At 35.4% G+C, this 1,113,700-nt stretch overlaps 5 protein-coding genes and 2 non-coding genes across 14 annotated transcripts; 1 reads left to right on the forward strand and 6 right to left on the reverse strand.

The window, feature by feature from the left end:
* Positions 1-21,353: 21,353 nt before the first annotated feature.
* Positions 21,354-52,724, reverse strand: Elp2 (elongator complex protein 2). The gene is made up of 12 exons (XM_069819547.1): positions 52,538-52,724; positions 52,004-52,328; positions 50,592-50,849; positions 45,633-45,908; positions 44,095-44,324; positions 40,392-40,547; positions 37,391-37,586; positions 33,052-33,195; positions 31,258-31,423; positions 28,147-28,295; positions 24,425-24,803; positions 21,354-21,524 (listed from the first exon to the last, which is right to left on the reverse strand). Exons 1-12 carry the CDS (start codon positions 52,661-52,663, stop codon positions 21,368-21,370), a joined length of 2,562 nt encoding a protein of 853 aa, XP_069675648.1. The 5' UTR covers positions 52,664-52,724; the 3' UTR covers positions 21,354-21,367.
* Positions 52,725-61,842: 9,118 nt separating this feature from the next.
* Positions 61,843-622,175, reverse strand: nemy (no extended memory). Of its 5 annotated transcripts, none has more exons than XM_069819565.1 (6): positions 451,918-452,240; positions 277,582-277,804; positions 106,383-106,606; positions 99,062-99,273; positions 83,480-83,649; positions 61,843-66,923 (listed from the first exon to the last, which is right to left on the reverse strand). In XM_069819565.1, the coding sequence occupies exons 2-6, from the start codon at positions 277,770-277,772 to the stop codon at positions 66,776-66,778; spliced, it is 945 nt and encodes a 314-aa protein (XP_069675666.1). In that variant the 5' UTR covers positions 277,773-277,804; positions 451,918-452,240; the 3' UTR covers positions 61,843-66,775. The 5 variants fall into 5 exon arrangements, with proteins under 5 accessions (XP_069675666.1, XP_069675658.1, XP_069675675.1 ...); XM_069819557.1 differs by lacking the exon at positions 61,843-66,923 and adding an exon at positions 75,314-75,624 and having other exon boundaries at positions 451,918-452,261; XM_069819574.1 differs by lacking the exons at positions 61,843-66,923; positions 277,582-277,804; positions 451,918-452,240 and adding exons at positions 75,314-75,624; positions 620,880-622,175.
* On the reverse strand, positions 105,059-105,132 carry TRNAT-CGU (transfer RNA threonine (anticodon CGU)). Its single transcript has one exon. It is a non-coding gene; the product is annotated as a tRNA-Thr (tRNA).
* LOC138708772 (uncharacterized) lies at positions 144,536-145,351 on the forward strand (the record flags this gene model as incomplete). The annotated part of the gene is made up of 1 exon (XM_069838939.1): positions 144,536-145,351. A coding segment is annotated over one exon (816 nt), but the record flags the coding sequence as incomplete, so codon positions are not given.
* A 374,474-nt stretch (positions 622,176-996,649) lies between the features above and the next one.
* Positions 996,650-1,094,608, reverse strand: Pi4KIIIalpha (phosphatidylinositol 4-kinase III alpha). 4 transcript variants are annotated; one of them, XM_069819603.1, is made up of 40 exons: positions 1,094,420-1,094,593; positions 1,091,723-1,091,936; positions 1,087,520-1,087,699; positions 1,082,752-1,082,929; positions 1,071,442-1,071,525; positions 1,067,714-1,067,885; positions 1,065,400-1,065,577; positions 1,062,522-1,062,731; positions 1,060,186-1,060,257; positions 1,055,975-1,056,075; positions 1,054,467-1,054,623; positions 1,051,913-1,052,099; positions 1,049,657-1,049,843; positions 1,048,069-1,048,175; positions 1,046,309-1,046,468; positions 1,044,434-1,044,593; positions 1,040,189-1,040,328; positions 1,039,962-1,040,095; positions 1,038,229-1,038,330; positions 1,037,464-1,037,637; positions 1,035,630-1,035,795; positions 1,032,956-1,033,159; positions 1,030,520-1,030,775; positions 1,024,639-1,024,796; positions 1,023,684-1,023,812; positions 1,022,310-1,022,461; positions 1,019,179-1,019,408; positions 1,016,842-1,017,068; positions 1,014,085-1,014,266; positions 1,012,756-1,012,888; positions 1,010,907-1,011,086; positions 1,009,271-1,009,391; positions 1,008,396-1,008,539; positions 1,008,188-1,008,317; positions 1,006,707-1,006,884; positions 1,004,390-1,004,515; positions 1,003,950-1,004,072; positions 1,002,703-1,002,826; positions 1,001,752-1,001,911; positions 996,650-997,108 (listed from the first exon to the last, which is right to left on the reverse strand). In XM_069819603.1, exons 1-40 carry the CDS (start codon positions 1,094,507-1,094,509, stop codon positions 996,883-996,885), a joined length of 6,336 nt encoding a protein of 2,111 aa, XP_069675704.1. In that variant the 5' UTR covers positions 1,094,510-1,094,593; the 3' UTR covers positions 996,650-996,882. The 4 variants fall into 4 exon arrangements, with proteins under 4 accessions (XP_069675704.1, XP_069675713.1, XP_069675721.1 ...); XM_069819612.1 differs by lacking the exon at positions 1,060,186-1,060,257 and having other exon boundaries at positions 1,094,420-1,094,608; XM_069819620.1 differs by lacking the exon at positions 1,071,442-1,071,525.
* On the reverse strand, positions 1,083,687-1,083,760 carry TRNAS-GCU (transfer RNA serine (anticodon GCU)). Its single transcript has one exon. It is a non-coding gene; the product is annotated as a tRNA-Ser (tRNA).
* An 8,845-nt stretch (positions 1,094,609-1,103,453) lies between the features above and the next one.
* LOC138708878 (anoctamin-4-like) lies at positions 1,103,454-1,106,058 on the reverse strand. Its single transcript, XM_069842718.1, has one exon. It carries the CDS (start codon positions 1,106,003-1,106,005, stop codon positions 1,103,537-1,103,539), a length of 2,469 nt encoding a protein of 822 aa, XP_069698819.1. The 5' UTR covers positions 1,106,006-1,106,058; the 3' UTR covers positions 1,103,454-1,103,536.
* Positions 1,106,059-1,113,700: the final 7,642 nt, after the last annotated feature.

The following is a 1,113,700-nucleotide window of genomic DNA, read 5'->3' on the forward strand; positions in this document are numbered from 1 at the left end:
ATACAATGGAATGTAAGTAACTCCAGTAAAATACACGTTACTTTTTCTAAGAAAGTCACTAATTAAACAGATCAGAGGATGATTTACTGTACATGTATCATAATGACTGTCTTCATATTTCATCTCGAAACGCAAATATAAACAACTCTATTTAAGTAGAAAATTTATAACTCTATAGTCCAGTTTCAATAATTTGCGTCAAAAATAATGGATTCTGGTAATTAAAATGAAACCAACGAATTTACTATTAATATCCTAACATTAACTACCAATAAGAATTTGTAAATCACTGTAGAAATGTTTCTTTGAAATACTGTTAATAAAGTATTTATTATAACAAATTCTTGTGCAGATGGGCACTGAATGCAGATTTCTAATCGGAAATGCTGTCTTTCCATACGTTCGTAAAAAACCTTTTCTGATAATTATATACTTCACTGTAGTTGTCAACAAATTGCATACAAAATGGCGACAAACAGAGTTTTAACTTGCAATATATTGCTTAAATTTCGCAATATTTGGCATTATAATGCAATTTTCTACCTTTATATACACTGTTCTGTCTTCAGATAAATCCAGGATTTAATCACACAGCCTTCTTACTGGCTCGTTTCCGTCATTTGTTTCAGAAAATGTCGGGATATATTTTTAATGCCAGCTAATGCACGGCCTTCTACAACCTCCGCGGTGCCTCATTTGTTACCGTCACAATATTATTTCTGAACAATGCTAAATAATCCTTCATCGTTAAAATAAATCTACAGGATAACGCACTGCGTACATTACCGACTGTAAGAAACAAAACCACATCAATATTCGGATTACGCTACATTTTCAAAATAATATAATCCTTTCTCAACGCTTCCGCACATTTATTCACTCAGCTCTATTTCATGGTTTGCTCCGTGTGTAAATATAATTTATTGTACGCCTAAATTCATAATAGAAAAGTATATAAAAAAACTTAAAACTCATATTCGTGGAAGATAAGTAATTAATATTTGCGATTAAATGCAGAAATCGTATTTCTAAGTTTTAACTATAGGCTAAATTATGACATTGTTACCAATGGTTACTGTTACTAAAGTTAATAAAGTCTAACAAGAAAAACTATGCTTAAGATAAATATGATCCACCGCTGTGGAGTACCGGTTAGCACGTCTGACCATGAAACGAGCGGACCCGGCTTCAAATCCTGGTTGGGAAAAGTCACCTGGTTGAGGTTTTTCCGGGGTTTTCCTTCAATCCATTAAGAGAAAATGCCGGGCAACTTAAGGCGCTGAACCCTGGATTCACCTCGCTAGCATTATCACTAAATATGCTGTCCTGGGTCCGTCTCAAAGAGCGAAGAAGTATTCACTCTCTCACTTTACTCTTCAATATTCTTCAAAACTCTAACCCTAGCTACTTAGCTTCTCGTTTTCAACATTTGTCCTCATATCACGAAATAGATACTCGCTCACAACACCATATCACACTCTCCATTCCTAAACACAGAACATCCTTCTATTCTTCATCTTTCATCGTCTCTGCACCTCATCTCTGGAACTCTCTATCACAACATGTCAGAGATTGTCGGACATTGTCTAGTTTCAAAAATAAATTAAAATTGCACTTTTTCAACTCAGATTCCTTTCAGTTATAAGCCCTTTTCTCTGCGATAGTTATGTAAAAATATAGGCTATATATTTATTTTCCTTCCTTTCCCCTTTTTGTTCCCTTTATCAGCTGACGAATTTATTATCATAGCTTTTTACTGTGAATTTTATTCAATTTTCTTTCTTTTTTTTCTTTTTTATTATTTTATTACATTCTATTTTGTTATATTCTTCCTTACGTTTTCCATATTAACCATTTGTGCTAAATGAGTTGCTTTTGCTATATTCCAAGGTATTTTACTTTCTTTTTTTTCTATTATGGTATTATTTTCATGTTGTTTAGTGTCGATTTTATTATGCTATTATTATTATCTCTCTTTGTAATATGTTAGTATTCTGTTCTGTAACTTTTTTGTTAAATTTTAACTGCTTGAATACTTTGTGACCTGGTAGAGCGTAAGAGAAGGCCCTATGGCCTTAACTCTGCCAGTATAAATAAATTATTATTATTATTATTATTATTATTATTATTATTATTATCATCATCTCCATCTCACCCAGACGCTACATAACCATGGCAGTTGGTAAAGCGTCGTAAAATAATAAATTAAAAAGAAAGATAAATAGATAAATGAACCGTTAGAACAAAATAGAAAAATAATTTAATCCTTAGGGGCCGTGTTCATAGACATTTTTTGTGCGGGTTTCCGGCGGATGATCAGCGTTTTTCGTATTCATAAACCAGTGTTAGCGATAGGATATGATTTGAATTCTGTACAAGTAACCAGTCGATAGCCGGGGCTAGCTTAGTACGCTCGTAGCGCGTGCTGCGAAATGTCTATGAATAGCACCCTTAAAATTTAATTTATGGAATTACTGTTTGAAATTGTGTCAATATAATTTTAATAAAATTTAATCATCATTGCAGTATGCTCTTTAAGCCAAACATATTTATATGGTTTCCCAAAATCTGTTTATGATTGTAAAATAAATTGAAAATATACCTTCATTTTAAAAATCACGATTCTGTCTGGACTGAAATTGATGCACAGGGAAATATATATTTAAAAAAAAAACTTACGGAATAACGAAAAAATTTAAATATTTTTCCTTACTGTATCGCATTTCTAAATTTAGATGTAGAGGTTTCCATATTTCTCTGCAATTTATATTGTTATTTGAAAATTAATATTTTAACAATTACATCAAAAGTAGAGATTAACAAAAATATTTTAGGAAACAAAAAACATATGTCTGAAAAACATTAAATCGTTAAAAAGTCGCAAAATGAAACCAGTAGGGAATAACAGATTACGATGTGTACCGTATTTAGCTTAGAAAGAAATAGTATCACAGGCATTGCGAAAAGAAGAAATTAAAATAATATTGTTGTTTAGTCAACTGTCCGAAGACAGACCTGAACCTCACAAGTAATACCAAGAAGGCACCACTTATGAGGCAACTAGGCAGGGAGATAATGGGGTAGAGTGGCCAGTTTCATTCTCCTCTCCATTGCATACATCGCCGACTAGCTACATATTACACTAATCAGACTTCAGATGCATTCAAAACAATTGTTTTTCCTCTGACACATATCGTCAAATGAGATGTAATGCCTGATAATAGATGTACATATCAGCCAGAACCTCAGAGGACAATGTGATATTGTATATATTTAAATTGAAATGTTTATAAATAAGAATTATATCTTAGTCTTGAAAAAAACTACTTACAGATAAATGTCAAATTAATTTCATTTTTGAAATTACTAGTAACGTCACAGAACTGGGTCTCACAGAAGTGTGTATATGTAAATTTTTCTAATGTGTCCAAATTTCATGTTGATAGCATACATTTGGGCCTACTATGATTTTTCCTTGTAATTTAAGCAGGACTGTTTCGCTTAACATTTCAACGCGTGCTTTGTTAGAAACGTTTACTAAAATATTATTACGCTATAAAATCTCATTTAAGTTAACCTCGATAATAAAGTACAGATAATGAAATTAGGGAACAATTTCACGGTCTTTTTGAAACGGTAGTGTGAACATGGAATAAAAATGTTTCAGAAAATAAAAATTTCAAAATTAACAGTTCCAGTTTTATTATTGTTTTATTTTATTTGGTTATTTAATGACGCTGTATCAACTACTAGGTAATTTGGCGTCGATGAGATTGGTGATAGCGAGATGGTATTTGGCGAGATGAGTCAGAGTACTCGCCATAGATTACCTGGCATTCACCTTACAATTGGGAAAAACCTCGGAAAAACCCAACTAGGTAATCAGCCCAAGCGGGGATCGAACCCGCGCCCGAACGCAACTGCAGGCCGGCAGGCAAGCGCCTTAACCCACTGAGTTACGCCGGTGGCCTAATATTATTATTATTAGTAGTAGTAGTAGTAGTAGTAGTAGTAGTAGTAGTAGTAGTAGTAGTAGTAGTAGTAGTACTATTATTATTATTATTTATATTTAAAACTTTAGGTATTAAGGAAATATTATGTACGTTAAATAAGTACAACAGAGACTACTTTTCTACGCTAATTTAAGGATTCTAAACAAGTAAGATAAAATTATGACGGATAACTAAAACGGGACGTCGAAGTAATGAACAGTAAAATGTAACACACTAACAAAATTGGAAAGCTCTCCTAAATATATTGTACGAAGAAATATATCCATAAAAAACAGGTATAGTATAAACCAGGAGAATGCGACATTAACATAAAAAACAGTAATTCTTGGCATGATTACCCGTGAAGGATCAAAGCCAACCAACCGACTGCTGGTCTCACATCCACATGCCTCAGAAGAGGTGAACTATTTAACCACCAAGATGATCCCATCAGCCGTTATAGCTAGTTTTCAAAACCGGATTTCGCTACCTATCGTAGTTCAACAAATATTGCATCACAATGCTGGGTGGGCAACGGTCTCATATACTGGCCAAAATTTCACGAGAAAATTCCTTCTCCCATGAGGATTTGAACCAGCAAGCATTCCGTAACGCGAGTCCTAGGCATTATGCCTTACATCGCAACGCTATGATATGGTTACAACATAACAGTAACAACGAAATATACATTTCAAATAATCCTATCGTACACCTTTTTCTTTTCGGAAGCGTTTAAATCTCTCGCGTAAATTTTTCATGACTTATTTCATAGCAGAATTATACAAATGTCGCTTACGAATAAATGATGTTGATATTGGAAGAGATTCAGTTATCTAACCTGAAGAAGAAGATTACGAAGAGAATTAAAATGTTATGAATTGTCTGCAACAATGCGGTATTTAAAATTGAACATAAGCTCACTATCATATTTCCGCATCACTGTTTCATATTCAACAGCGCATAACTGACTGTAAATACTAAATAAAGGGCATGACCGTTGTAAACACGATATAAAATCGACATGGTTTCGCAACGCGTCATACTGCAGACAGTTGAGGATTACAACACTTATTCTAACGTAGAAACAATTTTTACTTCTTTCAAGTCAGATAGGACTATGAATATTTTACTTAAAACAAATATTGCTAGATAATAAGAACATACTACCTACTATCTTTATTTAAACGACAAAAAATTATGTTTATTTATAATCGCTCGTATTTTTTAACCCCATTAAAACCATGCAATAGACTTTTTGTGCTTCATAACATCAGTTTACCGGCAATTTCTATTCCTTAACACTAAAATTTTGTTTTAAAATAAATTAAAATCAAAGATTTAAAAAAATTAAAATCATAAAATTAAACAGTGAATATTTAGAATTGTTATGAGCCTTGAAAGCATTAAATTGCTGATCAAATTCCATTCATTTTGTTGAAATTGCTTTGTCTACGTTCTGTAAAGGTAGCCTCTGAATTTAGTTTAGACCATTATTGAAATTCTCTAATCGCGTTCATAATATAGGCCTATAATATTAATTTTATTTTCGGATCTATAGCACTTAATATTTTAGCATGACGATTTTATATTATTAAGCTAACGCTCCAGACTATTGGAACTCAGCCATTAGCCTTCTAGCCTCCCAATATATTTATCTATTCGTCCCGTTTCAAAATTTGTGAAGTGCAGTACATTTCCTAATATGGTCGCAGTTCATGATGGCATTTCTTCTGCACAGCATACAGTTCGGTGAATCCAGAATGTTGAAGCGATGGAAGTGTTCTGTCAAGCAGTTTCCGGAATGATGCTTTTTCAGTTATCAATTTCGTGCACATCTTCCATCTTCCCTTGGCTAATTTCTCTCAGTTTGTTTGATCTTTTCTTTCTAAGCTGGAAATGATTTTTGATTTTGCTGAAAAAAAAAAAAAAGATAGAGTTCTTTCCTGTAGTAGAGGGTAAACTATTTTCGTGCCTTTTTTTGCCAGAAGATCAGCCGTCTCCTTTCCTTTGATTCCAACATGAGAAGGGCTCCATTGGAGTTCGACAATTTGTAAAAACCTTAAAAATTAGGGTGCTATTCATAGACATTTCGCAGCATGCGCTACGAGCGTACTAAGCTAGCCCCGGCTATCGACGGGTTACTTGTACAGAATTCAAATCATATCCTATCGCTAACACTGGTTCATGAATACGAAAAACGCTGATCATCCACCGGAAACCCGCGCTAAAAATGTCTATGAATACGGCCCTAAGATTTCATAATCCTAAGCTGTTAAAAATATGATAAATCAAATTGTATTTCCTGCAAATATTTATATAATATTGCTAAACTTTTAACTTTTTACGAAGCACGAGGAGAAATACAGTTAGGCTACTGTAATATTGAGTTATTTTGATATTTTACATTGTCCCGAAATTTTTAATATCGAGGCCTGAAACTTCAAAAAGGAGAGTTAGTTAGCTAGTGGGGGTTTAAAAAGGGCGCGTCAGCTACTATGGTTATTTGCGCCCTTATCTAAAATTCTTCACAAAACAGAAACACAATACAATAATCAGAATGCTAAAAAGAACTAAAACGCGTTGTCACGGTTAAAACGAGGTACACAAATGCAGTATCCATGAGGTGACTTGTAAAGATTAATAAAAGTGGGCAGTCTTTAGACCCTAGGTAGTATTCGAAACGAATCAAAATAATAAAACTAAGACCACAAGAGATAAATATTGCATAGCACATTTAAAAACAATAAAATTTTATAAAATATTCGGATGTAAAAGGTCCGAAATGTCAAGGTTGTTAAAAACATTATCAAATAATAAAATGTAACCTCCCCATGTAAAGGGTCCGAAGGATAAGTAAAACGAGTCAATAAAAAACTAAATCGCCCTGTCAAGTCCTGTATTCGATAAAAATCTTATCAAAAAGGAGATAATGAAATAAATTTATATTAAATCACGGAATAATAAGATGCTACTCAATATGTAAAACATTATTTAAATGCTTAAGACTTTAATTTCCAAAATTAACATATTTAAATTTAGCTCTGACAGATCATGGCATCAATAAACAATCAACACCAGTATCTTGCGCTAGCCTTTACTTAAAAGCTAAACGATATCACTGAAAATGGTGAAATATCCATAATCTATGCAAATCAAGAATATAATGCAACTTTATATAGCCTAGTGATATATCTGAAAGATTGACTTTTTCATAAATTTTAATATGACGGTCCCCAAGAAAAATAATCTTATTTGAAGAAGAAAAATTCTAAACTGACATCCGTTTATTAAAAAAATAACAAATTCATAGAATCAATAACGCAACCGTAAAAAACTTTCTACACAGTTTCAAATAGTGCGTGCTGTGTTATGAAAGTGACAAATTCCAACATTTATCCAAACTTTAAAACAATCGTTATTTCAAGTCAGATATGATGTTTTGTATTGCCAGTGCAAAACAAAAGAATTGCCCCAACACACATTTGTGAAACCTCGCTGACATGTACGAGCGGTTAGCGCGACGTAGCCACGAAGCCGCATGGACAGATACACACGGCTGTGAATTCCAAAGCCGCCTGGTATATGTTCGTGTTCTATGTTGATGTCTTATGTTGGCTAGGATTGAGACCCAATATTTTTCCGTTTAATGTGCCCGTATGAGTTTGTGAGCTCGATGAAGTAAATAAAACGCCCGGAAAATAAAAGTTTGATATATATCTGTAAAGCATTACTAAACTCGTAACCAGACTCCAAAAACAGCGGAGAATAGAGAATGGAAAGCTATTCAAAAACTCATCTCTGGCATGTATTATAGTCATGTCTGCTATCGGTGAAAACATCTGAATAAACTTTTCAGCTTTCTATTGTTTGCGCTGTAAACTTGTTACGTTAATACAAAGTTCCGTCGTCAATTTTATCGTTTGGTACCTAATTTACAAGTTACATCTGCAAAAACTTTTCTCAAAATTAGTGATGCAGAATACAAACGGAAATTAATAGTAGTCTTTTTTTTCGATTCAGTTAAAATAATTAAAAAGTGTGAAGCAGTGGGGAAAAAAATTATAATTTCTACCTCGACTCACAATTTACGACATTCCACTTAACATATACTGAATGAAAGCAACAATTCTGGTTTATAAAAAGCGCAACATTATTTTTTTTTTATATTACGTACCTATAATCTAAATTTCATCACGATGCGCTCGAGGTAAAGTTTGACGAAAAGTTTACATACTGTACATGTAAATTTTATATTCAATCACAGTTTTCTGTCCAAGAGCACTTCTTTCACTGCAAACCCAGCATTATCCAATATTTCCTATTTTCTGCCTTCCTCTTAGTCTCCGCATATGAACCATGTAACTTAATGTCGTCTATCATCTGATATCTTCTTCTGCCCCGAACTCTTCTCCCATTCACTATTCCTTCCAGTGCATCCTTCAGTATGCAGTTTCTTCTTGCCAGTGACCCAGCCAATTCCTTTTTCTCTTCCTGTTCAGTTTCAGCATCATTCTTTCTTCAACGACTCTTTTCAACACAGCTTCATTTCTTTTTTCTGTCTGTCCATTTCACACGCTCCATTCTCCTCCATATCCACATTTCAAATGCTTCTTTCACTTCTCTTCAGTTCGTCGTAATGTGCATATTTCTGCCCCATACAATACAACACTCCACACACAGCACTTCATTTGCCTCTTCCTTAGTTATTTTTTCAGAGATATTATTTATATGTAATAGTTATTTTATTTATTTATTTTATTATAGGGTCTACATTCTAATAAATTTGTATTATATAATCAATTTATTTATTACAATACTCGTATCTTATTACACACAAACCAAAATCGCTATAAATATCTCAGATAATCTAATATGAAACAACAATAGTCTTAAAACGAAGATAGGATTAATTATTTCTTAGTATTTTGTCATATATCCTAAAAACGCAGTAAATAATAGTGTGTCACATAATAATCCCCATTTAGAACTGCCTATATGCGTAATGGAACGTTTAAAACCAATGAAAACTGACAAATAATCCACAATGCAATGACTTAATCTCTATAATATTCTTATTCAGCATTTCACAGTCAATGAAATTGCACCTAAAATTTTACCAGATTATACAATTTTATTTAAATCCACTTTTCATCACAGTATCTCTTATGTCTGTAATTAAAACATGCCGCAAAATCTGGTTGAAGCTTTAAACTAGCATTATATACAGAGAGATGAACGATATTCCAGAACCCGCATATTTCATCGAAGCGTAACTGGTTACGTGGAAACTGTGTAACCGTCGGAATTTCTACACTGAACCAGTGCTTGGTATATTTTCGTTATGCTGACATAAGTATTTAACTAAGCTTAAATTTTAAAGCCTGCATTTATAGTATACTTCGAGTATTTTAATTGATCGGTCAAAACAGCTCGTAACGCTCTGAATATGTCATAAAATATAAACCACGCTCATCTCCAGCCTGCAGAGATATAATCAGCAACTTTATTATGACGTAAAGAATATAAATAGGTCCACATTATAGTTTCCAAAACATGCAAGATAAATTTCTCATTCCGAAGAGAAGTAGTGAAGGAACAATTTTCGAAATCTGTAAAAACTAAAATAAAAATAAGATTATACCTAAAATGAGGCTTTCCGTCTTATTGTTGAGTCGTATTTTTGCCCTACTTGATTTTGTTTTGAGTCAGGGCAGACCTAGGCGCTGACGGGCGGACTTCAAGGAGCGAGCATGCCAACAGTGGTCCCGGGTAGCAAGAGGAAGAAGTGAGTGGAAACACCTCGAGAGACGTCTGAGTAGCATGTGAAAAGTAAAACAAAGTTCAATACATAATCAAGTGCAACTTCTAACGTGGATTAACTCACCGCGCTAGAAAAGTTGGAGCTTTTCCTCTAGTAGGAGGCCTTTTCCCTTCACGGAATACAATAGACTAGCTTTATCTTTTTAACTTTATCTTATATCGGGTTATTTCAATTACACTTCATGCTGGTTTCCTTTCCAATTAGTATCTTTGCCGTATTGATAAAATACTCGAACGCTAAAAGAAACTTTGAATTATAAAAATAATAAGAAGAATGACGAAAAATATATTGCATTATCACAGTTTTGGGATACTTTGAATAGGCCTACATCAAATTAAAATTATATTTCAGTAATAACTTCAATGGTTTAAATTAAAAATGAGAGTCAAAACGGGTTTAAATTGGTCTAAACTGTGGCACAGAAAAAGAATGAGAAGCGTATGAAAATAAAAATATAATACGTAAATTACCCTTGTGTTGAATTCGTGAAACCGTTTTATAGGTTTTGGACAATGGAGAACAACACTTCAAAACTGTTCAGCCGGGTAATTATCTAAAAATTAACACAGTAAAAAAAAGTTGAAAATTTAATCAGCTTTATATTAATCCTTGTTGTTTTCCTGTCTGATTTCGTTTTGCTGCGCCGTGTTATTTTAGCGACACTTAATGTCAATATCGTTTCCAACGCCTGTCTTTGTCCTTTTGGTAAAATAGCGTACTTCACAAGTGTGAATTAAAGCGTCAAAGGGGGCATAAAGTGGAAAAATGAATGAATATCAGAAAAACATGACGTTATCACGATTTAGTAGAATGTAATGTATATATAGCATTTTTCCTCTGAACACTTGTAAATAAAAACAATGTTAAAAATAATTGATACAGAGAGAAATTTTGAATCGGAACAAAGTTGTTTAAGAAAAACTTAAAGACAAAATAAAACATTTATTCCACAACTAAAATCTTTTATTTTATAATTTTAACAGAACTCTTAGTTTAATATTCAGGGGCACATTTCTTACTGTCTCACAAGCTTCAATTAAAGGTAAAAAATAACAGAAACCAATAAATACATTTTCTTACATGACGTTTTTAAAACCAGAGTTCTCATATTTCTGTATTTATAAAATTAAGGCACTTATTAAATTTTGTTTATATTTTTCTTCCAATATAATGAAAATCGGGTTCCTATGCAAACATTTCATGTTGTCTTACTGAACAAACGTCAAACTGACCCGAAAAGAGAGACACACTATTGTGAGAGTTTTTAACGGGGATATATGACCCACATAACGCACCCCCTGTCGTTTTGATTTTCTGCATGGCTAATGAAAAACACTTCTGTCGAGGTGTTTGGTCTGCACAATCTATCTATAGACGGTCTATGAGGGACACAATGATACCTAACAACTAACATGATGTTACTATGCAAACTGTGTCACCACCATTGAAATATGCTAAATAGAAAATCGAGTGAAACGAAGAAGAGAAGGGGGAAGGAGGTAGGAGGAAAGGGGATGGAAGAAAATTTGCATATAGTTACCACAGAAACAAGGAACAGTTGCCTAGCGAGGAGCAGGGCGAGGTGGTAGTGGGAAAGGATTAATTTCCACACTGTAACATTGCCTCAATTATTTCCTTCTAGCGTTATACCAACAGTCAATGAGCAGGAAATTACAGGAGTCTTAACCTATCATGAGGTTATAGCCTACACTACCTCGTCGGGAGGACGTTACGGCGGATACAAAACATTAAGGAATTCTAATCCTGAATACATGACGATCCTCCCCATAAAGTAGCCATTCCTGTGGGTGTAGTAAAAGAGATAATTTGATAGCCGTAATAAATCTCAGTGCAGGTTGGATAATTTTGTACGACTGTCAGTAATAGCTTTTGTTCCTGAATTATTCACAAGCTTGACAGCGTCCTAAATTCTCAGGTTGTCCACTGCAATCTGCACTCTCAGCTGACACTAGGACATATAATCTGGTTTTAGCAAATTGCGTGATTTTTTATGAGGTACATTTACAGCATCACTGCTACAGAGATTAAAGCTGCCGTCAGTCACGAAATCCGTCATCCTGTTATTCACATTCTGTAAAACAGTATCAATGCACTTCCTAACATGCGCTCGATACGTTATGGTATCGTACAAAACATAGCGCCTACTGCTTAGACTGCCGAGCACGACTTACGAAACGTCAAATGGTCCGATGGCGGTAACTACAGTCCGTGCCGGCACTCCGATAAAATTTTAGGTAATACGAAGCACTTCGCAAAAAAACACAATCGAACGGCATCGTCACACGGAACACTGCACTGTTTCTGTGGGGGGTGGAAACTATATACGGGTAAAAATTAATTATAATCTGGGTTAATTAAAATCGGGGAAGCGCTTACCTCGTTTTGACAGGGGAACGGTGCTCGCCGGCCCAGGAGCTCCCACGAGAGACAGGAACAGTCCACAGTATATCCACAACATTTTTTACGTTTTAACTGCATTTTCCACGGCCATAATGCAATATCAGGATTCCAGTTTTCAATCAAATCACACCGATTTTCCCCACCAAACGCCTAGCCCCGTCACTATCGACCACAGCTGCCGACGCTTTGCAAAGCTCTGACTCTAAGTTCAATAAAATTTGACACATGCTGCCATCTGGTAGAACTCTGCATCAAGTTCTGAACCAGTATGAAAATGTTCTCCGCCAAAAGCACCACCCACTTGATCACCCTTGTACATGCTCAGTTGCAACCCCCTTATTTTCACAACGCCATCTGTGATTCTGCATTCAGCCATTTTGTTTCGAAATGAATCGTAGCGTGATGCGTAACGATTAAAATTTTTCCCATTATGTGTGTACGTGACCTAATGTGTCATTTCACGACTTTTACATGCTATGACATATCCAGTATAAACACACACGCATTAAATGTCTTCCGTTCTAACTTTAACAACAGCTGTTACGATCGTAAATAAACCCTACGTAAAAAAGTCCCATTGAAACAACACGAAAGCCAATCATAGTACATCAACAAAATTTCATATTTTTACCTTACTTCGAGAATATGTGCTATTTTCTATCACACACGTGTTTAGGTTTTTGTATATATTAAAATCTTTATTGTAATATTTGTGTATATTTCGCATAATGCAAACACGCTCTCGAACTATGGCAGCATAAGTTATACTATAGAAATTCATGTGTGAAGTGCATCGATAGGCTACCGTACTTGAAATTCGTGCACTGCTATCGAAGATTATTAAATTAATTCTATCTTTGTACAAAAGTCTGTAATATATAAGTAAATTCTTCCACAAAATGTGTCTTCTTGTTATGGTTTTCATTTACAGTTTTCTACCCAAGGAGAGGTCTTTCACTGCAAAACCAGCATTCTTCAATCTTTCCTATTGTCTGCCTTCCTTTTAGTCTCCACATATGATCCACATAATGTTATTGTTGACTTTTGTTATGGTAATAAATAAAATTACGTATGCAATTTGTGTATGGCGTAGGCTTTTTTTGCACTCGTTTAATTTCAGAATCTGCTTAACGCTCATGCTGATAATCTTTCCACTAGTGTACGAAAGTTCCACTTTCACACAACTTACATGAATAACTATTTAATTTGGTAAAATTACTCTTTAAAAATAAAATAAAATAAAATAAAATCGGAAAAAGATCCATCAGCAGACCTCAAAAGAGATGGACAGAAAACAAGACCGGCCTAATCCTAGTTAGGATGATGATGATGATGATGATGATGATGATGATGATGATGATGATGAAAAATAAAATTCCCATTTTGTACACTAAACAATATTTTCAATACTTTTCCAAAAATGACGGGTACTTGACTTGCGTTATCAACCATATGAAACCAGTTCTTTAGAGCAATTTACCGACAGAATCGTTGCCCAGATGTGCAATAGAAAGCTGGTCTATGCTACACCTGTGATGAGATGAGATAGGATGATGATGGAGATTTGTTGGGATGCCACAAGGAAACCAGAGGTCCCAGAGAAAGCCCCTGTGTTACCTGAACCACAGACTTGCTCAACACAAAAATAATAAATACGAGATACACCGGGGATCGAACCCAGGCCCACAGGATGATAGTCCACTATTCTAGCCATTAGACCACCATGACAGCTATATTTTCAATATAAAAAAACAGATACAAATAACGAATTACAATTTGCCTTGTCATGTACAGTATAACCTGGAGTTATGCATAACCCAGTTAATATATATGTAGTTCTGGTTTGTACGTAATTATGAACAGTATCTAGAGAAAATTACATTTAATTACATATAAATTAATTCCGAATTGTATGTAATTTATTTGTACATCATTTTCTTTTCTAAGTAGAAATTCTTTTTCTTAATCGAGTTTCAATTGTACATATATTTGTTTGCTTTGATATACAAAGTTTTACATGATTTATGTTATGACTTTGAATACATTTTTATCATTTCCCACAATCCTCAAAGTCAGCTGCAGGATACGGGAACATATAAGCCATGCGACAGAGAAGACTGCTGCCTCCTTACATCAATGATCTCATGGTTACAGGACTCGTACCGACAAGGTGGCAAACTCATACAGCCCTGGCGAATATAGAGCCAGCATCCTCTGTCTTTACATAATAGCTTATCTTCTTTCTTACAGAATGTGTCCTAAACATTTGAAAACAGTTGTAGGCCACTCAGCATCTGTCTAGAAATCATGTGTAAACAGTAAAAAGCAGCGGCGGATTTTCTGGGGAGGCAAGGAAGGCTGTGTCTCCTCTAATATTTTACCAGAATACAATTTAACAGTATTCATCCCAGCTGAATCAAGATCATAAACAAGTTATAGCAAATGAGTGACATGTTTTTCCTTTTACATTAATTTCATTATTCAATGAGTATGATGGCAGTTACATCAAGCCGATCACATCCAGTTGGTGATGCCTGCTCACTATAGATAGTACAAATACACTGAACAACAAATTTTTACTTTTTGTCTTGCTCTGAAATAAAAATAGATGAATATTACTAATATGTGTGCCCTAAATACGAATTTAAAATCCAAATTTCCCCATCACGTATCATTTTCCGGGGAAAATGAATTGAATTTTTTATGACCTTATTTGTTTTTAATTTTTCACTGCTACTGATAAAATTACAACACAGTAGGGATTCAAAATTCCTCATAATACTTGAAAAATGTGTACTGGATACAAAAATGATGTTACATAGTTTAAAACACAACAACAATAAAAACATTTCATGCGTATAATGAGAAAAATCTCGGAATTTGAACTTACATTTAAAATAATTTTCTGGATGATTTCTGTTTATAACTAGACCCGGGACTGTATTTTACAAGGAACCAATAATAGCCTGAAAACATGCTGGATGATGATCTTCCTTTATATCGCCTTTCCAGTGCAGATATTTCTTGATGAAATCTTTCCCCATGCTCGTCGCTTATCGATCCAAAGTTAGGAGGAAAGAAATCCAAATGAAAATGTAAAAAGTGTATTTTGAGAGACATATTACATGTGTCATATGCACTTAACATGGTTTCCACAACAAGTTCTATGTAGTTCTCTGTCCTAGAATTTCCAAGGAACTTTGAGCAAATGTCTTTGAAAGATCGCCATGCCATTCTTTCTGTAACAAAGTTTTTTCTCAAACAAAGGGTCAGCCATAACTTTGTGAATTTGTGGACCAATGAAAATGCCCTCTTTTAATTTGTCTTCACTCAAACTGGTAAACTTTTCCTTTAAATACTGATAACCACACCCTTATTTGTTCATTGCATAGACTTCACTTTGAACTGATGAAATTTACTTAATAGAAGGGATCAATATCTATTTATTTATTAGAAGTACAAAAGAACATTCCAACAACCATAATAAACCGGAAATAAGTCATAAACTCACAAAATGCATTAGCTTTTGTTTTGATATAAATACCCCCAAACCGCGCCAGATGTTTCCTGGGGGAGCACTTATCGAAAAATAAAATCATAGTATATCTTAAAAACCTTATGTGATACAAAGAAAAGATATGCATTTTCGGATTCAGCGCACATCAAACCATAAGGAACACATTGTTTTAAGTCGGAGCAAAATTCTTGTTGTTCAATGTAATTGTACCAAAAGAAAACAGATAGCGCTGTAACTGTGTAATCAACATCGAGCAGTCTGCACTGTCTATGCGAGAACAGCACAGCGGAGGCAACTATATGACTCTCCCTTCCGGTAACCATGGCAACAGCAGTTCATCCAATAAGATAGCTGGTTAGCGGAGTGATTAAACCTGACTAGAACCCACAAAAGAAGGCGAATTTGGAGAAATCCTACTCACCACTGATAAGTGTATCACTAGTCTCGGTTGCTTTCAACTATTTTTGGCTGTATTGGCAAGCTCTCTCTCGCTCTTCTTTCTTTTTAGCTTTAGTAAATCGCGTCATGTATTGTTAGTTCTTTTTTCCATGCGTAAAAGTTTTATGTTGGTAGATCTTTTTCTCTTGTTTGCAGATGTTATTGCTATTTTTTCCTTTTGTGTTACGAGATATTTTTATTTATACAGCATATTAAATATATTGATAGTTTAGAAATAAATGCAGATTTATCTCTAGTTTCTTCTAGTAGCAGCTGTTCAGTGATCGGTTTGTGAAGGAAGAGGATCATCGAGTGAATTTGTTGTACAAGTATATAACATTAATGAGGTACGTGACAGGCTCTATATTTTTTTTTACTACATAAAATGCAACCGTTCATCAGTCACGTCTTTGCCTCTTCAACTTTCAAATCCATCGTCCAACACTGGTAAAGTGAAGAGCTACTTGTTAGAAACAAAGTTAGATTTATAAAAGAAGTTGAAGCAAATCCAAACTATGCAAAATGTGAAATTGCAAGAGGTTTGTAATAAATAAGTATAATATACAAAAATTAATAATTAAGATATCTTACAGTCTGAGTCCATGATAGAGGAAACAATTTCATAGTACAGTATTATCCATAATTCTTAGTACAGCTCGACCAAGTTAAGTCTGCGAGCCGAGAGGGAAAGTTGGAGGCAGGTCTGTAGTGAAAGGAGGTAGTAACGAGAGGAGACCAGTACAGTCTCATATGACAGCAAAGTTTTCCTACTGCGCTTCAGTTCATAGAGCGGTAACAATTTAAGACGCTTTGAAATAGACTGTACTTCTACTTCTGCTTGACAGTGAGGTTTGGTGTTCTGATTGGCAAGCGTGGGCATAGGAGAGAAAGTTGCATGGGGGGGGGGAGGCTGGGAGACAGCGTAACTGTTGTCTTTATCTGAAGACAAGGACAAAAAATCCGTGCGCTCCGTAGTGTATTTTAAACGATGTGCACACGTTGAAATCTGAGCGTCAAGTGACCTATGTGCCAACTGTGTTTTGCCTCTACATTCCATCCCGATATCCCCACTCGCAGACTTGACTTGGACAAGCTGTATGCACAATTTAAATTGTTCCCCTTAATTTACGTACAACCCACGTTTTACTGTACAGTCATAGAAAAAAGTTTCGTTGCACAGATACTTTATAAGTCCCAGAAAGGAGGCAGTGCTCATGATCAGAGGACAAGAAACCTGGTTCACAAGAGAAGGACTAGTTCATGTAATAAAATTAGTTTTGTTTCGTTGTATGTCTCATCATGCACACTGCCTCCTTCCTGGGACTTATAAGGTATCTGTGCGACAAAACTTTTTTCTAAGACTGTACATCATAAAAGTGCTACTGAGAAGGTTACTATGAAAAAAAAATTAAATTAGAATTCTATGAATAAACTACTGCGTGTTCAGTTCAAAGTGTGTCATGGCTTGCTGTATGTCGTCATGTGGCTAGTCATTGAGCCTAGAGAATTCAATCTTCCTACACTTCCACAGAGGTGTATTACTTACGTGGCAGAGAAGTTGCCTAGCAAGTACGGCATTCATTCTGAAGAGTACTTACCAATACATATGGTAACACCTGTATTGGCAGGAATGTGAACTGTTTGGAAACACGTACTGAGGTGAGTTTTTTTCTTACTGTCGGGATATAATAATAATAATAATAATAATAATAATAATAATAATAATAATTTATTTAACCTGGCAGAGTTAAGGCCATACGGCCTTCTCTAACACTCAAACAGGGATATGGGGAGAGGGTTAAGATGATTACTTCCGTATTTGTTGACATTAACTTGGACGGTCAACATGGACACGGAGCATTGGATTTGTGTTATGGAATGTTGCCGTACGCAACCGATGATAACAAATACTCTGCGTACGACTTGCCCGCGCAAAACACAGTTCGAAAGAGGTTATGGTAGCACACAGACCATACAGGCCGCCACGACGTTTAAGTTATACCATACACGTTCTCAAGTTCAGATTGAACGCCTTGATTAATAGGCAACTTCTCTGACATAAAAGCTGAAACTCGCTTCAGATCGCTGACTCACAACAGTGACGTCATGACACACTTTGAAATGAACACCCAGTAGTCTTACCTGGAAGTCAAGTATATGGTAACTTACTCTCTGCTCATTTCCAGGTTAGATGCTTTTTATCTTACTACTCGTACATTGAGAACTTAAGTACCTGTGGCAGTGGCAGTGGTGAAGATGGTGACATTATAATAATAATAATAATAATAATAATAATAATAATAATAATAATAATAATAATAATAAACCCACCACAGTGGTCTAGTGGCTAGAATGCTTGATTTATAATCCTGTGGACCCGGGTTCGATCCCTGGCGTATTTCCAATTTATAATTTGTGTTGCACGAGCCCATGACCTAAGTAGGTAACACAGAGGTTTCCTCCAGAAACTCCGGTTCCCCTGTGACATCTCTACAAATCTACATAATCATCTCATCTCATCGTGGGTGTAGCGTATACGATTTTACAGAGCCTTCAACTTAAGATGCAACCCTGGTCATGGCAGGCAGGTGGGCAATAGGCCAGTCCCTATAGCAGAAAAACCAAGCAGGAAAACCCAGCGGTGTTGTATGACCCGGCATGCAGTTAGTGTTAGTGTAAGATGTGTAATTGGTTGGTCAGGTTTAGTTTTCATTATAGTCTTTACCACTGTACAGAGAGTGTTTTTACTTTTGACAAAATTTACGACGACTTCACCAAAACCTTAAGACGTGCAGGCTGTATTGACAGATGGCACCTTACAACTGTGTCACAATATCTACAAGATTCATTCATTCATTCATTCATTCATTCATTCATTTATTTTATTCCATAGATCTTACACGAGCAATGAAGCTTTTAGATGTGGAACAAGTCAAAATTTTACATTATTACAATTACAATTTTTACAAATTTTTATAGTTTTACAATTTAGTAATTTTCTACAATTTTTACAATTTTGTGCAATTTTTTACAATATTTTGGCGAGATGTAGTGAGATGAGGTGAGGTCCGAGGATTCGCCAAAATATTACCCGGCATTTGCCTTTTGGTTTGGGGAAAACCTCGGAAAAACCCAACCAGGTAATCAAATCAAAGGGGGGTAATTTAATCAAAGGGGTTGATGCCAAGGACTCGCCATTGCAAAGGTTCAGTCTTCAAAATCATTCCCAGTATAATAGTAGTAAGCACAATAAGCCCATTATAATAACACAATGGGCCCAACGGGGATTTATTCCCATGAATGGCCAAAATGATAATTTAGGAAACCCTTTCTCCTATATAGGGGAAAAATGGTTAGGTTTCACCCTTACGGTATTAAATAAGCTGACCCGTACTGTACTTGTTATTCCAACCATTGTGTAGGCCACTGCTCTGAAAGTCCATGTTAAAATTGAGAGTTCAAACTTTATGCGATAGAAGTGAAATTTTTGATTGTGACAACTCATTCAGGATCGTTTCATTTCCTTTGCCATTATCCACTCTAACTAAAGTATTAAAACTCAGTTAAAGAAAGATAAATTTGGCCACTAGCTTGAATCTCTAGCTCGGGGGGCCTTAGAACATGTACAACTTTCCATTCTGAGTAGTACAATGGACACATCCAAGCTGTCTACGTCCAAGGGCAATCCCCAGCCCGTGCCCCTCTTCTCAAGGAGACTAATGGATTGTATGTGCAGTCAACAGTTCAATGAAGAAGAAATTCTACAAAAGTTGTCGTCGTAAATTTCGTCAATTCCCTGATGCAACTGTCACAAATAAGGCCACGATTTCAAGACTATTCAGAAAATTTTCTATCACTGGTTCAGATTTGGATAGGAAGAAAAACAAGAGAGCATTATACTAACAGAGGAAAAGTTTCATGGTATCGGAGCACTTTTAGAGGCGAGTCCGAAAAAATCTATCTTGTGTGTAGCTACATAGAGATCATTTCGAACATCTTATGTCTTAAGGTAATAAACACCAATTAATTTTACAGACTATAAACTAACACTATACCTTGACCAAAACTACTTCCGACTTGACAGTTTACAGAGAAGGGGGAGCAGTGTTGTCATGTTGCCCATCTTTCGTGTAAGCGAGTGTGCTGCCGATAGAGTGCAGTAATGAACAGCTGACATGAACACATACATTTCTAACCAATTTGATGAACACATTATTATTTTTATTAGTCTATTATAATTATCATTAGTGGTAGTGGTGGTGGTATTCTTCAATGTAATACTGTTAGAAAAGCGTGGAAAGGACTGTAAACTGTAAAAATAGGTTTACTTTTATGAGTGTCGGTGTTCTTCAATGTAATATTGTTAGAAAGTCGTTGAAACAATTGTAAACTGTAAAAATATTTATGATTAAAAATGTGCACGGCCTTTTTCTTTTCCAATATCGATAACAGTGCTCTTATTAATTTTAACACAAGCAGCAGTTCTCATTATGACTTGCGCCAAAGGTAAAAGAGACCCGCCATTATCTTTTTCCCTCCCAAATTACTCTCTTACATAACACACCATCTCTCACGCTTGACTCTTTAACAGGGCATCTTGTACTCGTACAATATTCTTTGTTCTCTGCCTGTCTTTCCTTCCTTCCAACATTGCACAAGTCACCTGTTTAGAAACTCTCGCAGAAACTAGAAAACACACACTAGCCACACACTCCACCAATGACAATGAAGATAATACATGTAATATAATTTAAACACAATAATTATCGATACACTAAAACAATAATACAAGTAAACAATATTTTTAATTCACACAAAGCACGCGCTAAGCAGCCAACTCAAAGTCATTCCTGGCACTGTATTCACCACTAGACCGTGGTATTCACGTGCAACTTGTAAACATAGACAGGGCAACACCATCCCGTTACTATGGTTACGCGTCTCTCGTGATTGGTTGATTTGAATGGTTGCCATGGTAACATGCTAAAGGTGCCATTTGTCAGGTCGGAAGTTGTTTTGGACAGACCATAAATACGGGTAGAATGAATGCATGTCAGGGCCTTTAGCAGTTTCATTACCGCACAGAGTAAGGCCCGCCTGCCGGTGCTTGGGTTGCGTCTTAAGTTTAAGGCGCTGTATTTATAAAAATTATCTATATTATACATAAGTATACCAATATTACAATTTATTGATATGAATATTATATATTTTGACAGCATGATCAGAAGCACAACTCGCCAACTGAAGAACGTCAGGAATGTCACTATCACAGCCACTTCGAACAGCCACTAGAGGTCGGAACATAAGCTTCTTCACTGTCAGATGATGGCCAGCACTGTGAAACTGGTTAAGGAAAGTTATGCTAGTTACAGAAAGCTCTCTAGCAAAGAACTTAAACACATCTATACTAAAATATGTTTACAGACAGTTGAACACCATTGTTGGCTCTGTAAGACACAATTATTTCAGTAATTGTACAACCATAGAAACATAAAGTGACCGGCTGGGTTTTTTTCAACTGAGCTTCAAAAGGTACAGTTGTCGGCATAAATTCAACATGTTTATAAAGCAGAATAATGCAATTAAAACTAATCCTCATGTTATAATATACAATAAGGTTACCAGATACGTCCGTTTCCTGGGAACAGTACTTTTGCCTCCGGGAAAAATCTGTTCCTGTTTTTTAATAAACTTCCCAAATTGTCCTGTTTTCTTCCTCAAGACTTCAATTGTAACTGAAGTAATTTTCATTGGTGTTGTGTCATCCACTTCATAGTTCTACCAACCTGTGCGTTATTTATGAAATGACCATTGTAATTTAATTTAATTTGGTAATAATATTATTATAATAGGGCCTAATAATAACAATAGCAAAACAACAGCAATGGTAATAGTAATGTAGTGATAATTCTGTGAAACAAAAGGTGTCCCTAAACTGGAAGTAAAAAATTTGGTAACCTTAATACTGGTATATGGATCATAATCAAGATTTAGAATGTATGTGTATCCAATGTCTACCCACTTCACTTGCATGATTGCTAGGGTAAGTGCATGTATAAATGTTTGTGTAAGTGTTGTGCACGGAATGGTTGAAGATAATGATGAAAATAAGGAAAGGAGAAAGGGAACCCCAGTGCCAGCACATAGCCTACTCCTGTCGAATGGCACCAAGGGGGCCTTCAGGCTTAACGTCCCCTTCCAACAGACGAATCACTATCAACAGTGACATATACCTTCTCTTCATATGCACTGTGGAGAGATTTGGAATTTAACCCAGGCATATTGGTACATAATCTAGCGATTAGAAGTTGTGTACCAACACCTCTTTGGTCCTGAGGTAGAAATTTTCCACGAAAATTTCTGACCCCACCGGGAATTGAACCCGAGCTGGCTGGTCTGGAGGTAGACGCGCTACCACAGAGCTAAATCAGTGGACAAATTAGAATGTTTACAAGCTACATTTGAATAGCTAAAGAGAAAAACGTTGCAAGAGCCAAATTAAAATTTTACAGGAACAAAAAATGAAATACTTGATGCTTAGCATTGTAACATTTTCCACAATCTCCTAAGTTCTATAGCCTGTATCAATATTGAAGGTTGTAGTTCCATTTTAAATCAACAGAGTTCACTACAGTATAACACAGAATATGTGTAACATGTTCATATTAAAACACTGCAAGAGGAAATAAAATGTTGCTTGTTTTATCTCTTAGCATTTATATGTATAATGTTGTTGTTTTCTAATGCCAGGCGTTTGACAATAAAGTCATTTGACCTCTTGCACTCCAATATTTTTCAAAGATATTATCATGGCCAGCCTCTGAAGCACAGATTTCGAATCCATTTCTTGGTTTGAGTTGCACAATGGGCAGTTAGGGGACTGATATATTCCAATTCTATGCAGGTGTTTGGCCAAACAATCATGGCCTGTTGCCAATCTAAATGCGGCTACAGACGATTTTCGTGGTAAATCGGGAATTAACTGTGGATTTTGATGCAGAGAGTTCCATTTTTTTCCCTTGGGATTGTGTTATCAAATTTTGTTTGTTGAAGTCTAAGTATGTAGATTTAATAAATCTTTTCACAGAGTAATACGCAGATTTAGTAACAGGTCTGTAAGTAGCAGTGCTGCCCTTCTTTGCTAAAGCATCAGCATTCTCGTTTCCCAGGATTCCACAATGGGATGGTATCCATTGGAATACAATTCTTTTATTGAGTGATATTAATTGAGAGAGCATTTTAGTTATTTCTGCTGTTTGAGATGAAGGTATGTGTTTAGAGACTAATGATAGAATAGCTGCTTTGGAGTCTGACAATATAACTGCATTCTTAAATTTATTGATGTATAATGTATAATGTAAATGCTTGTTAATAGATATCAGATGATATTAGTATATACCAATTAACTTCAACGTAACACTCATGCGTTCCATATCTCCTTGATAGATGAAAGATAGACTGTCAGCCTGCAAAGAAAGTGTTCTGTGTTCGATCCTCAACTGTGACTGTTTTTTATTATTATTACATCTTTGCAATTTCAACCTATGTTACTCAGAACTTTATGTTTCTTGCATACAATTTGGGAAAATTATGTAGCCCTGAAAAGGGCTGTTTTTGGGTGTCCATTCAAAATTAATACCAAAGACATCTGAATAATTTCAAGGGAAAAATTGTTCCGTGGCCGGGTACCGATCCCGGGACCTCTGGTTGAACGTACCAGCGCTCTACCAACTGAGCTACCCGGGAACTCCACCCGACACCGTCTCAACCTTTCCCTTTATATCCACACAACTCGCGAGGGCTGACGAAATGCCAGAGACCCACAACGAGTGCACACAAACTCTGTGTGATTTGGAATTGTGGTTTTCTGTTAACGTACACAGTGACGTATATATTATGCAAATCTAGTCAGGTGGAGTTCCCGGGTAGCTAAGTTGGTAGAGTGCTGGTACGTTCAACCAGAGGTCCCGGGATCGATACCCGGCCCCAGAACAATTTTTCCCTTGAAATTATTCAAACCTGCTTTACAGGGAGCTTTACCTGAAAGATTAGATTTACCAAAGACATCTGTTGTCAGCGACTTCTCATAGTCAACTGCCAAGTACGGTAATTTTAGGAGTAATATGGGATGCACATAAGATCCAGAATGTCAATGAACCTCCACATACCAACACCAATAGCAATCAGTTCATTACAATTGCTTTAAAACGGCCAATATTTTATTAAAAAGGATACGAATTGTCAAGTTCCACACATTTCTTCCAGTTTTCTTCAGTTTCTCCAGCAGCAGACGACCACTTGTACAAGTGAATGTAGCCACTTTCCAGTCCAATAGCTATCAGATATTCATCAGAGGAGACTTTCATTGGAGCCACTGCCAGAGCCGTCACAGATTGATTTGAGAGCTCTAGTGGCTTTGAAATAACGCCGTACTGACCAAGAGCTGACCCAGTCTCAGATGGTGATCTGCTATGGCCCCAGACCACTACTTTACCATCTCGAGATCCAGTGAGGAAGTGTTTGGAATCATGTGTCCAACAACACGTCCAGATAATCCGTGTATGTACTCCTGTCTTCTTATCAGTGCTGGCAACCAGTGTGTAGCTTTTACTGCCTGAAACAAAAGTTTTTATTTATAGAAGTTGTATCACTTATTAGGTTATTTAATGTCGATGGAACTGGTGAAAGCAAGAGGGAATCTGGTGACATGACGAGGATTCGCCATATGATTACCTGATCGCTAATTCCATGGATGATAGATTTATCAGTAGGGCTAGGATTTTGATTACCTATATATCATGAAAAAAATGTCCTAAAAACAATGCATTTATGACCTAAAAATCTTTCAAAAATGCCCTTAAAACTGCTCTAAAAACTGATCTTACATAATTGGCTTAGTAGGAAAAGAGGTTTTGCGCTACTTAATATTTAGACTAGTAATTAAATTAAATTTTACATAATTTTTTCTAAGTAATACACTTTAATTAATTATTTTACCTAATGTAGTTTCCATGTATGATCGTTCACCTCTGCTTCGGCATATGAACGTGAGGCCAGCAGTCGGCTGGTTGGTCTTCATGGGCTGTAGCACCATGGATTTACTTTACTTTTAGTTTCCATGTAGTCTACCACAAGGCCACTCTTATCCGGAATTAGCAGGTATAGAGGAGTCTTTATTGAAGGGGTAGTTGGACTGATCCATTACATGGGCTATACTACGTTAAAATGGCAATATTTGTGTAGAAAAATGATTAAAATACGAGTATTATACAAAATAATGGGTATTAATGGACAAAATACATAAAGAAAATATCGAAGGAAATAAATATTATTTTACATTAATATTGGGGATTTATGGCCAAAATTAAATGAAAATGCCTAAAAAATGATCGAATAAAACAAAAGATGCTCTTATGACTTGAAACAGGCAAAAAATGCAAAAAATATGCCCTAACAAATATGTCTTAAAACACTCAGTTTATCACATAACATACAACAGCTATGTTTCTGGCTTACTATAAAAAAGATGCAATTTTAGATTAGATTAGATTAGATTAGATTTATTTATTTAACCTGGTAGAGATAAGGCCGTCAGGCCTTCTCTGCCCCTCTACCAGGGGATTACAACTATAACATGAACAATAAGATTACAATTAATATTAAATTTACAATTACAATTACAATAAAAATTAAAGTACGACAAGAATACCTGATTAATGAAAGCTAGACATTTTATCATAGAAGTTAAGAACAAAGAATATTTTTGTATTTACTAAATTACAAATTAAACCTACAATAACAGAATTCTATAGTGATGAAATTACCGGATATTGAGATATTTTGTGGTAGATTAAAAGAACTATTTACAAGAAACCATGTCTGAACGAGTCTCAATTACTGACCAAGTGCCTAGTAAGTTTGCGTTTGAATTGAATTTTATTTCGACAGTCCCTGATGCTAGCAGGTAACGAATTCCAAAGTCTTGGCAGGGCTATTGTGAAAGAGGATGAGTATGAGGAGGTGCGATGGGATGGTATTGTTAGTATTGTTTCATGGCGAGAGCGTGTGTTCAGATTGTGGTGGGAAGAAAGGTAAGTGAAGCGAGACGACAGGTACGAAGGAATAGAAGAGTTCAAGATTTCGAAGAGAAAGAGAAGTGAATGTAAATTTCTTTTCTTATCTAGTTTAAGCCAACCTATTGCTTCAAAATCCTAGCCCTATTTATCAGAATTGTGACATGTGATGAAAAATTGGTATATTACCACAACCCTGACACAGTGGCTCGATCCCTGTCAGCTACCAAAGTCATCTTAAACAAAATCGGTTCAGACCCAAAGTAATGTTATATGTCTGGTGGAATTTTGAAGGTGTGATTCATGGGAGTTTGTTCTGAACATACATGCAGTCGATATGGATCTTTATTCTCAACAGCTAGAATGAGTTCATGAAGCTTTGCGACAGAGACACCCAGAATTAGTTAATTGGAATAGAGTTATCTTGCAACAGGACAATGCAAGACCCTGTATCACTTAAACAACCATGGAAAAAATCGAGGAATTGGGAGGAATCGAACTGCTTACACACCTGGCATATAGCCCTGATCTTGCGCCTTCAGATTACCATCTGTTTCGATCCAGTTTCCAAAATTTGCAGCCGTTGAAATAGGTATCACCAAATTCTTCATATCAAAAACCAAAAAATGGTACCATTGCGAGATAACAAACCTCGCTGAAAGGTGGTTCAAGACCATAGACTCTAATGACCTTTGTTTAAAGATTACCATATTTACTTACGTAATAGGCGCAAATTTTTCCATAATTTTTTTATTAAAACTTGAGGGTGTGCATTAGATGCGAGGAAAAAATTTTAGGGGGAAAAAATCATAACCACTTTACATCCCACGTGATAATCACAACTGGTTTCGACATTGGATATTCAAGTAATGTTGAATATGATTGATTGTACGACAGAAGTTTCTGTTTCGTTTTCAATAGTTACGCATATTGCATTTAGACCGGTGGCCCTATTTCTGTGAACTTCTGCAAATTTAATTACATTTAACTTCAAACTTGCCGAGTAAATATTTACACTTATTGAGGTTCATTATAAAGCAACATGATAACAACCACAGAACACAAATGAAGTAAGCAACAATCGACATTAACCTACTCATAGCACGTTGAAAGTTTTTAAACTATTAAAAAGAACCAATTACAATCCATTTTTGCATTTTAAAAGAACCAATCGCAATGAATTAATTCTTTGTTTTAAAAATTTAAACATGAGAAATGCATCCAACATTACGATTGTACATTACCACAGGTAGCAATTGAAAATGTAAAGCATACATTATGCAAGGATTTTTCTTCCTACATATTATTGTCAAAAATTGGGGTGCATACATTATGCAATGAGATTTTTTTTAGTAGGTTATTTTACGATGCTTTATCAACAGCTTAGGTTATTTAGCGTCTAAATGGACTGAAGATGATAATTCCGGTGAAATGAGTCCAGGGTCCAGCACCGAAAGTTACCCAGCATTTGCTCATATTCGATTGAGAGAAAACCCCGGAAAAATCCTCAACCAGATAACTTGCCCTGACCGGGAATCGAACCCGGGCCATCTGGTTTCGCGGCCAGACGCGCTAACCATTACTCCACAGGCGTGGACCATTAAGCAATGACATCTTTTACGTGAGTAAATACAGTATATATTGACAGATTATATCCAAAAGCTAAAATTGAATTTAATATCGCTCCAAATTTATTAAGAATGTTTAATTCACCATATTATGCAAATACTTAATGCCTAAATTATGCAAATCTTTTCAGAGATTCTGCCAAAAAGAAGCATGAACTTTAAGGGGTCTGTGACATTCAAAAGGTTGGAAACCACTGACCTGAACTGTTCTATAGAATAAAAAGACAACTTCATGCACTAACACATATTCACTCACCTAACTCATTATTGTCTAACTGGAAGAGACTCCATCGACGATCACGAGAAACTGACAACAGAAATTGGTCATCAGGTGAGAATGCCATCTGGGTCACTGTCAGCTGGTGAGAGACAAGCTGCTGGGTTTGTTTCCAAGTCGATGTATCCCTATGGAAGAGTCAAGTGTTAAGCAAACCAACATCAACGAAGTACAATAGTTATATATGAAAACCAAAACATTGACTGGTTGATTTCTAACGCCAGGCAGTTGATAATTACGTCAATGCATCTTCTCAAATGTCTCATTTTAACTGATAATCGTGTTCATTTGTGCACCTTGCACTACCATGTCAGTGGGATTACTGCAGACAGCACAAAGATCAGAAAGCTTATGAGTGAAAAGATACAATCTTTAAAGCAACGCTTATCTGAAAACTTTTACAATTTTCGTCCAAAATTTAAGAATTTTAAACTACATAAACATGCCTACAATACTATCATCTGTACAGAATTTGGTGCCATTAGGTCTAATAGTTTTGAAATTATATTTTTTAAATATATTTTATACTGGTATCACTAAAAAGACTCCTTGCGACAAAGTTTTCAAAATTTTTAGTTCATATTGAAAAGCTTGAAAATTGCCATGGTAATAAAGATTAGTGTCTTGAGCTCAGTCTAAATAGAGATTTACAACAATATTTGTTTACCATACATGCCCACAGCTTATTTTTCTGCCTTGAAATATATTTTACTTTCCCCTCTCTATCTCTCTGACTATCATTTAATGGATGTTTTTATGTTAAAGAAGAAGAAATGAAATTGTTCTGCTTCAACTTTCAATTGTAAAAGAAGTTTGATTTAAAGAATATCTTTTGAAGCTCTCACACTAGAAGTACATTTTATCAATCAATCTTCTTAATGTATCCAGCTGTTTGCTGACAACATAAAGTCCACTATAGTCCACTGTAGTCTATTCAGTTGTTGTTTTTCACGAGAAATGAGGGGTATTTTGATCAGTGTTCATTATAGATGCCTGTTGCTAGTAGCCAGAGGTGGAGGTGTAGTCAATATATACTGCAGGGCTGTGTCTTCTGCAACTGGTACTGATGATTTTAATTTACTTCTTTTGTGGTTTATGGATGGACAGTATAGAAGAATGTGTTCCAGATCTTCATCATGATTATTACACCACAGACAAGTAGGATTATCAGAAATGTGAAATCGGTGTAGGTACAATTGTGTGACAATGTGACCTGTTCTGGCTTTTGTTAAAAATGTTTGAACATTTTATGAAACCTGGAATTTGCATCTGCAGTACTACGAGTTTTTCTTAACCATTCCTATGTATGATATGGTTCTGGATTTCAGCGCTGTAGAGGTGGACCATTTGTGTGTATGAACATCAAGGAATATATATCAGGAAAAGTAAGAGATGATCTAAAATCAGTATAGATCTTAATGTAAAAATATACAAGGGTTGGGGCATAAGTCATAGCAACAATTTTTTTTTTTTTGTGAGAATTCGAGCATTGATGAAAAATGTGAAATATACAGATGAAAGGGCAAGGAATGGACGAAATGCACGGACATTTAACAACACGCCAACATTTTGCTCCTCATGTTTATTAGGGTTCCTGTGCCAGAATCAATACAGCACACATATCTGTTCTAAAGGCCCTCAAGGCAACTGTCCGGTATGGAAGGGCATTATTCCCGACAGCTTCTACCAGGTACTCTCTGGCATTCCTCTCATGGAGAAGAGTTATTTTGATATACGAGTGTTGTTCAATACAAATTACATCCATCCTGCATGGTGCTACACTGAATCTGATTTAACATTACTCTCTGTTCTATTACAGATAAGCACAGAGCCATCTTTTGTTGTGGACACACACTTTGACTGCACAGCTTCTGTGCAACATACATTTTGTGATACCAACCCTTACCTTTGAAAAAAAAAATAGTTGCCATGTCTTATGCTCCAACCCTCGTAGATCCCCATGTAGAAAAATTAGGCACTCATATGCTGTATGGCTCCATATGAGTAAAATTTTCTCTTTCCCATATGATTCATTAAAAAATTGCAGGTTCCCATATTCCTCATATGGCTCCCACGATAGCACTGTATATAATATGGCTGTTGAATGGTCCTCTTCCAGAATATGCTTTTATATTCTTAATATATATGGTACAATCCTAATGAGAGCATTTTGAAGCGATTGTATAAGTAATGGGTTGCTAAATGGCTTGTCTTCAAAGTGTTAAATTTCACTATTTCATTTTTGAAGACCCATTATATAGGCGATGCATAATGCTTTTTGGACTGTTGGACTGATAATATGTAATGCACACCAATTCACATTTTCACATGAAGTTTGGCTTGTGTATAAAATGGTATCCACCAAACAATGTGATCAGAAAATTGGGAGCTATATAAGTAATATATATATATATATATCTATTTTTATTAACAGCGAGTACTTGACTGTGTGTCATTCACTCCATCTAGCATAACAATCCCAATAGCTGTGTGTGATGCTATCAGTTGGCTGTCGGGTGTTGGCATTATTACAGCTGCTGCACCACACTATTATCAAATGGTTAAATGGCAAGTTGTAGCCGATTTAAGTGAACACCATATTTTAACGGTTTGGTGGCTACTTCATCCACACACAACTTCCAGAATGTCTGGAGGACCACACCTGCTGTTGGTCGACAGGTCCATTGGACCTAGTTGGAAGATATTGTTGATCACCAGCTTTCCCTCCTTAAAGCCACTGGAGGACGATTTTAATGCCATAGCACGTCAGCACTAGGAACAGAAAGTGCTCATTGTGCAACTCAAACCAAGAAATGGACTCGGAACACCTCAAAATCTGTACTTCAGTGGCTGACCATGATAATATCTTTGAAAAATATTGGAGTGCAAGAGGTCAAATGACTTTATTGTCAAACGCCTGGCATTAGAAAACATTATTATTATCAACATAATAATCATCATCATCATCATCATCATCATTACTACTACTGCTATTATTAATATTGTTGTTGTTGTTGCTTAATTTTAATAAAGAAACGCAAGCTTCCTGCCATTAACAACTTACGACAATGAATAAGAGAGAATGGGTACCAGAGGATAACAGCTGCATGTTCTGCTGTAGTTGCTTTGCATGCAGATGCCAACAATGTCCCGTCATGTCTTGCTGCCAATGCAAACAGTTCGTAGCCATGGCCGTAAAGTTTGTGAACTTCTGGCCACAAAGTATTTTGCAGAAGATTTTCTTCAGCTGGAGGTTCTGAAAAAATCACGAAAATGAATCAATTATTCTCTGTCTTAAGAAAATTAAAATTTACACAAATAATTAAACGAATGATACTGAGAACAAGTTATAAAAATTTACATAAGCAATCCAGAAAATAAACTTAATAAGTTTTAATTATATTGGGTTACAGTTCAGTCTAAACTTATAATTTTTACACAATGAATTAAATCATAGAGTGTAAATATATTTTATTTTATTATATGACGAGCGCTTTCACATTACGGCATCATCAGGTCTCATGAACATAACAGGAACACATTATAAACCATCTGGTTAACAACATATAATATGCATGAGTTATAACATTACGATGAAGACTAGAAACTCTGGTGTATTTTTCATGAGCATGTCAGAATGCATATGTAATTTAAGAAGCATTTGCACATTGTTGTTCAATATGGAAGAACTAGAAATATACAATATTATGCACACTATGTCTTAAATATTAGATAAAATAATTAAAATACAATTCTGTGGCCGGGAGGAAAAAAGTCTGAAGTCAATTTTTTGTGAAAATGAGATTTCTATATATTCTGAAAAGGGAAACAATTCTCTACAATCTGGTAAAACAGCTAAAGTCAAATGAGACTCCTGACTGGATTTATAGACCGTTACCAAATGTCCTAAGTACTTTTTGAATCGAGCACACACAGAATAAAGAACTTAAGAATATTTAATACTTTATTCCTTACAAACCATCACATGTTTACTTTCCATGTTTCCCTATTAAAAAGGTCTAACTTGTATTTTAGCCATTTTATCACACACTGATGCCCTTTTCTTTTAAAACTTTAAGTACCAGGTTAAACAGTCCTATAATTGTTTAAGACCTATTTTGCATTCCTAATAATTTACATTTCTCATTTATTTTGACATGAAGAAGGTCTTATGTTTAAATAGTCCTTTTTACTTAGTTTGAATTCTAGTCTTAAAAAGGCTTAAGTGCGGCTATTTTTGGAAAAAAAATCAAGAAAATTGTTAAATGAACAACATTACCTATTTTAGAGGAAATATAAACAAATAATATCCAAGAAAACCTCTTACTTAAAAAACTCTATAATTGACACCAATTTCAATCTTTCTACTGCTCTCCTGAAAAGTATACAATTTTTACTTAAGACCTTTTTCCTCCCGGCCACAGAATTAAAAACAGTTGGAAAAACATGTGTTAAAATGAACTAGCTGTGGTACATAGTTGTTAAAATTGCATCTATGATATATGCTGAAAATAGTTATCTTATCAGAGAATCTAGTAATTATGTATTTCGTAGTTGTGTGTCCAGGAATGATAGTTTAAACTTATTAACTATAGAAGGCCTAACCCTTGTTGACTATTTCAGAATAAACATAAACTATTAATTAAATTCACTGTTGAAACAGTTTTAATACAATCATATTAGCACTTGTACCCTAGAACATTGGGACTCTGCTTTCGGCTTTCGGTTTCAGAGTAGCAGTGGGATCTTCTATCCTTATGAAAAACAGATTAATTTTTTTTTGCCTTCATTAGGTCCAGTAACTAAAATTCCAGTGTAAAATGCAACTATCTCGCGAACTTACAATGATACATGGACAAAAAAGTTTAAACATAATCAAAATACCTTTCAGATCAATTGGAGTGAAGTAAAATTCTGGATATTCATCTTTGACATGCCTTTCTTCTCGAGGTAACTCCTCACTATCATACACAGCTTTGTTGGAGAGACCCAGTGCTGGTACTGATGCTCCTTCAGGAATTGACAAAGCTGGAAAACAATACAATAATTAACAGACAAGTAATTGCATAATAACTGTTAATTGAGTAAAAAATATTAATGACTACTAAGTAGGGGAAAGTTGGACAAAATGGGGAGGCTAGTGGTGTTTCAATTATTACAAAGAATTTAAATATCAAGGAATAAATATGTTTAACGTATCCTCTTTGTCAAACACTTCTCTAGTGAGTGCTGTATTTCAAATTTCCATTTTCCAAAACTTTTTTTCAGAAAATCTTGTTTTCCGAAACATGTGCTTCCTCCGCATTTAGTCCAACCAGTATGATAAAACAGGGATGAAATAAAATTCACAGATATTGATTTCATTTATAGCCTATATTTAAATTTATGTTATTTTCTATGTATAAAATCACATACAAAACTGGCATCACTCTCCTCGACTCCATTTCAAACTTCATGTGCCCAGTTTTTGCATTCCGGACATTAAATTCATTCTTCATGGCTGGCTGATTTAGAATAGAGTTCATCATAATATAAACATCATCACTTTCCTCCTCTGAACTTGAGTCATCTAAACTTGCCTTTGCTTTTGTTTTAGCTCCTCATGGCTCAACGAAAAGTTTTCTTATCACTTTCTTAGGCATGGTTACATTATAATATTTTTCTGAGCTTTGTTTTTCTGCCATTTTCTTGTTCTTTAAATCCAGTTTCCGTTTTTGGTCTCTTCTGCACCTTGTATCTTGTCCTTATAAGGTACTGAAATCAGAACTGTACATAGAGACCTCTCCGAACACGACAGAAAGTAGTTATCCACTTAGCCACTAGATTTCAGCACTAGTTTCATCAGAACAAACAACCTCCCTGTTTTGCCCTACATTCTCATTTTGTCAAACTTTCCCCATGAATGATTTATGTATTTGTAGTTCAATGTATTTGAATAAATTACTGGCATTAAAATAAATTTATCCTATGCATAGTGAGGAAGTAAAACGATGTAACCTGATGAAGAAACAAAAAGCATGCCAGAAATTTGCTGTTTAGGCCCACTATCATAAGTTGTTGTTGTTTTCTAATGCCAGGCATTTGACAATAAAGTCATTTGATCTCTTGCACTCCAATATTTTTCAAAGATATTATCATGACCAGCCAATGAAGCACAGATTTTGAGATGTTCCGAATCCATTTCTTGGTTTGAGTTGCACAATGGACAGTTAGGGGACTGATATATTCCAATTCTATGCAGGTGTTTGGCCAAACAATCATGGCCTGTTGCCAATCTAAATGCAGCTACAGACGATTTTCGTGGTAAATCGGGAATTAACTGTGGATTTTGATGCAGAGAGTTCCATTTTTTCCCTTGGGATTGTGTTATTAAATTTTGTTTGTTGAAGTCTAAGTATGTAGATTTAATAAATCTTTTCACAGAGTAATACGCAGATTTAGTAACAGGTCTGTAAGTAGCAGTGCTGCCCTTCTTTGCTAAAGCATCTGCATTCTCATTTCCCAGGATTCCACAGTGGGATAGTATCCATTGGAATACAATTCTTTTATTGAGTGATATTAATTGAGAGAGCATTTTAGTTATTTCTGCTGTTTGAGATGAAGGTGTGTGTTTAGAGACTATTGATAGAATAGCTGCTTTGGAGTCTGACAATATAACTGTATTCTTAAATTTATTGATGTGGCATAGAAGATTCCTGAGACTTTCCCTTATTGCAATGATTTCACCATCAAAACTTGTTGTTCCATATCCAAGAGATCTATAAAATGAGAAGAGACAGCACGTAACACCTGCACCGGCACCTTGTTCTCTGGAGATCAAGGATCCGTCGGTGTATAAATGAAGCCAGTTTTGTGGAGGGTACCTAATATTAATTGTCTCTAAAGACAATTGTTTTAGTATTTCAGTGTTTACTTCTGATTTCAGTATTTCTTCTGTTAAATTTAGATTATATTCTATATTTAATAGAGTTAAAGGGTTTGGTTTAATTTGTAAGTTTTCTTTTAAATTCGGGATATTGATTTTCTGTTTTAATTCTTGAACAATGGATATGAAACTTTTTTGAGTTTTCAATCTACAGAGAGGACTGTATGAATGCCAATTGTTTCCTGGTAATCTGATAAGTTTTTCATATTGAATCAGTGCTTTTTCTTCTATTGTCATTTTGATGTTGTTAATGTTAGTGAGGAATCTCATAGAATCTATTGGAGTTGTTTTGATTCCACCAGTAATGAGTCTGAGAGCTTGGTTTTGAACATATTCTATGTCGTTTATGAAAGGTGAAGTAATCAAAATTTCTCCGCAGTATGTCAGCACTGGCTGTATAAACATTTTGTATGTAGTGTTCAAAGTATTCCTAGAGCATCCCCATTTCTTTCTTGCTAGTCTTTTTAGAAGGGAGAATCTTTTACGAGCTTTTTCAGAAATGTATTTCAAACGGTTGCTCCATGTTAACTTACTATAGAAAATAACTCCAAGATATTTGGATTCATAAGTCCTAGGAAGGTGCTGGCCATTGTATTGGATATTGAATTCTCTTTCTTTTTTACCGAGTGAAAATATTTGGTAGTTACTGTTGCTTAAATTGAGTGTCATCAAATTTGATGTATTCCATTCATGTAGTTGATTTAGAGCTTTAAGAGCAGAATTTTGAATTTTGTCTCTATGTCTGTAAGATCCGGAAGTCCACAAAACTATATCATCTGCAAATAGTGCTGTTTTCATGTTTGATTCCTCTAATAGGGAGGGTAAGTCATTTATATAAATATTGAATAAAGTTGTGCTGAGGACAGCACCCTGAGGTAGACCTCGATATGTTTGTCTGTAACTAGAAAGTGGGTTATTGAATTTAGTGGCAATGAATCGTTGACTAAGGAATTCTGATATCGATCTGAACATATTGCTGGAGATACCTAATTTCTGGAGTTTTAGTAATAATTTATTTCTCCAAACAGAGTCATATGCTAACTGAAAGTCAATAAATATTGCCAAGGTATCTTCTTTCTTGTTAAAACTGTCTTTTATTTCTTGGCCGAGGCGTATGACTTGTTCATTGGTAGTGTAGTTGTCGAAAGCCGGCTTGTCGTGATGATAAAAGATTTTGGGATTCTAAATACCAAGTTAATCTGTTGGAGATCATGAACTCCATGGTTTTCGCTATCATGCTTAATAGTGCTATTGGTCGATAACTATTAACATCATGAGCAGGTTTCCCTTTTTTGTGAATTGGTATAATGATTGCTTTTTTCCAAGCTGCAGGAATTGAGGTGTTCCATGATAAATTGAAAATGGATAAAAATACAGACTTGGCTTTTTCCCCCAGATGTTTAAAAAATTCGGAATGAATGTTGTCGGGGCCAGGAGATTTCTTGGTTTTTAAATTTTGTATAGCTAGAGTTAATTCTTTGGAAGTAAAATTTTGATGAAATATTTCAGGTTTTGTACTAGTAATATTATTTTTATTATTTTTATGTAATTCTCTTTTGATAAATTTGTCAGTTTTTTTGGTATTGGGATGTAATCTGTGAGAGTTTGCAAAAGGGTATCTGTCGGATACAGGGGGGAGAGCCATTAATCCTTCCCATTGAAGGCTTTAAGGAGCCAACCTGGACAAATACCCAATGTCCCATCCCTACCTTCCCGTGATGCAGCTGTTAGTAAGAGTAATTTTACAAGCTGAACTAAAGGGAGGGGCTACTCATCAATTAGCACTGGTCAGCTTGATGAGTTAATGACTGAATTTGGTATAATTTTCCTCTAACCAATACCTAATTCCCTCTTTACCCTTTCCTATCCAGTCCTCTGACTGAACTCTTACTTTCTTCAACCCTGACGGCATTAGAGCATTCGAGGCCTAGGGGTTCATTTCCCTTTCCTTCCTCCTCTTTCTACTTTTCTGTTCCTAGTGCTGACCTGCTATGGCACTAAAATCGTTCTCCAGTGGCTTAAGGAGGGAAAGCTGGTGATCAAAAAGATCTCCCAGCTTGGTCCAATGGACCCGTCGACCAACAGCAGGTTTGGTCCTCCAGACATTCTGGGGGTTGTGTGTGAATGAAGTAGCTACCAAAACGTTAAAATATGGTGTTCGCTTAAATCGGCTACAACTTGCCATTTTTCATTTCACTACTATCATAAGTATTGATGCATTTACCTGAGCAAATCGATAAATTAACTTCACACAGCATCACTATACTTAGTGTAATAAGAAAGAAAAGTTTCACTAACCTTTACTACTTTCAATGTCTTTATCCGATTCTATTTTGCATATGTGATGAAAATTCTTAACGAAGTTGCTCGGTGCTTGGAATGCTCGGATGACCTTCTCCTCTGCTCCTGAAGCAAATCTGTACCTTGACAGAACAGCCAAGCAAGCCATGTCATAGCCATGAACCTGTGGTCTGGCAAGCTCGTGCCACGTTACCTATTCAAAAGAAAATCATCACACATTAAAATTGGTATTATTTCTTGCTACCAGTTTCTATCTGAGCTTTTCCAATTCACTGCGGGCTAGCAAAGAGATGCACTATCAACTTTACTTTTTAACTTCACTCTAGAATATGCCATTAGTAAAGTTCAGGAAAACAGAGAGGATTTGGAATTGAACAGGTTACATCAGCTGCTTGTCTATGCAGATGACGTGAATATGTTAGGAGAAAATTCACAAATGATTAGGAAAAACACGGAAATTTTATTTGAAGCAAGTAAAGCAATAGATCTGGAAGTAAATCCTGAAAAAACAAATTATATGATTATGTCTCGTGACCAGAATATTGAACGAAATGGGAACATAAAAATTGGAGATTTATTCTTCAAAGAGGTGGAAAAATTAAAATATCTTGGAGCAACAGTAACAAATATAAATGACACTCAGGAGGAAATTAAACGCAGAATAAATATGGGAAATGCCTGTTATTATTCGGTTGAGAAGCTTCTGTCATCTAGTCTGCTGTCAAAAAATCTAAAGTTAGAATTTATAAAACAGTTATATTATCTATTGTTCTGTATGGTTGTGAAACTTTGACTCTCACTTTGAGAGAGGAACAGAGATTAAGAGTCTTAGCATGCAGGCTTTCACGGCCGGTGTCTAGTTGAAACAGAGCTTCCGGGCTAAGATGCCGTGGTCTACTGGTGCTGACGTTACCAGACGTTTCGTCTACTTCTACGGCAGACATCTTCAGTGGTTAGGTATCCTTGGTCGAAGTCTTCTGCTCGGGATACCTGTAGCAACTGTTGCTACAGGTTGCAGTTGATAAAGCGTCGTAAAATAAACCATCACATCATATGACTGTGTTAAGAGTAGGCCAAACTTGATAATGAGAGCCAAATCTCAAGATAAATGTTTTAAAAACGTCAACTGCAAAGTCTGCCGCTACTAGTGCCAGTGTTGTCTGCAGTTATTAAAACTAAATGTGGATGTTTATGTCGGTCATTACAATAACTCTTAATATGTTGTTTGTGACAATTAAATAAGTGAATAAATTAACACCAGGAAAGTTGTTGTTTTCTAATGCCAGGCGTTTGACAATAAAGTCATTTGATCTAACACCAGGAAAGTACAGATGGGTCTAGCATGGTAGAGATCTGGAATTTGGAGGTTAAGAAGAGGAAACATCGAAAAAGACATATGTCTGTACTGCACACAAAGAGGACATTATGCATATTCTACTATCTTCCCCAAAAATCATAGGATAAGTAAAATATTTATTGAAGAATCAATTCTAAACCTAAATTTAAGGGGGGGGGGGGGATTATAGAGAAAATAAAACAGTCTACATTTTTTTTTAGATACATCTTTCAGTTTTGATACACATGCATGTATCTTAGCAACCTAATAGACTTGCCAAAATGTTACTTTCATCCTACATTTATTTTTTCAGTTACTGTAATCAATTAAAAATAAAGGGGGGGGGGGGGACAAATTAAAAAAATTCTACTCCTCATACAAATTTTGTCCAACCAGTCTGAATATTTTTAAACAGCACCACCGCTGTGGTAGGAAGAGAACTATGCATTATTTTATTTTTTAAATAATCCCAGATTACAGAGAAAAAATATAATTTGTGAAATAACCACAACATTTTTAAAAATAACTTCGTTTGTGCCATACATGTATTTTTTTCTTCTAAAAGTTGGAGAGTTAGAAAAAAAAATTCATACACAGAATTGTTAAGTGTGGTATAGTGAATATATAGAAAAAAATTCAGATTCTTAGCTACAAAACTGTAGAAGCCTTAGTGATTTGTATGAAGAGAAATGCATAAAACATTTCAAGAGCACAGACCTTCGAAGACCTTTAATTAAGACTCATTAGAAGGATTTCCAATCATTTAACATACTTGAAACTTTAACTTGTAGAGAAGAGTAGTAGCAACCATTTACAGAAAAAAGAAAACTCAATCTTTTTTTTTCCAAAAACGTCATATTGTTGCCTTGGAAGAAGATTGTCACAACTCAAAAATCACAATTTCTTATTTTTCCATAAATTTTAATTCCCAAAGATGTAAACTTTTATGTGGAAAACCGTCATAAATTAAACTCTTTTACTTCCTGCAAAAAAATAAAATAATTACACTCTAATAAATAATGAAAGCTTTGCCTTTAATTCACCTAAAAAGATCTTTCATTTATTGGAGAAAAACCTCAAAATACAAAGGCTTTATAAAAGGGATTTATTATTATCATAATACTCAGGGAATAAGGCCTAATGTAGTATCTTCATTTCCTACATAAAACCGTTTTCCAGTATTTACTTTTTTGGACTGAGATATGAGCGCTTATGTAACACCTAATTTTTGAAGCGCTTCTCCTGAAAATTAACACATTTTGAAATATGACGATCTTCTTCCACCAAGGTGACGATATTTTCTCTGTAGGCCTCTCTTAAGAGTAGCTTATAGGAAACCGTGTAGATCACTAAAAGAAGAAACTTAAAGAAATAAGGAAATTTTTTAGTAAGAAATAAATGGTAAGAGGAAACTACTTTAGAAGTACATTCATAATAATGAGGAATAATTATGTAAGGTAAAAGGTATAATTGTTAAATTTAAAATGACTAGCTACGATATACAATATAGATTTTATAGTAAACATTTTGTTAAGATAAGTACCTGGAAAACATAAATGTAACAGGATCCCATAAATGATTATATGTAAAGTGTATATGTTTTGATGACAAACATTCATACAAAACTAACAAGTGGACACGTAATAGTAATTGGTTATTCACCTTATGATGGCCATCCCTAATCCAAGGAGCATGGATTCTTGTAGTTTGATCCGTGCTGACACTAAGCAAGAACTGACCACCAGGTTCCCACTGCATGTCCATTACTTCTCCATAGTGGCCTCCAACTGTCACACCTGGCTCCCACGAACTCAGCTCCTTCAGAAACAAATATTTCAAATCATAATTTCGTGACAGCGTAAATAAAAATGAATAATACATTATGATTGGTTCGTTTTCAACACCTTCAAAGAAACTGACTGCTGAAGCTAATAATTACAGGACAGAAAATAACAATATTGATACAATTCTCTTTGCTGACGACTAAGTACTAAAGGCAAATGGTGAAGATCTACAATATAAAGTAACAAAATTATATAAAACTTTATGAAAATATAATATGAATATTTTCTTTGATAAAATAAGGCAATAACAATGGATGGAAAACATTTGAAAAAAGCCAAAGTAGCCAATGACAACAAAATTATTGAACAAGTCTATGAAGTGAGAAGCAGAAGAAGAGTTTTAATCCCTTTCCTGAAATCAGCACGTAGGAATGGACATTTCGCAAGACTGCTTAAGAATAAAATCAAGATAAAGAACTTGGTTTTCAGTACGGAAGAGTGCCTGGATAGCATAAAGGACCCAGAAATAGGAGCAGAAGCAAGGGAGAGAAACAGAAAAATATTGAAGGAGAAAATCCAAAGTACTGTATCGAAGGGAATGATGAATGACACAAGCACGAGCAGGATGTTGGAATGCAAAGAGTTATGCGGCAGTTCATGAAGGGCAATGGTAGGGAGTATACTGAATATGGTGTCAGCATCATGATGACAGATAGCGAGAAAGTATGAGCAGGGTCAAGTGGAGGAAGGAAGAAGAAGTTAGTGACATCAGGTAATGGTAATCAGAGTGTGATATCAAAGAATAAGGGAGCATGCAGGACAGCTAGCGAAGTGCAAACACAGCAAAGTCAAAGCGAACAGCTGTTGAGGCAATACCGAAAAGAGTAAAGGAGCTGAAACAGAAGGAGCCAGGGATGGAAACTGGTGAGAAGAAAAAGATTTGAGTGTTAAATAATAAGAAGCATTACGATTTAAGGAATTGGCGTGAAGGGTTCAAGTGAAATAGGAAAGGGTCAAGGTTAACAGGCAAGGAGTGAGAGTATTAGGAATATGTTGTTGTTTTCTAATGCCAGGCATTTGACAATAAAGTCATTTGACCTCTTGCACTCCAATATTTTTCAAAGATATTATCATGACCAGCCACTGAAGCACAGATTTTGAGGTGTTCCGAATCCATTTCTTGGTTTGAGTTGTGCACAATGGGCAGTTAGGGGACTGATATATTCCAATTCTATGCAGATGTTTGGCCAAACAATCATGGCCTGTTGCCAATCTAAATGCAGCTACAGATGATTTTCGTGGTAAATCGGGAATTAACTGTGGATTTTGATGCAGAGAGTTCCATTTTTTCCCTTGGGATTGAGTTATCAAATTTTGTTTGTTGAAGTCTAAGTATGTAGATTTAATAAATCTCTTCACAGAGTAATACATAGATTTAGTAACAGGTCTGTAAGTAGCAGTGCTGCCCTTCTTTGCTAAAGCATCCGCATTCTCGTTTACCAGGATTCCACAATGGGATGGTATCCATTGGAATACAATTCTTTTATTGAGTGATATTAATTGAGAGAGCATTTTAGTTATTTCTGCTGTTTGAAATGAAGGTGTGTGTTTAGAGACGATTGATAGAATAGCTGCTTTAGAGTCTGACAATATAACTGCATTCCTAAATTTATTGATGTGGCATAAAAGATTCCTGAGACATTCACTTATTGCAATGATTTCACCATCAAAACTTGTTGTTCCATATCCAAGAGATCTATAAAGGGAGAAAAGACAGTACGTAACACCTGCACCGGCACCTTGTTCTCTGGAGATCAAGGATCCATCGGTGTATAAATGAAGCCAGTTTTGTGGAGGGTACCTAATATTAATTGTCTCTAAAGACATGGAATATGGTTAGTTATGTTGTGTGAGTGAAGTGTCTGGAAACGAGAGTAAATAATTGAGTAGAACTGAGAATGGACCAAGAATGATAATAAGGAGTGGAACTTCTTGTAGTGATTGTTATCATTAAAACGGTTATACTTTTTGCTATATCACTCTCCTATACTGGAGAGCAAGATAGTCAATAGCTCTACTGCCATCATTGGTTAACAACAACAACAACAACAAATACTGTAAAATTATATTAATTAACAAACTGTTTAGAGTTTAACAGTCGTTAAATTTTCTAACAATACTTGGAGAAACCGATCAAATGAATAAACATCTAGAAAATAATGTTAAAAGATACAACAATAGGTCTTTATAGTAGTAGTCAAATGTTCTCAAGGTCTTGACTTAAAGGGAGAGGTACACCATTGGCCTGCGAAAATTTAGTGAAATTCATTTTTTTTTATACCTCAGTTACTATACAAGCTAAATGAACAAAACTTTTCATGCTTAATATACATACATTATGCTTTATAAAACACTATTCAGAATATGTTGTTATCTAATGCTGGGCTTTGGCAACGAAGCAATTAGCGTTGTATTCAGAATATTAAAATAGCTAATATGGAGTAATTACCTGTAAAAATGATATCAAATTTGCATAATTTTATTTAAAACTGTAAAGGATTTACATAATAAAATATATAATTAATGAAATATCTGCATGAGTCTTTTATTGAATTATTCTAAAGACCTACATCAACAACATAGTCTAGGATCTTTTATCTATTCCTTCAGGGAATATTTTTTTTCTTTATCAAAAATTTTAGAAAAATTTAATATTAACGGTAACAATTAAGAAAAAAAAAATTTATTGAAAGAATAGATAAAAGATTCTATACTATGTTGTTGATGTAGGTGTTTAAAACATTCCAGTAAAAGAATAATGCAGACATTTAATTAGTTGTACATTTTATTATGTAAATGCTTTATGGTTGTAAAAAATTATGCAAATTTGATATTATTTTTACAGGTAATTATTAGCTATTTTATCATTCTGAATAGTGTTTTATAAAGTGTAATGTATGTATAATAAGCATGAAAAGTTTTATTCATTTAGCTTTTATAGTAGCTGAGATATAAAAAAAATGAATTTCACTAAATTTTTGCAGGGCAATGGTGTACCTCCCCTCTTAACGCCATGAAATTAGTCTGTTTATTTTCACATTGTTGTTTATTGAGCTCTTTTACATGTGATTTTATTTTCATTTTGGTTAAGAGTTTTTCTGTAAATTTTAATTGGTTATTTAATGACAATACACTAACAACATACTTATCTCGCACTGATGAAATTAATGCTCTTATGAGATGAGAGCAAGAATTCATCATGGAACTACCTGAAATTCGCCTTATACTTGAGGAAACCTTGGAGAAAACTCAACCAGGTAATCAGCCTAAATGGGATCCGAAACTATGTACCCAACCATATCATTAAAGCAAACTAGTTTAATTTACTATTCCTAGATACCTAGACTACACCAATAGTCTGCGTTGTAATGATTTCATTTATATTATGTCTCTTGAATGGTGGTTAAAGAAAATAAGCTATATACACTTTGTAGGATGACAAGAGAAAAGAATTACTGTAAAATAATACGTAAATGATGAAGTATGTATCATCTTCATGGTAGCAATTTATTTTTATTTACCTCAGAGTAGCTCCAGAGATGGAAGGATCCCAAGTAGCCATGTCCCATGATGCTCAGACCATCAGGACCAAACTTGCTTCCATAGAATCCCAGAGTATTGCCACCAACCTCACCAACACGGACAGACTCAAGCCAAACTCCTGATGAGGGATCTGGTTCCCATATTATTATAGTTTTGTCCAGGGATGAAGAAAGAAGCTTCATAGGTTGTGTATACGTCTGCTTCTCTTCTGTGTGACAACACAACAAGAATCTACTTACTGGTACCGATCTAATACAACATCACTGCACTATATTGATGAAGTACATGAATGCACCAATTAAATGAGAGCAAGTTGAGTTCTGGGTGGTTTTTTACATGAAAATACTTACATATATACTGCCAACAGTTTACTTTATTATCTACCCTTCTCCTCCATAACATAGACGAAGTATCTGCTTGAAGCACACAGTTTAGGATTATCTTTGTATTTAGAGAAAAGTTACCTGACACTTCCCTACCCCCTGAGCCTATTGTTACGACATGGGGGACATGATTGAGAGCAGTAAAATACTATGCGAATAACTTTGAACAAATAGCACTAATTGTTAAGGAATTTTCAGAGAATGATTTTCTGTCAATCAAAGAAGCTCAGTGTGTGTTTCAAGAAAAAGGACTTCAAGAAGACTTAGCATATATCGATGCGCATTTCACTTTTGTAGCAGATACCATTCAACAACTGGAATCTGACAGTCTGTCATTTTGTGAATCCATGTCCCTGTTTTTGAATGCAAAGGTGTAGCTCCTGGCAAGTATGCTGCTCAATTGTATGAGAAGCTAAAAAGTGTTATTTCAAGAAATCTTGGATATGAAACCATTAATTCTGTGTATAAAGTTCTAAGTGGGACCGGTGGTGAGCTTCCTGAGGGGTTTAATGTAGCCAGGATGGTACTGTATAAACACGTTCCAGTCACTTCAGTGCATGTTGAGAGATCCTTTCAGCATATAAACGATTTTGTCTGCTAGACGTCACAAGAGCGAGTGTTTTAATCTTGAAAAGCTGCTTGTTGTGTACTGTCATTCAAATTATGAACTTGGAGATAAATAAGTGCACACTAAATTAAACATTCTGTAGGACAAATACCACTTATCTAATTTTTTTAAGTGGTCATATGTTAATTTTCTGTGTATACATAATGAACCAAAAAGTGAATACTGGCATTTAATTAAAACATCGTGTAAGGAAATAGCCCAAATTAATTATTGTGTGTGGAATAAATTTTCATTGGTCAATTTTTCCCTTAATTTTTATTTTTAGTGCCTTTTAGATGCCTGGAATACAATTTTTAGTGCCTTTTTTGGAGCCTAAAATAACATTTTAGTGCCTTTTTAGGAGCCTAAAACACCATTTTTTAGTGCCTTAACTTCCGATTCCTACTCATTATATGTTTTATGTACATGCAACAATTCACCTGTTTATCACGTTTGTAGTCTTATATTTGTGAACTAATATTTACAAGACCTTGCTACTTATACAGCGTTAAGTGACATAGCTTACCTGAATAAACTGATGGATGCCAATCTATTCCATACACCCAACCTTCGTGTCCAGCCAACACAGACTCCAGAGAGACAGCGAAATACCGTACTGGGAATGCATCATCCTGCACTCTAATGTTGAAGAATTTTTCCTCTGGCTGGATGTCTTCTGCCAAAGTTAGTTCACAAATTGGTTTCCTCATCCGGGTAGCTACATGTTCATCGGATGGAGTAATTCTCCAGAGACGAATTAAGGAATCTTGCGAACTACTAGCAAGCAGAAGATGGCCTGAATCTATCAATAAAATAAAACAATAAGGATAAGTTAACAGCATACTTTCAATACAACTGGGCATATAACAGAAGCTATTAGAAGCCATAGTATGGAGAGTTCTTAAAGAAAATAAATAGCTGATTCCCAATGTCCCATGGAAAACTACCACTGCATTTTTCAGATAAACTGATCACGACTGTCTTGCAAAGCAATTACATTGGCTGAGCAGCTATGCCTAACCAAACTGCATTCCTAACAGCAGCAAAGTTTCCATGGACCAAGAATATCTACATAAATGTGATGCAGCACATGAAGAATCTAACATCACTTCCAAGTACCGGAAAGAGAAAGTGCTAATGAGTCATTCTACAGTAACTCACTTTTATTATGAACTTATTATATGAACAGCAAGAACGTGATAGGCTGAGCAGTGTGGTCACTTTGATAATGGATGCATATTTCCTCCCTTCACAAGAACTGTCAATTTTAATAACACAGTAAATATGTTATATAAGCCTTTTGAGTTAAGATAGAAACCTAAGATTGGGTTTGATATAAGAGGGTTTTCATTTTAGGGAAATGAAGAATGGAAAAGCAACAAGAGTTGATGGAATGTCCATTTATACTGAGGATTACGTAACAGTAATTCCTAAAAGACTAATTTGGCAGTCTCTTCAGTGTTGCCAACTAATACTACATATCACTAAAAAGAGGATAAAATCACACAATGCCATATATAATGATGATGATGATAATGATAATAATAATAATAATAATAATAATAATAATAATAATAATGAACGGCACCGAGGTTCACTCAGCCTCCTATAAAATTGAGTACAGGTTCCCGGGGGTAAAAGGCGGTTAGAGCGTGGTGCCGACCACACCACCTCATTCTAGTGCCGAGGTCATGGAAAGCATGGGGCTCTACCTCCATGCCCCCCCCCCCAAGTGCCTTCATGGCATGTTACGGGGATACCTTTACCTTTACCTTTAATAATAATAATAATAATAATAATAATAATAATAATATAGTATTAACAATAACGATGTCTTGCTTATTTACATCCCATCGTTATATTGGGGAAGTATTTTCTAAAAGGTTCAATAATTTGTGAAAGACCATATTTTTCTCATGGACCTTACGCACATTATGTTAGCAGTTAGTAGATTAGTGTATGATCTAATATTAAAATGTATTTTGTCTCACAACATGAAATTCATTGCTTTGATTAAACAGTTTACGAACCATGAGACCTAACCTAAAAATGTATTTTGTTTGAAATACATGTGAAATGATAAGAATGAATTCCGAAAACTAATGTCACTTTGAAATGTATGCTTTAGAATATTACTCCATTACTGTAATAAAAGTCTAAACACGAAAGAAATTAATTAAAATGTGAAATGGTATTTCTATCAATTACCCAAGGGCATGTATCACACGAAATGTGTTATATTTATTTACACTTAGCCTACCTAAGTACTCTAATCTTGAAATTGTAACCACAACACAAAGCAACACATACAATAACTATTATGTATTAATATTAATAATGATATTAATTAATTATTAGTATGTTCAAATTTCACTAGCTTCCAGTAATGGTCTCAGAAATCTAGAACAATTTGAATTTTCAGAATTTACACTACTGACAACTTGTGTCACTCTGCCAACATAACAGTTATAAAATCACTACCAGTTGTAGTATTTCTCAGTACCGAAATTCAAAACGAAGTTGGCAAAAGAAAATTCAACCTGCAAACTATAAAATCACCATAATCCACTAGCTTATGTAGTAAAGGGGGAAAAATGGTTAGGTTTCACCCTTACAGTATTAAGTAAGCTGACCCCGGACTATAATTAGTGAAATGCTTGGATGAAGACAATAATGAAATTTTACCATTATGCAACAAAATATACGAGAAAGGCAAATGACCTGAAGATTTCACAGAGACAGTGTTGCTAACAATATCGAAGAAAAATAATACAGTACCAAGAAATGTAACGAGTTCAGGACTATCAGCCCAATATCACACTCGGCAAAGATTCTCCTGCGAATACTGAATCGGCATTTATATTCTAGGACGGGAGAAGAGTTGCAAGAAGAGGAATCTGGTTTCAGGAAGAGAAAAGGTATGAGAGATGCAATTAGATTCCTGCGAACAATTAGTGAAAGAATGATAAAGAAGTGTTTGTAGTATTTGTGTGCCTAGAAAAGTTTTTTTGACAGAGTGAGTTGGAATAAACTTATAAGGATCCTGAAGAAAATTGACGTGGATTGGAAAGGCAGGAGGCTATTAAGTAATCTTCATATGAAACAGCAAATCAAAGTCAGGATAGAAGAAGAAATATCAGAGGGAAGTATAATAGGGAGAGGGGTTCGAAACATCTACAGTAGAACCTCTATTATCTGTGTTAATGAAGGGGGTGGGCTGAACGGTTAATCGAAAAAATCGGATAATCCGTACCATAAAAGATTTTCGTAAATTTAGTGAATATACTTACATGCCTGTAAGCTCCTCTATGGCCTTGTATTGAATGCGCTAGGTGATGGATCAGAACTTCACTGATTTAAGTCTGATTGTTAACAACAGGTTGTTAAGTTGCAAGGAAATCCTTATAATGGCTGTCTGTCAGAAGATTGGAAGAGTGGACGTTTCATGTTATAGATTTACATACCGGTACTTTATAGACTTTATCCCTGATTATTATTAAATTGCATACACTTGTGATTCCAATCTCGTATTCTAAGATGAGCCACAGTTTCTCGTTCCCCAAACCACTCTATTTGCACTTTTTGATACTTAGTACAACATGATTTCTTTTGATACCCATGGAAGAAATTTTATATAGAAGTTATACAATACGACAACTTGAACATCAGACCATACTGTGTAAGGGCGAAATCTTGTAATAATCCTCTCTCGAAAAAATAACGTGCTAATGTAATGTACAGAACTTCATATATTTCTGTAGAAAAAAGAAGCAAGAGGAAGACAGTCGGATAATCCGACAATCGGTTAATAGGGTGACGGATAATTGGGGTTCTACTGTACTTGGAGGATTTGGCGAAGAACTGTTCTCAGAACATGAGAAAGATGACAGTACAAGGAAGAAGAATAAAGAAGGCTATATAAGATTTGCTGATAATATAGAATTGTTAGCAGAAGAGGTGGTGATACTAAGGGATTTGCTAATGGAGCTAAATGACAGCTGTGAGCAGTATGGGATGAAGATAATTACAAACAAGACGAAGACCATGGTTACAAAAAAAAAGTAAAGAAGGTAAACGTGCGAATTCGAAATCAGGCAGTGGAACAAGTGCACAGCTTCAAATATTTGGGGTGTACTTCAAATACTTGGAGTGAAACATGAGCTGCTGCCAGGAAGTCAAAAGGAAGATAGCAATGGCAAAGGAAGCTTTCAATAGAAAAAGGAGCATCTTCTGCGAACCTTTGAAAAAAGAACTAAGGAAGAGACTAATGAAATGCTTTGGGTGCAGTATCTCATTGTGTGTGACAGAAACATGAACATTACGACGAAGTGAAGAGAAACAACAAAGCATTTGAAATGTGGATAAGAATGAAGCATGTGAAATAGACATAATACATTAAACTGTGCTAGGAAAAACAGTTCAAGAAACAATAATGTTAAAAGTTATCAGAAAGAGAAAAAGAAATTGGCTGGATCACTGGTTAAGAAGAAACTGCCTGCTGAAATATGGTTCTAATAATATAAGTTATACAAGTTACAAAATGTGTTTCTAAACAACACTCTTTTCTATTGATGATATATGAAAAAGTTTTAAGTGGGGAAATGGGATGCAGGCAGTTGTGGTAGTAGTTTGCAGATACAAATGCAATTGGAATATGTAGTAGTAGTTATAGAATCAACATTTAGCAACAGTATGCAAAAATTAGACAAACATAACACTACATTTTCTTTCATGTGGATTGGCAAAAGTCACAAATAAAATTTTGAGGAGTTTCAGTAGCAATATGAATGAACCCATCCTGAACACAGGACACAGTGATACCAGAGTTAATTCTCTTTACTGAATTCACCACAAAACAGGCACTTATTGTTAGAATATTTTTTTCTGACGAATGTTGGAATGCAGGACGGGTATTGGGAAGCACGTGCAAATACCCCAACTGTCACCATTAGAAAAGTTTAACTCTGAATGGTCATTGAAGCAAAGTAACAGAAGATCTTTGTACTCAAGTTAACAGGTAATTGGTTGTACTTTTAGGACACATCACACAAAATCCAGATCGCTCAGATGCATATTACTTACCTCAAAACAATGAAGCAACAAAAATACGAGTATAAGAAAACTGCAAACAAATCGACTAACACACTGGAAGCACTTGAATCAACAGCACAGCGTTAACACTCGACTAACGTTACCGATGTTGCCACTAGACTAATTCACTGAACACGGCCATAGAGCGCTGTCATATCCTAGAACTTAGGTGAGTACCATTACCTACTGCATAGAAATTCCCACTCTCCCCTACATAACAATCCATGCTACAGAATCATTTGTTTGTTTCTCCTTATCTCGTCCTATTTTCTCTGTGACATAGATAGTTTCTGTACAGTACTACATAGTATCTTGATTTGTCGTGCATGTTCACGCCATTCTTTTTACTTAACAGAGACTTTACAACTGGAATATTAAAAATAAGCGAAATTACCGTCCAAAGCAATATCTATAGCTCTAATCCAGTCTTCATGACCAACCAAACTGTCGACCTTCACGAACTGTTTTGGTCTGGAATTTTCTTCAGTGTCTGAGCTTTTATCTTCTGTAACACTCTCAGCAAAGAGGTGAATTTTTGCATCATCTGCACCACATGCAAGCAGCACGGAATTGGTTCCAGGGAGAATGCAGAGGCGAATTGACAGACAGAAACCAGTGCCAAAACCCAGTGTTTGAACACAGACGAAATCATCTGAAATAAAAATTTATGAAATTAATATTGTGGATAACAAAACAATTTGTGGCCAAATAAGCTATATAGGCCTATTTGTTTCTTTTTTGTTTTATCTATGCTGTGGAATTTCGATTATTGTCTTAATTCGTTTCCATAAAACTGTGAGAGTGCGCTTCTGTACGGGGCCAGCAGCATTTCTCGAAGGTTGGAGCCCAGTTTAGGTGTGTGTGTATTAATCGAAAAAAAATGTCATATAAACATGCGTCCTATTCTCAATATTTTCTAGCCCCTAATTTTCGATTAATACACACACACCTAAACTGGACTCTAACCTTAGAAAAATGCCGCTGTCCCTGTACGGAAGTGTGCCTAACTGTGACATGTCTTGCATATGCATTTCTTGATAGATTGGTAACATTCGTTTTCCCGTGTAGTGCAAAATGATGATGGTGTAACTAGGTTTAAGTCATTATTGCCTGTGAAAATGTAGGAGAAAATTAGGCCTATCTGTCAGGTAGCTAAATAAGAAACGAAGGTATGGGAGGATTGGGTGGGTTTCTAGCTTTCGCAGTGATCACATTGTATCAATAAAGTGGTGTGCTACAATTCTAAGATTATTTTCAATTATTAAAGTAGACTACTGGTACGTTTTTTCTGCCATATGTGATGCTTAGAAGGATCGAAGATTCACCTAACTGTGCACAGACACTTTACAGAACCTAGCTAATTTTCATTATCTGTTAGCTAAGTTCAACTCTGGTACCGGTACATTAGATTAAGATAGATTATGTTAGCTTTTTAAATAAAAAAATTACCAGTAAAAGCTATGTTTCCTTTTCTGTCCCTCCCTCCTCTTCCTCACCTTTAGTTAAAAGTAGCCCCACTGTAAGTGATAAGGTTAGGTAGGTTTGATGGGGAAATAAATTGGTGACAAGTAGCCTAACTATCAGTTAAGGTTAGGCAGGGTTTGATAAGAGATATCTAATTATTCACAAGTAGTCCACTGTCAATAAGATTAGGTGGGTTTGATAAGGAGATCATTTTTCTGACAAATGCTTCGCGCACGACACACAATATCTCTCTGTTCCATTAACTATAAATTAAAATAATATTTATAGACCAAATTAAAACAACTTTAAACAGATCAACGTAACTGTAAATTCAATACCTACCTTCGTTTTCACGACGTATCCATATTTTTACTGTGGAGTCTACAGATGCAGTAGCTACAAGAACAGCTTGTTTGCCTGATCCAACATGCCCCCTTGGTAAGTATATGCCGTCAGCAACGGTAACTATATTTTTATGGCCCTTTAATATGGACGTCGCAAGAAAGTTACAACTTTCTGTTCTAGTCCAAACAACAGCTGTACAATCCGAAGAAACAGAAACAAGTTCAGTTTCCGGCGATCCATCATTATGTTTTATCCATCGTACACAATTCACACGGCCTTTATGTTGACATAGAACACACACCACCTTTCCAGCATCGGCATACTATTAACAGAACATAAAATTATTTGCAGTTCACAATACTGGCATTAATATTTACAAACACAATATTTAAACAATCGTAATAATATATTTTAATTATTTAACTTCGATTAAAAACATTTCGCAATGTCTCTGGATGAAATGTGACTACATCAAAGACATCTAAAGGTAAAAACCTACCAAGAATGAAATTAATTCAATTCCAAACAAACCTTTGGGTCGTACAATGCAACTGAATTGGATGCACCGTAACAAATTAACTTATTTCTACCCCAATCAACACAATGTGGAGTACGATTGCACGCACTTGACACATAAACAGTTTCAAATTTATCCATGCTGCCACCTTTTATTCCTATGTTTATGGCAACATAAGGTTATGTTACATAACCTCAATCTTGTGAACGCTATCTTGTGGCGAATTACAAAACTATTAGTCCTCCCTTCCTCGCATAGAAAGAGAACGACAAAAAGAGTGTGGTCGAACTCGAAACGTACAGTAAAAGCTATATTTCTTGTATCAATGTGAGGCGGAATGTTTGAAATAGCAGCTACTTCAAACATGCTCAGACTCTGCGTAAAATTGAGAAGAATAGCCCACCTTACCTGTCTAAAGAATTCCAGTCCCATGCAGTGGCAGCTGAAGCCACTTTGTCTGAACCGTTGCTTACGATAATCTCGTAAGCAACGGTCTGAACAGTGCCAGGACATTCAAGTTATAAACGAAAAGTAACAATAATGTATTGTTTTATATCGTCAATATTTAATAATAATAATAATAATAATAATAATAATAATAATAATAATAATAATAGAACTAGTAATAAAATAATATAATAAATTCAAGGAACTTTGAAGTTTTCTAAACTGTTCTATACTTTTCCTGTCATTTTCAGCAATGAGTGCAATGACTTTCTGGCTACCAGATGTAAATTAAATCCATCACACCTTTCTTAGAATAAAATGTTGGAGTTGTTCATCTCGCCTCTCCAAGTAGCGCACCTCGCCGTTCATCTCGCATCTCGCCTCAGCAGAACATAGTGAAGCAGTTCACCTCACCACGCTTCTCGCTGTTTAATATAGTGGGAAAAATTCAATCAGCACCTTAGTTCCTTCCAGAGAACACAGTAGTAATTAATATATGGGTTGTAAGAAACACACCAGACTTGATGAATTGTGCCACTTCTGTCAGTAGCTAAAGACATTTTCACATAGTTCGTACAAATATTTAATGATGTTTCAGTCAACTTTCAATTATATCTCGACCCTAGCAGAATCTAAAACCCACATATATAAGCAACCATTTACTGCTGAAAAAAAGTTGATAGTATCTCTCAGGTAACAATTATATCTAATAGGAATAAAGTATTATAATTAAATTGTAGCAGTATGAGTTGAAGATAAATACAAATAAGGCGAAGACCATGATCACAGGAAGAAAAATAAAGAAGGTAAACTTGCGAACTCGAAATGAGGCAGTAGAGCAAGTGGACAGCTTCAAATACTTGGACTATACTATAAGCAATAACATGAGCTGCTGCCAGAAACAAGGAGGATAGCAATGACCAAGGAGCATCTTCTACAGACCTCTGGAGAAAGAACTAAGAAAGAGACTAGTGAAGTTCTTTGTGTGGAGTGTGGCAATGTGTGGGGCAGAAACATGACATTACTACGAAGTGAAGAGAAGCGAATAGAAGCATTTTAAATATGAATATGGAAAAGAATGGAATGTGTGAAGTGGACAGACAGAATAAGAAATGAAGCTGTGTTGGAAAGAGTGGATGAAGAAAGAATGATGCTGAAACTGATCAGGAAGAGGAACAGGAATTGGTTGGGTCACTGGCTGAGAAAAACTGCCTCCTGAAGGATGCACTGGAAGAAATGGTGAATGGGAGAAGAGTTCGGGGCAGAAGAAATCAGATGATAGACATTAAGATATATGGATCATATGTGGAGACAAAGAGGAAGGCATAAAATAGGAAATATTGGAGAAAGCTGGGTTTGCAGTGAAAGACCTGACCTTGGACAGAACACTATGAACGAATGAATGAATGAATCTTTCAATTTTCACAGTATATTATACAGCATACCCAATCATTTAGTTGGGAAAAAATATTTACAGAACTCCCTGTCAATTTGCAATCACCAAATGGATTCGTACTGGATGTCAAGTTTGGCATTACGTTTCTGATATCAGTATGCATAAATTTTCATTTTCTAGAATGGTGCTCTGGTCCAACTAAACCACTGAATATATCACATCCGAGGTATTAGATATTGGATATTTGATACTACCACAATCTAGTATATACAGTCGCGAAGCTCAATATGTAGTAAATATGCAAACATTAGGTAGTTGCTCATCACTAGGATCGCTAATATCGCCTCATTACAGGCAATGCAAAATAGTACTGTCACAGTCTATTGTTTCTAGCAACCTCAAAACTCAAGCTTCGGGACTGTATATAGTAGACTGTGATACTACTGTAGACATGTATTATTATGATTTTGCTTCTTATTGGTTTCTGTTCTAAAAATGATCACTTAGAATACCACTAGAGATATACTGCAAGCAAGGGAGGAAACGAAGTGTTGGCAGACGAAGAAAATACTAGAAAGAACATTTTTGAAAACAAATTAAACTTTATGAAGCCGTATATCTTGCAGTTCATGATAATGGTTATTATATGATGCACATTAATTAAATGTTAGTCATTTAACAATAGAGCAAGGTTGCCACTTTTCTATTTAACATCTATCTTAACTATAGACTTACCTTTCCCAGGAAACGCAGATTTTTGTAACTCAGTCAAAATAAGACTTGATGTAATTATAAACACATGAAGTAAGCTTCACTGCTTCATCAAATCACAATTTGCATACATCACGTGCAAGTATTTGACCCTCACCCCAAACTCAATTATTATATCCTTTATGTTGTCTCCCTACCATTCATCGATCTCTCGGCCCTTTCATAGTCTCCCCTACAAACATCCCCATGGGACAATGGCACTATCCACACCACACACACAGCATCAAACAATGCTGAACTTTTAATAATTTATGAGGAAGGTATTGAATCTGTTATAGAGATCTACAGGCTCAACTCCTCATACAGAGTAGTAATAATAATAATAATAATAATAATAATAATAATAATAATAATAATAATAATAATAATAATAATAACAATAATAATAATAGTTACGGAATAAAAGGGTGTTAAATATATGGGGGGGAAAAAACATTTTTTCTTTTTGAGAAAACTATGAACTTACCACCAATATGGTACCAGTATTACAATTTCTTGTTACATACAACATGAGCTGTTCACTCTGAAAATTTGTAGGGTTATTTCACTTTCACCCTACATACAGAATGTCCGAAAAATCACTTACACTAAATGCTTACATTGATCATAATAATTCGTTTCTACAAAATGTGTTGGAAGTGGCTTGACTTCCACCAACGTCCAGACATGACTGATGGTTAACAGACAACAAAATTCGTATAAATTCCATTTCATTCAAATTCAATTACCAGTGACTGATTTCACATACGGTATACTACAAGAAAAAAACAGAATTCATAATGTAGATGACTTAACATAATGATAAAAAAAAAGGAACTGGAAAGAAACTAAAACCACAGTCTAGTATATACAGTCACGAAACTCAATACATAGTAAATATGCATCCACAGATAATTGCTAACCACTAGGATCACTAATATCGCCTCATTACAGACAATGCGAAATATTACCGGCACAGTCTATCGTTCCTAGCACCCTCACAACTCAAGCTTCGTGACTGTATATACTAGACTGTGCTAAAACTACCAGTATATGAATGTCTCGTCATTGCAAAGGATTTCAGGCCTGTGGATAAGAAACTATGTAAACTCAGACCTATTAGCCATTAGTTCTAGTTTAGGAAATGCTGTTCCCCTGAAAAAAAATTAAAGGGAAGTTAACCAAAAGAGAATGTAACTTATTACATAAATTCTGCAATGCTTGGGAAAAGTGGCATAAGTCAGTTTCCACAAACATTTTTTATTAATTTATTGACAACTTACATAACATCTGCTCGCTTGGGAAAAGAGGCATAAGTATTTCTCTCATTACAATAATTCATACAGAAGAAAATCAAATCGACATAAACCAATGTGAAGACAGTTTTTTTTCCTTCTCCTGTAAAATTAACATTTTTGACTTGTGCCACTTTTCCCAAGCACTACAAAATTTAGCTTGACTGCCTACTTTTACAGTGATATAGACTACAATGCAACCAAACCTAATCTAACCCAGCCAATTCTAATTATTTATTTAACCTCAATTCATCACTGCTTAAAAGACAGTACAGTTCATTTCACCTTAAAATATTATGTGAAGTTCATACATACCACAAAAGTCTGTGAAGATTCTGGCACTTCTTTTGTAATCTTCTTTCAAACAAACTGCTTGCATAACATTTCAAGGAATTTTTCTTTCCATAAAAATAAAATCATACACGACTACACGTAAATTACACCACTATGATAAAGTTACCAGACGTCTCCGTTTCCTGGGGCCAGTCCCCGAACTTTGCTTTTTGTCCTTGAACAAAATTCGTCCCCGGAATGTCCCCAGCTTAATAATTTTCCCCCCAGAGATTACGGGATTTTAAGTGTTAATCAATACAAATTTATGAAAATGCTGTTGAATATCACCACAGTCTAGTATATACAGTCACGAAGCTCAATACATAGTAAATATGCATCCATAGATAGTTGCTAACCACTGGGATCACTACTATCGCCTCATTACAGACATGCGAAATAGTACCTGCAGTCTATTGTTCCTAGCACCCTCACAACTCAAGCTTCGTGACTGTATATACTAGACTGTGATATCACTATGCCTTTGGTATTCATTCATACCTGTGGAATGTATATTGGTGAGATCTCCTCCAGAAAGAGACAAATTTGAAGAGACATTCCATTACTTTTCTTCCAATGTAGATGTACTTGACCTAGATGAAATAATTGACTAGGCTTCGGATAATGAAGAATATCACCTCGAAACTAGTCAGCTAGGTAACTTCCTAATGTTGACACAGTAAAGAAGTTATAAAGTTGATCAGTGAAATAATTTATTTTACGAAATTTCGTTCTTGAAGAAATATGTGACATCAGAGAAAATAGCAAAGTGGAATGAAAAAATGCTATTCTTTGCTCAAACTGGAGTGACTTTTTTTTTAATTTTCTCCGAGAAAATGATTTGTATGTGCAATTCCAGAAGTTGATCGAAGTATCTCCGCATTTTCCTGGAAATAATGTTCAGTAAAGAACATTTTTCCTTCTATGAAAATGTTGTGAGATCCAAAAAATTTCAGAATGTGTTTAGAAACTGTTCGAGCTATCTTAACCAACTCCAACATGACCTGTCACAAATTTCCTACAAAATTGGGATCCAGAGAAAACCTACTTAAAAAATTCACTCTTCTGAATATCCCAGCAGTTTAAGTAGTAATTAAGTAGAATTAACTTATTTTATGTGTAAATACAATGAGTATTTTAATTCTTTAAGGCATGTAAAAACAATAGGTCTGTAAGTGAATGACAATCTAACAGAAAATACGAGTATGTTAAAGGTAGTTTTTTCACATATTGATGTCTGTCCCTGGAAATTATGAAAAGACTCTTGTAAACCTTACACTATGTTGAATTTTGGTGTTCTGTGTTTCGCATATAATGCAGGATTGTAGTTTCTATGTGAACAGATTAGGAGGATATTTCCAAAGAAGAAAGAAACTTTTCCTCTATGATGTTTCTGATTATGGTTATAACATAGGATATACAGAAATGAAGCGTAAAGAGTAATAAAATTAATTATTACTACTGGCAAATCTTATAATAACTACAGTAGGCCTACATATATCGTAAACAGCCAACAATAATAGATTCCCATAGGAAAAGGACAACATCCTACAAGATTATTTTATTTTATTTATTTATTTTTTTTTTTTTGATTACCAGACGTCCTGATTTCCCAGGATTGTTCTGGATTTTAATGATGTGTCCCAGTGGTGATATTCAAAAAGTTTAACAACCAGTTCTCTCATCTATGTTAAACATATGTGGTATACGTGGTACATTCATTAAGTTCTGAGACTGAGGGCATAGTGGCGGTGTGGTGCACTAGAACGGATAAGTGGCGCTGTGATATGATACCTTGTCAGTTAGTCTCTCGTCCCAGCATCATAAGTGCATATAGTGTAAGCAGAACTACGGTCATTGTTGTGACGGTGATTTGAATGCGTGCGTCGGAACTCGAGTATGTTGCAGTTTGAGCAACGGGCAAACGTCACGTTCTGTCAGAAATTAGGCGAAACTGCTATAACCGATCATAACTGGAGATGAAACATGGTGTTTTCTTTACGATCCGCAACTGAAGCGACAATCCGCCACCTGGAAAATGCCATTATTTCCACGACAGAAAAATCCGCAACAAGACAAGTCAAAAGGCAAGGTGATGCTTTAACAGTTTTTTTATTCAAATGGAATTGTTCACATAGAATTCATCCCACAAGGTGCAACTGTAGACAAGATCCTCTACAAAGAGATTCTTGGCCGTTTACGCAATTCAATTCGTCGTAAGCGTCCTGAGCTTTGGCATAGGAAGAATTGGCTGTTGCTACACGACAACGCCCTGCACATCGCTCCATCCTTGTCCAAGAGGAACTTGCAAGGCAACAGATCGCTGTTTTGTCACACCATCCATACTCACCTGATCTCGCACCATGCGATTTTTTTTCTCTTTCCCCTCATGAAATCAATCCTACGTGGGCGTAATTTTTATGCGGCCGAAAAGGTCATGACTGCCACAAGAGAAGCCGTACGGCATCTTCCTGCCAACATCTTTCAGCGGTGCTTCCAGCAGCTACACCAATGTTGGCAGACATGCATAGCGGCCAACGGCGACTATATTGAGGGAGGATGTCGATCTGTTTAAGTGTACGCCGTATCATGCGGCATCTTCTGAGACATCCAGATTCTTGTGGGTGCCTACCCTTCAGGCGTCAGTGTCAGAACTTAATGACTGTACCACGTATATCTATGGTAATTGTAAGTATTACCTAGAAATAATTTAACAACCAGCTCGTCACCACTGATGTGTCCTGTGTCCTGTATTGAGGTATGTTTGTCTCGGAATGTCAAAAAGATTGGAAAAATCCTAGTTTTTGCTCATTTCTATAATATTACTTTTAAAATTCTTTATTAATTTTTTGAGATCTTATTCAACCTATGCTCAACGTCATCATTAATTCTGACGCCTTCCATTGGGTTGTATTCAAATAAAAACGATAATACTATAGGTATAATATGTATTAGGTATTATACAGTACCTTTATTCTTTACTGATTAACTTTGTAACTTCTTTACTGTGTTAATATGAGGAATTTACCTGGCTAACTAGTTTCGAAGCAATATTCTTCATTGTCCTAAACCCAGTGAAGGTCCCGCGGTACGGTATCTTCTGGTTTCCTGTTGTAGTGGGGTATGTGTTTTGAAATCGAGTTGAATGTTCAGGATGTGCTACGGGTGTGTTTTTGTATATTTGTAAATTTCATATTGTTCTAGAGAGTAAAGTTTCTGTTTTTTTGTCTGGATGTGTAGTATTTTCATGTCAGTGTCTACGTTGCTGTAGTTGTGATTGGAGTTTGTGATGTGTTCTGTGTAGGTTGTTATTGTTGTGTAGTTTGATTATGGCTGTAATATGTTACTTGTAACGTTTTTGAATGATCTTCCAGTTTGTCCGATGCAGATTTATTTATTTAGTTGATTTATTATTGATAGGATTTAAACCCTGTATCATGCATTTTTTGTGTGTAGATCAGGCTGTAATATGACATTAGGTAAAGGTTCACCATAACTACGAATTGTAAAGTTGGCTGACAAATAAATATCAATATCAATAACAATATGACATTATTTATCCAGATTTTAACAATAATTTCAAAGGAAATTTCATAATCTAGCAAAGATGTATCAAAATTAAAAGTTTAGGCCCTATATAATTAGTTGAAATATATAAAACGAATAAAATCAATTGTATTGCAACTTGAATTAATTCAAATGTGTAGCCATATTAAAGTATGAGTACCATCACCTGTATTTCCCCAGCCATGGGACTGAAGCTGGATGGTCTATGGCGAGTCCTCGGCCTCACTTCATTTCACCCCTTGGTCTGATTATCTGGTTGGGTTTTTTCCGAGGTTTTCCCCAACCTATTGCGACGTAATACTTACAGACTTGACAACTGACCTTTCGAACAAGCTGCAGCGTGTGCACAATGTGTGTGTCAGATTCATCAGTAATGCTCACAAATTTGTCCACATTACACCCTCGTTCAAATCTTTATCCTGGCTGCAACTTAATAACCGTAGAACACTTCATTTGCTCTCTCTTCTGTTTCGAGTTCTCCATACTTCTACTCCAAATTTTCTTCATTCCTGGTTTAACTACTTATCCTCCAAACACAATCTAAACACCAGGTCACAGGAGAGCCAAATCCTAGCAATTCCTGCCCATAGAACATCCCACTATTCATCCTCTTTTACTGTCTCAGTCCCCCGTGAATGGAATTCTCTACCTCAGAAGATTAGGGGCTGCCAGACAATAACCACTTTCAAGAGAAGGCTAAACGATTTCTTACGGGCTCAATCAAATTGAAGTTATAATTATGATCGAGTTTAATAATTTACCGTAATTTAATTTAGGTACTACTACTACTACTACTACTACTACTGCTGCTGCTGGTGCTGCTGCTGCTACTAGTATTATTATTATTATTATTATTATTATTATTATTATTATTATTATTATTATTATTACATAATTATTTTATTGTTGTGAAGATGAAAAGAATTGTCATTGTAATATATTAATTATGTATTATACTGTCTTGTATTGTAGTATTGTATTGCTTTGAATTGTATTGTATTGTATTAATTATGTTCATAGCATTGTATTAATTTTCTATCATACTGGTTGAGTGGAAGAGAAGGCCGAATGGCCTTAACTCTGCCAGTTAAAATAAACCATTATTATTATTATTATTATTATTATTATTATTATTATTATTATTATTATTATTATTATTATTATTATTATTAAATGTCGGGTAATCTTTTGGCGCATCCTCGGACCTCACCTTATCTCAATACATCTCGCCAAAATATTGTAAAAAATTGTAGAAAATTACAAAATTGTAAAACTGCAAAAATTGTAAAATAATTGTAAAAATTTGTAAAAATTGTAATTGTAATATTATAAAATTTTGATTTGTTCCACATCTTAAAGCTTCATTGCTCATGTAAGATCTATGGAATATAATAAATAAAATGAAAAAAAGAAAAAAATTAGATTCCTGAAGAGAGAATCTGGCAACCCTGGTTTGGGACCTGAATACCAAAGGAAGTAAAAGGATTACTTTCTTTAATTTTTTTAATTTGTAGTAAAATTTCATTCACTTAAATCTCCATTTATATGGTTTTATTTTTGTCTGTAAAATACAGAAGATACACCAATAATATACTATTAAAATATAACATGGTACCATAATTTACCCACAAATGCAAGAGTTTTGAGTCTCAGATCACTTCTTGAATAAAGTCTCTGGATGAATAAATGATGAAGACATCAAGACACCATATTACATTGAAAATAAGGTGTTTTTTTTTTCTTAAAATGCGGTTAAGAGGAATCTGAACAACAATCATGCCAGTACATAAAACATTTAAGGCACAAAACTACGTTGCAATTCTCAAAGAACATGAAACCAGTTGTTGTAAAACTTCTCTATAAAGTTTTGAAAAGAAGTTTAAAAAAGCCAAATATATATATCAATCATTTTCACATATATTAATCCAAAAAATGTTTAGGAAACAGTACAATGATGTCTCTATACTACAGTATTATATACAGTTTTTTTTTTCCCTGGGAATTTGAAGAATTCTGAGGCAATATTTTTTCACAACTGTATTTAACAATTATTTGCTTCAATGACATACAAAGAAATTGGAACAGTTTTTTTATTAACCTTCCAGTGGTCGCGTGGATCACAAGAGTGATCCAGTACTTTATTTTTGATTGGTGATCCGAGGTGGCAACACTTATCTGCCATGTGGGTACCATTCCTTCGTATATTTCTGTACCCTCTCAGTTTATCATTGTAATTGACAAGCATTAAGCAAGCCCTTTCTTGGCACGTAATTAAGTTGGTGCACTCTTTGACCACGACTGTGCTCAGTGCAAACTTTAAGTCTCTAAATTTTTAAGTTTTTGTAGCATTTATTGTAATATGCAATTGCAGAAACAATAAATTGTTTTGTGAATACTGAAAAAATGAATACAATTGGACTGTTATTGTGTAATCATTAATAATTGTCCAGAAAAAGTTAATATAAAAAATAAAATTACTCGTAAGAAAAACTTAAAATATGGATCACAACTGTGACTCACACGACCACTACCGTTGCATTTGAGCGCACGACCACTGGAGGGTTAATGTTACAGTTCTGAGCATAGCCAATCACATGAACAGCAAATGTTGAGTACATCTGGGTCGGGTGGTCCCGGAAACCTTGAATGTTTTTCGTGTTAAGAGCAGTGGTTCAGACATAACTCTTAACATAGTCTGGTAGAAGCATAAAACCAAAATTAAATGCATTATATCAAATAGAAATTCTCTATACACAAGAGATAAATGTAAATAATTAGATTTATATACAAAACTCAAAAGCTTATATTATATTATTAGAGGAATTTCAAACAATAATCACTTTATTTTTCATTAAACTCTGTATAGACTTACTACATAACAGGAGAATAGCGTCATATTATCATTAATATTATTTTCCATATATGGCTTCTGGATAAAAAAAAAAAGGATTTCGTGACTTTTCATTCTTATGGCTGTTATTTACTCTAAATATCCTAATTTCAAAAACATACAAAAGCATGACCACTTGTCCAAGACTTTACAGCAATTTATCTCTCTATTGAGAGACCATTTCAAAATAACTCTTGCCTCATAGTTCCTTATATTTTAGCAACTTCCCATTCCGTGTTCAAATTCAAGACTTAGTATCTGTTGTGATTAACCCAAAAAAATTGGAAAATTCACACATAAAAGACGAGTTATATTCACAACAGCATAGTTAATTCAAAAACGCTGTTTCCAAACTTTATGCCGTTTTGAAAACAGATTTTTTGAAAAAAGATTAGGGTGACCACAACTTTTGGAGATAGGTATGACTTATAGTACCCCAAATTTAGCATAACTTGTAGAAAACCTATGCAGCTGCAGTAACTTTGAAAAGTACCAAGTGGCTCAGTTTCAAAACCATTCATTCTAGATACAGTTTTAAATTTCTACGACAAAGCCATCTGGCTTTAGCAGCTGAGTTTACGAAAGTTACTAAATGGAATGTATAAAGTTTTGCCCTAATTCCTTTAACTAGAAACTAGAAAGAACATATACAGGTACACAGACTTGTATAGATATATCACATAAGCTAAGGGCAAGAAATGAGACTTGTAAGAATTGAAAATAACATTACAGAGCTAAAGTAAAATACAATTAGGACACTGAATTATCTTAAGTCTAGGCAAGGTTCATAAAATATAATAAAATACAATAAGCAATCACAACAGTTCTATGAACACATGTACTTGTCAAGCTTCTTTAAATGTTAAAATCAATTATTAATTCATCAGGTGTAGGCCTATACAAATTAAGTTGTCAATTTCCAGATTGCAATATCACGTATTTAAGTCAAACAGATAGGAATTTTGATATTCGGTATAAAGAACACAGAAACATTTCCCATGATATTCCCCATTCAGTTTTCAGTGATCACGTTTACAATAATCAACATCATTTTACAGATATAAACTCCTATATGAAAATCTTGTACATAAACAACACAGGTAAAACATTAAACAATGCAGAATCAATTAAAATATACAAAGATAAATACATAAACCCTCACAATCTCAATAAAAAAGCCATCCTACTTGACCAATAATACTTCAGAATTTAAACAGAAAAAGAACAATGTAGTAACAGAGGCAACATAATCCCTGACACAACTTATGCAATAGTCAGTCCAGGAAGATACACATCTGAAACTGATCTGGTGGGTCAACCAAGTTGTACTATTGCCCATTCTTCTTTTTTTTTATAAAAGATCTTATATAATTTTTCTACATTTAAGATACCAGTAATTCAAAATATATTACAAGATATAAAATTTTAAATCATTTTATATTAGTCGTCACTAATATTGTAAACTGAAAACAATTGTAATTTTTGACATATTTTAATTTTAACAAAATGTATTAAGTATTTATTGTAATTAGTAATTTTAAATGTTTTTATTACAGCCTTTGCCATCACTGATGGCGGGGATGCAATCCCCGAAACATGTCTGATTTTAACAAATAAAGAAGGTTGACAAGTATACATGTTCACACAACTGTTGTGATTGTTTGTTGTATTTTATTATATTTTATGAATTTTAAAATCAATGAACACTATTGATTAGTGATCGAATTGCATATGTTATTGTCTAGGGAAGGTGTAAAAAAGAAGATACCAGTATTCTTTCTGACGCTGGATAGACTGCAGTGCTTAATCCATGGAGAAGAGTAGGAAGGAGAAATGTAACAAAATAACATCATCTTGGGTCGAAATAGCCATGGGAAAATATCAGAAAGCTTTTGATTTCAATCGGAATAAAACGAAGAGAAAGTGAAGACTAACTTGGGAAGAAATTATATGTGTATATAGGAGAAAATAGTCGTAAAATGTAATCGCAATATAAAAATTACATCAACTTACGGGGAAATATATTTATCAGTTGCTACATATTGGAGTACACCAAAATATAGTGGTCACCCTAACTTGGATTCATTAGCTCTTTGTAGTTTAATAGTTACATTAATATCATTCAAGTCTTTTAAATATGACAAGCTGTAACACTGAAGCTTGTCGATAACACAATGTTTGCAGAATAACATACACAAGACATAAGACTCCTGTGAACTAACCACACACTCGAAACTTGCATTACCTTGTATTTTAATATACAATATTAAACTATCTGAACAACTTGGTGAATGTTGCATTTCTCCCATGGCCAATATATTAAAAAAAAAAAAGAAGAAAAAAACAAATCAAGATATATATATCCTACTTTAACAAAGCAACATTTGTAAATTCTTTTTATCTTGGGTAACAGAGATTCTTTCATAATTTTTTTTAGAAATATTAGAAATCTTACCACGAACAAAGCATATCAGTCCTTGCTGAATAATTCCATGTTGTACATTTCAGTTCGATCGTCGTCTTACAGCGACAATGTTTTACACTGGTATATATTCAGTCATGTCAAGAGAACACTGTGTAGTCACTCCAATGACACATACATATACACACACTCACACATATAATGAAGAAATGAGATTTATGCTATGTATTGGCTATGAAGAACTCGAAATATCTACAACAGTAGATAGTTCCTAATCCCCACTACCAAATTTATATATACAACAGATCTAATTATGATGAATGAAGCCATTCAAGGAATTCTAGCATGTAAGCATCATTGTGGCTATATGATTTTTCTTTCCTATACTCAAAAACCAGTGAAAGAGTCAATTTTATTCTTTGGAAGTAAGGTTGTGCAATTGAGCAAAGAAAATTGGCCATGTGAAGATATTTCGATGGTTAAGTTTTGTACAAAATGACAACATGTCACAAATAATGCTTCCATCAAGCAAACAAAATCTTGATAACCGTCTTCTATAGGCCTACTATGTAAATGAGACATCTACTTTGTTTGCTGATAGGAAATCTTTCCTTGCTTTTATTTTTTTGTCCCATCTCCTTTACTTTAACTTCACAGACCACAATCAAATTACAGTCGTGTGTCTTATCTTCCCTTATGACCCAAACACTGGTTGGAAAGCTGCAATAGATTTACATTTAGGGGACTTACAAAATACACTGCACACACATAGTCAGTACAATGAAAATTACTTTCATTATCGAGGGGGGGGAAGAGAATTCTTCACTTGGTCCAACAGCATTGTACATTTGCATCTTTTTTTTTATTTTTATTTTTTATTTTTTTTGGAAGATTGGGTAGTAACTTGACATTTATTCAATTAAAATACCGTACAGACAAAAAGGTACAACAAGTTGTAATCTTTGTTCAATGTACATTCTTTTTGTTCCCGTTTGAGTCTTCCAAGTTTTTATAGCTCTGGTTAGCAAAGCTATTCGTCATGATGGTGTTTCCTCGGTTTTAGCATAGCTTGACAATGCCTTATGTTATGAATTGAGTTAGTGCACTGTTCCCCCACTACAGAGCAAGATGATGCAGGCAGGCAGAGGTTGTTCTCTACAGTCTCTCCGTGACGAAGGTTTTAACCTCGGAGCGGAAAGACTCCCTCCGCACCGCATACGATAGAAGGATTCCCAAAGCTACCAACACCATAGCCAGTGCATTCAGCACTATCCCTTCCTCAGGCATGGATGAGTATTTATTGCTGAAAACAAACAAGAAGAGAAAAATGGGCACACAAGCAATTAGTAGGGGTTATGGTCCCAGTTTCCATGGAAACCAAAGTGTTAACATGCTTATAAACGAGAGCTCAGAGCAACAACAGTTTTTCAAACAAATTATTTGTTACAGATTAATATATCCTGATTTTTATGCTAAAAAAATCAGTATAATTGCGTTTTATTGATTACTAACATTGTTACTGTTTCCTGTCATGAGATATCTTTGCGGTTTTGCGCTGTGTCATATATCCTAAAAATTCAGGGCTGCCAAGTGTCAGCTTTTAAATCTGACATCAGCGTTTTCTAAGATTTGTCAGATTGTCAGGACGCGATACCTGTTTGTCAGGTTTTTTCACAAGTGTTGTGCCAGTCTCTATTTTGTATCATTCAGTTTATTTAAATTTTCAATTTAGATTTTTATAGAGACAACAAAATGAAACTCAATTTCGTTCCTCAATGAAGATAGACAAAACTCTCTCTTCCATTGTATGTTGCAAATTAAGCTATGAGGGAAAGTGCCACGAACAAATGATTGATGAAAAATATTTTTAATAAAGCCAGATGTGTCACTGAAGAGTAATTCATAGTAATGTAGCTGTATTTGTTGTATTCAATGCTGAATAATTTATTATTCCATGTATGGTAATGTATTTACTTATGATTTTCCTTATGAAAACAATACCGTAATTATGGTGTCAGTTTTTTTTGTCAGCTTTTTTTAACATGATTTCCAACTTATTTCAGAATTTTTAACTTGGCAGCCCTGTAAAATACATGTTTCATAGCTGCATATTGCCTTCAACAACAGAAAAGGCAATGAAAGAGACATATATCTCTTGAATCAGTTACCATAACTTCAGTCCTAGAGGAGAGCTCTTAGTAAACAGATCCAACAGATAGATTTTCTTTTTCTGCCTTCCCTGATGGATGTTTCTGTATCTATGTGACCACGGAAAAAAAACCCCAGCCATTATTCGACTAAGAATTTCCTGGACACTATGAAGAATTTGGTTTCTACAGTAGGGACACTAGCAATGTAGAATAACTGATTGCCCCATATGATGGTAGGAAGAGAGGTAAAGTAATAAGTAACAAGAGTTCAGATTTTTATATAGATGAGAGACGGTCAGTAAACTTTGAGGGGAAAGGATTTTTCTTTAAACATACCGGTACCATTACTCTTCAAAACAGACCTACCAACCTCCTGAAATATTTTTATGGCCCTTCATCGTGATTTAACTATTGCATCTCGGGTCTAATGCATAATAATTAATAATCAGTATATTAATATTATTAGAAGACATTTTTCTTAATGTGGATAGTAATTTTAAATTGTTAATATTCTACCTGTCTCTTAGCACGCAGTACTTCTGAAAACTAGTGGATTAAACAAATGAAATAACCTTCTTTAACTATTGTATTCATAGTACGGTACTGAAAAATCCATTCTCTTACATATGGTACAGTTGTGCAAGTGAGAAATTGATTATAATTTGGTATTGGTACAAAAATCTTTTATACATTAAAAGTTTTCAAGTGTTTGCATTTGTTGTAACTCAAAAACTAAAATAACTTTGCCTCAATATTCTTCTGTACATTGACTTAATATTAAAAAAAACAATTATCTCCTACACTTACAGAAGATTAAAAATAAAATAATTATAATCAGAATTTGAAAAGAAATCTAGGAAAGGCAATGATTGGCATTCTTGAATTTTTTCGTATATAAAAATTACAGATATCCTATGTAACATTTTAATAAAATATAAACTTTCAACATAATGATATAATTATACGAAATACACATACACGTTTCATTGACGTCCTATCAGCTAACATTTTCTGTAGAATATATATTGATTTTTAATACTCTGGTATCACACAACGACCACAACGTACGTATTCCTCGTTAGAACCTTTTCTTGGAATATTTAATGAACATATACATTTTAAACAGTTTACTAATCAAGTATAATTACATTACCAGTGTATCAGAATTCAATTTAATTCTAACATATGGCAATTTTTTCTTTCTTTTAAATAAAAGGAAACATATTTCTTCCATGCAGAGCGTCTGACTTTGAGGAAGGAATTATTGACAATAAGAGAAGGCTGCCTGTAGATACCGATACACGTTTTCAAGGGTAGTCAAGACTGAAATTTGGACAAAGAAATTGATTTTTAGTATTTTCTTTCATGAAAGAGTACAATAATTATTCCCTTATAATAAAATGATACCAGTTTCTTGTTACGTCCTTTTTTTAAGTCCCTAGCAGATTTGTTTAAGAGATAAGCACATTGTATTTAATGATCTGGTACCGGTACTGTTTTCTCAGTTCTTTATTTTTCAGCATTTTCTGTGTATAAAATGCTCTCTGTAATACAGTTCTTATCCGAATCAGTTTAAATTTTTTTTTTTTTTAATGTTGTAATAAATACCAGAATTGAAATTTGCTCTGGGTTTTCATGTGTACTGAATTTTAATATAAATTTTGGTACCGGTAGGTTGAATTAAAGGAATTACCGTAATAAAAATTGAAGTTAAAAATTTTTGAGCAGTAAAATATACATACGATATTAAACCCAAACCATTTGTTATTTATACACATGTGACATGTTTTTGGGTAAAATTTTAGCTCAATCCTATAGAAACTGTTATATTGAGTAGAAATTATAAAGCAGGCCTAATAAAAGCTAGTAACTTGACAACGAATAAACTCACATAGTCAAAATCTTGTATAGCATGTACTGATTAGCACATAAACATGTGATAAAAATTTCGTATTATTAACTTTAGAACTGTAAAAATAAAAAAATAAAAAACTCTGTCATAATAATTAAGCTTACCCTTAAATAATATTCGAAGTTTAACAGTGTAGGTTATATTAAATATTTCAATAAAAGAGACTTTATATGATATTTTACCTAAAACAACAATGTTTACTTAAATGGATATTGCAATGAATGAAGTTTTTGACATTTAAAATTCGAATTAATTTTAAGTTACTGCATCCATCAGGAATAAGATATTTCTTTAGTATGGTCCACCAGTACCTAAGTGATAGCATTTGGACATAAATAATTTATTAAATTACAGTAAAACCTCGGTAAGATGCTCTTTAAGGGACTGCATAAAAATAGTGTATTAAACGGGACTGCGTATTAGCGAGAGTGGTCATTTTCGAGTTTTTAAATTTTAACACAAAGATATTAATCAGTATAAACATTTGTTGAAGAAATTTAAGGATTAAATACTGTAATTATGCAGAATAAAAGGTTACCGGTATTTTGTTTTCTTTCCTTTCAGAAAATGTTAGAACAAATAAACTGTCTTATCAATTAAAGTGCCCCTTTATTAAAAAAGTCAATAATTGTTTTCTGTCTTGCACTTGCATTGCATTTTCCACACGATTTAAATCGGAAGTGACTTCAGTAATTCGACTACTAGAAACATTAATGAATCTACTGATTACAGATACTGCGGCAAGCACTTCGTTGCGAGAAGAATTTGGAATGTCTACCGCTTCCACTTCCTCGTTGTCAAGTCTTCACTGACAATGTGATCTAAAACTGCCAGCAAGAAGGACAGGCTCTGAATACAGTAGTCTTGCAGGTATTCAAGGGTCGCATTTCATTCTATTATAGGCTATTCACCAAACAAAGACTCTACAAATCCTTGAATATGCGGGCGCTAGCAGTAAATGTAGAAGTCCAAGAAAATTTTCTCAGAATCCTTTAAAGTACGATATTTTAGGATTTTCAGCAAATGAAAGAGTGTATTAAACAGAATTATGAGCATATTAAGTGGTCAATTTTACACGGTTTTATATAGGGATGTCAAAGGACCGGACGAAAAGAGCATATAATGCGGGATAACGTAACAAATGGACGTGTATTATAGGGGTTTCACTGTAGTTGAATGGGATAAACTATCCAACATTAAAAATGTATAATTATGGAGTGCACCATTAGCTAAATGTCTAGAATATTGGCTTTCCATGCTGGTAACTCGGGTTCAAATCCTGGTGGGTCCAACTGCAATTTGTGGTGGACAAAGATAGTGCTTAGTGTTAGATTTTCACGAGGTACTCCCGTTTCTCCTACCGGCATTCCGCGATTGCCTCATTAATCATCTCATCATACAGTCTTACATAGTTCGCCTCCTCTGGTGCAACACCTTCATGGAGGCTGAAAAACTATAAGCTTTGGAGCATCGCCCACTAAATGGTGACATTTGGGTGAATGACACAAGTCTAATGCCCGCCATTAATTAAAAAAATATGTATATTCAATTACAAAATCTAATATTTAATGTATGATGATTGGATCAACAAAAAATAATTTAAATGTTGCTGTTGCTATGAGATCTCCAGCATATGCTACACATCACTACAACATGCATGTACACACACAAATAAAAAAAAAACTAGACAGAGAGAGCATGTTAATGAGATATTACATTAATTAAAGATGTGCAAAGAAATCAACATCTAAACAACTACATATAAACTACTCAATATCTTACTACCTCTACTACTAACACTAAACTTACACTTTTATTGTCAAATAAAAAATTAATTAGTTATAGTTTGTTAAAGCATGAAAAGCACAATAGAGATTGCATAATACAGCCTACTTTTAACTTGTTATCAAGTACACTGCTTTCTCAAATCATGAGACACTGCTTGCTTATTTCCGATCCCTTGAAAATAGGAAATTGTCCTTCTTTAATCTACATTAAGCTATACTTATCTACCGAATTTTTATGTTTAGACAATTCTTAAACAAAATTAAATTAAACATAATTAAATAATGTATAGGAGACAAAGAGGAAGGCAGAAATAGAAAAGATTGGAGAATGCTAGGTTTGCAGTGAAAGACCTGCAGAACACTATGACTGGATGAATAAAATTCACGAACTATTCACAAAATTAAGACCTTTTATTGTTTCATCATACCATGGTTCTATACAATTAAATAAATACCTAGTTTAAATTTGTTTGCATCTAATAGCTGAGGTTACTTTCTATTCCAGGGATAGTTTATGCCAATCTGTCATGTTAATATATTTATTTTAATTGATTGACATCTCGTTAGTATATAGTAAAACTGTAACTTATTCCAAGAAAACTAAATAGATGTATATCGCATTGCATTATTCATTATTGAGGTGTGTTATAAGTAGTAACATGAGATGCTGCCAGGAAGTCAAAAGAAGGATAGCAACGACAAAGGAAACTTTTAATAGAAAAAGGAGCATTTTCTGCGGACTCTGGAAAAAGAAGTAAGGAAGAGACTAGTGAAGTGTTTTGTGTGGAGTGTGGCATTGTATGGGGCAAAAACATGGACATTATGACGAAGTGAAAAGAAACAACTGGAAGCATTTGAAATGTGGTTATGGAGAAGGATGGAGTGTGTGAAATGGAAAGACAAAATGGGAAATGAACCGTACTGGAAAGAGTTCCTGGGTGAAGAAAGAATAATGCTGAAACTGATAAGGAAGATGAAATTAAATTGGCTGGGTCACTAGCTAAAAAGAAATTGACTACTGAAGGATGCACTGGACGTAAATGTGAATGTGAATGGGAAAAAATTTCGTGGGCAGAAGGAGATGCAAATGATAGACAAAATGAAGATACATGGATCATATGCGGAGACAAGAGGAAGGCAGAAAATAGGAAAGATTGGAGAATGCTAGGTTTGTAGTGAAAAACTTGCCCTTGAGCAGAAAACTATGAATGAATGATAATTTAATAGTACCAGTAAACGTTTTCTAGAGAGCAAAGCATTTCTACTAAACACGAAACTAAAAAAAATAACTACTGCATGCTGAGAGATAAAACATTCTTTGAACATACCGGTAAATATTACAATAAAATTAAAACCAGTCATAATAACTATGAAGCTAAACTAAACAAAACAAAATCTGCAGAGACTTTCAATACAGTGTATACGAAATGATTATGCATTGGTTCTACAACGTAAACATTCAGTAACTAGTAACTAACTGTATACCATACCTGTCATGTAACTTAATTCTACTTGTAACGAATTAGATGAATGCAAGCAGACTACTTAGTAACATTTTATGCTAATTATCAGAGGTAACCTGGGTATAAATTCGACGTTTACACAAACGATTTCTTATTGTACAGGTACCAGGTACAGTAGTCAAAATGTTCATTTCTGGTTTCCATAACTGCACATCTCTAATTAATTGTAATAAGCTCACAACTGTTAAGACTGCATCAAAGTTATATGAAATTAAATTAACCATTAACAAAAACATGATTATCAGTATATGTTGAACATTGCAAGATTTTTTTCTATTATTCTTCTCATAAAAAATGAAATCTTTTCATTAGCATGTGCCTATGGACGTCGAAATCCATTACAAAATATAAGATATTTTCTGTCAATTGCTATCCTATTCTTTTATAATACTAATACACTAATTACCTATATATTTAAATAATAATTCAGTATGCACACCTTTTGCTAGAAAAAAAATTAGTAAAATTCAAAATTTAATTTCTACTTATTCTGAAATAATTTTCTGCTGTAATTTGGTATAGTGATTAGACAATGCTTCTAGATTAATAAAAAAGTTTTTAGAATGACGAAGTTTTTATTGTTAAGGGTAATTATTTTTTTTAATTGGTAGATGGGTTCAATATCTATTGGGAAAGTTGGCTTCTCCGATATCTTATACAATTTTAATGCTTTCTTCTTTATGTTCATCTTTGATGCAGTCTGTTAAGACAAATTTACAAACTAAGGTACCGTAAACTGGGCTTACTTTGAACACAGAGGAAACTTTGACCATTTTTTCAGAAAATCATATTTAGGCTTCTACATGCTGCACTTGTTATAGATGGAGGTAAATTTGGTATGAGAATGATTTTATGATAATTTACCTCCATCTATAACAAATGCAGCATGTAGTAACCTAAATATGATTTTCTGAAAAAATGGTCAAAGTTTCCTCTGCGTTCAAAGTAACCCCAGTTTACGGTAAACAATTTATGCTGTTAATGTGCTAACACTAAAACTAAATACAGGGCGTGTTGAATGTGCATCATACAAAGCAATACAATCTTGGCAGTGCACGTTAGCATGTGTATGTAATACTTCACTGCAAAGCAAAATACTGATATTAATGTTAGTCCTTTACAAAGTTATCAAACAATGCTCTTTCAAACAACATGGCTGACTCTTGTACAAACATTGGCTACATTACGTATATGGTTCATCTTATGAAATTAATTACCGTTCATTCTTCCTTGGAATTAAAAGTATATTTTACCTCAGTTAAAATTAGGAGTATTTTAAATGTTCACACTTTTTAATTCACCAAGAAAACTCCAGTATTAAAATATTGAGTGGTCTTTCCTTCATGCCTCCAGAATAAAAAAAAAACATTCTTATGAAGCACTGAATTTTCCTTTATAATATGTCAGTAAAAACATTCAACAGAATTACATTGTTATTTACCATCAAGAATGCTAAGATTTACAAAAACATACAAGTTACCTGACAGACATATGCTGACAAAATATTTGTCTGATTATTATTCGAAAATAAAGTATCATATGAGTTACATACAATACATTATTAAAGAATTGTTGACTTGTTTACTTTCATTATCTGGGAATTCGTTTATAATCAGTATCTTTAAATATCTAAAATGTGAAAAGTAATTACATAATGTGACTTTATAGAATTTTAATTAATTATGATCAAATATATTTAATTTTAATCTCAAAATTTAGTGTGTTAACACTGAATTCACCGTTTAATAAAGTATTTAAACCTTATAAAATATCACAAGTTCATTAATAATTTAATATTGATCAATTTTTGATTAGCTGTAACAATAGCAGTTCATAAGGTTCTGCAATTCAGTTATTTGGGAATTACATTCAAAATTAATGTTTTCTCAAAATATCACAACATAAAGTCAAAACTGTGTAACATCCATGTTTTGAAGTATTAATTATGTGTTAAATTTCTCAATCTAATGTTCAGATATTAATGATTTAACACAGCAACAAAAGAAATTTCCAAAATGTTTTACTCAATTTTCAATGATTTGGTTAATTTACTCTTAATCAATCTGTGAGAGTTAAATTTAATCATTTGATTATAATTTAGATAATTTATTTCAAGAAAATATGGAAGATTTCCATTACATTTAATAAAATAAGGAAAAATGTTTAAAATATTGATGTAATTATGATAAATAAAGAAACATCATTTCACTATGTTATTAGCTTTTATTTTATTTCTTTTCAATTCTTAATCTTCAGTAATCAACTGCGGAAGATAATTGCAACAGAACATAAACTCAGCTCAGAAATAAAATAAAACCATGTAGAGGGACAAATGGAAATATAATATTTATTATTTTGGTCAGAAAAAAACACTGATTACAAAAATAAATCTCTCATTCATTTTCAGTAAATGTCAAATGAAAAGAAAACAAAAATACATTTACAATTGATCCAATACAGTTAACGTCACTACAGTTCACACTAATCTCCTTGGGCGGTGATGAGGATATGTCCTCTATATTTGAAGTCATCTTTCATAACAATGTAGGCCACGACAATGGCTCCTGCCGTTAGAACCATGGCGAGAGCATTCACTATAATTGCTTCTTCTGGCAAATTCTTATAATTTTTGCTGCAAGTGGAAGCAACGACATAAGCACATGAAATTTCTTTATAGTCTGAGAGCTTGTTAAAGAGTGCAATGAGGCATAACAATATTAATATAGCAGGACTGAATTTAATTTGTTATGGTGAAAGCAGGACAGGGCGATCTGAGTGTGGGTGGCAATGTGTGTAAATCGGAAAGCTACAAAACACATTGTTTTAGGTTTATTTTAATAGGTACAGTATATGCGAGAAATACAAGAAATTAAGGTTTGTTTACTGAGAAATATTTTTATACGAGTGAAACACTCTGACGTGACTAACTTGATTTTAATTAAACTTTAAGTACCTTAATGTATTTTATTTACAACCATAACAAAAAGCAAGACTTTTTTTTTCTAAACAGTTTTGTGTATGAAAAGTAGGACTTTTCTACGGACCGTGAAATAAAGCAATTGAGAAGCTCACTTTCAAAACGTCTCTTGTCCACCTGCTAACGAAAATGGGTTAGAGGATATTTCGTCCAACGTTTTTCATCCAATGGTACATTTCGTCCAGACTTACTTTGTCCGCACTTTATTATATTGATGGCCAATTTATTACGTAATATAATATAATAAATAAATAATGTAATATAATAAAAATGTTGACAAAATATGACTTATGTTCAAGTTCTGATTCAGGGTCATGTTCAGCTGGATTAATAACCACGCTGTAACCAACTCCTTCTCAGGTAGTCCTTCACACGATCGTGTTCTTTGTAATCTTGGTAATTGCGTACCATTTCTTCAATGCGTTCTTGATTTTGAATGCATACTTCTTATTACGAGGTGAACGCGCCTGTATGTGGTCTCTTTTATTACCGTTATATTTTCCAAATCAACCGTTGTATAAAAAAAATGTCGCGACGCTGTTATTCCCGGCGTGACTCCTCCTCTTTACTTACGTGTTAGGAAGTGAAGGCTTTTTAAAGTCTAGGTAGGTTGTATCGTTCGCCATTTTTGTTCTTTCGTTGCCGAGTTATCAGACGAGGAATCTATTTGCCACACCGTTAAACATTATCATGTCGTAGCTCCTATGATAATAAATCAAACGCACTGTAATTCAGCAATAATTGAGCGGCAAATAACGTCCTCGTGTGCTTTCTGCGAACGCCAACGAAAGAGCCAAATTGGCGGGTGGTTATATTAAGTATTTATCGAGCCTTAGGAAATGCATGACGTCATCATCAGCGAATCACAAGACGCACACGTTTAAATGTAGCCGATCTGAAACGTGATTGGCTGCCGGAAATAAAAGCGACGGGACTAGTACAACGGGCATTACATAGTACTCTTTGTTCGCATCTCCAGTAGCGTCTAGTGGCATTATGTTTCATCGAGTGGAAGTGGTAACAAAATGAATGTAACAGAAGCATAGACTTTTCTTTACTCGTGTAGATAATTTCTGCCATTTCCCAAAGTGTTAAAATGAAATGATACTTAGAAAATATATAATAAATGAAAGCGTAACATTACTAGGCACCATCAGGATGCGAATTAACGGGGGGGATGGGGGGAGATTTCTCTCCCTGGTGGAAAGTTATCCCCCCTCATAAATTCATATTAACATTCCTGCCTGGGATAACTTCTATCCCCCTCACAAAATATAATTGTTCTAATACGAGTATTATGTACTTTATAAATTAAAAGTAAGCAAAGAAAATACCGGCAAGCTGACAACAATCAATAATTTAGGAATTACACATCTTATCTTAAGCCTGCTCATGGACATTATTATTATTATTATTATTATTATTATTATTATTATTATTATTATTATTATTATTATTATTATTATCAAGATGCAAGACAAACAACTCAGTGCGACCAAGCGTTGAGTTGTATCGAATGGGGATAATTATGTATGGTATCCTCTATCTAGGATTCTATCTTCCCTCCCTCATCAGAAATCTTAATTAGCACTCTGGGCACCACATTCAACAAAGTGGAATAAATGGAATAATACCGTTACTAAGCAACTAGAAATGTCTCATTGGATGATATGCGCCATGGACGAAGCTTGTTGGACGAAATGTCTTATTGGACGATAACCGCTATGGACGAAGCTTGTTGGACGAAATGTCCTGTAAGGACGAAAATAAGCTTCTTGTGTCCATGTATTCTTCAATTATAAGTCTATAAAACTGTCATAATTTGGCTTAGAACGCCCTTCAAACCACAAAAATCTTGTGTTAAAAGTGACTATTGGAATCAAACTGACTCTTGTTAACAGCAGAATCTGCGACAAAATATTAGTTCAGCTTTGGAATCGAAGAGTCTCATGCTCTCATTTGATTCTACATAAATGCACCCAACCTCTTTGGTTTCATAATGTCTCTTGCCTAGCTGGTAAGAAATTTTAGACCTAAAAACGTTTTTCGTGATTTCCCACTAAGTTATAGGACTGGACAAGGGTCGTTTGGAAAATAAGCTCCTCAATTCATGGCCTGCTCTATTCTATTATATCACATCATTTGTCACCACAGAAACAATGCTATTACTATTCATGTTGAAAATCGAACCATGACCTACTATAACCTACTAGAGATTGTTCTCTTTGGACACCGCAAGCTAGGACCTTTTTTATCAAGAAAGTAAAATAAATTTTTATTTCTCCTAGAAAATGTGTCATTTTGTTATGATAATAAATAAAATTATGTACTATGCAACTTATATGTGGCGTGAACTTTTATCCATCCGTGTGAATTCAGTTCTCCTCTATGGCTCGTGCTAAGAATCTTCCCATTCGTGAAAGAAAGTTGCATTTAACATACAAGTTGCATAAATAACTATTCGTTTTTTAAAGTTTAATTGTAAATTGTTTTAATACTGAAAATAAATGAAATAAATTATAATAGTATACCGGTAGTTATATTATATTTGGCGAAAACCATTCAAGTTATTGATTAGATAAATTTATCTCGACAAAATACTATTATCATTAACTGAATGTTATCATAAGTAATTTCTGATTTACTATAAAGTGATTTAAAGAACCATTACTTGCTTACGTGCTTTAGTTCAAAATTTATTCTAGAAGTAAGTCCTTAATTGCAATGTGTTTATTTTCTCGGAATATGTAATATACCGATTCAGCAATTATTACAGGATGTACTGAAGAATGATTTTTTCTACCAAGAGAAATGTTCTTATATATTTTATTTATTATTAAAAAGAAACAGTGTTTATTATTAGTACTTATTTCTCTCCTTCGAAAGGTCCACGTAAAAAGTAGGCTACATAGTTTTGATAATATGACAATCATAAATATGGGAACAAAGTGTAGTAGTGTAGTTAGTTGTATGGAGAGAGTGCAAATAGAGAGGAAGGGGCTGAAATAGATGGAAAGAGTGACATGAGCGAACAGATTATTATTATTATTATTATTATTATTATTATTATTATTATTATTATTATTATTATTATCTCTTTCACCTGTCTCCAGAAGCATTAAAACTGCCAACTAGCACAGCAATGAATTCGATCCACTTAACTTACAGAATTAGTTCTTGAGTACTGGTACTTGTAAATTACCATTATTATTGTTCATCTCTATCATTTTTTATTATTTTTGTATCTAATGTGCTTCCTTATTATTAGCTAATCGCTGTAGGTTAGCACATTAATATGAACAATAAAATAATAAAATCAAAACAAATGAATTATATTATATAAATTTATACTGTATCCGAAAAATTTAAAACGATATTTTCAATAGACAATTCTATATTGGCAATATATTGGTTTTATACTAATAATTACCAGAAATAGTCGCTAATTAACTATTAAATGGTTTAAAGAATTATTTCTTACCTTATCATCTGATAATTGTCTTATCTTTGAAATTCAAATTAAATGAAACAAAAATTAAATTAAAAATTTCAAACATAAATTTAAAGTTAAATTAAATAGACACAAAAATAAAATAATATTTTAACATACTTAAAATGACAGCTAACATAAACGCATCAAAGACAAAATAAAATCTCCCTTACTATTAGCAGTAATAGAATAAACTAAAAGTTGACATAATAAAAAGATGAATTATTATTATTATTATTATTATTATTATTATTATTATTATTATTATTATTATTATTATTATTACTACTACTACAATTACTACGAGAATATCAACATTTTCATTTTAAAACTATTTTCAATACGCAATTTTGGCTTTAAAAGATATTGTTTTAAATCAATACTTAGGAGAAGTAGTTGCTAATTTACTGTAAATTGGTTTTGGAGACAATTAAGCCTACTTGCTTTGAAACATATTATATCTATCTTATCTTTGAAATGCAATTTAATTAGAGCAAAAAATTATATTTTCAGACTCAGTAGATATAAAAATAAAGTAAAGTACAATTTCAACAAACTTAAAATCGTTGTACCGGTAATTATAAATTCAACAACAAATTAAAATCTTCTTTACTATAAACAGTAATAAAACAACAAACTAAAACACTGAACGTAATAAAAACACGAATTGTAAATGTAATATTAGGCCTAATTATTTTCATGATTAAGTAATGAAGTGTTAATGTTATGATAAATATCAAGAGGAAGATGATAGAGGAAGGCAATAGTTGTAAATATTTAACTAAACTTACTGTAGGTCACAGTATGTGAAATACCCATTAGAAATTCGAGTATTTAGGGCTAATTACTTAGGATTAACTAATTATATACTTATTAAAGAACACTGCACAAACAAAAAATTAAGCATTTCCAAGAACATGAAACAAAATAATTACCGGTAAATCTTATTATGTAGATGTAAGCAATAAATAATATTAAAATGGGATAAGGTAAGGGTATGGATCCCTCATATTAAAGTACCGGTAGTTAGTAAAAACCGAGACAAACAATAGGTGCAGTGGCGGCTGCCACAGGGGAGTACTGAGGCACTGCCCTCCATGGAAGTAATTTAAGACTTTTCCTGAATGAAGTACCATTTGAAATAAGTAAGAGAAACCCGATTTATCATGGTTTGTCATTCTAAAATTCCAATGTATTTATACAACATATTGATTTTTCCTAATTAAGCCTCTTCATTACTGAACTCAACAAGTCGCCACTGAATAAGAGCAACACTTAAAGATATATGAAGCATTTTCACGGGGTGTGCCACAGCTTCCAGATTCAGTTGCACTCTGCTGAGTAGAGCTGAATGAATTCACAGTACATTAGCTGATCCTTGAGTACAAGTTCAAATTCTGTAGTACTGTATTAAAAAAGAGCAAAGCTAGCCCCATTACAGGCCGTGGAGACCACAGGTGGCAAAAGGTTAAGGCTCCCACCTTTGCAGACAATAGGCATTAGTAGCAGTAAGGATTTCAGTTCTAAATGCTTGCCACCTTTACCATCAAGGAAATAACCCGTAGCACTCATTTCTTTTGAGAGCCTGAATCGAACCCCAGTGCCATAGTGCAACCAGAAACGCTAGATTAATCCATGGCCCCATCGGGAATCGAACCCGCGACCTTTCTGCTTGCAGAATTACGCCTTAGGTTACAGTATATATTGGATGTTCAAAATGTGAAGTTAAACAAAAATATAACAATCTCAAATAAATAAATAAATAAATAGATAGATAGATAGATAGATAGATAGATAGATAGATAGATAGATAGATAGATAGATAGATAGATAGATAGATAGATAGATAGATAGATAGATAGATAGATAGATAGATAAATAACTAAAAAAATTAATAGATAAATAGATAGATAGGTAGGTAGGTAGTTATTTAGGTAGGTAGATAGATAGATAGATAGATAGATAGATAGATAGATAGATAGATAGATAGATAGATAGATAGATAGATAGATAGATAGATAGATAGACAGATAGACAGATAGACATAGATAGATATAGATAGATAGATAGATAGATAGATAGATAGATAGATAGATAGATAGATAGATAGATAGATAGATAGATAGATAGATAGATAGACAGATAGATAGACAGATAGATAGATGGATAATTGGATAAATAGATGAATAGATAGACAGATAGATAGATAGATAGACAGACAGACAGACAGATAGATATAGATAGATAGATAGATAGATGGATAATTGGATAAATAGATGAATAGATAGATAGATAGACAGATAGATAGATAGATAGATAAATAAATGAATAAATAAATAAGTAAGTAAATAAGTAAATAAATGAGTAAATAAATAAATAATAAATAAATAAATAAATAAATAAATAAATAAATAAATAAATAAATAAATAAATAAAAAAATAAGTAAATAAATAACAAAATCTGAGCACTCAGAGTGAAGAGTTGTCAATTTCTGAAACAGGTTATGAGCGGTTATTAGTAAACCGTAATCTCATCTTATTCACCTGACTCCCTTGAAGAAGTCAGATCTGAACTATTTCATATATAATCACACGTTATCCGTCAGTCCCTCTGCGGTAATATATTCTTCGTCGCATGTTTTGCATCTGACAGCTGCTTTTCTACAAATTTCTTTTTTAAACATACTTCTTGTGATGTCAGCTTGATTTTCTGGATCAGAAGCGATTCCAGTGTTGATGTGCTTAACGTAACCCTGAATAAAATTCTATTTGACTATCTCACACTGTTACTATGGGGCACACTCAGTACAGCAAATACAACTTTACATAATGTTTTATACATATTCTACTTGTCGGTCTAATTTAGAGACACTCTGTATAGTTACATGAACAAATTGTGAATGGTCGCAATCTTGAGTAAATGTTTCACATTAACACTATATTTTTGTTTTACTTTTTATGTGAATTATACCTTGCAGTCACAGAATTTGATCTCTTATTGAGGGATCAACAAAGACACAATGAATGCACCCAACTTTCTGCCCAGCAGAAACGCGTCATTTCCCGCCGGTTTTACTTTTTATGTGAATTAGACCTTGCAGTCACAGAATTTGATCTCTTATTGGGGGATCAACAATGATACAATGAATGCACCCAAACTTCTGCCCAGCAGAAACGCGTCATTTCCCGCCGGGCCGGCTTTGGCAGCAGCGGAACACCGCGTAATAAAACATACGTCATTAATATGTTAAAATCTACATATTATCTATAAATAAATCGATTATATTATCTATAAGGAGTGAACCGTAAGTAATTAATGACATTAATTTCAGGGGGTTATTCTTTGAGATATTTCAAACAAAAAAAGCCTAATACAATTTTACTCATTTTTGCTTCCTTTTCGAGGTAAAAACTGTTTCAAGTGAAACATTTCATTACATGTTTTGGGAAAGTCATTGATTTAATTTCCAATATGCTCAGTCAATTTTTGAGAGCAATGTATTATGATAATAAAAGAGTAAAAGAATGTTAGTTTTGTCCTTTAAGTGTGCAGAAATTTGATCCGAACAAATGCACCGTTTTCAAATTATTTTTCAGAACAAAAACTTATATCTGTTAGGGTCAAATTTCCCCTTTTAGAGGACAAAATTAAAATTCTTTCAATAATTAATTATCATAATACAATGCTGTCTTATATTGACTGAGCATATTGGGAATTAAATCAATGGCTTTCCCAAAACACGCTATGAAATGTTTCATATAAAACAATTATTTTCTCGAAAAGGAAGTAAAAACTAGAAAAATTGTATTAAGCGTTTTCGTTTGAAATATCTCAAAGAATAATTCCCTGAAATTAATGACATTACTTACTGCCCAACCTGTATATTATCAGGTACCTTTAAAATTTATGACAATGAATCTTATAAAAATCTACCAAAAACAATGCTAAACTAAAAGGCTTGACTACAAAGCCAAAACTAACAGCACTAAAAGCAAGACGATAGGATTTTAGCTACATACCCGATTTCGAACAATGCTTTCTCTGTAAGTCCTGTAAGACAGGTGGCGACAGCGAGCATGAAGGTGGTTATTCCAAACGTGGCATGAATTGGAACCAATGAAGCACGGAAAGCTGCAGTAGCTCCCTCGCAACACAGCAGGATCAGGAAACTGAAGAAACCTACTACAAACTAAGCAGGAAAGAGAGATGTCAATGCAAGTATAAATTCCAATGAAATCAATTTTGAAGAGTTCATGTAACTAAAAAACATGCTAGTAGTGCATGTTTGGTACCACACTTTCGACAGGGCCATCCATAGAGGAGCAGGGACCAGGCACTAGGGAGGAGGCCCGGCCCAATTTCTAGATTTTTTTAGGGAGAGGGCATAAAACATTCACTAATTTTTTTACATTAAATAGGAATTCTGATAAATCACATATCATTGAAATAATAATTCTATATATTATTTTAATGTACCGAAGTACATATGATATTTCCACGTAGAGCTGAAAACCCGGGTTCAAATCCCGGCGCCGGAGAGAAAGAATTTTTCTACGTTCCATTACTCTTTCATCGTATGATGACGCAGAATATCTGCATGGAAATATCATATGTACTTCCGTACATTAAAATAATATATGTGATATGCGTAAATCACTTCGTGATTTAAGACGGCGCTTATTCCGTCGGATCCCGGCCAACTAGTCACTCATTACGAGTGCACCTCAGCATATGTGTGGACTTCGGTCCTAGGTTCATAGATATCTATGACGTAGTGCAGAGGGCGGCCACTATAGGGAACCCAAGAGTTGGAACTTAAAACCGAGACGATTCTGTCCGACGCCGGGGTGGAATCCGGTGTGGCTAAAGCGTCAGCACGTAGAGCTGAAAACCCGGGTTCAAATCCCGGCGCCGGAGAGAATTTTTCTCCGTTCCATTACTCTTTCATCGAATAATAATTATGTTTGTTTAACAAATTTTGAGAAGTAGGCTAGTATTGAAGTATTGAAGGGTTAATTCCTTCTCTTTAGAGAGAATGTAATAAAATGTCCTTAATAATGTGTTTAAATTACAGAAATTTAACATTCACTGAAATATTGGCGAGGGGGACCCTGACAAATGTTTGTGGGCGGCCCTATTTCCGACGTTCTTATACTGTGCAGCAAACCTAGGACGAAAATGTAGGAGTTACAAATTACAAAAATAATTGTGGAATGTTCATTATTTAACCGATATTGTAATTAAGTCTGCAGAATAGTAGAATCAACGTATCTTATGGGTCCAAGATATTGTTAAGAGTCCTTGTTCAATGATTTATTGGTTCATATCGACGATGTGAAAATAGGTACACATTTTTTTAGAATTCATACTTCCATAGTGACTGTGTTGTTTACAAGTGAAATTTGGTATTACACAGGATATTTGGAATTAATATATCCAACGTTTCAGAACTATTTACGTCAGGATAAAATAGTACCGCAACCGAATAAACTCCCAGAATGATATTACCCGGTAATATAGGGCTATTCATAAGTCCGTGAAACATTTTAAAAACTCATGACTACAAAACTACACAACGAATAACAAATTACTTTACTCCCAAAGTTTTGTTACATACCTCACAGATGCTCAATGTGTTCACCTATGCTAATACGGCAGACATCTATGCGGTAATCCATCTCGCTCCATACACGCTCCAGCATGTCACGGTTGACCAGAGCCACGGCAGCTGTAATGCGATGGCGAAGTTCCTGGAGATCAGCGGTGAGCGGACGCACATAGACAATATCCTTCACAAACCCCCACAAGAAAAATTCACACGGAGTTAAACCCGGTGATCGTGGTGGTCACTTCATTAACTCGTCATCTTCTCCTGTGCGTCTGATTAATCTCTGTGGAAAATTTTGATTAAGATACTCTCGCACGTTGTTGTGATAGTGACAGGGAGATCCAACTTCCTGAGAGATGTAATCATTGCTGTCTTCATTCAGCTGATGAATCAGCCAGTTTTGTAACATGTCCAAGTAAATCAGTCCAGTGACGGTGGGCTCTACAATGAAAAATGGCCCATACACCTTCTCTTTCGAGGTACACAGAAGACATTCACCTTAGGTGAGTCTCGCACATGCTCTGTGACTGCGCGGGAGATTTCAGTTCCACATATGCGCACATTGTGCCGATTTACTTTTCAGGAGAGATGAAAAGTTGCTTTGTCGCTAAAGATGAGCAAGTCAGCGAAACCGTCTACTTCAAGTCTTTGACGAGGTCCTTGCATATTCCAACACACAAAACGATTGCTCACGTTTAGTAAACGTCATTTTGCCATTATTGATAACTACTGCCACCTAGCAGTGGCATGGCAACTAAGAGCGGGCTTTTATTATTAAAAAAAAACTTGAAGAGTTTCTCTATCGGCATGTCAATTACTATGATATGTTGCGTACTTTATTTGTTATTAAACTTTAAAATGTTTCATGAACTTATGAATAACCCCATATATTATTCTAGTGATGGAACCTGAACGTAGTTCGGAAACGTTGGAGTCATTACGTGCTGACAAACTGTTAAATTAAAAACTCATCTTCTAAGTAACAATTCGTTGCCATGTTTTGAGTTAGTAATATCAATGCGCGAGTACTCTTAACATTATCCAAGATCAATGATAGTCGATATTTGACTGAACCACAAGAAATATTTATGTAGATTAAGTCAAGTTTTGAATCAAAAAAATAAAATTCTGAAATTTTAATTTTATTTTTAACATTATCCATTCTAGATAGGTATTAAGCAAGGACATTGAAAGTGTGGTATTAAATGTGCAGTACCCTAAAAAAGAATTCTTAGCTACTTTAAATAAATCAATTATAAGGAACTTAAGTATTATCAATTCAATTCAAATTCAATCTTTCTTTGAATGCGAGATGACAGAAAGTTTCCAAATTTCTATACGCCTTGCTATCGCGACCACTTCACTGACAAGGTCGTTTCGCAGGTTGTCGTTTATGCAAGGCGCTGCACAAGTGTAAATGTACTCCGCCTTGCTCAGGCGGCAATTTCTTCAACTCATCTTTAGTGTCTGTTGCAGTCTCGACAGGCTTAGAGAATTTATCATATTACAAAGCACACATTTAATTATCTGAATCCTGGACTCAAATATTAAATTCATGCTTGGCAGAAAATCCAAAAATGTAATGTATTGATAAACAATGATAATATTATGAAATAATTTGTTCAGCTATTTCGTAGTTTGAACATAACATTTTATGGCCACAAAAGCCTTACTTTCTAACTCTCTACCAATTCCTAAGCTGAAAGACTACACCCGTTCCAGAAATATATAACTCCTTTAACTTAGTGCACATAATTTAAGAAACTCTCGAAGTTTTCATTGGCACGTTATGAACACTCAATGTGAGAACTCCTGTCACACGGCATATATCAAACACGACAAATTCTTGCCACACTTTCTTCAATCTATCTTTGTTTACAGATGCAATCGCAGCAGTGATCCGATATCTTACTTCTTCAAGATCTTTGGGTAGCGGTAGCACATAAATTGCTACCTTCATTTACCCCCAAAGATAAAAGTTAGTGTCAAGTCTGGTGACCAGGGAGGCCGAGAGAGAAATGCCAGATCAGCGGCGGTAGCATGTCTAATCCAACAATGTGACAGATAGTCAATTGTTACTGAATTAGTTTTCCCAAGCTCCGGAACCAAAAAGACTTATGTTATGCAGTTGCCAGGTTCACCAATGTCTCCCATGGGAACAGTAATAATACGTTTTCCGAAACCTAAAACTTGAAACTATGAGAGTTTGACTATCAAATGACGTGTAGGGTGTTAATTCTTTGTACTTAATAATATTCATACGAACGTGTTACAATTATTTTGAAACATGGTGTATATTTACGATTGTACGATGACATTCTTTGTTACAAAAGTTTAGTCTCTTGAAGATAATTATTAAAGTGTAATTTACTCAAGATCTACAATTTCTAGTGAATATTAAATAACATACTAGCAATAATAAATTACACATTTCTGGAACAGATATTCACACCATTATCAACATTCGAAATACAGTTAAGCTTTCTCTCTTAATTGAATCTTCTTTCTGTGACAGCGTGTATGAAAAGAATTTATTTTTATTTAAATTCCACATACATAAAACTCAATGCGTATGAAGTGAGATCCTACTGTATGGTAAAATTTTATGTTTAATTCATGAACTTGGAATTCTGTGAAGGAATGATTTTTTTAAGAGCTGTTATTTATTTACAATTACATCAGAATACGAAGATAATTCTAAATTTTGAATATTTTAATACTACATTTCACACTGTCCCTGTAAAAATGATATTCTATACATTTCCAATCACGATGTTACGGGTTCATTGAGATTTGGAATTTAGGAGTTAGCTGTTTTAAGGAAATTTTCAAACGTATTACGGTTTGGTAATAGGAAATAGTTTCTAACATACATGTACACAGCAACAAACATCCCAGGTGGTTCAACAACATCAATAAAATTTCAGTGTTTTATTGACAACCCGTTAATTGTTCTACTAATTCAAAATTTTGTCTGTACACAGAATATGATTCTTCCTTTCTCTGAAAAAGTCTCTGTCAATAAAAATACTTTATTTACAGTGGGATACTAAAGATATGCTTCCAGGTGGTATTCTATGAGTTATATTATAATTTTCATTACACACACATGATTTACATAATATAAATCTGAGATTATATACTACACACAAATTATTTTAAAATATTTCAGAATACGTGCACTGGTTCAGGGCCATATTTTACATTTATTTTCAATGGATTGGGCCATGCATTAAATGCTGCAAATCTACATACAGTATTAAACACTGAATACGTGGCGCGAAAGTTCTGATGGTCCAAGGTCATCAGCCGACATAATCAGCAGAGGTTAACAATCATCCAACAATTACGTGGGTAACGTATGTTAGCTCACCAATTTCATCACGATGCTGGATGGGGACAGGGCCCATACACTGCCCGAATTTTCATTACAGAATTCCCTTTTCCCATGAGGACACGTTTCCATACAGCTAATCTAAGACATGAGGCCTTAGACCACACGGATACGGTACAGAAAATTATGGAAAGCAATTATTTAAACATGTTTTGTAAAAAGAAAAGCGTAAGCGAATATGGAAATTTGTTTCACAGAGATATGTTTACCTTCCATTTTATCAAGGCGTTTTACTTAACTGTAATTCATTGATTACTACTTGCATGAAAGTGTAGATTGACCAGAGTGCATGAGAAATAAATGTAACAATCGGCCGCCTCAAGGTATGGCTCATGTCGGTCTATGTGTAAATACAGCCCTGAACTAAATATTTGCTAAATTTGTATTTAATTGCAAGATATTTACAATACCAACACATTTGAATAAGATAATATGAACATATGTGCAATTTATTTAATATTTACGCTGCAAGATTGATTGTCATGATAATACTGTATTGTTTCATAAATTGACTAACGAATGTTATAACTACGGCTTGGATAAAGTACTAGGTACTATCCGCGCGCTATGTAAACCTCGCATTTTCTTAGAATTAGATCGGACCACAATTTGTAGAATTTCTTCCATTCTCTAAAGGCACGCTTCCACTTAGAGAAAATGAATCAAATTGAATCGAAAGGAATGTGTCGCGTCGCGTCGAATCGAATCGAACAGAACAGAAATCAGGAGCTGGAATGTTTATTCCACTGCCGAAACAGAATTTCTTGTTTCGGGTATGATTGTAAGTGCTCGTGAAGCCTTCGTGAAAAACAAAAGAACCACATTCATTCTTGGCGGCTTCATTTGTTTACTATTGAAAGTTATTCCTGAAATAGTACGTATACAAAAAAAAAAAACAGAATTTAATATGAACGAAGAAAAATTAATAAATATTGTGCAGAATTGTCCTCTTTTGTATGACTAGATGTGAGCGGCAGCAGACTTTTCGTTTCGATTCGATTCGATTCCGCTAAATGGGAGCGGGCCTTCAGGAGAAATATCCAATGACAACAATAACAATAAACAAATGAGCGAAAAAAAGAAATGAGTGCGAGAAACAAATTTACCGAACGTCACACGTTATTGTGAAAACTCAATTTTACTACAGTCTACTATATACAGTCACGAAGACTGTGACGGTACTATTTTGCATTGCCTGTAATGAGGCGATATTAGCGATTCTAGTGGTGAGCAACTATCTAATGTTTGCATATTTACTAAGTATTGAGCTTCGCGACTGTATACTGTATAGTAGACTGCGATTTTACCATACGCAATACGTCACTACCAAAGAAAATAAAGCATTAACGTATTTTGGACGGGTGGAGTGAAAAAAACTCTCTAAAATATTATTTACGATAAAATACATTACATGAGTTTATTGGAGTTGCGTAACAAACGTTCGTGGCGAACAGAATCTTTCAGAAACCTAATTCCACTTTTCATATACTCCCATGGTTTCCTAGGAACCTAACCCCGGTAAATAACGAGAACATTGTATATTCGATTCTGTTTTGTGACAAACGATAGTTATTATTTGTATTTTTAACTTCAATGTACAAGAAACACAGGAAAATCGCAAAATATTTATATTAAAACCTGCCACCATATTATTACTGTATTATAAATGTCCAATAATTCTGCAATTTATACAAAACTTGGAAGGAAATGAGCAATATCAATTTCGTACAGAATACATGCTTTATTTATAAAATATTTTACTATATTACAAGGCTATGGAAGTCCATTCATTATCAACCAATCACCATAGCAACTAAACTACCAATTATCTTAAACCAAGCGACACCAAAAATGCATTTGTGTTGTGCAATACAGAAGATAAATATGTCAAGTGGCACCAATGACTAAGCACGAGTCTTACTGCCTCTACAGAAGGCCATGATTCAAACAGTTCTCCCAAGGGGAAAGACCCTCTGAGATAAATGTGGCTTACACACACACCAGATGTGTTCTGCAAACTGTGTCAATGTGAAAGAAAACCAAACATCTTTCGCTAAGTCATCAAATGTGAATTATTTATTTGTGTCTCGCATGTTTTATGATTAATTTGAAACGATGATTCCTCATCTATTCGAGATGGTGTTTTCTTAGTAAAAGTTTTCCATTTTGTTATCTCGCCAATTTACACTGTCTTCTCTGGAGACAATAAAAATTCAAATTGTATTGAGACTTTTCCTCAATATGGTAACAGTATACTACAAAACTGGTTTATAATATTATACCACAGTCTACTATATACAGTCACGAAGCTTGAGTTGTGTGGGTGCTAGGAACAATAGACTGTGCCGGTACTATTTCGCATTGTCTGTAATGAGGCGATATTAGCGATCCTAGTGGTTAGCAACTATCTATGGGTGCATATTTACTACATATAGAGCTTCGTGACTGTATATACTAGACTGTGGTTATACTTCACTGCATGGGTCAATGTTTAGGAAACGAGCGAAGCGAGTTTTCTTATTTTGACGAATGCAACAACTTAATAACATGATAATCGTGTTTTATATTACTATTTTTGTACAGCATTATAAAGCAATTAATAAAGAAATAACATATACAATTTGTAATGAAGGGTAGTTTGATATCATGGTCTATGAAAAATGAGTTACTATGACAGCAGTGATGTATAAGCAAAGGATGTATACGCAGTGTGTAACTATACATGGAAATTGCTTTTCTGTAGTTATATACACGAAACCCCTATAAGTGTTGTATACAGAGAAAAAAATAGTCGCCTCTCTAAACAGCTGTTCGTATCGATTGCCGTTTTTATGATGATGTTGCCTTGTAACCGCAGAACAAATCAAAGAGCACAAATAGAATAATATTACTGTAGCTGTACTCTTTGATCAAAATATAGCGCGGTAATCGTTCAGGCCCAGTTACACTATCGATACTTAGCGCGGCACACTATCTGATACAATAAAGAATCTCAGTTATTCTGTTACCTTTCGTAATAAAATAATGACGAAACGATAATGTAGTTCTATAACAGTTGCATTTTTATACACGACGTATATAGTGATTATTAGTCAGGAATTTACACACGACTTATAAACGAGCTATTCACTGTGTAAGGCAGTTAAACGTTTGTGTAAGAGTTTTTATTAATAAGAGCGTAATAATATTAATTTATGGTACAAGTCACAAAGTCATTATAGAAGTATTACGTTTTAGTTGGCAAGGTAATATTTTACGGTACTGTGGCATATTGTGCACGATTTTCACTAATGATAAAAAATAATTTAAATATTCTAATCATGACTGTATATTTAAATTTCAACAAAATACGAATATGTTATCTTTCTCATCGTATTAGACAAAAAGATAAAATTAATTTTGTATTTTAAAAGCTTTTATATTTTCGTAGAAATAAACGTTTTCAGTATTCCTGATAAAAAGTGATTCTATCTTATTCTTAACTATTTGACGATTTTGTTCATACTCCATTTCTACGCATCTGTTTATCCGAAAATGTTGCATACGAAAATAATTTTTAGTAAAAAAAAAGAATGGATATTTATGTAGATGAAAAACACAATAGGGATCCAATTCCAACCGAAGATCTTTTTCAAGCTTCTGAAGTAAACGAATCGAACGTTTTAAGAGGGCTTAGCATATTGTTGCTATGAGATTGTGTACGTTGCTATGTTATCGCGTAAATAAAGTCGTTGATGTTTAGGCCTATAGTGGCCACCAATTTACACAAATTAATGCATAATTTAGTGGATGTGGGACTGCTACCGGGCAATACATCTTCTGTGTAGTGTTGTGACGTTACACAGTGCAAACCAGTGAGTGAACTCGCATTGTTGATAAGCTTTTTGCCTAAAAATATGTCGAAATTATGGGCTGAACGAATGAGAAAGTGGCGTGAAAGAAAGCGTGTAAATTAACCACCGAAAACAGAGCCAAAAACGAAAAAGAGTAGACTGAAACGAGTACGAGAATGCAAGGCAAGAGAAAAGGCGCTTTCTGACCTCGCGTTTGTAGTTCAGTTACAAAGTGTTAACGATTCAGTGAATGTTCCTACACCTTCAACAATCAAAGAGTGCCATGCCTGATTGAACTGATGTCAGTGATCTAGAATTTAACCGTAATTCGAGAATAAACACTTCAAATCCAATTAAAATGCTCACCAAATATTTGAAAAGCAATTTATATAACTTTGGTTTTGTTTGCTATATTTTTCATACTTTATTTTACCTATCATAAACTAACTACTTTATTTTTATAATTCTGAAGAGTATTGAATATAAAAGTGTTAAATTATTAAATCTACTGTAACCAGTCACATAATTCTATTTAAAATAATACTTTCTAAGTCATTCTAAAATACACAGCATTAAGCTAATTCTTTTCACCATCACCAAAAAATTAAACCGCCCGCCCACTTAATAGCTTCATACCTGCTACTTTTCCAAATTATTCTACCACTAAAAGCAATAAGCAATCATTACAATACTATAGCAACCTGCATCCATTACTGCAGTGTCATGTGTCTTGCGTGAAAAGAGTGAAGTATACCATAGGCTACATAAGATCAAAGGGAGTGCAATGTGTTAAAGGTTGATTTCTGTTCATCTGAAAACTTTAAAATAATTTCTTACAGAAATAAAATTAGAATTTTTTTTTAAGTAGAGAGATAAGTCAGTACACTACTTCTCCGTTATATCTCAGAGTCCCGGAAGGGAGATGTTAAGTTGTAACACAAGAGCGCTATAACCATGTCTACATTGTTTTTGATGCAAAGTTCGTCTTTCCCCGCATCGAGAATGGGTACACCGTTCAGGAATCCGTGGTGAAACAAAAATGCCAGAATTTCAAATGTTTAGACCTACATTACAACACTATATGCCACAGCCGAATTCTAACGTTATTAGTAATTAGGCCATGAACCAATGTAATTCATGTGACCGCGTCCAATGACTCGTCCTTCCGTCCCTAAGGACACGGCAGCGTCGAATTTCCGTATAAAATTAGCCATGCCGCGCGGACTCTCTCAGTAACATCTCGGCATCGAGAGCAGCTACAGACCTGTGCCTCCACTCATTTCATTTTAAATCGCGAAGACTACAATATTAAAGTGACAATAGGCACATAGATACATTTTGAGTGAATCACAGTGAAAAGTTTGTTGTGGAGTGGAACTAATTTCGGAATGTGGTTCCATATGAACAGAAAATCCTGTATATTGTATATAGTTCATTAATTACCTCTCCATTTGTAAACCGAACCAAAATAAAGTTCAAAACAACACATTCGTAGTTTTATCCCTGAAACTTGGTGGCGAATCTACAAGGTGGTGTAACCTTGATACAGCGCAGAATTCTTGCAATTAATTATTCTCGCTCCGAACACTTTACGCGAGTGAAATCCAACTATGTTTACGATATTCACCGCTCTACTTCATGATCCGATAAATTAATTTTTTTATCCATTCTAAAAATATCCACTCCAAAGGGACTTTTCTTTTCAACGACAGTTTTAAGAACATAATTCTCTCTATATCCGTAGTACGGGAGGACACTTTTAAACCGATTATTGGAAAAGAGAGTCTACACGTAACTAGTTAGGTTAGTCAACTTTGCGACATGGAAAAATTTAATTGTTATAAGTATAACATTCCCCCATAAGGTTATACATAAATATACTTGGACTTCTCCAGATGGATTGACACACAACCAAATAGATCACATCTTGATAGATAAACGGCAGATAGAGTATAACAGACATTCGAACTTTCAGGGGGACAGACTGTAATTCCGACCATTATTTGGTAATTGAAGAATTAAGAATGCAAATAATTCTTCTGAATAGTGAATAAACTCGATTTAATCATTTTATTATTACACCTGTTGTCTAGGTAATGAAGCTTCTAACCTTCATCCTAGACAAATATTAAATATTTTGTTTAAAAAATATGCTATCGTAATGTTCATTTAGGGTATCGTACAGAGGAGACGCCACAGAAACAAAAAATAATACAAAATGACATCAATCTTATGAACAATTTCAGTTATCTGAAACTGAATCGGCTGTAATATTTTGCATGTCGAAATAATATTACATTTCATGTCCGATTTTTTTTTTGAGTGCACACTGTACAGAATTTATAAATGCAGGTGAGGCTCCTCAGTAAGATAAACGTTGATAACTACAACACTGCTGATAAGAACGGTATTTTCTAACTAACAATAAGAGTATTTAATGATATTTTCAGGTTGTTACGATATTATTGCAACCCTAATTAGGTAATAGCAACCTCCATGTAATAGAAATCGCATCATAATACCATTTCTGTTCATCTGAAAACTTTAAAATAATTTCTTACAGAAATAAAATTAAAAATATTGTATCTCTGAAACTATGCCCAATTAAAAAAAAAGTTATTTATATTTTCTGTTGCAAATAGCCATATCTTTCACCACTTAGCCTGTCACAAAAATCTTTTGAAACACCCTGTATAGAGGAGCTTGTATATTTTTAACTTTCTGAAACAAAACTATGCCAAGAATGTTCGCATTTTAACATATAAATAACTATAGAATTAAGGATGTTAAAGCTTTTTACTTCGTTCATTATAGTTAATACAGAAACTTGTAAGATAGCCCCATTTAATTATGAACTAAGTTTTTATGTAACGAAATCCCTTTCACAAGCACGTGGACTTTGCGCAACACTCAAACTATTACCGCGTTTCTTAAGTGTATACTATAAACGCTTTAAAACAACGAACGGAAGGTGAAATTATATTAGCAACCCAAGTGCAGTTAGCCAAGCTATTGTAGCCTCTTGTGTGGTCTATAATAAAAACAGGTTGCAACTTCTGCATCTGTATAACAATAACAAGGCTTTGGGCTAAACATTAAAAACTCTTTTTTGTTTCACCCTGTCTCCCATTGACTTGGTATCATGTCAAGAAAAACTAACTCATTTGCTCTAGGCCATATACTGCGTATAAAAAACGCCATATGTTAACAGAAGTGTCTTCTCGAGCTGTAATCAACCGTCCTCTTTTCATCCTTTAGATTTAGAACATGCTTAAAAGGTCTTTGACTTCGTATTAAAAGAGAACCGATAGTTATTACGAAAATATTAGGACATGACATTTTACAGTCTTCTACACCGAAACATTCAAATTTAATTACGTGGCTATTACCTCCGTATAATACGAAATAAACCAGACGCTAACTACATTTTAACGGTGAAACTCTAAAGTTTTACCTGAAACAACATACAGGGATTTTCAAAAGTACCGTAAAACTGAATGGGAGCTCAGACACGCTGAACCTTGTATTTAGAAAGGAATATTTTCATTTTCATTAAATTTCAAAATAAAAAAAAAATAGTACGTTATTTCTTTACAAGTATGGTTCCCAATGTAATTTATTGAAATACTCAATAAATGGAAATAATTATCATTACTTCTTCATAAGTAAAAGTTTCATTTTTACAACAAAAGTTATTAATTTTACTGCTAGAGAAACCGATTTTCTTATTAATGTGTAACAATCTATTTATTTATCTTTTGTGCAACGACAGGGTCCTTAACTTGTTAATATTCACTCCCGACTCTACGAGCGTGGCTCATAGATGTCGCTACTTCCGAGAAGTACAGACCACTTAGTTCGTCAGATACTATCCAGAGTGCACCATTGCAGTTGGAGCTACGACGAAAATCTAAATCGGTCTATGGATCGATTTTTTATTTGCGTCATACCTATCGTAGGTAGAATTTCTATTACTACGCGTTAAATACGTAGTTAAATTGAGACTAGTAAAGTAGTCTCAATTTATGGAAGATCCGCAAAAAATCTAATTATAATGAAATTCTCTCTTTTTATGAATATATCTTACTTAAAAAGTGATAGGGAACGTAAAAAGTACGGTGATGTGCTGATATTTAATAGAGAATTTCTTGCAGTTTGACGAGTAAAATACTTTCCTTTGTGGTATAATAATCTTCATTTCTCGCTCTTTAAAATGGTAAAACTATAAAATGTTTTCAGTTTTAATGCAACTGAAGAACAGCTATAATGAGAAGATGTTCTGTTGTTCTCCTAAGCCTACTAAATTAAAAAATACAATACGTATATATCTAAGTCATACCTCTACATTTTTTATATACAATGGTTTTCAAAAAGTATGGAAAATTACTCATAACTTCTTAAATTTTAATTTCACAAAAAAAAGTTTTATACAAGAGATAAACCATGCAATATGATACCAACGTTCGAAAAAAGTTAGTTACTCAGGCATACAGGGTATGACAGTAAACTTTATTTTTTTAAATGGCACCCTATTTTAAGACTTACATAAGCTTATTCCGAATCTCCATTAACTTTTACGTACGAATGCGTAAAAATCTTACCCATTCACCCGTTTCATGTCATTAAATTTGTTTCATTCAAACTTGAGACAAATATATATGTAAAATCGTGTTGAGTAGGCTATAAAACTAATGAAAACTGATAATTGTTGATTGATGTTAGTGACTTGTTTAATTTCATGGTCTACTGTGCATGATTGTAGATAAGAGATGGAAGAGATCAGTCATATAACTGTGAGAAAGACAATGAACTGTTTTCGTGATAGACTGGGACATTGTTTGGCTGTGAATGATTCTAATTTTGAGCATCTGTTGTAAAGTTTGGTTAGTTATAGTGTTTTGTTTAGTTTTATGGCCAACTCAACATGATTTTACATACAGCAGAGCATCGATTATCCGAAACAATTGGGGACGGGGGTGTTCGGATAACTGATTTTTCGGATAACCGATCATTTACGAAAACAAATTGTACCGGTGTCAGAGGAGCAGTATGAAACAAAGAAACACTGATAGGCCTATTAAACACAACACTGTGCATAGAGTACATATTTTGTATCACACGTCTTACAAATAACACAGAAAACTGACTAGCTTAGTTTGACAATTCAAAACGGCCATTAAAGTAGGCCTACAGTTTAGGAAAAGAAGTCAAAACTTTTTTTTTTTTTTTTTTTTTTTTTTTTTTTTTTTTTTTTTTTTTCAGAGCTGAGACTGCAGCTAAATCTCGCAAACAACGCTAGCGAAACTCCTACATGGCGCGCGCGCAAATTCAAATTTGCCGACTGGAACGCTTTCGGTTAACCGATGTTTCAGTTGATCGGTATTCGGATAATCGATGCTCTACTGTATTTATTTGTTTCAAGTTTGAAGTCCACGAAACAAGTTTAATAAACAGTTAAATGACATGAAACGGATGAATGGGCCAAATTTCTAAGTATTCATACGTAACATTTAATGCAAAAAATATGTAAATTTTAATATAGGGTGCTATGTAAAACAATTAATTATTAATGTCACACCCTGTATACCTGAATAACTTTTTTTCGAACAGTAGTATCATATTGTATGGTTTATCTCAAACAGCTTTTGTAGGTCCATAATAGTACATTATGCAACGAGCCTATAATGGTAGTAATTAAGACGCGAGGATGTTTATGAAACTCGCTAGCGCTCGTTTCATAATTTTCATACGAGCGTCTTAATTACCATTATAGGCAAGTTTCATACGACTTTTTATGCTCGACCATATTTCTAACTTGAAATTATTCATAAGTATTCATGTTCTTGTTATGTGAGTGCAATAGCCTACCTCATACATTGTGAGATGTGCGCAGACGCGAAAGTATTGATTCTTTCCGGGAAACGAATGTCGACGACCTTGATATAATCTAGAGAGTAAGGTAGACATTAATCTTGATATAACCTTGAAATTGAATTCGACATTGAAAACCGAGATGACAAATTGAATTTATTTGATTATTTACAATTAACGCTAATTATTATAGTAACAGAACATAACCTTCTGCGACAGTATTGGATTTCCAGCCTCCGTGACGTTTCCCTAGTTGTCTTTCGATTGCATATCCGAGATTAATCGAAAACCTGAACTTTAATGAATAGGTGTACTTTAATGACATGCATTAAAGGACTGCTACCAGGTGTATAATTACTACATTTCGGCATGGTCAAGCATAAAGCTATTTTTTGTACAATTAAAATTGAAGTTATGAGTAATATTCCATATTTTTTGAACACTCTGTATAAATTTTAAGAGTCTGTGTTAAACCCCTATGCCATATACTAAGAAAAATGCCCGATATAGGTCTATTGTACATACCTCTTCATGAAAATATTACCAATTAGGATCGCAGTAAAGAAACCAGCCTTCATTTTAAAAGGATTATACCTCATCGTAAACCTTTTGTTACTATCTTAGTATGTAATCCCTGGTAAGTACCTTCTCGTACAATATCTCGTCATCATTGAATTATTGTTAATAATATAATAGTTATATCAATTATTAATAGTTCTTGATTGTATTGGTGAAACTGGCCCACACCAATATACAACGACAGTTGTGAAGAGAAGCCCTGAAGCCAGTGCATGTATTGGTAACCCATGGCCAAGTACCACCATATGACAGAGACAGGGAAGAAGCAGATTCTGCTCTGGGGATGTCTGTTACCGGTATTTACCACTTTGAATACCTGGAGCGCGAACAGTCCCATCGTGACGAGACCCATCCAACTGTGGAGCGAGTAGAAATTGGGGATGGCTCCACCGGGGTTGAGGTTATGAGAGTCGAGCACTGCGATGAAGCCCACCACGATGCAGGGGATGGCCAGTGCGTGGAATATCGTGTGGAACAGCTTCACGTAGATTCGGCGACAGCAGCGACACACACGATACAACAATATCGCTGAGGAGAAAAAATGAACATCAACTTCATGTTAATAAACTCACATCAACAGAATTAGACCGTGTCTCAAAGGTCAAGTCTATACTACATGATAATGACTAGCAACTAGCTGACTTATAAACTACCGTACGATTAATAACATATATCAAAATATAATTAATTATTTATTCCGTCTTATGGCTTAAGCATTGAATTACATATAAAAGAAAGACATATGAAAGGAAAACATTGAAGTGTTACATCATATTTATTCTTAATACTAACGTTTTTGCCCTTTGTAGGGCATCTTAAGGTACGAGATACAACAAAATATCATCTAAAATCAATTACAAAACTTGCTTTACATTTGGAAATGACATGACTGGAGTAAAATATGACATAGTGACAATATTAATCATCCACAGCAACATTAAAATATCCTGTCAAAATATTAAAAACAAATTTAAAACGATGTGAATTTGCATAGCTATGAAATAAAACTGAATACGTGATGTTGGCATACAAAGTAGATCTCCATACATGGTGTCCTAAATATATTGTGTTGCCAATAACTTGTTGAAAGTAAATAGAAAGCATACAGAACGTGGAAATCAATGTGGTGATCACAACGAAATCAATAAAATACTAGAAATATAAAAGCCTGATATTATTAAATGTGGAGTCATAAAAGCGTATATAACTAATTTCATGGAGCGAGTAAAATTCTTGTTAAATGTTCACTCCATGAAATTAGTTATATACGCTTTTATGATTCCACATTTAATAATATCAGGTTTTTATATTTCTAGTATTTTATTGATTTCGTTGTGATCACCACATTGATTTCCACTTTCTGTATGCTTTCTATTTACTTTCAACAAGTTATTGGCAACACAATATATTTAGGACACCATGTATGGAGATCTACTTTGTATGCCAACATCACGTATTCAGTTTTATTTCATAGCTATGCAAATTCACATCGTTTTAAATTTGTTTTTAATATTTTGACAGGATATTTCAATGTTGCTGTGGATGATTAATATTGTCACTATGTCATATTTTACTCCAAGTAATGTCATTTCCAAATGTAAAGCAAGTTTTGTAATTGATTTTAGATGATATTTTGTTGTATCTCGTACCTTAAGATGCCCTACAAAGGGCAAAAACGTTAGTATTAAACTAAATATGATGTAACACTTCAATGTTTTCCTTTCATATGTATTATTTTTTTAGGTAGTGATATCAATTCTATACTTTTTTATTTTAAGCTCTCTTTTATTTCTTTTTTATTTATTGAAACTTGTTGATGGATCAAATACTGAAAATAAGTTACTCATCATTTTCAATTTATAATTTTTATACTAATTGTATGTAATTCAATGCTTAAGCCATAAGAAGGAATAAATAATTAATTATATTTTGATATATGTTATTAACACGAGGCTTAGCGGACTATTTTCCAACATGAATTGTAAATTACAGTACGATTATTTAGTCCTGACAGTCGCCGACAATGTGCGCCTGGGTCAGGCGAGTCCATTAGGTTATGCCAAGGGATGTTCAGGTTAGTCAGTCGCTTGCATTCAGAGCGATCGGATGTCACGCGTGCGGTAGAACGTTGTGTTTTCTGTACAGTTAAGCTGTACTGCATTTCTTTACTGACGGCTCGCTCCTATCTCTATTCCGGAGCTCTCCCCACTACTCCTATTACTTCCCCTCTTTCGCGTCGCCAAACTGTCAGGACTAAATAATCGGTCTCTACATGTATGCCGGAATCATAGCCTCCATCATAGACTATTTTTCTGAAAACTATGACATTACGGTATAATACAATTAAGAAGACAGTGCTCTCATACTGCTTCATTAAGAGTATCAGCTGTTACTTTTTAGAAATGTTAATTCTGTACTATAAACAGTTTCTTAGTGAACAAATTCTTGATTCTCAGGTTTACGAACTGAATGGAAGTTTCCTCAGATCCTAGAAAAGAAGAGCAGAAAGTTGTAGACACGTAAAAAAATGTTCAAGAGATATCTATGAAAATTACGTTTTGCTATCAACAATCGAAGTATGTCGAAAAGATAAGGGCCTGAAATATTACAAGATTTAAAAAATGAACGCAGGTACTAACAATGTCAATGTTCAAAGTTAACATATTCTTCTACATACTGGCATTTTATTTCCAAACCACCTGCAGATTTCATAACCCCAATTGCTAATGAGGTATCCATGTTTGTTTAGTATACAAGTCAACAATCAAGCAAGCATTTTCGTTTATTAACTACTACGGACTTGATTGCTATGCATTATGTAGTTTTGGATTGTAATTTCTGACGTCATATCCGGCTATTTAGTTAACAATCTAGTTCACTTCAATTGTAAATGTAGTTTGAGACACGGCCTTACAAGAAAATATTGACTCTAATATTACATCTTGTGATTTACGTCCTATGCAATTAATTTTAAAGATTCTATTAAGGCTGGTTCACAATAAACCGGGAACGGAAACAACGAGAACGGAAATATTGTTAAAATAAATGTACCGGTATTTAAATGTAAGCATTCAAAATCAACTATTGTGAATGCTCACATTTAAATACATTTATTTTAACATTATTTCCGTTCTCGTTCTCGTTTCCGTTCCCGGTTTGTCAACCAGCCTTTACAGGTACAGAGTCATCCGTATACGATGACATGGGACTTAGAGAATGTTACCTCAGTGTGCTTATCGTACGCGCCGAAGTTGAAGAGCGTTTGTCGGGCGTTACATGCATGCAGTTCACCTCAGTCTGTTGTGAGAAACTCAAGGGATTACTCATTCGTGCGTAGTGTGATGTAAGCTGTTGTGTTTTTTTTAATTGTTTGAGAACAATAAAGGGATTATTAATTCGTGCATAACGTAGTGCAAGCTATTAGAGAATTTTCGCACCCCGCTATACGACTAACGCTATGTTGACGTCAGTAGTGACGTATGTTCACGTTCCTACAACTTCGGAAAGAACTGTAAGGGATCGGTAAACACTGCTTTAATGTGAGGCCCTATTATACGGTATTTTCCGCTTCGTTAAACATTTATCATGTCGTAGCTCTTACAATAGTCAATCAATCGCGCTGTAATTTTTTTAATTAATAGCTCAGTTCGAAATGAAAATCTTTTTTGAAAAGTGAGGAAAAAGTAATAACATCGATGTGGCCTGTTCAGAATAGACATTTACATCTTGAAAAGTAGGTAAGTGGCAAACTTTTTTATTTTTCACTTTAGATAGGAGGTCAAAGAGAGAAATATTGAGATAGAATGGAAATTACTTTAAAAGTGGTCGCTACTCAAAATTGTTTCCTGTTTCCAGAGTTGCGGCGAGTTGAACAAAGAAGCGTTTTCGCTTGGTGGAGTATTTTATTGTATTAGAGTATGCCTACTTTATTTTTTGTAATCTTTATATACTTTCTTCTAATCGGTAATAGTCAATTAAATCCCACTCGAGTTTTGGATTTTCTCTAGATAAATCAAAACCTCTAGTGGCATTACTGTTGATAAAAAGTTACCCAATTGTATATTGTGAATTTTCAGTATCAATCAATACCCATTAGCACAATGACTTCGTTACCACTGTAATGTGAAGTTTAGATTTTCAATTAAGCTCGACATTTTAGCTTTTAGATCATTTATGAAATACGTAATCAGGAAATGAGTTATTGCTAGAAACACTGCTAACCACGGATTAGCGAAATGCGGTTTCTCAGCTAATAAAAGCAAAAGTTTTAATATGTTTCAAGCCTTTCCAATTCAAAGTATCGTAAGTTTAATTTCGTGAAATTTTCTGTATACTCTAAAATTTTGACTTTAAAATGAATTTATTCGAAATTAGTGTTTTTCAAGACAAATTTTTATTTTCTTCACGAAATTTTTATTTAAAGTTACCAAAATGTAGGGGAGATTCGGCTAATTCCGCAATATTAAGAAGTTAATCTATCATATTTTTATCAAAATGTTTATTGAAAAATATTATCAAGGTATGTAGACATGGACGAAACCTTTCATTACCAAATGAGATAAAGAGACCTATTAAAATGCAAATATATTTAGTTGTACATACATTGCAGTTGAAAAAGAACAACTCTGGTAATTCCGCAATAGGACTTGGTTAATTCCGCAGTTGTAAATAATGATTAAATACACTATGAAAGTAACATAAAAGGAACAATTTATATGTAACAATGCTCACTTTCTTCACAGTTGTGTAGCAAAACACGAAAAACAACCAACTTTCGATGTTTCACTGTATTGCCGACAGACGTATCGACCAATAGCCTTGATTTTTTTCTATAGCACTGCAGAGGACATGCCTCCTGTTGACAGCCTCTCAAAACTTACGTTCACGCTATTGCAAAGCCGCAGTAAAGTCATATATGCACTACTGCGGAATTATCCGTACTGCGAAATTAGCCGAGTTTCCCCTATATTATTGGAAGTCACATGAATATGTGCGTGAATTAATACAATAAGCTCTGGCGAAGCTAAGTTTCCGCACCACTGTATTGTTGGCAGGCATGGCAATGATTTGGAGTTAGCTGGGTTTACGATTTTGTTTCAATTGGGTAGAGAAATTTCTTTTGAAACTGTAAGTGATTAAAATGTAATCTGTTTGGCATTGATATTATTTTATGTACAAAATTTTGAATACAATATTCACTCTATTCAATACAGAATTTTGAATTTAATATTCGAACAGCATTTCGAGTGAATTTATTTTTAAATGTAAAGCAGAAATAGCCTGAATTATATATTTTTAAATGTAGACCATAAATAGCCTGAATATTTCTGATGCCTATTAATTTATATTATTCACACAAAGTATACGAGACTGTTACACTAATTTCTATATACAACAGGTTAAGACCGATAAAAAATTGTAAGTACTGCTAAAATACAGAACAATCCTTGAGATTCCCTTGGTAATACAGACCTGTAGTCTTTGTAGGAATATTCAGTAATGTACTTTACATGTCGAAAGTGAAGTAGTTAATTTTTAAATGCGAAAAAAAAAATAAGTTTTCATTTGGGCGAAATAATACCGGAATTAAACAAATTCTTACACCAAAATTTAAAATTTTATTCGCCGTAAAACTGGATCCATAGTTACTGCACGGAATCATTATTCAAATACGATATTTACTGAAAAATCCAATTAAATGACATCACTAAAGAGAGATGTACCGTACAACATAAACGTTCCAGGAAATTCTGAAATGTCACCTCGTATCCTGTCAGTTGTTTATAGTCACATGTGTGTGATACATCAGCGTTACAGACATACTCAATTTTATTTTTTCCTAGTTTAGTCATGTTCACTCTCGTTGTGAAGATAATACCGGTACTCCCACAGAATATCTAATAATAAATCTTAATTAATTTTCTTTGTATAGAAAATGTTAATTGGAATGATTATTGGTTATTAAAGCTTATAGCATTTTCTGAGGTTACTGAACCTTAACAACTGATCTTTCTTCCTATTTAAGATTCATGCTACAGTGCTTTTATGGAGCATTTCTTCTTATCTGCTTCCCCTCGTACTTTCTCTCCTAGTTGGTCAAGCTGCATGGTTAAGCATCTGTCACAGTTTGCCCCAGTATTGATGTAACTCTCACTGCCGTTTCCAATGTAATATCATCACAGCCCGAGACTGGCACCTATTTTCTATCAACATCTTTCGACACCAAAATTTTGCATAAAGTTTTACAAAGTAACTTTCAAAACATGAACAAAAACTAGCTTTAATATTTTTAATATTTGAGGAGAAAAATTCGCTTCGGCGCCGAGGATCGAACTCGGGTCTCTTGGTTTTACGTACCAAGCGCTCTGACCACTGAGCTACGCCTAATTCAATCCACAGCACCGGACCAAACCTTCTTCCTTCAGTGTTTCCCTTTGTGGCCGGACCCCAAGTTAGGTATATAAGCTTACGTTGACGTTTTTTTATGTCCAAGTCAATATGCCATTATTTTTCTCCTCAAATATTAATTGTCAATATTACAGATATTATTCTATAGGACAAATTAATAAAAAAACCTTTAATATTCTCATAGCTAACAGTGCATATTTCTATACAGATTACTGTGCACTTAACTGCGGAATCCCGGCCAAACAGTCACTCAGTTGAGTGCGCCCCTTGTATAATGGCAGTTGACTTGGACATAAAAAAAACGTCAACATATATGCCTAACTTGGGGTCCGGCCACAAAGGAAAACACTGAAGGAGGAAGGTTCGGTCCGGTGCTGTGGATTGAATTAGGCGTAGCTCAGTGGTCAGAGCGCTTGGTACGTAGAACCAACAGACCCGAGTTCGATCCTCGGCGCCGAAGCGAATTTTTCTCCTCAAATATTAATTGTCAATATTACAGATATTATTCTGTAGGACAAATTAATAAAAAAACCTTTAAAAAAACTAGCTTTGCTTTGTCAATAAAAATTGAGCTCTGATTGTAACGGACTGGAAAAAGTGACACAGGATTTATGGACTCCCTAAGATCAGGGGTATATTTCAGGCCTGGCGGGCCCTGCAAGGGGAATACAATGACAGCAAGGAGAATACAAGGAGAGCAAGGGGAATGCAAAGAGAGCAAGGGTATACAAGGAGAATATTTAAGTAGAACAAGTGGAATACAAGGAGAACAAGGGGAATATAAGCTGAACAAGGGAAATACAAGGAAAATAATGAGAATACAAGGATAACAAAGGGAATGCAAGGAGAAGAAGTGGAATACAAGGAGAACAAAGAGAATACAAGGACAGCAAGGGGAATACTAGGCGGACAAAGGAAATACGAGGAGAACAATGTGAAGACAAGAAAAAGAAAAAGGGAAGACGAGAAGAACAAGGGGAAGGCAGGGAGAGTAACGGGAATAAAAAGAGAACGTGGGGAATAAAAAGAGAACGAGGGGAATAAAAAGAGAACGAGGGGAATAAAAAGAGAACGAGGGGAATAAAAAGAGAACGAGGGGAATAAAAAGAGAACGAGGGGAATACAATGAGAATAAAGGGGGAGACTTGCATTTTTATGTGAAAATGAACTAATAATCGTATTGAGAACGTTTTCTAAGGTCATTCGTATGTTGGTGCGGTAATACTCACAAAAGCCGCTGAAAGTGATAAATCCGGCGACCATGAGCACGGGGTGAAGGTTGAACTGATGCTTGGGGTCTTCGGTCCATGTGAAGCCGCCTCGGTAATACAGCACCCAGAAGAGCGTTAGGGTGAGGGATCCCAGCAGCAGGAGGCTGGCCAGCACCACCACCAGCATGTACTCGAACCAGTTGGTGCACGCCCACTCGTTTTCATCCTCATAGTGGCGATGTCTGCAAGCACATTAATTCATCATGTGGCGTGCAATCTTGAAGCAACAGTAACGAATATAAATGATACTCGAGAGGAAATTAAACACAGAATAAATATGAGAAATGCCTGTTATTATTCGGTTGAGAAGCTTTTGTCATCCAGTCTGCTTTAAAAAATACTGAAAGTTAGAATTTATAAAACAGTTATATTACTGATTGTTCTGTATGGTTGTGAAACATGGATTCTCACTTTGAGAGAGGAACAGAGGCTAAGGTGTTCGAGAATAAGATGCATAGGAAAATATTTGGGGCTAAGAAGGATGAAGTTACAGGAGAATGAAGAAGATTACACAACACAGAACTGCACGCATTGTATTCACCATCATCATCATCATCATCATCATCATCATCATCTTCCATGGCGCTACAATTCATCTCTGAATCTGGGCCTACCCAAGAACTCTCCTCCACCTGTCCCGATCCAATAATGATACAGCATCCCCATTCACTCCATATATCCACCGCAATTTTCGCCTTCCTTTCCCCCTACTGGCCACCCAATTGTAGTGTCATTATTTTCCTTACAATTTCTTCATCCTTCATCCTCATTACATGTCCTGCCACCTCAATCTGGATATCTTGATGTACTTACAGATATCAGGATTCTTAAAGAGTGTATACAGCTCTTGGTTGTACCTCTTCCTCTATATGCCATATTGTATTCTTAACCTAACATAATTAAGAACATTAGAGTCAGACGTTTGAGATGGGCAGAGCATGCAGCACGTAGGGTGAATCCATAAATGCAAATATATTGTTAGTTGGAAGATCTAAGAGAAAAATACCTTTGGGGAGGCCGAGACGTAGATGGGAGGATAATATTAAAATGGATTTGTTCTCTAAAAGCCATTTGTAAGTAAGTATGGCGTGCAATGTAAGTAGAAAACGATAGGTGCAGAAGACGGAATGTCAAACTGTAATTCGCAATAGAATAATTTCATATTTTGTCATATTAAATTCTAATACAGGTTGTTTCAGGAGGAAGGGGCCATAGGTTGAGGAGAGGTAATGTGAGCGATTCTAAAGGAAAAACATTATATAAACATATGTATTATTCTCAACGGTTTTGGACAAAACCTATCGAAACTATGAGGAACGGGAACAGTGCTAGCGATAGTAAATTAAGAGATCGTTACCTGTATAATTGTGCATTTCTCTTTATATAACATGTTCAAAAATGCTACCGCGTGGCGCATGTAGCCAGATCCCGTGTTGCTAATTTTAGCTGGTTGGGATACTTCTTAATTAGATCACAAGCATTTAAAATGCGAACAATCAATTGTTCCCTTATTTCCACTTTGCTCTTCTAAACTTCGCTCTTTAACCAATCCAATGCTCTATCATGTAAGGTCGGGTGACCTTGGTGGCCAAGAAATGACACCACCACGACCGATCCAATGTCCAGGATATGTTTCATTGAGCTACTGGATCTCCAGCCTATTTTTACTATTATACATTATAGATGAAATGAAGGGAGATGGAGATGTTCGTGGAATGCTATAGGGAACGGGAGTACTCCGAGAAAATCCCTCTGAAAAATCTGCTTTTCCCATAAAAAATTCCATCACGACCTAACCGGACATCGAATCCGGGCCGCATGGACGGAAGAACACTTGAGCCACAGACGCGGCATCCCGGTTCTAATACAATGCGGACTACAAATGACCCATCTTTACGGAGGAATTTACTATCTCTGGCGCTGTCATTAGAATATAAATTAATATATGCAGAATAACATGTTATCGTTCAGAATATAGTCAAAATGTTTCCAAAACTGAATGATAATTTTCTCACGCTTCAATTATCATAAAATTATTGAATGATCAATTTATCAATAGTAATAGGTCATTATCTTGTATCTACTACACAGCCCAAAAAAACGGTAACTCTTCTTGTTCGCTTGTCGCATTATCTTAATCCACAGAATTTCCCCTTTTCACTGGATATTCGTTCCTCTCCAGCCATTCATTTAGGAGTATCTGATACTGTACGTTCGCACAATCCAACCCTTCTGCGTCTCCATTCAGCTCTTCTTGTGGCTAATCATTCATTTGTCGGATGAAAACTGCACATCTGCGTTGCGTCATTGTTTCTTATAGCGTCTGTGCTGGTTATTCTGATAACTTCAGACGTTTGTGCATGAATGTATTATATCGTAGTAACACAATATCACGAAATTAGTGCAAACAAATATAATTAAATCTTAGTAAAGAATTTTTATTACAACTTCTTAAATAAACCATGACATATATATACATGTATATTAGAACATCAAGAGTTTTTATAGATTTCAAAAATTATATAAAATAAATGAAATAACATTAAGAAATTTTACTATTTGCCCTTAGAAAATTATCACTACCGGTACTAAAAAGTTACGTTAGTCTTACATAAATTACAATTTCTTTCTCACATTGTTTACACGATCGCAAGTAAAAATTGTACGCTATGTACACTGGCGTTCAAAGGTAACTGACCACAACTAATCGATAGTGATCGATAATTACTTCGTGTAAGTGTGGCTTCTTTAGTTATTACTTCTATGAATAGATGGCGAAGGTAACAGTCAGTGTCACCAATAGTACATAAATATACCCATATTACAAAATTCTAAATTCCATCTCTCTCTAATGATTAAACTATAAAAATACTAGATTTAGCGGGAAACTGTTGATATTGTCAATTATGAGAACAATTGATACATAATCCACGTGAACATTTTTCCAAATACTTTTTTTACCCGTTCCAATAATAGTGCCACCTATTGAGAACTAGCGGAACTATTTCAAAGTTTGTCAATTTGTTATATCTTTGGTTCTGACTCTTCCTGTGGTTAGAAAGTTCGCTTACACGATCAGAAAATTGGAGGTCAGATATCTTTGAATGTCAGTGTACACATTTTCATTTTGCACCAAATATTCTTCTAGTGCGATCCATGAATTTCGGATCGGTCATTAGCATGAAAACTGCTAGACCACCGAAGATGATTTTTAAGGTATTCAAATAACCATTGCAGTTAAAGTGGACAATTAAACAGTAACATAATTTAAATCAATTTCAGCCACCGGCGTAGCTCAGTCGGCTAAGGCGCTTGCCTGCCGATCCGGAGTTGCGCTCGGGCGCGGGTTCGATTCCCGCTTGGGCTGATTACCTGGTTGGGTTTTTCAGAGGTTTTCCCCAACCGTAAGGCGAATGTCAGGTAATCTGTGACGAATACTCTGCCTCATCTCGCCAAATACCATCTGGCTATCACCATTTCCATCAACGCTAAATAACGGAGTAGTTGATACAGCATCGTTAAATAACCAAGTAAAATAAAATAAAAAGATAAATCAATTTCAGATCACAATTTACAGTATTACAGAATGTAATTACATCTTGTACAGCCCTGAGCAGGATGAAGAGGTTGCTGCTCGGTGTAACATAAATAAATTCCACAAGAAACTTCAAGATCGATGATTCGGACCTGTCAGTAAATATACTGAGAAGTCACAGGGCAGAGTGTTTGTTTTCAAATAGCCGAATGAAGTCGCTGCTTGCACATCCCCCACTGACAGCAGAAGCGCCCAAGAACTGTTCAACAAGCTGTGAAAGGCCAAGGAACCAAACTCAACATACAGTAATGTGCTTTTAAGTTTGACTCTACAAAGTATTAGAACAGTCTAATATAGACAGTCACGAAACTCAATACGTAGTAAATATGCATCCAAGATAGTTGCTAGCCACTAGGATCGCTACTATCGCCTCATTCCAGACAATGCGAAATAGTACCTGCACAGGCTTTTGTTCCTAGCAACCTCAAGCTTCGTGACTGTATATACTAGACTGTGGTATTAGGTAGATTCATCGCCATCTTGATAGCTAAATTGACAGAACAGCGGCTTACGATGGCTGCGGACCCAGGTTCAAATCTCGGTGACGGCGATGTCATACTTGTCGTGGACAAAGACAAAGTTGCTGAGAGGTTTTTTTTGGGGGGGGGGGGTTCTCACATTTCCTTATAGGTATAACTACATTGTCACCTTTCATTTCAATATCCATGGTCATTATTTCAATAGTATCTACCTCAAAATTGTAAGGCGTGATGTAGTATTGTTACCGGCGTATAGATGACATCAGTCTGAGCAGACATAGTAAGTTACGCTTTCGGTGGGCGAAAGGGTGCTCTAGTGCGACTTTATCAGACTTTGATGGCACCACATAGCTGAGCCACGATAACTATAAAGAAAACGGCCATTCGGACTAAAAAAAGAATGGTAAGGCACAATAAGAGTTCGGAGTCTGCGGTGTTCGCTTTCGAGCCCTTTCTCATACAAAGAAAAAAAAAAACTATCTTTCATCGTAGCGACCCGGGTTCAATCTCCATGACTCACAAAGAAATTTGTGATCGACAAAGCAGACGAGACGGGTTTTTTTTACGGAGTTCTCCCGTTTTCTCTCACCATTATTATCATTCCACCAATACTCAACAACCACTCTCACTCTACAAGGTCCCGAGCCAGGCCTCTGGAACAAATAAAAATGACTGAAAGTTGTAAACATTTGTGTTTAATAAAGTCTACTGTATTTGAAGAGTAGGCATATAGGGGAAAAACCTGATAAGTCACGTTTTACTGTTTTTACAGGAGAGCACGTTAAAAGTTTCAAGGCCCATTATATTTTATTGTCATTGGGTTATCATTCTTTTAAATTTCTTTGAAGTAATGAGGTTGTTATTCTTTACAGTCAAACTACACAAATCCGCACTACCTGAACTATTACATGGCAATCTGAAACATAAAATCAATAATTTTGAACTTATCAAGTTTTTTCCCTGTACTCTTCATTTGTCCAGCGCCGTGGCGTCGATGTTTAAGGCATCCTGCATAGGACTGGCATTACGGAATGCGCGTTGGGTCGAATCCTAATGGGGGAAGAAATTTTCTCATGAAATTTCGGTCAGTGCATGGGACGGGTGCCCATTCAGCAACGTGATGCACTTGAGGAGATACGATAGGTAGCGAAATCCGTTTACGAAAGCCAGCTATAATGGCTTGGGGGATCATCGTGCTAACCACACAATACCTCCATTCTAGGTTAATGATCGTCCACCTCTGCTTCGGCATGTGAACGTGAGGCCAGCAGCTGGTTGATCTGGGCCCTTAAAGGGCTGTAGCGCCACGGATTTGTATTATTATTATTATTATTATTATTATTATTATTATTATTACAGCAAAAATGACCTGTATTTGCTATTATTTTAATCGCTTTTAATTATTACGTTCGTGACTAAAAACTATGCAATCAACATTGTTCTACACACTACATGTTATCCTACCAACTATGTATTTCTAATAATGCACCACGTTAATTATCGAATACACTATAACTTACTTTTACGTCTCCAAGTTATGTTTCAAAGAGACAAGACAACTTGTAGACGCAGTTACGAACAAAAAACGAGTTCTGGAATTATTCTATTAACCAACATTGTGTGTGTTAAATGTCCCTGGAAGCAATAAAACTAGCACGACTCTGCTACGGTTTCTAAGGAGTAGGATCATATCTTGCAGTATGTGCAAAAAGCTGGTTGTCCCAAGCAATAGCAAGTCCATAAAACTCCTTCCTCATTCTAATGAAATTTTATAGGAATACTTCTTGAATTTTACATCAAGAGGTCATCTATCTCTCTCACTAGCTCTCTTCTTTCCACCACTAGACTGACAGCTGCATTTTTGTAAACTATACAGAAAGAACCGGTCTATAATAAAGCCGTGAGGAGTGCGAAGCACATATGTCAAAGTTGCAGCATACATCAGCACCTACTGTTCAGTTCTCACGATACTGAAGTTGTAATTTCCTTCGATGAGTATGAAAAGATGAAACAGATCCTGCTAACAAGCAAATATTCTCATGGGGGCAGGTAAAAAGATTATTTTTTTTCTTCCACCATGTTAATAATGTCAAAATAAGTGCTTTTACAATTTTGGCTACTCGAGCGCAATTACGAGGGCAGCAAAAAATAAATTTTCCTGGGAACGTTCACAGAAAGAAAACACAATTTCATTAGAAAAATTTATTGGATCAGATACATCAATTGTTGACTTATTTTTCAATACATTTTCCACTAAAATTGATACAGTTGTCATACCATGGGATCGACAGAAAGGTGCATATGGCTATCACACACTGGTGAAATAAGTCCAGAGTCCAGCGTCGAAAGTTACCCAGCATTTGCTATTAATGGGTTGAGGGAAAATCAAGGAGAAACCTCAACCAGGTAACTTGTTCCAACCAGAATTTGAACCCGGCTCGCTCGTTTCACGGTCAGACATTCTAACCGTTACTCCACAGCGGTGCAGAGAATGTTCACGTATCATCTATATATATAATTTGAACCGGTAATGGAAATTACTGGAAACCGGCTGAACGGATTTTAATAAAGAACTCGTCATTTTGAAGCTTGGCATCCAAGGATTTTCAGAAAAATAGTAACTTTCAGTGAACAGTTAGTTTTCCTACATAATTTTCCTATTTTCCAAAATCCATCTTTCGTCAGTTTTGAGAACTAATTGTATTTCAGAATGAAACAAAACACACACTACAATAAACAATAGACTATTACACGAAGGCCATCACCTGCAGGATTGCTGACGTATTTACAGTTCAAATTCAATTGGTTATTAAAAACTTCAAGACTTACTAAAAATAATTTACAGGTCTGATTCTGCGGTGTGTAATTTTCTGAGTAGGCTAGAGCTGTGTATTGGATATTAAATTCTACAAAACTTGAGATGGTTTGATGACATTATTACCATTAGAAATGAAATATTATTATAGTTAATGCAATGATTTTAATATACATATGTGTAAGATAATAATATTGTTATTAAAAATCAAATATTTTTATAGTTATTAATCAAGTGGGGTTGAGTCTTTTCCATGGTGTAGATACTTATATGCGTCATTGTCTTCAGTATTGGCTCGAGAGAGCTAAAAAATTACAGTTCCTAAGGAAAGATGGTATTATTTACTGATAAAATAAGAAGCCTACAAACTTATGTAGTCTCCCGATCATTTCAGCAAGATCTCTTAGCAGGATAAAATGATTTTATCCTCTACATTTCAAGCTCTACGTGCAGCAGCTATACCAAGATGCTAAGCAAGCATAGCAAGCAAACCTGACCTTTTTTAACTTTCACCTACAATTCACAATGACCTGAAATAGCTATTGCTTTACTCCCACACGAAAAACCCACTGATCTTCCTGACATAGTTACTTGCGTTTTCGCGCTGAAACTCAAAAACTGAAGGTGGATAGGTTCAAGAAAAAGTGTTTGGCATAAAAAAAACATTCAGAGGGGGTATGTTTCATTATTATGGAAGCAAATAACTTTCAAAATGTATGGTATTTTTCATTGAAAATTAATCTGAAAAATTTTTATTTTAAGGTCTAATGAACTTAGTTTGCAGCATTTGATGCACAAGCCACTAGTAGGTTTTATGAAGCTATCTTGAAAATTGAAAGGGTAGGATTTCTAGGTAGTTGCTTAGCAACAGATGGTCAACAAGGAACACAAAATTTCCCCAGGTAACAGAATGAGTAAATAGTTCTCATGAAATGTTTCACACTACGTAGCAATTATTGACTGATAAATATTGTAGGCTATAGATATTTATGAACAAATTATAGCAATTGGATACAGATGTTCACAAATAATATGAACAGCATTTGGATCAACAATGTGGGAAGCCATTAAACACTCAAGGATTAAGTAATTGGTTTCTGATACTTCAGCTAGCATCAAAATCATCACCATCATCATCCACGTCGCGATAATCATCGATGTTACAATAATCACCGCCATAACAATGATCGACGTCATGATACTATCATAAATCGTAACTGACGTAATCACAATCATCATCGGCGTAATCGTGACCTCTATCGTCGTCCCATAATCACCGTCGCTGTGATCATGAACACTGTTGAATGACTTTTCTCGGGTTCTCAGCCAGGTGAGTTGGCTGAGAACCTGAGAAGAGTTATTCTATATCAAACGCCGGGAAAGCCTCAAGTCATACAATGAACATTGTTGTCACAATCAACATAATATTTCTTTCCATAATCACCAGAGTTTCATAATCACAATAGTTTTCGTGACCAACGTGGTTTCCATAATCTTAGTTTTCGTAATAAACATGAGTTTATAATAAGTTAAATAGCCTATAATTTTTATAATCAATATGATTATTTTTTTCGACGGAGGGAGACCCCTAGGCTAGCACCACAACCCGCAGCTTATTGTGTTTACCATCCCTATTCGTGAATGATATTTGTCTCCGAACGGTCGCGCTCTTGTATGAACACAGCACGCTGAGCTGCATCCTGAACTTAACCCAGGCTATGATAATGATGACAATGATATTGCGTAAGTGATGACGAAATGAGTCTACGATCCAACGCTGAAAGTAACCCAGCAATTCCACTCCAATTATATGAGGAAAAATTCCACAAAAAAACAAAACAAAACAAAACAAAACCAGGTAGGCTAACTTGCCCCAACCGATATTTGAACCCAAGCCCGCTCATTTCACAGCCATACATACTGACCGTTACTCCACAGCGGTTAACATTTCTCTGGAACTACTTCCATGAAATTTTTACACCGTTTTCTGCAGCCTGTGTTCTACAAAGTACACTTGAGAGTTTGAGAATAACACACAAGTACCATTAAGAAAAAAATATATATTCATTGATAAAATAATAAAAAATGTTAATCAAAGTTTAATATTTATTTTGTGTCACTAAATGTGAAACATTTAACTAAATTTTGCTTCACAATTTACAATACACAACACTTAGTAACTTAAAAAAATACAAGGTAGATGAGTGAAGATTGTAGCAAGTAATTTGCACCTAAAGTTTGAGGTACATTTAGCAAAGAGGGAAAACAAGTTATCAGTCAGGGATTTTCTATTACACTTTGATGAGAAAGTAATTAGTTGTATTTTATACCACTGAATTCAGAATGATTCATTGTATTGTCATGAAAATTTTTATTCCACTCTGAACACTGAAAGCCAAGAAATATTCAAAAAAACTTTTGTACTGAAATTATTTAATCGTAAAAGCATCACTATCCACTCCCTTTAAACGGAATGTAAAATTAGTTATTTAAAAAACTTGGAAAGTAAACAAGCCACAATTTAAATAGGTCGCCTCAGTCTCCCTAATGAGAAATCTTGTGATTCCAAGCGAACTTGTCTGGGCCCCAGCAACTCGAATATTGTTACTGCCGCCGCGCTGCATGCTAATGCTGTCAGTGCTTCCCCCGTGCAGTTTTAGCATAACACGCAGCCAATCATTATTCGCTAGGCTTGCGCCTGCTTACACATGCCTGCAGTGTCTCGCATGATCTCGCCAGACGTGTGAACAATTTCATTATTTGGGGAAAGGAAAAGAAGAAACTTGTCTCCACTCTTGGGATCCGGCGAAACAACACAGGGTGCATAAAAATTGTTTTTATGCGTCACTTGTTGAAAACCGAATATCATAGGAAGTACAAGAGTATTTAGGAAAATACTTTATTCCACATTTCAATTACAGCATAAAGAACAATAAATCCGATGTTTCCATATATATCCAGCAAAAAAAAATATTATATTTGTTAATCTAAAATGAAGAATTTGTTCATTTCCTTCATTTTATAGAAGATATCCGGCAAAGAGTTTTTATTTTTGAAACTTGTATTTTCCAAACTATTAGTAGGCCTACACTTAGTAAAAAGATTATTTGAGTTATATTTAAAAAACTGTTTAGTCTGTCTCATATTAATAAAATTAGGGAATGTATTTTGTACCACGAGGCTAGAAGTTTAAGTATTGCTGGAGTTCTTAAGTGAACGACGCGATACAAGCAAAGTAATCGACTGACTACTCAAACGACTCTTACTTGATAAGTAGGTTATTTTACTACGCTGTATCAACATCTTAGCTTATTTAGCGTCTGAATGAGATGAAGGTGATAATGCCGGTGAAATGAGTCCGGGGTCCAGCACCGAAAGTTACCCAGCATTTGCTCACATTTGATTGAGGGAAAACCCAGGAAAAACCTCAACCAGGTAACTTGCCCCGACCGGGATTTGAACCCGGGCCACCTGGTTTCACGGCCAGACACGTTAACCGTTACTCCACAAGTATGGACCCTATTTGAACCCGAAAGTTACCCAGCATTTGATCACATTTGATTGAGGGAAAACCCCGGAAAAACCTCAACCAGGTAACTTGCCCCGACCGGGATTTGAACCCGGGCCACCTGGTTTCACGGCCAGACACGTTAACCGTTACTCCACAAGTACGGACCCTATTTGAAGTTGGGCAGAACAAAACATGAACCACTTGAACAATATTACAGTAATATTTACAATTTAAACTATGTACGCTAGCATACGCTATTTTTACTATTTACACTATCATAAAGAATGTAGCCTATATTATTTACACCATTATGTACGCCTACAGTGTTGTGTATTGTAATGCAAGGTATTTTATTTAATAACACTACAGCCTACTTTTTTTGTAAATAGTGTATAGCAGAGTACATATGAGCCGTTCAGAGCAAAAGTGGTGTAAGTCAAAATTGGGTAATGAGGATTAAAGTAAAGTTCTGTAAAATACAGTGCAAAGTAGTAATTAATATGATCTTGCTATTCACTGACTACTAATAGTTTAAATAAATTGAATATTAATTGCTACTTTGCGCTGTATTTTACGGAATGTTTATTTTAACCCTCATTACTCATTTTTGACTTACACCACTCTTGCTCTGAACGGCTCATATATTCAATCAATGTAAGTCAGTACAGGACATAACAGTAAAAATAGTGTCAAGGGGCTGTCAGGCATTGACTACTTTCAAAAGCCGGTTATCAAAAGTTGCTTTTCTTCTCTAGAATATGATCTTTCTTCAAATATTACTTTTATATAATACGATTTTTATTATTAATGTATCAATATTCCTTTATTATGTTAATCATATCTTTGGTTCAAATTATCTTATTTAACACTAAAGTCTAATTGTTTTACTCTTAGATTTACATGTATCTAAACACATCTACATTTTGCTATTATTATTATTATTATTATTATTATTATTATTATTATTATTATTATTATTATTAAGATTATTATTATTACTATTATTATTATTGTTTGTTATTTATAATATTTGCTATGTAGTTTTATACTGGTTGAGTGGAAAAGAAGGTCTTAAGGCCTTAACTCTGCCAGTAAAAATAAATCAATGAAATTGCTGAATAAAGAATTTAAATTGTAGGAAAGATCATCGTAGCGCCATTCTTTATCACTAGAATGCATTGTGAACAGTCTGAGGGGTCTAGTTTTAAAAAATGAATAGAACGTCAACTGCACACAAACAAGATGCAAATGTTCCCAAATAGTACCTGTGTCGCGCGCGAAACGTGACGTCACGTCAATATAGCCTATAAACAACTAACCTTATCTTCATACGAGCTGGGACAGAATACGGCCCCTAATAATAATGCTTCCCTATCACATTTATTAAAATATCTCAAATAAATTAAAATTACTCTGACTTTTATTATAGCAAATGCATGTGTTTAATGCACAACGTGTCTTAACCAATGTCCAAAATTAGCCCCATTGACATTATGGCAAGAAACACAGAGCCGCAACAAGGATTGATGCTTTTTCTGAAAGATGCCAGAAGCGGTCTGCATCATTTCTGTTGCAGCCGTAATGCGCTGTGCTCAAGTTTCTTCAACCTCAAGATGGCGGTGAGTCATAAATTGCGTCCTTCCTGATATTTCAGACGAAAAAACAACTGACCTGTGTCAACTCAAGTGGCTAACCACAAACTTGTTCAATAAATGCAGCTTTAAAAGGTGACGCATGGACTGGATTGCTTTAATAATAATAATAATAATAATAATAATAATAATAATAATAATAATAATAATAATAATAATAATAATAATAATAATAATAATAATAATAAGCTGAATGCATTAGAAATGTAAAGATAATTGCTTCAGGACTATCATTTACAAAGTAAAAATACAACAATAATTATTTAGATATTTAAATATAATAACTGTTCAACATATTAAGAGAAAATCAATTCAGTAAATTAGACTGAAAAAAACTAAAATTATTAAACATTCCTTATGAATATTATTTACACAATTTAAGAACGAATCTAATGTACTAGGTCTTCTAAATTAGGTCTTCTTCTTCTTCTTCTTCTTCTTCTTCCTCAGCTACAGGGATTAGGCCTATTGGCCTGTTCCGTCTTCAAGGCTTAAATCATCTGTCCATCTTATTTTCGGTCTTCCAACATTTCTATATCCTGTTGGTGCATAATCCATAATTTGTTTTGGTAATCTGTCATTAGTCATTCTTGTAATATGTTTGTACCAATTTTGTTTCTGATTTTTAATCTTTTCTTCTAAATTAAAAATATTTAATAATTGTCGGATATTTTCGTTTCTTTGATGATCCAATTAAGTATAACCGGCAACACCTCGTAGGAACTTCATTTCACTTACTTGGATTTTTCTTTTTGATGCGCGGTTTAATCACCAGTTTTCTGAGCCGTAAGTTAATAATGGAACTGCTAGGGCTTTACAGAACCCTGAATTAGGTAATTGTGCATTTTAATTTTTAAAGACGATACCGTCCAATAGGTTCTAATATCGGCAGGAAGATTATTCCAGATTCGAGAGGTGTAGATTGTAAATTATTGACATTAAAGGCATGTTCTGTGCTTAGATATAAGAATAATAGTTTCTTGTTGAGACCGGGTGCCAAGGCTGTGAAGAGATGAGAGATTCTGAAATCGACATAACAGGTAAGATGGACAAAAGTGTGCATGATTTGATACAGCAGTGAGAGTGAATGCAGTTTTCTGCGTTTCTAAAGTAGGAGCCAAGAAGGCTGTTCGAAGTATGGTGAAATATGATATTTTCGAATATTGCATATAAATCTAATGCACATATTATGGACACGTTGTAGCTTTATGGCTAATTTTAACGTTACATCAGTTAATAAAACATCGAAATAATCAAATAAAGACATCAGAGTCTGGATAAAGATTTTTTCTTTTCAGAGAAAAGGGGAGAAGATGTTTTATTCGTATGCAAGTTAGGAAGTGAAAAACTGGACACACTATTTTTTTGTAATATTTGTAACCTGATTGTTCCAACTCAAGTTTTCGTTAAAGTAGACACCTGGGGCCGTATTCATAGACATTCTTAGCCCGGGCTTCCGGTGGAAGATCAGCGAACTAACGTTTTTCGTATTCATAAACCAGTGTTAGCGATATGATATGATATGAATCCTGTACAAATAACCCGTCGATAGCCGGGGCTAGTTTAGCACGCTCGTAGCGCAGGCTAGCGAAATGTCTATGAATAGCACCCCTGGATTTTTAATAGAAGAACTATAGGGTATATACACTACCGGTCAAAAGTTTTCGATCAGCTATGAAAACAACTAACCTATATACTTTATTTCAATGTACAAACACATTCGAAAAACTAAATAGATCAACAAAATAAATATTTTCTCTCTTTAGCATTATGATATGATAGAATATTCAAAACGAAATCCCTGTTTTAACCACAAATCCATAGTTGTGATAGGTGATCAAAAACTTATGACCGGTAGTGTAAATGGTATGGTATGGTATGGTATGGTTTATTCTCACTCAAACTTTTGGTCCTGCTGGCCCTTCACTTATATAGTAGTGTAAATATTGTTTATCTGTGTGTCCAGAGTTTATGATCACTGTAGAAATTAAGAACGTCCGACTTTTGTTCCATGTTATAATAATAATAATAATAATAATAATAATAATAATAATAATAATAATAATAATAATAATAATAATAATATTACCAATTGCAACAATAATAATAATAATAATAATAATAATATTACCAATTGCAACAATAATAATAATAATAATAATAATAATAATAATAATAATAATAATAATAATAATAATAAGCTCGAAAGGAAATTCTAACTTTCAGATTTTTGGACAGCAGACTGGATGATAAGAGCTTCTCAACCGAATAATAACACGCATTTCCCATATTTATTCTGCGTTTAATTTCCTCCCGAGTGTCATTTATATTTGTTACTGTTGCTCCAAGATATTTGAATTTTTCCACCTCTTCGAAGGATAAATCTCCAATTTTTATATTTCCATTTCGTACAATATTCTGGTCACGAGACATAATCATATACTTTGTCTTTTCGGGATTTACTTCCAAACCGATCGCTCTACTTGCTTCAAATAAAATTTCCGTGTTTTCCCTAATCGTTTGTATATTTTCTCCTAATATATTCACGTCATCCGCATAGACAAGAAGCTGATGTAACCCGTTCAATTCCAAACCCTGCCTGTTATCCTGAACTTTCCTAATGGCATATTCTAGCGCGAAGTTAAAAAGTAAAGGTGATAGTGCATCTCCCTGCTTTAGCCCGCAGTGAATTGGAAAAGCATCAGATAGAAACTGACCTATACGGACTCTGCTGTATGTTTCACTGAGACACATTTTAATTAATCGAACTAGTTTCTTGGGAATACCAAATTCAATAAGAATATCATATAATACTTCCCTCTTAACCGAGTCATATGCCTTTTTGAAATCTATGAATAACTGATGTACTGTACCCTTATACTCCCATTTTTTCTCCATTATCTGTCGAATACAAAAAATCTGATCAATAGTCGATCTATTACGCCGAAAACCGCACTGATGATCCCCAATAATTTCATCTACGTACGGAGTTAATCTTCTCAAAAGAATATTGGACAAAATTTTGTACGACGTCAACAAAAGTGATATTCCTCGAAAGTTACCACAGTTGGTTTTGTCCCCCTTTTTAAAAATAGGTACAATTATGGACTCCTTCCATTGTTCTGGTACAATTTCCTTTTCCCAAATAGCAAGTACAAGTTTATAAATTTCGCTATATAATGCGCTTCCGCCCTCTTGTATTAATTCTGCTGGAATTTGATCGATACCTGGAGACTTGTACTTTTTCAGATTTTCTATCGCAATTTCGACTTCTGAAAGCGTGGGTTCGGGTATAAATGGCTCAGCAGTTTGTATTTCAATTTCGTCCCGATCATTTCTATTTGGCCTATGTACATTTAGTAGTTGCGCAAAATAGTTTTTCCATCTGTTTAGGATTGATGGAGAGTCTGCAAGCAAGTCACCATTCTCATCCTATTATCTTCCCATCTACGTCTCAGCCTCCCCAAAGGTCTTTTTCCCTCCGGCGTCCCAACTAACACTCTATATTATTACTATTATCTCATTATTATTATTATTATTATTATTATTATTATTACTACTACTATTATTACTATTATTATTATCATTATCATTATTATCATTATCATATCATCATCATTATCATTATCATTATTATTATCATCATTATTATCATTATCATATCATTATTATTATTATTATTATTATTATTATTATTATTATTATTATTATTTGGCATTTTCCTTCTAATGAAAGCGGGAAATTCTAACACGACCATGAATTTGATTTATGGACTACGACTTTATACTCATGTCATCTGTTATTATCAAAAGCACACATCAAGACCTGAGACGGCCATCTGGAATCTTTCAATGCACACTGCACAGCCGGTGTCGCACCGTTCCAGATCCCTGTTCCACTTTCGTTTCGAAACTTCACAGCTGTCGGATCGGCGTGGTTCACAACTGCAGATGTCAATAATGATGAATAATGCATGCTGATCTGCAGGGGAAGTGCACCACGAAGTTTTCTGCTTGCCCATCGTTCTCTCATTACATCGCTAACGTCCATGGCAACCCAGTCACAGCCCTTTTAACTCCAAACAACACGCGATTGTTTTATTAAGAAAAAATGCTGTGCTGTACCAGGGATACATCGGCACGTACAATAGTCACCCAGTTTCGGAAATTAAGGGGAGACTTCACTGAAAATCATGAAAATTTTCAAAACAAAATTTATTGCCTATTTCACTTCTTTAGAACATATATTTTCATACCAAATTGGATTTACTTCAATTCTGATTACAAATATGTTGAAAATTTGTTTTTAAATTAAGGCTTTATGGGGGAGTGGCAGTTAAAGAACTGTCAAAATTATTTTTCCATCAAAGAATTTTTTTTTTTTTTTACAAATTTGTTACAAATCTAGTAACTTTTTGTTCTAAAGTTGGCTCCCTGAAGTTACTAGGTTAATGTAGCGGAGTGGAATTGTAACACACACAAATATTCATTTTACTTTCAAATCCATTTTTCCGTAAGTTTACTTTTCTCGGTTCAACACAAACTTTTTTATGCTCAATATTAATCAATTTGGATTAAATTTTTACTGTAAGTATTTATGATGTAACTGCATGTTTATATGCATTTATTTTGTGAGAAATGCTGTTAGTTCATTTTATTAATATTTTCTTTTATGAACTATAGAAAACATAACGTTTTTAAAAATTCAAAAAATGTTTGAAAGTGAATAAATAAGATATTCCGTAAAATGAATGCATGAAAATGTTTCTCTATGTCTTGTGTGTGTAACGAAAAAAAAAACGAAGCTTCAAAATTGAGATATTCTACTAAAAACTTGAATTTGAAAAGATTTCTAAAAAGAATAAAAAATAAATAAAAAATCAAAAGTAAAAAATATTTGGGAGTTAAAAATGAATAAATAAGATATTTCGTAAAATGAATGCATGGAAATGTTTCTCTATGTCTTGTGTGTGTAACGAAAAAAAACGAAGGTTCAAAATTGAGATATCTACTAACAACTTGAATTTGAAAATATTTCTAAAAGAATAAAAAAATAAAAAATCAAAAGCCAAAAATATTTGGCAGTTCAAAATTTGGATTTTGTCCTTTACATTGTAAACATGCTCTCAAAATTTGACTCAAAAATGATTAGAAAAAAAAAAGTTGTCGTTTTCAGCGAAGTGTCCCCTTAAAATACAGATGTATTGGCTTGAATGATTCATTTTTGTTTTGGTTTACAAATGGAGTCTGTGGGTCTATGATAAGAGAAATAAGTTTACACAATATACAGGGTGTTCTGAAAAAAAAAAGGTTCCAATATTTAGAGAGGCGATAGTATGCATCAAAACAAGAAAAAAAGGCCTAAAAACATGGGTCCTAAAATTAATATCTTCTGAGAAATGAGCAAACGTTTACTATCACTGTACGAGCAGCATATCTTCCACTGTGAGCTCTTTGGCAAGATGAAACAGAATGCAACCGTTTGTCACTACGTAATACACAGCATACCTTTGTGTGTATTTGCATCACGCTTAAACATAAAATTGTGCAGGGTGGGCACAAAGTCCCGTTATCCCCTATAAATACCTCAAATATACACACTATTTATGTAATTCCGGTCATAATGGAGATATACATCCACTTTACACTAACTGTGTGTCCTAAGTGTCCAAACGGTCAGTATATCCCCCATCATTCTCCTCACAAAATAATGCGTCGCCAGGTTCGGTGTGGCATTCGTCTCAGCATTGCTGGTGTAATCTGTTGGAAAGCGCATCGCACGGCATCCTTCAATTCATCAATGCTGTCGTACTATGCAACAATACTCTTGATGAAACCCCACAGTGCATTGTCACAGGTTTCCACAACGCTGGATTGGTTGTGAATCACCATCTTACCAGCTCCTCTTGACTGGCCACCTCGCAGTCCTGACCTCATAACCTGTGACAATGCGGTGTGGGGTTTCATCAAGAGTATTGTTCAATAGTAAAGGTACGACATCACTGATGAATTGACGGACGCCATACGACGCGCTTTCCAGCAGATTATACCAGCAATGCTGAGGCGAATTTCACATCACCGGTGCAAGAAAATATGCAGTGGAGAATACGTTATAATAACGAGCCATATAAATTATATAGAAGTTTTGATATTGTTACTTTCATCAAATTAAGGAGGCTTGAATGGGCCGGACATGTCTATCGGATGGAAGGGAACAAAATACCAAAGATCTTAGAAGGGAAAATACATGGTAAAAGATCAATTGGAAGACCCAAAAATAGATGGATAGATGCGGTAACGATCGATTCTCAGGACTATCTCGGAACAACTGCCTGGAGGAGATTAGCACAGGACAGGGACAGTTGGAGGAAGAAAATTGAGGAGGCTAAGGCTCGACTTTGGGCTGTGATGCCATCGTAGTAGTAGTAGTAGTAGTAGTAGTAGTAGTAGTAGTAATACAGGGACATCATTTTATTCTTACTCCAATTTTTATTATACCTGAGTTTTTTAATGTACTTCACTCACACCCCTTCTACTAATGAAGCTCAACTGTCGTCCACACAGATCCAAGACAGCAGTCATAGTAGCCTTACGGTCATACTAAACAGTACGTTCCAAAAATATGTTCGCGTTTTCCAGTGACGAAAGAGCTTTCAATATTGAATCATTTTCGCACAGATACTGTCGTCCATTTGCCTACGTTGTATCCCGGTTTCCCCCACCAGCTTATATTCGCCAGTTAGTAGCTGGGCTGTCTTAACTCTTTTCTGAGAACATTAATTTCTGTTACGAATTGGACGTCTACGTAATATTATACAACTGTTTAAAATAACTTAAATAAAATGGCCTCGTTAAGTAATTAACTGTCACATGATTTCCCCCCTTTCTACGATCCTACGACATAACCACTTAGACGGACAGTAGATAGTATGTCTGAGTAATTTTATCTTTTCGGATCGGGCGGAAGTGAAGATTGAATTTACAGTGCGTAAGGTACTCTTTTACAGAGTAGGTACAGAATTATTTCAACATGAGTTACTAGTACGAAGGACGAAACTGGTAATTGGGATTAGGTACAATAGTCTATAACGCGATAATATGCACATTAGAACTGAAGCCTGTATCGAAATGAACGGCCACCATTTTAAAAAATGTGTTTAAATATCCATATTATGATTATTTTTCAGTTTAACTTCATTCTCTATATTGTATGCTAATGTTCTGTAGACAGTAAAAAAAAACAATGCATAATGAATACGTCCACATGGACAGCTCAGTTCGTGAGTAAAAATACTCATTGTTAATACTGTACTATATTTTGATTAAACAAAAACCTAATGAAAATTATCAAACTCAAAATCGCGATATTTCCTAGTTTATGTAAATGGATGAACTACTTTTCTTCCCTCCTATACCTAGTAAAGTGATTTGTTTGTACATTCCGCCAGTATCATCGAACTCCAGTCGTGGAAGGGGGGTAGCAAACGGCGTAGATCTAAAGGTATAGCCAGGTTAATATTACAAATGTTGGTAAAAATAAAATGATGTCCCTGTACTTTTGTGGAACAGAACAGTGGTAATTTCACTTGAAATTTGTAAGTATAGAGTAATGGAGTACAATATTGTACACAATACTTCTGTGGAACATAATCCTCACAAATTGTAGGTTACAAATTATAGGTAAATTTATTTGTACTATATTATAGGCTACCATATTTTTGTGAAATAGAGCTCTGCTATCATGATATCCCAAAATAGAATTTGAGGTAGTCTAAATCTTCTCGCCACTGCTGTGTCTTTCGAGCGTGCACACGGATGCACATGGCTTAATTATGTAGCAGAATATAATCACTACGAATATGGGCACCATGCTGGGGTCACTTACCTCCTCACTACTGCCTAAAGCCTTGAATAGTTGATATAATTTAATGGTTGGCGGCGAAGGTCTCATATGCATCACCTAACAAGGTCTGTAATAACAGGGTGAGCTCTTCTGCAAGAAGATACTTAAACAATAAAGAATTGGTAACTAAGTGGCGGCTTCAGAGGCGGATTAACCGCGTAATGGCAGCAAATTAACAGGCCATGTGGCTGAATGCCGGGTGCGTGAAGTCGTGGCCAGAATTTGAAAGACGTTCCTACTAATGATCTGTTCATGCATACCTTGTGTTCTCTTTAGATGCCTCCATCATTTTAGATGTCATCTTGAGGACCAAGTTTCGCAGTCTAATCTCCATGTATTCATGTTCTAAGAGTACCGGTGAGCCATGTGTGTGAATCTCGGTGAGGATTATGTTGAGAAATAAAAATGGTTTCAGAATAATCCTAGTTTAAATTCTGTGTCAAGCTACGAACTTTTCAAGCAATCCTCGTACCTATATCACTTGATTTTTTTTATAGTCCAGCAGTAGCATCACAATTATGGTACTGTACTACAAGCAGGAAAGTCGCGGGTTTTCTCCACTGATACAATTTTATTGTGTTTCTATTTCTGGTAGTGTGGAAGTGTAGGCTATTGACCTTAACTCTGTCAGAATAAAATAAATAAATAAATAAATAAATAAATAAATAAATAAATAAATAAATAAATAAATAAATAAATAAATAAATAAATAAGTAAATAAGTAAATAAATAAATAAATAAATAAATAAAATAAATAAATCCGTCCGACCGTACTATGGCACTGAGTTCATTCAACCTATAACAGAACTGAGTACCAGAGTTATTTCCTTGGGAACAAAAGCGACTAGCACTTGGCACTTACATCCCAACTGCTACTCAGTGCAGACTGTCTTGTGAGATGGGAGCCTTAACATCCCGACACCATAAGGGTCTTTCTGGGATTTATGCTAATAGGTTAGTTTTCCTTTATTTTTGACGTCAGTCGTCTATGATTAAGATACAAGGGAGAAAATTTGTAATGTTTTGACATGAAAGGTTTACTCTGACGTCACTCGTGGTACATGGAAAAAGAAGTGTCTCCTCGTTTTCCCCACGGACCGTCCGGCTGCATTTTTCTATTTAAGGTTCAAACATGTTCTAACTCAAGTCTCGTCAGTGGAACGGTATGAACGAAGTGAGACAAATGGCCTTAGGCCAGGTGTTCCATCTCACACTCAATAAATTCATTAATACTCTAGAAAGGTCTTACAATTAGCCATTCGTGTATATACATTTGTTCATATGCACGTGTCAGCATATCACGATCGATCAGTGCCACAGCCGCGGTGATACGGTTGCGAAGTTCCTGAAGGTTAGCGGGGAGTGAGGGTACAAAAATAACGTCCTTCACATATCCCCACAAGAAAAAATCGCAAAGTCTTAAATACGGCTCCTTGTTCAATTGTGCTCGAAATCGTTGCTGCAGAATCGCAAGGATGTTCTTGCGTATTCGAACACATAAAATTCTTCTTCATGTTTATTTAACGCCATATTGACTGCTACTAAGAGTCTCTTAGCAACTAATTCACTACCACCAAACTCCTTCTAACGGTAAACAGCGGAAACAATGCGATACATGCTTTTTCCTAATAAAACACGTTCTATCGCTATACGAATTACAATTTTCCTTTAGTTAGTTTAGGCTATTCGTTGTGAACTCTTTAAATGTTTCAAGGACTTATAAAAGACGGTGTATAATGCGCAAAATTCCCTCCGAAGCGGAACGAGTTCAATATGGGCGGGTGAATGGACAGAGAGACGACATTGTATTTCATACACGATCGAATTACACTAAAATAGCTAAGGAAAGAGAACAGTGATACGACCACGCTGTCAAATGACTCGGTTGTTTTGCCGTGATTCAGACGTCAAACGAACTACCTGGCTCGGTGTAATTGATTTCCGAAGGTTACACACATACACACGCACATTTTAATTAGTGTATCTGCCAATTGTCGAAACGCAATCTCTCCGACTGGCCGCGATCAAGTCATTGTCCCATTTGCACATAATTACAGAGCGTGTCTGCTCACTGAGCGGAAACCCTTTTCTTCCGGGCGGTTATGCCAAGCCGACGTGACGTAACGACCAACAGTTCGTATGGAAATGACATTCAAATGATGTTACTTTCGACCAATCACACGCTACGATAAACTGAGAATACTACCAAATCTAGCATAATGATTTTTCAAAAGTAAGAGGTAAGCCTACTTATATTGCTTAAATTTGCTTCATTTTCTACAAAATCTTAACAATTCTGATACCGACTTCGGTATTACATTACGGATGACACAGGATTTTTTGCATCACTATGACAACGAGTTTGTTTGTTTCTGATTTTTCTGGTGGTCATGCTACGATTAGACATTTTGGCACTTTCATGCAACTTGGCCTGCAAGATCGCCAGATATTAAACCAGCATATTATTGATCGCGGAGCTATCTGAAGGAAAGACTATTTTTGAGCAAACCTACGGCAATTGATGAGCTGAAGGGCTCCATCATACACACATTGTAATAGATATGCCAGAACACGAACTCAGAGCTGCTGAAGAGAGGCTGTTACTTGTACAAGAACAAAATGGTGGACACATACAACATCTACGGGCATCATATTGATTTTCGCAGAAGCCTATACCACGTAGTGCATACGTGAATGTATATTTTGACATGTTAATGCGTATATGGATGGATATTTTATGTTTTTTTTTGTGCATGTAGGTCAAATTCTCGCCTTCTTAAGGTGTTAGGTACAGTTCACAGTAAAATTTTGGAAAAATTCAACTTTTTTTTCCTCCATAACTGTATCTTGTACAATAATGAAAATTAGTACATATGTGCAAAACGCTGTTCTTCTGCTATATGAAAAAAATACTTTACGATTAAAAAAAATTATTTATATTTATGTTTTCAAAATTCAGTTCACTGTGCAGTGATGATGCGTTTCCGACATATAACTAAAAAACTATCCAACATTCCGAGATGAAATTTTTTGTGTGTATTTATGCACGCCATATCTACAATATGATGTAAGATCACTTCTCTACCTTTGATATATTGTCTGATAAAAAAATTAATTCATTAAAAAAATGGTCTAATATCAGTATTTTCTATTACACAAAATTAAAAAAAAAAATATTTATTAAGTAATGTTGTTGAAAGATCATGATATTGTAAACATGAGTTTCAGTAATAAAATAAAAGAAGAAAACATTAAAAAGTTAACAAGTTTTTGAGTTATGAGGGAAACGCTTCATCACTGCACAATGAACTGCCAACATTTTGAATTATGAAAAAAAAAAACATATATATATATATATATATATATATATGAATAATTTTTTATCCTAAAAATATTTTTTTCATATAGCAGAAGGGCAATGTTTTATACATACCAATTCTCATTATTGTACAAGATACAGTAACGGAGGAAAAAAATGTTGAATATTTCCAAAAATTTTACAGCTGTAAGCTATACCTAACCCCTTAAGGCTTGGTATGCCTAACATTCAAACAGTTGTATCTCCATACCCATTGATAATTCGACACATGTTTCTTGTTAACTGGTTATTTTACGACGCCTTTTCAACTGCTATGGTTATATAGCATCTGAGTGAGATGAAGGTGATAATGCCAGCGAAATGAGTCCAGGATCCAACGCCGAAAATTACGTAGCATTTACTCTTAATGGGTTGAGGGAAAACCCCGGCTAAAACCTCAATCCAGTAACTTGTCCCAACCAGGATTTTAACCCGGGCCCGCTCGTCACACGGTCAAGCATGCTAACCGTTGCTCCACAGCGGTGGACTGTTTATACGAACATTTTTACTCGGGAAAATCTATACACCACCTTATAAAACATTTTCTATTCCTCCTGAAAATTTGTATATTTAACTGAAATAATGATTTTATATGTCCCTAGTCTATTCACTATTTTTGGTCCAATAAAAGCTATTATATAATAAAAATCTGTAGGCGACATTCGCATAAATTTTTTATACTGCCAACTTGTCTGCTGACACTTCAAATCCAACATCAATTATGAAATCCCTCCCTTGTTATTATATTCGCGTTTTCCACTAACGAATATGGCTCTGTCATTTATGTCCACATTCGTCCGTGAATAGGCTACATCAACACGAAAATACAAGCGACAATCGTAGTAATAAATACTCGTATGTTCGGCATGTTCGCTCAGACTGAACAGATTCAACAATAAAATACCAGATGGCATTCTTTGTGCCCGTGCAATGGCTGCACAAATTCACGTTACATTACGCATTACATCAGTGATTTCAAAGCAAGCGCATTTTTCTGACCTTGACGTCGTGCGCGAGCATCAAGCGTTAAGTACGGAAAGAAGGGTTGTGTATATGAATAAGCAGCGTGTTGGATTAAGAAAACTTCAAACGAAACGTGAAATTTTATGTCGTTATTTTTATATGGCTTCTTTCTGTTTGATATTATCTATATTGTCGTAAAACAAAAGTACTAACACCAATTTCTTAATACTGCAGTTGTGTTTTAAATGTTAATAACATAATAAAGTGTTAAGAAGGAATATTCACTTAAATGGATGAAACACGTCGTTCATAAAGAAAGTGATATCCCAAAAAAAAAAAAAAAAAAAAAAAAAAAAAAAAAAAAAAAAAAAAAGGAGATTGAGTATGACATGATGAGTTGGAATTGATATTGATGGTACCTTTAGCCTTACAAAAGTAATCAATAAACTAATCAAAAACAATAATACAGAACAAACCAAAGTTACCTAGGTGCTGTATATGTTTTAAGTGTAACTAATATTACATAGCAAAACTCTTATCGCATTGTGCTTTTAAGGTGATATTGTGAGCAACTTCCTATCATCAGAATATTAAATTATTTTCTCGAAATGTGCTGAAGCTATAGAGCTAACATTTTCACAACACATGGGCACGTATCTTTTGCTATGATGTAACAGCAGTTGCTTTGTTAATTTATTTCCTTACAAACAATTTCCATGCGAATATTTTCAAAATTTTCAATACACTATCTTCAGTAATACGTATTTACGATATATTAGATTTACGAAAACATTCTGTAAGGCTACTAAATAAATAGGCCTATATCTGAAAATTTCACTTTTCTATAAGAAGAAGTTGAAAAAAATATTTCTTTTGAATAAAAAATCAAACTCGTGAAAAATGAGCATTAAAATTAAAACTTACATTCTTATAATGCACTTATACTTCTCAGACAAATCTAAAAATTAACATGGATACAGTTTTAATAAGTTCTCTTCCCTTTATCCATTGAATCAATGCTGGCCATCCCTGAATATAGCTTGATCAAGGGGCATATACTACCTCTTTCGTCTATCTCTTTCCTTTCCGCTGTAAAGCGCTCAGGCTCTCCTGAGCTCTAAAGCGCGCCCTTGCTCCTATGGGCATTAATTAACATGACTGCATTACATTATTCGTGTCTACACAAAACAAAATACAAGGGACATCAACCCACTCTCTATGGGAGAAGTCAAATCTCTACTTCCTGTCGAGAAATGAACCGAGGTCAGCTGTGCCCGTAGCTACAAACATCGCCGACTGAGGCACGGCGGAAAGGAAAGAGATGACCTTTCAAGTACGGGCATAGGACAATGGAATGTAACACAACATGTTAAAAGAGCTGATGACAAACAGAGGCCGAACTCGTTTAATGTTGATTGTGTGCACAGCTGGGTTGTACGTGTGTGTACCCCAGTGTCTAGTTCCGCCCGTGCTTACTGGAGTATGAAGGCGTTGGCTGTCATCCCGACTTCTTCAGGAGGGAGTTGCAGCATGTGTGTACTAATGGGTGGTGATTTTTCCTTGAGCCATATGTTGAGTGTAACATTAACTCTAAACAATGCGTTACACTGCCCCGACAAGGAGTCTACGCCAGGGGTGCCACATCCCTCTGCTCTCATATCAAAAATAACCCGGTGGAACATGCAACAAAACTATTCTTCTAAATACAGAGGCTATTCGTAGACGAAGGAAGGAAAATAAAAAAGAAGTAACAGAATGGAAGACAAAGAATAAAAGACAACAAAGCGACAAGAAATTCAGAAAGGAAAAGAAAATGAAAAGAGAAAACACAATAACAAGGAGTGACAAGAAAATGACAATAAAGGTACCGTCCTTTCCCATAACTATGGTCCTGGAACACAACTATGATACAACTATTCAAAGAACACTGTAGAAGTAACGTAGACTGTTCGTAGATAGTTGCAGTGACTTGAATTCAAACTACAGGACAGCAAAAATATAGATAAACGAAGTACTACGTTATGGAGTACAAAATTTGAATGGACTATAGTAGTGTTCCAGGACCATAGTTATGGGAAATGACGGTACCAGACGAGAACAAGAAAATAACCAAGAAGGAGACAAGAAATAGACAAGAAAATTACAAAAAAAAATGACAATAAAATGACAAGGGGACAAGAAAATAATAAAAAGGCAAGAAAATTGTAAGAAAGAGATAATAAAATGATAAGCAAGCGACAAGAAAATGATAAGCAAGAGACAAGAAAATGATAAACAGGCAACAAGAAAGTGATAAGCAAGAGACAAGAAAATGATAAACAAGCAACAAAAAAGTGATAAGCAAGAGACAAGAAAATGATAAACAAGCAACAAGAAAATAATAAGCAAGAGACAAGAAAATGATAAGCAAGCAACAAGAAAGTGATAAGCAAGAGACAAGAAAATGATAAGCAAGCAACAAGAAAATGATAAGCAAGAGACAAGAAAATGATAAGCAAGCACAAGCAAGAGACAAGAAAATGATAAGCAAGCAACAAGAAAATGATAAGCAAGAGACAAGAAAATGATAAACAAGCAACAAGAAAGTGATAAGCAAGAGACAAGAAAATGATAAGCAAGCAACAAGAAAGTGATAAGCAAGAGACAAGAAAATGATAAACAAGCAACAGGAAAGTGATAAGCAAGAGACAAGAAAATGATAAACAAGCAACAAGAAAGTGATAAGCAAGAGACAAGAAAATAATAAACAAGCAACAGGAAAGTGATAAGCAAGAGACAAGAAAACGATAAGCAAGCAACAAGAAAGTGATAAGCAAGAGACAAGAAAATGATAAGCAAGGGACAAGAAAGACAAGCAAATGAGAAGAAATACAAGCAAATAACTAGAACGGGACAAGAAAATGACAGGAAAGAGACAAGAAAAGAGATAAGAAAGTGACAAGGGACAAAAAATGACAAGCAGGGGACAAGAAAATGACAAGCAATGGACAAGAATATGACATGCAGGGGACAAGAAAATGACAAGCAGGGGACAAGAAAATTACGAACAAGGGATAGGCTACTAAAATGACAAGCAAGCCACAAGAAAATAACAAGAGGCAAGAAAAAACAATAAAAGGATAAGAGATAGGAAAATGACTAGAAAAGGAGAACAAAATAACAAGGAGGACAGAAAATGACAAGTCGAAGCCAACAGAAAAACGAGAAAGAGGACAATTACAGAAAAGGAGAACGTAAGACAAAGGAAAGAAGAAGTAAGTGACTAAGAAATGAGAATGAATTAGCAATGAAAGAAGAAACAAACGAAAAATAGAAAAGACAAGAAAAGAGGAAATAGACAAAAATAACGTAAAAAGGACAAAGGAATAGCAAATATAAGGACGAAAGTGAATGCAAGATAAAGATTAAACGAACGCGAAAAAGAGAAGGAAACGAGATTAAATCGAGAAGAAAATGAATGAAAAGGACAATATTGCGGCAAAGGAAGGAAAAGGCAATAAGAAGAAAATAAAAAAATAGCTATAAACGTTCGAAATGGAAAGAACTGACATAAATAGAAGTGAAGGAGTACGAAGTAACGGAAAGACAAGGTAAGATTGTGAGAACAAGAACAGGACAGGAGAATAAGGAATAGACAAGAAAACAAGAAGGAAAGGATAAGAATCAGAAAGGGAAAAGGAAAAAACAAAAGACTCATTAAAAGACACTAAAAGCAGTATGAAAGAAAACAAGGAAAGGGGTGAAAAAAATAATTGGAGAAAAAAACAAACAAGAACACGAAAGGATTTGAGACTACAAAAAAATTTATAAAGAGGAAGGGGAAACGGAAAGGAGTTTTTACTCTTATCATTAAGGATTAACACAGATGATAAATATTGGTTTACAGTTCCGTTTCTAGTGAAAAATCAATAAATAAAATAACAACTCTGAATAGCATAAAAATTACTTACCCAGCATTATTCGGAAAGATTACATTTCTCGAAGATTATTAGAGAGCAAATATGAGACACAAATTAATTTTACTAACATTTAACAATAAGAAAAAAAAAAACTTAAAGCACCACAACAGTTATTCTTATGTAAATGTGAATCAAAGCGCTCAAAGCATAAACAAGAGAAAGTGTTATGGCATACGTTTAATGCGTACATATTTGCTATATTCGTTAAGATTATAAAAAGGCGTAGAATATTACGTAGCCAGCAATTTATTTTCACAAATCCGTGAGAAAAAGTGTGTAATCATAAGACGGTAGGTGACCAATGGAAATCTCAACGCGGTTTCGCACGAACTATTCTTAAACGAGAAAGCACGAAGATAGGCCTGCGGTTATTCAGCAACGGCGTCTTCACTCTTCAGTTATTCCACCATGTTAGGATCTAATTTATTTTGTGGATGAAAGTTATTTTATTAGCGATCTTCGAATTTATGAAAACAGTTCAGAACTGTGTAAAAATGATGAATCAATTAGCCTACAGATGGATTCTTCACTCCAAAAATATTATTAAAAAACAGTGTAAATTTAATACGCACACGCACACACACCTTTTATGGAATACAGAAAGCTATTCTTAATACACCGTGTCCCGCTTAGAGGGATCGAGAAATAAGTGCAATTTAAAGTATAAATAATGGTTTTCTAACATAATTTGTTTATATAACTTGAAGTAAAAACTCTCTCCGAGTTTCGGAGTAAGGTCAGTGCAACTCGATGTGTGCGCCTCGAGCTACTCTGAAGACATCCAAGAGGTACTCAGCCTTCTGCCAAGTGTTCCATAACATTTGTAAAGTGATTAGCGCAGCTGCATTTATAATGCGCTGTCTCAGTTTTTCCAAAGTGTCAACTGTACCACGTTAGTACACAACACTTGTCACAAAGCCCCAGAGGAAGGTCAATGGGCGTCAAGTCGGTTGACCTAGATGGCCAGGCAAGGGTTCTCCTTTTCCGATTAACCTATTGTGAAAGTTTGCATTCAAGAAGCCAAGCACTGCTCCAAAGTAATAGGGTGGAGCCCCATGTTGCTGAAAAACCGATCCTGGGAGGGAGATGATCATCAACAACAAAAGTTCTGCACTTGTCCAGATACACATTCCCTTTGATTGTCGCCTCGATGAAGAAGAATGGTCCAATGACGGAATGTTGTACTGAATGGCTTGTTTCCACGATAAATGTTAGTGCGCATGCGCATGACCATGCAACTGTTTTTAAACCATTGGTGCATAAATTTGGACAGTTTCTGCATCTTGTCAGATGTAAATCAAAAGAATATCTTCATCTGATTTTAAATAGTGAGCATTTATTTCTCGAGCCCTCTAAGCGGGACATGGAGTATTGTAATTGGACAGAAAATTATTGCTTTAAAAAAACACACATCATAAACATAATAAATTAGGTCCGTCAAACCTGTTTTCAGTCGCAACTGCGTATCTTCTATCTAGGTGGCTCAGATTCCATCCCGGTTGGATCGTGATGGAATTTGTGATGGACAAAGCACATGTGATACAGAGTCTTCTTATGGGGTACTCCCGTTTCCCTTTTTCATTTCACAAGCGCTCTCCAATTCCTCTGATTTCAACTGTCATTTGCAATATTCTTAAAAAAGCGATGGGATTTGGGAAAATCCTTATGATTGTGTGTTGTGTCTACACAATAATTAGATCAATTAATCTTTTTATTGTTATGAGCATGGACATAGCTATAAACATCATCAAAGTTCAATAAAATACAATATAGTGTAGACCTATAATTCAAATAATAAAATAACAGCTAAAATAGCTAAAGAGTCATAAGCAGGGAACGGATTTATATGGACTAAAAATATATGAAATATGTAAATATATATGTAGTTATTTTTACCAAAATATGGAATTAAATATGGATTTTTACCAAAATATGGAATTAAATATGGACTTAAAATTATAAAAAAATGACTATGTACGTTAAATATTGGTACATTTTAATCAAACTAAACAAAAAATATAATGGACGTACCTTATCTTCCAATGTAGTTTCAACAAAACACAATTTTTATTGTCTGTTACCATAACAATAGGTTACAAACATTTCTTTCAAGTGCTGAAAAGTGAATCTTCTTCTATTGTCTCTGAGGATAGATTTATACTGACTAAAAGAGCGTTCGACGTCACAAGAAGTAACTGGTACATAATTCAATTTCACAATGTCTGCTGGGGATAAGTCCAAGTTAATCTTCACTGTTGATTCACCACTCATCACAGCAACAACCTTTTGTAGTTCTTCATATCCAGGGTTTTTTGAAAGTACAGTGTCCACCTTAGCTCTTACTGCATCTGCAACTTTACCTCTACCACGATTCAGTTATTCCACAGTACTATTTATAATTTCAAAACTTTCAGATAGTGAAAGGTGCCTATTTTGGAGACTTTTGAGCGTTTTTATGATGCATGAAAATGTATGCTGAATGTGAGCTAAGTCATTCTTCACACTTATGTCACAGGTAACTGTTTTCGCAGTATCAATTGAGACTGCATCTTCAGAGTCCAATGCAAGGAGAACATTGTTAATAGAGTCTATATGTTCGGCATAATATTCAACTGCTTCTAGCCATGTACCCCATCTAGTTAAAATTGGCTTTGGTGGCAATGGAATTTCAGGGTACATTTCTTTCAACACGTTAACTCTACTGGGAGCTTTGAGAAATACTTTTTTCACTGATGAAATCAACAAATCTACTTTAGGGAAATTGTCTCTGACCACTTCTGCCACACGATGAAATGCATGCGCCACACAAGTAAAATGAGTCAATTTAGGATATACAACAGATAATGCTTGTCCAGCTTTGACCATATAAGGGGCAGCATCGCTAATAAAGAATAACACATTATCGTACATAATACCCTTTGGCCACAGGATACCCATAGCTTCGTTGAACAGTTTAACTATAGTTTTGTTATTGCACTTTTCTAGAACATCACAATGTAAAAGAATTCGTTCAGAATATTGTTCACTTAACAAACCGATAACTACATTACCAACAAGTCTACCTTCTTTGTCGGGAGTCTCATCAATGGAAACCCAAATTGAACTATCTTTAATTTCATCTCTTATCTTCTGTATTGTCTCATCGTAGATGGATGGAGCATACGTCTTCCTAAGTGTTGACTCATCCGGGATTGTATGTTGAGTATATTTTTCAAGGAATTCCCTGAAGACCTTATTCTTTAGTTTGTAGAGAGGAATATCAGCAGAGATGAGAGAACGGCACAGGTCGATGTTAAACTCAGATCTTACATTCGATGTTGTTGGTTGTGTTAAAAACAATTGTCTCTGCTTGGAATTTAGTTGTTTGTTGGCCTGATGTTTACTAGTTGTAATGTGTTGTTGCACCAGGAACTTTTGTGTAGATGATACTGCACACTGACACAAATTACAAAATAATATTTTATTGTCAGTTGATAAACCATCTTCTTTAAATTCTGAAATGTAACTTGTTAGTTTTGATTTTAAATTGACTGAATGACGTACTTTTGGCATATTTACCGTCTTTATAGTATGATTTACAAAACTGAACCTATGTGTACTCTGACTGGCATTTAACTGTTGAGCTGCACAACTGAAGTCTGTTAAAAATTTTAAATTAAATTAATACAGTTTTGTAACTTACTTTCCCATTGTTGATAGGACTGCTAATTTTCAAATAACTCTGATGTTAAAGGGATTACTGAACATGTGTTTAAATCTCTATTGTTGAAATGTATTTTTAAAAGTTAATGGAATTTTGTTTTGTTTTATTGTTAAACCTAATATAATATGGACTGTTTTATATGAAATATGGAAAATATATGGAAATTAACGAAAATATGTACTAAACTCTAAAATATGGAAAAATATGGAAAATAAAAGTAGGATTTTTCAACCCTACACATTGTGAAACATAAAGATAATGCAAAATATAAATTATATTAGCTTTATAAGTAAATATGTATTTACATATAAATCCTTTCCCTGGTCATAAGAATGAAAATACAAATAAATTAAATTAAAAGCATTTACACTAATACCAAAATATTTCCTATATTGTAAAAGGGATTGTCAATAAGCCATTTATACACCAAATTCTTAAATACATTGAAATTTAAACTATGCGTTTCTTGAGGCAATAATTTGTTAAATAGTAAAGTGGTCATCGAATTTTGACAACTCTTCGACTTGGTTAGTCTAGCATAAGGTTCAACAAAATAATAATAATTTTCTCTAGTAGAATATTTGAAGAGTGAAAATGGCAAACGTTCTAAGTGACAAAAATATAGACATCGATTCTATAGACTGCGCAACTTGTATAATTTTAATTTGTTTAGTTTGTCCCCAAAAAATTAGCATAATGTATCAATATAACATATAGTTTAACTCAATACTACAGAACCCATAACCAGATTAAACAGCCAATATAGTGTTCAATACAAATAACAATAACAGGACCTGAAGATATTTTGTGTAAAAGCGAAAACGTTAGTCCAACTATAAATATGTAGGCCTATAATATGGTGTAACACTAATGTATTCACCTAATGTGATAAAATATCTAGTAGTGCGGAAGAGAAGGCCTGATGGCCTTAACTATACCAGAATGAATGAATGAATGAATGAATGAATGAATGAATGAATGAATGAATGAATGAATAAATAAATAAATAAATAAATAAATATAGAATCAGATTCTTACGAAAATATTTGGGGCTAAGAGGGATAAAGTTACAGGAGAATGCAGGAAGTTACACAACGCAGATCTGCACGCATTGTATTCTTCACCTGACATAATTAGGAATATTAAATCTAGACGTTTGAGATGGGCAGGGCATGTAGCACGTATAGGCGAATCCAGAAATGCATATTAGAGTGTTAGTTGGGAGACCGGAAGGAAAAAGACCTTTGGGGAGGCCGAGACGTAGATGGGAGGATAATATTAAAATGGATTTAAGGGAATAGAGACTGGATTAATCTTGCACAGGATAGGGACCGATGGCGGACTTATGTGAGGGCGGTAATGAACCTCCGGGTTCCTTAAAAGCCAGTAAGTAAGTAAGTAAGTAAGTAAGTAAGTAATAGTTTTTTATTAAAAAACGCTTTGAACTACCGAGGTTGTTCAGCGTCAAATTCAACGTAGGTGAAAAATTATCGATAGGCTATATTTTTCTGAGATCCTCTATCACCATAAATCTACAACACTGACTCATAGTTTTATTCCCTGCCGAAGACAGACACGCTCAGAAAATTTATCGCCTGTTAAAATCCATCGCCCTCAGCTGGGTTTGAAACCTTGAACTTCGTATCCCATGGCCAGCATTGTTACCACTTCACCATTGAAGACCACACATTTGTTTATACCAGTAAAATGTGAAGTACCATCTCACCGGAAGTAAGTGCTTAATGATATGAGGAGTATAGTATCAAAGTTAGACAACTCCATTTTTTGCGATTTCGAGATATTGATTGTTTCTCATAAAATTTTGTGTGCTGAATGCCATTCTTGAACTGTTTAGGTTCAAAAACGGACAGAACAGAGCGAAAATAGCACTTAATTGTGCGCTTTAGAATCAAAATGTAGACAAATCCTCTGTGGCTTGGTTTCAAATTAGGACAATTCCTACAATAGCCAATGAGAAGCCCACAATCGTACCGTCTTTTCCCATCACACATCGCGAATCCAACATGGCTGATTGTTTATATAATCGGTTTGTGGATTAATAAGTGCTGTTTTACGTAAATTTGCTTTAAAACCGGTTTAGAAGAGGCTTAAATTCAAAAGTAGACAACTCCACTTTAAATAAGATTTCGTTTGGTTTCAAAAACAGACAACTCCACTTTAAATATGGCTTCATTTGGGACATACCGAGCTACCATGTGGGACCCCCGCATAGGAAGGAGACTTCAAGGCAGACCTCGGCGCAGATGGGCAGACTTCTTCCGAGAACAGGCAGGTCAACAGTGGTCCAGAGAGGCAAGAGACAGAAGAAAGTGGAAACTACTCTAGAGACATTTGTGCATAGACAGGAAGTTGTGGAAAGGCAGTGAGAGAACAATTGTTAAAGGAATTCAAGTTCTTAGACTTAAATATCACGTCTAACGTGAACTAGCTCATCACATTAACAAATAGGGCCGTATTCATAGACATTTTTAGCGCGGGATTCCGGTGGATGATCAGCGTTTTTCATATTCATAAACCTGTGGATAGCCGGGGCTAGCTTAATACCCTCGTAGCGCGTGCTGCGAATGCCTATGAATAGCACCCATAGAGCTTTCCCTTATTTAAGGAGGCCTTTGCCCTTCATGGGACACAATAGGCTATCTTTATCTTTATCTTTTATCTTATCATTTGGTTTCAAAAACAGACAACTCAATGACTTAGTTTCAGAGATGGACAACTCCACTTTTTAAACTTAAATTTCGACCTAAATATTAATTTTAATCACATTTTGAGACTGAAAAAATATTTGTGCGAGATCGTGCGTATTTGCTTGCTTTCCGCACAAAACCAATACGCGGTAAGTGTGAAATACCACATTCAGTATTCCCAACATAACACACATAACAATTTCCCTATTCTTACCGCTTAAGCGTCATATTCATTTTACTGCTTTAGGCTTTTAACATATTGTTTTTAAAGACGTTCAATATAGTAATAATTATAAATTGGAAACTTACCACTGCAATTTCACCTAAATTGCACTGTTAATTATTATTTTTAAATATTTGCAAAAATTAAGTAAACTCTACAACACCACAAAAGTTACTGCATTTGTAATGCAAGTAACATTAAGGAAGCCGTGAAAAAAATCAACAAGATTCCAGACTCATCATAGACTGGGGGAAAAAAAAGACAGACGTATATCACGGCCTGCTGCAGTATAGTAAACACAGAAAACATTTTATAGGAACAATGTTGAAGATAGATACATTTGTTTTCCAAAGTTGCCGTCATTGAACAGAAACCAAGATGGAGATTTCATTGCAACTAATTAGAAATTCCTTTTTCAGGTATGTAATAAACGATCTTCGCACAAAATAATGTACGATACACGAGCGGTATGTTTGTTTTCATGTTCTCGGAAATTAAAAAAGCACAACTACGTTTCGCTTTTTCAATCTTTTCCTCGAACATGAAAACGTCAACATACCGCTCTTGTAACGCATATTACTATTGTGCGAGATCGTGCGTATTTGCTTGGTTTCCGCACAAAACCAATCCGCGGAAAGTCTAAAATTCCACATTCAGTATTCCCAACCTAACACACATAACAATTTCCATCTTCTTATCGCTTAAGTGACAAATTGATTTTACTGCTTTAGGCTTTTAACATATTATTTTTAGAGACGTTTCAATATAGCAATCATTATAAATTGGAAACTTACCACTGCAATTTCACCTAAATTGTACTGTTAATTATTGTTTTGAAATATTTGCAAAAATTAAGTAAACTCTACAACTCCACTAAAGTTCCTGCATTCGTGATGCAAGTAACATTAAGGAAGCCGTGAAAAAATCAACAAGATTACAGACTCATCACAGACTGGGGAAAAAAAAAGACAGACGTATATCACGGCCTGCATGGAGTCTAGTAAACACAGAAAACATTTTAAAGCAACAATGTTGAAGATAGATATTTTTGTTTTGCAAATTTGCCGTCATTGAACAGAAACAAAGATGGGGATTTCATTGCAACTAATTAGAAATTCCTCTTTCAGGTATGTAATAAACAATCTTCGCACAAAATAATGTACGATACACGAGCGATATGTTTTCTTTCAATTCTCGGAAATTAAAAAAGCTCAACTACGTTTCGCTTTTTCAAACTTTTCCTCGAACATGAAAACTTCAACATACCGCTCTTGTAACGCACATTACTATTATATGACCCATGAGAATGTTTAAAAAAATTACATATAACGGTAACATTGGTTTCCAAGGATGTAGTTTTTCGCCTCTCCTGAAAAAAAAAAAAAAAAAAAAAAAAAAAAAGTAAAAGTGGAGTTGTCCAACTTTGATGCCAAGCTCCTCATATATATCATATACCAGTAACATTCTTACGTGAGATGAAGTTTAGTTACACTTTTACAGAACTCTAAATCATTTTTCAAACATAGAAGTGCATGCATTCTTATCTTACTACATTTACACGAACTCGTGAACAAGGAATTACATCCGGAAGGTATGGAGGTGCTCTTATTTTTCGAGTCATTAAATAACACAAAAGAGAAGTGGGTTTGTGTGTGTATGTGTACACATCTCGTGATTTGCGAGTGCCAGTCAGTCTTATCGCACGCTGTAATACCCTGTTCCGCTGACTAATAACCATGTCATGATAAGATGTTTTACTAAACTGTATCTAGACGCAATTAAGAATTCAGAGCTGAAATCGTGACTGGAATAGATATCTCTTAACACTTACATGACCGCAATGGGGGGAAAAAGATCCATGAATTCACAAACACGCAGATACCTTCAAAATCTCTCATATATTACACGTATACGTGAGTTGCTTGAAAAAGTTGTGGACTGGACGAAGTACTAGAACGGGGAATTAAACAGAAGCATTAAGGTTCCTGCGGATATAGCCTACTATATGTTCTGAGTTCATTTGTTTCTCGATTCCAGAAGTTTAACAATATTACAGCTTCAGTTTTTTAAGTTAATGTTGGGAAAACATACGGTTTTCGGACTTAACCACTCCCAATGTGTTGTAATTCTCCGCCGCTAACAACAGAACTCGCAACGAAGACACAAATTAGAGCCTCTATTCTGGTCTAAATACTAGGGCATTCCATAAGTAATGGCAACAATGCTGTAAATCAGTGTTCCGAGCGGTGACCATTGAGATCTTGTACTACGTAATAGAGAAGCGATTGTTCCATAAATTTGCAATATTTGAAGTCTCATACTTACTTACTTACTTACTTACTGGCTTTTAAGGAACCCGGAGGTTCATTGCCGCCTTCACATAAGCCCGCCACTGGTCCCTATCCTGAGCAAAATTAATCCATTCTCTATCATCATATCCCACCTCCCTCAAATCCATTTTAATATTATCTTCCCATCTACGTCTCGGCCTCCCTAAAGGTCTTTTTCCCTCCGGCCTCCCAACTAAAACTCTAAATGCATTTCTGGATTCGCCCATACGTGCTTATTTTAATTATACAATACATTTATAATACACTGTCCCTAATACAGGACTATAAGCAAAGTTAGTCGGTCATTTTTCGCAGTTGAAAAAAATTTTCCCCTACTCTAAATCCCCTACTTAATCTCCTCCTATTACTAATTCCATCCTCCTACTTCAAATTCCCCTGGACCTTATAATGTCAATTCTCCCATTTCCAGTTCTTCACTTTCTACTCATTTCCTTCCACCTCCTGCTCCTAATTCCCCTCCACTCCGTTCTCTTAATTCTCCTAAACCATCTTACTCCTAATCCTCCTCTAACTCCCCACTCCTAATTTTCCTCCATCTCCTACTCCTAATTCTCCTCTACCTCCTACTCCTCCACTTCCTACTCCTCCACTTCCTACTCCTAATTCTCTTCCACCTACTCCTAATTCACCTCTACCTCCTACTCCCCCACTTCCTACTCCTAATTCTCTTCCACCTACTCGTAATTCTCCTCTACCTCCTACTCCTAATTCTCTTCCACCTACTCGTAATTCTCCTCTACCTCCTACTCCTCCACCTCCTACTCCTAATTCTCTTCCACCTACTCGTAATTCTCCTCTACGTCCTACTCCCCCACTTCCTACTCCTAATTCTCTTTCACCTACTCGTAATTCTCCTCTACCTCCTATTCCTCCACCTCCTCGTAATTCTCCTCTACCTCCTACTCCTAATTCTCTTCCACCTCCTACTCCTAATTCTCTTCCACCTACTCGTAATTCTCCTCTACCTCCTACTCCTAATTCTCTTCCACCTACTCGTAATTCTCCTCTACCTCCTACTCCTCCACTTCCTACTCCTAATTCTCTTCCACCTACTCCTAATTCTCCTCTACCTCCTACTCCTCCACTTCCCACTCCTAATTCTCTTCCACCTACTCCTAATTCTCCTCTACCTCCTACTCCTCCACTTCCTACTCCTAATTCTCCTCCACCTCCTACTCCTAGTTCTCCTCCACTTCCTACTTCTCCACCTCCTACTACTAATTCTCCTCCACCTCTCGCTCCTAATTCCTCTCCACCTCCTACTCCTAATTCTCCACCACCTCTTGCTCCTAATTCCCCTCCACCTCCTACTCCTAATTCTCCCCCACCTCCTACTAATTCTCCTCCACCTCCTACTCCTAATTCTTCTCCACCTCCTTCTAATTCTCCTCCACCTGTTGCTCCCAATTCTCCTCCACCTCCTACTCCTAATTCTTCTCCACCTCTTGTTCCTAATTCCCGTCCACCTCCTACTCCTTATTCCCCTCTACCTCCTACTCCTAATTCCGCTCCACATCCTACTCCTTATTCCCCTCTATCTCCTACTCCTAATTCCCCTCCACCTTCTACTCCAAATACTCCACCTACTCCTAATTCCCCTCTACCTCCTACTCCTAATTCTCCTCCACTTCTCCTAATTCTTCTTCACCTCTTGCTCATAATTCCCCTCCACCTCCTACTCCTAATTCTCCTCCTCTTCTTCTCCTAATTCTCCTTGACCTCTTGCTCCTAATTCCCCTCCACCTCCTACTCCTAATTCCCCTTCACTTCCTACTTCTAATTCTCCTCCACCTCTTGCTCCTAATTCTCCTCCACCTCTTGCTCCTAATTCTCCTTCACCTCTTGCTCCTAATTCTCCTCCACCTCCTACTCCTAATTCTCCTCCACCTCCTACTCCTAATTCCCCTCCACCTTCTACTCCTAATGCTCCACCTCCTTCTTCTAATTTCCCTCCACCTTCTACTCCTAATACTCCACCTCCTACTCATACTTCTAATTCTCCTCCTGTTACTAACAATACCACTTCTACCTTAACGATGAAATCTGGAAATAGTTCAGAAACGCTAGGATATTAAATCTCAACTCCTGTTTGAAAACCCTAATATAGAGATTCTTTTGATGTACCGGTATCACGAATCTGGGTAGTACTTGCGATCGCGTTAAACGATTTATAGAGTAGAAGCTTTCAGCTCGTAAGTAGGCCTAAAATCAATATCCCACAACTTCACAGACTAGTTTGGTGTTAAGATTTATTCAGACAGGGCTCTATTTAAAGAACATGGTCCATGTACAGTACGCACGTCGCAGAGGTCAGTCGCGCTTCTCGGAACCGAGGAGCAATGTAGTTTGTAGGTCGTAAATTTAGCACTTGCAAATGTTTCACATGGCTTAGTCTATACGTGGCAAGAATAGCTTAAGAAACTTGAGCGGGACTTTAAATGCCTTTTTCATCGACGTGCAACTCTTCAAAGAGAGGTCAATTGCTCGTCTGCCAGTAGAATTCTCTCAACGAGATCTCAACAACTTCTGACTCATTCCATAACTTGTAACTAGTGTTAAGAAGTGGAGACAGTCTTGAACACCGAGGAAGATGCAGAAGGTTGTTGCAACGCTTTAAACGTGGGGTTTAGTACGACAGGTGTGTACACACTGACAGAGAGCTTTGAGGAAATAAGTTAGTTGGAGTAGACTACGGTAGTAGACAAGAAAATAAAAAGTTGAATTACATATAAAATAAATTAAATAAAATAATTTTAGTAGAAAGCAACGACCAAAAAAGGTTAGGAAATTAAGAGGAGAAGGAATATTGATTATTAACTTTATGTTGATCTTTATAAAGGCTTATAAAACCTTGCAACTCGTATGTTACAAATTGTTGAATAGTTTTAATATACAACAGAGTTGAACGAATATATAATCTTTCATTTTAATAAATAACGATGTACAAGAATCTTTACCATTTTTGTTTAACATTATTTTTAATGCTTTCTTTTGAGAGAGTAAATGCTAAAAACCAATTTAAATTAATTGGGATCACCCTAAAAGTTTCTGCAAACTGATAACTCCCTACTCCACTTTCCCCGGCTGAGACAGTAATATCCTGGGGCGGTACGAGCAGACAGGAAGGTCAGTGACGGATTGTATCAGGTGGCATCATAGCTTTTACGAACTTTCGGCTATCGCTGGTCGCCTAAAATCCATCACTGATGCACAGAGCCTACTCTGCGTTTGTTTATGAGGCAGTGTAAGCGAAAAGGACATGGGCGGGGGTTTCTCCGTCCCTTTCACTTCTCCTCTTATGCACAGGACTGGTGTATAGCAATAAACTACGTTGTCATTGTCTTTTGTTTGGTAATAAATTAAATTCAGTTTCCAAGACAACTGTTGTTTACAAATAAAAACAAAATTTCCTTGTTTAGCTGCTACATATTTTTGAAGTTAACAGTCTATGAAATTAATGGATTTAAGTGATCCGAACAAATCTAATACTTTAAAATTCCTTTCCAGAACGATCAAATTTCTGTTCATTTTAAAGAACGAAAGTAAAATTCTTTCAATCATTTATCATCATAATACAATGTTCTCTTAAATTGAATGAGCATATTTGGAATTAAATCAATGGCTTTCCCAAAACACGCTATGAAATACTATATATAAAACAATTTTTAACTCGAAAAGAAAGCAAAAACGAGCGAAATTGTATTACAATTTTTTCTTTGAAGTATCTCAAAGAATAACACCCTGAAATTAATGACATTATTTACGGTTCATTTTTATATATCACTGTACTATCTCTGAAATGGCCACTAATCTTCACTAATTAATATTGTTTAATTATAATGATTAACAATTTCAAATGTATTAGAAGTTACTGCAAACGTACATTCATTAAAAATATCCTATTGAATTAATTGTAATCCATTTAGATGGTTGTAATATTTTGAATATAAACCGAATTCCACACGTGCGTTCTACACCTGAGGCACTGAAATTATGTGAGAGAGAGAGAGAGGGGTCTCATCATCAAAAAGCTTAAGAAATACTAGTCTAGAACAAACAGAGTGGAAATGAAAATCCTGCATATTGCAAGGGGCGACAGGGTACACTTAAATTAATAGAAATAGTGTATTACGATACATTGGGAAATGCTTTCCAAAAAAAAAAAACAAAAAAAAAAAAAAAAAACGAGGAAAAGTTTGAAGAACGAACAGAGCGAGTTTTCAATTTCCGAGATTTTGTAATGCACTTCACAAACGTATATTGTAGGCTACAATATTTTATGCATGATCACATTTTTAAAATTGCAAATACAATATATTTTGCATTAAAAATGTAGAGCAATATTATTCCAAAGCCTTCGAAAAACTGCACTGTATTTGTAACTAAGTAACAGTAAGTTAATCGTCTATTTCAATATAGTTTTATCACAGTCTAGTATATACAGTCACGAAGCTCAAGATGTAGTAAATATGCATCCATAGATAGTTGCTAACCACTAGGATCGCTAATATCGCCTCATTACAGACAATGCGAAATAGTACCGGCACAGTCTATTGTTCCTAGCACACTCACAACTCAAGCTTCGTGACTGTATATACTAGACTGTGGTTTTATGTTATGAAGAATGGTTTCCCTAGCAACAAGTTTCTGTGTGGGAATTCTAATTTTCAACAGCAGTAGCTGTAAATTACAACAAAAAACACGATTGTGCAAAAACCTGTATTAGTCTACCCTTTGTGATTAAATGCACGGTTAATTAGATAATTGAGTTGGAAGTTTCAGCAGTCTGGCAACATCGCCGCTAGCACGCTGCACTTTCTTCTCGTTTTACAGAAGTAAGAGCTTAACGAACTTAGGTCTGCCTCCTAGGTGAACCTTTCCCTCTCTGACTACAACGTTGCAATCTGTTCGCATCGTTTAGTGGCTTGAAACTAGTGGTTTTTAAATGAAACTTAGACGAAAACCGTCCATGCTATTGAAACACGCCAGAGGGATAAATTATTCTTTATTAGATTTTCTATCGATAGGGATAAAAATTACAATCCTATTCGCAGTAGTTACCGAATAAGAGGGTGTTAAATATTTGGGGGGGGGACTTTTTTTCTGAGAAAACTACGAACTCTCCACCAATATATTAGCTTACACTTTTTTATTAAATATAACATGAACTATTCGCTCTGAAAATCTGCAGGATTATTTCACTCACTTCCACCCTGTATAAACACCGCAAGAGTGCATTAATACGTGTAAATATTATTTTAATTCAAGAAGGAAACAAAATCTGGACGAAATTTGAACACATGCATAGTTGAGACTGAAGTTACAGCATAGTTGTATTTAAAATTACAATTAAATTCAGCTGATTGTAACTATATAACTGTGTTGGATGAACAACGTAAATTATTTTAAAACATGTTAATTAGACTACACAGGTTTGGAACAAACGGTGCCTGACACGTACACAAACTTGTGCACGAGTAATGAAGGCAATGAACCCTACGCTACGCAGAGTGGGGGGGAAGGGAATCTGGAAAATGGATTTTATGTTATTCGCTAGGCTTTTATATAAAAAAGTATAATGAAAAGTATTACAATGGCAGAATGCTGCATGGGTATGAGTCGATTTTGTTGCTGTCTCTCCCCTTTCTGTCAGATTCCAAGCGAAAATCTAATCAATGAGGATGAAAACACGTGTAGAGGTGCAACTGCAGCGAGCTGGCGGCTGCCGTATGTCCTGCCGACTCATTTAAAACAAATGCTTCCGGTGTGGCCTGTAAGTGCCCCTCTATTTACCCCCTGCGTAAAATTTCGTTACAGACAATGCAATTATGTAGGGGTTGATTACTCTGCACGTGAATTTGTGCGCCCCTTGTGCGCACTCCGCCATATTGAACAGTGCGAAAAAAACTGCCGCATTATGAACTTGTTTGCATTTATTTTAATGGGTTATTTAACGGTGCTGTTTCAAATGCACTGTTTCAGCGTCAATGGAATTATTGATAGCGAGAAGATGTTTGGCGAGATAAAGCTGAAACGTGAACAAAGTAATTACCTGACATTCACCTCATAGCCTGGGATAACTTCGAAAAATACCCAACCAGGTAGACTGAGGATTAGCACAACAGATCGTGAAAGGTTGCAGTGTTTAGTCGTAGTGTCCCCCCCTTCCGAAACTTCATTCCATTGAAGTCCCAAAAAGCTGTATCTTTGAATTTTTTAAGTTATCTACCGGTTCTACAAGAGCACTAACATATCGGCAGCCATTTTTTTTAAGATTTACGAGATTTTTTATTGCAAGCAAAAATTAAATACAAATATTTTACAATATTATTGTAATACTCGTATATGAACATTCTTCAAAATTAGAAATTGATTATCAATCTCATAGTAAAATAGCCTACATATTACAATTTATTGTATAAATACAATGTAACTGGATCACACCCGAAAAAGCAAGATGCTTGAGGTCGGGTGTGACCAAGAATGAAAACTGGGTAAAAGAAAAAAATAAATGAAATAATAGGCTAATAATAATAATAATAATAATAATAATAATAATAATAATAATAATAATAGCCTATAATTAGTACATTATGCAACGAGCCTATAATGATAGTAATTAAGAAGCGAGGATGTTAATGAAACGAGCGCAAGCGAGTTTCATAATTTTCATACGAGCGTCTTCATTACCGTTATAGGCAAGTTTCATACGACTTTTTATGCTCGACCATATTTCTAACTTGAAATTATTCATAAGTATTCATGTTATTCTTATGTGACTGGGGAGCGAACTGACCTTATGCAATCTCGTAAATTGTGAGATGTGCGCAGACGCGAAAGTATTGATTTTTTCCGGGCAACGAATGTCGACGACCTTGATATAATCTAGAGAGTAAGATAAACGCTAAACTTGATATAACCTTGAAATTGAATTCGACATTGAAAAACGAGATGACAAACTGAATTTATTTGAATATTATTTACAATTAACGCTAATTATTATAGTAACAGAACATAACCTTCTGCGACGGTATTGGATTTCCAGCCTGCGTGACGTTTTGCTAGTTGCCTTTCGATTACATATCCGAGAATAATCGAAAACCTGAACTTTAATGAATAGGTGTACTTTAATGACATGCATTAAAGGACTGCTACCAGGTGTATAATTGCTACATTTCGGCATGGTCGAGCATAAAATAGTAATCACAACTGTGATTAAACTGTTAAATGTAATTACACATAACGTTTAAAAAGAATAAGAATAAAAACAAAAACAAACAAACAAACCAACGGTACCAAAGCCTACAGTATACATAAACATACTAAGTTAAGAATACAATATTGTTAAGGTGACAGAAAAAAAAACCATAAGAATTTACATGATTATAGTTTTAAAAACAGTTGAAGCACTTGATTCCTCTTTAGGATTCCTAATTATAAAATCATTATATAATCTTGGACCGTAATTAGAACTGTGCCTTAGACCTGCTTCAGTCTTACATTTTGGTTCAATGAGGGGGAGCGAAATATTGTTTCTTCTTGTGTTGTGGCCATTGCTTGTTAAATGTGGAAATCTCTTAGAGCAAAAACGGTACAAGTGAATTCTCTGTGCCCATTCCTACCTAGAACACTTGATTACAGGTAGCTTATGTTACTTATGATACATTCTCTACATAAATCATACTGTATAATATTTCTTTTGTGACAAACTCAATAAGCAATTTTTTTCTAAAGAAACTCGATTTAAGTCTTACTGATACACTTTTTTATATGTTGTGTTCTAACTACGGCAGAGTATATTGATGCCATGCCCGTGCTGATATAAAAACACTGAGCTTTGTTTTTGACAGGTAAGAGATTTGTTGTATGTTCAGTACATGTCTAGCTGTCATCTATCCTCTACTGGCTGATACATTTTCGTTAAATCCGTTACATACACGCGTACGTGAGGCCTATGGGAATATTTTAAATACATAAATTCTCCAGAGTAGACTCCGATAGTGTCACTCGATGCCCGTATCTTTTTAGTAGGTTATTTTACGACGCTTTATCAACAGCTTTGGTTATTTAGCGTCTGAATGAGATGAAGGTGATAATGCCGGTGAAACGAGTCCGGGGTCCAACACCGTAAGCTACCCAGCATTTGCTCGCACTGGGTTGAGGGAAAACCCCGGATAAAACCTCAACCAGGTAACTTGTCCCGACCGGGAATCGAACCCGGGCCACCTGGTTTCGAGGCTAGACGTGCTAACCGTTACTCCACATCGGTGCCCGTATCCATGTCTCGGTAAGGGTATATTGATATTATGAGCTGTAACTAGAAACTGTCAATACATTTCTAAGTTCAATTAATACTAATTGTAATTTTATTCTTCATATTATAGTTGGAATCCCCCGGTAGAGGGGCAGAGAAGGCCTGACGGCCTTATCTCTACGAGGTTAAATAAATAAATACTAAAGAGTGCTCGAGTCTTCTATTTCTTCCTTTCAAATCCAGGGAAAAGCGCGTTATGAAAAGAAACGCATGATAAAAAAGTCCATTGCCAGAAAAGTTATACATTTTTTTACATTAATATCAACAGAAATACTAAAATAAGCACTACTCTTTTTGCAAAACAAGTTCTTTTAGCTAAAAGTGAACATGAACCCCAAAGAACAACAGACATACTAAATGTAATTAAAAAATATCGATATTTCTACAGATAAATCCAAAATTATGAATTTCAAGGCAAAGGAAACGATGAAAAGCAAAATATACCTTGACAATACTTCAGCATATTCATTCATTCATTCATTTATTCATTCATTCATAGTGTTCTGCCCAGAAAAACCGGAAACTAAACACTCTAGAACAGCCGCGGCGAAAATGCGACTCACGAGCACATTGTGGCTCGCAGTGCTTTTCTCTCGCTCCCTACCTACAACCCCCAGCCTCTCAATCACTGGAGTCAAACTCCGTTCTATTTGTATTTGTCTCGGACCTGCGAGTGGCGTATCGTCGCAATATCTCTCTCGAAACCATGTACCTCTATAAAAGACGAAAGTTTCAAGTAGGATGGGAGGATGCATTCTTTTGCTTACAATATGATGAAAATATTAAATGTATGATTTGTTCACAAATATTACTAGGAAAACGGTTGTATAACATAAAACGGCATTATAAGTTACTACATGTTACTGATGAAACATTAAAAGGTTAAGTGTTATTATTATTATTATTATTATTATTATTATCATTATCATTATCATCTCTGTACGTCGATTCTTTTACAGCAGTTGTACGAATAATGCGGTTAGATTTTCAATTTAAACTCACAGATTTACAATGTTACGTTAAATGAAAGCTAGATTGTAAGGACTTGACAGATAGCCTATTGAACTTTTCAAATCTTTGGAAAAAAATAAATATTTGAAGCTTCATTCTCTCGCTTGCTCTGTTGAAGCCATGTTCGCTGTAACTTACGTTAGTGAAAAATTATTTTCAACAATGAAAATAGTAAAAATCAAATTTAGATCACGATTGACAGACAAATACCTTCGTGATCAACTACGATTGGCAGTAAGTGACATAATTCCTGATTTTGAAACTTTGTCGCAGAGACATTCTGAAGACAGTTAATTTTAGGTTGTGATAATGTGTCCTATGTTTTCTTGTTCATTTCTTTCTTCGTTACACGTCCTAAACATTAACTTCCCCTTCGGTTGTCCGCCTCCTTCCATAGGTGCTATGCACGTTGCAGCTTACACAGTGGCTCGGCGCACCATGGCCTTTTCGCCACGGCTGCTCTAGAACAATACGAAATAATATAGACACACAAAAACACATTCAAATGACATTCTCAACACACAACTCAATTTCAGAACACACACAGACTCTGAGTCCACATTACACTACACAAACACACCCCCACAGGAAACAAAAGCCGTCAAGACCAGTTCCGAAGATGGTCCATAACAGGCTGAAACTAGTTAACCAGAAACTGTAATATTTAACACGTGACAGATATACAATACATATTCCGAAAGTAAATTGTATTGTATGTTGTACAGTCATAGTTTGTAAACACTATAGCATTAAATTGAGTTTCAGTTCAAATACCCCCATTTTTTTTTTTTCATTTTTTGTCTTCTTCTTCTTCTCTCTCTCTCATATTCGGATTAGTGGGGTTCTGACTACCGGGATTCTACTGTATTATTATCCTATAATGAAAGACTGACTCTATGCTCTCCGGGAGACAAAATAAATGATGGCCACACAAATTATTGACGTAGAATATGCATAAAAACGAATAAGTTATAATAGCCAAGTGCGTTTATGTGGTTACGTTGAACTCCAAGACTTTGGGTATTACTAACTCAGTACAAAACCAGTATTTTCAGTCAAGTGGAAGGGTTATCTGAACAGTGTTTGTAGTAATCACTATCTACGTGGAACACTTGATAGCGAACCACAAAGAGACCTCTTTGTCGGTAAACATTTGACAAGTGTGTAAACAGATTAGTACTATATTAAAATGCCGTTACTCTGGTCAGTTGCAGCAACGACAAAGTAAACATTATTCTCTCATAATAAACATGAACATAGTGATTGAACTGTACAAATGAAGGCGACGACCAAACAATAATGTCAGCAAACAACTGGAGCAATGACGTGCACGAAATCGTAACATCCACCACCGGTAACTTAAAATTTTTGCCTTATTCTTTACACAACATTAAATAAAGGGACATCATTTATTTTTACTTCAATTTTTATTGTACCGGTACCTGAGTTTTTGAATGTACTTCACTCCCACCCCTTCTACTAAGGAAGTTCCAACTCCACACAGAACCAAGACCGCAGATATTAAGCAGTACTGAGTTACTGAGTATAGTACGTTCCAGAAATATGTTCGCGTTTTCCAGTGACGAAAGAGCTTTCGATATTGAATCATATTTTCGCACAGGTACTGTCCGTTTGCCTACGTCGCATCCCGATTTCCCCCACCTGCTTCTGCTCGCCCCTCTGTAATAGCTGGGCTGTCTTAGCTCTTTTCTGAAAACATTAATTTCTCTTAGGAATTGGAAGTTTACGTAATATTATACAGCTGTTTAATTTAACATAAATAAAAGGGCCTCGTTAAGTAATTAACTGTCACGTGATTTCCTCCCTTTCTATAATCCTGCGGCATAACCACTTGGACGGACAGTAGATAGCATGTCTGAGTAATTTTATATTTTCGGGTCGGGCAGAAGTGAAGATTGAATTTACAGTACGTAGAGTAGGTACAGAATTATTTCAACATGAGTTACTAGTACGAAGGACGAAACTGGCAATTGGAATTAGATGCAATAGTCTATAGTGCGATAATATGCACAAAAGAACTGAAGCCTGTATCGAAATGAACGGCCACCATTTTCAAAATTGTGTTTAAATATTCATATTATGATTATTTTTCAATTTAACTTCTTTCTCTATATTGTACGCTAATGTGCTGTAGATAGTATAATATACACTGCATAATGAATACGTTCGCATGGATAACTCACTTCGTGAGTAAAAACACTTATTCTTAATACAGTACTGTACTTTGATTAAAGAAAAACCTAATGAAAATTATCAAACTCAAAATCGCGATATTTCCTAGTTTACGTAAATGGATGAAGTACTTTTCTTCCTTCCTATACCTAGTAGAGTGATTTGTGTTTTACGCCAGTATCATCGAACTCCAGTCTTGGAGTGGGGAGCAAGCGGTGTTTCCGGTTCTCTAAAGGTATAGACAGGTTAATATTAAAAATGTTAGTAAAAATAAAATGATGTCCCTGTATATTTTCTTAATGCTTTCTGCTGTTATAAAATAAATTGTGTAGGTCTAAATATGCAATGTAACGAATTTAATATTAATATTAAATTTAAGTTTAAATGATTATTTCATCAATGTACGAATTATGAATATTGAACAAGCAGTCGCGGACAGCCGATGAGGGCTGGTCCTCCAGCTTGTGGGTTGGGCGAAGGGCTAACAACCCATCACCGTAAAAAACAGCTTGTTACGAATCCTTCAAATAAGCCTCGGAATGGGACTGATTCTCTGCCACGACCACAGCTAATAGGCCTAGAGTGTTAGTTGGGAAGCCGGAGGGAAAAAGACCTTTAGGGAGGCCGAGACGTAGATGGGAAGATAATATTAAAATGGATTTGAGGGAGGTGGGAGTAAGTAAGTATTATATTATATTAAGTTCAAACCTGTCTTCGGACAGTTGACTGAAAACACATATAGTACTGCATTATATGTGCATATTCCTGAATAAATTAACTTGTTGATACTAAATGTGAACAATATCCGTCCAACAGTTCTGAAGATATCGCTGACCACATGATAGAACCCACTTTCCCGGTATAAGAAATGTAGGAAACATATAGTACGTAATGTGCCTATTTCTGCGAAAATATTGAAATCGATTTTTTGCAGCATTACAATAATTTCTCACGTTCACAAAACAAAAATGAAAACCGAAAAGGGGAAAACAAGAAAGACAATGAAAAATTGACAGCGAATGTGCTTTCTATTTAGTTGTCTTGCTTTCGTTTTCACGGATTTAGAGAAAAAATAAAAAGTTTCAAGTTTACTACAATAACTAACTACAATTCGTCAGTCCAAAGACAAGATCTGAAAATAATTTGCTCAGTTATTCATCTATTCAACTTCAAAATGTTTTATTCACAGTTGTTTATGCTGTAGAGTTCAAGCAACTTCGCGTTAGCTACTTGTGTTCTATTTATAGCTACATTCCTATTTACAAACACAAGTTTCACTTGCATGTAGGAAACTAACACTGTAACATTTTACGGTGCTTACCTACAATTAGCTTTAATGCTGATGTCACGTATATTTACCACTTAATACAGTGATGATGCAGATTTTTCAGTCAAGTCTGGAATGTAGGACAAAGTGTCGCTATTGTTTCTTTCGTTTTTGTCACCAAGCCAATAACTTTCTCACAAAAGCATGATTCTGGAGTTCCGTTTTGTAGGTACGACATGCCAGCAGAATGGACAAAAGAAAACACTTTAGAGAACGCAAGACATTATTTCAATAGCAAATTCTTTCAGCATGATTTACATGTTCAGATACAGAGAAAATCCAGTTCATTTCTGTACACAGAACACGTTTTAAATACGGCAAAAAATGTTTCTCGCCTCGTCCACTATAAAAGGTTAGGAGTCAGCTGCAACTCTTCCGCTGCGTGCGCAATGCATTGTGGGAGTGCCCAGCCTTCGTGTTTCTGGCGGCCTAGTATTACATGTTACATGGCTAGAAAGTGCATCACGTTGAGATTCGTGATCCTGCGTATTGTTGCTTTTGAGCCTGTTACTATGCAAGGAAAACAACCTGATCACGGCCATGCTGTCTGTCTGTATGTCTGACCAACCGACCGGGAGTAAATGACTTTAGAGCCCGGAGCAAAGTGGGAAGACCACCGACTACTATAGAATGCAAAATATAATGTATACTCGGCGCTTCAAACTTACATGAATTGGAACACAGTTTATTAAGATTCAACTGCATTCTTGATATTTAATATCCTGCATTCTTGCAGGTCACTAGGTTAAAAACAATCTCACAGAGTAGACTAATATTACTAGCTTGAAAGGAAAATCTCTGACAAAGAAATATAAAATGCTGTAACAGGGTAACTTATATGCTGTCATAAAATTAGGGATGTTTTTTGGTGAAGATTCTATATCTTCCCATATCACACATGGAGGATAAAACCTGTTTTAATCAATAACAACTTTAAAATTTTAACATCACTCTACAGACACGCTGTGATCACTGCAAAAGTGACTGTGTACAGAGAGTCAAAAAAATAAACCGACGAAACTTTTTGGGTTGTTATTTAATTAAAAAAGAAAAGAAAAAAATATACACACAAAAGCAAAAGGTTTCAATTTTCGAATTCAAATAGTTAAACAGAAGTCAAACATTATTTCTGATTAGGCAGTGTGTTGGTGTTATTTATCCTATAGCAAAGTGTTTCGTGCAATAGTAACATATCTGGCATTGTTAATAAAATTGTTATGGAGTTCCCCAGAGATCAATATTGGGTTAGTTTTTGTTTTTGTTAGCTACTAATGACCTAGTTTATAATATAAAGGCACATACAATACTGCATGCGGACGACAATATCTTTTTAATTAACCACAAACATTTTCATTTCTTGGAACATTTTATGCAACATTGAAATTATGCTAAAATTTGGTTCAATGATAATGGCTTTTTTTTTTCGAACTAAGCTGAAACTCATTTTATGCTTTTTACTTTTAAGAACGCTAATCGTGAACCAAATTACTTTAATAATGACACGATGAAAGTCACAGGTTTTTTTCTATTAACTGGAATTTTTAACTTGTATCGAATTTAAATAAAGTTAACCACAATATTTATGTATAGCTCGCTGTAAATATTATCTTCAGAGCATACAAAAATTATTTGATCTTCATACAATAATGTATTAAATCTGTATTTCCCATCATGCACTGATTTCCATTGTTTAGTGACTTCATTTGAATACAAATTGAACAGTTGCGGTGGTAAAGAACACCATTGTTTCATCCCTTGATTTATTTAGATTTTAGATTTAGATTTATTTAATAATAACATATACATAAAAAACGTTTTGATAGGAAGACTTGAAAATGACATACAATTTTACATTGTTCACCAAACATACCTATTTTTTCTGAATTAAAATTTAAGATTCTGATTAGGCCTATACAGATTATGCATACCGGTAATTCACAAAAATAGAAATCTCTGTTTCTAAAATAAAATTTAAAATTCTTGCACTAAGATCACATTCTTAAGAAGAATGGATAGAAACATACATAAATATACAGACGTTGTAGACAAAATACTTATGAAAAAGGTCATATAAAGATGATAATAATAAAGTTAGTAATAATAATACTAGTAATAACTGCGTGAAAAAAGAGACGATGTTGTGATTGGTGGATTAATATTAATTTATTATTAGTAGTATAATTAGTACAGGTTATGTTGATACAGTAACCAAGATAAGGTAGGAAAAATATACTTAGGATAGAAATGAATTTGTTTTACAATACATGGTACCTATAATGCAGGGAAGTCTTTCATATAATTTTTTTAATTCTGGACCTGAAAATTTCATTGCTTAAAATAGTCAATTCTGATTAAATTTTATTATCGTATTATATAGACGTGGACCATAATTTGTACTGTGTAGTAAAGCAGCAGATGTGAAATATTTAGGTTCAACTAAATTAAGAATCTAATTTCGTCTTGTATTATGATCATGTGGCTGAGCTACAAATTTCATTCTATTTTTATGATAGAATTTCATTAAAGAGTATTTATAAATTTGGTCAATTCTAAAAACATTCAATTCGGAATGGATCAAATTTGTTGGATAATCCAGTCGCCTTTTCAAACAAATTTTGATTATACGTTTTTTCAACATAGAGGAAGAACAGCAGTTTTTGTAATGCCTCCCCATCCAGTTATACCATATTGGATAACAGATTCTCAAGTGATTACTTATGCTATTATTATTTATATTGACTTTTGTTGTGTTTAAGTACATGCTCTATATGGCTTTAAGTGGATGTCTTAGTATTCCATTTACATTCAATATGTTTCAAAGCATCGGTTATTATTTCATTCATTCAGTGTTCTACCCAAGGGCAGGTCTTTCACTGCAAACTCACCTTTCTCCAATCTTTCCTATTTCGGTCATTACTACTTTTATTATTATTATTATTATTACTATTATTATTATTATTATTATTATTATTATTATTATTATTATTTCAAGTTTAGCTTGAAATATTGGCCACCCAAGAAGAGAGAAGCGTAGGGCAGTGCGCCTTTTCAGACCACCTAGAATTATTCCCCCGCCCACTCTCTTTACAACTTCGTTCTCACGAACACTAAAGTTAAACCCAGATTGGTGTTAATAAAAGGCCGTCATTTATTCATGAGATTATTTAACTAACTCCGAGCACTTACGTAGTTTGTTCCATTTCAACACGTAGGTCGGCAGGTATTTGTTTTGAATGCCTCCCGGGGACAGAGGATTGGCCAAAGGTCGACCATTCTGTTACACAAATTTACCCTGAGTTCCTCTACCGGAGGCGTAACGAATAAGCTCTTCCGCTAGGCCAGCTCGGTTGGTGGCCCTCGGCAACAGCTAAACTATTACAGTACAGATTTGGAACTGATGTGCACAGTTATAGCAATACGGCTTGAGCATTACGTTTCTAAAACGGAATCTCTGTTTAAATATATCGTCGAATTCGTGGTGAAATGAAGTCAGAAAAAGAAGTCAACGTCAAAGAGTCAGAAAAGCAAGATGACGAGTAAGGAACACGAGATGACGAGTCAGGAAAACAATACACCGAGTCACGAAAACGAAATGATAGGTCAGGAAAGCAAGACAGCGAGTGAAAAAGATATATGTGGCAGGAAGACAAGATATCGAATGAAACAGTCAGACAGTGTCAGGAAAGCAAGATAGCGAGTCAGATAAGTATGTCAGCGAGTCACGTAAACAAGATGAAGAGTCAAGAAAAGAAGGCGACACAGAAAAGTAAGACAAGTGAAGAAAGAATGCAAGTCAGGAAAGAAAGACTGCTAGTCAGGAAGAGAAGACTGCGAGTCAGAGAAGCAAGGCAGCGAGTCAGAGAAGCAAGGCAGCGAGTCAAAAAAGCAAGCAAGATTGCGAGTCAGATAAGCAAGACTGCGGGTCAGAAAAGCAAGACTGCGAGTCAAAAAAGCAAGCAAGATTGCGACTCAGATAAGCAAGACTGCGAGTCAGAAAAGCGAGACTGCGAATCAGAAAAGCGAGACTGCGAATCAGAAAAGCAAGCAAGATTGCGGGTCAGAAAAGCGAGACTGCGAGTCAAAAAAGCAAGCAAGATTGCGAGTCAGATAAGCAAGACTGCGGGTCAGATAAGCAAGACTGCGGGTCAGATAAGCAAGATTGTGAGTCAGATAAGCAAGATTGCGGGGTTGGAGAGCTAAACAGCGAGGTTGAAAGCTAGACAGCGAAGTAGGAAAGCAAGATAGCGAGGTAGGAAAGGAAGACAGCGAGTCACAGAGACGTACTACCAAATTAGTCAGCTAGTCAGATAATGTGTACCTAACAGCGAGTCAGTCTGATGATAAGTTCGTCAACGACTCACATTCTAACAGAAAGTGAATTACTATTTCAATAAGTCAGTTACTCTGTTATATCAATCTGACAATCAGTATGATAGTCAGTGAAAGATTACTCTGAAATAATCTCCGTTATATTATTGTCAAATCCTTTTTCTAAGCATGCTCTTGTGTGGTTACGTTAATTAGAATACTTGGAAATATTGCGGCTTGGTTTTTATTACTTAGCAGCTCGATGGCATGCCGTCCGTTAATCTAATGAGCACGTCCAAATACCAACACGTCTTTACGAAATATTCTCACATACAGGGAACATATTTTTAATGTTCTTGTTTTCTCCGCATGTTTGTGGTTTGGAAACTGTAAGGCAGGTATGTGCATTGATTCACGCTGGCTTCCAGACAGAAAATCCGCCTAGTACCGAATTTCTGATGTTTCTTCCAAGCAGTGTGGAAGTCAGAGTCGCGGGTTCGAATCACTCTGGGGGTACTGGCGTTTGTTTTCCGAATGCGAAGCCCGAGTTGTTCTGTTGGGGACCAGCGTTGTGTCTATCCAAAGTCATAGCACTGCCACTTGTGAATTTGAAGTTTAAGTCTGAAATTGCTTGAAAGAGGCTAGCTTGTGATATACAAAGCGGTTAGTAAATGTGTTCGGGACCGTCAGAGCGCGGCTCCTTGGAATGTACTCAAGAAATGAAATAGACACCGAAAGGCGCTGAGTCACGCCGCAGTCAGTTTCGTCTATGCAGACGTGGGCATTTAAAGAGATGCGCCGTACTACTCTGATTGCTGCAACACGCATCACCTGTTAACGTAATACTCAGCGGTGGATCGCGTGAAGTATTCAAAAACGGAACGTTAAGTAATTAAGCAGGACAAAAAGATACAGTTTTCTGCAAATGTTATTTTTATGTATAATGACAATGAAAGAAAACAAATTTTCCAAAACAAATACAAACTATTTTACAAAAAGCTGAAACATAACTGTATTTCTAATTTAAACAATTACTGTAAAAACCTTATAAAATGGTATAAAACGTACAATTCTACAACAGTTAAAAAGTAATGCCATAATCTGAACCTATTTGTTTTGAAAAGGCCTCAGTGACTAATTTGCATCCTTTAAAAATAAAATTAAGAAACTAAGGAAAAATAGATTCTTAACAAAATACCAAGCAGATTACTAAGAAACAGAAAAACAACAATTAGGCTATTTTTTAAACTTCTTACTGTAGTTCTTTGTTGTTTTTGTCAATTTACGTCAATTGACTCATGCCCTTAAAAGAAAGGATTCGTTTATTCTTCTTCGTCACGTAAATCAGCAAGTGTTTCAAAATTTGGAGTTATGTCAGACATTGCAATTGTGAGCTGATAGAATAAATTTTTGTCTGAAATGCGTGATCTTGATTTGGAGTTTACAATGGCCAACTGAGAAAAAAACTGTTCACAAATAAAGGTTGAGCCAAACATAGAAGCAATTTTCATAACAAAACTCCGAAGATGTGAATATTTTACTTTGCAAAGTTGTTTAAGCTTATATACATCTAAACCAGCCATATTTGTGCACTTGCACTTGGGGTTTCGCGGCCAGACGCGCTAACCGTTACTCCACAGGTGTGGACTACTATTATTATAACAAATAAAATAAAAAAAATTTATTCCATTAAAACGAGTCTTTTCATAATGTCGCTCAACGTGCTAGTAAAACTTTGTAGCATAATAAGCACCTAACGCTTTCCCCTTCTTCGCAACAAAAGAATTCATTTTCCCCATTCTTTGTGGAAATAATATTTTTGGACTTTTTTACTTCAGGAGCTTCCTTAGAGAGCGACTTTTTTTTTTTTTAGTGAAATCCATCGCTGACTGCCACTACATCAACCGGTCGGACAGGTACCCCAGCTAGAGGTGTGGAGGGAGGGAGATCGCGTCCTTGCGTTCGACTCCGTTCGACATGTACTACTGATGCCCTATAGTTGCTTGGTAAGTTGAGACGTGTTACTCAGCTCTCTGTTAGAACTTATCAATGTGCGTTTGGTTTTGAATTTGTTATTTAATTGAAGTGTTACTCAGATCTATGTTAAGATTCTAATCATTGCGCGAAAGTTCTATTGTACATTGCTTTTTACTTGGTTATTTAACGACGATGTATCAACTACTAGGCTACTTAGCGTCGATAGGATTTGTGATAGCGAGATGAGGCCGAGTATTCGCCATAGATTACCTGACATTCGCCTTACGGTTGCGGAAAACCTCAGAATAAACCCAAACAGGTAAACAGCCTAATTGGGAATCGAACCTATACAAGAGCGCAACTCCGGATCGGCAGACAAGCGCCTTAGCCGACTGAGCTACGCCGGTGGCTTTGTACATTGTTAGTCATGTCAAAACATAAGTAGGCCTATAGTTCAGAACGAAGAGTTTCATATACGGTACTCATGTAAAAACGAACTCCTGGGATATAGTTGTAAGACGATTTGTAAGAAAATATCCTGACAATCCGGTTTCAGGTGGGGAAACTGTTCGTCAATTTATTAAAATGTTACGACAAATAGGATTACTTAAAGACAGAAAGGAACATACAAGTTTGAAAAAGTAAAAGAATTTACATATCTCGGATCAATATTGACAGCAAATAATGACCTAAGGAATGAGGTACAAAGAAGAATAAATCTGGCTAACAGGGCATATTATTCACTTTTACCAATTGTTAAAAATAAAATAATATCTAGAGAAATCAAAATCAAGATTTACAAAACCCTAATAAGACCCATTATAACATATGGTACAGAAACATGGGTTCTGAATAAAAATACATGCAAACAACTAGCAGTATTTGAGAGGAAAATCTTAAGAAGGATATTCGGAGCAATTGAAACAGTGGATGGATGGAGAGCCAGATATAATAATGAGATATACGAACTGTACAAGGAATCGGATTTGGAGGCGCACATAAGATGTCAAAGACTGAGATGGTTGGGACACGTCACAAGGATGGAAACAACAAGGAAAGTGAAGATTGTCTTCAATAACAACCCAGATGGAACCAGATTGAGAGGAAGACCGAGAACAAGATGGTGGAACTGTGTACGAGTGGATGTGAATAGATTAGGAATAAGGAATTGGAGGGAGTTGGCGATGGATAGAGAAGGATGGAAGAGAGCCATAGAGGAGGTTAAGGCCCACCTGGGCTGTAATACCAAATAAGAAGAAAGACAGAAAGAAAAATTAGATCTCCCTCCGTGAGGTTTATTTGTGGGGTAACTTAAAAAACAAAGTTTATATTCTTGTAACATAGGTTTGTATGTACCTATGTTTAGTCAGCAGTCCGAAGGTTGGTTCGAACCTCTTAAGTAACACCAATCAGGTATGATTCATGAGGCTCTTGAGCCAGGAGATAATGAAGTAGTGTGGCCAATTCTTTTTCTCTTCCATGGTATACATCGCTGACTACAAGTCTATACAAAACTATACCTTATTTTATTTCATGGAGTGCAGTTCAGTGGCTCCTTTGAACACCCACTTACAGATTTATGACTTTCTACACAAACACCTCTGACAATTCCATCCTGTCCCCCTCGTGCCAACATTGCACAGTTGCCACAATCCTGGTGACCATCGAAGTCAGACTGACGGGATTCTTGGAATTCGGAAAAGATGCGACAACTCTGCCTCCACGTGGATTTGAGGGGAGCCTGTCAATTCTTCTGAACGAAGGTTGTGATTGGTTACTGACAGGAGAAGACAAGATTTCCGTCACAGTAAGGAAGACATTTATTTATGACAACCAATTAGTAGGGGGCAGTAGAAGGTCTGTCGGCAAAGTCCTTTCCATGGATAAATATATAATAGGATGCGAAACTTAACGAATTTCCCGTAACACATACTAGAGGCGCTGTTGTAGAAATTGATCTTGCTGCCATATATTTTTGGGAGAGACGTTACTACAAATAGCAGCGCACCAAGTAACGAAAAGAGTAATTACTCCATGCATTTAGCAGCGCACCTGGTGACGAAAATGTTAAAGTGTGCAGAAAGTATTCCCTCCCACCCTCATCGATATTTAAAACAAACCCAATCTAAAATAAAACATTTACAGTTTTATTCCTCATAGCATATTCTACTGAAAATTCTTACCGGAGCCAACAGGAAGATAAAAGAGACGATGTGTTTTACACTACCCGATTAAAATATAACCAGAGACAAAAAAATAAAGCTAAAGGTTAGATAATTGGGATTGTATTCTTTGGGTATTTATTGTACAGCACAATGGAAAAGTCTGCAAGAACTACGTAGATAGTTCAATTTATTATATTACTCTTACTTTACAATGCATTCAACACTATTTTTACAACGTCCATAAACATCACTATTTAACATACACTGCTTATACACACAGTATCACTTTATGTTCACTTATTAGTAAGTTTCAGTCCGCCATCTTCTCTCCTCGACTCTCCCATACAATATCTCGAACGGATAAATAGAGAACTCTCAGTAATGTACCCAACACGTCGTTCTAATGTTCACCACCTACGACGTCGGGCGCTGATCACCTTATTTCAGAGCACCAAATCTAGATGGTGCTGACCGCAGTTTCGCAGTTGTATATTTATCCATGTCCTTTCTATGAAACTGCACTCCATGAAATAAAATAAGGTATACAAAGGTATCGACAGTACTCTCTCTCGGTCTCTCTCTCTCTCTCTCTCTTTCTCACACGCGGGAAGGGAGCGACGTTGTGAAGTTGTGCGGTAGTGTAGTGCGGCTGATTGGGACGCCCGCCTGCCGTGTCAAAACTGAAGCAGCTGACGCAAACTCGTAAATGTGTATCATACGCACTCTGTGACTAGACAAATATTATGATGATGATGATGATGATGATGATGATGATGATAATAATAATAATAATAATAATAATAATAATAATAATAATAATAAAAGAGTGAGTGAATGTGAATATGGCACAGTGTGCAAACGATATGTATTATAAACCATAATCAAGATTTCATGCTATAGGCCTAAATATGAAGCTATAAGAAAAAATTACTCTAAAATCTTAAATTCATTTTACCATCACACCAGGGTCATCGTTGTATGTACATTAACACTTGGTTGTTATGGCCTGTTTCGAGAGGAAAACTAAAAACTGGTATTCCACTTCTTTTTCTTCTGGTGGATTTACTATAGTAGAATTTCCTCAGTAATCTTGCGTATACATCCCTGAGGGGTTAGGTACAGTTTACAGCAGTAAAATTTTGTAAATATTCAACTTTTTTTTTCCTCCATTACTGTGTCCTGTATAATAATGAAAATTAGTATGTGTAAAACACTGTCCTTCTGCTATATGAAAAAATATTTTCACGATTTAAAAAAAAAATATTTACACTTTTTTTTTTTCAAAATTCAGTTCACTGTGCAGTGATGAAGCGTTTCCCACGTAACTCAAAAGCTATCCAATATTCTGTGATTTAATTTTTTGCGTATATTTATGCATGTCATATCTACAACATGATGCAAGATCACTTCTCTACCTTTGATAGATTGTCTAATAAAAAATAAATTCTTGAAAAAAAAAATGGTCAAATATCAGTATTTTCTTCTAACACAAAATAAAAAAATATATTATTTAATAAGGAATGTGGTTGAAAGAGCATGATATTGTAAACATAAGTTTCAGCAATAAAATAAAAAAGAGGAAACATGAAAAAGTTAACAAGTTTATGAGTTATGAGGGAAACGCTTCATCACTGCACAGTAACCTGCTACCATTTTGAATTTTGAAAAATATATATATATATATATATATATATATATATATATATATATATATAAATCGTAAAAATATTTTTTCATATAGCAGCAGAAGGACAGTGTTTTACACATACCAATTTTCATTATTGTACAAGATAGAGTGGCGGCCGGGTAGCTCAGTTTGTAGAGCAGCTGGCTACGGATTGGAAGGTCCGAGGTTCGATCCCAGGTGGTGACAGGATTTTTTCTCGTTGCCAAACTTTCAGAACGGCCTCCTATAAAATTGAGTACCGGGTCTTTTCTGGGGGTAAAAGGCGGTCAGAGCGTGGTGCCGACCACACCACCTCATTCTAGTGCCGAAGTCATGGAAAGCATGGGGCTCTACTTCCATGCCCCACAAGTGTCTTCATGGCACGTTACGGGGATACCTTTACCTACCTTACCTACAAGATACAGTAATGGAGGAAAAGTGTTTAATATTTCCAAAAAATTTACTGCTGTAAGCTGTACCTAACTCCTTAACACATGTTCCTTCGGTTGGGATGTGTATATTTTCGTCTCTTGTTTCTACACCCAGCAGCTGTACAGAATGTTGGAACCAAGAATTGTGAATGGAGTCGTAAATCGAAAATCGTAATCTCAGCGTTTATTGTATCGTGATTCGGTTTATTGATTCGTCTGCTCGTGTTATATAAACGATGTGAAACCAACTGTCAGGGGGCAAATGAACGATTGATGCGTGCTAATATTTACAAAACGAAACAATTCCGACTTTACGAAGTAATAAGCTTATAGTTATGCCAAACCATCCGCATCCTTTACTAAATACATGTAACGTTAATTTTGTGGTATATACTCCCATGTTCAAAGTAGGGCTTAGGCTTGGTTTGGTTTGGCTTAGCTTTTCGAGGACCGGATTAGGGACGGATTTGGTGTCCCGTCCAGGCGGCCCGGATTCGATCTCAGGCTAGGTCATGATGGTATTTGTGATGGACAAAGTAGATGTTGCAGAGGGTTTTATCTGTTTTGTATACAAAATATTCTATCACGATCTAACCGGGAATCGAACCCTCGTCGCTTGGATAGAAGACCGGCGTACTATTGTTTTAACCACAGAAGAGGCTTTCAAAATATGGACTATAACGAGATAATGTAACTACTATACTGAAGTCCATAATGTCTGACAGGCAAAGTAAACATTGCCGGCGGAGGAAGAGATAAAGTTAATTGGTATTCAACCAATGGCAAAGGTCACATTCCAGACTAGTTGGGAGGAGGTAGAAAATGTCCCACCACTGACGATGGACAAGCCCTTAACATAATATTGTATACATGTTTAGATGATAATATACAAACACATAGTATATACACACTAGTGCACACAATATACATTATATTATATACAGACTAGATACGAAATAATAGGTTCTGCAGGAAGAGTTAATGGCATTTTCCTAGACACTCTTTTATTCTTGTGTAACTAAAAATAGATTATGATGACTCTTACACTTTTACTACGTCATACTACTTTTGACCAATAAAACGGTACGAAAGAACCTCTTTCAACCAATCATGGCTGCTTATCGCACAATTTTATCGCGTCCCTAGCGTTTGTTTAATTGTATCGCTTTCCTAGCATTTGCTTGTTTTTATCAATACCCTAGCATTTGTTTCTTTGTTTGCCAACATTCCAAACTGCACTGGAAGTAAAAAAAAAAAAAAAAAAAAAAAAAAAAAAAAAAAAAAACAGAAAATTACCTCCAGTCGATGCACAGCAGTTTAAAATATGACTCGCATTGGCATTGAAGAACAAGAATTAATAAAGATCACTGGTCATAGCTATGCATCTTCCCTGAAACCCTATTTACGAATAAATGAAGAGCACCATTCGGAAATCCTGAAAAAGTTGAGGAACATACCATGCACATCAACGAGTTCCACTTCTTTTACGCACACGTCCAATATAACATCAACTGACCACCAACCACTAAAACATTCAAATTTGAAAATTGTACTTTCAATGACTGTTCCTTTTAAAATTATTCATGTTTATTTTTTATTTCATCATCCTTAATTAAAACTTTTCTTGTTTATTTCATCTTCCCTAATTAAAACTATTCTAATAATTGTTTATATTATTTAGGTTATGTTATAGCTTCTGCTGTATGATATTGTGGATAGTCACGTATCAGAGAATGTTTAATACTTTGTAAGATTTATAGAAAATCATCTGTCAAGTGACGTTGATTATTGGGATCCGGATAATTGAAGTAGAATGCAACTGTTTTAATAAAAATTAAACTGAATCAACAAAGCCTTCTTGACTAGTAACCGTCCACAGAGTTCAATGAAGATTCTATATTTGGCACAACTGATAACAAGAAAACAGCTAATCATAACACACTACTGCCATCTAGCGGAATATTTGTAATGTTGAGATGGTACAATAATACATTTGAAGACAGTTCAGTATTTTCGTAAGTCAATTAATATTTTATTGTATTGGAATACATCGTTACACCTAATCTTTATATACTTTCTTCTAATCGTGTAATAGTCAATTAAATCCCATTCGAGTTTTGATTTTCTCTAGATAAATCACAACCTCTAGCGAGATTACTGTTGATAATACGGAGACTACGCTTCACAAGATGATATTTAACGTAATTAGTAATTAAATGAAATCACTAACAAAGAACGATGACTAATAATGTCAACATTTGCTCTCGTCATTTAGCAAAGCTTACTGCCTCGATTTCTTCATAGTTTTGTTGGTAAAAAGAAGTAAAGAAAAATAAAACAAGTTATATGCAAGAACATTTCGCATTACAACAGGAGAACGTGTTTTTGCCGTATAGTGTTGAAACGACTAAACGGTACTTAGTGCTGGCAAGTAGTTGGCAAAAGAAAAGGGAATCATTGCTGCAGGTTGCAACAATTTCATAAATGTGACAATCTCATATTCTTTCTTGGTAATGGCCATTTGGAGAAGCACAAGAATTAGCTGGCAGGCAAAGTTGAGTCCGAAGAAAAGTCTTAAATCCAACGGACGGTAACGAGACAGAGGAAAATAAGAACCAAATAAAATATATATAGAGCAGATAAAATGAAAGATAAGAAGAAAGACAAAACAAATATGCGAGAAAAGAAAGAACAAAAATCTAAAGGAAAAGAAAGAGTGGATAATTGAAAGAAAATGCAGTGAGCTAAAGGGGAAAAAAGAACGTTACAAATACGATGAATCGAAACTAGATTAGAAAAAGAAAAATGGAGAGAAATTGGGGAAATAGTGAAGAGAGGCGGGATGAAGATAAATAGACAAAAATTATACAAATCTTTCATTTCAAAACTTCCCAGTCTAAGTAACTCTTTATTTCAATTAAATTTAATTAAAAAAAAACACGTCGATTTTGAGGGGGAAGTTTAAAACGAGTGCTAATTTCATCTTAGGTTTCACGCCCTCACCCCCACCTCTTTGAAATTTACAACATCACAAGATACCGACTTCAGTTTCAAAGGGTATTCAATAATTTATACATCTCATTCATTTATTTCACATCTTTTGTTTTCTATCGTCGCCTGGCAACCTGGATTATTGTTAATGTCGACTAGAGCTAAAGAAAAGAAATATGACTATTCCTGATTTTATAGATTATTTCAGGTAGCAACACAAACTAGTATTAAATAATATTATGGTTGTATATTATAAACCCATTCTTTAACATTTTAAAACAGGATAGGGATAATAAAAGCCGAAGGTTGGATTTATGTTATTTATGTATGTTCTGATATCATGACAATGCCATGTAGAGGAGTTACGGAATATGTTACATTATCGTCTAGCCAACAATGGAGCACATTTTGAACATTTGATTTAGCAATTTTTTTATTAAATTTTGGAAATTACCCAAAATAAATTGTTTTCATTTCACGACCAACTCGCAATAACAACTATCCAGGTAGTCAGGCGACGATAAAGAACAAGAGATGCGAAAAATAATAATAATAATAATAATAATAATAATAATAATAATAATAATAATAATAATAATAATAATATTTTATTGCTAGAACAAAGATATATATTTTTATATATAAACGTTTCTAGCACCTTCAAAACAGTAGGCTACATACTCGTGTTCTGAGGGAATTCCATAAAATTTTAACAAATATTTTATTAATCAGCACAATAAAAACTAAAAAAATACAAATAAAAATAAAAACATAGATGTCATAATAATTGGAACTTTATCTTTTCTCTCTGAACAAAAATTTCAATTGATTTTTAAATGAATGAGGTGTATAAACAATTGAATACTCTTTGAAATTTAAGTACCCTATCATAATAGACTTTAATATTCTTAAAATGAGACAAGTTTATTATATTTTATTAATAAAATTCATACACAAAAACCGAAATAATTTTGAATTGTATTCTCATATTTATGAAATAAAAGATATGAATTCTTTAAGATTGTTTGAATCAAAATGCAACACTGCTACAGTATTTAATGATAGTAGTAATTTAGGTCCAAGAATATATAACAAATTTATATTTAAATATCCTAATCTTGTCAATTCTAATAGTTGTAGTATTCAACTAAAAAAGTTATGTATGGATTTTATAAATAATGAAAAATTGTGAATTTAAATTTATATATTCCTATTGTGCAGTAGACATAAGACAAATTATATTATATACTTTTTCATTTCAATTCAGGAATCCGCCCCTGATCACGAGTTCTACTCTTTCAGTGGTGAGCTAAAGTTTTTTTCTGTTTTTGTTATATTTTATGTCACAATTATTAGCAAAATAAATAAATAAATAATATAGAATTGTCATTGTAAATTTTAAAAGGAGGGAGATGGGGATGACGTGGTGAAACTTGAAATGTAATTAACACTGGTTTTAAATTCCCCCCTTAAGACCGAAATTGACGTGTTTCTTGTTTGAATTAAATTTAAATTTAAATAAATAATTATTTAGACTGTGAAGTTATTAAATGAAAGCCCAGTATAGGCTAATTATGTAAATAGAAAATTAGAGAAGTACCGGAAGAAAATTGTAAGGGGAAAGAATTTTATTAAGCAAGACAGAGCAGGTTAGGAAGGGAAGAAAATATGAGTGTAATGGAAATTGTTAAATAAAAATAAGAAACAAAGGAGGAGAGAAATAATAAAACAGGAGAAAGTAAAAGAAACAAGAAATGACTAAAAACGAAGTTTATAATGTTTTCCTCAAATCGTCTCAGCTTTGTTGTTCACAGGCCTTAATACATGCAACCACGTAAGCGCGCCAGCAGTATGAACACGGTTCCAGTTTCATGTTCAACGTTTAAACTTCTACAAAGCGTCTATTCGATGCTTCACTACAGCAACTTCCACTGACTTGCTTTTCCATCATACTCGTATGGAAACTAATACCTCCACAACTTCTGCCTAGCAGACTGTTACAACAAGCTAAGACAACGAGAAGCGCCATATCTGCAGCTACAAGGCTGGTAATACGAACGCATGCATCTAAAAACATAGAGTGAAAACTTGAACACTACGAGTTTCAGGGTATAAGAGGAATGTTACGCTTATTTCTTTCGTCGTTTGTTTCATCAACATCTAAACTAAATTCCAGCTAACAAGGGAAGTATCACATCCTGCATGCCGAAACTGGCCTCGAAACTTTGGTGACATAACCGATGTGCTACGAGAAGACCGAGGAATATGTGAAAATATTTCAATGATTTAAGATGATCCTCGGCTTCACGTCACATAGCTATCCCCTCAACTAACTCACTAATCTTGTCACATATCTTGTAAAAGACAGCGCATGCGCAGTGAAGAGAACGAAGGGTGATTTATCTATAAGTGAGGATCGCGTAAGAACAGTTCCTAAAATGCTAATTTGGCCGTCTCTTCAGTGTTGCCAACTAATACTAGACATCACCAAAGGAGGGTAAAATCACAATGCCATGTACAATAATAATAATAATAATAATAATAATAATAATAATAATAATAATAATAATAATAATATAGTATTAACAATAACGATGTCTTGCTTATTTACCACATCTCATCTTTATGTTGAGGAGGTGTTTTATAAATTGGTTCAATAATCTCTGAAAGAGTACATTTTCCCTACTGTGCTCATAGCACATTGTGTTAGTAGTTAGTAGATTAGTGTATGATCTAATATTAAAATGTATTTTGTCTTATAACACAAAATTCATTCATTGCTTTGATTAAAAAGTATACGATTCACGAGTCCTAACCTAAAAATGTATTTTGTTTGATCACGTGAAATGATTAGTACGACTTCCGAAAACGAATGCCACGTTGAAATGTATGCTTAAGAATATTTACTTCATTACTGTAATAAAAGTCTAAACACGAAAGGAATTAATTACAATGTGAAATGGTATTTCTGTCATTACCCAAGGGCCTGTATCACACGAAATATGTTATATTTATTTATACTTAGCCTACCTGACTATAATCTTGAATTGTAACCACAACGCAAAGCAACATATACAATAACTATTATATTAATATTAATACTGATATTAATTAATTATTAGTATGTTTAAATTTCACTAGCTTCCAGTAATCGGCTCAGAAATCTAGAACAATTTTAATTTTCAGAATTTAAACTACCGACAACTTGTGTCACTGCTGCCAACATAACAGTTATAAAATCACTATCAGTTGTAGTATTTCTCAGTACCGAAATCCGAAACGAAGTTGGCAAAACAATATTCAATCTACAAACTAGAAAATCACCATAATCCACTAGCTTATGTAGTAATGGACGAAAAATTTTTAGGTTTCACCCTTAGGGTATTAAGTAAGCTGATCCGGACTATACTCGTGTGTCGCTGTTCGAAAGGTACTTCCGGTTGGACACAAAAATCTTCCTGCAATAAGAAAAACGTTGCAATTTGGTAAGACTATTATTTTCATCCGGTGTAGGTGTTCCGCCAGACAGTCATGGTGCGTTGTTACGCGGAATGTTATAATATTTTACTCAGTGGTAACTCTGGTATGCTATTGTTATTCACAAGTACCTCCACCCATTGTTCCTCTTTACTTAACTCATTCAAATCTGCAAGCCGTTTATATTTTTAAAACCGGATTTTATTTTGATTTTTTAAGAATGGAAGGATATATGTTCTTTTGAATTGCCTAATATTGTAGTTCCCTTTTTCGCCAAGTAGTCAGCTTCTTCACTACCTTTTATTTCAATATGGGAGGTAGTCCATTGAAATGCAACTTCTTTTCCCATTTTGTTGAGTTCTACAAGTTTATGTCGTATTTCCAGCACTTTGTAAGTCAATTACAACTTACTTACAAATGGTTTTTAAAGAACCCACAGGTTCATTCTCGCCCTCACATAAGCCCGCCCCCCGGTCCCTATTCTGTGCAAGATTAATTCACTCCATATCATCATATCCAACCTCCCTCAAATCCATTTTAATATTATCCTCCCATTTACGCCTCGGCCTCCCCAAAGGTCTTTTTCCCTCCGGTCTCCCAACTAACACACTATATGCATTTCTGAATTCCCCATACGTGCTACATGCCCTGCCCATCTCAAACGTCTGGATTTAATGTTCCTAATTATGTCACGTGAAAAATACAATGCGTACAGTTCTGTGTTGTGTAACTTTCTCCATTCTCCTGTAACTTCATCCCTTTTAGCCTCAAATATTTTCCTAAAAACCTTATTCTCAAACACTCTTAATCTCTGTTCCTCTCTCAAAGTGAGAGTCCAAGTTTCACAACCATACATAACAACCGGTAATATAACTGTTTTATAAATTTTAAATTTCAGATTTTTTGACAGCAGACTAGATGACAAAAGCTTCTCAACCGAGTAATAACAGGTATTTCACTTTGGAAGTCAATGGATATTTTATGCTCGACCATGCCGAAATGTAGTAATTATACACCTGGTAGCAGTCCTTTAATGCATGTCATTAAAGTACACTTACTCATTAAAGTACAGGTGTTTTCAGCCAATGACAACTCAGCTTACAGGTGTTCAGCCAATAACGAGTCAGCTTTGTACCGTTATAAAACCGCAAGTATCGATTATTCTCGGATATGCAGTCGAAAGAGAATTAGCGAAAAGTCACGGAGGCTGGAAATCCAATACTGTCGCAGAAGGTTATGTTCTGTTACTATAATAATTAGCGTTAATTGTAAATAATATTCAAATAAATTCAATTTGTCATCTCGTTTTTCAATGTCGAATTCAATAACCAAGGTTATACCAAGTTTAACGGGATTACACAAGGTCAATGATATTATTGTTCCTCGGAAAAAATCAATACTTTCGCGTCTGCGCACATCTCACAATTCACGACCTAGAACAAGGTCACTTCCGATCTTGTCAGATACAAATAAAATGTATACATATGAATTAATTTCAAGTTAGAAATATGGTCGAGCATAAAAAGTCGTATGAAACTCGCCTATAATGGTAATTAAGAAGCTCGTATGAAAATTATGAAACTCGCTTGCGCTCGTTTCATAAACATCCATACTCGCTTCTTAATTACTATCATTATAGGCTCGTTGCATAATGTACTATTAAATTTGTTATCACTTGTACAGCGGAGGTTGAGTCAGAATATGACGACTTTCTGAAATGATTCCATTCTAGTGCGCAATTGAGTGAGGGCAATGTGCATGGCTCCTAGAAATGGTAATAGTGTTAAATGTGATAGGGACAGGTTTCGAAAATTTGCAAACAATTCCAAGGAGTTTTGTAAGAAAACGAGAGGGAAATACAAACACACACATATACACACAAATAAAAAAAAAAAAAAGCAAATACCACTAGGTTATGTAATTTACTATTCCATCCATCATTCTTGATTACTACAAAGTGGAGAGTCATAGAAGAGGAGTGCTGGAACAATGAGGACTTCATCGCAACGGAGGAGGTCTCCTGGGCTGCAGTGGAGAAAGGCCATTGCCGTCTCGTTCAGTAATGATAGGGTTATAATGAATAGACTTCAAGATAACGGGACCGAGGAAGCCACAATGGCGCCTTCCACATCCGAGAACAGACCCGCGTACCTCGGCGGCACGATGCAGGAAGCCGTTAGTGACTGTACACTTAAACTTTCATGCGATTAAATACAATCACATCTTGAATATTTACAGCTTTACGCTTTTTACTCTTCTGTTATTTATTTACCAATGTCGCTATGAAAATATTCTACCTGAATTTCGTCTTTCACTATTGAAATACTTTTCTCAGTAAGTCAATGCTTGCCAGTAATGTAATTATTATAAATTATGTCAAAGTTTATACATAGGCCTACTTCCTCTGTTCCAAAATATGGTATAGAAAGAGGTCATTTATTCTGTTCGAAAATATGGTATACATTTGTTAAAGTTCGCAGTAATATAATGTAACTTTAATAGATACACCTTCTAGATACTTATTTGTTAGAAAAATAAATAAATAAATAAATGAATAAATAAATAAATAAATAAAGTACATTTCATTATGTGTAATGTCAAATTAATAAAAGAAAAAACATTGTTTTAAGAGACACAAATTAAGATGAAATCTGCAATAAATTATAACCAGTTTTTATACAACTGTTGAGTCTTAGATGTTCTATTCTAAAGTGACTGGTTGGTGTTCCATTTTCTGCAAAAGGAACACCACAGCAGGTGCTCATTTACTACAGATGATTAGAAACATTCACAACTCCTCTGTATGATAGTTGCTCCACTACTGAACACAATACCACACGGCGAAACATTTCGTGCGCGCATTCGCAATAATCAACCTTGGCTTGTTTGTTACTATACCATATTTTGGAACGGAGGAAGTACTTTCTTCTTAGACGTTTTATGCGTTACAATTCAGCTCCTTTATAATATTCCGAATATTACCATATTTTCTCGAATCTAATGCGAACTTTTTTCAGCTGAATTTAGTCTCCAAAATCGGAGCGCGCATTAAAATCGATGGCGCACTAGATTCGTATGCAAATTCGAATTTTTTCATTATTCTACTTAGGTCCTGAGTGTGCTTGACCCTTCCGGATTACCTCATTGCTCGTCATTCCACTTCGCGCCCTTTCGTGTTTTTATAGATGTTGTTGTTAATACTGGTAAAATCTCAAAAGTGAGTTGTACTTGATCAGGAGATGGAAGACAAAAGCGAAGGGTGCCGTATGAAGGAAGTATCAAACGAGAGGTTATACTGTACTTTATGCTGAAAACCATGAAAGCAGGCAGACTGTAAGATAATTCGGTATAGCAGAGAGCAACATTCGCTTATGGCGCCAACATAGAATGGCTATGTTTGCTTCTAAATTGACGAGGAAGAAGTTCACCGGCCCAAAAAATGTCAGTTCTGTGACGTCTCAGAACTGACAATCACACAACTGACAAAAACCAATTTTCAATTTGTTATCCCTTAAATCTTTTACTTGAAGCAAGTAAAGCGATAGGTTTGGAAGTAAATCTCGAAAAGACTAAGTATATGATTATGTGTCGTGACCAGAATATTGTACGATATGAAAACATAAAAATTGGAGATTTATTCTTCGAAGAGGTGGAAAAATTCAAATATCTTGGAGCAACAGTAACAAATATGAATGACACTCGGAAGGAAATTAAACGCAGAGTAAATATGGAAAATGCCTGTTATTATTCGGTTGAGAAGCTTTTGTCATCTAGTCTGCTGTCAAAAAATCTGAAAGTTAGAATTTATGAAACAATTATATAACCGGTTGTTCTGTATCGTTGTGAAACTTGGACTCTCACTTTGAGAGAGGGAAAGAGATTAAGGGTGTTTGAGAATAAGGTTCTTAGGAAAATATTTGGGGTTAAGAGGGATGAAGTTACAGGAGAATGGAGAAAGTTACACAACGTAGAGCTGCACGCATTGCATTCTTCACCTGACATAATTAGAAACATTAAATCCAGACGTTTGAGATAGGAAGGGCATGTAGCACGTATGGGCGAATCCAGAAATGCATATAGTGTTAGTTGGGAGACAGCAGGGAAGAAGATCTTTGGGGAGGCCGAGACGTAGATCGGAGGATAATATTAAAATGGATTTGAGGGAGGTGAGATATGACGATAGAGACTGAATTAATCTTGCTCAGGATAGGGACCGATGGCGGGCTTATGTAAGGGCGACAATGAACCTGCGGGTTCCTTAAAAGCCATTTGTAAGTAAATAAGTATCGCTAAAATCTTTTGTTGATTACTGGGTTTAAGATTATTTTGAATATGCATAAATGGAGCAAAATATATTTGTGTTCCTGCGAAAAGTTTCCTAATGGCATAAAAAATAATTATTATGTGTTCCAAATATCATGCATATAGCATTAATAGTTCTTAATACATAAAGGTATATATAATTTTTTGTATGAAAATAAAGCAAAATATTAAAGTTCTATTTTTTTAATGTAATGTCGAATTTAAGTTGCTGCAGCAATGTTATTTCATCCAAAAATAATAAATAAAATGAATAAAAATAAAAACATAGATGAGTAAGGAAAACGTTTTCAAATTACATCATTCTCTCCCCTTAAGATACGATGAATGCAACAATACGATCAGTACCATAACCGCCATATCAAACTAACTATTTAAATGTCAGTTTAAAAGTCACAAGTAAACTAGCGTCATTACGGATAAAACTCGGAGATACGAAGTAAAGGGTTTATGTTCTAGTTTGGCTGTGGTTTCAGAGATGATTACAACCGCGTAACATTATAAATTCTTACAAAGAATTCTATTAGTCTACACGATAATGATACAGTGCGTACATTTAAATGACAGCATTTAAACTCATTCATATTCAAAGTAATGACATACCTAGCAAATTAAAGGATTAAACTTGTCTTGAAAAGAAATGGCAGATTTCTATATTTCAAAGCGTGGGAAGAACATCAACTGAGTATCATAGTACACTTATTCCCAGTACCGAGGTTCGCATCTCACCGGCATTCCTTTCTATGCCACTTGTCAGATCGGGTGATAAATTGCTACTATCACTTCCATAAAAAAAACTTTTATTATTCGGAGTCGCAGTTTTCTCAGAAAGTGTGGCACAGGTGAAAGACTGTTTCTATACTGTAACAACCTTCACACACTCCTCATCTTGCAGTTCAATGCTCTAAGTGGCCGTGAGGCACTCAACAACAAAGTCTCAGCTTGAGAGACATTTATATGCCACTGGAATTCTCACAGAGTGAATTCATATAAATCTCTACAGAAGTGGATAATATTCTTCAAAGAGACGTAAAGAAAGTTTCTGGTAAATTAGCGCTTGTACTGCCAACCGGTACAGTAATGTATCCTCCGGCAAGCAATACAGGCTTCACATATCACCAAGACCCAACTGTAGCAAAATCTGATTATAGCACAGTCTAGTATATAGTCACGAAGCTCAATACGTAGTAAATATGCATCCATAGATAATTGCTAACCACTAGGATCGCTACTATCGCCTCATTACAGACAATGTGAAATAGTACCTGCACAGTATATTGTTTCTAGTACCCTCATAAACTCAAGCTTCGTGACTGTATATACTAGACTGTGATTATAGCTGAACGGTGTTTTATCTCTACGTATAACTGAGTGAATCACATAACATTCTGGCAAAAGGTAGAAATTATTCGTATACCCCGTCTCTCGTTCTCGACCAATAGCGATGGATTATAAGAAGCTACAAGATGTCTCAAATAAAGGGGCTTCTTAAATTTTTTGAGAAAATTTTTCCTTTTGATGTTACCAATAATTTTTTACCGTCATTTCTTAACGGAGTTGCCGGGTAAAATTTTGGTCATTTTCAGTCAAAAAAAGGAATTTTCTTTTTCTTATAAAAATGAATCAGCAATCCCTTATTTATATGTTGAGCAAATTTCAATTCTCTGCGGTGCTCGAAAATTACGTAATATATAAATGGCTACACCCTTGAACTTCTGTTCCATGCAAATGTTACAAGTTCTTTTTTCAAACTTTTTTTCAACACATTTCGTTATGTTCGAAGTGTAAAGGCTCTCACAATTTTTATGCTAGGAACATGAAATTTTTATTGCATATTCTACACACTGTAGTTAAAAAAATATCATATGGGTTTTATGATTAAATTAATAATTTTTAAAATAAAAATTGAAATATTTATAGCGGCAATGGAAATTTTTTTATTTTTAGGTATGCAGTGGCTATAAAATTCCCTCCCCACTTTTGTAGTAACAATATAGGAAAAACTAATGCGTGGTTTTTCTAAATATGCCACTGGCCTTACAAAAAAATCGGAATATTTTACTTAAAAATTGAGCGACACCTTTCATTTTGAAGTATGAAAAGATTTTTCAAAATATTTTTGTTAATACCTCAGAAACTAACTTCACTACATCATTAATAATAGGCCTAACACTTTCATTATGTGTACAAAACTTAAGTACGTAGCTTGAAAAATATATAAAATAGAAATTTCACCTGTCACCCCCCCCATAAGGGGTTAGGTACAGCTTACAGCAGTAAAATTTTGGAAATATTCAACTTTTTTTCCTCATTACTGTATCTTGTACAATAATGAAAATTAGTATGTGTAAAACACTGTCCTCCTGCTAGGCCTATATGAAAAAAGAAATATTTTTACTATTTAAAAAAATTATTTACATTTTTTTTTTTTCAAAATTCAGTTAACTGTGCAGTGATGAAGCGTTTCCCACATACCTAGAAAATTATCCAACATTCAGTGATGGAATTTTTTGTGTGTATTTATGCATGTCATATCTACAATATGACGCAAAATCACGTTTCTACCTTTGATAGATTGTCTGATAAAAAATACATTCATTTTAAAAAATGATCAAATATCAGTATTTTCTTCTAACACAAAATAAAAAATATTATGTATTAAGAAATGTAGTTGAAAGAGATTGATATTGTAAACATGAGTTTCAGCATCAGAATAAAAGAGAGAGAGTTAAGTTTTGCAGCTTAACAAGTTTTTGTAGATCGCGGATTTGAAGCTACGGTTCCGTAGGTTCACTTCGCGCTGTGTGATAACTTATTCAACCGAAATGGGAAGCCAGTTTTTATAATATTTGGTTTATTTTCAATTCTGAATAGCCGGTTCTAAAATGTACAATTCCCTTAGACTGATCTACATGTCAGCTAAGTAATTAGTCAGGGTTTGAACCCAAGACTTGAGACGTGAAGCCTGCTGGTCAGTTATTATAACTTCGACGACCGCTAAACGAAAGAGGGTGAGTGGCTGAAAACCCTCAGTTTTACTGTATTCTTCCAGGCTTGGGTCACGTGTCAATTCTGGTGTCAAACTTACATGGTCTGACAGAAGAGAGGGTCATGACGTTGCATATTGACAGTCATGGCCCCGTGATAGGGTGTCATTCTACATGAGTCCAGCTAGGGTGAACTGTGACTCGTACCCTCGTGAGGCGATAAGATGCATGACTTAAAGTCATGAGTTATTTTCTTAGTGATAAATCCCAGACTATTCGTCTGGCCAGAATGATTCTTACCCGTGTATTATACTTACTTACTTACTGGCTTTTAAGGAACCCGGAGGTTCATTGCCGCCCTCACATAAGCCCGCCATTGGTCCCTATCCTGAGCAAGATTAATCAAGTCTCTACCATCATATCCCACCTCCCTCAAATCCATTTTAATATTATCTTCCCACCTACATCTCGGCCTCCCCAAAGGTCTTATTTCCTCCAGCCTCCCAACTAACACTCTATATGCATTTCTGGATTCGCCCATACGTGCTACATGCCCTGCCCATCTCAAACGTCTGGATTTTATGTTCCTAATTATGTCAGGTGAATAATACAATGCGTGCAGCTCTCCGTTGTGTAACTTTCTCCATTCTCCTGTAACTTCATCCCTCTTAGCTCCAAATATTTTCCTAAGAACCTTATTCTCAAACACCCTTAATCTCTGTTCGTCTCTCAAAGTGAGAGTCCAAGTTTCACAACCATACAGAACAACCGGTAATATAACTGTTTTATAAATTCTAACTTTCAGAGTTTTTTTGACAGAAGACTAGATGACAAAAGCTTCTCAACCGAATAATAACACGCATTTCCCATATTTATTCTGCGTTTAATTTCCTCCCGAGTGTCATTTATATTTGTTACTGTTGCTCCAAGATATTTGAATTTTTCCACCTCTTCGAAAGATAAATCTCCAATTTTTATAGTTCCATTTCATACAATATTCTGGTCACGAGACATAATCATATACTTAGTCTTTTCGGGATTTACTTCCAAACCTATCGCTTTACTTGCTTCAAGTAAAATTTCCGCGTTTTCCCTAATCGTTTGTGGATTTTCTCCTAGCATATTCACGTCATCCGCATAGACAAGAAGCTGATGTAACCCATTCAACTCCAAACCCTGTCTATTATCCTGAACTTTCCAAATGGCATATTCTAGAGCGAAGTTAAAAAGTAAAGGTGATAGTGCATCTCCCTGCTTTAGCCCGCAGTGAATTGGAAAAGCATCAGATAGAAACTGGCCTATACGGACTCTGCTGTAAGTTTCACTAAGACACATTTTAATTAATCGAACTAGTTTCTTGGGAATACCAAATTCAATAAGAATATCATATAATACTTCCCTCTTAACCGAGTCATATGCCTTTGAAATAGCTTTTAAAGCTTTTTATAAAAATAGTGATACTGCGGCCGCTGCTCGAAGGGAACATAGCGTTATTTTAATATCGGAAGAAATGGTCCTGTTCCATCGGAACATGCAGTCAAATTATTAGTGGAATATTTTGAAGGCTACGGGGAGTGCTTTGAAGAAGAAACCTACAGCAAGAATTCGGAGTATTCGAAGACAGGAAACGATACACAGAGTGCGAAATGTTGTTACACAAAGCCCTAAACCTCCGTGAGACTAATTCCCCGGCAGTGCAGATCTCAAGATCTAGTGTATTTTCCATAGTTAAAAATAGCCTATTTTCAACAAAGAATGAACTTCAGTGTGAAGCTATTAACCAAAATGAAGTTCAAACTCTCTTGCATTTATTACGTATGTCTGATGAGGTACACTTTCACCGTATCGCTTTTGTTAACAAACAGAACTGCCGTTACTGGTCTACAGAAAATCCTCGTCAACTTTATGAACGAACGTTACACAGCCAGAAAGTCACAGTGTTGGTGTGCGATACCTTCAGTGAGATAATCGACCCATACTTTTTCGAAGATGACCAGGACGAACAACCATCTGCCAGGTATGCCAACATGGTAAACACATTCTTCGTACGGGAACTTGCTCGATTCCTTACATAATTGCCATATTGGTTCCAGCAAGACGGGGATACATCGCAGTCAGCGAGAATTTCTATGCAAGAAGTGCGCAAAATTTTCTGTAACTGCGTCATCTCCAGGAATGGTGAGACTGACTGACCCCCCAGGTCCCCTGACTTAACTGCTTATGATTATATCCTGTGGAGACACCTGTAAAGCAATGTGTATCCAAGTCGGCCACACACCATTGAAGAGCTCAAGAATAGGCCTAACATCAGTGTTGAAATCGAATTCATTCTTATTGCGATGTTGGAACGGGTCATGATCGATCTCCATTGCAGGCTCTCTGAGCGTGAACATCATCAAGGTCGTCATCTGCCGGACATAATTTTGAAAACTTTAATATGATTAATGTTGTTACATAAATAGAATTTGTAATGTTACAATATTATATTTTTATTTTCTGTCTCATTATACAACGTATTTATTTTGTCTTTAGAAAAGCCTGTTTATTTGAGACACATTCTATAAAATCAATTAACATTCTTCCTCCGGAACGGAAGGAAACTTTGGGTCCGGCGTTGTAATTTACGGCACATAAAAGGAACCAGTCTGTGATTGATCCAAGGTTGAACGTTACATTCATATGGGAATATGCCTGTACGAGCAACGCCTGAAACATGCGGCAACTTCTCTATCATACTCACTATGCAGGTAGCATACGAAGAAGGCCATCCCTAACCCTTGAGTTGTCAGTTTCAGGTCATATGAATTTTTATTACTTTTTCCATCGACGGTTCGTTGACCGATCTTTCCAACAGGTAAAATAAGTAGATACATAACAAGAATTCTATAGCCCCTGTTCCAGTTTATATAAGAGCTAAATACGGGAATTTTTTTTTAACTTATTGTAAGACGCACACATAGTGGGACTCGTTTATTATATAGTTGGCACGAAGGTCACGTGAACAGTCAAACCATTTAAAATATCAACCCACATATTCATTACTGGGAATGAGGAGATCGGTGCGATGCCCTACCGGCGAGACCCGCAGGCAGACGAATATTTCCGGAGTTAGTCGAGAGGAATCTTGTTGATGACTTGTCGAAAATGACTTCACAATAAAATTAATAGTTTGAAGTATAAATAAAACCTATTCCACAATAAAATGTTATGGTATTGTAACTTAAAATGTTTACCAATGAATTTCGTATTTGCAAGAGGCTGGTACATACATTTCCACAAGAAACTTGTGTACAAAAACAATGAAGAAATAACTTAATCACTGGCCCTGTTTAGAAAATTAGCAGACTTTAACAATTTGTAAAACAAGAAAATCAGACTTTGCTTTAGGAGCCATAAATGATGTTCTTTTGTTTCACAAATTGTCAAAGCCTGCTACTTTCTGAACATGTCCCACTGATTAAGTTATTTCTTCATTGTTTTTATACAACATTAAATTTCTACGCCCTATAATCAGAAAAACACACACCATATTTTATAATTTTCGCTTTCACAGAAAAAATATTAAATGCACTGGTGCAGCCGAATGCAGTTATTTGCATAGGAATTATGTGGCCGAATTTCACACATGTAAAACAGTTTTCATCTATAACTTAATTTCGAATTTAAATTTATTTTTCTTGCCATGAGATATTGTGTCTCGACCTAATGTCTTAAAATAATTATCATGACAAGAAACATCCGTTAAGCTCAATTAAATTGCCGGAACCTATAAGAAATTGTGATATTACCTATCAAAAGTTTCATGGTCTCATGCAGAGAAACATAAATTTGTTAGTATATCTATGAAATAGTAAAAACTTGAGATTGAGACGAGGAAAACGCGATTTTTGCATAAAACGTTAATAAAACCTTTATTATTGACAACGCATAAATGAAAGGGCGATAATTTCAAAGGTGGCTCAAGTACTCAAAGAAAACCTTATTCACTATTGAATTATTACTGATTTAACACGATAAGGCGGCGATAATTTTATTAACAAATTTCAGAGTTAAATGAAATACTCAAACAACATTTAATCCCCAGCCCTTTTCATAAAGAGACCTCACTTAACGTCCCTTCTTATGTACTACAGCTGTTAAATGGCGTAATAATGTAATTTGTTTGGTGGGGGATAAATACTTCGTCGCGTGGAATTTTCACGATTATTATACTTCTACTACGTCATACTACTTTTGACCAATAAAACGGTACGGAAGGATGTCTTTCAACCAATCATGGCTGTTTATCACTACAATTTTATCACTTCCCTACAATTTGTTTCTTTTTATCACTTCTCTAGCATTTGTTATCACTTCCCTATCATTTGTTTCTTTGTTTGCCAACATTTAAAAATGCAAATTCTTTAAGGTACTATAAAATATGCTTTGCGATCGTCATTTGTTTCCCGCATAGATAGTCAACTGAAAATGGCGGCTCCGTTCAAACGTTTTAGTGAATCTAACTTTAATGAAATAGAATTTTAGTAAGTCATTAATATTTTATTGTATTAGAGTACATTATCTCTTCTAATCTCTATATACTTTCTTCTAATCGTGCAATAGTCAAATCTTTCCACAATTGTGCACACATCTTGCGATTAGTTTTCCATATGGAATAAAACGAAGTTTGTAATATTTTGGTTTCATCTTTCATGTTCTAACATTGCACGGCACTATTAGTATCGCTCTTATATTTTGAGGCTAAAACTACACAATTTATCACTCTGAATTTTTAAGAGGATAAATCTTACCCCTTTAGTCTGCCGTTGTTTCGCTACTGCGGCTGTTAAAGAAACGATGTAATTATGGTACGGTAATAAAATAGCAATGACAATTAAAACGTTAGAAGAGACCGAAATACTCTAATAAAATTTGCCACATAGCCATTTTGTCTACCAGAAATCTCAAAGCAAGCTCTGGTTCGAATCTTTGTTCCCTCCGGCGAAAATCCGGTGTCTGAGTCAGATGCGAGCGTGATGGACATCAGAGCTGGATTGATGGAAGACGAGTTGGGGACGATTCCAGGCAGTGAGCATGCCCCGCTGTAATACACGTGTCGCGTCCTGATTAACATGGCCTGGGGGGACAACGATGCATGTGACACTTTAAAAGGGAATAGCTGATGATCAGTGGCGTATTTCAAAGGCACGAAACAGTAGTAGACTGATGTCTTTTTAAGCTATCAGTCCCACGTATTCGCTATTACGTTTCAGTGACATGACTTTCCAGTAAATATACTACAGGCAGTATTCAGTTTTGTTCAATTCTCAAGCTACTCGGATGTATAGTAAACATACAGGGTGATTGAAAAGGACGATGGGGTACATTGAAAGGAATAGAAAACCTACATATATTACATTTTGTGAGTAAATGTACTGCCAATTGCAAAATTGAATTGAAAATTGAAATCTATGGACGAATTACTACACCCTTTTCGCTGTAATAAAAATTCTAATGCAAGCACAAGCACGTGGCTGTCATATCCGTGATTGGCTCCCAGTCGAAATACTCACACAACGCAGAAAAATATAGTTCCGTATTTGGAAATCATAATCTTGTATTATTTGAAAATAAAAATTGAATTCTAGTTGTTAAATACGACGAAAACATATAACTTCACTCATATGTAAAAGGCTATGTAAAAGAAAAGCTACTTTTATATTTAGTTATTTACGTTGTAAGCGGATGAATACTAAAGGTAAACATTCACTACATCGTATCGCACGCGTCGGACGAATCGCACGGATCGGAAAAAGACAATCTTTGCTGTAATTGTTATGTAACCGCGTTCATTACATCGTATCGCACGTATCGCCTCTCGGCAAATCCGTCCACGTTTCTCGGATGGGCAACTTTTCCGATGCGTGCGATCATGGCCTTCTTTAATGAATCAATTTTAATTGGTCAACTGTTACTATTATGTTGTGCCATGTTCAGTGTCGCGCCAAAATGGCAGACGGAAAACTTATTTCGCGTGTAGAAAATTGCGAAGAATTATATAATTTGAGGCGTTCCCATTACAGTAATTAAGTCGTTTCTTTCAAATATATTATGTAACCAATATTTCTTTCGTTTCTTCCTCTTCAATTAAGACGCATGAAGCAATTACAAATTCTTATTCGCTAACAGTCATAATTAATAGACCTAACCTCAACTCCACTGTTTTCAACAATGTCAATATCGTACGACGTCATGTTTTAAACAGCTGATAGGGGAATCCGATGAGGCAATGAGGTGAAGCCATTACAGTGAACGCACTGCACTTAAAATATTCGTTTCGTGCGATTCGTACGAGGAGTGCGATACGATGTAGTGAACGCTTACCTTAAGAGTAATACCAAGGTACTCTGTTCTTGTAATACTCTGGCGCCACTTGAGCTTGTTCTAGTAAGCACGTGATAATATGGCTTCTGCATCCTCAATGTGTGTGGTTACTAAACATAAAGTGAAGAGAAAGAAATAGTGTTGAATGTATATAGTAGCCTAAGTTAAGTGAGTTGAATCCAATTAATTAATTATAAAGCAACAGTTTCCTAAGCAAACGAATGCATAGTAGTGAGGGTAGGTCTACTTGACGAGAAACGGGAAATGTTTATGAAACAGAATGTACAACAGTGAGAGGGATCACTTACTGAGAATCTCTGGCGCCAAATTGCGGCCAATCAAGCCTCACTTCAGTTACGTGCCATTGTTTACTGTAGATTATTCTTACAACGAAAAAATTATAGTCAAGAAGGCTTTGTTGATTCGGTTTCATTTTTGTTAAAACAGTTGCACTCCACTTCAATTATCAATATACAGTATATTAAACAATCTCTGATACGTGACTATCCATAATCTTGTACAGCAGAAGCTGTACATAACCAAAATAATTTTTTAGAGAGTTATTTTACAACGCTGTATCAACATCTCAGGTTATTTAGCGTCTGCATGAAATGAAGGTGATAATGCCGGTGAAATGAGTTCGAGGCCCAGCACCGATACTTACTCAGCATTTGCTCATATTGGGTTGAGGGAAAATCCGGAAAAACCTCAACCAGGTAACTTGACCGGGATTCGAACCCGGGCCACATGGTTTCGCGGTCAGACGCGCTAACCGTTACTCCACAGGTGTGCACTTACTCAAATAATATAAATAATACAAATTATTATAGAAAAGTTTTTAATTAAGGTTGATGAAATAAACATGAATCATTTTAAAAGATTTAATTATTATTGAAAGTACAATGTTGGCAAACAAAGAAAGAAGTGTTAGGGAGGTGATAAAACAAATAAATGCTAGGGAGGTGATAAAAACAAATGCTATGGAGATGATAAAAATTGTAGGATAAATAGCCAAGATTGGTTGAAACACGTCGTTCCGTACTGTTTTATTGGTCAAAAGTACAGTAGTGTGATTAATGAAAGTGTAATAGTCATAGTAATTCCTGTTTGTATTAAATTTTTTATCTCGATTAATTTTTTTGTTACACTGTATTTAGTACAAAATTACATTTGATTGCTCAAACAGACGTGCGCTACGTTTATTCTGTGTAGGCTATTCATTTTGATTTGTGATAAATGAAGTAATACAATACAATACAATACAGTTGAAAAGGTATTATGTTGATATTTTGATTTATCAATTCCCAATTGTTGATCTTTACAATCCCTCAATTATTTCCTCGTAGCTCTATTTACATGTTTTTCGAAAAAGGGATATTATTAGATAAAAGGCTGCAATTACGAGAAATAAAACGACGCCGATATAAAACCTTGTTTTCACAAAGTAACTTAAAAATAATTTATTCTCTTTATGATAGATGACATGAATAAGCACTTTCTTCTTCACGTGTCTTTTAATGATGAGATATGAAACCAATTAAAGGAAAGTAGGATCTAACTTTTCTTTGAAGAACTTGTAAAGAAATAATTCCACAATACGACCCAGATATTCCGCGGTATAAGCTGGATGACAATGCAGAACTCTTCAAGAAGTCCCAAGACGTCTGGCGGCAGAACAATAACCAGAACGGTAAAAGGGAAACAAACAAGAGAAAACTTTTTAACTCCATTTCCATTATGTGATGGCAGAATGTGAAGGTGAAACGTCGTCTTCTAGAAAGGGTGTAAGATGCCGCACAAATTAGTTATATCTCTCTCTTGGCTCTACACAGTCAGAGTTGAGCGTCGTCTCGAGTCCTTACCTAGACTTTTTCTCAACTGAATATAACACAGGATGAGACTCCTGCAATGAGTTGTCGACACATCGTCCTACCTCTTCCGAAAGTGTCTTTACAATAAAAGTCATGAAAAGTTCAATTCATAGCTCTCCTTACATTTCTGCGCAAGCAATGCTTTCCCAGTTTCACAATACTGGGTGAATCAATAAAATATACATGAATTTAGTATTTTATACTCATATTTTGCAAAGTTGGTGAAATTTAATTGTGTTCAGGAAATTGTAATGCAAGCTTGGGGGAATATTTCATAATGATTTTAACTACGCCAAAGAGAATTAAAACTGTTCTTATTTGATTTAGAATAAAACATTGTGGAAGATGATGACAAATGGGTGAAGTATGTGTGGATTACAGACGAAACTCATATCCATCTTAATGGATTAGTGAATCGCCAGAATGTGAGGTTTTGGAGTTCCAATTCACCAAACAATATCATGGAACAGCCTCTTCACAGTCCAAAATGCACTATACGTTATCATCATCTTACACCACTCTTCAAGTCCACCAAACGATATCATGGAATATTCTCTCGACAGTCCAAAATGTACTATTCGTCATAATCTTCCATCATTCTTCCAATTCACCCCAAGATATCATGCAATATCCTCTCCAAAATGCACTATTCATCATCACTATCTTACATCATTTTTTCCAATCCATCAAACGATATCATCGAATATTCTTTTCACAGTCCAAAATGCACAATTCGCCATCATAATATTCCATCATTCTTCCAATTCACCAAATATTATCATGGAATATTACCTCCACAGTCCAAAATGCACTATTCGTCATCACCACTTTACATCATTCTAACAATCCACCAAACTATATCATGGAATATCCTTTTCACAGTCCAAAATTCACTATTCGTCATCATCTTTAATCATTCTTCCAATCCACCAAACGATATCATGGATTATCCCCTCCACAGTCCAAAATTCACTATATGTTGTCATCATCATCTTACATCATTTTTCAATCCATCAAACGATATCATGGAATATCCTCTCCACAGTCCAAAATCCACTATTCGTCATCGTCTTCCATCAATCTTTCAATCAACCAAACGATATCATGGAATATCCTCTTCACAGTCAAAAATGCACTGTTCATCACCATCTTACATCATTCTTCCAATCCACCAAACGACGTCATGGAATATTCTCTTCACAGTCCAAAATTCACTATTCGCCATCGTCTTCTAACTTTCAAATTTTTTGACAGCAGACTAGATGAAAAACGTTTCTCAATCGAATAATAACACGCATTTCCCATATTTATTCTGCGTTTAATTTACTCCCGGAGTGTCATTTATATTAAATTTGTTGCTGTTGCTCTAAGATATTTGAATTTTTCCACCTCTTCGAATAATAAATCTCCAATTTTTATATTTCAATTTAGTACAATATTCTGGTCACGAGACATAATCATATACTTTGTCTTTTCGGGATTTACTTCCAAACCGATCGCTTTACTTGCTTCAAGTAAAATTTCCGAGTTTTCCCTAGTCGTTTGTGGACTTCCTCCTAACATATTCACGTCATCCGCATAGACAAGAAGCTGATGTAACCCCTTCAATTCCAAACCCTGTCTGTTATCCTGAATTTTCCTAATGGCATATTCCAGAGCGAAGTTAAAAAGTGAAGGTGATAGTGCATCTCCTTGCTTTAGCCCGCAGTGAATTGGAAAAGCATCAGATAGAAACTATTTTTATTTATTTTCCTTATTTATTTCTTCTCTATATTTGGATTCGTATTTTGTTTTTCTGGTGGTGTGGTAGAGGAGGTCTGATGGCCTTAACTCACCAGATTAAATAAATAAGTAAATATATATATATCATAGATGAAATTAGAGGAAGATAGAATATGTTGGTGGAACAAAACAGGGAAACGGGAGTATTCCGAGAACAGCTTTCTGCAAAATCTCCTTCTTCCACCACAAATTTCGACATATTCAAAACGAAAATCGAACCTCGGCTGCCTCGATGGAAGACCAGCTTACCATCGCTGACCCATAAACACGGCTTACAGTGATATTGACCACACCTAATTCCAGACCTTTGACTACATGCCCTCCATTCGCGTTCACAACTCTAAAGGGAAACTTACCTTTGATATAATTTATTCTACTCTCAGAATCCACGAAAGCTCTCAATGCGGTCGACATCGGGTATCAAACTTGAACCTCTAACTCAAAGCCATCTGTCTACCCCCTGCGGTTACTCTATTGGGATTGCCGATTGTTAGCGCGGCAACTCTACATTGCTGTACACTTGATTTTACGTACAACGCGCTGCGGTCATTAGACGGAGAGCGTAAAGTAGAAAGGTCCTTGAGCTGTGATTCTATAAACAATATGGTAGCATTGTAGAAATAGCAGAGCGATAAATCAGCGCCGAGTTTCGACGTGGTCGCGCTGGAATGTGAAATGCCTTCGCCTTTTTACAGAAAGTTGCTGGCTTCGTTAACAGTTGGGTCAGGCGAATTGATTACCCGACGCGTTACACCTCCGTGGAGACCGGTATGACCTTAAACTGACACTTGTCAAGAATTTGAAAACAGTTCTTTCCCTCTTACTCATCCTCGTCGCGAAACATCTCATACGTGTTTTGCGTGCCAAGAGGTTCGAAGCTGGGGGGAGACCAAACCAAAACTTAAAGAGTTTGTACAATTGTGTTTATTTGTTGACTGCTCTACGTTCAATGAGAGTTAATGAAGAGTTATTTCTGACTGAAGTACTGAGATCGAGCTCTGGAAACAGGATGAATAGTAAGCAATGTCACTAATTTCAGAGAGTTAGGAGAGACTGTTGTACTTTAGCATAGTGTATCTTCGAAAAATTTTTGTTTTTTTAATTTTTGCTGCTACCTAGAGGACTCAAACTGAAGTACATTGTAGAGAAAGCCGCTAAGTAGCTCTGGTCGTAGTTTCAGTTTGATTTATAATAATAATAATAATAATAATAATAATAATAATAATGATATATTTTAGCTGGCAGAGTTAAGGCCGTAAGGCCTTCTCTTCCACTCAACTAGCAAAAAGTATACATACATATGTATGAACTTACAAAGAATTCAACAATTTGATTTAGATAAGAGTTACATATATACAAGAGTTATTTAGGAATTAAACAACAAAATACTATGAACAATTAATTAAACACTGAAATACAAACTATGTTGCAGAATTAAGCTAAAATACATAGAATGTTAATATATTTCAAATAATGTTAGATAATAGAAAGAGATTATTATGAGAATTTTGGAAATACAGATGCTAATTCAATTATTTGACCTTCCAATAAGAATCGGTTAATATATTTATTGAAAACTATTGCACTGTCAGGATGCATGTCTGAAGGAAGGAGTAACAATGTAGACAGTGATAGTTTAAGTCGGTATGATTGGAGTGAAATGCTAAGAAGCTTATCTTTTAAGCTGTTTTTAAAAGTGTTTATTGTCTTGCAGCCCCTAATACTTTGTCGCGAGGTGGATACTGTAAAATATGACGAATAACGAGATGTTCTATGAAGAGGTATACTTAACGCGCCACAGATAAGTGATCTGGTATTTACGTCGTGGTTAGAGTATAGATAAGAGAAACGAGACGAAAGATAATTTGGTGTTAGACGAAAGGTAAAGTGTGAATTCTGTCGACAAAATAAGTTTTTATAGTACCAAACGTAAACATTTCGTTCATTGATATATGTTTTCTAACACAAAACCAGATTGTATTTGTTAGTAGGCTATCTTTCAAGCACGGTGTGTTCCCTGCCATCTGGTGAGTAATAACATATTTTAATTTCCATAACTTATTCGAGTCTCTAGTTTTGGGAGCCATATTTGTTTAAAAGTGCACCCTCTTGTACCTTGGAACACAGAACATCTTGTACCATGAAACATGTTCCAAGGTACAGTACGATTATTTAGTCCTGACAGTCGCCGACAATGTGCGCCTTGGTCAGGCGAGTCCATTTAGTTTCGCCAAGGGTTGCTTGGGTTAGTCACTTGCTTGCCTTCGGAGCGATCGGATGTCATGAGTGCAGTAAAGCGGTATGGTTTTAGTACAATTAAGCTGTACTGCATTCTTTTACCGACCGCACGCCCTTATCTCTACTCTAGAGCTATCCCCACTCCTCCTATTGCTTCCCCTCTTTCGCGTCGCTGAGCTGTCAGGACTAAATAATCGGTCTGTACACGATACTATCAGTTTTTGTTTTTCTTTTATTTTAAGATCATGTCACGAAGTAAGTCTGTAGTTAAGAGGCCCCCAATTGATCCGGATGCCTTAAAGAAAGCTGTTGAAGCAGTTATTGCTCCTCCAGGAAATACAATATAAATCAGAGAAGCCTGCCCGGGTTATGATGGCAAATACATTTAAAATATGATTGTCAGTTTTTACAGCTTATATTCCCACCTATATTCCATGTGTTCCAACTTACAAGAGTGTATGTTCCAAGATACATGATCCTGTTGTATCTTTGAACACATTACATATCCCTTCATTTTATTTTTTCCATCCTTAACAGATTTGTAAAGCAGGAAAAAACATACAGGAAGTTGTAAAGGAATCTTCAGTAATTATTTCGAGCATTTTTCATTTTAAAAATTTAATTTCCCAAAATTAAAAAAAAAAAAATAATAAAATGTGAAAAGTGTTTAAAAGGTACAACATTCTCCCCTATTCTTTTTGAGATATTTCAGACAAAAAAGTTTAATGCGATTTTCCTCGTTTCTGCTATGGAGTTGCACACAGAGACTTTACAGGTCCAGTTACACTGTGACGTCACGTTATTACCCCAACTCCTGTCCTTTCTTCCTCGTTGTAATCATTCACTTCTTTCCCCATTTCCACCCCTATTAAACAGCCAATTTTTCCAAGAAAATGTAGCCTTTTCTGATAAGAAAATGGACTACGGTTTAGCAGAGAAATTACTTGTCCCCGATAAGAAACCGACACATCCATATAGTTCGGAGAAATGACAACTATTGCGAAACCTGTAAGACTTATTTTATACTGTTGCTGCAACGTTATATTACAGGCTGGAGTGTCCTAGAGCCAGACCTTCGCAGCGGGCGTCATGTCGAAATATATACGCAGAATGCTAGTATGTATCGAACCCAGGACATGGAACAGCTGCACGTGTGCACAAAGGAATACACAGCCACGAGCACTTGTAAACCCGCCCAATTCCCCCCGCCTGTCGAATAGTACACGGAGAGGGTGGTGGGGATTGATTTAATATGGAATGCACATATCAATGTCATTATTAGTAGTCCTACAGGTTTAGTTTCCTATCTGCTGTTACATTCAACCTCACATAACACGTGATATTTCAAACGTTCGTAGCAAACAGTCAAATGTTTAATTCTATGGCATTTTTCGTACTGTAAAAATGACTATTCAAGTATCGAAAAATTCTTCTCACGAATTTTCAGAACATAAACATTACTGTTAATAATAATAATAATAATAATAATAATAATAATAATAACAATAATAATAGTGTCACTTGATAATACTCAATATACTACCCAGACACGAGGCAATATTGACAAACCGTTAGCTTAATATAGAAAAATATAAAAAAGAACAAAAGTAACTATTTAACAACAAAAATTCTTATTTCGTCTTTGTTTATAATGAAAGTACAAGACTAACTATAGCCCTATGACAGTATCTAGATATTTAGCCTTCATTTTCGCAATCACAATAAATGCGAAATGTACCAAAATGCTGTAAAAATAAGTAATTTTATTGTAGTTTTTCATCCGTAATAAATGAGAAAGTGGATACAAAATACGAAACGAGCGAAATTACATTTGTTACAGCAAACGACTGTCATGATTGAAAGTTGATTTTACTGAATTCAGAGTTGCCAACCTAGATAAGTATGTTGAAATATTACAAATAACTGCTCTAGAGTTGTAATGAAAACCACTGTCTTCTATGTATGCTACAATCCTACAATGCATGTAAAGTTCATACGCAAAAGGCGGTGTTAATTAATAAACATTATACGAAACAAATCACTGCATTTGAAATGTACTGAACTTTATTTAAACAATTCAAACTTCACTTAACAAAAAGAAATAAAAATTATTACAACTGAAGACGAAATACTGTAAGTACCTCAATAATTTTTACTCCTTCACATTGAAGTTGATGGTGAATGTTTGTACGTTGGCCAGACTGCTAATCTTCAGTCAGTTGGTCATAGTGTACAGTAATGTATGTACTGTATATTAAGATTTTTAAAAATATTATTTTAAAAATATACTATCGTGCAAAAAATACTGTACAATACATGACAAAATCTCGGAAATTGTGTTCATTTTTCAAACTTTTCCTCGATTTTGTAAAAGCACTTCCCAAACTTCTGATATACTGTTAAGAGTAATTCCTAAAAGACTAATTTGGCCGTCTCTTCAGTGTTGCCAACTAATACTAGATATCACCAAAAGAGGATAAAATCACATAATGCCATGCAAGCCTACTACTATAATAATAATAATAATAATAATAATAATAATAATAATAATAATAATAATAATAATAATAATAATAACAATATAGTATTAACAATAATGATGTCTTGCTTATTTACCACAGCTTATCTTTATGTTGGGAAGGTGTTTTCTAAAAGGTTCAATAATTTGTGAAAGAGTATATTTTTCTTCTGGACCTCTTGCACATTATGTTAGTAGTTAGTAGATTACTGTATGATCTAATATTAAAATGTATTTTGTCTGACAACATGAAATTCATTGCTTTGATTAAACAGTTTACGATTCACGACACCTAACCTAAAAATGTGTTTTGTTTGATCACGTGAAATGATTAGTATGAATTCCGAAAACGAAAGCCACTTTGAAATGTATGCTTTAGAATAGTTACTCCATTAGTGTAATAAAAGTCTAAATACGAAAGAAATTAATTAAAATGTGAAATGGTATTTTTATCGATTACTCAAGGGCATGTACCACACGAAATATGTTATATTTATTTATATTTAGACTACCTGATTCTAATCTTGAAATTGTAACCACAACAGAAAGCAACACATACAATAACTATTATGTATTCATATTAATACTGATATTAATTAATTATTAGTATGTTCAAATGGGCTCAAAAACCTAGAACAATTTGAATTTTCAGAATTTGAACTGCTGACAACTTGTGTCACTGCTGCCAACATAACAGTTATAAAATCACTACCAGTTGTATTTCTCAGTACCGAAATTCGAAACGAAGTTTGCAAAAGGAAAATCCAACCTGAAAACTAGAAAATTACCATAATACACTAACTTATGTAGTGATAGGGGAAAAATGGTTAGGTTTCACCCTTAGGATATTAGGTAAGCTGACCCGGACTATAGGGACCGAAAATTTGCTGTCTGGTTATCTCTACCATTATTTCGAGTTGTGTGATGCTGGCTGTCTATGCGAACTCTTTAGGTCCAGTGTTCATTCACACACAATCTGTAAGTGGTAGCGAGTGATTGTGATCGAGATAAAATCATACCACATCTTTTGGCATGTTTCTTCATACTCACAATTTCACTGGTATCTTATAGATATACTTCTTTGCTTATTTATTTTCAAGCATTTTAACTGAAAAATGTAGAAAATATACGTGTTAACACATTCATGACACTGAATTTATACCATAAAAAATGTACTATCGCACAAGTTTGCCATTTTTACAGAGCACAAATTCAAAGTTATTTCTTCAAAATTGATGCACTCTCTCACCTGAGTCATAATATTCTCCATGACGAGCAGTAGCATGTCTGGAGGAATTTTATCCATTTGTTCCCAAATTCTCTGTTTCAGGGTATTTAAATTTGCTGGACGAGTTTCGTACACTTTGCTCTTTAAATAACCCCACAAAAAAGTCAAAAGCAAGTAAAAGAGCTGGCCAAGAGATATCACCAAAGCTGGAAATGATCCTATATCCAAAAATGGTTCGTAGAATATCCATCGAATTCCGAGCCGTGTGTGATGTCGCCCAGTCGTGTTGATACGAAATTCTGGTGATGTCAATATTACGACGACGTAACAATGGAAACATTGTGTGCGATCCGGAACTCTTCCATGTCTTGCAACGTTGAAATGCCGCCTGAATAATCGCTGTGTTGTTTTCACTGAGTCTCAGTTTTTTTTTATGTTTTAATAGTGAATTCCCGATGTTCTGCCGACCAACGAGGCATGTTTATTCAGTACATTTACTGAAATAATTCAGATTCGTTGAATTCAGTAACAAAATTAAAATCGTTGCTATGTAAACCTAAACAATTGATACTCTAACTTTAAATGGCATAGTCTACCTTCACCGAAGTTATGCCGTGTTTAGCTTCAATCCATCCCAATTATTACGCAAGTCAAAATCATGAGTTCATTCTGCCCCACCTTTCCTTCCCCTTTATGCCCAGAGTTGTGCTGAAACCTACCTTCTCTAAAAATATCCTTTAGTAAAAGATATTACAACATGAGTGGAGTACCTCCTAATTTTTTTTTGTTTCTTTCAAACAATTTTCTTTCTAAGAACCCAATGTACCTGGTCACGTGGGAAAATAATGCGGTTTAATTTTTTTTTCAGCTGTATCGGTGATAGGACTTATGTTATTTATGGAGAAGATTTAAAATAACAAAAGAAAACGAAGGGTCCAATAAAACCTGTTCCAAATTCGTCTTCGTTCGCCATAAGTTCCATTTAATTTCACCGGATCTTGAACCCGGATCTCTGACGTGGACTGCCGACGCTCTAGCTGATGTTGCGTCGCATAATGCATATAAAAAACAATAAAAGTAGAAGGTCGAACCCGGTTCTGAAGCTTTGCTCCCTTTCTCCTTCCGATTTTCATATCAGTTATTGTATATAATTGCAAAACGTTTGACTCACTTTCAAGTTCCAGTCTGGTTCTTTTTTTCTCCAGCCGATCGTGTTGTAATAGTCGCCAGTTGAATGTTGGGTTCTTGCAGTGGGGGAAAGTGCGTCTTGCATCGTGAACAATCACTGAACAGAAGTGAGATCCGTGCCACAGATTGAGAACTATGGGGAGCAGCTGGCCATTTCACTTGGCACTTGGAATGTTATGCGGCGGTATTCTACGGAATGCAATGCAGACGTGTTTCAGCTTTCAATTCAGAACGGTCTTGTTCTGGAAAGAATTAACTCACAAGCTGGCTGCCTTATGTTTCCGTGGTTTTCCTGACAGCTCTATGTTAGATACTGCAATAGTATTCACTCTAGAAAATTTTCAGTGAAGAGGAGATTGTAGGTCTAATGTGAAAAATATTACATTAAGTTGGATTTAAGATTTTCGTAGTTTTCAGTGTGATGCGAGATTATAGGGTTTTTGCCCAATTTCATAAATGTAAAAACGTTCAGAGTTTCGACTAAAACATAAAAAAAAGGAACTTCTCTGTTAGGTCTGGTTCCAAAAGCTGGAGTCATGCAGAACACTGTAGTTCTATCTTTGAATTTGTTACCAAGAGTTGGAAATGTGAACAATTACTTTATGTTAGATCCACTTCTGTAAATTGGAGTCTTGAAAAACAGCCATATCTGTTAGATCTGTTATGAAGAGTAGAAGTCGTGAGAAAAGCTCTATCTGTTGATCCTTTACCAAGAAGTAGATTCTTGAAGAATTGCTCCAACTGTTTGACCTGTTATCAAGAGTTGGATTCCTGGACAACTATATTTGCTAGATCTGTTATGAAGAGACGGAGTAATGAACATATCTCTGTTGGATTAGTTATATCTGATAGATCTGTTATGAAGAGGTGGAGTAATGAAGAAGACCTCTCTCTGTCGGATTAGTTATTCAGCGTTGGGTTCCTGGGGAATGCGTCTATTGAATCCGTTACTAAGAGCTGGATTTTTGGATAATACGGAGTTATTAAGAACAACTTTATCTATTGGATTAGTTATACAGGCCTAGATTCCTGGAGAATGTCTCTGATGAACCCGTTACTAAGAGCTGTATTCCTGGAGAACAGATCTGTTATTAAGAGATGGAGTCACGAAGAACAACTCTATCTGTTGGATTCGTTATACATAGCTAAATTTCTGAAAAACTAATCCGTTTTCAAGAGCTGTATGAATGGATTTCTGGATAATGTCTCTATTCAATCCGCTTTCAAGGCTGTATTCCTGGAGAACAGATCTGTTATGAAGAGATGGACTCATGAAGGACAGTTATATCTATTGGATTCCTTATACAGAAATTGATTTCTGGATAATTCCTCAAGCTATATTCCTGGAGAACACGTGTTATAAAGAGATGAAGTCATGAAGAACAGCTCTATCTGTTAGATTCTTTATAAAGAAATGAATTCCTGGATAATGCCTCTTCACCAAAAGCTGTATTCGTGTATAACAGATCTTTTATGAAGAGACTAAGTTACGAAGAACAGCTCTATCTGTTAGATTCCTCATACAGAAATGGGATTTCTGGATAATGTGTCTACTGAATCAATTACCAGGAGCTGTATTTCTTGAGAACAGATCTGTTATGAAGAATGTATTCCTGAAGAATAGGTCTATTTGTTTGATTAGTTATTCAGATTTGGATTCCTGGAGAATATCTCTATTGAATTTCTTACCAAGAGCTACTATATTCCTGGAGAACACGTCTGTTATGAAGAGATGGAGTCATGAAGAACAGCTCTATATTTTGGATTCCTTATATAGAAATGCTGTATACCTGGAGAATACATCTTTTATGAAGAGATGGAGTAATAAAGAGTAGCTCTATCTGTGGATTCGTTATACAGAGCTGGGTTCCTTGAACATTTCTCTATTATACTATAGGAAGTAAAGCGCACGAATATGCATGAAGATAGTGTAAGAGCAACACTTTTCCTTGCTCTATTCACTTAAAGACTTGTTGCTTTTTAAGCACTCACAACATTTCTCTACTGAATACGTTAACAAGAGCTGTATTAATGGAGAACAGTTATATCTGTTGGAAATGGAGCCGTGGAGAATAGTTTTATCTGTTGAAAAAGTTACCAAGAGCTGCACTTGCTCTATTTGTTGGGTTCGTTACCAAGATGGAATCCTAGAGAATTGTACAAAGTACTTCTGTTTCCATGGTTACAACGAGCGATCTCATGACGCGTCAGAGGAGACTTTCATGTCAAAAGTCACAATTTTTCTCTCCTTGTAGGTTGAATATAGACGTTTAATAACAATAACAATGTTGTATTCTTGACTTCATGTATCGTTTGTTTGTTTTTCTTTTTTTTTATTAATTTTAGATTTTATGTGTAATTACAGTTAACAGTTTATTTACAGTATGTTGTGATTATTATTATTATATTATTATTATTATTATTATTATTATTATTATTATTATTATTATTTTCATCTATTATTATTTTTCTTCTATCCAGTTTTCATTATTGGTCACACCCGACCTCAAGCATCTTGCTTTTTCGAGTGTGACAATTGAATTTATAAGAATGTGTAATATGTATGTAATATGAGATTGGCAATCAATTTCGAATTTTGAAGAATATTCATATACGAGTATTACAATAGTATTGTAAAATCTTTGTTAATGCATGTAATTTTTGCTTGCAATAATAATAATAATAATAATAATAATAATAATAATAATAATAATAATAATAATAATAATAATAATAATAATAACAATAATAGACCCAACAATAATGTCTATAACAGATGAGATTTTTGCGAGACAGAAGAACTTTATAAATAACTATTTCAGACATCTCGAACGACACAAAACCGCAATGTCTACAAGTACAGTAATTTCAGATTAACGGACCGGGTTGTGTTCAGAAATTGTTTCGTGCAGTAGCTCGAGAAGCGGTAATTTCAGCTCGGCGCGTGTATTTAAGAAATTACCCTTCCAACGCCACAAAAAGGGTTGTTAAATTCGCGGTCTTCGAAGAACATTTTCTTGTTCTGGACGTGTGAACCGGGCGCCGCTAGGAAGCCTTTGCGTGTGTAGGGGCAGTTTTGAATAGCAACCCTCTAAATATTTCTAACGAGCTTGTGCCGCCTCTCTCCAATCTGTTTAACGCAAGAATGTTTTCTCTGCTTTGTTCTCGGATTGTCATGAATATTCAATGCTGCGTACACACCAAACTACATTAGGACCTGCCCAAGTTGTGGTCGCCTGTGATTTCGTTCAAATACAGGTGAGATACTTCGAAGCGTACGTGTTTACCCATGTACAAGTTTCCGAATGCTCTGTAATGTAATTCTTTACTTAACTTAGCTGGGACATTGACTTTGCTGCCTAGATGTCGGCTACCACTTCAGTCACGTCTGTAATCCCTGAACAAAGCGACGATTAAACCAACAAGGAAATGAACAAAATGGGGTAAAAATATCGGCATCATACGACACACTTTCTGATCATAAGTTCAAGAGTTCAGTAAAACTTCAGTTCACAAGAAATTACTAGGCACTATTGAGTTTAAAAGTCTAACATGGACAAAGTTACTCTATTAATTGGCTGTTATGAGCTATATTTTTAGTCAACAATTGAAATATCACTCTTTTTTATTTACACAACTACATGAAATATTTTAATACCTATCGCAATATTATAATATTAATGTACAGTAATGGTAATATTTCAATATTGTTTCACTTGTAATATTCGAACGCCTATTACTCTATTCACTCGTAACCATAATTTAATTTTCATTTTCCTTTCCAGAACACTTTACTGCTTTTTCTGTGCACACAGTCACTACTTTTTTAACAGCCATTATCATTATTTGTTACACAAGTATGGTCAGTTTAGCCACTGTCACTATTTACGATAGGAGCGCTGGGTGTTGGCGTCACCCCACATCTCTTCAAGTTACAGTAAAACCTCCCTAAAACGAAACGCGATCGTTCCAGAATTATTTTTTTTCCGTTTTCACAGATTTTCGTTTTACAAAGGGTTGAGTTTTGGCAAAAATAAGAATAAACTACTGCAATATGCTCACTGTAGGAAGAACACAATGAAGAAATAATTTGAAATAAAAGTTACTACAGTACAGTACATGCAAAGTGAATTTTATTTTCGTAATTATTAACTTACGTATTTGCAGCCTCTCTCTATCTCTATCTCTATCTCTATCTCTATCTCTATCTCTATCTCTATCTCTATCTCTATCTCTATCTCTATCTCTATCTCTATCTCTATCTCTATCTCTATCTCTATCTCTATCTCTATCTCTATCTCTATCTCTATCTCTATCTCTATCTCTATCTCTATCTCTATCTCTATCTCTATCTCTATCTCTATCTCTATCTCTATCTCTATCTCTATCTCTATCTCTATCTCTATCTCTATCTCTATCTCTATCTCTATCTCTATCTCTATCTCTATCTCTATCTCTATCTCTATCTCTATCTCTATCTCTATCTCTATCTCTATCTCTATCTCTATCTCTATCTCTATCTCTATCTCTATCTCTATCTCTATCTCTATCTCTATCTCTATCTCTATCTCTATCTCTATCTCTATCTCTATCTCTATCTCTATCTCTATCTCTATCTCTATCTCTATCTCTATCTCTATCTCTATCTCTATCTCTATCTCTATCTCTATCTCTATCTCTATCTCTATCTCTATCTCTATCTCTATCTCTATCTCTATCTCTATGTCTCTATGTCTCTATCTCTATCTCTATCTCTATCTCTATCTCTATCTCTATCTCTATCTCTATCTCTATCTCTATCTCTATCTCTATCTCTATCTCTATCTCTATCTCTATCTCTATCTCTATCTCTATCTCTCTCTCTGCGCCCTAGTTTCATGGCCACCACATTTTTTTTAAAGTGCATTGCCGCGACTATTTTTGACGGGAACGTTGTAGGATTTTCTTCGTGTCGTGCATCAATTCAGAGTGTAAACTGCGCCCTGATCCATAGGTTGTGTAACTGAAGTTGTGTTTGATGAAAAATAGATTAACTTCACGTTAGACAAAGCAATCTTTGGAGCAGGTAGCATTGTCTAAAAACAGTACGACCTTACGACCTTGACGTTTCATTGCTCCATTAAAATTATGAAGCCACTCTTCCATGATAGAACTGGTCTTCTAGGCTTTTTGATTAAATCGCACAGTTTTACTTTATTCGCACTGTTATTTAACACTGTATTGGCATATTAAGGGGACACTCAACTATATTTTGGAACTTTTTTCCTATTTGACCAATCTTTTTCAAATTTGGAGAAAAGGTTTAATATACACATGGAAAGTAATATGCAAAATCTCAGCTCATTAGATCCAATACTTTTCAAAATAAAAAATATTTCAATTTTTAATCAATCATTAATTGAAATATCACTTTTAATTATCATTTTTATTTTCTGGCTTTGTGCATTTGACTGTGACTTCTCAATGAATAGGGGAGAATTCTGCGTATTGATTTAGTTCTGTCACGTAAATTAATGTAGAAATTTAATTTTTTTCATTTCTATGACACTTTTTCTCCAATTTTTAAGTTGAGTGTCCCCTTAACACAAAGCTCAGAATAAATAAAAGGAAATGTGAAACTAAATTGACACTACACTACAATTATTCACTGTTTTATTCTGCTCGCACTGTCCTTTATCACTGCATTGGCTTGTTAGCACAAAACTGAGAATAAATGGAAGAAAATGCAAGAAGGTTGGAAGAAGTAATGGTACAGGAAGTCAGTAACCTGCCCGGGTCCTTGACAATAAGCACAGAGTAGTGACATGGTTAGAGAAGCACTCTGTTTTGAGTATTTTTTACAATGATTTCCACTATTATGATCAGTATAGTGAGTAATTTCAGGTGTGCTTACATTTCCTTATCATTTCTTCATCGATTGTTCTACAGTCAATTTCATGAATATTATATATCTGGTATGTCCTTTTCATAACCTATATTTTTAAGGAGACTTTGACAGTACGGTATGCAGCTAGATGAGATTTATTGCCCGATGTCTAGCACATAGTACTGTTTGCATTAGATGTTATAGCTCTGGATTGCAGAATTTAAAGAAATTGTATCCCGAAAACTAGGCCATTTCCGGATGTAGAAATTTATAGGGAGATTTCTTATTTCAAGTGGAACGTATGGGGGAATAATCGTTGTGAAAATCCATTATCACTTTGTGAGCATTCCTTCTGAGTCGTTTCAAATCAGTGTTCAGGCAATTACTGGAATATTTAACCGATAATCAAAGGTCTGCCATCGATCACTATTTGGAAGTGACGTATAATAATAATTCTTTATTTATACTGGCAAAGTTAAGGCCATAGGGCCTTCTCTTACACTCTACCAGGTCACAAAGTATACAATCAGTGAAAAATTTAACAAAAAATTAAAGAACAGAATACCAACATATTACAAAAAAATAATGATAATAGCATAATAAATCGACACTAAACAACATGAAAATAATACCATAATAGAAAAAAAGGAAAGTAAAATACATTGAAATATAGTAAAAGAACTCATTTAGCACAAATAGTTATTATGAAGAACGTAAGGAAGAATATAACAAAATGGAATGTAATAAAATAATAAAAAGAGAAAAATACGAAAATTAAATAAAATTCACAATAAAAAGGTTATGATAATAAATTCATCTGGTGATCAAGAGAACAAAAAGGGGAAAGGAAGAAAAAAGATATTTATATATTTTTACAAAACTATCGCAGAGAAAAGGCTTATAACTGAAAGGAGCCAGAATTGAAAAAATGCAATTTTAGTTTATTTTTGAAACTAGATAATGTCCGACAGTCTCTGACATGTTGTGGTAGAGAGTTCCAGAGATGAACTGCAGAGACGGTAAAAGATGAAGAGTAGAAGGATGTTCTGTGTTTAGGAATGGAGAGTGTGATATGGTGTTGTGAGCGAGTGACAAGAAAATAAATAACAAATAATAAAACAGAAATGTGGGAAAAATATAAGAATATAAACTAAGAAAATAGAAATAAATTAAAGTCCATACAACTGAAAGAAAAATGTAAGACTGTAGACGAGCGTATCTAAGCAACAGCCGTAACAAGTAACGCTTTGAGGTGCATGCACCAGACTCGAAACAACGCCATGCAGTTCCTGATCAGTCTTACAGCTGCATTTGAGCTTCTCTGTCCCTTATTAGCGAGCCACGTAATTAAACGCAATGTTGAATTAGTTTAAACGTGACCGAGTGGAAATTGGTTGAGGTTCTTTTTACTTTCAGCCAGATTGGAAAGTAGTCTTTCTCCTCAGAACGACTCCAAGCGTACAAGCGACAGTGATAGCGAGGAACAATGGAACTCAAATCGATGTGCATCAATTTACTTTAACTGCCGGCGAAAGTCTGGAGAAATTAATCGCAAAAGGATGCTTTAATCATTTTTTCAAGCTTCATTAGATAAAGACAATTAAATTTACCTTCTATTTAAGACATAGTTGCAAGTAATGTGAAAGGGACAGGAAGAAAACTTTTCAAAAAGTTCTGCTTTTACATAATTTCACGGATCTACCGTATAATACATTATCGTCTCAGCATAAAGCTTTCAGATTCATGTGTCATGTGCAATTTGAACATCCCCGTAAGATGAATTGAGCGTACAGTGAAAACAACGTTATTTCGTCATGAGTAATTTACCCTGACAGAAATGATAGACCTTTCTCTCCGTCTAGTAAAAGACTTGCCGATTCTTTCAAATGGTAAGTGTGCCAGAAAAATTAAGATCCAAACAAAAGAACGGCAAAAAATTATTCTTTAACTGTAAATGTAAGTAAGATGTCAACAACTTTAACCGGATAGTAAAGATGATTATATGATTGTAAATCTTATACAACGGCAGATGTGGATAACAGTAAAGCACTACAGATGTCGGGACGGACATAGAAACAGTGAGTTTTGCATAAGTTGTTGTTGCTCTAAGTGAACCATCAGCCATAATTGGCAGTATTTTTTTTTCTCGCTGTTACTTATACTCGCTTTAACATCTTTGCGTGAGTTAATCTTTGGGTGAATTCCGAAGGCCTATGTAGGCCTACTATTATTTATTGAGACTGGTTCTATTGTTATGAACTACTAGATGGCGACTGTATATGTACTACTGATTTGTTATGAATATGATTTCGGTGATAAATGAGGCCGGTGATTTTCAGGGATGTTGTGGCCCGAATTTCCTGGCATTTGCCTTACGGTTGAGGGAAAACCCTGAAAAACCTCAACCAGGAAATTCAACCCAACCGGGAATTGAACCCGGGCCCTCTGTGTAAGAGACCAGATGCTGACCCCTATACAACAGAGGTGGTCGCAGTATTTTTCTATGGACTTTGCAGTAATTTTCACATTTACTGTCTTTATTTTTTTATAAGTTTGAGCTTTGAATGTAAGCAGATATAATGGGAATTCTCTCCATCATACTCAAGATTTAAGCAATGACCTGACTATATTAAACAGACGTATTAACTAGAAAGTTTTTCAATTAGAGTAAAACAGAGTTTCCAGTTAAGGGGTTACATGCACATTCCACCCATAAGAATGTATATTACGTTTTATAAATGTTATTAATGTATATTCTTAAAATTTAATAAAAATAGTCTTTATGCACTTAATGTCTGAAAATTGCTCTTCGTTCTAAAATAAAAAATATTAGTCTACGTAACATGTTTTTCGAATTACAAATTTTCAAAATTTTCAATTTGATATTTATATCAAACTGCTATTACAGAAATTATTGCCAAGATTTAAAACATTTTTTTAGTAATTCTTTTCTCGCTTTGAAAGTAACATTAATTTTAGCACCACCTAGTACAATGTTTGAATAGCCCATTTGTATTGCAAGAGGAAGAAAATTTTCTTCATAATTATATTAAAATTACTAAAAAATGTTTATTTTTTAATTTTTATTAAAGATAGTTTAAAGATTCAATTGAGGACCGTTTTTGCAAAACTTGCTAACTGAAAAAAAAAAACTAAATTTTACAGGAGAGACAAACACTATAGTAAGCAAGTTTTGCTGTATTTCTCACTTATAGGAGAAAGCAAGTTTTGAAAAACCGATCACACTTTGACACACTACAATGAAGAGAAATAACCCAATTTTACTAAGACGCTTTGAACATCATGTAGAGGCCTGCCTTATGTTACCGAATCCATCAAAATCTCAATTTTGCAAATTTTGCAGTTAGCAAGTTTTGCAAAAACGGTCCTCAATTACAGTTTGTTGACCTTATTGAGAAATAGGGCCATGCAAAATTTCATGCAATTATCTTTAAAAAATGTGGAAAATATTATTTCAACACTTTTTAAAATACAGTTTTAAATAAATGAGCGACATAAGTACATACTGCTCAGAAGTACAATGGGTCACCAATCCCATTACTCTGCAGTCGCCAAAACCACAAGACAGACGCAAAATAATCTCCGAATACTTAATTCTTGTTATTTTTTATCGTGATAGAATATGGTGAATATACAACGAATAGGGTAAAGGTTCGTAATATTGTGATACGAGTAATATTGTGATAGTTCTTTTTGAGAATTTATTACAATTTTACTGAGCGGGAGAAGGACCGGTTTTGTGCAGAAACTTGTCCAGGAACATTCTCTTAATACGTTGAGATAAAAAACCGATCTTGCTCTCGCTCAGTAAAATTGTAATAAATTCTCAAAAAGAACTATCACAATATTACTCATATCACAATATTACCAACCTTTGCCCTACATAAATTCCTTTACGAAATACATTCTGTATTTTAAACATTATAGTGAAATAAACACGAGAGTAAATAAGAAAACAGTTACTTAAAATTTACCACAGAACTGTTTTGTTCACTACAAATTACAACTGGGCATCGATCCCCGTACCCAGCGGTCGCCAGAGCCACAAGATAAACGTAAAATAATCTCCGAATACTTAATTTATTCTTGTTGTTTTTCTATTGTGGTAGAAATGGTGAATATACAATGAATAGGGTAAATTTAGTAATATTATGAAATAGTAATATTGATAGTTCTTTTTGAGAATTTATTACTATTTTACTGAGCGAGAGTAGGACCGGTTTTGTGCAGAAACTTGTCCACGAACATTCCCTTAATACAGGTATGTAAATTGATGCCCACAGGAGTAAGCGCGCGCTTTAGAGCCCAAGAGAGCCTGAGCGCTTTACAGCGGAAAGGAAAGAGACAGACGAAAGAGGTTGTATATGCCGCTTGGTCGAGCTATATTCAGGGATGGCCAGCACTGATTCAATAGATAAAGGGAAGAGAACTTATTAAAACTGTATCCATGTTAATTTTTAGATTTGCCTGAGAAGTATAAGTGCATTATAAGAATGTAAGTTTTAATTTAAATGCTCATTTTTCACAAGTTTGATTTTTTTGTTCTAAAGAAATATTTTCTCAACTTTTCGTATAGAAAAGTGAAATTTTCAGGTATAGGCCTATTTATTTAGTAGCCTTACAGAATGTTTTCGTAAATCTAATATACCGTATATACGTATTACTGAAGATAGTGTATTGAAAATTTTGAAAATATTCGCATGGAAATTGTTTGTAAGGAAATGATTTAACAAAGCAACTACTGTTACATCATAAGCAAAAGGTACGTGCCCATGTGTTGTAAAAATGTCAGCTCTATAGCTTCAGCAGATTTCGAGAAAATAATTTAATATTCTGATGATAGGAAGTTGCTCACAAATTTCACCTTAAAAGCATAATGCGATAAGAGTTTTGTTATGTAATATTAGTTACACTTAAAACAGATACAGTACCTAGGTGACTTTGCTTTGTACTGTAATATTGTTTTGATTAGTTTATTGATTACTTTTGTAAGGCTAAAGATACTATCAATATAAATTCCAACTTATCATGTCATACTCAATATCTTTCTTTGGAATATCACTTTCTTTATGAACGATGTGTTTCATCCACTTAATACAGTATAATATTATACTACTATGGAATTTAAGTGAATGTTCCTTCTTAACTCTCTATTATGTTATTAAGATTTAAAACACAAGTGCAATATTAAGAAATCAGTGTTAGTACTTTTGTTTTACATGCAATATAGATAATATTAAACAGAAAGAAGCCATATAAAAATATCGACATAAAATTTCACGTTCCGTTTGAAGTTTGTGCACCACTGTTTTCTTAATCCAACAGGTTGCTTATTCATATACACAACCCTTCCTCTTTCCATACTTAGCGCTTGCAGCCCGCGCACGACGTCAAGGTCAGAAAAATGCGCTTGCATTGACATCACTGCCTTAATACGTTGAGGCAAAAAACGGATCTTCCTCTCGCTCAGTAAAATTGTAATAAATTCTCAAAAAGAACTACCACAATATTACTCATATCATAACATTACCAACCTTTACCCTACATAAATTCCTTTACGAAATATATTCTGTATTTTTAACATTATAGTGAAATAAACAGTTACTTAAAATTTACCACAGAATTGTTTTGTTCTCTACAAATACCAGAAGTACAACTGGGCATCGATCCCCGTACCTAGTGGCCGCCGAAGCCACAAGACGGACGCAAAATTATCGCTGAATACTCGATTTCTTCTTTATATTCCGGTAGACAGACAAAAATAACAGTAATAAAAAATAAGAATGCGGCCCGGCATGGCAGGGCGGGCAGGAGCTGAGTTCTGGGTTAGCATACAGCGTGTGCGGTGTAGCCCCTCAGATCAATGTCAATGTCCTCTGCAAGTGGTACACGGGCTCAGTATGACCACCGCAGCAGGAAGCCAGAGACACCTGCGTCCGTGCCTCGAAACACTACACACTGTCAACAGGGTCCAAGTTCAGAAGAGGTGCAGCTCGCAGCTTGACTTCTACTATCTCTACTGGAGTATACACATAAAATGAGTGTCGCGATGACACATACTTTCTTGTTTATGCGTGTCCAACAATATAATTCAGCTCTTTACCATTACCGAATGGTATTAACAGCTAATTTATAATTTATTTTATTAAAACCATACGGCAATAAAATAATTGCAATAGATTAAGTCAAAACCCATGTATCACCACGGCGCGTCGCGTCCTCAGGTTGCGGATAGAGGAGACAGCCTACAGATATAGAATGTTTTATTTTCGCTGGCAGAGTTAAGGCCATAAGGCCTTCTCTTCCACTCAACCAGCCTTAATCAATACAATACATGTTTAAATTACGAATACTTAAACTACACTTGATTCTCCAGCAATATTCTGCAGTTAAGTTTTAACTAGTACATTTTTATTTAAATTTAGATAAACCTGTAAGATAAAGTAATAACTTAATTTATGAGCTAATTTAATTCAATCAATTATACGAGTAATTAAGTTGAGATAGCTAGTAAAATGATGAGAATTAATTTAATATACGTTTACTAGCTAGCCCTATGTTAAATGTTATGTTTTATTTAACGACGCTCGCAACTGCAGAGGTTATATCAGCGTCGCCGGATGTGCCGGAATTTTGTCCCGCAGGAGGTCTTTTACATGCCAGTAAATCTACTGACATGAGCCTGTCGCATTTAAGCACACTTAAATGCCATCGACCTGGCCCGGGATCGAACCCGCAACCTTGGGCATAGAAGGCCAGCGCTATACCAACTTGCCAACCAGGCCCTATGTTATAGGGAGAAAAAATATAAATCTAAAATAGGCCTATATTTATATAATGAGAATATTAATGTAATGAACTTTTTTGCTATTAGAGGTTTTGTATTCTATTTAGAGAAATTAATGGTAATAATAAGAATGGACAGATGTTAGTTTCATTATAAGTAACAAATATTAATCAGTAATTAATCTGTTAGGTATGAATTTATGTAATTTTGATCTAAATGAAGTTATTGTCCAACAACCCCTTACATCAGTTTAATTCTGCTACACAGTTTATTTCAGTGTTTAATTAATAGTTCATAGTATTTTGTTGTTTAATTCGTAAATAACTCTTGTATATATGTAACTCTCATCTAAATCAAATTGTTGAATTCTTTGTAAGTTCATGCATATGTATATACACTTTTTGCTGGTTGTGTGGAAGAGAAGGCCTTACGGCCTTAACTCTGCCAGCTAAAATAAATCATTATTATTATTATTATTATTATTATTATTATTATTATTATTATTATTATTATTATTATTATTACATCACTCGCAAGCGAGTTCCAGTTTCTAGCAACTGAAACTGTATAAGATGAAGAGTATAAAGATGTTTTGTGGTAGGATATAATGAGTAAATTATTATGATGAGACCTGGTACTTAGCTGATGATATGCGGATAAATTTTGAAAACAAGAAGCCAAATAGATACACATGGAGGGTAGCTGCGAATATATTGAATAAGCAGTCGCGGACAGCCGATAAGATATGGTCCTCCAGCTTTTTCCCCAAAGGTCTTTTTCCCTTCGGCCTCCCAACCAACACTCCATATGATTCTCTGGATTCGCCCATACGTGCTACATGCCCTGCCCATCTCAAATGTCTGGATTTAATGTTCCTAATTATGTCAGGTGAAGAATAAAATGCGTGCAGTTCTGTGTTGTGTAACTTTCTCCATTCTCCTGTAACTTCATCCCTCTTAGCTACAAATATTTTCCAAGCACCTTATTCTCAAACACTCTTAACCTATGTTCCTCTCTCAAAGTGAGAGTCCAAGTTTCACAACCATAAAGAACAACCGGTAATATAACTGTTTTATAAATTCTAACTTTCAGATTTTTTGACAGCAGACTGGATGATAAAATTACTATAAATTTAAATAAATTTACTATAACATAATATAATTTAATTTTAACGCCACTGAAACTGAAAAGATTATGGAGCAATGACAGAATAACATGGCCAAGGAATCCACAATTTCAGAGTATCTGCTGGAAATCCCTGATTTCATTACTTTAGATCACCATATCTTCGTTGCAGCGATGCCGTTCAACAAAATTCGTCTAGCAGTATGAAGCGATTTCATCTCCTCTTTTTTTTTTTTCTTTTTCAGACACGGCTGGAGACACCAGAGGAGACTCCAGTCGCCGTCTTGTAATCTTGTCGAGAAGGCATGTTAACGGGACAATCGAGATTGTGCTTCATTACATCAGTTTGTCTTCTTTTTTGCTAACAGTCATTTCGCTGCCACTACAAAGCAAGACAATGGGAGCTGAAGTATTTCACTTCACTTGTAATCCAATCTCCCTTACGAGCTCTAGACGGCCTTAAAATTACATTTTATCTATTTTTATTACGTCATATATTAAAACAATATAATAGGAAATAAAAGCAAATTTTCCTACTAGTTCTCGCTTTGGGCGCTGTCACGTTTGAATAGATACATATTGACGTGAAAAGTCTATATTCGACCTACAAACTGAGAAAATGTGTAACAGTTGTATAAGATAAAGTTCAGGAAATTCATTACTAGGACAGCACCATCGCTTACGTTATTGCATCGGACGATAGATTGCAGTTTCAAAACGGTACAAAAGGACGTCTTTCAACCAATCACGACTGCTTATCACACAATTTTATCGCTTCCCTGGCATTTGTTTAATTTTATCGCTTCCCTAGCATTTGTTTGTTTTTATCACTTCCCTAGCATTTGTTCCTTTGTTTGCCAACATTTCAAACTGCAAATTCTTTACGGTACTATAAAACATGCTTTGCATAGATAGTCGACTGAAAATGGCGGCTCCGTTCAAACATTTTGGTGAAGGTAACATTAGTGAAATAGGATTTTAATAAGTCAATATCTATTTTAATGTATTGGAGTACTTTGTTTCTTCTAATCTTATATATTTTCTTCTAATCGTGTAATAGTCTATAGTAATGTCACAAGAGGTCTGAGATTTATTTGGGAAATCTCATACCTCGAGTGACATTTATTAGGATTATTTCGTGAATAAAATAAAAATTTAAATAGTACATCCCTAAAATTCGCTCACAAAATGTTAATAACACTAGTCTGCGATGAAATTCCTGCCTCCAAAGTTTTAATGTTTTTAGGGTATTTTTAGCATGCTAAAATCAAATTCAAAGCCAAAAAGTTCCAATCACGTACCATTTTCTTGTTATTTTGATTTTCTTATAATATATTACGACAATTTATAGTATAATTATTTAAACTGTAATACTTTAGCATATGTAGGTTTAGTATGTTAGGATATGAAAACCAAATGTATTCAACATATTCTTAAGGTGTTTATATTGAAAACCAAGGACACTGGATGTTTCTTAGCAGATAGGGGGTGCAAGCACATAAGGAAGTTAGGGCGAAATAACGTGCAGCCTTGTCATTATTTTTATTTGTGAAAGCTAGAAATGTCAGCCACTCCTTGGTGAGAGACTGAACACAACTCGTCTAGTTTCTCTCACATTTCATTAGTCTGCGTTTCATCTGGAAACGAAACGAAATCAGTTTGAAGCTTTATTGTGGATAGAATGTTGAAAGTTTTTAGCCCAGTAAGAAAGTATTTACCATGTTACATCGAGGATGTCTAAATAATCCAGACCACTTTTGTTATATAACTTATGTAGGATATACACATTGCCTAAGCAGAGGTGTAATATTACAGATTTTGCGAAAAAGTCATACCATGCCAATTTGGAATCAAACTTGGGCACCACACAAAGTATGTAGAGTATGCACTGAAGAACTTCGTCATTTGATCAATTGGAGAAGACCGTTGCTATCTTTTGGAGTACCTATGGTTTGGAGAGAGCAGTCGAACCATAGTAATGACTGCTACTTCTGTTCGTGTGATGTGAAGGGGTACGATTCTAAACATAAAAATAAAATCGTGTATTCAGTTGTTCGGTCAGCCATTTTACCTGTGCCTAATGCACCAATCCCTTTGCGACCAGAAAATCTTAAACAAACATCACTCTATTGGTACTGACAACGTGAAATAGGCTTGAAATACTTTTTCTCCGAAGATGATAATCTTGTATATTGCGGTAATGTGAAAGAATTTATGCTAAAACTTGGACTTCCAAACTATGACCTAGTGAATGGAGACTGTTCATTGATGCTTCCAAGCGAAGTTTAAAGGATTTCCTCTTCATAATGGAAACATTTCTGGTTCAGTGCCCGTTGCCTATTCAGTGATCCTCAAAAAATCATCACAAATTTGCAAATGCTGTTATTGCGACTAGACTATAGGAACACAACTGGCAAGTTTGTGATGATTTCAAAGTTCTTACTATGTTGCTGGGTCAACAATCTGGTTTTACCAAATTTCCATGCATTCTTTGCCTGTGGGATAGTAGGGCACGAGTTGATCACTGGACTATGAAAGACTGACCACCTCGACAAAATTTGGAAGTAGGTTGTAACAATGTTGTGCGCCAAAGCCTTGTGAGTTCTTCTAAAGTTGTGCTGCCATCTCTTCACATCAAGCTTGGCTTAATGAAACAGCTTGTAAAAGCTTTAAATCAGGAAGGAGGCTGTTTTAAGTAGATATGTGAGAAATTTCCACTACTATCTGAAGCAAATTGAAAGAAGATACATATTTACGGTCCTGACATAAGAAAACACGTCTGGTGCAGCATTTAAAAACAGTATGGATGAAAAGGAGAAATCAGCATGGATGTTGTTTTGTGAAGTTGTTTTAAAATTTCTTGGCAACAAGGATCGTAATTACCGAAACATTTTGGCTAACATGTTTGAAACCTAAAAGGAATTTGGTTGTAACATGAGTATCAAAATTTTCTGTTTTCTCAGCTAGATTATTTTTTCAGCTAAGAGTAGGCCTAAAATGAAAGATTTCACAAGGATCTGCAGGAGTTCGAAAGAAGGTACCAGGGACGCGGGAGCATCAGTATGCTTGGTGATTATTGTTGGATGTTAAAGCGTGAAATACCTGAAGAGAAACATAAAAGAAAGAGGAACAGGAGGACTTTCTCAACTAAGAAGCAAGTAGTGTAATTTTTTGTGTGATACATTGTGCTAATTTATACATCCAATAGTCAAGTAAACAACACAAAACAAAGCAAAAACACTCTAGTGACATGTATGAACAACCATACACATAATTTCAGCAAGTTGTATCTTTTAAATACTCTTTTTGAATTTTAAATATAAAAGTGAAATGAAAAAGTTTGTGATGAAATTCACGTAATTATAAAATACATTTAAAGTGATTTTGCAAACAAACCTGACGTGATAGAAGCAAACGGATTGAAAATTCGAATTCAGCACATCGACATTATATAAAATCACATTACTTAGTTTAGGCAACAAACACAAAGTTTAAATTCGCAGGCTAGTGTAATTGTATATTTATGAATACTTAACCTATTCAGACATTGTGAAGTCGAAATAGATGAATAACTACAATAAAGAAATTGAACGTTATTTAGTAATGACAATTGAGAAAAGCGAAATACAGGTTCAAAAATGTTAATTAAACGTGCTGCGCTTTTCTCTTGTTATTATAACAGAAATACGTTTTCATTATCTGCTGAAATCATAATTTAATTTAAACATTTTATAGTATAATTACAAATAACCTGATTAATACATTAATTAAATGAACAATTGTAATGAAGGAGTGTCATTTTCTTTAGATACAATGGATATGGAATTAGAAGATGAAGATGTAAATGTGGAAGTAGGATTTCGCACTTTATTTAATACAATGGATTCATGCTCGTCGATTTACGTGGAAACAGTTTGTGACACTGACTAAACAAAAGAACGACATTGCGATAAATTGATAGTGATAAATCGAGCTGCAGAAATTATCGCGATGTATAACTGTGATTGGTTGGAATTCAAAATTTCATTACACTTCATTGGCCGAAAGTGGAATGACGTCATATAAACGAAATAATCAATTAAATCCCACTCGAGTTTTGATTTCCTCTTCATAAATCAAAACCTCTAGTGAGGTTACTGTTGATAAAACACCTCCTGTGGATTTCATTCATGGAATACTATTAGAAAACGTCACCAATAACGCGTTTAAAATTTTGGGAACCACAACGATTGTCTAAATATACAAGCAGATGTCAAACCTCATTTCTTGACATGAGCTTGCCTTCAGAAGTTATAGCAAGCCTGAATGCGTGTCAGAGGTTGCAGAAGGCTTTGCAAGAGGGCATTCATTTTTCTTTTTAAAAGAACCTATTATTACGGGAAATAATGGAATAGCTCTCAGTTTCCATAGCAACACCTGCTTCTTATACACCGTCAGGATGTTAACAACAGAGGAAAGGCACTTTGAGACTGAATGACTTCCGGTTTTACAGGTGCACATCCAAAGGTTAGTAAAAAAAAAAAGTAATGTCATCAGAAAGAAGACAAGAAATATCTAACATAGACGCAAATTGATCTACTTTCAGTTTCATAGAATTCAGCTTGAATTTAAATTCTACAGAGTTTTGTAGCCGGAGTGGTAATGTAGCCTACTCGTCTACCAATCCACAGGATACGGATTTGTTTCTGTAGTTAGGGAAAGGGAGAGAAATTATGTTAGAGTTCTTGTAAGCAAGCGCCTTACTGTAGGCAATTTAAATCGATTTCTAGTAAAAAAACACGTTTTGTTTTAAAAATTTGCTCCCAATACAAAATCCCTTATCACTGTACTTCTAAAACAGCTTCATAATATTTACATATTATAATATAGGCCTATACGCCTACATTATATATGTTTAATAATACCAAATTTCGTGTAGAGCTACAGTTCTTCAAAATGTGGTTTTACCCATACACTAGGCCTACACAATACTTCAGAAAGTCGTTCAATGCAACTCACCGCATTATCCATGAGTTCATATACTCGATTTTAGGAATGCAATGTTACAGATGTGGACTTACCTGAAAAAAAAAATACCAACATTAATCAAAAGATAAATCAGAAGTGATTGAAATCACATCAATTTAAGTTACAGAATATTTTTACACACTACATAATCGTATTTATTAATATAAGTCAATAAAATTTACAAGTGCCTTGCATATACTGAGCATTCTCTTCGAATCTCTGGAGAAAGAACTAATGAAGAGATAAGTGAAGTGGTTTGTGTGGAGTGTAGCACTATATGGGTCAGAAACATGGACATTACAACGAAGTGAAGAGAAGCATTTGAAATGTCGATATGGAGAAGAATGGAACGTATGAAAGGGACAGACTGAATAAGAAACGAAGCTGTGTTGGTAAGAGTGGGAGAAGAAAGAAGGATGCTGAAACAGATCAGGAAGAGGAAAAGGAATTGGCTGGGTCACTGGCTGCGAAGAAACTGCCTACTGAAGGATGCACTGGAAGGAGTGGTGAACGGGAGAAGAGTTCAGGACAGAAGAATATATCAGATGACAGACGACATAAGACTTACGGATCATATGCAGAGACTAAGAGGAAGGCACAAAATAGGAAAGACTGGAGAATGCTGGGTTTGCCGTGAAAGACCTGCCGTTGGGCAGAATACTATGAACGAAATTGCAAGTATTAATAATATTACTAATTTAACTGCTGAAATCAGAATAATATAAGTAGGCTATACAAGTTAACTCGATGGTGTTTGGGTAAAGGGAGGCAATTCATAACAATGAGTTTCGAATTAAATGAAAATTAAACATCGGACTCTTATTGAAAATAATTTTCTACACAAATAAAACACTTCAAAATGCTAGTATTATTTTCATTTTTGCACTCACACTTATTAGAATTTAACTTGTGTATTCTCCTGGGGGACAAAACTCCATTTCCATAAAAAGAAATTACAATCTTCTTCGCCCGAACACCATCGAAATCTCCCTTCAAGTTAATAAAATATTGTACCGTATATTAAAATCTCCTGCATACATCTTGTTACGTAAAACTGAAGTCACTTAGGGTATTTATGAAGTGATATGTTTTAATGTAATCCTAACTGCAACTCCAATATGTTTATCTAAATTAAAGTTACAGTATTTCGTAAACATAATAATAATAATAATAATAATAATAATAATAATAATAATAATAACTTAAGAACCCGGAGGTTCATTGCCGCTCTCACATAAGCCCGCCATTGGTCCCTGTTCTGAGCAAGATTCATCCAGTACCTGCCATCTCCCTCAAATCCATTTAATATTATCCTCCTATCTACGTCTCGGCCTCCCCAAAGGTCTTTCCTCTTCAGGTCTTCCAACTAGCACTCTATATGCATTTCTATATTCACCCATACGTCTACATGTTCTGCCCATCTCAAACATCTGGATTTAATGTTCCTCATCATGTTAAGTGAAGAATAAAATGCGTACAATTCTGCGTTGTGTAACTTTCTCCATTCTCCTGTATCTTCATACCTCTTAGCCCCAAATATTTTCCTAATCACCTAATTCTCGAACACCCTTCACCTCTGTTCCTCTCACAAAGTGAGTGTCCAAGTTTCACAATCATACAGAACAACCGGTAATATAACTGTTTTATAAATTTTAACTTTCAGATTTTTCGAGAGCAGGCTGGATGATAAAAGCTTCTCAATCGAATAACAATAGGCATTTCCCATATATTTTCTCGTTAAATTTCTTCTTAAGTATAATTTATATTTTGTTACTGTTCCTCAAAGACTTGAATTTTTCCACCTTTCCAAATGATAAATTTCCAATTTTTATAATAATAATAATAATAATAATAATAATAATAATAATAATAATAATAATAATAATAATAATAATAATAATAATAGCAACCATCTTCTACTGATCTGTGTTACTGTTTTCAACTATCATTCGTGAGATCTTCCAGTAGATATTTTCCCTTATTTTATGCAGCAAAGAATCTACTGTATTTAGATATTGTGGATAGTTTCATTCATTTTTTAAAGCTAATGCTTCCTCTACTCTTGTAGAGGTGTTATTCTTAATCAAGCTATTAATTCATATTGTCTCTTATGATTCAGAAGATTAGGAAGGAGTTCTAAAAAATTTTATTTCTACAGCTGAATGTCGTCGTACTTATTCCCCACTCTCTCTGTAACTACTTTCCTCACATACACCATTATTGATGCTTCAAAACCAATGTTCCAGCCTTTCAGTAGAAATAATAACATATAAATGTTACAAAGCTAGCTGAGCACTAATTTATTGCAGTTAATATTTCAATTTATGTATCAGATCATCATACCATGGCCTAAATGCTTTATCGCGGTTAAAAAATTTCCGGATGAATATTGGCAAATGATAACTAATGTACTCTTTCGTGGAACGTTATTGAACTGATTTTCTAGCCAGCTGTGGCAACCTCGTTGAAAGCGAATGTGCTTCCATTGCGTGTAATAGCCACCATGTAAATTAAAACGTATTAAACAAATTAAATGTTTTATACAGCAACCAGTTAATTTCGCGGAACTGCCTGCCATTTAAACCTGTTCTGTGTACATACTGTGGAACTGCAATAGAAAAACCCAGATGCCTGCACATATTACTGAGCTCTGTTGCCACGAAAACAATGGTTTATTTTGTTTTGATCTGAGCATTCAGTGAGAAGAATTGAAGAGTCCACTGTAAGAATGATGGATGTCATTTGGAATACATTTTGCAGGAGAAGCAATTGAAAGTTTGAAATGCTTAGCGCTCAAAGCGGAACTGTGATTTTCCGATCATTACTGGACGATGACTATCAGTGTTAATGCCATATAACTCTCTATGTACATTCTATATGTCTTAATCTATGCATTGACAGTCTTGGTTCATTTTCGACAAGAAAGTGACATCCATCATTCTTGCAGTGGACTCAATTGTTAACGAGGTGTTAGAAATACTTATGAATTATTTATGAACAACTGTAAATAAGTACATTCTTTTCAGATGAATGCAGTTGTCAAAAAGTTGCTGTTCTTCATTTTACCACCACTACCACGTTTGTAGTCTTGTTGTTTATTTTCATCATAGTAATTTCTAGGCTCCGTATTCCAGCTACCTATAAACTGGAATGAAGTTGCCTGATTCGAAGTATATGTGACGTCACAGCGCACGTACAAGTACGTTCATATACAAAATAGTTAAGCATCCTCTACCCTCTTCCTCTAGAATCTAGATTCTAGAAAGTAAAAATCGGGACGCAGTCATAGTGAGTAGTCTTATCGATCACTGCTCTTACTAGTCGTATTATTTAAATAACTACATCTTTGTGGCTGATTGAAGGTTCATTGCAGAGGTAAAATGCCTTAGTTAAGACGCCCAAGCATCTAATATTGCAGGGCATAGTTGAGGATATTTGAACTAACATTTTCACTGTCAATATAGACAACATTAGGCCTACATATAAATTGGGTAAAATAAACGTAAAAGTGACAAAAGCAGTGTACTGAAAGACACTGAAATATCAAAAGGCACAGAAAGTGTGTTGAAAGTAATCCATAAGAACCAGGATCAAAAAATCTGAAAATTATGAAGATATTAACTCGAGTTTTCAATGATGAGCGACATATGCAATATCCTAATGAAACACGAAAAAATATCAGACAATATCAATTTCTTTTTCTACATCATGCACCAATAACGTCATGTGCTATTGAAATAAATTATTTCAATATAAAACACTTTCAAGTGACATCCGCATATGTTCAAGTTCCGTAACTTACGAATGCATGTTATTATTCACTGCAAAGATCACGACGAAAATGAACATGGGCTCAGACATGTGTTTAGTAGTAGGCCTATAGCTTCAGAATGTCGGGAGTTGACTGTACTCCACAAACACGCAGCAACGATCTGTTTGTTTATATCTGTATCAGTTGCATTACCTGTGTTCGGTGTACTATATACCCTATGTGTCTTTAACTTCAGTCTTTAGATAGCTGGAATACGAAGCCTAGTCATTTCCATCATGAACGTCATTATCTTCTACAGGGACATCATTTTATTTTTACTTCAATTTTTATTGTACCTGAGTTTTTTAAAGTACTTCACTCCCACCCCTTCTACTAAGGAAGTTCCAACTCCACACAGAACCAAGACTGCAGATAGTAAGCAGTACTGAGTTACTGAGTATAGTACGTTCCAGAAATATGTTCGCGTTTTCCAGTGACGAAAGAGCTTTCAATATTGAATCATATTTTCGCACAGGTACTGTCCGTTTGCCTACGTCGCATCCCGATTTCCCCCACCTGCTTCTGCTCGCCCCTCTGTAATAGCTGGGCTGTCTTAGCTCTTTTCTGAAAACATTAATTTCTCTTAGGAATTGGAAGTTTACATAATATTATACAGCTGTTTAATTTAACTTAAATAAAAGGGCCACGTTAAGTAATTAACTGTCACGTGATTTCCTCCCTTTCTACAATCCTGCGGCATAACCACTTGGACGGACAGTAGATAGCATGTCTGAGTAATTTTATATTTTCGGGTCGGGCAGAAGTGAAGATTGAATTTACAGTACGTAGAGTAGGTACAGAATTATTTCAACATGAGTTACTAGTATGAAGGACGAAACTGGCAATTGGAATTAGATGCAATAGTCTATAGTGCGATAATATGCACAAAAGAATTGAAGCCTGTATCGAAATGAACGGCCACCATTTTCAAAAATGTGTTTAAATACTCATATTATGATTATTTTTCAATTTAACTTCTTTCTCTATATTGTACGCTAATGTGCTGTAGACAGTATAATATACACTGCATAATGAATAAGTTCGCATGGATAACTGACTTCGTGAGTAAAAACACTTATTCTTAATACAGTGCTGTACTTTGATTAAAGAAAAACCTAATGAAAATTATCACACTCAAAATCGCGATATTTCCTAGTTTACGTAAATGAATGAACTACTTTTCTTCCTTCCTATACCTAGTAGAGTGATTTGTGTTTTACGCCAGTATCATCGAACTCCAGTCTTGGAGGGGAGAGCAAGCGGTGTTTCCGGTTTTCTAAAGGTATAGACAGGTTAATATTAAAAATGTTAGTAAAAATAAAATGATGTCCCTGTATTTTAATATATGAAGGGTATTGAGGAAAAACGATTAATGTCACATTTCTGTTAAGGATTAGATAATGATCCAATTGAATATATAACTCTGCAGTGCCTGGAAAAAGTGACATAAGTCAGTTTCCACAAACCTTTTTTGATAATTTATTGACAACTTACACTGGTTTATGTCGATTTGAATTTTTTCTGTATGAATTATTGTAATGAGAGAAATACTTATGTCTCTTTTTCCAAGCGAGCAGATGTTCCGTAAGTTGTCACTTTTCCCAGGCACTGCAGAACTGCAAGATATATTGCTGTTTCTATAGACAATAAAGGAAAGGATGACTGTATTAGTAGTGGTAATTCTCCTTTTTACCAGTTTTCATAAGAACAACACTAAATTTCATAATGATCCATTGAATTAGATAATGACATCAACCTTAACAGAATTGTGACAGTCATCGTTTTTCCCGCACACCCTTCACATATTTTTTATCAAGCTACTGCTAAATATTTCATAAATATTACACAGGAACAGAGAGTTTCAAAGTGATCTCCTAATGCAGTGTATTAATTATGAGGTGTAAAAATGAAACTGTAAACAGTTTTATGTTACCGTAACAATTATACAGGGACATCATTTTATTTTTACTAACATTTTTAATATTAACCTGTCTATACCTTTAGAGAACCGGAATCACCGCTTGCTCCCCCCTCCAAGACTGGAGTTCGATGATACTGGCGTAAAACACAAATCACTCTACTAGGTATAGGAAGGAAGAAAAGTAGTTCATCCATTTACGTAAACTAGGAAATATCGCGATTTTGAGTTTGATAATTTTCATTAGGTTTTTCTTTAATCAAAGTACAGCACTGTATTAAGAATAAGTGTTTTTACTCACGAAGTCAGTTATCCATGCAAACGTATTCATTATGCAGTGTATATTATACTGTCTACAGCACATTAGCGTACAATATAGAGAAAGAAGTTAAATTGAAAAATAATCATAATATGAATATTTAAACACAATTTTGAAAATGGTGGCCGTTCATTTCGATACAGGCTTCAATTCTTTTGTGCATATTATTGCACTATAGACTATTGCATCTAATTCCAATTGCCAGTTTCGTCCTTCGTACTAGTAACTCATGTTGAAATAATTCTGTACCTACTCTATGTACTGTAAATTCAATCTTCACTTCTGCCCGACCCGAAAATATAAAATTACTCAGACATGCTATCTACTGTCCGTCCAAGTGGTTATGCCGCAGGATTGTAGAAATGGAGGAAATCACGTGACAGTTAATTACTTAACGAGGCCCTTTTATTTAAGTTAAATTAAACAGCTGTACAATATTACGTAAACTTCCAATTCCTAAGAGAAATTAATGTTTTCAGAAAAGAGCTAAGACAGCCCAGCTATTACAGAGAGGCGAGCAGAAGCAGGTGGGGGAAATCGGGATGCGACGTAGGCAAACGGACAGTACCTGTGCGAAAATATGATTCAATATTGAAAGCTCTTTCGTCACTGGAAAACGCGAACATATTTCTGGAACGTACTATACTCAGTAACTCAGTACTGCTTACTATCTGCGGTCTTGGTTCTGTGTGGAGTTGGAACTTCCTTAGTAGGAGGGGTGGGAGTGAAGTACGTTCTAAAACTCAAGTACAATAAAAATTGAAGTAAAAATAAAATGATGTCCCTGTACATGTTTTCACAGCAAGTTAGACCCAAGTTAAGTTCAGACAAGCTACAGTTTCAGTTAACATTGCCTTTACAATGTCAACTCGCCTCTCTATTTACTCTCTCATTCTGGTTCTTTTCAGTTCCTACTTGCGGGTTGCCACCGGAATGCGAGACTGGAGAGAAAAGACAGCCTGATCGAGCACTTAAGATATGTTAGCCTGCAACACAATGCCAGTTACGGCAGACGGCGACAAAGAGGATTTCGAAGAATGGCTGGATATAAACAGAAATGAATAGTCTATTCAAGCGGAATGGAAGAGAAATATACGAAAATAATCCCTTCGTTCAAAGGCACTGGGATTTGGGAAACGTGAAGTGGGCGATGACATTAGTCTTCCTGAAAGGGAAATATATGTGCCGGTGGGCCCAGGAGATTAAAATGGAAAAAAAACATAATCAGGGCATCAAGTGAGTTTGGTTATATGTTACAGAGTAAGCGAGATGACACTTCTTGAAAATGTTGATGAAATCGAAAGAGTGATGTAAAGGCGGGCTGACCGCAGTGTACGCAGCGGTTAAAGCGCGAATTTGACGCTCCGTGAGCCACGGTCTTGGGTTCAGTTCTATGCTGGATCTTAGTTGTTTTGCTTTCTCATGATGTTGCAGAAAAGTTTCATTTCGAGATTTCACGAATATAAACGTATCTACCATCCCTCATTAAGTGGACGATATTCAAAACAAATAGGCAGACGTCAATAATAATCAAGGAATTGAAATTACCAGAGCGAAGAAAATGTCAACTATATCGTTTGTAGATGATCTGTTCGTAATTTCAGATTCAGAAGATAAATGACAAATTGCAAATCACAAATTAAAGTTCTAAAATAATCTGGTTTAATAATTTAAATACCAAAATCTGAAGTAATGGAGGTTCGAGGTGAAAATCCAATAATAATAAAAAAAAAAATTATAAACGAAATTATCGATCAAGTAAATACATTCAACTATAATAAATAAATAAATAAATAAATAAATAAATAAATAAATAAATAAATAAATAAATAAATAAATACATAAATAAATAAATAAATAAATAAATAAATAAATAAATAAATAAATAAATAACAGCGCAGAAATAAATCAGAACACCTAAGCTACGTACATAAGAAAGCTGTATCCATCATCTTTGTGATTGCACTTTTTTATCAGAGGAAGAAATTTTCGAATCCTGTTTAAGGAATTAAATATAGAAGAAACATTTTCGGTAATACAGTATGTGTAACTTGGTTGGTCCAATTTAAGTTCAGTTTTACATAAGAATTATAAACATGTTGACAGTGAAATTACGAATTTTTTAAAAGTATCAGTACAATTTTAAATGTTATGTTTTATTTAACGACGCTTGCAACTGCCGAGGTTATATCAGCGTCGCCGGTGTGCCGAAAAATGTTGTCCCGCAGGAGTTCTTTTACATGCCAGTAAATCTACTGACATGAGCCTGGTCGCATTTAAGCACACTTAAATGCCATCGACCTGGCCCGGGATCGAACACGCAACCTCGGGCATAGAAGGCCAGCGCTATACCAGCTGCGCCAACCAGGCCGATAAGTATTAGTACATTATTAATATTTTCAAACCAGAAAAATACGAAAAAGTGCACGAATAAAATTACACATCACTTTAGACCTACATGTGCTTTTATATGGTAGTGAAACTTCGACTGTTAGGGCTAAAGTACATAAATGGAGATATACTGTAAAGTGCGAAACAGTGAAGAGTATATAATTGTAAATTATAAGAAAGGAAAAGAAAAGGTAAAAAAGAATTAAAGGTAAAATGAAGTGGATAGATGAATGTAGGAGTAAGATAGTAAATGTGTGTTGTGAACAAATAATACTCTACAAAAACATCTCAACACACAAACAACACAAACAAATACAACCATACAGGCGTATACAAACTCAAATGTAACACCTGCAACAACTTCTACATAGGACAGACAGGCAGATCATTTCAAACACGTTACAAAGAACATATTACAGCCATAACAAAATTACAAAACACATCCATATATGTAGAACACGTCACAAATGCTAACCACACCTACAGAGACATCAACACAGACATGGAAATTCTACACTTCCAACCAAAAAGCCAGAAACTAAACACACTAGAGCAATAAGAAATATACAGTCACACAAGAACACATCCAAATGAAATTCTCAACACACAACTCAATTTCAGAACACACACACTCTTTGACTCCACATTACACTACACAAACACACCCCTACAGGAAACAAAACAAAAGGCGCCAATACCAGCAACAACCAGTTCTGAAGAAGGTCCGTAACAGGCCGAAATATGTTAACCAGGTACGATAGAATTTAACACAAGAGAAACATATAATACATATTTAAACTTTGTTCCTCACTGCCGCCGTGGCATTCAGAATGCGTTGAAGCGTGTTTCTCAACCTGATACACGATGCCTTTCATCCACCTCAGATCCACGTGCACGTAGTCATGGCAACACACATGTCTAACGCTCCATCCATTATGAAGCGTTTAGAAAATGTGTTGTAATTTCCTAATTACGAATGTGATCCCATTAATTTAATTACATTTTTTTGTTTCAAATAATCTCAGAAATCACCTCTGTAAACCGGAGGAGAATTTCTTGAATCAACCTGTAAATATTCCAAATGTAAGAAGAGAGCAGGACGATCAAGGAAGAAACTGGCATGAAATCTAAGGCTAAGGACAGATTCATGCACTTAGACTAACATTGACCCATTGTGCGCCCTATAAGCGATAATATTTTCAATTCCGGCTTGCGGTTATTAGTTGCCATTCGTAAAACCGACGCTGACAGGCGGATCACCCTGCCTCAGCCACGCATGGCAAGGTCTCATCCCCAGACTAGTATTAAACCTGAAATCCTAAGTATGTAGCTTGCTATTGCAGATAATAGAAAGCATTAGAGGTAGGAGGAGATGGAATGAAAAATGGAGAGTGGAGTATCTCGAGAAAAACTTCTACAATGCCTGACTTGTCCACCACAAATACCTCCACGACCAGGCCAGGATCGAAACCTGGACAACCGCGAATGGCACCGAACTAGATCGAAGCACCTGTGTCCTGGAACTCATATTCCCACGGAATGAAAGGCATTCTCTCTCCATCAAGGATCAAATGGACGTAATTCCCATTAAAAATGAAGGATTACGTGAACTGATTTCTACACTGCCATTTGAGTATTGGAAATCGAACACTATTACCAAGGCAGATGTGATTTTTACGCGCATTATGACGGATGACCGTACAAGCACAGAATTTAATTGCATTTTTTTTTCCTGCGGTCTTTGAAATTAATTCAGCAAACCGTCTCCTATGAATATGACATAAATAGTTATGGATGTCATCACAGAACACGTGACATCAAAACGAAAACAGATTTTTGAACCGTACTCTTTGTTTCTTCTGACTGGTAACAATAAAACCAATATCGTTTCTTACGCTGGTTTACAATCAGGGCAGATCTAAGGTAAATACGCAATATATTCATTCCATCTCAGTCTTACTATAAACAAAGAATCAAACTATGAAGGCAACGACATCAAAGATAAGTATGAATTTATTTATTTATTTATTTATTTATTTATTTATTTATTTATTAGTTTGCTAATAATCGTAACATAAAATATACATAATATATACAGAAAAACTTTAGCTCGCCCCTGAAAGAGCAGAACTCGTGCTCAGGGGCGGATTCCTGAATTGAAATTAATAATTATACAATACAGTTTGTCTTTTGTCTACTGTGCAATTATAGTATATGAATGAATGAATAGTAGAGTAAACAATTACAGAGACACGTAGAGATAAAGGAAAATAAAATACATGGGAGGCAAACTGAAAAATAATAAATGACATACACAGAGAGAATACATAAACAGAAATCGGAAAGAAAATAAAACTATGGTGAAAGGAAATGAAAGTGAACAGAGAAGCAGAAACAGAAAGTGAAAAAGAGAAATAAAAATAAAAAGTAAGTAACAGAAATGAACATACAGAAAAGGAATAAAAAACGATGAAAATATTCAAATAAAAAGATAGGAAGAAGAGTTAAAGAAAGAAAACGCACAAGATAATATAGAAAAGATATAATTATAGAAAATATATAATAATAATAATAATAATAATAATAATAATAATAATAATAATAATAATAAATTATTTTAGCTGGCAGAGTTAAGGCCGTAAGGCCTTCTCTTCCTCTCAACCAGCAAAAAGTATACATACATATGTATGAATTTACAAGCTACAAAGAATATAACAATTTGATTTGGATAAAAGTTACGTGTAGATATAGAAATGTAGAACGAAGGCGAGAAAGCAAATAAGGAAAGAGAAAGATGCTAGAGGAAGAATAAAGGAACAAATGAATAAGTAAAAGAACAAATGTATAAATAAAAGAAAAAATGAGAATAGGATAAAACAAGGAACAAAGGTTAAACAAAGACAGAAAGAAAGAAAGAAAGAATTAAGGAAAGAAAAAAAAAAGGAAGAAATAGATTCATAACGTAGAAGTACGTGTGGGTGTGATCACCTGTCGACAAGTACATAACTTTATTATGTGGGTTTAAACAAACAAGGAAATACAAGAAAAACAAGATGAATACAAGGAGAACAGTGGAATATCAGTATATCAAGATGAATACAAGGAGAACAAGATGAATAAAATAAGGGGAATACAAGGAGAACAAGAGCAATACGAGAACAAAGGAAATATAAGGAAACAAGGAGAACAAGATGAATATACAAGTAGAACGAGATGAATACAAGGAGAACAAGATGAATACAAGGAGAACAAGATGAATACAAATAAGGGGAATACAAGGAGAACAAGAGCAATACGAGAACAAAGGAAATATAAGGAGAACAAGGAGAATACAATGAGAACAAGGGGAATGTCAGTAGAACAAGATGAATACAAATAAGGGAAATACAAGGAGAACAAGAGCAATACGAAAACAAAGGAAATATAAGGAGAACAAGGAGAATACGTTGAGAACAAGGGGAATATCAGTAGAACAAGATGAATACAAATAAGGGAAATACAAGGAGAACAAGAGCAATACGAAAACAAAGGAAATATAAGGAGAACAAGGAGAATACGTTGAGAACAAGGGGAATATCAGTAGAACAAGATGAATACAAATAAGGGAAATACAAGGAGAACAAGAGCAATACGAGAACAAAGGAAATATAAGGAGAAAAAGGAGAATACAATTAGAACAAGGGGAATATCAATAGAACAAAATGAATACAAGGAGAAAAAGATGAATACAAATAAGGGGAATACAAGGAAAACTGGGGATTACAAGGACAAAGAGGGGAACAGAAGAAGAACGGGGGAATACAAGTAGAAAGGGAGGAAGACAAGGAGAACAGGGGAAGATAACGAGAACTAGAGTAAAGTTGCCTAATTCCGTGATACCCCTAATCCTGTGATACCTTTTTAAAATTGAATGTCAGTCAAAGTTTTGCCGTTCGACGATAGCGCCAAACATCTTTCTCGAAACAGTGCATCTTTCGCCTACTTTTGAGACATCGGTGAGCTTCCTAACAAGATACCCAATCCCGTAACATTCATTGAAAAAAATGTATCACGGAATTAGGCAACTTTGCCCTACTTGTCGAAAGCATTAGGCATATTCACCTGCCCATCACAAAACTGAAATAACCTGCCCAGAATTAAATCCTTGTCCTTTTCAGGGAACTACTGCTGGAGCCATAGATCCAGTCAGGCCTACTTACAGGTTCCGGTTCCGTGGCCATTCACGAAACACAATTGACAGTAGCACCAGTTCCGTTGATTGGTCAATTATCACACGTCAAGTGGCGTCACGTTCAGAGCATTAGCGATGGACACGGTGCTAATTATTCGAAATAATAGCCTGTCCAAGAAACGGTTGTTCTTCACACTTTCGTGACATCCTGGTTGTCTTGTAGATCCTTCCCTAATAATGTATTCCGGTACCGGAGGCTTACTGTTGGGGGCTTCAGCAGAAAGCCTATTACTGATTCACCAGGAAGGAGCTCTTGAACTAAATTATAGCGAGCATTCCCACACACTGCAGGTAATCTTAAACAGGCCGTCAGGACAGATCGGAATCTAAATAGGGGTTTCCAAAACCTTCAAAAGGAGTGTACAATAGACAGTATCTTATTTGTAGAAGTCTCAAACTACAATGTAATATGACATTTAAAGAGAAATTTGGTTGTTGTTTAGTCAACTGTCCGAAGACAGGTCTGGATCTCACAAGTGACGCAAACAAGGCATCACTCATGAGGCAACTAAGCCACGAGATAATGCAGTAGCGTGGCCAGTTTCCTTCCCCCACCTTTGCATACCTACATCGCTAACTATGGTGATGAGACAAAATCTTAATAAACGTCGAAATTTTCCCGAAAATACACGTTTTCAGCATGCTTGACGCAGTAGAAGTGCTCACTCGTGCACTCCGTCTCGCACGGCATCCATCACTTGATTGTGAATAGGAATAGTCACATGCAGTTAGATCAGGTGATTTTGCTGGGCGTGGAATATTGCCATGTCGGAAAATGACTCGGTTTGGAAACATATGTCGAAGGACCCCATAGATGCCCCAGCAGTGTGAGCCGTGGCTCCGTCTTATTACCACCACAACTCTTCAGAGTTACGTCCAATGTTGTTAATCGGGGGAATCACAAAGTTCTGGAGATAGCGATACTGGTGGTAGGAAATTATGATGATGGTAGGATTAATTGTAATTAGTGGTAACATGTGGTACTGATGAATATATAATTTAAATGGTGATGATCATGTAACTGTGGTGGTGATGATTGTATAATGGTGCTGGCGGTGGTGATTATATAATGGTGTTGGCAGTAGGAACCGTATAATGTTGTTAGCAGTAGTGATCGTATAATGGTGTTGGCAGTAGTGATCGTAAAATGGTGTTGGCAGTAGTTTCCGTATAATAATGATGTTGGCAGTAGAAAAATAGTGTTGGCAGTTGCGGTGGTATAATGGTGTTGGCAGTAGTGATATTATAATGGTATTAATAGTAGTGATCGTATAATGGTGTTGATAGTAGTGACCGCATAATGGTGTTAGCAGTAGTGATCGCATAATGGTGGTGGCAGTAGTAATCGTATAATGATAGTCATAGTGGTGGCGGTAATGATCATGTAATGGTGGTTCCTATAATCATATAACGGTGATGCTGATGATTACTTAAAGTTAATAGAATTGGTAATCATAAAATGCTTGTTGTTGATCAGTGATCACGTAATTGTGCCGATGATCAGTGATCACGTAATTGTGCCGATGATCATATGAAGGTAGTGTTGATCATACAGTGCTGTTGTTAACCATAATCACATAATGATGTTGCAGATGATCATAATATTATATTATAATGTTGATGCTGATAATCGTTTAAAGTTAATGGTATTTTTTTTATCATACAATAGTGTTGGTGATAATCATGTAATGATGTTAGTAGTGACCATGAAATAGTACTGGTGATTATTATATAATACTATAACTATGTTGATTGAAATTAAAATTCAAGTTTATTCACAATTTACATCTGAAAGTGGTACATATGAATAGATACCCGAAATGAGCATATGCTCGTGCTCGGGTATAGTTCAGTAGAGTCTACATAAATTTTACAGACATCAATTGTTGTAGCCTATTGATAATCATATAACGATATTGGTGATGGCGATGATCATTTAACAATGATGGTCATACAGGAATGGAGATGATCATACAAAAGTGGTGATGATCAACAGAAGTGGTGATGATCATACAACAGTAGTGATTTTCATACAACAGTGGTGATTATAATACAACAGTGGTGATTATAATACAACAGTGGTGATTATCATACAGCAGTGGTGATGATCATACAGCAGTGGCGATGATCATACAGCAGTGGCGATGATCATACAGCAGTGGTGGTGATCATACAACAGTGGTTGTGACCATATAGTAGTGGTAATGATCATGTAATAGTTGCGGTGATCATGTAAGTGGTGGTGAACATGTAATAGTGGTGGTTACAAGATAATGACTGTGATGAAAATTAAAGTGTTTGGAAAATTTGCGTCATTTGTATTTTTTATATTAAAATCTCAAAATTTCTACGAGTAAAGTACCAGTCACCTTATAACGAGTCCGCCATTCTAATCCACAATCTTCCGTCATAATCACAACCAGTAACTTCAAGACCTGGTATAGTGCCGCTAAATAAACAGAGAAAAGATTCAATTATTCTACTGTGCAATCTTTAAAACACCTCATTCGGCCATTGTCGACTCGACATAACATGCACAAAATGTATCTCAATTTGCCCACCCCTGAGTTAGACGAAAGGGGAGATAATGTACTTAATACCTATAATACGCTATCCCCCAGTCTGATACCTGGCCTGCCCGTTCACACATTTTGTGATCGCCCTGTAGATAAGTCTGGCAGGTTCACACACCTGTCCTGCCCGAGGAGACCGTCGACAAGAGGGTGGAAGCAGACCATTCATGTAGTACTGCCGCCAATCAGTGCACCTACGGGCTCCACATATTTTCTCACGCGCTTCAAGGCGTCCGGAGAAAGTCGGGGATGGGGGCATATTGAGCAGCAAAAGGGTATAGATCACACAAGTGACCCCGGCAGTTCGCTTCCGAACGATCGAACGATCATGAAGCTAATGATGAATAAACAGAGGAGAACCGAACAGAAGTTTCACGACTCAAGCAGGTCTCCTTTCCTAGCAATTTATTTCATGTAGCTTCTGCTTCTGTTAGGTTTGGTGTTGCTGCTGTTAGTCTATTTTGTCATTCCTGGTTTCGTTTTTATTGTTACTACTGTTATTTCATTATCGTTTCTCCAACTGTAATTTTATTACCGTCGCTGACATAACTTCATTGTTACTATTACTGCTATTTTGCTATATTGTTACTGTTCCTGTTACTATTACTGCTATTTTGCTATATTGTTACTGTTCCTGTTACTATTACTGCCGTAATATTGTTACTACTGTGATATTCTTCGTGCTACTTTTACTACTATAGTATTATTTTTAAAGCTGTCATTCCTTTGTTTCTGTTTTTACTGATGTTATTGTCTCTTTCTTTCTGTTCATGTTATTAGTTTATTATTGTGCCTTCTGATCAGTGGTGGGTCTTTACGCGTAAAAAAGGTTATTTGCATTACAGTAAAATACGCATAAATAATGTGTAATTAACGTAATAAATGTAAAATACGTAAAAAAATCTCCAAGAACTTTTATTTTTAGTTTTTATTTGTTCAGTTTGTGATGAAAATTTACCGTTTGAACTGCCAACAAACCTAGCATATAACTCGAGGCTACCAATTAATGTTAAAAAATAGAGACCTTAAGAAGATTTTGCAATTCATACCGGATGAAGTCAAAGGTTTCTACACAGAACTGTACACATGGCCTACGACCAACAAAGATAGTAATGCCAGTGGAAGCGAAGATTGAAAAAATAAGTTTATTAATGTTCTGACAAACAAACGTCTATTCAGCCGTGCTTCCCAATTCTCTGATTATTAGTCATTTACCACATAAAATTTGGAAAATTATTACTTTTAATGAGTTATTATGTTCAAATTACAATATTTATCTTAAACTTTTATACTATAAAAAAGCTTTTATGAATAGAATCATTTATTTTTAAAACTCCACAAGTGACAAAAACAAAACTTTCGGGAAATCAATAAAAACATTAGTTTAATTATTTTTATTTTTATTGTCAAAATGTATTTAACAAGTGATATTAGTTGCTAAATATTAGGTTTATTCGTTATTAGTTGTGTTTTATAATATATATAAAGTCCCCCCCCCCAAAAATTAATTAGTTAGGATGTTATGGGGTTTTTCCAACAAACAAACTGAAAATAAGCAAAACATTGTTATTTTTCTATTAGAGTGAATGAAAGTAAGTATGAACAAATATTATAATCTATGTAAAAACTACAGTATAAAATCACAAAAAAATGTATTTACCCTACTTTTTTTTCTGCTGCAACAGACATTTTTCTCATCAGGACTTAAAAGGAATGAAGTAATATGTTTAGATTGTCAAAATCAATAAATGTTAGTTGATTACTCCGTGTATAAAACAGTTTTCTACATTACATATTTTACATGTAAATTATACGTAAGATACGTACAGGTAACTTACTCGCCCAACCCTGGTCCGTTATTGTTTTTGATATTACTGTCTCGTTATTGTTTCTTCTGCTGTCAATGCTGCATCATAATTTTCTTTCCTATTATTGCCACTGTATTATTTCTCCTTTTGTTATTGTTACTAGTGTATCAGTTTTTTCTGTTATTAGGCCTACTGCTGTATCATTATTTCTTCTCTGTAACATTACTTCTACTGATATAACTATTGTGTAATTAATTATTCTACTATTACTGATGCATATAATTAATTTTACTGATTTTACCACTGTGTCATCTGGTCATCATTAATACTTCTTCTGTTACTGCTGTATCACTATTTCTTCTCTTGTTACTGCTATATCATTATTTTTCTGCTATTATTGCTATAACAATCCAGTCGGCTAAGTTGTATAATGTATATCCGCCTTATATCGGTGATTAATGTTGATATATGTGTAATTGTCCACTTTATTGTATGTAATCTCTTAAGTATCTACCTCTATTTGTTTTTGTTTGTTTGTTTTTTCTTTTTGCGTGTTCTAAGCATTTAATGAATACAGTATATTTTTTTTTCAAATCTGGTTGAGTGGAAAAGGCCTCATGGCATTAACTCTGCCGGGGAAAATAAAGCTATTACTATTCTAAAACCATTATTATTATTTTTTTGCTGTTGCTGTTACTGCTGTGTCATTGTTTCTTCTGTTGTTATTGCTGTATCGTTATAGATCATGCTAATGTTAATGTTTTGTTATGATTGTTTGTGCTGCTGTTTTTTTTCTGCAGATGTTAATGTCGTTGTAACTGCCTAGTTTTCATTTCTGTTGTACTTACTGTTAATATTTGCAATATTTTAATATGACCCAATGTACGAGTTAGTTTAGATTAGGGATTACATAGGTGTTAATTGGCACACCAGAGTAGCAGTATAATTTAGTTTAGTTTATTGTAAGTTATGAATGAATGAGAATCGAGAAGTGATGTAATTGTTGCACAGAGACAAATAACTTAATTTCAATAAACAAACACCAACTTTATACACCAAAGAATTTCGACTTTTCAGGTTTTGAATTCAACTCAGAGAATAAATGAAACCGAGACACGTGATATCAAACTTAAAATATGTCATATCATTCACGTGTCTGTGTTTGATGAAACTTAAAATATGTCATATCATTCTTGTGTCTGTGTTTGATGAAACTTAAAATATGTCATTTCATTCTTGTGTCTATGTTTGATCAAACTTAAAATATGTCATATCATTCTTGTGTCTGTGTTTCATCAAACTTAAAATATGTCATATCATTCTTGTGTCTGTGTTTGATCAAACTTAAAATATGTCATATCATTCTTGTGTTTGTGTTTGATCAAGCTTAAAATATGTCATATCATTCTTGTGTTTATGTTTGATCAAGCTTAAAATATATCATATCATTCTTGTGTTTGTGTTTGATCAAACTTAAAATATGTCATATCATTCTTGTATTTGATCAAACATAAAATATGTCATATCATTCTTGCGTCTGTGTTTGATCAAACTTAAAATATGTAGTATCATTCTTGTGTCTGTGTTTGATCAAACTTAAAATATGTAGTATCATTCTTGTGTTTGTGTCTGATCAAACTTAAAATACGTCATATCATTCTTATGTCTGTGTTTGATCAAACTTAAAATATGTAATATCATTCTTATGTCTGTGTTTGGTCAAACTTTAAATATGTCACATCATTCTTGTGTCTGTGTTTGGTCAAACTTAAAATATGTCATATCATTCTTGTGTCTGTGTTTGATCGAACTTAAAATATGCCATATCATTCTTGTGTCTGTGTTTGGTCAAACTTAAAATATGTCATAATATCATTCTTGTGTCTGTGTTTGATGTAAATATAATGAATCCACACTTTGTACACACAGTTTATTCAATTTTGAAGAAAATTTGTCTGGTGATTAAATATTCTAGTACATGTAAAAGATTAAAGAGCGACATTACCGAGTTGAAATGTTATAGGATATAAGCTACAATCAGTAATACCTTGAGAGATGCAATATTCCGTTTTGGTAGTAGGCAACATTTCTCGCACATATAAATCTCATTCTAGTTTTTCTCCCTCTTACCACATGGGCCTTCCACAGTTCCCGCGCGTTCTGGTAAGGAGCTAATAAACTTTCCTTGTAATAATTCTAAATTTTGGGGAACGAGTATCTCCTGCATGTAGTCGACATTTTCCAATTACTTTCAGTAACGGCGCATACTGCTGCTATTACATACTCTGCTTCCCTGTTCCAGGCCATAATCCCTCATAAATATGAATTAAGAAGAAATTTAGTAATACAGGAGAAGTTTTTAATTAACGGCTTTTCCATTACATTAGTGGTTTTATTCTCATGGGGATCAGGTATGCAGAGTGCTGCTGTAGAAGGAACAGTTGCGTTCCTGCTTGGCAAGAGGAAGGAAAAGAAATTAGAATAACTATTTAATATGCATGTAGACTTTCACGCCAGAGACCAGGGTACGTCTCAGTTTTTTCCACAACAGGTAACCATACACATTGTTAAATATTCGTCGAAAATTTAATTTGTCTTAAAATTTGAGGACGATTTTAGAATCACAGATACTATCTCATAACTAGACTTCGTGGAATTGCCACGAAAATCGTAAGGTTTACTACGCTCGCGGTATAGACTGTATGAGAAGGGGACGTGCAACGGATCGAGTATGCCTCTGATGTAAACACTGAGCAGTATACTGCGGTTACAATAAAACCTGTATCCTGCATTCAAGAAATATAATGAATGATCATTGAAGTACCAAATGTCTAAACATGTAAATACACAATTATTTTGTAGTGAGATATATTAACTCTTAAAATTTAATGTAATATACTCGCATCATCCTTGAATATGTGCATTGCAGTGAAGAGTTACGTACATTTTGAGCGACTGCAAAGTTACCTCCTCCGATGGTCACTTAAACAGTTTTTATTTTGGGAAAATGTACGTTCAACATCACACGATGTAATAGGTGCATATTTGAAGAACGGGAAGTCACTACTTTTTAGCACACCAACTTCACACGTCTTGTCGTGACGTGATAGTACATCATTTATAGTACGAAGTTGTGAATAGGCAGAATTTTTAGCAATAATGTTTCTCAACTTACATTTCACTTTTTCTGAAATTAGTGATATTTTGGATAACGATTTGTGATACTTTATCCACTATATTAAGGGCTTTTGAGAGTTGTAGTTTAGACGATTCTAACAGGGTGATGCTTTTGGACACGGTTTTAAAATTAGAATCAATGAACAGAATATCTTCTAATAGCTGTTCAGAAGGCAATGATTTTACAGCTGCAACAGCGGAACTGTCTGTGCTATCTAATGCATCAATTACCTCCATTATTTTGCCGTAATATTCTGAATAATAATTAACAGCATCCAATCACGTTTTTCAACGGGTCAAGACTGGCTGCGGGGGTAAGGGTATTCCAGAGGCAATTGTTTGGAACAGCAACAATCTCATTGTAGTATGTTTGATTGAATTCTTGTCTGCACTGAACAAATGTTAAGCTTTGACTATTCTGACCACAGTAATGCAAAAACAAGTTCTAACATAGGTATACATTAGCTGTAGCTGCTCTTATCTATTTGGACCGGTCACAACTCTTAACATGAACTGCTTATACTACGAGACCGGGCGGTCGCTGACCTCCTCTATACTACTGTACATCGGCAACCTGATTGCACGTTGCGTGTGGCAATTCAACGAAGTCTACTCATAACTAATGCCAGTTTTGGTGCAAAGTTTTGATTGAAGTCTGTTATTACAAGACCACAGCAAAGACCGTTAAACTCTAAGTTCTTGAGCCACATTTCAGCGAGGTTTGTTATTCCGCGACGGTCCAGTTTCTGGTTTTTGATGCGAAGAATTTGGTCAGTGGCTTATCCAGACTAATTATTTTGGGTGGGCCAGATATGCAGGGTTTAGAAGGTACCTGATCCATCTCCTGACAATGCCGCTGCCGTCAACTCTCTTGAAACTCATTCTCGGAAGTCTTATTTAATAACATGCAAAATTATGATAAACAGTCATGCAAGGCATACGTATACAAACGCTTCATAAGGTGAACTGGAGCTGTCGAGATTTTCTAGCAACGAATCTGTCGATCGCTGATGATGGGTCCTTCAACAGATCCCAACTTTTCTCTCTCTCTCTCTCTCTCTCTCTCTCTCTCTCTCTCTCTCTCTCTCTCTGTCAATGGATAGAATTGCTAGATTACAAAGCCTTGTGCTTGACATGATGTCGAATTTTTCTTCGTTTCAGAGCTTTGAAACGTTTTATATCATTGCACTAATGAAGGACGAACATTTACTAATATCAATTTTTGGAGACTAAGGTGTTTCCGATAATGAATTTGCAAGAGCAAGAATATCGTCTAAACATATCAAATAAAATGTGTCAAATTTTTCTAGCTGATGTAACAATTCAGTAGCCTCCACAGCTTCCTTCTTTTTATCGCTGCAAGACAATTTTGTAGGTCCAATCCAACACAGTTAAATTGGGTCTTGAATAAATTAACGTATTTTTTATTTCTTACCTTAACATTATCGACTGTAACTATTGCTCTGGATCCATGGTTTGGTTTTAATATTGAGCATTTTCCATTAAAAAATGCAAATTTCGCATATTTTTTTTGGATGGGTCTGGGCCCAACTGCTGGCTACGCCACTGAATTTGGTGATATCCTATGTGTTGAATTAAAACCTGGAAGTCGTTTTCAGATCAAATTCTGAAATTATGTGAGGTAACTCTGATATTAAAAAATAAATGTGTTTCGTTTGTCCAGTAAACTTCGTTCAGCCTTACGTTGAATCTCTGTTAGCACAAATAAAGCAAAATCATACGCTTGTCACTTTGAGTTCGAACACTAGTTTTTAATTTGCATGGCTACAGATTAATAAGTATGAAATCGCTTGAACATCTGAATAATAATTATTATTTATTATTCTTACATAGTTCATTACTTGACTGAAGCACCCTTGCAGCAGTGAATCTTTGGTTACCTCTGATCTTCCAGATTCTTTATCGTCAGCAACAGAACCAGTTTCCCTAAACTCTCTGACAAAAGACCCTAATTACGAATGGAACATGAGCTTCCTCTTAATCGTTTCATAATGTTAACTTTATGACACAAGTTATGCCGTCATAATAGAAGTCATGACCTTTTAGTTGGCATGGTAATATTTTACGACACTGGTACAATAATATGACATATTATGCATGATTTTCACTAATGATAAAGACTGTTTATGACCAGCCTCATGGATTAGTAGTCTGAGCTTCTGACTACAATTCATGAGGTGTCATTTATGAGGTTCAAACCTTTCTTTAGACAGTTGACTGAACAATAATATTTCTTTAAAACTATCTCTAAAATTCATTCATTCAGATGTAATCGTTTATGTTAAAATTTTGAAAACCAATATCAAACATTGTGATAAAGGCATTTTAAAGAACGTGCCGTTAGGAGTAAAATGTCATAGAAATTTTGAATTTATCTTAAAAAAAAAAGTTCAGATAAACATTCATTTTTGTGAACTACCGTTTTCTGTTTAAATTTTGACCCCAAAGTTTTTATTTCAAAAACTATTCTGGAATTTAAGCTTTTGCAGCAATGACGTGTCTACGTACAGTAGTGGCAAAAAAAACTGGACCGATCTTTGTAGCTGATTTCAGAGCCTTGTTCACTCAGAGCACGATAGACTGGCAACTAAGACTTTAGTGGTTCGAATCCTGCCTGGGAAGGAAACTTTTTTAGTTCCTTATTCAAATTTATTCCCAAAACTTTTCGATTGCAGCGATATTTTACTACTTAATTAACTATTGTTCCCAGAACATGAATTTTACCAGCAATCTAAAAGTATTGGGAATAAATTTGAATAAGGAACAAAAAAAAGTTTCCTTCACAGGCAGGATTCGAAGCACGAAAGTCTTGGTTACTAGTCTATCGTGCTCTGGAGTGAACAAGGCTCTGAAATCAGCTACAAGGGTCGGTCCGGTTTTTTTTGCCACTACTGTACAAAAAATGAAAATTGCGAATCAATAAAATTAGGGAAAAAACTTTCAAATTTCACTATATTCTGCCCTTAATCTCTTAATACTTCTCCTTTTTAAATAGGAACCATGAAGTAAATACAATACGTAATAAGATTGTAATACATTATTTTCTGTATCTTACAGTCTTTATTATGTAAATGTTCTTTCTTAGTTTGGATGCCTCTGTTGAATGTTGGCATGGAGGTGACTAACATTCCATACAGCCACCATTACAAATTAGCAAGTTATCTTTCGTAAAAAAAAAAAATTGAAATCTTTTTTGTTCTGTCGATTGTGCACGTAGGAACCCATAACAGTATACTCTCTCGTGGGATTCCTGCTACCCTTCAACCTTTGGGAACTTCGAACCTGTTTGAGAGTGTGACGACGTTAGACGCAACAACAAAGAACAGAAGCAACAAGGGCTGAGCAATACGTTAACTTCCCTGCCTTCCTTCCCCCAAACTTTTTCTTCGGCATCGGGCTCTTTTTTGTCAGGCTCTCTCTTCTGCATCGCAGATGCTTCTACCTGGATGCACGAGTTATATGGAAGCTTGCATCATCACGAAGAACTGCCTTCCCGGCTCCCAATGATTTGATCATCAACAAGAAAGGACTGAGGGACTCTGAAGGAGAAAACATTTGTTATTCCAGTCTCGCAACTGTTACTACAAGGTGACCAAGCACTCTGTTCTCGATTCATAGCTGTATATCATTAGTGGGTAAATCTTTCGAGTCTCTTTGTCCACCACAGCTCTCACAGAATCTTTAAGAATAAGAAGCAGTGTTCCTTTATTGAAGAGCTGTCAGTTACGTGTTGGGTAGCTGTTTTTTTTTGTCCCGTTTTAAGGGCTCCCTTCAGCAGTAAATCTTGCTATTCGTTAGTGGCAACTGGCAGTTCAAAACCTTCGTAATCCTAACAATAGTGGGACCGCTACTCCATTCCAGGAAACAAATGGAGACGTTATGACGGTGAAGACGACAATAGTGACCACCGACAATAACATTGACAATAATGGCAATGATGGCGGAAAACAACAACGATAACAGACAACAATGGCAAAGAAGATCAATACCGATTGACAACGGTGATGACCGACAAACAGCGCAACCATAACCAATAATGCCAACGGTGACAGACAACGATGACCACGGTGACCCACAATACAGTAGAACCTCTATTATCCGTGGTAATGAAGGGGATGGACTGGACGGTTAATCGAAAATATCGGATAATCCGCACCATAAAATATTTGCATAAGTCCATACTACAGTCTCATAATAGCCTATTCCTCTGTAGTGTTGTGTTTAACATGCTAGATAGTGAATCAGTAGTTCACTAATTTAATTCTGGTTTATATGGGCCAAGGAAGTCCCTTATGATGGTTGTTTGCAGAAGGATAGGGATGGTAAAGGGCTCCTATTGTAGATCTACATACTTTATACACTTTATCCTTATTTTTCATTAAATCGCGCACAGTTTTAACTCCAATCTCGTATTCTGATGCAAAATCAGCCGCGGTTTCTCTTTTCCCAAAATTCTCAATTATTTGCATTTTTATTTCGATACTTAGCAAAACACTTATGACACCTGTGGAAGATATTTTGCATAGAAGATAAAAAGTACGGGCATTCAAACAGTAGGACAAGGACTGAATGCTGCACAGGTTCGCTATATATTGTGCGGAATTTCTTGGGACTATTTCTTGGAAAGTAGGTAGTGACTATTTTACAAGTTGGGAAAAACACCTTCAAGTAACGTTCTTATTGCTTGCAGTAGTACTATGTAAAGATAAAGGCTTTTAATAAAACAACCTAGAAAAAATAGGATTATAATATAAAGTATAGTACTAAGTTCCTTAAATGTTTATTTAAAGAAAGAAAGAAAGAAAGAAAGAAAGAAAGAAAGAAAGAAAGACAGTCGGATAATCCGCCGATCGGTTAATAGGGTGACGGATAATCGGGGTTCTACTGTATTCATCAAGGTGACCCACGACATTGACTACGGTGACCGACGAACAATGATAACGATGAACCCACCGGCGTAGCTCAGTCGGCTGAGGCGCTTGCCTGCCGATCGGAAGTTGCGCGGCATGAGTTCGATTTCCGCTTGGGCTGAATACCTGGTTGGATTTTATTCCCCGAGGTTTCTCCCAACCGTAAGGCGAATATCAGGTAATCTATGGCGAATCCTCGGCCGCATCTCATCAAATATCTTCTTACTATCACCAATCCATCGACGCTAAATAACCTAGTAGTTGATACAGCGTCGTTAAATAACCAACTAAAAAAAGATAACCGACAATTGAAGCGTCGGCTGGAACAACGTTGTAAGTTATAAAATTTTCATTCGGCGTTTAATAATGTTGTATGTCATGTTACCTTGCTACACTCTTTGGCTTGCAACTGTCCATCAATACAGTACGTGAAATTTGTCCACTCAAAAGTTTACTACCCTATAAGAACAAGGTTGTACGTGTACACATTTTTGCAGCTCCTGTAAATTTTACCAAATGTAACTTATAACGTTGTTCCAGCTGACGTACGCTTCAATTATAACGATAACCACCAACAAAAACGACGACAGACAATGAGAACGCTGATCAACAAAGAGAAAGATGGCCGGCAACAATGACAACGATGGTCGATAATGACATCGATGGTCGACGACAACGATGAACGGCGACGAAGACGACCGACAATGACAATGATAATAATTACCGACAATAATAACGATGACCGACAACAGTAGTCTGATAACGATGACCCATAAAAATAACGATGAATGACAATGATAATGATTGACAACAATGACGATGATTAACGACAATAACAACAATGGCTGACGATAATGACGATGGCCATGAAAATTGCATTAAAAACTTGTAAGTCTGTGGCAGTGATAACAAAGAAAATAACACTAACGATAATGAAACAGCCATAGCATGATCATGACGTCAACATGTAATTGTAACATTACTTTACCGCTTCTTTCTTGTTGCGCCTGATATATGCTATTTCTGTAACGAAGGAAAACAAGCGTATGTAATTACAAATCCTGTATGTAAGAACACACTCTAGAAACTTGTAATACAACCAGTGCATAGTGATGTCTTCAGAGATACTTTTCAAATGACGTCATACCACGATTTTTAAAAACCTTGATACCTCGTGCAGTCCTTGATGCCAAACAAACGTGTAGATTAGAACCATGTCATGTAATCGCTATTAATGTATCAATTCTAAGACGAGAAGTGTTCAGTTTCGTTTAATCGTAATAATTCGTGAAATAAAACCCGAATCACCGATTAAGAGTCACACAAAACTGTAGTGTTTACAAGACAGTACAGACTAAGGCCAGGTATTGTCTCTACCATGTGTCTGGCACGTCTCCAAGGTGATGAAGAAATTAGAATGTATGGACGAAACTCATTGAAATTTGCAGCACTTATCACCCACCTTCTTTGCATGATTTATTGCGCTTGGAAGAAACATGGACGTAGTAACTCACCGCACACCTCTACGTCCTAGAACAAGCTGGCAAGGCCATTCGCGGTAAACATGAACTACCTATTGAGTGATTCAATCGCCTATTAATTATTAGAAAGGCAGTTTTATGCTTTGTGTGCTTTTTGTTCAGACAGGAAAAGAATTCGGAAGGAGAAAAGGGACACAGCCCAAGCATTCCAAGTTGTATAGTCGTAGTCTTACAAGAAGACGTCTGACCGCGCATGCGTATTTTCACCCAGCTCCCACTCTTGTCGCAACCCTACCCGAAAGTACATACCACTGCAAAATGTTATCAGTACGGGGTGGAGTCATATCCACTAAGAAACGGTAAAATATGTATGCACGTATGCACTTAAAACCAAGATATACGCAATAAAAGTAACAAAATATGTACCGTTACAACTGAAAAAAAAAAAAACTTATTTAATTTTAAATAAATATTATTATGGACGGTTTTTCTGTTATACATAAGAATATTGAAGACACCATCCATCAGTTGTTAACGTTGCGTGTCCTTCAATCCACTGCTTAAGCAGCATACGTCTGGCACATTTTTCGTTAGACATACAGGAGTTGAAAAAAACTAATTCAACTAACTCTAAAGACTGTTTATAACGCTGGAGTACAAAAGCACACTTGTGAGACCCAAAGTGAGGAATGGGGCCATCTTTTAAAAGACAGCAGAGTTTTTACGAGAAATGTGGTCTACAAAAAAATATTTCTGCTTGAGGTGAGTGAAATATTGTTCCTAGAATTTTTATCAGGAATTTGTTATTTTCTTTATTGTATATATTTAAATCCAAGATTCCGTGATACTCCACGAGCTACTTACTATAGTTTGACAACTTCAAGTGAAACCCCGTAAAACACGCCAACTTCTAGAATCTCTCTCTTTCTTTCTTCTCTCTCCCTCGCTCCTCGTCATTCAGTCACCAGTCACCACGTAAATATCTGAGAGGGTGTGTGTGGGCATCGCGACCAATAGAAGAACCACTCTCCAGTATTACCACAATAACGGATTCTTCATTTTTTCCTCGACTGTCGGCTAGGAAGGTTCCATTATGCTACATTGCAGGCAACTAGTCAACCTTTTAATGCTTTTGTTAGCAGATTTGACAAACTGTGAGTGGACCTGCAAGTACATAGTGCATAGTGCTCTCTCCCTTCTCCCCAAGACAGCCAGCGCTCACGTAGTAACTCGGTCAGGGTTTCAGTTCGATTTGTCAATCTACAGATTATAAATACTGAACGACTGTCTAAAATCAGTGCACGACGCACATGTTAAAAGTAATTTTATTTTGTTTGTAGGTTTACTACACTTAGCTAGAAGCCTCGTTTCGCGAACATTCGCAACCATAAAATAATAATAATTATCATTCAAAATATCTATGACAAATAACCACTATAGGTTTTCTGTAGTAAAGTATTGGTGGAATAGGATCTTGACTGCAACCTCAGCTTGTAACGGAAGTTCAAAGTAAGGAAGACAACTTGTTTCATCTCAGACCAAGTTTGTTTGAAGTTCCGCCGGTTATTTTATTATGATGTTACGTTAAGCCGTGGTGTCTAGTCATGTTTAATTTGACACGTGAGCTGCGTACATAATTTGTCCATTTCCTCTATCTTGTATTTGGACCCTTCTTCCTGTCTGACTGAACACGCTCTGTTGGAAGGGATGGAGATCGTCGCGTCCCCGTCACCGTTGCGTGTTTACTAATCAAGTGTGACGCAACTTGCATAGGAGCGATGAGTGGTGAGATGCATCTGCGACTACAGCGGTGACGATGCATAGCAATGAAAACAAACGAAGTGACTTTTGCGCAGTCCAATGTCTTTTCACGTGTACTGAATCATACCAAAGTAGCTTAAGATTTAACGCGCATTTATGACTTTTTCGGCTGCTGTGACGCCATTTTAAAGATCTGGTGCACACGGTTTTTAAATTGTACTGAACAATGACTGCAATTTCTCGTAACTTGTTGTTTTTATATTTTTTTTCCCTTTAAATACTCTTTTACATACATACAAAATCACAAAATATAATTCGAAATTATGGTCTTGTTAGCTACTGTGACGCCATTTTTAAAGCTCCGATGTATTATTATTATTATTATCACTATTTCTTAGCAATGTTTATTATTGTCACACTAACATTACTTATCCAACTTTCATTATTTACTTTCATGTTGTTTTATGGTCTAGATATTAATGTAATAACTATGTAACCAATTGTATTCAATTAGAATTAGAGTCTGGCCTTAGCTCTGCCAGATTAAATAAATAAATTATTATTAATTATTATTAAAGATTTTGAAATGATACTGAACTTTTAATTGCATTTTCTCGTAATTTTAATTTTTTTGCTTTATTGCATAAACAAAGTTCTACATCTTTGGAAGTATTAAAGCTACAGGCATGATATTTGGTACACATAATCTTCTGGTTATTAAGAAACTTTTCTCTGAGAAATATGTGTTATATTTTAAAAAATATACCTTCATATTCCTATAACAGTACCTCTAAAATTCATTCTATACTGAGTGATCACTAGGGCTAGGATTTTGATGACCTATAAATTCTGAAAAAATGTCCTAAAAACAATGCATTTATGACCTAAAAACCTTTCAAAAATGCCCTTAAAATGCCCTAAAAATTGATCTTACACAATTGCTTTAGTATGAAAAGAGGTTTTGTACTACTTAATATTTAGACTAATAATTAAATTAAATTTTACATAATTTTTTCTAAGTAGTACACTTTAATTAATTATTTTATCTGATTTAGTTTCCATGTATAATCGTTTATCTCTGCGTCGGCATGTGGACGTGAGGTCAGCAGTCGGTCTTGGCCCTTCATGGGCTGTAGCGCCATGGATTTACTTTACTTTTAGTTTCCGTGTAGTCTACCATAAGGCCACTCTTATCTGGAATTAGCAGGTATAGAGGAGTCTATATTGAAGGGGTGGTTGGACTGATCCATTACGTGGGGTGTACTATGTTAAAATGGCAATATATGTGTAGAAAAACGATTAAAATATTATACAAAATAATGAGTATTAATAGACAAAATATGTAAAGAAAATATCAAAGGAAATAGACATTATTTTACATTAATAATAGGGATTTATGGCCAAAATTAAATGAAAATGCCTAAAAAATTACCGAATAAAACAAAAGATGCTCTTATGAGTTGAAAAAGGCAAAAAATTAAAAAAAAATGCGCTAACAAATGTGTCTTAAAACACTCAGTTTGTCACATAACGCATAAATACTAAAGCAGCTATGTTTCTGGCTTACTAGAAAAAAGATGCAATTTCATCAAAATCCTAGCCCTATTGATCACTGTATCAGTCAATGTACGACAATTGCAAACAAACGAACATAATACGCGTAATACGAGAAATATTTGAAAGTAAAGTCACATCTTTATACTCACAATCAGCAAACAAAAATAAATCTTCAAGGATAAAAACATGAACATTCGAGAACAGATTAACAGATTTAACTACGCGTAACTCTTCAAACAACTCACAGAAACGAAGTTTACAGATCATTTTTGTAACTGTTCATAATTGTAAAATCAAATATGTACATATACATGTATATAATACACACGTCCTCGTGTGTCTGATTGAGGTTCTGGCTGATATGTACATCTATTATCGGGCAGTACATCTCACTTCACGATATGTGTCAGAGGGACAAAAACTGTTAGTGTTTGTGTAATATCTTACTAGTAGCGATGTATGCAATGCAGGAGAAAAGGAACTGGCCGCTCTAACCCATTATCTCCTGGCTTAGTTGCCTCCTTGAGTGATGTCTTAGGTGTCACTTATAAGGTTCCAACCTGTCTTCGGACAGTTGACTAAACAACAAACAACATAATACACCCTCGGTTATGTGTCAGTTAATGTACGACTTACAAACAAACATATGAACACAACATACGTAATGCGAGAAACATTTGAAAGCAAAGTCACATTTCTACCTACGGCCTGCTACTATACAGGGTAATTCACGAGGATTTACCGTCATTTACGGAGGTTATTTCTGAAAACATTCTGAACAAAAAATGGCATAAACATCTGTCCTAATCTCAATATTTTCGAAGTTACATTAATTTGAAGTTGTTAGTAAAATACTTTTTTCTTTAATTTTAAGGGTAAAAGAATATTAAAAATAGAGAATGAACTATTCAGAAGTAACATTTCTTTCATTGGCTAGTGTTCTGAAGATAAAATTGTGCTGTTTTGTATAAATTTTATTTTTCAAATTTTAACTAAAAATTACTTCATTCATATGTACTTATCATAAAAATTGTTACAAATCATACGACTTTAGAAACTTGATTCTTTACAGTTTAATTATATGCTTCCTAATGTACAGTCTTAAAGAATTTACAATAGTTGTGATAAATGGGTAAGAAAATGTAATTTTGTACATAAAATCGAAAAAAAAAATTCTGTACGAAGAAACTATGGAATTCACAACACATTTTTAGCTTTAGAATATTAGCTAATTAAATAAATGATACTCCTGAATAGTTAATTCTTTACCTGTAATATTTTTTTACCTTTAAAACTAAAGAATAATGGTATTTAATAAACAATTTGTAATTAGTGTAATTCTGAAAATATTTAGATCATGACAAGTGTTTATATGACATTTTTTGCTCAGAATGTCTTCGGAATTAAGCTCCGTAAGGGACAGTAAATCCTCGTGAATCACCTTGTATACAATATTACTCGTAAAACATTATTGTTAACGTCGTATGGTAGCATGCCTTGCCCTTTCTCGGTAATATTTTTTTCATTTACATAATTCGAAGGTGATGGTCGTGGTCCACAGCGAGCTGAGAAAGAAACCAATAATTTTCCCGATGTAATCTCTCAAAATTACATTTTTTGGTCTTCAGAGACTCTATAACCGTATTCGAAGAACAGGGCGAGAGAGACGCTTGTTTATTTATTTATTATGATTATGATTATTATTACTTACAAATGACTTTTAGGGAACCATTATTATTATTATTATTATTATTATTATTATTATTATTATTATTATTTATATAAACCTCATTATACAACGAAAAAATAAATTCATACATATGCATCAATTTTCTGTGTGTTTTCTTTTCTATGACAACCTCAAAACATTCCGCACCGAAATTCAGTATAATCTTCCGCACGACTTATCAACAGTAATCTTACTAGAGGTTTTGTTTTATCTTAAGAAAATCAAAACTGGAGTGGGATTTAATTGACTATTACACGATTTGAAGAAAGTATATAAATATTAGAAGAAATAAAGTACTCTAATACAAAAAAATATTGACTTATGGAATTCTATTTCACTAATGTTAGCTTCACCAAAAAGTTTGAACGCAGCCGCTATTTTCAGTTGACTGTCTATGCTATAAACAAATATGACGACCGCAAAGCATATTTTATAGCACGGTACCTTCTTTTTATCCTCGAAGATAGTACCGAACAGAATTTGCAGTTTGAAGTGTTGGTAAACAAAGAAACAAATGGTAGAAAGGTGATAAAACAGGAGGCATTATATAAAGATTAGAAGAAATAAAGTACTCTAATACAATACAATAGATAGAATAAAGGTTGGTAATATTCTCATATGAGTAATACTGTGATAGTTCCTTTTGAGAATGTATTAGGGGAGAGTCGGGTAGTATCGGACATCGGGTAATATCGGACAGTGAGTTTCTTTCATCTACCACACGATGATAGTACCTGATTGACATGGTTACGTTTCTGTGATGTCGCCTACAGAAACGTAACCATGTCATTCAGGTACTACCATATGGTGGTAGATGAAAGAAACGCACTGTCCGATATTACCCGATGTCCGATACTACCCGACTCTCCCCTACAATTTTACTGAGCGAGAGGAAAATCGGTTTTTTAAGTCAACATATTAAGGGAATGTTCGTGGACAAGTTTCTGCATAAAACTTGTTCTTTTCTCGGTCAGTAAAATTGTAATACATTCTCAAAAAGAACTATGGCAATATTACTCGTATCACAATATTAAAAACTTTACCCTATTAATTGACTTACTAAAATTCTATTTCACTAATGTTACCTTCAACAAAATGTTTGAACGGAGCCGCCATTTTCAGTCGACTATCTATGTGAGGAAACAAATTACGATCGCATAGCATGTTCTACAGTACTGTAAAGAATTTGCAGTTTGAAATGTTGGCAAGCAAAGAAACAAATGCTAGGGTAGTGATAAAAACAAACAAATGCTAGGTGAGCGATAAAAATTGTGCGATAAGCAGCCATGATTGGTTGAAAGACGTCCTTTCGTACCGTTTTATTGGTCAAAAGTAATATGACGTATTAAAACAGTTAACAAGGAATTAATCTCGTAAGAGATTGGTTGGTTATACAAATCCTCCGCTCATTCATTTCAACCAGTCTTTCGACTCAGAAGTGATCGCGAACTCATCGGAAGAGTCTTTGACCCCACCCCAGAGCATTCGTCGAAGTAAAAGTCCGATGGATTTATCGTTGAATCAAAAAAGGACCCGTCCTGTCCTCTAATTCCTACAGCTTCGCCTCTTCACTTTCGATTTCAAAGACGAGGTCGCAGGCAGCGGTTTGTGTGGTCAGGAGTAACTTGTACAACAGAACCAACTTCTCAAGTTGCATAGTTGACCCTTGACCTCTCGTTGCGTCACGTCGTCTTAATATAGACATGGGGTAATTTGCTTCCTTAGAACCTGCTCTTCCTTGAGCAAGATTCAAAGGGAAAGCGGGTGGGGGGAGGAGGAAGTAATTAAATCACGTCTGCAGCTCAGTATACACTTACGTACAGGGTACGTTCGGCATTAACTGTAAGCCTCGACTGTCTTACAATTTCCAGTGGTTTAGATACTTCGACTACCCAATCTTTGTTTCTGTCCTGACATCAGTGTTGAGTTCAGACCTTTCCCCCCGGAGAGGGGGGAGGGAGGGAGGTGGAACCGACAGCAAATGAAGGGAACACAGAAAAATATGGTCAACGAAAAAAACAGAGCTTTCATTCGTTAATATTAATTGTTTCAAATACTGTATTACTTAATTTTAATACAGGCATTACACTGCTTCGTCGATTTAATAGAATGCATTTGAGTCTAAAGAAAGCAGCAAAACAGTACAACGTGGTCTGTTGTCACGAGAATCCAAGCCTCCGCATACCGGTAAGCCATCGTGTTAACAAAAACGTTCATGTCTCAGTATTTCTCGCAAAGTAAATATTATTCAACGCCTTGAAAACTGCGCAAATATTAAGGATATTGCTGGAGAGTTTAATATTAATAATAATAATAATAATAATAATAATAATAATAATAATAATAATAATAATAATAATAATAATCCGTGGCGCCACAGTCCTTGAAGGGTGCAAACCGACCAGCCCGCTGCTGGCCTCACGTTCATATGCCGAAGCAGAGGCGGACGATCATCCAATCAGAATGGAGGTATCGTGTGGTTAACACGATGATCCCTCCAGCCGTTATAGCTGTAGATATAGGCTAAGCTTACAGTATTAAATAGTACTAAACTGTTATTAGTAGAGTTGTTAAATTAAGAAGTAGTTCACAGCACTAGTGAAACTATATATTTACTTTGTAATTGATATAGGAATGACGGATGTGAACTGCAATGCATCAAATCCGCCATGTCCAGGCAAGATTGATGAGAAATAAATTAATTAAATTAAAAGTCATCTTGTAGCTTAAAATTTATTTACTTAGGATGTTAGTCATAGAAATCAATGTATTGATATCAGTATACAAATCGAAAATGTGACGACACTTAACATTACAAGTACGATTAGTACAAAAATGATATAGCTATCCAACGCAAAGTCTGCCGCTAGGGTAGCCTACTAATTGAACGATTTTACTATACAAAGGTCATGAAAGCAAGGAGCCCTTGGTTTGGCGTTTCGAGGCCTGGACTCGGAAAGGGGTCTTTGCACTTATTTATCCCATTATGCCATGATTGTCCAAGTCCGAGAGGTAGTTAGGCTGGCATTCATAAATTCCATTTCAGATATTTCTTGATTAAATCTTTCCCCATGCTCGTCGCTTACCGATCCAAGATTAGAAGAAAATAAATCAAAATGAGAATGTAAAAAGTGTATTTTGAGAGACATATTACACCCCATTTTCTCATATGCACTTGACATGGTTTCCACAACAAGTTCTATGTAGTCTGTCCTAGGAAAGTTTTTCCTCACACAAAGAGTCAGCAATAACTCTGCGAATTTGTGGATCGATGAAAATCCCCTCTTTTAATTTGCCTACACTCAGACTGGTAAACTTTTCTTTTAAATACTGAAAACCATACCCTTGTTTGTTCAATGCGTAGACCTCACTTTGAACTGTTACGAAGTTTAGTGAAAATAGTGGACCAATATCAATTTATTTATTTATTTATTTATTTATTTATTTATTAGAAGTATAAAAGAATATGCCAACAACCATAAGAAACCGGAAATACGTCATAGACCTAAACTCATAAAATGCATTAGCTTTTGTTTAGGTTTACAACCTCCAACCCGCGCCAGATGTTTCCTGGGGGAGCGCTTATCGAAAAGTGATCTTAAAAACCTTACGTGATACGAAGATTTTCGGATTCAGCGCACACAAAATCATAAGGGACACATTGTTTTTAAGTCTGAGCAAAATTCTTATTGTTCAGTGAATAGGTGAAATGAGAGTGAGGTGAAGAGTGTTGGTGGAATGGTAGAAGGAAACGGGAGCACCTCGAGGAAAACATCTGCTTTTCCCACCACAAATTCCATCACGAGTTGTACGGGGATCGAACCCGGTCCACCTGCATGGAAGATGAGCCACAGACGAGGTGCTTTATTCTCTATCTTCAAGCACCTTCATGTCTCCTGAAGGGTGCATACTTTTCTCTTAAACACATTTATATCATGTTCCGGGTTAATAACTTCTTATGTTGGTACAAGTGGGAACTGTCTGGACGTTATTCATCGGTGTGTCATGGTTCGCATGCTGAGAAACACAAGGTTTCAAAATTCAGGCTAGATGCCAAAAACCCGAACGCAACAGTGGGGTTTCCATTCATACGTTTCATAGATTAAAGTTTATTTTTCGAACCTTTCCCGTTATGAGAATTAACGACCGGATGTGACGTTTCAATAAAGCATATTAGCAGCTCGGAGGTCAGGCAAAATCTACGAGTAGCTACGAATTCCAGACACCATCACGCCTCCCCCTCTCCGCGCGACAGACGAATGGGTGTGATCGTGTGATGAAGGCCTTCCGGCTATAAGTAGGTTCGCAGTGGAACAGGGAATACTACAGGTGGAGGGAGAGAGAGAGAGAGAGAAAGAGAGAGAGAATGTAACCTGTTGAGGAAACTAAACAGAGCCAGCTCTGGTGTACCGATCGTGGTCCGAGATTCGAGACCAGAAAAGCCTCTCTACTGTCCATGTGCAGCCGCCAGGGGGATTCTGTGGCTAGAGCAAAGCATTGGACCCATAATTCTGTGGACCCGGATTCGATCCCCGAACGTACTCTGATTCGTGACTTGTGTTGAGAAATCGCGCGGTTCAGGTAACACAGAGGTTCACCTGTAGCATCCCAACAAATCTCCATCATCATCTCACCTCATCGCGGGTGTAGCGTAGACCAGCCCCCTTGACGCTCCCTGGGCAACGACTCTGTCGATAAATTGGTCTGCACTGAATGAATGTTTGGCAGGAATCCTTTCCTCAGAGTTTCTGTGGCTTCACACTCCGATAAAATGTGATGTCTCGCCTCTACCGCAAAGAGGACATATTCTTGCCCCCCTCTTCGTAGATGATTTTAAGTGCCCTCCAAGCTCCTAGACGAAACCAGGTTAAGCCCAGTCTGCCTTCTCTGCTTCCTCCATAGAGGTATAACTCGGTTCCCCAATTTGTTTTGATCATCGATTGGATTTCCAGAGCAACCTTATCCCTACATTCCCCTTCTGTTATTTGCCTGTCTATATTCTTCAGGCGCTTCTTGACTTTCCGCCAGACATTTCGTTTGTTCCTGCAATCTTCCCCGATTATAAACCCCATGCCTATTTCCTCCAACCCTCTGCGTAATCTACCTGCACAGGTTACTTGGTCTTTCCTCTCGAGTTGCTCCCTATAACAGACGGCTCTAATAAGAGACTGATCTCCAAGCACAATCCTAAGGTAGTACTTTAAAACTTTTACCTTGCATTCTATTGAGTCTCTATGGCGACCGAATTCTCTTAGGATTCCGATGTTAGCCGTTCCCCTCTCCACCCCCGCTATCCGTTTTAAAAATCGCTTTGTATCTGGTTAAGTTTTTCCATTCGTCCCCAACCTCAAATTTCTGCCCCATATGTAACTGTAGATTTAACTACCGCGTTATATACTTTATGCGAGATCGTGCGTATTTGCTTGCTTTCCGCACAAAACCAATACGCGGTAAGTGTGAAATACCACATTCAGTATTCCCAACGTAAAACACATAACAATTTCCCTATTCTTACCGCTTAAGCGTCATATTCATTTTACTGCTTTAGGCTTTTAACATATTATTTTTAAAGACGTTCAATATAGTAATAATTATAAATTGGAAACTTACCACTGCAATTTCACCTAAATTGCACTGTTAATTATTGTTTTTAAATATTTGCAAAAAATTAAGTAAACTCTACAACATCACAAAAGTTACTGCATTTGTAATGGAAGTAACATTAAGGAAGCCGTGAAAAAATCAACAAGATTCCAGACTCATCATAGACTGGGGGGAAAAAAAAGACAGACGTATATCACGGCCTGCTGCAGTATAGTAAACACAGAAAACATTTTATAGGAACAATGTTGAAGATAGATATATTTGTTTTCCAAAGTTGCCGTCATTGAACAGAAACCAAGATGGAGATTTCATTGCAACTAATTAGAAATTCCTCTTTCAGATATGTAATAAACGATCTTCGCACAAAATAATGTACGATACACTAGCGGTATGTTTGTTTTCATGTTCTCGGAAATTAAAAAAGCTCAACTACGTTTCGCTTTTTCAATCTTGTCCTCGAACATGAAAACGTCAACATACCGCTCTTGTAACGCATATTACTATTATCACTTTATCTAATAAATTTAAAGAGACTTCAGGGATTTTGTTATGTATCTTTAATATGGATGAATGACGAACAATCAAGTACCCCAATAAAAAAGAAACTTTTTGTGTGCAAAGAAGGAATGAAATGTCTTCCTGTGGTTCTAATGTAGCGAATTCGATTTTACTTTCCGTATTAGCTGGTGTAATTCGTTCTACAGAGTGTCCCAAAATTCGCGAATACAGTCTACATCTTGTAAATAGTGGATGAAAAAAGGAAACGAAAATGTTAGTGACAAAATTTCTTCCTAAGAATTTTTCATTGTACAATTGGATAACACTGCACAACATAGAATATCTTAGTTGTCTACTACAAGGTAAGATTTGCTTTACCATTGTAACTAACAAGCAATAAAATGACAAGAAAGTGATGAAGCGTAATTTATTACGAAGTTACGAAAGAATATAATGTAACACAAAAATAATTCGTACATTATAAAAATACAATTGAAATAAAAAAAATTAAAGAAAAATAAACGACGCAGGTGGTTTGAACCATGAACATTAAGTTTTAAATAGTTTAAAGTACCGTACGGATAGCTTGAGCTACGATCACAGAGGTGACATTCGCAAAATGCAGTTTTGCCATATTGTGCAATTAAACATTTTTTCGAGGGAAATTTTATCATTAACATTTTCGTCTCCGTTTTTATCCAGGATCCATACTAGTATGTAGTCCTTGTGCGCGAATTTTGGGACATTCTGTATAACAAGAAATCCCTTTTGTTGGTCATAATTCTCCTCCTTTTATAACGTATTAGGCACAGGCCTATAGCACCACAATGTCCATAGCTCCCATCATCTTTTTTTGCCTCCTCAAATCCTGTAGACCTATCGATCTATATTAACACATCTGCTTATGTAGTCTCATTTTGTTCATCATTTCTAAATGAACTTTACATTATCACTGTAGTCTTTAATGTTGTTATTATTTGTCAATTTAAAGAACGCATATGATGTATTCCGTTTGAAAAATTATGGTATGATTAAAAATCCACTAGCAATAACATAAGGATTTATAAATAATAAACAAAATTTATATTACAATTCATTTTTAAAAGTTGAGATATAAAAACTTCTTTCAAATGAATTTCAAGTAATAAAAGGTCTACGTTAAGATTATTCTCTCAAGCCTGTATTATTTAAATTCTGTATATTTAAGGAAAATTAATTATAGAAGAAGAAATGTAAGAATATCAGTAACTATAGTAATGTACTTTCTTACAGTTTGTTGACGATCAGTTAATTGTAGCACAAGATTATAATGGTAGGCCTGTAGAGTAAGTAATGAGGATATCTTTACAAGGAATTTGGTTGTTAATATGAACAAAAAAAATTACATGACAATAGAAGATGTGCATTCTTTGTATAATATCAGAGCGTTACTTCCGCTAAGCTGGAAGAGATGGAAGAATTCCAGGAAAACAACAACTTTCTCCATCTCTATTACATGTCCACTTATTACTGCTACATCAATATGCGAATTCATATGTCAAGAATTGAATTTGAAAGCAGGAAATAATTCAAAATTACTGGCAACAGAGGTGGGTTTTAGGTGGAAGCAATGATATCAAGAAGAGATAAAATTAGGAATAGGCCTACAGTTATTCGAGAAAAAAAAACTGAAGTACAAAATTCTCTAATACATTATACAGGTTGAAACGTAAGTAATATCATTAATTTCAGAAGGTTATTCTTTGGCATATTTCAAACAATACAGTTTAATATGATTTTTGCTGGTTTTGCTTCCTTTTCGAGATAAAAATTCTTTTGTATGAAATATTTCATAGCGTATTTTGTGTAAGCAGTTAATTGAATTTTCAATATGCTGAGTCAATTTAAGAGATCAATGTACTGTAATTAGACATCGGATGTTTAGGAAAATGCCTATTTTATTTGAATGTTCATATTTAAAGGTTTTTAGTAAATGTGCACGAATCATGAGAAATTAAGCATTCTGATGAAGTTTGATCTTGCCTTTTTTTTTTTTTTTTTTTTTTTTTTTTGCCGTTAATGCATTCTTTGCTTTAATATGTACTTTTTTGCTATTTTTTGTACTTTTTTTTTAATTTTTCTTTATATGACTACTCACTCAACAATACTACATTTATTTCTGCGTTCGAAACTAAGGAAATTGCAGTTCTTCTAGCAGCCATAGATATGGGACACCCTGTTGTAATGCAGCATTGTTGTTTTGCTTACTCCGGAATCGACCTTGTCCTTCTGACTCCAGAACTGTGTTGAGAACACGAAGTACGCAGCCAGTCTAGGATTGTCTTTGTGAGAGCACTGTTACATGGTGAAAAATGCCAAAATTGAAAACATTGAAAGCTTTTTTATATCGTCAGCGGGTAGTAGATTTTCCTGTTTTCACTACTAATGGAACGATTATTATGTAGCCAGGATGGCACTGTTTAAGTATGCTCCAGTCACATCAGTATACGTTGAGAGATCTTTTTCAGTATATAAACTATTTTTGGTCAATAAACGTGCCAGAAGTTTGTATGTTAATCTTAAAACGTTGCTTGTTGCTTATTGTAACAAATTATGGACGTGAAGTTGTGGATTCATAAAGTACAAGTGAAACAAGTCCATAGAACATAGAAACTACTTTTCCAGTGGGCTTTGTTAAGTTACTTATGGTCTTATGAATGTTTACTTTATGAATTATGAATTATTCAATATAATTTCAGTGCATTTTATTGCCCTACGCCTCTTTAGGCGTCTAAAATACCATTTTTAGTCCCTTAACGTCCGATATCTAATTATGACAATAAATGATTGAAAGAATTTTAGTTTTGTCCTTTAAATGTGCAGAAACTTGATCTGAACAAATGTAGCCTAACTTTTAGTTCTGCAAAGGAACAGTTACATTTGTTCGGATAATATTTCTGTATATTTAAAGGACAGAACTAAAATTCTTTCAATCATTTACTATTATGATACACTGCTTTCTTAAATTGACTGAATATTTTGGGAATTCATTCAATTGCTTTCCCATAACACGCTATAAAATATTTAATATAAAACAATTCATCTCGTAAAAGAAGCATAAACGAGCAAAATTGTATGAAACCTTTTTGTTTGAAATATATCGAAGAATAACTCCCTGAAATTAATGACATTACTTAAGGTTTACCCTGTACTCAACAAGAATAACTTGAATGGTATGCATATTTTATAACTTCTAGAAAATATAACCACAGTCACGAAGCTTGAGTTGTGTGGGTGCTAGAAACAATTGACTGTGCCGGTACTATTTGGCATTGTCTGTAATGAGGTGATATTAGCGATACTAGTGGTTAGCAACTATCTATGGATGCATATTTACTACGTATTGAGCTTCGTGACTGTATACACTAGACTCTGATATAACTATGTAAACAAATGAATAAAGGTTTAACATAAACCCTCGCAGTGTTGTGCATATTATAGCGAAGACTGACTAGAAATTATGCTTACATGAATAAAAGTAAAAAATTGTTTACTCTCAGTCTGGTGTTATTATTTATAGCAAAGACTGGCACACATGTTAAGCAAATTAATAAATGTTAAACAATATTGTTTCCCCGCAGTTGCTAGTTGCGAAAATTATTCATATATTGCACAATATTTACGCATTCCTTTAAGACCCACACACTCTGAGAACAATGCAATGTAACCTAGTATAATGCGTTTTATGGATAAAGTGACACAATCTTCTGTTCTGTTGGAATGCCACGTTGCAGTCACGTGCACTTGAATTCTTAAACTATTCAGTGTGCACTAAAAATATCTCGAGAATTATCCATTACAAGGGCATAGTTGATTGCATAGTGGGTAACGGTATCAGATGGAGTCCAAGGTCGCATAACATGGGCGGGGGATGCTATCGTGATTTCTTTCAATCATCTCAAGAGCAGCACGCGAATTATTAACACACTTCCTCGTAGGCTCGTCTTGATTACAACCCAAGATCATCATAATACCCTTACTGACGCAGGCGTTTAAAGTTATCTTCTCGTTAAGAGAATGTCAGTTAAATACGTGGAAAAGTAAACACTTTTTTGTATTAACTCAACGTAAAGTAGGCTTTCTCTTGGCAGCTTATAGTGTATAAAGGAAGCCTTTACTCAAGACGATGAGTTGAGAAGTAATTTACAGTAGATCTTGCTAATCCGACCATTCCTTGAACATATAGGTGCCGGATTAGCGAGAGTGTCGGATTACTGAGAGTGCTTAAAAAGTAATTAAATTTAATATTATAAGCTGCACCAACCATTCCACTTACACTTCTAAATCGAAACTAGAATGTTCCGCATGTGGCCGGTGCGTGTATACGTAGGCCTATGCAAGTATTTACGAGTATAAGTAATACAGTATAACATATGACATTAGCGAAAATTTTCCAGAAAACTATTACAGGACAGGAAATACACTACTGAGGACCGGATAAGCGAGATTCTTGTGTAATTACTTCCATCCAACAGCTAATAAATACCCTGTTGCTATGTTGATACGCAATATTAATAAGTTACATATACTTTATATTCGTGTTCGTGTTGTTAGGAACAAAGCGTAGAATTTTCCATTTTTGTTTTCTCATTCTGCCTCCGGGCTCTGTTGGTCAGCATGCTGGCTTCCAGACCTGTAGGTCCCGCGTTCGATTTCCGGGCTCGGCTCTCGGTGAATTTTTCTTGAAGAAAAAAATTTCCTGACTGTTCTACAGCCTTGGGAATTTGTGTGATTTTGAGTGTCCCGGGTTAATAGGAATTAGCCAATCACAGAAAAATATAAACTACTATCAGGACTATCGCTGGGCAGTAACCTGAATACAAGTTTCAGCGTCACATTGTTGACAAGTAACTCCATCTGTTGACATAACCATAAAGCACTAATAGATGCTAGAGTTAACAGCAAAAAAAAAAGTTACTCGCCGTTGCGACGACTAATTTTTATAAACTGTTATTCACTCGTTCTTAGTAGCAAAAGTAACATGAATATAAATGATTAATTTATACAGTAAGATACCAGTATGAAGGAATCCTATGCATGTCTGAAATTACTTTGTTCTAGTGAAATTTCATTTTATCCAAATACCTCCTCTTCCTTTATCTCTTTTATACTTTCTCTTCCATACCTCCTCTTCCATTACCTCTTCTATACCTCCTCTTCCATTATTCCTTCTATACCTCATCTTCCATTATCCCTTCTACGCCTCTTCTTCCTTTATCCCTTCTATACCTCCTCTTCCATTATCCCTTCTATACCTCCTCTTCCATTATTCCTCCTATACCTCCTCTTCCTTTATCCCTTCTATACCGCCTTTTCCTTTATCCATTCTATGCCTCCTCTTCCTTTATCCCTTCTATACCGCCTCTTCCTTTATCCATTCTATACCTCCTCTTCCTTTATCCTTTCTATACCTCACCTTCCATTATCCCTTTATACCTCCTCTTCCATTATTCCTTTATACCTCCTCTTCCATTATCCCTTTTATACCTCCTCTTCCTTTATCCATTCTATACCTCCTCTTCCTTTATCCTTTCTATACCTCACCTTCCATTATCCCTTTTATACCTTCAATTCCATTATCCCTTCTATACCTCCTCTTCCATTATCCATTCTATATCTCCTCTTCCTTTATCCTTTCTATACATCACCTTCCATTATCCCTTTTATAACTCCTCTTCCATTATCCCTTTTATACCTCCTCTTCCATTATTCATTCTATACCTCCTCTTCCTTTATCCTTTCTATACCTCATCTTCCATTATCCCTTTTATACCTCCTCTTCCATTATTCTTTCTATACCTCGTCTTCCTTTATCCCTTCTATAACGCCTCTTCCTTTATCCATTCTATACCTCCTCTCCTTCATCCTTTCTATACCTCACCTTCCATTATCCCTTCTATACCTTCTCTTCCATTATCCCTTCTATACCTCCTCTTTCTTTATCCCTTCTATACCTCCTCTTCCATTATCCCTTCTATACCTCCTCTTCCATTATCCCTTCTATACCTCCTCTTTCTTTATCCCTTCTATATCTCCTCTTCCTTTATCTCTTTTATACCTTCTCTCCCACTATCCCTTCTATACCTCCTCTTTCTTTATCCCTTCTATACCTCCTCTTCCATTATCCCTTCTATACCTCCTCTTCCATTATCCCTTCTATACCTCCTCTTTCTTTATCCCTTCTATACCTCCTCTTCCTTTATCTCTTCCATTATCCCTTCTATACCTCCTCTTCCTTTATTCTTCCTATGTCTCCTCTTCCTTTGTCCCTTCTATACCTCCTCTTCCTTTATCCCTTCTATACCTTCTTTTCCATTATCTCTTGTATACCTTCTCCTCCATTTGCCCTTCTATACCTCCTCTTCGTTTATTCTTTATATATATATATCCTTTTGCATTATATTTTCTATTCCTCTTCTTCCTTTATTCTTCTAGTTCTCATTGTCCTTCATTAATTCTAATAGTTCTATTTTTCTTCTTTCTGTTCCTGTTTCTTTCTTCCTTCTATTATTCTTCCTTTCTTCTCTTCTCTTTAGACTTTACTCTCTTTACCATCCTCTCTGCTATCGCCATTTCTTCCTCCCCGTATTTCTCCATTTTCATTATATTTATTCTCCTATTTATACTCATTCATTATAGTTCTTCTATGGTTTATTTTACTTCTATTACTTCCCCCTCTCTTTTTCTCTCCTTTCACCTCTTCAAAGACTCGACAATTTACCTCTATCCGAAGAGACTGTTGTTTAGGATATTGCCCCAGCACCAAACTACCACGTTGCTCTCGATCGCCATTGTGGTTCGTCGTCGATCGTATGAAATAAATTGTCGGGAAGGAAAACTGACAATACGGACGTGCCGGCATTGTCACGCGCTGCCCCAACTAACGCAGCAGCACACACGTTCAGAGTTTTTTCCTTCCTCTGAATAAAAGGCCGCTGCTTGCACACAATAGTGTGGCAACATGCTATTAGGGCGATATCTCCGTCCTACATACTACGAGTATAATATACAAAATTCTTTCACGCGCTGAAAACCTCCCCCTCACGTGCTCCCAGGCCAGAGTTTAAGCAAGAGCGGCCTGAAAAATTGATCCTGCACGTGAAGTTAACAAATAAAATTTAACAACAAACAAGACAATTGCCTGTTATTACATGTTCATAAAAAAGCGTGAACAACCTGTACGCTACACTAACAATATCTCCTCCTGCTCATATACAGTTGTTGTTCCTCCTTCTTCTGCTATATACAGTAAAAAGTATGCTCTTTGCCCTGTTACGCTCAAAAGAGAGATCACATTTTCACCTTGATGCAGGCGTTTCATTATCTCCGAATCCTTTGGGTTCATAGTTCATAAGCATTTTACAACTTCGCTTCTATTCATTGTAATACATAAGAACGGATCTCTTTACAGCTCTGCAATAATTCCATTTATTTTTGTACAGAGTGTATCTTCATTTAAAAAAAAAAAAACAAAAACATTATATTTAGGGGGTGGTGATTTTTCTCAAGAGCAATTAAAAGCGAAATGACTCTAAAGGAATGTGTTTCAGTATTTCCCAGTTTTAATTTATTATGAATGTGCGATAAAATGTGAAACATAATCAAAATGAAAAATTTTACTAAAATAGTATGTAAATGCGAAACTAGGGTTACCATCCGTCCGGCAGGCATTTTAAAACAATTTGAAATGTCCGGCATTTCGCATTTCAACTAGAATTAATATTAATATTGAATAATGTGCGTTATTATGCATAGAATATCTAAACAATTGGTGAAAACCTATGAAAGAATTTAACTGCTTTCAATGGTTGAAGCTGAAACACATTTTATCCTGTCCGGCAGGCATTTTAAAACAATTTGAAATATCCGGCATTTTACATTTCAACTAGAATTAATATGAATTTTGAATAATGTGCGTTATTATGCATAGAATATCTAAGCAAATGGTGAAACTTATGAAAGAATTTAACTGCTGTCAATGGTTGAAGCTGAAACACATTTTATCCTGTCCAGCAGGCATTTTAAAACAATTTGACGTGTCCGGCATTTCGCACTTCAACTAGAATTAATATTAATATTGAATAATGTGCGTTATTATGCATAGAATATCCAAACAATTGGTGAAAACTTATGAAAGAATTTAACTGCTTTCAATGGTTGAAGCTGAAACACATTTTATCCTGTCCGGCACGTATTTTAAAACAATTTGAAATATCCGGCATTTTGCATTTCAACTAGAATTAATATGAATTTTGAATAATGTGCGATATTATGCATAGAATATCTAAACAAATGGTGAAAACCTATGAAAGAATTTAACTGCTTTCAATGGTTGAAGCTGGAGCACATAAAAAACATAAAATATGACGATCTATTGACATGCATTGAAGTCTTACACTCTAAAAATGTCATTATTCATGATTCTAAGCTATTTTATCTATTTTATTCTGCAATGTACAAAGATATGCCAATCAAGTAAATTTTGACAAAGATTTAAGTTTAGATAAACAATGGTGCAATTTTAATTCCAATAGTTCTGCGCGCACTGATACTTTCTCAGAACTCTTAAATATATGTCAATTCTATTTATTTATCCCAAGTCACAATGGGGGGAGTGTTGAGAGAGTATTTTCCCTAATATCTGCTCAATGGAGAAAAGAACGAAATCGCATGCTGAAGGAGACAGTCAGAGGTATCATCATAGTGAAATATAATTTCAAGGACATGTCCTGTGAACAGTTCCATAGTTATTTGTTAGAAGATATGTTTGTCTCTTCAGGCTCTTATGCACAAAGTGAGCTCCACCGATAAGTAGGGTACAGATGTAATACTGATCCAGCAACTAATGAGAAAACTGACTAAGGTAAGCCATTGTTTTTATCTTTACTTAATTTTATTCATATCAATTTTTAAAAAGTCCTCCTTTTTTCAGCAATGTTCTCTTATTTTAGATTCCATGTCCTCCTATAGAATTTCTTCTCATGATAACGCTATGCGAAACCACAGTTTCTCAAATAAAATTTACTCTTTATAATATTACATTTATATGTATATTATATACAGAATGCACCGTAAGTAATGTCAATTTCAGGGTCTTATTCTTTGAGATATTTCAAACAAAAACAAATTTAATACAATTTTGCTCGTTTTTGCTTCGTGATAATGATGAAACATTTCTTCGAAGTTCAGTTAAGCCACCGGCGTGGCTCAGTCGGCTAAGGCGATCGTCTGCCGATCCGGAATTGCGCTCGAGCGCGGGTTCGATCCCTAATTGAGTTAATTATCTGATTGAGTTTTTCCCGAGGTTTTCCCAACTGTAAGGCGAATGTCAGGTAATCTATGGTGAATGCTCTGCCTCACCTGCCAAATACCATCTCGCTATCACCAATCCCATCAACGTTAAATAACCTAGAAGTTTATACAGCGTCGTTAAATAACCAAGTAAAAATAAAGTTCAGTTACGTTGTAATTGTGAGTATGATGATTGCAAATGGGGCACACCATCGTTGTGTGTTCCCTCTTCCCTCAGCAGCTAATCCGACAATTGACGGACATCACAGACGCTGGGATGACAGGGCAACCGGAAATGGCGTATTAGACGCCATCAATTTAATGAACCACGTCGCTGTGCAAAAACCGGAGTACGACACGATCCCGTCGTCGCATTGCAGCAGTTTTCCTCGTTATCTTGCAATGAGTGACGACACACGGGCTTTCCATCATTCTTCGCCTAAGATTTACCCGATTTTACACCTTCGAAAACACGTCAGAGAAATTTTCCGGTATCAGATTTGCTAAGAATATCCACTTCGGGGAAAATCCAGAGGTCAAATTTTTGCAGGATAACAATATTTTCTCTTTATACTTTGCATATTGAGAAAGTAAAATGACAGAAGAGGATGACGCGACGCTGCTATTGTCACTCTCATCGTCGTCACCACAGTTGTCTTTGTCGCCATAGTAGCAGTATTTGATTTTCAGCACCATCGTAATCAAATCACAGCACTGATATCTACACGATCTTCTGGAGGCAACAGGCCTTGAAGTGGATGATGTGAATTAGGAATGAAGTCAGTAGCACAGCAGGCATATTAATATACCGAGATCTGGAGAACTCATGTAGAGCGCAACGACAAACGGCCGTTAAATTGCACTTCATATGCTTCATTACCATAAATTACGAACAAGGAACCTTCACTAATGATGGGTTATGAAATAATTTATAATACATGGAGACAAGTAGGCACAGAAAGACAGAACATTGTTGAGGTTAGAAGACATTGCCTTCATACGCTAGCAGTCCAGAGGCATTACTAGAGCACTTTATTATACAAGCAGAACAATCCGCCATTTTGAATCCCACATCAAGGCAACATAATTTTAAAATGAGATCGTGTGCAGGGACAAGATTATGTCTGCATGTTTGAGATTGGGAGACAGTAAGCTTTCGCTATAGTTACCTGTGAAATAAGCAAATACAATGAGTGAACTGAAGTTTAAAAGAATATAAAAATATTAAATAAAGTAAATTGTATGTACAGTGGAAGCTCGTAAGTTTGACAGAAAACAAGTTCGACATCCTATAGTTCGACTGCTTACTTAGGAGAATTATACCAGGTAAGGTTTATTTTGTCTCAGTAGCAATAAAACCAAGTCCCTTCAAATGAGGGTGGAGATTATAGGAGGGTTGTAAATTTTCAGGATTCCTTTCAAAATCTTGTTATTGTACAGGCTACCGGAACTCAGTTTCTTGAAATACAAGCTCAGTGACGGAAATACACAGTACGAAGAGAGATATTTTGTTATTTTATTTTGTGCTACAGAATGTATCAACTAGTCCCTTCCGCCACTGGATGGATGGACGGCATCGCTCCACTCCCCCATCGCCATAACAATACAGACGAAGTAAGATATATCTCCTTTCTCTCTCTTTTCACAGTGAGACAAGATACATCACACAGACTTTAGACACGCCCCTATACGGGCACTAAGAAATCGGTTTGCCATTTGAATGGGAATTGGTTCTGTGTCTTGTAGTGATACTTTTCTTAAAGGAAAACAGAATATTTTATTGATTAGGATATCTATATTTAATCACTGGTTTTAAATTAATGAACTCTTATTTTTCTATTTGAGAATTGTGCCGTTTGTGAGACGGAACTGTCGAAACCCACTGTGGTACTAGAAGCGCATACACAAGTCTCGGGGCGGGCAGGAAATGCAAGCACAGTATTGTATTCGTTGATGGATAACCAATAAGAATTTGTATTCATTTCACCTGCCACACCCACTACCCTTATAGGACTGAACTTTTAATTCTGTTCAGTTGAACTTAGGAGAGTCCACTGTATATTAATTTAAGTGAATATTAAGCAACTAATTTAAAAATATAAAGTAAAGTAGACCCATGTGGGTTAATTAATTCAGTAACTAATTAAAAAATATAAAGTAAAGTAGCCCCTATGTGGATTACTGTTTCGATGAAAATTAATTCATTACAAAATATTAAGCATGGTAAATACTATATCAATTAAATGTTAAATGTTATGTTTTATTTAACGACGCTCGCAACTGCCGAGGTTATATCAGCGTCGCCGGTGTGCCGGAATTATGTCCCGCAGTAGTTCTTTTACATGCCAGTAAATCTACTGACATGAGCCTGTCGCAATTAAGCATACTTAAATGCCATCGACCTGGCCCGGGATCGAAGCCGCAACCTCAGGCATAGAAGGCCAGCGCTATACCAACTCCGCCAACCAGGCCAACACTAATATCAATTAATGTTTCAATGAAAATTAATCAATTACTTTAAAGGTAGAAAACAATTACAATTAAAAAAAAATAAAGCTGCACGTAGAGACTCGGACCCTCGGACTTCCGGCTTACAGACCAGAATTTTTAACCACTAGGCTACCAGTGACAACAATGAATTAAACTGTTTGAGATAGTGCAGTCTGCATATGTGTTTCAATGAAAGCACTTAGAATACCCTGATGACTACCGAATGCAAATATTGAAATCACATTTCATTTCTTGGAATATAAAATATGTGTTTTTTTATTTATTATTATTATTGGTGTCCAATTTTTACGACTTGAATTTATGAGCTACTTCTTTCTTTGTTAGCAGGAAAACGATAGAATTTGTAGACTCCATGCCTACTATTATTTCTATAATTTTAGAGCCGCATACCAAATATTGCGTAAAATTAATAACAAAGCTTAATGTTTAAAACTAAAATGCATCTACATGTGAGATCTTTTACTTTCTGTATTGTTGTTTCCGTCATATAGACGTCACGTCACGTTTCTCGCTTGGCATTCAACATGGCGGATTGGTCTGTTCGGGAAATACAGTGCTTTAGGCGTTACTATAACGTCTAAACTACAGGCGTTTAGTAATCTGACAAGGCACATTCCGTTATATCTGTGGACTCCCTACTTTACTTTTTGCAACACATTCACAGCTCAGTCAGTGATCCATATGAACAGCAAGAGGAAAGTTCTCCGTGTACTGAAAGTGATGTGACTGTTTCGTGTGGTTAATTTCCTGATATTTATTTACTTATTTACTTACTTATTTATTTATTTACTGGCTATTATCTATGATTGGATATTATCTATGATAAAGTCATTCGCTACATGGTAATGGAACTGAATTGCTCCGGAGTATAACGTACGAGAAAATATATGTTTGCATTTAATTTATATAATTGAAGGGTTCAGAGCCATAGTGGGCCAAGCGCCATTTATTAAAAACAGAGAAAACAAGGGTTAAAGTTAAGTGAATACCATAGTTTATTAAAGATTGACATAGGCTATTATTTAGTTTTAATATGTATACTTTATATTACTTGCTATATTTATTTATTTTATTGGGTTATTTTACGACGCTGTATCAACATCTAGGTTATATAGCGTCTGAATGAAATGAAATGCGATAATGCCGGTGAAATGAGTCCAGGGTCCAGCACCGAAAGTTACCCAGCATTTGCTCGTATTGGGTTGAGGGAAAACCCCGGAAAAAACCTCAACCAGATAACTTACCCCGACCAGGATTCGAACCCGGGCCACCTGGTTTCGCGGCCAGACGCGCTGACCGTTACTGCACAGGTGTGAACTACTTGCTATATGTTTCCATTGAATTAATAATAATTAATAATAATTTATTTATTTAATCTGGCAGAGCTAAGGCCAGTAGGCCTTCTCTTCCGCCCAGCCAGACTCTAATTCTAATTGAATACAATTGCTTACATAGTTATTACATTAATATCTAGACCATAAAACGATATGAAAGTAAATAATGAAAGTTGGATAAGTAATGTTAGTGTGACAATAATAAACATTGGTAAGAAATAGTTATAATAATAATAATAATAATAATAATAATAATAATAATAATAATAATAATAATAATAATAATAATAATAATAAAAATAATAATAATAACGTAATATTTTAGATATCTATCTGTGATATATAAATATAAATATATATATATATATATATATATATATATATATATATATATAAAACCATTAAACATTGAGAAACCTGAAACAGCTATTATTGTTAACAAGAATTGTTAGAAAAATATTTCGTTAGCCTATTCTTAAATTGGTTTGATGTCTGACAATCCCTGACATTACTCGGTAGAGAATTCCAAAGCCGAGGAACAGCCACAGTGAAAGAAGATGAATATGAGGATGTTCGGTGGGAGGGAATGGATAATATTGAGGAGTGTTGTGATCATGTGTCTAGGTTATGATGGGTGGATAAATTTTGAAAACGAGACGCAAGATAGACAGGAGTGGAGAAATGCAATATGTGAAAGAGAAGGGAAAGACAGTGGATTTTCCTACGATCTTCTAGACGGAGCCAGGACAACATTTCGAGGGATGGTGTTACGTGATCAGCCCGGCGAATATTGCAGACGAAACGGACGCACATATTATGAACACGTTGTAGTCTCTACGCCGAAGTAACTTCATTTTAACCCTTGTTTTCTACAGTTTTAGTAAATGGCGCTTGGTCCACTGTGGTTCTGAAACCTTCAATTATATGTTTTATAACAGGATTTTATTAATATTTATATAATGCTTACAACCCAAGCGTAAAAGGGCTTCGGATTTTTTTAAAAGCTGGTTTACGTTATCTCCTAACGTTAATGAACGAGTCCCTCTGTGAGATCTGTTATAATGCTACATTTCAGTACATATAAAACATCCAGCCGGTCCTCTTCGCCCTCTCTCAGAGCACGAATTTTCCATTTGGCTGTGTAGTTGTAACGCCGACCTAACTGCTATCCTTTCATCTCATGATGCTGTAGTAGAGACTATTTGTTAGTGGGTTCCCTAATTAACCGTCATGGAAAACACCTGAAAGGCTGCCATGTATCTCGAGGGGAAAGATGATGAGGCAAGTAAAAAAAGCTAAGAAAGTGGAGAAATCAGGAAAAGAAGAAAGAGACAAAGGGGTAAGTATACGACCAGCAACAGAAAATACTGAGCTGTGGGCTTACTACAGAACACTATTCAAAATATTATATTCAGATATTTTATTTATATTTAGTTAAGATATTTAGTCATGATGTATGAAGCATCCTCGACGTGGTGGTGGTGGTGGTGGTGGTGGTGGTGGTGGTGGTGGTGGTAGTAGTAGTAGTAGTAGTAGTAGTAGTAGTAGTAGTATTTATTTATTTACTCTGATGGAGTTAAGGCCATCAGAGTAAATACGATTATTTAGTCCTGACAGTATCCGGCAATGTGCGGCTTGACCAGACGAGTCCATTTAGTTACGCCAAGGGGCGTTTGGGTTAGTCACTCGCTTGCCTTCGGAGCGATCGGATGTCATGCGTGCGGTATGTTTCTAGTGCAGTTAAGCTGTACTGCATTCCTTTAACGACCGCTCGCCCTTATCTCTAATCCGGAGCTCTCCCCACTACTCCTATTACTTCCCCTCTTTCGCGTCGCCGAGCTGTCAGGACTAAATAATCGGTCTGTATTAGTAGTAGTAGCAGCGCTACAAGTAGTAAGTTATGGCAGTAGCAGAAGTGATATTATAGATAGTAGCAGTCTTAGTGATAGGTTATGATTAGGACTCTGAGATAGCAATGTTAAATCTTGATCGGTTTGGGGTAGATTAGGTCTTCTGCTAGGGCAGGAAAATGAAACAAGAGAGCTTCATTCTATGATAATAATAATAATAATAATAATAATAATAATAATAATAATAATAATAGTGACAGTAATACCAGTAATAAATTTATTCTTTTCATTTTTATCAATTTCAAAGTATGTTATACTAGTGTTTAATCAGCACAGATGCAATTTATATACTAGGAATATTTTAATTACATTTCAAAACTCACGATTAACTCGAAAACCTTAAACAATGGAAACATTTTGAAAACAAATTTGAAATCAGAGCCATGATTTCTATGAGAATCCGCAATTCTAACAGACAAAAGTTGTCACTCTGCTTATGCCACGCAAACCCCCGCATTTAATTTGCCGTAACTCGCAAACTAGTACAGATTCTGAGTATCAGCCACTTTTAAAAGTAATTTCCATTTTTTCTAAGCATTTACCTCGCTTTGACCCCCATCTAACGTGAAAAATAAAAAAGTTTGTCGCTTATCAACTTTTGAGAGTGTCAATGTCTATTTTGAACGGGTGACTTCGAAGTTAGTATTTTTTTTCTCACTGTCCAAAAAAAGATAATTTAAGTCCAAATTTTTTCTACGCTTTCCTTAGATATTTATCTATGAACCCTAAAAATTACAGTGCAATTGACTGTCTCTCATAGGAGCTACAACATGTTAATGTTTAACGGTGCTGCTAGAGTCTAGCAGAACAAACCGTACACGTACAGTTTCCGTCACGTCAAAACATTCTCCTCGAGAATCCCAGATGGTCCGTGACATTGCCTGTATACGTGAATGCTACCATACAAAAGGCGTTTTGCAATATTTTGACGTAACGTAACCGGTCCGTGACGTGACGTTGACGTTCCGTATAATGTGAATCGACCTTAATATAGTTTTTAGTCGATGTTTTCAGTTTTAACATACACACATAGCAATCTGCAAACAGAATAATTTGTTTGTATCTCCTTATCTCGCTCTCGTTTCTCGACCAAGCAATCCTACGATGTGGGTTTTTTCGAACATCCTGTAGAATATATATATATATATATATATATATATATATAACGTGGGCTATAAATCACGTTACTCCCCTAATTTGTTTATTTCACAACCAATTCTGTGGTGTTCGGGTAAAGGGGTATAAGTCATTTTTTTGTGCAGATGGAATTTTGTTCCCCAGATGAACACACAAGTTAAATTATACAAGTGGGTGTGCAAAAATCGAAGAATACTAGCAGTTGATGTGTTTTATTTGTGTAGAAAATTATTTGTAATAAGGGTTCCAAGTTTAATTTTCATTTATCTCCGAACTCATTTTTATGACTTATCCCCCTTTATCCAAACACCACAGAATTAACAACTACGGACTCATATACATACACATACCTTATTTATCCAGAAGATCTGTGTATGCACCGTCGTCATCATGACAATTGAATACGTCGCCATATTAAAATATTAACATATTGCAAGGGTAACGTGACTTATGGCCCTACCTGTACATAAAAAAAGAATGGAGTATATTATGATGAAAGCAGAAGAAAGAGGGAGGAAGAATAGAAAAAAAGGAAAGAAGAATAATCGGAGAAGAAAATAAATTAAGGATAACGAAAAAATAGACTGGATGACAGAAAGAAAATAATAGGAAATAAATAAAATTATACTAATAATATCCACATCTTCTAAAAACGTGTAATGATTTACTTGAATTTAACCGACATATTAAACTGTTGTCTAAAAGGTTGAGACTGGACACCCCTGCGAGTTCTGTACTTGAATGTACAAGAGGAGAAACATATTTAACGTTGCTAGGTAACGGAAAGAAACATGTGAAGGACATCACTGTGGAAGTAGACCAATGGGAAGTTCAAGGCAACGCATTGGGCCATCACTGGACTGAAAATGGCAGGGACAGGCTTTGCTATGGCTCTGTAAACACCACGGTCATTCACAGACAAGCATTCAAGACAAGGTTACACTCCGAAAATAAATTCAGAATTTCTACGACATTTCACTCTTAAAACTGGTTCTTTTAAATATCTTGAGCACAATTTTGATATTCGTTGTAAAAATTTTAAGATAAAACAACGGATTTTAGGTGTACTTTTGTAGAAATATGGAGGAATATTTTTTAAATGCAACAAAATAACACATTTCTTTGTCCAAAGAAAAGTCTCCTAATAGCCTAAAAAATGTGTGTACAAAATAGCATCCATGTAGCATTGATAGTTCCGAAGATATATAACTGTTTGTACGGAATAAAACAAAATAAATTAAAATAACGGGAAACTGCAATCAAAGTTTGGTGTAATTTAGGAACGTGTGTACCACGTGTATGGCGTCACATAAGCTAACAAGGCTATAAATGCATATTAAATTTTATGTAATGTATTTTTCTCATATCAGAATATTTTAAAAATAAAAAATATCGAAAAAAAAGTTACTACAAACTGCGATCAAAATTTAATATCATTCAAAAACCCTGTGCACCGGAGATTGAAAAATGGCGTCATAGCAGCTAACAAGCCCAAAAAGGTGCATCAGATTTTATATAATATGTTTTCATTATGTCAAAGGGGACTTTAAAGAAAAAATTTAAAATTATTTATTATTTATTGTTTTCATTTACCATATTTAACTATTTTTCCCCTTAACCAGAAAACTTTGAAACATATTTCAATCTGAACCCCGAATTTCTTTTCGAAATCTAATTTCCGATTTAAATTGTTGAAGCAATGTTATTTGACATAAACCATTACACTTTTACTAGGTCCTACTACTTTGGCCAATAAAACGGTATGACACGACGTATTTCAACCATTCATGGCTGCTTATCCTACAATTTTTTAATAAAACTTTTCTATCATTTATCTTGTTTATATTATTTAGGTTATGTTATAACTTCTGCTGTATGAGATTATGGATAGTCACGTATCAGAGATTGTTTAATATATATTGATAACTGAAGTGAAATTCAACTGTTTTAATAAAAATGAAACTGAATCAAAAAGCCTTCTTGACTAATAACTATAAATAGAGTTCAATGAAGATTGTATAGTTGGCACAACTGGTACCAAAAGAACACTGATCATAACACACTACTGCCATCTAGCGGAATATTTGTAATGATGAGATGGTACAAGAATACATTTTCAAGACAATTTAGTAAGTTAATTAACATTTTATTGTATTAGAGTACTTTATTTCTTCTAACCTTTATATATTTTTTTCTAATCGTGTAATAGTCAATTAAATCCCACTCGAGTTTTGATTCTCTCTAGTGAGATTACTATTGATTAAACTGCAACTTTTCCAAAGCTCAGATAAATCAATTTTAGTGAATTATTTTTTCCTCTTATTTTTTTCATTCTGAACCCTGAATTTCTTTTGGAAATCTAATTTCGGATTTAAGTTGTTGCAGAAATGTTATTTTATATAGGAAAAATTTAAATTGTGCTTCAACTAGGGGCAAAAAATATAAAAAATTCACTATCTTCTCCCTTTAAGGATAAGTGATAACTGTTTTCTTCGTGTAGTCCTCAATAATTTCCTGGCCATTAAACTGATTTGTTTACACTGAAAACTTTGTGTGAACATTTCCATTAATTTGTAATATAGTTTTTTTCTTTCGTTTAATCTCTCCACTTGTAGGACTTATACAACAATGCCTGTAAGGGAGGGGATAATTCTATGGACACACTAAGGCTGGTATTCATAGTCGACACTTTATATCACCACTTTGCAAAGTGACACTTTTGACGAAAGTGGCTCTTTTATATTAGTGGTATTCATAGACGATTGAAGAAGTGCACTTTACAAAGTGTCACTTTACGCCAGCAAAGTGTAGAGTTACAATTTGGTTGGTAACAGAAGTCCAACAATATCTTTCAAAACAAGTGAACAAACAATAACAAATTAATGTGTAACCCACAGATTATAATGCTTGTGATTTGAGTTGGGAGCCTAATTTATCGCACGAGAAAGAAAAAATATATATTTCAAGTTGTTTTATTTCAGTTTCTAGTTTTCGCTGCCGATAGTTTATATCAGTTTTTGTCAACAGGTCATCGAAGAGATTAGCAAAAAAGTTTTTTTTTTATCAAATCGGAACCATTTTTTTTTTAATTCTATATCATTATAAAATTCCACGCGATTGTCTTTAGGCCTATCCCTAATGTAGCGCTTTCGTACATTGTCCACTAATTGTGCCATCTCTTCCGCACGTTCTAATAAATAATTCGACAAACTCCAAGACGTCCGCCATTTTTCTACAAAGTGACACTTTCGGTTCAAAGTGTGGTCGGAAGTACACTTTCATCCAAAGTGTTCCTTTGCACCAAAGTGTCGACTGTGCAACGGAAAAGTGATACTTTGAGTCTTCCAAAAGACACTATGAGTACCAGCCTTAGACATCGACGTATTTGTGGGCCTCTCCTAGGCTGGAGTCAGCAGAGCGTAGGGGGACTCCACTGAGACACACACAGAACATAACAGGCGGGATTCCAAATCTTCGGACTGTTCCGCCTAAGGGCAGCGCGGATAATATAGTTTTTCTTGTCAGCATTGAATTGAATAGCATTGAAATTAGCTCTATTGTGCGCATTCCTAAACCACGCCGGCTGACTGCACTAAGGTTCGCTGAAGGCAAACCCACAAGTCTTTAGGCCAGCCCGTCCATGAGTCGCCAGCCGGCGTTCGGGGAATGTTATGGAATGATGACAGAATGAAGATATGTTTACGGAATGGTGTAGTAATATGGGAAAACGAGAGAATCTCGAGAAAAACTTCAACTGCGACCTTGTCCGCCACAAGTGTCACTATTGACGTTTCTTCATTCTTGGATATACTCTTTTAACACCTAGGTGTTGTGTGCTTTGGTTATGGTTGTGATATGTTGAACCTAGCAGAACATCACAAACTCCAACCATAACTACAGCAACATAGACACTGACATGAAAATACTACACATTAAAAAAAAACAGAGATTTGACACTAGAACAATATGAAATTTACAAGCACACAAAAACACACCCACAAGACATCCTAAATAAAAAAACCACAACCTTTTCCATACAATAATGAACACACCCCACCACAACAAGAAACCAGAAGAGAGCGCTGGAACGCATTAGCATTCAGAGGATGGTGCAAACAACGTCGGAATTAGTCAATCAGGTAACATAACACCAAAATATATAGTCTAATGTTAACACAGTAAAGTAGTTATTATTTATTCAAATAACTTAACAATTCATCAGTGATGAATTTTCCAATAAAAAATTTCTGGCCTCACTGAGAATGGAACTCTGACTGCTTGCGCTATAGCCGCCACTCCTGCCATCTTACTTAAAAATTTTTTACAACGTGACGGCAACTGTGGTAGTTAGTGGTAGTGATAACATGAGTGACAGTGGTAGTTGCAGTTATCTGCAACAATCCAGTAGTAGAAGTTACTAATGAAAAATAAAATTTCTAGGTATTACCATAGTCTAGTATATACAGTCACGAAGCTCAATACCTACGTAGTAAATATGCATCCATAGATAGTTGCTAACTATCAGAATCGCTACTTATTTATAACTTACTTATAAATGGCTTTTAAGGAACCCGAAGGTTCATTGCCGCCCTCACATAAGCCCGCCATCGGTCCCTATCCTGTGCAAGATTAATCCAGTCTCTATCATCACACCCCACCTCCCTCAAATCCATTTTAATATTATCCTCCCATCTACGTCTCGGCCTCCCTAAAGGTCTTTTTCCCTCCGGTCTCCCAACTAACACTCTATATGCATTTCTGGATTCGCCCATACGTGTTACATGCCCTGCCCATCTCAAACATCTGGATTTTAAGTTCCTAATTATGTTAGGTGAATCAGAATCGCTACTATCGCCTCATTACAGACAATGCGAAATAGTACCGGCACAGTCTATTGTTCCTAATACCCTCACAACTCAAGCTTCGTGACTGTATATATTACACTGTGGTATTAATTTCTGAGCCGAGTGTACACAGGAGAAACTTAGGAATTTCTATCAATTTTTTAAAACGGAAAGTTAATTTCATATATGGGTTTACATTATGATTTTCCACTGGGGATTAAAAAGTTCACAACCAATTTGTGTCAATGAAATGATAAATTATTTTTTAAATTAGCAGTAGCTCGCGCTGCCACACGCTGCCGCTTCCAGTATAAACTCTGGAAATTTATAGACGCTCATGTAACGTAAAACCGCACACAGATATATTCACGACTATTCAGTCGTGGCCCCTGGACACGGACATGATATAGTACTTTAAATCCAATATATCCCACCGTAGAAATATAGACGTGTATACACACATTTTAATATTTGTGACAAAAATAGTTAAGATGAATTTCACAGTCCAAAGCCAAACAAAGTAGCATATATCTGTAAAACGAAGTAGGCCTATTCTCCATATACAGGGTGTTAAAAAAGTGTTCAATATTTCAGGAGGTGATAGTTTGCATCAAAACAATAAAATAATTTGTAATAAACATGGGTCCTAGAACACATACTTTCTGTTAGTTTATTTTATTATATAACATTATATGCACCCAAGCTTAATACAAAATTTCGGAATTTATTTTTCATACCAAGGACAAATACTGAATCACACAAAAATTTTCCAGTTTTTCAAGTGTTTCAATTATACAATTAATTAGCCTACATCCTCATCCGAATATTTTCAATATATTTCCTAATACAGAATAATTTATCAATTTTTTTTTTCAAAATAATAGTTATTTTCAAGCTGCTTTTACACCTTATTTTCAATTTCTTTCTTCCTTTCTCTCTTTTCTATTTTTTTTTTCTGTTTTTAATTAGGGTATGTTTCGTTTTCCTTGTTTATGTTTTATAAGGTATGTGAATTGTAAATCATGAACATTGTAATTGAGCTTTGCCCGTTATGTAAATGAATCAATGAATTAATCAATCTATGAATGAACGAATGAATGAATAAATAAATAAATAAATAAATAAATAAATAAATAAATAAATAAATAAATAAATAAATAAATAAATAAATAAATAAATAAATAAATAAATAAATAAATAAATAAATAAATAAAATCACACTGTAACCAGTGCTGTCATGAAGGCCATACGGGGCATGGGAACTAAAATTTTTTGTTTTAATTAATCGTGTGGGGAAAAGAAAATTTTGTGTGTACGGAGCCATACTGCATATGGGTGCCTAAGTTTTGTACACGGAGATCTATACAGATCTTAGATCATCTCTTGCTGTTCCTAATGTATTTTGTTTGATGTTCATAAACAAAAACTGTCCATCTGCAGCACTGGAATCCAGAATTATATAAAATAATGGTTGAAAAACAAGAAGTGTTGCAAATACACACTCCAGGATTCATCGAGACAAGTGTGCACCTATGGTGGGGCTACATGGTGTATTCTTTAAATCAAGCTTGTTGTACAATTAAAATGTAAAGCAAAACAATTTCTTTACTTCCTCTTTAATATTAAAAAAAAAGCATTAAATGGCAGTCGGAGAGATAGAGAGAGGAGAGTAAAATATATTTCAAGGGAGAAACAAGGAGTGGGGCGTATGGCCAAGAGAAAAATTACCATGACAGCACTGGCTGTAACTACCAGGTTATTTAGCGTCGATGGAATTAGTTACAGCGGGATGGAATTTAGCGAGACGAGGTCTAGGATTCGCCACAGATTACCTGACATTCGCGTTATAATTTGGAAAATCTCGGGAAAAGCTAATCAGTGAATCGAACCGAGCGCAGCTTCGGGTAAGCACACAAACTTGCCTGCCGCCTGAGCTACGCCGGTGATTCTGGATGATCGTTCGCCTCAGTTCAGGCATGTGGACGTGAGGCCAGCAGTCGGCTAGTAGGCCTTCTCTCTCCACGGGCTGTGGCGTAACGGATTTGTTGTACTGTCTTAGACAGAGACAGGGCGTTGTACTGACTCCACTTCCCTGGGAGTTCAATGTGGTCATCGATTTTCAGGTCTTAGAAACTCCCAAAGAATCTGTTAAAAACAGAGTCCATATAAGGATATGAAAAACTTTCAATACGCCCACTTATATATCTACGTACCTTCACTCACACTCACACTCACACTCACACACTGTATACAGGGTGATTCACGACTAATGACCTGATCTTTAGTAATCAGTTCTACAGGCCATTTTGAGCATAAAAGTCACATGAACATGGGTCCAATTATCATTAGTTTGAAAGTTATTCGTAAAATTACAAACATCACACTGTGAATCAGGCTTTGGAGTTGCTTGCATCGTAAAACAAACATTGGAACTTAAACTAAACGGAGGGTTGCGCTGTGACGTGAAGTACGGGAGTAAAATGAATAGTATAGGTTTCGTGATTATCAGCTGCGTCTATCAGGGACAGCCGCGCCGAGGTACGGAACGCCAAGCGCCATTCACAAACGTCCGACCAAGTGCATTGAAGTGGGATATTTGAAAGTCTGATTCTTAACCAAGGTATATATATTTTATAATTATTACAGTATTTTAATTAATATTTCTTCGTATTTTAAGTGAATAATTCTTAGTTCTGCGAAGGACCACTGCTACTTTCGTAGGATAATCGCTGTAACTCCTTAACGATTGATAAAATCAGGCTCATCTTCATATGACATATTAGGCTCAAAATGGCCCATAGAACTGATTCCTAAAAGGCGAGCCATTAATCGTGAATCACCATGTATACGAAGTTGAATTCGTGGGTTCGAACTTCGCTTAGGCCGATTACTTGTTTCTGTCCCCTTCAAGATTTCCCAAAATATAAGGCGAATATCATGTAATCCCATGGAGAATCCTTGACATCAGCTCATCAAAATACCATAGAGCTATCAAGAATTCCACCTATGAAAGCGTGTAGTAGGTATAGCAACTTAAAGAACGATTAAATACATACCATACAAGCAAACAATAAAATTGCATAGTACAAGGATACATCACATTGTATTTCATCCAGTTCAACATAGTCTCTAATATTTGTAATCTGATTTGAGCTGATTATACAGGTTGTTCTGAGAGGTGGTAGTAAGTCTATTAAAAAAATTAGGATTAAAAACGTCGGTTCTAAAATTAAATTTTGTACGAAGTAAGGCTTTGGAAAAGGTATTGAAAGAACAAAGAACAGTATATCTCCTAATGTGTGCAGTCATTTTTTCTCTGCAGTAAACAGCAAACATCATAAGACTTGGGCGGAAAAGCTATGAATTCCAATTAAAAAAATGTAATTGTTTTACTCTTTTGTACAGACAATTCTAAGTTATGATGCTGAAAAATCATTGTGAAGGAACGCATTAAGTGTTCAAAGAAACAAGGGAAATAAAATATTATATTAAACGAGAAAAATACTGAAGATTCTTGAGTTTGTTTCTATTTTCTCGGAATTAACAATATGTTACATACATAATTTCCCCCATACCCAACTCTAAGGCCGTACATTCTACCAGACAGATCAACTGCTGTTAAATATCATGATTTCATAGCAAACGAATTGTCTGTCTTGAAGGAAATGTCATACCATCAAAGGCTATAGATGTGGTTTATGCATGCTTCGTAATGTCCGAAAACATGTAACACAGACTTTTAATGTGCGATAGATTGGTCGTAGAGGTCCAGTACAATGACCTTCTCGTTCCCCTGACTTTAATCACTTTGATTTGGTTATGAGGACACTTAAAGACCTTAATGTCGTCAACGTTTGTCGGCACATCCGAGACCAACTAGAAGTGTTTGAAAGACTGCATGAGTCCGTTAAGACAAAGAACAGAAGGATGCATTACTATGAATGGAAATCACATTCAGCATCCCCTATGGACAAGTACTCATATCGAAAGATGTTAATTTCAGGGCCCATGTTTATTAGTAGGGCTCAGAAGTTGATAAAAATATCTTCTTTTTTCTGAGACATCACAGACAATGCAGGATGCAATATAAACTTGTTTCACTTCAACACGAACCAATATAGCCTACTTTTATTTTGCATTTTTTGGTCTTTTGTTTATTGGTAACTTTTTTTAAGGAAGTGTTTTACTTTTTGTTGCATTTTTGCCCTTTTCTACTTTTGAACGGACTTTTTTTTACGGTGTAATCGTAATCTACATTCGAGAAGCTATTTCAGATTGCTTACGCAATTCGATTCCGTCAAAGAGGAATTTTCCTCACTGTTGCATCAGCCTTGACTCCTGATCACGTGTGTTACGTGCTTCCCCCAATTCAACGCAACAGAACAAATACTGCACCCGCGGTGCCCGCAGTCAGTGTATTATATATATCTCACAAGTGACGACGAAAAAATTCCGAAAGAAAGATAACCGACGTTCCTTCAAAACTGAGACCCCACGAATGGTGACGTTTAATGCAATGCTGAATAAGAAGTATGCCTGGGAATTTCAGTTCCTCCTCATATTTAAATGTGCATTGCAGTGATTTCTGAGGCATTCAATAATAATAATAATAATAATAATAATAATAATAATAATAATAATAATAATAATAATAATAATAATAATAATAATAATAGTAATAGTAATAATATATTATTAAAATCTTGATTTTTTTTTTTCATTTTAATATATTTTCAGAAACTTAGTCATTTTATAGGTAATTTTTCTGTGATTTTTAGTTCATCAACGTCAGAACCCTATTTATTAGACTTTATTTTCTTGCTTTTATAAATAGATCTACTACCACTTCTCAATATATTGAATGTTTTTTTTAACACTGTGTACATCAAAGCATGTGTGACTAGACTGAATCTTACATAAACTTACACAGTACGGATATGAGGACAAGGAAGAGATAGGACAGATACAAATATCGCTTGTCAAGGACACATACAAATATAGCTCGTAAGACTAGAAGACGACGCGTCGGTGGGAAAACAACAGTCACGAGTAAACAAAATGGGCGCACGTGCGCTCGTAACAACATGCAAGCCACAGGAGGAAGACATACCAAATATGACCTGTAACTTCAGCAGAAGGAAAGGGAAACTTTAAATACTAAAAGTTAATTTCTTGTTTTTAAACAACCCAAGTATTATTTTGTTTTTTTTTTTTTTTTTTAGTTGGATACTTTAATACTATTTCCCTCCAACAAACACTGAGCCCTCTAGAAACGTTTGAATGTCGTTCTGCGCAATACGTTATACCAGAAATAAAATGTTTGGACTTTGTACCTCAAATTCAATATTTTGTAGCTAAGTTATTGTTTTAGAGAACGTCTCAGTTAAAGAAATTAAACTTGTGGTCTCGTTAGTAAGTAACCGAGAATTCGATTCATTTCCTACTCTCAGTGAATTTCTAATAACACATGATAAACTCTCATCCAATATTTTTGGAAGCAGAAAATATAGTTTTCATTGATAGACATTGTAATTGAGGGAATACTATCCTTTCTGCTGTAGAAAAACAATAAAATTGTATTAAAAATCCTTTCTTTGTGAGAAGTAATAGTTCGCCATTCAAAAAGAAAGAGGGGATGTTAGAATTATCTTCTGAGCCGAGATTAAAAGTTGTGTTTCCTACAATGTCTCTGTTGAAATCTTCGTTGCATGCAGCACCCATATAACCCAATGTTTCTCGAATTGCATTACATCATTTAGCGTAATTTACACCATCATATTTGTGTGAGAGTACATTTTCTTTTCCGGTCTTCTTGAAGATGAAATATAGATGTAAACTTAATGTTGAGGTAGACTTGCGACTTATGAATATCTACAATTGAGCCAGATTTCGCAAAACAACAACAACCATCACACTGATAACTTTGTGGTAGGTCTAAAAATCTTGTTTAATTTTTCACGGCAAGGACATCAACCATTCCACTGATAACCTTATAGTAAGTCTTAAAAACTGGTATCATTTTTCACAGAAAAAATACAATACAGGGTGATTCAGACCACCCGTGACAGTTATTTCGGAAACTAGTGCATTAACATTTTCGAGACAGAAATATTTGTAACTAAAGCACATGTGAACTTTCACTCGAGCTTGATTTCATCAATCATTCTTAACAGAAAGTATGGTCAGTGGCGTATTACTTTAAAATTTCAAATGGGAGTCGGGGTAAAATATGGTACCATTTGATAGAGCGCTTTAAAACAAACAACTTTCATAGGAAATGTTTTTATCAATTCCTACTCTTTCAACGAGTATACATACATTAATGACATACATTAAAGTATTGTTATTCATTATGTCATTACAAATATCGATTTACAACTAAGCATATGCGATATTGATTAATATCGTACGCTCAACATCCCGCAAGCCTTGCGAGCACCAAACCAAAATGGCAGGCGCGAGTTTTGAAAGTAATATTGTTCGAAGTTGGGTTTATTTCATTACTCAAACTTCAAACATTCCACTGGGAGCCATTCCCCAGGTAAATTTCACAGATTGCACAATCAACAACATGTATTTAAATTAAAATAAATTCTACTCATGTTAATTTTAATATTCTAATAAATTGAGTTCATTTCCTGTGTTTTAATGTGTGTTGCTTTGAGATTAAAATCTCCAAACCAAGCTCTGCAATTAATCAATAAATACGGCGTACACGCCTGCCATCCGTTGAGCTATTCGGGAACACGCTGAAAAGACACTCACACTCGTGCCATCTGTTGCAATAGTCGAGAACATGCTGAAAATACACGCAAGCTCATCATGCATGCTCGCTTATGCTAGTTTCATAAACATACTCGCGTCTTTATTACTACCATTACAGGCTCGTTCCATAATACTTATACTATTAATTCACTACGTTATCCAAACATGTTTAATGAACAGAACATAACTATCAGCCTAAATTATAAAAAATATTTTGAGGGTTCACCAAAATAAAATATAAGCTGCAAGAGGTCCGCGACACCCAAAATAACGGTTTTAAACTATACGAAATCAGGTGATATTTCCACACTGTAAAACTTTAAATATTCCACTATCACTTGCACTGATTCACCAACAGTACCAAATTTCAACGATATGTGCTAAATCGTTTTCATTATACCTATAAGATCATTCAAAAGTTGGTCAAAATACGAAGTGTTATAAATATTACAATATTTGATGCAAGGAAATAACAAAAACATCACAAATGACACCACCTAGTTGAATCACAATACCTACAAAAGCACAATCGTTCGGACTTAAAAACTCATTCCCAGTAAAGGAGCAGTAAGGAACATTAAGTTCATTAGAGGCTGTAGTGCTAGTCTTTGAGATCCTCCTCTGTACAATGAAATAACAAAAATTCTATTGATATGGAAGCAAAAGACAAACTCCTAAACTTAAAGAATGTTATAAAATCAAAAAGAAATAAAATAACTTTTATGCGTAATGGTAATACGTGTTGGACTGATACGGAAACAAAAGACGAACTCGTAAAATTGAAGCATGTTCTAGAATCAGAGAGGAACAAAAGAATATCCATACGCATTAATAACCTGTATTTGTTGTATACAAAGAGAGACAAATAACAAAATTACTTCCAAGTCGTACAATATCAGAGACAATGACTATAATTATGATGAACTGCTTCAAAACTTTCTCATTTTACTTCAGAAAGTTGTAATGACATAATAAGCGGCCATTACGACGCGCTTCTTCACAAAATGGTCGAGCAATGACTTCGCTATATCGACAGTTAGAAGAAATCATTAAATTTCTCTTAATAGAAACAAAGGAGATTCTAAGCGGAAAAAATAATCGGGTAACACAAAGTAAGTAGCCGAATTCTGCACAGAGATATTGGACAATTTAGTAGTCTACTTAAATATCTTTATAAAAGAAAGCTTAGAATTCCCCCCCCCCCCGGAAAGCCAGTATCTTGTTAGTGATGATTTTTCAATAGCGGATACTTGCTAATTACTTACCCGAGTTTTCCATTTCAAATCTACTTGTACAGTAGTGGCAAAAAAAAAAACGGACCGACCCTTGTAGCTGATTTCAGGGCCTTGTTCACTCCAGAGCACGATAGACTGGTAAATTTTTTTTCGTTCCTTATTCACATTTATTCCCAATAGTTTTAGATTGCTGGTAAAATTCATGTTCTGGGAATAGTAATTTAATTAAATAGTAAAATATCGCTGCAATCGAAAAGTACTGGGAATAAATTTGAATAAGGAACAAAAAAAAGTTTCCTTCCCAGGCAGGATTCGAACCACGAAAGTCTTAGTTACCAGTCTATCGTGCTCTGGAGTGAACAAGGCTCTGAAATCAACTGCAAGGGTCGGTCCGGTTTTTTTGCCACTACTGTACACGATCAAATTTTCGTCAAATTCAATGCTTCACAAAACATTACAAGACTTGTCAATGCTTTACAAGTTTTATTGTCAAATCACTTACAATATTATAAAAGTCTTCGATTGGCTTGAATAAGAACATGCACTAATGGAGCAAAAACTTGACAATTATTTTGAGGAATCGACCAATGGGATTCGAAAATATTATGGCGTCAAGAACTACGAAAAAAAAAAACATGACGTCTTGGCCGAAAAAGTTTTTTAATTGGTTTATTTTATGACGCTTCATCAGTTGCTGTGGTTATATTGCGTCTGAATGATTGAGGGGAAAATTCTGGAAAAACCTCAAACAGGTAACCTTTCCCTAGCAGGATTTGAACCCGGGTCCTCGCTTTTCACGGTCAGGTTTCTAACCGTTACTCCAAGCGGTGAACTAGAGAGACGTTGCTTACCAGTTAATTAAATTATATGAATTAAACCCATGCCTGTACGCCTTGAGTTCTGTGAAATACCACAATAAAATAAAAAAATGAGCACGAGGGAATAAAATTGCAAGACAGAAATCTGAATAAGTGCCAATGTAGGCCTATGTATTTTTTGAATGAAGAAGATTCTAACCTATAACCTAGGCTAATACTAATCGTAAAAATTGGTTTTAAAACAATATGCAGTCACAATATTCATTTTAGGGTACCGTACAGTTAAGTAACAGAAATATTGTTCTGTAAAGCTCAGTTATTCTCCAAAGTATATACAGTTTATAGAAATATTTGGTAAATAGCTTTAAGTAAGTTACAATGAACTTTAAAAACGTGTTTAAAATCTTTAGCAACATAAAACAATCTTCCACAAACCTTCTTCAATCTTTGACAAGTTTTCTAGCAAAGTATTGAATTGGAAGAAAAATCTGATCATGTATAAGCAGCTTAAAACTAAACCTCGTTCCTCCACAGAGCGTTTGATACTCAAATAGATATTGGACGACAGTGGGTCTCAACTGTTATTTCATCTACCATATTCACCAGATTTGGCTCCCTCGCACTATTTTCTGTTTCCAGAACTCGAATCAGGGCTTGAAAGGAAGGAAACTCGGGAGCGAAAATGATGTGATTGAAAGAGCGAATGACTGGTTTTAGTTGAAAAATTGTAGCCTATATTTTATTTGAGATGGATAAAAGGATTTTATCGATCCAGTAAATGTATTGAGTTTAAATGAGATTATGTTGAAAAATGAGTAGTTATTAGTCAAATCCTATCATTTATTCTGCGGTGTGGTAAAGACTTATCAACCCAACCTCGTAAGAAAGTACAGTCTATATACAGCAAAACTGAAAAGACACTGAAGTCCCCACTGTAAAATCGCTACTGTGTGTTTGGAAGTTTGTGCAGATGCCCAAGTATTCTACTGCACAACTGACACGAAATAGGTAATGTGTCTTTAAAAGAACAACAATAATAACATCATTATCTTCATCATCATCGTCATTATCATCACAAAGAAGCGTTCATGAATAGTACATTATTGTATACAAATATAAGATGACAATTAATGATCACATTTAAATTTGAAGTTTATGTTTGAAGGTTTCGCGCTACGTTTCGCGGACGTGCATGTCCTCCAAAATCAATTTTGTGAAACGTTGAATCCCAGAATACAGGGGATGTGTAACTGATGCTAAATGTACGGAAAGGCGTAGATCTGTACACGATTAAGAAACAGTTGAAAGAGTAACTGCAATCATACAGAGTGCAATGAAATCTGCAAGAAGTTGTTGTCAATAGAGATACAATGCGCAAAATCCTGAGAAAAGATCTGGACATGTTTCCTTATGAACTTCGGGTGTCTCAGACGTTGAAATCAGAGGATCGGCAAAGTCGTGCGGTGCGATGCCACACTATGATTGTATTTAGACCAGCCAATCGAAATTTTGGACATTCTCATTATGGCTGATGAAGTGAACTTCCACTTATTGAGATTTGTGGACAAACAAAGATGTACAAATATGGAGTGGAATGAATCTTCTTTGGGCAGCGATGTTTGAATAATTATTAACTAAATAAAATTCCGCTATTGATGTTCGCTGTTGTGCACCACTAAATTTCGCAATGGTTGGTCTTTATATTGACCTAAAAAATTAGTACATAGGAAACTTTAAATTTAAATGTGGTCAATAATAAATTTGACATCCTGTATATCAAATTACTTTCAAACTAAACTTTGATGTCAGCGGCATAAATAATCCACAAGTCTAAACCACGTGTTCTTCTACTGAAGGAAACAGATAACATACAACTGACGTAACCGCAACTCGTTTCCAAGGAAACGTTTCTGACAAATCTATCATACGAATTAATATTTGAATTTCCTTCTTTTATGAGGAGGTATTTGTTAATTCAGCTAGAGGAGCTGCAGTATTTATTTCAAATCTTAAGAATTCCACGCTGTAACTTTCCTTCAGATCATTTGGCATTTAGGTATAAGGTGGAGTTATAGCTACCTTACAGTTTAACATGTCTTGTATCGACTGCAACTGGAAGATGTACAAAAATATCTAGAGAAACTTACCGGACTAAGATTTTCATCTCCTTAATATAATGTAAAACAAGGCATCCACTTACCTGAAACAAAAGAAAATAAACATATAGTTTCAAGGTAACGTAATTATCATACGAAAATGTAACATGCCAATGCAATGATATATAATTAGCTGAGCTTTTATACAGTGATTCAGAAGGAAAGGGCCAAATGTTGAAGGGTGAGAATCAGTACTGTGATTAGTAGTATTAGCAACAATATTAGTAGTAGGCCTACCACAATCGACGTCAGGCCTATCAGAAATAATGTTAGTAATAGATTTAACTTACTATCAGTTGTAATAAGTGACAGTAGTATTAGAAGCGATACTAGTAGTAATAGAACCAGTGGTAATAGTTGACGCAATATCAGTTATGAGTGGAATATGAGAAGTAGTATTAACACCACCATATAAAGAAGCAATGGCGGTAATAGTAATCTACATCTGTGGCAATAATAGTAACAGCAGAATCAGTATCAACATTGGTAACCGTCGTAATAGCAGATAAACTAGTGTCATTAATAGTACTAAATCTGTGATAATAATAACAGTAGAAGTATGTCTCGTGACCAGAATATTGTACGAAATGGAAATATAAAAATTGGAGATTTATCCTTCGAAGAGGTGGAAAAATTCAAATATCTTGGAGCAACAGTAACAAATATAAATGACACTCGGGAGGAAATTAAACGCAGAATAAATATGGGAAATGCGTGTTATTATTCGGTTGAGAAGCTCTTATCATCCAGTCTGCTGTCCAAAAATCTGAAAGTTAGAATTTATAAAACAGTTATATTACCGGTTCTTCTGTATGGTTGTGAAACTTGGACTCTCACTCTGAGAGAGGAACATAGGTTCAGAGTGTTTGAGAATAAGGTGCTAAGGAAAATATTTGGGGCTAAGCGGGATGAAGTTACAGGAGAATGGAGAAAGTTACACAACACAGAACTGCACGCATTGTATTCTTCACCTGACATAATTAGGAACATTAAATCCAGACGTTTGAGATGGGCAGGGCATGTAGGACGTATGGGCGAATCCAGAAATGCATATAGAGTGTTAGGTGGGAGACCGGAGGGAAAAAGACCTTTAGGGAGGCCGAGACGTAGATGGGAGGATAATATTAAAATGGATTTGAGGGAGGTGGGGTATGATGATAGAGACTGGATTAATCTTGCACAGGATAGGGACCGCTGGCGGGCTTATGTGAGGGCGGCAATGAACCTTCGAGTTCCTTAAAAGCCATTTGTAAGTAAGTAAGTAAGAAGTAATGTCAATAATAGTATCAGATCTGTGCTACTAATAACAGCAGAAGTAATACTATAAGCATCAGATCTGTGGCAATAATAATAGCTGTAGAAGTAAGGTCAATAATATAAAATCTGTGGCAAGCTAGTAGTATTAGCAACAGTAGAATTGTCAGGAATAGTATTACATTTGTCGTAATAAAACAGAAGTAGAGCTAATGCCAGAAATTGTATTAGATCTGTGGTAGTAATAATAGCAAAAGTAATGTCAGTAATAGTATCAGATTTGTGCTAGTAATAATAGCAGAAGTGATGCCAGAAGCATTAGATCTGTGTCACTAATAATAGCAGTAGGTCAGTCATATAAAATCTGTAGTAGCTGGTAGTAATAGCAATAGTATTGTCAGTAATAGTATTACATCTGTCGTAGTAAAACAGCAGTAGAAGTAATGCCAGCAACTGTATTAGATCTGAAGTAATAATAGTACATAGCAGTGAAAGTGATATCAGTAATAGAAACAGGTATTTGTAAAAGTAGAATTAATGCCAGAAGTATCAGATATATGGTAGCAACAATAGAAGTGATATCAGTAATATGAGATCTGTGGTAGTAATAGCAGTAAAAGTGATCAATAATAGTATCAGATCTGCAGTGATAAAATCCTAGTAGTAGAAATAATGCCCGTAATATTATCAGAACAGAAATATTGTCAGTAATAGTATCAGATGTATCGTAATATTAGCAATAGAAGTGATGTCAGTAATAATGAGATCTGTGGTGGTAACAGTAGCAGCAGAATTAATGTCGGTAATAGTATGAGATCTGTAGTAGTGGCAGAAGTAGTGCCGAAAGTATCAGTTCTATGGCAGTAACAGTAGCGGTAAAAGTAACTGCAGCAACATGAGATTTGTGGCAGTAAAATAACAGTAGGCCTAGGTGTAATAAAGCTGTGATACAGTAGTAATAATATCAATAGAAGTTATGCTAGTAATTATAGGTATTGTAGTGGTGTTTCTTGTGTTAGTAAAATTAATTCTTTAACTGTAATGTCAGTAGGAAAGTGTCAGTACTAGTAGTACTAATATTATTAAGTTTCTAAGCGCTGTGTAATACGAAACAGTATACTTCACAGCCATTTACAGTTACTTTCCTGGTAAATGACACGCATCACGCACGAGATATAACCCTGAGCTCCTCTTTTGTGTACAATATCTTGGTCGAATGGGTATCATGACTTGTTTCCATAAGCTGTGGGAGCTCGTCGGTATGAAACTCAGCAGAACAAAAGGCGTTCTTGCAGGATGAATGGAGCAGGCATGGTTTCTGTACAATCTGGACAGGTTAAGGGCGCGCGGCGGGAATCCAGTTCCTGATCACCTGCCAAGGTGAGCCGGCATGCCAATGCTAATACACTACAACGGAACCTCACGCGGCTGCTACCTGCACTAAACGTCGTTCTGGCATGCGACTGAACCCGCGAGACCATACAGAATTACGGAAGCATTAAGCCCCAATCGTATAACGGGGAATGTCGATCAATACGACCGCTCATTTCCCATAATTAAGCTTTGTTCCAGAGGAGATGGATCACGGAAGCTGTTATTGCAATTCATTGTTTATTTAAACATTTCTTGTATTTCAGAGGCGTCCTTTAAGAGAGTAGAAGCGCAATTGTCTCCCTCCCCCGAGGTTAATATTGAAAGAAAATAACTGGGTAGTAGTACTAATGAAAAGAAATGTGAGAACTGTATTTTTAATATTAAAATAATCCACTTTTATAAACGCTTAAGAAATGACAGACGATCTATTATCTGTGCATTTCGAACTGGCGGATCAAGGTCACGTACAAAAGTACAATCCACGCACGAGTCACTGAACTAAAAAGTGTAAAGGATCATTCACAATGAAAATTAAACATAACGTTAGCGTTAACTTAAGAATATAAACGTTGCGGTAAAATCAAGAAGTCATACCATTATTCACGATGGGAACATAAACATACAGCAAACATACTTGGTAACCATGGAAACATAACGACGCCATTTTCACATATTCTGTCGTATACTTCAGCGCTCCACGATTGTGTTCTGTTTGCAATTCACGTAAGCATAAGCACGAAAATTTGGAGTTCGCAAACTTTCATGTTAACGTCTTACGGTAATGTTTATGTCAATGCTCATGTGAATCATTGTGAATGATCCCATTTGGTAGCCTGGGCGCAAACTTCAGTGTTTATGTTACGGTTATGTTTAATTTTCATTGTGAATGGGCCTTAAATTGAAGCACTGTTAATTTCTGCTGTCCCAGCTGACTTTAATTGAGGAGAATGGTCCAGGATTGGGGTGAGCACACGTGGCAAATGCAGTCCATTACTTGATCTTGAATCGCCAGTTCGAAATGCACATACTTTAATTACTTTGCTCAAACGAAACCAAGGCGTCACCCTTTGCTACATAATTAGGTGTTATGGCTAAAATTCATAAAATCGGACGAAATGAGATACGTTTCACAGATACTTTAAATTATGTATTTATTAGTTTATTTTTTTCTGTAGGTATTGTTAATGTGTAGATCAGTGTTACATAACTGGCCACGATTATTTATGAGAGAATTTTATTTTATTCTACAATATATGTATAGTACAGGGACATAATTTTATTTTTACTAATATTTTTAATATTAACCTGTCTATACCTTTAGAGAACCGGAAACACCGCTTGCTCCCCCCTCCAAGACTGGAGTTCGATGATACTGGCTTAAAACGCAAATCACTCTACTAGGTATAGGAAGGAAGAAAAGTAGTTCATCCATTTACGTAAACTAGGAAATATCGCGATTTTGAGTTTGATAATTTTCATTAGGTTTTTCTTTAATCAAAGTACAGTTCTGTATTAAGAATAAGTGTTTTTACTCACGAAGTGAGTTATCCATGCGAACGTATTCATTATGCAGTGTATATTATACTGTCTACAGCACATTAGCATACAATATAGAGAAAGAATTTAAATTGAAAAATAATCATAATATGAATATTTAAACATAATTTTGAAAATGGTGGCCGTTCATTTCGATACAGGCTTCAGTTCCTTTGTGCATATTATCGCACTATATACTATTGCATCTAATTCCAATTGCCAGTTTCGTCCTTCGTACTAGTAACTCATGTTGAAATAATTCTGTACCTACTCTACGTACTGTAAATTCAATCTTCACTTCTGCCCGACCCGAAAATATAAAATTACTCAGACATGGTATCTACTGTCCGTCCAAGTGGTTATGCCGCAGGATTGTAGAAAGGGAGGAAATCACGTGACAGTTAATTACTTAACGAGGCCCTTTTATTTAAGTTAAATTAAACAGCTGTATAATATTACGTAAACTTCCAATTCCTAAGAGAAATTAATGTTTTCAGAAAAGAGCTAAGACAGCCCAGCTATTACAGAGGGGCGAGCAGAAGCAGGTGGGGGAAATCGGGCAAACGGACAGTACCTGTGCGAAAATATGATTCCATATTGAAAGCTCTTTCGTCACTGGAAAACGCGAACATATTTCTGGAACGTACTATACTCAGTAACTCAGTACTGCTTACTATCTGCGGTCTTGGTTCTGTGTGGAGTTGGAACTTCCTTAGTAGAAGGGTGGGAGTGAGGTACATTAAAAAACTCAGGTACAATAAAAATTGAAGTAAAATAAAATGATGTCCCTGTATAAAACTGTTTCAGCGACAATTACAGAAAATTCACATTTGAAAATTTACGAATGCATACAGTTGTTCACCGTAATTTCGTCATCGAAAGCAACGAGAAGGATGGCGCCTTGTAAGGTACGTAACATTTTTCATCAGCATCAGACTGTACAAATACAGCGCTTCGACATCGTTATTTACATCCGAAGTTTGTTGGCATGACTCGTTTAAGAAATGGGATCCTATACTACCTATTAATGACGTATTTCCTGAAAATACGTTTCAGCACTTTCGAGTAATCCAGTTCTTTATCATTTTACTAATGACTAACTTATTTGACAATTTATTTCCTTATTGGCTATTTAACAAGTCAGACGCGGTGAGTACAGTATATGGATAGTGTGCCGTAAACTTACAACACGGACTTCCCAGCTTTGCGTAATAATAAATTGTCCTTTAAAATCAATCACCTTCGACTTGGTATCAACCTTCGAGCCTCAGAGCCAATATAGCAACCACTAGACCACTGAGGACGGCAATGAGAAAGTATAAACATAGGTAAATGAAAATAGCATGGGAAACAAATAGACGCGATCTGTCTTACGATTAATCTTTTTCACCAAAATCCTCACAAAACCTACCTGGAATCAAAGAACGTTTCTTCTGTGGTGAGAAGCTACCACTAAGCTACTGCTAATCCATGAATAGTCAACACAGGCGTTCGTGAGACACTCTGTATAGTTGACAGGTATCATAAACAGGCTACATAACATGACCAAAATGTTGGGCAGGGTTTACAGGTGTACAAAAAGAAGCTTGTTCTGTTCTCCACCTATCACTGAACAAAGGGAATGTCAAAGGCCAAAAATCGCCTTCCTACGTCTACGCCTTTTCCTCCCTCTCTTGTTCTTGTAACAATTCAACAACAATAAGTCGGTCATCAATTAAAGACAGCTGACTGTCAGTAAGCGTGTTCTTTGGCAGCCATGCGTGTCGTCTATTGCTCTCTGTTTGCCCGTCCCAGCGGTTTTCACTGTGTGGTCCGAGGGTCACGTGTGGTCTACTGCTTATTTTTTAGGGTCTATACAATACTGCATTTACCAGACTGTGATTAAAGTTTTAGGTCTTAATATCTTCATTTAAGAACTGGATAATTAAAAATACGTAAGGGACAAGAAAAAAGTCAACGAGATTTATGAAATCAACTGGTTTACGTGAATCGTCTTTATTTCTGGTACCAGTATGTAATTTTTAGGTTAGATAGGATGGTTGTAAGAATTAAATAAATATTACCACAGGCAGGATGAGTATACCATATCAAATAATTGGAAAATAGAGCGAGACGTACAGTATAATGACGCAATAAAAAGGGATATGGGGGACAAATAATAAAAAGGTATGCGATCACGCGGGTTCCCAAGGGAATTTGGGGCTCAGAGAGAAAAATCTATATGAGCTTCAAGCCTGTTGGCCATTTTTCTCACTCCATGTCTCGCCGTTCCGTGCAAGGAACCTAATGGAATTTTGAAGGAGAAAAGCAGAGGTAGAATGTAACCTGAAAGATATTACATGAGGGAGAAGACCGTGTGGAAAACGTCAATCAACCAATCGATAAACGAGTTTAAATGACAGACAGAGTATGTTAATTTAAGAGACTAGTGCACTCATTTAGCCAGGTACCCAGCTGCGAAGCCGTTTGCCCTGATTAACTTTCAGGTTAAAAAACTATCATTTAGAAAAGAGTTACTGAGAAATGTGAATGAACGAATGAATGAATGAATGAATGAATGAATGAATGAATGAATGAATGAATGAATGAATGTTTTCAGAAAATATTTTTGACTGAAGATTGGTATAAGCCTTATGCCCATAATATTGCAGTTATATGAATAATTTTGGTAGGGTGTGTTTTAATATCTACTAGCAGTAAGTGGCTGTAATTTCAATTCAATGTGTGCTATAATAAGTGAATAGAGTGTACCTAATCACAGGCATATAGTGAATTTATAAGATATTATTATTATTATTATTATTATTATTATTAATTTATTTATTTATTTATACTGAAAAAGTTAAGGTCATAGGACCGTTTCCTACATTCTACCAGGTCACAAATTATACAAGCAGTGAAAATTTAACAAAAAGTTAAAGAACCGAATACTAACATATTAAAAAAAAATAAATAATAATAATAATAATAATAATAATAATAATAATAATAATAATAATAGCATTACAAAATAGACACTAAACAACATGAAAATAATATCATAACAGAAAAAAGAAAGCAAAATACATTGGAATGTAATAAAAGCAACTCATTTAGTACAAATAGTTAATATGGAAAACGTAAGGAAGAATATAACAAAATGCAATGTAATAAAATAATAATAAAAAAGAAGAAAAATACGAAAATTAAATAAAATACACAATAAAAAGGGTATGATAATAAATACATCTGGTGATCAAGAGAACAAAAAAGGGGAAAGGAAGGAGAAGAAATATATATATATATATATATATATATGTGTGTGTGTGTGTGTGTGTGTGTGTGTGTGTGTGTGTGTGTGTGTGTGTGTGTGTGTGTGTGTGTGTGTTGCGTAAATTAAAAAATTATTTGGGGGATATATTTACTCTAGAGTAACCATTTTTTTTTCATTTTAAAGCTTAATGTGTAAGAACTAAAAAATGAAAAAGCTCAAATACATAGTACTCTTATTATATTTACGACTATTTGAAGATAGGCTATTTTTACCATTTTGCATGCGATAAGTAGGAACTTCCCTCAAATAATGATAATGATGCATTTAAAAATAAAAAGTAATGGTGGAATGATGGAGGGAAACGGAAGAACTCCCCAGAAACTTTGGCGTTGTCCAATCCGCATCTCCGGCGTGAAAAACAGACTATATTAACAGTTCAGTTAAAATTCCACGAACATTATAATTATAAAGTTTTATTTTTAATGTTTCGTTTGCCAAAAAATTTTATGAAAACCTGTCAATAGTTAATTACATTGAACACTTATATGAAAATTCTGCATCATATTACGGCTACACAATGTGCAATTCTGTACAAAACAATATTATGATGATCCTCTTAACAAAATACTAAATCATGTACACTGAAATGTTTTTAAAGCGCTCCCCCTAGAGATAAAGCCATGTGAGTTGTGGCGTCAATGTACAGTGCTGTCATCTGTCACAATAACGTCTAATTAGCGACATTAACTCTGACGAATGCGATGTACTAAACCGACTGGCAGATTAGTGAATAACATGTCGAAGCGTATCAATAAACACGCCATCGTATATGAGTGTCCATGAATTTGAAAACCATTTTACGGTTTCAGTAGCAATTTAATTCAATGAACAAGTGCAGCGAACTCGTTTTATTTCCCTATCGTTAAGTGGTGCTTGCTATAGCGAGTGTGTTGCGAGTTTCCGTTACGTGCCTCATGCCAAGTCAAGGTCTGGGGTTAACCGTAAGATTTAACACAAGACAATTGAAATCATTCTATGCTTATGGAAAAAACTTACTGTTTGTCAGTCATGAGATGAAGAGAGAGGTGTGAAGAGGCAGGAGGAAGTACTTTAGTAATATGAATCGGGAAGGGGGAGGTTAACTCTTATCATGAAAGTTGTATGCTCATAAACCAGCAGTGCCAAATCCCTGCACATCGTGCAGAGATCACTGTGCACTGTTCAGAGATCTCTGTGCACTGTGCATTTCATCTTCCCCTACCTGCCCTGGTGGCAGTGAAAATCAAACACACATAGAATGCCAACGCTTGTATCTTTTTAATGAAATGACTTTTCTTATCTGAACATAGTATCACTAGCGGGTAATTACTGTTAATTCAAACCTTTAAATAATTTAAATCTCAAGTATGTGCATGCAATATGATCTAAAATTGGTTATATAACATTTATAGACTCAACTAAGTGGTTATTATATTATAAGATTAATTTTAAATGTTTTAATATATTACAAGTTTTATGCTCGACCATGCCGAAATGTAGTAATTATACACCTGGTAGCAGTCCTTTAATGCATGTCATTAAAGTACACCTACTCATTAAAGTACAGGTGTTCAGCCAATGACAACTCAGCTTACAGGTGTTCAGCCAATGACAAGTCAGCTTTGTACCGTTATAAAACTGCAAGTATCGATTATTCTCCGATATGCAATGGAAAGAGAATTAGCGAAAAGTCACTTAGGCTGGAAATCCAATACTGTCGCAGAAGGGTATGTTCTGTTACTATAATAATTAGCGTTAATTGTAAATAATATTCAAATAAATTCAATTTGTCATCTCGTTTTTCAATGTCGAATTCAATAATCAAGATTATATCAAGTTTAACGGGATTACATCAAGGTCAATGACATTATTGTTCCTCGGAAGAAATCAATACTTTCGCGTCTGCGCACATCTCACAATTCACGACCTAGAACAAGATCACTTCCGATCTTGTCAGATACAAATAAAATGTATACATCGCAATAATTTCAAGTTAGAAATATGGTCGAGCATAAAAAGTCGTATGAAACTCGCCTATAATGGTTAACTCTATCATTATAGGCTCGTTGCATAATGTACTATTATTAATGTTATTTAGGCCTATTGTAAGTTAAAATGACTCAGAATCACTCCAGTATTCACATATAATTTTATAATGTTTTTATATACTGTATGTTCAATTTTATACAAGTAATATGCACAAATGTTCTCTCACTGTACATCACCTGGTCCACACCTGTGGAGTAACGGTTAGCGCGTCTAGCCGCGAAACCAAGTGGCCCGGGTTCGATTTCCGGTCGGGGCAAGTTACCTGGTTGAGGTTTTTTCCGGGGTTTTCCCTTAGCTCAATATGAGCAAATGCTGGGTAACTTTCGGCGCTGGACCCCAGACTCATTTCACTGGCATTATCAACTTCATCTTATTCAGACGCTAAATAACCTGAGATCTTGATAAAGCGTCGTAAAATAACCTACTAAAAATAAAAAATCCATTAATTTGAGGCCATTTTAATTATCATTTCAAGTAAATTTTTAGGTCATCAACATCCGCCCCCTAGTTATGAATATAAATGTACCAGTGTCCAATCAATTATATACCTATTTGAAGCTAACACTTTTGTTTAATTAGGAAAAGTAAATTTCCTTCAATTGTTACTCCATTTGTGTAGTCAGAAAATTTCATCAGAGTTCTTTTATGGTGAAGTGCGCCTGGTGTTCTCTCTACCCTGCAAAACATTAGGCGCAACCGCTTGAAAATCGTATATTCGGTCGGATGTTCTCTACGGGGAGGGAGAGTGGAACCAACAGCGAAAGAACAATAATTCAGATCTTAATCTAACAACAACAAAGGGAACACAGAAAAATGAGGTTAATTAAAGAAATAAAGCTGTCATTCTTTTATAGTAATTTTGTTTTAAATAATACCAAATGTTAATATAGGCATTAACTTAGAACGTCAATACTGATACGTAAAACATTGTGACTATGAATAGATAATATCCTTCAGCGTAAAACTGTCACATACGTATCTTTTTGTGTAAATTACATTACTTAGGCCTAGTTAAAAAAACTTGAAATCTCTGGGAGGGGGTGGGCATCCCTGAATTCACCACTGGACCAAACGATGTGCGAAGTTTGAAGGGTTGTTTCGACATGAGCTCATAAATAGTTTCGGTGTATGTACAGTGACCATTTGGTAGGGCGTTAAGACGATAATATACATGGATACACGACAAGCATGTATGCAGTTCAAAATATCTCCATTAAGGAACGTGTTGCTCATACATTATTTCGGCCTTACAAGACCTGTCAAATGTTTGTTGATGCCCATTAGACAAGTTGTTTATTGTTTGATCCTCCTCCAATCAAACTGTTAATAAATCACCTCAGTGGAGGATACACGCTTCGGCTTGTGAATTAGTGGCTGATTGGCACACGAGGACACATCGCCCACGATCCGTGTAGTGAAGTGCTGAAACATTGATATCACCCGCGATGTCTGGGTAATTGAATTGACACTGTCCTTCGTGCTGGATCTACATTAACATGCCGGTTTCACGCAACACACAAGATCTCCATTATGATCCCACATACATAAGATCCGTTCGTGATACGAGATTAAGTTGTTTTCAAAAGAATATTTCGTGTCCTTCAAAAGCTGCATGAGTGGCCACTAACCAAGTAAATATAGGTCTAATTCCCAGAAAAAAAGGTGGACTATTATCCTCAATATCACAAGACATAATAATAATTTAATTATTTATTTATTTAATCTGGCAGAGCTAAGGCCAGTAGGCCTTCTCTTCCGCCCAGCCAGACTCTAATTCTAATTGAATACAATTGGTTACATAGTTATTACATTAATATCTAGACCATAAAACAACATGAAAGTAAATAATGAAAGTTGGATAAGTAATGTTAGTGTGACAATAATAAACATTGGTAAGAAATAGTGATAATAATGATAATAACAATAATATTAATAATAATAATATTAATAATAATGTGATAATTTAAATATGTATTCTGTGATATAACTATTAAACATTGAGAAACCTGAAAGAGCTATTATTGTTAACTAGACTTGTTACAAAAATGTTTCGTTAGTCTATTCTTAAATTGGTTTGATGTCTCACAGTCCCTGACATTACTCGGTAGAGAATTCCAAAGCCAAGGAACAGCCACAGTGAAAGAAGATGAATATGAGGATGTTCGGTGGGAGGGAATGGATAATATTGAGGAGTGTTGTGATCGTGTGTCTAGGTTATGTTGGGTGGATAAATTTTGAAAACGAGACGCAAGATAGACAGGAGTGGAGAAATGCAATATGTGGAAGAGAAGGGAAAGACAGTGGATTTTCCTACGATCTTCTAGACGGAGCCAGGACAACATTTCGAGGGATGGTGTTAAGTGATCAGCCCGGCGAATATTGCAGACGAAACGGACGCACACGTTGTAGTCTCTGCGCCGAAGTAACGTTTAGATATAAACCTACAATATCATCCTATATTGTTATGCGTCACACTGTGTTTCTATAAAAAAAAAAAGGTAGAATGTTTTGGAATTCATGCTTTATTTTATAACTCTTGAGAAAACAAGCCGAGAAATAGACTCAAATACGGGATGAAAGGGATATAACTGCATTAATTTTAAGAACAGGATCTTTAGGTTGTAAGTAACCGAAAAGTCAAATGTCATTTTGGTATTTGAATAACGGTTCAGCCGCAAAAAAAATTGTGTCTGAAATTTGAATTTCATTTATTGTAAAACTATTGGGTATTGAGACGTATGAGTGGTAAGGTATCAACGAAACGAATAAGCCGAAAAAAATATTCCTTTCTCATTTCTTCTAAAAACGTTCTGGTTGGATGATCGTTTACCTCTGCTGGGGCAGTTGAACATCAGGCCTGTTTTAGGCTGATCATTACTGTACGAACTGTCGTCGGAGATTTAATTTTGTTCAGTATTTCAAAGATCACTCACTTCTTTACGGTCAATTATTTGACTTCAAGAAAAAATATGTCATTTCTTGCAGTTTTTCAGGAGCGAGCATTTAAAGTTTGAACGATTGTATAAAATCATAGTAATAACGTTTCATAACAACGGGTTAGAGACAAAAATAATATAGATATGAATATCAGCTTTTGCCACAATAAGGATATCATTAAGATGCACAACATATCGCATAATCTCATTTTCGCTAAAAACTGACATCATCAACTTTTGCACTGGAATCACAGAACTGTGTCGTATTAATCCAAATCCAGATCTTCCAAACTATATTTTCGGCAAGTTCTTGCTGAGTACACAATCTCACTATAAAATTAATAGAGATAATGTGAGGCGTCTCCTAGAGAATAAATTAATGCAGTTTCCTTGTACCCAGGTATATTAGTTAAATTAGCAATAACAAATTACAGTTCCAGAAGATATTACTTTATAAGCACACTGGTTTGTTTCCAAAACCTGTCATTTCATTTTCAATTCTTTTTACAGTAAGAAGCTTTAAAGGGTTAGGTACAGCTTACAGCAGAAAAATGTTGAAAATATTCAACATTTTTTTCCCCCAGTACTATATCTTGTACAATAATGAAAATTGGTATGTGTAAAACACTGTCCTGCTATATGAAGAAAAAAAAACATTTTTACGAGTTAAAATAAAATGATTTACATTTTTTTCAAAATTCGGTTCACTGTGCAGTGATGAAGCGTTTCCCACATAACTAAAAAACTATCCAACATTCTGTGATGAAATTTTTTGTGTGTATTTATGCATGTACCCATGTATGCAAGATCACTTCCCTACTTTTGATAGATTGATAAAAAATAAATTAATTTATAAAAATGATCAAATATCAGTATTCCCTTCTAACAGAAAATAATAAAAAAATTAAGGAATGTAGTTGAAAGAGAGTGATATTGTAAACATGAGTTTCAGCAACAAAATAAAAGAGAGAGAATATGAAACATTTAACAAGTTTATGAGTTATGAGGGAAACACTCATCACTGCACAGTGAACTGCCACCATTCTGAATTCAAAAAAAAAAATATATATATAATTTTTTTAATCGTAAAAATACGTTTTTCATATAGCAGAAGGACAGTGTTTTACACATACCAATTTTCATTTTGTACAAGATACAGTAATGGAGGAAAAAATTTTGAATATTTCCAAAATGTTTTACTGCTGTAAGCTGTACCTAACCCCTTAAAATACAACAGCAAATTTCGAAAAATGCATGTTTATTCTTGCCTTACAGACATTTTATACCAGACCATCTACTTAAGGGGAGGCAGAGGTGAATATTTCAAAATCCACAAAATTTATCAGATTTGTTTGAAATTGATCATTGATACTAAGTATGTTATTAGTAATGGACATACCAAGTTTCAACTTTCTAAGTAAAATAGTTCTGTAAATATTAATAATTTTATGAAACTTTATATCGTTTGATATAAAATGCTCCATACACCATACTGTAAGAAATTTTCAATATTTCTTTTTATTTATATGTTCAGAGAAGGTATATAAATAGTGATAAGTATTAGTTTATTATGGGAATAATATAGTAATACAGTTATCTTGGTTTTAATTACATACTTTTAAGGGCACAAAATCAAAATCTAACATCGGAATATCAAAATAAAGATAATAAAAATTGAAAAAAAAAAAAAACAAACAAAAAACAATACAAATTTTCACATTTTCTTCAGTTTTGTTCGAAAATTTCACCTCTGCCTCCCCTTAATGTAGGCTACTAGAATACTTCATAGTTTGCCAACAATTTCTAAATTAAATTATTAGTACGTGCGTATATTTTGACTGAAAACATAAAACGGAAGATTTTGGAAAAAAATATATATATCATACTTCAAATATCATTTTCAGTCACAAGTAGCAGGAATTAACATAAAGTAACTTTACCATTGGGTTCAGCGTGTAAGAAATATGCTTATTATGTTATTGGGTCAAAACCTGTTTTTGAAGAAAATAGCAGGTTTTGGAATCAAACCATTAGTAAGACAATGTCTCTGAATCTCCAACGGAGATGTAGCATCATAGCCAGCGAGAGATGTCGGAAGTGTCTGACCTGCAAAGCGACCTAACAGCCTAGTTCTGTTGCCGCAGTAAGAGTGACGAGGATGAGAGTAATGTGTACGGTATTCAACATAATGATACACAAAAAGCACTGGACGCTGCAGAATATTTCATACACCATGCGATGCGAAGCGATGGGGCCTGCACAGACCGGAATAATTTTGTAACGAGTTGTTATTGTAAAGAGGAAATGGTTACATCACAGTTCCAAATGACACCCGGAAATTCCTTCAAATTACCACACAGACCAGAAAGGAAATTACATCTAGTATGAAGACGGGACACGCACGGAATGTTTAAACTGTCTGCCGGTGCACAAACCGGGTCATTCTAACTCAGGACACGTCGAACAGAACGATATCGCACGCCGATGCAACCTATATCGCCATAAAAGTGGATCAAGTCACGTTGTGTTAGTCATCTATTCGCTAGTCTGATGCTCAGATGTCAACTAAACATCGAATTAAGTATCTCTTATTTCTCGGGCCGTATGTGAACTACCTGATACTTTTTCAAAGGATATAAACACCATATTTATTAAATGGGCTACTATAATAATAATAATAATAATAATAATAATAATAATAATAATAATAATAATAATAATAACAATAACAATAACAATAACAATAATAATAATAATAATAATAATAATAATAAGTGGCGCTACAGCCCTTTAAGGGCCAAGACCGACCATCCGGCCGCTGACCTCACGCCCACACGCCGAAGCAGAGGTGGACGATCATCCAATCAGAATAGGTGTATCGTGTGGTTAGCACAATGATCTCCCCAGTCGTTACGGAACCGGATTTCACTACAGTCCGGGTCAACTTACTTCATACCCTAAAGATGAAACCTAACCATTTTCCCCTCATTACTACATACAGTATGTTAGTGGACTGTGGTGATTTTCTAGTTTGCAGGTTGAATTTTCTTTTGCTGACAAATGAAGAGTCCACTGCAACAATGATGGATGTCATTTGGAATACATTTTGCAGGAGAAGCGATTGAAAGTTTGAAATGCTTAGCGCTCAGAGCTTAACTGTGATTTTCCGATCATTACTGGACAATGACTATCAGTGTTAATGTCATGTAACTCTCTATGTACATTCTATATGTCTTAAGCTATGCATTGACAGTCTTGGTTCATTTTCGACAAAAAAGTGACATCCATCATTCTTGCAGTGGACTTTTCAAATACTACAAATGGTAGTGATTTTGTAACTAGTATGTTGGCAGCTGAGACAAATATCGACAAGACTATAGTCAAGTAAGTTTTCGGAGTTAGCACTAATCATTTCATGTGGTCAAACAAAATACATTTTTAGGTTAGGTCTCGTGAGTCACTTGTTCAGTCAAACCAATGAATTTCGTATTGCCAGACAAAATACTTGACATGTTGACCCCTTTCTCGTATAGTTTGCCTACAAAAATATGTTACAAATTATTGAATTATTTAGAATAACCTTCCAACATAAAGTACGGTAAGTAAATAAGTCATTAAGTACGAAGGATCGTGTGATATCTGGTAAAGTTGGCAACACTGACAAGACGGCAATATTTGCTGTTTAGGAACTGTTCTTATGTGACCCTCACTATACCTATCGTAGCTCCCCAAGTGTATCACGATGCTCGGTGGGCACCGGTCCCAGACACTGGCCAAAATTTCATGAGAAAATTTCTTCCCTTACGAGGACTCGAACCAGCGCGAGTTCTAGGTACGATTATTATTATTACTATTTTTATTATTATTATTATTATTATTATTATTATTATTATTATTATTATTATTATTATTATTGTGTTTCATGTGGTCGCTTTCTGAATAAATGGAATGGAATATGGTGCTGGATGTTGGGATCCTTACAGATTAGAACATATTAAGACACTGGAAAAGATTAAAAAACAGGCTCTCAAGTGTTGTAATAATTCACCATTAAAATGGGACACACTCGCGGACCGGAGAACGCGAATTCGATTATGCGCAATGTTCAAAACATACAAAGGTGAGCCTGCCTGGAGAGAAATAAAAAATAGGTTGCAGCCGCCAAATTACTCTTCAAGGAACGATCACTCATATAAGTTAAGGAAAAGAAGACAGAGGACGGACACTGGAAAGTTTTCTTTTCTCAATCGTACTACCAGGGACTGGAATGCTTTACCTGCAGACTTACTAAAGGCTTTACCAATAACCAAAAATGTATTTAAAAATAGACTTAAGGACTTTACTAATAGACGGTAGTATATTATACGCATTACTTAAAGGGTATAATTGATATCTTGTTATTTCAAGTGTTCTATCAGTGAGGAAGTGTGTTGTCAGTGAAGTGTGTAGTCAGTGAATTGTATTGTGTAAGTGAATTGTGTTGGTGTCAGTGAAGTGGCTGTGCAAAGTATTTGAACAGTGAAATGGTTAGAAGTGTTAATGAAATCAGGTAGAATCAGTGCAGTGAGTGAGTTGACAGAGAAATAAGTGTAGAACCGAAAGGTACTTGTACAGGTATGAACCTGTCACATTCGTGAGGCTTAGTTCGAACTTAGGGTTAAGATACAAATTAGATTTACTTTAAATGTTATTTTAAGTGACCATGCTTCATTTAATTTAGGATGCTCATTATTATTATTATTATTATTATTATTATTATTATTATTATTATTATTATTTTTATTAGTTGTGTTTATTATTAATTGTCATTACTGAGTGTAATTAGTTACCGCTGGCACCGGGTATATACCCATTTGCAGTGTGAATAAATACATACACATACATACACAAATTTATTCTCTATTGAATGAAAATGCATAATGACACATTTTAAAAGAGACGAACTGCCTGATACGTACAAGAACAGAGGGCCAAAGAGACAGAAACAGAAATTCGAGTGGCATGTAAAGGAATATTTGTGCGAGATCGTGCGTATTTGCTTGGTTTCCGCACAGAACCAATACGCGGTAAGTGTGAAATACCACATTCAGTATTCCCAACGCAACACACATAACAATTTCCCTCTTCTTACCGCTTAAGCGCGACATTCATTTTACTGCTTTAGGCTTTTAACACGCTATTTTTAGAGACGTTTAACATAGTAATAATTATAAATTGGAAACTTACCACTGCAATTTCACCTAAATTGCACTGTTAATTATTGTTTTTAAATATTTGCAAAAATTAAGTAAAGTCTACTACTCCACGAAACTTATTGCATTCCTGATACAAGTAATTTAAGGAAGCCGTGAAAAAATCAACAAGATTACAGATGCCGATGTTATTACTGCAATATGTTATATAAATAATATTGTTAAAATATTAAAATGAAAAATAAATCATTACATAACCTTACCGTTTGTTTTAAGTTCGCATTTATAGACTGGGGGAAAAAAAAGACAGACGTATATTACGGCCTGCTGGAGTATAGTAAACACAGAAAACATTTTACAACAACAATGTTGAAGAAAGATATTTTGGTTTTCCGAAGTTGCCATCATTAAACAGAAACCGACATGGAGATCTCATTGCAATTAATTAGAAATTCGTCTTTCAGGTATGTAATAAACGATCTTCGCACAAAATAATGTACGATACACGAGCGGTATGTTTGTTTTCATGTTCTTGGAAATTAAAAAAGAAAGCTCAACTACGTTTCGATTTTTCAATCTTTTCCTCGAACATGAAAACGTCAACATACCGCTCTTGTAACGTATATTACTATTTCAGTAACAGGATACGGTAGCTAGAAAGTTCATTTCCGTCAAAATATTGAAAAAACTTTCACAGCAATACAATTTTCTGTATACCATTTCGTATAAAAAAGTCCTGTACAAGTCGATTCACTTCCATACCAAGTTGTTGCGAAGCCACCAAGATACGCAAGAAACACAGAACTTGTAAACAAAACAAAAGAAGCGAAGATTGTTTTGTAAGGCTCCATTTCCTCCCGAACTTGTCAATACCGAAGTCAGTAACCAGGACAACAGAACAGAAAGTAGAGCGCTCTTCATCTGTTTCCTGTGTGTGGGACAAATGTCACAGCAACTCAGAAGGCGGCGCGGCGCGGCGCGGCCGGCAGTTGTTTTGTTAACTGGAACGAATAGCTTGCGACAATTCAATAGAAAGAAGCATTATCTACGCTTTTAATTTCAAACAGAGCTCTTCCTCCGAGTGAGTCTCTATCGGGAGCCATGCCATTCGGGAAATTGTATTGGACGTTTTAGAGGCGTAATGTGAAGGAGGGATGCCCTTTATCACCAATTCCATTTACGAAATAAAGCTCGCTGATGAGTTTATGAAGCCATGCTGAAGTAAACATATGAACAGTATAGGTACAGGCTGTTTCAGAAATGCTGATAAAAAATTTAGGGATGAAAAGTACAGGGACATCATTTTATTTTTACTAACATTTCTAATATTAACCTGGCTATATCTTTGGATTAACGGTTGAGAACCGGAAACACCGTTTGTAGTTCGATGATACTGGCGTAAAATACAAACAAATCACTTTACTAGGTATAGGAGGGAAGAAAAGTAGTTCATCCATTTACGTAAACTAGGAAATATCGCGATTTTGAGTTTGATAATTTTCATTAGGTTTTTGTTTAATTAAAATACAGTACTGCATTAACAATAACTGTTTTTACTCACGAACTGAGCTATCCATGCGGACGTATTCATTATGCAGTGTATATTATACTGTCTGCAGCACATTAGCATACACTATAGAGAATGAAGTTAAATTGCAAAATAATCATAATATAGATGTTTAAACACATTCTTGAAAATGGTGGCCGTTCATTTCGATACAGGCTTCAGTTCTTTTGTGCATATTATCGCACTATAGACTATTGTACGTAATTCCAATTACCAGGTTCGTACTTCGTATCAGTAACTCATGTTGAAATAATTCTGTACCTACTCTATAAAAGAGACCTTACGTACTGTAAATTCAATCTTCACTTCTGCCCGATCCGAAAAGATACAATTACTCAGACATGCTATCTACTGTCCGTCCAAGTGGTTACGTCGCAGGGTCGTAGAAAGGGAAGAAATCACGTGACAATTAATTACTTAACGAGGCCCTTTTATTTAAGTTATTTTAAACAATTGTATGGGTATAATATTACGTAGACGTCCAATTCCTAACAGAAATTAATGTTTTCAGAAAAGAGTTAAGATAACCCAGCCACTAGCCTTTACAGAGGGGCGAGGAGAAGCGGGTGGGGGGAAACCGGGATGTGACGTAGGCAAACGGACGACAATACCTGTGCGAAAATATGATTCAATATTGAAAGTTCTTTCGTCACTTGAAAACGCGAACATATTTCTGGGACATACTATACTCACTTACTCAGTGCTATTAACTATGACCGTAAGGCGACTTTGACTGCATTGGAAGTTTACTAGTAGAGGGGGTGGAAGTGAAGTATTAAAAAACTCAGGTAACTTAGAATAAAAATTGAAGTAAAAATAAAATGATGTCCCTGTACAAACGAAGAGAAGCAAAAAAAGATCCAGTAAACATAGTTCCGCAAATTAACCGCTTACAAGATAATTCCATCTTTTTGCTGGTTGGGGTGTCAGTGAACCGAGAGCCTGGATACGGTAAAGCGAAAACATTCATGCTTCGTACGTATGCCGCACTCTCCCCATCTCATTTCCTTCTAAGTGTGAGACGATATCTAAACAGACGATATGGTGAACGGTGGATAGGTAGAGGAGGACCAGTACCTAGATCATCTGATTTAAATCCTTTGGTTTTTTTGTGTATGGGGTTAGTATTTAGTATTTATTTATTTAACCTGGTAGAGATAAGGCCGTCAGGCCTTCTCTGTCCCTGTACCAGGAGATTCCAACTATAATATGAAGAAGAAAATTACAAGTAGTATTAAATTTACAATTACAATTAGAAATAAAATTACAATTAGTATTAAATTTACAATTAAAATTAGAAATAAAATTACAATTAGTATTAAATTTACAATTACAATTACAATAAAAATCGAAGTACGAAAAGATTACCTGACTAATTAAAGCTAGATAACTTATCATAGAAAAACAAAGAATATTTTATTTTTACTGAATTACAAATTAAACCTAGAATAACAAAATTGTATAATGATGAAATTACTGGATATTGAAATGTTTTGTGATAGATTAAGGAAACTATTTACAAGTAATCAATTACTGACCAAGTGCCTAGTAAGTTTGCGTTTGAATTCAATTTTATTTCGACAGTCCCTGATGCTAGCAGGTAGTGAGTTCCAGAGTCTTGGCAGGGCTATTGTGAAAGAGGATGAGTATGAGGAGGTGCGATGGGATGGTATTGTTAGTATTGTTTCATGACGATAGCGTGTGTTCAGATTATGGTGGGAAGAAAGGTAAGTGAAGCGAGACGACAGGTACGAAGGAATAGAAGAGTTCAAGATTTCGAAGAGAAAGAGAAGTGAATGTAAATTTCTTTTTTTATCTAATTTAAGCCAACCTATTGCTTCCAGGGATGGGGTAATATGATCATATTTACGAACATTGCTTACAAAACGTACACACAAATTATGAGCGTAAAAAGCCTAGTTTACACAAGAAATTACTATACGTGAAGAATTGCAGCATCGGATTGTAGATGTCTTCCAGCGAATGAAGAATGACCCAGGATTGCTCGAGCGCATTCTTGGATCTTTGCGGAGAAGACTAGACACATGCATTCAAGTGCACAACTGCTGTAAAATTCATATTGTACTGTACCTTGTTTATCAACAAACTTTATTGTTGTTCAAACAAAAAAAGGTCTCTTCTGTATATGTTTAATCACATTTCTGTGGTGTTGAAGCCAAAATTATGAATTTTACAGTCCGTGATTGATAAATTAAATAAAATTATCACTGCTTTTGTTGAAATTATGACTTAGTATTCAGCAGGCTCCAACCAGCACAAAATGGTATTATCTCGTAAACGGTTAATTTGCGGACCCATGTTTACTGGAACTTTTTGCTTCTCTTCGTTTGTACTAAAGTTTTTACCATCACTTCTGAAACACTCTGTATAGAGACAAGGAGAATAAATTAGTTCTGACTGTCTTAATAATTAACGAAGCAAGAAAGAATGAAAGAAAAAAGAGGAATGTAAGGAAAAAGGACGAATATTGAAAGAATGGAAGAAAAAAGGAAGGAAGAAAGAATCGGAGCAAAAAAGAAAGGAAGAGAAAGAATGGAAGAATAAGAAAGAATAGAATTGAAAAAAGAAGAATGGAATGAAAAAAGAATGGAAGAAAATAAAGAAAGAAGAATGGGCCCAACTCATTTTAAAATTTTACAGGAGGAACAAAAAACTAAGTATCTCAGAATCAAATACAGACACAAAGTCAAATGTTTCATATTATATATTTAAAGCACTTCGAAGAAAATACGATACAATTTTATTCCTTCAGCAACTCCTGTAATTAAAAAACAGAATTGGGCCTTCTTCTATGATAAAGGAACGACTATATTGGAAATAAAACTCCTCTCAGATTCTTATTACTAACATAATTTGAACACAAATCCAATTCTAAGCTACTACATTAACTCAATTCAAACAGATGAGCCGTCATACTAAGAAAACTGAAGTCCAAAGTACAAAATGTAGATCTACCATAGGCCTATTGTGAAGTTATTCTTGTACTGAGTTATATTAATGAAAGAGAAGTTTGGCAGAAGAAGGACCAACTGTAAAACATCATATTACTTTGTTGTTCTTAGAAATATTTTGTTAATGAACTATTTCCGTATAATTTATTTAGCATTATTTCAATCTGTATTTATGTATGGTATTATAGGTTCGGGTGGAACTTATAAATCCAACCTTCATCCGTTAATTTTACTACAGAAAAAAAGTATTAAAATTTTGTTTTAAAAAGCAGAAAGATTACTCAACTGAACTGTTGTTTAAACATTTCAAAGTTTTAAACAGTAAACAAATTTATTATTTTATTTTATTAAAACATTCTCACAGAAAACTTAATAACTTTGAAAGGTATAATACATAAATATAGAACTAAAAATATGAATTCTCCGTGTTTATCTGAACCTAAATATAAAACCAATGCAGCTTTTTATCATAGCATGAGTCAAGGTACTAGATTATTAAACAAATTTTAATCTAATATTATTTTAACCACTAATCTTCTTCAAATAAATAAAAAAAGTAAAAAAATTGCAATGGATTTATAGTTTGGGTTTAAAGATATTCAACACTTTTTTTAACCTGTAATTTATTCACTCTCAATTTTATTTTTGTCTGCATTGGAATCCCCTCCTGAGCACGAGTCTTACTCATTCAGGATGGGCTAGTTTATATTATACTATACTAGTGGCTTGTGCAGCAAATGCTGCTGCAAACTAAGTTCGTTAGACGTTCGAATAAAAATTTTTAAGATTTATTTTCAATGAAGAATACTTGTCTTTTTAATAGTTATTTGCTTCCATAATAATGAAACATACTCCCTCTCAATGGATTTTTTTAGGCCAAATACTTTCTCTTGAACCTATCCAACTTCAGTTTTTGAGTTTCAACGCGAAAACGCAAGTATCAATGTCAGGACGATAGCAGTAGCTATTTCAGGTCATTGTGGATTGTAGGCAAAAGTTAAAAATAGTCAGGTTTCCTAAGCTTTCGAACAATAGCACTTTCGTATAGCTGCTGCATGTAGAACTTGAAATGTAGAGCGTAAAATCATTTTATCCTACTAAGAGATCTTGCTGAAATGATCTGGAGACTACAAAATTTTCTAGGCCTCTTATTTTATCAGTAAGTAACACCTTTTGATCTTTCCTTAGGAACTGTAATTTTTGCGCTCTGTCGAGCCAATACTGAAGACAATGACACATATCAATATCTACACTACACCGCCATTAAGTATATGAAAAAGACCCAACCCCACTGGGCTAATAAGTATAAAAATATTTGATTTTTAATAACAATATTATTATCTTACTTAAGTTTTGTAGTTATACTGTATATAGCAGCCACTCAGTAAATTATAGAAATGAAGATCTAAATTAAGATATTCTCTACATTTACTTACATAACTTCAAAACGTTTCACTTTCATGTCATCAATATAGCATCAATATTATGTACAATTAATGAAAAATAGATGCATCATGATATTAACTATAATAATATTTAATTTCTAATGATAATAATGTCATCAAACCACCTCAAGTTTCGTAGATTTAAATATTTGGCCTTCGTGTAATAGCCTATTGTTTATTGTAGTTTGTGTTTTGTTCTGAAATTCAATCAAGTCTGCCGTGATTCGATAAAATTAGTTCTCAAAACTGACAACAGATGGATTTTGTAAAATAGGAAAATTATGTAGGAAAATTGACATTTCACTGAAAACTACTACTTTTCCGAAAAACTTTGGGTTCCAAGCTTCAAAATGAGGGGCCATTTATTAAAATCCGTTCAGCCGTTTTCCCGTAATTTCCATTACCAGTTCAAATTATATATATATATATATATATATATATATATATATATATAAATTGTATTCCTATGAAATTTACTAGCAATAAAATAAATAAATAAATACACTGGAAAGAATGGTGAAAGGAAGAAAAGTTCGGGAAAGAAGAAAATATCAGATGACAGAGAATATTAAGATATATGGATCATATGCAGAAACTAGGAAAATAAGAAAGATTGGAGAATGCTGGTTTTGCAGTGAAAAACCTGCCCTTGGGTATAAACTGAGATGTCGATAAAAGATATTATAAATGAATGAATGTTTATTACAAAAAAATAACGAGTTCTTGAGATAATGGTATTTTTTCTTCAATTAATGTACTCGTATGTCTATTTGATCAGTAATATTGCCTCTGATTTTTCTTTCATAAATAAATCTGGGAAGAAAATTATTGGAAATTATTTGCCTTAAATTGTTTTTAAATGACTTTATAACGTGGCAAAGTTTCATTTAATTACCTTTAGTAATATTAAAATAGAAAGTTTTGGAATATTATAACTTATAGGGCCGTATTCATAGACATTATTAGTGCGGGCTTCCGGTGGATGATCAGCGAACAAACGTTTTTCGTATTCATAAACCAGTGTTAGCGATACGATATGATATGAATCCTGTACAAGTAACCAGTCGATAGACGAGACTAGTTTAGCACGCTCGTAGCGCGGGCTAGCGAAATGTCTATGAATAGCACCCAAAGGGATTAAAAGCAGCCCTCTTATAGTCCATTGTCCTTAAGGGAGTGGCTGGGTCGGAACTGATGGGGATCAAACTGTAGTCCCTTCAACTGAGAAACCCACAGAGGGTTTCCAGGACGCCGCACTCCGCGCGTAGGAGGGTCGACAACCCACTATCTAAATCAGAGCTCACCACTAGCCACCTGTTAAGACAGCTGGTGATGATATATGATGCGATAATGTGATAGCGGTACGGCCGGGGCAAAGAGAGCGGCTGTAATCGGTTGTTTGCACGACAAAGTAGTTGCCGGACTCATAATGACGCACCTGTGTTCGTGGAGTCGATACACCGATCACATCGTTTATGGAAATCATTTGCAATCTGCCACCTTGTTTTACATTGTTTGGAGTCGTTACAATCCGATGTAAACTGTGAACACTTGTGGAATGCGATTCAATCACACTGTCTGCTATACGTTGTTGTGTAATCATTAATCAATACAGAGTAACGTCCTTGTTAAAAATATTCCACAACTTAACTGTTGTAATATTTAGCACTGCATTGTTCCTATAGTTGCCTAATAGCCGTTCGTGCAACGCGCCTAGTCCAGGGGTTCTCAAACTGTGCGTCGCGACGCCCTGGTGCATCATCGGTCTTTATTTGGGGCGTCGTGTCGCGGATATATGGGGAAACCAAAATCTACGAGTATAATGTATAATGAAGTCCAACATGTAATTTTCAGTACGTGTGCAAATTTATTTTATTCTAATATATTATCTTTAAATTTAAAAGAACAGAAGCTAGTAGCAATGTAAAATACTATTTTCTTTATATAACATGTAACATGTGAAGGGAGACGTTTGAGAACTCCTGCTCTAGTCTGTGGTTCAACGCTACAGCGCTGATCCTGATTCAAGCGGCCTGTGTTCGATTCTCCATTTGGCAGTGATGGAATTTGTGGTGGACAAAACAAAAATTGTAGAGTTTTTTCTAGGGGTATTCCCGTTTCCCTATATCATTCCACCAATATATCCCACGTCCACCGCTGTGGAGTAACGGTTAACATGTTTGACCGTGAAACGAACAGGCCCGTGTTCAAATCCTGGTTGAAGCAAGTTACCTGGTTGGATTTTTTTGCTATTGTGAAAAACGTGTCACTCAAATACTTATGGCTTTTGGTGTGCCTTGCATATACGAATCTGCAACAGGTTAGGTTAGTTAGGCTTTTGCTATGTCTTGCATATACGAATCTGTAACAGGTTAGGTTAGGTTAGGTTAGTTTAGTTTAGTTTAGTTTAGACTTTTGGTACTCCTTGCGTATACGAATCTGTGACGGGTTAGGTTAGTTTAGGTTTATGGTATGCCTTGCATATACGAATCTGTAACATGTTAGGTTAGGTTAGTTTAGGCTTTTCGTATAAACTACCTTGCATATACGAACCTGTGACAGGTTAGGTTAGTTTAGGCTTTTGGTATGCCTGGCATATACTAAGTTAAGTGAAATGTGCATTTCGCATTCATTTTGAAGTGTTCTACCGCTTTATTTCAAGTGTTAAATAATCACTTTTAGGTTATCTACACCGATAACTGTTTTCCTAAATTTAGTAATTTTTCGGTAAGTTTATCTATATAATTTCATTATTTTTACAACCTTCGTTCTACAACTTTCTATTCATGAAAAAAATAGCACTTTTTGACAATGCTTTTCTCTCTCAAAATCGCGAGTTACACGTCGTTCACAAACCCCCGTTCTTTTTTTCTCCTCAAGCACTTGAAGCAGAATTGCTAGATAACTTTCAGTGTGCACATAATTCTCTCTTTCACAATACATAAAATCCGAGTTCTACTCATAACAGTAAATCAGGCTGTATATAAGTAAAAAACAAAGTATCACATATCTGATACACAAGATTCTGTATCCAACACTCCCTCATTTCCAAAAATAATAATGACAAACACTTGACTTGTATTAATATATAGAAATTGTGGGTTATTGTGCGGCTGATTGCAGACTTCGGGTGATATCGCAGCCAAGATTCGAGCCTGTAGAGCGACTTCACAATTGCAGGATGACGTAAGGTAATGAATGGGTAACCGAGCATTATGCAAGACGAAAAGCATCCAGATGTGGGAGTCCTGTAATTGCTTCTGGTTCTTGTCCAGGAGCAGAGCAACACACAGCTGCGGATCATGTAGCAAGATTCCAGAGTTCGACCCCAATACGGCTCGCGCGGTTCCACTGTTCTTGGAAGAATGCATTTCATAGAAGCTCTACACACGGGCAGATGATACTTTTTCGTTCTACTTTTGGAAAGAAAATTTCTCTCTGAAGATTTTCAATAAAAAAGCTCCCAATAAAAAAATGTAAAGTCCATCTTATTGGCCTGGCCTAATTTTATAATTATACAGAATGTTCCAGTGACTTTATCACAAACCTTTGAGGATGATAAGAGGTTTAGCCATTGACTTAATATGCGGATAATCTATACTAATAATAAATCTGTAGCCGAAATTTTTCTGGTAATTTTCGATTTTCCAAAAATAATTGGTCCTAACATATATAATTAACCACCCTGAAACCGAAAATCGCATTTTTGAAATTTTTGTTTGTATGTCTGTCTGTATGTTTGTTACCTTTTCACGCGATAATGGCTGAACCGATTTATGTGAAAATTGGAATATAAATTAAGTTCGTTGTAACTTAGATTTTAGGCTATATGGCATTCAAAATACTTTATTTAAAAGGGGGGTTATAAGGGGGCCTGAATTAAATAAATCGAAATATCTCGCTTATTATTGATTTTTGTGAAAAATGTTACATAACAAAAATTTCTTTAAAAATCATTTCCGATAAGTTTTATTCTTTACAAAATTTTGATAGGACTGATATTTAATGAGATAAATGAGTTTTAAAATTAAAATAACGCCAACTAAGACGGTGCAATGAATTAAGAACAAATGACTTCGTCTATAAGGGGCCTTGGACGACAACAACAATCGAAACAGGGGCCTTGGACATCAACAATCGAAAGCTATTAAACATAGCCTACAGAGAATGTTTCTGTGTTTGTATGAAGTAATATCAGAAGCTAAATTAACCGATTTGTATAATTAATTATTATTTCACCATTGGAAAGTGTAGTTCTCTAGATGGACATAATGCTATAATGTTATTACAGTAACGTCTGAGTAAATCGAGGACAGGTAAGATTAAAATAGCTTCTTATGCACAGAAAATTTTATAGGCTATTTTGTACATTCGTTTTCTGTATTTCTTAAAATAATATTTATGTACACTCATTTTAATATCAGAGAATTAACGAACAACGAGAGTGTATTGATTTAGTATGCAGTAATAGTACGTTAGCTTAGCAATCCATTATTTTATAATTCAAATTTTAACTATGCTCAATTGAATCGTGTTAAAATACATAAAATATATATGCAATAAATGCAATGCAAAAAAAATTGGGTAATGAGCGAAGCAGATTATCTTGCGCTGTTGTAAAAGTTGTTCCCTGGATCAAACGTCCTATTTTAATTATGTAATTACTTTATATTTATTTCTAACAGGTGCAGCGGAGCGCACGGGTACGGCTAGTTACGAAATAAAAATGAATTCTAGTTGTTTAGCGCATCATTTTAACTGTTTTTGACTGCGATTTTAGTTGAAAAATGTTTGTACTGTTGGCAAAATTGAAACGTTGTGTCACACACCAGTAAATGTTCATATTCGGGAGCAACGCGTCGTACAGCGCCTGTTTCGGTATCATTCGATTCAGGATAAGTTCTCCCAGAACAACATAAATTTCTAAACTTAGAAAAATTTTAGCGAAAATAATTTTGAAATAGTTATGCTCAAGAGATACTTTCAGTGAAATGTCGAATGTGATCATATCATAGACCTCTCTAAGCTAATGTAAAGAGAATTTTTCTCCGCTCCATCGATCCTTCCTACAGAATTCCTACACGGAAATATCATATATATACTTCGGTATATCGCAATAATAATGTAAAGCTTGTCAATGTTAAAACCTTTAAGAAACGAAAAATGAAGTCTCAGTCTATCTCAGCGTATTTCTCAAAAGCAAACATTCTGATTGTGACAGATAGTAATTTTTTTCTTTCATCATGTTAATAATGTCAAAGAAGTGCTTATACAAATTTTAGCCATCGACCGCAATTACGAGGGCCGTAAAAAAAAGTTCGCCAGGGGCCGTTAGCAGAAAGGAAACACAGTTTCATTGGAAAAAAAATTATTGGAACAGACACAGCAATTGCTGGGCTATTTTTCAACACATTCCCACCGGAATTGAGACGTTTGTCATACCATGGGATCGGCAGAGAGGTGCGGACGGATGTCAAACTTTGGTTCCGATCCCAGGCGGCTGACTTCTACCCTAGATCATATATACCCAGATTGCTCTGCGTTATAGGCTTTGACGGTAACAACTTTTGTCAGGTTTACTATGCTGCCATCTAGTTGTTACATAAGGAGTCCCAGGTGGCCCGGGTTCGATTCCCGGTCGGGGCAAGTTACCTGGTTGAGGTTTTTTCCGGGGTTTTCCTCAACCCAATATGAGCAAATGCTGGGTAACTTTCGGTGCTGGATCCCGGGCTCATTTCACCGGCATTATCACCTTCATCTCATTCAGACGCTAAATACCCTAAGATGTTGATAAAGCGTCGTAAAATAACCTACTAAAATAAAAAAAAAATAAGGAGTCACGTCATAACTCCCATTTGAATTGCATTAGCGACTGCATTGCCATCTCGTGTTCGTTTATGGCGGACGGGTGGCGATCCTGGAGGTTGTTCTCTTCAAAGTGCAACCGATTTTAACATAGGAGTGAGCAATCTACATGTTATCTGGGCTTCTACAATATAAGGATACAAAAGTTATTGATCCCATGGTATGACAGATGTCTCAATTCCAGTGAGGGATATGTTGGCAAATAGCGCAACAATTGCTGTATATGTTTCAATATCTTTTCATGCAGTTGTGCCATTTTTCTGTAAACGGACCCAGGGAAAATCACTTTCTGGACGGCCTCGTAATTGCGGTCGAGTGGCCAAAATTTGTATAAGCACTTCTTTCGGCATTATTAACATGGTGAAAGAAAAATATTTAACTTTTTTTATCTATCACCACCAGAATGTTTGCTTCACAGACATATTCTACTGAAAACAATGCGGCTGTGTCATCGTACACATACGTCCTGCACACCTAGGCATAAGTCATTAGTAGGCTAGGATTTTGATGAAATTGCATCTTTTTTCTAGTAAGCCAGAAACATAGCCGCTTTAGTATTTATATGTTATGTGATAAACCGAGTGTTTTAGGACATATTTGTTAGGGCATTTTTTTTGCATTTTTTGCCTGTTTCAACTCAAAAGAGCATCTTTTGTGTTATTCGGATATTTTTTAGGCATTTTCATTTAATTTCGGCCACACATCCCCATTATTAATATAAAATAATGTATATTTCATTTGATATTTTGTCTACATAATTTGTCCATTAATACCCTTTATTTTTTACTCGGTTATTTAACGACGTTGTACCAACTACGAGGGTATTTAGCGTCGGTGGAGTTGGTGATAGTGATATATATGATATGATATTTGACGAGATGAGGCCGAGAATTCGTCACAGATTACCTGACATTTGCCTTACGGTTGGGAAAAACCTCGAAAAAACACAACCAGATAATCAGCCCCAGCGGGAATAGAACCCGCGCCCGAGCGCAACTCCGGATCTTGCTAACACCCATTATTTTGTATAATATTTGAATCGTTTTTCTACACAAATATTGCCTTTTTAACGTAGTAGATCTACACCCGTGTAATGGATCAAGCCAACCATCCTTTCAATATAGACTCCTCTATACTTGCTAACTCCACCTTGCGATAGGCTACATGGAAACTACATCAGGTAAAATTATTAATTAAAGTGTACCACTTAGAAAAAATTATGTAAAATTAAATAAACTTAAATGTTGGTACTAGAATTTAATTTAATTACTAGTCTAAATATTAAGTGGCACAAAACTCCTTTTCCTACTAAGCCAATTTTAGAATGTAAGATCAATTTTTAGGGCATTTTTTAAAGATTTTTAGGTCATAAATGCATTGTTTTTAGGACATTTTTTTATGATTTATAGGTCATCAAAATCCCAGCCCTAATCATTAGGTAGTTTACCGGAGTGACCACGGACTGAGGGTGAAGATTTTACAATTAGCGTATACAATTTTTTATCTCGAAAACGTCTCATTTTACAACATCATAAACAACATTGTTGGTTCCAACAGCTAAGTTACATTGAAGATATTTAACAACTTCACAAATAGTGACTAAGATTTAATGTGAATAGTGTACAGTATTTTGAAATTTATATAACGCTGTAACTCTGTTTTCTACAGCTCAATAGTACACCACCGATCCTACGTTATAAATTTCATTTGCGAACAATTTGTGTGCTTCCCGCGTATGTGGAACAGTGATGATTCTTTCGGAACGGTGCAAGGGATCCCGACCGCCGCGGGCCATACACAAATTGCATAACAGCGGCCCACGGTCTGCGTACGTGCTCAGACTTGTAGGTACGGTACTAGCGGTTTGGGGCCAGACACACGAACTCCTGAACCTAGTCTACTGTACTGTACATTTATTCTCAACGGCACTTGAACAATCTATTCCATAAAAATGACTCTTCTTGGCATAGGACAGTGGTTCTCGAACTGCTAGATGCAAGAACTTATACTAACTTTACAAATAATGTTCAACGTTAGTATTTTCTTGTTTCTGTTTTAGTTGGTTATTTAACGACGCTGTATCAACAAATAGGTTATTTAGCGTCGATGGAATTGGTGATAGCGAGATGGTATTTTGGCTAGATGAGGCCGAAGATTCGCCATAGATTACCTTACAGTCACATTTCAAATGGGGAAAACATAGGAAAATACTCAACCAGATAATCAGCTCAAACTGGAATCGAACCCACGCCCGAATGCAACTCCGGTTCAGTAGACAAGCGCTTCTGCGGACTGAGCTACGCCGGTGGCCTGTTTTACATTAGAAAGTGTACCCAAAATTCTGCGTTAAACTCGAAGTTGTAGTCCCAAACACAAAGAATGGAAACAGTTGATTCAAATAAACTGAAATCCTTTATATCTTAACGTTATGAAGACCTAAATATATGTCTGCATTTTTCGTTGCATTTCTTGGCCATAATATGTACAGACCCAGAAACAAAATTTGGGCCACCTGAATTTTTAGTTTCATTTATAACATACTGCGAATGCTCAGTAAAATTTGGGTCATCTGAATTTTACAAGTTCCAGTTATAGCATACTGCGAATGCTCAGCAAAATTTGAGTCACCTGAATTTTTAGTTTCATTTATAACATACTGCGAATGCTCAGTAAAATTTGGGTCACCTGAATTTTACAAGTTCCAGTTATAGCATACTGCGAATGCTCAGCAAAATTTGAGTCACCTGAATTTTTAGTTTCATTTATAACATACTGCGAATGCTCAGCAAAATTTGAGTCACCTGAATTTTTAGTTTCATTTATAACATACTGCGAATGCCCAGTAAAATTTGGGTCACCTGAATTTTACAAGTTCCAGTTATAGCATACTGCGAATGCTCAGCAAAATTTGAGTCACCTGAATTTTACAAGTTCCAGTTATAGCATACTGCGAATGCTCAGTAAAATTTGAGTCACCTGAATTTTACAAGTTCCAGTTATAGCATACTGCGAATGCTCAGCAAAATTTGAGTCACCTGAATTTTACAAGTTCCAGTTATAGCATACTGCGAATGCTCAGCAAAATTTGAGTCACCTGAATTTTACAAGTTCCAGTTATAGCATACTGCGAATGCTCAGTAAAATTTGAGTCACCTGAATTTTACAAGTTCCAGTTATAGCATACTGCGAATGCTGAGTAAAATTTGAGTCACCTGAATTTTACAAGTTCCAGTTATAGCATACTGCGAATGCTCAGTAAAATTTGAGTCACCTGAATTTTACAAGTTCCAGTTACCTATAACATACTGCGAATGCTCAGTAAGTTATAAAATATGGAACTTGGAAAATTCAGGTGGCCCAATTTTTTTTTCTGGTTCTGTACTACCGGTATTCATTATCTTCATAATTATACAGTCTTTTTCTGGGTATAATACATAGGGATTTAACATTGCCATAAGAAATCAATTTATCAAACAATGAAGAAATACGTTATGAAATGTTCTGATTCTATTATCAGATATTACCTATGCTTATACAAATAGGAAGAAAAAATTTTTTTAATAAATTTGCATTTCTAAGAAATAACGTTAAATAAATCGTTAATACTCGTGTGTGTGTGTGTGTGTGTGTATATATTGTAAATTTATTTCTACTCAACAATAGGATTTTATTCTTCCAACAATAATTCCTTTCTACAATTCACCTTAAACGCTCTCGTCAACAATAGAATTTTCACTCAACACAGTATTCGTTATTGACGGCAATGACAATTTACTTGGACTATTACGAACAACAATGAACTGTTAATCTTAACTAATATTTACAAAGCACTATTTACAAATCAGAACTATCAGTACTCAGTTCACAGTTATTCTAGCTCAGTCACTCGAGTTCACAGTATCTCGAACCACAGACCTTCAGAGACAGTTCACTGTACTCGAACTCAGGTCCTTCCAACTGCGGTCCATTGCACTCGAACTCAGGCCTTCGGATGCTGACACAGTTGCGGACGCACACTCGAGTCGAACTCCGGTACACAAGACTGGCTTACTTGCTCTGGCTTACTCACTGACTGGCTGACTAAACTGATACTGCCTCGCGTTCACTTGCGCGCGTAATTTATACTCGCACCACAGTTTCTGGAAAGTACGACTTCTCGAATTATCTGGCTATCTCCACTTCGGACGGACTCCTCTAGAAGATTCGGGAGGGTCCGTCCCCCTTTACTCCGTAAGTAGCAGCTGCGCGCGCACTCTCCCCTCGTCGCGTTGACGTAATACACCCTTCTCTTCTCTCCGCCGCGCGCCGTCCCTCAGTGCTCCGCGCGATCTGCTCTCTTGCGGGACGCTGGTCGTGAGTTCGAATCTCACGTCGCTGTCACAATATATATATATATATATATATATATATATATATATATATATATATATATTGCTGGAGATTATATACTTGATCTCAAACATACGAAACAAAAATTCTTTTAATAAGGGCCTAGTAATTAAATGAAGATTGGGGAAAGGATTATTATACACTGAAAGGTAGAGATGATGTTTCAAATAGGCTACTTGATTGTTTATACATATATTATAACAGTTACCAAAACATGAAAGTTCAGTCTGCTTTGTGAGTATAAACAACTGTGATAATTCAAGGCTGCTTGACTGACGTTCGAGAGTTGATCACTCCCCATGTCTTGAAACACTCACAAGCAGTCTTTACATGAGCGACACGACGCGACGTGGGCAATATTGTCGTGCGAGTTTTTGGCTTTGCGGGCGCTGTTAGTCTTGCTTTCTCGATCGTTGTTCAACTATAGTGAGAATATAGGAACTTTCTGAAGAGATAATAAGATCCACAAAACATTCAAATCGAAGCAGAGATTATAGGAATAAAAGGCTCCTCGGAATAAAATCAACTGAATATTTGGGATTATAAGTGACTATAACATTTGAAGAGTCCACTGCAAGAATGATGGATGTCACTTTCTTGTCGAAAATGAACCAAGACCGTCAATGCTGAACCAAGACCGTCAATGCATAGCTTAAGATCTATAGAATGCACATACAGAGTTATATGGCATTAACACTGATAGTTATTGTCCAGTAATGATCGGAAAGTCACAGTTAAGCTTTGAGCGCTAAGCATTTCAAACTTTCAATTGCTTCTCCTGCAAAATGTATTCCAAATGACATCCATCATTCTTGCAGTGGACTCTTCACTTTCTTTTGAACTCTTTCATTATTGCTATAATTTTGAACGTGTTTAGTGTTACTGTAAATCATTGTTAATAATATACTAATTAATTAAGCAATTACTGTAATTAATTGTTGCATGCTGAGACTGCGAGTCTAACGTAATAGTTTTATTGCTGATAAATCGAAGCAAAGACGATACAGATAAAACAAATGAACGTAGGAGGTCAATTTAGTATCAATGAGGTCGTTCGTTGGCTCAGAAACGCTCGCGTGGGGTTACCTAATAGAAATTTTATTCATAACTCCTCATTATCAACGTTTCGCTTCTATACAATGAAAAAATAAATTGCAAGAGTAGAATAAAATCTCACAGAATTCTTAAATTAACATAAAGTTTACATCACAGTTTGATTTTAATAGCTTCGGGTAGGGAGAAAAGCAGCATTTTCTCGACGTGTTCTGCATCTGTTCACAAGTTATCGAAGTAAGGAGTAATAACTGCAGAACAGCTTTAGCCTGTATTTCCCTAAAACTTAATTAGAAGCTTCAACTGGAGGAGCCCTACAAAAACCAACCGAAACTTCCCCACTTCCTGTTATACAAACATACTAACTTATAAAATGATTGCTTAATTACTGTAGCTACAGTTATGTTTTATTCAGTGCCGTGAGAAGTTAAGAGTCATAATTTTATTCATAAGAATCTTATCTGCTTGGCATGGGACGCCAGCATAATTATGAATGATGTGCCAAACAGACTGGAAACGGGGCAGTGGAACTGGAGGGAGCGAACTTCGCGAACTCGTGTGAATATCTCTGATGAGACTGTACATATCGATCACGTCTACCAGGAAACAAATGCGAAGCGCTGTCGAAATCATGACACGGAATCAGAAATAAGTTTGCAGTACGAAACATTTCAATCCTTCCGTTTTGACAGAGTGGTGTTCAACTGGACAGAACAGAGAGATTAAGAGATTTCTAGCTGTCATTATTGTCAGACTGGCAAAGTGACAGGAAATTTACGAAATCCCTTGGATTCCGCCAAACGTCTATATTCTTGGTAAATAATTTTTGGTCAAGGAATTTATTAAAAAATTAAGTAAATATCATCTCAGGCAGGATGAGTGCACAGTTAATTAATCAAATCAAGAACAAATGAATAAGAGAGGAAGTGTAAGCTAAAAGATAGCGTTAGTGCAAAGGCTCTTAGGATTCATCGTAATATTATATGACAGCTCCTAGCCTGAAGGCCACTTGTCTCAATTCGTTACACTACACTAGTTAAGGGGTTAGGTACAGCTTACAGCAGTAGAATTTTGGAAATATTCAACTTTTTTTTCCTCCATTACTCTATCTTGTACAATAATGAAAATTGGTATGTGTAAAACACTGTTCTACTGCTATATGAAAAAAATATTTTTACGATTAAAAAAATTATTTACTTTTTTTTTCAAAATTCAGTTCACTGTGCAGTGATGAAGCGTTTCCCACATAACTCAAAAATTATCCCACATTCTGTGATGAATTTTTTGTGTGTATTTATGCATGTCATATCTACAATATGATGCAAGATCACTTCTCTACCTTCGATAGATTGTCTGATAAAAAATAAATTCATTTTAAAAATGGCCATATATCAGTACTACTGTAAGCTGTACCTAACCCCTTAAGAAACTAGAACAAATTTTGCAGGTGGAAACAACAGTCAAGTACAAAGAAAGAACGTGAAGTTTCTTTTATGGCTTGTCCAGACATTTGTCTTAAGGGGACATTATACTGAAATTTCCAAGTTCTATGTTTTTAAGGTTTCACAATAGTGAAAACAATAACTACTATACTTATGAAGCTAGAGTTAGCAAAATTTTAATCACTGTTACATCTGGTTAATAACGACAAATGTACAGAATTTCATCCGCCTATGATAAGTGGTTTAGATTTTATATTATTTTATTAAATTATTGAATTGCTTTATATAAAAAGTCCCTTGCGCCACAATTTACATTATTGTTCCACATCTTAAAGCTTCAATGCTAATGCAAGATCTATGGAATAGCTACAATAAAATTAAATGAAAATAAGAGAGTTAATTAAGTGGGGAAAAAATCGAGTAAACCCAGGCTTAGGACTGGTTTTTTGAATATTAGTTATGAGAGAGATTGAGGCACGATTGTTACAATCGTGTAACAATTTATTACATCGGCCACTGATAGCATCATCCGTAATAATGGATGCCTGGAAAACCATGCGCCAAGTCCAGCCCCGTCAATCTCTCCAGTGAGTGAATGTGTACGTTAGAATTCTGGCCATGTGAGAGTTTGAGTGTAGGAGGTTAGGACACAGACGGGCGGACGAACGGGAATACAGACTATGACAAACAGTAGAAAGGCAATCAATAAGTCAGGCAGAATATCATTCATGGGCAAATTTAGTTTACGAAATAACAGGAACATGTTTTCTTCCATTATAGTAGTTTGGAATTATTTTCCGAGACTAAGGCACGATAAATTGTGCGTATTAGGAATGATATGGAATACTGGAGATTGAATTGGAACTGCTGACGATAGGGAAGGCTTGTGATAATGGCGGTGGGAGTCATTAAATTGTGTCGTGTATCACAGCTTGCTGTCTGTGGGTGGACGAGGAAGTCTGCTCCAGATATATTCAAGACGCTTCCCCTGAGGTCACCAAAGGTCACAAACACAATATTTAATGTGTTGTCTTCTCAAGATAGCTATTAAAATACTTGCCAATTATCTCGAAGACATTGACAACTTAAGGGGTTAGGTACAGCTTACAGCAGTAGCTTAAATGTTTTGGAAATATTCAACTTTTTTTTTCTCCATTACTGTATCATGTACAGTAATGAAAATTGGTAGGTGTAACACACTGTCCTTCTACTATATGAAAAACATATTTTTACGATTAAAAAAATTATTTATATGTTTTATTTTCAAAATTCAAAATGGTGGCAGTTTACTGTGCAATGATGAAGAGCTTCCCTCATAACTCATAAACTTGTTAACTTTTTCATGTTCTCTCTATTTTATAAATAAATACATAAATAGATAAATAAATAAATAAATAAATAAATACATAAAGTGAAATCTCTCTAACCTTATCCTCTGACTTGATTGATTTATTTATTTTATTGGGTTATTTTACGACGCTGTATCAACATCTAAGATATTTAGCGTCTGAATGAAATGAAGGTGATAATGCCGGTGAAATGAGTCCGGGGTCCATCACCGAAAGTTACCCAGCATTTGCTCATATTGGGTTGAGGGAAAACCCCGGAGAAAACCTCAACCAGGTAACTTGCCCCAACCGGGATTCGAACCCGGGCCACCTGGTTTCGCGGCCAGACGCGCTGACCGTTACTCCACAGGTGTGGACGACTTGATTGAGGTTCTGGCCGATATGTACTGTCAGTGACACAGTTCATCTGCCCTGGAAGGAATGCGGGGTTGGGGTAGTAGTTTCGCATTAGGAGTGGATGGAGGGAAAGTTAGAAATACAATGTAGCATGCATTATAAAAACAATGATGTACCAATTCCGCGCCACGTTACTATGGAGTACACTACACATGAAAGTTATATTGCTACGTCTTAACTTTGAATATATATTTACACCAGCAATTCTATTAAGCAAACGTTCACCTTCGTCTTCCAAGTACAAATGAAGAGAGAGAAATGTTTTTTTGGAGAAAATAGAAAGGGGATTAAGCAGAGGGTATTCACACCAAAAGTACCGTTAGCCAGCCGCTTGCTCCAAAGTAAGCCTCACACCCCTCTAAACAACACCCCTAACTTCCCCAAGGTTCAGGGCAGATGAGCTGTGTCATCGACAGTACATCTATTATCAGGCAGTACATCTCACTTCCCCACAATTGTTTGTATGCATCTGAAGTCTGACTAGTGTAATGTGTAACTAGTCGGCGATATATGCAATGGAGGGGGAAAGGAACCGGCCGCCCTACCCCATTATCTCCTGGCCTAGTTGCCTCATAAGTGGTGCCTACTTGGTATGAATTTTGAGTTCGGACAACACTAAACAATTCTCTAACCTGGACACGTATGGTTCAATAAAGAATTGTCCAACTAACGAGTTGTCCAAGGTAGAGGGAGGTAGAATTTTTTTAGCATACAATGGAAAGGAAATTACTGTACACAATGTTAAAAAACTACAGTACTCAAACGCTTTGTCATTAAATTCGTCATTAATAGTTTTGGGAAATCTTTTTCTTTCCCCACTGCAATTTTGTTCCCATGCATTTACAGTAACATTGAGGTCCTATTGTTCATAATGTTTGAAACTGTTGATTTAGAAATTCCGATCTCTTCTGTAATTTTCCTGCAACCAACACCATAACGCAAACGATCAATAACTTCTTTCTTCCTTTCAGTGATTAATTCCACAACTTACACTCACTCATATTGGGACACTATACAAACTGCACAAACTCACTCTCACAGGTGAAGATCTCAACAGAGAATTATTTCTATACTGCAGGTATACTAAAATAATTTCTCATCAAAGTTTACTGTTATGGAAAATAATGCCTCTTCACTCCATACTCATACTTAGCCACAGTAAAGTTGCAAAAAGGACAAAGTTTGTAATTCGAGGAATGTAGAAAGAGGTTCACAGTTGCTATATTGTAAAAGGAACCCCCCCTTCTCTCATTCTACTGTACTAATGGTCCTTGTAAAACACAAAGGTTAAATGAAAGTCAACCCTAAATAGGTAGCACAAAAGAACACGAGAATCGTCCAAGATAGAGCTATAAGGAGTGTCGAGCTTTCAGGAATGGTGTCCAACAAAGAGGATATATTGGACATGTAAAAAGATAGAAATTTGTCCGGTTCCAAGAAAATATGTCCAATATAGTTACGTGTCTAACATACAGGAGTGCCCAAAACAGAGATTTTACTGTAAAAAATAAAGAGTCCCATAAATCTGAGGTTCTCAAGTGTGGATCAGGGAGAATGGGGGAAGGCCGCGAGATAATTTACGGAATAAAATAAAAAAACGCCTTATTAACATCATAAACAACACTCACACCATAAAATCTAGATATTTCCATGGTGTAAAACGGTATACAATACAGTATGTGAATGAATAGCATTTGTCAGTTTGCTCTGTTTCTGGAGTAGAATAGCGAAACTACAAAGTATGAAGAATAGTCCCTCACACGCCCTTACAATTCTGGTTGCGGGGAAGTCTTACCTTACAGTACGCCACAGAGAAGACGTCAGAGATTCTCTGTTAATTAAAACCACTTTATGTAATGAGATGAAACCGCTGCACAATAGACGCATGAGAAACGGGAGATGCCCCGGCTCACATCTTGCCTGCAGCACCGGTGGTAACGAAACGTCAGCCTGCGTACTTGCTTCAAATCAAAACTATGAGGTACCTACACACCAAATGCATAACATATTACATTCCGGAACTCCGTCTGCTGTCATTTAATTATGCATTTATCCAACGATGTTTTTACTTTTCTTCTTTGTAATGCGTTTTTCCCTTTTCCTTTTTTTTTTTTTTGTTTCTTTCGTCTTTTGTACTTCCATATCTATTATGTTAATTTCTCCATTTCCAAGTTTATTAGTTCGATCCCCCCCCTCTCTCTCTCTCTCTCTCTCTCTCTCTCTCTCTCTCCTATCTTTCGTCAGTACTCTTCTCCCTCTTGTATCTATCCTCGGCCCTCTTCTTCCTATTGTACCTTTCCTTGTCCCTCTTCTTCCTCTTGTACATTTCCTTCTCCCTCTTCCAACTTTCCTTGTCCATATTATTCCTCTTGTATCTTTCCTTGGTCCTCTTTTTCTTCTTCTACCTTCCCTGTCCCTTTCTTTCCTCTTCTACCTTTCCCTGACCATATTATTCCTTTTGTACTTTCCTTGTCCCTCTTCTTCCTCTTGTACATTTCCTTCTCCCTCTTCCAACTTTCCATGTCCATATTATTCGTCTTGTATCTTTCCTTGGTCCTCTTTTTCTTCTTCTACCTTCCCTGTCCCTTTCTTTCCTCTTCTACCTTTACCTGACCATATTATTCCTTTTGTACTTTCCTTGTCCATCTTCTTCCTCTTGTACATTTTCTTGGCCTTCTTCTTCCCCTTGTACCTTTCCTCGGCCCTCTCTTCCTCTTGTACCTTTCCTTGTCCTTCCTCTTGTACTTTTCCTTGTCCTTCTTCCCCTTGTACCTTTCCTTGTCCTTCTTCTTCCCCTTGTACCTTTCCTTGGCCCTCTTCTTCCTCTTCTACCTTTCCTTGTCCATCTTCTTCGTCTTGTAGCTTTCATTGGCCCTCTTCTTCCTCTTGTACCTTTCCTTGTCCATCTTCTTTTCTTGTACCTTTCCTTGTCCATCTTCTTCCTCTTGTACCTTTCCTTGTCCATCTTCTTCCTCTTGTACCTTTCCTTGTCCATCTTCTTCCTCTTGTACCTTTCCTTGTCCATCTTCTTCCTCTTGTACCTTTCCTTGTCCATCTTCCTCCTCTTGTAACTTTTATTTGTCCATCTTCTTCCTCTTGTACCTTTCCTTGTCCATCTTCTTCCTCTTGTACCTTTCCTTGTCCATCTTCCTCCTCTTGTACCTTTCCTTGTCCATCTTCCTCCTCTTGTACCTTTCCTTGTTCATCTTCTTCCTCTTGTACCTTTCTTTGGCCCTCTTCTTCCTCTTGTACCTTTCCTTGGCCCTCTTCCTCTTCTACCTTTCCTTGGTCCTCTTCTTCCTCTTGTACCTTTCCTTGTCCACCTTCCTCCTCTTGTACCTTTCCTTGTCCATCTTCTTCCTCTTGTACCTTTCCTTGTCCATTTTCTTCCTCTTGTACCTTTCCTTGTCCATCTTCTTCCTCTTGTACCTTTCCTTGTCCATCTTCTTCCTCTTGTACCTTTCCTTGTCCATCTTCTTCCTCTTGTACCTTTCCTTGTCCATCTTCCTCCTCTTGTACCTTTTATTTGTCCATCTTCTTCCTCTTGTACCTTTCCTTGTCCATCTTCCTCCTCTTGTACCTTTCCTCGTCCATCTTCTTCCTCTTGTACCTTTCCTTGCCCATCTTCTTCCTCTCGTACCTTTCTTTGGTCCTCTTCTTCTTCTTGTACCTTTCCTTGGCCATCTTCTTTCTCTTGTACCTTTCCTTGGCCCTCTTCTTCTTCTCGTACTTTTCCTTAGCCCTCTTCTTCCTCTTCTACCTTTCCTTGGCCTTATTATTCCCCTTTTACTTTATCTTGGCTATTTTCTTCTTCTCCTTTTCCTTTTTGTCTCTTTTTATTTTCTTCTTTGATTGTTGTTCCTCTCCTTCCGCATTGTTTTTCTTCCTCTGCTTTTTATTTACGTTTTTTCCTCTCCTCTCTCTATTTCATTATATTTTTCCTCTGATTTCTCTGTTTCAATTCTTCTGTGCATGTTACTTTATTAATATAATTTAACTGATTTTTCTTGCATTCTTGTTCTTCAATGTTTTATTAATTCATTTTTATACTATGTCTTATAGCTATAGTAGGCCTACACCAAATCTCTGAGTATCTTTGTTTCATTTATATAACTATTTTTTTTCCGATGTGGATTGTCGGATATTACAAAGAAAAGGTTGAATGAGCCTGGGAAGAGAAATGCTGCAAAATAACTTCTGGATTTTTATATGTCACACATCTATCAGTTTCTGACGAATCATACCACGATCTCTCTCTTCTCTCTCTCTCTCTCTCTCTTTTCTTCTCTCTCTCTAGCTTGTTCCACGACAAGACCGCTGTATTTCATGAGGAGCCGCACTTCATTACGTAGATAAGGACTTATCGCTGACACAACGGACATTCAAAATTTATAACACGGCATCCAGCATGTGTGGTCTACTACAGATAAACTGGACTTCTGTATACTGACCTACATAGAGGTAATCGAAGTCGGTGACAACAAGAATTGGATCAGAGGTTAGTGGAGCCACGGTTAATTAGAACATCAAGTTAACTTCATATGTAGGCGATTAGTCAAAATAGAAAACTTATGTGGCAACTTGTCATGAACTATGCACGAATTTAAAGCTGTTTCTTCCACTGGTAATTTGGAAAGGGAAAGCATCCACATTTTCAATTGAAAGTCTTCTTTCTCTTTTTCCTAAAAAGCGACGGCAAGAAAATGAGAAACAAGAAAGGTGCCAAAACGAAGAACCGGAAAGTTACCAAAACACACTGCAGGAAAATTACCAAAACAAAAAATAGGAAAGTTATCTAAACGAGCAGTGGGGAAGTTACCAAACGAGCAGCAGTTAAGGTACCAAACGAGCAACAGGAAAGGTACCACACGAACAACTGGAAAGGTACCAACCGAGCAACAGGAAGGTTACCAACCGAGCAACAGGAAAGTTACCAACCGAGCAACAGGAAAAGTACCAAACGAGCAACAGGAAAAGTACTAAACGACCAACAGGAAAGGTACCAAACGAGCAACAGAAAAGGTACCAAAGGAGCAACAGAAAAGGTACCAAAGGAGCAACAGAAAAGGTACCGAACGAGCAACAGGAAAGGTACCAAACGAGCAAGAGGAAAGGTGCCAAATGAGCAAAAGGAAAGGTACCAAACGAGCAACAGGAAAGGTACCAAACGAGCAACAGGAAAGGTACCAAACGAGCAACAGGAAAGGTACCAAACGAGCAACAGAAAAGGTACCAAAACACACTGCAGGAAAATTACCAAAACAAGCAGCAGGGAAGTTATCTAAACGAGCGGTGGGAAGTTACCGAATGAGCAGCAGTTAAAGTACCAAATCAACAGCAGAAAAGGTACTAAACTAGCAACAGGAAAGGTATCAATCGATTAACAGGAAAGGTACCAAACGAGCAACAGAAACGGTACTAAACGAGCAACAGGAAAGATACCAATAAGAGTAGCAGAACTAACAACAGTAAATGTACCAAAACTAATAGCAAGAAAGATACCAAGATTAATACCAGAGAAGGTACCACAAAACGAGCAGGAAGTAGTTTACCGATACAAAAATAGTACGAAAAAAAGTATGAAAGTACCGTACAAAAGTACCAATAAATAGTAACAAAAGAAGCATACAACGTGAGCAACAATGATACCACAAAATGAGCAACAAAAAACGCCAAAATGAGCAACAAGAGCACGAAAAATTCCAAAATGAGCAACAAGAGAACTACAAAAATAGTAAATAAGAAGGAGCCAAAATTTGCGTCGAAATGTGAGAAACAAAACAAATAACGCAGAATTTGGTAGACAAATTACAAAAACAGAAGTGACACAAAAGTAATTACGAAAAATTTTAAAATGGGAAGTATAACCAAAATTAGAAACAAAAGAAACCTATCAAAAGGAATAGTAAAAGTAACAAAATCAAAAAAAGAACCACGACTAAAGTGAGTGAAGAAACAACAGCCAAAATAAGTAGAGACACTTTTGTAAAAGTGAGCAACATGTGTAGTACAAACATATATAGGCTACTAGAAATACATATATTTAAAAGTCAAGAACATATATAGCACTAAAATCAGCAACAGAAATATTGCTAAAAATCAGTAAAAAAAAAAATACCAAAATAACCAGCGCGAGTACTAGTCCCAAAATCAACATCGAAAGCTCCACCTAAATCTGCAACAAGAGTTGCAACAAAATCAACAATAGTAGTAGTACTGATATGTATTACTAACACCACTAGTACGGTATCACTTAAAACTTACTTTAATATTATACCTACGAAGAAATATAATGCATACATTTTATATTTCCACGCTCGCATGTGTGCAGTTGCGCTTTGCATGCCGCTTCCGTTCTATATCTACGAGCGTGGAAAGATAAAATGTATGCACTATATTTCATGACTACACACGTCATTTGAGGAACGAAGCTAAGAAACAGACAGAGGAGAGAGAATTTGAAATAATAACTTTTGCTAATTCAAAATGTTCGAAAACATTAATTTCTCTCCCATCATCCTCAATAAGTGCTCAAGTTCGTTGCACTCCTTTGTGAGAGACCGTTTTAGGTGAACGTATGTCCCTTGTATTAAACGTGCTATTATGTTGCATTACGCTCTACTTTCTCAAGATCGATTTGTTTTTGCGAGCGCTTTCAATTCCGCTTCTATTCAATTTACAGACTCCCCGAGTCTCAAATCGATTGCAGTTAACGTCTAGTGGGTTTCGGAATAAGGGAGGAGTGTAAATTACTGCAGCCAGGCTCCATTTGTTTTCCTTGCGCCCCTGAAGGGCTGTGGTCGTGACGGGGGGCACTACCGCTAATTAAAACTATTGGAACCTGCAGGTGCTCTTAAGTAAACGAACGCCTCCAGGGACGGCCTTCCTTCATAAGATTAATTAAAAAGACACGAGCTCTATGCACTACTGCACCGTCCCAGCTCTGTTCTACTTGTTGTACCAGCTGATTCAAAACAGACTTCGAGGTACAGAAAAAAACACACGTGCTCAAGGATCAGACTCTATCGCCCGACACTGCCTAACTTAACTACTGAGAGGATTTAATTTAACCGAAATTCTATAAATACAAAAATAGTACATATCATGAAACAATGGTTTCTACTTTTTAACTTACATTTATTAAAAAAAAAATACAGTGTAGTAGGCCTAAATGTTGCTTAGAGAAAAATCAATATATTTTGTACATATTTTAAAAATAGACTATTAGTTTTTATTTTGCAAAAGATGTGCAAAAGTATATATATATATATATATATATATATATAAATAATAGTCCACACCTGTGGAGTAACGGTCAGCGCGTCTGGCTGCGAAACCAGGTGGCCCGGGTTCGAATCCCGGTTGGGGCAAGTTACCTGGTTGAGGTTTTTTCCGGGGTTTTTCCTCAACCCTTTACTAGCAAATGCTGGGTAACCTTCGGTGCTGGACCCCGGACTCATTTCACCGGCATTATCACCTTCATATCATTCAGACGCTAAATAACCTAGATGTTGATACAGCGTCGTAAAATAACCCAATAAAATAAATTATATATAAGGCGCTCTGTATTTACTTTTATCAGTTTTGTGTTCTCCAGGTCTTAAAATATAAGAAAATGAGAAACAAGAAAGGTGCCAAAACGAACAACCGGAAAGTTACCAAAACACACTGCAGGAAAATTACCAAAACAAAAAATAGGAAAGTTATCTAAACGAGCAGTGGGGAAGTTACCAAACGAGCAGCAGTTAAGGTACCAAACGAGCAACAATAAAGGTACCAAACGAGCAACAGTAAAGGTACCGCACGAGCAACTGGAAAGGTACCAACCGAGCAACAGGAAGGTTCCTCATATAGCTATATGTTAGTAATGCGTGGGCACAACTACTATGTAAAAAGGCAAAGGTGCATTTTAATATCAGTTTAACATTAATGAAGGTGGGTATGAATGCAGTAATCATTGAAATAATTCAATCCAAACAGTTCAATAACAGTCTTTCTGAAGTTGATCAACATGATAAACCTTACAGAATGAGAGAGAACTGAAATTTTCCTCAGAATTTACCTTTCCTCTTCAATTTTCTCAAAGTTCCCTTATTATGTTTCCTCAAAATTCCCTTCTTCAGCTTTCTCAAGGTTTACTCACTTTCCTCACAATTTCCTTTCTAGTCTTCTTCACAATTTCTTTATTTTCCTCAAAATTTCCTTTATAGTCTTTCTCAAAATGTCCGTATTTTTCTCACGAATTCTTTTTTTATCTTCATTTTCTTCAGAATTCTATTTTTATTTGTTCACAATATTCTGCTTCATTTCCTCACAATTTCCTTCTTCAGTTTCCTCATAATTTCCTTCTTCAGTGTCCCCACAACTTTTTCCTTCAGTTTGCTCACAATTTCCGTCTTCAAATTGCTCACAACTTCCATCTTCAGTTACTTCACAATTTCCTCCCCTTCCCTCACAATTTCCTTATTCAGTTTTCTCAAAATTTACTCCTTCAGTTTCCTCACAATTTCCTTCTTCAGATTCCTCATAATTTCCTTCTTCAGTGTCCCCACAACTTTTTCCTTCAGTTTGCTCACAATTTCCTTCTTCAAATTGCTCACAACTTCCATCTTCAGTTACTTCACAATTTCCTCCCCTTTCCTCACAATTTGCTTATTCAGTTTTCTCAAAATTTACTCCTTCAGTTTCCTCACAATTTCATACTCCAATCTCCACATCATTTCATGCTTCATTCACCTCGCAATTTACATTATCTTCCTCAGAACTTCCTTCTTCCGTTTTTAATTTCCTAAAAATTAGCTTCTTCATTTTCCTCACAATCTCCTTCTTCATTTTCCTCACAATTTCCTTCTTCATTTTCCGCACAATTTCCTTCTTCAATTTGCTCACAATTTCCTTCATTTTTCTCACAATTTCCTTATTCATTTTCCTCACAATTTCCTTCTTCATTTCCGTCACAATTTCCTTTTATATCTTCCTATGAACGTCCTTCATCTACCTCAAAATTTCAACCTTTATTTTCCTAAAAGTTTCCTTCTTCATTTTGTAACAATTTACTCAATGTTACTCACAAATTTCTTTAATCTTTCTCGCATCCTTTTTTCTGTTACACTATACACTATCCATCTCATAATGTACCTTCATCATTTTCACCTTTCTCTATCTTCATCAACTTTGTCATCAACTTCCAGCATTTTTCTCTTTCTTGTCGTTTCGTTCACTTTTCATAGTCACTATAGCTATTCCCTTATACCTATTTCTAGATCTTCTTCTTTTTCTTCTCCTCTTAATACTATTTTATTTTCGTTCCGTCTTAATTTATTCGCAGGTCATATGATAAAATAAAGATAATCACACAGTGTACTTTCATCTCTGTGCTGGCATCAAGGAAGCTCATGGCCATTGTCACAGCATACCATATTTTAGAACAAGCACGTATATCTTTGGGAATGGACTCATTATATATTTAGCTGAACCTGTTTAAGTGTTTCAGTTGTTACTAGCAAAGAGTATAATATTCAAACGAGATAATTAGCTTGGTTGAAACGTTTCTTTATCTTGACATTAAAACTCCTTCAAACCTCTAAGAGTTTACACCAACAGAACCCTGGCCACTGCAGTTGCAAACTAGTTCTTTCGCATATATGACTTTTTTTTTTTTTGTAGTACTTAACTGAAGAGTGGCGGAGAGGTGTAGAATGGGGGGAGGTGTACTTCAACTAACAATTTCATGTCTGCACTCTTGCAAGCTTTCATTCCCAGAAAACATTGCGAACCCTTCATGTTATCAGCCTAAATGGGAGGAGTTGAGAGCATAATACAGTTCTGCTACACCCATAGGCAACATGTGGAATGTTTCTCAACACCATTTACACATTCCTTTTCGTTTTATATCCAGGATATAATACCCCTCTCGACGATTTCAACTGTTGAATATCAAAGTGAAGGACGCTGGCGTTAGTCTGCATGCTTTTCATCAGCGCTTTTACAATTGGGACTTGAATCATAATGCGGAGTTTGAGAATGGGGGTCTTCATTAAGATTACTCATAACAACTTCTTTCAAGAAGATATTGATGACAATTTCTAGCCAAATCATTAACAATATTCAATATAATAATAATAATAATAATAATAATAATAATAATAATAATAATAATAATAATAAAATGTTATTACAACTTTCTATAGTGCTGTAGTTTCTCTCATCCAAACAATGTCTAAAACATAAAAATTGTCATATTCATTCAATTCTTTTTCTCCATTCTTCCCTACCTGTATCTGTAAGTATCTTGTTGTCCTTTCAGTTTCATATCTCTACTCACTCCGTCCATCCAAATTTCATTAATAATAATAATAATAATAATAATAATAATAATAATAATAATAATAATAATAATAATAAATCTGTGCCATTACAACACTTTAAGGGCCCAGGCCGACCAGCCGACTGTTAAATTAAGGGCCACATGTCGAAGCTGAGGTGGACGATCATCCAAACAGAATGAACGTAACATGTAGTTAGCACGATTATCCCCTTAGCAATTGTAGTTGGCTTTCGTAATCGGATTTCACTACCTAACGTAGTGCCGGAAGGTGATGTTAACGGACGTACACTCACTAGCAAAAAAGTTTACTTCGGTTTTTCCTACTTTCCATAAAAAAATTTTGGAGAAACGAGTGTTGAGTGACTTCCGCCGATTTTGGAATAGACACCGACGCACTTCAACTGCCAACATAGAAAACAAAAAATGACTACCTGTTTAAGAGCGCCACACTCAATCGCTTTCACCTTCATCTTGAGGAGGATAATAAAAGCCTAAACTACCCTAACCTGTCACTAAAATCCTAAGCTAACCTAACCCAACTTGTCACAGATTCGCCTATACAAGGCATAACAAAAGCCTAGACTATCCTAACCTAACCTATTAGTTTAGTATATGCAAAGCATAATAAAAGCCTAAACTAACCTAACCTAACCCAACCTAACCTGTCACTAAAATTCTAAACTAACCTAACCTGTCACTAAAATCCTAAACTAACCTAACGTAACCTGTCACAGATTTGCCTATAAAAGGCACAACAAAACCCTAAACTACCGTACCTAACCTGTCACAGATAAGTACGTAAGACATAATAAAAGTCTAAACTAACATAACCTGTCATAACACTCCATTTTCTTACCTCTAACCACTTCCCTGAGGTATGAAAATGGCTGAATTTCTATCCCGCTGGAACATTCCAAACTAGCATGAAACGTTCGTATTGCCTCGTAAGTTATGTTGGTACGACATGTAAGACGGCTGAAGATGCATATCCGCAATAGGAAAAGAAGTCACTCAACGCTCGTTTAACCAAAATTTGTACAGATAATTTTGTAACATCCTATATATGAATTAAAAAAACCTAAGGTCAATGTAAAATAATGCCTAATTTACAATTTGTTGTCAGGAGCAGCGACGGCTGGAAATGGATCGAAGAAAATAAGTAGACCCGGATGAAAGGAAGAGAGAACTGAACCTGTCTTAAAACTGAGATCGAAAGAGCGGGGAATTTCCAATCAGAGTGTAAAGCATGGGCATCGAGTGACGGACTACAGCAACGGATGAAGTGGCAAGCACTCGTGTGGCTCTTGAGTGACGGCCTCTCAGCAGCGGAGAGCTCCTTGTTATTCCCGGGCACACGGGTCAGCCGCTGACTCCATTTTCAGCAACGGCCTGTCTGTCAACGGGACGCACGAGGAGATTAACAATCACGACTGATGTAACATGTCACCATCAATGCTGGGAGATGTGGTTCCTTCAATGTGCGGAAAGTGTCCAATTCTCTTGTATCTGTGCCCTAACACATCAAGCATAATGACAAAAATAAAATAGGTAAGAAAAGGAAGGCAGAATTCGAAGAAATACCAAAGGTCGTAAGAAGTGAGGAATTGAAAATAATAAGGAACTTGAATGTGAATTCAATCGTTCTTCCAGTTTTTCCGCGGTATGAATGCTTAATGCAAACGGTCGATGAAAAATGACGTACGAGTTCAGTTGTGTAATCAATATTACGTTCCAGACAATGTCACATGTGTTTGTGAATGAAAAACAGAGTGAATGGACGGACGCTAACGGAAGGACGAATGAATGGATGAATTAACGAAACAATAGGACGAATGGATGGACAGACCAATGGAAGGACGGATGGATGGACCAATGTAAGGACGGATGGATAGACGGACGGACTAATGGAATGAACAACGAACAGACGGACGGACCAATAAAAGGACGAATGGATGGATGAAGAGACAAACCCACTTTCCTTAAACGTGGGATGCCATAACGTTATCGATTTGTTCGAAGCTATTCGAAAACCATACTTACGAAGAAAACGGCGTTGAACTCATTTAATTCTGTTAAATACAACATTAATTTAGTTTGTTGCCTTGCAGTAAACGGTATTTTGTTTATTCAGTCGTTAAGTGGTAATCTAATTTCTTTTGTTCGTAAAAAGAACGATGCAAAACTCCTGTACTTCACATTAATATTGGAACTGAAATTTTTCTATCACTTCTGATATAATTTTTATAACGATTTTATATAATGTCTTCCCAAACGGATCACATGGTACTTCATCCCACACCATTTTAGGTGCACACTATTAAAATGATAATTCATACTAAATTGGGGAGTAACAGTGGAATGATGGAAGAAGATTGTAGAACTCAAAAAAACCCTTAAGGAAGCTTGGTTAATTCTACCACGAATGCGATCTAATGGAAATATGAATGGATGTATAGACGAATGGATCGATGGAAAGACGAATGGACCGATGGATGGACCAATGGAAGGGCGAATGAATAAATGGGAGGAAGCAAAACAGAAAATGAGAAAGATTCAAGAAAAATAAACTTAAAGCAATTATCACGTGAAAGATGAAACATGTAAATTAAAAACTAGGAATAAACAGGATAGAAAAATAAGATCAAGAACATTATGAACTTAAAGAATTAAATAAATCAAAATAAACGAAGTATAAAATAAATACATTAAGATAGAGACAGACAGAAAAGTGAATGATTAAAGAACAAAGATAATAACAAAGAAGGAAACAAAGAAGCGTGAATGAAAAGGAAAGGGAAAAATGGAAGAAAAAGAATGAAAGGAGAGAGAACGAACGGGATGAAAGAATAAAATAATAGTCGTATATGTTACAAAGGTAAGCGAGAGGGGAGAAAAAGAAAAGGAAAAAGTGAAATAAAAGTAAGAAGAGAACTAAGTAAAGAAGGAAAACACAACAAGAAGGCAAAATAAAAAGACAAGAAACATATAGAAGTATAAGAGAATGGAAATATTCTAAAGAAGGAAGGAATGTAGCGGTAGAAAGCAAGAGAATTGTAGAAGAAAGAGACAGCAGAAAAATAGATAATAAAAAGAAGTCAAAGATAGAAGAAGTATAAAAGAAAAGAAGAAACAATAGAAAAATCAGACTTGAACCAAAATGAGGAAAACAGGACAGAATGAACAACTAAATGGCAAGGATGTGATGTAGGGAAGATAAGGAAAATAAAGTAGAGATGGATAAAAAAAGAACAAATAATAAATAATACGATGGAGAAGAGAAGAGAAGAGAAGAGAAGAGAAGAGAAGAGAAGAGAAGAGAAGAGAAGAGAAGAGAAGAGAAGAGAAGAGAAGAGAAGAGAAGAGAAGAGAAGAGAAGAGAAGAGAAGATGTGATGGGAAAAGGAGAATTGGAAATAAGAAGGGGAAGGCGAAAGATGAAGGGGAGAAATATAATTATGGAAATGAAAGGAATCTGGAAAGAAAGAAAATGAAATGAAGCATAAACGATGAAAATAACACTTAAGGGAACCAAAACGTACGAACAAAAAATATTTTCATTAATAAACGAACACGGCCAAAGTAAGCTCTCGGAGCACAGAAATCTCGTCTTCGCTTGATATTTTGAAGGGAGACATGTTAAACTCTGCATGTGTTGCTGCATTGTCGTCGGCTGTTCCGTGGGAACGGAGGCCGTGTGTCGTGCACAGTGACATTTCTTAATTAAATTGAATCACGCACTCCGCGGTGAAACACGGCTCGGAATCACGAAACGAGTCGCGCCGTGCAGACTTGTCTGCGAAGAGAGGAATACTTGCAGGACGTGTGAACATCCCAGAGCGAACTTGTAGCTACATATCAACAGAACAACTGTCTATAGCAGTAACACCTTCCATGGTCATTCACACTGTCTCTTCTCTGTAAGACGGGCATCACTTCTCTCTTGAAGTGAAACTCGCTGTGAGACAAATGGTCTAAAGGCTTGGAGTTCTCATAATCGCCCCGATAGCCCACAGCAAGACTGTGAGAGTCACCTTATAGCTTTTAGTTTTTATTCCTCCCACTCCTCGCTCAGATCCCCCCCCCCCCGAGTATCAAGAAGTGTGGTAGGCCTAAGTGAACATGGGTTCGATCCTCTGCAGGAATTGGAACCATATCTCGCTCCACAGGATTTCGGTGCATGTCCCTTGTGTTGTGATAAGGAGCTTTTTGTGTTACCTCAACCAGGTAATTTGTCCCAACCAGTATTTGAACCCGGACCCATTCGTTTCGCGGTCAGGCATGCTAACCGTTACTCCACAGCGGTGGACTCCGTCGTTAATGTACTCATTCATGCATTAATTCATTCATTCGTGCATTCATTCGTCCTTCCGTCCGTCCATTCATTCGTTCTCCCGTCCGTCCCACTATGCATTCATTCATTCATTCATTCATTCTTCCGTTCCATTATGCATTCATTCGTCCTTCCGTCCGTCCATTCATTCATCCTTCCGCCCGATCATTCATTCGTCCTTCAGTCCGTCCCACTATGCATTCTTTCATTCATCCTTCCGTTCCACTATGCATCCATTTGTCGTCCTCCCGTCCCCTACAGTATGTACCCATTCGTCCTTCCTTCCGTTCATGCATTCATTCGTCCTTCCGTGCATTCATTCGTCCTTTCGTCCTTTCGTCCCAAAATTCATTCGCCCTTTCGTCCCATTATGCATTCATTCGTTCTTTCGTCCGCCCGTTCATTCATTCATCCTTCCGTCCGTGCATTCATTAGTCCTCCCGTCCGTCCATTCATTCTTTCATCCCACTATGCATCCATTCGTTCTTTCGTCGGTGCATTCATTCGTCCTCTCGTCCCACTAAACACCCATTCGTCCCTCCGTCCATTAATTCATTCGTCCTTCCTTCCGTTCGTGCATTTATTCGTCCTCCCATCCGTCAGTGCATTCATTCGTCCTTCCGTCCCACTATGCATCCATTCGTTCTTTCGTCGGTGCATTCATTCGTCCTCTCGTCCCACTAAACACCCATTCGTCCTTCCGTCCATTAAGTCATTCGTTCTTCCTTCCATTCGTGCATTCATTCGTCCTCACATCCGTCAGTGCATTCATTCGTCCTTCCGTACGTGCATTCATTCGTCCTTCCGTTCGACCATGCATTAATTCGTCCTTCCTTTCGTTCATGCATCAATTTATTCGTCCCTCCGTTATTACTTCGTCCGTGTATTCATTCATTTGTCACCCCATTAGTACGATCACTATTCCTTCGTCTTTCCGTCAGCCCCTCCATTCATTCGCTCAGTTATTCATTCACAAAGTGTGCGACATTGTCTGGAACATAATACAGATTACACAACTGAACTTGTACGTCAGTTTTCATCGACCGTTTCTATTAAGTTTTCATGCCGCAGACAAACTGGAGGAACGATTTTCTAAGAATGCGGTGTCTGTGCATTACGTAAATACTGCGACGGGAGGTACGCCAGGCTCGCAAACCACAGCAAAGCGATGTCAACATCTCTCGTGGCGAAATCCAAGTTACGGAGATTAAACGGTGCATAAAACGTTAAGCGCACTTCCTCTCGGGTTGACACCATCCAGAAGAGAAGCAGGAGCGCAACGCGGATTGCTCTTACATTACTTCTGCCTCACACATCCGAAATACAGCACGTACAGTACGTGCTGAGTAGCATCAATATTGACCCCCACCACTTCAGCATTTCAGTCCAGAGTTAGAATGTGGGCTTACCATTCCGTGAAATATAATTTAATCTGCAGCGTGAACAGGCGTTATACCTCTAATAAGCCTACAACGTTTTCCTCTAAACCAGGGTCGGGCAACTGAACGCTCCGTGGAGCAGCGGAGATCGGCTCTTGCTCACGAAATACTACTGCCTATGGCTCTCTAATTAATATAATACAATCATCCGCCATTTTGATTCTTTCGTTGACGGCTGCAGCTATGAGAGGGACGGTATTTCACACTCAGTTAACATATTTTATCATGTAGCTCGTTTAACTTGCCGTAACTCGGAAACTAGTAACGATTTTGAGTAGAGACCACTTTTAAAAGTAATTTCCATTCTCTCTCAACATTTCTCTTGCTTTGACCTCCACGTAAAGTAAAAAATAAAAAAAAGTTTGCCGCTTATCAACTTTTGAAGGTGTAAGTGCCTATTGTGAACTTCAAAGTTAGTATCTCCTCTCGGTTTTCAAAAAAGATTTTGATTTCGAATTTTTTTCTGTTATCATTAGACATAGAGCTATCAATAAAAAAATTACAGCGCAATTGATCGACTTTCATAGAAGCTGCGACATGATAAAATGTTAACTGAGCGGTAAATACAGTCTTCGTCTCCTAGGTGCAACCGGCAACGAAAGAATAAAAATGTCGGACGATTATACCCACTAATATACAGTCTTACTACTACAAGCTCTCCAATGCAACACAGGTGCGCAAAAGCGGATTACAAACTATCGATATATATCGTGCACAGATATTAACAGAAATTAGCCTATATTCACTCTGCCAGCAATTAATACATTTTAAATGTGATTGAAATAAACATATTTCAAATAATAATAGAACAATCGTATTTGAGAAAATAAACTTAAAGAATCATATACTATTCATTCATTCATAGTAATGCGACAGGCTCATGTCAGTAGATTTACTGGCATGTAAAAGAACTCCTGCGGGACAAAATTTCGGCACACCACCGACGCTGATATAACCTCTGCAGTTGAGAGCGTCGTTAAATAAACCATAATTTAATTTTCATTCATGTCCACACCTGTGGAGTAACGGTCAGCACGTCTAGCCGCGAAACCAGGTGGCCCGGGTTCGATTCCCGGTCGGGGCAAGTTACCTGGTTGAGGTTTTTTCCGGGGCAAGTTACCTGGTTGAGGTTTTTTCCGGGGTTTTCCCTCAACCCAATATGAGCAAATGCTGGGTAACTTTCGGTGTTGGACCCGGACTCATTTCACCGGCATTATCACCTTCATCCCATTCAGACGCTAAATAACCTAAGATGTTGATAAAGCGTCGTAAAATAACCTACTAAAAAAATTTTCATTCATGGTGTTCTGTCCAAGAGCACGTCTTTCACTACAAACCCAGCATTCTCCAGTGTTTCCTGTTTTCTGCCTTCCTCTTAGTCTCCATATATGATCCATGTATGTTAATGTCGTCTATCACCTGATTTCTTCTTCTGCCCCGAACTATTCTCCCGTTCACCATTCCTTGCAGTGCACCCTTCATATACTATATAGAGTTTAATAAGAGTACATAAATATGTAGTTATGAATGTTATAATAATGTTCCTAGTGGTAGGAAATAACGATACCTTTTTAAATGGCAAAAAAATCCATTTTATTTTAAAACTGTAAAGGGATAAATCATTCCTTATCAATTTCTCTAATGATAAGAGTAAAAATCAGAATCGTAGGATAATACTTATCGAGCAAAACAGTGTTAATATTTAGGTGAAAATTTTTTTTCTGAGAAAAGTATTCGTTTGGGACTAATATGGTATTAGAATTTTGTGTTTTACTCTATCCAAGGAATAAGCTGTTAAAATCTACACAGTTGTAGCACAATCTAGTATATTATACAGTCACGAAGCTCAATACGTAGTAAATATGCATCCATAGATAGTTCCTAACCACTAGGGTCGCTAATATCGCCTCATTACAGACAATGCGAAATACTACCGGCACAGTCTATTGTTCCTAGCACCCTCACAACTCAAGCTTCGTGACTGTATATCCTAGACTGTGGTTGTAGCCTATTTCTTGCACTCTAATTTCTATTTCGATGTTCTGCGGCTTAGCGTGTCAAATTAATTTGTTTATTGGCCTCTATCAAATTACAAACGCATAAGTGGACTAGTAATTGTAACATTATCTCACCATATTGGTATTATTCTTACTAACAAGTTCCATTCATTCAATTATTTATATTTTCTTACCGCTTATTTTAATTTTAAAATTATGTTTTAATTCTTAAACGTGTCATATCGTACATTTCACTCAGAATAAACTCTCTCTCTCGTGTATATGAATCGCAAGTGGTCGAGTGACTAGTCTCTCTTTCTTTAATCACAGCGATTCCCGTCTGAGTCATGAAGACATTTGTGGTGAACGAAGCCTGCGCGTGGTGGTTACCCCGTTTCCCCTCACCATTATCTTCATCATTCCACCAATATTCCAAAATTACCTTCACTCTGCGAGGTTCTGAGTCAGGCCTTCACAATAAATTTCAAATAGCTGAAATTTATATATATTCATATTTAATAATAGTACATTATGCAACGAGCCTATAATGATAGTAATTAAGAATGGAGTATGGATATTTATGAAACGAGCGCAAGCGAGTTTCATAATTTTCATACGAGCTTCTTAATTACCATTATAAGCGAGTTTCATACGACTTTTTATGCTCGACCATATTTCTAACTTGAAATTACCGGTATTCAGATGTATACATTTTATTTGTAACTGACAAGATCGGAAGTGATCTTGTTCTAGGTCGTGAATTGTGAGATGTGCGCAGACGCGATAGTATTGATTTTTTCCGAGGAACAATAATGTCATTGACCTTGACGTAGTCCCGTTAAACTTGATAATATTATAATATTATAACCTTGATTATTGAATTCGACATTGAAAAACGAGATGGCAAACTGAAGTTATTTGAATATTATTTACAATTAACGCTAATTATTATAGTAACAGAACATAACCTTCTGCGATAGTATTGGATTTCCAGCCTCCGTGACTTTTCGCTTTTTCTCTTTCGATTGCATATCCGAGAATAATCGATACTTGCGGTTTTATAACGGTACAAAGCTGATATGTCATTGGCTGAACACATGTAAGCTGAGTTATCATTGGCTGAAGACCTGTACTTTAATGAGTAGGTGTAATTTAATGACATGCATTAAAGGACTGCTACCAGATGTATAATTAGTACATTTCGGCATGGTCGAGCATAAAGTCTATTACAACACGAGTTAGAGGTACTCGTACCCCTCTATAACCCTATAAAAAATATGAGCTAAAACGCTTCTACTCCTCACGTCTATGAGGACGGAAATACAGTACCTTCAAGGTCATTGTGTACAACATCTTTCACATTGTGTCGATATATCGAAGGGAAAGACAAAAAACTATCGACAAAAAGGTTAACTCTTTGTGAGCGAAATTCGGAGCTGTATGTAATGTGAGCCCACGCGACAATGAAGAGGAAGTGACCTAAGAGTATGCACTCCGGAAGTAGAGTGAAAGGACGCCTTCACGGGCAGTTCTTCGCGATGCCATGACAAGTTGTGACACCCCGTGATTCACTTCCGCAGTGAGTCTTCGCGCGAGCTATTTACAGGAAGTGAGCAAACTCGTTGCGGAGATTAATCCGCATGCGAAGTTATGTCGCGTCACAACGAGCGTCTGCAACCAATTGCCAACTAATTTGCTGCTTTCCTGTAAATATGTTAACAGCACAATCTAGTATATATACAGTCACGAAGCTTGAGTTTATGAGGGTACTAGGAACAATTGACTGTGCAAGTACTATTTCGCATTGTCTGTAATGAGGCGATAGTAGCGATCCTAGTGGTTAGCAACTATCTATGGATGCATATTTACTACGTATTGAGCTTCGTGACTGTATATACTAGAATGTGGTAACAGTTCAACTGTTATTATATGCATGTTTAATATATTGGAAACTTCTAGTTAGTTTCCACAGTAACGGAGTTGTAAAGTCATAGTTTATACGTGGGCTCTTTGAAATTAGTGGACTGGTAGTAGGACAAAATAAAAAGTGTCACAAAGGTAACACATACTTTTTTACAAGATTTACGCGTATATTAGCACAATCTGTTGGTATGGGTCGGGAATATGGCTACGTGAGGGAAGGTCTTCTTGTTTTGTCGTATAGCCTTCCTTCCGCCCGACACAAAATAAATGAAGGTTTTTTTTTTTTTTTTTTTTTTTTTGGGAAAAACATAGTCCAAAAACATAAATTTTCAGGAGAAACAAAAAACTATCTGGCATGAATATTGTTGACATTTCAAGTACGAAATTCACCACGCCATTTCTTAAGGTGTTACTGAAACTTGGGAAAACTGAAGTACCGGTGCATTAAATAACTTAAATTGTCTGATAAATAAATGTAGGTAACTGTGGACAATGGTTCTTTTAAGAAAAATACTCTGTTGTGGCTCAAGTGTGCCTCTCCTTTAATCTCCTTTTCCTTCATTATGTCCTGGTTCTTCTCCTTTCGTTGCTTACGTTTCTTCTATTGGTTTACTTCTGCGCCTAAAGAGGACTCCATAATTAATACAACAATTCACGTGCTAAAGTATTTTTCTCTGAGGTGCCGCGGAAGTAAGAAGCAGTACTGCCAATCTACTACAGTTTAAAATTGTATGGATAAAAGTTTCGAGATGATATGAATGGGATATTTATAAATGCTATCATCGTCCTGGAAAACGGTTGTTAAAAAAAAAAGTCTTTGGACTATGGTTATTTTATGAAAATCACTGAAAACGTTCATTCCTATAATATAAAACTATGGTGTTTTTTTCACTAACAACTAATTCAGTAGATTGCCGCCACAATACGCTCACAACCGGCTCAATATCTCAAACTTGCGTTTTTAGACTATGGTTCTTTTTTAACAAAATATTTTACATAGATAATTACATATATATTTAAATAGCGAAATAAATAGATGAATCAATAGATATATAAATAAATAAATAGCTAAATAAATAATCAATAAATTAAATGCATAATTAATAACTAGCTAAATAAATAAGTAAATAAATAAATGAACCACGTAGGATCCAAATCTTTTAAAGTGCATCACCGACTGAGTAACAGTCAACATCCCATTCCACAATAAACACATATCATCTCTAATTAGTGCAGAGACGCCAGCAACGCGAATGGCTTTTGACACACAGCAACCTGCCTTTGTTCTGTTCCACACTGTTTATTATAAATTCGTTCTACAATAGAGCTACAATTTAATTTAGGAATTTGAACAATCGCTGCTGCTTTGTTCTCAAACAAGTGGAGGCAATCAGAAATGCAATCACGAAAAGGGGTGTTTACTGTTTACACTAGAATGAACGAGAAACGACGCTGAGCGTTTCACAGAAGATGCGAATATAATATCTATCGATGTCGTGACAAAAATGAGAATATTAATAGCAGTAGCAGTAGCAGTAGCAGCAGCAGCAGTAGTAGTAGTAGTAGTAGTAGTAGTAGTAGTAGTAGTAGTAGTAGTAGTAGTCTCAGTAGAGGTGTAGTAGTAGTTGTAGCAGTAGTAATAATAGTAGAAGTAGCAATAATAATAATAGTAGTAGTAGCAGTAATAATAATAGTAGTAGTAGCAGTAATAGCAGCAGCAGGAGTAGTCGTAGCAGCAGTAATAGTAGCAGCAGCAATAGTAGTAGTAGTAACAGCAGTAGTAGTAGTAGACAGTAGTAGTAGTAGTAGTAACAACAGTAGTAGTAGTAGTAGCAGCAATAGTAGTAGTAGTAGTAGCAGCAGTAATAGCAGAAGCAGTATTATTAGTAGTAGTAATAGTAGTAGCAGTAGTAGTATTAGTAGTAGCAGTAGTAGTATTAGTAGTAGCAATAATAGTAGTAGCAGCAATAGTAGTAGTAGTAGTAGTAACAATAATAGTAGTAGCAGCAGTAGCAGTAGTAGTAGTAGTAGTAGTAGCAGAAGCAGTAGTATAGTCGCGACGCTGTTATTTCCGGCGTGACTCCGCTCTTTGCTTACGTCTTAGGAAGTGAAGGCTCTATAAAGTCTAGGTAGGTAGTATCGTTCGCATTTTTGTTCTTTCGTTCCAGAGTTACCATACGAGGAATCTACAGTATTTGCCACACCGTTAAACATTATCATGTCGTAGCTCCTATGATAATAAATCAAACGCACTGTAATTCAGCAAATAATTGAGCGGCAAATAACGTCTTCGTGTGCTTTCTGCGAACGCCAACGAAAGAGCCAAAATGGCGGGCGATTATATTAAGTATTTATCGAGCCTTAAGAAATGAATAACGTCTTCATAAGCGAATCATAAGACGCACACGTTTAAATGTAGCCGACCTGCAACGCGATTGGCTGCCGGAAATTAGAGCGACGGGACTATAGTATTATTATTATTATTATTATTATTATTATTATTAGTAGTAGTAGTAGTAGTAGTAGCAGCAATAATAGTAGTAGTAGCAATAATAGTAGTAGTAGCAGTAGCAGCAGTAGTAGTAGTAGTAGTAGTAGTATTAGTAGCAGCAGTAGTAGTAGTGTAGTAGTAGTAGTAGCAACAGCAGCAGTAGTAGTAGTAGTAGTAGTAGTAGCAGCAGTAATAGCAGTAGAAATATTGTAATTCTGCATGTTCATTACCTAGGAAGACTCTCAATGGTAGGCCTAATAAATACCGCGACAATGAAAAATGTTGTTCTACGTTCCCATATTTCTATTATTTGGGGAGCATCTAGTAAGCTACATTGCACTACTAGATACAGTGTTGTCGTAGTGGAATTTTTACTTGGATTGAAATGTTTCTCGCATGAAATCACAGAATAAATTAATTATCAACATAGTTTTGCACAGCAGCATTGGCAACTGCAAAGTAGATTAGATAAGGGAAAAGATTACTACTACAAGAAAAGCACACACATCTTCTGCATGTTGCCTCTTTCTACGAAAACGCCCAATCGTAATAAATCTCCCAAGAATTTCGTCACTGTCCTGTGTGTTGCATGTCCGTATTATTTATGATGTGTTAATTATATATTCGTAGATGCAGTGTCGTCAGAGCGTATCTTAAACAATAGTTACATTATACTCAGACTATGAAGATACTGACAAAATGAATTGTCAATAGTAATCTCATTAGTGGTGTTGATTTATCTAGAGAAAATAAAAATTCGAGTGGGATTTAATTGACTATTACACGATTAGAAGGAAGTATATGAAGATTAGAAGAAATAAATTAATCTAATACAATAAAATATTGACTTACTAAACTGTCTTGAAAATGTATTATTGTACCATCTCATCATTACAAACATTCCGCTAGATGGCATTAGTTTGTTATGATCAGTGTTATCTTGTTACCAGTTGTGTCAACTATACAATCTTTTTTTTAGTAGGTTATTTTACGACACTGTATCAACATCTTAGGTTACTATACAATCCTCATTGAACTCTAGTAAAGAAGGCTTTCTTTGTTCAGTTTCATTTTTATTAAAACAATTGCATTCCACTTCAATATATATATATATAAAACAATATCTGATGTGTGACTACCCATAATCTCATAACATAACCTACATAATATAAAGAAGATGTATGATAGAAAAGTTTTAATTAAGGATGATGAAATAAACACGAATCATTTTAAAAGTTACAATTATTGAAAGTACAACGTTGGCAAACAAAGAAACAAATGCTAGGAGGTGATAAAAACAAATGCTAGGGAGGTGATAAAAATTGTAGGATAAGCAGCCAAGATTAGTTGAAAGACGTCGTCCGCATTGTTTTATTGGTTAAAAATAGTATGACGTAATAAAAGTCTAATAATCTAGATAAATCCATACGAACTTCATTTAGTCAGTGTAATAAACTTAATGGTACACAATAGACCTATGAGAATTATACTGCATATATATTATTTCGGTTAACATATCGCAATGATAATTTTTACAGCTACTTGAAATTGCTTTATACTTTCCCTTCTTCACATTTTTATGAATTTTCTCCTTCTCTGTATGCATGCTAAGAAATGTTTTATGTAAAACAATTTTTCTCTCAAACAATAACTCCCTGAAATCAATGAAATTGCCTATTATTTAGTCCTGACAGCTCAGCGACGCGAAAGAGGAGAAATAATAGGAGTAGTGGGGAGAGTTCCGGAGTAGAGATAGAGGCGAGCGGTCGGTAAAGGAATGCAGTACAACTTAACTGTACTGGAAACACAACGCTATACCGTATGCGTGACATCCGATTGCTCTGACTGCAGGTGACAGACTAACCTGAACATCCCTTGGCGTAACTTAATGGACTCGCCTGACCCAGGCGCAGATTTCCGGCGACTGTCAGGACTAAATAATCGTACAGTGTTCACTCTGTATAGAGAACCTTGTAGTAGAAGCAATATAGCAGTATTTTATGTAATGATTTTTCAAGGGTTCATACATCGTCGAGTCCACACCTGTGGAGTAACGGTCAGCGCGTCTGGCTGCGAAACCAGGTGGCCCGGGTTCGAATCCCGGGCGGGGAAAGTTACTTGGTTGAGGTTTTTTCCGGGGTTTTCCCTCTTCCCAACACGAGCAAATGCTGGGTAACTTTCGGTGCTGGACCCCGGACTCATTTCACCGGCATTATCACCTTCATTTCATTCAGACGCTAAATAACCTAGATGTTGATACAGCGTCATAAAATAATCCAATAAAAAATAAATACATCGTCGAAATTCAATGCTGGCTCGAAATGACTGAAGCATTTTCCCAGGAATAAACTATCAGAGTCAAATTTCTTTTACATGCTGTAGATATTCTAACTGGTACTCACAGCTTTACTTTCTCTTGAAGGAAGGCATTTATTACCCTTTAAAATTCATCGCTGACGGTCGGGTTTGAACACACAAACCACGGATCAAACGGCTAAGCCACTACACCACAGCTATATTCGGTTAATAGTGGGTGAGGCTTATGAAAAGAAGCTCAATTAATGCTCTAAAACTATCAATTTACGTATTCTGTTCAGACATCCGACGCATCTACTGTAGGCGGCCGTTGCGTGATAAATTTGTGCCTGGACCAACTTTCAACCTCGCCGCGAGCCATACAAGTCATCAGCCTTAATCTGAAACCGCACATCGAATTACAATCTGCGTTTACCTTCATTTGGGCCAAGGGTACGAAGACCCAAGTCTTAACTAGAAAGTGATCAGTGGTTTCTTAAGGCAGAAGTACCCGATGGCAGAAATCACGAAGACGAAGTCGGCGCATTATACATCATTATAATCGATATTTAAGTGACAAAAAATGCGAAAGCAACAGTCTTCGAGAAAGCAGAAATCGTGCAATAAAACTGCCATAAAGAAAGACAGATGAGGACATTAAGGTTATTCTCTAATGCTTGCAAGAAAACATCTTACAAATACACATAAAACTGTGAAAAACATTTGCTTAATGGGAGAAAATGTTAAAACTTTTTATAGCTACTAATTTGTACAACGACATGCCATATTGGAGAGGCCTCTAACAAAAATGTAACTTCGTGGGGGAGAAATGAAACGCAAAATTTAGGAAACATAAATTAATAGCATCTATTTAGCCTTTTACACCAAAGTTTCCTTTGATAAATATACCGTGTCTTAACATATTATGTGCAAAAGTATTTTATCAACAGTAATCTCACTAAAAGTATTGATTTATCAAGAGAAAATCAAAACTCGAGTGGGATTTAATTGAGTATTACAGGCCTACGATTAGAAGACAGTAGATAAAGATTAGAAGAAATAAAGTACTCTGATAAAATAAAATATTAATTGATTTACTAAAATTCTATTCCACTAATGTTAGTTTCACCAAAACGTTTGAACGGAGCAGCCATTTTCGGTTGACTATCTCTGCGGTAAACAAATGACGTTCGCAAAGCATGTTTTATAATACCGTGAAGAATTTTCAGTTTGAAATGTTGGCAAACAAAGAAATAAATGGTATTATTATTATTATTATTATTGTTATTATTATTATTATTATTATTATTATTATTATTATTATTATTATTATTTGGTCGGCGGGAATAGGCACATAAGTAAAAAAAAAATGATTTTTTCAGGAGAGACTTTTTTTAAATTTATTCTTAACTAAATGTAAGTATAATAATGAAATTCATGTATGTTGGCCAAAGTAAGACCCTTTTCAATTTAACACACAAGAAATTGTATTATTTCAAACATTAGAAAAAAAATACTTGACTTTTGTGATTAGGTACAACATAAAAATAGACTTTTTTAACTTACTCGTATGTGCCTTTTCCCGCCGACCAAAGTATTATTATTATTATTATTATTATTATTATAATTATTATTAGAGAGAGAGAGAAGAATCCAAAAAGGATAGCTGCCCTTGAAAAGGGGGTACCGAGTGGTAACAGCACCTAAATTAATTATAGATCAACAATATTCTATTTTAAATTTAAATTTTATTTTTATTTTATTTCATTTTAATTTATTTTGGGGGGGGGGCAGCTATGCTCGACACGAATAATTTATTTTTCATATATAAAACTGTACAGATGGTTATTTACAATTAACAAGGAATGTCTTAAAACATTAATGGCTACATTACTGTATTATTATTATTATTATTATTATTATTATTATTATTATTATTATTATTATTATTATTACTATTTCACAGTTTATTTCATTCCATTCATTATACAAACTTAAATCTTGCTGCAAATTCTATTTATTTACCCTAATTTCATTACCGTAATCCCTGTATAGACGTTACACTATATTATAAGGATTTCTTCAAATCACCTGTCATTTTTCTTCTCAACAGCCAGCTCACACAGCCATAAAGAAATTCTAATAAAACAATTGCTTTATACAAAACTTTATAAAAATGTTTCTTTTTGAACCGACTTTCTAATATTTGGCGAATTTTTCCACAAAACAAAACGCACGACATCGTACAATATTTCGGGAACTGTTGCCATGACAAGAGCATGGGGTAATTTTGGACACTACTGGCCTAAACTGCCGTCGAGTTCCTCTCTAAATTCCAATTCCCACCGCATGAAGGCCGTGGCACAAACAATGTGCTGCAATTACTCATTTCTAAATGCAAAGTCGCTCTCATCTTGTGCGAAATTATGCGGTGACTGTCGGTTGCGCAACTTATGTACGTGGAACCAAGGATGAGTTAATTCTCGCTTTACGTCAGTTTTCATTGTTACGTGAATTAACGATTGGAAGATTAAATTAATAATTTCCACAATAGCGAGCAAAAGCTCGTGTATCGCTGCCATTGTTCAACGTTTAGGTCGATTTGTGAGAGAAAACACGGATTCCGAACCAAACAACATAGACGAGGGATTTAAATAAAAAACCTTATTCTCAAGTTCAGTTTTACTGCCTTTCCTACTTTAAACACTAGTTTAGGTTTAAACCACCAAGTCTGATAGTTTAAACTATGCGAGACTATTAAAATTCTTACTGTAACCTAAAATCAAACTGTTTATTGGAGAAAAATATTGCTAGTAATAGTAAATGATGGAGGAATTGATGAAAAATTAAAATCATGGTTTATTTATCTACGCTCGCAACTGCAGAGGTTATATCAGCGTCGCCAGTGTACCGGAATTTTGTCCCGCAGGAGTTCTTTTACATGCCAGTAAATCTAGTGACATGAGCCCATCGCATTTAAACACATTTAAATGCCATCGACCTGGGATCGAACCCCCAACCTCGAGCATAGAAGGCCAGCGCTTTACCGCTACCGAGGCCGACGGAATTGATGGAAATTGTTAATGAAATTGAAGATGTAAGAGTTTTATCCAGAGCAAGAACTTTTAGACCAAGAATAAATAAATAAATAAATAAATAAATAAATAAATAAATAAATAAATAAATAAATAAATAAATAAATAGCTATTTTCAAAACTGGAATGAAAGTGGGTTTTTTAATAAGTTTAGACCCCATAAGCGTACTGGAGACATGATGTTAAATCAAATAGATGATAGAAATCGAATCATCTAAAGGCAGAAACCATGTTCTTTCTTTAGCAGACAGATTTTTTTTATAGCTTTTAAGGAGTTAGGTACAGTTTACAGCAGTAAAATTTTTGGAAATACTCAACATTTTTTTCCTCCATCACTGTATCTTGTATGATAATGAAAATTGGTATGTGTAAAACACTGTCCTTCTGCTATATGAAAAAAATATTTTTATGCTCGACCATGCCGAAATGTAATTATACACCTGGCAGCAGTCATTTAATGCATGTCATTAAAATACACCTACTCATTAAAGTACAGGTGTTCAGCCAATGACAAGTCAGCTTTGTACCGTTATAAAACCGCAATTATAGATTATTCTCGGATATGCAATCGAAAGAGAATTAGCGAAAAGTCACGGAGGCTGGAAATCCAATACTGTCGCAGAAGGTTATGTTCTGTTACTATAATAATTAGAGTTAATTGTAAGTAATATTCAAATAAATTCAATTTGTCATCTCGTTTTTCAATTCTAAATCAATTTTCAGGTTATATCTGAGTAATGTTAATCTTATTCTGTGCCAAGGTCAATTAAATTCGGCCTTGGAAAAAAATAAATACTTTCGCGTCTGCGCACATCTCACAATTCAGGTCAGTTCGCACATAACCATAATTTTGAATAATTTCAAGTTAGAAATATGGTCGAGCATAAAAAGTCGTATGGAACTTGCCTATAGCCTAATGGTAATTAAGACGCTCGTATGAAAATTATGAAACGAGCGCAAGCGTCTTAATTACTACCATTATAGGCTAGTTGCATAATGTACTATTACGATTTAATTTTTTTTTTTCAAAATTCAAAGGCAGAAAAAGAAAGCAAGAGCAGGCACAAAAGAAAAAATAGCAGGCAGAAAAGGAAGACAACAGCAGGCACAAAAGGAAAGAAAGAGCAAGCGGGAAAGGAAAACAAGAGTAGGCACAAAAGAAAAAAGAGCAGGCAGAAAAGGAAAACAAGAGCAGGCACAAAAGAAAAAAGAGCAGGCAGAAAAGGAAAACAATAGCGGGCACAAAAAGAAAGAAAGAGCGGGCACAAATTAAAACAATAGCAGGCACAAAGGAAAAGAAGAGCAAACACTAAGAAAAAGAAGAGCAGGCACAAGAAAACAAGGGCAGATGAAAAGGAAAACAAGAGCAGGCACAAAGGAAAACAAGAAGATAAAACATGAAGGCAAGTAATAATAAGAGAAGGAAACAAAAACATGTAGAAAGGACGAGAACATAAACAGAGAAGATGAGGAAACGAAGAGAAACGTAGGAGAATAAACTATAGGAAACGGAAGCTAAGAAGGATGGGGATACATTTTCATATTGAAAGACATAAAGAAATGAGAGGGGAAAAAATAATGGAACTGTGTGAAACAAGGATAATCATGCTTGTAATATCGTTGCAGACTAGGAAGAACATTTTTTAACTCGTTATTTTCGTCACCACAGCAACTACGATTAATTGCAGACTTTTTAGAAATGATTAGTTGTCGCGGCTGCAAAAAAGTGACTTATTTCAAAGAGATGTGTTGGAACACGTGTGTCAACTACCGCAGGAAGGGCAGTGGAGACATGACAAATAGCCGTATCACTTGGTCCGTGAAACAGATGAGGGTCGGCCTGAATGAGTCGACAAAAGACTCCATAAAACTTACTTCTAATTGCCTCTGGAAACATGGCTGATGGCTTCAATGCACCGTCTTTATATTCTCTTTTTATATTCCTCTTCTCATGGAACAAAAGCCACCCTTCACAGAAACGTGTGTCTCGACTCTTAAGAGTTGTTTATCTTCTCTGTAAAAAAAAGTCTGTTCCTGACGTATCAAGTCATAAAACCGACAACAGTTTCTATTTCGCTCCCAGACATATATAAAATACCTAAGAACCGACTGAAATCACGCTATATAAATTGTTTCAAGACCGATGCTTTCGTAGTTTTAAAGAGGAAGAAGCAACGGTGGCTTTCCATTCAAAAGAAGATTTTTTTTGGACTGCATGTGTCTTAGGAACACAAGGACGCTTCCAAGATGGCGGCAAAGAGTTTCTGTAAATAGGTTAATAGATACTATAGTCCCGTCGCTCTTATTTCCGGCAGCCAATCACGTTGCAGGTCAGCTACATTTAAACGTGTGCGTCTTGTCATTTGCTGCTGATGACGTTATGCACTTCCTAAGGCTCGATAAATACTTATATAATCGCCCGCAATTTTTGTTCTTTCGTTGGCGTTATCAGAAAGCATACGAGGACGTTATTTGCCGCTTAATAATTTGCTCAATTACAGTGAGTTTGATTTATTATCATAGGAGCTACGACATGATAATGTTTAACGGTGCGGCAAGTAGATTCCTCGTCTGGTAGCTCGGCAACGAAAGAACAAAAATGGTGAACGATACTAACTACCTAGACTTTATAGAGCCTTCACTTCCTAAGGCGTAAGCAAAGAGGAGTGACGCCGGAAATAAGAGCGACGGGACTGTGAGTGGGTGGGTGGGTGGGTGGGTGTGTGGGTGTGCGTGAGCGCGCAAGCGCGTGTGCAGACCCAGAAACAAAATTTGAGCCACCTGGGGTCTGTACATATGCATGTATGTTCAGCGAAGCAGAAAACTTATCCAAATATATACCGTATTAGAATTATAACGAGTAAAATGATCATGAATATTATGAGACTTTTTAAAAGAATCAATACTTTTCCTGACATGTAAAACCAAGACGTAACGTAAATGGAATATTAAATATGTTACTAATCAGTGATTTATGTAATGAAGGGGGAAAGGAACTGGTCACCCTACCCCAGTATCTTCTGTCTTAGTTTCCTCATGAGTGATGCTTCATTGGTGTCACTTATGAGGTTCAAAACTTTCTTCGAACAGTTGACTAAACAACAACAAAAAGAGCACAAGTTAATAATTCCTGATTTAATAAAAAAAGTGATGTAGGCTACAATGCTCTCTATGGTGAGTTCTACATACAATTTCTTACAGATCTCTTCTGTAATTCAAAACGCCTTTTGTAATATGCATAATTTCTCTACACAGTATTTCATAGCCGAGGAAATTGTGAATAATTCATAATACACAGTAATGCAAATATCATCATTAATATTATTTTAATATTCTGAAAATGAATGAGCTTTTACTGATTTTTTTTTATCAATGTAGGCCTTATTAACATTAGCATTTCAACCAAGACTCGATTCAATATAAAAATCGAGAAATCGAATTGAATTTGCAGGTAAATTTTAGTTACTATTTTAAACCAATTTTCAGGTCTACAATTTTCGCAATATTAAGAGAAAGAAAATTTGCACTACACCAATCACGAGTAAGTAAATGAAGATCATTAACAAAGAGATAATTAACTTTATACCTCATTTTTAATGCAAGTTCTTCTGCTGAAAGATAAGGTATTATATGTTCAATTTCAACATTTGCGGATATATCATTTAGGCCTATATAAACGGACCCAGAACGGAACCTTGAGGCACGCCAGCTTAATGAATTTGAACTCAGAAATATTATGACCATTAATATAGGCCTAAATATATTAGTACCTGTTGGTATTGAATTGGAGACTAGAATTTACAAAACGATAAAAAATTAATTTTACGCAAAAGAATAAAAAACGTATTAAAGGCTTTTGTAAGATCGAAGAATTTACTATAAACTAAATCTCGTCTTTCAAGTCCAAGACACTCTTTTATAAATGACAAAACTGTGTCTATAACAATTTTATGAGATCTTCTAAAGCCAAATTGAGTCGCTAAAGGTTTCGTTTTCTTCAAAGTATTTGGAAAGAAGATTACCAGCATTTAACATGAGATTGCCTGATATTCGGTTTATAGTTTGAAAAACCACGGAAAACTAAACCAGGTATTCAGTCCACGCGGGATCTGAACTAATTCCAGACGCAGCGTATCAAACTCCCTATGGTTTAAGTAAAACCGGTGGCCTTTTTTCTTTCTTGTATTAACCTTGCAAGAATTTTAAATTAATACGTGTAACCTATACCTTGCTTGTTTTTTCATACCCCTGCTATACCAGATACACATACAAGCACTTATGATACGTGATTAAAGCGAGGTCGCAACCTGGCCTACATGGTCCCTTGCGTGCGGTTGGGAATTATTGCTTATTAAACGTATCAACTAACTCCCTAGAGGAATGAGACCGTTAACTGGCTGTTAAGGGCAGAACTAAGTTTGACGGCATAATGAAACACCTGTCACACAGTCTTGAATAATGTTAGCATTACTGTGCGAAAATCTCGCGTGTCACGATTCCGTATAGCACGGAAAACGAGATGCCGTCCTGATAGTCGTCAGGTGTTTCGGCAGGGGAGAAGACAGGAAGAGGGCTTCGCGCCGAGCTCAGCTTGTTATCCGAAACAGATCGTGCTGCCGCCTTCAACTCGACGCGACGTGACCGATATCTATTGAAAAAAAAAAAGTCATTTATATTAACAACTGTATTATATAGGCTACATGTCCTTTTCAAGGGAAGATATGGCTAATCGTCAAATACTGCAATTTTGTACCAATCATTACCAAATTTTAACCACAAACTACAGTATGATTATTTAGTCCTGACAGTCGCCGACAATGTGCGTCTGGGTCGGGCGAGTCCATTAAGTTACGCCAAGAGGTGTTCGGGTTAGTCAGTCGCTTCCATTCAGAGCGATCGGATGTCATACGTGCGGTAGAACTGTGCGTTTCCAGTACAGTTAAGCTGTACTGCATTTCTTTACCGATCGCTCGCCCTTATCTCTACTCCGAACCTCTCCCCACTACTCCTATTACTTTCCCTCTTTCGCGTCGCCGAGCTGTCAGAACTAAATAATCGTTCTGTATTATATAGTATTCACAGCTAATGTTACGCTGAATTTCAATCACCTAACGAGCAAACATTCTCATGGAGGCAGATAAAGTTATTTTTTTCTTCCACCACGTTAATAATGCCAATACAAATTTTGGCCATTCGAGTGCAATTACGAGGGCCGTCCAAAAACTAAGCTTCCCTGGGACCGTTTACAGAAAGAAAACATAATTTCACGGAAAGATTCATTGGAACAGATACAATTGTAGAGCTACTTTCAACATATTTCCCAACGGAAATGAGTCAATTGTCATACCGTGGGATCACCAGAGAAGTGCAGACGGATGTCACACACTGGTTCCGATCCCAGGTGGCAGATTTATACGATACAGGGATACAAAAGTTGATCCCATGATATGAAAAATATCTCAATTCCGGTGGGGAATATGTTGAAAACTAGTCCGCCGACTTAGCACTGTTGTAGCGTGTCTGCCTCTAGACTAGCCGGCCCGGGTTCGATTCCCGACCGGGTGAGAAGTTTTCATGTAAAATTGTTACCTCGGGACTAGGAGAGATGGCGATGCACAACTTCTAATCACCAGATAGTGCAACAATATGCCTGGATTAAATCCCAAATCTCTCCGCAGTATATATGAAAAGAAGGCATAGGCTATGTCACTGTTGATAGTGATTCGTCCGTCGGATGGGGACGTTAAGCCTGGCGGCCTCCTTGGTAGGAGGCTACGTACCGGCACCGGGTTTCCCCTTCTTCCTTTCTCATCTTCATCATCACTCATTCCAGACATTACATTTACACGAACACTTACACATACACTCACCCTAGTACACGACAGAACTCTCCACAGATAGATATCATGTACAGCGTAGCCCACCGAAGTGGTGTACAACTAGAAAATGGGTCACAGTCCTGCCATCTACCCGCAATATGCGGAACCCGAATCACGTAAAGTGAAGTGGGTAGGCATTGGATACATACATACATACATACATACATACATACATACATACATACATACATACATATGTTGAAAAGTAACTCAACTGCTGTATCTGTTCCAATAAATCTTTCCATGAAATTATGTTTTCTTTCTGTAAACAGCCCCAGGGAAGCTTCTTTCTGGACGGCCAAAATTTGTATAAGCACTTGTTTTGACATTATTAACATGGTGGAAGAAAAAAAAAAACTTTTTTATCTGCCCCCATAAGAATGTTTGCTTGTAAGATCTAAGTGAATTAGCTACACATAAACATATCTTTATCAAGATCAATGACTAGCTTTTGGTATATAAAAATGCTTTCAATTACCTCTACAACATTGTAACGTTGACGTAGATTCCCAAGTAAACTATATTTGCAAAAAGAGGTTCCTGCAGTTGGCGAAAGAAACTTTCCCCGTTATGTCATAATAATTGTTGTCAGTGGATTATCCATAAAAATGGACTCATCTAACATACCCCATCCATAGACAGGCATCAAATGATGTAAGCCGTAAGGTCAAATGAATGCGATGGATAAGATGTGTTCCACAGGAAATTATGCGTCCCGCAAAGTGTTCCTGGAGCAAAGTGAATGTGTTTAAGGCCGCGTCAACAACTTTTAAAATAACCCTGTTACTTAGTGGCGGCTTGTGAAACATTTCACGAAAGACATCTGAATGTGTTTCAAACTTAGGACATTTGCACGTCAAAGAATATCTGAACGGAAATAACACTCAACAAAAATGTAAGAACCATAAATACAGCAATAAACCAAGTACTGAATATGTCTAAATATTTGGCAAATAAATAAATTCTTGGTTGCTAGGCAAACATGCACAATAACCGAGCAATAATTTTAGTACTGTCTATTTTGGCGCATGTAGTACTTTCATAGTTCAGTATCACCACAGTCTAGTACAGGGCTGGCCACCGGGAGCAAATCCAAACTCTAAACGGGGACGCTTAATATTCATCCGTAACGGCATCAACGCTGCACTGTGTTCGGCGGGGAAGAAAGGGGTTGAAGGAAAGACATATGGCTTCCCGTGAGAGAGTAGAATTCGCTCTTGTGCCCAGTCCTGGTCTAGTACATACAGTCACGAAGCTTGAGCTGATTTTTTGCATTTCTCGCGATACAATGCTCCAAGCGGTTAGCAACAGAATACTAGCCTGATTACTTATATGTGATCAGGTGTACTAGCGGCTAGCAACTAAAGTTAAACTGTCATTATATGCATTTTCCCTACGTATTAGCTTCGTGACTGTATGTACTTGACTGTGGTATCAGCTAATGCCATAGAACAGAGATGACAAGCACGGGCATAATGTACTCTCTGACAAGGAGTCTCAGAGACCTTTCGCTTACAGAATCGCATGCAGATATATATAGTTGAAAGGATTCTACGTCATTGTTAGACCTCGTTTGAAGGGTAGAAATGCACGAGCTTGACATGCTTGACATCTAAAGTCTCTCTCATGCAACTTACCGAACAGTCTCCGGTTTAATAGAGATTTTGGGATGCGAAATTAAAACCACTTACCTGAAACAAAAGAAAATAAATAATGTTAAGAACAATGAATTGCTGTAACATTATAGTTCTTGTAAATATAACAATGATTTTAGACACTCATAAGCAATGAAATCTGCAGCGAGAACATAACATTTCGAACAGTTTATTCTATGGAAAGGAAACTTTTGGGATAACACACATTGAACAAATACGATGAAACAAACATTTTGAAAGGAATATAATTTTGCTGGAGACTAGTTCTTGGTAATTAGTCCAACATATAGGTACCCAGTTTCCCTGCCTTTTATGATGAAGGAACCGATATGTAGGTCTGGAACGTTGATTTTCTCCAGGATACTGTACTAACACTCCAAAATCTTGGATCACATATCTACGGTATAATGATTTTTACGTAGAACTACGTTTCCTCATTAAGTGTGGTGGGAACCTTGGAACTTACCGTTAAATAAAAATCTGCTCTTGTACTTCCTTGTTCTCCTTGAATTCTCCTTAGTCTTATCTCCACATTGTTCTCCTTTCCTTCCTCTTGTTCTCACTGTATTCCCCTCGTAATCCTTGTCTTCCACTTGTAATTATTATCTTCTCCTTGTACGCCGTGTCTTCCTCTTGTATTCCCTATCTTCCTGTCTTGTACTTCTTTTGTTCGTATCATTTTCCTTGTATTCTTCTCGTGTCTTCACCTTGTAATTGTTGTTTTCCCCTTGTACTCCTTCTCTTTTACTTGTATTCCTCGTCTTCCCCTTGTGCTCCCTGTATTCGTCTCGTTTTTCTTCTCTTCCTCCTTGTACTCTCCTCGTTCTCCTTGTACTCCCCTCGTTCTCATTGTCTTCCCCTACTTTTCCTGTCTTTTCCTTGTTCTCATTGTGTTCCACGTTTTCTCCTTGCATTCCCGTTGTTAGCTGTTATCCTTGTATTTCTCTTATTGTCCTTATATTCCCCCTTGTTGTTCTTGTATTCCCTGCGTTCTCATTGCCATCCTTTTGCTTTTATTTTATTATACAGCCATTTTATTATTTTCCCTCGTCGGCCTCGGTAGCGTGGTCGGTATAGCCCTGGCCTTCTATGCTCGAGGTTGCGGGTTCGATCCCGGCCCAGTTCGATGGCATTTAAGTGTGTTTAAATGCGACAGGCTCATGTCAGTAGATTTACTGTCATGTAAAATAACTCCTGCGGGATAAAATTCCGGCACACCGGCGACGCTGATATAACCTCTGCAGTTGCGAGCGTCGTTAAATAAACCATAATTCTTTTATCTTCCCTCAAATTTATTGAACACTGCACTATTTTCCCAAAATGATTATCCCACGAACGCTAGTCCCTAAAAACCACATCTTTGGGAATAATCCCTCTACATGTCAGCCCTAAAATAAGTCGCCCTTTGAAATAACCCATGGCAAGTATTAGTCTAAAGTCTGTATTGGAATAATAATTAAGCGTACACTATTTTTTTTCGAACGTTATGAAAGAGCATTTTCTGCGGACCTCTGTAAAAAGAACTAAGGAATAGGCTAGTGAAGTGCTCTGCATGAAGTGTGGCATTCTATGGAGCAGAAACACGGACCTTACTACGAAGTGAAGAGAAGTGAACAGAAGCATTTGAAATGTGGATATGGAGAAGAATGGAACGTGTGAAGTGGACAGACAGAATAAGAAATGAAGCTGTGTTGGAAAGAGTGGGCGAGGAAAGAATGATGCTGAAACTGATCAGGAAGAGGAAAAGGAATTGGTTGGGTCACTGGCTGAGAAAAAAACTATCTACTAAAGGATGCACTGGAAGGAATAGTGAACGGGAGAAGAGTTTGGGGTAGAAGAAGATATTAGATCACAGACGACATTAAGATAATGAATCATATAAGGAAAGGAAGAGGAAGGTAGAAAATAGAAGAGACTGGAGAAAGCTGGGTTTGTAGTGAAGGACCTGCCCTTGGGCAGAAAACTAAATGAATGAATGAGAATTAACATATGAGCCGTTCAGAGCAAAAGTGGTGTAAGTCAAAACTGGATAATGAGATTTAAAGTAAAAATTCTGTAAAATACAGCGCAAAGTAGCAATTAATATGTCGTTCTTGCTATCCACTGACTACTAATAGTTTAAATAAAGTGAATATTAATTGCTACTTTGCGCTGTATTTTATAGAATGTTCACTTCAACCCTTATTACCCATTCTTGACTTACACCACTTCCGCTCTGAATAGCTCATATGTCAATATACCATAGATCAGGAAGAGGAAGAGTAATTGGCTGGGTCACTGACTGAAAAGAAACTGCTTACTGAAGGATGCACTTGCAGGAATGGTGAACGGAAGAAGAATTCGGAGCAGAAGAAGATATCAGATGATAGACGACATTAAGATATATGGGTCACATGCAGAGACTAAGAGGAAGACAGAAAATAGGAAAGATTGGAGAAAGCTGGGTTTGCAGTGAAAGACCTGCACTTGGGCAGAACACTATGAATGAATGAAAAAATGTATGTACAAAAATTGTCTTGCATGTCTTTACATCTTTACTTCATGTTTCAGTAATAATTTAGCATTTAAAAGACCAATTCAAAATCCTTCACTGCATGTAGACGTGTTAGCAAGACACGCATGTTTAAATAAGGCCACGTTACGTTACAGATCTCGGTATCGTAATTGTCTGGCAGCCTTTAACCTCGATTCCAATGCAGACTGCAACTGCTGTGCAGAGATGTCAAGAGTAAGGGCCGCACAAGCAAAACTGTGGCACATCTGTTTACAGACTTCTGGAACAAGGCTGCACAAATATGTGACAGAGCATTTATTGTACCCTATACAACTCGTCCTGTTTTAACATAGAGACTTTAATTTTCTTGGAGCAGCTAGTAGAAATCAGGTCGAGGTCTATACCTAACATCCGACATCTTTAAGTTGTTCGAAAAATGATTTAAGTTGCTCTTTACTCAATATTCAATGCAACACCTAATGTGAGATTCTACCAACATTAAACCATTACTGGCATCCTTTGCATCGTACTTAACCTCTCTCTATTCTTGTCCAGGGTAAGACTTTCTCCTCATCAACCTCCTTTTATTCATAGAACTTATCAATTTCACACCGTCTCCTCGTTCCATTCGCCACTACAACCATCACCACAATTAAACCAGAAGATATGACGTTCGAGAGTGGTAAAATCTTTAGTATGGCTTGCTCTGGGAGGGGAATAAGTTGCGAATCCCGTGTTACTAATTTACGGCACTTTTTTAACACTTTACCTGATAGAGAACACTAAGCAAAATTTGTCGGGTATTTTAGTCTCACGTGAATTTCGATATTGGAACACTTCGTTAAGCACACACTAATCTTTATACTACAACAGCTTCGTTGCTACGAATTCTTCTACGCTCTCTCCTTCATCCACATCACTATCTTCCCCTTCGCTATTTTCTACATCTTCGTCGCTATCGTCATCTCCTTCCCTATAGTCATCGCCTTTTTTTCGTTATCGTCAGCTTCTCTATCATCATTATCATCTTCGCTATCATCATCTCCTCCTTCGCTATCATCTCCTTCAATATCATCATCTCCTTCGCTATAATCATCTTTTCCGCTATCATCATCTCCTTCTTCGCTATCATCTTCTTCTTCTCTATCATCATCATTATCATCATCTTCGCTATCATCTCCTTCTCCGCTATCATATCCTCCTCTATCATCATCTCCTTCTTCGCTATCATCTCCTCCGCTATCATCATCTCCTTCTTTGCTATCATCATCATCATCTTCTTCGCCATCCTCTCTTCCGCTATCATCATCATCATCTCCTTCGCTATCATCATCATCTTCTTCGCTATCACCATCGCCTTCTCCGCTATCATCATCTCCTCCGCCATCATCATCTCCTTCTCCGCTATCTTCATCTCCTTCTCCGCTATCTTCTTCTTTGCTATCATCATTATCACCTTCGCTATCATATCTTTCTCCGCTATCATCATCATCATCATCATCATCTTCGCTATCATAATCTTCTCTATCATCATCATCGCTATCATCTCCTTCTCAGCTATCATCGTCTCCTCCGCTATCATCATCTCATTTTTCGCTATCATCATCTCCTTCTTTGCTATTATCGTCACCTTCTTCGCCATCATCTTTTTCCTCGCAATCCTACTTATCTTATTAGTCGCACTCATCATCATCTTCGTCTCAATCGTCAGTTTTTTCGTCACTGCCATCTTTATTACATTTGCCATCCTTTTTAGTAGGTTATTTAACGACGCTGTATCAACTAATAGGTTATTTAACGTCGATGAATTGGTGATGGCGAGATGGTATTTGGCGAGTGAGGCCAAGGATTCGCCATAGATTACCTGACTTCACCTTACGGTTTGGAAAACCTCGCAAAAACTCAACCAGGTAATCAAGCCAAGCGGGACTCAAACCCACGCCCGATCGCAGCTCCGGACGGTCAGCAAGTACCTATACCGACTGAATTACGCTGATGCTTATTCACCATCTTCACAGCATTCATATTCGCTCGACTCTTTTACCTTTTTCCTCTGAATTTTCGCAATAATTTAACTTATTATCGTCATAATTTTCTTTTCATTATTCTTGTGCGTTTGTTTTTATCATCACCTCCTTTTGTTTCATCTTCACCCTCATTGTCTATTTTCATGGTCACCATTACCATCATCAAGATTTTTCATCTTTATTCTTTCACTATTTGTTTTTGCCTAAAACAACAATCAGTACCCCGGCTTTAGGTACCATCAGTCCAGTCTTCGTCATCCACATTCTCTTAGTACTGAAGATTACCATCATTACAGACTTCTGGTGAGCTTAGGTTCGAATCCCGCTTGAGCTGGTTACCTCGTTTGGCTGTTTTCGAAGCTTTTCCTAAAAATTTGTTAATCCTATGGTGGATCCTTGGACTTCGTTCGTGAAATATCTTCTCGCCATCACCAACACCACCGATGCTATAAAACCACATAGTGACACAACGTCTTTAAATAACTGATTAGGTACATTACTTTCCTACCGCCTTTCCCCGTCTTCATCGTCACCCAATGCTTCACACATTGAAAACCGCACAGAACTGTGAATAATACGGCTACAGTCATCACACTTCCTGTAACGATACTTATCTATGAATAGACTACACTTCTCGGTGTTGCATAAACCACATTTAAGTCACTATGTCGCAATAGTAATAAGTAGTTGTTACTTGAATCCTATGAAATAGGAGAGGAGCAATGAAACAGACATTTGCATATGGCCGCTCGTTATAATTCAGTACAGCACAGTAGCTACTCTGTATAAAAAAATGAGGACATCATATTATTAAGTGTAAGCTTCATGACTCACAACAGAACACACGAGAACCCAACATCACTGTAGAATGCATATTCCATTACAAAAGACAAAGTTCTACGTCAGGCATGTCGCACATTGTGCACTTGTCTCTGTGCGATGTGCAGTTCCTATTCCCCTATCTGGAGGGAGCGAATCGGTTTGGAGGGGAACGCGACAGGGCTGTACATTACCTGCAGTAGCAGAACAGCTTTGGTTTCAGTAACACAGATCAGTACGGGTGCTCATTGAGCTGTGATTGTGAATGCGTTATGAAAAATAAAGTGGGGAGTCCACAGATATAACGAAGAAGAGAAATCATGAATCATATAACATAACGTTATGATGTTTTTCTCAGCCAACAGTAATTATTTTAAAATGAAAGGCTTTCATCATATCATGTGGACCTAATAGTGATGTGAGAATTTAAATCATATTAGTAAAGTTCTCAAAATATGATATTCGCCAGCTCTTATTTCTGAATTAGTACTCTCACGGCAAGACAAACATGACAGTGACGTTGTTTTGGAGTCTGTACTAACACAGCCATCAATGGTTAGACAAGTTATAACTTTTATTTGATAAGCTGATAAGTGATGAGGATATTGAGTGAGGAATACATGTGAGGGTCTTGAGGTTGTAAGGGAAGGAAGAAAGCAACTATTTGTAAGGCGGAAAAATTTTCTGGAAAAATAATACATAATGGCGAATTTTCCATCTCACGTTACTATATTATCTTAATATACTTACGTTAATAAATCTTTAAACCTGATATAAAGAAAATGTCCTTGCTTCACAGCTTGTGAAGTACTCTTTTAACTCAATTCAGTAACGCTCCCAACTTGTTGATACTCGCTCTCAACGTTTTCCAAATAAACTACATGTAAATTTAAATTCAAGCTTAATTTATCCAATTTATTAATAATAATGTGAATTTATATTAATATACAGCAAGGAAATGATTCCATTGTAAAAGTCTCACAATGTCCTATTGCATGTAATTGGGAGTAAAATATTTTCTTTAACATTTGTGCACCAATGGTCCCAGTAATGCTTGAGGAACAATGAAAGAGTATTACTTTGAAATAATCAGTACCTACTACGTAAAATGAAATACTGTGTTCGTTTTTTGTTGTTTCAAAATTACTGCAATATTTATATTTTCTTCAAATACTGTATACAAATCATGTAAATAAATGATTCTTTACAAACGACTTCTTTGTGAATTGTAACTGAGTAAGTCTATTGTTTCTTGTGTTACAATTATTGTAAAATATAGACACTGACAATAATTGTGTGCTTTCCTTCTGCTAATTATGTTTATAATGTCGAAATGTCAATTTAATTGAACCTTAGAAGTGGAGAATAGAATCTTGTACATCCCTCCGGAGCAACACGTGAATGACGCAATCTGCACAGACCGGCGTTCCGTGCACATACACTGCACTTTCAATGTCTGATTTCTGACATGCCTGTTCTACGTAGATAACTTTCCAATATAAAGAATAAAAATTCCATTTTAGGCAGTTCCTACGAGACTTATAGAGAACAGAAGATACAAGTGTATTAATTTCTCAAAGTACGACTATATTTGCATCTCCATAGAATTAAAAGATTTTTACAACTTCTAAAAAAGAAATTCAACTGCTTTAAAAACGAAGTTCACTTATATTTACTATAAGGGTGCAACAGTGGAATCTGAAGACTCACATACCCGTGAAGAAAGTCACTTTATGTGAAGTTTGGTGATCACGATCCTACTCGCAACAGTTGCCGACTAAGAGACTGTTAAAAATTTGGGAAAAACATTTTTTTCTGAAAAAGCTTTAACTTTTCACCAATATATTATATTTTTTGTTACAACATGAGGTGTGTGTATACACATGAATATCAAATAAAATACACTACAGTGTTAAAGAATGTAATATTGTATTTCATTACTTTAATCAAATGGAGGATAGCAATGGCAAAGAAAGCTTTTAATTTAAAAAAAAAATAGCATCTTCTGCGGACCCCTGGGAAAAGAACTACAGAAGAGACTAGTAAAGTACTTTGTGTGGAGTGTGGCATTGTATGGGGCAGAAACATGAACATTACGACCAAGTGGAGAGAAACGACTAGAAAAATTTGAAATGTGGATATGGAGAAGAATGGAGTGTGTGAAATGGGCAGACAATAAGAAATGAAGCTGTGCTACAAACAGTGGGTGAAGAAAGAATAATGTTGAATCTGATCAGGAAAAGAAAATGGAATTGGCTGGCTTAATGGCTAAGAAGAAAGTGCCTTAAAGATGAACTGGAAGGAATGGTGAATGGGAGGAAAGACGTAATTATTATATGATATACAACATTAAGATTTGTGGATCGTATGCGGAGACTAGGAGGAAGGCGAAGTAGAGGGAAGATTGGAGAATGCTGTGTTTAAGTGAAAGAAGTGTCCTTGAGCAGAACACTACGAATGAATGAATGAATAAATAAATAAATAAATAAATAAATAAATAAAGACTGAATTTAAATGAAATTATTTCAAGGATAAACGTTTCGGGCAATCATTTGTATTTACTTAAATTCCCTGTCATTTCTTTTTAAGGGGTTAGATGCAGCTTACAGCAGTAAATTTTTTAGAAATATTCAAAATTTTTTTCCTCCATTACTGTATCTTGTACAATAATGAAAATTGGTATGTGTAAAACACTGTCCTTGTGCTATATGAAAAAAAAATATTCTTGCCATTAAAAAAAATATTTCTATTTTTTTTTTCAAAATTTAAAATGGTGGCAGTTCACTGTGTAATGATGAGTTTCCCTCATAGCTCATAAACTTGTTAATTTTTTCATGTTCTCTCTCCTTTATTTTATTGCTGAAACTCATGTTTACAATATCATGCTCTTTCAACAACATTCCTTAAGAAATAATATATATATTTTTTTAATTTTGTGTTAGAAGAAAATACTGATATTTGACCATTTTTTAATTAATTTATTTTTTATCAGACAATCTATCAAAGATAGAGAAGTGATCTTGCATCAAATTGTTGATCTAATATGCATAAATACACACAAACAATTTCATCGCAGAATGTTGGATAGTTTTTGAGTTATGTAGGAAACGCTTCATCACTGCACAGTGAACTGAATTTAAAAAGAAAAAAATGTAAATAATTTATTTTAATCGTAAAAATATTATTTTCATACAGCAGAAGGACAATGTTTTATACCTACTCGGTATTGTGCAAGATACAGTAGTGGAGGAAAAAAATGTTGAATATTTTCAAAATTTTACTACTGTAAGCTGCACCAACCCATTAAGTCTACTCCTTAACCCTACATCTTGGTATGCCTTTCATTAAAACAAAGCGTTCTCAATTAAGTGAACTGGGATGAACTTTTTGGGCAAGGGTTCACTTATCCGTAGGTTACTCGATATCATGATTTGCGCTGGATAAATCCACAATACGATAGGTTTCGATTCGGTTCTTTCAGTTATTCTTAAATGTTCCATTACTGATTAATTACTACCAAATCAACATTTCAGCTTCTGGGAATATACTCTGTAGTTTAAAGTGGATACTGAATAATCATTACCAGTTTCATCTATGACTGGTAATGCCTCTTTCGGCACAGTTATGAAGCTCGGACAGAGCTGTCAGCACCGGGAAATCAGTCGTGAGACGTCCCGAGAGTGCTCCAGCCCTTCCCTCTTCAATCCCCCCCATCCCGCCCTGTGGGGTGATGATTGATGCTGAGTGGTTGTCTGCTACCCCCCTCCTCTGCCTACTCCCCAGTCATGTTTTCCGGGTTTTTTACGTGCTCTACAGCGTCGCTTTGCAAAGGGTATTTCTATAACCCAACGTCCTCGTTTCGAGGATCGCATAGGGGTTTTAAATTGTTTATTAGAATTGCAGTAACAAACCTTATCCAGCTTCTTTCTGTGGCATTACATCACCATCTCAATAATATATGATCTAATTATAAATATTACCGAACGATATTTCCACATCCTTTAATAGATCAAATTGTGGAGAATCTCTTCAACTTATTTTCTCACTTAACCTATCCGTTATTAAATTAGATATAACAGATGATACAAAGATGTAACGATACAAGGGCGACGATACGATATAAAGACCATGACAAGAAAATTTAACATAATTTTTAGTGACATTATGGTACGGGAAGAGAAATTACTTCAAAATCATCAGCTCAATCTTAATCCATCACAAACTCAACTCGAATTTTCCTATTTCCTTCATTATGTTGACCATCCTTTATTTTTATATTTCTTCTATTGTGTTGCTCTTTATTTTTCTCTTTCCTTCATCGTGTTCATCTTGCTTTATTTTCTCTTTCCGTCAGTGTGTTGATTTCCATTTATTTTTCTCTTTCCTTCATTATGTTGATTATCCCTTATTTTTTCTTTCCTTCATTGTATTGATCTTCCTTTATTTTCTCTTTCCTTCATTGCGCTGTTTTTCTCTAGTTTTTCTTTTCTTCATCAAGTAATTTTTCCTGTATTTTTCTCTCCCTTTATTGATTTTTTCCTTTATTTTTTCCTCCATTGAGTTGTTTTCATCATTTATATTTCTCTTTCCTTCACCGGGTTGGTTTTTTCTTTATTTTTCTCTTTCCTTCGTTATGTTGATCTTCCTTTATTTTTCTCTTTCCTTCGTCGCGTTGATCTAACTTTATTTTACTCTTCTCTTCATCGAAGTTGGTTTTCCTTTATTTTTCTTCTTCCTTTGCGTTGATCTTCCTTTATTTTTCTCTTTCCTTCATCGAGTTAATTTTCCATTTATTATTTTCTTTTATTCGTTTCGTTGATCTTCCTTTGTCTTTTCTCTTTCCTTCGTCGAGTTAGTTTTCCATTTATTTCTCTCTTTCCTTCCTCGCATTTATCTTCCTTTATTTTACTCTTCTCTTCATTGAGTTGGTTTTCCTTTATTTTTTCCTTCCTTTGCGTTGATCTTCCTTTATTTTTCTCTTTCCTTCATCGAGTTAATTTTCCATTTATTATTCTCTTTTATTCGTTTCGTTGATCTTCCTTTGTCTTTTCTCTTTCCTTCGTCGAGTTAGTTTTCCATTTATTTCTCTCTTTCCTTCCTCGCATTGATCTTCCTTTATTTTACTCTTCTCTTCATTGAGTTGGTTTTCCTTTATTTTTTCCTTCCTTTGCGTTGATCTTCCTTTATATTTCTCTTTCCTTCGTCGAGTTAGTTTTCCATTTATTTCTCTCTTTCCTTCCTCGCATTGATATTCCTTTATTTTACTCTTCTCTTCATTGAGTTGGTTTTCCTTTATTTTTCTCCTTCTTTGCCTTTATCTTCCTTTATTTTTCTCTTTCCTTCATCGAGTTGATTTTTCCATTATTTTTCTCTTTCATTCGTTGCGTTGATCTTTCTTTATTTTACTCTTCTCTTCATTGAGTTGGTTTTCCTTTATTTTTCTCCTTCTTTGCCTTTATCTTCCTTTATTTTTCTCTTTCCTTCACCGAGTTGATTTTTACTTTATTTTTCTCTTTCATTCGTTGCGTTGATCTTCCTTTATTTTACTCTTCTCTTCATTGAGTTGGTTTTCCTTTATTTTTCTTCTTCCTTTGCGTTGATCTTCCTTTATTTTTCTCTTTCCTTCATCGAGTTGATTTTTACTTTATTTTTCTCTTTCATTCGTTGCGTTGATCTTCCTTTATTTTACTCTATACTTCATCGAATTGAGTTTTTCCTTCATTTTCCCCTTTCCCTCGTTGCGTTGATCTTCCTTCATTTTTTTCTATCTTTAATTGTGCCAATTTTCCTTTATTTTTCTCTTTCCTTCAGTGTATTGATCTTCCTTTGTTTTTCTCTTTCGTCAGTTGTATTTTTTCTACATCTTTCCCTCTTCTTCTTTGTTTCTTCCATCCTTTGTGTATTTTTGTATCTTCCTTCCTCCCCTTCTCTGTATCTTTTTCCCCTATCTCATTCTCTTCTTTGTCGTTTCCTTAATTCATTTTATTGCTTTATTCATTTCTTTCCTCATTTTATTTTCTCATTCTTTCCTCTCCGTTCAATAGCGCTTACATCCCAAATGTCGGAGACCGAACTCTGGACCTTCCTAGTACTAAGCAAGGACGCCAGAATGTGTCTAGTCTCATTAAATAACTGTGGAGCACAACGCAATGCCTTTGTACAGACCTGAGACTACTATACAGGAAGAGACAAGGCAGTTCTATTGGAAACGACTGTACGACTTTAATTCACTTAATTCGAGTTGATGAAGTCCAATTATGAATGCTATTGGAAATAGAACCTACGTCCTCCATACAAAATTATGTAACCCATTTGCTCCTCTTCTCGCTTGGCACACAGAACAGTGCAGTGTTCATTACACGACAATGGCAGCCATTAAACCGCAACCCGCAACGCCGTGGGAACGTATTTTCATTAAATGTTACTTAAACTTGTCCACCATCGTACCACACAGCTGCTAAAGTTAACACAAACCAAGTGCAAGATTTGATGTATAGTATGCAACTCGCAGCACATCTATTATATCTGTCTCTACGGCAAGTTACTGAGTATGATATAGGGGCATGTTATTAAAATATTTATAGGTTGGAGGACATACGTATGTGACATAATTTAAACCGAAGTGCTACCTACATCGTTTCCATTAGGTAGGAAGATGTATATAAAATAAGTGCGTAAGTAGATAATTATATACATCCGATGTGAACCGCAAGTAATTTTATTAATTTCAGGGGGATTTTCTTCGAGATATTTCAAACAAAAAAAGTTTAATACAATTCTGTTCGTTTCTGCTTCCTTTGCGAGATAAAAATTGTTTTATATAAAACATTTCATACCGTGTTCTGGTAAGCCACTGATTTAATTCCCAATATGCTCAGTCAATTTAAATGATTGAAAGAATTTTAGTTATGTCCTTTAAATGTGCAGGAATTTTATCCGAACAATGACACATTTTGAAATTCCTTTTCGGAACAAGAAGTTACATTTGTTTCTATCAAATTTCTGGATATTTAAAGGACAAAACATAAATTCGTTCAATCATTTATTATCCTAATACACTGTTCTCTTAAACTGACTTAGAATATTGGAAATTAAATCAATGACTTTCCCAAAAGACGCTATGAAATATTTCATATAAAACAATTTTTATCTCGAAAAGAAAGCAAGAACGAGCAAAATTGTATTAGACTTTGTCTGTTTTAAATATTTCTAAGCATAACCGACTTAAATTAATGACATTACTTACGACGATTCACCCATTACTTACGGTTCACCCTATATCGTCTTATGACAAGCAAATTTCATATAATCAGTTACTTTTTGAATTTAATTATAAAACTTTAAAATCTCGACGATTAATAAATAGCCAAATTATACTCTATAAGACTGTTACTGGTATATTGAATAACTGTGATTTTCTTAAGTTCCTTTAGTTCAATGTAAAAAGAACAGAATTACGTCATAGGCAACCTTTTATTATTCCTATTCCTAGAACTGTTTTCTTCAAGAACGCTCCATTGTTTGTTATGTGTAATACTTACAACTCTCTGTCTTTAAGCTGTGATTCTCAATTGGATTTCAGTTTAACAATTGAAAAATTTCATACAATATTAAAAAGCATTGTATTTCCTTAGATATTTAAATTATAAAGAAATGTATTATAATGTTTTACTCAAGTTTTTAAATAATTTTGCATCATTATATTGACATTTGGCACTATATTAACTGTAATATTATATTCTAGCATCTATTACCATTATGCATTTTCTTTCTTTCGTTTGTGTTGTTTGTTTTGTTGTTGTTTTTCTCTCTTATTATGTATTTTGTATATACATCTGTGTAAGCCACATGTAATTGGAAGCCTGCTTCTGTTTGTGGTGGATTTAAAATAAAATAAAATAAAAAATAAATATATACGCGCCTACAAATCCTACAAAGTAAGTAAAAATTTAATTCCGACTTAGATCCTTTAAAAAGCCAAGAAATACTTCAAAGTCCTCCAACTTAATTAAGTCAGTTCGTTTATAGAAAAACAATTTTGTACATAAGTGGGGTTTATTTTCACAGAATTTCTGTTTCAATTGTTTCACTATTATTGTTATGGCAATTCAATAGTTATTTTGGGGCCTCTTCCATAAAATTTTATACTGATATTATTACTAAGAAATTAATAGTGTTAACGAATGATAATACAATTATGTTTCATAAAAATATTAGTTAGTGATATTATTTATTGGTTAATTGTACGAAAAATGTTAATTAGTTTCTTATATTACTAGAAATATTATCTCATGAAGAACAAAAGTAATAAAATTAACTCATATTATTAAGCTTTTTATTATGTCCAATAATAGTACTGTATATTATATAACGACATACAAAAGTGGGGCATGAGTTAATGAAGCTGCTTTTGTACGAATTGTATACTACACTTTTTCTACGCTGATCGTTATTTGCCGAAAATTAGAAGAAAATAAACCTATAAATTCAAGTAGGCGTATTAAATTTGTTATATTAGTGAAGAATTTTATTCTATATCATTCATGATGTCAGCTGTATTGTTGCTATGGTAATAATAATTGTTATAAAATGCTCCATAACACATTTCTAAGTCAAATAACATAGCAACGTGTTTTACATTTTACTTAATAGTAAAGGCAAACTTTTGCAGTAGCTGCAGAAGTGTCAAATAATGGTTTACTTTTGGAACGAAAGTAGATAAATTAATTTATTAGTAACAAATTATAATATAGTTATGTACTTACATATATTTGTTTACGTCTTTTTCCATTTTTCATTTGTATTTATAGTTGAAACATATATTTATATATACATACATATATAGGCTAACTATATCTTTTTTCATGTTTTTTATGTTATAAGCAATTGTTTGTACTGCCCTATTGTTATTGGGGCTTTGCCTGTTATAGGCGAATAAATAAATAAACGAATAATTAAATAAATAAATAAATAAATAAATAAATAAATAAAACAATGTTGAATATAGAAGTGGTAGTTGTGCATTAATTTTTCTGGTTGAGTATGCTAGTATTTTATATTTATATTTTCAAAAGAAATAGCTGAAATTGTAAATAGCAAAAATAGCAATATGTTTAAACTATAAAATAAATATTTAAAGCAATGTAAACTTACCACTGTCCTCGTTCTGATATTTGGCTACGTAGCATTTCGGATGTATGTAAAATATTTTTCACTGGAAAGATGTAACAACAAAGTTGTGATAAGCAAACATGCATGAAAAAGGAAATAGTTTTAAAAAGGCCAAATTTATAATATAGGCTATTTACACAAACATTTTTGCTTGTTTTTAGATCCTCTATTCAATTCTCAAAGGTTTTCCACATATTAACTTAGTTAATATCATTTATAGTATACATAAAAATATATAGGCCTATGTATACATGTCAAAATTACGTGAAATGCAAGGAGGTAAGAGAAATATGTACATATTAAATACACAAACAAGTTCCTAAATTTTTTAGTACTTGCACTTTGCCATGTAGAGACGACAAACGTTTCACAGCCTTTTTATATCGGCTATTTAACAACGCTTATCAACTGTGAGGTTATCTAACGTCGTTGAATTAGTGATATCGAGGTGGTACTTCAACAGACGAGTCATATTTCGCCAAGGGACTACCTGATATTCGCCTTTTATTTAGAGAAAAATTCGGAATAAACCCAATCAGATAATTAATCAGCCCAAAGAAGATTCGAACCGACATCAGACGGTATCCCTGGACCATGAGTCGAACTGGCTAACTACTAATAGCTGCTCCGGTGGCGGTGCGCGGTGTAGCGGATCAACATGTCGGCTTCAACGTCAGGGAAAGCTACGAGATGAAACCTATCTGTGGGGTCAGTTAACAGGGGTTGGACGTTAAGAGGATTACTGAAATCTGTTAAGTGCTGTTTCACACGCCGTTGCTCAGTGGCGTGACTCCCATCGAAACATTGGCTTAAACGGAGAAATCAACACATGAAGAGCTACAAAGGCATCAGCAGCGCTGTAAGATTCAGCTGAGAAGACGGTTTATAAAGATAATGAGCCGTGTTATTTTGTAGCACACTTGAGCCACTCGGAAGCGCTATAGTGGCTAAATGTGAAACAGTATCAACATCTGTAGCTACCTCGCCGAATCAATGTCGATATCCGTTAGCAAGAAAGGAAAGGTGTAAACACTAGTTTTGCACGAAAGCGCTCTTTTTTTTTCTTTTTTTTTTTTTTCTTTTTTTTTTTTTTTTTGTATACTTGTCTTTATAACTGTTGTTGACAGGGATTGGAAGTTTTATTTACAACATGCTGACTGGTTATTAGAGAAACAGATTATTGTTATAAATTCATAACAGCACTAGTGTTGTTATAGGTTAATAATAATAATAATAATAATAATAATAATAATAATAATTTATTTTAGCTGGCAGAGTTAAGGCCGTAAGGCCTTCTCTTCCACTCAACCAGCAAAAATTATACATACATATGAATGAACTTACAAGCTACAAAGAATACAACAATTCGATTTCGATAAAAGTTACGTGTATACAAGCGTTACTTATGAAATAAGCAATAAAATACTAAGAACTATTAATTAAACAATGACATAGAAACTGTGTAGCAGAATTAAACTAATATACATAGAATGTTAATATATTTCAAATAATGTCAGACAATATGAAGAGATTAAAAATACAGCGCTATCAGGATGCATGTCTAAAGAAAGAAGTTACCATATAGTCAGTGACTGTTTCAGTCAGTATAATTAGAGTGAATTGCTAAGAAGATTATCCTTTAAGCTATTTATGAAATGTTTATTGTCTTGCAGCCCCTAATACTGTACTTTGTGACAAGAAATTCCATTGTCGCGAGGTTGAGACTGTAAAAGATGAGAAATAACAAGATGTTCTATGAAGAGGTATACTTAACGTACCATAGATAAGTGACCTGGTATTTACGTTGTGGTTAAAAGATAGATAAGAGAAACGAGGCGAAAGGTAATTTGGTGTTGAGAATACTCTACACAAGAAAATATTGTACGGTATTAAAGAAAGAATATTGCATTTTGTTACTTTAATTCGAGTGTAGATATTAAACTCAGTGGGATTTCTTTATATCTTATGTCAAATTTTAAAACTGTACCACAACTTGCTTTACAAAGAGTGAGAGGAAGATGAAAATATGAAATCAATAGACGGGAATTTCGCACGCACACACATACACCCACAGTGGTTTGATTCTGAACCAATCAGCAGAATGATATTACACAACGGCTCGCATTCCTGAATTTCCGAGATTGCATTGAACAAAAGGCTAGGAATTTTTATGAAGTCCACAGAGAATTCGTTCCGCTACTTTTTTTTTTTTAATATAATAGGACTTCAATTAAACAGGCGACCTGGTTGCAAAGAGGATTCAAGCAACAATCCCATCACGAATGAAAATTCAACAGAGTGGACTTAGCAGCTACTACAGTGCCAACAAAGTTAAAAAAAAAAAACTATAAATATTGTACAACATAAATGTATAGCAGCACTGACAGACTTACATGCGCCTTTTTAGAACATCTGAAAACATTAAAGAAAAAAAAAAAGAAGTAAAAGATGAAGAAATAAGTAGAAAAAACAAGACTAGAAAAGTTTAAGAATATATAGAGATGAGACAAAGGGAAAGGAAACAATCTATGATGGAGAAAAAAGCTATAAGAAAAAAGTGAGAAGAAAAGGTGTAAAGATAGAAAGAAGCCTTCAAGAGAGAATGAGCGAGAGAAACACATACAGAAGAGGGAAGCTATATAAAGAGAGTAGAGAGAAGCTATAAGGAAAATGAGAGAAATAAGATGTAAACGTAGGAACAAGAAGAGTAGCCATAGAAAGTGGGGGAAGAAGAAGAGCGATAAAAATGGATGAAGAAGAAAAGCATATATACAGAGAAGGAGAAAAGGCATAAAAAGAAGGTAAAGGATAGAAGATATAAAGAATGGATGGAGAGAAGCTATAAAAGAGGGTAGAGAGAAGATAAGGAACGGATTATGTAGAGAAACATATACGGGGAAGAAGAAAAATCACAAAAAGAAGGCTAAGAGAGGAGATATAAAGAATGGATGAAGAAGAGAAGCATGCATACAGAGAAGAAGAAAATTCATAAAAAGAAGGTGAAGGAGGGAAAATATAAAGAATGGATGAAGGAGAGAGCCATACATACAGAGAAGGAAAGAAGCATACACACAGAAAAGGAGAGAAGCAATAAAACAAGGTAGAGAAGATAATAGAGAGAAGCATACATACACAGTAGAAGAGAAGCATGCATACAGAGGAGAGAAGCAATAAAACAAAGTATAGAAGATAAACAATGGATGAAGAAGAGAAGCACGCATACAGAAAAGAAGAAAATTCATAAAAAGAAGGTGAAGGAGGAAAGATATAAAGAATGAAGGAGAGAACCATACATACACAGAAGGAGAGAAGCATACATACACAGAAGAAGAGAAGCATACATACACAGAAGAAGAGAAGCATACATACACAGAAGAAGAGAAGCATACATACACAGAAGAAGAGAAGCATACATACACAGAAGAAGAGAAGCATACATACACAGAAGAAGATAAGCATACATACACAGAAGAAGATAAGCATACATACACAGAAGAAGATAAGCATACATACACAGAAGAAGATAAGCATACATACACAGAAGAAGAGAAGCATACATGCACAGAAGAAAAGCATACATGCACAGAAGAAGAGAAGCATACATGCACAGAAGAAGAGAAGCATACATGCACAGAAGAAGAGAAGCATACATGCACAGAAGAAGAGAAGCATACATGCACAGAAGAAGAGAAGCATACATGCACAGAAGAAGAGAAGCATACATGCACAGAAGAAGAGAAGCATACATACACAGAAGAAGAGAAGCATACATACACAGAAGAAGAGAAGCATACATACACAGAAGAAGAGAAGCATACATACACAGAAGAAGAGAAGCATACATACACAGAAGAAGAGAAGCATACATACACAGAAGAAGAGAAGCATACATACACAGAAGAAGAGAAGCATACATACACAGAAGAAGAGAAGCATATATACAGAGGAGAGAAGCAATAAAAGAAGGTATAGAAGATAAACAATGGATGAAGAAGAGAAGCACGCGCACAGAAAAGAAGAAAATTCATAAAAAGAAGGTGAAGGAGAGAAGACATAAAGAATGGATGAAGGAGAGAACCATACATAAGAGAAGAGAAGCATGTATACAGAGAAAGAGAAAATTCATAAAAGTAGGCAAAGGAGAGAAGATATAAAGAATGGATAAAAAAGAGAAGCATGCATACAGAGAAGAACAAAATTCATAAAATGAAGTTGGAGAGAAGATGTAAAGGATAAATGAAGGAGAGAAGCATACATACAGAGAAGCAATAAAACACGGTAGAGAAGATAAAGAATGGATGGAGAGAAACATATATACAGAGAAAGAGAGAAGCAATGAAAAGAGGGTGAAGTGAACTATTATAAAAAGAGAGTGAAGGAGAGAAGCCGTGAAAAACGCATGAAAGAGGGAAGCATAAGTAGAAGCCATAAAAAAGAGTGGAGGAGAGAAGCCATAAAAAGAGTGGAGGAGAGAATTCGTAAATAATAAATGAAGGAGGGAAGCATGCATAAAGAGAAGGATAGAAGCCATAAAAAAGAGGGTGAAGAAAATAAGTCGCGAAGAATAGGTGAAGGAGAGAAGCATACATAAGAAGAAGGGAAGAAGCAGTAAAAGAGGTTGGCATATCGAATCTCGCCCAATATGAAATGGAATTGTATTTAACGTCAACTTAAATAGACCTTTATTAAGCATATAATACAACTTGTCTCCAGCTTTTTTTTTATTACATGGAACAACTGACTCACCCGTTCTATGAATCATTTCACGTTCAAGTTTCGGTAAAATAACGTTGTTAATATAAAAATTCTTCGGCATTGGGCAGTTATAAGAAACCAAAATATCACTTTAAATTTGAATTTATTTTCCCCAGATATTCACAAATTTCTGAATTAAGTCTCCATTGATAATTTACTATAATTGAAGGTCAGTAACCCGCGGTTTCCATAGTGATATGAAAAAAAAAAGAGTCTAGCTACTGAAAAACGAGAAGGGGAACTGTGGCCTTAGCAGCACTGTCTCAACGAGTTCAATTGCTCATTAAGTGATGTGGGGAGTCCCAGGAAGTGGCCAATCTCACGGCAGCGTGGCCGCTGTGTCCAGCCTGCTGACCGCGATGGTATCAATTCTCACACCGAGGCACAACCAGGTCTCACGGTCAGAGTCTCTTGCGTGATGAAGACGTGGATTTAAACGTGATCGCGGAGCCAAAACTTTATCCCTTCACCCAACACTTCTATAACCACTGACCCTGACATAGTGAAGACAAGAATCAATCAGTTTCGTAATAAGCTGCGATCCGATGCTTTATATGACGACAGTCAACTTTGAAAGACTGTTAAATCTGCGTCTACCGTGATCTAAGATAACGCATTTGTAGGTAGGTCTTCCATTCAGGCGGACCAGGTTCAATTCCTGACCTGATCGTGATGAAATTTACGTTGCAGAGGAATTTGCCAACACTCTCCACTGTCCCCTCATTAAATTTCATCTATTATTTGCAATACTTAAAGTTAAGCTGGCGTGAAGTCTTGGAGGTACAAGAGTCTTCGATGCTGATTATATTTTAGGGGATACAGCTTTGAGCACTGAAAAACTGACCATATAAAATTCTCCCCCCCCCCACTCCAAGTGTAAATTACATAGCTGATACACAGTTGCAAATTAATACACAGAAAATTATACTTTTCTGCAATATATTAAAATAATTTTCAATTTTATAACGTGGACTTGAAGCGAGTAATGAGATAGGTTTGGAAGTAAATCCCGAAAAGACAAAGTGTTTGATTATGTATCGTCATCATAACATAGTACGACATGGAAATATAAAAAATGAAAATTTATCCTTTGAAAATGTGGAAAAATTCAAATACCTTGAAACAACAGTAAGCCTAACAAATATAAATGATACTCGAGAGGAAACTAAACGCAGAAAAAATATGGGAAATGTCTATTATTAAGCTGAGAAGTTTCGGTTATCTAGTGTGCTTCGAAAAGAACTCAAAGTTAGAATTTATCAAACAGTTATATTACCGGTTGTGAAACTTAGACCCTCACTTTGAGGAAGGAAGAGAGGTTAATAATAATAATAAGTTAATAATAATAATAATAATAATAATAATAATAATAAATTTATTTCTTATGGTGGTGTTAAGGTCATCAGGCCTTCTCTTCCACGCCACCAGAAACATGTATACGAACAGCAAAAAAACAAAGGTGCAAAATAAGGTGCTTAGGAAAATATTTGTGTTTAAGAGGGATGAAGTTACAGAAGAATACAGAAAGTTACACAACGCACAACTGCACGCATTGTATTCTTCACCTAACATGATTAGAAACATTAAATCCAAACGTTTGAGATTGGCAGGTATGGGTGAATCCTGGGATGCATATAAAGTATTAATTGGAAAATCTGAGGGAAAAAGACCTTTGGAGAGGCCGAGAATGGAAGGATAATATTAAAATGGATTTGAGGGAGGTGGAATATAATGCTAGGGACTGGATCAGTCTTTTTCAGTATAAGGATCAATGGCGAACTTACGTGAGGGCGGCAATGAACCTCCGGGTCCTTCAAAAGCCATTTGTAAGTAAGTAAGAATTTAAATGCATAATTTATTATTCAAAATAGCAGTTATTTCTCAGTATGCAGAGTTTTGCTGCCAGATGCAAAACATTCCACAAATAATGCTTTTTCGCAAAAGAAGTGACAGATAAAGTGTAAGTATACATAATATGCTTTACATCTCATTTTGCCAGGAGTCGGGGTACGCGCATTAGCATTATGGGACTGTTAATAATCCACATGAAAGGTTGGCGCCATATTTAATATCTATTTCAATGGTAGAGATTACATACAAGCATGTGATAGAAGACCTACGGTAGTAACTGAGAAAATGACAAAGCTTTCTTATTTTATTTTTTTTAATTTTATTGGGTTATTTTACGACGCTGTATCAACATCTATTAGCGCCTGAATGAAATGAAGGTGATAATGCCGGTGAAATGAGTCCGGGGTCCAGCACCGAAAGTTACCCAGCATTTGCTCGTATTGGGTTGAGGGAAAACCCCGGAAAAAACCCTCAACCAGGTAACTTGCCCCGACCGGGATTCGAACCCGGGCCACCTGGTTTCGAGGCCAGACGCGCTGACCGTTACTCCACAGGTGTGGACCTGACAAAGTTATAATAATAGAACAAAAATGTTAAATGAAACAAACATAAAAAACAGGAGTAAATTAGATAAACGTCAATATTTAATATTTATTTCAACTAGAGATTACATTTCGACGTCCCAGTTCAAAAGGTAAACAACTCAAAATTTGAAGTTTTCATAAACCTGAATTTTAAAGCTTCATGTTGCTGTTGAAAATTCAATTAACACACTTTAATTTGAAACTTATATATATATATATATATATATATATATATATATATATATATAACATAATTAACATAATTTAGAGTAATTTCAACGAACATTTGATTTTTCACAACAGATAAATGTTTAAAATGCAGGTTTCTCAAAACTTTATATTTTGAATTGTTTCCTTTTTCAACTGGGTCGTCGATTTATACTGATGACCAGCGGTAAATAGCAACTCTAATACCATCCTTCGAATTAGCGGTGAACTTGGTTTGTAATGGTAAAATATGCTAGTCAAGATGTCTCTAATTTAAAACGTAATCCTCCAGGCAACGCTGAGAGCTATTTTAAAAAGCTTCGCAACTCTGAAGTCTAGCATCAACAGATAATCCCTGCTGTTCTCGAGCTAATCCCTTCCAGAGAGGCAGATGTCGCAAAACACGTATCGTGTCATGAAGGTTAACTGCGCAGTATGTTCGCCATACCTGGACTACAAGTTTGTAAGTGATAAAACTGTAGGAAAGCCAGCTGTTACGTAATACGTCTAGCGTGGTTAAAGTATCGACTAGTTCTTCAGTGAATGCGAAAGCAACCTACTGCTAGGCTGCTATGACAACTGTTGAGTTTCAGAACTAAAGAAAACAAAAGACTCTAATAAGGATTCACCAATATAGCAATTCTCTTACAGTTATTTATTTTACGATATCAATATCGTATCGTTTCATATTACAATACGAGACTGATAACCAGTTGAGTATTTTAATATGAAGTTATGGTAAGTATATCGTAAAATGTTTATCCACTTTGAGAAAAAAAAATGTTTTAATAAAAGTAACTGTGTTATTTTTATTACTTTTGAACAGTCTTTTGTGGAGAGCCGATTGTATTATTATTAGTTTCTTCCTGCGGGAGGCGATTCGTTTATGTTTGTTTTCTTTGTTTTGAACGCGATAGGTTTCTGTTTATAACAGAAGAACAGCAGTACTAGAAGAAATAAACAAACATCGCTAAAATGAGTTCACACGACGATTCAGATAATATTGAAAATGGTGAAAAATCTACAACTGTATGTTTACTATCATAAAAATCTCGCGTAAGATATGAATGTTTATGATATATAAAATAAATTCCATTTAATTAAATTTAATGTGTGATTCACATTTCACAACCAGTTAGGTAATAGCAGTGTCATTACCTAACTAGCTGCGTAATAGATGTATTATTACCTAACTAGTTGCGTAATGAATGTGTTTGCAACTTTTTTATTAGTGATTTAAAGTCCACATTACATAATCAAAGTGGATAAAAACTTTAAAAAAATTCCCTGCACAATACGTGTATCAACATGTTCAGTATTCAATACTTAATGTAATTTTCTAATGAAATTCACAGGAGAACTCTACAAGCTGTACAAAAATGACAAGATTTACTTTATTTCTCGGAAATGAATAAGTATCATTTTACACACATTTAAGTTGGGCACGCGTAGAATTTAATAGGTCGTCAAAAGTCGCATTTAACATAGCATATTTAAATATGAACAAATTAAGGTTATATATAATTTTAATGTACCGAAGTACATATGATATTTCCATGCAGATATTCTGCGTCATCATACGATGAAAGAGTAATGGAACGGAGAAATTTTTTTTTTCCTCCGGCGCCGGGATTTGAACCCGAGTTTTCAGCTCTACGTGCTGACGCTTTATCCACTAAGCCACACCGGATTCACCCCGGCGTCGGACAGAATCGTCTCAGTTTTAAGTTCCAACTCTTGGGTTCCCTCTAGTGGCCGCCCTCTGCACTACGTCATAGATATCTATGAACCTAGGACCGAAGTCCATACATGTGCTGAGGTGCACTCGTAATGGGTGACTAGTTGGCCGGGATCCGACGGAATAAGCGCCGTCTTAAATCACGAAGTGATTTACGCATATAATATATATAATTTTAATGTACCGAAGTACAGTACATATGATATTTCCAAAGACGTTGTAGTTATATATCTAGACACACAATTGGCGCTGATGTCGTGTACAAATTTGAAACCTCTCGCGCAGGTTCGCGCGACGCCATGTCTGGGGAGTAGAAGCACTTTATCAAGCATCAACACATGGAGATTCACGTGTTCATTTGTGTTGTTTACTTTAAATAGTGTGTTGATTTGTGTTGTCTACTTTTAATAGTGCATTAAAGTTAAAGTTAACAGCAAGTTTAGTTTTTAGCCATTGATGAAGTGCATTAATAGTCATTTATAATAATAAAATTAGTGTATTTTAAAAATGCGTAATATCTTCGAAGTGTGAATGTGTTCCTACAACTTAGAGATGCACGTTCCTAACGTGTAGATGTTATTAATTGAATTTAATTGGGTGACTAGTGCCATTCTTTATGGTGAATTCGTGTACAACGTTTAATTGTACGTATACGTACAAGGAAGGATCTGGAAGCACTTTATCAACACATGGAGATTCACGTGTTCATTTGTGTTTACTTTTAATAATGTGTTAATTTGTTTTTTTTTATAGTGCATTAAACTTAAAGTTAATAGGAAGTTCAGTTTTTTAGTCAGTGATGGAGTACATTAATAGTCGTTTCTAACAATTAGTGTATTTTAAAAATGCGTAATCTCTTCGAAGTGTGAATGTGTTCCTACAAGTTAGAGATACACGTTGCTAACGTGTAGGTTTGTTATTGTTTAGTAAGTAAATTTGAGTGTGCAGTTCACTATGGTGAATTCGTGTGCAGCGTTTAATTGTACATACTCGTACAAGAAAGGATCTAGAATTTCTCTGCACAAGTAAGTACAGTAATATAATTACCGTACAATTTATTTCTTGCTTGCTTAGCCTAGTTGGACATGTACCGACATAATAGATACAGACGAAGACGAATATCTAACAGAAAAAGCGTTGTTCTGAATATTAGGTTTTCAAAATACCACTAATAAACTTGTTTAAACTTATAACTTAGTGCTACTAATTACTAATTCAAAATTTGTTTGACAGAGTAATTAATGCCTGTAAAGTATATTTTATAGTCCTACTACTGCTGTGATAATAAGCTAATGAATGGTACTTACGCCAATATTTTCAAAATAAAACAATAGGCTTACATATTTTTTTTTACAGGTATGGAAGCAGAGATATTAATATTTGTAGACGTGTTAAATTGACCATAATGACCATATATACATAAAGATCAGATGTCACCATACACCTAAAAGTTCTAACGTGAATTTACATAAATTTGTAAGAAATTTAAGGAAGTCCATCTTATTAATTAAGAATCAATAGGTAAGCTCTTATTCTGTACACTAGGCCTAAAATTCATATAGCCTATAAGTGTTCAAGTACCTATATTTGACGGAGTAATTCCTGCATGTAAAGTTTATTTTATATTACTATGATAATAAGCTAATGAATGGTATTTATATCTTAAAACTAGAACATTAGTGTACATGTTTTTATTTTACAGACGTATTATACTATACAATATGAAAGCAGATCAAATTGTTCGTTTCTCCTCTACATCAAAGGAAACATATGTACATAGTAGGATATATATATATATATATATATATATATATATTGTTTTATGTAATGTACAATACATAGCTGGCAGTGTTTTACGAATAACAGGTAATAGACTACTAATACATAAATTTATTTTCACCTGAACTGGCTTACAATATGCATTTGTATTTTTTATTCGCTCTAAAAGATGTCAAATAACTACAACGTCTTTGATAATTATCAAATTGTTTCCGTCATCTTTCGTTTCACGTCATACCAACGGTAACTTGAATTATGTCCACAACGTAGTCGCTTTAAATCTCAACAGGATTTTGTTTCATTTGGTTACTCCGATTGGTTTATAAAATATAAAAAAACATATTATTTTAAACCTTAAACATTGGATATGCGGATGTCTGCTAGCCGGCGCTCTCCCCAAACATGGCGGCGGGCGCAAGCTTCAATTTGTCCCGACTCTAAACTTCTGCGCAGCCTGGGCTGTAGGGGCTCGGATATTTCCATGCAGATATTCTGCATCATCATACGATGAAAGAGTAATGGAACGGAGAAAAATCCCGGCGCCGCGCGCCAACTAGCCACCCATTACGAGTGCACCTCAGCACATGTATGGACTTCGGTCCTAGGTTCATAGATATCTATGATGTAGTGAAGAGGGCGGCCACTAGAGGGAACCCAAGAGTTGGAACTTAAAACTGAGACGATTCTGTCCGACGCCGGGGTGAATCCGGTGTGGCTTAGTGGATAAAGCGTCAGCACGTAGAGCTGAAAACCCGGGTTCAAATCCCGGCGCCAGAGGAAATTTTTCTCCGTTCCATTACAAATTAAGGTATATCTACGATAATTATATTAAAACAGTAATTTCTGGACAGTTGTTAAAGAACTTCCTTAACTAACTCGCTATACTAAATTTAACAAACGTTTCTAATTCTTCTACTTCAACCAATAATATTAGTAGTGTCCAAGGCCCTTATAGACGATAATATATTATACACTGGGCCCTATATATTACACAACAATACATACACGGGGAACTAATTCGATCGAAAGTGGGCAATAAAATTCATTCACACAATAATCAACATAACGATCTGCTCTCCAACTAAAATTCCTGTGCAGAAGTAAGTTTCCACAGTCTATCTAACGACTATTAGTGAAAGTAAAATTCAAAGTCTTTAAAATACAAAATATCCTATGACAAATTCTTAGGGACTCTTCAGATATTATTTAATATCATTTATATTTTTAAGAAAGATAATTTCCGTCAATATGTCATTTTGGCATCAAGCTAATCGCAAACTAAAAATTTACAAACTTACTTACAAATGGCTTTTAAGGAACCCGAAGGTTCATTGCAGCCCTCACATAAGCCCGCCATCGGTCCCTATCCTGTGCAAGATCAATCCAGTCTCTATCATCATATCCCACCTCCCTTAAATCCATTTTAATATTATCCTCCCATCTACGTCTCGGCTCCTCAAACGGTCTTTTTCCCTCCAGCTTTCCAACTAACATTCTATATGCATTTCTGGATACGCCCATGCGTGGTACATGCCCTGCCCATCTCAAACGTCTGCATTTAATATTCCTAATTATGTCAGGTGAAGAATACAATGCGTACAGTTCTGCGTTGTGTAACTTTCTCCATTCTCCTGTAACTTCATCCCTCTTAGCCCCAAATATATTCCTAAGAACCTTATTCTCAAACACCCTTAATCTCTGTTCCTCTCTCAAAGTGAGAGTCTAAGTTTCACAACATATAGAACAACCGGTAATATAAATAACTGTTTTATAAATTCTTTCAGAATTTTTGACAGCAGACTAGATGACAAAAGCTTCTCAACCGAATAATAACAGGCATTTCCGATATTTATTCTACGTTTAATTTCCTCCCGAGTGCCATTTATATTTGTTACTGTTGCTCCAAGATATTTGAATTTTTCCACCTCTTCGAAAGATAAATCTCCAATTTTTATATTTCCATTTCGTGCAATATTCTGGTCACGAGACATAATCATATACTTCGTCTTTTCGGGGTTTACTTTCAAACCTATCGCTTTACTTGCTTCAAGTAAAATTTCCGTGTTTTCCCTAATCGTTTCTGGATTTTCTCCTAACATATTCACCTCATCTGCATAGACAAGCAGCTGATGTAACTCGTTCAATTCCAAACCCTCTATGTTATCCTGAACTTTCCTAATGGAACATTCTACAGCGAAGTTAAACAGTAAAGGTGATAGTGCATCTCCTTGCTTCAACCCGCCGTGAACTGGAAAAGCATCAGACGGAAGTTGGCCTATGCGGACTCTGCTGTAAGTTTCATTGAGACACATTTTAATTAATCGAACTAGTTTCTTGGGAATACCAAATTCAATAAGAATGTTATATAAAACTTCTCTCTTAACCGAGTCATATGCCTTTTTGAAATCTATGAATAACTGATGTACTAACGACTTTAAAAAAATTGTTCTGTATTTAGGGTTCTTGCTGTGACCCTCACTATAAGGCTGATTAATAAATCTTTCTCTCCAAGATACCAAATTCCAGCTCAAAATTAATTATTCTGGATATGTAAAAATAATTTTTTTTAATTTTAGTAAATTTACACCAGCCACATACCACCTTAAACTTCGTCGCGATTGCTACGTGTATCTATTCGGATTAAGACTGCCTTGAAACATGTCAGTATCTTACGTCCTTCAGTTCGCAGCAGCTACTGGAGGCTATCAAGTTTAGGTATAGTATCACGGATGGAGGGCCGTTGTCTATCTGCCTATTTTAATATTTATGGGCAATTTCGAGTCTAATTTCCTCGTTATATAAGGGGAGGTGAAATTCTCCAGCACTATGCTGGCACAAAAGCTGACTTTGCCATTAACTTTCACGACCCTAATATCTCAACAACACTTTAGAGACGTTCACAGTTTATTATAATGTTTAACGACATCATACCAACGGCAACGCCTAATGGAGAATACCTAGGACAAGTACTGTAGTTATGTATATGAAATTGTAATACCGAAAATGGTGACCGTCTGTTATGTCTTATGCTCTATTTAATATTGTAATACAAGCCGCTGACATTCCGCCTAAGCTGAAGTTCCTTGTATTCAAGTCGTGAATAAATGGAGATCAGAAACTAAGAATATACCTGTCCTTGTAACATCGGTAGGTTAGGATTTGATTGCCATGGAGTCAACCTGACTTCCCGATGGGTCTTGTGAAATGCTTCCCCAAGTTAAAGACACAGGTTCGTAGTCAACATCTTTGATCAGAACAGTTGTAGTCTACATCTGAAGGCCATCTTCATCCGGTATCGTCTGTCATCTTATATGGTATAGTATAGACTTAAAAATTAATAATATTATAGTTGGCTATTGATACAGTAGGGGGAGTCGGGGTAATTAGGGTATAGAGGGGTAATTTGTGTATAACTTACAATTTAATGAATAAAACTTTACCTAATCTTCAAACAAATGCAAATTTAATACATATAGTCTATTTCACAATTATCTATCATGGAGTGTCACAAATTTGCATTGATTTACACTTTTACTACGTCATTCTACTTTTGACCAATAAAACGGTACTAAAGGATGTCTTTCAACCAATCATGGCTGCTTATCGCTATAATTTTTATCACTTCCCTAGCATTTGTTTCTTTGTTTGCCAACATTTAAAACTGCAAATTCTTTACAGTACTATAAAACATGCTTTGTAATCGTCATTTGTTCCCCGCATAGATATTCGACTGAAAATGATGGCTCCATTCAAACGTTTTGGTGACGGAAACAATAGTGAAATTGAATTTTAGTAAGTCAATTAATATTTTATTGTATTAGAGTACTTTATTCCTTATAGTCTTTATATATTTTCTTCTAATCGTGTAAAAGTCAATTAAATCCCACTCGAGTTTTGATTTATCACTCAACTCATCAGATGCTAGATAACCATAGACGTTGGTAAAGTGTCGTAAAATATACCAAATAAAAAAGAGCAGAGGGTAAACACTTCGATCGTCTGACGTAATTGTGAATACCATTTGATAATTTCTAATCGATAATTAAAGTGAGCACATCAGTAACGTGAGTTGTTGAAACGTCAAAACACCCCCAGATCAACTTGACTGGTGGACACTCGTTATATTTGTGCTTTTATTTAGTTATTTTTGTTATTGCGGATTCTTTAACTTCAGTAGAATGAAAGATAATTTAACTAAAATGTTAGTAGAAATCGCCATTAATTCAATCCGAGTCCATGGAGTGAAAAACCGAATCTTCAACCATTCGGCTAAATCTTGTTACCATAATAAACCAACTTTTCACGAAAAATCACATTTCCAGCATTCCTAGTATGGTACCTAAAAAGTAGCCACCGGCGTATCTCAGGCGGTGGCGCGTTTGTCTATTGGTTATGCAGTTGCGCTCGGGTGTGGGTTCGATTCTCGCTTGGGCGGATTATCTGGTTGGGTTTTTTTTTTCCGAGATTTTCCCCAACCGAAGGAGATTGCCAGGTACTTATGGCCAATCCTCTACCTCATTTCGCTGCTACAAATTCCATCGACACTTAATAACCCAGTAGTTGACACAGCGACGTTAAATAACCAAGTAAAAAGAAAAAAAAAGTGTTTCTCAACCCATCCATCAGTCTGCGTACAGCGCTTTCCTTATTGCGTAGTTATTTCTCTCTTTTTTTCGTATTTAGTAATTTAAAAGACAATTTATCTGGGATTTGTACATATGAACTACATATTTTTTTTACTTGAAAATAAATGATTCTTTATCTAGGAAAAGGCAATATGTTCGAATTCAAATCACCTCACTTTTTATGTTCTTATATAGGGTGTTAAAAATATCCAATATTTTAGGAGATGCTAGTATGCATCAAAACAAGAAAATAAAGTCTAATAAACATGGGTCCTACAACACATACTTTCTGAGATCTGAACACTTGTTCATAGGAGGTACTCAATGTGACGTCCATTTATGGCAATGCATTTCTATGCCCTTCTGCGTAAGGAATCACGCACTCTTTGAAATTTGTTCTAATACGTTAATAAGAAAGTCCTGATAACGATCTCCAGTTAATCTCTGTGTAGCACGTATCTATCACCAAGAACGCCTGCCCATAAGTTGACTGAGAATCGGTGCTGATGTCTTGTTTCTTCATTTTCATTAGCCTACACTTGCTGATCACGAAAATTCACAACACCATCTCTGCTGAACCCCGCTCATATCCGCAACCAGACTTTTGTTTTCAGTATTCCTTGTGACGTATCATTATTTCGTGCCAGGGGTGTCAACTACGGTATGATTATCTGGTAGTCTAGGACAGAGAAAAGCATTGCCATAAATGGACGTCACATTGAGCACCTCCTATGAACAAGTGTTCAGATCTCAGAAAGCATGTGTTGTAGGAACCATGTTTATTAGACATTATTTTCTTGTTTCGATGCATACTATTACCTCCTAAAACATTGGATATAGTATAGTTCCGATAGTTTGATTAATTATGTTGCTAATCAGCGATGTATGCAATGCAGAGAGAAAAACTGGCCACCCTATCTCATTATCTTCTGGTATAGATGCCTCATGAGTGGAACCTTATTCGTATCACTTATGAGGTTCCATCCAGTCTTCGGACTGCTGACTAAACATACATAACGGTATTAAACAAATTACTGGTTAAGTTCGCAACTGCAAGAGTGAGTAAGATTGGTAAATACACTACTGGAAGCAATAAAACAACGCCGTATCGCCCATAAGAAATGTAACTACCGCCAGTGCCAGAAATAATAATGTCTTAGAGTATGCAAGGAAAGCCACATTCCTTGCCTTTGGCAACTGGCATGAAATTAAGTATCGTTTGAGTGAATAAGAGAAAACAATATGCAGTATTCTAATTTAATAATGTAACACTAATAACACATATGAATTCTCCGTGACGCTTCCATGTGTACCTTTACAGTAACGAATTTCATAATCTTAGATTATTGTATTCGAAAGTGAAACAGGTTTCTGGAAACAATGCGGCAATGTCCGTACTTCGACGAGGCCTTCTATACAAACTGGTAAATCAAGTTTACAGCACGACATTCAATTAGAGACCTTCTCTATGTTGGCGTTTCCATGACGATTCGTAACAGATGACATCCATTCACATATTTATTAACGGAAATTCTATTTTAGTACCTACGGAATTATACTACAGTCTAGTATATACAGTCACGAAGATCAATAAGTAGGGAATATGCATCCATAGATAGTTGCTAACCACTAGGATCGCTACTATAGCCTCATCACAGATAATGCGAAATAGTACCGGCACAGTCTATTGTTCCTAGTACTCTCATCACCTCAAGCTTCGTGACTACATATACTAGACTGTGATTATACTTCAAGATTTTTTGCCTTTTTTTTGTGAAATCTCTGTTATTTAAAATTGAAAGATGTGATTTAATTTATCTTGAAGTTAACATTATTTTTGCAGTTAGGGTAGAGGTTGATAATACTGTGAAACGAGTAATATTGTGATAGTTCTTTTTCAGAATTTATTACAATTTTACTGAGAGAGAGGAAGATCGGTTTTATTTATTTATTTATTTATTTTTTTGCGTCAAAGTATTAAGGGAATGTACGTGGACAAGTTGCTGCACAAAACCGGTTCTTCTCTCGCTCAATAAAATTGTAATGCACTTTCAAAAAGAATTACCACAATATTACTCGTATCACAATATACAATATTACCAACCTTTACCCTACATAACTAGCCCTCTGAAATAAAGATTGTATCATCCTACATTGTATATAATACAATGCAATATGTACAGTATGATGTAATATAATGAGTAAATAATAATAATAATAATAATAATAATAATAATAATAATAATAATAATAATAATAGTCCACATCTGTGGAGTAACGGTCAGCGCGTCTGGCCGCGAAACCAGGTGGCCCGGGTTCGAATTCCGGTCGGTGCAAATTACCTGGTTGAGGTTTTTTCCGGGGTTTTCCCTCAACCAAGTATGAGCAAATGCTGGGTAACTTTCGGTGCTGGACCCCGGACTCATTTCACTGGCATTGTCACCTTCATTTCATTCAGACGCTAAATAACCTAGATGTTGATACAGCATCGTAAAATAACCCAATAAAATTAAAAAAATAAAATAATAATAGGCCTAATAATAATATGTTGGCAATCAATGACAATGCATTTCCAAAGTTCATTAACATTATTAACAGCGCGGGAATACACAAAACATTTCAAATATGCTCAAAAAGAACTGAAGTCGGGGGACTTAGGAGGCCAGTTTTGGGTAAGCTACGACCATACACGTGTTATGGAACCTTGTGCGAAGGAACTCTCGAACGTTCAAATGAAAGCGAGCCGGTGATTTGTCATTCATGTAGCACGGCAGCTGCCCTTCACAAAGAGGCACATCATCCAAAAGGTCACGTAGCTCATACTGAAAAAAATAGAGGTACGCACGGCCATTAAGTCTGCCAGATAAGACATGAGGTTACAAATTTACGAGGTGTATTTAGTTAGTGGCTACAGTGATGACTGTTGGTTTCCGGACTTATGTTTATTAGGACTTTTTGCCTTGATTCACTGTCCTGTAGTCAGCGCTGTAGTTTGTACCTATAATTGTGAACCACCCGATATATTAGCATAAAGACAAAAACATTTTGGTTCAATTAATTGTAATGGACACCCTGAAGCAGTCTTGTTGTAATATGTTTCTGCACGCCATTATATTAAACACAATACCATCTGTTGTTAGTACACAATGCATACCATCATTAAACACACAATACTATTAGGTAAACAAAGAGGGTTTACCACTAGACTATCCTAGTCTATAGCCTAGAGACTGCTCTAAACTGAGGAGTCTAAGGGGCAGAAGTAAAAATTTTACCTGCAATTCGTAATAATAACAATAATAATAATAATAATAATAATAATAATAATAATAATAATAATAATGACAAAGCCTAAACCCGAGACTACAAGTCGCGACGCTGTTATTCCCGGCGTGACTCTTCCTCTTTGCTTACGTCTTAGGAAGTGAAGGCTCTATAAAGTCTAGGTAGGTAGGTAGGTAGTATCGTTCGCCATTTTTATTCTTTCGTTGCCGAGCTACCATACGAGGAATCTATTTGCCACACCGTTAAACATTATCATGTCGTAACTCCTATGATAATAAATCAAACGCACTGTAATTCAGCAAATAATTAAGCGGCAAATAACGTCTTCGTGTGCTTTCTGCGAACGCCAACGAAAGAGCCAAAATGGCGGGAGATTATATTAAGTATTTATCGAGCCTTAAGAAATGAATAACGACTTCCTCAGCGAATCACAAGACGCACACGTTTAAATGTAGCCGACCTGCAACGCGATTGGCTGCCGGAAATTAGAGCGACGGGACTATAGAATAGGGACTAAAATTGGTAATAAAATTAATACTCGTCTGTATTAAATGGTGTAGAATTATATTTCGTCTTGTAAGAGACAATAATATCTAATTATTCGTTACGTTTCTTTTAAATATTTTGTTCCATAGAATAAGAGCTCCTCTGGTCGCATCAGAAGGCTCAAAATGAGCAGAGAATTGGAAGATATGTTAACGAGGGCATTGGTATCTGACGATATAAACTCCTGTCACTGTACCGTGCACCTTCCGGTACAAACTGATACAAGAATGTACTCAAACTGAACAATAACAATCTGAAATAATACGCCAAGACATGTCACCTTATTGATGCAGCTATGCCAGATGATTATAAGCGAGAAGGAAGCAGGAAATCTGCTGAAATATATGGTTCTCAAAACAGACATGAAACTCATAATGGAACTTAGTCTAACTTCACATTAATATTGATGTTCAGAAAGTGTCACACAAAGATTCACTGAACATATTTCTACTACGTTCTTATTGTTGTAATTAATTACTGCCACCATCAAAATTATTGTTCTCCTACACGTCGAAAAGATACTATAAATGATATTAATGCTAAGATTGATTGTTGTAATTATTATTATTATTATTATTATCTAAAGAAAAAACTACAGCTATTAATAACATTTATATTTTTATTGTTATAATTCAACATGAAAGTAATTAAATTATGGTTTATTATAGGCTATAACGAGAAGAAACTATTATTAGAAATTAATGCTTCTGTTTTTTGTCGTAACTATTAGTCTATTTACTATTATTATTATTATTATTATTATTATTATTATTATTATTATTATTATTATAATATTCAATATCAAAAAAGAACTACAATTTATTAATATATAAGATTTAATTCTCTAAATTAACTTTTCAATAACATCAAACTAATTATATTATCCATATTAATGTTGTAATCATAATGAACAGAAACTATAAATAGTATTAATGCTCATGTCCTTATTGGTTAAATTTATTAAAATCAGAAAATTACAAAAATAGGTATATATGAAATATAATAGAAACAAAAATACATTAAAAAATAAAGAACTAAATTTAAAAAGTGCAATATATTTTAAAAATTCATAAAATGTATTATTATCATCATCATTATTATTATTATTATTATTATTATTATTATTATTATTATTATTATTATTGTATTCAACATGGAAAAAGAACTACAATTTATTAATATTTAAGATTTAATTCTCAAAATTAATTTATCAATAACATCAAACTAATTGTATTATCCTTATTAATGTTGTAATCATACTCAACAGAAACTATAAATGGTATTAATGCTCATGTCCTTGTTAGTTAAATTTATTAAAATCAGGAAACTACAAAAATAGGTCCATATAAAATGTAATATAAACAAAAATACATTAAAAACTAAGGGTGCTACTCATAGACATTTCGCTACCCCGCGTTACGAGTTTGCTAAACTAGCCCCGTCTATCGACTGGTTACTTGTACAGGATTCATATCATATATCATATCGCTAACACTGGTTTATGAATACGAAAAACGTTAGTTCGTTGATCATCCACCGGAAGCCCGCGTTAAGAATGTCTATGAATACGGCCCTTAATAACTAAATTAAAAAACTGAAATACATTAAATCTACTACTACCACCACTATTATTATTATATTTTTATTTATTTTATTATTATTATTATTATTATTATTATTATTATTATTATTATTATTATTATTATTATTATTGTATTCAACATGGAAAATGAACTACAATTTATTATGTATGACTTGAGGCTTTCCCGGCGTTTGATGTAGAATAACTCTTCCGAGAAGAGTTATTATACAATTTATTAATATTTAAGATTTAACTCTGAATATTAATTTATCAATAACATCAAACTAATTGTATTATCCTTATTAATGTTGTAATCATACTGAACAGAAACCATAAATGGTATTAATGCTCATGTCCTTGTTAGTTAAATTTATTAAAATCAGAAAACTACAAAAATAGGTACATATAAAATGTAATAGAAACAAAAATACGTTAAATAACTAAATTAAAAAACTGAAATACATTAAGATTATTATTATTATTATTATTATTATTATTATTATTATTATTATTATTATTGTATTCAATATAAAAAAGGACCATAATTTATTAATATATACTGTAAGATAATTCTCAAAATTAATTTATCAACAGTAATCTCACGAGAGGTTTTGATTTTATCGATAAATCTGCGCGTGGAACACGAGCAGATTTATCTAGAGAAAATCAAAACTCGAGTGGGATTTAATTGACTATTACACGATTAGAAGAAAGTATATAAAGATTATAAGTAACAAAGTACTCCAATACAATAAAATATTAATTGACTTACGAAAATAAACCTATCTTCAAATGTATTATTGCACCATTACGCTAGATGGCAGTTGTGCCAACTATGGAATCTTCATTGAACTCTGTAGACGGTTACTAGTCAAGGAAGCTTTGTTGATTCAGTTTCATTTTTATTAAGACAGTTGCATTCCACTTCAATTATCCGAATCCCAGTAATCAACATCACTTGGCAGATGATTTTCAATAAATCTTAATATTAAACAATCTCTGATACGTGACTATCCATAATATCATATAGCAGAAGCTATAACATAACCTAACTAATATACACAAGTGTTAGAAAAGTTTTAATTAACGACGACGACATAAAAAATAAACATGAATAATTTTAAAAGGAATAATTATTGAATGTACAATTTTCAAATTTGAATGTGGTTGGTGGTTCAATTGATATTATATTGGACGTGTGCGTAATAGAAGTGGAACTGGTTGATTTAGGCCTACATGGTGTATTCAACTTATTCAGGATTTCAGAATGAATAATTTTAAAAGGAATAATTATTAAATGTACAATTTTCAAATTTGAATGTGGTTGGTGGTTCAATTGATGTTATATTGGACGTGTGCGTAATAGAAGTGGAACTTGTTGATTTAGGCCTACATGGTGTATTCCTCAACTTATTCAGGATTTCCGAATGGTGCTCTTCATTTATTTGTAAATCGGATTTCAGAAGATGCATAGGTATGATCAGTGATTTTTATTAATTCTTGTTCTTGAATGCCAATTCGAGTCATATTTGAAACTGCTGTGCATCGACTGGAGTGGTTTGTAATTGTATATATATTTTTGACGTCCAGACCAGCACAGTTTCAAATGTTGTCAAACAAAGAAACAAATGCTAGGGACGCGATAAAATTAAACAAATGCTAGGGACGCGATAAAATTGTGCGATAAGCAGCCATGATTGGTCGAAATACGTCCTTTCGTACCGTTTTATTGATCAAAAGTAGTATGACGTAGTAAGAGTGTAATAGTCAATAACATCAAACTAATTGTATTAACCTCAATAATGTTGTAATCATACTGAACAGAAACTACAAAAATAGGTACATATAAAATATAATAGAACAAAAGTACATTAAAAAACTAAATAACTAATTTAAAAAACTGAAATACATTAAAAACTAAAAATACATTAAATTATTATTATTATCGTTACCATTATCAATCCTTTTATTACGAGTACCAGCATATTACTATCAGAAATTATTCTTGAAATATATGTTGGAAAGAGACTGTAAATGTTACTAATATTTTGTTTTAATCTTGCAATGCATGGAGGAGAGTAACCGAAAATTAACAACGAATATCTATGGCTCCGTAGTCTTGCGAAATTTTGACAAGCTTCGATACACTTCTTTTCAACCCAAAGTTTTATGAACTTGTCTACTCTCCCACAACCTGCATGTTTCGAACACTTCGTTATCGATAAAAAAGAAGACTTGACTATTGTTTGATGATCAGGAACTACCAAGTTTGATCGATTTTATATTTTCGTAACTCCACAACAACAAAGAGTACGTCTTCAAACTCTCTCCTCCTGGAGAAAGGATGCTTTTCAACTCTTGTTTTTCTTGTACACTGGAACATCATTTCCTGCCAACCCCCAGCAACAGAGAAACTCCCATACCCTTAACAAAGTTAGTCAAGTCTTGGCTCTGACAGAAGATGGATACAGCTTGATATATTCGACAGAGGGGCGAGACGATATATCGATCTTATGAAATTTAATGTTACAATGCACTATCGCTCCGGTCCAAGTCCTAACAAACAACGAAGGATGGGGGTAGGCCAGAAATCCACTTAGGAAAGACTAAGGCTGAAGGGGAGAAAAGATGTATAAAGTACAAGACAAGATTAATATCGAACAATAAATTGTTCGTATCTGGTAATTTTTGACATATCAGAATTTAGATATCGCTTACAAACACAATTTCCGGCAAGTGTTATCTGGAGACAAAAAAAGGCGCGTTGGTTGCCACGGTAACCCGGGAACACGATATAATTCATCGATAACTTATTTCCAGTTAAATGACAGTTTTCCCCTCTTACAAAATTCTGAAACCCAAGTGTGTATTAAGAATGGGGGGTTATCTATGAAAACAGAAACCGACATAAAAAGTAACACATAAAAAATTTAATACGAAGGATGCTTTAAAGTTTAAATTATTGAAATTAACATTTATGAAGGGGTAGACCGCGAAGTAGTGTCCTAACTTCTACTACAGTTCTGAAGGCTTGATATTCTATGCTTGGAATTCAGAGAGATTTATTTCTTCACATTATCGAAGTACTACTACAAGCTACAACTATGACACAAACTACTAATTGTAACTACTATTAAAATAGGAAACCACATACAATGAACCTGGTTTGAGCCTTCATAGGGAAGGAAATTTCTCATGAAAATTCGACCAATGTATAGGACTGGTGTTCACTGAGAATTATGATAAATTTAGGGTGCTACAATGAGTAACGAAATCCGGTTCCGCAAGCCGAAAGGCTGCGGGGATCATCTCGATAACCACATGTTACTTCCGTATTGCTTGAATGATCATTCAGCATGTAGACGTGAGGCCAGCAATCGGTCACTAGATCTTGGCCCTCTATGGGTTGTCACGCACAGTATTATTCCATTAAATATACACACATTACATAAAATGCCTATAAAGACAAAGGGATAGGCTACATACAAACGAAGAATGTATGGATCATTTTCATACGTGAGAATCTTCCTAGTAAAACGACTCTTACTATATTACATCAAATTTAGCATCTTTATGTGCAAATATATCATCATCATCATCATCATCATCATCATCATCATCATCATCATCATCATCACCATGCTTCAGACAGGGCTGCCTGTTCCGGCGAAGTCATAAATGGAATCCACACTTCACTTTTAAGAAGTGTTAACAAAGAAAAAGCCACCGGCATTCCTCAGTCGGCTAAAGCGCTTGCTTGCCGATCCAGAGTTGCGCTCGGGCGTGGGTTCGATTCCCGCTTGGAATGATTATCTGGCTAGATTTTTTCCGAGATTTTCCTCAACTGTAAGGCGAATGTTAGGTAATCTATGGCGAATTCTCGGTCTCACCTCGCCAAATACCATCTCGCTATCACCAATCCCATCAACGCTAAATATGCTAGTAGTTGATAAAGCGTCGTTAAATAACCAAGTAAAAAATCAAAGAAGATCACAGATAATGTGTGCAGTATTTTTTTTTTGTTATTCAATACAATTCTGTCATTTTGTTAAGCTTTACTTAACAATATTCAACACGTCTTATTTATCATTTTTGTAATCGCACTATCAAAAAAAAGTATATTGTTGATTCTATGAAATCTCCTATATCATAGTACAGAGCATAATTTTTCAGGAGGAAGAAAAAATTAATTAAACATCAATAGGCCTACACTCATCCTTGATGATATCATATTCACCAATGTTTTCTACCGAATTGTCTAATATTTATCTATAGGCCTACTGATATTTAATTTACTTTCTTCTTCCTCCTGAAAAAAAAAATGCTCTTTAGGGCATACTGTCACATAGAAAATTTCATAAAATCAACGACGATATCAGTTTTCATGCAGGTGGACTAAGCCACAGAGATAATAAATGTTATGGAAACTTTAATGTGCGATATTTTGTATAGAAATGAAGTAACGTCAAACGATTTTGCCATTGGATTTTGTCACAACATTTTACACAAATTAGAGTGGTCACACGACCCCTTTCCCATTTGAAATTTCAACGCTGTATCCAATATGGAGACTTTCAGGATGGCGAAGTATTACAATTAAGTGATAATTTATTGGCCGATTCAGTGATGTTATAATAAATGGGAACATCTATATTCAGCTAACATTCAGCAGGCCTGTTATTAAACAACATATAATAAGGTGGTTCCTGACTTCCGATTTACGCTACAGAAGTCAGTAATACATAAAATAGTACAATAAAAAGATAACTGGTTTACACATATGCTTCGGATGGAACCATTTAGAACACCATTACAAATATATAGGCCCTAATTATAAACTTACTGGAAAACGAAATGTTGGGAAACGTAGAGTATACTTTCAAAATCAAACAAAACTTTATGAAACCATTAACGGCCAGGAGGTCTAATTAATGCGGTTTATGATTATGATTATTATTATATTAGTCTTCGATAGCTCACCGCTGTGGAGTAACGGTAGCCATATTGACGAAAATCCAGAGAAAAGTAAGTCAGAAACAGCCAGACAGACAGACAGGCAGACAGACAGACAGGGCCGTATACGGCCCTGACGCACGTACTACCAGATCCATAATGGAATCTAGCCTAACAGAGATATAAATTCCTCTTACAGTTTAGGGCTTTGGGCCATTGTTATTTATATTTATGGCAAAGAGTAGAGGAAATGCTTTATGTGCGCTGTTACCCCGAAACAGGGGAGTGTCTCCCGGTCTCATCCGTGCCATGCTCTTTCCGTAGTGGAAATCTTGCAACTGAACGTCCTGGCAAATACTCCGCAAGCAAGCTGGAATTCAAAAAACGGGAACTACAAGGCCTTATGATTTATGATTGTAAGATTGTCAATGTTAAGAGAGCTGGAATAATAGCTGCCACATTTCTTGCCGCTCCATTAGAAGCCTAAAGCAAAAAGCTCCGTAAAATCACGTCTAATGGACAATGAAGTTATGTTAACCAGAAAAAAACTCAGGATAAGAAGTCAATTCGAATGGATTGTGACTTGGAAGGAAAATTACATTTTATTCTGAATAAAACTTCCCTTGTGGCACGTCAAGTTGTGATGTTCGACTTTTTTTTGTTTTGTTTTTGCAGTAATCTGGCATTATCCGTACCTTTTAATCATAAAGCCATTATACCATAAAATTGGAGGCGTGCATAGACCGTAATTACTGTATAGACTTCTCAATATAGACTTCTCGTATGTTAACTTATATATGAGGCATTTAGTTGCAAAATCAGATACATCACTAAAACATAATTTTTCAGTATGAAGGAAAAACGTATATCTCCTATATACCAAGAGGTAAAATGTTAATACTTTGAGGATATGTTTGTTATGGAATATTGTAATGTTCCATGACGCATGGCAGTGTCATTTTTGCATAATTTGTAGATAATAGAGAAAATGTATTTGATGTATCTGGTTTTGAAAATTGTTCTGTGATCTAGCTGAGTTTGCAAATGAATAAAAGAACTTATCTTGGTTTGAAAACGAAAACCATTCTATTATATACAATGTATTATTTTAAACCCACTGTTACATTATTACAGTCAATTTGTCATAATTTTTACATTTTCATCACAAAAGAAACTGAATTATTAAACAACCATATCACCTATTTCACAGGCATGGTCACACACATTTTCTTCTTCTTCATTCATAGAAGAAATTTGATTTTCGTCCAAGCTTTCCAGTCTGTTAACAATACGCGCATAGTGGGATAATGTTTGAAGTGATTTCCAGTCATTGCCAAATTGTTTTGTTAGCAAAGCTTTACATAACTTAGTTTTAATTGAGACACTTGTATTCCTGGCAGCATTATGCTTGGTGATGCAATATTTATTTTTTTGTTCTTCTTACAAATGCTCTTGTATTGATCAAACTCACTGCTATAGTGAACTTCACCCTTCACTATAAAGGACGTCATCCTTCTTCTGAAAGAAAAGCCTTTTACTTGGAGCTGGTGCTCACCTATATTGGAAACAATTTTTTCCAGTCATATGTTTTATTTGACAAAATTATGACTGTTCCAAAATTAGAGAAAATATCTGCATACTCGTTAGGACTAATGATGACATCTTGCCGTTTTCCTTTCAGCTGTTTCTGCGCAGTGAACGTATGTACAAATCCTTGATGTATCTGGTTTTGGAAACAAACTCACATGACATATGGATTTGCAACCAATACTATTCTTTCATCATACAAATCCATGTGATGTATTTGGTTTTGAAGCATAATAGTGTTATAGCAGTTGTAGAATCATATGAAGATATGAATCATAACATTAACTCATTTTCGAAAAAAAAAGTGATGTATCTGATTTTGCAACTACACGCCTCATATATTATATAACGGGTGTTCCAAAAATAAGCGGCGTATCTTCAGGAGTGTATTCCTCATATATAAATAATGAAACTAGTTCGCTAACCGTAATGTATTTATCTCCCACAAGTGACTCTTCACAATACCCTACATGAGATGGCAAAAATGTCCACGTCGTACTTCAATACAGACCGCACATCGACGTCCCATGGCCTGGCGGAATCGCTCCAAAATTCCTGGCGTATTTCGTATTCGCTCACAACCTGATACAATTCCATTGCGGAGAATGGCTAATCTGCCACTGCAGATGAGTGTACCAGTACTTTTAAATGTGTACAAGTATAAACCGAAGTCGTTTAAATCAGGTGAACGTGGAGGTCAGGCAATTGGTTCGCGTCTAACGATCAAGGTACCTTTGATTCAGGTATCTGGACGAACGAGACTAAAGTTTGCATGTAGTATGTTTATTGACGAATGTTCAGTGGAACGTCAGACAAGAAAAAACACACGTTATTTGCCAAAAACCGTCTGTACGCCAGGCCCGTAAGTCTGTTTGGAAGTAGTACATGGACTTCGAATAACATATCATCGAAAGACAGGTCCAGATATTGAGGGAGAACTGCACTTGATGATGTAATGAAATAATTGCCTATAACTCGGAAACCATTTCCTGACCTATGTACATAATTATACACTATTTTCATTGTTTACACATTGCCAAAGTTACGGATTTTATTTTTGGACATTCTGTATAAAACGCGCACACATGCATACAGGCTGTTTTCAACTGTATCGACAGACTTTAAGAGGGTGTTTAATTAAAGTATCTGAATGTTTTGAGACAAGATAAAGGAATGGAAAATTATAAAGTTGTATTAGGTTAGTGCTAAGTAAGATTAATTCTGTGGCCGGGAGGAAAAAAGTCTTAAGTCAATTTTTTGTGAAAATAAGATTTTTATAATATGAAAAGGAATAAAGTATTAATATAAATATTCTTAAGTCCTTTATTCTGTGTGTGCTCGATTCAAAAAGTACTTAGACATTTGAACGCTACAGTCTACTATATACAGTCACAAGTTTTGAGGGTGCTAGAAACAATAGACTGTGACGGTACTATTTTGCATTGCCTGTAATGAGGCGATATTAGCGATCCTAGTGGTGAGCAACTATCCAATGTTGCATATTTACTACGTATTGAGCTTCGCGACTGTATATACTAGACTGTGGTAACGCTCTATAAATCCAGTCAGGAGTCTTATTTGGCTTTAACCGTTTTACCAGATTGTAGAGAATTGTTTCCGCTTTCAGAATATATCAAATTCTCCTTTCACAAAAAATTTACTTAAGACCTTTTTCCTCTCGGCCACAGAATTATGGTATGGTGGAGCGAATAATGATAAATTATAGTAGGTTAGTGAGAGTAAGGATAATTATATTACAGTATCGTAGTGAAAGATAGAAGAAATTGCAGAAATGTCACATACGGCAAAATATAACAGGATAATAGGCTATATGTAGCCACAGGAGTAGCCCAGGCTCGTTTGTCTAGTAATCCGTATCTGCGCTCGGACGTGGGTTCGATTTCCGCCTGGGCTAATTATGAATTTGGATTTTATCCCAGATTTTCCACAGCAGTAAGACGAGTGTCAGGTAATGTATAGCGAATTCTCGGCCTCATGTCGCAAAAATACCAACTCGTTACCACCAATTACATCGATTCTAGTCGTTAGAGCGTCGCTAAATAACCAAATAAAAACTGCAAGTAGGTTAATGCTAGGTAGAGTATCAAGATAAGATAATTAAGTATTTTTAGTAACACTGAAGTAACTCAAATTACTATAAATTATGAAACTGACACTAGGAGACAATATTACGTTACCTTGAGAGGCACATGGTAATAACAAAGATATGTAAAAAGAGCCAACGAGAAATCTAGGAGAAACGCAAGCACAACAACAAAATCTCTCAATTTGTTCAATATCCGCTGGGAACGGAACACGGAACCCTTTACAAAGTATCTGTCAGCTGTCTAAAGCTTGGCTGAAAAACAGAAATGTCTGGTTTCGTTTCTAATACCATTTGTCACGTCTCCGGCAAATGCTTAACTTCATCCTGCCAATGCGTTTGATAGCAAGAAAACTCGTATCCTCAAAAGAATGAAACGCTACAGTAAATCACGAATAACGCTCAATTTGTCATTACGTTTTAATTTTCTTCCGCTACGTCCAAACATTAATTCGACTGAACTTCCACTCTGAAATAAAGAAATGTCGCACGAGAGGGATATTAGTTGGTTCGGAAGGGTGGCTCTGGTTGGTACGTGCAGGTCGTTAGAGATGTGACGTAAGTCATCATGGGGATCGTCGCCGAGTGTCCCCTCATAGCTTCCTGATAAAACATTGGAATGTCGGTAATAAAATTCCACGACGACTTCTTTTTTACCATTCAAGTTCTAATTAAAATATCATAGTAATTATACAATCGAGATTGAGGAAGTGTTTCTACATGTATTAGAACAACATAAGCTTAATTGGTGTAATATAATCTAGAAATAAATTCTGTAAGTTGGCGTCTTTATACAGGGTGGAGTTCAGATTTTAACAGCTTATTTCTTGGATAGAGTACAACAAAAAATCTAATATCATATTAGTCTCACATGAATGATTTTCTAACGAAAAAAAAGTAATTTTCCCTTAAATATTGGCACTGTTTCACTCCTTAAGTACAATCCCTACAATTCTGACTTTTAATATGTTCATTAGAGAAACTGATAAACGTATGATTTATCCCTTTGCAGTTTTTCAATAAAATGAACTTTTTTTTTTTTTTTTTTTTTTTTTTTTACAAATTTCATATCATCGTCGTTCCTGCAATAACTCCTATGTGCAAAATATAAAAGTTTTCAGTAGGAAGGAAAAACACATTCATCCTATGGCAGCCGTACATAGAAGACTGTGAATTCTTACATTTTCGAAACAAAGAAATATAATTACATATAGGAGATTTTATTATTTCTTGTATCACTAAGTTATTTAATAGAGCAAAAATCTGAAAATCGATAAATATGTCACATAGAAGTTATTACAGGAACAACGACGATATATAGATTAACATGTATCTTTATTTCCTAGCAATTATGAAGTTTGGCAACCCTACTGCGGTGACTAAGGGATGAAACGCTGTTATTTAGACAGAGTGCATGCGTGTATTCGTACGTTAGCCGGTGATGCGTAGTTGCCAAAGTACGCAGACTTTTATCCTAGTTTTCAGAAGTGATATAGTGTTAAAGGTTGTGTAATCAAGATGTATATTTGTAATTTTATTTATATTTCTTATTTACTTCTTCTCTCTGCATTTGTGTTTTATATATGCCTATTTGTATTCTGGTAGTGTAGTAGAAAAGGCCTGATGGTCTTAACTCCGCCAAATTAAATAATAATAATAATAATAATAATAATAATAATAATAATAATAATAAAGTGGAATAATTCTTCAAGAAGGAAATTAAGTCTTCTCCTTCTTATTCTTCTTCGTAGGTGCAACAGCCCGCATCAGACCATGACCGCCTCCACCACATTTTTCCACTGGTCCCTATCTTCTGCTTTCTTCTTCCAAGCACCGATTCCTAGCTCATGCAGGTACGCTTCCACATCGCAATGGTGGTCTTTCTCTCTTTCTGATGCCCTCTGGGTTATTAAAATTCAGTTTCCTCACCGGATTACTCTCCTCTGTCCGCCACAGATGACCAAGCCATCTAATTCTTGTTAACTTGATGGTTTTAATTAATCTGATTTACTGTACAATTGGTATAATTCAAAATTGTACTTAATTCGCCAAACACCATTATCATTCGTGGGGCCATAGACTCTTCTCAGGACTTTTCTTTCAAAGATCCTTAAATTCTCTTCATCCTTCTTAGTAAGTGTCCGGTACTCACTACCATAGGTCAGAATTGGTCTAATTAATGTCTTATATAATTTAATCTTTGTCTTAGTACTAAGCAGATGGTATTTCATCTGTCTTTTAATTGCTGAATAGCTTCTATTTGCAATAATTATTCTGTATGATATCTCTTTTTGTATTTTATCATAATTTGTGTTTAAAGTTTCAAGACATTTAAATTGATTCACATTTTCAAATTTATACCGATTTACTATTAAATACGAGAAAAATTCGTACCGGCACCGGGAATCGAACCCAGGACCTCTCAGCTCTACGCGCTGAAAGCTCTTACCAACTGAGCCATGCCGGGACACGATCCACGGCGCCGGTACGAATTTTTCTCGTATTTAATAGTAATAATACAATAGACTATTTCATATTAGTCATGTAATATTCAATGAGGTGGGCGAGACCTCATACATATGAATATTTGATCTATTAAACCGATAGCAGCTGTCATGAAACTGATGTTGAATATGGCCACAAAGTCATTTAAAATATGTGCTCCTGCATATATGACGTGTATCGTCTCAAGTGCAGGTAGTAAGGCCGTAAAATAACATTACAAGAGGGGTTCGGCCGGCGCCGTGGATCGTGTCCCGGCATGGCTCAGTCGGTAAGAGCGCTCAGCGCTTAGAGCTGAGAGGTCCTGGGTTCGATTCCCGGTGCCGGTACGAATTTTTCTCGTATTTAATAGTAATAATACAATAGACTAATTCATATTAGTCATGTAATATTCAATGAGGTGGGCGAGACCTCATACATATGAATATTTGATGTATTATACCCATTTACCTCAAAATATGGTGTGCTTCCATGTTTTATATTTACCTCCGTATATTTTGTCTTGTCTTGGTTAATTTGCAGTCCTATTTATTTGGCCGCCAGATGTAGAAATTAAGTCTACATACTTTATTTTTGCGGACATTATTAATTTCACCTTTTTATACAATATTTTAGAATTTTGCACAATCTATTCGCAATCTGCTCAAATATAATTTTTCATTTGTGTATTTTTGCTACAATTATTATAACGTCTATCACAGACTACAAAACGCTGCAATCAGACTTCGTACACGTGCAGAGAGTCTGCACTGTGCAAATACTTCGCACACTAAATTCTCTTCACTTCAAGTGTGGACAGTGTGATCAGAAGATAAAGTACATCCCACACTCGATTTAATGTAATGCGCGGAAACAGTCTTTCTGCGTTGTTAGTAAGAGGCAGGCAGGCAGGCGCGCTAGAGCACGTCTGAAGGAGACTGCACACGTCCTTGTGAGAGTAATTACATATCACTTTTAATCCACATCCCTCCGCATAACTACTGTTCTATGAACTCTTTGTGTTATAATCCTAGTAGCGCCAGTGTTGCAAACATAAACGACATAAATTACTTCAAATTGCTCCAATCAACCGTCAACTAGAGTCATGAAATACTGAGTCATGTTATTATTATTTCAACGATGTAATTAATGTTAAAAAACTCACGTAGAACGGGACTTTCATATTAAACTGTTACCGGTTTCATGACCTCGGAGTACAGTTGACTGAGGGCAGTTGTAATTGTGTTCTGGAATTAAACTAATCTTTGCTTATGCAGGTGTAAACATTCCTTGCCTTGCTACAGTGTTGAATTGCTCCTTCCCAGCTGTTAATATCTTCATTTCATTTCACGACTATAATTTGAACTCTGCAGGTGTTTAAAAGGAGTTCGATGATGGCATGCAGATCTCCGCAAACTGAATTTGAGGGGCGTATCCGTTGGTAGGTAAAATTCAAATTTAGAAAACCTAGATGCCATAAAAATGATATAATTATAGACTACGGTACGTTCTTTTTTCAGGGATAAATAGATCAGATTAATGTTGCACAAGTTTGCATAATATAAGTAGGCCTACTTGTCCTAAAATAATTGCTCCGATTTTACGGTGAAGTCATAGATCCTATGTTACCAATGTTAAATTATTGATCTTTATGTACAGTAGTGGCAAAAAAAAAAAACGGACCGACCCTTGTAGCTGATTTCAGAGCCTTGTTCACTCCAGAGCACGATAGACTGGTAACTAAGACTTTCCTGTTTCGAATCCTGCCTGGGAAGGAAACTTTTTTTTTTCTGTTCATTATTCAAATTTATTCCCAATACTTTTCGATTGCTGGTAAAATTCATGTTCTGGGAATAATAAGTTAATTAAGTAGTAAAATATCACTGCAATCGAAAAGTACTGGGAATAAATTTGAATAAGGAGACGCAAGATAAACAGGAGTGGAGAAATGCAATATGTGAAAGAGACGGGAAAGACAGTGGATTTTCCTACGATCTTCTAGACGGAGCCAGGAAATTTCGAGGGCTGGTGTTACGTGATCAGCCCGGCGAATATTGCAGACGAAACAGACGCACATATTATGAACACGTTGTAGTCACTGCGCCGAAGTAACGCTTAGGTCAGTAAACAGAATATCACAGTAATCGAAGTGGGGCATCACAAGTGTTTACACTAAGATTTCCTTCATGCAAAAGGGTAGAAAATTCTTCAATCGCCTAAACGAGTGGATTAATGAGAATCTTTTATGCAGGTATCTAGGGAAAGCATGGGCATTTTACTTGAAGTAAGTAAAGAGATAGGTTTGGAAGTAAAGGTTAGTAGGTTATTTTAAGACGCTTTATCAACATCTTAGGTTATTTAGCGTCTGAATGAGGTGAAGGTGATAATGCCGGTGAAATGAGTCCGGGATCCAGCACCGAAAGTTACCCAGCATTTTCTCATATTGGCTTGAGGAAAAACCCCGGAAAAAACCTCAACCAGGTAACTTGCCCCGACCGGGAATCGAACCCGGGCAACTTCACGGACAGACGCGCTACTCCACAGGTGGGGAAGAAAATCCCGAAAAAAAAAACAAAGTATATGATTATGTCTCGTGACAAGAACATAGTACGAAAAGAAATTATACAAATTAGAAATTTATCGTTTGAAGCTTTCGTCAGCGGCCCAATCTGAACCAGATCCGAACCCGATCTGAAACCTGAAATTAACTTATAACTATCATCCGAGCCCGATCCGAAACCCGAAGACTAGTAGATAAAGCTGAGACCAGAGGCAAAAGGGGTTAGAAATAGCTGTGAGGGGTATCATTCCAGTAGGAGCATGAGTAGTCTCCCAAGTGACTAAAACAAACACTCAGTGCTCTGTGTCTATGACAGAGTAGAGACGAGCCATATATGTCCAATTGTAACTCGTAGGAGGTAACCTCTGGCGTAAGCAACCCGCAGCGCATATTCGTTAAGGTCGTTTTTCCTATTTTATATGGAAAGTTATTGACCTTAGCAGAGCATGATTCAAGTGCAGTATCTCTCGGTTCTATAGGCGTTTGGACACCCATGGATGAGACAAATGCTGTTACGAAACACGAAATCAAACTAAACAATAACTTTACTTACGATACCGGTAGTCTACTGTTAATTGGTGCCAAGTGGGCATCTAATTGTGAATGCATTAAAATCTTCGTATTATATTTAATCAGCATATATTTTTCTGAAGAAAAAAAAAATTGCGTTTCTTTAAGGCCCGAGCCCGGCCAGAACCGACTAGCATTAGGCCTACATTTGGGGCTTGACCAGAACCCGTGCCGTGCAGAGCTCTGATAGCTAATGAGAACGCTTCCTGTACGGCTTCTGAAACATTCACCAAAGTAACCTGAAACGCGTGTCAAACTTCGGTCATTTGCACGTTCAAGTCCATACGAACGGAAGTGATACTCAACAATATAGTAATATGCGTTACAAGAGCGGTATGTTGACGTTTTCATGTTCGAGGAAAAGATTGAGAAAGCGAAACGTAGTTGAGCTTTTTTAATTTCCGAGAACATGAAAACAAACATACCGCTCGTGTATCGTACATTATTTTGTGCGAAGATCGTTTATTACATACCTGAAAGAGGAATTTCTAATTAGTTGCAATGAAATCTCCATCTTGGTTTCTGTTCAATGACGGCAACTTTGGAAAACAAATATATCTATCTTCAACAATGTTCCTATAAAATCTTTTCTGTTTTTACTATACTCCAGCAGGCCGTGATATACGTCTGTCTTTTTCTTCCCCCAGTCTATAAATGCGAACTTAAAACAAACAGCTTCCTTAATGTTACAGGCATCACGAAATGCAGTAACTTTAGTGGAGTTGTAGAGTTTACTTAATTTTTGCAAATATTTAAAAACAATAGTTAACAGTGCAATTTAGGTGAAACTCCAGTGGTAAGTTTCCAATTTATAATTATTACTATATTGAACGTCTTTAAAAATAATATGTTAAAAGCCTAAAGCAGTAGAATGAATATGACGCTTAAGCGGTAAGAATAGGGAAATTATTATGTGTGTTACGTTGGGAATACTGAATGTGGTATTTCACACTTACCGCGTATTGGTTTTGTTCGAAAAGCAAGCAAATACGCACGATCTCGCACAAAAGACTTTTCCCTGTGTTGTGAGAACCATAATTGGAGCACTAAGCCAAGCAACGAATCTACAATTTCTCTAAATATTCTGGCAAATAGACAAATACTTGGTTGCTAGGCAAACATGAGCAGTAACCGAGTGGTAATTTCAGTCTGTTTTGGTGCATACGGTATTTTCATAGCTGAGTGATATCGAGTACCACAGAAAGGCATTTAAGGTCTATCATGCAACTTACCGACCCGTCTCCGGTTTAATTGAGAGAAGTTTTGGGATGTGAAATTCAAAACAATCACTTACCTGAAACAAAATAAAATAAATAATTACTATTGAATATCATTTTTTTAATGTATCATAATTTTGTCTTGTTTTCAGTAAAAACCCAAATAATATTTTTACTGAAACTGTTTCATGTTATTTTCGTCATATTCATATGTAACGCAAAGAATGATTCAGAACTCTGATGAACTTTCATACGCGCATATTAATAATGCTCTTATCCCATTTGTATCGTAAATATCTATTAATTCATGTTATTATTCAATTGTATTTTATTGTATTAGTATGGACCATGTCTATAGTAACAAGAGTGTACTGTATAACAATAACAATAATAATAACTAGATTTCGGATTTTAGGTAAAACCCTATTTTAATCCTTAAAAGATAAGTTCATAAAAACTTGCAAGTACACATTTCGTATAAAACTAGGCCTAAAATTTGTATTTTAATAGCACCTAAAAGTGTCTATTTTGACGACAAAGCCTATTTTGACCTATTAAGTATGTTTTATCTCTAATAGGTCAAAACACCTATTCTTATTTCGAAAATTTGTATTTCAAATTCCAAATTTGTTCCTGGTTCTGTTGGAAATAAATTATGGGATAAACTGAAGCAAGTTCTGCAGAGAAATGTAGGACTGAAGTACCTGCGTACTGCCTCAGATATCCTAGCAGGGAAGAACACGGATTTACAATGTAACATTCCTGTGCAACTAGTGTCAAAATTGAAATACGCTCCTGTTACTTCAGTGGATGTGGAACGTTCATTTTCAGCATACATATTTGTGTTGAGTGACAGACGGCATTGCTTTTTAGTTGAAAAATTTAGAAAAAGTATTAGTAATTTATTGTGAAGCTAATTATGGACATTAATGGACAAGGCTTGGTAAAAATTGATTATAATGACTTGTTTGTGTACTGAATTTATGTCTAAAACTTATTTTTCACATTTAATTGTTTAGTTTATGTGTAACTAGTTAGATATTTGTTGTTCTTATACTTTTAGTACCAGTGGTGGTAACGGTGTATAAGCATTTAAAATTATTGAATTCTAGAAATGAATTCCTAATGATTTGGAACATGTTTTTAAGGGTATAAGTACGTGAACGACCGCAAATATTATCAGAATGCAGCTCTAAATTTCTGAAATTTTATAAGAAAATGAACTCACAATTGGAAAAAAATTACAAGGTACCACAACAAGACTTGTTAGAACTTAAATATCTGATAAAAGTATAAAAAAGGTTACTAATAATATTTTTAAGAAATTCACTTTTTACTTTAAATTAAATTTTACAAAAGTTGAAAATTTTCACACATTATTTCATAACTCCACAACCATTAGAGACAGAATTTTGAAATTTTGTACATTGATTTAACATCCATTTATGCAAAAAGTAGACTACAATAATGTCCATTTCTTTGAAAATAGAAAAGTTAGGCCACAAATTATTATGTGAATTTTAATAGTCTATATTTTATATAGGACAAATAAAAAAAAATAATTGTAATAAAATTAACAACTCTACATGTCTGAGAGTAGTCTACTTTTCAGAAATGAGTGTTTATTACCTGCAGGAAAAATATTAAAGATGTCAGAGAGACCATAACAATGTTATGGTCACCAAATGATGTAACTGCAGAATTCTTTTTTTCTTTTTTTTTACTACTCTGATAAAACTGGTTTGAAAAATATAATTAGTAATATTTTTTTGTACTTTTATCAGATATTTAAGTTCTAATAAGTCTTGTTGTGGTACCTTGTAATTTTTGTCCAATTGTGAGTTCATTTTTTTTTTGTAAAATTTTGGAAATTTAGAGCCTGCATTTCCTGATAATATTTGCGGTCGTTCACGTACAAATACCCTTAAACAAAACATTATTTTTTGTTAGAGCCTATTTTCAATTTTTTTAGAGACTATTTTCTACACTTTTAAGCCTATTTTAGGTACCTAAAATTACCTAAAAATCCGTACTCTAATAATAATAATAATAATAATAATAATAATAATAATAATAATAATACTTTTCACTTCGAACTTCGTAAATTGAAAATAATAAATTTAAAAAGCCACAATATTTCTCAATCTTATTAAAATTTTCACAAGTTCTGAGTCGCATTTCCCCCAACATCACGGAGTGGATAGTGGATACTATTTTATAGTACGTCCTTGAGGTAAAGATGTACATTATGGAGCCTGCGAAGGTTTAGCACGCCTCCAATGAGTCCCCCGACCTGCTAGTGTTCCACCACGGGGTCCCTCCCTGCTCGAGCCTTCCGCAAAAACATCCTCCGGAGAGACTAAATGTAGGGCAGCCTTCGTATCACATGACAGAGGTCAACAGAGTCTCACATCGTGCAGTCAATTAAGAGCGCGACAAGTTGCGAAATTTCTGCCTGAATTTGCATATTGTTTTCCCCAGCTCTGAATCCGGCATTTACAAGAAATCGTCAGTTTCAATTACAGGCTCGCCTCAATTCAGAATAGAGAGCTGTACTCACAAGGGAAGGGTTTCGGCTCGAACAGGAATTTCGTATCCAAAATTTGTATACAGGTCCATCTTTACATCTCTGTAAAGCTCCCAAAAGCATTCGTTTGTGTAATGTGTGGTTTGTCTGTTAGAGTTCTGTACAAGTTGAGGGATGGGAACAGCACTGCACAAATTAAGGGGATGGGACACCTTACCCGTAAGCCTAGCCTAGCCTTGAAGCTAGTGCGAGTGGTAAAATGTGTAAAGCCCATTTAAGAACATTTTACTCCAACGTTCTGTCTGAAAATATTGCAGCTAATCAAAAATGTACATTGTTGTGTGAGTCATTGAATGCGCATAAGGACAAAACCTTAATAAATTGATCATTCCAAGGCTTAGACATGGAATGTATGATCATTTCACCTAAAAAAACTACATATTTCCAGCCTCTGGATATCTATTTCCTTAGACAATACAAAATATATGCTCAGAGGATAACAGATTGCATAAGGACTCTTGCTAAGAATCCAGAACTTAACTTGGAAATCGAGTGTTTATAATGAAAATGCACTCTGTTGTTCATTTTTAGTTTAGTAGGTTATTTTACGACGCTTTATCAACATCTAAGGTTATTTAGCATCTGAATGAGATGAAGGTGATAATGCCGGTGAAATGAGTCCGGGGTCCAACACCGAAAGTTACCCAGCATTTGCTCATATTGGGTTGAGGGAAAACCCCGGAAAAAACCTCAACCAGGTAACTTGCCCCGACCGGGAATCGAACCCGGGCCACCTGGTTTCGCAGCCAGACGCGCTGACCGTTACTCCACAAGTGTGGACCTCTGTTGTTCATAACCAGTTGTCTACTCCAGTATACCGCCCTATGCTTCAGTGTTCCTGGCAGTCAGCTGATTACGTGAATTCTAAACAAGTCTCGGACTTCAAAAATGTAATTCAGGTAGCATTTGATTTTTCAGCACTGGAGTGTGGTACAGAAGATTGTTCAGGTGCTGCTTCTGCGTGTTGTTCTTATTGCTCTGCTCCATGCTGTTTCAGGCATTTTATAGAGAATCCTCATGTACATTTTTAAAGAAGTGTAATGACCAGGGAAAGGATTTATATGTAAATACATATTTACTTATAAAGCTAATATAATTTATATTTTGCATTATCTTTATGTTTCACAATGTGTAGGGTTGAAAAATCCTACTTTTATTTTCCATATTTTTCCATATTTTAGAGTTTCGTACATATTTTCGTTAATTTCCATATATTTTCCATATTTCATATAAAACAGTCCATATTATATTAGGTTTAACAATAAAACAAAACAAAATTCCATTAACTTTTAAAAATACATTTCAACAATAGAGATTTAAACACATGTTCAGTAATCCCTTTAACATCAGAGTTATTTGAAAATTAGCAGTCCTATCAACAATGGGAAAGTAAGTTACAAAACTGTATTAATTTAATTTAAAATTTTTAACAGACTTCAGTTGTGCAGCTCAACAGTTAAATGCCAGTCAGAGTACACATAGGTTCAGATTTGTAAATCATACTATAAAGACGGTAAATATGCCAAAAGTACGTCATTCAGTCAATTTAAAATCAAAACTAACAAGTTACATTTCAGAATTTAAAGAAGATGGTTTATCAACTGACAATAAAATATTATTTTGTAATTTGTGTCAGTGTGCAGTATCATCTACACAAAAGTTCCTGGTGCAACAACACATTACAACTAGTAAACATCAGGCCAACAAACAACTAAATTCCAAGCAGAGACAATTGTTTTTAACACAACCAACAACATCGAATGTAAGATCTGAGTTTAACATCGACCTGTGCCGTTCTCTCATCTCTGCTGATATTCCTCTCTACAAACTAAAGAATAAGGTCTTCAGGGAATTCCTTGAAAAATATACTCAACATACAATCCCGGATGAGTCAACACTTAGGAAGACGTATGCTCCATCCATCTACGATGAGACAATACAGAAGATAAGAGATGAAATTAAAGATAGTTCAATTTGGGTTTCCATTGATGAGACTCCCGACAAAGAAGGTAGACTTGTTGGTAATGTAGTTATCGGTTTGTTAAGTGAACAATATTCTGAACGAATTCTTTTACATTGTGATGTTCTAGAAAAGTGCAATAACAAAACTATAGTTAAACTGTTCAACGAAGCTATGGGTATCCTGTGGCCAAAGGGTATTATGTACGATAATGTGTTATTCTTTATTAGCGATGCTGCCCCTTATATGGTCAAAGCTGGACAAGCATTATCTGTTGTATATCCTAAATTGACTCATTTTACTTGTGTGGCGCATGCATTTCATCGTGTGGCAGAAGTGGTCAGAGACAATTTCCCTAAAGTAGATTTGTTGATTTCATCAGTGAAAAAAGTATTTCTCAAAGCTCCCAGTAGAGTTAACGTGTTGAAAGAAATGTACCCTGAAATTCCATTGCCACCAAAGCCAATTTTAACTAGATGGGGTACATGGCTAGAAGCAGTTGAATATTATGCCGAACATATAGACTCTATTAACAATGTTCTCCTTGCATTGGACTCTGAAGATGCAGTCTCAATTGATACTGCGAAAACAGTTACCTGTGACATAAGTGTGAAGAATGACTTAGCTCACATTCAGCATACATTTTCATGCATCATAAAAACGCTCAAAAGTCTCCAAAATAGGCACCTTTCACTATCTGAAAGTTTTGAAATTATAAATAGTACTGTGGAACAACTGAATCGTGGTAGAGGTAAAGTTGCAGATGCAGTAAGAGCTAAGGTGGACACTGTACTTTCAAAAAACCCTGGATATGAAGAACTACAAAAGGTTGTTGCTGTGATGAGTGGTGAATCAACAGTGAAGATTAACTTGGACTTATCCCCAGCAGACATTGTGAAATTGAATTATGTACCAGTTACTTCTTGTGACGTCGAACGCTCTTTTAGTCAGTATAAATCTATCCTCAGAGACAATAGAAGAAGATTCACTTTTCAGCACTTGAAAGAAATGTTTGTAACCTATTGTTATGGTAACAGACAATAAAAATTGTGTTTTGTTGAAACTACATTGGAAGATAAGGTACGTCCATTATATTTTTTGTTTAGTTTGATTAAAATGTACCAATATTTAACGTACATAGTCATTTTTTTATAATTTTAAGTCCATATTTAATTCCATATTTTGGTAAAAATCCATATTTAATTCCATATTTTGGTAAAAATAACTACATATATATTTACATATTTCATATATTTTTAGTCCATATAAATCCGTTCCCTGGTAATGACCAATACCAACCAAACGGAGAGTTACACAAATGAATGCTTTTACGGACTTCATCACCATTGTGAGGTAAGCCTCTGTAAAAATTTTTAACCAAAAATTCCTGTTCGAGCCGAAATCCTTCCCTTGTCAGAGCTTAGAATCGTTTTATATTAGACCAGTCAGAGAACATTCAACAAAGCAGAGCATCCGATCGAATGTTCGAACTTCAAGCTGTTGTCCCTAGTGTATTGCAGGCTAAACAGAACACCAGACGCACTGTACCACTGACTGGTGCAGGACGTTATTCGAATATTGCTTCAATTAGATGATAAAATAAATATAAAATCAACACGTTTATTTAATTGTCATGATGTACCGAAGTACATATGATATTTCCGTGCAGGAATTTTGCGTTATCATATGATAAAGGATAGATAGATCAGAGAAAAATTCTCTCCGGCACCGGGACCCGAACCCGGGTTTTCAGCTCTACGTACTGACGCTTTACCCACTAAGCCCACCAGATTCCAGTTCCGATATTGGATCGAATCTCCTCAGTTTAAGTTCTCACCTCATCCCGTCGGATCCCGGCCACTTAGTCACTCGTAATGAATGCACCTCTGTACATCGTGAGTTGGACATTGTGCCACTGTTCACAATATATTTTGTGACACACTACATGAAGGTAGGCCACCAAACAGAAAACTGAGAAGTAGAACTTAAACAGAGAATTCGATCCGGCATCGGAACTGGAATCCGGTGTGGCTAAGTGGATAAAGCGTCAGAACGCAGAGCTGAAAATCCCGGTTCGGGTCCTGGTGCCGGAGAGAATTTTTCTGTTCTATCCACCCTTTATCATACGTTTATTCGTGAATCGCAAATGAAAACATGACTCGTTATTCGTCGTTGTCAATGGCGAATAAATTTTAGTTTTATGTTAATTACGTACAATTACTTTGCTCTGACAATGATTTGCAAACAATTAAATAGTTACCAAATATTTTAAAAAAAAAGAAGGATTTTCAATTGCTCTTAATGGTTATCACTGAATGAATAAAATATTTAACAATTTCGTCAAAGCGTTGTTGCGTGATATTGATTGTCGAAGGCTTGTATATTTCTGATACAATCGCAGATTTATTCCTTGCTATCTCAACCTCCGTGCAATCACTGTACTTCCCTATCCCACACCACCTTGGAGCGCAGTGCTGTACCTGTCTCCAAGCAGTCTTTGGACCATCGCTATTGTGTTCTGAATACCTGTCAGAATAATAACTCAGCATGCATAAAATGCAACATCTGTGGCTGAAGTGCTACGGCGTTGGTTCCATCCAAGAAGCCCGGGTTCGGACCCCGGCCAGGTCGTGATGCATTTGTGAGGACAGAAACTTTGCAGAGGGGTTTTCTCGGGGTATTCCCGTTTTCCTTCACCATTCTACCAACAATCATCTCCCACAACCACTCCTAAAGAGAGATTGAACTGGACTGCCGAGCGTGTGGGAGACGGTTTGCCGTATGTTGCATGGCCTTCGTGCCTGTCGCACGCCGCCCGGTCAACCTACAATATGTAAGCTGTAAGCGAACACTATTTTATAATTTAAAGATTAGTTAATGAATAACCCGACACACATTCAATCACACAAATTTTCCAGACTCTAGGCACCCAAGGAACTTTCCTCCTTGAAGGAAAAGTCTTCGATAGCCAATCCGGGAATCGAACTCGCGACCTTCAGATCTAGAAGCCAGCATGCTGAACATCAGACTGTGGGGACAGTCAACCAGGGTAAGTATTAGTTTTGGTTCCCTTACTCATTACTGGCTATGTTTTAAGTTTTGTCCTATAAACGATCTAGAGCAACGCTGTAAATCATGTAGGGAGGCAGTTTAATTTCCATGACAACGTGAAAACGGATGCTCACGTACTCTTATCGTTGCACTGCATTGTCTCGCCCCTCATCTTCGAGTATAAAGTATCAGCTGATTTATACAAGAGATTGTTAAATTTATTGCCCGTTCGTGCCTTCAAGATGCCTGATATAAAAGATTAGCTAGCTTATGCTTTGTAAAGAAATAGAGTGTCTGCCAGACTTTCAGGTTGGGGTCATGCCACGTAGCTACAAAATTACCGTTCTTCCACTTCCTGACTCAAATAGGCCACTCTTCCGCCCAGGAAAGGATTTAATTGCCGATGAGGAAAGCGGCTTAAGCCGTTCTTACAGGACAATAATGATTACAATTCCGAGTTTTTAGCAACTTAGTGTAACCGAGATGCGCAATTTCGGAAAACTGTTGCCGAATTTCAATGTCGTACTTACTCAAACAATTTACATAAGATATTAAATTTTTCGTAACACCCACCTTAATGCTAAAAAAAAAATCTATGTTGTAAAAAAGTGACAGGCAATTGTTATTGAGAGCATGATTGGGAATAAAAGAATGTTTAGGATTTAAAATAAAAGTTTCACGTTTCTCTCTTCATACTCCCCGCATTTAAATTTAACAAGCCGTAGCTTTCCTACCAACTACTTCATAATCGCTTCCTTATTCCATCAGGACTAATCTCGACAGAAAGCAATTGATTGACGAAATAATTCACATACCAATTTGACGACAATGAGTTGTTTGACATATTAATGAATATGTCATTCTCATTACAGAAAACTGAATTAATTTGGAAATTAATAGCATATTATTTATAGTACCGTACTTTAGAATTAGACTATGTTTTTTATTGGTTTATTTCACGACGCTTTATGAACTGCTATGGTTATGTAGTATCTGAGCGAAATGAAGGTGATAATTCCAGCGAAATCAGAGCCCAGCACCGAAACTTACCCAGAATTTATTTACTCTTACTGGGTTGAGGAAAAAACCTCGACAAGGTAATTCGATCCAACCAGGATTTGAGCCCAGGCCCACAGTTTCACAGTCCCACATGCTGACCTCTACTCCTCGCAGTGGACTTCAAGGGGAGACTCTATTAAAAATCATGGAAATTTTTCAAAATTTTTCATTGGCTATTTCACTTCTTTGGAATGTATATTTTCATACCCTAAATGGATTTAGTTCAATTCTGATTACAAATATGTTTACATTTTTTTTAATTAATATTTTATAAGGAAGTGTGGCATTTAAAGAGCTTCAAAAATTATTTTTCCATCAAAGAATTCTTCTTCTTCTTCTTTTTTTTTTTTTTTTTTTTTTTTTACAAATTTCTGATTACAAATATAGTAATTTTCTTTTTCTAAAGTTGGTTCCCTGACGTTACTAGATGAATGTAGCGGAGGAGAATTTTAAAAGGTCTGTCTTACATAAATATTCATTTTACTTTCAAATCCATGTTTCCGTAAGTTAATTCTTTTATTCAACACCAACTTTATGCCAAATATTAATCAATTGAGATGACACTTTTACTGCAAGAGCAGTTTCAAAATTTTTTCTTTCGGGAAAAATCAGAGATCCATTAGAGTAAATATTTTTTGTATTACTGTTAGCTGCTAATGGGAATTCACATACCATGTTTTCCCATAAAGTTAGAACCAACATTTTTAACATATCTGGAAAATAAAATATTTTTGCTAGAATTATATAGACGAAGAGGCGAGACCTGGCATGTGAGCTGCGCGAGAGGGGAAAGAATGAACTATCAGAAAGAGATTTTTTTGCATGATGGTTAATATTATACGAATCAACTAACATAAAAGTTGACCTCAAACTAAAACCTATCTTCCCCCTCCATATCTATTGGTAATATAGCCATGGCACATGATAAGGTCACAGGACAGGTTCTTGCCTCCTCTGCTGTGCATATCAGCTTCTGCCATAACACCACAGAATTCTATTAAAGTACCTCTGAAATTCATTCTTAAAATGTAATTATCGTTGTTCTGACGCCAAATTAACGAAGTCCTGCGAAGTATCGCTCTAATATTAAAGTCTAAATTTCCCAGTTACAGCAAGAAGTCTCACCCCTAACGAAAGAAGCTTTAAAGGATCATTACACAAAGAATTACATTACATTAGATTGAGAGGGATAAGTACACAGACTGTTCTAGAGGAGCATGCAATGTTTGAACAGTTATACCTCTCTGCAGTTATAGGCATAAAACCCACCCCATCCCGAGTACGGAGGGCAAATGCAGACTACGAGTACATAACCCTCCCTCCTCCCCTTCTTCCCCCAGGGAAACGTGAGAGCTTTTCAGTTACCCAACTCTTCATTACAAAGAACTGATCCTTGTTAGCAAATGTGCAGTCTCGTCTGTGAGCAAAAGCTCAACCTGGATTATTCATAGACGAGGAGAGGCAGGCGCTTGTAATGATCTAAATATTACACCAGGGGAAGATGTTTCACGGATTACCCTCCCGCGCTGATAAACGGCATCGTAAACCGGTCTGCTGCAGTGTTATCAGCAGTAGACGCCCGCACGACCCCAATTTATCTGTGTAACGAGGCTTTTAAAAATCTACAGCATGTTATGAAGATAACTTTACAGGACCTTGTAACCCATATCAGGCGCGTCTCCTGGGTGGCGGGTAGAGGAAAAAACACCAGATATGGTGGGGTGGTATGAGTAGCTAGGGTAGCTACAGTTTTAAATATGTTGTTCATTTCAAAATTTCGGTTTTATTTCATGTTTCAAATAGCTGCGAGTAAACTATGAGAATCTAGTAGGCCAGTGATGTCAAAGCAAGCGCATTTTTTCTGACCTTAACGTCGTTCGCGGGCAGCAAGCGCTAAGTATGGAAAGAGGAAGGATTATGTATATGAATAAGCAGCCTGTTGGATTAAGAAAGCAGTGGTGTACAAACTTCAGACGGAACGTGAAATTTTTATGTCGTTATTTTTATACTTCTTTCTGTTTGGTATTATCTATATTGTCTGTAAAACAAAAGTACTAACACCAATTTCTTAATATTGCAGTTATGTTTTAAACGTTAATAAATAATAAAGAGTTAAGAAGGAATATTCACATAAATTCCATAGTAGTACAACTAAATTGTGCTAAGTGAATGAAAGACATCATTCATAAAGAAAGTGATATCCCAAAGAAAGAGATTGAGTATGGCATGATAAGTTGGAATTGATATTGATGGTATCTTATAAATGTAATCAATAAACTAATCAAAACAATATTATAGTACAAATCAAAGTTACCTAGGTATATGTTTCAACTGTAACTAATATTACATAACAAAACTATTATCGCATTATCCTTTTAAGGTGATATTGGTTCGCAACTTCCTAACATTAGAATATTAAATTATTTTCTCGAAATCTGTTGAAGCTATAGAGCTGACGTTTTTATAACACATGGGCACATATCTCTTGTCTATGATGTAACAGTAGTTGCTTTGTTAATTCATTTCCATGCGAATATTTTCAAAAAATTGTAATACACTATCTTCAGTAATACGTATTTACAATACAGTATATTAAATTTACGAAATCATTGTTTCACTACCTGTAAGGCTACTAAATAAACATATCTTGAAATTTCAGTTTTCTGTCAAAAAGTTGAGAAAATATTTATTTTGAATAAAAAAAAAGCACGCTTGTGAAAAATGAGCATTAAAAATAAAACTTACATTCTTATAATGCACTTATACTTTTCAGAAAAATCTAAAATTTAACATGAATACAGTTTTAATAAGTTCTCTTCACTTTATCCATTGCATCAGTGCTGTCCATGAGGCTCTCCTGAGCTCTAAAGCGCGCGCTTGCCCGTATGGGCATCAGTTAACATCACTGTGGTAGGCCATAAAAATATCTGATTTGGTTGTTTAAAATAGAATAGAATGTTTTATTTTCGCTGGCAGAGTTAAGGCCACTCAACCAACCTTAATCAATATAATACATACAGGGTGGAAGGTAAGGTAGTACATTAATTGTAGGATGTGATTCCTTAAAATATAACGAACAAAAAAGTCTAATTTCATTTTGCTGGTTTTCGCGAGATTTTTTAAGAAATAATAATTTTATGCCGAATTTTACGAATACTGTTTAAAATACGCTGTATGTCCAACTGCACACTAATACAATGTAAACATCACAACAGCTGATCAGTTGCTAGTACTACGCAAACCGTCTGCCGTCTCGGCAGCGATGCCAGATTTTTAGATCTTCTGTGCGTCACTCGACAATCAATGTTTCCAATGTTTCTTCAATCGATTAATTCGAAATCTGTGAATTTTCTAATTAAAATACTGCTGCAACGTGAACATAACAAACGTTCTATTCGTTGTTATACAAGAAATTAAACCGTATTTTAAACAGTATTCGTAAAATTCGCGATCGAAATGTCGGCATAAAAGTATTATTTCTTCAAAAACCTCGCAAAAACCAGCAAAATGATATTAGACTTTTTTGTTCGTTATATTTTAAGGAATCACATCCTACAATTAATGTACTACCTTACATTCCACCCTGTATTTAAATTACGGATATTTACACTACACTTAAAAGATTCCCCAGCAATATTCTTCAGTTAAGTTTTAACGACTAGTACATGTACTTTTCGATTGCTGGTAAAACTCATGTTCTGGGAATAATAAGTTAATTAAGTAGTAAAATATCGCTGCAATCGAAAAGTATTGGGAATAAATTTGAATAAGGAACAAAAAAAAGTTTCCTTCCCAGGCAGGATTCGAATCACGAAAGTCTTAGTTACCAGTCTATCGTGCTCTGGAGTGAACAAGGCTCTGAAATCAGCTACAAGGGTTGGTCCTTTTTTTTTTTGCCACTACTGTATACTTTGAGAACGAGCACACTGTATAAATTATTGTTTGCAGTTTTTTGTGTTTATTTTGGAGTTGACAGAAGTGTATAGTTATGCCTTTAATTACGAAACGTGGTGCATTTGTAAGGCGAACACACTGTAAGACATGTTTGCTGGTCCTGAGAGGTACTGTCCAATAAAGCGTGTTTACAAAGAAGCCAATACACCTCACGGCAACGCCAGGGCATTCCACAGGTGCACGCGAGGCAATTAGAGTTTTCGTGATGTGCCGTGGGTGAGAGGGGGAGGTTTAATGGAGAGCTGCCCCCAATTCTTCAAACAAGTGCGAGCTCCACAGACACGAATACAGGAGGTAGTTTCCTGCAGTTCGGAGATGATTTTCGAAGTGCCAGTCCTCATCGATCTGTCTGTTCGTGTGCTGGCGCTCAACTGTTGTTATAATGTTTTGCCGTTCTCCACTATCGATTTTCTTCGACTAAAGAAACACACTGCATTGTAATATAAATATAACCACGCAAAAGGAAGTTATGGCTGCAAGGTTAAGACGCGCATATTTGAAAAATAAGAAAGGCTAGAAGGCAAAAAAGGGAGTGCTAAAATTGAAGAGGGGGAAAAAAAGAGAAAAATAGGATAGAAGAAGCAGAGAGGATAAAATAAGAAAGAGGGTAAAATAAGAGAAAGAGAAGGCAACTAGGGGCTGAATAGGAGAAAGACAGGATCAAAGAGGAGAAAGAGAGGATGGAAGAAGAGATATACAGGATGAAAGAGAAAGACAGAGTGGAAGAGGAGAAAGACAGGATGGAAGAGGAGATAGACAGGATGAAAGAGAAAGACAGAGTGGAAGAGGAGAAAGACAGGATGGAAGAGGAGATATACAAGATGAAAGAGAAAGACAGAGTGGAAGAGGAGAAAGACAGGATGGAAGAGGAGATAGACAGGATGAAAGAGAAAGACAGCGTGGAAGAGGAGAAAGGGAGGATGGAAGAGCAGAAAGGCAGGATGGAAGAGGAGAAAGGATGGAATAAGAGAGAGAGAGATGGTGGAAAAGGAGAAAGGCAGGATGGAAGAGGAGAAAGACAAGATGGAATAGGAGAGAGAGAGAGAGGGTGGAAGAGGAGAAAGGCAGGAAGGAAGAGGAGAAAGACAGGGTGGAAGAGGAGAAAGACAGGATGGAAGAGGAGAAAGGCAGGATGGAAGAGGAGAAAGGCAGGATGGAAGAGGAGAAAGGCAGGATGGAAGAGGAGAAAGGCAGGATGGAAGAGGAGAGAGAGATGGAAGAGAATAAAGACAGGCTGGAAGAGGTGATAGGATGGAATAGGAGAAAGATATGGTGGAAGAGGAGAAAGACAGGATGGAAGAGGAGAAAGGCAGGATGGAAGAGGAGAAAGGCAGGATGGAAGAGGAGAAAGACAGGATGGAAGAGGAGAGAGAGGGTGGAAGAGGAGAAAGACAGGATGGAAGAGGAGAGAGAGGGTGGAAGAGGAGAAAGGCAGGATGGAAGAGGAGAAAGGCAGGATGGAAGAGGAGAGAGAGGGTGGAAGAGGAGAAAGGCAGGATGGAAGAGGAGAGAGAGGGTGGAAGAGGAGAAAGACAGGGTGGAAGAGGAGAAAGACAGGATGGAACAGGAGAAAGGCAGGATGGAAGAGGAGAAAGGCAGGATGGAAGAGGAGATAGAGGGTGGAAGAGGAGAAAGACAGGATGGAAGAGGAGAGAGAGGGTGGAAGAGAATAAAGACAGGGTGGAAGAGGTGAAAGGATGGAATAGGAGAGAGAGATGGTGGAAGAGGAGAAAGACAGGATGGAAGAGGAGAGAGAGGGTGGAAGAGGAGAAAGACAGGATGGAAGAGGAGAAAGGCAAGATGGAAGAGGAGAAAGACAAGATGGAATAGGAGAGAGAGGGTGGAAGAGGAGAGACAAAGGGTGGAAGAGGAAAGAGACAGGATGGAAGAGAAGACAGGATGGTAGGGGAGAAAGAGAGGATGGTAGGGGAGTAAGACATGATGGTAGAGGAGAAAGATAGGATGGTAGAGGAGAAAGACAGGATGGAAGAAGAGAGAGATAGGATGGTAGAGGAGAAAGAGAAGATGGAAGAGGAGAAAGAGAGGATGGAAGAGGAGAGAGACAGGATGGAAGAGGAGAGAGACAGGATGGAAGAGGAGAGAGACAGGATGGAAGAGGAGAGAGATAGGATGGAAGAGGAGAATGACAGGATAGAAGAGAGGAAGACAGGATGGAAAAGGAGAAAGACAGGATGGAAGAGGAAAAAGACAGGATGAAAGAAGAGAAAGGCAAGGAGGAGGGTGAACGGGGAAAAAAAGGAAGGAAGAGAAAACGGTAGAAGATTACTTGAAGTTTAAAGCGTAGATGCAAAAGAGAATAAAGAAGAAGGAAAGATGGAAGCGAAAAAGCTTGTGGAAGATGACTGTTGCAGAAGGGAAAAAGCACGAGAAAGAGGATAAAATTTCTGAAGAGCTGGTGGAGAAGGGCGAAGAGAAATTTTAGAAGATAATAAAGGTGCAGAAAAAAAAGGAGGGTAAAATAGGAGTGAGGAATAAAAGCCTCTGTATGGTTCTAGTACTCCGTGGACGTTATTTTAATTAAGCAGATGGAACGACAACTGGTTCCCGTTATTTGTTTGGATAACCAACACTGCCGCAGGGGAAAGGTTTGGCTGTGGTGACCCGTGTCCCAACTCGTGAGGCCGGCGTGCAGTCACGTCGGGCGGGATTATCTGCTAAGACCTGACCTCAAATGCGTGGAGGAAGCGTAATCGTTGCCACAGTGTCAGCGGTTCGATGCTGCGCCACACAAAAATCTCAAACTCTTATGACTGTTATAGTTTTATAATCGGCAACATTTAATTGCTTATTTTTAGTAGGTTATTTTACGACGCTTTATCAACATCTTGGGTTATTTAGTGTCTGAATGTGATGAAGGTGATAATACCGGTGAAATTAGTCCGGCGTCCGGCACCGATAGTTACCCAGCATTTGCTCGTAATGGGTTGGGAGAAAACCCCGGAAAAACCTCAACTAGGAACTTGCCCCGACCGGGGATCGAACTCCATAGGTGTGGACTTAATTGCTTATTTTATTTGAACATTACATCAAAATTAATCAAATGTTCCAACTATGTACGTTTTTTTCTCAATGCAGAATCACAGTACGAATTGTTATAACTAGACTTCGAATCTGAGGCACATTTATTCTGAAGTTAAGTTCACACAGAATAATACAGTGTTTACAAAGCAACTGGCAAGGTAGTCCTCTCGCCTCATACACACATCATGTCAGTTGGATGGAGCAATATAGGTCGAGCAAGGAAAAATTAAATGTTCGCCTGAAGGATAAAGGTAAATATTACGTTGGTCAGAATACTTTGTATTATCATCTCTAGGGTGTAGAAACGTGATTCTTTTCTTAAACCTATTAATAGTTGCATTGGGGGTTATTATTTAAAGCTGATTGTCTAGAAACAAAACTCACTTGTAGGAGAAAGGTTTCGTCGTTTGTCAAATAATTGAAGAGAAATCGTTGTACATAGATGAAGTGCCAGGAACAATTGTTCGGCATCACGAATGCTGGCAACATTTTATGGTGGAATTCTAGTGATCGATAGGCTGGAGCGTCACAATAGTTTCTTTTATTCTTCGTGCCAGAAACTAAGATAGGAATGCCACTTAGGAATTCGTCTGTTGTAAATCCGGCAAGGGGTGAAGATAGATCTCGAAGAGAAGAGTTGTTAGCAAAATGTTCTCTGAATAATTTCAAGGAAAAAATTGTTCCGAGGCCGGTTATCGATCCCGTGACCTCTGGTTGAACGTACTAGCGCTCTACCAACTGAGCTACCCAGGAACTCCACCCGCTACCGTCTCAATTTTTCCATTTATATACACACAACCCGAGTGGGCTGACGAGACGCCAGAGACCCACATCGAGTGCACACAAACTCTGTGTGACTTGGAATTGTGGTTTTCTGTTAACGTATCTACAGTAACGTATTATTATTCAAGTCTGCTTCACAGGGAACTTTACCTGAAAATACGTCCCTGATAAGCGCAACTGACAATCACCAGACCTACTTATATTCTTTTTACTCCCGTACTTCACGTCACAGCGCAACCCTCCGTTTAGTTAAGCTCCAATGTTTGTATTAAAGGGACACTATGGTGAAATAATGGTGAAAAATTAAGAAACCTGATTTAAAAATTTATTGTAGCTCTCTATTTAGACCGAGCTCAAAAAGCTAATTAATTTATGTTCCCATGACTATTTTCAAGCTTTTGAGCTAATATGAATTAAAAATTGTGAAAATTGTGACGCAAGGAACCTTTTTAGTGACGTCAATATAAAATATATTTAAAAAATCATTTCGAAACTGTTAGCCCTAATGGCACCAAATTTTGTACAGATGATAGTATTGTAGGCATGTTTATGTGGTTTAAAATTAATAAATTTTGGATGAAAATTGTAAAAGTTTTGAAACTCACAGTAGTGTCCCCTTAAGATGGATGCAACTTCAAAGCCAGATTCACAGTAGTACGTTTGGATTTTTACGAATAACTTTCAAACTAATGATAACTGGACCCATGTTCATAGGACATTTTATGCTCAAAATGGTCTGTAGAATTGATTCCTAAAGCGCGGGATATTGTCGTGAATCACCCTGTATATTATATGTCCTTTGAACGCAATTGAAGTCCACGCCTGTGGAGTAACGGTTAGCACGTCTAGCTGCGAAACCAGGTGGCCCGGGTTCGATTCCCGGTCGGGACAAGTTATCTGGTTGAGGTTTTTTCCGGGGTTTTTCTTCAACCCAATATGAGCAAATGCTGGGTAACTTACGGTGTTGGACCCCGGACTCATTTCACCGGCATTATCACCTTCATCTCATTCAGACGCTAAATAACCAAAGCTGTTGATAAAGCGTCGTAAAATAACCTATTAAAAAACGCAATTGAAGTGCTTGAATGAACGAGTTTCAAAAGTTCTTTACATTGAGCACACATCATATAGTAATCTACATACAGTATATCCATACCACGATGAATCAGATAGCACTGGTTTGGCCTAGAAGTACGTATTCACATGGGTCGCACTACAGTCTCTCTCTTTCTGTCCCCTTAAATTCTAATTAAACTTCCCTCTTCATGAATGGGAAGAAGTCATGTCAGTTTCTTTGTGTGATAGCCCTCTCGAGCTTGTGCTAACTTTATTTACACTCACCACTTCCTTCTTTGGTACGCTTCTCGTCACAAGCACACACTTTATTTATTCAGGAAAATCGGGAGCATGCATTCTTACGTCAGTGACACGCACGACAGCTGATGTGGCTCGCGCAGATTGTAACAACGAATTTAACAGCGTGATACCTTTGTGATATGGAAGAATTTATGGATAGTTAACCACGCTAATGCAGAGATGGAAATCGTATTAACTGACACATGCAAGCATCATCGAACTGGGTGAACAAGTCTTGGAATTGCAGCCGCTCCGCTCTGCTTTGTTTTCATGGCAACAGCTACATAATACGAGGGGAAGAAGGAAGGAATTCAAATACTCAAGGAGTGTACGAATGTCCAACTCTCCGCATTCCTAATGCAGCAGTCCCTTCTAAGACTAAATCAGTTTGAGACTGAACATCCTCAACTTCTTGTTCCTAGTACTTTTCGTTCTGTGCCTCCTTGTTCTCCTTCCTCCTAGGGTCAGTCATCGTTCTCTTCTTTTGCTTTCTCCTCCATGTTCTTATTCTCCTCTTCTTGCTCATTCTTGTCCTCCTAGCCTACGCCATTCTCGTCCTCTCCTACCCCAGTCTTGTCCTCCTCCACACACATTTTTGTTTTCTTCACTCCCATTCCCTCATTCTATTACTTCACACTTCTCTCCCTCTTCTTCATAAAAATTCCTCTCCCCTTCTTCATACGTTCATCCTCCTCTTCTTCAGACCCACTCTTCTCCTCTTCAGACCCACTGTTTTTTCCTCCTCTTCAGAACCACTCTTCTTCTCCTCCTCTTCAGAACCACTCTTCTTCTCCTCTTCAGAACCTCTCTTCATCTCCTCTTCAGAACCACTCTTCTCCTCCTCTTCAGACCCACTCTTCTCCTCTTCAGAACCACTCTTCTTCTTCTCCTCCTCCTCTTCAGATTCTTCTTCTTCTCCTCTTCAGAACCACTCTTATTCTTTCTTCTCCTCTTCAGAACCTCTCTTCTTCTCCTCCTCTTCTTCAGATCTCCTCCTCTTCAGAACCACTCTTCTCCTCCTCTTCAGAACCACTCTTCTTCTCCTCCTCTTCAGATCCACTCTTGTCTCTTCTTCAGCCCAATTTCCTCTTTAGGCCAATTCTTCCTCTTCTCTTCAAATCCACTCTTCTACTCTTCAGACCTATTCTTCTTCTTCTCCTCTTCAGATTCACCTTTTTCCCCTTCAAACACACTCTTCCTCTCCTCTTCAGATCCACTCTTCTCCTCTTCTTCAGACCCACTCTTTTTTCCTCCTCTTCAGAACCACTCTTCTTCTCCTCTTCAGAACCACTCTTCTTCTCCTCCTCTTCAGAACCACTCTTCTCCTCTTCAGAACCACTCTCCTCCTCCTCTTCAGAACCGCTCTTCTTCTTCTCCTCTTCAGATCCACTCTTGTCTCTTCTTCAGCCCAATTTCCTCTTTAGGCCAATTCTTCCTCTTCTCTTCAGATCTATTATTCTTCTCCTCTTCAGATTCACTCTTCTCCTTCTCTTCAAACCGACTCTTCCTCTCCTCTTCACAGCCACTCCTCTCCCTCTCTTCAAATCCATTCTTCTCCTCCTCCAATTAAGACCTATTTTTCTCCTCCTCTTCAGATCTATTATTCTCCTGTTCAGGCTTATTATTTCCTCCTCTTCAGAACTATTATTTTCTCCTCTTCAGACACGTTATTCTCCTCTTCAGGCCCATTCTTCTTCCTTCTCTTCAGATCCATTCTTCTCCTCCTCTTCAGACCCATTCTTCTTTTCTTCAGACCAATTTTCTTTTTCTCTACATAACCATTATTCTTCTCCCTCTCTTCTTCTTTTCATTGCCATTCTTTTCCTCTTCAGGTACTCTTCTCCTTTTTCTCAGTTTCACATTTCTCCTCTTCATATCTACTCTCTCTGTGGTTTCCAGATCCACTCAATCATTTATAGCAATTACTTTCCTTATCTTCATACATATTAACACTTATACTTCTTCTCTTCACACCACATTGTAGCTTGTAGGTAGGTAGCTTCGTACTCAAGACTACGCTGAGTATGGCTTCTAATCCCAATTGACCGCATGTTAGGCGAATATCAGGTAACCAATGGCGAATAGTTCATCTTATTTCGCTGTCACCAATTTTACCGAGCGCGATGGACTCTAGCTAACATCGCAATTGAAACGGCGCCGTTAATTATGCGGTCTTCTCTTCATATCCAACCTCCTTCTGTCCTTCTTCCTTCATTCGCCTTCTCTTTGTTGTTTCTTTCCATCCTTCTGTCGTCCATCTCCTTTTCCTCCTGTATTTTTTCTCATTTCTCTGTATTTATTTTTCTTTTCTCATCTTCGTCTTCGTTCTGTCCCTCTTTATTCACATATTTTTTATCCTCCGTTTCCGTCTATTATCGAATATTATACTTCAAGTCTGAAGCACTCAATTTTATTATTCTTCAGTCCACTAACGGTCGATGAATGTCTTCCACCACAATCACAAACCTTTCTCATTCCCTGAGTTTTATTACACCTTACAATAATGTATACGCTCCCTAGAGTACTGCACATCTTTATTGCGCTGGAGGTTCATTCTGTGGTTTCAACGATTCTTCAAACTCCCATTATGGGTGTGTAACCTACAATTCAATGCTCAGTTTTTTGGACACCGCTGAAAGCAATTCCATTGCGATACACGGTTAACATTCCATGCCGGGCATTAAACGCGCTGCTGCGGTCTGCGAAATACTTTTATTCCGTGTTATCACTTTCTCTATCTCTCTTTTTTAATCCACTAACACACTCTAAGTGTGACGATTCCTCACTCAGTAATGGCCATTCTGGTGCTAGACGTCAAAATGTAATCAAGGAACCTCATGGACTGAAATATCTAAATTTAATTTAATAAAAGCGCGAACTTTTTCTGTTTGGGTAAATGACGTCCTCTTTATAACTTATGGCAGCGGTGGCGAAAATGTAATCGTGCGCCGAGCCACTGTGTAACCTGCAAAGTGCATAGTACCCATGGAGGGAGGCGGACACCCGAAGGGGAAGTGAAGCAGCTGTCTGACTTATTAACGGATTTTCATTTTCCTTACGTCAAGCATTTAAATATAATTTTATACAGTACAAGGCTACAAACTAATGTTTAGTACGTGTAACGAAGAAAGAAATTAACAATAAATGAACAATATCACAACCTAAAATTAACTGTCTTCAGAATGTCTCTGCAACAAAGTTTCAAAATCAGGAATTATGTCACTTACTGCCCGTCGTAGTTGATCACGTCGTGATCTAAATTTGGTTTTTACTATTTTAATTGTTGAAAATAATTTTTCACAAACATAAGTTGTAGCGAGCAGAGCAAGCGAAAGAACGACGCTTCGGATATTTATTTTTTGGCAAAGATTTGAAAGTTCAACATTTGTCAAGTCCTTATATCTAGCTTTCATTTGACATCATATAGTAAATCAATGAGTTCAAATTGAAGAGCTAACCGCATTATTCGTACATCTGCTGAAAAAGGGACGACGTACAGAGATGATGATGATGATGATGATGGTGATAATAACACTTAACCTTTTAATGTTTCATCAATAACATGCAGTATAATGCCATTTTATGTTATACAACCGTTTTCCTCGTAATACTTGTGAACAAATCATATATTTAATATTCTCATCATATTGACAGCAAAAAAAATGCGTCCTCCCATCCTACTTGGAACTTTCGTACATGGTTTCGAGAGAGACATATGCCACTCGCAGGTCAGAGACAAATACAAATGGAACGGAGTTTGACTCCAGTGAGTGAGAGGGTGGGGGTTGGCGGAGGTTAGAAGCAAGCGAAATGCACACCTATCACTGCGAGCCACAATATCTCGCGAGTCACGTCTCGCCACGGCTGACTTATGGTATCTCTCCCTATTTATGGATGCCTATTTTTAATCATCATCTGAAAGAATGAAGTCTGATACCTGTTTTGGTATCAAAGGTTTTAAGATTTCATCTTCATCATCATCATCATCATCATCATCATCATCAACTATTTAGGAATAAGCTTTGTGGCCTTATCTTAATAAAGATGATCCTACTCCTTCCATCTACGCCTTGGTCGTCCGAAATCCCTAGGCTACGTCCTCTTGGTTGATAGCTAGTGAAATGTCAATTTTGGAAAACTGTATCCGTTCATACGTTGCAAATGATGTTTCCAATTTTGTTGATATGTTTCTGTTTCTTAAAGTACGTTTACTACTTGAAGTTTTTCCTTTACACAGGGTGATTCACGAGGATTTACCGTCACTTATGGAGCTTATTTCCGAAGACATTGAGCAAAAAATGTCATATAAACATGTGTCCTAATTGCAACGAATCCCTATGAAAACTTGAATGTGGAAAGATATTCATGAGAAAACAGCAACTGCAACTGAAAAACCTTTCTCCCTGCGAGCCATAAAAGAGAATAAGGATTATCTTACCAAATTATTGCGGAAATCCGACACTGCAAATTTACGAAAATAAGTATAAATGCAAGATATAAAATCAAAATATTTAACTTATTAAAGACAAAATGAATGTAACATACAAAGTAAGAAACAAAAATGCTTCAAAACAATTCAACAACGGTCTTAGCTTATCACACTATGTATATTAGGTGTAATATAATTATGACATGAATAAACATGCATAATTACTAGAGATGGTAAATTTTCGCAGTCACGATAAATGCAAATGCTACCAAAATAAGTAATTTCATGTTTAGAAGTATAGGGTATTTCAGAAGTCACTTCAAACATCAAACCACTATAAATACCTATTATAATATTTGAGATAGGGGAAAAAACAAAAACATCACAGTAAACAATGAGGTTTACAAAACATTGGGAAGATGTCCGCCGTTCTGCGACACCATGTACAGCATTTTGCAGATGTCTTGGAATATTGGCAATTTCTTGCGAGATGGCATCTTTAAGTTGCAGTAGGGTTATTGGATGTGTCAGGAAAACTCGTTCTTTAAGGTAACCCCACAACCAAAAGTTGGCCAGATTGAAATCTGGAGATCGCGGGGGCCAAATTGTTGGTAAGTTCCTACTGATGACTCGTCGGAAAAGAACCTCAATTACGCGTGTTAACTTCACCATTAATTTTTTGTAGATTATTTTACGACGTTTTATCAACATCTTAGGTTATTTAGCGTCTGAATGAGATGGTGATAATGCCAGTGAAATGAGTCCGGGGTCCAGCGCCGAAAGTTACCCAGCATTTGCTCATATTGGGTTGAGGGGAAAACCCCGAAAAAACCTCAACCAGGTATATTGCCCCGACCGGGAATCGAACCCGGGCCACCTGATTTCCCGGCCAGGCGTGCTAACCGTTACTACACAGGTGTGGACAATAATGGAATAAGACATATCGTTACAGTAAACGGGGAGCGCTACTACGGCATGTTACAGAACTTCGTCATCCCTAGACTGAGGAATCACGATATGGAAAACAATCTTCATGAAAGATGGCGCTCCACCCCACATCTTTATCCCTGCAAAACAATTAATTACGCAGATGTTTGGCGATCGTGTCACCAGTGGGCACTTTCCAACAATGTGGCCTCTGCGATCTCCAGATTTCAATCCGGCCGATTTTTGGTTGTGAGGTTACCTTAAAGAACGAGTTTTCCTGACACATCCAACAACCCTACTGCAATTGAAAGATGCCATATCGCAAGAAATTGCCAATATTTCAAGATATTATCTGCAAAATGCTGTGCATGTTGTCGCAGACAGAATGCTGTAGGCTACGTTGAACAAGAACGGCGGACATCTTCTCAATGTTTTGTAAACCTCGTTGTTTGTCCGACACTGTGATGTTTTTGTTTTTCCCCTATCTCAAATATTGTAATATTTATAGCGGTTTAATGTTTGAACTGACTTTTGAAATACCCTATATGTTAAGTATATTAGTGTAGTTTTTTTATTCGCGATGAAAGGCGAAATTTAATACAAAATGCGAAATGTGTGTTTCTTTCGTTTTTCTAGTCTTTATAGTATTCGTTGACAGATGGCTGGGTAAAAACTATTTTCATGGTAAAGCTCGCTATTGTACTTACCGTATTCGGTCACGTGGCAAAGTTTACGATAACAAGAAATACGTTATAGCAAAAACTCTCTAATAACAACACAATTTTAATGCTTAAGCTCTCTATATAAACTTGAAAAAAGGTTATACAGTTTACTGTATTTCGTTAAATGAGGAGGTATCTTTCAGCAGAACATACTGTACCGGAGCAACAGACGAGTGGCCAACTCGTCAGATTGGCCCGTATTGAACAAGTAAACAGAGGCAATCACACAACTGCCGTAATGGAGGATTTCCTGAAGATACGAATCAAGAGTCTGGGCTCGGCAAGGGGTAGCGGCTTCACGTGATTGGCTACATCCACTGGAAACTCTCAGGAGTCATTCGATAGCGGTGTTGTAATTTTTAACTGCCTTGTATTGAAATTTTTATTACACAACAAACACACGGGGATACTTAAATATTGACACTTCATAACTACGCTAGCATTGTGAAAAATTTTACCCTTATAATTCAGTTTCTATTTGAAGTAAAAACACAATGCAGACTATTTTAACTACTTTTTTCAGTTTTATTACGCAACTAGATTTATGCAACATCTGGAGGCGAGACTCTAGCTAAAACACTGAAGCCAAACAGGTACGGATACAATAGAATGTAAATACTTGGAACAATGTGAGTAAAAGTGGAATACGTAAGACAAGACAACCAAGTCCACGGTATCAGCAAATTAATGAATGTATGTCAAAAAGAGGGATCTTCTTCTTTTGCCTTCTCAAGGAGTAGATTTTTTCGTTATGGCATAGTTGCGCCCCGAAGAAATCAGGTAGCAGAATGGACATGGCATAGTTGCGCCCCGAAAAAATCAGGTACCGTAGCAGAATGGACATGGCATAGTTGCGCCCCGAAGAAATCAGGTAGAAGAATGGACATGGCATAGTTGCGCCCCGATGGACATAGTACACTAAATTAATAAATTACTTAAAAATATTATAATGGTAGCTGCATTGAAAACAGGTAGGCCTAGCATATTATCAATTTTGCTATTTAAAATAACACTTTTTTTTATCGATCACACACAATAAATTAACTGAATTTTTTGTTTTTACACTGATATCTTAACCCTACGGTACAGGGTTTCGAAAATTGAAACTTGGAACCATTGTGAATTGTCAAGTCTTTACCCTTTTCACTAAACTTAACATTCATTTTAAATTAACCTCACTATACGCCACAGACGGTGTGAAAATCACTAATAAAATGTCAAGATTGGTAAGGCCCCATGTTCCAACGGCTCACTCATTTCAATATGTCAGTAAAGTACTGCCAACTTCATGATGTTCATTTTTACGGTAGGCTACCGATGATCGCTGCATAAACAGTAGAAAAACAGTTAATAAAGTACTGCCAACTTCATGGTGTTCATTTTAATAAATATTAAATCGAATAAGAAATCAATAAGGTTGGTTGATCACGAGGCTCGAGTTTCCTTAGTGTCTTTTTCTCTATCTATTTCTTGGGAACGGGGCGCAACTATGCCCACAAAGTAGGGACCCTTTTTTATCTGCTGCATCTTATCTGACCGTGGGGCGCAACTATGCCCTGCCCGATTTTTTTCCCGTTCCGAAACCAAAGGTCATTGGAATTGTGTTCATTTTTTTTTCTCCCAATATCCCGTCTTCCAGTAGGCTTATAAAACAAAGCTTGCCTTGGCAGTCGACCAGGTAGCATTCTTTATACGTACAGTAGGCTATGTGACTACGCGAGAGGGTAATGATTATAATGGACGAGAGAATTAAAATCGATTCATCAAGATCGCAAGATATAGTAGTGTGAATTCCAAATAAGAAGACTGCAAGAAAACCCACCCTAAATAGTTGAGACAGCTGGATCTCTTCTTCAGAAACAGAGGGAGAAGGACTAAAAAAAAAAGAGTGCAAGAAATAATACAGGGTGCTTCAAAAGTGATGGATAATAATTTACAGTACAAACTAACCAAAGCAAAAAACTCTAACTGTTTTCGAGATAATGCACATTTTTTGTTGAGAATCCTCGCCGACTAAGGATAGAAGTGCAGATATTCCTAATTGAATTTTACCTAGAGCAGGTGTTCAAAATGTTGTCCATGCATCTAAACGTAACGTTGCTCTGTGCATTGTTACGTTTAGATGCATGGACAATGCTCTGTGCATTGTGCTCTTCACTGTAGTGAGCTGCGAATCCTCTCAGGCAGTTCAATCCGAAACCGTAATTCCTGCAGTATATTGACGTCAGAAGTGTAAATCAGGATTTTACATACCCCAAACACAGAAATCTCGTCGGATTTAAATCCGGTGACCTAGGAGGACACGGTACAGGCCTCCGCCTAAGGGAATATCCCATGAACGGTTAATTTCCGGATAAACTTTTTTGGAGCTTTATTGCTTTTTTCTCAGTTTATACTTTTCATCTGTAAATTATTGAACATCACTTTTGAAACACACTGTATAAATAAAGAATGAAATGTAAAGAGGGAATGGCGATGAAAGGAAAAAAAGAGAATAGGAAAATATGAAAAATAAAAATAAAGGGAGTCAAAGTAAAAGAAAGAAGACAAAGAAGAAAAGGAGACAAGGAAGGAAAAGGAAGTCAAAAAGACTCTCAAATAAGAGAAAAAAAGAAATAGAATAAGGAAAAAATATTCTGAATTAAAAGTAAAGGAGTCAACATACGTAAAGCAGACAAGATAAAGAAACATAGGAAGGAGGGAAAGAAAATAAGGAAAGGAGGCAAAGTAGCAGAAAAGAAGAGAAAGTAGAAAAACAAAAGGGAGATAAATGAGAGAAAAAGAAGAAAAAGAAAGAGAAACAAAGGAGAAGAACAAAAATAGATAAAAAGTGACAAATAAGATGAGACAAGTATGAAGAAAAAGGAGGCAAAGAAGAAGAAAAAGTCAAAGGGAAAACAAAGCGAAATAAAGAAAAGATAACAAATGACAAGAAAAAAGAAAGAAGAACAAGAGAATTAAGAAAAGTAAAGAAGAGGAAAGAACAGAAAGGTAAATTAATAGTAGGAGAAACGAAAAGGGGAACAAAATAATAAAAAAGGAAAGAAGAAAATAGGAAAAAAGGAGAAAAGGGGAAAGAAAAGGAGAATAGGAGAAAAAAAGAAAATGAAGCGAAAAAAGAGAAGAGGAAAAGGGAAAAGAAGAATGGAAAAGGGGAAAGAAGAGGAGAAAAGGGGAAAGAAAAGAATAAAAGAGGAAAGAAAAGGGAAAGAAAAGAAAAAAGAGAAAGGAAAGAAAAGAGGAAAGAGGAAATAAAAGAAGAAGAGGAAAGAGGAAAGAAAAGAAGAAAAGGAAAGGGGAAAGGAAAGGAAGAAAAGAGAAAGTAAAGAAGGGAAAGAAACGAAAAAAAGGAAGAAAAGAGAAAGAAAAGAAGAGAGGAAAGAAAAGAGAGGGGAAAGAAAAGAAAATAGGAAAGAAAAGAAGAAAGGGAAAGAAAAGAGAAAGAAAAGAGAGGAAAGAAAAGAGAGGGGGAAGAAAAGAAAATAGGAAAGAAAAGAAGAAAGGGAAAGAAAAGAGAAAGAAAAGAAGAGAGGAAAGAAAAGAGAGGGGGAAGAAAAGAAAATAGGAAAGAAAAGAAGAAAGGGAAAGAAAAGAGAAAGAAAAGAAGAAAAGATACAGAAAAGAAAAAAAGAGAAAAAAGAAGAAAGGGGAAATAAGAAAAGAAAAGAAAAGAAAAGAAGAAAAGAGAAAAAAGAAGAGGAAAGAAAAGAGGAAAGAAAAGGAGAAAGAAAAGAAGAAAAGGGGAATAGAAAAGAGAAAGAAAAAAGAAAAGTGAAAGAAAATGGAAAGAAAAGAGGAAAAGGGGAAGAAAAGAGAAAGAAAAGAAAAAAGAGGAAAAGGGAGAGGAAAGAAAAGAAAAGAAAAGAAAATGGGAAAGAAAATAGGAATGAAATTGGAAAAAAAGGAAAAGAAAGGGAACGAGATGAAAACGCTTATAAAGTAAAGGGAAATGGAAGGGTTGAGTCATGTCTCGTGATAAAAGAAAAGGAGGGAAAAGGATGTGGAAAATAACATAAAAGAGTGAGGAGAAAGGATAAGTAAAGGGAAGCGGGAGAGAGGGCAAAGAAAGGAGAGAAATGAAAAGGAAATAAATATAGAGACGAAAAGTAAAGCAAAAATATCCAGAATGATTAAATTAAGACCGATAACGAAGGAACTGGTGTAGGCCCCTAGCCTTGCAAAGACAAGATTATTTACGAAACTATTCCTGCTTCTTTTGCATGCTTTCCTTACTACAAAGATTATTCATACAACGAAAACAGAATAGAATTAAAAGTGAAAAGGGAAACAATGATTCGATTGAAACATTACGACTGCACCCAAAGCAAATGCGGCCATCATTCTTGCTTCCGAGAACTATGTACTAATTTCCCAGGACAGCGGGAAATGTCACGACAAAAACAAATAAATTCCCTTTAAAAGAAGGCGGTGGCACATCTGCAAGCCATAAATCACAGGCGGCACGTACCTAGTGGTCCGCGGGACAGACAAGGACGGTCGCTGCACCCTCTGCGCGCTTGTTTCTCACATTCCGAGGCCATGATACGAATAGCCCCTATCGATTCAATTTCTTCCCTCACCAATCGCCCCCAAGTCTGGGTTTTATGCAATGAAGATGGGCTGTCTATCCCACGGGTCATTACCGTCACTGCGAACCATTCCAGATCTATCTGCTTACTCCAGCGTTTTGCTGCACGGCAGCAGAACCAGTAAGCCTCGGACACGGCATAAATTTAGTTGAAAACTTCCAACGAGCAGTGTTGCCACAGTGGTTGTTTTTGTTTTCCAGATGCATTAACGCTGTTCAAGTTTTAACAACTATTAACTGCCGATTTAATATATTCCAATACCTTTTTCTCATCCATATCAGTGTCAGCATTATTCTTTTGTTATCCACTCTTCGCAACACAGCTTCATTTCTTATTCTGTTTGTCCAATTCACACGCTCCATTCTTCTCCATACTTACTTACTGGCTTTTAAGGAACCCGGAGGTTCATTGCCGCCCTCACATAAGCCCGCCATTGGTCCCTATCCTGAGCAAGATTAATCCAGTCTCTATCATCATATCCCACCTCCCTCAAATCCATTTTAATATTATCTTCCCATCTACGTCTCGGCCTCCCTAAAGGTCTTTTTCCCTCCGGCCTCCCAACTAACACTCTATATGCATTTCTGGATTCGCCCATACGTGCTACATGCCCTGCCCATCTCAAACGTCTGGATTTAATGTTCCTAATTATGTCAGGTGAAGAATACAATGCGTGCAGTTCTGTGTTGTGTAACTTTCTCCATTCTCCTGTAACTTCATCCCTTTTAGCCCCAAATATTTTCCTAAGCACCTTATTGTCAAACACCCTTAACCTATGTTCCCCTTTGCTGTGGTCGTGCCAGAGAATCAGTCCCATTCCAAGGCTTATTTGAAGGATTCGTAACAAGCAGTTTTTTACGGTGATATTCTTCTCCATATCCACAATCAAATGCTTCTAGTCGCTTCTCTTCACTTAGTCGTAAAGTCTATGTTTCTGCTTCAGACAATGCCACACTCCACACAAAGCACTTCACTAGTCTCTTCCTTAGGTTTTTTTTCCAGACGTCAGCAGAAGATAGTTTTATATCAAAAGTTTCCTTTGCATTGCTATCCTCCTCCTGATCTCCTGGCAGCAGCTCATGTTATTGCTTATAGTACACCCAAAGTATTTGAAGCTGGCCACTTGCTCTACTGGCTCATTTAGAATTCGCACGTTTACCTTCTTCATTTTCCTTCCGATAACCATGGTCTTCGTCTTCTTTGTATTATCTTCATCCCATACTGCTCCTTACCTAAGTAATGATTATTTAATCTAGATCAGTCATGGGGAAAAGTGCAACATTGCGTTCCCTCCCCTATGTCCATATTTTAACCCCTTACACCCTTTACCGCGACTTGCCTATCTTTACTAAGCAAGCACCAGTATGTCTTTCATAACATTTGAGTGGGCATCAGTGGTGGAGTCGTGTCTCGTGGTAGAGCAAAGAAATATGTTTTCAAACTCGAATGGGAACTAAAGTACTTTTGTGTCACTCATAATGATAAGGCATTTTGTTTGTTCTATTGTGCCCTATTTAATATGCGACGACATTTTAACACTGTTCACGCAAAGGATTACAGTTAACTATGTTTTTTCAGGTGTATTTCAATTGTTATTTTATTTCATTTTTTCACATTGTGGTCGTCATATAGATAGTTGGCTGTCTTATTATATATGTGTATTATTTTTTACAAAATGTTTGTGATTTTAAGATATTCCGAATTACGCATACCGGTATTTAAAAATATACTTTTCATATTCCTTCTGTATACGTCCAAACCGTCCCAGAAAGTTATAAGAGTTAAAGGAAACTAGACAAGAGTCCGCTTCAGTTTGTTTAGGAACAAACGTAATTCGAGTCAGTTATCTTATCTCGAAGCACACAGCCGAAAATTTGAAATGTTTCTCGGAAGGAAAATTTATTAGAGAATGTTTGATGATTGTCTCCGAGGTCTTTGTCCGGAAAAAACTGAAGTATTTAAATCAATAAGTCTCTCTGCGAACTATCACAGACAAAATTACGGAAATAGCTAAGGACGTTGAAGATCAGCATAAAGTAAAATTGAGATAATTGATATGGTACTCTTTAGCTATCGACGAAAAGATACACTGTGCAATTAGCCATTTTTATACGGGGTGTGGATTCTGAACTCAAATTATTTGGAGATTTTCTTGATTTTGTATCTTTCAGAGGCAATATAAGGGGAAATGACATTTTCGAAGCTGTCTTTGAAGTTGTAACAAAATATGACATCCTGAGAAAAATTGATTTGTATAGCCACAGATGCCACGCCAGCAATGATAGGGAAGCATAGCCTAATGGCTTCGTAGCTATATAACGATTTATAAAATCCGTTAATGAATCATCAGATGAATTTAGTTGCAATTCACTGCATTATACAGGGACATCATTTTATTTTTACTTCAAATTTACTGTACCTGAGTTTTTGAATGTACTTCACTCCTACCCCCTCTACTAGTGAACTTCCAACTGTTCTCCTCACAGAACCAAGCGTATACAGTCAAAGTCGCCTTAAGGTCGTAGTAAACACAAACAGTATTGAGTTAGTGAGTATAGTACGTTCCAGAAATATGTTCGCGTTTTCCAGTGACGAAAGAGCTTTCAATATTGAATCATATTTTCGCACAGGTACTGTCGTCTGTTTGCATCCCGATTTCCCTCACACGCAACTGTTTAAAATAACTTAAATAAAAGTAATTAACTGTCACGTGATTTCCCCCCTTTCTACGATCCTGCGACATAACCACTTGGACGGACAGTAGATAGTATGTCTGAGTAATGTCATCTGTGCGGGTCGGGCAGAAGTGAAGATTGAATTTACAGTACGTAAGGTACTTTTTTATATAATAGGTATACAATTATTTCAACATGAGTTACTAGTACGAAGGACGAAACTGGTAATTGGAATTAGATGCAATAGTCTATAGTGCGATAATATGCACAAAAGAACTGAAGCCTGTATCTAAAAAATGAACGGCCACCATTTTCAAAAATGTTTAAATATCCGTATTATGATTAATTTTCTATTTAATTCCATTCTCTATATTCTTCGCTAATATGCTGTAGACAGTATAATATACACTGCATAATAAATACGTTTGCATGGATAACTCAGTCGTGAGTAAAAATACTTATTGTTAATACTGTACTGTATTTTGATTAAACAAAAACTAATGAAAATTACCAAATTAAAAAATTACGATATCTCCTAGTTTACGTAAATGAACTACTTTTCTTCCCTCCTATACTTAGTAAAGTGATTTGTTTGTATTTTACGCCAGAATCATCAAACTTCAATAGTAGAAGGACGTAGAAAACGGTGTTTCCGGTCTGAACCATTAATCCAAAGGTATAGCCAGGTTAATATTAAAAATGTTAGTAAAAATAAAATGATGTCCCTGTACATAGAGAGGCATTACGTACTAAAGCACGATGTCTTGATAATGTCATGCATATGTCGTAAAAACCGTAAAAATGAGTATTACTTTTATGTTTTGAAATAAAAGAGTATTATTTTTATGTTATGTAATGAAATATTATTATTTGAAATGAGAGAGTATTATTTTGGTTACACTTAATTAAATATAATATATTTATGTGTAGTTGTGCAGTACCTTATAGTTTTGAATAATAATAGATCGAAATAGTTATAATCTGATCGCGTTCCGCCACTGGTGCCGTCTTGTGTACAAACAGAAGTTCAAAGAAGGAAGTAAGCGTATCGCTGCTGTTGGAAAATGATGTGGGTTAATAAAACAAAAAGCAAGTTCCTCTCCTTCTCCCCATGCCTGATAGAGACTATTTAGAGTTACATGAATAATCTATACTAATAATAAATCTGTAGCCAAAATTATTCTGGTAATTTTCGATTTTCCAAAAATAATTGGTGTTAACATGTCTAATTAACCATCCTGAAAATGAAAATCGCTTTTTTTTAATTTCTGTCTGTCTGTCTGGATGTTTGTTACCTTTTCACGCGATTATGGCTGAACTGATTTATATGAAAATTGGAATATAAATTAAGTTCGTTGTAACTTAGATTTTAGGCTATATGGCATTCAAAATACTTTATTTAAAAGGGGGGTTTGAATTAAATAAATCGAAATATCTCCCTTATTATTAATTTTCGTGAAAAATGTTACATAACAAAAGTTTTTTTAAAACGTATTTCCGGTAAGTTTTATTCTATGCAAAATTTTGACAGGACTGATATTTAATGAGATAAGTGAGTTTTAAAATTTATATAACAACGCCATCTAAGGCGCTGTAATGAAATAAAAAACAAATGACTTCGTCTATAAGAGGCCTTAGACAACAACAAACGAAAGCTATTAAACATAGCCTACAGAGAATGTTTCTGTGTACGTATGAAGTAATATCGATTAAAGGATATACAAGACTTTTAAAATAACAATATAATACATTTTCACCGCCGCCTCAGATTATAGCGTTGTTGAGTAAAATATAAAATTTTTGAGTGGGAAGAAAAAACACATTTATTCATTCCATGGCAATGTTACATAGGAGATCGTGAATTCACATATTTTCGAAAGCAAGAAATATAATTACATATCACTATATACGCTGTATCACTATTTAAGTTATTTGAAGGGTTCAGAACCATAGTGGACCAAGCGCCATTTATTGAAGACGTAGAAAACAAGGGTTAAAATTAAGTTATTACCATAATTCAATGGAAACATATAGCAAGTATACACAGTAAATCTAAATGATGTCAATCTTCATTAAACCATGGTTGCATGTGATAAAAATTAAGAAACATGTTAAAGGAATTGTCATTGCACCAAATGAGTGATATCTGGACCAAAATGATAAGCATTTTAATTATTTAAATACAATTTAAATTAAGTAACATATTAAACGATTTATCCTTCTATCAAACACGAATGTTCCCTGGATCAAATGTTCTATTTTAATTATGTAATTACTAGGGAACGGAATTTGGAGCAGTAAAAGCTAGTATTGGCATCTACACAGCCATTTGTTTACAACCCTTTATATCAAGTCCTCCCCTCCATGACATACTCTCAGCTCTCTGCACGTCAACAACAGGTGAACGGGACAGTTGTCGCATAAGAACTTCAACGTGCAGGTTTGCAGTTCAGAGTATGAAGTGCAGGTACAATGCCGAAAGTAAAACCAACTAACAATACAAAATTGAAAGACTAGTCTATATTTGTAAAAGCTCCAGATCGAGTATCAAAATTCAGGAAACAATTCCCTAAATTGTCGCTCCCCCCATTTCCAGTTCTTAAGAGCTGGGGGTCATGGTTAGAAGCTTGCAATTACTACGCACATCACCTCCAATCTGTGAAGAAGTGGTCCAGTCTTTCAATCCCGATGACGCGGCTGCGATTCAAATACGCCAGGAACTGCTAAAGCATAGAACAATCGAGAAAGAAGTCGTGGATATTAAGTAATTTTTTTTTTTATATTTACCGGATGCCATTATTCGATTAGCAATGTACACATTGTGTTTAATAAATCTTATTATTATTCGATTAGAATAGTCAGGAGTAGAACTAGTTGAGCAAATAAATATTATGAGGACTATTGTAAATAAACTGAGTGCAGTAGAAGGTGAAGTAGGAAACCGTGTTGGTGAAAAAATGAATAGGGTTTGATTAAAAATGATGGATACGATATTCTTAGTCGGATTTCAGATGTACTAACAAAGACGTGTCCCAATGACGTCATTCAACATATTTACAATTGATTACAACAAGGCACAGTAGGAATAATTGTTTCATCAACAAAACATAGCATTAATTGAAAATGCCATTTCGTTTGGTTCTATATTTTGTTCAACTTTTAATGATACTACATTAGGCTATATTCTAAACATTGTAGTATATTGCATATATTGTAAATTCTGTAGTATACGTTGTATACATATTATCATATTTCATGATATTGTAAGTAAAGGTTTTAATTTAACACGCTCCTGACAGAAAAAACATATATATTCAGAGGCGAGTTCCATACAGAAGACAACTGTCTATCAGCCATCAATGTTTCCACTGACACGCGAGGAGCAGAGATGGATATTTAATTATGTATATTTGTAATGTTGTTTATTGGTGTCTTGTGCGTTGCCAAGAAAAACACATGTAGTTCAAAATGAAATGCAGATTATGTACATTATGTAGGCCACTATATATCATTAAACTATAACATTTGTTTATTCTGCAATACGTTTACAGCACGTTGCGTGTAAGTTTGTATGAAGTGGACTGTACTCGTCCATGCTCTGTGACGCAGCTCGCTTGACAGTCACTGAGCTACAAATATCTATACTACGTTTCACCATTCTTTATAATACTCCAAATCCCTTTCCCTGGTAATTACTTTATATTTATTTCTAAGGGGTGCAGCGGAGCGCACGGGTACGGCTAGTTACGAATAAAATGAATTATAGCCTAGTTGTTTTGGTCATAAACAAAGGTAAAAACTATACTATCGCATTTTCCCCTCTTCAATTTTAGGGGGATAAATCTCACCTCCCTTACCCCTCCCCATTGTGACGCCACTGATGAGAATGGAATGAAGATCTGCCGGAATGATGTTGACGCCTAACTAGGAGAACCAAGAGAAAACTCCAACTGTGAACTTACCCGCCAGAGGTGCCATTATGAACATCTGAACGAAAATTAAGAAAGTATGATATGTGTGATCTCCGTTACACTAATTTATTTTCTCGAACTTGTGTTCTATACGGAGTCAACGCTTTAACTGCTATGTACAGTCGACCGGCTGCTTGAGTTTAAATAATTCTGTAGTATAGCGACAAACATTACTTACAAGCAACTTGTTTCTCCGTGTTGCCGAGCTGACAAATTGCCGGACTGTAGACTCGTGCAGTGTTAATTTATTATGATCTTAAGGACTAAAGACAAGGTAAAACTCCTCAACACTTTGTCACTACATTAACATTGCCACTGGATGTACAAAAACATATCAATCTTACACACAGCCTCGCTGCGGAGTTATTCTTTTTTATATCAAATGCACTAAGCTCAGAGTAGCAGGCACAATCAACTAGTCGCAGATGATGGAGAGCAGCATTTCCTCGCGCACTGAAGAGGAAGCAGATCTTCGGCTAGAAACGGATCGGAAATTGGTGGCTCAATTTGCTGCAGTTGCTCAATGGAGTCTTATGGTTAAGCCGTAAGGCAAGCATTTAGCTAGAGACGGAAACTGTCGCTCTCCGAAGCGATACGTCATAACTTCCCCTTCAATTCCATCTACAAATTTCTTTAGAGAGAAGTATTAGCACAGTCTAGTATATACAGTCACGAAGCTTGAGTTGTGAAGGTGCTAGGAACAATTGACTGTGACGGTACTATTTCGCATTGACTGTAATGAGGCGATATTAGCGATCCTAGTGGTTAGCAACTATCTATGGATGGATATTTACTACGTATTGAGCTTCGTGACTGCATATACTACACTGTGGTAATAGTACTGCATTTTAGTGGCGTGGTATATTACATCTGGATGAAATCAGTGTTTCTCTTTACCAATTCCGAAACGAATGGGAAGATATGTAGAGGCACATCTACCATTAATACAAACAAATAATTAAACGTCATAAGAGGCGCTTTAAGTTTAAATCTATGCAGAAAGAGCCAGTCCCATTTGACGATTATGTGTCATTCAACTCGGTAGAAGTTCCGGAATTTCTACAGTTACAACAAATACAAATACAACACATTAATTTGGTGTCGCCTTAAGAGAGGAGTACACCATTGGCCTACAAAAGTTGAGTAAAATTAATTTTTTATAGCTCAGCTGCTATAAAAGCTAAATGAACAAAACTTTTCATGCTTAATATAGTCTACATACATTACACTTTATAAAACACTATTCAGAATATTAAAATGGCTAATAATTACCCGTAAATTGTCGTTGTTTTTAACGTCATAAGATAAGTATACAGATGGTGTTCTATTTAATTTTTCAAATTTTAAACATCTTCTAGAGAGAAGCTAAAAGCAGTCTTTTTCTTCAACCAAATAGAAAAGGGGAACGGCTGCAAAAGTGCAGAATCGTATTGAAATTCTTATAATTTCCAGAGTTTTAGAGGTAGATGCTTCAAAGTTGGTATGTTTACTGAAAGCGGCGTATTTTATTTTTATACATTTTCTCAAAATTTTTAAGGAAGAAAAGAAGGTGGAAAGGCCTCTCTTGGTTGAAATCCAGAAATTTTATTTATTTATTTATTATGTAAATGCTTTACGGTTGTAAAAATAATTATGCGAATTTGATATTATTTTTACCGGAGTACTTAATGTAAAAAAAATACTTAAGTTTTTAGCAAAATTTTTTCAAAAAACTACAATGTGGTATATTTACATCAGTATCAAACATATTATTATTATTATTATTATTATTATTATTATTATTATTATTATTATGTTCACTGAAAACTACGTATTTTATTTTCATCCATTTTTTCGTAATTTTTAAGAAAGGGAATTTCATTTTTACCGGGGTATCTAATGTTAAAAAATGACTTTCATTTCAATCTAAATTTTAAAAAATATATAGTAGGCTATATCAATGAGGTATTTTTCTCAGCTGCTTTAAAAACCTTAGAATGATTATAGTATTTCATGTTTTTTATATTTTTGGTTATACTCGTATTTGATTTTATAAAAATAAATGAAAAGTTTACATGTAATTTTATAACACCAAAACCTTATCATTAAATTTCGAAACCAACATTATGTTCACCACTGTCTAAAATAGCTGTGTATAAATTTCATTTTCGTACAAATATTATTTTCTGAGAGAAATGGGTTCAAAAAATTGAAAATGTAAATTGCGAAGACGGTCGACTAAGATACAGATTTCCTGCTAATGGCGGGAGGGGGGGGGGCGTGGCCGCCAACATTTAAATTTTAAGAGCAGGTAGAGACATGACACATATATTGATTTTTGTGTAAAACAACATTTCGTACCATTTTAAGCCCGTATTTTTTATTGTTATTTTTTTATTTCTATTTTTTGCGTATGTCCCCTCTTAAGGAATTACAGATACAACTAGTAATTGACTACATCTGCAATTATCACGAGAACTGGAAACGTCATGCAAATCTAGTCTTTCAGGTGAAGCTCCCTGTAAAGCAGATTTGAATAATTTCAAGGGAAAAATTGTTCCGGGGCCGGGTATCGATCCCGGAACCTCTGGTTGAACGTACCAGCGCTCTACCACTGAGCTACCTGGGAACTCCACCCGACACCGTCTCAACTTTTCCCTTTATATCCACACAACTCGCGTGGGCTGACGAAACGCCAGAGACCCACAACGAGTGCACACAATCTCTGTGTGACTTAGAATTGTGGTTTTCTTTTAACGTACACAGTAACGTATATATTATGCAAATCTAGTCTTTCAGGTGAAGCTCCCTGTAAACCAGATTTGAATAATTTCAAGGGAAAAATTGTTCTGGGACCGGGTATCGATCCCGGGACCTCTGGTTGAACGTACCAGCGCTCTACCACTGAGCTACCCGGGAACTCCACCCGACACCGTCTCAACTTTTCCCTTTATATCCACACAACTCGCGTGGGCTGACGAAACGTCATGTCCAAAGAATGGAACCGGGAACAAGGTGAAGGCTGCACTTTAGCGCTATGTCCATCTGAGAGAACTTTTACATTGACCCTCAGCTATGAACATTCCCAACCTACATCTGCTGGCTACACTAAGGTGTCCTAAGAACCCTGTTCCGCTCATGTAACTCCACTTGTCTCTAGATTAGGCCAGATCCTCCGTAAGTCGTCAACCGATGATTGGGAAATACTATGGAATGACAATGGAATGGACCTCTGATGAAATCATATTGATGCCTAATGTGGACAACAGTGGCAATCTAGGAAAACTTCAACTTAGACCTTGTTCGCCATAAGTGTCACTTTGGATTTTTCAATCCTAGACCTGATCGCGACTCGAACTCGGGTCGTCTGCGTGTCAAACGGATGTCTAGACCATTCAACTATTGCAGATGCATGATGATGATGATGATGATTATGATAAAAACAATGAATGAATTCATGTAGAAGTGTTCTTTTTTCAATGTTTGTAGGGAGCGAACGGGGGTCGAACGTAGTGACTGGTTCACTTTTGCTGGACGTAAGTCGACTGAAGGCTCCCCACCACCAACTTGGTGCGCTCTTGCGCAGAATGAAAAGGACACACAACTCTAAGTAGGCCTAAAGCATTTTTAACTTACAACTATTCGAATTCCTGTTAACGTGCCAATAAATAATTCTTAAGGTAAATATGGTACAATTTGATACAACATTTTTGGGTTTTATATCACATCACAGATGCAAAAACATACAACGTTAGGAAGTTCATGTCGGGTGAGAAAGGAAAGGGACACACATCTGTTGGATCAGTTATCAGGAACTACTTTCCTGATGATGGAGCAGATGCACAGTTCTCGAAACTTTGTACCCTTCTACACCTTTGACACGATGCAATGAGAAATAGGCCTAAATAAGAATTTGTCACTCAAATCATGCACGGTACAATTTATATAAAAAATGCTTTAATAAATTTAATCTTAAAATGCATGTAGGAGTATAAACACGACGGAAGAAAAATATGATTATTTTAGAAGAATTTGGAGAAATCAATTCGTTATAGATTAACAAACATAAGAAACGAAATGAAAATAAATTCAACAACACACAGGTTGTATAGGCTAAATATACGACAGATTATATGAGGGGTTAAAAGTAAATTGCAAGAAATGAAATATTTTGCGATCTATGCAATTTGAAAAAACCGTCGGTATATAAATTAAGGGGTTATTTCTGCAAGTATACAGTATACATACAATGTTGTTTAGTATTTTAAATACAAGTGAAAAGTCCACAATTTTTTTTTTTTTTTTTTGACATTCGTGAGTTGAAATGTCAAAAAATCTGACTTAATGCCACTGTTGCTTTGAACCCCTCATATTTACTGTATCATAAATACACGACGTATATAATACACGTGTATAAATATCATAAATACACAACAATCCTGAAAAATAACGGAATTCGCCCAAACTGAAAAAAATAATGTGACAAAAGAAGACTTATTATTATTATTATTATTATTATTATTATTATTATTATTATTATTATTGGGCAGCCGAGTAGCTCAGTTGGTTGAGCAGCTGGCTACGGACTGGAAGGTCCAGGGTTCGATCCCAAGTGGTGACGAGATTTTTCTCGTTGCCAAACTTCCAGAATGGCCCCAAGGTTCACTCAGCCTCCTATAAAATTGAGTATCGGGTCTTTCCCGGGGGTAAAAGGCGGTCAGAGCGTGGTGCCGACCACCACCTCCATGCCCCCCCAAGTGCCTTCATGGCGTGTGACGGGGATACCTTTACCTTTTATTATTATTATTATTATTATTATTATTATTATTATTATCATCATCATTATTATTATGAGATAAACGATAAAAACTGAACTAAGCATAACCATTGACGAAATAAATATAAAGAAATATAAGACACGGCATTGAAAATGAACAAAAACAGAGCGACTGGATTAACAAGACAAAAACAACACAGCTACAGTTGAAAAGAAACACCTTACAGAATATTTACTGGATGAGGTAGAAACAGGTGACTATGGGGCATAATTCGTCCTTGATGATGATGATGATCATCATCATCATCATCATAACATTCCTCGACTTAATCTGAATTAATAATGAAAATGAATTTGTAGGTCTATAGAAATAAAATTACTGACAAGTATATAAACTCTTACATTATGAAAACTTTCCAGATTACTGGGTGAGGTAAACACAGGTCACTAAGGGGCATAATTCGTTACTGATGAAGATGATGATGATGATGACGACGACGACGAGACATTCCTCGACTTACACTGAATTTATAAATGAAATAAATTTATATAGAAATGAATTACGCAAATATAGGCTACATCCACCTTGAAATAACCACATATCGTAAACACTAATGATGTCGAATTTATTACGTGGTCTGTGGTACCGATATAATCTAATTTTTTCGATTTCCTAAAGGAATTTCTCAACCATACACAACGATACTATTCGGAAAAAGAAGGGTGGGTTAAAAGTTTACTTTAAATCCAAAACTGAAAACTATGTGCTCAATGATTTAATTATAAACACATCGACAAACAACCTGTTGATAAATGAGGTTATGCTGAAGCATAAATAAACGACATAAAAATACAAACAAAAACGCATCAACTTCATAAACATTCACAATAGAAAACTCTGATAGCAGTTGTCAAAATAAAAAAGTAAAATCAAAATATTAACTTACGTTGTGTGCATTTTGGATTTCGCCATGTTGCTAGGGCCAAGCCGTAGAAAAACAAACCCGATACAAACACAAAAAAAAGCACCAATGTATTTTTTAACTCAACAATCAAACTTCTTCCCGCCTATGCTAAGCCTCCTGCTGAATGGAAACAAACGTCACAACTGAAAACAAGTGAAGTCTGTTATGTTTAGACTCCCCTCTCACAGATCCGATGTGTACTGACGGCGGAACAAGAGACTACCAACTAAACGCATTGCACACTGTCGTCGTCATGCCGTTCGGCCAGCCACAACAAAATATGATCTTCGCTGTACACGAGGGGAGAGAGAAAGAGAAGGAGATATAAGCACGCTCCTCCGAGTTGGTCGGACGCTCGGAACACAACTGACACCTAACGGGCGACTTGTAAAGTTATTTGATACAGGTCCCGACTGCTCCCCTAATGTAATCGGACCGTGGTCATGGTTCGATGTTATTATTGCGGATTATCAGTCATACATGACTAAGCTCACTTCCTGCTTCTGCATAGCTCATTGGTTCCTATTCTCTGCAGCGGTAGCATGGAAAATGGGCCGATTCAGTTTAATCGTTAGATTCAATAGACCAGTAGCTTGAGAACAGGGGTTTGATCACTATCTGACCAAAAAGTTTCATGCAAATTTCTTTGTTAATAAAATAACCTAGCCTACGATACCGTATCACTGAACAATAAAATTTATGGTAGTCATGTCAACTGATGACCATAGGAGCAAGCGCGCGCTTCAGAGCTCAGGAGAGCCTGAGCGCTTTACAGCGGAAAGGAAAGCGACAGACGAAAGAGGTAGTATATGCCGCTTGGTCGACCTATATACAGGGATGGCCAGCATTGATTCAATGGATAAAGGGAAGAGAACTTATTATAACTCTACCCATGTTAATTTTTTGATTTGTCTGAGAAGTATAAGTGCATTATAAGAATGTAAGTTTTAATTTTAATGCTCATTTTTCACAAGGAATATTTTCTCAACTTTTTTTTTATAGAAAAGTGAAATTTTCAGATATAGGCCTAATTATTTAGTAGTCTTACAGGTAGTGAAAAATGTTCTCGTAAATCTAATATGCCGTAAATACGTATTACTGAAGATAGTGTATTACAAATTTTGAAAATATTCGCATGGAAAATGTTTGTAAGGAAATTAATTAAAACGCAACTACTGTTATATCATAAGCAAAAGATATGTGCACATGTGTTGTAAAAATGTCAGCTCTATAGCTACAGCAGATTTCAAGAAAATAATTTAATATTCTGATGATAGGAAGTTGCTCACCAATATCACCCTAAAAGCATAATGCGATAAGAGTTTTGTTATGGAATATTAGTTACACTTAAAACATATACAGTACCTAGGTAACTTTGCTTTATACTGTAATATTGTTTTGATTAGTTCATTGATTACTTTCATAAGGCTAAAGATACCATCGATATCAATTTCAACTTATCATGTCATACTCAATCTCTTACTTCGGGATATCACTTTCTTTATGAATGACGTGTTTCATTCACTTAGTACAATATAGTTGTACTACTATGGAATATATGTGAATATTCATTCTTAACTCTTTATTATATTACAGTATTAACGTTTAAAACACAACTGCAATATTAAGAAATTGGTATTGGTACTTTTGTTTTACAGACAATATAGAGAATATCAAACAGAAATAAACCATATAAAAATAACGACATAAAATTTCACGTTCCGTTTGAAGTTTGTGCACCACTGTTTTCTTAATCCAACAGGCCGCTTATTCCTCCTTCCAGTCCTAGCGCTTGATGCCCGTGCACGACGTCAAGGTCAGAAAAATGCGCTTGCTCTGAAATCACTGACTTATGGAAAGCACTAGAACAATATAATATTAGTGGGAATACTATTAATGTAACCAAGGAAATATAGACTATCAAAGTTCTTTTTCAAAAATAAAAGTAGGTAAACAACTCTCTTCAGTATCTTATGCAAGAAAGAGGCTACGACAAAGATGTAGTTTGTCGTCTACTCCATCAAACGATCGAGAAAGCAAGACTATCAGCGCCCGCAAAGCCGATAACCCTTACGGTAATGTTGTCTACGTCGCTTCGTTGATGTAAAAACTGCTTGTGAGTGTTTCAAGACATCGGGACTTCGGGAAATGTCTTTACGTATAACTTTTTGTTTCTGCATACTTTATTAATTTTATCTTTCTGCACAATTATTTATAATATTGCACATTCATTTCGCAATTCGAAACAAATATAAATTTTCATTTGTGCATTTTTACGACAATTATTTATTTTCTAGCTTAAACCCTGGTTTATACATATATAACAGTTGACAAAGTCATGAAAAATAGTCAATTTTTTTTTTACACATTTCGTATTTTATCACGACAAACTTCATCATAGACTGCACAGGTTGGAATACCGGCACGTTTCGAATCCATAAATCTTAAAATGTTTGTTCAAAAGTTGAAATGGAATTTAAGTTATGATCTGGTTCTTCCAGCATTTTCTCAGCTTCCCCACATATCTTCCGTCTCTTGGTTCAGGGAGCAGTATTTGTTTAAGCAATCGATGCAAGTACGCATTCATTCATGACATCTGTTTCTATATCCTGTTATGGTCTCATTCATATTTTGTTCACGTAATTCCTCTCTCTTGCTTGGTTCGTCTTTACGAGAGCTGGACCCGACCAATTGGATGCCCTATGCGTCACCTGCTGTCACAGTGGAAGAAGTATGTTAACAATCGTGTCGAGTATTAAGCAGCAAGTGCAATTCCTTTCTTTCTCTTAGCGATGATCGGGTTTCATTTGAACAGCCTAATATACACGGTGTGTTAAAAATGCAGTGAAAGTGATCACTCTTGTCTTGCACATACTGAAATCTCTCTCAAATTTTCACTGTTCTTATTGTATGTATTTATTTACACTGCAAGTGGGCAAGCACCCGGTGGCAGTGGTATATACAATATTAACAATACACAATAAAATGATAAGCAATACACAATAAAATTTACAATACACAATACAATTTTACAACACATATACAATTTTATACACAATACAATAAGAATACACAATACAATTTAACACAATAATAATAAAACATAAATAAAATACCTAATTTTACAATACAACCTACATAATTATGTATAGGTCCTACATAAGTTTCAATAGTCTTTCACTTTACTCTCATCTCATTCCCTATAGTGGCACTATGACGCATTTCACTGACACTTTAGCACACACTTCACTGACACTCTGTAACACATTTCACTGACACTATAGAACACATTTCATTGACGCTATAAATTATCACTGATCGGAACTGTTCACTGCACTGTAAAACCATAACTTCATTGACTCACCTCGCTTCACTGATAGAACAGTTCAAGTAAGTCAAATAATTACATCCTTATGCATACTTATAAACAGAACTACATTTAAACTAAACATTTCTAGTCTAAGGCCCTCTTACACGCTATTTTTAAATAATTTACAATTCAAACCAAGGAAGTAAACTTGTCAGGCTAGATAAATACATGTCACCTTAAAAAATTAAATGTTGAATGCCACCTTAATCTTAATTTGCACTTTATACACAACTTTTTAAATTATTCTTGAATCTCCTTAAGGAAGGACAGCCCTCAAACACCGCTGCAGGTAGGTCTTTCCAATCATTTATAGTTCTATTTAAAAATGAGAATTTACCTACATCCGTTTTCTGTTTCCTACATTTGATTTTAAAATCATGATCGTTCCTACCATAGTACGTTGGCTTTTCTAACCGAGCCGTTATGTCTACCCATGCTTTCTGACCTAGATGTGCTCTATACAATGAAAGATGTGCTCTATACAATGTTTCTATTGTATTTGCATACAGATCTTATATCACTATAATTAATTAAATACTTTAATTAAACAGTTTAATTAAACATGAATATCAGTCTAATGACTTACCTAATTATTACAAAAACCAATACTACAACATACTGTATAATAATTTGCTTTTACTCTAAATACACTATCTACCAAAAGTAACTGGGCATTGTTTTTGCCCCTTTAGAACCTCGTGGTACCACCTCTTGTTGCTATAACAGCAGCCACCCTGTCAGGCATGCTCTCCACTAGTTTGTGTAGGATATCCACTGGAATGCGTCGCCATTCCTCTTGCAACATGGCACTCAGATGGACAATGGAAGTTGGCCCCAAGTTTCGGCGGCTACTATGCAGTGGTATGCAGACAATAATGTTCACCGGTTGGACTGGCCTGCACAAAGTCCTGATCTCAATCCCATTGAGCACCTTTGGGACGAATTGGACCGGCGATTGAGGTCTCGGGAGATGCGGCCAACTTCCATTGTCCAACTGAGTGCCATGTTGCAAGAGGAATGGCGACGCATTCCAGTGGATATCCTACACAAACTAGTGGAGAGCATGCCTGACAGGGTGGCTGCTGTTATAGCAACAAGAGGTGATACCACGAGGTTCTAAAGGGGCAAAAATAGTGCCCAATTACTTTTTGGTAGATAGTGTATCTTATGTAAACGGAAGTGTAAGAGGACACTAAATTTTAGGCTGTCCGTATGAATATTCTTTACGAAAGGCACGAATAACGAAGCTAAAAGAATTGAAACATGTAAGTGACGGTAAGCTTCCCGATGTAAATATTGAAAACACTGTAATTGTGAGGTATCGAATTTCACAGCAAATTCCAACAAAATAAATATGAAGTCCTAATGTGACCGGTGAGTTTCTCAAAAAGTGCACCATTGCAGCAGCGACGAAATACGCCCTCAAAACTGAATTTATTTAAAAACTTTCTCGACATACAGTGACAAGAAGAATAGAACAAATGGGTTTTGATATTGAAAGTCAGTTACAAATAAAAACAAAAATTATATTTATAGTTTTTGCTTGCATTTGATAAATGTACTGACATTAGCAACATTTCACAATTAGTCGTAGTTATTAAGGGAGTTGATTCTAATTTTAACATCAATGATAGGCCTACTCGTTCAAGCCTGATGGATTTTCATCTAATTTGACTTCTCAGAATTTCTTTGACATCTTATGAACAAAACAGATAAATGATTAACAAGTAAAAAATGTGAACTTGAGTAACATTGAATAATATTGCATTCATAAATAGGGCTGGAAAAGTAATATAATTTCAATTTTAGTGCTCCCGAATTGCCAAATATAGTTTAAGAGAATAATTTTATTATTTTTTCTGTTTAGATTTTATTAAAATTGAATAAAGTCCTCCTAGTTAAAAAAAAAACTTAAAAACTATTTATTTTGTAGTCAGGTTCAGCACCATAAAATATGGACAGAATTCCGTTATTGATGCAACTATAATAAGTGATAATGATATCACCAGTTTCGCTCAGAAAAAAGAGAAGAAAGAGAGGCTTGTTAGTCCCCAGGACTGTATGAGAGTGATCTATGCCAGAAATACACAAAATAAAGGAAAGATCTTTTAAGCTACGTGTGTGTTATTACTAGACTTCGAAGTTCAGGTCCCGATGGAGGAGATACAGGTTGATTGATAGCGGAGTGTTGGAAGGAGGTGTAGTAGGAACAGACTAGGGCTTGTTTACTTTTTCCGGTCTGGTTGAAGTTTTCGTACGCACTAACACTGAAGCCGGGGCAGTTGGGACTACGTGAAGCCACTGCGATGTCGAGAACGAAATTAAATTGGAACAAATTCTTAAATATACATTATTAAATTCCTTCCAAAAAAAAAAAAAAAAAAAAAAAAAAAAAAAAAAAAAAAAAAAAAAAAAACTTACAGTAAAAATAAGTAATATTATTTGAAATGACAAAATGCGTCACAATTGCTGGGGGGATAGCCTTAATTTTTATTATTTTTATTTTAGTTGGTTATTTAACGACGCTGTATCAACTACTAGGTTATTTAGCGTCGATGAGATTGGTGATAGCGAGGTGATATTTGGCGACATGAGGCCGAGGATTCGCCATAATTACCTTGCATTCACATTACGGTTGGGGAAAACCTCGGAAAAAACCCAACCAGGTAATCAGCCCAAGCGGGGATCGAACCCGCGCTCGAACGCAACTTCAGACAGGCAGGCAAGCGCCTTAACCGACTGAGCCACGCCGGTGGCTGATAGCCTTAATTACGGACTAAAATAGATATTGACATGATTTTGAAGTACCGGTATCTATATCTATTTAAAAATTATACCGTATAAATTCAAATTAGAAATAGAATATATTTAATAATAATAATTTATTTATTTAATCTGGCAGAGCTAAGGCCAGTAGGCCTTCTCTTCCGCCCAGCCAGACTCATTTAGATAAAGTAATTTAAATTAGTATTAATAGCCTATATTATTATATTTAACATACTGTAAATTTTAAATAGCTATCTTGTTAATTTGTGATACCGGTACTTCATTTTAATTCATTCTTAGTTTATTTTGTTATCAAGTTAACCTACAAAGCTTTCATTTTGACTTCTTGATAAATAGAATACTTCACTTACTTTCATTTTAAGTATAATATTATCTTCGTTTCTTGGTAAAGAGTTCAAACTCATACGGAGGTTAGGTTTATATTAATTTTTTTTTATTTTAGTAGGTTATTTTACGACGCTTTATCAACATCTCAGGTTATTTAGCGTCTGAATGAGATGAACGTGATAATGTCGGTGAAATGAGTCCGGGGTCCAGCACCGAAAGTTACCCAGCATTTGCTCATATTGGGTTGAGGGAAAACCCCGGAAAAAAAACTTCAACCAGGTAACTTGTCCCGATCGGGAATCGAATCCGGGCCACCTGGTTTCGCGGCCAGACTCGCTAACCGTTACTCCACAGGTGTGGACGGTTTATATTAAATAGAACATATTGTTTTCTAAATGTTTTATCTAAATATTGTTTCTTTTATAGTAATCTAATTAGCTTCAGAAAAGTCTGTTTCTGTGACCTATGTTTTATAATTCTGTGTTTATGTCGCTTCTTTTTCTTATTTTGTAATTTACGTAGGCCTGCAGTTACTTACTTACTTACTTACTTACTTACTTACAAATGGCTTTTAAGGAACCCGAAGGTTCATTGCCGCCCTCACATAAGCCCGCCATCGGCCCCTATCCTGTGCAAGATTAATCCAGTCTCTATCATCATATCCCACCTCCCTCAAATCCATTTTAATATTATCCTCCCATCTACGTCTCGGCCTCCTCAAAGATCTTTTTCCCTCTGGTCTCCCAACTAACACTCTATATGCATTTCTTGATTCGCCCATACGTGCTACATGCCCTGTCCATCTCAAACGTCTGGATTTAATGTTCCTAATTATGTCAGGTGAAGAATACAATGCCTGCAGTTCTGCGTTGTGTAACTTTCTCCATTCTCCTGTAACTTCATCCCGCTTAGCCCCAAATATTTTCCTAAGCACCTTATTCTCAAACACCCTTAACCTATGTTCCTCTCTCAGAGTGAGAGTCCAAGTTTCACAACCATACAGAACAACCGGTAATATAACTGTTTTATAAATTCTAACTTTCAGATTTTTTGACAGCAGACTAGATGATAAAAGCTTCTCAACCGAATAATAACAAGCATTTCCCATATTTATTTGCGTTTAATTTCCTCCCGACTGTCATTTATATTTGTTACTGTTGCTCCAAGATATTTGAATTTTTCCACCCCTTCGAAGGATAAATCTCCAATTTTTATATTTCCATTTCGTCACGAGACATAATCATATACTTTGTCTTTTCGGGATTTACTTCCAAACCGATCGCTTTACTTGCTTCAAGTAAAATTTCCGTGTTTTCCCTAATCGTTTGTGGATTTTCTCCTAACATATTCACGTCATCCGCAGTTACAAATAGTATATGTTCTGATATTCTAATAATTAAGTATTGTTGTTATTATTATTATTATTATTATTATTATTACTACTAATACTTACAACTTATTTACAAATGGCTTTTAAGCAACCCGCAGGTTCATTGTCGTCCATAAGCCCGTCATCGGTCTCTATCCTGTGCAAGATTAATCCACTCTCTATCATCATATCCTATCTCCCTCAAATCCATTGTAATATTATTCTCCCATATTATTATTATTATTATTATTATTATTATTATTATTATTATTATTATTATTGTTATTATTAGCCTATTATTATTATTATTATTATTATTATTATTATTATTATTATTATTATTATTATCATTATCATTATTATTACAAAGTACATTTGTAAATAATATTGCCTTGTAACTGTTTATAAGTCCATGCATAATATTACGTTTCTACAACCTAGAGACGCCAAGGCGATGTATTCCAACCAACGTAATATTTACGTTTGTCCTTCAGGCGAACATTTAATTTTTTTCCTTTCTTGGCCTACCTATGTATTGCTTCATCTAACTAGCATGATGTGCGGCTGATTTGTAAATACTGTATTATTCTGTGTGTACTTAACTTCAGAGTAAATGTGCCTCAACTTCGAACTCTAGTTACTACTGATGCAATGTATCAAACAAATATGGAAATAATTATTATATAAAGTGTCATTGCATGATGATGCTATCGTCATAGCTTTTACGAAATTTCGGCTATCGGCGGCCGTATGAAATCCACAACCAATTGCAGACAGAGTACCTTACTGTGCGTTTGTTTGTAAGTCGGTGTAAGGAAAAGAGGACTCCGTTTCCCCAGGGCTGGTATCCTACATCTTAAGTCTGATTAGTGAAATATGTTACTGATCAGGGATGTACGCAAAGGGAGGGGGGAAGAAACTGGCCACTATCTTGTGGCATAATTGCGTGATGTCTTATTTGTGTTACTTATGAGTAGCCAACCTGTCTTCGGACATTTGAGTAAACACTGACACAGGAACATAACTATAAAATTCAGTATAAGGATAGCCTACCTGTGTATGTATTGTTTACGTTCATGATCGGTTATTTAACGAAGGTGTATTAACTTTGAGATTTTCTACCGTCGGTGGATTTTAGTGATAGCGAGATGGTATTTTTCGAGAGAGTCCGAGGATTACGTGACATTCGCCTTACAGTTGGAGAAAACCACAGAGAAACTCCAACCAAATCTGTTCTTTCAAAAGCAATAAAATATATTTCTGGTCACTGGTGGAAATGTACCAATAATCTGGGGGATTATTTAAAAAATAGTCATGGTCTGTGCATTATGTAAAGTTCACAAGCAAAATCCGGATTAGATCTGAATGCAATTTTTTCACCAGCTCACAAGGCCTATTCGTAAATTGTAATCCGTTCTAAAATAATTTCATTTTTTTTATGAATACGAGTATTTAAAATGTGTATGATTGTTAAAACGCATTACTGGTTTGTAATGAGATTATGCCTGCTATAGCAGCTAATGCCTGTCTCTGTCTTTCTCCTTTCGGAATAATATTGCAGTATATTTTCGCACGGCGATGATAATAGGTATTTGTAACAACCATATTAAAAAAACGACACGAGTGCCGTATTTTGCTCTGGAATAATTTGTAGTGACGCTAGCACAATTATTGTAACTTCGACAAGGACCAAGTATTATTTTCCTCTGTTTCGGTGAAGACTATGGTAACGTTGATTTTACATACAAGATATTTCATGTAGATAAGCCGGTAATATGTGGACTGATGAACAATATGGTCTGATGGACATTTGTAAGCATTATTGTTCTCCACTCTTAAAACATTGTAATATAAAAGTGAAAAAAGGACACAATTTACAAAAAAGTACAAAACAATACAAAGAACATAACAAAATACAAATAAATACAAAACACAAAATAACATGACAATAGAAAACAAATTAGACAATACAAGTACAAAACAATAACAACATGAACAAGACTCGCAACACAAATACAAAACAATAACAACATGAACAAGACTCGCAACACAAATACAAAACAATAACAACATGAACAAGACTAGTAACACAAATACAAAACAATAACACAAAATCACAAAATGAACAAGACTAGTAACACAAATACAAAACAATAACACAAAATCACAAAATGAACAAGACTAGTAACACAAATACAAAACAATAACACAAAATCACAAAATGAACAAGACTAGTAACACAAATAGAAAACAATAACACAAAATAACAAAATGAAGAAGACTAGTAACACAAATAGAAAACAATAACACAAAATCACAAAATGAACAAGACTAGTAACACAAATACAAAACAATAACACAAAATCACAAAATGAACAAGACTAGTAACACAAATACAAAACAATAACACAAAATCACAACATGAACAAGACTTGCAACACAAATACAAAACAATAACACAAAATCACAAAATGAACAAGACTAGTAACACAAATAGAAAACAATAACACAAAATCACAAAATGAACAAGACTAGTAACACAAATACAAAACAATAACACAAAATCACAACATGAACAAGATTTGCAACATAAATACAAAACAATAACACAAAATCACAAAATGAACAAGACTAGTAACACAAATAGAAAACAATAACACAAAATCACAACATGAACAAGACTAGTAACACAAATAGAAAACAATAACATAAAATCACAACATGAACAAGATTTGCAACATAAATACAAAACAATAACACAAAATCACAACATGAACAAGACTAGTAACACAAATAGAAAACAATAACACAAAATCACAACATGAACAAGATTTGCAACATAAATACAAAACAATAACACAAAATCACAACATGAACAAGACTAGTAACACAAATACAAAACAATAATACAAAATTACAACATGAACAAGACTTGCAACATAAATACAAAACAATAACACAAAATCACAACATGAACAAGACCCGCTACACAAATACAAAACAATAACACAAAATCACAACATGAACAAGACTAGTAACACAAATACAAAACAATAATACAAAATTACAACATGAACAAGACTTGCAACATAAATACAAAACAATAACACAAAATCATAACATGAACAAGACCCGCTACACAAATACAAAACAATACACAAAATCACAACATGAACAAGACTTGCAACATAAATACAAAACAATAACACAAAATCACAACATGAACAAGACTTGCAACACAAATACAAAACAATACACAAAATCACAACATGAACAAGACTAGTAATACAAATAGAAAAAATAACACAATCACAAAACAAAAACACAAAATCACAACATGAACAAAACTCGCAACACAAATACATAAATAATACAAATAATAAATCAATTACACAAAATCACAACATGAAAAAGACTCGCAACACAAATACAAAACAATAACACAAAATTAGAACATGAACAAGACTCGTAATACAAATAGAAAAAAATATCACAAGTACACAACAATAACTCAAAACTATATTATGAACAAGACTCGCAATAGATAAAAAAATAACACAAATACAAAATAATAACATAAAATTACAATATTAACACATAAATATAAAACACACAAAATCACAACATGAACAAGACTCGCAACACAAATACAAAAAAACACGCCATTAAAAAACAATAACACAAAATCACAACATGAACAAGACTCGCAACACAAATACAAATTATAATACAAATAAAGAGTTTAAAACACACTAAATCTCCCCTAGAACTAAGCTGAAAAACGTACTAAATATTAACGAGACACTTTAACACATAATCTTAACCAATCCTAACACTTAACGAGACATTTTGACACATAATCTTAACCAACCCTTACACTTAAAGAAACACTTCGAACACTTACACTACTGGCACGATTATTTATTTCCAAACCTTACACAGGACTAAATATTTTCAATAAATACAAACAATGCGCCTAGCTCATTTGATTAATTTTTTCATCCTTTGGAAGAAACGAAATAAAAAAAAAACATTTTGTTAGGATAGATAATGTTCATCGCCAGTTACGATTTCTTTCTTTCTTTTCTTTTCTTTTCTTTTCTTTTCTTTTCTTTTCTTTTCTTTTCTTTTCTTTTCTTTTCTTTTCTTTTCTTTCTTTCTTTCTTTCTTTCTTTCTTTCTCTCAGTTTAACCTCTCCCTTCTAGGTACATTTACACGACCTACGCCACCCGGCCTTACAGGGCCGCGACCTGTCGGGAGAGGAATTAAGCTATGGATCACATACATACTTTTTTGACCACACATGGACATGGAGGGCCTCCCCGGATGAGGGATCAGCTCAATGCCAGGGCCGCCTCCGATACAACACAAACATTTAAGACATTACACATAATTCACTCAGACACATATGAAAGGATTAAGGGAAGGATTGCCGTCCATGGCCGGACTTTCAAGAGGTACAATCCCGGCATTTGCCTGGAAATAACTGAGGAAACCATGAAAAACCTCAGTTAGGATTGCCGGCCCCTGGGATAGAACCCCGGACCTCCCGAATGCAAGGCCAGCCCTCTACCACGCCGCTAGCCCGCTCGGTCAGTTACGATTTCATTTCAAATAAATAATTATTACTAATAATTAGTATATTTCAAGCGCGTCATTCGTTGATCAATTGACTAGCAAATGATAAACAGGGACAAAATCCATATAATAATTTAGGAGAAATGTATGCGCACAGACAGACAGACAGACAGACAGACAGACAACATGCCTAAAGCTACTATTTTGGCACCATGGATGCTGAAAATTTTGAAATTATCAAAGTAAGAATAGAGAAAAAAAAGAAGGATAAACAAGTCAGTAAATATATTATTGTTGCTTCCGAATGACAGTGAGTGACATTTTCAATGAAAAAAGTTCAAGTAACGAATAAAAGGAACTATACTGAACACAGACTAATACAGAAAATACAAGTTTACAGGATTAATATGCACAAGGGACAGTCAATATGTTTAAGGACTGCCGTGAATGTAGGCAATTCACAGGACATATGAAACGAAGAATTTATCTAGAATGAGGAAAACGCCTGGAATATATACTAAATGCATCACTTGAAAGACAGAGAAGAAGACTAGGCATAAGACATATATGGAGAGATTCCAGAAAAAATAGCAATAGGTCCTTGCACAAAATACGTATAGAAGCTCAGTTCTTACAGACAATCTGGCGTTGTTTGATAGGCTGACTCAACAGACATGGAAGCAATGATCTTCAGTGACACGCGCATGTATATGTTCAGTTCGGAAATATATTGACTGCACCTTGTATACATTTTAAGAATGTTAACAAAGATTTTCCCAAAATAAATGATAAATTATAAGTCATAGTAATAATATGATTTTGGACTTCCTGTGGCTAGTGAGAAGAAAGAATCCCTAGAACAATACCCTAAAGCCAATGATGTTGAAAAGGACAATGAATTTTGCATGTTATTTGCTTCACTACAGTTCCATTATACCTTACCAGTAGATATAGGATTTTTCTTTGATACGAAGACTTCTAAACTACAATGTCCCTAATAGAAAAAATACATTTTCACTTTCTACACTCAAATTTATTGCGCCTTTCAGTTCGTGCTGAATTCAACGTCTAGAAAGCAATAGAAAACATAGAGCTGCAAAGTGGAGAACAGCAAATGCCGTGCTCGGTAGGCTTCCCACACAAACAAACTTTCGGTAATCCTTGAAAGAGACGACGGTCCCTTCGCTGTGGTTTCTGTCTCATTGAGATAAGGGACGTAAAAGTTGCTTTTAATTTCAGCTCTGTTTATCTAACAGAAAACATGCATAATTCACTTAGTAACTTAATTTGCAATCCCTGCTACTTCTTGCGACTTAAAGGAATTTATTTTTGTTTTGTGTCGCTATATTTGTATACATAAATAAAATGTAAAAGATGTCAGATGACCTGTGTAGCTTGCAAGGACAAACGTATACGATCTGTAAAAATATTTTTGATGTAAGTTAATGGTGGAAAACGAGTTATAGTAAAATCAAAATATACAACGTTCAAAGCTTGTCGAATCACTGCAAGCGAAAGTGTGATTTGTCGCTTTCTAAGTTAACGTGTCTATTTTATTCGAGTTTCTGTCAGCTAGATGCGCTAGCTTAATTCATAGAAGTGGTACTGTTCCAAAGTTCGAGACTCATTCAGTTTATTCCTCTATCTTTATTATATGAATGGGTGAGAAGCCACACAGACAAAATTTTACAGGGGAGCGTATTGAAGGTTTAGAGTCCAATGCTATCAGGTACGGCATCATAATTTCTTCAGCTTATAATTACATCATTTGTGGAGTAATTTTTAAAATACTTTACTATAGGCATCCAACAAGGAAAACTCAGTGCGCAGAAACAAGCGGGCGTGAATGTCTCGCGCAGAGGACGTATGCTCCCGTACACTGTAGGGGAGTAAGAGGAGTATAGCATGCGCGCCGCGAGGAGTTCGAGCTGACTTTTGATTTTAGGATACCTATAGTAGCTTCACCATATGTGTAAGAAATAAACTCGCACAAAAACGTATTTTGTTAAAGGTGTGGCTTTGGACTATCTCATTCTCACCCCTTCATATGTTTGTAATCAACAGTAATGTTAGAAGTGCTGACAATTTCCCGGTAGCTTAATTAAGTTTAAGGGGAGATTAACTGTCCTATACTGCCAACGTTAAATTTGCTTAATGACCAATTATCTCAACAACTAATGAAGATATCGTACTGAAATTTTTATAAGATGAAGATACAAGGATTTTAAGCAAATTGACGTAGTTTCATAAACAAATATGATATTTGAATTTTTAAAATAATGATGATATTTCGTTATTTTTAAACAAATGCCTATCTCTCAGAAAGAACAATAAATGATGGTGGTGATGATAATGATGATGATAATAATAATAATAATAACAATAATAATAATAATGTGACAGCTGCAACGGGGTTCGAATACGCGTCCAACAGGGCGCGCGGCAGACGAGACGCTGGTACGGGGAGCATCTGCATGCTGAAGGGCAGAGGGGGTGTATTACGTCAACGCGACGAGGGGAGGCTGCGCGTGCAACTGCTACGTGCGGAGTGAAGGGGGGACGGACCCTCCCGACTCTTCCAGAAGTCCGTCGAAGTGGAGATATCCAGATAATTCGAGAGAGCTATCTCTGCACGCCCGTAGAAATTTCTCGCAGCTATGGCTTAGCTATAAAAGAAGAAACGCGAGCGAACTTGAGCAGTTTTCAGTTTATTCAGCCAGTCAGACAGTAAGCCAGTGTTGTTACAGCCAGCAAGCAGCCAGTCTTATGAAGCCAGCTTCGAGACCAGAGCGCGACTTGACTTGTGTCCGTAACTGTGGAGCCTGAAGCCCGGAGTTCGAGTGCAGTGGACCGCAGTTGGGGGACCTGAGTTCGAAGTTCAGCGGATCGTCTCTGAAGGTCTGGGGTTCGAGATTCTGTGAACGCGAGTGACTGAGCTAGAAGAACTAGCCAAGACAAACGAGCTGTGAACTGAGAACTGACAGTTCTGTGTTGTAAATACTGCTTGTGAATATTAGTTAAGATTAACAGTTCATTGTTGTTTGTTCGTAATAGTCCAAGTAAATTGTCATTGTCGTCAGTGGAGTGCACTAACGAATACTGTGTTACTGTGTGGAGAGCAAATCCTATTGTTGAGATATTAAAGTTACATTGTTGTTCAGTAAAAAAATTTACAATAATAATAATAATAATAATCTTCTCCTTCTACATCATGGAATTAGGCCTTATGCCTGTTTCCACATCAAGAGATCGAGTCTCTCCACCTTGTCATCGGACGCCCAACATTCCTTCTACCTTTAGGTTGGTAGTGGAGTAAAATCAGTGGAAGCCTGTAGGGTAGCATTCTTTCTATGTGCTGTAGCCAATTAGATCTTGGACTTTTAATTCTTTCTGTCAGGTTAAAAATATTTAATTCTGTTCTGATCTCTTCATTATATTTCTTGTCTAATAATGTATAGCCTCCTACTGAACGTAAGAACTTCATTTCAGCTCCTCTATTCTTCTTTTATTTGATCTGTTAAGTGTCCAATTTTCGCAGGCGTGTGTCAGCATTGATACTGCCATTGTTTTATAAAATTTTAGCTGTGTGGATTTTAGTGTTTTATTTTTAAACGTTCTTCTTATTGTTCCGCACATGTTATAAAATCTATTTAATTTTATGTTTATATCGTTCTTTTGACAGTAAGATACTGTACGTTGAATCCTAGATAATTGAAGTTATTTACCTGCTCTATTAATAATAATAATAATAATAATAATAATAATAATAATAATAATAATAATAATAATAATAATAATAATAATAACTTTATGCTCGACCATGCCGAAATGTAGCAATTATACACCTGGTAGCAGTCCTTTAATGCATGTCATTAAAGTACACCTACTCATTAAAGTTCAGGTGTTTTCAGCCAATGACAACTCAGCTTACAGGTGTTCAGCCAATAACGAGTCAGCTTTGTACCGTTATAAAACCGCAAGTATCGATTATTCTCGGATATGCAATCGAAAGAGAATTAGCGAAAAGTCACGGAGGCTGGAAATCCAATACTGTCGCAGAAGATTATGTTCTGTTACTATAATAATTAGCGTTAATTGTAAATAATATTCAAATAAATTCAATTTGTCATCTCGTTTTTCAATGTCGAATTCAATAATCAAGGTTATACCAAGTTTAACGGATTACACAAGGTCAATGACATTATTGTTCCTCGGAAAAAATCAATACTTTCGCGTCTGCGCACATCTCACAATTCACGACCTAGAACAAGGTCACTTCCGATCTTGTCAGATACAAATAAAATGTATACATCTGAATACTGTAATTTCAAGTTAGAAATATGGTCGAGCATAAAAAGTCGTATGAAACTCGCCTATAATGGTAATTAAGAAGCTCGTATGAAAATTATGAAACGAGCGCAAGCGCTCGTTTCATAAACATCCGTACTCGCTTCTTAATTACTATCATTATAGGCTCGTTGCATAGGCCTAATGTACTATTATTGGTCGTTGGACATATACGTAATAGGTCTTGTCATAGCAACTAAGGCATTAACGTATTACATATTAAAAAATTCGAACTATGAAAACTGTGATCCAATAAAAATCTTTTAACAGAAACGTTAAAACTGTTAAACTTACTGTTCTGCTTAATTGTATTGAGTAATATCTCATAGAGATTTTTACTCATTATTAGAAACTATTCTGTGTCTTTGTCAATCTACAAGTGGAATTACTAAATTCATTCTCGTTCTAATGTTATAACCATAAACTTCTTGAACACTCATATAACAAGGTTTCTTTAGATGAACGTAATTCACACACTCGTAGATAATAGATGGGAGAGATCCTTAAACTATTGTCTACGGTATTATAATTCTTCCTTCTTTTGTAGTATAAATACATCTTTACAGCCACTACTATTTCCCATAACAAAATTCAACAAGAGCTATGAAAAAGCCATAATAAGCGCTGATTAAGGTACTTGAACCAACATACAGTACTTGTTCAGACTCTTTAAAAGGAATATAGATCTAGACACTTTGCTACATAGCTCTTCTGTATGTCGACTCCAAGTCAACTTACTATCACTAAAGAAAAGTCAGAAGCTTAACAGCTCGATCAGATCCCTGATTATGTCTGAGATTAAAATTAATTGTTTGAGTCTTTGTCAAATTGATACTGAATATATTTGCATTAAACCAAGTTATAATATTTCAGTAACATGAGCTGCTGCCAGGAAGTCAAAAGGAGGATAGCAATGGAAAAGGAAGCTTTTAATAGAAAAAGGAATCTCTGGAGAAAGAACTAAGGAAGAGATTAGTGAAGTGCTTTGTATGGAGTGTGCCATTGTATGAGTCAGAAACAGAAATCTGGTAGGTGTTGATTTAAGTACCTCTAGATCTCCGTATGCCAATGTGGAGAAGCTCCGTCTTGTTGGAAAATGAACCCCTGCTTCTCCTCGTCCGTGAGTTATGGCATTAGCCAATTTTTCTAAATCAACGTTTACCAGGTCGATGGATTGATCGTACAACGGACGCAGACAGCAACTTCTGCACATAGCCGGATTTCACAGTGCGTGATTTCTTTCTGTGGGGTTTCGTCAAGGTCAATGTTTACATACCTCCACTTCCAGCGACGCTGGCCGAATTGAGAAGACGCATTAACACAAATCAGGCACGTCACGCAAGACATGCTTGAGAGGGTTTGACAAAAATGGGATCACCGCCTGTATGTCTGCCGTATTGCACATGAGGCTCACATCGAGTGCATCTAAGACAGCGGTGACCAAACTGGGTATCGTGATTACATCGTGTAATCAAAGACAATCATACCAGTAAGGGGAGTTGCTCTCTATCTCGCTCACATACTGAAGATAAGCAGTGTTTGTACTATGTCGTTCTATAAACCCTCTTTCTCTACGAGAAGGAACAGACATAATAATAATAATAATAATAATAATAATAATAATAATAATAATAAAATAATAATAATATAATATTTATTATTATTATTAATAAAATAATAATAATATAATATTTATTATTATTATTTATCAGCAAGTGTTACCATAATTTTCATATCTCCCCTTGAAGGATAAAATAATTACTATACTGTATCTCCATTTTAAATTATTTTTTTAATCTTTTGATGACTTACTTACTTACTTAAAAATGGCTTTTAAGGAACCCGCAGGTTCATTGCCGCCCTCACATAAGCCCGCCATCGGTCCCTATCCTGAGCAAGATTAATCCAGTCTCTATCATCATATCCCACCTCCCTCAAATCCATTTTAATATTATCCTCCCATCTACATAATCTTTTGATTAGTATTATCAATTATTTACTACTTATTAATTTAATATTAATAATAATAATAATAATAATAATAATGATAATAATAATAATATAGAGAAACTGATTGAATATTACGTGCTAGTGTAGTAATGAAGTGAACAATTAAACTCCAAGAACTGAAATCAGCCTTCAATCGTCGTCATGAAGAGAAAGATGACATAAATAAATGTAAGGAAGCCAGCTATCTAGTGGCGAACGAAATAGTTTATTCTCTTAAGCCTTCCAACGAAGAAGAGTTTTATAAAAGCATAATGATCAAGGTGGCTGAAATAATTTGTCCAATGAAAGTTGTTAATTAATTTTTAACTGCGCATTTCTCGACTAAATATCCATAAGAGAATTCAGGAAATTTCTTATTGTGTTCATTGAGGAATATTTAAAAAAAGCAAGAATATTTGTATATATACTTTATTGGTTCTTGATGACAGTAGTGACATTAGTGATACAGCAAAGCTTGATAATTTTATTCGCGGGGTTGATGAAGAACTCAATGCTAGTACACGAACCACCACTGGTTGTAGTTTTCATGCCATGTACCTCTCCCCCATCTCCTTACTTCTTAGACTGTCTCTCGCGTGTAATCACTGCCGTTCGAGTTTTGGTCACCGCTGATCTAAGGTCAGTATAAAACTTCAAACTTCCCTCTTTCAAATGGTGGTGTAAGATCACAGTCTAGTATATACAGTCGCGAGCTCAATACGTAGTAAATATGCAAACATTAGGTAGTTGCTCACCAGTAGGATCGCTAATATCGCCTCATTACAGGCAATGCAAAATAGTACCGTCACAGTCTATTGTTTCTAGCAACCTCAAAACTCAAGCTTCGTGACTGTATATAGTAGACTGTGGTAAGATCATGTTTTATGTTCAATATTGGTGAAAATATAGCCTTCTGAAACCGTCCTATAATTTATAACCACGGTGTATAATTTCTTTTTTTCGTAACCGGTTGTGCACGACTCTATTGTCCACCCCTGCATCAACTCATGTGGCCGTTTGCCAAACTGCACAATTTACGAAGATTACAACAGAGAGCCTAGCCTCTGTCTCTCTGAGAGGATGTAGGTAATTTGAGCAGCTACATACATCATAAAGGACTGCGACAGTTGGATGAAAGAAGCGACGATCATCATGATAATAAGGCACCATTCACTGTTATTCAAGTCCAATCCTGCACGATTCTTTTTAGTGACTGTTTCAAAAGCCGTGTAGGACTGTTTAAGAGGTCAATAAGGCATTTATGCTGTGTAGGTGGCATGTGCTTGTTATTATTATACAACAATTACACTGTCTCTGCTCGAATAAGCGTTTTACAATCATGCTTTCTGTTAAGTTCACTTCAGATCTGACTTCCTGCGGCTGCAACATTGTCGGAGGTCAATTAATGTTCTCTCAACTTTCTACTTCAGCGGTAACTACGAATCTAAAAACTTATCAATAAGCTCCGTATTCCAGCTACATAAAGACTGAAGTTAAAGACACATTGGGTATATAGTATGCCGAACACAGGTAATGCGATGGATAAGGATATAAACAAACAGGTCGTGGTTGCGTGTCCGTGGAGTACAGTCAAATCCAGACATTCTGAAACTATACTAGTAAAAACATGCTTGAGCTGTGATGTTCATTTTCGTCGTGATCTTTGCAGTGAATAATAACGTGCATTCGCAAGTTACGGAACTTGAACATATGCGGATGTCACTTGAAATGATTTTATATTGCAAGAAATTATTTCAACGGCACATGACGTTATTGGTTGTAGTACAAGATATTCCTAGTAGAGAAACCAGCTCATCTAGGGGAGGATACCCCAAAATCAAATCAGGGGTAGACTGACTCTATAGCCGTTGTGAAGGCAACCAGTCTAGGGGACGGAAACCCCAAAATCAAATGACCTGGTCCTCCAGGTTGGGGGTTGAAACGTGAGGCTGACAACCTCACTTTTGTAAAAAAAATTTACCGTTGAGAAACCTAAAGAATGCAGCCGGATGGATTTACGGAAACGACCTGGCAATCCAAGTATTGTCACTGATATAAAAATTAGACGGCTGGAGTGGCTGGACCACATTATCAGAATGGACAATAATAATATTCCTAAAAGATTACTAGATGCCACGCTAAGTGGTAAAAGAAGAGCAGGAAGACCTAAACTACGATGGTTGGATGATGTTCAGGATGATCTAGTTAAAGCAGGAATTAAGAGATGGAGACGGAGAGCCCTAGAGAGGGAAGATTGGGCGGCAATTCTTAAGGAGGTGAAGGCTAAACTAAAAGGGCTGTATGACCACAGATGATTATGATGACAAGATATTCCTATTGTCTGATATTTTTTCGTATTCCACTAGGATATCGCATGTCGCTCATCACTGAAACCTCACTAATTTTCTATATACTTTTCTAGAAATTCTCTAAAATGTAGACTATGCAATTTATTTATTGGGATGTTGGCACTGAACAGCATGGTAGGCTACACAAATCCATGCTATACGTCGAGTTAATATCTTCATAATTTTCAGATTTTGATGGTACTGGTGCTTTTGGATTACCTTCAACACACTTTCAGTGCACTGTTTTTGCCACATTTACGTTTATTTTACACAATTTTTATGTCTATACTGACAGTGAAAATATTAGATCAAATATCCTCAACTATGCCCTGCAATATTACACGCTTGAGCGTCTTACCTAAGGCATTTTACCTCTGCAATGAACCTTCAATCAGCTACAAAGATGTAGTTATTTAAATAATACGACTAGTAAGAGCAGTGATCGATAAGACTACTCACTGTGACTGCGTCCCGGATTTTACTTTCTAGAGGAAGAGGGCAGAAGATGCGTAACTATTTTTTTTACAAACTTACCTGTATCTGCGCTGTGACATCACATATACTTCGAATCAGGCAACTTCATTCCAGTTTATAGGTAGCTGAAATACGGAGCCTACTAATCACTCTACAGTTTCCTCACCATTTATGTAAATAACTAATCAAGTAGATCTATTATTAAGTGATGAAATGGTTGAAATTTCTATTTTATACATTTTTAAGCTAGAAACTTAATTTTTTGTATAGGTCTACTGCAACTAGAATAATGCACATCCGGTTGAAGAAAAAAAAATGGAAAGGATACATTGTTAATGAACGCCTAGCGCTATAGGCTATAGGGTAAGCTCTTCCGTCTTGAGGACTGTTTCAGTTCGGTTTAAAGAAGGTTCGATTTCATTCGCTCTATTTGTGGGTGGACGGGAATCGTCAAAAATAACATACAGAGTGAAACTAGAACCATCAGGAGCCTCAAAGTACTTTTTTTATTAAAAATAAAATAATTATTTTTAAAAATTAACATTTTATCTTCTTAAAAATGTTTTCCTAATGAAATAATACTCTTGTTTAGAGTAATTAAAAGCATTACATATGAACAAATACTTTATTTTAGGTAAACATTTTGAGTAATCTCTGAGTTTCTGGCTGTAAATGTATTATCAGGCAGTACATCTCACTTGACGACATGTGTCAGAGAAAGAACAATTGTTTGTATGGCTCTGAAGTCTGACTAGTGTAATATTAGCTAGTCGGCAATGTACGCAATGGAGGGAGAAAGGAACTAGCGACCGTACCCCATTATCTCCTGGCCTAGTTGTCTCATAAGCGGTACCTTTTTGGTATCACTTGTGAGGTTCAGACCTGTCTTCGGACAGTTGACTAAACAACATTTTGAGTTTTAAATTGGACAACAGACCAACCTGTTAAATCACTTTTTAGAAATAATAATAATAATAATAATAATAATAATAATAATAATAATAATAATAATATCGCAGTAGTCAAAGTGTGGCATCACGAGAGTTTGTACAAGGATTAATTTTAATTTATCTGGAAGAAAGTACTTCAGTCGCTTTAATGAGTGAATAATGGAAAATATTTTTTTGGAAGTGCGATTCACTTGTTCATTCCATTCCAGGTGACAATCCATATAAATACCAAGGTTCTTCACAGTCGTACTGTATGGAATAGTAGTATTATTTACAATTATCGGTGGCAAATTTTGTTTGTCACACTTCGATCTTTGATGTTCTATTAAGATTGCCTGCGATTTACTTACATTTAAATTAAGTCCGTGCATTTTCGACCATATGGATATAGAATTCAAGTCATCATTAACTTTAGTTATGGCGTCATTTATGTAGTTAGGTCGAGTATGCAGATAGATATGTATGTCGTCAGCATAAATATGGTGTCGGCAGGATGTTAGATTAGAAGAAATATCATTAATATAAATAGAAAATAGTAAAGGTCCTAGGACAGAAACTTGTGGTACGCCAGTCTTCATGGTACGCCAAGTGGAATAACGATTATTAATAGACAAGCACTGTTGGCGTTCACGAAGATAGGAGTCCATCCACGCTAAGGCATTATCAGAAAAATGCAGTACTCTTAATTTTGCAATTAGTAAGTCAACGTCTACAGTGTCGAAGGCTTTGGAGTAGTCTAAAAGTGTTGGTATTGTGATCTGCCCTTTGTCTAAAGCTTCACGTATATCCTCAGTTACTTTAAGCAGTGCAGTCGATGTGCTGAACTCCCGACCACGAGCGTTTGCTCATACGGGGCCAATTCTTTAAATTATATTTCTGTTTTATTTAAATATTCGACATACCGGTATTCATTATTGTTTTATGTATATAATAATTTTTTATTACCTCTGATTGAGGTTTTGGCTGATATGTATGTCTTCTATCAGGCAGTCCACCTCACTTGACGATATTCCAGAGGAAGAACAATTATTGTTTGTATGCATATGAAGTCTGATTAGTGGAATATGTAGCTAATCGGCGATGTATACATTGGAAGGGGAAAGGAACTGGCCACATTACCCCATTATCTCCTGGCCTAGTTGCCTCATGAGTGATGCCTTATTGGTTTTATTTATGAGGTTCAAATTTGTCTTCGGACAGTTGACTAAACAACAATAGTTTTAAAAGTATTTTTGTTTCCATTATATATATATATATATATATATATATATATATATATATATATGTATTTTTGTAGTTTCCTGATTGTAATAATTGTAATAAATGTGTATTTAAATTTGATTATAAATAAATAAATTGTGGAAATACTGCAAGTTCAAAATAATAAGAAGATAAATGTATTAAAGTGTCCAATCAATTGTCGGCCTACTCCAAGCAAACATATTTTGTAAATACTGTTCTCCAACCAGGAGATCAACCATGAAAGGAATGTGCTTACTATTGCCCCATCTATTGGAACGAAGTAGATAAATAATATTACCGTTATAACACCAGTTTAAAAACCATGCGCTCTCCTGCATATGTTATTTCCTGTATGAAGAGATTAAACGATCAGGAGATTAGCCTAACTGTGATCTAATTTTGTAACTAGGGTAGTATCAATATGTCTGTATCCATGTTATGGTTTGTGCTGTGAGAGCTAGCCAATAGAGATAAGAGTACCCACGTGTGTGACCTTATGACATCTTATGACATCAACATTCATTCACAGCATCACCCCCCCCTTCGTCTTATCCGGCGGAGACTTTCTCGTGGTTGGAGCACAGTAGACAAAGTAAATACCTTCAATAGTTTGTGTAATCAGAAAATATTTGTTCGTGTATGATGAAGTGCGCCTGGCGTTCTGGCTAGCCTGCAAAACATTAAGGATAACCACTTCAAGGTCGAATATTCAATCGGATGCTCGACCTTGACGGATGTTCTCTGACCGGTCGAATATAAGCCGAGTCTATTCCCTATTTCTAGTTCAGAAGTTGGTAACAGTAACAAGCATTTATCTCCATGTACGTACGCTGTGCTGGCGCCCCAACTCTGAACATCTAAGTCGAGCTCCGCAAATTGAAATATACGGCCACAGGCAAGCAAAGTCATTTGGACCGGTATCATGATCCGAGGTTGTCACGTGACTTAATGACGCCCGAGGTTCGGGAAGACGATAACGCACAGGAACAATAGCGACGGATGCTGAGCCAGCGGATCTCGCCGCTCCCCCACCCCATTAGCGGAATGCAGCGTCAGGAGGGCTCTGCCCCTCATCTGATTTCACACACGGCGATACCGTTTTATGACTAGAACGTGGAATTTCTGAGCAACGAAACGCCTTTACACTACAATTTTCAGTTCTTTTATCTGTACCACGTACAGAATGTCCCATTTATCTTCCTCACCCAAAACATTTTTTCCTTGGGCTGAAATGAAAACTTGTTTGAAACAAAAGTTTTATAAGTGCAATTGGAAATTAATACTATGACTATATCTTTCTAGTCACCTTGTTCTTCAGCGGCGCATAAACCTCCCATAATCAACAAGGCGGTTAGGAAAAGTTGAAAACTAAATGAATCGCCCCATGCAGAAAGGGCTTCAGTCCATTAGACCTAGTTTTGAGAAAACTAAGAAAAACATTCTGTAAACTGTATTCCTTTCTGCATAGAATTCTGAGCCTGACGCTTCAGTTTCTATCTTTCCAAGCAATGGACTGAAAACCTTTCTGCACAGGCCGATGGAGCCACCCATAAAGATATGATTTCCATCGATATCTCGTTTTTCAAAATTTGTGACTGAAGCCCTTTCTGCATGGAGCGATTCAAATCTTATTGCAATTAGCATTACATGTGTAACTTCAAAACAATAAGGGCTAAAATGTAAATGTTAAATTTGTTACTTATTTGTGTTACAGGTAATATTTACTTCATGAAAGATCGAAATAATACATTAATTTCTTAGTGAATGAAGTTTGCACATTGGATATTGTTGTCGTAATAATTCACCATTAAAATGGGACACACTCACGGACAGGAGAACGCAAATTCGATTATGCCCAATGTTCAAAACATACAGAGGTGAGCCTGCCTGGAGAGAAACAAAAAATAGGTTGCAGCCGCCAAATTACTCTTCAAGGAACGACCACTCATATAAATTGAGGGAAAGAAGACAGAGGACGGACACTGGAATGTTTTCTTTTCTCAATCGTACTATCAGGGACTGCAATGCTTTACCTGCAGTCTTACTAAAGGCTTTACCGATAACCAAAAATGCATTTAAAAATAGGCTTAAGGACTTTACTAATAGACAGTAGTATATTATACACACTATTTAAAGGGTGTAATTGATATATGTTATTGAAGTGTTGTATCAGTGAAGAAGTGTGTTGTGTCAGTGAAGTGTGAAGTGTGTTGTGTCAGTGAAGTGTGTTGTGTAAGTGAAATGTGTTTCTGTCAGTGAAGCTTTATAGTTTATAGTGGCAGTGAAATCAGGATAGAATCAGTGAAATGTGTCGTAGTTCCAGTGCAGTGAGTGAGCTGTCAGCGAAATGAGTGTAATGCTGAAAGGTACTTGTGCAGATATGAACATATTATACTCGTGGGTTTTAGTTCGAACTTAGGGTTAAGACACAAATTAGATTTACTTTAAATGTTATTTTAAGTGATCGTGCTTCATTTAATTTAGGATGCTCCCTGTTATTACCATTAATTTATTATTAATTGTATTTTTATTCATTGTGTTTATTATTGTAATTATTGAGTGTAATTAGTTACCACTGCCACCGGGTATATAACCATTTGCAGTGTGAATAAATACACACATGCAAACATACATACATACATACATACATGCATGCATACATACGAGGGGGATCCAGGAAATAACGACCGTTCGCGCATGCCCGCCGCGCAGCTGACTCCCCTTCCTTGTTTGAAGGTCAACTGGCTTCCTTAACATGTGTTCTCATAATGTTGTGAGTACTGGTTGCAACAAGTCGCCATTGTGCATTTTGTGTTACTTCAAAATGAACGACGTGATAGATAATCCCTCCGACTGTGAGGTGAGGAGTGTGATTCGATTTTTGAATGCCCGACATTTGAAACCTGCAGAAATTTACGGGCAATTGAAAGAAGTGTATGGTGATAATATAATGAATGAAAGAAATGTGAGAAAATGGTGTGAAATGTTCAACAATGGGCGAACAAATGTCCACGATGAAACTCGACCCGGACGCCCATCACTCATCACAGAAGACCTGAAGACTAAAGTGAACGACAGAATCTTGCAAGACAGGCGCACATCACTCGACGAATTGCATATTGCCTTTCCTGACAATTCTCGTTCTTTGCTTGGTGAAATTGTGTCGCAACATCTTGGCTACCACAAAATCTGTGCCCGCCCGGACACTGCTGCTTCAACTCGAGAATTGCTGGATCAATTCGGTTGGGAAATCTTTGATCATCCGCCCTATAGTCCAGACCTTGCTCCTAGCGATTTTTACCTTTTCACTAAACTGAAAGACTTTCTGGGTGGTACGCGTTTTGGAAGTGATGAAGAGTTGAAGAAGACAGTGAACACCTGGCTTAATGAACTGGCGGCAGAGGAGTATAACACGGGAATTCTAAAGCTAGTGAACAGATACGACAAATGTTTAAATGTAGGTTATGATTATGTAGAGAAGTAAAGGAAGCTTCACTTATGTAACAGACTTTGTTTTTTCAAATAAATATATATTTTTTAATTATTACAACAAAACGGTCGTTATTTCCTGGATCCCCCTCGTACATACATACATACATACATACATACATACATACATACATACATACATACATACATACATACATACATACATACATACATACATACATACATACATACATACATTGCATTTTCTTTGATTGTGTGCAAAATGAATAACAGTACGTAAAGTGATTACTTAATTTTTTACGCACTAGTGTTGTAAAGGCTCACTTTACACACAGATAACGGTGGGTAAAATGCAACTTTGTGCACTATCGTGGAAAAAAATCTTACTGCCATCCTCCATAATGGAAAAGTATAAGTCAATATTGTTTTCCTTAAAAATTCTCATTTCTGATTCGCAACCCCTTCTTCGTAACCGAGATTCGAATCTACTGTTGTGGACTGAGTGTACAATCACAACTTGCGCTTCAACGGCTGCGTAATACGGCCGGCTGTTTCTCATTATCCACGTCAACATTACGACGCATGGGGCACAATCGAATGACAACAAATATTGTTACTGCATTAGCAAGGTTGGGGGTAGAACCTGAATGAAATTGCGAAGCACTGATCTGTACACACGGATGGAAACCTTTCTAGAGTCTACAGCTCTGAAGCCAACATTTCATTGGCGATGAGTCAAAGACTGATGTGAAGAGATTATTTAACGATTGCTTGAGACAACGCAGAATAAAAGGATAATAAAGAATCACATTAATTTTCGCTATCCGCCACTGGCACCAACTCCTGCACCCAACCATAGAACTTGTGATCTGAAATTACGTTACTAACCTCTGAATACTAATCCACCGAAGGCAATCACATTTAGTTGATCTTTCTACCGCATCAACTCTGGCTATCTTCTCTGGTAAGTCACCTTATATTCTTTTGAGAAGATTAACTCCGTATGTAGACGAAATTATTGGGGATCATCAATGTGGTTTCAGGCGTAATAGATCGACTATTGATAAGATTTTTTGTATTTCACAGATATTGGAGAAAAAATGGGAATATAAGGGTACAGTACATCAATTATTCATAGATTTCAAAAAGGCATATGACTCAGTTAAGAGAGAAGTTTTATATAACATTCTTATTGAATTTGGTATTCCCAAGAAACTAGTTCGATTAATTAAAATGTGTCTCAATGAAACTCACAGTAGAGTCCGTATATGCCAGCTTCTGTCTGATGCTTTTCCAATTCACTACTGGCTAAAGCAAGGAGATGCACTATCTCCTTTACTTTTTAACTTCGCTCTAGAATATGCCATTAGGAAAGTTCAGGATAACATACAACATTTGGAATTGAACGGATTACATCAGCTTCTTGTCTATGCGGATGACGTGAATATGTTAGAAGAAAATCCACAAACGACTAAGGAAAATACGGAAATTTTACTTGTTGCAAATAAAGCGATAGATTTGGAAGAAAACCCCGAAATGAAAATATAAAAATTGGAAATTTATCTTTCGAAGAGGTGGAAAGATTCAAATATCTTGGAGCAACAGTAACAAATATAAATGACAAGCGGGAGGGAATTAAACGCAGAATAAATGTGGGAAATGCCTGTTATTATTCGGTTGAGAAGCTTTTGTCATCCAGTCTGCTGTCAAAAAATCTGAAAGTTAGAATTTACAAAACAGTTACATTACCGATTGTTCTGTATGGTTGTGAGACTTGGACTGTCACTTTGAGAGAGGAATAGAGATTAACGGTGTTTGAGAATAAGATTCTTAGGAAAATATTTGGGGCTAAATGGGATGAAGTTACAGGAGAATGGAGAAAGTTACACAATGCAGAACTGCATGCATTGTATTCTTCACCTGACATAATTATGAACATTAAATCCAGGCGTTTGAAATGGGTAGGGCATGTAGCACGTATGGGCGAATCCAGAAATGCATATGGAGTGTTAGTTGGGAGGCCGGAGGGAAAAAGACCTTTAGGGAGGCCGAGACGTAGATGGGAAGATAATATTAAAATGGATTTGACGGAGGTGGGATATGGTGATAGAGACTGGATTAATCTTGCACAGGATAGGAACCGATGGCGGGCTTATGTGACGGCGGCAATGAACCTCCGGGTTCCTTAAAAGCCATTTGTAAGTAAGTAAATATATTTTTTTCTAATGCCAACGCCGGGAAACGAATCACGGAAAGCTTGGATGGGAAGCACGTACGCTATCCACTAAGCTAATCCTGTGGACAACGTTAGTGCTGCGAAGAGTAAATTAACGCCTGAAATATAAATGTTCGCCATTTAATCGACAGCAAAAAGCCATCGCCTTTCATAGGCGAGCTGAGTGTGATCTGTCGACCAGTATACAACAGTGAATTGTTTAAAAAGGGCATTAAAACACGAAGTATTAGATACACACACGAATTACTAGCATACAATTAGTGATTCTGTTTTTACATATTAAAACTGCCTAGCTACGCGCGCCTGCTAGTCTCGCAACACAAATGACAAGCTTATTAGTTGTGTTGCAGACCGTCGAGGCGGAAGCAACAGCCCGTTGCGCAGCAAACTCCCGCGACCAGTAAAAGCCAGCGCCTCGCAGCATTTCCTGTTTGGTGGGTGGACGGCAGACAAGGATGTGTATTGCGAACTAATGGAATTACACAAAAGTTTATGTTTGTTACGTTAAGCATTTCCGATCTGGAGGATTTGTAACCAAGGCTGGTCTCTGGTGCTGGTGCTGCAGACACATAAGCCTCGATCCTGGAATGTGTAATTTAGTACCATAGTGTTCTATTTATCGAACATTTTAACTGCAGTGGTTTCCCAAAGTCAAAATTCAACGTGGGTGAGAAAAGACCTATAACGGGGCTACTTTGACAGTTTTCGGGGCTACTTTCACACTATGCTTTTCAAATGTATACTATTGTTTTTATTGCTAATACAAGGGTGGATCGAAAAGTAACGCACAATAATTTTTTCTGCGTTGGTATTGAGGTTGGGATGTTGAAATTTTACCGAGATATAGTTTGAAGTTTTCACTACAGACAAAATTTGTTTTGCATGTATAACTCTAGCGAGAGAAGCGTAAACTACGCAACAAAGATGGTGCGCATGTTAATGTCGTCAACTTGCGAAGAGAGCGAAGTATTGTCCGATTTTTGTGGGCTAAAGGACATAACCCGAATGAAATTCACAGGGACATGTGTGGCGTGTATGGACCTTAGCAACATCTTCAGTTAGTGCGCAGACGGCCGTGAGAACCTTTGTGATTCGCCACTTTCCGGACGGTCGGTAACAGCTGCAACTCAGAGGAATGTCACAGGCATTTAGGCAGCAATTTTGAACAACCGGCGGGTCCAACTGCGAACCTTATCTTAGCAGTTGAACATTTCTTACGGTGCGGTGTACGATATCGTGCATGACACATTTAAATTTCATAAAGTTAGTGCCCGCTGAATGCCTAAGAACCTGACATAACCACAAGGGCCAGCGAATGATGACATGCTTGGACCACTTAAGGCGTTACGCTGCAGAAGGGCATGACTTTCTGAAAGGAATTGTCACTGGCGATGAGTCCTGGACGTACCACTACCCGCCCGAAACAAAGCAGGCCTCTATGGAGTGGAAACATGCTGCTTCTCCAGTAAAGAAAAAATTCAGAGTGACGCAATATACTTTGTGACAGTGTTCTGGGATATGCATTGTGTTTTGTTGATGGATTTTGCTAAACACGGGACCACTGTGAATGCTGCAGCCTACATTCAAACGTTGGTAATGCTGCGTTGTGCTCTTCGTGACAAACGCTGTAACATTAATGCTGACGATGTCAAACTTCATGACAATGCTCGCTCCCATTTTGCGGCTTCTGTCCGTGAGAAAATCAACGCATTTGGTTGGGAGGTGCTCCAGCATTCACCATACAGTCCAGACCTTGCACCGTCAGACTTTGATCTGTTTGCTCCCGTGAAGAAATTACTGGCCGGCCATCGTTTTGCGACCGATGCAGAAGTGCTATCAACTGTTCGCAGGAGGCTATACTCCAACCGAAGGAACTTCTATGAACAGGGTATACTGAAACTGGTACTACGATGGGAGAAATGTGTTGAGAAACTTGGCGTCTATATAGAAAAATGGCTAAAAGATGTGAGTTCATTTGTGTATTTTTATTTTTGTTTGCCTATTAAAGGTTTTTTTTTTTAATTATTACTTCCGTGCGTTACTTTCCGATCCACCCTCGTATAATGATTCTACTGATGTACTCGTTTCATTAACTTTTCTTCCTCTACATCCATTCAATGACGTTGATTGTATTGTAATGTTAATAAATTTCAGGTAAGTCCAAATAATTAGAAAATAACCAATGATTTTGTAATTTTTTAAGTATAGATATTTTAAAAACAAATGTTGGTGTCAAAGTAGCCCATAGCAACTCTGAATTACAACGAAAGCAAATTGTATGTCAAGTAACCCCAAACCATAGTCCACCGCTGTAGAGTAAAGGCCCATTCACAATGAAAATTAAACATAACCGTAACATAAACACAGAAGTTTGCGCCCAGGCTACCAAATGGGACCATTCACAATGATTCACATAAGCATTGACATAAACATTACCGTAAGACGTTAACATGAAAGTTTGCAAACTCCAAACTTTCATGCTTATGCTTACGTGATTTGCAAACAGAACACAATCGTGGAGCGCTGAAGTATACGACAGAATATGAGGAAATGGCGCCGTTGTTATGTTTCCATGGTTACCAAGTATGTTTGCTGTTATGTTTATGTTCCCATCGTGAATAATGGTATGAATTCTTGATTTTACCGTAACGTTTATATTTTTAAGTTAACGCTTACGTTATGTTTAATTTTCATTGTGAATGAGCCTTAACGGTCAGCGCGTCTGACAGTGCACAGTTTCTCAGATACGATCCAATCTAACGAGCTTCCTCCCCCTGCTGTCTTAGTTTTCATTACAGTTTTATTATCGCAAAGTAATCTTACTGACAATAAACAGGTTTGCTAAATAGTGACGCGTGGACTTCGTCGTTTACTAAAGTTGTACAAACAGTCAACCGGGGTCGATTTGAACTTATTTGACACATCGCGACGGCCCTAGATGAATTGGACTAAGGCGTCGGGACATTCACCTCTGTCCGGCCGGCCTAGGTTCAAGGCTCAGGTCACCGACGAAATTTCCCTCGAGCATTTAGATCGATGCATCAGCGTGAAATTATGGAGAGCGTCTTTGTGCGTTCGGACGCCCTGATGTACCGACTCATCGCTTTGCCACTGCTCAATGTGATCGTAGAATTTTTCATAACTGCCTTTATATTAAGGAATTCAGAATTAAAGCTGAAATTTTATTAATTGGTGATTTACGACTCTTTCTTAACTGCGTGGTTTCTGGCTTCAATGGAATATTGACAGAATGACGGTATTTGGCGACGAGTCTAAAGATTACCTGATATTCGTCTTACTTACTTACTGGCTTTTAAGGAACCCGGAGGTTCATTGCCACCGTCACATAAGCCCGCCATTTTCCCTATCCTGAGCAAGATTAATCCATTCTCTATCATATCCCACCTCCCTCAAATCCATTTTAATAGATGTGGTCGTGCCAGAGAATCAGTCCCATTCCGAGGCTTATTTGAAGGATTCGTAACAAGCTTTTTTTTACGGTGATGAGTTGTTAGCCCTTCGCCCAACCCCCAAGCTGGAGGACCACCCCTCATCGGTTGTCCGCGACTGCTTATTCAATATATTCACAGCTACCCATTCGTCTTACAATTGAAATAACGTCATAAATATCACGAGAGACTTGGACTGTACTATTGAATTTATGAACAATTTAGTTGCGAGGAAAATTACCTGAAGAAAACTAAAACCAAGAATGGTACTTATTTGGACTATCTCGAGAACAGAATAACAGATATTCAATGAAGTCGGCCTGGTTGGCGCAGTTGATATAGCGCTGGCCTTCTATGCCCGAGGTTGCGGTTTCGATCGCAAGCCAGATCGATGGTATTTAAGTGTGCTTAAATGCGTCAGACTCATGTCAGTAGATTCAATGGCATGTAAGAGAACTCGTACGGGACAAAAATCCGGCACACCGGAGACGCTGATATAACCTCGATAGTTGCGAGCGTCGTTAAATAAAATATAACATTTATTCAATGAAAATAAGATAACACATGTTCTTATGAAATAAGTTAATTAGTATACTGACTTAGTATTCTCCTTGTATTCCCTTTGTTTTCCCTTTAAGTACATGTTCTTTTATTCCCCTTATTCTCTTTATATTCTTCTAGTAATCCTTGCATTACCCTTCTTATCCTTGTCTTTTCCTTTTTCTGCTTCTTTTCCGATATTGTCTTGTTTCCTCTTATTCTTCTAGTATTCCCCTTGCTCTCTTTGAGCTTCCCTTGCTATTCTTGTATTCCCTCTGTTCTTTCTGTATTCATCTTGCACTCCCCATTTTCTCCCTCCATCCCCATGTTCTCCTTTTATTCTCCTTATTTCCCTTGTATTCATCTTGTAATCTTTGCATTCCCTTTGTTATCCTTGTCTTTCCCGTTTCCTGCTTTGTTTCCGATTGTTCGGCATGTTTTACACTCATTTTCCTTGAAGTTTCCCTGCACTCCCCTGGCATTCTCCTTGTTCTCCTTGTATTCCCTTGTTCTCTTTACATACCTCTTGTTATTCTTGTCTTACCCCCTTTTCTTCCTGTATACCCATTATTCGTGTTGTTTTCCCCTTGTATTACCCTTGTTCTCCTTATATTCTCTTTATTCTCTATGTATTTCCTTTGTTCTCCCTGTAATTTCCTTGTTTTTCCTGTATATCCTTGTTAGTCTTGTAGTTCACTTATTCTCATTGTAGTCACATTGTACTGTACTCCTTGTATTCCCCTTGTAATCCTGGTATTTTCTTTGTTCTCCTTGTCTTTCCTTCTTTATTCTCACTGTTCTCCTTGCCTTTTCCTTGTTCTCTTTTTCTCTTTGCAAGTTCATTGTTCTTCTTGCTTTCCTCTGTTATTCTTGCATTTCTCTTTTTCTCCTACTATTTCCACTATTTGTATTCTTTTCTCTTTTCTCTCCTTATACTCTCCGTGTTCTTCTTGTATTCCCCTTGTTCTTCTTGTAGTATCCTTGTCCTCCTAGTACAGGGAAACAGAACTGGTGAGAAAGTGGTGGCATGGAGAAAGCGTTGGTTCCCCATCCACAGTCCACCGGCGTTGAATGACATATCTGTGGCCCGTATGCAATCACATAAGACAGACACTGAATACAAATCCCCTTCCCTACCAAGTGAATGACGCGGTGGTGGAAGGAAGGGGTGAGTGACGTATTCCGATGAGTCACATAACGCCACAATTGTCGCTCAGTTCTGCAAGCCTGTCCTAGTAGTACCCTTATTCTCCTTGCCGTACCGTTGTTCTCCTTGTAGTTCCCTTGTAGCCCTTGTATTTTCTTTTTTCTACGTGTCTTCCCCTTCTTCGCCTTGCATTCCTCTTGTTCCGCACACCGTTCGTCAACAACCTGTTCTACGTAAATATAAGCAACATAATAAAGCTAAAGGCCCATTCACAATGAAAATTAAACATAACCGTAACATAAACACAGAATTTTACACCCAGGCTTCAAGATGGGATCATTCACAATGATTCACATAAGTATTTATTTATTTATTTATTTATTTATTTATTTATTTATTTATTTATTTATTTATTTATTTATTTATTTATTTATTTATTTATTTATTTATTTAAATTTAAATATACAGAATAAAGAATATAATTGCAAAACAAACAAGAGAAATAGAAATAAAATAATACAAGCAATATAAAAAGAAGAAACAGTAGTATTAACAAAATTTGAGACCGAATGAGCAGCGCTCGTGCTCGGTCGCAGTTCAGATATAATATTAAAATAAAAAAAATAATACTAAAAATAAATAAGTAAAATAAAATAGGAAATAAAATATAATTACAGCGGCAATGGAATTATATAATATAATATTAACACTAGAGAAGAATAATATCGCACGTGAATAGTAGGACTAATATATATTTAAAAATTATAGAATACAAATATAATATAGGTTGATTAATTCATACACATTGGCTATAAATTTATTTAATCAAATTGAAGATATTAACACGTTTCTAATTTTCTTGTTATATGTTAGTGGGTTACATGTTAGAAGTTCTGGGTGTAATTTAGTTAAAGCATTGTACAACCGAGGGCCAAAATTTATGCTATGCTTTAGACCAGCAGATGTGAGACATTTAGATTCTACTAATGTTGAATTAATATTTCGTCTTGTGTCATAATTGTGTGTCTGTAATACAAACTTATTACGATTTTTATGATAAAATTTTAACAGCGTATACTTATAAATTTGTTTTGTTTGTATTGACATAAAAATTACCGTAAGGCGTTAACATGAAAGTTTGCAAACTCCAAACTTTCATGCTTGTGCTTACGTGATTTGCAAATAGAACACAATCGTGGAGCGCTGAAGTATACGACAGAATATGAGGAAATGGCGTTGTTGTTATGCTTCCATGGTTACCAAGTATGTTTGCTGTTATGTTTATGTTCCCATCGTGAATGATGGTATGACTTCTTGATTTTATGTAATGTTAAGTTAACGCTTACGTTATGTTTAATTTTCATTGTGAAAGAGCCTTAAGGCCTATCGATTTTTCACGTACTGTATCTTTATATCTTAATTCTCATTTATTTCATATTTTTCATTTCATTTTCGTAACAGTTTCTTTCTTCAATTCTACTCCATTTTACATAAAGGGAAACTATGGCGAATAATGCTGAGATTGTTTTAAATAATCTAATCATAGTAATCGAATGTGGCCAAATATACAGTGTGTGAGTTAAAATAAATGATTTTTTTTTGTTTTTTTTTAATCCTGTTTATTTGACTTTAAAATTTTAAGCAGTTTATTCAATAAAAAAAGAGCTCCTTGCACAACGCTCATTGTCAAATTGATCTGATACTTTTCACAGAGGTCAATTAAATGTTGACAAATATGATTTAATTAGCATTTGTATGAAATATTAATATTAAGTTCCTTCGAGGCATATTCATATTGCACTTAGATTAAAATATTATGCTGTAATGATAAATTCACGAAATTAAAAAATTTTTATCACTGTCTATTCAGACAGAATTCAAAAAGCTAATTAATTTTTATTCCCATGACTATTTTTAAGTTTTTGAGCAAATATGAATAAAACATTTTTAAAACGTTGACCCAAGGAGTCTTTTCAGTGACGTCAATATAAAATATATATTTAAAAAAATGTAATTTCAAAAATGCATTTTCAAAAATGTGATTATAAAACTATTATGCCTAATGGCAACAATTATCGTACAGATGATAGAATTTTTTTAGTAGGTTATTTTACGACGCTTTATCAGCATCAAAGGTTATTTAGCGTCTGAATAAGATGAAGGTGATAATGCCGGTGAAATGAGTCCGGGGTCCAACACCGAAAGTTACCCAGCATTTGCTCATATTGGGTTGAAGGAAAACCCCGGAAAAAACCTCAACCAGGTAACTTGCCCCGACCGGGAATCGAACACGGGCCACCTGGTTTCGCAGCCAGACGCGCTGACCGGATCATAGTATTGTAGGCCTGTTTGTGTAGTTTAAATTAAAAAAAAAATTGAATGAAAATTTCGAAAGTTATAAAAATCATGTGTCTGCCCTTAATATCCTTATTTATATACTCCTAGGTCGTTGAAATATAAAAGAAAACTGTGTCACTAATCCTTCACTTCATTAACGCTGACCTACTGCCCACATTGTGGAATTACCGAGGAACATAAAAATCCTGGCCGGGAAATGAATTACGACCTTCGTGCCGAGAGACGTGGTGGCGACAATTACGGAAATGCGTGGCCCGCAATAAGCGTGGCACGCGATGTCATTCATACGGGGAAGTGCAAATTAAGTTCCGCTGCCAGAGTGAGTGCACCGAGCCACGGTAAAAACGATTAAATAATTTCGGAAGGGTGAGACTGTAGTCTCCGCGCAGATCAATAACACCCCTGTCTGTCTTCACACGCATCGCTCACCCTCCACGCACTGTGCACGCAGGGCGGTGTCGTAACCACGCAGTAGACAGTAACGCAACAACTGGCCCACCTTGGTCAATAGCTGCAATTAGTAACCTTCATCAATTCAGGGTCACAACAAAAAATCTAAATTAGATTACAATGAGCAGAAATGAAACCTTTAAGGACAACTAAAGGTTGCGCAAAATTAGTTCATATAAACAACGAAGTAATTAGTCAAGAACTCAATGTAAAATCTTTAATGAAGAAATGCAGAGATTTTTCTCGTAAATAGCTTGAACACGTCCAAATAAGTAATGGATGATCAACGATTTACAGAATTTCCTTCTGGATACACACCTTCTGGAAGAAGGGATTTTTTTTTTCATTTGGTTATTTAACGACGCTACATCAACTGTTCAAACAGAAGATGATATCAAGAAACCTTTTAGACTCTTAGTGGAAGAAACAAGAATAACAGGGTTAAAAATTAATTCTGATAAAACTAAATACATGAATATATCACGTACCTCAAATAATAGAGGGTCACTTATAATAGATGATTGGGAGTTTCAAAAAGTTACTGAATTTAAATACTTAGGAAGTATAATTAATGAAATAGGCTTATTTGGGAAAGAAATTGAATATAGACTCGTTACGGCAAGTACGTGTTACTACTCCCTTCATACATTGCTTAGTTCCGGATTCCTTTCTAGATTATCAAAATTAAGATGCTATAAAACAATAATCCTACCAACTCTCCTATATTGCTGTGAAACTTGGATATTAACAAAAAAAAAAAAAAAACAACAAAATCCCTTTTTACTTTTGAGAACAAAATCCCGAGCAAGATTTTTGGTCCCATTCAAGAAAATAACACATGGAGAATTTTGAACAACAGGAAACTAAGGGATATTTATAAAGATCTGCACATAATAGCCCTAATAAAAAGTCGAAGACTACGTTGGCTTGGACACGTTCTACGGCGTGATGAAGACTCTCTTCTACGAAAAGCTTTCGATTATTCTCCAAGATGTACGAGACCTCTTGGTATTCCTCGTCTCCGTTGGCAGGACCAAGTATATGATAGGCCTAATCTTTGTACAGTGGGAGGACGACAAGAAGATGCAGAGAACAGAGATGAATGGCGATATATCGTGAATGAGGCTAAAAACCACTTAGGTTTTGAAATGCTCTAAATTGATTGATTGATATCAACTGTGAGGTTATTTAACGTCTATGGGAATGATGATAGCGAGACAGTATTGGCGAGATAAGGCCGAGGATTCGCCAAAGATCACCTGACATTCATCTTACGGTTGAAGAAAACCTCGGCAAGCACCCTACGTATTCTTACAGGCCATTTTTTTATCTCGTGAAACCAAATGCATGCGTGCGAAAGAAAGGGAAGCTTTCCAGTCCACTTTCTTCTTCCCCTCACGCGAAAGTTGGTTTCACGAGGTAACATTCTATTGGTAAAGATATATATTAGCGAAATATTAATTTATTATTTGGTAAGAAAGGGGTTAGACATTCACTTCGGACACAACAGAAGAAACAAACGCAAGAAACAATCTCAATTCCTACTAGAGAAGACCAATTTTGAATCTCTCTATAGGAATTCGAAGGAAAATCACCGGTTTTTCAGCCACGGAGGAGGAAAGGAGTAAGAATGTGATTATTCCTGTTTATAAGAAAAAAATAACGCAAACCAGGCTGCATGGCATTCTGGTAAAGATCAGCAGGCTGGCCGGAGTCGTCAGATGACCTACTGAGACGAGGCGAGAGAGCACACATCCCAGAGCGCTGCAGACGCCCTTGAAGACGTCCTACAAGTTTAAAGCGCGTCTCTGTGATAAGGGCAGCCGTATCTGTGTCGAGGAATGAGGGTTTAATTGTTTGCAACAGCTGATGCATCGTTTAGCACATCTCAAGGATGAACAAAGTCGGGCAGGACTCCTAGTTAAGTGTAATTACTGCGAGCACATTTCAAAACCATTTTTGTAAGTCGTAAATAATATGCTAGTGGGCGCACGACTGTACGGCGCTAGTGAAGAGGCTCAGCAGAGGTTTACCATGGATTAAATTCTTCGGCCAAAAACATTAAGACACCGGCTTTTCACGTCGAATAGCAGAATTTATTTCAGGCTAGTGGAAGAACACAGGGTTGTGATGGGTTTTCTCGACGCACTCCACAAAATTTCATTTAATCATCAGCATTAGAAACATCAACAGCATCTGATTCAAGGATAGTTTGATAAGCTTAATACGTATTACATACATACATACATACATACATACATAAATACATACATACATACATGTAAACTTGTACTTTGCAAAAACAAGACATAAGTACGATGGTCTAAATCTTGACTACATAATACAGCACAAGAACTGGACACACCCTGCAGAACTCATCGACATAAAAGAAACAGAACAAAATACAGAATATACGTATGAAATATACACGGATGGCAGTAAAAGTGAACGTGGAGTTGGAGCAGGAGTAGCAATATTTCAGAGTAATGAACTAATCCAACAACTAAGATTCAGATTAGACAATAAATGTTCAAATAACCAAGCTGAACAACTTGCTATCATGAAAGCGTTAGACAATATAAAACGACTAAGAACAATAGGTGAAAGACCATTAGACGAAAGACGAATAGCCATCTACACTGATAGTAAAATTACTCTGGACTCTCTAAGGAATGGAAGCAACCACAACAACCTAATTGAAGGCATCCGAACGAATCTACGGCTGGTGGAGAACGACAGATGGCTAGTGGACTTCGGATGGGTCAAGGCTCATGTGGGGAACTACGGTAACGAACTGGCAGATCGTCTAGCGAAGCAGGCAGCGAGTGACGTCGATCTACAGATCTGTTACGACAAGGTCCCGATGAGTGAAGTAAGGAACCAGCTAGCGGTCATATCCAAAGGAAAATGGGAAAGTGAATGGTCAACTACTTCCAAAGGTACTCTAACCAAGGCGTTCTTCCCTAGTGTCCAAGATAGACTGAAATTGAAGATAGAAGTAACTCCTAACTTGACGACTCTGTTGACCGGACATGGAAGACTCAACGCATATTTTCATCGATTTAAAATCAAGAATAGTGCGACATGTGTCTGTGGGGATGGGGATCAGACAGTGGATCATATCATTTATGACTGTACGAAATTAGGAAAGGAAAGAAGAACACTAATCCAGTCTATACATAAATGTGGTGGAAAGTGGCCTGTGGACAAGACAAAATTAGTGAAAAGTTATGTAAAATATTTTATAAAGTTTGCAAATAGTATAGACTTTGAACAACTACAGTAGGCTGGCTAGTATATAAGGATAAGTTATTTGGGAAGATAGGTTAAAAGTCAGAATTAAGTGATAAGGGTCAAAAATAGGTTACTTACATTCTGTAAATAAGCTACAATATTAGAGGGTATAATTTATCTGAAAATAGGCTGATCAAGAGATAGTAAATATGTAAATACTGTAAATATTTTAATGTTAGAATATGTAAATAGATTCTTGTACTTCATAGGTTAGGAATAGGAAAATAAGTCAGATTAAGAAGTACCAATATTATCTTGGCAGTTACACATAGTAGATGAACTACACTAATCCATATTTAATCTAGAATGACAACATAATAATATATAATGTAAATGGATTATGTACTTGAAGGTAAACCTAGGCATGTAGTATTACTTTCCATTTGTAATGGAACATGCTGCTCAAAAAAGGAATACATACATACATACATACATACATACATACATACATACATACATACATACATACATACATACATACATACATACATACATACATACAAACATACATCACACACTACCGGTCAAAAGTTTTCGATCACCTATCACAACTATGGATTTGTGGTTAAAACATATCATATATTCTATCATATCATAATGCTAGAGAGAGAAAATATTTATTTTGTTGGCCTATTTAATTTTTCCGATGTGTTTGTACATTGAAATAAAGTATATAGTTGTTTTCATAGCTGATCGAAAACTTTTGACCGGTAGTACATACATACATACATACATACATACATACATACATACATACATACATACATACATACATACATACATACATACATACATACATACATACATTACACCTAGAGAGTGACAGAAACGAGGCATAATGTGTATAGTGTAAACATACAGGTAGCAAGGCATGTAGTATTACCTTTATTGTAATGGGACATGCCGTTCAACTAATATTAAAAAAAATGCATACATACATACATACATACAAACATACATACATACATACTAGTATCCTGCAATGTTCCAACATGAAAGAGGCAACCAAGATACCACAAACTTCGTCTTAGTTCTTATGAAAAACTAATCAAAAGGTACATATTAAAATCCTTGAGCTGTTAAAACATGAAGGATTGGGCGTTGAGGACAGCGATTATTTTTATAACAAGATGGAACAAATACGACAGGCTTCTTCCATAGAGCGAACATCGCCGAATGTCAAACTTCGCCACAATCGATAAATTGAACCGAACATAGCGCCTGTAATGCACGATGCAAGTATATACATACACACATATCTAAACATTCTCGAAGCAGTGAGCCTAATTGCACAATTCTTAGTAACTTACCTTCCCAGAAATTTTGTTGCATCTCTCTCAAAGTAACGGACAATGTAAATATAACACTTTACTTTTTTTTTCTTTTCTAATCGACATTCAATGCTTCAGAGACTCGCCCAACACATAATAACAATGAAGCTGTAGACTTGAACATTTCTGCCAACAGTAGGAACAGATAACATAGACAGGAGTGAAAATATTTTTGATAACGAAATCCATTGCCACCATTAGTGAATTGAAAACTTATCAAGATAATTGTGGTGCTTCTTTAATAATAATAATAATAATAATAATAATAATAATAATAATAATAATAATAATAATAATAATAATAATAAGCAATATTTACTTTGCCGCTGTTTTTTTCTTCTACATGTAATAATACATTCAGTTGTAATAAGCAGCATGTATGTTAAAGAAAATGGTTTGTTGTATACTTTTTTTTCCTTGATAATTTTTTTAAGTCTATTTTAAAAGTTGAAAAATGCTTTATATTATAAATGAATGTAAAATGTTAAACTGTACTTATTATGTCAATAAACAATAAATTATAAATTCCATAATCTGCTCACAATTTCTCTGAGTACTTAACAGATAAAAGATGTAATGCAATTCAAAAAAACCGTTTTACTTCCGCTTCGAAATAAAATGGACTAATAAATAATTAATGAAAGGCATCAGACATAATCTGATATCCTCACGTAACCCACTTATTCACAAACAGCTCCATTAAAAAGTGTGCTACATACATTTAGTTATTCGTGTCAGGAGATAATTCTGTTCTGATTTTCAAACGTGTTCCACATACCAGTGAAACAAACAATGCTGCATAGCAACAAGCTATAAACATTCATAAGTTAATATCTCTACGGTCCAATATAACTGCATTCTTCAGACAGTTAAGGCAGTTAAATATACACCACTGAATGAAACATTTTAATCCAATTGACTTAAAAATATACAGAGAAACAACGTAAAGCCATTTCATGGCATCATTATTGTTATTTTTAAAATTTTTATATATGAGTATGAGTGTGTATATCTAAAATACAAATTATGTTAGAAAGCTAAAATGTTGTGTAAACTTTCAGAACTGAAGTGTACTATCATTATGATATTACTCTAAGCATCTGACGCATTTTTACAGAAATTAAAATTAATTTTAATTAGACCAATTATTGTAATCCTTTTCAACATGACTAATTATAATAATAATATATTTTAAAGATTAACTAAAAAATCAAACTCTTTACATAAGTCACAAGATGCAATCAATATATTTCCGAACGGCACTTGTATTTACTGTAGGTACCGGTAAACATACATGCGCGTGTCACAGAAGATCATTGCTTCCGTGCCTGCTGAGTCAGTCTATAAAAAAGCGTCAGATTGTCTTCAAGAACAGAGCTTCTACACGTGATTTTATGCAAACATGTCAAGGACCTACTGCGATTTTTCCTGGAATCTCTCTATACACGCCTTACGGCTAGTCTTCTTCTCTGCCTTTTAAGTGATGCATTTAGTATAGATTCCAGGTGTTTCTGTAACTCTACATAACTTCTCCTTTTCCTATGTCCTTTATATTGCCTACATTCAGGGGTGTCCGGAAACTTACTGACTGACCCTTTTAATTTGTTTTTGAGATGTTTCCACACGCACTCATATATGCAAATTAATTGCTTTTTTCATACTCTATTTAATAGTCATTAAAGACTATAAAGACTATAAGTTACAAAGCATTGGAAAAATTCAAGCTCTTTAGCAAAGACCTACGTACTGAGAGAGAGAGGGAGGGAGGGAGGGAGGGAGGGGGTGAGAGAGAGATCATATATTTAAATAAACTGCCGGAATCAAAGAACAAGCCTAGGAAACTTTTCATTACTGAATCGTTCTGAAACTGTCGTTACGGAGCCTCATAGGAAAGTAAACAAATTTAAAATCATACTGAAAAATATATTTTGATATATTATTATGTACTGTATTTATTACATTAATAAATATTGTTAGCTTAGGGCTGTTCTACGATAGAGAGATTTAAAAGTAATGTAGATGCAAAGCAATTATTTAAATTGGCTGTAAATAATTAAGGCGACTTGTAATTTCTGAATATGGCAATGGACAGGTTAATAGAAATAGGTTTGCTTGTAATTTAGACTTTCTTCTATTCTGTTTATATTATTTTATTACTGAGTAGCTGTAGTTATTGTAATGCTATTCTCTATTTTATACACTGTCATAGGAATATATCCAATGTTAATGTGAATAAATACATAATTATACAGAAACGATGAACCTTACTGTTTTGTTTTTTGCACGATCGTGTTTTTTTTTGTATTCACAGCTATTGTTGTTAGACCTTGAAAGTTAGAATTCCCAAACAGAAACTTGTTGCTAGGGAAACCATTCTTCATAACATGAAACTATACTGAATTAGACCCATTACAGTGTACTTATTGTTACTAAGTTATTATTACATTGTAGTTTTGCGAAGACTTTGGAATAGGCCTAATATTGTTATACATTTTGAATACAAAGTAATATACTGTATTTGCAATTTTAAAATTATGATTGTGAAAAAAAATTTACAATACACGTTTGCGAAGTGCATTACAAAATCCCGGAAGTTGAAAAACGAGCAGAGCGAGTTTTTCACACTTTTCCTCGATTTTGTAAAGAACACTTTCCAACCTTGTATCGTAATACCGTATACTATTAAATTTACACATTAAAGTATTCTTAAACAATCCATATTACCATAGTAAATCAAATTGTGGCTGATACTATCTGTAGTTTTTAACAGATTTTTGCCTTTAAATATTCACATCGCGTCTTAAAACCGAGTATATACAGTATAAACATGAAAATGCAATTGAGGACTTAGATTGTAACTAAGCAAAGATTATTGTATTGTACTAACAGACTAAATCTAAAGATATGAAGATATTTATGATGATGATTTTATGAGCTATAATACTGAAAGTCATGATCAGGTAGAAAGGATAAATGGAATGGCCAGCTTCCACATTCCTGCGAGCTCATTGTTTTCGCTAAAAGTTACTGAAAAAGGGTGAAGTCTGTCCTTCGGCTGAACCTAGCGGTAGGGCACCTACAATTCTCTTCGCAACGATTTTCTGAAAAACTTACAGTTTCTGTTTCACTTAGAATACGGCACTAGAATTCTATTATCGGTATTTTCTTATGGGTATAATATTCACATTCAAAATATTATTATAAAACAATACTTTAAAAATTAGGAGGGTCTTACAATCGATGGGAGTCTTGTTTTTTTTTTTAGTAAATGCGGTATAGGGTTAATAAACAAAATTTTAAATTTTACAAATTCCAAAAAATCTGACACCTATCAGACAGTGCTTCATCAAATCATCGTCATTGCCATTGCACATTTCCAGAATATACCTACACATAAACAGGATAATAAAACTAATTACTCTTGAAAATAAGGGGTGTTAAAAGTAAATCGTGTTAATTCAGTCTGTTGTGTCCTTCCGAACTTACGAAGCATTTCTCACAAGCCGACAACATTGCCTATTGCAGGCTATTAAAACCTACGGGACAAAATTGGATATTTCTGTCTAGACAATATATAAGACAATCTTGAAATTTACTGAAGGTCACAGCATTTTAAACGAAAAAATTTCCGACGTATAGTGTTCTAAACAGAGGTGAGGTGTGTGTACATCCCACGAGATATTCTTAATGTTAGTAATGTTATTGTTATTAGAATATATTGTTTTAAGCACTTTTTATGTCACGCGATTATACAGGCCTGTATGTTGCTACCGTCCTGAATAAATTATGATGTTTATAAAGTAAATGACTATGAATTAATTGTCCGCGGGATAGCGTGAGATTGAATCGCGATAGCCCGCTTTTAATACTAGGCCTAAAACTAGCCCAGGTATTTACGCTGACACATTAAGTTCCGTTTTCCATATATAGTCCCAGAGTTCATTGAGCCCTCCGTTTTGTGTAGACAGCCCGTGTAGGCCAACATGATAACTAAATTCACGTGTTATTGAGGTCTGATGCGGTACGACAAAGCACATACAATAGTCGCAGTAATACGTAATACATTTTCAACTTTCAGAGTTGAACGTGATATCTATATAAAACCTGGTAATATAAATTTAGAATTTTCGGTAAAGATCGAATGGATTTAGTGTCTATGATTATATCCGGTATTCACTGGTTCAAATAGTGGTTTTGCCTCTAGAATGCGAATTACTCTTATTTAGTGTCACTACGAACGTAATAGGGATTGTTCCAGAGCATTCAGAAGATTCAGAACTCTAATAAACCGTGTATAATTTTTATACAATACCCTAGATCATATATGTAACAGATAGGTCATCGCTACGTTAAAATCGTTTGCACTTTGAAGAGAACAACCACCAGGATCGCCACCCGTACACCGTAAACGAACACGAGATGGCAGTACAGTCGCTAATGCAATTCAAACGGGAATTATGACGTGACTCCTTATGTAACAACTAGATGGCAGCGTAGTAAACCTGACAAAAGTTCTTAACTTCAAAACCTATAAGGCCGACTTATCTGGGATATATAATATGATCTATGACAATACTTATGCAGAGTTGGGACAGAAAACGTCACTAACAACAAACCATCCATAAGCGATAGATGTATAAGTAGTGTATAACTATACATGGGAATTGTCTTGCATAGTTATACTCGCACAGAATATTGTACGAAATGGAAATATAAAAATTGGAAATTTATCGTTTGAAGAGGTGGAAAAATTTAAATATCTTGGTGCAACAGTAACAAATATAAATGACACTCGAGAGGAAATTAAACCCAGAATAAATGTAGAAAATGCTTGTTATTATTCGGTTGAGAAGCTTTTGTCATCCAGTCTGCTCTCAAAAAAGCTGAAAGTTAGAATTTATAAAATAGTTATATTACCGGTTGTCCTGTATTGTTGTGAAACTTGGACTCTCACTTTGAGAGAGGAACAGAGATTAAGGATGTTTGAGAATAAGGTTCTTAGGAAAATATTTGGGGCTAAGAGGGATGAAGTTACAGAAGAATGGAGAAAGTTACACAACGCAGAACTGCACGCATAGTATTCTTCACCTGACATATTTAGAAACATTAAATCCAGACGTTTGAGATAGGCAGAGCATGTAGCAGGTATGGGCGAATCTAGAAATGCATATAGAGTGATAGTTAAGAGGCCGGAGGGAAGAAGACCTTTGGGGAGGCTGAGACTTAGATGGAAGGATAATATTAAAATGGATTTTAGGGAGATGGTATGTGATGGTAGGGACTGGATTAATCTTGCACAGGATAGGGACCGATGGCGGACTTATGGGAGGGCGGCAATGAACCTCCGAGTTCCTTAAAAGCCACAACTAAACCTAAATCTAAAGTTAAATTTTCAGGTACGCTATTCATATCCTAGAGGCTCTCGTTGAACATTTTCTAACCCCTACCTGGTTACTGTGTATTGTTTCATTACAGTCAGTGTCATAATGCACATATCAACTTACTGTGGTCAATTCAACGCCCTTTGGATGGACACCGCTGCTGTTTTGTTTTCGCTGTCGTCATGGTGATAAAAGTGCAGCACCACGAACAAACTCATCTGTAGGAAAACATACGCTGCAAACAGATTTAAGCGGCAGATGCAAGTCTCTCAAGCAGATAAAATTGATTTACGACTTATCAACATCATATCCTCTTCATTCAACGAAGCCGCTCCATTAAGTGATGACATCTTGTGGTCCAAAGGCCGCACTGCCTCTCCATACTCTATTATTAGCGCTCTGGTTTTTAACATCCAGTATCTGCATACCACTTGGTGGGAGTTTGACTTGGCCTAATGTTTGTACACAGTGAAGTAGATATATGAAGATTTAAATCAAGAGTTTCAGTTGGCTTTATTTTTATATTAATAACATTCTTCTTACTCTTTGTGGAGTTATATGTTCAAGGGGTGTATACCAGAAAATCATATTCGGGGGAAATTATATTTGAAGGATGCACGGACAGACGGTCTGCAGGAAATATGTCTAATGGCATTATGTCTACTTTGTTGCATCCAATGACTGTAGATCTACGACAACATGTCTACATAAAGTAGGTGTACCCTATCTTTAGTTTACCTGAGAAAATGTCTACAAATGAAAACGCCTTCTAGAAAAAGTCTACTAATGAAATAATTGTTATATAAAACTTATTTAATTACATTACTGAAGTTTTAAGGAACAAATTTACAAATTTATAGCACTTTATCAAGAAGAAATAATAGAAATTTACAGTGGCGGCTCATGGGTATTGAATTAAGGGGGCTGCATACAAAAATAAACCAAGCAACTTACTTTATTTAAAGATTAGTTCCATGCGCCTTATCTTGTAAGTTGTGTTTAAATGAGACAGGCTCATGTCAGTAGATTTACTGGCATTTAAAAGAATCCTGCGGACAAAATTCCGGCACACCGGCGACGCTGATATAACCCCTGCAGTTGCGAGTGCCGTTAAATAAACCATAATTTAATTTTTTATATGCAGATTTGAACCTTAGAAATATCTAACTGGCGATGTTGTAGTTGGTTGTATAATACATATACATGATACATCAATAAATGAAAAAAACAACTGAGCCAGAAATTGAAATCAGAATATTCAAAAGTACTCACCAGGGCGCTTGCCTCATTTACTGTGATGTTAGATGTTTCAGATTCCATTATAGTTTGAAAACATTCTAGCAATGGCTCCTTCTTCTCATGAACAACATTTAATGTTCTTATTTTAAATCCATCTTGTTGCCCCGGGTGATGGAATTGTCTGTGAAACACATTAATCTAATACGGACTGAGTGGAGATCCAGAGAAGAAAGCAGGGATACTGGATAAATTATCAAAAAATATGCGAGTCTTTGTATTTTGTTTAGCGGCTCTTTCCATTATGAGATTCAACTGATGGGCACTTAATTTCACATTTCTCCTGAATTGTTAAGGTACTGAACTGAATAAACTGTAAACATTGTACAGAATTAAACATTGTTGCACTTGTTATATTCACAACATTAAAGAAAATGTATTTAAAACTGCGCGCTACTGACAAACTGCTGCAAATTTTGCAGCGTCTGGAAACTCTGGATTCATGGCAAGGGGCAGCAGGGAGGAGGGGTAAAACTAACGCGCAAAGCATGCGAGACGAGACTGGCAGCTCCAGGGGAGGAAGTGGCTTCACCCTATAGTCCTTGTCTCTGGTTTCGCTCTGGCAGCACCAGGGGAGGAAGTGACTTCACTAACGATTGCGTGCATGTCAGCATGTTATTGAGAGCGAATTTTTTTTTTTAATTCGAGCCGCTAAATAGAGGCTGTATAATAAATGTTTTTCACAACATAAAACGAGACAAGAGCCACAAATGTCTGGGGGTGCTGCAGCTCCGCAGCCCCTCTTCGAAAGCCGCCCCTGGAAATTTATAATTACAATATCGAGGAGTATAAATCGGTATTATAACTGGACCGTACAAGGCCACCTTTGCCTCTAAGTTTAGAAGAATATATTAGATGCTGCACCTCCATATGAAGTTACTAGTAACGGAGATCAATATTGTTTGCCCATACGGCATCAAAACTAACGCCTCCCCATCGTATTACCTGCTTCCCCCTGTATTATTGCGTTTGATGATGCATTTGGAGTATTGAATGCACGTTGTTTTTTTATATATGACTACTCTTCTTACTTTGACCTCTGCCCGTCTACTGTTATGCGTATGCAATCCAGTTTTGTAAACATGGATATCATTCAAATTATTACCCGCAACACTTGTAGCATTGCAGGTATCACGGAAAGAACACTTCCAGTACATCTTGTTGCCATCCTAATTTACACGTCTCAAATAGTAGTCAAAATTGTTGTGCACCAACAATTTAGGAATTTTGTGCACCAATAGGAATTTCACTTCTTTTGTTTTTACCGCTTTGTACTGAAAGGTTAATGTAGGTAGAATTTATCTATAAATTTTCTACTTATTTTAGATAGTTATTGCATTATCGACTATATTCTTACTTTGACTTATAATGTCCATATTCGAACTCCGGTGTAGGGTTACCATCCATCCGGCAAAAGGAGGACATGTCCTCTTTTTTTAATCATTTTATCCTGTCCGGCAGGCATTAAAACAAATTGAAATGTCCAGCATTTCGCATTTCAACTAGAATTAACATGAATATTGAATAATGTGCGATATTATGCATAGAATATCTAAACAAATGGCGAAAATCTATGAAAGAATTTAACTTCTTTCAATGGTTGAAGCTGGAGAACATAAAAAAACACAAACTATCATGACCTATTGACATACATTGAATTCTTACGCTCTAAAAATGTCGCTATATATGATTCTATGCTATTTTATCAATTTTATTCTGCAATGTACAAAGATATGCCAATCAAGTAAATTTAACAAAGATTCAAGTTTATCTAAACAATGGTGCAAATTCTTCAATTCCAATAGTTCTGCGCGCACTGAAACTTTCTCAGAACTCTTAAATATATGTCAATTTTATTTATTTATCCCAAGACACAATGGAAATGCTGAGAGAGTATTTTCCCTAGGATATCTGCTCAATGGACAAAAGAACGAAATCGCATGCTAACGAAGACAGTCAGAGGTATCATCACGGTGAAATATAATTTCAAGAACATGTCCTGTGAACAGTTCCATAGTTATTTGTTACAAGATATAAGTTTGTCTCTTCAGGTTCTTGTGCACAAAGTGGGCTCCACCGATAAGTAGGGTACAGATGTAATATTGATCCAGCAACTAGTGAGAAAACTAAGGTGAGCCATTGTTTTTATCTTTAATTTTGTTCATACCGATTTTTAAAAAAGTCCTCCTCTTTCAGCAATGTCCCCTTATTTTAGATTCCATGTCCACCTATAGAATTTCTTCTCATGGTAACCCTACTTCGGTATATTGACAGAAAAAAATGAAAGAATTTCATACAACAATTCTTATAATAACATAAACTGACTTCGGTCGCTATGGAGATGCTTACGTCATATGGGATAAACTCAACCACGTGAAAGAATCCATTCCTGTACACAAGGGGAATCCGCATATATAGGCCTAGGTAGTTGTGAAAAAATTTCCAAAAATCAAACAATGCATTTTTGGTTTTATTTGATGTTGATGCGCTATAATTTCATTTTTTTACGTTACACCAAAGACATTGTGTTTCAGAGTTAGGGGAGAGTTGGGTAGTATCGGACAGTGAGTTTCTTGCATCTACCACCAGATGGTAGTACCTGAATGACATGGTTACGTTTCTGTATGCGACATCACAGAATCGAAACCATGTCAGTCAGATATTATCATCTGATGGTAGATGAAAGAAACTCACTGTCCGATATTACCCGATGTCCGATACTACCCAACTCTCCCCTATGTGCTATTCTAAAAATTGTATCGCACTTCTGAAATATTATCAAGGAAGTAAAAGTTTCTTAAGTTTTGAATACGTGTTATAAGGTTATATTATATTTATTAACAAAAGAGCCCACTTTCTGAGAAAAATAAAATCCATACACGTTCGCTATTACGAGTGTCTTCTTAACCTAAACCAATTGCTTTCGTAAATAATTCCTTCTATCTAGTGTTCAAAGTAGTTTTACAACTAAATTAGTAAATTGTGGCGTACAGTAATTTTTACAAGGGCAGAGAGTTTTACAGACACATTAGGCTACTTCTTGTATGTTGTAAGATTGTGCGTTCCCACAATAATCTTTTTAACCTTCGTGGCAACCATGGCACACAGCACTTTACGTATTTTCCTCATGACGGAAGTGCTTGTTTAACTAACGACAATTTCAATCATCATAAGGTTAATTTTTGAAAGGCTGGAACATAGCATTGCGACAACATGGCCTGTTTGTTCTAAGAATACGCAACAATTCTTTAACCTCTCTGTTGCCCTTTAAACAACTCCGTTACAGATGCAATGCCATGCAAGGTTACCCGATAGTGACACTATATTTCTCCATTACAGCACTTGTATTTACTAGAAGTGGACACAGAACTGTCTACAAAAATATGCAATCCTTGTCTTACTTTATCATCACAGAAAATCAAAATAAATGTTGTGATACAGCAAAACCAAAATATTAGGCTAATAGTTCGTTTATTTTCTTCCAAATTTAAGAGTATATATACGTGAGTATTTTTTTAAACTTGTTGTTTTTCTATTAAAAAATTACTCAGAATTTCCTGAATCCAGTGATACACAATTTATTTATTTATTTATTTAAATATTTATTTATTTATTTATTTATTCATTTATTCATTCATTCATTTATTCATTTACTTATTTATTCATTTATTAATTAATGATTTATTTATTTATTTATTTATTCATTTATTCATTCATTTACTTATTTATTTATTTATTTATTTATTTATTCATTTATTTATTTATTCACTTATTTATTTATTTACTTACTTACTTCTTACTTACTTACTTCATATTTATTTATTTATTTATTTATTTATTTATTTATTTATTTATTTATTTATTTATTTATTTGTGTTACTGAAATGGACATGTTCCAACCCTAAGCTAAGACAGCTAAGACATTCACTTTTAGCTTTGAACTAAATTTCCCAAAAGTTGCCATTTTTCCACACATTATTTCATAACTTCACAACCATTAGAGATAGAATGCTGAAATTTTGCACACTAATTTCACATCAATTTATGCAAAAGTAGACTATAACAAAATCCATAACCTTGAAAATAAAAAAATAGGTCACAAAACATTATGTAAATTTTAATAAATTTTGTATAGGACACATAAAAAATTAATTGTATTAAAATTAACAACTCTGCCTGTCTGAGAGTAGTCCACCTTTTAGATATAAGTATTTCTTTCATGCAGTAAGAAAATTAAAGATGTCAGAGAAACCATAACAATGTTATTTGGTTACCAAATGGTGTAGCTGCATAATTTTTTTAATACTCTGATAAAACCGGTTTTTAAAAGATAATTATTAGTAACATTTTTATACTTTTATATGGTCGAATATACGAGCACTGCTGATGAATCTGATATACATATTGTGCTTACGCTTACAGTACAGATTGATGGAGGTGTGGAAAAAATTTCATGAAGCTAGCTCAAAATTTATGGAAGGAGTCGGTTTTGAACATGGGTAAAATATAAAAACCAACAAATATTCTAACAAGCGCTAGCCTCAAAAATTTTGCAACGAGCATCTGTAAGCATCCAGACAATTTTAAGGATAACAAAAAAAAATCGTGAAAACTGTCACTATTTTACTTCAGTAGAACCTTAAACCATCTTAGATTTAGAGGACGAATTATTTATAGAAAGGCTCAGAAGGAAAAGTGGTTCCTATAGTATTTTTTCACACAGAGCCTAACACAAAATGAGTTCATTTAAATTGTCACAACATCTTGGAATTTTAGGCTCGTTTAGCGTAGGCTGAAACATACGTTCTTCAATGCGCCTAGTTTCAGGCAATATCATAGCTCTTGAGTTTCACGTGCTGCATACATTTAGGGATTTTTACATAAAATTATTGCAATCTATCCTATTCGAGCCTAAAAATCCGAGCTCTACTTATCACATAACACGTAATTTTATAAATTCATTTGAAGGCCTCGTTCAGTCGTTAATATCACAGCTCTGTTTAGCTTTCAAATCCCATTGTTTCCCCAGTTATTTTAATGCTCTCTGAACGTGGCGGAAGGGTGGAGCGAAGGCCGTAATGATTTATGAGCGAGATAATGACGACAACTTTGATGGTGAAGTATCGTAAGTACCAGCAACATGGGCGTCAGGAGTGGGCAGCAGCCTCCAAATAAGTGCATTAGCGAATTAGCAATAATGGGAACAACAGATATGGTTACGTCAACTAATGACATCATATTGAAATCTCGATTCACACTATGCCTCTCGGGTCCCATGCGTCTCTAATTAAACTAATTGTGGTAAACTTGTTTATTACTGATATGTACACCTACTGGCAGGCATGATGGTGAAGACTCAGTTTTAACAGTGCGTGGCACCCATGGTTGAGCGTTCGCGTCTCTCTCAGGACACTAATGCTTCTTGTCAGTATGTTATTTGTATTATAACAGATGGAAGCTAGCGTAGTGCAGACCCCCGCCACGAGAATTTCTCTGAGTGTACGCCTGTTATCAGAAGGAGGAAACGTTGCTCTTGAACTTAAATCAAGGTTCTACGAGAATGTAAGTGCGGAAGACGAGTAATACACTGTGTACTACATGTTTAGTAGCAGTTGTAGTAGTAACAGATGCAATAGTTGTAATAATATTGTAGTGATAACAATTGTTACTTGTATTGTTGTTATAGTAACACTTGTAGTTGGAGTAGTGTTGTAGTAATAACACCTGTAATAGCTGTCATAATGATGTAGTAATAACATAGTTTTAATAGTAATAATATTGTATAGTTGGAATAATATTGTAATAGTAACACTTGTAGTAACAGTTGTAGTAAATTATTGTAATAATAACACTTGTAGCAACAGCTGTAGTAATCGTAATAATGCACTAGTAATAACATAATGGTGGCAGTCATAATTGCATTAGTTGTAGTTATATTGTAACAGTAACACTTGTACTAGTAGTTGTAGTAATCGTAATAGTGTCGTAGTAATAACGTAGTTATACCAGTCGTAATTGCATTAGTTGTAATAATATTGTAATAGTAAACTTGTATTTTGTAGTAGTAAGTTGCAGCAGTTGTAATAATGTTGTAGTAATGACATAGTTTTAATAGTAATAATTGTACTAGTTGGAGTAATATTGTAATAGTAACACTTGTAGTAACAGCTCTATTAGTAATAATGTTGTAGTAATAACATAATTGTAGAAATAATAATTGCATTAGTTTTGGTAATATTGTAATGGTAACATTCGTAGTTGTAGTAGTAAGTTGCAGTAGTTGTAGTAGTGTTGTAGTAGTAACAGTTACAATAGTTGGAATTTTGTAGTGATAACGTAATTGTGGTGATATTGTAATAGTAATACTTGTAGTAATAGCTGTAATAGTCGTAATCTGACGTAGTCTGTAGTAGTATTAATTGCATTATTTGAAGTAATATTGTATTAGTAACACTTGTAGTAGAAATAGTTGCAGTAATAGTAACAATATAGCTAAGACTGCAAAATTTGTTAATACTCTCCACAGTAGTTCCCTTTTAATTTTATTAAAGTGTTGTAGCAGTAGTAGTTACAGTAATATTGGAGTAGCAAAAGTCGTACTGTATTTATAGTAGTAACAATAGTTGTAATAGTGTTGTAATAACAGTTTTAGTAAAATTTCTTGTAATAATAACTATGTTATTGCTGTACCTATAATATCAGCACTAATAGTGATGGCAAGAGTAGTATAGTAGTAGCAGCATATATTTCTTTAACCTGGTAGACATAAGGCCACCAGGCTTCTCTTCCCCTCTACCAAGGATTACAACTACAAGAGTAGTAGGCGTACTGTACTCCAACCGCGAGAAAGTCTCCGCGGAATAAGACACAGCGGAGTGATGCTGTGAATGAATGTTGATGTCAGAAGGTCACATACGTGGTTAGACACATCTCCATTGCCTATCTCTCAAAGCACAAACAATAACACTGATACATATTTATACTACCCTAGTTACAAAATTAGATCACGGTTAATCTCCTGGTCTTTTAATCCCTCCATACAGGAAATAACATATGCAGGAGAGCGCATGTGTTTTAAACTGACGTTATAACGGTAATATTATCTATCTACTTCGTTCTAATAGTAAGCACATTCCTTTCACGGTTTATCTCCTGGTTGGAGAACAATACTAGTGATAAGAGGAGAGGTTGTAATAGTAGGTTACTAACGGTAGTAGTATTGAAAGAAATGTTATTAGTAGAAATAATAGACATGAAAGTGATAGTAAGCATAGTAGTAATAGGAGTAGCTGTAGAGGGGCACTATTAAATTCTCTGGAGGAGTTGTTTTTTCTCATCGAAATAAACGAAGATAATTTCCTTCTCAATCCCCTACCATTTGCTAATTCATTGTCATTATACCAACAGGTCCACCGCTGTAGAGTAACGGTATATCTGATCGTGAAAGGAGCGGAACCTGGTTCAAATTTTGGTTGGAACAAGTTACCTGGTTCCCGTAGTTTTCCTTCAACCCTAGACTCATTTCGCTAGTATTGTCACCTTCATATCAGTCAAACATTAGATAACCATGGCAGTTGATAAAGCGTCGTAGAATAAATCAATTAATAACACCAACAATGTAATCTAGTTCATTAAAGTGTCGTGGTCACTCAAAATCACAGCAGTCCACTGATTGTTCTGTTAGTAAGACCACAATTCATTTGTGAGAGAACCTCGGAAAGGATATGGAAAGCTTTGATACAATGTGTAGGACGATACAGTCTACAACCATAATATACCAATGACTACATCATTTGATTTGCTTAAGATTATGAGTATAATGTTTATTTGGACAGCCTGGAGGCAGGTGAAGGTGTTCTTCGCACGCGAGAGGGACGTTCAAGCAATCAGAATGATTTATTTGTAAGCGCCGTCTGGTTTACGTCATCGGGGTTGATGGCCAGGTGGCGGTCTTTGTTTATCAGGGGTAATTACAGTTTACTGTGGCTGTTACATCCAAGCCCTGATGTATAGCTTCCTTCAATAAATACAACATACTGTATCTCTAGAATAAAACTGTCTCTACCACTTATAACTTCTATTATTACTATTGTTGCCACTGCTACTGCTACACTGATGTTTTGACTGTTATCACGGTCACTATTGGAATAGAATTTGATTATAACCACAGTCTAGTATATACAGTCACGAAGCTTGAGTTGTGAGGGTGCTAGGAACAATAGATTGTGCCGGTACTATTTCGCATTGTCTGTGATGAGGCGATATTAGCGATCCTAGTGGTTAGCAATTATCCATGGATGCATATTTACTACGTTTTGAGCTTCGTGACTGTATATACTAGACTGTGTTATAACTAGAGATCGGCGCAGTAAGAAGAAAATGTTGCTAAAATATACACTCTGATCCGTTTGGGTATGGATAATATTAATTTATTATTATAAAGCTATTATGATATTAGGAAAAATTTCTTGCTGGTTATATTATGATTAAAAGATGGGAGTTTCCATATATGACAATCAACAATGCATAACCTGAAAAAACGAAAATAGTAGATGATTAAAATGGCTACTACAAATCAACAGCGGGCACAATGTGTTCTTTGGCTTGCTAAATTTGAGAGTGTTACAAGAGTTCAAAGGGAATTTCGACGTGAGTGTATGTAATGTACCTAAATACGATTTCATAATGTTGTGGTAACCACCGGCGTAGCTCTGTCGGCTGAGGCGCTTGCCTGCCGAACCGGAGTTACGCTTGGGCGTGGGTTCGATTCCCGCTTGGGCTGATTACCTGCTTGGGTTTTCCCGAGGTTTTCCCCAACCGTAAGGAAAATATAGTACTGTATTTTGATTAAACAAAAACCTAATGAAAATTATCAAACTCAAAATCGCGATATTTCCTACCTTACGTAAATGGATGAACTATTTTTCTTCCCTCCTATACCTAGTAAAGTGATATGTTTGTATTTTACGCCAGTATCAGCGAATTCCAGTCGTGGAAAGGAACAGCAAACGATGTTTCCGGTTCTCAACAGTTAATCCAAAGGTATAGCCAGGTTAATATTAAAAATATTAGTAAAAATAAAATGATATCCCTGTATAATATCTTCGTTCCTAAGCCATTTGGAGTAAGTTCAGGTCGTTATTTACAAAATAAGACTTCAGAGATTAATAGTTTTATCTACCTTTAAGGGAAATTTGTCGTTAACAAGGTAAAACAAATTGTGATTCTTTCATTTGCTTAACGCTAATGGTTTTATTCTCCATAAGCTCCCCCATTCAGGGGTTGCCTATACAGAAAAAGTAAACTTTTTACCAGGGAGCAAAACTTGTTGCCCGATGGAAGAGAGACAAGTAGTTTAAGGTTAATTATGTTCTAGAGTCCCTCTACTGTGTACAAAGAAGACGGCGTTTTCCCAACTGTAAAGCAAATGTCAGGTTATCTATGGCGAATTCTAGGTCTCAACTCGCTAAATATCATACCAATATCACCAATCCCAACGACGCTAAATAAACTTGTAGTTGATACAGCGTTGTTAAATATCCAAGTAAGAAAAAAACTTTTACTCCTACAAATAAGTTAAATTCGTAGCAGATATGTGCACACTTTGATACGTTATTCTTTCAATAAAATATTTTGGCTTTATAGGTTCTCGAAGTCATATGGGCTATTCCATATGAAATCGATCAGTAAAAAACCTCGCATTTTTATACCCTAATTTTTTCCCTATTTATAAAAGGTGCAGAGGAGAGTGCATTTGCAAAAATATACTATCGAAAGTCAAACGGTTTTCGTATTGTTGAGCGATAAATTTAGCGTATTTTAGAAAAACAAGCCTCTTTCAGCGCTCAGAACTCTGGAACCATTTACTGCAGAACATTGAAAGAGAGCTCATTTTGAAGCTGGCATTTGGTAGGTTATGATAAGAAGTAATCCTTATTTTTAATGTATACAGAGAGAGAGAGAGAGAGATAATCTGATTTTACTTACTTTTAGGCTTTTTGCCCATTTGTAAAAATGTAAAAAAAATATTGAGAAAAAACCTTACATTATTAAGAGGGATTCGGCATTGTTTGCTTAGTGTCACGGCTATGAGTGTCGAGGGTATTAAATAAATTATTTTCACACGCCTGGACTTGAACGGCTCAGTACCGCACGCACTGGCCGAGAGATGAAGATAAGCGAGCGTTGGGCGTCATTTTACTCCTGTGTTTATGAAAACTTGTGATAAAGCTAGCCCAGCTATGCGCTACTAAACGAAACATCACGTGTTTATTTCTCCTGAGCTTGCATCCCTCGGCTATCTCCCGCCTCACAGTCAGCTGGTTAGCTCACGCGCGTACTATTTATTTCGTTTATTTGATATTTTCAATAATTTCTTATCAACGTTGATCAGTAAAAAATATGTGTTTATTTGTACTTTCAGTGAGGAATCTAACCATATATTTTAAAAATATTTTTTCGTGGGCAAAGGCGTCTTAATGAAGAAAAATCTAAATTTCTCCATTTCCATAAAAAGTAAGAAAAACTGTTTACATGTCAATATAAACTTTAACTTTTCAGCATCAAAATAAACATGATTTTGATCACTGGGTGAAAGTGTTTCGGAGCCACAACAGTTTAAAGTTACTAATTTTATGAAAATACGATACATTTAAATATTTTAAATTCAAACACTATGAAGTTCTGATGCCTCAAACTTTGCACAAAGCATTGTATCACAGTTGTCTACGTACAGAAAAAGTTTCATTGCATTTAAAAATTGCAAGGTCAATTTTCTCTATATTTCGGTCGATTTGAGATGGAATAGCCCATATCGTTTCCTCAAAATATTATGCAGTTAAGTCAATAAATAGTGAATGAGGGAGAAAATGATTAAAGGAAAATAAAAAGAAGAAAATGATGAGCGAAATCTGGGAATATGAGGGTGTGTAAGAAAAGTTATTTGAGAAAAGTGTTATTGATCTTTCGGATAGGTTAACGTGAATAATCGGGGGTCTGAGAACCACAAGTTGGAAATAACTAGTTTATGACAAATTCCTATAAGACTATAAATCTATTCAGACAAATGACATACTGAAATCAAATCACACTTTTGGTATCAGGGAGGTTGGAAATATAAATTGCATTTATCTATACAGAGAGGAGGTGAAATAACCTTGCAGCTTGACAGAGACGATAGGGTACACGTAAATGAATGGAAAACCTATATTACGTTTTGTGATTAAATGCACGTTTAATTAGAAAATTAAGTTTGAAGTTTGAGCAGTACGGCAACATCGTCGCTAATACACTCTACTCGTGATACAGATGTAAGAGGTCAACGAACTCTGTGAGTTTCCGTACGTAAGCTGCATTCTGCCGAGACGTTGCCACTCGCAAGCTTCGTGCAATGGCTTGAATTTACTTTTTTTTAATTAAATGTACACGGAAATCGTTCACGCTATTGAAATACGCCAGAAGGATAAATAATTATTCTTTATTAGATTTCCTATCGATATGGACAAAAATCACAATCCTACTTGCAATAGTTACTCAATAAGAGATTGTTAAACATTTGGGGGAAAAAAACATATTTTTCTGCAAAAACTATTAACTTTCCTCCAATATGATACTGTGGTTTTTTCTTACATATAACATGAGCTATTCGCTCTGTTGATCTGCAAGCCTATTTCACTTCCACGCTGTATCCTTCGTGCAATAAGATAGAAGATTTTAAAAGTGACAGTGAATTTCAGTACATGAATCTCTAATAAAGCGTGAGTTTCTGCTAACATATTTCACGTTCTAATGAGAACAGCAGAGGTCCGATAATCTCGAAAACTGACGGACAGGTGTTGAAGGCAAGGAGCTCCCGCTCATCCGTCCGTTCCAAGATTCGAATACGGTGTTCACAATCGATTATCGACGCCGATATAGGAGAAAGCGTATCGCAACGTTTGTTGCTCCGGTGCTCAAGTTTAGACAGCAAGTGACAAGTTTAATAGCATTCAGAGTTCTTCATAGCCAAGGGAAAACCAGCGTCATCTGGTCGTTCATTCACCTTTCATTACGTTTATAAAGTGGCTACCTTTTCATCGATTCAATTTTTGTATATACAGTATGTATCCAACGACGCTATTTCGAAGATTGTTCCTGCCTTCGAAGTAGAGTAGTAAAGATGCGTTAGTATGCCTAGTAGTTATACAATGGTGCACTAGTAGTAACGGTTATAATAATAGTAACAATGGGTCTAGTAGTTGTAGTGAAGTAGAAACAATTGTAGTAATGATTATAATTTGTAATAGTATTCATAAATGTAGTAATAATTGTAATAGTAACAAATGTATTATTAGTAGTAATTGTTGTGTAGTGATATTCATAATAGTGTTTTACGAACAATTTCTATCATATTGTAGTAACATTTGTAACGGTGTTGTACTAAACATTTGTATCATATTATAGTAATATTTGTAATAGTGTTGTACTAACAATTTGTATCATACTACAGTAATATTTGTAATAGTGTTGTACTAACAATTTGTATCATATTATAGTAATATTTGCAATAGGGTTGTACTAACAATTTGTAGCACATTGTAGTAACATTTGTAATAGTGTTGTGCTAACAATTTTTATCATACTATAGTAATATTTGTAATAGTGTAGTACTAACAATTTGTATCATATTGTAGTAACATTTGTAATAGTGTTGTACTAACAATTTGTATCATATTATAGTAATATTTTCAATAGGGTTGTACTAACAATTTGTAGCACATTGTAGTAACATTTGTAATAGTGTTGTGCTAACAATTTTTATCATACTATAGTAATATTTGTAATAGTATTGTACTAACAATTTGTATCATATTGTAGTAACATTTGTAATAGTGTTGTACTAACAATTTGTATCATATTGTAGTAACATTTGTAATAGTGTTGTACTAACAATTTGTATCATATTGTAGTAACATTTGTAATAGTATTGTACTAACAATTTGTATCATATTGTAGTAACATTTGTAACGGTGTTGTACTAAACATTTGTATCATATTGTAGTAATATTTGCAATAGGGTTGTACTAACAATTTGTAGCACATTGTAGTAACATTTGTAATAGTGTTGTGCTAACAATTTTTATCATAATATAGTAATATTTTTAATAGTGTTGTACTAACAATTTGTATCATATTGTAGTAACATTTGTAATAGTGTTGTGCTAACAATTTTTATCATACTATAGTAACATTTGTAATAGTGTTGTACTAACAATTTGTATCATATTATAGTAATATTTGCAATAGGGTTGTACTAACAATTTGTATCATATTGTAGTAACATTTGTAATAGTGTTGTACTAACAATTTGTATCATATTATAGTAATATTTGCAATAGGGTTGTACTAACAATTTGTATCATATTGTAGTAACATTTGTAATAGTGTTGTACTAACAATTTGTATCATATTATAGTAATATTTGCAATAGGGTTGTACTAACAATTTGTAGCACATTGTAGTAACATTTGTAATAGTGTTGTGCTAACAATTTTTATCATACTATAGTAATATTTGTAATAGTGTTGTACTAACAATTTGTATCATATTGTAGTAATATTTGCAATAGGGTTGTACTAACAATTTGTAGCACATTGTAGTAACATTTGTAATAGTGTTGTGCTAACAATTTGTATCATATTGTAGTAATATTTGCAATAGGGTTGTACTAACAATTTGTATCATATTGTAGTAACATTTGTAATAGTGTTGTACTAACAATTTGTATCATATTGTAGTAATATTTGTAATAGTGTTGTACTAACAATTTGTATCATATTGTAGTAATATTTGCAATAGGGTTGTACTAACAATTTGTAGCACATTGTAGTAACATTTGTAATAGTGTTGTGCTAACAATTTGTATCATATTGTAGTAACATTTGTAATAGTGTTGTACTAACAATTTGTATCGTATTGTAGTAATATTTGTAATAGTGTTGTACTAACAATTTGTATCATATTGTAGTAATATTTGCAATAGGGTTGTACTAACAATTTGTATCATATTGTAGTAACATTTGTAATAGTGTTGTACTAACAATTTGTATCATATTATAGTAATATTTGCAATAGGGTTGTACTAACAATTTGTAGCACATTGTAGTAACATTTGTAATAGTGTTGTGCTAACAATTTTTATCATACTATAGTAACATTTGTAATAGTGTTGTACTAACAATTTGTATCATATTGTAGTAATATTTGCAATAGGGTTGTACTAACAATTTGTAGCACATTGTAGTAACATTTGTAATAGTGTTGTGCTAACAATTTTTATCATACTATAGTAATATTTGTAATAGTGTTGTACTAACAATTTGTATCATATTGTAGTAATATTTGCAATAGGGTTGTACTAACAATTTGTAGCACATTGTAGTAACATTTGTAATAGTGTTGTGCTAACAATTTTTATCATACTATAGTAATATTTGTAATAGTATTGTACTAACAATTTGTATCATATTGTAGTAACATTTGTAATAGTGTTGTACTAACAATTTGTATAATAATAATAATAATAATAATAATAATAATAATAATAATAATAATAATAATAATAATCCGTGGCACTAGCCGCTACAGCCCACGAAGAGCCAAGATCGACCAGCCGGCTGCTGACCTCACGGCCACATGCCGAAGCAGAGGTGGACGATCATCCAACCTGAATGGAGGTATCGTGTGGTTAGCACGATGAGCCCCCCAGCCGTTATAGCTGGTTTGCATAACCGGATTTCGCTACCTATCGTAGCTCCCCAAATACATCACAATGCTGGGTGGACACCATACACTGGCCGAAATTTCATGATAAAATTTCTTCCCCTATGAGGACTCGAACCAGCGCGCATTCCATAACGCGAGTCCTAGGCAGGATGCTTTAGACCACGACGCCACGGCGCCGTACAATTTGTATCATTTTTTTTTCTTTCGTTGTTGGTAACTCTATAGCATCTATTAGATGCTTTATGGCTGTGCTAACAGATGGAGTTACTTGTCAACAATGTGACGCTGAAACGTGTGTTCAGGTTACTGCCTAGCGACAGTCGTGATGTATTTTTATTTTGTGATGATTGGTTAATTAATATTAACCCGGCACACACAAAATCACACTCACATTCATACAAATTTCCAAACTCTAGATGCCCAGGGAATTCTTCTTCTTCAAGAAAAATTCACCGAGAGCCGAACCCGGGACCTCCTGATCTGAAAGCCATTTTGTAGTAATATTTGTAATAGTGTTGTAGCCTACTAACAATTTGTATCATATTGTAGTAATATTTGTAATAGTGTTATACTAACAATTTGTATCATACTACAGTAACGTCTTTACTTTATCCATGAAAAAATCTAATGCCCTCGGTTGGAATCGAACTGACGTCCCTTCGGATAATTCCTCACAAATCTCAGACATGAGCTTTGGCAACCCCTGTATTGGGGATAGCACAGAAATTCATTATGGGCGGACAGGACACTCTCATGAAGCACCCCCATTCTACACGCACATACGCATGAACGCATGCACGCACAGGACAGGGGTCCGATACAGCCACGCTGCTTGTTGATGCTTCCACTGATACCAGAAATCGACACCAGCCTCTATTGTTCAGTCCGAAAACGTCACCCTACTGGCTATCATCACAACGGCCATGTAAATACAGTGAACTGTTGTTATAACGGACGCCAGAGTTTCACTTTTACTGAATTATTTACAGGTCCCCGCCATTTCCTGTAATTGCTAACGTAAAGAAATGTCTGCATACTGTATACGAGGTTTTCATCTGAATATAGCACATAGGGATTTTATAATTGTTTATTTTACGACGCTTTATGAACTGATGTGGTTATCTAGCGTCTGAATGAGATGAAAGTGATAATGCTAGCGAGATGAGTCTATACTAAAAGCCAGGTTATGAACCGATATAACGAATTCAAATATTTCAGTTAAGCGAACGAACAACGATTCAATAATAATAATAATAATAATAATAATAATAATAATAATAATAATAATAATAATTAGTAATAATAATAATAGTAATATAGTGTTCTAATATATCAAGATATATTATAGTAATTTTGATTTTATTTTGAGTTGTTATAAATCGAATTTATTATTTAGCAATTTTTGTACATCAATAATAATAATAATAATAATAATAATAATAATAATAATAATAATAATAATAATAATAATAATAATTTAATGGATATTACCTTAATTTTATATTTATACTGATTCAGTCATGTACGAGTATATCAATTATTATTATTATTATTATTATTATTATTATTATTATTATTATTATTATTATTATTAATTCACATAATATATCAATAAGCAAATATACAAATTTAAAAAGAAAACTCAAGCCGGCTGAGCCGTTGTTTAAAATAAATAAATAAATGAATAAGAGTATTCGGACACTTACTTATTTACTTACTTACTTACTTACTTACTTACTTACTTACTTACTTACTTACTTACTTACTTACTGGCTTTTAAGGAATCCGGAGGTTCATTGCCGCCCTCACATAAGCCTGCCATTGGTCCCTATCCTGAGCAAGATTAATCCATTCTCTATCATCATATCCCACCTCCCTCAAATACATTTGAATATTATCTTCCCATCTACGTCTCGGCCTCCCTAAAGGTCTTTTTCCCTCCGGCCTCCCAACTAATACTCTATATGCATTTCTGGATTCGCTCATACGCGCTACATGCCCTGCCCATCTCAAACGTCTGGATTTAATGTTCCTAATTACATCAGGTGAAGAATATAATGCATGCAGTTCTGTGTTGTGTAACTTTCTCCATTCTCCTGTAACGGCATCCCTCTTAGCACCAAATTATTTTCCTAAGCACCTTATTCTCAAACAACCTTAACCTATGTTCCTCTCTCAAAGTGAAAGTCCAAGTTTCACAACCATAAAGAACAACCGGTAATATAACTGTTTTATAAATTCTAACTTTCAGATTTTTTGACAGCAGACTGGATGATAAAAGCTTTTCAACCGAATAATAACAGGCATTTCTCATATTTGTTCTGTGTTTAATTTCCTCCCGAGTATCATTTATATTTGTTACTGTTGCTCCAAGATATTTGAACTTCTCCACCTCTTCAAAGGATAAATCTCCAATTTTTATATTTCCATTTCGTGCAATATTCTCGTCACGAGACATAATCATATACTTTTCTTTTCGGGATTTACTTCCAAACCTATCTCTTTACTTATTCGGACACTATTAGATCTATTATTAATTTATAGTTACATACGAGTACAATATGAAAATCAGAACAGTTAAGTAAATCACAAGCAGTGCCTCAGCCGTTTGCCGCGCTGCTTCTTCTACCGATGTAATGCCTCCATTTTCACTTTTGTCGGTAATATTTGTATACAGACAAAATCATTTCTCTTTCTCTCCAGAATTAAAAACCCGCTTCCTTTTTGATCGTAGCACTCGGGAGAATTCATTATTCTATTCAAGTACTACTTTATATTGTTCTCGTTAACACTATCAACAATATTAGTAATTAAAATTACTGTTTTAAGAAAGCACGAGTTAATGACACTGGCACGAATTGCGAATCGTAATGCATGTGGTGTTGCAAATGAAGTGGGAAGTTTGGCTACACTGTCTCCGTGATCCCGTTGCCAGATTTTCGTTAGCAGACGATATTTTCACGTGAGATCCAATGAAAAGCTCCGTTCTCCTTCTCCCCTCCATCCTCCCACACTCAACGTGTCATCACTGCACAGCTACCCCTCAAACCCGCACCTTCCTCTCGCCCACCCAACTACTTCCTGTTTAGTCGGTTCATAACCTGGCTTTTAGTATAGGGTCCAGCGCCGAAAGTTACCCAGTACTTACATTTAAAGGTTTAAGGGAAAATCCCGAAAAAACCCCAACCAGGTAACTTGTCCCAACCAAGATTTCAACCTGGGTTTGCTCGTTTCACGGTCAGGCATGCAACCTTTACTTCACAGCGGTTGACTGATTATCATTTGGTTCAGTAGTTTTCAAGATAAAACAAATAAATGGTAACCTGTCAGTTTTGATCACTTCAGTCTTCAACCTTCTCTTATTTTTATTCTTCTATTTCCATGGTACACTGACGGTCAAATGTATCCGACCTATGAATTCATGATCGTGTAAGCGAAGTTTCCAACCACGGGATAAGTTAGAACCAAAGATATTAAACATTTACAAACTTTGAAAGAGTTCCGCTAGTTCTCAATAGGTGGCACCATTATTGGGGCGGTTAAATTTGAATTATGGTTTATTTAACGACGCTCGCAACTTACTTACTTACTTACTGGCTTTTAAGGAACCCGGAGGTTCATTGCCGCCCTCACATAAGCCCGCCATCGGTCCCTATCCTGAGCAAGATTAATCCATTCTCTATCATCATATCCCACCTCCCTCAAATACATTTTAATATCTTCCCATCTACGTCTCGGCATCCCTAAAGGTCTTTTTCCCTCCGGCCTCCCAACTAACACTATATATGACATTTCTGGATTCGCCCATACGTGTTACATGCCCTGCCCATCTCAAACGTCTGGATTTAATGTTCCTAATTATGTCAGGTGAAGAATACAATGCGTGCAGTTCTGTGTTGTGTAACTTTCTCCATTCTCCTGTAACTTCATCCCTCTTAGCCCCAAATATTTTCCTAAGCACCTTATTCTCAAACACCCTTAACCTATATTCCTCTCTCAAAGTGAGAGTCCAAGTTTCACAACCATACAGAACAATCGGTAATATAACTGTTTTATAAATTCTAACTTTCAGATTTTTTGACAGCAGACTGGATGATAAAAGCTTCTCAACCGAATAATAACACGCATTTCCCATATTTCTTCTGTGTTTCATTTTCTTCTGAGTGTCATTTATATTTGTTACTGTTGCTCGCAATTGCAGATGTTATATCAACGTCGCCGGTGTGTCGGAATTTTCTCCCACAGGAATTCTTTTACATGCCAGTAAATCTACTGACATGAGCCTGTCTCATTTAAACACACTTACAGACCGATTATTTATTTAATCCTGACAGCTCAGCGACGCGAAAAAAGGGAAGTAATAGGAGTAATGGGGAGAGTTCCGGAGTAGAGATAAGGGCGAGCGGTCGGTAAAGGAATGCAGTACAGCTTAACTGTACTGGAAACACAACACTATACCGCATGCGTGACATCCGATCGCTCTGACTGCAGCAACAGACTAACCTGAACACCCCTTGGCATAACTTAATGGACTCGCCTGACCCAGGCGTAGATTGCCGGTGACTGTCAGGACTAAATAATTGTACTGTAAATGCCATCGACCTCGGCCGGGATCGAACCCGCAACCTCGAGCATAAAAGGCCAGCGCTATACCAACTACGCTACCGAGGGCGACTGGGACGGTTAAAAATGTATAAAAATGATTATGTAGATTAAGCATAAATTATTCTCATAATTGACAATATCAGTAGTTTCCAGCTAAACCCAGTGTTGTTTTACAATCAGTAGAGAGGGATGAAAAGTTGAATTGTATAATGCGGGTATATTTATCTACAATTGGCAACAGTGACTATTACATATCTTCGCCATCTATTCATAGGAGTAATAACTAAAGAATCCACACTTACACCACAGTCTAGTATATACAGTTACGAAGCTTGAGTTGTGAGGGTGCTAGGAACAATAGACTGTGCCGATACTATTTCGCATTGTCTGTAATAAGGCGATATTAGCGATCCTAGTGGTTAGAAACTATCTATGGATGCACATTTACTACGTATTGAGCTTTATGACTGTATATACTAGACTGTACTTCGAGTAAATCTTTCATGTCCAAACTTTACAATTTTCCTCTCTTATGTCTCAAACATAGGCCTAATATGCGTTTCATGCAAAAACATAATGTTAGACCAGACGTCTCCAAAAGCGTACTCGCGAGTAAGCCCCTGAATGGAACCGAAGCCAGTACGTAATGAGTGCGCTCCGCCTCACCCATCTCCACCTGTACTATACTCAATGTTTATGCGCAAACGAAGAGCAGTGGCGGACTGCCATTATCATTGTGTTTGTCGGAGTGTTCCACCGTTTCACAATGATTTCTAATCATGGACGTAGTACATTCAAGGATGAATGGGAAGATGATTTTTTGTGTTAGTGGGGGAGAGTGAATTATTCCATTTTCCAAGTTTACATTCGCTGACGAACATTCCCCAGTCAAAAGTAGATGCATATTGCAAATCATGGAAAGTCTCAAAACACATTTCAAAGAAAGACGATTTGAAGACTTCAGAAACATTGAAAAAGATTTTTCCTTGTTCGCGAATCCGTTTAAAATGAACATTGCAGACGTGAGACCTGAACTAAAATTTGAAGTTGCAACAATTCAAAGTGATATATTGTTCAAAGCCAAGTGTAAAGATTTTGTTGGTGTTGACATATTTAGAAATATTGATGCATGTAAATACCCGTGTTTAAGGTCCTTTGCTTTGAGAATCTCAGCTATGTTTGGTTCCACATATACTTGTGAACCGTTTTTTTAGAAAGTAACCAACATAAAATCATGTAAAAGATCTCGTATGACAGGTGAAAGTGTTCTTGCGTAGTTAATATTGGCTGCTATGAAACCAATCCTAATCTTGAGAGCTTGATAACGTAAATATTGTTTATTTACAAAGGCTGCTTCATAGTATGTCAAAATAATGTACAAACGTATGCTATTTCTTATTCTTTTCATGTTATTATTTGTAAACATAAGCAGACCGTAGCCGCAATCTCCCACTGATCGCTCCCATCTGTTCAGGTAAGAGTCTCTCCCCCTTCTCTAGCCTTACAGCACCCTATGTTCGGCGGGAGCATCGAGAGCACGAATGACGATACGCTTTTTGGAGACCTCTGTGTTAGACTATTTATGCAGACCTATTTGGAAGTGTAAGAATTCTCTATGTTGAGTGAACCACTCTGTACATGAAATATTATACATTATTTAGAGAAAACAAGATTCTAATAATTTTATAAAACGACTCACAAGTCCAAGTAAAGTTTTAATGCAAATCCCAGCCATTCCTTCGTTAAAATCCCTTGAAGGCTTAGTTGTTCGGCGCAGCTCTGTTCAACTGTACATTACGCGGTGTAAGTACTAAGTGAAAAACCAATGACTGACTATAAGAGACTCGTAAATGCTTTTATATGAGCTCATAGGTCATGGGGATTACATGCTTAAGGCTTCGTACAAAAACAAAGTTGTAAGCAGCTTTAGTACGTGCTGTCATGTACTTGTTGGGAAACAACTCTCAGACGTGTGTACATCTCGTCAGATAAGTTATCTTTACTGGATACACTTCTTTAGTCGTTGATGCCGTCGCGCAGTGGCATGGTTCATGAAAGGAAACCTTGTATAGATTCCGAGAAATACGAATTAAGGACTAGAATCACAAGTTTCCTTATGGGACAACGACAGGTAACACAGTTCGCTTGTGTGTTAACGTGCCAGGAGTTCAAACGTGTTACTCATAGCCCAGAGTAATAGTTCAAGTAATTGTTGACCTCTCACATACATTGTAATATATTGTTAAGAATATCATTGAAAAGAGAAGAGAATTTAATTTATGGCGATCTACATCAACCGTAGTTAAATTCGTAGTAAACATGGGTTACGAAATCACGATTAAAATATAATTTCTGTGAATAATCACCAGTTAATTACATATGGTTATCTGACACCTCATTCAATCAGAGAAACGTCTGTGATGATACACCGTTTCTACAAAGTGATAAAAGGAAAGCATCCATAAAAAGAAAGCAAAGATTATAGTTAATGTCTGAAAAGACTGCGCTTACTTCATACATCGAAGTGAACGTACCGTATATTATTTTCGTGTTGCATTTGTTTGCCTTAAGGCGCTATTATGCTTCCGGGCTACATTTCTTTGTTTTCTTTTTTTAAGAAGGGAGGCAGGTGAAAATTGAATTTTAGGAAATATGGAAGCTAAAAATGTGAAAATTTATTTTTCTCTTCTTTTCTATATGTAAAACAACTAAGAAAAATTTGGTCCCATTTGTTTGGATATTTCAGGAATTATTTTTGAAATTAAAAAAAAAAAGTATGAGTCCAAAAAAAGGCCTATAACTTTTCCAAATTTTCACATTCAAGCTGACACCTCATTCAATCAGAGAAAAGTCAGTGATGATACACTGTTTCTACAAAGTGATAAAAGGAAAGCGTCCATAAAAGGAAAGCAAAGATGATAGTTAACGTCTGAAAACAACTGCGCTTACTTCATACATCGAAGTAAACGTTTCCTATATTTCCGTGTTGCATTTGTTTGCCTTAAAAGGCGCTGTTATGCTTTCGGGCTGCATTTATTTGTTTTGTTTTTTAAAGGGTAAGGCAGGTGAAAATTTAATTTTAGGAAATATGGAAGCTAAAAATGTATTTCTGTTACACCCTGTACATTAATGAAATTGTCTATGAATTGAATGATAGAGAAATAAAAGAAATAAATCTCTCTAGAAATTTTGTTCTTAAAACACTCATTTTTGCTGGTAACCAAGTCTTGGTGGAAGGTTGAGAAAATTCATTGCAACAGTCCATACATAAATTAGAGAAAAAAGATACATTTATAAAATATAATTTAACAATATCTACAGATAAGACCAAAACTATGGCATTTAGAGGCGAAGATCCCACAAGATACAAAAGAATTATAAACAACAAAATAATAATAATAATAATAATAATAATAATAATAATAATAATAATAATAATAATAGGAATTGCGCACAAAGTGATTGCTTTTCTATACGTATTGGCACAGCTGTGTCTGTGTTTTGTCTATGTGTACAGTGCATTGCATGATATCGTTCACACTTTTAACAACAACAAATCTATACTATAACAAATAAACATTTTCAATATCCTGAGGTTCACACTATCTTCTGAATCAGATAAAGATGCGACAAAAAAGTCTCTAAATTTTTGCAAGTCATAGGCTTCATAAATAGAACTTCGAAACATTCCACGACGTTACAATAAATTAGATTAAAATAAATTATAACACATTAATAATACCTACACTTCTACATGGATGCGAAATCTGGACTATGAAGTGCGAAAAATAAATGTCACAGCAGCAGGATTGGAATTTTAAAATGATTTAAACATACATGACAGGATAACAGACGTAATGGAGACATTCACAATTAATTAAAAACTGAAGCCATTTTGACAAAAATTAATGAGTACAAAACTAACACTTTGTACAGAGGATGAACAGGGACAGAATTCCACAATTAATTCTGTATAACAGACCACAGAGCAGAGGAAATCAAGGGCGTCCTCTGGAGAGCCTTCTGGATGACTGAGGCACGAATGAACCACATGGCACAACTCTATGATTGATGATTATAAGGATGACGATGAAAAATTGTGCAATTATTTCCAAACATCTTTGTCAATTACTTATACCATCAACAAAAGTTCTAATCATCACGAAAAATTCTCCATTTACATTAAAATATGCAGCCAGTAACATGAGAGACCGAATAAAAGATTTGTATGCAAAATGGCACTAAATTTGGATTCCCTAGGGATTCCATTCTCATTCTACATCATCTTCTTCATGTCATCATGGTAAAGAACTCTGTCACATTCCTTGATTACGTAATCCGTGCCATTATAATGACGAAATACATACGTAATTAATTCCAATCATAATGACGAAATACATATAGCGTCATTTTACAGAGAGGAGAGAAGAGGAGAGGACAGGAAAGGAGAGGAGAGGAGAGGCGTAATTTTTTACTTGTTTATTTAACGACGCTGTATCAACTACTGGATTATTTAACGTCGATGAAATTGGTGTTTTTTTGTTGGTTATTTAACGACGCTGTATCAACTACGAGGTTATTTAGCATCTATGAGATTGGTGATAGCGAGATGCTATTTGGCGAGATGAGGCCGAGGATTCACTATAGATTACCTGGCATTCACATTACGGTTGGGGAAAACCTCGGAAAAACCCAACCAGGTAGGCCCTAATCAGCCTAAGAGGGGATCGAACCCGCGCCCGAGCGCAACTTCAGACCGGCAGGCAAACCCCTTAATCGACTGAGCCACGCCGGTGGACGGAATTGGTGGTAGCGAGATGGTATTTGGCTAGATTAGGCTGGGATTCATAATAGATTACCTGATACTTCCCTTACGATTGGGGAAAACATCAGGAAAACCCAACCAGGTAATCAGCCCAAGCGGGAATCGAAGCTGCGCCTGAGCGCAACTCCGGATCAGCAGACAAATGCCCTACCGTCGAAGCTACGTCGGTGGCTAAGAGAAGAGAAGAGAAGAGAAGAGAAGAGAAGAGAAGAGAAGAGAAGAGAAGAGAAGAGAAGAGAAGAGAAGAGAAGAGAAGAGAAGAGAAGAGAAGAGCTACTTCCTTTTTGTATTTTCTGTTTTCTATTTATTTTTCCTTACATGTATATTCCTTTTTATCTCCTGTCAGTTTCACTTATTACCTGATTTGGTCTTATTCTCCCTCTACTTGTTGTCTAATTATTTAGTGCTTGTCTTTGTTTTAATGCATTCTCTTCCCCTCCCTTAGTAATCTGCCTTATAAACATCTCTTCGCGTGTCATGCTGTGCTGTACAGTATATCGTTTCATCAGAGTAGACTACCGTAAGGCTCGTACTGATCGCCTTCGTGCTTAATCAGCGACTCCAGTGTTATTAATACACGGAGAGCGACTCTAACTTTGGAATTGGAGTAATATTTTGTTTCCTATTCATGGACATTAAAAGCAAGCGACATAAATACGGGGTGGCTCATAAGTCAGTTTACCGAGACTATACTCAGTGCATTTCAAACTGGCGGATCAAGGTCACGTACAACCACGCACGAGTCACTGAACTGAAAACTGTGAACTGAAGCACTGGTAATTCCCAGCTGTCCCAGCTGATTTTATTTGAGGAGAATGGTCCAGGATTGGGGTAATCTCACGTGGCAAATGCAGTCCATTGCTTGACTTTGATCCGCTAGTTCGAAATGCGCTGACAATAGTAGTTCAGTCTCTCATTAGTACCGCAGCAGCTACCTGACTTGACTAGAGCAGTAGCTTGTAGTAGTTTTATATGACCTCAAAATCAACTTTTTTGCGTCTTTTGTACGCTTATTCTAGATGTGTCATCCTTACGGGACGCTTTTCGTGTTGATTTTGTAGACGACTGTACAAAACTTCGCACTACAATAATTTCGAGGGAAAAATTGTTCCGGAGCCGGGTATCGAACCCGGGACCCTTGGTTTAACGTACCAACGCTCTACCACTGAGCTACCCGGGAACTCTAACCGAAACCGATCCAATTTTTCCCTCTATATCCACAGACCTCAAAGTGGGCTGACAACCGTCAAGCAACCGACTTCGAGTGCACACTAACTCCGTGTGACTTTAAATTGTGGTTTTCTGTTAACGAACAGTGACGTGTATTATGCAAATCAAGATTTCAGGTATAACTCCCTGTAAAGATGATTTGAATAATTTCGAGGGAAAAATTGTTCCGGAGCCGGGTATCGAACCCGGGACCCTTGGTTTAACGTACCAACGCTCTACCACTGAGCTACCCGGGAACTCTAACCGACACCGATCCAATTTTTCCCTCTATATCCACAGACCTCAAAGTGGGCTGACAACCGTCAAGCAACCAACTTCGAGTGCACACTAACTCCGTGTGACTTTAAATTGTGGTTCGATACCCGGGCTCCGGAACAATTTTTCCCTCGAAATTATTCAAATCATCTTTACAGGAAATTATTCAAATCATCTTTACAGGGTGTTATACCTGAAATCTTGATTTGCTTCGCACTACAAACTCAAAATTTTCATGTGTAGTAGCATATACAGTGTGTTTCCGAGCTGGTGTTACAAACTTTCAGGGATGATGGGGAAGGGCACATGTATCGATTTGAGATAAGGAACCCTGGTCCGGAAATGACTGAGTCGAAAGTTATAAGCAATAATAGTTGTATGGAAATGGAATTGTAATTTCGCACCACGTGCCCTCCTTCCCTTAACTTTTGGAAAAGCCGTGGAAATATGGTATGGGCAGGATGTCTCCTACGTGGGTACTTGTCCCGATACAATCTGTGAACTTGTCTACTGTTCCCATTGGCTCATCCGTATTCGAAAAATCAGGTCTGCGTATTCCGCTCCCGTGTACTCCATTTCACTAGGACTGATCGACTGGACACTGCAACTTGTAAACATACACTGCTGTCTACAGACGTGCATATCAGGACCGACCATGTCCGTCACACAACACTATCTGCATTGTTTTAGTGTAGTTTCCTGTCCCTACTCCTCAGACAGCGCACTGAACGGGATAGGCCTACTATAGGTAGACAACGTAAACAACGTTAGATGAATACAGTATGTGTAAGATGTACAGATAAATACACATAAATAAGGTGTACAGAGGAATAAAATTATTTCATTTCCACACAACTATTTGTTCTTATAACTTTCGACACAGTCATTTCCGGATCAAATTAATACATGTGCCCTTCCCCATCATCCCTGAACGTTTGTAACACTAGCCCGGAAACATTCTGTATAAGCCTATCTGAACGAGGAAAATATGTTACCGACTTAATATAATCAAACCTTTTATTCAGCTTGTGAATACCTTGTCGAGATGGAGGTCCGATGTTTGGGACACTTTCTACAAATAATTGCTAAATGATTGGGAGGATGACTTGGATTTCCTCCCTGGAGAATTAGGTGTTCTCTGTTGAAATAGTATTAATAGTCCCTGCCAGGGACAACATTTATTCCCTTCAGATGCCTGAGTTATAGTTTCCGTATTTTATATGCCACTAACGCAGTAAATAACGATTTTCATTTCCTTTTTTATACAAATTGAGGTGTTGAGCGTGGCTACAATACGACCCTATTTAGAATAAATACTGACCAAAACTGTCTTGCTCGCCATCTCCACAAGCTAAAAATGACATTTTCTCCAACCTGCACTCTTTGTTTTCCCAGAGTATCATGGACGGAGAACATCTTCATTCCTGCCCTGCTGTCTCATCGGAAAGTGACATTGTGTTCAAACATTGGAAGGTTCGACTGCTGATGGTCTCATTGCCACTACCAGCAGAATACGAATCGGCCAATAATGATAATTATTATGACAATCCCACGCAAACGTTTCTCAGCCAATGAACCTGCTCATTGACCAATGAGAATCGAATTACACTGATAGTTAAAAGTACAGTCTAGTACATACAGTCACGAAGCTTAATACATAGGAAATATGCATCCAATGACAATTGAACTTTAGTTGCTAGCCACTAGGATCGCTACTATCGCCTCATCACAGACAATGCGAGATTGTACTGGCACAGTCTATTGTTTCTAGTACTCTCAGTTGCTAACAGCTTGGAGCGCTGTATCGCGAGAAATGCAAAAAATCACCACAAGCTTCGTGACTGTATGATAGACAGTGGTTAAAAGCATACTGCTCGAAATGAATAAGTTGTTGTTTCTTCCTCCTTCATTCATTTGTTTTATTTGAATCGTCTTTGTTTCGATGTATCAGCAATCAAACGATTGTGTCAGACTTGCAGTCTTGATATGCAAAAATAATGCCGAAATTAATTTAAGCGGTGAGATCAATAACCATTCAAGTCCACTTCTGGCTATTCAGTTTTTGCAAATTTGAGATTAAATTTTAGATATTTCTACAAGTGTTACGACTTTAAAAACTGGTATACTACATTGTCTTGATCTCTAAAACAGCCAGACATATCATGTGCAAAAAATAATAATTACGTAAGAAATAACATTTTTTGTTTTTTTTTTTGTTTTGTTTTGTTTTTTTTTTTTTGCATTTTTCTCGAAACTTCTGTAAATGGACTTGAATGGTTATTGATCTCACTGTTTTAATTATCTTAAGTAAAAATGTTTACAATAAAATTAAAAATTTTCAAAATTATAAATAAACAATGATAAAAGACTTCAAAATAAAGTGCTATTATAACCTCAAATGTTCAGTTGTTTTTATTTCTATCATCTACGCTTCGATTCGACTATTTTTCTAGATCTTATTATTATAACCTCCAATGTTTAGTTGTTTTTATTTCTATCATCTACGCTTCGATTCGACTATTTTTCTAGATCTTATTATTATAACCTCAAATGTTCAGTTGTTTTTATTTCTATCATCTACGCTTCGATTCGACTATTTTTCTAGATCTTATTATTATAACCTCCAATGTTTAGTTGTTTTTATTTCTATCGTCTACGCTTCGATTCGACTATTTTTCTAGATCTTATTATTATAACCTCAAATGTTCAGTTGTTTTTATTTCTATCATCTACGCTTCGATTCGACTATTTTTCTAGATCTTATTATTATAACCTCCAATGTTTAGTTGTTTTTATTTCTATCATCTACGCTTCGATTCGACTATTTTTCTAGATCTTATTATTATAACCTCAAATGTTCAGTTGTTTTTATTTCTATCATCTACGCTTCGATTCGACTATTTTTCTAGATCTTATTATTATAACCTCCAATGTTTAGTTGTTTTTATTTCTATCATCTACGCTTCGATTCGACTATTTTTCTAGATCTTATTATTATAACCTCCAATGTTTAGTTGTTTTTATTTCTATCATCTACGCTTCGATTCGACTATTTTTCTAGATCTTATTATTATAACCTCCAATGTTTAGTTGTTTTTATTTCTATCATCTACGCTTCGATTCGACTATTTTTCTAGATCTTATTATTATAACCTCCAATGTTTAGTTGTTCAAAATCACAGTTGCGGAACATAATTCGTAATAATAGTTATCCTCAGGTAATTTAATTTGGCTTTTTAGACTCATCTTTGTTGACATCAGGTAATTACGAGTATTTCTTGACCTCCGGTCTCGAAATAATTATGACAACAAACATTCGTTAAGCTCAATTAAATTGCCGGAAAACTTTCAGAATACGCAGTATCATAAAAAGATGATTTTTATTGACAATGAGTTGGCAAACTGTTGCTTAGCAGTTATAATTTAAATTTTCATTTTAAAGTCTGCTAGAGACCTGGTTCTTTCCACACAATTTTACCGGATGAAAAAAAAAACAACATGGATAACAACGAAAAACGAATAATGAATTCTATTTTTTTTTCATTTTATTATCCCCCTCGACAAAACATGCAATTCGCACCCTGAATAACTCAATAACATTACTCTAATTGTGGACACGTTTCCACCAGTTCTGAAGCACAAAAACGCACTCTTCAGTTGGTAACTTCCTATTCATCGTGCAATAATTCACTAATACAATTTTACAAGTGGTTTCCATTACCTACCACTCACAAAAAACAGCATGTAAGTATTTTAATAAGTTGTACTGCAAGTCTATATAAAATTAGAAGTTAAGTGTGCAAAATACGTAGTACTGTGAATATACTTACTTACTTACCTACTTACTGGCCTTTAAGAAACCAGGAGGTTCATTGCCGCCCTCACATAAGCCCGCCATTGGTCCCTATCCTCAGCAAGATTAATCCATTCTCTATCATCACATCCCACCTCCCTCAAATCCATTTTAATATTATCTTCCCATGTATGTCTCGGCCTCCCTAAAGGTCTTTTTCCCTCCGGCCTCCCAACTAACACTCTATATGCATTTCTGGATTCGCCCATACGTGTTACATGCCCTGCCCATCTCAAACGTTTGGATTTAATGTTCCTAATTATGTCAGGTGAAGAATACAATGCGTGCAGTTCTGTGTTGTGTAACTTTCTCCATTCTCCTGTAACTTCATCCCTCTTAGCCCCAAACATTTTCCTAAGAACCTTATTCTCAAACACCCTTAACCTATGTTCCTCTCTCAAAGTTTTTTTCTATTTTAGTGGGTTATTTTACGACGCTGTATCAACATTTAGGTTACTTAGCGTCTGAATGAAATGAAGGTGATAATGCCGGTGAAATGAGTCCGGGGTCCAGCACTGAAAGTTACCCAGCATTTGCTCGTATTGGGTTGAGGGAAAACTCCGGAAAAAACCTCAACCAGGTAACTTGCCCCGACTGGGATTCGAACCCGGGCCACCTGGTTTCGCGGCCAAACGCGCTGGCCGTTACTCCACAGGTGTGGACTCTCTCAAAGTGAGAGTCCAAATTTCACAACCATAAAGAACAACCGGTAATATAACTGTTTTATAAATTCTAACTTTCAGATTTTTTGACAGCAGACTGGATGATAAAAGCTTCTCAACCGAATAATAACAGGCATTTCCCATTTTATTCTGTGTTTAATTTCCTCCCGAGTATCATTTATATTTGTTACTGTTGCTCCAAGATATTTGAACTTCTCCACCTCTTCGAAAGATAAATGAATACTGTGAATATACTCGTATTTATTGTCTGAATTTTATTTACCGTATTTATATTTCATTATAACGAAACTCGTTTTTCGGACGTCATTTATTAGTCCATTCGATGGCAAGTACAACCGTATAACAGATTTTATAACTTATAAATTGAACCCCTCCCATCTCTAATTAGAAGCCGTCAGATGTCTTAGCCACAGTTTGATGTGGAGCATTAAATTAAATGTTGCGTTTCTCTCTGCGTTATGAAGTTAGACAACTTCTCCTCTCGCACAAATGTGTGGCTTTTGCCGCAGTGTGTGAGATCTAACCGGAAGAATCAGACCGTGGGGACCAGCAGGTGCACCCCAGTAACCTCGTCAGCTCCCTCGTACAAGCAAAGACCCGAGGAAGGGGAAGGAGAGAGACACCGTGGATCCTCAGGGCACAGGGAACTCATGTGAACTAAACATGTGGGCTCTAACCTTCAAGTTCATTTGTCTCACTTCAGTAACCCCATCTCTCTCCTGAAGTTTCACTACAACCCAACGTTTCACGTATGATGTGGTGTAGTTTTGGGTTTCAACAAGCGCCTGATAAAAAAGTGAAATTTTCGAGGCTTCAATTATTCTATTTGGTTTTTAGGTTCATTCGTTTCAATACAGTCATTCATTCATAGTGTTCTGCCCAAGGACAGGTCTTCCATTGCAAACTCAGCATTCTCCAATCTTTCCTATTTTCTGCCTTCCTTTTTGTCTCCTCATACGATCCATGTATCTTATTGTCGTCTATCATCTGATATCTTCTTCTGCCCCGAACTCTTCTCCTGTTCACCATTCCTTCCAGTGCATCCTTCAGTAGGCAGTTTCTTCTCAATCAATGATCCAATCAATTCCTTTTCTCTTCCTGATCACTTTCAGCATCAATCTTTCTTCACCCACTCTTTCCAATACAAGTTCATTTCTTATTCTGTCTGTCCATTTTACACGTTCCATTGTTCTCCATATCCACATTTCAGATGCTTTCAAATGCTTCTATTCGCTTCTCTTCACTTCGTCGTAATGTCCATGTTTCTGCCCCATGCAATGCCACACTCCAATGCACTTCGCTAGTCTCTTCCTTAGTTCTTTTTCCAAAGGTCCGCAGAAGATGCTCCTTTTTCTATTAAAAGCCTATTCATTCATACATCCACTAGCTACCCAGTCATCTCTCTACCCATCCATCTCCCTATTTATCGATCCATTCAATCATCCATCCATCCATCCATCCATCCATCCATCCATACGTCCGTCCACGCCTGTGGAGTAACGGTTAGCTCGTCTAGCCGCGAAACCAGGTGGCCCGGGTTCGATTCCCGGTCGGGGAAAATTACCTGGTTGAGGTTTTTTCCGGGGTTTTTCCTCAACCCAATATGAGCAAATGCTGGGTAACTTTCGGTGTTGGTCCCCGGACTCATTTCACCGGCATTATCACCTTCATCTCATTCAGACGCTAAATAACCAAAGCTGTTGATAAAGCGTCGTAAAATAACCTGCTAAAATAAAAATATAAATAAATAAAAAATCCATCCATCCATCCATGCAACCGTCTTTCTACCTATCTATTCATATATCCACTTATCTATCGAGTCATCTCCCTAGCCATCCATATTTCTATCAATCCAGCCATTTATTCGTTTATTCGTTCCTTCATCCATCCATCCATCCATCCATCCATCCATCCATCCATCCATCCATCCATCCATCAACAGTCTGTCTATTTAACTATCCATTCATTGAACTTAATCCACGTATCCAGTCACTTCTCTGCCTATGCAGCCATCTTTCCATCCGTCTCTATTTATCCATCCATTCATTCATCCATCCATCCATTCACTCATACATCCATCCAACAGTCAGTCTATTTAACTATCCATTCATTGAACTTAATCCACATATCCAGTCACTTCTCTGCCTATGCAGCCATCTCTCCATCCGTCTCTATTTATCCATCCATCCATCCATCCATCCATCCATCCATCCATCCATCCATCCATCCATCCATCCATCCATCCATCCATCCATCCATCCATCCATCCAGCACTCTACCTGTTCATTCCTTCATCCACAAAGCAACCTAAAAAATAAATACATGGAGCCACAGCCATCCTAAAGTCCACATACCTCGACAGAGGTCAACAATTATCCACCCAGTATGGAAGTAACCGTGTGGTTAGGACGACGATCCTCCCATCCGTTCACTCCCGAACTACTAACCCGAAAGGAAGGCAATATCCATTTTGGCAAAGTCAAGTCTGCGTGCAGTGTTTAAAGCCATTTCTTCTGCAAGAGTTGCTGGACGAAACGTAAAGCAACAATGGGTGAAAATTAATTCAAGTGGAATCTTGAGGACGAGAAGGGAATATTAACACTGTTTTGCAAAGAATGGCTGAGAAAGCACACGGAATTGGAAGGAAATGATTCCTACTGTAGAAATAGAAATGGTGGCAGGGGCTCACTAACGAAACAAATAATTCAGCCGGTTGCCAGTCGCGCGTAATAAATTTTAACAAGAGATCGAGGGGGTTGGAATCCCTTTGAAGCCTGTGGATGAATAGCAAATGGATATGCTTTTATTCCTGGCCCGTTGGTTTGTGCAACTCTCGACAATACGGTCCTGCCGGGGCACTCCGCTCGTATTGGGAAGAATGCAGAATGCAGAATAACAGGACCGATAAGCTGTGTTCGTACAAACTCTTTCTCTTCCCAGCCACAATGGGAACAGTCTCTATAAAATGAAAACAGTTCTAATCTTCTCTAAATAGCAGTTGTTGCAAGTTATCATTAACTTCTGTCTTTTTAGTTCTCCAACTTTATTAACAAAGGTTTTAATTTAATTATTTTGTTGCAGGTCACATTCATGACTGAATCACTCGTGAATTTAAGTAAAACACTGTTAGCGCATTACTCAAAGTGTCTTGGAAATATGTTACTGGATCACGTGTACAACGAAACCCTGGTAGCTCGTTAAGAACATCATACCGTACGTAACTTTTTATTATTTTTTTCTTATTTTGAAGTGTAACGTCTATATTCGACCAACATAAATATAAAAAAAAATGTAATTATATAAATAACCTTCTTGGAAGAATTTATTATAACGTAACCCATGAGAGGGATTGTAATATATTTTCAAAATAATGGTATTCAGTTCTACTTTAATACGAACGCGAAACAGACGCGTGCACATAATAATAATAACAATAATAATAATAATAATAATAATAATAATAATAATAATAATAATAATAATAATAAAGAAGGTAAAGGTATCCCCGTAACATGCCATGGAGGCACTTGGGGGGCATAGAAGCCCCATGCTTTCCATGACCTCAGCACTAGAATGAAGTGGTGTGGTCGGCACCACGCTCTGACGGCCTTTTACCCCCGGGAAAGACCCGGTACTCAATTTTATAGGAGGCTAAGTGAACCTCGGGGCCGTTCTGAAAGTTTGGCAACGAGAAAAAAAACTGTCACCGCCTGGGGTCGAACCCCGGACCTTCCAGTCCGTAGCCAGCTGCTCTAATAATAATAATAATAATAATAATAATAATAATAATAATAATAATAATAATAATAGTAACAATAATTGATGGCAGAAAGTACAGATAATCTGCAACGATCTGTTTTCAAAATGTAATCCATTCTTAGAAACTGAAACATAAACGTCAGAAATTAAAACTAAGTCATTTGCAATAACTGAAAAAAAAAACACTTTATAAAATTAAAATACTGATAAATAACAAAATTATTGAATAGGTAAGAGATTTTGTATACTTGGGAGATCATATATCTCAATTTGGAAACCAAAATATATGTTGAGACAAATTTAGTAAAATATAACAGATTAAATGACGTGTTAAGGAAAAATTTTGGAAAATATATGAGGAAAGAAATTCAAATTAGATTCCACAACGTTATTTCTAATCTAACTCTTCTATATTAAAACAAAATATGTAAATATGTTAACTGTAGAAATTGTATTTAAATAATACTATATCTTTGTGTAAAATTGTTGTAAAGTGTGTAATGTAAGGTTTAAATCGATTTACTTGTATGTAATTTATCTGTGATCCATTTTATAATAAATATCACACAAATAAATATCACACAGTATTAATCTAACTCATCTATATGAAAGCGAATGTTGGATACTCCGGCAACATGATAAACACAAAATTAACTGTTCACAGAAGAGATTCCCACGCTCGTTAAGTGGAGTGACTTTACGAGATAGAATTAGAAGTGAGGTAATTGGAGAAAAATGGCATGTCGAAGAAACAGTAACAGAAAAAAATACCAGTCCAAATGGAGTCATCACGTTCGGAGAATGCCAGTTAACCGCTTACCTAGGATATAATAAAACTATAGTAAAGCAAAAGGAACCCGAAACATAGGAAAACCATTTCACCGATGGACAGATCAATTTTTGTAGTCGCAGAATGGGCATTTGTTACCCAGAACTGCAAATTGAATAATAATAATAATAATAATAATAATAATAATAATAATAATAATAATAATAATAATAATAATAATTTTTATTTATTTAATGTGCTGTACAACAGCCAGTGGCCAATTACAGCTCAGCACAAATAATAATAATAATAATAATAATAATAATAATAATAATAATAATAATAATAATAATAAGTAAACCGCGGGAGTGGGGGCCCTTTACCGTCAAGTTAAGTATGACTGGAGCGTTCCTTGGCGAGTGTACTGAACTCTCAGGTAAGCAACTCACTGTGCGTGCTTCAGACGTACAGTCTTGAGTATAAACTTATGAATTGCATACATACAATAATCATACATTTTGTACTTACCTAATTGATGCGATATCGAAGGAATCTGTTTCTTTACAAAAAGGAATTACAATGTACAACTATGTACATACGTAGATTGTCAAAGGATAAACTTCAGCGTTTATTAGTTAGTATATGTTTGTACTGCGAAAAGGTTACTTAGACATCGCATGAGTTTTAATGGAGCGTACGTGAAAAGGTTTACATTTTCATTTAAGTTTTTGTCCTGATTTTTCACCAACTGTTCCACACTGCATAGCCATTATTTTTTCATTACACTACCTAATTTGTCATTTACCTTATCAGGATACAGTCCTTGGGGTACCTTGTTAATTGTTTTCGATAATTTCTCAATTAATTTAATACACCCGGACACTTGTAGACCAGACGTTTCCAGTTGAGTTATAACTTGTGGCAAGTTTCCGTTATTGGTCTTTATGAATTGTATATTTTGATTCATATTTTCTGAAATCAGGGATTTTGCTGTTGTAATGGCAGCTGAATCTTTGTCATCTAAAGCATGAATAACTAGTTTGACTTCATTGTAATGTTCTGCGAAATATAAGGCAGCTTCAAGCCAGGTGCCCCATCTTGTAACTACGGATTAAGGTGGAAGGAGGAGATCTGCTGCAATTTCTCGAAATTTTAATATTCTTGAAGGGGCTTTGAGAATTTTTTTCACATACGCTATAAAACAGTCCACATCGCTGTATAAAGCACGAATAGCTTCAGCAACTCTATGCAGTTCGTGCGCCAGACAAGTTAAATGCATCATGTTGGAATACCGCTCTTTAAGTTGTTTTGCTGCCTTAATAATATATGGAGCTGCATCAGTGACGAAAAGAAGTACATTATCATATTTAATCCTTTCCGGCCATAAAAGGCGCATAGCCTTATAAGAAATTGGAAAATAGTTGCATGATTTACCTTTTCCATTTTCTCTGAAGTTAGCACAAATTTTTACCCTGCAGAGTTCTCGGAAAGTATACCGACCACCACATTTGCCACATATCTACCACTTATATCTGTAGATTCATCAACTGAAACCCATATATTTTCTGATCGTTCACGCTTTCTCGAATTTTGCCAATCGTATTCTGGCACGAAATTGGTAAATATTCTTTACGCATTGTTGCTTCTCCTGGGATATGTTGATTTGTATATTTTCCAGAAATGATCTAAAGTGGGGATTGTCCAAAGTTCTGAATGGAATGTTTGTGTGTACCAAAATATCACATAAGTCTATATTGAATTGTGACCTACTCGATTTGTTCTTGTTTGCGTTCAACATTTTCCTTGTGTCCCTTACTGTTACAGCATCTGTCAAAACAGTACTTCTTAGTTCGTAATAATCTGAAATTACACATGACACAACACTTTCTTCTTCTATAATAGCCTAAATATATCGCGTCCGAATTGTTCTACTAAATTATTTAGTATTGCACTTCGTGAGCGACTTGTTTTAGGCATTGTAATATGTGTCATTTCACACACGCAACTCTTCAGTACGACAGCTTACAAACTCTGAATGTTTCGGGTTCGATGCACGGAACAGTACGGCGAAAGGCGATAGAGACTTACATCATACTCTATACCCGTCTGCATAGTCAACTGCAATCGCCATATTAGGGCCCGCACTCCCGCGGTCTAATAATAAGCCTAAAAATCCTGGACATGACAGCTCATGGAGGGCAAAGACCGAGCAGCCGGCTGCTGGTCTCACGTCCACATGCCTCAGCAGAGGTGAATCCAAGCAGACCGGAGGTATTTTGTGGTTAGCACGATGAACCCCTTGTCGTTACAGCTGGTTTCCGTAACCGGACTTCGTTAGCTAATTCTAGAACCAGAAATTCATCACGATGCTGAATACGCACATGAAGACTCGAACAAGCGCGCATTCCTAGGCAATATTTACAGGATATTCTCATGTGCTTGTATAATATGGTATAGGCCTACTAGTTAATTCTTAATTGTCTGTGGCTCATAATTAGTTCTTCACTTGTCCTCACACACGATCACAACACTCCTCAATATTATACATTCCCTCACACCGAACATCCTCATATTCATCTTCTTTCACTGTGGCTGTTCCTCGGCTTTGGAATTCCCTACCGAGTAACGTCAGGGACTGTCATCAAACCAATTTAAGAATAGACTAACGAAATATTTTTCTAACAATTCTTGTTAACAATAATAGCTCTTTCAGGTTTCTCAATGTTTAATGATTATATATATCACAGAATAAATATTTAAATTATCTCATTATTATTATTATTATTATTATTATTATTATTATTATTATTATTATTATTATTATTATTATCATCATCATCACTATTTCTTACCAATGTTTATTATTGCCACACTAACATTACTTATCCAACTTTCATTATTTACTTTCATGTCTAGATAGTAATGTAATAACTATGTAACCAATTGTATTCAATTAGAATTAGAGTCTGGCTGGGCGGAAGAGAAGGCCTACTGGCCGTAGCTCTGCCAGATTAAATAAATAAATAATAATAACAATAATAATAATAATAATTATTATTATTATTATTATTATTATTATTACTATTATTATTAATAGCAGATTCTGTTTTAATGCATTATTATTCTTGGAGGAATGACTGTTATTCACAGTGTTATATCATTCCGTTCATAAGACAATGAGAAAATTTTGTTTGTCCTAATTCCATTACCCGAAGTCCTTTCCAGAAATTACACGCAATCATAGCGATTTCCTCAAATCTTCTATAACATTTTCTAAATAGATTATCACACACAATACCATGACAGCCTTTGATTTCACCGAGAAATATACAAACAACAGTAGTTGCGGAGAAATTTACGTAGGAAAAATGAACAGAACGAATGGTATTTTAAGAGTATTTTGGGATATAATGGTAAAAATTAATAAGGACATAACAATACATTACTATTACTTACTTACTGGCTTTTAAAGAACCCGGAGGTTCATTGTCTTTTTCCCTCCGGCATCACTACTGCTGCTGCTGCTGCTGCTGCTGCTACTACTACTAAGTAAGGTATTTAATTTACTAGCCTAGTACTATATTTAGTTATCTGTCTTGGCGTACTAATCCTTAAAGAAAGAGTAAAAATAAACAAATAAATATAATTTATTTTCATCGCATGAAGATTTTTGTCATGTCTTCCTCTTCATCAGTTTGTCAATTTTAAGTTCAAGACTTTTTGAAGTTTCACTGTAAAATGTATTGGGAAAGTGAAAATATGGCAAAATAGACAATTATATGCAATATTAAATTAAAACATGGATTTTCACCAAAATTTATGAAATATGTACAATAAAATTGATCTTATTCGAGTATTCTTCGTTCGAAAAGCAAAGATTTACTAATAATAGGGAGTGGATATTGATGAAAAGTCATCTTCCTATTTTCCACATTAGGACGATGCCTATTAAAATAGAAATCCTTTCTATGTTAATATCAACATAAAAAAGTAATTTCTTATATTGCATTTTTTGCATTTTTGACGTTTTTGAATTAATAGGTAATTTTTATATTATTGGTCATTTTTAACACTTTGAAGAACTTTTAAGATTATTTGGAATGCATTTTACTTTCTTCTTTACCGATAGGTCTGTTAAATCATGTTCTAAGCAAATAAGTCAGTAGTAATTACCTACTGAATGAGTGAATAACAGTGAAGTTTGAGTTTTATAGTTTGGAACAGACTCTAAAGTCCATCCCTCATTCCACTGAAGGCTTCACTTCACACAATGGAAGTAATATAAAATGCTTGACAGCAGCTTAGTTTAAGTGAGGACTTTGACCGCTACTGTTCTTTTGTCGGTAAGAGGATGTCTTTAGAATTTATGTTTGGAAAGGAGGAAACTTTCATCGTGTCCAGGACAGGACGTGGTTCGGAAGGGATATCTACTGTAGTAGACAGTATTTTTAACACAAAGATTGCAAGAATGAACGCTGCGCCCACAATTTGTTTTGTCATTCACACTCCCTCATCTGGAAGATCTGGTAACAAAAGTGAAGCGCGGAAGGAGACGGAGAACGAAGGCACTGACATGGACCACCCCGATTGAAACACATTGTAAACCCTTATTAAAATCTACAATTTTCCCTTAAAATCTTCATTTTTTTGCATGTTCTTTTCCTTTACCTTAGCCAAATTCCAGGAAGTTGCCTCCTCTCTCCGAGATTTGCAGGGCAGTCATTGAAACAAGGTGACTAATTTTTAAGAAGCTGTGGTGCGAGTTCGGGGAATAGTATTTAAATGTCATTTTCTTTTAATTTGATGTCATTTTTCCATTAGTTTAAGGGCATTTAATGATCATTTTAAGTAGATTTTTGGTCATCAACATCCGCCCCTACTAATGAACCTTTTTCTTTAATATGATAAGTGAATAAAAACTCTGATTGAGGTTCTGACTGATATGTACATCTATTATCAGGCAGTACATCTCACTTGACGATATGTGTCAGAGGAAGAACAATAAAATCGTTCGTATGCATCTGAAGTCTGATTAGTGGAATATGTTACTAGTCAGCGATGTATGCAATGGAGGGGGGAAAGGAACTAGCTATCACACCCATTATCTCCTGGCTTAGTTGCCTCATGAGTGATGCCTTATTGTCACTTATGAGGTACAACCCTGTTTTCGGACAGTTGACTAACCAACAACAATAAAAACACGCATTTTTATGCAAATCGTCGGTATAATGATGGGACAATTGACATTGCTATGCTTGGCGTCCCTTTAGAGAGCTACAGAACCCATTAGAAATGTAGAAGTGGTTGCCGATAATGGAGCAAATGTAAGCGGTGAATAGCAAGCGTGTAGTTGGCATAATTGCAGGTTTTACAGCCCGATGAGTCTCAGTTTATGGAGCGTTACTGCACATTCCTCGCGGTCGGGGCACCGTTCCGAGAGTCTGCTCACGGGTCAGTGAGGCGTGAACTCACAGCCCTGGCATCGCATCTCGGTACGAACTGAGTGGATCCACTTGCCTCGCATTACGTAATTTACAACTACAGGAAGTGGCGTCGAGGAGAAAGGCTGAAATACCGAATAATAATAATAATAATAATAATAATAATAATAATAATAATAATAATAATAATAATGATAAATTGACAACAGTTATCATTAGAGATAGGTCGATATCAAAATTTACCGATATCGATATGTATTTTATAGCTTAGATAATTATTTATTTATATATTTATTTTTATTTATTTTATTTATTTAATCTGACATAATTAGGAACATAAAATCCAGACGTTTGAGATGGGCAGGACATGTAGCACGTATGGGCGAATCCAGAAATGCATATAGAGTATTAGTTGGGAGGCCGGAGGGAAAAATACCTTTGGGGAGGCCGAGACGTAGGTGGGAAGATAATATTAAAATGGATTTGAGGGAGGTGGAATATGATGGTAGACACTGGATTAATCTTGCTCAGGATAGGGATCAATGGCGGCCTTATGTGAGGGCGGCAATGAACCTCCAGGTTCCTTAAAAGCCAGTAAGTAAGTATTAATTGTCAATTTTACAACAGCATAGTTACAATATTTACTATATGTCATGGGTTAAGCCGAAGTTGCGCAACCTGACAGGTGTTCAACAAGCAATTCCATGAACTAGATGTGACTTTTTTTATTTAAATTTCAATTTTGATATTGTCCGACTACATCTTTAAGAGTGAAAACTGAAAACACAATACAGCAAAAGTGTTTCCAGAGCTCCACCATTGTCATATAGCAGTATTGATCAACGTTTGATAATCAGGCTAGCTACTATCATGTTCAATGAAATGCTTCAAATCGATATACATAGAACTTCTAAGCAATATTCAATCAGTTTTGTAGATTTATTTTGCAATCGCTTTTCACATAAAATACTTTTCTAATGATATTGAAGCACACGATTCGCTAATTTGTCATCATGTTTTTCACTTAAGATTCAACTTTTCCTAACAAAAGGAACGTGTATTACTATGGCGACGGAAAGTAATAGTAATAGTAATAGTAATAATAATAATAATAATAATAATAATAATAATAATATGTAACGCAAAATAAATATGGGAAATTCCTGTTATTATTCGGTTGGGAAGCTTTTCGTCATCTAGTCTGCTCTCAAAAAAGCTGAAAGTTAGGATTTATGAAAGAGTTATATTACCAGTTGTTCTGTATGGTTGTGAAACTTAGACCCTCACTTTGAGAGGGGAACAGAGATTAAGGGTGTTTGAGAATAAGTTGCTTAGGAAAATATTTGGGACTAAGAGGGATGAAGTTACAGGAGAACAGAGAAAGTTAGGCTTACACAACGCAGAACTGCACGTATTGTATTCTTCACCTGACATAATTAGGAACATTAAATCCAGACGTCTGAGATAGGTAGGGCATGTAGCACGTATGGGCCAGTTCAGAAATGCATACAGAGTGTTAGTTGGGAGGCCGGAGGGGAAAAAGACCTTTGGGAAGGCCGAAAGTCATATAGGGGGGATAATATTAAAATGAATTTGACAGAGATGGGATATGATGCTATAAACTGGATTAATTCTACAATGCTTGGGAAAAGTGGCATAAGTCAGTTTCCAAAAACTTTTTTTATCAATTTATTGACAACTTACTGCTTGCTTGGGAAAAGAGGCATAAGTATTTCTCCCATTACAATAATTCATATAGAAGAAAATCAAATCGACATAAACCAGTGTGAAGACAGTTTTTTCCTTCTCCTGTAAAATTAACATTTTTTACTCGTGCCACTTCTCCCGAGCACTACAGAATCTTGCAGAGAATAGGGACCAATGGCGAGCTTATGTGAGGGCAGCAGTGAATCTCCGGGTTCCTTAAAAGCCATAAGTAAGTAAACTAATAATAATATGTAAATTAACGTGTTCCTTGTTTAAATTAAGCTTAATTGAAATAAATAATTATTCAGACTAGGAAGCGCGGTATAATGTTTAAATATCTCAGGTCATAGTCGCGTGGTTTGAGCTAGCGATCCGAATGACCGCTGGTTCGATTCTTCACGGTGAAAAAATCTTTTTATGAAAATTAGGCCAGTGTATGAAAACGGTGCCGACCCATCATTGTGATTAATGCGGAAAGCTACAACAGGTACTAGCGAAATTCGGTTCCGCTAGCCAGGAATAACGGCTTGGAGGATCATTGTTCTGACCACACGTTACCACATACTGTTTTGATGATCGTTCACCTCTGATGAGGAAGACGATCTTGATCCTTCATGGATTGTGGAGCCACTGGTTAATTTTATCCTGTTTTTGTTCAAAGAAAACATTAACAGTGATGAAATTTTCTAAACAGAGAAGAATCTGAGAGCAAAGAATCAGATGGCTATTCGTTCGGTCCTTTGTCAGTGCGTAGACTGACTTCCTGATTGTAAAAGGTCGTACCTTTTAGAGGACGGTCCGAACGCGAGCTCCGTCGTAAAGTAATTACATTCGGACCGCTTCTTACCGCTTCCTGCCTGGAAGCGCAATTACTGCATTTCCCACAGACGCTAAAACGATGAGTCACATGGAAATTCGGTAAGGACGGCACAACGAGCTTAATAAGGAAGCTCCAGCCCTGCATCCAGATGAACCACACGCCCACCCGGCAGATGCGGCACCTGGGCTGAAGGCAGAGCGAAACCACGCGCCCCTAACACTTCACTAATAGTCTAATATTAGTAGTTAGCAATATTAGTAGTTGTAGTAATATCTGCTCATATCTCAAACTATGGTCCGCGGACCACCTGTGGTCCTCGAAATCTGCCCTTGTGGTCCTTCAAAAAAGACAGAAGAAAAAATGAAATTCAAACGAATTGGATACTTTAAAGTAGAAGGGTGCAAAGTGCCAAAATGAAACATTGGAGATAAGATAAAAAAATGTAGCTATAAGAATAATTGTACACATATTTGTGTCATGTTTTTTTTTTACTGATAGAAAACAGTAATAGTACAGTGTTTACTCATTAATAATAGTGGTATTTAAAGACATTATTTCTCCATATGTAATTATATAACACAGATTGTGAAGAGGGTTAAGTAATGGGTACAATTGCAGTAGAATGGTGCAAAGTCCAATACCTATTTTTTCCTATTCTGGAGCAATTTTTACTCACAGATCTGACTGTAGAACTGCCTATGCTCCTCATTTGGAAGGTAGGGAGCCATTGCTAGTAGATCCTCCTTCTTTTCTTCAGTAATTTCCTTATTTTATTCTTTAACTTGAAACAATGCTGACTGCACATCTATCATGTTTTGTTTTCCTTTCTAAGCACTTTAATAGTATGCACTGCTTCATTATCATGGGACTATTTCACAGAAACACTACCTGCTTTACTAACATCATACTGAATGCAACATGCCTTAGAAATATTCAAGTTCTTGATGGAAATTAGTTGATCAGCAACATCTTGAATATTAAGGAAATATGACTCTAGCATTGAAACGGTTTGAGATGGTTTTACAACTTTAGAGTCTTGTACGATTTTAAGAAGGACACTAGGAATGAAGGCTTTTGTCACTTTCTGTCGTTTTTCAATCAAAGCGAAATCAGAATGCATTTGCAAGAAACTGTGGCCGCTGAGAAGGAAGCGTTGTTCTACAGTATGTGCTCGAATAAACCAATGGCAACTAAAAAAGAGACACATGAAAACCACTACACGATTTTTGTTTTCAGCTGCACAGTTATCAGATTCTTCTTGTTTGTTATGTCCATATTCATCAGTTTTAGTACACACGAGGCAATCTCATTGGCACCTCTACTCGCGATGCTTTCATCCCATATACACATATAAGACTGCATTGTATCACATACACAAACTTCAAAGTTATAACATGAAAGCTGACGTCTGTAAAAAATTTACTGGGTGTAAATTTGGACACAAACATGACCTGTTGAAGATCCATTTGCATTCTATGATGCAGCTCAAGAGGGCGCTTACCGTCTGAAACTGAATTGTGCTGGCAACTTGACATCTAAATATCTCGCTTATGAAACACAAGTGGATGTAGCCTCCTTCATACATCATCCTCCTAGGCACATTGCACTTTTCTGCATAATAATTTGGTTTTCTATGATTTTGGCACTTTGCACCTTTCTACTTTAAAGTATCCAATTGCGCATCACACTATAGCTCATCTGGCGCCTGTAACCCTGCCAGGGGCCACTCGAATTCATAACAGAGGACCAAAGTACCGATTTTCTTAATAGTTTTGCCGACACCCAGTCTGCACATTGAAATGGTCACGTACCGTACTATATGTCGTACACCAATAATACAACTCTTAGGTCACAATTTTAAACTTATTTTCCAAGTAAATATCACAAATTTTCATGGGTTCGTCATCACTTTCATTGCAACATTGAAAATAACAAACTTTCACTGTATGAAAGAGAACAGTTAATTGGACTCTCGAATGACACCAGACTTAAAATGAATTTTGAAGCGGAAGGTATGGTTAATTTCTGGACATCATCACAATTGAAAAGAGAATATAGTGAACTATACAATGGTGCTTTAGAGATTATAATTCAGTTTGCTTCTACGTATCTGTGTGAGAAAGGGTTTTCATCACTAACTCTAATAAAAACAAAGTACCGAAATCGACTCAATGTATGTGACGATCTCCGACTTAAGCTTACCAGCATACATTCAAATATAGAACAACTGTGCAAGAATCGGAAGGCTCATCCAGCTCATTAATGAGAGTACCAATATTTATTTATTTTTTTAGTTAATTAGTTAAAGATTATCCAAACTCTAATACCTTGAATTATAAAAAAACAATTTTCTTCTATTAACATTAACTGAATTAGTTAATACTAATATAAAATTAATTGAATTAAATTAATTTTAATTAAATAATTATTTTTTAAAATATAAGTATACGGTATTAAAATATGCTACAAAAATTATAAATTTGCTTTCGAAGGGAACAAGAGTAAGGTGGTTGTAGCCTGGCTGGTGAGAGAAAAAACATAGGTTACAGCCAGTGTTGCCAACTCGAAAAATGAGAAAGCACTAGAAAAGCACCAGAACTTCAGTAAATAAGCCTATCATAATGATTGTTAGTAAATACAATATAATAAAATGTTCCATACTTACTTTTACACTAATTTAATTCTACCACTTCTAGATATGTGGATATGATATTTTTCGCTTTAGAATAATATCTAATAACTATTCGTAGCAGTTTTGTGATAAAAATGTCATTGCTGCCATCAAGTACCTAACTATACCCTTCATCTCCAAAGTCATTGATTATCAATTGTTCAAAATGTAGTGCCAACACATCATATGCAAATTGCAGTGCACTTTGTACGATGGAGCTTAAGATCAACACTGCTCCTTTGCAATCAGAAAAACAGGATTTACATAGATGACAGAGATGGTCTGTTTTTTTGAAATGAACAGTGTTTGCAATAAAAAGTCCCATTTTCCCCTGCACTAATTTCGACTCCTCATTTATCGACTTAAACAGTAAAACAGGTTGCTGGTTACTGCTAAATGGTTCCACTGTTTTGATATGTTTGTTTTATTGTGTCCCTCAATATCTCCTAACCTAGCAAGTATTTGAGTCTTACAGTGTTTATAGCAACATTTAGAATCATCTCCCTCCATTCGCATCAACCATTGCTTGTATCTCGCATCATTAAGCCACTCATTTCGAAATCGCTGAGCATACTGCGTCTTCCCCATGATAATGAGTTGTTTTAATTATTTTAATTGTTTTTCCCTCTTTAAATTAACACTTCACTATTGCAATATTATCACACATTTAAAACAATCACGTAACACATTTGACTTTTTAACAGATAGAACTTTGCTGCGAACGAAAGTCAACCATAGAACACCAAGACCCAAGACAGGCAAGACTCGACTGATTTAAGCCTGGTTCAGACGGTGCTAGTTTCTGTGATGGATTCCAAGGTGGCTGCGCTGATGGCTGCCCTGCGTGCTCACTTGCTGGCTCCCGTGTTGGCTACGGTGACGGTAGTTGTTCACACGGAGCTGGCTCTTTTCACAGTTCAAATTGGAAAATCATCTGCTATTTCATCTGTTGCCAACACTCATGGTCAAAAAGAAACTAAACCGTGAGTGGAAAACAACTAAAGTCCTACATTAACAGTAGTAAATGTCGTAATAAAGTAATTAAGCCATAAGTGCAAAACAGCTAAATTCCGATATTTAACTGTTGTTTCTTAGAAACTAAAGAATATAAAAAAAACAGGTTTAGTTGGAAAACAACGAACATGGCGACATGGTTTCAGTGGTGATATTATATGATCGTCTTTGGTTTCCAGCCCGCAAACCATCACGAAAAATAGCAAGGAACCTACCCTCGAAATCCAGCAAGCTAGCCATCCACGGAGCCATCAGAGCGCATTACTTCCGGCGGGTGACCACGCAGGCGACCCATCCGCGGAGCTACCTTGGAATCCATCACAGAAACACGCACCGTCTGAAATGGGCTTTAAATAATTCAATTATGTGTACGACAGTTACAGCTTACCTCTACCCGCAACACGCATTCAAAGGAACTGGGTTTCCAGTCGGGGCAGCCCCTTCACAACGCTCCTGGCCTGACCCAAGGTTCGTAGAAGCAGTGAAATCTGGTTATTCTTACGAGGCGACTGCAGTGATTTCCGTTATAACTAATATTTTTTCCTGTATAGTTAACGAACCTCGTTTTCCTCAGTATTTTCCTTCCTTTCTCTAAAAGCTCCAGATTATGCACTAAAATTACTACAAAAGCACTATAATTTCACTAAGGCGATATTTATTTAAATTTGGCACCAGACGACTTTCAAAAACACCAGGTCTAGTGCCAAAAGCACCAAATTGGCAACACTGGTTACAGCCACCAACCGAGCGAGGTGGCTCATGCGTTCCGCACGGGATTCGCATTTGGGAGGTCCGTGATTCAAATCCCTGGACTGACCAACTTGACAATGGTTTTTCCGTAGTTTTATACAGTTACTTAAGCAAATTCCGGGTTGAAATTTTCATTGTCACGGTTCATTTCCATTTCTCTTTAGATTTCATTATCATATCAATCATCTTCTTCATCTCATTCCATAGGCATATTCAGGTCATGACGTATGCTTTCGTCCGCTTGCAGGAGGGGCGTTCCCTCCGAAACAGTCTTTGGGTTCCAAGTCTTTCGCAATATCTCTGCCAAGATTCATCCCTTAAGAGCACTTCAGAGGGTGCTTCGACACCTTACAAGGGCTGTAGGAATGGATCCTGTGCTGCTTGGTCACCTTGACGGTACTGCTGCTCTTGCTACAGCCGTGTACAAATTATTAGACTAAGGCCCAGTTTCACTAAACTTAGTTACAATAACGCTAACAGTATGTTAACTAACGTGTTGTTAAAAATTAAACTTACTGTTAGTGTAATAGTGTTTCACCAACCATTTGAGGTAGGCTACTTTTGTTAGGTAATATGATGTTAAGAGTAATGTAACAGGAATCAAAGAAGCAGTGTTTGTATGAAAGCTTACTGAATGTGCTATTAGTTGGTGTAGTCATTTGTTTTAGCGGAGAATTCTATTTTTTACATTATGGAAGTATTGGAGACTAACATAATTACAACGGAAATCGAGAAAAAGAAATGTGTAAGGAGCAGTAATATGAGAAATACAATTATTTTAGTAGATCTAGCAAATATATGACTGTAATTGAACACAAACATAGTGATGAAACTTTCATTAGGAAAAAAGAACACGCATGGATCTCTTTAACCCAAGATTTTCAATCGCCATTTGGATATGAACACGCGAACTATGAAACAAATCAATGTTATGAAAATATTAAAAGAAATGCATAAGATACAGTGGAACATTTGAAAACTGACGGTGGTACTTTCACTCTCAAAATTATTTGTACGAAGATTCTTTCAATTTACCAGGATCAAATAGAACCAATAGAAAATGAAAATAATTGTGATGCTGAATACTACAATTGTGAGCGTTAACATTATATCTTACATAATTATAACATATCTTCACACGTCATTGGTCACAATTACATGTGAACTGTTAAATCAGTGGAATAAAGAAATATCGTTTTGAAAATTTGCAATTATATCTGAGTATTAATACGAAATAATAATAAGAGAAATGCTTACGTCAATAAGCACACATCTTCTCTTTACTGCGGATGCAGTGCTAATATTACTATCAGTCATTTTAGTATTTATGGACATATCTATTCTGAATAATTAAAAATGCTGAAGTAGTGATTGGAGCTAATTGTTTTCATTGCAAATATATCTCGATATAATAATGCGCCGTGTAGCATATGTTCTCTGGCAGCCATGATTCACGCTGTAACATGACGTTAAGGATTTACCTGCTGGAGTATGCTATGTTAATTTAACAGTGGGTTTAACATGATGTTAGCAGTAACAACAGTTGATGAAACATCTTTTCCGTTAAGTTTACTGTTAAACTGCCTTAACGGCATGTTAAATAGTTAACAAAGAGAAGAAACTGGGCCTAAAACGTTTTTCTTAGAAACATACTACAATTCATCATATCAACTATCAGTATAATTCACAGAGTCTCTATTGTTGTAAATATGATTGTTTACATCTTCTGGTATATTTTTCCAATGGTTAAGTATATTTTGTCTCGCTGTGTTGGTACTACTGGTATTTTAATTATATACTGCAGAAGATATTCAACAGTCTGTTCTCCCGTGGCCTGCAAGAAGATCGGACATGAACAAAATTGAAAATCTGTGATCTATACAAAAGTGAACAAAAGGACGCTTACAACAAAACATGGACTCATTTAAGCACTGTCTGATATCTGGCTAAATGATGCTGATATTCAAAGAAAGTATCAAACTTTGGTTCCCAGCATCCCTGACAAAATCAACGCGTTAATAAGGAATGAAGGAATATTAACAAAATATTAGTAACCTCAAGACTCAATTTTCTGTTCATTATTTCTGTGCAAAATTCATTTTATTTCTACCGATAAATACAGCTTTGCTGCACATATAATTAATTTAGTCTAATAATTTGTCCACGTCTGTACTACTACAGCAGTCAAATTATTCTTCAAAGAACAACCACTCACATAAAATGAGGGAAATGAAACAGACGGCGGACACAGGAAACTTCAGAATACTATGGCAGAATATTGCCTCTCATTTAGAAGAAATTTTGGACCCAGAATTCATTAATTAGAGCTAACCCTGAACTAAGTACATTCAACACATATATATTTAGGAAGTAAATTAGATTAAGCCTGATTATTATTGAACTATTTTCACTTTTCTTAAGCTATTTGAGTTTAAAGTTGAAGTTTAATACACATGTACTGTACTTTCGTAATGTGTATAGATTATTACACGCTGTCTGTATTCTACTCTATATTAATGCTATTGTACTGAATGAACACTTTTCAATTCTGTAAAATATTTTGTATAACTGAACAGAACTGTTACCGAGCACAAGCTTCTTCTCTATCGGGCTGCAAGACCTAATGTAGTGAAAACCTAATTTATTAAGTACATAAACTTAAATTTTAATTTCATAAACTTATAAATATTTCGTTTTCTGTCTAAGGGCAGGTATTTTACTGCAAACTACCATTCTCTAATTTTAAACCTTCCTCTTAGTCTCCGCATACAATGCATGTACTTTGATGTTGTCTATGATCTGATATCTTCTTCCGTCCCCAACCCTTCTCTAATGGCAAAATTTCATTATATTCATATTATTCTCATTTGATCAATATATTTTAGATTTATATTTTGCTCCCTAACATAGTTCTAATAAACTACAATTAAATTAATTCTTATCATTTAACCAACCAGCTATCTCAACTTAATTATAATTGTTTACATATTGCATACAGACGGAATTGAATCGTATTAGCTCAAATTGAGTTACGATGAAAGAGTAATGGAACGGAGAAAAATTCTCTCCGGCGCCGGGATTTGAACCCGGGTTTTCAGCTCTACGTGCTGATGCTTTATCCACTAAGCCACACCGGATACCACCCCGGCGTCGGACAGAATTGTCTCTGATTAAGTTCCAACTCTTGGGTTCCCTCCAGTGGCCGCCCTCTGCACTACGTCATAGATGTCTATGAACATAGGACCGAAGTCCACACATGTGCTGAGGTGCACTCGTTATGAGTGACTAATTGGCCGGGATCCGACGGAATAAGCGCCGTCTTAAATCACTAAGTGATTTACGCATATCATATATTATTTTAATGTACCGAAGTACATATGATATTTCCATTTCATCGTATGATGACGCAGAATATCTGCATGGAAAGTAACAACTCAATTTGATATTATTTTAATGTACCGAAGTACATATGATAATATGTACTTCGGTACATTAAAATAATATCAAATTGAGTTGTTACTTTTTCGTATAGGCTTTAGCACAAGGCACTAACATTATCCTTATCTGCATTTTAAAGTTGAGCACAATTTTTTTTTTCATGGGGTACAGACGTACTGTAACAATAGTTATAATTTAACCAACAAAATGCATCATATTTATAATAATTACTAGAGCGGTGCAGACGGAGCACATGACAGACAGAATGGCATCATAGCAAGGGTTCCAATGTTACTCGGCTTGTTCCCTGTGTACAAGCGACGGTCATGTACACGATGTGTTGACGTACAGACGATACAATAGAAATGACTCAGTTCCCTAACGTTTCTGCAATTAATTTTCTACAGATACTTTAATAAGATATCAAAATTGCAAAACTAATTAGCCATTTCATCCTAAACAAATAATATATACTTTACATGTATGATTTCATACAGAACGCAAACAAAATCACTGTTTATTTGTAACGGGTTCATGATATTCTATTCGCAAAAGCACTTGAACTATTATTTTTTGTCTTTTTCTTTTCCTTACAATGAGTGTGAGTTATTAATGCACATGTTATACGTTATCACTTTTCTTCCAAATATTGTTACAGTGCACAACAAATGACATTTGTAAGTTATTAACAGAAAACGATTATCGTCTAGCTGATAGCATGGCCTTATATGTGGAGAAGCCTCTTTCTACGTCTGTTGAAACAACTGGGGCATACGTAAAATCCTGTACAACATTTTTTTCAACTTCTGTTAGTTGCAAAGTTTATAATATCCACCATTTTTTTCAACGTATTTGTTATTTTCGCAGATATTATTTTAGCAATTTTATCGTCTACTTGAGTCACTTTCTTCCAGATATTTCGCAATAGGAAAAACTGATCAACCGTTTTGTACCAGACTTTTCTATAGCTGTTATGAAATCAGGAATAAACGCTTAATTCGATTCAATGTATTCCAATTGTTGTTTTATGCTTGAATCAACCAACAGACGTTGGGCTAGTGGTATTGCAAATGCATCTTTCACATCAAATGATTGAATAACATTCTGAACTTGGTCGAAATATTTACAGTAATAAATGCAGGCCTTCAATCAGGAACCCCATCGAGTAAGTATAGGAGAAGGAGGAAGAGATACACCAGGACATATCTTCTTGAATGCTTAACAAAACGAATCACACATTTCTTCATGGGACACGGATGAAGAACTATGACCCTGCTCACATTTTTCGCCTTTTTTTTCCAACTTCATGAGGGCACGTTTGTGTACATCCCTATTTACATGTCTTAGAATATTACATGCTCTATTTACTGAAACTGATATTTTACACATTTTGCAGAATAGTTTATATTCGCTGCAACAAAAAATATCACCATATTCGGAAATAAGTCTCTTAAACTTCGCCGAACGAATTTTCTCCCCCTTAGGCATCGTAATACTATAACCGAACTGTTCTTATGTTCCTTCAGTATTGATGTTTGCTTTACTAAGCTGTACCTACTACTTGCAGCTATCCTGTGTACTGCAGAGTCAGACCTCTGCGGGTACACAAGGTGAATTTACAACCCTTGCCCTGTTGCCGTTGTGTCGAAAAACTGCTCCATTTGCACTGCTCTAATAATTACATTGCATTAAAATGCAAAAAGTTTTGACACATGCCTCCCAAAAATTTCGGACGAGAGCCGCCACTGTTATTACTCGAAGGTTCTCAGTGTCTCACACAATTTGCATATTAATCTTCAAGTATCGACCAGTTTCGTGAATAAATCTCGTCTCAAATCTCTATTGTACTCTCCGCGATATTAATCTGCACGCGCTGTACTTCGTGGTATAAATCCCGCAGCTTCTTCACTAATGCTTTCATATTCCCTTTACACAGAGTTTCCTTGCCTTTCTGCTTTGTGATTTCTCATAAATCTTCATTTCTGACGTCTTGTGGACGTTTTAATCTCTGAGTGCTCCTAAGAGAGAAATCTGTATACAACTGCTGCGTCTAGCGAATTCATATTTCCACGTTAAATCTAGCGTTTCTCTGCTTTTAAAAGTTACACGAATCTAATAAGCATATCTACAAATACATTTTTCATGGGTATTCATTGTTGTGTGTTTACATAATGATGTCACTCATAAAAGAAGACATATAAATGGTTCGTAGAGGAAATTGCGCTGTATCTAGTAAATTCTTTCCTTGTCTTTCACTGTTACAAACTTAACTTCCCCTAATGACAGACATGAGTCATATTTCATATTTGTTTAATAAAATTATTTCAAAGGCATGTTGAGTCCGATAAGTATAATAATACATTTTAAAATATGTATGAATTTATTATCGTCAGAATTACTTATCAATAATCAAACATTTAAACCATTACGGTTTTACTAATAAAAACTCTATATACAGATATTTAACTGTCTTATACTTATACAATGAGTAGCTCGTTTATAAGTGATGTGTAAATTCCTTACTAATAATCACTACATACGTCGTGTATAACAGTATAACTGTTACACAGCTACATCATAGTTTCGTCATTACTTCATTACGAAAGATAATAGAATATCTGAGGTTCTCTATTGCATCCGGTGGAGCGCTCTAGTGTGGCGTGTTAAGTATCGATAGTACAACTGGCTCTGATCGATTACCACACTATATTTTGGTCAAAGAGTACAAGCTACAGCAATATTACTCTAATTCTGTGCTCTTTGGTTTGTTCTTCTGTGGTTACAAGGCAACCATCATCATAAAATGACAGTCGATACGAACAGCTGTTAGAGGGGCGGTCATTTTTCTTTATATACAACGCTTATACAAGGGGTTTCGTGTATATAACTACTGCAAAGGAATTCTCATAGTATAGTTACAGACTGTTTATACATCCATCACTTATGCATGGTTTATTAGTAACGTTTTCTGTCTCAACTCTGCATTAAGTCTCGTACAAAAACTATAAGTTACACGGTTTATAAGTAAGATCTGCCTATCATTTTAACTTTTTCAAACATTTTTAATGATTGTATTTAAACCAGAAATTACAAGTGTTCATTATGTGTCTCTGCTTCTATGAGATCTGAGGATGCCATATTCATGGCGAAAACGTTCGTCGGTCATTATGTACCATTTTATGTAATAATCTAATGGTTTAAATGTTTGATTATTGATAAGTAATTACGACGGTAATAAATCCATACATATTTGAAATTTTAATAAAATTATATTTACGATAGTATTAGTAATGAACTCGTATCGCCATTTTCAGAGATATGGGCCAATAGCAAAAGTCCATAGTATAAAAATAGTTTTGTGTAGACCTAATATGTGTCCAATGTCCTCACGTGATTCCATTTCGCATATGCAGATAGATGACAAGACTGTGATCAATTTTCAAGTTGCATTACCATTTCGGAGGGTCACGCTATGCATGATGTGTATCTGTGGAGGGGTATGTCGTGTACTAGAGTTAGAGAGTCGTGCATGACCGGTTACGAAAGATAGAAAAAGATATATTGCTACTGAATGCCTGGCGCTATAGACAGTATGCGGAGCTCTTGCGTCTTGCGGAGTAGTCCAATGTTCGGTTTAACGAATGTCCGAGTCTCACTCGGTTGGACGGCTCTGGATCATTAAAGACAGATAATATTGAGCCATCCAGGAGTTCCGAGAATCGTTGCAAGAACGCGATTATCATCGTGTATCTTTCAATTGATATTTCCTCCTCTCTTCCCATTCATTCATTCATTCATTCATTCATTCATTCATTCATTCATTCATTCATTCATTCATTCATTCATTCATTCATTCAGCAATCCAGGTAATGCAACAGCACGCAATGAAGCTATAATCATTAGACTTAAGAGTGCTTTTATTTTTATTAATAACTTTTTATCTCCCTAAAAACGATTTATTACAGAAATAATAATATAGCCACTTTGAATAATTAAAAGACATAGGCTATATTAACAACTACTCTTTTAGAGGTAGCCTATGAATTTTGTATTTAAAGTATGAACGTTACAGTAGTAAGTATGTAAATATTTGGTCTTTATTTTGTGTGTGTGTGTGTGTGTGTGTCCAATGCCCACCCACTTCACTTCGTGATTCGGGTTCCGCATGCTGCGGATAGATGGCAGAACTGTGACTCATTTTCTAGTTGTACACCACTTCGACGGGTCACATTGTACATGATGTGTATCTGTGGAGAGTTATGTCGTGTAGTAGGGTGAGTGTATGTGTAAGTGTTCGCGTAAGTGTAGTGTCTGGAATGAGTGATGATAATGAAGATGAGGAAGGGAGAAGGCAAAACCCGGTGACGGCACGTAGCCTACTTCTGCTGAATAGCACCAAGGGAGCCGCCAAATTTAACGCCCCCATCCGACGGACGAATCACTATCAACAGAGACATATGCCTTCTCTTCAAATGCACTGCGGAGAGATTCGAGATTTATCCCAGGCATATGGGTGCACAATATAGTGATTAGAAATTGTGTACCGCCACCTCTCCTAGTCCCGAGGTAGAAATTTTACACGAACATTTCTGACCCCGCCGGGAATCGAACCCTGGTCGGCTAGTCTGGAGACAGACGCGCTACCATAGAGATAACTCAAGCGCACTGTTTTGTGTAATGTTTATTTAGCTCTTTTTCCAGTCTATTACACAGGCCTGCGATGATTTTGCGGCACGGAATATTTTAACATCATAATGGTCAAATTGGGTGCTCTGATTTCGAATATAATAATAGTTTTTGCGTATCATGTACAGATTTTGCATAATTCTGTATTTAACACAAAATTGAAAGTTCGCCATTCTAGTATTAGAATCTCTGCATATCCGACTTACAAGATGGTTGATTAAAATGTGTATACATACTAAATCATTTAACAGTATGTCTAATCTCTGTCTATCTCTGTTTACAGATTTCATATTTTTTAATCTCATATCTGTTTCAGGCACTAGGGAACCCATATCCCAGCAATAAAGATACTGCAGAGGTGAAAAAAAGGAATTTTATAATATAACAACAAGAACCTATCTCACAAATCCTCAGCACAGTTTAAACCTCTTCTCAGCAGGTCTGTCTTAAATGGGTATTGTGTTGTGAATTTTGAGTGGTGAGAGAAGGGCGTCGCTATCCTCTCTAGACAAGGGATCCAAGCCCTTCAACTGGGCGAGTGACGATTGAGCAAGCTTGCCCAAAATACCCAGTCGTTACTCAAGCTCCATCGAGGACAAAAGGATGATAAAATCATAAGCATTGCTTTCTCTGAGACGGACTTAAAGCTCCGGTCCCAGTGTAATAATTTATGCAACTTAAAAGAATCTGAAGTAGATTATTTTTCGTCCACGTTAAATTTCGACGCTGACTAAACTCTGCTAGTCCAAGCAGCGTTAAATTGAATATTGCTAGCCTTCTATTATTACTGACTACTGAAAGTAACATCTCTCTTGGAATGAATTATAAAATGATAGAACACACAATCTGGTAATCACAATGGATATTTGAAGGGTTCAGAACCATAGTAAGCCAAGCGCCATACATTAAAGACGTAGAAAACAATGGTTAAAATTAAGTTATTACCATAATTCAATGGAAACATACAGAAAGTAATATAAAGTATGCACATTAAAACTGAATGATATGTCAATCTTCATTAAACTATGGCAATCGCTTACCTTTACCCCTTACTTCCTCCGTTTTTAATAAATGGCGCTTGGCCCACTATGGCTCTGAACCCTTCATTTGGCTTTAATAAATTCGTGAGTAGATTTCGGATTTTTTGGCTCGTTTAGCGTAGGCTGAAACATACATTCTTTAATGCACCCAGTTTTAGGCAATATCGTCGCTCGAGTGTTTCTCATGTTGCATGAATTTAGGGATTTTTACATAAAATTCTTGCAAACTATCCTATTTGACCCTAAAAATCCGAAGGCTAGACTAATCAATATAAACCTGATGAATGTCATATCGTGATTGTACGAATATTGTTCAGTAAAGTTTAACGCCGTCGGGTGTAGGCAATTTCTCTGGCATGTGTGTGAAACAGGTAGTCTAGCGTACTCCATTACCTGTATTTATACAAGTTATCATCAACACTACCAGTTTCGTGCAATTTCAATTACAGGTGTGCAAGGCGGGTAATCTAATACAAACATCGCAGTCACAGAAATCAACATTTGAAGCTTGGACATCTACACTTGTATCAGCTTCACTGCTGTAGCGATTGTTAGCCAGCACTAAACATAATCTAAATGCAGACGGACTTCTAAGATCTTGAGATCAGTTTTTGCGGTATTCATGACAGAGAGCTAAATTCGTTTTCTATAGGAAAGAAAAGATATCCATTTATTTGGCAGAAAATCAGAAATATAACAAAGAGGCAGAAAATAATTTCGTAACACTGAATATTTAGTTATAATAATAATAATAATAATAATAATAATAATAATAATAATAATGATTTATTTTAGCTGGCAGAGTTAAGGCCGTAAGGCCTTCTCCTCCACTCAACCAGCAAAAAGTATATATACATATGCATGAACTTACAAAGAATTCAACAATTTGATTTAGATGAGAGTTACATGTATACAAGAGTTATTTACGAATTAAACAACAAAATACTATGAACTATTATTTAAACACTGAAATAAACTGTGTAGCAGAATTAAGCTAAAATACATAGAATGTTAATATATATCAATTAATATTAGATAATAGAAAGAGATTATTATGAGACAATTTTGAAAATACAGCACTATCAGGATGATGTCTAAAGAAAGAAGTAACAATGTAGTCAGTGATAGTTTAAATCAGTATGATTGGAGTGAAATGCTAATAAGGATATCTTTTAAGCTGTTTTTAAAGGTGTTTATTGTCTTGCAGCCCCTAATACTTTGTGACAAGGAATTCCATTGACGCGAGGTGGATATTGTAAAAGATGATGAATAACAAGATGTTCTATGAAGAGGTATACTTAACGCGCCACAGATAAGTGATCTGGTATTTACGTCGTGGTTAGAGTATAGATAAGAGAAACGAGACGAAATGTAATTTGGTGTTGAGGTGTGCAGAATTCGAAAGAGTAAAGACAAAGAGTGTAAAGTTCTGCGTTCTTTAAGTCGGAGCCACGAAAGACTTGCGAAGGACGGTGATATGTGATCATATCGTCGGATGTTGCACACGTATCTGATGCACATATTCTGAGCTCGCTGTAACTTGACTGACAGTTCAGAACTTAGGTCACTTAGGCCCAATTGTATAAACTCCCTGACTGAAGATCAACTTTGATCGAAGATCGAAAAGTGAACCGAGTTCAGACACTTCTTCTATTGTATAAAACTTTTCTGCGATCAAATTACCTTGGTTCAAATGCAATCTAAGTTCACGTGAAAAGGATTTGGCAACATCGCATAAATAGGTGAAATACGTGATGCGCGGACAGGTTTGTTCAGTGTTGCCAATCTAGCGACTTTAACTCTTTTTCAACAACAATTTCTTTTAACTTTTATATTGCTTAAACAGGGATTTAGTGACCTTTTTAGCACCCCATAGTGACAAAATTTAATCTTTCTTTGTTGATAATGAGAAATCTAGCGACTTTACAACTACTTTTTGGCGACTTTCCGTATAACACTCTGTTGGAGACACTGGTTTTTTGTGCAATGTAAATAATGGCGGACAATAAGAAGAAGGTTGACTGTTCTCCGAGTTGTTATCATGTTATGGTGTTTGATACTGCTAAACATAATAAAGCTTTATAAAACGACAATTTTCGTTTAGTAATACAGTTAATTGAACATTTATGAATGTACCTATCATATCCATTAATAATTAATGGTTGTTATAAACATAATATAATTATAGGTTATGTTATTTGATACGGCTGAACACGACAGAGCCTTATAAAATATAAGATTGTTTGTGTATTAAGGCAAGAAATTGAAAGAAATATATATAAATGTACCTATCATATCTATTAATATTAATAATAATGGATATTTTAATTGCACAATCTGTCACTCGTATATTTCAAACAGAAAAGAAATAACTGAACTTGGATCATCTAACTTAATCGGAGAAATTTCTTAAGTCAAAGTTGACTTTAGTTTGAGACAAATTAATCTCAGATTAGACTTTATACAACACAAAATTCCAAGTTCAGCTGAAACAAGGATCAATTTAACCTCTGATCTAAGATTAAATGGTTTATACAATCGGGCCTGAACATAACGTCACAATAATCGAAGTGCGGCATTACTAGGGTTTGTACTAGGGTAAGTTTTAGTTGCTGGGGCAAGAAGTTTCTCAAGCGACTCAAACAGTGAATGGAGGAACAGATTTTTTTATCGTTTCTTTAACTTGAAAATTCAAACTTAGATTATTATCAAAAAAGAAGCCAAGATTTTTTTTAAGACTATATACTGGCATTCGTTATAACGACATTTTACTGTATTATCTTTCAAGGTCAGCGTTCAGCTGGCGTAATCATAGACTACATACTTTTAAGAGAAGTTCGCTAAATATGCAACTGCCATTGTTTCTATGTTCATTCGGGTTTTGCTTTATTTTGTCTCATATTTTTTTTAAACCTAATTTTATACAGAATTCAAAGCGTATCCGTAAACTGTACGAAAATAAATAAGTCGTCAGTTAAAACAATTTAAAAACTTCATTTCTGTCTCAATCTCTCTTAATGCTGTAACATTTTTTACAAGCGAATTTTCGTCTCTTTCTTCCGCCTTAAATGAGGGCGGAAATGAAAATACTCGGCAGTTCCTTCGCAGAACACTTGTCTGGAGGGCTAATAAAAAGCTACATTGTGGCTTGTTTGCTTTATGCTAGGCTTATTTTTTAATTTCGACGCACAGACTGACTAAAATACTTGTCTCTGTTCTTAGTGTATTTCAGAAGTCTTAAACATCATCTTTTTGTTGCGGTGTTCACAGATAGCACGATGGCACCGCGAAATAAACACGGAAGACTTTCGTTTCATATTGTGGTTGCAGCCGCTTAACATCTGGCCTGTCCCATCTCAACTCTCATGTTCTATATTCTTAAACTAGTGACAGTTTTTACACGATATGTAGATACACATAATTCATTTATATACAGGGTGATCCGTTTGGGTAGCCTATGAATAAAATAAAAACACCGTAAAACATTTACTACTGAACTTCATTTGTTGAAACTTTGTGCATACTATACTGAAAGATGGCAGACTCCTCAGAGCTCAACATGACCCCCATTACGCACCCTGCACAACTCATTACGGTGATGCAATTCAGCCCATGTCAATTGTAACATAATAGGGGTGATTTGTTGAAAAGCTTGAGTAATTTTTACTCTCTGATCATCAATGTTCCTGGGTTTCTGTGAATAGACAACGTCTTTAAACAAAACCCTACACGAAGAAGTCAGGAGAGGTTAGATCTGGGGAGTTTGGAGACCAAGCCAAGAGATAGCTGCTTTTCGTACAGCCCAGTTACTTTATGGTGACAGCTCGTCGACGCGAGAGAGGAGAAGGTTCGACTGTGGGAGGGAGACCGATCCGAGACGGAGCGAATGGAGGGAGGGAAATACAGTCATATTAGAAATGAAGTCTCACGTTGCAGCGTCTGCATAATTTTGAGCTCCTGTCACTGTGTTCACTTCATACTCCGGAACAATAGTCACTAATAAACACTAAAGTAGTAAGCTAATGGAAATACAATGAGCAGGAGTTCGGAACAATAATAAACAATAAAGAATAAACTAATGTGGAAATACAATGAGCTGCAGTTTGGAACAATAATCACTAATAAACATTAAAGTAGTAAGCTAATGGAAATACAATTAGCAGGAGTTTCGGAACAATAAAATCACTAATAAACACTAATGTGGAAATACACTGAGCAGCAATCGAATCATTATATTTAACAGTTAATCACTAATTAACAATGACATATACTCATGAGGAAATATCGGTAATGTTCATCAGTGCTTCACTGTTACCTTTCCCACCACCACCACCACCATCATCGTCCATGTAAAAGATGGAGCGGCCTTCTTCTCTGTACTTCTTTATTTTCCTCAAATACTGCAAACTTTTGGCCCTAATGCTGTGATGCTCGACCAGAATTTGGCGATTATTTTGTGTTTTTTTCAGTGAAATCCTAATTTCAAAATAACTTTCCTCAAAGTCCAGATACGTCTCTGAAAGTTGACAGTCTTTCAATTTCAATAATATATATATTTTTTAAGTGTGGGCCGCTACTTCTGTGAAATATAGAACTCGTGCTTTGGTTCGTCTTATGACAGCTTCATTAAAGTTGTCCATATTTGATTTTGGCGCCGATTATCAATGTCTTTAGTCGCCCTTATTATTTGGCTAACACAGCTCTCAGACAGCGGTAAACTCTGTTACAAGTTTTCCAACATTTGTTACGTTTTTTCTTCCGACGCTATCTTCATAAAGCGCTACACGTTGCTCACGACTTCTCGCGACTGCGAATGCAATACCCGACCTTTCAGTTTGCTTCTAACAGGCAGCATTTTCACAAACAGAAAATAGCAGTGAATCTAGACAATAAATACTACATACTAAACAATACAAAACAGAAGCACTACAACTATTTAAGTAACTAAATGAAATGTACGTAACAAACACACTAAATTGCAATATACAAGGCAGTGGTGGCGTAGTACGTCCTTAGCGCGACTGTACGCCCACACTAACGCTCCCGAGATGTGACCAGTAACGCAGCCAGGGGAAGACTAAAAGGAACACCCCTTCGAACAAACAGTGAACTCGCCCAAACCACTGCGTCGCCAGGCCAGAGCTGTCACCATAAAGTAACTGGCCTGTACTGGGTTTCGCCTTCGATCTCCTGCATGTTTTAACACAGAACCTATTTCTACAAATGTTCGATACCATAACATTATGGAGTCGTATTTAGGTACCATATTCACGTCGAAATTCCCTTTAAACCCTTTTAACACTCTCAAATTTAGCACACCAAAGAACACATTGTGCCCCCTGTTGATTTGTAGTAGCCATTTTAATATCTATGAATTTCATTTGTCCTTTCTGATTATGCATTGTTGATTGTCATATATGGAAACTCCCATCTTTTAACCATAATATAACCAGCAAGAAGTTTTTCCTACTATCATAAAAGCTTTATAATAAATTCGTAACATTATCCATATCCAAACGGATCAGACTGTATTAAATAGGACGGCAGGAATGACCTTTGTGGTAGTCAAGAATAATAATAAGTAGCAGTTCTAATACAATATTCAACATCAGTTCCCGGCCGGAGACACGAGATTGGACATGCTTGTATGGTCGGCGTAGGTGAGTCTTTATCGATCAGTAACATCTCTCATAATTTTTTTTCATATTAACTTTAATTGTACACAGTTATATTATTTCATAAGGAGTATTAATTTGTCTTATAGATGTTGTTCAAAGTGGTATCCGTCTATATTCACCCATTCCCGACGTCTTTTGATGAAATTACTTCTCACACGACAAAGTTGAAGTTGTATGCATTTTTGTTATGTTTCTGGTATTGTCTCTAAGTTCGTGTATAGAAACAAAAATATAATTAGCCTATGTGGACGCTATTATTAATCAAATTTATATGGTCACAAGAAGAAAAATACGGAAGATAAATTTGCGAATTCCAAATGAAGCTGTAGAGCAAGTGGACAGCTTCAAATACTTGGGTGGGTAGTATAAGCTGCTGCCAGGAAGTCGAAAGGAGGATAGCAATGGCCAAGGAAGCTTTTAACAGAAAAAAAAACTAAGGAAGAGGCTAGTGAAGTGCTCCGTATGAAGTGTGGCATTCTGTGGAGCAGAAACATGGACATTACGACGAAGTTAAGAGAAGCGAATAGAAGCATTTGAAATGTGTATATGGAGAAGAATGGAACGTGTGAATTGGACAGACAGAATAAGAAATGAAGCTGTGTTGGAAAAAGTGGGAGAGGAAAGAATGATGCTGAAAGTAATCACGAAGAGGAAAAAGGATTGGTTGGGTCACTGACTGAGAAAAAAACTATCTACTGAAGGATGCACTGAAAGGAATGATGAACGGGAGAAGAGTTCGGGGTGGAAGAAGATATCAGATCACAGAGGATATTAAGATATATATGGATCATATGAGGAAACAAAGAGGAAGGCAAAAAGTGGGAAAGATTGGAGAATTCTGGGTTTGCAGTGAAATACCTGGGCAGAATACTGAATGAATTTGTAAAAATACGTGAGAGATTTCGAATCAACAATGACGCAGTTTATGACGCCCATGCAAGCATGTCTGATATGCGTGTTCCCGGCCGGGACATGAATTCAACAGCTATATTTACGGTCTTACTAATCACAACTCTTATACAGACGTTTAACTACCTTATAGAGTGAATAGCTCGTTTATAAGTCATATGTAAATTCCTGACTAATAAACACTATATATTACGTGTATAGCAGTACAACTGTTATAGAACTACGTAATGGTTTCGTCATTATTTTATTACGAAAGGTGACAGAATAACTGAGATTCTTTATTGCATCCGATAGTGTGCGCTAGTTTGCCGCGCTAAGTATCGATAGGACAACTGAGCCTGATCGATTACCACGCTATATTTTGATCAAAGAGTACAGCAGCAGCAGTATTATTCTTATTAGTCTGTGCTCTTTGATTTGTTGTTCTGTTGTTACAAGGCAAAGCATCTTAATAAAATGACAATCGATACGAACAGCTGTTAGAGAAGAGGCCATTTTTTTCTCTGTATACAACACTTAAACAGGGGTTTTCGTGTGTATAACTACAGCAAATAAATTCCCACGTTTAGTTACACATTGCTTATACATGGTTTTCTAGTAACGTTTTCTATTCCACTTTGCATAAGTATCGTACAAAAATTACACACGGCTTATTCGTAAGATCATTAAAATACAAACACCGGATTGGGTCTAATTTCCAAAACAAAAAACATATATATTATTCTTTTCTAAGGAGAAAATTGTCGCTCTTGTCGTAACTGAATTAATACCAAAACTACCGTCCTTCGCCGCAACTGAGCTAAGATCAAAACAAGCGTTTCTGCCGTAAGTGACTGAGCTAGGGCCAAAAATGGCCGTTCTTGCTGTATCCTTACCATACTGACAGATATACGTAGATAAAGACAGTAACAAAATTACAGTTTCTACCAAAAGTTTAAGGACACCCCTTTAAAAGAGATGTTTCATTCTTGTCCATATACTTATGTGAAACCTTCTGATGTTTATACAGGGACCAAATGTCTGTGAAAAACTAAGCTTTTTTACTGCAAACCTAATCTGTCTAGCCTTAAAAGTGTGGATTATAAGCAATTTTTCTGTTATGAAAACTTATTGAAAAATCACATTTTGTGTAGGAGAAAAATAATTACTCCAGAACGGATGTACTTACGTTAATCAATTTTGGGATAGAGTTAGATATTATATCAAGTCATTCTTCCACATCCCAATAAACTGCCACTTCACGTACACACCCACGCAATTTAAACACATTTTCAGTTTTTCAAGAAAGAAATCTAACTTTCTTATACTTGTAGCAAACTCTACAGCTGATCAATAAAAATGGAGGGAATAAGCTGATTGACCAATATTACTAACTCGAAATTTTATTATATAAGTGACAGTGAAGGTCCCGGGTCAAATTGTCGCGAATTTAAAACGCAACAGAATTTCAGAAAATGACAATTTTCCTGAAGGAAAAAAGAGAAAAAAAAGTGGATTACAATGCGTGAACGAGCTGTCTCAATTTTTTTAAACAAAAAGTAATAATTGCACAAGAAACCTCTCAGATATATCTAACTCCGGATGCCGGATTGAATTCCGGCCACTCAGTCACTAGTAATGAGTGCACCTCTGCACATTAATGTGTTAGACATCGTGTCACTGTCACATCTGTGACGCAGTGCATGAGCGTTGGCCACTAGAGGGAGCCCAAGAAGTGGTGGAGCGTAAACTGAGAGGATTCAATCCGGCATCGGAACTGGAATCCGGTGTGGCTCAGTAGATAGAGCGTCAGCACGTACAGCTGAAAATCCGGCTTCAAATCCCGGTGCCGGAGAGAATTTTTCTCCGCTCCACCCATATTCCATCATATGATGACGCAGAATTTCGAATGGAAATATCGTATGTACTTCAGTACATGGTAATAATATAGAAAATTTGTTATATTATCCACAGTTTGGAAGACAGAGAGGTTGGGCTTGCGGTAAAAAAAAAAAAACTTCATTTTTCACTGGAATTTAGTCCTTGTATAAAAATCAGAGAGTTTCATAGAAGTATAAGGACAGGAGTGAAACATCACTTTTGAAGGGTTGTCTTTAGAATTTTGATAGAAACTGTACTTCCACACCTATCTACTTAGTTCCTCGCTTCACACTTTTAACATCCCACCGCAACCGTGATACACGTTCACAGCATAACCTTGTTCTATCAATTCCATTTCATCAAACATCTCTCTACTCTGCTTCCTTCTCAATACACACAGCTCGTTCCTGCAATTCCTTGTCACAGGAAATCAGGAGCAGTCGGAGTCTAAAATCTTTTAAGTACACTCTACTTAGAAATGTTTTTATTGAACAGAACTACACTCTTGCGGAAGTTTCTAAATAGTCTTAAATGACCAAGTTGTTATTTTTTCTCCTCTCTCTTCTTCTTCTTTTTTCTTTTCTTTTTTTTATTATCTTGATATATTACTTAATCATTTGTATTTGTATGCCATTTAGTACGACTTTGCTAATCAACATTTTATGTCTTGTAACCCACATGTATTCTCCTATTAGTATATTAATAGTCGAATTTATCTCGAGCATTTTAGATCTTATAAATTGTGTGTTTGTGTGTGTGTGTGTGTGTGTGTGTGTGTGTGTGAGTGTGTATATTCCCCTTATGTTATGTAACTGATTTTGATTATGTGTAATTTTCTACTTTATTTTATATATCATGTAACCGATCTTGACTATTTGTAATTTTATATTATGCAATTCATCTTGACTGTTTGTAATTTTCTACTATATTTTATGCCATTTCTAAGGTATTTTCTTCTGTGTTGTTTTGTAATCTAATTTTGTATTTCATGTATATTATTGAAATCTGGTTGAGTGGAAGAGAAGGCCTCATGGCCTTAACTCTGCCAGGCAAACTACTGCTGCTGCTGCTGCTCCTGCTCCTACTGCTACTGCGACCACCAACGCTACCACCACCACCACCACCACCACCACCACCACCACCACCACTACTACTACTACTACTGTAACCGAGTTACTATCAAAAGTGACTTTGCATTTCGTAATTGATTTGGCTACGGCCGAAAGCAACGATCTCCTCCTGAGGTAGCTTCAATAATAATAATAATAATAATAATAATAATAATAATAATAATAATAATAATAATAATAATAATAATAATAATGTTCGTACCTTAATTAACTAAGCTACAGACAACAGCGGCCATACTGCTCCAACTGACAGAGCCACGGTATTGGTAACTGATTATAACAACTTTAGAAGCCACACACGTTTCCATAGCGATGTAGCTAAACCAATATTTCGTTACAAGCGATAAATCTATCAAAATTGCATTAAGTGATCAGTCGATGGAACGTAATTGAATTAAGTCATGAACATCAATAGAGAGTTACGTTTCATGTCTAATATATGTCACAGTAATGCCTGAAATAATGTTATTAAATGCTTTACGTTCGTGTTAAAAACGCCATCTTCTTTTAATGTCTGTTGTTTGATGAGTTTCACAGCTTTATGATGGCAGAACACTTCCCGGGGTGATTGCAACAGAAATGGGTTCATCAGCATAACAATAGCGTGCACGCAGCCTCGGTCTGTGATATCTGTATAAATGATAAAGTGGCTGCAATTCAAACACTGAGAAATGTGACAGCCATAGTAACTTATTCAACTGCATACGGTAGTAGGCCTGCACTCCAGATGTACAGGGACATCATTTTATTTTTACTAACATTTTTAATATTAACCAGTCTATACCTTTAGAGAACCGGAAACACTGCTTGCTCCCCCCTCCAAGACTGGAGTTCGATGATACTGACGTAAAACACAAATCACTCTACTAGGTATAGGAAGGAAGAAAAGTAGTTCATCTATTTACGTAAACTAGGAAATATCGCGATTTTGAGTTTGATAATTTTCATTAGGTTTTTCTTTAATCAAAGTACAGTACTGTATTAAGAATAAGTGTTTTTACTCACGAAGTGAGTTATCCATGCGAACGTATTCATTATGCAGTGTATATTATACTGTCTACAGCACATTAGCGTACAATATAGAGAAAGAAGTTAAATTGAAAAATAATCATAATATGAATATTTAAACACAATTTTGAAAATGGTGGCCGTTCATTTCGATACAGGCTTCAGTTCTTTTGTGCATATTATCGCGCTATAGACTATTGCATCTAATTCCAATTGCCAGTTTCGTCCTTCGTACTAGTAACTCATGTTGAAATAATTCTGTACCTACTCTACGTACTGTAAATTCAATCTTCACTTCTGCCCGACCCGAAAATATAAAATTACTCAGACATGCTATCTACTGTCCGTCCAAGTGGTTATGCCGCAGGATTGTAGAAAGGGAGGAAATCACGTGACAGTTAATTACTTAACGAGGCCCTTTTATTTAAGTTAAATTAAACAGCTGTATAATATTACGTAAACTTCCAATTCCTAAGAGAAATTAATGTTTTCAGAAAAGAGCTAAGACAGCCCAGCCTTTACAGAGGGGCGAGCAGCAGCAGGTGGGGGAAATCGGGATGCGACGTACGCAAACGGACAGTACCTGTGCGAAAATATGATTCAATATTGAAAGCTCTTTCGTCACTGGAAAAAGCGAACATATTTCTGGAACATACTAATACCCAGTAACTCAGTACTGCTTACTATCTGCGGTCTTGGTTCTGTGTGGAGTTGGAACTTCCTTAGTAGAAGGGGTGGGAGTGAAGTACATTCAAAAACTCAGGTACAATAAAAATTGAAGTAAAAATAAAATGATGTCCCTGTATTTTCAGCTACAACGGGGCCAGCCATGTTGATTACCATGATGATGATGATGATGATGATGGATTATTATTATTATTATTAGCGCTAGGATTTTGATGACCTATAAATCATGAAAAAATGTCCTAAAAACAATGCATTTATGACCTAAAAATCTAAAAAAAATGCCCTTAAAATGCCCTAAATATTGATATTACATAATTGGCTTAGTAGGAAAAGAGGTTTTGTACTACTTAATATTTAGACTTACTTACTTACATACTTACTTACTTACTTACTTTTAAGGAACCCGGAGGTTCATTGCCGCCCTCACATAAGCCCGCCATTGGTCCCTATCCTGAGCAAGATTAATCCAGTCTCTACCATCATATCCCACTTGCCTCAAATCCATTTTAACATCATCTTACCACCTACGTCTGGGCCTCCCCAAAGGTCTTTTTCCCTCCGGAATCCCAACTAACACTCTATATGCATTTCTGGATTCGCCCAAACGTGCTACATGTCCTGCCCATCTCAAACGTCTGGATTTTATGTTCCTAATTATGTCAGGTGAAGTATACAATGCGTGCAGCTCTGCGTTGTGTAATATTTAGACTAATAATTAAAATTAAACTCTAGTACCAACATTTAAGTTTACTTAATTTTACATATTTTTTATAAGTAGTACACTTCAATTAATTATTTTACTGATGTAGTTTCCATGTAGTCCACCACAAGGCCACTCTTATCCGGAACTAGCAGGTATAGAGGAGTCTATATTGAAGGGGTGGTTGGACTGATCCATTACATTGGGTATACTGCGTTAAAATGGCAATATGTGTACAAAAGCGACTAAAATATTATACAAAATAATGGGTATTAAGGGACAAAATATGTAGAGAAAATATCAAAGGAAATAAACATTATTTTACATTAATAATAGGGATTTATGGTCAAAATTAAATGAAAATACCTCAAAAAGACCGAAAAAAACAAAAAATGCTGTTATGAGTTGAAACAGGCAAAAAATGCAAATATGTCTTAAAACACTTAGTTTATCACATAACATATAAATACTAGAGGAGGTATGTTTCTGGCTTATTAGAAAAAAGATGCAATTTCATCAAAATCCTAGCCATGATGATGATAATAATAATAATAATAATAATAATAATAATAATAATAATAATAAAATCAAGGTGTTAAGTAGGGGTGTCCCATGTCCCCTGCTTTGGTTTGTATTTATATTGATGAACCCATAGATAAGTGGAAACACAATTTTACAAATGAGATATCTTTAAATAGTAATAATATTTTAAAGATAATTTTATTTGCCGACGACCAGGCAGTATTTGGAATATCAGAAGACAGTCTACAAATAAACACATACAGTCTTTAAAAGGTTATGGGTGAATATAATCCTAGATCATTTATACCCAGATTGCTCGGCTCTCAGGCATTGACGGTAACAACTTTTGTCAGGATTACTATGCTGCCATCTAGTTGTTATATGAGGAGTCATAACTCCCATTTGAATTGCATTAGCGACTGTACTGCCATCTCGTGTTCGTTTACGGCGGACGAGTGGCGATCCTGGCGGTTGTTCTCTTCAAAGTGCTACCGATTTTAACATAGGGATGAGCAATCTGTTATATATGTGATCTGGGATATAATCTAAACATTTTAACTATTAAAACTAAAGTTATGACCTTTCAGGGGAAAACTCCTATCGGGTGCAAATTAGTTATTAATGATAAATCAATGGAACAGATTAAATATTGTTAGTATTTAGGCATCGATATATCACAAGAATGCAGTGTTTCTTTTCTTACCTTCATTTTCTAATATTCTCTTACTTTTTCCCTTTGTTTCCCTCATTTTCATTCTCTTACTTTCACCCTTTCACATTCTCATATTATCCATTTTATTTTCTTCCCTTCATTTCCTAATATTCTCTTACTTTCTCCCCTTCGTTTCCCTCCTTTTAATTCTCTTACTTTCGGCCTTCCACTTTCTCATATTTTCCAGTTTACTTTTTTCCCTTCATTTCCTAATATTCTCTTACTTTTTCCCCTTCGTTTCCCTCCTTTTAATTCTCTTACTTTTGCCCTTTCACTTCCTCATATTTTCTAGTTTATTTTCTTCTCTTCATTTTCTAATATTTTCTTACTTTTCCCCCTTTGTTTCCCTCCTTTTCATCCTCTTACTTTCGCCCTTTCACTTTATCATCTTTTCTAGCTTATTTTTTCCCTTCATTTCCTAATATTCTCTTACTTTCCCGCTTTACCCTTTATTTTCATTCTCTTACTTTCGCCCATTCATTGTCTCATTTTTTGCAGTTTCTTTTTTCCCTTCATTTCCTAATATTCTCCTACTTTCGCCCTTTTACTTGCTCATCTTTTCCAATTCTTTTCCCCATTTCTTTCCCTTTTTTACTGCTTTTCCTCATTGCTTTCTTTTTCACTGTTTTTCTAAAAACACTAGTAATTCCCGTACTCATATTTCTTGATTAGGAAAACAAATGTTTATATTAAGAAGGCAGGTTGTGATTGAAAACTATACATTGTTATAGCAAACTAGAGTCTTTTAATCTTAGCACAGAATACATATTGTTGTCCAACCAGGAGATTAAACGTGAAAGGAATGTGCTTACTATTGCGTCATCTATTGGAGCGAAGTAGATAGATAATATTACCGTTATAACGTCAGTTTGAAAACCATGCGCTCTCCTGCATATGTTATTTCCTATATGGAGGGATTAAAAGACCATGAAATTAACCTGATAACTAGGGCAGTATAAATATGTGTATCAGTGTTATCGTTTGTGATTTGAGAGTGAGCCACTGGAGATGCGTGTATCCACGTGTGTGACCTTATGACGTCAACAGTCATTCATAGTATTACCCCGCTGCGTCTCATTCTCCTGAGACTTTCTCCTGGTTGGAGTACAGTACGAACATATATTTAAATGTACGTTTCGTTGTGTTAAGCACATCACTTGTACGCAGATCATACGTACTTCGCATGACGCTGTTGGAGACGGATTTAAACATTGCTGGGCGGGAAGAGGAAGAGGGGGATCGATTGATAAGCGGAGACATGTGGTGGATAATTGAAAGACTGACCCACATTATCTTGTGACATAGGACTGAGGTCAGATTGCACGCACGCCATCTCGTAATGGAAAAGTGACGTGATGTCCATCATTGATGCGGCGCTCATCACTTCTGTAAGATTCATCATCTTCGCGTCTGAACCGGAACTGTAAGCACAGGATGCCTAAAAACTTACTAGTCGAGATGAGATTTATTTTACGCTTACAAAACACGGGAAGACCGAACACTGATTTAAGAATGAAGTAAGAAATGTGTGAATATTCCAGTGATTGGCTCTTTAAGAGTAAAGAGAGGAAATGTACTGTTTAAAATAAAATAATTGGCCTACTTCTCGTATATTATGTCCTATAAATATTGTCGACAGTGCCCGGTACTAGTGAACCATATTATATTGTTGACTGTTTTTCTAACAGAGCGACAGATGTCAATTTTGTAACTTGTAGGGTAAAGTTGTCTAATTCCGTGAAATCCCTAATCCCGTGATAGTTATTCTTCACCGAATGCCACGGGATTGGGTGTCTTGCTAGCAAGTTCACCGATGTCTCAAAAGTAGGCGAAAGATGCACTGTTTCGTGAAAGATGTCTGGCGCTATGATTAACGGTCAAGCTTTCACTGATATTCAATTTTAAAAAAGTATCACGGGATTAGGAGTATCACGGAATTAGGCAACTTTACCCTACAGACGATAAATTAGGTTAAATTTAACGCTGTTATATTATCGCGTAAATAACATTGTTATTTGCAGTTTTCAAAAGTTAAATGTTGTAACATTCTATACTTTTATACTCAATACTCGAAGCCCTCTAAAACTTCCGTCACGGAATTTTGTCCCACAGCGTTATGATAAAGTGCTGGTAGTGAACAACAAAGTCCACACCTGTGGAGTAGCGGTTAGCGGGTCTGACTGCGAAACCAGGTGGCCCGAGTTCGAATTCCGGTAGAGGAAAGTTACCTGGTTGAGGTTTTATTCCGGGGTTTTCCCTCAACCCAATATGAGCAAATTCTGGGTAACTATCGGTGCTAGACCCCGGACTCATTTCACCGACATTATCACATTCATTTCATTCAGACACTAAATAACCTGAGATGTTGATACAGCGTCGTAAAATAACCCATGAATGAATGAACAACTAAGTGGGTAGTTACACCTTCCAAATTTTATAGATTAAGTGTAACCCAACATTGCAATTGTTATCAGTATCATTCAGTCCTGGTGAAATAAAATCTGGCATAAAGTATTGGAGTCTGTCCTTCATCTTAATGGACAAGAGCCAGAAATTGCAGAACAAGAGGCAGATCTACAACAGCTGCATTGCACCTGTACTTCTGTATGGGGAGCAATCCTGGTCACTCACCAAGAAACAGGCATTAAAATTAGAAAGATGCCAAAGAAGAATGGAAAGGAAAATACTCGGAATAAGCCTGGAGGACAGAATCAGAAACGAAGAAGTACGGCGACGAAGCGGCGTAGAGGACGTGGTCACACTAGCTAATAGGATGAAATGGCGCTGGGGAGGACACGTGGTACGAATGCAACCTACCAGATGGGCACACACGGCAACACTGTGGGATCCAAGAATTGGCTGGAGAAACCGTGGACGACCGAGAACCAGATGGGGGGACGAGTTCAAGTTGCAGCTAGGAGGACTGTGGACCAGAATAGGATGCCAAAGAACACGGTGGAAGGACGCAGTCAACCAACTTTGAGCGGCAGCAACAACCAGTGCTAGTGAAATTGTGGACAAAGAATTAGGAATGTAAATAGACCATCAGGTCGGCTCTTCTGATGGTCAAGACTTGAGCCACACCTGCCCAAGCAGGAGGCCTTGCCCCACTGGGGATTTACGGCTTTCATTATTATTATTATTATTATTATTATTATTATTATTATTATTATTATTATTATACTTGCAGTACAATCCTTCTTGTTTACTCTACACTTTTAATATTTTCAAATAACTGTCTTTAATTAAGAGTAATTCATTTTCAAAGTTCTGGATTAAAATAAAACGACCATTATGCATTTCTCTGATATTTTCAACAAATATATGGATTTTAAAATAAATTAATTTTTGTTTATAGCAATGTAGTAATTTTGTATCATACTGGTTGAGTGGAAGAGAAGGCCGAATGGCCTTTACTCTGCCAGTTAAAAATAAACCATTATATTATTATTGTTATTATTATATTATTATTATTATTATTATTATTATTATTATTATTATTATTATTAATATTATTTTAAAGTGTTGTAATAACTGCATGAAAAACATAAACTAAAATCTTTTCTTATCTCCTGCAAAAGTGTTTTTTTACAGAATGAATTATTATTTTAACAGTTTCATGACCTATATAATTAAAAAAATATGAATAACAAATGTTTTATGTAAGATTATACTTTATGTTGTCGAGACGAGAAAAGTACACATGGATGCAAAATTGTATTGCAATATTTTATTATTATTATTTTTTATTTTTTAGTTTTCAGGAAAAACATATCTAAATTTTAAAATTTAGAAAAACGAGCGACAAGGAATAAAAAAGGGGTGAGTGAAGTCGCATGTGCGGTATATTTATTTATTTAGTTATTTATTTATTTATTTATTTATTTATTTATTTATTTATTTATTTATTTATTTATTTATTTATTTATTTATTTAACCTGGTAGAGATAAGGCCATCAGGCCTTCTCTTCCCCTCTACCAGGGAATTACAACTACAATATTAAGAATACAATTACAATTATAATTACAATTAATATTAAATTTACAAATACAATAAAAATCAAAGTACTAAAAGATTAACTGATTAATAAGAGCTAGACAGTATATCGGACACTATTAGATATAACCCTAGATCATATATACCCAGATTGCTCTGCGTTATAGGCTTTGACGGTAACAACTTTTGTCAGGTTTACTATGCTGCCATCTAGTTGTTACATAAGGAGTCACGTCATAACTCCTATTTGAATTGTATTAGCGACTGTACTGTCATCTTGTGCTCGTTTACTGCGGACGGGTGGCGATCCTGCAGGTTGTTCTCTTCAAAGTGCAACCGATTTTAACAGAGGAATGAGCAATCTATAAGTGATCTGGGATATAACTAAGTCATTATTTTAACACAAGAAAGTGGAAAGTGTATCCTAGAAAGACAATATTAATGTTTTGAATTCTTTATGCAAATTTATTAATAATTTGTTTCATAAAATATAATGTCGTGATGGAATTAATCAGTAACTCATTGGAATAATAAATAAATGTAAATTTGAAAATCATAAAACATTATTAAATTGTAACTACCTACTAAAATACATTGAAAACTGTCATTTTGACAAATAAAGGCGTTCTTTCCCTCTTAACGTAATTAGAATTACACAGAAAATTAAATACCTCAGTAGTTTTGTTTACACAAATCTTGAAAGAACTGTCAGGAATCGAATTCGACGCTTTTGATGAGAAGTCTTTATCTGACCAGGTCACTGCTAGTTCCTAACAGTCTGTACTCTATAAACTACACTGAAATCCAGATAGAAACAGCTATACGATAGCGCACTAGTAACTTCAGTAATCTACTGTAAAAAAAAGTTCAGCCAGGAGATCCTAAAGGGCAATAAACATAATTACCAAGGAGACCAACAAACCAGACGTTATCACTGTAGATACAGCGCGAAACACGGAACAGAACAGCAGCGCCACTCTTACAGCAGGAAGAAACAACGTCGAAAAAAAGTGGGTGTATAGAGAACTAATTCAAAACCAACTTTTTTCACCATTAACCAACTCTGCTTCCATGGCATTCCCTGGAGTATAATCCAGTCTATCGCGTGCTTCGCTTTCGTATTACAGTTGAAGAAAATCGTACGCAGATACACATTCTGTGTTAAAAAAAAATAGAAAATGCTTTCATTACCAAGTCTAATTTCAGATAACTCCTTCCATTTCTACTGTACGTAGAGTGAATGTACAGCGTGATTCAGAACAACAATGAAATATTTTATTACATTTATTTTATTTCATCTACAGAAATACGGAGCGGTCCTCTCGAACTTTTCTCATTTCAACAGTCTCTCAAAAGACAAGGAAAATGAGAGGACTTCTTTCAACTTTATTAGGAAGTACAACTCTATTTACAAAACAAAAGCCCCTTCGGCAGCGCGAACAATATCCAAACGATACTCAATTTCAGTACAGGTTCTCTGTGGCATGTCTAAATTCCAATTAAAATTTATTTGACACTCTAAGTCTGGTGTGATAGTTGCTACTGCTTTCACAATGCGATCACCTAAGTTCTTAGGTCAATAACCTTGATATAACCCTAAAGGAATAAACCTAACGGGACAACGTCGGGAGAACGAGGAGGCTGCGTCCAATACTACGATTCGAGAAAGTGTTGTCCAGTATTATACACTCAATGATGCTTCAGCGAAGTGGTGTTTCATTTGTTGAAAGATAAATGCTAAAATGTTCACACAGACAGACAGATAGATAGATATAGATTTATCCGTACCATAATATTCTTACAGTTGTTCTACAGCATAGAATGAAGTACATGTCCAATTCTTATGTTTAGCAATATACAGAATTAATACCTTAAGATCCGGAGTTAGTGCTCGGGCGCGGATTATATTTTTGTGAACTAATTGAATGCCATGAGATTTGCATAGCTTTCACATGGACGCTATGAGAATGAATCTCTTTTTGCTTGAGGCAGAGACCTGTGTTTTGCACTTTTTATTAATAAGGTGTAAAGTGAGTTCACAAATCTTGTAACATCAGGACGGAACCTTTTCTTTATTTTCTGCAAGAATAAAAATTTTACTGAAACAATTTTTTTTTTCTGTAAAATGATACTGATCTTCTAAAGTGATTCTAATAATAAACGTTGACAAAAGTCATTTCATTTTCAATACATTGAGTTTGAAAATAGTAAAAATGTAACATCTGTGACAACCGGAATGGACGTACTGTATATACGTTCTTTTTCTGGCCACCAATCCGTAGCCAGGGACAGTTCTGCTTTAATCACAGCTAAAAATGTTCTTAAACGAGGAATTATAAAGTAGCTGAACCTTCATATTGTCAGTTCTTCAAATAGACCTTCCTGACGAAATGATTGACATAAATCTTTAACGAAGGCCATCCTAACTTGAAAGAGGCGTTGTGTTACGACTCCATTCTAGAGCTGTAGGACACACTGTACACACAGAGAGTCACGCGATATCCGATTGGCTTACATTTTATTTTTTGTCCCTGAAGAATCCGAACGAAATAGCCCGCGTCCAGAGCAACCAGACCCATATCCCACATCGCCAGGGCCCCTATTGGCTGAGCATTTTTTTTTCCTTGTTCCGTCGCTGCGCACAGAAAGATCATTGTCCTATGAACCGGCACTCATCTCAAACCAGTTGCGTCGGGTTACCATGTCAACACGTCTTCTCTGTAATACAACCGACTTTTTCCGGACTAGAGGATTGATTCACCTGTGCCCCTTCCAAACGTGAGACACACGATGAGATTTCTTCAGCGTGAAGAATAAAGCCTCTCATAACCACAATTATAATAAAAAGAATTTGAATTACTATTAACCCTAGCATTATCAAATATTAAATTTAAATATTTAATTTTTTTATTTAAATCCACCACCAACAGAAGCAGGCTTCCAATTACAGGTGGCTTACATAGATATATATATACAAAACACATAATAAGAAAAAAACAAACAACACAAACGAAAGAAAGAAAATACATAATGGTAATAGATGCTAGAATATAATATTACAGTTAATATAGTACCAAATGTCAATATAATGATGCAAAATTATTTTAAAACTAGAGTAAAAACATTATAATACACTTCTTCATAATTTAAATATCTAAGGAAATACAATTCTTTTTAATATTGTACGAAATTTTTCAATTGTTAAACTGAAAACCAATTGAGAATCACAATTTAAAGACAGAGAGTTGTATTACACATAACAAACAATGGAGAGTTCTTGAAGAAAACAGTTCTAGGAATAGGAATAATAAAAGGTTGCCTATGACGTAATTCTGTTCTTTTTACATTGAACTAGTGGAATTTAAGAAAATCACAGTTATTCAATATACCGTTAACAGTCTTATAGAATAAAATTTGGCTATTTATTAATCGTCGAGATTTTAAAGCTTTATAATTAAATTAAAAAAGCAACTGATTTTATGAAATTTGCTTGTCATAAGACGACACGTGATGTTTTTTAAAATATAAATAACGTAAAAATCTTTTCTGTATCCCTTCTATTTGCATCTGATGGGATTGGAACTGAGGTGACCATATTGCAGACGCATACATATACTACTTCTAGTGTGACAAAAAATGTATTGTTGTATTATGGTATTATAATTGAACAATTACCTTCTTCCTCAAAGATTTTCAATACGTTAAATTAAACTTTACCACCAATAATGTTTACATTACTTCAAAAATGCGCATCAGATTTTCATTCCAGTGATTCTACATCATTTTTGAGCAAAATAATCCAGCACACAATTTTAGTATCTCAATGTTTTTTTTACATGAATTAAATCCAAAAATAAATACATACATACATACATACATACATACATACATACATACATACATACATACATACATACATACATACATACATACATACATACATACATACATACATACATACATACATACATACATGAATTAAATCCAAAAATAAATACATACATACATACATACATACATACATACATACATACATACATACATACATACGTTGTAAATAGTAAATTTAAGGAAAATAGGTTAATTTGTTAAATAGTATACTTCTAAACATAGATTGTAAAAGGATTAACAATAGTATTCATTGGTTTTTTTTTAATTTGTAAATAGAAAAACAGAACAGGCTCTAAAATAGTGTTGTACAAAGTATTTAAAAGATTCAACAGTAGCATACAGTAGATGTTGACACGTTGTAAATAGTAAATTTAAGGAAAATAGGTTAATTTGTTAAATAGTATTCTTCCAAACATAGTTTTTAAAAATTTTACAATATTATAGGTTTTTTAAATTTGTAAACAGAAAAACAGAATAGGCTCTAAAATAGTGTTGTATAATGTATTTAAAAGATTCAACAGTAGTATAGATTTTTTTTAGTAGGTTATTTTATGACGCTTTATCAACAGCTTAGGTTATTTAGCGTCTGAATGAGATGAAGGTGATAATGCCGGTGAATTGAATCCGGGGTCCAGCACCGAAATTTACCCAGCATTTGCTCATATTGGGTTGAGGGAAAACTCCGGAAAAAACCTCAACTTGCCCCGAACGGGAATCAAACCCGGGCCACTTGGTTTCGCGGCCAGACGCGCTAACCGTTACTCCACTGGTGAGGACAGTAGCATAGATGTTAACACGTTGTAAATAGTAAATTTAGGGAAAGTAGGATAATTTGTTAAATAGTATATTTCTAGACATAGTTTTTAAAATTATTAGCAATAGTATTTATTTTTTATGTGTAAATAGAAAAATGGAATAGGTACTAAAATAGTGTTGTACAAAGTATTTAAAAGATTCAAAGTAGCATAGATGTTAACATGTTGTAAATAGTAAATTTAGGGAAAGTGGAATAGGCTAGCAATAATGTGTATACATTGTATTCGGAAGAGTTAGCAATATTGTAATGTGTAGCATATTAGCATATAGTATTGCATTTTTTTAACGGAACATGCTTATAAAGGAGGATTAAAAATACACACATACACACATACATACATACATACATACATACATACATACATACATACATACATACATACATACATACATACATACATACATACATACGATGCCCCTGGGTTGCTGTACATAGACATATTTCTTTACGAAACCTCAAGCAGAAATCGGGTAGTGTTAGGTCTGGAGACTTTGGAGGCCACGTAATTGGCTTATCACAACCGCACCAGTCGACGTCTAATGCTATTCAGAAAATCACGAACTTCACTTCTTTTAAAGTGAAAATACAATAATATAAAATTAATAGATTTAGACTGTTTCATGGTACATTATGACTAACACTTTTTAAAAAGGTAAGGAAGGAAATTATGTATAGTCAAATTTTATAAAATGATGGCCATTCCACTCTTATATGGATCTCAAAGATGGACTCTCAAGAAAAGTCAAATTTAAAGAATAGAAACATTCTTAATGTTGTTCTTGAGAGCGGTACTTGACTAAAGTATTTTATAAAAAAAAAACAAAAACAAAAACAAACAAAACTATATATACAGAACTAGGTATTAAAAAATATTACCAAAATCATCAAAAATTTCCTCTATCATTCCACCAACACTCTTCACCTCTACATCACTTCATCTATCATCTGCAGCAGTTAAACTAGGCTGGGAGGATGTCTTTGGGTAGTGCGAGTTTCAAATGCTGTTACAGGAAGGGTTTGAGGCTTCTGAGGCTTAACAGGTAAAAAAAAACGGATGGGAGCAGACTCTTTCAGGACAGAGGCAGGATAGCCCTTCTCTCAGCTTCGAATTCACGAAAGCCAGATGGACCACCTGTCGGTCTGGAACAAATCCCATAAACAGGACACACAATGGGCTAATGTACAGTAAGGAGTGCGGCCTTCGAAAAACCAGCTAGCCAGTCAGCTGGACTAGCACAGAGGTAACCTAGTTTGCTATAAAGTATTAAAGAGGTTTGACCCTCCCTACTGTGGGACCTTAACCTCAAATATCAGCTGCTGCTGCTACTGTAACAAGCACTAAATGTCGATTCCGTGTTATATAAGAGTTCATAATTTGTTTAAGAGATGTATACGTAAGGAAGCGTTAATTTTGCTAACGGAAGGATATACTCGGTGTGTGGATGGTTATGCGTATCCTAAGCAACGATTCCAAAATACCGGAAGATATTGATCTTTAGTATTCAAACAGAGTAGCGACCTAGAGAAATAAACTATGATACCATGAGTTGAGCTAACATGGATAGCAATAGACAATCCTAGCTTTTACGACATATGAAGTACGATTGTACTCTAAGTAATAGAAAAAAAGTCATATTACTTTAGAACAGCAAGAGGAAACCAACACTAATTTCTCAAATGACAGATGGTATTCGATATCTTTTGATTTCGATTTCATGGCAAAGAGATTGAAGCATGTGTATGAATTATGGAACATTATAGTTAATTTTAAAAAAATCAGAATATTTGGCGATTAGTACCGTAGCATTAGAAATTCAAATTTATTATAGGATGTAGGAGCAGAAATAAAGAAGATTGAGTACTCTAAATATTTAGAAATAATGATAAAAATAAGACTGAAAGTTTGGGAAAATCTGAAGTAAGCAAAAAAAATATATGTTTTAAAATTTAATTTGGTCAGGATCACGTAAGAGCAGTTCCTAAGGGTGCTATGCATAGACATTTCGCTAGCCCGCGCTACGAGCTTGCTAAACTAGCCCCGGCTATCGACTAATTACTTGTACAGGATTCATATCATATCATATATCGCTAACACTGGTTTATGATTACGAAAAACGTTAGTTCGCTGATCATCCACCGGAAGCCCGCGCTAAGAATGTCTATGAATATGGCCCTAAAAGTCTAATTTGGCCGTCTCTTAAGTGTTGCCAACTAATACCAGATATCACTAAAGAGGGTAATCACAATGCTACGCACTGAAATAATAATAATACTTAGGATACAACTTACATATTTACAAATGGCTTTTAAGGAACCAGCAGGTTCATGGCCGCCCTCACATAAGACCACTATCGGTCCCTATCCCGTGCAAGATTAATCCAGTCTCTATCATCATATCCCACTTCCCTCAAATCAATTTTAATATTATCCTCCCATCTACGTCTCGGACTCCCCAAAGGTCTTTTTTCCTCCGGCCTCCCAACTAACACTCTATATGCATTTCCGGATTCGCCCATACGTGCTACATGCCTTGCCCATCTCAAACGTCTGGATTTAATGTTTCTAATTACATCACGTGAAAAATACAATGCGTGCAGTTCTGCGTTGTGTAACTTTCTCCATTCTCCTATAACTTCATCCCTCTTAGCCCCAAATATTTTCCCAAGAAAGTTATTCTCAAACACTCTTAATCTCTGTTCCTCTCTCAAAGTGAGAGTCCAAGTTTCACAACCATACAGAACAATCGGTAACATAACTTTTTTATAAATTCTAACTTTCAGATTTTTTGACAGCAGACTAGATGACAAAAGCTTCTCAACCGAGAACGCATTTCCCACATTTGTTCTGCGTTTAATTTCCTCCCGAGTGTCATTTGTATTTGTTACTGTTGCTCCAAGATATTTGAATTTTTTCACCGCTTTGAAAGATAAATCTCCAATTTTTATATTTCCATTTCGTACAATATTCTGCTTACGAGACATAATCATATACTTCGTCTTTTCGGAGTTTACTTCCAAAACTGTCACTTTACTTACGTTAAGTAAAATTTTCGTGTTTTCCCTAATCGTTTGTGGATTTTCTCCTAACATATTCACGTCATCCGCATAGACAAGAAGCTGATGTAACCCGTTCAATTCCAAACTCTCTCTGTTATCCTGGACTTTCCTAATGGCATATTCTAGAGTGAAGCTAAAAAGTATAGGTGATAGTGCATCTCCTTAATAATAATAATAATAATAATAATAATAATAATAATAATAATAATAATAATTATTATTATTATTATTATTATTATTATCTACCGTTGTAAAGTAACGGTTAGCATGCCTGACCACGAATCGAGCGAGCCCGGGTTAAAATCCTGGTTGGAACAAGTTACCTTGAGGTTTTTTCCGGGGTTTTCCATCAATCCATTAAGAGCAAATGCTGGGTAACTTTCGGCGCTGGACCCAGGATTCATTTCGTCAGCATTATCACTTTCATCTCAGTCAGACGCTAAATAACCATAGAAGCTGATGAAGCGTCGTTAAATAACCAATTAAAATAATAATAATAATAATAATAATAATAATAATAATAATAAAAATAGTGGTACACATAGTAGACCTGTTGCCTGAAAATACTCTGAGTGTAATTCCTCCAAATGTTTGAAATCAATTCGTGAATAAAGAAAACATTTCCGCATAAGAAGGAACTGGAACACAACGCAAACGCTACATATTGATGGCGACGTCCGTCGTTTCCATTGCGAGTGTAGCGGAATTAGCATGAAACATTCAGCTGCAGCGAACAGTGTCGGCCGACCGACCGCGGACCATTGTCTCGTGTCAAAATTCAACAACCCCATCAATCATTACTGAGTAGGTATCGAACAGGTGCCTGGACGACGATGACAATGTGCCGCTCAAAATTACAGCGACACGCAAGCAGACAAGCGGAGGTCACCACCTGGAAACGCCGAGTTGTTGTCTGGATTTGTAAGAGCAGATTAATGCACATCTAATTTACAGCTGCTGACGGTCTATCGCTGTCCCAAAAGAGTATTTTTTTACATGATTCTGTCTTTAGGTTCCTTGAATATGCAGCATATAAAGCTTGTATGCCAACAGCGGACCTAGCCAAGTTGGTAATGTCGCGGACTAGTACAGGGGCATCATTTTATTTTTACTTCAATTTTTATTATATCTGAGATTTTTAATGTACTTCACTCCCACCCCCTCTACTAGTAAACTTCCAACTGTCCTCAAGACAGAACCAAAGCCGCGTATGCAGTCAAAATCGCCTTACGGTCATAGTAAACAGTACTGAGTAAGTATAGTAGGCTACGTTCCAGAAATATGTTCGCGTTTTCCAGTGACGAAAGAGCTTTCAATATTGAATCATATTTTCTCACAGGTACTGTCGTCCGTTTGCCTACGTCGCATCCTGTTTCCCCCACCCGCTTCTGCTCGCCCCTATGTAAAAGCTAATGGCTGGGCTGTCTTAGCTCTTTTCTGAAAACATTCATTTCTGTTAGGAATTGGACATCTACGTAATATTATACAACTGTTTAAAATAACTTAAATAAAAGGCCCTCGTTAATTACTTGTCACGTGATTTCTCTCCTTTCTACGAGCCTGCGATAAAACCACTTGAACGGACAGTAGATAGCATGTCTGATTAATTTTCTCGGGCAGATGTGAAGACTGAATTTACAGTACGTAAGGTACTCTTTTATAGAGTAGGTACAAAATTATTTCAACATGAGTTACTAGTACGAAGGACGAAACTGGTAATTGGAATTAGGTATAATAGTCTTATATGAACCTGGCTCTTACGGTAATGGTTAGAAGCATTTTTGTTTTATAATTTTAATTTGTACTCACTAGCTTGCTAGCTAGTTAAATAAATAAATAAATAAATAAATAAATAAATAAATAAATAAATAAATAAATAAATAAATAAATTAATTAATTAATTAATTAATTCATAGGCCTAAATAAATAAATAAATAAATAAATAAATAAATAATCTTTAGTGCGATAATATGCAAAAAAGTACTGAAGCTTGTATCGAAATGAACGGCCACCATTTTCAAAATTGTGTTTAAATATCCATATTATGATTATTTTTCAATTCAACTTCATTCTGTATATTGTAATTACGCTAATGTGCTGTAGGCAATATAATATACGCTGCATAATGAATACGTCCGAATGGATAGCTCAGTTTGTGAGTAAAAACACTTAGGGTGCTATTCAAAGACATTTCGCAGCACGCGCTACGAGCGTACTAAGCTAGCCCCGGCTATCCACTGGTTACTAGTACAGAATTCAAATCATATCCTATCGCTAACAATGGTTTATGAATACGAAAAATGCTGATCATCCACCGGAAGCCCGCGCTAAAAATGTCTATGAATACGGCCCTTATTGTTAATACAGTACTGTATTTTGATTAAATAAAAACCTAATGAAAATTATCAAACTCAGAATTGCGATATTTCCTAGTTTATGTACGCGTAAATGAATGAACTACTTTTCTTCCCTCCTGTACCTAGTAAAGTGATTTGTTTGTATTTAACGCCAGTATCATCGAACTCCTATCGTGGAAGGGGATAGCAAATAGTATTTCCGGTTCTCAACCGTTAATCCAAAGGTTTAGCCAGGTTAATATTAGAAATGTTAGTAAAAATAAAATGATGTCCCTGTATATGTGTGGTTGTAGGCTATAATAATTAGATTTAATATCTCCCCGTCTCTCGACACTGAAATATGGCGAGTGATCTTTGAACTAGAGAATCATTTACTTAACGGTATTATAAACACGGTTAACCTAAAGATTAAGTTAAGCCGAAGTTAAACCTAACCGAGAGTTTTAAGCCGAAGTTAAACTTAACCGAGAGTTTAACTCAACGCGCCGTATTACAGAGTCCCGATTAAGTTAAACTGTAGTGGAATACTATTGGTATTACTGCTAGGAAAGAAAATAAGACGATCGCTGCTGTTTTATTATATTACTAGCCGTACCCACGCGCTTCGCTGCACTTCTTAGAAATAAATATTGACTTAAATCTAAATACAGTTTTGTAATTACTTAGCGAATAATAGCTTTTTGTATGTTGTAAGTCGTTTGTTTCTGAGTCATTTTGAAAGTTATAATTAAAACTATGAATTTAACTGTTATTATCATGCAATACTTCCTGGAGTTGTTCAGTCAACTCTACTTTTAAGATTGACACTATCCCGGTCGGGGCACGTTATCTGGTTGAGGTTTTTTCCTAGGCTTTCCCTCAACCCAATATGAGCAAATGCTGAGTAACTATTGGTGCTGGAACTCGGACTCATTTCACCGGCATTATCACCTTCATCTCCTTCAGATGCTAAATAATCTAAGATGTTGTTAAAGCATCGTAAAATAACCTACTAAAAAAGTAAAAAAAAATGATCCGAAATGAAATATACTTGTAAGAATTGAAGGCTCTTGCTCTCAGCTGGAAGAAAATGTCCAATTAAATGATAAGCCTATGCTTGAACTTTAAATTATGGAGTAGAATTGACTTTATGCATTTATTGCATAGTTTATCCATTTCATCTATTTTAACACAATTCAATTGAGCATAGTTAAAATAACGGGATGCTAAGCTAACGTACTATTACTGCATACTAAATCAATACACTCTCGTTGTTCCTTAATTCTCTGAGATGAAAATGAATGTGGTAGGCCTACATTAAACATTATTTTAAGAAATACAGGAAACGAATAATATACAGAATAGCCTCTCAAGTTTTCTGTGCATAAGAATCTATTTTAATTTTACCTGTCCTCGATTCACTCAGAAGTTGCTGTAATAACATTATAGCATTATGTCCATCTAGAGAAACTACACTTTCCAATGGTGAAATAATAATTACACAAATCGGTTAATTAGCTTCTTAGATTACTTCATACAAACACAGAAACATGTTAAATGAATAGCTTTCGTTTGTTGTTGTCCAAGGCCCCTTATAGACGAAGTCATTTGTTTTCGTTTCATTACAGCCCATTAGGTGGCCAAAATAAAACGCATTGTTATTTTAAAACTCATTTATCTCATTAAATATCAGTCCTATCAAAATTTTTCAAAGGATAAAACTTATCGGAAATCATTTTTAAATAAACGTTTGTTATGTAACACATTTCACAAAAGTCAATAATAAGCGAGATATTTCGATTTATTTCATTCAGGCCCTCTTATAACCTCCCTTTTAAATAACGTATTTTGGATGTCATATAGCCTAAATTCTAAGTTACAACGAACTTAATTTATATTCCAATTTTCATCGAAATCCGTTCAGCCATTATTGCGTGAAAAGGTAACAAACATCCAGACAGACAGACAGACAGACAGACATACAAACAAAAATTTCAAAAATGCGACTTTCAGTTTCAGGATGATTAATTATACATGTTAACACCAATTATTTTTGGAAAATCGAAAATTACCAGAAAAATTTTGGCTACAGATTTATTATTAGTATAGATTGCTATTAAAATGGCCGACGCTCGTGGAGAATCTTCATTAAGAAATATCTTTGTTCTTCGATAACGGAGAGAATATCACAAAAAACCCTATAGAGGACCAATAACGTGTACTTCAGTATGCTTGTCAGACTTAACCTCAAACAGTTTCTTAATGCTGACTATCAACGTCATACTCCCAAATACATTTCAACCTGACTTAGGCCTGGTATTATAAATACGGGGCTCTGACGGCCCCGTCCTCAGATTACACACCAACAAGAGAGACATTTCACACAATGCAAGGGATTGCATAAGTCCCATGACACTTTTTTTTTTGACGTGGAACATTTAAGTGGTCACCTATTCGGAAAACATTTCTCACTCTCACCGGGGGCCTGCATGTTGGAGCAGTAATACTCTCTATCTCCCTCTTAACTGCATGAAAACGATGGCAACAAATGTAAGGTAACAGGTATTCCCTCTCTCTCTGAGAGTTAGTAATTTTGGCAACGGCACATTTTGGCGGTAATTATTTTAGTCGACCTACAAAAATTTAGAACCACTAATTTTACGGTTTCTGCCGTGGTAGCTGATGTTTAGTTGCGTTATAAGTGCACATCGGAAACCATATTTACCAAATATGAATCATTCTAATTTATATTCTTCTGAACCTGTTAAGGCTGGTCTACGGAAATGACGAGAACGAGAACGAGAACGGAAATACATTTATTTTAACATTATTTCCGTTCTCGTTCTCGTTTCCGTTCCCGGTTGTAAACCAGCCTTTAGTGTTACTAATTTAATCAATTTTGAGATTAGCTGTATATATAGTCCTATATCCTATATAATTGCAAGGGATGATAAAAAGGGATCTATTTTTTTAATCCATAATTACATCTGAACGTAAATTATATTGTTGAATTAATTCTGATGTCTGCATGTTATTTTTTCCTTTTGTTATGTTTTATTTAACGACGCTCGCAACTGCAGAGGTTATATCAGCTTCGCCGGATGTGCCGGAATTTTGTCCCGCAGGAGTTCTTTTACATGCCAGTAAATTTACTGACATGAGCCTGTCGCATTTAAGCACACTTACATGCCATCGACCTGGCCTGGGATCGAACCAACCAGGTCGACTTCCTTTTGTTACGTTGGGTGTTTAAATCATTGCTAAACCCCACCTGTGGAAATTTCAATTGCCTTGTCCGTCTTGTAAAATAATCCATAGCACGTTTCGAGCTTAAGCAGTGATCATCACCATCATCATCATCATCATCATCATCACCATCAACATCATCATCATGGATAAAGCCTTATAAGGCTCGTTCCGGTCTTATTTTTTTAACACTGTTGAGCCCATCTTGTTTTCGGTCTACCAACATTTCTTCTACCTATTCATATCAGTTTTGGTATGCGGTCTGCTTCCATTCTTTGTATATGTTGTTTCCAATCGTTCCTATATTGTTTTATTCTACCAATTAATTTTAAAATGCTTAGTACCCCACTTATATCTTCACTTTTTTCCTAACCAGTAAGATGTAACCTGCAACATATCTCAGAAATTTCATCTCTCCTGCTTCTATTCTTCTTTCTTCTTTCTTTTTTTTTAGTCAAGATCCAAAATTCAGATCCATAAAGCAACATTGGCACTGCCATTTACCTTATAAAATTTAATTTTCGTTTCTTTTCTAATGTTTTTTAGGGATCTATTGAAGACACCACATACATAGCTGAATTTATTAATCTTGTTTTGAATATCTGAGCAGTGGTATATGCATTTATTTTCTTGCACTGGTTACGATATTCATTACAAGTTCAAGTTTTTTCTTTCATAGTTCTTCTAAGATGATTATCATACTACGAGCTAAGCTAATTGAATACTAGCAGTGTCGCAACTAATTTTAGAATGGCCTATGTATTTTTCCCACTTCCATGAGTAGCCTATATGTTGAAATAAATAATTTCTAACTGTTGCCAAAACGGGAGGAAGAGATCACAAGAATACGAATGCGTGGTCTGAAATTTGTTTCACGTTGTCCTTTAATTTCAGATAACATACTTCAATTTAAACCAAAATGTCGCGTTCTCCCCAGTGTATAAAATAATAAATACTTTGTTTTGTAATTCTGTCCTTTTCAAATAACAACAAAAAATGTGCTTTAATTAATAAAATGTATTTCTATTGATATTTAGAAACACGGGTATTCTTTTTCACTTATTTACTTTGTGAGAATATTAACTTTATTAGTATTTATTTTACTTCGCGTAGGTTTGTTATTTGATGTTGATGTACGTAGATAAATTCACATCTCTCGTATATTCGTTCCATCTGTAGCTTCTTTAATCTCCTAAAAGCCTACTTCTCAAAACTGGCTAAAAGTTACACATGAATGTTTTGTTTGTTTAATTTAGACAAACTTCGTGCTCGATGGTGTTGCGGTTACTGTGTTCGCAGTGGAAGTCTTCGCGAGTTCAAATCCGGCCGAGATCGATGGATTTTAAAAGGCTGTAAAATAACCATCATGGCTTTCTCCGGGAGGACAGTGAAACTATGGGTTTGGTGATATAGAATTATAACACGTAAAATATTTGTAGCGTTGATTATGTAATTTCGTCCAATTTAAAATGTCCACAGACAGAAAATGTCCAGTCAAAAATGTTCAAGTAAACTTCGTCAAAGGAATTTAGTCCAAGCAGTAGCTAAATGTCCAAAAAAGCAAAAAGGTAAAACATATAATGTGTCTGGTATACGAAAAGATCCAGCACGCAATAGGTTGAATATACAAAAAGGTCCTATACGTAAGAAAGTTTAATATGTGTTTATATATGTAAATATATATGGCGTTTTATTGAACATTCAAAACAGCAACAAGACCAAACAAAAACCATGGTCTCACAATTACTTGCAGGTCACACTAATATAAAACGGCTCCAAAATAAAGTGAGGTCTATACAGAGAATCAACAAAAAATGGCCTATCAGCAACATAAAGCTGAAAATAACTTACCTCGCTATTTAACAGCAATTTCATATAATCTCAACTTATACGAAATTATATCTCGTACAATAAGCCAGAGGAGCCTGAAAATGTTGACGAAGACTAAATAATTATGTTACCTTTTATATCGGAAGTCCGTAACAATTTATTGTTTATAAGATTTCTGTCATAACTATTATACTACCAAATAAAGTTGCATATGGAATGAAGATAAATGCCAACAAGACGAAGACCATGGTCATAGGAAGAAAAGTAAAGAAGGTAAACTTGTGAATTCTAAATGAGGCAGTAGAGCAAGTGGACAGCTTCAAATACTTCGGATGTACTATAAGCAGTAAGATGAGCTGCTGCCAAGAAGTCAAAAGGAGGATAACAATGGCAAAGGAAGCTTTTAATAGAATAAGGAGCATCTTCTGCAGATCTATGGAGAAAGAACTAAGGAAAAGACAAGTGCAGTGCTTTGTGTGGAGTGTAGCATTGTATGGCGCAGAAACATGACCATTACGACGAAGTGAAGAGAACCGAATAGAAGCATTTGAAATGTGGATATGGAAAAGGGATGGAGCTTGTATTGGAAAGAGTGGATGAAGAAAGAATGATGTTGAAACTAATCAGAAAGAAGAAAAGGAATTCGCTGGGTCACTGGTTGAGAAGAAACTGCCTACTCAAGGATGCACTGGAAGGAATGGTGAACGAAAGAATAGTTCGGGGCAGAAGAAGATATCAGATGATAGACGACATTAAGATATATGAATCATATGCGGAGACAAAGAGGAAGGCAGAAAAAGGAAAGACTGTAGAATGCTGGGTTTGCAGTGAAAGACCTACCCTTGGCCAAAACACTACGAATGAATGAATATAGAGATCGCTGTGTGAGTAATTGTGTTGTTATATTACATTTAGATTGGAGTTTTTCGTACCTTGGATATTACAGTCACATGGACATTTTCGTTATTCGGACATTTTGCTCATTGGTCTTAGTTACTGTATGGACATTTTTACGTTGGACATTATGTAACAGACCTTTTCAGTACATTGGATCTTTTCGTATCCTGGACATTAAAAGCATATGGACATTTTCGTAAGTTGGACTGTTCTGTATTGGACATTATCTCTGTTCACAGTAGCGAAATCGATAGATGGCACTGAAATCTCGGGGAAACGAGGGGTGTTCTTAATTGACCACGCGGACTCCGCAGAAACTGGGTATTGCTGAATCGATAGACGACACCAAATTGTCAATCACGATCCTCCGTAAGAAAAAAACACGCCTCTGAAGTACAGTGCTAGAACATCATGTTGTCCACACCTGTGGAGTAACGGTCAGCGCGTCTGGCTGCGAAACCAGGTGGCCCGGGTTCGATTCCCGGTCGGGACAAGTTACTTGGTTGAGGTTTTTTCCGGGGTTTTCCTTCAACCCAATATCAGCAAATGCTGGGTAACTTTCGGTGCTGGACCCCGGACTCATTTCACCGGCATTATCACCTTCATCACATTCAGACGCTAAATAACCTAAGCTGTTGATAAAGCGTCGTAAAATAACCTACTAAAATAAAAAAAAAACATCATGTTGATGAGATTCTTCCATCTAAAAAAGTTATTGAATGGGATTGATAGAGAAATTATGAAGTACCTCTCTTCGGAGTTCCCCGTCTCTTAGGATCATGATGATGACTTTGTTATTTTTACTTTTATGTTGTAGTTTTCTGGGATTGTCTAATTTTAAACGAAACCGTATACAATAATCACAAGATTGTTGGTGTTTCAAGTCAAATTCAAAACACAGGAACTAAACTCCAGGCAAATGGAGAACAACAAACAACCCACTTCGAACTCGATGTGAATAAGTAATTAAAAACTGGTACTAGTTATGAACCAAGTTGGGTTATTAAAGCGCTCATCCCTCCGTAATGGATGCGCAATCTGATATCTCGTTAAATTCGTCCGGGAATGAACCGGTCAGACCAGGAACTACTGTATATTCCGGGTCGAATTAATTTCCGCTAATTTAGAAATGCGATCTCTTCCCAGAAGTGAACTATCGCGCTGATATTACCGCTACCACAGCTCTCTGCCATGGCCCAGGTGTCGGCATTCCGAGGTACAAATATGGAGGACCCAGGCTTCATTTCCCTTGGGGGAGTCAAGATTTATATCCTTTCCATACAGGTTATGCGTTCGTATTTCTGTGTCCTTGTGTTTGTTCTGTGAATGTCTACTTTTTGTTAGGGGTCTGAAATAGGAGTTTAAAAAACAAAAGTGAAAGTTCTCAAAACATAATAGCCTATCATTTGAACTGGAAAACACACATAGGATACATTACTCCTAAATTGAGCTCTGCCTGTTATGCATTAAGATCCTTATCTTCTGTTGGTGGTACAAATACACTTAAAATATCATACTTTGCATAATTACATTCTATAGTGAGATATGGATTAATATTCTGGGCAACTCGTCTGAAGCTAAACGCATTTTTGTTTTACAAAAGAAAGCTGTAAGGATAATGGGTGGTGTGGATAAAAGGACATTATGTAAAAAGATTTTGCAAAATTTAGAAATCTTTACTAAACCATGTCAGTACATTCTTTCCCTAATTATGTTTCATACATATTTTCAGTAGGTTATTTTACGACGTTGTATCAACATCGCAGGTTATTTAGCATCTGAATGAGATGAAGGTGATAATGCCGATGAAATGAGTCCGGGGTCCAGCACCGAAAGTTACCCAGCATTTGCTCATATTGTGTTGAAGGAAAACCACGCAAAAAACCATAACCAGGTAACTTGCCCCGACCGGGATTCGAACCCGGGAATCTGGTTTCGCGGCCAGACGATCTAACCGTTACTCCACAGGCGTGGACTGTTTTACATTAAAAACCAAGATATATTTAATACTAATCGAGACATTCATAGTTTTAATATAAGACACAAATCAGGTCTCCGTCTGACCTTTTTTTAGTAGCCTATCAGCTGTTATAAAAAAGAGTTCATTATTCATGCATTACGGTTCTCAATGCACTGCCTAATTGTATTAAAGCTTTGAGGGAACATGAGGAAGGTCAAAACAGAAATAACCAAATTTCTACATACTCATACCTTCTACACAGGATGAATACTTGTAAATGAATATTATCTGCTTGCTATGCATTGCATTTTATTGTACAGTTCAACTGATGAATTGTTGCCTCTCTTCGATAACGGATTTCTGTTGCATTATTTTTTCGATTCATATCTTAAAGATTTACCCTATTGCTGTTGCATTATGAAAAGAGTATTTCTTATTGGCGGTTTCCTGGTGAGTTAAAGGAATATATTGTACAATTTTTTTGTACCTCCTTACATTGTGAGTTCTTATTAAATTGTAGATAAGTACTGTACCACTTACACGTGGAAGACAGTTCAATACATCGCTGCAGTCCAATTTACAATGGTTGGCATTCATATTTTATCAAAGGAAGTGACAGGAACATTTTCTGTTTATATGCATCAGCCCGATAAGAGAAACTTTTTTATTAGCACATGCACAGTAACACTTTCAATAATTCTTCGTATTTTGCCAAAGAAAACTTCTCACGTATATGTCAATGTTAAGGTCCAGCAACAAGAATTTTAGCGTTCAGTAGAAAAGAAATCAACTCGAGCAGCAGTTGAAAATGTTGATCTGTATGCTGCTCCTGTGTCACCCACCCACTCAATCACTCACTCGTCCACTCACTCAGTTAAGTTACTCATTCATTCACCGACTCACACACTCCCCCCTATACCGTTCACTCACCTACTGTACTCACTCACAAACTCATTCAGTCACAAACTCATTTACCCATTCACTTCATCCAACTCACCTACGTACTCCTCCAAATCACACACCCATTCACTCACCTATTCAATCACTCTCACCTATACACTCATTCATCTACTCACTCACTCACTCACTCACTCACTCACTCACTCACTCACTCACTCACTCACTCACTCACCAACTCACTCACTAAGTTAGTCATTCACTCACTGACTCACATACTCCCCTATACCATTCACTCACCTACTGTACTCACTCACCAACTCATTCAGTCACAAACTCATTTACTCATTCACTTCATCCAACTCACCTACGTATTCCCGCAACTCACACACCCATTAACTCACCTATTCATTCACTCTCACCTATACACTCATTCATCTACCCAGCCACTCACTCACTCACCAACTCACTCACTAAGTTACTCATTCACTCACTGACTCACACACTCCCCTAACCTTAAATTATTAAGAAGTGTATTATAATGTTTTTACTCTAGTTTTTAAATAATTTTGCATCATTATACCCTATTGACATTTGGCACTATATTAACGTAATATTATATTCTAGCATCTATTACCATTATGTATTTTCTTTCTTTCGTTTGTGTTCTTTGTTTTGTTGTTTTTTTTCTCTTATTATGTATTTTGTGTATAAATCTATGTAAGCCACCTGTAATTGGAAGCCTGCTTCTGTTGGTGGTGCATTTAAAATAAAATAAAATAAAAAAATAAAATACCGTTCACTCACCTACTGTACTCACTCACCTATTCAATCACTCTCACCTATACACTCATTCATCTACCCAGCCACTCACTCACTCACTCACCAACTCACTCACTAAGTTAGTCATTCACTCACTGACTCACATACTCCCCTATACCATTCACTCACCTACTGTACTCACTCACCAACTCATTCAGTCACAAACTCATTTACTCATTCACTTCATCCAACTCACCTACGTATTCCCCCAACTCACATACCCATTCACTCACTCACCAACTCATTCACTAAGTTACTCATTCACTCACTGACTCACACACTCCCCTAACCTTAAATTATTAAGAAGTGTATTATAATGTTTTTACTCTAGTTTTTAAATAATTTTGCATCATTATACCCTATTGACATTTGGCACTATATTAACGTAATATTATATTCTAGCATCTATTACCATTATGTATTTTCTTTCTTTCGTTTGTGTTCTTTGTTTTGTTGTTTTTTTTCTCTTATTATGTATTTTGTGTATACATCTATGTAAGCCACCTGTAATTGGAAGCCTGCTTCTGTTGGTGGTGCATTTAAAATAAAATAAAATAAAAAAATAAAATACCGTTCACTCACCTACTGTACTCACTCACCTATTCAATCACTCTCACCTATACACTCACTCATCTACCCAGCAACTCACTCACTCACTCACTCACTCACTCACTAAGTTACTCATTCATTGACTGACTCTCACACTCCCCTATACCGTTCACTCACTTACTGTACGCACTCACCAACTCAGTCATAAAACTCATTTACCCATTCACTTCATCCAACTCACCTACGTATTCCCCCAACTCACACACCCATTCACTCTTACCTATACACTCATTCATCTACCCAGCTACTCACTCACTCACCCTTTCACCCATTTTCTCTCTTCTTTAGTCATTGGATCCATCCGAATACTTATTTTATCCATACATACATTCAAATTTAATGTTAATGATCTTCATAAATGTACTGTATTAGCGGGAAATAAGGATGAATACATATTAAGACTAATTAATATGAGGTAGGATTGGGTAGGAAGCAGGTTGTGGTCTTTATAATAACACAGGGTTGCGAAATTAAATTTTGTTTCAAGGCTTTTAATATCGAAGGTTGATTGTGATTAATTGTTGGCTTCTGTTGGAAGATCTGAAGTCAGAATTTGCCTGTCATGTATGAAAAAATTTGTACAATGATTTGAACAAATACCATAATTATTCATTCATTCATTCATTCATTTATTTTATTCCATAGATCTTACATGAGCAATGAAGCCTTTAAGATGTGGAACATGTCAACATTTTACAATATTACAATTACAATTTTTACACATTTTTATAGTTTTACAATTTAGTAATTTTCTACAATTTTTACAATTTTGTACAATTTTTTTACATTTTGGCGAGATGTAGTGAGATGAGATGAGGTCCGAGGATTCGCCAAAATATTACCCGGCATTTGCCTTTAGCTCCATTAATGCAATATTAACACATTTAAATACATAAATCAAGTAATCTTTGAAAATGTCCATACAGTAAAAAAAAAAAAAAAAATCAAACAGCACTATCTCGTTCATATTCACAATTTAGGTTCAACTCATTCCAAGTCTAACACAGACACTTCATGTTTCAATACCGCTTCTCTTCATCTGGAAGTTCCGTCTTCTAGATTGTCTTCTATGTTGCAGATCCACATTGTCTCTTTTCATAGACCAACAGAAGTCAGCCATCACCACTTCATCCCACCTATTTTCTCCTCTATTTTACCTCTTAGTGCTGTGCAGGATACTGGGGCTACTTTACGCACTGTTTATATAAAATGTAAAAGAAGGATTTATTTACTGCCTTGATAATGTTTTTCTATTTCTTTCATGTCTTAATGAACCCTTTCTCTGTGTTCTTCGCCGTAATCTCCAAGCTAATCAGGGAAGAAGTCAAGAAGGCTATGAAGGAAATGGATTTTAATGCTCATATTGCATCTTAAATTGCAGATTATGATGATGATGATGATGATGATGATTATTATTATTATTATTATTACTAGCCGTACCCGTGCGCTCCGCTGCACCTGTTAGAAATAAATATAAAGTAATTACATAATTAAAATAGGACGTTTGATCCAGGGAACATTCGTGTTTGATAGAAGGATAAATCGTTTAATATGTTACTTAATTTAAATTGTATTTAAATAATTAAAATGCGATCATTTTGGTCCAGATATCACTCATTTGGGGCAATGACAATTCCTTTAACATGTTTCTTATTTGTTATTACATGCAACCATAGTTTAATGAAGATTGACATATCATTTAGTTTTAATGTATAAACTTTATATTACTTGCTATATGTTTCCATTGGATTATGGTAATAACTTAATTTTAATCATTGTTTTCTACGTCTTCAGTAAATGGTGCTTGGCCCACTATGGTTCTGAACCCTTCAAATAACTTAAATAGTGATACAGCATAAACAGTGATATGTAATTATATTTCTTTCTTTCGAAAATGTAAAAATTCACGATCTCCTATGTACCATTGCCATGGAATGAATAAATGTGTTTTTTCTTCCTACTCAAAAATTTTATATTTTGCACATAGGAATTACTGCAGAAACAACAACGCTACAATCTGAGGCGGCGGTGAAAATGTATTGTATTGTTATTTTAAAAGTCTTGTGTATCCTTAAATATCAGTCCTATCAACTTTTGCATAGAATAAAACTTATCGGAAATCATTTTTAAAGAAATTTTTGTTACGTAACATTTTTCACAAAAAAGCAATAATAAACGAGATATTTCGATTTATTTAATTCAGGCCCCGTTAAATGAAGTATTTTGAATACCATATAGCCTAAAATCTAAATTACAACGAACTTAATTTATATTTCAATTTTCATTGAAATCCGTTCAGCCATTATCGCGTGAAAAGGTAACAAACATCCAGACAGACAGACATACAGACAGACAGACAGACAGACAGACAGACAGACATACAAACAAAATTTAAAAAAGGCGATTTTCGGTCTCAGGATGAATAATTATACATGTTAACACCAATTTTGGAAAAGCGAAAATTACCAGAAAAATTTCGTTTACATATTTATTATTAGTATATATTATATTATATTATATTATATTATATTATATTATATTATATTATATTATATTATATTATATTATATTATATAAAAAGTGCGTTGATAACGGATGTACTCCGATAAGTAAGTTTTTAATTTGTTGTGTGGGCTCTTGAATCTGAGAAGGAACAACTTTTATCACAGTGCAACATAATCTGCTTGGTTCATTACCCATTTTTTTGCATTGCATTTATTGCATACAATTTTATGTATTTTAACGCGATTCAATTGAGCATAGTTAAAATTTGAATTATAAAATAATGGATTGCTAAGCTAACGTACTATTACTGCATACTAAATCAAGACACTCTCGTTGTTCGTTAATTCTCTGAGATTAAAATGAGTGTGTATTGTTACGAAATACAGAAAACGAATGTCCAAAATAGCCTATCAAATTTTCTGTGCATAAGAAGTTATTTTAATCTTAATCTGTCCTCGATTTACTCAGAAGTTACTGTAATAACATTATAGCATTATGTCCATCTAGAGAAACTACACTTTCCAATGGTGAAATAATAATTAATTATACAAATCGGTTAATTTAGCTTCCGATATTACTTCATACAAACACAGAAACATTCTCTGTAGGCTATGTTTAATAGCTTTCGATTGTTGTTGTCCAAGGCCCCTTATAGACGAAGTCATTTGTTCTTATTTCATTGCACCGTCTTAGATGGCGTTATTTTAATTTTAAAACTCATTTACCTCATTAAATATCAGTCCTATCAAAATTTTGTAAAGAATAAAACTTATCGGAAATCATTTTCAAAGAAACATTTGTTATGTAACATTTTTCAGAAAAATCAATAATAAGCGAGATATTTCGATTTATTTAATTCAGGCCCCCTTATAACCCCCCTTTTAAATAATGGATTTTCAATGCCATATAGCCTAAAATCTAAGTTACAACAAACTTAATTTATATTCAAATTTTCATATAAATCGGTTCAGCCATTATCGCGTGAAAAGGTAACAAATATCCAGACAGACATACAAACAAAAATTAAAAAAAAAAGTGATTTTCGGTTTCAGGGTGGTTAATTATATATGTTAGGACCAATTATTTTTGGAAAATCGAAAAATTACCAGAAAAATTTCGGCTAGAGATTTATTATTAGCATAGATTATTGCTGTTATTGTTATTCTTAATGCAGTTTTGTTTTTGAGGGGAGTTTCAGGGTACGTTAAGGTCTAGTTATTTTCTGTTATAAAGTTCCCCTTGCCTGCTTGAACCACAAGCCTGCTCGTAATGCAGCCATGGTTTACCTACCTACTGGCTTAATCTCTCTTTATGGGCAGGCTTTGCTGAGCTTCTCCAAAGCTCTGTTTCCATTCGACGTCTTGCGGGCTGCGGACTTCCATTATGACTGTAATGTGTGTTCTGCTCTCATAAGTCGATGGCGCTTCTCGTCTTTTAACCGAGATACAACGCTTCTCGGAGCTACCGCCAAGTTGAGGTTTTTTTCACCCAGATGTCGAATGATTTTTACGAACTTCCTATAAATTACTTTTCATCAGTTTTTTTTTTTTTCAGATACAGAGTGACGAAGAAGTATGTTTGCTTCGGCAGTTTCAAAGGTAAAATACAATTTTATTCCAAACTATGTCGAATTTCATATGTTTCTCACGATGTCATTAATATTAGTACTTACACATATTTTTCATACGCATCGTCAGTTGATATTCCCACATGAAAACTAGTTGCTATGGAAATGAAAAAAATGTCAATGCTGAAATGCTGACCAAAAACACAAGTGCCGTAAGTATATTAATCACAATACAAACATTATATTCATATTTATATGCCAAATCAAAAACCTTTACGTGGTATGCATAATAGTGGTTAAACATTTCATTTAAACTGATTAATCATTACGCTCCTTCGAGGATTAGTATCAAAAATACCTACTAATAGTCTAACATTTTTAGTTGATTACTTAACGACGTTGTATCAACTATTAGGTTATTTAGCGTCGATGGTATTGGTGATAGCTAGATGGCATTTGGTCCACCGTTATGGCTGAGGGCTTAGCAAGTCTAACTCAGAACCCAGTGGTCCCGGGTTCGATTCCCGGTCAGGACGAGTTGCCTGGGTGAGGTTTTTCGGGGTTTTTCCCTCACTCCTATGGATAAATATCAGGTAACTTTATCAGGCGATTGGAACCCCACTCATCTTCGCCACTTCCTTTCCTCCCCCATCATCCTTTCCTCATCATCCCGTTTGTGGTTTTCAGATCATTCTACAGACGGCCTCCCGGAACTACTGGCTCTCTCGACCGGCCTCCGTGGAATGTAGCTAAACGACGTTGGATGGCTTCTGCAACGAGCACCCGAGGCGGACGTACTCGGGGGAAGAGTTTCGCCTCGGACCGACAGGGGGCCTTGGGAGAACTTGCCGAAAAATGGTATATGGCTGTAGGGACCGGTCGTCAGGGAGTCATATGGTTGGGTTGGTGCGCGTAGGGGATCTATGGCATGCAACTCATTCCATATCGAGGGTTAGCGCAATAGATCTCAACAGGTCGCAGTGCGGGGCCATCAGTGCCCCCTCACTTAAATTCCATTCCATTCCACTAGATGGTATTTGGCGAGATGAGGTTGAGGATTCGCCATAGATTACCTGACATTTGCCTTAAGGTTGGCGAAAACCTTGGAAAAAATCCAACCAGGTATTCAGCCCGAATCGAGCCCGCGCCCGAGTGCAACTCCGGATCGGCAGGCAAGCGCCTTAGCTGCCTGAGGTACGCCGGTGGCAATATTGTTGTTATAACAACAGTAACACCAATCGAGGTATGTAACATGAGATGTAGTTCCTATTTTTAGGTTCAACATCACTTCAATAGCATATACAGACGTGGACAAATTATTAACAAAATGGACGATTTTTATGATAATTCTGTTTACAAAATTTGATTTTTCAATTTAGACTACAGTTAACAATTTTGCATATTTCTATCATTACAGTAGACAGAAATATGCAAAAATGTCAACTGTAGTTTAAATTAAGGAGTTAAATATTGTAAAAATATATAATAAAAATCTTCAATTTTTATTAATAACTTGTAAATTAGCAAAAATATCAACTACAGTCTAAATTGAAGAGTCAAATTTTGTAAAACTATAAAATAAAAATCTTCAGTTTTGCTAATAATTTTGAAATATCCAAAATGTCAACTGTATTCCAAATTGAAGAATCGAATTTTGTAAAAATATGTAATAAAAACCTTCAGTTTTGCTAATAATTTGTAAATATGCAAAAATATCAAATGTAGTCCAAACTGAAGAGTTAAATTTTCTAAAAATATACAATACAAATCTACAATTTTGCTAATAATTTGGAAATACGCAAAAATGTCAACTGTAGTCTAAATTGAAGAATCATATTTTGTAAAAATATATAATAAAAATCTTCAATTTTGCTAATAATTTGTCCACGTCTGTACATTGAATTGAAGGAATTACTATGTTGTTTGTCTTTGAGTATAACTATGCAGAAATTTTCTTTTTCTCTTCTGAGCTTTTTTCTTGGCCCTTCAAGGCTTCAAAATAGCCTCTGTTTAAAAGTTATCATCTATGCGCGCATCTTTCAGCCGTTTATGGACTTTTCACTCCATGATCAGATAAAATTACTTTCTTGAAAGGCTTAACTCAAACTACAGTATACAGACGCTATTCAAAGACAATGGGAAGTTGTACGTCGATAAAATGCAGCCATGTTGTAAATGAGAATGGAAAGCGGAACAGTTGAAGAAGATCTATTCAACAGCAGTGTTGCCCACCAAAACTCGAAAATTGACAACCGTCTCACAATGACAAAAGAGTTAAATAGTCACTTTATCACTGTATGAACGGTAGCTCAAACAGCTTCGGTCTTCTCACAAAAGTGAACCTGAGTTCGATCCTGTAATATTTTAGGTGAACGAAATAAACATGAGTGCGTTTTGCTAATACTTCCGTTGCTATGCCACTCTGCTGTCAACATTGCTCCATTATATCACCAGCTGTCTTGTAATTGAAAAGGAATGTTAAATAAAGATTGACCAAACTTCAATATCGCGGTTTCACACCATGTTGTGCCTCGACTCGGTTGAGTGCATCTTTCTCAGCAAGCATTTAAGAGAGATGTGAGATGCTATAAAAAGTTGCTGGGTAATTAGAAAGTGTCTGAATTTTAAGCGTGAACCACGCATTGTCCACTTCAGTTAGCGATGTTTGAAAACCGAATATTCTTTCACCGTAACTTTTCCGCTAGTCCGTTACATAATCCACTCCGCTGTGGGTAAGACAACTGCCGATCGATTGAAAGCAGAGAAACAAATTACTGTACATACAAAAACTGCTGTCCAAGTTGCCAGGTAAGGAAACAGTAATCTCTTGACTCCCTTTTTTGTCTCCATTATTGCGATTACCACATAAAGCATCTCGTTCAAAGACCGGAGGCGCACAATATTCCCTCATAGGAGTACTGTGCACGAACACGTCATAGCCTTCTGAGTCCTGAGACATTTTTTGTTGTATTTTTAAAGTTCGATATAATTCTACACTTAAAAAAAAGTCACTGATATGAGGAAAAATGCTGAAAAAATTCTGCAGGTTACAGTAAGGGCACAAATGCAGGTATATTATACTATACTTCGGGTCTCTGTACATACATCTTATATCATAATCATGTATGAAGTATGGTATAATATACTGTAGTCTCAGGACTCAGGAGGGTATGAACAATACAGGAAAATGACTGAAAGCTACCTACTCTCTGCATATCTACGTATATTTACTCCCTACTTACCCACACACACATCTATCAATTTACCTATCTACCTACGCATGTACCCAACTAACCAACTCATTAAGTATCCATCTGCCAATCTATCTACGCACGTACTCAACTAACCAACTCACTAAGTCTCCATTTATCTTGCTACGTCCTACGCATGTACCAACCAACTCATTAAGTATCCATTTGTCCATCTTCCTACGCAAGTGCCAAACTAACCAACTCATTAAGTATCCATCTGCCAATCTATCTACGCACGTACTCAACTAACCAACTCACTAAGTCTCCATTTATCTTGCTATGCCCTACGCATGTACCAACCAACTCATTAAGTATCCATTTGTTCATATACCTACGCACGTATCCAACTAACCAACTCACTAAGTATCCATTTTTTTTCCTTTCTACCTACACACGTACCCAATCAATCAACTCATTGAATACGCCTATCAATTTACCTACCTTCCTACTCACGTGCTCAAGTAACCAACTCACTATGTTTCTATATCCATATCTATATCCATACCGAATTATATAGGCCTTAAACACAAAATTGACCGATCTCCTGTAACGTGAATTTCTCTAAGTTCACTTCGGGCAGCGCCTGATTTACATGACTTGGAAAAGGATTTTATTTTTCACCTAATTTACTCCTTTATCTATAAACAGACAGGAAAGCAACAAAGAATCAAATAAAAAAAAACAGAGCGGAGTCTTGCATAAGAAATTCGTTCCTGTGTAAATCTAAGCTCTTACGAAATCAACAAGTCTTCCGAAAGGGACTTTGCGTATAGCAGCCTTTAAGTTCATACAAAAAAAAAACACACACACACACACACACACATATATATATATATATATATATATATATATATATATGTATATTATTAAATTATATCTCTAACCATTTCACAATTAGTCCATCTATCCATCCATCCATCCATCCATCCAATCCAGTCCAGTCCAATCCAATCCAATCCAAACCAATACAATACATCCAACCATCCATCTATCCATCCAACCATCCATCCTTCCACTCATCGAATCCATTCACCCACCCAATCATTAAATCCAATCCAATGCATCTATCCAATCTATCCAATCCATCCATTAAATCCAATCCAACCCATCCATCCAGTTCAATTCAATTCAATCCATCCATCCATCCATCCATCCATCCATCCATCCATCCATCCATCCATCCATCCAATCCATCCACCCAACTGTATGTCCGTTGGTGTCCTTATCGACCTACTTTCTTCGCTCTTATAAATTACCATTACTCCACTATGCCACGATACTACCCTAGGTATAATATCGCTGCTCCAACTTGTAAAGAAACATTTGATCCACGACAGATAGCTGATTTACTAGGACACCGGATGCAAGAAGTCAGATGAGAAATCGAAAGATGTTGATGCTGCCGTTTCCATGGCTACTTCGACGCCAAGCAAGCAATACGATATCAGATATTACGAGTGATGCAAATGCAACATCGACAATCTATCTGCTCACAGAATTTAGTGCTATGCTCTCTTGTTAAAATATAGTAAGTCAATACCACTGGGGCAGACATGCAATTCTGTGCTTCATTTGAGTGTAAGTGAAAATGTTTTTTTTCATGTTCATCTGTCCACAAGAATAGAGAGAAAGAGAAATAGAAGGAAAAGGGGAAGATAATAGGAGAAAAGAATGAGGGGTAGAGAAGGACCAAGAACACGAAACAAAGAGGAGAAGGCAAGACAGGAGAAATGCAACAATGAGGGCAGGGAAAAAGGAGAAAATGAGTAGGGAAAGGAAGAAAAGTTATAAAGACGGGAGAAAAGTGATTAACAGAAAGATAAAGACTGAAGGCAGAAGAGGAAGAGGAGGAAATATAGTACGAGGGAAAAGAGAAGGGGAGAAAAATAGAGAGAATGAGGAATAGAAAGAGGTTGAGGAGTGTGAAAAGAAAAAAAGGAATAATAGAAGAAAAGATGGGGTTGAGTAGTATAACTTGGAAGAAAACGAGAAGAGGAGAAAGGAAAAGAGAAAATGGAAGAGCGAAAAAAAGAAAAAGGTGGAGGAGAGAGAAGATGAAATGGTGTGAGAACAGAAGGAGAAGAGAGAAGATGAAAGACGCAAAAAGAGTTGAGGAAAGAGAAGAGAGGTGATTAAGAATAGGGTGGCAGAAAGAAAATAGAGAAGAGAAGCGAAAAGAAAAGCGAGAGAAGAGAAAAGAAAAGCGAGAGAAGAGAAAAGCAAGGAAGAGAAGAGAAGAGAAGAGAAGAGAAGAGAAGAGAAGAGAAGAGAAGAGAAGAGAAGAGAAGAGAAGAGAAGAGAAGATGAAAATAGGAGAAAAATGAGAAAAGTAGGGGAAGAGAAAAGAAATGTAAAAGTAGAAGGAAAAACAAGAGAAGAGAAGAGAAGAGAAGAGAAGAGAAGAGAAAATGAAAGTAGGAGAAAAAATGAGAAAAGTAGGGGAATAGAAAAGAAAAGTAAAAGTAGAAGAGAAGAGAAGAGAAGAGAAGAGAAGAGAAGAGAAGAGAAGAGAAGAGAAGAGAAGAGAAGAGAAGAGAAGAGAAGAGAAGAGAAGAGAAGAGAAGAGAAGAGAAGAGAAAATGAAAATAGGAGAAAAATGAGAAAAGTAGGGGAAGAGAAAAGAAATGTAAATGTAGAAGGAAAAACAAGAGAAGAGAAGAGAACAGAAGAGAAAATGAAAGTAGGAGAAAAATAAGAAAAGTAGGGGAAGAGAAAAGGAAAGTAAAAGTAGAAGGAAAAGGAAGAGAAGAGAAGAGAAGAGAAGAGAAGAGAAGAGAAGAGAAGAGAAGAGAAGAGAAGAGAAGAGAAGAGAAGAGAAGAGAAGAAATGAAAGTAGGAGAAAAAATGAGAAAAGTAGGGGAAGAGAAAAGAAAAGTAAAAGTAGAAGGAAAAGGAAGAGAAGAGAAGAGAAGAGAAGAGAAGAGAAGAGAAGAGAAGAGAAGAGAAGAGAAGAGAAGAGAAGAGAAGAGAAGAGAAGAGAAGAGATACTAATTGATTCAGGTTGATGTAAGTGCGGTGTTATTTCAATGCGTGGGCGAGAGACGAGGGGAATCTGAAAAAATAAAAAGAGATGCCTACGACACGCCCATAGGTATGTATAGGTTAAGACCGTTATGACACGGTATGTGGAGGCAAACAAATAAGAAAAGTGCAGGTGTAATGCAGTTCTCGTGGAGCGTGTGTGCGTGTCCCACCTGCCGATTTGTTACCCACATCTCCCTCTGCCTTGTTCAGTGGAGTCGGAAGTTTTTGGATCTAACATGCCAACAATTGTAGCGTGCGGTCGCTGATTCAACGACAATTTTCTGCAAGCTATCTAAGCGACTTTTATGCACAATCATGGAGTAGTAGTGAGTTTGACTACGAAGCTAGATAACTCAGTTCAATTCTCACAAAAAAAAGCTACTCAAATTCGCTCAATAGTACCCAGTCTTTAGGGAGAGTCATTGGCGTTTGGCAAATCAATTTCAATGTTAAAAGGAATTTAAATTACAGAAGGATCTAAACGTTTTGAACATGCTAATTAGAGTGTACAGAGAAAACCTTGTAATGGCTTAATTTCCGATTTAAGGTGCGTTCACTTACCTAGCGTGCATGAAAAGTGTGATATCGATCCAGTGAAAGTAAAAGGGGAATGACACATGTTCACAGATACACACATAATTCCTGAACAAAAAATTTGTGAACATGACAGTTGCCATGGAAGTGTAAAAGCGCAAAAATAAACGACTGATAGCTAGAAATGACTCATCAATTCTACACAGGGCTTCTTCTTAACTGTAACATCCGGATAAACAAGTCAGAACAAAATATTTCTGCACACTAGACATATTCTGGTGGCACAAAATTGTTCTGCTCCGAATCGCTTACATTACAAGTTCTCAATGTAGACCTGCGGGGTTATTTTGACTTAAGGAAAACATTTATACATCCAATATGTTTAGACGTATTAACGCTGGTTCAAAATAAACCGGGAACGAGAACCAGAACGAGAACGGAAAGCGAAGGACGTAAACGTGAAGATTTTTGTTCCATAATAAACCGAGAACAGAAACGACTATAGCACATATCGATAGGCTAAGTTTTCATATGCGTGACAAAACTTAAAAGTACTACAACTGTAGTTTATAATCACAGTGGCAACTTCGGTGCAAGTCTCTAGAACAATTAGATAACAGTTAAAATACCAAACATTCAATTTGCTGATGCTCCTTATTTAAAAAGTCAATTAAAAGTTATTGTTTATGGAGGAAATATAAAATAGTTTCAATTACTATTATATCTTTGTTTTTCTTTTTCTCTTTTTACTTTTTAATATATATTAATTTATAAAATGTCTTAAAATTTTGTGGAATGCCTTCTCAGGAAGAGTATATACTCTTTCTGGGGGTGCTAGATTGACTTTTACATGTATAAATAATATGTAACTTATCTTCGTTATAGCAATAAATTATTATTATTATTATTATTATTATTATTATTCATATTCCAGGCACGAAATTAGGCCATTGTTGGCCTGTTTCGGTTCCAGCTCTACAGGATCCAATAGACGTTTCTGTGGACGTCCAGGTCGTCGTCGTCCTTGAGGGTGGTATTTTAGCATTTCTTGGGGTGTCCGGCCAGCTTCCATACAAGAAATGTGTTCAAGCCATCTGTTTCTGTAGTCTGTAATTTTTTCTTGTAATGGTTGCATGTTGAGTTCCTGCAGTATATCTTCGTTCCTCTTGTCCAGAAGTGTGTATCCTGCAGTTCGTCGCAGATATTTCATTTCAGGTAATCTTAATCTGCTGATATCTCTTTGTTTCAGAACCCAAATTTCGCTTTCATAGAGGAGAGCTGGTAATGCAAGGGTTTTATATAGCTTTATTCTGGAATGTTTCTTTACTAAACTTGGTTTTAGGGTATGGTTTAGCAGTCCTAATATTTGTAAAAATTTGTTAATTTTTCTCCTTACATCATTCTCTCCTTCGTATGATATATTACATCCTAAGTATGAAAATGAATTTATCTGTTCTAAAATCACAGTTTCAACAACAATTTTGCTTCGGATTGGGTTTGTACCTTCAAATACCATTATTATTATTATTATTATTATTATTATTATTATTATTATTATTATTATTATTATTATTATTATTATGTCAATAACAATATATAAAGTCGATATTACGCATTCTGATATCATTTGTGTATAATTAATGAATGATGTTCTTTCATGAGTACAAATCAGGTCAACCAACTTCAAAATATGACATGGAATACTTAAGAATAAAATTAAGGTGGTAATCTGGTCACATATACACGTAGCATAGATTGAAAGTGATTCTATTGAATTTCTGAGTTAGTTAGAAACGATGCATGAAGACGAAATTATGTCACGGCCTCCTTGCTACTAAATAGACGAGTACTAAATAGCTTTATGATGATAACAGAAAGAATCTAGTAGGCTGTAATCGGAAACGAGAACGGCAAAGTTAAAACATGGCCAATTCTCACGTTCCCGTTCCCGAGCTCAGGCAAACTTGTCGTTAATTGTGAATGCTCGCATTCAAATATATGTATTTTAACAGTTTTTCCGTTCTCTTTCTCGTCGCTCGATTTCTAATCTTTTTTCTTATAAATTAGAACAAGTAAAACTGAAGTGTCATTATAGGTACCAGAGATCTGCATCGAGCGCCAAGTAGTTCATAGTATAATCCGATAGGTAGCGCACATGCATGATGGGTAAGATTGTCACGAGCGATAAATCCTCGAACGGTATAAACCGAGCGTTAGAAATTCGTTCCTGTTACAGTGATGAACTGTGTAGTAACATCATAGATGATTATCATTCAAAGCTTTGCAGTGTTTAACTAATCTCTCTATAGTACTACTACAAAACTTGCTTTAAAATGTAATATAAATGTTGTAGGTAATTCCCCCCCCCCCCACACAGGAGTGATTTTGTTTTTGCCACATCTGATAGATGTTATTGGATGTAAATGTAATTACTATAAACGGAGAACACAATCACGATAATGCAAGAACCGTATCAAGTTTTATAGCAATTATAAAAATCTCTAATAATTTGTGTATCAATCTTTGCGTCTGTAACAGTTGTGCAGCATGATTATTCGTTTTATTATATTTTCTGTGACGTTATCTCTGTACTAATATTGTTATTAATCTACTGCTATATCAATAATATTTTGTAAAACGTTTCTACATTGTCGTAGTATATAGGCGGAACACTATGTATGGACCTATCATATTATATATTGTGGTAAATCAAATATTGAATAATTATTAGGAATAATAACTGTATATCGAAGTTTTTCATACTATTTTATTTATAACTTCATGTTACTGTTTTGGTACGTTCCATTGATTGTTCCATTGAACGTTTGTCATAAACGCAGAAAATAAAGCCTTATTTTTACGTGTGAGCAAAACATATATATGTATCTTACCTGTCGCCTTCCATACAAAATAAGACATGTCGCTGAGATGACCTTGTACTGTGCTTCTATTTATTACGAGCGTATCACGACCGATCTTATCTCACTCGAGGGTGCGACACTCGACCGAGTTCAAGCGAGCGATTTAACTCCAATGCAGCACTCTGATACAGTCTCTTGAAAATTAATCAAAACAAGCGATTTTTATTATTGTTTTCTCTGCAGTTCGCAACTGTGTGCTACATACATGATGGAAGAAAACTTATCGTGTGATTCTATCATTACTAGCAAATTTTGTCAAATAATGCTTTTTTTAAATAGGTTATTTTACGACGCTGTATCAACATCTTAGGTTATTTAGCGTCTGAATGACATGAAGGTGATAATGCAGGGGTCTAGCACCAAAGTTACCCAGCATTGCTCAAATTGGGTTGAGGGAAAACCCGGGGAAAAACTTAAACCAGGTAACTTGCCCCGACCGGGATTCGAAGCCGGGCCACCTGGTTTCGCGGCCAGACGCGCTAACCGTTACTCCACAGGTGTAGACCAAATAATGTTTTGATACTATCCAATTTAAGAATTATTTACTTACTTACTGGCTTTTAAGGAACCCGGAGGTTCATTGCCGCCCTCACATAAGCCCGCCATTGGTCCCTATCCTGAGCAAGATTAATCCAGTCTCTACCAACATATCCTACATCCCTCAAATCCATTTTAATATTATCTTCCAATCTACGTCTCGGCCTCCCCAAAGGTCTTTTTCCCTCCGGCCTTCCAACTAACACTCTATATGCATTTCTGGATTCGCCCATACGTGCTACATGTCCTGCCCATCTCAAACGTCTGGATTTTATGTTCCTAATTATGTCAGGTGAAGTATACGATGCGTGCAGCTCTGCGTTGTGTAACTTTCTCCATTCTCCTGTAACTTCATCCCTCTTAGCCTCAAATATTTTCCTAAGAACCTTATTCTCAAACACTCTTAATCTCTGTTCCTCTCTCAAAGTCAGAGTCCAAGTTTCACAACCATACAGAACAACCGGTAATATAACTGTTTTATAAATTCTAACTTACAGACTTTTTGACAGAAGACTAGATGACAAAATCTTCTCAACCGAATAATAACACGCATTTCCCATATTTATTCTGCGTTTAATTTCCCCCCGAGTGTCATTTATATTTGTTACTGTTGCTCCAAGATATTTGAATTTTTCCACCTCTTCGAAGGATAAATCTCCAATTTTTATAGTTCCATTTCGTACAATATTCTGGTCACGAGACATAATCATATACTTAGTCTTTTCGGGATTTACTTCCAACCCTATCGCTTTACTTGCTTCAACTAGAATTTCCGCATTTTCCCTAATCGTTTGTGGATTTTCTCCTAACATATTCACGTCATCCGCATAGACAAGAAGCTGATGTAACCCGTTCAATTCCAATTTAAGAATAGACTCACGAAATATTTTTCTAACAATTCTTGTTAACAATAATAGCTGTTTCAGGTTTCTCAATGTTTAATGGTTATATATATATATATATATATATATATATATATATCACAGAATAAATATTTAAATTATCTCATTATTATTATTATTATTATTATTATTATTATTATTAGTATTACTACTACTACTACTATTATTATTATTATTATTATTATTATTATTACTATTTCTTACCAATGTTTATTATTGTCACACTAACATTACTTATCCAGCTTTCATTATTTACTTTACTTGTTTTATGGTCTAGATATTAATGTAATAACTATGTAACCAATTGTATTCAATTAGAATTAGAGTCTGGCTGGGCGGAAGAGAAGGCCTACTGGCCTTAGCTCTGAAATAAATTATTATTATTATTATTATTATTATTATTATTATTATTATCATCATCATCATCATCGCTATTTCTTACCAATGTTTATTATTGTCAATTACAATTACTTATCCAACTTTCATTGTTTACTTTCATGTTGTTTTGTGATCTAGATATTAATGTAATAACCAGGGAACGGATTTATATGGACTAAAAATATATGAAATATGTAAATATATATGTAGTTATTTTTACCAAAATATGGAATTAAATATGGATTTTTACCAAAATATGGAATTAAATATGGACTTAAAATTATAAAAAAAATGACTATGTACGTTAAATATTGGTACATTTTAATCAAACTAAACAAAAAATATAATGGACGTACCTTATCTTCCAATGTAGTTTCAACAAAACACAATTTTTATTGTCTGTTACCATAACAATAGGTTACAAACATTTCTTTCAAGTGCTGAAAAGTGAATCTTCTTCTATTGTCTCTGAGGATAGATTTATACTGACTAAAAGAGCGTTCGACGTCACAAGAAGTAACTGGTACATAATTCAATTTCACAATGTCTGCTGGGGATAAGTCCAAGTTAATCTTCACTGTTGATTCACCACTCATCACAGCAACAACCTTTTGTAGTTCTTCATATCCAGGGTTTTTTGAAAGTACAGTGTCCACCTTAGCTCTTACTGCATCTGCAACTTTACCTCTACCACGATTCAGTTGTTCCACAGTACTATTTATAATTTCAAAACTTTCAGATAGTGAAAGGTGCCTATTTTGGAGACTTTTGAGCGTTTTTATGATGCATGAAAATGTATGCTGAATGTGAGCTAAGTCATTCTTCACACTTATGTCACAGGTAACTGTTTTCGCAGTATCAATTGAGACTGCATCTTCAGAGTCCAATGCAAGGAGAACATTGTTAATAGAGTCTATATGTTCGGCATAATATTCAACTGCTTCTAGCCATGTACCCCATCTAGTTAAAATTGGCTTTGGTGGCAATGGAATTTCAGGGTACATTTCTTTCAACACGTTAACTCTACTGGGAGCTTTGAGAAATACTTTTTTCACTGATGAAATCAACAAATCTACTTTAGGGAAATTGTCTCTGACCACTTCTGCCACACGATGAAATGCATGCGCCACACAAGTAAAATGAGTCAATTTAGGATATACAACAGATAATGCTTGTCCAGCTTTGACCATATAAGGGGCAGCATCGCTAATAAAGAATAACACATTATCGTACATAATACCCTTTGGCCACAGGATACCCATAGCTTCGTTGAACAGTTTAACTATAGTTTTGTTATTGCACTTTTCTAGAACATCACAATGTAAAAGAATTCGTTCAGAATATTGTTCACTTAACAAACCGATAACTACATTACCAACAAGTCTACCTTCTTTGTCGGGAGTCTCATCAATGGAAACCCAAATTGAACTATCTTTAATTTCATCTCTTATCTTCTGTATTGTCTCATCGTAGATGGATGGAGCATACGTCTTCCTAAGTGTTGACTCATCCGGGATTGTATGTTGAGTATATTTTTCAAGGAATTCCCTGAAGACCTTATTCTTTAGTTTGTAGAGAGGAATATCAGCAGAGATGAGAGAACGGCACAGGTCGATGTTAAACTCAGATCTTACATTCGATGTTGTTGGTTGTGTTAAAAACAATTGTCTCTGCTTGGAATTTAGTTGTTTGTTGGCCTGATGTTTACTAGTTGTAATGTGTTGTTGCACCAGGAACTTTTGTGTAGATGATACTGCACACTGACACAAATTACAAAATAATATTTTATTGTCAGTTGATAAACCATCTTCTTTAAATTCTGAAATGTAACTTGTTAGTTTTGATTTTAAATTGACTGAATGACGTACTTTTGGCATATTTACCGTCTTTATAGTATGATTTACAAAACTGAACCTATGTGTACTCTGACTGGCATTTAACTGTTGAGCTGCACAACTGAAGTCTGTTAAAAATTTTAAATTAAATTAATACAGTTTTGTAACTTACTTTCCCATTGTTGATAGGACTGCTAATTTTCAAATAACTCTGATGTTAAAGGGATTACTGAACATGTGTTTAAATCTCTATTGTTGAAATGTATTTTTAAAAGTTAATGGAATTTTGTTTTGTTTTATTGTTAAACCTAATATAATATGGACTGTTTTATATGAAATATGGAAAATATATGGAAATTAACGAAAATATGTACTAAACTCTAAAATATGGAAAAATATGGAAAATAAAAGTAGGATTTTTCAACCCTACACATTGTGAAACATAAAGATAATGCAAAATATAAATTATATTAGCTTTATAAGTAAATATGTATTTACATATAAATCCTTTCCCTGGTAATAACTATGTAACCAATTGTATTCAATTAGAATAAGAGTGTGGCTGGACGGAAGAGAAGGCCTACTGGCCTTAGCTCTGCCAGATTAAATAAATAAATTATTATTATTATTATTAAATTATTATCCATTGAAAATTGGAGTTGCTTGAGAAACTAAATGCAACATGAAGTATCAACGATGCAGAACTGGCTGGTTGATTGGAATGCAGTTAGGCTTGTATTGGCATATTGTGCATACCATGCCCTGTATTATGCCGTTGAAATGGGTATCACCGAATTCCTTGCTTCGAAAACTTGAAACTGGTACCGTTGCGAGATAACAAACCTCGCTGAGATGTGGCTCAATAACACAGAATCTAATGGTCTTTGTTTGAAGATTAGATTCATTTCTTGTCACAAACATTCCAACTAAAAGTTTGCTCCAAAATCGATATTACTTATGAGACATTTCCTTCTAACTTACATTTTTATTATGTGGTTCCACGATTCTTATGCATTATTTGCTGGCTGCTCTGGACGACAATTTCTTTTATTTAAATGACTGTGCATTTATCTGCATATGTTTTCCTCTTGCGTTTTCCTTGTAACATTCTGTTATCTTCCTTCAGTGGATACGACTCACAGGAAGAACAGTGATATTGTAGTCTTATCACAAATTTCTTGTATTATCCAAAGAGAGATAGCCGAAGCGCTGAAAATAGAACTATTCAGCGTACAAAAAGACTTGCTTCGTTTATCAAAGCAAAAAGAGGATCTGCGGTAGTAAAAAGGGAACTCTCGCCAAATGATGACCACCTGCTCAGAAAAAAAAAATTAAATCCCAGCTCGCCGCTGTGGACATGGATTTCGAGTTAGAGAAAGGGAAATAAATATGTACGTATCTCAGATCCGTGTTGGTCTTCTAGAAGTTGGAAGGAAAGTCCTAAAATCAACAAAAAATTCGTAGATGAAAAATGCACAAGAAACGATTCTTGTAGGTATGTTCTAGTCGGAGCTCAAGAATTGTAGACTAGAAGAAAGTTCTTCTTTCGCTCTTTAAAGTGCAAGGGCAGAGGGTTCTTCTTCATGTTCGCCTACAAGAATGAGAAGTCAACTTCGGCATATTTTTGCAGTTGACTGTAATACACCCTATAAACAAAGGACGTTTCACCTATAAAGGACAGAAGTCCTCAGTATTAGTCGACGTCGTGATGAAAATTCACCAATACATTGAAATACCGGGGAGGAAAGTTATTTCTGGGCTAAAGAAAAGGTTTACAGATGATGCGGAGTTTCTCACAAGGTTTGGCTCCTTGCCACATTTCGAGAACAAGGAATTCTTAAAAGATTACTGTGTTAGTGGGATAGTCTGGCCATAGAGTTTCTCTGACATCAATTTCATCGAAAACATGTGGAATATTTGGGTGGGGGGAACTCAAGTCTTAACTAATTTATTTCTCTAATTCGATTGTGTTTATATGATAAGGAATTTAGCATATATGCTCTAAGTTTTATGAAATCATACCAAATTGTTTTCCTTCCAATGTATATGGTCGAATGTACCATTATCGCGTTTTTAACAATATTATGGTAGGCCTTTTACGTTATCGATAGATTTGTTAAATGCACCAGAAAAGATTCGAGAAAACGGTAGAAAAAAGAAGACGCAGGTTTTATTTCCGATATTCTGTTTTAAGCACTCAACAATCACGTAATTTATGCAACCTTAGCATTATAACACACTTGTCATGGATAAATCGTGCACAATTGCCCTAATTCTAGCACTGGTGCCAGAAAAGGTTACCTAGCAACTAGTATTCCATGACGCCATCACCGCCTTCACAATACAATTTTATTCAACATACCTGTAATAAAAAGCTTCAAAACAACAACAAACAAAATAACATTGTCTCAGAAACGGTTGTTAAACATTCAGCCCTGCTATAATTTCCAAGATTATACACTAGTTACATAAATTACTATTATATAACCGTTTTTTAGAAATGAGGAAGAGACTAGTAAAGTGCTTTGTGTGGTGTGTAGTATTGTATGGGCCAGAAACATGAACATTACGACGAAGTGAAGATAAGCATTTGAAATTTAGATATGGAGAAGGATGGAGCGTGTGAAATGGACAGAGTAAGAAACGAAGCAGTGTTGGAAAGAGTGCATGAAGAAAGAATGATGCTGAAACTGATCATAAAGAGGAAAAGCAATTGGTTGGGGAATGATGCACTGGAAAGAATGGTGAACTGGAGAAGAGTTCGGGGCAGAAGAAGATATCAGATGATAGACGACATTAAGATATGTCGTTGTTGTTGTTTTCTAATGCCAGGCGTTTGACAATAAAATCATTTGACGTCTTGCACTCCAATATTTTTCAAAGATATTATCATGGCCAGCCACTGAAGCACAGATTTCGAGGTGTTCCGAACCCATTTCTTGGTTTCAGTTGCACAATGGGCAGTTAGGGGACTGATATATTCCAATTCTATGCAGGTGTTTGGCCAAAAAATCTTGGCCTGTTGCCAATCTAAATGTAGCTACAGACGGTTTTCGTGGTAAATCGGGAATTAACTGTGGATTATGATGCAGAGAGTTCCATTTTTCCCCTTGATTAAGTTATAAGGATCATATGCGGAGACAAAGAGAAAGGCAGAAAATAGAAAAGACTGGAAAATGCTGGATTTGCAGTGAAAGACTGCCCTTGGGCAGAACACTATGAATGAATGCATGAACTTTTTTTGTACGTTCGTATTTGTATATTACAGTTATAAACTGCACGATCGTATTTTGCAATGCAAAATATAAAAGTTTAATTTGTTTCGTGAACAATTAATGGCTTAAGGGAGCTTTGCATGCTGCTGTTCTGGGATTGTTAGGTCGCTACATATGTCAACGAGTAAATGATAATGTCGATGTTTTGCATTTTCCCATCATTTTGACAACTTGATATATTAATACAGGATTTTCGGTACTCCTTTCGAAAAAGAAGATTGTAATAATGGAATTATCTTTAATACCCGTACAAAACCATAGTTTTAACTTCAGTTTAAGAGAAGGGGACACTTTATGCTAGTATAAAACAATTTTACTATACTTCAATATTGTTTCCGCCGAATCTATAGCTCTTTTGGAAATACAAATTGGTGAGCTTAATATACACTACCTGTACATCAATCAGCAATTTTAATGCATATATTTAATGCTCAACCAGATTGATTCAACATCATTTGGTTTCTGGCAGACCAGTACAAAGTCCCCATAGAAGATTTAAAATTTACAAGAGTTTTACAAACATTTAAATGTTCCCAATTCATAATAGAATTTTCCTCATTACAAATAACGCACTGAGGTGATGGTAAAATACCCAGTTTATGTAAATATTCCGCCAGGCAGTTGTGTCCTGTGGCAATCCTTATGGCAGCTACAGTCTCTTGACGGGGGTAACCAGGAAGTATCTCTGACTTGTCAACAAGACCAGCCCTTTTCTTGCCATTACTCTTTATTTTAAGATCTGAGAGAAGTTCAATTTTAATATTTTATTTTTCTTAATATAAGAGTTATTTTTTTAATTATAAAATTTGTGTAGTATTTTATTTAACCTGAGGCGTTTACATAATAAATTACTCAGATAGGCTACTTGAATTGTGAAGTAATGATTGTTTTGAGCTACTTTTAATTAACAACTACAACCACAATAAAATCTGTGGTATGTCAGTTAAAAATATATTGTTATGTATATATATATATATATATACATTTTATTTTATTTTATTGGGTTATTTTACGACGCTGTATCAACATCTCGGTTATTTAGCGTCTGAATGAAATGAAGGTGATAATGCCGGTGACATGAGTCCGGGGTCCAGCACCGAAAGTTACCCAGCATTTACTCATATTGGGTTGAGGGAAAACCCCGGAAAAAACCTCAACTAGGTAACTTTCCCCGACCGGTTTTGCGGCCAGACGCGCTGACCGTTATGCCACAAATGTGGACTATATATAAATATATATATATATACATACTGTATATATAGATTTTTTCTTTTTCAAATTTTATACTAAATTTTTCATAAATAATTTGATCAATATCACTTTTAAATAGACAAGCATTCCACATTAAAGATTTTAGAAAATGTTGTTCACATAGAAGAACTATACATGATTAAAAGTTTCATAAACATATGAAGTGTCCTCGGAAAGATTATGCTAAGTCATGTTTCTTAAAATTTTCAGTGGAGCATTTCTTAACTTTAATATACTGATAAGACATAATTAGTTTAAATCTCATTTAGTTTAAGTTACCATGTTACAATGAAGGCTTTTTGTCATTCTGATTTACTAAAAGGATAGTTCACTTTATGAGCTAGCAGATGGGACCAAAAAACAAAAATAAACAAAAAGCGGCTTAGCTTATTCTTTCCGTGGACTCTTCATATGTTAAGTAGCGGTACTTTTTAATTATGATGTAAACGCTGTTCGGCTGAACAAAATACTCTATAAATTTTCATAATTACAAATTTCCTAGCGATGTACAGTTAGTGTACATTAAGCATGCCAATTTTTATTCCCATAAAATCTATAGACTCTTAGGAAAAAAATGTTGAAATATAAGAAAATTATATTAGCAAAAGATGTACTTGCCCCCTTACATAACATTAATTAATTAATTCATTTATTCATAATGTTTTAGTACTTTGATCTTTATTGTATTTGTAAATTTAATATTAATTGTAATTATATTCTTAATATTGTAGTTGTAATCCCTTGGTAGAGGGAAAGAAAAGCCCTGATGGCCTTATCTCTACCAGCTTAAATAAATATATAAATAATGTTCTGCCCAAGGTCAGGTCATTCATTGCAAACCCAGCCTTCTCCAATCTTTACTATTTTTTGCTTTCCTCTTAGTCTCTTCATATAATCCATTTATCCTCTTCTCCCGTTCACCATTCCTTCCAGTGCATCCTTCAGTAGGCAGTTTCTTCTCAGCCAGTGACTCAACCAATTCTTTTTTCTCTTTCTGATCAGTTTCAGCATCATTGTTTCTTAACCCACTCTTTCCAACATAGCTTCGTTTCTTATTCTGTCTGTCCATTTCACACGCTCCATAGCAACATTTCAAATGCTTCTATTCGCTTCTCTTCAGTTCGTCGTAATGTCCATTTTATGCCCCATACTATGCTATACTCTACACAAAACACATTACTAGTCTATTCCTTCGTTCTTTTTCCGGAAGTCCGCAGAAGATGCTTTTTTTTTTTTCATGATTAAATAAAACTGAAAGATGGTAGGCCTGTAACTTTACAAATATACTTATATCTGAAAAAATGATTTAAGAGAATTTTCGTAAGATCGAGGATCAATGGCAGGTTAGGTTTGGTTTGTTTAGGCTTTTGGTATGCCTTCTTATGTTTTTTGGTAGATAGCTACACAAATAGATTTACCCTGGACCGAAGAAAGGAGTGCTTTACCGTGTAGTGCAATACATATAATGGTGGTACTAATGGATTACGTGAAATGATTTCCTGTTAAAATGTCTAAGAAAATCATCAGTAGGGTGAATAAGAAACGAAATCATTTGGGGTGGGTTGGATGGGTTTATAACTTTCGCAGTGATCACATCGTGTCTTTAGAGTGGGATGCTACAATTCTGAGATTATTTTCAATCACTTAAATATACGGTTTTTAATCTCCCGTGTGTTATGTGTAGCAGGATCGAAGATTCACCTCACTATCATCTTTATCATTTATTACAATTTAACGCTTTCTGCTACTCCAAAATAAGTCACATTTTTGCACAATTTTCATTTCTCATGACCCTACTACAAGGAAAGGAAAACACGCGCCTTCCCCTACAACTTTATAAGAGTACAAACCAAGTGGGAAATAAGTGAAGTCGGTAAAAAGGAGATGAAATGATGCGGAAATATATCCATACCGAGACGATACAATCGTCTAATGCGAAATGCTACGATGATGATGATGATGACAGAATTCCTACAAATTAAATTCCTAATGAAACACATGCCTGTTAATAGCAGTAGCTTATGTCAAATTTTGCAGTAACGAAGACACAAATAGCAAACTAAAAATTTAAAATATTTTAGAAATATATAATTTTGTCTCGATATAAGAAACAATAGTGTGTTGCTACACAAAAAAATGTGAAGAATATCCACAAAAACCTTTAATAATGCCAAGACTTTCCTGACGGGACCAAAACTCCAGACAGGTTAATACACGATATGGCGCGCCGGTCCAAATACGCACCATAATTAGCTAAGATGCGTTCATTCCGAGCTATAACGTAGTATTTTTTTTATTTAATAAATAAGTTACAGTATATCAGGAATGGAGTTCTGCTAACGGTGTCTACTCAGCTTGAAGAGCTAACATAGAGCACACTTCAAATATTTCACATAACAATGATATTCAATTTTATTATTTTATAACATATAGTTTTATTTATAAAAATCGACATTTTGAGTCCGGATTTGAAATGCTCTGTCTCAGTTAAAAGTTAAAACAGATTTCAAGCTTGTAAGAAAATATTTAAGTTACAATTTTAAAATAATCTGATGTATTTTTAACCATTGTTGCTTACAATATATGAGTATTATTTTATTTTTGTTAGTAACTAATTTTATCTTCAGTTTTACCTATACATGAAAGTATTCCAGGCATTATGCAGATAAGACTTATTACTTTTGTTCTTACAAAATATTCGGAAGAAACATTTCGAGTATTTATAAAACGTTATAAATTATTTTCAAGAGATATAAATAAATATTTAATTACGGGGTTTAAAATTTAATGTTTTAGTCATTCAGAACTTTAAACTCCATTTTGTTCATAAAAAAAAATATTTCTCTCCAGGCTCCTAAAATAAATATTAATCACTCAATCTTGTTATTAAAAATAAAATTATTCCCACCCAAAACTTTGTTCTTCAAAATATAGATTATTTATATATTTGTTCAACAGCCGAAGTCAATATTTTTCAATTGACTTCTTTCTTCCAAAAATAAAATAATCCTTCACAAACTTCTAAAGAAAAAGTTTTTCGCTTCTTTGTTTTTTTTTTTTAAGTATTAATTTCTATCCAAACTTAAGAAGAAAAGATAAATAATGAATTCCTATTAAAACTTCAAAGAAAATACTTTTCACATACAATTTGTTTTTCATAAAATTATTAGTTCCTGTCCGAGGTTCTGTGTGTGTGTATGTATGTATGTATGTATGTATGTATGTATGTATGTATGTATGTATGTATGTATGTATGTATGTATGTATGTATGTATGTATGTATGTATGTATGTATGTATGTATGTATGTATGTATGTATGTATGTATGTATGTATGTATGTATGTATATTAATTCCTATCAAAACTTCTGAGGAAATTATTTTTCACGTAAGTTTATTTTACATAAAATAATTCTATTCAAACTGCTAAAGTAGATGTTTTTCACTTAAGTTTGTCTTCATAGTAAGATTAATTCATATCGAAATCTCTGAAGAAAACATTTTGCACTTGAGTTCATTCTTCAAAAAATAATTTTATTCCTATAAAAAAAACTCTTAAGTGTATTACTAAAAAATAATCAATTTCTATGTAATCATCTAACGAAAATATCTTTCACTTAATTTTGTTCTTCAAATAATTAATAAATGCCTATCCAAACTTCTAAATACCTCACTTTTGATTCAATTTCTCCTTGAATAAATAATTTATTTATTATTATCAATCTTGTACAGAAAATATTTTTCACTCAAATTTGTTCTTGAAAATAATTAATTCCTACCCTAACTTCTGAATAAAATATTTGTCACTTAAGTTTGTTCCTTAGATTTAATAATTATAATTGAAAACATTAATTATTAAATACCCAAACTTCTAAAAATGTAATTTTCACCCAAAATTCGCTTTTAAAATAATTAATTTCTACCTACACTTAAAAAAAACACTCACTTAAGTTTGTTTTTCAAAAAATAATTAATTGCTGTCAAGCTTCTGAAGAAATGTTTTTCATTTACTGGAAGTTTGTTCTTCAAAAAATAATTTACTCCTATTCAAACATCTAAAAGAAATATTTTTCACTTAAATGTGTTTTCCATAAAATAATTGCTATCTAAACTTGTCAAGAAAATATTTTTCACTTAAATTTGTTCTTAAAAATAATTAATTCCTGTCGAAAATTCAAAACAAAATACTTTTCACTTAAGTTTGTTCTTAAAAAGAGTAATAATTTATTCCTACCTAAACTTCTAGTGCAAACATACGAAGCAATAGCGAAAATAAACTATATGGACCTTGAAAATAGCAAACACTGTAAAAGCGTATATACAACAATGTGATAAAAACCCTGAAATAAACAAGATATAAATTGTATTCGGGTACTCACTTTTGGGAGTTCTTCTCAGTTGCAGATTGTGCACCCTCGGACATGGGGATGCTGGCTGTGGTTGGGGGTGGTGGCAGGTCGTCCATTGCCGTTGTTAGGGGCGGCGTCTCTGGCGGACTAGGGGGTGACTTGTCAAACTCCGCCATGGGTGCGAGTTCCGGCATTGGAGATACGGAGTTGCTATCCATCTTGTTAACCAGGGGGTCCGAAACTTTCCACAAACTAAATTAAAAACAAAGAGTACGAAGTAGATATTTCCTAGTTTTATAGTGCACAAGGGGTTAAACTGCACTAGATTCACATGTACAGAAAACGAACATGCTCGTCAAAATGTGTTTGCACACTGTGTATATTTTTTGATGCAGATTTATTTATTTTTTCACTTCTTTTTATGCTCACACTGTATTCCTACAATTTCTTCTTTTGTTAACTTTCACCACATATCCTATTTATGTTATAAGTATCACTAATGGGATATCAAGTTGATGCTTATTTTTTTACGGTCACAAACTTATTATCCGTCAGAGTTTTAAAACTATTGTATTTAATTGTTTAAAAATAATTTTCTTCCAACACTTTCAAAGTAATCCACACCTTCAATTTGATTTAGTTGTAAACTCTTTAAAAAGGAGTAATTAAAAACTTGTCAGAAACGAAAACTAAAACACACGATGGAAAACAATCGAGGTAACAATAGCACACGCAAAACGATAACAAAAACAAATCAACCTGCACTTCTCAACCGGACAGCGACTTCACCCACGTGGTTTCCTCACTCTCCACATTAATCATGGTAATTGGATGTCCACTATTGGCGTATGACCAATCAACATAGAGCATTGTCCACAACGAGTCCAATTCACAGAGAGAGCAACAGCACACGAAGCCAGTCGTAGTCAAACACTATCTACAACGGGGCAGAACCCCCCTGAAACTTTCCCAACGCCGGTCTCATACACAAGACGAAGTACCAGATAAGTGGGCGTGGTAAAAAAATTAGGATGGGATTAAAAAATAACTTGTTACATGGCAGTGCGTTCGCAAGGCATGACGGGAAATAGACATCAATTGTGTAATCAAAAATTAGGGAAGGAGGGTGGGGAGAAGTGTTCAAAGAGAGGGGAGAAACAGTGCGGGAGGAATTTAAGAGAGAGTCTACCACGAAGGGGATTTATGTGATGGGCTCTTGAACTGGGGATGTTACGAGTTGCGTGCGCTTCTTCAGGTGAGTTGAATGGGACTTCGAGTCCAATGCGCCGGGAGGACGTGTGTCGGTGTGTGAACCCGATGGGTGGTTTGTGTCTACTGATGCTGAGAGAGGCGGCGCAGGCCGGCTGTGACGTAGCAGGAGGGGGAGGGAGGCAGGGAACTCTGCTGACGGCGACGCAAACCTCGGGCGTGCGACAAGGACAGAGAACCCCGTGCGAACCGCGGCGGAACTCTGAGTCCTCGACATTGCACGGGGAATGCAAATTTTAGCCGAATATCCTTCTACGCATGCTGCTTCCTGAGTACGTGAACTTGACCGTCGTCTCTGAGAGCCTCCTCCTCCTCCTCCTCCTCCTCCTCCTTCTTTTTCTTCTTCTTCTTCTGACTGTAGAGGTCTATATGAAAGGACTTAACTCTGTATTATCTGCAGCCATTCTATTCTCCAGGGAAGCTTAATGAATTCGGCCATTCCCCCGATACCTTCTCCGTTCTTAATTACGGATTAGGCTTAAAACTTTTACCAACCTGAGCCAAATATCGTATCTAGAACTCGTGGTTTGTAGCATTTATAATTTAAAAACATAGCATTTTGTAGCATTTATCATTTATAATTTTAAAATGTAACATACTGTAGACCAGGGATGTCAAAGCGCCTGTACTGCATGCTCTTAAGAACCCGCACAATATTTTCTTAAGAGCGATGATTGTACAGGGACATCATTTTATTTTTACAAACATTTATAATATTAACCTGGCTATGCCTTTGGATTAATGGCTGAGAACCGGAAATACTGTTTACTACCCCCATTCACGACTGGAGTTCAATGATACTGGCGTAAAATACAAACAAATCACTTTACCAGGTATAGGAGGTAAGAAAAGTAGTTCATCCATTTACGTAAACTAGGAAATATCGCAATTTTGAGTTTGATAATTTTCATTAGACTTTTGTTTAATCAAAATACAGTACAGTAGTGTTTTTACTCAGGAACTGAGCTGTCCATGCGGACGTATTCATTATGCTGTGTATATTATACTGTCTACAGCACATTAGCGTACAGTGTAGAGAATGAAGTTAAATTGAAAAATAATCATAATATGGATATTTAAACACATTTTTGAAAATGGTGGCCGTTCATTTCGATACAGGCTTCAGTTCTTTTGTGCATATTATCGCACTATAGACTATTGCATCTAATTCCAATTACCAGTTTCGTCCTTCGTGCTAGTAACTTATGTTGAAATAATTCTGTATCTACTCTATAAAAGAGTACCTTACGTACTGTAAATTCAATCTTCACTTTTGCCCGACCAGCACAGATAAAATTACTCCGACATGCTATCTACAGTCCGTCCAAGTGGTTATGTCGCAGGATCGTAGAAAGGGAGGAAATCACGTGACAGTTAATTACTTAATGAGGCCCTTTTATTTAAGTTATTTTAAACAGTTGTATAATATTACTTAGACGTCCAATTCCTAACAGTTCAGAAAAGAGCTACAACAGCCCAGTCACTAGTCTTCATAGAGGGGCGATCAGAAGCAGGTGGGGGAAATCGGGATGCGACGTAGGCAAACGGACAGTGCCTGTGTGAAAATATGATTAAATATTGAAAGCTCTTTAGTCTCTGGAAAGCGCGAACATTTTTCTGGAACGTACTATACCACTAACTCAGTACTGCGGTCTTGGTTCTGTGAGGACAGTTGGAACTTCATTAGTAGAAGGGGTGGGAGTGAAGTACCTTCAAAAAATAGGTATAATAAAAATTGAAGTAAAAATAAAATGATGTCCCTGTACTTTAATCAACAGCAATCTCACTAGAGAAAATCAAAACTCGAGTGGGATTTAATTGACTATTACACGATCAGAAGACAGTATGTAAATACTGGAAGAAATAAAGTACTCAAATACAATAAAATATTAATTGACTTACTAAAATTCTTTCTTTCTTTGCCTTAGTTTAACCTCTCCCTTTTAGGTTCATTTACACGACCCACGCCACACGGGCCTTACAGGGCCGCGACCTGTCGGGAGAGGAATTAATCTATTGGATCACATACATACTTTTTGACCACACAAGTACATGGAGGGCCTCCCCGGATGAGGGATCAGCTCAATGCCAGGGCCACCTCCGATAAAACACAAACATTTAAGACATTACAAAGCATTCACTCACACATGAGAAAGGATTAAGGGAAGGATCGCCGTCCATGGCCGGACTTTCAAGAGGTACAATCCTGGCATTTGCCTGGAAATAACTGAGGAAACCATGGAAAACCTCAGTTAGAATTGCCGGCCCCTGGGATCGAACCCCGGACCTCCCGAATGCAAGGCTAGCCCTCTACCAAGCCGCTAGCCCGCTCGGTTTTACTGAAATTATATTTCACTAATTACAGCTTCACTAAGACGTTTGAACGGAGCCGCCATTTTCGGTTGATTCAGTGGTCGTCAGCACTCACTGAAATGGCTAACGGGTAAGAAGTATATCTAAATATGCACCGTCGTGCAGAAGGGAGACGGAGGACGCATACGCCAGCAGCCACGGATGCACGCTAATGCAATATCTTATCAGCGGGTAATAGACACGCTAGCCCGAAGGTGCACTGTGCTGATGACCGCTGATCTATGCGGTACACAAATGACAATCGCAAAGCATGTTTTAGTGATAATAATAATAATAATAATAATAATAATAATAATAATAATAATAATAATACTTTATTTAATCTGGCAGAGCTAAGGCCAGTTGGCCATCTCTTCTGCCCAGCTAGACTCCATTCTGATCGAATTAAATAGGCTTATAGTCGCGATTACAGTACCGTAAAGAATTTGCAGTTTGAAATGTTAGCAAACAAAGAAACAAATAGTAGGGAGGTGATAAAAATAGAAGAAAGTAGCCTATACAAAGATTAGAAGAAATAAAGTACTCTAATACAATAAAATAGGTATTAATTGACTTACTAAAATTCTGTTTCAGTAATGTTAGCTTCACCAAAACGTTTGAAGGGAGCCGACATTTTCAGTTGACTATTTATGCGGAAAACAAATTACGATCGCAAAGCTTGTTTTATAGTACCGTAAATAATTTGCAGTTTGAAATGTTTGCAAACAAGGAAACAAATGCCAAGAAAGTGATAAAAACAAAAAAATGTTAGGGAAGTTATAAAAACAAACAAATGCTACGGAAATGATAAAATTGTAGCGATAAACAGCCATGATTGGTTGAAACATCCTATCGTACCGTTTTATTGGTCAAAAATAGAATGACATAATAAAAATGTAATAGTCTTGCTAAAAGTGAACCTTGTTGGATTTGTATTGCCTGTAGTATGAGCACGAAATATAGGCGTTTTGACATCTCTGCTGTAACTATTGCCAATAAATAGTAAATATAACATAATCAGTTTATTATTATTTATTTATTAACAATTGATTTACATGAGCACAAAAGTGTATTGTATTCCTATGCAGATGATACAGTATTATTGTTTGGGGGAAAAACTTGACATGACATTTATTTTAACGCAAATAATGGTTTAAAATTAATAAAGCATGGTTTGATTCGAATATTATTTCTCTTAACACTGCTAAAACTACAGTTATTCCTTTTTCATTAACTGGTAAATCTTCTAAACTACTTAATCCTCCCCTAAACATTAAAATATAGGCTATACAATTTTGGTTGTTCCGCAATTTTGTGTAATTGTCCAATTATAAATGAATTTTCAGAGATTAAATGTAGAGTCCACTGCAAGAATGATGGATGTCACTTTTTTGTCGAAAATGAACCAAGACTGTCAATGCATAGCTTAAGACATATAGAACGTACATAGAGAGTTATATGGCATTAACACTGATAGTCATGATCCAGCAATGATCGGAAAATCACAGTTAAGCTTTGAGCGCTAAGCATTTCAAACTTTCAATTGCTTCTCCTGAGAAATGTGTTCCAAATGACATCCATCATTCTTGCAGTGGACTCTTCAAATATTTACCGCCCTCACATAAGCCCGCCATCGTTCTCTATCCTGAGCAAGATTAATCCAGTCCGTACCATCATATCCCACTCCCTCAAATCTATTTTAATACTAACCTCCTATCTACGTTTCAGTCTTCCCAAAGGTCGCTTTCCTCCTGGTCTCTCAACTAACACTATACAGGGTGATTCACGAGGATTTACCGTCCTTTACTAAGCTTATTTCTGAAGACATTCTGAGCAAAACAATGCCACATAAACATGGGTCCTATTGTCAATATTTACAGAGTTACGTTTCGCTATTGGAACGCATTGCTGCGAACGCGTGATCTTGGTCAGCGTGCAGTCAGCAGCCAGCGCGAGCGCTACGGAAATCAAAGACAGCCGTATGCAGTTACGTAGAGCGACGAGTGCCGTTCACAAGCGTGCGGCCAAGTGTACTCAAGCGGACAGCGACATTTTTTAAAAATGTGTTGTAAACTCTCCAAGACTGTAAATTAGGATGCAAAATTGAACTGCAAATAATTAAGTCGGTGGAAGTGGTGTGATTTGTAATAATTGTTCTGATAATTGTGTAAGAATAATGCAATTTTCTAGTTAAAAATAGAAAAAGATGTCTGTACGAAGCAATTAAGGAGTTCACAGCATATTCTTAGCTTCATAATACTTACCAATTGAAGAAATGATACTTCTGAATGGTTCATTCTCTACTTGTATCATTCTTTTACCTTCAAACTAAAGAAAAAAGCGTATTTTACAAACAACTTTAAATTAATGTAACTCTGAAAATATTGAGAATATGAACTATGTTTATATGACTTTTTTGCTCAGAATGTCTTCAGAAATAAGTTCCGTAAAGGACGGTAAATCCTCGTGAAGCACTCTGTATATGCATTTAATAGGTCATAAAACCCTAACTGTAAAGTAATTGATGACGATGATTATGATGATGGTGATGATGATGATGATGATGATGATTGCAAAAAAAAAAACTCCACTCAATTGGCTTCTGGAATCTGTGAAACCTGACACTCTCTGGACTTGAAGTGTTTTGCAACTGAGATGTTGATTTCTTGTTCAGTCTATCAACCGTGTAGTGGTCAGAGTGCTGGTTGGTCTTTTGAAAACGAGCAGATTGAATAGCTCTTCTCTTCATATTTTCAATTACACGGCAGGGGCTGATTCCTGATATAGACAGCTGGACAGGAGTGACGTCTACATATATCAGCCCTGTGGAAGACTGCACACTAACGCTGGAATGACTATGTCTGCAGTAGTTGTAACATTCCCGTAAGATATCTCAAAATAAATTTATTTTAGTGTCTGTCTTTTGTAATTATAATAATATCATTAAATAATTCACCAGCATAGTAGAGAGGTAGCCAATATCGTCCACGTTCCCAGATTGCACTCAGGAGTTAGTTCGAATCCAGCTTGGATCATTTTCTGATTGGGTTCCTTCAGTGATATTTCTCTAAATCCATATCTGTTTTTTTAATTTTTATATCAATATACAGGGACATCATTTTATTTTTACTTCAATTTTTATTGTACCTGAGTTTCTGAATGTACTTCACTCCCACCCCTTCTACTAATGAAGTTCAACCGTCCTTCACACAGATCCAAGATCGCATATACAGTCATAGTAGCCTTACGGTCATAGTAAACAGTACGTTCCAAAAATATGTTCGCGTTTTCCAGTGACGAAAGAGCTTTGAATATTGAATCATTTTCGCACAGGTACTGTCGTCCATTTGCCTACGTCGCATCCCGGTTTCTCCCACCCGCTTCTATTCGCATCTCTGTAACGGCTAGTGGCTGGGCTGTCTTACCTCTTTTCTGAGAACATTAATTTCTATTAGGAATTGGATATCTACATACAATTGTTTAAAATAACTTAAATAGAAGGATTTTACTAAAGATGTTACTAAATAAAAGGGCCTCGTCAAGTAATTAACTGTCATGTGATTTCCTCCCTTTCTACGACGACCCTGCGACAAAACCACTTGGACGGACAGTGGATTAGCATGTCTGAGTAATTTTATCTTTTCGGATCGGGCAGAAGTGAAGATTTAATTTACAGTACGTACAGGTACTCTTTTATAGAGTAGGTACAGAATTATTTCATCATGAATTACTGATACGAAGTACGAACCTGGTAATCGGAATTATGTACAATAGTCCATAGTGCGATAATATGCATATTATAACTGAAGCCTGTATCGAAATGAACGGCCACCATTTTCAAAAATGTGTTTAAATATCCATATTATGACTATTTTTTAATTTAACTTCATTCCCTATATTGTACACTAATGTGCTGTAGACAGTATAATATACACAGAATAATGAATACGTCCGAATGGATAGCTCAGTTCGTGAGTAAAAACACTCATTGTTAATACTGTAATGTATTTTGATTAAACAAAAACCTAATGAAAATTATCAAACTCAAAATCGCGATATTTCCTAGTTTACGTAAATAGATGAACTACTTTTCTTCCATCCTATACCTAGTAAAGTGATTTGTTTGTATATTACGTCAGTACCATCGAACTCCAGTCGTGGAAGGGGGTAGTAAACGGTGTTTCCGGTTTCAATCATAGATCCAAAGGTATAGCCAGGTTAATATTTGAAATGTTAGTAAAAATAAAATGATTTCCCTGTACTTACATTTCTTGTTTGTTTACGTTATACTAAATACATAGTGTTCGAGCCAAGATGTCTCCTACTACCATGGAAACTGGTTGGCGGGCGGAAATGATGCGAGTCCCGGCGTTATGCCTCTGGCTAATTTCTAGCAGATCCCACGTACAGCAGAGCGTCTCGTTTAGACACAGTGAAAATGTCAACAAAGTGCAGGTAACGTGTGGGGGGAGGATAGGCCGTACAATAAACACGAGGGATGCACAAGGTTTTAGTTACAACATTTATGGCGGAGCATTAATTGAAATTATATTTTCCGAAAATACACAAAACAAAATAATACAAATTCTATAACGTTGTCATATACACATTTTAACAAACAAGCAATTGTAACGTTGAAATAATTCAATATAATAAATCATATTTTGTTACTTATTATGATGTTGCTTTCAAGCAGGATTTTTTAAGGTCATGAATTTCATTCTCTGTATGACTAACATGATATCACCGTCTTCTGTAGCCGAATTAATAAAACTACAGTATATTGATCTGAAATGACAACACTATTTCCTAAACATAATTATCTCTTCTCAAATTTCAATTTATTCAGGTACACTACCTGCAATGTTGTGATAAATGTGTAAGAAAATGTAATTTTGTAGTTAAAAATATGAAAAAGAAAAATATATACTGTATATATACGAAGAAAGTACGGAATTCACAACACAATTTTAGCTTCAGAATATTAGCTAATTAAAGAAATAATACTCCTGAATAGTTCATTCTTTATCTGTAATATTGTTTTACTCTTAAAACTAAAGAATAATGGTATTTTACAAACAACTTTGAATTAATGTAATTCTGAAAATATTGAGATTAAGACAAATGTTTCTATAACGTTTTTTGTTCAGAATGTCTTCGGAAATAAGCTCCTTAAGTGCCGGTAAATCCTCGTATATCACCCTGTGTATAGAGGATGGCAATAAAATGCGTCCAGATAGGCAAAGTTATCTGCAGCTGTCACACATCTGCGACACAGTGCATGAGGGTTGGCCACTGAAGGGAAACTGAGAGGTGGAACTTAAACTGAGAGGATTCAATCCGGCATCGGAACTGGAATCCGGTGTGGCTTAGTCGATAAAGCGTCAGCACGTAGAGCTGAAAACCCGGGTTCGAGTTCCGGTGCCAGAGAGAATTTTTTTTTCTCCGCTCCACTCATCCTTCATCATAAAAATGTTTCCTTTCTCACATCCCACAGTACCCAAGTCTCTGGAGTCAATTCATATCGTTAAATTTTTATTCAAATGGGACAGCAGACACGTGGCTACTGAGCCATGAATAATGTATAAAGCATGATCCCCTCTCAACGCCACCCCTAAAATCCAGGCAACTGTCTGAGGGTCCTTGAGGACGGAACTCTTCTAAAATTATCTTGCATAGTGGTCTGTCTCTCTGTCTGTCTGTCTGTCTCCTAGGTGTGTAATTTATACGTATTGTTATTGAAGTTTATTTGATTTACTGTTGACTCGACGGAAGCAGCTGATTAATATGGGCGAGATTTCAAGCCGTGAATTAAGTAAGGAAATGGAATAAGCGAGTAGAAGATAGATTCCTTTTCCATCGACGTTCTCACTCCATATCATCTCATTGTCATCAACACTTTATTCCATCTACATTGATTAATAGGGACCGTATTCTGTCCCAGGGCGTATGGAGATGAGGTTAATTGTTCATAGAATATATTGCCCTGGCGTCATTATTTGGCGCGTGGCACAGGTACTATCAGGGAACACTTGCATCTTGTTTGTGATACAGTTAACGTTCTATTCATGATTCAAAACTAGACCTCGAAGACTGTATAAAATGTATTCTAGTGATAAAGATTGATACTACAATGACCTTCCCTACAATTTAAATTATTTGTTCACTTATTTATTCCATTTATTTTTACTGGTACTGGCAGAGTTAAGCACTCACTGAAATGGGTAGAGTGCATGGAGGGTAAAGAACTCTCCTCCGTCTTGCACAAGGGATAGAGACAGCATACCCGCCAGCAGCGATGATTGCACGCTAGGGCTGTGTCTTGTTCGCGGGTAAGAGACGCTAGCCCGAGCGTGCAGTGTTTTGATGACCGCTGCTATAAGGCCTTCTCTTCCACTCAACCAGTATAAAAATAAATAGCAAATATAAATAACAGCGATTCATAAAACAATGGAATAATAATAATAATAAATAATAATAATAATAATAATAATAATAACAATAACGATAATAATAGTAAGAGAAAAATACAAATACGTTTAGTTACGTGTATTTCTAAGATTTAAACAATTAAAATTTAGTGTTACATAAGACAATTTGGGTCGAAGAAATGATTAACTTAATGAAGGATAATTGCTATATTAAAAAGTAATATTTGAAGAAAGATCATATTCTATACCATATGAATAACAAATATCATCATCATCATCATCATCATATTCTTCACCTGTTAGACACTAGTGGATCCGTTACGGTCTCATGCCAGCGTTTTCATTGTCTTCCCAAATTTCTCCTTCCTCTTGCTACATAGACTGTTGGTTATTCCAGTGATTTTTTATAAATTTAGATATTTTGCTTGCCATATCTTCATCAGTAATATAAGATAAATTATAGCCTAAATAGTTAAATAAACTGACACGTTCAATTAGTTCATTATTTATCATGATTTTACTTGGAATTAGATCTTATCCTAAAAATGCCATGATTTTTTATTTCTCTGTTGAGATTTTCATATTCAAATCTGAAGCAATTATTTGTAGATTATAAACGGCCTTTTGTAGATCATCTTCTGTTTTAGCGATGAGAACCTGATCATCGGCAAACAGTGATGTATGGAGAAGAGTGTTTCGATTAATTTGAATTCCGGGAGATGACTTTGCCTCCAAATGTACAAAATATGCTTCATATATATGATAAATAGAAGAGGGGAAAGACCGCACCCCTATCTAACATCTTGGTTTATTGAAGTCCAGCTATGAGTTCCGCATTCAGTTCTTATGGCAATATCATTTTGTTGATATAAATTATAAATTGAAAAAAATATATATATTTGATTCGGTACATTACCATGACATAAAATCTCTAAACGTTTATTTCTGTTAACTTTATCGAATGCTTTCACAAAATCAATAAATAACAATGTGAAAATTACACAGGGATAAGCCTTCTCAATTCAGGTTATAAAATATATACAATCGTAATCAAAAATAAATTATCACATCTTTATGAAGACAAAATCACTGAAGAACAAAATGATTCCGAAAAGGAAGATGATGTTGTGATAGCTATTTTACTATGAAGATTTTAATAGAAAAGCATAGTGAGTTTATTGAATGACAAATAGAAAGTAACAAAAATCTTGAGACAAAATTAAGAACGAGATATGGAACAAGCCCATTTATTTTGCTGCAACTAGAAACAAAACATCACTTTAATCATGCATTTGTCTTGACAGTAACAAAATTAAACGTCAACGTATGACCCATGATTTTCAATTCTGTGGAGTCTCGCTCCTGAACCGTATGTCTTTGGACGTTAAAGGAGTAGTGTAAAGGTTGGTAATATGATACGAGTAACATTGTGATAATTCCTTTTCAGAATTTATTACAATTTTAATTTTACTGAGCGAGAGAAAGACCGGTTTTGTGCAGAAACTTGTCCACGCAAGAACCGATCTTCCTCTCGCTCAGTAAAATTGTAATAAATTCTCAAAAAGAAGTATCACAATATTACCAACCTTTACCCTATATGAAGACTTTTCCACGAAATCATTTCTGTTTTCGAATTTCTTAACCATTGCTGTAAATCTCACGATTGAGTAAGCGCCAAAATACATATTTCTAAGGCTTGATCCTGGGAATTGCCTTTTCTCGGTACAAACCAGATGTTGTGTTGTGTAAACCACTCACGAATGATTCGTGTATAATGGAAAGAAGCCAGATCAGGCAAAAGATAATATTCCATATTTATTATAACGTCTGCTAACAAAACGCACTTTATATGGATATACTGACATCGCGAGACAAATATTTCCTTCAGTGGTTGTTGTTATCGTGTTTCCTACTGTACTGAAACTTGGCAGTTTCACTGTTAACAAACTTACTCATGTTACAGTTAAATTAAGGTAACTTTCTGTTAGTCAGGTAACTTGTGCCACATCTTAATTTCATTTCGGTGTTCCATCTATTCACAATATTGTAACTTTCTAATCTTATAGAAAAGTATTGCAAACAGACTGAACAACCGTGTCTTGAAATTGAATTAGGAAGAGGCACAAATTTACCCACAATACACTGCACGCACTGCAGTGGCGGCTGATTGACTGAGGCAAGTGAGGCCGGGCCTCAATCACTTGGCTTAACTGAAAACAAATTTTCTGTTTTTATATAATGTATTAGTTATTTGAATGAAGCATATATCGCTGTAGAAGCATTTGAAAACTTTGTGATGTATATAGACATGTTTTGCAGTAAAATTTGTTCCTGAGGCCAGGATCGCTCGTGCCGGGTCTGGCTTCTGCATTTCGTATGTTTTCGCGGACTTTGAGGTTGTGCTTGAAACGTTGTAGCTGAGGTACAATTCGTCTGGCCTCATGGCCTGGTCAACTTTCACTCCTCCCATCCATGGGCCGACCTCAAGGGTAGACTGGGGTGGGAATAGCAATGGTGACTTATCTTCTTAAATAGGCCATAAATAACAAAAATTCCAGCTCTTTGGCAGAGAGAGACCCACACCATTCTCTCCCCTTATAAGCGAGAGTGTTGTACTATTGTACTTCGTAGTACAGTAGTGAATCTGGGCCAATGTTGTTTTGTATTTCGGGAAAATATAAACAGAAACAAATGCGAGAAATAATGCTGGTGTAGTTAATTCATTATTAGAGTGTCCTTTTTCGAGAAGAAATAATATTGAAAGAAAGGAAGTTTTAAATAAAGAGAGAGCCTACCGAGATACCTACGACATCGCTGACAATTTTTCTGACAGATAATCTTAAAACGCGAGTGTCTATTGCATCCTGGTATGGGCAACATAAATGGTTAAGTGGTAATGTGGTGCAAAATAAACTTCTCTATTGGCCTTGTTTGTTGCTGTCAAAGGAAAAAAATAAAAAGAAAAGAAAGAAAGGGGAATTTCAACACATAATATGGGTTGCTTCATCACACTGAAACAATCACTCAAACTCACAGCATAACAGCTTATTTGGTGAGTGAAATTATTAGTGTTCATTAATAGTAATAATAATAGACTATTAATAATAATAATAATAATAATAATAATAGTAATAATGCAGTAATAATTATATTAATAATATAACAGGAATAATAATTAATGTCATAAATAAACATTTTCTATCGGAGGCACTTAAACTAGTTGCATCTGGCCTCACCGAGGATTTCGATCACCGGCCGCTACTGGCGCACTGCCATTCAACTTGCTTTGCTTCTTACAGGCGAAAATTTTAAACAAGGGAAGGTGCAATATTTACATGAACAGTAGCCTAGATCATATATGTAACAGATAACTCATCGCTATGTTAAAATCGGCAGCACTTTGAAGATAACAACCGCCAGGATCGCCACCCGTCCGCCGTAAACGAACACGAGATGGCAGTACAGTCGCTAATGCAATTCAAATGGGAATTATGACGTGACTCCTTATGTAACAACTAGATGGCAGCGTAGTAAACCTGATAAAAGTTGTTAACGTCAAAGCCTATAAGGCCGACGTATCTGTTACATATATGATCTAGGACAGTAGGCTACTATCTTTAAATGACTCACAAGTAAACACTGACGTAACAGTAGGCAGACTAGATAAACCACTTGCCGAACACATTTTTGTGTTAGCATTAAGGGGGGATATACAGGTTTGAGGGTCAAAAAAAGTCAATTTTTTTTTTATTTTCTTAAATGAAGACTCAATAATTTATCTTTATGTTATTGAAAGAATTTTGTCGTTATCTTTATTATTTTCGGAGTTATGACCATAAATGTGTAAGCGCGTCATTTATTTGCACCTACTTAGCCCTTTAAATCTGATGGTGCCGCGCCTCCCCTCACCAGTGAGTGTAATGTGGATATTTTCGCTGGTGTTTTGTGTATTCTCATGCTTGTAGTGCTTCTAATCTTTGCCTTGATACTTCATATTGAATTTCTCTATTGCAAACAGGAAGAAGAAATTTAGTAGGAAGCCATCCTTTTGAAAGTTGTTGTTCTCTACTGTTGTTTGTTGATGGTGGATGCTTTCCGAGTTAATTTTTTCACTGTTGTGTAAAGAATTATTTCTGAATTTATCTACAAAGCTTCAGAATGGGTAAACGAAAGGCTGGGTACTATAAAAAGAAAAAGAAATTCGTTGATAATCGGTTTACAAACAATATAAGTGCAAGCGAAGAACCACGTGTTTCACATAACCTGTGCAGTGCTTCAGAAAAGAAATTTGCAGCGAATCAGGAAGAAATTGCTTGTGATGTAGATAGTGTCAACATGATTTTTAATGTAAATATACTATTTAGGACCCTAGAAAAGTGTCTGCAGTGTGTTTGTGGAGCTAGTGTACATATCAATGTAAATAAAGTAGTAGGTTTAGGATGTAAAGTCAATATAGTGTGTAGTGAATGTGTAAATGTAGAATCCTTTGACAATTGTACAAAGTTAGGCACAAACATTAACATATTTTATTCAATAAATAGACAAGTTATATATGCTATGAGATGCCTAGGACAAGGTTTAGTGGGGTTGAAAGTTTTTTGTGGACTGATGGATTTGCCAGCTCCTGTAAAACAAAGTACTTATGACATAGTAACTAGACATATCTTGTCTGCTACATCTGCAGTTGCAAATGGATCGGTAATAAAAGCTGCAGAAGAAGCAGCAAGCCTAACAAACTCCAGAGATATATCTGTTTCTTGTGATGGCACCTGGCTGACTAGGGGACACTCTTCACTTGAAGGGGTATGTACAATGATTGGTGCAAAATCAGGAAAAGTTCTTGATACACAAGTGTTGTCAGTATCGTGCAAGGGTTGTGATCGATGGAAAAATAAAACTGACACTGTAGCTTATAGTGAATGGTGGGAAAGTCATGAGTGTGAATGCACTATAAACCACAAAGGCTCATCTGGTAACATGGAAGTAGAGGGAATGAAACAAATTTTCAATCTCTCTCTTGCAACACACAATGTTCGGTATGTGAACTACATAGGCGATGGAGACACAAAAAGTTATAAAGCAGTTTCAGAATCAGAACCCTATGGATCTGGTGTTACCATTTAAAAAAATGGAATGTGTAGGCCATGTCCAGAAGAGAATGGGGACTAACCTGAGGAAAAAGAAGAAGGATATGGCAGGAAAAAAACTCAGTGATTGTAAACTAATTGGTGGTAAAAACAGACTTACTGATGCTGTTATCAACACACTAACTGTGTATTATGGGAATGCTATAAGGGCAAATAGTGAGTCTGTTGATGCTATGAGACAGGCTATATGGGCCGTTTGGTATCACAAAAGTTCAACTGACAGCAATCCTGTTCATAACTTCTGGCCTAAAGGTGAAGATTCATGGTGTCCCTATCAACGGGCAGCACATGAGGGCACCATCAGCCAGTACCGGCATAAAAACAATATGCCACTTGCCATTATGAACACCATAAAGCCAGTATTTAAATCTTTGGTTAGTACTGCGTTGCTAAACGGATGTGTTGGTGGATATACTCAAAATAAGGTCCACATCTGTGGAGTAACTCAGCGCGTCTGGCTGCGAAACCAGGTGGCCCGGGGTCGAATCCCGGTCGGGGCAAGTTACCTGGTTGAGGTTTTTTCCGGAGTTTGCCCTCAACCCACTACGGGCAAATGCTGGGTAACTTTCGGTGCTGGACCCCGGACTCATTTCACCAGCATTATCACCTTCATTTCATTCAGAAGCTAAATAACTTAGATGTTGATACAGCATCGTAAAATAACCCAATAAAATAAAAAAATAAAAAAATACTCAAAATAATAACGAATCGTTGAACTCTAAAAAATTTGGAAAATTTGCCCCAAAACTGGTAGAAGAATAGTGGAAATTGCTGTTTATGATGCTACCATGACCTTCAATGATGGTATGCAAGCAAGAATGAAGGTGTTACAGAGGCTTGGTATCGTACCTGGAAAGTACTGCCAGGCTTCAGTGAATGAACTGAATGAGAATCGTCTCCACTCCGCCAACAAAAGGGTCCTGGAATCAACAAAGGAGGCAAGAAGATGCAGAAAGAAGCTGCGACTGGAAGAGGAATCCAGAAAGGCCAGTGAGGAAGGTCTAGTTTATGCAGCAGGAGAATTTTAATATCTTCCCACACATTAGGTATGTTTACTGCTCATTTCTCACAACTTTCATTTTTCAGAACCGTTTTAATGATAACTCGACAAGTTTTTGAGATATTGCAGTGAAATTTTGTATGCAACTCTCTTTCATACTTATGAACAATACTACCTACAGTCATTGCTTAGACATTTATAGTTTATTTTTAAAAAATAAAAATTTATGTAAAAATAGATGAAAATTTGAACTTCTCAGAAGAAATTGAAATTAAAAATATTTGTGTACAGATATTTCAATGATTGTAGGTAGTTTTATTTATATGATATTTACGAATAATTAGAAAAAATAATCACTAAAAATATTAATATTTATGGAAATTATCTTTAAAATACCAAATCAGTGCACTAGAAACAACAACTTAATTCTGATGATGATTATTAATATTGGCAATAGTTACAAACAATTTGAAAATGGTGTAGGATAGTAGAAGTAGTGAGTATAGAGCATACCAAAATAGAAGATGAAAGAATGAATTGTTACTGAGAAAAAAATTTATATAAATTGTAGTCATTTTAGTACTGAAACCTGTATATCCCCCCTTAATAGCTTCATTCGTTTCTGAACAGGTAGACCTCGGATTCACTTATTTGAAACCATTCTTTTCAGCACATCCCAATAAATAAGATACATATTCTATTGAAGTTTTCTTCGGCCTCGCACTTCTAATATAATTTTAAAAGTTTACCCCTTATTTCTAAAAAACGCTCCTCGGCAATGTAATATTTCACTCACTGATTTCGACTGTATAACGTCACAACAGAAGACGCACTGCTCGTAGGCAGCCCACTCTTAATAATAATTTATTCATTAATGTATACAAAATTGGTACAAAATAGCAAACATCAACAATTGCAATTACGTGATAACATACCAAAGCAGACAAAAGAGACTTTTGTCACCCTCGTCAACCGCTAAACGGCTTACGCTATGAGCGTATTCCAAATCTCACCGGTGAGCAATCCGATGGCATCACGGTGTTCCGAATTCCACCGATGACGTCATTGATGCTCCACCGGTGTCGCACCGGTGCCATCAACTTGCAGAGGTGGTGGCAGTCTCCATCAGCCGCCATCATTGAATCTTATTGGTTCTTGTATAGGGCGGGAATTAGCAGACGAATAACATCGTGCACTGTTGTGTCATGGCGGTGTGTTCTGCTGTATTGTTTGTAATGGCTTATGAGCGAACATGTCAACGGACCAGTTATTACTACCGGTTCAAGAAAGAAATTGTTTATGCTATCTTTTCTTTGAAAGAGGGCAGTACGAAAATTTCGCAAAATTTTGCTAGCGTAGCACAGACAACAACTTGTACAGTCGCCATGACAGCCATCGATCCTTCCAGCAGTTATGTTCCTTATTTCGCTGCAACGTGACGTCATTGATGCCACCGGACCGGTGAGATTCGGAATACGCTGTATGTTGACCTCAGTAGTGACGTATTTGGTGACGTATGTTCATGTTCGTAAAACTTTGGAAAGAATCGTAGGGGATCGGCGCATGTATTCCTTTAAAGAAAGGTTCTATTTATACGATATTTTCCGCTCCGTTATACATAAATTATCATGTCATAGATCCTATGATAGTCAATCATTCGCGCTGTAAGTTTTTTAATTGATAGCTCAATGCGTAACGAAAAGCATCTTTTTAGGAAAGTGTGAAAAAATACTAAATTCGATATGATCTGTTCAGAAGAGGCATTTACACCTTCAAAAGCAGGTAAGCAGCAAACTTTTTTATTTTTCAATTTAGATGGGGGGGGGGGGTCAAAGCGAGAGCAATGTTGAGAAAAAAATGCAAATTACTTTTAAGAGTAGTCGCTGTCCAAAATCTTTACTGGTTTCCGAGTTACGGCGAGTTAAACAAAGGAGCGTTCTCATAACTGTCGTGCGCTTCGAGTCTCGCTCATCATTCTCGAAATAGCATTTGGTCGGCGTGGAAAGATTTCGCAACTTTGAATAACATACACTATTGAAATAACATTAGAGATATTTAATTGAGGCAAAAAGACAAAAGAAAACAGTATCGTAGTTATCAAAATGTTCTGGTTCTATTATCAGATATTACCTAAGGTTATATGAATAAAAAAAAACAATTCTCAAATAAATTTGCATTTCTAAGAAACATAAAACATAACGCCAAATAAACCGTTAATATTTTTTTTTTTTACTTGAGATTGTACACTTGATCTTAAACATACGAAAAGAAAAATCCTGGTCTTTTAATAAGGTCTGGTAATTATCGTATATAAAGATTGGGGAACGGATTATTATACACAGAAAGACAGAAATGATGTTTAAAATGGGCTAATTGATTGTTTATAAATATATAACAGTTGTCAAAACAGCTTAAACTTCAGTCTGGTCTGTTTGTTTAGTAGGTTATTTTACGACGCTTTATCAACAGCTTTGGTTATTTAGCATCTGAATGAGATGAAGGTGATAATGCCGGTGAAATGAGACTGGAGTCCAACACCGAAAGTTACCCAGCATTTTCTCATATTGGGTTGAGGGAAAACCCTGGAAAAAACCTCAACCAGGTAACTTGCCCCGACCGGGAATCGAACTCGGGCTACCTGGTTTCGCGGCCAGATGCGCTAGTCGTTACTCCACAGGCGTGGACGTCTGGTCTGTGAGTTTAAACAAATGTGACGAGTCAAGGCTGCTTGACGTTCGAGACTCGACAATTCCAGAAGTCTTGAAACACTCACAAATAGTCTTTACGTCAACTACGCGATGTAGTCAATATTGTCTTGCTGGTTTTCGGCTTTCCGGGCGCTGTTAGTCTTGCTTTCTCGATCGTTGTTCAACTCTACGAGAAATCATTCACTCCTTTCCGAATCCCACCGAAACTGATTACACTTTTGCTGTTCCCATCCCACCGTACCCACTAAAACCATCCCTATTTATTTGTCTATTGTTAAAAGGGAATGGCAGGAACAATTTAAGCATTCAGAATAATTATTTTACACATAAGCTCTTCGTCCACCGCAAACCTTACAGGTCTTCAGGGACTGAACAACAGAGTTGACTGCGACATGCCAGCCAGCCAGGCCGCGATTGTTTTACCCGCTCATCGACGTTGAAACTCTAATCCGCTCTCGACACGAGAGATTAACGCAAGTCGCTTGTTTCTCAAATCGCTTCGCTTCTGCGGATTACCCGGGCAGACGCAACAGAAGATAATGGGTGCTTGGAAAACGCCGACTCCACTTTTAGCTCTGTCACTGTAAACATTTCCCAGTTAAATAGGAACATAAATTATAAGGTAGCGCTTCCATACCGAACCGATTTCTACGAATAGCTGTGTTAAGCCCAGATTAACAACTTTCAGTTTGTGAACAGAACAGACATTGTGAAATTTAATGCTACAGCCTTTGCTATGGCAGTTTTGCCTTGTTCGTCATTCTAAACAACATCATAATTATTCTCGTCGTGAACGACACCCGTTTTGTCACTGCCCATCATCATCATCATCATCATTATTAGGGACCATATTTTGTTCCAGGAGACTACAAGGTTAAGTATTAGGCCTACTGGAGTTTTTTCTGTTGCGGATGAAGTTGCGTGAATGTACAACTGTACTATATGTGTCTGCTAAGAGACTCCTGTGTGGTAAAGTTGGACAGAAGAAAACATTAGACCACTTTAAAAATTACACTAATATTTACATTTATATTATTTACACTATGCACACTAGAATACGCTATTTTCACTATTTACACTATAATAATGTAGGCCTATATTGATCAAACATTATTTATTATTTACTATATTATGTACAGTGTTGTGTACTGTAATGAAAAGTATTTTATTTCACAATACTATCTTCTTCTTCCTCCTCGTGTTTTAGGATAAATCCTGTATTTTCCAACTTTGCTGTCTTAATCCGGTGTTGGTGTCCAACTTTCCTTTCCACCGTTTAGGGGGTCGTCCCAAAGGTCTTGGGGTGTCCAACTTTCCTTTCATTGCGATTTTCGGGAGTCGGTCTTCCGTCATCCTTAATACATGGTCCCGCCATCCTTTTCTTCTAGTCTTGATCCATTTTGTCACACCCTGCACTCCACTTTTTCCCTAATCTCATCGTTCGTCTGCCTGTCGTATAACGTAACGCCAGCAATACTTCGTAATGTCCTCATTTCTGTTGTTGTCATCATTTTTGCAGTTTTTTTTGTTTCTGCTCGAGTTTCAGTTGCATACTATAGTCTACTTATTTCTAAATAGTGTATAAAGGGGCTGTCATACATCGATTACTCCTAAAGCCGATTGTCAAAAAGACTGCTTTTCGGCTCTAGAATATGATCTTCTTCAAAAATAACTTTTGTGGAATATTATTTTTATTTTTAATATATCATTTCTCTTATTAAACACTGAATTACATGTAATTAAACACATCTACATTTTATTATTATTATTATTATTATTATTATTCCATTTTTTCTGTGTTCCTGTTATTTATATTTGCTACCCATTTTTATATTGGTTGAGTGGAAGAGAAGGTCTTTTGGTCTGAACTCTGCTCTCTCAAAATTAAGTAATTAAATGAACAAATAATTTACTGTAAATTGCAGGAAACATCATCGTAATATCAGCCTTTATAAGTAACTATAATGCAATGTAAACATCTATGAGATCTAGTTATGAATTACTGTAAGAACAGAACGTCAACTTCAGCACAATCAAGATGCTGTGACAAGCGTCAAATGTGATGTCACGTCAATATCGTCTATGAACAGCTAACCTTATCTCCGTGCGCCCTGGGACATAAAGTGGTCCATCATCATCATCATCATCATCATCACCACCACCACCACCACCACCACCACCACCACCACCACCACCACCACCACCACCACCACCACCACCACCCCCACCAAAATCACTACAACCACCTACATCTGGTACCATTTTCATATTCGTTAAATTATTTCCTACGTAGTCGCTATCTTCGTAATCATCACCATATCGATTGTTTTCTTTGTTATGATTATAACTAGAGACCGTATTCTGTCCCAGAGATTATGGAAATAAGGTTAGTTGTCCATACACTATATTGACGTGACGTCATGTTTGGCTCGTGTCACAGGTAGCCTATATAGTCTACTACCAGGGAACACTTGTATCTTGTTTCTGATGCAGTTTACGTTCTATTAATAATTCAAAACTATGCCTGACACACTGTTTACAATGCATTATATTGATAAAGACTAATACTAGGACGACCTTTCCTAAAACTTAAGTTTTTTGTTCATTTATTCAATAGATTTATTTTTATTGGCACAGTTAAGGCCATAAGAACTTCTCTTCCACTATGTCTGTATGTATGAAAGTATTTAGAAAATACAAATAACAGCAATACAGAAAACAATGTAATAATAATAATAATAATAATAATAATAATAATAATAATAATTAGAGAAAATGTAGATATGTTTAGTTAAATGTACGAGTAATTCTAATAGTTAAACAGTTACAATTTAGATTTAAATAAGATAATTTAGAACAAAGAAAGGAATGATTGACATAATGAAGAAAACTTGATATATTAAAAGTAAATATCCTACAAAAGTAATATTTGAAGAGGCTACAAGATTAAGCATTACTGGAGTTTTTATCTGGACGTCGCACGTACTATCTAGAAGCGAAGTACTTGACTAATGGCTCACACGACTCGTTTCAAGTGTGACAGAACAAAACGTAGACCATTTCAACAAATATGAGTACACTAACGCTATTTTTATTATTTACACTATAATAAAGAAAGTAGGCCTACATTGATCAAACATTATTTACACTATTAAAGTTATGTACACTTTTGTGTATTTTAATGAAAGGTATTTCATTTCATAACACTATAGCCTACTTATTTCGTAAATTGTGTACAATAATGTAAATAATGTTTGATCAATGTAAGCCTTCATTCTTTGTGATAGTGTAAATAGTGAAAATAGCACCTTACAGTGTACACAGTGTAAAGGGCTGTCAGACACTGTCTACTTTCAAAAGCATATTGTCAGAAAGATTACTTTTCGTCTCTGCAATATGATCTTTCTTCAAATATTACTTGGGTATAATATTTATTTTTAATATATCAATATTCCTTCATTGTGTTAATCATCCCTTCGATTCAAATTGTCTTATTGAACACAAAATTGTATTTGTTTAACTTTTAAGATTGCATGTAACTAAATACATCCACGTATATTTTGCTCTTACTATTATCTTCATCATTGTTATTGTTATTATTATTATTATTATTATTATTATTATTGCATTGTTTTCTGTATTGATTTTATTTATATTTTCTATGTATTTTATACTGATTGAGTGGAAGAGAAGGCTTTATGGCCTTAAGTTAGTCAATATAATTAAAATAAATAAAATAAATAAATGAACAATTAATTTAAATTGTAAGAAAGGTCATCGTAGCATCAATACAGTAATTATCACTAGAATGCATTTTCAACAGTCCTCCAAGTCCAGTTTTGAATCATGAATAGAACGTCAAATGGAACGCAAACAAGATGCAAGTGTTCCCTTATAGTATTTGTGTCACGCGCCAAACATGACGTCACGCCATTATAATCTATGAACAGCTAACCATATCTCCGCACGTCCTGGGACAAATAGGTCCCTAATCATATAATAAGCTAATCAATAGTATATACCTGTCTGTTAATACGCACAGCTTTGTTGAAAATATTTAGGGCAGCTATGGGGACTATCAGCAAAGTAGGGAGGGAAAGTTCCTACTCACCCCACATTCGTTTGATTGACAGGCGAGGGGTAATGCAGCTGTATTGCTAAGTCAAGTGCAGTGGTGGGTTCGACACACCTTGCGCATCGGTAATTTCTCCGCTGTTATTTCTTGTTTAAAAATCTTTACAGTATTTTGTTTGTAGGAAGTACAAGTATCATATAATAATTATGACGGCCGCCTACTGTCATTAGGCAAATTATATATTTTTCAATTGTATGACCATTCCTTTATCATGTGCACAAAAAATTCTTGAACTGCCTTCTGATCGACATAATAAAGTATTTCTTTTTTAAAAACAATAAAGAAAAAAGCAAAGCTCCATTATCATTTAACTGCACAATATATTAAAAGATACAATGCTCAACATAATAAATTGTTTCTTTTTTAAAACCAATAAAGTAACTTAGGTCCATTGTCATTTAACTTGAAAACATATTAAACACAATATAATGATCAACAAAATCAATTCTTTCGTTTTATAAATACTAAAGAAAGTAAAATTAAGCTCCACTGTCATTTAACTTTAAAACATATTAAACAAAATATATGAGATATGAATGAAACGAAATACTACTGTAGGCTACTGCTGATTTTCATTTTTTTGTTGTTGATTGCCCTCGAAATTTATTATTATTAACTAAAAAGGATATATTTGGCTCTAAAATACAACAACTCAACCGTAATACTGAAACTAAATGCATGTCTGTGATCCTAGACCTGGAGATACTTTTGGTCATATTCATTTTGAAAAGAAAAACAGCTCACAACAGTAAGTTGAGCCAAACATAGATACCATACGCATTGCAAATGTGCGCAGATTAGGGAATTGCTCCTCTGGTAGGTATTTAAAGAGATCTAACTTATTTTTTCCTAAACACTTTAGTGGAGTGCTCTTTTGCATCTCTATAGTGGCTCTGATGCTTGGGTAACATCCACTACAAATGGATTATTGAACAGACACATCTCCATATCCATTGCAGTTACTTCTGAAAATCTTTCTTGGAAAGAGAACGCATCAAGTAGGCCTAATATGCACTCAAAGTTTTAAATAAGTTCAGTTCCAGATACTTAATAAAATAATAAGTATCTAAATCCTGAAAATACCATAAACATATCTTGTTTTGTATCTTTTCACAAATATTACGAAAATAGCTTTTAAAATTGTAAATAAATACTCGTAAGTTCACCGAAGTCAGCTTTAGCCTATACTTCCGATTAAAGTGGCGTTTAATATTGAAGCGTTTTATATGCGCAATTTTAAACCTACATATTAAGCAACAGACTTTCTTCTTTTTGTAAGTAACAAAAATTCATTCTGCCACTCTTCCTGAAACGGACGTCCCGAGATCGAAGCCATACCCGCCACTGAATGAAGCGTGTCTAGAGAAGCACCAGGCGGAGGAGAGGGTCGGTGGAGTGAGGTAAGGCGGCTTTGAGTGCAGTGGCTCTTCGGAGCCATTTTTCCCCATGGTTGATTTAGAGCCACCGGCCTGGCTCAGTCGGTTAAGGCGCTTGCCTGCCAGTCTGCAGTTGAGCTCGGGCGACGGTTCGAGCCCCGTTTGGGCTGATTACATGGTTGGGTTTTTTCCGAGGTTTTCCCCAACCGTAAGGTTAATGCCAGGTAATCTATGGCGAATCTTCGGCCTCATCTCGCCAAATACAATCTCGCTATCACCAACCTCATCGACGCTAAGTAACCTCGTAGTTTATACAGAGTCGTTAAATAACCAACTAAAAATATATTTAGTAAAACCAAGAAGACAATCTCCAACAGCTGTGTGGTCGACAGTTCAGTAGAATATACTGTAGCTTACTTCCATACGTCAGCAAACGTGAGAATTGTAATAAATGAATCATCATCTTGTCAGAAGTAATTCAGTTCAGCCTTGTGAACGCAAATACGGACGCATCCTCGACACGAAGATTATTCAATGGGGAAAAGCGTGGGTAAGTTGCTGGGAAAAGCTTCTGCAGCTGAGATGTTTTGCCCACGCTCATGTATTTTCCATAGAAAGTAGTTATAAATTTATAAGATGGCTTTATCCAGGTCCTTCTCTCTTTGAATAGAATCCAGGTTTTATCGGCTATTACCAAAACAACGGGAATATATTCATAAAATATTCAGGAAGGGGCAGATCAGAATTCATGGTTTTGTAAAATATAGAAGGAAGGAAGGGGATGAGTTGACATCTGTGGACGGGGATTGCTTTGTGGTGATGTTGAATTATACAAAACAAAAAAGCGCCAGCGTGAAAACCATCTAGATTTAAAAAAAGTTGTCAACAAAGCTGTGCGAATCGACAGGACGTGTATGATATTGATTAGTCTATTACAACGGTCTTTTAATCCACATCACTGAACTTAAATATTGATGAGGGTAGATTTTAAATTATGGCTATTATTATTATTATTATTATTATTATTATTATTATTATTATTATTATTATTATTATTATTATTTTCAGTAATGTACGAGCATATCACAATGTTCTAAAATGTAGAAATACGTCTATGATTTGAAAGTTCGCCCATTAGTAACTTCCCTACCATTAAATTTCGGACTTAAGTATATTAGGTTAAATCGATCAGCCGTGGCGAAATATGATTGTGCGCCGAACCACTGTGTAACCCACAACGTTCATAGCACCTGTGGAGGGAGGCGGACACCAAAAGGGGAAGTTAAGCAACTGTCTGACTTATTAAAGGATTTCATTTTCCTTATGTCAAGCATTTAAATATAATTTTGTACAGTATAAGGTTACAAACTAGTGTTTAGTACGTGTAACGAAGAGAGAAAAGAACAAAAAACATAGAACACATTATCACAACCTATTAACTGTCTTCAGAATGTCTCTGCGACAGAGTTTCAAAATTAGGAATTATGTCACTTACTGCCGGTCATAGTTGATCACGAAGGTATTTGTCTGTCAGTCGTGATCTAAATTTGGTTTTTACTATTTTCATTGTTGAAAATAATTTTTCACAAACGTTAGTTGTAGCGAACGTGGCTTCAACAGAGCAAGCGAAAGAACGAAGCTTCGGATTTTTATTTTTTGACAAAGATTAAAAAAGTTCAACTTTTGTCACGTCCTTACACTACATCTAGCTTTGATTTAACATCACATTGTAAATCAATGAGTTTAAATTGAAGATCTAATCGCATTATTCGTACATCTGCTGAAAAAGGATCGACGTACAGAGATAATAGCAATAACAATAATGATAATAGTAAAAATAGTAAAAATAATAATAACAATAATAATAATAATAATAATAATAAGAATAATAATAATAATAATAATAATAATAATAATAACACTTAACCTTTTAATGTTTCATCGGTAACATGTAGTATAATGCCGTTTTATGTTATACAACCGTTTTCTCGTAATTCTTGTGAACAAATCATACATTTAATATTCTCAACACATTAGCAGCAAAAAAATGCGTAGAGGTACATGGTTTCGAGAGAGACATTGGACGATACGCTACTCGCAGGTCAGAGACAAATACAAATAGAACAGAGTTTGACTCCAGCGAGTGAGAGGTGGGGGGTTGGAGAAGGTAGGAATGCACAGCTATCATTGCGAGCCACAATGTGCTCGTGAGTCACATTTTCGCCACGGTTGATGTAGATTAACCCAAACTTAATTATTCTGAAATATTTTACATTCTGGCCACCGGTGTAGCTCAGTCGGCTAAGGTGCTTGCCTGCCGATCCGGAGTTCCGTTCGGGTGCGGGTTCGATTCCCGCTTGGGCTTACCTGGTTGGGTTTTTCCGAGGTTTTTCCCAACCATAAGGCAAATGTCTATGACGAATCCTCGGCCTCATCTCGCCAAATATCATCTCGCTATCACCAATCCCATCGACGCTAAATAACCTCGCAGTTGATATAGAGTCGTTAAATAACCAAGTAAAAAAATTACATTCTTCCTGAGACACTCTCGTAGTCAGAAAATAATATACGGGCGAATGAAAATAGACACAAATGAAGAAAAACAGCTAATAAATGAAGAGATGATGAGGTGACAGAAAATAGAAAAAAGAGAGAAACGAAAAAATAATAGAAGAAAGGAAAGAAGAACGGTACTATTTTTTTTTTTTCCTCCAATCAGAGTTTGGTAAGGTTAAATCAAAGAATAAGTCAGTTTCAAAGTAGTGACTTCAAAACCTCGTAATTAATTTTACTTTTCTTATTGGATAGACTACAAACATAATTTAATTCCTATGTGCAACGTCACACATCAAAGCGCCGTTGCGTGCTTCATCAGATATGTGAAAGCATGAGACAAAGAAACACGGAACTACAAACGCCTCTCAGATCGTCTGAAAACAGCGACACGCAACTATGAGTATTTGTACAGCGAGGGCTCCAGCCTACGTAAAGCCACTGACATGAGTCTTGACAGCAGATTACCATAGCAACTGTTTCCCCAAAATACAGTTCTATTTCTGTGCCTTTGTTTACAAACAAACCCTTCTTTACCACACACTTTATATGCAGCTCAAAGTGTAACGATTTTGTCTTTAGGAATTTACACCGAATCGCTGTCTAGTCTAGTGATGCGCAAGACTTTTTCATGGAATGGGCTTCAAACGTAGCTCAGTTGTTCTCTTAGCAAAGAGACAGGGACTACATCTCTGCTTATCTTATGAGTAGGGACAGGATTTGTAGATTTTTACCTAATTTTTTCCTTGCTTGTGAACTCTTAATTTCTTCAATACATTTCCGAATCATGATCGTAAGAGTTTTATAGCCTATGTGAATTCTGTTGAACCTAAAAAAACCTAAATTGGACCTTAGTACCTATAAAAAAACCTAAATCATTGTTGATAAGCATTATCCTGTATTTTCTGTGTTTTATATATATATATATATATATATATATACAGGGTGTTTCCAAGGTGGTGTTACAAACTTTCAGGGATGATGGCGAAGGGCACATGTATCAATTTGAGATAAGGAATCCTGGTCCGGAAATGACCGAGTCGAAAGTTACAAGCAAAAATAGTTGAATGGAAATGAAATAATTTTATTCCTCTGTACACCTTATTTATGTGTATTTACCTGTGCATCTTACACTGTATTCATCTGACGTTGTTTACGTTGTCTACTTACAGTATTCCATTCAGTGTGCTGTCTGAGGGATGAGGACAGGAAACTACACTAAAGCAATGCAGATAGCGTAATGTGTAACCGACATGGTCGGTCCTGATATGCACGTCTGTAGACAGCAGTGTATGTGTACAAGTTGCAGTGTCCAGTCGATCAGTCCTAGTGAAATGGCGGAGTACACGAGAGCGGAATAAGCAGACCTGATTTTCGAATACGGATGAGCCAATGGGAATAGTAGAGAAGCTCACAGATTGTATCGGGCCTAGTACCCAAGTAGAAAACATTAGGCCCATACAATTTTTCCACGACTGTTCCAAAAGTTAAGGGAGGGACGGCACGTGGTGCCAAATTACAATTCCATTTCCACACAACTATTTTTGCTTATAACTTTCGACTCAGTCATTTCCGGACCATGGTTCCTTATCTCAAATTGATACATGTGCCCTTCGCCATCATCCCTGAAAGTTTGTAACACCACCTCGTAAACACCCTGTATTTTAATTTGAGAGAAATATCAATACATTTCGAGAGAGAGAAAAGAACATGCTCGACGTGGAGGAGGCTGCCTCAATCCCTAAGACAAAATCTGTACTTAGCAGTGACACCTACTGCTCCCTTGCTTTCCTCAAGGCACATTTCAGTGACCTTCCAAAATATATTGATTACTTGGAATCCTCGTCGCTACAACTTAAAGATGCAATTGGTGTCATTGACTCGCTTCTACAGAAACAAGTACCAGGACCCGTGGGTGAAACCGTCACATTAAAACTGAAGAAAGTATTGCAGAGGAATCCAGGGTTTGAAAAAATGAAAAATGTGTGTTCCATTGTCCAGGGGGAAAGCTTCAATTGTCAGTTACCGTGGGTATCTGCTGCAGTGGCAGCGATGAAATTTGCACCAATGACGTCATGTGAGTCAAAAGAATCTTTTCGTTATTCGAATATATTTGAGAGACAATAGAAAAAACTTCTCAGTCGAGAATCTTTAAAGGTTTTTGAACATATATTGCAACCAGGAACAGCACCAATAAATAATGTTGTTTTGTTTGTTTGTTACTTTTACAAATAATTCTTGATCAAGTTTGAACAAATTTAATTCAAAAGTTGGGTGTGTACTGTATGTTTTAACTATTGAAAATTGAAATTTACGTAGTTATATCAAGGCAAATTGATAACTTGCCTTTACTATAGGAATTATGCATCGATGTAACACTCTCTCTTTGAAATATAAAAAGAAATAGCTAATAAATAAGCAGTATTTTCAATAGTAACTTGAAATTTTCTTCAATTGATTAACATAATTATATTAGATAAAATTTTAATAGCTACAATAATTTATTCAAACTACAAATAATGTTAAAGGGGAAGGAGCAAAAATTTCGAATCTCATAACTTTTGACAAATAGTTTGATTCTTGAAAAGGTTAGTCTCCTGGTCCACGTTGCCTTAATAGACATATATTTATTTTTTAAGAATAACTGTAAGGACACATATTTAATGATCGACCAGTTTTTGCGGCCTCTTTCACAGGTTGGATATAAAACCTAAAAAAAAAAAAAAACTATTTCGCCTATTCAAAAACCTAAAATGGTCTTTTTCAAAATCTAAAGTTCCGGTCCCTACTTATGACTATTATGGTGAATAAAATTATAGGCATCAAGTTCCTACTATGCAATACTTCAGTCTTCAAGCAATTACAATTCCACAATTGCTCCAATTTTTACCAAGTCACAGGAGTTTCAAAACGGGCGCAACGGACTTGAGCCACAATTTTGTTCACTCGAGATCAGCTAACTGATAATGACGACTACGAGAATACTTCTGTTTAACTTCACAACTAGTTACTTTTGTTGGGGAGAATTTTTTAAGTTGGTAGTGCCTCTATGTGAATGCAAAAGTCTCTCCCTGTCCAATCCTTATATAGGGACATCATTTTATTTTTACTTCAATTTTTATTGTACCTGAGTTTTGGAATGTACTTCACTCCCACCCCTTCTACTAGTAAACTTCCAACCGTTCACGACACAGAGCCGAGGGCGCGTAAGCAGTACTGAGTTACTGAGTATAGTACGTTTCAGAAATATGTTCGCGTTTTCCAGTGACGAAAGAGCTTTCAATATTGAATCATATTTTCGTACGGGTACTGTCGTCCGTTTCCCTATGTCGCATCCCGGTTTCCCCCACCTGCTTCTGTTCGCCCCTTTGTAAAGTCTAGTAGCTGGGCTATCTTAGCTCTTTTCTGAAAACATTAATTTCTGTTAGGAATTGGACGTCTACGTAATATTATACAACTGTTTAAAATAACTTAAATAAAAGGGCTTCCTTAAGTAATTAACTGTCACGTGATTTCCCCCCCCCCTTTCTACAACCCTGCGACAAAACCACTTGAACGGACAGTAGATAGCATTTCTGAGTGATTTTATCTTTTCGGATCGGGCAGAAGTGAAGATTGAATTTACAGTACGTAAGATACTCTTTTATAGAGTAGGTACAGAATTATTTCAACATGAGTTACTCGTACGAAGGACGAAACTGGTAATTGGAATTAGGTACAATAGTCTATAGTGCGATAATATGCACAAAAGAACTGAAGCCTGTATCGAAATGAACGGCCACCATTTTCTAAAATGTGTTTAAATATCTATATTATAATTATTTTTCAATTTAACTTCATTCTCTATATAGTACGTTAATATGCTGTAACAGTACAATATACACTGCATAATTAATACTTCCGAATGGATAGCTCAATTCGTGTGTAAAACACTAAGTGTTAATACAGTACTGTATTTTGATTAAACAAAAACCTAATGAAAATTATCAAACTCAAAATTGCGATATTTCCTAGTTTACATAAATGGATGAACTACTTTTCTTCCCTCCTATACCTAGTAAAGTGATTTGTATATTACGCCAGTATCATCGAACTCCGTCGTGGAAAGGGTAGCAAACGGTGTTTCCTGATTAAATCGTTAATAGAAAGGTATAGCCAGGTTAATATTAAAAATGTTAGTAAAAATAAAATGATGTCCCTGTACTTTTTGACCCATTACAATTGTTTGTGTTTCACCAGTCAATTTTGCTTCATAAAGGGAACGTTCAACACTGGAAGGTTGTGTAGGACCTTTAAATTTTACACACTGATACATCTTATTAGTGTAAAATGTGCCAAAAAATGTTGCGAGAAATTTAAATTTAAATTATATTTTATTTAACGACGCTCGCAACTGCAGAAGTTATATCAGCGTCGCCGGTGTGCCGGAATTTTGTCCCGCAGGAGTTCTTTTTACATGCCAGTAAATCTACTGACATGAGCCTGTCGCATTCCAACACACCGTTGCGAAAATAATATGCAAGGTATTAAAACGATGTTTCGAATATTGCTGCGAATCTATGTGAATCTAGTAGGCCTATCTACAGTACATACAGTAGTTGTAGAGTCTTCCATGTGTAGCGTGTGGCGGAAATGAGGGAGAAACAGGGTTGCAACTCAATGTCTGTAAACGCAGAGTTAAATAAGGTAGAATGGTACGAAATTCAGGAGAAATTGTTAGATGATAAACTTGTAGTAATCAATTATGCTATGACTCAACAATTACTGTGTGTTATGTTCTTCATTTTATGTCTCCTATGCTCAACATAAAATAAATTTAATAATTATGTAAATAAAATAAACACTTTCTATCAATACATTTAGCAATATGAAGTTACCTTCAAACCTAAAAATTATATTAAGTACTGTACAACGTAAATTTTCTATTCATTTACTAAGTAGAGACAAATTGATAACTTGCCTTTATTATAGGAATTATGCATCGATGTGACCCTCTCTCTTTGAAACAAAAAGAAATAGCTAATAAGTAAACAGTATTTCCAATTGATTAACATAATTCAATTCAAGTTAGTAATTCCTCGCGTATAAAATTATCGTGAAAGATTCCGTCACGTGAACAATTAGACTAGTACGGTATTCAATTTCTCTCAAATTAAACCTATAACCCTATAGCTACAGTGCAGTGTTATATTCGAGTCCTATTTACCCGCCATTGTTTCGCGACACAGGTATTACGCAGAGCTTGTCTTCTTCCGAGCGACAGCAGCAGGGCTTCTAAGAGCAACTACAGGGACATCATTTTATTTTTACTTCAATTTTTATTGTATCTGAGTTTTTGAATGTACTTCACTCCCACCACTTCTACTAATGAAGTTCAACCGTCTTGCACACAGATCCAAGACCGCATGTAAGCTTACAGTTATAATAAACAGTACGTTCCAAAAATATGTTCGCGTTTTCCAGTGACGAAAGAGCTTTAAATATTGAATCATTTTCGCAAAGGTACTGTCGTCCATTTGCCTACGTCGTATCTCGGTTTCCCCCCACCAGCTTTTATTCGCCAGCTAGTGGTTAGGCTGTCTTAGATCTTTTCTGAGAACATTAATTTCTGTTAGTAATTAGACGTCTACGTAATATTATACAACTGTTTAAAATAACTTAAATAAAAGGGCCTCGTTAAGTAATTAACTGTCACGTGATTTCCCTCCTTTCTACGATCCTACGACATAACCACTCGGACGGACAGTAGATAGTATGTCTGAATAATTTTATCTTTTCGAATCGGGCAGAAGTGAAGATTGAATTTACAGTACTTAAGGTACTCTTTTATAGAGTAGGTACAGAATTATTTCAACATGAGTTACTAGTACGAAGGAAGAAACTGGTAATTGGGATTAGGTACAATAATCTATAGTGCGATAATATGCACATTAGAACTGAAGCCTGTGTCGAAATGAACGGCCACCATTTTAAAAAATGTGTTTAAATATCCATATTATGATTATTTTTCAATTTAACTTCATTCTCTATATTGTACGCTAATGTGGTGTAGACAGTATAATATACACTGCATAATGAATACGTCCACATGGAACGCTCAGTTCGTGAGTAAAAACACTCATTGTTAATACAGTACTGTATTTTGATTAAACAAAAACTTAATGAAAATTATCAAAGTCAAAATTGCGATATTTCCCAGTTAACGTAAATGGATTAACTACTTTTCTTCCCTCCTATACCTAATAAAGTGATTTGTTTGTATATTACGCCAGTATCATCGAACTTCAGTCGTGGAAGGGGTAGCAAACGGCGTTGATGCAGAGGTATAGCCAAGTTAATATTAAAAATGTTAGTAAAAATAAAATGATGTCCCTGTACTAATATTCCAAATATTATTTAACTGTCTTATAGGTCGATTTCGATTTTTTTTTTTTTTTTTTTTTGCAGAAAACCTGTTATAAATGCGACTTTCACTGTAAAAATTTTAAGATCCTATCCAACCTTTCAGTGTTGAACGTTCCCTTGTTAGAGGCCGATAAAGTTGTATCCTCATTTCCTCCAATCTTCTTAGTAAAGTTCCGGTAGGGACATTATTGTCTAGAACAGGCCTGAACAAGATTTGCGCTCTCCGAGCCGGCTCACAGCTCATAGCGGAATGCAGATATTATCTGTGCTCTATAAGGGTGGACTGGAAGAAGGGGTGGATCTCGTACAAAATAAACACAAAAGAAATTACTATTACGAGTGCTTATGAAATGAATTCCCGTTCAGTGTTTGCAAAACTATCTTGGACTATTATTAATTAATAAAGAAGTATTTATTTTACAGAAGTAATAGAAATTCTATAGCTATTTAAATGTACAATATCATTTTGTTATATTTTTATTTATCAGTACATCAAAACGAGGATTTATGCTGTTGGCAGCTGAAAGGAACAGTAGCCTACTGATCATAATGAAACATCAGTTACAGATGTTCGATGTCTGCCTTTTTTAAAGTTGATTATAGAAAACAGTTGCTCACAAATATAAATATTGAGCCAAACATAGCAATCATTTTCACAGCCAGCCTGTGTAGTCGTGGATATTATTGCTAATGTTTAGTCTTGTAAAACTCAACCAGGCTAGTAGTGTTATTCAAACGATCTTTAGCCCTTAGGTCACATTGAAGATCAATAAGTTCGAGCTGTAAATCGTTAAATGTTAAATGTTACGTTCCGTCTTTTAGATTCCTCCATACTGTACTGTAGCAGTAGGTAAGCAACATGAAACAGTTACTGAGAATAGGCCTACACACTGCACTCCACTAGATAACTGAGTGGTCGTTTCCCTCTCCTCTACCTATAGCAAGTCTATGTCATTCTCCGAAGGTGCGCGCGCGCTCGTTGAGCGCTGTTTGTGCAGGCCTGGTCTAGAATCTCTTTTGGTTTCCGAAGTGATTCTTCGAATTTTTCTATCTTTTCTTGGTTTTGTTATTCGTTTCCGGCCATATTTCCCTTTCTTATCTGTGAAATTCAGACATAATTCGAGAGGCAACAGCATTCAAGTGTTGGATAGGTTTTTCACGAAGAATGATAGCACAGTCGTCAGCAAACATAATAATGTGAGCTTTACTTAAATGTAAGGGAAGATCATTAATCTAAAGTAAGAAAAATAGGGGGCCGAACACATACTTCTGGGGAACCCCTTTGCTGATATCTTCACGTTGTGAACGAAATATTCAATCTGTGCGGTTTATCTCCACTACTTCATAACTTTTAGTTAAATAAGATTTAAGGTCGGGCGCAAACGGAGCCACTAGCCACCTCCACCAATGGTTTCCACAAGCTGCGGTCTGTATTTTATATGCAGTTTTAACGGACTCAGCACAGACACTGTGCTCGTAACGCTACGGTAGTGGCCGTGTCTCGTTGCTTGTGGCTGCGTTCGACCACCGTTTATCCCGAGTACAAACGCAGCTATCTGAGACCGCCACACCATTCCTAGCTCCCCGCCCACTACCTCACATAATAATTCATTGAATGTTGTCAAAATCATTCGACAATATTTAAAAAAATTATCTTCGTGTCTCTTTATTTCCTCGAAAAGCGTAGCAAAATGGCTGTGTTCTCTGCGAATTCTCAATATTGAATGTACCAAAAAAAAAGTGTGCTGTCTTTGTTGTACAGTACAACTTCGATTATAATAATCCGTCGTAATGAAGGGGAGAGGAGGAACGGTTAATCGAAAAAGACGGATAATCTGCTCTTTTGTTCTTACCTTATTTTTTATGTTCTTTTAAAGAAGTCTGTCACTATTTTCTGAATTTTATTTCAGCGATTTTTTTTATGATCTCCATTCTAATTCTTCTATGTCAAACAATTTTCGGGAATGAAGTTCTCATATTTTTGCTTCAAAACCCTCATTCTGGTTTCCGTTGATTCAAGTGCAGTTTGTGGTGAAACACGCGATTCAGGCACCATCGGATAATCCCATGATCAGTTAATTACGACCAATGATTCCATATTGGAGTCTATTTTGCTACCGATCGACGCGCGGTAGGAGAAAATATCTGCACGAAGTGGGGACCACTAATGATCGTATTTAGGCACCGGTGGCGGTAGTTAGTGGTTGCCACATGTTTACTCACAGATAGAGATGGCTATTGGCTCCGATTGCGCCCGGCGTTACCCAATTGTGGATTGGGCAGTAGTAGTAGCAGTAGCAGTAGTAATAACTTAATAGTGCAGTAATAGAAACGATAGTAATATCAAAGTCTTAGCAGCAGTAGCAGTAGTAACTGCAGTAGGTCTAGTACACTGCTCCGTCGATTTAGTAGAATACGTTTCAGTCTAAAGAAAGCATAAAACAGTACAACGTGGTCTGTTGTGAGGAGAATACAAGCCTCCGCATACCGGTAAGGCGTCATGTCACAAACACATTCACGTCTGAGTATTTCTGACAACGTAAAAATTATTCAACGCCTAGAAAGCGGTGCAAATATAAAAGACTGGAGACTTTAAGGTAACATTTGAAGGGTTCAGAACCATAGTGGGCCAAGCGCCATTTACTAAAACCGTAGAAAACAAGGGTTAAAATGAAGTCAACATAATTCAATGGAAACATATAGCAAGTAATATAAAGTATACACATTCAAACTAAATTATGTGCCAATCTTCATTAAATTACGGTATTCACTTAACTTTAACCCTTACTTTCTCCGTTTTTAATAAATGGCTCTTGGCCCACTATGGCTCTGAACCCTTTATTTATTTATTTCTCTATTTATTTATTTTCTTATTGTTTATGTATGTATGTATGTATGTATGTATGTATGTATGTATGTATGTATGTATGTATGTATGTATGTATGTATGTATGTACAGGTCATGCATTTTGTCAAGGCACTCGCGATGTGCAGTATGAGAACAACGTTTCTGTGCAGGGGGTAGGAGTAGAAAGGAAGGTCGGGCGTGTGTCTACCGAGTTCCAGGCAAAGGCTAATCCATTCCCCTATAATTCGTAAGTAGACACCCGATCTCATGCGCAGCTCTGTAGAAAGAGTGGGGGAGTGTCTTGACAAAATGCATGAGCTGTGTGTGTGTATGTATGTATGTATGTATGTATGTATGTATGTATGTATGTATGTATGTATGTATGTTTTACAGAAATATTCTAGGAAATATTTTAAATTAATTTGTATTAAAGTTGTATCAGGTTAACTTTTTATAATGAATTAACAACTCTTAAATATCCATTCTCTTATGATCGATGTTTTCCTGTTCATAATATTCCTCGACTTTCATGCTCCATCGCTTGCCGATTGCAGGGTCTTCCTTCGCATGTTATATCTAAGTATATGAATAGGCCTATTCAATTTTTCCTCTATCGATGGAGTAGTAGTAGTAGTAGTAGTAGTAGTAGTATTTTATTTTAGTAGGTTATTTTACGACGCTTTATCAACATCTCTGGTTATTTAGCATCTGAAGATGATAATGCCGGTGAAATGAATCCGGAAACACCGAAAGTTACCCAGCATTTGCTCATACTGCGTTGAGGGAAAACCCCAGAAAAAACCTCAACCAGGTAACTTGCCCCGACCGGGAATCGAACCCGGGCCACCTGGTTTCGCGGCCAGACGAGCTAACCGTTACTCCACAGGTGTGGACTAGTAGTAGTAGTAGTAGTAGTAGTAGTAGTAGTAGTATATTTAAGGACAGAATCAACTGAAGAGTACACACAGCATCAAAATTAAACTTGTGCGAGATATTATGGTCGACAGATTTTGCCCGGAGACCTATATCAGAGACATAAATTTTTGCATATTGTATATTTTTTATTCGGCTGTACTAGGTTAATTAGCGTCATTGAGACTGGTGACAACGAGATGGTATTTGGTGAGATGAGCCTGAGGATTCGCCATAGATTACCTGACATTCGCCTTACGGTTTGGAAAAACCTCGGGAAAAACCCAACCAGATAATCAGCTCAAGCGGAAATCGAACCCCTCCTTAGTCGACTGAGCTACGCCGGTGGCTCATATTGTAAATCTACGACATGAGACACATCTTTAATTTTTCTTTTAGAGAAATGACGCTAGAGATTTAAGTGTCCTTGACCAGGTCTGATCCCGTTAACCAGTACTGTAACCACTAGGCCACCGACAGTACAACAGTGTACACCGGTCTATTTCGATCGCGCCGAAAGCTAAACAAAGGCGTAGCAGAGACAGGATCGGAGTGGAAATGACTCGCTGTTTTATCACTGACGTGAGTGGAATCCGCCACGGGTTAGAAAGCGATGGAAATCGGTTTCCCTGGATTCTGAGAGCTCGAATTCATTTATCCGCCCGCACGTCTGGAATGCGGCAGGAGTCGGCACGGATACATAGAGCTGCTTTTTGTCGTTCTCCTGGGATTTCCCACGCAAGTTCCCCACGTTTATGTTTGCCTTCCCGCTGCATAAAGCTACTACAAGAGAGTGGCCCACGGGAGTCGGGGGTGTTTGCTCTCCTACAGTTTATGAAGTTGAAATGTTACTCTACGGGATCCTGCTGCCAATTCAGAAATTCCGGGATAAAAATGAAAAACCGTAGGTGCTCTAGGGCTTAATAAGCAATGTCGGGATTAGAACTCTGGACAAACTCTGTTCTTGAATTGTAACCTGTGGACGGACAACTTGTTTTACTTTACTTTAATCTATTTATTATTTATTTTTATAATTTATTTATTTACCGGGTGTGTTATGTTTTATTTAACGACGCTCGCAACTGCAGAGGTTATATATCAGCGTCGCCGGATGTGCCGGAATTTTGTCCCGCAGGAGTTCTTTTACATGCCAATAAATCTACTGACATGAGCCTGTCGCATTTAAGCACACTTAAATGCCATCAACCTGGCCCTGGATCGAAACCGCAACCTTGGGCATAGGAGGCCAGCGCTATATCAACTTGCCAACCAGTTTATTTACCGGTATATATTATATAGGCCTAGGGTAAAGTTTGGTAATATTGTGATACTATACTTACTACTACTATACTTATTGGCTTTTAAGGAACCCGAAGGTTCATTGCCGCCCTCACATAAGCCCACCATTGGTCCCTATCATGTGCAAGATTAATCCAGTCTCTATCATCATATTCCACCTCCCTCAAATCCATTTTAATATTATCTTCCCATCTACGTCTCGGCCTCCCTAGAGGTCTTTTTCCCTCCGGCCTCCCAACTAACACTCTATATGCATTTCTGGATTTGCCCATACGTGCTACATGCCCTGCCCATCTCAAACGTCTGGATTTAATGTTCCTAGTTATGTCACGTGAAGAATACAATGCGTGCAGTTCTGTGTTGTGTAACTTTCTCCATTCTCCTGTAACTTCATCCCTCTTAGCCCCAAATATTTTCCTAAGCACCTTATTCTCAAACATCCTTAACATATGTTCCTCTCTCAAAGTGCGAGTCCAAGTTTTTTAACCATAAAGAACAACCGGTAATCTAACTGTTTTATAAATTCTAACTTTCAGATTTTTTGACAGCAGACTGGATGACAAAAGCTTCACAATCGAATAATAACAGGCATTTCCCATATTTATTCTGTGTTTAATTTCCTCCCGAGTATCATTTATATTTGTTACTGTTGCTCCAAGATATTTGAATAATATTGTGATATGAGTAATATTGTGATATTTCTTTTTGAAAATTTATTACAATTTTATTGAGCGATAAGAAGATCGGTTTTTTACGTCAACGTATTAAGGGAATGTTCGTGGGCAAGATTCTGCACAAGACCGGTCCTTCTCTCGCTCAATAAAATTGTAATAAAGTATAAAAAACTGTCACAATATGACAATAATACTCGTATCACAATCTTACCAACCTTTACGCTACTTTTTAACTTGTAATCAAATAATTATGTATTTGTTCATTAATTAATTAATTAATTAATTAATTAATTCATTCATTCATTCATTCATTCGTCCGTTCATTACAAGGCTACAACTTCCCATTCATTACGCACACAAACGTTATCGTGAACACTGGCATTAGAACATGAAAACTAACTTGAACGTAATTTTACACACATTTTGCAGTTTGTTGAATGACTTGAGGCCTATTTCACGAAAATACAGACTGTTAAAAAAGTATCCAATATTTTAGGAGGTGCTAGTATGTATCAAAACAAGGAAAAAAGTCTAATAAACATGGGTCCTACAATACATACTCCCTGAGATCTGAACACTTGTTCATAGGAGGTGCTCAATGTGACGTCCATTCATAGCAATGCATTCCTCTACCCTTCGGCGTAAGGAATCACGCACTCTTTGAAATTGACCTGGTTGTTCTTGATAACCAAAAGTCTAGGGGATTTAGATTTGAGGAACTAGCAGGCCAAGGTGTGGGACCTCTCCAATCAATCCAGCGATCCTGAAATGTCAGCGTCAGGTGTTCACGCTCATTACGGAAAAAATGTGCTGGTGTGCCATCATGCATGAACCACATCTGTAGTCTTTGCTGACATGGCACATATTCCAGAAAAGTAGGCAATACGTTAATAAGAAAGTCCTGATAACGAACTCCATTTAATCTCTGTGGTAGCACTATAGCCCTTAATATATCGTCAAGATATAGGGAGGGCTCTTAAGTGTTGTCGGAAAAATTCACCATTAAAATGGGACACACTCACGGACAGGAGAACGCGAATTCGATTATGCGCAATGTTCAAAACATACAGAGGTGAGCCTGCCTGGAGAGAAATAAAAAATAGGTTGCAGCCGCCAAATTACTCTTCAAGGAACGACCACTCATATAAATTGAGGGAGAGAAGACAGAGGACGGACACTGGAAAGTTTTCTTTTCTCAATCGTACTATCAGGGACTGCAATGCTTTACCTGCAGACTTACTAAAGACTTTACCAACAACCAAAAATGTATTTAAAAATAGGCTTAAGGACCTTACTAATAGACGGTAATTATACACAGTATTTAAAGGGTGTAAATGATATGTTGTTATTGAAGTGTTGTATCAGTGAAGAATTATGTTGTGTCAGTGAAGTGTGTTGTATCAGTGAAGAAGTATGTCTTGTCAGTGAAGTGTGCTGTGTAAGTGAAACGTGTTCCTGTCAGTGAAGCTTTATAGTTTATAGTGGCAGTGCATAGTATTTGAACAGTGAAATATTTTTGAAGTGTTAGTGAAATCAGGATAGAATAAGTGAAATGTGTCGTAGTTCCATTGCAGTGAGTGAGTTGACAGCGAAATGAGTGTAATTTTAAAGGTACTTGTGCAGATATGAACATATCATACTCGTGGGTTTTAGTTCGATGTTAGTAAGATACAAATTAGATTTATTTCAAATGTTATTTTAAGTGATCGTTTAATTTAATTTACTATATTCCCTGTTGTTGTTGTTGTTATTATTATTATTATTATTATTATTATTATTATTATTATTAATTATTGTTAGTATTAATTATTAGTATTATTATTAATTGTATTTTTAATTAATAAGTTTATTATTGTCATTATTGAGTGTAATTAGTTACCACTGCCACCGGGTATATACCCACTGCAGTGTGAATAAATACATACAAGAAACCCTGTCCATACGTTGATTGAGAATCGGTGCTGATGCCTTGTTTCTCCAAGTGCATGGGAATTACGAAAATTCACAACACCATCCTGCTGAACACCGCTCATATCCAGAACGAAACTTTTGTTTTGAATATTCCTTGCGACGTATTCCATACCAAGGGTGTCAACTACGGTATGATTATCTGGTAGCCTGCTGTATTGTAGGGCAGAAAAATGCATTGCCATGAATGGATTCACATTGAGCACCTCCTATGAACAAGTGTTCAGATCTCAGAAAGTATGTGTTGTAGGACCCATGTTTATTAGACATGTTTTTCTTGTTTTCATTCATACTATCATCTCCTAAAATATTGGATACTTTTTTAACACCCTGTATAGATTACAGGTTTACAGTTCCATAGGAAAGGAAACTAGTTACAAGTTACAGGCTGCAAAGAGTTTCTTAAAAATATATATGATAATTAAATTGGGAAGTTATAAAATATGCAAGAATGCTTTGGTTTTTTTTATGAAGGAGGCCTTGTAGTACATGTCATCGATGATGCTACATTGCATATATTGTATAAGTAGTGGATAAAACATAACATCCTTAGTTCCAGGACGTACTTACTCGAGGCACTCACCCCTTACCGTCTACTTTGAATATCAGTGAATGAACAAAAGACAACTCTTCTCTCACAACTACCGCCTATTGCTAAAATCACTGAGAAAGTTGAGCTTGGTGAAACCGACTATAAGACATATAAATATTAAAATAAAATATAGGGTGCGGCAGTGGAATATGACGGTTTTTATAGCCCTGTTGTGAGACACTTAGGACGAATTAAAAGAAAACACATATACTGGAAGTAATCTAGTACAATGCAGGTTATTAATGTCTGATTACTTTTTAAAAACTACATTTCATAAGTAGCCTCCACGGCAACGAATACATTCCTGCAATCTGTTATGGAAGTTCTGCATAACTCGCCCCCAACGAAACAGGTTCGATGGCACTAATTTCGTTCCTTATGTTTTGTTTCAGCTGGGTGATGGTGCAGGCTTGTTGCGATACACCCTACTTTTGAGATAACCCCATAGGAAGTAATCAGCTGCAGTCAGGTCAGGAGATCTTGACGGCCAGGCAATGCCTCCAAATCGTGAAATTATTCGTCTTGGAAACATGTTTCGCAGACAGTTCATTGAACCATGAAGAGTGTACGCTGAGTACTTCCTTTAGGGCTATCTCAAAAGTAGGGTGTATCGCAACAAGTCTCGCACCATCATCCAGCTGAAACAAAACATAAGGAACGAAATTAGTGTCATCGAACTTGTTTTGCTGGGGCGAGTTGTGCAGAACTTTCATAGCAGATTGCAGGAATATTTTCGTTGCCGTGGAGGCTACTTACGAAATGTAGTTTTTAAAAAGTAATCAGACATTAATAAATTGCATTGCACTAGATTACTTCCAGTATCTGTGTTTCCTTTTAATTCGTCCTGACTGTCCCACAACAGGGCTATAAAAATCGTCATATCCCACTATCTCTAAATGTATAGGGTGCGGCAGACAGATAAGAAACGGAAATATGACCGAAAACGAATAAAAACTCCAATATCAGATAGGTAAATTCGACAAATCACTTTGGAAAGTTGAAAGAAAACCAAAAAGGCTACTAATCAAAAAGATTCTAGAGAATAATGTAGTAGCAGTTCCTACCGGAACTCTGCACAGAAGACTCAAGATAATGATGGCAATACAATGTTGTCGACCTCTCTAGAAAGCAAAGTTGGCTGAAGCAATGAAACAGAAACGATTGCAATGGGCAAAAAGTACGAGGACTGGACAGAGAAAGACTGCAATAGGTTGTGCAGCCAAATAGTGGCACTACCAACTTAATCATTCTCCCCAACAAAAATAACTAGTGAAGTCAAACAGAAGTGGCTCAAAACCACCCTCATAATTTCGCTATCAGTTAGCTGATCTGGAGTAAACAAAGTCATTACGCACGGTTGACCATCAAGATCCCACGCGTCGCGTTGCCTAGTTTCCCCTACATCACATACTCCCCCATAATCTTCCCCACTGCTATCATTGGTCAGTGATTATCTCTTCTACGTCAGTAACACGTCATTACTAATGAAACTGTTGAGGCATATACGAAGAGCATGGAAAATAGCGAATTTTTACGGTGAATGGGCACCGTGGTAACGGAATTCTGAGGCATTTCATACCGGTTCCGGTAGAGTAAGCCTGATAAACGTGACTGTGAAGAATAAAAACTACCTAACTGCATTTATTGCACCTAATTACTGCTCAAAGCTCTGTTTTCCTTGAATAAGCAAACAGTGAATGTAAAAAGTATTCGAAACTGATAAACTTGTAAGAATTTAATAATAATAATAATAATAATAATAATAATAATAATAATAATAATAATAATAACAATAATAATAATAATAATAATAATAATAATAATAACTTACTGGCTTTTAAAGAACCCGGAGGTTCATTGCCGCCCTCACATAAGCCCGCCATTGGTCCCTATCCTGAGCAAGATTAATCCAGTCTCTACCATCATATCCCACCTCCCTCAAATCCATTTTAATATTATCCTCCCAACTACGTCTCGGCCTCCCCAAAGGTCTTTTTCCCTCCGGCCTCCCAACTAACACTCTATATGCATTTCTGGATTCGCCCATACGTGCTATAATGTCCTGCCCATCTCAAACGTCTGGATTTAATGTTCCTAATTATGTCAGGTGAAGTATACCATGCATGCAGCTCTGCGTTGTGTAACTTTCTCCATTCTCCTATAACTTCATCCCTCTTAGCCCCAAATATTTTTCTAAGAACCTTATTCTCAAACACCCTTAATCTCTGTTCTTCTCTCAAAGTGGGAGTCCAAGTTTCACAGCCATACAGAACAACCGGTAATATAACTGTTTTATAAATTCTAACTTTCAGACTTTTTGACAGAACACTAGATGACAAAAGCTTCTCAACCGAATAATAACAGGCATTTCCCATATTTAGTCTGCGTTTAATTTCCTCCCGAGTGTCATTTATATTTGTTACTGTTGCTCCAAGATATTTGAATTTTTCCACCTCTTCGAAGGATAAATCTCCAATTTTTATAGTTCCATTTCGTACAATATTCTGGTCACGAGACATAACCATATACTTTGTCTTTTCGGGATTTACTTCCAAACCGATCGCTCTACTTGCTTCAAGTAAAATTTCCGTGTTTTCCCTAATCGTTTGTGGATTTTCTCCTAACATATTCACGTCATCCGCATGGACAAGAAGCTGATGTAACCCATTCAATTCCAAACCCTCTGTGTTATCCTGAACTTTCCTAATGGCATATTCTAGCCCGCAGTGGATCGAAAAAGCATCAGATAGAAACTGGCCTATACGGACTCTAATAATAATAATAATAATAATAATAATAATAATAATAATAATAATAATAATAATAATAATAATATTGTTTATTGTCAGAAAAATGCAATACAAAGAAATTGTAAATTAACAAAATTCTAGCATTCCCCTGAAAGAGAATGTTTTCGTGCTCAAGAGTGAATGCGATACATAATAAATTTACAGGCATAAATTACAACAAAGTAACAACTAAAAATTAATAATTACTCATAACAAATTGCTTACACACATTCTTAAATTTCAAACTGTTGGACGTAAATAGATGTGGATATTTACTTACTTACTTACACATTTATTTATTTATTTATCTATTTATTATAAATTCTAGGGCCGATATTAGTACTGTGGTTGAAAGCAGTGTTCGTTAAACACTTGTGCTCGAACAAGCCTTTGGTTTTCTGTTTGTGAGTACATAATCTGAAATATGTGTAATTTTTATGTATACAATTTAATAATGCACTGATATAGGCTAAATTTGTTGTATTTCAAGCCTAAAATTCTAAAAACAATTTTTCGGTAGGATAATCAATAGGTTTTTTAGACATACTTTAATTATTAATCTCTGTAATGAATCTAGTAAATTAAGGTTAGTTTTATAAGTACTACCCCATCCTAATATTCCATACTGGGTTATAGACTGAAATAAGCCAAAGTAAACTGTACGTAGTACATCCATTGGTAAGCAATTTCGTAACTGAACAAAGTAATAAATAATTCTACGTAATTTGTTACAAAGGTAGTTGATTTGCTTGTTTCATTTCAATTTTTTTTTCTCCAGATTGGATTGAATATGTTAGGAGAAAATACACAAACGATTAGGGAAAACACGAAAATTTTACTTGAAGCAAGTAGAGCGATCGGTTTGGAAGTAAATCCCGAAAAGACAAAGTATATGATTATGTCTCGTGACCAGAATATTGTACGAAATGGAAATATAAAAATTGGAGATTTATCCTTCGAAGAGGTGGAAAAATTCAAATATCTTGGAGCAACAGTAACAAATATAAATGACACTCGGGAGGAAATTAAACGCAGAATAAATATGGGAAATGCGTGTTATTATTCGGTTGAGAAGCTCTTATCATCCAGTCTGCTGTCCAAAAATCTGAAAGTTAGAATTTATAAAACAGTTATATGACCGGTTCTTCCGTATGGTTGTAAAACTTGGACTCTCACTCTGAGAGAGGAACATAGGTTCAGGGTGTTTGAGAATAAGGTGCTTAGGAAAATATTTGGGGCTAAGCGGGATGAAGTTACAGGAGAATGGAGAAAGTTACACAACACAGAACTGCACGCATTGTATTCTTCACCTGACATAATTAGGAACATTAAATCCAGACGTTTGAGATGGGCAGGGCATGTAGCACGTATGGGCGAATCCAGAAATGCATATAGAGTGTTAGTTGGGAGACCTGAGGGAAAAAGACCTTTAGGGAGACCGAGACGTAGATGGGAGGATAATATTAAAATGGATTTGAGGGAGGTGGGATATGATGATAGAGACTGGATTAATCTTGCACAGGATAGGGACCGCTGGCGGGTTTATGTGAGGGCGGCAATGAACCTTCGGGTTCCTTAAAAGCCATTTGTAAGTAAGTAAGTAAGTAAGTAAAGATTCCTAAATTGTTGATAATTTAGAATTGTTGTAATAATATGTACAGCAATGCTCGTATTTGCATGATACATGTTGTCTCTACATTTAGTCAAGAGAAGAAAGGAAAAAATAATAATATTTTATAAATCCATTTAAGTCTCCTAAGATGTGTAAATTGAACTTGTAATAAGTATTCGAACAGTTCAAAGGCCCGTGACGCTCCAAGCACTTGACCTGTGGGAACTTCTTATCGTAGTCCAGGGTAAGCTAATGATAAAGTCGTCAAATTTCTACGAACTTTACCACCGGAAATATTCCCTGAGAAAATGGGAAATTTCTAATATTGTTCAGAGATCTCAAGAAACAATTCACCAAGTGGGTTTAAACCTAGTTTACTTTAAACTTAGATTATTAATTGGTTAAACTGAAGATGAGTTTCCCCACATTTATTTAATTTTTAACATGAGATTAAAGTTAAACTTTCAAGAAGGAGGATTTTGAATTCTATTTTTAGTTAAACCATTCATTCAGCACAATCTTAAAATTATTAGATATGCCTTCTTCATTTGCTGCTATCCTAGAAAAGTCGGTATGAGTCCTAAAAGAAATAAGCCGCGGACTTCATGTGGTAGGCTCCGCATTTCTAGTCTGAAAGTAGATGTAGACTTTTGGCATTGTAAGGAACACCTTTTTTATAACTCAGAATATAAAAGTTATCCTTTTGAGTGCGTATAAATTATCTCTTTTTAAATATCCGTCATCGAAATAACAGTTGAAGAAAAAATATGTACATAGTGTAAACGATATAACCTGCCAAAAATACTAACGATAGAGCATAAATTACTGAACAAAAAAGTCTAATAAAATTTTTCTGTAACTTCTGTTGTTTCTCTAGAAAAAAATGATACCTGTGACTCCAATGTTTTTGGAAATGATAGTCATTATTTCTTTCGGTCTGCCACGTACATTGCAACTATGGTGATATCCTTGTTTAATCCCATTCATCATCCCAATAAGATTTTGGTTAATTCCATCACGACATTATATACAAATCAGGGTTTTCTGTTGTATCTCTATTGTGGTGGTGCTAGCGTGTGCTGGACGGAAGATCATTGGCAATGGCGTTCACATTTACTCGAATAGTAAATATTAGACTACTATCAATCCTAAAAAGATGATACTTTAGGAATTAAAAACTAAAATAGAAGCAAAACAAAATCTCACCACACGTCATGTTTAGTAGATAGAGATGTACAGTCTGTAATTATAACTGTGGCAATTTATACCGTTTACACCCTGTAGAGTCATATCATTCGCAATATAGTAAGGCAGCGTTTCTCAAACTATGGTCCACGGACCATCTGTGGTCCTCGAGGTCTGCCCTTGTGGTCCTTCAAAAAAGACAGAAGAAAAAATAAAATTATTCAAATGAATTGCGTATCACACTATAGCTTAAAATCTCAGAGTTTGAAAATGATACATGGCAATCGAATTTCACTTTTTCTCCCAGTACTGACATTTTATGAAATTTATTGCCCTACCCGTCTATCGACTTCCCACTCTACTCTCAGCAACAAAAGAGGTATTTAAAGCATTATACACGTGGTGTTTCTCGTCATCTTTTCCCTGCACATCTGGTACTGCGCCTGGAACCCAGCCAGGGACCACCCGAATTCACAACAGAGGACCAAAGTACCGAATCTTAATCCATTTTTAAAATATAAATATACTGGTGTCAAAATATGCTACGAAAGTGATAAATTTGCTTTCGAAGGGAACAAGAGTAAGGTGGTCCGCGGAACTGTTCTGACTTTAAAAAGTGGTCCCCACTTCAAAAAAGTTTGAGAAACGCTGTAGAAAGGGAAATGAATTGTTAAGGAAAGAATAAAGCCTGTAATGAGAAAGTTTGTCATTTTCATGACAATAGGTCCTTACTAAAACTTCTATATTTCATTTGCAATATTCTAGGGTCGCTATATAGTACACAGCTACTTCTGACACAAATACGGCTTTGTTCGAAGTACAATTTTATTGATGACAAAACATCACATTTTAAGAGTAACACGAACTTCAACAAGTCTTCGATAGGTGCTGCACATACCTACGTCTGCTGCCATCTGTTGAGTGTTGCGTAAACTGCTTGAAAGTGAATAAGCGACTAACAAAACCATATCCCTAGCGATAAAAGATAACAATCAAACATAAAACAAAACAATAATGTATTAAGAGCGTATGAACACTAAATTCTGTTAATGTCTTATCACATTTTAAGTCTCAAAGATAACATATTAGGAAAGTGTGTGAAAACCTCGAAATCCGCATTTGCAGTATCACAATATTTTTCCCTTTATATTTGGTAAATGAGAAAGTAAAATAAATTGTTTCATGTAACTTTAATGAACGTATGTATAAACTGAAAGGTTTGTGATGAATTTTTAAATGACGGCAATCTGTTTTCAATTAAAAATGCATCGAGTTCCTTTCAATTCCACATTTGTTTTGCAGAGCTATCAACCGTATACAATTTATTGTCTCAGTGAAAATTTATTTCCGATAGTTTTTTAATCCCCTGTGCGGATGTAAATTTCACAATTTGTAATGACGGAAAGCAGACTGTATGTTATTGAATAATGACACGCATACAGGTGACTGCTTTTGAAAATATGAGTTTATTTCAGTTCATCTTTAGTATAGCAAAGTATTATGACTATGCGGTTCCTCGTGTTAAAGAGGTTGCGTAGTTTGTATGCCAGGAACCGGGGAGAAGGATTTTGCTTCGATTTTTTCCCCAATCTTTAAAACATTACGTTCTCCATCCATCCATCCATCCATCCATCCACCCACCCACCCACCCACCCACCCATCCATCCATATATATATATATATATATAAGTCGCTTAGCCTATTTAAAAGCCCCGTACGATGTGGTATTCATAAATTCTTAGCTTAACATTGTAAATGTAGAATGTTTTATTTTCGCTGACACGGTTAAAGCCATGAGATCTTTTCTTCCACTCAACCAACCTTAATTAAATTTAGTAATGAAACACATAATGCATATTCAAATTATAAATATTAACAATAGGTCTAGGCCCGGTTTCTTCAACCTTTGTTATATTATAACAGTGTGTTATTCCATTTTAACTGTAAACTTAACAGTTAAAGATTTCTTCAACTCCTGTTAGTACTAAAAGGCTGCTAAAACTCATGTTAATTTACGATGAAAGAGTAGTGGAACGGAGAAACATTCTCTCCGGCGCCGGGATTTGAACCCGGGTTTTCAGCTCTACGTGCTGATGCTTTATCCACTAAGCCTCACCGGGTACCCACCCCGGCGCCGGACAGAATCGTCACAGATTAAGTTCCAACTCTTGGGTTCCCTCTAGTGGCCGCCCTCTACACTACGTCATAGATGTCTATGAACGTAGGACTGAAGTCCACACATGTGCTGAGGTGCACTCGTTATGAGTGACTAGTTGGCCGGGATCCGACGGAATAAGCGCCGTCTTAAATCACGAAGTGATTTACTCACATCATATATATGCCGGGGTGGGTATCCGGTGTGGCTTAGTGGATAAAGCCTCAGCACGTAGAGCTGAAAACCCGGGTTTAAATCCCGGCGCCGGAGAGAATTTTTCTCCGTTCCATTACTCTTTCATGGTATGATGACGCAGAATATCTGCATGGAAATATCATACGTACTTCGGCACATTAAAATTATATATATAGTTAATTTAACTGCACAATTTCATGCAGTTAAGTCATTTAACTATCTGTTAGCATAGAAGTCTTCAATATGGCTGGTGCGTCAGACGCTGAACTTTTATATCTTGATTATTTAGAAAATGATATCCATGAATACATAAACAGAGCGGATGATTTCTGTGATTTTATAGAACAGAAGTTTATACAAAGGTATACGCTAATTTCTGCCAAGCCTCACTTTTCGCTTTCCACGTAGATTCGTTCGTTTGTTTATTCTCAATAATTGGTTTATACTGCGAAATTATTTCCAGCAGAAGGCTTCTCTCGAACGAAGAGAAATTAGTCCCACGATTTCTTTTTGTTCCAGTGTTTTTCATTTCACAACAGCAATACCAGTACGTCGCTCCATGTTACTGTGATACAGACGAGGAAAGAAGCATAAATTAAACCTGAGAGAATAAAAAGACTTATATCCTCTCTGAATCAGACAACGGAAACAAGAGAGAATCGCAATTGTCAGAGTTCAGAAAACAGAATTGAGCCTATACTTGGTTATAGGTTATGGTTAAATTCTAGAATCTCTGGTCCTAACAGAGAGTTAACAAACATAATGTTAAAATGTGAAATATGAAGTTGAAGAAACACAATATTTTTAACAACAATTTATACTTTTAACTTACAGTTAGTTAACGCTATGTTAAGTACATTTTGACAAAGGTTGAAGAAACCGGGCCTAAAGATTCTACAGCAATAGCCGTGAGTTAAGGTTTGACTACTAGTGTGTGTATATATGTATGTTCCAGTGGAAGTGAAATAGCCTTGCAGATTTCCAGAACGAATAGCTCATGTTGCATGTAAAAATACTATAATATCGTATTGGTGGAAAGTTCATTTTTTTTGACAAAAATGTTTTTCCCAAATGTTTAATAATCTCTTATTCGGTAACTATTGCGAGTAGGATCGTGATTTTTGTCCATATCGATAGGAAATCCAATAAATAATAATTTATCCCTATGGCGTGTTTCAATAGCGTACACGGTTTTCGTGTAAATTTAATTTTAAGAAACCCTTAAATTCAAACCACTGCACGAAACGAAAGCGTGACAACGTATTCGCAGTACCGTTGTCTTAAAGTAAATAGTATTTTTTTTTAGTTTTGTTAATATTAAGCTTGAATTCACTTGCCTGAAATCATTCACTTGCCTCTTCATAGGACACAGTCATAATGGGCTTATATCATTGTAATTTTTACTGGATGAACATAACGTTGTATCATCTGCAAAACTACACATTTACTATGAATATTAGAAGGCAAATCATTAGCCACAATTAAACTAAATATTGTAGTCCAACACAACAGCAGAATACAGATAAACGTGTGGAACGGACTGCTCTCTCTTAAGGAACATGCACCAGTGTCAGTTACATGTGTTACGCACACACAAACAGTTTGCATAAACTAGTTTACCTATGTAATTGACGGAAATTAACTCTATCGTAGAGACCTCTTGTGAGAAATATATTCCGTTCGCGAGAGCATCTCCGGGCGGCTGCACAATTGATCTGTAGCAGGTTATCTGTCAGTTTCTCTACTAGTTTTGATTTCAACAATAACAAAGTGGCTAAAGTTGTACCGTCGTAACAATTTTCGCAATTTAAGCTGACAAGAAATTAAATCATATGAATGTTGACAAGAAATGTTTAGAACATTTTTTTGCAACAAGATGTTAAAACCAAATCAACATTTTTGTCAGAATTTAGATGAGTTCAGAATGGTGAGAGAGAAATACGTGGTATCATTTTGATACATTTTGAGACATAAATTCTTCAGTTCCGCTTCCTGTCGATTTCTGTTTTCCCCCTTTTTAATTCTCAATAAAACTGTACCGGTATACCATTCATTCTTTTCTACCCCAACTCCCTCCATATTTAACGCTTCTGAAATTTCTTGCTGTGCATCTTGTTTATATTTTCATAGTTCTCACACTTAACATACCATAAAACCGTTCAATCTCTGTACAATTCTATTAAGGGGACCGAGTAGTGATTAGGGGTAAGAAATCCGATTTTTTGTTTTGTGTTTAAAAAGTACAAAGCTTAATCTTTAAAACAATATACATATTGTGAGGATATCTCTGCAGATATACCTTTTAAATGACCTCTTTAAATTTTACGACTCATGTAATTCATATATCCTTATTTTTTTTAATGAAATTTTCCGTAAGTTGATATTTTTCAAATTTAAGTGCATTTTCCTCTGAAACTGCTCAATCAATTTACATGAAATTTTTACAGTGTTTTCTGCAGCCTGTGTTCTACAAAGTAGACCTACGGAGTTAAAATATCACACACATAACACGAGAAAAAAATGTATAATTTAAAAAATGGCAAAGATTGTTGATCAAAGTTCAATAGTTTTCTGTTCCACTAATGGTGAAATATTTAACTAAATGTTGCTTTTCAATGGACAAGCATTTGGCATCAGAGGAAACCGGACAGTCTACCTTCAATGATATTAATTAAACAAAACATCAATTTTGTATTATATGCCTTTCTTGCGTGTATTTTTGCGATTCAATTTATGCCAGCATCAGCCATATACACAGTGGGCCAAAATAAAGGCACACAACTAGTAATACTCTATTTTCAGAAATACATAACATTAATTTATAATGAATACACTGTTGGAAAGAGTAGACTTTAAAGATGAGCAGGACCTTTTATTATGTTGTTTGATGCTCAATTAAAATCTTATGGAGGTCAATACACAATGATGCGAAAAATGTGTTTATAAGACAATTTATTACTTCAAAATGCAGAAACTGAATGTTCGCAAAATTAATAATAATTAATGATCTTTCAAATAATCAAAATTAAAAATGATGCTCTATGTGACCACCATTTGCCCGTACATCCATTTGTAGGCGTCTTCTCCATTGTCCAATAGCAATAGATATCTGTCTTTGATCAAGCCGGTCCCAATATTCAAGAAGGCGTTGTCTTAAATGTTCAATATTACGAATTCTTGTTTTGTAGCAAACTGCTTTTTGTAGTGACTCCGTACAAAATAGTCCATAGAATTAAGATCTCGTTTGAAATTCAAGCGGAAACCATCAGAGAATCTGAGAAATGCGATCTTTCACGCAATAATCTCTCTGGAGGGATATCATGTCTGTATTTTGCTAATCAATCGTTGTACACTTGAAACAGATCATTCTCGCTGAACGTAGTTCCTTACAATTTGACGGGAAGATAAATTATCATATTGGTGCAAATGTTAATGAATATCTTGTTTTCGTTCGTTAAGTGACTCATTATTCACAAAATGAGAACTCAAAACTAAAGAAAACAAATGATGATAGCACAACAAACGGCTTGGTCTGCTGAACTCGTAAGACTACAATGCTTAGCTCGGGATAAACGATCGATTTTGCACTGTCTTACAGAAAAATAAAAAATAATCTTTAATAAATGGTAAAAATTTAAATATTACAGTACTTTCCCGATCTACAAGGACTGTGAAATTTGCCTGTGAAATAAACTTTCAAGTGAAATAATTAGCTACTGGAATATAATCATTTAAATTTTGTGCCTTTTTTTGGTCCACTGTGTACATTACTTCGTAACTTAAAAAAAATACAAGATAGACCTATATGAGTGAAGATTGTAGCAAGTAATATACACCTAAAGGTTGAGGTACATTTAGCAAAGTGGGAAAACAGGCTATCAGTTAAGACCTTTCTTTTGTACTTGGATAAGAAACTAATTAGTTGTATTTTATACCGCTGAATACAGAATGATTTATTGTATAACAATGGAAAATTTGATTCCACTCTGAACACTAAAAGCCTAGAAATATTGAACTAAACTTTAGTACTGAAATTCTTTAATCGCATAAGCATCACTACCCACTCCCATTAAAGTAACTTTCTCGATTCCATTCCATATTGGAATATAAGTTCTAGTGAAGAAATGATAGGCTATACATAAGAATAAAAGCACACAAACTTGGGCCTTAAGTAAAATTAAATGCTAATAACTATGTTGACAATAATGTTGCCCTGATGTAAACAGAGAGTTTCGCACTCTTGTCCTCCGCTAAACGGTTAACGCTATGTTGACGTATTTAACGTTCGTAAAACTTCGGAAAAAATCGTAAAGAATCGATGCACGTGTTACTTCAACGTCCAGTCCCATCGCTCTTATTTCTGGCAGCCAATCACATTGCCGGTCGGCTACATTTAAACGTGTGCATCTTGTCATTCGCTGCTGATGACGTTATGCACTTCTTACTTAATATAATCGCCCACCATTTTGGTTCTTTCGTTGGCGTTCGCAGAAAGCACACGAGGACATTATTTGCCGCTCAATTATTTGCTCAATTACAGTGCGTTTGATTTATTATCGTAGGAGCTACGACATGATAATGTTTAACGGTGCGGCAAATAGATTCCTCGTCTGATAGCTCGGCAACGAAGGAACAAAAATGAGAACGACACTACCTACCTAAACCTGATAGAGGTTTCACTTGCTAAGGCTTAAGCAAAGAGGAGGAGTCACGCCGGAAATAACAGCGACGCGACTATAGAGAGCAAGGAATCTCAACGCAAAATTCTTTCCTGAGACTTATTGTACTTCGGCCTGAATATTTATCCATCTTCAGCAGTTCGAAGTACGCAGATGAATATCATCCATTGTAGTGAATCTCAAACGAGATGCCATGTCTTAACACCGGATTAGGCCTCCTGTAAACTTCATTCACTTTCACGTTATCCGCTTCTCTTATTGAGATAACGTCAGGTGAATGGCTCTGATTGACTCTTTCATCAATGATGTCAACACAGCGTTAACCGTTTAGCGGACGACAAGGTTGCGAAAACTCTCCGCCTTAACAATGTTGTCAATGTTTCCAATATTTCTTTAATGTTTACGACTCAGTGACTGAAAACTATTTCCTGTTGACAACATTTTGCTAACAGTTAGGCCTACAATTTTTTTTCTTACTTTTTTGGCAAATATATGCTGTTACCAACGACATTACGCCGGGATAAAAAAAAGTGCCTTTATAATCAGTCGTCTCTGTAATAGAAGTGATGTGTAGTCGCTAGTTCACACAAGCACAGTTTGTTTACATATCGCGGAAAAAGCAAATATGTTCTCTACAAATATTTAACATAAATGAGTCTGCGTTTATGCACAGGTGAGTTTTGGCAAGTTGATATATGCATGTAAACGGTACTTAACAGTTAGACATAGCTACATCCATAACCTAAGAATCGCAACTGTATTTGCAGGGACTTACATGTTATAGGATAATGTTCAAACATATTTTATTATACTTTTATTACAATTACTAACCGATAATTTTTCCAGTTAATTTAAGGGAAAATAAGCTACAATTCTTGTTAAGGGGGAATGATACACTCGTGTATGCTTTTTCCCCAAGGAAGAAATTCTAAAACGCTAGTTTAGCGGGGAAAAAGAAAAAAAAAGATATCGATAGGAGCGTAGCTTCACTTTAGATCTAATCTGAACTTTGAAAGGTGTATACATAAATATAGAACTAAAAATACGAATTCTCTGCGTTTGTCTGAACCAAAATGTAAAACCAATGCAGCATTTTACACAGATTAATTATTAAACAAATTTTATTCTAATATTGTTTTAACCACGGATCCTCTCCAAATTAATAAAAAAAATAAAAGAAATTTGTATTGGATTTATAGTTTGGGTTTAAACATATAAACACTTTTTAATCTGTATTCACTCTCAATTTTAATTTTATTTTTGCCTCTATTGGAATCCCCTCCTGAGCACGAGTCTTACTCATCCAGGAGTGGGCTAGTTTATCTTTCATTGTATTTATTAACTTCTATTAATTTCAAATTTACTATGAATGAATGAATAAATAAGTAAATAAATATATATATAAATAAAAATAAACAAACAAATAAAATAAATAAATATAAATAAGTAAATAAATAAATACATACATAAATAAATAAATAAGTAAATTAATTAATTAATTAATTCCACTAGGAGCTGATTAAGTAATAGGTCAAAAAATCTAAAAGCTGCTCATCTCCAAGTGCTGAAAATGACTATGTATAAATACTGTGGCTATAGTTTTGTTGTATTCGGACCATGCTATCCAACAAATGTACTGGGACTTCACAGAAAAAATTGTAGGAAAGCCGACGACTATTATGTGTACTAAATTTGATTACATTGGTTTTATCGACATTAAGCACTAGTTTATTTTTACTATATCCATTGCATTTACTAGATTTAATATTGAAATTGAAATTGAAATTTATTTATTTCAAATATACAGAATAAAGAAATATAATTACAAAACAAACAAAGAGAAATACAAATAAAATAATACAAGCAATATAAAAAGAAGATACAGTAGTATTAACAAAATTTGAGACCGAATGAGCAGCGCTCGTGCTCGGTCGCAGTTCAGATATAATATTAAAATAAAAAATAATAATAATAATAATAATAATAATAATAATAATAATAAATAAGTAAAATAAAATAGGAACTAAAATATAATTACAGCGGCAATGGAATTATATAATATAATATTAACACTATAGAAGAATAATATCGCACGTGAAAAGTAGGACTAATATATATTTCAAAATTATAGAATGCAAATATAATATAGGTTGATTAATTCATACACATAGGCTATAAATTTATTTAATCAAATTGAAGATAATGAAGAAATGAGTTTATAATCGACAATTGAAGATATTGTACCATAAGTTTTTATATAATGATCATATTATTTACTTGAGACAGTGGCGTGCGCAAAATTTTGTCAAGAGTGGGTCATTACAAAAATTGTTTAAATTTACATTATCATGTATTTTAAATTTTGTGTATTATTATTATTATTATTATAATGTACGGTATTTTAAATTATGTGTATTATTATTATTATTATAATGTACGGTATTTTAAATTATGTGTATTATTATTATTATTATTATTATTATTATTATTATTATGTACGGTATTTTAAATTTTGTCTATTATTATTATTATTATTATTATTATTATTATTATTTTTATTATTATTATTATTATTATTATTATCTTTATCATTATCATTATCAGCTGAGTTTTCACAGAGGATGTGAAATTAGTTCCTGGAAGAACGTTCGCGACTCGTCACGCTGCTGCTGCGAAGAAACATTTGTCAATGTGAAATATTCACTAACCTCTCGATAATCACCTTCTATGCGACTTTTTGCTAAACAAATTGTAAAATTGAGCTTTGCGGTCGCTTAGACATATAAAAGAACCCGAAACGGTAGTGTGAAGTTTATATTAGAAATATGAACTTTCAAATACACTAAACGTTAAACGAACGTTTCACAATAAAGTCAGAACTCAAACTAATGAACGGGTGAATGTCGCTCTTAAAATGAGTTTAAAATCGACAATACACAATATTTAATACTGCAGAACTATCAAAACAACTTTTTTCAATATGTTTCACAAGAAGTTAAATTTCATATTGTGCAAGCTTCATTTTGTTACAAAGTCGGTACTAGGCGATAGGTCTCTCTATAATAAAGACAACATAGTTATAATTCGAACGTGCTGCAGCGCCAAGCACAGGGATTGTACTGAAGGAAATGTAGGAGGAATATTGGGTGTTCATTTCAAAGTGTGTCATGACGTCACTGTTGTTGGGTCACCGATTTGAAGCGAGTTTCAGCTTATATGTTAGAGAAGTTGCCTATTATTTAAGGCGTTCTTCAATCTGAACTTGAGAACGTGTACGGTATAACTTGAACGTCGTAGCAACAGATGGCGGTCTGTACGGTCTGTGTGCTACCATAACCTCTTTCGAACTGTGTTTTGCGCCGGCAAGTCGTACGGTTATCGTCGGTTGCGTACGGTAACATTCCACAACACAAATCAAATGCTCCGTGTCCATGTTGACCATCCAAGTTAATGTCAACAAATACTTAAGTAATCGTCTTAACCCTCTCCCCATATCCCGACAGTACGTATTTCCAAACAGTTCACATTCCTGCCACTACCGGCGTTACCGTACGTACCGGTACGTACTCTTCAGAATGAACGCCGTACTTGCTAGGCAACTTCTCTACCTCATAGGTTATACACCTCTGCGGAAGTGTAGGAAAATTGAATTCTCTAGGCTCATCGGCTAGCCACATTATGGCATACAACGAGCCATGACACATTTTGAACTGAACACCCAGTATAGGGTTCTTTCCGATCTCTGACAACGAATTTGAATGACGTCATGTGCGTCAGGAATCACACCGACAGCTGAATTGTGCCAGAGGTGACAGACCAGTAGTGAGTGATTTCATAATCAGAGTGCATCACAGTAGCATTGCCTAAGAAAATCGAGTCTTTTTGGGAAAGGTACATAATAACTCTCTTCGATGCCAAGTACAGTGACGTGAAAATCATAGGAACCTGCAAGAAACATGGCTTCGTTATTTCCAAGAAAGTACCTTGTGTGTACCTAAAAAGACTGGCAAAGCTCGGATGGGATTAATTCCAGAGTGGGAAAAGCAAGCAAATCCACCCCCGTCACAAGTCGCCGCACCCCACGATATGATACAAATTAATTCCATTCGAGCTTTAACAATATTATTAAGTACACAGAAGATGCCTTTCTTGGGAATAACGAAACCTCGTTTATTGCAGGCTTCTTTTATTTTCACTTAACTGTACTTGGCATCGGAAAGGGTCGTAATGTACCCCTCCCAAAAAGGCTCGATTTTCTTGGGAATTTCTGCTGTGAGTCGCCGTGCACTCTATGAGGTCATTCAGTACTGGTCTGTCATCTCGCGCCGTGTCGTGTGACTCCTGACGCACATGATGTCATTCAAATTCGTTATCAGAGATCGGAAACAAACCTGTAGGGTAAAGTTGCCTAATTCCGTGATACCCCTAATTCCGTGATATGTTTTTTCCACTGAATGTCACGGGGTTGGGTATCTTGCTAGAAAGTTCACCGATGTCTCAAAAGTAGGCGAAAGATGTAATCTTTCGAGAAAGATGTCCGGCGCTATGGTCGAACGGCAAAGTTTTGATTGACATTAAATTTTAAAAAAGTATCATGGAATTAGCGGTATCACGGAAATAGGCAACTTTAGCCTATGCCTTATGTCGTTGTAGATTTTGTTACTCTGACAGTGAAATATTAGAGAAGAAAAAAAATACTCAAATCTTAATATGTCATTTTTTTTTAAGTCCAAGGGGTTCAAAGTTGGTAACTCCCCTTGCGTACGCCCTTGACTTGAGATAATCACATTTTTATCATCTGCAAATAAGATTACCTGGGATGAATTATTTATTGACGATTAGAAACAATGTCAGAATGTTATTTTATCGCAGATATGGGTTCTTATTCACTTCTCGAATTGAATCGCTCTCACTTGAAGGTGTTATTCGCTCAGGCTTCAGATGAAGGCGTAGAATCGATTGTTGCTGTCTCTTCCTTCCTGCTTAAGACGCAAATCCGAGCTTATTCGCAGACGGAGCGTTGTAATTGACTAGTGACTTGACAAATTCCCAGGGAACTCATTTCCGTGCAATTCACGGCACAGACGGCATTCTAATGTCATTAATGCAACAGACGCGGCCGGCGTGTCTGACAACAATAATTCTGAATGGACGAATTTGTGTAAGTTTTACTTCGCTGCGGATGGATTGCGTCACGTTAATGAGAAGACGGATGAGGAATTATCCGCCTTGAAATTGGAGAGCTTCAGGGAGAAGAGCCCCTGGGGAGGCAGAGACATACAGTGACAATTTGCAAACGGGTGAGTATTCAGAGGATAGGTTCTTGTTACCTTGTATTGTCTTAATAATATATAATAATAAATTTAGCTTCCCTTATGAAAAGGTTGCCAGATTTGACAAAGCGTATTACATATAATTTGGAAACACACCTAAAAGGTAAAATGATATACATTTGAAACGGTTAGGGAATCGAATATACAAAACGTCAGAAAAATTTACACCTAAGTAGCGTTTGTGCTCATCTACAGTTAAGAAAGGGGGGGGGGAAATATCAGATAAGTTAGAATGATTTGAATGCCATATACCGCGAGAAAAATAATAGTACGGATTTATTGGCATTGATATCTAAACCAATCAACAGCCATCGGTTAAGATAACTTGAAATTTCCATTATCACTCCCATACAAGTAATTTCTCAATATCTGAACCGATCCTTTGAGGGCACTAATGGCTATTTCCTTCACAATGCTGTGTGTTAGCTCCAGGTTTTTACATCTGTTGGCAAAGAAGGAGGGTACAGTACCTCGTGCTCCCACCATCAGACCTATTACATCAATGTGGGACAGGCTATATTTATCTTTATAGAACGGGATTGTTGGTTCATAGATCCGTTTCTTTTCACTGTCCACCTCATGCGATTGATCTGCATGTGTCTCAAATCTGATAGTGGGATCGAGAATGTATGCCGAGTTGTTCTTAATGGCAATGATATCAATTATTAAATACAATAAATATAATACGATGAAAGAGTAATGTAACAGAGAAAAATTCTCTCCGGCGCCGGGATTTGAACCCGGGTTTTCAGCTCTACGTGCTGATGCTTTATCCACTAAGCCACACCGGATACCCATCCCGGTGTCGGACAGAATCCTCTCAGTTTAAGTTCCAACTCTTGGGTTCCATCTTATTCCGTCGGATCCCGGCCAACTAGTCACTCATAACGAGTGCACCTCAGCACATGTGTGGACTTCAGTCCTACGTTCATAGATATCTATGACGTATTGCAGAAGACGGCCACTAGAGGGAACCCAAGAGTTGGAACTTAAACTGAGACGATTCTGTCCGGCGCCGGGGTGGGTATCTGGTGTGGCTTAGTGGATAAAGCGTCAGCACGTAGAGCTGAAAACCCGGATTCAAATCCCGGCGCCGGAGAGAATTTTTCTCCGTTCCATTCCTCTTTCATCGTATGATGACGCATAATATCTGCATGGAAATATCATATGTACTTCGGTACATTAAATAATATATACAATAAATATAGTCGACTAATGGGGATATGACTTTCAGTTTCATTGCTTCCCTTATCATTTCAATCCATTCCTTTTATTCCATTGTATTCTACATATTTCTTATATTATCATTATTATTATTATTATTATTATTATTATTATTATTATTATTATTATTATTATTGGAATGGAACTTAACTGAGGGGGCATGGATGGCCCAGCACTGCGACCTATTGAGATCTATTGCGTTAACCCTCGATATGGAATGAGTTGCATGCCACAGATCCCCTACGCGTACCGCCCTAACCACATGACTCCCTTAGAATCCATATAACATTCCTGCTTCGGCAAATTCCCCCAAGGCCCCCTTGTCGGTCCGAGGCGAAACTTCTCCCCCGAGTAGGTCCGCCTCGATGCCATTGCAGAAGCCATCCAACATCGCTTAACTACATTCCACGGAGGCCAGTCGAGAGAGTCAGCAGCTTCGGAAGACCGCCAGTAGAGTGATCTGGAAAACCAGAAACGGGATGATGGGGGAGGAAAGGAAGTGGCGAAGATGAGTGGGGTTCCAAACGCCTGATAAAATTACCTGATATTCATTCATAGAGTGAGGGAAGAACACAGAAAAAACCTCACGCAAGCAAATCGTCCTGACTGGGAACTGAACCCGGGACAGCTGGGTTCGGAGTTAGACTCGCTAACCTCTCAGCCACAACTGTAGACATTATTACTATTATTATTATTATTATTATTATTATTATTATTATTATTATTGCTACTATTATTATTATTATTATTATTATTATTATTATTATTATTATTATTATTAAATACAATCTACGAGAATTTCTTTCTATTCTATACTCTTACATTATAATTTATTCAAATTCCCTGAAATCTTTTAATTAGTTTGCACTGTACTCCAGTATATTTCAATATAGACCTATTATTCCATTCAGTTGCATTATATTAAATTTCTGTGATTTATCTAAAGCATTCACTGTACAAATCACAAAATCCTGCTAGACAAATTAATTTATTATGGAATTAAAGGCGTTGCACACCAATGGTTTCACTCATATCTCATAGGCAGGAAACAGAAAGTCAAAATCAATACAACTATGATATCTGTCTCGACATTGGGAACTATTAATAATGGAAATCCATAATGATCAATATTTGGTCCCCTGCTTTTTCTAGTGTACACAAATGATTTTGCCCCTCTAATAAAATATGTAGGCCATTTCATATTATTTTCACATGATACAAGTATAATAATTACACCCAATAACTCCAACCTCATTCCAATCTTCAATACAGGCAATTCTCCTCAAAATATGTGACTGGTTCTCAGCCAATAAATTAGTATTAAACTATAACAAAGCTGACATAATCCAATTTAAATCCAGGCCAAATTCAACCTCGCAAATTTGAAGAGGAATAATTAACAACAGGTCCCTAACAACAACAACCAAATTTCTTGCCTTAAAATCGATAATATGATAAATTGCAAAAATAATATTACAGAAATTACCCCCAAACTAAATTCAGCATGTTTTGTAATTAGATCTATGCGAGAGATAGTAAATATCAATACCTTAAAACAATATACTTTGCATATTTCCTCTCGGTAATGAGTTTTAGAATGCTATTTTGGGGAAATTCTACAGTTAGTAACAGTATATTCCTACTATAAAAAAGAGTAATTAGAATAATAATAGAAGATGTCAAATCTAGACAATCGTGTAGGACCATTTCCAAAAAACTACAAATAATGCCCAAAGTCTTGTCAGTATATTTTTTAATTAATAAACTTCCTCGTATGCAATTGTAAAAACTTTGTAACTAATTCAACAGCTCATAGCATAAATACTGTTCTCGTGGATATAAAAAAGAAACTCAAAACATAAGATTATTTAGGGCCAAATTAAAGAAGTAACTAATTTCTCATGCCTTCTATTTTGAAGGTGAATTTATGACATTCAACAACACTGCATGAATATTTCTGCCTTGTATTAAGTATTGGTACTAACTCCATGTGTACATTGTAAAACACTTTTGTATATTTCAACTAGATTGTGACTATGAATTAAGACCTTGTAGTACTATTAACATTTTTTTCGACATGTTCCATATTCTAGCTGTGAAGCAATGTACGAATACCATGGAATGTAAATAAATACAATACAATACGATTCTATTTCATTTTGCCGCTGTATTATCAACAGTAATCTCACTAGACGTTTTGATTTATGTAGAGAAAATCAAAACTCGAGTGGGATTTAATTGACTATTACACGATTAGAAGAAAGTATATGAAGATTAGAAGTAACGAAGTACTCCAATACAATAAAATATTAATTGACTTACGAAAATACAACTGTCTTCAAATGTATTATTGAACCATCTCAACATTACAAATATTACGCTAGATGAATGCTAGATAGCAGTAGTGAGTTATGATTACTAGCAATTCCTTCTCGTCGAGAAGTTCTCGATCTATACACGATGGCAATGTTACTAGTCAAGAAGGCTTTGTTGATTCAGTTTCATTTTTATTAAAACAGTTGCATTCCACTTCAATTATCCGAATCCCAGTAATTAACGTCACTTGACAGATGATTTTCAATAAATCTTAATATTAAACAATCTCTGATACGTGACTATCCATGATATCATATAGCAGAAGCTATAACATAACCTACCTAATATACACAAGTGTTAGAAAAGTTTTAATTAACGACGATGACATAAAAAATAAACATGAATAATTTTAAAAGGAATAATTATTGAATGTACAATTTTCAAATTTGAATGTGGTTGATGGTTCAATTGATGTTATATTGGACGTGTGCGTAATAGAAGTGGAACTTGTTGATTTAGGCCTACACGGTGTATTCCTCAACTTATTCAGGATTTCCGAATGGTGCTCTTCATTTATTTGTAAATAGGATTTCAGAAGATGCATAGGTATGATCAGTGATTTTTATTAATTCTTGTTCTTGAATGCCAATGCGAGTCATATTTGAAACTGCTGTGCATCGACTGGAGTGGTTTGTAATTTTATATAATTTTTTTTTTTTTGACGTCCAGACCAGCGCAGTTTCAAATGTTGGCAAACAAAGAAACAAATGCTAGGGACGCGATAAAATTAAATAAATGCTAGGGACGCGATAAAATTGTGCAATAAGCAGCTACGATTGGTTGAAATACGACCTTTCGTACCGTTTTATTGGTCAAAAGTAGTATGACGTAGTAAGAGTGTAATAGTCACCAACATTTGTGTAACTCCATGATACGAATAAGAGCAATCTATGAAAGGAACGTGTTTTGTAGTGGAGATGGTTGTTTCCGCTTAACAAGTGGTCAGCCCTATTAGGGCTACATGCGAACATTCCTCAACAGTGGAGTGAGTGAAGAAGACCTTGTGGTGATCGCGGTGCAAACTCCCCATTGCGAAAGCCACCGCTTAAAACAAGCACTAGTTTGAAGCTGGGCGTGAGAAGTTGCCAGTCGGAAGTCTTGTGTGCTGGCTAGCTGGCAGAGTTACACAAGCAGAAAATGCCGACACTGTAACACACTAATTATCCACTTTGTGCTCCTTGTGGAGTGGGGAGCGACTGGCCACAAATTAATAACTTCCAGGGACGTGGAGCTCGACGCCACAAGAACAACACCTCCGAGGTAAACTGCATGAGGAAGAACTTACATACTACCGCAGTGCAGAGAAAATAAGAAAATGTACGATTCTGAGCAAATCACAAGAAGTAAATGCTTATACTGTACTACGTCAATGAGTTTTTATTTTCCTGAAATTCATAATCAACATGTCTCGAAGACAAGTTTCATAATAAGTTACATCAAGCTTATAAGTAGGGCCGTGACATCGGTATATTTGTATTAGTTTGAGGTCGATTGAAGGTGAACACACGACGCCGGACGTGTTTCAAGTACAGCAGCGGAAGCGAATTTGACACACGCCTGAACAAGCACTTTCCGTGTTTTGTATACGATTATATTATAATAGTACATTATGCAACGAGCCTATAATGATAGTAATTAAGAAGCGACTATGGATGTTTATGAAACTCGCTTGCGCTCGTTTCATAATTTTCATACGAGCTTCTTAATTACCATTATAGGCGAGTTTCATACGACTTTTTATGCTCGACCATATTTCTAACTTGAAATTATTCAGATGTATACATTTTATTTGTATCTGACAAGTTCGGAAGTGACCTTGTTCTAGGTCGTGAATTGTGAGATGTGCGCAGACGCGAAAGTATTTATTTTTTCCGAGGAACAATAATGTCATTGACATTGATGTAATCCCGTTAAACTTGATATAACCTTGATTATTGAATTCGACATTGAAAAACGAGATGACAAATTGAATTTATTTGAATATTATTTACAATTAACGCTAATTATTATAGTAACAGAACATAACCGTCTGCGACAGTATTGGATTTCCAGCCTCCGTGACTTTTCGCAATTCTCTTTCGATTGCATATCCGAGAATAATTGATACTTGCGGTTTTATAACGGTACAAAGCTGACTTGTCATTGGCTGAACACCTGTACTTTAATGAGTAGGTGTACTTTAATGACATGCATTAAAGGACTGCTACCAGGTGTTAATTACTACATTTCGGCATGGTCGAGCATAAAATTAATTATATATTAATTATATATTATATATTAATTATATTATAAAATTAAGACAATACAATTATTGTATATAAGGGTAAAAGGAGTAATACGATTAAGCTTCCATAAGTAATGCTCAAACTCTTCTTGGTGACCCAAATATTAAAAAGCAGTGTGAATGTCTTTCATCTAATTTTGGATTTATCCCTTCTACAATCGAATGTCTCGAGAAGACTGGTGTGAAATTGATGGTGCAAATTTCGATAGTAAATAATCTCATCTCAAAAGCGAATGTTCTGCAAGATGATATAAGCAAAAAGGTGTGTGCGAAAATGAACACAGTAATACAAAAAAGACGATGGTTTCAATTCATTATGGAAAATTGCAAGAGTTTTGTCAGATGACAAAGTGCAATTGTTATCAACATGATGTAGAAATGGATGATGTGAAATATTTTACATATGCGCCTTTGGTTTCAGCCTATGTTGAACGCAGTTTTTTCAGCATACTTACAAGGTTATACTATCCGACACTCGGTGGTCATTTTCATTTGAAACTTTGAAAATGAATGATGATGTTTATTGCAACAGGAACCGAAACCAGGCGAATAACATGCAAGAAAAGTAATGTACGGAATAGATGTGATAAATAAATTAATGTAACAGTTAAATATAGGGAAAGAACAATTGTACGCCATATATGAGCCGTTCAGAGCAAAAGTGGTGTAAGTCAAAATTGGATAATGAGGTTTAAAGTAAAAATTCTGTAAAATACAGCGCAAAGTAGCAGTATCTTGTACATATATATAAGACACTGTCCTTCCGCTATGTGAAAAAAATACTTTTACGATTTAAAAAAATTATTTAATTTTTTTTTCAAAATTCAGTTCACTGTGCAGTGATGACATAACTCAAAAACTGTCCAACATTCTGTGATGAAATTTATTGTGTCTATTTATGCATGTCATATCTGCAATATGATGAAAGATCACCTCTCTACCTTTGATAGATTGTCTGATAAAAAATAAATTCATTTAAAAATGGTCAAATATCAGTATTTTTTTCTAACACAAAATAAAAAAAATGTATTTTGTAAGGAATGTAGTTGTAAGAGCATGATATTGTAAACATGGGTTTCAGCAATAAAATAAAAGCGAGAGAACATGAAAAAAGTTACCAAGTTTTTGAGTTGAAAGAAACGAAAGACTGGCTAACTAAATGGAGAATACAAGCGAGTGAAAACAAATCAGTTCATGTTACTTTTGGAACCAGAACTGAAAACTGTCCTCCTGTAACACTTTACAACGAAGAACTTCCCGAAGCAGACGATGTTAAATATTTACGTATTCATTTAGATCGCCGATTAACATGGCGTATTGAAATTAAACGTAAAGAATTAAATTTGAAAACATAAAAAATCTATTGGTTATTGGGACCCAAGTCAAAACTGTCATTAGAAAATAAACTTCTTGTTTATAAAGTCGTACTAGAACCAATCTGGACATACGGCATCCAACTGTGGGGAACTGCTAGCAACTCAAACATTGAAATACTGCAGAGGTATCAGTCTAAAACTTTACGTTCCATTGTCACTGCACCATGGTATGTCCGTAATGATGTCATTCATCGTGACCTAAACATTTCAACTGTGAAAGAAGAAATCTCTAAATTCAGTAAAATAATACCTGCACCGATTAAATCAACATCCCAATCATTATGCATTAAATTTGCTGGATAATAGTCGAACAATAAGAAGACTTAAAAGGACCAATGCTCTTGACCTTCCATTCATTTTTACTACAGCTATTTGAAACATTGTTATTTTTCTTTTGGAGTGTTGTCATGGGATAACATCTCCACTCATGTCATATTCTCTTATAATATTTACTTATTGTCTATTGTAGACAGATTGTAAATGTGACAGGTGTTAAATAAAAAAAAAGTTTATGAGTTATGAGGGAAAAGCTTCATCACTGCACAGTGAACTGCCACCATTCTGAATTAAAATATATATATATATATATATATAATTTTTTAAAATATTTTTTCATATAGCAGAAGGACAGTGTTTTTCACATACATATTTTTTCATTATTGTACAATATACAGTAATGGAGGAAAAATATTGAATATTTCCAAAAGTTTTACTGTTGTAAGCTATACCTAACCCCTTAAGGATGTTCAATTCGCTACATTATGCAAATGTTTCATGGTAGAACATAATCAAATAAAAACTATTTGGGGGTCCGAAAAAATTAAATCTAAGCCTCAAGGAGTCCATAACATTCAAAAGATTGAGATCTACTATCCTATATGATACTTCGTCAATTTAAGAGTTAACTGAATCACACAAAAGAGAGTGAAACAAATCTTTCCACAAATGACAGAAGTCCTCAGAAAGTGTTCCGTGATTTAGAATCCCGACTACCGTGTGGGAAAGCATTGCTTAGACATGAGGCACGTGCTCGATGCATGTATACACGTGTCACGGCATCACACGTGCGACTCGAAACCAACTCGACTGGAAACACCGCCGCAGAAAGCGTATCTTACAGCCTCTTTTGCGTTCCCGGACAAGGGCTATAAATCTATGAATACTGCGCCGGCCGTATATTTCACATTACTTACACGGATTTTGACAGTCAATTCTGACTGACATTCCGCCTAGATCTTTTAAAGAGAAAATACTTTGACAACAGTTGAATGAGTAGTACAATTTCCTGGTAAGTCGCCTTGATAACAAACTTGGCAGAAAGCTGGCTTAAGTGTAAGCTGAAGTGAAATCGTGGCATTTTTCACGAAACAAAAATTTTAACTTTAAAAATATCTCGATGCTTATAGATGTCCCACGAATATTTCAGAGACATACACCCCTTAGAAGACTTGTTTTGGCAGCCATTTCCAAATGTCTGCGCGCTTCAAATCCCGCGCAGTCTCTGCTGTTTAACTCCATTTTTGTAGGTTTGTAGTTTTTGAACGTCTGCTCAGATTCAAAACATGCCTCCTGCCACAGATTTTTAGCTAGCTGCATGTCATTTTTTTTTCAACACTTCTCTCAATATAGAGTCCTTGTAAGTTCGCATCGATATTTCAATGGAATTCGAAGGGATTTCTTAAAAAAAATAATAATAATAATTTGTACAGCCGTGACATTTTTTTTTTTCGCATTTCAGCTATAGTAATGTAAACAAATTTTTCAGGCAGAACTAATTAACATACTTAACATTTTCATAAAAATTATTGTTAATGACAATATGTTGAACATAATAGTAAAATTTTAGTTTATAAAAAGTAATAATACTTACTTACAAATGGCTTTTAAGGAACCCGAAGGTTCATTGCCGCCCTCACATAAGCCTGCCATCGGTCCCTATCCTGTGCAAAATTAATCCAGTCTCTATCATCATATCCCACCTCCCTCAAATCCATTTTCATATTATCCTCCCATCTACGTCTCGGCCTCCCCAAAGGTCTTTTTCCCTCCGGTCTCCCAACTAACACTCTATATGCATTTCTGGATTCGCCCATACGTGCTACATACCCTGCCCATCTCAAACGTCTGTATTTAATGTTCCTAATTATGTCAGGTGAAGAATACAATGCGTGCAGTTCTGCGTTGTGTAACTTTCTCCATTCTCCTGTAACTTCATCCCGCTTAGCCCCAAATATTTTCCTAAGCACCTTATTCTCAAACACCCTTAACCTATGTTCCTCTCTCAGAGTGAGAAAAAGTAATAATGGTATAGTTAATATACTAGCACTTGGCACAGGATAGGGATCGATGGCGGGCTTAATGCACAAAGCACTTTTTTAGTCTCTTCCTTAGTTCTTTTTCGAAAAGTCCGCAGAAAATGTTTCTTTTTTATATTAAATGTTTGCTTTGCCACTGATAACCTCCTTTTGACTTCTTGGCAGCAACTCATGTTATTGCTTATAGTACACTTCAAGTATTTGAAGCTGCCCACTTTCACAGCCTCATTTTGAATTCGCACATTCACCTTCTTCATTTTTCTTTCGATAGCCATTGTCTTAGTATTGTTTGAATTTATCTTCATCCCATACAGCTGACAGCTGTCATTTAGCTCCAGTAGCATATTCCTTAGTGTCATTAATTAATTAATTAATTCATTCATTCATGCATAGTGTTCTGCCCAAGGGCAGATCTTTCACTGGAAAAACAGGATTCTCCAATCTTTCCTATTTTCTGCTTTCCTCTTAGTCTCCGCATATGATTGATATATCTTAATGTCGTCTATTATGTGTATCGTATTCTGTCCCGAACTTTTCTCTCGTTCACCGTTCCTTTCAGTGCATCCTTAGGTATGCAGTTTCTTTTCAGAAGTGACCCTACCAATTCCTTTTCCTCAGCATCATTTTTTCTTCGCCTACTCTTTAAAAAAGCCACCGGCATGGCTCAGTCGGTTAAGACGCTTGCCTGCCGGTCTGAAGTTGCGCTCGGGCGCGGGTTCGATCCCCGCTTGGGCTGATTACCTGGTTGAGTTTTTTCCGAGGTTTTCCCCAACCGTAAGGTGAATGCCACGTAATCTATGGCGAATCCTAGGCCTCATCTCGCCAAAATACCATCTCGCTATCACCAATCTCATCGGAGCTAAATAACCTTAGTTGATACAGCGTCGTTAAATAACTAACTTAAAAAACTCCTTAAAAACCACCATATGATCAGCAAATCTTACGCACTTTTTTCTTCTTCCTCCTACTATCATCCCTCCCGTGTTCTGAAAACAGTTCCTCACTAAATCCTCGAAGTTGATGTTGAAAAGATTCTATACTACTAGGGACAGAAGAAATAGGCGGGTATGGCGGACCCCTCATTCACTACCCCGACTCCTATACCCCTCAGAACCTGCTTGGTGTATGGTCCTGTCCCAAACAACTTACTCCTCCATTCACACGTTTTGCACTATAGAAAAACTTAAAAGAACAAATAAAATAATAACATGATTTCTAGTAATTACAAATACCTGATTTAGTGAATATTGTTGTTTTGTTTAGTCAACTGTCTGAACACAGGCCTGAAACTCTGACGACAATAAGACATCACTAATGAGGTAACTTAGCCAGGAGATAATGGGTTATGGTGGCCAGTTCTCTTTCCCCCTCCATTGCATTCATCGCTGAATAGTAACATATTTAATAAGATTATCATTTATAATATTTCGCAAGTTAGCCATTTCACAAATGTACGGTAATGTAAACTTGATACGAGAAATCAAATATTTAGCATTACACACAATTAGTATTTTGTTTTTATGTGCTTACAGAATATTGTATTGAAATAGTAACTAATAAATAATGTGTAGCCTATACAGTTATCAACTTTATGAATCATGAGAAAATTAAAAACTAAAGAGCAAAAAATTAATATATTTCTACTGTGTGTAGAAAATGTACACGTTATTGTAATATGAACGAGTTTCGTAATAAAAATACTTATGTATTAGAAGCACACTTAAGAATGGCTTAGCTTAACAAAATAAATAACACAATAAGTAGCCCATGACTAAAAAAATCGTTCTGCACAGGTTCTCTTAACCGATCGTAGAGAAACACTACACGCCTTGGCAGTGGCTGTCTGCGTTAATTATAGGACACTTTTAATGTCGCCACAAACTTTAAGTTCTTTCAAGAAACAACAAACTTGATAAATAACGCCTTTAGTATGACTTCTGATATCAGGGCTCGACTGAGATATTATAGTGATTACTTGGATGATTAGTATTTAAAAATACTGGTTATTATGAGTAATTAGTATTTAAAAATAATGTTTATTATGTTATTATAATAGTATATTTTTTCGAACAAGCTGTAACAGAGTAATATCACAGACGAGCACTTGTCAACAACAAGCATTCGAACGCAGCGACAGGAAGGTCTCCTTGTTCAGGTCATAAACCGCCAGAGAAAGTTGTGGAGTGAGTAGTTTTTGCACAAGACCAAAAACCCGCCTATTTCTTCTGCCTTTACTTATAATCTATATATACTGTACGTGATTAACTTCGTAACATAAGTTTTCAATCTAGACTTTAGACTACAAGCAACACACACTATAACTGAAAACTGCACAGTTATACCATAAAGCTGTCTTTCCGAATATAACAGTTCTGTCGCTACACGGACGACTTGTTGTGTACACAGCAATATCTCCTTTCTTCGGTGGGATTTACTTTCAGAGATTTTACCGCTACTCTTGAAAGAAGACGCTTTACAAAGAATGACGCACGTCTGACATCAATAGAGGACTTCTAGCGTCGTGGGCAGTTCACTATATCACAAGTAAAGAAATGGAAGAATAACTATGTTATGTAACGCACTACACACTACTCCCATGTGTCTCAGAGTGAGGACCACGGAACTATATTATTATTAAGCCAATAATGATAATAATAATAATAACAATAATAATAATAAAAATAATAAATTATATATTATTATATTATATTATATTATTATTATTATTATTATTATTATTATTATTATTATTATTATTATTATTACCAATAAGTAGCCCGTTCAATCAATCTTTATTTACCCAGAAACTCAAAGAGTGTATGGTGGGTCAAAATACATATATACGTACAAATAATTGAAGGTTTCAGAGTCATAGTGGGGCAAATTCCATATAGTAAAAAGTTGACAAGGGTTAAAATTAAATGAATACCATAATTTAATTAAACATATAGCAAGTAATATAAAGTATGCACATTTAAAGCAAATTATATGTCCATCTTCATTAAACTATTGTATTCAGAGCCATAGTGGGCCAAGCGCCATATATTAAAAACGTAGGCAACAAGGGTTAAAACTGAGTAAATACCATATTTTAATTAAACATATAGCAAGTAATATAAAGTAGGATACATTAAAACTAAATGATATGTTAATCTTCATTAAACTATGGTATTCAGAGCCATAGTGGGCCAAGCGTCATATATTAAAAACGTAGACAAGGGTTAAAACTGAGTAAATACCATATTTTAATTAAACATATAGCAAGTAATATAAAGTATATACATTAAAACTAAATGATATGTTAATCTTCATTAACCTATGGTATTCAGAGCCATAGTGGGCCAAGCGCCATATATTAAAAACGTAGACAACAAGGGTTAAAACTGAGTAAATACCATATTTTAATTAAACATATAGCAAGTAATATAAAGTAGGATACATTAAAACTAAATGATATGTTAATCTTCATTAAACTATGGTATTCAGAGCCATAGTGGGCCAAGCGCCATATATTAAAAACGTAGAAAACAAGGATTAAAATTAAAATACCATAATTTAATTACGCATATACCAAGTAATAATATATATATATATATATATATATATGTGCACATTAAAACTAAATTATATGTTAATTTTCATAAACTATATGGCTCTGAATCCTACAAATAGGCCTACATTTAAACAGATTCGTCTAGAATCAAACCGAACTTTCTCCAAATTATGAAATATGGGTTTAAGATATATTTCAGTGCATAATTTTGCAGGGAATGTGATAAACTGCTCGTTTGGAGTCAAACTGGAATTTGTCTGCCTTAAATTTAGTAGTAAATTCACCGTTTGGAGCCTAACTGCATTAGTTTTTCGTATTTCCTGAAAAATCAAAATTTTTTATAAAGTGCAGTTTGATTCTAGGCGACTCAATTGGTAAAATTAATAGTTTACAAAATAATACACATATAAACATAAAAATCTTTTAATGTTATAAAATAAATTATTCAGGATCCATTTGCTGTGAACAGATGATTTAAATCGACTGAAGCAGAGCAGGTCTCGGGAGGAACTTTATTAAACAAAAGTTGCAATCGTTTTAAACCACTTTTTGGATTTATTCAATCTAGCACTTGGTACTAAAAGATAATAATTATATCTTGTTGAATAATTATGAAGTTCGGATTTATTTATATAATTGAACAAGTTATTTTTGACCTGAATTAAGCAATAATATAGAATTTTTACTGCGGCAAGTATGCCTTATTCTAAAAAAAAACGATTTGCAATGGGCTTCAAAACTTCCCAGTTACATCCTCTGATAATACGAATTTAAGAGCTCTGTTTATATCACTACAATTTCCCCAAATATGAATATCATATACTAATCTCTTAACCTACTATTAAAAATGCAAAACAAGTATTCTTAAGAAATTCTTGGAATATCAAGCTTTTGAAATGTCTTAAGTGGCTTAAATTCACCATTAGTTGTGAGTGAGATGTTTATGACACGAACGCGTAGCGCCTACTGTTATAATTCTATTTTCAAACAGTCGTTTTATAATGACGACTTTACAATTCTCATTTTAGTATCGAAAAGTCATTGATTTCCGCATCCATAAATTAGCGAACTTAAAAGTAAATTTCCGTGCCTAAAAGTACCGAAAGTATTTATTGACATTAGAAATAGTGAAAACATAAATTTCAACTATTTATTTATTATAAATATTCACAACACAATTATTTAAATTGGAAATTACAACATTTGGAGATTCGATGCATACATTATTCACTTCCGAATCACTGATTTTCATAATTATATTTATCACTTTCGTTGTAATAATTGTATATTCTAAAATTAAATGACAAAGGAGAACTCCATTTAAACAACTTCCTAACAATGAGCAAAACATATCCGAAGCCGTGAAATATTTATCTTTCCATGCGATTGTGATACTGTTTCGTCTTTAACATCAGAGGTTCGCCATTGAGAGAGAACGAATCAACAATTTTATTCTCTTCAGAATATAAACACATTAGGGATTTTCAAGCGACTGTCTAAAAAATCTTGTATGATACACGTGCGAAACTAGCGTTTTAAGCACTCGCCGTGTTGTCCACCTCCCCTTCGGCTCGGTGAACAATCTTCACTTCTCTTGCTTAAACGCTATCATTTCGCAACTTGTTGCATAAATAGCTGTTCTCACGAACATTTAATTGACTTTTAGCCACGTGTAATATACAACGTTTTATTTTAGGCATTCTAATAAGTATTTTAATAATATTCCTTTTATATAACATTAGATAATAATAATAATTATTTCATCTTATCCTAGTGATGTAGAGTATTGTTTATCAAACTGTCAGCAACTATTAGAAATAGCCTAGCTCATTACTTCATATGTGAAATAATTTCTTGATTAGAAACAAACGTTTATGCTCGACCATGCCGAAATGTAGTAATTATAAACCTGGTAGTAGCCCTTTAATGCACCTCATTAAAGTACACCCATTCATTATAATTCAGTTGTTCAGCCAATGAGAAATCACCATTGTACCATTATAAAACCGCAAGTATCGATTATTCTCGGATATGCAATCGAAAGACAATTAGCGAAAAGTCACGGAGGTTGGAAACCCAATACTGTCGCAGAAGGTTATGTTCTGTTACTATAATAATTAGCGTTAATTGTAAATAATATTCAAATAAGTTCAATTTGTCATCTCGTTTTTCAATTCTAAATCAATTTCCAGGTTATATCAAGCCTAATGTTTATGTTATTCTCTAGATTATATCAAGATCAATGACATTCTTGCCTCGGAAAAAATCAATACTTTCGCGTCTGCGCACATCTCACAATTTAGAAGGTCAGTTCCGCTCCTCACTTAGATAACCATAACATGAATACTCATGAATAATTTCAAGTTAGAAGTATGGTCGAGCAATAAAAGTCGTGTGAAACTTTCCTATAATGGTAATTAAGACGCTCGTATGAAAATTATGAAACTCGCTTGCGCTCGTTTCATAAACATACTCGCGTCTTAATTACTACCATTATAGGCTCGTTGCATAATGTAGTTTTAATTCATATCCGATCAGTAAATTAGCAACAAAGGAATTTTTACATTACACTAGGGCGTGAAATAATTTATTGAAGCTTCTGTTGTGTAATCACTTTTGTTTTTTTTTATATAAAGGAAATAAATTATGGTATCTGAAGTCTGAGTAGTGTAATACGAGTATGTAGCTAATCGGCAATGTATGCAATGGATGGAGAAAGGAACTGACCACCTTACCACATTATCTCCTGATCTAGGCGCCTCGTAAGTGGTGCCATGTTGGTATCACTTGTAAGTTCAGACAGTTGACTAAACAACAAATTATGGTAAAGACCGACTAAGAAGCAGTTCCGCGAGCATCTATGCCGTTTCAATAGTGCACAATGCAGAGAACTGTCCATCACTTGGTTAAATAATTCAACAAGAAGACCCTTCAACAGCCGCTTTCTTCACCATAAACATGAATCATTACATCCAGGTTGATATGCAATATTTACATACTGAAGAGCTAAGAGTTTGAAGCCAGAAGACATTAGAAGTTCTGTACATTCACTACTATTTCGGTTTTCATCATAATCCTCCTTTTTTATCTTCACATCTTAGGGACTTGCATATGAATATATAAATCCACATATCGTTACGCCTAATAATTTGTATCTTGCCCTGTAACAATCTCTGCACTACAAATTAGCACAGAGTACAAAAAAGAGAGAGAGAGAGAGTTCTGTCAGAAGATGGCCAGGCCCTTGTTTTGCGTTGTGACTCACGGGCTGGTACCAATTATGACACAGGCGATTACAATGGAGGCGTGATGCATCTTCATTAATCAGCTGACATGACTGTCACTCCCTCCCTCCCTCTCACTAGTTTGGCATGACAAATGATTGCCAATCACAGATTTCCAAACATCCAACACCCCATGCAGGGAGATGCCTAATGTGTATGTACAGTTCTAGTGGACTGAATTTAATATCAGATATTTGTCAGACTTCGATATATGTTTGTTGGTGTGTATTATGCACGTATATATGTATGTATGTATGTACGTACGTACGAGGCGCATCCAGAAAGTAAATTTCCCTATTTAAAAAAAAAAGAACACACTTTCAGAAAAAACATTTATTGGCAACAGGTACAGCAATGTTTCAGCTATTTTTCAACATAGCCACCATCAGAATTGAGACACTTGTCGCATCGTGGGATCAACTTTTGCATCCCTCTGTCGTAGAACTCTGCCGCCTGTGAATGGAACCAGCGTGTGACAGATGTCTTCAGCTCTTCGTCGTTGCCAAAACGCTCACCGGAGGACAGGAATTTCTTGAGGTGCAAGACAACGTGAAAATCGCTGGGAGCAAGATCAGGACTGTAAGGTGGATGACCAAACAACTCCTAGCCAAATTCCGTCAAAACAGCTGCTGTGCGCCGAGCCGTATGTGGACGAGCATTGTCATGGAGGAGCACAACACCTGCAGTAAGCATTCCACGCCTCTTGTTTTGAATGGCACGTCGCAATTTTCGCAGTGTTTCACAGTAACGGTCAGCGTTCACTGTTTCACCTCTTGGAAGGAAGTCAATGAGCAGAATGCCCTTCCTGTCCCAGAACACCGTGCACATCACTTTCCGTACCGACAGCGTCTGTTTGAATTTCGTCCTGACTGGAGATCCACTATGCCGCCAATGCATTGACTGCTGCTTGGCTTCCGGGGTGAAGTGCGAAATCCAAGTGTCATCGCCCGTGACGATCCTGTCGAGGAACTCGTCGCCGTCATCGTGATACCGTTGCAGAAATGTCAGTGCTGCTCCTAAACGTTGCATTTTGTGTTCGGGTGTCAGGTTTTTCGGCACCCACCTGGCACACACTTGTTTGAACTGGAGGTGCTTAGTGACAATCTCATGCAATAAGGATCGCGATATCTGCGGAAAATGGCTGCTCAGCTCCGTAATCGTGAAGCAACGGTTCTCCATGATGCACTGCCGCACCAGCTCAACACGATCATCATTGATGAGGGACGGTCGCCCACTGCGCTCTTCATCATGGACACTTTGACGACTTTCGGATAACTGCCTACACCAGCGACGCACCATCTGCTTACTCATGATGTTCGGCCCATAGACCTGACAGAGCTGCCGATGAATTTCAATTGGCGCAATGCTTTGTGCATTAAAGAACTTTATCACCGACCGAACCTCGCAGGCGGCGGGAGAAGGAATAAGAGCTTCCATTTCGGACCACTGCTGCCACGCTACTGGCACCAGGTGGGACCTGTCCGGCTGGCATATGATTGATACGTCATAGATCTGTTACGCATGCGCAATTGACACGTCTAATTACGTTTACTTTCAAGGGGAAACAATCGGGAAACTTATTTTCTGGATGCGCCTCGTATGTATGTACGTACGTATAGGTCTCGCAAGTAGGGATTACCGACGACAGGAATGCGAACGAAACAATTCGAAGAGGAAGAGCGGGCGACAGGAAAGGTCACGAGGTAACTTGAATGATATTCAAGAGTATAGTCGGAAGAGAAACGACATCAATAGAATCAGTCTTGCATTGTGATAGTTACATTACGGTTTTAGTTTCAGTTCCACTGCATGTGAATACGTGTCTCGTTCCAAGTGCGTTTATTTCATTATGTAGTTATGGAGCGTTCCCCTCGCAGAGTATCATTATTTTATTCGTAAACATAATTTTGCGCGTTTAATTCGCTTCGAATTTTTCTCTTGCTACGCTCTTCATTTCCACAGGCGATGTCCCCATCTGTTCATCTTCTTGGAAGAAGCAGTACTTCCATCGGCCCGTACCTCTCGCTCCCTCGGCGTGCCTACATACACACGTCAAAACAGACAGCAACGCCACCACTGTTTTACGGTAATTGTTCCTTGCGCGAGCTATGTATGTATGTATGTATGTATGTATGTATGTATGTATGTATGTATGTATGTATGTATGCATGTACTGTATGTATGTATGTATGTATGTATGTATGTATGTATGTATGTATGTATGTAAGTGTGTATGTATGTGCACATTTCAGTATGAGTGTACACATCTCTAAAACATATTGTATTAGAAAGAAGAAATGTTTGTAGATTTTTAGAATTAAAATAGGTTAGAAGAATATTATCATAATAATACTTATGTCAGCGGTCATCAGCATAGTGCACCCTCGGGCTAGCGTCTCTTACTCGCGGATAAGACATTGCACTGGCGTGCTTCCGTGGCTGCTAGCGGGTATGCTTCCTCCCTCTTCCTTCTGCACGACGGTGCAGATTGCGATACACTGCCTACCCGTTACCCATTATAGCGAGTGCTGACGACCGCTGACTTATGTAATCATTTCAAATACTTTTACAGAAATTAAAATAAGTTCAATTACAGTAATTTCTGAAAATCAAATAACCTTTACTCAACACGATTAATCACAGAAAAGCTACTGTATTAATCTAGTTTACAGATTACCTTATTAAGAATCATAGTTACAATACGATTATTTAGTCCTGACAGTCGCCGGAGATGTGCGCCTAGGTTAGGCGAGTCCATTTAGTTACGCCAAGGGGTGTATGGGTTATTCATTCGCTTGCCTTCGAAGCGATCGGATGTCATGCGTGCGGTATAGCGGTATGTTTCCAGTACAATTAAGCTGTACTGCATTCCTTTACCGATCGCTCGCCTTTATCTCTACTCCGGCACTCTCCCCACTCTTCCTATTACTTCCCCTCTTTCGCGTCGATGAGCTGTCAGGACTAAACAATCGGTCTGTACTTACTTACTTACTTATGGCTTTTATGAAACCCGGAGGTTCATTTCCGCCAACTGCTTGTTTGTTTGGAACTTATGTCATATCAAATGGAGACATTATCTGGCCTGCACGATCCCCCAATTAAGTGCATGTGATTTCTTTTTTATGAAAAGTATCTGAAAAGTAAGATACACCCAAACAAACTGCGAAACAATGAACAACTCAAGACCAGTGTTGCCAAGTCAGCGGTTTTATAGCTAAATCTGGTGTTTTCAGGACTATGGTCAGCTACAGAATTTTACCGTCAGCGGCTAGTTACGTCAGCGGCTAGCTATTTATTTGGCGTTTTTTGATGATTTCGGCGAAGGCAGACGATATTTTTAAGTTTTCTTTTTCTGTAAAGATGTTATATTGTTTTTATTTGTACTTGCGGACAACATTAATCATAAACCAGAGATTAATATGGGATTATCACAATTTTTCATTGTGCGAGTATAAAATATCAATGTTTTATGATAACTCCATTTCGTACAATCACGTCCATTTCCTGCCTCATCCATTATTGTACAAATAAGGTATGCCACTTTCGTTAAACTCTTAGTCTAATCATATAGGCATTGTTTTTTTAAATGAATTTGTATGTTTAAACATGGAGAGTAGATAATGAACTGAATTATTATTTTCATTTGCGATAATTTCTATTATGATTCATTCATTCGTTCATAGTGTTCTGCCCATGGGCAGGTCTTTCACTGCAAACCCAGTATTCTCCAGCCTTTCCTACTTTCTGCCTTCCTCTTTGTCTCCTCATATGATCCATATATCTTAATGTCGTCTTATATTATATATTATTTAATTTATCATTCCGCATTGTAGTTTATGTAACACAGACATACTTAAAACTTAAAACCAAACTCACTGTTGGCAGGCACGTCTCCAACTCAGTGTGAAATCAGATTTCGAACGAACTGGTGTGATTGTGAATGTGACTGTTTCCGAAGTGTCCAGTATATTATTCTTGATCTACTTCATTCAATTTTGAAGAAAAATGCCGCGTAAAACTCCATACTTAAAGAAAAGAAAAACATAATGTGTTGAAGATTGGGTGGAAGAAGTTGCCGGTGATAGTTCTAAAGCTCGATGTATATGGTGTAAGGTGATATTGAATGCAAAATATTCAGATTTAATTGTGCATACGATTTTCCATAGAATATAGAGTCTACGAAGTGATACACACTTTCCATAATTTAGTCTACATTTTTATAAAATTCTCCAGTTCCTAAAACTGTATAGTTTGTATTTCAAATTTGGAAGTGATGTATTAAGAAAAATCTGGAGTTTTTCAAGTACAGTTTAGCGGTTTTTTAAGCTTGTGCAGCGGTAAATGGGATTCTGAGTTGGCAACACTGCTCAAGACAGCAATTCGTGAAAAAATTTCAAACATAACAGTCGAAATGTTGCAAAGTGTAATGAGAAACTTCAAAGAGCGATTACAAGAATATATGCACGTTGGTGGAGGACATTTGAAGGATGTCAGTTTCAAAAAGTAGTGGTTACATGCAAATGGCATATTGTATCCTATATTTTCATATAAAAGTTAATTTAATATAATATCTAAAGTTTGATTTCATTATTTAGAAATCTTACGTTTCTTTGGCCCAGTCTGTACACGGTCTCAATTTACGAGCTCTGGAGTGAAGAAAAGTACTTGGAGTCACCCTGTAGCTGCCCGTAACATGTCTGAGGAAGGAAGTAGCTTCTCTTGTTACAGATATATGCAAGATCCGAGACTCTAAAAGCAATACGGTTGCGGTGTCTTTTCAGAACGATGTTGGCACAGGGGTAGAGTGTTTTACATTGGAAATGCGAGACTCCGAGAATAAGGAGTAACAGGGTCGCCTGCGAAACATTAGCAATGCTGAAACGCTTGTAAAGTTTAAGTCAAGAGCAACTTAACATCTGCTGGTGGTAATAATAAACTGAGTTAAAAGTAGGCAGAAAGAACACGTCCAACTATGAGGTAAAAAGATTACTCAAAGAACCTTCGAATTCATAAAGAACACTATTCAAAGTTCGTGAGGTAAGCCTATCTCTTGTAGCTCGGTGTTAAAGAAAGAGTTTCTGATTCAGTTAGTTTCAGAGCCGTTTCGTATTTTGCATATATTTTTCCGAATATTGAGACGATTCTGATATATATGCTCTTTTGTGGATGCCTGTCTGCATTGACATATGTGACCAGGTGCAGGAAATGGGACCTAAAGTAGGATTTTTCATTTTTTTATTTTTTGTGGTTTCAAAAAGAGGATGCAATACTGAGCATTAAAAAAATTCATGGTTCTAGGTGCTACAGTTTTTAATATATTACTTATTGAATGTTGATATTACATTATGTACTTTTCGAGAAAAATGCAACTCTTTCTTTCATTCATTCATTCATTCATTCATTCATTCATTCATTCATTCATTCATTCATTCATTCATTCATTCATTCATTCATTTATTTTATTCCATAGATCTTACATGAGCAATGAAGCTTTAAGATGTGGAACAAGTCAAAATTTTACAATATTACAATTACAATTTTTACAAATTTTTATAGTTTTACAATTTAGTAATTTTCTACAATTTTTACAATTTTGTGCTATTTTTTACAATATTTTGGCGAGATGTAGTGAGATGAGGTGAGGTCCGAGGATTCGCCAAAATATTACCCGGCATTTGCCTTTTGATTTGGGGAAAACCTCGGAAAAACCCAACTAGGTAATCAAATCAAAGGGGGGTAATCTAATCAAAGGGGTTGATGCCAAGGATTCGCCATACACAATCCGGCTTCAGTCCCACGGCTGTGAAAAACCTCGGAAGAAACCAAAGACCAAAGGAGGATCCAACCCAAGCTCGAACGCAGCTCTGGATCAGCAGCCCAGCGAGTCTGCCGACTGAGCTACATCGATGGCTCTACTAAAAATATACAATATTATAAGAAATATTTAAGTATTTAAGAAGCACTGTGTAGCTTTAATGAGTTATACATGAAATAAGAAAGTAAAATTAACATTAACATTGCTTATTTATGTGTTAGTATGTTGCAAGCTGTGTTTGATTGATAATACAAAAGTAATTTTTTCTGAAAAATGAATTGAACGTAAAGCGAACGTAAATTAATATGAAATACAACACACACATTAAATATTAAGTTATAGCATGGAATTGATATGAAATACATACAGAAAACATAAAGAACTTAAAACAATTGAAACAATGTCTTCTAGCTGGCCATCAGATTTTGCATTCTCCACGTCACTTTGTTTCACTTTCACTGTCACGTGATGTAAAATAATGAGTTTAAAAAGTTTGAAATTCATCACGTAAAGCTTCTATATTAATTTCCTTCTCCATGACATTAAATCAAGGACAATTCCAACAGCTGATTATAGTACAAAATGAAAGGGACCTGAATTGAATTGAATTGAATTGAATTGAATTGAAAGAGGTGAAGTTGGAGGAGAAAATTAAAAGGTACTCAAAACGCGTCCTTGCAAGGGGTTCGGGGCTGAAAGAAACTAAATATGTGAGCTCCAAACCTGTTGGCCACTTGTCACACTCCGGGTTACGCTGCTCCATTGAAGGAACTCTAGAAAATTTTGAAGGGGAAAAGCCGTAAATGGACGTAACCTCTTAGGTACCACATACGCGAGGGGACGGAAATGTGATCAAAGTGATCACGGGACGAGGAAGAAGTGACTGGTGTAAATCTGCACATTGAAAGGGGCTTTGCCATTTCGCAGTACAAGTGGAGTCGAGAAGACTCTGTCACCTGTTGTTCGATAACAAGGCAGGCGAAGGCCGTCAGAAGAGACGCCGTGAATTCTGAATCTGCAAATTGAAAGGTTCCCTGTCCTTTCGCAATGCAACTAGACGAGTAACCTCGCCCATATAAGAGGTAAATTATAGGGACCTAAAATCGGCAATGTTATAATCCCATAAACGACTTTGGGTCCCTTTTCTTCTGTCGGCATTCAGTCAGTAAGACTCACTTTGCGCGATTTTGTGGAAAATAATAAAACTACGTCCTAGTTTAGTGTGTAAAGAAAGCCTACAGGTAGCGAAGATGGCAAAACATAGAAATGCAGTTTTTACACCGCAAACGTTATTTTGTTCTCCTGTAAAATTTCCTTTCACGACTTCAGGTCCCTTTCTGCGCAACGGGTCACATATGCTAACCCCACAACAGCCCAGATTTCATCAAACATTCCCGTTTTCCTTCTAAGGGCAAGCAGAGACTTAATGAGATCGTCATATAGGCCTATATTGTTCCTTGATCAAAACCCAGAAGAACGGGTAACGAGTATCATTTAAAACGTAAGGCGCCACACACAATAATTATTTGATCAAATTTATGCGCATATAGGCCTAAAGAACAAAACTAAAATTCTTGAATCATTTATCTATAGCAATATCACTAGAGGTTTTGATTTATCTAGAGAAAATCAAAACTCGAATGGGATTTAATTGACTATTATACGATTAGAAGAAAGTATATAAAGATTAGAAGAAATACTATTATATAATAAAACATAAATTGACTTACGAAAATACTACACTGTCTTCTACTGTATTATTGTACCGTCTCATCATTATAAATATTCCGCTAGATGGCAGTAGTGTGTTATGATGAGTCTGAGAGAATAAAAATAAAGGAGGGAATAATCCAGGCAAATATGCTTGAAATCGGTGCGACACATTTTACGCCCCATAATCCACCGCGAAATACCGCCAATTGTCAAATATTCAATTGCTGATATCGGTTTCGGTCATACGTAAACGTTTAGAATGGATGTAGAGGTAACAGGAGTATCAGCAATTATTATATCAATGTACATTTATTAAAAGTGTTATGGTTGTGACATGGACTGAACACTTCATTTCCACACTCTTTCTTTTATCAAGAAGGATGTGGATTCCTTCATATGTTAAAGCATAGGGAGACGTATCAACGGACATATTCTACAGTTGAGCCGAACAGAATATTAGCTTATTTTTTATGAATAACACCTGCTAAAATTGACTACACTTTTGAAATATTCACAACACGAAACAATTTGTAATCGTAATAATATGAACAAAACAGCTGATAAATACACCGGAAAAGGAGAAGAACTATGGGTAATTTAACAGCCATACTACTAGTAATTAGTACACCTTTTTAGTTCCACAGTTTCAAGCTTATGGTCAGGGGCTGTCATGAGCTGTTATCAGTTGTGTCAACTATACAATCTTCATTGAACTCTATGGACGATTATTATTCAAGAAGACTTAGTTGATTCAGTTTCATTTTTATTAAAACAGTTACATTCCACTTCAGTTATCAATACATATTAAACAATATCTGACACGTGACTACCCATAATCTAATACAGTAGACGTCATAACATAACCTAAATAATATAAACAAGATAAATGATAGAAAAGTTTTAATTAAGGATGAAGAAATAAACATGGAACATTTTAAAAGATATAATTATTGAAAATACAATAGTGGCAAACGAAGCAAAATGCTAGGGAGGTGACAAAAACAATTGCTAGGGAAATGATAAAAATTGTAGGATAAGCAGCCATATTGGTTGAAACACGTTGTTTAGTATCGTTTTATTGGTCAAAAGTAGTATGACGTAATAAAAGTCATCATAATACACTGCTCTCTTAAACTCACTGAGCATATTGGGAATTAAATCTATGGCTTTTCCAAAACACGCTATGAAAGCTTTCATACAAAGCAATTTTTATTTCTAAAAAGGGAGCAAAAACGAGTAAAATTGTATTAAGCTTTTTTGTTTGAAATATCTCAAAGAGTAACTCCTTGAAATTAATGGAATTACTTACGGTTCACCCTAGATGATATGGTACATATTGTTGGCTACTGACAGCGAAACATCTAAAAGGCGAAGGAAAGGTAAATGGAAGTGATTGGTATTCTAAAGTTGTGGTTGAATACGGTTCGATGTCTTGTGTACACACACACACGTGCTGTGTGCAAGGGTTCTGAATGACCGTTGTGCATTATATCGGCGGAATTGCTAACGTTTTGCTTGCACCCCTCACATAACAAACACATAAATCAATAAACACTGGGAGAACATCCCCCCCCCGCAACAAAAATGAAGCAGACACGCAAACGTTGCGTCTGTCTGCATTTCTAGAACGAGCTACCGAGGGATGGCAGCATTGGTGGACACTGTCCCCGGTTCGAATACCCACCAATATTTTGAATATGTACTGGGGACTGGGTAGCCTGAGTATACGACTGAAAAAAATTTGCTATTACTCTTCAACTTTTGAATCTATCGATTTACAATTTTTACAGAATACACAATATTTGAAGATATATTTTGGTTGTTAGATTATCTGTCTACTTGATTTTATAAAAAAATTTAAACTGAAAAATATTAATTAAATTTTAGTTAAAACATAGCTATCTATTTTAGGAACATTTTCCCCAGAAACCCTTTACACTACAGGTCCCTAAAAATTCAAGAATATTTCCAATGTAGTTGACTATATTTGCTGCTATATTAATCACATTATTAATATTCGTTCAACAGAAAAAAATTATTTTCCATCCTGAAAAAAATATTTAAAACATTTTCTATTTTTTCATACTTTTCTTGCTGTAAATCCATAATAATTTTGATAATATTGTGAAAGTGGCCATGCTTCTTCACTACAATATGCAATAATCAATCAATCAATTAATCAATCAATCAATCAATCAATCAATCAAAGGACATTATGGAGTATGTCGACTCCATGTCGATTTTACAAAACACTTCCACTCTATTCTGTCTTTTGCTAGTTCCTCCCAGTTGGTAATTCCCATTTTCATGCACTCCTTCTGAATTTCATCTTTCCATCTACTGTACTACGAGGTCTTCCCAGTGACTCTGTGTTGTTAAAGGTGTTCATATACACGCAGATTCATGAGGATTTATCGTCACTTACGAAGCTTATTTCCGAAGACATTCTGAGCAAAAAAGTCATATAAACATTTGTCCTAATCTCAATATTTTCAGAGTTACACTAATTTGAAGTTGTAAGTAAAATACCTTATTCTTTAGTTTTAAGGGTAAAAATAATATTACAAATAGAGAATGAACTATTTCTTTAATTGGCTAGTATCCTGAAGGTAAAAATGTGTTGTTAATTGCTATATGCAGATTATGTTTTTCAATTTTTAACTAAATATTACGTCATTCTTATGTGCTTATCACAAAAATTGTTGCAAATCATACGACTTTAGGAACTTGATTCTTTACAGTTTAATTATGCATCGTAATGTACAGTCTCCAAGAATTTACAAGAGTGGCGTGATTTGTAACAATTGTTGTGATAAATGCGTAAGAAAATGTAATTCTATAGCTAAAAACCGAAAAAAAATCTGTACGAGCAACTATGGAATTCACAACACATTTCTAGCTTCAGAATATTAGTTAATTAAATAAATAATACTCCTGAATAGTTCATTCTTTCTAAACTCAACAACTTCAAATTAGTATAATTCTGAAAATATTGAGATTAGAACAAATGTTTATATGACATTTTTTGCTCAGAATGTCTTTGGAAATAAGCTCCGTAAGGGACGGTAAATCCTCGTGAATCACTCTGTATATTCGTTTTGTGCTGCTGGAGTCATCCTTACGTATAACATGTCCTGCCCAATTTAATCTTCTAGCTCGTGTTACATCTAAAATTGACGGTTGATTATAAAGTTTGTGAACATCATTATTATGTCGAATTTTCCACTTGTTTTCAAGTCGGTCAAAACTTGGACCAACAATTTTCCTTAACACTTTGTTTCCAAAAATCATTAATTTGTGTTTTTCCTTTTTAGTTAAGCTGCATGTTTCCGATCCGTATAATAGTACAGGTTGGATTAGTGTTTTGCACAAAATGATTTTTAAATTTCTGGTTAAAAACGGGAAGCTAATAATTTGTGAATAGCGTAAAAAGTTTTGTTTGAATTATGTAGTCTGTTAAGTAAGCACATGAATTATGGGTATGCAAAATTTCAGCCTTCTAGTCCCAGTAGTTTCTGAGAAAAATGTTTCTAAATTACCGATATTTTTAACTTAAATTTGATTAATATTTTTCAGATTTAAATTTTTTTATAAAATCAAGTAGCCTATATTAGGTAGAAAGATAATCTAAAAACCATAATATACCTGCGAATATTGTGTGTATGCTGCAAAAATTGTAAATTGATAGATTCAAAAGTGGAAGAGTAATTGCAAAATTTCTTCACTGATTTCACTTATGCACAACAGCCATACGCTCAGAATATCCAGTACCCTATATCTGTTTGTTTAATGCAAATCTTCAGTAATATTCCTGGAAAAACGTAGGAAATAAGATTCTTTCTTTGAATATCTATTATTCATCATATTCGTTGCTCCATTATCGGCACTTCTTCGCAGCATAAATTCCAAATGTCCTCTTCTTATTAATCTGATTGTATAAACTGATTAATGTCTCACTTTTAATAATTCTTCTCATTGCCTTACTTTTATCCTTCTTTCTTTACATAATAAATTTTATCATTAAATTCTCAGCAAATTTTCTTTTTCTTTCTTTTCTCTTTTTATCCCCTCTCCATCATCTATAACTTATATTTGTAATAGATTACATCTCAAACTTTTCGATCATAATTATTCATTCTTAAAATTCCTTCCTTTCATCCATCTTGTCGTTATAATGCAATCTTAACTTATAATTTATTTGTTGAGGATTGTCAGTATGAAAATGTCCCCATAACAGGTTACGAGCCTGTTGATGGGTTAGTCCAGTGATGGGGCTGCCATCTTAATGCCTCTGGACTGGCATCCTCGTTTAATTCCCCAAACGGGAGGGGTGCCATCTCCGCCGACTGAGCCGTGTTGCGGGGTATCAGAGAATTACAGGAAAATTCATTCGTCAAGCATCTAGGCAATAAATATGCCGCCAACAACAGGTCATCGAGTGCTGCACAAGCGTCCTAATTTGTACGCATGCAAAATGTAGGTTTTCAAGAATCTTTTATTTTTTTTTTAGGTGATCGTATCTGATTGTTTTCTTACACAGTAATTCTATTATAATATCTATTAACCATTACGCATTAAAAGTGTTTATAAAATTTAAATGAAAAAATTATCTAGTTCAAGACACTTTCAGTTTTTCTTACAGCAATGATTATTGAATGTTACCTTACACAGCATTTCTGTGATTGAATATTACTTTACACAGTAATTATATTATAATATCTATTAACCATTACACATTAAAAGTGTTTGTATAAAATTTAGACGAAAAAAAATATGTACCTCAAGACACACCTTACTCAGTTATTCTGTTATATCTATTGACTATTATGCATTGAAAGTGTTTTTTATTAAAGTCAGATGAAAAAATACATACTTGAATAATATTTTAGTTTTTTTATAGTGATGATTGTCTGATATCTTACAAAGAAATTCTAGGATTCTATTAGCTATTATGCTTTAAAATTCTATTGTATAAAATTTCTTTGAAAAAAAATTAGCTATAGCAACTTTTTTTTATTTTAGTAGGTTATTTTACGACGCTTTATCAACAGCTTTGGTTATTTAGCGTCTGAATGAGATGAAGGTGATCAAATGAGTCCGGGGTCCAACACCGAAAGTTACCCAGCATTTGCTCATATTGGATTGAGGGGAAGCCCCGGAAAAAACCTCAACCAGGTACAGTAACTTGTCCCGACCGGGAATCGAACCCGGGCCACCTGATTTCGCGGCTAGACGTGCTAACCGTTACTCCACAGGCGTGGACTAGCTACTTCTTTAAGACTCTTTCAGTTTTTTTATAGTAATGATAGTTGCCTATTTTTCTCTCTCTTGTGCGAATGAGGGACCCGAAGGCTTAGCTTACACTGCAGCCTGAAGCTTATTGTTATTACCACTTCTATTCTGTGAATGATTGGGTAGCCGAACGGCCGTGCTCTTGTACAAGTGAATTTAATCTGGGTTATTTTATGGATATGAATGATGATGATGATGATGATGATGATACGTGAATTAATGATAGCGAAATGAGTCCGAGGTCCAATGTCGAAAATTACTCAGCAATTCTGCTTCAATTGGTTGAGGGAAAACCGCGGAAAAACCCCAAACCAGTATAACTGTTACTTTACACAATAATTCTATTATATCTATTAACCATTAAAAATGCTTTGTATTAAATTCAGATGAAAAAAATTCACTTGTTTCAAAACTATTTTTAATTTCATTGTACAGACCCAGAAACAAAATCTCAGCCACCTGAATATTCAAGTTCCAGTTATAACATACTGCGCATGCTCAGTAAGCACCCGAGTTGTAGCCTATTGACCTAACATTATAGAAATCCTGTTATGTATACGTCTAAAATCAGTTATTTATAACAAACAGAATAAAAATATAACCCCAAAAAGATACAAAAACGTATATGTATGTAGGTTATGTAAGAAGTAAATGTGATACACTTTCCGCGCAGTATTCTAATATCCAAGGTTATATCTACCTACCTCTACATGCTCCCAAGCACGGCAATGACTTGCCGTGATATAAATTTCATGGTGATAAAACTGTGTATGTAAACGCTTCTGTGTAGCTTCCATATTTTAAAAAATGCAAACACTAGGGAGAAGGGACTGATATTAGAACAACTCTAAACCTTCCCTGAATCAATAACTTCATTCTATACAACTATAGAAGTCCACGCTTCATGCGTCTTTCCCCATTTTAAATCTGGGCTTAACGGCATAGAATTCTCCCCTCACGCATTCTAGCACGGACATTAATTTTCAGACAGAATATATGATGTCTATCGGCAAAAGAATAGCCCTTTTGAGCAAAGTTATCCCGTCCAATGTTGCCAGACTTGCATAGCTGTCAGATTTCCGAGCTGTCCTCTGCATAGTAATGGCTATCTTCCCCCTTCACGCGATATGCCACCTGCCTCGCTCAGTACTGCAAACAAAACAACGCGAAATATAACTGTTTTAAAGGATATCGCAATGACAAAGCGTTTTGTTGTAGTCACGTGTACACTTCCTAACATCGGATATGACTCTTCGTGGACATTCGAACACGCAAAATCCCTAAGGAATTGAATAAAGGAAGGCGTATGAGCGGAGGTATCTAACACCGTAATGCGGAGGAGGAATTAAAAGTCGTTTTGGCGATTGAGATGTCAGTCATCGACTTCTGTAGTGCGTACGATGCAACATTTACAAATTACAGACTTACAAATTATGCCTCTTAATCTCTTAATTAACTAATTAATTTAGTTCCCGCTATAGCTCAATCTCAAAGTTTCTTCTTCTTCTTCTTCTTCTTCTTCCTCTTCTTCTTCTTCAAATTTATATCTTATAGTTTATTCCGAACTCAAGAGATTAGGGTATCAATCTCCAAACTGATATTTCTCTCTCTCACGAATCAGTGACCCAAAGGTTTACACCGAACCCCGAGGCTTATTGTGTTTACCACTCCTATCGAAGGTATGATTGTTGAAGTTCATAGGACCGTATTCTTGTAAGTATCGTGATTCACTATTTGCTGCCATCCATCGATTCAGCTTACATAGCACTCAGTTTCGAACAAGTCCGCATTTAATGCACCTACGTACCTCTGAGGGCAATGCTTAAAGTGGACAGGTGTGAGCCAGGTACGCATACGAAACCTGGGAAACGAGCCAGTATGGCATACCGTTAATACGACTGGTAAAATGCGAATTTAATATACCTTTATATAAAGGTGTCGTTCATGCCAAACAGTTAGTTTATTTAGTCTGCGTTTAATTACATATTATGAATATGATAAAAGCTCCTTTACATAATTTTAATGAAACTGTTACACATTTTTCATGTAAAAGATAAAAAACTTCCAACAATTCGGGATGGACACGATTCTAATAACAGAAAGTAACTGTTGATCTCATCATTGCGTCAATTGTGAAAATAGTTTTATTCTCCACAAGTCTGAGCCAAGTTTAGATTAGTGAGAGACACGTGTGAGATCAGTACCTGTTACGAATAACTGCTAGACTACACAATATGTCCGACACGCGAAAGAAAGGAAGTGTGGAGACCTGTGGCTTCTGTTGTGGGTTTTGGATGGAGAAATAAATGTATGAATGGATGAATGAAAAATGAATTATAGGTGAATGAATTGAAAGACTGAATGAATAGAGGTATGAAAGAATTAATGCATAGACTTAATTAATTAATGAAAAATGAAGAAATACATCAGTAAATGGAATATATTAATAAAAGGAAAGAATAAATAAAATGGATGGGTAAATGAATGAAAATAATTAATGAATGAATGAAAGTAAGAATGGATGAATGAATAAATGGATGAATGTAGAATTAATGGAAGAATGAATTAATGAAAGGAATGAATGAAGTGGATGAATAAATGAATGCAAGAATGAATTAATTACTTGGACGAATGGAAGTATGAAAAGATTGATAGATGGATGAATGGATGAAAGTGTGAAAAAGTGAGTCAATACATGTAATGAATGAATGAAAAATGATAGAATATACACATAAATGGATAATTAATGAATTAAAAAGTGAATGAAATGCATGGATAAAATGAGTGAAAATTATGAATATATAAAATAAATAAATGAGAAGTGATAGAATATCGGATAATGGAAGAATTAATGCATTAAAAGGGAATGAAATGCATGGATAAAATGAGTGAAAATAATGAATATGTAAAATAAATAAATGAGAAATGATAGAATATACGGATAAATGGAACAATTAATGAATTAAAAAGTGAATGAAATTCACGGATAAAATAAGTGAAAAAAATAAATATAATATAAAAGAATAAATGGGAAATGGTAGAATATACGTATAAATGGAAGAATTAATGAATGGAAAAGTGAATAAAATGCATGGATAAAATGAGTGAAAATAATGACTATATAAAGTCATTAAATGAGAAATGATAGAATATACTCGTATGTATAAATGGAAGAATTAATGAATGCAAAAGTGAATTAAATGCATGGTCAAAATGAGTGAAAATAATGAATGAATAGATGAATGAATGGAAGTATGAAAAATGAATGAATATGTACATGAAATGGCGAATGAATAATGAATGAATGAATGAATTAGTTAATGGATGGATGAAAAATCAATGGATGGATGGATAGACAAAATAAATAAAGAATGTTCTAGGAAATAAATCTTTTATTTTCTTACTTGAGTCGATAGTGAACGATTTAATTTCCGAATGTCCTGCAAATCATAATTTAAGAAAATAAACCGCAGACAATAAATAATATCAATGATAGCACGATAAAGAATTAATTTTCTTGAGAAGCAAGTAAAACATACATTAAGAATAAGCTGTACCATCCTTTGGCACCGATTATTATGTCTTATACTTTCACAAAACTTTTTATATTCTTCTTATAATGAGAAAGTAAAACCTATTCGCTAAAAGAAATTCGTCAGAATATAAAAACGCGACTTTCCAGAACACGACACAGAGATAACGACCGCCAGAGGGCGTCTGTTGGAAGAACACCCCATAAAGGAGCAGAGCGCCTCGAGGGGTTCCGCAGAGATCGGGCTGTTTAACTTCTGCACCCAGAAAGCGTGAAAGCACCCTCGCCTTGAGTGTTGGCTTCGTCGCGTTGTCTTTAGTGCAACACCGAGTGGAAGCTCGCCGCAAGGGGTGGCAGTCTATAAACGACATCTGGGAACAGAGGCGAGAAAGGATGACTTATGCTATAAGTACGCCGACGCCCTCATTGAGGTCAGGCCTCGCAATTATTTATTTTTTATTATTTGAAGAATAAAGAAAAATTATTGGGATGATGTAAACATTCGATTTAGGGACCTTCATAACAACACACTTTTCGGTATACTCGGTTCCGACGTCTGCAGTGGTTGTTCGATCTAGAGCAGACCAACCAAGTCTCAAGAGCTACTTACTCTACGTCACCGTTCACCCCCACCTCTTAAAACTGGTTCACAATAAACCGGAAACAAGAATCGGAACGAAAACGAAAACGGTAAAATTGTTAAAATGTGTGCATTTAAATGTGAACATTCACAATTAACGAAAAGCTTGTCGGGGCCCAGGATCGGGAACGGAGAGTTGGCCAAGTTTCAACTTTGGCGTTCACGTTTCCGACCACAGCCCACTAAATTCATTCTATTGCCATCTAAAAGCTATTTTGTCGTCATTAATTTTTTAGCAAAAAGACCGTGACATAACCTATGCATTATTTTGTTCTGTGCTGTGCATCATGGAGCAAGTTTTATTTGATGAGATTCTAATATTGAGTGTTGAGGAAAATCCTCACGTTTACGATAAGCGGCGCGCATCGTATAAAGATGAGAAAATGAAGGAGAATACGTGGCTTTCAATAGCTGCATCTTTGAACACCGATCGTACGTGAATCATATTTTATTACTGTATTGGTTGTATTACACACTACATATTCATGCTTCAATTCAATAACTACTGTTGTGTTCATTTTTGTTCTATTACAAATGTTTCTTCTCTAATTATTTTACGTTATGGTAGACTTAAAATAGGTTGTGATAATAAAGATGCATGGGCATATTTATAGTACCGTACCTAATGAAATGTTTCAGTTGAAATTTCGAAGTTGGTTAACCTGTGTTTATGTTGGCTGCCTTATACTCATGAGAGAACGCCATTGGTCAATTATACACAAAGAACATCAGATTGGTAATATCGACTTTACATATCGTTATTGACATGCATGTAGATATGCATAGACGTCAACGTTCTCGTTTATTGTGAATCTGAAGGATTCACTGTAAGGAATGGTGAACGGGAAAAAATGTTCGGACAGGAGAAGATATCAGAAGATAGACGACATTAAGATATACGGATGGTATGCGGAGACTAACAGGAAGGCGGAAAAGAAGGAAAATTTGAGAATGCAGGTTTTGCAGTGAAAGACCTTCCCCAGGGCAGACGACTATCAATGAATAGAATGCAACTTTAAATTGTTTGTTTTTAGATAACCTTAAGTGTTTTAGTTCTACAAGTACATCATTTCATTTTTATTTCAATTTTTATTGTCCCTGAGTTTTTCAATGTACTTCACTCTCACCCCCTCTGCTAGTAAACTTCCAACTGTCCTCAACACAGAACCAAGGCCGCGTATGCAGTGAAAGTCACCTTACGGTCATAGTAAACAGTACTGAGTTAGTGAGAATAGTACGTTCCAGAAATATGTTCGTGTTTTCCATTGACGAAAGAGCTTTCAATATTGAATCATATTTTCGCACAGATACTGTCGTCCATTTGCCGACGTCGCATCCCGGTTTCCCCCACCCGCTTCTGCTCGCCCCTCTGTAAAGGCTAGTGGCTGGGCTGTCTTAGCTCTTTTCTGAAAACATTAATTTGTTAGGTATTGGACGTCTATGTAATTTTGTACAACTCTTTAAAATAACTCAAATAAAAGGACTTCGTTAAGTAATTAACCGTCACGTGATTTCCCCCCTTTCTACGACCCTGCGACAAAACCACTTGGACGGACAGTAGATAGCATGTCTGAATAATTTTGTCGGACAGAAGTGAAGATTGAATTTACAGTACGTAAGGTACTCTTTTATAGAGTAGGTACAGAATTATTTCGACATGAGTTACTAGTACGAAGGACGAAACTCGTAATTGAAAGTAGGTACAATAATCTATAGTGCGATAATATGCAAAAAAAAAATAACTGAAGCCTGTATCGAAATGAATGGCCATCATTTTAAAAAATGTGTCTAAATATCCATATTATGATTATTTTTCAATTTAACTTCATTCTCTATATTGTACGCTAATGTGTTGTAGACAATATAATATACACTGCATAATGAATACGTCCGAATGGATGGCTCAGTTCGTGAGTAAAAACACTTATTGTTAATGCAGCACTGTAGTGATTAAACTTAAACTTAATAAAAATTATCAAACTGAAAATCGCAATATTTCCTAGTTTACGTAAATGGATGAACTACTTTTCTTCCGTCCTATACCTAATAAAGTGATTTGTTTGTATTTTACACCAGTATCATCGAACTCCAGTCGTGGAAGGGGGTAGCAAACGGTGTTTCCGGTTCTCAACCGTTAGTCCAAAGGTATAGGCAGGTTAATATTAGAAATATTAGTAAAAATAAAATGATGTCCCTGTATAAACAGTAATATTTTATTATAACACGACGATGTCTTACGGTAAGGCGAAAACGTACGTTAAATGGACTTTTAAAACCTTAATATAATATAAGTGATTATACTGAAGCATTTTTGTATCAAGACACAAATAGTGCAAAATAAAGATCCATAATTCATGCTAATTTGCAGCAGAAACAATATTCCTATTAAGAAAAACTGTCCACGGTACCTTCCGACCGTGAAGTCCGAGATTCTTTAATGAACCTCGCGAGTTAACACCACGGCGGGTTGCATAGCTGGTAGGGAATGGGGTGAGTGAGGGTGTGTTCCTTGCTCTATCGATTCACTCTCTCCGCGCAAAGCAAACCACAGCAGAGACCCTGTACAAGCCAGAGAGGACTCGTCTCTCTACCCGTTCCCATCACCACTCTCGAAACAACAGACTTCCGACAACGAAATCCATTCTCTTCGACTCCTCTTTCCCCTCTGTCTTTTTCTTTGCATTCATACAACAATGGAATAGGAAAGCAGCGAGGATGATCATAGACACACGGACTATCCCCTGCTCCAAAAAGAAGCAACCCGATTGCTCTTTTTTTATTCCTCTGTACTCAGCTCTTTCAAAACGACTCGTAATTTGGTGTAATCAATGCACACGGGAATTGTATTCCCTCTCCTTTGCATAGCACAGAAAGCGATCTCAGCTGTTGAAGTAAGCTTTGATATCCGGCGGATTTTTATCTTTAAGATCGTAAGTTTGAGACTCCGCTTTTGCCTACGCCAGAGAAAAAAACTTCAAAGTCACAAAGAAGAGACATGCTTTATTACTTTTCAGTGAGAAGAAGTAGAAATGAAAGTATTGTGGTGCTGCGAAAAAAAGTCCCTTTCAATGTTTTCCAGGAAATCTATACAGGAAGTTTTCACATTATTGATAACTAGCCGTAACCGTGCGCTCCGCTGCACCCGTTAGAAATAAATATAAAGTAATTACATAATTAAAATAGGACATTTGATCTAGGGAACATTCGTGTTTGATAGAAGGATAAATAGTTTAATATGTTACTTAATTTAAATTGTATTTAAATAATTAAAATGCGGTCATTTTGATACAGAGAGCAATCATTTGGTGCAATGACAATTCCTTTAACATGTTTCTTAATTGTTATTACATGCAACCATAGTTTAATGAAGATTGACATATCATTTAGTTTTAATGTGTATACTTTATATTACTTGCTATATGTTCCAGAATTTACTCTAATAACATTGTAGAATTATGTCCATCTAGAGAAACTACACTTTCCAATGGTGAAATAATAATTAAACAATTAATTAGCTTCCGATATTACTTCATACAAACACAGAAACATTCTCTGTAGGCTATGTTTAATAGCTTTCGATTGTTGTTGTCCAAGGCCCCTTATAGACGAATTATTTGTTTTTATTTCAGTATAGCGCCTTAGATGGCGTTATTGTAATTTTAAAACTCATTTATCTCATTAAATATCAGTTCTATCAAAATTTGGTATAGAATAAAACTTATCGGAAATTATTTTTAAAGAAACTTTTGCTATGTAATATTTTTCATGAAAATCAATAATAAGCGAGATATTTCGATTTATTTAATTCAGGCCCCCTTATAACTCCCTTTTAAATAAAGTATCTTGAATGCCATATAGCCTAAAATCTAAGTTACAACGAACTTAATTTATATGCCAATTTTCATATAAATCGGTTCAGCCATTATCGCGTGAAAAGGTAACAAACATCCAGACATCCAGACAGACAGATAGACATACAAACAAAAATGTCAAAAAAGCGATTTTAGGTTTCAGGATGGTTAATTATACACATTAACACCAATTATTTTTGGAAGATCGAAAATTACCAGAAAAATTTTGGCTACAGACTTATTATTAGTATAGACTAGGGGGCGGATTTTGATGACATAAACATAGCTGAAAAATGATCAAATAATGCCCTTACATTTACATAAAAATGTCCCGAAATTTTAAAAGAATTACCGTAACATTAGAAAGATTGGATATGGTAACATATCTAGAAAGACTGAGGGGGTCGTTTTGATCCCTTGCTTTATATTGCCTTAATATGCACGGAGAAATGATTTGGTTGTGTAATATGTAATATAATGCCGTAGTAATCCAATATACAGTCTGATCCGTTTGGGTATGGATAATATTAATTTATTATTATAAAGCTATTATAAAGCTATGATAGTAGGAAAAATTTCTTGCTGGTTGTATTATGATTAAAAGATGGGAGTTTCCATATATGACAATAAACAATGCATAATCTGAAAGAATAAATGAAAATCGTAGATGAATAAAATGGCTACTAGGAATCAACAGCGGACACAATATTTCTTTGGTATGCGAAATTTGAGTGTGTTAAAAGAGTTCAAAGGGAATTTCGACGTGAGTATGGTGTGCGTAATGTACCTAAATACGAAAAATGTTATGTTTTATTTAACGACGCTCGCAACTACAGAGGTTATATCAGCGTCGCCGGATGTGCCGGAATTTTGTCCCACAGGAGTTCTTTTACATGCCAGTAAATCTACTGACATGAGCCTGTCGCATTTAAGCACACTTAAATGCCATCGGCCTGGCCCGGGATCGAACCCGCAACCTTGGGCATAGAAGGCCAGCGCTATACCAACTCGCCAACCAGGTCGACTCCTAAATACGATTCCATAATGTTGTGGTATCGAACATTTGTAGAAACAGGCTCGTGTTAAAAAAAAAACATACAGGAGGTCGCAGGCAAACCCCAGATCTAACCCCTCTTAACTTCTTCGTGTAGGGTTTTGTTAAAGACTTTGTCTATTCACAGAAACCCAGGAACATTGATGATCTGAGAGTAAAAGTTACTCAAGCTTTTCAACAACGGACATGGGCTGAATTGCATCACCGTGATGAGTTGTGCAAGTTGCGCAATGGGGTCATGTTGAGCTCTGAGGAATCTCCCATCTTTCGGTGTTGGATGCACAAAGTTTCAACAAATAAAGTTTAGTAGTAAATGTTTTACGGTGTTTTTATTTTATCCATACCCAAACGGATCACCCTGTATTTTAAGCATCATAATGATGGTAAAGAATCGCTAGAACGGAGAAAAATTCTCTCCGACACCGGAACTCGAAACCAGCTTTACGTGCTGGCGCTTTATCCACAGTTAAAGAACAGGATACTAACACATTACAAAAAATAATAGCATAACAAAATCGACACTAAACAGTATGAAAATAATACCATAATAGACAAAAGAAAGTACAAAACAGATCTAAAGATTGGAATATATTAAAAGCAACTCAGTTTGTATATACAGTAAACAGGGGAAAACGTAAGGTTGGATACAACAAATGGAATGTAATAAAATAATACGAAATTTAAATAGAATCAACAATAAAAAGGGTACGATAATAAATTCATCTGGCGATCAAGAGAACGAAAAAAAGTGAAAGTAAGAAAAAGAAACACATATTTTTACATAACTATCGCACAGAAAAAAAGGGCTTATAAGTAAAAGGAATCTGAGTTGAAAAAATGCAACTTAAGTTTATTTTAGAAACTAAGTTATTGTCCGACAGTTTCTGACATGTTGTGGTGGAGAGTTTCAGAGATGAGCTGCAGAAACGGTAAAAGATGAAGAGTAGGAGGATGTTCTATGTTTAGGAATGAAGAGAGTATCTATTTCGTGACATATTCTACATAAAAAACCCTGAAGAATCTTGGCTTTTTTCACCAAAGATAACACTCCGTCACCACTCGGATTTCAATTTAGGTCCGCAGTGATCACAGATCAGTGCTGCCAACTGAACTACGAAGGCGTCTTTTGACAGCAGCTTAAAAACGACATAAATATTGTTAGCCTCACCTATAGCACACATCGCAGCCAAGAACATTGGTTCCACAGAATTATTTAGTTCAGTTTTACAGACTGTCTTCTGGAGACTAAATGATTTAGGTCCTGGATTTACATTTCTTGTTCGAGAAGAAGATTAAATTTTATTCCATTACTTATCGACGTTCAATATAGAACTTTTCCGTGAAACTCAGAGAGTCGAAATAATTGGACAAACTCAGCTTCAGAATTATACGGACTCAAACATAATAAAAGAAAACGAAGGAATAAATTCAGGGTGCAAACATGAGAGACGAAGCTCACAAACGTTTATATTGGATTAAGATCTTCTCCTAAGGACCGGTAGTGTCTGCTGGGCTCGGAGCAGGAGATGAAGTGTTGCGTGCTTGCTTATTCATACGCACTACGCACTCCTGTCTAATTCCAGGTACATAAAACACGACGCGTGCCCCCCCCCCCACCCCAACTACGAAGCTCCGAAGCCTCAACAATGTTAACACTACGTGGCAAGAATTTAAGTTTTATTTAACATCGTGAATACAAAGTTGTACATGTGTAACAATGAAATACACAATGTAACACCCACACTCTCTCGTAATGCATGAAGAATGCAAGAGTCTAGAACAAACTACACAGTTACATATAGGAGAATATGATTATGAAGGAATTGGACTGGTATGAACGTGTAGCTTTTGTAGCCTAAAAAAATGATTGAACATGTTTTGTCAAGAGAATTATTGGATAAAAAAGATTTGATCTCAATTTTACCATTCCTAAGTCTAAACTCACATGGAAACATAATAATAATAATAATAATAATAATAATAATAATAATAATAATAATAATAACAATAATAATATTAACAATAATAATATTAACAATAATAATAACAATAAAAACAATAACAATAATAATAACAATAATAATAATAAAGGGAAAGGAACTGGCCATCCTACCCCAATATCTCTTGGCTTAGTTGCATCACGAATGGTGTCTTGTTGGTATGACTTATAAGGATCAGACCTGTCTTCGTACAGTTGACATAATAATAATAATAATAATAATAATAATAATAATAATAATAATAATAATAATAATAATAATATTAACAATAATAATAACAATAAAACAATAACAATAATAATAACAATAATAATAACAATAATAATAATAAAGGGAAAGGAACTGGCCATCCTACCCCAATATCTCTTGGCTTAGTTGCATCACGAATGGTGTCTTGTTGGTATGACTTATAAGGATCAGACCTGTCTTCGTACAGTTGACATAATAATAATAATAATAATAATAATAATAATAATAGTAGTAAGGGGAAAGGAACTGGCCATCCTATCCCAATATCTCCTGGCTTAGTTGCCTCACGAGTGGTGTCGTGTTGGTATCACTTATGAGGATCAGGCCTGTCTTCGTACAGTTGACTAAACAGTAATAATAATAATAATAATAATAATAATAATAATAATAAATAATATTTATTGACCCTTAAATTATAAATAACAAAACAGGTTTCAAACTTAGAAATAAAACATTCATTTAGAGAATAAAATGGTCTGGCAAGTAACCATTGTTTAATTTTTTGCTTGAATACTGGTACTGTCAAATTTCTGATATCTACAGACAGCACTTTAAAAATCTTTAAACCAGTATATACATAACTCTTCAGAGTCGTAGTCAGCCTTCCTTAGTTCTTTTACTACCACTACCACAATATTATTTTGAGACCCCCTTTTAACTGGCGGCTGCTGGGTTTGCCAACGCTTTAAAACGGCGCTGAATAAAAGTAAGTAGGCTATATATAATCTCTTGTCTGGTCGCAGCGGAACGTGGACTGAGGAAACGTACGGTTAACTGTGTGAACTTCACAGTTTATCGTCGCAAAAGTGACTCCGCTAGCGCAGATCTGAGGCCTGCGTTATTACCGATACGAACTGCCCAGTTAACGCAGTTAATCTGTCAGATATGACGTCACACACGATAAACTGCAAAGTTTGACTAAGACTGCGTATGGGGCCCTTAAGAAATTCCTTCACGTGTAATCCTCAGCTCTCACGAAATCAACCAATGTCTTCCGAAGGGGACTTAGCGTATGACAGCCGGTCATTTTCTTGTCTGAGACTGAATATATTTATAAAACAAGGAATGCCTTTAACAAAAAAGAAAATAGTACGACAAAGAAAAGGGAAGAAGACCACAAAAATGATTAGAAAAATTCAAATACTAATAAGAAAGAAATGTAAAAGAAACAACAAAAAGAAAAGCTGAGAAAAGGAAGAAGAAATGAAGACATAATAAAAGGATCGAAGGAAATGTAAAAGATGGAAATGAAAATATGAATAGAGGAATGGAGAGAATGAAGAAAAATAGAGGCGTTAAGGAAGAAATAATATGAAATTTCATTTTCATCAAAATGGCAATTGTAATTTGATTTATTTTTTGCTTCAGTATTAATCCCTCATCTTTATTTAATATTTGCACTGTCAGTCACATTCGCCCCTATAATCAGCTGTTTTTGTGGCCATTTTTAAATGTTCGCACAATGCAAGTGGCCTAGCTGTCAAAATTGTAAACATTATTTTCTCAGCTATAATTTTTTGGCAGCAAGTTGTTAGAAATTTAAAATATATTTTCAACCATTAAAAGAACCATTTTTGTGCATGATAACTAAATTGTAGTTAACACTAAAATAGAAGAATTTTATAGCACGACTTGAGAAAGTTATATTAGTTTTATTGCAATGCAAAAACTTGCACAACTTTTGGCATCTTTTCTATTTTTCAAATACAAGTCTGTTTTTAAATTTATGAGCTAATAAAATGCAATTATTTCCTTATTTGTGTGTTAATTGAACCTCTGGAACAGGATTACAAAAAAATTCAGTGCAAAATGTTCAATTTTCAGAGAGATGATATAGTTTTAGAAAATCTGATTTTAAGAAACAAATCATTACTGCAATAGTTTTAGCTTGATTGCTTTCAAAATTGATATGTAATACAAAATGCTAAGGTAAGTTTGTATCTTCATCGGTTCGGGAAACAAATTTCACCTCGGCCCCCATAAAAAAGTGAAAAGATTAAAGAAAAAATGGCAGAGAAAAATGGCGGTAGAGGAAAGTGAAGAAAGAGACAAAGAAAATCAAAACGAGAAAATAAGAAAAGGAAAGTGAAAAAAAGAAATGGAATAGAGAAATAATAGGAAAAACATTTGGGAAATGAATAAGTAAAAAATAAAACATAATAAAGGAAAATAAGGATAAAATATGGAATAAAATAAAGAAAGCGAGAAAAAAGATAAATGTAAAAGTAAAAGGCGTAAGGTAAAGAAGATAACATTAAAATATGGACAAGGAAATGGAAAATAATAATAATAATAATAATAATAATAATAATAATAATAATAATATGCCTAATAATAATAATAATAAATAAATAAAATAAAAGCAAGGAGTACTATTTAAGATGGCGAAGTTATCTAGACTTTCGTTGTGTTATTCAACTAGATCAGTCAAATTACAAAAATATATTTATTTATTTATTCCCTCGATGGCGTGTTTTATTTAACAAGTCTTCCAAATGAAGATGTTTACCATCGTTGATAAAATGGAGAACTCGAATCTCCACTTTTTTCCGACAAACAATCGAATTTTCCTCAAGAGAAAAAAAATATGCGAGAGCTCCAAGACAAACACTACGCAGAGAGCTTTGTGCGGCTTCAGCCCATCCCACTCTGAACAAATGAAGTTCTGCGCAGACTGTGAGAATCCTTAGATGCGTTCTCCGTCACCGGGACGAATTGGCCTTTATTTTCTTATAGGAGAATAAACAAGATTTTAATTAAATAAAAACAACCAGGCCGACCCCCACCTAGCAGAAAACAGTCCGAAGGATGACTTGTTGCTAGGCGCCTCGACTTAAATGACGTTATATGTACTAGTAGAAAGAGAACATAATTTCAAGGTCAAAGAAATTTCACCGAATTGTCGAATGCCTACAACTATTTGAGACATTAGTACACTCATACACAATCGAAACCTCTTCAAAATTTCTATTGGGTAAATACTATAATAAATTTTCATATGGCATTAAATCAATGATGGGCAGAATCCTGCACTGCGTACATCCACTGTGCATAACTGAATTGGCGTACATATTTAATACACGAGAACCGGTTCTGAGACGAAACGGTACCGTAACACATGACGATGAGTTAAGATGAGCTAGTTGTTTTCACGGCACAAACTGAAATAAACGATCTTTCACTACAAACCCAGCATTATCCAATCTTCCCTCTTTCTCCCCTTTCTCTTCGTCTACGCATATGGTCCATACATACAGTAGCTATCTAACTGCTGTATATCATTTGATATCTTCTTCTGCCTCGAACTCTTCTCCCGTTCACCATTCCTGCCTGTGCATCCTTCAGTAGGCAGTTTCTTCTTAGCCAATGACCCAGCCAATTTATGTTTTAATTCCTGATCAGCTTCAGCATTATTCTTTCTTCACTTACTCTTTCAAGCATAGCTTCATTTCTTATTCTCTTTGCCCATTTCACACATTACATTTTTCTCCATATCCTCATTTCAAATGCTTCTAATACTTTTATTTTTCATTTCGTCGTAATGTCCATGATTCTGGCCCACTTAATGCCACACTCCACATAAAACACTTCACTAGTCTCTTCCTCAGTTATTTTTACAAAGGTCCACAGAAGATGTTCCTTTTTGTCATTAATATCCTCCTTTTGACATCGTGGTAGAAGTCGTGCTACTTTTTATAGTATTTGAAACTATCCAGTTGTTCTACTGCCTCATTTGGCTTTTCGTTTTCAAAATGTATCCGCATATCAACAGCTAAGTACCAGGTCTCATCATAACAATTTACTCATTATACCTTACCACAAGACGTCTTTATATTCTTAATCCTATATATTTTCAGTTGCTAGAAATTGGAACTCGCTTCCGAGTGATGTAAGGGGTTGTTAGACAATAGCATAATTTAGGTCAAAATTACATAAATTCTTGCTTAACAGATTAATTACTAATTAATATTTGTTACTTATAATGAAACTAACATCTGTCCATTCTTATTATTGCCATTAATTTCTCTAAATAGAATACAAAAACCCGTAATGGCAAAATCTCATTACATTAATATTCTCATTATATCAATATATTTTAGATTGATATTTTTCTCCCTGTAACATAGTTCTAGTAAACTTCTATTATATTATTTCTCATCATTTTAACCAACTAGCTATCTCAACTTAATTATAATTATTTACATATTGGATAAAGACCGAATTGAATTATATTAGCTCATAAATTAAGTTATTACTTTTTCTTAAAGACTTTATCCCAATTTGAAGAAACATGTACTACTCGTTAAAACTTAACTCAAGAATATTGCTGGAGAATCTTTTAAGTGTATTGTAAATATGCATAATTTGAATATGTATGTCACTATTGTATTGATTAAGGCTTGTTGAGTGGAAGAGAAGGCCTTATGGCCTTAACTCTGCCAGCGAAAATAAAACATTCTATTCTATTCATTTTGAATTAGCATGTTTACATCTTATTTTACTTCCCATAACCATGATCTTCGTCTTGTTTGATTTTTTCTTCATTCCATACTGATCACTGCTGTCATTTAAACGAGTTTAAAATCATTGAAATTATTACTGGAAGAATAAAATGTTGTACCACCTGCAAAAAAGTCTGCATTTACTATGGATATTAGAAGACAAATGATTAGCCACTATTTTAGTACCTACTATGAAGAGTTTCATTCAATAAGACAAAAATAGGCTTTATCTACATTATATTTACTCGGGTGTCCAATTTCCAATGCAAATTAAGCCTGAAGTGAATATATGTCGCTTGCTATATTTAGCATGTGAGAGCCTCTTTTCATTTTGTCAGGGAAGGAAAAGAGTTGTGAACGTACGTAAATAGAGGAAAGAATTCAATTCAGCTTCGTTATTCTGAAGTAAAGTAACACGTCTTCTTGTTATGTATGGAGCGACGTGTGATATGACCTACTGCAGCTCCACTCCTTACAACGTAGACAGCACCGCAAGCCATCCAGTGGAATTGAATTATTGAAATTCATGACTATTTCATTCCTCTTCCCTCATTCTCTTTTTCTTGCTTCCAAGTAATGTAATAAAAATTCATAACCCTCTTATGCTTTAGAATTCATTTCAAAGTTTGAAGAAACTTTAAACTAGAAGTCTAAAGAAAAAGAAACAAGGGGTTTTGAGATCTTTAAGACAAGGACATTAATGAATGGGGCCTCATATCCATAAGCTTCACGGGATAAAATGCATTTAGCTCTATAAATTCCGTTCTATACGGACATATAGGTCTTCATGGCTGTTGCTCTGTATATCATATTCAGAAAAGTTAGAGATCAAGACGTTATCAAATTAAAGGGGAAAGGTACATCTTTCACCATTACAGTTTTACTATATTTTAACATTTTTTCCTCAGAATCTATAGGTTCTTTGGAAATAAGAAATTGGCACGCTTAACATACAAGGGGAAATAAAAATTTTATTATGAAAGGCAACAAAATAATGAGAGTCTTTATTGCCTCCGATAGTATGCGCTAGTGTGCCCCGCTAAGCAATTCTAATTATTCTGTATTCTTCGATTTGCTGTTCTATGATTACAAGGCAACCATCATCATAAAATGACAATCGATACGAATAGCTGTTAGAGAGATGGCCATTTTTTCTCTGTATACAACGCTTAAACAGTAGGTTTAATAGCTACAGAAAAGCAATTTTCGTGTATAGTTACATACTGCTTATACATCCATCGCTTATGCATGGTTTATTAGTAACGTTTTCTGTCTCAATTCTGAATAAATCTCGTATAAAATTACACACGGTTCATTAGTAAGACCGTCATTGATTACAAGTTAAAAATGTTCTTCCTGAATAGCAGTATATTACTGATCTGTTTAAATGCCTTTAAAAATGTATAATTACCCTAAAAATAGTGGGTGAATAACGAACATTCAACCACACGCCATTAGCAAAAAAATATCTAATAATAATAGATATTTCAGGTTTCATCTCTAACATACTACCGGTCTCACCAATAAAAACTCTTAAAAAAGACGTTTAATTCCGTTATAAGTCGTGTATAAACTCCTTACTAATAATCACTACATACGTCGTGTATAACAGTACAACTGTTACATAGTTACGTCATATTTTCGTCATTACTTCATTACAAAATGTAATAGAATATATTTCTGAGGTTCTCTATTACATCCGATAGTGTGCGCTAGTGTGCCGCTCCAAGTATCGATAGTACAATTGAGCTTGATCGATTACTACGCTATATTTTGGTCAAAGAGTATAGCCACAGCAATATTATTCTAATTATCCTGTGCTCTTTGGTTTGTTCGTTTGCGGTTATTGTCGGACCATCGGATCTGTGCCCCTTCAGCGCTGTCGTCGTTATTAGAAAAGTTAACACCTGTACTCATTCCATTCCACCCGCTTTCCTCCCTACACTTCAAACAGCAGGCCACGAACCTTGCCGAATAGGGATATTGCCAAACTTCCGTCAAACGGTGTAATAAATAACTGGTCCTCGATGCTATAATATCATTTCTTTCAATCAAAATACATCTTGTATTTCTACATTTTTTAAACCTAAATCCCACGTCTCGAATCACTTTCCGTAGCTTTTCTCTCCAACCTTTGAAATTATTGCTTCTCTCGCAACCTTCAGTAATTTCTTCAATGTTGGAACTTTTTTCTGCACGGTATAAAATTCTTGTATCTTTCTTCTTAAAATACATCGGGTCATATCATCTACAAGAATTAAAGGTTGCCTTGGTCTGTTCTTCCCTGGTAATTCTAACTTTTCATCTCCTGCACAGACTCCCTCTCTCCTGATTTTCTTTATTAGGCGCTCTAACCTGCCTATATAAATTACAAAAAATGTTGTATTATCAGTATTAATTAAGTAAGTAATTTTAATACATAATCAATTGAAATAAAATAAGCCTATGCTGTAATCGCAGCTGCTCTTTTCGTTGCCTGATTTATAGGAAACAGATATTGATCTGTTTCTCTTCATCACAAAATGCTATTACGTACTTGCTTAATAATATTTCTTTCACCACTCCTTGCTACAGTGTTCATGATGAATTGACAACACTGGACTGCAAGTGCACATAAATTGTCCCGCAAGAAGGCTAAAATTGTGAGTAGTGGGGAAGAGAAAGGGAGAGAGCTAGGAATGCAGGGAGAGAATTGAATTACCGAGGCTGAGAAGGAATTAGGGTTCAGTTCGCATATCTTACGGGGGCACAGATCCGATGATCCGACAATACAAGGCAACCATCATCATAAAATGACAATCGATATGAACAGCTGTTAGAGGGGCGGCCATTTTTTTCTCTATATGTATACAACGCTTAAACAAGGAGTTTCGTGTATATAACTACTGCAAAGTAATTCCCATGTATAGTTACAGGCTGTTTATTACGTCCATCACTTATACTCGTACATGGTTCATTAGTAACGTTTTCTGTTTCAATTCTGCATAAGTCTCGTAAAAAACTGTACACGGTTTATTAGTAAGAACATTAAAATAAAAATCCTCTCAAATAGACAGCCAATTTTCTCAATGATATGTAGGCCTACATGCATAACGGGTGGATCCCGAAGTCACTGTAACTAATGTTTGAGGTTAACTTTCAAATTAAGAATATATGTTGTTGTATGGGAAGGTTTTGGAAATTAAGCTTTTGTCTGGACACGCAATTGGTTCGTGTTTTCCTTGGATACTGGTACCGAGAACAAAGTCTCTTTGAGTCATTTCCAACCCTTTTTAACTGCTCTGTTTGTAATTTAAGAATTGCATGTTAGGTTGGAAGTATTGTGCAGACAGAGAAACTGAATGCAGCTGGTTGCAGAGATAGTTTCTCAACCGTGATGAAGTTGCGAATTACCTAATATTACATGCAACAGTGACCCAAATATTAATGCAGTAAGCTTCACATAAGCATAATGGGATACCAAAATCATTTTAGTGAAAAATAAATGAAACTGTATATAATTAAATAAACAATAACATACAGTATAAACAAAGAAATAAACGGATGGACCTGTAAGGCTATAGAAATACGTAAATAATTAAGTAAATACCTTGTTATTTCATACTTAATTTTCATAAATAACTCTCTGATTAAAGAGATTTGAATATATTGTTGTTATTTTTTTGTTAATTCATTGCAAAACCATCCATTTTTTTAATTAATCTTGGAACATCCTACAATTAACTCCTACAGTCTATACAAAACTAGAAAGGTATTGACAGTTCAACGGCTTCGAGGTATCACCATGGCAACCGCTCAAACTAGCCAATCAGAGTCTATGGTGACAGGTCGGCGTTGCCGGTTGTGTCACAGCGAGCACGTGGCAGCCAAGTTTTTTATTTGGAAGAGTTGAATTTTCGTTTCTGTGTCGCAGCTGATATTGGTGTTTGTCGTGGCTATTGTTTTCGTAGTTATTCCGGCACCATGTGTATTTATGATGCCGACTACGTGAAAAAGATGCTACGAGATGCGGAATCTTGCACAACAATGTTTCTTCTCTGCACATCATCGTGAAGAATTTAGGTTTTAAATATAAAAAAATCAATGACTGCAAGATGTTAACGGAGATAACTGAGAATATATTTGTCGTTTTTAATCTTTCTTAAAGGTTCTGTATAACAAACATTTACTTAAATATACATATACCTCGGGAAGTTAATAATATTGCATACGTGAATTTTTTAAATTAATGTCCATATTTTGAGTAACGTAACTTCATTTAGCGATATATTGTAAAGCTATTAATTTCTTATACATCTTGTAGTATCGTCAGAAATAGAATCACTTATCTTTCGCCTTATTTTAGTAATAAAATGAAATAGGCCTAATTGATTCCGCGTTGTTATTGCTGATACTAATATATGATATACTACACGCCTCACTATTTTCTGTACTGTTCGCCACATTATGACACTCAGATTTATAATAATAATAATAATAATAATAATAATAATAATAATAATAATACTAATAATAATAATAATAACAATAATAATAATAATGATTTATTTTAGCTGGCAGAGTTAAGGCCGTAAGGCCTTCTCTTCCACTCAACCAGCAAAAAGAGTATATACATATGCATGAACTTACAAACAATTCAACAATTTGATTTACTCGTAGATGTAGGTCTGAGACGTCTTTACGAGATATTATTAGGCCTAGCTGATGTAAGGTAGTCCTTTGTAACTTCAATTTATAGCATGAAATCTTGATTACTGTTTATACTAAGCTTACATATCGCTTGCACACTATGTACCATATTCGCATTCACTCACTCTTTCATTACTTTTATTATTATTATTATTATTATTATTATTATTATTATTATTATTATTGTTATTATAATTATAATATTTGTGTAGTCATACAGTCCATATGATAAAAATTTACGAGTTCGCGTCCGCTGCTCAATTCAGACACGGAAGCCAGGCGGCTCTATTAATCGCATCGCACAACTTCACAACGTCGCTCTCTTCCCGCGTGTTTGAGAGAGAACTGTCAATACCTTTCTAGTTTTGTATAGACTGTAGATACCAATAATGAACAAAATTTTTTGCTCTGTAACTTCAAAATACTCTCACATTCCTTCAGATGGAACGGTTAAAATATGAGTGATACAAGTTTAAATAGTAGACTAATAATAATAATAATAATAATAATAATAATAATAATAATAATAATAATAATAATAACGAGAACTAATATACGTATTGAAGTTTTAAGGACATGACTCCTCAAACTTGGCAACACTTCTCGGAAGTCATTCCGTTGTTCTCCTACCCAGCAATATCCACGTCCTATTTTAAGTAATTTGATCTACGTTCCCTTCCTCACGCAGAGGAGTAAATTATGATTGACTTTTCTCGTGGTAACCGCTACAGTCGGACCAATTAATTCATCTCCGTGTATTAAAACTCTTATTGTGTAATAAACGCTCCAACTAGTCCGTGGCTCAAGGAAGCTATTTGTTACAATTTATCAATACAGTCCGGGCATTGTGGCATAGCATTCCTAACAACAGACCCACATGTCGGATGTAATTGTTGCCTCATTGTCGCTGTTTACAATGATGGTGTTCAGATCTTTTGTATCGAGTGGTACAGTGATTTCTCTTCCCTTGCTGCTGAATCTTTGTGAATACTTTAATAACGTTTTGTAGTCATTTCACACACAAAAACGTATACTGAAATGAAAAAAAAAACATACTCACAAGGAATGCTCAGCAAGTGATAATGGATTTTCACAACGATTTTTTCTCCATACGTTCAATTTGAAATGAGAAACCTCCCTATATTTTTCTATATCCGGAAAGGTCATAGTTTTCGAGTTATGATTTTTTCAAATTCTTCAATCCGGAGCTAGAGAGATGATTGTATTACATGACTTTTTTGTGTTAAATTCTATCATGCCTGGTTTACATGTTTCGACCTTTTATGGGTCATCCTCAGAATTAGTAGCTGTTGGTCTTGTCGCCACTTGTTTTGTTTCCTGTGAGGGTGTGTTCGTGTGGTGTAAAGAGTCAAAGAGTGTGTGTGTTCTGAAATTGAGTTGTGTGTTGAGAATTTCATTGGGATGTGTTTTTGTGTGTCTGTATATTTCATATTGTTCTAGTGTGTTTAATTTCTGGTTTTTTGGATGTGTAATATTTCCATGTCTGTGTTGATGTCTCTGAAGGTGTGGTTAGCATTTGTGATGTGTTCTGCATATGTGGAGGTGTTTTGTAATTTTGTTATGGCTGTGATGTGTTCTTCGTAACGTGTTTGAAATGATCTTCCTGTCTGTCCTATGTGGAAGTTAGAATTTAACACAAGAAAGTCATATAATACATAGAATTTAACACAAGAAAATCATATAATATATAGAATTTAACACAAGAAAGTCATATAATACATAGAATTTAACACAAGAAAGTCATATAATAGGCCTACATAGAATTTAACACAAGAAAGTCATATAATACATAGAATTTAACACAAGAAAGTCATATAATACATAGAATTTAACACAAGAAAGTCATATAATACATAGAATTTAACACAAGAAAGTCATATAATACAATATTCCGAAGTGATACAGTGATAAAGTTGTGTAATCAAGGTGTATAGAGAGAAGAATCCAAAAAGGATAGTTGCCCTTGTAAAAGGGGTAACATCATCTAAATTAATTGTAGATCTAAAATATTCCATTTTAAATTTTAATTCAATTTAATTTTATTTTTATTTATTTTGGGGGGAGGCAGCTATCCTCGACAGGAATAATTTAGTTTTCATATATAGAACTGTACAGATGGTTATTTACAATTAACAGGGAATGTCATAACCTGAAGTTCCAGAAGATCGATATGGAAACGATGAAATAAATTGACACAAAATATTGAGATATTGCCTCTTGCACCAAAGAGCAAGCCAATTACTTCCCAGCGACAAACCGGTATGCGGTATTTCTCTTCCAGATAAGTAAAGCAGGGTTCATAATGTCTTTTCTTTTCCAGATCTACTTATTGTGGTTGTAATTCAGTACCCTCAAATCTGACAGTGGGATCGATTATGAAGCCAATCTTTTGATTGTTATCAATTGCTATGATGTCCGCAAAGAATGCTATGTGCTAGACATATCAGACAATAAATCTCATCTAGTTGCAAACCGTACTGACAAAATCTCCTTTAATAATTTATAGGTTATGAAAATGACATACCAGATACATAATATTCATGAAACTGACTACAGAATAGTCTATGAATAAGTGATAAGGAAATGTAAGCATAGTTAAAATTACTCACTGTACTGATAATAGTAGTGGAAATCATAGTAGACTACTCGTATTATTTTGATGTACCGAAGTATGTATGATATTTCTGTGCAGAAATCCTGCATTACCATATGATGGAGCTAAAACCCGGGTTCAAATTCCGATGCCGGAGAGAATTTTTCTCCGCTCCACCCATCCTTCATAATAAGGTAATGCAGAATTTCTGCACAGAAATATAATACGTACTTCGGTACATCACAATAATATGATATGCACTCATTCTATCGGATCCCGGCCACTTAGTTACTCATAATGAGTGCACCTCTGCACATAGTGCGTTGGACATTGTGCTACAGTCACATATCTGTGACACAGTGCATGAGGGTTGGCCACTAAAGGGAAATTAAGAAGTAGAACTTAAACGGGAGGATTCAATCCGGCATCGGAATTGGAATCCGGTGTGGCTTAGTGGATAAACCGTCAGCACGTAGAGCTGAAAACCCGGGTTTCGAGTGCCAGTGCCGGAGAGACTTTTTCTTCGCTCCACCCATCCTTCTTCAGTGGAAATCATTGTAAAAATACTGAAAACACAGTGGAACTTTGCACCACGAATATTTCAGAAAAGAAAGTTTTTCGCAGTCAGCTTCAGAGCAGTTCTGCACATCAACGCCAAAACAGAATTCTACAGGAGTGACGAATTTATCAGGTTTGTTGCCAAGGTATCCGACTTTATGCCAGCCATTAGTTTTTTAAACATATTCATATATCTACGAGAAGAAAACTGATTATGTGTTAAGGACTGCAATTTCATCACCAGGCTTCGGTCCTGGGCACAGAAACGCATGAAGTTCAGAACGCACGAACGATAGTGTTGTGTCGGTAGAGTAGAGCGGGAGTGGAGCACGCCGTTACTTCGTGTCTCAACATGTAAACAGTCCGTCACAGTACGGCACAAAATATATTTCACCCTGTACAGATGCAGTACATACAATACATTCCTAGTGTACGCAATAAAAGTCTACCATTAAAGTATTAACGTGAGTTGTAACCTTCAATCAGGTGTCCCTACGCCGAAGCCTGTTACACGTAACGCAGCCAAGCAGCAATAGGCCTATGCATAACGGTAATGCACATTACGGACCCACCTGTGCTGTTGCAGTCGGATCATGACGTCATTTATACTCCGTATACTCTAAACCTCATACTGGTTAAGGCTCGTTCACAATAAACCAGGAACGGAAACGACAACGAGAACGAAAACGGAAATATTGTTAAAATAAATGTATTTAAATGAGAACATTCACAATTAAGCATTGCGAATGCTCACATTTAAATATATTTATTTTAACATTATTTCCGTTCTAGTTCTCGTTGTCGTTTTCGTTCCCGGTTTATTGTGAACCAGCCTCTGTGTCCCTAGGCCGAGCCTGTTCGTCACATTATCGCTCTGATGCAATATATTATTTGTGCCAAGAGACAGAAACGCCACACCACACTGTTACTTTCTCACTATGTAGTTTTTTTTAAGTAGGTTATTTTACGACTCTGTATTAACATCTGAGGTTATTTAGCGTCTGAATGAGATGAAGATGGTAATGCCGGTGAAATGAGCCCGGGGTCCAGCACCGAAAGTTACCCAGCATTTGCTCAAAGAGGGTTGAGGAAAAATCCCGGAAAAAACATCAACCAGGTAACTTGTCCCGACCAGAATTCGAACCCGGTTCCTCCTGGTTTTTGCGGCCAGACGCGCAAACCGTTACTCCACAGGTGTGGACCATTATGTAGTGGTTATTCGTGCATTTGCAAGGGTTGTTCTTCACCAGTACCGGAAATTCTATTTATTAACGAATTCAGATAAGTGGAAATATCTCGTCCGATGTAATGAATTTGTTCAGAATATCCGGATCAGCATTTAACATTTCACTGAAATGTCTACAAAACGCTAATCGTGTAGGTTTATCAGTGTGACAAAGATGTTCACAATTTGGATTATGTATGGATGGAATCTGAGGTCTTCGTGTAAAATAACGCATATGCTTGTGAGTGATACATTCAACGCAGCTGATTGACTCCTGGCAGAGCGAGATGGACTTCTAAGCACAGCCTCTCTAACTCTGGTGGCATACGGACTGATCACGATCCACCAGCAAATCTATCACAAACATTCCCAGCGTTATTGAATTTACTCCCCACTTCAGAAATGAGTTAAGGGAAGGACTCTTCCATTTCATGGAACATTAAAATTCATACATAAAAATTGAAATAATTTTGTATTGTATTCTCATAATTATGAAACAAAAGGTAAGAATTCTTTAAGATTATTTGAACCAAAATACAACACTGCTACAGTATTTAATTATAGTAGTAATTTAAGCCCAAGAATATATAACAAATTTATATTTAAATATCCTAATCTTATCAATTCTAATAGTTCTAGTATTATGTTAAAAAGTTATGCATGGATTTTATAAAAATTGAAAAATTGTAAATTTAAATTTATTTATTCTTATTGCGTAGTAGACATAAGACAAATTATTGTATTAAACACTTCTTAATTTCAATTCAGGAATCCGCCCCTGAGCACGAGTTCTACTCTTTTAGGGGCAAGGTAAAATTTTTCTGTTTATATTATAGTTTATGTTACAATTATTAGCAAAATAAATAAATAAATAAACATGCAAACAAATAAAGAAATAGACAAATAAATAAATAAACAAACAAATAAAGAAAGAAACAAATAAACAAATAAAAAAGAAACAAATAAACAAATAAATAAGCAAACAAACAAAGAAACAAATAAACAAATAACTAAGGAACGAAACAAATAAACAAATAAAGAAATAAATAAATAAATAAATAAATAAACACATAAATAAACAAACAAAGAAAAACAAATAAATAAATAAACAAATAAAGAAATAAGCAAACAAAATAAATACATAAACAAATAAATAAAAAAGAAACAAATAAATAAACAAAGAAATAAACAAATAAACAAATAAATAAATAAACAAATAAATAAAAAATAAATCCTCTCTGAACATGTATGATAGATTTAGACGCAATATATGCGAGATGGAATATGAAGATAGAGACTGGAATAATCTTGCACAGGAGAGGGACGGATGGCGGGCTTATGTGAGGTCGGCAATGAACCTCCAGGTTTCTTAAAAACCGTAAGTAAGTATATGCTGTTACTGCAAATAAACGCACTGCCACCATCCAGTTAGCCATAATATAATTTCCTACAAACATAGGAGAACTGGTATGTTTTGAAGCTCGCATAGCAACCAATATTTCCTCCAAAGCATAAAATTGCTACAAATGGCAGTGTTCTGAAAACCGTCACATTCTATTGGAACACCTTGTACAAGGGGGAAAGAAAAGTTTCGAAGTAATTAACTACTTAAATGAGATTATATTGACGATTGTACTGTTACTGCAGAGGTACAGGGGTATCCAAATATAGAAACAGAACACTTCTTGAACGTTGGGACTTTTATATGAAGATACAGAAGCGCCGAGTTTAACATCAAGAAATAGATTTTCAAATGTATTATTTGGAAAGAAAAATCGATGTTAGGAGTTGGATAGCGGGTCTATATCACCTAGCCGGTGGTATTGTCAGACAACTACACCGACCATCTCTCTTCTTCACCACTTAGGGGACGCTTATGTATGCCGTGGCAGGTCAGCATCATGGATGAATATATAATAGGATGAGAAACTGCGGTCAGCACCATCTAACGGAAGGGGGTTCAAATAAGATGGTCAGCGCCCGACGTCGTGGGTGGTGAACATTAGAACTACGTGTTGAGTAGATTACCCAGAGGTCTCTATTTATTCATTCTTTCGAGACGAACAGACGATGCTCGACAAGACAAGATGGCAGTCAGAAACTTGCTAATGAGTGGACATACAGTGATACTAAGTGTGTGTATAAGCAGTGTATGTTAAACAGTGATGTTTATGGACGTTGTAAAAATAGTGTTGAATGTATTGTAAAGTAATAGTATATATTACTATAAATTGAACTAAGTAGTTTTTGCAAACTTTTCCATTGCGCTGTACACTACCCAAAGAATACAATCCCAATTATCTAAGCTTTTGCTTTATTTTCTGTCTGTTTGGTTATATTATATTTGGTTAGTGTAAAATAGATCCCGTCTCTTTTACCTTCCTGTTGGCTCCGGTAAGAATTTTCAGTGGAAGATGGTGTGAGATATAAAAATGTAAATGTTTTATTTGAAATTGGGTTAGTTTAGAATATCGATTAGGGTGGGAGGAGAAGGGATATTTTCTGCATAGTTTAACATTTTCGTCACCAGGCGCGCTGCTAAGTGCTTGGAGTAATTATTTTTTGTTTTGATACTTGGTGCGCTGCTAGATGTAATAAGTTCTCCTCCGTCCAACAGATGGCAGCAAGATCAGTTTCTACATTAGCGCCTCTAGCATGTGTTACGGGAAACTCAGTAAGTTTCGCATCCTATTATATATTTATCCATGTCAGCACGCTGAAATGGCATTTCCTCCATTTTTATGGAACACTTATACCGCTGTAACTCGGTCCCCAGAGCCTCGTCTGTTGAGAACAGGTTGCACCACGGGAAGGTGAGGATGGGATTTGAGTAGGAGAGGTTATGGAATGCACTTCACTACTCTTTACAACCCACCATTATAGTTATTTATGGGACCACTTCGCAAAAAGTTTCTCTTTTTGGCACGAGTGTAAAGTTTGTGGAACAAACGAGGCAAAGCCATGTTTCAGAAACGCACGACGGCCAAAAAGATAACTTTAAAGAATGTGTGTTATACAATGTTTTTTTCTACGATAACACAAATTTACATTAAAAAATATTTCAAGTTGGACAGGCTATAATATCACAAGGTCATGGCATTCCAAACTCAGCTATTAAGAAGTATCCAAGGAACGGCAGCCTGTTTTATTCACGTTCACGATTTCATGGCCGTCTAAACCGGCGATGTAATTAACAAAGCGGTTGGGAACAGTTGAATAATAAATCTTGTTACAGTGGGTACTACATGTAACTTAAGAATAATAAGGGCTAAAATGTAGACATGACTGTTAAATTCATTACTCATTTGTGTTACGTGTAATACTTAAGTAACGAAAGATCGAGGTAATGTATTAATTTCTTACTGAATGAATTTGTACATTAAATATTACATTTTCTTTGGCAGTGCGTAAAATGAATAGCCGTGCCTAAACTAATTACTTTTTTACACACTAGTGTTTTGAAGGCTCACTTTATACACTGATAACAGTGGTGGGTAAAATACAACTTTACACACTATAGTAAAAAATAATATAAATGAGATTGAAGTAGCTGGAATGAGTCCTAGATAGTATATGTATTAACATTTTTCAGTACCGCAGAATTTTAACCCTAAGTCCTTTAAAATATTTGTTTTTTTAAAATAATGTTGATTTTATTTTTATGCTCGACCATGCCGAAATGTAGTAATTATACACCTGGTAGCAGTCCTTTAATGCATGTCATTAAAGTACACCTATTCATTAAAGTTCAGGTTTTCGATTATTCTCGGATATGCAATCGAAAGACAACTAGCAAAACGTCACGCAGGTTGGAAATCCAATACTGTCGCAGAAGGTTATGTTCTGTTACTATAATAATTAGCGTTAATTGTAAATAATATTCAAATAAATTCAATTTGTCATCTCGTTTTTCAATGTCGAATTCAATTTCAAAGTTATATCAAGTTTACTCTCTAGGTTATATCAAGGTCGTCGATATTTGTTGCCCGGAAAAAATCAATACTTTCGCGTCTGCGCACATCTCGCAATTTACGAGACTGCACAAGGTCAGTTCGCTCCCTAGTCACATAAGAATAAAATGAATATTTATGAATAATTTCAAGTTAGAAATATGGTCGAGCATAAAAAGTCGTATGAAACGCCTGTAATGCTCGTTTCATAAACATCCCCGCGTCTTAATTACTATCATTATAGGCTCGTTGCATAATGTACTATTATGATTATACTAATAAACATAAAGCGCATCAGCTTCATTATTGTATTGTTTTCAACATGTTTTTAGAATTTCATAATTTTATCGTTTACAGCTTCTGAGATAATTGGGTATTTACATAAAAATAACAAAATAAAACCAATATTATTTTAAAAACAGTCTTTTTTTTACAACTTGTATTTCTTGATAAATCAGCATCAGTTTTCTTATAAATCTTGTATCCTAATCCTGTAAAAATTTCAGTACATCTTCAATGGTTTCTGAGATAATGTGTCATTAATAAGCAAATTTAATATTGGAGCACTGGCAGTATAGGGTAGTTACGTAGACAACTGAGAAAATTATGGTTGGTTGTACGTAGAATTTATATTTTCACAAAGATGTACGGATTTCCAATAATATTGATGAATTAATTACATTACATTTATGTATAAATTTAATTATGTTTAAAATAAAAATTAAAAAATCAATATTCATCTCTTTTTTTCTTGTAACAAGCTGTAATTAATTGGCTCTTGCCATTTTTATAAATAAATATTTCCATACTTTATGAATATATTAGTTCATGCCAGCCAATGATATATTAATATAAGTTTAGTAAATTACATGTCTTACTGAATAATAATACTATAATGAAAGCAACTCGAAGTTATGATTTTCCCTGCATAAATTTTCTCGCAATTGAAGCTCTCGAAAATGTAATATGTAAAATCATTACCTCTCGTGGCATTACCTACGATAAAAACGCACATCAAACAGACGGAAGCAGTGCGGTACTCTTCCGATATTCTCGTAACAACTATCTCATTAGCCCTGGAAGTTTTTACACGTTTATCAAGAGATTAAAGACTATATTACATTTTGTGTATGTTGTAAGTTTTTATTTTATCCAAAGGACTGTTTTTATGTTTTATATCCATCAGCTTATTAATGCCTGCAATGTGATTGGTACTCCAGACACAAAAGAATTTGAAGTATGCAGAAAATTACAGCAGCTGAAAATAAAAGAAGAAAAAACACAATTCCAATAAGCACTATGCATTTCGATATAAAATTCTTTTACAAGGGGCAATCAATAAGTTTCGGGATTGCCCTAAATGAGGCAACACGCAGGACATAAGAAACGTCGAAGTTATCTAGAACCAGGGAAACGCCTCGAATCTATACTAAATGCAGCACTTGGAAGTCATCGAAGAAGACTAGCCGTAAGGCATTATATGGAGAGACTCCAGGAAAAATTCCAAAAAGTCCTGACAAAATCACGTCTAGAAGTTCAATTCTTAAAGACAATCTGACGTTGTTTGATAGACTGACTCAACAGACATGAAAGCAATGATCTTCAGTGACACGCGCATGTATGTTTAACGGTACAATAAATACAAGTGCAGTCCGGAAATACATTGATGGCACCTTGTATTTCATAATAAAAATGTCATGTTTTCTTCGAGAGAGAATTTTAATATTTTCTCTACACTCATCTCTGAAAGGTGAAATTTTGAATTCTTAAAATGGTTACGTTTCTGATTGTAATTAAAGTTCTTCACCTCTAATTATACAATAAAAATAGGATATAATGCGGCTATCAGGGAACATCCTTCACCACAGCTTCATAATTTATTCACTATATAGCTGAAGATGACTAATAGAGTGAAAACTATAAGACATGAAGAAGAAGAAGAAGAAGAAGAAGAAGATGATGAAGAAGAAGAAGATTTTAACATAATTAATTACTAAATTTGCATATTTTACGTAACAAAACACACAAACAAGAAAAAAAATACAATCATACATCTTCACATCTGCGAACATTAGTGCTTAGTGCACAAATGCTCTACCGACTGAGCTATCCAGGAACTACACCCGACACCGTCTCAATTTTTTCCACACAACTCCAGTGGGCTGACAAGGTGCCAAAAACCCAACTTTGAGAGCACACAAACGCTGTGACTTGAATTATTGTGGTTTTCTGTTAACGTACCTACAGTGACGTATATATTATGTAAATATAGCTTTTCTAAGCTTTTTAAAATAGCTATATGCTTTTTAAAATAATAGTTATTTGCGATAAAGTGTCAAAAATTGAATTTTATTTTATGAATAGAGACGTTTGCGAAATATTTTTTTTACACATACTGAACGATTTCAAAACCTAAGTAACACCATAATATTGCAGGATTTTCAGCAAGACTCGTGGAAATAATGAAGCGTCAGAGTTTAAGTGTTTTAAGGAAGATAATTTGATTAAAAATGTACATCGATAGAAGAAAATAAATAGACAATGAGATACAGACAGACAGACAGGGGAAAATCAAGCAGGTAGGTAAGTTACATAGACATAGAGACACCAGGCTGCAAGCCAAACAGCCAGATATAGATAGGTATAGAGATAAGAAAGATCACATAAGATAAAAGATAAAACGTAAGTCAAGGAAAAGCAAGTCAAAACGAGGCTAGGCTAAGGCTAAGATCAAGTCTGAGATAAGACAGATATACATAGAGAGAGACATAGACATGTAGCTATGCAGTCAGACAAGACAAGACTAGACCAGACAGACAGAAAAAGGGACAGACAAGACAAGACAAGACAGGACAGGACAAGACAAGACAAGACAGGACAAGACAAGACAAGGCAAGACCAGGACAGACAGACAGATAGATAGATAGATAGATAGATAGATAGATAGATAGATAGATAGATAGATAGATAGATAGATAGAAGTGCAGTGACTTCTCGCCCACTCTGTACTGTGTACATCCCTTCGCCGGGGTCGGGGTGGAGACAGAATGGAGTCCACAAACTTCTAACAACTTTCTTTGTCTTGTTGGGAACTGGCACTTTCCCCCCGTTTTCCTCTGTGTAAGTTACATTTATTACACGACCACTAAATTCAAATCACATTAGCCTCTCTATTCATGTGAGGCACCCCAATGCAGTGTCAACAATGACACTCCATTATTTCCCAGAATCTTAATTTGCCAACTGTATAACGGCCATCATTCCATTATATTCTTCAGTAAGGCTTCAACTGTCGCTTAAATTGACTCGGAAAAGAGAGAAGCTACTTCTCTTCCTGTAATAGAACATAGACACGCCTCTTTCTCTCTTCATATTCACTTCCGACACACTTGAATCACGTGCAATCTCTTTTACAAAAACTGGGGTCAGGAAACAGGAGTTTCCGCTCCCTTTTGTCTCGCTTTTCTTGACACATTTGCTTCTTCTCATTATTTTACTTTCCCATGTATACGAAATATGAAGATAAATATTGTAATGTGTACCCCCGATTTATAACTTATGTTGGGCAAGCTCAAGGTCCAGGTAACACAGGGGTTTTCTCTTGGAGGCTCCGGTTCCCCTGTGGCATCCTAACAAATCTTCAAAATCATCTCATTACGGGTGTAGTGTATAAAGCCTCCTATAGCGCATCCTGGGCAACGACTCTGTCACTAAAAATTTGTTTATTTTACGACAAGTAGGCCTAATGTCATGTTTCACTTATTTATTACTTATTCATTTCGTATATTCAATTATTATTCGTTAATTAAATTTATTGTGCATTATTTTATTTATTTACTTACTTATTTTATTTATTTACTTATTTATTATTTACTTATTTACTCATTTACTTATTAAACTATATAATAAATTATTTATTTATTTATTTACCTATTTACTTATTTATTTACCTATTCACTTATTTATTTTATTTATTTATTTCCTTAATTATTTACTAATTTATCTACCTATTTATTTATTTGCTTATATTTTATTTATTCATTTATTTATTCATTTAACATCATCTTCCTTGCCGGTGTTAGGTCATGTGGCCCGTTACGGTTTCAGCCAATCGTTTCCTTGGCCTTCCCAGGTGTCTTTTTCCTCTAGGTTCATAGCGTATAAATTGCTTTGGAATTCTGTGAGTATTCATTCGTTGTACCTGCATCCATTTCAATCTGTAATCGTGAATGTATTCTAACTCTGGTTGAATATGTAATTCATCAAAAATTTCCGAATTTCTTTTATGATCTAGAAGTGAGTACCCAGATGTTTTCCGCATATATCTCATTTCTGAGATTGTGAGTCGTATTTTATTTGATTTATTAATTGTCCAGGCTTCACTTCCGTATATCAAAGGGGTCTTACCAAAGTCTTATAAATTTTAGGACGTGTGTGTTTTTATACCAATCATGACTTAAATAATATGGAGTTTATGATTCCTAATGCTTGTACAAATTTGAATATTTTTATAGATGTATTTGCCTTCCGTATATAGGCTATTTCGCAGAATAAGTAATGAAAAGAGTGGTTTTTTTATTTATTTACTTATTCATTTATTTAGTTACTTATTTAAATTATTATTCATTTATTTATTTACTTATTTATTAACTTATTTATTCATTTATTTATTTCCTTAGTCAGGTTCTGGCTGATTCAGGCATTACATCTCACTTGACGATATGTGTCTGAGGAAGAATAATTTTATTGTTTGTAAACATCTCAAGTATATATTACTTATTATGATGTACCGAAGCACACATGATATTTACGTGCAGATATTCTGCGTCATCATATGATGAAAGATGAGTGGAAAGGAGAAAAATTCTCTCCGGCACCGGGATTTGTGGCCGGGTTTTCAGCTCTACGTGCTGATGCTCCATCCACTAAGCCATACAGGGTTCCCATCCCGATGTCGGATCGAATCCCTCAGTTTAAGTTCCACCTCTTGGGTTCCCTCTAGTGGCCTACCCTCATGCACTGCGTCATAGATGTATGACAGTGGGAATAATAATAATAATAATAATAATAATAATAATAATAATAATAATAATAATAATAATAATGGTTTATCTGTATATTACCTTTTCTCAAACAAATGGAACATATTTTACTTTGATCCAGCCGAACAGCCCCTGAATGTGGACGCAAACATTACTCAACGGTTAATTTCATATTCAACAAATACAGTTTACCAGATAAGGCTCGGTATTTCTGTTCCCCTATCTAAAGGAAAAAAAAGCTTTTATTGCTAGAGGGGTTTGTTTCCGCTAGACTTCATGATCAATTAAGTGTATAGCTGAAAATATCAACACTTCCAGAGACCTTCAACCTGAACTTCATCAGTCATTAGCCTATAAAGCGAAGCTTCCTATTGTCCCATGTCTTTGGTCACGAAGGTCGTGTCAACCTCAGGTAGACAGCGTATTCCGAATCTCACCGGTCCGGTGGCATCAATGACGTCACGTTGCAGCGAAATAAGGAACAAAACTGCTGGAAGGATCGATGGCTGTCATGGCGACTGTACAAGTTGTTGTCTGTGCTACGCTAGCAAAATTTTGCGAAATTTTCGTACTCCCATCTCGTTCAAAGAAAAGATAGCATAAACAATTTATTTCTTGAACCGGTAGTAATAACGGGTCCGTTGACATGTTCGCTCATAAGCCATTAACATAATGTTTTTACGTGGTGCTCATTACAAACAATACAGCAGAACTAAAGCAGAACACACCGCCATGACACAACAGTGCACGATGTCAGTGGTCTGCTAATTCCCGCCCTATACAAGAACCAATCAGATTCACTGATGGCGGCTGATGGAGACTGCCACCACCTCTGCAAGTTGATGGCACCGGTGCGACACCGGTGGAGCATCAATGACGTCATCGGTGGAATTCGGAACACTGTGATGCCATCGGATTGCTCACCGGTGAGATCCGGAATACGCTCAGAGTGACTGAAAATCCAAGAACATCCAGGTGAATAGTATACCTAAACGACACTATGCAGGCTCTAGACTCTAGATGTGTGATTTAGTAGCTACTACCGGCTGTTTCTGTGTCATATCGTAGGACTTTATTCGCTGCTCCTATTTAAGGGAGCGGGGATTGTTCTTTAATATTCTTTTCCTCGAAAATAAATTAAGAGTTAAGAAAGGGAAACAAAATAAATAATAAGACATTAAACGTTCATAAAAAGAAATGCAAACGAAATAATTACAAATGTAAGGAGAAAGAAACGAATATTAAAGTTAAACGTTATGGAAACGAAACAAAGAAACACGAAAAACATGAAGGAAAGTTAATCATAAAACAAACCAATACTGGAATATTAAAAATTAAGACAGAATTAACAAAAAAAGTAAGTGAAAACTTAAAATTAGAAAAATAATAAAATAAAGAAAAATTAATCAAAACTTGAATATAATATAGGCTAAAAACAAAAGAAAAAAGTGAGGAATAAAGAAATAAAAGAGTTGGACATTAAGAAAGGTGGAGAACTGAGTTACGAGACGAGATTCGAAAGACAAACTTGTGCAACGAACACAGTAAGCGAGAGCGGCAGTTAGTTTTGTTCATCTCTAGTTAGTGTGATACGCGTAAAGACATAGATGCGGAAATACAGGTAGACAGAGAGACAGACACACAGATTATTACCACAGTCTAATATATACAGTCACGAAGCTCAATACTTACTAAATATGCAAACATAGATAGTTGCTCACCACCAGGATCACTACTATCGCCTCATCACAGACTCTTTCCCTAGCAGACGATAAAATGTATTGTACTTTCGATATCGTGTTCTTTTGAAAAACTTAACACCTTCCTTCCACTGTTGAAATATGAAATACATAAGGTTTATATATTATATTCTATAAACTCACTTCCTGGATCTTTCGGAAGAAGGATAACTCTAACCTATTTTTCTTACAATTTATAGTACTACAAACGTCTCCTTGTCCCATATTATTATTCAAATTATTGTATTTTAGCCATTTACAATTATTACAACCGATAACGAACATTTCACAGTTTACATAGCTTTTCAAAAAAATGCGAAATACGTCACAGTCAATGCCTTTTCCATCTAGACCATTGTTCGGGTTTTCTATTCCAGTGTATGTAGCTCAGTGAAATATTATATTCTAACTTTATCGCGTATCATTGTTAAGCTTTATTTAGTGTAATGTGTCCATAAGTTCCGTTTACTTCTTGTTGCATAATATGTTGCAGAAATAATTACAAAACTATGTTATTTTAATGTGAAGAGAATTTTACATGTTAACATAATCTGTTCGGGTCACATTTTAAGTTTAGAATGGAAGCTATTTTGAGGTTTAATAAAAAAGAATTGATATTGTGATTTCAATTTAGCACACCTACCTTCCTTAATTTTGGACAAAACATTTACCATACCACTCCTATGAAATTAGTGTACGTACAATTGTGTTACTTCGTCTCTTAAGTAGTAGATAAATACAATAATTCAGTACTCAATTGTAGTATTAAAATACAGACAAATTGAATGTCCGGGGTGTCATACATGACATTATGCTTAATTATAATGTATGATTGCGAATTTAGGAATATAAGTTAAATATAGTAAACATAACCTATAATTTTCATATGAATGGCAAGGTATTGCAGATCACTAAATTTACACAGAAAGGGGCAACTGGTACAGTAAACATAACCTATAATTTCAACATATCTAAATATCCGTGCGGTGCAATTGAAAATTATTGAATCGTGCATAAATGAATGTACAAGAATTTCGCAATATTTAATCGAAATAAAGGCAGGTATTACACATACGAACAACGTAATTTTCACACCATAAATAATATTACATCTTAACTCGCAAGTGAATTATGTCTGAAGTGTCTAATAATCATTGTTTTAAATTTTATTAATGGAATTACATTACATTTTAGAGAAACATATGTTAATGTTTATGCATTCCAACTAATTTATATGGTTGAAACGCCGCCCTTCGTGATCGGGTTAAGCGAGTTACACGGCCTGTATTAGATATCACGATGACAGTGGCACAGTCTAGTGTTCCTAGTACTCACAGCGCTCCAAGTGGCTAGCAACTACCGCGAGAATTGCAAAAAATCATCCCAAGCTTCGTGACTGTATATACTAGACTGTGTTATTACTCTGTGGGATCATTTATGAAGTAGAAAGAAAGAAAGGATGTATGAGAGTGAATGAAACATCTATAAAGAGAACGAGTAGTGAAAGAAGAAAATACATAGAGAAATTAAGAAAATAGAAACGACAGAAACATTACAAAGGAAAAATCGAATGGAAAGGAAACAGAGAATGTAATTGAAGAGAATATCAATGAACGCGACGTAGTAATGAATCCGCGTGGCCACGTTCATATGAACGGCCATAAAACAGCTCTTAGATCATCCCATACGTATGCGTTACGTCTGGTAGGCAGTAACTATAATTGCAGTGATATTAAAGCTAAAAAACCAGCCATTAATTTTATGCGCCATTAAAATGCAGGATTGCTTGTGCAGGCAGATGAAATGAGCGGCAGACAAGCATGGAGCACATGCAAATGCCGGCGTAGTCGTAGACGTAATGGCCTTCATTCGTGCTACTGGGCCACCTGCACAAATTGCTCAATTATGCCTCAATGAATGAAATTACCTAAACAGCAACCGGTAGGTTGTTATACCTATTTCTGTTATTCGCACAAACAAAATTATCAATTTATTAACTTAAAACATTATACTTTTTCAAAAACCTTCTCAAAATAGTAACAGAACTTCATTTAATTTCCGCTCTACCTTAAAGTACTTTCAAGTTATTTTCCATCCCCCTTCATACATTTCCTGCTCCCTTACATTTTACCTACATTTTCTCCCTTTTTCCTTCATCCCTCTCTGGTCCTAATTAATTTCAATCTTACGTCTTCCTATTTATATTCTTTATTTCGTAATTACATTCTCCTTTTCTTCTCCCGTATTTTTATTTTATATCCTTCTTTCCTCTTATTTTTTTCCTTCTTTCGTCCTTCCCTTTTTCTTTTCCTCTTTTGTCATATTTTTCTTTCCTTTCTTCATTCTTATATTTTTTTCCTTACCTCGTTCTCCTTATCTTTCGTCTTTCTATTTTTCTTTCCTTCTTTCGTCCTATTTTTCTTTCCTTCTTTTGTCCTATTTTTCTTTTTCTTCTTCCGTTCTATTTTTCTTTCCTTCTTTTGTCCTTTCATTTTTCTTCCTTCTTCCGTCCTATTTTTTCTTCCTCCTTTCGTCATTCTATTTTTCTTTCCTTCTTTCGTCCTGTTACTTTTCTTTCCTTCTCTCATTCTATTTTTCGGGCCTTCTATTTTTATTTCGTCCTATTTTTCCTTTGTCCTTCGTCCTTATAATTTTCTTTCCTTCCTTCGTTCGTCTATTTTCTCTTCTTCTTTCGTACTCCTATTTTTCTTTCCCTCTTTCACCCTCATATTATTTTTCTTTTCTTTTTTCGTCTTTCCACTTTTCTTTCCTTATTTCGTCCTATTATTGTTTCGTTCTTTAATCCTATTTTCCTTTCCTTCTTTCGTCCTATTTGTCTTTCCTTCTTTCGTCCTATTTGTCTTTCCTTCTTTCGTATTTGTCTTCCCTTCTTTCGTCCTATTTGTCTTTCCTTCTTTCGTCCTTCTACTTTTCTTTCCTACTTTCGTCCTATTTGTCTTTCCTTCTTTCGTCCTTCTACTTTTCTTTCCTTCTTTCGTCCTATTTGTCTTTCCTTCGTCCTTCGTCCTTATAATTTTCTTTCCTTCCTTCGTTCGTCTATTTTCTTTTCTTCTTTCGTACTCCTATTTTTCTTTCCCTCTTTCACCCTCATATTATTTTTCTTTTCTTTTTTCGTCTTTCCACTTTTCTTTCCTTATTTCGTCCTATTATTGTTTCGTTCTTTAATCCTATTTTCCTTTCCTTCTTTCGTCCTATTTGTCTTTCCTTCTTTCGTCCTATTTGTCTTTCCTTCTTTCGTCCTTCTACTTTTCTTTCCTACTTTCGTCCTATTTGTCTTTCCTTCTTTCGTCCTATTTGTCTTTCCTTCTTTCATCCTTCCACTTTTCTTTCCTTCTTTTGACCTATTTTTCTTTTCTTTATATTTCCTTCTTTCGTCCTATTTTTCTTTCCTTTATCCTTCTATTTTTGTTTCCTTCTTTCGTCCTATTTGTCTTTCCTTCTTTCGTCCTTCCACTTTTCTTTCCTTCTTTCGACCTATTTTTCTTTTCTTTATATTTCCTTCTTTCGTCCTATTTTTCTTTCCTTTATCCTTCTATTTTTGTTTCCTTCTTTCGTTCTATTTTTCTTTCCTTCTTTCGTCCTATTTTTCTTTTCTTCTTTCGTCTTTCTATTTTTCTTTCCTATTCATCTTTTGACTTTCCTTTCCTCTTTCGTCCTTCTATTTTCATGCTTTTCTTTCCTTTTTCGCCTTATGTTTCCCCTTTTCTTCCTTCGTCCTATTTTTCTTTCCTTCTTTCGTCCTTCTGTTTTTATGTTATTTTTCGTCCTAGTTTTCCTATTTTTCTTTCCTTTCGCCATGCTTTTATTTCTCTCTTTTCTTCATCCTTCTATTTTCCTTTCTTTCCTTCGTACTTCTATTTTCTTTCATCCTATTTTCCTTTCTTTCTTTCTTTCGTCCTTATATTTTGCTTTCCTTCTCTTGCACTATTTTTCTTCTTTCTTAGTTCTCTTTATTTTCTATTCCCTTCTTTCTTTCTTCTCATGCTCATTCTCGTTCTTTACTTAACCACGCTTTTATATTACACTTTCTTATTTGCATTTTTCATTTTACTTCATTTCTCTTATTATGTTTCTCATCATGTTTCTCTTTCTTTCCTTATGTCTTCCTTTCCCGCTTCTGTTCTTCTCATCTTCGTCGTTCCTTCCTTAGATTCTTCGTTTATTCTATCTTTTTCCTACACATGTTTTTCTGCCCTTTTCTCAACCTCTATCTATCTTTATTTTCTCTTGTCTGTTACCTTTCTTCTTTATTTTTTCTTTTCATAATTTCTACCTTTTTCTTTCTTTATTTTTAATTTCATTTCTATATTTATTTCTTATTTATCTGCTTCATTTCTGTTGTTCATTCATTCCTTTCCCATTTCTCTCACTTCACCAATTTCGTGATTACTTATAGTGACTCCAAATTCAATTTCATTCCTAATCACTTGGAGGGACTCCTGACGTGCTGGATCACGACGACACCGAATTTATGCTGAAAACGTGCGTTTCATTGCAATATTTGTGCATATGTTTCTACAGTCACAACATTTTATTTCTGCTTTGCTTTAACTGTTAAGAAAGCAAAAGTGGTAAGTCTATAAGTGAATATGCCTTCTTGTCGTATGAAAATGAATGGACACATCGCCCAAGTAGAGCAACATTCATCGTCTGTCAGTTTTTGTCGTGAAGATAAAATTACAGAACAAGAATAAGAGATGGAAGCTTGGTCCCGCCCCTCTGTTTATGAATAGTCCCTTGTGGAAGCAGTTCAAACACCGCCACTGCACTGGCATTAAGAGATTACCATCTACACCGAGAACCTTGTTACCGGATTAAAAACAAAACAGGATCCAACCTAAGTAAGTTCTACAACACCCTTCATTTCCTGTCGGGGCACAGGGTGCTTCTCAAGTTATGCCACAACATCGCGCAACAACAAACGTATAATGATCATAGAGCTTTTCTCTGACAAAAGCCGAAGTTTCCATAAACCCCATAATAGTACATTATGCAACGAGCCTATAATGGTAGTAATTAAGACGCGAGTATGTTTGTTTATGAAACGAGCGCAAACGAGTTTCATAATAATTTTCATACGACCGTCTTAATTACCATTATAGGCAAGTTTCATACGACGTTTTATGCTCGACCATATTTCTGACTTGAAATTAGTCATAAGTATTCATGTTATGGTTATGTAAGTGAGGAGCGGAACTGATCTGAATTGTGAGATGTGCGCAGACGCGAAAGTATTGATTTTTTTCCGAGGCACGAATGTCATTGACCTTGATATAATCTAGAGAATAACATGAAGATTAGTCTTGATATAACCTGGAAATTGATTTAGAATTGAAAAACGAGATGATAAATTGAATTTATTTGAATATTATTTACAATTAACGCTAATTATTATAGTAACAGAACATAACCTTCTGCGACAGTATTGGATTTCCAGCCTCCGTGACTTTTCGCTAATTGTCTTTCGATTGCATATCCGAGAATAATCGATACTTGCGGTTTTATAATGGTACAATGGTGATTTCTCATTGGCTGAACAACTGAATTATAATGAATAGGTGTACTTTAATGAGGTGCATTAAAGGGCTACTATCAGGTGTATAATTACTACATTTCGGCATGGTCGAGCATAAATATCTTTTACTACAGAAGACCTAACCCTTGTTGACTATTTAAGGAAAAACATAATCTATTATTAAATTCACCGTCGAAACAGTTTTAACACAATTACATTTGCGCTCGTAACCTAGAACACTGATTTCACTTGATTATCACTTGGTCTTAAACAAAACAATTCCATAACCTTGACAAAGTGCATCCGTTCAAATCCATTTTTCAATTATATGACTAACCCTGCTATTATTTCATCCCACTAATACACCATTTCCTCAGATTATATACTGTTTTTCCTTCCCTACTGCCCCCTCGTTCCACACTCCTAACTCGATTAACCCTTTCCGAACTTCCCCTTCAACTCCCCGCACAAAAAAACTGTAATAATAAAGTCAGTAATTCATAATGTAGCACACTACCCTGTAAGAATTTCAATAATAATAATAATAATAATAATAATAATAATAATAATAATAATAGTAGTAGTAGTAGTAGTAGTAGTAGTAGTAGTAGTAATAATCTATACTAATAATAAATCTGTAGCCAAAGTTTTTCTGGTAATTTTCGATTTTCCAAAAGTAATTGGTGTTAACATGTATAATTAACCACCATGAAAACGAAAATCGTTTTTTTGAAATTTTTGTTTGTATGTCTGTCTGTCTGGATGTTTGTTACCTTTTCACGCGATAATGGCTGAACCGATTTATATGAAAATTGGAATATAAATTAAGTTCATTGTAACTTAGATTTTAGGCTATATGACATTCAAAATACTTTATTTAAAAGGGGGGTTATTAGGGGGCCTGAATTAAATAAATCGAAATATCTCGCTTATTATTGATTTTCATTAAAAATATTACATAACAAAAGTTTCTTTACAAATAATTTCCGATGTGTTTTATCCTATGCAAAATTTTTATAGGACTGATATTTAATGAGATAAATGAGTTTTAATATTACAATAATAACGCTAAGGCGCTGTACTGAAATAAAAACAAATGACTTCGTCTATAAGGGGCCTTGGACAACAACAATCGAAAGCTATTAAACATAGCCTAAGAAAATGTTTCTGTGTTTGTATGAAGTAATATCGGAAGCTAATTAATTCTTTAATTATTATTTCACCATTGGAAAGTGTAGTTTCTCTAGATGGACATAATTCTGCAATATTATTACAGTAACTTCTTAAACATATAGCAAGTAATATAAAGTATACACATTAAAACTAAATGATATGTCAATCTTCGTTAAACTATGGTTGCATGTAATAACAATTAAGAAACATGTTAAAGGAATTGTCATTGCACCAAATGATTGCTCTCTGGACCAAAATGACCGCATTTTAATTATTTAAATACAATTTAAATAAAGTAACATATTAAACGATTTATCCTTCTATCAAACACGAATGTTTCCTTGATCATTCGTCCTATTTTAATTATGTAATTACTTTATATTTATTTCTAACAGGTGCAGCGGAGCGCACGGGTACGGCTAGTAATAATAATAATGTAATTATTTGTTACCCACTAGTAATAGGCCTAAGCTCTAAATTATTCCCGAGATATCCCTGAACTAAACGCCGGGGACGGTACTCCCTCGTGTCCCTACTGATCAACATACGTATCCCCCTCTTGCAATCCATCATCATGCTCACCGAATTCATCTCCTGATTAACACACAAGTATATCTGGGTTCGAGTCTCGACTATATCTCATCGAATTATCTTCAGATCATGCCACATCATGTCCCAATCCTAATTCTGTAAAGATAACCTGATAACCTCAGAATACGAAATTAAGTTTACCTACTTGAATCTCTCCACACCTCCAGCAGTGTACAACTTATCATAATCATCATCATCATAATCATCGTCATCGTCGTCATTTTTCGTTCTGAAAATGAATTTTTCAATGTTACATTTGTTCGGATCAAATTTCTGCACATTTAATGGACAAAACTAAAATTCCTTCAATCTTCTAATGTCATAATACACTGCGCTCTTAAATTGACTGAGCATATTCGAAATGAAATCAACGGTTTTCCCAAAACATACTATGAAATATTTCACAAAACAATTTTAATCTCGAAAAGGAAGCAAAAACGAGCAAAACTGTATTAAACTTTTTTGTTTCCTTTGAAAGCTAGATTTGCATAATACACATCATTGTTCGTTAACAGAAAATCACAATTCAAGTTGTTGTTGTTTATTGACTTTTCTGGCTTTGAGCCAGAGGCCGTTTTAGGGTCTTAAGGCTGGTTCACATTAAACGGGAACGGAAACGACAACAAGAACGAGAATGGAAATATTGTTAAAATAAATGTATTTAAATGTCAGCATTCACAATTAACTATTGTGAATGCTCACATTTAAATACATATATTTTAACATTGTTTCCGTTCTCGTTCTCGTTGTCGTTTCCGTTCCCGGTTTATTGTGAATCAGCCTTTATACGCGCAGGATGCCCTCTCCAGCCATTGTACATAAATAATAATAAAAATATATTTACATTTATGACACTATTTCTGGCATAAGTGCCAGTAGGTGTGTGAGTGTAGTGACTGATTCCTTTTATTTTGGTGTGTAGGCCTAATTTGTTAATTTGCGATATTTAAGGAATGATGAACGGGAGACGAGTTCGGGGTAAAAGATATCAGCTGATAGACAACGTTAAGTATTATATGGGGAGAGTAAGAGGAAAGCAAGAAATTTGGAAGAATGGGAAATGCTGGGTTTGCAGTTAAAGACCTGCTCTTGGGCAGAACACTATGCATACATACATACATACACACATACATACATACATACATACATACATACATACATACATACATACATACATACATACATACATACATACGTACATACATACATAATTCAAGTCACACAGAGTTTTTGTTGTGCACTCAATGTTGGTTTGTCAGCCCACTTTGATATATGTGGATATAAAGGGAAAAATTGAGTCGGTCTTTGGTAGAGTTTCTGGGTAGCTTAGTCGGTAGAGCGTTGGTTAGCCAAAGGTCCCGAGTTCGATACCCGGCCCGGAAATTTTTTTTCTTGAAATTATTCAAATTAGCTTCACAGGGAGCTATGCCTGAAAGCTAGATTTGCAAGTTCTTTTAAGTCCGAAAATTTACAATATTTTTTCTATCGTGTAAGGAAAACTTGTACTATTTGGGAAACATAACATACTGACAAATATTTCATAATAATTGTCGTATTTGTCACACCTGTCTAGTCTAACTGTTCGGTTAACTGGTGGATCCGGACTCCGGTATTAAATCGTGTGCGCTCAGGAGCAACTAAAATGAACAAGAAATTCAAGAGCAGGAAAGCGAAGCTCGGCCACCAGGGAGCGCCATCTGGTGACACGGAGGGCCCTCCCCAGGGTCACACGCCCATTACTTGGGTATCAGACATGGCGATGGGGCGGAATTAAAATAACATGGCGCGGGCATGACCCGGCGTAAAGAGAGCCCGGCTGCCCGTGTGTAAGAAAAGTGCGGATCGATTTTTGGCGCGCTCTGAGCTCTGTAAAGCATCTGCCTGGCCACGTGCACGAGCCACGACTGGTATCAATTTATATAGCTGATTATCGTGTACTTGCTGTATTACAATAATACATACATAAGATAAAAATACACACATACACGCACGCCACACACACAAATTTCAACCGTATAGGATAGGCCTATGGACATTGAGCACTATTTTAGATAGGCCTAGGAACATATACCGCGACTATTTCGTTTACATGACATCATTCCATTTTCGACCAATGAAGTGTAATGAAATTTTGAATTCCAACCAATCACAGTCAGACTTTGCGACAATTTTTGCAGCTACATTTATCGCTATCAATTTATCGCATGGTCGCTCTTTTGTTTAGTCGTTGTCGCCAACTGTTTCCTCGTGAATTGATGATCATGAATACATTAAGATGCAGCTACACTGTTAAACTTTTCTTTCAACTTTAAAGCAATGAATGCAAGATTGATATTTAATATTAATTAATATATTTACGCAGTGAAGACGACGTTCAAAACGGCGCACCACGTAGAACCAAAATCTTCATGCATCTTAATTGAACGTATCTTTTAAACTTGATTCTTTCAATATTCTTCCCAGATTGCACGCATACGCGGTTGGAATATTGCACTGTGTTCCGTTACACACTACAGCGAGCTATAAAAAATGCTTTCGTGTAGCACTGATTGTAACGGTCGAAATAAGACACAGCTGACATTGGTCCTACTCCCACAGGTAACATAACCTATAAGTAGTCTATAAAATTTGTATTTTGTGACTGAAATGAAACAATTAATAGAAAGTCAGACGTTCAAATTTATGTAACATATCAAACCCAATGTCCTTGCATAGTAATAATAAGGTCTTTTCATCAAATGCCTTCCGTATGGCATAATAAAATTCGTGTTTTAATTAGGCCTATCCATACAGAGATGGCTTCACTGTGTAGCAACATGTCTCGCTGTGAATACATAAGCATTGGTATATAGCTGTCCCAATGTTACTGTTAAATTAAATTATGATTTCAGCAGATAATGAAAATGTATTTATGTTATAATAATAAGAGAAAAGTGCAGTACATGTTAAACCTGTATTTCGCTTTTCGAAATTGGCATTACTGAATAATAACATCGAATTTCTTTATTACAGTAATCGATATTCATCTACGAGTATTTCAACTGCACAATGTCTGAATAGGCTAAGTATTCGTTAATATACAATTATTAACATTTTGTGATCGAATTTTAGGGATATATTATTTACATTTTTATTTTATTCACGAAATAGTCCTATTAAATGCCACTCGAGGTCTGAGATTTCCCAGATAAATCTCAGACCTCTCGTAACATTACTACAGATAAATTGTTCAACTGATTGACGTAGAATAGTACTTTCCTGCAATCGTAAGAGGAGCAGTGAGGAAACAAAGAATGACAGAATTTGAAATGGTTTCTATAGCAAGAATAAGATCTACAGACAAATGATAAAGTTTAGGGACCGGAGTTTTATGTAATATCAAGGTGTGAAATATGTACATATTTATGTAAGAAAAATAAGCTGAATATGTACCAAAATATGTAAAATCATGAAAATATTTAATATAAATATCTGGCAGGTATAAGATAGGTAAGACTCTCCAGTTGTGATTTAATAGAGCACCCGACTTTTTTACCGCACACTTGACACATTGCTGTTTTTCCATCTGTAGTGAAAGCTTCGCAATCCATGATTTTATTTTTGTCGTTAGGGTAGAAGATATAGAGGCCATTTTAGTTAGTTAAAAACAGTAGATAAACTCACTTGCGCTTTATACTGTAAGTACTAAAACTAGAGAACTGAGTGAAATGAATGACACAACAGTACTGCAAGCACTGTTTCGCTTAACTGGATTAGAAGAAAATAAGAGGAGATGTGGGACATATGCATTTTAGCTGCTCCCTGTAAGAAACAAAGTACCTACTAAAATCTCAAACTATAGGCATTTACAAACTATTGTTTGAAAAGTGACATTCCTCTCTCATTCAGAAGGGTAGGATTATTCCAGCCGAGAACCATACTAAATAATTGCTCGGAAAATCCCATTTCCCTATAGGCCTACTAAATTTAAAGTAAAGAGGTCAAGCAATAACCTGAAAAGCTATTTACTTTAATCTTTCAACATCTTTCCAGTTTGTTCCTTTAGTTCAGCTTCTTTTCAAAAGTCGGCTAATTTATTGCGGCTCATGCCAGACTTGACACGGGTTTTCCCTGGAAGGATTAAGAAGAGGGTGGGTAAGGTTGCAAATTGCATGGGAACGGCTTGTTAAGACGTGTGCAGAACAATTGTAGTTGGAGACAAATCATGTCGTCCTCGTCCCACTTCACCGCATGAAGGCAACACTACTTTCTGAGGAATTTTTACAATATAAGATAGTTGTATGAGAAAGGTTGCCTTTTGTTCACTCATTTTTACAGTGGGCAGTATGGAGTGAGTGCCTCTTTTACTTCCTGGAACTAAGAATGTTATGTTTCATCCCGAAATCTGTCCTTTCTTCCGTAGGTAAAAAGGCTTTTTAAATCTGTGTACCGTATTTCAAATTCTAAACTTCCTCAGCAGAAGTTTTTTTTTTTCATTTTAGAGAAGTAAAAATGAATAAAACCCCTAAATATGTAGATTTATGTAATATCAAGCCATTATGTAATGTGGGGTAAATATGTAAAAATATGTAGTATCAAATTTTATTATATTAACGTTAATTACAAAATTCGCAAAGATTTGTTATTTTTATACGGTTAGGTGGAAAGGAATATAATATGTAATTACATAAAAATCCGGTCCCTACTAATGTTATTAGAGGCTTAGGATCCGGGACACCTTAGCAACCAATGTACGCACAACATCTCTATAGAGTCCCTTGAACATAGTAGACAGACATACTGTGAATGTAAACAACGACGTCAATGTGCTGCGTTATATTCTACTGTTAACAGTACAATCTAGTGACGGCGGAAAATGAAGTAAGATACATACCTCACAAGTTTTCATGTCCCTCGGCGACGTTGAAGGCGTTAGCGTTACAATGAACAACCATGCACATACTTGCAACTAGTTCGGAAAGACTATTCACTATGAATTGAAAATGCACTGTGATGGCCTGAGTTCGTTCAGTAGGGAAAGACGGAAGAATACTGTACGTTTGATCATGAACCGAATTGTAGGTACACTAACACCAGCAATATTGTGACGCATTTTGCCATTTCAAAATATTTCTAGTGTAAGGTTTCACTGGAAGGAATTTAATAATGTATATTGAAAAATTTGTTCCAATTTAATTTCGTTCTCGACATTGCAATGACTTCACGTAGTCTCAACAATTGTCCCAGCTTCAGTGCTATACCTACCTGATAAGATTTATCTTGTCTCAGTAGCAATAAAACCAAGTCCCTTCAAATGAGGTTGGAGATTACAGGAGGGTTGTAAATTTTTAGGATTCCTTTTAAAATCTTGTTATTGTATAGGCTGCCGGAACTCAGTTTCTTAAAAGACAAGCTCAGGGACGGAACTACACAATGCGAAGAGAGATATTTTGTTATTTTATTTTGCGCTACAGAATGTATCAACTAGTCCTTTCCGCCACTGGATGGATGGACGGCACCGCTCCACTCCCCCATCTCCATAACACAGACGAGGTAAGACATATCTCCTTTCTCTCTCTTTTCACAGATAAGATACATCGCACAGCCTTTAGTACGTACGAAACCTTCAACCAGACCGGAAAAAGTAAACAAGCCCTAGTCTGTTCCCTCACCTCTGTCCAACACTCTGCTATCAGTTAACCTGTATCTCCTTCATCGGGACCCGAACTTCGAAATCTAGTTACAAGTTTAGGTAGGTAAATCATGAAATCTCATTTTATTCTAAACCACACTTGCTTAGGACAAGAACTTTCACTATTCATGACGTGTAGACTGCAATTAACGCCTAAAAATGTCATATTTCATAATATTTTGGTAAAATGTTTATATTTCATAAATAATTTTCGTATTTTTTTTTCATATTGTGCACGACTTTTTTTCCTACCGTTAATATTTCTGGAGTAAAGCCATACTCACCCAAAAAGAACAAGGAAGTACTGCCAATCATCCTCTCAACGACAAACTCATGGCCACTGTCTTTCGAAACAAAAAAAGTACTATAAATTTATTAATTTGTCCTACAGAATGATATCTGTAATATTGACAATTAATATTGAGGAGAAAAATTCTCTCCGGCGCCGGGGATCGAAGCCGGGTCCTTCGTTCTACGTACTAAGCGCTCTGACCACTGAGCTACGCCGAATTCAATCCACAGCACCGGAACGAACTCTTTCCTCCTTCAATGTTTCCCTTTGTGGCCTGACTCCAAGTTAGGCATATATGTTGACGTATATGTCCAATGTCAACTGCCATTATACTAGGAGCGCACTCAGCTGAGTGACTTGTTTGGCCGGGAATCCGCAGTTAAGTGCACAGTAATCTATATTGTATTGTATTGTATTTATTAACATTCCATGGTATTCATACATGCTTACAGCTAGAATATGAAACAAGTCAAAAAACTTAATATTATTATAAAATCTTAATTTATAGTCACAGTCTAGATGAAATATATACAGACGAGATTTACAATATAGTCTACTAGTACAACACATACTTTGAGTATCAATTTCATGAAGTGTTATTGAATGTCATGAATTCACCTACAGAATAGAAGGCGTGAGAAATTAGGTACTTCTTTAATTTGGCCCTAAATAATTTTATGTTTTGAGTTTAATTTTTTATATCGATAGGGAGGTTATTAAAAATTTTTACTGCCATATAACGCACTCCTTTTTGATAGCACGATAGACTTGCCGATGGTGTATGAAAGTCATTTTTTGACGTGTATTTATGCTATGAACTGTTGAATTAGTTACGAAGTTTTCACGATTACATACGAGGAAGACTATTAATGAAAAGATATACTGACATATGCACTGCTAGGTATGAGAATATTATAGATTTATTAATTTGTCCTACAGAATGATATCTGTAATATTGACAATTAATATTTGAAGTCCCCGGCGCCACAGGAGCGAATTTTTCTCCTCAAATATTAAAAAAAAAGTACTGCTTGTGGATTTCATAGAACGAGGCACCACAATCAAACATTAGAGAAGTTATGGGGGGCCATTCAGTGTTCAGACATACCTGAATGATATGACGAGCTTACCCTAAAACTTCTCAAACACTACAATAAATGTCTCAATTTGGCTGGAGAGTATGATGGAAAATAGTTTAATGTTGTAGTTTCAAATGTCTGCAACTCCTTGGACGTTTTCAATTAATTAACTATTTAATTAGTAGTCTGCTACCCAAGGGCAGGTCCTTTACTGCAAATTCAGCATTTTCTAATCTTTCCTCTTTTCCGCCTTCCTCTTCGTCTCTGCATACGATTTATAATTCTCAATGTTGTCTACAATCTGATATATTTTCCTGCCCCGAACTTTTCTCCCGTTCACCATTCCTTCCTGTGAAGCTTTCAGTAGACAATTTATTCTTCTTAGCCAGTAGTTCAGCCAATTTATTTTTCTGTTTCTGATCACTTTCAGCAGTATTCTTTCTTCATCCACTCTTTCTAACATAGTTTCATTTCTTATTCTGTCTCTCCATTTTACACGCTCCATTCTTTTCCATATCCACATTTAAAATTCTTCCAATCGTTCTCTTCACTTCTTCGTAATGTCCATTTTCTGCTCCATGCAATGCCACACTCCAAACAAAGTATAATACTTCGCTAGTCTCTTCTTTAATTCTACTTCCAAAAGTAAGCAGAAAATGCTCCTTTTAATGTTAAGAGCTTTCTTTGTCATTGCTGTCCTCCTGAGTTTTTGGCAGCAGCTCATATTACTGCTTATAGTACACCTGTATTTTTAACGATGTAACGGAATTTGCTTTCCGAATAGCCTTCGTAAGTAATGTTGCCTTGACTACACTCTATACCAGATGTCTTTGGAGCAGACCATAACAAGGGTCTCGATGCATCTCATGTCATCGCTGCGCTCCCATTGGCAAGTCATTACTTAGCTGAGAGCGTTGTAGACACTAGCGCGTGCATATCCTGGTTACGGGACGGTATTCAGAGACACGTTCACTACTACAGTTCTATTGCGTCTAGCATCTGTGCGGTGTATTAGCAGACGACAGCAGTACAACTAGTGACTGATGCAAGAAGGTATGTTCAAAGACACATTACTTTAATTTTCACTTTTCGTTATATGAACGTAGCCGATCACTTAATTCATATACAGACATTTAGTATCGTGTGAACCGCGCTCTCTTGCATTTCGTTCCGTTGTTTATATCTGCTCCAAAGACATCTGCTATAGAGTGTAGTAATAATATATTCTACTAACATTTTCAATTAAGTAGAAAGAAGGGTTGCCAGAGAGCAAATATCAGTATAGTATATAACATGCTAGGGATCTTAATTCCTCGAAAAAGAAGAAGAGCATTCCTATGGAATAAATATAAAACTGTATGGACTCATACAATTTTTTTAATTTCTCTGGTTGTAGATTATGATTGAATTGCAAATAATTTATTTTTTTTAAAGTTCAGAATTGCATGTACTTTTCTTGAACGTCCTGTATAATATACTATGTATCAACGCATTGTACAGTTGAATAGCAAAGCAAAATCCTACCATCTCTTGTGTACTGGAGAGGGAAGGGAAATGTTTATCTTGAAACGTCTGGTTCTGCAACAGGCGCGACACATTTGCGCTGCGGGTAGTCTAACAGAGAATCTGAAACAACGACACGTCTATCTGTGTGCCTATTAAAACGGGAGTATCGAACTGTCTCAACTGCATGGAAATAGATAATTCAAGCCAACTTGCAAGATGTTCTTGCCTCATTAGTATTCAGTGTACACGATTTTACCGGCTTCTGGAACACAGGAGCTCGCTCCGGAATACAAACTGTAGCAAAATTTCCTCTTATAGAAACTTAAAAAAGGGAAGAACAAGTTATTCAGTCCACATCCTTCAGGATGACGTCCGACAGAGGAGAGTTTCGCTTAGAACGATGTGACTTGATGCTAATTGCAGTAATAAAGAAAAATCCCTAACGACAGGAAATAAAAAGTGATCAAAAGGCAGCTGTGGCTAAGAAGTGATATCTCTTATTTACAAAAATGATCTTTTAGTTTACATAATTTTAGATTAACTACATTAACTACTGTATCAACTCATGCACACTTCCTGTCCATCTTACTTGCCATGTCGGTTTCAGAATCTCTCATCTCTTCATAGCTTTGGTACCCGGTTTCAGCAAGAAACTATTATTCTTATAGAATAACTCTTCTCGGGTTCTCAGCCAGGTGAGTTGGAGATTTGCTTCCAAGATTTCGACGGCTAGCTCTGCCATCTTCTTCATTCCCTGAAGAAGAAGAAGAAGAAGAAGAAGAAGAAGAAGAAGAGGAAGAAGAAGAAGAAGATGGCAGAGCTAGCCGTCGAAAGCTTGGAAGCAAATCTCCAACTCACCTGGCTGAGAACCCGAGAAGAGTTATTCTACATCAAACGCCGGGAAAGCCTCAAGTCATATATTATTCTTATAGCCTACCTAAGCACAGAACATGCTGTTATTCTCAATCATTCGCAATCTACACCTCTCGAATCTGGAAATCTTCTTCTTGCCGATATTAGAACCTGTTGGGCGCTATCGTCTTTCATAATTAAAGTGCACAATTACTTAATTCAACAGGTACATTAATTACATTCCCTCTTAAATGTAATACTCATTAGAGAAATTTAGTAATTTTATATATATTATTTTAACGTGCCGAAGTACATATGAAGTTTCCATGCAGATATTCTCTGTCATCGTACGATGAAAGAGTAGTGGAACGGAGAAAAATTCTCTCCGGCACCGGGATTTGAACCCGAGTTTTCAGCTCTACGTGCTGATGCTTTATCCACTAAGCTACACCGGGTTCCCATCCCGGTGTGGGATCGAATCCTCTCAGTTTAAGTTCCACCTCTTGGGTTCCCTCTAGTGGCCTGCCCTCTGCACTACGTCATAGATGTCTATGAACGTAGGACAATGTCCACATATGTGCGGAGGTGCACTCGTATGAGTGACTGATTGGCCGGAATCTGACGGAATAAGCGCCGTCTTAAATCACGAGGTGATTTACGCATATCATATATATTATTTTAATGTACCGAAGTACATATGAAGTTTCCATGCAGATATTCTGCGTCATCGTACGATGAAAGAGTAGTGGAACGGAGAAAAATTCTCTCCGGCACCGGGATTTGAACCCGGGTTTTCAGCTCTACGTGCTGATGCTTTATCCACTAAGCTAAATTGAGACGATTCGATCCGACACCGGAATGGGAATCCGGTGTAGCTTAGTGGATAAAGCATCAGCATGTAGAGCTGAAAACCCGGGTTCGGTGCCGGAGAGAATTTTTCTCCGTTCCACTACTCTTTCATTAATAATTTTAGTTTTTTTAGACTAGTTTACTGAATTGATTTTCTCTTAATATGTTGAACAGTGATTACATATAAATATCTAAATAATAAAATTATTGTATTTTACTTTATAAATGATAGTCCTATGTAATTATCAACTTAACTGGTAACATAAATAAGTTTCAATGATATTATTTCACATTACTATTATTATTATTATTATTATTATTATTATTATTATTATTATTATTATTACGCATTGTAGATCTGGTTGAGTGGAAGAGAAGGCCTCGAGGCCTTAACTCTGCCAGGTAAAATAAAATAGAATTAGTAAATAAAAATAAATTATTATTTTTACTATTATTATTACTGTTATTATCATCATCATCTTTATTATTAGTGTTATTATTCATATTATTATTATTAACCCGCCAGTGAACGGATCAAGAAAAGTTACGTAACTGCAAGGGTTGGGTCTTCCAGACCCATTTTCTAAATATGAAAAAAGTAAATTTATTTGAGTCATATAATAATAGTTCTATTCTTTTATACAGTTAACATAATAAATATGTGAATTTCACGAATTTCATAATAGTATAATATATTAATAATTGAGTCATATTATAGACTATATTTTTTTACCAATACAGCAATTCGCAATCTGTGCTTTGTGGTTTTTCTTACACTGTACTTAAAATGATGTCCAACGTCGGTGATATGTGGTTGTTTTTAACATTCATAAATAGTGCGTCGTATTATATCACGTCCGAAATCATCAAATTTATTGAGTTTCGTAACTGTTTGTAATGGAATCTGAGTTTTCTTTTAAGGAATGTTATACTCGGTTATATTGATAGAAATTATTTTCTTCACTAATGACCTTAAACAGTTTTAGCAATTGGTGAATCACATTTGCCTTCTTCTTCACTGAAAAATAGGTATACATTTTTTTTTATAATAAGTGCAGCTTATCTCTCTAATGAATGACCTCTTCCAACAGGAGAAGTACGAACGTTACAATTATTGTCGTCATCACTAAGTTGTTCACTCTCTTCAACAAACTACCATGGTCGCTACATATATCATTAATTTTAATATACACTAAGAAAACTAAACAGATAATGCAAACTACGTTCACTCCAAGTCGTTACAGAACTGACAACTATGTAGTGTTTACCTCTGCGCGTAACGAAGGAAACAATAGTAATTTGCATGGCCTTCTGCATTCAGCCCTCACCCCTGGTTTTTCTCCGAGCGAACGTACAATAGTTGGATATTCAATACGCAACGAAATTGAACTTCAAAGAAATCTAAAAATATAGTAACTATAAATCATATGGCGGTAGAAGATGTAGGGCGTGAAAACACGCTTTTGTTTAAGCAATTGAAAATTATTACAGACAACAGATTTCTGCAGTATTAAGTACGATCTACAGCACATTTAACAGTCGCTTGAATACTTACATTTCACGGGAAGTGTAGTAGGAAGAGACATGCTGTAAAACTGATAATGAGGTTCATGTGACACGGCTGAGGCTGTCGAGATGTCAGAGAAGCTGATGTCTATGAGCTCGTAACCCTGCAACACAACAAATGAAACTCCTGTTACAGATGTCTCTGTCTCCGAGCTCCTAAATGCTGTCTCGTGTTCTGTACAGTAAGAAGTCTTCCAAGATGAGGCAAGCAATAGGAAATATTGTTACAAATGTTAAAACAGTTATGTGATAAAATCTTTAAGATTTAAACATGCAGCAAGCTTGTATTTTATTGTTCTGTTAAGTTAAAATATTATAGTAAATTACATTAATATGGAATGAAACATTTCTTCATCTACATTACTGAATACAGTAGAACCCCGATTTTCCGTCACCCTATTAACCGATTGGTGGATTATCCGACTGTCTTTCTTTCGCGCTCTTTTTTTTCTGCAGAAAAAAATATGAAGTACTCTACATTATATTAGGACGAATTTTTTCTACAGAGTTTTTTTTATACAAACCTTTACCCTTACACAGTATGATCTAGTCTTCGAGTGGCCGTGCCGTCTAACTTCTATGCAAAATGTCTTCCACAGGTGTCAAAAGAAAACGTGTTGTGCTACGAAAAAGTAATAGTGGTTTGTGAAAAAAAACTGTGGTTCATGTCACATCAGAATATGAGATAGGAATTACAATTGTGCGCGATTTATTGAAAAACAAATATAAAGTGTATAAAGTATGTAAATCTACTACATGAGACCTGTACTATTCCTATCTTTCCACTGACTGCCGTCATAAGAAATTCCTTGGCCATTAACACCTGGTCGTTGAAAACCAGACTTAAATTAGTGAACTTCTGACCCACTACCTAGCGTATTAAAACAAAAGACCACGGAGAAAATTACGAAACTGTATTATGCGCTTAATTTATGAAAATCTTTTATGGTACGGATTATCCGATTTTTTCGATTAACCGTTCACTCCACCCCCTTCATTACCACGGATAATAGAGGTTCTACTGTAATTAGTTCTTGAAAATATACAATAATTCGGACAAAAGTGTCAGTGGTGACTTACAATATGGTTACAAACGTTACAAATTAAATGAAAATTCTTGAAAATTCATTTACAGTTAATGAATACATACCACCACAAATATTGGTCTATATCAGGCCTGCAGAACCCGTAAGTAGGAGAAATACGATGTCAGCCTCACTCCACTTCTGGGGATGATCGACTTCTGCGTAAAGTTGTTGACATTCTTTGCGCGTAGAAGATCCATCAGTGGCGGCACTGTAATTTTCAAAAAGGATTATAATAAAGTCATTGTATTTATAATGCATTATGTCGTTTCAAGGTTAATGATTATGCTAGATTTTCTGTCGGTAGCTTCTTTGAGATTTCTTTGCACTTAGCCTGCTTTAGATTTTCCAAAACTTTCCTCCTATCTTCACCTACGGAAACATAAATTTGTAGCATTTAAGTAATGAACCTTGAAAGTTAATATAATTGTCGCTATTCATTTCAATACAAAATGAACATAACGAGTGATGTCCTTAACAGTAGGTATATAATCAATATACAGTTCGTGATAATCAACTTGCCCGAAAGTTTGTATATTCCATAATCCTTAATATGGGCTTTGTTGAAATGACGTTTTATATTGAAATGACGAGTAGAAATCAATTGGATGGGACCCAGTAAATAAGCAATTCTTTCGTCTTCTTCAACAACAAAATAATCATATTCCCATTTCCTTTGGAAGCAGTATTTCTCCAAGGGTTTAGATTTTGCCATGTTCCAGTTCTCTTCCAGTATGTGTATTGTGTGCCACACCCCCAAGTTAAATTTTCGTCCCGTGAATGCAAATCTATTTTGTGGAAGGGTAGGCTTAGTCTATATTAAATATTTATGAATCAATGTTTGCATAATAAGCATAGTTCTCATATTTTAAAGAACGATTGTATTATACAGACGGCTAAACTATTATATGCATATATATTAGACTACACAGTATTAAACATTAGGGGTCAATGTTTTTATAATGGTTATATTTCTTCAAGGACGGTTATATTGTATTAGGCATTAATCTATTTTATGTAGTATAACATTAGTAAAAAATATATAGGTCAATGTTTTCATTCAAGGGTATAGCACTTAGCGCATGAAGTTCGCTGGAAATTCTCTTTCCGTAAACATCTTGGATACTATTCATAGACATTTCGCTAGCCCGCGCTACGAGCGTGCTAAACTAGCCCCAGATATCGACTGGTTACTTGTACAGGATTCATATCATATCATATCATATCATATCATATCATATCATATCATATCATATCATATCATATCATATATCATATCATATCATATATTATATCATATCATATCGCTAACACTGGTTTATGAATACGAAAAACGTTAGTTCGCTGATCATCCACCGGAAGCCCGCGCTAAGAATGTCTATGAATACTGCCCTTAATGACTGAACCTAAGCAGCAACTATGCATTGACCTTGAAGTGAATATTCAATTGACGCAGACTATAGTCAACATTGAACTGTGTATATCTCAGTCTTAGCTTTAAGAGCTCCAAATTCCGGTCTCTGGTAAATATAATAGTACTATAACTTACTGAACTACCATAAAAAACTCATTTTTAAAGAGTTTCATGGAACCTCAATCACAATTTAATATTATATATTTCCAAAGCCGTCAGCAAAGGAGCAAAATGTTGTTATACGTTTCTGTTCGCCATACTTCTATAAATCATCTCTGAGACAGAATGTAACGGTTTTCCTTTCACCCTATATTATGTGTGTATGGTTGCCTTCAATATTGTGGTCCATCCTGCTTTAACAGCAAACAGAGGTTCTAGTCCCATCAAACTGCAGTATAACTCTGCAGGAACCTGACTCATCTTTAGAATGAAATTGAATATCAAATGAACGGGGGTGCTGAAACGTTTGGTTCAATGGCTTCAAATAATGAGACACAAAAAGTTTCCCTTTCTTCTTACAAGTTTGCAAGGTCTTCTTTAAGAACTCTCACGGCACGATATAACGAGATCTTTTAGGTGATATTTTATTGTCTAGAATCTTCCTTTATAAACTTTGTACTTTTGTTTGATTTCTTCTTCTTATCTTGTGTTAATTATATTTCTTGTATCAAGATATTTAAATAAACTGAAATATAATGCCTTTTATTACTTCCATTTATAAACTTCGTACTTTTATTTTCTTGTGAAAGTTATATTTTCGTTTATCAAAATATTTAAATAAATTTAAATCTAGAGTTTATTATTGTAGGGATTCGTAACAAGCTGTTTTTTACGGTGTTGATCCTTCGAAGAGGTGGAAAAATTCAAATATCTTGGAGCAACAGTAACAAATATAAATGACACTCGGGAGAAATTAAACGCAGAATAAATATGGGAAATGCGTGTTATTATTCGGTTGAGAAGCTTTTATCATCCAGTCTGCTGTCAAAAAGTCTGAAAGTTATAATTTATAAAACAGTTATATTACCAGTTCCTCTGTATGGTTGTGAAACTTGGACTCTCACTCTGAGAGAGGAACATAGGTTAAGGGTGTTTGAGAATAAGGTGCTTCGGACAATATTTGTGGCTAAGCGGGATGAAGTTACAGGAAAATGGAGAAAGTTACACAACGCAGAACTGCACGCATTGTATTCTTCACCTGACATAATTAGGAACATTAAATCCAGACGTTTGAGATGGGCAGGGCATGTAGCACGTATGGGGGAATCCAGAAATGCATATAGAGTGTTAGTTGGAAGACCGGAGGGAAAAATACCTTTGGGGAGGCCGACATGCAGATGGGAGGATAATATTAAAATGGATTTGAGGGAGGTGGGCTATGTTGATAGAGACTGGATTAATCTTGCACAGGATAGGGACCGATGGCAGGCTTATGTGAGGGCGGCAATGAACCTTCGGGTTCCTTAAAAGCCATTTGTAAGTAAGTAAGTAAGTAAGTAAGTAAGTAAGAGTTTATTATTATTACACATCCATTTACAAGCTTCATAATTTCAGCAATATCAGCAGTAATAGTAACAGCAGCAGTATAAGTAGTAGTATTAGTAGTGATAGTTCATTTAGTGACAGTTCAACGTTATTCAGCGTTGAAATTCAGGGAAAGGTGGCTAACAAATTTTGCCTGGTATTCTGTACCAAGGTTAGGGTTTCTTCAATTGTAAACCCGACAGGTTTATTTCTCTCCTGCATTACGTAATGCTCAGGGTTTTATCGCCCTTTAAAATCCTTCGTCCTCGGTCGGGTTTAAACCTTCTCATGTGGGACCCAATGGCTACCATGGTAACCACTAGGCTTCCTCGGTTGGCGGGCGAGAAAGAAGGAAAGAAATGGAGAGTGGATGTGAATAGAGATGAAGAGAAATGAGTTAAATAACAAGGATTAATCCTAATTTGGAAATGTCATATTCTCGTATTTTCTTGCAATATTTCGGCAATATATCCAAACGAAGCTTTTCTTTATTAAAGAGATGGATGACTGAATTTTGTAAAAACTGATGAAAATTTTTATTTTTTTTTATTTCTGTTTTAAACAAATCTATAATCTTTCATTTTTTTCGAAAAAAAAAGTGAAGTTTCGCAATTTCAAAGGTCCTCTGACATCAGAGCAGTCATTCTTATATGGCCCAGAAATGAAATAGGGCTACCTGTATTCAGTCAGCTCACTTCTTCATTGTTTTGTTATATTTAATTTTTTCAAACTCTTTGCATACAAAATGTTCCTTTGAAACAAATCTTAACCTACTGCTCTGAAATTTAGTTCAGAAGTGCAAAAATACGCAATGAATTGAAAATATGCCGGTTTATTAATATAATCACAAAATTATGACGTTTTAATTTTAGAAATAATTTTTGTATAGAATTTTCTATTCAATGAAATTTAAAAAATTCCTCAACAGTGACTACTCATATGACATTAAAGGCAGTCCGAATATGAAGACCTATCCATGACAAAATTTGAATAGAAATGAAAATAATTTCACAGGGGACATTTTTATCGGATAATAACAGAAATTTAAAAAAATCAATACTATTTGACCAAATGAAAAAAATATTTTGTACACTATTACATAAGAACACAATAAATGTGTGGTATAAGTTTAAAGAAAATTTAATAAGTAATTAAGGGACACTAGAACTGAAATTTTACAAAAAAAAAAAAATCAATGTTCGGTTTTTTTGTAAGAAAATATTCCTTGGGAACTTATGAATTTGGTAGCAAGAGATTTTCTGCCTCTACATCTTCTCTGAGGTCCAGGAGCGATTTTTATATAGGCCTGTTCCATATGTAAGGTATTGTATCTCTTTTCACAGATTTGTCTTTTTCTCGAAACTACATTTACGAAATTCAAAATACTCCATGCGCATACAGTTTCGAACATATACAATGAAAATATACCTGTAACGTTGCGAAATGTTAAGCATCTTGAACATTAGAGGCTAAAAATAATGTTAATAAAAATGTGAATAAATAAATGTCTGGTTTTCAAAAATCTATTGTGACTAAAGTAGCCTATATATTATGAATTCTCAAAGTTAAAATATTGCCCGTGAATCAGAGTCTGTATGGAAAAAAATATGAACTTGCTGTATTTAAATGTAATGCTCCTGGAACATTTTCATTGTACTACATAGGTATCACTAATTTGCAAAATTAAAATAAAATTAACTTCGAAACTAGCAGTGAGATTGGGCTGAAAATTTGCATACAACTTATTCTTAATGTAGCTAACATAGTTAAAAAATAAAAGAAATCGCATTAAAATTGTAAAAATTTCAAAATTCAGTTCTAGTGTCCCTTAAATAGTTCCAAATTCAGTCATCCATCCCCTTAAAATAGCTTATCATAAGCTTTTATGGTATTTTGAATCGTAAAGATTGTTTAACAGAGGTGCATTTATTTAAGTAAAGTACGACTTAACGGGCTAGCACCTTTTATTTTACATTTAACGGGCTACACAACCGTTTCATTTAACATCTCACTCACCGCCTTCTTTTTTTCGCCATTAATTAAACAGTGACAGCTCCTTGTAATAGGCCTATCGATCTTGCGACTTTCCTGGTATAGTTCTTTGGCTTGCTTGTTCTGCCCCTACCAATATTTCGTTAGGAATTTCAATGCAATCCATTTCTACAAATTAATCTCAGACAAAACCATTTGTAGTAAACACTTATGTTTTATTTTCCTACCATAGCAACCGCACAGTCTAGCATATAGGCCTACCGTCACGAAGCTCAATACGTAGGGTATATGCATCCATAGATAGTTGCTAACCACTAGGATCGCTACTGTCGCCTCATCACAGACATTGCGAAATAGTACCTGCCAGAGTGCTGCATTGGAGTTAAATCGCTCGCTTGAGCTCGGTCGAGTGTCGCACCCTCGAGTGAGATACTATCGGTCGTGATACGCTCGTAATAAACAGAAGCACAGTACAAGGTCATCTCACCGACATGTCTTATCTTGTATGGAAGGCGACAGATAAGATACACATATATTTTGCTCACACGGTAAAAATAAGGCTTTATTTTCTGCGCTTATGACAAACGTTTAATGGAACAGTCAATGGAATGTACCAAAACAGGAACATGAAGTTATAAATAAAATAGTATGAAAAACTTCGATATACAGTTATTATTGCTAATTAATAATTATTCAATATTTGATTTACCACATATATAATATGATAGGTCCATACATAGTGTTCCGCCTATATACTGCGACAATGCAACGTTTTACAATATATTATTGATATAGCAGTAGATTAATAACAATATTAGTACAGAGATAACGTCACAGAAAATATAATAAAACGAATAATCATGCTGGATAACTGTTACAGACGCAAAGATTGATACAGTAATTATTAGAGATTATTATTATTATTATTATTATTATTATTATTATTATTATTATTATTATTACTAGAAAACTTTATACAGTTCTTGCATTATCGTGATTGTGTTCTCCGTTTATAATAATTACATTTACATCCAATAACATCTATCAGATGGTCCACACCTGTGGAGTAACGGTTAGCGCGTCTATCCGCGAAACCAGGTGGCCCGGGTTCGATTCCCGGTCGGGGCAAGTTACCTGGTTGAGGTTTTTTCCGGGGTTTTCCCTCAACCCAATATGAGTAAATGCTGGGTAACTTTCGGTGTTGGACCTTGGACTCACTTCACCGGCATTATCACCTTCATCTCATTCAGACGCTGAATAGCCTAAGATGTTGATAAACAGTCGTAAAATAACCTACTAAAGTAAAGTCTATCAGATGTGGCAAAAACAAAATCACTCCTGTATGAGGAAAAAAAATATAAAAAAACATTTACCTACAACATATATAGGCCTATTACATTTTAAAGCAAGTTTTGTAGTTGTACCATGGAGAGATTAGTTCAACACTGCAAAGTTTTGAAATGATAAACATCTATGATGTTACTACACAGTTCATCACTGTAACAAGAACGAATGTCTAACGCTCGGCTTATACCGTTCGAGGATTTATCGCTCGTGACAATTTTACCCATCATGCATGTGCGCTACCTATCGGATTATGCTATGAACTACTTGACGCTCGAACGAAAACGTCTGGTACCTGCACAGTCTATTGTTCCTAGTACCCTCACAACTCAAGCTTCGTGACTGTATATACTAGACTGTGGTAACCGATTATGACGTTTTCCCTACCATAGTAACTGATTAAGACGTTTCTCAATTGTTATTTTATCTACAAATTCTCAATAATTTCTGTTCCAACAACAATTTATTTTCCCTTAAGTTATACGGTTCAAAATACCATAAAACGTTATACAATACACGCTCGCATGTTAAGTTCTATATAACGGTCTTGTAATGTAAATAACTATTACCCTCCTTTTCATGCTATAGTATAGAACTGATCCAATATGGCCTACAAATAACTCGCCTAAAACACTGAAGAACAGTAGAAAGTTACAAATACCAGAATCATTCAGAGTTAAATGCCTGCTCCCAGTCATTTGTTCGGTATTGTGAGCCGCTGCTATAGTAACCTAATGATGCTACGCCATGTTATGCAGGATGTGTCCAGCTCTAATTTTAGGGCGTTTTCCCAGAATTGGCACAGCGGCAGCGAATCAATGACAGGCTACAGGCCTGTATTTGTTGTTCCGCCGACAATATGAACTGCTTGGCTCACGTGGAGGAGAGGCAATGCCCTCTGCAACCCTTGCTGCCCGGTCTGCGAGCAGCTCGTCTGCCACACCCTTACTTCAAGGGGGAGCAGCTGCTGCTACCAACCCCAATTCTTTACGCACAAGAACATTTTTCGATCTGACGGAATTGTAGCGGACGATTAGTACTGACAGGGTAGGCCTACTGTTTAACTTATTGTGCTCTAGCTTCTTAACCTTGTGATAAAGAGCAAGGTTTCCGGTAAGTGTAGAAGGGTGTGTAATCTTGTTAAACTTTATAACATCCTTCTTAAAAAAAACAATTTATTCATGATATAATGACTAAAGACCGGCACAATATGAGGAAAATGTCAGAAAATGATAATATTTCAATGCTAATAGGCCTATACCTTCGTTCCTAAGGCTGCTATCACAGTTCTTTGATAACGAATATGATAAAATATTTTATCAAAGACCTTTGATAATGGATAGGATTTGGCGTATATTATACTACATAAAATCTTTTATAAATTATTTTATCAAAGATAACCTACAATTAGGAACAAAAGCTCATCTAACACTTATTTCACAACAGTTAACACGTGTTCCGAGGATTTGTTGATACTAATATTTACGCATTAAGTTTATGGTTTGTTGATAGTAATATTTACGCGTTAAGTTTATGATTTGTTGAAACTAATATTTACGCGTTAAGTTTATGATTTGCTGATACTAATATGTACGCGTTAAGTTTATGATTTGTTGATAGTAATATTTACGCGTTAAGTTTATGATTTGTTGATACTAATATTTACGCGTTAAGTTTATGATTTGCTGATACTAATATTTACGCGTTAAGTTTATGATTTGTTGATACTAATATTTACGCGTTAAGTTTATGATTTGCTGATACTAATATGTACGCGTTAAGTTTATGATTTGTTGATACTAATATTTACGCGTTAAGTTTATGATTTGTTGATACTAATATTTACGCGTTAAGTTTATGATTTCTTGTTACTAATATTTACGCGTTAAGTTTATGATTTGTTGATACTAATATTTACGCGTTAAGTTTATGATTTGTTGATACTAATATTTACGCGTTAAGTTTATGATTTGTTGATACTAATATTTACGCGTTAAGTTTATGATTTGTTGATAGTAATATTTACGCGTTAAGTTTATGATTTGCTGATACTAATATGTACGCGTTAAGTTTATGATTTGTTGATAGTAATATTTACGCGTTAAGTTTATGATTTGTTGATACTAATATTTACGCGTTAAGTTTATGATTTGCTGATACTAATATGTACGCGTTAAGTTTATGATTTGTTGATACTAATATTTACGCGTTAAGTTTATGATTTGTTGATACTAATATTTACGCGTTAAGTTTATGATTTCTTGTTACTAATATTTACGCGTTAAGTTTATGATTTGTTGATACTAATATTTACGCGTTAAGTTTATGATTTGTTGATACTAATATTTACGCGTTAAGTTTATGATTTGTTGATAGTAATATTTACGCGTTAAGTTTATGATTTGCTGATACTAATATGTACGCGTTAAGTTTATGATTTGTTGATACTAATATTTACGCGTTAAGTTTATGATTTGTTGATAGTAATATTTACGCGTTAAGTTTATGATTTGTTGATACTAATATTTACGCGTTAAGTTTATGATTTGCTGATACTAATATTTACGCGTTAAGTTTATGATTTGTTGATACTAATATTTACGCGTTAAGTTTATGATTTGTTGATACTAATATTTACGCGTTAAGTTTATGATTTGCTGATACTAATATGTACGCGTTAAGTTTATGATTTGTTGATACTAATATTTACGCGTTAAGTTTATGATTTCTTGTTACTAATATTTACGCGTTAAGTTTATGATTTGTTGATACTAATATTTACGCGTTAAGTTTATGATTTGTTGATACTAATATTTACGCGTTAAGTTTATGATTTGTTGATACTAATATTTACGCGTTAAGTTTATGATTTGTTGATACTAATATTTACGCGTTAAGTTTATGATTTGTTGATACTAATATTTACGCGTTAAGTTTATGATTTGTTGATACTAATATTTACGCGTTAACTTTATGATTTGTTGATATTAATATTTACGCGTTAAGTTTATGATTTGTTGATACTAATATTTACGCGTTAAGTTTATGATTTGTTGATACTAATATTTACGCGTTAAGTTTATGATTTGTTGTTACTAATATTTACGCGTTAAGTTTATAACGCCATGGATGAAGAACAGTACTATGATTGTTTAGCTACAATTAGTTCAATTATTACATAACTTAAGTATTTTACTGAAAAAGAAATACCTGTGGGTTAAACCGTGGATTGCAAAACATGATAAGAGAGGTATCCATCAGAATTTATTAAAAGAGCTACAATACGAGGACTTCAAAAGTTATAAAATTATTATAAAATATTGTTATTATATAATACTAATATATTATACAAATTATTTATTTACAACTTTTAATTTCCTTCACACTCCAATATCAGAATTTTTGTGGTAGCAACAGTCCAGTTATATTTGTGTTCCGCCATATTTGTTTCGAGGTATAGAAATCTTTTATCAAAGACAACAAGATACACTTACATTTTATAAAAGATCTTTTATCAAAGAAACTTTTATAAAATAAAACCCATTGCACTGTCATATATTTTATAATATATATTTTATAAAAGATCTTTGTCAAAGAACTTTGCTAGTGTAATAGCAGCCTAAACCATTTGGAGCAGGTTTAAATAATGATTTATAAAACAAGCTTTCAGAGATTAATAGTTTTATCTGTATTTCATAATTTTATCCTATATTTTAGAAAGGGCACAAGTCATGTTTTCCCAATTCTACAGGAGACACAAAAAACAATTTAAATTAAAGACTTTTTTTTCAATTCATTGTATTGCATCTTGGGAAGGATACTAAAATACACTTTACACACGTGTTTCAGATTTTTTAATGAAAAGGGTGATTTTTATTATTTTTTTGTATTGGACATGCGCCCTTTCTAAACTAAACACAGGAACAATAAGAGCTCAAAAAGTAGACATATTAAAAATCAAAGCTTTAATAAACAATGGTCCACACCTGTGGAGTTACGGTTAGCACGTCTAGCCGCGAAACCAGGTGGCCTGGGTTCGATTCCCGGTCGGGGCAAGTTACCTGGTTGAGGTTTTTTCCGGGGTTTTCCCTCAACCTAATATAAGCAAATGCTGGGTAACTTTCGGTGCTGGACCCCGGAATCATTTCACCGGCATTATCACCTTCATCTCATTCAGACGCTAAATAACCTAAGCTGTTGATAAAGCGTCGTAAAATAACCTACTAAAATAAAATAAAATAAATAAACAATGAGTGCACAAAATAGTGATAAACGTGGAAATATGCCTCATATTTTCACTTTTGACATGAAAAATTTTACTCTGCATTACCCTGTGTTGTAGTTGACCAATTCACATTGGTGTCATAGGAAGACTTCGCCTCTTCACTTACATATTTAAAACTTTTTTGCGCGAATGTTGACTAGAGTCAGTTTAGTGAAGAAAGGGCACATATCCAGGTATTCTAAACTTAATGCGGTTACCCCAATAGAATATATTTTAACAAAAATCAATGTTCACAAAAATGTGACTTGTGCCCTTTCTAAAATAAACGATTAAATTATGTTATTATTTTTTTATTAGTCTGACTCAAAATAGTGGGTTTGTCTTGCGATACACAATAGCTGACAATAAAATTTAAATAAGAATATAAATAGGTTTCAAACAAAAGAAGTTAAGACATATCGAAAAGGAGACCTAGTACAATTATTTAAATTGAGCTAAATATCGCTACGGAAAATTTTATTATGGTGGTGACGCTTTCATATTGAAGTTCTCTCTTCAGCTTGTAAAAAGTAGGCCAGTCAAACGAAAAGATTTGATGGGAGTATACTGTTCATATGGAGAGGGTAAGAATGAATACGTCTCTTCTCTACCTACTTACTTTACAATTTATGACTCCTTAGGCGGTGACGTCACTGTCTCCGCGTTCCCCAGTAACCAAGTTGTTTGTCTCCACCATGTTTTGTTAAATAGTGATCATTACTGGCAAACTGCAATTAATTGATTTCAATGGAGCGTTGGACCGGGGAACAGAGCGACTACGTACTTCTTTTTTTGAGAATGAGGCCAGAAATGCAGTGACTGTTCATTCAGTGCGAAATGTTGAAATGATACAGAACTTTTTCACACCACAACTCGCCCATTTTCCAGTAAATGAAAACACACTGTTTCAACAGGACGGAGCAACAAGCCACACATCAAGAATTTCGATGGACGCTGTGAATGCTTTGTTCCCGGGCCGCGTCATTTCTCATAACAGGGATATCGCTTGGCCGCTTAGGTCACCTGATTTAACGGTATGTGATTTCTTCCTGTGAGGACACCTCAAAACGAAGATGTTTGGGGGCACTCCACTCAGAACAATTCCAGCCCTAAAACAAAGTATACGATAAGAGGTCGCTGTGATACCTGTCAATAAGCTGAGAGGGGTTATGCAACAGTTCGTGGCCAGACTCGAAGAATGTATGCGTTTCAATGGAGGTCACTTGGCTGACGTAATTTTTAAGAAATATTTTTTTTTCCTGTTGCATACCTATTGGGTATTCATGTACTTGTCATTTCTGCTCATTAAATTGACGTAATAGTAACTTTTCATTCTTTTCTGCGCCTTGAAATCTTTGTTTGACATGCCCATCTTGTATTTTTCCCTCCACTTTATCAAGATTTTCCAAATTATGCATCTTCGCTCCTAAAAAGAGACCAGTAACTGTGATTGTTTCAATATTGTACTTCACTGATAGGAATGGAATAGAATGGAATGGAATAGTGGGCTCGTAGGTTTTCTATTCTTTTTAGGAATGGAATTGAATAGTGGGCTCGTAGGTTTTCTATTTATTTAGGAATGGAATGGAATAGTGGGCTCGTAGGTTTTCTATTTATTTAGGAATGGAATTGAATACTGGGCTCGTAGGTTTTCTATTTATTTAGGAATGGAATGGAATAGTGGGCTCGTAGGTTTTCTATTTTTTTAGGAATGGAATGGAATAGTGGGCTCGTAGGTTTTCTATTTTTTTTAGGAATGGAATGGAATAGTGGGCTCGTAGGTTTTCTATTTTTTTAGGAGTGGAATTGAATAGTGGGCTCGTAGGTTTTCTATTTATTTAGGAATGGAATTGAATAGTGGGCTCGTAGGTTTTCTATTTATTTAGGAATGGAATTGAATAGTGGGCTCGTAGGTTTTCTATTTATTTAGGAATGGAATGGAATAGTGGGCTCGTAGGTTTTCTATTTATTTAGGAATGGAATTGAATACTGGGCTCGTAGGTTTCATATTTATTTAGGAATGGAATGGAATAGTGGGCTCGTAGGTTTTCTATTTTTTTAGGAATAGAATGGAATAGTGGGCTCGTAGGTTTTCTATTTTTTTAGGAATGGAATGGAATAGTGGGCTCGTAGGTTTTCTATTTTTTTAGGAATGGAATGGAATAGTGGGCTCGTAGGTTTTCTATTTTTTTAGGAATGGAATGGAATAGTGGGCTCGTAGGTTTTCTATTTTTTTAGGAATGGAATGGAATAGTGGGCTCGTAGGTTTTCTATTTTTTTAGGAGTGGAATTGAATAGTGGGCTCGTAGGTTTTCTATTTATTTAGGAATGGAATTGAATAGTGGGCTCTTAGGTTTTCTATTTATTTAGGAATGGAATTGAATAGTGGGCTCGTAGGTTTTCTATTTATTTAGGAATGGAATGGAATAGTGGGCTCGTAGGTTTCCTATTTCTTTAGGAATGGAATGGAATAGTGTGCTCGTAGGTTTTCTATTTTTTTAGGAATGGAATAGTGGGCTCGTAAGTTTTCTATTTTTTTTTAGGAATGAAATGGAATAGTGGTCTCGTTGGATTTCTATTTATTTAGGAATGGAATGGAATAGTGGGCTCGTAGGTTTTCTATTTATTTCGCTCACTTCAGATAACCAGTGGCTGAGTTTTCAAATCTGATCGTAGGGTAAATTATTTCTGCTCTTTCAAGTCTGCATAATTAAACAGTTTTTAAGCATCACCAAATCCTTACCTAAATGCAGCAAATAGTTAACTCAATTTGTTACACTGAAGAGAGAAAGAAAAAGGTCATACATTGGCTGGTCGAGTTACTATCATTTAACCCCATAGCTCCGAAGTCGGAACATAGGTGCTCTCCAGCTGAAGTTTCCATACCAACAAGGAATTTTTAGTTACACTTACTTGCAGACAGGGGACAGAGGGACAAGTGGTAAGCTCATCATCTCAAACGCCACTTAGTTTGCAACTAAGGTATTACTAGGACGCGAGAGAGAGGATTATTTTGTTCAGAAGCTCTAATTCAGACTTGGAGGTCTTCAACGAATCGGAAAACTCCGATACGGGACACTCGGCTTAAAATCTCTCCCAGAGACTTGGGATTTTTGCGTCCTGAAAAATCCATCGACCCCAGCCGGATTTGAACAGCAATCCTCGGATCTAGATGAGAGCGCCTTACGTCTGGATCTCTGGAGTCGACGGCTGGACAAGTAACTTTTCTATATTATCAGCTAAAGATTATGTCTTCCGTCAGTTAATACTGTTTTGGACTACAAAAAATACCATGGAGTTGCAAAAAGAATAGAAATTAAGTAGACTGCAAAATTGATGACAGAAACACGTTCAGAAAATTTAATTTGTGCGAGATCGTGCGTATTTGCTTGGTTTCCGCACAAAACCAATCCGCGGTAAGTCTAAAATTCCACATTCATTATTCCCAATCTAACACACATAACAACTTCCCTCTTCCTTACCGCTTAAGTGACATATTGATTTTACTGCTTTAGACTTTTAACATATTATCTTTAGAGACGTTCAATATAGTAATAATTATAAATTGGAAACTTACCACTGCAATTTCACCTAAATTGCACTATTAATTATTGTTTTTAAATATTTGCAAAAATTAAGTAAACTCTACAACTCCACTAAAGTTACTGCATTCGTGATGCATGTAACATCAAGGAAGCCGTTTGTTTTAAGTTCGCATTTATACACTGGGGGGGGGGGAAGACAGACGTATATCACGGCCTGCTGGAGTACAGTAAACGCAGAAAGCATTTTAAAGCAACAATGTTGAAGATAGATATTTTTGTTTTGAAAATTTGCCGTCATCGAACAGAAACCAAGGTGGAGATTTCATTGCAACTAATTAGAAATTCCTCTTTCAGGTATGTAATGAACGATCTTCGCACAAAATAATGTACGATACACGAGCGGTGTGTTTTCTTTCAATTCTCGGAAATTAAAAATGCTCAACTACGTTTCGCTTTTTCAAACTTTTCCTCGAACATGAAAACTTCAACATACCGCTCTTGTAACGCATATTACTATTACACGTATATAAGTAGGTATGACAACAATAAAAATACTTTCATTCTATTCCAAAGAATGGACAAAGGTGGAATAGGAACTAATTACAGTATTCTGTTTTGGTTCTCGAATTCATTGCCGTTATGAGTTCAATGACTCTAAAGGGGAATTTGGAGATTTCACTTGCCCTTGGTTATACAGGAATGTTGGTGGAATGGACTTTTCAAGTGTTCCCTGGAAACCTCTCTATTGTCTCCTTATAAAATATAGAATGCCAGGTTCAGTAATAGTTGTAAAAATATTAACGGAGGAGAGACAAAACTGTGCAAAATATGAAAATTATGACAATTATTTGGAGTTTGTACACATCATGAAACGTGAAAATTCCTGTTCCCCTGTCGCTATGAAGAGTGGTTTAGAACATGAAATTTCATATTTTGCCTGTCACTAATAATGACAAAAAATATTTATAAGCACAACTAATACCAACAAATATTGGGCATTTGAATCAAATTTTGAAACCTAATCACTTAGTTCCTTTCAAATAAGAACAAAACTAAAAGCATACAACACCTTAAGGACACTTGGTACAATTTTCCAGCTGTTCTTTATGCTTTACTGTACTTGAAAAGTATTGAATTTTCTTCAGAAATATAGAAGACAGGCAAAAAAATGTTCACCAACCAAATTAATGTATTTTATGTTATCTGTAATAAAAATTGCAAAATAATAATTAAGACAATCCATTTTGAATCTTACGTACACCACTTTTAACACTTGAATATAATTAATTGATGAACTAGTGGACTTACTCGTGTTAAATATGTAATATTTGTCCGTCTTACAGCTGTTTCAGTGCTTCACGCACCATCATCAGAGCCTACTAGATCGCGGCGTCATCTCGAACTTCTCTGCCTGTTAAGAGGGTGTGTTTTATTGTTGGAAGGTATTGAAGTGTGGAGTCCAATAGTGTGTGTGTACTGAAATTGATCTGTGTGTTGAGGATTTGATCGAGGTGTGTTTTAGTGTGTTTGTATATTTCGTATTGTTCTAGTGTGTTGAGTTTTTGGTTCTTGGGTTGTGTGTGTAGGATTTCCATGTCCGTATTTATGTTATTGTATGTATGGTAAGTATTGGTTATGTGATCGGCATATGTGGATGTGTTGTGTCCTCTGGTTATAGCTTTAATGTGTTCTTTGTAGCGTGTTTGGAATGATCTGCCTGTCTGTCCTATGTAGAACTTATCGCAACTATTACATGTGAGTTTGTATACACCTGTGTGGTCGTATTTATTTGTTTGTTTGTTTGTTTGTTCTGTATGTTATGTTGTATTTCTGTTTTCTGAATGAAGATGCGATCTTATGTGTGCTTTTGTTTCCATATGTTAGTGTGATGTATTTCTTGTGTTTTTGTGTTTGTGTTGTGTTTTGTGTATTTTTGTGTTTTTTAAGTTTTTGTTTTGTCTTCCTTATGATGTTGTCTATTATATTTTGGATTGTATCCGTTTTCTTGTGCTATGTATTTGATTGTGTTCACTTCTTCATTGTAGTGTTGTTGGCTCATGGGTATGTTGAGTAATCTGTGTACCATTGTCCTGAATGCAGCATGTTTGTGTTGTATGGGGTGGTTAGATGTGTTGTGTATGTGTGTGGTGGTGGTGGTGATTGGTTTTCTGTATGTTTTGAAGGTGTGTTTGTTGTCGATTTTTGTTATGGTGATGTCTAGGAAATTTATGGACTTGTTGTTTTCAAGTTCTAGTGTGTATTGAAGTTTTGGTTGTAATTTGTTTATGTATTGGTGTAGTTTGTGTATTTGTCTTTTTTTCCTTTGTATAGTATGAGTATATCGTCTACGTATCTGTGCCAGTATATTATGTTGTCTGCATACTTGTTGTGTTCATTGTTGAGTATGTATGTTTGTTCTATGTTGTGTAAAAATATCTCTGCTAGTATGCTTGATATGGGTGATCCCATTAGCAATCCTTCTGTTTGGGTGTAGTATTTGTTGTTGTGTGTGAAATAGTTTTGCTTTGTTATGATGTCTGTGATTTCGATGATTTCTTCGATGTATTCTTGTGGTGTGTTGTTATCTGTGAGCATTTGTTTTAGTATCTGTAATGTGTCCTGTATTGGTATATTAGTGTATAGGTTGGTGATATCGAATGATGCTAGTGTTACACAGTGTGGTATGTGTTGTTGTTTTGTTTTGTTGACGAGGTCTATAGTGTTCTTTATTGTTATCTGTTCTCTGAACTTTATGTTGTTTCTGATGATTTTGTCCATGTGTGTGGCTAGTTTGTGTGCTGGTGCCTGTCTGTAGTTGATTAGGGGTCTGATAGGTATGTTTTCTTTGTGTATTTTGAGTAGTGCATTGAATTTAGGTGCTGCTGGTTTGATTGATTTGAGTTGGTGTTTTATGTTGTGTGGTATTACGTGTTTGCTTTTGTTAATTGTGTTTTTTTATTGTGTTGTGGTATTGTGTGGTGGGGTCTTTTTCGAGTTCTGTGATGTTGTTTTATTTAAAGTATGTTTCTATTTTGTTGTGTAAGTCTTACTACTCAAACAAGTCTTACTATTCAAACAAGACTTACACAACAAAATAGAAACATACTTTAAATAAAACAACATCACAGAACTCGAGAAAGATCCCACCACACAATACCACAACACAATAAAAAAACACAATCAACAAAAGCAAACACGTAATACCACACAACATAAAACACCAACCCAAACCAATCAAACCAGCAGCACCTAAACTCAATGCACTACCCAAACTACACAAAGAAAACATACCTATCAGATCCCTAGTCAACTACAGACAGGCACCAGCACACAAACTAGCCACACACATGGACAAAATCATCAGAAACAACATAAAGTTCAGAGAACAGATAACAATAAAGAACACTATAGACCTCGTCAACAAAACAAAACAACAACACATACCACACTGTGTAACACTAGCATCATTCGATATCACCAACCTATACACTAATATACCAATACAGGACACATTACAGATACTAAAACAAATGCTCACAGATAACAACACACCACAAGAATACATCGAAGAAATCATCGAAATCACAGACATCATAACAAAGCAAAACTATTTCACACACAACAAATACTACACCCAAACAGAAGGATTGCCAATGGGATCACCCATATCAAGCATACTAGCAGAGATTATTTTACACAACATAGAACAAACATACATACTCAACAATGAACACAACAAGTATGCAGACAACATAATATACTGGCACAGATATGTAGACGATATACTCATACTATACAAAGGAAACGAAAGACAAATACACAAACTACACCAATACATAAACAAATTAGAACCAAAACTTCAATACACACTAGAACTTGAAAACAACAAGTCCATAAATTTCCTAGACATCACATAACAAAAATCGACAACAAACACACCTTCAAAACATACAGAAAACCAATCACCACCACCACCACACACATACACAACACATCTAACCACCCCATACAACACAAACATGCTGCATTCAGGACAATGGTACACAGATTACTCAACATACCCATGAGCCAACAACACTACAATGAAGAAGTGAACACAATCAAATACATAGCACAAGAAAACGGATACAATTCAAACATAATAGACAATATCATAAGGAAGACAAAACAAAAACTTAACAAACACAAAAATACACAAAACACAACACAAACACAAGAACACAAGAAATACATCACACTAACATATGAAAACAAAAGCACACATAAGATCGCATATTCATTCAGAAAACAGAAATACAACATAACATACAGAACAAACAAACAAACAAACAAATAAATACGACCACACAGGTGTATACAAACTCACATGTAATAGTTGCGATAAGTTCTACATAGGACAGACAGGCAGATCATTCCAAACACGCTATAACCAGAGGACACAACACATCCACATATGCCGATCACATAACCAATACTTACCATACATACAATAACATAAATACGGACATGGAAATCCTACACACACAACCCAAGAACCAAAAACTCAACACACTAGAACAATACGAAATATACAAACACACTAAAACACACCCCGATCAAATCCTCAACACACAGATCAATTTCAGTACACACACACTATTGGACTCCACACTTCAACACCTTCCAACAATAAAACACACCCTCTTAACAGGCAGAGAAGTTCGAGATGACGCCGCGATCTAGTAGGCTCTGATGATGGTGCGTGAAGCACTGAAACAGCTGTAAGGCGGACAAATATTACATATTTAACACGAGTAAGTCCACTAGTTCATCAATTAATTAAAACAAGTCAAAAAATTTCAGTTCCAATGTTTATAACTGCTAACAAACAATGTGTATAAACTTTTTTATAAAAGTTCTAAGAAATAGTTCGAGAGAAAATATCAGACAAAGAAGAAAAAAAAAACATTTTTTTTCACCAATTTTCACCCCCGTGTTAATTACTGTAAAATAAATCCTACTACTTATTGTGGGTATCAGTCAAGTCAGCAGAGTGTTTTGACGATTGGTGAAAATTTTGCTTGTCTATCTGCTATAATTCTGTGATAAAATTCAATTTCTTTTGATGTAAGGTAAAACATACGGAACAGCTGGACAACTACCAAGAGTCCTTAAATAGTTACAAATTTACTGTAAGGTATGGACACTTAAATGCAAGATTTAACAAGAGTAAATACCGCAGAAATGATTTTTTTAGGGAAAAAATCTGTGTACACTTTGTTAGAACACAAAATAGATGAAAAAATACAAGAATTATAAATCGCATCTATTTGAGAAAGAACCAGAAATTACAAGCAAAACTAGATATAACACTACGTTATTAAGAAGGGTTGACAACAGAATTTCATCTACAAACTTTGAATTATCGACCTGAAGAAAGAGACGACTATGAAGCCCATTAAAACTTCTGACGATTTATTTAATTTTGTGTGCCGAAAAAGATCACCTGCTCTAGAATTGTAGAAGAAAATGACGATGACGATGATGACTATGATGGTTACAGCCCGGATGTTTGGCAAAATGCCTTTTTACTGGGTGGAAGTAAATCATTATTTTCATAGATATAAATGTGATTTGGAGTAAATCGAAGTAATAGGGCCAATTTTTATTTTGCTTATTTTGCCTTTTTAAGGTGTTTCTTACTAATAAATGCCTTTTTTGTCATTTTAAAGCAACATTTCTTTTTATTTCAAGCAATGACTAACTTTACTAACAATAGTAAAAGATGAAAGTAATTTATTTCGGTGCTTAATCTGCTAATAATCGTGCTTTAATTATTTAGATTTTTTATTTATTTATTTAGATTTATTTATTTAACCTGGTAGAGATAAGGCCGTCAGGCCTTCTCTGCCCCTCTACCAGGGGATTACAACTATAACATGAACAATAAGATTACAATTAATATTAAATTTACAATTACAATTACAATAAAAATTAAAGTAAGACAAGAATACCTGATTAATGAAAGCTAGACATTTTATCATAGAAGTTAAGAACAAAGAATATTTTTGTATTTACTAAATTACAAATTAAACCTACAATAACAAAATTCTATAGTGATGAAATTACCGGATATTGAGATATTTTGTGGTAGATTAAAAGAACTATTTACAAGAAACCATGTCTGAACGAGTCTCAATTACTGACCAAGTGCCTAGTAAGTTTGCGTTTGAATTCAATTTTATTTCGACAGTCCCTGATGCTAGCAGGTAACGAATTCCAGAGTCTTGGCAGGGCTATTGTGAAAGAGGATGAGTATGAGGAGGTGCGATGGGATGGTATTGTTAGTATTGTTTCATGGCGAGAGCGTGTGTTCAGATTGTGGTGGGAAGAAAGGAAAGTGAAGCTAGACGACAGGTACGAAGGAATAGAAGAGTTCAAGATTTCGAAGAGAAAGAGAAGTGAATGTAAATTTCTTTTCTTATCTAGTTTAAGCCAACCTATTGCTTCCAGGGATGGGGTAATATGATCATATTTACGAACATTGCTTACAAAACGTACACACAAATTATGAGCACGTTGAAGTTTCATTTTGTTGTCGCTGGAAAGGTCAGTCAGTAAAATGTCAGCATAGTCAAAATAGGGAAATACAAGGGTCTGCACAAGGGACTTTTTTAAGCAAGAGGGAAGATGAACATTTATCCTTTTTAGCACATGAATAATAGAATATACTTTTCTGCAGGTTTCTGTGATTTGCATGTCCCAGTTGAGATTATTATCCATGTGAATGCCAAGATTTTTTACCGAAGAACTGAAAGGGATATGCACTGTACTTACTTTAACGGGGGAAATGTCGAGGTGCTTTACAGCGTCGGTTTGCCGTTTGTGTCCTAATATGATTGCTTGTGTCTTTCCAGGATTGATATTAAGATGGAATTTCTTTGTCCATGTCACAATCGAGTCAATGTCTTTGTTCAATTTATCTATAGCGTCATTTATTCGATCTAAGCGGGAAGAGATGTAGCATGAAGGTCGTCAGCATACAAGTGATAGTTACAATGCCTTACATGAGATGTAATATCACTGACATATATTGTGAACAACAATGGTCCGAGTACCGAACCCTGTGGTATACCTGATGTTATGTTAAGCCAGGAAGAGCTTCGATTCCCGGATACAACACATTGTTGTCTTTCCCGTAAGTAGGATTCGAACCAACTCACAGCAGTCTCTGACAAATGCAGATTTCTCAATTTATGGGTGAGCAGGTCGGAATTTACAGAGTTGAAAGCTTTGCTAAGGTCAAGAAGTGTTAGTATTGTTACTTTATTAGAGTCGATTGCTTCACGAATGTCTTCTGTCACTTTAAGTAGAGCAGTGCTTGTGTTGTGTCCAGCTCTGAAACCTGACTGATACTTGTCGAATAGTTTGTGTTCGTTCATGTAGTTAGTAATTTGTCTGTGTACGATTCTTTCCAGTGCTTTTGATATGGCTGGCAGGATACTGATTGGTCTATAGTCGTTCGGGTCGGTGGGAACTTTGACTTTTGGAAGAGGAAGAACGAAAGCTTGCTTCCATATTTTAGGGAAAGTTGAAGTGATTAAGGAACTATTGAATATGTGTGCAATTGTAGGTATTACTATGTCTTGTATTTTCTGTATGAGTAATATGCTAATGTTGTCTGGCCCTTGAGCTTTCGTCTTGATGCGTCGGATGGCTTTCATTACGTCAATAGGAGTGACGTCAGTAAAATAGAATTTGTCTCGAGTTGGGGGAGCCGAATCAGGCAAAACTGTGTCTTGTTTCGTTGTGTTGTTTAAGGTCGGGTCCTTTACAAAGTGTTCGTTCAATCGGTCAAGTGGGATGGGTATGTCTGCTTGTTCACTAGCCCTTCCAAGTCCAATGACCTTCAGATTTTTCCATAACTCGGAAGGGGTTGTGTTGGGCTCTATAAGTTTGTAGGAGTATTTGAGTTTAGCGTTCCTTATTAGTTGAGTCGTTCTGTTTCTTAGGTGTTTATATAAGTTAAAATATTCGTCGTTTTTATTGCGGGTGTATTTCCTATAGGCTAAGTCGCGTTCGGACATCAGGCTACGTATTTCAGTCGTCATCCAAGGGGCTGGGGTCTTTCTGGTACGTTTGGTCTTTAATGGTGCGTGTTTGTCATAAAGTTGAAGTATTAACGTATTGAATAAGTCTACTTTCTCGTCTACAGTTCGTAATGTCCAGATCATGTGCCATGGAAGTTGCGCAGCGTCTTCTTTCAGTGCAATATAATCTATTCTTTTGATATCCCTGTAAGTAATTACTCTAGGAGTCGATTTAGGACACTGCAGATTAAACGATAGATAAATGATATCATGCCCTGATAGTCCTGGTGCAGGCAACTGGTGTAATATGAATAATACTCGGCAATCCACTTACAAATATAATATTGTCATGTCTTCACGATACAACAATCAGCTTTATAATTTTAAATATTAAGCTCGTTCTCGTAGACGTTTTCAAATAGTATTTCCAATTGTTTGGTTTCACATTTTCAAATCTTACTGTTACAATTTTGTGCTACACGTGTTTATTATTCTAGGAGAAAGAAATTTGAGTGAGAACAGTCAGTTATTGTCGGGTGACAGAAGGTATAAGATCGGTTAGCTAGAATGCCTAAATTCAGTAAATCATTGCAAAGTAAACTTCATGCATACGTTAGTGAATTTCGTGTCCATGTGTTTTCAGCCGATGGAACAGTTTTGTTATGTCAGGTTTGTGGAAAGACAGTTAATCACGAAAAAAGTATAAGTCAACATGTGTCACCTACGAAGTAAATATGTGAGTTATGTTGTTATAATTTAAATTTATTGCTAAAACATATTATACACTTTTAAAATTTATAATGCCTTTTTCAAAGATTATTGTGCCTTTTTTATGTTTTAATGCCTTTCTTGCCTGCCTATTTTAACTGTTATAAATGTCTAAACATCCGGGCTTTAGTATTAAGTTTTACAAAGTAGTAGACTACGGTTTTTGGGCAGTTGTACATTTTTTTGAAGTTTCAACCGTTGCATTATTTTCAGCACCCACGTTCATAGCCTAGGGGAGACTGTTGTACCTTTAAACACTTTTCACATTTTATTTTTTTTTAATTTTGGGAAATGAATTTTTTTAAATAAAAAAATGCTTGAAATAATTATTGAAGATTCCTTTACAACTTCCTGTATTTATTTTCCTGTTTTACAGATCTATTAAGGATGGAAAAAATAAAATGAAGGAATATGTAATGTGTTCAAAGGTACAACAGGATCATGTACCTTGGAACATACCCTCTTGTAAGATGAAACACATGGAATATAGGAGGGAATATAGCTGTAAAAACTGAAAATCATATTTAAAATGTATTTTCAATCATAAACCAGAGCAGGCTTCTCTGATTGAGATTTTATTTCCTGGAGAAGCAATAACTGCTTCAACAGCTTTCTTCGAAACATCGGAACCAATTGGGGACCTCTTTAATTCCAGACTTACTTCGTGACATGACCTTAAAATAAAAGAAAAACAAAAACCTATAGTATCGTGTAATTTGGAACATGTTCCATGGTGCAAGATGTCTTGTGTTCAAAGGTACAAGAGGGTGCACGTTTAAACAAATATGGCTACCAAAACTAGAGAGTCGAATAAATCATGGAAATTAAAATATGTTATTACTCACTAGATGATAGGGAACACACCGTACTTGAAAGATATTAACAAATCCAATCTGGTTTTGTGTTAGAAAACATACATCAATGCACGAAATGTTTACTTTTGGTACTAAAAAAACTTCTTTTGTCCACGGAACTTACACTTTGCAATAAATCAAACTGAAAGAAGACCAGAGCTCCTTAGCGGCTTTCTCTACAATCTACTTCATTTTGAGTCCTCTAGGTAGCAGCAAAATTTAAAAAACAAAAAATGTTCAAAGGTACACTATGCTAAAGGTACAACAGTCTCCCCTATACCATATAAAATATGTAAAAAAAAAACAAACCAAATTAGACTTGAATTTCAACTAGGCCTATTAAAATTTAAAATTGTAGGCCTACTTAACATAGCGCGTTACTATAACGATGATCATATTACTACAACAATAACATTATGTTTAGAGCTATTGAAGTGACTGGAGATCTAAAGAGTAACGTTTTTAGGATAGCCACGCGAGAGCGAATGACCCAGATGATGGACTGAACATCTAGGATAATAAAAACACGAAGTACAAAGATAATGAAGCATCACAGGCGGGCAAAAAGTACACCCTAGCGCCGCTATGGTTCGCTGAGACTAAAATTAAGCACTGCCAATAGATAAAGGAAACATGGAGTAGGCAGTGGTGGCTCGTGGACTTGCGCAGACATATGAGTACCGAAAATTTGAAATAAAATGTTGCAACTTGCACTCTCACTTTGAGAGAGGAACAGGGATTAAGGGTTGAATAATTGAAATAATTGAAATTATTCAAGCCTGGTTCACAGGGAGCTTTTACGTGAAAGCCAGATTTCCATAAGAGATTAAGGGTGTTTGAGAATAAGTTTCTTAGGAAAATATTAGGGGCTAAGAGGGATAAAGTTACAGGAAAATGGAGAAATTTACACAACGTAGAACTGCACGCATTGTATTCTTTACCTGACATAATTAGAAACACTAAATCCAAACGTTTGATGTAGCACATATGGGCGAATTCAGAAATGCATATAAGAGTGTTAGCTGGGAGGCCGGAGGGAAAAAAACCTTTGGGGAGGCCGAGACGTAGATGAGATAATTATAATAAAATGGATTTAAGGGAGGTAGGATATGATGATAGAGACTGGATTAATCTTGCACAGTACAGGAACCGATGGCAGGCTTATGTGAGGGCGTCAATGAACCACCGGGTTCCTTAAAAACCCTAAGTAAGTAATTTTAAAATGCCAAATTTTCCATAGTAAAAACAAGCGCATACCTTTCATATATTGAGAGACACTCCATTCATATCCGTTGAGTTTGGACTCATACAATGCACACTGGCTTCTAAAGAAGCTATAACAATTTGAATCGATAATGCATATTTATCCATTTCACTCACACAGTAGCTTTCAAGGAAGTCTTAAATACCTGTAATTGATTGCTTCTAGTCGCTTCTCTTCACTTCGTCGTAATGTCCATGTATCTGATCCATAAAATGCTACATTCCATACAAAACACTTCACTAGTCTCTTCCTTAGTTCTTTCTCCACAGGTTCGCAGAAGATACTCCTTTTTCTATTAAAAGCTTCCTTTGTCATTGATATTCTCCTTTTGACTTCTTGGCAGCAGCTCATGTTCCTGCTTATAGTACAACCCAAGTATTTGAAGCTATCCACTTGCTCTACTGCCTCATTTAGAATTCGCAAGTTCACTTTTTTTATTTTTCTTCCTATGACCATGGTCTTCGTCTTATTTGCATTTATCTTCATCCCATACTGCTCACAGCTGTCATTTAGCTATAGTAGCATATCCCTTAGTATCGTCTCCTTTTCTGCTAACAACGTCAGCAAATCTTATACACTTCATTCTTCTTCCTCGTACTATCACTTCTCCCATGTTCTGAAAACAGTTCTTTACTAAAACCTCCAAGTAGATATTGAACAGGTTAGGTGATAAAAGACATCCTTGTACTCCTCTTCCTATTTCACTTCCTTCTCCTATCCTGACTTTGACTCGTTGTTTCATATAAAGAAGGCTAATTGGAATTTCCTGGTCTTGGATCGGGTCAAAAAACCCTGATAGAACTGATATTTAACCCTTGCGGTGAATTTCGGTGAAGTCCGGAGGGCTTAATTAGTCAAATCCACTCTGCTCACCTCCACGCTGGCCCACCTGGGATCTTTTAAGATGCGAAAAAGAGAATGGTGTGCAGAGAGCAACGGGAAGCTACCGCATTTACCTTCCCCCCCCCCCAAAAAAAACCTGCCAAATACATGGCCTAAAACAATTAAATCTAGAAAAATGTATACCAAGAGACGTAAATCTTTTTAAAAAAATGCACTATCTCGTTCTTTCATACTTAGGCTTAAATCCATGTTGAATCTTTCGTACATTACTTTTAACACTTGAATATAAATAATTGATTAAATGGCGATCTTACTCGTGTTAATTATGTAAGCATGTGTGGTTTACAGCTGTTTCGGTGCTATTCGACACCATCCTCAGAGCCTACTACATCTCGGCGCTATCTAAACTTCGCTGCCTGTTGTGTAGGTGCGTTCGTGTGATGAAGAGTTGTGTCAAATAGTGTGTGTTCTAAAATTGATCTGTGTGTTGAGAATTTGATTAGGATGTGTTTTAGTGTGTCTGTATATTTCATATTGTTCTAGTGTGTTGAGTTTTTGGTTTTTGGGTTGTATGTGTAGGATTTCCATGTCTGTATTTATGTTACTGTATGTGTGGTTAGCATTAGTTAGGTGCAGGGCAATGGTGCACAGATTACACAACATACCCATGAGCCAACAACACTACAATGAAGAAGTGAACACAATCAAATACATAGCACAAGACAATGGTTACAACCCAGACATAATAGACAACATCATAAGGAAGACAAAACAAAAACTCAACAAACACAAAAACACACAAAACACAACACAAACACAAGAACACAAGAAATACATCACACTAACATATGAAAACAAAAACACACACAAGATCGTATCCTCATTCAGAAAACAGAAATATAACATAGCATGCAGAACAGAAATCACACTACAAAGACATCTCAACACACAAAAAACACAAAGAAATAAATACGACCACACAGGCATATACAAACTCACATGCAATAGTTGCGACAGTTTCTATATTGGACAGACAGGCAGATCATTCCAAACTCGATACAAAGAACACATTAAAACAATAACCAGAGGACACAATACATCTACATATGCCGAACACATAACTAATGCTAACCACAAATACAGTAACATAAATATAGACATGGAAATCCTACGCATACAACCCAAAAACCAAAAACTCAACACACTAGAACAATATGAAATATACAGACACACTAAAACACACCCTAATCAAATTCTCAACACACAGATCAATTTCAGAACACACACACTATTTGACACAACTCTTCATCACACGAACGCACCCACACAACAGGCAGCGAAGTTTAGATAGCGCCGATATCTAGTAGGCTCTGAGAATTGTGTCAAGTAACACCGAAACAGCTGTAAGCCACACATGCTTACATAATTAACACGAGTAAGATAGCCATTTAATCATTTATTTTAGGCTTAAATATTACACGTAACACAAATAAGTAGCAAATGCAACATTAATAGAATATATAGGCTACATTTACTCATTATTCTGAAGTTACATGTAGTACTCATTGCAACAAGAAATAACATTCATTTTTAAGTTCTAAGTGCAATTACACAATATTTGCTGTAGTCTGAAACGTTTAACTGACACTGTATAAAATAAATCAAAGTAAAATCGCTGATCAGGTCATAATTTTTTAAGAATATTACATTTACACATACGAAATTTTTAAACCGCACATGTCAGCCAGACATTTGGAAACTTTTTTCTGGATATATCCTGAAGTAAGTTCGAATTACTTTTATCGTTTTAGATACAAGTATGACGACAAGAATTTATTCAAAATCCGCTGATTTATACCGAATACCTTCCAACGTCTGAATTTTGTTGTTTTGATCACGTCATTCCAACTGCTCACGCTGCATCCAATTACATTAACCTGGGCAAGGGCCGCCTGGAGATCGGTCGAGAATCATGTAGCGGGGAGATTGAAGCTGCTGCCCTCATCGTTCAGGCGGACACACAATTACAGAGGATTCAATTCTCGCGTTCGCACTCCCCAACTGAGTTGCGGAATTAGCAGCAGCAGATCCCAGAGGGAGCCGCTTGTACCGTGTGATTAGCACAAAGGTAGCAGACCAACTTGACTAATGCGAGCGATCGAATTCACTGAATCGCGTGGAAGAAAGGGAAAGTAGTGAAAGGCAAAGGATGATAGGGGAAAAATGGAAAAAAAGGGGAAAAGAAAGAAACTAGGAACATGGAAGAAAGAGAAAGTAGTGAAAGGCAAAGGATGATAGGGAGAAAAAGGGGGAAAAGAAAGAAACTGGGAACATGGAAGAAAGAAAAGTAGTGAAAGGCAAAGGATGATAGGGGAAAAATGATAAAAAGGGGAAAAGAAAGAAACTAGGAACATGGAAGAAAGAGAAAGTAGTGAAAGGCAAAGGATCATAGGGGAAAAATGATAAAAAGGGGAAAAGAAAGGAACTAGGAACATGGAGGAAAGAGAAAGTAGTGAAAGGCAAAGGATCATAGGGGAAAAATGGAAAAAAGGGGAAAAGAAAGAAACTAGGAACATGGAAGAAAGAGAAAGTAGTGAAAGGCAAAGGATGATAGGGGAAAAATGGAAAAAAAGGGAAAAGAAAGAAACTAGGAACATGGAAGAAAGAGAAAGTAGTGAAAGGCAAAGGATGATAGGGAAAAAATGGAAAAAAGGGGAAAAGAAAGAAATTATGAATATGGAAGAAAGAGAAAGTAGTGAAAGGCAAAGGATGATAGAGAAAAAGATGGAAAAAGAGAGAAAGAAAGAAACTAGGAATATGGAAGAACAAAGAAACGATAAAAATGAACAAGAGTTGTAGAAGGAATTCGAAAGTATAGGACCGGAAAAGAAAATGAAAATATAAGCTATAGAACAATATTCCTTCGACATGACCTGCCGGTTGCAGTATAGCCATCTGTGGACAGTTGATTACACTTCTGCATCGGTCGCAAAGTGATGGCCGGTCAGGAATTTCTTCTCGGGACCAAACAGAGGAAAGTCCGACGGTGCAAGGTCTGGACTGTATGGTGGATGCTGGAGCACCGCCCAACCAAATGTGTTGATTTTCTCACGAACAGAAGCTGCCTGCCTGCCTATCACCTTAGCAGATAGGTCTGAGTTCGTTAACCTCTTGCATCTCGATTACGAGAAGAAAGAGAAGTATGTTAGCGGCGATGTTGCATGACTGCTAAAACGTCCAACTTAATTCTCTAATTTACTGTGCATTTAATCACAAAACGTAATATAGGTTTTCTATTCATTTAAGTGTACCCTATTATCCATTTCAATCTGCAGGGTTATTTCACTTCCACTCTGTATAAAAGAGCGAATAAAGTATGCTGTCAATATACAGCAATCACGTACCGTCTTTCAAAGTGAACTGATAGTGCAGACTTTCCAAATGTAAATTTCTAGCTACTTTCGAATACTTATGTTGAAAAAGAATAACATGTTCGCAAATAAAACACAGCACTATATAGTACGTCCTTGCTATAGTTTTTAAAAGTAAACTGTCGTCTAAGCCGCATTTAAAAATAATTAAACACGTATATAAAAATATATAAACAAATAAATGAGTAAATAAGTTAATGAGTAAATAGGTAAATGAATAAATAAATAAATGAGTAAATAATTAAATGATTTAATGAGTAAATGAATAAATAAATATATGACTAAATATATAACTAAATAACTAAATGAGTAAATTAATAAGTAAATAAATAAACGAGTAAATGGGTTAATGAGCAAATAAATAAATGAGTAAATAAGTAAATGAGTTAATGAGTAAATAAATATGTAAATAAGTAAATGAGTTAATGAGTAAATAAATATGTAAATAAATAAATGAGTAAATAAGTAAATGAGTTAATGAGTAAATAAGTATGTAAATAAATAAATGAGTAAATAAGTAAATGAGTTAATGAGTAAATAAATATGTAAATAAGTAAATGAGTTAATGAGTAAATAAATATGTAAATAAATAAATGAGTAAATAAGTAAATGAGTTAATGAGTAAATAAGTATGTAAATAAATAAATGAGTAAATAAGTAAATGAGTTAATGAGTAAATGAATAAATAAATGAATACAAATAATTGAGTAAATAAGTTAATGAGTAAATAGGTAAATGAATAAATAAATACATGAGTAAATAATTAAATGATTTAATGAGTAAATGAATAAATAAATATATGAATAAATATGTAACTAAATAACTAAGTGAGTAAATTAATAAGTAGATAAATAAACGAGTAAATGAGTTAATGAGTAAATAAATATGTAAATAAATAAATGAGTAAATAAGTAAATGAGTTAATGATTAAATGAATAAATAAATGAATAAGTAAATAAATAAATAAGTGAATTATTTAATGAGTAAATGAATAAGTGGCTAATTAAACGAATAAATAATTAAATAAATAAATGAGTATGTGAATGAGTTAATGAGTAAAAGAATAAACAAATAAATAAATATTATGTAAAGAAATAAATGAGTAAATAAGTAAATGACTTAATGAGTCAAAGAATAAGTGATTGAATAAGTAAATTAATAAATTGCAATTGTTCAGTTATTAATGAAGTTAATTAGATTAAATACTTAGGTATAATTATTGATAATCATTTAAAATGGAATAATCATATTCATTATATCTGTAATACATTATGTAAAACATTATATTACTTTGTTGTTCTAAGAAATACTTTGTCAATTAACTGTTTACATATAATTTATTTAGCATTACTCGTATTTCAATCTATATTTATGTATGGTACTGTAGGTTGGGGTGGAACTTATAAATCCAACCTCTATCCGTTAATTTTACTACAGAAAAAAGTATTAAGAATTTGTTTAAAGAAGCAGAAAGATTACTCAACTGAATTGTTGTTTAAATATTTCAAAGTTTTCGGCATTAAAGAAATTTATTATTTTATTTTATTAAAATATTTTCACAAAAATCTGAATAACTTTGAAAGTTACATAAATATAGTACTAAAATTATGCTTTTTATCATAGCATGAATCAACGACCCAGATTATTAAACAAATTTTATTCTAATATAATTTTAATCACGAATCCTCTCCAAATTAATAAAAAATATATAAAAATTTGTATTGGATTTACAGTTTGGTTTTAAACATATTAAAAACTTTTTCATCTGTATTCACTCTCAATTTTAATTTTATTTTCGTCTGTATTGGAATCCCCTCCTGAGCATGAGTCTTACTCATTCAGGAGTGGGCTAGTTTATCTTACATTGTATTAACTTGTATTCATTTCAAACTTACTAGCAATAAAATAAAAAGTAAATAAATAATTAAGTATGTGAATTAGTTACTGAGTAAATTAATAAACAAATAACTATTATGTTAATAAATAAATGAGTAAATAAGTAAAAGAGTTAATGAGTAGCCTACATGAATAAGTGATTGAATAAGTAAATGAATAAATAAATTAATTAATAAATTGATAAATGAGTGAGTTAATGAGTAAATGAATAAACAAATAAATAAATAGTGTGAATAAATAAATGAGTAAATAATTAAATGAGTTAATGACTAAATGAATAAATAAAGAAACAAAGAAACAAACAAATAATAAGCTTTTAAGTAGGGATTCTATACTGCGCATCTGCCTTCCAGGACACACTACATAAACGATGGGCCCAAAGGGGCTTTCTACTGAGGATTACTCGAGCTTACCAAACTGTATCAACTGATGCATCTCAAGTCATCGCAGCTATTGAACCATTAGATCTTACTGGAATCTACAGAGCTCAATTATCTGACTTAAAGAAAAATCGAAAAAAACTCCACTACAACATTCAACAATCACAATACTGAACAGTTAGCGGATCACATAGCAGTGGGCCACCCAAGCATTCCATCAAAAGGCCAACTCCTCCTCACCTGCTTCTCGACACACGACTACCACATATACAGGATGTTTAAAAAATACGGGGCATAATTTCAGGTATGTATTTCCCTCATGTAGACAATCAAAATAGTTCATTACAACATGTGTCCGGAAATGCTTCATTTCCGAGTTATGGCCTTCACAACATTGAAATTCACCGGAACGTTTTTCTTTCCGCAGGTCGTTGTCATTACAGAAGATGTTCAAAATGTTCACCTCCTGCTTGAATACAGACCTTACATCGATGTCTCATTGACCTGCGAACACGATCCCAAACTCCAGGAGTATTGCGTATGTCCTCAGAACATGCCACAATTCGATTCCGAAGGGATTCCAAATCAGGCACCGGAGACGAATAAACCAATGATTTTAAATGGCCCCACAAGTAGAAATCGAGAGGGTTCAGATCAGGTGAGCGTGGAGGCCAAGCAATTGGGCCACCTCTATCTATCCATCGATCAGGAAACCTTCGATCCAAGTACATGTCGCACAGTCTAACGCCTACACAACACTGAATGTAATCTTCGCCTCGGAATGAACTGTCAGAGTGCCCTCTTAATGTCTCCTTTGACGGCAACGACCTGCGGAAAGAAAGACGTTCCAGTGAATTTCAATGTTGTGAAGGCCATAACTCGGAAATAAAGCATTTCCGGACACATGTTGTAATGAACTATTTTGATTGTCTACATGTGGGAAATACATACCTGAAATTATGCCCCGTATTTTTTAAACACTCTGTATACAGATGGATCACGACACAAAAGTAATCAAATGGAAGAACAAGTAGGCTGCGCATTTGTTGCCTACCACAGTGATAATGAAATATTTTGCACCAAGATAAAACTGTCTCCTTATTGCACAGTTTTTCAGGCAGAACTTCTAGCAATTAATGAAGCTATGAAATGGTGCATTAAGAACGAAAACACAGCGCGCATATTTAGTGACTCCCAAGCTGCCCTTCACTGCATCGCTGACAAGTACAACTGTCACCCATTAGCGATACAGGCAAGGGAATTACTTGAAAAGTACGCACAGCACATATGCCTCACTTGGGTCCGTGGACACAACGGTGTAAGAGGAAATGAAAGAGCTGATGAGCTAGCGAAAGCAGCAGCCTCCAGCAGCGAAACTCCTACATACAGTTTACAACCGATATCATATATCAGGAAACAAATACGACAACAGACTCATCAAAACTGGAATACTAGATGGACGACAAGCACAACCGGATCACTAACAAGAGACACCTACTTCCCAACAATCCACGACCGACTCAAAAGCCATCACTTCAAACCTACTTTCGTAACAACGCAGTTTCTTTCTGGACATGGGAAATTTGGAACTTACTTCGACAGATTCAACATTCCAGCAGACATCGACTCTACATGCTCCTGCCGCGAAGACCTTCACAGTGTGAAACACCTTCTATTTGACTGGCCTATTATTGAAGCAAAGAGATTTCAAATAAAGACACATCTTCTGGACTGCGACACCGAATACAGGACTTCACTATGTGAAGTGATGAAAAAACCTTGTGGCTACAGACAATTTATAGACTTGCTAAACTTTATCTTTAAAAGACTGTAGATACATATTTCACCATTATCTGTGTAAAAATAAGTAGTATAGATAAGTAGTATACCGTAGAACAAAAACTAAAACCCTAGCATACCGCTTGGTGAATTAGGGTTCTTTTCCACGGATATTTAATAATAATAGTACGGATTTGTGCAGTTGTACTTAAAGTATTACTGTTGCTTTGTAAAGCAAGAAGACAAAAACATCAGTTTACACTAATGACCTGTTAATCGTAGCATAAGAGTTTATCCCACCAAATGATATTATACAGATTTCGTGTACGATTAAAACACATTTGTGCGGTTAATCGAATTTACAATTAATCGTTTCGATTAATCGATTAAATCGACGCTGTAATAATAACAGTTTTCAAACATATACAATTTTATAGTATAATTCACCGAATCTTACCATTTATAGAGAGGTTTTCACCAATATTCCAAAGGAGGGATACAATCACAGTATTGGGGAATTTGATAAGACACTGACACTTGGTATAAATTGAGGCATGTCTACGTTTTCTTCGGAAATCAGACATGTGAGGAGGTTCGCACCTCTGCTTGCAGCCTGGTGCTAAATAATAGAGCAGTTCCACTCCCTTTATTGCAGGTCGTCCTGCGTGGCCCGCATTCCTAATATGGTTCCAAGTCAACTTTGGAAATTTGATTGGTATGTCCGTGAACAGCATCAGATGTATCGTTTACGTCTATGCTTTCTAGTGTATTAGGCACAATGGTTTATACAGGGTGTATGGGTAAGTTTGTTACAACCTTTGGGAAGTTGTAGGAGTTGTCAAAAGTAGCAAGTTTTGCTAACAAAGCCATACCTGGAGGAAGAAATTCGAATGTGTTTTTTTAGATTAATATTGTTATATTTCTTGCGCATCTCAAGATGTTGTCACTACACGGCTTCTGTGAAGAGCAGAAAGCATCTGTGAAAGCTTGTGCTTGCACTGAATAGATATTTAACCCTTTGTTGCCGGACATAAGAAAAAATTAAAATAAATCCGTTTTCTTTAGTGAATGTTGTTAGAATATGAATTCAAAACATACAGTAATTTCTTCAGAAATTTTTTATTTTTTTTTTTTTTATTTTTTATTTATTTTTTTTTTTAATTTTCAAAAAGGTCGTATTTCTACGTACAGTACTGTCAGTATCCTTGATGGATTTTATTTATCAGGTTGCACGTAATTTCTGGCGGTTTATTATTCTTCCAGGTCTTCCAGTATGCAAAATAAATCACGGTACTTCTAAGTACCGTCAGACAACTAAGGGTTAACATTGTTTAATATACAGAGTGATTCAAAACCTCTGCGACAAACTCTGAGGGGTGATAGATCTAACAATAAGGGACCCTTTTTGTTAAACAGCCTGTCTTTTGACGCGTCGTTTCAAAGTTACCGTTGAAAATGTTTTTGCTCGAGCCTACGTCAATGTATACGAATGTGTGCACCCCTGTTTGATTGTTTGTTTGTTTGTTTGTTTGTTTGTTGAGATGTTTGTAAGAGACAAGAAGGGTTGTTGTTGTTGGTTTACTTTTAATGTTCAATATCTTTTTCTTTCAGTTCAGTGTAATCATCAATTGAGAATGGATGTCTACGCGGTCTTCCATCAATGCGCCAGCTTGTAGAACAGTAAAATAAATACCTAGTACAACTGTAAAGAATAGACCTTGTAGCGCTTGATTATGGGACGAAGAGACCCATCGTCTCGAAGGCGCTGATAAAGTCGAGCAAAGATTATGTGGTGAGGGTGATTTCTGTTTTGAAACTGTTGTTGGTACATGTGGAGCTCTTCTTCCGTTTTCGCAAGCCTCCCCATAACACATTACCATGTCGGCCAACTCGGGAAAACTGTAGACAGCCATTCTCAATTGATGATTAGACTAAACTGAAAGGAAAAGGTATTGAACATTAAACGTAAACAAACAACAACAACCCTTCCCGTCTCTTACAAACATCTCAACAAACAAACAGGGGTGCACACATTCGCATACATTGACATACGCCCGCGCAAAGACATTTTCAACTGTAACTTCGAAACTACGCGTCAAAAGACATAGGTTGTTTAACAAAAAGGGTTCTTTATTGTTAGATCTATCACCCCTCAGAGTTTGTCGCAGAGGTTTTGAATCATCCTGTATATTAAACTATAAATACCGATCGTAAGTTTCAGTGATTAGCAGAGTAGTGACAGTGGAAGTACAGAACAGTCGTCGTTCCACATAAACTATAAATACAGATCATAAGTTTCAGTGATTGGCAAAGTAGTGACAGTGGAAGTACAGAACAGTCGCCGTTCCATATACGTTAAATTATAAATACCGATTATAAGTTTCGGTGATTAGCAGAGTAGTGGCAGTGGAAGTACAGAACAGTTGTCGTTCCATATACGTTAAACTATAAATACCGATCATTAGTTTCGGTGATTAGCAGAGTAGTGACAGTGGAAGTACAGACCAGTCGTCGTTCCATATACGTTAAACTATAAATACCGATTATAAGTTTCAGTGATTAGCAGAGTAGTGACAGTGGAAGTACAGAGCAGTCGTCGTTCCATATACGTTAAACTATAAATACCGATTATAAGTTTCAGTGATTAGCAGAGTAGTGGCAGTGGAAGTACAGAACAGTCGTAGTTCCATATACGTTAAACTATAAATACCGGTCATAAGTTTCAGTGATTAGCAAAGTAGTGACAGTGGAAGTACAGAACAGTCGCCGTTCCATATACGTTAAATTATAAATACCGATCATAAGTTTCGGTGATTAGCAAAGTAGTGGCAGTGGAAGTACAGAACAGTTGTCGTTCCATATACGTTAAACTATAAATATCGATCATAAGTTGCAGTGATTAGCAGAGTAGTGGCAGTGGAAGTACAGAACAGTCGTCGTTCCATATATGTTAAACTATAAATACCGATTATAAGTTTCAGTGCACGTGTTGTAGACGAATTTCATAGGAATTATCCGGATGTGGCAGTGCCTAACAATTGGACTATAACGAGATTAATCGCTCGTTTTAGGGAATGTAGATCAGCGCTTCTTGACAATGATGAACGTGATTGTTGGTTGCAGTTGGACAGTGTCACATATCACACATCTAATGAAATCATGCAGTTTTTACGCGAGTCTTTTGGTGAGCGTATCATTTCTCAAGGATTATGGCCCTCACGTCCCCCCGATTTGACGTCCCCTGATTTCTTCCTGTGGAGTTATCTTAAAGAAAGGGTATACAAAAACAGGTCGCACACTCTGGAGGAACTAAAGAGGAACATAACATCGGAGATCACCAACATCAATGTACGCATGCTCAAAAAAGTTGCTGCAAATATGATAAAAAGAGTTCGTACCTGCTTTACTGAACGGAGCTGACATTTTCAGCATATGTTACGAAAAATTATGTAACTCATGTGAAAACTGATGTAAGTAAACGTAATAAATTCATATTTGTAAATATATGTGAACGTATTAAGATGTGCGCGACTTTTGGATCGCTCTGTTATAATAAACCGACTTACGCAGAAGGCTAATTAGAATCGTATAAATTGTACAAACAGAAGATTAAACAAACAAAATATAATACACAACTAAATTTCAACTCTCATATACTTTTCGATTTTAGAATAAACAATATATAGACATTCCAGCTCCTTCCACAACCACACCTATACACCTCTACCCTCAGAAGACAGTAATATACAAGACAGAGTTATCAAGCAACAGTTACACCGCCGACGATGGAGTAAACGGACTCCGAAACGGCCGTACGGCGTGTGCAAAATAAATTACTTTTTAAACATATTTTAACAGAGTTTGGTTTGAAATTTTTTTTAAATTAAATTTTATCACACTTAAAATAAAAGTTATTTATTTATATATTTATTTGAAAACTGAAAAGCTATTTGGGAGAGGAAGGCAGAACGAAGGACCTGCTGAAATGTTCTACAGTCAGAAGTGTTCCAGGTATGAAACCTTTGTGATACTTTGATCTAACTCAGGGCAACGAGAAGGAAACTGTCTTTTTTTTTTATGGATATGTAAATAACGAATCTTTGATACTTTATTTTTCATTTTCTTTCTTAGGCTGAAATTACCATACTATTTTTTTCCAAAAACGATATTATACAACGTAGTTACAGCACACAGCTACCGTACATCCATGTAATTATAACAGAACTGCAGGTTGGAACGTCTGCGTATCTCAATAAAGGAAATACTCATATGGCGGTTACGAGCGTTTTCAAAGAGTTTCAACTCATTTGTTGGAGAACTCACTCTTTATGCAGTCATTTAACTGTTTTATAACCTATATGGTGAAGTTTTGTGTGGTCTTGGGGTAGGATGTCTGAATTAATACACGGGAACAGCTGAATTTTTATGTGAGAGACAGTAGTAAAATTTTATTGCGTTTGCATTGCGAAGTTTAGAACATTTTTACGAAGTTGAGGGAGATGAAACGAGTATATTGCGATATTATTACATATATATTTGGTGTATTGCTTCTAATAACACGAACGGAATACAAAAACCAACACTATCCACTAGATAGCTTGCAGTAACAACTCTCAGTACTTCTTTCTGAATGTTATAGTAACAGTGATTAACAATAGTAGACTAATAATGATGGTGGTGATGATGATATTATAATAATAATAATAATAATAATAATAATAATAATAATAATAATAATAATACAGTAAAACCTGTCTATGACGGAACATGATGGTTCAGTAGAACATTTTCCATATTGGCAGGTTTCCTTCTTAGAAAGCGTTGATTAAATTTTCATGTAATTTAAGGAACATGCAAAGACAACTTAAGCCACACATAAATATGAATTTTTACGGCTAATACCCACTTAGAAGATGTAACAGAACTCATCTCTTGCCGTTTCTTAACTTATTTTCACGACGTTGTTATTGCATCAACTTGTTCTACTTTCTTGGTAAATTTTATTTGAAATAAAATAGACTTCACATTTAAAATTAGCACCTTCCTACACTTCAGTACACAATTTTAATAAAATTATACCGACGTACTGAGTATATGGGACAAATATGTATTTTCGCAATGTCTACTCTGGAGCTGTGCCGTTAACTTGAAAATAAATTCCCGTCTTATTCAGGAAATAACCAACCATTGGTTCTTTAAAACCGTTGTTTCCGCGTTACGGAAGTTTCCGGCTTATAGAAGTTGTTTTCATGTATAAAACGTTCCAGTCTTTGTGAGATTGTGAGATTTTCTTTCCGTATCGGCAGGTTTCCTTCTTATAAAGGTTCCGTCACAAACAGATTTTACTGAAATAATAATAATAATAATACTAATAATAATAATAATAATACAATTAATAATAATAAAATTATATATTATTTTCAGAATTACATTGCATACATAGCCTGTCTTTCTGTTTTCGCAATGTCTACTCTGGAGCTGTGCCGTTAACTTAAAAATAAATTCCCGTCTTATTCAGGAAATAACCAACCATTGGTTCTTTAAAACCGTTGTTTCCGCGTTACGGAAGTTTCCGGCTTATAGAAGTTGTTTTCATGTATAAAACGTTCCAGTCTTTGTGAGATTGTGAGATTTTCTTTCCGTATCGGCAGGTTTCCTTCTTATAAAGGTTCCGTCACAAACAGATTTTACTGAAATAATAATAATAATAATAATAATAATAATAATAATAATAATAATAATAATACAATTAATAATAATAAAATTATATATTATTTTCAGAATTACATTGCATACATAGCCTGTCTTTCTGTGCTTAATGTTTTATTTTTCTTTTCCTCTCGTCCCTATCCATCCAGTTAAATTCTTCTACTTCTCATCCCAGTTTTGACCTCTTGTATCCATGTATATTTTTTGTTCAGTAATTTATGCTGTATCACCAGTATTCTTTGGCAGTTTATATCATTTACACCCGGTATATATGAATATATAAACAAACAAATAAAAAACTACATTTGCAGTCGCTAGATGGCAGCATAGTGAAATTTATAAAAGTTGTCTTGAAAGTGCATTAGACTGATTCATCTATTATATGTGATTAGGGCTTCTTATCAAACTGAAAAAAAAACGAAGGAACAAGTAACACCCAAACTAACAAAGGATAGAAACGGAAAGGCAAGAAACAAAATAAATGAAGAGAGAAAGAAAAGAAAGGAGGATAGAGAAGCATGTATGTATGTATTTATTCACACTGCAATGGGTATATACCCGGTGGCAGTGGTAACTAATTACACTCAGTAATGACAATAATAAACTTATTAATTAAAATACAATTAATAATAATACTAGTAATTAATACTAACAATAATTAATAATAATAATAATAATAATAATAATAATAATAATAATAATAATAATAATAACAACAACAGGGAATATCCTAAATTAAATGAAACGATCACTTAAAATAACATTTGAAATAAATCTAATATGTATCTTAAAACTAAGATCGAACTAAAACCCACGAGTATGATATGTTCATATCTGCACAAGTACCTTTCAACATACACTCATTTCGCTGTCAACTCACTCACTGCACTGGAACTACGACACATTTCACTGATTCTATCCTGATTTCACTAACACTTCAAAAACGTTTCACTGTTCAAATACTTTGCACTGCCACTATAAACTATTAAGTTTCATGACGTTGGATTACCACCCAATTGGAAACTGAGCAGGATCTCTCTAATAAAGAGGCGGAAGAAAGAATCTCGGGGGAGAGCTGATAGTAACTTACAAGGCTTCATAAAGGTAAAGTCTGTATTTCGAGAATACTTCCCTGAAATTAATTCTGCAAATAAATAACCGCTCTAAGATAGTTATTTATCATAGACGATCCTAAAATTTAAAAGAGGAAGTTTCGGAATTAACAGTCCCTTCTGGAGTGGGAGAGCCGAGACAAGCGTCCAGCAAGGTATATTATTTTCAAGGCGAGTGTAATATGCGAGCACTTTGTCAACATTAGCAAGTTGTAGATTGTGTAAGTTGGGCCGTGAGTTCGTTATTAACGAGCATTTTCCCGGGGAAGTTAGCGGGCATAAACAGGGGAAGGAAACTGCCTCGAGCACAACCGCCAAGACGGCGACATCTGCGCGCGCTCTTATTCCCGGTTAGAATTCATGACGTCAGTGGCGGCTCGAGGAGGCGAGTTATTAGAAATGCTACTTTTACAGAATGAATCTTGGTTCTGAATGTTTTCCCTTTACACGAAACAATATTTTAATGCTACAAAGGGTACCTTTAGGGTGCAGAACTTTTGTACAGCTTAGGACTTAAAAACGTGCCGATCGAACAAATTCTGTCTTCTAATTGGAATACTTCGGCTAGACGACCGTGATTCACACTACTATTCCAATCTTCTTACAAATTTATGATGTCTATTCTTTTCACGAAATCCACAGATGGAAGTATTAAATCGCCTGCTATATGGGACAAAATGCGACGAAATTAGGTCAAAATGTCGTCTTTTTGCAAGTTACGGTACGTTAATGATACAATATATATTATTATTATTATTGTTATTATTATTATTATTATTATTATTATTATTATTATTATTATTATTATGCTGTGAAACTTGGACTCTCACTTTGAGAGAGGGACAGAGATTGAGGGTTTTTGAGAATAAGGTTCTTAGGAAAATATTTGGGGCTAAGAGGGATGAAGTTACAGGAGAATGGAGAAAGTTACACAATGCAGAGCTGCACGCATTGCATCCTTCACCGGACATAATTGGGAACATTAAATCCAGACGTTTGAGATGGGCAGGGCATGTAGCAAGTATGGGCGAATCCAAAAATGCATATAGAGTGTTAGTTGGGAGGCCAGAGGGGAAAATACCTTTGGGGAGGCCGAGACGTAGATGGGAGGATAATATTAAATGGATTTGAGGGAGGTGGGATATGATGGTAGAGACTGGATTAATCTTGCTCAGGATAGGGACCAATGGCGGGCTTAGGTGAGGGCGGCAATGAACCTCCGGGTTCCTTAAAAGCCAGTAAGTAAGTAAGTATTATTATTATTATTATTATTATTATTATTATTATTATTATTATTATTATTAAATTTTTATATATAAGAAATAAATGACTAAATGAATAACCAACGTATCATATAAGATTAGTAAATCTTACATATAAAATAAATAAATAAATGGATAGATAGACAGACAGACAGACACGTAAATAGATAAAAAAAGTTAGATGGATGGATGGATGGATGGATGGATGGGTGGATGGAGAGAGACAGACAGACAGATACATAAAAATAAATAAGGAAATACACAAATTAATGAATAAATAAATAAGTGAATAAGTAAATAAATAAATAAGTAAATAAATAAATGGATAGACAAACAGACAAGTAAATAGATAAATAAATAAAAATAAATAAGTAAATACACAAATTAATGAACAGATAAATAAACAAATAAATACAAAAATGCATAAATGGATAGACAGACAGACAAGTAAATAGATAACTAAATAAATGGATAAGTTAGGTAAATAGACAGATAAATAAAAATAAATAAGAAAATACACAAATTAATGAATAAATAAATAAGTCAATAAGTAAATAAATAAATAAACACACAAATACATAAATGGATAGACAAACAGACAAGTAAATAGATAAATAAATAAAAATAAATAAGTAAATACACAAATTAATGAACAGATAAATAAATAAATAAATAAATAAATAAATAAATACAAAAATGCATAAATGGATAGACAGACAAACAAGTAAATGGATAACTAAATAAATGGATAAGTTAGATAAATAGACAGATAAATAAAAATAAATAAGGAAATACACAAATTAATGAATAAATAAATAAGTCAATAAGTAAATAAATAAATAAATACACAAATACATAAATGGATAGACAACCAGACAAGTAAATAGATAAATAAATAAAATAAATAAGTAAATACACAAATTAATGAACAGATAAATAAATAAATAAATACAAAAATGCATAAATGGATAGACAGACAGACAAGTAAATAGATAACTAAATAAATGGATAAGTTAGATAAATAGACAGATAAATAAAAATAAATAATTAATACCCAAATTAATGAACAGGTAAATAAATAAATAAATAAATAAGTAAATAAATAAATAATTTTTTCTTTCTGAAAAGTAATTTTATAATGTTACATATGTTCGGATGAAGTTTCTGTATATTTAAAGGACAAAACTAAAATCTTTCAATCATTTATTATCATAATACACTGCTCTCTTAAATTGTCAGAGCATATTGGGAATTAAATCAATGGCCTTTCTAAAATACGCTGTGATATGTTTCGTATAAAACAATTTTTATCTCGGAAAGGAAGCAGAAACGAGCAAAATTGTATTCACTTTTTTTGTTTCGTATATTTCAATGAATAACTCCCTGAAATTAATGATATTACTTACGGTTCCTCGTGTATATTTTTATGTTCTCCGAGTTGCAATACAACACTTAATGCCATTTACATTAGCATACTTGTGTAAGAGTTAGTTTTCTGCTTTGAAGTATTCTTTGAGAACAAAATATATAGAAGTGAATTAATATCGACTTAGATTATCTACAGACTTCGTAAAGCAACATCAACCATCTCACTGATATAATCAAATGGAAATTCTAAAAAAAATCTGGTTTCATTTTTCACAGCAATGACGCGATATAACGTGAAATAACTTTATAATTATGCATTTTCATATTATATTCGAAAGCTAAATCTGAAATTTAATATCGCTGTCAATTTATTGAAGATGTTTAATTCACTACCTTATGCAAATTTTTAATGAGTGGAACATGATTACCAGTCTAAATTATGGGGCCTACATAACACTTTGTTTTGGGGTTCGGCCAAAATGAAATATGAGCTTCCAGGGGACAAAACATAGTGAACTACTGATTTATAGTTATTTCCCCTCGATCACGCAGTAGATCTTTACAACTTAAGGCTGGTTCACAACAAACAGGGAACGGAAACGACAACGAGAACGAGAATGGAAATATTGTTAAATACATTCATTTTAACAATATTTACGTTCTCGTTCTCGTTGTCGTTTCCTTTCCCGGTTTATTGTGAACCAGCCTTTAATGTGGAAAGCAAGCAGATAATTTTCCAATAAAAAGAGAGATCCAGGCTTGCATTTATGACCAGGAAGGAATTGCGACTGTGTATGTTGACGCGCAAGTATTTCTCCCCGAGCTTCCATACCCATATTTTTCTTGTAGCTGCATTTCCCAACGGCCTGCTAAGGTACAAAGCGATTAAATAAGATGAAGTAAGAAGCCGAGACATGTCCGCGGTGTATGTCGCACGCTCCATCACCATCTTTTGTGCTGAGAGATAGCGCAGCTGATTTTTTCTCACGGAACTCATCTCCCCAAGGCGCTAATCGATTCTTCGTTGTTTGCACATTGCTGCCATTACCCGCAAGAGTCTTGCTTGTCATGTGATAATGGCCACTTCGCCTGTGTGAGAATCTGATTTACACACTTTAGTAGTAGAAGCCTCGAAATTCTCGCTTATTTCGTACAGTTGGCTGGCATGACAGCCCATACATCTCGCCTTTTTAACCTAATTTGGAACAAAAGATTCTAAATCTTCGTGACGTAACTCGAGGGTTCTTTTTCCTTTCTTTGTCTCTTATTTTCTTGTCTTTTTTCTTTGTTTTCACTGTTATTAATTTCTTCGACTAGATTCGACGTAAGGCAGAACGCTCACTACAATATTTTTTTATACGATTTTCACTTTTATTTGGACTAACCAATATAGTAGGTGTGAACCCAAGACTAAGAGCAACGCTGTTCTGCAGTTGGTTCCCAAACGAAATATCAAAAACGTGAGTTGGTTCCCCATGTTCAAATATCATCAACGTGAGTTGGTTCCCCATGTTCAAATATCATCAACGTGAGTTGGTTCCCCATGTTCAAATATCCAAGGCTGTGATTTTGTAGCAGGCTGTGTGGGATATGGTTTGAGGTTTGAGTGTGGAATTTAAAAGTAAGGAATCTGAAATTGGTCAGCTTCTAAAAACTATATTCGGACTGCCTTTATTGACCTCTCAAGAAGTTGAAGATTGTTTTGTTATTGACTTAATGGCTGTCAAACCTATAGACGATCGATTGGACCAGTTCTATGGTTACCTCCTCCATACTTATATTACACCAACAAGTGAGCATCCACCTCCAATATGGGCTAAGTTTACTAATTCCTTAGAGCGAACAACCAACTGTTGTGAATCTTTTCACAGTAAACTTAATGCGCACTTTTGTCCTCACACCCAAATATATTTGCACTTGCAGATGCTCTGGAGGAGGTTCAGTGCGATACTTACAATAAGGTTAGGAGTAAAAGTAAATGTAGGCCTAAGATAATGCAACAAAAGGAAACTTTTGTGAAACATTGGATGGAAAAGCTTTCTGATGGCAGTGTAAGTAGATATGCATTCCTGCGACACATATGTTTCAAATTTTTACCAGTACAGAAATAAAATTGTGAAGTTATTCGACGCAGCGTGTCCGCCAAGCACAAAACATTTTTAACCTACCTACTACTGTAGACAGTAGTTGACAGTCCTAAGTCTGTATAAAATGGGAAGGGAAATGTTTTCTGTCTTGATCTAGCGCGGGAACCAATAGCAGTACACAGGAGAAATCAACCTGGAACCAACTCGAGTACAGCTCTGGATACTAATGTGACTGTGTTCTTCTGTGCATACTGAATTGGTTCCCAAATCTGTGAATGGGTTCCCAGTTCGTCCCAGAGCTATACTCGAGTTGGTTCCAGGTTGATTTCTACTGTGTACTGCAATTGGTTCCCGCGCTAGACCAAGCCAGAAAACATTTCCTTTCCCATTTTATACAGACTTAGGACTGTCAACTACTGTCTATGGTAGTAGGTAGGTTAACAATATTTTGTGCTTGGCGGAATACGCAGCGTCGAATAACTTCATAATTTTATTTCTCTACTGGTAAAAGTTTGTAACAAACGTGTCCTGTACTTCCACTGCCACTACTCTGCTAACCACTGGAAAAATAATGTTCAACAATGGAAACTCGTTGCTCTTGGGAAAACGACATGTTTGCCGAGCAATAAATAAAGGAGTACTGCAAGCATCAGTATATACATACACATCACAATGAGCGTATTCCAAATCTCACCGGTGAGCAATCCGATGGCATCACGGTGTTCCGAATTCCACCGATGACGTCATTGATGCTCCACCGGTGTCGCACCGGTGCCATCAACTTGCAGAGGTGGTGGCAGTCTCCATCAGCCGCCATCATGAATCTGATTGGTTCTTGTATAGGGCGGGAATTAGCAGACGAATGACATCATGCACTGTTGTGTCATGGTGGTGTGTTCTGCTTTAGTTCTGCTGTATTGTTTGCAGTGAGCACAACGTAAAAACAATATGTTAATGGCTTATGAGCGAACATGTCAACGGACCAGTTATTACTACCGGTTCAAGAAATAAGTTGTTTATGCTCTCTTTTCTTTGAACGAGATGGGAGTACGAAAATTTCGCAAAATTTTGCTAGCGTAGCACAGACAATAACTTGTACAGTCGCCATGACAGCCATCGATCCTTCCAGCAGTTTTGTTCCTTATTTCGCTGCAACGTGACGTCATTGATGCCACCGGACCGGTGTGATTCGGAATACGCTGAATGACGTCTAGGTTCGTTGCTGTTAATACCTATGATGCTATCTAGCGGTAGCCAATAGCTCTTTCCAACTGCACTACTCAATATAAACACTATACTTTTAATGTGCGCGACTTTTGGATCGCTCTGTATTAGTTTACTTTCTTCATAAAAATTGCCTTATCCATATCACTAAGTAGCAGTATTGGTATCAAAAAATTGAAATCAATTTATGCTTTCAGTTTTCGGTTTCGCTCTGCAACAAAAGAAGGGTTTAATGGGACACATAATATAATCTAACAGCATTTTTTTCTGTTTCATTGACCGATAGTTTAGGTTTTAAGGGTTTTGTTAGTATTTTGGAAAATGTTCTAACATGGACAATGCGAATCTTACATCTCTTAACCTCTCGGTTGTTTTATTGTTTGTGTTCCTTCTGTCTAGTTTAAGTGATCTGCCTGCTTGTCCGATGTAAAAATCGGAGAAATTATTATACTTGACTTTATATACGCCTATTAAGTTATGTTTGTTTGTTTGTTTGGTTGGTTCTCTCTATTGTTCAGATTTTTCTGTAATGTGTTTTGTAAACTAAATTATGTTTCAACTTTTTGAAAGACGGCTAATTTTATTATTCTACTATTATGATAATATATTAGTGGTATCGAGAAGAGCTATCCCTACTGTATGTCCTTATTCTGTAGTCTAACCTACATGATTATGGAAGACATTGAGTATAAAATTATGTGAGAAGGGACTGTGTTATTTTTATTTTATTTTTCCGCTACAAATTTTGGTAACCGAAATCTAATTTAAAATTTGGTTGTCATCGAGTTCAATGAAGGATTTCCTCGCTGGTGGAAAACACATAGCGTACAGCAAATTTGAACACCGTCTTCAAATGAGATGTCAGAAAAATAAAAAACCTGGAAGAGTATAGAAATTTGTAATTTATCTTAATAAAAAAAATCTATTAGAAGTGTTTGTGACATTATGTCACAAGAATTAAAAAAAATCTAACCACAATTAAAATAAACTTAACTCACCATTTTGCTCGTAAGGAGAAACTTTTCGCTTCCTTTCTTTCGAAAATTTTTTTCCGTAAACTTCAGTTAATACAATTAACTTAAAACGATATTATATTTAGATTAATGTTATGACGAAATAAACTGAAATTAATATTTATACACATAAAATTCGCAGTTAAGTATAACATTGAAAATTAATTTTATGTATTAATCTGAGGTTAATTTATTTGTACAACTGGCTCTAAAAGAAATGTTTGTTACTAAAAAAGGAAGAAAAATAGTCATTTCGCAGTTAAGTATAATATTGGAGATTAATTTCACGTATCAATTTAAGGTTAATTTATTTGTGGAACTGGCCATAAAATAAATCTTTATTACTAAAAACCGGATAAAAAAGTTAATTCACAGTTAAGTAAAATATGGAATATTAATTTTATATATTAATCTGAGATTAATTTGTTTGTGGAATTTGTCATAAAAGAATTCTTTATTACTAACAAACGTATGACAAAGTTATTTCGCAGCTAAATAAAATATTGAAGATTAATTTTATGTTTTAATCTGAGGTTAATTTGTTTGTAGAACTGGCCATAAAAGAAATCTTTATTACTAACAAACGGATGAAAATCTTATTTCGCAGTTAAGTAAGATATTGGAGATTAATTGTAAGTTTTCATCTGAGGTTACTTTGTTTGTGGAACTGGCCGTAAAAGAAATCTTTATTAGTAACAAAAGGAAGAAAAACAGTTATTTTCCAGTTAAGTAAAATATTGGAGATTAATATTAAGTTTTCATCTGAGGTTACTTTGTTTGTGGAACTGGCCGTAAAAGAAATCTTTAATAGTAACAAAAGGAAGAAAAACAGTTATTTTCCAGTTAAGTAAAATATTGGAGATTAATTTTAAGTTTTCATCTGAGGTTACTTTGTTTGTGGAACTGGCCGTAAAAGAAATCTTTAATAGTAACAAAAGGAAGAAAAACAGTTATTTTCCAGTTAAGTAAAATATTGGAGATTAATTTTAAGTTTTCATCTGAGGTTACTTTGTTTGTGGAACTGGCCGTAAAAGAAATCTTTAATAGTAACAAAAGGAAGAAAAACAGTTATTTTCCAGTTAAGTAAAATATTGGAGATTAATATTAAGTTTTCATCTGAGGTTATTTTGTTTGTGGAACTGGCCGTAAAAGAAATCTTTAATAGTAACAAAAGGAAGAAAAACAGTTATTTTCCAGTTAAGTAAAATATTGGAGATTAATTTTAAGTTTTCATCTGAGGTTACTTTGTTTGTGGAACTGGCCGTAAAAGAAATCTTTAATAGTAACAAAAGGAAGAAAAACAGTTATTTTCCAGTTAAGTAAAATATTGGAGATTAATTTTAAGTTTTCATCTGAGGTTACTTTGTTTGTGGAACTGGCCGTAAAAGAAATCTTTAATAGTAACAAAAGGAAGAAAAACAGTTATTTTCCAGTTAAGTAAAATATTGGAGATTAATATTAAGTTTTAATCTAAGGTTAATTTGTTTGTGCAATTGGCCATTAAAGAAATCTTTATTACTAACAAACGGATGAAAAAGATATTTCGCAGTTAAGTAAAATATTGAAGATTAATTTTATGTTATAATCTGAGGTTAATTTGTTTGTGGAACAGGCCATAAAAGAAATCTTTATTACTAACAAGAGAATGAAAAGTCCACACCTGTGGAGCAACGGTTAGCGCGTCTGGCCGCGAAACCAGGTGGTCCGGTTTTGACTCCCGCTCGGGGCAAGTTACCTGGTTGAGGTTTTTTTCCCAGAAATTTTCCCTCAACCCAATATGAGCAAATGCTGGGTAACTTTCGGTGCCGGACCCCGGACTCATTTCACCGGCATTATCACCTTCATCTCATTCAGACGCTAAATAACCTAAGATGATGATAAAGCGTAAAGTAACCTACTAGAAAAAAAGGATGGAAACGTTATTTCACAGTTAAGTAAATTATTGGAGATTAATTTTATGTTTTAATCTGAGATTAATTTGTTTGTGGAACTGGCCATAAAAATTTGTATTACTAACAAACGGATGAAAAAGTTATTTCGCCGTTAAGTATAATATTGGAGATTAATCTTGTGTATTAACCTGAGGTTAATTTCATTGTACAACTAGCCCCAAAGATAACTTTATTACTAAAAAAAGGAAGAAAAATAGTTATTTCGCGGTTAAGTATAATATTGGAGATTAATTTTATGTATAAATATGAGGTTAATTTGTTTGTGGAACTGGCCTCAAAAGAAATCTTTATTACTAACAAAAGAAAGAAAAATTATTATTTCTGTTTCGGCACTTCCACTCAAACCGCCACTGCTGTTAAATCTCTTTCATTCTGCAATAGATTTAGGCGGCATTGAGCAAAAGGAACTTCAATCCAGATTCTATTTTCGGCCTATAATATTCACACCAAGTACAACATTCCCATCGCTCTTAAAACGCCATTTATGCCACGTCGGAAACGTAGCCACATTCCTTGAATAACTCTCGAAAATTAACTGACAGCTATTTTTAATGAAATAATATGAATTAATATTTACATCGCCACATTGGTACACCTGGGCGCACAGAGGTATTGTTTATTGTTACGTAACACATGGCTTCATTTATTTAGGAGGCATTAAATTTAGCGGACTTGTGCAAATGCACACACGTTCATTATGAATTTAATGCAATTTAAATTAGTAGCCTACAGCAGACCGCTGCACTGGCGGCGAGCGGACTATTAAATAGGACAGCCGGGCCGCATAACACAGGATGAATGTTTCACTCAGACGCGAGATTTTAACATAAGCTTGGCATTGTGCATAGCCGCGCTCTAGAGGGCGTTAATCCAATTAAACGGGTGAATATGGCTGCCACAATCAAGATAATGTTAATATTTTGAATAGGCTATTATGTGTGTTGTGAGACGGATTTGCACGGAGAATTTACGAGTATATGTATGTAGGAGACTCCAATTTGATCCAGAATTTATTCAATTTAACGGAGGCGATGGATGAAAATTCTATTTTGTGGCCTACAGTCGATCTTCGATATCTCGAAATGCTTCCGGAAACTGGTAATGCTTCGATGATATGGCTGACACTATTAATATTATGTTAATATTTTGAATAGGTTATTACAGTATGTGTGTTGCAAGGCAGATGTTCAGGGAGAATTTACGAGTATATGTAGGAGACTCTAATTTGATCCAGAATTTATTAAATTCAACGGAGGCGATGGGTGGAAGTTATATTTTGTACAGTCAATCTTCGATATCTCGAAGTGCTACCGGAAACTGGTAATGCTTCGATGAATATGGCTGCCATAATCCAGATTATGTTAATATTTTGAACAGGTTATTACAGTATTTGTGTTGCAAGGCAAATGTGGAGGGAGAATTTACGAATGTATGTGGGAGAAACTAATTTGATCCAGAATTTATTAAATTTTACGGAGGAGATCGGTGAAAGTTTCATTTTGTACAGTCGATCTTCGATATCTCGAAGTGCTTCCGGAAACTGTTAATGTTTCGATGAATATGGCTGGCACTATCTAGATTACTTTAATATTTTGAATAGGTTATTACAGTATGTGTTTTGTAAGACATGTGCAGGGAGAATTTACGAGTATATGTAGGAGACTCTAATTTGATCCAGAATTTATTAAATTTAACGGAGGAGATCGGTGAAAGTTCTATTTTGTACAGTCGATCTTCGATATCTCGAAGTGCTACCGGAAACTGGTAATGTTTCGATGAATACGGCTGCCACTATCAAGATTATGTTAATATTTTGAATAGGTTATTACAGTATGTGTGTTGTAAGACAGATGTGCAGGGAGAATTTACGAGTATATGTAGGAGACTCTAATTTGATCCAGAATTTATTAAATTTAACGGAGGCGATGGGTGAAAGTTATATTTTGTACAGTCGATCTTCGATATCTCGAAGTGCTTCCGGGAACTTGTAATGCTTCGATGAATATGGGTGCCAATATCAAGATTATGTTAATATTTTGAATAGGTTATTACAGTATGTGTGTTGTAAGACAGATGTGCAGGGAGAATTTACGAGTATATGTAGGAGACTCTAATTTGATCCAGAATTTATTAAATTTAACGAAGGCGATGGTTGAAAATTCTATTTCGTACAGTCGATCTTCGATATCTCGAAGTGCTTCCGGAAACTGTTAATGCTTCGATGAATATGGCTGGCACTATCTAGATTACGTTAATATTTTGAATAGGTTATTACAGTATGTGTATTGTAAGACATGTGCAGGGAGAATTTACAAGTATATATAGGAGACTCTAATCTGATACAGAATTTATTAAATTTAACGGAGGCGATGTGTGAAAGTTCTATTTTGTACAGTCGATCTTCGATATCTCGAAGTGCTTCCAGGAACTTGTAATGCTTCGATGAATATGGGTGCCACTTTCAAGATTATGTTAATATTTTGAATAGGTTACTATAATATGTGTGTAAGGCAGATGTGCAGGGAGAATTTACGAGTATATGTAGGAGACTCTAATTTGATCCAGAATTTATTAAATTTAACGGAGGAGATCGGTGAAAGTTCTATTTTGTACAGTCGATCTTCGATATCTCGAAGTGCTACCGGAAACTGGTAATGTTTCGATGAATACGGCTGCCACTATCAAGATTATGTTAATATTTTGAATAGGTTATTACAGTATGTGTATTGTAAGACATGTGCAGGGAGAATTTACAAGTATATGTAGGAGACTCTAATCTGATACAGAATTTATTAAATTTAACGGAGGCGATGTGTGAAAGTTCTATTTTGTACAGTCGATCTTCGATATCTCGAAGTGCTTCCAGGAACTTGTAATGCTTCGATGAATATGGGTGCCACTTTCAAGATTATGTTAATATTTTGAATAGGTTACTATAATATGTGTGTAAGGCAGATGTGCAGGGAGAATTTACGAGTATATGTAGGAGACTCTAATTTGATCCAGAATTTATTAAATTTAACGGAGGCGATGTGTGAAAGTTCTATTTTGTACAGTCGATCTTCGATATCTCGAAGTGCTTCCAGGAACTTGTAATGCTTCGATGAATATGGGTGCCACTTTCAAGATTATGTTAATATTTTGAATAGGTTACTATAATATGTGTGTAAGGCAGATGTGCAGGGAGAATTTACGAGTATATGTAGGAGACTCTAATTTGATCCAGAATTTATTAAATTTAACGGAGGCGATGTGTGAAAGTTCTATTTTGTACAGTCGATCTTCGATATCTCGAAGTGCTTCCAGGAACTTGTAATGCTTCGATGAATATGGGTGCCACTTTCAAGATTATGTTAATATTTTGAATAGGTTACTATAATATGTGTGTAAGGCAGATGTGCAGGGAGAATTTACGAGTATATGTAGGAGACTCTAATTTGATCCAGAATTTATTAAATTTAACGGAGGCGATGAGTGAAAGTTCTATTTCGTACAGTCGATCTTCGATATCTCGAAGTGCTTTCGGAAACTGGTAATGCTTCGAGTTATAGAAGTTCGAGATATTGAAAAAAAAATTACAATACAAGCCTTACTGCTTAACTTTCAATGAAGAGAAGTCAAGGTTATCCATAGACTCTTTCCTTCTACCTCGGGGCGACGACTTTAACAATTCCTAATAGTTCGAGAATAATAATATTAAATACATGTTATCATGTCCTCGCAGTGGTGCTCCTTTACGATATAGTTACCTGCCTGTAGATTGTGGGAGTAGAATTAGCCTACTAATAGGTTGATTCCTGAAGAAGGACACTTTCAAAGAAAGAGAAATACTAATGTACAATGCTTGTTGAAGTAATGGTATTCCACCACATTTATTCAATTTTACTTATGTATGTGTACATAGCTTTCATTTTCATCTTAAAATTGAGTTTATAATATTTATTTCCTACTGAGAAGTGAAATATTCATCGAGATATGGAAAAAAAAATCGATTAATAGAACTTCAAGATATACGTGTAAATTATATAACATATAATACCGAATGGAAATTAAAATTATTTTGAGGTATCGAAATCGAGTTACAGAAGATCGACTTGAAGTTCGAATCTGGCACGCCACAAATATGACATTACGTCAGTATATTCCATGAACAGCTAACCTTACCTCCTTACTTCCTGAGCTAGAATATAGTCCCTAGTTATTACATTCGTTAACATTAACTAATATAATAAAGTAAAATACTATAAAGGGTTCCAAGGGGATGCAAGCGATTATAAGAACCTCTACAAGAGAGGTCCTCTAGCCTCTGCATCTCAACTCCACTCTCACCTACTAGCGGTGGAACCTGTTAAGCTGAGTAACCCATGTCAAGGTTGTGGTATTAACCCCTTCGGCGACATGGGTCAGCGAACAAATGAGAGACGGGGGTTCTGTCAGAGCTGCTAAGGATTACCTCAGCTAAGGTCTGACAGAATGATGCGAAGTGGAAGCAGGCTCCGCATCTAGATGCGCGGCGGAAGAGTTCTTAAGGACCAACGGCGACATCGGAGATCTAATTACTAGATACTGCGTAAGGGAAGGTACCCTGAAATAAAACCATGCAGGTTGGAATGCTGAAAGGTGGCAACCCCACCGTCCAACTATATCTGCACAGCCCTCGTAAGGCGGTCAGATGAAATCTCAATTACTGGTAAGCTACAGAATAATGGACCCCGATCACATAATAATATGACGACTAAGCTATGGAAAAAGGACAAGAATTTCGGTATTCATGAACAAGTAAATATAATAACTTGGAATGTGAGAGGTTTAGCGAATAAAGAAAATGAGATAGAAGCGATACTAAATGAAAGGAAAATAAGTATAGCATTTTTAAGCGAAACTAAGAAAAAACTTCATGGAACAAAAGATTTAGGAGAATATACAATTATATATAGTGGAGTAGAACAAAATATAAGAGCACAGGCGGGAGTAGCTATCATGCTGCATAAATCTTGGAAAAATAGATTAACAAGTTACAGTTGGATTAATGAAAGAATATGTACTGCAAGGTTCAAAATAGCAAGAGGATATCTATCATGTATAGCAATATATGCCCCGGAAGAGGGAAGAAAAGAGGATAATGAAAAATTTTACAACGATGTTCAAAATATATTAGACAGAATAAATAAGAATGATTATATTATAATAGGAGGCGACTATAACGCAAGAATTGGGAAGGAAGCTATCCAAGATATAATAGGACATTCAGGAGAACAAGTTATAAACAGTAACGGACGTCTTTTGAGAGATTTTGCGTTGTATAACAACTTTAGGATAATGAATACATTCTTCCAACATAAGGAGATACATAAATACACATGGGCAGCAAGAGAGACAAGAACAATTATTGACTATTTCTTAGCTAATCATAAAACAGCAAAACTTTTCAAGGACGTTAGAGTATATAGAGGGTATGAAATAAATACAGATCATTATCTGTTGCAGGCAAAAGTGAACTTTAAAACTAGGTGGTATAAGCCTAGTAAGAAACAGAATTCTGAACAAAAGGAAGCATATAAAATATATTTACTAAAACAACAATCTATCAAAGAATTATACCAGAGACGGTTAGAAGAGAAAACAAAGGAGGTACCAAAAAAAAATGACATCGAAGACGAATGGAAACAATTGAAATTAATATTAAACACAGCAGCACATGAAGCCTTGGGAAAGAAAAAAATAATGAAGAGGAGAAATAAAGGACCAATGATATGGACAGAAGAACTTAAAACAGAAGTGAATAATAAAAAGAGATTATATTTAAAGTATTTACAACAACAGACAAATGACAGCTTAATTGAATATAAAAGACAAGCAGCAGTTGTTAAAAGGTTAAGTCGGAAGATGCATAAAGATAGATGGGAAAATTTTATAACGGAAATAGAAAATGATGTACATGGAAAGCAAGAACTATCTTATAAAATAATTAGGCATCTGAATTGTACTGAAAGAGATGTAGCAAATATTAAAATAATCAAACATCAACAATGGCTGGAATATTATAAACAACTGCTAACGTTAGAAGATAAAGACAATATTAATGAAAAGGAAGAGATAAATAACAGATCTGGAACAAATGTAGATGAAATAGAATTAGAGGAATTGGAGATAGCTTTGCGAAATACAAAAAATAGGAAGGCAACGGGAAGTGATAAACTGAACAGTGAATTATTTAAATATGCATCCAAAAATTTTAAAATAAGATTTCTGGAATTTCTGAATAAATGTTGGATACAGAGACAAATACCTGAAGAATGGAAAATGACAATTATACAACCAATATTCAAAAAAGGAGACAAATCTAAATGCGAAAACTATAGAGGAATATCTCTACTAAATGCAGCATATAAAATTTACTCCAAAATAATAACAGAAAGGCTAAAACCTATAAGTGAAGCGATAATAATGGAAGAACAAGCAGGCTTTCGGAAAGGAAGAAGCTGTATAGATAACATATTTGTATTACAACAAATAATAGAAAAGCATAAAGAATTTAATAGAGAAACGCATTTAACATTTATTGATTATATTAAGGCGTTTGATAGAATAAATAGAAATGAATTATGGAGAATATTATATAATAGAGGTATTCCATTGCATCTAGTTGAAGTGATTAGAAACATATATAATAATTCTAAAATACAAATAGCTGGTGATACACAGATAAGAGTAGAGGAAGTTAACTTAGGTTTGAGACAAGGCTGCAGTATGTCGCCGATTCTATTCAATATATATATGGACGAAATATTAAGAAAATGGAAAATAAAAATAAAGAACTATACACAGAATTTTAATGAAGATAATTTCATAATGACGATGCTATTCGCTGACGATCAGGTAGTAATAGCAAATAATGAAAATAACCTACAGAGAGCAGTACATGAGTTATGGAAAATAAATAAGAACTATAATATGGAGATATCTGTACATAAGACTAAAACTATGGCATTTTGTGGCAAATCTCCTGTAAGATCTAAAATAGTAATAGGAAACAATATCATAGAACAGGTAAATAAATTTAAATTTTTGGGTGTTACCTTATCTTATAAAGGAGACTATGATCAAAAAGAAAAAATAGAAAAATTTAATTACATAAATGGAACAATAAGAAGAACCCTGAAATCAAAAGCTAGAAAAGATACATTGTTAAAATTTTATAAGGTGATGTCAGTGCCCAGTTTACTATATGGAAGCGAAACATGGGTTATGAAAAAGAGAGATGCCTCTAGATTACAAACAAATGAGATGAAATTTTTGAGAAGCGTAGCAGGTTACAGGAAAATAGAACATAAAAGAAACGAAGAAATAAGAGAAGAACTTGAGATATATGAATTAAACAACAAAATAGAAGAATATAGAAATACATGGATGTCTCACATTTCAAGGATGCAGGAGGACAGGATACCATATAAGTTTTGGAAATATAAACCTCGGGGAAGAAGAGATATTGGAAGACCAGCGAAAAGATGGATGGACCAATTTCAGTAGCTGCTACAGGAATCAATTTCCTAATGCATGAAGGATGATGATGACTATAAAGGAAAAGGTACAAGAAATGCAATTAGACTGCTACGGACAATTGCCGAAAGATACCTAGAGATGAATAAAGAAGTGTATAAAGTAGATGTGAACCTAGAAAAGCCTATTGACAGAGTGGATTGGAATAAACTGATGGGGATCCTAAAGAAAATTGTTGTGGATTGGAAAGAGAAGACTGTTCAGTAATCTTTATACGAAACAACGAGTCAAATTCAAAATAGAAGAAGAAATGTCAAAAGGAATTGAAATTGGGAGAGGAGTACGTCAAGGATGTTCTTTATCACCTACCCTGTTCAACGTCTACTTGGAGGATTTAGTGAAGAACTGTTTTCAGAACATGGAAGGAGTGATATAAGAATAAAATGCTTAAGATTTGCTGATGATATAGTAGAAGAGGAAATGATACTAAAGGATATGCTTTTTTTTTTTTGCTTGGTTATTTAACGACGCTGTATCAACTACGAGGTTATATATCGTCGATAGTATTGGTGATAGCGAGGTGGTATTTGGCGAGATGTGGCCGAGGATTCGATATAGATTACCTGACATTTGCTTTATTGTTGGGAAAAACCTCAGAAAAATCCCAACCAGGTAATCAGCCCAAGCGGGAATCGAACCCGCGCCCGAACACAACTCCGGATCGACAGGCAAGCGCCTTAGCCGACAGAGCTACGTCGGTGGCTAAGGATATGCTACTGGAGCTAAATGACAGCTGTGAGCAGTATGGGATAAAGGTAAATACAAATAAGACGAAGAGCATGGTCATCGGAAGAAAAATACTGAAGATAAACTTGCGAATTCCAAATGAGGCAGTAGAGCAAGTGGACAGTTTCAAATGAGGGGTTCACAACCAGAGTACGCCAAGTTCACCAGTGATCAGTTTGTGGATTAATACAATCTCGGATGAAGGAAACTTAGATTTATTCATTGCCATAACAAACTAAGTCCATAACTCATTTGTTACTCCACAGAGGGCAGCATTTCCTATGGAAGGTGAAGGTTGCTAAGCGTGAGCCAGGAACTTTAAGACTCAATATCTCAGAACTATTCCAGATGGACTTGGTCCACTCTGGTTGTGAACCCCTCAAATACTTGCAGTGTACTATATGCAGTAACATGAGTTGCTGCCAGGAAGTCAAAAGGAAGATAGCAATGGCCAAGGAAGCTTTTAATAGAAAAAGGAGCATCTTCTGCGGACCTCTGGAAAAAGAACTAAGGAAGAGACTAGTGAAGTGCTTTATATGGAGTATGGCATTGTATGGGGCAGAAACATGGGCATTAAGACGAAGTGAAGAAAAGCGAATAGAAGCATTTGAAATGTGGATATGGAGAAGAACGTGTGAAGTGGACAGACAGAATAAGAAATGAAGCTGTATTGAGAAGAGTGGGTGAAGAAAGGATGGCGCTGAAACTGATCAGAAAGAGGAAAAGGAATTGGTTGGGTCACTGGCTGAGAAGAAACTGTCTACTAAAGGATGCACTTGAGGGAATGGTGAACGGGAGAATAGTTCGGGGTAGAAGAAGATATCAGATGATAGATAATATTAAGATATATGGATCATATATCATAGAATTAATTTTGTAGCTCAGCCACATGATCCTAATACAATACGAAATGAAATTCTTAAATTAGTTGAACCTAAATGTTTCACATCTGCTGCTTTACTACACAGTACAAATTATGGTCCACGTCTATATAATTCGATAATAAAATTTCATCCAGAATTGACTACTTTAAGCAATGAAATTTTCAGATCCAGATTAAAAAAATTTTTATGACAGACTTCGCTGTATTTATATTATGTACCATGTATTGTAAAACAAGTTTATTTCTATCCTAAGTATATTTTTTCTATTCTATCTTGGTTACTATATCAACATGACCTGCACTAATTATACTACTAATAATAATTTAATATTAATCCACCAATCTCAACGTCATCTCTTTTTTCACCAGTTATTACTAGTATTATTATTTACTAATTTTTATTATCATCTTTATGCTCGACTATACTGAAATGTAGTAATTATACACCTGGTAGCAGTCCTTTAATGCATGTCATTAAAGTACACCTATTCATTAAAGTTCAGGTTTTCGATTATTCTCGGATATGCAATCGAAAGACGAGGGAAACGTCACGGAGGCTGGAAATCCAATACTGTCGCAGAAGGCTATGTTCTGTTACTATAATAATTAGTGTTAATTGTAAATAATATTCAAATAAATTAAATTTGTCATCTCGTTTTTTTCAATTCTAAATCAATTTCCAGGTTATACATTCTCTGCATTACATCAAGGTCAATGACATTATTGTTCCTCGAAAAAAAATCAATACTTTCACGTCTAAGCACATCTCACAATTCAAGAGCTATGGACAAGGTCACTTCCGATCTTCTGTCAGATACAAATAAAATGTACACTTCTGAATAATTTAAAGTTAGAAATATGGTCGAGCATAGAAAGTCGTATGAAACTTGTCTATAATGGTAATTAAGACGCTCGTATGAAAATTATGAAACTCACTTGCGCTCGTTTCATAAACAAACATATCCACACCTGTGGAGTAACGGTCAGCGCGTCTGGCTGCGAAACCAGGTGGCCCGGGTTCGAGTCCCGGTCGGGGCAAGTTACCTGGTTGAGGTTTTTTCCGTGGTTTTCCCTCAACCCAATACGAGCAAATGCTGGGTAACTTTCGGTGCTGGACCCCGGACTCATTTCACCGGCATTATCACCTTCATATCATTCAGACGCTAAATAACCTAGATGTTGATACAGCGTCGTAAAATAACCCAATAAAATAAAAAAATAAACAAACATACTTGCGTCTTAATTACTATCATTATAGGCTCGTTGCATAATGTACTATTATGTGAGCTTTTTTTCTTAAGTATTTTGTCTAAAAGTATGTTTATCTCTGTAACGGAACTGTCCCCGAACACGAACTTTGCTCTTTCGGGGTATTTTAATGTAATTCAGTGGCGTATACTGGTTAAAGGGTTTGGGCTACCGCTGACCCTATTATTACACAAAATATATCTAACAATTACTTTAATTTTAATTACTATGGTAAAACTAATAATACAAAATTATTATATTATGTTATATTATAAACTTTTTCTTTTGTAATTTCCTTGGGCTACCGCAGGTAGCCCCGGTAGCCCGCAAAATACGCCCCTGCGTTTTTATGTATATGTTATTATTAAATAAAATCTAAATCTAAAAAAATATATATATGAGGAATCAAAGAGGAAAGCAGATAATAGGAAAGATTGGCGAAAGCTGGGTTTGCAATGAAAGCTCTGCCCTTGGACAGAACACAAAATGAATGAATGAATACTATAAACTACTTTATAATATGCTATTATCGCTCTCGGATGGGTATGAACTCCAGAACTTCGGCTATTATGTATAATCTTTAGCTCATGAAGCAAGTACCCTTGTGAGCCAGTAACTGGAATCAAGTGTGCTGCATACTGGAAGAGTGCGATGACACCGCTGAGGGCACAAAAACAATAACTGGAGGAGTTCGCGCACTGGAAACACTGCCATGTGTTGAATTAGCTAATCGCCACAAGAGCAGCTCAACAGGCAGCTGCTGAAATCAATGCGAAGGAAAAAGTCTCCCTTCTCCCGCAACTCCCGTTTGGCTTCAGCAAGAAACAAGGCATATAAAAGCACTGTATACATGTGTTTTTTTGCTGGGGGAGGAAACAAAAGAAAGAAAAATAACATCCGATTGACTTTTGTTTCATTCACAGATTCTGAACAGGCACGATGTCGATTTTACTTGAAATTCTATCTTTTTGTTCGGTAAAAATTAATTAGATCCGACCGACAAAAGAGAATTTCAGCAGATATCAGATTCGTAAAAGTGTTAGCAGGGTATACTGATCCCAATACGAAAGAAATGCTGATATGAAAAAACTGAATAGGCCTATTTAATCTAAATGAAAGAAAACGGAGTCATGCTGATGAAACAACTTCTTCCTTACAGGATTACAGAATACCACATCTACTAATTCATTTTGCTACTACTACTACTACTACTACTACTACTACTACTACTACTACTACCACTACCACTACCACTACCACTACCACTACTACTACTACCACTACTACCAGTGGCTTTTAAGGAACCCGAAGGTTCATTGCCGCCCTCACATAATCCCGACATCGGTCCCTATCCTGAGCAAGATTAATCCAATTCCTACAATCATATTCCACCTCCCTCAAATCTATTTTAATATTAATCTACGTCTCGGCCTCCACAAAGATCTTTTCCTCTCAGGTCTTCCAACTAACACTCTATATGCATTTCTATATTCACCCATACGTGCTACATGCCCTGCTTATCTCAAACGTCTGGATTACATTAGGTGAAGAATACAATGCGTGCAGTTATGACTTGTGTAACTTTCTTCATTCTCCTGTAACTTCATCCCTCTTACACCAAAATTTTCCGAAGCAACTTATTCTCAAACACTCTTAACCTCTGTTCCTCTCTGAAAGTGAGAATTCAAGTTTCACAACCATACAGAACAACCGGTAATATAACTGTTTCATAAATTCTAACTTTTAGATTTTTCGAGAGCAGACTGGATGACAAAAGCTTTTCAATCAAATAATAACAGGCTTTTCCCATATTTATTCTACGTTTGATTTCCTCTCGAGTGTCATTTATATTTGTTACTGTTGCTCCAAAGTACTGGAATTTTTCCACCTTTTCGAAGTATAAATTTCCAGTTTTTATATTTCCATTTCGTACTATGTTTTGGTCACGAGACATAATCATATACTTTATTTTTTCGGGGTTTACTTCCAATGCCAATGTAATTTACATTACTAAACTATCATTGAAACGACAACCACAAATTAATGTAATCCATTCTCTGTGAATGCATACAAGTAAGAGGGTACATTTCCTCGTTCTTCATTACCCACAAAGTTATCTCTTATTCCAAAAGATTGATTTATTTACTTGGTTATTTTATGACGCTTTATCAACTGCTATAATTATTTAGTGTCTGAAAGAGATTAAGGTGATAATGTCGGTGAAATAAGTCCAAGGTTCAGCGCCTAAAGTTACCCAGCATTTGCTCCTAATGGGTTGAGGGAAAACCTCGGAAAAACCTCAACCAAATAACTTGTCGCAATCTGAATTTAAACCCGGACCCGGAGTTTTTATTCTGGTAATTTTTATTCCCTTGTCACTATTCAATCACAGGTGAAACAAATCTGGGCACTGTGTATCGAAGACCCTGCCGCAAGTTTCATGCGTGAATATATCTCTATGGATTAGATACTGAGTGTAAGGTATTCGCTGCTTATACGCCCGCTACCATTTGCGCTGTATGTGCCTCGACATTGTAAATTCTCTCTCTTGACTCAAATTCACTCATGAATCGTTTGACACCATTACGAACGTTCTATCGCTTCGAAATTTCGAGTTACACTGCCTCGACTGCCGCGCGAGTCGTCAATTCTTGCCTCAATTTTACCCCTAAAGTATATCGCTAGGTGACGTCATTCGTCTCAACTCAACGCCATGTTGGATACGTTGATACTTCATCTGTAGATAGCCATTTGCTTCATAGGAATAGCTTGTGTGGTTTAGAAAGTATAGGCAAAACAATATTGGGTTGAAAATGTGTCTGTCGACTTTCTGGGACGGCACCCTAGTAATGGACCGAAGTTATAGACGTACTCGTGTCAAGAATTTTAAGAAGATTGGCCAGTATAATTGAAAAGTGTGATGCCAAAACTCGCTCAGTCCATTTGGCCATTTTCATTATTTAGGCTATACCAGGCATTTATTTGTCTATGTTACCAATTGCTGGCCCTGTGACGCCACCGTCTCTGTTCTCGAATTCCTTTAGAGGGGAAGCATAGGTAGAAGAGCAAAGTAAGGAGAGTGGCAATAGAAGGGATGGAGTTGTTTAAATAGGGGAGACACAACATTGCCCTCCCTCACATGTTCTACCAGCTCTGCTCCGAGAGGAAAAACGCGCTTCGACGTTACAAGTTGGCCAGTTGCAGTGTTGCCAGGTCTCCGGAAATTTCCGGAGATCTTCGGAATTTTTTAACTTCCCGGAAAAATAGGAAATAATGTTGTAATCTCCGGATTTTTTAATGTAGGAAATTATTTACTTTTTTAGAAAAATCAATCTCTGGCATACATTAAAACTGATAGATGAACATTATATAGTTAAAGTTTTGTTAATATTTTAAATCTACGTATTACTCTGTGAAGAGATTTATTAAATCTACATACTTAGGCTTCAACAAACAAAATTTGATAACACAATCCCAAGGGAAAAAATGGAACTCTCTGCATCAAAATCCACATTTAATTCCCGATTTACCACGAAAATCGTCTGTAGCTGCATTTAGATTGGCAACAGGTCATGATTGTTTGGCTAAACACCTGCATAGAATTGGAATATATCAGTCCTCTAACAGCCCATTGTGCAACTCAAACCAAGAAATGGATTCGGAACACCTCAAAATTTGTGCTTCATTGGCTGGTCATGATAATATCTTTGAAAAATATTGGAGTGCAAGAGGTCAAATGACTTTTTTGTCAAACTCCTGGCATTAGAAAACAACAACATATTTTATAACTTGACTACTAATGTTTCCCTAAATATAAAATATGTAACGCGTAAAAATGAACATATCTAGTCTGGAGAAACATCTATGAGGAGAAGAAGGTGGTGACTACTAATCAAATTGGTGATTAAAAGAATTAAAGTAGAAATCTTTTTATTATAGGTTCATGTATGGTAATAGAAGGTTATAATAACATTTTATGTGATTTTCGAAACTGCCTCCGAAAATTGTGGACAAATCTCCGGATTTTTTTCATTACGACCTCCAGAAATATTTTTTCAAGATCTGACAACACTGGCCAGTTGGAAATACAGTCAACTCTGGATATAGTGAGTGATATAGTGAACCTAAATCGTTGGTCCCGACCGGCATATTTTAAAAAGTACATTAATATTTCGTTTATAATGAACCCTCACTTCGGTTATAGTGAACCATCAGACCATCTTGTATAAAATTGAAAGAATATGTTGAGAACAACATTCTAAATTTCTTACTTCTTTAGTCAAAGGACAAAGGTAGATTAGTGATTCCTAGACAATGAGCTGTACTGTAAATCCAGGCAACGCGTGACGACCTTGCCTCACTCCATCGTCGAAGGGTTGACATTCTTTTCTCAGGCACTCTACTGTTATTTCTAATTCTCTACCATCAAAGAGTTGTCTTTTGTTCTCAGAAACATTTCCATTATGACGGATAGCATCGAAACAACGGAAAATGAAATTGCCTTCTTTTATTAAAAGGGGGCGGACATTATGTCCAGAGCACAAATGAAGGTAAGATTCCGATGGCTTTCAAACTCCAACAACACTCTCCCAGTTTCCATTAAGTGACCCGGGAAATTCCAAGGCTGAGTACGAAGTCACACCATAACAGCGTTTGTCTTTTCTACCTGATCGTTTGTTTCTAGTGTTCCAACAGTGAATGTACTGTATTAAAATGTCGAAGCGTAAAGTGATTTCTTTGGAAGATAAGGCGAATATTATAAGTGACATTGAACGTGGTGTCGACGTGGTTGGCGAGTTGGTATAGCGCTGGCCTTCTATGCCCAAGGTTGCGGGTTCGATCCCGGGCCAGGTCGATAGCATTTAAGTGTGCTTAAATGCGACAGTCTCATGTTAGTAGATTTACTGGCATGTAAAAGAACTCCTGCGGGACAAAATTCCGGCACATCCGGCGACGCTGATATAACCTCTGCAGTTGCGAGCGTCGTTAAATAAATCATAGCATTTGAACGTGGTCTTTCTCAAGCGGACGTGGGTCGACAGCATGGTTTAAGTAAATCAACTGTGAATAACAGTATACAGTGTAATCCATTCCACAAAAAATTAAATATTTTATTTTCTTGTTCACAGTTTCATTCATTTCTGTCATTTAAGGTTAGGGGAGAGACACTTCGGATATAGTGAACCTCGGATATAGTGAACGAAATATGCAAGTCCGCAGAGATTCACTATATCCGATGTTGACTTTAACTGGTTTATACATACATATGATTTTTTTAGACTTCTATCATTACACAGGGACATCATTTTATTTTTACTAACATTTCTACCTTTGGATCAACGATTAAGAACCGGAAACGCCGTTTGCTACCCACTTCCACGACTGGAGTTCGATGATACTGGCGTAATATACAAACAAACCACTTTACTAGATATAGGAGGGAAGCAAAATAGTTCATCCATTTACGTAAACTAGGAAATATTGCGCTTTTGAGTTTGATAATTTTTATTCTTTAATCAAAATACAGTACTGTATTAACAATAAGTGTTTTTACTCACTAACTGAGCTTTCCAAGCGGACGTATTCATTATGCAGAGTATATTACACTATCTATAGCACATTAGCGTACACTATAGAGAATGAAGTTAAATTGAAAAATAATCATAATATGGATATTTATACACATTTTTGAAAATGGTGGCCGTTCATTTCGATACAGACTTCAGTTCTAATGTGTATATTATCGCACTATAGACTATTCTACGTAATTTCCAGTTACCAGATTCGTACTTCGTATCAGTAACTCATGTTGAAATAATTCTGTACCTACTCTATAAAAGAGACACGTACTGTAAAGGGCGACCGGGTAGCTCAGTTGGTAGAGCAGCTGGCTACGGACTGGAAGGTCCGGGGTTCGATCCCAGGCGGTGACAGGATTTTTTCTCGTTGCCAAACTTTCAGAACGGCCCCAAGGTTCCCTCAGCCTTCTATAAAATTGAGTACCGGGTCTTTCCCGGGGGTAAAAGGCGGTCAGAGCGTGGTGCCGACCACACCACCTCATTCTAGTGCCGAGGCCATGGAAAGCATGGGGTCTACCTCCATGCCCCCCAAGTGTCTTCATGGCATGTTACGGGGATATCTTTACCTTTTTTTTTACGTACTGTACGTCGCAGCGTCGTAGAAAGTGAGGAAATCACGTGACAGTTAATTACTTAACGAGGCCCTTTTATTTAAGTTATTTTAAACAGTTGTATAATATTACGTAGACGTCCGATTCCTAACAGAAATTAATGTTCTCAGAAAAGAGCTAAGACAGCCCAGCCACTAGCATTTACAGAGAGGCGAATAGAAGCAGGTGGGGGAAACCGGGATGCGACGTAGGCAAATGGAAAATGATGCAATATTGAAAGCTCTTTCGTCACTGGAAAACGCGAACATATTTTTGGAACGTACTGTTTATTATGACCGTAAGGCTACTATGACTGTATATGCGGTCTTGGATCTGTGTGGAGGACGGTTGAACTTCATTAGTAGAAGGGGTGGGAGTGAAGTACATTCAAAAACTCAGGTACAATAAAAATTGAAGTAAAAATAAAATGATGTCCCTGTATTTTAAGCTTCTTTTCTTCCAAAACAACGCCAATCCTAGCATAAAAGTTAATATTATTGGGCATGTGATTTGAAAACTCGATCAGTAGACCGGTGGATAAAAAAACTAGCCTAGTCCTTTCATAAAAATGGACTGAACGCGTTTTGGGATAACACTCTTCAATTTCAGACTGAATACGTTGTAAGTGTGTGTAGACGCAGGCAATATGTACAGAAAGTCAACGGTTGCAGAATAACTTTCCGAAATAGAAGGATGAAATCATTACTCGGGAGTTATGAGTGAAACGTGGAGGCAGCTTCGTTGTCATCAGTGTTATGGTGACGGCTACAAACCTTCTGTGAAGACAACCGGGTTGTGATGAAGATTGAGCGTTGACGTGGAACCCCCCGCCATATACAAGCTTCGGGGCTCCGGTCCAGACTAATGAGCGCCGTAATGTACAGATATGATCACGACAGTGTCATTACTAGCTAATTGTCTGTTAGGATGGTCCCAATGCTCAACAACAAATTGCCAGCCAAGCGGCACAATTATTCACGGCCATGTTGATCAAATGCCTACAAGGATGCTTCACGGTTAATTCTAATGACGCCATAACAATGCAACAATTAATAGTAAAATTTTCCAGATTCAGGCTTTCTGGTATAATCCCCAGGCACATATATAACAGATTTAACAACCTAATTGACTTTTAAGGCAAGAACTTTTGTCAGTTTCACTATGCTGCCATCTAGCGACTCCAAAATAAGTCATGTTATAACTCTTATGAAATTGCAAGGAGCAACTGTACTTCCATCTAGTGGTCGTTAAGAAAATGTTTTTTCGACGGTGGAGGCTTTTGTGGTTGTTCTCATTTTATGTTGACAATTCATAACATGGGAATGGCCACTCAGATATATATGTGATTAGCCCTATAACATAAATAATCAAAATAATATCGAACTAATAAACCTATGAATTATGACAAAAGAATGAATGGAACAACACAAAAAGAAAATTCGACGACAAATTAGTGAAGAGAGTACGCAAAAGATACGTGCATGCCTACCGTCAAAAGCGCCTGTTGATAACACTTGCGACCATACAGCATGTTCAATTCAAAACTTCCCTCCTCCAATAATGTAGGGGACACGATTTTTAAGAAAACCATAGGTCTATCGATTTAGTTTACGAGGTGGAAGTTCACAACCACTGCTCATTGAATTTTCTGTTCCACCCATTCATCCTCAAAACTTCTGAATTTAAAATTGCACCCTCCCTATCTTCAGACACATAATTCTGTGGTGTTCGGGTAAAGGGGGATAAGTCATTTTTTTTTGTGCATATGGAATTTTGTTCCCCAGATAAACATACATGTTAAATTATACAAGTGGGTGTGCAAAAATCAAAGAATACTAGCAGTTGATGTGTTTTATTTGTGTAGAAAATTATTTGTAATAAGGGTCAGAAGTTTAATTTTCATTTATCTTCAAAATCATTTTTATGACATCTCCCTCCTAGATGTTGATACAGCGTCGTAAAATAACCCAATAAAATTTAAAAAAATGACATCTCCCTTTACCCAAAGAACACAATATTTTAAAGGGAATGATAAAATTAAAAAAATAATAATTCGGTCTATGAGTTTCTGAGATAGATTCAGAAACGTATCATTTCATTGTTTAATTAAAGTTTAGTTGATATTAGACCGTAAACCCACACGCCTGACTACACGAATGTTCGCTGCGTAACCAGATTTCGAGCAGGCAATCCCACTTGTCCCATCCTTGCGTTGCCAGCTGGCGTTCGGGGAATGCTATGGAATGATGACGAATAAAGAATGTTGATGCAATGATGTAGATGAATAATTTGGGAAATACCGAGAACCCCGAAGAATTTCTCCAATAATTTCATATGTGTAGGGGAGATGTTACTGTGTTGGGGACACTGTCGTGGGTTTTATATAAACACGTATCGACAGATCTAGAAGAGATCTTTTGTTTGGCACCAAAATCAGGGCGCTAGCACAATGGAGTCGTGAGATGTAGGCCTGCTGTCCGGAAATTTTCGCGCGCCCCTAAAATAGCTGTTAGTTCGCCGCGGGCGATGGATGGATGGATGGATGGATGGATGGATGGATGGATGGATGGGATAGTCTCATGGATGGATGGATGGATGGATAAACGGGTGGGTGGTTGGAGGGATGGATGAGTGGATTAGATAGATGGATAAATAGATTCTTGGGTGTGGGTGGTTGGGTGGACGAATGAATTGAAAGTTGGTGGATATAGCATCGAGGGAATGATGATTTCATTTATAGTTGTAAGGACGAATATGTTGATGGATGGATGGATGGATGGATGGATGGATGGTTGGATTGATGTACAGTCGTACGGACAAACAAGAAGAAGACTGGATGACTGGATGTAGGAAAGAAGGGAGAAAAGAAAGGTTAGTCTGAACTTTATATTGCCGTTATTGTGTTAAACTATATTATGCTATTTTTAAGATGATCTCAGTCTACGGACTTTTAATGAACGGTACGAATATCCTTTGGCATACACGTACTGCATATATATATTTTTTCTAGGTAAAGAGCAACAATATTGAAATTTTGAAATTAAATTGGGCCTGTAAGAGCAAGTAATAAACTCAAATTGATATTTTCAATGTACAATTATTTTAGCAATGTCCAACGTTTATTTTGTAACTGAAGCCCAATAATAACTACAAATAGCATAAGTTATATTAATTTATTTTAACGTTAAATAAACACGAGGCTATCAACTGCCTTCCAGTATAAGAACTACTTTCTAAAACTAGTTGACTTATTCTTTTCAGAAATGTATGTGCCATACGAAATTGTTTGTTATACCGGTAATATGTTTATCATCCAGTCTACTCTCAAAAACGCTGAAAATTAGAATGTATAAAACAGTTCTATAACCGTTTGTCCTGTATGGTTGTGAAACTTGGACTCTCACTTCCAGAGGGGAACAGAGATAAAGGGTGTTTGGGAATAATGGTTCTTAGGAAAATATTTGGGGCTAAGATGGATGAAGTTACAGGAGGATGGAGAAAGTTACACAACGCAGAACGACACGCATTGTATTCTTCACCTGACATAATTAAGAACTTTAAATCCAGACGTTTGAGATGGGCAGGGCATGTAGCACGTATGGACGAATCCAGAAATGCATATAGAGTGTTAGTTGGGAGGCCGAAGGGAAAAAGACCTTTGGGTAGACCGAGATGTAGATGGGAAGATAATATTAAAATGGATTTGATGGAGGTGGGATATGATGATAAAGATTGGATTAATCTTGCTCAGGATAGGGACCGATGGCGGGCTTATGTGAGGGCGGCAATGAACCTCCGGGTTCCTTAAAAGCCAGTAAGTAAGTAAGTAAGTAAGTAAGAAAGTAAGTAAGTAAGTGTAGTTATTGAAATAAAAGTCCACACCTGTGGAGTAACGGCTAGCGCGTCTGGCCGCGAAACCGGCCGGGACAAGTTATCTGGTTGAGGTTTTTTCGGGGTTTTCCCTCAACCCAATATGAGCAAATGCTGGATAACTTTCGGTGCTGGGCCCCGGGCTCATTTCACCGGCATTATCACCTTCATCTCATTCAGAGGCTAAATGACCTAAGATGTTGATAAAGCGTCGTAAAATAACCTACTAAAATAAAAAAAAATTGAAATAAAACTAACATACAAACTGATTTATGAATTACAACTAGACTATCCACAGCAAGTTCCATTGTCATTATTATTTTGGAAATTTAATCTACTTACTTAAATATTTCTGTCCGAAATTAAGACAGAATGGAACATCGCAAAATAAGCGGTATATACATTTTAAGCAAAGTGACAATTCAATTTCCATAAAAACCTTTTAAAAATTCCAGTTCATTGCACATCAAAAGAGCAGCTTTTTTATGGCGTTCATGGTTCTTTCACATGTCGATTCAGTTTCAGAAAGTCAGTGTTTCTAACAAAAGGAACTCCATTCCAGTCCGTTGTAATGGATTAATGAAGTATTCATGGGAAGAGGGAAAGTATTTCATTCGACTCGCGTCCGAACTTCTCCATCTGTCAGGACTCTCACGTTTTGTTCGGCTGCTGAGTTTTCAATTTATGCTACTCATTTCGTACTCTCCCCTTCCCCCTCTGTGTTTCTATCCATGGACACTGGTTCTAAGGTAACACCCCTTTTAGATTTACTTCGGGTATTTTTTCCCACCCTCTTCTCGGTCATTCTGTCCCTAGGGATACAATCCCCTGGCACTGCCGTATCTAACCACCCTCACCCAAATAACGCCGTGGTCTGAAAATTTACGTTGTGAAGGATTATAGAGATTTGCTCCCTTGTAGATAAATTGTCGGCGCAAAAGCTCTTGATTCATAGACTTAAAACTTCCACGGCGCCGTGTCTCTACGGCATGTATTACACCTCTTCCAATTATTCGTTTTGTGTTCGTGCTTGATCATATCATTTAGGCAGCGTTCATAAATTCATCATGAATTTAATCTCTGAGTTTTATAACTGGTGTTACCTTTCAATGTCTTCTGTAGAAAACTGAGTGAAGAAATTCAAAACACAACACTATGGCCCAGATATATAAAAGTCACTAACTACACTCGAACCTCGTTACAACAATTTTTTGTGGACTAGGAAAATTGTATTTTTATAATAGAATAAATGCGCGCAGGTCGTGCAATTAAGTTACATAAGATACATAAGATTTCAGTTGTGGCACACTGAACTTAGCACTCTATTTGCTCCCCTCTAATTGTTCACATTGTTCATTATTCACAGAATTCTACCAGGGATTTCACTCGTTTTTTGCAGGTGGTTACGTGGTAACGGCCACACAGTTAAAATTGTATTTTTAATCAATAGTAATCTCACTAGACGTTTAGATTTCTCTAGAGAAAGTATATAAAGATTAGAAGAAATAAAGTACTTTATTACTTACTTACTTACTTGCTTTTAAGGAACCCGGAGGTTCATTGCCGCCCTTACATAAGCCCGCCATTGGTCCCTATCCTGAGCAAGATTAATCCAGTCTCTATCATCATATCCCACCTCCCTCAAATCCATTTTAATATTATATTCCCATCTACGTCTCGGCCTCCCTAAAGGTCTTTTTCCCTCCGGTCTCCCAACTAACACTCTATATGAATTTCTGGATTCGCCCATACGTGCTATATGCCCTGCCCATCTCAAACGTCTGGATTTAATGTTCTTAATTATGTCAGGTGAAGAATACAATGCGTGCAGCTCTGCGTTATGTAACTTCCTCCATTCTTCTGTAACCTCATCCCTCTTAGCCCCAAATATTTTCCTAAGAACCTTATTCTCAAACACCCTTAATCTCTGTTCCTCAAAGTGAGAATCCTAGTTTCACAGCCATACAGAACAACCGGTAATATAACTGTTTTATAAATTCTAACTTTCAGATTTTTTGACAGCAGACTAGATGACAAAAGCTTCTCAACCGAATAATAACAGGCATTTCCCATATTTATTCTGCGTTTAATTTCCTCCTGAGTGTCATTTATATTTGTTACTGTTTCTCCAAGATATTTGAATTTTTCCACTTCTTCGAAAGTTAAATCTCCTATTTTTATAGTTCCATTTCGTACAATATTTTGGTCACGAGACATAATCATATACTTAGTCTTTTCGGGATTTACTTCCAACCCTATCGCTTTACTTGCTTCAAGTAGAATTTCCGTGTTTTCCCGAATCGTTTGTGGCTTTTCTCCTAACATATTCACGTCATCCGCATAGACAAGAAGCTGATGTAACCCGTTCAATTCCTAATGGTATATTCTAGAGCGAAGTTAAAATGTAAAGGTGATAGTGCATCTCCCTGCTTTAGCCCGCAGTGAATTGGAAAAGCATCAGATAGTACTCTACTACAATAAAATATTGACTTTCTAAAACACTGAACTGTCTTGAAGATGAATTATTGTACGATATCATAATTACAAATATTACGCTAGATGGCAGTAGTGTGTTATGATCGGCCAAGGTCTCTAGATGTCGCTGTCGAACAGCTCTTAGTCAGGTCCTCTCATCCCATTCCACTAATGTCCGCCATCTTTGCGCCATCGGTTGCTGTTGTCAAGCAGAACGTTCTCCGAAAGTTATCGAAATATCTGTTTTGGAAACTTATTTTTATGATATATATATAAATTTAAACATAAATTTCTTCCACAACCCAACCATAGCGCAATGTAAACAAACCTAAGAGTTGGCGCAAATATGGCAGCGCGCGAAGACCTAACATCGACGGACCTTTATGATCGGCTATTCTCTTGTTACCAGTTGTGCCAACTATACAATATTAATTGAACTCTATGGACGATTACTAGTCAAGAAAGCTTTAAAAGATTTAATTAAGGATGATGAAATAAATATTAATCATTTTCAAATGTACAATTATTGAAAGAATTGCATAAAAATACAGGATGTTTAAAAAATACGGGGCATAATTTCAGGTATGTATTTCCCACATGTAGACAATCAAAATAGTTCATTACAACATGTGTCCGGAAATGCTTTATTTCCGAGTTATGGCCTTCACAACATTGAAATTCACCGGAACGTTTTTCTTTCCGCAGGTCGTTGCCGTCAAAGGACACATTAAGAGGGCATTCCGAGGCGAAGGTTACATTCAGTGTTGTGTAGGCGTTAGACTGTGCGACATGTATTCAAATCAAGAGCTGGCAGAGATACACTTCATGTACTGTAAGGCGGACGGCAATGCTGCGCTGGCTTGTCGTTTGTACCAGGAGAGGTACCCACAGCGACAATGTCCAGATAGGAAGACATTTGTACGTCTCCATTACCGTCTGTGCGAGTATGGAAAATTTTACTCTCCTGGTTTGGGAAGGGACGACCAAGATCTACAACTCCAGAAGTACAGGAGGAGATTCTGGAGGTTATGAACATGACTCCTTCTATCAGCACCATACCTCATGTTTTAGAAGACACTCTACTGATCAATCGTCAACACATTCACTTCTTGCATGATGGCGCTCCTGCACACTTCAGTCATACGGATCGCCGGTACTTGGATCGAAGGGTTCCTGATCGATGGATAGGTAGAGGTGGCCCAATTGCTTGGCCTCCACGCTCACCTGATCTGAACCCTCTCGATTTCTACTTGTGGGACCATTTAAAATCATTGGTTTATTCGTCTCCGGTGCCTCATTTGGAATCCCTTCGGAATCGAATTGTGGCATGTTCTGAGGACATACGCAATACTCCTGGAGTTTGGGATCGTGTTCGCAGGTCAATGAGACATCGATGTGAGGTCTGTATTCAAGCAGGAGGTGGACATTTTGAACATCTTCTGTAATGACAACGACCTGGGGAAAGAAAAACGTTCCGGTGAATTTCAATGTTGTGAAAGCCATAACTCGGAAATGAAGCATTTCCGGACACATGTTGTAATGAACTATTTTGATTGTCTACATGTGGGAAATACATACCTGAAATTATGCCCCGTATTTTTTAAACATCCTGTATATTTCCCAAAGCCTCCTTAGTACATGTTACAAAATATCTGTGGATGCAGTAACTGTTTGTGTCATTATGATAGTTATCTTTAAATAACTTGAAAACGATTAGAGACATCACAAAATAAATTGAACATTGTTTTTTTTTTTCAGAAAATTTCACATGATTTTGAGTACCTACATGATCCCCTTTCCATTTAAAATTTCAAAGTTGCATCCAAAATGGCGGCTTTTGAGATAGCTGAAGGCCACAATCGAATGTGTCACTGGTAGAGCATTTGTCTTAGAAATATTCGTAACACCTATAGTAATCGAAAATCAAGCATATGGAAGATATTTATATGGTTCCAGACTTTTGATTCACCCTGTATATTCTGGTGGTGTGGTACAGAAGGCTTAACTCCACCAATTTTTTTACAATTCATTTCTGAAATGGTCAACTAAGCCCAATACTAATGTTATATATCAATATATTAAATCTTTCAATCTTATGGCTTAACACAAATATAAAACAAATTAATTCAGTGTTTTATATATTTAATAATGTTTTATCATCTTAAAAACGTTTTCAACCTCATAGGGGCATCTTCAGATACAAAGTATTTACAATATCAAAATCTAAAATCAACTGAAAGAAACTAACCACATGTTTTAAAAATAATGATCTCAGTGGAGTAATAAAGGGTGCGGCAAAACATCCTCCCTAATTTAAAGTTTAAATAAAAAACAGGTGGATCAACATAAGGAAACTTTATTAATATGAATGGTATCTTAACAGTGGGAATTTTTAATTTTTTGATTAACGTGTCTCTCAAGTGGTGTCCTTCACTATCAGTGTATTGTTGAATGCGACTTCGGAAATTCTGCATCACTCTAAGTTAGCATTTCTTGAGGAATAAGACCAATTTCTTTCTGTATTGCATTTCTTAGGTCTGGCACAGTCCTCGGCCGATGTTTGAACACCTCAGCCTTAAGATGCCCCCATAGAAAAAAAATGCAGGGTGCAAGGCCTGGTGATCGTGCTTCATCACTAAAAAGAACCACAGCATCTTCAGCATCTGCATTACACATTTTCACTTATCGGGATGCGTGAATCATAAAAATTTCCGATATTGGAGTGGACAGAACTCTCGTGAACTTCATGAAAAACCTCTACATAACGACCGTGTTACTGTATGGTGCGCGGTTGCAAGAGTCGGGATACTTGGTCCTTACTTTTTTGAAGAGGCTGGTGCTACTGTGGCAGTAAACTCTCAGCGGTACACTTTTATGATCAACAATTTTTTTGGCACCAAGACTCAATGCGCTGCAGATTGACCAGGTTTGGTTTCAGCAGGACGGAGCCACCTCTCATACAGTTCAGATTTCTCTCCAAGTCCTGAGACATGTTTTCCGGACGCTTAATTTCTTCACGTGGCGACGTCCCCTGGCCAGCACGATCACCAGACCTTGCACCCTGCAATGTTTTTCTCTCGGGGCATTTTAAGGCTGAGGTGTTCAAACATCGGCCGAGGACTTTGCCAGACCTAAGAAATGCAATACAGGAAGAAATTGGTCTTATTCCTCAAGAAATGCTAGTTAGAGTGATGCAGAATTTCCGAAGTCGCATTCAACAACGAATTGACAGTGAAGGACACCACTTGAGAGAAAAGTTATTCAAAAAATGAAAAAATTCCCACTGTTAAGATACCATTCATATTAATAAAGTTTCCTTATTTTGATCCATCTGTTTTTTATTTAAACTTTAAATTAGGGAGAATGTTTTGCAGCACCCTTTATTATACGTAGAATATCTAGCATAGTGTGCAAATAGAACAAATATTAGATTGATCATACAAATTATACATTATTTGTTCTATTTGCACACTATGCTGGATATTCTACACATAATATTACTCCACTAAGATCATTATTTTTTAAAACATGTGGTCAGATTCTTTTAATTGATTTTAAATTTTAATGTTGTAAATACTTTGTACCTGAAGATGCCTCTATGAGGGTGAAAACTTTTGTGAGATGGTACAACATTATTAAATATATAAAACACTGAATTAATTTGTTTTATATTTGTGTTAAGCCATAAGATTGAAAGATTTAATATATTGATGAATAACATTAACTCCGCCAGATTAAATAAATAAACAGTAGATTAATGATAGTGAGGGTGAAGACAGTGACGATAGTAAAATCGTGATTGTGGTGATAGTAAATGTGATGGTAGGGGGATTATGATGGCATGGTGGTGATGGTGACAGAACTGTAAGATAAGCTAGGAACTTCACGTTATGCACATCACACCAGACACTGCTTGCTGATTCATGTGCCATGTCGGGGGATGGGCGTCGATCCATCAGACGACGTCTTCAGTGGAGCTTCCCAGAGATCCCTCACTGTCATGGTGACCTCCCCCCCCCCACTCTAGACGATGCAGATCTGTCGAATAGATTGCCCCATACACTGCATAGGATTCGGAGCTCCGTTAGCAGAGTGGTGCTGGTGCATCGATCTTTCACCTCAGAAGCTAGACCGACCGAGCTCATTTACCTGATTAAAGGGCTGAGGATCGATTCTCATCTCAGCTCTGATATATTTTGATTAGAAATGTCTATGTTCAACCTATTAAAGGGATAAATTGTAACGTTTAGATATAAAAGGTTTACTCTGGCTTTATTCGTGGTATCATGGAAAGAAGTGGAAGATAAATTCGTACTTCATTCGTGTTACCATGGAAACAAGTGTAAGATAAATTCGTACTTCATTCGTGTTACCATGGAAACAAGTGTAAGATAAATTCGTACTTCATTCGTGTTACCATGGAAACATGTGTAAGATAAATTCGTACTTCATTCGTGTTACCATGGAAACAAGTGTAAGATAATTTCATACTTTGTTGTTTTCCACGGGGTCCGTCTCGTCCCATTGTATATTTAACGTGGCTCGAAGTACCTTTCAAGGGACTCTGGAACTGAGTTTTAGTTATCAATCTTCTTAATGTATCCAGCTGTTTGCTGAAAACATAAAGTCCACTATAGTAAACTGTAGTCTATTCAGTTGTTGTTTTTCACTAGAAATGAGGGGTATGAACTGAGTTTTAAAAACTATTACAATTTTAATAATATTTCATTTTTTAACCCTGTGTTAGATGTATTAAAAACAATGGTGTGCAAATTTTCACCTTAGTCCACCTCTGTGGATTAATGGTTAGTATGCTTCACCGTGAAACGAGCGGGCCCGTGTTAAAATCCTAGTAGGGACAAGTTACCTGGTAGAGGATTTTTCAGAGGTTTTCCCTCAACCCATTAAGAGCAAATACTGGATAACTTTCAGCGCTGGACTCTGGACTCATTTCGTTGGAATTATTACTATCTCATTCAGACGCTAGATAATCACAGCAGTTGATAAAGCGTCATAAAATAACCAATTAAAAAATCACCTCAACCAATCTGCTAGTTTCAGAGCTATTAAAAGGAGAAGAGGAAAAAGAAAACTATTGAAAAGGAAGGAATTGAAGAAAATAATATTAAATAAGAAGATTAGATAATGTGAAAAAACAAGGAAACGTGAAAATAATTAATTTCGGGATTGAGGATTGTGAAAACAAAGACGGAACAGCCGTCAAGTAACTTCAGTGTAGTAGCTACAGAAAAAAATATTATTATTATTATTATTATTATTATTATTATTATTATTATTATTATTATTATTATTATTTAGTTAACTGTCCAAAGAAAGGTCTGAACCTCACAAGTGATATTGACAAGGCCCATTATTGTTATTGTTATTGTTATTATTATTATTATTATTATTATTATTATTATTATTATTATTATTATTATTATTATTATTATTATTAGGGGAGAGTCGGGTAGTATCGAACATCGGGTAATATCGGACAGTGAGTTTCTTTCATCTACTACACGATGATAGTACCTGATTGACATGGTTACATTTCTGTGATGTCGCATAGAGAAATGTAACTATGTCATTCAGGTACTACCATATGGTGGTAGATGAAAGAAACGCACTGTCCGATACTACCCGATGTCCGATACTACCCGACTCTCCCCTATTACTGTCCAAAGACAGGTCTGAACTTCACAAGTGATATTAACAAGGCACCACTTATGAGACAACTAAGCCTATTATTGTTATTATTATTATTGTTGTTATTATAATTACTATTATTATTTAGTTAACTGTCCAAAGACAGGTCTGAACCTCACAAGTGATATTAACAAGGCACCACTTATGAGGCAACTAAGCCCATTATTATTATTATTATTATTATTATTATTATTATTATTATTATTATTTAGTTAACTGTCCAAAGAAAGGTCTGAACCTTACAAGTGATATTAACAAGGCACCACTTATGAGGCAACAAAACCTATTATTATTATTATTATTATTATTATTATTATTATTATTATTATTGGCTCAGTTGGTAGAGCAGCTGGCTACGGACTGGAAGGTCCGTGGTTCGATCCCAGGTGGTGACAGGATTTTTTCTCGTTGCCAAACTTTCAGAACGGCCCCGAGGTTCACTCAGCCTCCTATAAAATTGAGTACCGGGTCTTTCCCGGGGGTAAAAGGCGGTCAGAGCGTGGTGCCGACCACACCACCTCATTCTAGTGCCGAGGTCATGGAAAGCATGGGGCTCTACCTCCATGCCCCCCAAGTGACTTCATGGCATGTTACGGGGATACCTTTACCTTTTTTTACCTTATTATTATTATTATTATTATTATTATTATTATTATTATTATTATTATTATTATAATTATTAATCTTCACAGTTACAATACACTATTCCGGATATACTCGTAGTTCCCGAGATCTCATCAAATAAAGCAGAACTCGTCATGTTCATTATTGCTTAGTGTTCAGGGATCATGTAAGTTGTCCGTTTTCGTCCAGGTCAACCACGCGTCCACAAGCAGATTGCATTACGGCCCCCTCTTCGCGTCTCAACGAAAGCTGTCGAAACTTATAAGGTATTTCCTGGAAAGCAAATCTGTTTTCACAGTCAATTCTGTCAGAGTAGATCAAAGCCATCTTATACTTCTTTCTTACGCTTACATGCTATTTTTGTCCTAATTTGGTGTTCACTCTCACAGGCAAGTTTTTGAAGAAAGGGTGCCGACTGGGAGAAATAAGTCATTAAATCTATGACGTCCTTTTTCTTACGTTCCGACATAAGTTTCCTCATTATTTATAGCTTGGCTTGGTCAACAGCAGCAAAGGAGCTTAATGGCGATCTTGACTTTTTTTTTTTCTTCAGACTTATTGAAGAGAGCTCCATTTCACAGTCCAATATATTTTTTAATTTAATAGTAAATGGTGCACCCCTTTCAAATTGCAGCCACTTAATTTTAAGCCAGTTTAGGCATTTCCAAGAGCAGTAGATTTCCATTTTGTGACACTATTTTCAAGTGTCTCTGTTGATAAAGTTATTGTGCTTCATCACAATCGCTTCAAACGGCTTTCTTTTACGAGTTTTCACAATATCTACCCAACCATCAAATGGAGATATTTCCCGTTGTAAATTTGTCTTCTTCTCAACTAAGTCGAAATCAGAATCATTAGGTAGATAACAATGACCTGACACAAGAAATGTATGATTAGTAATTTCCGTGTTGTTTGTGGGGTTATTAACATATTTTAAATGTGTCAGAGCCATTTTTATGTTTCGTTTTTTTCTTCATAAAAGTCGGAATACATAATGATTATTTTATCTTTCACAAGATGTTTCGAATTTTCAGAAATTATTTTCAATGGCGTAATCAGAAGAACAATGAGAACACTAATACATATTTTTTAACGAAGGATAGGCCCGAAGGCTTACACTGCAGCCTGAGGTTTATTGGGCTTATCACTCCTGTTCTGTGAATAATTTTGCAGCCGAACGGTCGCGTTCTTGTACGAATGCAGCACGTTCCATGGTGGACCTAAACCGAACTATGTTAATAAAGATAATGACATATGAATAAGTGAAAGCAGAATGAGTCTGAGGTCCGAAAGTTATCCAGCAATTAAAAAAAAAATCTGCTTCAATTGACTGAAGGAAATTCTCGAAAACGAAAACCCAACCAGAATTTGAACCCAGGTCCTCTCGTTTCACAGTCAAACATGTTAACCGTCGTTACAACACAGCGGTGGACAAATAATAATATTTTTGGCCATGCTGACAATTTATAAAAAAAATCTGGTCATTTTACTGATGTGTTCGTGAAGACACTCGGGAGGAAATTAACCGCGGAATAAATATGGGAAATTCCTGTTATTATTCGGTTGAGAAGCTTTTGTCATCCAGTCCGTTGTAAAAAAAATCTGAAAGTTAGAATTTATAAAACAGTTATATTACTGGTTGTTCTGTATGGTTGTGAGACTTGGACTCTCAATTTCAGAGAGGAACAGAGATTAAGGGTGTTTGAGAATAAAGTTCTTAGGAAAATATCTGAGGCTAAGAGGGATGAAGTTACAGGAGAATGGAGAAAGTTACACAACGCAGAACTGCACGCATTGTATTTTTCACCTGACATAATTAGGAGCATTCAATCCAAACGTTTGAGTTGGGCATGGCATGTAGCACTCCAGAAATGCATATAGAGTGTTAGTTGGGAGACCGGAGGGAAAAAGATCTTTGGGGAGATCGAGACGTAGATGGGAGGATAATATTAAAATGGATTTGAGGGAGGTGGGATATGATGCTAGAGACTGGATTAATCTTGTACAGGATAGGGACCGATGGCGGGCTTATGTGAGGGCGGCATTGAATCTGCGGATTTCTTAAAAGCCATTTGTGAGTAAGTTCGCGAAAGCTTATTTTGTAATTACAGTGTTATACTACACAACATAAAAAAGTACTTCCTACATGAATTTAATTCGTGTCCTGATAATGAGGGCCTAGTTTGACTGCCTTCTTCATAATCTGAATCTTTTGAACACTCAGCATCACTAGCAGGCCTATTAGGTAGTATTATTATCATAATACTAATTGCAATTATATCTTACCTCATATTAATATGCACGCACGCACACAAAGAATAAATGTAAATGCTTAAGAAAATATTTAAAATATGCACTCATTGTTACACGCTCTATGAAAGTTGAGAATTATGCGACAATGCAACCAACTATTTAAAACGAATTACCAGTGTTGTTTTAAGATTGAAATTTACCATTAGATAATGAAAGTACCTTCTTTCTCTTTGCAGTAGAAACCTTATTCCGTACACAAGAACGGAAAAGTATCGATTACTGTAACAGTGTCAATAACTATACAGTCTACCCTATTACCACAATCTAGTATATAGTCACGAAGCTTGAGTTGTTGATGTTGCTAGGAACAATAGTCTGTGCAGCAGAGTGCTGCATTGGAGTTAAATCGCTCGCTTGAACTCGGTCGAGTGTGGCACCCTCGAGTGAGATACGATCGTAATAAATAGAAGCACAGTACAAGGTCATCTCACCGACATGTCTTATCTTGTATGGAAGACGACAGATAAGATACACATATGTTTTGCTCACACGTTAAAAATAAGGCTTTATTTTCTGCGTTTATGACAAATGTTTAATGGAACAGTCAATGGAACGTACCAAAACAGGAACATGAAGTTATAAATAAAATAGTATGAAAAACTTTGATATACAGTTATTATTCCTAATTAATAATTATTCAATATTTGATTTACGACATATATAATATGATAGGTCTATACATAGTGTTCCGCCTATATACTGCGACAATGTAGAAACGTTTTACAAAATATTGTTGATATAGCAGTAGATTAATAACAATATTAGTACAGAGATAACGTCACAGAAAATAATTATAATAAAACGAATAATCATGCTGCACAACTGTTACCGGTACAGACGCAAAGATTAATACACTAATAAATTAGAGATTATTATTATTATTATTATTATTATTATTATTATTATTATTACTAGAAAACTAGATATAGTTCTTGCATTGTCGTGATTGTGTTCTCCGTTTATAATAATTACATTTACATCAATAACATCAGATGTGACAAAAACAAAATCACTCCTGTGTGGGGGGGGGGGGAAATACCTACAACATTTATATTACATTTTAAAGCAAGTTTTGTAGTTGTATTATGGAGAGGTTAGTTAAACACTGCAAAGTTTTGAAATGATAAACATCTATGATGTTAATACACAGTTCATCACTGTAACAAAAACGAATGTCTAACGCTCGGCTTATACCGTTCGAGGATTTATCGCTCGTGACAATTTTACCCATCATGCATGTACGCTACCTATCAGATTATGCTGTGAACTACTTGACGCTCGAGCGAAAACGTCCGATGCAGACCTCTGCTGTGCAGGTACTATTTCACATTGTATGTAATGAGGCGACAGTAGCGATCCTTGTGGTTAGCAACTATTTATGGATGCATATTTATTACATATTGAGCTTCGTGACTGTATATACTAGATTATGCTGAAGAGGTTAGTTAAACACTGCAAAGTTTTGAAATGATAAACCTCTATGATGTTAATACACAGTTCATCACTGTAACAAGAACGAATGTCTAACGTTCGGCTTATACCGTTCGAGGATTTATCGCTCGTGACAATTTTACCCATCATGCATGTACGCTACCTATCAGATTATGCTGTGAACTACTTGACGCTCGAGCGAAAACGTCCGATGCAGACCTCTGCTGTGCAGGTACTATTTCACATTGTATGTAATGAGGCGATAGTAGCGATCCTTGTGGTTAGCAACTATTTATGGATGCATATTTATTACATACTGAGCTTCGTGACTGTATATACTAGACTGTGCTATCACTGTCTGAACACTTATTCAACAATCGAAGAAACTACACTCACAGATATGCATGCATGTATGAACTAGTGTGGACTTGCTTTCCTTCTGCTTTCAAAAAAAAAAAAAAAAGAGAGAGAGAGAGAGAGAGAATTTGTAACAGCTGTAGGAGAGTGCTACAATCTATGGAGAAATTATGACACTAAGGACTTAAGTAAGTTTACCTTTGAAAAGAGAATGAAATGTTCTATACAAATATGTAGTAATTTCAAAACTGCCAATTTTGGACTTACACCACTTCTGCACCCCTCAAATAAAGAACTTATTATGGACTGGCACACTCCATCGTCGAACCACTGAATTCTCTGTGATGTTTTTGTAAATATAATAGTTTTAGCTTCGTAACATATTTAAACAACGTTCCTTTGAGGCACGGAATCTTCAATCAAGGAGAGAAAGGATAGCGCCGTCTCTGATAATCAACAAACACGGGTAAAATACTGTTACAGAGGAAATCCTTCCGTAGGCGATTTCATAAATTAAAGGAGTCCTTTTACCTTACTGGCGCGTCTCTAGATTAAATCTAGTTCAGTGAAGACTTAAATCTACTTCAGACTCAGTCAGTAATAAAACAAATCACAGGGTGTTCCTGAAATGTAATACTCATTAATAAAACATTGCTTATACAGCAAACAACGGATCACCTGCAAATATATAGGAAATCTACAGAATCTAATAACAAAAACGATTCATTCACGTTACTCAATGGCTGTAGTTTCCCTCTAAAAGTCCGATAACTAAGGGAAAGAAAAGTTCAAACCTATAGCTTAACCGTCGCAAACATGAACACGCTTTATAAAGATCTGTGTTGACAAGATAAAACATTTTACAATGTCCCTCGTGGTTATCAAAATACAGCTATCATAACGTACTGTCAATTATACAGGGTTAGTAAAAAATAAATTGAGATTTTCAATGTTGAATAAAACAAAAACTAGGCCTATGTGTGATCACGACATTCATTTTAGATTGAAGACAAGAGACACTGCGTTGATTGTTGCGCTGGTGCAAGCATAATAGCTGAGATGGCTGTGATATTGTTATGCATTTTGCGCTGCTAGATTGAGAAACTGTTGACGGGGGAACTTCATCTTCCAGTAGGATCGGTGACTGCCCCGCTGACACCGGGTTGTTAGGAATTACCTGGACGAAACACTTCTACAGCGCTGGATTGGCATGCAATAGACGACAATTAATTGCGCTTTCGCACAGTGGCCGCCAAGGAGCCCCGATCTCACACCGTGGACTTTTTTTCCTTCGGGGATTTGTAAAACACAATATTGTTATTTTAAGTGATCGTGCTTCATTTAATTTAGGATATTCCCTATTATTATTATTATTATTATTATTATTATTATTATTATTATTATTATTATTATTATTATTATTATTATTATTATTATTATAAATTATTGTTAGTATTAATTATTTGTATTAATTATTGGTGTTATTATTAACTGTATTTTTAATTAATAAGTTTATTATTGTCATTATTGAGTGTAATTAGTTACCGCTGCCACCGGGTATATACCCATTGCAGTGTGAATAAATACATACATACATAATGTAATGATTTATACGAGTTGAAATAACGCATCACGAGTGTTGTGGCTAGTGTCGATGCAGGTATGTTACACAGGGGTTTGAGATGAACGAGACTGTCTCCTTGATATGTGCCATGTGACACAAGGAGAACATATTGAACAGTTAATAATGATAATGATAATGAAAATAATAATAGTAATAATAATAATAATAATAATGATTTATTTCAGCTGGAAGAGTTAAGGCCGTAGGGCCTTCTCTTCCACTCAACCAGCAAAAAGTATACATACATAATGAATGAACTTACAAGCTACAAAGAATACAACAATTTGATATGGATAAAAGTTACGAGTATACAAGAGTTACTTATGAATTAAATCGTAAAATACTATGAACTGTTAATTGAACAATGAGCTACAAACTGTATTGCAGAACTAAACTAAAATACATAATATGTTAATATATTTCAAATAATGTTAGATAATAGGAAGAGATTATTATGAGACAATTTTGAAAATACAGCGCTATCAAGATGCATGTCTAAAGAAAGAAGTTACCGTATAGTCAGTGACCTTAAGTCAGTATAATTAGAGTGAATTGCTAAGAAGGTTATCCTTTAAGCTATTTTTAAAAACGTTTGCATTGCAGCCCCTAATACTTTGTGACAAGGAATTCCATTGTCGCGAGGTGGATACTGTAAAAGATGTTCTATGAAGAGGTATACCTAGCGTGCCACAGATAAGTGATCTGGTATTTACGTTGTGGTTAGAGTACAGATAAGAGAAACGAGACGAAAGGTAATTTGGTGTTGAGGTGTGTAGAATTCGAAAGAGTAAAGACAAAGAGTGTAAAGTTCTACGTTCTTTGCGTCGGAGCCACGAAAGACTTGCGAAGGACGGTGATATGTGATCATATCGTCGGATGTTGCACATGTATCTGACGCACATAGGTATCCTGAACTCGCTGTAACTTGACTGACAGTTTAGAACTTAGGTCACTTAACAGAAAGTCACATTAATCGAAGTGCGGCATTACTAGGGTAAGTTTAGTTGCTGGGGCAAGAAGTTTCTTAAGCGACTCAAACAGTGAACGGAGGAACGGATTTTTTTTATTGTTTCTTTAACTTGAAAATTCCAATTTAGATCATTATCAAGAAAGAAACCAAGATTTTTTTACGACAGATGAATAAGGGATTAGTGTGTTCCCAAAGTAAACTTGAAGAATTACTTTGTAAAACAGTGTAAATTGATTCCTGTTGACTGTAATAGTTTTGTATTTATAAAACATTGAAAGTGTACATTTCTTCTGTACTAACTCGGCATAATTCATGCAATAACATGGATAACTCTCAGTTTCATCTCGCTATAATCAATACGACCGACTCTCTATAACTACGCAAATGATACAGCATCATTAAATGTGGAGTTAAAAACATACTTCGAAAGACTAATGCCAATTTTTTATATTTCGAATAAATTGGTTAGTTTGGAAGACATCTTCCGCTCGCTCTTAGCCATACATTTCAATTACCAGGTTCCACGATCATATTTTAAAGCGATACAATTTGTCGAGCCGAGGAGACGGCAAGCAAGATGGGGCTTTGTTGAAATTTATCGAAAACCAATGAGGACTGGGGCAGCAACTATTCTTCGGGTCCAATAAATCATCTCCCTTATTCTGACGGCTGGCACAGACCCACTATTACTTCCACCAACGACCTATTACATTTTATTACATGGTATTTTACAATGTTAAGGGAGATAAGAAATGCGATTGTAACTCTTCATTCAATATTCTTCTTTTTTCTTTTACTTCCTCATTGGATAAAGTGAAAGTTTTTGAATGCTTCAAAAAATCAATTTCGAAGTTTTCATGCCCATGCATGATGTTAGAGTTCCTGGTAGAGAGGAGTTATTTTTGGCACGTCGTTATATCCGTGTACTAGGGTACTATGGCCTACAATGAATGTTCCAGCAAACTAGTATGTATAACAAAAAATCATCTTGTCTTTCCGCTTTATTGCTGCTCAAAATATTTTCCCTTAAATCTTATGCACTTGTCCAATCGATGGCAACAGTTATCAAACCACTACACCCACTTTGCTAGAAGCACTTCAAACACTAGCTCTTTGTAGGCTAACGCAAGGATACAGATCAGGACTGTAGGGTGGATGATGAATTTCAAAAGTGACCAAAATGTCCACTGTCTGTTCCGAAGTGTAGGACGATTCATTCTCATGATAGAAGATACATAATACGTTTTCGATATACCTTTAAGCACTTTCTTCAAGACTGCTGATAAACAAATGACTGTGTATTACTTGGCATTAACCATACGACGAATATCCAGTGGAACAGTGATAATAGGAAAAAATAAGTGAACACTCTTCTTGCTGGTGTTTCGGCCTCTTCTCATTTTTGTTGATTTATCTTCATCTGGAAAGATCCATGGTGCCGAATGCCTTTTATTTTCCGTTTCATAATAATATATCTACTGGACTCTTTTAAAAATTGTATACAGACATCAGCAGAAGAAACAATAGCATACACAGAAAATGTGAAATCTTGGGTCACAGAGAAAATGTTGGAGAAGGTGGAGGAGAGGATAAAATAGATAAACATCAACACAGAAGAGGGTAGAAGCAACTACAGGAAACTAAACAACGAACTAGGAAGAGAACCTGATAAAGCAAGAGAAGACTGGATGAAAGAGAAATGTGAAGAAATAGAGGATCTAGAGAGAAAAGGAAGATATGATTTAATGTATCGCGATGTAAAATGTTTGAACTTCACAAATAAGAACAGGAAATCCATATAGTTGATAGAGGACGACGATGTCCACACCTGTGGTCTGGCTGCGAAATCAAGTGGCCCGGGTTCGATTCCCGGTCGGGACAATTTACCTGGTTGAGGTTTTTTCCTGGGTTTTCCTCAACCCAATATGAGCAAATGCTGTGTAACTATCGGTGCTGGACCCCGGACTCATTTCACTGGCAATATCACCTACATCTCATTCAGACGTTAAATAACCTAAGATGTTGATAAAGCGTCGTAAAATAACCTACTAAAAAGATAGAGGACGACATTGGAAATGAAATAACAGACAAACAAGGAATGCTAAATAGATGGACGAAATATGTAGAAGAGTTATTATTCATCTACTGCCAGCTCTCTTCCACGGTTAAGTGATTATGAAGATAACATTAAGTGGTGGTGGTGGTGGTGGTGGTGGTGGTGGTGGTGGTGGTGGTGGTGGTGGTGGTGGTGGTGAGGAGGAGGAAACTGTAGAAAAAATATTATGAAAATGATTACCACCATTTCCAGCTTTTTAACGAACAGCATTCTAAATTCAACGACTCTCGCATGTTTAGAACAAGCTACTAACCCAACCCACTCTTCTCTTCCTTTCCATCTCACCCCTTTGACCACTTCCACATCCTTCTCTCCAACTCTTTCTTGTTCCCTCTCCTTTTCTTTCTCTTTTTCCTACCCGGATTTTAGGGGATTGCCATGCGCCTAGAGAATTTTGGCCCGTGGGATACGCCTCCACGCGTTGCCATGGTTACGCTACCACACTAACATTTCCCAGCATCCCACCCAGTGCTATTACCTCCGTTCAGAATACTACACAATCTGAAAACATCCATCTGTATTAGCCAATCTGCTAGAATAATTTCTCATCATTGATTTTTTTTAAGCGACAATAGGGAGCAAAGGTTGTATCATATGCAATCGTGCAAAGCTTTTCATAGTATTTAGAGCGGGAGAAGGGGTTGGTGCAGGGGTGGAAGCTATGGGTGCTTGTGCTGTTAGTTATTAGGAAATCAATACAACCCCTCCCCCCGCCTGAGCTCTACTAAAGTAGTGGTCCATTGAACTCGCCCCCACCACGTCTGTACAATCCTCGGCAATGTTCCCTCTTTATTATATGCAGCTTCCAATACATCAGGGGTGGACAATTTTTTCTTTAATTATATATATGGACAATTTTTTCTTTAATTGTAAAAGCTACACGAACTATTACCGATTTAAGTGAATGCACTAAAGATTAATCAACATTTATATATTACACTAGCCTACTAGTCACCGACGTACCTCACTCGGCTAAGGCGCTTGCCTCCCGTTCAGGAGTTGGGTTCGATTCTCGCTTGGGCTGATTACCTGGTTGGGCTTTTCCGACGTTTTTCCCCAACCGTTAGAACGGCAGTTACGTAGACCTTCGGCTCCCCCCTACTACCAATAATGCATAACACAATGTCAATACAGCGGTTGCTGTCGTCTGCGTTACAACGAACTTTACTGTTGATTTTCGAGTTCGTCATTTTTTTCCTGGCTATTATATGCTTATTTAAATTGTGTTAACTCTCGCTAAGTGGTTTTATATTTTATTTTATCTGTCTTAGTATTTATTTCATTATTGTAAATATTTTTGTTTTATTACTATTATTATTATTATTATTATTATTATTATTATTATTAATGAATTAATTTGTATTACTATCTTTGTATCATCTCCGTCACGGTTATACTAAGTATTATTATTATTATTATTATTATTATTATTATTATTATTATTGTTATTATTATCAACATTATTATTGATATCTGTAAAATTTATGTAGACTACTGGACTGTACCCGAGCACGAGCATATGCTCATTTCGGGTATCAATTCATTTGTATAATTTGAAATGTAAATTGTGAATAAATTAGAATTAGAATTAGAAAAGTCGGTAATCTAAGGCGAATCCTCGGCCTCATCCCATAAAATATCATCTCACTATCACAAAATCCATCGACGCTATGTAACTAGTAGTTCTTACGGCGTCGTTAAATAACTAAATTATACTCGTATATACTAGCCTAGTGCAAAGATTATTAGTAGAAACGAGAATTCCATGCAAATGCGTGTTTTTATAAGGACATAGGACATAGCTCAAACTTAGTACTTATTCATTTCATTACTTTTCGGTTCCAAATATGTGTACTATTTCCGTGCATATTTGCATGTTTCGGCCTTTTTGGGGATAAAAACATGCATAATACATATTTAAGCAATTTTTAACGTAATAAGCATATAATATGCACTATATTCAGTTTAAATGAATGTTATAATAGTTTTGAGTGGACATCCCAGGTTCTCGATTTTTATGACCCTCATTTTACCTTCAGGAATCAGGATTGAAAAAGGAAAAGAAAAAAAAACTAAGTAACAAAAAACGGTTCATTCAAGTTTGCGCCCATAACTTCTTGCAACGTACAGGGATCATTCTTTGCCTAAAAAAAAACATATTGACTGACAAACGCAGAAACCTCACAGAAACCAATTTAGAAATTCTGTTAGTTGTTAACTGTGCAAAAAAAAAAAATAAAATAAAATAAAATAAAATAAATAAATAAATAAATAAATAAATAAATAAATAAATAAATAAATAAATAAATAAATAAATAAATAAATAAATAAATAAGAAATTTGGAACGAAAATTAAAGTGCATGTTTTAATGCATTTTCCGCTTGATCGTGCATGTTTCATAGTTTGATAGTGCATGAATGCATGCATATTTTGGGATTTTATAGTGCATGAAATTCTCGTCTCTAGTTATTAGTAACTACTATAGTAAAAATCAAGTTCCTAGCATAATTATTTTACACGTATGATACTCATTCAATTATTCGTAGTTTTCTGTCCAAGGGCAGGTCCTAAACTGCAAACCCAGCATTCTCCAATCTTTCCTATTATCTGCCTTCCTCTTTGTCCCAGCATCTCATCCATAAATCTTAATATTGTCTATTATCTGCTATTTTCTTCTGTCCTGATCTGTTCTCCCGTCCACCATTGCTTCCAGTGCATCCTTCAATATACAGTTTCTTCTCAGCCAATGACCCAACCAATTTCTTGTTCTGTTTCTGATGAGTTTCAGCATCATACTTCCTTCACCCATTCTTTCCAACACAGCTCACAGCTTCATTTCTTATTCTGTCTGTCCATCTCTCACGCTCCATTCTTCTCCATATCCACATTTCAAATGCTTCTAGTTGCTTCTCTTCACTTAACCTAGTGTCCATGTTTCTGCTCCATGAAATTTCACACTCCACACAAAGAACTTCACTAGTTTCTTACTTAGTTCTTTTTTCAGAGGTCCGCATAAGCTGCTCATTTTTTTATTAAAAGCTTCCTTTGCCATTGCTATCCTTCTTTTGACCTCCTGACAGCAGCTCATGTTACTGCATATGTATACCGCAAGTATTTGAAACTTTATACTTGCTCTACTGAGTCGTTTCGAATTCGCATGCTTACCTTCTTTTTTTTTTTTCGATAACCATTGTCTTCGCCTTGTTTGAATTTATCTTCATCCCATACTGCTCTCGGCTGTCATTTAGCTCCAATAACATATATAATATCGATATTACTTATACCGTTACATTTGCATAATTGATATTATTACAACCTTTATTTTTACCGGTAAAATATGTCGAAAACCGGTATTTTTATTCCAGTAATAATTATAGTATAAATACCGGTATTCATTGATGGGTAAATAGAACATACAAAAATGTATGAGTGGAAGACAGCCTGACCTGTTGATGTACAGTTACCCTTAAAAAGAATGAGACGATTCTTGGTCGTCGGAAGTTAAAGTTCTACAGCGCGGTTCACTCGATATCGACGTAACGGTAAGTACCATGAAAATTAGAACAAGAATTGTTACAAGGACCACAAGGACAAGGACCAGAATAAGGATCACGAAGAAGACAGCCATTTAAGGCCACGATTTCACAACTTAGCTCGGGTAACAAAATATCATTGCTTCTCTGTACCGAATGGCAAATGCCTGCTATCGGATCTACATTCTGGACTGCTGCTGTCACTGTCTTGTCTCGGTAGCTCATATAGTAGCGTGTCGGTTCCTCCGTATAACCGACACGTCTCGTGTTCGATCCCAGGTGAAACTTTTTTTTTATTGAGTTGTAATTAATTTGTTCAGAGTTACTCTACCATCTAATTTGTTAAAAAATATGGAATAATTTATGTCCAAATTTTGGGTCTTACAAGTGGGCTAAACCTCGTCAAAAATAAATAAATCTTACTTGGAAGTTAAAAGTATTCTTCCTCAAACAAAAATCATAAAAAAACTAAAAGAGACCTGTTAACTTAAAATCTTGTCCACATAACATTAGCTTCTATTACAGCTCTAAGTCGATCCGGCATGAATGTCACGAGATTGTGGAATAAGTTCTGATCCCCGGCGAGATCTTCCCAGGTGTCAACAACTTGATCCCTCAATTCGTCTCGATTTCGAGGGCGTCGGTGGGCATAGGTGGCTATCCTTCTCTTTTTCAATTCCGCCCATAAATTTTCCCTGACATTCAAATCAGGTGACTTCTGAGGCCAATTAATGATTTCGATCTCGGGTCTCCTTTGAAACCATCTTTGAATACTTGCGGCATAGTGCACGGGATGGTTACCCTGCTGGAACAGCAATGTTCCTTCGGAAAAACGTTCTCGGACGGAAGGAAGGAAAATATTTTCCAGAATGTGCTCGTAAGTTCCCGCATTAAACCGGCCATCGATGCGTTCTATAACGCCAGGTCCAACGTAAGACATCCACCCCCAACACGATATGCTAAAGCGCCCCGATCTTTCACGTCGGTGCACATAGCGCTGATCATGTCGGAGACCATCCTCACGATAGACACGGACAGGACCTTCGTAATCACTCGAAATGGTTGTTTCTTCGGAGAAAATTACATTTCTCCGATCGAAATCCACTCGATTGGTAGCGAAGGCAAGACGGTTGACAGCTTGTGCTTCCCCCAATATTTCCATTTGCGCAGCCCTCCGGCTCCTAATACCGCGGTTCTTCAACCTGCTGATCACAGTCTGTGAAGAACCGGGAAAGTTAGATGCTGCTCTTATTTCGTTAGCAGTCCGAAAGGAGTCCAATCGAACTGTCTCGAATAAGAGAGCAGCCTCTTCCAATGAACAAATCCGGGGACGCCCAGGAATAGGGCGATTTTCGACCTCTCCTGAATTTTGGTAACGATGAATCCCCTCGCGGCTGTACTTCCAGGAACACCGACCAAACGACCAGCAGATCTAGCTCCATATCCAGCCTCAACTAGAGCTATAACTCAATGTCTCATGTCACGTCGGTTCGCCATTAAGATGAGAAATGAGGGATGACGATAATACTTTAGTGTAGACATGACTATTTAACGTGATATAGAATTATTGAAATAAGGGGTATCTTGCACAGTAAGAGTTAATAGATCAACCCTAAATTAAATATTTAAATAACAGGAAGTCCAATTGTTGCGAAACTAATCAAATTAAATCTAATTCCATTAAGTAAACAACACCACATTGCTACAGCTAAATTGTAGGTTATTAACATAAGCATTGAATAGGTCCGTGCTTATGCGTTGGACGACAAAACCAAACATCGAAAGTTCGAATCTTGCCGAGGAATATAACTTCTTGCGTTTTATAATGTAAATCAGACTTCTAACTACATTCATATTTCTTACATTACTTATTAATATGTATAGCCAACATTGAATTTGTAAAGAAAAGACTTTAGAAATCTCATATGGAATTTGTGATCTGTAGTGACATAAACATAGATTATCTCTCGGAACTTTTCCGTAAAAGTAAATTAAATTCACTCCTTGAAACTGGAAACCTTAGTCGTAGAGTCATTTTCCCACCTGCATACAAACTGAAGTAGCACAGCCATTGATAAAAGTGTTTTACACAGAATTAGACTGACAGAACCTATTCGACAGAACCTATAATCAATGACTTGTCTGAACATGATAAACAAATCCTAAGAGTTTCCAATGTCACTGAACAATTTCAAAATATTAATTTAAAAACTAAAAAAGGATCGTAAATGCTGTAGCCTATCTAGTGATTATTTACATTTATGTCTACGAAATGAATCTTGGGAAAACGTATATAATACTGATACTACTGATATTAAGAGTAAATGTATTGTATTTTTCACTTAATTTCAGAATCACTTCAGTGGATGTTCTCCACTCAATGTTGTAAAAAAATTCAAAAGTAAAAACATGTAGATAACGCAGGGACTTAAAAATCTCATGTATTAAAAAGAAGAATCTATATGTAATGAGTTGCAATGTAATGATCCTCATGTTCATAAATACTACAAGAAGTACAGTGTAATTTATCAAAAATTATGAAAGAGGGAAATAGAATACATTTGAATAGAAAAGTACAAAATTCAGATAATGCAATTAAAGCTATTCGGAATATTATTAAAGTTAAACTTGTAGATATCCTAAGAAAGAAAATATTTTTTTTAAACCAGTGATTATAAAGTAGAGGATCCCAAATCTATTGCAAATTCTTTTAACGTCTTATAGTATATAGTAAAGAAATATTATAGACAAATTAAACATTCAAGATTTTGCAAAAGATACTGCAATTGGTAACTTAACAGATGCATTTAATAATTAGTATTAATATACGTAATTAGTCAATAACTGCAAAAGTGCTTTTTTATTCAATCATAACATGAATAAAATTGAATGCACATTAAATTAAACACTATTGCAAACACGTAGATAAAATAGTTCAAATCAACTGAAGGGGTGAGAATGAAATAATCCAAAGCCACATTTTTAACAAAAATTGTTTTTGTGGGAGTGCATTTCTTATACATATGGGAAAGCTACTAATAAAATATTGTAATAATTACTCAACAAATGACATAGCCTAAGGACTCTAAACCTTTATAAAAGTGTGTCTGTGTGGCTTAGGAATATGTTTTAATTTCATTTTAATTGTTAGTTTTTAATATACATATACATTTACATTGCATGTGTGTATGTATAAATGCATTCATTAGATTAACGTTTGTAATATTATAACTTGTAATTTTGTATTGTCTGTGATCATTAACACCTAATCTGAGGACTTTTTAAAACTCTATTTCAAAGTTATTTAGACAAAAAAAAATCGTTGCGTAGACGAGGAATCGAACTCGCATTTTTCTACACAACACGCAGAAGTCTTAGCGTCTGAGCTATTGAAACGATACGAAAGTTTTCCTTTCTGTGCTGATTGTCAATCTAGTCATGAAGATCCATTGTCGATTTAACTACACGATTTATGTATATATTTATCTTTTATTTACGTAATATTATCATATTTTTTGCAGTTTTTGAAGTGAATTTCGGAACGATGCTAGTAAGAAACCAAATAGCCTGAATTTAAGTAACTTAATATTCGTTATCTTGTGTATCAGTGCTCTGGTCTCTGATCATGCGCAGTGTCTTACATCTGAGACATAGGAATATTCAATCGTCTCATCCTTTTCTAGGGAAACTGTACGTACGCAAAAAGACAACAGATCAGTTAGGCTACATGAACACAAGCCATCTACAACAACTTACTTACTTATGGCTTTTAAGGAACCCGGAGGTTCATTGCCGCTCTCACATAAGCCTGCCATCGATCCCCATCCTAAGCAATGTTAATCCATTCTCTACAATCATATCCCATCTCCCTCAAATGCATTTTAATATTATCCTCCCATCTACGTTTCGACCTCCCCAAAGATATTTTTCCCTCCGGCCTCCCAACTAACACTCTATATGCATTTCTGGATTCGCCCATATACGTGTTACATGCCTTGCCCATTTCAAACTTCTGGATTTAATGTTCCTATTATGCCACGTGGAGAATAAAATGCGTGTAGTTCTACGTTGTGTGACTTTCTCCATTCTGCTGTAACTTCATCCCTCTTAGCCCCAAATATTTTCCTAAGTAACTTATTCTCAAACACCCTTAACCCCTGTTCCTCTCTCGAAGTGTGACTCCAAGTTTCACAACTATACAGAACAACTGGTAATATAACAGTTTTATAAATTTTAACTTTCAGCTTTTTTGAGAGCAGACTGGATGAAAAAAAAAAACCTCAACTGAATAATAACAGGCATTTCCCATATTTACTCTTCGTTTAATTTCCTCCCGAGTGTCATCTATATTTGTTACTGTTGTTCCAAGATATTTGGATTTTCCCACCTCTTCAAAGGATAAATTTCCAATTTTTATTTTTCCATTTCGTACAATATTCTGGTCACGAGACATAATCATATACTTTATCTTTTCGAGATTTACTTCCAAACCTATTTCTTTACTTGCTTCAAGTAAAATTTCCGTGTTTTCCCTAATCGTTTGTTGATTTTCTCCTAACATATTCACGTCATCCGCATAGACAAGCAGCTGATGTAACCCGTTCAATTCCAAACCCTCTCCGTTATCCTGAGCTTTCCTAATGGCATACTCTAGAGCAAAACATCTACAACAACACACAATAGAAACAGGAACTCAGTAATAGTAAAAGGACTTACTGGTACAATATCCACATATCCTAAAAAAAAAAAAACACGCGATATGACCGCAGATGTTAAAGCGTGTATTAAAGTTTAAAAAAAGACAACAGAATGCCGAGTGAAGCAGTATCAGCGCAGTAAAAGTTCCGAAATTAAATTCAAATATTCATTCTGTAGTAGACTGCATAATAGTACATTATGCAACGAGCCTATAATGATTGTAATTAAGACGCAAGTATGTTTGTTTATGAAACGAGCGCAAGCGAGTTTCATAATTTTCATACGAGCGTCTTAATTACCATTATAGGCAAGTTTCATACGACTTTTTATCCTCGACCACATTTCTAACTTTAAATTATTCAGAAGTATACATTTTATTTGTATCTGACAGAAGATCGGAAGTGACCTTGTTCATAGCTCTTGAATTGTGAGATGTGCGCAGACGTGAAAGTATTGATTTTTTCCGAGGAACAATAATGTCATTGACCTTGATGTAATGCAGAGAATGTATAACCTGGAAATTGATTTAGAATTGAAAAACGAGATGACAAATTGAATTTATTTGAATATTATTTACAATTAACGCTAATTATTATAGTAACAGAACATAACCTTCTGCGACAGTATTGGATTTCCAGCCTCCGTGACGTTTCCCTCGTCTTTCGATTGCATATCCGAGAATAATCGAAAACCTGAACTTTAATGAATAGGTGTACTTTAATGACATGCATTAAAGGACTGCTACCAGGTGTATAATTACTACAGTTCGGCATGGTCGAGCATAAAGATTTTTATAGCAGTATTTAATTCATGTAGGCTATCATGCATAATCGGTACTAAGGATACGTGCTATATACTATAAAGAAATTGTGAAGTTCTGAACAATTAGGCCTACGTATTTATATTACGATGTACCGAAGTACATATGATATTTCAGTACAGAATTTCTGCGTCATCATATGATGGATGAGTGGAACAGAGAAAAATTCTCTCCGGCACCGGGATTTGAAACCGGGTTTTCAGCTCTACGTGCTGACGCTCTATCCACTACGCCACACCGGATTCCCATCCTGATGTCGGATCGAATCCTCTTAGTTTAAATTACACCTCTAGGGTTCCCTCTAATGGCCTATCCTTATGTACTGCGTCATAGATGTATGACAGTGGCACAAAGTTCACACATGTGCAGAGGTGCACTCGTTATGAGTGACTATGTGGCCGGGATCTGACGGAATAAGCGCCGTCTTAAATCACTAACTGATTATTTTTCGCATATCATATATTACGATGTACCGAAGTCCATATGATATTTCAGTGCAGAAATTCTGCGTCATCATAATATGATGATGGAAGAGTGGAACAGAGAAAAATTCTCTCCGGCACCGGGATTTGAACCCGGGTTTTCAGCTCTACGTGTTGACGCCCTATCCACTAAGCCACACCGGATTCCCATTTCCTATTTTAGTCGTATTTTAAGTTTCGATTCGGACTCTGGTTATTTCAATCATTTGTGTTTTATTCACTTTATAGTGTTTTATAGGTATTATACCGGTATTTTATTAATGCACGTCAATACCGGTAAAAAAGTCCTAAACTGACGTCATACCGGTATTAAGGATCTGTGACATTCTTTATCGGTATTGAAAAATGTGGAAAAAAATAATACCGGTATTTACCGCTACATTCAACAGCGATATGGTCTCTGGTCTTAATACGTGATTCAGAAGAGAGGAAAAAATTCCGTTAACCTATCTTCCATGTAATTTAACAAAAATTAAAATCAAAAATTGTTTTTATTCCTGTTGTATTCCATAAAAATTTGTCGCAAAACAAAGACGAGGCGATGTAATAAAGACCGGTGCACTCCCTCTGCAGGATTTTCTTGGAAACAACGCTGTTCTAGCAACACAATAGAAGAAAATGCGTAGCAAGGAGCTGCGTTACCTAATTTAATCATACGATCTTGTTTCAAGTGGCTTTGGTTTCCATGCCAACGTAATACAAGCACCAATTACTGGCACAAAAGAGGCCTGCTCCAGACTTGGCACAAAGTTTTTATTCCTCGTAACGTAATGAGTGCGAGATTGCCTCCTTGAAAGGGAACGCTCAATTATTTTCACGCCTGAGAAATGATAACAATAAGAAGGCAGTAACTTACGACCTGTTTCTCTGCGAATGCACATCAAGCAATGATAAACTGCTAATAGATGCATATTAGTAGTAGCAGGCATAATAATAATAATAATAATAATAATAATAATAATAATAATAATAATAATAATAATACATCTTGATTACACAACTTTTAACACTGTATCACTTCGGAATATGTATGATAAGACTTTCTTGTGTTAAATTCTAACGTACCTTGTTTACATGTTTCGACCTTCTATGAGTCATCCTCAGAACTGGTCGTTGTGGGTCTTGGCGCCTCTTGTTTTGTTTCCTGTGAGGGTGTTTTCGTGTGGTATAATGTAGAGTCAAAGAGTGTGTGTGTTCTGAAATTGAGTTGTGTGTTGAGAATTTCGTTAGGGTATGGTTTCGTGTATCTGTATATTTCATATTGTTCTAGTGTGTTTAGTTTCTGGCTTTTTGGTTGGATGTGTAGTATTTCGATGTCTGTGTTGATGTCTCTGTGGGCGTGGTTAGCATTTGTGATGTGTTCTGCATATGTTGAGGTACAAGGTACGTTAGAATTTAACACAAGAAAGTCTTATCATACATATTCCGAAGTAATAATAATAATAATAATAATAATAATAATAATAATAATAATAATAATAATAATAATAATAATAATAGTAACCATCATCATCTGACTGTCAAGTAATAGACCTACTGCCCTGTTACTCGTAGGTCATTAGAACTTGGTGCTTCAAAAGATACAATACATCGCCACATTAAGATGTTTAGAAAATCATACAGAAGTTGTAGATGTGTGTCTCTTAAATTTACACCTGAATAGGCTCAACGCAGAGTGGAGTCTGTAGTCAGCTTATTGCTAATCACATGGATTTATCTATAGTAATGTCACAAGAGATCTTAGATTTGTGGATTTCATTGGGAAATGTCAGACCTCGAGTGACATTTATTAGGACTATTTCGTGAATAAAATGAAAATGTAAATAATATATCTCTAAAATTCGCTCACAAAATGTTAATAATTGTATGTTTATGAATACTTAACCTATTCAGACATTGTGAAGTCGAAATAGATGAATAAAGATTACTGCAATAAATAAATTGAATGTTATTCAGTAAGGCCAATTGAGAAAAGCGAAATACAGGTTCAAAAATGTTAATTACATGTATTGCGCTTTTCTCTTGTTATCATAACAGAAATACGTTTTCATTATCTGCTGAAATCATAATTTAATTTAAACATTTTATAGTATAATTACAAATAACCTGATTAATAATTACAAGAAGAACTGTTATGAAGGAGTGTCATTTTCTTTAGATAAAATGGACATGGAATTATAAGATGAAGATGTAAATGTGGAAGTAAGATTTCGCACTTTATTTAGTACAATGGATTCATGCTCATCGATTTAGGTGGAAACAGTTGGCGATACTGACTAAACAAAAGAACGACCATGCGATAAATCGATAGTGATATATCGAGCTGAAGAAATTATCACGATGTAGGACTGTGATTGGTTGGAATTCAAAATTTCATTAGATTTCATTGGCCGAAAATGGAATGACGTCATATAAACGAAATAGTCAGAAGAATTATGAAATGTGATGAAACATGGGTATATTACTGGAACTTTCATACCTCTAAACAGTGGCTCGATGATCCCCGTCAGCATACCAAAATCGTCGTTAAACAAAATAGGTTCGTCTCCAAAGTAATGTTATGTGTATGGTGGAATATTGAAGGCGTGATTACTAGGAATTTGTTCCGAACGGAGATGCTATCCATGTGGATCTTTATTCTCAACAAATGGAACGAGTTCATGAAATTTTGAGACAGATACGCGGCATTAATTAATAAAAAAAATTATCTTGCAATAGGACAATGCGAGATCCCATACCGATAGAACAATTTTATAGAAAAAATCCAGGAATTGGGAGGAGTCTAACTGCTATAGCTACCGGTATATAGCACTGATCTTGCAACTTCAGATTACCATCTGTTCTGAGCTGTGGTTCATTTCCTGCATGGAAGAAATTTCCAAAACTTGGAACACGTTGAAATGGGTATCATCGAATTCTTCGCATCAAAAACCAGAAGCTAGTATCGTCGGGGGCTAAAAAAACTCGCTGAAAGGTGACTCAAGAACATAGAATATAATGGCGTCGGACCCCGGCCACTTAGACCAGACCTGCAGAACTGTAGCTCCTCAGAATGACTGCTTTACTACCCCTTCTTACCACACCCACCTTTTCTACCAGTGCGGTCGTAGCATTCTAGTTACGCTCGGCTGCATCAACATTCATTCTCGCGGCGGCAGGTACACAATACGTTATCAAGAATTACAAATGAACAGATAATAAAATCCTTAGGAACATACCTTTGAAAATTGAGAGAAAAACGAATGAGGGAAATAAATAAGTTAAAAGACATGTGAAATAAATTTTAAAATGTATGTGTGCATATAGTGTAAGGAGGTCTACCTATGTATATATCGTCCTATTAGGCCTACTAGTAAAACCGATTAAGTCCACTTTTCGTGTAAAATAAGTTAAGTACAGTCCCCGACTTGTCTTTCCGTGCTCTGTATTATACTAAAATGAAATAAATGCGAAATGTTGCATGCAGGCAACAAACCAATTACTTTCTTTGGAGAAGTTATTATGATTTTTCGTGCATTAATAAAGTATTAATTCCTGTTTTTAGAAAACTTGCATTACTGGTCTTAACTGATTTTACTAGTAATAGGACGATAAATAAATTGTACGTTGATAAGTGAGTGATAGCTATATGACCGGATGTCAATGCTGTCATTCAACATTGTAACGCACTCCAGCCAAATAAATAAATAAACACATAAATAAATATATATAAATGAATAAATACACAATACGCGTACTGCAGTTTAAAGAGAACTGGAACATGGCAAAATCTAAACTCGTGAAGAAATACTATTTCCAAAGGAAATGGTGATATGATTATTTTGTTGTTGAAGACGAAAGAATTGCTTGTTTACTGTGTCCCATCCAATTTATTTCTACTCGTCATTTCAATATTAAACCACATTTCAACAAAACCCATATTAAGAATTATGGAATGCACAAACTTTCGGGTAAGTTCATTATTACGAACTGTATATTGATTATTTATTATATTTATTTATATACTGTTAAATTAAGGACGTCACTCGTTGTGTTCATTTTGAATTCAAATTAATAGTGACTTTCAAAGTTCATTACTTAAATGCTATAAATTTATGTTTCCGTTGGAAAGTTTTCGAAAATCTAAAGCAGGTTAGGTGCAAAGAAATCTCAAAGAAACTACCGACAGGAATTCTAGCATAATTGTAAACCTTGAAACGAGATAACGCATTATAAATGCAATGAATTTATTACAATCCTTTTTGAAAATTACAGTACCGCCATTGATGGACCTTGCACGGGCAGAGAATGTAAACGATTCTACGCGAAAGTCGATCATCCCCAATAGACGTGGAGTGAGGCTGTCGTCATATTTCCCCTACTTACGGGTTCTGCAGGCCTGACTTAGACACTTGTAATGAGTGCACCTCTGTACAGTAGTGTTGGACATTGTGCCAATGTCACATATTCTGTGACAAAGTACTTAAGGGTATGCCACCAAAAGGGGAACAGAGAGGTAGAACTTAAACTGAGAAGGATTAAATCCGGCATCGGAATTTGAATCCGGTGTGGCTTAGTGGATAAAGCGTCAGTACGTAGCCTATAGCTGAAAACCCGGGTTCGAATCCCGGTGCCGGAGAGAATTTTTCTCCGTTCTACCCATTCTTCATCATATGGTAACGCAGAATTCCTGCACGGAAATATCATATGGGCTATTCCATATGAAATCGATCAGTAAAAAACCTCGCATTTTTTATACTCTAATTTTTTCCCTACTTATACAAGGTGCTGAGGGGAGTGCATTTTCAAAAATATACTATCGAAAGTCAAACGGTTTTCGTATTATTGAGCGACAAATTTAGCGTATTTTATAAAAACAAGCCTCTTTCAGCGCTCAGAACTCTGGAAGCATTTATTGCAGAACATTGAACGAGAGCTTATTTTGAAGCTGACATTTGGTAGGTTATGTTAAGAAGTAATCCTTATTTTTGTTGTACACAGAGAGACAGATAATCTGATTTTACTTGCTTTTAGACTTTTTGGCCATTTGTAAAAATGTAAACAAATATTGAGAAAAAACCTTGCATTATTAAGAGGGATTCGGCATTGTTTGCTTAGTGGCTTGGCAATAAGTTTCGAGGGTATTAAATAAATTATTTTCACACGCCTAGACTTGAACGGCGCAATATCGCACACACACTGGCCGAGAGCTGAAGATAAGCGAGCATTGGGCGTCATTTTACTCCTGTGTTTATGAAAACTTGTGATAAAGCTAGCCCAGCCATGTCTGCTAGACGACACATCACGTGTTTGTCTCCTGGGCTTGCTTGTCTCGACTACCTCCCATTTCACAGTCAGCTGGTCAGTTCACGCGCGTACTATTTATTTTCTTTATTTGATATTTTCAATACTTTCTTATCAACGGACCACGAGTAAAAAACATGTGTTTATTTGTACTTTCAATGCGGAATCTAACCATATATTTTAAAAATATTTTTTCGTGGCCAAAGGCGTCTTAATGAAGAAAAATCTAAATTTTTCCATTTCCATAAAAAGTAAGAAAAACTGTTTACATGTCAATATAAACTTTAACTTCTCAGCATCAAAATAAACCATGATTTTGATCATTAGGTGAAAGGGTTTGGGAGCCACAACAGTTTAAATTTGCTAATTTTATGAAAATACGATAAATTTAAATATTATTAATTTAAACACTATTAAGTTCTGATGCCTCAAACTTTGCACAAAGCGTTATATCACAGTTGTCTACGGAGAGAAAAAGTTTCATTGTATTTAAAAATTGCAAGGTCAATTTTCTCTATATTTCCGTCGATTTGAGATGGAATAGCCCATATGTACTTCGGTACATCATGGCAATTTAACTTTGAAGATTAGATTAATTTCTTGTCAGAACACATTCCAACTAAAATATTGCTCCGAAACCGTCATTATGTATACCTTATAAATGATCCTTGTTTCTAAATCGAATGAACATCGTTAAACACGTTTAAGTGAAGTGCGCAGTAAACAAAGTGTCAGATGTCCAAAGCGAACGTCATCGTCTTCCATTGTTTCGGCGCCACACTTCAATCAGTCTGATGACATTTCGCAGCAGAGAGGTTTCCTTCCCGTAGGTTGAGTGAAAATGTGATCAACTTAAAACCCCGAGCTTTGAATGATGTAATCCCATTTCATGTTCAAAGGTCTGCAGAGCACATAGCCCGGAGATCTTTCTGTGTATTCACGAACGAAAGGTTTCAAAGCGATATACCGCCTTATGTTAAAACCCTTCTTACACAGACACAGAATATCAAAAGCTGACACTTTTTATATGAATACAATGATCACTGGGTTTTATCTTGCTACTGAAATTTCGAAGGGATTTACTGCACATTAAATAAAAGTGCTCCTTCTATATTCTTATATGGTATTTTAATAAATACCATTATTTTTAAATCTGTGAAATCATATATCGTTCTTTGTTCAGAAAAATTGTTAAAAATGATAAGATTTTTGTAAGTTAAATGTTCTACTGAGTACACCAAAGTCAGTATTAAATACAACATTTTAATTAGAATATCTTTAAAGTTAAATGTTCAACAGGGTTACATCAAAGTCATGGAACATTTAAAGAACCGTATCATTGAAGCCTGTGCTAAAGTCACCCCGGAAATGCTACAAAATGTTCTCTCTACATTCTCAATTTTCTTTTCATATACCAAGCTCTTTATGTAACCCCAAAAGAAAAAACTAAGAGGTGTTACATCTGGAGACCTGGCCGGCCATTCCACTGGTCCACGCCGACCAATCCAATGTCCAGGGAACTATTCGTCCAGTCTGCTGCAACATTTCTATAGCTTAACCCACCAGAATGAAGAATGATATCAATTATTCTTTCTTTCGATAATTTCATCACGGAAATCAAGAAATTTGTTACAGGAAAGCTTCAAATATTCACACCAATGCAATGAAACTGTCACAGGTTAACCGAACAGTGAAGCAGGAAAAGTTAATTACCAGAATTGCATAAAAATACCATTTCCAAAGCCTCCTTAGTAGGCTTACTGTACCATGGTACAAAATATCTGTAGGTGCAGTAACTAATGTTTGTATCATTATGACAGTTATCTTTAAATAACTTGAAAACGATTGGAGATATCTCAAAACAGATTGCACCACCGATTTTTTTTTCAGAAAATTTCACATGATTCTGAATACCTACATGACCCTCTTTCCATTTACAATTTTGAAGTTACATCGAAAATGGCGGCTTTTGAGATAGCTGAGGGCTAGAATCAAATATGTCACTGGTAGAACATTTGGTCTTACAAAAACTGGTAACACCTATAGTAATCGAAAATCAAGCATACGGAAGATATTTATATGGTTCCAGATCTTTGATTCACCCTGTACATCGAATATAGTTCGTAATCGCCTTATTATGGCACGCGTGCCGATAATAGCAATGACGTATTCGCTATATGACGTAAAATGCTTGAATCGAGATGCATGCATCTCGTCTGACTATTTTCTACGGGCCGTGTAACAAGAAGTGAAATGCTGGACATAAGGTGACGTATTATTTATTTCTAATCTTTAACAATTTTGTATCACTTTTGTAATATCACATAAAACAGTTCTGTGGTTCAGAGAAACTGTATTAATAAAATAAAGGAACATTTGTAACATAACCTGCAAGATCATCTATTTCTCTTTACTGAATGCCAATACCAGGCGCAACTAATCGATACGAACATGTGAAGACAGTTTGTCAGTTATGGATCCCGAATTTCTTTCATAGTTTATTTCCTACAATTTATAATGCTAAGATGTCATAAAATGTTGTATCCAACTCGTAGATAATTTTATTATGACTAGGGTACGGATTTTTAGGTCGTTAAAATGTAATTTTAGGTGCCTAAAATAGGCTTAAAAGTGTAGGAAATAGTCTCTAAAGAATTGAAAATAGGCTCTAACAAAAAATAATGTTTTGTTTAAAAACATGTTCCAAATCATCAGGAATTCGCTTCTAGAATTTAATAACTTTAAATACTTATACACAATTACCACCACTACTACTAAAAGTACAGGAACAACAAATATCTAACTAGTTATACATAAACTAAACAACTTACTTACTTACTGGCCTTTAAGGAACCCGGAGGTTCATTGCCGCCCTCACATAAGCCCGTCATTGGTCCCTATCCTGAGAAAAATTAATCCATTCTCTATCATCATATCCCACCTCCCTTAAATCCATTTTAATATTATCTTCCCATCTACGTCCCGGCCTCCCTAAAGGTCTTTTTCCCTCCAGCCTCCCAACTAACACTCTATATGCATTTCTGGATTCGCCCATACGTGCTACATGCCCTGCCCATCTCAAACGTCAAACTAAACAACTAATGTGAAAAATAAGTTTTAGACATAAATTCAGTATACAAACAAGTTAAATAAAATCAATTTTTACCTAACGTTGTCCGTTAATGTCCATAATTAGCTTATATAAATTACTAATACTTTTTCTAAATTTTCAACTAAAAAGCAATGCCATGCCGTCTGTCACTCAATACGAATTTGTATGCTGGAAATGAACGCTCCACATCCACTGAAGTAACAGGAGCGTATTTCAATTTTGACACTAGTTGCACAGGAATGTTACATTGTAAATCCGTGTTCTTCCCTGCTAGGAAATCTGAAGCAGTACGCAGGTCTTTCAGTCCTACATTTCTCTGCAGAACTTGCTCCACTTCATCCCGTACTTTATTTCCAACAGAACCAGGAACACATTCGGAATTTAAAATACAAATTTTCGAAATAAGAATAAGTGTTTTGACCTAGAGATAAAACATACTTAATAGGTCAAAATAGGCTTTATCAAAATTGGCATTTTTAGGTGCTATTAAAATACCAATTTTAGGCATAGTTTTATTTGAAATGTGTACTTGCAAGTTTTTATGAACTTATCTTTTAAGGATTAAAATAGGTTTTTACCTAAAATCCGAAGTCTAGTGATGACACATCGCTCGTGCGACAAACATTCATTCATGCCATAATCATTAAGATTATCCACTTGTTGCATAAATAACTATTGTAGTAATGCGCGGTAAATCAATCGGAAAGTATGGCTAGTCAAGTAATTTCGTATTATAACAATATCACGAAACCGAAGTATTCCATATTTTGTAACCATCATTTTGGACGTGTAAATTTTTCTTCCATTCAACAAATCAATAGTTAATTAATATTTCGCAATACGATTTTTAATCCTTTCAAAATGTTGTTTTCAAATCCAGTTATTTTGTTTGTTCATTTTAAAATGTTAAAGATTTTCCTTTATGTTCCCTCTTTGGCCTTCAATTAAATCTGCAGATTTTGCCGCTATATTAATGAATATTAAACCCTAGAAGAATATCCCCCGTTCCGAAGTTTGTAAGGTCTGAGTGAGAATGCAAGGGGAGAGGCAGAACTTTCTAGACGCTGGGGTGAGACGCTGGGGAGAGGAGAGGAGAGGCGAGTTATTCTGAAAGGAGTGATAAAGAAATTTATCTCGGAGCCGAGCCACATTAAGCCGGTAATGAGGTAGCGTCTGTATAACGTGATTTCTCATTTACGCGACAAAGTTAAGCTTCTTAGCAGCAGGTCAACCATCTTGAGTCACTTTGAGGGACCCAATCTGCGAAACCGTAACTGAAACAACCTGATTAATGTTCAAAGTCTCCCGATTCCAATTAACTGAGGCACATCAAGGCTAATATCACGTACATTAAATCTCAATTCTTTATTTAAAGTTACTTTCAACTAAAAAACCTATTCAAGGACGACGAGATTATTGTATGGCGATAGTAGAGCAATGCTTTAATGGAAGTGACAGAGAAAAAATTCTGCTCTGTTATCAGTAAGGGCCAGATTTTTATGAAAAGTAATCTTTTTTCTGAGTAGTCCGAGACGATGCACAGAATGTTTGGAATTGAACGGGTTACATCAGCTTCTTGTCTATGCGGATGACGTGAATATGTTAGGAGAAAATCCACAGACAACTAGGGAAAACACGGAAATTCTACTTGAAGAAAGTAAAGCGACAGGTTTGGAAGCAAATCCCGAAAAGACAAAGCATATGATTATGTCTCGTGACCAGAATATTGTACGAAATATAACTATAAAAATTGGAGATTTATTCTTCGAAGAGGTTGAAAAATTCATATGTCTTGGAGCAACATTAACAAATATAAATGACACTCGGGAGAAAATGAAACACAGAATAAATATGGGAAATGCGTGTTATTATTCGGTAGAGAAGCTTTTGTCATCTAATCTCATGTCAAAAAATCTGAAAGTTAGAATTTATAAAACAGTTATATTACCGGTTGTTCTTTATGGTTATGAAACTTGGACTCTCACTTTGAGAGAGGAGCAGAGATTAAGGGTGTTTGAGAATAAGGTTCTTAGGAAAATATTTGGGGCTAAGAGGGATGAAGCTACAGGAGAATGGAAAAAGTTACACAACGCAGAACTGCACGCATTGTATTCTTCACCTGACATAATTAGGAACATTAAATCCAGACGTTTGAGATAGGCAGGACATGTAGCACGTATGGGTGAAACCAGAAATGCATATAGAGTCTTAGTTGGGAGGCCGGAGGGAATAAGACTTTTGGGGAGGCCGAGACGTAGAAGGGAGGATAATATTAAAATGGATTTGAGGGAGGTGGGATATGATGGTAGGAACTGGATTAATCTTGCTCAGGATAGGGACTGATGGCGGGCTTATGTGAGGGCGACAATGGACCTCCGGGTTCCTTAAAAGCCAGTAAGTAAGTAAGGAAGTCCGAGACGATGCACAGGGACAATTAAAGTACATTCTCCAAGAAATGTGTTAGATATATATGTGGTTTTATACGTAGCTCATCAAAATGCACTTTTTTTTTCCATATTTTCCAGATTAAAGTCATTTTTTAACATTCATATGTAGTTTTGGATTATTTCCTTAGTTTACATATTATAGGTAATTTATTTATATTGTCTATGGTTAAATATTCATTTTTAAGTAATCTTTACAGTTGAAGTAGTCATCTGTATTCCTAAATAATAACTTATGTCAGCATTTTCCTTATTGAACGTTTTTGGACTAGCCCATATCCAGCTGCAGTGCTCATGTGTTTATATTAGCTGTATCACATTTTATTTGCAACAGTTTTAGCGTTTTTTCAACAGTAATTACACTAGAGGTTTAGATTTATCTAGAGAAAATCAAAACTCGAGTGAGATTTAATTGATTACTACAGTACACGATTAGAAGAATTATAGAGATTGGAAGAAATAAAGTACTCTAATATAATAAAATATTAATTGACTTACTGAAATGCTATTTAACTAATGTTAGCTTCACCAAAACGTTTGAACAGAGTCGCCATTTTCAGTTGACCGTTTATGCTGTAAACAAATGACAATCGCAAAATATGTTTTACAGTACGTACCATAAAGAATTTGCAGTTTGAAATGTTGGCAAACAAAGAAACAAATGGTAGGGAGGTGATAAAAACAGAAGAAAGTATATAAAAATTCGAAGAAATAAAGTACTCTAATACAATAAAATAGATATTAATTGACTTATATTTTACTAATGTTACCTTCATCAAAACGCTTGAACGGAGCCGCCATTTTCAGTCGACTATCTATGCGGGAAACAAATGACGATTGTAAAGCATGTTTTATAGTACCGTAAAGAATTTTCAGTTTGAAATGTTGGCAAATAAAGAAACAAATTCTACGGTACCTAGTGATAAAATTAAACAAATGCTAGGGAAGTGATAAAATTAAACAAATGCTAGGGAAGTGATAAAATTGTGCGATAAGCAGCCATGATTGTTAGAAAGACGTCCTTTCGTACCCTTTTTTGGTCAAAAGTAGTATGAGTAGTAAAAGTAGGCCTATAATAGTCATATTATTTTAAAATAAGTAGCATAGTGATAATTATTATTTCAGAAGTAGGCCTAATATACTAATTCCACGAAGAACATTTGTTTTAAAGTACAGTTACTTATAAAGTAATCATTAGACCATTATTTTATTATACATCATCATTCAATTCAAGCACTATTGTAGACCTAGTGGTCTACAAATTAATAATTTTAATTCGGTAATTTTTTTACTCTGTTACGTCAATTTAACGGAATTTCAAAGGAAATTTATAAGTAAGTCATTTTTTTTTAAATTTTAGGTCATAAACATCTGGATCTTAGTTATCAGTGACACACAGAAACGTAGAATACGTCATGCAATTTTGGAAATCAACTACAGTTGTGTTGGTTTGAATTTTTTATTTCTGTCTCGGTTTACAACGTTTCTTTTACTTGGTTATTTAACGACGCTGCATCAACTACTAGGTTATTTAGCGTCGATGGAATTAGTGATATCGAGATATTTGACGAGATGAGGCCGAGGATTCGCCATAAATTACCCGACATTCGTCTTATGACTGGACAAAACTTCGGAAAAAACTCAACTAGGTAATCAGTCCAAGCGGGTATCGAATCCAAGCTCGAGCACAACTATGTCTCGACAGAGAGGCGCCTCAGCCGACTGAGCTACGCCGGTGGCTCCGAACACAATTACAGACCTCGATTCTACGAAGTAATTTTCACACTGCAACATTGTCATAATGTTTTCGTCATCACTATGTGGATCACTTTGAGAAGGACAAATGAAACCAGAATTCACTGTTAAAGCACAGTCTAGTATATACAGTCACGAAGCTTAATACGTAGTAAACATGCATCCATAGATAGTTGCTAACCACTAGGATCGCTAATATCGCTTCATTATAGACAATGCGAAATAATACCGGCACAGTCTATTGTTCCTAGCACCCTCACAACTCAAGCTTCGTGACTGTATATACTAGAATGTGGTAATAGTCGATGAAGTCAAAATCGTTCATTTTTAATAATGCAATAGAATTACTGTCCAAATAAACAAACATCAAAAGTATTGCGAACTAAAACGTATTGCGAAGATGGATCTTCTGCAAAAAATAAATAAATAACTATACTGTTCTCTCTGTTTTACTTTTTACGTAATTACGTAAGTAAAATAGGAAAAGGAACTTCGTAGATACCATGTATATTTTCAGCGTACATTACTTTCTCTTTTTAATGACAAATTAAAAGAATCTATCAGTATTGACAGCACCAACCAATTATTATATTTGCTTAGAATTCATTTTCATATTTAATCCCTGTAATTAATCATCACGTTAGACAATGGTTTTGGCGGTATGAACTTTGAGTGGGGAAGGATAGGAGACCCCCATTGGGTGAGCGGGTGAGGGGTCACATGCGGCCGGTGGGCTGGTACACCCTCAACCTCATTCATCTCATACAATTCGGAGTGCACAATAGGTCTCAGTATGGATGATGTGCAAATGTTCTAACCTGCCCGTAGCCACCGTGACCCAACCTAACCTAGACAATGATTTGTCTCGAACGTATGTGTGGCCTAGAAAATAAGGCATTGCATCTTAATAGGGATATCTTATGCGAAGTTTTACCGTCAGATGGCAGGAGCGTTCCATGCGGCGCAACATGTTGTAGGGCTATGTTTTGTCATATGCTATAGTTGATTACGTTTTCCCGCTTGTTGGTTTTCTGTGCGTGTCAAAATTATATTTACAGTTATTTTGTATAACCTATTATAATTTAATATAATTCAATATTTTCTTAGCTCATAATTTAATTTAATTTACAATAAATAATAACGTAAACCTGTATAATATTGAGCGATTCCCCGAGATGGGTGGGGAAATCTGCAGTATGCAGAATATAGATACGAGTAAATGGAATGTTCATGAACCTAAATTTGAAAACAATACGCACGAATAAAAAAATAGGAAATATGTCGAAAGTGAATATTGCCCTCTTTAATAATTAGTATTTAAGAACCGTACGCTAAAAACAGGATATGCAGCCACCAATGTGTTTTTTTTTATAGGGAAGAGACTATCGAGATTGAATTCCTTGTATTTTTTCTGTAGTTGCAGAAAGATCAAATGCACGATTAGTAGTGTGTTTTGTAGGTTAAGGACATGCAGTTTTGAATACTGTGTGGGATGATTTTGAAAATTTGAACTTAAAACATGGCTTTAATAATTAGGGTACAGTACATTAAAAACATTATTCACGAAATGGATTTCACTAGGGATCGTCCTGGATAATAAACATTCCAGTTTATCGAGAGTTTACTGCAGGCGTAAAATTCGGAGACTCCTACAACTACTGCATATAATCCTAGATCATATATGTTAGTTTATATGGTCTAGGATATAATCTAAGCTAACATAGCTCGCTATCGAGGTTGCATATGTTTTTATTAATTTTTCTTTTTCCTCTTCCAAAATGAAACTATAGTCAACAATTCCTTACTTGAAGTACAGTAGTTACTTTTATTTAATAGCTAGCACTTTCGAGGCCCAATTTTATTAGTTATATTTTTTAAGGTTTAAAGCATACATTCAGAATATTTCGGAACCTGATTGAAGACAAAAAGCTTTCCTTGGTTTTTACATATAGGAACATAACAAACATTTGCCATTTTTAGTTGTTTTTAAGAGTATTTAATGTAGTTATACACTACGTATATCCTCAATGTTTATATACCTAAAAACAAATGCACACGCAAAGCGCATCCCTCATAGTACACGTGCGCTATCTGTTGGTGCTAGTTCAGGATATCCCTATTCTAACACACTGTATATAACCTAGGTAAACCCTGTCTACTGACCTATTACCGATCTATCGAATGAGATAACAAGTACACTTTTAAACTGAACTCCCTATGCACAATCATTGTGGTGGGCAATGATGTGCTCTGACCGCATGACTGCTCTGTTCGCAGCAAGGACTGCTGTATGTTGGCCACAGTATCACCAAGTCTGAAATTAACAACAGCATTCGACACGAGGTCACAGCTGACCGCGTGACACAGACAATTCCGCACTGTTAAATTCAGTGGTGGCTTCCTGGACGAATGGATACAGTTACTACCCTCATTTATAGAGCCACTGATATATTGCCAGGGACCATCCGTCTTCCACAACATGGTTTTACAAAGTGCACGTATATCACTAATGCGACATTATCTGGTGACATTCTAATCAATTTTCTTTTCTATTAAGCATTGAACAACAACAACAACAATAACAATAATAACAATAATAATAATAATGATAATAATAATAATAATAATAATAATAATAATAATAATAATAATAATAAATGTGTGTAGCCTGTACGGGCGAAGAAATAAAACTTACTATGGGAATCCGTATTTTAAATTGACCAATTTTTTTTTCTTTTTCAAATTTTCATAAACTATGGTTCCACATCTGGGTAGTATAATTGACAAGGATGGTGGAGCCTTTGAGGATGTAAAGAACCGAATAAAAAATACAAATAGTGCATTTGTCCAGTTGTACCCAATATGGAAACCTTATATTATATCTAGATCTACAAAAATTAATAATAATAATAATAATAAATGTGTGTAGCCTGTACGGGCGAAGAAATAAAACTTACTATGGGAATCCGTATTTTAAATTGACCAATTTTTTTTTCTTTTTCAAATTTTCATAAACTATGGTTCCACATCTGGGTAGTATAATTGACAAGGATGGTGGAGCCTTTGAGGATGTAAAGAACCGAATAAAAAATACGAATAGTGCATTTGTCCAGTTGTACCCAATATGGAAACCTTATATTATATCTAGATCTACAAAAATTAAAATCTTTAACAGTAATGTGAAATCAGTCTTATTATATGGCTGTGAGACATGGAAAACAAGTAAAATTATACAATTGTTAATGTTTACGAAGAATTTTAAAAATTAGATGGCCAGATATAATCACAAACTCAGAACTATGGAAGATAACAAATCAGAAAGAAATCACAATAGAAATCAAAAGACGAAAGTGAAACTGGATAGGGCACACAATCAGGAAAGAAGATGGAGCAGTAGAAAGAATGGCTTTGGATTGGAACCCCCCAGGGTAGTAGAACAAGAGGAAGGCCAAAAAATACCTGGGAGAGAACAGTTTTGGAGGAAATTGCTAGGGAGGGGAAAAAATTGAGCGAAGTGAAGAAGTTGGTTACAAATAGGGTCCGATGGAGGCACTTTGTGAATGCCCTATGCTCCTCGTGAGGAGATACAGGAGTTTGATTGATTGAAGGTTCCACATCAAATTATAAACAGTGTTTTATAATGGTATACAGGGTGATTCATGAGGATTTACCGTCCCTTACTGAGCTTATTTCCGAAGACATTGTGAGCAAAAAATGTCATATAAACATTTGTTCTGATCTCAGTATTTTCAGAATATTACACTAATAATTTGAAGTTGTTTGTCAAATACATTATTGAATTTTAAGGGTAAAAGAATATTACAGGTAAAGAATGAACTATTCAGGAGTATAAGGTCTTCAATGAGCTGGCATTCTGAAGCTAAAAATGTGTTGTCAATTCCTTTGTTGCTTCGTACAGATTTTTTTTTCGATTTTTAACTACAAAATTACATTTTCTTACGCATTTATCACAACAATTGTTACATATCACGCAATTCTTGTAAATTCTTTAAGACTGTACATTAGAATGCATAATTGAACTGTAAAGAATTAAGTTCTTAAAGTCGTATGATTTGTAACAATTTTTGTGGTAAGTGGTAAGAATGAAGTCATTTTTAGTTAAACATTGAAAAATAAAATAAGTACAAAGCAATTAACAACACATTTTTAACTTCAGAACACTCGTCAATTAAAAAAATGACACTTCTGAATAGTCTTTTTTTATATTTATAATATTTTTTACACGTAAAACTAAACAATAAAGGTATTTTACTAACAACTTCAAATTAATACAACTTTGAAAATATTGCGATTAGGACAAATGTTTATATGACTTTTTTGCTCATAATTTCTTCGAAAATAAGCTCCATAAGCGACGATAAATCCTTGTGAATCAACCTATATACTGTATGTTCCGAAATTTTAAATGTCCCTCGTTACCTTTAATTGGCTGTCAAGGATCTTTAAATGTCACGACAGGTTATGAAGAGTTTTACTCAGAACGACTGTTTTGCTTCATCTCAGAAAATATCAAGCCTACCGTTGAGAATTTTCTACAGACATATAGCAGTAATTAAATAATTATACCAATACAGAGTGGATGTTAAACTCAGAACCAAAATGAAACTGGTAACAGATCATGAGGAGAGATTTGAAAAATCTAAATAAGTTTTTTTCTCTAACATTTACCGTTTTAGAGGAAATAGTTATCTTTCTATGATGCATTTCGCAATATCACGGCTACTGTAGCAAGAGCGGCGTACACTCCTTACCTTCCCCTCTCCCTCTGCTGTTCATCCATTTTGATAATTAATTTCATTGAGTTTCTATAGTTAATTTCAGTGATTTTGATAATTAATTTCAATTTTTTTACAGTTAATGTCACTGGATTTGATTGTTAATTTCATTAGTTTTGACATTTAATTTAATTGGTTTTAATATTTAATTTCATTCTTTATCTATCTATCTATCTATCTATCTATCTATCTATCTATCTATCTATCTATCTATCTATCTATCTATCTATCTATCTATCTATCTATCTATCTATCTATCTATCTATCTATCTATCTATCTATCTATCTATCTATCTATCTATCTATCTATCTATCTATCTATCTATCTATCTATCTATCTATCTATCTATCTATCTATCTATCTATCTATCTATCTATCTATCTATCTATCTATCTATCTATCTATCTATCTATCTATCTATCTATCTATCTATCTATCTATCTATCTATCTATCTATCTATCTATCTATCTATCTATCTATCTATCTATCTATCTATCTATCTATCTATCTATCTATCTATCTATCTATCTATCTATCTATCTATCTATCTATCTATCTATCTATCTATCTATCTATCTATCTATCTATCTATCTATCTATCTATCTATCTATCTATCTATCTATCTATCTATCTATCTATCTATCTATCTATCTATCTATCTATCTATCTATCTATCTATCTATCTATCTATCTATCTATCTATCTATCTATCTATCTATCTATCTATCTATCTATCTATCTATCTATCTATCTATCTATCTATCTATCTATCTATCTATCTATCTATCTATCTATCTATCTATCTATCTATCTATCTATCTATCTATCTATCTATCTATCTATCTATCTATCTATCTATCTATCTATCTATCTATCTATCTATCTATCTATCTATCTATCTATCTATCTATCTATCTATCTATCTATCTATCTATCTATCTATCTATCTATCTATCTATCTATCTATCTATCTATCTATCTATCTATCTATCTATCTATCTATCTATCTATCTATCTATCTATCTATCTATCTATCTATCTATCTATCTATCTATCTATCTATCTATCTATCTATCTATCTATCTATCTATCTATCTATCTATCTATCTATCTATCTATCTATCTATCTATCTATCTATCTATCTATCTATCTATCTATCTATCTATCTATCTATCTATCTATCTATCTATCTATCTATCTATCTATCTATCTATCTATCTATCTATCTATCTATCTATCTATCTATCTATCTATCTATCTATCTATCTATCTATCTATCTATCTATCTATCTATCTATCTATCTATCTATCTATCTATCTATCTATCTATCTATCTATCTATCTATCTATCTATCTATCTATCTATCTATCTATCTATCTATCTATCTATCTATCTATCTATCTATCTATCTATCTATCTATCTATCTATCTATCTATCTATCTATCTATCTATCTATCTATCTATCTATCTATCTATCTATCTATCTATCTATCTATCTATCTATCTATCTATCTATCTATCTATCTATCTATCTATCTATCTATCTATCTATCTATCTATCTATCTATCTATCTATCTATCTATCTATCTATCTATCTATCTATCTATCTATCTATCTATCTATCTATCTATCTATCTATCTATCTATCTATCTATCTATCTATCTATCTATCTATCTATCTATTTATTGCTAGTAAGTTTAAAATGAATACAAGTTAATACAATGTAAGATAAACTAGCCCACTCCTGAATGAGTAAGACTCGTGCTCAGGAGAGGATTCCAATACAGACAAAAATAAAATTACTCGTAAAATTGAGAGTGAATACAGATTAGAAAATGTTTAATATGTTTAAACCCAAACTATAAATTCAATACATTTTTTTTTATTTTTTTATTAATTTGGAGAGGATTCGTGGTTAAAATAATATTACAATAAAATTTATTTAATTGGTTTTGACATTAATTTCATTGTTTTGATAGGCCTATTTAATTTTCGTTCGTTTTTTATATTTAATTTTATACTATGGTTATTAATACAGATAATACTTAGTTAGTTTATTAAATTGATCGTTTATATTGGACTGTCAATTTCTCCACAATATATTGCCGTCTTTTTCCCTAGCTTACTGGACCTGTGTAGTTATAGTTCTGAGTTCTGTACATTTCTAAGACGAAATTGTATGATTTTCCAATTGGTATCGATAACACTATAGTGGGAGAGGATGATGTATTTCCACTTCATGTGAGAAATTACTCTTCAATTTTTATTTTTACGCCTTATATTCAAATCTCAAACTGCTCTGATTCTCCATAATGACTTTAACGTTCCACATACGACACTATCATCTCCCAAATGGCTGGAGTGCAACATTTCAACGCCATTCAAACAATACAAAATGCACGTGCAATTTACCGCGTGGCATCGAGTCCCGAGTTGAATTCCGGTATTGATCTGCAGAGCGAGGCGCGGGGATCCCTCAAGAGTTCGTCTCGTACTACTAACACATGTGGACACGTTTACGATTCAGGGCCCGGCACTGCCATCGCACAACTTTAATACTGGCCGGAGCTCCCCTCCTCCTGTATAATACGATCTTTACAATGACTGCGTAAGACTTAAGGGAACCAGATAGTGAGAAGGGGTAAAAAATATAATTTTTTATTTCGTGTTTAAAAAAATAAGTACAAATCTTGCTCTTCAAAACAATATACATTGTGAGGGGTATCTCTGCAGATACCCTTAAATTGCTTCTTTAAATTTGGCGCGAATGTAATTGATACATCCTTCCATTTTTTAAATGCAGTTTTTCGTAAGTTGATATTTTTTAAACTTAAGCGAATTTTTCTCTGAAATTACTGAATCTATTTACATCAAATTTTTACAGTGTTTTCTGCAGCCTGTATTCTACAAAGTAGGCCTGCGGGTTTAAGAATATCGCACACGTAACACGAGGAAAAAATATATAAGCATTGAAAAAATGGCAAAATTATTAATCAAGTTAATTTTTTTTTTCTTTTTCGCTAAGGTTGAAATATTTAAATAAATTTTGCTTTATAATTTAGAATATATATTACTTGGTAACTTAAAAAATACAAGGTATATTAGTGAAGCTTGTAGCAAGTAATGTGCACCTGAGGAACGAGATAAACTTAGCAAAGTGGGAAAACAGGTTATAAGTTAGGGCGTTAATTTTGCACTTGGATACGAAGGTAATTAGTTGTCTTTTATACTACTGAATTCAGAATGATTGATTGTATAACCATGGAAAATTTTATTCCACTCTGAACAATAAAAGTCTAGATATATTGAACTAAACTTTTGTATTGAAATTCTTTAATCTCACAGATAACACTACCCACTGCCCTTAACCATCGCAAGATTTCATGTTTATGTGTGCTGGTATATTTAAGTTGTTTTAAGTGTGTTGGTATATTTTTGGATATAAGAAAAGCTTTTGATACTGTAAGTCATCATTTATTATTAGAGAAATTAAATTGTGTTTGAATTAAAAATAATGTTTTTGATTTATTAAAATTTTATTTAAATGATAGACTTCACGCTACTAAAATTGATAATGAATTAAGTGAGTTTATTACAATTAAAATAGGAGTTCCGCATGGAACAGTCCTTGGACCGATTTTATTTTTAATATATAATAATACCTTTAATGATAGATCTTAAAGAATATGAGTATGATTTATATTCGTCTGGAAAAACTTGGACTGATGCTTATTATAATGAAAACTGCGGCTTAAAATTAATCAAAAAATGGTTCGATTTAAATTAACTTGTAATTAATAAAGATAAAACAATAGCTATTCTATTTTCTTTAAATAATAAAGGTAATAAACCAATTTCATCTACACTACAAATTAAAATGCATAATTCTGACTCTTTCGATATAAATTTGCAATTGTTCAGTTATTAATGAAGTTAATAAGGTTAAATATTTAGGCACAATTATTGATGATCATTTAAAATGGAATAATCATATTCATTATATTTGTAATAAATTACGTAAAACATTATATTACTTTATTTTTCTAAGAAATATTTTGTCAATTAACTGTTTACATATCATTTATTTAGCATTAGTTCAATCTATATTTATGTATGGTATTATAGGATTTACTTCCAAACCTATCTCTTTACTTGCTTCAGGTAAAATTTCCGTGTTTTCCTTAATAGCTTGTGAACTTTCTCGTAACATATTCACGTCATCAGCATAAACAAGCAACCCGTTCAATTCCATACCCTTCCTGTTATCCTGGACTTTCTTGATGGCATATTCTAGAGCAAAGGTAAAAAGTGAAGGCGATAGTGCATCTCCTTGCCTTAGCCCGCACTGAATTGGAAAAGCGTCGGACAAAAACTGGCCTATTCGGACTCTGCTGTAAGTTTCACCTAGACACATTTTAATTAATCGAACTAGTTTCTTAGGAATACCAAATTCAATAAGAGTATTATATAAAACTTCTCTGTTAACCGAGTCATATGACTTTTTAAAATCTATGTACTGTGCCCTTATATTCTCATTTTTTCTCCACTATTTTTCGAATACAAAGGATCTTATCAATAGTCGATCTATTATGACTAAAACCACACTGATGATTCCCAGTTATTTGATCTACTACATATGGAGTTAATCTTCTCAAAAGAATATTGAGCAAAAATTTTGTATGAAGTCAATAAAACTGATATTTCTCGAAATTTACTGCAGTTAATGTTTCCTCCCCCCCCCCTTCTTAAAGATAGGTTCTAAATTCTATGTTCTTGGTTCTCGGTTTTGAGTTTTGGATTTTGAGTTTTAGGTTTTAAGTTTTAGTTTAATTTAGGTTAGATTAGGCGGGGTTTTGTTATATCAGTTTAGTTTAGGTTCGGCATATTAAATCATTTATACAGATAAGGATACAGAAAAGATTTTTACGTTATTTATATTTAAAAAAAACATCATGTGTCGTCTTATAACAAGCAAATTTCATATAATCAGTTACTTTTTGAATTTAATCATAAAACTTTAAAATCTCGACGATTAATAAATAGTCAAATTTTACTTTATAAGACTGTTAACGGTATATTGAATAACTGTGGTTTTCTTACATTCCTTCAGTTCAATGAAAAAAAAAAACAGAATTACGTCATAGGCACCCTTTTGTTATTCCCATTCCTAGAACTGTTTTCTTCAAGAACTCTTCATTGTTTGTTATGTGAAATAATCACAACTCTCTGTCTTTAAACTGTGATTCTCAATTAGATTTCAGTTTAACAGCTGAAGAATTTTATACAATATTAAAAGGAATTGTATTTCCTTAGATATTTAAATTATGAAGAAGTCTATTATCATGTTTTTACTCTAGTTTTTAAATAATTTTGCATCATTATATTGACATTTGGCACTATATTAACTGCAATATTATATTCTAGCATCTATTACCGGATGTATTTTCTGTCTTTCGTTTGTGTTGTTTGTGTTGTTTTTTTTTTCCTATTATGCATTTTGTGTATGTATCTGTGTAAGCCACCTGTAATTGGAAGCCTGCTTCTGTTGGTGGTGGATTTAAATGAATAAATTAGATTAAATTAAATTAAATCACTCAATCATCTCAAGCGAGATTCGAACCAAAGACCGAGCACAGTCTCAAATCTCGTGCCCAACTATTTACTGTTTGAAATACGTTGGTAGCTGCAATCAAATATAATATAATTTTTGGAATTAATAAATATCTCTTCGTGCCACCCAGAAAACCAAAGTTTATCTTCTTATGTAAATCCATAGCATATTGCACATACATTTTAATAATAAATATTTGGTGTAAATAAAGTAGAAACGAAATTATCATTCGCAAAATTACAAAGTATCTGAAGAATATACGCTGTAACTTAGAAGTAGTAGAATACCGGATGTGCATAGCAACACATCACATCTCACTACTGGCAGCAGACAGACCAGCGAATAAGAATTATAAAGAATGGACACTTCGCGTCGGTACCTTTGATGTAGCCGGACTGATTTCAATGACCTTCAAGCCTGCTAGAGCGTGAGATTCTGCTTTCTCCCTAGAGTTGGCGCTGACATCACACCAGCTAGCAGTCGACATAGCAGAAATATAACACATATAATTAATACATCTAGGTACATTATGTACTCAAATAAAATTAATTGGATCCATGAAATAATAAATCCGTCATTAAATGTATTGTTTAGACTCTAGAGTTCCTTTATAATGAGAGTTGAGACGTTGACCCCAACAACAATTAAAATATGTAATTTGATAGCACTGAAAATGGAAAAACAAACCCCTTATGAGAAGTAAAACCATATACCTATATTATATTATATACAAATATTAAACGAATTTGATACTTAATTTTATAATGTATTATATTATTTTATAATATAATTTATTATATCTGAAATATAAAAAAAATGTTATTATAACTAGTTCGTCACTGTGAAATAAGGAAAAGCTGTTAACTTGAATTTATTTGAAGCAAAGCGTCACTGGATTACGCAATAAGGTAGGCGATGTTTGGATCCTGTGTCTCAACTCTATACCCTATTATTATCTTAGCGTATGCTCGATTACACTAACCTCTAGCGCTTGAAAGTGAAACTAAACGCCGGCGCACAGAGAAACAAAACACAGGAAAATTCGCTCAGTGTCCATTCTTTATAATCCCTATTCGCTGGACAGACAATCCGTGCGGAATTTTAACACACAATGGTGGCTTCTACGACCAAGTTTATACACTCTGGGATTCGAAGAATAAATATACAGTCAATTCTAAAAGTGAAGAATTTCAAGGGAAAAATCGTTCCGGGGCCGGCTATCGATCCCGGGACCTCTGGTTGAACGTACCAGCGCTCTACCAACTGAGCTACCCGGGAACTCCACCCGGCACCGTCTCCATTTTTCCCTTTATATCCACACAACTCGCGTAGGCTGACGAAACGCCAGAGACCCACATAGAGTGCACACAATCTCTGTGTGACTTGGAATTGTGGTTTTCTGTTAACGTACACAGTGACGTATATATTATGCAAATCTAGTCTTTCAGGTAAAGCTCCCTGTAAAGCAGATTTGAATAATTTCAAGGGAAAAATTGTTCCGGGGCCGGGTATCGATCCCGGGACCTCTGGTTGAACGTACCAGCGCTCTACCAACTGAGCTACCCGGGAACTCCACCCGACACCGTCTCAACGCGAGTTGTGTGGATATAAAGGGAAAAATTGAGACGGTGTCGGGTGGAGTTCCCGGGTAGCTCAGTTGGTACATTCTAAACGTGTTGGATACCCCTAGAATATATCCTTATCTTCAGTAGTCCTCAGCAGCAATGTAGGTATGGCTCTTGCAAACTACGTATATTCAGAGCGGTTTCACGATAAAGACAATTCAAGAGTGGGGGGGAATGGGGAGAGAGACAGATACGATCAACGCGTTGTGCGAATTGGATGGTTCTGTAGTAGTGGCTTTGTTAACGTCGCGGTTTCTTCAAAGTTTGCCTACATATTGAAGACAACTTTACCAGTTGGATATCTCTATATTTAAAAGATAGAGAAGTTTTAACACACTGTGATAATAACATCGGCTTCAGAACACGTTTTGCCACCGTATCTCTCCGAGAGATGTAAAGTTATTCGGAAATCAGGACAGTTTTGAAATCGCTGAAGTTTAGTTAAGAAATAAGACTTGCATAGGAATAAAAACACCACTTCATTAATAAAAGAACGGAGTTTAAAGACACAATAATTGCTTCAACTGTTCTTTTTTTTGCGTTGGAAAATTGATTTCAGAATGAAACAAATGAAAGTTGTCCAGGCTATGTTCGAGAGAATATTTTAATCGGTTATTTGAGAAAAAAAAATAAATAAATATGGGAATTGCCCTACCCAGTGACATCAGAGACTGTCGGAATTTAGTAGTGTTCAAAAGCAAGTTTATTAAGCATTTTCTTACTGCGTAGAATAGGTTTAATTTTTACTTAATTGATAAGAAAAAATGTTTCTCTCTTCTTAAATTTTACAATAAACTGTCTAGCTTTTATTAATCAGTTAATCTTTTAGTACTTTGATTTTTATTGTATTTGTAAATTTAACATCAATTGTAATTATAATTGTAATTGTATTTTTAATATTGTAGTTGTAATCCTCTGGTAGAGGGGAAGAGAAGGCCTGATGGCCTTATCTCTACCAGGTTAAATAAATAAATGAAATAAAAATAAATTATTCGGTTGAGAAGCTTTTACAATCTAGTCTGCTATCAAAAATTCTGAAAATTACAATTTATAAAACAGTTATATTACCGGTTGTTCTATATGGTTATGAAACTTGGACTCTCACTTTGAGAGAGGAACAGAGATTAAGAGTGTTTGAGAATAAGATTCTTAGGAAAATATTTGGAGCTAAGAGGGATGAAGTTACAGGAGAATGGAGAAAATTACACAACGTAGAACTGCACGAATTGTATTCTTCACCTGACATAATTAGGAACATTAAATCCAGAAATGGTCCCGCGCCGTGGCGTCGCGGTCTAAGGCATCCTGCCTAGGACTCGCGTTACGGAATGCGCGCTGGTTCGAGACCTCATGGGGGAAGAAATTTTCTCATGAAATTTCGGCCAGTGTATGGGACCGGTGCTCACCCAGCATCGTGATGCACTTGGGGAGCTACGATAGGTAGCGAAATCCGGTTGCGAATACCAGCTATAACGGCTGGGGGATCATCGTGCTAACCACACGATACCTTCATTCTGGTTGGATGATCGTCCACCTCTGCTTAAGCATGTGGGCGTGAGGCCAGCAGCCGGCTGGTCGGTCTAGGCCCTTCACGGGCTGTAGCGCCACGGATTATTATTATTATAAATCGAGAAATGCATCTAGTGTGTTAGTTCGGAGGCCGAGACCTAGTTGGGAGGAGAATATTAAAATGGATTTGAGTGAGGTGGGATATGATGATAGAGACTGGATTAATCTTGCACAGGATAGGGACCGATGGCGGGCTTATGTGAGGGCGGCAATGATCCTCGTAGTTCCTTAAAAGCCATTTGTAAATAAGTAAGTTGTATTTGAGAAAACAAACAAGTCTATTTTCAGCCAAATCGAGTTTACTATGTTTCTGACTTTATTTTATGTATTTGCACGTCTGTAGGAGGAAGTAGACGTGTTAGCCTCATTTCAAGTGATGATACGACAGTATTTGCCTGACGAAGATAAAATCAAAAGATCTTATGAGGATATTTATTCTTGGTCTAGTCGAAAAGAGATGGCGCAACTGAGGAGCTGTAGTGTGGAACTTCAATAAGATATCAATACTTTCACTTTGAAACGATTTAGATTTTTTTCATTTTATAATATAAGGAACAAAATAAATTATGTCCTAAATTTGTATTTAAATAGCTTTTGTTCTCATTAGCTTCATATAAAACAAATACTAAGTATTATAATTGAATCAGGAATTTGCAAAAGGGACCAAGTCCATATTTTTTTGCAAATTGAGTTTATACTCGTTTATGGCTCTCCATACACTCTTTTTCGATTTCAGCTTTAAAGAAACCAAGTCCTATAGAATGTACACAATGTTGTGTATCAACATGTTTGGACTGTTATACATCCAGATCCATACAAAAAGGTTTTTTGCTGTTTTCTTAAAATTTACCTTTTCGGACTTAGTCCCTTTTGCAAATTCCTGATTCAACTTTTACAGCAAATGTTTAATGTATTTGAGAAACAACACATGTCCACGAACTTAACTTTAGGGCAACCTCGCGCTCTCAAATATAATTAAAGGTTGCTTTAAAATATTTAGAAATATTACAATTCAAATTAAAAATCCACCATAAAAAGATAAGAACGTGCATACAATATTTATAGGCTACAGAGAGTTTTTTTTGCAGTTTTCTCAAAACTTATAACTAACGACATAATATTATGTGGTTTCTCAAATAATCGATTCGTTTGAGTTCTTTTGCAAATTCATTTATTAAAATGTAATATTTTGTCATTGTCCACTATATAATCAACTACTACTTGACTTTACATTACACTCCAAATATATTCACCAATAGTTCTATCTTCATATACCTAATTGTGAATATTAATTTATTAAGCATGAAAATCTTTTAATATTAATTTCTATTTAATTCACGTATTTTCCTCTATTACATACAGAAACAGTAGTTGGTTCTGACGAATAAAATTTCGACATGCTATTCTGAAGTGGCTGTAAGGTTTAGAAATATCAAAATTACACAAATTATGGTTTGAACAACGCAATTTATTGGCATATTATTACTTTTTGATAATGACAAAAGTGATCATCTCAGTAACTTATGGTTTGTTGCAAGCTCACCCGGAAACTTACGTTACTTAATTTTAAAAATCTGAATCAAACTTTTTTGTAAAAAATAATTTTGAATTATATTCTGAAAGAGAATCTGAGGCGACATATTGGAAATAGCGGATTTGCAGAAGCTTTAGCGGCTGCAGACAGATAGGCCTAACTTCCGAATGTCGTCTCACATTGCAGTGTCGTCGTGATAGGCCTCAGGTCTCGCAGAGCATGAGAGCTTCGTTAGAACGGGCTCTAAGATTCCTAAAGTTCCTCAGGTAATTAAAATTTTGATTCTTTCTTGTTTCTATAATTCGCATTATTCTGAATGATATTCGTATATGGAAGAGGCGACTTGGATGAGTCAAACGACCCCGCAGTTACGATTGACTAATTCGTCTCTGGTGATCGGTCAAGTAACTGTGGTATACAAGCTTCTATTGAGCAGTACGCATTTACGAGGTACATCCAGAAAGTAAGTTTTCCGATTTTTTCCCCTTGAAAGTAATCGTAATTAGCCATGTCAATTGCGCATGCGTAACAGATCTATGACGTATCAATCATATGCCAGCCGGACAGGTCACGCCTGGTGCCAATAGCGTGGCAGCAGTGGTCCGAAATGGAAGCTCTTATTTCTTCTCCCGCCACCTGCGAGGTTCGGTCGGTGACAATGCACAAAGCATTGCGCCTGACACCCGAACACAAAATGCAACGTTTAGGAGCAGCACTGACATTTCTGCAACGGTATCACGATGACGGCGACGAGTTCCTCGACAGCATCGTCACGGGCGATGAGACTTGGATTTCGCACTTCACCCCGGAAACCAAGCAGCAGTCAATGCATTGGCGGCATAGTGGATCTCCGGTCAGGACGAAATTCAAACAGACGCTGTCGGTACGGAAAGTGATGTGCACGGTGTTCTGGGACAGGAAGGGTATTCTCCTCATTGACTTCCTTCCAAGAGGTGAAACAGTGAACGCTGACCGTTACTGTGAAACACTGCGAAAATTGCGACGTGCCATTCAAAACAAGAGGCGTGGAATGCTTACTGCAGGTGTTGTGCTCCTCCATGACAATGCTCGTCCACATACGGCTCGGCGCACAGCAGCTGTTTTGATGGATTTGGCTGGGAGTTGTTTGATCATCCACCCTACAGTCCTGATCTTCTCCCAGCGATTTTCACGTTTTCTTGCACCTCAAGAAATTCCTGTCCTCCGCTGAGCGTTTTGGCAACGACGAAGAGCTGAAGACGTCTGTCACTCTCTGGTTCCATTCACAGGCGGCAGAGTTCTACGACAGAGGGATACAAAAGTTGATCCCACGATACGACAAGTGTCTCAATTCTGATGGTGGCTATGTTGAAAAATAGCTGAAACATTGGTGTACCTGTTGCCAATAAATGTTTTCCTGAAAGTGTGTGTTCTTTTTTTTTTTAATAGGGAAACTTACTTTCTGGAAGCGCCTCGTAGATTCAATTACAGTCAGAACCTTTCAAAATTATAGGTTCGCCAGTAGGCCGTTTGATATGACTAAGTTTAAACGAATCTAGAAAGGAGAAAATATCATGGATTGGAAAAGTCATTCACAAAAAACAGATATAAGAATATTTTTGTAAAGTCCGGATTTCTAAGCACAATTAAACAGTAAAATAAGCAAGCAAATAAGCACGAAAAATGGTGAAAATAAGCAGCAAAATAAGCAAAAACGAAGACACGGAAACAGTAAAATAAGCACGAAAAATGATGAAAATAAGCAAACACGAATACACGGAAATATGATGATAAATTATTTGTTTCGTAGAACTCTTACCGTATAGTATACAAGGAAGGTCATCCTGACATTTTCCTGTATGAAGCTCCTGCGTCTCTCAGTGAAGAATGATTTGTACAGTGAAAATGCTGTTTGGATGTCGCATGACGTCACAGGCACATGTGAAAAGCACTATAGTAGTTCTTCGGTGAATTCCTCTTCAATATTTGTTTCTTCACCAGAAAGCTTTTTAAAAATTTGACACAGTGTTTTGTAACCGGAATTTTTCTGTAATACTTGACCGAGTTTTTGGAACGCAGTTTTTGCAACCCCATGTGTTTCTGTAGATAATGTTACCGAAATTTCGTCTATCAGAGAAAATGAATGTTCCAAGGAATTATTTCGAGCTTCCAATTGCTTTAAATGCATTAAAATTTCGGGTATTTTGGAGAAACGGCTATGGATGCACTGAATCTTTTCTTGGATGCCGTTTTTAGCAAAATATTCTTGGGCTGTGGCAATGCTGACTGCATCTTCTGCATTTAGGGAATTCAAAACATTTTCACTTCACTGAAATGTTCCGCGTAGTATGAAACAGCCTGTAACCACATACCCCATCGAGTTAAGGCTGGCTGAGGAGGTAAAGACAAATTTGAAAAGAGTTCACGAAATTCTTTAAATCTAATCGGTGACTTTATAAACACTTTTTTCACTCTGAAAACAAGAAGATCCACGTCTTTATACTGCCTAGTCGCAGAAGCTTGGCGGGGAATACCAAGATTCTCTCCTAATTATAACTGCGCAGTATTATTTCACAACATCCTGGGTCATACTCTAGCATTGTTTTCTTACGCATTCGACTGAAGTTAATTTTTTATTAGCCAATAAGAAAGGGAATCAATGATAAATGACGGCTAGGAGTGGAATATGCTCTTTTAAAATTACAGTTTTGGATAAAAATGCTGTTTTAATTAAAAATCACAAAATAAGTAAGCAAAAACGTTTTCCTGCGAAATAAGCATTTATAAGCGCTAACTAACATAGTTAAAACTGCTTATCTAGGTGTGCCTTATGAAGTATAACCTTTCTGCTTACCTTTAAAAGTGTGGAAAAAAATATGCACTTTGCTTAGAAATACGGACTTTACTTATAAATATGAGAGTAGACCCTTTCATGTGTACCGCATTTCAATAACCGAGATAAATTTAATGCTACAAGATTTATTTTTAATTTTCACCTCACCCCTTGGTTCCGTAAGATTGTTTTCCCTTCAGAGGAAAATCACAAAAGAATGCGAACTGGGATCTCTTGTTCAATTCTACGTGACCTAGTTTTTCCCTTTTGTCATATTTTGTGTTCCGCTAGCAGAACGACGACGAAAGGAAAATGGAAAGATATCAAAGTTTAAGCTCTGAAGTCACAGTGCCGCGTAAAAAGATTTCAGAACAAACACAAAAACTATATCTTAACTAACTGATACATTACTCTTTCCGAAGTGGTTCCCGTAGGCCTATTATTTGTGCAACATGAAAAAAATATTATGGAAATAAACTTTGTATTAGGATTGTGTAAGAAGTAGCTTCCATAGTTGTTCCATCATATTCTTAAACAAAGCCCTTTAACTGAACTTAAACTTTGGATTTTTAGGCTCGAATAGGATAGACCAGGGCTGGGCACATTACGTGATTCTGAGAAATGAGCGCTGTATGCTTTAAAGAGCGGGTCTTGGGAGCGCTGTGACGTATGCATACTGTACGTCATTCAGTGTCGGTACAGTGGTGACTCTGCAGTGTGATGGCGAACTTTGAAGACGGAGCTTCCGCTCATACAATAAAAAGCGGCCCGCTAATCCCAATGCTTTTAACGTATCACGGGAGGAGGAGTTCTTTTTCGTAGAGAGCAGTGGATTAGCAGAATGTTTAATTTGTCATAAAACAGTCCAACTGATTAAGGAGTCAATATCCAACGGCATTACTCTTTACAACATGCTAGTGAATATGACAAATACCTTGGTAATGAACGCCATAAATTAATAAAACAACTTAAAGAAAATGTTTCTCAAGTAACTTACATTATATTAGAGTATCTATTTGATATTTATATTGCATTATAAGTTATTATACATTTAGTAATATATAATTTTAAATTATACAAGTATTACGTTATACCATAGTATAGTATATTACAGTTCATGATATATCATATCATATATCATATCATATCACATCATATCATATATCATATATCATATCACGTCATATATCTAACATCACATTATATTATATTATATTATATTATATTATATTATATTATATTATATTATATTATATTATATTATATTATATTATATTATATTATATTATATTATATTATATTATATTATATTATATTATATTATATTATATTATGTATTAACAGGATGACAATAATGCACTTAGTGAATCGGCTATGAGAATTAGCTACAAAATTTGCCACGAAATTGCAAAGGAATTTAAAACATTCAACGACGGTAATTTCATCAAGCGATGTTTAATTATATTGGCAGATGAACTCTGTCCACAGCAAGTAGGGGAAGTGGAAGCCATATGCCTGTCTCGTAGAACCGTGGTGAGGAGATTGCAGTATGTGCGTATAAGTTATGTAAATAAACCTAATGATTTGTGTGTGTGCATAGAGCGAAGTTTATTTCATTAAATTAATAAGAGAGTTATAAAGTCTGTACTGTACAATGGATTGATGTAATATCCTTATAAACTATTATGTACTGACAGCCTGAATGACTAGAACAACCGTGGCTCTTGTTATATTAATGCAGGGAAGGTAGCTGTAATGTGAGTCCGCCACTGCGTGAGCGTTCTGCTCTGGCTTGGAATTGAAGTGCCTTGCGGAGCGAGAGCAGCTCTGGCTCGCTAAATGGAGCCGCTCTCATGCCCGGCCCTGCGGATAGACTGAAACAATTTTATGTAAAAATCCCTAAATGTATGCAACACTAGAAACTCTCGAGCGATGATATTGCCTAAAACTAGGTGCATTAAAGAGCGTATGATTCAGCATATGCTAAATGAACCTGAAAATCCGAGGTCTACTTATAAGTTAAAATCTTAAAAACACGCTCATGCTCATGCAGAGGTAACTTCATACGTGGGTCTAACTTCGAGAATATATTATTTAGTACTTCTTTCTTTCTTTTTTCAGTGTAACCTCCCACTTTTCCGTCTTACACGCCACTGCGTGCAAGGCAAAGAGAATCACTGAATCGCACACACTAGACATCTCCCTGGCCTTGTGTTTAGCATGGCACAGAGTCACCGCAGAAACATCACAGGACAATCACAAGACAACAGACGCATACCCAGTCCTATGGACGGAAGTTAAATTTCTTCCACTATGTACGCGCTATTCACACAGCCACAACAGCGGACCATTTATTACCTAACAATAGAATTATTCCGTATAAACATAGAGGGATCGAGAAATAAATGCTCACCATTTAAAATCATATCAACATATCGTTGTGATTTACATCTGACAAGATGCAGAAACTGTCCAAGTTTATGCAGCAATGGTTTAAAAACAGTTGCATGTCCATGCGCATGCGCACTAACGTTTATCGTGGAAACAAGCCTTCTTCGTCACAAGAAATGTGTATCTGGACATGTTGCAGAACTTTCTTTGTTGATCGACTCCTCCCAGAATCGGTTTTTCAGCAACATGGAGCTCCACCCCATTACTATGGAGCAGTGCGTGGCTTCTTGAATGCAAACTTTCCCAGTATGTTGATCGGAAGAGGAGAACCCTTGCCTGGCCACCTAGAACAACCAATTTGACGACCATTGACCTTCCTCTGGGGCGTTGTGACGAGTGTTGTGTATCAACGTGATACAGTTGACACTTTGGAAAAACTGAGACAACGCATTATAAATGCAGCTGCGCTAATCGCCCCACAAATGTTATGGAACACTTGGCAGAAGGTTGAGTACCTTTTAGAGGTGTTCAGGGTAGCTCGAGGAGCACACATCGAGTTGCACTGACCATTCTCCGAAGCTCGGAGAGTTTTTACATCATGTTATACAAAAGTTATGTTATAAAACCATTATTTATACTTTAAATTAGCATTTATTTCTCGATCCCTCTAAGCGGGACACGGTGTATATTCGGTCTGGTTTCTTTCAGTTCATAACCAATGTTTGCATTCAAGCATGTCTTCACAGGAGATGCTCAAAATAAATATCATGGACATTTCTTAAGTCGAATACTTAATGGCTCTGTATCAACTGTACGAATATCTCTAGCATCGGTGGATTTAGTGATAGCGAGATATTTCTTTAACGAGGCCAATTTCACGTTTCTCTGTGAGATTACCTGACATTTGATTTGTAGGTAAGTAAAACCTTCCAAATCCAAGAACGTAATGAGTGTAAGCGGGAGTCGAACTTACGCCCGACCAAAGCATATCGCTTAACTCTAACGAATTACTTCAATTACTTACTTACTTATTTACTTACTGGCTTTTAAGTAACCCGGAGGTTCATTGCCGCCCTCACATAAGCCCGTCATTGGTCCCTATCCTCAGCAAGATTAATCCAGTCTCTACCACCATATCTCACCTCCCTCAAATCCATTTTAATATTATCCTCCCATCTACATCTCGGACTCCCCAAAGGTCTTCTTCCCTCCGGCCTCCCAACTAACACTCTATATGCATTTCTAGAATCGCCCATACGTGCTACATGACCTGCCCCTCGCAAACGTCTGGATTTTATGTTCTTAATTATGTCATGTGAAGTATACAATGCGTGCAGCTCTGCGTTGTGTAACTTTCTCCATTCTCCTGTAACTTCATCCTTCTTAGCCCCAAATATTTTCCTAAGAACCTTATTCTCAAACACTCTTAACTCAAAGTGAGAGTCCAAGTTTCACAACCATACAGAACAACCGGTAATATAACTGTTTTATGAATTCTACTTTCACTTTTTTGACGGCAGACTAGAAGACAAAAGCTTCTCAACGGAATAATAACAAGCGTTTCCCATATTTATTCTGTGTTTAATTTCCTCCCGAGTGTCATTTATATTTGTTACTGTTGCTCCAAGATATTTGAATTTTTCCACCTTTTCGAAGGATAAATCTCCAATTTTTATAGTTCCGTTTCGTAGAATATTCTGGTCACGAGACATAATCATATACTTAGTCTTTTCGGGATTTTTTTTTTTTTTTTTTATAATAATAATATTTATTAATACTATACACTTGAGCTACATTAGGCATTGCAGCCCGAAAGAGCAGAAGCTCGTGCTCGGGCGCAGTTCAGATCAGTTATACAAAATATATCACAAAATTACGAGAGTTCATTGAGCACAATCACATTAATAAATGGTAAAATACATACAGCATGTAATAACAGGGTCTATATACAAATAGAAAATACAGAAGTACATGAATATTAGAGTAACAATTTTAACTCAATTGGCTTAAACAATTAAATAATTAATCTGATTTGTTTCTTAAATCTATGTGTGTTAAGTGTACTTAGCTCAGGGTAAGCTCTAATTAATGTATTATATATTTTGGGTCCAAAATTTCTGCTGTGTTTTAATCCAGCAGTTGTGTGGCATTTGGGAGTATTTAGAAAGAAACTGTAGTTTTGTCTCGTCTGGTATTCATGAGGATCATATTTAAATTTATTGTGGTTTTTATGGAAGTAAATCAGCAATTTTTGTTTATAAATTTGTTCTAGATTTGATACGCCAAATTCCTGAAAAATTAATTTTGTTGGGTAATCAAAAGGTTTATATAGACAAATTTTGATAATTCTTTTTTGGAGCAGATTTAAAGGACGGAGAGTCGATTTTGCCATTCCTCCCCAACCTAAAATACCATACTGAATTATTGATTGAAACAGAGCTAAGTACACAGTACGCAGAACATAAACAGGTAAATAAGAGCGTAGAATGGAAAATTTGTGGATTGTTTTACGCAATCTGTTACACAGAAAGGAGATATGCTTGTCCCATTTTAAATGTTGGTCAATAATAATGCCTAAATATTTAACTTGTGAGGATATACTCAAAGCGTTACATGAGCAAGTAGGTAGGTTACAATCATGTATAGTTATACTTATATTATTATTTATTTCTAGTTGCTCAAGGCCATGTGATGTTAATGAAAATGGTATTAATTTTGTTTTAGAAACGTTCAAAGAAAGTAAGTGAGCATCCAGCCATTCTTTAATAATATTAATACCACTGTTAGAATTTTGATAAGTTTCATTCCAACTCGAACCGCTAAATATAACCACAGTATCATCAGCATAAGAATACAGAGTACCAGAATATTTCTCAATGTCAATTTTAAGTAAATCGTTGATATATATTAAAAACAAAACAGGACCTAAAATCGTCCCCTGAGGTACACCTATATCAATGTTACGTGATTTACTAAGATGATCATTTATTTTAGTTGCTTGAGTTCTGTTACTTAAGTAAGATTTAAATAATTTTAAAGCAATTCCATTAATTCCTAATCTATCCATTTTATTCAAAAGTATACTGTGATTGACCGTATCGAAAGCTTTTTGTAAGTCTAGAAAAATTCCTAGACATTTATTTCCTACATCTAATTCTTGAATTATTTTTGAGGTAACTGCCATAATAGCATCATCAGTGCACAAATTTTTTCTGAAACCAAATTGATTATCATTTAGTAGTTTATTTTTTTTTTCTAAAAATGTTATTAACCGTGTTTTTATACATTTTTCAAATACCTTAGAGAGACTGGGTAATAGTGAAATGGGTCTGTAATTATTAAGATTACTTTTGTCACCAGACTTGTGAATTGGTATCACCACAGCATGTTTTAGGGCTGAGGGAAATACACCTTGAGATATGCACAAATTAAATATAAAGGCAAGTGGTTTAGAAATAGCTTCGATAATAAGTTTCAGGGTATTTGTTGTAATACCATCAATACCAGGAGCCACATTATTTTTTAAACTGTTTACAATATTAATGATTTCACATTCGTTTACAGGAAACATAAACATAGATGATATACTTTTATTATAAAGCTTATAGTGATGAGTACCAAATACTTTCTTTTTTATATTAGATACGATGTCATGACTTACATTAGTAAAATGATTGTTAAATTCATTTGCGATAGTTTCCTTATTTTCAATTGTTATTCCATTTCGACTTATAATTGTCTTTAATATACTATTTTTATTACATTGGGTGTCAGTAGCTTCGTTTATGGTCTTCCAAAATTGCTTTGGATTATTTTTATTTTTGTTAAATTTTTCAGAATAATATTTGATTCTCTGATTTCTTATTACATTAGTGAGAATATTTCTATATTTTCTGTAGTAATTTAATAAAACATTGTTTTGTTGGTCTCGTTTAACTTGCTTAGCTAACTTATCCCTAGATCGTATTGATTTAACAATACCTGTGGTAATCCAAGGTTTAATTTTTTTGTACTTACTTGAGAATTTGAGAGGGACATGATTAGAATATTTACAAATTAGGTTACAGAGTATTTTATAAAAATTATCGAAACATGTATCTGCGTCTTCATTGTAGAATATAGATTCCCAATTAATATTATTAATATTTGATAATAGGCTTTTATGGTTTATAATTAGCTTATAATTGTCCGAAGGTTCAGTGGCTTCTCTGCTAATACTTTTATTACTGATTGACAACAATGCAAAAGTCATATAATGATCTGTCATTGCGCTTGCATATACTCCAGGTATAAAATTTAAGTTATTTCCCGTTTTTAGGAAAATATGGTCAAGACATGAATTGGATGATGGACGAGTAATGGAATTTAAGTATTTCACGTATCCATATTCATGCATGATATTTAAATACGTGTTGCCAAAATTATCTAATCTATTTTCTAAAATTTGAATGTTTATGTCACCAAGAATAACATGGTTGATTAAATCTTTGTATATTGACAAGAAGCTTTCAAAATTTTTCAGAAATTCATTTTTGCATAGTTTTGGAGATCTGTAAATTGCAGTTAGGTTAACAAGAGTATCATTAATAAGTGTTAATTGAAAATGTATAGCGTTGCAATGGGAAATGTCAATATCACTTAAAGACACTACGATGTTTTCCTTGAAATATACAACTATACCATCACATTTATTATACTTATTACTTTTAACAAATTTTTTATAACCATTAATATCATAGCCAGAGTCATGATCAAGCCAGGTTTCAGTTAGAACTATAATATCAAAGTAAAAGGAAAAATTATTAAGTAAAACACAGAGTTCGGAAAAATTTTTGTTGATGCTACGAATGTTTAAGTGAAATATTTTAAGATCTGATAGAATATTGGTAATATACTCATTGCAGTGAAGTAAATCGTTAAAAACCATTGTGTTATTATTGTTATTAAATTTGCACTGATGGATTTCATTTAATATAGTATTACTAGCCATTTTTAAGTCAATTATATTGTATGATTAAACGTGGTTACCGACACAATAGTATTTACAAATTATTTACATCGTCAACATTAGTGATTTTACTCACGGGGCTGGCTTCATCTTTTCTTGCAAATATCTTACCGTCTCTTGTCCATACAAATTTATAATTCTTCAGTCGTGCTGCATCCCTTGTCTTGTTCAAAAGGTCTCTGGTCACTGCTGTCAGTTGGTCACCTGCTGTGATTTACTTCCAACCCTATCGCTTTACTTGCTTCAAGTAGAATTTCCGCATTTTCCCTAATCGTTTGAGGATTTTCTCCTAACATATTCACGTCATCCGCATAGACAAGAAGCTGATGTAACCCATTCAACTCCAGACCGTGTCTATTATCCTGAACGTTCTTAATGGCATATTCTAGACGAAGTTAAAAAGTAAAGATGATAGTGCATCTCCCTGCTTTAGCCCACAATGAATTCGAAAAGCATCAGATAGAAACTGGCCTATACGGACTCTGCTGTAAGTTTCACTAACACACATTTTAATTAGAGTAAAGTCGGGTGATTCCGATCGTTCACTAACGGCGGGTGATTCTGATCGCTCTGATTTCTTCCGATAGATGGCACATGAGTGAAGTTTGCAAGATGCACTGCGTATAGCTTCTAGCGTAAGTGTAGTATAGAGAAGAACAGTGTAAACGTGATTGTTGTTAGGCTTTAAAGAGAGATCAAAGGTAAGACTGCAATACGATTTGTTGTTATTCATATTTCCCTTCTTAAGAATAGAAGGTTTATATATTGAAAAATGCTTGTAAACCTTCAAATGCGTTATTACTACAACAAAATGAGTTGTTATCTACCATAACCTTCAATAACTTCTAATGAAATCATTCGACCAGTGCTGCCAACCTGTGAGTGAAAATGTTCCTACGATTGCGGGTGATTCCGATCGGGTTTAGGCGGGTGATTTCGATCGTACTGTACATCAAATATCTCTCGTTTGACAATAAATTCTTTTCGTTTGTTATTACAGATGGGCAAATATAAAGCGAAGAAGGTGGGACGATGGACAGAAAGAAATATGGATGAGGCTCTCGCAGCAGTTAGGGGTTGTATGTCTCTTAAAGAAGCAGCCAGGCAATTCAAAATTCCCTATACCACCCTTCAGAATAGGCATATGGAATGTATGGATCCAGTGAAAGTTAGGAAACAGAAAAGGGCAGGAGGTCATACCGTTTTTAATGATGAACAAGAGATTGAGTTGAAAACCCGAATTATTAAACTTGCTCAGTTTGGTCACGGTTTAACTAAAAAGGACATTAGGAAGGCAGCTTACACATTTGCAGAAAGTAACGATATTCCTAATAAATTTTCAACAAAGGAAAAAATGGCAGGCAAAGATTGGCTGACAGGGTTTCTGGAACGACATCCTGATCTTGCTAAACGGAAGCCCCAAGGATTGTCACAAGCTAGATGCGATGGGTTGAATAAAATAGATGTACAAAATTACTTTTCCCTTCTTGGACAGCTTTTAAAAGATTTGAACTTGTTTAATTGTCCTGAAAGGATTTACAATTGTGACGAAACGGGTTTTCCGTTAAACAATACGGCTCAAAACCACATAATTGCTAAGAAGGGATCCAAACAAGTAATTTCAAAAACATGTGTCGAACGAGGAGAAAATGTAACAGTCTTGGCATGCACCAATCCAGTAGGGAATTTCATACCCCCTTTTGTAATTTACAAAGGGAAGAGAAGTCCTTCAAAAGACGTCCAGATCGGATTTCCAAATGGCACCAAAGTCATCACCACTGAATCTGGGTGGATAACAGAAGACGCTTTTCTGCTTTGGCTGAAGCATTTTGATAGGTTTCGAGCACCAGGGCCTTCTGTTCTTGTTCTGGATGAACACATCAGCCACAAATCTTTGAGAGCCTTGGAGTTTTGTGAGAAAAAGCAAATTCATGTAATATGTCTACCTAGCCATACAACACACAGGCTTCAACCGCTCGATAGATCATTTTTCAAGCCTCTGAAAACCTATTTCTGTGAAGCAAGTAATAACTTTGTCCATCGCTTTTTGGAGGATGAGGGTCCAAGAAAGATTTCGAAAGTGACATTTGGTGGGATTCTCAAACCAGCTTGGTGTAAAGCTGCAACCCCAGGAATTGCAGAGAGTGGTTTCCGAACAACAGGAATCTACCCTTTCAATCCCGATGTTATGCAAGAGCATGAATATCTCCCAACATTGAGTTCCTCTGCAGCACCATCAACAGTGACATACAACGAAGACCTCAGTCTGCCATCTCATGTCTCACAACAAATCTCTGAGTCCGCAGAAATTTCAAGCATGACCCCCACAGCTGGTGCATCTATATGGTCAGATTGTAATACCAGAACTGTGGAAACACCTAGACATACTACCCACAAAAGCTTCAAATCCATGACGTCAGAAAGTGAAGTTTCTCCTACGCAATCCGTGGTTTCATTTAGAGATGTTTTGCCCTCACCAGCTAAGGGTAAAAAAACAGAAAAGCGTAAAAGACCTGAACAAGCAGCATGTGTACTAACATCTCCAGAATTCCTAGGAAATTTGAAAAGCAAAAGGATGTGTCTGGATACAGAGAAGGGAGTTTTCTCAACGAAACTCAAAGAAGAACCAAAGAATCTTGTTGGAAAAAAAGAAGAGCAACCAGAGCGTAATCATAAGTTAAAGAGCTTGATTTGCAGAAAACTAGTTGTTTCCAGCGATGACGAAGATGATAGTATTGAAATGAAGACTACAAGCCACGTAAGAGATGAGAATGTATGTCAGTTTTGTTTTCTGGCTTATGATGATCCACGATCTGTGAAGAAAGGGGACTGGATTCGATGCCAAGGAGCACAGAAAGAATGGTACCATGAAATTTGCGTCGGGGCCCAGGGAAGAAAGCAGTTTGTGTGTGGAAAATGCATGTAGAGAGTGAAGAGTATGTTGTGTATCTTCTATAAAACTATTATAAAATTCATATTTTCAGATTAATGCAGTGTATTAACTTTCTCACTTCCCCATTCCTGTGCTTGTCTAAACGATCGAAATCACCCGAAGATAGATCAGAATCACCCGCCAATGTCGGGTGAATCCGATCGGTTACAGAGTTTAACAATATTACGAAAATCTTTCACATCGATTTTCAAAGGAACAGATATAATTAATGCAAATTGTAGGGAAAGGAGGTGCCTTTCAGTGTATACCATTGTATTTTCATAATACAATGTACTTTACTCTCTAGAGACAATTTACACAAATCCGATCGGAATCACCCGACTTTACTCTAATCGAACTAGTTTCTTGGGAATACCAAATTCAATAAGAAAATCATATAAAACTTCCCTCTTAACCGAGTCATATGCCTTTTTGAAATCTATGAACAACTGATGTACTGTACCCTTATACTCCCATTTTTTCTCCAATATCTGTCGAATACAAAAAATCTTATCAATAGTCGATCTATTACGCCTAAAACCACACTGATGATCCCTAATAATTTCATCTACATATGGAGTTAATCTTTTCAAAAGGATATTCGACAAAATTTTGTACGACGTCAACAGAAGTGATATTCCTCGAAAGTTACTACAGTTAGTCTTGTCCCCCTTCTTAAAAATAGGTACGATTATGGACTCCTTCCATTGTTCTGGTACAATTTCCTTTTCCCAAATTGCAAGTAGAAGTTTATAAATTTCGCTAGATAATTACAAAAGGCTTTCCTTAAACACTACAATGTATAGTGCCTAAATATAAAAAAAATATCACTTTTCAGGTTACAAATGGTTCATTCCATGTTAACTGGTCTTATATCTAATTTTTTTTTCATAAAAGTCTATTTCTGCATGTTAAAATACATCTTTACACAACACGCTCACTAACGACACCTTCATCCTCGGCTTTACATAATCTTCGAGTCGCGTCAGCAACTTTAAAATCTTGTTTGCAGTAGTGTCTTAGAAGTATTCTAATTCCAAACTTTATCACGTCCATTTTATATTCTTTCTATTAATATTTGTCGACTATTACATGCTCACAATACGCAATAATATCCACAGCGTTCTGTGAATTGCATTGTATGACTAATGAAAATCATTAAAATTCTACAAAACACCAAACTTATAAAACCGATGTTAGTTATGAGACGACCTAATACTTCTGTATTTAAGCTTGCCTCTACAATACTAATTCATACGAGTTTCCAAGGGATTTCAATCTGACGTCTTTAAAAAAATCAATTGTTAGCTTAGTACGTTATAGTCACTTCGAAACGTGCAGATATTTGACGGATTTCATGGAAATCCCGTTTAATACACAGGCAAAATATTTCAATATTTTCGATAAACGTGCTACAGGCAAGGCTCTCAAACAGTGGTGTGTGGTGATAAATAATCCTGGTGGTGCACAAATATTTATTATGATTATGATTATCATATTATTATTATTACACCCTATTATTAATTATTATTATTATTATTATTACTATTATTATTATTATTATTGGTACTAACTACGACATAACTATTAATATATGTTATATAGGTATAATTTACATAATTTTGTTAGTCAAGAAATTGCAGTTAATCAGTTTCCTGTGTAGGTCCAGTAATAGCAATGTAAAGTGTTCAATTTCTATGCAGCACACCGTAAATAATATTGTTTTCGCTCTATTACGTTTTACGAGGGGGATCCAGGAAATAACGACCGTTCGCGCATACCCGCCGCGCAGCTGACTCCCCTTCCTTGTTTGAAGGTCAACCGGCTTCCTTAACATGTATTCTCATAATTTTGTGAGTACTGGTTGCAACAAGTCGCCATTGTGCATTTTGTGTTACTTCAAAATGAACGACGTGATTGATAATCCCGCCGACTGTGAGGTGAGGAGTGTGATTCGATTTTTGAATGCCCAACATTTGAAACCTGCAGAAATTTACCGGCAATTGAAATAAGTGTATGGTGATACTGTAATGAATGAAAGAAATGTGAGAAAATGGTGCGAAATGTTCAACAATGGGCGAACAAATATCCACGATGAAACTCGACCCGGACGCCCATCACTCATCACAGAAGACCTGATCATCCGCCCTATAGTCCAGACCTTGCACCTAGCGATTTTCACCTTTTCACTAAGCTGAAAGACTTTCTGGGTGGTACGCGTTTTGGAAGTGATGAAGAGTTGAAGAAGACAGTGAACATCTGGCTTAATGAACTGGCGGCAGAGGAGTATAACACGGGAATTCTAAAGCTAGTGAACAGATACAACAAATGTTTAAATGTAGGTGGTGATTATGTAGAGAAGTAAAGGAAGCTTCAGTTATGTAACAGACTTTGTTTTTTCAAATAAATATATTTTTTTTAATTATTACAACAAAACGGTCGTTATTTCCTGGATCCCCCTCGTATAACACAGTTCACACGTTCACAAACATTCGATACGTGTGTCGTCTCATCAGCCTTAACTGCTAAAAGTCAGCAGCATTCTTTATTTCTTTGAAATCTCATCATGGCATACATCCAAAATGGCTTATTTCGTGCTGTATAGTGTTTCATGTGCTTTCAAACACTGTTCCTCTTTCCAAATGTTCCTCAAGAGTGCGTCTAATTCAGAACTGAAATTGACGAGGCCAAGAAAAATACTAGCGTTTCAAGATGAGTTTCCGTCTTCGTGACCTCTTAAAGCCAACACAGAAGCTCCACAAAACCGCACGCACTTATCTGTTCTTGGTAACTTTATCATTGTGAAGTTCGACAGTCTCATTGAATGCAATTGTGTCTGTATGTTTGTTTGGCCCAATACTGCTAATTTAACATTATTGTTGACGTGTGCAGCTGAAGAATAGTGTTTTTTAATTTTCATTCATGTGCTTCAAATCAATCATATCTGCAGAACGATAATCAAAATTATGTAGTTACTACGCACAGTCCTAAATTAAAACAGAAAAATAAATAAAATTCATAAAACGCACTTATTTTTGTCAGTAAATGTTCGCCGTCGAACAATAGGCAAGGAAAACAAAATACAGCGTCTTTTATATTGCAGCCACATATTGTATTTTTCGTAAGTCCGAATGTTGAATTTTCTTGTCACTTCTCTATTACTGTTCTTCGTCACTTATAATTTTAATTCATGTGTAGGTCTACCCATCTTCTTTATTTTTATCTTTTCGTGTAAAGTTCTTACAGAAAATTACATATTTAAAAGATTTTGCACACTATTCATTGCAATATTTATGATAGAACGGGCCAACAGCTACTGCAGACAGCTTGAGAACACATCTGAAAGTGCTCCTAACCCCGCCTACGCACACTGTACTGCCTCCCTACCATGCTCCAAAGCCTGCCAATGAAACTCTACTACTGCGCATGCTCGATTGGAACAGTGTGCCGCAAGTGTCGAGCGGTAAACATAAGTCCCAGGCGTCAACAAGACCAGTACACGTGCAGTGTTATTTTTACATAGTATTATAATAAAGAATTATGCCGCTCACATAGTCTATGGCAGCTCATTGATATAACTTTAAAAACATGTGTTATTTGAAGAAGTGGTGCACTGCTCCTGTGCTCCTTAAGAGAAATCGCCACTGCTCTCATATGTCCTCACAGATAATAATTCAATAGATTCAAGCCCTGGGGAATGAGCGGGACAGGGAATGGGACCTCTATGACCTATTCATATGTTTGTAAATCGGTCATTCAAAACGTTTCTGGCTACACGGTCAGTTATCCGACTCAGCAGCATTGTGCGTGAAAGCAAAATATTATAAAGCTGAGTACACGTCCTCTTGTCAAGAAAAAGAACTGTAATGGTTGCCTAGTGTTTACAGAATCGAGAACGATATCTGCATATCAAGAACAATTATCGTTTATAAGCAGTTGTATTTAATCAGTTTACTGTCTCAGTTTGCAATCATAATTAATTAAACAATATTTGCCTGTAATCATTTTTGTTATGAAAGTTATTACCAATAAAGATAATACATCTCGCAAATGATATATTGCACAATAAACATTTTTTATCCCTAAACTTTTCTGAACTGTCTAATTATAACTAGTCCTTCCACTGCAGTGCCTTACGTGATTGGACATATTCTTTTCACTATAATATTATTACTGACATACAATGAAGGATTTGTTTGGATGGTACAGATACTTGACGCAGAGAAGCTGTTATGTAAGTGGTTTGCGAGTTTTTTTTTTTTTTTCAGAAATATTTTCCATACTCTATCGAACAAAATTATTGGATTAAAAAAAACCTTTCAGCATTTAAAAATACCGAATGACGTTCATGAAAAAAATATATGAGTTTGCTAGACATGATCTGAAATTGTACTTCAAAATATAAATTTAGTTAACCTCCTACTGAATTCTGGTGTAGTATACTTCAGAAATATTTCGAAATTTATAAATGTTCAGTGGAGAAACTCCTCTCATTTCCAACATCTGTGCGAAGTATGATTTTCGCGATATGCAGCAACAAAATCGAATACCGTCATCGCCTGGATGTCACACCAAAAACAGAATGTTTCAAAAAGTATGAATACAAACTGCGGGAATAGGTACAGGACAGTGAAACAAGGCAAAAAGTCCTAATAAACATGGGCCTAAAAACTAGCCGTTGTGAAATCTATGGGGTTTTATTAGGACCTACGGCTCGTCAGTATAGGTGCTCTGGGGTAACATAACATCCGATATGCACCGGAGGAAGAGAGCGTTTGACATGTGCTCAATATGTCCACCGTTCAAGAAAAGGCTGGCATCTACAACCGTACACGTTCGAATATCTCTGGCATGTCATTAATGCATGCAAACCATTGGCAATGCGTTTCCGGAGTTCGTTAACATTATCAACAGATTTGGAATACACAATACATTTCAAATATCACCAAACAAAAAATAGAGAGAATTGAAGTCAGGAGACCTGGAAGGCCGTGGTGTTAGTAAGCCATGGCTGACTGACCTGTTGCGGAAGCTTGTGCTTAAGAACTCTCGAACGTTCAAATGAAAGTGAGCCATGTCTACACTGTGTGCAAGTGAGAGCGTAACTACTTTCTACTCTTTTTAAAATCTGGTAATTCGATTACAATAGGGACCAGGTTTTCTGTTTCGACCGCTGTAGTTTTGCTTTGCAGTTTCTGTACTGAGTTTGTATATGAAGGTTGTATGTTTAGTTTGATAAAGAAAAAAAAAACAGTTTTCTGTGGTCTATGAAAAGTGTAAACTCCATTATGTCATATGAGAATTTGCGAGATAAACTCGGTGAAACGTTTGAATTTAAATTGAACGATCATGGAGCAGTGCTTGACAGAAAAAAAGTTTTTTCGTATTTATGATGCAGGAAACGTTGTTACTAAACGTAGAGCGGCACGTAATTCGGAGCATATGAATGTACTCACGTGTTTAAAATCATGGATGAAGCAGTATTAACTAGGTGAGTCTTCATACTTTCTGTTACTTATGCTTGTGTCAAAAATTCCCGGAGAAATTGACACAATAAGTTATAAGTCTCATAATAAATATGTTAGTAAGTAAATAAAATAGTTGTTTTGTAATATAACGATACAATACATACAGATATACAATATTAATTTAATACTTATGCTTGTCACCGAACACAAGTTAAATTTAACAATAATCGATTAAATCCAAATAGTTAATCGATTAAATACTTTGATCGATGAACAGCACTAATTTTTACATATGGAAAATTTTTTGAAGAAAATGTATATGAAGAATGACTGCGCCTAAACTGTGGTTGGACTTGAAGTAGCGATTTTCATGGCTTACTTCAGTCAATTTTTGATACTCGTTTAAGTCTACATGTTTAATAATTTCTAATTAATAGGGTATCAGTTTTGTAGTTTTTCTGTGAATGTATTCCTTTTTAGTTATGTAATTTTTAAAAACTTATTCAAAATTTCATTCGATAGAGTAATTTTAAACAATTTCTATGAAATCGAAAGTTCTCTAACGCTCGAGAATCTAATAGTAATGCGATGAATTCCATAGTTCATGAGATTCAGCCACACCTACATTTCATTATAAGAGCAGTAACTTCTGCTCAGATCTAAAATTTATAACGGAAATAGGTACTCACAAAATACACGTAGTTGGATTTCAGGATGATTCCGCGACATCGAAGAAGCAGCTTCAGAGAAGATTTCATAAGAAGACTTCAATCTCGTTGCCAAACTTGTAATTTTCCAGTCTTCGTGATGTACGATTGAAGTTGAACAATCTCTGTGGATTAAAGAAATTATAATTTCTATCTATTTACAGTCATTGCACACAAAGTGTTTTAGACTTACAACTTACTGTTAGTCAAAAATAAAAACTACAAATAAATACAGGATGGAAGGTAACCTTTTACAATCCTTCACACACACAACAGATCATGTCATTCGGGAACGTTTTGTCAAATAATATTTTTTTCATATGACCAATAGTTTTTGTAATATTTCGAGAAAACGAATGATGCAATGTTGCAACGTTGTAAACAGTAGCAGTGTTTACTTCGCGAGATCATTGCATCCCAGCATACTGAATGCCGCTCCAATCATCTACTTGGCAGGGGTTTTAAGAGGATATATACACATACTTACTTACAAATGTCTTTTAAGGAACCCAAAGGTTCATTGCCGCCCTCACATAAGCCCGCCATCGGTCCCTATCCTGTGCAAGATTAATCCAGTCTCTATCATCACATCCCACCTCCCTCAAATCCATTTTAATATTATCCTCCCATCTACGTCTCGGCCTCCCTAAAGGTCTTTTTCCCTCCGGTCTCCCAACTAACACTCTATATGCATTTCTGGATTCGCCCATACGTGCTACATGCCATGCCCATCTTAAACGTCTGGATTTTAAGTTCCTAATTATGTTAGGTGAAGAATACAATGCGTGCAGTTCTGTGTTGCGTAACTTTCTCCATTCTCCTGTAACTTCATCCCGCTTAGCCCCAAATATTTTCCTAAGCACCTTATTCTCAAACACCCTTAACCTATGTTCCTCTCTCAGAGTGAGAGTCCAAGTTTCACAACCATACAGAACAACCGGTAATATAACTGTTTTATAAATTCTAACTTTCAGATTTTTGGACAGCAGACTGGATGATAAGAGCTTCTCAACCGAATAATAACACGCATTTCCCATATTTATTCTGCGTTTAATTTCCTCCCGAGTGTCATTTATATTTGTTACTGTTGCTCCAAGATATTTGAATTTTTTTAATATACACACATACCGTGTTGTAAACAAAAACATCTGTTGAGAATGCAGTCAAATCAAAATTTATGTAATCGTAACATGTCAATTACATGAACTATGTTACTCGTTATCTATGATGAAACGTTCGTTATTGTATCGTTCCAGCACTAAATTTAGTACGAACAAACACGTAGTTTCCGTTACATTTTGAGGCAATTTCATCAATAATACAATAGAATGAAAAATTATGCATAAAACAAAATTAATCCTTTAAATACAGTGTTATTTTACATTTAGGATCACACAGTTGATTTCACTCAAAATCAATTACAATACAATGTTTGGAAGAAATAAACAACTTCGAAACTAAATAAAAATAATACACATTAATGTGAGGTACACTGTTAAATTTTGTACACTATTCTCTACAGTGTCTTTTAAAGGTAATGTTCAAAGTATCTACAACTTTCACACTCCTGATCCAGTTATCTGTCACGGTATAAGCGAGCAGCTGCGGCGGCATTGTGGCCAGTTTCGCCATAAATTAATAACATGTCCAGATACTCACGATTAGAAAACTGTGGCATCTCGTGTTTCAACTGCTTCGAATTGCACGTAACCTGCAACTGATGATGAAATGAATGTAAGCGTATCGTCCGCTCCGTACACCTAGCTCGGCCACATGGTTTGCGTACGTAAAAAACAGTGTTGCCAGCGTATCACAGTCGTGTTCCCATGCAATGTGTACACGAATATTAACGCGATTTATTCGAAATCTGTGTTATTTTCCATGTAAATAATACTGTAACATGACCATACATAGCTTACTCTATCATCCTACATGAGATAAAAATCCAATTTTGAGCAGTTTCATGAAAAACTTAATCGTAATTTCAAGTTACAAAAGACAATTTCTTTTCGAAAACCGTCCTTCTGGGAACAAAATATTATTAGACTTTCTTGTTTGTTGTAATTCGAGATATCATATCCCAGAAGGTTTGTAAAATGTTACCTTCCACTCTGTTTATATTAAACTTTATATTAAAATTTACAAATTCTCGTACTCAGTATTAAAAAATTCACTAATATTATAAAAAGATTTATCTATGAGCCAACCAGAGATAATTATTTTAAATTCATCCTTGCTCATATAAAAATAATGACAGGGAATTTTATTAGGTACTCTTAAAACTTAAAATTCTTCAAAGTTGTCTCTAGTCTTAGTCAATCTGTGATGAGGTATATTAAACAAATCTTTAAGTCTAATGTTATAATTGTGAAAGTCACTCCTCGTACCATACTTGTCGAAGTTTTGTTGACCAAATAATAATAATAATAATAATAATAATAATAATAATAATAATAATAGTAGTAATAATAATAATAATAATAATAATAATTCGAGAATGTAAAGGCCTGTTATAGTCATAATATTTTGTCTCTTAAACAGAGGACGGCAATGTTCATTCATACAGGAATTTGTGATGATTCTTACAGCTTTCTTCTGCAGTTTAAACACTTTGTTAATGTGGGTACTGTTCCCCCAAAGTAAAATTCCATTTATTATAATACTATTAAAATATGCTAAGTATGTGTCTTCAAATAATGTAAAGAGAGAAAAGCTTTCAGGTTTCTCAATAAAAACAATATATGATTAGATTAGACGGAGCTCGGAAGGCGGTCGCCTGATATATGCGCCGTAGCATTTCTGGCATGTGACGTCACAAGCTTGTACAGCAGAACCAATCGGAATCAGTCTGTAACAAGTACATCCCAAGTTCGTTTGTTCACGTGCGAGTGTTTCAATACATTTAATAAGTAAAACTAACATTTACTGTGTGTGTGTGTGTGTAAGATAAATAAATGGAAGAAGAGACTGTAAAAAGACAAGTATTGCACAGGCAGGTGCGGAAAATATTGTTTAAGATGTATAATTATTTTGAAAACGTTGACGAGCACAACGCTGTCGGCCATCTTGATGCTGGCTGCAACGTTGCCAAAGTGCAAGAAACGACTGCAGAAGCATGTGATGTGGGATTGAGAACCGTGCAAAGAACATTGTTAGTGAAGGAAAGAGGGTTTGTTTGGTGTCTTGCTTACAGTAATCAACGGCTAAGGTCATTATTGTCTTTTGATAATTTAAATTCTCTCCTGCGCTATTTGTATCGCACGTGCACGTGAAGTACGATGTGGCAATGTTGTACGCTACCTTGCCCTCTCCATCTGTCTCTCTCGACGCAAACGCTAGCAGACTACCGCCTTCCGAATTGCCGTCGACTCTAGTATTGTAGGGCCGCGGTAAGTAGCGAGCTGAGCTCCCTAGTCTGAGAATGACCCCTGATCACATATGTATGACATAATCGCGATAACAGAGCCGCCTTGACAGCGTTCTACAATAGCACTACAATACAAAAAACATTCGCTCTACAGATGAAGTGAATTTCCGCAAATGATAACAAGACAACTCTCTATGGCTATATTGGCAAACTTTTATTTATGCTCATAAGCTCATTACTGAAACTAGTGTGTACTGCACAAATTCCTTATGACGTTATTAAACATTAAGCAATACTTACTTACTTATTGGCTTTTAAGGAACCCGGAAGTTCATTGTCGCCCTCACATAAGCCCGCCCGCCATTGATCCCTATCCTGAGCAAGATTAATCCAGTCTCTACCATCATATCCCACCTCCCTCAAATCCATTTTAATATTATCTTCCCATTTACGTCTCGACCTCCCTAAAGGCCTTTTTTCCGCCGGCATCCCAACTAACACTCTATATGCATTTATGGATTCGCCCATACATACGTGCTACATGCCCTGCCCATCTCAAGCGTCTGTATTTAATGTTCCTAATTATGTCAGATGAAGAATACAATGCGTGCAGCTCTGCGTTGTGTAACTTTCTCCATTCTCCTGTAACTTCATCCCTCTTAGCCCCAAATATTTTCCTAAGAACCTTATTCTCAAACACCCTTAATCTCTGTTCCTCTCTCAAAGTGAGAGTCCAAGCTTCACAACCATATAGAACAACCGGTAATGTAACTGTTTTATAAATTCTAACTTTCAGATTTTTTGATAGCAGACTAGATGACAAAAGCTTCTCAACCGAATAATAACAGGGATTTCCCATATTTATTCTGCGTTTAATTTCCTCCCGAGTATCATTTATATTTGTTACTGTTGCTCCAAGATATTTGAATTTTTCCAACTCTTCGAAGGATAATAAGTAAGTAAAATATAAATATATACATAGACTGGCCACCTTGAATATTTTAAAATGGCACTTTCTTACTGAAAGTACATGGCTGGAAAAGGAATGCGAAAGATATAAATAAATGTTGGAGCACTGTAGGGGCGGTCAAGGTCTGCAATAGGCTGTGGTACCAATGTTGTTGATATAATTATGGTTTATTTAACGACGCTCTCAACTGTAGAGGTTATAGCCTATCAGTGTCGCCGGAGTGCCGGAATTTTGTCCCGCAGGAGTTCTTTTACATGCCAGTAAATCTACTGACATGAGCCTGTCGCATTTAAACACACTTAAATGCCATCGACTCGGCCGGACTCGAACCCGCAACCTCGAGCATAGAAGGCCAGCGCTATATGTTGTTGTTGATTTAATTTATAGTTTATTTAACGACGCTCGCAACTGCACAGGCTATATCAGCGTCACCGGTGTGCCGGAATTTTGTTCAGCAGGAGCCAGTAAATCTACTGACATGAGCCTGTCGCATTTAAACACACTTCAATGCCATCAACTCGGCCGGAATTGAACCCGCAACCTCGAGCATAGAAGGCCAGCGCTATAAGTTGTTGTTGTAGTTGTTGTTGTTGTTGATTTAATTTGTGTTTTATTTAACGACGCTCGCAACTGCAGAGGCTATATCAGCGTCGCCGGTGTGCCGGAATTTTGTCCAGCAGGAGTTCTTTTACATGCCAGTAAATCTACTGACATGAGCCTGTCGCATTTAAACACACTTAAATGCCATCAACCTCGGCCGGGATCGAATTTGCAATCTCGAGCATAGAAGGCCAGCGCTATATGTTGTTGTTGATTTAATTTATGTTTTATTTAACGACGCTCGCAACTGCAGAGGCTATATCAGCGTCGCCGGTGTGCCGGAATTTTTGTCCCGCAGGAGTTCTTTTACATGCCAGTAAATCTACTGACATGAGCATGTCACATTTAAACACACTTAAATGCCATCGACCTCGGCCGCGATCTAACCCGCAACCTCGAGCATAGAAGGCCAGCGCTATACCAACTGCGCTACCGAGGGCGACGTTGTTGTTGTTGTTGTTGATGATGATGATGATGATGATGATGATGATGATGATGATAACTTAGTTCATTATTTATTCGAAGTCTTCAAATATAAATCTACAGTTGGATGGTTCACTTTTGCAGATAATTTGACAGGTGTTATTTGTTTTTAAAACCATCTACAGTGTTCAGTATATAGCTAATTTACCAAATTATTTCAATGAAAAATAGCTTGTAAATCAACTTTGAAATTTCTGAATTACAAGTAATTAGGCGTACTATCAGCGTAAAATTTCCTTAGAGGAAAAAATAAATAATCGACTTAAAATTTATTTTTAAATAATGCGAATTATTGATGAAACAGCAATGACCTGTAATGACAGTAGAAATAAAGTCTTAGCTCTTTTTACCAGGAGTTGTTTCAATGTCATCTGGTCGCTCGCTAGCCATTTTCCGGATTCTCATGACATTTGCATTACTAACGCTGGCGTATTTAGCAGCTCTGGACGTGGCCTGCCTTAGGGGAGCGATTAGCCTTTTGTTTCGAGCCTCTTCGTCGCAACATTCTATTATATTCTTTATAATCTTCCTCTCTCTCTACTATGTATTACTTGGCCACGCCGTCGAGTTGATCTTAGTTGCTCCATTGCTAAATACAAACTGTGAGGAGGTAATGTTTTCGTACTGGTGATACTCAGTGTTATCTGAGGTCCGCAGAATGCACACAGAGGTGACGAGGTTGTCATCTCTTTTCCCCACTTCCCCGCTCTCAGAAGTCTCTACTTACCGCGGCCCTACAATAGAAGATTGCTGAGGTATTTCAAGAACGTTTCATGTTAGTCTAATGTTTTGATCAGCAAACAACAAGTTATGTCGCAAGTGTTGTGAACTGGCGTTTTTGACGCTGGGCATTATGCGTTCTGTAATTAATTTCTGGACGTCTGCGTAGTTTGGCAACAGCGCATCGCCGACTCACATACGAATATTCACACACATACTTGGTCTGAATAATAGCGTTCCACCTCTTACACTGCAGACTGTCTAATGGCAGGAAATGACGATAGTGTTAATTTATTTAATTTGCAAGAAAATCGTGAATTCTATCTTAAAACTGCAAAGGGATAAATCATTCCGTATCAATTTCTCTAATGATAAGAGTAAAAATCAGAATCGTACTCTTAGTAATTAACGAGTAAAACAGTGTTGACATTTATGGGAAAATTATTTCTTTGTGAGAAAAGTATTCATTTGGGACTAATACTGTATTAGAATTTTTGTTCTACTCCATCCAAGAAATAAGTTGTTAAAATCTGCAGAGTTATATTATTTCCACGCTGTAAGCTCATACAGGGTGATTAACGACTAATGATCCACGCTTTAGGAATCAGTTCTAAGGGCCACTTTGAGCATAAAGTGTCACAGGAACATAGATCTCCCTTATCAACCGTTATAGAGTTACAGCTGATTGAATCCTACGGAAGCAGCAGTGGTTTTGAGCAGAACTAAGAATTACTTACTTAAAATATACAGAAATATTAATTCAAAATACTGTATTAATCATAAAATAAACATAACTCAGTTTAGAATCAGATTTTCAAATATGCCTCCTTCCACTTCAATGCACTTGGCCGCACGGATATGAATGGCGCTTAGTGTTCCGTCCCTCGTCATGACTGTCCCAGATAAGCGCAGTTAATAATCGCCAAATTGCCTATCTTCCCCTTCACCCCCGTACTTCACTTCACAGTGCAACCCTCTGTCTAGTTTACGTTCCAATGTTTGTATAGCTTGCAAGCAACTCCAAAGCCTGATTCATAGTATAACGTTTGGATTTTTAAGAATAACTTTGAAACTAATGTTAATCGGACCCATGTCCGTATGACTCTTTATGCTCAAAATGGCCTGTAGAACAGATTCCTAAAGCGCGGATCATTATTCGTGAATCACCCTGTATAATTGAAACTCATTATTACTTTCTAGTATTAATTTATACCGTACAGGTAACGCAATTGACTTCTGGCCTATTAATTTCTTGCATAGCCATAATGTTAATCGTGAGTGAATTAATTAGGATTTACTTAATTCTTTTCATTTTCTAATATTTAATTTGTAGGCTACATAATATTTTCGTTTTTTTTTAGTGGGTTATTCTACGACGCTGTATCAACATATCAGATTATTTTGCGTCTGAATGAAATTAGTCCGGGATCCAGCACCGATAGTTTATCCAGCATTTGCTCGTATTGGATTGAGGGAAAACCCCGGAAAAAAACCTCAACCAGGTAACTTACCCCCACCGGAATTCGAACCCGGGCCACCTGGTTTCGCAGTCAGACGCGCTAGCCGTTATTCCACAGGTGTGGATTTTCTGTTTTGTTTTGTTAGCTCTTGATTATTTTTAATGTTCTTAGAGAACTGTTTAGTTAGCTGTACTTATTTTGTAATTATTATTTTAAATGCACATTATAGTATTCATTTGTTTCTGGCTGAGTGGAAGAGAAGTCCTTATTTATTTATTTTATTCACTCACTCACTCATTTATTTATTTATTTATTTATTTATTTATTTATTTATTTATTTATTTATTTATTTATTTATTTATTTATTTATTTATTTATTTATTTATTTATTTATTTATTTATTTATTATTTTGCTAATAATTGTAACTTAAAATATAATATATACAGAAAAACTTTAGCTCGCCCCTGAAAGAGTAGAACTCGTGCTCAGGGGCGGATTCCTGAATTGAAATTAATAATTATACAATACAATTTGTCTTATGTCTACTATGCAATTATAGTATATAAATTTAAATTTACAATTTTTCAATTTTTATAAAATCCATACATAACTTTTTTAAATTTAATAGTAGAACTATTAGAATTGACAAGATTAGGATATTTAAATATAAATTTGTTATACATTCTTGGGCCTAAATTACTACTATGATTAAATACTGTAACAGTGTTGCATTTTGGTTCAAACAATCTTAAAGAATTCATACCTTTTGTTTCATAACTATGAGAATACAATTCAAAATTATTTCGATTTTTATGTACGAATTTTATTAATACAATATAATAAATTTTTCTTACGTTAAGCACATTAAAGTCTAAAAAGAAATTTTGAGATGGAAAATCAGTAGGTTTATGAAGACATATTTTAATTATTTTCTTCTGTAATAAATAAAGTGGATTAAAATTGGATGGCCTTTAACTCCGAAACAATAAATGAGTGAGTGAGTGAGTGAGTGAGTGAGTGAGTGAGTGAGTGAGTGAGTGAGTGAGTGAGTGAGTGAGTGAGTGAGTGAGTGAGTGAGTGAGCTTCAGTCAAATTCGCCGGCAATTCTCGCCCAAGTTGAATTTATACGTTCAATGAGAACTGCATTTGAAATCGTACCTTATGCTCCTACATGTTCCGAACGTGACTGTTTCACCGAGGGATATGTATTCTAACCAGACGGCTTTGCACGATCATCCGACTACGAATCTTCCCTCCTCTCTCATCCCTTTCGCAATTCTCTTATTACCCTAGCAACGTGGAGTGTAAACAGCTTTGCCCGTTTATAAGGTCTCTTTATTGCGTTTTATTAAAACAAGAAAAGATCGAGCACGTGTCATTATAGTTTCCAATCGATAGCGGAAGGGTGCACTCCCCCACCCTCGAGTTCGCCGCGGGGGTTGTGTTTCACGCCTTAATGAGGAGGGAAGAGAAATTATAGCTTCAGAAACAGTTGTTTATAGTGCAGGTATACACAGACTGTCTTTACTGCCTGTTCATTTATATCGAGTAATTATTCGAAGAGTAAATAATTATCTCATGTCGTTGGACAGAAAAAGACATGGCAGAGTCTGCGGGCCACGTGTGCGTATGTAGTTAAGTTTGACTTCTCTACGGAATATAAATTTTATAGAGAAAAAGTAGCAGTGGAACCAATATATACATTTTTATTTATTCATTAAAGACATCAGCTCATAGAATTTCAGTGACCACAAGGGTCCTGAATACAATAAACATGTATAGTATAATGTGATTTGAATTTTTTTTATTTTTTATTGGGTTATTTTACGACGCTGTATCAACATCTAGGTTATTTAGCGTCTGAATGATATGAAGGTGATAATGCCGGTGAAATGAGTCCGGGATCCAGCACCGATAGTTACCCAGCATTTGCTCGTATTGGGTTGAGGGAAAACCCCGGAAAAAACCTCAACCAGGTAACTTGCTCCGACAGGGATTCGAACCCGGGCCACCTGGTTTCGCAGCCAGACGCGCTGACTGTTACTCCACAGGTGTGGACTGTGATTTGAAATATTAAAGAAAAAAGAAGAAAGTTAATTGTTGAAAGCAAATAATATAAGTGGATTAATTGAAATAGAGATGATGAATAACATTTGATATATTATGTAATATATATATATATATACATACATACATACATACATACATACTCTACATAGGATGATGGAAACTCGAGCTATTATTGTTAGCAAGTGGTGGTGATACTACTACTACTACTACTACTACTACTACTACTACTACTACTACTACTACTACTACTTCTTACTGGCTTTTAAGGAACCCGGAGGTTCATTGCCGCCCTCACATAAGCCCGCCATTAGTCCCTATCCTGAGCAAGATTAATCTAGTCTCTACCATCATATCCCACCTTCCTCAAATCCATTTTAATATTATCTTCCCATCTACGTCTCGGCCTCCCCAAAGGTCTTTTTTCCCTCCGGCCTCCCAACTAATTGGATTCGCCCATACATGCTACATGCCCTGCCCATCTCAAGCGTCTTGATTTAATGTTCCTAATTATATCAGGTGAAGAATACAATGCGTGCAGCTCTGCGTTGTGTAACTTTCTCCATTCTCCTGTAACTTCATTCCTGTTAGCCCCAAATATTTTCCTAAGAACCTTATTCTCAAACACACTTAATTCCTTTGCTGTGGTCGTGCCGGAGAATCAGTCCCATTCTAAGGCTTATTGTTAGGTTTCGTAACAAGCTGTTTTTTACGGTGATGGGTTGTTAGCCCTTCGCCCAACCCCCAAGCTGGAGGACCAGTGGATGATACTAGTAATTATTTATCACTTACGCATTTATTTACTTATTCACTTATTTATCTATTTACGTGATTATTTATTAGCTTATTTAATTACTTACATAGTTGCATACTTGTGTTTATGTTTGTTTTTTTTTGTTTGCTTGTGTGCTTGGTTATTTATTTATTTATATATATATATATATATATATATATATATATATATATATATATATATATTTCTTTATTTATTTACTTACTTATTCATCGGTTTGTTTATTTGTTTGTTTGTTTGTTTGTCGTTAGGTTTAATATTTATTTACTTTTTATATCGAGGTTTCCATACTTCAAATTTCTCCCCTGAAAAATTGGACGTTGATTAGCAATAGTTTCGAGATATTGGCCATTGAAATAAATCTGTTTTTTGCAAAGCATTTTATGCAAGAAGTATTATAACATTCATACTATTACAAAAAATAGCACAAATAATACCAAAAAGGCTAACCGATTTTTAATAAGAGACCAGCAGTTGAATTAATATTTCAAAGTAAAATAAATAAATGAATTTTATGCAATAAACGAATTTTTGCTTATAAATAGCAGGAAAGTTCAAATATCACATTCTTGATTTTTTCCGAGTTAAATTAGCCTGCCAGTAACAGATATGTGCAAATATCTTTTTTTTTTTTTTTTTTCAAATTGTCGGTTGGTCTATTACTGCGTAACTCCTCCAATTAATATAACTTCCCTTAGCACTTTATTTCCTTTTAGTGTAAATTCCCATTTATTCTTAGGTTCTACTAGGCCTGCTAGGGAATTCGAAAAGTAATAGCAACATAGTTATTGTTTCTCAATAAATTTATTTAGATTGATTTTGGCATTACGTAATTCAAATATAGACCCCTGCCATGCCAACAGTAGCCTACATTGACAAATCCTTGGAAGACGGCGGACTCTATCTGAAGCATCATTTCTGGTTCTCTTTTTATTGATCGATCTAAAGCTGTTCGGATTGAAAGCGAATACCTCTCTTCCACCCATCTTGTAATAGTTCGGTATGGTAGAACTTCTCTCCCACAAGTGACACCAACAAGGCATCACTCCTGAGACAACTAGACCAGGAGATAATGAAATAGAATGGTTGGTTCCTTTCCGCCTCCATTACATACATCCCTGACTAGATACATATTACTACGCTTCGTATTCCAGCTACCTAAAGACTGAAGTTAAAGACACATTGGGTATATAGTACGCTAAACACAGGTGATGCAACAGATAAGAATATAAACAAACAAGTCTTTTTTTTTTTGTGTCCGTGGAGTACAGTCAACTCCCGACATTCTGAAGCTATACTAGTAAACACATGCTTGAGCCGTGATGTTCATTTTCGTCGTGATCTTCGCAGTGAATAATAACGTGCATTCGTAAGTTACGGAACTTGAACACATGCGGATGTCACTTGAAATGATTTTATATTGCATGATATTCTTTCAATAACACATGAAGTTATTGGTGCATGATTTAGTACAAGTTATTCCTACTGTCTGATATTTTTTCATGTTTCATTAGGATATTGCATATGTCGCGCATCACTGAAAAACCACTAATTTTTTATGTATTTTCTAGAAATCCCCTGAAATGTAGATTATTTAATTTGTTAATTGGGATGTTGGCACTGAACATCATGGTAGGATACATAAAACCATGCTAAACGTAGAGTTAATATCCAAATAATTTTCAGATTTTGATGGAACTGATTCTTTTGGACTACGTTCAACATAATTTCGTGCCTTTTGATATAATTGCAGTGTCTTTCAGTGCACTGTTTTTTTGTCACTTTTAGGTTTATTTTACACAATCTATATGTAATGTTATCTATATTGAGAGTGAAAATATTAGTTCAAATATCTTCAACTATGCCCTGCAATATTACACGCTTGAGCGTCTTACCTAAGGCATTTTACCTCTGTAATGAACCTTCAATCAGCCACAAAGATGTACAGGGACATCATTTTATTTTTACTAACATTTTTAATATTAACCTGGCTATACCTTTAGAGAACCGGAAACACAGTTTGCTACCCCCTTCCACGTCTGTAGTTCGATGATACTTTGATACTGACGTAAAACACAAACAAATCACTTTACTAGGTATAGGAGGGAAGAAAAGTACTTCATCCATTTACGTAAACTAGGAAATATCGCGATTTTGAGTTCGATAATTTTCATTAGGTTTTTGTTTAATCAAAATACAGTACTATATTAAGAATAAGTGCCTTTACTCACGAAATGAGTTATCCATGCGAACGTATTCATTATGCAGTATATATTATACTGTCTACAGCACATTAGCGTACAATATAGAGAAAGAAGTTAAATTGAAAAATAATCATAATATGAATATTTAAACACATTTTTGAAAATGGTGGCCGTTCATTTCGATACAGGCTTCAGTTCTTTTGTGCATATTATCGCACTATAGACTATTGCATCTAATTCCAATTGCCAGTTTCGTCCTTCGTACTGGTAACTCATGTTGAAATAATTCTGCACCTACTCAAGAAAAGAGTACCTTACGTACTGTAAATTCAATCTTCACTTCTGCCTGACCCGCACAGATAAAATTACTCAGACATGCTATCTACTGTCCGTCCAAGTGGTTATACCGCAGGATCTTAGAAAGGGAGGAAATCACGTGACAGTTAATTACTTAACGAGGCCCTATTATTTAAGTTATTTTAAACAGTTGTATAATATTATGTAAACGTTCAATTTCTAACACAAATTAATGTTTTCAGAAAAGAGCTAAGACAGCCCAGCTTTTACAGAGGGGCGAGGAGAAGCAGGTGGGGGAAATCGGGATGCGACGTAGGCAAACGGACAGTACTTGTGCGAAAATATGATTCAATATTGAAAGCTCTTTCGTCACTGGAAAACACGAACATATTTCTGGAACGTACTATACTCACTAACTCAGTGCTGTTTACTATATGCGGCCTTGATTCTGTGTGGAGGACAGTTGGGACTTCATTAGTAGAAGGGGTGGGAGGGAAGTACATTCGAAAACTCAGGTACAATAAAAATTGAAGTAAAAATACAATGATGTCCCTGTAGTTATTTAAATAATACGACTAGTAAGAGCAGTGATCGCTAAGACTACTCACTGTGACTGCGTCCCGGCTTTGACTTGTTATAGCGAAAGGCAGAGCGTGCATAACTATTTTATAAACAACCATACCTATACCTATACCTGCTCTGTGACGTCACATATACTTCGAATCAAGCAACTTCATTCCAGCTTATAGGTAGCTGAATTACGAACCCTACATATTACCACAGTCTAGTATATACAGTCACGAAGCTCAATACTTACTAAATACGCAAACGTAGATAGTTGCTAACCACTAAGGTCGCTACTATCGCCTCATCACAGACCCTTTCCCCAGCAGACGATAAAATGTATTGTACTTTCGATATCGTATTCTTTTGAAAAAATTAACACCTTCCTTCCACTATTGAAATGTGAAATACATAAGGTTTATATATTATTTTCATAAAGTATATATTATATTTTATAAACTCACCTTCCTGGATGTAGTGTATGTAGCTCAGTGAAATATTATATTATAGCTTTATTGCGTATCATTGCTAAGTTTTATTTAGTGTAATGTGTCCACAAGTTCCGTTTACTTCTTGTTGCATAATATGTTGCAGAAATAATTACAAAACTGTGTTATTTTAATGTGAAGAGAATTTTACTCGTTAACATGCTCTGTTCGCATCAACATTTTAAGTTTAGAATGGAAGCTATTTTGTGGTTCAATAAAAACGAATTTATATTGTGATTTTAATTTAGCACATCTACCTTCCTCAATTGTAGACAGAAAATTTACCATACCACTCCTATGAAATTAATGTGCGTACGATTGTGTTACTTCGTCTCTTAGGTAGTAGATAAATACAATAATTCAGTACTCAATTGTAGTATTAAAATACAGACAAATAGAATGTAACGGATGTCATACATGACATTATGTTTAATTATAATGTATAATTGCGAATATAGGAATATAAGTTAAATATAGTAAACATAACCTATACTTTCCATATGACATAACATACATATGTAGTGGCAGGGCATTGGAGATCACTAAAATTAGACAGAAATGGGCAACTGGTACAGTAAACGTAATCTATAATTTCAACATATCTAAATATTCGTGCGGTGCAACTGAAAATTATTGAATCGTGCGTAAATGAATGTACAAGAATTTCGCAATATATAATCGAAATAAAGGCAGGAATTACACATACGAACAACGTAATTTTCACACCAAAAATAATATTATACCTTAATTTGTAAGGAATTATGTCTGAAGTGTCTCCTAATCATTGCTTTAAATTTTATTAATGCAATTACACTACATTTTAGAGAAATATATGTTACTCTTTATGCATTCCAATTAATTTATATGGTTGAAACGCCGCCCTTCGTGATCGGGTTAAGCGAGTCACATGGTCTGCCTTACGGCCTGTATTAGATTACGATGGCAGTGACACAGTCTATTGTTCCTAGTACTCACAGCGCTCCAAGCGGCTAGCAACTATCGTGAGAAATGCAAGAAATCACCCTAAGCTTCGTGACTGTATATAGCAGACTGTGATATTACACTAATCAGACTTCAGATTTATACAAACAATTGTTCTTCCTCTGACACTTATCGTCAAGTGAAATGTACTGCCTGATAATAGATTTAATTAGTTATCAGCCATAACCTAATTAATTTCACTCCGGCACCTCTCAGATCATTGGTTGGTGATCTGCGAAGGGCACGAGTCTAGTAACATGTGGGTATGCCTCTATGAAATCTGTGTACTCAGCGAAACTTTGCACAGGAAACTGGTTTGAATGAGAATTGTTGGAATGTCACAGGAGAACTGGAGTACCCGGAGAAACTCGTTTTGTCTGAATCGCGGGCTTTTTTTTTTTTTTTTCGTTGTTGGTAACTCTATAGCATCTATTAGATGCTTTATGGTTGTGCTAACAGATGGAGTTACTTGTCAACAATGTGACGCTGAAACGTGTGTTCAGGTTACTGCCCAGCGACAGTCCTGACGTATTTTTATATTGTGATGATTGGTTAATTTATATAACCCGGCACACTCACATTCATACAAATTCCCAGACTCTAGACACCCAGGGAATTACTCTTCTTCAAGAAAAATTCACCGAGAAATTAGCCCGGGAATCGAACCCGTGACCTCCTGATCTGGAAGCCAGCATGCTGACCAACAGACCACGGAGGCAGTCAAATCGCGGGCTTTTCCAACACAAGTTATAAATGCAGGGTGTATAAACCAAAATTTGAACTCGGACCCTCTGACTTATAAGCCCAGTGTGCTTTCGCTGAGCCAAAGAGGCGGTTAAAAAAACACACACACAAAATGAAAACACAATACGTCTACACTGATTAATATATTATAAACATTTTGAGAGACAACGCATAGGACGGAGACCAGAAATGTTTTGGGAATCGTTGTAAACAGTGAAAGCTCTCGACTCTGATGGATTTTGAGCCGTCGTTCAGCGGGACACCGTGAAGTGTGAACATCATTCAAGCGCATTATGTACAGTAACCAAATCGAGCCGCTGGGGAGGTTGTAATAAAAAGCAGGTTGTAAAGTCTTCCTCTTTGTGAGGAAGGAAGGCCCATTCTGAGGAGAGTTAAGTTTTATAGCACGTAACACAGCGGAAGTGACGGCAAGTAGTGGGACGATGAGTTCCGGCTCCTGTGCGGAGTAACACCTCGATTACCAGCTTCCCTCATCCGAGAGCATATTCCTTGTGAAACCATTGGAAGAGCTTCAATAAAAGTGAATTTGATGGGAATTTGATACACAAACACAGAACTGCACACTTGCACCTATTTGCGTATACACGTGGGCATGAATTTGTTAGATAATTTGATAGACAAACTATACACTTACACCTATTTACGTACACACATGGGCATGAATTTGTTGGGGAATTTGATAGACAAACTATACACTTACACCTATTTACGTACACACATGGGCATGAATTTGTTGGGGAATTTGATAGACAAACTATACACTTACACCTATTTACGTACACATGGGCATGAATTTGTTGGGGAATTTGATAGACAAACATACTGTAGAACTACATTTTATTGCGATGTACCGAAGTACATATTATATTTCCGTGCAGGAATTGTGCGTTACCATATGATGGATGGGTGGAGCGGAGAAAAATTCTCTCCGGTACCGGGATTCGAACACGGGTTTTCAGCTCTACTTGCTGACACTCTATTCACTAAGCCACACCGGATTCCAATTTCGATGCCTGATTGAATCCTCTCAGTTCTCCGCTCCACCCATCCTTCATCATAGAACTACACATTTGCACATATTTACGTACACATATGGGCATATAATATTATCGTTTTTATTCAGAACAAATATAGGGTCTCTAAAAAGTAAGAAGTAAATTTAATTGTTTCGTATTTTCTTCAATTTCTACACAATCTTCAGAAATACTGGTATTAGATTCTTACATAAGAAATGGGATTTTCTTGCATCACCATGACAACAAGTTTGTGTCTTATTGTTCAGGTGATCGTATTATCAGTAGACACTGTCTTGTAACTTGGCCCGCAAGATCGCCAGATATTGGTTGTGAAGCTATCTGAAGGAAAGAGTGTTCTTGAGCGAACCTACGATAATTATTGATGAGTTGAAGGGCTCCATCGCACACACTATAACAGATATTCTAGAACACGAACTTAGAAAGCTGATGTACATAGCAGTAAAGAGAGGTTGTAACTTGTACAGGAACAAAATAGTGGACATATACAACATCTACGATGAAGTTATGGCATCGGGTGGCGATGCAAGAAATCTCATTTCTTATGTAATAAAATAAGGTATTGCCAGAACTTTAAAGTTTGTATAGAAAATGAAAATACGAGTATGTGCAACTAAAATTACATCATACTTTTGAAAAACCCTACATTACGCTAGAAATTATTATTATTATTATTATTATTATTATTATTATTATTATTATTATTATTATTATTATTTTCCCTCAAACTCAGCCTTGGCTCACTATTTTCCTTTCTGGTGTTACATAACTAATTGAACTCTAACATAAAATTTTCATAATTTCTGTATATAACTTCAGACTTTGTCGTTTCATAGAAAGTTACTATCTTAATAACTTATATTATTTTTGATATTAGTTTTTACACCAATGTCAATGACTCCTTCAAAACAAGATAATTCCTTTGAATTTTATTAACATAAGCAAGTCTTACTTGTTTATGTTAATAAAATTCACAGAAATTAGGCCTATCTAGTAGAATTGAATTTTTATTGGTTATTTAACGCCGCTGTATCGACAACTCGGTTACTTAGCGTCGATGGAATTTGTGATAGCGAGATGGTATTTGATGAAATGAGGCTGAGGATTCGTCATAGAATACCTGACATTCGGCTTAGGGCTAGGGGAAACCTTCGAAAAACCCAACCAGGTAATCAGTCCAAGCGGGAATCGAACCCACCCCCGAACGCAACTCCGAATCGACAGGCAAGTGCCTCAGCCGACTTAGCTACGCCGGTGGCCTTAGAATTATATTTAAATCTAGAAATAAAAATATGTACCTACTGTATGTTTATAATTTATAAGAGAGATATTCGTTTTCGTAGATAGGACTTCTTCCATTCCTGTTAATGAATAAGAAATTCGTGATATTTCGAAATTATACGAGTTTTTAACCTTTCACGGTTACTTTGATCAGACTTAGGTTTTCGTATTTTTCCTTCGGTACTGGAACGAGTTTACTCGAGCGTCACTCGTACAGTGCAAGAGTTAGAATCCCTTCTCTCGCAAGCGGTGCCCACGTTCCACATTCGATGTACAGACTTCAACATTTCGGCGAACCTGTCCTGTTGTTGTTCTGTTATAATTCCTCCCTCATGTGGTAGCAATTAGTACCATCCCTGTAAAATTCCCCAATTTCTAATAAAACGACGTAAATGCCTTGGTTCAGAATCTGTAAAATACCCGTTACCTGGGCGAGGTTACTAATCTAGTCGCATTGCAAAAGGACAGAGAACCTTTCAATTTGCAGATTTAGAATTCGCGGCGTCTCTTCCGACGGCCTTTACCTGCCTTAGTCATCGAACAACAGACGACTAAGTCTTCTCGACACCACTTGCACTGCGAAATGGCAAAGTTCCTTTCAATGTGCAGACATGGATAAATATATAACAGGATGCGAAACTGCGGTCAGCACGATCTGGCAGTAGGGGGCTGAAATAAGATGATCAGCGCCCAACGTCGTAGGTGGTGAACATTAAACTACGTGTTGGATACATTACCCAGAGTTCTCTATTTTTCCGTTCGAGATATTGCTCGAGGACTCGACGAATAGTAAAGTGAAATTACGTGTGTGTATAAGCAGTGCATGTTAAACAGTGATGCTTATGGACGTTGTAAAAATAGTGTTGTTGAATGTATTGTAAAGTAATAGTAATATAATAAATTGAACTATCTAAGTAGTTCTTGCAGACTTTTCAATTGCGCTGTACAATAAATACCCAAAGAATACAATCCCAATTATCTAACCTTTTGCTTTATTTTTTTGTCTGTGTCTGGTTATATTTTAATTGGGTAGTGTAAAATAGATCGTATCTTTTTCTTCCTGTTGGCTCCGGTAAGAATTTTCAGTAGAAGCTGCTGTGAGGAATAAAAATGTAAATGTTTTATTTTAAATTGGGTGAGTTTTGAATATCGATGAGGGTGGGAGGGAATACTTCTGCACAGTTTAACATTTTCGTCATCAGGTGCGCTGCTAAATGCATGGAGTAATTACTCTTTTCGCTACTTGGTGCGCTGCTAGATGTAATAAAGCCCCTCCCTCTAACAGGTGGCAGCAAGATCATTTTCTACAACAGCGCCTCTAGTATATGTTACGGGAAACTCGGTAAGTTTCGCATCCTATTATATATTCATCCATGGTGCAGACTTACAACTACCGCCATTTCTTCCTCGTCCTGTCCTGTGATCACTTTGATCACATTTCCGTCCCCTTGCGTATGTGGTACTTAAGAGGTTACGTCCATTTTCGGCTTTTCCCCTTCAAAATTTTCTTCTATAGAGCTCCTTCAGTGGAGCAGCGTAACCCGGAGTGAGACAAGTGACCAACAGGCTTGGAGCTCACATATTCAGTTTCTTTCAGCCCCGAACCCTTTCCGAGGACGCGTTTTGCGTACCTTTTAAATTTCTCCTTCCACTTCTCTTTCAATTCAATTCAATTCAATTCAATTCAATTCAATTCAATTCAAGCGGTAGCAATTAGTAGGTTACATTCATTTTCAGCTTTCCTCTGCAAAATTTTCCAATATTCCTTCAATGGAACGGCCAAAATCGAAGTGAGGTAAGTGCCCAACCGTCTTGGAGCTCACATAGACACTTTCTCTCAACTCCAATTTTCCTTGCTAAAGACGCATTTTCGCGTATATACATCTCTCCCCTCCTCCCATTTTCTGCATTGACACTGCAACTTTATTTGTTGTCCATAAAGTCTCTCCAGAGACAATTGTACTGTGGCGGCTGGGCAAAGCATTCCAAGAAGAGCTGCGACACAAATTTCAAGGTTTTACAAGGAATCGAAGTACAATCCTTGCTGGAAATTCATCTGCTAATTGATTGCGATACGGCTGCGCTTCAGACAAAGATAGCGGTCGTATTCACAGGCACTTGATAGGCTTTGCCTCGTTTCTATACAAGACGTGCAGTTTACCACAGCCACTGGTGGTTAACACGCCTGCAACGAGAACTTCATGGCAAAACAAAGCTTCACCGGCATATCTATTCACTCTCTTAATCCGCCCATTGTTTGTCTATCAACCGAGCAGCTCTCAATGCCCTGTGTCAATATAATAGGGAATGTATTTCACTCACCCCTTCCAATGGCTGCTTGTACCTTGCACTGTGAGAATAGTATTTGAAAATCATTGTGCTTTAAGAACCTCTATTAATAAGGTTTCCTCGGGAAAGACAACTTAGAACACAGCGACTGATACCTATGTCGTTTTACATTAGAAAGAGAAAAGATAATTTTAAAAACCAGTTTTTATTTGCAATATACAATTAAGAATGTAATTTAAGAGTGCACTGATAAGTTTTTAAGAATTATTCAAAGGAGAGACATGGATGAATATAATAATAGGATGCGAAACTTACTGAGTTTACCGTAACACATGATAGAGGCGCTAATGTAGAAATTGATCTTGTGCCATCTATTGGACGGTGGAGAATATTACATTCAGCAGCGCACCAAGTAGCGAAAACAAAAACTAATTACTCCATGCATTTAGCAGCGCACCTGGTGACGAAATTGTTAAACTATGCAGAAAATATTCCTTCCTTCCCATCCTCGATATTCACAACTAACCCAATTTAAAATAAAACATTTACATTTTTATTTCTCACACCATCTTCCACTGAAAATTCTTACCGGAGCCAACAGGAAGATAAAAGAGACGATCTATTTTACACTACCCAATTAAAATATAATCAAACAGAGACAGAAAATAAAGCAAAGGATTAGATAATTAGGATTGTATTCTTTGAGTATTTAGTGTACAGCGCAATGGAAAAACCTGCAAAAACTTCTTAGTTCAATTTATTATATTACTACTACTTTGCAATAGGCTACATTTAACAACACTTTTTTTTACAACGTCCATAAACATCACTGTTTAACATACACTGCTTATACACACATAGCTACACACACACACACACACACACACACACACATACTTAGTATCACTTTATGTCCACTCATTAGCAAGTTTCTGGCTGCCATCTTGTCTTCTCGAGCATCGTCTGTTCGTCTCTAACGAACGGATAAATAGAGAACTCTGGGTAATCTACCCAACACATAGTTCTAATGTTCACCACCCATGACGTCGGGCGCCGATCCTCTTATTTGAACCCCCTTCCGTCAGATGGTGCTGACCACAGTTTCGCATCCTATTATATATTCATACATGGTAAAGGTAAAGGTATCCCCGTAACATGCCATGAAGGCACTTGGGGGGCATGGAGGTAGAGCCCCATGCTTTCCATGACCTCGGCACTAGAATGAGGTGGTGTGGTCGGCACCACGCTCTGACCCCCTTTTACCCCCGGGAAAGACCAGGTACTCAATTTTATAGGAGGCTGAGTGAACCTCGGGGCCGTTCTGAAAGTTTGGCAACGAGAAAAAATCCTGTCACTACCTGGGATCGAACCCCGGACCTTCCAGTCCGTAGCCAGCTGCTCTACCAACTGAGCTTCCCAGCCGCCTCATCCATGGTAGAGACCTGAAAATTTGTGCTGTAATCATGCTAAATATAAATAGTCTCTGTACAGTTTATCTGCTTTCATTAGGGATGCAAAAATGTGCTAAAATTGTGGCACACGTCACAAACCGGAACACGTGACTAATCCCTTCCTTTCACCCCCACACGTCACTGAATATGGTAGGGACGCTTTAGTTCAGGCTCGTATGCCCGTGTCCACGTCTTGTCAATGGCAACAACACATTGCAGAAATATGTCCCCTTCGTTGTGGTATCTCTGTAGGTGGAGTTGAGCTATTGCGCATCGGTGCCACTTCTGTGCGTCTGTTACGTTATGAGGAATGGAGCGTTCTGAAGTTTTTCTCATGTGGAGGTTTTTTGTTCAGGATGTGCCACACAGTTTGGTGACTGAGTCCAACCTCGATGGATAATTCTCGTACGGTCCAGCGATGGTCAACAGCAAGGAGACCTCGCACTAACCCCACTTGTTCGCCACAAATGCACAGCCGACCTGTGCGAGCCACCTGTGTCGTCTCATTCCGACCCGTACGAAATGCAGAGATCCATCTTGCAACCGTCCGATACGGTAGTACATCGTTGCCACAAGCTTCAAGTAACCTTTGATGACAGTGGGGTGTACTTCTACCACGGGCTACCTCGATTTTTATCCACGATCGCTGCTCAAGTTTAGTAAACATGCTTCAGAGCAGTTAAAAATAGTGTTCTACATTTAACCACGCACAATAACATATGTTGTCACAGCAATCTGTTTTATCATTCAATACTTCGACAGTATCTCCAGCAAATAGGAACTATATAGAATGGACACTGAGCGAATTTTCCTGTTTTGTTTCCTTGTGCGCCGGCGTTTACTTCCACTTTCAAGCGCTAGAGGTTAGTGTAATCGAGCAGACGCTAACGAGCAAACTTTCTGATGGGGGCAGAAAAAAAAAGTTAAACTTTTTTCTTTCATCATGTTAATATGTCAAAAGATGTGCTTATACAAATTTTGGCCACTCGACCGCAATTACGAAGGCCATAAAAATAAGCTCGCTAGGGACCGTCAACAGAAAGAAAACACAATTTTATTGACAAAATTTATTGGAACAGACACAGCAATTGTTGAGCTATTTTTCAACATATTCCCCACCGGAATTGAGACATCTGTTATACCTTATTTTATTTCAAGGAGTGCAGTTCGGTGTTCAAAGGAGCCACCGAACTGCTCTCCTTGAAATAACATAAGGTATATATCATGGGATCCACAAAGAGGTGCAGACGGCTGTCAAACGCTGGTTGCGATCCCAGGCGGCTGACTGCTACGACACAAGGACACAAAAATTGATCCCATGGTATGACAAATGTCAATTTCAGTGGAGGATATGTTGACAAATAGCGAAACATGTTTCAATAAATGTTTCCATATAATTGTGCTTTTTTCTGCAAACGGCTCCAGGGAAAATCACTTTCTGGACAGCCTCGTAATTGTGGTCGAGTAGCCAAAATTTGTATCAGCACTTCTTTTGACATTATTAACATGGTGGAAGAAAAAAATTAACTTTTTTATCTGCCCTCATCAGAATGTTTGCTTGTAAGATAATAATTGAGTATGGAGTTCAGACACAGGATCCAAATATCGCCTACTTTATTGCATAATCCAATAACGCTTTGTTTCAAGTAAATTCAAGTTAACAGCTTTTCCTTATTTCTCAGTGAGAAACTAGTTGTAATAATAATGTTTTATATTTTATATATAATCAAATATACTATAAAATAATATAATACATTATAAAATTATATATCAAATTCGTTTAATATGTATATACAATATAATATAGGAATATGGTTTTACTTCTCATAGCAGTCTTGTTTTTCCATTTTCAGCGCTATCAAATCATTACATATTTTAATTGTTGATGGGGCCAACGTCTCAACTCTCATTATAAAGGAACTCTGGAGTATAGACGTTACAGTTAATGACGAATTTATTATTTCATCGGTCCAATTTATTTTATTTGAGTACATAACGTACCTAGATGTATTAATTGTATGTATTATATTTCCGCAATGTCGATTGCTAGCTGGTGTGATGTCAGCGCCAACTCTAGGGAGAAAGCAGAATCTCACGCTCAAACTGGTTTGAAGATCATTGAAATCAGTCCTGCTACATCAAAGGTACCGACGCGAAGTGTCCATACTGTATAATTATCTATACGCTGGTATCTCCAACTACGATCATCAGTTGTCTCGTATCGCATTCGAAAGCACATGACCCATTCCCGGCAGTGTTGCCACTACTTTATTTACAATCTATTTATGTATACATAAATGCAAACTCTGTAACAGATTATTGGGCAGGTCTATTGGGCATGAAAATTGGTGGAGGGCTATTTTAGACCTTAAACAATTTTATATTGACTATTACACTTTTACTACGTCATACTACTTTTGACCAATAAAACGGTACGAAAGGACGTCTTTCAACTAATCATGGCTGCTTATCGCACAATTTTATCGCGTCCCTAGCATTTATTTAATTTTATCGCTTCCCTAGCATTTGTTTATTTTCATCACTACCCTAGCATTTGTTTCTTTGTTTGCCAACATTTCAAACTGCACTGGTCTGGACGTCAAAAAACAGAAAATTACAAACCACTCCAGTCGATGCACAGCAGTTTCAAATATGACTCGCATTGGCATTCAAGAACAAGAATTAATAAAGATCACTGGTCATAGCTATGCATCTTCCTTGAAACCCTATTTACAAATAAATGAAGAGCACCACTCGGAAATCCTGAGTAAGTTGAGGAATACACCATGTACATCAACGAGTTCCACTTCTTTTACGCACACGTCCAATATAATATCAACTGAACCACCAACCACTAAAACATTCAAATTAAAAAATTGTACTTTCAATAATTGTTCCTTTTAAACTTATTCATGTTTATTTTTTATTTCATCATCCTTAATTAAAACTTTTCTTGTTTATTTCATCGACCCTAATTCAAATTTTTCTAACACTTTTTTATATTATTTAGGTTATGTTATAGCTTCTGCTATACGATATTATGGATAGTCACGTATCAGAGATTGTTTAATACTAAGATTTATTGAAAATCATCTGTCAAGTGACGTTGATTACTAGGATCCGGATAATTGAAGTGGAATGCAACTGTTTTAATAAAAATGAAACTGAATCAACAAAGCCTTCTTGACTAGTAACCGTCCACAGAGTTCAATGAAGATTCCATAGTTAGCAGAACTGATAACAAGAAAACAGCTAATCATAACACACTACTGCCATCTAGCTTAATATTTGTAATGTTGCGATGGTACAATAACACATTTGAAGATAGTTGTATTTTCGTAAATCAATTAATATTTTATTGTATTGGAGTACTTCGTTAACTCTAATCTTAATATACTTTCTTCTAATCGTGTAAAAGTCAACTAAATCCCACTCGAATCAAAACCTCTAGTGAGATTACTGTTGATAATAAACAGGAAATCGCAATTTTTGACAACAAAACATCAACTCGGTATTCCCTTTCTTCTCTTTTTATTCCTCTTGTTCTCCTCGTGTTCCTCTTGTTCTCTTTGTACAGGGACATCATTTTATTTTACTTCAATTTTTATTGTACCCGAGTTTTTTAATGCACTTCACTCCCACCCCCTCTACTAGTAAACTTACAACCGTTCTCCACACAGAACCAAGGCCGCGTATGCAGTACTGAATTAGTGAGTATAGTACGTTCCAGAAATATGTTCGCGTTTTCCAGTGATGAAAGAGCTTTCAATATTGAATCATATTTTCGCACAGGTCGTCCGTTTGCCTACGTCGCATCCTTGTTTTCCCCACCTGCTTCTGTTCGCTCCTCTGTAAAGTCAAGTAGCTGGGCTGTCTTAGCTCTTTTCTGAAAACATTAATTTCTGTTAGGAATTGGACGTCTACGTAATATTATACAACTGTTTAAAATAACTTAAATAAAAGGGCCTCGTTAAGTAATTAACTGTCACGTGATTTACCCCTCTCTTTCTACGACCCTGCGACAAAACCACTTGAACGGACAGTAGATAGCATTTCTGAGTAATTTTATCTTTTCGGATCGGGCAGAAGTGAAGATTAAATTTACAGTATGTAAGGTACTCTTTTATAGACTAGGTACAGAATTATTTCAACATGAGTTACTCGTACGAAGGACGAAGCTGGTAATTGGAATTAGGTACAATAGTCTATAGTGCGATAATATGCACAAAAGAACTGTAGCCTGTATCGAAATGAACGGCCACCATTTTCAAAAATGTGTTTAAATATCCATATTATGATTATTTTTCAATTTAATTTAATTTTCTATATTGTACGCTAATATGCTGTAACAGTACAATATACACTGCATAATTAATACGTACGAATGGATAGCTCAACTCGTAAGTGAAAACACTAAGTGTTAATACAGTACTGTGTTTTGATTAAACAAAAACCTAATGAAAATTATCAAACTCAAAATTGCGATATTTCCTAGTTTACGTAAATGGATGAACTACTTTTCTTCCCTCCTATACCTAGTGAAGTGGTTTGTATTTTACGCCAGTATCATCGGACTCCAGTCTTGGGAGGGGGAGCAAGCGGTGTTTCCGGTTCTAGACTTTTAATCCCTAGATATATCCAGGTTGATATTAAAAATGTTAGTAAAAATAAAATGATGTCCCTGTATTTGCCTTCTTCTCCTTATGTTCTCCTTTTTTCTTCTAGTAACGGCGAAAGGACGTTGCACTTTTACGTGACAAATCCCAAGTTACCCCCCATAACTAATGAGAGTAAGGAAGTAGGTCTACGTCAAAATTCAACCAGGCAACCAACCCAAGCAAGATTCGAATCCATGCCTGAACGGAACCTCAGATGTGTTGTTGATGTTTATTGACTTTACTGGCTTTGAGCCAGAGGCCGTTTTAGGGTCTTATACTCGCAGGACGCCCTCTCCAGCCATTGTACATAAATAATAATAAATATATATTTACATACTGTACATGACACTATTTCTGACATAAGTGCCAGTAGGTGTGTGATTGCGGTGATTGTTTTATTTATTTATTTATTTTTTTTTTTTTTAATTATTTTGGTGTAGGCCTAATTTGTTAATTTGCGATGCTTAAGGAATGGTGAACGGGACAAAAGTTCGGGGTAAAAGATCAGTTGATAGACAGCATTAAGGAAAGGGAGATTAATAGGAAAGCAAGAAATTGGGAAGAATGGGAGATGCTGGGTTTGCAGTTAAAGATCTGCTCTTGGGCAGAACACTGTATATACATACATACATACATACATACATACATGCACACATACATACATACATACATACATACATACATACATACATACATACATACATACATACATACATACATACATACATTTTTTTTATTTTTTTATTTATTTTTTTAAGGCAAACGCGCTAATCTGAGTTACGTCAGTGGCCTTGTTGCATTACTTTTGACGGCGGTTGTACACGATTTTAAAGGTTAACATCGCTGAATTCTAAAATTCTTTACAAAACCTGTGCCGTGCGAAGAGCTCGATTTATCCCAACTGTGAATAGAGAGATTCGGTGCTGATAACCTGAACCGTGTTTTGAAGTTCCAGGGGAAGGAATGGAAGTTGAGAGTAGCCGGGGAGGTTTGATCACTCGGAGAAGAGGAGGACGCTTTATTGACTGCCACGGCCCCCCCCCCCCGCAACCCACCGCGCGACATCGAGACATGCGGTCCGGCGGACCCCGCAATGTGAGATGCTCGTAAAGGCTATTTCCGGCAAGACGTGAGACAATCCAGATGCTGACAACTCCTGACGCACTGGACTCAATATGCATTAGCAGTCTACGGCTTCGAATACTTGCGGTGTACTATCAGCAGTAATGAGCTGCTGCAAGAAGTCAAAAGGAGGATAGCAATGGCAAAGGAAGATTTTAATAGAGAAAGCAGCATCTTCTGCTGACCTCTGGAAAAAGAACTAAGGAAGAGACTAGTGAAGTGCTTTGTATGGAGTTTGATATTGTACGAGGGCAGAAACATGGACATTACGACGAAGTGAAGAGAAGAAAAATAGAAGCATTTGAAATCTGGATATGGAGAAGAATGGAGCGCGTGAAATGGAATAAGAAATGAACATAAATCACATTATATATATATATATATATATCATTTGAACTGATAATGGAAATTACGAAAAAATGGCTGAAAGGATTTTAATGAATGACCCGTTATTTTGAAGCTTGGCATTCAAGGATTTTCAGAAAAACATTTACTTTCAGTGAAGCGTTAGTTTTCCTACACAGTTTTCACTATTTTCCAAAATCCATCTTTCGTCAGTTTTGAGAACTAATTGCATTTCAGAAAAAAACAAAACGCACACTACAATAAACAATAGGATATTACACGAAGGCCATGACCTCCTGGATTGCTGACATATTTAGAGCTGAAATTCAATTGGTTATTAAAAACTTCAAGACTTACAGGTCTGATATTGCGGTGTGTAATTTTCTGAGTACAGCTGTGTATTGGGTATTAAAATCTACAAAACATGAGGTGGTTTGATACCATTATTATCATTAGAAATTAAATATCATTATAGTTAATGCCATGATGTGACTATTTTTCATTAATTATATACATATTAATGCTATATTGATGATATGAAAGTGAAACTTTTGGGGTTATGTAAGTAGATGTAGAGAATATCTTAAATTAGATCTTCATTTCTATAATTTACTGAGTGGCGGCTATATAGTTTATGTATAAACTGTAAAACGTACGTAAGATAACAATATTGTTATTAAAATTAAAATATTTTTATAGTTATTAATGAAGCGGGGTTGGGTCTTTTCCATATATTTAACGGAGGTGTGGTGAAGATATTTATATGCGTCATTCTCTTCAGTATTTGCTCGAGAGAGCGCAAAAATTAGAGTTCTTAAGGAAAGACCAAAAGGTATTACTTACCGATAAAATAAGAGGCTTACAAAATTTTGTAGTCTCCTGATCTTTTCAGCAAGATCTCTTAGCAGGATAAAATGATTTTACCCTCTACATTTCAAGCTCTACATGCAGCAGCTATACCAAGATGCTATTGTTCGAAAGCATAGCAAATCTGACATTTTTTTAACTTTCACCTACAATCCACAATGACCTGAAATAGCTATTGCTTTACTCCCACATGAAAAACCAACTGATCGTCCTGACATTGTTACTTGCGTTTTCGCGTTGAAAGTCAAAAACTAAAGGTGGATAGGATCAAGAAAAAGTATTTGGCATAAAAAACCATTCAGAGGGAGTATGTTTCATTATTATGGAAGCAAATAACTTTCAAAATGTCTGGTATTCTTCGATGAAAATAAATATGCAAAATTTTTATTTGAACGTCTAATGAATTTAGTTTGCAGCATTTGCTACACAAGCCACTAGTTTATATTATATTGCTGTGATTTTTTATGTAAATACGATATTTTGAAGTCTGATTTTAAAATGAGATATGTTTTATTTTATGATTAATGCAGTACGGTATTTTGAATTAGGCCTAATATTTCTGTGTTTTTTAAGTGAATAACTTAGTTCTGCTCAAAACCACTGCTATTTTTGTAGGATTCAATCAACTATATATCTCCTTAACGGTTTATGACCGGACCCATCTTCATTTGACATTTTATGCTCAAAAAGGCCCATTTAACTGATTCTTAAAGTGCGGATCATTAGTTGTGAATCACCTTTTATAGGCCTATACAAGGCTTAGGAAAATTTTATCGTTATTGGTTGAGTAGTTTCCAAGATTAAAAAAAAATAAATAAATGGTAACTTGTCAGTTTTCGTCACTTCAATCTTCAACCCCTCCCCTCTTAAAAATGAGTAAGTAAAATACGGTAACGTATAAAATATCTTCAGCATTAGAACTGCAGTCCATTCCAAGGTGATGTTTTCATTCATACAGTCACTCACTCACTGTGTTCTGTCCAAAGGCAGGTCTTTCACTGCAAACCTTCTCTTTGTCTCCGCATATGATCCATATATGAAGATGATGAAAGAGTAATGGAAAGGAGAAAAATTCTCTCCGGCGCCGGGATTTGAACCCGGGTTTTCAGCTCTACGTGCTGATGCTTTATCCACTAAGCCACACCGGATACAACTCCGACGCCGGTTAGAATCGTCTCAGATTAAGCTCCAACTCTTGGGTTCCCTCTAGTGGCCGCCCTCTGCACTACGTCATAGATGTCTATGAACGCAGGACCGAAGTCCACACATGTGCTGAGGTGCACTCGGTATGAGTGACTAGTTGGCCGGGATCCGACGGAATAAGCGCCGTCTTAAATCACGAAGTGATTTACGCATATCATATATATTATTTTAATGTACCGAAGTACATATGATATTTCCATGCAGATATTCTGCGTCATCATATGATGAAAGAGTAATGGAACGGAGAAAAATTCTCTCCGGCGCCGGGATTTGAACCCGGGTTTTCAGCTCTACGTGCTGATGCTTTATCCACTAAGCCACACCGGATACAACTCCGACGCCGGTTAGAATCGTCTCAGATTAAGCTCCAACTCTTGGGTTCCCTCTAGTGGCCGCCCTCTGCACTACGTCATAGATGTCTATGAACGCAGGACCGAAGTCCACACATGTGCTGAGGTGCACTCGGTATGAGCTTAATCTGAGACGATTCTAACCGGCGTCGGAGTTGTATCCGGTGTGGCTTAGTGGATAAAGCATCAGCACGTAGAACTGAAAACCCGGGTTCAAATTCCGGCGCCGGAGAGAATTTTTCTCCGTTCCATTACTCTTTCATCATATGATGACGCAGAATATCTGCATGGAAATATCATATGTACTTCGGTACATTAAAATAATATACATATATGAAGAGTCCACTGCAAGAATGATGGATGTCATTTGGAATACATTTTGCAGGAGAAGCGATTGAAAGTTTGAAATGCTTAGCGCTCAAAGCTTAACTGTGATTTTCCGATCATTACTGGACAATGATTATCAGTGTTAATGCCATATAACTCTGTGTGTACATTCTATATGTCTTAAGCTATGCATTGACAGCCTTGGTTCATTTTCGACAAAAAAGTGACATCCATCATTCTTGCAGTGGACTCTTCATATCTTAATGTCGTTTATCATCCCATATCTTCTTCTATCCCGAACTCTTCTCTCGTTCACCATTCTTTCCAGTGCATCCTTCAGAAGGCAGTTTCTTCCTAATCAGTGACCCAACCAATTCCTTTTTCTCTTTCTGATCAGTTTCAGCATCATTCTTTTTTCACCCACTCTTTCCAACACAGCTTCGTTTCTTAGTCTGCCTGTCCATTTCACACGCTCCATTCTTCTCCATATCCACATTTCAAATGCTTCTAGTCGCTTCTCTTCACTTCGTCGTAATGTCCATGTTTCTGCCCCCATACAATGCTACACTCCACACAAAGCACTTCACTGGTATCTTCCTTAGTTCTTTCTCCATAAGTCCGCAGAATATACCCCTTTTTCTATTAAAAGCTTCCTTGGCCATTGCTATCCTCCTTTTGACTTCCTGGCAGCAGCTCATGATACTGCTTATAGTACACCCCAAACTGTCCACTTGCTCTACTGCCTCATTAGAATTCGTATGTTTACCTTCTTTATTTTTTCCTATAACCATGGTCTTCTTCTTGTTATATACATCACAAAGTTTTGAGATATTTATACAACGCTATATTTTTAATTTGAAATATCTAATATTTTACATACAAACACAAAATTTGACTTTAATTAAGCCAAGTGACTGAGGTCCAGCCTCACTTGCCTCAGCCAATCAGCCGCCAATGCCCTTCATATCAAATTAAATACCAGTACAATTTTTTATAAATAAGTTAATGTTACATGTCTCAATATTGGAATTATAGAAAATGTCTTGCAAGTGTAATTGAGAAAGCCAAAGTTAATACTTTCATGGTTGTGAAACTTGGACTCTCACTTTGAGAGAGGAACTGAGGTTAAAGTGTTTGAGAATAAGGTGCTTAGGACAATATTTGGGCTAAGAGGGATTAAGTTACAAGAAAATGGAGAAAATTAGAACTGCACGTATTATATTCTTCACATGACAATTAGAAACATTAAATCCAGACGTTTGAGATTGGCAGGGCATGTAGCACGTATGGGAGAATAAAGTAAATGCATATAGAGTGTTAGTTGGGAGGTCGGGGACACCGAGACGTAGATGGGAGGATAATATTAAAATGGATTTGAGAGAGGTGGGATATGATGGTAGGGACTGGATTAATCTTGCTCAGGATAGGGCCCGATGGCGGGCTTATGTGAGGGCGGCAATGAACCTCCGGGTTCCTTAAAAGCCGTAAGTAAAGTTAATACTTTCAAATGTGTGTATTGCATATTAAATGATTTTATTTCGACCTCATAGTTTAAGATAATAAGCTGTAAACGGTATTATTATTCACTTCATGATATAGGAACTGAATTGTTGTGAAATAAGTATAACATATCACGGAGAAGTGCTCCAACCTTGGGACATTAATGTCTTCATGTTTCCAACAGGACCGAAATGACATCGATATGCTATATGACAGAAGACGGTCGGAGCGCCAACACGGCCACAGAGATGACACGTCCCTCCCTTCTCCCCAGCCAGGCGGATGCGGCGGTCCAATTTATCCGCACCGTGTGAAACTCAATGGCACATCCTCTCGATCCCGTGGTGTACACTCACTGCACAGCCACTCTGCCCCGTGCCAGAAACTCATGCGCGTGGATCCCCTCATCTCTGTACCGTACGAAATAGCGCTTTGTGGACAAATAGCAATCTGTTCAATCCATGAAGTTCACGATATATATATATATATATATATATATATATATATATATATATATATATAAAGCTCGTAAAAGATTCTCCCTTCTAAAAAGACTAGCAGGAAAGAAATCGGGATGCTCTAGGAATACTTTGAACACTACATACAAAATGTTTATACAGCCAGTGCTGACATACTGCGGAGAAATTTTAATTACTTCACCTTTCATAAACGACATAGAATATGTTCAAAATCAAGCTCTCATTACTGGTGGAATCAAAACAACACCAATAGATTCTATGAGATTCCTCACTAATATTAACAGCATCAAAATGACAATAGAAGAAAAAGCACTGATTCAATATGAAAAACTTATCAGATTACCAGGTAACAATTGGCATTCATACAGTCCTCTTTGTAGATTGAAAACTCAAAAAAGTTTCATATCCATTGTTCAAGAATTAAAACAGAAAATCAATATCCCGAATTTAAAAGAAAACTTACAAATTAAACCAAACCCTTTAACTCTATTAAATATAGAATACAATCTAAATTTAACAGAAGAAATACTGAAATCAGAAGTAAACACTGAAATAATGAAACAATTGTCTTTAGAGACAATTAATATTAGGTACCCTCCACAAAACTGGCTTCATTTATACACCGACGGATCCTTGATCTCCAGAGAACAAGGTGCCGGTGCAGGTGTTACGTGCTGTCTCTTCTCACTTTATAGATCTCTTGGATATGGAACAACAAGTTTTGATGGTGAAATCATTGCAATAAATGAATGTCTCAGGAATCTTCTATGCCACATCAATAAATTTAGGAATGTAGTTATATTGTCAGACTCCAAAGCAGCTATTCTATCAATCGTCTCTAAACACACACCTTCATCTCAAACAGCAGAAATAACTAAAATGCTCTCTCAATTATTATCACTCAATAAAAGAATTGTATTCCAATGGATACCATCCCATTGTGGAATCCTGGGAAACGAGAATGCAGATGCTTTAGCAAAGAAGAGCAGCACTGCTACTTACAGACCTGTTACTAAATATACGTATTACTCTGTGAAAAGATTTATTAAATCTACATACTTAGACTTCAACAAACAAAATTTGATAACTCAATCCCAAGAGAAAAAATGGAACTCTCTGCATCAAAATCCACAGTTAATTCCCGATTTACCACGAAAATCGTCTGTAGCTGCATTTAGATTGGCAACAGGCCATGATTGTTTGGCCAAACACCTGCATAGAATTGGAATATATCAGTCCCCTAACTGCCAATTGTGCAACTCAAACCAAGAAATGGATTCGGAACACCTCAAAATCTGTGCTTCAGTGGCTGGCCATGATAATATCTTTGAAAAATATTGGAGTGCAAGAGGTCAAATGACTTTATTGTCAAACGCCTGGCATTAGAAAACAACAACATATATATATATATATATATATATATATATATATATATACATATATATATATATATATAGAGAGAGAGAGAGATGGCAGTCTCCAGATGTACTGGTATTAAAAATGCTAACTTACATGTAGGCGATTTCGATCCATTCAATGTATAGAAGTATTAGAACATGGCAATGTCTTTGCTAAATATTATTTGCATAATCCTTATACAGAAATTGGTCATTCTTTTGTAAGAATCAACTCCTTTCCAAAAAATATTATAGTACTAATTCTTGTAAATTAATCATTGTAATTTATGTTCTTCATTTTGTTGTTATCTCAATTATTTAATTTGTACCATATTTGTTCATTTTATCGTATTAATTGTATCACTGTGCTGGATTTTTATTGGCTAGTGGCTGTTGTCCAGCACATAAATATCAATAAATGAATAAAAAAATTATTATTATTATTATTATTATTATTATTATTATTATTATTATCATCATTATTATTACTGTAACTTATTACTATTATTATTATTATTATTATTATTATTATTATTATTATTATTATTATTATTATTACTGTTGTCCAACCATAGCGCGTTTGCCTGCTGATCCGGAGTTGCGTTCGGGCGTGGGTTTGATTCCCGATTGGGCTGATTATTTGGTTGGGATTATTCCGAGATTTTCCCATACCGTAAGGCGAATGACAGATAATTAATCTGTGGTGAATCCTCGCCCCATCTCGTCAAATATCATCTCGCTTTGACCAATTTCATCGATGCTAAATAACCCAGTAGTTGATACAGCGTCGTTAAATAACAAAGTAAAAATTGTTATGCTTATTATTATTATTATTATTATTATTATTATTATTATTATTATTATTGATTTAATTTGCTAGAGTTAAGGCCATTAGGACTTCTCTACCACACCACCAGAAATACAAATGCAACAAAAAACAAAAAAACGAAAAAACCACATTCAGAGAGAAGTAAATAAGGAAAGATATAAAAAACACATGCAAAAAGAGAAAAAGAAAATTCATATTATTATTATTATTATTATTATTATTATTATTATTATTATTATTATTATTGATTTAATCTGCTAGAGTTAAGGCCATTAGGACTTCTCTACCACACCACCAGAAATACAAATGCAACAAAAAACAAGAAAACCACATTCAGAGAGAAGTAAATAAGGAAAGATATAAAAAACACATGCAAAAAGAGGAAAAGAAAATTCATATTATTATTATTATTATTATTATTATTATTATTATTATTATTATTATTATTATTATTATTATTATTATTTTGAATTGATACACGGTCTTTTCTCGATACTGAGACGTTAGAATCATGACATTTATATTAAACCTATTACTTTTAACTAAAGATTTCAAATTCTCTTCGGTTTTGGAACACAAATTTGCGAACACAAGCAATATTTTATAACAAGCCACCACTGCTTATGCAACATACGCGATGCTTTTAAACCGGACGCATAACGTGTAATCGAGCATATCGTCGTTGTTCCTGCAATAACTCCTACATACAAAATATAAAATTGTTCAGTAGGAAGAAATAACACATTTATTCAGCCTATGGCAGCCGTACATAGGAGACTGTGAATTCTTACATTTTCGAAACAAAGAAATATAATTACATTCAGGAGATTTTATTATTTGCTGTATCACTATTTAAGTTATTTAATAGAGCAAAAATCTGAAAATCGATAAATATGTCACATAGGACTTATTGCAGGAACAACGACAATAATGATCCTTAACAAAAAAAAGATCCTCTCTATTGATCTATCATTTCTCAAAGTTTGTAGGTGAGGTCCTGTTACACCCCGTATAAGCAAGAAAGCAAGACATACAGACGGCAGACGTGCCAAAGTGTCTCACCTTTAGATATGAAGTATATTGGAAAACGTGGCTTGCCCTATACTTTTTATACGGAAAAAGTAAAATGTGCAATATCTGTACTATTTCTTCATGGATCCAACGTGGTTACGGCGATAAAATTCATGGAGCCGAGCTTTAATGTGAGAGTATTGATCAGTTGAGCCCGTTCATGAGTCCAGATGTCAACAACATTATATATCTCGCCTATTGATGACTGGTCAATCCGAATAGAAGTCTTAAATCGCGGTAAAAATAGGGACAGATTATCCAAGTGAAGGTTTCGTTATCCGTGACACATTTTGTTAATAAAAAATATTAAATATAGCTCTCAACCAAGTATATCAATCATATGTCAACTGTATGAGTGAATACGACAACAAAATAAAGGAGTGAAAAAAACAGTCGAACTTCGATATCTCGAAGTGTTTCCGGAGATGATAATGCTTCGAGTTATCGAAAATTCGAGATATGGAGAATATGAAAACATTTTCAATATCATAAATTATTATTACCGAAGTTGTCCATAGATTCTTTCTCTGTTCTTCATGTCGACGATTTTAGCAATTTACAAGAAGTTTGAGAAGAAAAATAATGTTAACCCTTAAATTCGCAAAACATACTATAGGATACAACAGGTTAATAGGCTATATGCTATAATTTTACTAAGATTTATTTAAAATCATCCGTCCTCAAGTGAGGTTGGCCACTGGGATCCGGAATTAAGAAACATAAAAAGATAAAGGAAAATGAAGCAAGTAAAATAATTATTTGATTTGTACATTAAAACAAAAATTTATATGTTAACATATAAATGATAGTCTAGAATTTGAAGAGAGGCCTTCAGAATTTCCATCACAATCTTCTGAACCTCATAAAAGGGAATTTTAAAGGATTTAAGCATATTACATGTAAATTTTGGTAAACAACCCCTCGCTCCAAATAGTAAGCCTGTAACATCCCAGTTGTAAACCGAAATGCCATATTTTTCACTGAGGTATGGAAGACAAGGTACATATTTAGCTCGCTTGTCATCATTTATCTGCAGTGCCTGATTCGTGTCTCTCTCAAAGCAAATCGTAGGGTCTAAGACCATCGCTTTCTGGGTTCTTCTATTGGTGGCAATTATATCCACCCATCTATGAGAATCATCTTCAGACACACAATGAATCTCCTCATGTACTTCCCATCCTCTGTTACTTAGCAGGTTGGCAATCTCTGTACGGGCACGATGGTGTCTGTTGTTACGCAGTAGCTCTCCCTTCTTACAGAACCCCAGTACGTGGCCAAGTGTTTCAGTCTCGCTGCAGCCGCGATGGCGACAACGGGTAGTACTGAAGGTTCTACCAGGGACAGATCTCACTGCGGTGACGTTACAAGACATCTTGATGGCAATAGAAAAATAATTGGTAGGAAAATTAAAATTTCACAATAGTATGATATTTTTATTTCGAATAAATTTTATTCAGCTTCCTCCAAGTGAAGGCTGCCTAGAAGACAAAGCTTACCATAAAATTGTTGTTATAATGGAAAAAAAAATAAAACAATGGAGAAGAAAAAGAATAAGAAATAGCACAATTAGAAATAATTGGAAAAGACTAAACAAAACATCATTAATTCCAGAAGAAACATAAAATTTCCTAGTATCTATTAGCTATTGGATGATCACAGTCGTCTATTTAGCACTGGTTGCAAGACCCAACTTAAGTGAGCAGATCGCCATAGCAAAGAGATCAATCTATATAACTGTAGAGATGGTTTCTTGGGATGTTTATAGATCCCTTCACTGCAGACATAGATACTTCAGTGACAAGAGTTTGTACTAGACCAAACTGCTTACAAAGATGCGCGAATCTTTTTGTGATGGTTCCTCTAGCCCCAATCAGTAATCCAATAACTTCGATCGACGTTAGATGATATTTTTCCTTATAATATGGTATAGTGGGGTCGTATATGTGGCATTTTTCCTGATGTACCTCAGCAGGTTGAAATATGGACATTGCGATGGTTGTTTTCTTTACAGTCCGTCACGGTTTAATAAACTAGTGTGAGAAATGAAGTTTTACCAATTTCAGGGTTAAAGATACAATGATAGACTCACCTCATCGTGGTGTACCCTGGAAACGTTTATAACAAACGGCTAAGTAGTCTATCACCTAAGCAGAAGAAAACACGGGCCCACTGGAGCCGGAATTCATTGCCAACTGTTCTCTACCTATCTCACCCTAGGCAACAACCATACACCTTTTGATGGAGAAGTAAGAGCCATATGTACTGCTGTGAAACAACTGTTGTGCAAGTCCTTTCCATTTCCAAACATTGTCCTCCTCAGTGACTCAAAAGCAGCGATATCTGCAATTGGAAACTACTTACTACAACCAGCTAATGATGATATTCAACAATGCAGAGAAGACATCAAGAAACTAAATAAAATTGTACATCTGCAATGGATACCTTCTCACTGCGGTATTGCCGGGAATGAAGCAGCAGACCTTCTGGCAAAGAAAGGAACAACTATCTCCCTTTCATATTCTAACATGCTGCCATTCCATAGAGCATCTACAAATATAAGCAGTCGAGTGAGACAACGTTTCTATAAGAGTTTGGAGGACCAAATTAAAGATAAACACTGGAAGGACGCACTGAACTCCATTATCCCCGAATGGCCCAGAAGAGAAGTTGTTGCGACGTTCCGCACCGCAGTAGGTCATGACTGCCTGGCTAATCACCTCCACCGCCTCGGTGTATTATCCAGCCCCCACTGCATGCTCTGTGGATGTTCCGACACCATGGACTCAAACCACATTAAGGGCCGATTGTATAAACCATTTAATCTTAGATCAGAGGTTAAATTGATCCTTGTTTCAGCTAAACTTGGAATTTTGTGTTGTATAAAGTCTAATCTGAGATTAATTTGTCTCAAACTAAAGTCAACTTTGACTGAAGACATTTCTCCGATTAAGTTAGATGATCCAAGTTCAGTTATTTCTTTTCTGTTTGAAATATACGAGTGACAGATTGTGCAAATAAAATATCCATTATTATTAATATTAATAGATATGTTAGGTATATTTATATATATATTTCTTTCAATTTATTGCCTTAATACACAAACAATCTTATATTTTATAAGGCTCTATAGTGTTCAGCAGTATCAAATAACATAACCTATAATTATATTATGTTTATAACAACCATGAATTATTAATGGATATGATAGGTACATTCATAAATGTTCAATTAACTGTATTACTAAACGAAAATTGTCGTTTTATAAAGCTTTATTATATTTAGCAGTATCAAACACCATAACATGATAACAACTTGGAGAACAGTCAACCTTCTTCTTATTGTCCGCCATTATTTACATTGCACAAAAAGAAACCAGTGTCTCCAACAGAGTGTAATACGGAAAGTCGCTAGATTTCTCATTATCAACAAGGAAAGATTAAATTTTGTCACTATGGGGTACTAAAAAGGTCACTAAATCCCTATTTAAGCAATATAAAAGTTAAAAGAAATTATTGTTGAAAAAGAGTTAAAGTCACTAGATTGGCAACACTGAACAAACCTGTATAACATGGTCCGCGCATCACGTATTTCACCTGTTTATGCGATGTTGCCAAATCCTTTTCACGTGAACTTAGATTGCATTTGAACCAAGGTAATTTGATCGCAGAAAAGTTTTATACAATAGAAGAAGTGTCTGAACTCTGTTCACTTTTCGATCTTCGATCAAAGTTGATCTTTAGTCAGGGAGTTTTATACAATCGGGCCTTAGGCTCTTTCATCTGCCAGCTTTGTGGATAGGTACTGGGAGGCCAGAGACAGAATGCAGCAGTGCTGACATCCACTCCTTCATAGTTTCCTTGCACATTGTTCACTTTATTTCGTTTTCTTTCCTTTTAGTTTTTATCGCCATTGTACGGCCAATGACTCTAGTCAAATGCCACTGCATTGAAAAAAAAAAAGATATGTCACATTCCTTCATAGTGGTGCTCACTGTTACGTTACAGAGTCCTGCCTGTAGTCATAGATAAGAGTATGTTTAGTACTAATGGCAAACCGAGCGAGGTGGCTCATGAGTTCCGCACGGGACTCGCATTCGGGAGGTCCGCGGTTCAAATCCCCGGTCAACCTGACTATAGTTCTTCCGTGGTTTTCCACAGTTACTTAGGCAAATGTCGGGTTAGAATTTTCATTGCCACGGTCCATTTCCCTTACTGTTACCTGTAGAAAAAGAGTTTAGATATATCATTCATCTTCATCTCATTCCATAGGCATATTCAGGTCGTGACGCATGTCTTCGTTTGTTTACAGGAGGAGCGTCCTCTCCGAAATCGTCTCTGAGTTCCCAACCTTTCGCAATATCTCCGCCAGGATTTATTCCTTAAGAGCACTTCCAAGGGCGCTTTGACACTTTAGAAGGGCCGTCAAAATGGATCCTGTACTGCTTGGTCACCTTAGCGGTATAAACTTAAGACGGGGTGAGATGTAAGGAGCTCATTGGCTGAGCAGGTGAGGGGTCTCATGTGGCCGGTGGGTTGGTACACCTCATTCTCATTCATTCCATAATTTGGGGTGCACAATAGACCACTGTCGAACCGACGTGCTGAAGGCTTGTCCCTAACCCGCCCCTAGTAGCCACTCACTACTACTACTTCTACTGTCACCACCACTACTAATGGGTTGGTTTCTGGAGGACACTTTCAAAGGAAGGCAAATAATAATATACAGTTCCAGGAAAAAAAAAATGATCCGCCTAATTTTACTTCAGTTCCAGATATAACGCATTAGTAGGCCTAAATAAGAGCGTGTGTTTATACTGTACATGCTACTTGTGGACAGTCGTGCGAAACGTGTTGCCTACATACAGGTGGATTCCCATCAAGACTCGAACCCTTTTTTTTTGTAACTGTACAATACTTGTTAAAATAATGATGTTCCACCACATTCATTCAATTTTAGTTACACATGTGTACATAACTATCATTTTCACATTAAAATCGAGCTAAAGAATAATGTACTTCTTACTGGGAAGAGATAACGAAAAAACCGAGTAACAGAGCTTCGAGATATAGAAAAAGATATTACATGTAAATTATAAGATTCTACTATCAGGGACTGGAATGCTTTACCTGCAGACTTACTAAAGGCTTTACCAACAACCAAAAATGTATTTAAAAATAGGCTTAAGGACTTTACTAATAGACGATAATTATACACAGTATTTAAAGGGTGTAATTGATATTTTGTTATTGAAATGTTCTATCAGTGAAGAATTATGTTGTGTCAGTGAAGTGTGTTGTGTCAGTGAAGTGTGTTGTGTAAGTGAAACGTGTTCCGGTCAGTGAAGCTTTATAGTTTATAGTAGCAGTGCAAAGTATTTGAAAAGTGAAATGTTTTTGAAGTGTTAGTGAAATCAGGATAGAATCAGTGAAATGTGTCGCAGTTCCAGTGCAGTGAGTGAGTTGACAGCGAAATGAGTGTAGTGTTGAAAGGTACTTGTGCAGATATGAACATATCATACTCGTGGGTTTTAGTTCGAACATAGGTTTAAGATACAAATTAGATTTACTTTAAATGTTATTTTAACCGATCGTGCTTCATTTAATTTAGGATGTTCCCTGTTGTTATTATTATTGTTATTATTATTATTAATTATTGTTAGTATTCATTATTAGTATTATTATTAATTGTATTTTTTATTAATTGTGTTTATTATTGTCTTTATTGAGTGTAATTAGTTACCACTGCCACCAGGTATATACCCATTGCAGTGTGAATAAATACATACACATGCATGCATACATACATGCATGCATACATACATACATACATACATACATACATACATACATACATACATACATACATACATACATACATACATACATACATACATACATACATACATACATACATACATACTTGGTGAAATCGAAAAATCGAATTATGGAAGTTTGGCTTATGGAAGTTCGACTATACAGTTTTAGAAAAAAGTTTTGCTCCACAGATACTTTAGGCCTATAAGTTCCAGAAAAGAGGCAGTGCGCATGATCAGACATACAACGAAACAAAACTAATTTAGTCTTCTTGTGAACCAGGTCTCTCGTCCTCTGATCATGCGCACTGCCTCCTTTCTATGCAACAGTGGCGGCTGATTGACTGAGGCAAGTGAGGCCGGGCCTCAGTCACTTGGCTTAACTGAAATCAAATTTTGTGTTTTCATATAATGTATTAGTTATTTGAAAGAAAGCATATATCGCTGTAGAAGCATTTGAAAACTTTGATGTATACAGACCTGTTTTTCAGCAAAAATTTGTTCCTGAGGCCAGAATCGTTCGTGCCGGGTCTCGCTTAATGCATTTCATGTCCTTTCGCGGGCTTTGAGTTTGCGCTTAAAACGTTGTAGCTGAGGCACAATTCGTCTGGCCCGGTCAGATTTCACTCGTCCCATCCATGGGCCGGCCTCAAGGGTAGAGTGGGGTGGGAATAGGAGTGGTGACTTGTCTTCCTAACTAGGCCATAAATAACAAAATTCCAGCTCTTTGGCAGGCAGAGACCCACTCGATTCTCTCCTCTTACGTCTCAGTTTATGACATATAAGCGAGGGTGTAGTACAGTAGTGAATGTGGGCCAATGTTGTTATGTATTTCGGGAAAATATAAACAGAAACAAATGAGAGAAGTAATGCTGGTGCAGTTAATTCATTGTTAGAGTGTCCCTTTTTGAGAAGAAATAATACTGAAAGAAAGGAAGTTTTAAATAAAGAGAGAGACTACCGAGATACCTACGACATCGCTGATAATTTTTCTCGCACATAATCTTAAAACGCGAGTTTCTATTGCATCGTAGTATGGGCAACATAAATGGTTATGTGGTAATGTGATGCAAAATAAACTTCTCTTGGCCTTGTTTGTTGCTGTCAAAGAAAAAAAAAAGAAAAAGAAAAGAAAGAAAGGGGAATTTCAACACATGATATGGGTTGCTTCATCACACTGAAACAATCACTGAAACTCACAGCATAACAGCTTATTTGGTGAGTGAAATTATTATTATTTTTCATTAATAGTAATAAGAATAGACTAATAATAATAATAATAATAATAATAATAATAATAATAATAATAATACAGTAATAATGATATTACCGTAATAATGATATTACCGTAATAATGATATTAATAATATAATAACAATAATAATTAATATCATAAACAAACATTTCCTTTCGGAGGCAAACTAGTTGCATCTGGCCTCACCGAGGATTTCGATCACCGGCCGCTACTGCTATGCAACAAATCTTTTTTCTAAGACTGTACATATAAACAGAATTAATCTTTAAAACAGCATTAGAATTAACATGAGATGATGAAGTTCATATTCCGCCATTTGTTTGAGATCGACAGTTAGTTTTGTTCATCTCTAATATTTACACTTATTGGGGTTCATTATAAAGCAACACAATAATGACCACAGTACGCGGCTGGAGCAAGCAACAATACGAGATATTAATCAGCGTAAATGCTATTCATAGCACGCTGAATGTTTTTAAATTCTAAAAAGAACCGATCATAATCCATTAAATCTATTAAAAAGAACCAAAGGTAATAGGCCTATATTATTGACTCTTTGTTTTAAAATATAAACATCAGAAGCACAACCAAAGTTATGATTTTATATTACCACAGATTTTACCGGTACATTATGCGGGGATTTTTTTCACCTACATATTAATATCAGAGACTGTCGGAATTTGTCTAGTTTCAAAAATAAATTAAAATTGCACTTTTTTCAATTAGATTCCTTTCAGTTATAAGCCCTTTTCTGTGTCATTGTTTTGTAAATATATAGGCTATATATTTCTTTTTCCTTCTTTTCCCCTTTTTGTTCTCTTTATCTTACTTACTTACTTATGGCTTTTAAGGAACCCGAAGGTTCATTGCCGCCCTCACATAAGCCCGCCAGCGGTCCCTGTCCTGTGCAAGATTAATCCAGTCTCTATCATCATACCCCACCTCCCTCAAATCCATTTTAATATTATCCTCCCATCTACGTCTCGGCCTCCCTAAAGGTCTTTTTCCCTCCGGTCTCCCAACTAACACTCTATATACATTTCTGGATTCGCCCATACGTGCTACATGCCCTGCCCATCTCAAACGTCTGGATTTAATGTTTCTAATTATGTTAGATGAAGAATACAATGCATGCAGTTCAGTTTTGTGTAACTTTCTCCATTCTCCTGTAATTTCATCCCGCTTAGCCCCAAATATTTTCCTAAGTACCTTATTCTCAAACACCCTTTACCTATGTTCCTCTCTCAAAGTGAGAGTCCAAGTTTCACAACCATACAGAACAACCGGTAATATAACTGTTTTATAAATTCTAACTTTCAGATTTTTGGACAGCAGACTGGATGATAAGAGCTTCTCAACCGAATAATAACACGCATTTCCCATATTTATTCTGCGTTTAATTTCCTCCCGAGTGTCATTTATATTTGTTACTGTTGCTCCAAGATTTTTGAATTTTTCCACCTCTTCAAAGGATGAATCTCCAATTTTTATATTTCCATTTCGTACAATATTCTGGTCACGAGACATAATCATATACTTTGTCTTTTCGGGATTTACTTTCAAACCGATCGCTTTACTTGCTTCAAGTAAAATTTCCGCGTTTTCCCTAATCGTTTGTGTATTTTCTCCTAACATATTCACGTCATCCGTATAGACAAGAAGCTGATGTAACCCGTTCAATTCCAAACCCTCCCTGTTATCCTGAACTTTCCTAATGGCATATTCTAGAGCGAAGTTAAAAAGTAAAGGTGATAGTGCATCTACCTGCTTTAGCCCGCAGTGAATTGGAAAAGCATCAGATAGAAATTGACCTATACGGACTCTGTTCTCTTTATCAGCCGATGAATTTATTATCATAGCCTTTTTTATCGTGATTTTTATTTAATTTTCGTATTTATTTTCTTTGTATTGTTATTTTATTACATTCCATTTTGATATATTCTTCCTTACGTTTTTCCATATTAACCATGTGTACTAAATGAATTGCTTTCACTATATTCCAATGTATTTTACTTTCTTTTCTTATCATGGTATTATTTTCATGTTGTTTAGTGTCGATTTTATTATTATTATTTTTTTTGTAATATGTTAGTACTCTGTTCTTTAACTTTTTGTTAAATTTTAACTGCTTGTATACTTTGTGATCTGGTAGAGTGTAAGAGAAGGCCCTATGGCCTTAACTTTGCCAGTATAAATAAAAGAATTATTATTATTATTATTATTATTATTATTATTATTATTATTATTATACTTCTGTCAGAAATTTGGATGTGTGCATTATGTGATGGCGTCCAATACGCGAGTAAATACGGTAGTTCAGAATGAAGAACTAAATTATATTCCATTTTGAATCTTGCGTACACTACTTTTAACACTTGAATATAAGTAATTGATTAACTAGCGGACTTACTCGTGTTAATTATTTCCTAGACATCACCATAACAAAAATTGACAACAAACACACCACCAAAATATACAGAAAACCAACCACAACCACCACATACATACACCACACGTCTAACCATCCCATACAACACAAACATGCTGCATTCAAGACAATGGTACACAGATTACTCAACATACCCATGAGCCAACAACACTACAATGAAGAAGTGAACACAATCAAATACATAGCACAAGAAAACGGTTACAATCCAAACATAATAGACAACATCATAAGAAAGACAAAACAAAAACTTAACAAACACAAAAAAACGCAAAACACAACACAAACACAAGAACACAAGAAATACATCACACTAACATATGAAAACAAGCCGTTATAATGAAAATCTTTTTAGGGTAAATTGAATTTTCTTGATTTAAATATATAAATTATTTCAGGTCAAGGTGCAGTTTATACATAAGATCGCATCTTCATTCAGAAAGCAGAAATACAACATAGCATACAAAACAGAAAACACACTACAAAGACATCTCAACACACAAAAAACACAAACAAATAAATACGACGACCACACAGGTGTATACAAACTCACATGTAATAGTTGCGACAAATTCTACATTGGACAGACAGGCAGATCATTCCAAACACGCTACAAAGAACACATTAAAGCAATAACCAGAGGACACAATACATCTACATACGCCGATCACATAACCAATGCTAACCATACATACAATAACATAAATGCGGACATGGAAATCCTACACATACAACCCAAGAACCAAAAACTCAACACACTAGAACAATACGAAATATACAAACACATCCTGATCAAATTCTCAACACGCAGATCAATTTCAGTACACACTATCTGACTCCACTTTTCAACAATCAAACGCACCCACACAACAGGCAGAGAAGTTCGAGATGACCCCGAGATCTAGTAGGCTCTGAGGATGGTGTGATGAAGCACCGAAACAGCTGTAAGCCGCACAGACTTACATAATTAACACGAATAAGTCCGCTAGTTAATCAATTACTTAAATTATATTCTTTTATTTTCATAATTTACTCTCTCAAGTGACCGTTTTATTTATTAAAATATGATGCAATGTTATGACTATGAACCGCTTTAAATGTTGCTAACAAAGACATGGTAGAATATGTACAGTGAAAAGGAAAATTGAAGTGTTTGATTGGTCACTACGTATGCCACAGGGTTTTTCGACGATCGAAGCACAGTTGTCAGCTGACAGTTACTTTCCGACCCTGAACTGTATTGTGAGCCCTTACACAATATCATAATACAGTGTAGTAGAGTTCTTTTGTTACAGAAATTGGCAAAAATTCACGAATCCATTCCCCCACTCGTGGTACAACACTGAGAGTGCCATTAGCTAATTACTGAACCACCACCACTGCCACTACTGCCACCACCACCACAGGGGGAAGCGATATCGAAGCTGGCCGGGTGCCACCACACTGGGGTTCAACTACTTCCTGGATGTGGGGGACGACGCGTACAGATGCCATAAAAATATTGTGCCCAGCTCTATATCATCATAATATAGCAGCTAAGCGATATCGAGACGTATTCCGTTGGATATGAACTGTTTCGCTTCTCTATTATCCCTATCTCTCCGCTTCTCTTTATCTCTCTCTCTTTGTAGAAGACTGGAAACCTTGTCAGATTTACCGGCAAAACATTGTTCTCGAATTAACTAATGTTTTATATATTTTCTCTAAAATTTGAAAAAAGAATTATTCATTGTATTTGATTTACAAGACAAATATTTTTGTAAACTAATAATAATAATAATAATAATAATAATAATAATAATAATAATAGGCCTAATAATAATAATAATAATAATAATAATAATAATAATAATAATAATAATAATAATAATAAAACAGTTATACTACCGGTTGTTCTTTATGGTTGTGAAACTTCGACTCTCACTTTCAGAGAGGAACATAGGTTAAGGGTGTTTGAGAATAAGGTGCTTAGGAAAATATTTGGGGCTAAGAGGGATGAAGTTACAGGAGAATGGAGAAAGTTACACAACGCAGAACTGCACGCATTGTATTCTTCACCTGACATAATTAGGAACATTAAATCCAGACATTTGAGATGGGCAGGGCATGTAGCACGTATGGGCGAATCCAGAAATGCATATAGAGTGTTAGTTGGGAGGCCGGAGGGAAAAAGACCTTTGGGGAGGCCGAGACGTAGATGGGAAGATAATATTAAAATGGATTTAAGGGAGGTGGGATATAATGATAGAGAATGGATTAATCTTGCACAGGATAGGGACCGATGGCGGGCTTATGTGAGGGCGGAAATGAACCTCCGGGTTCCTTAAAAGCCAGTAAGTAATAATAATAATAATAATAATAATAATAATAATAATAATAATAATAATCCGTGGCACCGAGCGGGCTAGCGGCGTGGTAGAGGGCTGGCCTTGCATTCGGGAGGTCCGGGGTTCGATCCCAGGGGCCACAACTGAGGTTTTTCATGGTTTCCTCAGCTATTTCCAGGCAAATGCCGGGATTGTGCCTCTTGAAAGTCCGGCCATGACCGGCGATCCTTCCCTTAATCCTTTCATATGTGTGAGTGAATTATGTGTAATGTCTTAAATGTTTGTGTTGTATCGGAGGTGGCCCTGGCGTTGAGCTGATCCCTCATCCGTGGAGGCCCTCCATGTCCTTGTGTGGTCAAAAAAAGTATGTATGTGATCCATAGATTAATTCCTCTCCCGACAGGTCGCGGCCCTGTAAGGCCCGGGTGGCGTGGGTCGTGTAAATGAACCTACAAGGGAGAGGTTAAACTAAGGGAAAGAAGAAGAAGAAGAAGAAGAAGAAGAAGAAGAAGAAGAAGAATCCGTGGCACGACACTCCATGAAGGATCATGACCGACCAGCCGGCTGCTGGCCTCACGTCCACATGCCGAAGCTGAGGTGGACGATCATCCTACCACAATGGAGGTATCGTGTGGTTAGCACGATAATCCCCCCCAGCCGGCTTTCGTAACCATATTTCGCTACCTATCGTAGTTCCCCAAGTGCATCACGATGCTGGGTGAGCACCAGTCCCATACATTGGCCGAAATTTCATGAGAAAATTTCTTCCCCCATGAGGACGCGATTTTTTAAGTTGATTATTTAACAACGCTGTATCAACTACTAGGTTATTTAGCGTCGATGAGATTGGTGATAGCGAGATGGTATTTGGCGAAATGAGGCCGAGTATTCGCCATAGATTACCTGACATTCACAATACGGTTGGAAAAAACCTCGGAAAAAACCCAACCAGGTAATCAGCCCAAGCGGGAATCGAACCCTCGCCCGAGCGCAACTTCAGACCAGCAGGCTAGCGCTTTAACCGACTGAGCCACGCCGGTGTCTTGAGGACTCGAACCAGCGCGCATTCCGCAACGCGAGTCCTAGGCAGGATGCCTTAGATAACGACGTCACTTTCTTGGGATTACTCACTATAAATTCATGCTATCTGATATTTGTGAGTTGGAGCTCGAAAGCAAGATATGTCTTCCCAAGTCCGTGCTTCTGATTCGTGCAATATCCCTTCTATGAGGGACATCTTCCAGAAATGGCTGTTCTCTGCTGCAGTGGGGAAGTTGGTTTTGTTTGCTTAATGTGTGCTCCAGTGGGCGCCGCAGTTCGTACACGGGCCAATGCGCCTGTTTACACAAGACTTTATCCCGCGTACTCAATACAGACTTGTACCGCAATTAACGTGCTGTAATGACGTACTCTACGGATACAACAAGCTTCCATATTTGTTTAGTAATTTCCACTGCTCCCGCGTTGTCAGGTTTCCCAATACTTACTAGATTGTTAGATTCTTCATCCAAGGCCCACCGGGATCCTCGAAACACAATCTCTGGGGAACGCAAAATATGGAAGCAGTTTCTGTAGCAATTTTCCTTCATCAGACCATACAAATATAGAGCATAAACATCTATCAAATACGTATCAGTTCATTTTAATAATGTGTCTATAGCTACCGGTGATTTAATAATATATTATGAAACAAGTTTATAATGTTACATTTTATGGCACGAGTCAATGTTTAGGGAACGAGCGAAGTAAGTTTCTTAATTTTTATGAATGCAATAACTGTGTAACAATGTAAACGTGTTTCATACGTTACTTTTTTGTACGATAATATTATAAATCAATTAATAAAGTGACCACTTCTGTGGTGTAGGTGTCAGCATGCATTACGGTTGTAACGTAACTTCTTTTGCAGTCGCTAGATGCCAGCATAGTGAAATTGATAAAAGTTTTCTTCAAAGTCCATTAGGCTTATCAATTTGTTATTTTTGTTATGTGTGATCAGGGCTTTTATGAATCTGATATTTCCAAGTTATTTATATTTTCAGAAAAAAATAAATAAAATAAATCTATTATTGTTCTGTGGCATTCTACCTGACAACTAGGGCTACAATCTCAATTGAACAATAATCAGCAATCGACAAGTTAAATTAGAAAAATTCGCTGGTGAAATTGAGTGAAAAGAGAAAATTCAAAATAATGTCGAGAAATATATGCAGCGCAAAATAATGGCTGCGGCGTATAAGGAACGAGTAATAAACGATAGAGCACGATGGTTACTATAGCAACCGACATGTTTACTTTCAATGCATACAAGATGGCGACCTGATAAATAAAATTATATTTGAGTGCATTTCTTCATTTTTATACCTTATATTCAACAGGCCATCCCGAGAGACATAATCAACATAAAACTTGCGGTTGTGTCTCTGATACACCCTATCCAAATTTTGTTATTACCGAAAATGGTTATTTTTTTAATTATTTATTTTACGGTGCTTTATGAACTGCTGTGGTTATCTGGTGTCTGAATGAGATGAAGGTGACAATGCTAGTGAGATGAGTCCAAGGTCCAGCGTAGAAAATTACCCAGCATTTGATCTTAATTGGTTGAGGGAAGTCTCCGGAAAAAGATCAACGAGGCAACTTGTCCCAACCAGAATTTGAACCCGGGTTCGCTCGTTTCACAGTCAGACGTGCTAATCATTACTTCACAGCAATGAAAAATGTCCAATTTTCACCTCTTCTGAACAAGTCACCACTGCTTCGTCCTCGGTGTATTGATTTCTACCCGCGTTTATTTCTTGACTTCTTAATATCTTTGGTTTATTTTTTGTGTCTTCATCTATTACTCTCTGTCTTCTTTTTTCTTGCTTCTCAGTCTGTAAGTAACTATAACATCATTGGATTTTTCGGTATCTTCATTCCTTTAATGACTTATTGGTTTGTATCGGTTTAATTCTGGATTTCTTTCTTTCTTGGCTTCTTGGTTTCTTGTTGTCTGTCTCTCTTTGAGAGTGCTGCATTGGAGTTAAATCGCTCGCTTGAACTCGGTCGAGTGTCGCACCCTCGAGTGAGATACGATCGGTCGTGATACGCTCGTAATAAATATAAGCACAGTACAAGGTCATCTCACCGACATGTCTTATCTTGTATGGAAGGCGACAGATAAGATACACATATGTTTTGCTCACACGGTAAAAATAAGGCTTTACTTTCTGCGTTTATGAGAAACGTTTAATGTAACAGTCAATGGAACGTACCAAAACAGGAACATGAAGTTATAAATAAAATAGGATGAAAAACTTCGACATACAGTTATTATTGCTAATTAATAATTATTCAATATTTGATTTACCACATATATAATGTGATAGGTCCATACACAGTGTTCCGTCTATATACTGCGACAATGTAGAAACGTTTTACAAAATATTATTGATATAGCAGTAGATTAATAACAATATTAGTACAGAGATAACGTCACAGAAAATATAATAAAACGAATAATCATGCTGCACAACTGTTACAGACGCAAAGATTGATACACTAATTATATTAGAGATTATTATTATTATTATTATTATTATTATTATTATTATTATTATTATTATTATTACTACTAGAAAACTTGATACAGTTCTTTCATAATCGCGATTGTGTTCTCCGTTTATCATAATTACATTTACATCCAATAACATCTATCAGATGTGGCAAAAACAAAATCACTCCTGTGTGGAGAAAAAAAAAACATTTACCTACAACATTTATATTACATTTTAAAGCAAGTTTTGTAGTTGTACTATGGAGAGGTTAGTTAAACACTGCAAAGTTTTGAAATGATAAACATCTATGATGTTACTACACAGTTCATCACTGTAACAAGAACGAATGTTCTTATACCGTTCGAGGATTTATCGCTCGTGACAATTTTATCCATCATGAATGTGCGCTACCTATCGGATTATGCTATGAACTACTTGACGCTCGAGCGAAAACGTCCGATGCAGACCTCTAGTCTCTTTATTATATATTGGTCTCCATCTTGTTTTATTTACTGACTTATTGATTTCTTGACTTTTTGGCACCTTCATTTATTTCTTGGTTAGTAGTTGTTCCCAGTCAGAAATTCTTGTCTGGAGATGCTTGCAAAGACCCAACTCTAAATTATTTAATTGACGTCTTCTTTCCAAAAGGATCGGTGTTGTCACTGGCAGATCCTGCGAGATTTTTGTGGAAAAAGAATGTATGGAGAACATTTCTGCTTGGGAAAAGTAGCATAATTCAGTTTCTACAAACATTTTTTATTAATTTATTGTCAACTTACGGAACATCTGCTCGCTTGGGAAAAGAGACACAAGTATTTCTCCCATTACAATAATTCATACAGAATAAAATCAAATCGACATAAACCAGTGTGAAGATAGTTTTTTTCCTTCCCCTGTAAAATTAACATTTTTGACTTGTGCCACTTTTCCCGAGCACTACAGAATTTCTTTCTGAGTACTATTTCAACTTACTATATCATCTTCCTACCACAACCGCCTATCAGCATCTAAATCCTTAACTTCGTACATGACTACAAACTTACATTATCAGCGGCTGTGAACGCGCTTGCAAATGCAGTTCGAGTTTATTCAAGAAACACTCTGTAGGTGTCACACCCCATTAGTTCGGTCTGTCTTCGCTTAATGACTTTTTTCATAGCCGTGCTTGGGTTTCCCAGGGTGTAAGTAATCGACTGTCTAATAGCTCATTACGTGCACGGCGAAAGTGCCAGGCAGTGGAGCCCGTCCGATTAAGGTTGCTCCTTACAGCTTAATAGGCCACCCACCTCTCAATTATACAAGCCCGTCCAATAGTGAAAGGAAATTACGTGACTTTCTATCTATTGGCAATACAAGATTCAAATATAAAGTTCTAAATATCACTGTTGCAGCCTTCATAAAATACTGTCCCTGCCTTCTTTTACATTTCCGTCTCTTTTGTCTTTCTTCAAAATATCTCCTACCTAAACATCCCTGGACTATTATTATTATTATTATTATTATTATTATTATTATTATTATTATTATTACTAATCTTTTCAGTTATTCTCATTTCTCCACTCCTCCTACTTGCTTATTTACTCTTCTTTTTACTGTTCCGTTTCCCGAGCCTCTTCCTCGTCTTTCACCTCTTCTCTCATTTCTTCTGATATCGCAGTTTTTAACGACTCCTCGAATTCTCCCCATTTCTCGCCTTTCATTATCCGCTCTTTCCTCTTATTCCATTTCCTCCGATTTCTTCCACTGTGTTTTACATTTAATTTCATCTCTTATATTTTCTGCATCTTTCTGTTCATCTCCCCCGTCTTCTTCCTCTCCTCCTACATCACCCCCTTCTTCTCCTCTTCTGTATTTGCCTTTTTCCATCTTTTCCGACTTCTTGTCTTCTTCCTTTTCTTCTGCCTTTCATTCTTCTTTCTCTTCTACTGTGTTTTCGTCTCCTTTCTTTTCTTTTATCTTACAGTCTTCTTTCTGTGTTTCCATTTTCTTCCTTTCTTCTGTATTTTCTTCTTTCTCTTCTGTGTTCAAGTCTTCTTCATTTTCTTCTGTCTTTCGATCTTCCTTTTCTTCTGCCTTTCCGTCTTCTGTCCTTCATTCTCCTTATTTTTCTTCTGTCTCTGTGTCTTTCTCTTATGTTTTTCAGTCTTCTTCCTTTTCTTCTATCTTTCCGTCTTTTTTCTTATCTTCTGTGTTTTCGTCTTCTTCCTCTTCTTGTGTCTTTTCGTCTTCTTTCTCTTCTTCTGTTTCCGTCTTCTGTCTTTCCGTCTACTTTCTCTTCTGTGTTTCAGTCTTATTCCTTTTCTTCTGTCTTTCCGTCTTCTTTCTCTTTTTCTGTCTTTCCGTCTTCTTCCTTTTCTTCTATCTTTCCGTATTTTTTTCTTTTCTTCTATGTTTCCGTCTCCTTCCTTTTCTTCTGTATTTCTGTCTTCTTTCTCTTCTTCTGTGTTTCCGTCTCCTTCCCCTTCATATGTCTTTTCGTCTTCTTTCTCTTCGTATGTGTTTTCTTCTGTCTTTTCGTCTTCTTTCTCTTCGTATATGTTTTCTTCTGTCTTTCAGTCTTCTTTCTCTTCTGTGTTTCAGTCTTATTCCTTTTCTTCTGTCTTTCCGTCTTCTTTCTTTTCATCTGTTTTTCCGCCTTCTTCCTTTTCTTTTGTCTTTTCGTCTTGTTTCTCTTCTATGTTTTCGTCTTCATCTTTTCCATCAGTTTTCTTCCTCTCCTCTTACCTTCACCCTCTTCTTCTCGTCTTATGTCTTTCTGTCTTCTTCCACCTTTTCCGACTTCTTATCTTCTTTCTTTTCTTCTGTTTTTCTGTTTTCTTCCTTTTCTTCTGTCTTTCCGTGTTCTTCCTTTTCTTTTGTGATTATTTTTTAATTTAATGTTAGTTTCAAAATATCTCTAATGAATAGTCTCGTATGCAATGTTAATTTCTCCCTATCTCCAATTCGTGGAGTCATTTCCGTGTATCACACAACAGAAATTATTTCTGCACTTAATACCGCTGTTTAAAATATTAAGACCAACATAAACACACTCGGATGCAGCTAACTGGTTCTAATTGTGTTCAATTGGAGCATCATGCATAACTGCAAACCCTGGTGGCATGAAACCGAATTGAGACTGTTGACATTAGCGACGACCGTCATTTGTTTTAACCACCCAACGGTACCTCACTCTTCTTCATTAACACGACACGGACGTGGCCTGACGCTAACTAATTAAGCATAGTTGAACAAAAATTGACGGACAACCGTTCCCATAACAACTGTCTGTATATTAAAAGAAACCTGGCAATACAGAAATGAAGCTGTGGAAGTAAGAATGGGTGAAGAAAGAATAATGCTGAAACTGATTAGGAAGAGAAAAAGAAATTGGCTGTGTCACTTTCCGAGAAGAAAATTGCGTACTGAAGGATGCATTGGAAGGAATGGTGAACGGAAGAAAAGTTCGGTGCAAAAGAAGATATCAGATGACAGACGACATTAAGATACAGTCTATGGATCATATGTAGAACGCAGAAAATAAAGAAAATTGGAGAATGTTGGGTTTGCAGTGAGAGATCTGTTCTTGGGAAGAAAACTATGACTGAATCAATAGAATTTAAATCTCAAATCTTTGGTTTGGGTACTTACAACATCGAATCACCTCCTGGGTTTGTTATGGACATCTAGAGGTATTTCACACCGAACGAAACGCGAGCTGTCCTCTTCTGAAAATAAAAAATATATATACGCTGTATCAGGCACGTAGAATACATCACCCAGTTTCAAGAATGAAACTACAGTTGTGTTGATTTGAATGTTTTTTTTTTTTCGGTTTACAAATATACAATATGGATCTATGGTAAGAGAAGTAATTACTGGAGGGCATGCAATATATTTTCTCTTCATATGAAGTGACATTCCGAAATTAGTCTCAGCTCACAACAAATTCTTCACTATGGTTCACTCAAAGTGTACCGTACATGTCTATTATCACTAGAGTCGAGTCCTGTGTTTAGACACCTAGAGTCTCCAAATAATCGTCAACAATGTATGTATGTATGGAGTATATCTCTGTGGCATCCATCTCTACATACACAGTTCGGGTCTGCTGTTCTGTGAACATGTCAAAACAAAACAACGCTAGACGCTTGAAGATCAGTGCCCTAATAAAAGAATTTGGTAGCCAGCACTTCATTAGGAAAGAAGAAAACGTATTTTATCATAAAGAAAGAGAAAGTAATTTGGAACACTTAAAATGTTTGCAGCTATTCATTGTAATGTAGGAACTCGAAAAGCACGCAGTCAATATATTTTCTTTTATTTAAAATTTGTACTAAGATTGATGTTTTTTTCAGTTGCTAATTAACCTTTAATTATATTTTTAGACAGTCTTTTCATAATAACTTTTCGATTATAATTTATTATCGAAAACCATTGATTTTCGCATCCATAAATTAGCGTGATTAAAAGTAAATTTCCGTGCCTAAAAGTTTTGTGAATACAGTAGCACGTAACTAGTGTACAATCTTCGTAATTATGCACGAATGAATGTTTAGCGCGTGAGCGAAAAATGAGCAAGCTAATTTCCACGAGTGTTTTTAATGAAGATTATAGGCCTAGACGTGTTACATACAACGTTTTATGCTATTCTAGCATTAAAATATGAAAAAGTAACTATTATAAATTTACAAAATGTAATGTTGTGACATAGTAGAGACTATGCACGAGTGAATGTTTAGTGCGTCAGCGCTATTAAACGTTATTTTCACGAGTGTTTTTGATTAAGATTATACACGTATTACATACAACGTTTTTACTTGAACAAAGTAAAGAGATAAGTTTAGAAATAAATCCCAAAAAGACAAAGTATATGATTATATCTCGTGACTAGAATATTGTACGAAATGGAAATATATAAATTGGAAATTTATCCTTTGAAGAGGTGGAAAAATGCAAATATCTCGCAGCAACACAAACAAATATAAATGATACTAGGGAGGAAATTAAACGCAGAATATATATGGAAAATGCGTGTTTTTATTCGGTTCAGAAGCTTTTATCATCCAGTCTGCTGTCAAAAAAGCTGAAAGTTAGAATTTATAAGACAATTATATTGCCGGTTCTTCTGCATGGTTGTGAAGCTTGGACTCTCTTGAGAGAGGAACAGAGGTTAAGGGTGTTTGAGAATAAGGTGCTTAGGAAAATGTTTGAGGCTAAGAGAGATGAAGTTACATGGAGAAAGTTACATAACCCAGAACTGTATGTATTTTATTCTTCACCTGACATAATTAGGAAAATTAAATTCATACGTTTGAGATAGGCAAGGTATGTAACACGTATGGGCGAATCCAGAATAGTGTGTTAGCTGGGAGATGGGAGGAAATAAGATCTTTGGGGAGACCGAGATGTAGATGGGAGGATAATATAAAAATGGATTTCAGGGAGGTGAGATATGATTGTAGAGACTGGATTAATCTTGCTTAGCATAGGGACCGATGGCGGTTTATGTGAGGGCGGCAATGAACCTCCGGGTTTCTTAAAACCCATAAGTGAGTAAGTAAGATAAATTTGTGGAGAATGTGAAAAAAATAAGCAATGATATGTAGTATTAAATTAAAATATGCATTTCTCACGGCAACTGTTAAAATATACATAATATGCAAAATAAGTTGATGTTATTTAATTATACTTCGTTCGAATAGCCTATGAGTACTTCTTAAATATAATGTATCGATAAATATATGTGTAATTAATTATTACACACATTTCGTGTGTATTATGCCCAGAACTGATTCGTAAATACTATATGAACAAAATCTATCCAACATTTTTTGAGAAATCATTGAATACAGGCAAGTACATTGCAGACCCGAAACTATTCTCTTACTTAATTACTAGCTTTAAAGGAACCCGGAGGTTCATTTCCCCCCTCACATAAGCCCGCTATTGGTCCCTATCCTAAGCAGAATCAATCCAGTCTCTATCATCATATCCCACCTTCCTCAAATCCATTTTAATATTATCTTCCCATCTACGTCTCGGTGTCCCCAAAGGTCTTTTTCCCCCGGCCTCCCAACTAACACTCTATATGCATTTCTGGATTCGCCCATACGTGCTACATGCCTTGCCTATCTCAAACGTCTGGATTTAATGTTCCTAATTATGTCAGGTGAGGAATACAATGCGTGCAGTTCTGTGTTGTGTAACTTTCTCCATTCTCCTCTAACTTCATCCCTCTTAGCCCCAAATATATTCCTAAGAACCTTATTCTCAAACACCCTTAACCTATGTTCCTCTCTCAAAGTGAGAGTCCAAGTTTCACAACCATAAAGAACAACGGATAATATAACTGTTTTATAAATTCTAACTTTCAGATTTTTTGACAGCAGACTGGATGATAAAAGCTTCTGAACCGAATAATAACAGGCATTTCCCATATTTATTCTGTGTTTCATTTCCTCCCGAGTATCATTTATATTTGTTAGTGTTGCTGCAAGATATTTCAATTTTTCCATCTCTTCAAAGGATAAATTTCCAATATTTATATTTCCATTTCGTACAATATTGTGGTCACGAGACATAATCATATAATTTGTCTTTTTGGGATTTACTTCCAAACCTAACTCTTTACTTGCTTCAAGTAAAGTTCCCGTATTTTCCCTAATTGTTTTTGGATTTCTCCTATCATATTCACGTCATCCGCATAGACAAGCAGCTGATGTAACCCTTTCAATTCCAAACCCTCTCTGCTGTCCTGAACTTTCCTATTCTCTACATACTAATAATACTGAAATATCCGGAATAAATTTAAAATCGATTTTCTGAACATCGAAATACTTTCTCTAATACTTCGTACAACAAGAAAGTAAAAACCAGTTTTCTGACAAGCATATCATCTACTTCTAAAATATCTACAGTATGTAGATCTATTGTACAATAAGGCTCACTATGTATCTAATCACAGTATTGAAGTGAAGGTACGCCAATATTACAGATACACGACGGGTAAGATGTGGTTTTCCGCTCCAATAATGACGTAAGACAGAAGAATGGGTCGTTATGGCAACTGAATAGCAGAACCCATCTCCTAATCTGCAACAGTCACGGCTGAATGTGGTGTAATTAGACCGATAACACGAAATGTCTCGAACTATTCGCGATGGAATCTCAGTTTGGGACACGCTTTGCGACTCATGTCTAACCACTGAACGATCAATGGCAAGTCGAGGAAGAGAAGCGAATGTACGAGTTCAAAGACACCCTCCGTGCAGCCAAACTAGGAATATTGAATGAAAGGGAATTAAAATTATTATAGTTATTATTAGAGCCCGGTTGTTAGGCAAAATGCCTTTTTTAAACTGAATGTATGTATGAAAGACCTATTAGAGATAAACACGTTTTCACACATTTGGGGACGATAGGGCCAATTTTTATTTTGCCTTTTTTGCCTATGTTAGCTCCCGATGCCTATTTCAAGGTTAAATGCTTTTTTTTAGCCTTTTTTCGTCGTTATTGTACATTTTCTATATTTTAATGCATTTAAAATAAACCGCACATAAATTATATATATATATATATATATATATATATATATATATATACAGGGGAGATAAGGGGATTATGATCCCCACGGGGAATATGATTCCTCTATTTAAAACCGAAACTACTGAAATTTGCTCGGATTTGCTTGTGGGATATTTTATAATTGGTATTACTGCCAGCCAAACTCGGTCCCGCGATTCGTTAGCTGGAAGTAATTGTTCGGAAAGGAGGCCTTGTTTATTCACGTAAGTCTCATTCTTATTTTTGGAATTACTCACATATTATTTGTTGTTCTAATTATTATCGAAAATCTTGTTTTTTAATATGCTTTGAGATTTATGTTCTGTGTACTAATCATAAACATGCTGTCAGTAATTACTCTTAGATCCTCTCAGTTATAGGTTATATTTAATTTTCCAATGCATTCTGAGGCAAAACGATCCCAACAGCGGCGGACAATTCGATCCCGGAATCATATTGCCCCATTGTAGTTTACACGCAGAATTCAATTATGTAGTTATTAAATTTGTTATAGATCACGTCGTCATCATCATAATCATCATCTTTATAGTTATCATCGTCAGGGATGACAAAATAGAGCACAGGCAACGTTCACGCACGCACGCACACACACACACAGGACGTAAACACTGATTCAATTTACATACAGTAGGCTCAAATTGTATGTTTTGTATCAGTGACAGTTATTTAATGTGACATCTTTCATATTATGTTGCATTATGTTGAATTGCTTCAGATTATGGTAAGAACTTACAAGCGGAAAACCAATAGGCAGGAGTGGTCAGAAGTAAGCATGGCTGCTGCCATTAAAGAAGTGCAAGAAGGAGGAGCTTTTAAGACTGTAGCCAAGATCCATCAAGTTCCGGTTATGACACTGAAGAGACGTGTAAAAGGGATAAATAAGAAAGCTACTGGACACAAAAAAGTTTTAGGGAGACCTCAGACATTAAATAAAGAATTTGAAGATGAGCTTGTTCAGTATTTGCTTGATATAGAAGTTAGATTTTATGGTCTCACCAAGAAAGATGTTTGTAAACTAGCATTTGAATTAGCTGTGAAAAATGATGTTCCCCATCAATTTAATATTGGAAAAGGTCACAGCCTTCATGCGAAGACATCAGGCCCAATTATCACTAAGAAAACCGGAGCCGACCTCTGCTGCGAGGGCGCAATCATTTAACAAAGTGCAAGTGAATAGATTTTTTGATCTCTATGAACAAGAATTGCAGAAATACAATTTTTCTCCAACACATATTTTTAACTTTGATGAGACAGGAATTCAAACCACACACCAGCCACCCAAAATTTTAGCTCAAAAAGGCAAGAAACAAGTAGGAGCTATTGTTAGCGCCGAACGAGGGACAAATGTCACTGCAGTTGTAGGAATGAGTGCAAGTGGGCAATTTGTACCACCTATGCTTGTATTCCCAAGAGTCAGGATGAGTCCCGAGCTATCAGATGGAGCACCTCCTGGAACACTAGTCGTCGGCCAAGAAAAGGGTTGGATCAATTCAGAATTATTTGTAAAGTATCTGCATCACTTTCACTCTTATGTGAAATCCACTCCCGATAAAAAGGTGTTACTTTTAGTTGATGGCCATATAAGCCACAAGCCGCTACAGGCAGTGCAGTTTTGTAGAAATAATGGTATAGTTCTGGTCTATTTTCCACCGCATACCACTCATCGTTTGCAACCACAGGGCATCTGTGTATTTGGACCTTTAATGTCATATTACAATGAAGAGTGTCGTATGTGGTTGCGGAATCATCCAGGGAGAGTTGTAAGGTTGCAGCAGGTGGCAAAACTTTTTGGACTTGCTTATCGCAAAACTGCAACAATAGACAATGCTCTATCAGGTTTTGAGAAAACAGGGTTGTGTCCATGTAATCGTGATATTTTTCCAGATCGGATGTTTCTCCCATCAGAAATAACAGATTTGCCACAAGAAGATGTCAATGATAAGGAATGTGAAGAACGAAAAGTTACAGAGAAGGAGAACTTAACAGAAGAAGACGATGTTCGACGACAGAGTATAGGCCTAGATGGAAAAGTTGGAGCAAATCACCCAGATGAACAGATAGCTGAACCGTCAGGGAATAGGCCTAATTTCTGTCACAACAAACTAAAAAGGAAGCAGAAACCAAAACCCCCAGAATCTTAAAGTGACTCAGAAGATGACTGGCAACCTTCAGGACCTTCTTCAGATGATGTATCGATTGCTCATATTTCAGATGAATCAGAATCAGCAGAAATAAACAAAAAAAAGAGACTAATACAGGAAAACCCTGTGTCAGTCCTTATGACATCGCACTTCTGCCAATGTTGGACATAACTGAAGGACGACCAAAACGAGGGAAACGCTCTAGTAGTGCCCTTGTGTTAACTTCTACTCCGAATATGGTGAATTTGAAAAATAAATCTTTGGCTGTTAGCTCATCTGCTTCTGGAACTGCAAAGAAAAAACTGAACTTTGAAGACAGAGTTAAAGAACAGTGTTCAACAGAGAAGGAAAAGGATGCAATTTGTATGTTCTGTTGTGAAGCCTGGTCAGCATCGAAGTCTAGAGAAATGTGGAGAAAGTGTAACGACTGTAAGCAGTGGGCACATGAACTGTGTGCAGGAATTGATCGCATGTGTAAAGTTTACCAGTGTGATTTGTGCCGTAAATAGCCTAAATTGTTGTGACCGTCCACATAACTGCAATTATTCATACTCTTACGTTAAAATACAATAAAATACGTCCTTTATAAAAAAAATTATGTTTTGGTAGTGAGACAAAATGAGCAGTGGGCACTGATCGTATGAGTAAAGTTTACAAGTTTGATTTGTGCCAACAGTAGTGTACATTGTTGTGACACTTCACATAACTACAATTATTCATACTTTTACGTTAAAATATGATATGTTCTTTGTAAAAATGTTGTGTTTTGGTAGCGAGGCAAAATGATTCCTTGGGGATCATATTACCCAGTTAACGGGGCAAAATGGTTCTTTACAATAAATATAAAAAAAAACTTAAAAATAAACAAGAAAGACATAAAATATTGTATCTTTTGCGGTACTTAGCAATGTAACTGATGTAAAGGTTTCAAGATATTCAAATATAAAGAAAATAATTTTAATTGTTACGCCTGTGAATTCAAATTTTTCTTAAGGGGATCATAAATCCCCTTATCTCCCATATACATATAAACAAAAAAAGAACGGTTGTACAAATTAAATATATATATTCACCTCACACAAATATTTGCTCAGAATCTTACTCTCCAGCAATACATATGTTTCCAAGAAGCCGTAAACTTTTCTCCCCTACCGATTCCATTTTTTATGTCACTTAACAAAGATATTTGAACAGTATAACCCTCAGTGCTCAGGTCACTTCGGGATTTACTTTTATTAGCGGCAGTAGCTTTATAAACTTTTTCCAGCAGTGCTTTAGAAGGACTCTAATCTCATACTTTATCCTCTTCATTTTATATCCTTTGTATTAATAACTTACGACCGTGACTTGCTCACAATACGCAATAATAATCATAGCGTCTTGCAAACTGCAATGTCCAACTAAAGAAAATCATTGAAAACTTATAAAACACCAAACTTATAAAACCAACATTACTTACGAGACGGCCTACTTATGCCAAAACTTCCATTTAATCGAAATCTGATTTCGATTTTGAGACTAAAGACTTTAGTTTCAAAGTATTTACAGGAGATAGCGGATTAGTTCTTAATTTACGTCGTTGTAAAAAAAGGTCTAAGTGCTTGTAAGTAAATTAAATTTATGCTAACATTGTGTAAATGGGTCCATTATCTTTAGCACGAAGGAGATGGAAGCCATAGCAATTCCCTTTGTGGAAATGGTTCACAGAGGAACGGTAAAATAGAGACCCCCATCATTGGTATAGTCAGGCCCAGCGTTCGTAAGGTGAGCTTGCTAATCACTTTACGTTCCATTTACACACTTAACGTAGCATTATCTTAACGCAAGCAGACCTAGTTCCGAACAAATGTAGCTTAGATTTGCAGTATTACAACCCACATTTCAGGCTTCAGAGAATTTACAATTGTAAAGCCAAAACACACCCACCAAAATTGTCTAACAAAAAATATAAATTTTACAGAAGACTCTTTATGCAATTCCAGCATTAAAACACGTTTATGACGCTATAAATCGTACACAATTGGCCTAATTCTGGCACTCGTGCCAGAAAAGGTTACCTAGCAACTAATATTTCACGACATCATTACCGCCTTCACAACACAATTTTGTACAACGTACTTGTAAGAAAAAGCTTCAAAACAACAACAAAATAACATTGTCTTAGAAATGGTTATACAGGGACATCATTTTATTTTTACTTCAATTTTTATTGTACCTGAGTTTTTGAATGTACTTCACTCACATCCCCTCTACTAAAGAAGTTCCAACTGTCCTCCACACAGAATCAAGGCCGCATATAATAAACAGCACTGAGTTAGTGAGTGTAGCACGTTCCAGAAATATGTTCGCGTTTTCCAGTGACGAAAGAGCTTTCAATATTGAATCATATTTTCGCACAGGTACTGTCCGTTTGCCTACGTCGCATCCCGATTTCCCCCACTTGCTTCTGCTCGCCCCTCTGTAAGGCCTAGTGGCTGGGCTGTCTTAGATCTTTTCTGAAAACAATAATTTCTGTTAGGAATTGGACGTCTACTTAATATTATACAACTGTTTAAAATAACTTAAATAAAAGGGCCTTGTTGAGTAATTTACTGTCACGTGATTTTCCCCCTTTCTACGATCCTGCGACATAACCACTTGGAGGACAGTAGATAGCATATCTAAATAATTTTATCTGTGCAGGTCGGGCAGAAGTGAAGATTGGATTTACAGTACGTAAGATACTCTTTTATAGAGTAGGTACAGAATTATTTAAACATGAGTTACTAGTACGGAGAACGAAACAGGTAATAATTGGAATTAGATACAATAGTCTATCGTGCGATAATATGCACAAAAGAATATGCATGTATCGAAATGAACGGCCACCATTTAAAAAATGTTTAAATATCCATATTACGATTATTTTTCAATTTAACTATATTGTAGCTAATGTGCTGTAGACAGTATAATATACACTGCATAATGAATACATTCGCATGGATAGCTCAGTTCGTGAGTAAAAACACTTATTGTTAATACAGTGCTGTATTTTGATTAAACAAAAACCTAATTAAAATTATCAAACTCAAAATTGCGATATTTCCTAGTTTACGTAAATGGATGAACTACTTTTCTTCCCTCCTGTACCTAGTAAAGTGATTTGTTTGTATTTTACGCCAGTATCATCGAACTCCAGTCGTGGAAGGGGGTAGAAAACGGCGTTTCCGGTTCTCGATCCGTTAATTAAAAGGTATAGCCAGATTAATATTAAAAATGTTAGTAAAAATAAAGTGATGTCCCTATACTTTGTAGTGTGGACTAGCCAGCTTCAGTATGTTGTCCATTTATTGTTATTTTCTGCAGTAAAACCTAAGCTATGTGAAAAATTCGTTGCTTCCTCTATTATCTTATATACTTGTTTATGTATTATACGTATTGTATACACCTTATTTGTTGTGAACAATTTTCGATATTAAATTTTAATTGTATTTGATCTAAAGCAGGGATGTCGAACAGCGCTCTCAAACTGTGACACGATTAGTACTGTTTCCTACCGTAGCTGAGCTGAAACGACAGTCAGTCAGCTCGCTCTAGCAGTGTTCTGTACGCAGTGTGTTTATCAACTCTGACGGCTGGTATGGATGTGGAACGACGATTCAATAGTGAGTGGACGGATAAATATTTATTTATCTTAAAGGACGGAAAGGCACATTGCTTAATATGTAGAAAGGAACTTGGATATATTAGCCATCATAATATTAAAAGGCATTTTAATTCTACAAGTCATGCTGAAGCTTATGGATCAGAAAAGTTATCCAGTTTCACTCGTGAAAAGGCTGTAGAAGAATTAAAATCAAGATTGAATTCAGAAAACCTTCCATCATCATCGGTTGTTAGAACAAGTTTGGTTCGTGCTAGCTACAAAATTTGTGAAATTATTGCAATGGCTTCAAAGCTATTTACTAACGGAGAATTTGTGAAAGGCTGTCTCATAGCTGTTGTAAAAGGGATATGTCCGGAATACGTTAATGATTTTAAATCTATATGTTTGTCTCATAATACTGTTGCAGAGCGCGTATCATAAATGGGAGATAACTTGGAGGAACAACTGATAGCAAGAATGAAAACTTTCACTCTTCACTCACTATAGCTGTTGATGAAAGTACCGACGGGAAAGATACGGCGTAGCTAGCTACAGTATATTCATAAGGAGTGTCGACTCATATTTCAATGTTCATGGGGATCTTGTAGATGTCATTTTACTAAAGGATGGAACTCGAGGAGGAGATATTTTTGAATCTGTAACAAAAACTATGAACAAATTTCAAGTCACGCTAAAAGTAATTAATTTTATACATCAAAACAGTTTACGTTTGTGAACTTTAAGTTGCACTGCTACAACACATACACACAAAGTTGATATTTTAAACATGATATTAACAACATTATTATTATAATTTAGTTCCGTCACTAACGAACAACATTCATGGAATGACCCAGTAGATAAAACTCTGTTGTTGTTATTATTATTATTATTGTTATTATTATTATTGTTATTATTATTGTTACTATTATTATTATCATTATTATTATTATTATTATTATTATTATTATTATTATTATTCGTCCTCATGCAAGCTACATTCTTTGTTTATCAGAGTTAATCAAGTGCAAATCTAAACCGAGTTCCTAATCAATTGGTAAGATGTATAAAAGTTATCAAAGTACCAGCCGCCGCAGTTTCGCTTTTGTTTACGATCATTCTGCCGGACTGCCTGCTACCTGTGTTCAACCGTTGCACGGTAAGGGAGGAGTGAAGGCTCTGCAGTTCACAGCTCGAGAGCGCTGTTCGACATCCCTGATCTAAAGCAAAGATGTAAAATGTAGCGGTTTCTGGCAATTCTGCGCATAACAAAATTCCAATTCTGCGCACCGCGCAGACTTATCCGCGTAGAACTGTCCTCTTGTGATTCATATGACATTACATGTATGCTTTAACAAAACTATTCCCCTATTTTTTTATAGATGTCTAAACGGGCTGGTAAGAAGGAACAAGAAAGAAAAACAGAAAGGGGCATTTATACAGAGGAGCAAGTCAAATTGGACTTGAATGCTGTAAATTCAGGGCGGTCTATCTGAGAGGTTGGACGTTCATTTGACATACTGTGGTACCATGAAGAGTGAAGAGGCTGTGAAACAGAAAATTATTTTTTATGCGAATTATTTAAACTGATACAGAGGCTAAGAAGAAATAAATATGAATGTATTATTATTATTATTATTATTATTATTATTATTATTATTATTATTATTATTATTATTATTGCTCTTATTCCTCACAGAAGCTATCCTTTATATGGTTGTCTTTCTCTTCTGTAGGGGCATAGCATTTATAACTACGATATCGCACCATCTACCCTTAAGTACTAAATACGATAACCTATCACTGATAAATTCCACCTTTTTTACTGCTGAATTTATTCTTTTATGAATAAAGAATCCTGTTCCTAATTGGTGATTATCGTTTCCTTCCCCATAATACAACAAATAATTCCTATTTGTGTTATGGGTCGTGCCAGAGAATCAGTCCCATTCCGAGGCTTATTTGAAGGATTTGTAACAAGTTATTTTTTTACGGTGATGTGTTGTTAGCCCTTCGCCCAACCCCCAAGCTGGAGGACTAGCCCTCATCGGCTGTCCGCGACTGCTTATAATGGATTAATCTTGCTCAGGATAGGGACCAATGGCGGGCTTATGTGAGGGCGGCAATGAACCTCCGGGTTCCTTAAAAGCCAGTAAGTATTATTGTTCTTTATTGAAACACATCCCAAAAAGGGGAAAATAGGAATATTCTAATTTTTTCTTATAACCAAAATACTCTTAAAGGTAGATAGATTTTATTTGTTTTTAATATGCTTATGTAATTTCAATTTTTGAATGTTAAGTTATAATTTGAATTTGTCTCAGTCTTTTTCAATTATTTGGTTTAAACTGTGTCCATATCTGCATTACTGTGCTCTTTAAATGTATTTAATAATTTTTATAGTGTTAATTTCTCATAAACGATTTACTTTTTGCGTACACTGTCAAGAGAATAAAATTAAGACAGTCATTCTTTCTAAATTATGACTTTTTATCATAATTATTATAGTGCGTAGAACTGCCTTTCATGTGCTTGTACCTTTGAATCATGTGCGCAGAATTACCATTTCTACTGCGCATTATTACTCGATATGTATCACAATTATGTGCAAAACCCACGTTTTGTTTTTTATGGCCCAAGTTTTTTGTCATATGTTCTTTTTGCACCTTTAAGACACCATGATAAAATATAAACATCGAAGTCTAGTAGACCTATATACAGTCACGAAGCTCAATACGTAGTAAATATGCATCCATAGATAGTTGCTAACGACTAGGATCGCTATTATCGCCTCATTACACACAATGCGAAATATTACCTGTATAGTCTATTGTTCCTTGTACCCTCACAAACTCAAGCTTCGTGACTGTATATATACTTCGCACGAAAACATGACGACCTTCCCTCATCCCCTTCACCAGTTAACTGCAGGCACGCGCAAGGGATAAACCCTTAGCCGAGTTGCCAATTCTTGAAGTCATTGTGATTTGCGAACGTTTTTCAAACTGTGTTCCGTGAAACCGCGACTTTCAGAAAGACTATATTATCTTTGTAAATATACCTTAATTTATAATTACTAAAACAAAATTGGTATAAAAATGAACAAACTTATTTTAAAAACACTTTATATTTATATTTTCACTAACATGTTTTGCCTAAATAAACAAAAAAATGCAGACTTCTATAATAAGTGTTAAATTCTCATGTTATTGCAGTTCCAGAATTTTATACTTAATTAAGAATGTTGCGCTGGTAAAATTTTCTGAAATTGTGATCATTGAATAGTTATAGAATTTATAGTACAAAAGAGTAAAGTTAGATTTTATCTGCTTCGCCTTGGGTGATAATTTCCACGAACGCATAAAATCTGTTTACTCTAGTGTGCTATACAATATTTTATTCATTACTGGTATGTAAATTTAATTTTAAATTGTAGGGCTTTTTTTTGTAATGTGTTGTTGGCGAAGAAGTTCATTTACATTCATTTTAATTAATGCTAATATGTTGGTTGTCATGTAGAGAGTGATTTAAAAACATTTAATTCACTGCTGTAAGTTAGAAAACTTTTAAGCACTGTTGTGAATAATGTCATATTTAGGTTGCTAAGGACGGTGTTGCTGTTGGCCATATCTCTTTCACTTATGTTCGGCGAAGTAAATCACGTATAAAATCGTCTATCTTACCGAATTCTGTTTTAATTTGTTTATTTTCTCTTTAGTTGGTGAACCGTAATTCTTAATTTCTATGCCCATATATCCAACTCCGCCGGTTGCGTCCGATGTTAAGTGATTAAGATGTATACTTATTAAATTGCCTGAACTTTCGATTACTTTATGGATAGAATTTCTAACGTTAGACACAATTTTAACACTTTGTTTTCTTAGCTACGCTCCTCTGCAAATAAGATATTCTGTTTTCTTCGACGGTGTTATTTGTTGTTCTTGTCGTGATCTTCAGGTGTATCAGGAGGCCTAGCTGCGGATCATCTGCTCCAACACTCATTAATCATGGTCGGAATAAATTAGACATATTGAGGCGCACAACGGTATAAAACAACACGTCGACAAAGACACTGAGAACGGGTGAAAGCCATCAGGTAGAGGCAATGGCTGTTAGATTTGGCAATGCTGGGATCTATTGTATTTCTGCCACGCGGCTAGGGGTTGAGTAGAGGATGGGGGTTTATGAGGGATTACCAATTCCAAGAAGAGAGGCCGTCATGTTTCCGAGCCAAGTATACTAGAGTGTGGTATTACCGAGAACTTAAAAAACTCGTTTGTACTAATTAATGTTCAAGAAATATTAATCAAGTTCTTAGGTGCGCAGAATTCCCCGTCCTTCCCCTAATCATGTCTCTACTACGTCTTAACATTACATTTTGTAAATTCATAATAGTTTTTTTTTTACATATTTTAATGTTGGAATTGCATAAAACGTTGTAATACGTGTATAATCTTCATTATAAACACTCGTGAAAATTAGCGTGCTCGCGACTCGTATATAATTACCAAGATTAGGTATATACAGTAAGCCAAAAACACGGCACAACATTTAAATGGTTATATTCCAGCAGCTAATGATTTCACTTGAAAGTTTATTTCACAGGCAAATTTCATAGTCCTTTTAGACCGGGAAAGTACTATAATATTAATTTTTTTACCGTTTATTAAACATTATCTTTTATTTTTTTGTAAAGCAGTGCAAAATCGATCGTTTATGCCGAACTAAGCATTATGTTCTTACGAGTTCAGCAGGCCAAGCCGTTTGTTGTGCTATCATCATTTGTTTTCTTCCGTTTTGAGTTCTCATTATGTGAATAATGGGTCGCTTAACAAACGAAGACAAAATTTTTATTAAACATTTGCACCAATATGATAATTTATCTGCCTGTCAAATTATAAGAAACTGCGCTAAGCGAGAATAGTCAGTTTCAAGTGTACAACGATTGATTAGCAAGATACGGACAACCGGCAGCATCGGCCGTAAAATTTGAAGTGGAAGGCCTCGCTCTATTTGCATTCCAGAGTTGGTGGAGGCGACAACGGTGGTGGTAGAGCTGCGGAGGTAGCGCCGGGTGTGGCGGAGGTTGCTGTAGCTCTGCAGACGGCGGTGCTCGAGTGGGTAGAGCTGGTGGAGGTGACAACGGTGGTGATAGAGCTGCGGAGGTAGCGCCGGGTGTGGCGGAGGTTGCTATGGCTTTGGAGACGGCGGTGCTGGGGGTGGTAGAGCTGGTGGAGGTGACAACGGTGGTGGTAGAGCTGTGGAGATAGCGCCGGGTGAGGCGGAGGTTGCTATGGCTCTGCAGACGGCGGTGCTCGAGTGGGTAGAGCTGATGAAGGTGACAACGGTGGTGATAGAGCTGCGGAGGTAGCGCCGGGTGTGGCGGAGGTTGCTATGGCTTTGGAGACGGCGGTGCTGGAGGTGGTAGAGTTGGTGTATGCGACACCGGTGGCGATAGAGCTGCGGAGGTAGCGCCGGGTGTGGCGGAGGTTGCTATGGCTTTGGAGACGGCGGTGCTGGAGGTGGTAGAGTTGGTGTACGCGACACCGGTGGCGATAGAGCTGCGGAGGTAGCGCCGGGTGTGGCGGAGGTTGCTATGGCTTTGGAGACGGCGGTGCTGGAGGTGGTAGAGTTGGTGTACGCGACACCGGTGGCGATAGAGCTGCGGAGGTAGCGCCGGGTGTGGCGGAGGTTGCTATGGCTTTGGAGACGGCGGTGCTGGGGGTGGTAGAGTTGGTGTACGCGACACCGGTGGCGATAGAGCTGCGGAGGTAGCGCCGGGTGTGGCGGAGGTTGCTATGGCTTTGGAGACGGCGGTGCTGGAGGTGGTAGAGTTGGTGTACGCGACACCGGTGGCGATAGAGCTGCGGAGGTAGCGCCGGGTGTGGCGGAGGTTGCTATGGCTTTGGAGACGGCGGTGCTGGAGGTGGTAGAGTTGGTGTAGGCGACACCGGTGGCGATAGAGCTGCGGAGGTAGCGCCGGGTGTGGCGGAGGTTGCTATGGCTTTGGAGACGGCGGTGCTGGAGGTGGTAGAGTTGGTGTACGCGACACCGGTGGCGATAGAGCTGCGGAGGTAGCGCCGGGTGTGGCGGAGGTTGCTATGGCTTTGGAGACGGCGGTGCTGGAGGTGGTAGAGTTGGTGTAGGCGACACCGGTGGCGATAGAGCTGCGGAGGTAGCGCCGGGTGTGGCGGAGGTTGCTATGGCTTTGGAGACGGCGGTGCTGGAGGTGGTAGAGTTGGTGTACGCGACACCGGTGGCGATAGAGCTGCGGAGGTAGCGCCGGGTGTGGCGGAGGTTGCTATGGCTTTGGAGACGGCGGTGCTGGAGGTGGTAGAGTTGGTGTAGGCGACACCGGTGGCGATAGAGCTGCGGAGGTAGCGCCGGGTGTGGCGGAGGTTGCTATGGCTTTGGAGACGGCGGTGCTGGAGGTGGTAGAGCTGGTGGAGGCGACACCGGTGGTGGTAGAGCTGAGGAGGTAGCGCCGGGTGTGGCGGAGGTTGCTATGGTTCTGGAGACGGCAGTGCTTATGTGATTATGTGTACAAAAATCAAGGAAGTAGCTTGGAAAATGTAGAAAATAGACATTTCACCCATCACCCTCCTTAAATTCGATTTTCATAATTAACATGTTTGCTGTCTAACTCAGAATGTTCTCGAAAAGCCTCAATTAAATTGATAACTTCTGCTGCTCAAATTTCCATTTTTTCTGTAATTTTGGCTACGCTACATTCTGCCCTCATAACAGCTTATTTCCACTATACCAACAGTTTCTAAACAGATTCAAAACTATGTCTAAAACGTGACTCCTTGTGTCTGCAAATTTGCAGGCTAATCAAAACACTGTTTCAAAAATTAATTTTTCTCAAACTACACAAACTCTTTACATAACGTTTCTGTTTTGCAAGATCTTCTACTCAAGAACAAAATATTAGTTAACTGCCCAATTTTGTGAACATAATAATAATAATAATAATAATAATAATAATAATAATAATAATAATAATAATAATAAAGTAGTTAATCTAAATATGATAATTACTATAATGTAGTTAAAATAAATCACCATTTTTATAGATACGAGGTACTCGTAGCCTATCACTTCTTACAAGCAAACATTCTCATGGGGACAGATTAAAAAAAGTTAATTTTTTTTCTTCCACCATGTTAACAATGTCGAAACAAGTGCTTATACAAATATTTTGGCCACTCGAGCGCAATTACAAGCCCTCCCCCCAGAAAGTAAGTTTCCCTGGGGCCGTTTACAGAAAGGAAACAATAATTTCATGGAAAGATTTATTGAAACAGATAAGCAATTGCGCTACTTTTCAATATATTCCCCACCCGAATTTAGACATTTGTTATACCGTGGGATTAACAGAGAGGTAAAGACGGCTGTCACACACTGATTTCGATCCCAGACGGCAGGCTTCTACAACACAGGGATACAAAAGTTGATCCCACGGTATGACAAATGTATTAAAATGTCTCATTTCCGGTGGAGAATATGTTGAAAAATAGTTCAACAATATCTGTATCTGTTTCAATAAATCTTTTCGTGAAATTGTGTTTCCTTTCTGTAAACGGCCCCAGGGAAACTTATTTTCTGGGGGTGAGGGCTTATAATTGCGCTCGAGTGGCCAAAATATTTGTATAAGCACATGCTTTGACATTATTAACATGGTAGAAGGAAAAAAAATATAACTTTTTATTTGCCACCATGAGAATGTTTGTTTGTTAGCCATCGTTATGTTTATCGCTTTCGATCAGGACTCGGAAAACACAAACTGCCGTCACCAACTCAAGCTTCCAATAAGGCATGTCGTAAATAGTCGTAGTCGTGTTGCGAACGTCATGAATTTCCGTTTCGTTTCTCTTTTGTCCGTTTGCTGGAAAATCGCCCTAACATAAAAATCTGACCAATGTCCATGCTGCATTCTGTGAAATTTGTGTCTACGCTTTCCTTATAGGCCTAGATAGATGACATGAAATTTGAACGTTTGATTCGCTTTTACTTTTTTATTGTACACACAGCCTCCTTCCTAGTTTGCTCCCCTGAGCAAGTTACTGTCCGGACACTGACAGCTGGTCGAGGCATTTTTACAATAGATGGTTTCCTTCTTCTCATTCATCGAAGTCGCGACCACTGTGTGTCAGCTTTTGCAGAGTAAAAATGAGAAATAATAAAAGTGATCTAAAAACTAACCAAGTAACCTCACATGCATTTTATGCTCTGATATTAGCTTCCTTAATTACGGCGTATGAAAACGAAGAGTATTATTACTGTATAGGTTAACGAGTGCTAATGTTCCACAAAATTATCAATGATAGGCTATAGACTAAAGGCTACGTTCACTTTATACTGGAAATTATTCGCTATATTGTGTTGGTTTACAGAATAACTTATAGTAGGCCCTATTCGTTTACCTTTAAATACTGGATGTCAGTTTTCTTTAAATGTTACGAATTTCAGGTTTTCTCTCTTCTTAATATCACTAACAGAACCACTTTAAATAACCTTTACTCTTACCACCAGCAGATATCACAAAATGGCATACGATCTAGTCTACAGCTGATACAAAGTTGCCCTCTCTGACAAATGATGATCCGATTGCGCGGCTACATTCACAAAGCATTAAACACACTGAGCTAGTAGGTAACACCGAAAAGGGAGAAATGTAGTAATTATACTGTAACTGTGGATAAAATAGTTGATACGATCCTTATTTTCAATAAAATATAATTCTAGTCATTTCAATTACCATTCATGACAGTCAGGTATCCTTACTTTGTTTCTGATAACCAAGATATGTAGCTAGATGATACGTCACAGTGGGAAGATCATTCCCCTCCCTCATTTCTTGCAAATCACTGGAACAAACTTATTACAGCAGCAGTTTTATAATTTAAGTCATATTACAAAAATTATTTTCGGAAAGCTTTAACTTAGTTTTTACAATTTTGAAAGCGATCGTATTTGTTTCGTAATTACGAACGATAACAAACATGGGTTACCATCATCGTATAAAAAGTCTCAGAAGATAATATGCGTACAACAACGGCATACATGTTAAAATGCATTGTCAGTGCTACCTGGTGGCAAAAAGTTGTACTTATCCGATAAGCAAAATGTGTAGGTCCAATGATTGAGCTCACTGGACTTTTTCCATTACTAATTTTCAAAAAATTGTAGCACAACGTTTCGAAGAGTGGGTCCCTCTTCGTCGACAGGTGAAAACCTACTGTGGGGATCGTTACAAACAGCTAGCCTGTCTGACTGATGATGTTTGTAACGATTCCCACAGTAGGTTTTCATCTGAAGACGAAGAGATATCCATTCTTCGAAACGTTGTGCTACAATTTTTTGAAAATTAGCAATGGGAAAAGAACAAACAAATTAAAAAAAAAAAGTCCAAATAGCTCAACCCTTGAACAATTCACCGTTGCTCTCCTCCCCCACCCCCTTCATTCAGATCAAAATGCATAGGTTTACTTCAAATCAAAGAATGGAGCAACATGTAATATAGACCTAGGCCTTACTTACTGGCTTTTAAGGAACCCGGAGGTTCATTGCCGCCCTCACATAAGCCTGCCATTGGTCCCTATCCTGAGCAAGATTAATCCAGTCTCTACCATCATATCCTACATACCTCAAATCCATTTTAATATTATCTTCCCATCTACGTCTCGGCCTCCCCAAAGGTCTTTTGCCCTCCGGCCTCCCAACTAACACTCTATATGCATTTCTGGATTCGCCCATCTCAAACGTCTGGGTTTTATGGTCCTAATTATGTCAGGTGAAGTATACAAAGCCTTTGCTTATATTATACACTGCATAATAAAACGACCTTCATAAATTCGAGAAGGGGGGGGGGGGAAACAAACAAAACTTTCTCTCCGTTTATGTAACGTAATAGAGGAATAAATACAGTAGTTATATACGGTATATTTACAAACAGAAATTAGAAACATGCTCTCAATAAATGTGACACTGCCTATACGTAATATTAAAGAGAGATTTGTTTCTTCCACATGCTTATAAGTAAATCCGGAACACTGTAGCACTAACTGGAGTGCTGTGAAAGCTAGACGTACTATTTTAGAATAAAAATTTGGGAGAAGGAGAAAAGTGACAAAATTTATGCTTTTAATATTAAAATACGACTGCCAAACGAAATTTGCATGGATTAGAGGAGGAATCAATCTTTCTCTGCACTTTTTCCCTAATCATTGAAAAAAAAAATTGAAATTGTTAGTAATCATGGCACAATATAACAAGTAGCCACTTATTTAAATTATAGCAAATTCAACAGATGTTTCAGAATATTTAAACCATAACATCAGTAATCGATGTTCCTATTGAAAAATGCAATTTGCAACAGTTTGGTGACAGCTAAACTTATTACATGTAATAAATAATTACAATAAAAGTTATATTACCAGTTGTTCTGTGTGGAAGTGAAACTTGGTCTCTCACTTTGAGAGAGGAATAGAAGTTAAGGGTGTTTGAGAATAAGGTGCTTAGGAAAATATTTGGGGCTAAGAAGGATGAAGTTACAGGAGAAATAAAAAAGTTACACAATGCAGAACTGCACACGTTGTATTCTTCACCCGACATATAGGACAATTAAATCCATACGTTTGAGATGGGCAGGGCATGTAGCACGTAGGGCGAATCCAGAAATGCATATAAAGTGTTAGTTGGGAGGTCGGAGAGGAAAAAGATCTTTGGGGAAGCCAAGACATAGATGGAAGGATAATATTAAAATGTATTTGAGGGAGGTGGGATATGATGGTAGGTGCTGGATTAAGCTTGCTCAGGATAGGGACCGATGGCAGGCTTATGTGAGGGTGACAATGAACCTCTGGGTTCCTTAAAAGCCATAAGTAATAAATAATTAAAATTCCTATATTTACGAATCTAACTGAAGTGTACAGTATCACTATCGCTATATATATCGATACACTACCTCTATAAACACGCTTAAAATAAAATAAGAATATTAAACACAATAAACAATCATACAGTTTTCCAACTTTATGAAGAACGAAACACTTTCCCTGCGTTTTAAGAACAAACTGAAATTATTGAAAATTCAAACTGGACTAATTGGAGATTGCTAACAGAATATGTTCACAGTATATGGTTTTAATACTAAACGCATATCTATTGAAAATATATTATATAGAAATAACACTTAAGTTACTAAAAATTATATCCTGTTATTTTTATATTTTTACCATTCATAAAAAATAATTTATTAAGCCTACTATTTAGATTCAAGATTTATTTCTCATAATGTTTGCTAAACTGTATCATATTTAGGTCAGTAACTAGAATCTCACCCCTCGCAGGGTAGAGGTAATGTGATTCTTGAACATTCATTCTCGCACCCTCGTCCCCTCTCCTCGACCATGAAAAGAACCAAGTCGTGTTCAGCCTTCTAGGGTACATTTGCATAATATGCGAGGATATGATTATAGCATTTCGAAAACAAATATGGGTTGTAAAAAACTAAATTTCTTGGAAACGAAAATAGAACAGAATGAAGTATATGTCATTGGGGAGGGGAGGGGGAACTTAAAATAAAGAAAAAAGCGTTTTATTTTTCTGGACGTGCACATGCAATTATGAGAATACTCAATATCTGCCACTGTATTAGCATGTGATATGTATTTACTGAAATAAAATACAGGTAGCACTTAATTAACCCTTGTATTACAGAGAGCTTTTTGTTTTAAACGTGCACTGATTTATAAAAATAAAAGATTCGATAGCTTTAAAATTAATAGTGTTTTGACATACCATGTGATATTTTTCAAACACAACATAAATGCACAGATATTTGTTATTCTGGATCAAAATTCTGCGATATGTATACATTAATTTTGCCAATATTTGCAAAATTTGTGAACTTTCAAAGTAAACCTGTTTCAAATGACATGACTTTTATTAGTAGCTGCACTGAATATAAGAAACGTCGTGATTTCAGGTTCAGAAAAGAATTAGGTCAAATGGAATGAAATGAAATTCTACAAATTTCACAACACTAAAAATGTTGTATAAAAATGTCAAAATAATACTGAATGTTTGGGAGAGTTTGCTATAAGCTCTAGGATATGATGAATATTGAAGACAAATTTCCTAATGAACCTATACCTTGTAATGGTCTTGCTCTTGGATCGACGTCATCCTCAAAAGCGGAACTGAAAAAAATAAGTCCTACTGTTTGGCCACCACGTTCACCAGACCTACACTTTTTCTTCTACGACTCTATAAAAAAATCTAATCTAACAAATACCAATCTGCACAATAGAGGAACTTCTAGCAAAAATCTGAGCCACTTGCGATAACACTGAAACAAAAAAAAGCATTTTTAAACAAGATCAACAGTCAATGGTGCAAAAGTACAATATCTGCAGTGCTTGGGAAAAGTGACATAAGTCAGTTTCCACAAACCTTTTTTGATAATTTATTGACGACATACACTGGTTTATGTCGATTTGATTTTTTTCTGTATGAATTATTGTAATGGGAGGAACACTTATGTATTTTTTTTTTTCAAGTAAACAGATGTTCCGTAAGTTGTCAATAAATTATCAAAAAAGGTTTGTGGAAACTGACTTGCGTCACTTTTCCCGAGCACTACAGATTATTATGCAACGAAATGAATGGAAGTCATTTTTAGAATCTCCTTTAAAGTACACGATTTATGATTTTGTATCAGGAAAAATGGATACAAAAACGTACAGCTGTATTCAAATTTTTACGATTTCCAAAGTTTTAGAGGTAGGTGCTTCAAACTTCGTATGTTTACTAAAAACCGCTGATTTTATTTACCTTAATTTTTTCATAATTTTTAACGAAGTGAATTTAATTTACCAGAGTAATTAATGTAAAAAAAAAGACATTCATTTTCACCCAAATTTTCGAAAACCTACAGTCTATATCAATCTCATATTTTTCACAACAGTTCAAATACCTTAACAATGATTATGTCGGTTCTGATTTTTTGCTTTTGGTTATATTTTATTTTATAAAAATAAATAAAATATAAGCTCTTTTGGAATGGAAAAAATATACACTTACTTTGCAACACTAAAACCATACCTTGGCTTATTAAATTTTGAAACCAGCAATACGTTCATTACTGTCTAAAATGCCTGTGTACAAAATTTCATTGTTCTTCCTAAGTAAGTAATTTCTGAGAAAAATGAGTCCAACATATTGAAAAATGAGTTAGAGAGATAGCTGACAAAATATACAAACTTCCTGTGTGGCTACAGTGCAGCGTTCTAGCATTTAAATTTTTAGAGATATAAAACAATCAAAATATTTTGGGATATGATAAATGACACCCCATACTATTTTTTTCATGGCGACATCCCAGACTCTGTACTGGTTCCATCTTCAGGTGAAAGAGGGAAACAACTCAAGGACATAAAGAATATGTTTTTAAAGCCAAATTTGAAATTTGAATTATATTCCAATCCTTTCGTATAATTATATGTTGCATCTTGAGGCTTCTCATACATTTGTGTAAAATATACACAATTGGACAAAAACATATTGCCCCAAAATGGAAAAACATTTGAGAAATTTATATCTCTTTATCGTAATTCCTAACAGGAATTTGAATACAATATGTGACCCCAAAGTTAGCTTTGCAAGGACAAAAAACAAGACTTCCAAATTAATAATAGTGCAGAACACTTATATTTCCACGTTATTGATTTTATATATACACAGCATACAACCACTCTCAATCATACCTTACAGATTCACCTCTTAATATATATCTTAGAACTGAATACAAAAAAAGTATCATAATTAAATAGGACAATACTTACACCTCACATGAAAGATGGCTAAAAGGTATACAGTTTAACTGTGCCACTGTCACATATTTTATGAGGGTACACCACCAAAGGAAAAACTGAGAGATAGAACTTAAACTGACAGGGTTCGATCCGGCATCGGAACTGGAATCCGGTGTGGCTTAGTAGATAAAGCATCAGCACGTAGAGCTGAAAAAACGGGTTTGAGTCCCGATGCCGGAGAGAATTTTTCTCTGCTCTATCCATTCTTCATCATATGTACTTCGGTAGGGCCTACATCATAATAATACCTTATTAAAAGGCTAGGAATTTTTTTTTTTTTTTCGTTTGAGATCAAGTGTACAATCTCAAGTAAAAAATATTAACACTTTATTTAACGTTACGTTTTAGGTTTCTTAGAAATGCAAATTTATTTAGAATTGTTTTTCTATCTATATAACCATAGGTAATATCTGATAACAGAACCAAAACATTTTGATAATTATGATATTGTTTTGTTTTTTGTATCAATTAAACATCTCTAATGTTATTTATTTCAATGATTATGTTATTCAAAGTTACGAAATCTTTCCACGCTGACCAAATGCTATTTCGAGAATGATGAGCAAGACTCGAAGCGCACGAGAGTTACGAGACGAGACTTGAAAAACAAGTGCAAAAAACACAGCAAGTGAAAGCGGCAGTTAGTTTTGTCCATCTCTAGTACTGGCCCAATTATAGCATTAATTGACCACCTATAATTAGTATCTTCAGGCGCAGTTGACTTTGCCAGATAACTCATTATATCGACTCATCAATGATAAATAACAATTTCTTTATGCAATTTCAAAATAAATCGTCTCAAACCTTAAAAACAAAAGAAGTCCCCTGGTTCCGTATGTGTGCTGGTACATATTGAAGCCAATATGCCTCAGAACTTACAAGACTGAAATAATTGAATCACAGTTCACACAATTTCATATTCATTATACAGTAGAACCTCTATTATCCGTGGTAATGAATGGAATGGACTGAATGGTTAATCGAAAAAATTGGATAATCCGTACCGTAAGAGATTTTTGTAAATTTAGTGAATAATATTTACACTTTCGTAATTTCGTCCATAGTCTTCTATTTAACATGCTAGGTGGTGGCTGAGAAGTTCACTCATTTAAGTCTGGTTGTAAACGATGAGTTTTTAAGGGTCAAGGAAACTTCTTGTAATAATTGTTTCTGGAAATATATTAATAATGGAGGTCTCGCGTTGCAGATTTACATACTTTATACACTTCAATCTCGTATTCTGATGCGAGGTGACCACAGTTTCTCTTTCCCCAAACCATTCAATTGTTTACACTTTTTTATACTTAGCACAACAAGATTTCTTTTGACACCCATAGAAGACATTTTATATAGAAGTTACACAGTACGACAATTCGAACAGTAGACCATACTGTGTAAGGAAAAAGGCTTGTAATAACACTATCTAGAAAAAATAACGTGCTAATACAATGTACAGTACTTAATATATTTCTGCAGAAAAAAACGAGGGGAAGACAGACAGATAATCCAACAATCGGTTAATAGAGTGACGGATAACCGGGGTTCTACTGTATCACAATTTACACAAATAGAAATATATCTACAAGAACAACTTTAAGAAATAAAGTCACATCTTAACTGACGAATATAAATAATTATGTTTAGGTGTCGCAAAAATGGCTTCAATTAGCGTTCTATAAACACAAATATCTATCATCACAGCTAACATTAGAATCTTAAACTAAATAATGCTAATGCTTGCGAGGAAAATTATTTCAAATATTTGGATCATGTTACATAAAGCCAATTCCTAATGTTAACCCCACCACCACTGCCACCATCATCCATACCTAACACCAAATTCACAAACTTACATTATTAATAAATAATTACATTGGAAATCATTTGTTAAAGGAGCTGTTCTACCAGCTAAATGATATACTTAACATTATAAAACTGTTTATATAGCACCATGTTAGTTAGTTACCATTCCAATAATGTCATGTCACCACTAAACAATGTAGTGAGTAAAATGGTGACAGACAGTATGCCTGATTTAAAATCTTACAATTTTATTAAAATGACTGTTCAAATGCATGCAGCTGTGCCAGCAGCTTTGATCTCACGGCCCACAAGGCAGTCACAAAAGATTCCCTTCAACATTCATTCATCATTGTCAATAATTATTTTTTTTGTTCTGACTCTATGAGCAACTCATAGATATTGCTACTGCCGAAAAGAACAGACAACTTAGTTCCTCAGAGACTCTCCAGAGTGCACCACTGGCAGTGGCTCCATATTACACTTGTAATGAATGATGATGGAGAATTTTGTCAGAGAAACTGGAGTAACCGGAGAAAACCCCTGTGTTGCCAGGACCATGGGCTTGCCCAACAAGTTATAAAGTCAGGATAGAGCAGGATCTGAATCCAGGCTCTCTGACTTACAAGCACAGTGCTCTAGCATTGAGCCACCGTTGTATTAGATTGAAAATAAAATACCGTATTTTATCAAATACTTCACGTACTATTTTCCGAAATATACAGGGTGAGTTTTAAGTCCACCGACAAACTTCAGGGGGTGATTCAGGACTGAAAATGGAGCACAAAAGTTCATATCATCTTGTTGTGTCCAGAAACGCATAGTTTCCACGGTAGATGGCACACTGACGACATTCTCTCATAACTTGCAGTGTGCGTTTTGTATGTTGCAGGTAGTGTGATTTACACAAGTAGAAGCACAATGGTTCGGTATTAATTCCAGGAACAAGCCGAGATGGTGTTCGTGCGTGTGATATGGGTGGTGCTGTCTGTCAGGGTACGTGGCTCGGTACATCCGTGCTTCCTCTCGACCGTTTCCACCTGCTTGGTCATACACGAACACCATCTCGGCTTGTTCCTGGAATGAATACCGGACCATTGTGCTTCTATGTTGCTTAAATCATACTATCTGCAACATACAAAAAGCACACTGCAAGTTATGAGAGAATGTCGTCAGTGCCATCTACCGTGAAAACTATGCATTTCCGGATACAAGGTGATATGAACTTTTGTGCTCCATTTTCAGTCAGAAATCATCCCTTGAAGTTTGTCGATGGACTTAAAACTCACCTTGTATAAGTAAAAATTAGGAGTGCGTGGTTTATTTGTAATGCAGCTGGCAACATTGTTAAACTGAACTGTATTTGTGTTTAATTATTTTTAATTTGCCGTGAATATACATTTGTTTAAAGTATCATTTTTGTAATTTGTGATTTTTATTTTATTTCTCCCTTTTCTGCATTTCAAAAGTGGAGTGCGCGGTTTATTCGAGAAAATATGGTACATAGCTTTATTTAAAAGCACTCACAAACCTCAAAGATGGTGTAGAAAATACTGACCCTTAGTATCCACACACTCCTTAATAGCCAATACAATTCCTCTCGTTACAGAGTGAATTTTTTAATGTATTTTCCTGTACTTTTTCCAGAATATGGGGATTCATCTTGTACATTTCATCTTTAATATTCCTCCAATGTTGAACATCAAAAGGAAATATATCCTAGGATCGAGATGGCTACAGATTTCTGCTTAGTAATTTATCATCTCTCATTTTATGGATAAATTTATTTGACAAATATTCTAAACAAAGTGTTATATCATCAAGGATTTCCTGCATCAAAATATGATGTGCCCACCTATGTTTTTCATCTTGTAAACTTTCAGTCTTTCGAAATTTTTCAACTAGATCATACACTGTTGCATGACAATTAACTTTTAACAACTGGAAAAATAATTTCATGGCAATTAATTTTTCACAACTGGAAAAATAAATTAACTGCTAACCTTCTCTACACTTGTCGAGCAGAGTTAGTGAGTGCATGAGAAATAAACTCTAGCTGTTGTATAGTAACTCAAGAAACATCCATTCCAATCACATGATCACCATAAAAGAATTGTCATTCAAGCGAGCTGCTAGACCTAGCAGCAAACCAGCTCTTTCTATAGTGACTGGGGGAGTTCAATTTATCTTGTGTTTAACCCAAGTTATCTTACTGTTATATCACGCCTTGATCTTAGACAGCCTATACAGTGAGAGATATGTCAATTTAAACTCATAAAAGCCATAGCTACCACTGATTAATAAGCATAAATTGGTTTCCAGATCTAATTAATTGTAATTACCTTCGGATAAAATATACCACACAAATTCTCATACTATGAAACAACTGCAGGAAAATATATGCTGCGAAATTCACTCCATGATAAGAGAAAAATTACCTATAGTAGTTACTAAGGAGGTTTGTTTGTTGTTGAATGCTTGTAAATAAAGCTACTGTATGTATTTTATTTTTATTTTAATATGACAACAATTTGTGGTAATAATGAATGAGTGTCTAAGAGATTATGTTCAAACATTCTTGCAGACTGCATGGAGGCAGCCATTAGTGCTGCTTCAACAGTGAGGTATTAACTCAAATACACTGTATTACTACAGTCTAGTATATACAGTCACGAAGCTCAATACGTAGTAAATATGCAAACATTAGATAGTTGCTCACCACTAGGATCGCTAATATCGCCTCATTACAGCCAATGCAAAATAGTACCGGCACAGTCTATTGTTTCTAGCACCCTCAAAACTCAAGCTTCGTGACTGTATATAGTAGACTGTGGTATTTCTGCAGTGTGTAAAATATAGACTGTATTTAAATACACAATGTAACCCAAAAATGTGACACACAAATATAAATAATATTCATATCATTTTTAAAGTTAAATTATGGTGTATTAACTCTTATTTTATCATCACAGCAACAAGATATTCAAGAAGAGAGTCTCGATATCAAGATAATGAACTAATATTATTTATCAATTAAATCTGTATTCAATTCGATGTAAGAGCTAATTTATAATACAAAAATTACGTATTCCAAAATTTCAAATGTATTTCTTTTTCATTATTATCGAATATGCGCTACATTCTGATTATAAAATGCACGATTTATTGCAAGGGAAACCAACAAAAACAAAACTGCAAGGCATATTCAAACCAAAACCGTAAACAAAGACCTCTCTTTAATAATGTTATGATAATTTAACAATCAATCTTCTTCATGTATCCAGCTGTCTGCTGACAACATGAAGTCCACTATAGTCCACTGTAGTCTTTTCAGTTTTTGTTTTTCAATGATAATTTAACAAGTCTACGTGGACTTTTAACATTATTAATATCAATAGAGGAATCCTTTTGAAGGTTCAATTTATCCTGCAGAATTTACAATCTTCTTAATCCATAAAATAATGTTAAGTACAAAGCATAATGTGACACTAAGGTAACAAATATTAGTTCACAAACTGGAGAACTTTTGCAAAAGTTACAGAATGAGTACAGAATAAATGGAAGAAGACATCAAATGCATGACTATTTCTTCGAGAAGGAAAAATACTAGCAATATTATTTATTTTTAAGAGCTATCTTTGAGGACATAAATCACTGTAAAATAAATACAGGTATTACACAATCTTGTCCCAGCTAGCATCTTCATGCAAACAGTTTGTACTGTTCTATTGGGAATCATACAATATTGACTGTGTATATCATCTGCTGAAAATAAATTGCAACAAGCTGATTGAATCCAGCATGGTAATGAACAGCATATTGCATGCCTGCTAAAATATCCAGCACTTATTATTATGGAGTGTATTCCATTTGTACTTTTTAATTGCACTTCCTTTGTTATATTAACCTATATCTGGTGAACACATATTATACTTTGACGACGTTATATAATAGGATACCAACAAGCAAATTCACTTTTTAGAGATATTGAGGTATTTAGTTGGAATTAATTATAAACTCAAAGTATAAATTTTGTTCAATTTCAACTGAGTATAGAAGAAAATAATTTCAACACCAAACAGGGCATTATTTACCATTATAATAAATACACTATCACCTTATGATGAAGTAGATATTGCTGAAAAAATATGTAAATATAATAAAACAATGGGGATCATTAATAAAATCATGAAACCTTCACTAGTACAAAGACGCACAAGAATAGGCTTGTATAAAATCTTAGCACAGCCAGTATTAAGCTATGGTAGTGAAGCGTGGACTGTGAAGAATAAAGATGTCAGTAGAATAAAAGCAAGTGAGATGAGGTTTATAAGAGCAACAGCTGGATATACTCGCTGGGATCATAAAAAAATGAGGACATAATGCAAGAACTTCAAATAGAACCCATTATACAGTTCATCAGCAAATATCAACTTCAGTGGAAGGGTCATCTCGAACGAATGAATCGATACAGAATTCCAAAAGCACTGTTTCATTACCATCCATATGGCAAAAGATCTCTAGGCCGTCCAAAGAAGAGATGGACTGAAAATTATAGTTTGAGACCGTGACAGGCCACTTGGCCTAATACTTGTTAGGAAGACGACGACGAATAAATATTAAGTAAATTTTGCAACAACGAACTATGTGTTCGTCTGCTATCGCAGAATATAAAATGGAAGAAAAGCAAGTCAACAAGAACTAAAACTCAAAGTTGAAAGTGGAAAATAACAAACCATGTGTTCAGGTACTTTTTTAAGATAGTTTCAGCTTCCAGATGACGAAATCTAATTTTTTACAAAACTGCCAGTTGGTCTGCTCTTGGATAACTCCATCCAGTCTTTTCATTAGATCTGAGGTTAGAGAGTTCAAACCCAGCTGAAGAGCATACACTTCTAAGAACGATTACAATGCTTAGCATTTAAATACTTGATTAAGCTTAGCATTTGTTGCTTTGGAATCAGAATAAAACTAAGACGGCAATGTTGTACATTTACATCATGTAAAAAACCCAGTTCCTGAATGAAAGCGCTCCAGGAAAAATTTAACAAGAAAAAATTTAACATCATTAATCATACATAACAAAATTCAACTATCTTAGGCAACATTTTCCCCTGTCATTCTCTTAACGGAATAATGAGTTCTGTATTACAAATACCACCCCCAATCCAGGAAGGATATTCTTCATAATCAAGACTAACAAAGCTCAAAAGGTCCTAGACGACCATATATGGAGAAATTCAAATTCTGGGAAGTTGTAAAATTTGTGAACAAAGATAGTGATGTGTAGGCAGTGAAATTTAGTGTCCGATGAAACAGGTTTGCTGTTCCTTTACTATAAGTACAGATTTGTTTATTTGCGCATGAGTAATGGTTAGCAATGGAGAGGAATAGGTAGAGACCACAGATTTTCGAATGACGTGAAGTGTAGAATGAATATACAGTAGAAAGTTCTGGTAATGTTGGAGCATCAGTAGACAAATTAATTAACCATTTCAGTTTGGACTTGAAGATTGAAATACAAGAATTATTTAAGCATATCATAAACTAGTGATTCAGAAAATTTAAAAATACGAGTTACTTGATTCATATTCATTGTATGTAAATTTAAATGAATTATTCAACTCAGCAAATATTGTATAGATAAATGTTGGTAATATCGATGCACTCACAGAAAGAATTAAAATAATGAGTTATGTCAAGGATATAAAAGTACTGATTGCAATGTCGCATTTCTTACTTTGAAAAAAAAAAAAAAATAGTTTTGAAACAATCACCAAACACTTCTAATGTTAAAGTTGACGTGATCAAGACATTACGAGCTCTCGTGTTGAATTGCCCTGAATTTACATCTGCTGTGTTGAAATGTGTCTGGGTTCCTTGTGCATCTGCTGATGCAGAAAGGTTTTTCTCAAAGTATAATTTATTTCATTGTTAGTGACTACAGGCACAGAATGAAAGAAAATACTAATATGACTTCTGCTATGCTTTCATTCCACAAATAAAGACGTATGTTACATAATACAAATAATGTTTTTTTTTCTCATTGTTACAAATTTTGTTTAATTTTAATATGTAGAATAAATTAATGTAGTAAATCTTTTCTTAATCATTATTTTGACGCTTAATACGTAATATAGGGTATTTTTTGTGTAAAATTCCATTCCAATTTATACGAAATTATTACGATTATCTTACCACACTAATGTTTTATAACGATTTTTTTTCTTTCGAAATTAATGCGAAATTATGTAGTCTCTAGTCCATGATGTAAGTTACTCGTCGACTGCAACACAAAGCAAGTAAACAGCAAATGACTGCGGTGACTTTGTCTTAGGAACAACTAAGGCACAATAGTTCAACGGGAGATGACCCACGCCACCTTCTATTGTAGACAATAGAAAGACTCTACAACAGTTAACCTCTCTCCCATTGGGCACTAAGTTTCGCTGCCTGGTGATGAGAGGCACATTCTTTCAGTGTACACTCCTTTCCTTGCAATCATTCCATGCATTATCGTAATCATCGCCACCATAATCACCTTCATCATCATCATCATCATCATCATCATCATCATCATCATCATCATCATAATAATAATTACAATTATCATCATCCTCTTTATATCTATCTCTCTATCTTTTCTTAATAATAATAATAATAATAATAATAATAATAATAATAATCACGATGATGATGATGATGATGATGATAATAATAATAATAATAATAATAATAATAATAATAATAGCCACATTCTAATCTTTGCTATCATCATAATATTCACAACAAAATTATCAACATGATTATCATCATTATGATTATCACCATTAGCCTCCTCCTTCTCCTGCTTCCCATCATCATCATGATCATCATTATGCACTAAATTAAAATAGGACAAGAATGCTGTGTGTGTATGTATATGTATGTGTATGTATATGTATATGGTGTATGTATGTACATGTCTTAATACATATTTGGTCTCTCTGAAAGCTATTATACAATAATTTTAAATTCTCAGACTGAACTAATACTTAGAAAACCGGAAACTCGTTAATTTCATTAACCAACTGGGACTAGACTGTGTAATTACCCGAAATTTTTAATAACAGTTTTCATCTAACGTTGAAGTATATATCAACAATATATACATATAAGTAACCGTTATTTACATTATCCATTGTACAGAAATGTAGTGTCAACAGTGGAATGGAATATTGCACTTTAGTATGGAATCTGGTTCTGGTAATACTGGATCATGTCATAGGTTCTGGTTCGGAAGTTAAGGAAAGAGTTTCTAATGATAGAGATCATGTATGCCGCTGCTTCTTTGTCGCTGGCCTGAGGGGCGAATCTCGCTCTCAAGAGTTTGATGGTCTGCCCACGGAAGCATGGCAGACCTGTGTCCAGCATCAGTGACACCAGAGAAATTATGGCTTCCTGGTAAGGCCTGCAACAACACAGAAAAATATATTATACCTCGCAAAACAATCTCGTTTTATATCATCTGTAAAACAAGCAGTCTTGATCAAGAGTCTCAGGATCCTTACATTCTTGATGAAATACATAAAGTACATATTACATTAACTTCCATAGCCGTCATGGTGGTCTACTGGCTAGAGCACTGGACTCTTAATCCTGTGCACCCAAGTTTGATCCCCAGTGTATTTCAAGCTTGTTAAAGAACACAGTTTCTAGTTTCTATTTCATACAGCTTACAACCATCTTGAAGAGAGAAGAATCCAAAAAGGATAGCTTCCCTTGAAAAAGGGGTACCGAGCGGTAATAGCACCTAAATTAATTGTAGATCAACAATATTCTATTTTAAATTTAAATGTTATTTTTATTTTAGCATATTTTAATTTAATTTATTTTTGGGGGGCAGCTGTCCTCGACATGAATAATTTATTTTTCATATATAGAGCTGTACACATGGTTATTTACAATTAACAAGGAATGTCTTAAAACATTAATGGCTATATCTTGAAGTTCCAAAAGATCGATATGGAAACGATGAAAGAAATTGATACAAAATCTTGATATAGTGCCCCTTGCACCAAAGAGCAAGCCAATTACTGCCCAGCGACAAACAGGTATGCAGTATTTCTCTTCCAGATAAGGAAAGCATGATTAATAACGTCTTTTCTTTTCCAGATCTACTTCTTGTGGTTGGAATTCGGCACCCTCAAATCTTATAGTGGGATTGATTATGAAGCCAATCTTTTGATTGTTATCAATTGCTATGATGTCGGCACGTTTGGTGGAGCCAGTGGATGAAATACAATGTACTTCTTCATAAATGTCAAACTTTCCAGACTTCTTGAGATATTCAGCAATTCGGCTTCTAACCCAGTGATGACGATTGTTCCGCAACAGTTCCCCTTTTCTGCAGACACCAAGACATGAGGAGGGATTTCATACTCGTTGCAATGGCGGCAACGGGATTCTTGGCTCCTACCAGGGACACTACGTACTGCGATGACATTGCAATTCATTTTTATAGCGTTAGTCCATTGAGAGGTGGAAAGGCCTTTCTTGGTTGATATCCAGGAATTTGATTTTGACCATTCTGAAAAATGCGAAACACCTTTACCACGGTGGTTAAGTTTTTTCCATTCTTCAAACTGTTGATTTCGTAGTTTCTTCCGTATATTTCGGACATTAGGCTGTTCCTCAGAAGGGAAACCAAGGTGTTGTATACTGGCTCTTATTTCTTGTGCGAAATTTCTTGTAGTCGCAAGAAGAGGATCATCAATGGAATCTAACAGGTTGCATACATTAATATGTTGCAAGAATGCTTCCCATGAAGCTTTCATAATGCCCAGACCACGAACTTTTCTGGAACTATAAAGCATACTATCTGGGCTATCGATTGGCAATCCAATTATTTCCTTGGCAGCACTTCTTATCAATTTATCAATATCAAGCAGAAAACTATGTTTGAGCTTTGATAATGGAGCACATTGTAGAGGATAAATCAGACTTGGCCATATATATTGGTTTATTATATTTATCTTTAGATCTGGTTTGAGAAGCGTTGAATGTATTAGTTTGGATATACTAGTATGTAATTTATTTATAATGCCTTTCTCATCTAAAATGATATCATCTTTATAAGTGACCCCTAAATATTTGATGGTGTCATTGCTATTTGTTGACACTATATTCAAACCACTTATTGTTGTAATGTCAGATGTTTTTAGATTTCCTTTTTCTATAACAATGGCTTTGAATTTAGAGGCATTAAGTTGTAGACCTATTCGCTGTAAGTATTGAGTAGTAGTGTCAATTTGAAACTTAGCTGATTCAACATTATTTGATATGAGGGCAATATCGTCAGCGAATCCTAGAGCTGTTAAGCTCTGGCAGTATGGACTAAGTTGGTAACCAAATTGAGAGGCATATTCAGGATCATTTAATTCCTTAAAAATGAAATCAATAGCCAGATTGAACAGAATGGGCGATAAAGGTGATCCTTGAGCAACTCCTCTACGAACGGGATGTCTTTTGTACGGGTAGCTGCATCTAATTCAATGAAGACAGAGTTATTAGTTAAGAGAGATTTTATTAGGGATTTCATTTCCTGAGGAACAGAGGTCGAATTAATAGACTGTTCAATTTGTTGATGTCCAATATTATCAAACGCTTTGGAAACGTCCAAAAACGTGATACAACAATCTTTCTTCTTTAATTTAGAGTGTTGAAGACAGCTGTTAACCAGTGAAGAATTAATAAATGTTCCCGGAGTTCTTACAAATCCTCTTTGTTGAAAAGATAGTTTCAGAAAAGGTCAAATTTTTCTTTCTAAGGTCCTTTCAATAATTTTGCGTAAAATAGAGAAAATAGTTATGGGGCGCCAATTAGTAATTATACTCGGATCTCCAGATTTATGAATTAAGATGGTACGGCCTCTTCTAAAGGATTTGGGAACATAATTCCAAGCAAGCATTATGTTGGCAATAATGCAAATAATATTAGAGCATTTTAGTTCTTTTATTACCTTAAGTAATATCCGAGCAGGGCCAGGTGCCGTATCAACATTCATTCCTTTCATGGCATGTTGTATGTCTTCAATTGATATCAAATAGTGAGAATCATTTATACCATCATTCTCAGGGAAAGTGTAGTTGTCGAAAGTGGAAACATTTTCTGTTCCTAATGTTTCAGAATAAAATTCATAAATACTAGAAATGGGAATTTTGCATTGTGTAACCTCTGTATCATGCATTATAGATTGAACTATCTTCTTACGTCTAAAATAATAATAATGTTGAACGAGATCATAATTACATTGTTGTTTTTTCCTTTCTCGAAAACGTTTATCACGACGTGTGGGATTACTGGACTGAGAAAAGTTTGATTGTTGCTGATTGAGTTTCTTGGCTTTCCATGCTCGAAAGTACTCGACAGCTGGGCTTTCCGTGCTCGAAAGTACTTGACAGCTGGGTGTTCAGGACCTTTACATTGAGCTGTAGCATTCCGTAGAAATGTAAGGAAACTATGTATAAGTTCATTAAACTTATTGTCATCAAATTTATTATCATCTTTAAATTCATTAGATATTTTTAAAAACTGTTGTTCCCAAAATTTTAAGTCCTCTTCATTTTTAAGAGATGAACTATCTTGACTCAAGCAATCATTAACATTTGGAATTGTAGGATTTGGGTCATATTTTGTTGAAATATTTCGTCTATATATCAGGATGGGCACGAAATATATGACTGTTGATACGACGAAATGATTTACCACAGTAAGGGCATGTAGAGTTTGAAATCGATTCTTCTGAGTCTATTTTTTTTCCATTAAAAATTTTGCTTCTGAGTCTTGAATGCTACTTTTGAATGAAGAGGAAGTATCATGGAGGTTAATGCCGACAGACGGGGAGTCTTGTTTAAGACTGTGATTACGAGCTATATGGATATTTAGTCCACGTTTTGTAAACGATTTCCCTCATAGGTTACATATAAATGAATGAAGATTATCTGTTAAGGTTGAAGGAATTTCAGAAACAATATCAGCCGTAGTAGATGTAGCGGAAACAGATGTCATAACATAGAGTATATAATTGTAGTGGGTTATGAAAACAGTTAAGAATAATATTCAGCGATACACAAGAAGTTAATATACGAAATAGAGAAAAAAACGTCCTTAACAACCACATAAACAAAGCCAGTTTCTTTGTATAGAATGAAAAAATTAGAATTAAATTGGTATGCATGGATTAAAAGCACTCCTAGTAATTGTAGATATTAGAAATCTTCTAATAAATACACTGCACTAACTGTTTGGCAGAAAACGAATCACTAATATAGTTAAAACAGTGAAATAACACCACAAAATAAAGATACTGTATCTAACCATGCAGACCTTTCTTCTACTGACACTAATGTATAGTACATCATTTTTTCAATATTTTGACTAGTAACAGAATTGGGGACAATATTAAAACATGTAAAACTTAAACAATTTCAGTTATTTATTAACAACGTTCTATAGGATAAGAAGAATAAATATTAAAGAATACAATAAAAGCATAAAATAATGACGTTTTATATTTTAAGTATTTGAGAAAAAAAAGCAAAATGCTAGAGAGGATGCTGTTCTCAGTGACAACTTTTTTAATTGATCTTGTAATAATATAGAAAATGGGAGATACAGTTTCTTGAAGTCAAGTACTTGTGTTTAAAAATTTAAGAGAAATCTAATTTTATAATTTAAGAAATAATGTATGTCAATCAATTTTCATTATGTTAGCTTGGGGACATCAAATATGTAACTTTGCAAAAATGATCGATGAGTCAAATTCAACACTGAAATCGAAGTTATATGCATCGATTCTGCAGCACTAATAATTATATTGTCCAAAAGAGACAAATACTTGTAGTATACCCACTCACTGTGCAATATACAGAACTCCCGAAATGACTGAATTCAGTACTGTACGTAATTCATAATCTTGCTGACATATTAACCGTGAATAATGAAAACAAATAACAGCATAAAACAATATAATCAACTGCATATTGTGAATACAGATGCTGGGTGATGCATAAAAAGATAGTAAAACAAGGTTTCTGCACAGCTAACACTCACCTCACTGCCAAGTAGGCTTGCACACAGAGTTCCATGAACCAACGGAATGGTGATGCTTCCATTTTACCTCCCATCACCATTACCATCTCATCTGTCAGCTTAATATCTGGCTCAAACCCCAGATTACCGCCAGGGGAACTTTCAAACATGAATCCAAAATCTGAAACATGTCAAAGCAATCAGTTTGCTTTTCTATTATGAACTTGAATTTTTTTTTAGTTTTTTTTTATTTATTATTTTTTTTTATATTTATTTTTTGTAAGTTTATTTACACAAGCTTTAACATCTGTGGTCATATCATTTGTTAGGATCTGTAGGTATACCAGTAGACCGTTGTTACTATTGTTGAGTTCCTGTTTCTGTTGCGTGTTGTAGATGACTTGTGTTCACGTAACTGATTTTAGATTTTGATTAATGTTTATAATATTGGTGACTAAGGCGGTGATGAATCATGGTATATAAATTTCCAATCCTGCATTTGCCTTTGTGACTGAGGGAAACCATGAAAAAACCCAGTCAGATTGGCTAGCCACAGGGTACGTGAATTTGTTTTATTTGTAGTAATACCAGTACTGTATATGGTGTAGGCTATGATTAACATGAACAAGACACATGGGTGGAACTAAAGATAATGAACATAATACAACAAATATTAACTTACAACTTACTTTAATTCTAATACAATACAACAAAGTGGTTACCAAACTTTTGAGACTGCAAACCTCTGTCAGAATGATCTGAATTTGGCGAACCCCTTATTAATAGAAATAATATTTAACAAGCACAAATTAACTTAAAGTTGTCGTAGTTACGAAAAATAAGCCTACCCTAAGATTCTCCTCCGAAAATGACGCAACAACGCATAAAAAATTGAAACTACTTAAGTTCAAACAATTATTCATTAAATTACAGGTACTGCAGAAGTAGGTACTTATGTGTCAATTATTTTACCTATATGTATGATATGACCATCAACATCCAACATGATGTTTCCATTGTGACGATCCTTTATCTGAAGTAAGAACCCAATCACACTATAGGCGGCCATTGATTTCACAAAATTGCGACGTGCATGCTGAAACAATAACATGCACAGATTATGTAATGAAAGCAACATAACATCCTAACAAATAAACACAGCTCTGCAATACAATGTACTTATCAGTGGCGTATGCAGAATTTTGTCAAGGGGGACGAGGGGTCATTATTAAAAATTTTTTAGAATTTACATTATCGATATTTTAAATTTTGTGTATTATTATTATTATTATTATTATTATTATTACGTTACGGTATATTTATTAATATTATAGAATGTTCTAAAGAACATATTCATGAATAGCTTTATAAAACCTTTCAAACATAATTTCTTCACCCATCCAATTTTTAACAAATTTTAACTTCTGTTTAATCTTGTATAATAAAGAATGCTTGTGTCATTATTACACTTACACAAGAAATTTATATTAAAAATATGAACAATGTCAAATGCACAAAATGTTAAAACAACGTTTCACAATAAAGTCAGAACTCAAAATAATGAACAGGTGAATACTGCTCTTAAAATGAGTTTAAAATCGACAATGCACAATATTTTGAATGGGTTATTTATGAAAGGGCCTAAGTCTTGAATACTAAATTGTTAGCAATTTAAGAAAAACTGCTTACATGCCGAAATTTTGAAATTAAGGCTGAAATAAAAATTGTATTATAAATTCTACTACACATTAGAGTGTGAAACTTAGTCCTCTTCATATCTAAATATGATGTATCTACACCCAAAGGGTAGTTTTTACATTACAGACTCATTTTCACAAAATTAGCGACTTAGGCCCTTTCATAAATAACCCATTCATTTAACATCTGCACTGCAGAACTATGAAACCTTTGCAATATATTTCACAACAAGTTCAATTTCATATTGTGTTGATTCATTTTATTACAAGGTCTCTTATTATTATTAGGTGGTAGGTCTCTCTATAATAAAGATAGCAATGTTATAATAATTCGAACGTGCTATAGCACCAAGCATAGGGATTATACTGAAGGAAGGATAGAAGAACTATGCCTTATGTCGATGTAGATTTTGTTACTGTGACAGTAAAAATTAGAGAAGGGAAAACGATTATGGATAAAAAAATACTCAAATCCAAATAGGTTCCACCTTGCGTTCACCCCTGACTTATCAAGACTATTACCTGGAATTCCTTTGTCGTCTCGTCACCATATTTCTTGATGAAGTACTCATACATGCCAATGTCTGTCTGACGCCCCAGTTGATCACGAGATTTGGCATTTGGAACACATTCTATTACACCACACTGAAAATTGTTTCACAGTTTTAGAAATAAGTAACTTTTTTTATACGTTTTCAGTTCAAAGAGCTGATCAGAAAAGAAGCACTTAATACTATAATGATCTAAATAGAGAAAAAGCTAAGGTGGATTGTATAGAAGAGGTGTTGATTAGATTTCTTACAGTGTTGGTAATGAATAAAGCAGAATTCACGACATTTCAAACATCAGCTCTCGTCTTCAGAAGTGTATCCTCCTCGTTAGGGGTGTTACAGACAGCTAAATCCACTAGAATGACTGTGCAAGATGATTTTGTTTTATTTCCTTCAATTTTGTTCACTTACCCCAGGTGCAGTAGCAACCACTCTATACGGAAACAGGTACAGATCCAGTCCCACTTGTTGGAAAATGTTCTTGAATATTCCTATCACTTGCAACGCAAGCATATCTTGACGCACATCATCTCCAACCTACGTCACAAAAGTTAATATAAGTGTCAATGTAAGACTTAAAATTACATTGCTGTAACGATGATAGATTGTATCAATTATCATAAACTTTCTTGTCACTGTCTAACAATCTCACTCTCATTGTAATTTCATTATTTTATACCCAAAATATTTAGTACATTTTATAAAACTTACATTTAGATTCATATCTGGATGGAATTAAGCCAACCAATAATTTAAAAAAAACTGAGATATTTGCACAGATCTGTTGGCTGAATTATTTACCTTGGAAAAATCTGTCTGCTATTTATAAGCAAAATTCGTTTATTGCATAAAATTTATTTATTTTGTTTTGCAATATTAAATCAACTGCTGGTCTGTTATTAAAAATCGGTTAGCTTTTTTTATTATTATTTGTGCTATTTTTTGTAATAGTATGAATATTACAATATTTCTTGCATAAAGTGTTTAATAAAAACCAGAGTTATTTCAATGATCAGTATCTCGAAATCAGGTTTTTGGCTGTTGGCCTCTTGCTGCGTAACTCCGTCCATTTTAAAGTCAGATCAGAGGTCAAATTTTAGAAAAAAAAATTCAAACTTTGCACTGTAAAATACACCACCCAGTTTCAGGGTTAAAACTGAAGTTGTATTGGTTTGACTGTTTAATTTTTGTTTCAGTTTACAAATTGAGGATAGGAGGGATCTACAGTATGATAACAGAAGTAATTAATAACAGGCATACAATACATTTTTTTCTTTATATGAAGCGAAATTCCGAAATTAGTCCCAGTTCACAACAAATTTTTCACTATGATTCACTACTAATTATGTATGTTGGCATTGCCTGTAAATTACTACTAAAAACATTCAATCATTCTCTTAGTTAGCAGTTATTTCGTAGAATAGATAGAAAGACTAGACTGGAAGATAGTTGTTGTTTAGTCAACTGTCCAAAGACAGATCTGAACCTCACAAGTGATACCAAAAAGGCACTACTTATGACGCAACTAAGCTAGGAGATAATGGGATAGGTAGCCAGTTTCTTTCCAGCACCGACTAGTTACACATTAAGGCTGGTTCACAATAAACTGGGAACGAGAAGCAGAGGACGTGTATATGACAATTTTTTATTCACAATAAACCGAGAATGTAGATGACGATGCATATCGATATGTATTTCAATTACGATATGTAAAGTCGATATTATGCATTCTGATGTTATTTGTATATAATTGACCAATGGCGTTCTCTCATGAGTACAAAGCAGCCAACATAAACACAGGTTAACCAACTTCGAAATTTCAGCTGAAACATTTCATTAGGTACGGTACTATAAATATGCCCATCACAACCTATTTTAAGTCTACCATAACGTAAAATAATTAGAGAAGAAAGATTTGTAATAGAACAAAAATGAACATAACAGTAGTTATTGAATTGAAGCATGAATATGTAGTGTGTAATACAACCAATACAGTAATAAAATATGATTCGCTTCCGATCGGTGTTCAGAGATGCAGCTATTGAAAGCCGCATATTCTCCTTCTTTTTCTCATCTTTATACGAGGCGTGCCGCTTATCGTAAAAGTAAGGATTTTCCTCAACACTCAATATTAGAATCTCATCAAATAAAACTTCCTCCATGATGCACAGCACAGAACAAAATAATGCATAGGTTATGTCACGGTCTTCTTGCTACAAAATATACGACGACAAAATAGCTTTTAGATGGCAATAGAATGAATCTAGTGGGCTGTGATCGGAAATGTGAACGCCAAAGTTGAAACTTGGCCAACTCTCTGTTCCTGATCTCGGGCTCCGGCAAGCTTTTCGTTAATTGTGAATGCTCACATTTAAATGTACACATTTTAACAATTTTACCGTTTTCATTTTCGTTCCAATTCTCGTTTCCGGTTTAATGTGAACCAGCCTTTACACTAATCGGACTTCAGATGTAGCCTATACAGACAATTGTTCAGGTGTCACACCACTCTGGTAGCTTAGACCACCATCAGCCCCCACCCCCAAGAACAGAAAGTACACATGGTTACACTTGGCAACACGCATTCATGGTGCAAGTACTATATGACAATGTTGCAAGCTCCCAATTGAATGGTGCTCAGAGATTCGTCAAGGTCAACCTTCTTCCCATTTTACAGATTGTGTAGTGTTGATACCCAACATGTAAAAATACGAACAAGTATGCTTACTTTGAAGATCGCAGCCTGCCATATTTCCTGCTTCATGCTGCTGGAGTTGATATCCCTCAAGGCAAGATGCTGTGACTGTGATGATTGCTGTGAGGACACAGCCATAGCCACGTTCTCCAGCTCATTGATACCACAGCGTCGAACACGGAATCGCGCCAGGTATGGAGCTTTGGCTGCACTGCAGGGACATGATTAAAATTCTTTCAGAGTAAGCACATGGCATTATAAGACGGATGAAGAAAAAATAATATTATCAAAAACAAAAGATTTCAGTAATCTAAATAAATAGGGGCCTGAATTTTTACCATCTATTTTCATCAAAACTTAGCATCTATTTTTCTGAAATGAGCATCTACTTTTCTTTTCCAAATTAGCGTCTACTTTTTCCTCCAAATTAGCATCTATCTCTTTTTCCTAAGGAAATTTTAAGCATTCTACCTTACATTTCTCAAAAGATAACATTGTGTGTTCGGGTTCAACCAAACGGTAAAACATTTGTGCCTCACTATGTGAAGAGTTAGAAAATATTATAATGAAATGTATTGTAAATAATAATAATTATAGGCCTAATTAAATAATTAGCCCTATGTTTGGTACATAACACACGTTAGTACTAGTTATTTTAGCCCATTTTATGTAAACCCCATATTAATGAAAAACCTCTATTTAAGAGGAAAAAAAAAAGTAATCCCTCAGAAATTTGTTAAAAATGGGTTCTACTGTAATTATTATTATTTGCTTTATTTGTTACTGACTCACTTTATAATACTTAATATTTAAATATAATAAAAGTCTAAAAACTTTACAACTTTATTACATTTGCATATAATTAATATTAAAATAAAAAATATATGAATTAATTAATTTTAACAGAACAGAAAACCAAAAAAGATCTTTGAACAGTTAAGCAGAATTATTAAAAAAGTTCTTTAAAATACAATTTACACATATTAAGAATTTACAGCAGTGAAAACTCTGAATGGACGAGAAAGGTGAGTATTGCAATCAAAAGAAACATAAAGATAAATAAATATCAAAGTCTACAAATATACAAAATATGAAAGGACAGGGAAAAAAAAACGTCGATATCCACCTATCGACATTTTTGAGTTAAGTAGTCCACTCTGTTGTTCTTCAGAGGTTTTACGAGCATGTAGTCCTTGTAAAACAGATTTGAAGATTTGTACTGCGGGGAAAGAACAGTCGATGTCAACGTGTTAAAATGTCATTTTCTCGGAACAGCTTATTATAGACATCGACGTTTCTTTCCCCTAATCTTTCAAATACAAAAATTGTTTATCAAATTGGAATGAAAGAAGAATAGGGTGCCTAAAGCAATGAAACGAACTATCAATACTTATTCTATAATACATTAACCATGCATTTTAATGCAATGAGAAAGCTCTGAAAAGAAAACTGTCTGTAAAAATAGCACAGAAGCCTCTAAAATCAAATGACCTATTTGAAGTGCCATGACAAACCTCTGCATTGGTGTTCCACTTTTGTAATCAATGTCTACAACCATAGCTTCAGGATTAGAAGGCAGGTAGCAGCCTTCCTGCACCTGGACCTTGCTGAGTGCCTCCAGACAAGCTCGTTTTCGTTCAGCACCTACACAAAAAGTTTTCAATATTAAATAACACAGCAATCTTTTATTATTGAAATGTTATTTTCAGTTTCAATACTAACCTTTGGGAAACGGTCGAATTTCACCAGAAATGTTCGTTATTTTACCAAAGAAATCAAACTCTCGTTCATAGAACTGCTTTGCAGGTCCAGACAGGGAAGATACAATGCTCTTGATTAAAGATTCAAGTGTATCATACAGAGAAGCTGAAAAGAAGACAAGGTCACAAAGTAAAGTATCTCTCTTCAAACATATACGAAAATGATATTTTAACACTAAATCTTTATTTTACGAGTTATTAGCTTGTAACGTAATACTACAAAATACTCTCTACTGGGAAATTTTGTTGCCCCCTTTATTGTACTCGTATTATATCTTAGAGAAAAGAAAATGTAGTGAATGGCTAGAAAATGACATTTGGTTATTATCAGAAGTGTAGGAGAAATTTAATACAGATTTGAAAAGAGTAAAAATAAATAAGTCTATTTATGAAAAAATGGCGGAGAGGAATTATACATATATGGAAGGTAACAGAAGATTGGTGAAAGATGTTTCATTGTAATAAATCTTCGATTAACTGATTCCATTTCCAGATTTTAATGAGCCTGTATTGCAACAATAATATTACAATTAGGGATTATTTTAAAAATGTTTCTAATTACAAAATAATATAGACAGCAATAGTATAAATTAAATACAAACTAACAAATTTTAATAAATAAATTTCTATAACAAACTGGGGAAAAAGATACTATTGCAATTAGGAAGATTTTAAAAATGTAAACCAAAAATGAGAAATATCGTACTTTTTAAAAGTTAAATTATTGAGACTTAATGATAATTACTTTTGTCTTTTATATTTTGTTGTTTAATGTATTGAACCAGATCAGAGCTATTACAGAATGCACTCTGCATTTCAAAAACACACAATACTCACAATCCTTCTGCTGCATATCTTCATCGACGTACATGTTTGTTCTCATGTTCCAAATCAACTGGTGGCCAACAACTTGCGACTTCCTTGCGATATATTTGATGAATTCAATGACATAGCCCATCTAGTAATGCAGAAGCATATTATTACACACATATTTCACGAATAACACATTTTAATCAAACATCTAGTAGCATATGCTGTACAGTAATGAATGAATATTCATTTCATATTTCACCTAGGTTCTTGAATATAAATTATTTCTTACAATTTTTACAGAAAAACTTAACAAATACTGTAGAACTTAAACATTAAATCTCATGTTTTGGCAGGATGCAATGTTTCTTTAACAACTTTTACACTGAAATTAACAGCTAACACGCTATTACATGCCAAGAACACGAAGTCAGTGAGCCTACAGAACATTATAGAAAGCCGAAAAACCAAGTAAAAAAAGATTTATATCATAGCGGAAGCAAGAAAATAAAACTAATGTGCAATAAAACGAAATTTAAAACTCTAAAAAAAATTACGTCTTTAAATGTTACATACACACAAAACTGTTACATATGCATAGAATGTGCGATATTATTAATCAGAAGATAAGAGTTCCTTGCTGTCTCCAGAAATGTAAGCCCATCAAATAAATTATGTCTTTGCATTTAAGTGCATGGCGTGGGTTTAGATCATCTTGCATCTTGAAGAAATTATAAAATCTTTGTTGCTTCATAACATGTCCGTCGCGCTGACCACATTACCCCATCCTTCCAAACTCTATACTGGCTACGGTTTAACGAACGTAGAAATTTTCATTCTCTTGTTCTCCTTTTCCAAGTCCTTCACACTTCTACACCTACCTACCTTGCCTCCCGTTTCAGTTACCTGTCATCATATCATAATCTCTTCACACGCACGCAAAATAGCCGCATACTAGCCATACCAACATATAAGACATCATCGTATTCATCATCATACACAATCTCGCTCTCGCGCTTGTGGAATACCCTACCCAGTGACATCAGAGACTGTCGGAATTTAGTAGCGTTCAAAAGCAAGCTTATTAAGCATTTTCTTACTGCGTAGAGTAGGTTTAATTTTTACTTAATAAAAGAAATGCTTCTCTCTTCTTAACTTTTACAATAAACTGTCTAGCTTTTATTAATCAGTTAATCTTTTAGTACTTTGATTTTTATTGTACTTGTAAATTTAATATTAATTGTAATTATAATATTGTAGTTGTAATCCCCTGGTAGAGGGGAAGAGAAAGCCTGATGGCCTTATCTCTACCAGGTTAAATAAATAAATAAATAACATTCGTTCTTTGATTGGACAGGTTACTGGGTGTCTGAGATTGTGCAAATGTTAATCATCCAGGAGAAATGTACCATTACATGATACAGAAAAACGATTTGTAGAACTTCGACCATAATCGAATTTAATGTTATTATATACCCAATTATGGTTGACTGCTTGACAGGAAAGACTGTAGTCACGACAATGATATTCAATAGCACTCTGTATACTCAGCTATTGTGAATATGGAATTACAAGTATAATAATAATTTTGCAGAAAAAGAACTGCTCTATTTCTTTCCAATCACCTGTCACATCTGGCGAATAATTAAAATAAAATACTTACTGTATCGTGACGAACAGCCTGCACCAGCTGAGGGATATAGAAAAGCACTGCGTCTGCAGGGTAGCTACTCAGCACTCTTACTGCATACTGTGCTGTGATTGGATGAGGAGGGAACTGACGTGAGAAGTATGACAGTGCGTGGATTGGAGAAACTGGAGCCCATGTCAGCATGTAAACCAACTGCAAACAAAAGAAAAAAATAAGAGTAGAAAAAATTTCATACAATGACATACTTAAACAACAAGCAATATAAAATAAAAGACTACACTTCCTGTGTGAACATGACACACCATTACTCAAATAGTTTTCCATGCTGGAGGCCTGGGTTCAAATACCAATGAGTTTAAACGGAATTCATGGTGGTGAAAGGTAATGTCCAGGACAGATTTCCATTGGGTATGCCTATTTTCCTTGCCAGTATTACATTATTTCTCCATCAATCATCACCAAAATAATTTTACAGATTCACTGTAATATTGTGTCTAGGATTGGAATACTCATTTAGTGAGTCTTTTCCCTCTTCACAGAATTATAATAAATTTTCAAGATTCTTTATACACAGAGACCTTACAGAAGTATAACATTGTACGGAGTGATTCTTATTGAACCGAACTCAATGTCTTGCCCACAATTCACAATCAAATGAAGGCAAAACGGTAATATTCGCAGCAGACTTACCTTTGTTCGTGTGAAACATGTGAACATCATATCAAGTGCTGGAAGTGACCGCCATTCTCTGCTAGGCACATTTCAACCCAGTGCTTATTGTTTTCTTTCATATGTGGCAACATCACAAAATCAATGTTTCTGATTTCTCTATAAATGTTATCCTCCAGCTGTCCCAGGGTTTGGGGCCTGTCGTGTAAAACTCTATCTTTAAGATAGCACCACAAAAAGCAATTAGGGCTAGTAAAATCGGGCGAACGTGGTGGTCACACCAATAGAAATAATTCGGTTGTCAAAACAACTGGATATTGTTTTCATTGAATCTTTGTATTTATGGCAGATTGCCCTATCTTGCTTAAAATATCCTTATGTTAGTTTCACGTCATCAAATTACTTCACAAACTCTGTGAATGTCTTTTTGTATGCATTAGTGTTAATCATACCCCGAAAACAATAGGCTTGATAATCACTAAACCAGATATATGGTGCATCATACTCCCACTTTCACTGGATGTAGCCTAATTAGGATTCATGCATTTCATATTGCTGCCCTCCAAACTTCGTCCTGAATTTTCGTTGGGTTTCAAGGAAAGGTCCTGCGACCCAAGAAGAATGCACAATGAACATACATTCTTCAATGGAATATGTCATCTATAGTGTCTTTGATTTTTCAATTGTTGGTGAACTGCAATTGTCTTCTGTTCATAATGTATATATGGTGACATAAGGTGTGCTTGATTCTGTTGTTACTGTTAATTAATACTGAGTTCTTAGCAATAAAACCATTAACTCTCTTGCTGTCCAATATTTCTCACACAAGTGCATTTAAAAGAAAGGTTGGGCATTGCTGAAGACGATTCTGATCCATTTCGTGGGCTTACTGGAAAAAGTCCGTAACTACATTGGAAAGCAATAAAACTACCAATTTTTTTCCAGTAAGCCCAAGATTTGAAGACTGCACAATGGACAAAGTGATGAAGAACTAATTCCAATTTTGTTCAAATGCTTTGACAAACAGTCATATCCTGTGAGGAATCTAAAGGATGCAACTGTATTTTTACTTGGATTCTAGCAGTGGTTAAAAAGGAATCAGTGTTACAAAGTAATTTTTATTTTGTAACTAATTTATGGAGTTCGGATCTATAAGAATAACTGTACTATACATTAATACGAATACACTCACCTCATGAGCATCATTCAGCAATGTATCAGTAGTAACAAGATAAGGAAGTGCCTGTGGTATGTGGGAAACAACGATAGGGTTCAGCCGAACTTGTCTGGACACTTCCCGAACAATGCTGTCAGCATTCTTCAACCTTTGAATGAAAACGTAATATAAAATCTTACTTCGGAATATGTATGATAAGAACTTTGTGTTAAATATCAACGTACCTTGTTAACATGTTTCGACCTATTTTCGGTCATCTTCGGAACTGGTCATTGTTGGTCTTGGCGCCTCTTGTTTCCTGTGTGGGTGCGTTCGTAGTGTAGAGTCAAAGAGTGTATGTGTTTTGAAGTTGAGTTGTGTGTTGGGAATATCGTTGGGGTGTGTTTTCGTGTGCCTGTATATTTCATATTATTGTTCTAGTGTGTTGAGTTTCTGGCTTTTTGGTTGGATGTGCAGTATTTCCATGTCTGTCATAGCACAAGAAAACGGATACAACCCTAACATAATAGACAACATAATACGTAAGACAAAACAAAACCACAAAAAACAGAAGAATACAACACAAACACAAGAACACAAAAAATACATCACACTAACATACGATAACAAAAACACGCATCAAATTGCAACCTCATTCAAGAAATTAAACTACAACATCGTATACAGAACAAATAACACTCTACAAAAACATCTCAACACACAAACAACACAAACAAACAAATACAACCACACAGGCGTATACAAACTCAAATGTAACACCTGCAACAACTTCTACATAGGACAGGCAGGCAGATCATTTCAAACACGTTACAAAGAACACATCACAGCCATAACAAAATTACAAAACACCTCCACATATGCAGAACACATCACAAATGCCAACCACACCTACAGAGACATCAACACAGACATGGAAATACTGCACATCCAACCAAAAGGCCAGAAACTCAACACACTAGAACAATATGAAATATACAGACACACGAAAACACACCCCAACGATATTCTTAACACACAACTCAACTTCAAAACACATACACTCTTTGACTCTACACTACGAACGCACCCACACAGGAAACAAGAGGCGCCAAGACCAACAACGACCAGTTCCGAAGATGACCGAAAATAGGTCGAAACATGTTAACAAGGTACGTTAATATTTAACACAAGAAAGTTCTTATCATACATATTCCTAAGTGATACAGTATAAAAAGTTGTGTAATCAAGATGTAAAGTCTTACTATTCAATCAATTTAGCTTATTCCTCCATCTTAAATTGAAGCTGAAGGAGTGTTTATAATATGGTACATCTCTAAATTGTAATAAGTTTTTGACGAGTCTCACCTGACTGGCAAGAACACAGCAAGCGCAGGACTTATATCCCAGGCAAGACGGGCATTGTCTCTCCAAACTCGTTCTGTGACTGTCTTAGCTCGCCATGCCGCTATATTGTCCTCTCCTGGTACTTGTAACTCTGTACGTCCCATTGGGTTGTGCCAGATTAACAAGAATTCGATTTCAACTGCCTGTAGAGTAAGTATTTACAATGTGTATTTGTGGTAGGAAATAATTACAAGTTATTTTAATCAAAAGACTAGTAAGCAGTCTTGATCCCAAAAAGAACCAACCCAAATAATGCGATGAGTAGGCTCAGGTGTTTGGGTAAAGGGTGTTAAGTCATTTTTTGTGCAACTGGAGTTTTGTTCTCCAGGTGAATACACAAGTTAAATTCTACATGTGAGTGTGCGAATAAAAAGAAAATACAAATAATTTTACATCCTTCAAGAATATTTGTTATAAATCTGAGTACTGTATTATAGACTCAAAGATAACTTAAATGTGGAATTATAAATTTCTCTTGTGAAAATTTTATTAAATTGACTTAACTCATTCTTCCCATAGTCTTCAAAAGCTATTTCAGATGTTATTAAATGTAATTTCAATTATGCGTTTTTCTCACTTGTGTTTTTTTCTTCTTCAGACTCCATAAAAACGTAAAAACGAGGTTTTAGTGTGCGTGCGTGTATGCATGTACGCGTGATGTTTACATTACATATGTTAACAAGGCGCTGGTTTTCAAAGTGTTCTGTGCAACCCACCCTTTGTCCAGCATTAATCTAAATCCTAGCAAACCTGTGTGCGCAATGCTTGGAGTGACAAAAGTGCAATTTGGAAGTGTGGGATGTTCGACGAGAACATGTGGGAGTTACAGTCCGAACTTAAATCTGTACACACAGAAGTGTTTCCCATGGAAATAATACTTACCCCATTAGACAATTGGAAAAAATTGCAACATAGAATATTGGTACCCATTTCATTTACGCATGTTTTGATGTGTTCTATTACGCTCTGGTCTTCAAAGATGGCATTTAGTATTCACTCTGTATGTATGTGTATGTGTGTGTGTGTGTGTGTGTGTGTGTGTGTGTGTGTGTGTGTGTGTGTGTGTGTGTGTGTGTATATATATATATATATACAGGGTGTTTCAAAAATACGGGGCATAATTTCAGGTATGTATTTCCCACATGCAGACAATCAAAATAGTTCATTACAACATGTGTCCGGAAATGCTTCATTTCCGAGTTATGGCCTTCACAACATTGAAATTCACCGGAACATTTTTCTTTCCGCAGGTCGTTCTCATTACAGAAGATGTTCAAAATGTCCACTTCCTGCTTGAATACAGACCTCACATCGATGTCTCATTGACCTGCGAACACGATCCCAAACTCCAGGAGTATTGCGTATGTCCTGAGAACATGCCACAATTCGATTCCGAAGGGATTCCAAATCAGGCACCGGAGACGAATAAACCAATGATTTTAAATGGCCCCACAAGTAGAAATCGAGAGGGTTCAGATCAGGTGAGCGTGGAGGCCAAGCAATTGGGCCACCTCTACCTATCCATCGATCAGGAAACCTTCGATCCAAGTACCGGCGAGCCGTAAGACTGAAGTGTGCAGGAGCGCCATCATGCAAGAAGTGAATGTGTTGACGATTGATCAGTGGAGTGTCTTCTAAAACATGAGGTATGGTGTTTTCCAGGAAGTTTGTGTACGCCTGGCCCGTAAGTCTGTTTACAAGTACATGGGGTCCAACTAATCGATCACCAATGATACCGGCCCACATGTTGAGGGAGAACCGCACCTGGTGATGAGATGGAACAGTTGCACGTGGGTTTTCATACGCCCATACATGCTGATTGTGGAAATTTGTTATGCCATCTCGTGTAAACTGTGCTTCATCTGTAATTAATACTAAGGCAGGAAAGTTCGGATTTACACCACACTGCTGCAAGAACCACTGACAGAACCTAACTCGTGCAGGGTAATCTGCTGGTGACAGGGCCTGTACACGTTGCAAATGATAAGGATACAATTGATACTCTTTCAACAATTTCCAGACAGTCGTATGAGGAACATTGACTTGCAACGCTACCCTTCGTGTGCTGATAGAAGGAGTCATGTTCACAGCCTCCAGAATCTCCTCCTGTACTTCTGGAGCTGTAGATCTTGGTCGTCCCCTTCCCAAACCAGGAGAGTTAAATTTTCCATACTCGCACAGACGGTAATGGAGACGTACAAATGTCTTCCGATCTGGACATTGTTGCTGTGGGTACCTCTCCTGGTACAAACGACGAGCCAGCGCAGCATTGCCGTCCGCCTTACCGTACATGAAGTGTATCTCTGCCAGCTCTTGATTTGAATACATGTCGCACAGTCTAACGCCTACACAACACTGAATGTAACCTTTGCCTCGGAATGAACTGTCAGAGTGCCCTCTTAATGTCTCCTTTGACGGCAACGACCTGCGGAAAGAAAAATGTTCCGGTGAATTTCAATGTTGTGAAGGCCATAACTCGGAAATAAAGCATTTCCGGACACATGTTGTAATGAACTATTTTGATTGTCTACATGTGGGAAATACATACCTGAAATTATGCCCCATATTTTTTAAACACCCTGTATATATATATATATATATATATATATATATATATGAAATAGTGCATTATTTTTTAAGTATTACTCATATTTTCAATCACACTTCAGTGTTATTCCTACACATACTGTACATATAGGCATGCAATGTTTATGTTACCAGTAGTTCCAAGATGAGGTTCCTTTTCTTAATGTAATCCTTAACGAACACATCTGCATTCACAACTCGCTTGCTGCGAGCTGATCGTTTTGACAATGTGTTTGTGCTTGAGGACAAGGGAACTGTGTTAATCCATCCTGTTGCAGAGCGCGCAAAATCTCCTGAAGTAGATCGAAGATCTGACTGTATGGATGAGAAAGTAGAGTGTGGTCCATACAGATCGAAATCTGAAAATAATCAAGCAATGCATTATTTTGGAGAGTTTTTGGACAACAAATTATCACTTTCCAAGTATATTGTACAATGGCAAAGATCATTTTGTGGTTTTTAAGAGAAGCCAAAATCAAAATGTAATCTAGACTTTCTATTACACTGTAAAAAGAAAGTATTTATTTAAACATTTGGAAGGAATAAACAGTATGTGTGGTACAATGTACTTTACAATGTACTTCAAAGGTTTCATAAATTCTAATGTTTGTAGTTTCAAAATTCCCAAAGAATAATTAAAAAAATGAATGTGTAGAAGAAATCAACATAGATAGGCCTACTTTCTCATAAAACAGTTCACATGAACTATTGAGTTCCTTCATCATGTTGCAAATGATATTACAGTTTATAGTTTATTTTCTTGAACTACTATTCAGAAGATATATCTAAATGTATTCAATTAATAAACACCTGAATAAGAAGACGAACTTTAGTTTACTGGATTGCATATAAGGAAAATTCCCTATAATACTACAATTAAGTAATTTTAAATTGTACGATTTAAATAGAAATATGTACACTGAGCTACAAAAGAATACGAAATTATATCGTTTCCCGAGGACTTTATCAAACATTGAGAGGTGGAAAGCTATTTTCCTGACATTGGTTTTGTTTAAAACATGTAAATACGACTTTTATAACGTGTTCAAGTTATTATTTAATATGAAATGATTTTAAATTATTCAAATACTTTTATTTTACAACATTAATAAGAATACCACACGAAAATAGTGAAACTGCAGTTTATATGGTATGCCACAGTCTTCCTTATTATACATGGATGCGGTCATAGTTACAATCGATAAATGGCCAGTTATATTTCATACTTATTAACAAAAAATGCTTGTGGGAACTCCGCAACTGTCCAACATACCCATGTGTTAAGATGGCACTGATAAGTACCGGTAATTGATTTTTTACAAATTTATATAGAACAGCTCCAGAAATATTGTCACTACTTTTAATATTATTTTCCTATTTACAAAAATTTCCATTTAAAAGTGATATAAATACTCAAATATGTTAGTGGTATACTGTTACTCCTTCCTTTTAATTCATAATCTTTAAGGGCACGGATGACTTAATATTGGTGAAAATTGATGAAAAATTTGCTTTTTTTTATTTTATTTTTCTTTTAAAGAAATCTACAATCTTTCCTCTTTCGAAAAAATATAAAGTTTCGCAATTTAGAAGGGCCTTGACATCACAGCAACCATTTTTAAATGCCCTGGCATTTAAATACCTCGATTCAGTATGCCCAATTCTTCACTGTTTCCTCGCATTTAATTTTTCTAACATTCTTTGCATGCAAAATGCTCCTTTACAAAGCAATTCTTAACCTATTACTTTGAAATTCGGTACAGAAGGGCAAAAATATGTAATGAATAGAAATTATGCTGGCTTTTGAGCAGCTCACAAATATAAGATATATAATTATTACTTTCTATTACTTTTGGAATTTCAAAAATAATTTCTGTACAGCATTCTCGATTTAACGAAATAAAAAAAAAATCCTCAATAATAACTAGGCCTACTCATGTGACATTAAAAGCCAGCATAAATTTGTGAACTATATCTATGACTAACCTTACGAAAAAGTATGCAGAAAAAGAAAATTAACATTAAGATCATAAAATGTAAATGATAAGTAATTTTTCAGGATTCAGGATGTTGATAATCGAACAGCATTACCTATAAAGACATTCATTCGAATTATTGTAACAGCAGCTGACATTTTACACTCATGAACATCATGAACAATTAATTCCAAGCCTTGGTGTAGGACTTTAAAAAAAAAAAAAAAAAATTGTTTCTCTCAAGGACATTTTTTTCGGATAATAAAAAATTAATTGCACACGACAATATTCTTACTCCCCTCACACAAATTACGTTGTTGAGCCACTGCATCTTACTATAATAATTATATAAACATTTTTAAATCACCCTGTAGAATACAAACAATATTACAGTTACAGATAAAGAAGAAAAGAAGTGTAGCTCTACATTTAATTTTTTATTAATTTTCCTTGTAACTTACTGTATGTCACAATATTGCATAAGAGAACTTACCTCCAACCACACTGGCCTTGAGGTACTTTTTATCAGAGTGCATTGTTTGCCAGAATCGGACAAGGACCAAGATATCTTCCCTAAGTTCTGCTCCCCGCTGAGTAGGACATCTTGGAGGGCAGCAGAAGTAATCCAAACAGTTGCAGTAGATGCGTTCACGAAGAACATTCTTACTTAGTGAGCGGGGCAACACGTCTCCTTGCAGGAGGGACAGTCCACAAGCCAGCAACCTACAAGACCACATCATGATACAGACAATAAAATATGTGGCTAGGCCTATTACAAAAATGTCAAATACCTTCTCATTATACATTTTACACCAGGGGCGGTTTTGAGAGGAGGCAGAAGAGGCCAGGCATCCTCTTCCTTTACTGAAGCATTAAAATATTGCTATAAACCAAATGAAGCATTTAAGACAAAATTTCATACTGTCTTACAGTTTGGTTTCCCCCAAGTTAGCTTCTTACAGAGTAATATTTTCGTCTCTGTAACTTTCTGTGGATTAAAAACTCAAAAAGTTTCATATCCATCGTTCAAGAATTAAAACAGAAAATCAACGTCCCGAATTTAAAAGAAAACCTACAAATTAAACCAAACCCTTTAACTCTATTAAATATAGAGTATAATCTAAATCTAACACAAATACTGAAATCAGAAGTAAACACTGAAATAATGAAACAATTGTCTTTAGAGACAATGAATATTAGGTACCCTCCACAAAATTGGCTTCTTTTATACACCAATGGATCCTTGATCTTCAAGGAACAAGGTGCCGGTGCAGGTGTTACGTGCTGTCTCTTCTCACTTTATAGATCTCTTGGATATGGAACAACAAGTTTTGATGGAGAAATCACTGCAATAAGTGAAAGTCTCAGGAATCTTCTCTGCCACATCAATAAATTTAAAAATGCAGTTATATTGTCAGACTCCAAAGCAGCTATTCTATCAATAGTCTCTAGACACACACCTTCATCTCAAATGGCAGAAATAAATAAAATGCTCTCTCAATTAATAACACTCAATAAAAGAATTGTATTCCAATGGATACCATCCCATTGTGGAATCCTGGGAAACGAGAATGCGGATGCTTTAGCAAAGAAGGGCAGCACTGCTACTTACAGACCTGTTACTAAATCTACATATTACTCTGTGAAAAGATTTATTAAATCTACATATTTAGACATCAACAAACAAAATTTGATAATACAATCTCAAGGGAAAAAATGGAACTCTCTGCATCATAATCCTCAGTTGATTCCCGATTTACCACGCAAATCATCTGTAGCTGCATTTAGATTGGCAACAGGCCATGACTGTTTGGCCAAGCATCTGCATAGAATTGGAATATATCAGTCTCCTAACTGTCCATTGTGCAACTCAAATTAAGAAATGGATTCAGAACATCTCAAAATCTGTGCGTCAATGGCTAACCATGACAATATCTTTGAAAAATATTGGAATGCAAGAGGTCAAATGACTTTATTGTCAAATGCCTGGCATTAGAAAACAACAACAACATATTTTCATCTCTACTATGCAACATCTAATTTTATGTGAATCTGAGGTGAGGCCAGATAAGGAATGGCCTCTAGGTTGTATGTGTGACATCATGTTTGTCATGGTTACCAGTGAAGGTCACTAGACAAAGCACAATGTGTAACAGAGGCCCAGTCAGTCCAGAGCAGACAGTGCACTTGGGAAAGCTATTTTGTGCGGTATTTATTAATAGTGACTTCATTGTTAATTTGAATGTGATGAAGAGATGAAATTATGTTAAATATATCGTGTTTTGTGCTTGTCTATGCGGATGACGTGAATATGTTAGGAGGGAATTCACAAATGATTAGGGAAAACACGGGAATTTTACTTGAAGTAGAGAGATAGGTTTGGAAGTAAATCCCGAAAAAAACTAAGTATACGATTATGTGTTAGCATAGACACCACCTTATTCTAGTGCCGAGGTCATGGAAAACATGGGGCTCTACCTCCATCCCCCCCCCCAAGTGCCTTCATGGGTTGTGACTAGTACGAAATTGAAATATAAACATGGGAAATTTATCCTAAGAGCTGTCATTTACATCTGTGTTTTATCACTCTATTCAAAGCATAATAAGATCAGAATATAACAATTTAATATAATATTACAATGCTTCTAAAGAAAATGGGAGATAATATCACAGTATAGTATATACAGTCACGAAGCTTGAGTTGTGAGGGTGCTAGGAACAATAGACTGTGCCAGTACTATTTCGCATTGTATGTAATGAGGCGATATTAGCGATCCCAGTGGTTAGCAACTATCTATGGATGCATATTTACTTCGTGACTGTATATACTAGACTGTGATAATATACAGTACATTCTTATGGCATTTCAAACGAAAATGTTGTTAAAATTTGTAAAAATATTTTGCAAGATTTCTTGTACGTGCTACATAATCAATTATATTGTACTTCCTTTAGTTGTATTCAACATCTTGTAGATTTTCTTTTATTATTATCACTTTTTTTTTTTATTGTATATTTCAAATTTTTTTACCTAGGTATTATGTTTTCCTTTTTTTAAAGTGATATTTTTCTGTTGTATATTTTTTTCTGGATCTTTCATGGTCACCTGGGATATTTGGCAGACGACTTTAAGTATTTTCCTCCTAATTTAATTGAATTTCACGAAAATCTGCGGTTTCAACATTCACATTACTTACAGGTCAATAACATTTACACACAACCTCCTATATGACTTTACTGTAATTTTAATTAAGGTATGGATCAAGATCATCATCTTCACTGTCCAACTTTCCAGTCTTCCTGCCAAATACCAGGAGTGCAAGAGAGCAAACGACATCATCATCAAGTGCTCAACATTAGATACCAACCATCCAACAACCAACCGACCCGACCACCCATCCACCGACCGATCAGCAACTCAGTTTCTTTCAGTAGTTGCATTAGTTTTTCTAGCCTCATGGTAGAGGGAAGTAGCACTTTTCAGCATCAGGAATGTTGAAAACTCTTATTTGCGCGAAAATCTAGTCAGTGAAGTTTTATATTATCACAATATTTTCTCTAATGAGAAAGTAAAATGTTTACTGACAGTGTGTTAATTTAAAATAGACTCCCAAGATCACTAACCTGAATCTGACACCAACAGCAGCTACGTGACGATTCTGATGACCATCTCTGGTACCAACAACCATAGGCAATGACCGATGAAGCAAAGTTGCTAGCATTTCAACCTTTTCTTGGCTGCAGTACTTTGCTGTCTCTACAATTTCTGAAATAAACTGGAAGAAATATTATAATTTTATTTATATATTTTGCTTTACATTATATATTCAGCTTTAGAATGAAGACTCATAATAAGAAAAATATATTTCTGTATAACTCTGCATGTAGTTCCAGCCTAATGTCTTGCCCATTGCCAAATTATAGTCCCGTCGCTCTTATTTCCAGCAGCCAATCACGTTGCAGGTCAGCTACATTTAAATGTGTGCGTCTTTTGATTCATTGCTGATGACGTTGTGCACTTCCTAAGACTCGATAAATACTTAATATAATCGCACGCCATTTTGGCTCTTTCGTTGGCATTCACAGAAAGCACATGAGGATGTTATTTGCCGCTCAATTATTTGCTCAATTACAGTGCGTTTGATTTATTATCATAGGAGCTACGACATGATAATGTTTAATGATGTGGCAAATAGATTCCTCGTCTGGTAGCTTGGCAACGAAGGAACAAAAATGGCGAACGATATTACCTACCTAGACTTCCTAAGGCGTAAGCAAAGAGGAGGAGTCATGCTGGAAATCGCAGCAACGCGATTATAGATAATACACAACCTGACAAGTCCTTCATTTTTCTGTGATACCCAATTTTTACAACCTCCAAAAATCTTGCAAATTTGTATGTATTATATGCTGTGATTTTCATGAAATTTAAGAAATTGGTGAATATATTACATTAATCCAATATGGCCATTGTATAGTTTACAAAATCGTTCACGATATTATCAATGACTTCATGGCCATCCATTGATTCCAGGAAATTACCTAGAATTGTATTGGCCTTCACCTAATTTCGCTGGCACATGCTGCCACTGAGTACAGAAAGAGATAATATTAGAAGGTGAACAAAAACACGCAAGGTATTGCAAGATGAATGAATTAGAAGTTTTTGCCAACAAGCAAAAAAGTCCTATCCAACCTTTTCTAAATAATCCACCATTGCTTTCTACTCGATTTAAAACTGTTATTGTTAAACAACGGCTGGAGGGATAACATATTACCCCAAACTGGTTCGATGATGGCTGTGACATGTCAGCTTGAAGTTAGCAATCTCCTGAATAGCTTTGACTCTTCATGAGCTGTCTCACCATGAATTATTTGTAATGTGATAACAAGAAACACTATGTCAAAATACGAATATCCATAAAAGTTTGTTATATAAATACTTCTTTACTCCATTTTCTAATTTTCTGAGAATATTTTGAGCATTATTTACATTACCTGCACCCATGTATCATGAGGTTTCACGAACGGGGGACTTGGCTCCAATTTGCAACCCTCATACGCTGCCAAAGGACTCACTTCCTCTACCTCGTCAGAAAAGAGGCCTAGTTTTTTGTCGATTGAACACTGAAACATAAAGAAGTAGTATAAGACTCAATAAAGGATAATACATTAGAATTGGAAGTGTTTTGTAATTTTGTTATGGCTGTGATGTGTTCTTTGTAACGTGTTTGAAATGATCTGCCTGTCTGTCATATGTAGAAGTTGTTGCAGGTGTTACATTTGAGTTTGTATATACCAGTGTGGTATATTTGTTTGTGTTGTTTGTGTGTTGAGATTTTTTTGTAGAGTATTATTTATTCCACATATGCAGAAAACATCACAAATGCTAACCACACCTACAGACACATCAACACAGACATGGAAATTCTACACATCCAACCAAAAAGCCAGAAACTAAACACACTAGAACAATACGAAATATATAGACACACAAAAACACACCCAAATAAAATTCTCAACACACAACTCAATTTCAGAACACACACACTCTTTGGCTCCACATTGCACTACACAAACACACCCCCACAGGAAACAAAACAAAAGGCGCCAAACCAGCAACAGCCAGTTCTGAAAAAGGTCGATAATAGACCAAAACATTTAACCAGGTACAACAGAATTTAACACGAGAAAGACATATAATACATATTTCGAAGTGATATAGTGTTAAAAGTTGTGTAATCAAGAAGTATATATCCCACATTTGATTGCACTTTACATAATTAAATGAATATTACATGCACACGTATAAAAAAAAATACACATGAAGAGTTAAAAAGGCTAAAAATGTATTAAAACTACATATGCCTAAATCCATTCGACTTATATGATGTGCAGACACATTCCAGATAGAATTCATGTATAATGTTACTACATTATTAAGACACCTTACCTGCCATGCAGAGAACATTTCCTGCAAAAATCGCAGTTCTAGATCAGGTCTTGCAGTGACCAGCCACTGCCAGCACTCTATGGCCGTTGTCATGGCTGTCTCTGTGAAAAGCTCAACCTGGGACCACGCCACTACATGCAGAAGGCTGCGATGTATTCCTGTTAAACAAACAAGTAACAATTATTTCTGTGCAATTAACTATTCAACTATTATGTACTTTTTTTTTTCTATTTTCTGTGTTTCATTTGGCATAGTAACACTGTGATACTAGAACTATATTTACCTACTTACTTACTTACTTACTGGCTTTTAAGGAACCCGGAGGTTCATTGCCGCCCTCACATAAGCCCGCCATTGGTCCCTATTCTGAGCAAGATTAATCCTGTCTCTACCATCATATCCCACTTCCCTCAAATCCATTTTAATATTATCTTCCCATCTACGTCTCGGCCTCCCCAAAGGTCTTTTTCCCTCCGGCCTCCCAACTAACACTCTATATGCATTTCTGGATTCGCCCATATGTGCTACATGTCCTGCCCATCTCAAATATCTGGATTTAATATTCCTAATTATGTCAGGTGAAGTATACAATGCGTGCAGCTCTGCGTTGTGTAACTTTCTCCATTCTCCTGTAACTTCATCCCTCTTAGCCCCAAATATTTTCCTAAGAACCTTATTCTCAAACACCCTTAATCTTTGATCCTCTCTCAAAGTGAGAGTCCAAGTTTCACAACCATACAGAACAACCGGTAATATAACTGTTTTATAAATTCTAACTTTCAGATTTTTTGACAGAAGACTAGATGACAAAAGGTTCTCAACCGAATAATAACAGGCATTTCCTATATTTATTCCGCGTTTAATTTCCTCCCAAGTGACATTTATATTTGTTACTGTTGCTCCAAGATATTTGAATTTTTCCACCTCTTTGAAGGATAAATCTCCAATTTTTATAGTTCCATTTCGTACAATATTCTGGTCACGAGACATAATCATATACTTTGTCTTTTCGGGATTTACTTCCAACCCTATCGCTTTACTTGCTTCAACTAGAATTTCCGCGTTTTCCCTAATCGTTTGTGGATTTTCTCCTAACATATTCACGTCATCTGCATAGACAAGAAGCTGATGTAACCTGTTCAATTTCAAACCCTCTGTGTTATCCTGAACTTTCCTAATGGCTTATTCTAGAGCGAAGTTAAAAAGTAAAGGTGATAGTGCATCTCCCTGCTTTAGCCCGCAGTAAATTGGAAAAGCATCAGATAGAAACTGGCTTATACGGACTCTGCTGTAAGTTTCACTAAGACACATTTTAATTAATTGAACTAGTTTCTTGGGAATACCAAATTCAATAAGAATATTATATAAAACTTCTCTCTTAACCGAGTCATATGCCTTTTTGAAATCTATAAATAACTGATGTACCCTTATACTCCCATTTTTTCTCCAATATCAGTCGAATACAAAAAATCTGATCAATAGTCGATCTATTACGCCTAAAACCACACTGATGATCCCCAATAATTTCATCTACATATGGAGTTAATCTTCTCAAAAGGATATTCGACAAAATTTTGTACGACATCAACAAAAGTGATATTCCTCGAAAGTTACTACAGTTAGTCTTGTCCCCCTTCTTAAAAATAGGTACGATTATGGACTCCTTCCAGAACTATATTTACGTAGGCAAATATAGCAAATAAATTAACCATGTTATGTGTTACGATACAACTCAGGTCTATAGCTTCCGACTGTTATATTATACCTGGACATTGTTTACTAATCAGTAAACCATACAGTAGGCCATAAACACCGATGGTTTTTGTAATTGTAACTGTTTACATTACTGCTAGGCAGCACTGTTGCGATATTTACTGCCGAACAGTGCACCACTTAGGGTTTAGTCATTATGCTATGTTGGTGTGTACAGGAGCGTGTTGCCAAAGTAGAAACATTTGAACAAACTCAGTTTCAGCTACAAAGCAGGAGTTTTAGAGACATTTAACATACGAAACATATTGTACCTTCAAGGAAAACTTTGTTACAGCAGTGAAATGGCGTGAAAAAGGATAAGGTCTTGAAAGGATGTGTAGGAGGAAAAGACAGCATGTGAAGACATTAGGACTCTTTTTAACTATTTCCAAATGCTGAAGAAATAATTTGATGACCTACTGAATTATTTACAAAGGTACACATTACACGAACTGACAAAATTATGAGCAAATGTGTGTCTTCAGATGGGAAGTTTGTTCTGATTTTAATACAAGTTATAAGGATGGCCTTTATCACCTTTCCTGTTCAACCTCTATTTAGAGGATTTAGTGAAGAATATTGTTTTCAGAACATGGGAGCGGTGATAGTAGAAAGGAGAAGAACAAAGTGCATAAAATTTGCTGATGATACAGCATTTTAGTAGAAAAAGAGTAGGAATATGCTACTGGAGTTAAACAACAGTTCTGGGCAGTATGGGATGAAGACAAATGCAAACAAAACGAAGACCGTGGTTATCAGAAGAAAAATAAAGAAGGTAACGTGCGAATTCGAAAGAAGGCAGTAGAGCAACTGGACAGCTTCAAATACTTGGGATGCACTGTAAGTAGTAACATGAACTGTTGTCAGGAAATGAAAAGAACGATAGCAATTGCAAAGGAAGCTTTTAACAGAGAAAGGGGCATCTTCTGCGGACCTCTGGAAAAAGAATTAAGGAAGAGATTATTGAAGTGCTTTCTGTGGAGTGTAGCATTGTATGGGGCAGAAACCTGGACATTATGATGAAATGAAGAGAAACTACTGCAAGAATTTGAAATGTAGATATGGAGAAGAATACGACGTGTGAAATGGATAGACAAAATAAGAAATGAAACTATCCTAAAAGAGTGGGTGAAGAAAAACTAATGCTGGAACTGATCAGGAAGAGAAAAGAAATTGGCTGGGTCATTGGCTAAGAAGTAACTAACTACTGAAGGATGGTGAATGGGAGAAAAATTCGGGGCAGAAGAAGATATAAGATGACAGACAACATTAAGATGTATGAATTGTATGTGGAGACTAAGGGTACGAACACGTTGGCGCCTAGCTTTAAAGCTAGCAGGCTCCGCTATCAGTGTTATGAAAGACAAAGGAAGCTTGGTGTGCACAAATTGGAGCTTATTTGCTGGTCGCTTTAATCTCTCAGCTGACTCACAGCTGATTAGGTCATCTCCTTGGAATCTCTGTGTGACTTGATATCGCTATGAATACAAGTAGTGAGGACGAATTTGATTTATTAGACAGTGCAGAATCAAAGTGGTTATTATTACAAGAATTCTTTTCGCGAGAGTGTTCCCTTCACCCTATAAATAATGAAAGGGTTGCGTTTGGTGAATATTATCTTTTTAAATATCTGCGGAACTTTCCAGAAAAATTCATTAGCTACCCGAGAGTGGAAATCGAAACTTTCCATTATCTTCTCTATTTAACCAAAGATTTCATATAGAAGGCTTGGAAAAATTGCTAGGGAATCCTATTTTGCAGGAAGAACGGCTTATACTCACACTGAGGTAAACTGTACAATTCTTACAAAATAGTGCCTAGTGAACATTCTCAATAATTTATTAGTTATTATTTATTTGTTTATTTTTTTTATTTTTCGTGGTATTAAGGCACATACAGAAGAAAGCGATTAAACTCTTGAAATGAGACTGAAGACTCCAAATCAGGCCTATTGGTGAACGACGAAGTCCATTCATCCGAATTCATTAGTAGTTTGTAATTAAAAATTAATTAAATTCTACCTCCAGTTTTGAATCTATACGAAAAGTTAATGTCGTGGCAGGTCTTTCGAACACATGAGCAATAAGATTTTCTACATCCAATGTGTGCAGTGTTTTAAAACTTTACAACCACTGACACAGGATTCCCACCACGAGTGAAGCAAGTGGTATGCTCAAGGCGGACCTTGACAGGCTGCTAGCCGATAGTCGGAGTAGCCAAGAATGATATTTCCCACTCCGTTTATCATTATCACCTCGTAGCATCTATGATATTCAAACAATCACGCTGCAATTTTTTGTATTGATAGGTCAATGTCCAAGGGAAGCATAGAAAACAATTAGAAGTCAAAATATTGTTTTTAAAAGTGAGAAAAAAAATACTAACTTTGAAGTGATCTGCTCACAGAAAAAAATTTACGGCAGGCGGTAAACTTTTTTGTTTTTCACGTTAGATGGGGGGTCAAAGCGAGAAAAATGTTGAGTAAGAATGGAAATTCGTTTTAAAAGTTACCGCTACTCAAAATCTTTACTGGTTACCAAGTTACGGCCAATTAACGTCAAAACTAAACCACACGCACGTAATTTAAAATAGAATACAAATTTGTGTAAATTAAAAAGCACGAATTACACAAATAATTGATAAAACTCGTCTCTACTAATTACACAAGTCATCATTGACATCTGGTCCACAGACCACCTCTCCAAATCTCTGTTAACTCCACACCGAGACTTGCGCTGCAAGCTTGAAAGAATGACTGAAACCATTCTTGGAGCTTACAGCATGCTGGAAAGCTAGCAGTAAAGTGACCATCCATGAGCCAACGTGTGCGGTGTCATATGATTCTAGCGATTCATTTCCCCCCACTACCGCTACCAACTACTCTACCAGCTAGTCTACCATCGTCAACGTGTTCGTACCCTAAGGGAAAGGTAGAAAATAGGGAAGATTAGAGAATGCTGGGTTTTGCAGTAAAAGACACACCTTTCAATGGCAGGGTCCATAACTTGTCATTATTTGCCTCAGCTCTGTGAGCGCTATCTTGGCTCTATGAGTGGCTTATAGATGACACTAGTGCTGTGAAACATAGACCACTTGGTTCGTCAGAGATTATCCAGAGTGCACCACAGGCAGTGGGTCCACATTACACTCGTAATGAATGATGGAGAATGTTTGGGATGTCACAGAGAAGAAACCGGAGTATCTGAAATAAAACTCTGTGTTCCCTAGACCACGGACTCATCCAGCACAAGTTATAAATTCTAAGTGGATCAACCAGGATTTGAACCCAGGCCTCATAGTTTATAAGCCCAGTGTGTTGGCACTGAGCCACCATCCTTATAAAAAAAGAGTTATTTTCTAGATTTTTTGTCACAAATTTTAATATTTACTGTAGTGTCTTGTTACTTTTGAAAATGAATTTCTTTTTCATATTTTACAATCATTTATAAATAATTCATATAAAAGGCATAATATGCCACTAATTTTTATTTCATACCTATAGTATAGTTGCTTATTAACGGAGAAAAATTCGCTCCGGCACCAGGGAACAAACCTGGGACCCTCAGTTCTACGCACTGAATGCTCTAACCATTGAGCTATGCCGAGGCTCAATCATCAGCAGTGGATCGAATCTTTCTCCTTTGGTATTTTCCCTTACTAGTGGCCTTACTCCATGTTCAATATTTATACTGACACATACTGATGATTGAGTCTTGACGTAGCTCAGTGATTAGAGTGCCCAGTGAGTAGAACTGGGGGTCCTGGGTTCGAATTTTTCTCCATTAATACTCAATCATAACCATAACAGAATTATCTATAGAATCATAATTTTATCTTTTAATGTAAAACACATGATTTAAAACAGTGCTCAAGTCTGCATGCCTGCAATCTCAACTAGTTACAATAGTAGCTGTACCTGACTGCAGACCAATTTGACGACTACAGTTGTCTCATATGAAAGGGATACGATTAATTTTGTATTAAAACATGCGTCACTGAAGTTACATCAACTGATCAGAGCAATCAATAGCCTAATGTGAGCAGGCACTAACAGAAGACGTGAATTACAAATCTCAACAATTGAATACGAATAAGCCAGAAGACTGGGTAGATACAAATCACAACATACCTGGTGTGTTAATCAGCATGGCTGTTGCCCTCCACAAGGCAGCCCTGTGTGCGATATTATCCTTGTCACGACAAGCTTTCCTCACAGCATGTATCAGGGTGTCCATCAGGTTACCCTTCTCCCCCTCACTCTTGCCTTCCATTTCAATTAACATGCCATTCACTTCACCCGCATACCGACTACGCAATGACAGCGATGACACAAACCGAGATGAGTCACTCTTTACACAGCGGGGCCTCTTGTCCAATGTGCTTATCTAACAACAAACAAGTTTTACAAAATGTTAGATAATTTTCATTGTTTCCATAATTTGACTCTATTCTATTTTATTATTATACAGAGTGAACAATAAGTATGGAATATTGTTAATAATTTCTTAAATTTTAATTTGACAAAAAAAAAATCTATACAAAAGCTGTTAGAGATAAAATACCGGGTGTTCCAAAATGAATATTGGGGTTTTAAGGCTTTGTAGTATTTATTACATTTAACATACAATTATAAATAATACATGAAATGAAAGAGCAACTCAGTTTTGTACGCGCATACACTGTTTCCTCTGTCTGCCATTAGAAAGTGTGTTGAACAAGTGAGAGTCTTTCACGCGTAGCCCCAAGAAATCTGTTCGGAAGGCTAGTCGTGAATTAGCAATTCCAGCGATGTCTGTGTGGAGAATTTTAAGGAGACGCATATGGAAGTACACGATTGGTTAAACGACGTTGTACCCGACCGCTGGATTGGCCGAAAGAGGCCGAATGACAGAGCTCGTTTTGCATGGTCTCCACGTTCACCAGATCTTACGCCATGCGATTTTTACCTTTGGGGTTTCATGAAGGATCGTGTGTATGTACCCCCGCTACCAACTGATCTACCAGACTTAAGACAGATGACTGAAGCAGTTGCTGCAACAATGACTCCACACACACTGATCAAGGTTTGGGAAGAACTCGCTTATCGACTCGATGTGTGCTGTGTGACGAATGGTGCTCACACTTGTAGCAAAACTGTCTGAGTTGCTCTTTCATTTGGTGTATTATTTATAATTGTACGTTAAATGTTGTTGTTGTTTTCTAATGCCAGGCATTTGACAATAAAGTCATTTGACCTCTTGCACTCCAATATTTTTCAAAGATATTATCATGGCCAGCCACTGAAGCACAGATTGTGAGGTGTTCCGAATCCATTTCTTGGTTTGAGTTGCACAATGGGCACTTAGGGGACTGATATATTCCAATTCTCTGCAGGTGTTTGGCCAAACAGTCATGGCCTGTTGCCAATCTAAATGCAGCTACAGACGATTTTCGTGGTAAATCGGGAATTAACTGTGGATTTTGATGCAGAGAGTTCCATTTTTTCCCTTGCAATTGTGTTATCAAATTTTGTTTGTTGAAGTTTAAGTATGTAGATTTAATAAATCTTTTCACAGAGTAATACGTAGATTTAGTAACAGGTCTGTAAGTAGCAGTGCTGCCCTTCTTTGCTAAAGCATCCGCATTCTCGTTTCCCAGGATTCCACAATGGGATGGTATCCATTGGAATACAATTCTTTTATTGAGTGATATTAATTGAGAGAGCATTTTAGTTATTTCTGCTGTTTGAGATGATGGTGTGTTATTACGTTAAATGTAATAAATACTAGAAAGCCTTAAAACCCCAATTTCATTTTGAAACACCCGGCATACAATATACAATATGATACCAGTGTTCGAAAGAAGTTAGTTAATCAGTCATACAGAGTGTGATAGTGAACTTTATTTTTTGAAATGGCATCCTATACTAAAATTTACATATTCCGAATCTTCATTAAATTTTACGAATCAATGTGTAGAAATTTCACCCATTCACCTGTTTCATGTTTTTTTTAACTATTTATTAAACTTGTTTCGTAGACTTCAAACTTGAGACAAGTAAGTATGTAAAATCATGCTAAGTAAGCCATAAAGACTAGTTATGTTCCAAGTTCCAAATCTCATAACCTTATTCCTTTGCTGTGGTCGTGCCAGAGAATCAGTCCCATTCCTAGGCATATTGTAAGGTTTCGTAACAAGCTGTTTTTTACGGTGATGGGTTCTTAGCCTTTCACCTAACCATAAGCCATAAAACTAAACAAAACAATTTCACTAACCAAACTTTACAACAGGTGCTCAAAATGAGAACCATTCACAGGAAAAAAATATCCCAGTCTATCACGAAAACAGTCCATTACACTTCTTACAGTTACATGGCTGATCTGTTCCATCTCATATCTACAATGGACTGTTTTCGTGATAGACTGGGACTTTGACTGAGTTTGTTTACAGGAAAATAATTGCAAACACATTTCTGAATGCTCAAGTGAAACGCTGTGAATGCAATCAGAAAGCAAGTACAAAGATATGACATAACGAATTTTATTTTCTCGTATAGCAAAGGAAGACAATAATTAACATCACTCACACTGAGTGGCGCAGACTGGAGGTTCAGCCCCGTGTATTGTAGCATGCTCTCAGTGGCTAAGGCCAGGCCTGAGTGATGCCACATGCCAGAGCTCGGAATCTGGTTCAGGTAATCTTGGAGGTGAGAGCGTGTTGCATGGGGTGCCCACTTCATGGCCTCCTGAACGATCCCTTGACAGCGTGCAGCAAAATCCTTCACAATGCTCTAAAATAAATAAATATTTAGTTAGTATATTTGTAAAACAATAAGGATAAATTGTATTACAAAATTAATAGAACGACTATGAACTCAATTCAAATTAATTTTAGGGACACCTATGACATACCTGGACTTGTTTTACGAAATGAGTTTTGGTTCGAGTCCTCAAAGGGGAAGGATTATCCTCATGAAATTTTTGCCACTGTATTGGAACAGTGTCCATATAGCATCGTTATGAATTTGGGAAGCTACAACAGGTAGCAAAATCCGGTTTTGACAATCAGTCATAATGGGCAGCAGAATCATGCTGACCATGTTACTCTCATACTGATTGGATGATCGTTCACCTCTGCTGAGGCATGTGGACGTGAGGCCAGAAGTCAGCTAATCGGCCCTTCATGGCTTCTTGTGCCACAGATGAGTATGATGATGATCATCATGATTATGATTATTATTATTATTATTATTATTATTATTATTTAGTCAACTGTCCGAAGACAGGTCTGAACCCCACAACTGAGACCAACAAGGCATTACTCATGAGGTAACTAGACCAGAAGATTATGGGATAGGGTGGTCAGTTCCTTTCCCCCTCCATTGCATACATCGCCAACTAGCTACATATTACACTAATATAATCAGACTTAAGATGTATGCAAACAATTGTTTTTCCGCTAACACATATCATCAAGTGAGATTATTATTATTATTATTATTATTATTATTATTATTATTATTATTATTATTATTATTATTATTATTATTATTATTTTGGAAGTAAACCCTGAAAAGGCGACGTATATGATTATGTCTCATGACCAGAATATTGTACGAAAAGGAAATATAAAAATTGGAGATTTATCCTTCAAAGAGTTTGAAAAATTCAAATATCTTGGAGCAACAGTAACAAATATAAATGACACTCAGGAGGAAATTAAACGCATAATAAATATGGGAAATGCGTGTTGTTATTCGGTTCAGAAGCTTTTGTCATCTAGTCTGTTGTCAAAAAATCTGAAAATTAGAATTTATAAAATAGAATTTTCCCATTCTATTTTTTTTATCAGTATTTTTTATTTTACTGCAAATTCTCATTATTGTGAAATATTATCTACTGTAAATTTTAGTTTATTGTACACAAATTTCTTTAAGACATTTTTAATGTCATCTTAAATGTTACAGTTTAACATTCTTTGTCTTTGGTAACCTCACCAAGTTGAGGAAGATTAAATATTAAACTAAATTACCGGTTGTTCTATATGGTTGTGAAACTTGGACTCACACTTTGAGAGAGGAACAGAGATTAAGGGTGTTTGAGAATAAGGTTCTTAGGAAAATATTTGGGTCTAAGAGGGATGAAGTTACAGGAGAATGGAGAAAATTACACAACGCAGAACTGCACGCTTTGTATTCTTCATCTGACATAATTAGGAACATTAAATTCAGAAGTTTGAGATTGGCAGGGCATGTAGCACGTATGGGCAAATCCAGAAATGCATATAGAGTATTAGTTGGGAGACCGGAGGGAAAAAGACCTTTGGGGAGGCCGAGACATAGGTGGGAGGATAATATTAAAATGGATTTGAGGGAGGTGGGATAAGATGATAGAGACTGAATTAATCTTGCACAGGTTAGGGACAGATGGCAGGCTTATGTGAGAGCGGCAATGAACCTCTGGGTTCTTTAAAACTCTTTTGTATTTGTAAGTATTATTTATAATATTATTATTATTTTTAGTAGGGCATTCCTAAATTGAGTTCTATCTAGCATTAAGGTCCTTATTTTCTACTTGCAATATAAACATAATTAAAATGGCATACTTTGCACACTTTCATTCTATAATCGAATATGGATTAATGTTCTAAGACAACTCATATGTAGCTAAACATATTTTTGTTTCACAATAGAAAGCCATAAGAATGACAGATCTGCATAGAAGGCATCATGCAAAAAAGATTTTCCGAAATTTAAAAATACTGACCTTACCGTGTAGTAACATTCTTTTCCTGATGATGTTTTATATTAAAAACCAAGATACATTTAGTTCTAATCACAATATTCATAACTTTAATACAAGACACAAATCAGATCTCCATCTAACTTATGTTAGCCTCAGCTGTATAAAAAAAGGAGTTTGCTATCCATGTATTGCAGTCTTCAATGCATTGCCTAATTATTTCAAAGCTTTGAAGAGCCAAGAGAAAAAGTTCAGAACAGAATTAACAAAATTCCATCATATTCATACCTTCTACTCAATTGATGAATTTTTTATTATTATATAAATTGAATTAAAGTGCTTGCTATGTATCGTATATTTTTGTGTAACTTTTGACTTGTTCCTCATCTCAAAGCTACAATGTTGATATAAGGTCTAAGAAATACAATAAATGAAATGGGATAAAAAATCTCCAATTCTAACTACAAAATGGTACTCCAACAAACAACTGAATGAAGATATCAAGAGATGTAATCTTACCTCTCTAGCTTCCAGTGTGTCCATCAGAGGAAGACTGTAAGGAGTACTGGGTACTCTCAATGTAGGAGTTTCCTCATTGGGATCAAGTTCAAGTGAGTATGACAGAACTTGAAGAATATCCAACATGCTCCACAGCACATGACAGTTCCACAGAAGATGCGGAAATCTGTGGAATTGAATCATTTATGTATCAATGATCATACATGTAAGCGTAATATTACTTAAAGATAAACACCGAGAAAACAGTTATGAAAATATCTAGGGTACAGAATGAAGATTAAAATATTAAGCTTTAGATATAAAAAAAAAAAATCAATAAATTTATATACTTAGGATCAGAAATAAATTCAAATGGGGAAAATTCAGAATGAAATTAGTAAATGAATACAGGAAGTTCAAAAGATTAAATAATTGATTTGAAACAAAAATATACCTACAAAGAGCAAGCTATAAAAATATATTTGAAACCAGTCTTAACCTATGTTTCAGAAACGTGGATATACACAGAAAGAGATCTATGCAAACTCCAAGCTTCAGAAAAAAAAAAAAAAAAAAAAAAAAAAAAAAAAAAAAAGAAGAAGTCGAATGAGTAACGACCACGTCAGGAGAACTATAAATATAAAATAAATTAACAACAAACTTAGAAAACAATAGCCTCAAATGATTTGAACACATAAAAAGATTGGAAAATACAAGATTACCAAAAAAAAAAAAAAAAAAGTTAAATCTAAATGTGAAAGCTTTGATCACATATTATAACAAATTGATCAGCCTAATGGACTTTCAAGTCAACCACTTCTAATAATTTCACTGTGCTGCCATTTATCTACTGCAAAATAAGTCACATTATAACCCTTATGAAAGTGCATGGGGCAACTGTACTTCCATCTAGAGGTCATTACCAAAAATTCTTTTTCAAGGCTCTAGTGGTTATTCTCATTTTATGTTACCATTTCATAACATGGGAATGGCCAATCTGATACAGTATACTATATTATGTGATCAGGGGTGAAAGCAAAGCAACCAAGAGAATGACAACAGGAAAGGTGAATAGACCAAATTAAAAGAAACCTGTAGGAGGTGATCACAAATTGGAAGAAATATGTTGTTGTTTTCTAATGCCAGGCGTTTGACAATAAAGTCATTTGACCTCTTGCACTCCAATATTTATTAAATGGCAAGTTGTAGCCGATTTAAGTGAACACCATATTTTAACGTTTTGGTGGCTACTTCATTCACACACAACCCCCAGAATGTCTGGAGGACCACACCTGCTGTTGGTAGACGGGTCTATTGGATCTAGCTGGGAGATCTTGTTGATCACTAGCCTTCCCTCCTTAAGCCACTGGATGACGATTTTAGTGCCATAGCAGGTCAGCACTAGGAACAGAAAAGTAGAAAGAGGAGGAAGGAAAGGGAAATGAACCCCTGGCCTCAAATTCTCTAATGCCGTCAGGGTCGAAGAAAGTAAGAGTTCAGTCAGAGAACTGGATAGGAAAGGGTAAAGAGAGAATTAGGTATTGAATAGAGGAAAATTATACCAAATTCAGTCATTAACTCATCAAGCTAACCAGTGCTAATTCATGAGTAGCCCCTCCCTTTAGTTCAGCTTGTAAAATTATGCTTACTAACAGCTGCATCACGGGAAGGTAGGGATGGGACATTGGGTATTTGTCCAGGTTGGATTGGAAGAAATATACAATGAAATATTTGAAAAGATAGAGACAATCAGAGCCATGAGTGGGACCAGTCGATACCTGACTGGGATTCTCTATACATGCATAACATCTTCACACCTACATCCTTACATAAAATTAATTAAATTGTGTCCTACCTGTCCACTAAGCCTGATAAGAACTTATCTGCAACTCTTCGAATCTGTTTGTGAATGTGATTGAAATTAACTAACAGGAACTGGGCATGGTCCTCAAGTTCTCGCTCACGAACTTCATCCTTGGGCTTGTTAGACATCACTTCTATGAACTGCACAAACACTTTGTCACCAACACTGAAACATGACATAATAGAACTACGTTCTTAAGAAGGCCATCAGGTCTTACAGAAACAGTAATTATTCTAACATGATAGCACAGTAAAATCCCTCGCATATACAGGCAAAAGATGATCGAAGCATGATGCCAACCACACCACTTCATTCTAGTGTTGACATCACGAAAGCATGGAGCCCCTCATGTGCCTTCATGGCTTAAGGGAGATACCTTTACTTTTACCAAGAATACTTAATCTTATTAAAATGCAAAATACAGGTCTTTTTTGTGGTGATTAATTTCACATAAAATAAAAACAGTGTTGGAAGGTGTGATAATGTAAACAGCAAAATTCTTAATCCAGTAAAAATATACAAGGGAATAAGTAGGTATACAGTAATACAATATAATTTTATTTAAGTACAAATGAGGATTACATACCACTTGTAGTTACATGACATCACTCGACTGCCTGATTGATCTGTTATCAACTGTAATCCTCATCTGTACTTAATATAACTATATTGTATTACGATAATGTATACCTACTTATGCACCACCTGGTATGATATACCTCAACTACATTAGCATACTGTGACTGATAAAAATACCTGCATATGCATTGCCACATGCCAGACTTGTCCTTCTGTATTGCTGAATCACTCAGGTACTCAAGTATTGGTTGTAAACTTGGTTCACTTGAATTCTGGACACTGAAAATATGGAAGAATGTTTTATTGAGCATCGAAGTTACATTAAATTTTTCTACGTAAGATAAACTGCATCCAAAGGCATTTATCATATTTCGATGGCTCAGAACGAGACTGTTACAACTCAAAAAATTAACTTTTTGAGTTATTACCATCATTTGAACACTTGAATTGAGAACTATAGTATGTGACATTGTTACAACTCTAAAAATTTCCTAGTGGGATATAATTTTCATTGTTGTGCCATGATTCTCTTGAGTTACCATCTACAATGGAAAACTTTAAATGGCTCTACTGAAAAATCTATATTTTTGAGTTGTAACAGTCTCGTTCTGAGCCATCGATTTACTCCCCTATGCCCAGAAATACAACAACTGAAGAAAAGGAAGCTTCGAGTTTATACAGTACATCCATTTAAAGTAAAAAACATACAAATACACAAAATTACTGTGAAACCTAATATTGATATCAACAGCCCAGTTCAAAAAGGAAACAACTCAAAATTTAAAGTTTACAGAAACCTGCATTTTAAAGCTTTATGTTGCTGTGAAAAATGAAAGAATCTTGAAATTACTACAAATTCTGTTGATGATGTTTAATTATTACATGGAATGAGAAAGGAATTACGAAGTAATTAACGAGAAGACTCCACCTGTGGGGAGTTTAAAGACAGAAATGAAAAGAAATATCAACATTATTTTTATTTCAAATCTCAAATATCCTAACAATCACAATCATGCTCACAATACACAACCATAGCACAAATATGTTTCACGCAATTTTAGGGATTAAAATTTAAGTACTTAGTAATAATTTTTTTATTCTCTTTTTTTTTTCTTTTATTCCGAAACTATAGTGGAGTTCATGTAAGATTAATTCCTAAAAAGCTAATATGGCCGTCTTCTCAATGTTGCCAACTGTTAACATATCACCAAAGCAGGTGAAATCACAATGCTATATCTATATACCGATATAGTCTGGAACCACAACACATACTGTACTATTATTATTATTATTATTATTATTATTATTATTATTATTATTAACATTGTTAATACCAATACTATTAATTATTATGGTCAAATTTCAAATAACACTTCCTAGTAACTTTCCTTTCATGAACATTGCAGCTTCTTCAAAGGCAAACAATACTGTCAACATAACAGTTACAAAAATAACTGTCAGCAGTATTAGTACTTGTCAGTACCGAATTTCGAAACTAAGTTGGAGGAAGAAAATTTAAGCTGACAACCAGAAAATCACTATAATTCACTAGCATATGTAATGATAGGTGGAAAATGGTTAGGTTTCATCCTAAGGGTATAAAGTAAGAAACCCAGACTAGTCTACACAGTATGCATGCGCCTACTTGTTACTAAATTAACAGAAACCAAAAGAATACTGTGGAGGGGAGATGGACGATTTCCAATACACTATTGGCAACCATCTTTTCTCGTATCCCACTGCATCCCACTCCTGGGACGAGACTATTACTGGTCAAGAAAAACGTATTTGATATTAAATATTATCACTGTTTAATACAGATTAATTTTTCATTTACACTCAAACTACACGTGAAACAAAAACAAACAATTTAATCTTGTACTTCCACATTCCTTATTTTATATACTCACCGCAACATTTCAAGCCAATATACTGAGAGTAAGTAAGTGCACTGAGCAAATGATAATTTGTTTACATAAGCTGTGACGTCAGTTGGGTGCTCTAGAAGGTTTAAAATCTGAGTCTTGAGTTCTTGCAGTTCGTTCTAATTAAAAAAGAAAAGATTTCATTTAAAAATGTGATACAAAACGAAATTTGTCAATGCAATGAAAAATATTTTGGGTCCTAAGTAACCTACCAATGAAACACTGTCATTCCTGACAGCAGAAGTGTACTGCAGTTCTCTCATTTCTGACCGAGATGATGTTTGAGATACTAAGTATGGGGATTTCACTGCAATATTTCTAACTCCATCATACCACTCAGCTGGCCATAGTCCTGCAAACAACCAAAAGTTCAGATTAAAATTTCAATTACTCTAACTATATAAAATTATAGCACCTTTCTTCTGAAGAAAAATAAAATTTCCCATCATTATAAGTAAAACAAAAAACTGCAAGTAAAAATGTATATCTTTTATAGATCTAAATGTTAAATAAAGAAAAATTTCGGTCAACATAAAAAAAGTGTTTAAAAACATTCACTAACATCTTCAGTACTGGAATGTTTTTAGCTTAAACTACTGGGTGTTCATTTCAAAGTGTCATGACGTCACTGTTGTGAGTCAGCGATTTGAAGCGAGTTTCAGCTTTTATGTCAGAGAAGTTGTCTATTAATCAAGGCGTTCAATCTCAACTTGAGAACATGTACAGTATAACCTGAACGTCGTAGCAACAGATGGCGGTCTGTAAAGTCTGTGTGCTACCATAACCTCTTTCGAACTGTGTTTTGCGCGGGCAAGTCGTACGCAGGGTATTTGTGATCATCGATTGCGTACGGCAACATTCCACAACACAAATCAAAATGCTCCATGTCCATGTTGACCGTCCAAGTTAATGTCAACAAATACATAAGTAATCGTCTTAACCCTCTCCCCATATCCCAACAGTAAGAAAAAAAACTCACTTCAGTAAGTGTTTCCAAACAGTTCACATTCTTGCCACTACTGGCATTACCGTACGTATCGGTAAGTAATCTTCAGAATGAATGCTGTACTTGCTAGGCAACTTCTCTCGCATTTAGGTAATACGCCTTTGCGGAAGTGTAGGAAGATTGAATTCTCTAGGCTCATCGGATAGCCACATGACGACATACAGCGAGCCATGACACATTTTGAACTGAACACCAGTATGTATTTGTAATTAATAACAATCATTTATTTTATAAAAGATAAATAATTTCATATTCTACTTCTGATTGAATTTTTAAAGGATAGTGATAAGCCTCTTGTTGTAACCTTTCTTATCTAGTTCCTATCCACTTCTTCCAGTAGTACAACCTGTTTTAAATAACAAGACCATGGGGACAGAGTCACAGGAATTCTACTCAGTGCTGTCATGGTAATCTTTTTCTTGCCCATATGCCCCACACCTCATTTTCCTATCTTGATATATATTTTACTTTCCCCTCCCTATCCCTCCGACAATCATTTAATGGATGCTTTTATATTAAAGAAGAAGGAAAGAAATTATTTTGCTATTGCTTTCAATTGTAAAATAAGCTTGATTTGAAAAAGATCTCATGAAGGTCTCACAATAGATGCACAGTAAATTCGTCTCGATGAATCCTGGAGCATATCTGCAGCACTTCTGCTGTCTATTTTTGGACAGTGAATAAATTAATGATTTAGTGTACAAAGACTAATATGCAAGTATCTCATTCTTCTAGAAACCCAGACAGTGCTTTCTTTGCTTCCCAAATAAAATTATGCATAATGATTATAAAAATTAATTGCTTTGAAATATAGTTATCTGCAGATCACTGATCTCCTCATTTCTTTCATCTTTTTATGTTATGGAAAAAAATTACAACAGTTTCCGAATTCGGCCACTTGGAGAGAGCTTATTGTTCTGCGTCCCCCCCCAAAAGAAATGAAATAAAATAAAATTTATAAAGTACCGATCTGGTGCGGAAGATTTTGGTTGAGGAACAATTAATTCCGACACAGTTAATTAGAGAAGATGAAACTAAAACTGCTGTTTCAACTGTTAAAATTATACCTTTTTCTTTTATTTTATTTAATAATCACGTAAAACACTGATTAATTCTATACTGTTTCCATCAGATGTTACCATAATGAATTCAATTCGATGATAGATGAAGATCTATTTAGACAAATGAATCATGTGAAGAACATTAAAGGTTCACCATTGTAATAATGCAAATTGAATAATAGAAATTATACTATTTTATTTCGTGCTAAAATATAAAATAAAAAGTTCAAACATAATGTAAGGTACCTGTTCCACTTCACCTTCCAGAAAAAGATTTTATTATATTTACAAAATACTAATATCAGTTTCATAAAATCAGTGCATTAAATAAACACATATACCGTATTAAAGTTTCATTTTTAAGCTATACAACATACTTCTGAGGAAAATTCTCGTTGTAGTACTGCTAAATCAAGTATCGGCATAATCTTTTCGCTTAATCCTACAGTAAGCAACAGACCCGAATCACGCAAGTGAAGTGAATGGATATTAGATACACACACAATAAACAACAGTATGTGACTGAAGCGAGGGCTTGACTGGCCACAGCTTTGACCCACTGACTCTCATTACATGATGTTTCATGTTAAACATTTCCCGTTACTCGTCGAAGTAGGCCTAACATCACTGCTTAGGAATGTCTAGTTAAATTATTTTCAGCTTTCGTGAAGTCAGTTGCCTTCGGACAAAGCTGTTATTCCTCTCTTATGTTTAACCACACCCACTGAGGATGCAGAAGCCATACTACATCTGTTTACGTGGACAAGATCAAGCTCAAGTGATGCCAACTCATTACAAGAACAGACTATCGAAGTATTACTCTTTGTATTCATCTGCTTTCATAATAAATATAAAAGTACCTTTCCTTTTACATGATGTTGCACATACAAGTCAAGTTATGTTTTATCGTATTTACCAACTAAACTTCAAATTTCCTCTTAAAATGAAGGTTATGGTCCTCAAATATTGAACTCTATTTTCCTGTGCCGCTTGAGTGTTTCAACTAAGAGCCAACAACGAATATGACAGCCACATGCTTAGGATTATCCTAACAGTGAAAAGATTATAGCTACACTTCATGTTCATATAAACAATGCTCTGTCACATTGGTGCAACAAACAAGTTGATAAATAGCTGACAACCAGCTCTTGAGGGTCTTCATGTCACAAGTACAACACGCATTATAGTAACAATTTTTCATGGACTGTACATTTATGAAAATTGAGTCGTTCAAGACAAAAAGAAATTTTTTTTTAGAAATATTCTGATATCACCATTTCTAAAGGGATAATGAAATCCAAATGTAACTAAAACGAAAGGAAGTGAGTCTTATTTGAGACAAGGAAATGAAAAAGGTTACATCTTGTTTGATGAAATCAGAAATCCCTCTCTTTATCTCAAAATCATAAGAGAAATTTCTCCCCTAAGTTCCCAAGAACTTACTTACTTACTGGCTTTTAAGGAACCCGAGGTTCATTGCCACCCTCACGTAAGCCCGCCCGCAAGATTAATCCAGTCCCTACCATCATATCCCACCTCCCTCAAATCCATTTTAATATTATCTTCCCATCTATGTCTCGGCCTTCCCAAAGGTCTTTTCCCCTCTGGCCTCCCAACTAACACTCTATATGCATTTCTGGATTCGTCCATATGTGCTACATGCCCAGCCCATCTCAAACGTCTGGATTTAATGTTCCTAATTATGTCAGGTGAAGGATACAATGCATGCAGCTCTGCATTGTGTAACTTTCTCCATTCTCCTGTAACTTCATCCCTCTTAGCCCCAAATATTTTCCTAAGAACCTTATTCTCAAAAACCCTCAATCTCTGTTCCTCTCTCAAAGTGAGAGTCCAAGTTTCACAGCCATACAGAACAACCGGTAATATAACTGTTTTATAAATTCTAACTTTCAGATTTTTTGACAGCAGACTAGATGACAAAAGCTTCTCAACCGAATAATAACAGGCATTTCCCATATTTAGTCTGCGTTTAATTTCCTCCTGAGTGTCATTTACATTTGTTACTGTTGCTCCAAGATATTTGAATTTTTCCACCTCTTCGAAGCATAAATCTCCAACTTTTATAGTTCCATTTCGTACAAGTTCCCAAGAACACCTACACATAAATTCAAATCCTTCAAGGAAATGCTAGGCACGCCTAGAAGCTTCTATGAAATGGGTGTGAGTACCTTCTTAACATACAACGAAAAATCCAACAATGACTACTTTTCACCAACAGTTATGCTGCACTTTTCGTAGGCAGAGTGATGGTTGTTGCTGCAAGAAACCTGCTTGCAAGCTCCTGTGTACCTTAACAATGATTATGAATTTAAATTAATATTTTCACAGTTTCATAGGGCTCACAAGGACAAAAAATCAAAATATTTTACCAGAGTCAGCTGCAGTGAAACCCATCACTACACAGTAGAGCCAAAAATCTCGGAAGAGCTTGTGAAGTCGAGGTTTTGGATTTCGAATGGGTGGGAGTCGCCGCATTAATACAGCAATCACAGGTATAAGAACACCCAGATTACCAGCACTGCTTGATGCCTGCAAATAAAAAGCGTGCTATTAAATCACATACATGAGATCACTGGAGATAAGGAAGGCAGTAGTAAGAACAACAATAACAATAATAGTAATAATAATAATAATAATAATAATAATAATAATAATAATAATAATAATAATAATGTCAGAATAGGAGAAGAAATGACAGAGGGAAGTGGAATAGGGAGAGGAATACGACAAGGATGTCCTTTATCACCTACCCTGTTCAACATCTACTTGGAGGATTTAGTGAAGAACTGTTTTCAGAACATGGGATGGGTGATAGTAGGAGAAATAATAAAGTGCATTAGATTTGCTGACGATAGGGCGTAGTTAGAAAAGGAGATGATACTAAGGGATATGGTACTGTAGCTGCTAAATGACAGCTGTGAGCAGTATTGGGGTTTTCTATAGGTAGTAACTTAAGCTGCTGCCACGAAGTCAAAAGGAGGGTACCAATGGCCAAGGAAGCTTTTAACAGAAAAAGAAGCATCTTCTGCGGTCTGGAAAAAGAGCCCATCAGCACAGTCCAGAACAAAATTTCTAAGGTAAACAGCTTCATACCTGAATAGTAATATTTATACTTTTAAATAATAAAAATAAGAATAATTTTGCTATTAAAGACTTCTGACATCTAGTGTCGATTCTGCAGCAATGATTGAAATGCCAGAAAGATGATCGAGAACATGATCTTCTAAATGTGAGCTCAATAATAAACACTCTTTAAATTTATCAAAAGGCAAACAAATTGAAAATATCACAAATTTACAAATAAACAGTATTTATCCGAATATAAGACGAGGCTTTTTTTTTTTTCATTTTTACGTGTGAAAAATGAGAGGGGGAGGAGTCGTCTTAAATTTTCGTGTTAAGAAAAATACAGTGAGAGAGAGAGAGAGAGTGAGTGTGTGTGTGTGTGTGTGTGTGCGCGCGTGCGTGTGTGCGTGCGTGCATGCGTCTTCAGTCACTTTAAGTAGAGCAGTGCTTGTGTTGTGTCCAGCTCTGAAACCTGACTGATACTTATCGAATAATTTATGTTCATTCCTGTAGTCAGTAAGTTGTTGGTGTACGATTCTTTCCAGTGCTTTTGATATAGCTGACAAAGATGGTTATTGATCTACAGTCATTTGGGTCGGTGTGAACTTTGACTTTTGGAAGAGGAAGAACGAAAGCTTGCTTCCATATTTTAGGGAAAGTTGAAGTGATTAAGGAACTATTGAATATGTGTGCAATTGTAGGCATTACTATGTCTTGTATTTTCTGTATGAGTAATATGCTAATGTTGTTCAGACCTTGGGCTTTCAACTTGATGAGTCAGATGGTTTTCATTACGTCAATAGGAGTGATGTCGATAAAATAGAATTTGTCTCGAGTTGGGGGAGCTGTTTTGTTGTGTCGTCTAAGGTGGGGTCCTTTGGACTGTTAAAACCTACAAGGATACCATTTTCATTTCATCAAGAGGATCTACTGGTATCTATTTTGTAGAAGTAAACTTGAAATTTTATTATGTTCTAGAACCATAGTTAATAATAGATTGTCTGTGAATTCATCAACAAAAATACCTTAAAAAATTAAATCCTTGAGAAACCCTTGGAAAACTAGGAGTCATCTTAAATTCGAGGTCGTCTTATATTCGGGCAAATATGGAACATTCATCTCCTGTTATAGAACAAGAAATCAAATCAAATCAGTGCTAAGTGAATTGTCACATTTACCTTAAGTGCAGCTGGCGCCTTCTCAGATGCTCTTTTCCCTTCCAAACCAAGTTGCACAAATAATTCCAGCAGCCTTACAAGAAGTTCATTCATTTCTGCTTCACCCTGCAGGTTGGCAGCAATGTTTGCCAAAGCATTCACCACTGCTCCTGACACATGTCTGAAATCGCAAGTTGTGTTACAACCACACAATGACACGTGAATGTATTTGTAAAGGCTTTTAATCATTTTACACCATTTAAGAGATGTTTGATGGAAAAAAACAACAAATCACAAGAGAGGCATGTCAAAATCTTCCACTCAACGAACAGAAGGTATTTTACATACAGAACAGATGAGTAAAGAGAATTTATTTATAAATTAAAGTAAAAAAATTGATAGTTGTAAAGTAAAAAAATTGATTGTTCTGAAGAATTTGACGTAAATAGGTCTTCTTTTAAAATTATTACTTTTAGCCTAGATCATATATGTAACAGATAACTCCTCGCTACGTTAATATTGGTAACACTTTGAAGACAACCGCCAGGATCGCCACCCGTCCGCCGTAAACAAACACGAGATGGCAGCACAGTCGCTAATGCAATTCAAATGGGAATTATGACGTGACTCCTTATGTAACAACTAGATGGCAGCATAGTAAACCTGACAAAAGTTGTTTACCTCAAAGCCTATAAGCCCGACATATCTGTTACATATATGATCTAGGCTTTTAGTCACAGTGACCCTTCGAAATAGACGTATTTATGTAAAAAAAATTCACAATAGTTGTGGTTTCTGGCATTTGACTACCAGATTTTAAACTGCAACAGTCCAAATGCATCCTATCAAATAATAAGAGAACTCAGCAAGGACCATGTGGAAAACCAAGAGACAACTGAAATGTTACACATAAAACTTACGTCAAAAAATTACAGATATTTGTTTATTAATGTAAAAATAAACTGAAAACTACTGTAATTACGAGGGTTGTTCAATAAGCTCTGCCTTCTTGGTTGTAACTCATTTACAGCATAATAGACGACATCGCATAATGTATACGTAGGGAAAAAAATTCCCGCATTATGTATGCATTACATTTTCAATTGTGATTCTGTAGCAGAGGACGATGCAGCTGTAGTAGAGGATGACAGCGACAGTGAAACCAGTACCAATAGTGAATAAGGTAAGAATAGTGGTAGTGTTACCTTTACCAAGTATACCTAGTTTTTGCTTCATTTGTATTCAGTTTTAGGTTATACTGTACTACATTTTTTATTGATTTCGTATATTACGCACTTTACATTATTACTGTTCATTAGCGTTCAATATATCAATGCTCTCGAAGTCGTACAATCGATCATTTTCAATATTACTTGAATGTCCAATATCGAAACCAACTGTGATTATAACGTAGGATGTCAAGTAGTTATGATTTTTTCTCCTAAAGTTTCATGCCCGCCTATAATACGCACTCTGGATTTTTAATCCAAAAATTATGGAAAAAAGTGCGTCTATTATGCGAGTAAATATGGAAATTGATGAAAGTAAAAGATGTTACACTCAAAAGAAAGTTTGCAATGCCCTCTTTCCGAGGAGTACATCATTTTCTTACACAGTCCCCAGCAGCGTTGATGCAGTTTTGCCATCGGAAAATAAATTAACATAGAAAAGTTAAAGAAGTTGTTTATTTACTAAATTTAACATATCATTAGTAATAAAATGTTAAAAGTGTGTAATCAAAATGTGTATAAAACAGTAAGCATAAAAAGTTAAACATTTACCTATATTGGCTCTTTCGGTCATCAGTAGCAGACTGACTGTAAGCTGCATTACTAGCCTCCACTGTGATCATCGTGAACATACGCATTATCTCTTCGTACACTTGGGGCTGGAACAAAAAAATGAGAGTGACTACAATTTCAGTTTCCTGACGCTCTGAGGTGAAAAATAATACATTATAATATATCAGCAACTAAAAGTCTGAAATGCAAAGAACATAAACGAAGAGAAAAGAGACACTGTATTGAGAAAGAAATCATCTGTTCAAAATATTTCAATCCAGTTCACCCTCTCCAGTTGAATCTTCTATCCAGACTCAAATATTATGCAGTCAAGGCATGATCAAATACAATGCGGTCTGTCCGCGCGTACAGGAGGACCACAGTCCACCATGGACTAGGGTAGTCAAACAGAGCAGGACGAACTAGTGTGGAAACAATTGTTGCCAAGTGCAGTACTCATCACATTTTTTCGATTTTTTTCTAAATTTGTTTGTAATTGTACTTTTACTTTCGTTTGTTTTAGCCTAGATTAATTACCATGTCCAACAGCTCCTCAAATGAAGAAGAATTGCTTCTTCTGTTTGATTTGAGTCATTCATCAAAGCGGAAGAGGTGTATGAAATAAATTAAAAAAGAGAGAAACTAGGCAAATTTCACAAACTGTGTAATAAACTAAATTTCCAAGATTCACTTTTTTCGCTACATTTTTATAGTCTGGATGCTGCGTATCAAATAAATGCACATATTCCCACACAAGTTCAATTAAATTTTTTGTTTCATTGGCCATTTTTTACGAGAGGTCTGCTGCGAATTCTATGGACAAACACAACTCTCTATCAGTCCATCACGAACCAGACTAGACCGCGGTGTTGGGCCACGTGCTGTTTGACTAGAATAATGCAATCTAACATAATACAGAGTTTGCGGCGGACAGTCTACCAAGTCCGCGTGGACAGTCTGCATTCTGTTCGATCAGGCCTTCATTGGCTTGCCCTAATTTTTTCTACTTTGTTTTCTGCTTTGTCTGACAGAGGCCTCTATGACCTCATGAGACGTGTTGCCGAAATGAATGCAGTTACTGTTGTGATTATTTATTTAAAGACATCCTATCCAACAGTGATGGTCTGAATTTTGACATCTTCGTTTATTTGATTTCAAATCTTAGTCCTTATTCTGTAGAGGACAACGATACTTCTGTAAGTTTCATAATTTCATTTTCAATTTTACTAAGTATTGTTAATAGATTTACAGATTTTATGTTCTTGGTTGGATAAAATTGAATTGGATTGCCAAGGGCCATAGCTCTTTTTATATGATCACTTGCTTCCAAAAGCATTATCTTTATGAGCATGTAGCATACATCCAGTAAGATATGGTTAATATCACCAATTTCACCACACTCTCATAGTGGAGATTCTCGTAGTTTAATTTTATGTCAGTATTTTGAAATTAAGATAACATTCAATATAGTTTTATTAATAAATGATACTGCTTAACAAACAAACTACTGATTCCAAACGTAAGAAAAATGAACATAATGCAACTCTATACATTCAAAATAATATTTACTAAACGTATGCCAACTTACCTCACACTTTGAAATGATCATGCAGCCCAACTGATCGACAATCAGGATGTCAAGAGTAGATGGTACTCTGCAGAATCTCTGCTGGAAGAACTGAAGGATAGTATCTGTAGTCTTGGGTGTGTCCTTCAGAGCTACTGCTACATGACCCAACATGATTACAATGTTCGTAGAAATTAAGGATGATTCACTGTAAACAAAAAGAAAATTTTAAACTTCTTGAATGCGCGTCTAATTTTATAACTTTATTTATATTCTTATACATATCAATAATCTGCCAATGGCATGTGAATGACGTAGGTCGATGGGATGGTTTGGGACGTGGTGAAATATTTTATACGAAGTAGAAATAATATTTTATAGTGCACAAAAATCCTATCCAAAATTATCATTATCATTATAGTACCACATAATAAAAATAAAAAAAAAATAATAATAATAATAATAATAATAATAATAATAATAATAATAATAATAATAATAATAATAATAATAAAGAACATCGTCATCATCACCATAATTGAGAAAAGTTAAAATTATTATTATTATTATCATCATCATCATCATCATCATCGTCATCATAGACCGGAAGTTTAGGTATTATGAATCATTAAAATAGGCAGGCAAAAAGGCATCATAAATAACTAAAATAAGCAGGCAAAAAGGCATTATAAATAGCTGAAATACGCAATAAAAGGCAATTACTAAAACCTTGCACTAGACCCACAACCTTGCACTTTCCACAAAGGGATTTCGGCAGCAAGAAAAGCTTTACATAAGTTGAATGCAAATTGAGATTTTCGACTCGATGTTGCAATTACTGTTGGAAGCAAAGAAATCTTCTTCCCAGTAGCCTTGGAAAGTGCATTTTTGTGTTTGGTTGTACTGATATGTTGTGATTTGAAATATTTAGCTAGCTACAACAATGTCACAGTGAAAACTGAAAGAAAAATAACCGTTAAAAATAACGTTAGACCCGTACTCATTGTTGCCTTGTCAAATAAACACAAGCGATAAAAAACGCTTACTGTTATACATTCTTACACAGCAGCACTCATTGTTACAAAGAGAATATGAACTGACTGAAAGACAATAATATACATTCGGTGAAGTCACTTTCATTGTAGCAGTTATAGAAATAAACTAAAATATACCTGTACGCAATTTTTAATAATAGATTAATAAATAATAGATACATAATAAAATAAAGGCAAAAAAAGCATTTATTTTGTAAATCAGGCATTTATATTAAAAAAGGCAGAAAAGGGCAACATAAAACTGTGAGGTTTCAATCAAAAAGATGTAATTTGTACAGATTTACTTTCAAAATGAAGATAGATTTAACACATTTAAAAAGACATTCTGCCAAAGTTCTGGTCTCTGATCATCATCATTATAAGAGCTGATTTTTGTCATTTTTCTACAAAGAAAAAAATGGTACAAGGTTTAATGATACGGATTTACATCAAGTACCACAAATTATTCATCATTTAGGAAATGTTAGACAATGTGACATGTGTCTAACATTACTGATTTTTGAAGTAGTGGTAAAATATGTTGCAGATGTAGAGAGTGTAGCTGCTGGACTAATGTCTTCGGTATGAGGGTACTATTGGGTGTATAATGACTCGGGTGACCTTCCACATCTCCTTGATTTTTTAGCCTAATTCCATGTACTTGTTGATTTTTTGTGCATACATGTGTTGTATGTTGTGATGTAAGGGTACTGCTATGTCTATTACTGAAACTTCTTGTTCTTCTTGAAAAGAAATGTGTGTGGTCTGTTGGCTTGAATCTTTCTATTGGCACGGATTTCGTTATTGTTATTGTTATTATTATTATTATTATTGTTATTGTTATTATTATTGTTATTATTGTTATTATTATTGTTATTATTATTATTATTATTATTATTATTATTATTATTATTATTATTATTATTGTTAGTATTGTTGTTATTGTTATTATTATTATTATTATTATTATTATTATTATTATTATTATTATTATCGTCTTCATCATCATAATTGGCAAAACAAATTTTGCCTCTTTTCATCTATTTTTATATTTATGCGTTATCTTTTTCATTCTGATGTTTTATCTGAGTACAAATTCTCCCCTACAGATTTCTTTTTACGCTACAAGAAATACAAACTTTAATGTAAAATAAAATAATGACCACCAGAATTTGAAGCCGGTTCTATAATTCAATCAACAATACACAAATAACATAATCTGACAATAATATACAGCTCATACCTGTCGGATTTCTCTGCTGTAAACAGTCTATTGGAGACAGATGCCACCAACGCCCTCACACAGTAAGGGTCCACATTGTATGCAGCCTGCAGAGCTATGCACAAGTTCTCTATGGCAGCATCTCGCAGTTTCTCAAATGCCGTCTGGCTACTGTTCGTACTTGTGTTCTCCATCTCCTTGCCTTGAACTATGAAACAAATTTTATACTATAACTGCAAACACTGTTAACAGATTAGTAACATAATTAAATAAAAGCAAAATGGTACTTTGATTCATTTCACAAAGCTGTGACAGTTATCAAAACGAAAACAATCGGATTATTTAAACTTTTACTATAGAAACAATTTTAATTTATACTGCTGAGGAAGTAAAAGATTTGTTAGAACGTGACTGCACAGTAATAAATACAGTACATTGATTAAAGAACTGCTGTAACATTTGATGAACTGTATATTTATTAAAATATAACTCAAGTTAAACAAATTGATATATTTAACAAAATTAAACATTGATATATTAAACTACTGACATGTTTCAAAATATTAAACATTAATAGGCCTATGTTATTATTATTGCATGTTGCCATTATCACGGCTAAAGATAACCTCTACAGCCCTGCATTAAATAAATAAAATAAAATAAATATGTTATTATTAATATTAACATGTTTAAAAAAATTAAGTACAGTATTAATATTTTGAAATGTGCTAAAATATTAAATATTACACATAACGAGCGAGATGGCTAAGTGGAAATATACTGGACTCGCATCCAGGAGATCCCAGGATCGATTCCTGGTACTGACAAATTTAGTCAAGGTTTTTTCCGTGGTTTTTCTCAACTGATTATAACTGATTTTCAGTTAAATAAAGGCAATGCCGGATTGGATTCTAATTACGATGGGATAATTGACACAGTACAAAAATGATAACAAGCATTCCCAACAGTAAACTACAGACAAGTCATGATATGACCTAGTAGTTAAAGTGACTATAAATAAATAAAAAAAACATTGACGTATTTCAAAATATTAAATGTAAATATGTTAAAACTACTAACATATTTTAAAATATTAAATATTAATATATTCAAATACTGATATGTTTTAAAACAATAAATAGTAATATTTTAAAATATTAAGTAGAAAATATGTAGAAATATCATATAGGTACAGTATTAATATAGGTGCTCAAATATTGATATGTTTTAAAACATTAAATACCTAGGTCTATTAATATATTAAAACATGTAATAATAATAATACATTCAAATATTGACATGTTTTATAATATTAAATATTAATATATTCAAATACTGATACGCTTTAAAATATTATATGTTAATAATGTTAAATTATTTATATGTTTTAAAACATTAAATAATAATATGTTAAAATATTAAACAATGATATGTAAAAATACGGATGTTTCAAAATATTAAATAAAAATACATTCAAATACTGATATGCTTTAAAATATTAAATACTAATACTGTTAAATTAATTACATATTTTAAAGCATTACATAGTAATATGTTAAAATATTAAACACTGATATATAAAAATGCTGATATGTTTTAAAATAGTAAATATATATGCATTCAAATGCTCATACGCTTTAAAATATTAAATATTGATAATGTCAAATTATTCATATGTTTCAAAACATTACATATTAATATGTTAAAATATTAAACACTGATATATATATATATATATATATATATATATATATATATATATATATATATATATATATATATAAATGCGAATATGTTTTAAAATATTAAATAGTAACATGTTAAATATGAAGTAGAAAATATGTTGAAATATCAAATACTGATATGTTTTTAAAATATTAAATAGGCCTATTAATATATTACAACATTTAAAATTAAAACTGCCCAGGTTATATCAGCATCACCGGTTTGCCAGAATTTTGTCCCGCAGGAGTTCTTTTACACGCCAGTAAATCTACTGACATGAGCCTGTCGCATTTAAGCACACTTAAATGTCATCGACCTGGGCCGGGATCGAACCCGCAACCTTAAGTATTAATATGCTAAAATAGTAATACAGTATGTAATTAAACAATAAATACTAGTATGTTAAAATATTGATAAGTTTTAAAATACTAATTTGTTTTAAAATAACGAGTAGTATGTATTTCAAAATATTACATATGAATATGTTACAATATTTATATGTTTTAAGATAATGAATAGTAATATGTTAAAATCTGTATGTTAAAATACTGATATTTTAATTCAACATCTACCGATAAGTACATTTGTGTTAATGCAGTATAGATAGGTTTCATTCTTAAAACTTTCATTATTTCGGCTGAAAGTCACAGTTCAAAATAATGATACACTTTCTTTTGTGAAGAGTTAGTTTACAAGTGTGATTCAGTGTTTCTCTTTCAAGAACGAAAAATGTGGTAACCCCACATCAGCTAGGATCGAATCTGTGTATCTTAAATCCAAAGGCAAGCATAGTAACTAATACCTTATTAACATTAGTAATCTATATACACTTATACATGGGTCATCTTACCTGTTATTTTTAGTTTCTGGCTATCCTTTGCTGCACTCTCACTCTGTTGGCGATGCAGTTTAAAAAGAATAGGACTGGGTGTAACCAAGAAGTCCCTTAGGCAGTATATTGAAGTGCTCGCAATGTTGGGAAACTTTTCAGCTAATTTCCCTAAGCCCTATATAACAAAAGAAATATTTACTGATGAACCACTAAGTTAATCAAATTAAACAAATAACAATTTCACTGTATTAATATTTAAATTATAGTGTTATGTTACCTGATTGACTAGTTTCGATATTATATCCATTACCTTCAGAATTCTAGTGAGTTCTAACGTAATCTACTGGTTTGTTGTTATGATGGAGGGTACAGTACATCACTTACTAATACTGTAGATTTCAAAAAGGCATATGACTCGGTTAGGAGAGAAGTTTTATATGATATTCTTATTGAATTTGGTATTCCCAAGAAACTAGTTTGATTAATTAAAATGTGTCTCAGTGAAACGTACAGCAGAGTCCGTATAGGCCAGTTTCTATCTGATGCTTTTCCAATTCACTGCGGGCTAAAGCAAGGAGATGCACTATCACCTTTACTTTTTAACTTCGCTCTAGAATATGCCATTAGGAAAGTTCAGGATAACAGACAGGGTTTGGAACTGAATGGGTTACATCAGCTTCTTGTCTATGCGGATGACGTGAATATGTTAGGAGAACATCCACAAATGATTAGGGAAAACACGGAAATTTTACTTGAAGCAAGTAAAGCAATAGGCTTGGAAGTAAATCCTGAAAAGACAAAGTATATGATTATGTCTCGTGACCAGAATATTGTACGAAAAGGAAATATAAAAATTGGAGATTTATCCTTCGAAGGGGTGGAAAAATTAAAATATCTTGGAGCAACAGTAACAAATATAAATGACACTCGGGAGGAAATTAAACACGGAATAAATATGGGATATGCATGTTATTATTCGGTTGAGAAGCTTTTGTCATTTAGTCTGCTGTCAAAAAATCTGAAAGTTGGAATTTATAAAACAGTTATATTACTGGTTGTTCTGTATGGTTGTGACACTTGGACTCTTACTTTGAGAGAGGAACAGAGATTAAGGGTGTTTGAGAATAAGATTCTTAGGAAAATATTTGGAGCTAAAAGGATAAAGTTACAGGAGAATGGAGAAAGTTACACAATGCAGAACTTTACGCATAATTAGGAACATTAAATCCAGAAGTTTGAGATGGGCAGGGCATGTAGCACGTATGGACGAATCCAGAAATGTTTATAGAGTGTTAGTTGGGAGGCTGGAGGGAAAAAGACCTAGACGTAGATGGAAGGATAATATTAAAATGGATTTGAGGGAGATGGGATATGATGATAGAGAGTGGATTAATCTTGCACAGGATAGAGACCAATGGCGGGCTTATGTGATGGCAGCAATGAACCTTCGGGTTCCTTAAAAGCCAGTCAACTAGTATGGAACACATTTTCTAAAATATGAAATCTGAGAAACAGTTTCAACCTACCTCTAAGCACACCATGAGGAGAGGCATATGAGCTAACACCAGCTTATGTCCATGGTTACAATTTATCTTCTCTGTCAGACGACCACACAAGCTGTCAGCTCCTGGTGGAAAAGTACATCTTAGAACCATCACAATGTTGCGATTCTATGAATTCTACACTACTACTCACACTGCACACACTATTATTTTTCTTCCACTTCGTATCTTTCTTAACATTATATAACTACATACTCCAAGAAACTGTGTAATTAATTTTATTTATTACCAAAGTATGACAACAAAAGGAAAGCCAAAATTAAGAAAACTAAAGTGATACTAACGAAATGAATCATGATGGTTGATCGATTACATGTTCTGCATATCAGACCTTACTGGACTCTGGTTATCAAAATTCTAGAATGGCCCTGAGATCCAATCAGCTACTACTGGATCTTTCCAGGTAATAAAAAGGCAGTCAGAGCAAGATGCTGACCATACTACCTCATTCTAATGCCAGTTATAAGAGTACAGGGCTATCTTCATGTCCCCCACATGTCTTCATAGAGTCTAAAGGGAATACTTTTAGCTTTTTTTTTTACTTGGTTATTTTACGATACTTTATCAACTGCTATGGTTATCTAGAGTCTCCTGAATGAGATGAAATGCCAGCAAAATGAGTCCAGGGTCCAGTGCCGGAAGTTAACCAGCATTTGCTCTTAATGGGTTGAGGGAAAACTCCGGAAAAAAACTTTTAACCAGGTAACTTGTCCCAACCAGGATTTGAACCTGGGCCTGCTTGTTTCAAGGTCAGGCATGCTAACCATTACTCCACAGCAGTGGACTCTTTCCATTTGTTTTTAGTTTTATATAATAATAGTCTTGTAAATCTTAAATAAGGCATAACCTAACAAAGTTCACACAAAAATGTTACACCTTTTCATTAACATTTCTTAAAAATCTTCTCTTTATCATACTGAATAAATATCAAGCAAAATCAAAATCTTCTTTCACACACAGTCATGCAATATTTTAAGGAAATTTGATAGTGACATTGTGTCCCTAAACATTGCCACAGTACTACTTATAAAATTTACACATCAGCTTTAAAGAAAGACAAAATGATCTACTGATTAAAATAACATAAAAAGAACTTAATAAGACAAATCCTTACATTTCTTCTGCTCTATCAGTACCTCATCAGTTAACACATCAGAGTGTCATTTCTTATTTATACTAAAGAAAAAGTATTACTACCTGATAAAATATAACACAAAACAAAAATCATGACTAAAATATACTGACTGATTCAGAAGGTTGTGCTCAAACTGAAAAAGCTTGCAGAGGGATCGAATAGGAACCCTTTGGGCTGCAAAGTAATCTTCAGTCAGTACAAGCCCATAATATCAGAAACTACAATGTGGATGTATCATACTTTGTGCTTTACTTCCTGTCACCACGTTTAAATGGAGATTTAGAACAACTTTTTAAAAGAGCTGTTACAAACGAGCCACTTACAGTGTGTCAATGGATGTGGATGCAACAGAACTGAGCACCAGCACGAAACTTTTTAAATTTCGCATATCCCGGATGTTGGATCAGAAGAAGAGGTTTGATTGAATGGCCAGCCTGCTCCCCTGATTTTACGCTCTTTGATTACTTGTTTTGGGCGCATATCAGAAGTGTAATTTACAAGACACCTGTGAAAGACTCAGAAACTTTCAGCCAGGACATTTGAAGTATCTGATGTGGTTCGGGATATGTCTGGAGTATTTGAGAGAGTGTGCCAGAGTTTCTTTCAGTGATGAAATGCCTGCATTGGACAACTGGACATGGTGGTCGCCAGTTCTAACAATTTTTGGTATAATTCAAAATTAATTGTTAAATTCATGTAACTTTGCATATTTAAATTTTTGCACAAATTACTATTACTTCATTGATGTATTGCCCATCATATAGTTCAAATAACAATCGGGCCCGGGTTCAAATCTGGTTGGGACAAATTACCTGGTTGAGGTTTTTCCGAGGTTTTCCCTCAACCCAATAACAGCAAATGCTGGATAACTTTCGGCGCAGGACCCCGACATTTCATTCAAATGTTAGATAACCACCGCAGTTGATAAAGCGTCGTATATTAAACTAATTAAAAAGTTTCTAACATTTCAGACTTGTACTGATTCAGTATTGGGCAGCCGGGTAGCTCAGTTGGTAGAGCAGCTGGCTACGGACTGGAAGGTCCAGGGTTCGATCCCAGGTGGTGACAGGATTTTTTTCTCGTTGCCAAACTTTCAGAGGTTCACTCAGCCTCCTATAAAATTATTGAGTACCGGGTCTTTCCCGGGGGTAAAAGGCGGTCAGAGCGTGGTGCTGACCACACCACCTCATTCTAGTGCCGAGGTCATGGAAAGCATGGGGCTCTATTTCCATGCCCCCCAAATGCCTTCATGGCATGTTACGGGGACACCTTTAATTCTTCTTTTTTTTTTTTTTTTTTTACTGATTCAGGATTACTTCCTATTGCAAAATTGTTATATTCCAATCCCTATGTAAGTCCCTTCAGTGTGAGCGTGAGCACAACATTTTGAATCACCCCATATTTATAGATAAAATACAACACACAAAACAACCTCTCTTAAGAATACTTGTTGGTAGAGATTCCCAGCTGTTCCATATGCTTTACCTTACCTCAAAAGAAACTGAATTTTCTCCAGATCTATAGCAGGCAGAAAAACAAATTTTTCACCAATCATAAAGCAGATCTTGCTGAGTTGACTGATACCCACAATAAGCAACCAGAATTATTTTCTTTCAGTTGACAATAATAATATTTTTTATTCCATTCCCCCCCCCGTCTGGTACCATTTTCTCAGAAACCATCTGTCACAACTTAATGAAATGTTTACACACATTCAGTTTTACTAATAAAAACTCATATAGATGTTTAACTACCTTATACTTACACAATGAATAGCTCGTTTATAAGTCGTGTGTAAATTCCTTACTAATAATCACTACATACGTCGTGTATAATAGTACAACTGTTACACAGCTATGTCACAGTTTCGTCATTACTTCATTACGAAAGGTAACAATATCTGAGGTTCTCTATTGCATCCAATAGTGCGTGCTAGTGTGCTGCACTACGTATCGATAGTACAACTGGGCCTGATCGATTACCATGCTATATTTTGGTCAAGAGTACAGCTACAACAATATTATTATAATTATTCTGTGCTCTTTGGTTTGTTCTTCTGTGGTTACAAGGCAACCATCACCATAAAATGACAATCGATACGATCAGCTGTTACGGGACGGCCATTTTTTCTCTATATAAAACATTTAAACAAGGAGTTTCGTGTATATAACTAGTGAAAAGCAATTCCCATGTATAGTTACACGCTGCTTATACACCCATCGCTTATGCATAGTTTATTAGTAACGTTTTCTGTCTCAACTCTGCATAAGTCTCGCATAAAAACTCTCCATAGTTTATTAGTAAGACTGATTGTTTATTAGAGTCTAACATTGTAAGTGAAAGGTTCTTTGACAAAAAGTCTTAATTAATGTATTTTAAGTTATTAATTAACTTAATAAAAATTACGATCATAATTATGTTAATCAATAAATTGAAAAACATTATTAAACTTTGTCAAAAAAGCTTTCACCTGCAATGTTAAAATACTAATAAACAATGTGTATAAAAATTTTCATTAAGTTCTGGGAAAATGGTACCAAACGAAAAAAAAAAAAAATGTCAATCCAATGTTTAATCATTATTGTCAACCAAAAGAATATAATCCTAGTTACTTATTGTGGGTATTAATCAACTCAGCAGGATCTGTTTTATGACTGGTGAAAATTTTGTTTGTTATCTGGAGAAAATTAAATTTTTTTTTGATAAGGTACAGCATAGGGAACAGCTGGCAAACTACCAAAGGTTCTTAAGAAGAAAAATTATCTTTTAAACACAATAATGTATATTGTTAATCATTTGTAAAGAAATAATTTGTACTACAATAAAAGAATAATCTGCATTCTTTATTTTTAGTACAAAAAATGTAAGAGCTTTCAGTCACTGAATCTAAACTTGCATTAGTGTTTTTTAAGTGCTTTCAAAATTAAGGTTAAAACAAACGACTTGTTAAAGCACCGAAAACAAAACATGCCTTTCACGTTGTTAATCAGGTTAGTCGAACACAATTTCACAATTCCAAACAATAATCAGGTTATCCAACCTTGAACTTTTATATTGATGCGAGAAGAGAGAGCAGAGAGCAGAGACGATACGTCATAGCCTCCACTCCCTCCTGCAATAAAACAGACATCAACTGAATGTAGACAGTTTAATAGTTTAACAAGGTCTTTCATCTTGAAGATATCACCAAACTTGGCACCATCTTCCTCTATATGTCTGTCTACATTTCTGTTTAACCTGCTTTTAATCAAGGTATTAAAATTATAGGCATTCCATTAACAATGTAATTATCATCAATAACATATTCACATGAAACATTGAATGCTATATAAAAATGGGAGGAAACGTACTGATTTTAGTACAGCGCATTACTGACTTATAATATGCTGCAACAACATGATCAAGACATTTTCCAAGGAATGTTAACTTGCTGTGGTTCAAATAGTAGCATTTGAGGATGTATGCAAAAATTCGATTCTTAGCAAAGTTCTTGCCTCCCACATGGGTTGGCCGTGTGTTCCCTTGTTCTCCTTATATTCCCCTTGTTCTGTTTATATTCCCCTTCTTATCTCGTCTTTCCCTTATCCTCGTTGCATTCCCTAGTTCTCCATTTATTCCCTCTATCCTCCTAGTCTTCTCCTTATCCTCCTAGTATTCCCCTTGTTCTCCTTGTATTTCCCATGTTCTCCTTGTATTCTCTAGTTCTTCTTCTATTTCCCTTCTCCTTGCATTGTCCTTGTTCTCCTTACAGTCCCATTGTCTTCCTAGTATTCCCTTTGTTCTCCTTTATTCCCCTTGTTCTCTTTACACTTCCTTATTCTCCTTGTATCCCCATTGCTTCCCTTGTACGAGGGTAGTCATAAAGTTTTAATTATCACCTCGAAAAAATTAAGCTGCGACCATGAAACTTGGTGATGGTGTTAGTCCTTTTCTACATATTCACCCTGCAACGTGACACATTTTTCCCAATGATGGATGACTTGACGGAGGCCTTGGTTGTAGAAGTCTGCATTTTGGCTGTTCAGGAAACGTTCCACCTCAAAAATCACCTCGTCGTCATTCTGGAAATGCCTGCCACGCAATGGTTCTTCATCCGAGGAAAGAGGAAGAAGTCACTGGGTGCCATATCAGGAGAATACGGGGGGTGGAAACACGTGGATTCACCACCACCGAAAAAGGCGAAGATCCAACCATCATCGGGCAAGATGATGCTGAGTATTTTTTGGGACATCCAAGAAGTGGTGCTGACAGATTATGCTCAGAAGGGGCAAACCATCACAGGAGCATACTACCGAAATCTCCTGACGAGGTTACGGGAGGCTATCGAGATGAAGCATCGCGGGAAGCTGTCCAAGGGGGTCCTTTTGCTTCATGACAACGCCCCAAATCATTCTGCACAGGACACAGTCACACATGTTGCTTCTTTAGGCTATCAAATTTTGCCTCACCCTCCGTATTCTCCTGATATGGCACCCAGTGACTTCTTCCTCTTTCCTCGGATGAAGAAACCATTGCATGGCAGGCATTTCCAGAACAACGACGAGGTGATTTTTGAGGTGGAACGTTTTCCGAACAGCCAAAATGCAGACTTCTACAACCAAGGCCTCTGTCAAGTCATCCATCATTGGGAAAAATGTGTTGCGTAGAAGGGTGAATATGTAGAAAAGGAGTAAAACCATCACCAAGTTTCATTGGCGCAGCTTCATTTTTTCGAGGTAATAATTAAAACTTTATGACTTGTATTGCCATTGTTCTCCTTATAATCCCCTTGTTCTCCTTATATTTTTCTTGTTCTCTTTGTATTCCTCGTGATCTCCTTGTATTCCCCTTGTTCTCCATGTATTCTCCTTGCTCTCCTTGTCATCCCTGGTTCTCCATTCATTTCCCTTGTATTGTAGTGGCGAGAGAGAGCTAAACTTTTATGTGACAGTCAATTCTCATGTTACCCCCATCACTAGTGAGGAGAAAGATGGCGTTTAAGTCATAACAGTGACATCCACCACCACCACCACCACCACCACCACCACCACCACCACCACCACCACCACCACCACCACCACTACCACCACCATCACGAACATGACGACGACCACAACAACCATGAAGACAGCCACCTTCACATAACCACAGCCCCTATGTTGACCTTAATCGTAATGATTCAAATCTTAACTTCAACTATACGGGACTGAATTTTGATAAGAATCTTAAAATAATTATATCACAACAATAATTACGGTAACTTTTGTAACGTCACATATTATACAATAAGTGATTCTTTAAATGTGCAGAGACTTGCTTGTTGATTAACAGAGAGCCCATTTTGCATGTAGGTTACTTCCAGACATTCACCATGCAACTTTCTCAATGTAATCTCACCTGTTTCATCTCCAATGGCCCACACCAACAAGTCCACACATGCCGAGTTCGCCATCACATTGACTTTGAACTTGTTCACAGTCGCAAAGTTGCTTTCCCTGTCCTCACGTTCACTTGCATCATGGTGACGGCTTTGAAGTTCTGTCTGTCCGGACAAGAACAGACCTTTCACGAATTCTTGTACATCGCGAGTGAATGGACTTGGAAGATCTGAGAAGAATAGAATTAACATAAAAATTATAATAAAAAAAATGTTAATATAAACTTGGTGAAATTTTATACTCAAACTGTCATGCTCTAGTTACAAATCTATTTGTATGTAGACTTCCAGCAAAAAGGACACGATCTTTGTCCTTCCATGCTTCTTGCCATGTTTGTGCTGTGTTTTTTTTATTTTATTAGGTTATTTTACGACGCTGTATCAACATCTCAGGTTATTTAGCGTCTGAATGAGATGAAGGTGATAATGACGGTGAAATGAGTCCGGGGTCCAGCACCGAAAGTTACCCAGCATTTGCTCGTAATGGGTTGAGGGAAAACTCCGGAAAAAACCTCAACCAAGTAACTTGCCCTGACCGGGATTCGAACCCGGGCCACCTGGTTTCGCGGCCAGACGCACTGACCGTTACTCCACAGGTGTGGACTTGTGCTGTGTTGTTTCAAGCAATGATCTTTCACTATAATGACCAGAGAGTCCAGATTCTTGTGAGTGTCCTATCTGGTGCAAGAAAGAGGATGGAACAGGTCAATGGATAGATCAGGGCTGGGCAACTGAATGCTCTGTGGAGCAGCAGAGAACGGTTCTTGCTCATGAAATACTACTGCCAGGTCTCACGTTATGTCCATTGTAAAACAGCCATGCTGAGGTGGACTACAAATTACAGAACCTATCACACATGGATATACAGCAGTAGGAATCATATTCACGCTCAATAATTTACAGGCTTTAAAAGGGATTGACATAAACATATTTCAAATAAAAATTAGAACATTCGTATCTGAGTAAATAAACTTACACAATCAGTATACAGTAGTAATGTTTGATAAGAGTACATCCAGCGTGAACCGTAAGTTGTTGTTGTTGTTGTTGTTGTTGTTGTTGTTGTTGTTGTTTTCTAATGCCAGGCGTTTGACAAAGTCATTTGACCTCTTGCACTCCAATATTTTTCAAAGATATTATCATGACTAGCCACTGAAGCACAGATTTTGAGGTGTTCCGAATCCATTTCTTGGTTTGAGTTGCACAATGGGCAGTTAGGGGACTGATATATTCCAATTCTATGCAGGTGTTTGGCCAAACAATCATGGCCTGTTGCCAATCTAAATGCAGCTACAGACGATTTTCGTGGTAAATCGGGAATTAACTGTGGATTTTGATGCAGAGAGTTCCATTTTTTCCCTTGGGATTGAGTTATCAAATTTTGTTTGTTGTAGATTTAATAAATCTCTTCACAGAGTAATACGTAGATTTAGTAACAGGTCTGTAAGTAGCAGTGCTGCCCTTCTTTGTTAAAGCATCCGCATTCTCGTTTCCCAGGATTCCACAATGGGATGGTATCTATTGGAATACAATTCTTTTATTGAGTGATAATAATTGAGAGAGCATTTTAGTTATTTCTGCTGTTTGAGATGAAGATGTGTGTTTAGAGACGATTGATAGAATAGCTGCTTTGGAGTCTGACAATATAAGTGCATTCCTAAATTTATTGATGTGGCATAGAAGACTCCTGAGACTTTCACTTATTGCAATGATTTCTCCATCAAAACTTGTTGTTCCATACCCAAGAGATCTATAAAGTGAGAAGAGACCGTAAGTAATCTCATTAATTTCAGGGGGTTATTCTTTGAGATATTTCAAATAACAAAAATTAATGCAATTTTGCTCGTTTTTTCTTTCTTTTCGAGATAAAAATTGTTTTATAATTATCAAACATTAAACAGCGTGTTTTGGGATAGTCATTGATTGAATTCTCAACACGCTCAGTCAATTTAAGAAAGCAGTGTATTATGATGATAAATGATTGACAGGGTTTTAGTTTTGTCCTTTAATTGTGCAGAAATTTGATTTAAACAAATGCAACTTTTCGTTCTGCAAAGGAATTTTACGTTACATTTGTTCATAACAAATTTCTGCACATTCAAATGTGCAAAACTAAAATTCTTTCAATAATTTATTATCATAATGCGCTGCTCTCTTAAATTTATTGCGAATAATAGGAATGAAATCAATGGCTTTCCCAAAACACGCTAGGAAATATTTAATATAAAACAATTTTTTTCTCAAAAAGGAAGCAAAAATTAGCAAAATTGTATTAAACCTTTTTGTTTGAAATAACTCAAAAAATAACCCCCTGAAATTAATGATTTTACTTACTGTTCACCCTATATATGTACCTAGTATGAGTATTATAATAATGTTCAACTGCCACGATTTACTTTTTATATAACTACCGTCAACTGGGTGTCTCTTACCTTTTAATAAGTACATTTAATTGTTTCATACAGTTATTAATAAAATAGTTGTTAAAGTAATTTCATTTAATTTATATAGATTTCTGAATCAAAAACAGTAATTTTTTAAGTAGGCCTGACATTGTTTCAATGACTTTATTCATTGTTTGTAATTGCTGCTATGTGACATCTGGTGGAAAATAATTGACAATCGACGCAAATAGGTGAAAGTGTTGCAAGTGCTTTACACGTGCTACCATGTAATAGTCAATTTCTAATACGCTTGCCTAACATAAAAGGATCTACTTGAGGAATAGCTGTCCAAAAAAGTATTTTACAATTCACTAATTCAATGAAAGATAAATTACAATCCATAATAAAACCACTTATTAGGCTGAATAGTGTGCGTACTTTTATAGTGAATTACCTTTTTGGTGCTGAAGCAATTCTCGAAGTAAAGTAACCATCACTAAATTCATAGTCTCACTAAAAGTTTTGTAGGGGAAGATTTTTACACTTCCCGAAACAAAAACTTCATTTGCTTGGTCATCCAAAAATGTAAGCATTTCTTTGGTTAGCAGCTTCTTAGCCAAGGCAAGTATACTCTGCAACAAAAGTTATATACATAAATTACATTTGCATATATTCAAGCACAGAGAAAAAAATTACAAAATTCTTACCATTCTTTTTGTTTTAACTTTGAACACATATTGACTACACAAGGAAAACCATGCCTTATTTAATATTTTAGCTGTAAATCTCTGAATCCACTAAATAATGAATCCATAATAATATCAAACAAAACTCTGCTACTTACAGACCTGTTACTAAATCTACGTATTACTCTGTGAAAAGATTTATTAAATCTACATACTTAGACTTCAACAAACAAAATTTGATCACACAATCTCAAGGAAAAAAATGGAACTCTCTTCATCATACTCCACAGTTAATTCCCGATTTACCACGAAAATCATCTGTAGCTGCATTAAGATTGGCAACAGGCCATGACCGTTTGGCCAAACATCTGCATAGAATTGGAATATATCAGTCCCCTAACTGCCCATTGTGCAACTCAAACCAAGCAATGGATTCGGAACACCTCAAAATCTGTGCTTCATTGGCTGACCATGATAATATCTTTGAAAAATATTGGAGTGCAAGAGGTCAAATGACTTTATTGTCAAACGCCTGGCATTAGAAAACAACAACAACAAAACTCTTATACAGTGTGACCAAATCATTCCTCCAGAGTATTAACTTTTTTTTGCCGTATTTAGTAGCAATTCATTCATTCCTTGTGAAGTTAATAGCCTTCCATTTGCTCACCAGATACAAAAGGTAGAGGGAAAATAAAATACCAGGGGTGAACCAAAACCAGACACTGCTGCCTTGTAGTGATTGAAGTTAGCACCTCAAAGGCTATGGGAAGAAATTATCTGGTGCTCCAGATTGGGGATTGAACGTGTGACTAAATACCCCATCTCGTAAAAAATTTAAGTACCCATAAGCAAGAATAGGCGGACAAACTTTATGGCACTACAAATGGACGGAGTTTTGCACAATTGGGCCGGCACCGTCTAAAATAAAAACTCGCCCAGCAAAAAATATTTATTTATTTATTTTCCAATGACAGGTACTGAGATTTACATCCTTGACCTAAACTTTTAAAGTTGTGTGTCATTATACAGACCTTTTTGTCGATAGAGAAAACGTCCAGGATGCACCACGAGGAGGTAGATCTAGTTCGCAAAAAATATAGAATCGAAAATGTTCTTTATGTTCAACTAGACTTTGAAATGAAAGATGTAAGATGTCAGAAAACATTTGATTTTGATATCTGGCATAAAAGTAACGACTGGCATCTCCCTTTAGCTTCTGTTAAGTTTAGAATTTATTGTTTTGGTCTTATTTCTGATATTATATATTTATTTGAATGGTTTTAATTATGAATTATTTTCTAGAATAGTTTTTTTAACATTTTCTGTTTTCAAATTTAAATTTCAGAATGTGAAGAAGCATTAATGTAACGAACGATATCTGCACTAAGAAAAAGAATAATCTTGTAGTAAAAGAGTTCCTAGGTTTTTGTTCCTAAAATATTTTGGGCCACCAGTGTCAGCATTTAGTCTCATGTCTAATGTGCGATTATGGCTGTAATCTGGAAGGAGGTTTGCAAAGGAGATTGCATGCCAAATAAGTAACCTTGAAAAAAAAAATGCTATACGAGTCTGTATGGAGATTTCAACAGTACCGCCTAAATTGTTTTTCCCAATCACAGCACTAATTATACAACAATAGACCAATTGGAAGAACTGAGATATTTGAACAGATCTGTTTTTGGCTGGATTATTTCACTCAGAAAAAAAATAAAAATTGTGATATCCGGACTCTGCTGCCATTTATACGTAAAATTAGTTTACTGCATTAAATTAATTCATTTATTTTGCTTTGCAGAAGTTACAATATGAAAGCAATTTGAGTTGACTACTCTTCAGGAGTCAATATAAGGACGAATTCCTTACTAACTCTAAAACTAAGCGTTTTCAGGACCATGCTTAGCCCTATATGAGGGTTTTTCAACGTTTTGTTGTTAGCAATACGTCCCCAAAATATTCGTCACCAATTTCCATACATTCTGTATTATACGAAATTAAAAAAGTATGAAATTTTAAACAAAATTTAGAAGCAAAAAAATATATGCACATCACACAAACTTGCATATGAGGAGATCAATGTACCTGTAAATGAACAATGGAAAACTGAAGAATGGCCCTCTTTTCTGGAGACTCCGCAAACCTCATCTGTGGAAACTGGTTGAAGCTCGAACCATACTTGCTGAAGAAATATGTTGTGGCATCATACGGTACTGACTGGTAGCTTTGCAGGGATGGACGCTTACTCATTCCCATGCTGCCAAACCATTAAAGCATGTAATGTAATCAAAAATATTAACAGGTCTGATGAACAAAAACAGTTCTCACTTTCGAAAAACAAAACTGTTCTCTCTGAGCTCAAACCAACAAATTTATTGTGTATCAATTGCTTACTTTTTCGAAAATATATTTCAAATTAAAAGATGTATTCCAAAGGACATTTATGTTTTAAAATTTAAGTCATGTTGCTGAAGAAATAATTCAGTATATTTAGTGATACATCTACTTTAAAGAATTATACTTTCTATTCATATACAGTGGAGCTTTAACTGCCGTCTCTACTAACCACAGTCCTATTTAATACTACTGATTTCTATTGTCGAAATTATACTAATCGTTGTTTTTGCCAGATCAATTTACTGGTACATTTCTCTTGGATAACTAACATTTCCACAACTCGAACATCCAGTCATGTGCCAAGTCTTCCACTTCGTAGATTCACTGTTTTGTTATATAGAAATCTAAGAGCATGTCTGTAGTTAATTTCAATCTCAAAATCGACAAACACCGTTTTCATTTTATATATAACATTATTCAAACGTAACTTCTCTTTGAAATGGTAATAAGTTTGTCAAATTTTTAGATTTCACAAAAATAAAAACACCAAATTGTTCGTAAAGAAATGGGATTTTATTAAAACACGAAAAAATTAAATATAACCACCATGTTGTCCAATAAGAAATAGTCTTTCTTCAACATTAGTAAGCACATTCTTAGGGAAGTTTTCAATGACATCCGATATTGACTGTTTCAGTTCCTCACATATCTTTTATATAACCCCACAACCAGTAGTCAGCTGATTTATGTCTGGTGACCTAGACGGCCAACTGTTCAGAAAATGCCTACTAATTATATTAGTGCAATAGTGTTTTTACATTATTGTGTATGTGAGGTGGAGCGCTCTCTTGCATGAAAACAATGTTTTCGAATTCATAATTCTGTAATGCTGATATTGCAAAGTCTTGCAACATTTTAAAACATCGCTGCCCAGTTACCGTCACTGTTTTTGCTTGTCCATTTTCAATTTCTTCATAGAAATATTATAATAATATCCTATTATGAAATGTGACGTAAAACCACACCAGACAGTAACCTCGATATCATGTAGAGGTAAAACCATTGTAAAAAATTATTGAAATTACTCTCCTACTGGCGTCTGTATTCTGAACAACAATTATTGTTTATACAAGCGTGACACAGTTACCAAACACTGATAAGTGTTCCATATTTTTTCCAGTATGTTTGGAAACCCTATACAAAAAAAGAAACCTTTATATGTGGAGAGGTTTTATATTAGAAATGAATTATCACTTTAACATGGAGGTTAATGATTTGATCATTGCCATTTTGATAATTGTTGCAGTTTATGACGATAATCGAAGTTCCACTGTAGTTCTATTTTTGTCTGGTAAATGTGAAGTTGCTTTGAATTGTATATAAAAAAAATTGTTAAACAGTAACTAACATTTTAAGCTCTTCCAGTTATCTTAGCAACAATAATACTTCACAGACCTTAAAACAATACTGAATTATTATCCACAAGCATTTTTAAAGTATGAGTTACATTTATGAATATTAGGTTAAAAACTAGTTTTCCTTTTCTATTCATTTGAATTTAATTTAATGAGATATACATATAATGTTTGTGATTCCATTATTTACTATGTTTCTAAAGATAAAAGAATTATAATAAAAATAATCTGAAGTAAAATTATCCGAGTTAAATAGTATACTTTTAATTTACGTTTTACACTTTTAACATAAAAGCCATGTACAAATTGCTCAATGACAAGGTGAAAATTGTCAAAGCCAGACTGCATTACAATAAGCATGAAGCCCGCAGAAATTACATTGTGAAATCACGAGACAAATATTCCCAGCAAGTAAGTCCAATGTTAGAAGTTAATGTTGTTTTTAACATAGCAGCTTGTTAATGCAATTTGAAGAATGAAATTTTAAGCAAAATGTATTAGTACAATGAAGCATGTTTCAGTATAAGCCAATGCCTGCACTGATCCTTCCCAGCTTTTTTTTTAAGTTTTAAACAACCATTTTACATTCTGTTCTCATGTAACATTCTGGATTCAAATTAAATTTGCACATATGCAATGGTTTAAACACTCAACAATTTACTTCTAGAGATGAGGCTATCGAAATTTATTTGAGCAATTTAAATTAAAGAAATAAAAAAAGTTATATCACACTTATATTAAATTTATCTTTTTTTTAGGATAATATACATTGCGTATTCGAAATTCAGATTAAATTTTTGTACAAGTTTTTAATATTATTAATACGAAATCAAGATCTCTCAATGTTTCTTTTACATTATTCTTACAATTTTAATAAAGTAAAGTTTTATTATTTTCCTTGAAACACAACACAGCAGTAAAAAAGAAGTAAATTTTAAATCTTAATAATCAATTTTCAATCTCACACTATAAGAACTTGCAATGAAATATCTCGGAATTACATATACACTGCTACAAGGGGACGAGTGGTTGCCAAAATATGAAAGAAAGAGTTATGTAAAAGGGAGTTTAAAACTGGAAACGACATAAATATGATCAGACTGGACTCTGAAATCAAGCAAGTTAATTGAATATACATAAAAATATCAGAAACAGTAGTAAAAGCACAATCAAAGCTATCATGTAATAAAATACAGAACATGTAAAAAGAGAGAAAATATGAAGACAAATGTATTAAATATATTTGGTTAAATTTACTAGTTTTAATTTAAGTAAGTATTACATTGCAAGGGTAGGTTTATTACATGGAGGACAAAGTGTAAGCTTGGCACAAGCTATGTTTCTGTGAGTCTGCATTTGGAATTCTGTTAGTTGTGTTACAAGACAAGCTTAGCATAACTAAAACTAAGTGTTCAACCTCTATTTCATGTACAATATAATTATCTAAGCCAACAATAAAATTCTTAAAAAATTGTATGGTACACGCTGCATAATACTATGACCCTTCTACAACTACAAAGTGTATGTTAGTGTGAAGTAATTCTACCCCCTTGCAACCTGAAATATTTACTGCAACTTCTTATGTACAAATCAACAAGCTAGAAGGTTTAATTTGCATGCTGAATACCCTAAAAAACCTCATTTTTGTGTACATGCAAAGGTACAGAAGCATACAGAAAATGTATGAAACATGAAGTGTTTACCCAACAAGGTTTCAAGTTAGCCAATGACAGCAAGGTGCTCTTAAGAACAATTTAACAACCCAGAAATATTTCAACAAACCCCGGTCAAACAACAACCTAGAGGCAACCCGTAACAGACAAAATGCTCAAGAGATCTGAAACATCCAAGGACATTCAAAACCTTCCACGATCACCACAGACAAAGAGCAACATTTAGGTATTAAGTCAACAACACCCACTTACAATTAGAAAACAAATAAAAGCCCCCAAGAACATCCACAAGTGCCTAAGACCATCAAAGAACATTTACGAGAACACCCAAAAAACCTTTAAGAACCACCGTGTAAGTTCCACCTTGGAACACAAAACCTATACTCACGGCGCATCAGTAGAATCCACACTGCCGAGGGAGACAATGTCAAGAGATGGTAAGTTGCCCGATAGAGACCGGGGTATGATAGACCTATAACACATGTCATGTGCCATCATTCGCTGACAGCACAATCATTTGGAAGCAGCCGATTGTTTGTGTAGATACCTAGTGTTCTGAGACTGAAATCTAAAAGAAAAATCCTTCGCATGATCTTTAAATGTGTTTTCAATGTACCATATTTACTGTAGAATTAAGAGACAAATTTTTGTCGTTCCATTAAACTTAACATATGTAGTGAATGTGACTCTATGCAACCAAGCAAAATGCATATGTCTGTAACATAAATACTTGTGTCATTATAATGTGTTCAAAGTTACAGAATGTAAAATAAGATTCAAGAAAATCATATTTGAACAGCATCTTAGGTTCGACAAAATTAATCTCTGTACAGAAATTAACACTCTATATGTAAGGGTAGAGAAATATATAAAGATCACTGTCACTCATCTTTAGACATCGGATTTATATGCAAATACAAGTTTTGTTTCCTCTTAACAAAGTGGGACTATGACCGAGGTATGTTCACATTCTTCTAAAACCTCATTATGAAGTCTAATAGTATTGAGAGATTCATTATCCATTTTACACAATCACTTGTATAACACTACATAATATTTTTTTTACTTCATTTCATTATTCTTCATTGTACTTTCACCTCATGTTTCTCCGAAATCTGTACTTTATTTTTAAATTTATCACTGTTTTGAATTCTCTCCGCAAATCATATTGTATTTTATTTTTAAGTTAACCTCTGCTTTGTATTCTGGATCCTAGTGGTCAGCCGTAGATGTCGGCCAGACGTCCCAAATTGTGGAATTAGTAGTGCATGTATCTGCATAGTTCGGATGTTTTTATATATTAAAGGAATACTGGCTTAAACATGCATATTTTTAAGATAAATATGAACATATCACACATATTTTAACACACTGGCTTCCGGTAATATCCAGTTTGTGAGATCATAAAAAAAAAATAGGTTGGATATTGCGTCACCACTCTGCCATGTATTGTCTGGATCAGCTTAGAAGCAAGTTATCTGCATAGGTGTAAGCTAAAGCATGAAGGAGGCCACTACATAATTCCAGCTGCAAAGTGCCAGCTCTGAAGTACTGCCTATATTAATTTTAATTTATATTATCTAAGTAGTTTCTTTAGTTAGTTATTTAACGAAGCTGTACTAGGTTATTTGAGGGAGGTGGGACATGATGATAGAGACTGGATTAATCTTGCTCAGAATAGGGACCGATGGCAGGCTTATGTGAGGGCGGCAATGAACCTCCGGGTTCCTTAAAAGCCAGTAAGTAAGTACTAGGTTATTTAGCATCGATAAGTTTGGTAATAGCAAGATGGTATTTGATGAGTTGAGGCCGACAATTCACCATAGATTACGTGAAATTCGCCTTATGATTGGGAAAAACCTCGGAGAAAAATCTAACTGGACAATTAGCCCAAGTGGGAATCAAACCCACGTTTGAGCACAACTCCGGATCGGCAGGCAAGTGCCTCAGCCGATAGTGGCTTTTTATTAGTTTTAATTGCATATATAAGTGCATATTTCTTTTTAGTGGCATATCTAAAAGACATATTTTTCTTTAGTGCCATATTTAAGTGCATATTTCCTCGACTTTAACTGTGTATTTGAATGCATATTTTAACTATATCTGGTGCAAAAAAATCCGGTATCTACTCATCACTTATCACTGTACTTTGTAAGTTCATTAATTTAACAATTGATGTATACTGCGTTCGTGATTTAAGTTAGTAACAGATCAGCCTTAGTTTTCAGCATACTTCCTGTTATATGTCGGAGCATGGCTATGAATCGGTGAAAATAACGGGGGTGGGGGGAAGACATTAAAATGGAAATGTTCTTTTTAACTTCAAAATATAAAATAATGTTTCAGTTTTCTAAATCTGTGCTTGTTTTGGCCCTATGAAAATGTAAAGCCTTTCAGGACGAATTAAAGGACCATCACATGCGTGGAGCTGCAGTCTCTTAAACTGATAGCTGTCATTCTGACACACTTTGTTCTTCATTCCAACTAATTTTACTTTTCATTCAGTTCATATTTCGCTCTGTTATGTAGGAGAAAAATGTATGTGGTAGACCTGTACAGAAAGAAGGATGTCGACAGTATAATATATCTTATACATGCTGTACTTTGATACTCATTTTCTTGATTTTCCAGTTTTCGTCATATTGTAACATTCAAAATGCTTTAATGAATGCAGTTTTTCTCCAATCTCAGTGAAATTTTGCACACAAGTCCAAGCATGTGACGTAAACTGATACACGTGTTTTCTTGTGCTATTGAAAGTATTCAAATCACCATGTGTTGAGAATGTGATAAGTTTTAAAAAATTGAAACATTAACAACTAAAAGTGTAAATACTTGTTTTCTCGAAAAGTAATTGGAAAAATACGAAAAGCATGTGTCACATTTTACATACATATATCAGGAATAAATTAAATATAAATTTAAAGAAAAATTATGTAAACTTTGAAAATTGGAACAATTATAATATAAAAAAAACAACAAAAATTAATTATAATTAAACTAATTGGAATATCAAAGTGAAAATATGTGTATTGTATATCCACATTGTAATAAATGTGTGGTAAAAGTTTCAGATTAATTGGTGTAAAAGTGTAGAAGTTAGAAATTTCACAGATCCATAGCCTTACAGGGACAAAATGCCCAATATCTATTCAAAATTTAGTACAGAAATATGTTATATTATTGGCACCATACGAATACACGTGCCAATAAATTTTTCGTACCTTTATCGTTTATTTCTAAGAATCCGATGAAATTCGAAAATGTAATAATAATCCGTGGCGCTACAGCACATGAAGGGCCTAGACCGACCAGCTGGCTGCTGGCCTCACGCCCACATGTCGAAGCAGAGGTGGACGATCATCCAACCAGAATGGAGGTATCGTGTGGTTAGCACGATGATCCCCCCAGCCGTTATAGCTGGCATTCGCAACCGGATTTCGCTACTTATCGTAGCTCCCCAAGTGCATCACGATGGTGGGTGGGCACCGGTCCCATACACTGGCCGAAATTTCATGAGAAAATTTCTTCCCCCATGAGGACTCGAACCGCGACGCCATGGTGCGGGACAATTCGAAAATGTACTTTATACATATTTGGAATTCTAAAAAATTGTCTATAAAAATCACGACTTTCAGTACCAAAATTTAAAAAAATACTACAAACAAAAAGAAGAACAATAATTTCACAAGTAAAATCTGAATTAGTACTACATATGATTAATTGTTAACCTTCTTTCTTCTCCAATGCATAATTGTACCTTAACTTTCACTATCTGATCACCCACATGCACCATTTGTCAAGAAAAGTTACAATAAATATAGTTGTATAGATATACTGTGCTTGAAGTTAAAACTACTCTTAAATCTAATCTGGAATGATTATTAGGAGCTTTAAATTATTTCAGAATAAAGAATCACTGCAGCTCGTAGGGTCAAAGTTTCTTACATAAAAAGTTACATTTATTTTATGTTTACATACCTGTTTAAAGGAAGCAACAGTCTGATAGTGCTGCTTCAGTAAATATTGGAAAGTTAGACCTTAAATTAAATGAAGATTAATTTTTAAGTAATAAACATTACAAACATATAATTTCACTCTATGTTAAATATTGGCATCTTAATTCATATTTACAGACGATTATGACTAAACAACAGATACTTTCCCATTACGAAAGATTTATGCAAAACATTAAAACATTGACAAACAAGCACTTTGCTATGCATACTTACAAGGCAAAACAATTTACTTTTTTGTTAAATCATGCACACATATAAACAATTTGTCAAACTACCAGCGTCTAATTTAAACTTACTGCTTCCTTAGAACTGTTAGTCACAAGTGTACAGTATACAATTTTCACGAACTAAATCAACTTCAATAATTTACGGTATGTAAATTTTAAATTAAATGTCGGAACAATGTAAAGAACAATAGTATGCAACCTACTTTACCATTTACTTAACTTGAAACTGTTTGCAGATTAATAGTCTGCAAATTCATAACGTAATGCTGTAAGCAGTGTTCAAAGAGGGATGGTAAAAAAAATTAGCAACATGTCACCACAGATGACGCAAAGGAAAATGTAATTGTTTGCCAATGATAAATTTTGTATAAACAAAGTTTCTATAACTATATTGGTATTCCTAAAATGCAGATTTGTCTATTAATTTAGACATCTTTACCATCTCCATGCTATAAATCTATTTTATGTTATCACTGTTATCAGGTTAGGAACAGATTTTCCTTATTATTAATTCCACTCATAATATCAAACAAATTATCTTACATTTAATACTGTATTTCTATTATGACATATTCAGTTCCAAAAATTAATTTTTCACAGTTTTTGCTTTTAACAAGATTATAAATCCCTTTTCCTAAAACAGAGGTCTCCACAACTGATATCACGGTAACATCTATTACCAAAAGTTGAGATCAAAGTAATATGAAATATTATTTAGATTAGGTGTTCCTCAGGGCTCAATATTAGGCCCTTTACTTTTTATTTTATATATTAATGATCTCGAACGTCATTTGGATGTTTATTATTTAACTACATATGCTGATGATATTTCTGTTGCCATTAATGACATTGATACTTCACAATATAAAGTTTGTATTGCTATTTGTGAATTTAAAAAATGGTGTCATTCCTCTTAATGCAGACAAAACTTTATTTTTTTAGTAACAATGTTAATGTTTCTGATCTAGAATTTAAATGTGATAACTTTAATCTTAAATCTTCCTTAAAGACTGAACTTCCTGGTTCGTACTCGATAAAGATCTTAGTTCAGCAGTCATCAGCAAAGAGCACCCTCGGGCTAGTGTCTCTTACCCGTGGATAAGAGACTGCACTATGATGCATCCGTAGCTGCTGGCAGGTATGGTCTCTTCCTCTCTGTCTGCTACATGACGGGGCATATGAAGTTGCACTGAATACCCTGTACCCATTTCAGTGAGTGCTGATGACCACTGTCTTAGTTGGTCTTCTCATGTTGACGACCTTTCTAATAGACTCGATAAAGTCTATTTTGTCATTAGATGTCTTAAGAATACTTTGGATTGTTAACATCTTTTAAAATGTATATTATGGTATGTCTCATTCTATAATTTCTTACATCATCTTGATTTGGGGCTTTTCTGGTAGGGTAAAGAAAATATTATAAATTCAAAAGTGTCTATTACACATGATTTGTAGAATTAAATCCGAAGATTCTGTTAGAAATTTTTTCTCTGAACATAAAATATTAACTGTTTATGGTTTAATTATAAATAGAGAGCGAATTTTAAAGGGAATCTCTCTTTTTCTTTTATTTCAACACGAAACACGAAATATAATTAATTATGATGTTCAAAACTATCTTCCACCGACCAAATTATGTGGTTCTCCCCTAAACAATTGTTCAATCCACAAACGAAAATATAAAATAAAAACCAAAATCATTAAAGCTGTGTGAGATATAACGCTCTTCCTTACTGCATTTTTGTTTATAAAATAAATCAGTACTCATCAGAACTTAATTAGACTGTGTATGACTTAAAATTAATGTATATTGTAGCAAGGTTTTCCTTAAATAAAGTATGAAGAAACAGATACTGTCTACAAATGTCAACTAAAAATCTCGTAATAATTATATACGACAGCTACCCATTTTGTTTGGTTGCATAAGAGCCTATCATAGTTTACCTCTTTAACAAATATGACTCCATAAAAGTTAATTTGAGAGAAATACCCAAGCTTCCTTCACCTAACTGCAATATAATACAATTGAAGAAGGCTATTCTTAATCAAACTGTATAAGAAACTTCTTCACCAGTAAAATATTAATGTTCTTGTGTCAATATCAAAAGGGGACATAAGAATACTGTGGGATGAAGTAAGATTTATCAAAATGAAAAAGAAAAGTGTCAAACTTTCTATCAAACAATTAAATGCAACTAATAAATGTTTGCATGTTAATGTATTCTGTTGTTATGGAGTTAGCAACTGATTTTCTGTAGCAGCATTTTAACAGTTCGTCTACTAAAAATATAATCTAATCTTCGATTGTGAGTCGCACAAAACAGGACCTTGAAACAGGGTTGCCAGCATGTTTACAAAAATGAATTTCAATGAAAATAAAACTACGTACAAACCACAAGACAGTTTGTCTCACAAATACAATAAGAGTAGTTACTTTTAAATTTTACATAAACTTAAATATTCACATGTTACATGATCAGAAATAAACCAATTATTTAAAGTAAAATTAACTACTCCTCTGAATTCAAAACAGTAACACAAAGGCATTAGCTGGTGTCATAATGATGGCAACCCTGCTTTAGGATGAAAAAAAAAAACAAATGTTCGTTTCGTACTCAAATGTATGAAAAGATGGAATGTCTCCTGAATCATGATTAAAAAACATGAAAAGTGCTGTAGTTTAGGTATTTTTCGTACTTATAAACTTCTAAGTATTTACATACATGATTTTGAAAATAATACCTCAATTCTTACACTCTATAGCCCACAACAAATCATAAATGGGTATATTTTGTAGAATAGACTATCTTTAATTCATCTGAAACAAAAGAACTAATTAAATTAAAATGAGTAGGCACACCTCCAGGCTAAGATGGCAACATTAATACATAAATTATAAAGTGTTGCAAATACATACATGGGGAATATGCATCATATTTTATATTTTTTTAGGTAGATTCTATGATACTGTACACTATTTAATCAATGTTTCTCCTCACTGTAGATAATAATGTATTTTAATTGTTCTTTCTATGAGGCATATAAAACTGATGTGAACTCTATATCGTATACAATCACAGCCATTTACTTGACCATGGTCCAGGCTATATCCACTTTCTGATTGCACTGTTAGCCCATGTGACTTTTATTCTTCATTCTTCTTATATCCAAAACCAAAATGATGATTGTTGAACTCAGGAAGGATAATCTACAAAGTGTAAATCGATCTATAGTAAATTCATTTCATAACAAAAAGTTACTGATTCGTATCCACTGATATTTGAGGCACAAAAGCAACAAGGTAAGTAATACCGGCATGGGTTCTTATTGAACCATAATTTTTGTTCTTAATATATATTTTTATTGGTTATTTTACGATGCATTTTAAACTGCATTTTCTGAATGAGAAGAAGGTGATAATGCCAGGAAAATGAGTCCAAGGTCCAGCACCAAAAGTTACCCAGCATTTTCTCTTAATGGGAGGGAAAACCCAGAAAAAAACCTCAACCAGGTAATTTATTCCAACCAGGATTCTTGATAAAACACGAGTTTTACTTAAATATTTGTTTTCCTCCAACAGTAAAACACTGATGGTAGAGACATTTATGGAGATAATATAGTTTTTACATACAAAATGAGCACGAAAATGACAATCGCAATTGTAAGCACAAAATGTGTCCTGAACACAAGTAAAGAGAAAAATGTCCTTTTGTACACTGACGTAACACCAAACGAAAAATTTTTCACGTGCAAATTTTCAAAAAGAATACATGTCACTGTAAAGTTCTAAAATTGATTGCGAACAAACAGTTGGTAGAAACAGAAAAATGAAGTGCGAGAAAGATTTACCATGTTTCACTATAATACAGTTGCTACAAAATCGCATGTTGTTTATCATACAAATGAAATGGCGTCTCGAATCACTTGATATTTCTTTAATTCTTACTGAATTTTATTTGTATTTTTATCAAGAAAAATAATTTTTCTTAAGTTTTCGTTTGCATGTTATGATATATTTTTCTCAGAACAGAACCTATTCTTGATGGAAAATATAATCTATGCATATTCCCCACATCATATTCCTATAAAATTTAATCAAATCCAATAATTAGTTTGATTAAAAGTTTTAATAAGCATTAATCCAAAGAAACAGTGGTTCGTGAAATATTATCTGAAGATAAACATATTTTTAACATAATTTAAAATAACTTTCGTGGCTAACTCTTTATACATATAACTGAAACGAAAGAATAACTAAAAAAAAAAATAATAATAATTAATGCCAGTAAAGTTGGTGGAAAGTTGGTGGAAAAAAAAAAAAACCTTTTATGCACCCACGTTTGTCTTCCTATATATCCAACCAATCATCCATCCACTTGTATACTTAATATTTTTTTCTTACTCTATTGAACGGATTTTATTTGCATGCAATAAACAGAATAATTCAAAAACGTTTTTTTAATTATTTTTCTAAGTCAAGGAGAATTAAACAACACTGCCTTCTGAGTTCACTGAACACAATAGAACTTAATTTCTGAGCTATATTTATTTCTACATGTTAGGAATTATCTCAGTAATTGTGAACTTATTCTACGTAATTTTTAAAACTGAAAGTATATTTTAACATAAATTTTATTAAAAATGAAGGTCTGTGCAAAGCATTAAAAAGTAATCTACATCAAATAAAACGACATAAAATAAAACTAACAGATGAATATCACCTGCAACTCAGTTTGATTGCGTTTTAATGTGTGTTGTTGAGAACAAACAACTGAAACATATTACGGTAAATGTTTATTAAAAATTAATGAAGAAACATCCATGGAACATTCAGCATCACTATTTCAGATGCTATTGATTACACCTTAATGAATTCTGTATTTTCTATGGTATTAAATGTCATTGACAAGAAAATGGCTTTGGTATTACTATCAGCAATGTTGTATTTTATAACAGACAAATTCATTAAAGAATTCACGATGTCTTGATTTGTATTATTCGAGAAACTCAATTCAGAAAGAACGCACATTTACACAGAATCAAAATTCTATGTTTAAACAAAGACGGAAATAAGTGTAGGCCTATAGATTCAAACTTTTCTTTCTACTGAACTACAGCTCTAATGACAGAAATGTGATTCAGAATGACATATAATTCTTGTATAATGACGACTATAATGATTTAAAGACTGCATAATCTTTATATTTAACAAAATTCACCGGTATTCTAAATCCGTTATTTGTATAAAATTCGTCATCTGTGTTTCATAAAAATCACCACTAAATACCAGTAAGTGCAACGAATTTCATTCAGAGATTACGTACAGTTTTTCGACAAAAAAAAAATCCAACATAAGACAAGGCATCAGGAAATATGTAAGTGAAATGCCAATTTTATTTTTATAATGGAGATTTTTTTTAAGTTTTTATAAATAAATTAGGTAAAATTTCGATTTACTTCAAATCAGCTATTATACATTTTCTTCATAATTTGTTCTTGCGTAACAAAATGCAACAATTGAAGCACTGTAAGACAGATTTTTTTCAAAAATGTTTGATCCCATTCAATAATAATTATAACACACCAAATCAAACAGTATATCAGAAATAATAGACAATAGTTTAAAAAACCTACATACAGTAAATTAATTTATGCAAATTTACATGAAGTTAGCCGTCCCTTAGATTCGTCAAAATGATAGAAGAGTTGTTCCTTTTATGTCTCAGCTTTACTACAAAGATGGACGCATCATCTAATCAGACAGCAAAGGTAATTCACGACAACAGTAATTCACCAGATGCCTTTGCTTACTCTCCATATACGAGTCATTTGGTTCAAATTTCAGTAAAATAACTTTTTAACAGTGGCGTATACTGGTTAAAGGGTTTGGGCTACCGCTGACCCTATTATTACACAAAATATATCTAACAATTACTTTAATTTTAATTACTATGGTAAAACTAATAATACAAAATTATTACATTATGTTATATTATAAACTTTTTCTTTTGTAATTTCCTTGGGCTACCGCCGGTAGCCCCGGTAGCCCCGGTAGCCCGCAAAATACACCCCTGCTTTTTAATAGTTACTACCTTAACATGTAGAGATATCATTATGTCCGCATTTCATGGAACAGTTTCTAGCTTTAATTTCAATGTAATGTTTATGAATGAGATCTTCCTATCACAGAATTTTTCCTACTGAGTAACAACTAAATGCACTGTGAGTTAATTAAACTTTTTGCCCAGCAGTTATTCATCAATGTCTATGAGGCAGGGACTGGCAGCAATAAAACACAATGTAAAAAACATTAACATTCTCCATGACACATTAAACATTTTATCTTACGTCACTGCAATGATTTTCAATTGTAATATCAGAAGGCATCTTAATTTAACGCACAATAAAGCACATAATAAGCTAGGTCATTGGTCCCCAAATTATAGTTCACAGACTCCGAAGAGTCCACAAAAAAGTTCAAATTAAATGACTCTCTTGGCTGAAGTATTGTCATTTTATTACGACACACAGATCCTATAAATTAATTACCGTAAACTGGGGTTACTTTGAACACAGAAGAAACTTTGAACATTTTTTCAGAAAATCATATTTAGGTTTCTACATGCTGCACTTGTTATAGATGGAGGTAAATTATCATAAAAATCATTCTCATACCAAATTTACCTCCATCTGTAACGTGCAGCATATAGAAACCTAAATATGATTTTCTGAAAAAATGTTCAAAGTTTTCTCTATGTTCAAAGTAACCCCAGTTTATGGTACCATGGGTAATGTCAAAGAGAATTTCATTTTGCGTTAAGAGCGCAATTATTGATTTTTCGATCTAGGTGATCTTTATAAATATGGATGTGCTATTATATTTAAATTCGAATAGGGTCTACCATATTCAAGAGAATATTCCTCTCATTGTAATTTTTTTAATAAAAATCTTGTAGGCTTAACTGATAATTTCGTCTCTCTAAATAACAAATCTGTAAATTGTAGTACATGAATTTTCTTGACATATAACCGAGGTCATTCCTTCTAAACATATAATGTATAACCAAGTAAAGTAATAACTTGACAAAAACATCACTCCCAGCAATACGCACAGAGCTGTACATCTATTCTTAGATTTAATATAATTTACCTTATACCTATTAAAATAATAAAATAAAATGGCCAGGGATCATTCCTCTATACAAATGAACACAAGGAACTTCAACATTATGAAGATCCCATTTCATGCAACACACAATTAATGCCACTGATCATTTTAAGGGCATGTTGTAGCATCAAAACTCCGGTTAGAAGCATGCTAATTCCATCCCACAATATCATTCCATTATTCACAATTTTAAGAACTTTCTTTTAATTCAGAAAAAAAAAAATCAACAAACAATCTAGCAGGAACAATTTTGTACTGTTTTATTTGTTACCTCAAGAACTAACCTGAAATTTGAGAAGCTTCTTTTCTTGTTCAGTTGACCAGTTTCACTTGGTGCTATTGGAATTGGTGGTTCTGGCCTCGGGAAAAGACGACACAATAATGGGGGATCGCTTGTACAGAAGCGACCCATTGATCTTGCAAGACCAATCAGAATTGGAACAGTTGACTTGCATAACGTTACTGAAAAACATTCATTCTTATTGGAGCAACATTCACTTTTTGTTGTATAAAGAACATACAAACAAGTTATTTCACATCTCTGGTAAGAAACTATGATGACATTATGATAGCATAACTGTACAAGAATTTTTTATGACAATTGTTATATCTGAATAATTTCAAGGAAAAATTGTTCCAGGGCCGGGTATCGATCCTGGGACCCTTCGCTTAGCACGCAAACGCTCTACCGACTGAGCTACCCCAGGAACTATACACGACACCGTCACAATTTTTCCTTTTATAGTCACACAACTCACATGAGCTGACAAGACGCCAGAACTCAACTGTGAGTGCACATAATTACTGTGTGACTTTAAATTGTGGCTTCTGTTAATGTACCTCCAGTAACGAACGTATTATACAAATCTGGCTTTCAGGTAGTAGCTCCCTGTAAAGCAGATTTGAATAATTTCAAGGAAAAATTGTTCCGGAGCCAGGTATCGATCCCGGGACCCTTCGCTTAGCGCGTGAATGCTCTACCGACTGAGCTACCCCAGGAACTATACACGACACCGCCACAATTTTTCCTTTTATAGTCACACAACTCACATGAGCTGACAAGATGCCAGAACTCAACTGTGAGTGCACATAATTACTGTGTGACTTTAAATTGTGGCTTTCTGTTAACGTACCTCCAGTAACGAATGTATTATACAAATCTGGCTTTCAGGTAGTAGCTCCCTGTAAAGCAGGTTTGAATAATTTCAAGGAAAAATTGTTCCAGGGCCGGGTATCGATCCCGGGACCCTTCACTTAGCGAGTGAACGCTCTACCGACTGAGCTACCCCAGGAACTATACACGACACCGCCACAATTTTTCCTTTTATATCCACACAACTCACATGAGCTGACAAGACGCCAGAACTCAACTGTGAGTGCATACAATTACTGTGTGACTTTAAATTGTGGCTTTCTGTTAACGTACCTCCAGTAACGAATGTATTATACAAATCTATATTGGTGTTTATCAAAATGCTGCCCATGGACTAATCATTGCAGTTTTAGGTAATTCAAACGGTTGATTGGTAGGAACCGTATTTTTTGGGTGAAATAAAATGGGTGATCTTGGTGTTAAATCTGCCACTATTTCGGTGAGCATTTTGAGAAATAAGTTGTCAAATGTATTATGTTATGCTTGATTTTTTATGACAATTGTTATATCTATCTATATCGGTGTTTATCAAAATGTTGCCCATGGACTAATTATTGCAGTTTCAGGTAATTCAAATGGCTCATTGGTAGGAACCTTATTTTTTTGGGTGAAATAAAATGAGTGATTTTGGTGTTACACCTGCCATTATTTCGGTGGTTATTTCGTGAAATAAGTTATCAAATGTATTACGTTATGATCGATTTTTTACGACAACTCTTTTATCTATCTATATCGGTGTTTATCAAAATGTTGCCCATGGACTAATCATTGCAATTTTAGGTACCTAATTCAAATGGCTCATAGGCAGGTACTGTATTTCTTGGGTGAAATAAAATGGGCGTTAAACCTGCCACTATTTCGATGGATATTTCGTGAAATAAGTTGTCAATTAAATGTATTATGTTATGCTTTATATAAAACTTTCTGTTGTTCCCCCTCCCAACACATCACATATCAGCATTAACATTGTTTCTACAATGTCCACACGAAGAATTGTGCAACAGTAGTGAGTATTTTCGTGTATGCAGAAAAGCCCCTCTCCCCTCTCACTGTCCACATAAGATATAGGAAACCACACAACCAGCAAACAATTCACACCAAAGTCATTGTGGTCTTCTACTAGCCTCCCTCCCTCAAAACCTCTTTGCATCAAAATATAGCCTCCAGTGCATAACATACTTTTTTTTTCCTAATGATGGGTACTTAAATGCTCGTCATTCACTCTTATAAAGCCAGTTACGTAGACCAATTTACCGACAGAGTAGTTGCCCAGGATGCATCATAGAAGACTGGTCTGTGCTACACCTGTGATTTTTTTTAATTTTTTTACGACGCTTTATCAACATCTCAGATTATTTAGCGTCTGAATGCGATGAAGATGATAATGCTGGTGAAATGAGTCCGGGGTCCAGCACCGAAAGTTACCCAGCATTTGCTCATATTGGGTTGAGGAAAAACCCCGGAAAAAACCTCAACCAGATAACTTGCCCCGACCGGGAATCGAACCCGGGCCACCTGGTTTCGCGGCCAGATGTGCTAGCCGTTACTCCACAGCTACACCTGTGATGAGATGACGGAAGTTACAGGGGAAACTGAGCTCCCGGAGAAAAACTCTGTGTTATCTGGACCACAGACTTGCCCATCACAAGATATAAATTGGAGGTACGCTCTAGCCACTAAACCACAATGACGGCATTGAAGAATGTTATATGTTACATACCTACAACATTATTCGATCTTTGCTGCTGTCAACTACAGAAATTGATCTTTTTTGTGACAGCCATAGAGATAGTAAAATGAGTGTACCCAATACCCATAGAGAAAATACAGAAATGTTGGTGATATAAAGCATATAAATTGACTGAAACAAAAGTCACAAACATGATTTAACAATATTAAATAATATATTGGTGAATATTTGTAGTTTGTGCAATGTAGTATATTTCATGGTTACCGACATACACTCAGGGACAAAAAAAAAACCGGACACTTTAATATTTGCTGGTATTTTGCAAAACATTATCTTCTCATACAATATTATGGTAGCCATCTGTTGTTATGGAGACGTGTATACATTGTTGATTGTTTTTTGTTTTATAAACAAGCCATTACAACCAAATATTCCAATTTTGCTTTAGGAGTCTCAGCTATAACAATTTTATTTCAACCATTTTGTGCTTCATTATCGTTATCATTCGTTATTTCTTTATTTTTACATTTTCTGAGTTTAAGTGTGGTTGTAACATTTGTCTTAAAACAAGATGCGACCTGAAGATGTGGCTCGAGCTGTAGCCCTTTACGATGATGGACGCAGTGTACGTTACATTGCAAATGTTTTGAATATGGCTAGAAGCACAACCCATGATGCCATAAAACGGTATAGAGAGACCCTAGAATATACAAGAAGACCAGGTTCGGGTCGTCCAAGAGCTACAAATCCAAATGAAGACAGGTATATGGTGTTGAGAGTTCTTAGGGAGCGCAACCTGCCAGCTACTAGTGTAGCCCAGCAATTTGTTAACATGCATGAACGCCCAATTTCGGCCAAAACAGTTAGAAGGAGGTTGAAAGCAAGTGGACTGATATCAAGTAGACCTGCAACTGGTCCCAGACTTCTCAGGATGCGTTTTGCAAATGATCACAGGGATTGAAGAAATGGAGAATGGAGCTGTGTTCTGTTCACCGATGAGTCCCATTTCAATCTGTGCTCACCTGATGGACGTGAAAGAGTTTGGAGAAGAAGGGGAGAACGATTTTCACAGTGTTGCATTTCCGAAAATGTGCCGTATGGAGGTGGTGGAGTGATGGTTTGGGCAGGAGTGTGTACGGATGCTCGTACAGAGTTGGTTTTTGTTGAAAATTGAAGACTAACAGCTCATAGGTATATAAATGAATGTTTGGCTGATCATATTGTGCCATTTGGCCAATTTGTAGCCGATAATTTTGTTTTAATGCACGATAATGCACGGCCGCATATTGCCCATGCGGTAGGAGATTATCTCCAAGAAGTGGGAATCCATGTTCTTCCATGGCCAGCAAGGAGTCCAGACATGAACCCAATTGAACACGTGTGGGACATGCTGGGACGGCGTGTTAAGAATAGACGACCGAGACCAGAATCATTACAAGAGTTGAGGAGAGCACTTGGTGAAGAATGGGAACTTATTCCTCAAGAAGACATTGCTAACCAAATTGAGAGCATGCCAAGACGTATGGATGTAGTTATTCAAGCCAGAGGGGGGTAATACCCGTTACTAAAAAGAGTTTTTAACGTTTAAGACACCATAAAATGAAAAAACAGACCAAACGATGCCATAGTTATACGCCCTTTGTAATTTTTTGTAAATTTTCTCATCAGAGATTTTTTTTTTCAAATGTTGTCGTATAAGGTGCTAAATGAAACATTATTTTGTTTAAATGGGTTTTGTTTCATTTTGAAATAATTCGCAACAAAATACAAGCAAATATAGAAGTGTCCGGTTTTTTTTGTCCCTGAGTGTATTTTCTGCAATGATCCAAATTTCGTGTTACTTCGCGAGTTTGTTTTGTTTAAATATAGTATTTTAGGTATCTAGAAGAGTAAATATAACAAAGAAAATAATTATGGAAAATTTCGTGTGTATTGCTATTACCAAAAATATGGTCCCTGCTCATTAAGTACCTGTAATTAGTTCTGTAATAAAAATCAAAATGTCAGTTTGAATAAATTTATAAGACATGCTGCTTACAAGGAATTTAAATACTTAAAAGATAGGCCTACAGTGTTAGAAGTGTTTTTTTTTTATTCCTTATCATAAAATTTTAAAGTACTTATATTCTTATGCTATTCAGTACTAGAGTTTTTCACTAATGTAAAATATTAAAAGACTAAATGTTGAAATGAACAAATATCATCTCACATTTGGCTGTAGATCCACGAGGAGTGCTCTGGTCTTTGTAGCTTCGGCATAAATTTGCCAGTACTCCAAGAAAATCAACTTGAGCTGAGATGATTTCTTCTCGGACAGGTTCGCACTTGGTAGCAATGTCCGATAGTAAAGTATTGAGACAGAAACTGAATCTTTCTGCCACTGGAATTCCTTGAATGCAAACAAGCTGTGTTAAAACATGGCTATCTAAAAAAAAAAACAGCAGTTCAAAACAAACATTTGCCACATACTCACTTCTCTTCAAACTATTTTTATCAACTGCACGAAAATCAATTTATGGGTAAGCCTAAGAAGTAACTAAACTTTTATTTTGAAAAAAAAAAAAAAAAAAAAAAACTTATTCTTCGTATTTTCTAAACTCTTGGTCTCAACTTTCTTCTTCATTACAGATTGAAAAAATTACATAAACACAGTGGCCTAAATTATTCATTTCTACGTAAAGACACACTTGCACATTAAATCAGTCTCTAACGAAACAGTTCGACTTTTTTTGTAAATTTTTTTCTGTATTATTTATTGGATATATAATTTTGTGTTGAAAGAAGTCAATTTCATTGATTTCCATGTTAAAAACGACATTAATTGACATTTTAAGTGAAATCCAGAACATCTGACAAACTACATGCACTGAATTCTGGATTATGAAATTATTCTATCTCCTCGAAGTTTCAATGTTATGTTTCATGTTCTGGTGGGAGGGGATATTCCTGGCCTTGTCATAATAATAATAATAATAATAATAATAATAATAATAATAATACTAATAATAATAATAATAATCACCCTAAACATTATAATTATTATCATTCTTATCATAGGAATTATGTGGCAAATATTTTTATTATTATTACTATTATTATTATTATTATTATTATTATTATTATTATTATTATTATTATTATTATTTCCATCATCTTAGTCGCACTAAATTAAGATTGTATGTACTGGGAAAGTCTTGACCTGACATGACCATTAACAGTAGCACTTCAATCTCCAGTAATCCCAAGTTCGTCCGTAATGTTTCAGTAAATGAAGAGCTGTTAAGGAGATAGCGCAATGGGCCCATATGTTGGCCCAATTGCCTGTGGCCTTGTCTCATCCTACATCCTTCGCAATTAAATTCAATTCAAACATAACCACTTATACTATCTGCCAACAAAAATTTACACATTTTCGACAATGATAGGCTACAGTTAAGATCATTCTTCAATTGTAACATAGTAAGCTCTATTTTCAAACTTACTTCAAGAGATGATGTCAAAAAACACACACGAAGTACTAAAAATTTAAAAAATATTATTTATTTAATTATTTATTTATTTACTCATTTATATATTTACTTATTTATGTATTTATTTATTTATTTACTTACTACATACTTATTTACTTACATTTATTTTACTTTTATTTATTTACTTATTTACTTACTTTCTTACTTATTCATTTAATCATTCATTTCTTTGTTCATTCATTTATTAAATTATTGATTTTTTCATTTATTGATTTATTGACTTATTCATTTATTGACTTATTTATTTATTCACTTATTCATTCATTCATGCATTCATTTATTTATTCTGGCGGAGTTAAGACCATTGGCATTCTCTTCCACAGAGCCAGAAACAAAAGAATACAGTACCGGTTAATGTGCAAATAAATTATTAATTTTAAACGATGATATTAAAAGTAAAAACCACCAAAAACTCGACATTAAAATAAATAAAACTAATATAAAAATTGGAAATTTAGCCTTTGAAGAGGTGGAAAAATTCGAATATCTTGGGTGAAACGAGTGTACGACACCGACGTACTTGAACTGCCAACTTAGAAAACAAAAAATCACACTCAATCGCTTTCACCTTCATCTTGACGGGATAATAAAAGCCCAAACTAACCTAACCTAAGTGCGTCGGTGTCTATTCCAAAATCGGCAGAATCCGCTCAACACTCGTTTAACCATATCTTGGAATAATAGTAACAAATATAAATGACATTCGGGAGGAAATTAAATGCACAATAAATATGGGAAATGCCTGTTATTATTCAGTTGAGAAGTTTTTATCATCCAGTCTGCTATCAAAAGGCTGAAAGTTAGAATTTATAAAACAATTATATTATCGGTTGTTCTGTATGGTTGTGAAACTTGGACTCTCACTTTGAGAGAGGAACAGAAGTTAAGGGTGTTTGAGAATAAGGTACTTAGGAAAATATTTGGGACTAAGAGGGATGAAGTTACAGGAAAATGGATAAAGTTACACAAGGCAGAACTGCACGCACTATATTCTTCACCTAACATAATGAGGAACATTAAATTCAGATGCTTGAAATGGGCAGGGCATGTAGCATGTATGGGTGAATCCAGAAATGCATATAATTTAGAGTATTAGCACAGTCTACTATATACAGTCGCGAAGCTCAATATGTAGTAAAAATGCAAACATGGGTAGTTGCCCACCACTAGGATCGCTACTATCGCCTCATCATCGCAGATCTCTCTCCTAGCAGCCGACAAAATATGTTACACTTTCGTTGTCGTGTTCTTTTGGAAAAAATTAACACCTTCCTTCCATTATTGAAATATTAAATGCATAAAGTTAATTTATTATTTTAATGAATATATTAAATCCCACAATAAACTCGAAGATACCTGCAAGAAATAACTTAATATAATTTTTGTTTGTGCAAAACGAACTGAAATTTACTATAATAGCTTCACTCATTCAAGATTATAGCGATAATTAACTATGAAACCAATAAATATTAACTTGCATTTCTCTTTACAACAATAATAATGGAAATATGAATTAATGGAGTAACTTATGTGTACCTGTACTTGTAGTGTAGGCTTACGTAGTTAACAAAGTGGGATGAGGTTAAGCAATAATAATCACACCAGAATTGGAAATAAAACGTGATCAATAAATTTTATTGTAACAGACTTTTTCTACGTCTCTAGTAAAGCAACAAATAAAAATAACAACAAAATTAACAGCTATAATTAAAAACATATCCATTGAAGAAAAAAGTAGGCCTAAGCAATAATAATCCCACCAGAATTGAAAATAAAACGTGATCAATAAATTTCATTAAAACAAACTTAATTTTTCTACGTCTTTAGTAAAATAACACATAAAAATAACAAAATTAATAGCTACAATTAAAAATATATCCTCTGAAAAAAAAGTAGACCTAACCTTTATTTCTCTGGAAATTTAGCAGCCTAAGTGACAGAACTTTAACCGGTGTCTAATGTCCTTTCAGTTAGACTGAAACATTTCATTGTGAAATTTAAGGATATAATGTATTCTAACAGTCACAAAGAACTTCAAAATTAAGAGTTTTGTTTCTGCACAGCATTCCTGTGGAAACCCAGGAACCTTTCTGAATCTTTCAGAAATCAGACAAAGGATAACTCTGGCCTCTTTCTCTTACTGTTGCTACAATTTATAGCACTACAAACATCTCCTCCTTGTCCCATATTATTATTCCAATTATTATATTTTAGCTATTAACATTTTCATTACAACCAATAACTAACATTTCACAAGCATCAATGTGACATACGCAACGAGCTAGCACTCGATAGAAATACGACACAGTCCAAAGTCGACCATGGACAGTCTATTGTTTCTAGTTGCTAACCGCTTGGAGCGCTTTATCACGAGATTTGCAAAAAAACACCTCAAGCTTCGCGACTGTATATAGTAGACTGTGGTATTAGTTGGTAGGCAGGAGGGAAATAGACCTTTGGGAAGGCCGAGACATAGATGGGAGGATAACATTAAAATGGATTTGAGGGAGACAGGATATGATGATACAGACTGGATTAATTTGCTCATGATGGGACCGATGGTGGTCTTATGTGAGGGTGGAAATGAATTTCTGGATTCTCTAAAAGCCATAAGTAATAAAGAACTCTCTAAAAACATTAGCCTATATATAGTCCAAATCTAAGAGAACAAGACAATAGGATACAAATTAAATATTACAAAATTTAATGAAATTAAATTAAAAGCAAATTTAATTATTTCTCGAACAACATTAGGACTAAGCATGAAATTAGTAAATGAAATTCTGTGAAGTACAAATTAGCAATACAAAGTAATATTGGATGTAAATTATATCTATAACATTAAAGGAATATGCAATAACATAAATAACCTGTGTACTTACTTTCAGATGATAAACTTCGGACTTCATCCAACCAAACTGCTTTCGCTAGTCCTTTTAATAGCTTTAACAGATATGGTAAGATTTTATCACGGTGCTGCAATTTTGATTCTAGAAAATAAATTCCAAGAGCTATGACTGCATCTTGCCCTCGCTGATCTAAGCGAAACACGCCCTGTGCCGTTTCTTGTGGACATAACACAAATAATGTATTCACCTACAAGTAAATCAAAATTTATATTTTAATTATCACCCCAATGTTAAAAAAAAAGAAAGAATGAAAATACAAATTTCAAATGCGAGAAACAAATCATGGTCATATTTGTCATTCTTGTTAGAAAAGTGGGCACAGAATTAGAATTCATCTTCCTAGATTTTGTAAAATTATATAGGCCTAAAAAAATTTTTGTGCGACTCCATAACTATTTAGGCTATATGCTTTTGTCCTAATTCCTTAGTCCCCTTCTTCTGTATGACTTTCTCTTGGTGCCTAAACTTTTATTGTGATGCTCTTCCATTCTTCTTACATCTTGTTTAATTTAATTTGTGTAATCATTTTTATACAACAATTCAATTTTTGATGTTGTTAGAGAAATGAACTTTAAAAGCTAACTTTACATTTGTATTTGTTTGTTTCTTCTTATTTTGATACCATCTGGTCTCATTTGGAATAGGCAGATAAAGAAATAATGATCGGAGTCTACTTCTAGATCATGTTAAACTCTAGTGCCTAACTTAGTAGGCTATAAATTTTGCTACTATATTGTTGCATATAATAACATAGTCGATTCATTTAGAGCCTATTGCCTCCCAAGTAAATATGTAGCTATCTTTGTGTTGATTTCCTCTTATTTCTATCCCATCTTTATCTCATTTGGATTGGAGAGACAAATAATGATCATCAGATTTTATTTACGAACTACAGAAAACTCTAGTGCATAATATCTGTTCTCTTAGTTTATCGTTACATATATCATAATTAATTATACATAGATTTAGAGCCTCTTACTTCCCAAGTAAATTTATGGCTATCTTTCTAATGAAGAAAACGTGTCCATAACCTTCAGTTGGTTATATAATAAAAAATCTATTAAATAAGATTCATTGTGATTGAAATACCGTTCACAAAATATGTCAATATTTTAATATTTTCTTTTTTTTTTCTTTTGAATTGCCAACTCGTGTAATAAAATCCTCCAATAAAATTATAAAAAATGTTGCATTCGCTAACACTCTACTATGCAAGTTCATAAGAAATTATATCAGAATAAATACTGACCTAAATGAGGGAGAAAACAATGATGAATTGTTTATAAGAGGTGAAGATTGAACTTTTTCGATTACATTGTAATGGAAAAATTCCAATCTAGGCTTACAAATTTTATTCTCATCATGTACACAGAATATCAGCATGTCTTAAGTGAAAATTTAAAATATTCTCATTGCTGTTTGTACTACTTATTGGACGTTAATGTGGCATTTCCTTTACAATAAAGGAATCCCATTACGAGATGAACTAGATCTTAAGCAACTGTTTCGGATGCTTTAGACGTCCCTGTGTACAAAGGCATATTCCTATTTCACTCCGTGATTTTCAGCAAAAGTTCAATACAGGCAGGCCTACCTATGTTACAAAGATCAAATAATGTCAAAAACTATAAAATTCACAAGTTAATAAATATAGCCTAACCGTACATTTAATTCTCCCACAAATATAAATTATCAAACACTAAGCTTGTAAAATATGAAACTAAGAAAAGGATTTTTAAAACGGTACTAAAAAAACCAAATATTCTCAAGAATAGAGTAATGGCACACAGAACTTGTAGGCTTTTCTATAGACGCGACGCTGAAACTTCCAACTTGGGTTGGATTAGGGTAGGGTAGGTTAGATTCGCTCATAACTGTAACATATTTTTTTTTTTTATTGGCGTTCATTTTGAAGTGTTCTAGGCCTACCTCTTTATTTCGCATGTTAGCTTAAATAATCACTTTTAGGCTAGCTTCACTGATTAATTGATATGTGAAAAGTTCAAGTCGCATTATATTATGAGATACATTCAGTTTAACCACGTTTAACTTCAAAAATAGTAGGCCTATTAATTTTCGATTCATTAAATGACGTCGTGGATGACACCATCCAACACTAAGTGAAGGTTTCTCTGAATTCTTCAGACAGTGATTTCCACTCTACCCACTGAAAGTATTTAAAACTAAAATCAAAACATAGTCAGGCCTTAAACGGCAAAGAGGTGCTTTCTCCTTTTGAATCTACATTGCAGACTCATGTATTAACATAAGCCAGATCCGGTGTTTAAAATCTTAGTATTGAATGTTGAAGAATACAGTGATCGGTACCTCCTAAACATTAATGTGCAAATGTTTGGGTATACCGATGTTTACAAAGATTTAATAAGAAATATTTTCATAATTAGGGCTACAACTGGCATGTTTCATGTGCAGGAAAGAACGTCATTCATGATCATGCTAAGATGTTTTTGGTAACAGTACATATTTTCAAGTTTCTGTTTTACTGCCGACTCATTAATGAATGACAGAATGTAGATTTTTGTTAGTGGCCAATTTTTAAAGAGTCTGAAGGTACGCCCATTTATATATAGGCCTGCTTACTTTCGGTACTTAATTATGTCATGCATGACATAACATACACAAATCCACATTTATAACCGAAATTGTTACCTTTTCCCAAGGTGTCTCCTTAATTGCAGCCAAAGATCTTGCTAAATGTTGAACTGTCTTCCTAAAAAATAATTTCTCATCTCCTGCCATTTTTATATTATTGTATCAACTCTCAACTAAACCCCACTCCCAATCCCAATATCGAACCATGGACCTCTACATCGAACTGCAACAATTCTGTGCCACTTTGATCCCTAGACTATTGCGAACTATAATCTCTTTATTTTCAATTTCGCTATATAATCACTACGATCAATATCGCAGTGATAAACGCCAATCCGTGTGTATGTGTGTTTTTTTTTTTTTTTTTTTTTTTTAAGAGCATTGCCTATATAGGGATTTAGCGGGTGTTTTTAGCACTCACAGAGGCAAAATAATATAATCTTACATCCTAGATCATATATGTGATCTAGGTTAGTATATATGATCTAGGGTTTTACATTGACAATATAGCAAGTTAGCGGTTTCTGCACGGCTTCACAGCGGATTTTTAAGAATCGAGTTGGCTATACTGAATATGTCACAGTCATAAGCGTTGCTTACGAGATTATCGTAACCAACGGTCATAAGCCACTGCCATCGTGATCTACAGCAGGCCGTAATGCAGGATGTGTGACGTCATTCGATGGGTCGGGTTTTTCTATTTGAGTATACGGAGCTGAGTGAAATATATTACTTTAATGCGTGTCGGTGCTCAATTTTATTTAGTGTAATGTGTGTATAAGATACGTTCACTTCTTATTGCATAATATGTTGCAGAAATAATTACAAAACTGTGTTATTTTAATGTGAACGGAGTTTTACATGTTAACATAACCTGTTTGCATCAACATTTTAAGTTTGGAATGGAAGCTATTTTGAGATTTAATAAAGAAGAATTATACCGAATTATTTATATTGTGATTTTAATTTAGCACATCTATCTTCCTTACTTGTAGGTAGAAAATTTACCACAGTCCCTCCTATGAAATTAGTGTAGGTACGTACGGTTGTGTGTTACTTCATCTGGTAGGGTAGATAAATATAATTCAATACGACCCAGTATAGTAGGGAACAAATAAATAATACAATTAAATTGTTATTCAATGTAATGTGTGCATAAGTTCCGGCTAGTTCCATTTATTTGTTGCATAATGTGGCAGGAATAATTATAAAACTTATTTTTATGTGAAGAGAATTCACCATGTTAACATAACCTATTTGCGCCAACATTTTAAGTTGAGAACGAAAGCTATTGTGAGATTTAATAAAGAAAAATATATTTAGGACAAACTTCAGAACACGTTTATCTTCCTTACTTATAGGTAGAAAATTCACCACAGTCCCTCTTATGAAATGTACATACGGTTATATTACTTAACTAGGGTTAAACGAGCGCAGAGATATAATTCCGGTAACTTCTGAACTGAAAACAGTTGAATTTATTTTTTGTGGAGATGCATTTCATCCTCTAAGCAAGGCATAATAAAAGCCTAAATTAACCGAACTAATTAGTATATGCAAGGTGTATGAATACGAAGGGAACTACCTCAACGCTAGTTTAGCCCTGGTAACATATTAAACTAATCAGACTGGAGTACCGTATGAAACGAATAAATACAATTGAAGTGTAGACAAATTGCATTTACAAGTTATACGTAGCGTTATGCTTAATTATTATGCATAATTGCGAATATAGAAATAAGGCAAGTACTGATAGAGTAAACATAACCTATAATGTCAACACATCAAAATATGCGTGCGATGCAACTGAAAATTGTTGAAACGCGCTTAAATGAATGTGCAAGAACTTCGTAATGAAGCGAGCGTGCTTTATTTCAATTAATTACAATACTATATACTGTAACAGTAATGAAAACTATAAGGTATAATTTTTCATAATATACTATATGTATCTCGCTTTTAGTTCAAATTGTGTGTATTATCAAACGTATTATTTATAATGTAGATTATTCACACATAAGAAGGGCGCAATAATTTTAATTTAATAAAACAAATACGGTAAACTAATAAAAATGGATTAGACAAGAGTAACATCAGTAACGCTGCACTTAGGCCTAATCATAATTTACTTTACATCCCAGTCAATGTTTCACTTTCACGTGTATATTATTACACATATTTACTGTTTATAACACCAAAAATTCACTTAACCACATAAGGGCGCAATATTTAATCGAAATAAAGGCAGGTATTACACATACGAACTTTGCCTGCAACAACATAATTTTCACACCAAAAATAATATTATACCTTACGTTGCAAGTGAATTGTGTCTCAAGTTCTCATAGTCACTGTTTAAAATTTTACTGACGCGATTACACTGCATTTCAGAGAAATATATGTTATTTTTCATGTACTGCAACTAATTGATATGGTTGAAAGACCGCTCTTCGCAATCAGCTATTAAGCGAGTCATGTGATCTGCCTTACGGCCTGTATTAGATCATGATGGCAGTGCATAAGCCCGCCACAGTCAAATCAAACTTACTGATGCGAACTCTCTCCATTCTGTGTCAATTTGCGATTAATATACGACACACAAATTCACGAAGTTATTGGTATGACAAATATTGATCAAATAAATGCAAATGTTTTCAAGATTGTTTTATGATATAATTATTAAACACAATATGTCCAACTTTTAAGTCTTTAAAATCAGACCTACACATGGGATACGACGTAACGTTTGCAGAATGTTCCATTCCGACACTATAACCATAGTAATACCTATAGACCTACATGCTACAACCGTAGACAAATATAATTTCGTGACTAATAAACGGTTGAAATAATTTGAGCTGGTTTCTTCAGATATACAACTACGATGCATGACTTTGCTGGCAGTCATTTTGGGCATGTACGAAAATTTCTAGGCAGTAGATCTCGCGTCTCGCGACTCCGATTAGCTAGCGCACAGATTTTAGTGCCAAACAAAAGATGTTGCCAATATCTGTCGATTTAAACCAAATGTATCTACATAAAATCCACAGCCGTGTCCTCTACACCTCACCACGATTTTTTTATTTCTTCTGGAAGTCTGGCTCGGGATCTCACAGAATATTGATGGAATGATGATAATGGTGAAAGCAAACGGGAGAACTCCGAAAAAACCTCTCACACCCTCTTTCTCTGTCACAAATTCCTTCTTGACTTAGATGAGGATCAAACCCAGATCGTCACCATGGAAGACAGAAAGTCTAACCACTCAACCACAAGCGATAGAAGAAACTAATCGAGAAGTTCCCAGAATTGTGAAAATTGGTCATATATTTTGGCACATTATGTTTTTTTCGAACTTTATAATTGTGCCTGAGAAATTCTTTGCTTGAGAGTGGGACACTTATACCATGAACTTCGGCTATCACGTCTTGATTCTTTGAAAACTTTGCTTTTTACCATTTCTTTTGACTGATGTGATTTCATAAATAAATTAGTATTACAGGTATATATGATATTCCTCGCTTGCCCTCATTGCTACTTCCATATTTCTTCATGGACTAGTAATTGATATTAGGTTCAAATTGTTTCTTTTTAATTAATATTAATACTCCAGGCACTGAAATGAGTCATTTTTTCTTTCTTTCTTTCTTTAACCGTTTTACTTCTCCTGAATAGTAGCGGTACTGTTTTAATTAATATTCTAGGCTAATTCACCTCAAGCTAACATTTTTTGTTATACAAAAGAAAACCCTGGAAATAATGACAGGTGTGCATAAAAGGACACCATGTAAAGAGATTTTCCAAAATATATAAATCTTCACCTTACTTTGTGACAGGGGCGTATGCAAGGGGGGAGGGCGGCTACAGGGTTTGAAACCCACCTTTAACTTTCTGAAAAAATGACATATCCTACATTTGAGTTTTTTTATATATATAATCGTTTCCACTTCTCTAATTTTTCACTTTCAGAGTAACAAAATCTATGACATAAGGCATAGTCCTCCTACCCCTCCTTCAATATAATTCCTATGTTTGGTGCTGCGGCACTTTCGAATTACTGTATATTAATGCTATCCTTATTATAGAGAGAGAGACCTACAGCCTAATAATAAAATGAAACCGACACAATATAAAATTTAACTTGCTGTGAAACATACCGAAAAGGTTGTTTTGACAGTTCTGCAGTGCAGATGTTGTTAAATATTGTGCACTGTCGATTTTAAGCTCATTTTAAGAGAGATATTTACCTATTCGTTAGTTTCAGTTCTGATGTTATTGTCAAACTTTCGTATAATGTTTTGTGCATTTGACAGTTCATATTTTTAATATAAACTTCACATTATTGTTCCGGGTGTTTGATATGTCTAAGTGATCACAGAGTTCAATTTTACCATTTTTTGCAAAAAGTCGTGTAGTGATTCTAGTGACAATTTTAGATTGGCAAATGTTTCTTCACAGCCGCAGAGTGCTGATGTTTTTGCGAACATTCTTCCAGGAACTAGTTTTACATGTCCCTGTGAAAACTCAACTAATAATAATAATAATAATAATAATAATAATAATAATAATAATACACAAAATTGTAAATACCGATAATGTAAATTGTAAACAATTTTAATGATTCCCCCCCCCCTCTCCCTTGACAAAATTCTGCATACGCCACTGCTATGTGAGTACATTCTTTCTCAAATGATGTTTTATGTTAAAAACAAGATACATTTAGTATGATACTAATTTAATCAGAACATTCACAATTTTAATACGTGGCAATTCTGACCTCCATCAACCCTTTGTTTAGAGGGTGGAAGTTATATAACTGTGCAGATTTTAACAGCTTATTCCTTTGACAGATTACAACAAAAAATTCCAATGTAATTTTAGTCCCAAATGAATATTTTTCTCAGAAAAAAAAAAAAAAACTTCCCCTAAATGTTAACACTGTTTTACTTGATAAGTATTGACCATATGATTCTAATTTTTACTCTCATCATTAGAGAAACTGATGAGGAATGATTTGTCCTTTTGCAGTTTTTAAATAAAATGGGCGGTTTTCTTACAAATTCAATAAAATGATTAACAGGTATCAATTAGGAAGTCTGGCGAACCCTATTTCTCTTTTAATTCTACAAATAATGACCTCAATTTTTTCTCAATATGAGCCATTTTACACAAAATTACTATGTAACACACACATGCATACATTTTTTATTAGACTACACTCAACAACGAAGCACTTTCAGAGAACATCAATATAGCACGACGTAATGTGACGGAAGGCTAGCCTCATCCTGTACGGAGATGTGGCGAATCGATACCTCCTTCCTAATCCCCCTCTCAAGCTTGCGAGTCAAGATCGTAGCCATGCCTTTAGAGGCTTTTGCCTTAAGCCTCGCTGCTCGGGCTGCTCTCTCCATACTGGAATGACTGCCAACAGTGAACTTAATATATGAAAGGATCGGAGTGCAACCAAGATGTGTTGTGATATATCATTATTACGATCTTATAGGTCTACTGTTACTAGGAATAATAAATAAATTTTTGGGATAGGCTAAGCCTCTTAAGACTTCGTCATTGATGAATATACATCTTGATTACATGGCGGAAACAAGGCGAGGGTACCAGTAGTCATTAATTAAATAAAATACCATAATACTTAGGCTGACCAGACGTCCCTGATTTCCGGGGACAGTCCCCGGTTTTGAGTTGCTGTCCCCGAGGAGCAAATGTCCCCGTTTTTGTCCCCAGAAGTTTTGATTTTGTTTCAATAACATTTTACATGTAAATATTTAAGTATCGTGATGAAACTACTGTAACTCATGCACATTTCTGAATGATTCTCTGTATGAGACAGAAGAACCAGCAAGCACAGTATGAGATATTCTGCACACTTTGAGAAGAACATAGCATCTTTGTCTTTATTTGCGTTGCGCAGAAGTGTTAGAACTGCCGCAGTGTCCATTTTTAAGTAATTAAAAAATTAGGAGTTCTGTGACAAATCAACAAGTGAAAAGAGGTCTGATGTTTTTCAGCATTTCAAAAAAAAAATCCATTCCATTTGAAAATCTTCTCAAAATAGTGTCATTAATCATGTGTCTTTCAGTCAGTAATTCATCATTTGAAAGACTTTTTTTTCTACACAATGAATTTAATCTGGACTGATGAAAAGTCAAGAATAAAAATTGAAACAGTTAAAGCTTTGTTATAAGTGAAAACAAACTTTTATTTCTCATGTGAAGAACTTAGTGTGAAACTGTATGGGAATGAACAGATCCTTAAAAATATATATTCTTCAGATTAAGTACTTGTAAAACGTGTGTTAGAGTTCAGTGTGTACAATATTATGTGAAAGACTTCCATGCATGAGTCAGTACTGAAACTGAATTCTTACTTACTTACAAATGGCTTTTAAGGAACCCGAAGGTTCATTGCCACCCTCACATAAGCCCGCCATCGGTCCCTATCCTGTGCAACACTAATCCAGTATCTATCATCATATCCCACCTCCCTCAAATCCATTTTAATATTATCCTCCCATCTACGTCTCGGCCTCCCCAAAGGTCTTTTTCCCTCCGGTCTCCCAACTAACACTCTATATACATTTCTGGATTCGCCCATATGTGCTACATGCCCTGCCCATCGCAAACGTCTGGATTTAATGTTCCTAATTATGTCAGGTGAAGAATACAATGCATGCAGTTCTGCGTTGTGTAACTTTCTCCATTCTCCTGTAACTTCATCCCGCTTAGCCCCAAATATTTTCCTAAGCACCTTATTCTCAAACACCCTTAACCTATGTTCCTCTCTCAAAGTGAGAGTCCAAGTTTCACAACCATACAGAACAACCGGTAATATAACTGTCTTATAAATTCTAACTTTCAGATTTTTTGACAGCAGACTAGATGATAAAAGCTTCTCAACCGAATAATAACACGCATTTCCCATATTTATTCTGCGTTTAATTTCCTTCTGAGTGTCATTTATATTTGTTATTGTTGCTCCAAGATATTTGAATTTTTCCACCCCTTCGAAGGATAAATCTCCAATTTTTATATTTCTATTTCGTACAATATTCTGGTCACGAGACATAATCATATACCTTGTCTTTTCGGGATTTACTTCCAAACCGATTGCTTTACTTACTTCAAGTAAAATTTCCGTGTTTTCCCTAATCGTTTGTGGATTTTCTCCAAACATATTCACGTCACCCGCAGAGACAAGAAGCTGATGTAACCCATTCAATTCCAAACCCTGCCTGTTATCCTGAACTTTCCTAATGGCATATTCTAAAGCGAAGTTAAAAAGTAAAGGTGATAGTGCATCTCCCTGCTTTAGCCCGCAGTGAATTGGAAAAGCATCACATAGAAACTGACCTATAAGGACTCTGCTGTATGTTTCACTGAGACACATTTTAATTAATCGAACTAGTTTCGTGGGAATACCAAATTCAATAAGAATATCATATAATACTTCCCTCTTAACCGAGTCATATGCCTTTTTGAAATCCATGAATAACTGATGTACTGTACCCTTATACTCCCACTTTTTCTCCAATATCTGTCGAATATAAAAAATCTGATCAATACCGGTAGTCGATCTGTTACGCCTAAAACCACACTGATGATCCCCAATAATTTCATCTACATATGGAGTTAATCTTCTCAAAAGGATATTCGACAAAATTTTGTATGACGTCAACAAAAGTGATATTCCTCGAAAGTTACCACAGTTGGTTTTGTCCCCTTCTTAAAAATAGGTACACTTATGGACTCCTTCCATTGTTCTGGTTCAATTTCCTTTTCCCAAATAGCAAGTATAAGTTTATAAATTTCGCTATATAATGCACTTCCACCCTCTTGTATTAATTGTGCTGGAATTTGATCGATACCTGGAGACTTGTACTTTTTCAGACTTTCTATCACAATTTCGACTTCCGAAAGCGTGGGTTTGGGTATAAATGGCTCAGCAGTTTGTATTTCAATTTCGTCCCGATCATTTCTATTTGGCCTATGTACATTTAGTAGTTGCGCAAAATAGTTTTTCCATCTGTTTAGGATTGATGGAGAGTCTGCAAGCAAGTCACCATTCTCATCCTTGATCACGTTTACCCTTGGCTGATATCCGTTCTTAAATTCCTTTATACCCTTATACAAATCTCTAATGTTTTTATTCTTACTAATTGTTTCTACCTCATTCAGTTTTACCTTCAAGTAACCTCTCTTTTTATTTCTAAGTGTACGACTTGCTTCCCGTCTTTCATTTAAATAATTATCTCTCTTCTCCTCAACTGGATCCTGTAAGAATTTCAATTTTGCCTGTTTCCTTCTTTCTACTACCATGCAACAATCTTCATCAAACCACGGTTTTTTTCTTAGTTTCATAATAACCTATGCTCTGCTCAGCTGCAATTTTGATACTATCTCTGATATTTTCCCACACGCTGTTAACATCTAATTCTTTCTCAACTTTGTCGGAACTTTCTAAAGTGGCAAACGTATTCGAAATTTCGACCTGATAATTTTGCATAGTTTCCTCGTCCTTTAATTTCAAAATATTGAATTTAGTAATAATAACTTGTTGCTCTACTCGCTTGGCTACAGTGAAAACAGTGCAATGTTCAATTTGTTTTTGTCTGCTTTACTGTGTCACTTGATGATGACTCATAAAAAAGTCGAAAATATTCGTGAAACAAAATATAATATGATCAGTGAAATACACTTTAATGTGATGTAATAAAACAGAATTCATTTCTGCTTCATACTTAGGTAGGTTATTGACTGAAAATTATACAAAACTAATTCATATTACAAGCTGAACTTATCTGAATTGTCAACATGACTTTTAAATAACACAGGAAAGTTTAAAAAATTGTTTATTTAGCAAATTTAATTAATAATTAACAAAATATGAAATAAAATTAAGGCTACAGGAATCATATTGTGACTGTCCCTTATATTGTTACTAAGTTAGTACTATAAGTAAAGTTATTTATAGCATCCACTATGAGACATTCTATTTTTTCCTCTGGAAATTGTAATCGTATTTTTTTTTAATTATGATACATGTTCATTTTATTTTTTTGGTATTTTTGTGTTCGAGTAATCATATAAATTACTTTGATGTCTTTAATAAAAGAATAGAAAAAGATATTGTTTTTAAATAAAATCATTTACACACTTATGAGTTTGCCGATTCTTTTCTTTGTCTCCGTAGAGTGGCCAACTTCTTCCTCGTTTCCAATGCCTCTGCCCGTTCAGCCTCCATTTGCTGCTTGACGGAAAGAGGGACGTCAGGTATAGCATATGCCAATACCCCGGCTAAAGAAAGTATCACGTGTTCGAATAAGACGACAAAGATGAACCGGGTCGCAAGGACGAGCCAGTGGTCGTAACTGTGTGCATATCTGTTAGAACTTGACGGGGGTTCTCGAAAAGCTTTGTACCTACATGTATCATACTGTAAATTACCTTGTCCATAATCCTTTGTGTCAAATGCAGATAAAGTCCAATTAACATAACCTGCGAGATGCCAATCATTCTTTATTCTGTAAATAAGACGTGGTGCAAAATCACTCGTGAACGCGATGACGAAGGCATTGAAGGCTACTGCCAAGTACGTAATCCCCTGAATGATGCCGTCCCAGGCTCCCAGCCCACGGACTTTGCGAGGCAGTGCTCTACGCTTGGAGACGAGCAGCTTATAAGCATCCACTCTGATCTCAATGATGTTGTTGACCAGGGCGAAGAACGGCGCGAGAGGAAAAGCTGCTACGAATAGAGTAACAAAACCGTATTGAACCACCATTTCCAGCTGCTCTCCAAAGAGAGATGTACTTGTGAATTCAACAAGGGCGAAATCTTTCTCCCACGCTGGTAGGATTTCTGTGTTAAAATGGCCAAATCGAAGTCTGTTCCACAGAATCACCAACTGCGGTTGCGCAAATTCTAAAATATTGGAGAATAACTGTTTTCCCACCATCACAATGGACAGCTGTATGAAAACCTCCGAGAAGCACCCAGTTGGATCGCACACGTCGGCACTAAGCCCGTAATTCGTATCCCACAAAACCTGGTCTCCGGGATAAGTGTAGAAACTCCCTTTGAAAAACGCTATGTATATAAGACCGGAATAAAAATTTATGAACTCAAAAACAAACACTTTAAATGTATAACTGTCATCGTACTCTGACTGCGTTCGGGGATTTTCCAAGTCCGTTAATATATGTGCAATGTAAGTAAATATGTACTCAAATATCATCATCACAACTAGATTCATTAAAGCGCTCGTGGTCGTCACAAATATGCTCTTGTGGCTCCTAACGAACTCGCTCGGCGATTTTTCCATGGCAATTCTCACTTCAACTCTGTACACCAAAAGCCCATAAAATACAGAAACCGCAGCTGCAGACAGCAATACGATTACAGTCGTGGTCAAAGAATAGCGAATTATCTTTTCGTGAAATGGTATGTAAGGTTCACTTTTTCCTGTTATGGGATTAAATCTTTCTTTCTTTGTTTTCATTTCAAAATCCGGACGTGGATCTTCGTACTCCACTCTTAAATCCCAACGCAAGGATAATACTGACTGTTCCCTTTTCCAAAGTTCAATAAACACCGTCCCCCAGAACGACATAGCCGCAGCGAAGACTACTGTTGAGGGATTGTCGAACAAATAAGACAACTGTGAGTACACGCAGGAATCTCGAAGAGGAATGAATTTGCATTCCGTTGTATTCCAGCAGGAGGGACACAGTGTTAGGTTACTGACACATATTTCCTTGCTCGGAATCATGTCTTCTGATCTTAACGAAATAAGTCCGTAGAGGAAAACAAGAATACCAAGAACGGATGCAATTACAAGCATTTTTGTATAGTGCCCAAGCCAATCAAAATAAAGAGCAACTTCTTCACCAAAGTATTCTTTAACAAGATGTATCGGCTGCATTTTGTAGAACGTGGACATTAAGTCTGCCCATTCTACAAACAATTTTCGTCTAGCCGTTCTTTCTCCGTCTACATTATCTTCTATGTAAGTTCCTTCGTGCAATGGGTAAGCTGCAACATATATATTTGCATTTAAAAGTCTTTGGATCCCAAATTCCCTTGATCCAGGACCGAATTTCGTTCTTGACAAAATATCCCATACAATTCTAATTCTGTCTAGATTAGTAAATTTCGGCTGAATTTCTTTGATAAGAGTTTCTGAAGTATCTCCTTGGAAGGAAGATCTATATATTCTAGTAGGCTTCTTACTTTCGGGTTGAATTATTTTCATGAGTCTCGAGAAAAAAGTATCTTTTTCTTCCTCATATTCTTCTTTGTACACAAGTTTCACGTTAAGAATCTCTGCATTGTGTAGAAGAACTTTATTCGGTAGATGTAGTTTAATAAAGAACAAATTATGCCTTCTACCCAAAGACTGTTCTTTCTCCACTTCCAGACCAGCATCTATTAAGCCAGCTAAAAATTCACCTCGCTTTCTGTCTCGTTCGGTAATACCATGGTCATAAAACGCAAGCACAAAGTCAATACGGCGCTTTCCATCTCTGAAACAGGAATGTCCGAATTTGTAAGATCCAGGAATTCCTGACTCGTCGCTACGAGGATCTGGTACATCATCGTTTGTTCTTGAAGAACTCGGATCCATAATAAGAAAGTCGTAGGTCTTTATGATCACGGAATATGAACAACCATCACAATAGTTTCGTATGTATTGTACTAATGTCAATGAAATTGCATTCACGTAAACAATAGCACATCAACATAGCAGGTATGGCAACCTGAATTACTATATAATAAAATTTGACATGTTTTAATGTAGGCTACGAGATGCAATGCGTTCATATTGAGTAAAACCATAATTATGTGAAGTTCTGAGTCAAACACTCGTAAAATATTTAAGAACTGTGTTTAATGATAATTCTTTTCAATTAAGAAATGTGGTATATTATGTTTTAGGTAGTACATTTTTCTATACAACCAAATGTTATGGATGCAAGCTCGCACAAGAAATTTAAACAGTGATAACAGTGCGACATATCTTCAATAAAAGGTGCAATGCAATTAGCACATATTTCACCCCATAAATTTAACACTATCACAATAAAATTGCGTGTTTATTGAGGAGCTTTAATACTCAGGTCAGAATTTATCCTTTAGGCCTACGATTTTGGGGAAAATACATTTTCAACCTAACAAACAAATACATGGCGGCATTCCCATGAAGAGGGATAGGTATACTCTATTTTATTTTTTAGTAGGTTCTTTTACTACGCTTTATCAACATCTTAGGTTATTTAGCGTCTGATTGAGATGAAGGTGATAATGCCGGTGAAATGAGTCCGGGGTCCAACACTGAAAATTACCCAGCATTTGCTCATATTGAGTTGAGGGAAAACCCCGGAAAAATCCTCAACCAGGTAACTTGTCCCGACCAGGAATCGAACCCGGGCCACCTGGTTTCGCAGCTAGACGCGCTAACCGTTACTCCACAGGTGTGAACACTCTATTTTATTTCAAGGAGTGCAGTTCGGTGGCTCCTTTGAACACCCACTTACAGATTTATGACTTCCCACATAATCACCTCTGACAATTCCATCCTGTTCCCTCGTCCCAACATTGCACAGTTGCCACAATCCTGGTGACCCTCGAAATGAAATAGTGAGACTGACGGGATTCTTGGAATTCGGAAAAGATGCGGCAACTCTGCCTCCACGTGGATTTGACGGGAGCCTGTCAATTCTTCTGAACGAGGGTTGTGATTGGTTACTGACAGGAGACAAGATTTCCGTCACAGTAAGGAAGACATTTATTTATGACAACCAATTAGTAGGGGGTCAGTAGAAGGTCTGTCGGCAAAGTCCTTTCTATGAAACTGCACTCCATGAAATAAAATACAGTATACAACTCTGAGTCTCCAGCTACTACACATAAATCTTCGTGGGTTGAAACTCTTATCAAGGGCAATGCATGGATTCCTCCTATTTTTGAAGGGCTCCTGGCAATATTTATCGGTCATTTCTCAACCATGTTGAATTCCGACGCTGAATAACCTTTGAAATTCAAAGTGTCGTTTAATAAAACTGTTATAGTATAACACGTTAACAATGGACAAACATAAATTTCTGTGGATGAGATTTAAACCCGTTATCGTGGAAACTGTGCTATGAATTTTAAGACTCTTTCAAATCTGGCCAAGTTTCCTTGAATTCAACGTCTAGCATGGTAACTGCTCGACTATCGAGGACGATGGTGAAACCTGGGGCAGGCCGTACCGAATATAGAGCTGCAAGTTCCGCGCGTGAATACGTTGCTGATAGGATTGCTATTAAGGTAAACGTCAGAAGTGACAATTAGCATCTCTTCTTTCCACATATCCTGAAAACTCAGTATATCTTCGCTGTGCTGGGACTCTTGGAAGTACCATCTTGTATGCATTGAGAGTAAACATCTCGGTTGCTATAGTAACCACCGTGCTCTATCCAGGAGCGTATTTTGCGGGAAATTACAAAAGAAAAAGTTTATAATAAAACATAATGTAATAATTTTGTATTATTAGTTTTACCATAGTAATTAAAATTAAAGTAATTGTTAGATATATGTTGTGTAATAATAGGGTCAGCAGTAGCCCAAACCCTTTAACCAGTATACGCCTCTGGTTCTATCGTTTGCTACCCATTTCATATATGCCCGCTTCCATTTGCACTGCATATTGTGAATTTTCTCTCTGCACTCCATTTTACGAGCGGATTTTTCCAATTTAACTTGTTGATTGTTACTCAATTGAGACTGTAGCCCGGTTCTTTACGAATCGTTTGACACCTGTGCGAATGTTCTATCACTTTGCATTATCGAGTTACACTGCTACAGTTGCCTCGCGACACATCAATTTGTGCAACTTCACCATCCCGCGTATCGCTATGTGACGTCACCCGCTTCAACTCAAGGTCACGGTGGCTACAATGATACTTCGTCTGTCGATCGCCGTTTATTTCACTGGAATATGTAGTGTAGTTTAGAAATTATAGGACGATAAAACTGGCCTGAAAATATGTTGCTCGATTTTATGAGATGGCATCCTAATACTGGACCGAACTTACAGACATATTCACGTCAGAACAAGCAAAATTGTTCCTATGAACATGTAGTCGCACATGTTTCATTGTCGGAATACCTATCATTCGGTTTCAACTTTAAATTCATAGTTCTATTCATATGAGATAAGAGTAATTTTGTCCTGTAATATGAGAAAGAGTCAGTAAGTTACACATTGAAAAAACGATCTAGATTTTTTAACGTGGCACCTAAAGCTATAACCACTAGAAGACAGTATTATCGAAGTACGCACAAACGAAATAAAGAAGCAGCAGTTGAAACATGGTGGCACTTCTGCACGAGGAGACTTGATCTGAGCATTGATACACACTTTGTCTCGAGCTGATGATGCACCCAAGATTCATCACCTGTGATTATCTGGACCAGCATATTGTCCCCTTCATCCTTCTGCTCCCATCAATAATAATAATAATAATAATAATAATAATAATAATAATAATAATAATAATAATAATAATAATAAAAGTAAAGAATATCATCACATAGATCTAATTGTCTTCAACAGTAAAAACTAATAGTTTTCGGCCTCACAAGTCACTTAATACATGATTGTACTCGTTTATATTGGCATACTGTAATATCGAAACATGGAATAGGCCAAAAAAGAAAAACTAAGGAGAGAAGTTCGATCCGGTGCTGTGGATGGAGCCCCGGCGTAGTTCAGTGGTAGAGCATTCAGTACGTAGAATTGAAGGTTCTGGATTCTATCCCCAGTGCCAGGGCGAATTTTCCTTCTTTAATAATAAATAATAACCACAACAGAGAATTGTGTAGGCTTAAAAAAATTAATTAGATCTAATAAAATTGTCTAACATATGCAATGACCAGACAGCAGATTTTCGGTCCCTATACAGTGACAAGATGTCACGTTCCTTGGTATACAGAGGGAGCTAGCAATGAGTGCAATGACTTATCTGCAACTGATTTATACCTAACGTTCAGACTGCCTCTGTGGTATGTTGGTCAGCATGCTCGGCTCTCAGTGAATTTTTCTTGAAGAAGAAGAAGAATTCCCTGGGTGTCTAGAGTCTGGAAATTTGTATGATTGTGAGTGTGCCGTGCCGGGTTAATATTAATTAACCAATCATCACAAATAAAGAAAAAATCAGGACTGTCGCTGGGCGGTAACCGTTTCAGCGTCACATTGTTGACTCACATTGTTGACAAGTAACTCCATCTGTTAGCACAACCATGTTAGAGTTAGAATCCTTTAACCTTTCAACCATTTAACACCCAACTAGAATTAGAAGAATTAGTTACAAAATCTGAAACTTCAAACCTGTATTGAAGACTCTAGCAATGGAAGCTATGAATAACAGGTATCCGCCAGAAGAATGGTTACACATATACACAGATGGGTCTACAGCTAATAGCAATTCAGGATCAGGGGCTACATGTGAATTATTCTTATTTTATCATCCAATTGGATATAATACGACAAATTCTGATGTAGAGATAACGGCCATTCATATTGCGTTACAATAGCTCTTAAATAAAATAGACGAATTTTAAAAAACTCACAGATTCTAAAGCAGCAATCTATGCACTTAACTCACATAAAATTATGTCAATCCAAATTCAGAAAATGATACAACTTCACAAGTTACAGAAAAAAAGTCTACTTGCAATGGATACCTGCACATTGTGGAATTGCTAGCAACGAAACTGTTGATCTCTTTGCGAAAAAAGGCTCCAAATTAATTCCAAGTAAAACTAAGAAGTCCACACTTGTGGAGTAATGGTCAGTGTGTCTGGCTGCAAAACCAGGTGGCCCGGGTTAGAATCCCAGTCGGGGCAAGTTACCTGGTTGAGGTTTTTTCCGGGGTTTTCCCTCAACCCAATACGAGCAAATGCTGGGTAACTTTCTGTGCTGGACCCCGGACTCATTTCACCGGCATTATCACCTTCATTTCATTCAGGCGCTAAATAACCTAGATGTTGATACAGCGTCGTAAAATAACCGAATAAAATAAAAATAAAAACTAAGAATTTACCTTTCATATCTATAAAAAAAAAAGGCTAATTAAAAATAAATATAAAGACAAATATACAGAATTTATACACAAACAAGCTAAGGATAAAAAATGGAATATTTTAATCAATAAACCAGAAATCATTCCACAAACACCTCATAAAATGGCAGTAGCAAAATTTAGACTAATTACAGAACATAATTATTTAGCGAAACATCTAAACAAATTAGGTAGCCTATCTATAGAAATATAAATTGTCACCTGTGTAACAAAGAAGAGGAAATGGCTGAAGAACATCTTCACACCTGTGAAGCACTACCTGCTGGATCCATCACAAGAGAGATACTGGAGAGTGAGAAAGCTAATGGCTTCATTGCTAGAGCCAAGCATTTGACGACGACAACAACAACAATTTTTTCTTTTTGTCGCAGATTCCTCATTAGTTTGATGAAATTCTTTTTTATATCTGTAATATTTTTCGAGTTATGACCTAAAGCATGAGACTGTGTCAACTAACTTGTCCATTTAAATATGAACAAAACTTCTCAACTTCGGTAAGTTTGTTGCTCATTTCTGTAACTTAAATATTCCAAATCCGTTTTCCTCATAACTTCCACATTTTTTAGATAAATTAATGAAATTTTGCATGCAAGTGTATTTCATACTGGAGAAAAACCCTGCCTTTAGCATAGTTTTATCATTTCCAGTTCTTTTTTCATTAATAATTCCTTATGTAAAGAAATTAAATTTTTCAATTCATGGCAAGAAAAATTCATTAAAAAATTCTCAATTGATAAGAGCAGGATTTGTTAATATACACGTTATAAACAAAACAGAGAAGAAAACATTTTAAAATATTGAAAATTGTACAAGATATCCGAGAAACCAATTTCCCTTACTCAAACTACACCCCAAATTAAAAAAATATAATTACCCTGTACTCTGCTGTAGTTGTGATTGGAGTTTGTGATGTGTTCTGTATAGCAGTGTTTCGCAACCTTTTTCTACTCATGGCACACCCTAGCCGGGACTAGACTCAACACGGCACACCAAAATGTTAATCCCCTCGAAAACCTATAATTACGTAATAGAATCAAACTAATAATAATATAATTATAATAATACTTACTTACTTAATTACTGGCTTTTAAGGAACCCGGAGGTTCATTGCCGCCCTCACATAAGCCCGCCATCGGTCCCTATCCTGAGCAAGATTAATCCAGTCTCTACCATCATATCCCACCTCCATCAAATCCATTTTAATATTATCTTCCCACCTACGTCTCGGCCTCCCCAAAGGTCTTTCTCCCTCCGGCCTCCCAACTAACACTCTATATGCATTTCTGAATTCACCCATACGTGCTACATGCCCTGCCCATCTCAAACGTCTGGATTTTATGTTCCTAATTATGTCAGGTGAAGAATACAATGCGTGCAGCTCTGCATTGTGTAACTTTCTCCTTTCTCCTATAACTTCATCCCTCTTAGCCCCAAATATTTTCCTAAGGACCTTATTCTCAAACACCCTTAATCTCTGTTCCTCTCTCAAAGTGAGAGTCCAAGTTTCACAACCATACAGAACAACTGGTAATATAACTGTTTTATAAATTCTAACTTTCAGATTTTTTGACAGAAGACTAGATGACAAAAGCTTCTCAACCGAATAATAACACGCATTTCCCATATTTATTCTGCGTTTAATTTCCTCCCGAGTGTCATTTATATTTGTTACTGTTGCTCCAAGATATTTTAATTTTTCCACCTCTTCGAAAGATATATCTCCAATTTTTATAGTTCCATTTCGTACAATATTCTGGTCACGAGACATAATCATATACTTTGTCTTTTCGGGATTTACTTCCAACCCTATCGCTTTACTTGCATCAACTAGAATTTCCGCATTTTCCCTAATCGTTTGTGGATTTTCCCCTAGCATATTCACATCATCTGCATAGACAAGAAGCTGATGTAACCCATTCAACTCCAAACCCTGTCTATTATCCTGAACAATAATAATAATAATAATAATAATAATAATAATAATAATAATAATAATAATAATAATAATAATATATTATTATTATTATTATTATTGTTGTTGTCATCATTATTATAAAAGAGGAATCGACTCTTGCATTATCTTATTAACAATTCAAGAACTTTAATTCACTGTAGAAAATATACATTTCTATGACTAATATTAAAGTAAGTAACTCTACTCTCATACCTTCAATGTGATACTTGGCCCTGCTTAGCTGCACAGAGATGGCTGATTCGTGGCGGAATCGTTGACAGTGCAAGAGCCTCATTTCTTCATTGATGGATCTGAGTGTCTCCCCCTTTAATGTTTTAATTTCGTTAATAAATGTCGTTTTAATTTACTGGGAACCATAGCAGCATTACTGAGTTTTTCATCACACACAACACACTCGGGGATTGATCATGTTTTGTCACCACACCAAGAAAACCCGTAAGATAAATAATTATCACTAAATTACCGGTGCACTACTTTTTGTTTATTTTTTTTCGGCCTCAATGGTTTCACTACTTGCACTTGCGGACGAAACACTTTGTACAAGGAACTTGTCCATCTTGAAAGTATAAAACAGTTTAATAGTAATAGAAAATAGTAAAACTGTAACAATTACAATTTTACGACCACTTCAGCGCACAAGTGTGATAGAACTGAAATAATTGTAACTATTGTTGCTTTTAGACATGAAATAATTGGTGTCTTGTGATTGGCCATCCAAATGACCAATCCTATTTGTCAAAATTTTTTCTCACGCAGCCTTCTAGCGAAATTTTAAATTTGGAAAAATCATGCAGAAACATTTCTTGAAAAATCCTCTGATAAGGGAATCGTTGACAGTGCAAGAGCCTCATTTCTTCATTGATGGATCTGAGTGTCTCCCTCTATAATGTTTTAATTTCGTTAATAAATGTCGTTTTAATTTACTGGGAACCATAGCAGCATTACTAAGTTTTTCATCACACACAACACACTCGGGGATTGATCATGTTTTGTCACCACACCAAGAAAACCCGTAAGATAAATAATTATCACTAAATTACCAGTGCACTACTTTTTGTTTATTTTTTTCGGCCTCAATGGTTTCACTACTTGCACTTGCGGACGAAATACTCTGTACAAGGAACTTGTCCATCTTGAAAGTATAAAATAGTTTAACAGTAATAGAAAATAGTAAAACTGTAACAATTACAATTTTACGACCACTTCAGCGCACAAGTGT

Source organism: Periplaneta americana, chromosome 1 (genome assembly GCF_040183065.1).
Source record: "Periplaneta americana isolate PAMFEO1 chromosome 1, P.americana_PAMFEO1_priV1, whole genome shotgun sequence".
In the NCBI taxonomy this organism is placed as follows: Eukaryota; Metazoa; Arthropoda; class Insecta; order Blattodea; family Blattidae; genus Periplaneta; species Periplaneta americana.

Bases quoted from the DNA above. Each gene is read 5' to 3' on its own strand.
- LOC138708878 (XM_069842718.1), bottom strand. From the start codon at position 1,106,005: ATGGATCCGAGTTCTTCAAGAACAAACGATGATGTACCAGATCCTCGT.
- Elp2 (XM_069819547.1), bottom strand. From the start codon at position 52,663: ATGGATAAATTTGAAACTGTTTATGTGTCAAGTGCGTGCAATCGTACT. The intron at 45,909-50,591 runs GTAATTTCGCTT...TTTTATTGATAG, and splicing joins TATAGATATTGCTTTGGACG to ATTCAGGCCATCTTCTGCTT. The intron at 40,548-44,094 runs GTAAATAAAAAT...TTGTTTCTGAAG, and splicing joins ATCTCTGGAGCTACTCTGAG to GAGCTGAGTTCGTGGGAGCC.
- nemy (XM_069819557.1), bottom strand. From the start codon at position 277,772: ATGACCACATTGAACTCCCAGGGAAGTGGAGTCAGTACAACGCCCTGT. The intron at 99,274-106,382 runs GTGAGTATTACC...TTTTCTCCTCAG, and splicing joins TATCACTTTCAGCGGCTTTT to CGATATTGTTGTATCGTGTG. The intron at 83,650-99,061 runs GTATTCAAAGTG...TTTCCTGCTTAG, and splicing joins TGGGACTGTTCGCGCTCCAG to TTTGTAGTAGGTTTCTTCAG.
- Pi4KIIIalpha (XM_069819603.1), bottom strand. From the start codon at position 1,094,509: ATGGCAGGAGATGAGAAATTATTTTTTAGGAAGACAGTTCAACATTTA. The intron at 1,049,844-1,051,912 runs GTATGAGCTGTA...TTTTGTTTACAG, and splicing joins ACAGCAGAGAAATCCGACAG to TGAATCATCCTTAATTTCTA. The intron at 1,017,069-1,019,178 runs GTAAGTTCTCTT...GATTATTTTCAG, and splicing joins CAAGGCCAGTGTGGTTGGAG to ATTTCGATCTGTATGGACCA.